Source organism: Prionailurus bengalensis, chromosome A1, assembly GCF_016509475.1.
Source record: "Prionailurus bengalensis isolate Pbe53 chromosome A1, Fcat_Pben_1.1_paternal_pri, whole genome shotgun sequence".
Taxonomy (NCBI): domain Eukaryota; kingdom Metazoa; phylum Chordata; class Mammalia; order Carnivora; family Felidae; genus Prionailurus; species Prionailurus bengalensis.
The window spans coordinates 180,597,501-181,560,000 of NC_057343.1; the positions used below are offsets into that span (position 1 = coordinate 180,597,501).

The following is a 962,500-nucleotide window of genomic DNA, read 5'->3' on the forward strand; positions in this document are numbered from 1 at the left end:
AATTTAAGCTGCTTTGTGGGTTGATCCCAGTGATTTGCCCATCCAAGGTTCTCTTCAGCTACTATCCCTTATGATGATGAAATAGGCACTGTTTATTGATCTCCTATTATGTGCATGGACTGTGGAGTCAGACACCTTGACTTCAAATACTGACCCTTCTAAGATGTTAATTTGGATGTATCACTTAAATGCTATCAGCTTCAAATTTCTCACCTGGAGAATGTGACTAAAAAATAGTGACCAGTTGCACAGAGATGTTTGGGGCAGTGAGATAATAAAAAAGGTGTAGAACGGTAAATGCTCAACAAATGTTAGCTATTGATATTAATCTTCATATCCTTCTTAAGAAGGGGGGTATATTATCTGCATTTTAGAAATGAGGAAACTGAATGTCAGAGAATAAATTAATAACTGGCTGCAGATCACACAGATTCTGAGAGATGGAACCAGAATTCATACTCTTCCTTCCAAATGGAAAAGCTATACCTTGTGAAAGGGGCACCTCCTTACAAAGTTCATGAGCATGTAGGAAAGCAAATTCCTTCTTTTTTTAAAAAAAAATTTTTAACGTTTATTCGTTTTTTGATATAGAGAGACAGAGTGTGAGCAGGGGAGGGGCAGAGACAGAGGAAGACGCAGAATCTGAAGCAGGCTCCAGGCTCTGAACTGACAGCATGGAGCCCGACGCGGGGCTAGAACTCACGGACCGTGAGATCATGACCTGAGCTGAAGTTGGATGCTCAACCGACTGAGGCACCCAGGTGCCCTGAGCAAATTCCTTCTTGTAAGACTGAGCAGTTTATGTAATGTCTCAGAACCTGTTTCCTCATTTATATGAAGTGGGTAATGGTATGCTTGCGTAATAGTTGTTATGATGGCTAAATGAGATAATGTCATAGAAGTAGTAAATATTCATTTCTTTTCAGCCTCCTTTCTTTTTATTGTAAGCAGAATGAAATATGATGGAAAAGGTATATTTCCTACCTAAGAAAATATTCTCAAGTGATAAATTCTTTTTGGTTTATTTCATGTTGTAGATCATCTGCATTCCTGCTCTCCTCATGATGATGGAGAATTAGCTGATAATGACTCAGCATCTTCTTACTCAAAGTGTCTCTTTTCTTTGGAAAGACGTGAGATTTATGTGTGGCAGTAGATGTACAGGGCAGTGACAAGTATTGGACAGGCATTCAGAACATTGGCTCCCCAGCCTGGCTCTGCTCTCATGCACCATGTATGTGACCTTGTCAATCACTGAATCTCATTGGGACCCCATTTCTTCATTTTAAAATATAGGCGATGGTATGTTGTCTGATGTCCTCACATGATTATTGTGAAGGACACATCAAAGAGTGAAAACAAAATAAATTCAATGAGTGACATGCTGTAAAAATGTAGGGATTTTAATTGATGTCATACCCAACTTGATCACTCTTCTTGGGAACTTCTGACAGTGCCTGCTTGTTAGTAACAAGGCACTGTGGAGGGCTGGACTTGGCATCTACATGCCACAGTTCAAATTCTACCTTCAGAACCTTAGCAAGTCACATCTCTTCTCTGGACTTACGTCTTCTTTTCTGTGAAACTGGAATTATCACTTCTGCCTTGAAAACCAAAATATTTGTCATGGAGATCAGATGAGATCACATATATGAAAGAGTTTTACAATCTGCGTGACATCATGGAAACTGTATAGAACCCAAATGGAATCATTCTAGGAATTTCTATTATGTGAAAAGAAGGCTTCTGGATTTTATTCTCACCCTGAGAACTTTACAGATCCTACCCCATTCCATATTCTCTCAGGCTTTCCATCTTTTTCTTCCCCAGCTCAGAGATGGTACATCTTCCCACTAGCTTTGTTTGTCTTGAGTGGTGGCCAAAGGCAAGTTGCTGGTAACATCCAAACTGGCCTGGTGTCTGGTGTTCTCAGACTATCAGATGCTCAGCCAGGGACAGCTAGGGGTGAACAAAGCAATTTAGGGGAGGAAAACTTTTCCTTTCTTTCCTTCCTTGGCTGGCCTAATAATTAAATTGAGATAAGACAGATTAACAGAAGGAAAAATAATTTAATTTTGTCTATACAGGAGCTCATAAAAAATATCAGACTCAAAGAAGTGACCAAAGCAAGCAGCTTTCATACCTTTAGACAAATAAACAATGAAATTGTGAAGAATGGACAAGACCTAAGAAGTCTAGGCCTGAGATAGTTAGTGAAGAAGTAACAAGGTTTAAAACTTTCTTGGCTCTGAATTCCATCTCTGTGATAACGATGCCTCTTTAACTCCTGGTACAGGGAGGGTAACTTTCATATGGGAGATTCATTTCCTGTTTTCAGGGGGGACAAAGGAGGGCCAGAATGTCCTTTTTGCACTGGCTCTTTCTTAAGTAACTTTAATTTCTAAATTATCAATATGCCAAAATGACATCATTTGGGGCAGCTTGCCCTGAACTCATCAACAAGGAAGGGTTTGGGCAATAGCAACCCCATTACAGGCTGCAGAATAGAAATTTCTGCCCTGGGGGTGATGGTCAAAATATTTAATGACCTATAGGACAGAAATATTGGGCAATGCCACCCTGGTAATGGATCAGGTTTGGAGAGACCCCTGCAGTGTTAGGAGACACCCATTTGTTGCTGGGTAGTGTGGAAGTGTGGATCATAGGGCGTGGACCAAGCACCTGGTATGATAGTAGAACATTCAGGGGGTTGGAAGCAATTGACATTTACTAACCAGTTTGTAAGTCAGCATTTTTAGTGTGTAACTATTTTTCAGTACTGCCTTAGCTGAGACTACCAGATGAGTATCAGATTTGCTTTTTACCCAGACATAACAAACATGAACCTTATCTTTAGTATCTTCAAAGACTAGGACAATATGCTTGAAGCTGCTTCCTCCTCCTTTACCTTCACCCCTCTCTCCTCCTTCATCATCTCCACCTCCCCTTCTACTTCTGCCTTTTTCCTCCTCCTCCTTGTTACTTTCAACACAGTATGAAAGAAAAACACAAACATATGAAAAAAAAAGGTGGATGCACTCCTATACATTTGGAGCCCTGGTCAGAGTTTGGCCCTGTCCCTTCTAAGTCATTCATTAAAACAATTTCATTCTCTCTTTAGTCTTAAAAAAAAATCCATTTATAATTCAGCCATGGGGTTAAGTAAACACTTGATTCAAACAGGAACAAGATTCTTCCTTTTCTCCCCCAGCCTTCCACTTAAGGCAAGACTTGAAGGTTCTCTTTATAGACAGGGAAGCACAAAGAATAATGGGAAACACAAAACGATGATTAATTAGGCCAGGATGCAATAAGAACATATATGGAGAAAATGCAAATATATTAACATGAAAAGGTTGAATTTAAAACTGTCTTTGTAACACAAGAAGTGATGTTTGTTGTTGTTGTTGTTGTTCCCAAGATGAGAGGATTTGAGATCTAAAAGGTCACCTAAAGAAGTTCTGGGGAGTATGGCAGCTTTACTGGGACACTGTGTTTGAATTCATGCTCTACCACTTACTAGCTATGTGAACTTGGGAAAATAACTTAATCTCTGTTCCTCAGTTTTCTCATCTGTAAAATGTGAAAAAAGGAATTGTTAGTAACTCAGAGTTGATGTGGGATTAAATGAGATCATTCACTAGCATTCTTAGAGCATTGACATGTAGCAATTGCCTAATAAATGTTTATATTAATTGAGCTTCTCCAGGGAACAGAACAAATAGGATATCTATCTCCATATATCAATATCTATCTCTCTACATATGTATACATATGTGTGTGTGTGTGTGTGTGTGTGGAGAGAGAGAGAGAGAGAGAGAGAGAGAGAGAGAGGAGGGAGAGAGGGAGAGAGGGAGGGAAAGACAGAGAAAGGCAAAGAGAGTGACAGAAAAATATTATGAAGAATTGTCTCACACAATTACAGAGGTTAAGAAGTCCCACAGTCTGCCTTCTGCAGGCTGGAGACCCAGAAAGTCAGTGGTGTAATTCCAGTCTGAGTCTGAAGCCATAAGAACCAGGGGAGCTAAAGGTGTAAATCCCATTCCAAGGACAGGGGCAAAATGATGGCCCAGCTCAATTAGTGAGGCAGGGAGAAAAAAATGGGCAAATTTCTCCTTCCTCCACTTTTTGTGCGATTCAGGCCCTCAAGAGATTAGATGATGCCTACCCACAATGGAGAAGCCAAAATACTTTACTGAATTCATGGATTCAAATGCTGATGTCATCCAGAAACACCCTTACAGATACACCCGGAAGCAATGTATCTAGGTACCCCATGGCACATCAAGTTAACTTAAAATTTACTATCACAATGTTCACTATGTGTTCCAAATCCTTACTATGGTAGAGACAATGCTATGTGTTCATCAAAACCATGTTTTCTTTTCCTCTTAGTCACATGGCTCGACTTTCCTTATAGTTTTGTTCAGACGTATAACTGAATTCTGCCAGAAGTGATAGTAGAAGTCATGTGACACCTCCAGGTCAAGATAGTTAAGAGATGGGTAGTTTGTCCATGCCCTTCTCAGCACTTGAGAACCTGAGGTAACAATGTGAAGGCATCGTGGCCTCTGAATGACTGTGAGGAGGAGATCACCTCTCTACCACCATTCTCTTTTGAACTGTGACACCAATAATAAATAAAATTTTATTGTGTTTTCCGCTGAGATTTGTGCAGGAGGGGGATGTTTGGTATACCAGTTAGTATACCCTGACAATACAAAGTGAGTCACTTCACTTAAAAGTAATGTAGGGAATGATTAAGACTGTTTTTCCTTCTTGTTTCCTAAGGAATGGGCAAGGATTTAAGAAAATATCGTCCTCAATCTAATGGGCATTGGCTGTAGTTCAGCTCTGGCTCTTCCTGGATAGCATGACATCATGGAAAACACATAGGACTTGGAATCAGATATCTTGGGTTTAAATCTTGGCTCTGTCAGTCTCCAATTATGTGACCTAGGATAAACTTCTTAACCTCTCTCAATATGTTTCCTTATCTTAAAAATTAGGATAACACAAAATTTAAAATTCACTACTCTTGACCTAGAAATCATACTTTTAGGAATCAGTGTCATGGAAGAATTCCTACATGTGTCCAACAATGTATGTATGAAGAGACCTGTTGTACTGATGTATGTAATAACTTTAGGTCCATCAATTAGGGAAAGCTACATAAGTCATGATGTATCTTTATCATACAGATACCTAAAACTTTTTAAAAAGCAATGAGATAGCATTGTATATGCTGGATATAGAAGAACTATCCACAACATATTATTAAATGCAAAAGCAAATGCATGATACAAAATTATCTGATCTCATTTATGTTCTTTAAATGGGTGTATACACACGCACACACACACACACACACACACACACGTATGTATGAATATACACACACATAGAAAAAGCTCTTGAAAGATGTAGAACATCAGTGGTACATCTATGAAGTATAGTATTCCAGTAGGTACTTCTGAGATATTATGTTAGGTACTTTTGAAATGGGATGAATAAATGAGTTAGATAAGGAAATAAAGGGGAACCTTCATTTTTACTCTAAGACTTCTAAATTTAAGAAAAATTCATGAAGAAACTGTAAGTCTTTTATAATAGTAAAAACTAAAAAAAGTAAAAGGTGATAGAAAGGTAAATAACCTCACAGAGTTTTTGCAAAGTTAAATTTACTTAATATAAATGGAAGTTTGGGGCACATAATGTCCTTAAGAAAAACAACTTATTTTTTAGTTTTTTTACTCTTCTTGGGGATCCAAACCTATAGTGGTTTGAATTTTAAACACTTTATTATGTTACTTATGGATGTATCTCAAGTGGATGTGTTGTTCATTTTACTCTGTTCTCTTTAATTCCACTGTTGTGTGTCCTTTTTTTTAAAGGAGGCTTTTCTTATGCCATGTGACCCTGATTTCCTGCTGCCACTGTAGTCTTGACTGTCCCACTTTATGTTCCCTTAAGTACTTTCTTCTAAAGAGGCAACATCTCACTTACCAAGCATGACCTCAGAATCCTTGAAAAATCAACTGCAGTCTTCTTTCAACCAGGGCTAACTCCTCTGGTCATTTTATTAACAGATTGTTGAGGCCAAAATGACTATGATGGGAAACCAGCAGAAGGGTTTCAGAGCACTGGAGATCTTGGCCCTTGAGATTCTTGAGATTCAGAGTACTAACTCTCTACTTTCTTATAAATTCAGTGGGTTGGGAATTCAGATAGGGCAGAAAAGGGACAGTTTGCTCTGCACCAGGATGTATGGGGTCTCAACTAGAAGACTTGTAGGGTGGAGGCTGGAATCAATCATCTGAAGGTTTATTTACTCACATTTTTAGTGGTTGGTACTGGTTGTTGGCTTATGGCCTCAGTCACTCTCCTTGTGGGCCTCGTGAGACAGTCTCCTCACATGGGCTTGATTGGCTTCCTCATAGCATGGTGACTGGGTTCCAAGCTCAAACATCTTGAGAAAGATAGCCTTTTATAATTTAGCCTCAGAAGTCACACAGTATCATTTCTACTGCACTGTGTTCATCAAATTAGTTACAAAGTCTTCCCCAGTTTCAAGAGAAGGGAAAATAGATTCTATAAGCTTCTGGAAGAGCATGTGGAACCAGAAATATTGCTGTGGCCATTTTTGGAAATTATGACTTTTCATAGTTTATAAGCTCTAAAGTTCCTGAGATGGGAAAGATCATCATATACTTGCAGCTTTGGGGATTACAGCTAAATGAAGTTATTTTGGGGGCTCTTGGGTTGATGATTTGAGCTTATAAGTTATGCTGAAGGCTGAGTATGACCTTGTTCTTTTAGAGTTTCTCCAGTTATTTGTTTGTTTGTAGCTTTTCTGGTTAGAAAGTGAAGACCTACAGCAGCAAATACTTTTACATGTTTATTGCCTTGCTCCAGGCCACAAACCTTCCACAGTAAATGCTGCCCTTTAAATAAGTTAAAGGATTCAACTGACCATATCTTCTGCCTTTTTGTTGAAAGTGTATTTAATTGCTACCCCTCAAATCCCAACATTTGGATACCAAGGTCCTACAAAGTTGAGGATAGGGAAGGAGTCCAGACTAGGAATCTGAATTAGGGATCAAGTTAGAAAAGCAGTCATTTTTCTTGCAGGACAGCTGCGTGTAAGGAGCATTCATCTCTGTCCATTTGCATGCTCGGTTCTTTACTCAGAAACATCCCACATAAATATTTTAATGTGGTGATGGTGATAACACATTCTGGTTTTTTTTCTGCCATTAGAGTAAAGTATTCTGTCACAGTGGCCAGTTAATGTAGGTTACTGTCTTTGGTCCTCAAACTACTAAGGATTGAGAAGTAAAATTAATTTATAATGGGTTTGAATTAAATACTTCACTCTTTTTTTTATTCTTAAATCAACTGCCTCTGGTCTCACTCCATCTGCAGAGAAGTCAGGAAATTTGAATGTAGTCACGATTGTGGTGGTGGTGGCAGATCATGGGGGTGAGTTGGGGTGGGGATGATGCTCTCCCTTTCTTGAGGTTGTACATCTTGTCTAGAATACCATGGTTGTAGCTTCCCATCTTCAATTCATTGTTATTGCCATTGATATTCTTATCATTCAAGCTAAAGAATCAACAGCAACCCAAAGGAAGTTCTTCCTAAGACAAGGACAGGAATAGAAGATGGTGAGTGAAAACCCAAGAGGTCTTCTAAGGCCTTAGCTCAGAGTTTTGCAGTCAGTTCTGCTCCATTCTATTTTTCGAGCAACTTTCATTGCCAGGCCCATGTCAAGGGTAGTAAAGTACACTTCTTCCACAGTGAAGCCATGTTATGGGTATGGATGTAGAAAAGGGTAAATAATGGAGGCCAACATGTCAGTTGATCACAGTTTCCTTTCTTCATTTTTTCCTGCTTATAATTTATTTGTTGAAGAAACCAAATAATTTGTCCTGTGGAATTTCCCACATCCTGTATTTTTCTGATTGCATATCCATAGTATCATTTAACATGCTTCTCAGTTTTTTGCATTTCTGTAACTTGGTAGTTAGATATAGCAGCTTCATCTGACATGAATTTTTACAAGGATCTTTTATAGGTAGTGATGTGTCCTTTTATCAGGAAGAACACAGTGTCTCTTTTTGTGTTAGTTGCTATTATTGATCTTTACCTAAATCCATTAGTTAGTTGGGGGTTTGCAAAAGAATAATAGCATTTTTCCTTCATTTATTATTGGGAACCCTTCTATAAAGAAAAAACTTTTCTTCATCAACCCTTATCTGAGGTACAGGTCCTACAGGAAATCAGGCCAACTGCTTAATTCTTTCCTTTACCAGTTTCTGAATAATGTGGTCCTGCAGCAAGCTCCAGAGAAGACATTGAGTATTGTTTTTAGTATCTTATGAACTCATGGATTTTAATACATTTGAATTTTGGGGGGGCACCTGGGTGGCTCAGTCAGTTGAGCATCTGACTTCAGCTCAGGCCATGATCTTGCAGTTTGTGAGTTCAAGCCCCACATCAGGCTCACTGCTGTCGGCCTGTCAGTGCAGAGCCCGCTTCAGATCCTCTGTCCCCCTCTCTCTGTGCCCTTCCCCTGCTTATGCTCTTTCTCTCAAAAAAATAAATAAAACATTAAAAAATATATGTGTTTGAAGTTTTTTCCTTCCTTGGTATATTATTCATGTCAGTGCTTGACTTGCCTTGTTTTAGTCAATGGAAGCCATTTTGAGCTAATTCTTGACCTTCTGACTTGACTACCATTGTCTTTGATGGTGTCCCTGTTTTCAGGTGTGATAAGACATTCCAGGGTCATCTTGTACATTCTCTGCCTATGTTTTTGTTGTTGTTGTTCTCAATGTTCCAAGGTAACTCAGCTATATTTGGGTGCTAAATTGAAGAAAGATATCAGACTTTTTTGGAATAGTGCTTCAGCTAATATATTTAGAGGTAGGCAAGAAGATTCAATGAGGAAATGGGGATTGATAATGGATAGGACTGTATTTGTTGACTGAGCCACTGAGAGGAAAGTGGCAGATCCATACTAAGAGCAGTTTTGTGGTTTCAGGACTCCGAAATTCCTATTTACCTCTTTGTAGGTCTGATTACCCACAGATTCATGACCCACTGTTCTCTGGGAGCTTTTGATCAAGACAACAAATTTGTGTATCAGCAATTAATGAGCATAATGGCTTCATCTCAAGGCAATGCCATCTCTGGACAATAAAACATAGCCTTTAGGCCCTGAGGCACAGCCTCATTTCGAAGCTGTCTGCCTACTTGTTCAGATAACCATTTACAGACCAGCCCCTGAGTCTTGGGTTTTGAACAGCTGGTAGTAATTTTCTTGCACTAAATGACTGCTAATTATCCTATGCACCACACTTAATTTATGTGTTGTTGGCTGAGTTGTGAGTTCACCTACTCATTATAATTACTTCTTGCCTTCATCCTTTTAAAAAAATTTTTTTTAACATTCATTTTTGAGAGACAGAGTGAGAATTGGGGAGAGGTGGGGAGAGAGGGAGACACAGAATTTGAAGCAGGCTCTAGACTCTGGGCTGTCAGCACAGAACCCAACGTGGGGCTCGAACTCATGGACCACAAGATCATGACCTGAGCTGAAGTCGGATGCTTAACTGACTTAGCCACCCAGGTGCCCCTACTGCCCCCTTCTCTCTTATTCCACCTTTCATTTCCAGCACCACAATGCAGGGAGTTAGATACAACTGAACAAAGGTTTCATAGCACTAGCCAGTCTTAGTGGATCAGCAGATGAACTCTGGTCTCTGCAACAGGCCACTTGATGATGAGAAAATGAAAGCTCCAAGGAGAAACTGTCATTTCAGCATCATGGTGACCTAGAAAGCATCATAACCAAGAAGCTGACAGCCTGAGATCTAGTGCTAGGTACTCTGTTGTTAGGCTGTGTTACTTTGATTGTGTCATTTAATATTTCACTCTGTTTTTTCACCTCTAGAATAAGGATGGTATCTCTTGCCCTGTCCATTTCACAGGCTAAAGTGGGATAATGTATATAATTTGGATTTATACATTATAAAGTCCTAGTAAGTATTAATGTTGACAATTCATGTTTTATGAAATATTACTATCTCTTCACAGCAAATAGTAAAGGGGAGAAACTCTTCCAGGCATGTGAATATTAATATATCATGTCAAAAGTCTTTTTCCATGAAGACATGTCTAAAGACATTGGCTTACTGAGTCCTCATAACAAGTGATGCAATGGATTAGAGAGGTGGAATTTTCCCTGTTCCAAGCTGAAGTGTGTCTCCCAAAAAGATATGTTTAAATCCTAGCCCCCAGGACCTCAGAATGCAAACTTATTTAGAAATAGTGTATTGCAGAGGTGCCTGGGTGGCTTAGTCGGTTGAGCGTCCAACTTTGGCTCAGGTCATGGTCTCACAGTTGGTGAGTTCAAGCCCCGCATTGGGCTCTGTGCTAACAAACAGCTCAGAGCCTGGAGCCTGTTTCAGATTCAGTGTCTCCGTCTTTCTCTCTCTGCCCCTCCCCTGTTCATGTTCTGTCTCTCTAAAATAAATAAATGTTAAAAAAAAAAGTTAAAGAAAAAAAGGAAATAGTGTATTGCAGGGGTGCCTTGGTGGCTCAGTCAGTTAAGTGTCCAAGTCTTGATTTTGGCTCAGGTCATGATCTTATGGTTCATGAGTTTGAACCCCTCATCAGGCTCTGCGTTGACATCATGGAGCCTGCTTGGGATTCTGTCTCCCTCTCTCCCTGCCTCTCCCCTGCTTACTCTCTATCTCTCAAGATAAATAAAAATAATCTTTAAAAAATTATTTAAAAAAGAAAGAAATAGCATGTTGCAGATGTAGTTAAGGAATAGGTGGACCCCTAACCCCGTAGGACTGGTGTACCAATAAGAAGAGGAGAAACAAACACACAGAGAGAACACCATGTGACAACAGAGGCAGAGGTTACAGTGATGGAGCTCTAAGCCAAGGAGTGCCAAGGATTGACAGCCACCACCATAAAAGGAAGAGGTAAGGAAGGATTCTTCCCTACAGATTTCAGAGGATTGATACCCTGACATTGGATCTATACTCCACAAAGGTGACAAAATAAATTTCTGTCACTTTAAACCACCTAGTTTGTGGTACTTTGTTATGAAAGTCTTAGGAAACTAATACAATCCCCATTTTCTGACCAGTATTTTGAAGTTTAGAGAGTTCAATCAGGAAATATTTGTCAAGAGTCTGTAGTGTGTCAGGTACTCTTCCAGTCCCTATGCATACAGCTCTAAATAAAACAAAATTAAAATCATGCTCTAGGGTATACAGCTTGTTAAAGACAAATAATATGATGACACCCAAGTGCCAGGACTTCCAGATGAGCATTTCTGTTTTGGTTTATTTTCATTATATCCTCCAAAGTAAGGGTTGACTTTAATATTGGCAATGCTGGGGCACCTGGGTGGCTCAGTCAGTTAGGCATCCGACTTCAGCCAAGGTCATGATTTCACACTTCATGAGTTTGAGCCCCATGTCAGGCTCTGTGCTGAGAGCTCAAGAGCCTGGAGCCTGCTCCAGATTCTGTGTCTCACTTTCTCCCCCATCCCTGCTCATGCTCTGTCTCTCTCTGTCTCTCAAAAATGAATAAACATTGAAAAAAATTTTTTTTAATTGGCAATTCTTATACTGCTTGTGAATGTGCCTGGATTATTTTGCTATTCTCTAGGGAGCTCAATAACCTGTTTCCTTACTGGCGAACTTATATTCTCCTTTAGACACAATACATGCATTATCACAATCCTCTCTAGCCCTGGGGATGGGCACCCTTCTTTTTTTCCTTGACTCTGAATTCAGGATCAGATAATCTGATGCAAGAACAACTTTGTGATGGGGCATTTCTGAACAAAGAGAAAAAGGGGAATTCCAAATTGCCACATTTCTAGTTATGTAAGTAGGTATTTAAAACACTATGAAGGTCTAAGAGTCACTGGTCAAGGGACTTGTTAAAAAAAAGTCCTTCTGGAACACCTGAACTCATTCTTCCAGGTATGAGGAAGTATAGCAGATGGTAGAGTATGGCCTGACAATAGCCTCCTGATGGAGAGAACAAACGTTGGCTTTTGAGCTCCCTGGTGAAGGTGCTAACGGACTTGGTTATTTCATCACTTAAGAGTAAGAAAAGGTAAAATAAGTGTGTACAGGAACCTTACTTCATAAATAAAACCAACCATGGCAATAGCCTTGAAAGACTTAATTCAAGACCTCCTTTCCTTCCCACCTTGACATTTTAATGGGGTCGGCAGCTTGAGCTTCATTGTAATGGAAACCAGAAGACAATCTCCAAAAGTGAAAGGCTACAACAGAGGCCCAGCAGCCTTTGTGTCTAAATGTATCAACTCTGTCCTCAGCAAATGGCAATGTTGCCTGACAGGCAATTACTGCTGTTCCTAATTGCTTCCATCAAACCCGGCTGTTTGAAATACCTAGAGCCCCATACCACCTCGTGTCTCAGCCAACAGTTTTCTTGGCTTTGGTTAATGCTTTATTTTTGGCATGCTGGTTTTTGTCTGGCCATCAAGTCCATTCTGACCCATTAAACTTTCCAAAGACCTTCTCTGATCAAAGCTAGAAGACAATCTAATTAGGTTGTTTTAAGTGGAAGACTGGCAAGGCAAAGTGTCTCCTGTTTGGCTTGTCGGTACATGGGGAGAAGATGAAAGCTCTACTTAGGACTCTGCCTGCAGATATAGAGTTCATGGTAGAGCTGCCTGATAGTGGCATTTTCTTGAATGCCTATAGAAATGGGTTTTGTGTGGGGAACTCTGAGCACCATGAGAAAGGGTGAATGGGTTTACATGTTAAAGTACATAAGTTTTGGGGCACCTGGGTGGCTTAGTCGGTTAAGCATCCGACTTCGGCTCAGGTCATGATCTCTCAGTTCATGGGTTCAAGCCCTGCATCAGGCTCTGTGCTGACAGCCCAGAGCCTGGAGCCTGCTTCAGATTCTGTGTCTCCCTCTCTCTCTGCCCCTCCATCTCTCATGCTCTCTTTCTCTCTCAAAAATAAACATTAAAAAAATAATAAAGTACATAAGTTTCATTAGTGTGATATGGGAAGCATGATTTTTTTCTTAACCCAAAATGTTTCCAATGTGATTAAATTAGAACTTTTGATATTTTTCTCTACCAGTAGTACCCCCAACTCAGGAAAGGCCACAACCACACAGATAATTATGAGTCATCTTTGGTGTTTCCATGGCCCTCATCCCCTATTACTTTGAGTTCATTCTGTATCTCCACTCTTATATTATTTTTCAGTTCCCACCATCTTGCACCTGGACTAGGAAATAGCTTTTTAATGATTCTTGCTGATTCCTGTCTTGACTTTCTCTAATTCATTCTCCACAAGGCAGCAGGGATGCATTTTTTAAAAATGTACATCCAGGGGCACCTGTGTGGCTCAGTTGGTCAAGTGGCTGACCACTGATTTTGACTCAGGTCATGAACTCACTGTTCATGAGTTTGAGTCCCACATTGGGCTCTGTGCTGACAGCACAGGGCCTGCTTGGGATTCTCTGCCTCTCTCTCCTTCTCTCTCTCTCAAAAATAAACATTTTTTAAAAAAATGTACATCCAACAAAAGGCTACTTACTGTATGATTTCCTGTATATGACATTATAGAAAAGGCAAAACTAGAAAGAAAGAAAGAAAGAAAGAAAGAAAGAAAGAAAGAAAGAAAGAAAGAAAGAAAAACAGTATTTTCCAATGTCTAGGGAGGGGATTAACTCTGCAAAGGGGAAAAGGGAAACTTTTTGGGGGGTGATAGAAATGTTCTATATCTTGATTGTGACATTGGTTATATGAGTATAGGCATTGCCAAAACTCATCAATCTATGTACTTAAAAAGGTCGATTTCATTGTATGTGAGTAAGTCACAATAAACCTGACTTAAAAAAAAAATGTCAAAAAGTGTAAAAATCTCCAGTCTTAGGGCTTGTATTTATTTGGCTGATGCAAAGATCTGCTGTCTTTGAACAACCCTATCCCTAGGAAATTTGTCAAAAACAGTGACAAGGTGCCTGGGTGGCTCAGTTGTTTAAGTGTCCAATTTCGGCTCAGGTTATGATCTCGTGGTTTGTGAGTCCCAGGCCCACATTGGGCTGTCTGCTGTAAGCACAGAGCCCATTTCAGATCCTGATCCTCTGTCTCCCTCTCTCTCTGCCCCTTCCCCACTTTCTGTCTCTCTGTCACTATTTCTCTCTCTCTCAGTCTCTCTTTCTCTCTCAATAATAAATAAACATTAAAAAAAATCAGTGGCAATTGTTTAACATGAGAGTTGCCTGTGGTGGAAATATCTGTTGAGGCTAGCAAGAAACTTTCAGACAAAAAACTTATCAATCCATAAGGAATAAAATGTAAAAATTATAAACATATACACCTAACATGGTTAGGAGCTGAAAATACATGAAGCGAAAAATTGGGGAATGAGATGTCCATGAAGGAATTTGAAAACCTGAGACATATTCCTGGGAATCTAGAAGGCCCTGAATATATGCAGGGCAGTGCACATACCCAGAAAAGACATTAGAAGACCTGAATCACACCTCTGAGGAGATGTTAATCACACCTCTGGCTGATCTTGAGGACATGTACAATCAGAAAGTGAAAATTAAGGCAGAATTGTCAGCTGCCTGTTGGAGTGTTGAAATCATGCCCCCAATAAACACAGAAAACCTCTTGATAAAGGTTGAGAAATACATTGACTCAAGACATTTAAGTAAATATCTGTCAAATCATTAGTTGAACACTAAGTTAACCAAGCAGAGACTTCAGCAGCTCTACACAATAAAGAATAAAGACTTTATAGAACTAGTCCTGGAAAGCTACTAAACAAATAGCAATAATGAAAAACTCTGGAAGGGGGATGGATCTGATTTTTAGAGTTGTTAGATGTATTATTGAAATTGTTCCTTTTTCAACAAAAGAAATGATGAATGCAAAGAAATGGAAAGTACGGCCCAAAAACAAGGAAAAAAGAAGTTAATACAAACTTCCATGAGGAATCCCAGACATTGGGCTAACTGGTTAAATACTTTAAATCAGCTGCTATGAATAAGTTCAAAGAAATAAAGGAAACCATGTAAAAATAAAGTGTGAAAATGGTATTTTCTAAATGGAGAATATCAATAAGAGATATAAATTATTTTTAAAAATAAATATTCTGGAGTTGAAAGATACAATAACAAATGAAAAATCCACTAGAGGAGCTTAAGAGCACATTTGAGCTAGGAGAAGAAAGAATCATCAAAACTGAAGATCAATCATTTGTGACATTAACTAGTTTGAGGAACAGAAAGGAAAAAGAATGAAGAAAAAAGAACAGAGCCTCAGAAACCTATGGGAAATATCAAGCCTACAAACATACACAAAATGGAATCCTAGAAGGAGAGGACAAGGAGAAAGGGAAGAAATAGTATCTGAAGCAACAGTTGCCAAAAATTTTTCAAATTTGGTGAAAACCATGAATCTACATATTCAAGATGCTCAACGAATCCAAGTAGAAAAAACTCAGGGATATGTACCTAACTATATAATAACCAAACTATTGAAAGACAAAGAGAAAATCTTGAAAGAAGTAATAGAAAAAGAACTCACCATGTACAAATGATCTTCAATAATAATTAAAACTGATTTCTGTTCATAAACTCCTATGGAGGCCAGAAAGCAGTGGGATGACATATTCAAAGTGTCAAAAGAAAAGACTGTGAACTAGGAATTCTATAACCAGAAAATTATCCTTCAATAATGAAGAGAAGTTAGATAATTTTCAGATAATAAAAACAGAGAATTTGTTATTAGCAGATATGACCTACAAGAAATTCTAAAAGGTGTCCTTCAGGCTGAAATAAAAGGACACTAGAGAGTTACTTGAATTCACACAAAGATATAAAGTTTCTAATGTATATCAAAGCTAATACATGTATAAATGTGTAATTTTTATGACCATAAAAGCATGAATAAAGGGAAAGAAATGAAGTTTTATTGGAGGAATTTTTTTGTATGATATTGAAAATAAGTCAGTATTACTCTAATTTGTTTTAGGTTAAGATGCTATGACAACCACTAAGACTAAATAAATAAATAAATAAATAAATAAAATGATACTATATATTATATATAATAATAAATACATAACATCATGTTTATATATGACCATGAAATTAAAATGATATGTGAGTAAATATGTATTTAACACAAAAGAAGGCAATAATGGAGGACTAGAGGAACAAAAAGAACATAAAACATATAGTAAACAAAGAGCAAAATGGCAAATGTAAATCCTAGCTTATCAGTAATTATATTAACTGTAAATGGACTAAACACTAATTAAGAGGCAGAGATTGACAAAATGGATATTTTAAAAATACAACTGTATATATCTAAAAGAGACACATTTAAACATAAAATATATACAAAATAATAAAAAAATGAAAAGAGATATCATGCAAACGATAACCAAAGAGAACTGAGGGAAAGGATTATATTAAAACAAGACAAAATAGACTTTAAAAGTATCACTAGAGACAAAGAGGATTTTGTAATGGTATAAGTGTCAATCCATAAGGGAGAAAATGTAAAAATTATAAACATATACACCTAACAATGGAGCTGAAAATACATGAAAACAGACAATTATAAAGAGAAAAAGATAATTCAACAACAAGAGTTGGAGATTTCAATATCTACATTAATAGATAGAACAACTATATAGAAAATCAAATAGATATACAAAAATTGAACAACACTATAACCAACTAGATCTAACAGATATCTATAGAACACTACCCAACAAGAGTAGAATAGATCATCTTCTTAAGCACAGGGTAGAACATATTTTAGGCCATAAAAGAAGTAAAACATTTTTAAAAGGATTGAAAACATACAAATTATGTTCTCTGACCACAATGGAATGAAATTAGAAATCATTAACAAAAGTAGATTTGAGGATTTCACAAATATGTGGAAATTATACACTGTGCTCCTAAATAACCAGTGGATCAGAGAATAAGTCACAAGGAATATTAGAAAATTATTTGAGATGAATGAAATAAAAACACAGAATACCAAAACTATGGTATGTAGTAAAAAGCAGTACTTAGAGGAAAATTTTACCTTTAACTTTTTATATTAAAGAAGATCTTAAATCAAGAGCCTAAACTGCCACTTTAAGAAACTAGAAGAAAGAAGAGCAAACTAAAACCAAAGCTATGAGAAGGAAAACTATAAGATGAGAGTTGAAGTTAATAATTAGAAAAACAATAAAGAAAATTCATAAAGCCGAAAGTTGGTTCTTTCAAAAGATCAATAAAATTTACAGACTTTTAGCCAAACTGATCAAGGAAAAAAAAGGACTCAAATTATTTAATTCAGGAAAGAAAATAGGAGGCACCACTACTGAACTTACAGATATAAAAAAGTAGTATAAGAGAATAGTGTGAACAATTGTATGAAATGAAATAAAAAAAATCATAGACACAAACTACTAAAACTGACTTAAAAAAAATAGACAATTTGAATAGGCCTACAGTAAGTAAGTGGAATGGATTACTAATAAAATGTGTTTTTTTTTTTCACAAAGAAAAGCTCAGGCATGGATGATTTTGCTATTGAATTCTACCATATGTCTAAAAAGAATACTAATCATTTGCAAAGTCTCCCAAAAAGGAGAAGAAGCAGGAACACTTTCTTATGTATTCTATGAAGCCAGTATTATTCTGATACCAAAACCAGACAAAGACATTACAAGAAAACCACAGAGTAATATCCCTTATGAATATGAATGCAAAAACTGCTCAACAACATACCATCAAACTGAATCCAGCAACATATTTAAACTATTATACACTATGACCAAGTGTGATTTATCTTAAGAATGAAAATTTGGCTTAACATATAAAAAGAAATTAATGTAATATATCATATTAACAGAATAAATAACAGAAATGTAACAAAACCTTTGACTCAGAAAAGGCATTGACAAAATAGTACACATGATAAAAATACCTAACAAAGTAGTAATTGAAGGCAACTTCCTCAGCCTGATAAAGGACTTCAATAAAATACACATTTCTAACATCATATTTAATGATGAAAGACTTAAAACCTTATCCCTAGGGTCAGGCATAACAGAAAGATGGTCTACTCTTTCCACTTACATTCAGCACTGTTTTAGAGATTCTAGTCTGGGCAATTAAGAAAAAAAAAAAGACACACACACACACACACACACACACACACACACACATCCTTATGCTATTGGAATTAAGAAAAGAGTTCAGCAAGATTACAGGTATAAGATCAATGTATAAAAATCAGTTGTATTTCTGTAAACTACTAGTGAACAATCTAAAATGAAATTTAAAAATCCCATTTGCAGTGCCTCAAACAGAATAAAGTACATTAAGTGTCATCTTAACAAAAGAAGTACAAGATATGCACACTGAAAAATACAAAACATTTTTGAAAGAAATTAAAGAAGACATAAATAAATGAAAAATCATGCTGTATTCATGGTTTATAAGACTTAAGATGGCAATACTTTCCAAATTGATCTACAGATTCAACACTATCTCTATCAAAATTCCAGTTGGCTTCTTTTCAAATATTGACATGCTAAATCTAAAATTCTTGTGCAAGTGCAAGAGAACAACAATATTCAAAAGAACCCTAAAAGAGAAGAACAAAATTAGAGGACTCACACTTCTCACTTTCAAAACTTACCACAAATCTACAGTAATCTAGACTGTGGAGTACTATCATAGGATAGACATATAGATAAGGGAAGGGAATTGCAAATCCATAAGTATACTCTCATGTTTATTATCAAATGATTTTTGACAAGGGTGCTAAGATCATTCAATTGGAAAAGAATAATATTTTTGACAAATGGTATTGGGGCATTCAAAAGATGAAGTGGGACTCCTTTCTCATACCACACACAAAAGTTAATTCAAATGGAACATAGGCCTAAATGTAAGAGCCAAATCTATCAAACTCTTAAAAACAGAAAATATAAGAGTAAATCTTTTTGACCTTGGGTTAGACAAAGCCTTATTAGCTATAGTAACAAAAGCACAAGGAACAAAATTAAAAAATAGGTAAATTGGACTTCATCAAAAATAAAGCCTTTGTGCTTCAAAAGACATCATCAAGAAAACTAAAAGACAACCCCCAGAATGGGAGAAAATATTTGCAAGTAATATATCTGATAGAGGATTGTATCTAGAAAATATAAAGAATTCTTCAAAATGAAAAATAAAAAGTCACCCAATTAAAAATAGGCAAATTATTTGAAGATTTCTTCAAAGAGCATGTAAAAATGGCCAATAAACACATAGAATGCTCAACATCATTAGTCATTATGGACATGTAAATCAAAATCACAATGAGTTACCACTCCATACCCACGAAGATGGCTAAAATTAAAAATTAAACAAGGCAGATAATAACAAGTGTTGGTGAGGATGTGGAGAAATTGGATCATCATATATTGCCAATGGGATTGTAAAATGGTATAGCCATTTTGGAAAATGGTTTGGCAATTCCTTGAAAAGTTAAACATAGAGTCATTCATATTACTCAATAATTCCCCTTTTAGTCATATGCCCAAGATAAATCTAAAAAAATTTCCACACAAACTTTTGTACAAATGTTTATAATAGCATATTTCTACAGCCAAAAAGTAGAAACAACCGGAATGTTCATCAACAGATGAATGGGTAAATAAAAAATTCTATCCATACAATGCAATATTATCCAACCATAGAAGGAATGTACTGATACATGCTGCAAAATGGATAAACTCTGAAAACTATGCTAAGTGAAAGAAACCAGACACAAAAGGCCACACATCAGATGATTCCATTTATAGGAAATATCCAAAATAGGCAAATCCACAGAGAAAGTGATCAGTAGTTGCCAGGGTCTGGGAGTAGGAGAGAATGGGGAGTGACTACTAATTGGTATGGAGTTTCTTTCTAAAATAATTAAAATGTTCTAAAATTAGGTAATGGCAATGGTTGTACAACTCTGTGAACATACTAAGACTACTAAATTGTACACTTTAAAAAGGATGAATTTTGTGGTATATGTATTATAGTTTAATAAGGCTATTATTTTTTAAATATAAATTAATATTATTCTGAATACATCTTTTAAGCTGTTCAATAGCTCTCTTCATTCTTAGGATAAAGTCCAAAGTTTGGCCATGGTCTACACTGTCTTTCCCACACTTCTGAACTGTCTTGTTCCACGTGTTTCTTTCTGAGTATATGCTAGTCACCCTGACCTGTAATCTGTTCTTTGAATACATGTAGTTTCTACTGCAGTCCTGGTTTTTGCTCTTCCTTCTGCCTGGAATGTCCTTTCCTGCTTTGCCCCTGGCTTTCTCCATTTTGTTTTTTCTCTATATAAAGTAATTGCTTCTCCTTCCATACATTTTATCACATCATATTTAAAATTTTTCCTTATACACTTACAATCCCCAATCTTGTTTATATATGTATTTATTTGTGTATTTGCTTATTGACACTCTAGCCTCATCCCTCTACCACAGGATATAGCTTCCTTGGGGAGGACCATCTCTGTCTTGTTCTTCACTGTATATCTCATTTTGAGAAAAGTGTTTGTCCAATAGTTAATGCTCAATGTATGTTCCTTGAACAAATAAATTCTCAAGTATAATGAGTGACAGATTTGACTCCAGACTTCTCAAAAACAGTACATTTTACACAAAAGCCTTCTCATAAACAAACTTTATAAATGGTTCCTGAGGAGCCAGATGAGTGGTCATGTTTTTCCTCTTAATGCCATCAGGAAACCTAGAAGTTCTTGCCTCTTGCCCTTATTTGACATTTCATTCACTGAGCCCCACATTCAGGTATTCTTTCAGGTGGTAGGAATGCAAAGATGTGGAGTCTGCTCTTGAGGAGCTCACATTCTAGGGAGGGAAACATACCTGAACAATTATGAAATAATGCAATAAATGCTAATAGAGAGCCACAGGACACTAGGGAAGTACAAAGTTGAAGCTGTGAATTCTTGGTTGTAGGAATATGGCTTTAGGGAAGACTTCACTGAAGAGGTTAAATTTGTAACCAGTGACTCTCAAATTGGGGGTGGGTGTGGTAGCAGAAGTGGTTTTGCCCTGCAGGGCACATTTGGCAATGTCTATGGACACTTTTTTTTTTTTTTTTTTTTTTTGCCACAGTTGAAGGCAGAAGAGGTGCTACTACTGGAATCTAGTAGGTAGAGACTGGGATGTTGCTAAACCTCCTACAATGCACAGAACAGCTCCCACAAAAAAGAATTATATATATGGTCCAAAATGCCAATAGTGCTGAGGCTGAGAAACTCTGATTAAGACATTAATTATTAATTGTTGCTTAAGCTGTTATGTGAGAGGCTGCTAGGTAATTTTAGACTGGATGGGTCAGGCTGATAACACTGATCAATCTTACCTGAAACAAAGAGAGATAACTAGTTGTTCTATGTCCCCTCATGTAGTAAGGTATGAAATATTCTCACCAAAGCATCAACTCTCAACCTGACCAAGCCTCTAGTACAGCACTGGCTATGTGAAATATGTGAGCCACATATGTAATTCCAAATTTTCTAATAGCCATGTTAAAAAAATTAAAAAAGTAGATAAAAATTAATTTTAATGATACAATTGACCCTTGAATAACACAAGTTTGAACTGTGTGGGCCACTTTACACAGATTTTTACAGTACAGTACTCTAAATATATCTTCTCTTCCTCATGATTTTCTTAATAACATTTTCTTTTCTCTAGCTTACTTTATAAAAATATGATACAGAATACATATAACTAGAAAATATGTGTTAGTCAATGGTTTGTGTTTTCGGTAAGGCTTCTGGTCAACATTAGGCTATTAATAGCCAAGTTTGGGGCAAGCCAAAAGTTATACATGAATTTTTGACCATTAGTGGGTCAGCTCACCTACCCCCTGTGTTATTCAAGAATCAACTGCATATTTTGTTAAACACAATGTAAACAAAGTGCTATTATTTAAACATTTAGTCATAAACATTATTAATGAGATATTTGACTTTACTGCACCAAGTCTGGTATGTATTTTTTATTAAGAGAACATCTCCATTCAGACTAGCCACATTTCAAGTGCTTAAAAAGCAGCAGCTAGTGGCTGCTGTTTTGGATAGAACAGCTCTAGAATTAAACACCAATTTGTAGGACAATTAGAGAACAGAGGCATATGTTACACACACTCCAAAGATGTAATCAGAAAAGATCTGGAATGTGGGAAACATTTTAGGACAATGATCTGTTTTCTTTCAAAAATGAAAAAAAGGAGGGGAGGGAGGTGTTATCAATTTTAAATGACTTACGAAATATACCTGTCAAATAGACTGTGTGGATTTTGTATGGATCCTAATTTGAACAAAATGACTGTAAAAAATTACATTTTGAACACTAGCTATTTTATTATTTTAAATAGTTATTAATTTTATTAGGTGTGAAACTGGTATCATGATTACAGTCAAAATCAAACTCCTCTTAAAGACACATACTGAAATATTTACAGATGAAATGAAGCAATGTCTGTGACTTGCCTCATGATAATCCACTGGGAAGGGAGAAATGGGTGTGAGTATAGAGGAAACAAGGTTGGCCATGAGCTGGTAATGCTTGAAAGTAGGTGATGGGTATGTGGGTATTATACTGTCCTCTTTACTTATGTAAATATTAAAAAAAATTAAGATTCAGGAAATATTTTAATAAAAATTTTTTATGTACATCATTTTAACAAATATTGCCTATGGATATGGTTTGTTGCCCTGGTCCATGGTGTGCACATGCCTCTGACACTTGATGGTGGCTTTCCAGAAGGGATCTCTGTCTTCTCTTCTCCCTTATTCCCCTACAGAAGCCACTTATAGACAGTATTTTCAAAGAGAATTGAAAAGAATCAATGGTTGTACTATTTATTTTCCCTTGGGAATCCTAAGCTTTAAAAAAAAAAAAAGGGCATTCTGGAGATTCTACATATTCTATCATTGAGATCAGAGCAGCAATTGAAAGTTGGCATAAAAGTTTATGTCAGGAACAAAAATAAAAGAGAAACAGAAAGAGAATTGCTTATATTGCTAACCTTCTGAGACAGCATGCCCCTATTCAACTTAGGAAGTGGGTTTTTTTTCCCTAAAAAAAATTTACCCATAAGGTATGATTTTAGGTGGTATAAAAATTGGAACTTTTAAACCTTAATATTATATTTAGTTTATGTGTAGGAAAACAAAAACTAGCTAGCATACTAAACTCACAATTATATGGATGATATCAATTAGAACAGGTAGAAAGAAGTATGAAATAATAGATAAGTTTAAGTGAAAACATGAAATAAAAATAGTAGCTGGGACACATATATGACATAAACTCTGAAAGTGATTCACAAATAGGTGAATTTTGGGAAATGCTCAATATAGAGATTTTCTTCTGCTAACCTGGATCATAGGGGATGAAATTTACTGAAAAGCCCATGGAGAAAAAAATAACACAAAACAACTCAGGCTGAGACATCATTTTAATCGAGTGATTTTCATTATGAGAGTGACATATTTCTGGATTAATCTCTTTGTGTTGTGCCAAGACATATTTTTCTATATCTTGTGCCTCCCAGAACGCAAATCTGGTGGGAAATATAATGAGAGAAAGGATGGTGGCTTTTGTTTTAGGGGCAACATGTGCTAGGTAAAAAAGTTCTGAGTAGGAGTGGAGACCTGTGCTTATGCATGCTGTATCAGATATTAAGTCAACTAGTTTCTTAATTGTTGCCTCCTTATTATCCCAGGGCCCTGTGTGACCTGGTCCCTGCTCTTCTCTAACTTCACCCTGTAAACTACAGTTTCATGGCCAGCTTTCTGTTCTCCAGCATGGGAGTCTTATCCTATCTCAGAGCCTTTGCACTTGCTCTTTCCTCTTTGCCTTCCCAAAGATCTTTGCTTGACTAGTTTTTTTATTACTTCGTCTCAGGTCCAATACTGTTGCTTCCTCTCAGGGTCTTTCTATTGAAAGAACCACTTCTTTATCACATTATCTCGGGGTTTTTTTTTTTTTTTTGTCTTCTTCATAGAAACTAACAGGCCCTGAAATTATGCTATTTGTTTACTTGCTCCATAAAAGAGGAGCCTTGTCTGCTTTGTTCCCAGTATGTCCCCATCATGTTGAATGGTGTCTGGCATGTAGAAGGAGCTTGGCAAATATTTGTTGAATGAATACATGTATTAGATAAGCTGGGGTTTGGACTAGATCATCTCTGAGGGTCTCCTTCCAGCTATGAAGTACTATGATTTTCAAAATCCATCACCAAAAGCATTCATCTTTCCAACAGAGAGGTTTTCTCCACAAATTGGCCAAGATAGGATTTCCCAAGGCTTAAGTGAAATGGTGGGTAAGCAAGCCGAGTGAAACAGATGCCTCCGGGTGCCGACATATCTTTCTCTGAGTTTAGCAACAGAGCAAAGAGCAATCATCATAATCAGTAAAGAGGTGGATGAGAGAGTAAGTAAGTCCTCTGCCAAATTGCCTTTGTGGATGTCAGAGCCAGCTTCTCTGAAAACAGCCCTTTATTTAAAACATTACTCCAAGTGGAGCTAGCCCCCAACCCCACCCCTTCCCTCTTACTTGGGCCCTCCAACTTGTCACATATGTGTTCAATTGGTTTCTTAACATCAGTTTGGGTAACCCTGATGTGAGGGAGATGTGAGAGTCAGCCATTAGGTCTGTGAAGCCCTGATGAAAGCAACTTTAACACATAACCATTTGCTTTGGCAGGAGCTCAGGCCAAGAGCAAAAGTCCTCTTGATGTGTCAAATTATAGATAAACACAAGTTTCAAAAACATTTGTGATATAACTGCAAATAAATGCTGGTAACTGGCAGGGTGCTCCGTTTACAAATAGTTTCTGTCAACCAAACAGTAAGAAGATAAACTTGAACACGACTGACTTCCCAAACATTTGAAAACACTTTAATAGCAAGACTCTGAGGCTGCAAGTATAAAACAGAATAATAATTAAGGCTTAAAATACCATCCAGCCAACAGAAAAACTGCACAGGGCTGTGCCTTGGGTTCTGGGGTTTATCATGATGACTTAGTGTCTGATTCCTTGAACCCCTCCCATTTTTTGAAGACCCTCTGAGATGTCCACGTCCCTGCTTTTGGTTTGGGTTGTCCTACCTTCTTCACGTCCCCAGTCCGAGAAGCATAACCCCTGAGAACTGACTGGAAGAGTTCGTACTTAAGAATAGATGGTGCATTTCTTCCCTAGGTGGGGAGTTTTAGGCCTTAATAAAGTAGTTTCATTTTGAAGATTGTTTCTAAAGAGGAAAAGTCAGGAGGGACACTTGCCCTGTCTGTGAAGCTCTTTGGTGATGGTTTTAGTGGTAGGAGGAGAAATGGGGGTATACTTCCTTCTGCTCATTGGCCACCATGAGCTTTTATCCATGAGCTGAGAAATAGGTATTGAGTTCTTCTGATGTGTCAAACACTGTGCTAAACACCAGAATACACTGGCAAGAAAAACTTGGGTGCTGGAGTCTGATCTCTATGATACAGTAAAGCTCTGAAAAGGGAAGCCATAGGTTTAAGTTCAGGTCTGCATTAACACTAAATCTGCCGTCTTAGTGCTATATCAGGAGCTTCAGATTCAGTGCTTGATCAGGTAGCAAAAGAATGAAGCACTCAGGGTGGGCACCATGTCCATTCTGGAAATGTCATGCCCCACGCACAGTAGTTGGTGAGCCCCACCTCTGGTTAACTCTCTTTGTAATGGAAGACAGCACAGGTTCCCCTATTTTCAAGACAAGCAGGAAATCTTGACCTTTAAAATGCAAAATTTCCAGGGGCGCCTGCGTGGCTCAGTCGGTTAAGTGTCCAACTTCGGCTCAGATCATGATCTCATGGTTCGTGGGTTTGAGCCCCGCGTCCAGCTCTGTGCTAACAGCTCAGAGCCTGGAGCCTGCTTCGGATTCCGTGTCCACCTCTCTCTCTCTCTGCTCGTGTTCTGTCTCTTTCTCTCTCTCTCAAAAGTAAATATTGAAAAAAAATTTTTAAATGCAAAATTCCCTCATGTTAAATATTGATGATTTCGTTTTTAAAAACACTGATCAGGGCAAAACTAAGCAAAATCTAGGGTATGTGTCTTCTCAATTTGTTCATAAATAAGAGAAAAGTCCTATATCTATGGAGTCTGATGGTCTGTGTGGTGATTTACAACCTGCAGTTGGGGAAGAGAGAGGCTGGATCTGCAGGGCACTGCCCCCCACCTAATTTCAGTCAGTGAAGTGCTGTTTCCACCTGTGTTCCTGGTTGTTATTTGGGTCTTCTTTGCCACCTGAGATCCAAGTTGTATTGCCTAAAATCCATCAATTTCAAAGTTCAGTACCCTGCCCAAAATTCTGAGAAGTCCTGGAAGTGGGGTGTATATTTTCATGGCTTCCTCTATCTCCCAGGCTACCACACCACCCCTTGAAGTGGCACTGTGCCCAAACATGGCACTTGGCCATTTCTTTGCATTCCATAAGTAAGTATCTCAGGCACCCAAGTGTTTGTAGACTTTACAACAGACATTTTTGGTAGAGGTGGGAGCAAAGTTAGTGAAAGCAGAAGTTTTATTTTGCAGCAAGCCAAATTAACTTCATGTCAAATAGCAGACTTGAGTGTTTTTAAGATGCCATTTCGTCTGCTCCCTTCCTGCTTCATGTTTGCTACTTGTAGGATCTGGTTAAGTTGTTTAGCCTTTCTGTTCTTCAGAGTAACTTTTAAAATGAGAACTATAATAATATCTACTCACAATATTGGTATGGGGATGATGTGAGTTAATATAAGAAAAATGATTAGAACAAGGCCAGATGTGTGTGTGAGAGAGAGAGAGAGAGGGAGGGAGGTGGATGGATGGAAAGATGATAGATAGATAGATAGATAGATAGATAGATAGATAGATAGATAGATAATATCTCTATTATATTACATTCTATTCAATTCTATATATAAAATAAGGTTATTATTATTTTAATTTCTAGTTCCTTTCACTCCTCCATTCTTTTCTCTCCTCACTGACCTCTCCTTTTCCCATTCAGGAATAACAGCTAAAAATTTGGCTATGACCCTTCTCTATTTTCACCCAGAATAGTTTGTCTTCTTTCTCCTCTGAGGTCTTGGCTCTTGCTGATGTCATATCCCAAGTATGTTTATCAAGGTATTTTCCAAATAATGATAGTTTCCTCCCTAAGAAGGATTAAGATGTCAAATGTCAAGATAATAGTTTTTCAACTTGTTATATTTATTATATACACAAAGGGTTCCATATTTTAAAAATAAATATTACAAACACTGGCTAGGTCTTCAGGGTGTTTTCAGTTTCTAAAATTATGTGATTCCATAGAAATAAAGTTTTCTGGTGGAGTGGGATGCCTCAGTACATGGCTCCTCATGATGGATCAGGGAAGGCTGGAGCACCCAGCCTGGCAAGATCTCCTCCAGGCACATACCTAGGAGCTTGGAGATACCGTTGGCCCTTGCCTAGGAGTTGAGGATGCTGCAGTGCCAGAAGGTCGGAACCCCATCCGATATTCATATAATATGCTTTTCCTCTCACAAAAAAAAATTCATCCCATTACTTTTAGAGTATTTCTAACCTCTTTAATCTACCCAACCTTCAGATGATCAGTCACACAGATGATATAGATGGAGACAGTCTTCTCTCAGTGAAGGCAAAGAATTACAGATTTTATCAATCTCACTTGTATGTATTGATACTGGCTTGTAGCTAGAATTAGCAAACACAAAATCTCCAAAGATCCATTCATTTCTCATTCTCTAATAAAGCTAATAATCATATATGTATATAATTTTAATTTATAAATTACATATATATGTATGCTTTATAATTTATATGACGCATTTTTGCATTTATTACAATACCCATAGAAAATAACAACACCAAAAACAAAACCCTCCAAGATTGATCTCAGTTTCTAATCTGCATGTGAGTCCTTCTTTTCTTGCTACTATGGCTCAGATAAGAGGATGGCAGTCTGATTTTTAAGCCACTAGTTGCTATCCTTGGCATTTGTCAGGTTGAGAAGTTGATTTTGGAAGCACTATAACAGAGATGTTCTATTGTAGGTTCAGGAAAGAGATATTAACAAAGTTAAAGAAACAGGAAAGGTGTGTTCTGTAATCTCTTTCTCACGGGTGTGTCATGGCAATTGTAGAGCAGACTTGGCTTTGAGTTTTAGCTCTGACACTAATGTTGTGGTCTTGGGAAAATGTAAAATTAACCTGTCTCAGTTTATATTCTTCATCTCTAAAATAGGAATGATAATATCTGTCTCAGGAGTCTATGTGATAACACACATAGCAGCGGTTGCTTCTCCTTTGTGAAACACGTTCTCCTGGTGGTCTCCATCACCATCACTCTAGCATTTTATTCCTACGTTTCTGGCTCCTCCTTCTCAGTCTCCTTTTCTTTCCTCTAGGCTAGCTTGAGTTGAATGAAGCTCTTCAACATTTGTTTCTAAAAACAATTCTCACTTGATACTCTTATCCTGGATGATTTCACACATACTATATTTATTTTTATTCCACTAGAAAAGATGGCTAGATGGTTTCTCATTACTTCATGGAGCAGAACAAGAGGACGGGGATATATAGTAACATATTGGAATTCCAGGTGGTTTTCAGGTTTGGATTTTTCCAGAAGATACCGCCCGAGGTACAGTAGAGCCTCCCAGGGGAACAGCTGGAGTGGGCTGGAATGGGGTCATGCTCAGCTGCCCAACAAAGCCAACACCCTATATTCATAACAGAAGTATCCTGAAAACATGGAATATTCATGAGACACTAGTAGTGGGTCCCAAAAATCATTTGGGGGAATTCTGAAGCCTTGCTGCCATGCAGGGGATGGTGGAGGGCACTGAGGTACAAATGTGGTTATACATGGCAACATGGCCATATTTGTATCCACAGGCTAGTAAGAACATCAAGAACACCTGTTGCAGATGTAGAATGCCTAACCTACAGTGGGTTCCTAATACATTTTAAATACATTTTAAATTATCTCTCTCCCATTTATTTGGATGCAAGAGGCCATAAGTCTTGTTTAGAACTAGTCATTTTTGCTCTAATAATTGGATTTTAGGTTAAAGATTTCATGGAATTTTATAGTCAAAAGGGACCTTAAAAGGCCAGGTGATCCACTTCTTCCAGTGGGATTAAATAAGCTTGAAGATTCTTTCAGTATAAAATAAACCATTTAAGGAAAATGAAAACTGGGAATATCCGAAGGACTCAAAAGGAGTTGATGTCTTTAGGCACCTGATTTGGGCTAATTCTAACACTTGGGCTAATATATTTTTGGCACAAGCTTCCTGGCAGTGAAGGCAAAGTGGAAACATCTTGGGTTATTTAGTTTTGGTTTTCTGACGATGGAAAGCGTACACATTTTTCTTTAGAGACAAACTTTTTCCTGGAACCAAACTTAGGCATTTATCACATGAGTCACTGTGGGACAGAATGGACAATATCTCCCTCCATAGCTTCTTATATAATGTGCAGTTTTTCATCTGGATGGTCTCATCTTGACCATTTATGAAATCAAACATTCTAGTCACTGGGAATCCCCTTTCTAATACGCTGAGAGAGCCTGAAATAAACCAAAAAAGGAATCACTTATGCTGACCTCCTCACCACTATGGAGAAAACCTATGGAGAAAAACTTTGGAAGCAGTTCTGTTTACAAATAAACTAAAGGCAGTCATATTTTTCATCATCACCATAACTACCTTTTATCAAGCACAAGTGCATTTCATAAATATAAGCAAGTTAACTAAAGCTAATTAGGATTGAATAACTCTTCCAAACTCACATAGCTCATCCTGGTTTCTAACTACACTTGATTGGTGGTGTTTTCTTGAAGCATTGTGTTGAGGAGAATTCTGAGGTCACATTGTATAATAACGGGAAAGAGAGGGGCACCTGAGTGCCTCAGTTGGTTACTCATCCCATTCTTGATTTCAGCTCAGGTCATGATCTCATGGTTCTTGATATTGAGCCCTGCGTTGGGCTCTGCACTGACAGTGGAGAGCCTGCTTGGGATTCTCTCTCTCCCTCTCTCTCTTCTCCTCCCTCACTCACACACACTCTCTTTCAAAATTACTAAATAAACTAAAAAAAGAGGTTAGAGTGGGAGAGAGCCAAAGCATAAGAGACTGTTAAAAACTGAGAACAAACTGAGGGTTGATGGGGGGTGGGAGGGAGGGGAGGGTGGGTGATGGGTATTGAGGAGGGCACCTTTTGGGATGAGCACTGGGTGTTGTATGGAAACCAATTTGACAATAAATTTCATATATTGAAAGAAAGAAAGAAAGAAAGAAAGAAAGAAAGAAAGAAAGAAAGAAAGAAAGAAAGACAAAATTACTAAATAAACTAAAACAAATGAACAAACAAACAAAAAAACAATGGGAAAGAGAGCCTTGACCAATTCATGATGTTTGCGTGTGAGAAGGTAGTGAGACATTTTGGCTATGCATTTGCCATCATTGTGTGATTACATTTCCCACTAGCAAAGCAAATTTCACATGGTAGTAATTAGCAGATAAATGTGTTACCTATAATTCCTCTAAATTTGTCGGCAGAAATATCCCAAGATGTATGTTACTTCACTGCTTTTCATTACATACCACTGGGAACCTCAGTATGCCCAGAAGCTGATATAAACTCATAGGAACCAAACCAAATGAAAATTCCAACCTCATCACCTCCCACCAAAAAACACCCAAACCCACACTGCAAATAAGAATTATTTATGTGAATTAAATATATCTACATAATCTAGTTTACAAATGTATTAACTGTTTTTTTAATCTTATCCCATAGCTAGGGAATTGTATGCATGTATGTATGTATGTGTGTATCAGATTTTATTTATTTATTTATTTATTTATTTATTTATTTATTTATTCAACTAACTGAAAGAACCCATTAAGAGTTGCAAACTTTACAGGTTCTCTGTGTGACACTTTGAATGATTCAGCAATTGCAGCCTACATGCAGCAGTTGAAATGTGTGTCTATATCCTGAAGGGTTGTGGTCCCTCAAAATGAAACACTTATTCCAAGTTTGCTTGAGGCAACTGATTGTTCTGAGTAGGCAGCTGCTGCTTTTGTCTGCCTAACCTCTCTACATTTGGTAACAGACCATCCATCTCTTCCTTCATCCTCAGAGCATGAAGTTCTGGTAGAACTGACTCTACTTCCTCACCCTGGCATCATGTTCCCCTGACCAATGAATGATGCAAGGAGGTACATGCTATGAAGTCAGACAAGGTAAGCCCTACCTGTGACTTTGGCTGGAGCTACAAGATAAATGCCCTCACTATCTTTGGGTTGCTAGGCTGGTAGAATACACACTCAATAGCTGCAGGTGGACATAGTCCCTGAAAATAAATCTAGCTCCAAAGCAAGTATCAGTGAATGGAGAACGAGGGATTCAAGGCTTTGAGTATATACACAGAGTTGTGCATCCATAACCACGATCAATTTTAGAACATTTTTATTACCTAGAAAAGAGCACACTCCTGTTAGCCATCATCCTCAAACCCTCCAAGTACTACCTCCAGTCTAGGCAACCACTAATGTACTTTTTCTCTCCAGATTTTCCGTTCTAGACATTGCTTACAAATGGAATAATAAAATATGTGGTCCTTAGTTCCCTTTTTAAAAATTTTTCATAGTTCCTTTTACTTCTTCTTACAGTCCTTATTAAAACTAAAATTTTAAAACATGTGTTATCATTTGTTTAATGTTTGTCTCTTCCATTATACCATACATTTCCATCAGAGCACAGACTCCATGTGTTTAATTCATATTGTACTCCCAATACCAGTGCCTACCCCAATACCTGTGCACTTCAGAATAGACACTTAATAATATTTACTCAATAAATAGATGAATGGATAATAAATGGATGGCTGAATGAATAAATCAGATATCCGCCCTGCTGTCACCACCAAGATTGATCCAGAAATACCAGTCTACTTAGTACAGTGAAAGAGGTTGATCTGGTTAACTTCAAAACCAGTTCCTCATGTTGGGCAGAAAGAGAAATAAATATCTATTTAACAAGACAGAGTGTGGTTACATGTACAGATGTGTAATATTTGTAAATGAGAAGTGAATTGTTTGTGTATAGGGGTAGAGAAGCGAGAGACTCAGTAAGCTGGAGCTGAGTTAAAGTAAATTATTTACTGCACTAAGCCACAATATGGCCACAGCCAACTGGTCACAACTGCTGTTCCTTTTTCTTAAAGGCTTCAGTCTCTGTAAATATACTCTGAGTAATAGGAAAGAAAGCATTCTGTTGTTCAGAATTTGCTCATGGCATCCTCAATTGTTTAAGGCCTTATTCCATGAGTATTTAAGTCTGGTTGTTTTCTTCCTGTGCCTGTAACCACACAGGGAGAGAATGGGATGGGAGAGAAGTCAGAGATGCCTGCTCTGTTCCTTGGACAAGCAGATCTTAGAGTGGGAAGCACACTCCCTTCTTAGATGGCTTCTACACTCTGAGGCTTGGCAAAGCAGTTGCTGAAAACATTGAACAAAATAAACTACAGAATAGAGAAGGAATGCAGAAAAAGTCATGAAAAACAAATTGGTGATTCATAGAGATTGCAGTCTAATGGCTACAAGATTTTCCCGTCTTTGATTTAGAATTTTTCAAGAAATCAGTTGTAGTAGAGTCTCCCTTGATGGTTGGATACGAGAGGGGATTTTCTAGAAATAATGAGTTTTTGTTTAGGGTATTTAGTTTATTTTTAATAAAGCAAATATTGTTTTTATTCCCTTCTCCACAAGAAATAAAATCTCTAAGTAATCCCAGATCCTGCATGCCAGCAGCATAAAGAATACACACACACAGATCATTTCAGAGATGGGATCATTTATTTGTGAGTTGTGAGCACTTCAACAATTATATAAAGAGTTATAAGTGGCAGATGTGGCAGGTGTGTGTGGGGGGGTGCACACACGCACATGTGCGCCCATGTGTTTTGCCCCTTCTCTTATGCTGAGCAAATCCTTGATTAGATATGTAGTGAGATTGATTTCTTGAATTATGATCTCTATTATGATGGTCCACAAGGTTATAATTGATATTTTAAAAAAGATTTAAGATTCAGATAAATAAGTAACCAGGATAAATTTTGATATTTAATAGTGGGATATTTAATAATATATTTTTTGGAGTATGTACTCCAAAGGTTAAATGCCCAGCCTAGCTTTGCCCAGTGAAGGGTTATTCACATGCTTACCTGGTGTAATAAATAGGAGGAGCCCTGTAGAGTTTTCTTCCTTGACCTTGCCCCCAACCAAATATCTCACACTTTTCTGTAGCTCTTGCTGTTAAATTCATCATTTGTTCCTCATTTCTTTCAGATAATTCAGAACCTTATAAATTCTTCTAATGGTAAAAATCACCTGGGATGCTTGTTAAAATCACAGATTCCAGGTCCCACCCATGGAAACAGACTTTTCAGACAAATCTCTCTTTTTAACAAGTATCCTAGGTGATTTTATAATCAGAGGAATTTAGGAATATAAGGTTAATAATAGTTTTCCAGTTTCATTTTAGGATAATAAAGTACTTTCATGAAACCCTTTCATGAGATTATCATCATGAATTTGTGACAAAAAATATTATTCCTGTTTTACGTAAAAGCAAACTAAACTTTTAAAAGGTAAAGTACCCTGATTAAGGTGATTCAGGGCTGGAACTTGGCTCCAGGCCGTGTGGCTTCTAGTCCAGGCTTTCCCCACCAAGCCCCACTGCCTTTCAGGGGCTTATGATAATGATGGTGATGTTGGTATCCAGCAAGTCTTGTCTGAGCAAAGAAAGGAGAGGAGGGAATTATGATAGAGGCTCTGAGAGCACCTGAAGAGCCTTGAAGGAAGAGAAATCCTTTAATAGTTGAAGATGAGAGAAGAGAGTAGATGAACAGTCATGGAAATGTGAATGTCAGTCTATTGTTGGTTAATGAGATGGTGTTGAAAATAGTGGGACCCTAAGAGTTTTGTAAAGTCTCCTCTACAGAACACTTCTTCCTCAAGATACTCCATGAAACGGGGGTTCTTGATTCAAATAAATTTGGAAAATGTAGTGAACTTTACTCTAGCAAATAGATTCCCAAAGTACATTAACATATTAAAGGTCTGAGAAGTCCAGCAGGAAAACAAAAATTAAAACTTTAAGCCTGCAATATCACAAACTTATTTGACATTGGAACCCTTTCCCCTTCTTTCTATAAAATATACATAAACATCTGACTGAGCCCACTTTGGGAAATGCTGGCCTAAGGCATAGATTTGGAGTTGGGAATATATAACTGGGGGTAATTGTAGTATTAACACCCCCAGAGATTGTTGTTGTTGTTTTTTCTAGTGTGTATTTTCTCATTCTGGAGAGAAACACTACCACACATAAAATAAGTAACAGAATATTTATTGCTATGAAGTTTGTTGATACTTTCTTATTGCTAACACAAAGCAAATGTATGGCAAGAGAATCAATCAGGAGCTGAGCTAAGCTTTGTGATGGAAAAACATGGTCTCTTTGGACCCCCTGACTCTCTCCAGGCATCTGGATTGGAAGCCCAGTTTATCTTCCTTTCTGCCCTCACCAATTTGCCTCTTTGGGAATGAGAGAGTCTAATGATATCTCCTCATGTGCATGCTTCCTGCACTTTGTGTTTAACTGTATTGATTTAGAGGAATTCTGCATTCCAGAAGCCTCTTGGGCTCCAGAACTGCCTAAGCAAGATCCGGGTGGCCTCTGGTCAGAGAGAATAGCAGCAGGAGCATAACTACTCAGGCTTGCCAGCTGCATCAGTCTTCCCAATATGAACACCACTCTGGCAAGAATGGAAATGCTATTGACTTGTGGTTGTAAGTTCCACATGTCAGAGCCCGATGGCACCCAGAGATGCCTTCTTAGCTTAAATGGGTAGTCAGGTAGAGATGGGCATGGTGTGCAACAGTTCAGATAATTGGGATGGGGCTCACAAGAAGAGTGGAGGGTTAGGGAAGAAAGATCTTCCTTCTTCATTTTTTTTAAAACTTAGCCTTTATACAGGGAGAGAACCTATTTCATTTGCTTGTGTTTATATGCTTTGGAGATGATTGATTTCTCAAAAGTGTGAACTCTACTGTTATTATTCAAGTGGGCCCTGACCTTGACCTGTCATAGGTCTGACACAGCAAAAATGGCAGTGGGAAGAGGGTAGAGTGAAGAAGTTTTGTTTAGAAGGATAGTGTTTATATGCATAGAATTTTATGCATTCTCAAGTGATGGTTGATTACCATCTCAATGTCCCAGTTGTTTGTTGATGAATGTTTAATGACCAGTTCTCCAAAAAATAATAAAATGTGTATATATGGGTATATATGTATACACACACACATACATTACTGATAAAAAGGATGTGTAGCATAAAATTTGTAAATAATAATAAAATATACAATATTCTTTATTGTAAATTTCATAAAGCCAATTGATTCTCACAGGATTATTCTATGCCTTTCATCAAACTCTTTTATCCATAGCCAACTGCAACTGACAAGTACATTTCCAACGTGAATGTTTGTTGATATTTTTATCTATGTTAACACGTAAGATAAAATTGCAACAACGAAGATATATGTCTAAGATTGCCAGATTTGACAAATAAAAATACAGAAGGCTCAGTTAAATTTAAGTTTCAGATAAGCAAAAAATAAAATTTTAGTATAAGTATGTTCTGAACAATAGTTGAGACATACTTAGGCTACAAATATTTTTGTCAGTTTAAATTTAAATTTGACTAGGCTGCCTGGCTGGCTTAGATGGAAAAGCATGCAACTCTTGACCTCAGGGTTGTGAGTCTGAGCCCCATGTTGGGTATAGGGATTACTAAAATAAATAAATTAACTTAACTAGACATCCTGTATTTTACCTAGCATTAAAGAACTTCACTGGTTCTTCAATAACACAAGTGACTTCTTTACTGAATCACAAACTAGGTTCTGAATACTAGAAAACTATTGCCTCAATTTTTTATGCTACTCATCATGTAATGACTGAAAGGTAATACAGTTTTACTTTTATCATCATTAATGACATTTTTGTCATCACTCTCTTCAGTAGAAAATCAACAAAACAATAGGCCAAACACTGATTTGTAGCGTTAGCCAATTTCCTTAATGTCCAAACTCCCACCATAGCCAGTTTCAACCAACCAACTTGACATCACTGGGTGAGGACTGGAAAGAGATGCACAGGAACACACACTATGGCATTTCCATCATACTAGTACAATAGACACAACCTCAGAAACATAGGTAAGGCAACACATTAAAATAGTTAGGAAGGGATGAGTTTTTAGTATTCATTACCTTTGTTTTCTAATGTAATTTATGTAGTGGTAAGCTATTAAAGCTTTGTTTAAACTGGCCCACAGAAGTCTTCACAGTATAACAATTGGCTCTTAAACAAGCTGGTAAAACCACTGCAGTGTACTAAACCTGTCCAAATCACCCTATACCCAGCCTGTTTTATTAATTAACAAGACCTGCTTGGTTCCTAGAGATGTTTGAGTTTGTGACCTTTGTTAAGTTGTTGAGATTTAAAAAAAATTTTTTTTTTAACGTTTATTTATTTTTGAGACAGGGAGAGACAGAGCATGAACGGGGGAGGGTCACAGAGAGAGGGAGACACAGAATCTGAAACAGGCTCCAGGCTCTGAGCTGTCAGCACAGAGCCCGACGCGGGGCTCGAACCCACCGACCGCGAGATCGTGACCTGAGCTGAAGTCAGACGCTTAACCGACTAAGCCACCCAGGCGCCCCTAAGTTGTTGAGATTTTAAAGACAAAAAAAAAATGATACATCCCTTCTCTAGGGAACTTTTAACTGTTCAAGGGAGGACTTAACATTTATTGAGCATCTTCTCTATTTGAGGCACTGCTCTCTACCACAAATTTAAGATTACAACCTTATAAGATACCATGCTATATAAAAGCTAGAAAGGTAGACGGGGCGTGCACTCTAGACATAAAAATGTCACTAACATTGTAAGGTAGAAAGTTAAAAGATGAAGTCAATTTGCATTTTCACCAACAGTACATAAGTATTCCTTTCTCCCACATCCTTGCCGACACCTGTTGTTTCTTCTGTTGTTGATTTTAGCCATTCTGATAGGAATAAGGTGATATCTTATTGTAGTTTTGACTTGTGTTTCCCTGATGATAAGTGATGATGAGTATCTTTTCATGGACCTGTTGGCCATCTGGATGTCTTCTTTGGAGAAATGTCTGTTCATGTCTTCTGCCCATTTTTTAATTGGATTATTTGGTTTTTGGGTGTTGAGTTGTGTAAGTTCTTTATATATTTTGGATACTAACCCTTTATCAGATATATCATTTGCAAATATCTTCTCCCATTCTGTAGGTTGCCTTTTAGTTTTGTTGATTGTTTCCTTTGCTGTGAGAGGCTTTTTTATTTTGATGTAGTCCCAATAGTTTATTTTTGCTTTTGTTTCCCTTGCCTCAGAAGACATACGTAGAAAGAAGTTGCTATGGCTGATGTCAAAGAAGTTACTGCCTGTTTTCTCTTCCAGTATTTTTATGGTTTCAGGTCTCACATTGAGAATTTTTAATTTATTTTTGTCTATGGTGTAAGAAAGTGGTCCAGTTTCTTTCTCTTGCATGTTGCTGTCCAGTTTTCCCAATGCCATTTGTTGAAGAGACATTCTTTTTCCCATTGGATATTCCTTACTGCTTTGTTGAAGATTAATTGACCATATAATTGTGGATTTATTTCTGGATTTTCTATTCTGCTCCATTGATCTATGTGTCTGTTTTTGTGCCAGTACCATACTGTTTTGATCACTACAACTTTGTAATATAATTTGAAATCCAGAATTGTGATGCCTCAAGCTTTGCTTTTCTTTTTCAAGATTGCTTTGGATATTCAGGGTCTTTATGGTTCTATACAAATTTTAACATTCCTTGTCCTAGTTCAGTAAAAACTATTGCTGGTATTTTAATAAGGATTGCATTAACTGTGTAGATTGTTTTGGGTAGTATAGACATTTTAATAATGTTTGTTCTTCTGATTTATGAGCATGGAATGTATTTCCATTTCTTTAAGTTTTTATTCAAATTCCAGTTAGTTAACATAAGGTGTAGTGTTAGTTTCAGGTATACAATATAGTGATTCAACACTTCCATACATCACCCTGGGCTCATCACAGCAGATATACTCTTTAATCCCCATCACCTGTTTAACCCATCCCCAACTCATCTCTCTTCTGGTAACTGTCAATTTGTTCTCTATAGTTAAGAGTCTCTTTCTTGGTTTGCCTCTCTCTCATTTTTTTCTTTGCTCATTTGTTTTGTTTCTTAAATTCCACACATGAGTGAAATTATATGGTATTTGTCTTTCTCTGACTGACTTACTTTGCTTGGCATAATACTCTCTAGCTTTATCCATGTTGTTGCAAATGGCAAGATTTCATTCCTTTTTATGGCTGAGTAATATTCCATACATACATACATACATACATACATATATACACACACAATTGTATATTGTATATATATCTCCATGATGTTTTGTCTTTTGATTTCTTTGTGTCATCTTCAGTTTCTTTCATCAGTGTTTTAGTTTTCAGAGTATAAGTCTTTCACCTCTTTGGTTAGGTTTATTCTTAGGTATCTTATTATTTTGGATGCAATTATAAATGGGATTGTTTTCTTAATTTCTCTTTCTTCTGCTTCATTATTGGTGGGAATGCAAACTGGTACAGAGATGGTGAACAACAATACAGAGGTTCTTCAAAAAGTTAAAAATAGAACCTACCCTGTGATCCAGTAGTCACACTACTAGGTATTTACCCAAAGAATTCAAGAACATTAATTCAAAGGGATACATGCACCCCTGTGTTTATAGAAACACCATTTACAATAACCACAATATGGAAACAGCCCAAGTGTCCATCAATTGATGAATAGATAAAGAAGTTGTGGTACATATATAATGGAATATCACTCAGCCATAAAGAATGAAATCTTGCCATTTGCAACAACATGGATGGAGCTAGAGAGTATTATGCTAAGAAAAATAAGTCAGTCAGATAAAGACAAATGCCATATAATTTCAGTCATGTGTGGAATTTAAGAAACAAAACAAACAAGCAAAGGAGAAAAAAAAATAAGAGAGAGCAAAATCAAGAAACAGACCCTCAATTATAGAGAACTGATGGTTACCAGAGGGGAGGAGGGGGGTTGGGGGCTGGGTGAAATAGGTGATGGGAATTAAGGGAGCACATGTGATGAGCCCAGAGTGATGTATGAAAGTGTTAAATCACTACATTGTACTCCTGATACTAAGATAACGCTGTATGTTAAATAATTGGAACTAAAAACTTAAAAAAATAATAGAGGCATACTTTTAAAAAACTGATGAAATCAAAATTCCTAGCATAGTTATAATATTATTGATTATCTATACTCATAATTAAGGATTGGAAGGGATTTGTGTAATTGTTCCTTTAGGACAATGGTCTTAAGGAGTGATGCATTTTCTTGTATATTTTTCTTTGAAGTTTTGTGAAGAGTTTTTGGACAATAAGTACTAAAGTCTTCAATTCAGACAACAAAGACATTAAAGTAATTTAAGGGGCATTTCTCTGTGCTGGGACAGCTTTGAGGGAGCACATGGAGTATAAGTTAGGCCTTGGGGCGCCTGGGTGGCGCAGTTGGTTAAGTGTCCGACTTCAGCCAGGTCACGATCTCGCGGTCCGTGAGTTCGAGCCCCGCGTCAGGCTCTGGACTGATGGCTCAGAGCCTGGAGCCTGTTTCCGATTCTGTGTCTCCCTCTCTCTCTGCCCCTCCCCCGTTCATGCTCTGTCTCTGTCCCCAAAATAAATAAACGTTGAAAAAAAAAAAAAGTTAGGCCTTAAAGAATGGGAAGGATTTAGAGAAGTACAGAACGCATTCCAAGCAGGACAAATGGCATAAGGGTTAGAGACAGGTATTTCAAAGGAACAATAAATAAAATAGTCTGTCTGGAAAAGGTTCAGATGTATTCATGTATGTGTCAGCTGTATAAAACCAGGCCCTAGAAAGTCTGCTTTTGGCATGAAATCAAATTCAAATAAGTAATAGTTGGAAAAATTGAAACTAATTTGAAGCTTTACTACAGCTGTTTAAGGAAACACTAAGGCTCTGCTCCTCCTCACCAATCTTTCTCTCCTCTTAGGTTCTCATTTCTTCTGGCAAATTATTCTCTCCCTGTTTCAGCCCTTCTCTACTTCATTAATTACCTCAGTCTTCCCATTAAGTTTCAGGACAGAGTCGAGTGGCAACCAGAATTTTCCTTAGTAGGCCCAGGAGAGAAATGGGCTGGATACTAATGCAGATATCTTTTGTTTGGTACACCTGGTAATAATAGTCACACCCACACATAACAGTTCTGTCAATAACCAGTTTCTCTACACTTCCTTTCCTTTCCAACTCTGTAATATTAAATTATGTTCATTTCTTCATTTTTTGGTGTGTTCACCCTTGCATTAGGTCTTGTACTTGCTACCAACCTGCATATAATATGCAATTCCTCTATCTTTTACCTACCCAATTAGTGGTAATCCTGAAGGATTAATTTTAGAAGTGACTTCACCCAGAAGTCTTCCCTGATCACATGAGCTGGATTAGTTGCCTCTCCCCTTTAAACCCATAGTACCAGATACTACCTCCTAGTACCTTACCTGGTACCTGGTACCTGGTACTCCTGGTACTTTAGCACTTATTACATTATCTTATCATTGCCTATTTTACCTGTTCTGTCTCTACTGGACTGTGGAAGATTTGAGGACAAGCCCTAAGTCTTATTTGGGGGATGTGTGTTTGTAATTATATATAGGCATATATAACAATATATTTATGTTTATGCATGTAGCATACATTTCTGATGCATTTATATACATATATATTTATTTTTTAGTGTTCCTTTTATATTTTTGGATAAACTAATGCATTTATAAGCAACTTCTATGTAGCAGGCACTATATTAAGCAATTTGCAAATATCTCTTTTCCTACTCTGACCAACCGTATAAAGTAGAACTTACCCTTTATTATCAGAAGAGAAATCTGTGGTGCTGGGGTTAGTTAAGCCTCAGTTGGTTAAGCCTCTGACTCCGACTCTTCATTTTGGCTCAGGTCATGATCTTGAGGCTTGTGAGATCGAGCCCTGTGTCAGATTCTGCACTGACAGTGTGGAGCCTGCTTGGGATTCTCTTTCTCTCCCTCTTTTTCTGTCCCTCCCCAACTTGTGCTCACACTCTCTCTCTGAAAATAAATAAATAAACATTTTTAAGAACACAAAATACAAAAGAGAAATCTAGGGCTCAAAGAGATGTGGTGCTTGCCCAAGGTCACACAACCAGGAAATGGCAACAACAAAATTGAACCCCAGACTGTGATTGGTTCATGTGCATGCCTCAGCATAAGGCTTAAAAAGTCCATCATGAGACTGCCTTCAGTGGGGTGGAGGGAGAAGATGTGTTATCAGACCAGAAGGTAGGCTCTGCTTGGGACTGTCAGCCAGGCCTTTGGTTGGCCGTAGGAAGAAGAGCTTGTGCCAGCTAGCTGTTGCTGATTCAATCAAATGCTGCAAAAAGATGGGTGGAGAATGGATGCAACCACACATTCATCACCTGTGGTTAAGGGACTCTTGTTTATTGATTTTTTCACTTCCCTTATGATGAGACATTTAAATATAAACAGCACTTTTTTTCAATAATGATCTCCTGTCCTCCCTCAAAGGACTGTGAATGAGTCTGTATAGTGGGTCTCTGAAGTGACAAGCATATATTCTCTTTTAAAAGTTATAACAATTGTATAAAATAGTATGAGCTTCATACAGTGGCTGTTACTAAGAACCACATACTTAGTGGCTAAAACAACACAAATTAAGTTCTGTAGGTCAGAAGTGCAACATGTGTGTCGCTGGGCTAAAATCAAGGTGTCAACAGAGATGCATTCTTTTTTAGAAGTTCTAGGGGAGAATCTGTTCCCTTGTCTTTTCTAGTTTTTTTATATTTATTTATTTATTTATTTATTTATTTATTTATTTATTTTAACGTTTATTTATTTTTGAGACAGAGAGAGACAGAGCATGAACAGGGGAGGGGCAGAGAGAGAAGGAGACACAGAATCTGAAACAGGCTCCAGGCTCTGAACTGTCAGCACAGAGCCCGACGCGGGGCTCGAACTCACGGACCGTGAGATCATGACCTGAGCCGAAGTCGGACGCTTAACCGACCAAGCCACCCAGGCGCCCCATCTTTTCTAGTTTTTAGAGATGACGTATGTTCCTTGGCGTGTGACCCATTCCTCCATCTTCAAAGCCAGCAACATTAGGCCAAATTCTTCTCATGCCGCTATCTCTCTGGCACACTTCCATTGCCACACTGCATCCAACAACAACCAGGAAAGATGCTCCACCTTTAAGGATTCATATGATTAGATTCCTACCCACCCCCACCCCCCCGGGATAAGGCAGGATAATCTCTGCATCTCAAGGTCCTTATTCTTAATGACATTTGCAAAGTTTCTTTTGCCACATAGGGTAACATATGCCACAGGTTCTGGGGATTAGAATATGGACATATTGCGGGGGGGGGGGCTATTTTTCTGTTTGCCACAATGTAACCCATTCTGCAAATGAGGAAACTAAGACTCAGAGAGGTGAAGTGACTTTTCCACAGTCCCAGATCTAGTTAAGTGACAGATTTGAGGTTCAGACTTGCGTCTTTGTGACTCAAAAGTGCTCACTCTTTCTGGAACAGCAAGCTGCCTCTTCTAACCTTTCTGTAGAGGTCATAGAACTGGGTGTCAGTCTTGAAGAGGTGGCAATTTATAGAATGTAATGAATGGATGTCTTTCTAATTGGGAGCAGGGAAGCATCCTTGAATAATGAGAAAACAGAGACCCCTTACTGATCAAAAGGATAATGTTGCATTTTATCTCAGGGGTCTTTTTACGGTTTCCTAGCACAAGTTACACTGGGGGTGAGCACTACCACATATTAGCTGTCAGACCATGGCACATTTATTAGTCAGCTTGGGCTGCCATAGCAAGATACCACAGACTGGGTGGCTTAAACAGAATTAGTTTTCTCAAAGTTCTGGAGGCTAGAATTCTAAGACCAAGGTATTGCCAGGGTTGATTTTTTGTGAGGCCTCTCTTCTTGGCTTATAGATGGCCAACTTCTTGCTCCATCCTCACAGGGCCTTCCTCAGTGTGTGCAGAGAGAGAGAGTGCTCTGGTGTCTCTTCCTTTTCTTACAAGGATACAAGTCCTGTAAGAATCGGTCTCTACCCATATGCCCCCATTTAACCTTATTACCTCCTTAATGCCCATATTTCCAAATACAGGGGGTTCAACTGATACAGATTTTGAGAGGACACAATTCAGTCATAATGCATTCAAGAGATAGTAAATATTGGCTGAATAAAAGACTGAATTAATTAATAAATTTATTGAGCAAATATTACATACCAGATATTTATGAGGACTCAACATTTGTTGTTCTTTCAATCCTTAGAAAAATGTATGGTATAAGGCTTATTATCCATACTTCTCTAGGCGTTGATACATTGAGCTGTAATCCAAAGTAGTCTCATAATTTCCTTTCATATTTAAGAATCTGTGGTCCTCTTAATTGCCTTCTGTGTCCTGTTCAGGGCCCTGTTTTCCAGACCAAAGATCATGATTTTTAAGAGCCTTGGCTTCTTTTAGACAAGATTTACAAGTTATTTTCCCTTGATCTTGTATGTAGATCAGCCTTCCACAGGAGGTATAATAATCCGAGTCAGCATTTTCATTGACCTGGAGGTCAATAGAGCACATTACCTGGAGTGCATTACCTAAAGAGGTTATGATGGAGGAGGCCTATGTAAGCAGAGAAGTGTGCCACATATACCCCTGCAGAGCACCAGCCTACTCAAGTGCTTGCTTTGCATTGACTCAGACCAACCTATTGAACATCTGTTATATCCCAGGTGCCAGGATTATAGAAATTACTCTACCCTAATGTGTTTCTAGTCTAGCCAGATAGACATACAGGTAAATTAGCGAGTGCAATCTAATATGCTACAGAGTGAAGAGCTAGGGCTATAAAAGTATAGAATAGGGGCATCTAAACAAGTCTGGAAGGGTTGGGAAAGGCTTCCTGGGAAAGGTGATGCTTGAACTGAGTATACAAGGATGACAAATATGTAGCCAAAGGAAGAAAGTGGAGGGAGGAAGAAAAGGTGATTGAATTATAACTGTCATTCCTGTGTGTGCACAGCAAGAAAGAGGGCAGTATGTATCCAGGTACTTCAAAATGAATGTAACTCTTCATCTGTTAATTCCACTTCTATGAATTTACCCTGCAGAAGTTACTAGACATGCATGTAAAGATTTATGTGTATAGATGTTCTTTTCTATATGATTTATAATAACAAAAATAGAAATAGCCTAAATGTTTATAGTGAATTGGATAAATGAACCCATATGATAGAATATAATGTAGCTATTAAAAGCCATATTTAATAAGAGGAAAGTGCTCAAGCTGTAGTAAGTAGGGAAAAAGTAGTTTGAAATATGATCTCAATATTGTGTTAAAATTGGATGTAAAGTAGGACAAATGCATATTAGTTATATAAGTTCTGCATGAAAAAATATTGGAATGAAATACATCAAAATATTGATTAAATATTGATTAAATATTGATTAAATATTGATTAAATTTTTTCTCTTTTTGCTCTTTTAGATTTTCTACAGAATAATTCATTATAACTATAATTTTAATGTAAATTTAACCCCTCAAAACGGTAAAGTGTTGTTATTTGCCACTCACGCGTCCCTTCACATCCTGTCAGTGCTATATATCCCACTCATGCTGGGGCCCCAATCTCTATGTCACCATCTCTACTTGGTTTTGTGCACTTGTCTGCAAGAGAGACCAGAAACACAATTTAGAAATGGTACTTCTATTCCAGTGCCCACAGCTTTCTTTTTTCCATGTCCCTTTCCACCTCTTCTTGATCTCTTTTCCCCAGAAGTGTCCCATTCTGCCCACGTGACTTTCTTGATCAACCCTACTTTTAGGGAATAAAATAGAGCTTTAAGGATAGCTAAATATCCCTAGATATTATTGTAACCTCCATTTTACTGATGGGTGCACCAAGGCCTGAGGGAAATTCAAGAACAGGCCCAAATTCACCTGATTACTAAGTGCTGGAACATGGATTTGAGTGCAGGAAGTCCCTGTGCACACTACAGACTCCTGAAGAGATGTTGATACGTAACCAAAAGCAGAACCTTTCCCAATAAGGTGTGTATTTTAGTAGAAGACAAAGTTTTCAACTGACTTAGACCAGTGCAAAGGGACTGAGACAGAGAAGTTAATATTAGGGAGTGCTGGGTCTCCCATTCCGATGAGATTCTCAGGGTCTGCTGTATACCTGTTGACATGTGGATCTTTATGTTCCTATTTCTTTGAAGCTCACTTCTGGGCAAAACGCCCACAGAATAATAAGAATTAGGCTCCTGCATGTAGCTGAGAGGGTGTGCCTGTAGAAAGGGCAAATAGAACTGCGTTCCGTGATTCTGCAATTTCATGAGCCTCCCTGTTATTATTTTTCCTCATGTCATGGAGGGGAAAACCCAATCTGTAAGTAATGATATGAAGAAAAAAAAAAAGAAGAAAAAAAGCTAGCTTGCAAAAGAGCCTAGCCAGAGCTTTTAGCAGGTTGAGTACCTTGGATGGATCAGTTCCTGTGTGAGCAATCCTGAAGAGGTCCCTCAGTGGGACAAACCCTTTCTATTAAGGTCAGCATGGGCATCAGAGGCAGAGGCCTAGGCCTGAAGGCAAAGTTAGCACCCAGCTTTGTATAAGCTGAGGTTTCAGGGAGCTCCAGCTCATTGGCATTCACCAACTCTACCGAGTCCAAGGTGACCTTTTATATTTATGCCATGTGTTGTATGCGGTCAGAGTGCGTGGTGGTTTATGCAGCCCTCTAAGAGAACTTTTTGGACTGCCTGAAAAGGAAATCAATTGTTAGAGGGCCAGGCTTCTGGCCAGGAGATGTCTTTTCAGCTTTAATGTAGGTAGCCTGAAGCCGAGATAATGGCTGCAGTAATATTAATAATACCCAGTTCAGTTTCACATACATTGACTCAGGGGCAAAAGAAGCATTTTAAAGCCTACATTGAGGTGCTTGGCCTATTGTTTTTGTCACAGGAAGGCATTGCTTTATCAGTCATTTTGATTTCCTCTCCATATTTGCGTTGTACCTTCAGTCAACAGGATAAGATGAGTATGACCCTAAAGGCCTGTCCCCACTCCACCCTGTTTCTGATACAAGGCATGAGTCACCCACTACAGAATCAAGATATAAAGGCCATAAGCCCATGCTATCAATTTCCAAAATATGGAACAGAAGGAGCATTCTAATGGATACCTGCAAAATAGTTGCCCCACCTTTTGACTGGAAAAAAGTCATTGGGTTGAGAAAAAAGGAAGGAGACTCAACAATGTAAGACTGATAAACACAGCAGACTCCATTTATCAGAAGGAGCCAGGTGGCAGCTAAAATAGCACCCATTTCTCTTTGTCACAATCAGTGAGGATGACCAACCATTGGCTGGATGGTCCCCAATAACCAGGAAATGATTTTCTGGGCTTAAGACCTCCATACAGCCACCCCATGCAGACAGCCCTCATTTAATGGCCCAGGATTCTCAGCATCCTTGAATGGACTCTGCACTCCTAGAGGCCATGTCTTAGCATGAGAGGGAAGCTCCTGTCTCATGCTGGTGGGACTAGATAGAACTAGACCTGGAATTCTTATGATACCAGAGGCAGAGGTGGAAATCACAAACACAGTTTTATGTGCGTGCGTGTATGTGTGTGTGTGTGTGTGTGTGTGTGTGTGTGTGTGTCTGAGTGTGCGTGCCATGCGCTCTGTTATCCTCCCTGTCTCAGCAGTGATGAATAGTTGGAAAGAGTCCCAAGCAGGGCATAGAATCTTCACTTTTGGTACTTACTCAAAAGGACTAGCCTATGCATTGGAGTAAGTCCTTCCAGTTTCCTCTCTGCATATTGGCTACCTTAAGCAAAAATATCAGGCCAAGTGATTTCCATCAGCTCTGCAGTTAAATCATCTGCTCTCCTTTTTCCTAACATATGCCCTTGGGCAAACTGACCTTCACCTCTATGAACCTCAGTTCCTCATATATGCATTGGGGATTGAAATACTTATTCAGAAAACAAAATAAGACATACATAAGACAGTTGTTGTCAACTCTGGTGCATGTTGGAATCCTCTGTAGAGCTTTAAAAATACTGATACTTTGGTCCCACCTCCAAAAATATAATTTAGTTGGTGTGCAGTACAGCTTCCAGGTGATTCCAATGTGAAGCCAAAGCCGAGAACACCTAATATAAAAAGAATAACACATTTTCTGGCCCCCAAATACACATTTGATGCTGGAAATTCTTCGATAATGCCCCCCAGGAAAGTTCCTGATACTTCAGGCTTGGTGAAGAAATCTACGGCCATTAATGTGGCCACTAAAGTCATGGCAAATGCAGCCAAATGTGTCCACGGCAGAAGGGTTCAGATGCAATACTATGTGTTTAAATCCTGTTTTTAAAAAATAAGTAATACTTGTTCTCAATGTAGAAAACTTGGAAGCCACAGAAAATTATGAAGAATTCCATCACTGAGGGCCAACCACCATTAACAATTTGATGTATCTTCTAGGTTTTCCCCACCACAGCTAAACTGAACAATTAATTTAATCAATAGGTATTTACTAGTGCTTCTTATGTATCTACAACATACCAGCACTTTTTGGGCTGCTAAACTAATTTATCACAGTGAACAAGACAAACTAGAATATGATTTTGCATTCTACTTTTTTCACTTGACATTTTAGTTCAAGTGTGTTTTACCACCTTATTAAATATTCTTTATAAATCCATAGTTGTTAAGGACTAGATTATAATCCATTTCATGATCATACTACAATATAGCCACTGTTGGACATTTAAATTATTTCTTATAACTGCTCAGATCTTGGAAATAAATTTTAAAGCATTTCATTGGAGAAATTTTAAAATATTATTCCTACATCTTAGCTGACTATCTTTTACCTTTTGAACTAGGGATAGAACTCAGCCACTTTTCGTGAAGCTTGTTTCCCCTGATATCCACATGGCTCCCTCCCTTGTTGCCTTCAGATCTTCACTCGAGCTTCACCTGTGGAGTAAGGTCTCCCTCTGGGTCTCCCTACCCACATCCTGCTTTATTTAACTCCGTAGAACTTGTGTCATACTGTCTATTTTGCTTTTTGAATTTTGTTTATTATTTGTGTGTGTCTGCCTGAACATAAACTCCACAAGAGTAGAGATGGTTCTTCAGTTCTGTTCACTACTATATCCCTGGTGCCTAGATAGGGGATTTGCTGTGTGAATCAGAACATTTGTCACAGACCATGCCCAGCAAGGATGGGAAGGATGGAACATATGCTGTTGGAGGTACTGAGAGAAGGCTTGTGTGGCAGAAACCCAGAGAACAATAGAGCCCAGTTTCAGAATAATGGTTGAGAGTAAACTCTCTTCTACATTTGACTGTTCTCTTACCAAACTTGTACTGGGACCTAGCATTAGAAATGCCTTGCTCTGGGAAGCTGAGAGTAAGTTTCCTGCATCAGCATTAGAGCCTTTCTTTCTTCAGAAAAGTTGACCCTGAGATTGTTTACAGTGATTGGTCCAGCTCAGTATCCATAGATAGAAGTAACTCCCAAGAATTAAATGGCCCTAAGGAGCCACAAGGGCCTGGGCTTAAGATGTCAACTGTTGGTAGGAAGTGTTCAATATCAGCCAAATCGAGACCTTTGTCTTTTTGGCCATGGGTCCCTGGCAAGGGTACCAGATGCCTGTAGCCCAGGTGAAAAGATGGCTCCTGTTCCCTGTGCCTGAGTCCAGCCTCCTTGGGGAACCCTTTGTTATTTACGCGCAGAATGGCAGACAGATCAATGACCTCATTCTTAATCCCTAAACCTTGTTAAGCCATAACAATGACCCAGCCTAGGACTGAGGCATTTAGTGAAATGTTCTAAAGACAGCAAAAGGGCAGGGAAGGTGACCGGTAGTTATGTCGTGTCTGCCAGAGCCAGGATCTGATTTATTTATTTGTTTATTATTTGCTTATATACTATAACTCAAGATAAAGCACACACAATTTTTTAAAAATCAAATAAGGTAAAGGATTAAGAGTTGAAATTTTCCTTTCCCCACAGCTCTCTGCTCTCCTAGCTTTCCCCACCCAAAGGAAACCACTGTTACAATTTTTTATACAATCTTTTCAGAAATGTGTGCTTGTGTGTGCATGTTTATGCAAATGGAAGTATACTATATGTTTTATGCACCTTGCTTTTTTCCCTTAATGTAGCGTAACAAATGTACCATAGCAGATGAAATAGATCTTAATTTTTAAGTGTTTTATCATAATCTATTATTTAACTGAACTATAATTCATTTAACCAACTTCCTATTGATGGAGTTTAGATGTTTTCAATTTCTGCAGTTATAAAAATTGCTGTAATGAATAACCTTACATATGTTTTTAATAATATTTTTTCCTGATTATGAAAAAAATACTTATCTGTATAGATAAATAAATACAGATAAACAAAGAAAATAACATTTATCTAGAGATCACCATCATTAATACTTATTTCCTTTGCCTTTCTTCTTAGTACTTTGTTTTCATGTTAATTTGTATAGTATAATATTCTATTCTTCACTTAACTTTTACTTGTTGTGAGCATTTTCCCATGTCACTAAACACTCTTCAAAAACAACATTTTAGAACACTACAGACTTTTCCATAATATGGCTATATTTTGATTTATTTGACTATTGTCCTGCTATTGGACATTCTAGTTGTTTTTGTTTGTTTGTTTGTTTGTTTGTTTGTATATGTAGCACTTCAACACACACATTTATTCATAATCTTTGCCTGGGTTTCTACTTCTACTAAGGGAAGGTTACTTGAAGAGGAGAATGAACTTCCCTTTAGACCCTTAGCACACATTTTCAATTTGCTTTCTAGATAATCTGTGTCGATTTACACTGCTATCAAGGTGCCAGTGAATGTCCATCTCACCTACCTCTTGCTAATGTTGTATGGTAGTCACTAGGCCTGCTCGCAAATATTTTCCTTCTCCTCCTTCCAGGCATGTCAAAGGGCACTTCCCTGCTGCCTTAAAGTTAGAAGTGACTGTAGCTTGGTTTGGTCACTGAAATGCAAGTGGAATTGACATGTGTCATTTCTAGGTGGAAGTTTATGAGGCGTTGTGAAAATCACTGTTTTTCCCCCCTGTCACAGCAACCAGAGACATTCTGGATGGTGAAGGCATTATCTGCCTAAGTTTCTGAAGGAGGAAATGTGGTGCAAAATTCCCAGCCAACCGTCATTAGATACTTTGCATGAATGAGAAATAAACCTTTGTTTGTTTGGTTTTTTGTTAATATAATTTATTGACAAATTGGTTCCCACACAACACCCAGTGGTCATCCCAACAAGTGCCCTCCTCAATGCCCATCACCCACTTTCCCCTCTCCCTCACCCCCATCAACCCTCAGTTTGTTCTCAGTATCCAAGTGAGTATGGTTTGCCTCCCTCCCTCTCTGTAACTTTTTTTTCCTCCATTCCTCTCCCCTATGGTCTTCTGTTAAGTTTCTCAAGATCCACCTATGAGTGAAAACATATGGTATCTGTCTTTCTCTGACTGACATCACTTAGCATAATATGTTCCTAAACCTTTGTTTTTAAAAGGCACTAAAACTTAGTTTTTTTTTTTTTAATGGGGTTTATCATGAGAATTAAGCCTTCATACCCTAAGGATCTGTTGTATATGATGAATTATCTTATCTCCTATTTATCTAAATGGTACTAGTTATGCATTTTCCCCAAACCTTGTATATGCCTCTATAAATAGAACAATTAAATTCCTTCAGTTAATATCTTTAAATGTACATCTTTTTCCTGCCAGGACCTCAACAGTTCTAACAATTAACATTTACTGTGCTCTCACTATGTACCAGGTGTGGGTTGCTCAATGCAATGTTTCTATGATTTTATTCCTGTTTTAAATAGAGTGAGATTAAAATTTAGGAGCTTAACTAATCTGCTTTTAAAAAGTAACCTTATTACACATTAGTGGTCAATGGTGAAGCTAGTTTGAAACCATATCTTTGGTTGGTTTAAATCCTATCTGACTCCAGGATTTATAGTTGATTAACTCTGCTTCTCCATTCCCAACCGTCTCCACTGGACATCAAGAGCAGGAATCATAAGTAGATCTTTTTCAGATAGGACCTAGCCATCAGATAAATTTAGTTTTATTTTTTCTGGGTGTTAAAAATTGGAAATTCTCATAGAAATCTCTGTTTCTGGCTTCTACTGATAAACCAGGTCTGAAATCAATGAACCTGAATTGTGTGGAAACAATTGTCTGGATCCAAATAGCAGCTTCCTCCTTTAGACGGAGTATGAGATCTGCTGTCTCTAGAGTCCCCACCACTCTCTTTAATCTTATAACTAAATCACTGTGTTCATGGCTGCTACCCATTCAGCCTCTAGAGTCATTGGGTTTGTGAATCCTGACCTTGAATCTCATTATGATATTATGCAAAGAATGCCTCACTAGAAAGTAAGCTCCCGAAGGCAGGAATTGTCTGTTTTCCAACTGTATCTCCAGGACTTGGAATAGTGCCTAGAGGATTCTAGACTTGCAATAAATATTTGTGAATGAATGAATGGTGTCTTTGTGTGGACCAGGTGTTTTGAGGGTGGAGCTGCAATCCAGTAGGAGGCCGTCAGTAGCAGCAGTAGTCAAGAAAATTCCTCTGATTAAGAAATATGTGCAGAGCCATCTCATATTAAATCTCTTTCTTTGTCTGACTTCATACCATGGAGGTTCCAGCTCTTCTGCTGGCTGAACTTGAGTTTGGACACAGATGCGCTAAATGTTACAGACTCCGCTTCCCTTACCTTCCCTTTTCTGCCCACTGGACTATTCTACTCTGTCATCCTGAGGCCCCTGCAAGTATAAAATTGTAACATGTCTGAATTACAGGCAATTTTCATTATCTTTCAAGAGCTCTTTTTCCCCATCCTCCTATGTGAGATTCTACCATCGAAGAAAACTGCTTTGCATTCAGAACTCAAGATGCATTGGGTGGGTTCTTGCAAAGAAAGGATATTTGAACCTAGATGAAAAGTGTTAAGAATAACTAGGCTTGAAATCACTGGGCTGCTGCATTAGTGGAGATAGGACTTTTTTGGATCCAGATGCAGGGACAGAGATCTTTGGAGACTTTCTCTTCCTCTACTTAGATCCATGCGGAGCCCAGAAGAAGTGAATTTCATCCTCCTGGCTCTATTGTGACTCCATCAGAGGGGATTCAGGCACACTGGAACAGTAGATCCTCTATGTCACCTCTATAGTGTGACCCACACAAAGCATTTACCTTGATTTGAAGTGGCAGCACTCATTCCTCAGCATGCGCTTGTGGAAATAAGTTTTCTCTGCATGTGTTGGCAGAAGTAAGTTTTGCTGCAATATAGTAGCAACTTTCTGTCCATAATGCGGAGCCTTGCTTGAGAAGAAGTGAACCGCAGTCACTGGAGCTTCTCAGGGGAATAGCAATCCTCCATAAGCATGTGCTATATGCTTGACAGAGAGCTAGCTGCATATCTGTTATCTCTTTCAATCCTTATGCTATTTCATAAATAGAGAAGCAGAGGCTCAGAGAGTTTCAATGACTTGCCCAATGTCACATAAACAGTAAGTAGAAGAGTGTCAGAATTTAATCCCAGAACTCCAAAAATGCTTGTTCTTGGTGTCTGTATTTGCCATAGAGAAGAAAAAAGGGCCATCTCGGAAGAGATGCAATTTGCATGTGTAAGACAAATATATGAAAGGATGGGATATTGAAGCAAGTGGGAAGACTAGATTGCAAATTGCACCAAGGGTACCTGTCGTGGGGAGAGAGGCCAGATTTCTTTTTTAAACAACTTTTATAATACTTTTAGAAATATGAGAACCAAATACATAAGCTGTTCTTCTTGGGTATTGCACTAAAAGAAGCTGAAAGATTTTTAAGATCCAGACAGTGAATAAGGAGCCCATGTTCACTTAACATTTTCACCACTTAATCCTTAAATCTTCCCTCACCCGCCCACACTCTTGCAGCTAGGGCCAAAGAGGCCTTGGCTTCTCTTACCCAGAAACTGGAGCTGCTTCTGTGGTGAGCCACAGCTCCCTGGGGCCTGGCCTCTGATGAGGGTTAGTGACGTCATCTTCAGCAGGAGTTTCAGATGGAGAAGTCCCCAAGGACCTTACAATCAATATGTCTCCTGCCCCCGTCGCCTTCCCAGACAGAAAATATGTTCATTCCATAAGTTTTATATGTTGCTGTAATATCTCAGCTTGCCACCAAGCTTGACATCCCTTCTTACTCTCAGCTACACCCTAGCCCCACCCTATTTCATTACAGCCGAGCTCAAGTATGGTGAACTTCAGAGCATTTCAGCAATAAAAATGCCTGAAGTTGGAACATACTCCCTTTGTCCTGTGTGGCTTCTTCAGTGACCAGGGAGGGGAGATGGGGCTCCAGAGTAAATCCTCCCTCCTCACCTCTTTTTAAGGATGGCAGATGCTCTTTTATCTGTTTTAGATTTTGAGCTTCTGCATATAATTAGTTTTGAACTGAGACTGAAAGAATTCAAAACCTACCTCCTTACAGAACATCTCTGCAGAGGTGGTAGGGGTTCTTGGGAAGCTGTCTGATTCTACCATATTTCTCAATCTTCCTTTCCCTCCTGTTTTTCCTTTTCTGGACAAAGCCGTATGGGACCCATCTGGCAGGGCAAATGGGAGCCATAATGTGAGCTCATGGAAGGAGCATGAATAACTGTCACTTCCTGGCCCCACTTGCATTACTGAAAAGGTGGATGGAGGAGAATTATCATGCATCTCATTAAATCAATATTTTATTTCCTCCCTGCCCCCAGCTACTTTCCCAGCTTTGATTTTTTTGCGTCTAGAGCAAAGCTGGACAGGTGACTTTCACAATGCAAATTAGGATCACTGGGCTCTCTGCCCAGTCTTTGATCTCCTACCTAAGGAGAAGGCTGGTAGGGAATGTCATGTGCCCTGGTCCTTTCTCACCCACTATAACCTTGGGTTAAGGTGGAGCCTGTGGAAGGACTTTCCTTTCATCACGTAGAAGAGTAATGTGGCTCATAGCAGCAGTCATTAAACTATCTGAGTTATGATAATTTACACCATACGAGGCACTGGGGGGGCTAGAGAGGAAAGGGCATCTTGTTGAAAAGATTTTATCTATTTACTTATTTTTACTCAAATACAGGTTAAGAAGCTGAGTTTAGAGCAAGCCAAGGGCATTGGGAAATAATAGATTTCCCCACCTGTCTTATATTGAGGGTTGCTTTATTGAGTCTGATACAAGCTATATACCCTCCCCCATTTCCCAAATGTTTGTACTTCTGATGGTCCATTTTATACTATCTGCCTTGGTGCTTAGCCATGAGTCTGGGGTAGAAGAAGGGCAAGACATAGAGGGAGTGGGAGGTCTGGAACCACCTTTCCCTAAGGGAAGTGCATGTTGATCAAGAAAGGGAGATAAAAGCAACTCCTAACCTTTTCAGTTCTGGGGCTTGTGGGGAGAAGCAGAGAGATGGAGGAGAGTGAAGGAGAGAGGTACGAATGTTGCCAACTCTTGATAACTAGGAATTTGGTGATGAATGCTTGGGAGGTGGGGGATTTGATACCATCCTACTTCCCATTTCAGACTCTGAGTGCATCCACTTGCCTTCATTAATTTAGGTTCATGAACAAAAACTCCTACATTGTGTTTATATTTCTAATTACATTACAGAGTTGTGGAGACCCTATTATTTCAAGTATTTATCCATGGACTAGCTTCTGGAAATCCCTGTCCTCCACTGTTACCAGGTATTTACTTCAGTCTCTTTCTAGTTGTAGTTTGTTTGATTGATTGATTAGATTTTTAAAGAAAAGAGATCTTAAGCTTCTTCAAATAAGTGGTATCTTGAAGATAGATGTGGCTCTGCTAAGGGCTAGAAGTCTTGGACACCACAGAAGTCCTGGGAACTGACACTTCTCTTGGAAACTACTTCTCTGTGTCCATCTTCATCCTTTTCTGTGGAACTGCTCTGGTTATCTATTGCTGCCCAATCCACTCTGAAACTTAGTGACTTAAAATAACAATAATCATTATCTTTCCTGGTTCTGTGAGCTGACTACACTCTACAGTTCTGACCTGAGTTATTTTGTGGTTGCAGTCAGATGGCAGCTGGAAATAGAGTGATCTAAAGGCTCAACTGGGCTAGACTTCCAAAATGTCTCTCTCACATGGTCTGCACTTGATTCTGGCTGCTGCTGCTGGCAGTTCAGCTGAGGCTGTTGACTGGAAGAACTACATGTGGCCTCCCTATGTGGCTTGGATTTCTCTTTGCATGGCATCTGGGTTTTCTAAGAGAGACCATCCCAAGACCCAGCATTCCAAGAGATGTAGGTGGAAGCTACATCCCAAGACCCAGCATTCCAAGAGATGTAGGTGGAGGCTTCTTGTGGTCTATCCTTGGAAACCACATTCTATCACTTTCACCATATGTGACAGGTTGCAGGGTCATGCCAAATTCAAGGGGAAAAAGACTACAACAGAACATGAATATCAAGTTGGTATTGGGGTTGACTGGGAAGGCCATTTTTGAAGACCAGTTACCATAGGACCATTTATTTGCTTACCCATAGTTTCTGCTCCCTCATAACTTTGGTTTGCATGTAATTCCTCCCAACTGCTGCTCTGCTTTTCTAGACTTTTTTCAAGACATTCTTTCAAGTTCCTATCCCTGTTCTCACTGGTTTAATCACCTAGTTCACAAATTCCAATTTTTTTTATAATGGTTTTGTATTATGCTTTATTGGTCCCAACACATTTTTGTATATATGTTTTTTTATTATTAAAGTATAGTTGACATACAATGTTATGTAAGTTTCAGGTGTACAACATAGTGATTTGACAATTCCAAACATTACTCAGTGTTTACTGCAATAAGTGTAGTCACCATCTGTCACCATACAACATTATTATAATATTATTGATTATATTCCCTAGGCTGTACATTTCATTCCCATGACTTATTTATTTTGTAATTGGAAGTTTGTACCTCTTAATCCCTTTCACCTATTTCTCCCATCCCACTACATCCCATATCCCACACATACATTTATCACATCTTTTATATCCATTCATCTGTTAGTGGACACTTAGGTTCCTTCCATACCTTGGCTAATATAAATAACGCTGCAGTGGGGTGCCCAGGTTTTGTTCAGTTGGTTGAGCATCCAACTTTGGCTGAGGTCATGATCTCATGGTTCATGGGTTTGAGCCCCATGTTGGGCTCTGTGCTGACAGCTTGGAGCCTGGAGCTTGCTTCAGATTCTGTGTCTCCCTATGTTTCTGCCGCTCCTCCTCCTTCTTCTTCTTCTTCTTCTTCTTCTTCTTCTTCTTCTTCTCTCTCTCTCTCTCTCTCTCTCTCTCTCTCTCTCAAAAATAAACATTAAATAATGCTGCTGTAAACATAAGTTTGCGTATATCTTTTTGAATTTTTTTCATTTTCTTTGTATAAATACGCAGTAGTGGAGTTACTGAATCATATGGTATTTCTATTTTTAGTTTTTTGAGGACCCTCCACACTGTTTTCCACAGTAATTTTACAAATTTACGTTCTCACCAACAGTGCATGAGGTTTTCCTTTTCTCCATATCCTCACCAACACTTGTTATTTCTTGTCTTTTTGATTCTAGCCACTGTGACTGGTGTGGGGTGTTATCTCATTGTTGTTTTTATTTTCATTTCCCTGATGATTTGTGATACTGACAAATTCCAAGTTCTTGATGGAGCACTCTGTCCGAAGTTTCTCTGGACAGCCAATGGATTTCTTGTTTAATTCCTGTCCTATCAGTTGTAGCCAGCTTTGTGTGGGGCCCAGTGGTGTTAACATAGCCACCCGGGTTTGCCTTCTCATTAGGGTTATGGGTAGGACAATCACTCTAGAAGACACATCTCATACAAATTGTTTTTGCTTTTCGCTTGCTCATAGGATTTGATAATTAGCTTTTAATAACTCTAAAGGGCCCAAGAGTCCAGAGAGTTCACTTCCAGAGCTTCTGTCTTATGTCTGACATACAGTTTGCAGCTCTTGAATTCTGCCACATAAATCTATTATGATGGCCTCTATAAATCATAGCATTTAACTTTGGCCTTTGTTGTGTCTTAGTTCTTGAATAGAAGATGTGGTCATGAATTCTAGACCCCTCCTTTTACAGATGAGGAAATAGTGACTTCAGAAGCATATTGATTACAAATTCCCTAAGTACATAAAGACAGAGACAGATCAAACTCATTTCCCAAGACTCCAAATCTAGCATTCCCAGTGTACCCTGATGCCTCCCTGGGAGGAACAAGCAACTAAGGGACCATCAAAAGTAAATACACAGAGCAAAAAGTGATAGCAGGTGGGCCTATGTTTATGCCACCTAACCCCATTCAGACAGAAAACACTACTCACTTTCCTCACAACCAGGTTTCTACTCTGTGGTTGGACCCTCACTCTTAAGTTGGTATGCAAGTTTTGCTTAGCTCAATTCTCTACCCATCCTGGTGACCAGCATTGGCTCTGAATCTCCCATATTTACCCATGCTTCTCAAAGAGAAAGAAGTCAGCATCTTGGCACATCTCTTTAAAGCCATTTTCACGTGCTGCTGTAGGCTCTCTGGGGATTTCAATAATATTCTGGGCTCAGTGACTTCAGCCTATATAAACTCATGGAGTATTTACTTATATGGGATTTTTCAACCCCACTTTCCACTCTGGGCTGAAGAATTAGGCAAAATGCCTTGAATTTATCCTGGGAATCATAAAATGGATTCTGCAGAGCGGTATTGGTTAAAAAATAGTTCTCCATATGGAACATAGAAGAGTGCTGGAGAACAACCTTCCTTGAAGATTTTAAGATAAAAACAACAATGTTTATGGTTTAGGAATGAATTGGGTGACAGGAGGAGCAAGATTTGTCAAGGTTCTTTCCAGGTACAGCTCTTAGGAAATAGTGTTTTTCTTAAATATAGTTAGAAGAAGATACTACAGTTCCCAATTTGATATATTTTTAAGTCCTTGAGGCAGAGCTGTGGCTTTAGAGTCAATCAGCTTTAAGGTCTACTTGGACAAAATTGTGAATTCAATTGATCTACTATTTTTACCATTCCTTTAGGCACGTTTTTACTCCCATCATGGAAATCCTTTTCTCCCCCTTCCAGAGGAATTCCATTCCTTTAATCTATTATCAAAACCTGCTAAATTTCAAGCATAAGATCATCATCTAATATATTAATTAATTTAAGAGAGGGACTTCTCTGGTATTTCTAAAACTATGAAGGCAGAAAGACTCTTCCACTTTGTTGATGTGTTGACGCTGGACCTCTCTGCCTGGTATGGTATCATGGAAATAGCCAGACAGACCTTGAGTGAATTTGAACAGTTATCACTTATTAAGCCTCACTTTTCTCCTTTGTAAACCAATAGCTGTTAGGGTGAACTCTGTGAAATTGTCAGTTTAGTGTCTCAACCTGATATTTCTCATGGTTGTCATGAGTTTTAAGTGAGATAATGTATGCCAAGTGTGTAGCACATGGCTGGTCACATGTCAGATGCTCCTCCGGTGTTAGTTCATTCCCCTTGCTTATTCAGTCTGTTCCAAAGCCATGACAATGGTATTACTCTTTCTTTCTAAAAATGAAAAACAGGTCCCACCACTTCTCTATGTAAAGTCCTTTTATCTTTCACTTCTGTTTGTGGTTCACATGTTGAAACTTTGCTCATCTAAATAACAGAGAGCTACTGAAGTGGTAGGATTTCCTTATATCCAGAATTTTCTTATAAAAACTGATAATGGCCTCCCCTCCCTTTCCCTTGCTTCCCCCCCCCCCCCTTGAAAATATGCTTTGACCCAGAAACTGGTTATTTACAATACGTATGCTCCAGAAATCCCTTGTAATGAACCATACAAATCTATTTGTCCTGCTGCTACTATAATTGCCTATATCTTATTATAACTTAATATGTAACAGATTTTTTTGGCGAGGCCAGAAGCAACTGAGCATTCACTGAAAATGCAGACGCTGAAGGTTGTTGAGGAGCCAGTGAACCCACTAATTGGATAAAGGGGGGATGGTGTGGAAATTTAATTAAACTGGCATTTGCTCTAGCTGCTGAAAATATTAATCAGAAAATGAATTTCACAAAAAAAGTAAAAGGTGGGGGTGGGGAGCAAAATGAAAAATGCCATAGGTGCCAGGCTTCCTAGCATTGATGAGAAAGTGATTCTTTTTTTCCATGAGGCGTGGGTCATCTGTCCAGTGAGCTCTGCCTACAGCTTATTTGGGCAGAGATCACAAAGAAAGGCGCTTGGAAAGCTGTGAGTTGGGAGGAGGAGTGTGAGATTCTTGATTTGGGGACCAGATGCATCTCTTGGCAATCCTTGATACAAACATAAAGATAAAATATGTGTCTGGAAAAAAAAGAAAAGAAAAAGAAAGAAGAAAAAAGACAATTTCCCCTTTTCTTCTAAAGAAACACTCCTCCCAACATGAGATGAGCTGAACATCTGCATCCATTCAAGCAATAATGCTTAAACAATTGTCAAATTTGAGAGGGGTGGATGAGGATTTTGAACAAGGCATTTAAATACATTCCATAACCCAGGAGCCATTGGGAAGACATTGCCCTCCCTAGGCTTGCAAACAAGAGTGGTGGAGGGCAAACACAGATGGGGACTCTTGTGTTTGGTTTAAGAGCTGCTCTCATAGGTTTGTTTAAGTGCTTTGAGTGGCCTGGACAGTTGTTCCCCTAGAGACACTTGCCCAATCTCCACTGGGACAGCTGGGCCCTACAGGAAATTCTGGGTTAGCTAGAGAAGCAGAGGAAGATAATTCTTCACTCAGAAGGCCAAAGACCCCAGAGCTTTCTCCTCAGACTTGGCCATTTGGACTTCAGCTTCTAGAAGAGACTTTGTGGGCAATGGATGCTTCAGCTCAAGATTTAACCTTGCTCCAAGAAAACCTATTATATGAAAATGAGAATGTACAAAAGCACAATGTTCTTGCTACTTTGTCATAGTTGCTTTAAACATTTTTTTTTTTTTATCAATTGGGAAAACTATGATGACCAATGCTGATCTGGGACAGAATGTGTGGCCATACTTTTACATAAATTTTTGACTATTCTTGTGAGTGGCAAAGGCCCTGAGAACCACAGCCCTCAAATGAGCAACTGCTGAATGGGGCATATTTTTCTATAGCCTCTGATGTGCAGATCGTCTGTCACCTCCCCTGCCCTTTCTTTGGCCATGTAGCAAGACAGCAGAGCCAAAAACAAGGAGGAGAGGAGATATTTTTCCTTGGCTTCTTTCACTTTACCCACAATAGGCTCTGTATTAGTTTTCCTAGGGCTGCTGTAACAAAATACCACAAACTGGGTAGTTTAAAATAACAGAAATTTATTGTCTCACAGTTCTGGAGGCCAAAAGTCCAAAATTAAGGTGTTGACAGGGCCAACCTCCCTCTGAAGCTCCTGAGGGGAAATCCTTCCTTGCCTCTTCCTAGCCTCTGCTGGTTCCTGGCAATCCTTGGCATTTCTTGGTTTGCCTCCATCTTCACATGGCCATCTTCCTTCTGTGTGTGTCTCTGTATCTGTGATGTTCTCCTTCTTCTCATAAAGATACCAATCCCTGGACTAGGGCCCACTGTAAGCCATTATGACCTCATCATAACTTGATTGCATCTACAGAACTATTTCCAAAAAAAAAATCATATTCTCAGGTTCTAGGAGTTGAGACTTCAGCATATTTCTTTGGGTGATACAATTCAATCTACCACAGTCTTTACTGAAAGAAATGGTATTAGTTATATTGTTTCCATTTGTGTGCACATGCTTAAGTCAACCTGGATTTTAAATAAAGTCCATGATAAATTTTTAAAAAAATGAATGTTTGAACTTTAATTTGTGTTCTCCTGGTGAATGTACATTTCTAACTTGACCAAACTTGTACCAAAAATAACATGCAAAATAACACCACAAATTTAGAACATATCCTGAAATTCTTCAATATTTAAAAGGTGTTTAAAGAATCATTGTATTGTACTATATACTCCAATCTAATATAACACTGTATGTTAATTATACTTGAATAAAAAAAACAAAATAAAAAATAAATACATAAATAAAATTTGATGTAAAAAATCTATTTGAAAATCAGTACATCACTGCCAACTGTTGTTAATTCTTTGCTAGTTTATGGCCTTTTTGCATTTTGGTGTTCAAATGTCCCTCCTGTAATAAGTAATGGTGATTCTAAATGGTATTCATTTAAAATTTTTTATAATGTCATTACTTGGTAAACTAAAGTGTTGACAGTCTTGTCAATTCCTAAAATACTTTGGGCAATTTTGTCTTAAATTTATTTTTATTTACTTTTTAAATTTTGTAATTTTTTTTTAATTCCAGTATAATTAATATACAGTATTATATTATTTTCAGGTGTACAATATCAACAATTCTGTACATTTCTCAGTGCTCATCATATTAAATGTACTCAATCTCCTTCATTTATTTTACCCATACTCCACCCACCTCTTTTCTAGGCAACCACCAGTTTGTTTTCTACATATAAGGGTCTGGGTTTTTTTTTTCTTGTATCTTTTTTTCTTTGCTTGTTTTGTTCCTTAAATCCCACATATGAGTGAAATCATATGATATTTTTCTTTATCTGACTGACCTATTTCACTTAGCATTATACATTCTAGATCCATCCCTTTTGTTGCAAATGGCAAGATACAATTCTTTTTTATGGCTGAATAATATTCCATTACATATATACCACATCTTCCTTATCCATTCATATATTGATAGACCTTTGGGTTGCTTCCATATCTTAGCTATTGTAATGCTGTTATAAATACAGGGATGAATATATATTTTCAAACTAATGCTTTTGTTTTCTTTGAGGGAAATACTTAGTAGTGGAGTAGTAGAGTCATATGGTAATTCTGTTTTTAACTTTGGTCCATTTTACAACCCAGTAAAATCCCAAAGTATGGGAATCGCTGTAATAGGAGATTTCTATTTTCATTTTTATGTTTAAATTGTTCTTTATTAAAGTAATCTCTTAAATAGAGGCCATCACTAGTTCCTTAAAGCTTGGATTTTTGTTGTTGTTGTTGTTGTTGTCATCCAAAAATTGTCTAGGGATGGGATGGGGTGGGAATTTAGAGATAAACCCAAGACTGACATATTGAATCAGAAATTGAGGATTGTTAAAATGTAATTGACAATACATATGGGAAGTTAATTCTGGTTTACAAAAATTCTGCATATTCCTGGCTTTTCAGAGACTCATCTTCTGTATCAAATGTAGTGTGTCATTTTAAAATTGTGATGCTGATGCCTAAATGTGTGGCAGTGATTCAGTATGTCTATAAAAACTAAAATGCCACAAGCCTCCATGTAAGTGGTCTGAACATCTCTTACAATTAGTCATGAGATTGGAAGGCCCAGCATGGTTATAGTCTTGAATGGTCCAACAAATAAGTAGGTCACAGGTAGTATAGCTGAACTAATCATATAAAATAGGTCTCTAGATTTTTTTTAATGTGAAAACTAATTCAGATGTACACACTTCAGCAGGAACAGCTTCTCATCATGAGAAGGAGGTTAGGCAAACATTAGACCTGATTATTAGACAAGATTGACTCTGGATATCATCACTTAACCTTATCAGAGATCTTTAGAGCTCTCAAGAGAGGTTGATTAATTATTGACAGGCAGGATATGAAGAAATCCTGCTGATTGTGGTTACCTAGTGACAGAAATAAAAGCTAAGGAATGACTTAACAAAGTCTGTCATATGACCTAAAGAAATAAAATGGATTCCAAGTGCAATGAGGGTGGGGGAGAGATAGGACAACTGGAAGAACTTCCTACCAGGACCTTGAGGAGTTTTCAAGTTTAATTGTGATGTTATTTTCCCAGAGATCTTCTGGGTTTAAATGAAGTGACACATCTGGGATGGGTAGACATTTTCTCCTATGTGGGTAGGGGAGTATCTCTGAGCTGTATACCACTGTAATGATAGGGCTGGGAATTCTTTTTTCTGTCTTTTTCCATGGTCCTGTGAATACAGGAAATGATGACTTGGCTGTCTCCATCAGGGCTCTCTCTCAAGCTATGTTCATTGACTGAGTAAGTGCATTTAATGTGTAGACACACCATCCCTCACCTATACACAACCCAGGGTCAGTTTTAACTTCAGTGAATGATCTTTTCAAGATTAGGTCATTCATAAATGGCATAGGTTTGTTTGGGACAGCCTAAATTGAGAAAAGTCCTTTGTATAGGGAAGTTGATTTTCTGTCCTTTCCCTCCACAACTCTACCTAAGTCTGGAAGGGAGAAAACTGCATCCTTCTTCCCATCTCCACTTATATATTCTATCCTTCCCAAAGAAGTGCTAGTAATTCGATTGATAGAATAAAGAACATTCACTGGGCCACCTGATGCTAGTGGGTGAGTTAGCAACATCAGGCCCCAGGTATAGTCTTCCTTCTCTTTCTGCCTTGCTCTTTTTGGACAGGCTGGTCATCCCTGGCCATAAAGATTGTGGTGTTAATAAATTAGGGATCTTCTCTGCAGACCTAGCTATATCTATTAAAGGAGTAAGTAGACAAAGCCACATTTTCTAGCATCATCCACCAGCTATGTTCCAAATTGTGGGAAAGAAAAGGAATGGAAGGTAAGAAGGAAGTGACTTGGTGGGACTTTTCTACATTTCACCCACAGGTTTGCAGTTAGTTTCTTTGTAAATAAACCTTATTAAATGAGTGTGCCCCTGGGGTCCTAACTGATAGAATAACCCTTGTATAAATGTCAGTGTTAGAAGATTGATTTTTGTATATTATATCACTAATTACTTTTCAAAGGAGATCTATCTTCAAATTTGACTTTTCTTACATTAGTAGCTTCAGAATTCCTCACCTTTCTCTAACTATTACCTTTGGATTACTGAATGGTAGACATGCTATGTTGTTTTAGAGAAGTCAGTTTTCAGTGCCCCACCCCCTGACACACGACTTTGGAACCTCTTGGGGAAATAGATATAGAAGACAGAGAGGAATCAAGATTTTACTTTTATTGCCTATTGAGAATAGACTTCTCCCTGGGTGCGGTGGCACATGCCTGTAGTCCCAGCTACTTGGGAGGCTGCGGCAGAAGGATAGCTTGAGCCCAGGAGTTCTGCGCTGCAGTGCGCTATGCCAATCGGGTGTCCACAGTAAGCTTGGCATCAATATGATGACCTCCCCGGAGAATGGACTTCTCCCTTTCCACCTGAAATTAATTATATGCCCACCCATATGTATGGAGGAGAAGCCCTGCTCAGGTGAGTTTACATTCCATGGGACTGTAGGAAAGCAAGGAACACTCATGTTCTGTGGGCAGGTCCCAGGGAGCCAAACCAGAAGGGGATGAGCCTCTGCAAGTTTTGCTCTGTTTTCTATTTCATGAGTCAGACCATTCCTTCCTCATTGGCAAGGGGCAGAGAGGGACTTAAAAGGAGAAGAACCTGTTGTCTTTCAAGTATTTTGGGAAAATGAGGAGTTTCTATTTTATGGAACAAGGTAAGAATACTGGGAGCATTATACAAAAATAGTCATCTGTGGGTGGGAGGATGGGCTAAATGGGTGATGAGCATTAAGGAGGGTACTTGTTGGGATGAGCACTGGTTATTATATGTAAGTGATTCATCAGTACTCCTGAAATCAATGCTATACTATATGTTAACTAACTTGAATTAAAAAAAAAAAAAGAAAGAAAGAAGAAAGTCTTCTAAAATCAAAACCTCCATCTGGGTTGACCATAGGTGGCAATGGTGTGACTTTCCTGATGTTTTAAAATGAAAGTTTCCTCCCCAGTCTGGTCCCCATATGATGGGGGAGACAAGGGGAATGTATCATGCCCTGGGTTGCTATCATACTTCTATTCCTCAGGCACTTTTTGAGTAAATTTAGTATTATTTTTCAGTAAGAATGAATGAATGAGATGCTCTTCAACAAACTTCGTTGAGTGTCTGTCATATGCTAGGTTCTATACTAGATGGTGATACCCTATACTGAAGATGTTCACAGATCAATGGGAAAAATTGGTGTGTAAATATAAGGTGACCATAACAAATGATAAGAATAATGGTAGCTCATACTTATTGAGTGTTGAATGTGCCAGATATTGATGTAAGCACTTTACATGTACTATATAATTTAATCCTCATACAAGCCTACAAGGTGCATAGTTTTATCATCTCATCTATTTATTTAAGAATAAAATAAAGTCACCATCCTCACAGATGAGGAACCTGAAGCACAGACGTATTAAGTAACTTGTCCATGGTAACAGTAAATGGCAGAGTTGGGATTTGAACTCAAGCAGTTTGACTAATGTCCTGAGCTGCTGATTCATATAAACCTGCTATGTTTGCTATGGGTAACTTTGGGTGTGCAGAGGAAGGGTCCCTAACCAGGACCACGGAGGTTCAAGAGATTCTATCAGGGGACCTCTGGGGTCACAACTTGTTTCTACAACCTTTGGGGGCAGCGGGACCTTACCATGGAAAGGAGAGCTTCTGTTCATCCTAATGCAAGGTCCAGGGGAGTCAGAGTCTCCTCTGAGATCCACTTGGCTTTGTCTTCACATCTTTCCCTTCTAGAGATGGACTCAGGGACTGAACCAGAAGAACCAAGCTCCCCTTCCTTCAAAACATCCCCAGGGGTTAAGTCAATGTGTCTCTATTAGGAATCCAGAAATGGATCCTCTCTTTTTGCCATCCTTTGTTACAAAGAACAGAGTTTCATGAGCAAATCTGGCTGCTTCCTGCCTAATGACAAACTTGTGAGCATCTCTCTGCTGTAGCCAAATGTGACCATTGTGTGATTAAATCAGCTTATGCCATTGTAAGATCTTGGACATGCAGAGCACTCTGGAGAGTGTCTTATTGTTCCAAGACTTATTGCTTTGGAGATGGGTTGGGAATCCTATGAGGAATTCCATTCAAATTCCCCCATGGACTGCAGAGTAAATGCTCTCTGTGCCGACACCCACAAAGTGACAGATGTGGTTAGCAACTGTGTAAAGTCTCTCTTTGCTCCCAACTCAGCTTCCTGGAATCCCTGCAGGCCAAGGCTGTTGATTATCTCCAGGACACACTTTCTGTTCTCACACTTTCCCTTAACACTGAGGTGAAGAGAGTAGGATTTGGAGTCTAGGAGCCAGGGCTTGAGCCCCTTTCCTCCACCTATATTGACTGTTGGACCTTGTAAAACAACCCCATATGATTGGTGGGAGTGTCAGTGAGCATGGCAGGCTGTGTTCAGTATGTTGTCAGCTTCCAGTAAGCGATGGCTAGTATTATTACTGTTACTGTTTTAGCTATTAAGTATTAAAAAATAAGTGTATATAAATATCCTAAACCGAAGACACACCTTATCCTCTAGAATTCTCGGAAGCCTACCTTTCCCAGTCTCATTTTTTCATGGCTGTCATCATGGGACAGGTCGTCAAGGACCAGGCTACCTGGGGCCCAGGTAGAAATTGATGTTCTTGATGCCAGCTCTATATCCCAAACATACTTCTTTTTATCTAGGAGCTTACCAAAATCATTCTTGGAGTTATTTTTAGTTGTATACAAAAGCTAAAGAAGATTCCTGTCTGATTTGTAAAGTAGCATTTCAGCTGCCACTGATCTGATCCTATGAGGTCTAGTTTTCTAGGACTGCATGAACCTATCTTTGCTTGCTCTATCCATGCCCAGTATGATTTTACACACCTGTATTTGGTTCTTTCCTCTAAGGAAGAATTTCTTCACAAGTACTGATGCCCATTTAAAGCATTCATGAGACGCCTGGGTGGCTCAGTTGATTAAGTGTCCAACATGAGCTCAGGTCATGATCTCACGGTTCTTGAGTTTGAGCCCTGTGTTGGGCTCTGTGCTGACAGCTCACAGCCTGGAGCCTGCTTTGGATTCTGTGTCTCCCTCTCTCTCTCTGCCCCTCCCCTGCTTGCGTTCTGTCTCTCAAAAATAAATCAACATTAAAAAATTTTAAAGAGCCATTCACACATCTCTCTCTTCTAATATCTTTGGTGTCCTATAAGAGGCAGCAAGATTCTACAATTTTGGATTATCTTTCTTATGAATTTTAACTCCATTCTTGACTGGGCTGCCTACATCCCAAAGGACAGGATAATTTAGTGGCCAAACATATACTTCACTATGTAGTTTCCTTCAAGTACCAGCAATATGAATTCTCTAATCACACATCCTTATATGTAAATAGGGATGATAATAATAATTTCTACTTTGTAAGGCTTTTATAGGATTTAAATGAAACAAAGACCTTGGTACAGCACCTCACTCACAGTAATCCTCAATAAATGGAATATTAGGATTAGCAATGCAAATTGGAATTGGGATTAGTATTAGGATTAATATTAGTACTCCATGTCTTCACATATTCTATGCCTCTGTCTGGTTGGCCCTTCCCCTGTGTTCTTTGTAGATACCAAATCATCCTTCAAAATCCAATTTTTTTTTCCTTTTCAGAATCTTTAATATTAATTAATATTAATTATTTTTAATGTGAAATTTATTGTCAAATTGGTTTCCATACAACACGCAGTGGTCATCCCAACAGGTGCCCTCCTCAATGCCCATCACCCACCCTGCCCTCCCTCCCACCCCCCATCAACCCTCAGTTTATTCTCAGTTTTTCAGAGTCTCTTATGGTTTGGCTCTCTCCCTCTCTAACTTTTTTTTTCCTTCCCCTCCCCCATGGTCTTCTGTTAAGTTTCTCAGGATCCACATAAGAGTGAAAACATATGGTATCTGTCTTTCTCTGTATGACTTATCTCACTTAGCATAACACTCTCCAGTTCCATCCCAAATCCAATTTAGATGCTGTCTCTTCTAGGAACTTCCTTACTCTCCCAGGTAGAATTTATCCATTCCCTAATACCTTTTAATCTTCCTCCATTGTAATACTGATGTCTGAAGATGGCATTCATGTATTAATGTGGACTTTCTCCAGCTAGTCTGCTTCCTGAGAGAGGGCACCGAGTCTAGGTCATGTCAGCACGACCCGTCAGAAAATCTGTTAGAGCTGTTCTTTCTTAAGTGCTCTATAATTTGAAAAGAACTGTAGAGGCTGCTCAGGAGATAAACAGACCCAGAAGTGCCCAGAGATCTAATGACTATAAGAAAATCAAGATGGAACCCTCAAACCCAGCTGCATTGTGCAACTTCCAGATAGTGTTTCTTTTCACAGGAGCTAGGCCAACTGTACCAGTGTTGGGACCCAACAAGGAAGTTTCCAAAAGTTACACCAAGTCTCTGCCTGCCCTGAGAGACAGGACCTAGTGAGTGACTGCCTTGTCATGCTGTTAGATGCAGTGAAGACACCACCCAGGGCACATGATGGAGTGTGGAATGGAGGCACATCACTCTTAAGTTGTTGGCATTGCTTTATTTATTTGCTTTGTAGGAAGGCGAGTTGTGTGCTTCATGGCAGTCTCACTCCTCTTTTATTCATGAAGGGCTTCTTTCTTCTTGGTATTTATTGCTGTGAGTCACTTCTCTGTGTGCCAGATGGAAGATGCAGAAGGCTCAGGCTCCTGTGAAGAAACATGAAGTTTGGTGGGTGGGGGGAGGGGAGGCGGGGTTTCAGGCTGAGAGTGGGGGATGGAAAGAGAGCTGGGATGGGGACATGCAGATTTGTTTTTAGATGGAATCATGTTCCCAGTCTCCTCCCTCTAATCCCACAGAATTTGATCAATTCTCTAGAGATGGTTATTTGCATGTGTTTTTTTCTTGCTCTTTGAGCCCATCTGCACATTGCAGAAAAATTTAATCCTTATGGGCTCATTCATTAAACTCATTAAGCTGTTGTTTAATGAGAACAATTTTGTGACTGTGAATCCTTCAAAGTTGACTTCTAGCAGCTATGATTTCCTGTCTGTGAAGAACTTGGGCACTCAGGTCTGAAATGGTTGTTCCTCAGGCATCTTGTTCCAGAAATTAGACCTCTCTATTCCAGAGAGGGCTGGAGAGGCTGTGTCTCCTGATTACCAGGTACAGCACTGGCACCATATCTGGCCTTCTAGGTCAGGATGACCACATATATCTAGACCTGAAAGATTTTAGAATCTAAAAAGCCAGGGTCTTTTGGATTTATGACAAGTTACATAACTTCTGTGAAGCTTGCTGCACTAATTGGGCTGAACATGATTTCCTCCTTGGTTTGATTCTCTTTCTACCTTTATCTTCAATTTTAGTATATGTGCTGCCAAAGCAAACACTCTACCTTTATCTTCAAATTTAGTAGAAATACAAAAGTATTTCCAAAGTGTACCAAATTATAATTCTATCAGTGTATGAGAATCCCATTACTTTCCATCCTTACCAACACTCGATATTATCCATCCTTTGAAGTTTCAGCCATTAGACTAGGTGCGTGATAATATTTTATTTTGGTTTTAATTTTCCTTTTCTTGATTATTGATAGATTTTGTACCTTTATTTATGCTTATGAATTATTGGATTTTCTCCCTTCTGAAGGACCTGTTAGAGTCTTTGCTCCATTTTCCTTTTATTAAAACTTTTCTTTCTTTGCCTGTTTTTCTCCTGGATTGTCCATAATAATTTTATCAACTTATAAGAATTCTTTATATCTTCTGAATATGAGCCCCTTTGGGGTTATATGTTTTGCTACTCTCTATTCACACTCTGTGGTATGCCTTTTTATTTGCTTACTAATACATTTTGAAGATATGAAGATCTTAATTTGAATGTGGTCAAATTGATCAATGTCATGCTTTTTACATCATAGTTAGGAACTTTTGTCTCAAACTAAAGTCATAAAGATAGTCTTCTCTATTATAATCTAAAATGTTATTGTTTCCTTCTCATATTTAAGTCTGTAATCCACCTAGAATTGTTTTCTTTTTTGTTGTTGTTGTTTATGGTGTTAAGATAGTAGTCAAATTTATTTTTTTCCCATGTGCATACATAATTATCCCAGCACTGTTTACTAAAAAGACCATCCTTACCTTACTTCTCTACAGTGACATTTTAGGATAAATCAAATGTCCCTTTATTGTGTAGATGTGCTTCTATTGTGCATTATTGATGTATTTGTCTAAACTAATACTAATACTAATAAAATATTGTTTTAATTATTATAACTTTATAATAAGTCTTAATATCTAGTACAGCAAGTCTCCCCACCTTGTTTTCTCTATTTAAATCGTCTTTGCTATTCTTATATGTTGACATTTCTATTTTGAAATCATATTGCAAAATTCCACAGAAAAAAATTTGGGATTGATTTGAAAGCAGAATCAATCTGGAGAGTATTGAATACTTTGCAATAATGAGTCTTCTACTTTATAATCAAGATATATCTGTCTGTTTAGGACTTTTAAAATTTTATCATTATATTCTATTATACTCTAGTAGGAAGTTTTTCACAGATTTTGTTAGATTAATTCCTAAGAATCTGATATTTTGAATCTATTGTGAATGGTTTCTGTTCATAAAATTTATTTTCAAACTGCCACTTGAATTTAGAAATGCAGTTGATTTTTGTATCACCTTTGTTAATTTTACTTTGCTTAGTCATTTCATTCAGATTATTTCCCATATTGAGCATGTTAATTGCTCCTTGTTCCTTCCTGCACCTCACTTTCCTTCTGTCTTAAGAGCACCCTTTAGTATTTAGTATTTCCTATAGTGCAGATCCACTGGCAGCGAATTCTATCACTTTTCATGGTCTGAAAATGACTGTATTTAATCTTTTTTTTTTCCAGTTTGTTTGAATTGGAATTCTAATAAAGTCTATATACATGGTAACTTCTTAATAATATTTTAAATTATTTTCACCTATAGTTTCTCTTCATGTCTTCTTTTTTATTGCATTTTAATTTTTGAAGCTATCGTGATTTGTCCTGTAGAATTTCTCCATAAACTTAGTTTTGCTGATAGCATCCCTGGAGGGTTGCTTAACATGTCCCTCTCTGCCTCTATTTCTCACAACTTAGTAGTTAATGGATTTATTGCATGCATATTCATTTGGCAAGACTATTCAGATATGCTATTGAATCCTTTCATCAGGAGGCACATGATACTGATTGCTTTTTTTTTTTTTCCTGATGAGAGCGGTTATCCATCAAGTGTAATTATATTATGTCAATAACTCTCACATTATGTTAGAAAAGTCACTTTGGTTGTCTGAAGCCTTTCATCTAATACTTTCTTCCACACGTGCTAATGAGAATAATAGTCCTAATGTTCATGGTTTGTTTGGGCCTTTATTCTTAAAATACAGTGTGAATGACTAAATGATCAGCCCACATTTCCCTACATAGGAATTTTAAACACGTTACATCATTGTCCTCTGGCATAATGTATAGCTATTAAAAAATCAGATAACTATAGGATTTTTTTTCTTATAAGCGACTTGGTAATTTCGTCTGTATAGCCAAAAGATTTTTTTTCCATTTCTATAAAGTTCTACTGTTTTTTTTCTAGAATGTGTTTGGTGTTGGTTGTTCTGGTTTGATTTTCCCAGCCAAGAGATGAATCGTTTCAATATGTACTTTCATGTCATTTCTTTTCAAATTCCACAAATTTTTCTTTTATTGTAATTCAATATTTTCTCCATTGCTTTATTTTTTAGAGACTTCAACTATGCATTCAGAGATCTTTGCCTACCTTCTTTATCTTGTATTGTCTCTCAGTTCATTTCAGTCTCTTCATTTCAGTTTTTTATTCTTTCCATTTCACTTTCCAAGTCATAATTTATTTTGTTTATTCCTATGCTACTTCTAGTTTAATCTTCATTTCTGAAATACATTTGTTTTCCTTTTCTTTCTCTTTCTTTCCTGAATTCCATCACTTCATTTCTAAGTTTTTAAATTTCTGATGTATATTATCTTTTTATATCTTTGTCAATTTTCTTGATCTCTCTTAGCTTGGTTTGATATATAACTTTGCAATCTTTAGGTGTGGGTTAAAATCTTTATCTTTATTTCTGGTGTGGTTTTCATGTCTGTGGGATGTTATTATGCTCCTCATTTTCTTTTTTCTCATCATATCTTCCAATGGGTAATGCACAAAGGTCTTTTCAGTTTCTTTTTTTTTTTTACACATAAAGTTAGTGTTATTGGACTTCCAGAAATGAGGGTGAATAGTTTTTCTAGCTTTGCTACTCAAGAATTTGTCCTTCTACACCAAAACAGACACATAGACCAATGGAATAGAATAGAAACCCCAGAACTAGACCCACAAACGTATGGCCAACTCATCTTTGACAAAGCAGGAAAGAACATCCAATGGAAAAAAGACAGCCTCTTTAACAAATGGTGCTGGGAGAACTGGACAGCAACATGCAGAAGGTTGAAACTAGACCACTTTCTCACACCATTCACAAAAATAAACTCAAAATGGATAAAGGACCTAAATGTGAGACAGGAAACCATCAAAACCTTAGAGGAGAAAGCAGGAAAAGACCTCTCTGACCTCAGCCGTAGCAATCTCTTACTCGACACATCCCCAAAGGCAAGGGAATTAAAAGCAAAAGTGAATTACTGGGACCTTATGAAGATAAAAAGCTTCTGCACAGCAAAGGAAACAACCAACTAAACTAAAAGGCAACCAACGGAATGGGAAAAGATATTCGCAAATGACATATCGGACAAAGGGCTAGTATCCAAAATCTATAAAGAGCTCACCAAACTCCACACCCGAAAAACAAATAACCCAGTGAAGAAATGGGCAGAAAACATGAATAGACACTTCTCTAAAGAAGACATCCGGATGGCCAACAGGCACATGAAAAGATGTTCAGCGTCGCTCCTTATCAGGGAAATACAAATCAAAACCACACTCAGGTATCACCTCACGCCAGTCAGAGTGGCCAAAATGAACAAATCAGGAGACTATAGATGCTGGAGAGGATGTGGAGAAACGGGAACCCTCTTGCACTGTTGGTGGGAATGCAAATTGGTGCAGCCACTCTGGAAAGCAGTGTGGAGGTTCCTCAGAAAATTAAAAATAGACCTACCCTATGACCCAGCAATAGCACTGCTAGGAATTTATTCAAGGGATACAGGAGCACTGATGCATAGGGCCACTTGTACCCCAATGTTCATAGCAGCACTCTCAACAATAGCCAAATTATGGAAAGAGCCTAAATGTCCATCAACTGATGAATGGATAAAGAAATTGTGGTTTATATACACAATGGAATATTACGTGGCAATGAGAAAAAATGAAATATGGCCTTTTGTAGCAACGTGGATGGAACTGGAGAGTGTGATGCTAAGTGAAATAAGCCATACAGAGAAAGACAGATACCATATGGTTTCACTCTTATGTGGATCCTGAGAAACTTAACAGGAACCCATGGGGGAGGGGAAGGAAAAAAAAAAAAAGAGGTTAGAATGGGAGAGAGCCAAAGCATAAGAGACTGTTAAAAACTGAGAACAAACTGAGGGTTGATGGGGGGTGGGAGGGAGGAGAGGGTGGGTGATGGGTATTGAGGAGGGCACCTTTTGGGATGAGCACTGGGTGTTGTATGGAAACCAATTTGTCAATAAATTTCAGAAAAAAAAAAGAATACATTATATAATTAACACACACACACACAAAAAGAATTTGTCCTTCTATTATTTTTGTAAAGTGTTTAAAAATATGGCATCATATTTTATGAGACCTCCTGGCATTTTCCCCCTTCTCCACTTTTATCTGGCTCTTTTCTTTTCTTTGCCCCTATTGACCCTGCCTTACTCAATTTTTAACTCTTTTTCTAGCCCTTTTCCTACAGTGGAGGGTTTTATACTGAAAGGAAACTTGAGTGGTTAGTTTTGAGAATTGGTAAGGCCCTGGCTGCTTCAGCCATTCACACCTTCCTACAGATCCCTTGCCCTCAATTGTAAACTGCAATGTAAAAAAAAAAAAAAAAAATCCCTCCCAGTTTTGTCTCCTCAGTCTCAGTTTGGACTCTTAATGCTTTTCAGAGAATAACTGTCAAGGATTTTATAGTTCTTATTTCAGGACAGTAAATGCCCTGTTGCTTCCCTCTGCTGCCATTCATATACATGCTGACAGTATTAATGTCCAGTAGCTGCTGTCCAATGATTCATCTAAATCATGTATGTTTGGATAGGTGGAGGTACCTTAATCTCTATTTCTCTTATAGATATTATTCTTGGTCTCTTAGTTTTTCAATCTTAGTTGCTCTGAATATTTTTATGGGGTGATTCAGAGAGACTAAAAAACAACCATCTCTCATCTTTATTATTGAAGAATATTTTTTTGCTGTCAATTGTTTTCTTAAAGCAAATAAAATGCTGTCATTCCACTCTCTGCTGGCTTTCCCTGCTGATGTGGAAAGTCAGCTGTCACTCTCATTGTTACTCCTTTGAAGGTTATCTGCATTTTCTTTTAGCTACTTTAAAGAATATTTTCTTTAAAAAAATTCTATATGATATTTTTAGGTGTAGGTATATTTTTATGTTATGCTTGTTATTTATTAGGTTACCTCAAATCGGTAGATCAGTACTTTCATCAATGTTGGGCCATTCCCAGTCATCATCCCTTCTTCCATCTTCTCTTTTCTCCTTCTGGTTCTCCAGTTACAGGTATGTTAGACCTCCTCATTGTATCCTTTGGGATCCTACTTACTCTACTCTGTTTTTATATACATTTTTCTCCCTGTAATACTTCCTGAATAATTTCTTCTGACCTCTCTTCTAGTCTTATTTTCTTTAGATCTATTTAATAAACTACTGAATCCAACCAATGTGTTCCTTTTTTAATTCTAGAATTTCTAGTTATTTTCTAAATCTGCAAAGCTAGATTTAATAATTTCTAGTTCTTTGCTGAATATACTAAGTTCAACTTTTATATAGGTGAGAATAGTAAGCTAATTCTTTTTATAACTTATGCCTAGAATTTCCACTATTTGGAGCATTTATCTATTTAAGTTTTTGTACTAGTTTCCTTTTATGTTGTCTGGTCTCCTATTAGTCTGATTATCATTGTATACTGGCTATTGTGTATGAAAATTAATTTTTGAAAATAATTTTATGGCTATTCTGTTCCTATCTTTGTCAAGACAGGGTTCTCATTTGCTTTTTGTAGATACCTGGGGTCACTAGCATCATAGGATCATCTGAATCCAATTTCAGGGCTTGAAATTTTTCTTGGCCATCCAGGTGAATTAAAATTATTTCATATGACTGTGATTTCTGCATTAGTTCTTCCAGGTTCTAGTCCTTAATGTAGCATGTTTTCTTAAGACCCCTAAGTTTGGCAAGCCTGGGATTTCAACTTTTATTTCCATGAACCTGTATGATGCTGTGAAAAGTATTGCTCAGCCTCTTATCTACTTCTACTGCATTAGTATATATAATATACTAATACTATATATATATATAGTATATATATAGTATATACTAATACTATATATATATATAGTATATATATAGTATATACTAATACTATATTAGTATTAGTATATTAGTATATTAGTATATTAGTATAGTATTAGTATACTATATATATTAGTATATATATAGTATATACTAATACTATATATATATATATAGTATTAGTATATTAGTATATATACTATTAGTAATTAGTATTAGTAATTAAGTAATTAGTATATATACTATTAGTAATTAGTATATATATGATATATATAAAATATATATTAGTAATATTAGTAAATGTCCTCTGGGATAAAGTGGAACCAAATGTAGTCTCCCTTTTCCTGATGTTTGTTTTACTCCATATCTTTGCTTAGTAATTCCACTCTCTAACTTGATTCCTCTTTAATGCTTTTAGAGGAAGATGGTTTACATATTTCTTCTAAAATTTTTAAAATTGCCTTCAGCAAGAATATCAGCTTGAGCTACCTAATCCACCAATACTCAAGACTTTATTTTTTCAAGTGTATAAAGAGTTCATAAATACTGATATTATGGTATGGCTGTGAGGCCCAAATGATACATTGATAAAATATTAAGCAAACTGTTTCACACATAATGAACTCTCTTTTTAAAATAGCTATTATTGTCCTTCTGTCATTGGCAAGGACAATGTCTTACTAATTGTTACACCTATGCAACAACTATTAACTCTCTCTGGCAGGAGGGAAAATAGTCATATAATTGGCAAATTATTGAGAATTTCAAAGTATGTGAATGGAAAGAATATTTTTCCAGTCCAAGATTAACCTTGTACCTAAGATAATCAGAAATGGATGGGCAGAAATCATTAAAGAATAGTTACAATACATTCTTGCTTCTTAAACATTTCAACCAATTATGCATTGATTATGGAAGGGACATGGGTTAGTATTTTTTATCTTGTTTGCGTTTTATTCACTATCTTGCTGGAAAATAAACTCCTTTGGCCTTTCTAGTCTTCATCTACTTAACACTCTGTAAGATTACATGGTAGGTAGGAGAGACAAGAAAATGCATTAATTTCTTAAAATATGGAATGAACAAAAGGTCATGAAGCCTATAGAGTAATTTAGTTTCCTCCTGTGATGTATTTCTGCTGAAAATTCTTCATTGGCAGGAGTGACTGCTGAGTTTAGTGACACTTGAAATGAGATGATATCAGTTTGGAGATTCAGATGCGTCTCCTTCCTTATCCAAGGGCTCTAACGGCTTTTGGTTTCTCGGTCAGGAGAAATAAAAGGACACTGAACTCTCTTGCCCCATTTATCTGAGTCTAAGGCTTTCTTAAAGTAGCAATCCTGTGTTCCACTCAGACCTATTACTGAAAGCTATGAAATAATGACAGTAATACAGCTATTACTGAATCACTGAATTACTAAGCACTTTAAATGGTTTTCTGTTTGTATATTTTTAAAGTTTATTTATTTATTTATTTTGAGGGAGAGAGAGAGCAGGGGAGGGGCAGAGAGAGAATCCCAAGCAGGCTCTGTGCTGTCAGTGCAGAGGGCTCAATATAACACAGGTCTCAATCTCACAAACTGAGCGATCATGACCTGAGCCAAAAATCACAAGTCAGACACTTAACTGATTGAGCCACTCAGGCAACCCCCTTCCTTTTTTTTAAAGTTAGCACTTTACATGTTTTAGCTTGCTATACTCATCACAAGAACTCTAAGCATTGAATGTTATTATTATATCTATGAAGAAATGGAAGCAAATAAAGTGTGATCATCCAAAGTCACATATTGAATAACTTCTTGTTAACCTTTCTGACTTTATAGTTTACATCTCCAAAATGGTAAATAGTAATTAGTGTTGATAGGATGATTGGATAAGGTAATTATGTAATATACCTGGCTTGTGGTAGGTACTCAGTATTGTTAGTTGCCTACATAGACAGAGACATGTCATAGAATTATAGACTCCACTGAACTACTTTTCCCTTGGGTGGGTTATTTGTATCATTATAGTATCTCAGTGCCTAACACAGTGCCAGGTACATTATTTGTACCCAATAAGTATTTGTTAAAATGTAAGCACACAAATGTTAGAGTTAAAGGACGTTAGAAGACATCAAATCCAATCTGACTCATTAAAGGAATCCTTTTTTAGGGAACCTCCAAAGAGAAAAGGCAACTAATTCACCATTTTTATAAGCCAATCACTCGATTGTTGAAAAATTCTTATTCTTAGAAAATTCTCTCTCTCTTTTTTTTTTTTTTATGTTAAGGTGAATCATCTATAAACGTAGGGCATTAGCTCTGGTTCTCCCCTCCAGCAGTGCATGGAATAAATTTGCTTGTTTGTTTTAAATTTTATTTTATTTTGCCTGAGATACTGCACTACAGTTCATAGATCCACTCGGTATCTTCCATTCCAGGCCAGATATGTCCAATAACTTCCATCACTCCTCATATAAACCAGATGTCAATTCAGGACAGTCTTTCCTTTGAGATTTAAATAAAATTGGCTAGAACCTTATATCCCACATCCTGTGGGAAATCCAGGGCCCAACCCAAGGTTTCTGTGAATTCCTGGGAATTTATATTCTTAAGGTAATCTCTGGCTTTGAGTTTCTAGTTCCATAGAACTGTCTTACTCATTTCTTTGTCTTGGATTTTCTCAACTCTCTACCCAATCATGATCTTGACATAAGCTCATCCTCTTGAACCCTTAAAACCACACACGTGTCATACTTGGGTGCATGAGAGAATTTACTGATAGTGATGATAGAGGCAATTTCCACTGTTAAACACGATTTGATGATATAATTCTTTAAATCTCTTATTCATTATGCCAGTGGAAATTTATTATTTGCCCCCTTTTTCCTTGGATTATGTCTTTTAGCATATTGCCCTCATTCCCCTCTCTTCATTCTCTCCCAATTTCCTACTCTTTTTTTCCTAACAATATTCAAATTTCTGTTTATTACTTATGCAGTGCTCTCTCCTTTCAAGGTATGCCCATAGAGTCTTCCATACGAAAGCTATTTATCAAAATATTTTCCTAAACAACAAGAGTATCTTCCTAAAAGGGCTCCTGCTTAATAACCCTTCTTCTGTCTCCTAGATGTGCTCATTAAACAAGCTTTGCTTGTTAATATCTCTCCTGGAATAGAGCTCCCAGATGGGACACAAGAGGTCTGAGAAAATACCTTCAATAATGTAAAAACTGCACCTGATAGAGTTCCAGAATTGTGCCTAGATAGGGCCTACATGTAATATAAATGCCAGACATGAATAACATGGTGTCTGTTATTTCTTCTCCCTCAAGGTATTTCAGCCAGCTAGAGATTTAATTTACATATGCATGCACCAGTAGAATCCTTAGTTGTTACTCCAGCAAATATTCTGCACTACGAATGAGATGCAGACAGGACACCCTAGGCACATGACTCCCATTCTGAGTGATGGACATGTTTTCTTATCTCTATGTATCTGGGGAAAGTTATATTAATGTCACATGCATACTTTTAAATCTACATTTGATTGCTTCTGGATGTCAAGATGTGACTTGGACTTTTTAAAGCATAAGAAAGCAATCAGAGAGATCCAGAATGATAAATAACAACTTGGGAAAGCCCCAATTTTGGTCCACCAGTTATCATGTCTGTAGACAGTTTTGGAGTTCCCTGGAATGCTAAGTTGAAGTTGCATTCATAAGTGGTGGTTTGAAGGACAGAGGAACTTGGGATTCTTTCAGGTATAGTTGTGTGTATTTCCTAAGTACCTACTTTGGGCCAGGTGCTGTGCTAAATGCATTATATCTATTATCTCATTTCTTCCTCACTAAAACCCTAGACTATACGTAACTTTATTCTCCCCATTTTATAGATGAGGAGACTAAGATTTAGAGAGGTAAAATAGTGTGTTCAAGGGGACACAGCTAAGGAGCAGGAGAGTGAGCTGTGGACTCAGCCTAGCTTGGCTCTCTGCACTGTTCTCCCACCCCTCCTACCCTGAGAGGTGGGAGAACAGAGATCAGGTAGAACATTTCTCTTTTTAGTTTTAATTTTTATGCAGGATGTCTCAACAGCCTCCTTTTGGGTCTTTTACATACCATTATTGGCACATCTATACCAGGTGGCTAGTAGATTTTTTAAAAGGAGCCTGGAAGAGGAATTGCTTTTTTGTCTTTCCCTTGTGGGAGACAGAGCTGCACAAGAAGTAATGGGAGAGTTCACTGAATTTTAAAGAGGAGAGAGGCATTGGCCCAGAGGGGCCATGAAGAGGTTACCAGGGAGATGCAGGGGTGACAGCTATCAGAGATGAACTGGCCCCATCTTGGTCTCTGTGGAAATGTCAGTCCCTTTCTGAGAGGATTATTTTGCATCTTTATTAAAGTGTCTCAGGAGATGAACCTTATTAAACAGAACCAATGGGTTGAAAGCATGTAATTAAGCTAAACCATTTTTGTTCTTAATGCCTTAAATACCTGTTTGTGTGGGGGACTGAACATCAAATAGCTTCCTCAGGCAAAAGACAGTGGAAACCATAGAGTTACAGTAATAAGAATTCTCTGGACAATTAAGAGTCTTCAAAAAAAAAAAAAGAGGCCTCATATTTCTTCAAGGGCTGAGCTCACTTTCTAAAACTTACACAGAAAACACATACACGCTCACAGTCTGAAATATCAGAATCAGAGACAGTTCTTGGAACATCACCTACCTCATTGATTTGCTTATTGAATCATACAGTATTTACTAAGGGCCTAATGTGTATCAGGCACGAGGAACCCAGGAGTGAATAAGGCATATTCCTGGTCTCAAGGAATGTATACTCTAGTAAACAACAAAGCAGCCTTCTTTTAGTATTCTTTAGGAATCCATTCTATGTTTGTTTCCTTTTCTTCTACTTTCACTTTATATTCTCACCTAGGTGATCTTAGCCATTCTCACAAAATCACACCACTTTTATGAAAATGATTCTCCAATATATATTACCTGTCCACTCTTCTCTTTGGAACTTCACATCTATATACTTAACCATCTATATGTTTTTTCAACTTAAATGACTCATATGAATCTTAAAGTTCACATGACCAAAACACAACTTTCAGTTGTCCTCCAAAATCCTTCTCCAACCGTCTTCCGTCTTGATAAATGGGCCCATAATCCACCTTGGGCTTCAAATCAGAAACCTGGGAGACACACTGAACTTTCTCTCCTCTCTTACCCTCCAGTCCAATGGATACACAAGCCTTCTTCCTGCTCCTTTCAAAGCTTATCTCATTAGATTATGTCTCCTCATCCCTCTTACCACTTCATTACTCTAAACCTCTAGTATCTTTCACCAGAGCTACTACAATAGCCTCCTAACCAGTTTCCTTGCTTCTGTTCTTATCCATCTCCAACCTGATCTTCACACAGCAGCCAGAGTGGCCTTCTCAAAGTATAAATTGGACTATCCCTATTCTGCATAAATTAGCATAATGTTCACAATAATTACAATGTTCTACAAGGCCTCTCAGATATGGCTCTACCTACCCCAAAACCCTTCTTAGAAATCTCAGCCCTCACAGGCCTAGTTTGGCTTGATAGTGGGTTGCAGTGGGGGAGTATATGTGAGAGATTCTAAAGTCCTTATTATAATAGCTACCATATGCCCAACTTTGTACTAAATGGTTTACTTATAGAATTTGCAATCTCAAATCTCACTCCCCTGCAAGGAAGCATTAATATACCCATTCTACAGATGAATAAATATAGATGTGATATCATTCAGCTAGTGATTGAAAGAACTTGGACTTGACCCTAGGCCTCTCTCACTTCAAAGTGGACCCTACATCTAATTTATCTCTGCTGTTCTGCTTAATGCTGCCTCAAATTGTACAGTATCAGTAACTCTTTGAAATAAAATTAGAACCCAGAACTCCAAAGCCTGTGCTGTTTTGATGCTACTGGGATAACTCTTCCTCTTCTACTAAGAAACTTTCCATGGAGACCAGGAAGCCACTAGAATCATTCTGGCTGTGCAGAAGAGATTTTAAATGTCCTTAGAAATTATAGTCAACCTTAGCATCATAAGCTCGTGGAGAACTTTCATAAAATAATGATATGCAGGCTGCCTCTTCAGAGAGTCTGATTGAATTGGACTCTGATAGAATGTGGGCTCTGGATATATTTTTAAAATGTGTTCTAAGTGATTCTAACTTGTATTCAGAATTGAGAAGCTATTCTAACTTGGTTGGAAGGTGCCTGGTTCAAGTTGAGATGATCGTCATAGGCTGTTTCTCCCATTTTAAGCCCACTGGATAGTTCAGGTGAGCAGGCAGCTTCAGCACCTGACTGACTAGAGTCTGATGGAGAGCCCACATCACTTCCTGGATAGTACTCTTGGACAGGGAACACTTTGAGAGGCAAATATGATAAAGGGGGTTTCTAGAGCCTATTTGGTTACGTGGGATCATTTGAACACTAGTTTCAGATCTCCTCCAAAAATTCATTTCATGCTGAGCAGCTTCTGAGGAAATGAAATCAATGTCTCTCTTCCTGCCATCCTCCTGCTATTTCTTTTCAAGTAGATGAATGATTCCTAAAGGTTGAGGCTCCATTCATCCCTCGGGGTAACTTTGAAAGCTTTGTTAAGATCTGCAGGGATGCATCCCAAAGCAACAGAATATACTTTCTTCTCGAGTGCACATGGAACATTCTCCAAGATAGATCATATACTGGGTCACAAAACAGCCCTTCATAAGTTTACAAGAATTGAAATTATACCATGCTTACTTTCAGACCACAATGCTATGAAGCTTGAAATCAACCACAGAAAAAAGTCTGGAAAACCTCCAAAAGCATGGAGGTTAAAGAACACCCTACTAACGAATGAGTGGGTCAACCAGACAATTAGAGAAGAAATTAAAAAATATATGGAAACAAACGAAAATGAAAATACAACAATCCAAGCACTTTGGGACGCAGCAAAGGCAGTCCTGAGAGGAAAATACATTGCAATCCAGGCCTATCTCAAGAAACAAGAAAAATCCCAAATACAAAATCTAACAGCACACCTAAAGGAACTAGAAGCAGAACAGCAAAGGCAGCCTAAGCCCAGCAGAAGAAGAGAAATAATAAAGATCAGAGCAGAAATAAACAATATAGAAACTAAAAAAACTGTAGAGCAGATCAACGAAACCAAGAGTTGGTTTTTTGAAAAAATAAACAAAATTGACAAACCTCTAGCCAGGCTTCTCAAAAACAAAAGGGAGATGACCCAAATAGATAAAATCATGAATGAAAATGGAATTATTACAACCAATCCCTCAGAGATACAAACAATTATCAGGGAATACTATGAAAAATTATATGCCAACAAATTGGACAACCTGGAAGAAATGGACAAATTCCTGAACACCCACACTCTTCCAAAACTCAATCAGGAGGAAATAGAAAGCTTGAACAGACCCATAACCAGTGAAGAAATTGAATCGGTTATCAAAAATCTCCCAACAAATAAGATCCCAGGACCAGATGGCTTCCCAGGGGAGTTCTACCAGATGTTTAAAGCAGAGATAATACCTATCCTTCTCAAGCTATTCCAAGAAATAGAAAGGGAAGGAAAACTTCCAGACTCATTCTATGAAGCCAGTATTACTTTGATTCCTAAACCAGACAGAGACCCAGTAAAAAAAGAGAACTACAGGCCAATATCCCTGATGAATATGGATGCAAAAATTCTCAATAAGGTACTAGCAAATCGAATTCAACGGCATATAAAAAGAATTATTCACCATGATCAAGTGGGATTCATTCCTGGGATGCAGGGCTGGTTCAACATTGGCAAATCAATCAACGTGATACATCACATTAACAAAAAAAAAGAGAAGAACCATATGATCCTGTCAATCGATGCAGAAAAGGCCTTCGACAAAATCCAGCACCCTTTCTTAATAAAAGCCCTTGAGAAAGTCGGGATAGAAGGAACATACTTAAAGATCATAAAAGCCATTTATGAAAAGCCCACAGCTAACATCATCCTCAACGGGGAAAAACAGAGCTTTTTCCCTGAGATCAGGAACACGACAGGGATGCCCACTCTCACCGCTGCTGTTTAACGTAGTGCTGGAAGTTCTAGCATCAGCAATCAGACAACAAAAGGAAATCAAAGGCATCAAAATTGGCAAAGATGAAGTCAAGCTTTCACGTTTTGCAGATGACATGGTATTATACATGGAAAATCCGATAGACTCCACCAAAAGTCTGCTAGAACTGATACATGAATTCAGCAAAGTTGCAGGATACAAAATCAATGTACAGAAATCAGTTGCATTCTTATACACTAACAATGAAGCAACAGAAAGACAAGTAAAGAAACTGATCCCATTCACAATTGCACCAAGAAGCATAAAATACCTAGGAATAAATCTAACCAAAGATGTAAAGGATCTGTATGCTGAAAACTATAGAAAGCTTCTGAAGGAAATTGAAGAAGATTTAAAGAAATGGAAAGACATTCCCTGCTCATGGATTGGAAAAATAAATATTGTCAAAATGTCAATACTACCCAAAGCTATCTACACATTCAATGCAATCCCAATCAAAATTGCACCAGCATTCTTCTCGAAACTAGAACAAGCAATCCTAAAATTCATATGGAACCACAAAAGGCCCCGAATAGCCAAAGGAATTTTGAAGAAGAAGACCAAAGCAGGAGGCATCACAATCCCAGACTTTAGCCTCTACTACAAAGCTGTCATCATCAAGACAGCATGGTATTGGCACCAAAACAGACACATAGACCAATGGAATAGAATAGAAACCCCAGAACTAGACCCACAAACGTATGGCCAACTCATCTTTGACAAAGCAGGAAAGAACATCCAATGGAAAAAAGACAGCCTCTTTAACAAATGGTGCTGGGAGAACTGGATAGCAACATGCAGAAGGTTGAAACTAGACCACTTTCTCACACCATTCACAAAAATAAACTCAAAATGGATAAAGGACCTAAATGTGAGACAGGAAACCATCAAAACCTTAGAGGAGAAAGCAGGAAAAGACCTCTCTGACCTCAGCCGTAGCAATCTCTTACTCGACACATCCCCAAAGGCAAGGGAATTAAAAGCAAAAGTGAATTACTGGGACCTTATGAAGATAAAAAGCTTCTGCACAGCAAAGGAAACAACCAACTAAACTAAAAGGCAACCAACGGAATGGGAAAAGATATTCGCAAATGACATATCGGACAAAGGGCTAGTATCCAAAATCTATAAAGAGCTCACCAAACTCCACACCCAAAAAACAAATAACCCAGTGAAGAAATGGGCAGAAAACATGAATAGACACTTCTCTAAAGAAGACATCCGGATGGCCAACAGGCACATGAAAAGATGTTCAGCGTCGCTCCTTATCAGGGAAATACAAATCAAAACCACACTCAGGTATCACCTCACGCCAGTCAGAGTGGCCAAAATGAACAAATCAGGAGACTATAGATGCTGGAGAGGATGTGGAGAAACGGGAACCCTCTTGCACTGTTGGTGGGAATGCAAATTGGTGCAGCCACTCTGGAAAGCAGTGTGGAGGTTCCTCAGAAAATTAAAAATAGACCTACCCTATGACCCAGCAATAGCACTGCTAGGAATTTATCCAAGGGATACAGGAGCACTGATGCATAGGGCCACTTGTACCCCAATGTTCATAGCAGCACTCTCAACAATAGCCAAATTATGGAAAGAGCCTAAATGTCCATCAACTGATGAATGGATAAAGAAATTGTGGTTTATATACACAATGGAATATTACGTGGCAATGAGAAAAAATGAAATATGGCCTTTTGTAGCAACGTGGATGGAACTGGAGAGTGTGATGCTAAGTGAAATAAGCCATACAGAGAAAGACAGATACCATATGGTTTCACTCTTATGTGGATCCTGAGAAACTTAACAGGAACCCATGGGGGAGGGGAAGGAAAAAAAAAAGAGGTTAGAATGGGAGAGAGCCAAAGCATAAGAGACTGTTAAAAACTGAGAACAAACTGAGGGTTGATGGGGGGTGGGAGGGAGGAGAGGGTGGGTGATGGGTATTGAGGAGGGCACCTTTTGGGATGAGCACTGGGTGTTGTAGGGAAACCAATTTGTCAATAAATTTCATAAAAAAAAAAGATCTGCAGGGAGTTTGGGAGAAGGATGAGGAATTAAGGACAAGGCTTAGGTAGAAGGAGACATTAGTAAGCTCTCTCACTTTCCTATTCCACTGAACTGTCCTCATGGAGATTTAAGATGATCCCTCAGCAGGTTAAACTGGGAGTTTAAATATACTACTTTTCACCCTAAGGAGGAAGACGCATCATATTGTTTCCAGTCTGCAAATCTTACCTTGTAGTGTGAAGATTACCTCGACAATGGGTACCTTCCTCTTTTTTATCATCATCATATCATTGCTGAGTACTATGAACAGAATCAAAATAATTGAAGTCTCACTTTACTCCCTTTATAATGGTAGAGCTGTATGACTAGAAGCCTGAACTCTGGAGCTTGATTCTTTAGCAGATTAGATTCTTTAGATTCGGAGAATGTACTCTTTATTAATGGATTACTTTAGGCAAATTACTTTGCCTAGTTCCTCTATCTATAAAATGGGCAGTCTAATTTATTTGGATTAAAATAATCAATATGTGTGGAGTACTTATAATTGTTCCAGACACTTAGTAAATACTACATAAATATTTATTTTAAAATATCATAAAATAAAGCTCACAACCACCCAGATTAACTGCTAGCTTGTTAAACTCTCATGAGAAATCTAGGAGAATGTTCAGTCTTTGAGTTTGGTGGTATTCCCTATCTTATATCTATTTTATTATGAGGTAGAGAGTAGAGAATACTTCTCTATGTTATTATTGTCATCTTTCAGCTCATAAAAAAAGCCTGGGTTATTAGCTGTGGCCTTCTAAGATGCTCTATGCACCATTGCTAATGTCAGTAGAGACACCTACCATCCCTTCTTGGGTACTATTTCATCTGTCTGCTCCTGCGCTTTCTTAATCCTTTCAATTCCTTTGTTTCCCCCAAACTCCACTCTTTAGATTCTGCCTAATCATCTGCTCAGGATGGAATAATATATCATTTGTATATGTCCCTTGCTTCCAACACTGCTTAAAAGTTGGAGGTTAGATCTTGAGAATAGAGGTAGGAAGACAAGAAGATGCCCTCACCGTGGTTTGGTCACAGAATGAGTCTCTCCATGACAATCAGACCTTTCATTCTATCAATATTACATGCTTGCTGGTGTATTTTTTTTTATTCAGCAACATGCTAAATTTTTTTTCTCTGCCATTTATTTTCTTGGATTGTTATGTGTCAGCTTCCATGGCAAATCTATCCATCTCACTGTGAAATAATAAATAATAGCTGCCATTTATTGAACACCTACATGTACCGCACACAAACTATATTGACACTGTGTATGCCAAGATGCCTCAAAAGTAGGCAAGTGTTATTATTCTAAGTTAGAGTCAAAAAAATCAAGGATATAGGGACTCCTTCATCTACATAATGCTGCTTTTCAAGAGCTTAAAAAGGTGAGTCACTTTAAACACCACAGGCACTAAAATATTTAAAGACTGCTTTAACCACATTTTAACGTTTATTCTTTGAAACATCACAAGGAAGCATTCATTATCTTTCCCATTTTTTAAATTAGAAAACCAAATTTGAGAGGATTTAAAGGGCATGCCCTAGGTGACACAGCTAGTACAAAATTGGGACCAAAAGCCAGTTCTCCTGACATGAAATCCGCATCCTGACCACTGCACCAGTTGTTGTCATTTCTTTGTGGCTTTTCTTAGTACAAGATTGGAGCCTGGCATGCTGTAGGTTATCATCATATATTTTTTGAATAGATGAATGAAAAAGTAAAGCCTGTCTTTAGTCCCTTCTTCACCTCTTTTCCATGTACCCCCTAGATGGCTAATCTTAGTTAATACTTAGGAATTTCCAACCCTGTGGCTCTCAGGTAGCTTCCTGTTCCCGATGCCCATTAAGAACTTAGCCATTTTTGGGATGCCTGGGTGGCTCAGTCGGTTAAGCATCTGACTTCAGCTCAGGTCATGAACTTGAAGTTCATGGTTTTAAGCCCCACATTGGGCTCTGTGCTGACAGCTCAAAGCCTGAAGCCTGCTTTGGATTCTGTGTCTCTCTATCTGTGCTTCCCCCACTCATATTCTCTCTAAATAAATAAATAAATAAATAAATAAATAAATAAATAAACATTTAAAAAGTTTAAACAAAGAACTTAGCCATTTTTAAATCTCATTCTTTCTAGTTTATAAGAACATAAACTATAAGACCAGTTAACATTGAGTGTGCACTATGCATTAGGTACTTACTTATATCATATCCTTAAAGCAAATTTAAAGGATTTTGGATTATTATTTCCATTTATAGATGAAAAGACTTAAAAATTACATGAGTTAGCTAAAAAGTGTGGAATCTCGTATTCTATCCCAGATTTATCTGACTCCTGAAGTTGAAGGCCATACTTACTGAACTCTCCTGCCTCCACACAAACCTGACAGTGACTGACAAGAGTTTATTTTTTTGCTCATCCTTCCCAGATGACACTTGCATTTTAATAAGGTCTTTCAACACTTTATCCCAAAAGTTCTCAAAGTGCACTCCATGGGCCTCTGGGGTCCTTAAGAACCTTTCAGAAGGTCTACAAAATCGCAACTATTTTCATAATAATACTAAGATGTTATCGGGCATTCTCACAGAGTTAACATTTGCACTGATGGTACAGAAGCAACTGTGGACATAACTGATGCCACTTTAGAGCAAATCAAGGCAGGATACTCTGCACTCTTCAACACCACACACTCATGGGAAAGACAAAAAGGCAGTTTTCTTAAGAATATTTGTGATGAAGCTGTATTAGTACTTTTATTAAAATCCCAACCCTTGAGTATACATATTTTTAATATTTCCTGTGACAAAATGGGAAGCATACGTAAAACAGTTTTGAGACATACCAAATTCTCAAGAAAAATAACTTGTGAGATTTTTTGAGCTGTGAATTAAACCAGTCACTTTTTGCCATGGAACACCATCTTTTTTTTTTTGAAAAACTGACTGACAAACTGGTTATTCAGACTTGAGTATCTGGCAGACGTTTTCTCAAAAATGAACAAAGTGAGTCTGTCACTTCAAGGAAAATAACTGACAATATCTGATTTCAATGATAAAATTTGAGCTTTCAAGTGAAAATTAGAATTAAAAAAATTTTTACCTGCTGCTATGAGCTTGACAAGTTTCCAATACTTAAAGATTTTTTCTGATAAGATCAGTGGTGTTATTAAGAGATGTGAGATTTTTTTATATTGTATAATGAAATGTACCAACATTTAGCAGATCTGCATACCTCAGTGAATCAATATTTCCCAAATGATTAATGAATAATATTACAAAACCATGCATTGGTAAAAGATCTATTCAAAGTGCAGGACAAATCAATAGATTTTAATGTAATAGAGTATGAAAAGTTCATTGACATTGGGTCAGATTCCATACTACAACTAACCTGTTTTGGTGTAATAAAAAAAATAATAAAATCACCACAGTTATCTAAAAAGGCTATTGCAATACTCCTCCCTTGCCTAATTACATACTGTGTGAAGTGGGATTCTCTTCATAACCTTCATCCCAAATAACATATCACAACAGATTGAAAGCAGAAGCAGATCTTAGAATCCAGCTGCCTTCTATTAAGCCAGACATTAAAGAGATTTTCAAAAATGTAAAACAGCGACAGTCTTCTCAACCAAATATTTTTGTTTTGTAAAATATATTTATTTTTCAGAAAAATATTGTGTTAACTCAGGATAGTGTATTGTTATTTTAAAAAGAATTCATGAAGTTTAAAATTTTTCTCAGTTTTAATTTCCAATGTGATGAATATTGAGAGGTCTAAATCACATAAACAAAAGCTCTTTGGGAGCCTATATTATTCTTTTTTAAACTTTTTAAAAAATTTATTTATTTATTTTGAGAGACAGAGATAGCAGGGGGAGGGCCAGAGAGAGGAAGAGAGAGAGTATCCCAAGCAGGATCTGCACTGGCAGCGCAAAGCCCCACTCAGGGCTCGAACTAACAAACTGTGAGATCATGACCTGAGCCTAAATCAAGACTTGGGACACTTAACCGACTGAGCCACCCATACGCCCGTATTATTTTTAAGAGTATAAATGAGATTTGAGATCAAAATGTTTGAGAACCATTGCTTTAACCCAAGGAAGTGATGATTAGGTATTTCTGACCAACCAGCGGGGTGGGCATTGAGCAGAAGGACTTGTTCTCTCTAAAAACCAAATGTACAATCTATGCATGTTCCTCTGAGAAAATTTGCTTCCAGGGAACCCCCAGTCAAGATTTGGGTTACATTACCATTTCACAGTGCCAGTTAAATCTGTGCTCAGGCAAAAGCTCAGCGTGGCATGCATTTAATCTTTTCATGGATCATGACCTTCAAACTATAGGAGTGAGTGAGGGAGGGAGTTTCTATGTAGTACCACTGGGAGGGTATCTTTCACCCCCAGTGTGAATCTTAGTCTGAGAACATTTCGTGGCGGGTCCTGAGAGTCTGTGTCTAATTAATCACCTTTTCAGACACTCAAGTGGATAGCCTTTGGGGCAGGAAGGGAGAAGCCTGGGAGGCAGAGCAGAATAAACATCTTAATCCAAATCGAGACCGAGGCCAGCTGTCCAGGCTGTTCTTGTGGCCACAGCTTGCAGGGCTACTGCCCACGGCTGCCTCTACTTTATTCTGCTTCCCCTTGAAAGTGCCTCCTTCCTTCTCCTTCCCACGCAAGCAGCCAGTCCAGTGCATGAATTTGTGGGTTGGACTCTAATTGCTAGCTGTGCTGGGAAGCCCGCCTCCCTCTAATTCAGCCTTGACACAAATAGCTAGAAAGTTCACTTGCAAAGCCACAACTCCCACAGCAGTGCACTGAGGGGTTCCCTTCTAGAGAGAGGACTTCTATTCCATGCAAATCAACAGATACTTACCAAGCACCTATTTGGTACTTAGCACGTCCTGTGAAGAATGAATCCAAAAAACGTATTTGAGAAAATCATAGTAGCTTGGAGTTCCCAGTCTTCTCATCACAGTTCTACCCTCACACAGTGCCCACCAGCTTCCACTTGGACTACTTCAGTGATGAAGACCTGGCCACCTCTTGTAGCATTTTTAGAGAGCTATAGTTGGTAGATAATTCTTTCTGCTGCTCTGGGAGAGCCAGCATAGCACAGAGGTTAAGCCACATAGACCTGGGTCTTAATCCTATCTCAGTCATTTATGATCTTGAGCAAATTTGCTTTATCTATCTATGCCTCAGTGTCCTTATCTGTAAAAGGGAATAGCAATACCCATCACAAGCCATTGTGGTATTAAAATAAAGTATGCTTGTAAAATGTATTGCCCAGGTCCTGGTACAACTTGTTTATTAAGCCAGTTCCACCATTTAATTACCTTTGACCTTTAGCAAATTTGGTAATTCAGGTTTTTTTGTAACTGAAATTGTACCTACATCATAGGGTTGTGAGGATTCATCCCTGATTAAGAACTTAATAGTTTTAAGACCTTGGGCAAGTAATTTTAATTTTTTCATCTTGGATTTTTTTTTTAATCTGTAAATAGAGGTAGCAGTGCTTGTTACTTAAAGGGGTTTGTGAGAAATAAAGTATATAAGGTACATATTAGCTTTGTGCTTGGTAAACAGTAGGTTTCATTGTCATTCACTTCCATCACTTTGCCCTGAGAGATGTCTCCCTTGCATGGTCTGTGGTCCACTATTTGGATCTACACAAACTAAGTCAAATCTTTCTTCTAGTTGGACCTTTCATTATGTTTCCCACATGTTTTCTTTCCTCTGGTATAGACTTCCCCAGTATCTCCAAAGCATTTCTTGCATAAGATTTTGAGCTTTTCACTATCCTGGGAATGTTTCCCAGATGGCCTTTGGTTTGTCAAGGTTCTTTTCAAAATATGTTTAGATTTTTTTTAACGTTTATTTTTTTCTGAGAGATAGAGAGGATAGAGCATGAGCGGGGGAGGGGCAGAGAGAGAGGGAGACACAGAATCTGAAGCAGGATCCAGCCTCTGAGCTGTCAGCACACAGCCTGATGCAGGGCTCGAACTCACGACCATGAGATCATGACCTGAGCTGAAGTTGGTTGCCCAACCAACTGAGCCACCCAGACACTCCTGATGTTTATATTTAAATGTGAAATTCCAGGTGAAGATTGATCAGCCCAGAACACTTTGAGACCATCATCTTCACTGTGTATGATGCTGAATTTTTTTTTAATGGAGCCAAGTTTAAGTGAAAGATATGCCAAATTATTGATTCATATTGAGCTTGTAATCAACTTAAATCATAGAATTGTTTTCATATTTTCTGCTGTTAAACCATGTATCCCCAATTCTCTACTCGTGACGTATAATAAGAAAAAATTGGAACACTTCACAAATTTATGTGTCATGATTGCACAGGGGCCATATTAACCTTCTCTGTATCATTCCAATATCAGCATATGTGCTGTTGAAGTGAGCATGTTTAATTTTCTAAATCATAAATATGGGATTATTTTTCTTGATCTCTGGTAAAATTGGTTTCAATATTTTGACTCACTATTCTTATCTATTTATTTTAAAATGAGTTTGGATTTTGATGTCCAGCATATTGCCCACTTGTTGCACTCTCTGTTTGCATATTTAATCAGAATTCCCTTTATTTAAGTTAATTAAACTGTTGAAGAAGATAGGCCACTCCGGAGCTCTATGGGGTGAAAGAGTGTACCCCATCCCCAACCAGGTGAATTTTGATCAACATTATGGAGGTCTGGTCAATTAAATTCTGTAAACTCTCCATACTGTAATATCATTCAGTTCTTAGTTCTTTATAATTTCATGTAATCCGTGCTTAAGAAATGAAGAAATGAAGTTATCTCCCTCCTCCATGGCATAGGGGAAAGCATATAGCCAAGAACAGGATTCATATCTTTGTTCTTTAACATACTTGTTGGGTGTCATATGAAAAATCACTTAAATTTACCCTGGATGTTCTCATATGCAAAAAAAGATAACACTATTACATTTTTCACTGCTTACTGAGAAAATTAAGAATGGTAATAATTAGAATAAGTTCTGCATGAAATGAAGATATTGTTTATTTCAGTAACTGGATCGGGAAACAGATCATCTTTTATTATTGTATATGTTTTAAACATGCAGATGAAGAAAAAAGGCTCAGAGAAGAAAGGTGTCACCAATATTCAAACTCATATCTGTTTTGCTTAAAAATATATTATCTTTCCATAATGCTGTGGTACTTCACTGAGAATTACCTGTTTAAAGTGCTTTGTATTATAAAGTCCCAGATTAATATGAATTGTTGTTATAATTTAGTTTACCAGTTAGAGAAGACAGTTAGGTTCATTTAGCATAATTTATCCTTTGTGAATGCAAGTAGCCTCTTGATGATTACAGATTCACCTTTTGTATACTCACAAATCACCTTTCAATAGTTATTGTTGCTAGTTTTTTACTTTAGACACAATAGGTTTATAAATTCTAGAATCATCCCTTCTTTCTCAGAAAAAATCTGACTATTTATCCTTCTCCAGGTTTCTGGTACTTCTGACATTGAGAAATATGCTATGTTATTGTTTGTGCGTGCGTGCGTGTGTGCGTGTGTGTGTGTGTGTGTATCTGTGTGTGTTTTCTACAAACTGCTTACATGTAACTGTGGAGTTACACAAAACGTAGTCAGGTATTAAAATGAATAACAGAAGGGCTCTGGGGTGGCTCAGTCAGTTAAGCATCAGACTCTTGATTTCAGCTCAGGTCCTGATCTCATGGTTCAGTTCATGAGATCGAGCCCTGTACAAGGCTCAGTTGTGGACAGTGTGGAGCCTGCTTCAGATTCTCTCTCTCTGCCCCTCCCCTACTTGCACGTGTGCACTCTGTCTCCCAAACTAAAACTGAAACTAAACTAAACTGAATAACAGAAATAGAGAATTATCCTAGATGATCAAGAAAGTGAACAGTGTGAATTGCAGGTATCAGCAAAGACCTCATAGTAAGGACTGTAATTCTAGACTCCAAAAGATCAGTCCTTCATTTTGAATTTTCCCTGATCAAGCAAGGAAGCATTGATTGTGTTCCTTGGAGATTTCAAGAATCTGTTTATACTTTCCTGTGCTTTTTGGGCTCCTTCTGTCTGCATTGATACCCAGAAGCAGTGCTGACTGTCAGAGCTGTCTGGTTCACTCCTCTCAGCCTGTGGTCCATGAACTGAGATACACTGAGCTGAGGGAACCATCAGAAGAGTCTGGGGGAAAACTTGTGTTGACTGAAAAGCAGGGGGTAGTTATTGCCCACAATGTCTGAGAAGATGGAGCTGCAACAAGCCCAGGCACTTTTGCCCAAAATCTGTAGGTTTGTAATTTATTTATATTATAAACATGTATCTAACACTTACTCTATACTGGGCACTGGGCTAAATGTTGGAGATAAAAAAAAATCAAGCCAAATGTGTCTTCTAGGAAGTTTCTCACAGACGATGAAAATTGAACTTCTTAGTTGAGTTTTGAAGAGACACTAGCTATTAGTTGGATGAAAATGTTAACAGAGGTAAGGTATACCAGAGAGTGAAAACAGGTCAGGGGAAGCAAGTAGAAAAGCATGAAATATCTGGGAAAGCATGTCAAATCTGGGAAACTGAAAATGCTTCTGGATGACTAGACAATGCATTGACTGTGAAGAAGTGATGGGGGCAAAGTTGGAGGAGTGGTCAGGAGCCAGATGATGAAGAATTTTTGTTGCTAAATATTATCCTAAAAGCTGTGGTGGCCTACTGAAGGAATTTAATCAGCATAATGAAATGATTAAAGCTATGCTTTTGGAAGATGTCTTTTATGAGATGTGTACAGAGTAAATGGGAAAAGAACCATTTTGAAACCCAGAAAGTCTAGTTAGAAGACTATGGGAGTAATCAGATTAGAAACTATGGCTACTGACTAGAGCAGTGGCCATTAGTGGGAGTCAAGTAGAAGGAACAAATGCAAATGATATTAAAGGATGTATAATTTGCATCCTTGTGTTAAGAGGGATGACATGGGAAGAAAGGGATAATAATACAGTGAAGAGTCTGGGTTAATTCTCACATTTCCTATATGGCTCAATGCATTGATTATGATTCCTTTCATTGAGATAGGGTATGAAGCAGGAGGATCAAGTTTTGGGCGGTCAGATGATGAATTCAGTCTTTGACATGTTAAGATTTGGGTCTACAGGATTTCTAAGGAGATATTTCAGTTGGAAGTTTTATATAAGAATCTGAAGCTCATTTAAAAAAAAGGGAGGAGAAAGAAATTCATCAATATATAAAAATGGTGGTTTGAAGCCATGGATTGACATGGAAGGAGGAGATACCAATAACCATTATTTTGGAAGATATGTCCAAACATATACTTCTTGCCATTTGCAATGTTGTGGATGGAGCTAGAGTGAATTATGCTAAGCAAAATAAGTCAGTCAGAGAAAGACACATACCACATGATTTCACTCATATATGGAATTTAAGAAACAAAACATATGGAAAAGGAAGGGGAAGAGAAAGGGAAATAAGTGATGAGAGGCTCTTAAAGGTAGAGAACAAACTGAGGGTTGATGGAGGGAAGTGAGTGGGGGATGGGCCAGATATATGATGGATATTAAGGAGGGCACTTATTACAATGAGCACTGGGTGTTGTATGTAATTGATAAATCACTGAATTCTACTCCTGAAACCAATATTGCACTCTATATTAACTAGCTAGAATTTAAATACAATTTTGGAAGAAAAAAAAAAACCATACACTTCTTCTCTAAGAACTCTCCCTCACCTGATCCACAGGTGGACATATTTGAACTGTGTGACTTTGCCATACTGTCCTAATAATCATAACTAGTGGGTCCAAACTGGACTAATCAGAATATATCATCTAGGGGATCTGACATTGAAACATCCTTGCACAATATCTCTGCATGTTGTTTGGCTGGGGAAATGTAAATGCAGGAAGTATGGGGCAACCATATTTAAATGGCTATGAAAAAGCTAAACAAGTTGAGAGGAATGGAGGCAAGCCTGGGGAGGTAAGAGAGAGAAGTTCCCTATTGCCTAATGGTTTTTGAGACTCTGAAAACTCTTCAAGAAGCCTTGGTTCCTGGAAATACCCCAAAAATTCTTCCAATAAATTCCAGTCCACCCCCTCAAACACCCTTTAATCTTGTATGGAATGAACATGTTACTTACGAACAGAGGGAGAATTAGACTATAACTACTTTGAGCCTTAATGAAAGTATGAATCTAGGCAGTAAATAGTGATAGCTGCTAACAAAACAAAAACTAAACAATCAAATATTATGTGTCTCCTAGGTAAAATTGGACAGCATTACTTATGGTGAATCACTGCTAGAAAATCAACCTTGGGTCTGATCAAGTCTCTAAATCCAACTAACAGTTTACAGGAAATATAGGGTTAGAGGAGCATGTTAAACTCTACCATGGGGATAAAACTGGTAAAACCTAGACAGTGGCAAGCATTACTAAATTACCTTACTTTTTTCATGCAAATAAAGAGGTGGGAAGAGGTGGAAAGGTGATCCAAAAAGTTAAATGAGAGTTAAGGGACACATGAATCAATTTTAATATATAGACCTGATTTTGATCTTGAGTCAGATTTTTTAACTAAAGAAATTTTTTCACTGGACATTTTATTATATTAACGAATTATTTTAATTATGATGATATTATGACTATTTTTAAATAGTCTTACACCCTTTGAGATACATACACAAATAGTAACAGATGAAAAATATATTTTTTTGGATTTCCCTCAAAATTATTAGAATGTGGCAGAGCTAAGCAAGGAGTATAGATGAATCAAATTGGTCCTGGAGTAGATAATAATTGACACTGAGGGTTCACTATATTATTCTCTCTACTTTTTATGTGTTTGAAATTTATAACAACATAACAAAAATTTGGTTGCTTTTTTAATAATAGCTTGACATACCCAGGAATTGACATCTGAATATCAATGTAATATACACTATCAATAAAGGATAAAACCCACATGATCCTTTCAATAGATGAGAAAAAGCATTTGACAAAATCAACACCCCTTCATAAACACACACACACACACACACACACACACACACACACACACAAACTTACCAAACTAGAAATATAAAGGGACTTTCTCAACTTAATAAAGGTTGTCTACAAAAAAAAAACCCAATAAATACGATACTTCATTGTGAAGGACTCAATGCTTTCACTCTAAGATCAAGAACAAGACCAGGATGCCTGCTTTTGCTGTTTATTTAACATTCTGCTAGAAGTTCTAACCAGCACAATTAGACAAGAAAATTAAATAGACATTTAATTTAAATTTTAAAATAAGAAATATTTAAGTTTAAAAAGACATTTAAGTTTTAAAGGAAGAAATAGAACAATCTCTATTTATAGATGATATGACCTTCTATGCAGGAAATCCTAAAGAATCCACTAAAAAACTATTAGAATAATAAATAAGTTCACTAAAGGTTCAAGACATAAGATCAATATACAAAAATCAATTGCATTTCTATACATTAGCAATGAACAATCTGAAAATGAAATTAAGAAAACAATTGTATTTATATTAGTATCAAAAAGAATAATAGAGGGGTGCCTGGGTGGCTCAGTCAGTTAAGTGTCTGACTTCAGCTCAGGTCATGATCTCACAGTTTGTGAGTTTGAGCCCCACATCAGGCTCTCAGATGTCAGCACAGAGCCACTTTGGATCCTCGGTCTTCTTCTCTGTGCCCCTCTCCTGTTTGCTCACGTTCTCTTTCTCTCAAAAATAAACACTTAAAAAAGAATAAATGGAATCCAAAAAATAACACACTTAACAACTGATTTAACAAAATACTACAAAACTTATAATCTAGGGGCCCCTGGGTGGCTTAGTCAGTTAAGTGTCCAACTTTGGCTCAGATCGTGATCTCAGGGTCCGTATGTTTGAGCTGCGCGTTGGGCTCTGTGCTGACAGCGCAGAGCCTGGAGCCTGTTTCCGATTCTGTGTCTCCCTCTGTTTCTGCCCCCCCCCCCCCTCATGCTCTGTCTCTCTCTCTCTCTTAAAAAATAAATAAACATTAAAAATTTTTAAATAAAAATAAAAAACTTACAATCTGAAAACCATAAAACATTGATGAAAGAAACTAAAGAACTGAATAAATGGAAAGAAATGTCATGTTCATGAATCAGAGGCTTAATATTGTTACGATAACAGTATGTCCCCAAATGATTGACAGATTCAATGTAATTACTATTCAGATCCCAGTTTGCATCTTTTCAGAAATTAACAAGCTTCATATAGAAGTACAAGGGAATAAGCATGGCCAAAACAGTTTTGAAAAAGAACAATGTTGGAGGACTCATGCTTTCTGATTTTAAAATTTTGTACAATGCTAAGCAAAATAAGTCAGTCAGAAAAAGATAAATATCATATGATTTCATTCATGTGGAATTTAAGAAAGAAAACAGATGAATATAGGGGAAGGGAAAGAAAAGTAAGGTAAAAACAGAGAGGGAGGGAAACCATAAGAGATTCTTAAATACAGAGAACAAACTGAGAGTTGTTGGAGGGGTTTTGGGTGGGGGGGATGGGCTAAATGGGTGATGGGCATTAAGGAGAGCACTTGTTGGGATGAGGAAGCACTGGGTGTTATATGTAAGTGATGGATCACCAAATTCTTCCTGAAATCATTATTACAGTGTATGTTAACTAACTTGGAATTAAATACAATTTAAAAATTAAAAAAAACAGTACATATCTATGCTAATCAAAACAATGTCATACTGGCATAATGATAGACATATAACTCAATGGAATAGAATTGAAAGTCCTGAAATAAGACTCTCACTTTCAAGAATGGAAAGTTCTCTTTCTACTTAACAGTGATGAGTATTAAGAACAGAGTGGTTGCTTTTTACCAGGGGAGAGGGAAATGTAGGCCATTTGACCCTACTTAATTTTGATTGCTTTAATATATAGGTCATTAGAAAAAACTTAAAGTCTTGTGCATATGTAAAACAGTTCATAAAAATCAGAAGACACAGAAAAAAAGGAGAGAAGACACTAATTACAACTACAATGGTGATGCCAATTACAGCCAACATTTATATAACATTTACTAAATGCCACTCCTATTTCCAAATATTTTAAATTTATTAAGTCATTTAATACTCACAAAAATCATAACTACCATTATTATTCTCATTATGTAGATGAGAAAACTGAAGCACTAAGAGTTTGTATAACTTACCCACAATCAGAGAGTTGGAAGTGTTAAGACAGGGGTACTCAACACTGACTGCACATAAGAATCATGTCAGGAGCTTGTAAAACACTTAATGATCTACCCATACCTCAGACCAATTAATTCAGACCCTGGTGGGTTTTTAAATCTCCCAGATGATTTCAATGTGCAGCCAAGGCTAAGAACCACCGTATCAAGGCCCAGTTCTTACCCAATGACCAGAGTAAGAGGCCGACTCACCTAATATTACGGCATCCTCTGGGTTTAAAGACTGAGTTTTCAGAAGGTAGTTCCTAGAGCATTGCGTGAACATTGAAATGCAAGTGAATTGAAAATTGTCATGTCTCCAACAAGACCTTGGATCTGTGTTTTAACTGTCCTACAAGGTAATTCTGATGCTTATTCAAGTTTGGGAACCAGTAATATAAGGATTAGGACAAGTTTCTCCTCCTGTCTTATATCATGGCCTAGGAGACCAAAAATCTGAATTTAATGCAGAGTTTTGTCTATAGATGTTTATCCACCAGCAAGTGTTTTGACCATGAAGTCCTCAGATTTCTTCAGTTGTGAAGAGAAAGACAAAATCTCTTTCTTTTTAAAAGTTTTTTTAATGTTCTTATTTTATTTTTGAGAGAGACAGAGTGCTAGCAGGGGGAGAGAGGGAGACAGAATCTGAAGCAGGCTCCAGGCTCTGAGCTGTCTGCACAGAGCCTGACATGGGGCTTGAACTCACTGACTGTGAGATCATGACCTAAGTCAAAGTCGGACACTTAACTGACTGAGCCACCCAGGCTCCCCTGAAGGACAAAATTTCTAAGATATTCTCTGAGGTTAAAAGTCTGCATTCAGATAATTCTTCCATAGGTTTCAGAACTGATTCAAGTTCCCTGGTGGAAGGAGATTTTCCTAAACCATAAACAAATGCATAGCAAAGTGATTAAGAGCATGGCCTCCTGGCTCTATCTAGGTTTGAATACCATTTCTACTTCTTCCTATCTGATCTTAGAAAAGTTTTTAAATCTGTGAGCCTCAGTCTTTATTATAAAGTTGGATTCCTATTCATACTTAGGCTTGTATCAAGGGTTAAAAAAAGTGCTTATAGAACACTTAACATCAACTCAGGCACACAGTGAGCTCTCAATAAATGAAAGCTATATTTATATTTATAATTATTTTTTCATACTGGTTATTGCACAAAATTTGAATTTCAATATTGTCCCTATTTCCAGGCATACTTCAGAGGCAGGTATGAAATGAGAAAGCTTTGAAAATTAGAAGAGAAAGTGACTGTAGAGGACATGGGGCTATGAGCAGAGATTATATAACAAGAATGAGATCCTAAGATCATTTAGTCTTACAGCTGCCAGGGACCTTAACTGTCTTCTAGATCAACCTTCCAACCCTGTGGATCTGGGGAAAGAGGCCATGTTAGAGTAGAGTCTTGGCCTTGGAGGGGCATCAATTTATGAAGCCTTAATGGGTGGGGTCCTATTAATGGATGTGACTGGGATTGGGTTCCTCCAGAGGCTTTCAGCCTACAAATAGACTACTTTTAATTCAAAGTGAAAAGAAAAGCCAATGTAGGAGACAGAAGATTTTGTATTGAGGAAGACCCATATTGTCTTAACCATCAAACCAAAATTTAAGTGTCCTCTCAGCTCACCAGAATGGCTCCTGGAAGTAATGCACCTTGCATACTGACAGGTGTTTCACCTATCAGAAAATTCTATGTCAGACACCTACAAGATTTACCACTTGTGCTACAAAATTATCAGTATCTTTCCAGTGCTAAATACTAATTTTACACACACATGAGATGAAGGCCAATGAGAGGGAGGATGCAGAATGGAATTAAGGTTGAAAGAGTAACACAGGGCTGAGGAGGGCACTGGAAGATATTCTTGGCTATGAGAAAGCAGAGTGGGGTGCTGATACCTGAGGCCAGAGGCATGAGAAGGAATTGTCGGGTGTAGAAAGCAGATGTGAGAGAGTGTTGAGGGCAAACTGTACTCTCTTAACACTCGTGTATTTTTAATCCCTGGTCTGTGATAGTCTGCTACTTTCTCAAAAGCAGAGGAGGGTGGAAAGTAAAAGACCCTGAATCACTGTAGCAATATAGGTCTTCTGGGAAACAGCCTCTAATAATTTTCTGGGGCTGCTTAAACAAAATTCAGAGGCTAGAAGTCCAAAACCAAGGTGTTAGCAGGGTTGGTACCTTCTAAGTTCTGTGAGGGAGAATTTGTTTCATGCCTCTCCTAGCTTCTGATGACCTCAGGCATTCCTTGGCTTACAGATGGTATTCTCCCTGGGACTTCACATTTGCTCCTTCTGTATATGTCTGTCTCTGTGTCCAAATTTCCCCTTTCATAAGGACACAGTCATATTGGATTATGGCCCACCCTAATGACCTTATATTAATTTGACCATCTGCAAAGACCCATGATTTCTAAATAAGGTCACATCCATAGTTACTAGGGGTTAGGACTTCAATACCGTTTGGACAGAAACACAGTTCAAACCATAACATAGCCCATGCTCTGCTCCCATCTTCTGGTTAACATGAGGCCTACAGAAACTTCCCTTGGTCACTAGATTTCTTGAGTCCAGTTTTCTATCTCTAATTCAGGGCTGCATGTCTTTCAGGCACATTCCCTATTGTCTTCCACGTGGAGAAGTGTAGGGGATCCTGTACCTCCCTGAAAGGTACTCTGTCTAGCAGAGAAAAGCCTCAAAGTCCTCTCCCTGTAGCTGTTGACAGGCAGCTGTTGCACAAAGAAAATGTAGATCTGGGAGGAACCTCAGTACTCATGTGGTCCATACTATAGAAAAGTGGAGTGGGACCCAAAAAGTCATTTTTGTTCAGGTGCATGGCAGAACCAGTTACAAACTCAGTTTCCTCATTTGAAGGGCAACACTCTTCCCATTCCACTTTTGACCAACTCAGTATTGTGTTAGGCACTGTAAGAGAGTCAAAGTATAATATTCCATTAGTTAAAGATGTGCATTATTTCATGTTTTTAAAATCTTTGGAATAGAGATGCTATTTATAATCAATGGCAAGTGTAATTGGCAGCATTTTCTCTTTATTAGTGGAATACAACAGTAAACACACATCTTATTTAGATATCTTAAATCCAATAAAATATAGTTTAAGAAATAATCCCAGCCTTCATGGTGTCTCCCCTCTAGTTAGGAAGATAATATTTTGTCATTTGATATCATAATAAGCATTATTAAGACAGACTGTAACTTAGAAATTCATACTAACAGCTTTGGCTACAGAAAAAGAAAAAAATAATTGAAAATTCACAACTCATCATGTCCCTAACCACTCCCTTTTTAAAACCCTTCCAACAGCTTCCTCTTGCTCTTAGGATGAAGACTAAACTCCTTATGTGGACCATGAGATTTGGTATGTCCTGGCACTTGTTAAGTTTCTATCCTCATCTTGCACCACTCTTCTTCTTTCGCTCTCTCCACAGTGGTCCTCTGTTTTCCTTTCTTTTCTTTTCTTTTCTTTTCTTTTCTTTTCTTTTCTTTTCTTTTCTATTTATGTTTGTTTGTTTGTTTTAGTCCATCTTATATCTATGCCTCCCCCCCCTCCCCCAGGAATTTTCCCTTGCTGTTTCCTCTTCTTGGAGTGTCTTCCTTACATTCTTCAACCAGATAACTCTTAATCCTTCTTCCGATTTCTTTAAAAGAGTCACTTCTTTGGAAAAACTTTCTCTAATTTTCTGATTAAGTCAAATTGGTTCCTTATATGCTCTCAAAGCAATGTGTATACTTTTCTTTGTAGCCCTTGCCATGAATACATATAGTTACATATTAATTTGATCATTTGAATAATACCAGTTTCTCCTATTAGACTTGAAGCTCCTTGGGGATGGATTCCTGTCTGTTTTTCTCATTATTGTGTCCCAGGACCTAGCATAAACCCTGGTACATGGATGATGCAAATACATATGTATTGATGAATAAATGATGAATCTGTACATGTTCACAGAAGATGTCATGGTAGCTTTGTGATTTGACCCTCATCTTGCAAATGGTGGGTAGTGAGCATAGAGAATATTACAGTCATTGGGTCACACTAACATGAAGTAAAATCTCAATTCTGCCTTCAGTGGAATTATTGAGATCATTAAATTATCATATACAAAACACTTGTGCAGTATCTGGACTGCAGATAACACTTAATAAATCACAGCCTTTATTGTTGTTACTACATGCTTATGTCTAAGAGGCTGTTTGGAGGTTGGGGTCATGCCCGATTTTTGTACATTTGTAGTACCTTCTGCCTGCCACGTGTCCATAAACATCCATAACTGAACACATGGCATTAAGGTTAAAGAAATGTTTCTGGGAGCAAGTATAGGAATGATTGAATTTGTTTTGTGTCTAGGTCCATGTCTAAATAATAACTGTAAAAGTTTCCTTTATGTTTTTCAAGAAATCATTTATGAATGGTAGGAAATCCTTCTGAATGGTAGGGAGCTATCTAATCTTTCTCAGTGCAAATGTTCCTCATGCAGCATCTGTGATTCAGCAGCATTTTCAGGTTTGGCACCAGTACATGGTTTTAAAGGGGAATAGAATCCCTAAATCAAATCATGGGGCAGGGGCTTATTAATGCCCCTGGCTTATGAATTCCCACTGTGGCACCCAGGGCTGTTCACAAGCTCCTGGCTCCTGGCTACTTCATCTGGCTGTCATTTTTGGCTGCAAGCCTCATAATATAGAAAGTATGTCACAATGTGTTTAAGAATAAATTTATTTTCTCTCATTAGGCCTAGATTTTGAGGAGTCCTTTAAATCCATTAATATTGGCATTTTTCAGCAGAGAAACATTTCATCTGTTTTTACCTTTGATCATTGATTTTAGTTCCATTTTATAACACTATTTGTCTGTGTATTGGTTCTCTATTCTCTTATCTCTAATTCTCTCTAAATGTCTTTATAGTTTTGGGGTGGGTGTGTGCGTGTGTGTGTGTGTGTGAATTAACATTACTTTGAGATCATTGTAGATTCACATACAGGTGTAATAAATAATATATAAAGATCCCATATACCCTTTGTTCAGTTTCTTCCAGGGTAATATCTTTCAAAAATATAATAAAGCATCACAGACAGGATATTGACATTTCTACAACCTACCAATCTTATTCAGATTTCCCCAGTTTTACTTGTACTCATCCGTGTGTGTGTGTGTGTGTGTGTGTGTGTGCATACTTAGTTATGTGTAATGTTGTTACATGTGTTGGCCCATTTTCCACCTCCATAGTCAAGACACAGAATAGTTCCATCACCACAAATATCCCTGACATTGCCTTGTTATAATGACACTCAACTCCTTCTTGCCTGACTCCTCACTTTGTTCTTTTTTTCTACATGACTTTTATATTAGTCTACCATATTACTGATTGGATTTTCTGCAATATCAATCCTGCTCTTCACTGCTTCCAGTATAAATCGTAATTATACAGACATACTCTTTTTCCTCATAGTCCTTTTTAAAAAATCTTATTCATATCCCCTGCTTTGTTATTCCCTTTTCCCTTTGTAGCTGTTTTCACATGAGCATAAAATTGGGCAGGATCCTGGGGAGTCATCTAATCCAGGGAAGCAAATTCTTGGAAAATATGCTGACATATACTTCTGTACTTCATATACTGCAGGCTTATGGCTTGCAGTTCTCCAAGGCAAATACAACTAATCAATTGGATATGGCATACAAAAGCAAATCTGTTTGCCATTCATGGTCTTTTCCAATCTTTCATTTCACAAATGAAGAAACTAAGGACAAATATAAGAGAGTCTGTAACAAAGTATACAGATAAGATTGGGAAACAGATCCATATCTGAAAATGATGAAATGGAAAACCAATGCCATTTACATTCTTATAGTTCCAAGTCTTTGCTTGGCCTCAGGGATGTTTTGCATCTAGGCTGGATGTATGGTACTTCTGGATGACAAAGAACTCTCAGGAAGGATCTGCTGATAAAGCTATTTTTCAAAAGTGTTCTGTGCCTGAAGAATTTCCTGCCTAAATAAGGCAAAAGAACGAAGGACTGTGGATCCCACCTCTAGTTATATGTATGTTATTTGAGACTTTTCTCCCCACCTTTCTCTTCAGCCAGTTAAAGAGCTTTAAAAGCAAGTGGGATTCAACCTGGCTGTATGTAACTAACAATGTAAAATAGCACTGATAAGAATGGATAATGAAGGGTAATTTTCAATCTTGAACACAAAGGATGTGGTCATATAATATAGACCTCACTTCAGAAGAGAGGCAGTATTATTTAGTGGTTAGGGCCATACACACTGGGTCCAGCTTCTGAGATTTGAAGCCAATCTCCAGTACCTATTAGCTGGTGACTTTGAGCAAGTTACTTAACTTTTTTTGCTTCAGCTTCTTCATCAGTAAAATGGGGATTATAATATCAGTACCTACTTTACGGCAATGTTGTGAAGATTAAATAAATCAACATATACAAAGCACTTGGAAGGGTTCCTGACATATAGTAAGTGATATATTCGTGTTTGCAATGGTTATTTTCACCACATCTAGACATAATGTATGTATCTTATGAAGTATATATTGCTTTTCCCATAAAGGAAATAAAACTGAGGAAGTTACATAATAAATAAGTACCAATTTTGAATAGAGAAAAGAAAACTAATATTTCTAATTTGGGGAAGTCATAGATACTTCTTAGAAGAATAGGCAGATGAGGGGCACGTGGGTGGTTCAGTCAGTTAAATGTCCATCACAGTTTGAGGTTTGAGCAGGTTTGAGTCCTGAGTCGGGCTTTGTGCTGACAGCTCAGAGCCTGGAGCCTGCTTCAGATTCTGTGTCTCCCTCTCTCTCTGCACCTCCCCCGCTCATGCTCTGTCTCAAAAATAAATAAACATTAAAAAAAAAAGAATAGCCAGATGACTACATATGGGAGGAAGGAGACTATTAAAACAGGAATAGATGGAGAAAAGAAGAAAACATGTCATATCCTGGTGTCAGGTCTCCTGGGGGAGGGTACCAGATGCATAAGACCTAGAGCAGCAATGTCATTTCATTCCTTACCTATTTATTTGGCAATAGTTAAATATATACCATGATGCAATTATGATGAGGAACAAAAGACAATAAAGAAACTAAACCCCAGCCTCAAATATAAGTAACGTGTTCTTCCAGGAGAGAAGATGTAGAGGGTAGAGATTGGTCATTTTCATGCCCTTTTATTATATTACTTTCTAATAAATTTTTCAGCACTGAGTAGGTGAAATTTTCCAGAGAGATAATAATTTGAGGTCCTTTCCTATTACTGAAAATATCATCAGAGTTTGTCCTCTTGATGGCTTCGGAATAGGGGTTGCAAACTCAAATCCTGCAGGGGCCATAAGGGACAATAAACCAATGAAGCATTCTGAGTATAAGTGTAGGAGCACGAGAATGTAAAACTTGGGGTGTAGACCATGGAAACTTTGGGAGCACACAGACTATATAAAGGGCATCCATTTTGGAGTAGGTTATTGCCAGGTCTTTTACATTTTTGAGAGAATTCAGAAATACAGAATTTAACATGAAAGCTCTTTTTTTTATTTAAAATTTTTTTAATGTTCATTTGTTTTTGAGGAAGAGAGAGAAACAGAGTGTGAGTGGGGGAGGGACAGAGAGAGAGGGAGACACAGAATCCAAAACAGGCTTCAGGCTCTGAGCTGTCAGCGCTGAGCCCGACGTGGGGCTTGAACTCATGGACCTTGAAATCATGACCTGAACCAAAGTCGGACACTTAACTGACTGAGCCACCCAGGTGCCCCAAAAGCTCTTTATTTTTAAATACTGCATCAAATACTGTAAACAAAATAGGTGTGCCAAACAAAGTGTGTTTGGATATCATTTTTTAGCCTTTGGCAACCAGCTGGAATTTAAACAAGCAATGACATATAGTGGGTGCTGTTGTCTTTCCAGCTGTCTGAGAAAACCCAGCGTTCCTGCTCCAAAGCCCACCCCCTCCCCCAGATACCCTCTACTCTATCCTCTCACACCCACTGGCTCTCCAGACAATAAGCTGGACAACTGAAACCAAGAGTCTTACTGCCAAGGTATTGCTGCTGAGATTTTCAAGTTTCAAGTCCCTGGTTTAGAGTGAGTCATCTCAGATTCAATTAATGGAGAATTCCTCTGGGTTTGTCACCATTGGCAGAGGGGGAAATGACTCAGACAGAGGAGTATGCAGTGCCTAATGGGTCCAGCATGTGAGGGCTTTTGAGATTGCTGGGTATGGTGCTCATGGTGCCCAAAGGGAGCACAGAGGAGGGCTAGAGGTTACAACATGCTCTCAGCTAAATTCACTGCTGGCTCTTTTGGACTAAAAAGAATTTGAGATATTTGCATCTGACCTCAAACATAAAGTAGGTCCAGCATCTCAAGGAGATGTATTATTACAAGCTCTCTGTTTCCTTCCCCAGCCTTATTTCCTTCTGCCTGCCCAAACTGTGCACTTTGCATCCTGGTATCACCAAACTACTTACAGTTCTCCCAACCCCCTTTCTTGCTTTTATACCTTTGTAAATTCCATTTTGCCTTCCTGGAATACCTTTGGCCTTATATTTATATTTTGCCTTTATTTCACGGTGCCTTGTGCATGGACAAAAGTTTATAAAACTGTATTGAATTGAATACAGTCACTACACAGCCCTGAAGTGACCACAGTGTGACCTGTCTCAATCCTGTGGGTCAGACCTAAAGCATCATTGACTCAGGCTCTGCCATCTAAGCCCTTCTGAGTTATCTGCTGGCATAATTGGGGTGATTAGAGCACAGAAAGTAGGAATGCACAGATAACTGAGAAGCCAGTAGTTTCACCTTACTGCTATCATTCACTCACATTTAGGAAACATTCATTGAAAAAATACTTTGTCAGGCATTGTTCTAAGCACTGGGGATACAGCAGTCAGCAAGAGGAATCTGCTTTTCTAAAGTTTCTATTATATGTGGCAGGGGAGAAGTAAATCAGTAAATATAAACACTAGAATACCAGGTAACATTAAATTCAACGAAGAAAATCACACAGAATAATCTGATACAGCTAGAATAGTTGGGGTAGGATTTTCAGATAGAGTAGCAGTGTTGGTCTTTCTAGGAAAGCATTTTTTTGTGTGTGTGCTGAGACATACATGATTAGGACTCATGGTAAGACATAAGGGAAGAAAGTGCATTCCCATAGAAGAAAGAATGACTGGAAATGTTCAGAGCTTGGAATGAACTTGGTGTGTTCCAAAAAGAAAAGGGCAAGAATGGCTGGAACAGCATTAGAGAGGGCAAGAAATAAATTCTGAAAAGTAGTCAGGTGCCAGAGAATGAAGGGCCCTGTGAGACCACAATAAGGAATCTGAACTATTGTGAGTGTGATAGCAAACCAGTAGAGGGTTTTATGCAGCTTCCTGTATGTTATGACTTTCCTTCAGTTGGTATGGATTGCTGCATGACAAGAGGAGAAACAGTAAAATAACTGAGACTGAGATTGAGGACTGGATGCCCCTTTACTTACGGACCCAATTTCAGACCAAAGGCCTTTATTAGTCATATTGAGAAAAATGCCTTGGCAGTGATATTAGGAACTTGTAGACTCCATGAGGTGCAGTATTATTGAAATGATTGGACATGGACTGTGTCCTTTCTTATGCATACAAATATCTTTGTGGGCCTATATTCCTCCTTTGCATATATAATCTAGTAGTATACTGTTTCTTAAACCTTAACATATGTATGAAACACCCACAGATCATGTTAAATTGCAGGTTTTGATTTGATAGACTTGGGGTGCTGCATTCCCCCTTTTTTTTAGCTGCCTGGTGAATAAGTTTATTATTGTCTTTATCTGAAAAATCTTCATAGAAAATTGTGGTTTGGGGGCGCCTGGGTGGCGCAGTCGGTTAAGCGTCCGACTTCAGCCAGGTCACGATCTCGCGGTCCGTGAGTTCGAGCCCCGCGTCAGGCTCTGGGCTGATGGCTCGGAGCCTGGAGCCTGTTTCCGATTCTGTGTCTCCCTCTCTCTCTGCCCCTCCCCCGTTCATGCTCTGTCTCTCTCTGTCCCCCCCAAAAATAAATAAACGTTGAAAAAAAAATTAAAAAAAAAAAAGAAAATTGTGGTTTGGTTTATTAGCTCTCAGCAGCCTGCTCCTAAGCTCTAAGGAATCTTGCCTTCTGAACTACCTAATCTTTCTTCTGGACAAGAGACATTTGGGGGGACGGTTTCACCTCTTCTTAACTTATTTCTTAGGCTTATTCTTATAAACTGGATTCTCTCATATAGCAGTGTGAGCTTTCTTAAACACCCCCATCATGTCTGGAGTTATGTTGTTCCTTATGTAATGAGAGAATTGTTTCTTGTAAGAATCTTCATCTTTTCCCACTAGGTAATGCATATAATCTGCAACTTTCTGACCCAGGATGTTCTTCCAGTATACTTCTACACTGAATTCCTTGCTTTCTGAACTATACCAGGGAATTGTTTGAACTGTGAAGGATAGACAAGCCTCCATCCACAGCTCCCTTGAGGGCCCCATAAACTTTATTTCTAGTAGTAGTTCTGGCAAGCCCTGTATCCAAATAGCAGCTGAAGGTACCAGGTTGACCATCAGTGCTTTCCACATTGTATTCATCTCTAGTCACCTCCATTTGGCCTTCATAGGTCTTGTCCATACCAAATGAGTTAAGAAGACTGCAGGCCGGCAGCAGGCTGGTACAATATGCTGCAACATAATTTGTCAGGCCAACCTTCACACTTTGGGAGCTCAAGAGCAAAGCTACACAAACTATCATATCTCCTTCTCTACAGGCATAAGCAATCTGACAAATGATATGCATGAACTATCATCCTCTATTTAGATGTGTTGTACTTATTTTTATCCTGAATTACCAAGTGTTTCCAAGCATAGTAATCATTTTACCCTCTCATCTCTTTCTAAATTTCATTTGGTATCTCTTGAAATAAGCCTTATTCTTGACACTTTTAACAAACCCCATCCTGTGGAACAAAGGCCAGTCAGTGTCTATGGCTCACCACAGACCAACTGGGGTGCTGCATTTCTAATAATCTCCCAGGTGGTGCTGAGGTATCATGTAGTCAGATTATGCAGTCTGAGGACTACATTTTGAGAAGCCCCTTTGACCAGGATGCAATCAGAGTCCTTCACCTGTTTTCAGTTTACCTGTTCAGATTCAATCTCCTTGGTTCCAGGGTTGGAGTGACCTTGTATAAAAGGAGATAGAAGATGAAAAGTGATGTTGAAATCATACCTAGGCCCATGGGATCCTGAATTAAGTAGCGAGGCCAGATGGACTATGTCAATTCAAAGTCCTATCCATTTTAAGTGGTCATTCCAGATGCCCTCCTAAGGCACCAGGGTCATTTGTTACAGAATCTCCTAGAAGACAGAAGGCAATTTGAAACAAACCTGAGCCTTGAGCCCTGAGCCCTGAGCACCCAGGACTGGCCAGAGGGCCAGCTGACCATAATCTAATGGCACCCCATTTCTGTTTCCTAGAAACACCAGGCTCCCCTAGCCTGTTCCTTCAAGGAAAGCTCTTTGTATTGCTTCAAAGTCTTGCACAGGATATTAGCCACTTCCTTCTCTATAATTCATCCTTCCACTTTGCCATCTGGAATATTTCTCTTTTACAAGTGCCTAAGTTGTTACAGTTTGAGGCAGTTGAATCTTAAATTTGGTAATTTATTGTTTTTAATGCTTTCTTCCCCAAATTCAGATTTTGTGGTTTGAAACAGACTCCAGCCAGGATTTCTGCTTCCTAGCTAGACATCTGGTGGTCTGCCCTTTCCAGGTCTTCTCTGGGTTTATTTTTCAGCTTCCCACTAGTGACTATCAAGGGTTTCTTCAGTTCACTCCTCCCATTGCATCCATTAGTTTCTTTCATCTCATCACTGCCCTGAATGCCTAGGACAGACCCCTTATGGTGGGAGCTAAGATAGAGTTACTGGGGACCAGTAGGCTATAATTTCAATTGCAACACAAAGCTCTTGCTGTGCCTGAAATATCTTCCTACTGATACTTGAAATCCTACCTTTAAAAACCATTGGGGTTATGGGTCATATAAATAATAGGTAGAAATAAGTACAAGGTAAACAGCGAGATTTGAGAGGAAAGGGACCTCACAATTGTTGAATATTTACTGTGTGTCAAACTCTGAACTGGGATAGAATAGGTAAAATCACCCTTACTCTGCAGATGAAGAAACCAAGTCTCCAAATAATTGTCCCAAGGAATTCTGATTACAGAGTGGTGGGGTCAAGACTTGAACAAGATCTAACTCAAAGCCCATGTGTTTGTCATCAGGTTAGTATTGAAGAATTACATGAGGGACAGGACACAAGGCAGAGGATGTAAACCAGATTCTGGGAGGTATTTAAGGGTGGGATAATTGAGTACAATCAAGCCAGGAGGCAGAATGGGCACAGAATTTCCAGAACAAGGTACCAGCTACTAGATATAAACTTCATATTGAACTAACCTTGGCATTACTTCAAGATTTTTTGAGCTTCCTATTTATGGCAAGAACTGTACTTCCAGTTTGGTTAGCTTGAAGCTTGTAAGTAAAAGTGAATGGCAGTAATCTGCTTTATGGAAATTCTGAGTAGGAGTAGGACAAGATTAGTTGATCCCTGGAACTTTTTCCATGATTCTCTTTGAAGAGGTGCTTTTAGGTAACAATACCCTGGTAGCTCTCATCCCATGGAAGTTTTAGCCCAATACTTGGGCACCATCCAAGACCAACTGTTGGGTTTCTAGCTGTAGGACCCTGACATCTTTGCTCTCTGAAGATATCCAGGACTGATGAGAAGCCAGAGCTAAAACCACAGCCTCAGGATAAATGAGCTTACTATTTTTCCTTGCTCTGAAAAGGACAAATCTAAAACACAGGACAATTCTAGGAGGCAGAGGAAAATAGGGAAAGTTTTTTGGTGCTGAAAGCTAGAAAACTGAATTTTTGTCATTCGGAAGGAGAAAAAGACAAATTTTGACCATTTTACAATTTTGCCAAAAGACCAACCACCCAGAAATTCCCTTCATCTCATGTTTTGATGAGTCCAACTTCCAATGTTTAACCTTCGTGGAGTCAAGAGTCAGGAGTAGGTTCTATTCCGACACCCACCAGAAAAGCTCAATTTTAAAACTCCTTATACTACGTATAGGGTCCCCTATTTGTCTAAAGTACTTGCAACTAGGAAAAGCCTGCTTCATTGATTTTAGATCCAGAAAATCTAAGAGACACAGTGGTTATTTGTCCTGACCAAGGTTGCTTACTAAGTCATCAGGGAGCCAGAGCTAGATCTGTGCCCTCCTAGAGCTGTCTTCTTTAAGTGCAGCCACATTTAAGACGTTACTGGAGGGGTTCCTGGGTGGCTCAGTCAGTTAAGTGTCCAACTCTTGATTTCAGATCAGGTCATGATCTCATGGTTATGAGATCTAGCCTTGCGTTGGACTCGGTGCTGGGCATGGAGCCTGCTTGAAGTTCTTTCTCTCCCTCTGCTCGCTCTCTCTCTCTCTCTCTCTCTCTCTCTCAAAAACAATACAAAAGTGCTCCTGGAATGTGATGAGGAATACAATCATCCCTACAAGATTAATAGGGGATGCTGAGAGAAATAGTCTGTGTGCCCAGCTTAATACAGCCTCGTAACAGTGCCCTAAGGATCCATGGGGCACCATGGTTACAGTTACAAGTTTTTAGCAAGTCTCTGTCTTTTTGGAATTGCTACAAGACCCCAAGATGAACTATGTCCCACGAAATCAGAAATGAGCTGTAGAAGATGATGGAAACTTCAGAGCAAGATGATCCCAGCTAGCATTTATTCTTTCTTGATTTGTCCTCCGTCTATTTCTTGGGATTTATTACAATCCAGAAGAAAATAAATGAACTAGATTCACGATATGTAAATGAGATTTTTGCCTAAGAAAAGGTATGGCCAAGAGAGAAAACATAAAAATCCCAAAGAGTTGAAGTAGACTTTTATTTTTTTTTTATTTTTTTTTTTTAACTTTATTCATTGTTGAGAGACAGAGAGCATGAGCAGGGAAAGGGCAGAGGGAGGAAGACACAGAATCTGAAGCAGGCTCCAGGCTCTGAGCTGTCAGCACAGAGCCCGACGTGGGGCTTGAACTCACAAACTGTGAGATCATGACCTGAGCCGAAGTCGGATGCTCAACTGACTGAGCCACCCAGGCGCCCCGAAGTAGACTTTCATAGATCATCTAGGTCAGTGTATCCGTCAGGATTGGGAGAGAAATGAAAATGTCTTCCCCATCTCACATGAGTTCATCTTATTGGTAGAGTGTAATCCAAATGCAAAACTCACGCTTCAGGAGGTCTGAGAAGTACAGTTTTTGTCCCTAACCACTCTAAATAGAAGGATGGTAAAAAGAAGGTTTAGAGAATCAATCCAACTATTGGGCAAAAACAGCAGTTCAACCAATAAACCATAGAATAGTGAGATGTAGCTACATGTTATTTTTTAAAAAAGAGATTTTGTTCTCAAATGAATTTGAGCCATGCTTGGCAAAACAAAGTTGAATATGGTTCTTTACTGAAATATGTCTCAGGATCTTCAATATCCACTTACACAGCCCCATTCTTCATATTTTGGAAAACGAATTAGGTAAACACTTATCTAAGCCCATTTTGCAGATGAGAAAACTGGAGTCCAGAGAGATTAAATAAGTGCCTGAAATTGAATAGCCAGTTGTTGGCAAAGCTTGGACCAGAATCTATGCCTCTTAACAAGCTAGGAGTGTTCTTTCTGCTAGGAGAGAATGAGGAGGAGGTAAGGGTGGCAGGCAGGCAAGAAAGAAGAAAGAGGAAACTGACAGGAAGGTGAGAAGAGTTAGAAATCTAGAGGAAGACTATGCATCTCTGTCTCCCCCAGTTACTGAGAGTAAAAAGTACAAACACTCTGCATGCGTCCTGACCCCAGATGCAGAATGAATTCATTAAAGAAGGTCAGAGCCCTGAACCCACATCTCATCCCTTCCCACATGTGCCTGGAATATGTTGATGCTTTGGCCTCGATTAGTAACAGGGAAAACTGGTTCTGTGGAACATGTCATCTTTATAAATAGAACCAGAGGCCAGTGGTTTCTAAACAGTCAGGAGACACTCTGTCTTCTGGTGTCAGCTATTTATTTGTATTTCCGTTTCATAAAATGCACCTTCTCTGGTTCTAGGCTTTGCCCCATTAGACGTCTGCTCTCCTGCCCCAGATGTGCTACACAGATTCCTGGCCTCTTGACTCAAACCCCCGGGAACGGGGCCAGTGGGAACTTTCTCCTCTGGTCCCTGCCAAGGTTGTCACTGTGGTGAGGATGTTTGCATTTGATAGTAATTCCTCCTTTAGATGGTGCACTTAGGGAAAAGAAGAAAAAGAAAAATATCTTTCTCAGCTGCTATGCCTCAGTGGCCACATCTCTTTCTTTCAACCAACGTGCACATTTGTTAATTCTTTTTAACAAAACTTTTGGTGTGTTAGTTCTTTCTGGTTTATCACTCACAAGAAGTAGATAGTAATTCTGAAATGATGAGCAATCTGGTGATGTTATAGTGCAGTCTCTTCCCCACTCATGTCTTTCTTCCTTCCCTCCTTCCTTCCTCCTTCCCTCCCTCGCTCCCTCCCTTCCTCTTTCCCTTCCTCTGTCCATTTCTTCCTTCCTTCCTTCCTTCCTTCCTTCCTTTCTTTTTCTTCACACTATCTTCCTCAGGTAAATGGACACAAACCTATCCTCAATCAACAAGGCTAAAAAAGGATTTAGGGTTCTCCAGTGATACAGCATTTCCTTTTCTGATAGACTTAATTTTATATGAATCATTCTGGAAATGGGCAACTCAGTCCTCTGTGAAGCAACTTATACTGTGGATAGCTATTTATCTCCCTTAGCCAACACACGTTTTGCCACAAGTAATAGAAGAGCCAATTAAAACTGGCTTAAATCCCACCCCACGCATAGTTGCCAGAAAAGGTAATTTAAAGATCACCCAAAGAACAGTTAAGGAATAGACCTACTTCTTGTATTTTTGGATCCAGGAGCTAAAACAATGTTACCAATTTCTCTCTTTCTTCCTCTTAGTCCTGCCTCCTGTATGGAAATTCACCCTTAGAAGACTTCTCTTAACCAAAACACCCCCAGATGCCCCAGACTGAGGAAGAGAGATTCTATCCTCCGACTGCTCAAACAGGTCCTGATATTTGTCTCACTGTACCAAGTTCAACCATGTCCAGTCTCCTGAACCAGTCACTGGCCAGGGCTGTTCATTATTTGATTGCCAAGGCTGGGGTCATGGGCCCACTTCTGGAGCCAGGGGTGAGGTGCTATTACCCAGAAGGAGGGCAATGCATGCTGATCAGGAGAAAATACTCTTAGTTACACTCAGTTTATTTATCATTTGTTCGTTCATTCATTCATTCATTCATTCATTCATTTTGCAGAACTGAATTGAGGGCTTGTTTTGTGCTGGAAACTAGGGATAAAATCCTGGATAACTACTACTTATCTGTCATGATGCAGCTGAAGAATCATCAATTTTATGAGGAATTCCTTCACTGAAACCCTGTCCTGATGCTCCTTCTTTTCTCAGTAAATGCCTCCACTATAGCACACACCATTCAGAACTATATTAATGTCTCCTCATCTTTCTCTCTAGTTTACATGAGCTTCGGAAGGATAAGCATTGTATCTTATTTATCTTGGACTCCCCAGGTACCAACAGTAGGCACAAAGCACTCAAAAAACCTTTGTTGAGTAAATATATGAGTGTTGAGTTATTTATTTAATTATGAATTAATATATATGGCCCCAGTCCTTGGAGATTTTGAAAACTCTCAGGGGGAAAGAAATCCATACATAACTAACTAGAATACAGTGTGATCAGTGAGACAATAGCTATATGAACAAAGGGCTGGGAAGCACAATGGAAGATGACATATAACAGAATTATTGAAAAGTTTTAAGGTATCCTTTCGTATTACAAATTTATTTTTTTATTATGAAATTTATTATTGTCAAATTGGTTTCCATACAACACCCAGTGCTCATCCCAACAGGTGCCCTCAGTACCCATCACCTACCCACCCCTCCCTCCCACCCCCCATAAACCCTCAGTTCTCAGTTTTTAGGAGTTTCTTATGTTTTGGCTCCCTCCCTCTCTAACCATTTTTTTTCTTCCCCTCCCCTATGGTCTTCTGTTAAGTTTCTCAGGATCCACATAGGAGTTAAAACATATGGAGTCTGTCCTTCTCTGTATGACTTATCTCACTTAGCATAACACTCTCCAGTTCCATACGCGTTGCTACAAAAGGCCATATTTCATTCTTTCTCATTGCCACGTAGTATTCTATTGTGTATATAAACCACAATTTCTTTATCCATTCATCAGTTGATGGACATTTAGGCTCTTTCCATAATTTACTATTGTTGAGAGTGCTGCTATAAACATTGGGGTACAAGTGCCCCTATGCATCAGTACTCCTGTATCCCTTAGGTAAATTCCTAGCAGTGCTACTGCTGGGTCATAGGGTAGGTCTATTTTTAATTTTTTGAGGAATCTCCAAATTTTTTGACAAACTGTTTTCCAGAGCGGCTGCACCAGTTTGCATTCCCACCAACAGTGCAAGAGGGTTCCCATTTCTCCACATCCTCTCTAGCATCTATAGTCTCCTGTTTTGTTCATTTTAGCCACTCTGACTGGCATGAGGTGATATCTGAGTGTGGTTTTGATTTGTATTTCCCTGATGAGGAGTGACGTTGAGCATCTTTTCATGTGGCTGTTGGCCATCTGGATGTCTTCTTTAGAGAAGTGTCTATTCATGTTTTCTGCCCATTTCTTCACTGGATTATTTGTTTTTTGGGTGTGGAGCTTGGTGAGCTCTTTATAGATTTTGGATACTAGCCCTTTGTCCAATATGTCATTTGCAAATATCTTTTCCCATTCCGTTGGTTGCCTTTTAGTTTTGTTCATTGTTTCCTTTGCTGTGCAGAAGCTTTTTATCTTCATGAGGTCCCAATAGTTCATTTTTGCTTTTAATTCCCTTGCCTTTGGGGATATGTCAAGTAAGAAATTGCTGTGGCTGAGGTCAGAGAGGTTTTTCCCTGATGTCTCCTCCAGGGTTTTGATGGTTTCCTGTCTCACATTTAGGTCCTTTATCCATTTTGAGTTTGTTTTTGTGAATGGTGTAAGTGGTCTAGTCTCATCCTTCTGCATGTTGCTTTCCAGTTCTCCCAGCACCATTTGTTAATGAGACTGTCTTTTTTCCATTGGATATTCTTTCCTGCTTTGTCAAAGGTTAGTTGGCCATACTTTTGTGGGTCTAGTTCTGGGGTTTCTATTCTATTCCGTTGGTCTATGTGTCTGTTTTTGTGCCAATACCTTGCTGTCTTGATGATGACAGCTTTGTAGTAGAGGCTAAAGTCTGGGATTGTGATGCCTCCTGCTTTGGTCTTCTTCTTCAAAATTCCTTTGGCTATTCGGGGCCTTTTGTGGTTCCATACAAATTTTAGGATTGCTTGTTCTAGCTTCAAGAAGAATGCTGGTGCAATTTTGATTGGGATTGCATTGAATGTGTAGATAGCTTTGGGTAGTATTGACATTTTAACAATATTTATTCTTCCAATCCATGAGCACAGAATGTTTTTCCATTTCTTTATATCTTCTTCAATTTCCTTCATAAGCTTTCTATAGTTTTCAGCATACAGATCTTTTACATCTTTGGTCAGGTTTATTCCTAGGTATTTTATGATTCTTGGTGCAATTCATATTACAAATTTAAATGTATCTCCCTATAATGTCTCCCTGCATTTTCTTAGTTCTTCATTCTTGAATAGTTCCAAATATGTCTACCTATTTTTCTAGCACCTGGGACAATTCCTGACAACACATAGACATTTAATCAATATTTCTAAAATAATTAATTGCATTTTTTCAGCTATGTAACAATATCAGTTGTGTAAAGGTAGATATCTTATCCTACTCTTGGATATTCTCTGATAATAGTTATATCATTGTAAGCAAAATTACTCTCTTGTTGATAATCCCCTGTGTTGGTATGTCTGCAACCAAAAGTCAACTTCAAAATTGGTTGTTTGAAACCTGAATTACATTTTCTTTTAGGTAAAATATGGTCAATGGTGCTTGCTTTCCAAGCTAGTACACACTAGCTAATTTGGTGGATATTGGTACTGGTCTAGATCTCAGGAGTCAGAAACCTCTGAATAGTCCAAACCTTCATTTGAATGTGAGTTGAGTTTTGAGCAGAACTGGGCCAAATCAGTCTTGGCCTCCCTTACCTGGCGGTATCCCTCTTCCTTCCTCTATTGTCCTATTCATCCATCGCCTTCTGCTACACTAAGGCTTCCATAGCTATGGTGGCCTTAAAAATGCGCCACTTAGAATTCCTGCTGTGTCATGGGGACCATATTTAATAAATATCCCTAGATGCTATACTCCAAATCCATGCCATCTGCTCTGAGGCTTTGCTTCCCTTGGGATACTCTCAGCCAATGACTGAGCACAAGGGGGGTACTAAGGCAGGCCCATACCTGTGAGATGCTAGATAAATTGGTACTAGGGCTCTCCATCAACCTAGCCAAAAATTTCCTAGCACTGTGCTGCAGTCTGAGACTGCTAACCCAGCACTCTGTCCTTCTTTCCCTCTTGCCTTCACAGGGTCAGCCCTGTTCTATGGTCTGACAGCTCTCCTTGTCTTCTCTGACTCCACCTCTGTTTCTCTCGCAGACATTTTCCAGTAGATTGCTTGCATGTCTAATTCCATCTTGGCTTCTGCTTCTTGCAGGATGAGGTGTAACAAATTTGTGACCTTGAGATTGCATACAGGAAGCATGAAGCAGGGAGACTTCTTCAACCCCAACAACCGATGAGCATTTCCTTGCTTGGGGTACAGAAGAGAGTGGTTGGACAGTGCATCAAAGAAGTATTAATTTGAACAAGAGGGGTTGGATCTACCTAATGGAGCTGGAAAAGATCTGAGACTCTTATACATACAGTTAGCACCCAATCTTCCTCAAAACCCTAAGGTCAAACACGTGATCTGTTCTTCCTCATTTCCTGACTTATATTTCAGACTGTTTCTTGTTTTTACATTATTAAAGTTACTTTGAAGATTCACTTTGATCTGATTTAAATGGAAATAAATAGGAGTAGAAAGAAACGGTTTCCAGTGCAATTTTCTGCCCCTTCACCTCCAAACACTATGTGTGCATCCAGTCCATACTGAGACGTTGGGCATGTCAGATGAGTAACTTTGGTCCTTTTTACATGATTTTGTCTATTCTTTACATTTCTATTCAATATTTAATAGGAATGGGAAAAAAATAAAAGTAAATGCTTTTTACATTCAAAATAAAGGTATATTTTCCATGTACATATTACATGTGATTTTCTGAACTAGACAATTTATTGAGAGGCATAGTAAACTCTTTAAATGTAGACATTCTAATAAATCATCCCCAGGAAAGAGCACATACAGAATCATGAATTTTTCAGTTTCAGAATTTAAGCAGGCTGGACTGTTACAGGGAACTCCCAGAAGGCCAGTCTCAAAGTTAGTAGTGAGACCTTATACACACCATGTAAATTTCATGTATTTGACATAAAAAATATCAGCAGAGAGAGGCTGGCAGCAATAGGGAGTGTTTAATTGCAGCCAAATCCATTTATGTCTCATGAGTTTTGTCAGCAGTCATGTATGGAGACCTGAATTGACTGGCTCCCTACTCTAGTTTTATGCCAGTAGCATTTTGGTGGCCCCTATTGACTGGTGCTCTGGACAGCTGCCTAATGGCTCACCCATGAATCTGGCCTGTATCATCCTAATCCTGGGGTATAGAATGGACTCAGCCTGAAACACTGTGTCATTTCTATGAAATGCCCCCTGGAGAGCCTGGGTGCCATCTGGCCAGAGGAAGACTGGGGAGAGGGGAGCCTGCTGGAGCTAGATGAAGGGATTTGGTTTTGGTCATGTAGCTGGAAGGGTGAAGTATAGTTGTGGTAGAAAGTCACAGGTTTTTCTCACCATCTGAGAGGGAAAGTCTTCAGAGAAATAAGGGAGGTGGCAGTGCTTTTCAGTTTTGCCATTCTTACCACCTGCAAAACATTTGGCAAAGTATGGAGACTTTTTTTGTGGTTGTCACAAGTGGTGGATAAGTGCTACTGGCATCTAGTGGGTAGAGGCCAGAGATGCTGCTAAATATCCTATAATGTTTGGAACAGCCCCACAACAAAGAATTTTCTGGTCTAAAATGTAAGTAGTGCTGAGTTTGAGAAACCCTGCTAGACCCAGGATTAGCTCTAGTCCTGGGCTAGGATAGATTATGGGTGTTTTCTTTCCTTTCTAGGATAAAAGCTTTCCTACAAGGCCCACATCTCCCTTTGCTTCAACCTTGGCTTACCTTCTTTTCATCTGAGTCCTGCAGCATCTACAGTCCGTTCCACATCCTCACCCCATACTGGTGGAGAACATGCATGGCCAGAAGTTGGGAGGGAAGGGAAGGCAGAGAGCTTTGATCTAAGGTACTCCCCATCTTCACTGGCTTTCATTTGTACCCTGAGGCATTCACAGGAAGGAAAGGTTTTATAGACTAACAAGGAGACTGGGCTCAAGAATTCGTGGGGTCCGGATTTGTGCAGAGGAGGGAAAGATTCCAGGAAAGAGGCTCCTTATTAACAGTTATGTGGGAGAGGGAATGTGTGTGGTATGCTTATGTTCCATTTGTCTAAATGTTTCCATGAAGTCAGAAACATTACCCAATATTCTGACTATCCATAAATGCATAACAAATCACCCCTAAATTAGCAGCTTAAAGCAATTGTTAGTATCTCTCACAGTTCTTGAGTTGGCCTGGCTCATCCAGGTGGTTCTTGCTTGAACATCTTACATGTGGTTATAATCAGATGGCGGTGGAAGGCTGTAGTCATCTGAAGGCTCGACTGCCCTGGATATCCAAGACAACTCACTTGTATGGGTTGCACTTACTGTTGGCTCTCGGCTTAGAAACTCAGCTGAAGTTGCACCTGGAACATCTCCATGTGGCTTCTCCATGTGGCGTGGGCTTCTTATAGCAGGGCATCTGGCTTCTAAGAGGGAACATATGGAAAAGCAAGCTGCAAATCTTTTTGTGACCTAGCCTCAGAAATCCCAGATTTCAGATGGTTAAAATAAAGTCACTGAGGCCAGCTCAGATTAATGAAGAGGGAAATTAGACAACTTCTCTTGATGTGAAGAGTATCATGTACACACACAGGGAGGGAAGGGATTGATTGTTGCCATCTTTGACTGTTTACCACCTCCTACTCTTTGATGCCTCAGACTCTCCTTCCCAACTCCAACACCCCAAACAAGAAGGCCTAGCATTATGCTTTGCCAAGTAGGTGAGAGCCAGTATGGAGTAGTGGTTAAGACCATAGATGTTTAGAGGCAGGGAGACCTGGGTTTGAGTATGGGATTTTCTACTTAACAGCTGTGGATCTTGGACAATTTGTCTAACCTGTTTGAGTCTCAGTTGGCTCATTTGTAAAAGGGTATTAATATATATGTACCTCCCTTCTTTGTACCTAGTTGGGGCTGAGAAGGGTGTTGGCCTCATGGATTCCTTTGGCTTTCTGGCTTATATTTAGGTTCAGGCATTGAAGGATCCAGCAGGAGACTGGAGAACACAAGGCAGGAGAGTTTGAAATATTTAATCCCACTGGAATGCTGCAGTTCTGTCATTATCTGTGACATTTCATGACCACAGCTTCTGCAGGGCAGCTCACTTTCCTGGCTCCAGCTCTCACTGTTCCTCCCCTTGCCTCTACAGGCCTAGAGGTAAAAACAGTTTCTCAGTGTTGCTTTTCTTGGGTGCCTCAACATCCCTCCTTAGTTCCTTTAACTCCCCCCATCCCCATGAAAAGAATTCCTTCTGTAAATTACCCCAGCATTTAACCTCAAGTATGATTCAAGGAAACCAGCAGTTTCCTCCTGAGGCTGTAAGGGCTACATCCACCAATGACTTCCTATTGGTCTCAGGGTGGAGCTCAAGCTCCTCTTCACAAGACACCCACAGCCCTGCCAGATCTAGACCCTGCCTGCCTCTGCAGCCCCACTGTGCTGTTTGTCTCCTTCTTTGTATCTGGTACCTGACCCTAACTCAGTTCTTAAAATGCTCATTCCCACCTCTCAGCTTTTGGATGTGCCTTTATGTCTTCCTGGAAATCCTATCCTCATTATCCTTCTTCCCTTGAAGAGTTAACTCCACTTGCCCTCAGCTCAAATGTTGCTTTCTTCCAAAAATCTCCATAAATCACTAGATTGCGCATTATATTAGTTCTTTAGATTTCCTTCATACTTGTATCACAATTGTTGCATTTGTTTGATCAGTTTGTCTCTCCTACTAGTCTATAAGAAGGAAGGGATTGAACTCACAGAAGCAGAAAATAGAGAAGTAGTTACCAGGGGCTGGGAAGTGGAGGAAATAGGGAGAGCTGGTAAAAGGGTAAAAATTTGAGCTATAAGATGAATAAGGTCTGAAGATCTAATGTATAATATGGTTACTTTGGTTGATAACATTATATCATATAATTGAAATTTGCTAAGAAATATGTGAGGTGTTGGATGTGTTAATTAACTCACTGGGGGGGGGAATCGTTTCACAATGTGTATGTTTATCAAATCATCACATTGTACACTTTAAATATCGTACAATTTTATTTCTCAATTATACCTCAATAAAGCTGGGGGTGGGGCAGAGTTAAGGAGCGGGCACCGTGTCAATTTTGGCTTACTTTTATATCCTCAACATGTAACATGGTACCCTAGTACATTGCAGAAATTGTTAATCAATATGTATAATCCAAAATCCCAAATCTTATCACTGGAGGATAGAAAAAAGTGATTTGGTGCTTCCAAGGTCATTTTAAGAAATTAGACACTGTTAAGGACTTGAGTCACCAGATTGCATATAAGTTAAATTGCCCCTCTGCACCTCCAATTCCTTTTGGATATTTTTAGAAACCATGTGTCCAAACAAAGCTCTGCAAGGAAAATTTATACCCCTACCACCACCACGTGTGTGGTATGCAGCAGAGCAGAAAAACAATCAGAAATGCACTTGATGAAGAAGAAAACAGCAGAATGTGAGTCCCTGGGCAAAGCATCTTGGAGAAGCCAGCCCAACAGCTGCTTGCATTAAAAATGATTGCTTTATATTTATGGCGGACAGGCAACAATAAGCAGTTTATAGCCTATAATCTAACACAAATGACTTGGGAAAATAGTCTTAATAGATAGTTTAGCTGAGTGTCCCAGGGCGTTAGGAAGCCCAGCAGGGAACACTCAGAATTGGCCTTTATTGATCTGACAAATCCTCCCCGACTGGCTGCATGTTAAACCATTTCTCTGCACAATTTTGTATTCTCCCACTTAAGGAAACTGCAGAAGACCTATCAAACGCCGCGGGCACAGACTCTCCTAGGTAGTCATCCCCAGACTATCTTCTGGCTTCTTAGAAACCAAACCCTCCTCCCTGGGCTGTATCAAACCAGGGAAAATGAAGCGTGACCTTGTAAAATATCAGTCCCTGGCTGTTTTCCCCCCTAATTGTGGGGATGTTATCATGGCAAAAGAAAAATATCATTTTCCGCACTCCATTCTGGAAAACGATATCCATCTGTGGGAACGCTGAGCAGGCATGACTGCTGTGGCCAGGCGTGGTATCAGACTGACAGGTTGAGTGAGAGTTTGGTTTCCATAAGGGGTCAGCAGAAAGAAAGGAAGTAGATTCCAGGGGAATTCGAGTTCTCAGTGCCCTTTCTTCTGGCCATCTAACCATCTTCCCTTGGGCCTTCTTGCTGTTCGGTGATGCCCATTTGAGCTCAGAACACCATCTTATATCATTGGATCCTATGTTGTACACACGTATTCCTAACTGGACTGCATCCTTCTTTTTTAGGCATGCCTCAGTCCTCTTTGTCTCTCTTGGACCACATTAGGACAATCCTTTCTATTAGAAAGGACTAGAAAATAGTAGTTCCATCTACGAGAAAGAACGCAGCCTCCTACTTTTAACCACAGGTAATATTTTGTATTGCACCAATCCCCCCCCCCCCCACCGTGTTAAACTGGTCTGACCTAAACTCCTGTTTCTCTGTCCCTTTAATGATTAAGAATTTAAGATCCAGTGCTAGGGAATTAGGCGCCAGCTTTCCAGCTGTCTCATTCCAGTGGTGTGGTCTTTGGACAGTTATTTAACCTCTCAGAGCTTCAGTATTCTTATGTGTAAAATGTGGGTAAAAATGATACCTATGTCACGGCGATGTTATAAAGACTGACTGTGATGTGTGTTAATGTCGTTTGTACAGTGCATACAAATAGCACTCAATCAGTGTTAGATTCTTGCTGTAGTTTGAATGTTTATGTATCTTCAAAATTCGGTTGTTGAAATCCTAGTGGCCAGTGTGATGGTATTAGGAAGTAGGAGCTTTGGGAGGTGATAGGGTCCTAAGGGTAAAGCCCTCAAGAATGGGGTTAATGCTGTTATAAAAGAGACTCCACAGAGCTCTCTCATGCCTTCCAATGTGTGAGAACACAGGGAGAATGTGATATCTATGAACCAGGAAGAAGAGAGACCTCACAAGAGTGTGACCATGCAAGTGATTTGATCTTGGACTTCCCAGCCTCCAAAACTGTGGGAAATAAATTTTCTTTTTATAATCTGCCCATTCTGTGTTATTTCATTATAGCAGCCAAATGGACTAAAACAATTCTTCTCTCCCTTTCCTTCTTTTTCTTCTTTTTTATGAGGGTAATCTCATCTTGGCCTAAAAATACTTACAGAATGTTTAAAAAAAAAAAAAGTAGATATTTCTGCTGGAGATGATTGTCCTAATGAAGTCCAAGAAAAAGAGTTCTGAGACATGGATCTTTCCTTGAGGAGCTTGTAGTCCAGTTAGTGATAAATGTGTGCAATACAGGAAACAACAATATAAGACAGTGAGCTCTGAGTTCACAGCAAAAGACCAAATGCTTTGAGCACAGAAAGAATGAGCTCTGTGAGCATGAGAAATCTTACCAGAGAAGCAGTGTCTTCAAGTTCTCAGAAAAATTAACAGGAGGATAAATACTCTGGATAGAAAAATGACATCAATAAAAATCTTTAGGTAAGAAATAGAGTAGTAAGTTCAAAGGACAACAAATAGACCATATGACTGAATGGTCCTACATATGTTTGGCCAGTAGTGAAATATATGGCTAGAGAAAGCCTTTGCTCCATTAACCATAGCTCCCATGGGTGTTTTTACACATGAACTTGGGCTGTTCAACATCATAGAATAAACATAGTATCTTTTTCTGCAGCTTCAACTTACTTAAAAATTAAATTCTAAATGCATCATGTTTTCATTAAAATAAATCCAGATATAATGTGGGGTAGACTAAAAAATTCACATAAAAATTTAGGATAAATAATGAGAATTTATAAGTACTTTGCATTTTATTTTATTTATTTTATTTTATTTTATTTTATTTTATTTTATTTTATTTTATTTTATTTTATATGTTTATTATTTTTGAGAGAGAGACAGAGAGACAGAGAGCAAGCAGGGGAGATGCATGAGCCACAGGGAGACACACAATCCGAAGCAGGCTCCAGGCTCTGAGCTGTCAGCACAGAGCCAGATGCGGGGCTCGAACTCACAAGCTGTGAGATCATGACCTGAGCCGAAGTCAGATGCTCAACAGACGGAGCCACCCAAGTGCCCCTATAAATGCTTTGCAATTTATTGTAAGTATCTTAGAGCTATGTCGCAGATCTTATGGAGACTCTTCATGAGAGTACTTGGTAGTCAAAGTTTGAGATTCACAACTAAACCAGTGGTAGACATTGCATAGGACAAAAAGGGGTATATTTTGGGTCAGAGGAAAAAAAATGATGACATGTTAGATAACAATTCCTTTTTCCTAATTTTTATATAGAGAGAATGAGGTTTCAAGAGAAGGCAGTTTTTGCCTGGGGGTGCACAGGTAAGGCTCGCCAACCAAGAGATAGCTCATATGTGGGGTGACTGTAATATAATTTGTTTGCCTGCTTCTGAGATGCTCTCTCAAAATTAAACCTTACAAGTTGCAGTAGAAACCTTGTACAATGGTTTTGATAGCTGGTAAGTTTTCTATGTGAAATGTAAAGTTTCCCATTCAGGGATACTGACCTAGGTACCATTTACAGTCTGTGAAAGGCATGTAGGAAATCTATCCCTGGCAGCATGTCATTTGTCGCTGAAATTGTGACATTTTAGATCTCCGTCTTTTTAGCTTTCATTCTGATGGTGTCAGGTGAAGTGGCTTCTGGAGGTCCAGGGTGACCAGTGAACGCTGAATCCTACTGACAGTCAAGAGTCCTAAAGACATAAGTCAGTAAGGAAAATCAACCCAGCTTCAAGAGCAGTGTCTACATGGGTCCCAGAGGAACATGGAAATGTCACCTACTCCTATGGTGTCCACACCACACTGTAGCAAGATGGAAAAGGAGAAATGATACATTTTAGCAAATAGAGACTACAGAAATCTCAACCAAGTAAGGTTTTCTTCAGACTCTAAGGAAGTTTTACAAGCCACAAACTAGAAGAAAATACTTACAATTCACTTATAATTATAACCAGAAATTACAAAGCTTCTTCATAAATCAATAAAGGAAAGATTAACTCAAAATATAAAAATGGATAATTCACAGAAGAAACCTGAAAAAACATTATCATGGGAAAAAAATCTCAACCTCATAGTAATCTTGTAACTACAAATTAAAACCATAATGAGAGAATATTTTATATCAGATGGAAAAAAAAGTAAAAGGTCTAACAAAACCAAGTTTTGACTTGGATATTGAACTCAAGATTGGAACACCTGGGTAGCTCAGTCAGTTGAGCATCCGACTTTGGCTCAGGTCATGATCTCGCAGTTTGTGGGTTAGCCCAGCATCAGGGTCTCTGCTGACAGCTCAGAGCCTGGAACCTACTTCAGATTCTGTGTCTCCCTCTTTCTCTGCCTCTCCCCCACCAGTGCTCTCTCTTTCTCTGTATCTCAAAAATGAATAAACATTTTGAAATGTTTTTCAAAAAAATAAAAGAAAGAGGGGTATCTGCGTGGCTCGGTCAGTTAAGCGTCTGACTTTGGCTCCTGCCATGATCTCATGGTTCATGGGTTCGAGCCCAGCGTTGGGCTCTGTGCTGACAGCTCAGGGCCTGGAGCCCGCTTCAGATTCTGTGTCTCACTTTCTCTCTGCCCCTCCCGCACTCGCACTCTGTCTCTTCTATATCTCAATAATAAACATTAAAATAAAAAGGAAAGTCAAGATCATATTCTCTATCAAAATGTTTATGGCTATAAATTAGCACAACCACTTAGGATAGTAATTTGTCAATACTTAATAAAGATTTCCAAATCCTATGATCCAATAATTGCAAAACAAGCATACAGCCCAAATAAACTTCCACAAATGTGTGCAAAGAATATTCATGCATCAGTAAGTTATAACAGTGAAGAACTAGAAACAACCTATACTTACAATAATAGAAAAATCATAAAATGTTGAGTTTTTGAGGGTTTTTTGGTAATGGAATACTACACAGCAATTAAAATGAATGAGCCTGATCTGTATTAATCAGCATATTTAAATCTTCAAAATATGTTTACTACAAGAAAACAAGTTGCAGTGAATAACCACAATATGATGCCATTGGTATAAACTTTAAACCGCAGATCAATAGTTTACAGTTGTTTTAAACAACTCAAGGTATAAATACATGAATGGGAAGGATATAAGCCATCTCCAAATATGAATCACCTCTGGGGAAGAGAGTTGGGAAGGGGTAAGAAAAGTTTTAACCGAATCCTCTATGACTCAGAGAGGTTAGAAATTTCCCATGAGAAATCATACCCTGGGCTTGGTGCTTGGACAAGTATGAGCCTAAATTTACACAACTTGGATGACATACAAATCTCCACCTGAGAAATTGTTTAGAAAAAAAAAAAAGCAATATTGGACTGATGAATCCCTGAAAGCACATGATAGAAATACTTCCACAACTTGGGGTATCCAAGATTGACCTACCATACTTATGCACACTTAAATCCCTACTGATAATCAGCTCACAAACAAAAATTAAAAAATACACAACCTAGAATGTAGTCCATCATGAGGGAGAGTCAGGAGACACCACTAACTGGAGAATGAGCCTTCCAAGAAGCTGATATTGTAGAACATTCCTAAAGAAACTAAATAATAATCAAGAAGCTCCAATCCCTATTGAAGTGGGCCTTCTCATATATCTGCCCAGTGCCATTTTAGAATGGCTATAGACCAAAGACTGCTCTGCATCTTCCTTTCTCCCATTTCTGAATGGATGTGTTCATTGAAATTATCCTGCTGGTATTCTACCACAGTGTTGGGGAGAGGAGGAGATATTTGTCTTTTTGGTGTATTAACCTTAAGGCAAAGAGGAACCATGTCCAGATCTGAGGGAGTTTGGATGAAAGGACTGGATAGACCTTTGGGTAGCTTCCCTTGGGGGAGGGGAGGGCTTGAATGTGTTCTACAACTGGGAGGAGGAGGGAAAAAGAGTATTCAGTGATTTAAAAGTAGAAACACTTCCCCAGCAATTTTCTGGCCACTTATGGTTTGTCAGGACCATGCGACTATTTCTAAGCAATGGATTGTAAGTGGAAGTGACATGGGTTACTTCCGGATTGAATCATAGAAGAGAAGGCATAAGATCTCCTGCCCTTCCTTTTCATTCCTCAATGACAGTGGCAGCTCCACCTTGAGATAGTTTAGCCACTAGATGGAAACAGCTGGATTGCCAGATCACTGCTTAGAAGGAACTGCAGACTTTCCATGAGAGAAAAATAAACTTTCATGTGTCAAGCTAAAACTCATATTGCATGTGACTCTTTTTTTTTTTTTTTTCTTTTCTTTTTTTTTTTTAATATATGAAATTTATTTACAAATTGGTTTCCATACAACACCCAGTGCTCATCCCAACAGGTTCCCTCCTCAATACCCATCGCCCACCCTCCCCTCCCTCCCACCCCCCATCAACCCTCAGTTTGTTCTCAGTTTTTAACAGTCTCTTATGCTTTGGCTCTCTCCCACTCTGACCTCTTTTTTTTTTTTTCCTTCCCCTCCCCCATGGGTTCCTGTTAAGTTTCTCAGGATCCACATAAGAGTGAAACCATATGGTATCTGTCTTTCTCTGTATGGCTTATTTCACTTAGCATCACACTCTCCAGTTCCATCCACGTTGCTACAAAAGGCCATATTTCATTTTTTCTCATTGCCACGTAGTATTCCATTGTGTATATAAACCACAATTTCTTTATCCATTCATCAGTTGATGGACATTTAGGCTCTTTCCATAATTTGGCTATTGTTGAGAGTGCTGCTATGAACATTGGGGTACAAGTGCCCCTATGCATCAGTACTCCTGTATCCCTTGGATAAATTCCTAGCAGTGCTATTGCTGGGTCATAGGGTAGGTCTATTTTTAATTTTCTGAGGAACCTCCACACTGCTTTCCAGAGCAGCTGCACCAGTTTGCATTCCCACCAACAGTGCAAGAGGGTTCCCGTTTCTCCACATCCTCTCTAGCATCTATAGTCTCCTGATTTGTTCATTTTGGCCACTCTGACTGGCGTGAGGTGATACCTGAGTGTGGTTTTGATTTGTATTTCCCTGATAAGGAGCGACGCTGAACATCTTTTCATGTGCCTGTTGGCCATCCGGATGTCTTCTTTAGAGAAGTGTCTATTCATGTTTTCTGCCCATTTCTTCACTGGGTTATTTGTTTTTCGGGTGTGGAGTTTGGTGAGCTCTTTATAGATTTTGGATACTAGCCCTTTGTCCGATATGTCATTTGCGAATATCTTTTCCCATTCCGTTGGTTGCCTTTTAGTTTTGTTGGTTGTTTCCTTTGCTGTGCAGAAGCTTTTTATCTTCATAAGGTCCCAGTAATTCACTTTTGCTTTTAATTCCCTTGCCTTTGGGGATGTGTCGAGTAGGAGATTGCTACAGCTGAGGTCAGATAGGTCTTTTCCTGCTTTCTCCTCAAGGTTTTGATGGTTTCCTGTCTCACATTTAGGTCCTTTATCCATTTTGAATTTATTTTTGTGAATGGTGTGAGAAAGTGGTCTAGTTTCAACCTTCTGCATGTTGCTGTCCAGTTCTCCCAGCACCATTTGTTAAAGAGGCTGTCTTTTTTCCATTGGATATTCTTTCCTGCTTTGTCAAAGATGAGTTGGCCATACGTTTGTGGGTCTAGTTCTGGGGTTTCTATTCTATTCCATTGGTCTGTGTGTCTGTTTTTGTGCCAATACCATGCTGTCTTGATGATGACAGCTTTGTAGTAGAAGCTAAAGTCTGGGATTGTGATGCCTCCTGCTTTGGTCTTCTTCTTCAAAATTCCTTTGGCTATTCGGGGCCTTTTGTGGTTCCATATGAATTTTAGGATTGCTTGTTCTAGTTTCGAGAAGAATGCTGGTGCAATTTTGATTGGGATTGCATTGAATGTGTAGATAGCTTTGGGTAGTATTGACATTTTGACAATATTTATTTTTCCAATCCATGAGCAGGGAATGTCTTTCCATTTCTTTAAATCTTCTTCAATTTCCTTCATAAGCTTTCTATAGTTTTCAGCATACAGATCCTTTACATCTTTGGTTAGATTTATTCCTAGGTATTTTATGCTTCTTGGTGCAATTGTGGATGGGATCAGTTTCTTTACTTGTCTTTCTGTTGCTTCATTGTTAGTGTATAAGAATGCAACTGATTTCTGTACATTGATTTTGTATCCTGCAACTTTGCTGAATTCCTGTATCAGTTCTAGCAGACTTTTGGTGGAGTCTATCGGATTTTCCATGTATAATATCATGTCATCTGCAAAAAGCGAAATCTTGACTTCATCTTTGCCAATTTTGATGCCTTTGATTTCCTTTTGTTGTCTGATTGCTGATGCTAGAACTTCCAGCACTATGTTAAACAACAGCGGTGAGAGTGGGCATCCCTATCGTGTTCCTGATCTCAGGGAAAAAGCTCTCAGTTTTTCCCCGTTGAGGATGATGTTAGCTGTGGGCTTTTCATAAATGGCTTTTATGATCTTTAAGTATGTTCCTTCTATCCTGACTTTCTCAAGGGTTTTTATTAAGAAAGGGTGCTGGATTTTGTCAAAGGCCTCTTCTGCATCGATTGACAGGATCATACGGTTCTTCTCTTTTTTTTTGTTAATGTGATGTATCACGTTGATTGATTTGCGAATGTTGAACCAGCCCTGCATCCCAGGAATGAATCCCACTTGATCACGGTGAATAATTCTTTGTATATGCTGTTGAATTCGATTTGCTAGTATCTTATTGAGAATTTTTGCATCCATATTCATCAGGGATATTGGCCTGTAGTTCTCTTTTTTTACTGGGTCTCTGTCTGGTTTAGGAATCAAAGTAATACTGGCTTCATAGAATGAGTCTGGAAGTTTTCCTTCCCTTTCTATTTCTTGGAATAGCTTGAGAAGGATAGGTATTATCTCTGCTTTAAACGTCTGGTAGAACTCCCCTGGGAAGCCATTTGGTCCTGGACTCTTTTTGTTGGGAGATTTTTGATAACCGATTCAATTTCTTCGCTGGTTATGGGTCTGTTCAAGCTTTCTATTTCCTCCTGATTGAGTTTTGGAAGAGTGTGGGTGTTCAGGAATTTGTCCATTTCTTCCAGGTTGTCCAATTTGTTGGCATATAATTTTTCATAGTATTCCCTGATAATTGTTTGTATCTCTGAGGGATTGGTTGTAATAATTCCATTTTCATTCATGATTTTATCTATTTGGGTCATCTCCCTTTTGTTTTTGAGAAGCCTGGCTAGAGGTTTGTCAATTTTGTTTATTTTTTCAAAAAACCAACTCTTGGTTTCGTTGATCTGCTCTACAGTTTTTTTAGATTCTATATTGTTTATTTCTGCTCTGATCTTTATGATTTCTCTTCTTCTGCTGGGTTTAGGCTGCCTTTGCTGTTCTGCTTCTAGTTCCTTTAGGTGTGCTGTTAGATTTTGTACTTGGGATTTTTCTTGTTTCTTGAGATAGGCCTGGATTGCAATGTATTTTCCTCTCAGGACTGCCTTCGCTGCGTCCCAAAGCGTTTGGATTGTTGTATTTTCATTTTCGTTTGTTTCCATATATTTTTTAATTTCTTCTCTAATTGCCTGGTTGACCCACTCATTCGTTAGTAGGGTGTTCTTTAACCTCCATGCTTTTGGAGGTTTTCCAGACTTTTTCCTGTGGTTGATTTCAAGCTTCATAGCATTGTGGTCTGAAAGTCTGCATGGTATAATTTCAATTCTTGTAAACTTATGAAGGGCTGTTTTGTGACCCAGTATATGATCTATCTTGGAGAATGTTCCATGTGCACTCGAGAAGAAAGTATATTCTGTTGCTTTGGGATGCAGAGTTCTAAATATATCTGTCAAGTCCATCTGATCCAATGTCTCATTCAGGGCCCTTGTTTCTTTATTGACCGTGTGTCTAGATGATCTATCCATTTCTGTAAGTGGGTGTTAAAGTCCCCTGCAATTACCACATTCTTATCAATAAGGTTGCTTATGTTTATGAGTAATTGTTTTATATATTTGGGGGCTCCGGTATTCGGCGCATAGACATTTATAATTGTTAGCTCTTCCTGATGGATAGACCCTGTAACTATAATATAATGTCCTTCTTCATCTCTTGTTACAGCCTTTAATTTAAAGTCTAGTTTGTCTGATATAAGTATGGCTACTCCAGCTTTCTTTTGGCTTCCAGTAGCATGATAAATAGTTCTCCATCCCCTCACTCTCAATAAAGGTGTCCTCAGGTCTAAAATGAGTCTCTTGTAGACAGCAAATAGATGGGTCTTGTTTTTTTATCCATTCTGATACCCTATGTCTTTTGGTTGGCGCATTTAATCCATTTACATTCAGTGTTATTATAGAAAGATACGGGTTTAGAGTCATTGTGATGTCTGTATGTTTTATGCTTGTAGTGATGTCTCTGGTACTTTGTCTCACAGGGTCCCCCTTAGGATCTCTTGTAGGGCTGGTTTAGTGGTGACAAATTCCTTCAGTTTTTGTTTGTTTGGGAAGACCTTTCTCTCTCCTTCTATTCTAAATGACAGACTTGCTGGATAAAGGATTCTCGGCTGCATATTTTTTCTGTCTAGCACACTGAAAATCTCGTGCCAATTCTTTCTGGCCTCCCACGTTTCAAAAGAGAGATCAGTCACGAGTCTTATAGGTCTCCCTTTATATGTGAGGGCACGTTTAACCCTTGCTGCTTTCAGAATTTTCTCTTTATCCTTGTATTTTGCCAGTTTCACTATGATATGTCGTGCAGAAGATCGATTCAAGTTACGTCTGAAGGGAGTTCTCTGTGCCTCTTGGATTTCAATGCCTTTTTCCTTCCCCAGTTCAGGGAAGTTCTCAGCTATGATTTCTTCAAGTACCCCTTCAGCACCTTTCCCTCTCTCTTCCTCCTCTGGGATACCAATTATGCGTATATTATTTCTTTTCAGTGTATCACTTAGTTCTCTAATTTTCCCCTCATACTCCTGGATTTTTTTATCTCTCTTTTTCTCAGCTTCCTCTTTTTCCATAACTTTATCTTCTAGTTCACCTATTCTCTCCTCTGCCTCTTCCATCCGAGACATGGTGGTTTCCATTTTGTTTTGCATTTCATTTAAAGCGTTTTTCAGCTCCTCGTGACTGTTCCTTAGTCCCTTGATCTCTGTAGCAAGAGATTCTCTGCTGTCCTGTATACTGTTTTCAAGCCCAGCGATTAATTTTATGACTGTTATTCTAAATTCACTTTCTGTTATATTATTTAAATCCTTTTTGATCAGCTCATTAGCTATTGTTATTTCCTGGAGATTCTTCTGAGGGGAATTCTTCCGCTTGGTCATTTTGGATAGTGCCTGGTGTGGTGAGGACCTGCAGGGCACTTCCCCTGTGCTGTGGTGTATACCTGGAGTTGGTGGGCGGGGCCGCAGTCCAACCTGATGTCTGCCCCCAGCCCACCGCTGGGGCCACAGTCAGACTGGTGTGTGCCTTCTCTTCCCCTCTCCTAGGGGCAAGATTCACTGTGGGGTGGCGTGGCCCGTCTGGGCTACTTGCACACTGCCAGGCTTGTGGTGCTGGGGATCTGGCGTATTAGCTGGGGTGGGTGGGCAAGGTGCACGGCGGCAGGGGGGGCAGGCTTAGCTCGCTTCTCCTTAGGTGATCCACTTCAGGAGGGGCCCTGTGGCAGCGGGAGGGAGTCAGATCCGCTGCCGGAGGTTTGGCTCCGCCGAAGCACAGAGTTGGGTGTTTGCGCGGAGCGAGCAATTTCCCTGGCAGGAACCGGTTCCCTTTGGGATTTTGGCTGGGGGATGGGCGGGGGAGATGGCGCTGGCGAGCGACTTTGTTCCCCATCAGACTGAGCTCTGTCGTCCGGGGGCTCAGCAGCTCTCCCTCCCTTTGTCCTCCATCCTTCCCGCTTTCTGAGCAGAGCTGTTAACTTATGACCTCCCAGACGCTAAGTCGTGCTTGCTGTCAGAACACAGTCCGTCAGGCCCCTCCACTTTTGCAAGCCAGACTTGGGGGCTCTGCTTGGCCCGCGAGCCGCCCCCCCACCCCAGCTCCTTCCGGCCAGTCTGTGGAGCGCGCACCGCCTCACTGCCCTTCCTACCCTCTTCCGTGGGCCTCTCGTGTGCTCTTGGCTCCGGCAACTCCATTCTGCTAATCCTCTGGTGGTTTTCTGGGTTATTTAGGCAGGTGTGGGTGGAATCTAAGTGATCAGCAGGACGTGCGGTGAGCCCAGCGTCCTCCTACGCCGCCATCTTCCAAGAGAGCCGCATGTGACTCTTATACACAACTGCACACACACACACACATACACACACACGCACACACACGGTGCTCATTGAAAAAAAGATCACATACAAAAAAGAAAACTACGCTGGGAGGCAATCCACTGTGAGGAGAACTGCAGATATAACAAAATGAGAATTAGTGCCCTGAAAGTCTGAAATAATGGAACTATATGATAGAGACTATATTAAAAAGTACATTTTAAATATTTGAATTGCCATTTACAGAGATATAGGTACTATTGGAAAATTTTTTTAAACTATTTAAAGACAAAATCAACAGGCCTTAAAAAATTTTTTTTAAGTTTATTTTTGAGACAGAGAAAGACAGAGCATGAGTGAAGGAGGGTAGAGAGAGAGGGAGACCCAGAATCCAAAGCATCAACAGGCCTTTTAAAAAAGGAAAAGCTGGGGCGCCTGGGTGGCGCAGTCGGTTAAGCATCCGACTTCAGCCAGGTCACGATCTCGCAGTCCGTGAGTTCAAGCCCCGTGTCAGGCTCTGGGCTGATGGCTCAGAGCCTGGAGCCTGTTTCCAATTCTGTGTCTCCCTCTCTCTCTGCCCCTCCCCCGTTCATGCTGTTTCTCTCTGTCCCAAAAATAAATAAACGTTGAAAAAAAAATTTAAAAAAAAAAAAGGAAAAGCATTACATTTGAAATTGAAAAGTCAGTAGAAGACACACACATATATGTTTACTCATTTTATGATAAAGATGAAACTGAAATGTAGTAGGAAGTGAGGTTTCTTTTAAATAATTTAATTTTTTATCAATTGGATACCTATATGAGGAAACATTTTGATTTATACCTTGCATTATAAAAAATTCCAGATGTGTTATACATCTAAATATAAAAATAAAGTTTCTACATGACAACAGGAAATATTTTTAGGCAAAGATTTCTTAAGTAGAATAACCATAAAATAGTAACAATAAAAGACAGTTGGACTGTGTTAGAAGTAAGAAATTGTTTGTCAAAACATACCACTATGAAAGTGAAAAGGCAAGACATAGGATGTGAGAAGATATTTATAGTACATACATCTGATACAGGATTGCTATCCATAATATCAAAGGAACTCCCACAGATTAATAACAAAGACATAAACCCAATAGAAAAATGGGTGAAGGACTCAAAGAGGCATTTCAGAAAGAAAGCTTTCCAAAAGCCAGTTAGCACTGAAAAAGATATTCAGTATCATTGGTAACTAGGGAAATACAAATTAAAACTTCAGTAAGTTACCAATCCAATATCATCGAAATGAACAAAATGAAAAAATAAGTATTGGCAAAGATATCAAACAACTGGAACTTTCCTCTACTGCTATAGAAGTGTAAATTGATAGAACCACTTCAGAAAACTATTACATAGTAAACTGAAACTGAAAATATGCATATTCTCTGTAGTAGACAGAATAATGGATCCCTGAAGATGTCCATGTCCTAATCTCCAGAACCTATGTTAGATTACCTGGCAAAGAGGAATTAAGTTTGCAGATGGAATTAAGTTTGCAAATCACCTCATCTTAAAATAGAGAGATTAATGGGATGTTCCCAGTGTAATCACAAGAGTCCTTAAAGATTGAAGAAGGTATGAGAAGAGAGAATGGGTAAAACAAGAAGTATTCACATCAAAGTTACTGGGAGGAAGGCAGACACAAGCCAGGGAAAGCTGGTGGCCTCTAGAAGCTGGAAAAGGTAAGGAAACAGATTATCTCCTAGAACCTCCAGGAAGAAAGGCCGCCCTTCTAAAACCTTGACCTTAGCCCAGTGAGATTCATGTTGGACTTATGATCTACAGAACTGTACATTATTAAATTTTTGTTTTAGGCCACTATGTTTATGACAGTTTGTCACAACATCAAAAGAAAATTGATGTATCCTATAGCTCAGTAATTCTACTCCTAGATATATACCCAATGGGAATGCAGAGATACATATATTAAAAAAAAAAAAACCATGTACAAGACTGTTCATACAGCCTTATTCATAGTTACCTCAAATGAGAAACTACCCATATTTACATAAATGTACAATGGATCATGTGTAATATCTTAATACAATGGAATAGTAAACCACAATGAGAAAATTCGAATGCTACATACAATGGTATGATGGCTCTCACAAACATAAAGTTGAATAAAAGAAATCAAGAGTTAAGGTTGAAAATTCCATTTATATTAAGCATAAGACTAGCAAAACTATTCTATTGTGTTATAATCAGAATTGTGGTTGCCTTGGCAGGGGTCTAGTGACTGAAAAAAGGGTGCAAAGGGGTTTTACTGGGCGCTGGCAACACTCAATTTCTTGATCTGGGTGGTGGTCTCACAGTGTGTTTGGTTTGTGGAAATTGGGCTGACATTTATGATTTATGCATATTTTGCATATTTTTTATGTATTCTTTATTTCAATAACTAGTTTAACTTTAAAAAAGCAAGGGATTGGTTAGAAAACATCAGACACAACCAAGGTGAAAATTGAAAATTGAGAAATATATCTGAAGAAATTCTCTGGAATGCAAGTAGATGATAAAAAGATGGAAAATGTAGAAAGGAATGTAGGAATGAGAAAGATCAAATTTATCTATAATAGATGCTACATAAGGAGAGAGTAGAGAGAATAGGAGAGGAAACATTCAAAGAGATAATGCTAAAAATTTTCCAGGCCTAATAAAAGATATAAGTCCTCAGATTTGAAAAGCAGGATAAATAAAAATGAAAATAAATACATACCTTGATATATTGTAGTTAAGCCAAGAAATACCGTTATCAACAACAATACAGGATAAAAGCAGTGCAATAATAATTTCAAAGTTCAGAGGCAGAAACAGAGCAGTCAGTCTAGAATTTTTTTAAACCTAGGTGTATTAAATATAGTTTCCATAAGGCAAAATTCTCTTTTTAGTGTATGGTTCTATGAGATTTGACAAATGCATACAGTTATGCAATCTCTAATGTTATCAAGATATAGAATGGTTCCATCACACACACAAAAATTCCCTCATGCCCCATGCTGATCAACCCCTTCTCCCATTCAGTCCATGGCAACCACTGATCTATTTTCTGTCCCTGTAATTTTCATTTTCCAGAATATCATATAAATTGAATCATACAGAAGTTAGTGAGAAAAACTGATTTCACTCAATATCATTCATTTGAGATTTATCTAAGGTGTTGTGTGTATTGATTCGTTTTTTATTGCTGCGTAGTATTCCATTGAATACATGTACTATAGTTTATTTACCTATTCACCAAGTAGAAAGGCATTTGTGTTGTTTCCAGACAATAAAGTTTGTGAATAAAATTACTATACATATATGCATACAAAGTTTTGTGTAAATATGTTTCCGTTTTGGGGGTTAAGTACCTCCAAATGCATATTCAACTATATGAAGAAACTGATGGTTTTCTAATGTGTCTGTACTGTTTTGCATTCCTACTAGCAATATATGAGAATTTTGCTTTCTCTAGACCCTCACTAGAACTTTGTAGTATCCATTTTTTCTTCTAATATGTGTGTAGTGATATTTCATTGCCATTTTAATTTGTATCCTTTCATGTGCTCATTTATCATTTACCACTGGTATACACTTTGGTTAAGTGTTCAAATCTTTGCCCAATTTAGTTGGTTGTTGGTTTTCTCTTTTGGTTGTTTTAACTGTGTTTTGAAGAATAGAAGTTTTTAATTTAAATGAAGACTAATTTGTGATTTTTTAAATACATGATGCTCTTGATGTGATGTCATATCTAAGAAATATTTGTCTAATCTAAGATCACAAAGAATTTTTCCTTGGTTTTCTTTCTAAGAATTTTATACTTTACCTTTAGGTTTATATCCACTTTAAAAAAATTTTTTTTAAATGTTTATTTATCTTGAGACAGAGACAGAGCATGAACGCGGGAGGGTCAGAGAGAGAGGGAGACACAGAATCCGAAACAGGCTCCAGGCTCTGAGCTGTCAGCACAGAGCCCAATGCGGGGCTTGAACTCACAGACCACGAGGTAATGACCTGAGCCGAAGTCGGACGCTCAACCCACTGAGCCACTCAGGCGCCCCTAGATCCACTTTAAATTCATTGTTGTCAATGATACAAGGTATGGGTGGAGGGCTTTTGTTTTTTATTTTGTTTTCTTTCATGGGGATGTCCAATTATTCCATCAAAAATTGTTGAAAAGACCATCATTTTCTACTGAATTACCTTTGTGCCTTTGTTAAAATCTATTGTGTATATATGTATGGATCTTTTTCTGGACACTGTCTCTATACTATCAACCTATATGTCTACTTTTTCACCAATACCACGCTGTCTTAAATACTATAGCTTGACACTGAGTTCTGAAATCAGGTGGTATAAGTCTCCAACTTTGTTCTTTTTCTAATTTTTTGCCTATCCTAGTTTTTTTTTTTTTTGCCTTTACAAATAAATTTTAGATGCAATTTGTCAATTTCTACCAGAATGTCGGTTAAGATTATCTTAAATCCGGGATAGAAGGAACATACTTAAAGATCATAAAAGCCATTTATGAAAAGCCCACAGCTAACATCATCCTCAACGGGGAAAAACTGAGAGCTTTTTCCCTGAGATCAGGAACACGACAAGGATGCCCACTCTCACCGCTGTTGTTTAACATTGTGCTGGAAGTTCTAGCATCAGCAATCAGACAACAAAAGGAAATCAAAGGCATCAAAATTGGCAAAGATGAAGTCAAGCTTTCGCTTTTTGCAGATGACATGATATTATACATGGAAAATCCGATAGACTCCACCAAAAGTCTGCTAGAACTGATACAGGAATTCAGCAAAGTTGCAGGATACAAAATCAATGTACAGAAATCAGTTGCATTCTTATACACTAACAATGAAGCAACAGAAAGACAAGTAAAGAAACTGATCCCATTCACAATTGCACCAAGAAGCATAAAATACCTAGGAATAAATCTAACCAAAGATGTAAAGGATCTGTATGCTGAAAACTATAGAAAGCTTATGAAGGAAATTGAAGAAGATTTAAAGAAATGGAAAGACATTCCCTGCTCATGGATTGGAAAAATAAATATTGTCAAAATGTCAATACTACCCAAAGCTATCTACACATTCAATGCAATCCCAATCAAAATTGCACCAGCATTCTTCTTGAAACTAGAACAAGCAATCCTAAAATTCATATGGAACCACAAAAGGCCCCGAATAGCCAAAGGAATTTTGAAGAAGAAGACCAAAGCAGGAGGCATCACAATCCCAGACTTTAGCCTCTACTACAAAGCTGTCATCATCAAGACAGCATGGTATTGGCACAAAAACAGACACACAGACCAATGGAATAGAATAGAAACCCCAGAACTAGACCCACAAACGTATGGCCAACTCATCTTTGACAAAGCAGGAAAGAACATCCAATGGAAAAAAGACAGCCTCTTTAACAAATGGTGCTGGGAGAACTGGACAGCAACATGCAGAAGGTTGAAACTAGACCACTTTCTCACACCATTCACAAAAATAAATTCAAAATGGATAAAGGACCTAAATGTGAGACAGGAAACCATCAAAACCTTAGAGGAGAAAGCAGGAAAAGACCTCTCTGACCTCAGCCGTAGCAATCTCTTACTCGACACATCCCCAAAGGCAAGGGAATTAAAAGCAAAAGTGAATTACTGGGACCTTATGAAGATAAAAAGCTTCTGCACAGCAAAGGAAACAACCAACAAAACTAAAAGGCAACCAACGGAATGGGAAAAGATATTCGCAAATGACATATCGGACAAAGGGCTAGTATCCAAAATCTATAAAGAGCTCACCAAACTCCACACCCGAAAAACAAATAACCCAGTGAAGAAATGGGCAGAAAACATGAATAGACACTTCTCTAAAGAAGACATCCGGATGGCCAACAGGCACATGAAAAGATGTTCAGCGTCGCTCCTTATCAGGGAAATACAAATCAAAACCACACTCAGGTATCACCTCACGCCAGTCAGAGTGGCCAAAATGAACAAATCAGGAGACTATAGATGCTGGAGAGGATGTGGAGAAACGGGAACCCTCTTGCACTGTTGGTGGGAATGCAAACTGGTGCAGCCGCTCTGGAAAGCAGTGTGGAGGTTCCTCAGAAAATTAAAAATAGACCTACCCTATGACCCAGCAATAGCACTGCTAGGAATTTATCCAAGGGATACAGGAGTACTGATGCATAGGGGCACTTGTACCCCAATGTTCATAGCAGCACTCTCAACAATAGCCAAATTATGGAAAGAGCCTAAATGTCCATCAACTGATGAATGGATAAAGAAATTGTGGTTTATATACACAATGGAATATTACGTGGCAATGAGAAAAAATGAAATATGGCCTTTTGTAGCAACGTGGATGGAACTGGAGAGTGTGATGCTAAGTGAAATAAGCCATACAGAGAAAGACAGATACCATATGGTTTCACTCTTATGTGGATCCTGAGAAACTTAACAGGAACCCATGGGGGAAGGGAAGGAAAAAAAAAAGAGGTTAGAATGGGAGAGAGCCAAAGCATAAGAGACTGTTAAAAACTGAGAACAAACTGAGGGTTGATGGGGGGTGGGAGGGAGGGGAGGGTGGGTGATGGGTATTGAGGAGGGCACCTTTTGGGTGTTGTATGGGTGTTGTATGGAAACCAATTTGTCAATAAATTTCAGAAAAAAAAATAAAAAAATAAAAAAAAAAAAAAAAAAGAAAAACTTAATTATATAGAAGGAAGAGGGGAGAATTGCTAGAATGATCATTGAAGAGAGGGGTTAGGATCTGGTGCACAGGTGGAGGGGCTTAGCTTTAGATGGGAACGTGGATGCTTCACACACAGGTGAGAAGGCAAAGAGAAATCTTTGGATGGGAATTGTAGCAGGTGGCTAGATGTGGTGGTGGGATCTATAGAAGTAGAAATTCTCTTGTGGTTGCTTTAGTTTTCTCAATGATGTAGGAAGCAAGTTCAGACACAGAGACTACGGAAGTGGAGAAGAAGGAAGTGAAAAGGGGAAAAACAGGACAGAGAAAAGGAGAGAGACTCTTGGTGGTTTGAGAACAGAGAGGATGTGAAAATCACATATATCTTTGAGCCTCAGTTATATTGGAGATAAGAATTCATGAATTGCACAATAGTATATCAAAAGCCAATGTTCAAAAACTTACAGTTATCATCATCAAATCTACTGTCTGTATCTGCTTCTTGCTCTCAGGCTCTCAGTTTGGAGAAGATGAATCATGTAGCACTTTTTTCTTTAGATGCTACCTAGAAAAGTATGAACTCCATTTGATATCTGAATTTTTTAAATCTAAGGAAATTGGAACAAAAAATTGCAGAGAGAGGAAAAAAGATACATCGCCCATAATTCTACCACTTCTCTAGTGTTATGCTTTTATTTATGTCAATGTGTATTCCAATCTACTCCTAATTAGATATCACATATACATTACATATTGTTTCTTTAATATTATATATTAAACATTTTCTATAATGTTAATCTTCAAAGCCATTGTCTCACTGGTTGCATATTTTTCATGTGTACATTCATGTGAATGACTATATTTTATACAACAGTTCATTATTGGACACTTAAATTGCTTCAAATATGTTATTAAAATTTATTATTATGAATGTATTTGAGCATATTTAAGAATAATTGGTGAGTTTATAATAAAGGTACCTACCATTTAATCACTAATTATCTAGTACCAATTATAGAGCAGTGTGCTAATGATTTTTCATACCTCTCATTTGATTATCTTAATGGCAGAAAAGTGATTTTATGTTGAAATACTTTAGCATATGTAAAAGTTGGAAATTAATATAAACAAACATTCTTTAACTGCCTCATCATCTTTACTAGATCTTAATATTTAGCTATATTTGGTTTATAATTTTCCAAAGAAATAAAATATCACAAGTAGAGTTGAAAATTCTTATTCCATTGCCCTCCCTTCTTCACCGTAAGTCACTACTATCCAGAATTTAGTGTTTACATTTCTACTGATTTTCTAATGACTTCATTCATATAAATGTGTCAATAAAGAAAATTTAGTATTAAATTTGCTTGTGTTAAGCTTTATACATATGGCATAATTCTTCACATGTCATTTTTGAACTTCATTTTTTACTGAATTGTGTTGTATATTTATGTTGATACACAATACTCTCATTGATTCAAACAGCTGCATATTTTTCACTGTATATATAATCACAATTTATTTAACCATTATTTTGGTAGACATTTTTTTTTTAATTTTTTTTTCAACGTTTATTTATTTTTTTGGGACAGAGAGAGACAGAGCATGAACGGGGGAGGGGCAGAGAGAGAGGGAGACACAGAATCGGAAACAGGCTCCAGGCTCTGAGCCATCAGCCCAGAGCCTGACGCGGGGCTCGAACTCACAGACCGCGAGATCGTGATGGTAGACATTTAGGTTCTCCTAATAATTTACATTTGTGAGAAATGCTATATTAGCATCTTTTTACACTAAGTGTGGAATTGTCAAATTCTTTAGGATGTATATCTAGATGTGAAATTAGCTACAACGGTGTTTGGGAATACATATAGTTTAAAGTTTTTCCAGGATGTCTAGTGTGTGGCCTGGGTTGAGAACGGCTGCTCTAGATTTTATCCTTCTCAGGTACAGTTAAATTATTGCCTACCTTTTCGCGTTATAAGTGTACAACTAGATGCATAAAATTGTGGCCACTGAAGGTGCTGCCTCAGTGTTCTGGGGCTGACAAATCTTAAGAGCAGCTGTAGCTTTCTGTGTATATGGTCTCTCAGAAGAGAGATTCCAAAGCAGACTGGTCGGTCACTAGATGACACCTTTGCAATTCATCTGCCACCTCTGTTTGTGCTTTCACCTGTAGAAGGGAAGAATCAATACACAAGCCAAACAAGCTCAGCTAAGACAGGGATGGAAAATGATTCTTCTCTACCATTGAAAAGCAGTTGATGGAAGCTTCCTCAGCAGAATAACGGGAATGATTGGAAAGCCACTTAGGAACTCTGTGGAAGGTTGCTGTGATTGATTAGTGATGTCTGCCATGGGTTGAATATAAGGAAGTGGTCATATGGGTGCATAATTACCAACTCGCCCCCACGATTTGCCTACCAGCAATCAAGGAAAAGCAGCTCTCTGGAGATTGGCTCTGTTATAATAAAAGAGGAGATCTAAAGGTTGTCAATGGCTTAAAAGGAAAGTTTTGCCAAGTTTGTTTGTTTTTTTTTTTTTTGAAGTCTCATTTCTTTCTCTCTTTTCAAAAGTTTGGCCTAAATTTACCCCTGGGCCAACATATTCTTGCTGATAGGCAGGGTGAACTCTTGATCCTTCTCACCCAGGGAAGAATATAGGTTTTGGACAACAAATATAGGTGCTGGAGCCCAGATCTGCAAGTCACAGGCTGTGTGGCCCAGGAAATGCCATTGGTTTGCTCTGTGCCTCAATTCCTGATTGTAAAATAGGGACATTACCTATGTCACATGTTGTTCTGAGGGGGAATTATAGGTGTTTAGTATTTTCCTGAGCCAAATTACCAATGAATGGTAATGATTGACATATTATTATAATTATTGTAATTGTTATATTTTTTATTAAAAAGCAAAATAATGATCATGGTGGTGCAGTTTGAAGATAGGTCTGGTATAGAAAATTTAGCTATGGGTAGGTTTAAGGAGTCTGTCTCCAGTTACAATGAATGACTAGAAATTGGGCCCATACAATGGGATACCCCAGGATGGTTGGGGGAGAAAATCTGTGAAGGCAGCAGACACAAAGGTCAAGCAACAAGAATTCCTGTTAGACTTGTAATAGGACATAAACACAGGCTGAGTTCTGAGGCCAAATGAAGGAATACCCCCACCTCCAGAGGAAATGGAGGAAAACACAAAATGGATTAAATTACTCTGAGCATAATTATGTCAGCTATGAAGATGCATTTACATGTTGTACTGCTGTATGTCAGAACTCTGATACCTCCTAGGCCATGAGAAATAAATACAAACATTTCTGAGAAATTCTTCCTTCAACCCAATCAACATTCCAATGCAAACTAAGAAAAGAGGTCAGGGTGTGAATTCTAAAAGCAAAATATTCCCACTACAGTTTGGAGTCTAGCATATCTGCTTGGACCCTGAAAAGATTGACTTTCACTTCCTCTTTTATTAAATATACTCATTTAAGTATTGCACAATTTACTAGTACATATGAAGCATAATGAAAGATGCTTGTCATAAGTATATTTTAATTTTATTTCAATGACACAAAATGGCAAATAGTAATCAGAGCATTGACTTAGAAATCAGAACCAGAATGATATTTCCATGGAAAAGGATCATTAAAAAAAATCATAACAGTGGCTACAAATGTATAAATGAAGAAACTGAGGCTTACATGTAATTTTGGGGGATCAGGTTTATTGAGATATTTATAGACAATAAAATATTCCCTTTTTAAGAGTGTAGTGCAGTGAGTTTTGACAAATGTGCATAGTCCTGTAACGCAAACCATTACTATGTTAGACCCATTTCTATTACTGAGAAAAGTTTATTTGTGACTATTTGTAGTCAATTATCTCCCCTCACCTAGTAATCAGTGACCTGGTTTCTGATCTGTTTTTTGCCTTTTCAAAATATCATACAAATATAATCATAAAGTACGTAAGTTTTGTACCTTCTTTCTCTGGCATAGTGCTTTTTTGAGAGTCACCTATTTTTTTTCGCCTGTATTGTTGCTTTATTTTTTATTCCTAAATTATATTCTATTACATTAACGTACCACAAATTAGTTATCCATTTAGCAGTAGATGAGCATTTGAGTTGCTTCTATTGTTTATTATACATAAAGTTTCCATAAACATTTACATACAGATCTTTTGTGGATATAGGTTTTCAATTTTCTTGGTTAAAATATGAGGGGTGGGAATTCTGGGTCACATAGTAAGTGATGAATGCATTACTTTACTAGAAAGTGCCAAAGACCTTACCTTTCGCATTCCCATGAATAATGTGTATAAGGCTTCCAGATGTCCTATTCTCAATAGCACTTTTCAGTTTTAGCTATTCTTATGGGTATGTGGTGATATCTCAATATGATTTTAATTTTCATTTCCTCAGTAACTAATGATGTGTTTCTTTTCATGAGTTTGTCATCTATATGTCTTCTGTAGTAAAGCTTTTACCCAGTTTTTGCTTTCTTGTCTTACTGAATTTTGAGAGGTGCTTTATATAGTCTGGACATGAACCCATTATGAGATATATGTTGCTTATCTTTTTTATTTATGTCACCATATCTTTCAAAGAAGAGATGTTTTTAATTTTGATTAAGTTCAACTTATCATTTTCTTTCTGTTGTGGTCTGTGCTCTAAGTATATTATCTAAGAACTTTTTGCCTAATTCAAGCTCAAAAGGATTTTATCCTATGTCATCTTCTAGAAGTTTTTATACATTTAACACTGGCATTTAGATATAGACCATTTCAAGTTAATTTTGTACATAGTGCAGGAAAAGATCAAGGTTATTTCCTTATTTAGCATATAGATAGCCAATTGTTCCAGTACCCATTGCTGAAAAGATGATCTTTTGTCTGTTGAATTATCTTGGCACTTTGGTTGAAGATCAGTGACCATATATATATGTGGGTCTATTTCTGAACTCTTGATTCTATTCCCTTGATCTCTGTGTCTCTCTTTTATCTAATACCACACTGTCTTGATTATTATATCCTTATAGTAATCTTCAGATCAGGTTATTTGAATCCTCCAACTTTATTCTTTGTATTCAAAATTACCTATTTAGCTATTTTAGTTCCTTTGTTTTTCTATATAAATTTTAGAATTAACCTATAAATTTCTACAGAAAAAATCATGCTGAGATTTTGATTGGGATTGCTTTGAGTGAATAGATCAATTTGAAGAGAATTGATATCCTAACAATGTTGAATTTTCCAATCCATGAGCACAGGTATAGCTATCCATAGATAATTCCTCTTGATTTCACTAATCAACATTTTGTCATTTCCAGCATTTAAATCCTGTACATATTTAGTTAGTTTTGCCTCTAAGTATTTCATGTTTTTTAATGCTATTATAAATGGTACTGTTTTTGTAATTTTAGTTTCCGGTTATTCTTGCCAGTGTCTGATGAAACAATTGATTTTCATATATTGGCCATATATCCTGCAACCTTACTAAACTCACTTATAAGCAGATTCTTTAGGATTTCTTATGTAGACAATCATGTTGTCATTTATATAAATGTAAGTTTATGCCTTCCTTTCACATCTGCATGCCTTTTTACATTTTTTCATATTACTGCATTGGCTAGGATCCCCAACATAGTGTTGAAAATGAGTGGTGAATCAGATATTCTTCCCTTGTTCCTAATTTTAGGAGGAACACATTCATTTTCATCTTAGCTAACTAGTTTATTTCTAGATGCCCCTTATCAGGCTAAGGAAGTTTCCTCTTTCCTAATTTCTGAGAATTTTGTCATGAATACATGTGAAATTTTGTCAAATGCTTTTTCTCCATCTATCTAGATGATCATATGCTTTTTCTTTTTTATACTCTGTTAATGTAATAAATGACACGGATTAATTTTCAAGCACTGAACCAACTTTTCATACTTGAGGTAAACTTCAGTTGGTCATAATGTATTATCTTATTAAATACCGAATTCCATTTTCTAGTATTTTGTTAAATTTTTAAATATTTATGATGGGTATTGGTATATAATTTTTATTTTTTATAATGTCTTTGTCTAGTTTTGGTATCATGGTAATTCTGACCTCATTAACAAGTTGGAAAGTGTTCTCTTCTATTTTCTTGATGACTTTGTGTAAAATTGGTCATTTTTGCCAGGGAGACTGTAACCTGGTTTCTTTTTGTGGGAAGGTTTTCAAACTATGAATTCAAAGTTTAGTAGATATAGGGTTGGTTTGGTTATTTCTTCTTGAGCTTTTGTAGTTTGTGTCTTTCAAGAAATTTGTCCATTCCATCTAAATTATCAAATGTTTGGCATAAAGCTTTTCATAATATTCTATTATTCTTCCTTTAATGTTAGTTGTCTTTGTAGAAATGTCTCCTGTTTCATTCCTGATATTAATCATTTATGTCTTCTCTTTTTTATGATTAATCTTTCTAGAGATTTCCAATTTTATTTGTCTTTTCAAAGCACAAATTTTGATTTCATTGGTTTTCTCCATTGCATCTCTGTTTCACTTTTAGTGATTTCTGCTCTTCATTATTCTTTCCTCCTCTTTACTTTGTGTTTGACATGCTCTTCTTCATCTAGTTTCTTAAAGTAGAAAATTAGGTTATTGATTTTCGTCCTTCCTTTTTATCTAATACCAAAACATTCCCTTCAGACACTGCTTTAGCTTCATTCCACAAATGTTCACATGTTGTATTTTCATTTTCATTAAATTAAAAATATTTTCTAATTTCTCTTGTGATCTCTTCTTTGACCATGGTTTATTTACAAGAGTGATGTTTAATTTTCAACATTTTAAATGATTTTTGTGTGTCTTTGATTTCAATTTTAGTTCTAATGTAGTCAGATAATATTTTTTTTTACAATTTTAATCCTTTAAAAATTATTGAACCTTATTTTATAGTCTAGACTATGGTTTATCATAGTGAATGTTCCAAGTGGATTTGAAAATAATGTGTATTCTGCTGTTTTTGGGTGGAGAGTTCTCTAAATGTCAATGAGTCTTATTTGGTTACTAGTGTTTTTTTTTTTTAATTTTTAAATGTCTTTAGTGATTTTTTGTCCACTTGTAGCAATTATTGAGATAAGAGTGTTGATAGCCATAGCATAATTATGGATTGGGCTACTCTTTTTTTTTTTTTTTTTTTTTTTTTTTTTAGGTCTACTAGGTTTTGTTTTTATGTGTTTTGAAGCTCTCTTGTTGGGTACATCCACATTTAGGATTGTTATGTTCTCTTGGTGAACTGACCCCTTTATCATTATAAAACATCTCCTCTTTATCTGGGGAAGCAATGTTTATTTAAATTCTACTTTGTCTAATAATAATATAGCTACTCTAGCTTTCTTTGACTAGTGTTTTCATGCTGCATTCTTTTCCATCCTGTTATTGTCACCATCTTTTAGTCTATTTATTTATTTATTTATTTATTTACATTTATTTATTTTTGAGAGACAGAGAGAGGGCACAAGTGGGGGAGGGGTAGAGATAGAAGGAGACACAGAATCCGAAGCAGGCTCCAGGCTCCAAGCTGTCAGCACAGCAGGGCTGTACCTGGCTTGAACACACGAACTGCGAGATCATGACCTGAGCCGAAGTCGGACACTCAACTGACTGAGCCACCCAGGTGCCCCGAGTCTTTATATTTAAAGAGGATTTATTATAGATATCATTCAGTTGGGTCTTGCTTTGTTTAAACAAATCCCATAAGTCGCTGGCTTTAAACTGAATTGTTTAGACCATTTATATCTGATGAAATTACTACCACATGGGTTTAAGTCTACCATCTTGCTATTTGTTTAATATTTGTCCCCTCTGTTCTTTAATTTTTTTAATGTTTATTTATTTTTAAGAGAGAGAGAGAGAGAGAGAGAGAGCAAGCGAGCATGAGCAGGGGAGGAGTAGTGAGAGAGGGAGACGCAGAATCTGAAGCAGGCTCCAGGCTCTGAGCTGTCAGCACAGAGCCCGGTGCGGGGGCTGGAACCCATAAACTGTGAAGTTGGAAGCTTAACCAACTGAGCCATCCAGTCACCCCCTATCTGTTCTTTCTTGCCTTTTTTCCTATTTTCTTACTTTAGATATAGTGAGAATTTTTTATCATTTTATTTTATTTCTTCTGCCCTTTTGCTATATGCTTTTGCTTTACTTTTTGATAGTTTCCCTAAAATATTGTTTACAACACATATTTCAAATTTTCATAGTTTGTCTTCTATTCTCTAATAATATTATACCATGTTCCCTATAGTGGAGTAATCTTACAAGAGTATACTTCGGCTACTTTCCTCCTGTCCTTTTTGCTATTATTTTCATATCCTTTATTTTTGCATATATTATAAACTCATTGATACATTGTTGTTATTTTACTTTAAACAATTGTCTTTTAGCAGATTTATTGATGTATAATTTAAATACAATAAATTTTTTAAGTTCAGTTGATTTTTTGAGTTTTAGTAAACTTATATAATTGAGTGACTATCACCAAAATCCAATCTTAGAACAATTCCATTGACCCCAAAAGTTCTCTTATACCTGTTAGCAGTTAATTTCCACTGCCCACCCTACCCCATCCCCAGTTCTAGGAAACCACTGATTTGCTTTCTATACCTATAGCTTTCCTTTTCTTCATATTTAATTAAATTGATTCACACAATATGTAGTCTTGTATTTGTATCTGCCTTATTACAATTAACATTATGCTTCTGAGCTGCGTGAGCTGTATCCACATCATTGCATGTATCAGGAGTTTGTTTCTTTTTTAAACATATATTTATTTATTTTGAGGGAGAGAGAGAGAGATACAGCACTCACATATGGGTGAGAGGGTGAGAAAGAGAAAGAGGGAGAGAGAGAGAATCCCAAGCAGGCCCCATGCCAGCACAGAGCCTGATAGGGCTCGATCCCACCACTGTTGAGATCATGACCTGAGCCAAAACCAAGGGTCAGATGCTTAACTGACTGAGATACCCAGCCACTTCACTCTTTTTAATTGGGGAGTAATATTTCATCAAATGGATGTATCATTTTTAGTTTTAGTTTTTATCCCATCATCAATGATAGACATATGGATGGTTTCCAGTTTTGAGCTATTATGAGTAATATTGCTATATAAGACTGTGTAGACATATATTTCCCTTTCTCTTTGGTAGGCATTTAGAAGCAAAATTACTAGGTCATATGATAAGTGTGTGTTTAACTTTTAAGAAACTGCCAAGCTACTATCCAAAGTTGTACCATTTTTATTCCTATTAGCACTGAATGGGAGCTCCAGTTTCTCTATGTCCTTTTCAAGGCTTAGTAATTCCAATCTTTTTAATGTTGGCCATTCTAGTGGCTATATAGTGGTATCTCTTTGAGATTTTAGTTTGCATTTCTCTTATGATTGATTTTGAGCATCTTTCCATGTGTCTACTTGTTACTTATATCTCTTCATCTACCTTCTTTGATGAAGTGTCTCTTCAAGTCTTTGGTTTATTTTTAATTTGGCTATTTGTCTTTTAATTATGGAGTTGTAAGAGTTTTCTTTTTTTTTAAATAAATTTTGGGTACAAGACATTTTGGTGAATTTTACCTGCTGCCAATACCATCCAGTGCATTTACATGTTAAATATTCTATTTTGCATTTCTAGAAATTCCATTTGCTTCTTTTTGTATCTTCCATTTTTTCTACTTCCTAAATATACAAATTATGTTTATAATAGCTGTTTTAATATCCTTGTCTATTAACTACATCATTACTACCATTTATGTGTCTGTACTGGTTTTCTTTTCTTCTTCTTTTTTCTTTTTTCATAAGGCATATTTTCAGGCTTCTTTGCATTGATGGTGATTTTTGACTTGATGGCAGTCATATGAAATTTACATTGGTGCTCTTGTATATCTTTAAACAGTGTGGGACTATGTTCTTGTCACAGTTAAGTTACAAAAAATCAGTTGGAGCCTTTTGCAACTTGTTTTTAAGCTTTTCTTAAGGTAGGTCCAAGATATCTTTAGCTCCACTGCAAAAGCAATACTCTTCTGAGGTTTCTATTCAATGCCTTATGTTATTATGAGGGTCTTTCACTGTGGCTGGTGGAAACACTAACTATTCCCAGTATTGTGTGAACTGTGGGAATGATTCAGCCTATTCCTGTCAGGTGGTTCTTTCCTCAGCCTCCTGTATTTTTCTCTCACAAATACTCAGTGAAAGACTCAAAGGAACATCTCAATAGATTCTAGAATTCTCTTCTGTTCAGTACCCACCTCTTAGGTACACAGTGTTACAAGTCTAGACACAGTTGTCTTTCCAGTCTCTGTCTCCTCAACTTAGAATGCTGAGTTCGCATCCTTGGACTGCAGCCTAGAAATGATCTCTTGGAAGTAAGGTGGCATAATTGTACAACTTACCTCATTTGTTTCACATTTCAGGGAGCAGTCGTATACCTCCTATTTTCCAACGTTTGAAAATCATCTTTTTTATATATATTTGTGTCCACTTTTCTACATGCTTCAGGTAGAAAGGTGAACCTAGTTTTTGTTATTCCCTACAGCTAGAAGCAGAAGTCTCTATAGGAAGCTTTGGATCATAAGAATTACATGATCAGATGTATATTTCAATAATGTGGGGCTGCTGAGTTAAAGGTTGGCTATAGAAGGTGGGGGGTAGTAGAGGCAAGGAGTTAGGAGATGACTGCTAGGATCCAGATGAGAAGTGACAGTCATTTGTTGTAATGGTAGACATGAAACAAAATGATTGAATTCTGGACTTGAAGAAAAAATATAGGAATTGCTGATTACTTGGATGTTGTGTATGAAAAGAACGGGGAAATTAAGGATGACTCTAAGACTTTTGGCTTAATTAATTAGAAAAATGGAGAGGTCTTTGAAAACAACAGTTTCACTGTTGGGGAGAAATTCTGAAAGGGGTGTACTGAAGAAAGAATAAGAGAGGAATCAGACACAGTGAGGACAGACAGCTCTCTCAAGAAGTTCAATCAATTACATTCCATCTGTCAAGAGACCTACAATCTAGTTGGGCAGGGAGTATTATTCGTAAATAGATAATTACATTAGTGTAAGGAGTATAGAATAGAGATTTCTACAGCCACAAATCGAATGAAAAAATCTCTAATATAAGGAGGGTATTAATGGAGGAAAGTATAAAATGCTTCACAGAGGTGGAGAGGCTTGAGCTGCATGGCAAAAGACCAGGACAGTTTCACCAGAGGAGGTGGGCCAGGGCATTGCATAAAGTGTGAAGAACATGAGGTAACTTGACAGATGGAAAACACCTCAACACTTTCAGGAAATTATTTTTAATGTTTATTATTGAGAGACAGAGAGAGACAGAGCATGAGCATGGGAGGAGCTGAGAGACAGGGAGACACAGAATCTGAAGCAGGCTGCAGGCTCCAAGCTGTCAGCACAGAGCCCGACACGGGGCTCGAACTCACAAACCACAAGATCGTGACCTAAGCTGAAGTCGGACATTTAACCAACTGAGCCATCCAGGTGCCTCAACGCACTCAGGAAATTTTAATTCTCTATGGCTCAGCTTAAGGTGGGAAGAAGGATTTGTGAAAAAAAAAAGAAGCAAGAGACAAAGGCAGAGACAAGGTTGATTGACAAAGACCCTTCTTTACCATGTACATACTTTAGACTACTTTGTAAGTAATGGAAATGCCTCTAAGTATCGGGAATGTGACTGGAGGTGGTGAGCAGTGAAGTAAGTGGGTTGAAGGGCCTGGGTGAGAGGCCTTTATGGCCAGAACAAATCCAAGGAGATGGAACATTTGGAGTAGGATCTCACAGTGTTTGAAGTTGAGGAGTCAACAGGTCTTGGTCTTGGTGAACTGATGGATAGGGTGAATTAGAGGATTAAAAGGGGAAAGTTAAAGATGATGTTTAGGTTTTTGACTTGGCCATCTAGGTAGATTGTGATACCATTAGCTAAACTTGGGAAATAAAGTATTTTACAGAAATTCACACTCCTCACCCAAGACTGAGTAATCACTCATTAAGGTGGTAGTTCCAAGAGTGGGTTAGAAGGTCCTTAACCTCCTACTCTAGTGTTTTTCATCAACTCCACCCCTTATCCCCTAGCCATATTGAAAACTTAAAAGCTGTGGAAAAAAGAAAATATGATGCTGCCTATACAAAATAGCTTTGCTACAAATCCCCTAATTAACATGCCTTTTGTCAGTCCCTTTATCTACAAATATCCCTGGAATTGCAATTGACTCTGCATCAGGTCAGATTAGTCCAAAACATTAGACTTCTCTTCATACACACAAATGATAGTATTATACCAAATGATAGTGGTATTACCACTCATGGTAGTACTTCACATAGACTAGGCTTAGTACAGTGGGGAAGAAGAAATAATTCTGACCTTCTCAGAAGGGGTCTCCCTCACGTTCTAGGATCCATCTACAGAGCCCTTTCTTATGTTTCTCCAACTAGCCCACTCATACCAGGGCTTTTGCATGTGCCATTTTGTCTCTTGGAGTAGTGACCTATCCCACTCCATACCTTATTATTTAAAAAAAAATTAATGTTTATTTATTATTGAGAGACAGAGCATGAGCATGGGAGGGGCAGAGAGGGAAGTAGACACAGAATCTGAAGCAGGCTCCAGGCTCCAAACTGTCAGCACAGAGCCCAACGCGGGGCTCGAACTCACAAACTGAGAGATCATGACCTGAGCCAAAGTCGGACGCTTAACTGACTGAACCACCCAGGCACCCTTCTCCATACCTTATTATATCATAGCCAGATTCTTCTTGTCTTTTGAATCTCCTTCTATGGCCATTTTTCTGAGACCTTTTCAGCCTCAATTAGTCTTTATCATATCACCCTGTTGATTCTCTTCCCAACACTTTATAATTTTTATTCATATATTTATTCTCTTGCTTAATTGATTGTTTTACGTCTATTGCCCAAACAGGACTCCATGAGTAGCAATCATGTTTTACTTTGCCTTCACTATAATGTGACCTTCACCCAAAAAGTATACAATAAACACATGTGGAATCAATAAATAATAAATAAAAGGCAGATAATTAGGGCTACTATTTAAAAGCATTTCATTAATTGACCAATAGGAAAAGGTATTTATTTTGGGAAGGGGAGAATTTCCTGTTGTTTCTGAAATTATACCACATAGATAACAGCTTTCCCTAAGATTTGTCTTGTGTGATTTGGAGAAAATATAATTTCAAGATTGCATTGGTATATCATCCTGGGCAAGTAATGCCAATGACAATGATAAACAACCTCCAAATCTTAGTTGGGGGGCTTAGGTTATTCTATTAAAGACTGTATGGTCATTGCCTTCTATGTGTTGATTCAAAGATTCCAGTGTCTTCCTTTCTGTGGCTCCACCATCCTCTTAGGACACTGTGATTCTTCAGTGGATCCCCTCTATTTGTCTAGCCAACAGGCAAAGACAGAAGACCTGCCTGATTATAGGGGTTTCAAAGGCCATGTCCGGGAGTGATATGCATCACTTCTGCATAAGCTCCATTGGTCAAAATGAAGCATATGGCCCCAACTTAACTGTAAAGGAGGCTGGGAAATATAGTCTTCCCGTGTTCCAAGAAAGAACTGTATCTGTGAGCATCAAGCTAGCCTCTGCCAGAATAGGGGACTTCATTTGGTTGTTATCAAGATTAGAGAGTTAATATACATGAAACACTCAAAACAGTACCCAGCATATCAGGGGCATCAATGATGCCAGGTAAGTTGCAAGAGGAGTTTCTTTGAGTTGGCACTAATTACTGCTTGCTAAACAAGGGTGGTATTCTAAAGTTTCTTTCAGTCCCAACAGCTGGCTGGAGAGTTTTGTGAGCCCCAGTGCCCAAGGAAGCCAGCCAAGAATGCAGATGCCACCGCCAAGTCTGTGTGGCACATCTTCATGCTTTGTTTAATTTGGTTCCCTGGGTGGGATGAGTTTTATGAGCAGGTGTTCTGGTTAATTAGGTGATTAATACTCCTCAAATTGGAGAGCCATTTCCCCAGTGACAATTCTTGATCTGCTCAAATATGAGACAAATCTTCATTGCACAGTTTGGACAGACCCATGATTGCACTCACCTGTCTGCTAGGCTTCTCAGGTCAGCACTCTGGCACTGAGGAGTAGGAGCCTGACCTCACATCTGGCTGAGTCACTATCTTGATGCACCAGTTTGGAGAAATAAGAGCTCCCCAATTCATTTGCTGTTCTTTCAGACTAGGGCAAAGTCGATCTGGGGCACATTTATGGTTCCTTTCTGGGGATTCCAATCCATATAATCCCTGAAGATCAGAGTCATTGTCTCTGCACAGAGCCCTCTAGCTTCTAAAGCAAGGTGGCCAATCCACATCTAAGGGGAAATCAGGATCAAAGCTTTTACTCAAATTTTCTCTCAGACCAATAGAAATCTGCCCTAAATTCTCCTATATTCCACATTCCCAAATCCCTTTCCTCACACTCATATACCATTCTATTTCTGTCTCCTTGTCTTTGCTTTCCTTATGATGAAGACCCTTTTCCTCCCATTGAGATCATCAATTCTATATATCCTTCCAAAGCCAAATGGCATTCCTCAGCACTTCCAATCCAGCTTGAAGTGATTTCTCCCTTTTTAGAATTTTTGTAGCACTTACTATCTGACTCACATTAATTAGCATTTAATCATATACCATATCTTTTATCTTCTTTCATGTGTCTTAATCTTATCTTCCTAATTGGATTGTTGGCAGCTGTGGGCTGTGTCTTCTAGGCATATATAAAGTTCTCAGTAAATCGCTGTTAATTGCTAAATTAAGCTAGAATGCCTCTTATACTTCCAGAAAATGGGTCAAATACCAACTCGGCCACACAGCTGAAAATATGGCTACTAATTTTAGTTCCTCACATGCTCAAGCTTTACAACCACAGAGGGACTGAATCTCCAGTTCCAGTTGGAAAAAATTCAGGGAAGACCCAGATTGGCTTATCTCAGTCATGTGCTCACCCCTAGAAAATCACTGTCTTGATGAGGCGAGATCTGTAAGAACAAGAAAGTTCTAAATTATAATCACATGTTGGAGTGGAAGATCTAGTAAGAGTTGTCCACTACAGAGGGATCTGAATTTTGGAAGGTTCTATTCTACCTTCTTCTCCATGATAAGTTATTTATTTTAAAATTATGTATTCATTCATCAAACATTTACCTAATCAGAGTAGATCCTGCCCTTTGGAGAAGGTCAATAGTTTAACTGGCAGTAAACTTTTACTATTCTTTCTTTCTCAAGGGCGAGAGAAAGAATCATTTGCATTGAAAAAAAAAAAAATAACCTTCCGGGTCCAGCTGATAGTACCTTTCCTTAATCCTGTGCTCCAGAAGTGACCTGAAATTCACATATGTGAGTTCTTCCCTCTCCCAGGAAGATTTAATAGGAATCACAGTCTTAATCTCAAATTAGAGTTTTCACCCTCTTTCCCTCCCCCTCCCCATTCACATACTCCTCAGAGAGCTGCCTTGATGGCTCAGTGAGGTAGTGTTTCAGTTTCAGGGCCTCAGATAGGAAACAGACAACACAACCTGAAAGAGTCATTTGAAGAAGGGTTAGTAAAGGGACTATTTAGAAAAGTGAGGCAGGGTTAAGGAATCAATAAGAGATGAGGAGTCCCTAAGGTTTAGGAATAGTGGGAAGCCATTCCTATTCCTACCCTCTAAAGAGAAAAGGGGATGGGAATGGCAGCTGGAGGCCAGGGCTGGAGAACATGAACTATGACCTTCAGTAAAGGAAGGCAGCCGCTGCCAAACTGCTGTCCTTATGGAGGAAGCCCTGGTTTTTCCTCCAGATCTCTGGGCTAGTTCCCTACATTGGCAGACCCAAGAGAATACGGGTGATACAGTCCATAGAGGTCAGCCTTCTGGTGAAGATAATAGGGTGTCAGTGGGCAGAGCGATCTGGAAAATTCACTGGAGAATGACTAGCACAAATGCTAAGTTTCAATGAGATAGGAGCAAACATATCAGAATGGAGGTGTGGGGCAGGGAATGTGTATAGTTAAAAAAAAAACCCACTCAGAGATTCTAGAAGAATATAGTCTCATCATCCTCCCCCAAAAGGTCGAGTAACACTGATCAAAATAAGTAAAACTGCAGCGAAATAATGTCAAATAAGCTAGTTGATTGGGTGGATCATTCAAATATTTGTTAATTAGTCCTTCGTCAACCATCACAGAGGTATTTGTACCTCTAGGCATCAAGTATGCAAAAATGAATTAGATACTTCTGTATGTTTGAGATTTTTTATAATAAATGTTGCCTTAATGGATTACACAGGTTCACTGACTTTGAGAATCCAACAGATTGGACCAGCAAGGTTTCCTGGAGGAGTGGACAGCTCAGCTGGCTCTGGGCTAGTCAGATAGGAAAGAGCCAGGAAGAATGCTCTGGAGGGATGCTGAGAGATGGCAGAGTGGGGGGAGATGAGGTATAGAGGTATAAATCAAAGTTCAGGATTGCATTGTCAGGTGTGCATTTTAGAAAAAACCCTTGAGTATCACGGCTAAGGCTGAATTGGTGGAGGAAACCAGACAGAGACTTGGTGGGGTGGGGGGAGCGGTATGAGCATTGGCCATGCATGAAGCCAGGATCTGAACAATAGCAGGAGATCCAAAGATAAAGAGGGACAGATCAAGTGATAATCATGAGGAAGAATTAATGGGACTCAGGAACTGAAAGGCTGCGGTGTGAAGCAGAGGCAAGATGCTTCGGTGCTGTTTGGCTTCTCGTCATCCCCCTGTTTTTTCACCTAACAGCTTCCCAGTTTTTCTTCGAGAGCACAGCTGCTTACCTGCCCAACTGAGTATAGTTTCCATGGAACCGTTATCCACACATTCTTGTCTTCTTTGACTAAGAGGACGATTACATGACCTAAGCCAGGCCAGTCTTTCCCTCTTGGGAATTTGGATACCTTGGGTTTGGGCTTGATCCTAGATCCAGCCTTGATTTGTGTCTTTTTTAAAGCTTCCTGCTTCAGTTTCTTCCTCCTTAATTTTGTATGCTACCCAAAGACTTTCTTTAAAAGTATTACTTTTTTACTTCAATCAGTTAGTTTCTATTGTTGCAACCAGAAAACCTCAACTAATTATAGTGGCCATGTAAATGGTGGTGCCTTTTCCTGAGAGACAGAAAAGAGGTAGAGGAGAAAATTTGAGGTGGGTTTCTTGGTGGGCAGTTTGCTTTTGAGAAGCCTCTAGAAAACCAAAGGGAAGAATCCAAAAGTTTGCCCCAGAGGCTTATGTGGAATCTGAAAATCACACCACAGAGTGTAAAAGCCATCTCTGGCAGTTAAACATAAAAAGTCCTACCCAACAAACTGACCTCCGAAGGACTTACTCATCTTACTCATGCTCCTCTGGGAAGAGTAATGCTTCCATGTAGAGGCTGACATATTCTAAAGATGCCTCGGAATTAGTGGGGGAAAGTGGATAGAGCCTAATTCTAGGCACTGGGAGCCCTGGGTCTTGGCTCTGGTTCTTTCACTAATTAGCTTGATAAACTTGTACCAGTGCCCTTCCCTCTCTGAGACTCAGTTTGTGTGTTATTGAATACAGGGGCTGATTGATATTGGGTGGTCTCCAAAATATTCAAAAGAATTTTAAGTTTACATGTAAACTGGGAAACTGGGTTCAAAAAACCTTAAACCAGTTTCCTTACTACAAGACTTCTCAGGGTCATAAATATGCTCATCGGAGATGCAGATCTCCAAGAGAGGTGAAAGTGAGCATTTCTCACCCTGTTTTTGCCCAAGATCACCCCCCACCAACATTCTTGAAGAAACATGTAGTAGTAGTCGTCAGAACACACATGCAGAGATTTTGGATTAGGTGGTAGCTAAGATTGTTCCACTTACACTCCCTGATTCTGTATGGCTGGTGTCCTGTGTACCTCCTGTTTTCCCCACTTGTCCCTTCCTCCGGGATGATGGACTCCCAGGCTCTGTTCTAAAGTGTTCTCCCAAGGAAAAGCAAGCACGCTTGAATGCCTATGAAGTCACTTAAAGATCTAGTCAGACTCATGAAATCCCCCATCAGCTTAAATGGAAAACACAGTCCCTGCCCCCCCCCCTTCACCCCCGCCCATTGTACTGTGCTCAAAGCTCAGACCCAGGCCCAGCCTAAAGGGATTGCAAAACATGCTCTAGCGTGGACTTGGGAAAACAAAGAAAACTCTACTCTTTTCTCCTCCAGACAGTCTGAGACGCTTTTGTGCCCTTGGGCTTTTGCCCAGTTCTCTCATCTGCCTCAGTCCTGGTACTAAATTGGTTCAAGGTTTGGAGGAAAGTTTCAGAGGAAAGGATGTTTAGAGTTCTTAGAAGCTGAAGTCACTCTATGGACCAGAGCATAGACCACCTATGGCCACCAGAGGGCGATGACAACAGCTTCGTGTAGAAAGCTGCTCCCAAGAATAACAGCAGTAAATTACACCTAATGTGTTTATGAATGATGGAGGGGCTGAAGTGTGTGCGACTATACATGTATGTGCAGTTGGATGCCTGCAGCTATGATTCTGAAAACATGCTAAATAGAATAAAATAAAAGCTGCACCTCTACTATATATTCACAGGATATGGCCAAGTCGTTGAAAATTTCCTTGAAGGAAAATGAGGTAGAAGGAATTAGAATAGCATTCATAATTGTAATTGTGGTATGCGTGATTGTGTGTGGTGTGAGAGTATGCATATACACGTGTGTATTTGAGTGTGAATGTGTAGATGGATGTGTGTGTGTGAGCCTGAGTGTAAGCATGCGTGTGCACACGTGCACATGCATGTTCAGGGCTCATTTAGACTTTGCCAGTATGAGCAGACTTCAAGGAAATCTGGGCAATGTTTCCTACAGTTCCTGCCCTCTCCCTCCAAACAAACAAACAAAATCATTCCTACAAGTATTTATGGAGCCTCTAACACACGCGCCCCTCCCCACCAGCATCTGGAAAAGCTCAGACCTGGCCAATTTAGAGCGCTATGGAAGAATGAAGGCTCTGGGGGCTGAAGGGATGCCTCACATGCGAATGACTGTTTTGCAAAAAACACTTTCTCTTCTTTGATGCTCAAAACATCCCAGTGAGGTGTGCCCAGACAGAGCTGTGGCCCCTTGCTTTGAGGAAACCAAGGCTCAGAGGTGATGTGATTGTCCCAGAGTCATCCAGTCAGGAAGCAGAAGCTGACTATGAACAGGCATTGTCAATCCAGGGGTCCAAGTCCCTGCCATCACTACTTTGAGCAGCACAGCTGGCACTGGGTCTAGGCAGAGCAGGACATGTCTCCGAGTAGGGGTTGACAGCAGCGACCTAAACAACACGGACAACCATTTTATGTGACACATGTGACTGTGAAGTGTGTTAGTATCAATACAATAGGTCCTTTAGGAAGAACTTGGGGATCTTTGCCAAGATGAGGTAGGATCTTTGCCAAGGTGAGGTAGGATCTTTGAGGATATTTGTAGATGAGGTAAGGACGAAGCTCCTATCGGCTGTGATGTAAAATATGAGTGAATGTGAGTGCTGCGGTTTGGAGTACCTAGCAGCTGTGTGGCCTTGGGCAAGTCACTTGACTTCTCTGAGCTTTATTTCATCTATAAAACACGGTACTCAGATGCCCCCTTGCGGGACGCTGTTGGAATGGAAGGAAGGACTAGGAGCAGAGTGCCTAGCTCAGTGCCAGAATAAAGAAAAAGTGCCACCAGCGAGAACAATCCTTAGCTCCTTAAAAGTTAATGGATCTCAATTCTGGGGCCCTCCTGGCGAAGCCCCTTTCCTTCCCTCATCTCCTGCCTCCTCCCCTCCACGCTCTCAGTTGCTCCAGCAAAGTTCCCAACTTAGTCGACATGACGCGCGGCTCAGCCAATGGGAGGCGGAGCTGGCGGTTTTGGGGGGGGCGGGAGGGGTGGGCCCCGCGTCTCCGGTGTCTGCCCTGCTCAGTGAATGGAGAGAGCGAGCGGCGGCCAGCTCACCCGGCTGCCCCGTGCCCCAGCCGCCGCCGCCGCGCTCCCGAGCTCAGACTCAAGCCGGACCTCCCCAGGCGCCGTGCCCCAGTGCGCTCGTCCTCAGGTCCCCGACCCGGCCCACGCACTGGGCTGCGGGCCACCGGGGCCAGGAGGCGCTCGGCACCTGGGCACTCCGAGCGATGCGCAGCGGGGCAGCGCCGGCCCCGCGGATGGAGCTGCTGCTGCCGCCGCCGCCGCCGCCGCCGCCCGGCGCGCCCCGCTCCGCCCGCGCCCCGTGCGCCTGAGCGCCGAGCTCGCTCCTCCTCCGCGCCAACTCCGCCGCCGGCTCCCCAGGCCGCTCGGGCTCCGCGCGCGCTTCCCCAGGCTCCACGCGTCTTGCCCCGCCGAGGCAGCCTCCTCCAGGCGCGGGCCCCTGCACACCATGGCCACCGGGCGGACAGGGGCCGGCGCCGCCGTGCGCGCCCGCCTGGCGCTGGCCTTTGCGCTGGCGAGCGTCCTGAGCGGGCCCCCAGCCGCCGCCTGCCCCACCAAGTGTACCTGCTCCGCCGCCAGCGTGGACTGCCACGGGCTGGGCCTCCGGGCGGTTCCCCGGGGCATACCCCGCAACGCCGAGCGCCTGTGAGTACCTCCGCCCCGCCCAACCCGGGCCACCCACCTGGGTCCATAGTGGGGCTCCAGGCACCAGATCTTTCCTTTCCCTTTGGCCGCACTGGATGCAGTCTCTGCTGTCACCCTCTCCTGGGTCGGATCTTTCCGTCTCTGAGTTGGGGTCTCTGGCGTTGGGCGCGTCTAGAGAGAGGTCTCGAAGCCCATCGGGATGGGCAAAGAGCAGTGCTTCTCTAGGAGTGAAGGCTCCAGACGTAGGGCCCGGTGACAGCTTCCAGCAGAACGCTGGCAGGAAGCGAAGGAGAGTAGACAACACTGCAGCCAGCGAGGTCTTAGGGTGAGAGCATGGGGTCTGCGCTCATGAAAGAAGGGAGGCGAAGGAGAAAGCTGAAGGGTGATGGGGCGTCAGGGCACGGAGAGGGGAGAGGGCCGAGACTGTGACCAGCTTGGAGATCAGAATGGGCCACTTTCCGGCTGCCCTTGCGAGCGAAGTTGGGTGTGTGTGTGAAGGTCTAACTTCTGAGGAACCAAACGAATTCAGAGTGGGTGCTTGCAAAACCCGCCCTGCCTGGAGTGCAGTCTCAGAGATGCCAAGTTGCAGCCCGGGTGAATTTTTTATGGCTCGGTTATAAATGCCTCCCCAAACGGGCCGGAGAATGGAAATGCTGACAGCCCTTTAAATGAGACCGAGCGCTATAATCTTACAAACCGCACTCAGCCTCGGATCCAGGGTTTGGCAGCGAGAGGAGAGGCGTTTGGAGAGTGGGGTGGATTGACCCTCGTTTTAACCCCAATTGTGCAACCAAATATTTACTTTTCATATGTCAACGTTTTGGAAACATTTATCATTTTGATCCTCGGACCAAACTCAAAACTTGGACTCCGAGGGTGGGCTCTTCCCAGCCCGCAGTTGGGGAGTACGGAAGGAGGGAGAAATGGTGGAGGGGGTTGGAACCGGCCTGGGAACACAGCCCAGAAGTGGGTGAGGGTTTGCTCCAGTGTAATAGACTTCTCCACGTCTTGCTCTCCTTGTGTCTCCCTTCCCCACGTGTCTTAGGGGTAGGTGCATGGGTATTCCGTTCTGCCTTCTTGACTTTAGGCTGGCAGAGAGAGAGTGGCATGAGACTAAGTGGATTGTCCTGGAGTGTGTTATTCCTGTTGATCACGTCCTGTCACCCCACTCTCTTCCTCAAACTCTATGTGTCCCTGGGCAGAATCTCAAAGGTACTACCTACCTTTTCCCTGGAGCTTTCCTGTGGCTCAAAACATCTTTTTTTCAAGTGCATTGATTATTCTGTGTGGTCATGAAATTCTAGAGGGTTGGAGCTGAACCTTCGTTAACACATGTAGAAAAGGTTCAGAAATGTGAAACAACTTGCCCAAGGTAATACAAGTTAATGGCAATAAAGGGGCCACAATCTAGGTTTCCACAGCTTAATTCAGACATTATAGTTTACCATACCAGTTACAATTTTGTTTTAGTGGTATTTTGGAGTAGCTAACACTGTGCTAGCCATCTTTGGAACAAGGGTCAGTGTGGGCCAAAGTCTGTAAACAGTCTTGGGAGGGTTCTGGCTGGGCTTGGGTCTTCGAATAGGGTGCTCTTGCTACTGTTTCAGGTATACCCTGCAAACATTCAGTTTGCTTTGCCATTAGCTCTCCTGTTGGGAGTTTTGAGACTCCCTCTCCTCCATTGTAAAAAAACATGGTGCATAATTGGGAAGCCAGGGGGAGTGAGCCCTTCTCCTGCTGTCATGGAGGAAGTCTTCAAAAGCTGCAAGCACAGCACAGCAGCCAATATGCCACCCACCTACCTTCCCCAAGAGACCCAGGCAGCTTGGGGCTGTCCATCTGCTCTACAACTGGAGAAACTGGGTGGAGACTGAGTCCTGGGCGTTCACATGGGGCCCTGCTGCAGTCACAGTCATTTGCAGACCTTGGCAGAGTGGGCTGTACTTTGGAATAGTCTCCGGTCACTGTTGCCTCTTCGGCTGGGGTGCATTGGGTGACGCGGCTACCCGGTCTAGCTCCTCATTCTGTTCTCCTTCCTCCCTGGGAGAGGGGGCAGCCTTTAGAAGAAAGCTGGGCAAGGAGTGCTGCGGGGCTAGGAGCAGCCGACCAACAGTCCTTCACCACCTCTCACCCTCTTCTGGTCAGCCCAGCTGTAACATTTGAATTCTGCAAACTCTCGGGTCCAGTGTGTGTGGGGGGGGCGGTGGGTGGGGGGGTGGGTGATGTTTGGCATTTCAAAGCTATGGAAAGGATTTCTTTAGGGAGGAATTTCTCATTCATCCCTCTCTTCATTCATTCAACAAACATTACTTGAACCCCTACTGCATTCCAGTAACTGTATATAAAATCATTGCATATACAGAAGAAAACTGGCAATTCAGCTTAAGGAATGTAAGCAAAGGACCGAGCAAAGGGAACTTCCTTTAGTGAGTCTTCTAAACTTTCCAGGACTCATTTCTTCATGGGGCATATGTTTTGTCAGCATCAGCATCATATGCTCGGGACCTTCCTAAAATCCAGTTTTCTGATCTCAAATGTTTCTGTTCTGTTTTATAACAAAGAAGAAGCATTTCTGCCTTCTGCATTCCTGCTACTTTACCTCCCAGAGAGGCTTTCCTGAGGAGTGTGTGTGGTTGGTTTTCTGGGGGTTTTTGAGTTCTGAGGCCTCATTTGCTCATGCTACCCCTTAAGGAAAATCTGCCGGGGGATAATGTGGTCACCATTTGGACTTTGCTTCAGGCCTGAAATGGGGTCTGTTATATTGTTCATAATTAAGCTGGTATCAGAGTTGGGGGGGGTCTGTGGTCCAGTTTCTTCTCCATAATGTCAGCACATTGCACAGAAAGAGAAACTCTATGTCGTTTATAAACTACCGACAATCTTTTTCCCTCAATAAGGAGGTGACACCCACAAGAAAGCTAAATAAACGCAGGGGAGAATTCAGTGTAATTTATTATCCGTGCAGCAAAGATAGAGGACAAGAGGAGAGGAAGTGAATGGTGGTGCCTGAAACAAAACATTTACCATGGAGCACAGAGTAAACAGATGTCGCATTTACCCCTCTGAGTACAAAAGGAGCCCACAGATGTAATTCTTCTCCAACCACAATCTCAGCCTGGAAGAAGAGGAGACAGATGAAAATGAACTCTCACGAGGGGCCCCTTCTCTCTGTGCTGCCTAAAGGCAGGCAGAGGCCTACTTCTCACCCACGGCGAGGTGGTGGCCCCAACAGCAGAGTGGGGCAAGAGTGGACATCTTTGGTTTTTCACTTGGCTCCGGAACATGCTGGAGACTGCTGTATTTAAATAAACATTTCCTGTTTGCGAAGGAAAACGGGCGAAAGGCTGAAACGTGAGAATGTGGTAACTTAATTTTCTCCATCACTCCAGATGATGGCAAGCTTCGCCGGTGGTTGCATCCAATAAAAACCAACACCGTGTCACAGGCTTTCCCTCACTTGACCACAGAGGTCTCCAGGTCAAGTGGGAGGCTTTCCAAGATGCTCTGTGGCCAGGCCCTGCATCCTGGTATTCCTAACCTCAGGGCCAGCCCAGAGGACTAGGGGCAGTTTGGTGAATCCTGGGGCCTCTCTGAGCACAGTGGTCTCCTGGTGAACCTGTGGGTTGGACACGAGCAGTTAAGTGCACCTGCCTCCAGTGTACTGTGCAGCTGAACAGATTGCTTTACCTTTTGGGGCTTATTTTTCTGAAAGCAGAATTCTCGTGTAGTCCTAATAGTTTTCCTTGTATGGGCCTCTTCCCCTGTGCCTAGAACAGTGCCTGGCACATAGTAGTTTTTCAACCAGTATGTGTTGACTAAATGAATACATCTCAAAAATTTACAAGTTTTTCTTTAGTTCTTGCACGTGAAAGATGGGCAATTAGAGCTTTGCATTTTTTATGTATGGCCAAGGGCAACTTACTAGTAACCTATTACATGAGTTATTAAGGGTTCCTGAAATTTAGCTTTCATGAACTAAAATTATTGCCTTACTAGAGTTAGCAAGGACTCCTAATGAGTGACACAACTCTGGAGTCTGGTTGCCAGGCATTGCTTAGCAACCTTGCAAAACTCCTACTGTGCACATGCCCCTGAGAAGAGCTAGAAATCCCGAACACTTAAACTGTAGGCCTTTCTAATCAGGAACTCATCAGCATCATCCTGCGCTCTCTGTGGTTTTTGATTGCTGCTCTTCTTGTATTAATTGACGTATTTGTAGGATCATTATTAAGTTTTGCTTTTGCGGATCATCTGGGTCTTGTATATTTCTGCATTTTTTTGCATTTTAACAGTTATTTTGTTTCTCTCCGGTTCTGTTTGTTGTCACTGAGTTCGTCCTCCCCTGGAAAGTGAGAATGGTAGATCTGAGAGCCATGGAGTCTTTTCCACCGACTAAGTGGACTACATGGGCCGTGGCAAGGTTTCAGAACCCTGTGCCTATTAGTTCAGGGTGTCGGCTCTGGAGGCAGAAGGCTCTGGTTTGAATTCTGGCTCTGTTACATCTTTGCTGTTGCACCCTGGGTGGGTTACTCCACTTCTCTGGGCTGCAGTCTGTTTACTCCCTTTGTACTGTATTTCCACAGCTGTACTACAGGGATGACGATCACTGTGGCCCCCTGTGTGCGTGTTGTGAATGTGGCCCGAGACGTCACATCATACACTCAGCACAGTGCTTGGCACTTCGATTCTCCAGCTACCTCTCCTTACTTGGAAAGTATGCATAGTAAATGTTCCTCTTGGGGAATCAAATGAAATAATGAACAGGAAGTGCTTAACACAGTACCTAGCACTTAGGCCTCCATCAGCCATTAATGGTAGTGACCATGGCCATTATTTCTATGGCTTCATCTCAGGCCCCATCCAGCTGGAAAGCTTGAGATGCCCACTCTAAATGTACCCCATGGAGGCAAGGTCTTCGCCAGCACGTAGGCTGTGCCCAGCACGCTCGTGCCTGGTCCCCCTCCCCCTTCCTCTCCAGTTAAGCCCAGGTTGGCCTCCGTTCTATAAAAAGGGGATTACAGTTGAAGTGGTTTATATCTTTTCCATGGGCGTGCTGCTTTGTGGTATATTTAAATAAGGAATGCATTTTATTTATTTATTTTGGGGGGTTAGATTTTCATGGGGAATTTTTGGCCCTGACTTTTTTTTTTCAGTGCTCATTCCTTCTGTCTTTCCCTAAATACTTTTTACTGACTTCCCATGTCTGCCTCTGTTACTGCTTTTACTTGAAACAGCTGTATTTACTAGTATGCTCCACCCTCATTATGTAAGGTGGTGTTAACCCTTTTTAGAACTGTTGAAAAGGAAACAAAACAAAACAAGTCATGGGAGGCTTTTCCAGAAAGCTGTTGTGGACCATCACTAATTCCAGATAGGATAGATGCAAAGGGTGCCCTGCTATGGTGCATGGTGTTGAGTTTTCAAAGCTCTTCATTATTTGTCATTCTCCAGCCTTAAATTTAAATCAGTCTTGCCCAGGTAGGAAGAGCTCACAGTGGGAATCTTCTGCTTCTCTGTTCTGCAGACCTGGATTATGTTTTGTAAGTAGTGCTATTGCTGGTCTGCCAAAGGCTGTACTTTCTTCCCACTCACTGTGGTCTTCATAGTTCTGTTGCCAGCACTATATTTGATACGCCATTCTCTGGGAAAAATTCCTCAAGAGTGTGTGATTAAAAGTCCTCAATAGTGAGGGGAGAGGGAGGTGAGAAAAGTAAGGATCTTTAGGTAAAGGTATAGACTTTAGAGCCAGATAGGGTCCGCTCCTGGTTTCTCCATTTACCAGCTGGGTGACCTCAGTTTTCTCATTTGTAGAATGGGAATAATAAAAATACCGCCCCGCCCCCCGCCTTCATAGGGTGCTATGAGTACTGAATTTACTCGCATGGACTGCCTAGATCATAGTGCAGCCTTCATAAGTGTGGCTGTTATTGTTATCATCATAATTCTTACCAACTATAGTCCTTCCAGAGCTCCAGATAAAGCCTGATTTGAAACAATACAGGGGCGCCTGGGTGGCGCAGTCGGTTAAGTGTCCGACTTCAGCCAGGTCACGATCTCGTGGTCCGTGAGTTCGAGCCCCACGTCGGGCTCTGGGCTGATGGCTCAGAGCCTGGAGCCTGTTTCCGATTCTGTGTCTCCCTCTCTCTCTGCCCCTCCCCCGTTCATGCTCTGTCTCTCTCTGTCCCAAAAATAAATAAACGTTGAAAAAAAAAAAAAGGAAACAATACAGATTGTTAGGGTTGAAAGGGCTCCTCTAGTCCAAGTTTACAGGCAGCTTGATCTTCCACCAGCATAATTTTGGAGAGAGCGGCCATTCTCCTTTGCTTGGTTACATCTAGTGGTGAAGAACTCAGTTCTTTCTAAAGCAATTAATTCCATTTTAGAAAACAGTTTTAACCTGAAAATTTTCTTTGCCTGGGGGTTGAGCTTATCTCCCACTGACTGTTGTTACACAGAGCAAGTATAATCCTTCTTCCAAATGGTAGGATTTCAAAAATTTTATTGCCGTTGTGTTTCTCACTACCCACTTATCTAAGTCTTCTCCTCTCTTCCATACATTTTTATAATTACCTCAGCGGCTCTGTATGTGTTAGACTTTGAGACAGGCCCCCTCCCCATTCCCAGTTGTCTTCTTCTAAATACGTTTCACTGTTCTTTGCTCGTATTAGTTTGATTGAGTCCTTCCACTGCCTTGCTACCTTGACTTCTGTTGACATCCTAAAGGAACATTTTCAGTTTAGACAGGCACACCCCTAGGTTGGCTCATTTCTACCAGGCTATTCCCTGCCTCCCCCATGTCTTCCAGCCTTCCCTGCTGTTGATCCTATTTTCCCCATCCCAGATTTGTGCAGTTGGCTTTTTGGAGTCTAAGCGCAACACTTTGCATTACCCTAATTAAATTTTGGCAAATAGTTTAATTTCATCAGCTTTTCAGCAACATTTTCTATTTTGATTCTCCCATCTAGTGTGTTGTGACTCCTCCCCCCACTCCCTCTGCAGTGAGGAGCTTGCCCTGTGGATCTTTATCCAGGTTGTCAATATAATCAGCACAGTCTTCTCTGCTCTCTTGAAGTCTTTCTATGGCCGGGATGTGGATCATGTAAATATATTGTCCGGTTCTTTCTGACTGGGAAATTTTGAGGTCTTATTGGACTGTAGCATCTTCTTTCCCTGGGGTTCTGTTGTTCATATTTTCTCTGGAATGATTTCCTATTAATGCTTAATTCCTGTGTTTGTTGAGTATTTTCTAAACTATTGGTTTCTCATAGCACTTTTCCATTGTGATTTTAGCTTCATCCTTGTTCTAGTAGTCTGATGCCAGAAGCCCTACCAGCATAGGATGTGGCGTGTGTATATGTGTGTGTGTGTGTGTGTGTGTGTGTGTGTGTGTGTGTGTGTGTTATTCTCTCCTGTAAAGCATTGTAGCCTGAGAAATGGGGCTCTTCTGTCAGTGGCAGAGCTGAGCTGAGAAGCCTCACTCTTGTAAAGTGATTTCCTTTAGCATCTTGGGTGCCCATTGGCACAGAGCACATTTGCTTGAGTAGTGCTGAGAATGAATGTGTTGGAGGATGAAGCATAGAGGTGCACATGCTTTCCCCAAATTGCTAAACAATAATAATGATAATGACAATGACAATCACTGCCACCGCACCAGCTGCTGTTTATTGAGCCCCTCTTTGTGCCTGGCACAGCTCTCCCACTTTACACACTTGCTCTCACTTAATCTAACAGTCATGCAAAGCAGAAGCTCATCCTGTCCTCATTTTACAAATAAGGAAACTAAGAGAGGCAAAGTGACTTCCCCGGGTTGGAGCAGTAGAGTCAGAGCTCATTCACGCAGGCTGGTCTCAGCTCCGTGCCCTACCCGCTGATCATGCCAGTCTTCAGCAAGCCTTTGAAGTCGGCCCCCTTTCTTGTCTTCCAAACCCAATTCTCAAGTAAGAAGAAGAAGGAAAGAAGGAAGAAAAAAGTGAGTCCCAGTTGAAACAGGGAGCACCTGTTCGAAGCAAGGCACCCCCCCCCCCCAAGAGGAATGGCAGTGCTGTGTTCTGGACCGCTGGTGGTATGGCCGTCATGTCCAGTTTGGGGAAGTAGGCGGCATTCGAATTGGAGCTTGAAGGATGAATAGTGTTCCCGGAGGTATTAATGGAAACATGGTAGAGATTTGCAGAAGTTCATCGTTACCTGGAACGAAAGAGAGCCTGCACCCATTTTAAGATGATAGGAGCAAAGGGGGGGTCTGGGTGTCTCAGTCAGTTAAGTGTCCGACTTCAGCTCAGGTCATGATCTTGCAGTCTGTGGGTTCAAGCCCTGTGTTGGGCTCTGTGCTGACAGTCCAGAGCCTGGAGCTTGCTTCGGATTCTGTGTCTCCCTCTCTCTCTTCCCCTCCCCTGCATGCGCTTGCTCTCTCTCTCTCTCTCTCTCTCTCTCTCATAAATAAGTAAGTAAATAAATGAAGTTAAAATGATAGGAGCTATACTTGAGGAAGTTTCATCTAACAAGGGTGTTTAGAGATGGTCAGGTCTTAGGAAAAGTATCACCATGGTTATGTGGCTAATTATTATTTTTATTTTGGATTTTAGGGGATAAACCCTCCAAGAAGGGTCCTAATGAGGCTTCTTGACCAGTATTCTTCCCCCACAAGGATCTGTTTAAATTTTTGTAGGGACTGCCTTTCTCTCCAGTTAGAGGTACCGCTTGCCTTCTCTCAGCCATGATCTCTGGGCTCCCCCACCCTGAGATCAGGTCCTGATGGAACAGGACAAGTATAAGATGCATCCTGGCTGGAGTGAAGATGACTTCACTCTTCACAACCTTATCACTGCTTGTGTGGCCTCAGACTCCTCTTGTCCGAAACACCAGTCTGGGTTCTCGACCCCTGATTCATTCTGCACTTTGGCAGTACTGTGAATTGTGGTTCCTGAAAGTCAGCCAGCACATTTAACCACCCACCTTGACTCCCTCTTGAGTTTTTCGGCCTCCCTAGTTCCTGTCTGCTACCTGGCATACCCACTCCTTGCTCCCCTGCACTCCAGAATTATTAGTGTATGCCTTGACTCTGGCTGTGGAGTTCATGGTCCTCTTCTGACCTGAGTTGTGTGTGGGCTTAACCATGGACCTGTGTATTTTCTGCATCTCTCCTTGAGCTTGAGCTGCTCCTGGCCCTTGCCTTGACCCTTCCAGCTTGGCTTCTTGCCTCCTCACCTTCCCCTGCCTTCCATGTAGCACTCCATAGCCTTGGCGCTGAATTCAGACATTCATTCTCTAAGCCTCAGGTCCTGAGATTGGATTGCAGGAGCATCTTTGTGGCCTGGATCTTCCTTGCAGACTGGAGACTCGAGACTCCAACTTGTGCTTATGTCCTGGAAACAACCTCAGACTTCATCTTCATGGCCACCTGAAAAGTCTTTTATGATGTCTAGCGTGAAATGTAGAGATGAAATATAGAGATGTTCCAGGGCTGGACTCTGTGAATGATAAATTGCTTGCAACATGCTCCCAAGTTATCTGCAACCCAAACAGAGGGTAGAGCATGTTTTTCTGTATTGAAAAGCCCAGCAATGGTGATTTCATTGAAGAGATGTCCTGTTCATAAATGTGTTGCAGAAGTTTCTGGACTATCTAGTACTTTGCTGATATTCTTTCTTCTCCGCATCTCTGCCCAACCCTAAAATGTAGATAGAGAAGTGTTTTATATATGGGGTTTCTAACTGGTATTAATGTGAAACCAGTAGGGAGTCCAATTTGATATAACTTAAAATGAGTAAAAAGAGGGTGCCTGGGTAGCTCGGTCGGTTAAGCACCTGACCCTGGATTTCAGATATCAGTTTCATTGGTTCGAGCCCCGCGTTGGTCAGTGCAAAGCCTGCATGGGATTCTCTGTCTTTTTCTCTCTCTGCCCCGCCCCCCCCCCCAATTGTGTGTACATGCGCTCTTCCCCACCCCACCCCCCCAGTAAATACATATTTTAAAAAATGAGTAAAAAGACCCAGGCAGAATCCTGGTTTCCATCCCCCTCCCCTTTTTCTTTTAACTGTGGGACTTTGTAGGAGTATCTTTCTGAGTCTTAGGTGCCTCATCTGTAGCCTTTAGAATGGTAGGACTAACCCTTCTCTCCTGGGGCTGATGCAAGGTTTATATGAGATCAGATGTCTGCAGATACCTCCTAAATTTAGTGCTCTGCGAATACCTTAATGAGTCCACCCACGATATCTGATTTTAACCACTAAATCCTGTATTTGAAAGATGATCAGTGTGAATTTTCAGAAGAGGAAATGCAGTGAGTTCCAAGTCACCCATGCCTTCACGCTCTTGTTGGGGGTTCCTTTTCACTTACTAAGGTGCATTGTTTACAAAAGCAAAGAAAGCGCCCCACTAGCCAAGTCAGCAGCCCAACCAGGTGGAGCTTAGAGGACTTTTTGTCTAATAGAGTAATGAATAAGTGGCAGTTTCCAAGAAAGTAGAACCCCATAAGGGGCTGTATGAAGGATGAAGTTGTTTAAAGGAACTATTTATTGAGTGCCTACTATGTGCCAGGAATGGCGATGCATAAAGCAAGCAAAATGTCCTCATAACTAGCATAGCTCAAAATAATATGATGTAGTCTAGGCCGTTGCTTCCCACAAAATGACTGACAAGGCAAAGGCCACCATGCTAGGTTCAGAGAGGAGATTCATAGGATGGCAGGGGAAATGCTAGAACAATGAGGGAGGCGGGACACCAAGCCCTCAGGAACCACTGATGAAAGCGAGTCTCACTCATCCCTTTTAGTGGGTACAAATATGCAGAAAAACTCACACATCATAAAAAAAAAATAGTACAAGTGGAATTAAAAAAACTCATGGGGAAAATATTAATCTGAGAACAATTGTATCCGAGAAAGCATTCAAGTATGCCTCTGCAGCTAGCTGGCAAACAGCACAAGTTCTGCATTTTATTAGAGCCCTAACTCTGTGTAGAACACTGACCTTATTTGAGAAGCATTTCATAAACACTGACACACAGCACAGCAGCATTTGAGGCTATGAGGAGATACAGGGCCTCCTCTGGGTGGCCAGCTTCCCTTCCCGGACGCTTGCAGCTGTAACCAGACCACTGGACGTTGTTCCCCTGTGGTGTTAATTCACTTATTCTTCTCTCTCAGGTTTAACAAGCAGGTAGGAATTTTCTCAGGGGAAAATGAAAGAGGGGGCTTTGGACTGAAATGTGCTCTTTGGGCAAGTTTTCCTGGGAGTGCAGTGGGCCATGAGCAAGACTAAGCTTTGGAGGGAAGGGTCTGAGAACTTAGATTTGGCCCAGTTTCTTGTTGGAGAGCTCATCCTGTGCCTGGAAACCAGTGATGTGTATGTGTATAGGAGGGTGGTTCTCAAGCAGCTTTTACCTGGTCCTGTGGAATAGAAGACCCGTGGCTTGCAATAGCCCTAAGAAATGTGTGCACCGCCTTTCCTCCTACTACAAGTTGGCAGTTTTCTTTCCATCTGCTGCCAGCTTGAAAGTCCTGAATTTCTGCCATGGAACTCAGTTCTGTCCCTCCCCCTCTCATTTCCTTCCTTAGCTAAGAGATTTTTAGGCTTTTGAGGCATGTTTGGAGATCATCTGGTCTGCCCCTTCCCCACTGATCTGACCCACCTGGACAGAGAAGTGTCTCAGAAAAATCGTGGGAGGGGATGTCATCTTTGTGGTGGGAGTCTCCCTTCTGAGAAGCTTGCCTCCTTTCATTTCAGCCTTGCTCACAGCATTAGTCCTGAATAAAGATCTCTCAGCCTTAGGAAGCCTCTGCCAATCTGAGAAGCTAGGGAGAGAGAAGAGGGACCAAATCTAGTACAAAAATAAATAAGTAAATGAAAGGGATAATGTGGAGCTAGAGGGGAGAGGCACAAAATGGGTGACTTGGGATTGCAGTCCCAAGACCCTAAGCACCAGGTGCAAGAAAGTACCTAAGCTTGTGTAGAGTCTAGAAAGGGAAGCCCTCAGATAGGAAAACTGCAAGGGAAGGGACGCGGGGAACCAGGACTGGAGTGGGAATCCAAAATGGGAAGGCCAACTACTTCATGGGAGTTTTTAATGAGTCTAGTGCCCCCCACCTTCTAATTACTTCTTACCACAAGATGGTAACCAGTCTGTTCTGTTTACTCTGTTTACTCATACATTTTAATACTTTCTGAAACATTTCCCATAAGCTTCCTCATGCCCTGTGTCCTCCTTGTATGTTCTAGAAATTTTGCAAAGACCTAAATCTCCTCTGCGTTCTTTCCCGACTGGAGCTGCATGCTGATTCAAGCCATATTCAGCCAGGAAGCTCTCTTGCCGTCTTTAAAACAAGAAACATCTTCTTCTGAGAAGACTGCACTACAGTTTTCTTTGTCTGTGTTGCTAACGAACAAAGAGGCCCCGTTGCAAAACAGCATTTCACGAGCAGAGCGGGGCTGATAGCACCTCTTGCCAAATGTGACTGTGTGTAGTTGTGTGTGGGGGGAAAACAGCTTTGTCAAGAGGAGAGCCGACGGAGGCAGCTCTGGGGAATTTTTAGCAACTGCAGCATGGTGTAGTGGAAAGAATGCTTGCATGGGAATTTGGAGACCTGGCTGTGCCTCTGACCCACCGTGTGACCTCGGACAAGTCACTTGACCTCTCTGGGCCTCAGTGTCCTGGTCTTTAAAGGGGATGAAGGGAGCAGGCTGGATGATCTCCAAGGATCCTTTCAGCCCCATGCATCCTCACTTCTGGGGGCTGGGATTTGAGGTTTAGACCTGAGCCAGCATCCATCCAACCCAAGGGACTTTCTAGAGGCAATAGAATGGCCAGGACAGCTGCTTCAGGGAGTGGCTGGTCCTTGATTAAGGCTCAAATAATTAACTCAGCTCCACAGTTAGCCTTCTGAAATTAAGAAAGAAAAAGATGTTTAGGTTCAAAAATAGCAGTTGGGGTTCCTTAAAACCGATTGGCTTTGGGCTTTGTACACTTTATGCACAGACATAATTTCCCTTCCTCTATAGAAAGCTGTTTAAAGTATTGATACTGGAGTTAGTGTGACCCGGCTTAGATGCCATAGCTAGGTAGGTAATCTTGGGCATGTTCTTTGATAGTAACCTGCTTCATTGGGTTGCTGGAAGGTTCAAATGAGGTAATACATTTCAAGCTTAGAGGGCAGTGTTTAACCTTAAATAACCACTCAGAAAGTCATTTTTCTGATTACCTATTTCTGCTTAACAAATCACCCCAAAACTTAGGGTTGGAAAGCAACAACCATTTCATTGGTGGTTTCTCCATGCTTCTTTGAGTCAGGATTTGGGACATGGCTCAGAGGGATGGTTTGTCTCTACTTCCTGATGTCTGAGGCATCAGCTAAAGAATGTGAGAATGACTAGGGGAGATTTGAACCGCCGGGTGTTAGAATCATCTTCAGGCTGTTCTCTTACACATCTGGCAGACAGGCTGGGTTGACTTGAAGGAAGGTTGGCCTTAGGCTGGGATCGTTGACCAGAGTCCCTCTATGTGACTTCTCTGTGTGGCTTGGGCTTGTTTGCCACATGGTGGCCATGAAGTGTTCTAACTTCTTACATGGAGACTCAGAGCTCCAAGAACAATGTGCCAGTAAACAATCCAGAGGTTGCATGACTTTTTAGGAACTAGCCTTAGAAGCAACAAAGTGCCCCTTCTGTTGTATTTTATTGTTCTAAGCAGCACAAGTTAGTTAGCTTGCATTCAAGTTAAGGACCACCTGTCAAAGAGAAGTCCCAAAGAATTTGTGGCCATGTTTTAAGACCTCTGTAGCCATACAATTATCATTGTTACTTTCTGTACTGTGTATATAATCTCTTAACTAGATAAGAAGCTTCTTGAAGGCAGAAGCTATACATTTCTCTACAGAGGTTTAGTACAACACTTATGAACATAAAGCTAAGTGAACACATTTAAAAAAATCAAATTGACTTGGATAGGCAGGAGGTTTAGTGGAAAGACCCTGATCATTAAAGCCAAAGAGAGTTTGGTTAAAAAAATGAATTAAAAAAATGTGCCCTTTGGCAAATCACTTGTCTTTCTAGACTGAGTTTTCTCACTCCCCGCTCAAATGGAGACGTTATACCTATCTCAAGGATTGTTGTAAGAATTAGGGATAATATGTGCCAAATGGCCAACACATATTTGATGCTAATGAGCATTGTGAGGCGTTGTGGCACTGTGGCAAGCACATAGATGCTCAAGGTGACAGAGTGGTTTCAAATCCCATTGCTTTCTTTTCTTGGAGGGCAAAATGGGTATAATAGTATATTATGTCTAGGTTTATTGTAAGGAAGATTAATACATCATGTAAAGCTTCCAGCTCAGTTCCTAACACACAGCAGGGACTTAATACCTGTAAGGCCTATAAGAGTACCTGTTGAGCAGCCACAGTTAAAATTGCTTTTCTTTTGTTTGTACACTGATTCCTTTATGAATTTATGCATTGAACAATTATTTATTTAGTGCTCATATCTCATAATAGCTTCATTTCTTAAGTCCTTGCTTGGTAGGGCCTGTTAATGCCTAGATCTGGGGAGATACATTCATGGATGGAGAATTGTCCCTTCAGCAAGGAGCTCACAGGTGCAGGCCAGCTGCTTGGGACAGTATTCTATTTGAACACAGGTGCAATTGAGTTTTAATTGTCCCTGTTGACTTTTGACCCGAGAGTGCCTCCTGGCTTCCTCCAGTTATAACCCTTTTTGCTCAGATATCCACATGTGTCCTTTCCTCTTTGAGCCTGTCTTCTTATTTTTTTTTAAAGTTTATTTATTTTGAGAGAGAGAGAGAGAGAGAGAGAGAGAGAGAGAGAGAGAGAGCCAGAGCACATAAGTACATGCATGAGTTGGGGAGGGGCAGAGAGAGAGGGAGAGAGAGAATCCTAAGTAGGCTCCCCACAAGGGGCTCCATCACACGAACTGTGAGATTATGACCTGAGCCAAAATCAAGGGTCCGAGGTTTAACCGACTGAGCCACCCAGGCGCCCTCTTTGGGTCCGTGTTCTTTACTACTGTGTAACTACAGGCAAATGTGAGCTCTTTGTGTCTGTTTTTGTTGTTGTCTTTTTAAAAAGCATTGTTTTCCTAGCTCAGATGTGTCAAACTATACCAGTCTGGTCTGTGTGGTGCCAGGAAGGACACTCAGTCATTTCTCCAGGTAGTTCCTAGGACCTGAGGCTCCATTAGGAACCATTGACTAGGAGCTCCTCCCTTTCTTCCTGAAGATCCCTCCCCAAAGCCCTAGCCTTAGCCTTTTTTTAAAAACGAGTCTAGAGAATCTGATAAATTGTCTTTGTGTTTAGAAAAATACACAGACACAATACGAACACAATGTATTTTGCAGACGATTTTGAGGTTATTCATGGCCACCTCACCAGGTGGCATATTTCTTCGGAATGATTCTGTTTCAGTGATTTTGATTACACGATCTTCTGGCCTTTTGCTGAGTTCTACTTGAGGATCATAATGTACCTGTGAGACTTAGGTCTCACTTTTCCAAGTCCTGCATCCGTCCATTGCAGTAGACATGTGATGTGTTTGGCTGCCAAGAACTTGGCTTTCCTTCCTAGCCAAGTATCATCTTCTGCGCCCACAGGATGCAGTTGACTGGGTTTGTCACCAGGCGCCTTGCCCTCCCCTAGTCAAGGGATGAGCTCATGCCCCAAGTCAAGTCCTTTGGGTGCTTCCTGCCTGGAAATGGAATCTTGACCCAAGGGATGAAGAGATTGGGCATGATGGCTTGCCATTTCATCTAAGCACTTCTGCAAAATGGCCAGACATGCCTGCTTTTCTTTTCCCCAGACCTGTTCTTCAGATTCCCATTGAATCCAGAAGTTCCTGATAGCCTTCTAGTGAATTGCCTTTTGCTCAAGCTTATAAACTTGCCACCAGATAACACTGAGAAAGCAACAGACAACAAACTTGTGGAGGAGAAAGTGGCATAATGAGAAAGATTATGACTGGCGTTTGGAGAAAGGCAGACCCAGGTCTGAATCACAGTTTTACCGTTCACCAGCTGGGTACCCTGAGGCAAGTTCATTCTTCTCTTAGGATGTCAATGTCATTGCAAAACAGGGATAATGAGTCCTGGAACCTTGATTCTCAAACTTGGCTGTGCATGGAAATCACCTGGGGAGATTTTAAAATTACTGGTGCCTGGGTCCCATCCCCAGAGATTCTCTTGAATGATTTTGGGGTGCTTTCCTGGGTGTTGTGATTTTATAATGCTCCCAGGTATTTCTGATGTGCAGCAGCATTGGAGAAAATTGACCTAAAGAAATTCTTCAAATTATAGAGGAGATTAAATGATAATAAGCACAGTGGAGGGATTGATAAAAGTCATTCTCCTTTCCTTTCCTTTCTTAAGGTGAGCCAGAATCGCTTGCCTTTGCTTCTAGTACGGTTTTCTTTGTTTGGAACAGTCATCGCCATGCATGACAAGTACGGTGCAATATAACCCTGCTTATTTATACCATTTGAGGTGAAGGCCAATCGTAGATGTAGCCAGAATTATAGAATATACAAAAATGTGACTACTGGCACATCTGGGGAATAACTAGGACGAGTTCAACAGTGTTTTGTGAGAGCGTTCTATGGAGTAACTGCTTTAATGAGAGATGAAATTGATTTATAATTACCATGGCAACAGCAAAATAGAGTGATGTCTCCCCAAGGGACCTGGACCAGGACCCATGAGGATTCTCTCCCACGTCTTCCCTGTAACTTGCTGAGTGGCCTTGGCTCAGACAGTTCATCACTCAAGTCCTCGGTTTCCTGAGAGCACATTTTCTGATGGGTGCAACTTCAACAGAATTTTTTAGGAAATCTGTTGATGTGACTGTTGTTAAGACACTGATGAAAAGATTCTATAGGAAGCAGAGTGAAAGCAGGGCCTTGAGCCTCTCAGAAAAGATAATTATAGATATCGGTTCTCCTATCTCCTCTCTTCCCCTACCCCACAGCCTCTCCCACATCTTACCATGTAGGAACCTGTCCAAACCTCTATCTTTATGAAGGGCTTTCTATAGAGAGGGTACCAAGGGAAACTCCTATCTTAGCCTAGGGCTTCTCTACCTAGGAACTATTGACATTTGGGGATGGATTTTTTTTGGGGGGTTGTGGGGAGCTGTCCTGTTCATTTTAAGATATTTAGCAGCATCCCTGACCTCTACCCACAGATTCCAGTATAAGCAAGCCCCTCTCCTGTCTGACATCCAAAAGATGTCGCCAGACACTGCCAAGTCTTCACTTCCAGTCTCAGCGAAATGGGTTTAAGTAAACAGAGCAGCATAAATGTTGTGGGTGCACAGTGGTTAACCTCCTTAGTGCCCTCAAATCCCAGGGAGCCAGACAGCTATCAGGAATCCCTACATCCATTGTTACAGATGGGGGTTCTGAGTTCCAGAAAAGTTAATAGTAATCATAATAACCACCGGCTACCATTTATTGAGTGTTTATTATGTGTTATGTGCATGGCTAAGTGCTTTATATATTATATTGTCTCAATTAATAGTTACATTGACAAAGCTTGCAAACCAGTGGCCAGTAGGCCAAATTCAGCCTTCCAGTGTGTTGTACTTGGCTCACATGGTATTGGCTCATAGAGTTGTTATTTTTCTTTTGAATGTCGGTTTCTTGCCAACATTTTAAGATTGAGTGAATTCATATAAAAATCTAGCTCCAGCTTCTTTTTAAGAAGTTGGTAAATTTGGGGGTACCTGGGTGGTTCAGTCACTTAAGTGTCTAACTCTCGATTTTGGCTCTGGTCATGACCTCATGGTTCGTGGGTTTGTGCCCCACGTTGGGCTCTGCACTGAAAGTACAGAGCCTACTTGGGATTCTCTCTCTCTCTTTCTCTCTCTGTGCCCCTCCCCCCCACACACGTATGCTCTCTCTCTCAATAAATAAGTTTTCAAGGTAAATTTGGCAGTAGGGGGTCATATTGGCTCAGTGGTAGTAATTGTCTGGTTTTTAGATGAGGCACATCTCCTTTGCACTGTAGTCCCCACCACTCCTGGCTGGGACTCCAACTGTGTGTCAGATGCCATTTGGCATCATGTTATTTTTCTTTTGCTTCCCTCATTGATGTCACGTGCCTGGCTCCTCTAGGTTGTTGTATTTGTGGCTCCTTCCTTATACCTACCCTGTGTTGCATATATTACTGTTCCAATTTTAAAGTTTATTTATTTATTTTGAGAGAGGGAGAGAGAATCCCAAGCAGGCCCTGTGCTATCAGCACAGAACTGGATGTGGGGCACAAACCCATGAAATGTGAGCTCATGACCTGAGCCAAAATTGAGAGTTGGACCCTGAACCGACTGAGTCACCTGGGAGCCTCAGTTCCCATTTCAAAGATGGGAAAACAGAGCCTCAGCCAAAGGAAAGCTCTTGTCCAAATTCACACAACAAGAAAGCTGGGAGAGAAACCTGAGCCCCCGACCTTGCCAGCAAGCATACCCCTTCCCGACATCACAGAGTAGCTGCTGGGAGAGCCTCTCTGCATCCCAGGATGCCCCAGCCAGATCTTCGGCAGCTTAGGGTTTCCTTGGAGAACCAAATCTCATTGCCCTTTTGCTCACCAGGAAACCACATGTCACCAGCATAGGAAGAGTGTCTTCTGAGTGTAGCTCCCAAGCTGCGTTTCCCCTATGTCTGTGCCACTCTTTGGTCTGTGTCCAAGGGCTGCTCACACACTCCCACGTAGCCGAGGGGCCAGCTGGTGTGTGTGCTTCTGCCTAAGATGAGGCTGCTTGCCTGTGGGGAGGCTGTGATTGCTTTAGGAAATTAAGTGGGAGTGATTAATTAGGAAATGTACTGAGGACTCTGGAAAGAAATAGCTGAAAAAGAAAAAAAAATTGGAACTCTAAATATGGAATGCTTCTGGCCACATGGCTAAGGATGCTGTGTTCAGTGGAACTGAAGGCATTTGATTCTGTTATTTCTGCTGCTGCTGCTTTGATATACCCCCCTTGCATAAGGATGCTGGAAGGAACCACAGAATCAGCTGGCTCAACCTCTTCTTTCACCAAATGGCAGTGAGAGCTCAGAGAGGCCACCAGGGGAAGCTGGCAGCTTCGAAGGAACAGCAAGGCTTGAGACTCAGAAAGACCTGATGTATAATCTCGGGCAAATCTCTGAGTCTTGGGCTTCTTACTGTGAAACCAAGGTAGCACTGGCCATTGCCAAGAGTTGTTGCAAAGAATTAGTGAACAAAAGCATGAGCACTGACTGCTTCTAAGTAACATGTGCCAGGCACTGTTCCAGCATGTTGCTGTGTTTTCTTGCTCTACGACAGTCCTATGAGGGGGGTACTATTATTAGCTCAATTTATAGATGAACAAAGGCACTGAGAGGATACGTTATTTACTCAGCGTCCACAGCTGGTCAGCAGCAGAGCCAGGTTTCCTATGCAGTCTAAGAATCCACCTTCTCAACCACTAAGCATTCAGCCTCCTTTACATATTGTATAATGTGTAGGTGACATTATATAATCAATAAAACAGGGAATTTATGTATGATACAATTTATTGTGTATAAGATAATTAACATATAAGTAATTAATATATAATGTGTTATATTAGGTGGAAACCTATGAGATTGCCTCGTTTGTTAGCAGGAAATGTTGAATAGTAGTAATTTCATAGAGTTCATCCTAATATATGATACGTAAGTCACAGAAATTTTTCCTTCTCTCACCTTCAGTGAATTCCCAACTTTGAACCTTCGTTTCTTCCTCCATAAAGTGGGGCCAGCATCCGTAACACATGGTATTGCTATACCGTATCAGTCAGACCATGTGTGGAGAGTACCTAGCACAGTGCCCAGAAAATAGGATCCATTATTTTTTGTTTGTTTGTTTGTTTTGTTTGTTTCCAGTCACAGCCATGGCTCCCCACACACCTACAGAGTCCTGATATGTAATAGTCCTTTCGCCCCCAGTGGTTTGGCTTTTGGTTTGAGGGTCTCCATGTCCAAGAAAACTTGTAAGTTATAGGTAAAGTATTGGGCCCAGGGACTGTTTTTCATTCCATGGACTTTGATATTTTCAATATGCTTCAGTCTAATATAAAGCTTCCTGTCAGGCCAAACTGAATGTGTTGCCTTCCACTCACTTAAGAATTATGGTGCTGCCTGCATGAAATACCACCCTGCCTAGGCTCGTTCCTTCTCTGTTTCCCCTTGGGTCCTTGTGGTAAAGCCCCTTGCTATACGTACTGAATTTTTGTTAGTGAGCCTTGTCTTTGGAAACTCTACCCAAATGGAGTCCTCTCTGTGGGTTTTAATGAAAGTTCTCTCTGATCCTTTGGGGTATGGGCTTTGTATCCTTGCAGGAGAACCATATGGTGATGGCACCACTCTCTTTACCAAAATGAGAAATAAGACTGAGTCCTCGTCTCACATCCTGGCTGTGACTCTGGATGGCTATTCTGAGTCCTTCCGGTCAGCCTGGAAGATCATTAGGAGACTAAGTGATGAGTCTGCCCTCATCCCAGAGCTCTTCTGCTTTCCCAGGGGTCTTGGAGACTAGAGGAAGTAGCTGAAGCAGGGTGTGGAAGGAGGGTTGGGTCTGTGCAGTAACCCTAGAGTAACAATAAGAGCTTACTTTCATGGGGACACTACATTGTGTCAGGCACTGTACTAAATGTTTCTTATTGTTTCATTTAATCCTCACAAGACTAGGATTAGGGCCTGACTGAGGCACAGAAGGGATGAATAGTTTGTCCATGGTCATACATGTGACAAACAGTAGAGCTGAAATTCAGGCCCATCTGTTTGACCCGTAACTTTGGTTTCTTAGCCACCATGCTCTATAGCTTATAGTCTTCTTTACTTTTGAGGAACTACCAAGTGGGCTTCCTTGATTCCAAAGCAGTAAATTTTACTGATTCCTAAGTGTGAAAGCAAAAGCAGAAAGATGGTGCAGATGGTCCGTGAATTAAAGCCCTGAGCTACTTGTCATCTCAGTTGCTGCTTGGGTCTCTTTTGTGGGGCTGTGCTTCCTTGTGCAAGTTTCAAATCCTGTAAACAGGAGACTCAGGGAAGAGTTGTATAGGACATCAGGTACCAACATACTATCCATTCATTCATTTGGCAAAGCTGTACTCAGTGCACCCATATGCACCTGTGATGCTCTGATGACCAAGCCATTTCTTATCTCCTCAATTTGCTCTTCCGAAAAACAACCACACATCACACCTACCACAAAGGCTATAGTCAAAACAACAAAACAAAGACCAAAAACCCAGCAAGTAACAAGTGTTGGTGAGAATGTGGAGAAATTAAAATACAATGTAAAATGGTTTCTGTGAAAAGCATAAAAATAAAACGGTTTCTGTGAAAAGCAGTATGGCGGTTCCTCAGAAAGTTAAACATAGAATTACCATATGATCCTGCAGCTCCACTACCAAGGTTACACTCCAAAGAATCGAAAGCGAGGACTCTAACAGATACTTATGCCACTATTCACTGTGGCATTATTCACTAGCCAAAAGATAGGAACAATCCAGGTGTCCATCAACAGATGAATGAATAAGCAAAATGTGGTGTATGCACACAATAGAATATTATTCAGCCTTAACAAGGAATGGAGTTCTGACACACAACAAGGATGAGCCTTGAAAACATTATGTTAAGCAAAATAAGCTAGACAAAGAAGGACCAATGTTGCATGATGTCACTTAAATGACATATAGAATAGGCGAATTCATGGAGATAGAATGTAGAATACAGGTTATCAGGGGGTGGGGGTAGGGTGGGGAATAGGAAGTCAATGCTTAATAGGTATAGAGTTTCTGTTTGGGGTGATGAAAAGATTTGGAAATAGATAGTGACTGTGGTTGTGTAATATTGGGAATGTTCTTAATGCTACTGAGCTATGTACTTAAAAATAGTTACAGTTGTAAATTTTATGTTACATATATTTTACCAAAAGATGATAAAAAAATAATCTCATCACAAGAGAAGCAAAAAGTCTTCTCTGTAAAGGAGCAAAATCTTACAGACATCTCTTTCTTATTCATCTCAGCACCCAGGCCTTACACCTAGCACAGGGCCTGGTATATAGTGCATGCATATTCCTTTTTTTGCTGAACCAAACTGGGAACAGACTAATTCCATTTGTAGTTGAAAATGGCAGTGAGGCTGTTGAGTGTAAATTTTACTACCATGGCAACTGTGGAGCACAAAGACAATAAATATGAAAATGCAGTAATATTTTTGGCAGGTGGGGTCAGCCGGAGGTAACATGGCCCATTGCAGGTAAATATAAGATTTGAAGGAGAGCGAAGTGTTAGTGATTGTTACAAAAACTCAGAAAGCACCCAAGCAGTGTCCTCTTTGTTCTGGTTGGGAGCATTCAGACAGCTTTCTGGGCCAATGGAACCAAAATGGATAAAAGGTTGGAATCCATGTTGGTATTAGACTCCAGGAATCTTGGTTCGAAGCTCTCAAGGGCAGACGAGAGGCCAACCATACTTCTCTCCATTTATTCATGACATAGTTCGAATCCTCAGGAAGAGGCGTTGTGGGTCTACACATCTCCTTGGCTGTTGGCAGAATGCTATCCGCTATCTAAGGGGAAGAAGACAGACCACAAGTTGGCATTTAAGGAAATAGACTGGGAAGAGATGAGAGGGATTCATCTTGCTGCGTTGTCTCATGGGCCAAAAGCTTCGTTTCGAAGAAAATGGTTTCTAAAAGCTGGTGTGAGTTTTGTGTTACATTTAGTTGTGCTCCTTCTGTGAACAGAGGCTTAGATAACCATTTTGGGTGGGAAAGAAAGTCATTTCTTCTCCTCCCCTCCAACACCCTTTCCCTCTTGACTGATATACACATTTAATCATTATTAGCAAGTGGGGGTCTTAGAATCCAAGAGCCTGATCTCCTGCAGTGTCCACCATCCTGCTGTCAGCCCACCTGTGACTTCCTTTCAGACTCGGAGTTGGGAGCTGTATTCCCTTCTTATGTTTTGTGTGACACAGCATCACCATGAAAGAGTCTGGCCCTCTGACACTACTGGGGGGTAAACCCCATTTGGAAAGATTCTTAGGCAGCCTGTGGAGGAAGTCTGGAGCTGATTTCATGATAGTAGAAAGACCGTGGGGTTTGGAATTAGGGCTGCATTTGAATCCAGGTTTTGACACTCGATAGTTGTAAAACTGTGATGAGTCACTAAACTTCAGTTTCCTTATCTGTAAAATGGGCACAGTGGTAGTTAGGTCTCAGGGTTCACTGTACAGCCCCTATTCATGAGAAGTACCTGCATACAACCTGCAAGTAAGCATCTGTCCAGTACTTGGCAGCTACTGCTGGTGTGAAGAAACCCAACAGCTATTTTGTGTTGTTTGGATCTGGCACTCAAGCATAGTGATGCTGGTCTGCTGGAAAAATCCCAGCCAGTTGTAATTTAGTAGAGGTCAGGGTAGCATCCAGCTGCATGCCGTGATACAAAGAGCTAACATTTAGAGATTACTCGCTATATTTAAAGCACCAAGCTGATTGCTTTATGCAAGTTATCGTGTTCAATTCTCACAACTCTATATGTTGGTCCTATTATTATACCCATTTTTCAGAAGACAAAACTGAGGCTTAAGTGACTCATCTGAGACCACCCAACTAGTAAGCACTTGATCCCAGATAGTTTGACTCCAGAGCCCCAGTGCATAAGCAACACATGGCTGCTATGGCAGGAAAACCTTCCTTGAGATTGCTTTGCAAGCTGAGCCAGGAAGATGCCAGTCTCAAGATCTGTCATGTGTTATGACCACTCAGTCTTAGAAGCCTTTGTCTCATCTTGAAAATCTCCCCATTTGCCCAAGAATGAAGTCCCCATTCTTTGTTGCCTTTCCAGGCTTGCCAAATCCAGTCCCCATCAATCATGCATTAATTAATTAGTTCATTCTTTCATTCACTCTGTCAACATTCATTTGCTCAACAGCTCCTTTGGACCATGACTATTAGTGCTGGAGATCACTTATGGAGTACTTACTGGACCCCAGGCACTGTTGTGGTGACTTTTACACATTACCCAGGTACTCATAATACAACTCTACATGGTAGACCTCATTACCACTTACTGCTTATTACTACTTTACAGTTGACAAAATAGAGGCCATAAGGAGGCTAAAGTAGTTGCTTAAGGTTCCAAGAAGTATGTCAGAGCCAGGAGTCAAATCCTTTCATCAACCCTTGATCCGAGGAACTGTCTTCCCTTTCTCAATGCCTGTAGCATTAACTAGTTCTCTAAACTATTGGTTCCTAAACTTGAAGAGGCATCAGAATCACCTGGGCTTGTTTAAAAGTAATTTTTTTAACATATATTTATTTTTGAGAGAGAGAGAGAGAAAGAGAAAGAGAGAGAGAGAGAGAGAGAGAAACAGAGCATGAGTGAGGGAGGGGCAGAGAGAGGGAGAAACAGAACTTGAAGCAGGCTCCAGGCTCTGAGCTGTGAGCACAGAGCCCGATACGGGGCTCGAACTCATGAACCGCGACATCATGACCTGAGCCAAAGTCAGATGCTCAACCGACTGAGCCACTCAGGTATCCCCTGGGCTTGTTTAAACACAGACTGATGGGCCTCACCTCCAGAAGTTCTGATCTAGGAGGTTGGAATGAGGCTGAAGAATGTGCATTTCGAATAATAGGTTCCCAGGTGATGCTGATGCTCCTGGCTGGGTGACCCCACTTTGGGAACCACTGTTCTAATCCAAGCTCTTTGAGGACAAGGATCCTATCTTTGTTGTTCTCCTTGCATTACAGTACCTGGCACAAAGTAGATGCTTGATGTGTCTTTGTCATTTTGAATTGTTTGATCACATATTCATTTCTCCTTCATGTACCATGTTTTTATTTCTCCATGTGCAAATAGGCTTTGCCATGTAGGATTTAAACTCCTGGGGGTCAGAAACTTCACCTTCTTAAAAAAAAAAAAGGAATTTCACCTGATATTTCGTAGCATCTTTTACAGAGCCAGCCTCGCACACACTGGGTGTTAGGTAAATGTCAGCTGGTCGGTTGGTTGATTCAGAGACCAGCCTCGCTAAGACCGAATTTACAAGCCACTTGAACTCTGCACATATAGCTCTGGAGACAATCTCTAGATACCTAGAAGAGGTCCCAGTATATAGTTGGTGCTCAGTAGTGCCTGTTGAATGAATATCCTCAATCTCTGTGGCTTTGTGGCCAAAAACCTCAGGTTTCCCTCATATCTTGAGCGCAGTTCCAGCTTGGGAGCTCAGCCTCAAAGTGTAGTTTGGAGGATGGAATTTTCCAGGGTTTTTGGTTTACCCAGGGCAATGATTCTTAACATTAGCTACACATTGGAATCACCTGGGGGGCTTTAAAATAATATTGATGACTGATACCTACCCCTGGAGATTCTGATTTCATCGTTCTCAGTGTGGCCTGGGCAGCAAGTTTTGTATAGATCCCTTGGTGATTCTACTGTGCATCCAAGAATGGGAACCCTGATCTAGAGCACTTGGTGGCATAAATTTCTCTTGAGCATTTGTAGAAGGTTGTGCATGTATGTGAATATGAGTGCACATGTGTGTAGAGAAGTGCAGGGCTATGCGCTCCTGGAGTGGCACAGAGTGATCCTCTCTGACGCTAGAATAAGGGTGCAGGAACTAGAAGTCAAGCCTTGGGTAAAACTCTGGCAAAGCCAGAGGGTACTTGAGAGTGCTGAGCAGGCCTGCCTCTGTCTCCCATGGCTGCCTTTAGCTGACTGTTGGTTGCCACATTCCGTGGCCAAGGAGGCTCTGTTTCAAGGCTGAATGCAGGTGGTGTGGCTTTTGCAAGGCCCTTTTGTTCACTCTCAAATCAGAAGGGGCCGTCCTCCCAGGGGCTGAGGTGTGGGGCTTAGTATTTGGCATCACGCACATCAGTGCTGAGCTTATTCTTGGGTTTCTCAGTGGAAATGCACACGGCTACTTGAGACCCAGGAGCTGGCTGAGAGCAATGGGAAAGGTCATGCCTGGGCCCCCACCCTAACAGGTTGCTTGACTCAGCATAATCCTGGTGTAATTAAGCATGACAAGAAGAAAAGGGGGAAAAGGCTAGCGGTTACCAGTGTGCACTCAGCCCAGGCCCCCAGGGACTAGGGTATTCAGAAGTGCCAGCTGTTCTCAATTTTATTGGAGCCAAGACTTGGCTCACCTACAGCCATCTCCACCAATTTGTCCCTGGGCATTTGGGGTGTGGTTCAGTGGACCTGTAGCATCAAGTATCCCAGAGAGATGGTTGGGTGAGTAATTCTTCCCTTCTCTTCTCTCTTGTCATATCCTCTCAGAAGCTGTGTGTGAGAGACACAATCACGTTAGTACATACAAATCACCCACTGTTGTCTGAGTGGTTGTATTAGGTAAGGCAGGCACTGTGCTGAGCCCTGGAGCAAGGACTGGTTCCTGAGACTTGGTTATACTAGTGGGAAAGCATTTAGTCAGGATAAAGTCTGGAATCAAATCCAATCACATACTTGAGCCAGATAGATAATATAAATGGGTGAATTGGGCTGCCTGTGAAGACATAGGGAATTATGGGGGCTCATAAGGGCATAAGTGAACGGGGGACCACATGCTCAGCAAAAACTCATTATTTAAAAACCCTTGTTTGCCAAGCAAACAAAACAGGGTCTGTACAGTGGGAATCAATGATGGGGAACCAATGTGACACCCACTTCTAGCCACTTAGGGTGGGGAGTACTCAGCCAAAAGATTGCAGGCTCCCTCATGTCTATGTGCAGGTCTAGAAACCTAAATTTCAGAATGGACTCATGATCCTGGAGGTGTTGTCTTTTGGGGCCAGCTGCACCCACAGTTGCTGCTTAGGGAGTCCACATTGAGCATCTGTGAAAGCTTCCAGAATGCAACTGGCCAAATCAGGAATTGACCAGGAATCGGGAATCAGGAATTGGTCTGGTGGAGGTATCTAATGAGACTGCAAACATGATAGGGAAGAAATTGCAATGGCTCTGCCCTTACTCTCCCTTTCTGTTCCCTTAGGAACATGAGAAGCAAAGGACAGAGGAAGGAACAGAGAGGGACCCTGAACACACTTATCCATGTTTCCTTCAACTTAGACTTGGGAGAGCTTGGTAGATTTCTGTCCTGCTCACACCCAGTTTCCTTCTGGTCTCCTTCTTCCTCACCTGCCTACCTTACCCAGCACTGTGTTCATTTATCCATCACTGGACTATGGACCCAGATCTCCCAGGGGGAAGCCCCAGAGGCTTTTCCTGTGGTCTCAGTCTCCTGAGCTCTACTCTGCAGTACTAGGGTCAATGGCAAGGTTTCTGTAGATCACGAGGCCTTCAAAGGTCAGAGCCTCAAAGGTCCTTCCAGCAAGAGGCTTGTGAAGAAACAAGTCACTTGTGCTTATGGAATTTGAATGGCAAGTCCCTTTCTCTGGGGTTTGAAGCACTACATAGCTTCTAGTGCTTGCTCGCTTCTGACATGGTGCTATTTTTAGCATTGTTCTCCAGATATATGGGACTCTCCCACTGTTGTTCTCTTTTATTTGTTCATCCATGTGCTTGTATTTTCCACAGTGAGTGTGCTACAGTGAAATGGTTTCTGCAAAGCCCCTTGCCTCCTTCCTAAAACAGTTTACCCCTTTGCAGTGCCCCACACACCAACACCATGGCCCCAAGCCACGTCAGAGTGAACAAACCACAGACTGAAATTGCAACCATTCAGGAAAGAGGAGTCTTTAATTTGGGCTTAAAATAGCCCACAGCCTGAGAGTTTGGGGGACCAGGAGCAAGGTGTAATCGTAGGAGTGGGCATTGGAGACCCACCCCGGAATGACTGGGCAGAGACTGTGGGCAGAGCGAAAGACAGGCATAGAAGTTGAGGGTCTGGGCTGGAGTCCCCCACAGTTCATTTAATACTGTCTTCTTGAGTCTCTTTTCATAATGGAAAAGTGAATGACATGGCAATAAAAATACATGGCAACCACCCACTCCATTTGGAATGGTGTGTCTGCTCCCCTCTTTCCTCAAAACTCTGTGAAGGCATCATTGTAATATTAGCTGTAATCAGAGCCACCATATTGCTGAACTCCTGGGTAACTATGCACATTATGTTCTTCAGGGGTGCCATTCTCACTGTATTCTCTTGAACAGCATCTCCTGAAGTTGTGCAAGCAGCAGGAGTGGTGATAATAAGAGTAAAGGGATGTTGAGCATTTATGGGCTGGGCATTGTCCTGTCCTCTTGATATGCATACAGTAGATTAATTCTCAACCCATGAAGAGGACATTGCGATTGTCTCCATTTTACAGATAGAGAAATGGAGGCACAGAGAATTTAAATAACTCCCTGCATCATGATGCTAAGTCAGCCACGGTGCAGAATAAGCTTCAGTCCAACCCTGGTGCCCATACTTAAGCATTATGCATCACCCTCCATGTTAATATTGTGGTTTTTATTCTTCTGGTTATTGTGAATGCTGCCTGTCTTAGCTCAGGATGCTATAACAAAATGCCATAGACAGGATGGCTTAAACAACAGACTTTTATTTCCCATAGTTGTGGAGGCTGAAAATCTGAAATCGGGGTACAAACACGATTGAGTTCTGGTGAAAGCTGTCTTCCTGGCTTGGGTATGGCTGCCTTCTCTCTTCCTCACATGTGGAAGAGAGTGGTCTGATGTCTCTTCCTCTTCTTATAAGGGCACTCATCTCCTCATGGGGCTCTACTCTCACGACCTCATCTAAACATAATTACCTTCCAAGGCACCCCCTCCGAACATCATCACACTGGGGATTGGGACTTTAACAGAAGAATTTGGGGGAGACACATTCAGTTATAACACTGATATTTCCTTGTTTTCAAACCTACCAGACTTTGTAAGCTCCTAGATCAGGGGTCAGCAAAAATTCTCTGTAAAGTACATATTTAGGCCCTTGGTACCAGTCTCAATAGCAGCTACTCAACTCTGCCCGTGTAGCACGAAAGCAGCCACAGACAGTCTATAAACAGATGAGTGTGGCTGTGTTCCAGAAAAACTGTATTTATGGGTACTGAAATTTGAATTTCATATATTTTTATGTGTCGTGAAATATTATTCTTCTTTTGATTTTTCAACCATTTAAAAATATAGAAGCCATTCTTAGTTCATGAGCTATACAAAAACAGGCAGTGGGCTTGATTTGGCCTGTGGGCCATACCTTGCTGACCTCCATCCCAGAGTACAGGGATTTGGAAGGTTATGTATTTATTTTAATCCATGGCTTCCCAGGATCTCTCTTGATCCTGACCCTCAGTTTCCACCCATAAATGCTGATTGAACGGATTACTGCATAGTAGGCTCTCTGAGGTATACTAGATGATTCTGGGATACTGATTTTCAGAAAATGAGTAAAAAGTTCCCTTTACTCAAAGCAAGGGATGGAAATCCAGTCTTTGTCACAATTGCTAGAAGACGGCAGGAGCCTCCCTTCAGGGATTTTTGTAGAACAGCGAAAAGAGAATTTTTTTTTTCTGCATGAAGTGTAGAGATTTATTCTTCGCAAATAGACCTACAGAATGTGATTTGTAATAGGAAACAGATTTTCCCCTGAAGATAAATGGAATGTCCCCCACCTCCCAAACTGAGAAGAGAATTGTTTCCTCTTTACAAAGGAAACAAATTGGATTCTCAAAGGAATCATCAGAGAAGTTTTAAAAATTGTCATAATAAGCAAGATATGGTTTCATGAATGATGAAAGGGATATTTGCCTCTTTGGGTCTGGACATGCAGGACTGGTTGGAGAATCAGATGAGCCCTTCTCTCTCCCAACCTAGCTCTTGTCCCTAGGCATTTTATTGGTGCCAGATGCAGGAAAGTGGCTCCCACCTGACTGGAGTTGGTGGGTCCATCGCTGCCCCGCTGGTGTACTCTAAAGGTATCCTCTTCCTTTTTAGCTCTTCTTCTTTAGCACGCTATTAAAGAAGGTCCTTATTCCTCAGCCAGGCTTCCTGTTAGCTACATTCATTTTGGTCCATGGGAGAAGGCATTACAAATGGGAGACTTGCCTGAGCAAAGGCATGGTACTTGAGATGAGCCTGGTGTGTATGTGGGGTATGTGGGGGGGGGGGGCAGTGGGTGGTGTGGGGAACCTGCCTAGATAGATGAGCTCTTTGGGCTACATTTCAAGGCAGCCAGGGCACAAGGCTGAGGCCTCTTGTCTTGCTGAGAGCAGAGAAGCACAATGATGCTTTTGGTTATGGATGCCAAGAGTTGGTACACAAGTAAGAGTGGCTGGGTGAGGGAGGAGCTAGTCATTTGATCCAAAAGCCTTAATTTTCCCATTCTTTGCTGGATCCTGGAGATGTACAGGAGACTCCCACACAACCCTTGCCCTCTGGTTGTTCATGGTAAAGTAGACAGATATAATTCGTTTAATTCCTTCAATTCCTTGTGATGTAGGAGAGCAGAGAGCAGGGAGCCCTGACAATCTAGCCTTCCCTCCAAAATCATTACTTTGTGGATAATACTTAGATGTGCGAACTGGGGGATGTTGCATAACCTGTAGGGAGCTCAGTTTTCTGTAAAACAGGGCCAATAATAGTACCCACCTCTTAGAATTTCTGTGGGAACTCAAAGGAGATGAACAGTACCTGACACATAGTGATAAATCAACACATGCCAAACTATTATTATTATTACTGTTTATTATTATTATGCTTTCCAGCAGTTATAATTTCCAACATTTGTACAACTCTTTTAATATATCAGGCCCTTTATCTTGAATATTTTATCATCTTTAAAGCCTGCTAAGGTTCAGTAGGTGCTATTAACCCCATCCTCACATGAGCAGAACGGCTTGCCCCAACCACACAGTTATACTGTGTCGTGATCCCAGATGGTACAGCTTCAGCTCTGTGCCATTCTGCTTTCTTGCAGGGGTACGGGGCCATGTCAGCCTGATGGGTGATTCCAGATAGGTGAGAAGTATTCTCTGCTCTCAAGGAGCTTATAGTCTAGTTGAGATTTGAAGAGCCTTGTTCTAGGAAGTAGAGAGTCCACATACAAGTAGAAGCCACTTTTGCTGTCTCCAGCAAGAGAAAGCAGGCCAGAAATGGACTGGCTAAGAGTCCTCTAATGGAACCATCAGATGACACCCAGAATCTTCTTGTGCTGAACCTGCAAAGACCTGTCTCTGATTTCCTGCATGTCACTCGGCAAATTCCCTCCATGTGTGAAATGAGCAATGGAGCCAACTCTCTGGTAGATGGTGTTAGCTCCAAGTTGCATCACATTCCACCCCCTCCTCCTTCGCAACAGACCTTAACATTATTCTGTGATTACTTCGCATCATCCTTCCCAAATGTGCATCAAATTAAAGAGTTATTAGGGCATGGCAGGACATGTTTATGGGGAAGAATTTCCTTTAAAGTCACAGCTCAGCCTGAACTCACTTTATTAGTGTTTATACAAAGTATGTAGTCTGTTCCAATGCAATCCATGTTTATATTCCTGTAGCAATCATTGCATTCCTGGGGCTGCTCCTTCCTGTTTTCTTAAAGTGATTACTGCACCTATATTAAAAGTTAATAGTGTGTGTGCTCTATGGCTGTTGGGTTTGGAGATGTGCATCATTTGGAGAATGACACTTAACCATGACATGTCCTACAAATGGTATAAGCTTTGAAGTGTTTGCCGCCCAAGTGGACAAGAAGGGACATTCCTTAAGAACAAAGACATTGTGAACAGTCAGGCCCCTTGGAAGTACTTCCTTTGTCACTCACCTCTGTTGTGGGTTTTTGTGACTGTAGCTAGGATGACCACTTGTGCTGAATTGCTTAGAACAGTCCTAATTTCTGCCTCTTTGCCTGAAATAATCATTAATGGCATCTCCTTTGATTCACAAAAGCATTCAAGTTTGGATGAGAAATTATATGATCACTCTAGTTCTAACTGGTGATCAGATTTACTGGTACAAATGAAATACTGATACTGAATTTGGATCTCAAGTCATTGTCAATGAAAGACAAATGTAACTCAGTTAAAAATGTCGATAAAGAGCTAGGTTCAGATCACTCAGCCATTCAACAAATGTTTATTTGTGCTTTTTATATGTCAGACATTGTGCAGGACCCTGGGGATTCAAACATAAGTAAGATACAGCCCCAACTCCCAAAAAGTTGGAGTTTACTGGTTTAGCTAAAATTGTGGGTATGTTAAGGAAACTCTCTGATCAGACCATTTCATTTTGCCTTTCACCCCTCAGGACTCTATTTTTTGCAAGTTGATTGATTGCTAAGTTCTCAGGCACTGACCTCTAACTGTCTGAATATAAATGCCCTTGGTGTACTTACCAGCTTGTGATCATAGATAAGGGTCATAATCTCCCTGTGCCTCCATTTGTTCATTCATAAAATGGAACTAATAATAGCACCAGCCTTGCAGGCTGGTTGTAAGGATTACAAGAGGCACTGAATGTGAAGTACTTAGAATAGTGCTTAGCACATGGTCAACACCCAGCACACATTGGCTCTTGCATAATAATTACTCCACAAATATTTATTTAGACTCTAATGTGGGCTGGCTGCAGCTTTCCTACCTCTGTTGACTAGAACTTAGGTGGCCTTCTTAAAAACATAATTTAAGGTAATGTGTGTTAATGGAGTCCAAAGCCTGTGAGAATTTTCATGGGTGAGAATTCAGGGTCAGTGAGATTCTGACCCTGGGGATCAACCAGTTTATTTTCCTCCTTTCAAAGGTTGGGGGCAGGTAGCTTTTCCAAAATCATGCTATGGGTTAGAAACAGAGCACAGAGAAAAATCATGGATACTTAGCTTCTTAGGCCTTTCTTTCCCACTCTGCCAAACTCCCATGTGTATCAGTTAGTACGTACAAGACTATGCTGCAGAAACAAATCCAGATTAGCAGTGGCAAAATACAATAATAGTGTATTACTTTCTTATATCAGAGTCTAGTGTAGTTGGTCTTGGTAGTGGGCTGTGACCATCTTGTCACTCAGGAACCCAGGTTCCTTCCATCACAGGACACTATCATTTTTGAGACATGGCCTACACATGTCAAAGAAGACAAGAGAAGGGAAGAGAGTATAATGTGAAGGGTGTTTTATAGCCTTGCCTGGAAATGGCTTGTATCACTTTCATCCACATTTCTTCAATCAGAAATCAGTCACGTGGTCCCACCTAGATATAAGGGGTGCCCAGAAATTTAATCTTGCTGTTTACCTAGGAGGAAAATAGAATCGTTTGGTGAACACATAGCATTGTTCCTGCCATATCATGTGCCTTACATTTCTTGCCACATTTTCAAAGGCTGATCCCAATCTCTTCTGAGATTTCTGTTTCATAATTTCCAGCGATTTGTGGAGCCTTTCATTTTTTTCAGATGCCCTCCTCTATAGGGTAGAGAGGGGTTTTAAGAATGGGCCTTCTGGGAAGAATTTGGAAGGTTTGAGATTTCTGGACATGTAGTCATTACCTGGAGGTTAGTGCTCAGAAAGAAAGAAATTGTCATATGTCATTGTAGGAAGAATTGGGGAAGGATTTATTCTTTTTTTGTTTGTTTGTTTCTGAGAGTCAGGACTGGGATGCCCTGGGGTGTGTCATTAAGGGAGAGATAATCCCTCTGGATGTTTTATTGAAGGGTGTGCTTGAGTGGACTAGGAAGATCTGGGAAGAGAGCTGTGGATTGGAGTATGTGCGCCTTTGAGTTTAGTTCAGCACTGAGGTCTCACTAACCTATTCTCCATCTTCCTGTGCTCATGTTTTGTATGAATAATAATCAACAAATTAATGACAATGTTTACATATTGGGTATTTACTAGATGACCGGTCCTGTGCTAAGTCACTTTCTCATCTAATTTAATCCTCACAACACCCTAGGAAATAGGTACTGTTATTATACCCATTTTACAGATGAGAAAACAGAAACTTAGGGATGAGTTTGCCTAAAATCATTACCACTGTCTGGCAAAATTTGAGCCCAGGCTGTCTGATTCTAGTGCCTGCTTCCTTAAGCATTATGTTCTGGAGCAGGGAGAAGGATCTCAAACTGCAGTGCCTGTAAGGGCCAAGCAGGTGGCATAAGTGAGGAAGCAGATGAATGAGAGTCCATACCTTATCCAAAATGGGCACTTGCCTCTTAGCTACAGTTTCCGGTGGCCATGAGAGCCCAGTGGGTCAGATCACCTGATTTTTTGGAGACAATCTAGAATTCCAGATTTGTATGTGAAATGCTTCCAAATTGGCAATTAATTAATAAATGTTAAAAGTATATCAAGGGCCAGACTAAACATGTCTGCAGGCCAGAATTGGCCCATGGGCTACCAGTTTACAAGTTCTACTCCACTGCCTCCAGCAAAGAGCTAGATATGCCCCCTGTATGCCCTTTCCTGCTGGAGCATGAAGCTGAACAGAGCAAGACAGGGGCCAGCAGGGAGCCCTCCTGCTGCAGGGAGAGGAAGAGCAGAGACCCATGCTTGCCCATCCTCCTTGTAGGGCCCTCACCACCCCCACATCCAACCATCCAGGTTGCCCCTCTGTCTGGCTCCTCTCCTCCCTGCAGGTAGCTGTCTGTATAGCACTGGCTGCAAACTTCTGCAGGTGTAAAATTATATATGCGAGAGTGTTGCCAAGTCAGAAATTCAGCCCAGGGAGGCTTAGTTCCCAAACAACTGAGGTAGTGTGAAGCCAGTTTTTTAAATCAAATTCAGTCATTTCTCTCCCGAATGCGTGTATGTGTTTTTAAACTTGTATGTAGTTATGTAACTGATGAGGATGAAGTGAAAAAGTCAGAAAATAATTCAGTAATGTCTCTGTTGTACAGGTTGGGGGGGGGGGCGGGTAGCATGAAGGGGAAGCTCTGTGAGGGTGATCCACAGTGAAATGTGGCCACGTATGACCTAGTGGGGTGGTGATTTGATGGTTCTTGAACACATACTGTTTCCTCTCCTCTATCATGAAAGATGAATGGATGGCTGGGGATAGAAAGCAAAGAAAGAAAGACACCTATAAGCATAGGGCCATCTGACCAGATTCTAAGAACTGCCCTTGGGCTTATCAAAGTACATCTTCCTTTGGCCAGATTTCCAGGTCTTAGATGGCTTTAGCTCTGCTGGTCACTTTAGCCATGAGAAAAGTCCTATTTCAGCCAGGCCACTTTTTCCAACATTTTGCGGGGGAGAGAGGGAAGGGTGCGTGAGTAATACATATTTATTGCAGAAAACATTGGCAGTCCTAAGAAGCAAAATGTAAAATATTTAAGAAAAAAACCAACAAAACTCTTCACCCCAGCATCCAGAGAACACTAGTGTACATTTCTCTGAGTGTCTCCAAGGGACCTCACTTCATCCAAGGTGTCTGGGAGGAAGTGAGGGGAGTGTGATATGTGGTTTTGGCTCCCACAGAGCATCACAGTCCTTTGGGAGATGAGACAAACACACAGGAAACAGGCAGCACACACGAGGTGGAAGGAAATGTGATGAAAGGCCAAAATGGATTGTGCAGAGGCTAAATGATGCAGAAGTTCAGAAGTTCAGAGAAGGGAGAGATCAGTGTGGGATGGAGAGGCTGGGAAAGCTGCAGAGAAGAGGCTTGGGGGGGCCTTGCAAAGCCTGAAGAGAAGCCATATGTTTCCCGAGGTGGCCAAACCAAAGTACCACAAACTGAGTGGCTTAAATCAACAGAAACACATTCTGTCACACTTCTGGGGGCTAAGAGTCCAAAATCAAGGAATCGGTATGGCCATGCTCACTCTGAAGTGTATAGCGGGGGGATCCTTCCTTGCCTCTTCTAGCTTCTGGTCCTTGGTGGTCCTTGGCATCCACTGACCTGCGGCTGCCTCACTCCAGCTCCTGTCTCTGGTGTTTGTTCCTGTCCTCCCTGTGTTTGTCCTGTTGTCTTGTGAAGACTCTAGGCATATTGGATTGGGGCCACCCTAATGGCTTCATCTGAAACTAATTCCATCTGCAAAGACCCTATTTCCAGATAAGGTCACATTTACAGGTATTGGCAGTTAGGACTTCAACATATCTTTTGAGTAGACATAGTGGTAGGATTTGGAGGGAGAAAGGATGTTGAGGGCTTTCGAGGCCAGCAGATAGCGGGGACGTATGTGTTGATAGAGTGCCTCACAGAGTCCCAGATCTGTAAGATGCTCAGTAAAGGTTTGTGGACTGAAAGAAGAAAGAATTAAATGTGACAGGCTGAGGATAGCCATGATGCCCACCTGGCTGCAGTGCTGCTGCACTGTGAGAGATGTTGGCATCTTGGGGACACAAATCTGGTTGTGGGGGCAGGTTTAATGTCAGGGGAAAGAGCTGAGGGCTGTTAAACCAGTTGCTTCCCTGCTTGACCTCTTCTGTGGTTCTGAGTGCTGAAAGCATGCAGGCTGCCCCATGGATGCTCCACAGCCTGGGTGCCCCCTGCATCTGTGACCCCATTTGGTATCTGCTCCAGTCACTCCCATTCTGCTCCAGTCACCTGACCTTTCTGTTGCTTAGGCCTTCCAAATGCTTGCTCTACTCAGGGCTGTTGTGATTCTGTTCCTGTATTTGGAAATATCTCCCTTCAGCCTCTCCCTTCGCCTGGCTCCTCCTTTCCCTTCAGGTCTCAGACCAAATGTCTCTACCAAAGAGAGGCCCCTCCCACCACCCTTGCTAGAGCCTCCACTTCCTCTCATGCTTACTTTCATTCTCTTAGCCTCACCCTGAAATGATTTTTGGATATTTATTTCTTCTTTTTTTGTAATCTGTAGTTCTGTGGTTTATTCGTGGTTGCCTGTGGCCCCCTGTGTTAGTTTTCTGTTGCTGTGTAACAGTCTTACCACAAACTTGGTGGATTGAAACAACTCCTGTTTATCACCTTACAGTTCACCAGAGGCTTCTGCTTCGAGATCTCACAAAGCTGTTAGTTGGGGAATGTGGTCTCATCTGAAGGCTGAACTGGGATGAAACCACTTCTAAGCTCTTTATGTTGTTAGCAGAATTACAGTCTGTTAGATTGAAGACTGGTTGTCCTCAGTTCCTCCTTGGTTCTTTTGTGGGGGGCTTCCCTTAGTTCCTTTTCATATGGGCCTCCCTAATATGGCCACTCGCTGATCGCAGGTAATAAGAGTAAAGGTCCCCTAGCAAGATGGGCATTATACTTGTATGTAATATAATCACAGAAGTGACATCCTGTCACTTTGCCGTGTTATATTGGTGAGAAGCAAATAAGTAGGTCCTGCTTTGCTCAAGGAGAAGGGATTACATAAGGGTGCTAGTACTAGGAGACAGGGATCATGTAAACCACCCTATAGTCTATCTGCCATGATTACTAAGAGAATAAAGTTCCCAGAAGGGAACTATTTTTGTTGTTGTTCAACACACTATCCCTAGTCATAAGTACCAGGTCCAAAGTAGGTGTGTAATAAAGGCCTATTGTAGGAATAAAAGAAGGATAAAGGGAAGGACAGAAAGAGGGATCGAGAGAGGGAGGAAGGAAGGAACAAATGGAGGGAAGAAAGAAGGAAAGATGGAGAGAAGGAATGTCCTGCTTTCTCCTGTAACATGCTTTAACAGCCCAACAAATCTGCTTGCAGTTATCCTCAGGTAATGCCTCTAGGCTTTTATACGTGCTCTTTCTTTTACCTAGAATCCTTTTCCTCCCTCTCACATAGTCCTATGCCAGCCAACCTGGCCATGGCCAACTCATCCTTGAAGTCTCGATTAAAACATTACCTTTTCCTGGAAGCTCTTCCTGACCCTTAAAACATGATTTTTCTATACTCTCCCATAAGCTTTTGTTTATACCTCTGGCACAGTATAGAACAGGAGTCTGTAAACTGTAGCTTCCAGACCAAACCTGGCCTTCAGCCTGTTTTGTAAATAAAGTTTTACTGGAGCACAGCCATACCCATTAGTTTGTGTATTGTCTATGGCTGCTTTCATGCTACACAACTGAGTTGAATAGTTGTGATAATAAACATGGCTGGAAAAACCTAAATTATTTACTATCTGGCCCTTAACAGACAGAGTTAATCAACACTTAGTGTAGACTATTTAGCACAGCCTGTGGTAATTGATCCTTTCTATTTTTCCTACTAAACTCTGAGTTGCTTAAGGTCAGAGACCATACCAGTCTGGTTTACACTTGCATCTCAACATTTAGTATAGTAGCTGAATCTTAAGGCTTAAGACAGTTTATTGAATGAATGAATGAATGAATGATGTATCATATCAGTCAGAAAAAGAAAACCGGTAGAAAAACTCAAATTAGAATTATTCCAGAAAGGTTGATTTATAAAGGGACTATTTCAGAAACTGGGTGTGGCTCAGGGAACCAGGACTAGAAGCAGTAGAGCTGTTACCGCCCCTGAGCCAGAAGAGATGAGAGGAGGCAAAATGTTCTGGAACCAGGAAGAGGTCAGTCATGAAGAGGAACCGTGACCTTTGGTGGAGACAGTAGCTAACCTGGATGACGTCTCAGGGAGGGAAGCAGGAGAATAAATACACTGTCCTCATTCTGTTCCCTTCCTCTATCTGCTGCTCAACTCAAAGCGAAATAAGACACAAGAGCCAGCCCTGTAATGTGGTCCAATCAGGTTAGTTTCCCAGGGTAGAGAGCGAATAATTGAAACTGAGGTCAGAGCCCCTCCACTAAGTTATTCTGGTTTGGTTGGAACCTGTTCTTTGCTAGTGGTAAACAAGGGGTCAGGCTGGACCACAAGACATCTTAATTCTGCCCCCTCTTACCACTTTCCTAATCCCCAGATTCGGCTTTGGGATCTGGAATGTGAATGCATCACACTGTCTGAAGGCTTGTTCAGTAGCTTGTTTTCCTTGTCCTCAGACCCTCCACTTCTCTGTGATTCCTATCATGGCCCTTGCTGTCACCACCCCATCACAATGCACTTGCTTCCCATCTGCTCCAGGTCTTCTGAGCTCCTGTTCTCACAGCAGTCTCAAATCTTTGATTGTTCACTCTCCATGGAATCTAAACCACATCTCTTAACATCTAAATTTTGCATACTCTTACATTGTTCTCTAAGTAGCTTGCAAGTCTCAGTTCATCTCCTCAACTAGACTCCAAGCTGAGGGCAAGGTCTAAGCCATATTTTTTAAGGCCACTTGGTTCTGGGCCCCCAAAACACAAGAGTTATAGATCTCAAAATTACTAAGACTTTATACGTTATGTTGTCCAGTTTCCTACCCATCACAAGTACATCATGTCTGGCATGAGTTAACTACTAATCTCTGCTTATATACTCCTGTAAGAGGGAATTAATTCATTGTGAGGTAACCCTTCCAAGTTCACCTTATACTGAGATTTTCTTTCCTGAAACCCAGAAAGCAGCACTCTGTAGATACTTGCTGTGCAGGGGCAGATGGTCTTATCTGAACTGATGGTATGTTCTCTAACTCTGTACATTGTACCATCACACAGAAACATCTTTTTTTGACACCAGTCCTAACTTCTACCTCTGCATCCTCTTTCAACAAGTTGTTGGCTGTGAGTGAAAAATTAACCACCCCAAATGCTGTTTAGAAAGTGTTTCCTCACACAGTTTATCTCTTGAGCCTTCTGATAGTCCTATAGAGCTGGTGTTCTTGGTCATATTTTATAAAAGTCTCAACAACAATACCAACAACTGGGGTTCAACAGATTTAAGTGATGTTCCCAAAGTCACACAGCTGAGAAGGAAGAGGGGACTCAAATCTACATCTTCTGGGTTTGGTGTTGAAGCCCTTTTCTCCACACTATGCTATTTTACTGGAGGTTGTTTTTACTGCTTCCTCTTCCCGGATGTGCCATGGCAAAAAGAATGTTTTGATGGAATGCCGCAGAATGAATCAAAAGAAGGATGTGAATATACATATGCCAAGTTAGGGACAGTAGTCTGCCCTAGAACATTTTTGTTTCATTTTTTCCAGTGTTGTTCTGAATTCCTTGCCCTCCCTACCCCACCCAAGGTGTCAAGCAGATGTGAAAATACCACAAAGCTGCGACTCATAGCATTGGTTTATGATTCACTGATTGGGATGGGGGAAGATAATGCTGGAGATTACCATGGTGATGCCTGTTTATGGAGGCAATATGGTAGATTATGAGCATCATGGCAGAAACCAGACATGGGCAAAAACAGCAAGATAGCACTCCCCCCTGGAGTTTGCAGAGGGGCTCAGCACTCCCACTGGCCCAGACCTCACTGGAAGACAGAAGAGGAAATGGGCCCTGTTGGCTGGAGAGGGAAGCAGCCAAACCACCAGGAATGCCCTTTGCTTTCTTCAAGATGGGATGGGAAATTCTACTCTGTACTGCTCTGTTCTATTTATTTATTCATTTATTCATTCATTCATTTTTCTTCCTGCCAGAAGTTCACCTGATGCAGTAGAAAATGCTTAGACTCTAGATGTAGATGGACAGCATGATGTGATTTAAAACAAAACAAAACATAACAAAACAAAACCACAAAAAACACTTGTCTTCTGCATTCAGAGAGCCCAAATTCACATCCTAGCCTTTGCCCCTTACTGGTTGTGTGACCTCATGGCAAGTTGCTTTGTTGGTAAAATCTAAGCTAGACTGGTGATGGAAGAGAGGATGCTTCAGCTTCCTCATGTGAAAAATGGGGTAACAATAGTATCTACCATATATGATTGCTGCTGGGATAAGAGAGAATGAACATACAGTTTTTAGCACAGTGTCTGGTGCAGAGTTTGGGCCCCAAAACATCAGCTTTTGTTAATTCCTATCTTCAGTATTTTTATCTTGAAGGAAGATCATAACACTTATGTTTCAGAAACTGTTGCAAAGAAAAAGGAAAAAAAAAAGATGGAAAGTTCCTGACTCAAAGATACTGCATTTGTCCATGTAGACTGCTATAACAAATAGGCCCCAAATTTCAGAGGCTTAAGAATTATTTATTGAATGTGTATTATGAATGTGAATTATTATTTATTGAATGAGTTTTATGTGGGTAAATGGAGAGACAGGGGAGGGAGGGTCTCTATTCTGTGAAGTCATTCAGGGACTCAGGTTCTTTCTGTCTGCCAGTCTTGGAGTCCTCCACTGGATTTACTGAATTCAGCCCAAGATGAAGGAAGAGAAAGAGCATGGAGGACTGAGCAAGAAGTGTTATGGGTCAGGCCTGAAGGCAGCACATATTGCCTCTGCCCACGTAATAGTGAGAACTCAGTCACATGGTTGCACCTACCTGCCAGAGAAGCTGACAAATGTACACTATCTGTGTGTACCAGACAGGGAAAATGGTTCGGTGGACAGCTTGCCAGGCTCTGTTCAATGAATGGTACCCACTATTGTGATTACTAATAATACACCAGGGTGATTCTCATGGTGTCCTAAGGCCCACTTGGTGGGATGGACAACCTTAATTACACAGTCTTTACTCCTGAGAACCAGAGAGGAGGGCCAATTCTCACTTCATTCCTAGGATGACAGTGTATCTTTGGCCCCTTGTGATCCATCCTTGACCATATGACAGGACTGAGGATCTCAAGAGTGGCAGTCAGGGGCAGAAAGGACATGCCTTTGAGAGATATCTGAAGGGCATTCCATTGTTAATGGTAAATTAAATATTCAGAAAATGTCTTTCTCTTCCTTTCTCTTCCATATCTGTATTGTGCCAAATGACTCATTTCAGAACTTAATGGCTTAAGACACAGGACTCACTTTAGTATTCTTCCTCATAGTGTCTGTGGGCAGGAATTCAAGAGTACTTCAGCTAGGTGATCTGGCTCAGGATTTCTCATAAGTCCTACCCAGATGGCGGCTGGAGCTAAAATCTCAAAGGTGTTTGCACTTACGTGCCTGACCTCCAGGCTGGAAAGAATCAAACAGCCAGGGTGGAACCACCAGGGCTCCTTCAGCACCTCTCTGTCTCTCTCTGTATTCTCTTTCTGGTCTTCTTACATGGCCTTAACCAGTGGCGACTCTAGGTCTTCTGGTCTTCCAATGTGACAGCTGAGGACTCTCATGCAAGTGCTCTGAAAGAGAGCCAGGCAGTCACTTCTTACCTCTTTTAAGCCAGCCTCACAAATTCCACATCATTCCTACCCCAGGCTTGTCTAAGCAGTCATGAGGCCCACTCAGGTTCAAGGGAGAGGGACACAGACTGTACATGTCCATGGCAGGTTTGTCAAAGAAACAACTTGCAGACATGTTTTCCTGCCACCCCACGTCCCTACCCCTCATCTAGAACCATAGTGGCTTCCCATCTCATGAGCAGGCTTGAAGCTGGTTTGGAACTCGTGCTAGGTAGGCTAAGATATACTAATTCCCTCAAAGGCCAAAGCTGAAGGCTAAGAAATCTGGCTAAAGTTCCAGAGCAGCCTGGACTGGGACGGGGGGGCTGGGGGAGCGATGGGCGCATGAGGTACTGCAGCCTCTTCTCAGTGTCCATTTAATGAATTCTTATGTTCAGCCAAGCATGCTGGCAGTCTAGTTTGTGTTTCTTGCCATTCGAAGGTTGCAAGTAGGAGGGGCTGACATAGAGCATGGAGGCTCAGCGAAGTTAAGTAAAATACTGAAACTCACCCAGCTGGGAGTGGGGGGATGGGGAAGAGATTTGAACCCTGACCTGTGCCACCTCAAAGCCCATGAACGTGTTCCCTGACCTCCTCCCTGGCAGTCAGGCAGTGCATCAGTTGGTGGGGCTGGGAAAGATATGGAAATAGGTGTCATAGAAATGTGAGAGAGAGGCAGCGTGAGGGGCCTGCTGGTAGTGCCATCCTACCACTTATTGGTCACAAAATGCACCCCTCTTTCATCTGTAGGAAGATAGTCTCTTGGGGATCCCAGGATTCATCTGTAGGCACAGAGTTTGAGGTGCTGCAGGCAGCAGCTCTTGGTGCACTGAAATTTCAGAGTGGAAGTGGGGGGGGTGCAGGTAAGAGGGATGCAGTTCAACTAATTACAGTAGCAGTAGCTGCCACGATTGAGTCTTTAACAAGTGCCAGATAAGCACTGGGATAAGCAGTGTGTACGTATCATCTCATTTGACCTTCCTAAAAGCTCTGGAGGTTGAGGTGATTACCCTCATTCTGTGGATGGAATAGCTGAGCCTCAGAGATGAAGTGAACTACCGGTAGGTCACTCACTAGGTAGCAGGGCAGGGAGTCAAACTCAGGGCTGCTTGCTTCTGAAGCTCCGCTTCCCAAACATGGACTATGTGCCTGGGGCAACCCTATGACCCGTCCCCCCTGAAATCCTCAATGTTTCAGCAGAGCACACTATGTGCCCCTTCACATAATAAATATTAATTGAAAATATTGGTGCGATAGCCACCAGCACAAGCTGCTAAGATATCATGCTGTGTCCTGGTAATTAAACCCTGAGATGCATTGTCATATCTGCAATTTTCAGTGTCCCCAAACATCAGTCCCAACTGAGACCGGAGGTGAGAAGAATACTCAGAGTGAGGATAAGCATGAGATTCCTGTCTATGTGCTCGTTTCTAACCCTCACACGAGCAACTTTCTTCATTTTCCTGTGTAATTCTTGCTCTTCCTTTTACCAGCACTCCACTACATCTGAAAAAACTATATACTGCCTCACTCCATCACAGGTGGCTAAGAAACAACTTGGTTGCTATTTTTGTTAGTGGAAAACTGGATGAGGAAGGGAGGTGGTTCCCAGGTGAGGTTACCCAAGGACTCACTTGATTTTTATTTTTGATATTATTTTCAATACCAGGAGAATAATCCCTCCTCATACCAAGTATGAGAATCTGAAGATTGTGTCTCCATTCCCTTTATGCAGCTGTAGAGCTCCCAAGTCCCTCTGAGGCATGACTGATGGATGGCAACTTTAGGACCTGGATAGGTAAACCAAAGAAATAGTGAGCGTGTGGGTGGGGATCTGTCATGGGGAAAATGGCCTCTTAGTTCCTGAATGTTCAGGAAGGAGCAAAGTCATTTTACAAATACCTTGTTGAGGGGTGCCTGGGTGGTTCCATCAGTCAGGTGTCTGACTTTGGCTCAGTTCATGATCTCACGGTCATGAGTTTGAGCCCCACATTGGGCTCTGTGCTTACAGCTCAGAGCCTGGAGCCTGCTTTGGATTCTATGTCTCCCTCAGTCTCTGCCCCTCCCCCACTCACGCTCTGTCTCCATCTCTTTCTCTTTCAAAAGTAAATAAAATATTTTTTAAAAATCTTAAAAACAAAACAAAACAAATACCTTGTTGAAACTACAGTGTGGCCAAAACCTGAAAAGTTTCTCAAAAAGGCATAGTAGATAGGAATTAATCACTCAGTATCTATTATTAAGAATTGTAACATATTATTCCTGGTCTTACTCGTTTATTTATTTTTGCATCTAGTCTTCTTAGATAATTTTAGTAAACATAGAATATATATATATATATATATATATATATATATATATATATATATATATAACTTGTTCATAGGTTCATTTTTGACTTTGGTTTTCTCTAACCCTGGTGTCCTAATACCCATGGTACCCTTTTTCACCAACACAAATATCACCATGATGCTTTCAGTTCTTCCATGGCAAATTCTTCTCTTTGGGACCATTTTTGCAGGAGCAATACATGTAGCTGTCTTTACCTAATGTATGAGATTAGTAAAATTACCTCCACTCTCTGCCAGGCACATACTTTCTATATTGGGGTATGGAGTTAAATGAGATATTATCTTTGTCCTCAGGGACTTTACAAACTAGCTGGAAAATAAATAAATACCTAGGTAGGTACCAAAGTCAGTCGAGATTCTTTTGTTTTCAAGTCGTAGAAAATTCAACTCAAACTGTTTAAAGATAATAGGGATATGGGATAGACGGGCTCGTGTGATTTTGAAATACAGAAGTATTTGGCTTCAGCATGGGTAGGTCCAGATACTCATAAGATAGCACCAGGAATCAGTCTCTCTTTATCTTTTGACTCTGGAAAACTCTCTCTTCATAGTGGCAAGTTGGCTTTTGGCAGTGCTGAACAGCTTGGAAACCTAGTGTGGAGAGAGCTGTTAGAAATTTGAGTCATGTACACATTCCTGAAACAATTCCTGTGGTCAGAGGGAGTGAAGATGCTTATAAGCCTAGCCTGGAGCTGGGAAGAGGGGCAAGCCTCACTTATGTGACATGATCTGAGAGTTGGGGGAGGGGACTTCTAAAGAAAAGTTCTTACCCAAAGAAGGGGCAACAGAAGCCAGGAAGCTAAATATAACAGGGCTCTACTACATATATAATGGATGGCTTATTCCATACAGTATCCTTAAGTTGGTTGGGCATGCTCAGGGGATGACATTAATCATTGGAATTACCTTTTCCTTGACAAGCAACATTCCTTCAAGACTGTCTGGGTTGAATAGACCATAAACGTAACCTGCAAAAATCTGACCTAGATCTGCTCTCCATTGCAGTGACCTGGACAGAAATAATATTACCAGGATTACCAAGATGGACTTCGCTGGACTCAAGAACCTCCGGGTCTTGTAAGTAACGCATGGCTCTCCAGTGCATTTCATTTTCAACTCTTAGGCCTTGTGAAAATGTTCTGTTGCCCTGACATCACACCCGTATGCAGTAGGTGACAGGACTTACCATTCTGCAGCAGAAAGCACTTCATTAGTGTACCCAGGTTTTCACAGGTATCTCATTCTGTGTCTCCATGCTGCTGGCTGGGCTAGACCGATGGAAGAAGTCAATTCCAGTGACAGGGAAAACAGAGGGCTGTTCACAAATAAATCAAAAGGCCCAGCTTCTAGGATGACAGCAATGTCAGGTTGACTGACCATGCTACTCTTCCATAGAGATTATAATTTCTTCTCCAGCCTGTGCATTAAAAGAGCAATCAGAACAAAAGTTATTTATGTTGTTGCCTAATAGAGAGGAGGAGAGGAGGGAGGGGGAGAGTCAGACAGGGTCAGAGCCCTTGTTATACACCCACAGCTGTATAGACAGGTAGCAAAATTTGGGATGGGTATTGGTGCAAAAGGGAAGCAAGGAATATCAAGTTTCCTTGCTAAATATTGAACACTTTAACCCATCCCTAAATCTGTCAGTGGTAAGAATGTGCCTAAAGGCTTGTCTATTGGCAAGTCTCAGACATTTAGAGGTATAGGAGAGGAGCAATTGGAGCCTCTTTCCTACTTTATTCAGAGGTTGATTTTGACCCATGAGTATGGCTCCAGACCTGGAGCACCGTTTGGGCCATCTGGACACTGCCTTGGTGTTTGTTGTGTTATGGAATTGTGGATGGCAAATGTCTACTAGAAGCAGCGGCTAAAGTCTTGGTATCTGAAGCCACCTCCTTTTTACCAATAACCCTTTGTAATACAATGAATTTTGTGGTAGGGACAGGAAGCACCAGGTTCTGGTCCTGCATCAGAATTAACTGCCCATGGGATCTTAGGTGAATCACTGTAACCTCTGTGGGCTTCAGTTTTCTTGTGTGTAAGATGAGGAATGGCTAGTATACTAGTTTGCTAAGGCTGCTGTAACAAAGTACCACACACTGGGTGGCTTAAACAACAAAACTTATCATCTCACAGTTTCTGAGGCCTGAAATCCAAAACCAAGGTGTCAGCGGGTTTGGTTTCCTTTTGAGGGCTGAGAGAGGGTGGGGATCTGATCTAGGCCCCCCTTCTAGCTTCTGGTGGCCTTGGGAATCCCTGGTTTCTAGATAATTGTCTTCTTGCTGAGTCTCTCACATTTTCTTCCTTCTATGCAGGTCTCTGGTTTACATTTTCTGTTTTTATAAGGACACCAGTCAGATTAGAGCCCACTCTAATAACCACATTTCAACTGAATTACCTCAGTGAGGACCTTATCTCCAAATAAGGTCACATTATGATAGCCTGGAGGTTAGGACATCAACATATGAGTTTGGGGGGCATAAGTTCTTCTAACTCTTATAATTGTGCATTTAATGCTTTATGGTTTTAACATTTTCATGTAGTCTATTTATTCTCACTGCAACCTGTGGAATATTACTTGTGCTACGTTGTTTTCCTGATTGAGAAGTAGATAGTACTGGGGTGCCTGGGTGGCTCAGTCGGTTGAGCGTCCAACTTCCACTCAGGTCATGATCTCACGGTCGTTGAGTTTGAGCCCCATGTTGTGCTCTGAGCTGACAGCCCAGAGCCTGGAGCCTGTTTCGGATTCTGTCTCCCTCTATCTGTGCCCCTGCCCCCATTCATGCTCTGTCTCTCTCTCTGTCTCAAAAATAAACATTAAAACAATTTTTTTAATTAAAAAAAATTTAGAAAAGAGAAGTAGATAGTAGTAATGATGGTGATGACAACCAATGTACATACGGTACCTTTCACAGACCAAGCTCTGTGTTATGTGGTTATTAACTCCTCTCTGCCCAGGAGAAATAAGGGGCATAGTTGGTTTAGTTGTCCCAGCTTCACATGGCAGGTAACCATGTGGAAGAGAAATCAGAACCCTGAACATGTTCTTTCTGACCTCTGTGCAGAGCTGCTGTCCATTTACATTATAGAAATTTTAGAAAACCAAGAAGAAACAGCCTACCCATTTTGTAAATGCAGCCCTGATGTGCGAGTAAGTTGCTTATGTGAGTTTCCCTGAACACCAGTGTGTGGGGGCACTAGGATCTGAATGTCAGGCCTCCAGATAACAGATGTTTTCCCCTTGATGTGTTCTCCAGTCTGTGACATGTTCACGCTCCTCTCACCATCCTCTGGGTGGGAGTGGTGGGGGATGGGGAGAGAAGGTGGAGGGCAGAAGGGGGAGACTCCACCCTCTGCCCAGTCTTTATTTTGTCCTGAGGAGTCACGTGTCTGTGAAATGACCAGCAGCTCTCACAAGATGTATGTGGGTCAGAACTGAGACTGGGACAGGTTGAGGGAATTCTATGGCTCAGTTTCAGGGTAATTTTATTGAAGAAATAGAGGCAGTAAACTCCTGATTCCAGGTCATTTGACAGCTTAAAGAACAAACATGTAACTTCTCTGTTTCCATTTCCGCCCCCTGTATCTGTAAGAGATTTCCTTTTACATAAGTCAGAAATTTTGCCTAATGTTTCATTTTCAAACCAAGTTAGCAAAGAAAACCCTTTGATTTTGTTACCATTACATCAGAAGACTAATAAAAATTCCGATTTCCATATCTGCTCTCTACAAATAAGAAAGTTTAAAATAATCACAAAAGATCGTATTAATATCCTCTGGATGGTCTACAGCATTTCTTTGACTCCAGTTTATCTTTTGTTTAATTGGCACATTCTTCTTATTTTGATAACCAATGCCAAAACACTGCCCCTCCCCTGCTTTATAGACACTGTTAATATACTGTGTTTCATTACCTTCCTTATCAACTCAAAGACAATTCCATTCAAGTGGCCCTTTATTACTGTGAAAGAATCTGCTAGGTGGGATAGCTGAAATGCTTTCTAACACCAGTAAAATACCCAGACATTTAAACCATATTTTCCCTCACTCTATTCTTTTCAGCTGAGTAACCTAGACAACTATCTTTTTTGAAAAGCTTTCATCACACCTTAGCACATTCCCTATATCTGTTTCTTATTTACAATTTATAGTGAAGCCAGAAAAGACTCAATAGTCCTGAATAATTTGAGTTTGCCACCTATTTCCATGCAGAACTGTTAATACAGTGCAGGTGAATGGGCAAAAGCAGATAAAATGGAGATTAGGGAACTTTGGTCTCATCGAAAGGCAATTTTCCCCAAATAAAGTACATTCAAGAAGATATAAGAATTGCCCATAACAATCCTTTGTCCCACAGAGTGGGAGTGAGGAAGGATCTCTTCTGGTGGTATCAATTATATTCCCTTTCTTAGTAGTCTGTTGCAAGAACTCTGCTATGCCCACAATGTGGGAACCAGCTTTATCCCAAATGGGGTTAATAAAAGAGTTAAAATCCACCCAGCCATCATCACAAGGGGCGATTTCCGATTCTGATCCAGTGTTAAAACTAAAAAAATAACAGTGCCAAAAGAGCTGAAAATGAACACAGTCTGTGTGTCTTTAACTCAGAACAGACTCAAACCATGGGCAGCCTTCTGGTCTTCCAGCCTTTCCTGGATCCCTGACCTCTTGCATCTGGTCAGTAAAATGAGAGTGATATCAGTGGCATTAGCACATTCTCCTGAACTGCATCCCAGCCTAGAATTCTGGATGGAAGGTTCACAATGTCTGCATTCACTGATTCATTGATTCATCAAATGTTGATTATTCATTGAGCCTCTAAAAGTCAGGTACTAGGCTGGACTCTGATAGATCTAGGAATTAGATCTAGAAAGGAACCCTAGCTACCTTACCAGTCAGGATGCCAGCAGGAAAAAGATGGCACTCAGAGCTAAATAAAGAATTATTTACCAAAGTGTGGGCAAAGTTAAGAGAAACCAAGGAGACATGGTGCAGTTTCCTGGGTATAGTGACAACAAAGAGCCCCAGCAGCCCTCTGGGCCTCAAGGAGCAGTGGGAGGAAGTAGTTATCTAAGCCTACAAAGGTAGGAGCTACCTGATAATTGGACCTATGGTCTTAGGTAGAGGGACACAATCAACCTGAAATGACTTGGCAGGGAAGGAGGTGGCAATAAATCCCTCAGTCTCACTTTTGTTCTGCCCTCTCATCTCTTGCTGGTGACTTCCATTGGCTAAACCCAACTGGAAGCCAAAGTCAGAGAAGCTTCTTGAAGTGATAAAAGTTAGCTTCCCAGAGCCTGAGCAAAGTGGAGAAGGGGAAGATATCTAACAAAGATATATTTGCATTTTTTTTACCCCCCTTTCTGAAAGAAGCAGAACTAAAAGATTCATCATAGGAAGTTGGAGTTAAACTCCTTCAGAAACCCAGTGAGAATATGACACTCAGTCCCCATCGTGTTGCTCCTTGTTATTATTGGGAAGTAATCACAACAAGCTCTGTGATGGATTGATTGATAGTAAAAACCCAGCTAAACAAACCCCCAGCCACTAATATTGAGCTAGCTCCCTGGTTAGCAAGATGTGCTAGTGTGAGTCTGTTAGCATTCCAAGGCACTCCCTGCCATATGGCAAAATGGAGAGGGAGAGAAGGGAAGAAAAAGAACATTTATTAAGCCTCTAATTGTACTCCAGATCCTGGGCTAGATAATTTATACACTCGGTTCCATTTTTATTCAGACAAGGACTTATGTGATGTTTTATTTATTTATTTATTTATTTATTTATTTATTTATTTTAATTTTAATTTTACAAATGAAACAGAGTCCCTGAGAGGTTGACTAGATAGCCCAATGTCACACCATCAGCCGGTAAGAAAGCAGGAAAGGGATTTTACACCAGATTTGGCAAGCACACCAGACTGGGAGTTAGGGAGTCTACCCAATATACAAATAATTTTTCCTTGGGTGAGTCTCTTAGCCTCCCTGCTCCATGGTGTCCATATCTGTTAAGTAAGGAGGGCCAGCCTCCAGAGGCAGAGTAACATGAATGTACAGACTGGAGTAGGTGAGGATGGTGGAAGACTGAGGAGCCTGTGTGCCTTGCCTGACCCCATACTCAGTTCCCGCCAATTGTTGGTATTTGGAAATGCAGGAGCTGATTTTTCAAAAGGAGTTTCTTTTGTGATGTGATGTGATGTGATGTGATGTGATGTGATGTGATGTGATAGTGATTTTTAATTATTTGTAAAAAAAAAAAAAACCTCACAAAAACGTAGAATGTCATTGAACCCAAACAAAATACCCTTATCATTCTGATAGTCTCAGTCAGACACCTCATACATCCTAGACTAGACTTTTCCTTGATATAAAATCAATATGTTATGCAGCCCAAAGTCCTCTTTAGCTTTTCATTTGTCAAAAGCCTTTATTAGGTGGCTGCTGTGCTAGGCAACTGTATTAGGGCTAGGAATATGATGACAAGCAGAAGTTCTCACCTTCTTGGGCCGCCTGGGTGGCTCAGTTGGTTAAGCATGCGACTTCGGCTCAGGTCATGATCTCACAGTCTGTGGGTTCGAGCCCTGTGTTGGGCTCTGTGCTTACAGCCCAGAGCCTGGAGCCTGCTTCGGATTCTGTGTCTCCCTTTCTCTCTGCCCCTCCCCTGCTCACGCTCTGTCTCTCTCTCAAAAATATTAAAAAAAAAAAAAAAAAAAAAAAGTTCTCACGTTCTTAGTCCTTACGCATAGTGGGAAAGATGGACTTGAAAATAAATGCAAAGACCCAAGTGTTAAGCCCAAGAAGTATAGGGGTTATAAAATGCCTTGGAGGTGGTGGGCTAGCATAGATGCAGTTGTTTTGAAATGAAGGCCAAACCTTCCCTAAAGTTTCCTTCTGTCCTTCTGATTTTCCTTCAGGTGCTTCAAGGCACCCCTCCTCCTGCCTAATCCAGAGGAACCCTAGACTCTACCTTCCAAACAAACATCCTCCAATCACAGATGCATCCTCCTAAGTCTCATTCAGTGACCAGGGTTAGTCCTAGATGGGAACTGTGCAGCCTCCATATTTCCCTTCCCTACTGTTCAGCTAATCCATTTTAGGCTGCCATTTTTTTTTTAATTAGGAAAACAAATGTTTCATTGTATACTCAATTCTTAGGATATGGCATATGCAGGAATCAACCTCACTTAATTAGTGGAGGACTTTGGAGGTCAGCAGAGTTTGTGACTGGACTAGCTTTTATGACCATCACCCAGATGTTGGGAACATCCAGGCCCTGAGCAAGCAGAGTTCCTGGCATGGGCAGTTGTCCAACAATAGGGTCACCCTTCCTGCTAGGTGACCCAGAGACAGTGCACAGAGAAGGCCCTTTTTAATGAAGTATTTTTGAATCCTTAGAGGAGGGAGCTCCAAGGGAAGAGATGCTGAATATATGTGTGGTTTTCATAAGAAGCTGCTTTTACCTCTTCCTTTTCTGTGCAACATCCTGCAGTGCTTGGGGGGACATTTGCTGAGAACATTCTTAAAATAGAGGCATGGAAACCAATCTGTCAGGTAGAAGTGTGCAGGCGGCGAAACCCTGGTTACCGTGACACCAAGCTGGCATGTGAGTTATCTTGTCCCACCAGACTGATCCCAGTTGGGGGGCGGGGGGCAGGGCAGAGTGTTGTGGGAGGGGCTGAGTGACCATGCCCGCTGGGCCTGATGCCTAGCATGGAGACCCCTTAGACCGCTTGTCCTTGACCGCTGCTGTCTCTGTGGTTCTAGGCATCTGGAAGACAACCAGGTCAGCGTCATCGAGAGAGGCGCCTTCCAGGATCTGAAGCAGCTGGAGCGATTGTAAGTATAATACAACCTCCTTTCTTGAAAAGTCTTTTTTTTTTTTTTTTTTGTAAATTGACTTCATTGCGACCTTGCCAAAAAAAAGTCTCCAATGTTTAATAAAATGTTTGCTGTTCTATTTAAAGCACATCAGATGCATGTTAAAGAGACATGGAGATCCTTTTAAACTCTTTTGCTTTATTTTATTTTTTTAAAGTCTTTCTCTTCAAAAGATGCTAGATTTGGCATCTGGGCTTTGTTTTCCTTCTTCCCAGGCTTGAGCCGTTGCTATTGGTATCTGTACATAGGGGTCCTTCTGGCCCAAGCCTCAGCCTTCCCTTTTGCAGAGGAAGGAAGCCAGAAGCCGGTTATCCCTGCCATGGAGGCCAGTGTCAGATACGCTCTATTCCCCTGCATGGGTAGCAGGCTCCCTCGTCAGGCCCTCTCCTCCCCGAACCCCCTCTGCCCCTCACGGGAGAAGGATGGGAGAGTGGGCAGTCCCGCTGGTGTGCCTGTATCTCCTCTGAGCATCAGCCTGTGTCAGGGAGCCCACATGTTTCCAGGAGAGAATGTGGTGCCAGGGTTTAAAAATAGGCTGGTGTTCTGACTATCAGAGGGAGAGATGAAGAGGGGTGGGGATGGAGATGGATGGAGCCTCCATTTGTTTTGGTGATTAATGCCTTTGCAGAAAACTCTTGGGTCACTTTGATGCGGTGCTGCTCAGATGGTTAAGTGGGCAGCTTCACCTTTCCTCAGTTAATCACATCTGGCAGCTCATAACATCTGGAGATTTGCTTCCTGCGCTCTAAGTGGGGATTGTCCCCAGGAGCACTTAGTCATGCTGGTGGGCGGTTCTCTTCCCCCTTTCCCTCCACATCCTGGTTGGCCTGACATTTCAGCCTCTTTCTCCTGTAGTTGGGAATAGGGCTGCAACAGCTCCCTGCTCCATCATCCTCCCTAGAAGGATCCTGTTCGATTTACCTGTTGCCAAATCTCGTCTACAGAGATGGGGTTGGGTGAGGTGGAGGGCCTGCCACCACCATGTTAGCTTTGTGGTCCGCCATCTTTTCCCTTGGAGTCATTGCATCTGGGGCAACACAGGTATTATCCAGCAAAACCCTTTACTGCTCCTCTTTTGTGTGAACCGTCCCATTTATTGCTCTCCTTGTAGGTCATAGGTCAGCATATGTTCTGTTGTTGGTTTAAAAATGTGAGGCACCTGGGTGGCTCAGTCGGTTAAGTGTCCAACTTTGGTTCAGGTCATGATCTTTTGGTTCATGAGTTTGAGCCCCCGTGTCAGACTCTGTGCTGACGGCTCAGAGCCCAGAGCCTGTTCGGATTCTGTGTCTCCCTCTCTCTCTCTGCCCTTCCCCTGCTCATGCTCTGTCTTTGTCTCTCTCAAAAACAAATAAACATTTAAAAAATGTGACATTTATTTCTTATAAAGGAAAGGAGTTCTAAAAATAATGAATGCTGCCTCTGTTTACATTTATATTTTTAAGTTTCTTAAACTTTAAATTCTTCTCCTTATTTAGACCAGTGGAAAAATAAAAGTATTTATTGAACCTGGTTCCTTTGTATGAGATATTAAACATTTCTATGGAAGAGTAAAATATATAATCCCTTGTGTTTTATGTTAATGTTTATTGATTTTGAGAGGGTGGGGGGAACATGAGTGGGGGAGGCACAGAGAGGAGGAGAGAGAGAATCCTAAGCAGGCTCCGCATTGCCAGCAAAGAGCCCGATGTGGGGCTCAAACTCATGAACTGTAAGATCATGACCTGAGCCAAAATCAAGAGTCGCACACTGAGCCGACTGAGCCATCCGGGCGCCCCTGTACAGTCCTTTGTGAAAAGGCCACCTCTTGCTTAGTCTTCTGATTAGAAGGGTAAGCAAACTCCTAATTTATTCATTTCATGATTGTTGGGAGGGAACTAATTGAGTGCCTTAGACATGCTAGGAACTATGCTGATGTTTTATGTGCTATCTGTTATTTTATCCCCATAAAATTCCTGTGAGGTGTTACTACCCTCATTTTGCAGATGAAGAAACAAAGGCTCAGGGAGGTGAAGCCAAAGAAATGTCAAGGGTGGGGGGCAGACAAAATTCAAAGCCACATCTGTCTGACATCAAAGTCCTACACCCTTTCATACTTCTGTGCTCGGACATTAGATGAAGTGTGATCTTTAGCAGTGGCCCTGCAAATGGCCTCTCACATACGCACTTAACTCCAGGGAATATCAGTGAAATATTCTGGCAAAAGGCACTTTTCTTTGGCATGGTGAACACAGCTGAAATACTGTGCATGTCTGGGGGACTGAGGGGATTACAATTGCAGGGTAAACCTGGCTGTTTCTCTACTTTGGTGTATTAAGAAGCTAATGCTAGCTGCTGTACTAGATAAACCCTCAAATCTCACAGCTTAACACAGTGGAAGTTTACCTCTTATTCATATCAAACCCAGTAAGGATGTTCTTGGTTTCTGGGCCTCTCCCCTTCAAGGGGAGAGTTGGGGACACAGACTCCTTTTACTCTTCAGCTCCGCTATCATTAAACCTTGGCTTCCAAGGTACCAATGTGTGTCTGAATCAAGCCACTGGAAAACAGCATGAAGGGTTGCACGTGGAAGGTTTTCATGGGCAAGACCTAGAAAGAGTATATATCACTTTCACCATTATATACCTTGGATTAGAAATTGTTCACGTGGCCACAGTAATCTGCAGGAGAGGCTAGGAAAGGTAATCAAGCTATATGCCCAGGAAATAGAGGAAATGGGGTTAGTGAAAAGGTAACCAGTCTCTGACTTATAGTGCAAGTGATCTAAAGAAATGGTTGGGCAAGAAGGAGAATGGAAGTAGAGGTAGCTGGCTCAGTGTGCACAGTTAGATGGGCCCCTTTAGTTAGGGTTTCCCGGTGTCAGTGAGGGGGAGGGAGTATGTGACATTATCCTGATGTGTTATTCTGGTGTTGGTTTTCCAGTCTGCTCCCAGACAGATGCGAGCTATAGAATGGGAAAATGTAACATATTTGTTGTTAACAGCTAAAGAAGTAGATGGCTGATTGTGCCGTCTGTAGCTCTCACTCCTGGCTTCCCTTACCTGTGTCTCCATATTTTGTGGTAGATTCATCTTTGTCATACTTTGAAATACAGCCTAGAAATGTTATGGGTTTTGATAATTCATTTCTGAAGTACTGATTTTCATTATGAATGGTCTTTATTGGTTTGATCTCTTGAGCCTTAATGAGGAAGGAGAGAGAATTCTGTCCCTCACGTCTCAAATCTGAGTTCTTCATTCTTCCATGAAAGGCCTCTGCTGTAGACTGAGTAAGGTGCTTCTCTTCACATACAGCAATGATTGTCCTTATGACAGCACTGATCATACCATGTGTTAATTCTCTATTTGCCTGATTGTTCCTCCCCAAAACCATAAATGTGTTGAAGTCAGAAATCCTGTTTCATTAGGTCTTAATCTCAGAGCTTTGCACAGGGCATAATGGTTAGTGCTTGTGGAATACTTATCAAATACTTGGGTTTCTGTTCCTTACCAGTGGTTCTGAACTGGGACCAATCCCCCCCACCCCCCATCCCCACCCAGAGAATACTTGGCAATGTCTGGAGACATTTTTGGTGGTCACGACTGGAGGATGCTACTGGTGTAAAATGGGTGGAGGTCAGGAATGCTGCTAAACATCCTACAATGCACAAGACAGTTCCCACAACAGAAAATTATCTGATCTAAAATATTAACAGTGCTGAGGGTGACAAACTGTGCTCTTTATTTACTATGTGTCAGATAGCATCACAGACACTTGACGTATGCCATCTCATTTAATCTATACAATATTATGAGGTTAGAATGACTGTGTCCCTGACATGACAATATAAAATTCAGAGCATTGCCTTTAAAGTTGTATTGTTAAATATGTCTTACCTACATCTAATTTAGCTACATCTCACTTTTGGTTTCCCAAAAGAGGATAGGGTAGAGGACCGAGTTAAATGAAACCAAGAAACATAAACAAATCCCGTAGGTGGGACATTCTACAAGACAATGGTCTCTTCAAAAATCAATGTCATGAAAGACATGGGAGTTGGCATTTGCAGATTAAAAGAAGCTTACGATATAAACAGTAGCAAAAAGTTGGAAGGGTCAATAGAGTATAAGTGTTCTAAGATCTTTGAATTAACCAGGAAGTGATAATAGCACTAATGTTTATTGCCTTATCAAATCAAGGATGCATGTTGCAATCTGTAGGATAGCCTCTAGAAAGAATGGTTTAAAAAATATAATAGCCTAGTAGAGGAAGAAAGGACATAGAATGACACAAAGAGAAATACGATTCATTCAAAGCAGGGGTAAAAGGAAAGAGAAAGGAACATAGGACAGATAAGACAAAGAGAAAACAAATAGAGGATGATCTTAAACACAGAAATATCACAATTATTTTGTATGTAAACAGGTTACTCCTCCATTTGAAAGGCAGAGTAGATAAAATAACAAACAATAATTATATGCTTTATACAAAGACAAACATTAAGCATGAAGATAGAGACAAATTGAGAGTAAAAGGATGGAAAAGATACCATGAAAATATGAACGAAAAGAAGGTTGGTGTGATTCTGTTAATACTACATAAAATAGACTTTTAAAAAAGTAACACTGTTGGAGATGAAGAAGGCTATTTCATAATGATAAAGGAGTAAATACACCAGAAAAATAGAGAGAATCTGTATTTGTATGTGTCTAAAAACATAGCCTAAAAATACACAAAGCAAATATTGACATAATTAAAAGGATAGATAAGTTTATATTCATAGTTAAGATACTGTTATTGTAATTAGTGGGATAAACAGATACAGTTATTAGTAACAAATGGATTATTATGGTATTAGTAACAATATGAAGTATTATTCATAACAATGTGCAATAATATGACAAACTTTGCAGATCTGACCCAAATCATATGTAGAGAACACTGCAACCAAAAAATGTAGAATAAACATTTTTTTTCAGGTGCATATAAAACTTTTATCAAGCACTGCTCTACAGTCAGGTCTCAACAAATATCAAAGGGTTGAAATCATATGGAATATTTTCTCTGACTACAGCAGCAGAAATATTTAAGAAGTCAATAAGAAAACAATAACTGAAAAGTTCAATATATTTGGAAATTGAGTATTATACTTCTAAATAAAATCTTAAACTATCACATGGAAACTGGAAGATATATTTTCTGAATGTTAATAAACACACTGTATATCACACAATGGATTATAGCCAAAGCCATGCTCAGAAGATAGTGTATAGTCTTTAAGCTATATTATTCAAGTTATGATATATGTTATCATAGACTTAAAATGAAGTAAGGATAAAATCTTGATGAAAGAACCCATCTTAAGAAGCTAGAGAAAGAACAAAACAATAGAAGAAAGGAAGTCAGTAAAAGCAGAAGTATATGAAATATATATATATATATATATATATTTTTTTTTAACTCTGAAAAGCCAAGCTTTCATTCTTACAACAATAAAATTATAAAAACTAACAAGACTGATCATAAAACAAAAAAGAGGGGCACCTGGGTGTCTCAGTTGGTTAAACATCCAACTCTTGAGTTTGGCTCAGGTCATTATCCCAGGGTCATGGGATCAAGCGCTGCATAGGGCTCCATGCTGAGCATGGAGTCTGCTTAAGATTCCCTCTCTCTCCTCTGCCCCTACCCCCAGCTCTCTCTCTTTCTCTCTCTCTCTCTCAAAACAAAAATAAAACAGAACAAAGGAATACAAAAAGAAAGAAGTAGTCTTTCCAATTGCCAGTATGAAAGATAAAAAGGAGGACATTTGTATGAATTTTACAGATTAAAATGATAAAAGAGTAGTTTTTTTAAAGTTAATTTATTTTGGGAGAGAGAGAGAGCACGTAAGCAGGGGAGGGGCAGAGAGAGAGGGAGAGAGAGAACCCCAAGCAGGCTCTATGCTCAGCAGGAGCCCAGCACAGGACTAGATCCCACAACCCTGGGATCATGACCTGAGCCAAGGTCAAAAGCTGGATGATCAGTCAACTGAGCCACCCAGATGCCCCAAGAAGAAATTTTGAACAACTTTAGTTCAATGATTTTAAAGATTAAGTGAAATTAAAAACTGAAGCAAGAAGGGATAGAAAGTCTATATAGTCCTATATTAAAGAAATTAAATCTTCAACTGAAACACCCCACCCAAATCCATCTACACTCAGATGGCTTAACTAGTGAATTCTACCAAAGTTTTAAGGAATAAATAATATCAACATAAACTTATTGTATAAAAAGAATGGACATTTGTCATTTGGACAGTATAATTTTTATGGCAAAATCCAGCAAAAACATTTCAGGAAAAAATATAAATCAACATATTTTATTAATATTTATATGAATTTCCTAACAACATATTAGCAAAGAGAATTTAGTCGTACATGAAAAAGATGTATTAACAACCAAGCTTGAATTATTCAAGGAATACAAGGTTGGTTTAATATTTAAAGATCCCTCTCCTATATAAAAAAATGCGAAACAACTAGGATAACAAAGCCAGAGACACACACAACATCTACAATAAAACTAGTTTACAAAGTATCTTAGTAAACTCTTCCACCCCTGATAAAAGTAGACAGGGAAAAACAATCGATGTTTACAAAACCATTGTGTTATCTCATCTGTGTGGGACAAAGCAGAGGCAAGCCAATTGAAATTCTTATGACTCTGGGAGCAGGAGATCACTTAAATGACTAATATGTAGTCATTGGAAAACACAGTGGCCAGCCTGAAAAAGGCTGCCAAAAATGGAGGGGAGCTGGATTAGATGCACTTCATGGTAAGTACAGAGGAACCATGATGTGATAATGACTTATACAGTAGTTGGAGTATTCTGGGCCCTATAAATTCTTTAACAAAAACAGGGCTCTTTTTCAAAGAAAGGCCTAGCATTAATAAGTAATTAATAAGTAACCTGAGAGTAGTTGATCAGAACAGGAACAATAGTAGAAATGAAAAGAGAACTTCTTCGTGAAAGTGTTAGAAATCACCAGAAGAGTTAGATCTCAGAAAATACAAGGCCGTGGTTTTCATTATTTTGTGCAAAAAAAAAAAAAAAAAAAAAAAAAAAAAAGAACAAAAAAAAAAGCAAAGCAAGAATGAACTCTAGACTCTTGAAGCTAAAAAAGCTATCAATTCCCACCCCTTCCTCATAAAACTACAGGAATTTCTTTCATTTAAGAAATAACCAAAAAGATTATGGTTGAAGCTCATACAAAGTTCTTTTTCATAAGAAAAATTTAAAAAGTAAGAAGTATAATAACCTTTCTAGAAACAATGAAAACATGCAAGAAAGTGGTACCCACAAAACAGATGAAAATTATAATAGAATAGTTCAAAACCAGCTACACAAATTTGAGGTCTTACAAACTATAAAACTACAACATAAATTTGAATTAAAAAAACTCAGAATTTAGATGATTAGAGAAAAATAGGATTTGAAAGGAAGGATAAAGAATGCAGGGAATGATTTTGAAATAAAAGAACTAATTTAAAAATAAATGCTGTCAACTCTGAAGAAGAATGAACTTGGAGAATCACACTATCCATTTTCAAGACCTACTGTAAATCTACAGTAATCAAGCAGCATGGTATTGATGAAGTAATAGACATATGAATTAGCAGAACAGAATAAAAAAAACAAATAGACTCATTCAAGTATAGTCAACTGGCTTTTAACAAAAGTGCAAAGACAATTCAATGGAGAAATAGTCTTTTCAACAAATGATACTGGGACAATTAGATGTTCATATGTAGATAATTGAACCTAGATATAAACCTTATGTCTTACACAGAATTCAATTCAAAGTGGATCATAGACCTGAATGTAAAATGTAAAACTACTAGACTTCTAGGAGAGACAAGAGAAAAAATGTACATGACGTTGGGTTTAGGGATATGTTTCTTGACATAACAACAACAGCATGATCTATAAAAAGAAGAAAAAAACTTGATCAATTGAACTTTATTAAAATTAAAAACTTATGTTCCACAAAGAACACTGTTAGGAGAATGAAAAGACCAGTCACAGACGGGGAAAAAATTTTTGCAAAATGCATATCTGACTTGCATACAATATATACAAAGAACTTTCAAAAATTTAACAATAAGAAAACACTTCTACCCCCCCAAAGAGAAAGAAATGGGCAAAAGATTTGAACAAGTACTGCATCATATATATGCAGATGGCAAGTAAGCATATGTAAAATTCTTGATACCACTTTTTTAGGGTAATGCAAATTAAACAACAATGATATATCACTCCCCCCCCCCCTTAATTATAATGGCTAAAATACTAAAAACTGGTAATACTAATTGGTGGTGAGAAGGTAGGGTACTAGGGACTCTCATTTATTGGTTGTGGGAACGCAAAATACTATAGCCACTATGGAAGACGATTTAGCAGTTTCTTACAAAGCTAAATATAGTCATATCTTACAGTTCAGTTCAGTGTTTAGTGGTGCAGAGAAGAGGGGATGGAGGGTAGAATAGGTGAAACCATGGGAAAGGAGGGGCTTAGGGTGGTGAAATTATGCAGTATGATACTAAAATAGTGAATATATGACATTTGCATTGATGAAAGCCCATAGAATTTTATAGCATAGAGAGTGAACCTTAATGTATGAACATTTCTAAAAATCATTTAGAAAATTGGACGATCCCAACATGGAATACAGACTGTGATGATGAATGTATGAATCAACCTCTTAAAGGTAATGGGGAAAGTTGCTGACCTAAATGGATTTGAAATTGAGCAGAGGGAACCACACACATGAACTGTACTGTGGCTGATAAAATTTCCCACAGGAGTATGGGTTACTCTGAAATCACTGTACCTGTGTATTGGAATTGAACAATGGATGGTGGATGGTAGAGACAGGTTTCTCATTGCTGAAATGCATGGTTACAGACAAGCAATGAAGAAAACTATAATGATCTTTGTGGCAATGGATAAGAGTTGGAGACATCAGTATGAACAAATGTTTAGTCTGATAAAGATATGTTCACATAATATAGATGGATATATATAGAAATATATAGATATAAAAAAAGAAATATATTGATATGTAAATATACATAGGCTTGTACACAAGCAGATGTGTCCTTGTTCTCTTAGCAGGAGAGCCTAGAGGCAGTGACACCACAGCAGCAGTGAGCATACCTACTGTCCTGATCTTGGTTTCTAATACCATTGTCCAATGAAAGGGAGCTAAGACTCTTGGAGAAATGGGTTGATTCTAGGACTTGGTATGAGATAGGTTGTACCAGAAAGGAAGTGCTCAAAACAAAACAAGACAAAACCCACAATTAGGGGATATATGAAAAGAACATAGAAGCAAACCAAAAGAGCTAATTGCCAAAGCTGAAACCATTTCAGCAACAAAGAAGCAAATCAGTATTGGGTTATAACCAAAGTATAAAATATTCATGAGTCCATACTGAAACATAAGTAAATGATTGAATAAATAAATGAATGGGGAGAGGAGAAATCTCCCATTCAGGAGAATTCTAAATGATTTATGTAGATTTTCTGTTCTTAAGGAGGAGGAGCATAACTCTCCACTCCTTAAATGGAGGCTTTGCACAGTGACTTCCTTCAAAAGAGTACTGTATGAAAAAGGGCAGAGCATAGTAATTTAACAGTGGAGAAATGTGACACACACTACTATCTCAGCCAGATGATCAAGGCCAATGTCCAAAGTGGTAAGTCACATTGATAGTATGTACCTTTGATATGATGTAATGAAAATAGCAGTTTACATCTGTGATCTCCAGATCAAAAACCCCTACCTACATTCTAATGAGAAAAACATCAGAAAAATTCCAGTTGAGGGACATTCTTAAAAACATCTAAACAGTCCTCAAAACTGTCAAAGTCATCAAAAATAAGAAAAGTCAGTGAAGCTGTCAGAGCTAAAAGGAACATAAGGAGACATGATGACTAACTATAATGTGACATCCTTGATAGTATCTGAAAAAAGGGAAAAAAAAACATACAGGTAAAAACTAAGGGAATCGAAATAAAGTATTGACTTTAGTTCATAATAATGTATCAATATTGGCTCATTAATTGTGGCAAAGGTACTAATGTAAGACATTAATGATAGAAGAAACTGGGCAGGGGATATATGAGATTGCTCTGTGCTGTCTTCCCAAATTTATGTACATATAAATCTATTCTATAAAAAGGTTATTTTTTTTAAAAAGTTGACTGTGCCAATCCCTACTTGAACAACAGATTCATAAGCAAAATAAATGTGGTTATTGTTTTACACCAAAAATATATACATACATATTAATCTAGATACAATTCAAGGGCATATAAATGTAATGGATGATGTCTTAAGAGAAATGAAAAATGGAAAGGAGTAGTTTTTTCAATCAATAAGAAGTTAATACAGAGATTAAGAGGATTAAATACAAAGCGATAGATACAGAAGTCAAAGTCTTTCTATCACATTTATAATACAAATTTCTGAGGAAGAAAACTAAGGCAATTACTCTGAAAAACTCTTTGGCAGTATCAGCTAGAGCTGAACATACACATACCCCGTGACCCAGCAATTCCATTCTTGGCTGTACATCCCATAAAAAGATATACACAAGAATGTTCATAGGAGCACTATCCATAATAGCCCCAAATTGGAAACAGGCCAAACGATCATCACCATGAGAAAAGATAGATTGTGGTATATTCATATAATGGAATAGACTGATGGAAAATGAAAAGTTACACCAACACAAAACGACTGCAATATGTAACAACACGACAAATCTCAGAAACAGAATGAGTGACAAAAGCCAGACATAAAAGAATATATATTACCTGATTCCATTTATATAATCTTCAAAATAGGCAAAACTAATTTATGGTATTAAAAGTCAAGGTAGTGTTTATCATTGGAGGGCTATAAATGGAAGAGAGCATTTGAGGGTTTCTGGGGTGTGTCATCATCTGTTTCTAGATCTGAGTAGAGGTTTTGTGGATCTGTTCCACTAGGTGAAAGTACTTCTAGCCACAAAATTTACATTTGTTTATTTTTCTATGTATATGTTTTACTTCAAAACAGTTATTTTAAAAGGAGACTTTATAAAGTTTGGTTATAACAACCAAATTCAGTGCCTTGCTCTTAATTGAAGCGTGGTTTGAAGAAACGAATATATAAAATAAAATTTTGAGACAAATGGAGAAATCTGAACATGGATTAGATATCATGAACACAATGTCAGGGAATCGTTTATTAATTTTGCTAAATGTGATAATGGTACTCTAGTTATCTGGGAAAGCCTCTTAAGGTTTTGAGATGCATGCAGAAATCAAACATCCTGATTTCCATAATTTACCTTACATGGTTCAGAGTAAAACAAATACAGCAAAAGGAAAATAATTGTGGAATCTAATTGGTGGGCGTATTTTTGCTTTACACTTGAACATTTTTAATTTTTTTGTAAATTTTTTAAAGTTTATTTATTTTGAGGGAGAGAGAGAGAGCACACACGCTGGGGAGGGGCAGAGAGGAGAGACAGAATCCCAAGTAGTCTCCACGCTGTCAGCGCAGAGCCTGATGTGGGGCTCAAACTCACAAACGGTGAGATCATGACTGGAGCCGAGATCAAGAGTCGGACACTTAACCGACTGCGCCACCCAGGCGCATTTTTTATTAAAATTTAAATCTTTTTTAATTATCATGTACTTTTCATGGAGAAAAAACCCTGAAGCTCTAAAATTAAGGTAACTTGCCACGCTGAGATTTAAATCCAGGACTATTCTGAATTTAGGTGCTAGGAAAAGAAAACATAACTGTCAGGAATTTGGAGGAGATTATGATGTTGTATTATCCAGTTTCCTCATTTTACAGACAAGGAAACAGGCTAGAGAGGAATTTGACTTCTATGAAATGTTAATGCAGCATGCAGTATTTGAGGGGTTGAGTTGCCTTGGTGTTAGCTCAGTTTTTCCAAAGAGCAGAACACAATGGTGTTCTTAGCCCTAAGCCAGAGTTCCCATTTACTCTTTAATTAGATGTGAAGTCAATAATTAGATTATATATTTAAATGCATATGTGTGGCAAATATATATTTTTAAATTATTGCAAGATTTATTTTGTTTCTGGTAGGATAGAAGTCTGCTTGTCCCACCAGAACTAAGATTGTGTTATGTTCCTTGAGCCAATCATTTAGAGGCCAGACATTCAAACAGCCCATGAATGTGGCTTTTTCTTCCTTTGGCCTCATTTGTATCAACATCAAACACTGACCATTGTTACTAACTCAGAATTATGGACAGGGTTTTCTTTGTGCAATTTTATCGCCTGCGGTGTCTACACTTAAATTACTCTACGTCCATGAAAAAAACCCAGTGCCTGTGTGGGTGTATAAGCTGCCAACACCAGAAACACCACTGTTGACAGATTTTTGATTGGTTTATGTTTTTATTCCCTTAAGAAAAAAAACTTCTATCTTGGAATATATTCTCCATTGGTTCCTTAAGAATTGTAAAACAGTGTGAAGGGTATGCCTTAAGACTAGGGAAATGTTAGGGGAAAAGTAAAAACTGGAGACTGTGTTCACCATCACGCCTGGAGGCCTGCAATCATAGACCAGCCTGCTTGATTCTCTCCCACCAAGCCCTTTCCTCTCTGGTTGCGTTGAAGGACCAAGACAGATGAGGAGGAGGTTGTTGGAAGACTCAAACCTAAAATCTTCAACTATACCTTATAACCATAACCATAACCATAACCATAACTATAATTTCGTATAATGGGCATTGGGGCCATCTCCCTAGAGAACAAGACTCAGGATTATAAGCTTAGTGATGGCAGGAAATTTAAGTGAATATGTAGGAAGTGTAGCAAAGTAGTAAGGAATGTGGGCTCTGACATCGTGGCCCACACTTACATGCTGTTTGACCTTGGACAAATTAATGAGCCTCTCCTAGCCTCAGTTGCCTTATCTATAAAACATCTGTATATCTACCTCATAGGGTTGCTGGTAAAACTAAATAGCATACATGAGAAGAATTTAGAACAGGGTCTGGTTCGTAGTAAATGCTTGTAAGCATTTCACTGCAGTCTCTGGGGGGGAAAAAAGACTGATTATGTGTTCCTGGAGATTCCTTAAGACCGGCATTTTCAGACTTTTTTCCAGCGACTTCCTCTCCCACTCCACCCTACAGCAGCTCACCCATCTGCAGACAATTCCAGGTTAACAAACATCTGTTAAGCATCTGCTATGGCACCAGGTACTATGTCAGTTCAAGAGTTTTTGAGAAGAATACAGTGGAACCCATGCCATCAAGTTGCTTACAGTCTATTTAGGAAGGCAAACGTGTAATCACAAACCTTTCAACACGGCAAATAGTGAACCCTCAAGAGTACAGAGGAATGGCCATCTCTACCAGTGAGGCCAGGGAAAACTTTACCCAGGAGGCATCGCTTGAAGTGAGTCTTGACTATTAAGGAGTACAACTCGTGACCACCACATCAGCAAAGGATTATATGATCTGGGGTCTTTTGGGATAGAAACAAGAATAGCAAGGGCCAGTCTCTAAAAGTTTCCACGGGCCCTTAGATCTGCCAATTTTGATACAGCGAGTGTGTGATAGATATTTAGTCTAGTGATTTAAAGATTAAGAATGTGGACTCAAAGTTAGGGTAGACCTGGATTTGAACTGGGGTAAGTCTTTCCATTTCCCTTACTAGCCATGTGTCCTCAGGCAAGTTTCTCAATAGTTCCAAGCTCCATCTGTTAAATGGGGATAATCATTGTTGAGTAGCATTGCCTTTTAAATAGAAACCCATTTCTAAAGTTGGCATGAAAGATTAAAAATGGAAAATATTCAAAATTCTTGACAGTTCTGTCTCTCATGAACAAGACATGTAGGGACTGTTTTATACTGAAAAGCACTATTGACCACTGGAATCCCCATCAGCAAAATGTTCAGGGTGAGTGGCACAGGAAGACTGAGATTGAGGGAGGGGCAGATTCTTGTCTCTCATCCGAGTCATTTGGGGGCACAGGTTCATTGAGAAGAATGTTGGTAGGACCTGCTGTACCTTGTATCTTATTGTCTTTTAATCTTTGCTGAGTGCCTGTACTTGGGTTCACCCATAAATTACAGGCACATGTATTGTGATTCCACTAGACCACTTCATAAGGCGCTCACGAGATGACCCATGTGAAGGGCTTCATTCACACAGCGATTGGCACAATTGTCACTCAGTGTATTGAGTCATCCTTGCAGATCCTCCTCTTCTTCTTCATCGTCCATCATGGGCTAAGAGTGATGGATAAATAAAAAGAGCAGTTTATTTGACCAAATGAGCCAAATAACTATATTTTTATGCATTGCTTTGTTTCCAGCTCTTAGGCCAAAGACCCTGTGCTAAATACGTGCCAACTTGGCTTCCTGTTCTTATTTTCCCATTAAAAATCATCAAAGCATGTTTTCTCATATGGAAAATGAGCTTAATAGTATTTTCTGTCTGATAAGAGTAAGGCTGTTGTCAGAAAATATGTATCTGCTAAAGTACTCTAAAAAGGCAGACAAAACAAAGCAAATTGTCATGATTATTTCTATCATCATGTGGGGGCACAGCAACATAGCCGGGTTAGATTGTACCCACTTCTTCCCCTGAGTGCCTTGAAGATCAAAAGAATTAATACTTTTTGGTTCATTTGTTTTATTCTCTTTCTTTATATTATACTATTTTGTGGGAAGTAGAGATCTATCTGAAAGATTGGTCTTCTCATTTCAAAGTATAACAAGTAGAGTGCTCTAAGTCTGGGAATATGTCAGCCAAAGTTTCAATCTCAAAATGCTTGTGTCTCTCTCGCTCTGTCTCTCTGGGGTGAGTGTGTGTGTGTGTGTGTGTGTGTGTGTGTGTGTGTGTGTGTGTTTTGGGCTTCTCCAAGACGTGGAGGTTTGGAATGAAAATGGTAATTGACCTTTAACAAGAGAGCTGAGAGCACTGCTTCTGTGTGTTATATGACTGTGAGCTGGATTTTAAATGTTTGATTAAGTTATTAGAGTGTTTTGCTTTGGCATAAAGTACTGTAAATTTACGATTGCTGGCCAAAGCGGTTAGTCAGTGGAGAAGAATAAATTGTTTTGAGAGGTGCTTCAAAACCTGGATTTTATTCTCTTGGAAAGACAGGGTTTTAAATAAATCATGTAATACAAATGAGAATTTCCATAATTGAGGTTCAAACCAGGAAGATCCCTAGGAGCTTTGGAGTAGTAAAATGAAAAACAATATTCCAGGATGCTTTCTTTCGTTTTTATTTTCTCTTTAAATTTGTGTTTTGAAGGGTGCCTGGGTGGCTCAGTCAGTTAAGGATTTGACTCTTGGTTTCAGCTCAGGTCATGATCTCATGGTTCGTGAGTTTGAGCCCTGTGTCTGCCTTTGTGCTGACAGTGTGGAGCCTGCTTGGATTCTCTCTCTCTCCTCTCTGTCTCTGCCCCTCCTGCTCATTCTCTCCCTCTCCCCCCTCCTCTCTCTCTCTCTCTCTCTTGCTCTCTCCCTCTCTTTAAAAAATAAAGAAACACACTTTAAAAATAAAATTTACATTTTGAGTGTGCTAACTTTGTTTTTAGGGATCCAGAGACCAAAAAACACAAAACAAACACACATTAAATATATGTTGTCACACAATTTTTGTCTGAGATGTGAATGCTGTAGAGAGACTTAAAAAAAAAAAAGTTTCCGGGACACCTTTGCTTATAGTGATTCACACAGTTAGAGGCCCCTGTCATCTGCACCCATGTCATTACCTGGAGAATTTCTGTCTGGCAGTCCTCACTCCCTGTCACCCAGTAATTTCATTCTCTGACAGCTTTCATGTTTTCAGAGCATGTTCTCTTCCGTCAGTTAGGAAATCTATCTTAAATGGCAACTCCCCTCTCTTGGGGGCCTTTTTGGGCTTGTGGCCTCAGACCTTCTCCCAGGATCCTTCCACCTGTTTCCTCAAAGTCCCCAGCCTTCCCTCAGCACAGCTAAGCTTCTCCCAGGAGCACCAAAGTAAATAAAACATGATTAAATGTATGTGATTGGTTTTTGTACTGCTTTATGTATTTGATATAGGTATACACTAGAGAACTTTGTACCATACAGTGTATAAATATACCATATATAATTGATTAAGTAGGGCAATTGTGGCCATTTCTAGAACAGTATGCCATCAACCCTCTGTTTGGAACCTGGGCATGTATTCTGATATTTGTTTTTATGGGGTCATGTGAAATAAAGTTAGGGCTGCTGCCCTTTGTACAAGATTGTAGAGCGCTACCCAAATTGTACTGCTAAAACACTGATTTTCATAGGAGATTAGCTCAGTGATTAAGAGCACAGGCTGTGTCCTCAGGCTACCTCCCTGGGAATCTCAGGTTCTCCACTGGCCAGCGGCACAGCCTTAGGCAAGTACCTTAATCTCTCATCTGTACAAAGGGGTAATAGAATTACCTACCCCAGAGTTGTTGAGAGAATTGAATGAAATAATGCATGTTTTGGGTCTAGCAAAGCACCTGACACAAAACAAAGTAAGTGGTGAATACATATTAACTATTAATTACAACATCATCATGATCAGATTTAAGTGGTGTTTAGCATATAAAAAAAAAATCTCTCCTCAAAATGGAAAAAAAATGTAAATGTGGGGATGGTCTGTTCAGCTGTTCCCTCACTCATGAACACTCAAGTATATGCTAATGCCCACCCTGGGTTGGACACCCCAATCATCTGTACCCGGCAACACTCATCTCCTCAGTGGCCTCCATGCCTCCCATTCACCCATGATCTTGTAGACCTGCTATTGCCTGGGAGCCATCCTTTTCCCAGCTGGTCCCCACTTCCTGTATGGTGAGGGCTATTTTGACAGGACTGAAGGATGAGAGTCCACAGATGTGGAAAGTTCAGTAAAGTCACTGGCACTCCTCCAGCCTTAGCATCTATCTCACTGAAGCATCCCCTGGGCTCAGAATGTTAAAATAACTCTTCCAACATCCACATTGTAAGATATCAGAGAGATTCCAGGCCTGGATCTTAGCAAAATTGAAGATGATCTTGAGTCTTTGAGCATCCTGAGACCCACCATTACTACCTTTAGAGTTTGTGACAGAGTGAGAAAAGGGACTGAGGGTAACAGATGTGTTTGTGATTTTGGCCTTTACCTTGCCCTTAGAATAGTGAATAAGTACTGGCAATAATTAAGCACCTTCTTAGTCAGACACAGTGCATGGTTCTGTACAAATACTGCCTCACTGCATTCTCTGAGCTATCTTCCAAGGCAGAGGTTATTGTCAGCATTTTACAGATGAGGTCACTGAGTCTCCGGGAAGTTAAATCACTTGTTTTCAGCCCCACAAAGCAGAGACCGGAGGCTGCAACCTAAGTTTAGACCAAAGCCAAGTGCTTTGGTCTCTATGGGTCTTTGGTTTTGTGTTAGGCACCAAGTAGGTGGGAAGTGGTTATAAGGCCACTTTCTTTCCACCCCAGGAGTGGGGAAGGAGCAGGGAGAAGACAAGGGCTGAGGAGGAGTCCATCCTGTCTCCCAAATGCATGTCTAGAAAGAGGTTGTCCCCCACAGAGGCACAAACATTCAGCCCCACTCTCTAGTCCTCCTTCTACCCCCTAAGAGTTCTCAGATTTACCTAGCTCTATACCTCTGGAGCTCCCATTGCTCAATGATGAGTGGTTGGCAGACATGAGGGTGGGGATTTCACATCCACGTTGATATTCCTAGGGGGTGGCAGGGCCTGGAGGAGGATTGCAGAGTGACAGGGAGATGGTGGGGGCTGTCTCCAACAATGGCCTCTCGTTTCTCCTCTCATCTTCATCCCTACCACTGCTGAACTCACCCATGTCGTCATCAGCTCTTATTTGAAGGACCACAGTTCTCCTCTCTTACCTGTCTGCTTCCATTCTGGCTGCAGAGAAAGTGTTCTTCACTCTAGAGTAAGCCAGAGTGAGTTTCTCAAATACATGTAGTGCTTAAAATTTTTCGCAGTCTTCCTTTGGCTCTTAAAATCCACTTCAATCCCTTGTCCCATCTTCCTTCGCCCCCTCCTCAGCTAGGAACCGCCAGTCATCCTTTGGCTCTTAGCAACAGGGTCCCTTCCTCAGGTCCCTTCCCTTTCTGTGCCCCTCCAGCCTGCTCAGTTCTTCTCTCACACATTCTTACAGGACCCTGACCTTTTGTTCATCTCAGTCTGTATTTAAACATTCCTTAGTGATGCTCAATTGATGTTTGTCTCCCTCACGAGACTGTAAGCCCTCTGAGACAAATGTGTCAGTGCTCAGCACAGCAATGCTAGCACCTAACATTCAGGTGTGCCTAGCCACACCCTGAATTTGTTAACATTTGTCATGTGTGTGAGTAACATCACTGGTGAGTCCGTGCTTTGGAAGCCCAGGAAGAACGCGCATACAGATGTAGCCACACTATGGTTACCCCTCACCGCTTCCCTTCCATTTCCAGTTAGAGAGGCTCTGCTGGGCTCTCCTCCACCCCACCCAAAATGAGAACTACCAGCAGAACTTCCTTTGGGGTACCTTCTTGTTATACTCATTATTTTGTGAAGCCCTACACTGATCCCAGGGAGGAACCCATTTGTGGAACACCTCTACCTTCACCTCTCCTGTGGTGGTGAGAGAAGACCTGGCACATAGTAGGTATTCTGGGAACATTTGGTAAATCTCAGCAGCATATTACTTTGACCATTCTGCATAGCAAATATTTTTTATTGAAATAGGTATGTATGTAAAAGAAAATGTATACATTTTGAATGTTATGTAATTACTTGTTGGAATCTACATTTTATTTAAAAACTGGGTGATCCATTTGGGGCCTGGTCAAGTAATTATAGTATGTCAGTAAGCTGAGCAATGTCGTATCATAGTAATTTTCTCTATACCATCTAATTTCTGTAGTGATCTCCTGTTATGGATCTGGCATTCATTCATTATTTAATCCTTACCGTAATGTTAGGGAGTACTTACTATTAGCCTCCCATTTACCAGTAAGGAAACAGAGAGGGTCCAGAGAGGTTAAATAATTTGGCCAAAGTCTCAATGCTGTGAGAAATGGGGGCAAGATTTGAAAGCAGCTCTCCCTGCCTCCAGAGCAGATGACATTGCCATTGTCCCATCCTGTGCATGTCCTTAAGATCTAAGTAGTAAGGACAAGATGTGGTTACAGATCAAAAGCCTGCTTGTTTTGTGTGCCTTGTAAATAGACTCTGAAGGGGCTTCCTCCACCAAAGGTGGAGGACTCCTCTCTCAGCCCTTCCCATTCCCTGCAGCCTCCTCCCTTCCCTCCGAGATATCTCTGCAGATGGTCTGGGAGACATGCGCAGGCCTTGCTACAGAATCAGATCTCTGAGTCAGCCCTTGAAAAAAAGAAATCTCTTTGCTGGTTTTATTTTTCTTGGTTGATTTATTTGACAAGGACCCATTTTGTACATCATTTTGGAATTTCAAAATCTTTTTTTATCTCCAAAGGTCTGTCTTAAAAAGCTGAAGAAATAAAAGAGAGGCTATGTATGCTATTCCCTGTGTGATGCTTTCTAAACCAAGGCTCTGCCTTTTTATTTTGTGACCCTGAGAGCACACAGGTTGCAGGATAGGGGCTGAGAAGAGCTAAATCCCAGCAGGTAGGAGTCCGATTTTCACTAATCCCTAAAGACACGTCTCTGTCACTGTTGTTTGACTTGTCAGGACACCTACGTTGCTAAACCCCACAGAGGAAGAGCAAGCACATGAATTATTCACTTTCTGACAGAGCTTCTCTGGTGAGATTAGGTGTTGCAACCAGCCAGCAAAAGGAAATGTTCCCAGCTCTGGCTGGCTGCAGATACAATCACTGTTGATCTTTACCTGGAGGTCCATGAAGCCCCACTCTGAGGCCTTCAGTAGAGATTCTAGCCTGGTGTTCCTGGGGTCACAGTTTCAGCAGCAAGTCATTTCCAGAGGAATCCTTTATCCTGGCACATGGCATGTCAGATGCAACCAAAAGAGGCACCAAGCTTCCCTGGAACTTTCTCCACTTTCACATGTGTTTCAGCTGAGGGAAAAGCACCAGGGGCGGGGGGCTAGGGGGAGGTTGGGAGAGCCTCTGACTGAATTTATAGTTGCATTTAATAACCCATGCAACTCAATTTATTAGGTCACAATGCCCCTTTGAACTGTGGCATGAAATTTTGCATGCATAGTCTGGTTTCTCCAGTGAGAAGCAGACCTTCCCCATTCAGTTTTGTGTCCTTGTTGAATGAAATGTCCATGCCTTGACCATTTTGGTTAAGAACAAGCTTTGATCAAGCGTGGGCTGGGGCATTTCACCATGGCCCTTGATGCTTATGTCTGCTGACAGTGGCTAAAGCACTGTACCCACCCATGTGGATTACCATCCATGTACCAACTCTGCATGAAAGGTCTGCATCTGCAGACATTCTTCCTCCTAAAGACGCTTAAAGCAGAGTTCTCTTTTGCAAGCTCTGCTTTCTGTTTTGCTAAGAATAAGTTATGGCATAACTTTGTCTGTTTCCTTAGGCCCTTCTAATTGAACCAAGAAGTTCAGGGCGATGATGTTTTTTGAGCAGTTTCCAAATCTCAAGGCGTGGAAATCAGGGAAATAATTCGCTTAGATCGTGGAATATCTTTTTTTTTTTTTTACCACAATCCTGAGAAGTAGAGTTTGGTTAAATGGCACCTGAGATCAATTCAAATGAGCGAATTTATATTGAGCACTTACTGTGTGAAAAATCCCTTGCTGGTGATGATGGGAGATAGAGTTCAAGACAAAATGGAGTCTATTGACTTCTGAGTCATGATTTGCCTTGTAAGAGTGCCAAGGTGTAAGAGACATAACATTTTCATTTTTATGATTTTTTTGTGATGTGTATTAGATAAATAGCTCTTCAAATGCATGGCCCTGTGGGTGAATGAGAGTAAAGCAGGCATTTAAGGAAAATAAAAAAGGTGAGTTAACTTAGGAATACATTAAGTAATAATATAGATGATACCTAGAAGTGGTAACAAGGTAGTTGGTGATTTATTAGAATATCAAAAGCCACTATCCTAGATGTACTGAAACACATCTCCAAGGAAGCAAGTCAGTTTATTATTCAGGAAGGTAAGCCAAGGGCCTTTGAGTATTTGACGATACCTGGTCATTAGCTTGCATGGCTCACTGCACAGCCAAGCCATGATGGATGTTAATGAAATTGCTCACACATGTCCTTGTGTACTTCCCATCATCCACACAGCAGTAACATTGAGATGTAGACCACTTCCTGCCATCTTGACTATCCTGATGTGGAGGAGACACGGTAGAGAGAAATGAGGTTCCCATTAAGCTTTGCACATCCCATTCCAAGCATTTGCATTGGAAGGGAGATGCTGGAGACATGATGAAAGGCAGATACAGCACCACAAGCTAGATGGCCCAAGGTCAGAGGAGAGACAGAGGTAAAAGGATGTCTTGAGGCATGGGGACTGCTGGTCTGATGTGCCACAGCTAGTGACATCCCATCCCCTGCAACAGAAGCAATGTATAAACCCCACCACACACCCCTCTGAGGAGCCTTAAACCCATTCAGATGTGTAATACTGTTGAGTGCAGTGAATAGACTAATATCGTCTTGGCATCTCTGCAGTGACTAATTTGTGGGCTCTCTGATTTTGTTCTGAGTTAAGTGGTCTTTATGTTCCAATTCTGGCAGCACTGAACAGTGATATATTGTGTCCACGATTCCGCCCGGTTTATTGGCGCTCACATAATGACAGCCTGTTGAATGGGAAGAAGTAGTGCGTAAACAAAACAGCCTGAGCTGGAGGGGCAGCACTAATTTTCTGAGCCATGTTTGTTCTGAGTTAGGTGTGAGATTTTCTTTTATCTGTGTAAGTTGGGATTTTGAAACTTGATATGTATATAACTTCACATTTACACTTGGAGTTCCAAAAGAGCTTAAGTTTGATTACATGGGGAAATCAAAAACTAGCATAAAGCCATCTTTGCCTGATAGAAAAAGTGAATTCTTGAGTCCTGACTCCTCACAGTGCCTGGGAGAATCCCTCTAGGTTTGGGATCTCAGGAGTGAACACAAGACACCCCACACTAAGGAAAACCCTGAGGGCCTATCATGGGCAGAGTCCTTTGTCCTAAGAAGACAGATCAGTTGATTAATACAAAGAGTGGGAGCTGGAAGTAGAGGCCATGTGCAGGGTCACACACGGGAAGGGTCTGGTACAAAAGAGGAGCCACTGTTGGTGTGAGGATTGAGGTGGATGCTGTATGTTTGTCTTGAAGTGTGTTTTTCATTGTTGACATGTGTCTAGTGTGCTTTGTCAGAAAGGAGTTGGTTTGAAGAACCAGTTTAGAGTGGACACATGAAATGATTGTATTTCTCACTAATTCCATATACTTTTTATTGTTATTATTGACTGGTTTTGAAATTGAAATTAGCAGATACTATGTATTCATGGTACAAACTATTAAGGACTAAAAGTGTATAAAAGAAAGTGTCCCTGCTTTACCTGATACCTGGTTCCCCTTCCCAAATGTAGCTGTTGTCTTGTTTTTTGTTTTTGTTTTGTAAATTTCCAGAAATTATTCTTATACAGGGTCATCTGGGTGGCTCAGCTGGGTAGGCTTCTGACTTTGACTCAGGTCATGATCTCACAGTTCATGAGTTCGAACCCTGTGTCAGGCTCTGTGCTGACAGCTCAGAGCCTGGAGCCTGCTTCAGATTCTGTGTGTGTGTGTCCTCTCTCTCTGCCCCTCCCTTGCCCACACTCTGTCTCATTCTCTCTCTCAAAAAAAAAAAACAAAAAAAAACATTTAAAAAATGAAAAAAATTATTCTTATAGATACTTAAGCGTGTGTGTGTACATATGTATTTATGTATATATGTGTGATTTTCTACACCAATCAGAACTCTATCCATAGATAGAGAAGATAATCATTTACTTGGTGTGGTTGAAGGAAGCCAGAAGGTCCCATAGCCAAAAAAACATATGCCCAGGGCCTACCATGGATCCAAGGTTGTTGTTGTTTTTTAATTTTTTTTAATGTTTATTTTTGAGAGACAGAGACAGAGCATGAGTGGCAGATGGGGAGCGGGAGAGGGGAAGACACAGAACTCATAGCAGACTCCAGGCTCTATGCTGATAGCCTGAGGCAGGACTCAAACCCATAAACTGTGAGATTATGACCCGAGCCGAAGTCTGATGCTTAACTGACTGAGCCACCCAGGCTCCCCTGTTTGTTTTTTTTTTTCAACTATTTGAAAATTATTCTTTAGATTTTAAAAAATTATTAAGACTATTTTTTTAGAGCAGTTTTAGGTTCACAATAAAATTGAGGGGAAGGTACAGAGATTTGCCATATGCCTCCTTCCCCTGTACATGCATAGCCTCCCCCATTGTCAACGTCACCCACCAGAATGGGAGAGTTGAGACAATTGAACCTACCTTGACACATCAAAATCACTCAAGAAAACACAGTTTTTATTACTATTCATTCTGGGTTGTACGGTCTCTGGGCTTGGATTTAAATTTTTTTTTTCTTTTAATTCCAAATTAAGACTTCTCTTGCAGTTGACTAGGATTCATCTGCCCATTTGTGAATGAAGAGGGCCTGTTTGCAAGTGGGTTGATTTTAGTATCTTTTCTCTGCCTGTGGGGCCACATGGGGGCACTTGGCCCACTGGGCACTGTGGTGTGCAGAGCAGCATGGGGTCCCAAGGACTGGCAGGGGCTGAATGGGAAAGCCATGAGTGCAGCAGCACCAGAGGCGGGGAGTGAGGCTGTGTCTCACTGTCACAGAGGAGGAGGGGAGCCAGGAGACACTACTGGAGAATTGGGGGCTGGGACAAGAGCCCCATACTCACTCGCATTGGCCACCTGGTGCGTGGTGTGTAGGCGGTGAAGAGACAGCACGGAGGAGAAATCACAGCCTCCATGCTTGCGTCTGCATCTGTCTCCGCACATACACAGAGACATTGAGTCTCTGCAACCAGAGACTTCTTGACAACTCGGGGTCTCAAAAGACTTCTGAGAGCAGCAGGGAAGGAGCCACTCAATGAATGCTCACCTATAATCATGTGCCTTTGTTGACAGATGCCTGTCTTTGTACTTAGTGTGATAAACTGCTTCTGTGATTTCATCTTTTGAATTTCCATGTTGCTATTCCTTGGGATAGGAATAGGCATCCCAGAAAGTGTCACCACTTGCTTGTAGCTGAGGCTGAGTAAGATGAGAAGCCCTCCCTCAGGCGGGGTGTGGAATCCATCCTTCCCAAGATGGGGCGAGCTCCTTGTTGCATGCCTCAGTCAGCCCACCCTTGCCTTTTGTGGGCAACACAGGATGTCCGGGCCACACAGGATGGACAGATGGCAGGAGAGCAATGGTCAGTTAAGGCACAGATGAGGTGCAAGGGGCATTGGGCACCCTGCCAAAATCCTAGTTCTGCCACTTACTAGTGGGGTGATGAATCATATAATAAGTAACTTAAGTTCTCCAAGCCTTGGTTTTATCATCTGTAGAATGATATAAGATAAATAACGGTCTGGACCTTATAGGGTTGTTGAGAGGATTCAATTAGTTAAAACCTAAAAAACCCTTAGAACACTGCCTGTGAGCACTCAAAAGAGGTTAGGTGTTGCTGCTATTATTCTGGAAGCTTGTTCTGCTTCCTTTGTCAGTTGATAGCACTGTCTGTAACAAAGGTGGGTCAGTCCAATCCTATGGCCTTTCTCTTCCTTTTGGCTATAAACCACTGCTGGGCTGGGCCTGAGGTTGACCCAATTCGTATCTGCATCGGTCCTCTGTGAATGTGTCCTCTGGAGGCCCGGGTGTGTTAGCTGATCTAATCAGGGGAGGGATTCAGGGCCCATTCCAATGTTTAAGTTGGCACTCAGCCTAATCTTGTCTGTCTTGAACTGTAAGTCCAAGAAGATGGGCCAGATCTGGTTCAAGTACTCTGCAGGGTGGAGCCTTTCAAACATTTGGAGTGATAAATAAATGTATCTGGGGAGGGTGGCTGGGTTGGTGGTAGCTTAATCATAGTTTTACTGTTTCACTCCTTTGAGACCATCTTGTTACCTGAAGAGAGTGGTCAGTTGGACCATCATTCTGCCCCCTGTCTTGGACACTGGGTTTTTAATAACCATTGCTGGCATTAATTGGGCATTTACCAGTTATAAGCTTGTGTTAACCACTTCCATATGCATGGTTTGGGGCAAGCCTCAGAACTACCCGATGAGTCAGCTTGATTGTTTTTTCCTCTGCCTAGATGAAAAAAATGGAAGCTTGGAGATGTTAAATCACTTGCCTAGGTCACAGATGTTGTAAGTGCAGAACCAAAACTGATGCAGCCTGTCTATAGAGCTCTAAACTCTCAGACCTTAATGTTCACACAAGTCACCTGGAGATATGGCTAACAGGCAGAGTTGGTTTAGCAGATCCCAGGCATGACCTAAGAAACTGCATTTCTCACAGGCTGACCTGTTGGTCCCTAGACCATGCTTTGAGTGACATGGCACCAGACCAGGAAGTCACATAGCCTTGACCTGACATGTTATCTTTTTGGCTGGGTCTAAGGGTTGACCTCACACACAGTTCCCTGAAAGCTATCAGCTCACCTCCTCATGGTGAAGATGATGTCATACAGGGCTCTCCACAAGTGACGCAATAAACAATACACTCTTAGAGTCTTTGGCAAAGGTACTTGTTGAGACCATTGCTCTGCCCTTAAAAGGTCTAAGAATGCATCCTACTTGACTGACTGAGGGCCTTCTGTGCCCCTGAATGTTTCTTTTTTTCTAGTATCAGCTGGGTTTCTGGATTTGAGACCTAGGGGAAGCTACCATGATCTTAATCTTTTACCCAGACCTCTTTCTCTTGTGCTCCCCGCGTCTCTGATCATCGTCTCATTCACCCTTTCATTCCCCCCAGGCTCAAATATTTTCAGGAGTTTGAATCCTTCCTTAACCCCAGCTTCCTTCAGTTGTCATATCTCAAACTAATTCAGCCCGCAGAATATCTCTGACATCTCTGCCTTCCAAAACCTGGAGAAAGGGACAAGGCCCTGATCACCTCCTGATAAAAGAAGCGGGTATTTATTAGATAGCCAGTATGTGCATTATCTACTTCACTGAGCTCTATCACTATCCAGCAAAGGCATTATCAATTATTGCCATTGGTCTGATGATATACACAAGAGTTAAGATACCCAGTCACTCCAGGTCACCCAGAAAGTAAGTTTTGGCTCCAGGACTGAACCCTGAGCATCCAACCAAACCCTCTCACTCCTAACCCTATGCAATACTGCCTCTATCCTTTCTGTCCATCTCCACTACAGCTAGAGGCACCACGATCAAACACATTTGGTCACTTGTTCATTCACCAGCTACCTATTAGGCCTCCAGTATGTTCCAGCACTATGTGAGGTGCTGGTGATTACAATTGCTAGTGATACAGGTATACTCCCTACCTGTGTGGAGTTTCATGTCAGTAATCACATTATTGCTACTTGCTAGCCATGTGACTTTTATTGGGTAATTCAACTCATATGAATCTATATGGCCCATATGAACCTCCATTTTCTCATCTGTAAATGGGAATTGTTACAGTACCTACCCCACTGGGATGCTGCAGATACCAAACAAGGTCATGTATGTAGCAGTTAACACTGGCATATAGTAGATGGACAATATCTTACCTGAAATTGCATGTGAATGAAATCTATGTTCCTCGGCATGCCATTCCAAAACTTTCATTCCAAGCACCCATGTATCACCCAAGATAAAGCATTGTTCTTTCCCAGGTATGGCACACTTTTTCCTGATTCCATGATCCTACTCAAATGCTACTTTCCTTTGTTGTGATGGTATCTTACCTCTTCTCCACTCTCAAACTCCCACCTACTCTTCAAAGCCCAACACAAATGTCACCTCCTCCACTAAGCCTTCAATCTCACCTGTGTAAGAACAGCTCTCTGTCCTGTGATTCTCTTGTACTCTGTCTCCCATGTAGTATGAAATCATGCTTCCTTGTGTTCTAGTTTTTGAGTCTGCCTCCCTGGCTTTTCACTCATTAGCAAATATTTCACGCACATTCACTGCATGGTACGCACTGTGCTACCTGTCGAGGTATATAATGGAGCTAATAACTGTCATGATACCTCTTTTCACAGAGTGTACAGTCTAGCACAGCACTGTCCAATAGAATGTTCTGCAGTCGTAGAAGTGTTCTGTCTCTGCATTGTCCAATATGATAGCCATTAGCCGCATGTGGCTATTGAGCACTTAAAATGTGACTAATGTAGCTGAGGGACTGAATTTATTTATTTTGAGAGAGCGAGAGAGAGCGAGTGAGCACAAGCAGGAGAGGGGCAGAGAGAGAGGAAGAGAGAATCCCAAGCAGGCTTCACTCAGCATAGAGCCCACTGCAGGGCTCAATCTCATGACGGTGAGCTCACAACCTGAGCCAATATCAAGAGTTGGTCTCAGTATTTAAGAATCTCTCATGGTTTGCCTCCCTCCCTCTTCCCCTCCCCCTGGGTGTTGTATGGAAACCAATTTGACAATAAATTATATTTAATATAAAAAAAAGAGTTGGTCTCTTAAGTGACATCCATCCAGGTGGCCTTTAATTAAATTTTTAAGTGTATTTATTTGGGGGGGGGGCAGAAAGAAAGGGAGGGAGAGAATCCCAAGCAGGCTCCGCATTGTCCACATGGAGCTGGTGTGGGGCCCGATTCCATGAATTGTGAGATCATGACCTGAGATGAAATCAAGAGTCAGATGCTTAACAGATTGAGGCACCCAGGTGCCCCAATTAATTTTAATTAAACTAGTGGACACTGTATTGGACAATGCAGGTAGTGGGAAAAAGCTGTTAAATAATCACACACACACATACACACACACACACACACACAACAATGGAAGATTACAGTTGTACTAAGTACTCTGCAGAAGGAATGCATGGTTGCACAAAGGCATACTAGGACATCTGACTTAGTATGGGCGGGGTGGTAGTCAGGGAAAGTAATGATTTCCTGAGGTAGTAATGATTGAGCAAAGATCTGAAGCTTCTCAAAAGAAGGTTAGGAAGCATGAAGGGCATGCATGCAGATAAGCAAGCAGCATGTACAAATGGTCTGTGGTGGAAAAGAACGTGTCCTATGAGATGATTTCTGAGAGTTCAAGAGCAAACACCATCTCCCTCCTTTCCTCTTATTTGAAATCTCCAAAGCACTTAGCACCATGCTTTGCACACAGTAGGCATGGAATTAAATTTCAAATTCGGATGTTTGAAGCCAGGGCCTCACTAACTATGCAACCTCACCCATTTCCTCCTCAGAAATGCCCCAGTTGGAGAGCCAGGAAACAGGAGCCTCCTAATCCATCTCTGCTGTGGTGGCTCCAATCACTAAGGAATCTTGGTTTTTGTCTCAGAGAACTTTCTTTACTATATATATGGCTGGCAGCCTGCAACCTCCCACCTCTTAGTATTGTGGGAAATTACTCCAGGTGTTGTTTGGAGGAGATGTGGCCATAGGCAGGGGCTGGAATCACAAGGGAACTTGTATTTTGTACCATTTGTTCATTATTGGACAAACATGTGTGAGTACTTACTACAAGCAGATGCTCTGCTAGGTGTTGAGGATGTGGTCAAGAGCAAAAGCAATAGTGTCCTTGACCTCACGGAGCTTGTATTGTGGCAAAGAACCTCAGGAATCCCAGCCTGTAGCAGCCAGGGCTACTAGCTCTTGGTGGAACCCACAGAGTGTTTGTGGTATTCTTTCATGTTCTCCTGGGTCAATGCACAACTCAAACATGCTCTCCAAACCCAGTCATCCTACACTGGGGTCCCAAAAGCCTTGGACACAGAGTTGAACCTTCAGATTGCCCAGTAATTGAGCTGTAGACTTCTGAGACCTGTGCATAATTTGCTATATATTCTCCCCAGGAACTCTGCCTTGCCTACAATTTGGGAGTGTGTGAACTCTACAAAGTCATCATCTTCTAATAAGAAGAAACAACTCCTTGTTTACACCCCAGCTTGCAGTCCCCACACCAACTTCTTATTCACACCCTTGGCTCACAAAAGAGCTTAAACAAAGTTTAGTTCCCCAAGGCTGGGGGAAGGGTGGAAAGTCTAATTTTTTTTTAACTTACTCAAGGTCTTGTCCAAACGAGTTGTCACCAAAAAATGAAAGCCAGATGTTATTTTAGTGAGAAATAAATATGTGGCCAAGCTGCAGATTGAACCTGAGGTCCCCCTGGATAGTTTCCACGTGTGTCGGTAGCTGGACTCCCAGGTATCGGCAGCCCACATTCTTTCTCTTGTCTTTTAGCTGAGGCGCAGCTCGCACAGATGGCTAATGAGCAATTAACATCTCAGCCTCACATCCTGCCATGGTGATACCCATCGGTTCATAAGTTAGATTCAAACCAGTGCCGTGAGTTGCCAGGGGCTGCTGAGTTCAGGGTGAGAGGCAGAGACCCATGTCTGGAAAAGGGGGGAGAGGACAAATTCAGGCTGAAAGTGCCGCCTCTAGCTTCTCAATGAGGGATCTGCTTTTGTTGGGAACCCTTAAATCCTCGCAGGGAACATACTTCTGATAAACATCGAGGAATTACAGATGAAATCAGGGCCTCGGAGCAAAGAGCGGCCCTTTGGGGTTTAACATTACAGCGTGTTCTTCCTCAAGTCTGATTCAGTGGTGAGCTTTTCAGCCAAAGGAAGTGTTTTTGGTAATTGGCCGAATCTCCGTAGGAAGACCGCTGAGCTTGCTACTGCTTCTATCAGAGCAGTTTTCATCTCTTGGATTTTTCTCACACTTTTCAAGTTCTAGATGCAGTCGTTTGTGCCCTGGACTTTGAAATAGGTCATGCTGGTATTAGAACTTCCTTGGAGGACAGAATCGAGACGAGAGAGGGGAAAAGTGAGAGAATGGAGCTCAAAGGGTCAGTAGGGCCCAGAGTAGTGCCAAACCCCTGGGGAAAAGGCCAGCAGTATTGGACCCAGAGATTGTGGGTGAGGCATTTAGAGGGTTAGGCAGGCAGGCGATCCAAATTAGGAATGTGTGACCTCAGACTGGGTGCATGGCACATAGGCACAGCAGGCCAGGGGGAGGCAAGGCTTTAGGCCCACCACAAAGACAGTGGTGGAGGAAGCCCAGTGAAGGTCTGGATCACTGGCACTGAGCAAGGGTCTCTAGAGAAGGAGGGCTCTGCTGAAGGCAAGGCAGACCTCTAACTTTGAGGAACCTCTCTGAAGTTTCTTCCTGCGTAAACTGAAGACAAAATCGTCCATAGCTCATAGGGTTATTTTGAGGATGTAATAGATTCATCGTTGTCAAGTGTTTAAAAGGGTGACACTCAACAAATATTATTTCATGACAGAGTTTCAAACATGAGGGAATAAGAAGAGGGACAGTTCCTAAAATATAAGTTTAATTCTAGGAAAGATATTTTTCAAACTAGGTCAGCTTGGCCTTTAGAACAGCATTCATTGGGGCACCTGGGTGGCTCAGTGGGTTAAGTGTCTGACTCTTGGTTTTGGCTCAAGTCATGATCTCATGGTTCATGAGTCTGAGCCCATCATTGGGCTCCATGCTGACAGTGTGGAGCCTGCTTGGGCTCTGTCTGTCTGTCTCTCTCCCTGCCCCTCCCTTGCTCATGATCTCCCTCCCCCCCCCCCTCTCAAAATAATAAATAAAATTTAAATTAAAAAATTAGGGGCGCCTGGGTGGCGCAGTCGGTTAAGCGTCCGACTTCAGCCAGGTCACGATCTCCCGGTCGGGAGTTCGAGCCCCGCGTCAGGCTCTGGGCTGATGGCTCAGAGCCTGGAGCCAGTTTCCGATTCTGTGTCTCCCTCTCTCTCTGCCCCTCCCCCGTTCATGCCCTGTCTCTCTCTGTCCCAAAAATAAATAAACATTGAAAAAAATTTAAAAAAAAAAAATTAATAAAATGTATCATTCATTTACTCATATATCCTTCATTCAATATTTCCTTCTTTATTCAAGAAATCTTTATGGAGCCCCTTGGGTGTATAAGGAATTCTTCTAGTCCTAGGGATACAGTGTCAGTCTAGAACAGAGTTTGGCAAAGTATAGCCTTCAGGCCAAATCCAGCCCACTGCCTGTTTTTGTAAATAAAGTTTTACTGGAACACAGCCATGCCCATTCATGGATGTGTTGTTGATGGCTGCTTTTATGCTACATTGGCAGAATTGAGTGGCTGTGACAGGTAGTGTAAAGCCTGGAAAGCCTAAGGTAATTACTACCTGGCTCTTCACAGAAAACATTTACAGACCTTGGTGTCGAGAGATCTTTTAGTACAGCACTCACTCTCCAATGAAAGAAGCCAGTCAATGGGAAGTTTCAGTATAGTGAAATAATTTCAGAGGACTGTAGGAGTAGAGGAGGGTCAGATAGGCTTCCTAGAAGAGATACCTTCTCAGTTGAGATCCGGAGGCTGAATCAGAATTACTGAAGTAGAGGAGAAAGGAAAAGAATTCCAGATAGAGGGAATCTATCTGCAGAAGCCCAGAGATGAGGGAGAGCAGGGTATGTTCAGGAGCTAAATGAAATTCATCACAGCTGGAGTGAGAAGGGACAGATGACACCAAGCTTCCCAGGTAGGATGAAGATATTTTAATATTTTTGGAGAGCAATGAGGAGCTATTGAGGAATGTTCAGCACAGGAACAATATAATCAGTCTCATAAGGAGATAAATTCACCTGGAATATGTAGAATCACTTTAAGAGTTGGGTGGGAGGGGGGGCGCCTGGGTGGCTCAGTCGGTTGAGTGTCCGACTTCAGCTCAGATCATGATCTCACGGTTTGAGTTCGAGCCCTGCATTGGGCTCTGTGCTGACAGTTCGGAGCCTGGAGGCTGCTTGGATTCTGTGTCTACCTCTCTGTCTGCCCCTCCCCCATTCACATTCTGTTTCTCTCTCAAAAATAAACACTTAAAAAAATGTGAAAAAAAGAGAGTTGGGTGGGAGGGTGAGGAACAAGAATAGAGGCAAGAAGGCTGGCAGGGGGAGCCCCTGGTAGCCTGAAGTATGAAAGAGGCAGTGGAAGTACGAGAAAAGCATGGTTTGAAGACATGCTTAAGAGGCAAAGCTCACAGCACATAGTGATTTGTGGCACGTGGGGAGTGTCAAGTGAAAAGGAGTGAAGTACGAGAAAGGATCACTCCCTCAGATGGGGATCATGTGGGCAAGAGCAAGTTTGGGGTCGAGGGAGATGACAGTATACACATTGGACATGCCTATGGGATGCCCATGAGAAGTCAAATTGGATTCTTTTCAGAGCAGGCCATGTCATTTATTGTACTGCTTGAGACTGGAGATGAAGATGTTAGCTCTTTGCGTATCTGAAGGAAGTGTTTTCTAGGAAGAGGACAGCGAGGGGATGTCCCGAGGATGGGAAGACCCTGATGTGTCCCAGGAGAGGCAGGGAGGCTGTGTAGCTAGAGCAGCATGAGAATGTGGGAGAGTGGAAGGAACTGAAGTTTGAGAGGTAAAGGGGGAGGGAGGTAGACAGATCATGTGGACACATGTGACCCATTGCAAGACCATCGACTTTCACTGAGTTAGATGGGAGCCACTAGAGGATTCTGAACAAAGGAATGACTTGATTAATGTGTATTTTGAAAGGATCTTTCTAGCTGCTAGAGGTGAATAGGATGTAGGTGGGCAATGGTAGAAGCAGGGGGACCAGTCAGGAGACTACTGCAAATCTGAAGGCAACTCCTCCTCCTCCCCCTCCTCCTCCATATTAGTCAATTTCCCTTTTTATCCAAACAACCTCAGAATCTCAGTGTCTTATAAAAATAAATGTCTATTTTCCTTGCTTATGGGTCATAAGTTGGCTGAGTTTAGCTGATATCAGCTGACTTCAGCTAGGCTCAGCAGGGCTTGGGTTCAGGCTGTAGACTAGGTTTAGTATCCTTCATGTGATTTCTTATTCTCCTCTGGCTCATGACTACCAGAGGCCTACTTTTCTCAAGGCACGTGGAAGAAGAGATGAGATCCAGCCAAGTCACAGAAGCGCATTTAAAGCCTCTGCTCACATCACACCCGCCAACCTTCTATTCGCCAAATCAAGGTACATGTCCAAGTCTGGCACCAGCAGTGCAAGGAGATATACACTGCCCCCTTTCATGGGAAACACTGCAAGGACACATGGTCCAAGTCTTAGGTATATGATTCTATAGCAGAGAAGGAGGGAAGAATTAGAACAGTAAACCCATCTACCATGTTCTCTCTGTATTCCAATTATCCTCATCTTGTGTCATCACGTTTTGCCTTGTCATCTTCCTGTTTGTCAGCCAGTTTTCACTCTGGTCATGTTTGACTTACACAATGATCTTCTCCCCCATCAGCTCTTGCTTCTCCCCGATAAAACATCCTGCATGCCCTGCCTGAGTCTTCTTCCTACAGTGTTCCTTTCTTCACGTCAAGCCTGGCCAAGAAACTTGAGTGACCATTTAGCAACACAAATTTCCCCCAATGCGAGTCATTTCTGTATGCCCTTCATGGTTTTGGTCAACCTGTGTAACACCTGAACTGTTATTAGTTAATATTTTCTTTCACTTGACTTTAAGTCAACTTACTTTTTTCCCCCTTTGCTTCATCTTTTTAAAAAAAATTTTTAATTTTTATTTATTTTTGAGAGAAATACAGACAGAGCATGAGCGAGGGTGGGGAACAGAGAGGGAGAAACAGAACTTGAAGCAGGCTCCAGGCTCTGAGCTGTCAGCACAGGGCCTGACATGGGGCTCGAACTCAGAAACCACAAGATCATGACCAGAGCTAAAGTTGGACACTTAACGGACTGAGCCACCCAGGCACCCCTTCCTTAGCTTCATCTTAAGTAATAACTACCATAAGAGAGTTGCACATTATTCTAAAAACATAAAAATCTGTGCTGATTAAAATAAACATACTCATTTGCTGTCTGAAATCACTTAGAAGTCTGATGACTGCATCTTGGGGACCCACAGGCCTCCCACCAGCCCTAGGGCCTCATCCCCATCCATCTACTCTTCTGTCTCATCCCTTTGTATTTCTACTGCTGGGACCATGATGGTTGCCTGTCTCTGCACCTGTTGTGGAAAAGCATTTGCCCCTAGCTTTGCTCATACTGCCCTCTGAGCTTGGAAGACCCTCCCTCCCCCTTTCTCTCTATCTGTCCTTGAAGACTTGCCCCATCCACAAGTCCCTAGTCCCTGGTTGGCTCTCTCTCCCCACTTCCCTTCCAGTCTGTGCCCATCACCCAGGGTTCCAGCTCAAGCTTCTCTCATTGCTTCATGTGTGTTTGTCTTACCAGCTCAGCTCACAAGTGCGCCTTGCCTCACATGACTATATCCGCCAAGTCTTAGTCCACCCACCCACAGGAGATCCTCATCCTTCACTCTTGCACGTTGAAACAGATGCTGGTTCTATAGTGTCCTATCACAGGTCTTTTGACCAGGTACTCTCTCTGGCCTTTTTCTGTTTTTCATTCCTTTCCTCCTTCTCTTTCCAGATGCTAATCAAATATTGCCTCCTCCAAGAAGCTGTAAAGACTTCTCCCACAGCTTCCTAGATTTCCTTCTCCATCAGCATACAGCACATTTGCCTGTGGTCATCGGTGAACTTATCTTCCTTCCCTACTAGACTGACTGTAAGCTCTTTAAGGAGAGGATCTCGCTGGATTTTGTGTGCCAGAGCATGACATAGAATAGGCACTAAGAAGATGTGATGATATAGGTATAGATATAGATATATAGAAATACAGTTACAGTTACATTTACATATACATATAGACACAATGGAATATTATTCAGCCGTAAAAGGAATGAAATCTTGCCATTTGCAAGATTTGGATGAATCTAAAGGGAACAATGCTAAGTGAAATAAATCAGAGAAAGACAAATTCTATATGATTCCACTCATGTGGGATTTAAGGAACCAAACAAAGGGAAAAAAAAGAGACAAAAAAACCCCAGCCTCTTAAATATAGAGAATAAACTGGCTGTTGCCAGAGGGGAGGTGGGGGAATGAGTGAAATAGGTAAAGGGGGATTGAGTACAATTATTTTTGGAACACTGAAAAATGAATAGAGTTGTTGAATCACTGTATTGTACACCTGTAGCTAACACTGTGTGTTAATTATACTTGAGTTGAAAAAAGGGAAGCATCCAAAAAATGAGTAAAAATAAAAAGGAATAGGCACCGAGTAAACATTAAATTTCTCAATTTATGAATTAAGTCACTTGAACGCGGCTGTTTCAGCAGGACTCTATGTTCATTAAGGCAGAGATCTTGCCTTCTCTCTTTTTTCCTTCCCTATATTGCTTGTCCCAGGTAGGCCCATGGTAGGTGCTTGTTAAATTTGCAATAAGGGGAGTTTCATAGGAAATGCAGGAAGTGGCTAAGATGGGCAATGAAAATTGATGCCAATTAAGATAGTTCAGCAATTCTAAGCACCTTCAGGCCTAACCCGATTTTGAACATCAAATGTATTATGCTTTTGATTATCAAAGGCAAGCGGGATATGTTTGGAGCCCTTTGCCTTTGTCCATGATTGAAAAGATGTAATTCGTGTTAGGTAACTAGTCCTGTCCTTTCTACATCTGGAGATGGTGTCGAATTCTTTTTCAGGGTAGAACTGGTGTGTGTGTGTGTGTGTGTGTGTGTGTGCGCGCGCGCGCGTGCACACGCACGCATACACATGCGTGTGTGTGTGCGTGTATGTAAAACAGAGAAAAAGATAGCAATCCAGATGCCAACACACCTGGAATCTATTTGTGAGGATCACTGATTCAGTCCACAGCTTGGGCCATTCATTTATTTCTTGCTAAGTGAACATCTGGGATTCAGTTTGAGACGCCAACAAGTTTGGAAGGGATCTCAAAGCTGTGGTTGGGATGGGGAACTGCTCGCCTGAGGTGGGAGTGAGAGAGGTGAGCAGGGGCTCTTAAACTATTCTGCAGACTTTGGTTCAAATGCAACAGCCAGAGGGTTGAGAAACCATTCCCATGCTGGAAAAGCATTCACAGAAAGAAAAAACCAAAGAAGATTCAATCAGATTAAAGCAATAATGCAATCTGAAAAATGCCCCCTTTCCACTTTCCCCATTCCCTTTCCACCTCACAGTTATAAATGTGTCCAGGTATCTTCCTTTTCTAGGAAAAAAGAAAAAAAAAAGAAGAAGAAAAAAACCTTGGACCTGGACCAGGAAGGAAATACTATGAGAAAGTAAAATTCTAATTAGTTATAGATGAGAATTGGTCACAGATAATTACTCTGCATTCCTTGGCTCATGCCTGAGAAAGCCTCAGAGATCTTTTTTGTTGCTTGATGTGTAGACATATATCTAGATACCTAGATAAACACCCAGGGAAGCGCACCGTCATTAACAAATCTTGCAGAGTGAGAGTGTTTATAACAGAAACGAAAGGGAAATTTGTCATTCACAAGCTAGGAATGTTTGAATGATTTTGCTGTCAGGACTCTTTTTTTCTTTCTCTCTCTCTTTTTTTACTTTGAGCTTTCTTAAACCAAAAGCAAAGGCCAATGGGTTCAAACAGGACCATTTTAAACAGTACACTTCCAGAGGATTTGTGCTGAGTAGTAGGCGCCCCCGTGACATCCACCAGCTAGAGTATTTCTCCTTCGATTTGCATCTGTCATTTTCCTACCTGTGGGTCAAAGGGGTTGGAGACCCAGATGACGGGCTGAGAATAAGCCAGAGAGAACATGTGAAGTCTGTGATGGGCTGTGCTCATGCCATCCTATTTAGAACCAGCTTTGCTGCGTTGTTTGGGGGATTTTAAGTGGGGAGGGGGGAACTCCCATAGCTGCCTAAAGTATTTTTCTCTTAAATCCTAGTAGAAATAACTTAACATTAACTATAGGCTGCTTGAGGCATGCTTAATGTCTTGATGGAGTGTGCTTTTACAGAGTAATACTGACTTCTGGGGAATTCTCAATCCTTCTCCTCTGCCCCCCGACATGGCTCTCCTATATTCATTCCCTGACAGATAAGAGAGAGTTAGCCTTTGGAGGCCTTCTACCTTTTCTCTTTAGCACCCCTCATTCTGCTGATATAGAGGCCCCACTCTAATGCCCCATGTGGTATAAGGGACCTTCACCCTCCCTCTGGCTTTCCTCAATTCTGAACCTGTCCTTGCTTCCCCCTCAGCCCACTGTATAAATCAGATGGCATGTGCCCAGTGCTCCATACTCTTAGGACCCTCCTTCCGGGACTGTGACCCAGGGTTTTAGTCTATGCTATTATGATTGCAACTCTCCAGTAATCTGGTTGCAGTACTCCAGCAGGTCCCTAACAAGATACTCTGGTTTTAATAACCAGAGTGAAATGGCCAGCACAAGGGTGCTTGGGCATCATTGCATAGCAACGTACAGCACGGCAGACTTCTTACAAAGTTTACTATCTCTATCTCATTTGTTCCCCAGTAATTTTGTGGAATAGGTGAAGTGGGTATTCACTCACTCACCCATTCATTCATTTAACCAACCAATGAACCAACCAACCAACCAACCAACCAACCAACCAATCAACCAACCAATCAACCAAATAGCCAAACAGCAAATATTTATTGAGCACTATTGCTTGCTAGACTAACTTCTGAGTTGCAATGAACAAAATTGACCCAAAAAATCCCTCTTTTCTCATGGCACCTCTTATTTTTGTGGATAATCTAATAGGTATCATTATTCCCATTTTTCATGTGAAGAAGCCAAGAGAAAGAGAAGTTAAACCCAAAGGATTCTAGAGGTGGATGTAGAATCCAGGTATCCTACCCATCTTTCAGAAGAAGGAGAGTTATATAGGGATCTTAGGAATCATCTCAGTAACCCACTGATTCTGTTGATGTAGAAAACCAGGGTACTGTGGTTTACACAGACCTGCAGCTCTTGGGGATAGAGCTAGGACCATCACCCAGCTTCCCAAAGCCCATACCCTATCCATGTGTTCTTGGCCCTTATAGGCTCTGTCATCTTGTTACTGTCCCTCACCCACCTAATGACCTCAGTCTTGTTCCATTTGGACTGCTACAACAAAAGACCACAGACTGGGTAGCATAAAGCAACAGACATATTTCTCACAGTCTGGAGGCTGCAAGTCCAAGATCAGGATGCCAGCATGGTTATGTACTGGGGAGGGCCCTCTGCTGGGCTGACTTCTTGCTGTGTCCTCACCTGATGGAGAGGGCAGTAGGTCTCTCTGGAACCTGTTTTACAAAGGTATTAATCCCATTCATTAAGGCTTTGCTCTCAGGTCCTCATCAGCCTCCCAAGGCCCCATAACCTAAATCATCCCATTGGGGGGTAGGATCCTAGAATATGAATGTGTTGTGGGTGGGGGAGACACAAACATTCGAACTGTAACAACCTCTCTCCCCTTACTCCTTCAACTCCCTTGTCCATCTTTTCCAACATTGTAGTTCCTGGAAAAACCCCAGCTTAGGCTGAATTCAATTTCAGTTGTTTGCATGCCCTCACCCAGGCAGATTGGATGTGTCTGGAGAACAGACACATGCTTATGTAGGCAGATGTCACAACTCAGGATCACTAACCTCACTGGCTGCTGTCCCACCAGCCTCAGCCTTTCCTGATCAATTCACTCTCTTGCTCTTTCCTGAACAATGGTTTCTTATCTCCTCTCCTCAGTCACTCAACACCTCCTTCCCCTCCTCAGTCTCTGCTGATGATCCACCTTCCTTTTTCAGTGAGAAAATAGGAGTAGTCAGAGGAGACCTTCCATAGACTCCCATAACTGTATCTGCCATACCTCTGTCCCCTAACCTCTGCCTCCCCTGCAGTTGCCACAGGTGACCTATCTTCCGCCCTGTCAAGGGCCATTGCCATCACTTGTGCATTGGAATTTTCCCTGTCACCTATTCAGGAGCCTTGGTCTAAAAATTTCTCCCTCAATCCCCTGCTTAATTTACCCTGTTTTCCAGATCATTCTCATATAAAAATGTTGCAATTCTCCCCCATCTTAAAAACTAAAAACAAAAAGCCTTTCTTGACCCCATGTTCCCTACCAGCTACCAGCCCATTTCTCTCCCCCTTTATAGCAAGCCCCCTCAAAATCAGTGTTTCTCCTTGATTTTCTCCTCCCACTTTTTCTTGAGCCACTCCAGATAATAGTTCATTCCTACCTCTAACAAGGCTGCTTTTTCCACATCACCATTGAGCTGCATGTTGCTAGAGCCAATGTCATCCTCATCTTTCTATACCTCTCAGCAGCAATCCCACCCCGCCTTGGAACTCTCTCCCCTCAGTTGGCTTCCACTATTCCACCCTCTCTTGATTCTTCTTCTACCACACTGGTGGCTATTTCCTGCTCCCTCTGCTCTCCAGTGGATGGCACAGCCCATGACTGTCCTTACTCCTCTTCCCCTTTCTTCATCTCCCATGGTGGGGCTGTGGTTAGTGCATTTATTTATTTATTTTTGAATATTTATTTTGGGAGAGAACGTGAGCATGGGAGGGGCAGAGAGAGGGAGAGAGAGAATCTCAAGCAGGCTCTGCACTGTGAGCACAGAGCCCAAAGTGGGGCTTGATCTCGTAAACCATGAGATCATGACCTGGGCTGTAACCAAGAGTCAGATGCTTAGCCATCTGAGCCACCCAGGTGCCTCAGTGGTTCATGCATTTAAGTATCATCTACATCTCTATCATGGTCTTATTCCTGAAGCCCAGGTTTGTGTATCCAACTGCTTACCAGGTATCTACACTTGGGTATTTATAGGCATATCAAATTTAATATATCTGAATCTGGTCCCCAGACTTCCTCTGTCCACCCTCCTCTCCCTTCTCTAGTAGCAATAGTTCCACAGTTTTCGATGCACAGGCCAAGCCTCAGTGTCAACTTTCATTGCCCTGTCTCTCCAGCTTCACTGCAATGCATTGACAAATCCTGTCTGCTCCACCTTCAAAACATTTCTATTAACATCTCCACGGCTGCCATCCTGGTCACAGGGTAAAAAGAATTCCCAGGGAAGGGAAGAATGTGTGCAAAAACCCTGAGGCAGGAGAGGATGCAAGGCTGGAGTATCTCAGAGGGGATGAGTCATGATTCTTGAGTCTGGGGAGCTGCCTGACCTTTCAGAATGAGGACATCACTGTGCAGATCCACGCTTTCGCCACTGTCAAGTAGTCTGGCTGGCTGAAATGGATCTGGTCAGCTCTGAGGGATATACATGGCCCTGTGGCATGCTCAGCATGTCTGCAGTGTATGTTGGATGCACATGTGTATGTGTGTGCATTGACATGCATGCACAAATGTGTGTTTTCTCCCACCCTAGACATGTTTTCCTGGAGTCTGAGCCTTGGTATACTAATGTGGTTCCATGTACAATCCACTGGGAAATTCCCAGAGACCCCTGCTGTGAATTTAGTCCTAGATAAAGCAGCATGTTGGTCACAGTCTCTGGGGTTCCCTGAATTGTTCTAGGCACGGTGACTTAGGTGTCATGGGTTAGCCACCCCAGAACAAGAGGGCTCTCAGTGCTTTTTGGCTCATTCTCTGTAGAGTCAGTGGTATTCTGCTATAGCTGCACACACAGCACTCTTGCCCTTCTTTCTCTCCACCCCCTCTCGCCTCCTGAAATCAAAGTTTTCTGGAGGGAGGGGTATTTGGGCATAGGGGTCAGAGACAAGGCAGGCTCAGGCCACTGATGTGCTCTGCTTTCTTTCTGACAACCGTGTAATTGGAGGAAAATTGGTCCAATGTGAGGTGCGGGGAAGTTCAAAACGGGTTGTTTGGGAGTCTTTGTGCTTGTTTTCTTTTCCTGCTAGCATCCTGAGTTGGATCCCAGCAAGGTGAGATGTTGGGCAAGCCCCAGAGCTCCCTAGAACAGTACATAAACCTCAGTACAAAGTCACCTACAAGGGCAGGCAGGGAAGTTCTGAATGGACAGATCCTTTACATCTGAAAGGGGAACGAGAATAAATGTCCTTTAGAAATGGCTCTGGATTTCCCTCCTGCCCTGGGGACAGTGATTCTGGGACCCTCAGAGCCTTCTGAAACCAGAGGGGAATGATCATTATATAAGCCTTGGGCAGTAAGACCAAGAGAGCACAGGCTCAGCTTCCTAGTCTGCTTTGACTCAGTTTGTCTCGCTATAAAACGGATAGATGCTCTCTGTTGCTGACCTCCGTCTTGGGATTGTTATGAGGCCTGCTGGTCAACCAGCACAAAAGTGTTACTCGGAAGCAGAATGGTGAATGGATTCAAAGACAGCCTTTGGTATCAGAGAGACCTCTTTCTAAACCTTACTTATCAGCTGTGTGACTTTGGACAAATTACATAATCTCTCTGTTGCCTCAGCTTCCTTATGTAAAATAATGACAGTAACAATGTTTACTTCAAGAGTCACTCTAAGAGTGAAGTGAGATAGTACATATAAAACATCTCACACTGTCCTTAGTACAGCATAAGTGCCCTGCATTAATAGAAAAAAAGGAAGGAACAGCAAAAACAAAGAGATCATCATTGTTGCTTTAATGTAAAGACAGCTGGCTATTATCATAGTTCTTACCAAATATCCAAGATCCCTGTAGATTTCCCACCTTCCTTTACAGTTCTGTTCATGCCGTGCCGTTAGTTCTGGCCAGTCGACTGAGTGCAGAAGTGATAGGAGTCCCACTAGGTGGAGAAAGCTAGGAGCTGCTGGCTCCTTGTTTCCTCTCTTCCCTAGCGCTGTGGCCTTGGAGGCCACATGTTCCCTCTGTCATCTGGCAAGTTGGAGCAAGTCCTTTATGAGAGTGTAGAGTCTGTGTTTAGTGTGTTAACCCAGTGGGATTTAGGAACTCATTTGTTATGCTAATAGCCTTGCTGACCAACACAGTCATCTATGGAGAAGTAAATCTATATATTTCTGGGTCCTGGGGCATCTAGGGATGGTGATGCTGGTAAGAACAGTTGCTGCAACTGCCATCATTTATTGACGCTTTGAGAAGCGCTATGGGGACCTTTGCAGTTGTTAAACCCTTCCTCCCTCTCAGGTACCTCGTGAGGTACGTGTTTTGCTATTACATAATAATTGTGTTCCTAAAATACACTTTAAGTTATTTTTAAAATGGGTTCTCTCAAGCAACTTCAGTGGGGGAAAAAAAAAACTGCTTAGGGGCAAGAATTTTAGATGATGAAAACAAAGTTATTTCTCCCACAGAAATGTCAAAAATAAAGATTTTTAATTGCTATTAAGGACGTTTTGAAGTTACAAACTAAAAATAACAGATTTTCAAAATTGGCATAAGCCAACCTAAATGTCAATGAGCAAATCCTGAATTCTGTGGAAGATGAGACTCAGGTCAACTTGCTTCATTCAGAACCATCAAAATAAATCGTGGTTTGGACTAGAAGTGCTTTTAAAAAGGAAGCCCCGTTAGATCTCAAGAAAGCTGCTAGCAAAAGAAAAAAAGAAAAAGGAGAGAAAGAAAGATTAAAAATGGAAATCCCACTGGCAAAGAAGAGTCAGTCACCCAACGAAAAGAGGCCATGGGTGCTGAGGCAAATAGGCTTTCTTTCCACACATATGGGAACCATTTCTGACATGACAATGATGTAAACCAACAACATCACAAATCAGTTTTCTTACTGAACTGATCAGGTTACATCCAGTTTGCATTATGAAATTTGCATAACAGGAAAAAAGCTTGAATTTGATTTGTTTGACCAGTAAGGAAACCAAAAAAATAAGAGGCCATTGTTTTTATAGGGAGCAACTGTAGAAATAACCCCAAATCAGGGCTGTCTGCTTTTTTCCCTTGCCAAAGTTCAAGTTTTTTCTCTTATGCTTACAGAGTTCCCCTGATGTACAGTGACACCTCTATATCCTCATGGATGATGGTGCCACCTCTGAGTTTGGTGCTGCCCTTCTTCTGGGCTTGCCTGGAGCCCCAGCTCCATGGGCCTCTCCATCTATCCACTGGGGGAGGCTTGGAGCTTCTGCTCTGAATAACAAAGCCACTTTAGCCCTGTTGCTTAGACATGTTGATGCTTCTGAAAGTACCAGTAGACCTGGAGAGCATCCAGGCTGCCTAGGAAAGTGCCTGGGGCTGAGGAACCAATTGATTTCATTACTAAAGTAAGCAATCCCAGTGACCTTTGGGAGTTAGTACACTGACTTTTTCCCTCCTTCAGGCCGTAGCTGGGCAGCTGGACAGGCCACTGTTCCCTGAAGAAAGGAAAGGACTTGGCAAGCCTTGCCCTGGCTTGCTGACATAAATGCTTCTGGCCTGGAGGCCTCTCGCACTGTCCTTCCCCCAGGGGGTGGGGGGAAGTACTGAGTGAGCCCCATAGTTCTTACCTTGCCTGTCAGTGAGGCAGGTGAGTCTGCAAGAAGTTTCTGGAGAATGCAGACAGACAGGTGGGCCCTCTGGGAGTTTTATTCACCTCCAAACGGGATGACTTCTGTCACCTAGCCCAGGAAGGCCATTGATCTTTGAGGCTCCCCAAATTTGCCGTTCCTCCCTTATGATTTATTCATGAAACTCAACAGACCCTTCCTGAAGCACCACCCTCTTGCATGCCTGGGGCTTTGTGGGCTAAAGTTGGGATCGCAGGGAGACATTAGATGCATATTCTACACTTGAGGACCTTTAGAGTTTCCTGGGAAGATGAGACTCATACATTAGGTGATAAGACAGTCTATAATGAAGAGCTAAACTAAATACTATCATTATCCGTGGCAGCCAGGAGCACAGACTTCACATCAGGTGCCTGGGCTCAAATCCTGTCACCATGATTTTGGTCAAGTTGGTCTTTGGACAAGTGCTTTAACCATTTTAGGCTTCTGTTTCCTTATTATGGGGCTACTGAGAGTACTAGCCTCAAAGCATTTCCATGGGTAATGGGAAGCCCAGTGCTTCATGGTGGGATAGTTCATGTAAAGTGCTTAGTACAGTGCCTGAGTCATGGCTTTACTGTTATTACTAGCTGCTGATACTAGTTGTCAGAACATATTTGAGAGATCCCAGTAGCATAGAAATCTTGAATCTGAACACAGCACGTTCTGCATGCTGTCTCCCTTCTCTGTTCCTTTTGGCAGTGATTGGTAATCTCAGCTGATCAGTTACCCACTTAGCAGGAGCCCTGGGGGCCTGTTTTAACACCTCCACCCCTGGAACTCCTTTGGACTGTCAATGATGCCTCACATGCATCTCCTACACTCTAATACCATTCTCATCCTTAACCAGGTCCTCACACAGTCATGTGGATTGCGCAAGAGCCCTCATAATTAGTCTCCTTGCTTCCTTTTTCACTCTGCCAAATGAGATTTACTGCTATTCAAGAGGACTTTCCAAAACCCAAACCAGATGATCATTCCCTTGCTCACCCCTCTCCTGTGGCTTCCCATTACTCCCAGGAAACAACCGAACCCAGATCCTTTATCATTACCCATGAGGGCCCTTGCTGTAAGACCTCTGCCTGGCTCTGCAGCTTCATTACTTCTCCTTCTCATGTCCTCTCTGGAATCCAGCGGTGCAGCCTACTTTCCAGGGGCCCCTTGGTGTCGTGGCCCTCCGTAGACATACAAAAGTGTAGAACTCTTCGTCCCTGTCCCTTAAAGAGTTGTACTCCTGCTTCAAAAGTAAATTCCAGCCACTTCCTTTTGGAAGCCCTCCTTTACCAGGTCTGGGTTAGCTGGCCCTCCTCTGTACTCCCATGATACCTTTGTTTTCCTGTCTTCTCCACTAGCACCTGATATTCGGAAGGGAATATTCTTACTCATCTTCATACATTCCTATTGAGAAAGGACTGACGGGATGAATGGATGGTGGTTGGATGGAAAGGTGGGTAGATGGATGATTGAAGGGATAGATGAATGGACAAATTCAACAAAAAAAGTGGCAAAATATCGAATCAGATCTTACACCCAGGTACCTCCAGAAAGGTGATCAGCAGTACTGCAGTGCTTCATGGTTCAGGCTGAAAAGCAGTATGACCTTGCAACTCACAGCCTGTGGGCTTTTGACATTGATGCTGCCCATTGTTCTAGCAGGTAAAGCTGAAAAAGAGTGCTGATCTCTGAGGGACGGGGGGATAGCCAGGAGGGCTTTATCTTATCACTGACCTGGCCTATGGTTGGTGTCAATCCCCTCAGGTCTGCCCTCATATGAGTCCCATTTGGTCCTTTTCGTCCAGGCCTGATGGATCTGTTTTCAGCTTGAACCACAGCAGGAGAGTTTCACCTCTGGATACAGGGTGACAGAGCAGTGGATGACATAAGGGATGGAGGGCATCATGGCCACAGCCCCTGTCTGCAGCCCAGTGCTTCCCTGTTCCTCTACCAGGAGAACGACACATTGTGTACTATTCATTTTCCTGCTCAGGAGCTGCTCTATAGCAGCCACGTGGGAAATGCACTTTATGCAGCTTGGAGCCTCCATCAGCCCTTCAAGGAAGACCTTTCAGCTGGCTCAGTTTGCTAAGTAAACGTGAATAAACCCTGGAATGAACTGGAAATGAAATGGAGCATCAGACTCCTTGTGATAGGGAGAACCAGCATGAGGCCCGCCCAAGCTGAAGCGGAAAAACCCAGAGGCTCTGGGAGAACAAGCCGGGTCCAGCTGCCCTGGAAGCCTCATCAGGGTTTATGAAGCAGCAGGCAGAGCACAATTGGCTCAGTTTGGTTGTGTTTTTATTTTTGTCCAGCCACAAATACTGAAAAATGATTCCTTCCCTTCCTGGAGCTTTGGAGCCAAGCTGGTTTTATTTTTAGCTTCAACTCTGGTTTAGGGCTTTTAGCACACTAAACACCCTACCCACTGCAGGCCTCGGTGGGCTGAATTTTAGGATTTTTGCCTAGACTGAAGTGTTGGTCGTCTGAATATAACTGTCACCCGGCTCTGTGCAGCTGTGACAATAGAGGGTGGTTCCAGACAGACACGTAGAGACCCAATTCTGGCCTTAGGGACCTCCAAGAGAGTTCTTTTCAGGGAGGGAAATGTATTCAGGATGGATGGTTGTCTGAGCTGGGGCTGAGAAGGTGGTAACCCTGAATGAAAGGAAGGAAAGGGGGGAGGAGAAAGAAGAAAGGAAAAGAGGAAGCGAACGGTCAGTTATTACAAGGCTTTAAGAGGTTAGTGGTTCAGAACTTGGGCGCTGGAGGCAGACTGCCTGGGTTCAGATGCTGACCCTACCACTTCCTAACACTGTGGCCTTGTGGAATATACTCATCCTCTCCAGGCATCAGTGTCCTCATCTATGAGATGTGGGTAGTAATGACGCCCGCTTCCAAGCTCTCCTGCCTGTGATTGTGCCCATCCAGCATGTAGCATAGCATCTGATGTGCAGTTAGGACTGCATCATTTTTATTATTATCTCCATGCTCTTATTGCAGTGGTAGACACTTGGGCACACACTGTGTCATTAAGAATTTCTGTAACCCAATGTATAGGGTTATTTTGAAGATGGAACACTGAGGTTCAGCAGGCCAGGTAACTACCCAAAAGTCCCACAGGGAGATCAAGATCTAGTTAGCCCTGAACCCAAATTTAGCCAAAGTCATATCACCGCACCTTCTCTGGGATCAGTGCTCCCATATGACATCAAAGGACATATCACAGACTTATGGGAGGTGCTCTGAAGAGCAACTAGATTACCCATCACTCTTCTCTCCCCTGGGCTCCTCCTGTATTTCCATTTTAGTGACAGGAACATGAACAGTGGATACTGGGAGTGATCACTGGTCACAGGGCACCTGGGTGGCTCAGTTGGTTAAGCGTCTGACTTTGGCTCACGTCATGATCTCACAGTTTGTGAATTCAAGCCTTGCGTTAGGCCCGGTGCTGACAGCTCAGAGCCTGGAGCTTGCTTCAGATTCTGTGTCTCCCTCTCTCTGTCCCTCCTCTGCTTGTGCTCTGTCTCTCTCTACCAAAAATAAATAAACATTGGGGTGCCTGGGTGGCTTAGTTAAATGTCCATCTTTGGCTCAGGTCATGATCTCGTGATTCGTGAGTTCAAGCCCCACGTTGGGCTCTGTACTGTCAGCTCAGAGCCTGGAGCCTACTTTGGATTGTGTGTCTCCTTCTCTCTCTGAACACTCCCCCCCCCCCCACCTCTCGTGCTCTGTTTCTCTCTCTCTCTCTCTCTCTCAAAAATAAATAAACATTTAAAAATTAAAAAAAAAAAAAAGCAAACACTGGTCACACTCATGGAAACAGAAAGTAGAGTGCCGGCTATCAGGGACTGGGGTGGGGAGTTGTTCAATGGTGATAGTGTTTCAGTTTTGTGAGATGAAAAAGTTCTGGAGATCTGCACAACATTATGAATATACTTAACACCACTGAACTGTACACTTGAAAATGGTTCAGATGGAAAATTTCATGTTTTTGTTTTTTACCACAATTAATAAAACATTACAGAAGAGCACTAGTGTGGGAGTCATGCTGCTTTTGGGGTGTCGCTGGGAACTTGAGCTTATCCGTCCAACTTCTCAGCCTCTTGTCTGGTCTCCTTGCAGTCAGGGGGCCCACAAACAACATCACTGGACCACACCTGCCCACACATACCGTGAGCCCCTTCAGGGCTGAGCAGCACACTTCTGACAGGAGCCTTATTCTGGGGTCTTCAAAGCTCCTCTCTCACATGCTTTGCCCTTTCTGACCTCCTGCTTGTCCCCTGTCTCTTAGAAATTTTTGGCCATCAACCTGGGACAAAAGGGGGAAAGTAGCAAAATCCCCCCAGGGAAGCATGTCTGCTTGGCGTGGTGGAGAGAGTGTGGGCTTTGGGCAGAAGCAGGGAAGAAGCTCATCTTATCTTTTCTTCAGCTTGCTTAACTCTAAGATAGGATAGTATGGTTGTCCCAGGTAACGAAACGGGCAGCTCACTCCAAGCAAAAATTTCAACCAGGCTATAAACTGTTCTTTTGCTGCAGGAGATTCTGAGGATTCTGGGGACAGGTTTGGAGACACTGGTTTGGGCACTCACTGATGAGGTGTGTAAAGATGCTAGGACAGAGAGTCATGGGAGTGGGCAGGGATGAGGGTCTCCCTCTTGGCCTCCTACTCCCCAGAGAACAGCCTTCTTGGAGGCCACAGTAAGGGCTTGGTGTCCCTTGAAAACTCATGTGGCCTTCTTCACTGTTGGAATTAGCATTGACCATTCTCAGGAGAGCATGAGATTGGCTCTGTTGCTGCCATCCAATGTGGGCCATCCCTTCTGGGAGGACTTTACCTCCAGCCACATGGCTTGCCCAGACTGTGGTTTTTGACCCAAAGCTGACCGCTCCATTAGGCACAGCGGGGACAGTGCTCAGGGCCAACAATACTTTCAGAGGCCCATGAAAATGTTTTCATTTCTTTCAAAATTAGAAGGAAAAAAAAAGCCTTTCAGGTCAAAGTGAATGTTATAATATATAATATTAATATATTTTTATGCCAACATAGTTATAAAATGTGATATTAATTTTTTATATAGAGTTAGGGGCATGCAAAAGCAAAAGTGCCAAGGGCCCATGAAAGTTATAATACAGCCCCGCTCCAGGCTGGCAGGGATTCCATTTGGCCCCTCAACCCATGGCCTCTTCTGTTTCCATAGTAACTGCTATCTCCCTACTGCAACCACCACCACTATCTAGGATGAAATACTCTCTCTGGTATTTTATTTCTTTTTAGGGACCCATTTTGCATATCAGTTTCATCACTTGGCAATTGCTACCTGGAGCACATGGCCAGAAAATTTCAAAAGCCTTGTCTGGAATCTGTGGGAAAGAATGGTGTGATCAATTAGTGATGTCTGTCCTAGGCTCTTGATGGGGAAGGGACAGCACACGTGCTGTGTTCTTGCCTTTGACTGACCTTTGCTTTGTATCTCCAACTTGACTGCAAGCCTTGAAAAACAGAATATGCCTTAACATGCTGTGCATCCCATGTTGAAATATCTAGAAAGTCTCTTAATACCTGTTGATTGATTGAAGTGAGTATCTGTGAATACTCTTAATCCATTTAATGTCTCCTGATACCCTTTCATTCTGTTCTTTATCTCTAGGCGCCTGAACAAGAATAAGCTCCAGGTCCTTCCGGAATTGCTTTTCCAGAGTACACCAAAGCTCACCAGACTGTAAGTAGAGCCGAATTATGTTCTCTACCTGGTGTCCTGCCTGGCTTTGGTGATATGGATATTGTGGTTGCCTTTGTGAGTGGAGCCTGGTACCATGCAGAGCTTGGTAGTTAGGCCATATGTATGGAGACTAGGAGCTGGGCTTCAATATGGCGTGCCCCTACACTCCCCTCCACACCCGACTTTTGCTCCCATTCTTCAGATATCAGTGGCTTAAGTGGCCAATGAGGGCTGGTGGCTTGTGGTAGTAGATCTCTTCTTTGCAAAGAAGGACACACTGCCATTTAACATGGTCTGACCTCACCTCAGGGAAATGCCCTGGGGATGGGATTTGAGGTAGGTTTATTCAAAGGAGACACCAGTGGTCTCAGAGGGCATTGTATTGGACTGAACACTTTAACCTCACCATCCTGCATACCAGAACAACTCCAGCCCTTTGCCTGCTTCCTACCTCCGCCAGTCTGAGAACCCTGGGTCTGGAGATCTATGATTTTGTGGGAAAAGGAAGAAACATCTTAAATTTTGCTTTATCTTCTGGAATGGTCCAAGACATAATGCAGGGGGAATATTGGAGATGTTTCTGTGCATTTATTCAGTATGAGAGTTTGGAGGTTCAAGGAACTTGAGATGCACGTCAGAATGGAGATTGCGGTTGGCATATTGTGGGTATTAGGCAAGTGTTAATTAATTGACAGTGAATGGCTCTATGATTCTGAGCCTATAAGTCATACTGGCAGTGACTCATGTAGTTCATGGGGTTAACTGGGTTGGCCCAAGCCTTGATTTTCTGAATGGAGTGACAGTGTCTGGCTGCTTAGTAGCCAAGCAGTGAGATTTACAGCCTGGGTGGGAAGACTGTAACATTACTGGGGAGGCTCCAAACTTGTGGCCACCATTTACATTCCCAGTGGCTGTGTTTAATACCTATTTATGCAGTCAAACAATGCATGTAGGCTCCAGGATACATTGGGAAATACAAAACACATGTCAGTGTGTGTGCTTAAGAATGAGTTCTGAATTAGGAGTCTGTATCTATATCTATATCTGTGTGTGCATACACAGAAAGAGACTATATACATAAATGTATTTTAAAGGACACTTTGTTGGAACAGGAACCACAAGGGTTGGCTGGTGTTTAAGTGGTACAGCAGCGTTGTTCGCCTTCTCTAGGACACACCTGTACCTTGTCAAGGTCTTCTCATGCTGTGTACTGCATTTCTCTAGCTCGGTCCACCTGGCTGACTTTGCTATCTGTGGGGAAGAGTATGCCCCCCTTTTCACCTTTCCACACTGAATCCATCTTGATGGGCATGAGGATGACTAAAGTGATGTTCAGCAGCCTGAGCGTCTAGCTGAGCTGGATAAACAATACTAAATGGGCATATGGGGAAACAACCTGGTTTTTAATTTCCTCTTCCTATGTAGTTCTTTCCTTACATGCTCACCTAATAGCTGTCTTTCCACCCAGCACCACATTGTGCCTTTTCAACCTGCTCCTAAATAATGCTGACTCTAAGCTCTTCATCTGGAATCTCAGCATCACATTCTAAGCAAACAGAAGGTGTCTGTGGGGCTGGGGCTGCTGGAAAGCTTTGAGCAGGTGGGGTCTGAGTGTTCCACTTGTTGCAGGGTGTCAAGCGGGCTGGTTCTTGCTCATGGAACATGGCCTCATAGCTGCTCCCATCAGACGATGCCCATTTTGTGTGAGGCTGCTTTTGATGCAGGCAGAGGAGGAATTTCAGGCAGTGATAACAGGTCTCTGAGATGCTGGGGTCCAGGCCCAGGCAGGCAGCCTAGGGCATGGGAACCCCCAGGGTAGTATCCTGTCACTTTCTGAGAGAGGTTGGGGGAGTCATTTTCCCTTCTGTGCCTGAATATCCCCATCAGTATAAGGCTGACACTCCTCTTCCCTTTTATCTTCCTCGCCAAGGAGCTGTGAGTATCAGATGAGATCATAGTGTGTGTGCATTTGTTTTCTAGGGTTTACAGTGAGGGGTGAGTGTAATTACCAAGATAACTAGTGTTACTCCCGCACTTCCCATTTTCTCAGCTTTGCTCTCTGATCTCTTTCTTCCGGATGCACGAAGACACTGGCAGTTGCTATGGGCACTGAGGTGGATGACTCTGAGCTTTTGCTTCAAGCCAGAGAGCTGCAGCTGGGAAGGCAGGCATGACATTTGACTCAGTCTGTTATCTGTCCTGCTCCAGGTCCTAGCCAGGCACAGAAGTGGGCACACATAAGCACTCAGTGAATGGGTAGATGAATAAGTGAAGGATATAGGCCTAAGTATTATAAACAGTGCCCTTAGGGAGCTTTGGTTCTTTTATCCTTCATTCATTCATTCCCTCATTCATTTATTCAGTAAGCTCTTCCTCTGTGCTTGTTCCAACCTGGCCTCTGATGGGTTTTCAGGTACAGACATGAAGGATGCCCATTTCTCTGTATGCCTCATCATGACACATTCTGAATGGCTGCCAAAAAGCTTAGGCTAAATATAATTTTTTTTTAATTTAAGCAACTATATTAACTCAGGTTTCGGCTATAATCTGCAATCTCTTTTTTCTCTCTGGGCTTGATCTTTGATTTTTCTTAATGGCCCTATTGTGTCTTTGTCTTATTTTGCAGGGTACAAATTAGAAATCAATAAATGTGCAATCATGGGTGTGTATACATATGTCACTAGCTCTGTAAAGGAGTGTTGCATCTCAATAGACACAGTGAACCATTTTCCAGGGAATGCTAAATGTGGGTACTGTGTGGCTGTCTACTCCGTAGCATGCCATGTGGGATAAGTAGCAATTCTGGACACGCCTTTTCCTTTCTTATTAGATCTGTAGACAAAAACTGCTTAATACTCACTATTTATCCAAAGAATACCTTTTGTTAAGGCTATGGATGTGTAATAAGATGTTTGGAGGAGTGATGGGAAAGGGAAATAATATTTGTTGGAAACCTGCTATTATAATAACACTACTAACCACTAAGTGACAGAAATGTGACTAAAATTAGTTTAATCCAAAGAGGAAAGATACTGGTTTATATGCCTGGAAAGTTCAGGGACAGTTATGGACAGCTTCAGGAACAACTGGATCCAGGGGCTTGGTGAAGTTATTGGGACTTCATGTCACTCCTTACATCTTTTGTAGCAGTGCACGTGATGGTGAACAAAAGCAGAAGACCCAGGGTACTAATCTGGCAATCCGTGTGGAGTCAACAGTCCTTCAGAAAAGAACCAGTGGTAGATTGCTTAGCTTGGTGACATGTCCATGTCTGAGCACATCGTTATTGCCAGTGAGGTGGTGTCCTCTGACCAGTCAAGTTTTGGAAATGGGTTCATCCCACTTGTTTGGGGATGAGAGTTTCCAGGGCTTGGGAATGGGTTTCCCAAAAGAAAGAAAAATTCTGTTATCCAAAGATGGGGGAAATGATGCCAAACTTGAAAACAACAGATGTTGGGGCGCCTGGGTGGTGCAGTCGGTTAAGCGTCCGACTTCAGCCAGGTCATGATCTCGCGGTCTGTGAGTTCGAGCCCCGCGTCAGGCTCTGGGCTGATGGCTCAGAGCCTGGAGCCTGTTTCCTATTCTGTGTCTCCCTCTCTCTCTGCCCCTCCCCCGTTCATGCTCTGTCTCTCTCTCTGCCCCCAAAATAAATAAACGTTGAAAAAAAAAAAAAGAAAACAACAGATGTCTACAAATTCATTGAGCAACGACTCTGGGCAGTCTGCTGTGCTTTAACTGAATGCGTTGGATCCTCAGAAACACTTCAAGGTAATAACAATTGCAAACCCATTGGCTGGCAGGTAGTGTTCTGAGCACTTGAGGTATAATTCATTTGATACTCCTTACAGCCCTGTGGGGTGATACTATGACTAACATTATTCTATAGATGTGAAACTGAGGCTTAAAGAAGTTAAGAACTTGCCTGATATCCTACAAGTACTTAGTGACAGAACCAGAGTTCACATTTGGGTAATCTGACTCTGGAGTCTGTGCCGTTTTTCTACTATAGGCAGCAACCTGCCTCATTCCTCCCATTTTATAGTAGAGGCAACTAAAACTCAGAGTTTAAATTACTTACTCATATAGCCCACATTTCTAAGAAGTAACACTACCCTGGGGACTTTGCCTCAATGCTCAGACTTAACCTTTACACTAATCCTATAGAGAGAATCATTATCACATCTACTTCTGAGGCTGAGAGGGGTTATCTAACTTACCCCATTGCTGTATAACCAGGATACAATGGAACTGGGACTCAGATGTGTGTCTGTGTCACTGCAGAGTCCTTCGGTTTTCTACTATGCCAAGCTAGCTATTGTGGAGACCTAAAATGATGATAAAAAGGATTGATAATGGACCTGTCATATGTCCAAGTGCTTCTGTCAGGCCTTGCTGACCACTCTACCCCCATCCACCCTCAGATCCAGCACCAGTAATTCATTGATCCATATGTATATTAATGGTGTACCTGTCCTCTTCCTGTTTTCAAGCACACAGAGAACAGGACAGAGAATCCTAGAGCTTGGGAGTGCCCTGAAGATTAGGTAACATCACTGTGGTCTGTAAAGGGCCAGCAAGGTCTCTGCCATGCCTTGGGCACTCAATAAAATAAATACTAGTTTCCCTCCATCCTGACATAGATCAGAAGGTTCTCAAGTGTTAGGATTATGTTACTGCTCCTCCTAAGTTCCCTACCACTCCTGACTCAGAGCTGGGCATAGGAGGTGGCAGTAGAGTGGAGGGCTTAAGGGGCTGTGAGCTCGTGGACAAGTCACTTAATTTTCCTGGGTCTCAGGTTCATCATCAGTACAATAAACAAGAGAACCTACTTCTCTACATTGTTATGAGGATAGACGGAAGTGGCCCATGGGCAGCCTTCAGCATTGACTGTAGCACATAGCAAGTGCTCAATGAAAGATGTCTGTGGTCGACTTCGCTGGCCGACTGAGGCAAGCAGTGCATATGCTATGGCTCTGGCATCGGTGGTGTCAACACTTCAGCACCTGACAGGATTCAGGCTCCAAGAGAGATGAAGAGAGATGAAGAGAGATGAAGATGAGGCGGTGGTGCCCTTGAAGTGCGAAGATCCTGGTGTTCAGAATGGTCCTCCACCACCCACAAGCTCTGTGGCCTAAGACATGTTACTTTCCCTCTCTGGGCCTCAGTTGTCTCATCCAGACAGGATGGCACAGAGCATGGTCTGTTACATGGTCTATAGGTTATTAATTTCTCCTTCTTTGTGTCCCCTTCCAGCTTTCTCTTTCACCTACCCATGGGAGAGGGAGTGAGGGATTTCTGGTTTTTTGGAGGTTAAAGGGTTAATGTTGCCAGAAATCCTTAGAAGGGGCAGAAGACAAGGTGAAAACAGTGATTGAATGTCCTCTGCATTCTACTCATTAAAGAGCTTTAAGGAGATGAGGGGCACAGTGGTTCACAGCCAGTTTTTAAGAGTTGGACTTTGCCATATGAGGATGAGCGGGTCCTGTTGGCCCCTCTGTTCTGGATTCATGTCCAAAGAGCCCATTCAGTGTTTGGTAGTGGTTTTCAACCTGTCGCTGAATAAGCAGCTTGATAGCAGCAGCACAGAGGCCTCCAATTATTCTCCACTCAGTTCTACGAGGTATTTGACAGCTTTAAAAACATGCCATTGGGGTTAAACCCCCTGGCCCTCACTCACATCTGCAGAGTTGCAAGAGACTTGGAAGGTTAATCCCTCAGGCCTCTGAAAACACTCTGAAGTGTGGCCAGCCAACTAGCCCCAAGTCACTGGGGCTGTTGTCATGGTGGAGCACCATCCCTCCCAGAAGTAAAGGCTGTAAAACCTCAGTTTCCAGGGAACTTCCTTCCAATGAGGGAGACCTCCTCTGAACTCTCCTCTCTGCTTGCTTGTACCTCTCCTTCCTTTTCTCCATCGCCCCGTCTTGTCACTGCCTTGCGTGTACGTGCCATGTACTCCCCCACACACAGAAAGTTGCATTCAGCAAGGTGGTCCAGTGCCACTTTGAGGCAGCCCAGTGTGAGAGTAAAGAATGTGGCCTTTGGAGCCGTACACACCTGGGTTGGGGTCCTACCCTCTGGTGACCCTGAGCAAGTGACTTCAACTTTCTCAGCCTCGGGTTGATTCACTGTGCAGCAGAGGTCACAGCCACAGCTCCGGTCTTTGTTTGCTTGGGCTGCCATAACAAAGTATCTCAGATGGGATGGCTTAAACAGCAGAAATTTGTTTTCTCATAGTTTGGATCCTGAAAGTTTGAGATCAGGGTGCTGGCAGGGTTGGTTTCCTGAGGCCTCTCTCCTTGTCTTAGAGCCAGTATCTTCCTGTGCCTCTACGTGCGGTTGTCCCTCTCTTCATGCTCAGCCATGGTGTTTCTTCCTCTTCTCATAAGGAAACCAGGCATACTGGCTCAGGGCTCCTCCCTAATGGGTGTGTTTTAACTTAATCACCTCTATAAAGACCTGATCTCTAAATACAGTCACATGCTGAAGGAATGGGTCCAAGGGCTTCAATTTTAGGGGGACACAGCAGCCCACAATAGTTCCCAAGTGCATATTACATCGGGTGCTTTGTGACCTGCTTCGATGTGAATCCTCCTTCTTCATCTCAGGTCTAGGAGGTGAGATACTATAATATTTCCTTTTTAGAGATGAAGAAACAGAGTCCTAAAGATTTGGACAGCTTGCCCAAGGTCACAGAGCCAGTAACTGGCAGAGCCAAAATTCAAACCCAAACTTGCCTGACTTCAGAGCCTACATTCCTTACTGTACTTATGAGAAGTTAATAACTAGTTAATATGCTGGGCACTTAGTAGAAGCTCAGTTAATGTTTGTTCCTTTATGTCTTTGAAGCCCTCAGTGGGCCGAGACGTGTTGAGTGACTGGGGCCCCATACCTCTAGGTAGTACCTTTTGCAGTTCGTAGATCCTTTTGTAGCCACCTTTAGTCTTCCAGTTCTACACTAAACTTGAAAACATAACTACATGCAATATGTGTCACCATAAAACTCTATATCAATGTGAAACAATACTATAAAAGTGAAACACCAGTGGAGAAAACAAAAACCATACTACCCAGTTTTCTAGCAGAGTTGTTATCTGATGTGGTGAAATGATAATAGGGCGATGGGGAAACCAATCCATCAGGATGGTGGGGGGTTCAGAACCGCCTGCCTGCTGGGAGCTGCATCCCAGAGACCCGCTCCCCCTGTGCTGGCCTAGCCCTCAGAGGCCAGGGACGGGCCAGCCTCACCGTTGCAGACGTGGGGTCATTTTTTCCAGGGGCACAGCCACTAAAAGCTCATGGAAAATCTCCCTGCAAACTGGAGCTCCGTTCCCTACTCCCTCTCCATTCCCCCACCCCCTGAACACTGCAGTGAGGCCTCAGCCTTCTGTTTGTGTTATGCCATGCTCTGTCTGCTGCGGTTTCATCATGTGCTTGAGGACAGGTTAGCTTTAATCTGCATGTGGACAGATAATGGATTACAATGGGTGCCGTGGCACTCTTGGGATTTCTGTTTTGCGTGATTTGCTCGTGCTTTAACCTAGAGCTAGGAAAGAAGGCATGGAAGGTTTCTTTTCTCCTCCACTGAGGCTTTATCCAGCTGAACACAAGTCTGTTGTCTATCCACAGAGTTGATTACAAGGCTAATACAATGAATTGTCTTGTAGACTCTTAAATGATAGAATTTTAGAGGTAGGAATTAAAGTTATCCAGGCCAGAATTTCTCAAACTTCTCTGAGCATCTGAACACCTGGGAATCTTATTAAAATGTGAATTCTGGTTCTGTAGTTCTGAGGTGGGACCTAGGAGTCTGTGTTTATAACAAACTTCCAGGTGATGCTCCTGGCCTAGGACCACATTTGGTGAGCAAGGATCTAAGTTCCATTGCTTCTCAAGCTTAGCACATGGAAAAAAAAAATCTCTTGAGGTGCTGGTTAAAATGCTGATTCCCAGTCTGTGTAACCAAGACATCTAGTTCATGAGATCTGGAATGGACCCAGGATTCTGACCTTATAAATAGGCAACCTACACCTTTGGTGTATATCACCCATGGGTATACTTTGAGAAACGCTGATCTATTATAAACCCTATTATTTTATAGATTGGGGAGCAGGCAAACAACCAAACATTTCTTGAGCACCTACTATGTACTAGGCACCTTATGCGTATGTAGTCTTCTTTAGTCTTCCTGAAGTGTAGATATTTTTATGCCTACTGTACAGATGATAAAACTGAGGCTTAAGAGTTTAACTAAGTCACCAGGAATAAACCCAGGCTTTTCTGACCTCCAATTCTGTGGGTTGTTTTCTACCTTATCATGTGCCCCTGTGCTGAAACACACCTTAAAGAAGAGAGAGGAAAAACAATCATGGATCTCTGAAGGTTTCAAGGTTCTGTATTTTGTACTTTTATGCTTATATGAGCCTCTGTGAGCACGTGCTCATATCTGAGATCTAAAGTATTAAGACTTGAAATATTAAAACAGAAAATTTATAGACTCAAATGCATGTGTGCGAGTAGAACTTTCTAAATTCCCTACAATGTATCAAAGTTAGAGTTGGGTTTTATATTTTAAAACTCTTTGGCCCTTTGGGCCAACAGAAGAACTTTCTAAAGTGATCAGGTAATACTTATACTGAGAACATTCTACCAGCTTGAAAAGTTTTTTTTTTTTTTCCAGAAAGAAAGAAAACCAAGCTGTGACTTTACAATGCTTTGGAATTACAGAATATGCTTGTAATTTTTACAATTCTGCACAGACTTCTTTGCCACATCTGGTTGATATTACTGGCAGGGATATATGGGGGAATAAACCATAGGCTGGAATGTGAAACATCCCACAAAATGAGTTTCTTATAGGTTGCTGCATAAAACATTTTGATTCTCCCTTTCTTTGGAAGTATGGCTTAAGTGATTTCATGGATTTAGTATTTTCTTTGGTTTGAAGGTAAGAGGTTTTGCTGGTCTACCTGGTGGGGGTTCCAAGGTGGCTTTCTGAAGATGTGTGCAAAGGGTTACCTATTCTATAGTCATGCCATGGATCACGGTGAGGAAAGTAACCCTTGAAGGTCAGACCGACACTGGACACTGGTGATGATGGTGAAACCCTGGGGCCAGCTGAATTGCTACAGAAAAGGGGAGAATGTCAAAAAAAAAGGTTATATGTATAAGGGCTTCAGAAAACCTCTTGAATTTTAGTTCTGATGGTGCATTAAACAGCTCACAGCAAGAAGAGCTCAGCTCCTTGCACATACAGCCGGAAGCCTTCATATGTCGGTGTGTTCTCTGTGCTATATGTGAAAACAGTGAGTTGAGAAGGTGGAAAAATAAAACAAACACCCAGCTGATACCTGGCACATAGTCCATTCCCTGTTGGGGACATTCCTGCCCAATTCCTAGGAAGAGAACTGTGTGACCAGGGACAACTAAAACATTCATTAAACACCTACTGTGTGTGTGTGTGTGTGTGTGTGTGTGTGTGTGTGTGTCTGCAATGTGCTGGTTGTTGGGATGCTGAGTATAGAATGCAGACATGTCTAATCTGAGCCCAGAGGGTGTGAGGATGGGCTTCTTGCCACCTGGCTTCTTCTCAGACTTCCTTGGCTGGGACCCACCTGCAGAGTTGGAACCTCTCTGTACAACACCATGTGCTGCTCTCAGCACCTTGTGGCATGTGGTAGAGTCAGCTAGCCTCAGCGGGTCTGTGTGGCCAGCACCAAGGGTACTCACATAAAGACTGTGCTCTCAGTGGCAACTTAGCCCATTATTGAGAATGAGAACCAGAGGCCAGCCTATGTGCACACCCGGGGATCCTTGTTCCCCTTATCTGGAGTTAAAAACTGTCAAGGGAATTGAAAATGTCTGGGAAATATCACATTATATATAGAAAAATATAAGTCTTTTGAGGTGGGCCGACCCCAAACACACGTTCTTCAATTGCCTGAATGATGCAAATGTACCCACATCTAATAATCGTGAATTATTTGTTCTTGAATCACGTTCAGCATCAACAGAAACATTTCTAAGAGCCTAATTATCCCTCATTTCCAACCAACATTTGGGAATCTTTCCAGGGGACAAATAGTGTTTTAATTTGATGCCCAAATTCTAGCATAATTTCAAATTATCAAAAAAAAAATAATAAAAGATGTCTGTAACTTTGACTTTCTTTTATCTTTTCTGCGGGCTCAGTATCCTATATGTTGAACATTAATCTTCACTTGTAAGGTTTTCAGTCCATTTACAAAGTCCTGGAGATTGAAGATTGTAATGAAAATGTTTATGCCCTATTAACAACAAAACTGTGCTAACACAGTACTGTCTAAGCCAAATAAAAAATGGAGAAGTTTGAGGGGACAGTTCAAGAAGGAAGCATAGGAAGATCCTGAACTCACCTCCTTCCATAGACATGCCAAATATATAGCTACATATAGAACAATCCTCTATGAAAAATACCTGAAAACTAGCTGAACAGCTCCTCCACAACAAAGGATAAAAAGGCCACATAGAGATGATTAGGAAAGAGAGAGATATGGTCTTGCCAAAAGTCCCACCCCTAGTTAGGAGTAACCCACTACTGGGAGGGGTCCTATAAATATAGATTGTATCCATAAGGAGCAAGGGGTTCAAACGCCACATTAGGCACCCCAGTCATTGGGACCTGGGCTGGAGAAATGAGCCTCCAAAATATATGGCTTTAAAAACCAATGGGGCTTATGTCCAGGAGACCTAAAGGGCTGTAGGATACTGAGACTCCACTCTTAAAGGGCTCACACAGATTCACTCACCCCAGGACCCAGCTCAAAAGCAGCAAGCTGAAAAGCACCTAGACTATATGTGAAGGAAATTCATTGGCTAAGCTTAAAGGGTCTGCCAGAGGAGTAGAGGTCTGTTGGAACTCTCTCCAGGGACAGACACATGGGAAGGCACCATTTTTGCATTCTCCCTCCACCTTGCTACCTTGTCCCACACCCCGTGCTGTCCTGCAGCCCTGCCAAACCCAGTAAGTGGGCTCATCCCAGCCTAGCATGCCCCCACAGCCCTACTTTGCCAAACCTGGGGGGACCTCTTGCCCTAGGCCACTTCTCTGCCATGACCCCACCTTGCAAAACTCACTTGGCAGGCTCATTACAGTCTGGCACTCTCCTATAACCTCAAAGTTAGCAGGTGTGCACATTCCACACAGGGAATGCCCCTTGAATGCTTGGCTTTGAAGCCAGGTGTACTAGCATTTCTGGGCCCCACAGAACTGAGATAATAGAAGAGTTAGTTCTTATAAGGCTATGACACCCAGGGCATTGCACAGACATCAGACTGAAATTTACCTCCAGGCTTCCTGTGACCACTTCTTAAAATTAGGAGAGGTATCTGCTTTGTCTAATACACAGAAAAAAACACAGAGAGTCAAGCAAAACAAGGCAACAGAAGAATATGTTCCACATGAAAGAACAAGATAAAACTCCAGGAAACATTCTTAATGAAATGGAGATAAGTAATTTACTTGATGAAGAGTTCAAAATATGGTCATAAAGATGCTCACAAAAAGAAATAGAGGAAGAAAAGAAAAGAAAAGCAAAAGATGCTCACCAATCTCAGGACAAGAATGGATGAACACAGAGAGAATTAATTGTAAGGAAGAGATAGAAAATATAAGAAAGTACCAAACAGAAGTCACAGAGTTGAAGACTATAGTAACTGAACTGAAAAATACACTGAGGGGTTCAACAGCAGACCAGATGAAGCAATAGAATAAATCAGTGACCTGAAGACAGAGCAGTGGAACTTACCCGGAGCAGCAAAAAGAAAAAGGAATTTTAAAAAGTGAAGATAGCTTAAGGCACCTATGGCACAAATCAAATAGATCAACATTCACATAATAGGGAGCTCCAGGAAGAGGAGAGAGATAAAGGGACCTAAAACTTATTTGAAGAAATAATGGCTGGAAACTTTACTAACCTGGGGAAAGAAACAGACATCCAGATGCAAGAATCCCAGAAACTCCCTAATAAGAGAAATCAAAGGGACCCACACCAAGGCACCTTATAATTCAGGTGTCAAAAGGTAAAGATAAAGAAAAAATATTAAAAACAGCAAGGAAAAAACAATGTTTTACATACAAGGGAACCCCCATAAGACTATCAATTGAGTTTGGGGCACCTGCATGGCTCTGTTGGCTAAGTGCCTGACTTCAGCTCAGGTCACGATCTCATGGTTCATGGGTTCGAGCCCTGCATCAGGCTCTGTGCTGACAGCTCAGAGCCTGGAGCCTGCTTCAGATTCTGTGTCTCCCTCTCTTTCTGCACCTCCACCTCTCTGTTCATTCTCTGTCTCTGTCTCATTCTCTCTCTCAAAAATAAATAAAAACATTTAAAAAAAATTTAAGACTATCAGTTGAGTTTTCAGCAGAAATTTTGCAGGCCATAAGGGAGGGGCATGATATATTCAAAGTACTGAAACTTCCAACAAGAATACTCAACCCAGCGAGGTTACCATATAAAAGGAGAGAAGAATTTTTCAAACAAGCAAAAACTAAAGGAATTCACCACTAATAAGCCAGACTCACAAGAAATGTTAAAGGGACTTCTTTTTAAGCCAAAAAGAAAGGACACTAATTATTAACAAGAAAAAATATGAAAGCAAAAATTCTCACTGGTAAAAGTAAATATATAGTAAATGTAGTGGACAAATCACTTATAAAGCTACCATGAAGAGTAAAAGACAAGGTAGTAAAACTAACTATTAAAAATTAGTTAAGAGATAACACAAAATAAAAATATGTAAAATATGACATCAAAACATAAAATGTAGGAGAGAAGAGTAAAAATGTAGTTCTAGAATGCATTTAGACTTTCTATCAACTTAGAATATCTACATCCGTATGTCTGTATATCTATATCTATATATACATACATACACACATACATACATACATACGTACACACATACATACATATGTGTGTATGTTTGTGTGTGTGTGTATACAGATACACAGAAGATAATGAGAATGGAGTTGGAAAATAACACTAAAAAATGGCATCAAGCCACAAGGGAAGAAAGCAATAGGGTAAAAGAACAGAGAGGAGCTACAAAACAGCCAGTAAACAGTGAACAAAATGGCAAGAAGTACATGCCTATCTATAATTACCTTAAATATAAATGGACTAAATTCTCCAATCAAAAGACATAGAGTAGCTGAATGGATATACATACATACATACATACATACATACATACATACATAAGACCCAATATATGCTGCCTGGAAAAGACTCAACTCTGAAATAAGGACACCTACAGACTGAAAGTGAGGCATGGAAAAAAAAAAGATGTTTGTGCAAGTGGAAACCAAAAGAAAACTGGGGTAACTATACTTATATCACAAAATAGGCTTTAAAACAAAGACTGTAATTGAAGAAAAAACGGGCATTACCTAATGACGAAGGAGTTAATCCAGCAAGAAGAAATAACATTTGTAAATATTTATGAACCAACCTAGGAGAACCTAATACATAGAAAGTAAGTATTAACAGACCTAAAAATAAATCAATAGTAATATAATAATAGTAGGGGATTTTAGTACCTACTTAAGTCAATGGATAGATCACATAGATGTAAAATCAATAAGGAAACATCAGCCTTAACACATTAAATCAGTTGGGCTTAATAGGTATATACAGAACATTTCACCCAAAAGGAGCAGAGTGCACATTCTTCTCCAGTGCACATAGAACTTCTCCAGGATAGATCATAGGTTAGGCCACAAAACAAGTCTCAATAAATTTAAGAAAATTGGAATCATATCAGGTATCCTTTCAGACCACAATAGTATGAAACTGGAAATGAATCACAAAAGAAAAAACTGAAAAAAATCACAATTATGTGGAGGTTAAACAATACTTTACTGAATAACCAATGGGTTAATGAAAAAAATCGAAGGAGAAATTCAAAAATACCTTGAGACAAATGAAAATGGGAATGCAACATACCAAAATCTAGATGCAGCAAAAGCAGTTCTAAGAGGGAGGTTCATAGCAGTATAGGCCTACTTCAAGAAAAAAGAAAAATCTCAAATTAACAATCTAGCTTTAAACCTTAAGAAACTAGAAAAAAGAGGAACAAATGAAGGCCAAAGTTAGTAGAAGGAGGGAAGTAATGAAGCCCAGAGCAGAAATTAATAAAATAGACACTAAAATGACAATAGAATCAATGAAACGAAGAGCTGATTGTTTGAAAAGGTAAATAAATTGATAAAGCTTTAGCTAGACTCACTAAGAAATAAAGTGATAGGGTTCAAATAAATGAAATCAGAAATGAAAGAAGATATATTACAACTGATACCACAGAAATATAAAGGGTCATAAAGACTGCTATTAATAATTATTTGCCAACAAATTAAACAACCTAGAAGGAATAGATAAATTCCTAGAAACATACAATACTTCACAATCAATTCATGAAGAAAGAAGATCTGAGTAGACTGATTACTAGCAAGGATACTGAATCAGTAATCAAAAACCTCCCAACAAATAAAAGTTTATGCTTCATTGGTAAGTTCTACCATACAAAGATTTTATACCTATATATCTCAAAGTCTTCCAAAAACACTGAAGAGGAGGAAATGCTTTCAAACTCATTTTACACAGACAGCATTACCCTGATACCAAAACCAGACAAGAAAACCACAAAAAAAGGAAAATTACAGGAATATATCCCCAATGGATATAGATGCAAAAATCCTCAACAAAATATTACCAAGCCAAATTAGATAATTCATTGACAGGATCATACACCATAATCAAGTGGAGATTTATTCCAGTGGAGATTTAATCCAAGGATGCAGGGATGGCTAATATTCACAGGTCAATTAATGTGATATACCACATCAACAAAGTGAAGGATAAAAATCATATGATTATCTCAGTGGATGTAGAAAAAGCATTTGACAAAATTCACCATCGATTTATGGTAAAAACTCTCAACAAAGCAGGTATATAGGGAATGCACCTCAACATAACAAAGGCTGTTATGACAAACCCACAGCTAACATCATACTCAATGGGCAAATCTGAAAGCTTTTCCTCTAAGATCAGGAACAAGACAGGATACCTGCTCTTGCCACTTTTATTCAACATAATATTGGAAGTCCTAGCCAGAGCAGTTAGGAAGTAAAAGAAATAAAAGTCATTGAAAACAGAAAGGAAGAAGTAAAACTGACACTATTTGTGGAGGCCATGACATCGTATATAGTAAACCCTAATATCACCACTAAAATTGTTAGAACTAATGAATTCAGTAAAGTTTCAAGGTACAAAGTCAATATACAAAATTTTTTTGCATTTTAATACACTAACAAAAACTACCTGAAAGAGACATTAAGAAAACTGTCCCATCTATAATTGAATTAAAAAAATAAAATGCCTAGGAATAAATTTAACCAAGGAGGTGAAAGACCTGTACACTGAAAAGTACAAGACATTAGTGAAAGAAATTAGAGAAGGCACAAATAAAATATTTCTTGGTTATGGCGTGGAAGAATTATATTGTTAAAATATCCATATCACCCAAAGCAATTTACAGATTCAGTGCAACCCCTATCAAAATCCCAATGGCATTTTTTCACAGAAATAGAACAAACAGCCCTAAAATTTGTATGGAACCACAAAATATTCTGAATAACCAAAGCAATCTTGAGAAAGAACAAAGCTGGAGGCATTCCTGTGCTCCCTGATTTCAGTCTATATTACAAAGCTATAGTAATGAAAACTGTATGGTATTGGGGGAAAAAAAAACAGACACATAGATCAATGGAACAGAATAGAGATCCCAGAAACCCATTCATATATGGTCAATTAATTTATGACAAAGGAGGCAGGAGTATACAATGGGGAAAGGACAGTGTCTTCAATAAATGTTATTGGGATAACTGAACAGCCATATGCAAAAGAATGAAACTGGACCATCATCTTATACCATATACAAAAATTAATTCACAGTGGATTAAAAACTTAAATATAAGATAAGATATCATAAAACTCCTAGAAGAAATCATAAGTGGTAAACTTCTTGACATCATTCTTGGAGACATGTTTTTGGATCTGACTCCAAAGGTAATGGCACTTAAAACAAAAATAAACAAATGGGACTACATCAAACTAAAACACACAGTGAAGGAAACCATCAACAAAATTAAAAATAAAACTAAATGGGAGAAAATATTTGTAAATCATAGATCTTATAAGGGGTTAATATCCAAAATATATTTTTAAAAAAGCACACAACTCAATAACAAAAAACAGTCTGAATAATAAATGGGCAGAGGATCTAAATAGACATTTTTTTAAAAGACATACAGATGGCCAACAGGCACATGGAAAGATGTTCAACATCACTAACCACCAGGGAAATGTATATCAAAACCACAATGAGGTATCATCTCATAATGTGAGAATGGCCATTACAATAAAGACAAGAAATAACAAGTGTTGGTGAGGATGTGGAGAAAAGGGAACCCTCATGCATTGTTGGTGGGAATTTATTTTTATTTTTATTTTCTAATTTTTTTAATGTGAAATTTCTTGTCAAATTGGTTTCCAAACAACACCCAGTTCTCATCCCAACAGGTGCCCTCCTCAATGCCCATCACCCACCCTCCCCTCCCTCCCACCCCCCATCAACCCTCAGTTTAGTCTCAGTTTTTAAGAGTTTCTTATGGTTTGGCTCCCTCCCTCTCTAACTTTTTTTTTCCTTTCCCTCCCCCATGGTCTTCTGTTAAGTTTCTCAGGATCCACGTAAGAGTGAAAACATATGGTATCTGCCTTTGTCTGTATGACTTATTTCACTTAGCATAACACTCTCCAGTTCCATCCACATTGCTACAAAAGACCACATTTCATTCTTTCTCATTGCCAAGTAGTATTCCATTGTGTACCTAAACCACAATTTCTTTATCCATTCATCAGTTGATGGACATTTAGACTCTTTCCATAATTTTGTGGGAATTTAAATTGATGCAGCCACTGTGGAAAACAGTATGGAGGTGCCTCAAAAATATAAAAATAGAACTACCATATGATCTAGCAACTCCACCTCTGGGTATTTATTTGGAAAAAAAACAAAAGCACTAATTTGAAAAGATATCTGCACCCCTATGTTCACGGCAGTGTTAGTCATAGTAGCTGAGATATGGAAACACCAAAGGGTCTACTGATGGATGAATGGATAAAGAAGATGTGGTGTTTATATATATTAGAATACTACTCAGCCATTAAAAAAGAGAATGAAACCTTGCCATTTGGGACAACATGGATTGGCCTCGAGGGCATTATGTTTGGTGAAATAAGTCACAGAAAAATACTGTATGCTCTCACTTATATGTGGAATGTGAAAAGCAAAACAAATGAACAAACAAAACCAACCACATAGATGCAAAAAACAGAGTGGTGGTTGCCATAGGGGAGAGGAGATTAGGGGACGGGTGAAAAGGGAGAAGAGGGTCAAGAGGTACAGAATTCCAATCACGAAATAAATAACCCATGGAGATGTAATGTACAACATGGTGACTATAATCAATAATATGGTATTGCATATTATATAACTTTATGGTGGCAAGGAAGCTAGGCCCACTGTAGTGGTCATTTTGCATTGTATACAGATATCAAATGGTTATGTTGTACACCTGAAACTATTATAATGCTATATGTCAATTATACTTCCATAAAAAATAATAAATAAGTAAAATCTGTTTTAAGTTAAAAAGAAGAAGAAGAAGAAGAAGAAGAAGAAGAAGAAGAAGAAGAAGCAGAAGCAGCAGCAGCAGCAGCAGCAGCTGAAGGGGGAGGGGGAGGGGGGAGGGGGAGGGGAGGGGGAGGGGAGGGGGAGGGACAATGGAGAGGTTTAAGTAAATTTTGTGCTCCTTGCCTGAATGTGGTGTGCTGGACCTGAGTTTTGGTTCATGGTTTAGAAAAATATTTCGATCTTTTATTCATGATGTTTCTTTCTTCCCATCCTTCCTTCTTTAATTCTACTCACTCTGTTTATGGTGATGAAGCCTATTTGGAAGTCTGGCCTCATCTTGATTGGTGCTGCCTGTTGTATAGCCAAAAACTTCCCATGGTTGGCTGAATGGAGTAGTTAGCTATTAAACTGATGGTTTGGCCTCTCATTGGTCTGTCTAGGACTCTGGACAAGAATTTCTCATGAGTGAGTCAGCTTTTGATCAAAATATACATAGAATCATGCCAACATTTCTCCTAGTGAAGAAAACATCTCGACTTTTGGAGGTCAAAATGCTCTAAGGGAAAAAAAAAAAAAACTACATCTCTAAGAGAGTTAAAGGGTAACCGAGGACTAATCCCCTCCATCTCAATTTCATTTAATTTTAGATGTATGAGATTCTAAGATGTATGTGTGTCAAGACGCTCAGAGAGATCTAACTTCAATAATTTTTTAGAATGTTTTGCATGGGAATCAGTGATAGGTATAGAAAGAAATGCTAGATCATCAATTTTATTAATATCATGGCCTTAATCATCTCCTTCCTGTCTCCACATCTCCTACTCTGCCCTTTCTCTTTCCCAAAGTACTTGCACATATACATAACATACCACCCACACATACACATAAAACCTTCTCTCTATAGCAGAATCCTAGACAGATAAATGAAGCTCCCTTCCAGGCTGTTACATCTAAGCACAGATATAATTTCACTTTAGTACAAGATACTGACTTTTAAATTAGCTCAAATTGTTGAGCAACCCTGTGAAAAGATATCAGGGGTCAGAAAGGCAGCCCTGGTGGTGGAGGGGAAAGATGCTTTTTCTCCTTGGCTCATAATTGGTGTTTTAGGTGCATAAAGATGGTAGTGGCAGATCTGTGTCAGAGACAGTAAATTATTAGTGTAAATGTTTTCCAGTCTCCAGAGAGAGCTTCTGTCTTCCCTGGGAGAGACGTGCATGGTCAGGCTTCTCTACCCGAGACCTTCCAGGACTTTCATCCCATTTTACAACACAGAACAGAGGATTGTCAACCACCAGTTCCCAAGGGTTCAGTCATTGAGCAAAATTATCTTAGGGAATAATTGTTATGGCTTCTGTCACTAATGGTGTTTTCTGCAAATCCTGTTCTGCATAGCACTTCCTTTATTTAAATGAGAGTGAAAGATGGGAGATCATTAGGCCTAATGAGGCCAGGAAAGCAGTGGCAGGGGAAGACGGGTAGCCCAAAGACTACTCTACTCACAAGTCTCTCCCCAAGTGTAGAGTCATTGACAGGAGGATGAGGAGATTGGGTAAAATTTGTCAGCTCTATCTTTACCAGTTTGTCCACTACCTTCTGTCTCTGCTGCTGTCACCCTAATACAAGCCACCATCCTTTCTTGATTAGATGACCTCAGGGACCTCCTCACTACATCTTCCTGCTTTTACTTATGTTCCTTCATTATCCAAGGTCCATCCAACAGATGCCCAGATCGTTTTAAGACAAAAATCAGATCTCCTCATTCCACAATTAAGCCTTCCAATGACTTTCTGTTGTTCTAAGAAAAAACACAAGCTCCTATCTTACACAGTCTAACCTCTGCCACTCTTCCTGGTGCCATCCTAGGCCACTGTCCCCACTTCCACCATGGCAGCCTTACATGCCTTCTTCCTATTGCCCCAAATCTCCCATATCTTTCTCAACTCAGGGCCTTGGACTTGCTATTACTTCTGGATGGGACTTTCTGACTCCAGATGTTGGCCCGGGTAAGTCCTTCTTGAAATGCATATCCTGGCTCAAACATCACTTTCTCAGAGAGCCCTTTTCTGATAGCCCTACCTATAGCATTGTGTCTTCCTTACTGGTCATTGTACGTAACATGATCCTGTTTTCTTCATGGTACTTACCACTACCTGAAATTCTTTTGCTCATTTATTTGTTTAGTTGTTTATTTTCTGCTCTCCCATTCCCTATTAGAATGTAAGCTTCTTAAGAGTAGGGGTTTTGTCTTATTGACTCTATAATTGCCTAATACTGCATCTAGCACATACTGGGCACTCGATAAATGTTCTGTAAATGAGTGAATGAGAGAAGGAACTTGGTCTTTCCAAAATCTACTTTTTTTCCCTCAATGTATAGTCGAATGCACCTTCTCTTCCAAATCATTGCCCTGAAAAAGCTCCAAATCACCATTTAATAGCACATGTGCACATATAATGCATACATGCACACACGCACACTCAAAAGTGAGGATAAAACTAACACACCAGATTTTCTTCCTCAGTTTCTGATCTCTACTTTACTTTTGGCAAGAAAAATGACTTGGCTTTAAAAAACAGAAGGTTCCTGCCCTGGAGTTTTGAGAGGGCCTTCGTAGGATGAGCCATCCACACACAGGTGGGGCCATGCTGCATGCAGGGGAGCTGACTTCAAGAGCCAGCAGGTGGATTTCATACTCCCACCAAAGAGAGAGAAACAGCCTATGCGAGATCCTCTGCTGGCAGATGTGAGCCAGTGCCTGAGACTGAGAGCTGGGGAGGGAATGCTATTTTTTGATGCTTATTTCAAAGGCCTGGGAATAATATTCTGTGATACAATGAAATGAAAAGATAAACTGTGTTTGCTTCATCTCTTGGCCTCATTGATTTTTTACTTCTAATGGGCATTGAAAGGGATTGTGTAGCTATTGGGAGCCTCAGCTCAGTGAAGGCTTTACAAAAAAGGAAAAAGAAAACTTGTGGGGGATCAAACAAAAACCAAGCCTTAGTCTGGAAGAAAAAAAAAGAATAGATTACACTAATTTACTGAACACTGACCTAAACCTCCAAATTATTCTTCTCTTGATCTGAGATCTAAACCAGAGATTGTTTGAAAGACATCTGGCGAATTAGTCCAAACCTGAAGTGAACCCTGTCTTCTAAAACAATTGAACCAGAGCCATACTGGAACATCAAATTATTAATGTTTTCCAAACTAACCCTCTCTGAGTGTCTGGCTGGTGTTGTATAAAGCTGCAATACCAATTGCCCTTTGTTCATCTTTGCTCCCATCCTGCCTCCTGCTCCTATCCACCATTTCTCCCTTCTGTGCGGATACCAGCCTTCAGTAATGGGTCCACCCTCCATGCTGCACTGTGGAATGTGGACTGTCTGTCCTGTTTCTGTGATCGTGAGGGATGCTGCTGTTCTGAACAGCTTGGCCCAGTCACCAGCTTTGATTTCACGTCATGGGGAAAAGAGGAGTATCTTTTCAGTGAAGGCAGACTTACTAGATAAATTGGGGGGAAAGGGACTATAGAATGGAATAAAGGAAGAAAACCTGGAATAAGGAAGAGAGGGAGGAAGACCAGAAAGCAAACGTGGAGCAGAGGCAGTAAAGACGGAGACTCGGTGGAGGACAAAGGAAAGGAAAGAAAGAGAATAGGAATATTTGGGATGGCATGTATTTCAGGTTTGTTTTTGTCTTTTTTTCATTCCTTCCAAGGTAAATGGAATAATTTTTGGTCACACGTGTCCCTCTTCAATCTGTGCCAAGCTCATTGTGAGTTCTTGTCTGTACAGTAACCCCCCAGGAGGTAAGAACCATCATCTTCATAGATTACCAGAGTTGAATGGCACCTTCTGGAACTTCTAGACCAATGCCCCTATTTTATAGCTGGAGGACCTGAGGCACCAAGTAGTAGGGAATGCACAAACCCCAGACCTCAGATTTTTGGTCTGGTGCTGTGGACCCAGCTGGAAGATACATTCTTTACCTTGGCCATGATTTTTCATTAGGTGACAGAGAAGAGAAACCATGGAAGAAGAATCATTGGCTTATAAGGAATCAAGTATTGATGCCTGAGAGGTCAGGCTACGTAGCAGTTACCTTAACAGAAAAAAGGGTATTTCTTTGAAAGATGTAATACTGGTAATAGATCTGCTGGATAAGTAAGGATTAGTGATTCTTATCTATGATAGGATTGTTGGAGGTTCTATGGAAGCATTATGACTACTTTCTAGTAGTTATGTCATGACATATCTGAGGAAGGAAATTGAAAGGTCAAACCCCACATGAGAGCCATTCCAAGGAAAAAAACCACCAAAACAGGTAATCATAAGGCATGAATAGAGGCTAACTCCCTAGGATTTCCACCCTGGTGTTGGAAGAATGGATGAGAAGAGGAAGTCTTCTGGAAGCAGGGTGATGGAGACTGCTTCTCGGAGCCTGCAGGCTTCCCAGGGACAACAAGCCTGGTATATTTGAATTTCCACCCCATAGGAATTTTAGAAATTCAGAAGCTGAAGTCAGCTTGGTATCAGCCTGAGCAGATTTTCTTTCCCTCTTCTTTCCCTCTTCCTTACTTCTGTAAGGACACATTCTTTATAAGGAGCCTGTGCATTTAAGAAAAAAGACCCCAGCCTGTTACTTATAACCCAGCAGACACTGAGGAACTCACCAGGTTTTCCTAGTGGGCAAGGGCACTGCACCCTGCTTACCTGTCATAAATAACCCATTTACCTGGAGCTAATTAGCTAGACTTCAGTGTGGAGTCCCAAATTGCTATGCTAATGATGGCAGCCCTCCCCTCCCAAGCAGTGCTGATTTCCCAGCTCAGCATGAGGGCCTTCAATAATATCTCTTTCCAATGATATAATTTGATTCCTCCATGGGAGACTGCTCTGGTCCTAGCTCACTTAGCACTAAATCTCTTGCTAGATAGTCTCATTACTTAATCTTTTCAGGCCCCAGACCAGTCCCGGCCTCTTATTTATTTATCTGGGGCCCTGTTTACTTCCCTCTTGTAAATTATTTCTGGCTCCTGGCCGTCTGATCGCTGCAGTGATAGACTAATAGCTCGGAGCTACCGCATTTGCCTTGTGTGATGAGGCAAATAATATGCTTAACTTATGGGAGAGAAGTGCACCCTCCATTTATTTCAGTGGGGGAAAATATTACTCAGGGGAAAGGGCCAAATCATTTACCTAATGGCTGCTGGTGGAAGTCGGTGTAATTACTGACAGAATTATGTGAAACAAATTGCCACATGCGTAAATCTAAACTTCCAGTTTCTCAAAGGCAGAGAGAATTTCAGCAGTTGGCAAGGGTTCTGCATTTCTGATGGGTGGGTTTCTGAGGGGGTGTTGGCAGAAAGAGGATCTTGGCCCACTGGTTCGCTTGGCAAGGGGGACGCTCTTCCTCAGCTCCAAACTCTTTAAACATCTAAGGCCCGGGTGGGCAATCTACAAGCTTCTCGCCTGTCCAGCCCACTGCCACCTGCTGTAGTAAATAAAGTTTTATTGGAACACAGCCACACCCATTTATTTACATAGTGTCTGTGACCCTATCTGTGCTATAGTGGCAGAGTTGCATGGTTGTGGCGAGACTGTATGGCCCCCAAAGCCAAAATTATTTACAATATGGCTCTATAGAAAGTTTGCTGAGCCTTGCTCTACCAGAAGAACCTTCAAATATTTTATATGGAGATGGAGGGATTAAATTGGATGACTCCCCTTAACTTTACTTCAGACAGTTCAGTCTGAAGGAAATTTGAAGGGAACTAGAATGGTTATCTTGCTTTGTAGGACTTCTGAAACTATTCATTGACCCTTCTCAACAATTGTGTGGTTTGGTAGGGATTGTGAGCCCAGTTGACAGAAGAGAAAACAGAGACCCTGAAAAGTGAGGTGTTTTGCCCAAGTCCTTCAGTGAGGAAATTGCAGAACTGGGATTCATGCCTTCACTGTCTGGCTCCAAATTCTGTGCCCTTTCAGCTAAACCTCACTTCTTTCCAAGGTAAAGAAGGACAGAGGCCTCGGCAGTGGGAGAGGATGTATCTAGGCAGAAGGGCTACTGAAAGGGGTCACATGAGCCGCCAAGTCACAAGGAACACCAAAGCTAGAGGAGAAGTGAGGGGGCTCTTGCTTTCTTCAGTCCACCCTCGCAGTGGGGTAGATGGTGGAGCAGTTGTAAGAGTACCTTATCATGAAACACAACAGCCACTTGTCAGGCAGCAAGAGAAAACCCAAAAAGAAGAAAGCCTGGGTGATAAAAGTTTATTTCATGGCCTGTGTTGCCCATGCAATGCCGGTTGCTGAAGAAAGAGCCTGGTCCATATGGCCTCCTTCTGGGGGAGGTGAATGCCACCAGCTGTGCTGCAGCCAGGGCTGAAAGCTAGCCTTGGCTCTTGCACCCTTTGGAAGCAGTGCTCTAGGCTTTGGAGCAGCGTGGAGCCAGACTCTGATGCCCCGAACTTCTGCTGTGAGTGTGAGAAGGGTGGGGTGTCCACAGGCCTGCAGGCATCAGCAGCGTGCCTGCTGCAGGTATAGACATCTCTGGTTGAAAACGTGACCTAAAACTCCTGGCAAAGCAGTCTTTGGGCTCTGCACCTAGGAAGACAGGAGGGCACGGTGGAAATGATAGTAAATAACACAACCGTGGAGCAGCAGCTACGATTTGTTGGGTGCTTACAAAGCACCAGACATTGTTCTAAACCCTGTAATCTTCAAGAGCTCACTTAATCCTCATAATCATCCTGTGAGGTGGGTGTAACTGTTCCATTTTATCAGAGAGGAAATGAAACTCAGAGATTATAAAAAATCTGCTCAAGCTAATGTATAAATGGTGGAGCTGAGAACCGAATCTGCCTGACACCTTAACCGTTCCACACACCAGGGGTGGGAGGTGCGAAAGCCACACGCACAGAGCCAAATGCCATAGAGTAGCTCAGCCATGTGGATACATAATTTTGCTCCTTAGAACCTCAGTGTCCAATGTTTGAATGTATGTAACAGCCAGGGGCGTGGAGACAACCAAAAGTGATGGTATATTTTCAGCCTAAACCTGCTGTCTGACTCGTAAGAGCTAAGCGGGTTCCTCTCCACTTTCTTCCCTCTTCCTGTGCCTGATAAAACACAAATCCAAGCTTTTCCATCATTATCATCATTATCCATGATATTCTGCCAAGCTCCGCAGGGAGTGGGATACACAGACCCAGCCTCTCCCTTTAAGGCATTTTCTGCCGAGATGGACATATATTTACCCATGTATAAATGGATATGCATTTATGGACTGTGCCAGGGGTGTGGGGGAGAGAACATTCTACCACATGTGAATGAAGCAAAAGGTTTGTGTATTGCATGCATGTCAAGGGAAGTTGTGTTTTAGAGGAAGACATTTTTACAGTTCATTCATCCTTGCTGAGCTGCTGCTCTGGGAGATAGAAAGCAAAGAGCGATTTGGAAATAGGCAGATGGGACAGATGAGGCCTTGCTGTTACTTGTCTTTTGATCAAGCCACAAAGGCTCTTGGTTCAGTCCTCTCTTCTCCTGGAACTGGCATGGATTGTGAGTACTGATGGGTTGCCTTCAGTAGGGTATCTTGACACACAAGAGAATTAACATTGTTTTGTGTTGTACTACATGCTGGGCAAGTTCTTTCTCTGGAATTTTCATTTTTTCCTTCCATCCCTGTGAGGTGGAACATTTTATGTCCGTTTGATGTGGAGGGAAGAAGTTTAAAGCACTTATGGTCTTACAGTTAAGGAGAGATGGAAACAAGATCAGAACCCATATCTTTCCAACCCTGGAGCTCATTATACACTACACATCAGGTCATGTCTTCACTCTGAGAAGGAGAGGTACTGTCTTTGTGCCCTCTGCCATTTCTCATGATATCCCAACTGTCTCCAGAGAATTTCTAGAAATTATTACAGGGTCTGTGTATAGCTTCTTGGGGTGTGACCACTTCCAGCTTAGAGAAACTGGGATTTTTAGGACTGTCTCAAGATTACCACTGATAGAAACCTGAAGCAAAGTAGAATAAGGAAAAACTAACAAGCATCAACAATGACAACACAAAGCCATGAGATGGGACTGGTGTTAAAGATCCCAAGGTTCTAGGCCTAGAGCCCACTGGGTCTTTGTGACTCTCCAGATGTCATCTCTGCAGCTCTCTGCCTGGCAGCTCCATTCATTCGGGTGCTCCCCTGTGATAGAGCCCTAGCAGACTGGCACTATATCCTTACAGCTTTGGTCTCTGGACCAGTCACCCTGGCCAGAGCCTGAGCCTATAATCAGCCCAGTCTGGGTCACATGCCCACCTTCTGTTGCTGGAAGGAAGTTGGATTGATTCTAGGCAGACAGAGCTGAGAACAAACATGCCTCAACCAGGTGGGGTTCTGACTATGATTCCAAGGGTCATAGTCACCTTATATGCAGAACATTAGGCCTGTTCAAGTCAGCAGCCATGTCGAGAGAGCCTTGTTATTTCATTCCTCGTCTTCCCTAAAATAGGGAAGGCACATCTGCAGCTCTTGCCAGGACTCACACAAAGGGAGCTAAAGAAGAACACTTAATAGGATTGGGAAGACATCAAGGCTGCTGGAGGAGCAGTGAACATTTGAATTCCTAAGGCTGGGGAAATCATGGGAAGAAGGGAGGCAACTTGGGAAGGCCATGCCCTTGTTTCCAGAGCTAAGAGACAGCATTCTTGGAGGTTGGCAGGACTTTAGGAGAACAGAGAAGACTTGATGCAAGTCTAGATCTCTCCTCTGCCTCCCTCTCCCCCTTTCATTCCTGCCATGCCCTCGCTCACTTCTTCTAATCCTGCCATTTCGAAACTGCCTTTTGCAGTTCAGAAGTTCACCAGGTTTTATTTTCTCTGCATCTCTGTGCCTTCTTATTCATATCTAGAAGGCTCTTCTCACATCGTATTGTCTAATTAAATGTCACTCTTTAAAACTCAGCTATCATCTCACCTCCTCCAGGAAGTCCTCCCTGATGTCACTGGTTTTATGTATTAGAAAGAGTTCCTCTGGCCCTAGCCTCCTGGACGAACTATTATCTGAGGATCAACCATACCCACTCTTGAGACTGATGCTTTGCCTGACCTTCTACCCAAATCTAAGCCACTTGTGAGTGGGGAATTGTTTTTGTTGTTGTTGTTATCAAGGTTTAGTACAGTGCTAAAATATTTTTATTGGAAAAACTGAGTAAATGATGTCTTAGCTCAGACTGTTACAACAAAATACCAAAGACTGAGTGACTTATAAACGATAGATATTTATTTCTCACAGTTCTGGAGACTGGAAGTTTGAGATCAAGGTGCCAGTATGGTTGACTTGGGGTGAGAGCTCTTTTCCTGGCTTGCAGATGGCCATCTTCTTGAAGTATCCTTACATGGAAGGAGAGAGACCAAGAGATGGGGTGGGGAGGGGAAGAGGGAAGGAAGGATGGAGGGAGGGCGGGGGTGGAGAGAGAGAGAGAGAGAGAGAGGGAGAGAGAGAGAACAAGAAAAGAGAACTCTCTGGTTTCTTATAAGGGCACTAATCCCAACATGAAGACCCTACCTTCATGACTTCATCTAATCTTAGTTACCTCCCAAAGGCCTCACCTCCAAATACCATCACATTAGAGGTGATGGTAGGACACAAACATTCAGTTCATAAAAAATGGGAAGTAGTGCCATAGAGCAGATGTTGATTTTGTAGAACTAATTACCTCAGAGGTATTTGAGGTGGAGGATTTGAACATCACTCTTAAATGTCTACATATGCATTTTCCAGATGTGTTCTGTCTTAATAGATCTTCAGCAAAAGAAAAAGAAAAAAAAAGTGTCCTGTTCAAACCAGTTTGGGAAATGTTTTAAAGGAAATATGGAAGGCTTCATGATTGCATGACTTATTTGAAACTTTATTTTGTCAATACGCATTGTGAATTTCCAAGAGGTGAAAATAAGCACGCAACTAGTTCCCATTTTTTGACTGTGGAATCTGTTTTCATGGTGCATTTGGTGGGTCTTGAGGTTTATAGGACTGGTATTGAGATAATATGAGGTTAGTTAAAACTTTTTTATAAATTAGGTTAATCCATAGAGCCTGAAAAAAATACTGAGGGCAATTCAGTATTTCCTCTGGGAATGCCATGGTGATCAAAGCAGGTTGGTGATTCTAAGGCACCATTTAATTGCAACCTTACTGTGGCCCTCGAGAGCCTTCTCATTGTTGGTTCTGATATGGTGCTAAGGTCCCTCTTCAGGCACTTCCTTCCACTGAGGTCCAGAAGCATTTCAGAGGCTTTCTTAACATCCCACCTCTTTCTCAAAGCTTCCCCTGGTTTGCTAGAGGAAAGGTGTTCTTTTCCCTCTGTGCCACTTGTCTAAACTTCCTGGTCCTCTCTCTCTCTCTCCGGGGCCCACCACCCTCAACATTTCCCCTTTGACTCTATCTTTGCAGAATTCCTCTTGCCTCAAAGGAAGAGAATGTCTGTGGCCTGCTGAGGATTCTGAGTGGGTTGTGGGAACCCAGATCCCTGTCTGAATCCACTATCCTTACCCCAGCCCGCCCAATCTCCCTCCAGAGGTGGAGTGAATTCTTCCCAGCTGAATCCTATGAGATGGGATGCCTGCAAATATTCAGCACATTCCCCGAAGCTATTAATATTTATGCGTTTACAGGATGGGCTACATTCTAGCCTAGGATCCTTTCCTGCTGGGCCACCCTTTCCCTCAGGACTGTAGTCTGATCCATGTACCTTCCGTGGGGAGAATGGCAATTAAGTGGAGCCTCAGAATCACCAGCCTGGATTGATCACCATGGAGCTCCCAGAGGAAATACTGAATTGCTCTCAGATACTTTTTCTCTTTCCTGAGGCTTCAGATCAGGGGAGTGCTACACCGTCTCAGGGCTGCTGTCACCTCTGGAATCTTGGTGTCAGACTCTTGCACAAAGCACCTAAGCACAAAGGAAACCTTCAACACATGCCCGTACCTCCCCCTCCCCTTCTGCCCACGCACTTGTTTGACCCATTACTACTCCCCACGCTTTTGTTCATGCCCATTTCTCCTGCCTGGGATGCCCTACCTTCTCTTCCAAGACCTATCCAAGGCTAGAGATGGTGCCATGTGGTTCTTAAGAGTAAGCATTCTAAGTTGGAAGATTATTGCAAACATTAAATGAAGTATTCCTTATAAAGCGTTTAGTAGACTGCTTGGTGTTCAGTAAATGTCAGTTACTTTTATCTTGTCCACAAGCCTCAACACCCGCCCCCCATTCAATGAAGACCTTGTGGGAATCTCATCCCACATTGGTCCCCCAGATTCCTCACTGTGATCTCCAGAACCACTTTGATCACGCTTCTGATGATATCGTTTGCATTGTTTTAATGGACTGCTGTTCATCTTTGGTGTTATTAAACAGGGTCTTCCCTCCATTTCTGTCTTTTTCTCCCACCTGCAGGGTTGACAATCACGTTGTCTTCTGGAGTAGACTGCACACACAGGCTGGTTAATTTACTTGTCTGTTTAATTCAGACACCTGAGTGGCTAAAGTCAAAGATTTGGAAAAATCACCTTTGTTCTTCTGGCAGCCACCCTTTCATTTAAAGAGCTTGCAAAATGGCAGTCCCACAGATGGAATCCTGCCCACAGATCTACTGTGTTTGGCCTGCATAATTAAAAAAAAAATGGACTACATTTAAAAATTGAGAGTTCATATAAAAATCCAGATTGCTTGTTCCTCCCTGCAAATCAGGAGCTCTGGGAGCAATACAGGGCCCCGATTTCCATGTAACAGCAGTCCTCAGAGCCAAGTCTTGGGAGCCCCTTTTGAGGAGCATGCTTTCTCCAAATTGCTAAAATCCCATCACTGTCACTGCCCCACATAAGCCTTGCTCATTTATTTTCCTAACCCTTGTAGTCTTTAAAATCTGGGTACAAGACCACCTTTCTTCTCTAGCAGCATTGTACAGAAGAGGCACCTGAGGCCCACAAAGCGAGGGCCACTGATCGGGCAGTGATGGCAGAGATCTTTGAAGGGGGATGGCCATCAGGCCGCTTCTCCATCCCCCTAAATGAAGAGCAGGTCCCTAGCAGGATTTCACACTCCTTTGCTGGATTTGGAAATTGTGGAAGACCCTGCTGGGCATTTCTTTGATGGTTCCCACAGTCCTTTCACTCTTGAGCAGTGGGTAGGGCAGACCTCATGATCTCCATCCCATAGAATAGGGTGCCCAGCAAAGTTGACATCCTCAATGCTCTTTTGGGCCTCTGAAGTCCAGCATGAGAGCCTCTCAAATGTGGGAGTCTGAGGAATCTGCCACCTCCAGTCCGGCAAGACCAGATCTCCCACTCTGGGTGCAATCATGCAAGCACAGAGAGGATCCCCCCTCAGGGCATCCCCCTAGGAAGTCCTCCACCTGTACACACCATTCCCTGTCCCAGGAAAGGCACACCTGAGCTGCCTGCCCCATGTTACAGAGCTGTCCCCCGGGGGGAGGGCTGGACTCAGTCTGTGTAGCTGGTCTGTGCAGCCACTAGTGGCGTTACATGGTCAAGATCAGGCCTTGGAGGTCCTCTGCCTGGTAGGGCTTTGCAAATAGGGTGTTTAGAGAAATGGGAACGTCTGTTTTTAATTGAAACAATTGCTTCACTTCATCTCAGAGTCCCTGGGTCAGGGCCCTGTTTTTGCGGTAATGCTGCTTCTCTAAAGTTCAGGCCTCTCTGTCTCCAGGTCTTACTTATGTTGTTGCCGGCAAGTGATTTGGGGTGCGCTAATTACTACCTGAACCGAGCAGCAATTCTCTGTGGTAAGAGAGACTTCCCGTGCCAGGGATCCCCTCTCTAATTTTCTGCACCGTGAAAACTTCCATTCTCTCTCATTTGACATCTCTAAGTTCCTGGACTCAGGACGTTTTTACATGGAAAGGTTTGGGAGAAGCCAGCTAATTTATTTTCCCAAGTTATGTCATTGAAAGCTGATTCCATTATTTATTCCAGAAAAAATGTGTGTTTTCATACACTTCGTGTGTAGACATACCATAAAATGATATATTCATCTGGAAGGGTCCTTTGAGATCTTCTCGTTTAGGCATGGCAAATAGATTACATCTTGAATGCCAACTGTGATTAGATAAATGGCATGCAGGGTAATACGTTGAAAAGGATTCTGGGGCCCATCCAAACTCGGGCAGGCACCCTGATATCTATTACGCCTGGTTGCCCAGAAGTCAGTACCCGGAGTGGCAGCACATTCTCTAGGTACAGTTACCCCCATTGAGGGTCAGACTCCCCATTTTACAGATGAAGAACTTATGCCTGAGAACTGAAGGCAGCTGGGGTTCTATTAGCCCTTAACAACACCCCAATGTGAGGGGCACCTGGGTGGCACAGTTGGTTAAGGCTCTGACTCTTGATCTCGACTCAGGTCATGATATTACAGTTGGTGAGTTCGAGCCCCACATCAGGCTCTGCACTGACTGCACAGAGCCTGCTTAGGATTCTGTTTCTCCTTCTCTCTGCCTCTCCCCCACTTGTGGGCGCTCACTCTCTCTCTCAAAAATAAATACATAAACTTAAAAAAAAAAGAAACACCCCAAAATGAGTTGGAAGAGGAAACCTCTCCTGGGCTGTCAGTGTTCCAGGATCATGGATTTGGAATGTATCTTAAATGAATGCCTCCTAAGAAAAATTCCCACTACCATGGTGGAGGGAGAAGAGTCACAGAGCTATCCCGGCAGGGTCTCTGGCCAGTGGCCACATCCTGTCACCATTTCCTGTGGTCTCTACTGAAGGATACAGGCAGGTCAGACATCAGCCATCAGCCGTTAGGAGCATTCCTTATAGTCGAGAGCTCGAAGAAGATTCTGTACAACGAGTGGTTCAAGACTGTGAAATCCAGACAGACATAGGTTTGAATTCTGACTTTGACACTTTGGAGTCCTTGCCAAGTTACTTCATTTCCCAGAGATTCAATTTTGCTTTATTTTGTTTTGAAGTAGTGATACTAACACCTACCTCATTGAGCTGTGTAAAATTTAAATGAGATGATGCATGTAAAGCTTCTAGCACAGTGCACAGCATTTAATTAACACTGTCCCAGTAAGTGTATGCTATTTTTATTATCTGACTCCATGGAGCACATGTTACCCTGTCAAAAGGCTCTAAGGCATAGAACTTACCAGATTATTGAGCAGTCCCAGGGCTCTGAGAATCTATAGTCCTGGAACAATAGAAAACAAGATGGCAGAATACTTATCATTTTCTAAAGTTATTTTTTACCTAATTAAAAATGATTTGAGCAAACAATTTTGGAAATAAGTGCTAAATCACAGTTTTGCAAGACATGTAGCGTACTGTCTAGAAACTGTTTTCATTACCATGAGGTTGTAGAAAGGGGCTGACCCGTGCTCAGAATGAATGGCCCAGGAGGATGTGTGGGACTCGGGTTCTGTTGACCTAAGGTACAAGAGAAATGCTTGAAAAGGATGAAGAGGAGCTCCCACAGGAAATTCCCTCATTAATGCCCATCTTCATTGCCAGGAACCTCAACGGAGCATTAAAATCCAAATCCTCACTTTGGAGATATTAGGAAGTTCTCCAGTAGTGCTCCAAAAGAGCTGTGTGCTCCCCTTCCCCCAGGTCAAAGCACTTTCCAGAGTTCACGCACTCCCTGTCCCTCCTCCCCTCCCACCTCCTCCTGCCTGTGAGGAGGCAGGTGGGGTAAGCAGAAGTGCCCAAATTCAGCCAATCTGGGCTTGAATCCTGTGGTCCTTATCTCAGGAAGATTATTTCATCTCTTGGGGTCTCAATGTTGTCATCTGTTAAATGGGTATGATAATAGTTCCTAGCTCACAGGATTGCTGTGGGGATGAAATGAGTTAATGTATGTAAGTGCCTAGAACAGGACCTGGAACTCAGTAAGCATTCAGTTCATGTTGGCCAACATCATTGTTACTAATGGAAGAGTAGGGGAAGGGAGGTGGGAATGTCACTTTGGAGAATGTCCCAGATTCTTATGGACTTTTGTAGACAGGAAGGATCATTTTCCTCATTTCTATCTTTCCTGAGTTTCTCCTACCTGTACTTTCAGTACTATTGCTGGAATAAACCATAAACTGGAAAAGATGAGACCTGTAGCATTAGGGAAGGTGATATTGGCGGGGAGGCACCCAGCCCTCTGTTAAGTGCTTGCTGGATTAGCCTAACCAAAATGCAAGGGAGTGTTTCTCTATCAGTGAAGAGATGGGTGCCAGGAGAGGTGAACTGACTTGACAAAGATCTCACAGCTCTGTTATAACAAGGTCTCACTAGGAATCAGACTGACGTGTGTGGCTCTGGGACCCAGGCTGTTTCTGCCACCTTTACTTCTGCCCTGTTGCTCAGGAAGATTCCCGTCACCCTGCCAACAATAACACCACTATCGTGTACCTTGATATGTCCGCTGCTAAATGAAGCATCTGAGCATGAACACACTGAGTGAATCATTTACCGGGCAGCAGTTTTCTCATTAAGAACACGTGTTAGCAAATGAGTCTGTATCTGGGGATGAATGAGTCCTTTGGAGGGGGAGGGGTGTCATTGGTCTCTATGCAAAAGAAGGCCAGAAACAAAAGCAGTGATCCCAGAAGAGGAGAAGGAGGAGGAAGAATAAAAAATAAGGAACAGACGCTGACCTTAGACAGAAAAGTGAAAGAATATAGTGTGTGGTTTCTGAATTTGAATCCTGGCTTTGATCTTTACTATGTGACCTTGGATGAGTTATTTAACCTTACCAAACCTCAGTTTCTTTATCTGCAAGATAGACATAATGATGTTAATACTACTGACCCTGTAGGTTTCATTCAGTCAACAAATGTCTGTTGAGTACCCACTCTGAGCTAGACCATTCTGTTCCAGTTGCTGGGGACACAGCTGGGAATGAAATAGAGCAAAATGGAGGCATCTGGGTGGCTCAGTCAGTTAAGCGTCTGACTTTGTTTCAGGTCATGATCTCACAGTTCATGGGTTCAAGCCCTGCATTGGGCTCTGTGCTGACAGCTCAGAGCCTGGAGCCTGCTTCAGATTCTGTGTCTCCATCTTCCTCTGCTCCTTACCCCACTTGTGCGCTCTCTCTCTCTCTCTCTCTCTCTCTCTGTCAAAAATAAATAAACATTAAAAAAAAAAAGAAATAGAGCAAAATGCCTGTCCCCAGGGAGCTTATGTTCTAGTAAGAAGTGCATATCATAAACAAGGTTAATAAGTAAAACAACTAGTGTGTTGGATAGTGGTACATGCTAAGAACAGTTACACAGAGATGATTGCAGGTGGCAAGGTGAATTTTAGGTGAGGTAGCCACAGAAGCCCACAGTACAAAGGTGACATTTGAGCATGACCTGAAGAAGGTGAGACAAAGAACAACGTGGGTATCTGGGGAAGAACACTATCGAATGAATGCATGCATACATGCACGTGTGCATGCATGGGGTTATGTGGATGAAATACGATTGCCATAAGTGTAAAGCACTTAAAACAGTGTCTGATGTATAGTATGTGCTCAATAAATGTTGGCTATTCTTATAATTTATCAGATTAATCACTGAAGTTGCTGCTGTACCTTTTGTTTCTGGCTTTCTGAAAAGTCATTTTCAAAATAGGCAGAAAGGAAGGCTGCAGAAACCGCTTTCTGATTTGTTGGTAGCATACGACACGACCCCTCTTTCAGGTTGGCCTGGGCACAAGTTGAGACTCATCACACATTCAGGGATTGTGCTCATGTTTCCTCACGCATAGAGCCCTTTGGAGATTCTTCATACTTTCGCATAGCCTGCATTACTTCCCATAGCCGCCTGGGGTAGGAAAGGCAGGTGCTTCCCCACAAAGGGGATCTAGTGTCTCCTGAGTAGCCTCTCTAGAGCCAGGGGCTCTGTAGTTCCTTCATGCTTATGTGTCTGTCACTTCTCTTAATCCTTCCCGGAGTCCAGTAGGACCTGAGTTATCACTGCTATCTGACAGGTGAGAAAACCAAGTGGGGCTAGGGCCATGGCTGCCTCAGAGAGGCATAGCAGTGAGTGGCCCGGGGGGAACCCCTGGCATCCTGTGGCAGCACATCTAGGGTAGCTCATGTAGTGTGCCTGCCCCCATCTTTCTCCCTGGTGCCACCTTGGGATGGCCAGCCATGCATGGGAATCCAGGGGACAGGGCCTGTGGTAGGCTCGCAGCTGAAGTGAAGTGGAAAGCAGCCCAGTGAGGCAGGCACACATCTGCTAATCCTGATCTTAAGAATGTCAGAATTCAAAGCAACCGTGGGCCCAGAGAACAATAGCTCCACATACCAGCAGAAAGGGGCATGGGTCACTGCCCCCCCACCCAAACAACTGTTCTTTATCTAGCAGAGCCAGGGCCTGGAGGGTTTGGCTGGGTCCAGCCCAGGAAAAGGCTGACTCATAAGAGATGAGAGAACTGTCCGGAGAGAATGGGAAAATGCAGAAGCCAAGTTTGCCCCTAGTGACATATACTTTGGGGCTGAGTAATGTGGTAGACAAATCACTCCCTTTACCATCCCACCCAGAATGGAAGCACACCCTGAAACCGCAAAGATAATTTTCACTACAACAATAAAGTAAAAGGGAACCACAGACTCCACTGCTTCTTCAGGAGAAGATGCTATGGTCCTGAGCCCTCCCCCTACCCCTCCCGCCCTGCCACTGCTTTCTAGAGTGGGACCTTTGGAAGTAAACATTCCTCCAAGGGAATTGAATTAGCCAGAAATATTTCCGATCACATCTTCCCTCCCATTGACTTACAGTTACTGGTCTTGGTGGGGAGTCTGAGGGTGGTGTTTAGAGGGCCTTCAAGGGAAATTCTAAAACAATAGGCTAGACTTTCAAATATGTGGTCATGTTGAGATGTCTTGGGTTGTTTAACCCTGGCTTGGAAAAGGAGCAGCCAAAACATCTTGACTTGCTAAAATCTCTCCAGAACATAAGTCACTGGGTGCTCTTAGAGCTCATCGTGAGATGGGCCCAGTGCCCGTCTCTCATAATCTTCCAGTTGGACTTTGCCCTCCGCCTCAGAGCCGGTCTCCGCGGGGCCAGCAAGCACTATTTCTGCCCAGGCCCCAAAGGAACTAACAGGACAAAAGTCTGAGAAATGTGTCTTGGTAAGTTTTACAGGAAAACTAGCCTGAAAGTCATAAGATTGGAGGAGGACAAGAGTGATCGTGTCACATCCTTCCATTGTCCTGGGGATTGTTCCTGAACATCTTTAGTATTTCCTGATATGCCCTAGGCAAAAAAGTAAACCAAAGTTTCCAGGTCTTTTGCCCTTGCTCTGGGCTAATAGCTCATGCTGTTGAGGTTTTAGGACTCCAGAACAAGGAGGAAATACATGGGACAGAATCAAAACTTAAATTTTTTTCAAATATTTTTCCCAGCACATGAGTTATATTTTGGATATTCCTCCAAAGAATGTCCAGAGAAAGAGGAATAGCTATAGGAATATCCACATCCCTTTTCCTGAACACCTGGTGAATTAACAGAGAGTGGCTTAGAGAGCCTGTATCCAGCTGTGTCTAACACACTACGAGATCTTGATTCTGCATTCTCAAGGTGAAAGTCATGTAGATCAGACTGCTTTGGCCTGCTAACTGTTAGCCTGGCATGCTTTTTAATTTCCTTCTTTAATAATCAATGGTACCAGGGGTGCCTGGGTGGTTTAGCTGGTTAAGCATCCGACTTAGGCTCAAGTCATGCTCTCGTGTTCTATGAGTTTGAGCCCCACATTGGACTCTGTGATGATAGCTTTGGAGCCTGGAACCTACTTCAGATTCTGTGTGTGTCTCTCTCTCTCTGCCCCTTATCTGCTCATACTCTGTCTCTCTCTCTCTCTCTCAAAAATAAACATTTAAAACTTTTTTTAAAAATTAAAAAACACATTTAAATAATCAATGGTACCATTTTCTTCTTTCCCCTTATGTCCATTTGCTGAGATTTTCACCCTACGTTGAAATCAAGTTCAAGTTCCTTTCTCTGTAAACCTTCCTCTCTCAGCAGCCATCTCCTCACCCCATCTTACCTTTCTGTCATGATTTGGCAATGTAATCTGTATCATCTGGTGACAAATCTTAATGATGACCCCAGCCATTTAATAATCAAGCCCTATACCCTGTGCCAGCCACCATGAAAGGTGGTTGACCTAATTTCATTTCATCCTTAAAGCAGCCCCAGGAGTCAGGGAGAGAAGCTGGCCCCATGAGGTCACATGACTTCATTAAAGTCCCAGCTTGTGAACATGGAGACCAGAGTTGGCACCAGCTCTGTTTGACCTCCCAACCTCTGAACACTGATGCTTTTGACTCCTAGTGTGGTCTGCGTAACTCTGTGCACATGCTTGTCTGGGCTTGATAATCAGGGAATACTCTCCACAGGCAGGAAGCTCACATTTCTTTGTGTCCCCATGGCATCTAGCACAGCACCTTGCACCCAGAAGACCTGTGTTTCTGTGTATTTTTGAAAGGTGTGTGTTCTGTTCACTTTGTACCAATTACCAGGAGACAGGAAGAAAGGAAGCTTCTTCTCTTGCTGTGAGGGGAAGGTGGTGATAGGGCATCTCAACCTTTCGGCATCACACCCTCCTGAAGAGCTGATTAAGATATCACTGAACCCACCCCAGAATTCCTGACTCAGTAAGTCTGGATGGGGCTGAGGAATTTGCATTTCTACCAAGTTCCTAGGTGGTCTGGGACCTCACTTTGAGAACCATTGTCACAGTGCGAAGTTTAACCCAAGTTCAAATCCCAGGTTTGCCACTTACTGTCTGACCACAGACAAGTTTCTATAACTCAGGGATGCAGTAGACTTTTCTCTAAAGAGTTTCTCTAATAACCTCATCAAGCCATTGTGAAAATGAACTGAATATCATATATATACACACATATATATATATGTATGTACATATACATATATATATATGTATATGTACATACACACATATACATATATAAAGTATACATATATATAGTTGTTTTTTTTTTTTTACCGAACATGGACATACCTCTTGCTATCCTTTATAAATATGAACTCATGTAATAGCTATAATGAGCTTAGGAGGTGATCCTCTTATTTTCTTCATTGTTCAGAGAGATGAATGAGGCCAAGAGAAGTTCTATGACTTGCCCAAACTCCCCTAGGTAAGTCTGTGGAGCTGGGTTACAACCCAGGCGGACTGGCTTGAGTCCATATGCTCAGTACTACACAATGCACCATACCTGGTCCATCGTTGGCACACATTCTTTCCCATTCCCAGGTAGGCTAAGAACAGGCTCTCCAAAAGGGCAGAGAGACTGGTTTTCTAGTTCATAGGCATATTAACCAGAAATGACAAAGAAAAGACAACTGTTTTATGACCACAGCTTGAAAATTACATGCTTGACCTCACTTCTGATACCAATATGTTTGGTAGGGAGTGGCTGTTTCTCTTTAAACTTCTCTGGCACCAAAGTTTATCATTGCTCAGAAGGAGGGTGCTTGAAAGAAGCCTTGTGGGCTGAAGGAGTGTAGGAGGTGGGTTGCGGGTCAATAATAAAAGCAGAGAGAGGATTGCAGCTCCCCTGCTGAGGGCCTCAGGATTCTGGTCAGCAGGCGGGTGCAGAGGCGCAGCCTAAGGAAGGGGCAGTGATGGACAGAGTGGGAGGGGAGCAAATAGTTTCAGCCTGGCCGGGTAGCTGACTCCAGAGAGCAGTCAGTGGGAGAATTCCAGCTATGTCATGGGAAATGGCTATGGCCAGGGCTCTGATTAGCAGCCGACCACAAATCCTCTGGGACCCAGCCAGGGGTCAGGAGACTGGGGCACACTGAGATGCCAAATGGTTGCTGTATTTTATTGTCAGAGAAGAAGGAGGCGATTTTGACTGTTATCCCTGAATGTGAATGCTGGCACTGCCAGGAGCCGAGAGCTGGGTGGGGACGTGGGAGTGAGAAGGAAGCTAGAAAAATCCACTTTTCATTCCAGGGAACATAGAGGAAAGACCGAGCCACGCTGCTGGGGCTTGGCATGATCTCAAAGCTTTTTGACCACCCTCTCTGAAGCATCTCTGCCCTTTCTTCTTCTGTCAGCAAGGTGAGATGTCAGAGTCTCCCATTGCCATGTTGGGGACATTAAAGGGGAAACTTGACCTAGATGCCTCAAAGTATAGGGGGGCTGGGACAGCAGGGCTTCTGGGAGAATGGATGGCACCAGTGAACCCCCATAGTCTGCTTGTTTGACATGTTAAGCTTGGAACTGAGCAATGAGATGTGGAAAAATCCACTTTCAGAGTAAACAAGCTCAGTGCCCAGGCTATAAATGGGGACACCTATGGGAACAGGATCAGGTCACCTAATTCATTCTTCTAGCTTATCTCAAGGCCCAGTACCATGAAGCCTTTATAAATGCTTGTTGAATGAATGAAGAGGCTGATTCATTAATTGATTTATTATGTCCAAAAGGATAATAGATTTAGCAAGAATATTAGCTAACTCTTTTTTTAATTTTATTTTTAATTTACATCCAAATTAGTTAGCATATAGTGAAACAATGATTTCAGGAGTAGATTCCTTAGTGCCCCCTACCCATTTAGCCCATCCCTCCTCCCACAACCCCTCCAGTAACCCTGAGTTTGTTCTCCATATTTATGAGTCTCTTCTGTTTTGTCCCCCTCCCTGTTTTTATATTATTTTTGTTTCCCTTCCCTTATGTTCATCTGTTTTGTCTCTTAAAGTCCTCATATGAGTGAAGTCATATGATTTTTGTCTTTCTCTGACTGACTAATTTCACTTAGCATAATACCCTCCAGTTCCATCCACGTAGTTGCAAATGGCAAGATTTCATTCTTTTTGATTCCCGAGTAATAGTCTATTGTATGTATGTGTGTGTGTGTGTATATGTATGTGTGTGTGTGTATATATATATATATATATATATATATATGTGTGTGTGTGTATATATATATATATGTATGTATATATATGTATATATATGTGTATATATGTATATATATGTATATATTTACGTATATACATATATATATATATATGTATTTATATACATACACACCACATCTTCTTTATCCATTCATCCATCGATGGACATTTGGGCTCTTTCCATATTTTGGCTATTGTCGATAGTGCTGCTATAAACCTGGGGTGCATGTGTCCCTTCGAAACAGCACACCTGTATCCCGTGGATAAATGTGAGTATTAGCCAACTCTTTAGAAATGTCTGACAAATAAAAGCTTTCTCTGGACTCACATGGTCCCGTGTGACTGTGAAAGAAGCCTTTCAGCCACAGGGAATGGTACAAGCCTCTTTTTAAAAGGGATTTTACAAAAAAATAAAAATAAAAAAAATAAAAGGGATTTTACTTGGTTTTACAGTACACTGTTTAGATTAACATCCCAGGCCCTGCAGTTAGACTTCTTATGTTTGTACTGGGCAGATGAAATGTGTGACTTTGGGCAAGTCACTTAACTTTTCTGAGCAGTAGTTTCCTAATCATTATCAAATGAGGAAAATAGTTCTTTCCTCTTCAGTTCATTAAAATAATCTCTTTGAAGGACTTGGTACAGTGATAGACCCATAGTAGCTCTCAGTAAGAATAACTCTTTGATATTCGTGAGCATTGGGTTTAACTGCAAGAAATAGAAAAATCCCATAGTAACAGGGTTTAAACAAGATATTTATTTTCCTCTGAATTAACAATCCTTGGATAAGTCCAGAGTTGGTGTAGCCGCTCTGCTGTAACAAGTACTCAAAGAGCCAGGTTACTCTAGCTTTTACTTCCATTTTTCCTATGTTGTGGCCTTACCCTGACAGTCTAAGTTGGAAAGACAGCCATCACCTATAACTTCTAAGAGACAGAATGGAGGAAAATTCAAGAAGAAGAAAGGACATGTGCCAGTTGCCTTTTTTTTTTTTAATTTTTTAATGTTTATTTTTTTTTTTTTGAGAGACAGAGAGCAAGTGGGGGAGGGGCAGAGAGAGAAGGGACACAGAATCCAAAGCAGGCTCCAGACTCTGAGCTGTCAGCATGGACCTAATGCAGGGTTCAAACTCATGGACTACGAGATCGTGACCTGAGCCAAAGTTGGACACTTAACCAACTGAGCCACGCAGGTACCCTGTGCCAGTTGCCTTTTAAGGGAACTAGCCAAATAACAATTTTGCTTACATTGTATTACCATATACTTGGGTCATGCATCTTTTATTTTAACCCATCAATCTCTGTCTTTAAATTGGTGTATTTGGGTCATTTACATTTAATGCAATTTATTGTAATTATTGACTTGTTAAGTCTGCCATTTTATTTTCTGTTTTCTGTTTGTTCTTTTTTTTTCTTTTGTTTTCTTTTTCCTGCCTTATGGTGGGTTACTTGAACATTTTTTTAGAATTCCATTTTGATTCATCTGTAGTGTTCTGAATGTCTCTTTTTTGTATAGCATTTTTAGTTGTTCATCTAGGTATTACATTATATATACTTAATTTATCACATTCTACTGGTGTTGACAATTTACCAGTTTGAGTGAAGTGTAGAAATCTTCCTAACCTCCATTTATATCCCTTTATCATCCCCAAGTTATAATAATTGTTTTAAATATTTCTTCCGAATACACTGAGAAGCACAACAGACAGTGTTATAGTTTTTGTTTCAACCACCAAACATAATTTAGAAAACTTAAAAGAAAAGGAAATAAAATTACCCATATTTTTTTTACTCTTCCAATTGTTCTTTCTCTTTTTTTAATGTTCATTTTCTTTCTGTTTTGAGAATTTCCTTTAACCATTCTTTCTTTGTAGGCTATATCTGCTAGTGACAAATTCTTAGTTTTATTTACTAAACTTTATTTACTAAAATTTATTTACTAACCATTTACTAAATGGTTTCTGATGAGAAATTTAATGTTATTTACATTATTTTTTCTCTAATAGGTAAGGGGTTGTTTCTCTCTCACTGCTTTCAAGATTTTTTCTTTTGTCTTTAGTTTTCAGAAGTTTGACGTATGTGTCTTGGCATAGATTTTTGTTTTGTATACCCTGGTTGAGTCTGCTCACATTTTTGAATATGTGGATTTATGCCTTTTTCCAAATTTGGGAAGTTTTCAGCCATTATTTCCTGAAGAACTTTTTCAGCTCTGCCATCTTTCTTTCCTTCTGGGTCTCCAATAACATGTTAGGTCTTTAAGGCTATGTCCATTTCTTTTCAGTCTATTTTCTCTCTGTTGTTGAGATTGGGTCATTTCTATTGTTTTATCCTCGAGCTTATCAGTTCTTTCCTCTGTTCCCTCCATTTTGCAGTGGAGCCCATCCATTGAATTTATCATTTTGATCAGTTTATTTTTCAGTCCTAAAATTTCCATTTGGCTCTTCTTCTTTTATCTTCACTTCCTTGCTGAGAACTTCCAGTTTTTCGTTTGTACCAGATATCTTCTTTGTTGCTCATGGAAGCATTTCTACTGTGGCTGCTTTAAAATCCATGCTAGTATTGGCATTTGTTATTGTCTTTTCTCATTTAAGTTGTGATTTTTCTTGTTCTTGGTGTGACAGGTGATTTTCAATTAAAATTGAATACTTTGGGTATGTAATGGGACTCTGGATCTTATTTAAATCTTTTGCTTTAGCTGACATTTGCTTGGCTCCTGACATTGCTCTGGTGTGGGAGGGGTTGGCATGGCCTTATTACTGCCAGCTGGGGGTAGGAATGCTGATTCACCACTTGGACTCCAGTGATACCTGGAAGAAAGGGCTCTGTGTTACAGCTGGGTGGGACTGGGAATATTAGCTCCCCACTAAACTTCTGTTGATGCTATCTAGCTGGGAAGGCAAGAATACCCTATTACTGCTTCCCACATGGCCTTACCAACACCACAAGGGTAGAGGGTGTAGAAGTGGCCTCATTACCACTGGGTATTGGTAAAAGTACTGACTTTCCTTGAGACTCCTCTGATACCACTTCAATGGTTATTTCGTTGGGGAAAGCCACCATGTTACCTACCACCAGGTAAATCTAGAAGACCAAACTCCCCCCATGGTCTCCACTAATATTATGGAGAAGAATTTCTTTACTACTCAGCAAGGATAACATGCCCTGATCTGAACAAGGACTTGGGGCAGTAATGAGGCTGATGAGGGTAGAGGTCTAGCTTCCCCACTCAGCCAGTGCTGGAGGAGGTGATGGCTACAGATTTTTCAGTGTGTTTGGTTGGAGTAAAGTCATTATCATCTGGAAGTTTCCTGTTTGGTAGGCTGCCTCTTTTCTACTCCTTAGACTAGGAAAGCAGGCTTTATTTGTTTGTGCCCATTGGCATGCTGGGGCTGCTGGCTTCACTAGCACTAGGTATGGGATACATGAAGCAGAAAGATAACCCAGAGAACTCACCACAATCCTATTTCTTGAGTTCCAAGTGCCTGGCCAGACTACCTTCTTCTATCCATCTCTTAGAGTCTTCTGATACTTGTTTTATGTCATGTCCAGGGCGTTAAATTAAACTCAGTGGAAAGAATAAGGAAAAGTGTCTGTATCTATTCCATCTTCCCAGAAGAGGATGTCCTGTAAATGGACTTTTCAACCATTTTATCAGGTATCTCAGTGGTTCTGACAGAGTAGACCTTTGATGATTTGGGCCATGGTTTGTTCATATATAAATCTACCTTTAAATCCCCTGTGATTTTCTTTTAAAGATTCTGCTTGGTGCCCATAAGAAGTGAGATAGAAGATTCTCTCTATTGAACTCTTGATAAAAAGCTGCCCTCAGTGGGAGAAAACAGGCCAAGACAGGGCAAAGGAGGGGCAGAGATGGGCCTTCAAACCTCCACAGCCTGGGAATGCTTCTCCTCCTGCTGATCCCAGGACCAGGCTGCTGGAGCAAGAAGACTTGACTGGCTGAACAGAACATTTGTTATAGTAGCCACTGGGGGTGGGAATCAATCAGGACATCCTCAGTTTCGGTCATAAGGGTCATTAAATGGGATGTTGCTCGGCCTTGTGTGTGTGTGTGCACTCACACACACATGCATATGTGTTACAGCTTTCTGCAAGACATCCGTCTTGGAGGAAACCATTTTTTCAAGGCTTTCCCTTTACCATTATGTTGATTTCCTACTCCCATCGGGGTGGAATGATCCAGGATGAGAATTGTTGGTTTTTAGTTAGCAATCAGATGAATGAACTAGGTAGCTTATAATAAGCTTGACGTTTCTTGAAGCTTCTATGGGCTAATAAATTACAAGGTCTCTCAGTTATAGCCCTGTATCCACATTAGAAATGAAAATTCTCATTTAGGGGCCATTTTGCTTCAATGATTTGATTTTAACCTAAGACAAAAGGTTTCTACCTTAGCAGCTTCTGGGGCATTGAGGTTTTCAATAAGTTAATTTCAGATCCAAATTGTTCATGATGTTGCGTTATGTAAACGTGACTTGGGCCAGGAGAAAGGCTCTGATTGCTATCAGTTGCAGACACCGAGGTGTTGACAGCGGTTGGAACAGTCTTGCTTTGTCTGAGTAGGAATGCAGCCTCCGAGAGCTGACCGCACCGATAGGGAGAACCTGAGTGAATTGTCCTTTTGTTGAGGCAAAACTGTGGATGTGCTTTGTAAATTAGTTCTTATCTGACTCACAGACACAGGGTTCAAAGACTCAAACACCAGCCATGGACACTGGGTTACCAAAAACTGCCACCACATGTGTAAATTTTAGTTCCTTTAACCAGGTCCTAGTTGAGGCCTAGTAGGCCAAAATGTCTTTCTCATCCTATCTTATCCTTAGAGCTGAGTTTTAGACGACTTCCTCTGATAATGTTCCTAAGTAAAGCATTCTTTTTGCCATGAGATAGACCCCCCAAAGGACTTGGTCTGAGGTTGCTTTTAAGGTGAATTTGGAAAAGCCTTGGTGCACTTATACATTCCAAAGAAATGTTCTAACCAGTCATGTTCATTTTCTCTGATTCTCATTCTCAGTTTGCTTCAGACTTCATAATAAATTTTAGAATTCCCAAGTGTTGACACCACATAATTAGTATAATAGCTAGTATTTAATGTGTACTTAAAAGTTACCAAGTATCATACTATTCTTTCTATTCATTATCAGATTTAATTCCCACAACAACTCCATGAGGCTATGTTGACTTTACAATGAGGAAAGTGAGGCACAGAGTGATTGAGGAATGTGTCCATGATTGTACAGCCAATGAAGCTCTGGGGCTGGGATTTGAAGTCAATAATCTAACCCCAGAGACTATGCATCCTCTTTCAGAACAGGCTTGGGCATGATCCAGTTCCTGGCATTGAGATGAGACAGGCAGGCAGAGGCTGGACCTGGAACCTGAGGAAGAAGCAGAAGGGGCATAGTGTAGGTGATGACAACAGGAAGAACCCAGGAAGTGGAAGGTATGGCTCAGGTAATGCCAAGGAGCTGTCAGCATGGGGAGGTGCAATTAGGAGTAATTCAAGCAGAACAAAGGATGAAGTCAGGAGTCTGTGTTACCCAGAGATCTGGAAGGACTGGCAGCATCAGGTCTCAGCTGGGTGGGTAGGGTTCAGAGGCAGGACCCACACGTGAAGAGACTCCTGTGCCACCTAGTTAATTTCAGTGGACCTCAGGCCAGAAGAAAATGTCTGGAACCAATAACCAGAACCAGAGTCCAAAGTGGAGACTGAAGGCAAGATCTGATCTGAAAGGTCACGGTTAGAACCAGAGTCAAAGCCATATTGATGATGGAGAATCCCAGTATGTGAGGCAGAGATCCCAAAGTCCTCTCAGCCCAAATGATAATTAACTCCTAGTATTGATTCAGGACATACCCCCCGCAGAATGCAAGCGAGCTCTGCCTGACACAGAGCCTGTCCTGGAGCCAAAGAGAAAACCCAGGCCTGGGCGTTTCCAAAAAATGCCAAGTATCTGAATGTTGTCTGACAGTCTGTTAGTGGAGATAGGAAAACGGCAGACTTGGGTGTTGCAATACCACCTAGCCGCTCACTCAAATAAAACACTGTCTGCTGCCACAGTAGACAGCATGTAATATTTGTTGAGAGAATGGGAATTCTACAAAGGGACCCGTAAACTGCCCAATATAATTTCCATTGCTTTGTAAAGTCTGGAAGTTGGAAATGAAGTTTCTGGACTTCAGGGGTTGTTCAGGGAGATAAAAATATTGTCCATTTGCCCGATACTGGAAATTTGCCCTGGTCCTCCTGCGCTCCTCCTGGGCCTAAATGGAGTGAGGGGTAGGCCATGTAACTTGGTTTGAGGCAGCTTGTCAGTACTCAGCTGTGAATTCTGAAACCTGGCCCACATCAGCGAAAGTGATGTCTTATCCAGACACACGCCATAGGAGATATGAACTGGATTGAAATCAGAGCAGGGAAGGCTGTGGGGACCTCAGCGCCTTCTGAAGGTATTTTTAGAATGCTTTTAACCTGAAAAAGGGAAAGTGCTACCCTTCTGGAGACCATGAAGCTGAGAATGGCTCATAGATAAATCAGGCTAATACTTAATTTGGGGGGAGCCCCTGGGCTGCTCGCCTGGGATTGGGGTAGGCGTGTCTGTTGTAATGCTCTGGGAATGTGACATGCAGAGGTTGGTTGGCTGTCATCAGAGCCACCCCTCCCCCTCTCTTTAGCCTGAGACTGGGACACCAACAGTGTCAGGGAAGGAAATAATTATTCCCTATATTTGTAAATGTGGTTTATAGAACACATGGGCAGATTTTATACCAGTGACAGCACTGGATACACAGGCTACTGCCCCCACTTTTCTCATGAGGGTCTCGAGGATCACACCACATGTCCACACAGCTCTACAGGAGACCCTGCCTGGAGACTCTCAGCCCCTACATTCAGCACATAAAGCAAAAGATTATATATAGTCAAAGTTACTCTGAAAAATCACACAAATCGCCCTCCGAAAACAGTGCCTGGCCAAGTTAGCCATAGTTGGATGAGATCAATCTCTTCCATGGACTACTGGCGCTATAGTTGCCTTGCATTTAGAAGTCATGTTTTATGGGGGGGAAAAAGAAAAGAATTTCTTTGTGCTCAGCCTGCTGAGATACACACACAGGAGAAGCATGTAGAAGCTGAGACTGAGTGAGGGGCAGCTTTGAGTCCTTTGTGCACACTCAGTGGGGGCATTTGCCTTCTGAGCAGTGCGGTGACCAACAGTTCAGTAAGTGGCTTTCTCTCTCTTCTCCTCCATGACAAATGCATGAAGTTGAATTTTCCCAATTTAAATGTGTGTGTGCTGGGATTGTACTGTAAGTCACAGAGCAGGCGTTCCAGCCAAAGGTCCCCACCTCAGACCTGGTACTCTTTGTCCCATTTTCCCTGACCTCCCATGGTCCAGTGTCACCTAGCTATGGGAACTGTTGTCTGCTAACCTTTTAATGATAATAATAATAATAATAATAATAATAGCAGCAAGTATTGAGATCTCATCTTGCAGTAAGTGTGGTACATGCTTTATCTTCTTTGCTCTCCAAACAACACCTTGGGATAGGTGCTATGATTATCTCCATTTTATAGATAGAGAAACTAAGGCACAGAGCGAATGAACCAAGTCACTCATCTTATAAGAGCCTGGAGCAGGATTTGAACCCAGACTTAGGCATCACCAAAATCCATGCTATTATATCACTTGGCTCTTCTGCCTCTGTCTTACCCTTTTCCTGACCACTTAGCCCTGAACCCACATACCCTGTTAGGAAGGCAAACCCTCTAGAGGCCAGAAGGAGCAGGCCTGAGCACCTTACCCTGGACTCTCTGGTTTGCTCTTGATCATGGTCCTGGAAGTTAGTAGCAAATGACCCTGTCATCTGACTAAAGTTCCCAGGAAGTGTGACACAGATGGCAAGTGGAATCCCAGCCAGCCCTTCTTCTGCCCATACTGACAAAGTTCCTCAGACACTACACTGTAATCTCCAGAGGGGGCTCATCTGGGTCCCCAACAGGGGGTTACCCAGCATTGGTTTTTCAACTGCCAGAGCTGTTATTCCAGACTAACTTTTAAAGTTATTTCACTCTTTGGAGTGCCACACCTTCCATTAGAACCCCTTACATCTGATGGCACTGGCTGGAGCTCAGGGAAGTCTCAGAAGTGAGGTCAGGAGTTTTGATCACAATAAAGAGGGAAACAGGGTCATGTAGGGGAGACGGAAGTACACTCTCAGTCTGCTGATGGTGCACTTAATAAATGGCCACCGCTGTGCTGAGAGAGGGGGCTCCAGCCAGGCCAGGGGCCCAGGCTCAGTTGAAACAGGGGTGATAGCTGCTTTCATTCAAAACATTGATCTCAAGTGTCCCTTTCACTGACCTCTTTCTCCCAGCCCCCGTTCCTGGCCTGCCACCCAGCTTCCAAGTCCCAAGTTAATGTTGCTAGTGTTTCTTCTCTCATCCAGAAGTCCAGGTGCAAAATGTTTAAGGGCTCTCTTTTCTAGGGAAAGGGAAGTTTAAGTTTTCCTTTCCCCAAGTTTCTGGGGACTTGTTTTCAGTAGATATTTCCAGCACCTCTGTCATGAGTTCAAATTGCCTCTTCCCAACGCCACATTCTTCTGATTCCCAGACCAGCCTTCTTACCCCCTACATTCTGGTGTCTCCATAAGGCAAAGAAGTACCAGAGTGGCTACTCCACCTGAAATTCTTACATTCCTATGTGAGATAGGTGTGTGTGTGTGTGTGTGTGTGTGTGTGTGTGTGTGTGTGATTGAGAGAAGTACACGTATGTGATATGTGTGTATGCTCACACCTGTGTGTATGACAGAGGTGGTATATGTTTGTGCATGATCACACATGTGTGTATGAGAGAGATGTGTGTGTGTGTGTGTGTGTGCGTGCACGCGTGTGCACAAAGTAGGATGGGAAATTATTCCTTGATCCCACACTGGGACAGAGACCATTTTCCCTTCCTTATTTAGACCTCTGTTTAACCCAAGTGTCATTTGCTTGTCCCTGAGAACCTGCATAGCCTCATAGCTTTATCTTTATCTTACTTTATATTTAACCTCATTAGCTATTGGTGGGCCTCGCCTGGGCCAGATCATAATGGCAGACACACAGGATAAGGGGCCCTGATGTTTATCTCTGCTATGGAGTGTCTGGTATAGTAATTAACTTTGAAGTCTTGAATACAACAGGATATGGAAGGAAACATCAGAAAAGCCCTTGCTAATTTTCAGAAGGCTTTATAAAACAGAAATCAATTATTTATTTGTTGCCTGTATAAGGAATATTTACAGTATCCAATTGCACATCAAAATATAATGGAGAAGAACCTGGTTTTGGCCTGTAGCTGCCAGGGTTGGAATCCTACCCACTGGCTGCATGATCCTGGGTGAGATACTTTATCTCTCAGAGCCTCAGTCTCCTCAGGTGTGAAACAGCAATGATAAAATGTGGATTAAATGGAATATACAGTTAAAGCACTTGGCATTGTCCCTGGCATCCCACAAGGTCAACAAAAGTAGGAGCTCCTATCCAGCCTGCTGTAGCCATCCAGTGACCAGTTGTACCCATCATGCCTGCAGCTCAGATTCCTGTTGATGTGGGGCCACCTAACAGTGATCATTCCAACATCACATTCAAAAGTGAGTTTAATTTAATTATTAAGGGAGTACCCCTAGACCTTCCTACTTTGGGATACCATTGCAAAAAGAGATTTTAAAAATCTCAGATTTAAAAAATTATTCTATATTATTCATGTGCTTGATCCCTCAGGTTGTACAGTATCTGGTAACTTGCCCCTCTTTGCTTTCACAGGAGCGCACACACACTCTCTCACACACACACACACACACACACACACACACACACACACACACACACAAATGTTGAATGTCTCCTTGATTTGTGGAAGCTCCCAGTGTCTTGATTCTGTGGATTTGTCCTGATAGCCACTAGAGGGTGCCCCAGGGGTCTCTGGGGTCTGGGTCTCCTACTGATTGGCTGAAGAGTCAAGTCAGTAATAGCAGAACCCTCCTAGGGAAGAGCCAGGCTGCAGTTCAGATGATGGGAACAGGATTTTGGAGCTGGAATTAATAAAGGATTCTTGCTACATGATGAAAAAAAGCCCGTGTTGTATTCCTTTGTGAAGTTGTAGGCCATATCTTTTTCTAACAAGACCATTTACAATGATTTTACCCCTAAACAATCATTGAGTACAAAACGCCTATCTATAAGCAATCAAATAAAATCTGTGAGTATCATTTCCTTTTAATTAGTCATGCAATTAGTGTGTGATTAGAATTTCCCAGGTTGTCTTTCTTTTGTTTTAGGAGGCTAGGTGGCTGGTGGTCATAGATTTCAGAGTTAGAGAGATCTGGCTTCAAATCCCAGCTTCTTCCATTACAAGCTGGGTAGCTTTTGAGGTCATGTAAACTTTCTGAGCCGCAGTTTTCTGCTCTTTAAAATGGGACTGATGAGGGACATCTGGCTGGCTTAGTCGGTAGACCGTATGGCTTTTGATCTAGGTGTTGTGAGTTCGAGCCCCACGTCGGGTGTAGAGATTACTTAAAAAAGTAAAATAAAATGGGACTAATTATATTCCTTTAAAGGACTTCTTTGCCTGGGTGGTTCAGTTGGTTAGGCATCTGACAGCAGCTCAGGTCATGATCTCACGATTTGTAAGTTCGAGCCTCACATTGGGCTCTGTGATGACAGCTTGGAGCCTGGAGCCTGCTTTGGATTCTGTGCCTCCCTTGCTCTCTGCCACTCCCCCGCTTGTACTCTGTCTCTTTCAAAAGTAAACATTAAAAAAATTAAAAAAGAAGGACTTCTGTGTATAGTAGATGTATATAGTGAGTCCCATATTGGTCTGGGATGTGGTAGCTTTGTAATAAATGGCAGATATTATGCTCATTTTGATTCTTTTAAATGACACTGTTAGTCACAAACATCACTGGTCTGCCTTGGAGAGCAACTTCATGATATAATGACACGTGTCAGCTCTTCGGCCATCACGGTTTAAATTTGATCCATCCTATTTCCTTGTTATGTGTTTATTCAACTATTTAAGAAATAAGCATTTTAACACAGCACCAATGCCAAATCACAATTAGTGACAACTTTTATACAACACATAACAGAGGCCAGGAACTGTTTATGCAAGACGACAACAGCCACTGAGCAATGTGCAAAGAAAATATTGTGCCTTCCTGGCCATTCCTAACATTTCAAGTCAAGGTGTTGCATTTAATGAATCTCCAGAAGGTTTAATCTTAGACTTATTAAGAGCATTATTTTGTGCAGGCAAACAAACAGCCCTGCTGGCGGCACCAAACATGTTTATTCCGAATAGTTAATTACATTGTGTCAGTTCCTGCCCTGGAGCCTTCAGGCTATTCTGTTTTTCTACCCATGTGGACATTCCATCATCATTCATTTTTATTTCCTCTCTGGCCTTTTAAAAAGCCAAGCGGAGAGGAAGCGCATGCATGGGTGTAGTTGGAGCATCTTGCAAAGTGAAATAGGCCAAATACAGTCCCAGTGGCTGTTGGGAGCTGTCTTCAGTGTTCAAAACTCATTGGGGTTTTCCAGCAACGTCAAAAGATTCCTGAATGATTCTGACCTTGAAGCCTTAGCCACAGTGACCAAGGCTTGGGCGTCTTTGGAAGTCCCTGGAGCTTGAAGCTGTGTGGAAAGAGGAGCATAGATTGGAATCTGGGAGCAAGAAGATATGGCGGTTGGCTTACAAAACTACTAACCCACATCTCTTTCTCTTTCTCTCTGACTTGCAAAAACAGGATATATCAGCTTAGGATCTTTCTCTAAGAAGTATGGGGGCCTCCTTGGGACGCCTGGGTGGCTCAGTTGGTTACGTCTCCGACTTCAGCTCAGGTCATGCTCTCGCAATTTGTGAGTTCAAGCCCTGTGTCTGTCTCTGTGCTGACAGGTCAGAGCCTGGAGTCTGCTTGGGTTTCTGTGTCTCCCTCTCTGCACCTCCCCCACTCGTGCTCTGTCTCTCTGTCTCTCTGTCTCTCTCTGTCTCTCTACCTCTCAAAAATGAAATAAAAGCATTTTTTAAAAAATTTAAAAAAACAAGTATAGGGGCTTCCTTTGGCTTCAGGAAAGCAGAGTGCCAGCCCTCTGCAGGGCCAGGGGGACATGGAAGCAGAGGGAAAGGCACATAGTTCTGTTTGCCTGGCCTGGAGTATATGGTGAGTCAGCAACAAGGAGACTCCAGTTCTTAGACATCCAAGGCCCAGGGACACTGGATCTGGGGCAGGCTGGACCAGACACCCATCACTGAGAAGCAGGAGGCTCCAGGTCTCTCCATACTCCCAGTCTGGCACCTCCAAAGCAGTTAGAAAGGAAGGTGTAGAGAGCTAAGCACTCCCAAAATAGTCCACAAGTAGATACATACTCACCAGTCATACTTGCACATGAGCATCAGACATGGTTCCATCCTCAAGGAGCTATAATTCTCTGTGATAGGGAGTAACAATGGACATTTATGGGGCACTTAACTGTGAGCCAGACACTAGGCTAAGTAGTTTCCCTGCATTAACTTCAAACACCTCTATGAGGCAGGCACACTCGTTATCTCCATTCAGCAATCTGGGAAACTAAGGCACAAAGAAGTGAAGCACCTTGCCAAAGGTCACACAGCTAGTAAGCGGCAGCTCAGGGATTTTGTTGCATGAAAGGATAATAAATGGTGTCATGAATTAAAACACATGCATATACCGGCTTGGCAAACTTATGTGCCGAGTAAGGCCTGAAAAACTCCGGGTCAAGAGGTTTCAAGGAAGAAGGGGTCTCAGTGAGCTGGGTTTGGCAGAGGTGTCGTAAGACATGGCAGGGTGCACCAGTTGGGTTTGGAAGGACCTACAAATGTAGAGAGAAGCAGGAAGAACATCCTGGCTGGAGAAAGTTTTGCAGGTAGCTGAGGAGGCAGGAGGAGCTGGGATGATCTGAGCAGGTGGCAGAGGAGGATGTGTGAAGGGCAGGAGGATGGCTGGGGACAGCTGGCTCATAGAGGGCCTTGAACTTGAAGCCATCGTCATCAAACCAGAACCAGAGAAAATGAAGTGATTAAATCCCTGCAGCTGGCAGAGTCCTGGTGGGGGCGGAGGATGGCACTGGGCTCCACAAGGGCAGTCAGTCCCCTTGCCAGAAAGATGGAAACTGCCCTCAGTTAGCAGGGTCATGGACCAGCCACCGCATCACTGCTATTTTACAGCACCAGCCTCTGCTTGAGAGGGAATACGCTTTGCGGTTAGGAGCAAGTGCCCAGGTTTGTGTTCTGGTCCTGCCATGGAGCTCTGTGTCAGTGAAAGAGTGACTCCGTTTCTCTGTGCCGCCTCAGTTTTCTCTGCACTGTAAAATGGAGTGACGCATTCCTGGTGGGATTGTTGTAATTGAACTAAAGTGCTTGACACGTAGTAGGTCCTCAGTATGTGTTAGCTACTACTGTTTCTGTTGGTGGTGGTGCTGGTGGTGTTGTCATTGTCATCTCCAGCTTTGAGACATGAGCATCATCCCAGAGCCTAGAAAATGGCAGGGACAGACTATGACTATGCAGGTTCACTTATCTCGCTGTTTCTCAACCATGTGAGGTCGTTAGCGCTGCTAAAGGGTGACAGGGAGCCCAACCAATGTGGCCTGGCCACTTGGGTGTGACCAACTTCTTTTTGGCTGCCCTACCACAAGGCTAATAGCATAGGTATGCTCCTTTTGACACACAGAGCCTCAGCCGGTGGAGGTCCACGCACGGGGGCTCTGCCTGCGGCTTTGGGCTTCTCTAACATCTGCACATTCACGTTTGTACCTTATGAGCAGTGTTGATGGGGGAGATGCTGACATGCAGTGCAGTGGCTTTTCTAGGAAGGCCTCTTGTCCTCAGTGGACCCAGTGTGCATTGAGCAATAATAAATTGTATTTCCTCTCCAGTCCAGGAGGCAGGAAGCTCCAAATGGGACTCTAATTAACTCTGAAGGAACAACAGATTTCTCCAGAGCCTGGCAGTTCCGACGGGGTCTGAGAAGGTGTCACACAGCCTTGGGAAATATTTACAACCATAATGACGATGCCTCAAAAGTCGGGCTCCTGACGATACACCTCAAACAAATGTGTGTTTCTCCCTCCTCACAAGGTTCGCTGCCCTTAATTGCTACCCTGCTTCATTAAGGGGCAATTAATTTTGTGACTGGGTTTTAAAAGGCCGTAATTATAAGGCGAGGACAAAAAGCCCATGGTTAAACATAATCAGCTGGATGTAAAAGGTGTTCCCTGGCAGATTACAGAAGGAAAGAGAGAAGGATCTTATGTCCCAGGCAGCTGACACTTCTTTACGGTTTTTCTTTTCTCATTTCACAACTGCCTCTGCTGTTACAGGGTAGGGTGTAGAACAAGCCCATCTTTTTGAGGGTATGAGACTTAACTATCTTATAGATCTTTGATTTTGAGATATTGGCCCAGTGGGCCTTCTCCTGCCATAAAAGTCGACTAGAAGGCCTGGGCCAAGGTCAGTGACCTGAGGTCTTGAGTGGTGGGCCTGGCTTCCCAAAGAGACCAAACCCCTTTTTAGGATTTTTACATGTTAGGAGTACTTTTTATTTCAGGGTCATTCTGGACACACATCCATTTCTTCATTCATCACTCATCAAACGTTTGCTGAGAGCATCGTAGACACCATGCTAGACTCTTGGGATGAAATGGTGAGTGCAACAAGCATGTTCCATGCCTTCAAGAGTTTATAGTCACGGAGGCCAGCTGAATGTTAATGAGATGATAACCCATATACATCATTAGAAGGAGGATTTTTTTTAATTTATTTAAATTCCGGTTACTGAACATACAGTGTAGTATTGGTTTCAGGACTAGAACCCAGTGATTCATCACTTCCATATAACACCCAGTGCTCATCCCAACAAGCACCTTCCTTAATGCCTGTCACCTATTTAGCCCATCCCCCACCCACCTCCCTTCCAGCAGCCCTCAGTTTGTTCTCCTGCCATGAGAGAAAGGGGGGCTATGGGAGCAGAAACTGGAGACATCAGAGTGGTCACAGAAGATGACCCCAAGAAAATACTTCTGCACTGAGGGAGTGGAACTCAGCCAGGTCATGTGGGAGGGAGGGAGTATTCCAGGCCCAGGGAAGAGCGGGTATAAGGGCTCCCAAGATAAGAGTGAGTGTGACACTTCCAAAGAAGAGAAAATACAAGTCAGTGGAGTGCGGCACAGAGGTAAAGGGGGATGGGTGTCACAAGATAAAGGGAAGAAGCTGGGTAGCTTAATGGGCCTCACTTTTCCCATTGAAATAAAAATGGTATTGCCTTCTCTTGTCTACACCAGAGAGGATAAAGTGAGAGAATAGCTATATGATTGTGTTATCTGTGCAACAGTATTTATTAAGCTCCTGCCATGTACCAGCCTATTCCTTTGAAGTGGATAGAGAGTTAAGGCCTCAGCTTAATGTCACTATGTAATGTGAGCCAGGTGACATAATAGGACCTTCTCCTTTGGTATTTCTGTATTGTTGCCCCATTTTCACCATGGACCCATGTGATCCTGCCTGTCATGAGCCTTCCCCCTCTACCCGTCTCTCTTTCTGGCTCTCTCTCTCCCTCTCTTTCTCTGTCTCTGTCTCTGTCTCTCTCTCTCTCTCACACACACGCACACACACATACACACACATTTTTTATGCAAATAAAATTGCAATCACACTGCAGCAAGATAGTATGGGGGTTAGGATGGGGACATGGGCTTCAGTGCCATTGAGTTTATATCCTGTCTATACTAATCAGTAGCCATAGAACCTTGGAAAAGGTACTTAACTTTAAGCCTCAATTTCTACATCCGCTAAATGAAGGGGAGAACATCTTCACTGGTGGTGTTTGGATTAGATGCAACGGTCCTGGAAAGCCTTTGACAAACTTCAGGCCCTCAATAAAAGTAACAATAGTCTTAACATTATTAGCACCCAATGGCTTATTGCGATGTTTGCTACCTAGTGGGTGCTCAATAAATGATACAGTTATTGAAAGTAGGGTTAATGAGGACTCTTTGGGATAACGAGCAGGGACTTAACTTACACAAAAATGAGGACCCCCTGGTCATTAGGACTCATCCTCTTTTCCTCTCTGCTTCTTTCTGCATCTCAGTTTCATTCTGCCTTGGGCAAGTAGGCTTTCTTTTTGTTTAAAGACTTTATTTTTTTTTAGAGCAGTTTTAGTTTTAGAGCAGAATTGAGAGGCAGGTACAGAAACTTCCCACAAGCCCCTGCCCCTACACATGCACAGCCTCCCCCACGATCAACATCCGTCACCGGAGTGGACATTTGTTACAACCGATGTGCCGATACTGATACATCACAATCACTCAAATCCCATAGTTTATGTTAGAGTTCAGTCTTGATGGTGTACGTTCTGTGGGTCTGGACAAATGTACACTGATGTGCATCCCTTCCCTTCCCTCCTTCCTGGTTTTTGTGGAAGGTGGGGGTGGACCTTTGTGGAGGTGGACCTCTGTGTGAAAGTTTGCTCTTGGAGGGGACGAAGGAAGGAAGGAAGGAAGGAAGGAAGGAAGGAAGGAAGGAAGAAAGAAAGGATGGAAGGAAGGGGAGGGAGGGAGGGAGGGAGGGAGGGAGGGAGGAAGGAAGGAAGGAAGGAAGGAAGGAAGGAAGGACAGATGGACTGCAGGGTATCATAGAGCATTTTCACTGTGAATTGGCTTTCTTAGTGTAGCAAGAAATGTGGTCTCTGGTAGCTCCAAAGACGTGTTCTTCCATCGAGTAAGCAACCTGGAAAGGGATGCGGCTATAGTATGAACAAGCCCGAACGTGGGCTCTCACTGGCTCTCCTTGGATACGTACCTCACACTCGGAGCAATCACTGTGGCCCCTGGATCCAAGGTGGGTGACTGGCAGCCCCCAACTATATGGTTGGGTTGAGGTATGGGTATTGGGGGATGGGAACAAAGTGTCCCAGAGAGGGTGGGGCAGTTTAGCAGAGACAGCCCTTGATGAGGGCCCATGTCCAGAGTGTAGCACGGTCGAAACCTACTGACACTCCTGCCCTGACCAGTCTGGTTATGTGGGCTGAGAGGATGAGGGTGTTGGGACCTAGACATTTCATGAGTCCCAGTTTATACTCTGTCTCAGAGCTAATGAACTGCTTTGCCATTTCTCTCTGTCTCTGGGCTGAATCCAGTGGGCAGTGACCCAACGCCCAAGTGATTTGTGGGCCTGAAGGAGGAGGGGAGAAGCTGATTATGGAGTCAGCAATTACTCTGCCCAAGCCCATGCCTGGCAGGGCCTTATCTTTATTTATAGCTGGCTGAGCCTCCCAGAGCCCAGTTTTTGCCCTTGAGTGACTAGTGCATTGCAGTTTTAGTTCATAAAACACTGTTTGTTTATAATCCTTAACGGATTCTGTTTTATTAAAAGAGAAGGCTCCATCCAGAGTATAAATAAAGTTAACTGGTTAAGTTTTAGTTTATATCCACAGTGAATATGCAATGGATGGGCATTCACCGCAGAATTATGCACACTCATGACCTAACTTTATTAATTTTTTTAAAGGTCTCTGTGGCCTGGACAAAACCTTTTCCAAAGCAGGGTGGGTTAGAGTGGAGGAATTTAAGAACCTAAAATCAGCTTTGTGGCAGTGGGGTTTTTTTTCTTTTTAGTTACTTGTGTTTTTTGTTTGTGTATCGCAGGCAATATGTCTTCACGTCCAATTCTGTGATTTGGGGGATGAAATTGGGGTAGACTCAGATATGTTTCTATTTTACTGTGTGTATGAGTATAAAAGAATGTGTGTGTGTGTAAGAGTGGGGGGGGGGAAGGGAGGAAGAGAGAGATTGAGCGAGAGAGCACAACCCAGGGAATAGTGAAGGCTTCTTGGAGCAGGTGGCATGGAGCTGAATCTTGAAGGATAGATCAGATTCTGACCAAAAAGCAAAAAGGAAGGAAAAAAAACATGAGTCAAATTCATGCTCAAGGGGGCAGTTGAGGTTGTTTATGGTATTGCATGAGGATTAATCTGTCAGGAGCATGAAGATGACACAGGGGAGACCGGATTCAAGGATAGGGTCTCCCGCTGTCAGATCAAAGGTTTTTATACTTGACTTAGAAGGCAGTGGGAACCGCTGATTTTCTGAGGTGGGGGAGGGGCGTGTTGGCCTTACCCTTTGGCTTGTGTGACTCTTCCAACTGGCACCATCCCTCTTCCCTCTTTTAACCAGTATCTTTCCTGAACCCTGGAAGAACAGCCCCACATCACTCTCCTGATTGCCCCTCACCCTAGCCTTCCTTCTCTTCCTCCTGGTCTTTGTGGTTGCTGCAGCCCCAGGTGCAGGTGGGCGTCTGTGTGAAGGTTTGCTCTTGGAAGGAAAGATGGGCAACTTCAAGGTCTCTTCGAAGTGAATGGCTCTGAATTTCTTACCCAAGACCTCCCAGGGCTCCAGGAGTTTCTGAGTCAATTTGGCCGCTGGCAGGCAGAACAGTGTTTCAGGTCTTTCTGCAGCAGCCTTGACGAGGGCAAATAAGCCCAGGTGCGAAGATGGGATTTTTCAAGGCAGTGAAGCTCCAGGGGATGAGGGGAGTGTCCTGCCTGCATCCTCCCTCCCTTCTGGGTTTTCTTCCAATAAATATATATTTATTAAGCGCCTGTTATATACTTGCCATTCTGCATCGCATGTTCCACTTTCTCTCCTTGGAGGGACCTGGAAGGGTTTCTTGAGAAAGAGAGAAAACAACCGCAAGTATCATCATTACCCTTATACACTTAGGAAGGCATGGCAAGTAATTGGCCTATTTGTTGAGACTCTCCCCCTGTGCCCATGGTAGACATCACAAATAGATCACAAGACACCATCTCGTAGAGCCTGGAAGATGCCTCAGAACCACTCTTGACACAATGCTCCAGGCAGCAATTTGCAGTTAGTACGACTGGGCTTCTAGGATTGCCCCCTGCATATCTGACATCCTCACTCTATACCAGCTGGGCATAGCTGACTTCCTTCACACAGGGCTTCCTGGCATGCCTAGAGGTCCATGTCTGCCCCCACTCCTCTTGCCCTGCGTCCTATACCGTTTCTGTAGACACAGCAGCCTCCCCTAGAAACTGGCAGTTGATATTTGAGCTTGGGGAGGCAAGTGTTGTATGCAGGGTTTACTGCTGCAAAAAACAGAAATCTGGGCCCTCTTCTGGGCGTGGCTTTACTGCTTAGGACCTTGGGCAAATCAGCTCACCTGCCTGGGTCTTGGTTTCGTCATCATTAAAAGGAGAGAGTGGATGAAATGGTATCTTGTGTCCCGTCCAGCTCTGGCATTTTCTGATCTGATCAATGAAGATACTTCCCTTTCAAATCTAAGAAACTAAGTTCCAGTCTTTTCTTTAGTGACAGAAAAAATAACAAGGGGAAAAAAGGCAAAATGGGTTTCTGGTTTTTATTACTATCTATGAGCCATATACATAAATATAACTAAGATCTCCATCACCCATAATTGAGCAGAACTCAGTGCTGGGTCTCCACTTTGACTGTTGGCATCATTATCACATCTCTTGAGTTCCTTGTTCCCTGGGTCCCTGTTCCTGGCCTAATTTACATATCCCTGAAGCCTGCAGAAGAAAATGATGGGAGTCCCTGGAGCTCTTTATGCACAGACATGGCTCCATCCCCAGCCTGCCCGTCATGAGGGTGGCAGGTCTTAACATCCCCTGGACTCTTGTTCCTGAGCCAGCCCTGGTTCAAGAGCCTTGCAGACCCCTCCACCAGGAAGTAGATCCTGTTTCTGGCTCTGATGAGGGCCACGGGGGAGGTGGCAGGGGGCCAGGCTCCCCCTCCCTGCTGAGGCATGCTCGCTGCATTCGCAGTGTTTGAGCTGTGGTTAATATATCAATATTTGCTCGGGAGGGTATTTGGCACAGAGTGGGTCCCTGGGAAGCCAGCAGATAGATTGCCTTCTCTTGTAGCATTCTTTGTTTTCTGGCAGGGGTGGAGGGGTCCCTAGCTGCTGACAAGAGGCATGGAAAAGGAGCCCCTACTTTTCTCATGAACACTTCCATCTCACAACTTGGCACTGTATGATGTTGTCAGTGCCTCATGTTGTCCCCATCATTTACTATTTCCCCATGCACCTCACTCCCCCCGCCTCTGCTAGAATTCTGTTCCTTAAACTCACAGTTATTTCAGCCACTCCACTGAAAGCCCCTGGGGGTCAGGCTAGTGCTAGGAGGGGTGGAGCTTAGTAGAGGCGAATGTGGGCCAGAAGCAGTCTGCCTGGGATGACTCCTGCTCCCTTTGTCTAGACACACACACTGGGCAAGCTCCTTGCTCTCCCACAGTCTCCTATATCCCTCTGGAAAGTGACAGGGAGGATGATAGAAGAGCTATGAGGATTAACTAATAACACCTATGCAAAGCAGTTAGCAAAACACCCCATGCATAGTAAGTGCTCAGTAAAGGTTGGATCTTGGTAATCATTGTTTTTCTTTTTCAGGAAATGTCTGATGATTCTTGTGTCATTTTGCCTGCCCTAAGTTTCTGGAGGACAAGGACTGAAACCTTGATTTCTTCTCTAGTTTTTCTGTCTCTCCTAGAGCAGGATTGGCTCCTTACAACTTTGGGGTTTTAATCTAAATGTTCCTTATCAAAGGCTGGTGCCCTCACAGCCCTGGGAAGTGGCATCCACAGAGAAACCACCAGCACCAAGGAGAAAACTTGTCCCTGAACCTGGGACAGGGCTTGCCAGTGGAGGATGAGAGGAGGAACCTTCTGTCTATGATCTCTTTAGGAAGCACATTGAAAGAGGACCCAGGCCTCCTGGAAGGCCTGGGATAGTGGGGCCTAGATGTAGGCAGCCATTCTCAACTGTGATCAATGTAAGAAATCTGCTATTTCTCCTACTCCTGGGGCTTGCAGGTGGTTACTTCAAAACTCAGAACAATATCCTCTGTAACAATGTTATAGGGACATTTCCATTCTAGAATAGAAGTTGTGAGTCAGGGATTGCACAACAGCTTGGGGTACCCAGCATTTGGTACACCTAGGATATGCCCGTGCACCTGTGTCATGCATGGAGGTGTTAGCAACTGAGGTGCCACAGGGAGGCAGGGGGAGATAAGACTTGTGGTACCATGGGACAAGACTAACTCATACAGGTCAGCACAGAACAGCTAGAGTACGGGAACTTACTATGTGGAGGCTCTGACAGGATAAGCACTTTATCACAGTCTCTCCTTTAGTCTTTCCAGCAGTTCTATGAAGCAGGTGTCTCAGCTCATGCTCTCTAGGAGCAGAGCCTGAGCCAGGGATTCTTGGACAAGTGATTTGTTGAGAAAGTGAGGGAAGTGGGATAGGATGGGGGAGGAAGCCAAGCAAAGATGTGGCTGCAGGAAAAATCCAGTCTCTGCCTGACCCCACAGGGAGCGCTGGCATGTGAATGGCACCACAGATCTGTTCTCACTTGAGGCAGGGCAGCTGGGCTTCTGTTCTCTGGTGTCAATCAGTCACTGGCTATAGGTCACACTTCCCAGGAGGGTGTGTGGCATCACTTCCTATGCATTTCGGGAGTGACTCCTGTATTCCAAGGGCAGCTTTATGCTATTAGCAGCCAAACCCCAGCTGGGGGACCAGTGTACCAACCAGGAAAAAGGGAACTGGGTGGGACACCCAACAGCTTGCCGACCATCTACTGGTCAGTACAATTAATAGCCCCATTTTCCATATCAGTAAACTGAGGTCTGGAGTGTTCATGTAATTGGTCTATAGCTGTGTAGAGCCAGAAATCAAACCTAGGCATCTGTCTCCAAGCCTTTGGTCTGGCATGACTTGTATTCCCTCTCCTGTTAACTCCAGTGTCCCTGCTGAGGGCCAAGTAGGAATTGGTAAACCAGAGATAGATAAAACATGTGCTCAGGAGGCCTGGAGAAAGGTCATCAGAGGAGCCCAAGGGGCAAGACCAGACTTTAGGGTTCTAGAGTATGACCAAATCATCCTTCTTTGCCCAGGACTTTCCCAGTTTGGTGCTGGAAACTCTGCATCCTGGGAACCCCGTCACTCCTGGGCAAATCAGGTGGGTGGGTCAGCCTGGCTTTCTGGATGGGAGAAAGGTAAGAATGTGAGGGACCTTATAGTGCTTGGTGGTGTCAGGTGAGGCAGGGTTAATTGTAATTAGAGCTACCATTTCCTGGGCTACTAAAGTCACAGCCACCTTACCTAGAGGCTGTTTGGGGAACATAGGTATGGGGGACTAAGCCAGGAAAAGCCCCTGGCAGGGGGGTATCCTGTCCAGGAGCTGAGCAGAGAGGGTGGTCTGAGATCCAGGGTGGGCTAATGAGAGGAGAGACGTGGATGGCTCAAAGAAGGGGAGGGGAGTGAGTTACCAGTCCCCTGAGGCCTCCTCGGGGAGCTTGCCAGAAATAGATACCCTTCTCCTGCCTCAAAGCAGGCTGTGTGTTTGCTGTGTGTGTGTGTGTGTGTGTGTGTGTGTGTGTGAGAGAGAGAGAGAGAGAGAGAGAGAGAGAGAGACAGAGAGAGAGACAGAGAGAGAAGGGGGTGATGTACGTTTGAATTTATTTGTGCATTTATTTGTCCCATTAAGTTCCTACCCCATCCATAGGGTAAAATAGGCTCCTGTGCTTTTGAAAAACCCCATCACCTGAATATGAATAATATTCTGCAGACCTAATAAGAAAAGCTATCAAGAAGCCAGGAGCCAGGAAACTCATGAATAATCATGTCCTTTGGTGAAGCTTCCTGGGGAAGAGTCAATGAAGGTGATTAAGACCTGAGGTCCAGAAGTCTAATGCAAAAAAGTGGGTTCTGGATCCCCAGGGTTGAGCCCTGGGCTATAATGGGTCAGCAGTTACACATAATACACATTATACACACACACATACACTCACACATATGTATTCATGTATGTGTATACACACCACACCTATACATGTGCGTGCGCACACACACACACACACACACACACACACACACACACACACACAATCTCCCTGTAGCCAGAAAAACATGCTGGCCTATTCTCCATATGGGAAAGCTGAGCCCAGGCCCCTACCTATGGGTTAGGCTTGTTTTTCGGAGTTGAAAGGAAGGTCCAGGGGTCACCAGGTTTAACCTCCAAGGTGGTCAGATTGCATTGTTGACACATGGTCCAGTCTGACCACATGATTGGACTGCTGTCTCCTGCCACCTTAGGAATGAAAGTGCTCACTTGATTTTCCAGCAGCCTAGGAGTGAGAAGCAGCCCTGCCTCTGTGGCAAAATGCCCCACCTCAGTGTCAGGAAGCCCTGCCTTGGTGGCAGGTGGTGGAAGGAAGTGTAAGGTGTGCCCAGGACATGGCAGCAAGGGTTTGGAGGGATGTTGGGAAAGTAGCAAGCCAGTACAAGAGGCAGTGCCCACTGGCTCCCTTTTATTTGGAGTCTTTGGGTTCACCGTGGATATTTCCATTTCATGCTGCTTTTCTAACAGTCCCTAATCAGCATTTCCTCCTGAGTGGTCTGCCACTTTGGAGGAAGACTCTGGGGAAGGGGCCCCCCTCCTCCCAGCCCTGGCCTCTGACTATGGTGTCCAGTCTGGCTCCTCTCCATACAGTAGTGAAATGGAGAGAGATTATTCCTAGTTCTCTCTATCTGGCATTCTGACCCCTCTGTTAAATAAAGGTGATAAAGGCAGGACTGACTGAGACCTGCCTTCCTGGGGACCAAGTCTAAAGTCTCTTCTTGGTCTCCGGGGTCAAAGAATGCTGTCCCATTTAGACAGATCTTCCCAGCTTGCCCTAGGGGTGAAGGGGGAGTGGGGAGAAAGATCCTGGAAGGCCAAGGCTGGGAGCCAGGTTCAAGGTCTTGGAGCTTCTGTAGCCCAGGCCTTTCCCAGCGTCCCATGTTTGTAAAACTTGTTGATGTTTTTTGTCTGTGGCCCACAGGAATACACACATATCCTTGACATCACAACCAAGTGAACAAATGCATGCAAATATATAGGTGCCGAAAAAAGAGTATCATGAAATGGTACTTACCCTTCTGGTTTCACTGGTGGTGAGAGTAAGCATTGTTTCCATGTTTCTGGTCATTTCTATGTGATTTCATGTTTCTGTGAGTGTTAGTCTTTGATAACCACTGAATTTGTCTCATGAATCCAGAAGTAGACAACCACCCACAGGTGGAGAGAGCAACGATCCAGTCTACACTCTCACTTTGTAGAAGAGAAAACAGGTACACAGTGAGGGAAATGACACCCAAGGCTGGATATAATCACCTAGGTTTATTGAGCAGTTACTACATGCCAGGAACTGCCTAAGGTGGATACATAGTAGTGAGCAAAACACATGTGATCTGTATCCCCCAGATGCTTAGAGTCTCGTGGGGGTGGTACACATTGAACAGTTAAAAGAACAAATTGGCATATAAAATTATAGCATGAAATGTGATCAACTATGGGAAAGGAAGCCGGGAGCTTTAGAGGAGACCAGCTGGGGTCAGGGAGGGGTAAGGACTCCTTTTTGTAGGGTGGTCGGAAAGCTCTCCCTGTGGCTACGAAAGCTAGGTCCAGTCCTGTGGAAGAGACAGTTACGGAGGGGTGGGGGATGGAGGAGGACAGGAGCCAGAGGAGTGGCAGAGGAGTGTGCTGAGCAAGGGAAGTGGCCAATGTTAAGACCTCGGGTAGAAGAGGAATTGAACCTGAACTGAAGGAAAGACAGTGTGGCTGGAGCTCAGTGTCCCTAGGCGGTCAGGAGGAGGCATAGGAGCACTTTTGGCCTTTGGATCTTATTCTGAGGTCACTGGGAGCGTTGAAAGATCTTAAATCACGTATGTGACATGATCTGACTTATGGCTTTAAAATATTCCCTTGGCTGCCATGTGGAGAAGAGATTGGATGGGGCAAGTGTGGAAAGAAGGAGAGATCTGTCGATTTTTGTCTGCAAAGTCTCAAGAAGGAGGCCAGTGGGTCTGCCTTTGTAGTGGCCCAGATCTATGCACACTTAAAAAGACTGCACTATTAATGAAACGTTGGCATCTTAGGAAATGATAAAACAGGCGGCTACATGTAAAAATTAAGTAACTCAATTTGTTTTAACAGCTTGTGCTCTAGTACAGCAATTTGTTTGGCATATACACAGGCTCCATCTGAACAGTAATTATGCCATGCTAATTATTTTACTGCATTGTGTACATCTGACATTTAGTTACGGGCAAATGTGTGAGAGTAGATTTTCTTCCTCCCTCCACCTGCCTGACAGGTAGTTTTGTTTCCCGTACCTCTTTTCCACCTACATTGTCTTTATGCCAACTTGTCATCTGCAACGAAATCGTGTTTCCATGACAGCTTTGCTCAGCCATGTTGCCTGCAACTAGCAGACAATCACCAAAATAAACAGTTGACACAGATGTCATTCTCATCTTCCCATTCTGCCTCTCCCTCCCCCTTGATCTAGCTCCTACTATAAAGATTTTAATTTTTTTTTCTTCCACGTTGAGAAAGGAAAGTGATCCCTGTCAACCTGCAGCATATCCTCTGCTACGTCGGCATGTCTCTCAGTGGCTTCTCTTGTGACCTCTGCCCTTCTCCATGGAGACTGCTGGCAAGCTGACTCCTGTGGCCCTGTGCATGGATGACGCAGTTCAGCAGCTGTGGGTGGTAGACAGACAGGCTCCAGTCTTTGCATCCATGGGGTGGGGATGGGGGGGGGGGTGACAAAAGTGGGCTCATGGCTCAAGAAGCTGGACCAAGGCTGCAGCGTGCCCTTCAGATGGTGCCATTTACGAACACCATAAAGCCATGTCAAGCTTGGTACTGGCCCTGCCTGCAGAGATGGGCTGAGGGCTGGTGGGGAGGGCTGGAGAATGACATGAGAAAGGACAGGAAGCTCCTGCCTATGGACAGAAATGCAACATCTCTGCTGGGATAAGGGCAGGAAAAGGAGGGAGACACAGATCAGCACCTCCTGTTGGTCTGTCCTCTAGGCTGGTGTCTCTGTAATGGCTTTTCCACAAAGAGGAAACACTGTGCCTCTCTTTTGGAGGGAGGTAGTTGAAGGGGGGGGGGGAGGGGAGTTGTGAGACCAGAACAAGAAAGAAGAAATGTCTTGCAAGAGAAAGCTACCAGAACCCCATAAGGCATTTTATAAAAAAATGAGCCTTGCTATAGGACTCTAAATCTCAACGTATAGCACATGCACATTAAAATGAACACGCAGTCTTGTTAAGGGTAAAAATAAGTGTCCTAGGGGTTTAGAGATCACAGAGCCTTCCCAAGGCATTCTTTGTGTTCATTATATTTCCTTGTGTACTCGGGGTTAGCTAAGATATGTGGTGTACCTTAGGGAAATACAGACAATAGACATGAAGACCTTCCACTTGGTACAGAAATGTGCTCTCTGAGAAGTACTGGTTCCTGCTAAGTTCAAGCAAGCTTAGTTTTGGATCTTTCCAGCTTACATTTTGCTATTTCAGACCTAAAGCTGCAAACCCTCTGGCCATGAATTTGCATAATCCAGCGCTCCCTGTGAGTGCCAGGCAACCTTCTGTTGGTTCACAAGATGATTTTTGGTGGCACATGAGCCAATATATATATGTGTGTGTGTGTGTGTGTGTGTGTGTGTAAATTTTAATAGTTATGTACTCATTTTAGTGTGCATTAAAATATGTATAACCAGCACATCAAACCCATGTTTTAATGGATATAATAAAGTTTCTTGTATAAATACAGGTTTGGCATGCCTTCTTTTTCCTTTCTGCGAAGCTTGTTCTCACTTTACATACTTGCTCAAAACTTACTCCTTTTAGGCATCCTGTCCTCAGTAATTCCACCTGCTCACTGTAGCCCTCAGTTCTCTCTCTACTTCTTGTCCCAGAATGACATCAAAGTCTTCCTGATCCTCCACCCTTCCCGTGTGACCCTTATGTTTGCAAGAAGGCTGCTACACAGGACTGATGCCTATGTAAGACCTCCTTCCCTCCAGACTGTGTTTTACGTTTAGAAAGCTCAACCCTTTCGCTCACATATCCTAGGGGGATCTATTTCATACGGGTGTACCTACCGCAAGGGAAGTGGAGAGTGCGTTTCAGCTTTACAGTCTCAGTAGTAAAGGAAGGCAAGGGAGAGCGAGGTAATGGATGGATTAGAGGTAGCTAAGCCACAGTCAGCCAATGGAGAAGATAGTAAGAAGTACAGATAATGGTCTCTGGCCTTATATTCTCCAAGGTGAAAAAGTCTGATGAAAAGTCAAACTTAAAATCATTTATAAATTTCATATTAAAAAAAAAAACTACAGAGAAAAAAACAATAAATAACCTTTCTTTAAAAAAAATCGTTTAAGTCAGTTTATGGAGAATTGAAAAGGAATTGGGAGATCATTTGGACCTGATCAGTATTTTAAGAAATGAAGAAATAACTCAGAGATAAAAGGGCTTAGTTTTGGCTAAGCAGGTCAGGATCCCTTCTCGGCCCACCCTGCTAATCCAGTGGTTCTCATCTGGAGCAAGCTTCAGAATCACCAATGGCTTATTAAAACACCCGTTGCTCAGCCCTACCCCTAAAGTTCAGAAGGTCTGGGGTGGAACTTGTGAATTGCATTTAAAAAAAAACATTTTAAGTTTATTTATTTTTGAAAAGAGAGCACGAGTGGGGAAGGGGCAGAGAGAGAGGGAGACACAGAATCTGAAGCAGGCTCCAGGCTCAGAGCTGTCAGCACAGGGCTCGAACCCACGAACCGTGAGATCATGACCAGAGTCAAAGTCAGACGCTCAACAACTGACTGAGCCACCCAGACACCCCAAATTTGCATGTTTTAAAGTTTATTTACCTTAGGATAGAGAGAAAGAGAGAATGAAAGAGCACATGAGCAAACGGGGGAAGGACAGAGAGAGAGGGAGAGAGAATCCCAAGCAGGCTCTGTGCTGTTGGCACAGAGCCCAACCTAGGGCTTGATCTCAGGAACTCAGCCTGAATGGAGATCAAGAGTCAGACACTTAACTGACTCAGCCACCCAAGTGCCCCGACTTTGCACTTTTATAAAGTTCCCAAGTGATGTTGGTGCTGCTGGTCAAGGAACCCCACCTCGAGAACCATTGTGCCAACCAACTGCAAGCATGCAATTAAACCAGTACTCCCACAGCAGGTTTTCCTAAATTATGCTGTTTTAATTTGTGTTTCTTTGTGTGCTCTTTAGCAACTAAGTAATATAGTAGCAGATAATCAATGTGGTTAACAGGCCTGCTAACTTCATTCTTGAAATTGTCAGTGGTCGCACTGTTTGGAAGCCAGAGTCTCCCTGCTTGTATGACCCGGCCATACCTCAAAACGGCTGAAAAGTGGTCCATCTCAGTCACTCTGCTCTTGCCCTGCGGTGACCACTACCACACATCTAAGGGACCTTTCTGGTCCACGTTTCTTGATACTTTTCACCATGCAAATAAGTACCTAGAATCTGTATATGGCAACCTTTTATGTACTCTCAGGAATTTTGCATAAATGGTATCACATGTACTGTTGTGTAACTACTTAACATATTTTATTCAATGTTATGTCAAGCTCTGGTTGTAGTGAAACATCTCAACCTACTTTATTTTAACTGCTTTGTGGTGTTCCATTTGCATATACTCAAGTGCGTTTACCTCCCCTTATGTTTCAAATTATTTTCAATAGGGTTGGTAAGGTTTTAATATTGCTATTAATAGAACAATAAATTGAAGTAAGATTACCATTTTGAACTTTGTTCATATATTCACTCACATAACGATCATTTGTCAGGTAGCTAATTTGTGCCAGGCACTGTTGTAGGCATGGGAACTACAGCAGGTAATGAACTAAATCCCTCCCTCCTGATGAGTACTTCATAGGATACTTGAAGCAAGCCTGCCCCACACATGTTACTACTCATATTTCACAGATGAGAAAACTAAAGTTCTCTGATGTTAAGTGACTCACTCAAGTTCTCATTGAAAAGAGCAGGGAGTTTTGAATCAGATCTTTTTTCTGTAATTCCAGCCGTCTTTCTAGCATTTCACCCAGATTTCTGGTGAACCTACAATTACCATTCCTCATCTTCATTCTCTTTGGAGGCCCTGGTTCCTTTTTTTAGCAAACTGTTAATTTGGAAGTAATTTTAGATTTACAGAAAAGTCTCAAAGACAGTACAGAGAATGCCTACATACCCCTCATCCAGTTTCCCTCATTATTAACATATTACTGTGATATGTTTGCCAAAACTATGAAACTGACATTTCTGTATTACCATTAATTAAACTCTAGACTTCGTTTGGTTGTCACCAATTTTTCCATTAATGCCCTCCCTATTCCAGAATTGTGTCCAGGTCACCCCATTGCATTTAGTTCTCATTGTCTGCCTGGCACCCTTTGGTCTCTGACAGCTTCTCAGTCTTTCCTTGTTTTTCATGACCTTCACAATCAGTGTACTGAGGCGTTTAGTTGAGTTCATTACAAGGTCCAATTAAGGCAGTATCAAGAATTTAGGGGGCTGGGGGCGCCTGGGTGGCGCAGTCGGTTAAGCGTCCGACTTCAGCCAGGTCACGATCTCGCGGTCCGCGAGTTCGAGCCCCGCGTCAGGCTCTGGACTGATGGCTCAGAGCCTGGAGCCTGTTTCCGATTCTGTGTCTCCCTCTCTCTCTGCCCCTCCCCCGTTCATGCTCTGTCTCTCTCTGTCCCAAAAATAAATAAACTTTGAAAAAAAAAAATCTTTAAAAAAAAAAAAAAAAGAATTTAGGGGGCTGTAACCAACTCACCTGAGAATTAGTTTGGTGGGCCCTGGCAGTAAAGGGAAGTTGCCACTTCAGTACATCAGAAAGGGACATCTTGTCAACGCTGCTGCCTGATGCTCTCCTGGTGCAAAGATGCAGGGAGACAATGGAGTGACCCAGTGTCTTGAGTGAGGGTAGAGGGGCTGGATGCTGGCCATCTATGGCTGATGATAGGTTTCAGTGGCTTACCAGGGGATTTTAACCTCCTGCCCCTCAAGGTCCTGTTCCATTTCTAAGTATCATGGAACCTCAATGTGACGTGATTGCATCTCCCCCAGCTCTGCCTTTTTTTATGAATATCTGTGTCTCTCATAAGTATGTGCTTACTTCTGATGACTCCCAATAAAAGACCTTCTTCAGTCACAAAGGGATGAGAAGGAGCTTCCACTGTCTGGGTTCTGTGATACTGTCACCAGAAGGAATTTGATTATTACATTTTCCAAGCCCACTGTCCATGTTGGCAGCAACATGGAGGGATCAGAACTCTTTGAAACAATGTACAAATTATTGATTAAAATTATTATTAGGTTCAGGATGGGAGAGCCCAGAAAGGGTCAATTTTTAAAGCCCACTAAATAGCCACCTGCTTTCTTAGAAGGGCAGTGTTTGGGACAGTTTCCATTTTACATTTATATATGTAAGTATGTATATTTTAAGTTTATTTTATCTTGGATTTATATTTATATATGTATATGTATATATATATGTGTATATACATAAGTATATATATAGATGTGCATATATATGTGTGTATATACATATATAATATATATGTGTGTGTATATACGTATATATATGTATATCTATAACTTGTATGTATATAACTTGTTTACTTCCACCACATTATAAAGTGAATGTTCAATGCAAAATTTTTAGAAAATTTTTGGAAAATAAAATCTAAAAATGACTATCTGTGATCCACTTCCTGGAAGACAATTACTGTTGATATTTGGCTTGTTTCCTTCCATACGTTTTGTTCTCAGGACATATTATGTAACATACTTTAAAAATATTTTTCTTACAATATGATCATAAGCAATTTACTTGTTTCAAGTAACTATAAATAAATACATAATAGTTTTATATTTAAATAACCTTTAATTCACTTGATCATTCTATGGTACATTTGGCTAATTTTTGATACTGAGAGAAATGTTTTTGAAAGTAGAGCATGTCCTTTCCTTATATATTCAATTAACTCCATAAAATAGAGTCCCAGAAGTGGGACTACTGGGTCAAAGGTTATAAACATTTTTAGGGCTTCTGATACATTTTGAAGTAGAGGGGCAATTCAGCTTATTAGAGCTCTATGGGAGCCAAGTAATGGTGCTACCTTTCCTAACTTTGTCCTATGTCACGGCTTGCTCTCTAGACTTCAGCAAACTTTGACTTGTTCATAATAACTAAAGTTCTGATTCTTTCATTCCTTCATCAGTCAGTGTCTGTGTCAGGCTATCAGATGCTAAGGATGAGCCTAGCAAAACCAGAGCCCCCCTGCTCTTGTGTCAGAAGCAGCATCTGGCTCTGGAAGACCCTGATTTGGTTGAGAAGAGACTCAGATAAACCCTTTTGAAAGCATCTCTCTTTACCAGAGGCTTGATGCCTACTATCTACTTCCTGAACCTGAACTGTTCTGATTTTAGAGAAAGATGGCCATCCCATGTTCAATTTGAGGGGCATTTGATCTGAGCCCAGGAGACCAAACTAAAGTATTTTGTTTATGGTGGATAAACCATTTTAATTGAAAGGCTGATGCTGGGGCCTTGCTGTTGCTGCCTCCTTTTGACAATTGAAATACACTTGGATTTCTCATAACAATGGAAAGTGCAGTCTGGAGGGTTTCTTCACTGGTTTTGCAGGCGGTACCTACTTTACTGTTCTCTGAGTAAAGGCCCTGGTTTTATGGCTCTACCCTTTAGATCTTCCTCATTGGTCATCTTAACCTCACACAAAGGGTCTTCATTTGACTTTTTTCCTTTTTGTGATTTTGACTGGGTGGGAGAGTGCCATCTTGAAGTGGCTTCCCAAAAGGATTGGAGAAACAAATGTCTGCGTCTTGGCAGCCAGTAACTGAAGTCTACAGGAGTAACTCTCAGACCAGCTCTCTGATGATGAAGCCATGGTCAGTTGTCTGGGGAACATTTTGTCTAAGTCACTTGAATCATTGAAATCAGTGTAGACTTTTCATTGTAATTATGTGGATCATGAAGTCCTGATGATTCCCAGTGGATGTCAGTAAAGAGTGACTAATGGATCATGGGGTCATTTGGTTAAGTTGGCGGGGGGAGAATCTGGGCAACCAAGGACAGTGCTTGAGGCGGTCCTTATCTGTGGCCAACCTCTGGCAAGTGCTCTCTCCTTCTGTCACTTAGGAACTCTGACTCATCAGGGCCTGCCTCCCCAGCTTCATTACAGGAAAGCCGGAGACACATGGGCAGGTTTGTGCCTTTCCAGCTTTGCCCCATGCCCCCTGTTGCCTCGGTAGTTGATATCACTGTGTCAAGAGAGCAGAGCCTGTGTCTGTGAGCAAAGCTGCCATGGAGTGCTTGTGAAAGGCAGTGCCCAGTGTCAACCATGATGTCATTTGAGAGTCAGCCCAGCCCAGGCCGTGCTCTTTATGATGTCACCACTAAAGTCTCTTGGCTCTGAATTATAGTTGTTTCTCTTATGCTAGCTTTTTGTGTTGTTAGAGAGGAAATCGTCTCTGCAGATATTTTGCCGTTACCTCTAAATACTTTAAATATTTTATCTCTCACAACATCCTGATGTTCCCTGGGTGAGGTCTCACATCCCTTTCTCTCTTTCCCATTTCTCTTTCTCTCTCCCATTCTCTCCATCTCTCTCTTCTTTTTTATATACATTTGATTTTTAATTGGTCAGGGTACCTGTCACTTCAGAACATAAATAGAATATCCAAAGTGGATGAGTGTTAAAAGAAAAGGTTTTAAATAAAAATCTATCACAGATCTTGCATGGGAGGATATTCCTACAGGGTCTTTTGAGGTCAAATTTTGCCATAGGAGAGCTGGAATCAGGCTGTATCAGTCTTCCTATGGTTTATGGGGCCATGGGGCCCCTTCTCTCTGTGGGCTCCAATGCAAATGTGTTGTCATGAGATGAACTAAAGAGCAAGTTAACCAAAATGAAGTCCCTAAGGAGTGTCAACTCTGGGACACCAGTCAATGCTTTTCCAACATTCAGGCTAGAAGCGCATTTCATCTCTTGGCAAGCTGGTTTCATCTCTACCTGAGGAAAGATAAAGAATTTTGCTCAGCAAATGTAAGCCCCTGTTCCCAAGCCTTGTTCCTCTCAAGCTGATGGACAGGTATGGAAGGAATGCGTTTGTTGGCAGGTATTAGTTCGTACTCAGACACAAATGGAAGCCATGTTCTCATCCATCCTCTCTGGGCTTTGGGGAAAAAAGTCATGGTGGGGGAGATATTGTGCAGGGAGAGGGTGCAGAACAAGCTGTCTTAGTTTCAGCCAGCTGTCACTTGTCAGTGGATTCCAACAATGGCGTCTGGCTCAGCAAACATGGAAGCCAGGAATGTGCCTAGTGATGGAAGCTGAGTGACCAGTGGGAGGCAAGATAAACCTCCACTGCAAGTCAGGAGCAGACTACGAGGACTTTGCTTGCCCTGGATATATTCTCCCAAAGAAGGGTTTTTCCCCACCCTGTGCTGTTAATCAGTCATGGCTCCATCCCAACTGGGAGGCTTGGTATTCCCTTTGCTTCTGTTTCCAGACAGATGGCTTTTCATGGCAAGCAGGTGGCTAAGACAGGAATTTAGAGACCTAGTTAACCTGAAGTTCCAACCACAGGCTTGGCCAAATGCATTACAGTTCAAGAGGATGCTGCATGGCTGTTGCAAGCGATGCTGGAGATCTTAGCTCCTGTGTAAGGATGTGCAGGATGTAATAGGCAAAAAGCAAAGGCCATAAAACAATAGGTACAGAACATTACCATATTAGTAATCTCTATTCTCTCTTTTTTCAATATGTCTTTGAAAAAGAAGAATGGAAAGCAAACATGCCAAAGATTTAAATAGTCATAATTTCTCAAGGTGGTATTTTTTCTGATGGTTATTTTTTCTTTGAGGTTTTTCTGTTTTCCAAAATTTTTTTTATTTCCCTTGATGGCATATGATCACTATGTCTAACAACCTCTACCTATATCCATAGTCCATATCCATCTATATTTTTCTCCAGGTTTGCTGTACAGTGGGGTAGGTTGAGCACTGCACCAGCACTGGCTTAGAAGGGGTTAGTGGGGTCTCAAATCTGTCGCTTGATTTAATTGTCAAACTATCCCTGGACTATGTCTTCCCAGAGAAAAGGAAGCCTTTTTCTAATTTATCTGTGCAGAAGGGATGCCTTTTTCTAATTCATAGAGTGACACTGGATTTCTTGGAGCAGCCCTGCATGTGTGTGTGTGTGTGTGTGTGTGTGTGTGTTCATGTTAATAATTTTGGCCATTCCATTTAACCACCATATTGTTTTATAAAGGGGTAATTATTCCTCACTCTAAATGTGTCAGGAATCTTAATACACAGATTGAGAGTTTGGAAATGGCTTCCTGGAGGGGTAAATAAAGTTCAAGAGTTCTTCAGAAGGACCAGTTTTCTTTGGGCCTTATGACTATGCTTTTATGTGCTTAAATCCATATTTCTTAGGGGTCAGAATGGGTTGGCGGAGGAGCACAAATATGTCACTTTAAATTTGTCAGTAACAGACATTAACCAATAAAAGCTCAGGTAAACCCCCAGTGTCGTAGGGATGTAGTCAGCATTCACTGTTCCAGGAGATAGTGATGGTGTCACCAGCAGTGTAAAATAAAGGGACCATGACCATGTGGCTCTGCTGGGGAGTGGGAGATGCAAATTCTTTCATCATCTTTCTAATCTATTTGCTTGTGTAGCCTCGCCTTTGTTATGTTGAGGAAACTGAGCTAGCTTAACATAGAGAGCATATAGTTAGCATGAAATATCCAGCAAGCATGAAATAATGGAACCAAATGGCTCCTAGGGTTCTTTCCTCAAGTCAGAGAAAAATGTGACGAGCCAAGAGGATGCTGGGCTTTGATACACATGCGCAAGGCAAGCTCATTCCAGAAATAGTATCCCTGACCCCAGAGATGGGGGTGGCCTTGTTTTAATTTCAGGGTTGGAATAATGACAGTTTTATGAACAACCAAATAGTTATTCCGTGTTCTTCCCTTGAGAGTGTGGTCTGAGACCTTGGCTTGTGTAGTCTAAGTGTGTAATAACATCTGATTGTGCTCCCAATGATCCTGTGACAGCCTTCACTTTGAGTTCTATTTCGGAATGCCCTCCTATCGGGGAGCACCTAAACATAGGCCCTAGTGGGGCAGAATTTAGAAGCAGCATTATCTCAGGGCAGTCTGGGGCCAAGCTGGTCAACTCCCCACTCTCAGCTCGGTGAAAAGAAAAAAAAGTCACCCCAACATTTTGGGGATGGTAAAAAGAGCTACCATTTGGTAAGCAGAGGGATTGCTTGTAGGGTGGCTTACGAACAGCTCTAGAATTCTCTGAGGAATAGCTAGAATTAGCATGTCAGGTAAGGTAGGGTAGAGGGAAATGCACAGAATTGGAATTACAACAGCTCCTGGGTGACTCAGAATCGTCATTGTCCTTGATGTTATCTCCAGTTTGTAACTAGAGGAAAAGCTTTCAAACCAGAAAGGAATGTTGGTTTTCCCTCTCTTTGCAGAATAAATGCTTCCAATTTTTACTGACAGTGGGGTCTTCAAAAATGTTAATGATGAGATTGTGTTCACTTCATAGAATGGCTTCCAAAAGTAAATACAGAGCAGCAAGGAATATCAAGATGAGTGATCCCTTGATTAATGAAAACCAAGCCCCTTCAGTTCTGAACACTAAACATCAACAGGATAGGACAGCCTTGGTGTCAGTCAGTGGTTGAGGTAGACAGGCCATCAGGGGTCATGGGAGAGTCTCTCTATGGAAAAATCAGGTGTTTGAGGCCCAGACACAATAGACACAAGCCCATGGGGGGGCATCTTTTGCATCACTGTGGTTGATAAATCTAAAACTATATAAAATATGATACTCTAGAACTTAGATTTAGTCTTGCTCTCTCTTGAATGCAGTTAGGTAGAGATTAAGTCAGTTTCAGCACTCACCAGAAAGGTGTAGGTATTGAAACTCCTAAAGTTAATTCTGAGCCATTGGAGTTCAGAGATAAGGTCCTGGGCCACAGCTCCTGGAGTTTCCCATAGGGGTGGTTCAAGAATGGCCATGCTGAAGAGTCCTTGAGAACACAGATGTGATGTTTGGCATCTGGACTGCAATCCTGGCCTTACCAGTTAGTAGCTGTGTTAATAGTTCTCTAACTTCAGCCTCCTTGTTGCTAAATGGAGGGAAATACAGTATTTCTATATATAGTAAATACTTATGAGACGTTAGAGATCTCATGGAAAATTCCCAAGGAATTGAAGCTAGGATTACAAGAGAGGATCCTATATGAATCTTGAGACAAAAAACACTATGTTTATCGTTTACTTATTTTATAACTGGAGGGTTGTACCTCGTCATTCCTCTTATCTATTTCTAAAACAAGTAGGTCTTGAGGTTGTAATGTACGACTTAGGGAATATAGTCAATAATATTGTAATAACTTTGGTAACTAGACTCATTGTGGAGATCAGTTTGTGATGTATAAAAATATCAAATTACTATGATGTATGCCTAAAACTAATAGGATATTGAATGCCAATTATACTTCAATTAAAACACACACACACACACACACACACACACACACACACACACACACACACACTATGAGCAGACCAGGCAGCACAAAAACAGGGAAAAAGGGGCTATCCAGCCTCTGGGATGTGGGTGTTGGGTCAGAAGCAGGTAAACCAAGACTGTGGTAAATAAAAAACCAGTGAGAAGCCAAGGGCAGATAGATGCAACAGTGAGGGTGGATGGACACAGAGCAGGTACGTGTGCAAGGTAGCAGAAGTCTTAGATCACATGCTGTGTTAGTTTCTTACTACAGCTGTAACAAATTACTACAAATTCAGTGGCATACAGCAACACAAATTTATTATCTTACAGTTCTGGAGGTCAGAAGTCTGAAATGTATTTCACAGGGCTGAAATCAAGATGTTGGCAGGGCCACACTCCTTCTGGAGGCTCTAGGGGAGAATCTACTTCCTTGCCTTTTGCAGATTCTAGAGGCCACCTGCATTCCTTGGCTCATGGTACCCCCTCAATTTTCAAAACATCAGCATAGCATTTAAATCTCACTCTCTGGTTCTGTTATCACATCACCTTCTTTCTTCCTCCTGGGCTGGGAGTGAATTCTGATGGATGGCACTAGATAGAAATCACTTCTCTTAGAAAGGATTTCTCCAAAGCATGTGTTCCCAGAGCAACTCTCTGAGGAAGATGGGCAAGGCTAGAAAATCAGGTCTCTGTTGCTTCTCTTATTTATGTCTTATACCATCACCCCCAAGCCAAGAACTCTGACATTGTATCTGTGATCAACTGACTGTGTTTCTTGAAAGATCAAGTTAAGTCCAATTTTAAATGGGAAGAAAGGTAGGACTCTTTACATTCCTACTTAAGGAGATATTCTTCTTGGTTCTGTTCTGCCCATGGAGTAGTTTTAATAGCCAGAATCAAGGCTGGTTTTGGAAGCTGATGAGCGATGAAGAGCTTTATAATAAAAGGGCTTTTATTGGTCTCCCATCAGTTAGCTGATTTTTTTTTCTTTAAATGATATGACAAATTAGTGTTCTGATAAGGTTGCCTTTGGTGTGGTTTCATGAGTTGACATAATTAAGAGCCATTCCACTTGGCAGTGTTGCAAGAAAACCATCCAAGTCAGATGAACAAGGAAATTACTTAATTAGCAACTCAGGTGAAGACTGGCTCTTGAGAAAGTGGATGTTAAGATTGGAGGGAAGACAGGAGAGGCACACAGAGGCAGTGTACCATGGTTGGGTGGCCTGCTGAAGACAAACTCCCCCATCCCTTTCCTGCTGCCCCTGCATGAGTACTTGCTGACCATGTACCTGAAATGGGACATGGATGCATTCTGGCTGTACTGCTGCTCACCTGTCAACACCAAAGAATGATTGCGATTTAGGTTCCCTCCACTTCTCATGAAATAAACATCACCTGGCAATTCCTTTGAGATTGATTAGTCACTATTTCTTTCCCCTGGGTCCTTCTTTCTGAGTTAATCATTGTTCTAAACAACGGCAGCATTAATCAGGATGATAACAGTTTTTAGTCATTAACAGCATAACCAGCTTTTGTGCCTATTGGAGTTGCCTTTATCAAACCATCATGAAGATCGGAAACTCATTCTACAGTGGGCGCTATTTCCCGGGAGAGCCACATGTGCCCATATCAGGAATGTGCCTGTGGGAGACTTAGTTTTGGATAGTTTCCAGGGGTCAACTGCAAGGCAAGCTGGAGAAGTCTGTTCTGGTGGAACTCCAAGACCTTTGCTGTGGGTGAGCCAGGGTCTTTGACTTCCATATGTATCAACTTTGATGCTTTTAGTAGCTGCAGAGGCAGTCCAAATGTCGTAGTTCAGTAGATGGGTTTGGGATCTAGACAGATTTAAGTTCAAATATAAGCATCAGCACTAACAGGTCATTGGACCTTGGGAATATTTTAACACAAGAGTAAATACAATCATCTGTGTGGAGTACTTTTACATGGTGCCTGATACATGATAAGTGCTCGTAAATGGTAATTTAAAAACTGAGACCACTGAAATTGTTTTAAAAAATTCATGAAACTCCAGTCTGTTTTCTGGGACTTTAGAACCATAGAGTATATATCCTGAGGGGGCAGAAACAAACCATAGAATGTCATAAATGCCATTCAGGTGAAAAGATGGCTAGAGTGTTCCCTACTCTCAAAGTGAGTAACCATCAGAGTGGCAGATGAGTGTATAAACAGGTTCCTGCAGGTGCCAAATGACACAATTACCCCTTTTAACAAATGTTCAGTTTCATCTCCTATTGATGGCCAAGGTCCTAAATCCCTCAGAACTATATACCATCCAAATTCCTGGGTCATCGTTTCTCTGGAGATCCAGAGCTGACCACTTGGGTGACTACTCTTGCACCTTAAGCTTAAAGTGCAGACTGAGGTCTGCTCCTTGACCCTGTTCTCCTGGGTTAAAAGCTTGGCCTTGGGTGCCTGGGTGGCTCAGTTGGTTAAGGATCCAACTCTTGATTTTGGCGCAGGTCATGATCTCACAGTTAGTGAGATTGAGCCTCACGTTAGTCTCTGCTCTGACAGTACAGAGCCTGCCTGCTTGGGATTCTCTCTCTCTCTCTCTCTCTCTCTCTCTCTCTCTCTCTCTCTCTCAAAATAAATAAATACACTTTAAAAGAAAAAGAAAGCCTTGACTTGGTCTGGCTCTGCCTAGGGTTTCAAGAAGAACAGTTAGTGAAACCACTAACTCCAAATCTTCTTTCCATTTCGTGCTCACATCTGCCCTATCAAAGGTGGGGCACTGAAAGACTGGATGAAACCTCCAGGCCAGAAACAGCTCCAGGCCCTGTCACTAGGGAGGCAAACTCAGAGCAGGCTAGTGCGTGGTCTTAACACCATCTGCCAAAGACTTTTCCACCAATACATGCAAGTCTTCCATTTAAGACCTCACGTGACACACAACCTATCTAACATGAATTCCTGGGAAAATAAAGACACCGTCATATGTACACATCAGAAAGGTACATGTTTCACAAATATTCACAAATTCACAAAAAAATCAGTTTCAGTGGTCTTAGTTTCTAAATTACCATTTATGAGCACTTACCATGTATCAGGCACCATGTAAAAGTACTCCACATAGATGATTATATTTATTCTTGTGTTAAAATTTTCCCAAGGTCCAAGTGGAAAGCATGTATCATAGAATCAAAGAGCTACGACCACTGTTCTGGGCCCATGTCAGAGTGTCATTTCCTTGTTATGCCAACTCATGCTTAAGAAACACTCTGGAGGGTTCTCAGGTACTATTTAAATGGCTGAAAGAGAAAACTCTAAGTTTTCAAATCTATTACATCTATTTCTGATTTCACTGACAATGTTCAGAGCTCACCTTGCATAGGCAGACAAGAGAGTTCTTCTGTTGAGAATGGAGACCTCTGGGTGCCATGGAATAGTATTTGTCAGATATTTCCAGGGAATGGGAACCCTTGACTGTGGGTTGCATAAGATGTTTTAAATAAACAGAAATTGGCTAATACCGCCCACGAGTGCTTAGAAATCCTGCCTTCCTCTTCCCTACAGCAAACTTGAGGTGACGTTCTGGTTGGCAGCAGCTTGGCTCTGCCATCATGTTCAAATTCCACTATTGCTGGCCTGAATTTGCTTTTTCTGGCAGACTTGAGCCCAGTCCCAATGAAACATATCCACGGCTTGCAAAATTACTGGCAAAATTGGGCTGGCAAGAGGTGAGGAGGGAGAGGAGGGGGGGGAGGGGAGAGCGTCCAGGGTAATTGCCATGAATGGCCCAGTGATGAGTATCTACATCTAGGAAGTAATTTCGTGAGATCTCTGCTCACTCACTTCTGGTTTGGCTCTCCCAGCTCACTCATGCCGGTCACAGAGAAGTACTTTTTACAGACTGTAAGTCCATTGTGAGCTTACATATCCTAGCAGTTTGTAAAGTGGTATTTTCTTCATTTTTAATGGTGGAATAGTACAGGCACACATATTTATTGGTGCCTTCCCGTTCCACACTGTCCCCAAATAACCGAGAAGGACTGTCCCCCTCAAGCCATTCCTAGCAAGCCATGTTTCTTCTGGGCCCAGGGCAGCTTCTGATTTGCTGTATGTCCCTGGTTGAGGGTCCCCCAGCCCATCCCAATGTCGTGGGAATGAAGGAAGCATAAGGTTGCAGCCCTTCCTGAAGGGTTATATAAATCTGAAAGATTTACTTTGATCCCGGCCAAGGGAAACTTCAGCTAATCAGCAATCCCTTGCTTTTTATTAGACTCCCCATAAACAACAAGGCCACAATTGTGAAGGAATCAGAGGACGGTAGGTGTTTGATGCCTGAAGCCTCTCCTCTAGTGCTAGTGCCAAGCAGTTGGAGCTTCTTCTTGTAATGCAGGCTTGATTGCCTGGTTCTCCCTCCGACCTCAACCTTTTGTGGAAGTGTTTGTGGCCAAAGGAAATATAATTAGCAGAAAGATCCTGTACGCAAACTGTCGTCTTATCAGTGATGATAATAACAGGCCTGGTTTCCTATATTTTTCCGGTTAGCCACCGTGTTCTGCCAGTATGGCATTCATAACTCCCCCCTTCATTCCATTATCGATGTCTTCGGACTCCTAGTCTTTCCCTCTACAAATCCATCCCAAATACCATAACCAGGCCATTCATCCTGGAGAGGTATCTTGGCACGTTGCCCCCAAACATTCAATAGTTCCCTATTTCACAAAGGTAAAATCCGAACTTGGTATGTGACATCCAAATCCCTGCACGGTGTGGTGTCAGCCCGTATTTATGGCATCATGCCCTGTGCTGCCTCTGTGTGTACCAGACCAGAGAGCTCGTGGTCCCTCAGACACCTGCCTTACCACATCTCTGCTCAGAATGGCCTCCTTTGTCTGGACTTCCTGCAGTAATGCTCCATTCAGATCCTCATTCCTCACAAGCATCTGCGACAGCTCTATCCCCAGGATCTCTCTCCTCTCTCTCTCCCTCCCTTTCTCCCTCACTGCAAGCTCCTTTAACACTTGTAAACTGGGAACGCATTTTTCACCACTTTGTAGAATACCTGCCCCAAGTGCAGGGACCACCCTCCACCTCTCTGCAGAGCCCATTGAGCCTGCTCTGCTAGATGGGCCTTGTCCAAAGCAGAGGTGGACTGACACGGAGGTCTGGAGCACCAGCCTGAGTCAGGAGCACTAAGCCTTGAATCCCACCATAGTGCACGGCCCTGGCCCAGTCCCTTAATCTCTCTGGTCCAGAGTCTCCAGGTTTGCAAAGTAAGGAGTGATGACTCATTTGACGGAAATAGTTGTAAGGGTTAAATTAGCTATTCTGGGTTAGGCACTTAGCATGGTGCTCAAGGCACTATTGGTATCATTCTCATTATCGTTAAGTAGATGTGTATTGATGAATAGACTTCTGGTCCTAGGACCCCAGGCCTTTCTGAGGAGTTGGACACATGGCTTGGTCTGCATGTGGAACCCCTGGTCTACTTCTGTAAGTTTGACTAAATCTCAGTTTCCTCGTGTGCAAATCGGGAAGAAGAGGAGTCCCCATGTCCCAGGTTGTTGTGAGAACTGAATGTGATGATGAGTATAAGATGTCTGTGCTTAGGAAAGGCTTGGTTAGTGAATAAGCTATGGAATCCTGAGAATGGCTGGGGTTAGCAGTCAGGAATCATGACCTGTGTCGTCTCTCGGGCTTTCCTTGCAAGGGGTCAGGGCGGGGTGGAGGGGGGGCGCTTAGTTTCCCTAGTCCCTACATTGAGTCACGTTGGGGTGGGTGAGGGAAGCCTCATCAGACTCTGAATTGACGTAATTCTCTTCTTCTGCCACCCTTTGCCCACCCTATCTGACCAGAGCTGGCAGAATTTGGGGATCTTAGAAAGATGGGGACCTTCAAGTGGCCATGGCAGACAGGTCACCTGTGTGCCCCCCAGGCAGCTCATCAGACCCCACAGATGCTTCTCAGTGAACACTGAGCACCCCTGGGACTTCGTGCTCTGGGCGGCTGTGAGGACTAGTGCAGACATATTAGCACCCCTCCTCTTCGTCCCTGCCCCCTCCTTTTCATCAGCTTTATCCTGAGGTGGATAATGTTTCTCTAACTGCCTAATTGGGAGAACTTAGCTGGAAAATTGCCATCCTGCTCTCTTTAAAAGGGTGCCAGCAGCCGGAGGCTGCCAGCTGTAATGTCAGTAGGTAATCCTGGCTTTGCTGCCATGGAGCTAGGAGTACCCCCTCTCTCTTCAGTCTACTTTCCTCATGGTTGGAGCATGCCACAGGCTCTAAGAGAAAAAAACGAACATGGAAGAGCAGGACAGAGGTAGCCCAGGAAGCTGCTGCAAGCACTGATCAGCATTCCTCCTGCCCCCCATGGCCTTCTGCTGCCTGTACCAGTGGGGGATGAAATGCCATCAGTTGGACAGCCAGGGCACCTTGGCACCACACCTTGGTGCACTGGTTAGCTCCACGGACTCCCACGGCAGCAACCCTGAGTTTAGACTGTGTCTGAGGGCCGTCCCGGAAAAGGAAAATCTAATCGTGAAAACTCGTTCCTGAGTTTGAGAGAGTGTGTACAGCAGTGTTTAGGAGTGTGGAGCCTGGAGCCAGACCGCTTGCTTTATTTCAAATCTAGGCTCTGCCACCTGCTCGACAAGTTACCAAATCACCTGATTTTATCATCTGTGAAATGTGGGTGATAATTCTAGCACCTACCTCTGCTCCACACATCAAGGGACCCTGGCTGATGGCAGCACTGCCACCCTTAACACATGGCATCCAGGGTCGTCCTGCAAGGTGGATGTCTAGCCCACACAGAGAGAAGACACAAAGGATTGGATGTCAGAGGTTTCGATGGGCCAGGCTTAGAAGGGGGGCGCCTCACTCCAGTCACATTCCACTCTCAAGAAAGAATGTGGTCATATGGTCCCAGCCTAACTCAGCTAGAGAAGATAGTTTGCTGGTGCTGAAAATGAACAGGCACGGCAGTCTAGTCTCTGCCCCACAGAGAAACCTTCCCGGTAACAAACAGCAGGCATTAATTGAGCACTCGCGTTAAGTGCTTTACACGTATTAACTAAATTACTCAACATGACATGATGAAACTACACACACATACTATATATCAGTGAGGGTCTTGCTAGAAACCCAGTGGAACCCTCAGAGGACCAATTAGAGAGGGTTTAAGGATATCTGTACGACATGTTCATAACAGTATTATTCTCATTAGCCAAAAGGCAGAAGCAACCTAAGTGTTCACCGACAGATGAATGGATAAGCAGAATGCAGCATGAACGTACATAGAATATTACTCAGCCTTTTTAAGGAAGGAAATTCTAGTACGTACCGTATGATACAACATGGATGAGACAGAAAGTAGAATGGTTGTTACCAGGGGCTGGAGGGGGGGAAGGAGGACTTACTGTGGATACTGAGTTTCTGTTTTGTAGGAAGAAAAGAGCTCTGGAGAAGGGTAGTGGTGATGGTAGCCGAACAAGGCGAATGTATCTCATGCTTCTAATCTGTAGGGTTAAAAACTGTTCAAATGGTAAGTTTTATGCTACATGTATTTTACCGCAATGAAGAATCATTTTAAAAGAGGGCTTAGGGGCACCTAGGTGGTGCAGTCAGTTAAGCCTCCGACTTCGGCCCAGGTCGTGAGCTGGTGGTCTGTGAGTTCGAGCCCCGTATTGGGGTCTGTGCTGACAGCTCAGAGCCTGGAGTCTGATTCAGATTCTGTGTCTCCCTCTCTCTCTGCCCCTCCCCCGCTTGCATGTGGGCTCTCTCTCTCTCAAAAATAAAGATTAAAAAATTTATTTTTTTCAACATTTTTTTTTTAATTTATTTTTGGGACAGAGAGAGACAGAGCATGAACGGGGGAGGGGCAGAGAGAGAGGGAGACACAGAATCGGAAACAGGCTCCAGGCTCTGACCCATCAGCCCAGAGCCTGACGCGGGGCTCGAACTCACAGACCGCGAGATCGTGACCTGGCTGAAGTCGGATGCTTAACCGACTGCGCCACCCAGGCACCCCAAGATTAAAAAATTTAAAAGAGGGCTTAAGGAAGGGGCTATTTGCAAAATGTAAATGAGTCCTAGGTGCCGATGAGTGATGGTTAAGCACAGAGGGAAGAGCAACCATGGGAAGCTACATCCACCCAGAAACCTGAGGGGTAAAGGAGGGATCAGTTACCAGAATGAGGTGGGAACAGTAGCCATGGGAGAAGGGCCACCGAACAGAAGGTGAAGCTTTAGGTAGAGGAACTCAGCACTTGCAAACCACAGCCCAGCAGAGTGGAACCAGTGGATAAATACCCAGATCCCTGTCCTCCTGCCCATGACCCCTCTGGCCGTACCCAGCTGGAATCAGAGGGCATACCCGGGAAGCTGGTGATGTCTTCCAGTGACTCAGCCTCCCCAGGGCTCAGAGATGGGCCGAGGGTGGAAGAGAGCCCTTGGGGGTAACCAAAAAAGATTGGGTTCAGCCACCATATTCCCATTCTATAGATGGGGATACTGAAGTAAAGTAACTCACCCGAGGTCACACACTTAGTGAATGCAGAGCAGGCTTTCAGCCCTGCTGGCCTCAGAGCCTCCTGCAGGAAAGGGCAGAAAGTAAAATGTCAGGAAGGTCTGCGAAATACCCAGCACTGTGCTTTCTCCTCAAATGAGTGAGAAAAGAGAGACTCAGCTTAATTTAGTAATTTTCCCAGGTCAGGCAGCTAATAAGCAGCAGATCCAGGATTTCTGACTCCAGAGCTAAGCACTTCCCACCCACTACAGGAACCTTCAGGCAGGCAGTCACTCACTGTCACCACCATTATCACCAGCATCAGGACGCGGTCCGTGAGCAAGGCTTTCAGTGTGCCTTGTGTCTGGACAAAGGAAGCCACTATGTACAGACCCTATGCCTCTCCCACCCCCACTAAGCCTTCAGGCCAGGGCATCTACTTTGTAAAAAGCCACACTAAACACGAACCCAAAACACAGTCCCTCCCCTGTCAGCAGACACCAGAATGTTGAGCTAAAAGATATGTTTGAAGCCATCTATCAAACCCCCTCATTTTGCCTGGGCTGAAATGACCTGTTTGTCCAGTGTAAGTTCAGGTCACAAGTTCAACGTTTCCTGAGCACCTGGCTAGTGCCCAGCATGAGTTAGATGTGAGAGTGACCCAAGATGCAGACCTGGGTATCTCACATACCATCTGCTTTTTTTAATCCGCACCACCATCGCCTGGACCCAGAGTCCAAAAGCTATGGCCCGTGGACCAGCCCCACCTGTTGGCTGTTTTGGGGCATCAAGGGTCATTGGCACACAGTAACACTCTTTGTTTACCTATTGTCTATGGCTGCTTTCACATTATGACAGCTTAGTTGAGTAATGATGACAGGGATATTATGGTCCCTCAAGCCAAAAATATTTATATCACGCCCTTTAAAGAAGTTTGCTGACTCCTGACCTAAGCCAAGTGCGTTAGTTTGCCGTGGCTGCCCTAACAAAATTCCGCGTGTTGGGTGACTTAAAATAACAGGCCTTTATTGTTTCACAGATGGAGGCTAGATGTCCAGGATCACTGTTTCAGCAGGGTTAGTTTCTTCTGGGGAGAAGGAGAGTCTGTACATGCCTCTTCTAGCTTCTGATAGCCTCAAGCATCCTTGGCTTGGAGATGGCATTCTTCTGTGTCTTCACATCACCTTCCCTGTATGCATGTCTATCTCTATGTCCAAGTCCTCTCTTTTGGATAGGCATGTTGGATTTGGACCCATCCTAATGACCTCATTCTTATCTGATGGGTCCAGGAAGGCCATTTCCCAATAAGGCTATTTCCAAGTAAGGCTACTTTCACAGGCGCTGGGGGCTAGAATATCAACTTTTCGGGGGACACAATTCAACCCATAGCCCCAAGCTACATTATCTCTTCCTGAACTATGGCAATAGCTTCCTAACTTGTTTCCCCCAGCCATTTTTGCACTGCACCTCATCCCATCCTCAAACCCTTATTCCACACCCCACTGTCCATGTCTCAGATTAATCATTTCTCAGCGTCATTAGAATATGTCATTCTCATGTTCGAAGCCCTCCAATGCACACCCTGTGGGTAAAGGCTGAACTTTACTATCATCTGTGATGTGCTGCTGCTCCTTGGGGGACCTTGCCACTTGCTCATACCCCACGTGCCTGTACTCTCGCTGTTGCTGCCTCGCTGGCTTTCCTTCTGGTATTCAAACTTGCCATGCATCCTTCCTAGACAGGGCCTGTGTTTAAACCATCCCTCTTCCTGAGCCTTTGTTCATCTCGCCTCTGTGGGTTCAACTCTTACTCATCCTTCATAGATCATCATAACTATCCTTTTCTCGCTCGCTAGGTCACATCACCCATTAGTGGCTTAGAGCATTTCTCTGACATTTATCCACAGTCATAATGCTCCGAGAGATGAGTCCTTTGTCATTAGGTCCATGAGATAAGAAGAGGATCTTTATGCTGCTGCTGTTGTTTGCCTTTGTATCCTAGCAACTAGCATACTGCCCAGCCCACTGTGAGCACTCCAAAACCATCTGTCAAAGGTAAGAAGAATGGAGGAAAGAAAATGGAAAGACAGTCAGGACCCTTGCCCCTGAGGAGCTCAGGGCCTAGTGAGTGCAATCAATGTGCAAACAGAAAATGACAATATAGTGTCAAAAGTTATTATAGAGCAAACATAGGTAGCATTGGGGGAGGCACAGATGAGGGACTTCTAGAATGGGAACAGAGTAAGAATAGGGAAGGTTTCCTAGAAGGGATGATGTTGAAACTTAGTCTCATGAGTGCCCTTAGTCCCACCTTTGCAGATGGAGGAAGGCCATGATTAAGGCCTGGAGGCTTTGTTGCTTTTCCATTGTTGTGTAACAACTTACTACAAACTTAGAGATTTATAAACAACATACATTTACTGTCTCACGTTCATGTGGTCAGGAGTCTGGACACAGTTTGGCTAGAGCCTCCGTGCAGGGTCTCACAGTACTATAGTCAAGCTGCTGGCTGGACTTCATTTCATCTAGAGGTCTGACTAGGGAAGAATCCTTTCCAAGATCCTTCAGGTTGTTGGAAGAATTCATTCCTTTGCGACTGTATGAATGCCTGCTTTTTGCTGGCCATTGGCTAGAGGCTGCCCTCATGTTCTAGAGGCCTCCCACACTTCTCTGCCATGGGGGCCTCCCCAACATGCCTTGTTTCATCACACCAGCAAGGAGAACCTCTCTCCAGTCCACTAAAAACAGAGTCTGGTGTAACTGCAGGGAGTCACAGGAGTGACAGCCCATCACTCTTTCCATATACATAAAGCAATCATGGGAGACTCATCTTACCTCCTTTGCTATGTGACTTAACTGAGTTGAAGAGTTACATTCCATTACGTTTCCCATATTCTGTTGGTTAGAAGCAAGTCACAGGTCCTTCCCTCACTCAAGGGGAGAGATCACACAAAGGCATGAACACCAGTTGGTAGAGAATCATCAGGGGTCACTCTAGGGCCTGTCCACCACAGAGGCCTGAGAGGAAATTGTGTGAGGACACCAACTCTTCCCTCTTTTACTCACGTAGGCTTGATGGAGGACCCACTGTGTAGCAGGCACCATCCTTGGTGCTGAGAACACAGTGGAGAACAAGACAGACCAACCATCTACCTTCCTGGAGCTTCTCCATTCAGAGTAGCTGAAGTATGCAGGGGAGGGAGAGATTACTTTCACTGGCATGTTCTTGGGGAATCTTCCATTCAACAGCCTGATGAGTAGAGGACCTTCCTTATGGAGAGCTGCTGCATCCTCTAAAAGCATTAGGCGGGGTCTTTGGCCCAGCCATTTGTTTAGCCATCCCAGAGACCTCACGGGTTATTATGCCCCCAATCATTACTAGCAGGTGAAGCTGTCATTGCTCACTCTTACAGTATTTGAGCCAACCCTCCATGGCCTTATGCCCTTTTTCTGCCCCTACCATTTTTCCAGCCCTGCTTCTTCCCAGCCTTGAAGAGATATCTCTGAAAATTCCCTCTGGATTTCAGACCAGTGGTAGGATGCTTCCCCTGGGTCTGTTTTTCTTCTGGTCCTTAGAGTGTGCTGTGCCAGCTGCCTCTGAGTCTGCCAAAAACCTGCTCTTAAATGTGGAAATACAAGCATCCAAGTGTCCAGGCCGGGACTTGAACCCAGGTCACCTGGACTTGAAGACCCTTCTCTTCCACTGCAACTTGCTGTCTGAGACTGAGAGCACCTGATCCTTGCCCTCCATCTGGGGAATTTTTGATCTCTTGCTTATCCCAGGGGTGTTCATTGAGTGCCTAATCAGTGTCCTAGGCTGAAAACAGGCAGAGTGCTCACCCTTAGCAAGCCTACAGCCTAATGGGGGAGACAGGTATAGATTGAAGTATCACACACATAAATGGAAAAGGCATATGATTCCACCTGTAATAAATGTTAAGAGTGACCAGAACGTGGTGATAAGAGAGCCCATGGGACAGCATTAGAGCTGGTCAGCAAGGACAGGAAAGGCACCCCTGCCTCAGAGGTTCTTGACCCGAAATTAGGAAGAAGAAAAGTCAACTAAGCCAAGGACACAAGGAGAGGCAGTTAGAACAGTAATCCAGGCAGAGGATATAATGTGGGCAAAGGCTGTAGACTGGGAGAAAGTTTAGTTGGGCTGGAGGGAAGAGGGCCAGGTGGTTGTTCTTGCTCAATCTGAAGTCAGACAGCCAGACCCAAACAGAGAGAGTGCAAAGGCCCTAAGCCTGTCTCATTCCCAGGCTCCCTGTGATCCTGACATGCCAGGGCCTCCCATTTATCATTCTGAAGAGCCCTGCCATGCTTCCTCCCTGGGGCTGTCACCCCTTGGGAGAGGTTATCACCACATAGAAATCCAACCAATCCCTTTACCATATTTAAGGCACACAGCTTAGAATAATAACCTTTTTTTTCAAGCCTTCAGAAATATCAAACTCACATATATTTGGAATGAAAGACGAATATTACAACTCTTAGCACCAGGGAAGTATGCAGGCCGCAGCTCTTAGGAAACTGAAAAAAACCAATAAGCACATGCGCATCTGTAAAAGGGGAGAGAGAAGCTTGATTTTCTACACCTTCGGGTTTGGGAGTGCAAGTTTACGCTGGGAGAAGAGCAAGCTGCAAAGACTCATCTGTGAAAAAGGGAAAGGGAGACAGACAAACCCACTCGCCTTGTCCATGAGCAGCAAGGAGCAGGGTCCAGCCATATGGGCAGTCATGAGGAGGCAGGACTGTGTGCCCTGCTCAGCACTAATTAGAAGCAAACTAAGACCTGGCTGGAGTGGCTGCAAGGACACCCAGCAGGGACCATTTCCTGCACAGGGCGGGCTGCCCTGGACGAGGGGGCCGACAGGTGCTGCCTCCTCTGACACTTTTGGCAGCATCTCCCCTGCTCTCCTCCTGCAGCTCATCCCAACAAGCGCGTGACCTTGGAATGCCCAGGGAAGCTGGGTTTGGCTAAAGGTTCTGAAGGCTGCTTTCTGCAGGCGATTACTGTCTCTCCAGCTCTCTCTTTGGAGGGCTTATCTATAAACACTGAAGGACCTTCGCGTCTTCTGAAGTTCAGCACAGGGGTGGGTGGTAGTTAGACCTGGCCGTCTTGACACAGGGTCATTTTGACATGACCTAGAAATCAAGCCAGTAAATTGTCAGTGTGTATTACGATGCCTTGGTGTGCCACAGGGAGACAGGGAGGGGGTGACGGGACATGTGCAACAGCCTCAGAGATGGGGAAGCTCAGGACTGAGGCAGAGAATGAGGAGAGGGTCAGAAATAATAAAAGGTCTGGGATACAACAGCCGCACTCAATACCGGTAATTTTTAAAACCGTATTTTGCATGTTGAAGCAACAGTTGTAACATTGGAACGATTGTGTCAAAAAGCTCAGATCAACGTGACCCTCTTTGCATTGGTCGTACAGAGGAAGTGTCTATTTGACAGACTCTCCAGGAGTTCTTCCCTCTCTCCTTTCCTTTCACACCCTTGGCCTAGACTTTCGTCATCACTCGCTCATACTATTGCAGCAGCCCCAACACCGATCACTCTGTGACCTACCCTCCATGCAGCAGCCAGACAGATTTTTTCTAAAATGCATCTGATTGAAAAGGATGCTTGGCCTCTGAATCCTGATACCAACTCAAGGCTGCTGACCTGGTCCCTGAATCCTGTTCCTTCTACTTCCCTCTGCTCTGGAACCTATTGATTTATCCAAAGATGACCTTGAAGGGCATTAACTGGTAGACAAGTCTGACTTTCATAGGCCTGATGCCTCCTGAGGCTGCCCTCTACCCAGAAGGTGTCCTCAAAGCTTGGTAACACTCAGCACGCCTTCGGAGGGCCAGGGGACAGTGTTGTGGAGTATGGCCCTCGTCTGCTCCTTGGCCTGTGAGCTGCTTCTCCATGAGGATGAAGATGGGACAAGAAGTTGTACCTTGGGTAGTTCCCTGATTTAAAAGGAAAAAGAAAAGCCTTCTCAGTCTGTGAGCACATGCATATACGTGCATTAGAATTGTTAATGTTTCTTTGAAGAGAGGTAAAATTTATGTGTGGTTTAACCAAACGATGTGTCTCCAGTGGGGGAGAAAACCGCCCCTGACCCCATTAAACACTATTTGTGATGCATGGGGGCCGGGGGGCGGGGGGCAACCTTGAACTCTATGAGCGTGAGAAAACAAAGGGGAAATCGAAATTGTGGATCTGCCAGAAACCTGCCATTCATAGAGCCCACAAATCACAGGGAAACAAAGAGAAATGGAAAGATTTGGTATTAAAAACCCATTCTTCCCTGAACCTGTGCCAGCATCTATAAAACAATTACATGTGATCATACTTGAGGCTTTTCTGAGACACTAATTCTTCTCTTGACATTAAAATGTTGTACATGCTGCTTTCAAAATGTCGCACCCAGTCAAGAAGGGCACACATCAGAAGGGCAGACACAGCATGCAGGCCAGGTTAGCCCCGCTCCTGAAAACTGGGAATCCTCTGTGGTTTTCTTCCTTTTCTCCCCTGGGAAGTTTCCTTGGAGCTGCTAATTTGTGACCCCCAGGGTGTGATATCCTTGCCTAGCTCCCAAACGGCTCCCTTGTTGCCAAGAGACCAGACAAGGGGGTGGTTGGTTCCCTAAGTTCCCCCCACGCTCCCTCGTCCAAAATTTGAGAAAACTCACCAAAGCTCATGACCAGGAGAAGGTGAGGAGGCTTCAAGCGTGGCCCAAGGTGGAATGAATGCACATGCTCAGTTACTGTGAGAAAGCTGACCCCCAGATCCATTTGTGGATGCTGAGTTCCTCATCGTGTTCAATGGGTCTTTGATTTAAGATTAAATAGGGCCCCTGTGTGAAATCGGCTGTTAGTTTTAAAAGCCTTTTCATTTTGACAGGTGAAAACTTCATTAGAATTACCCTATGCAAAGATGTCAGGAAAAATATACAAAGGGAAATTGGAAAATGTGATTGAGTCGAGCGTGCGCTTCCTCTGTCCTGGTGTTTCTGCACGGGCATATTTATTTCTCATGCACTTGCTGTTTGGCATGTCCCCTAATTGAGGCTTAGATGTAAAAATGCACAAAAGGCAGGTGATTCCACGGCTTTTGGCTCCTTGCTGGCATGGCTTCACTGGCTCATTTTTTGGCAGGGGACCCATCTTTGGATCAAATGTGGGGGTATTTCCAAATTGAGCTTTGAGAGGAAGAGCCCGGAGAAGGAGAGGCAAGAAGAAAAATAGGTGAATTAAGTGAAAAGCATGTTGTGGGCCAATTTAATTAGGGCTAATATATCAGGCCCCATATTGTTTTTGGAACTGGATTCGGGAGTAACAGGATCCCTGACAAGTTGTAGCCAGCCCTGCTAACGAGTGGCTCTGGAGTTCACAGACCGGTCTTGAGGAAACCCCAACACAGAGCAGAAAGTGGCAAGTCCTCTCTGGTGGCAGGGGTGGGACACGGGGCCAACCATGGCTCTTTCTTCCCTTGGTCTCACTGCCCTTCCTGCTGAGGAGAGACAAGGGCTGGGAGCAAGGGCTTCTGGCAGCGTGGCTGGCCCTGGGCCGTGCAGGCCTGCCCTGGCCAGAGGTATGGGCCTGCTTTCAGAAAGCTCCTGTATGGAGAGCTGCACATATTCCATCTGGGCCTAGAAAACGGGCAGACCCTTCCATCTCCCAGTCACAGCATGGGGACCATGGGGAAGGGGCTCTGAGGTATGTAATTTAATCCCCACATTTTGTGAATAGAAAAGGACTGGCCCAGAGTAGGAAAGGGTCTCACTCCCCACGTACACTGCTGGCTTCGGCCCAAGGGAAGACTTAGGAGACTGGCAGCCAGGCAGAATTGACCTTTCTTTTGCTAGGGACCACAGGCTCCCATATCCTCTGCTTGGTTTCCTTCACAGACTTTGAGGATCACTTGAGCTATGGCTTCTCAAACCCTTCCTCAGAGGCTACAATCCAGGGACACTGCTAGGAGGAAGGGGCCACACCTCCACTTCCAAGAAAATAGGCTTGATTTGTCTGTTTTATGTAACTTGCTGGGGAGAAACCCTACTCCTTGTGGTCAAACACAGTCCTCACTATTTGTAAGCTGTGTGACTGAATATGTTATCTTACCTCTTCTTTGTCCCCAATTTCCACCTCTGAGAAATGGGAGTAGAATAATAGTACGTATTTAACAGGATTTCTATGGAGATTCAATGAGCCAGTGTATGTGACACAGCAAGAATGGGACCTGGATGTAATAATCACTCAAAAATGTTACTACTACTACTACTGTTTATTTGTATTACCATGGTTATTATCATATTAGAGTTGTAGGAAAGATTCAGTTTGAAGAAAAAGGGGGTTTCCTGAAGGATAAAACAAGTTTGAAATCTACTGATTTGGAACAGAAGTAACCTGTGATAGTAAGTTCAATATGTCAACTTGACAGGGCCATGGGATGCCCAGATATTTGGTCAAACATTAACCTGGGTGTTTCTGTAAGGGTGTTTCTGGATGAGATTAACATTTGAATCGCTAGACCAAATAAAGCACTCTGTGGTGTGGGTGGGCCTCATCCAATCAGTTGAAGGCCTGAATAGAACAATAAGGCTGACCTCTCCCGACTAAGAAACCATTCTCCTGCCTGACAGCCTTTGAACTAGGACATCAACTCCTCCTGGTTCTATAGCAGCCTACTGGCCTTTGAACTCAGACTGATTTGTCTGTTTTATGTAAGGGACATCAGCTGTATAGATTTGGACTTGTCAGTCTCCATATAATAAATCTTTCTTTATATGTGTATCTGTATGCATATAACCACACACTTATTATATATGGAGTATATAATATATTCTATATGTAACATGTATATATAACAGGATATAGATACATATATGTGTATGTATACACACATACACACACATAATATGTATCTCCTATTGGTTCTGCTTCTCTGAGAACCCTAATACATGACCTAAGGACCACACTTGGCCCTCAGTAATGTGTATGTGTATGTGTGTGTGTGTGTGTGCGTGTGTGTGTGCGCACATGTATGCATGATTGTCTACATGTTTTCATGTTAAAAATAATCCACATATCCAGTTTCTTTGAAAAATCATAAGGTATAGTAGCAGTAGTCTCAAATTGGCTGGAAGTGATTTCAGCTTATTCCCATTAGGACACGTGATCCCCAGTTCTCACCCAGACCTAGACATATATACTCCTTTTTATAGCCAGCTCTACATAGGGAATAGAGAAAAATTTTGAGGGATACTGGGAAAGTTGATTGCCCTCTAGAATACAAGATTCTTTCATATAGTCAATAGCACTGGTAGGTGGCATGGTGAATTAGACATAACTTAAGGAGCTCATTGTCTTAGAGAACAGACATTTGAGTGGAAAACTGAAGTGCTGAATGGTAAGGGGTAGATCAGATGAAAGGCCAGGTTCTCTGGGGTTATACAGTCTGGGATATAGGAGATGTTGAGGAAGGCCACTGGAAAGTGAGGAATCCTTGAATTGAGTCATAAAGGTTGCATAGACATTTAGATAACTGAGGAAGAAGATAAAAAATAGCTCTAAGAAGAGGGAATGGCATGTGCAAAGACCCTGTGGTAAGAGAAGCAAAATAGATTTAAAGAACATTTTGCCATAGCTGGAGCATATGGTGGCACTTAGATGTTGAGGCCAGAGAGATAGGGAAAAGCAGAATCATCAGGATCATTTTTCTTGAAAATGATTCAAGACCATTAAGGATTTTTAGTAGAGAAATAACAGATATATTTCCATTTTAGGAAGATCTCTCTAGCTACATTATGGAGAACGAGTTGGGAGGAAAAGCTGTAGATAAGATGACCAAGGAGTTGCCATGGAAGATGTCTGAAAGTCTAAGATTTCCATTCTAGTAGTTAAAGCTTGTATCCCTGTCATATTATATATGGGATAAGAACTTAATCTCTATCACTCTTCATTGTGAATAAGTTCAGGGACCTTCTCCAGGAGGGGGTTTCCGTAGTAGGAGGTGCAGAAGGTAGTACGGCATTAAAAACAAATGTCACTTATTCATGATTTTGCCCAGGTCGTATCCTATGAAGAGGGACCATTCAAGAGCTCAGTAATGACCTTTAGTGGGATGTTTATAGGCTGTTCTTCGGGACAAAGAGACAAAGGTCTCTGCCCCCTGATATTCACATTAATGGCTTTCTTCTTGGAGAATGATGACCAGTTTTCCTTTGTTCCCTAAGACTATCAAAATGAAAACACTATTTTCAGACATCCATGGGACTCAGGGTGAGACTGAATGCTCGACATTAACTTTTCCTTTATAAAAACAAACAGAACTCAAAACCAGTTAGCCAGGATGAGTCCCTTGGGATTAGGACTCTGATTGTCAACTTTTACTTAGGCTCCCACAGTGGGCTGTTTGTTTAAACATCAGGAGGACATTTGGAGAGGCAGCAAACTAGCATTTTCTTGCCAGCAGATATTGTTGATAAATGGTGTTTCCCTGTGTCAGCTTATCATCAGTAACCATGGAGAGAATCCTAATGAGTCAGCCTGATCCTAAACCTTGAAGCACCCCTAGCCCTTTGGTAAAGATGGAAGCACCTAGAATTAGCCACAAGTTCACTAGAAGATGGAATGAGTCAGTATCTGCTCTGGCCTCTCCCCCCATCTCAGGCTTATGATGGAAGTTCTGGTACAGGTCATCATGAGGAAGGTTGTAGATCATGTTCTTGGTGTCTTTGTATCCCTGTTTTCCCTCGGTGTCTAAAGAAATGATCCAACATTGAAAGGGATCTCACACATCATGTGTTGAGTGACCAATTTCTGCCCTCTGCCTAGGTGAGAGCATGGACCCTCTTGCATTTTAGAACATCTTGCCTGCTTTCATTTCCAGAGCACTTTCTTGGCACTCTTCCCTTTGTGGCTGAAATAACCCTATGAAGGTGCAGTTCATAATCCCTATTTAACTAATAGGTAGACTGAAGTTTGTCTGCTTTGAAGATCTTGACCCAAGTTCACAAAGCTTCCATAATTGCTCCAGGACTGAACCCAGCTGTTAAATCCAGAGCATTTTGCTGTCCCATCTTCCGCATCCAGCTGGTGGCTGTAACATTGTCTCCTCGGGCCCAGGGGAATCCTGCAGTGCCACTCTTCCTTGGCTTTCCTTGTTTTGAACTGGATCCCACACTCTGCCCAGCTCTGCTGCAGGCCTGCACCTCCCTGCTTCTACTCTGTTATCACTGAATCCTGAGCACTCAAGGAACCAGAGGAGGGCTTGACAGGGTGATTAGATACATTGGAGGTGAGGCAGAGCAAGGCCCTCCGAGCTCAAGGCCAGTTGCTTCTCTGACATCTCCCTGGGGAAGAAGCTGCTCTCTGGCTCAAGGTCAGTTGGCCTTTGTTTAAGTAAACCCAGTAAGTGGGACTGGACCTCTCTCTACCAGCTGGCAAAAGTCCCACTTGCCTTCAGCACTCGCCTTAGGTGAGTATTACCTGGACACCTTGTTCACTGTACCATGAGCCACTGAGGCTGAGACCAAGGTTATGTGGCAAGCCACTGTTACAGTTAGGTCAGTAGCTGTATGACCCACTTAGAGGATGTTTTCATATTTGTGAAATAGAGCCAATAATCATACCTGATCAAAAAGTTATTATGAGGATAAAATGGCATGATGTCTAGAAAGTATTCAGCACTATGAAGGGCACACAGTAGGTGGCCATCATGTCAGTTGTTGTTGTTGTTATTATTTTTTTATTATATTGTATTGCTAGTGTCTAGAAGGTACATATGAATGGGAGAGAGGAGGAGGAGGCAACCTGGAAGGAAGAATTGATTGGATTAAGAAATGATGAATGATTGAATAGCTGATGAACAAGTCATATGTGTGTATTAGTCAGGCCTTTCCAGAGAACAGCCAAAAGGAGATGATAGGCAGGTGGATGGAGATTTAGTGTAAGGAATTCGCTTTTGCAACTACAGAGGCTGAGAAGCCCTACAATCTGCCATTTGTAAACTGGAGACCCAAGGAAGCCAATGGTAACTCAGTCTGATGCCAAAGGTCTCAGAACCAAGGAGTCGATGGTATAAATTCCAGTCCAAGAGCAGGGGGAGATGAGCTGAGATGTTCCATCTCAATCAGTGAGGCAGGATAAAAGGGGTAAATTCCTTCTTCCTCTGCCTTTTGTTCTATCCAAGCCCTTAACAGATTGGATGAAGCCCACCCACACTAGCTAGGGAGGGCCATCTACTTCCCTGAGTCCATAGATCTAAATGTTAATCTTACCTGGAACACCCTGATAGACACCCCTAGATGTAGTGTTTAATTTGGTCACCCATGGAACAAAATTAACTGTCACATACAAGCATGAGGATAAAAACAAGGCCCAACAGTACCCTGAATCCTTCCCACCAGCCTGATATGTCAAGGGCACTGTCTTTGGGGGCTGCTGTGCCTATGAATCACCTGTTTTGTGAAAACACAAATCATAACCTGAGAGGCATATTCCACACTGATCAGAGATCCCAAAAACTAGGAAGGGAAGTCCAAAGAGATGGCAGAAGTCTAAGAAGGCATGGACCAGGGAAGATGCTTGCTTAGTGTTCAGACCATCTCTGGAAAAGGTCAAACAGAGGGAGTGGGTTTTTGAAACCTTCACCAGGCCATAGGGAACAGGCCTGAGCTCCTGAGCTTTTGTGGTGGTGGGGGATGGGGTGGGCAGACACCCGAGATCTGACCTCTGAGCTCAGTGCTCTGGCCTCCTCTTGCCTGTCCAGGTGTGTGACCCTCCTACCCCCCTGGAATGCGGCCATGCTGGAGATGTAATCAGCAGAATTCCTCTGACTTCTCAAGAAATGCCCCTTTGGGAGGGAAAAGTACAAACAGGCTGGGAAAATGCGAATCCTGTTTCTGTGGCTGAACAATTGCTCCATTGTAATGACCGTGTGCCGCAAGGTAGAAGTCTAAGATTTCAAATGACATCTTTGTCAGAAGCCATCCACATGTAACTTACATCGTTTGATGCATTTGTAGGAGGGCACATCAGCTTCATCCACCCTTGCTGTTGTGTTTATTTGCTGAGCTATTTTATGTCTACCAAATTATATGCAACATCTCTCTTTCTGGAATTATTGGAGCTGGAAATATCCAGAACTAGACTCATGTGATGTGTGGAATGGTAGATGGTGAATCTATCAATAGATGGGATCCTCTGTGCCTACCAGCATTTGTTCAGATTCTGGCTTAATGTCATCTAAATAGCCTCCCCTGAATCTCTGGGCTCAGTAAAGAAAACCTCTGCATCTGCTAGGAATGGATTCACACTCAGGCCAAAAATGTGCCTAAGTTTGTGCTTAATTATTAGTTGAATGTGGAGAGGTGTATGTGCATGGGCCTGGTGTGGGCAGGGGATGCCCACATTGAAAAAGATGAGGTTCTTTTTGTAGAAGGAAAGACACTTGGTCACTCTGTTCCTTGGAAAGGAGAGTTCTTCCTTGAGTAATTTGTGACCAAATACTGGTCTCCAAGCCATGAAACCCCACGTGTGAGAAGATGTCAGCTCTCCAAAAGAAATAAAACCAAGCTGGGCCCAGTGATAACCATCAAGAAGGCATGGGCAGCCTGCCCAGAGTCAGAGTTTTCCTTTGCTCTGGGCATCCCTTCTGACGGGTTTTCCCCAAACTGGGAATAAGCACTTGTCAAGTATATTAAAACATTAAAAAGGAGGAGAACATTTAGAATGGTCCCTGATTCAGGCCCCTTGGGAGTTCCCCACTTATATTTTTAAAACTCGGGCCTTGGCAGGTCTTGGCTTTCCAGTTGGCATGAGATGGAGTGGAAAATACACTTGGTCCTCCAAGTTGTGCCTGGGAGCTGAGTTTGAACCTAACAAAGGGCAGATGAGGGGCAGCACTTGGGAAGCTCTGGGGCTCCAGAGCAAGCTGCAGAACACCAGTGTCAAGTTGGCAGCACTCCTGGTACTGCCACTTCACCTGGCTATTCCCCCTAAACCACCTGTGGCTGAAACTGCCCATGGCTGCTAAGCTCACATTATCCATAACTGCTCTTCTTGCAGAATAAACGTCTCCCTGGTAGTCTGCCCTTGATAGTCCCCAAACTGTCCCTAAGAGGTCACAGCACATGGCTAAACACAATTGTAAAAGCACATATACCTTTAACAGTAGTATTCTTGTATTCCCTTCTCTTGACCTCGCTTCCTCCTTCCGTCCCTCCCTCTCTGTCCTCCCCATCCCCCCTTTTCTTCCCTCCCATCCCTCTGTTCCCCCTTTCATTCACCTAGTCATCCATCCATTCCCTTGTCATCCTTTTGTGGGAAGCTAGTTTTAATGTCCCTTCTCAAACTTCCTGGACCAAGGCAGGAAGAAAAGCGAGGCTCTGAGGATCTCTATCCAAAGAGGGGAGTTAAGAGCTACAGTGTCTCAGTGCTATAGGCAGGGTAAGGTGAACACTGCTGGTAGAGCAGGCAGGTTGTAGTGTTTCAGCATTGGGTAGATGCCCAGCCACATTGAGTGCTACTATAGTGAATCTTAACCTAAGGCTCATGGGTGGCACTTGAGGGCTCTCTGAATGACCTGAAATTATAGGCAAAATGTGTGTGGATATTCCTGGGAAGACAGTCCAGTAGAACCATCAGATTCGCAGTTGTAAGAACCATCTGGGACTTAAATTACTGACTAGCTAAGTTTTAACCCATCTTCATTCTACTTTTTCTCCCCTTAATAGTAGGAAGACATTGTGGTATAGTAATTAAAAAAAAAAAAAAAAAGACTGGAGACATGCTACCTGGATAATGCCAGCTCTACCAATTACCAGCTAGCTATGTGACCTTGAAGAATTACTTAATTTACTGAGCTTCAGTTCTGCTACTTCATAGGAATATTCAATGGATTAAATGAGATAATGTGGGCAAAGTATGTAGTAGTGGGCATACTGCATCTAAGGGGCTCAGGAATTTAGTAATCATCGGTGCTATGGTATCGTAACCTAGAAATACCCATAAGATGCCAGTGTTCTAGTTTGAAGGTATGCTCTAAACCAAGGGATAGCAAACTGTGACCTGTGGGCCAAATCCTGCCCAATGGCTGTTTTTATAAATACAGTTTTATTAGAACACAGCCACACCCAGTCATGTACATATAGCCTATGGCTGCTTTTAAACCACAAGCACAGACTTGAGCAGTTACGATAAGAACTGTATGGCCTGCAGAGCCTAAAATATTTACTACCTGAGGCTTTACAGAAAAACATTTGCCAACCCCTGCTATATAAACAGTCAGAAAACAATAATCTACCCTGGAGATTACCCTGTACTCACAAGTACACAAGGAGGCACAGACAAGGATGTTTGTAACATCATTATTTTACTCTCAAATAGCTGAGACCAATCTAAATGTCAACCAGAGGAGGAGTGCTGTGCTCATACTGTGGCAGATAAAAAGAATGAATTTTATCTATATTGAGTAATGTGGAAAAGTCTCCAGTAGGGATTGTTGAGCAAAAAAAGCAAGGATGTTTTCATTTGTGTAAAACATGCCAAACATATTGTATATTTTCTACTAGTTCATATGTAAATATGCAGATGCTTAGAAAGGACACTGGAAAAATATGCAACAAATAGATAATAACGCTCGCCTTTGAGGAAGAACGGAGCTTGGGGTTTTTGCCAGTAGAGACTTTAACCCTCTCCATAATGCTTTCATATTATGACCAGGAGAATGCATTCATGTATTTCTTGTTTAATTAAAATGTATTGAAAGAACAGTGTATGTAAAATGAAAGACACTTGGGCAGAACATTGAGGGATGGGTGTGATTCTGATAGGTGGAATGATGAGGGAAGAACATGAGGCCAAGCAGAAGGAGAAGGACTACAAGAGCAAAACAGTGGCAGGGAGGCAGGGAGGCACTGATGTCACTGGGCAATGAGGACAGTGACCAGTGTGGCAGGTCACTGAATGGCAGAAGGTGAGGCTCAGGGAAGGGAGGCAGACAATTAGCATGAAAGGAAGTCATTTATCACAGTAAAGGTCAGAAAGGAGAATTAAGGCATTACACCTAATGCCACCGTGGACCACTCCAGAGAGGCAGCAGGCTGGAAGGTCACAGATACAGTGAGGCTGGACAGAGACCTGGGGTCCACCTGGCCCTCCAGACTTGGGGATGGGGGGCTTACTCTTCTCAATTCTTCCCTTTTATTATTTTTTTTAATTCCCTCAGACTATGTTCTAGGGGAAGGAAAACATAATTCACTCTGCTTCTCAGGGCTTCGTAAAACAACAGGATAGTTGGATAGTTAGGTTTGGTTTTTAGCATTAGGAGAAAAAAAAAATGCCTGTTTCTAAAACAGTTGCTGTAACACGTAAAAGTTCCAGTCAAATGTGGTTTGGGGCAAGATGACTCTGCATTGATATTTTTAACATAAGGAAATCACCCAGTTGAAGGACACCTTAAATGTGCTTCCTGGGATGAGGAGCAATTATACAATAAACAAGAAGAAACTGTGTAAGGGGCCAGATTTGGGGCTCTCGTTTGAAATGAGGGTAGGCCCTGGCTATGAGCATTTGGTAGAAATAGGAAGTAGGGCAAGGAAATAAAGTTTCAAGGCTACAGAGATGATTGTCAAACTTTGTCTCTGCCGTTAGATACTAGGGAAGCAGTCATTTTTTGCTGCCCCTCGTCAATCCACAGTGGTCCCTGTGGTATAAGGTGCAACTAGTGAGACATGAGCCATCCCGGGTCATCTCCAGGCAGGAACTGGTTGGCAAGCTGTTTCTGTAAAGAGTCAAATCGTAAATATTTTAGGATTTGCAGAACAGGGGGTCTCTGTCACAGCTGCTCAGCTCTGCTGTTGTGACATAAAAGTAGCTGTAGATAGTATATAGATGAATAGAGATGGCTGTGTTCACATAAAACTTATAGATTTGGCCCACGAACCATAGTTTGCCAGTCTCTGTTCTAAAGCGGTGATTTTACACCTTAGGGTTATCAACACTATGTTTTCTCCCTTGGGGATTTGCCGTATGCTGGGAGGTGGTTAAGAGCAGAGGCTTTGAATTCTGGCCCAAAGCCCTTATTACATCTATGATCTTGGACAAACAGTGTAACATCATAAGCCTTAGTATCCTCATCTTTAAAACAGAAATAATGCCTACGTCATTGGGCTCTTTTTTTTTTTAATTTTTTAAACTTTATTTATTTTGAGAGAGACAGAGCAGGAGCAGGGGAGGGGCATAGAGAGGAAGAGAGAGAATCCCAAGCAGGCTACGTGCCATCAGCACAGAGTCTGACACAGGGCTTGAACCCATGATACTGTGAGACCATGACCTGAGCTAAAATCAAGAGTTGGGCACTCATCCAAGTAACCCAGGCACACCTGGGCTCTTTTGAACAATAAGTTAAATTATTGAATGGAGACAGGATAACATAGTGGTTAAGAATATAGAATGCAGACTTACTGGGCTCACACTCTGGTGCCAGCATTCATTAGCTCCATGATTTGGGGCCAGGTTCTTTTCATTTCCATTCCTCAGTTTCATCATTTGAAAAATGGGATTAGTAATGATGTCTCCTTTGTCATATATTAAGACTGTGATTTGAGTTTATAGATAGGAAGAGCTTAGAACAGTGCTGGAAACATAGTACACTCTTAATAAACATCAGATATGGTAGTAAGTGGTAGTAATTACTCTTACTATAAATATTTTGTTTTACATAGTAATAGAGTTTTACCTACTTACAAGTTAATTAAAGCTGATTTAAGGCTATCCTTATGATAAGGTCACTCTTACTTGCAGTGCAATGTAATTTTTTTTTGAGAGGGTAAGAAACAAATGGACCATCGTTTTATAATCAATAGTCTGTCTTATATCTGACACAACCAGTGGAAAAAGCAACTAAATTCTACTAATCACACGTTAAGTATTGTAGAATGATTTTAAAAAATTAAAAACATGAGTTACTCTATTGTAGAACCTTCTTCCCATAAATTGGGGAAATAGGAAGGGTAGCAGGGTCAGGGTGTTCAGCAAAATGTCAGAACATTTAACTGAATGACTGACTTAACCCACAGTATAATCCAGGTCTGGGTTAGTCAGCTTCTGGCCCTCACCCCACTCAACCCTGACCATAGGTTAGAGTGGACAGGTGACCTGAATGTGCCCAATTGTACTCCCAGTATTTTGCTGGACTTTGAGGAAAAAGAAGCCTTTTTCTTTCTCCTACTGTAGTTGGTTAGCTATGGGCTACAAACCTGGAGGAGCCAGAGACCATTAAGTGAACAGAACCTGCTTAAGAGTGAAGCCAGGAAAGAGGAAAGCAAGAGAGTTAAATTCTTGACATTACTTACCTCACCAGATCTAGCTGTACCTGGATCCTGTTAACCCCCATACTGTACAGTTATAAATAAATTCCCATTGTTCTTAAATCAGTTTCTGTCACTTGTACCTCATAGAGGCCTGACAAATATATCCAACCTATTATGCTCTGACAGAACAAAAAAAAATTGAAAATCACTTTCCAGAGCTCTCCTCCAGATAAAACACGGCAAACTTCCTCCAACTCCTTAGAAATAATCCAGTCAACACTCTGGATTGGTCAAGCTTAATAGTCCTAAGGAATAGAAATCCACACTGGCTGAGGTAAACAGCAACTTCATTTATAGGAAACAAATCAGGTCTCAAAATTGCTAGAGATCTGCAGAGCTGTGCTCAGGATAAGGGTGTGAACAAGGGTGCACCAGCACCACGAAGGCCAGGACGGAGACGCCACAGCTACTGCCAGCACTGGACGCTAATCCCAGATAGAGATGGTCCTATTTGGCACCCCAGAAGTGGGCTGTGCTGCCCCGCCCCCCTGCAAGAATTCTGCATGCCAACTGACACCATCCCAGGCAGGTGCATCTGAGCATCTGAGCCAGGGTCACATGCTTGCACCCTTGCCACAAAGGAAGCTGGGAAAGCGATCTGGCTATTCTGACTTCTAGAGAGGAAGGCAGACTACACCCTGCACTGAGATTTTGTGTAGAAAAAAAAAAGTGGAGTGGAGTAGAGCAGAATAGAATAGGAGTAAATAAAATAAAATGGCATATGTCCACCATGGCTCATCTTCCCTTTCCTAGAAATGCTGCCACCCTGCGTGGGTCCCTGCTCACCATCCTCAGTCTCTAGCAGCTGCCACAGCTCATCTCCTACCTGCTGTGGGTCAACCGGAACCCATAACGTGATCAGCACTGCCCACCTCTGAGACATTTTTCTGGGCCACTCGGTGATTTCACTGGGACATGTTACCTCCCTGGGCTGTCAGCCTGGATGGTGTGATTTCCAGAAGGCCCTCAGCCCAGCTCACACCATCTGTGAGCAGACTCTAAATCCGCCCACAGCACTGAGTAATAACTAATTATCAGGCCAGTCCAGCCCTGCCATGAGGCTCTGCACACTTCTGCTCGGCATTGTGGCAGAAGGAGAGCTAGGCAAGGAACAGCACTGAGGGAGTCACAGGTCCCGGCAAGCCTGCCCTCCTTGTCATTTCCCTATTGTCTCCCTGGAAACTAATCCTGTCCCTCTTGACAACTGCATGGTGAGGCTGCTTGCTTCAGTGATCGTCAAGGTAGCTTATCCCCTTGTTAATTAACTACTCAGGAAAATGCTGTACAACACTGTGCTCTTGGGCTTCTAGGTTGTTAACACAGGGGACTCCGGAGAAACTTTGACCTGGCCTGTGGCTGTGAGTTGGATGACTCAAGAGAAAGGCTTGATGGAGGGGTGCTTGCTTCCTGCATGGCTCACCATCACTTTCAGGCACTATGGTTTGGACATAGGTAGGATGACTGGGACCACAGCTGCCACTGGGAGATTTTGTTTTCTGCCACCTAAAGCAGACTGTCCCTTGCAAGGCCTTGGGCCATGGAGGCTGAATGACAGAATAGAAAGGACTGCAATGTAGAATGTAACTAGAGGGCTAGAAATTAACCTCTTCATTTGGGCAATACTGTCCAAAGGAAGAAGTCAAAGATCAGGTGTGGCTTAAAACCCAAATTCAATTTACTAACATTTTTTGGTCATCCATTACATGCCAGTCACTATGGTGAGCATGGGGGAAAGAACTACCCAAGACATAGTCCCTCAGGGAGGTCAGTCTATGAGGACAGATCAGACAATGGAATAGGGTACATGGATGCAGAGGGGCAGTGGACCACGAAGGTGAGCAGGGATGCTGATGGGAGCATAATAGAGGGGCATGGTGTTAGCTTCCTGAAGCTGCCATAACAAATTGCCATGAATTTGTAGCTTAAAACAACAGAAACATATTCTCTCACAGTCCTGGAGACCAGAAGTCTCAGATCAACAGGGCTTCCCTCCCTCTCCAGAGGGAGAAGAGAATTGGTTCCCAGCCTCTTCCAGCTCCTGGTGGCTCTCAGCCATCCTTGGCTTGTGGTTGCATCACTCTGGTCTTGTCTTCACATTGCCTTTCCTCTGTGTGTCTGTCTCCCTCTGCCTCTCTCTTGTAAGGATACATGTAATGGCTCTTAGGGCCTGTTGAGAAAATCCAAGACAAGCTCCTTCTCTCAAGATCCTTAACATCTTTGGGGGTATAAAGTAAGACTGTCCCATAAGGTAATATTCAAAGGAAGTGAGTGTATCTTCAGGGGACCATTTTTCATCTTGGGCTTGGGGCAAGAAAAGCTTCCTAGAGGAATTAAGGACTGCTGGTCTGTTTAGGCTTGTTTGCCTTCAGACCCATTCCCCACCCTTCCCTGCTCTGTTCTATGCCTCTGGGGCCCATCTCCTGCAGGCTGTGGTTCCTGTGCTCCTGTGTCAGCTGGCTCCTGAGTCCTACCAAACTGAGCCATTCACAAGAGACATGAGGAGAGGGGGCTGGGAGAGAGAAGCCAAGGTACTCTTTTCCTTCTTCTTTCCCTAACTACTCCTCTGATAGTGACTGTATCACTGTGTCTCCTTCGTGGTTGCCTCTCTTGCCATTCGGGTCCCTGGACTCTGGTCACATTGCCTGCTCAGCTGTGTTTCTCCAACATAAGAGTGGGAATACCTTCTTATTGCTTCTCTGTGGGATAGCTCAGCGTCCTCTGTTAGGCTCTTGGCTCTGCTCTCACCTGCATAGCCAGTTCGCCTGCATTAAATTCCTTCTGTAGGACATACTTACAGTGGCTTCAGTTCTCCTGGTAGGCCCTTGACCAACACCAAGTCCATTTGGAGGCTAAATCATTTAGGAGAGGGTGGAGGAGGACTGGTGTGCCAAGGGCTAATGGTGAGCAGGGCAGGCAGACCTTGCCTCTTTGGAACCCTCAGTCAGATGGAAGAGGCAGACATCAATCAATTCACCACCCAAATACCTGTATGATGACAAACAAGGGTCAGTGTATGAAGGGAAAGTAGGATGGCTTTAGAAAATGCAGTGAGGGGACATCAGTCCAACATAAAGTGTTATTAGGGCTCCCTGAGGAGTGATGTTTGAGCTGAGCATTGAGACCTGAGCTAGGAGGTAACTCAGTGGAAGCACTCCAAAGACAGGATGAGTCATATGCAAAAGTCCTGATGTAGGAGGGAGCTCTCAGGGGTCTGAAAGAAGGTCAATGTGACTAGTACCAACAGCTAGTACCAGCAGCTAGCTAGTACAGGGCTTCCACCCTAGTACAGGAGGGACAGAAAGGATAGGCAGAAGGCAGGTTGGACAGGCAGGCTCTTGTGGGATTGGAGTTTGGGGAAAGCAGTCAAGTGGTAGGTTTTTTTGGGAGCAGAAAATATAGTCTAGGCTAGAAGCCACCTAAGGAAGGTCTTAGCTGGGCCATAGGCGATCAGGAACAGATGGAACCCCACTCCCAACCCTGCTATGGGTTGCCATGAGCAGCCATTGTACTTCTCAAGAAGTGAGGTAGCACATGCTCAGAGGCCATGAGAGAGAACTGTAGGATCCAGACACCAGGAAGAAGTTTCTCGAAATTTACAGCCACAGAGGGGCCTGCCATCCTCAAAGAAGCCCTTGAACTCAATGATGGATAGCCAGAATGAAGGATGAAGAAGACTCCAGCTGTGACTGGACAGGGGTCCTTAAGTTTCCTTAGCACTTGCATGCCGGCCACAAGTCCAGAGCTGGTCGCATCAGAATCCTAGGCACATTTGCTCAAAACACAGGTTCTCTGGCCCCACCTCTAGAGACTCAGATGCAGTATTTCTGAAGAAGGGCCTGAATCTGTATTTGTCAAAGCCCCCTAGACTTTTTTATGCACAGACATGTTTAGCAACCAGTGCTCAGTCTGATTCTTCAGTGGACACCTTCCCCATGTCTTATTTGGGGTGTAATCCTTGCTCCCTCCACACTACATCCCTCTCTCTGCTCGTGTTCACTCTTGGGGCCCGTTATAAATTCCCGGTTCAGAAATGCTGGTTTTATGCTGTGATTCTTTCTGGGATGGCTGTGCCAGTGCCCATTGCTTCTGTTGTTGTTAATGTTGCTGTTGTGATGGTGGCAACAGCTTCTTGTAAGAAAAAACTGGGGCAGTTTTTTGACAGGGAGTATGGGGCCTGCGGATCTCAGCATGTTGCAAACGCCCTTCTGGACCCTCTGTAACCCATGTTGTGGCTTCTGAAACTTCTGAAGCACCAGATACCACCTGGCTAAGATGAGAACAGCTTAGGAAGGCAGACAGGTTGTTCTCACTCACCAATGGCAGACAGTCAGACAGCTCTACCCAGCCCACCCCCAACTGTAGGAGGGAGAGTTGCTTAGTTCCCACCTTACCTAAAGCCATTGTCCTTTGTTTCCTACTTTAGAGAACCTGGGGAAGAGTCATGTAGAGGCGCATCAGTGTTGGCATCTGGGGGCACCCCTGCCCCCCTGCCTCCATTGCCCCACCTTCTTAGAAGCCAGGGAAGTCCCCACTTGTAGGTGGTCTGGGAAGAATAGGTGGTGGGAGAATAAAAGAGGACACGCCCAGGGACTGGGGCAACTTTTAGAACTCAAAATCATGACTTTGGACTCCTGGGTCCTGATCTGAGCTGTTTGTTCTCCTGCAAGTCATTTATGTTTTGTTCATGTGTAAAATGGGGTGGTTGGCCTGTGTAACCTCTAAGCTTTTTTTTTTAAGTGTGTGTGCTTCTTGGCCTTGACCATTCTTTTTTTTTTTTTTTTTCTGAAATTTATTGACAAATTGGTTTCCATACAACACCCAGTGCTCATCCCAAAAGGTGCCCTCCTCAATACCCATCACCCACCCTCTCCTCCCTCCCACCCCCCATCAACCCTCAGTTTGTTCTCAGTTTTTAACAGTCTCTTATGCTTTGATGGCCTTGACCATTCTCACAGGAAAATAAAAATCGATTATACAGAATGCTAGAGCTTCTGAAGGACACCCCGTGGCTGGGAGTGGAAACGTCACTGGCTTTAGAGGTGGGCTGACATGTTTTGCTCAGGAAGCTGACTGCGTGAATCAAGGTCTCTGAGAAATTTCGGGAGTACCCATGTGGAATAAAGGTTGGTGCTGACTCCCTGGGCTTCAGGCTAGTGTGTGGTGGCCAAGTCTGCTGTAGATCAAAGATGCCAACGTTGGACCAGCTAGCTTTTCAAGAGGGCTAAATGGTGCTGCCTGGCAACACCCGTGTCGTTTCTGTGCATGGCTTGGCCACACTGTCTATCCAGCCATGAAAATCACAGAAGGAATTTTCATCAGCTCTTTCATTAGTCCAGAAACTAGGGAGAGGATGGATCGGTATTAGGACTGGGGTGAGCATCGCATACCACTTGCTTGTCCCTTTAAGACCGATCTGCCTTGCTGCGCTGGGGCTGGCTGTGTTTGGTTTGGGTATTGACACCAGGCCATTCTGATTCACAGCAGTCACCTCCTTCTTGTTTCCGTTTCATTAATTTTCATTAAGGCTTAAACAGCCATGCATGTGGCCTGGATTTGGGGAATCGGGTGGATCTGGACAATTAACAGCTCTTTAAGTTTTGCAGGTTATCTCTGAGTAGAGAGAGGCCAGAAAGAAAAACTCTTCCCCCCACCCCCTCTTTTACTGCTGTGTTAGTTGAAGCAATTTCAGTGGGATTAATTGACTGCCGGAATGATTTGCATTTTACTGCCCAGGTCTGCTCATTGGGTTAGAAGATGTCTTAAAAGCAGAAGGCCAAGGCTGCTGACAGCCTCAGAGACAGCAGGCTGCTCCACAAGGAAAGCGGACCAGCCATTCTCATTCTTTATAACTCGGTGGTGTAATAAGCCCCATGTGTTTCCAGCCGACCTGCTGTGGCTCTGAGAGTCAGGTTTTCTGTTTTTCCAGGGCCCAGGGAAGCAAGTAAGCAAGCAAGCAAGGAAGCAAGTAAGAGCAGAGGGGGTTGGGGGTGCTAAGTTTAAGAAAGCAAGAAAACTGGGGTCTAGAAAAGACTGGACTTGGATAGCAACCCAGTAAGAATTTTCTCTGAAGGCTGGGTAAAAATCTAATCTATGTGTTGGTGCTGTTGAACTTGTAAAAAGTTTATAGCTGTAAGGTCTTGTTGTCTGTAGCAGGGATTAGACCCTCCTACTGGGAAAAGCAGGTAACATGAATGGGTAAAGTCGGTCAGGTGGCCAGTGGAAGGAACAGCTCCTCTGGCCCATAGTGAGGCTTTGTGTGAATTAGGAAAAGGGGCCCCTTTCTCCCCATGGAAGCCAACTAGACCAGCTTTGATTTCATCCCGTCTGGGCCCCCTCAGCAGACACAACCAAATGCAGTGTCTCCCCAACCTAAGAGGGGTGCTCTACTCAGCTCCAAACAATGTTTATCAGTCAGGCATGTGGACCCAGCTTGCCAACTGCTTCTGATTCGTTTTTGTTTGTTTGTTTTGCTTGTTTGTTTCAGAATAAACTGGAAATCTAATCTGTGTGTGTGAAATGTCACAGGTTTAAAATGTATGCCACAACTTCAATTTTCTGTTTCGCCTGAGGAGTGTTAGAGGGTACCACGAAGGCATGTGCGAGGGGTGGACTGGGCTGCAGCTTGCAGGCTCTGGTGCTATACCATAAAGGAGTTACTAATGCTCTTGACTCCTACACACACACACACACACACACACACACACACACACACACACACACCTGAAATGAAAAAGAGTTGAGGATTCTGGGATTCTTTTCTTTGATTCTAGTACGCAAATGAGCACACTTTTGGAAAACAAACGCCAAGCATGAACATGTTCAGACCAATAAGGTGGAGAGTGTCCTTGAAGAGAGTAAAATCCCAAGGGAGTGAGATGCAGGGAATGTAAGAAAAGGGGTATGTTAAGTGAGGCAAGCAGAGTTAACCAGGAGGGACAGTTCTCCTCCAAGGTGGGTATTTTTGATAGCCCATAATGAGCTTTACCTCATTAATTGCCAGGCAGGCTAGAAAAATTCCAGGTGTTCCCCTGGGCATTAAAACTTGGGAAGGGGAAGGAAGAATTCCTGGAGGGCAGCTGGCATGCCTGCTTCCTGGTGGACAGAGCTCTGGGCAATACTGTGTGCTTCCCAGAGGCCTGTGATGGCCAATTCCAGCCCTGACAGTGTTTGGTCTTCCCTGCTGAGCCCAGATTGAGTGCATAGAGATGGCTAATTAAACTCTGAACTGACAAACACTGGAGAGGCTCCCCTTTGAAGAGCAAGAGATCCCAAGGACAATTTCCTGTTTGCCAATTTGCAACCCCCGGTCTCATCAGTATGGGATTGTGTTAAATTCAACTAAGGCATATGATGGCACTCAACACCATTTCCCATTTGCTGAAAGTTCTCATCATAGATTGGTGGTGATCTCTTTTCTTCTCCCATTTCATTTTCAGGTATGTGTGCTTTGGAGGGGATGGGGAGGTAGGTCAGTCAAGCTTTAATGGCCCAGTTAACCCTGAGTCTTTTCATAGGAATCTGTTCTGTTAAAGGAACAGATATAGGTCCTTCTGTCCATATATGTATATTCACACATGTATCCAGATTGCCATAGGCATTTGATAGGTAAATGCATATGCACATAATAAATACAGAAGTAGAGGTAACGATGAGGTTAGTTTGGTTTGGAGCCTTTGCATGTCCTCTTCCCCCTCTGGGGTGGCCAGTTGGTTCCCAGATAGTACTCACAGAGTGCATCTCACTGGCAACCAAGAGAACCAAATTCTTATCTTGGCCAACTTATGTCACATGTGGTAGTCATTCAATAAACATTAGGTAATTTGATTCTGAGATCACTGCATTTGCTTTCAAGCTGTAAGAAAAAATGGATAAGTTCAAATTGAGAATTTACCCTGTATTGGACTGCAGGAACACCCCTACCAATGACTCAGTGACCGGGTAAGTGGTGTTATTGAGGCAAGGAGGAAGCAGGGATAAACTTAGCTGAATGGAGCATGAAGTTGAATATGGTTGCTGATGAAGATACCAGGCAGAGGCAAAGGATAGTGGGTCTCATGGAAAAAGAGTGTTAAATAACATCACTTTTAGATCTGTCATCTCTCCACTTTTCTCCGGGAACCTCTGGACTGATTCAGTGGCAAACTGTGGTAACTCTTAGCTCTGGTGCAGTCTTCTCCCATTCCGCCACGTGATTTTACACACACAGTACACACGCACACAGATACTTCCCAAATTCCTGGGCACTGGGGTGGGAAGAGCAGAATATAGAGAGCCAGTAGACAAACATCCAGCTTCGAGGAGTTTCCAGTGTGGTGGACGAAGGAGGCTTATGTGTTACTTTTTTAAATAAACTGCCTCATTACTCTTTTGGAAATAGGCAAGGCAGACAGTATTAAAAAAGTGGTAATTACTCCAACATTATCTTGACTAAACTTTTGTCAAAAACTCAAACCAGAAGCTCTGTAGATTAAAAAGAAATCAGAGGATAAAATATGAGCCCTATATCTTTGATATCTATCCGTGAGCTTCCTTAGGAATATAGGGGGGGAAGAGGGAAGAAGCTAGAAAAGATTGAACGTTTTCAACCACCCACAGAAAGCTGTGGCTTGTTTAGCATGTTTTCCACTCATGGACCAGTTTGCTGGAATGGCCAGAGGTTGTTGCATTCTATCTAAGGACATTTTACTGTGTTACTCTGTGCAAATCCCTATGCCTCTCTGAGTTCTATCTTTGTCATTTGCAAAATGTGTTAATAACAGGAATCCTATAGAGAGTTGTTCGTGTTAAAAGGGAAAACAAATACACCTTACCTTGTACAGTACTCCCTGAACTTTACAGTGTGGGGTCTGGAGACTCACTGACCTAGGTTCAGGTGCTGGCTCTCCAGTTCTCTAGCTGTCCATTTTCTCAACTGAAAAGCTGTGCTGATAATGCATGTCATTGTGAGGAGTGAGACAGTGTATGCAAAAGAGCATAGTGCAGGGTCCAACTTAGAATGAATTTTTTAGAAGTCTGGGATGTCATTAGCTGCCTTAAATATAACTCATTCTAGCCAGCCTCTTACTACCACCACTGCTGCCCACTACTCAGACCTCCCACTAGCTGACAGACGCTTCCAGAAACTTTCTGGGACCTTCCCAGAGCAGACCCCTAAGTTCAGTATCCCCTCTCCTTGGAGACCCTGATGCGAGAAGGTTCTGAAGCATCCAGTCACTCCAAAACATGCCATAACCCCTCCCCGCCAGAGGAAAGAGCCCCTTAGCACTTGCACAATTGGAGACCCGTGTCAGGAGAATGGCCAGGAGCTTCCTGCTGAAACCCGAGGGCATGGCAGGTTTACAGAGGCCCTTCATTAAGATGAGTTATGAACCTGTGGGTCTCTCTGGCTCTATTTGGCCCAGGCTAGAGTCTGAGGCCCAGCTGGCCCCCTGCCGGCACTGCCTGAAAACCCTCTTCCTCTCCTCCCCCTCCTGGGCTCCTTCCTACCCTGCTGTGTACCCCTTACCCTTGTTTAGTGAAAAAAGAAAAAAAAAAGCCATCAACCCCTCCTGGAGGTCCCCAGAGCAAGAGGTAGAGTTCAACCTGAGAAAATTCTTTCTTGTAAGTGGCAGGCACCTGGCTGAGGAGGCCTGGCCCAGACCCTTTGTGATGTGTGCTGAGACCTCTCCTGTCTTCCCTCTCTTCCCCCAGGCCATTCACAAGTCCTCACAGCCAGGGGGGGAGGGGAGCCAGGGGGATGGGAGGAAGCAGGCACAGCCTTCGAACTGTCTGTGTATTTCCCATCCTAAGCCACAGGTCAGAGGCTATCCTGTCAGCTCCTCCAGTGTGCCTGGCTTTTTATGGTTTTGCTTTTTTTTTTTTCCTTTAAAACCGTGAAATATGATAAATGGTTGTTCAGAGAAGCCAAGCACAAATGCTCTCTGGAGCAGTGGTTCTTAAATGTTAATGTGCTTACAAATCACCAGGGAATCTGGGCTTCACAGGGAAAGCCTCCAGCACGAAGGTGACATTCGGTGGCAGCCAGCTGAGGCCTCCGAGGGCTCATCTGCAGCATGAGGGATGGGAGTTAGACACTAACAAGGTCTCCCCACCTGGCCACAGAGTTCGCTGTATGGCAGAATGGAGAGTTGCGGACGGATCAGAGAGCTGGGAGGTTTGTGAAAATAACTTCCCCAGGAGAGTTTTAAAAATAGAAGAGGAAACTAATATTTACTGAGGGCGAACCGTGTATGCGCTTTATAGCTTTTGCCAGGGAGGCAGAATGACACAGTGATGCCTGTGTGGTTTTGGAGCTGGACTGCCCGGGATCAAGTCTAGCTCTATCACCTTCTAACGGGATCTTAGGCAAGTTATGTCATGTCTTCCAGCCTGAGACTCTGTCTTTATAAGGATCATAGTGATAGGTATGCATATGTCACAGCATTATTTTATTGGGGGTTAAATGAGATAGTATGTAAAAGCACTTAGCAGGGTGTTTGGCACATAAACACTCCATAAACATTCTGTGCCATCAACATCATCATCATCATCATCATCATCATCATCATTAACATAATCGCCTAGGACCTCAAAGTTTGCGATCCTGTCTCTGACTCTACTCTCTCTGGTCAGTGAGAGCTTTTTTTCCAGCTGAAAGAATTGAAATTCTGTCAGGGACTAAGGATAAGAAGCAAAGCTTCTTTGTTTAGCTGGAGGCTGTGAGAGCTGAAAACAGAGACACTGAAAGGAGTCAGGTGCCAAGAGGCCTCACCCTTTACTTCTCTGGTTTACACATCCACCTGGGTGAACCCTAGCCTGAAAGTCTTGGGTGCTGTGAGGTATGTGCTCTCCCTCATGGAAAAGGAGGGAATGCATCAGCGAGTCATTGCCTGTTATCAGCAGCATGAGGGACAAGGACCTGCTGTTCTCTCCCCATCACCCCACCACCACCACCACCACTCTCTCTCCTTCCCTTTTCTTTCCTTTTTAGAGTGTCAAAAATAAAGGCTGATTCTGGAAGCTGTGCTTTTTCTGACATTCCCAGAATTCCATGCAATTAAGCTTGAAATCTGGAGCCGAGGGGCTCTCCTGGGTGGCTCAGTCAGTTAAGCGTCCAACTCTTGGGTTTCGGCTCAGGTCATGATCTCATGGTTCAGGAGTTATATAGTTGGTGAGTTCAAGTCCCCCATCAAGCTCTACACTCTCAGTACAGAGCCTGCTTGGGATTCTCTCTCTTTCCTTCTCTCTGTGTCCCTCCACTGCTTGTGCTCACTCTCTCTCTTTCTCTCTCTCTCTCAAAATAAATAAATGAACTCAAAAAAAAATTTTTTTTTTAAAAAGAGAGAAATCTGGGGGCACCTGGGTGGCTTGGTCGGTTAAGCGTCTGACTTCGGCTCAGGTCATGATCTCACGGTCCGTGAGTTCGAGCCCCCGCGTCAGGCTCTGGGCTGATGGCTCAGAGCCTGGAGCCTGTTTCCGATTCTGTGTCTCCCTCTCTCTCTGCCCCTCCCCTGTTCATGCTCTGTCTCTCTCTGTCTCAAAAATAAATAAACGTTAAAAATAAAAAAATTTTTTTTTTGAAATAAAAAAAATAAAAAGAGAGAAATCTGGAGACAAGAAGGATTTTGGGTTTGAACTATGACATTGAGGCTAATTAATTCTTCCAAGCCTCAGTATCTTTATCTTTTGAACAGAAATGGTAATGGGAGAATCCACTAGACCATAAGCAACTTGAGGGCAAGGAATGGATCTTTCTTTTTGTTTTACTTATTTCACTCAGAAAGTCTAGTGCAGTATGTGCCATGCCACACCATTAGTGGTCAATGCCTATCTGAGAGAATGCAGGCTGCCGCCTTGCTGAGTTGCAGCTACCTGTGGAGATGCTGTGTGTGAAAGCCCTTTGCCTGCTTCTTTTTGCTGCTGTTAGGGAAAGAGGAAGGGTAAAGAAAGGAAAGTGATAGGAAGGGGACCTCAGAGAATAAGGAAGGAAGGAAAAGGACAGCAGGCTGAAGCAGGGAGGGCTCCAGTTTTGGAGGAGGCCTGCCTTTTATCGCACACTAGGTCTGTGGTTTCCGAAAGCTTGGCCATTTGACTGATCTGAGTCTCAGGCTTCTCATCTGAAAGATGGGAGTAAAAACATTCATTTTACTAGTAGTGTGTATCTTAGGAGAAATACATTTGTGGAGGCAGCCCCCAGAGGTCCTTGGGTGCAGTAGGTACAAAATGCTATGAAATCTGAGGGTGGAGAGGAAAAGAGAAGCAAAGAAAATAGGAAGAAGGGAAATATGAAATGGGAAGCGAAAGGAGAGAAGAGGAGAGGTTTGGATCTTTTGCTTCAAAATACAGCCAGTTCCTGCTGCTTCTGGCCAGTATGGGTTGGCCTTGGACCTGAGAAGTCCTTGCACTTGGACACCACCTATCGTTGAACCCTGTATTTTTAAACCTGAGGCGATTCGAACGAAGCCGTGGACAGTTGTGGTCAGGAGTGGGTTATGTATGCACAGGTTGCAGTTCCTATGGAGGAAGCAAAATGAAGGGAGGACCCCAGACTATGCTCCTAGAAAGTTCAGTGAGGTTTCCTGGCATTCTGCACCTTGCACATAGATCCTGCCTGAGCTGGAGGCCGTGATTATCAGTTGTCCCAGCAAGTCAAGCAACAAACTGGCTGTGTGGACAAAGAGACATGGCCCGAGAAAAATATACCTGGGAAGTACTGTTATTTGTTTTAAATAACGTTTAATATTTTTATGACAATTTCATTATTAATAATTAATAATTAAGGAAGGCACTCAACCTGAAAATTTTGGAAAATGTAGAAAAGAATACCTAAACTCATCACTAGCTAATCCACCATGGACTTTTTGCTGTACATTTCTTCATATGTGTACATGTGCACCTTGCTTTTGGGTGAGAGCATATTTTTTATTATCCTCTAAGGACTTAGATAGGTTTCCCAAGACCCATCCATTCAATATTATTTCTTTGAGTATATATGAAGTCCTGAACTAGATTCTGATTAACTTTTCTACCGTCTGAAGTCAAAAAGAATAGTCTTGGGAAAGGTTGTTAATTGCAACATTCTCTAATTTATTCTAGAATTTCCAAAGACTAGAATTTCTTCCAGGCATTGAGTTATAATATGTTCCCTATTTCTGTTAACCTCTCAAGACAAATTTCTTCTGCCCTCTCTCTTCGCTTAGAGTAAGTAAGAGAGCAGGAAAAACCCGATTTTGACTATTTTATTTTTCTGGGTGTGTTCTGTAAAAGAGAGTTTTAGTAAGCTAGAGAGAGGGGTAGGGGAATAAAAAGGAGAATGTAGGAAAGGAAGGAGGAAGGAGAGAGAGAACGCAAAGCTGGTAGAAGAAGGCAGGAAGCGAGGTGAAGGGGAATCTGTGGTGATACCTTCTTCTGCTGTGGGACTTGCATAGTCCTTTGTCCAGCTGATAACTTACGGCATGTCTGTCATTTGCCAGCCCTATGTAATAATCACAGCCTCCTGAACAAACCCTAGCCCTAATATATGCTCTCTTTGATCTCTCTAAAGTCTGAAAAAGACTCCCAATCCCCTTGACCTTTGAATAACACTCTTCATAAACTATTGGGGAAATTCAATTTATCTTCTTTCCTGTAATCCCCTTGCAACTCCCTGTGGCCAAGGTCAAACCAACCCAGCACCAGGACCAGTGCCATGTCTGTTCTCTTCTGAATGAAAACTTCCCTGAGGGTCCTGACCTTGTTGGTGGGCCTTCTGCAGGGAACTCTTAGCCAGAGCACAAGGGGACTCCACTTTGTTCAGCAACCTTCCTGGGATATCTCTCACCACACTGCAGATTCTCAAAGAGCAGGGTAGAGTCACCTTCCTACCTGAAGATGCCTGTGCCTTTCCCTTTGCCACTCTGATGGGGATTTGTTGTAGGAAAGCCCACAGAGACTAAATGGATAGAGCAATGGATCCATCCAGAGAGAGGGAGGGAAGATTGCATCTTATGGTAGGTAATTGACTAGTTGACTCTTTCACTCAAGAAATTTCTATTGAAAGAAAAAAGATACATATGTGAGGGTATGGGGGTGTTGATTAACTGGGTGGAGGAGTCCTTTCTCAAGTGTGTTTATCAAATCATCACACTGTACACCTTAAACATCTGACAATTTTATTCGTCCATTATATCTTAACAAAGTTGAAAAAAGTCCTCATGCTTGGGCTGCTGACTGGTTCCTCTGGGTTTGGAACCAAGGTGAGCCTTCTTTAAAGGTGAACATTTACACTATCAAGTGTTCTCTGCAGTGAGGCTGAAACTTCTTCCAGAGGGACTAGACTGTGGCCTTTTCCCTTGATATACACTGTGAGAGTGAGGACCCAACATAGGTCCCCAGAGCTCTCTGGGTCCAGAGACACCATGGGGATAAGCTAGCTGCTGGGAAGACAGAGGGTATTCTCTGGAAATGTCACTGTTGACCTCTTAATCACCATCCCATGATTGGATTAATTAGGCTGAGAGCTTGGCAGATTGAGCTGTTCTCATACAGGGAGTGGTTTCATAATGCATGAAACCCATCGCAGGCCAATGGTCAAGAAGGAGAGTTGGGGGGTGCCTGGTGACTCAGTCAGTTAAGCTTCCAACTCCATTTGGATTCAGGTCATGATCTCATGGTTTGTGAGTTCAAGCCCCGCGTTGGGCTCTGCACTGACAGCTGGGAACCTGCTTGGGATTCTCGCTCTCCCCTCTCTCTTTTTGCTCCTCCCACCATGCACACTCACTTGAGCTGTGCACTCTCTCTCTCAAAAATAAATAAGCAAACTTTAAAAAAAAGGAAGAGAGTCAGATACAAGCATAACACGTCACTAAGAGGCTCTACTTATGGTCAGGTCATGATTCATCACCTGGAAATGATTGGTTGTCTTGTCTTTGTTCTGATTTTGGACCGGACACTTTGAGATGTTGGTTGGTTTAACATTTTAATCATCTTTTCTCATTCCACGAGGAAATCTGAAGTAACTGTGATTTGGCTAGGAGAGGGAGGGAGGAAGGGATCGGCTGATGCCAGGATTTTTATGTTATTTTTCTTGAACGAACTACAATAATCACATACTTGAGGAATAAGGTCTCTGCATCAGGGGTGAGTGAGGACCTGGAATTTTCCCTGTTGGTGTGTTTTTGGTGCTGCTTATGTATGTATGTTTAAATCCTGGGAAATAATACAAGCTGTGTCCTAAAATTTTGTGAGGCTGAACACATTTTGTTAAGAAATTCTCCCTCCCCAAACTCCAAAGCAAGGAAAGTTGTTTGCTTAAATTTTAGCTGTGTAGAGTGGGCTATATGAATGCTTTCTTTGCAGAACCCCCTCAGTTCTGTGAAGGGTTGCCTGAGCTTGGTGCTTGCCCAGAATAGTCCAGGCAGAAGCACAGGGCAGACTCAGCTTCTTATATACAGACAGAACAATGGAGGAAAAAATTATCAATGACAGTACTCTCTTCAGAGTTCCCATTGCCCTTCATGCAAAGCCCTACATGATCTGGCTCTTTCCTGCCTCTTGGATCTCATCTAGCACTTTCTTTAGCCATGCTAATCTGCTTTGGACCGAAGCAGATTGGTCTGCTTGGACCAGCCAAGCTGGTCCTCATCTGCCTTCCCATTGACTCTTCCCTGCCTTGGCCATTCTCATTCCACATGCAGGTCTAAAGCAACCCCACCCCCACCCCCCAAAAGTGAGGCAGGCTCTGCCTTCATTGGCATTTAGAGCCTTGCTACTAAGTGTGGTGCAGGGACCAGCAGCATCAGTATCACTTGGGAGGTTGTCAGAAACACAAAGTCTTAGGCCCCACTCAGACGTTCTGAATCAGAATCTGCATTTGTAACAAGATCCCCAGAGGATTCCATTCACGTGCAAGTGTGAGAAGCCCTGAGTTAGAACTCCAGCTTGAATGTCACACCTCCCTGTCCCCTTGGAGACCTTCTCTGAGCATCCAGTTCCCCAACCAGAACCCCCCCCCCCACACACACACACACTGCTAACCATCACTTCTCTCCTGCCTTGTCCTAGCTTGCTTTCTGCAGAGTACTTATTAGAATGTGACATTTCTATTTTACTTTCAGTGTGTCTGTGTGTCTGGAGCCTCTGAAGTCTCGGTAGGACCATGGAAATTATCTTGTTAGCTTACCTGAGTCCTCCCAGGGCCTAGACCAATATCTGATGCGTAACCAGAGTAGAACTCTGGGGACCCATCCCACATTGGGCCCTCACTCTCGTGGTTTGTAACAAGGCTAAGGGAAAGGCCGCAGTCTGGTGCCTCTGGAAGAATTTTCAGCCTCACCACAGGGAACACTCGACAGTGTTAATGTTCCCCCTTAAAGAAGGCTCACCTCAGTTCCAAACCAAGAAGAGCCAGAGTCAGCAGCCCCAAGCATAATGACTTTAATTCAGAATTCCACACTTCAGCCAAACTCCTTAGGAGGTGGTAGAGGACAGGGTGACCCTGAAGACCTCAGCAAAGTTACTTATCTCTCCGACATTCTACTTCCTCAACTGTAAAATTGGATTACTGATCATATGTACTTTTGAGGGTATGTTTTAGGAGTAAATGAGTTATTATATAAAGAAAAAAACCTTTAAGACAATGTCTGGAATGTGGAAATACTCAATAGATGCTAGCTATTAGTAGTAGTATTACTGTTACTGTTATTATTTGTGTCATTTGGTGTATTACTCAGAATTCCTAGTCTCAAGCTATAAAATCAGACTTAGCTGATTTGACTAGAAAAGGAGCTCATTAAAAATGATATTGGGTGGCCTACAGAATTTCCCAGAGAGATGGGAAATGAGACCTGGAAACCACCCAGACAGGAACAACACCCCAGATCACCCTTGAGTGTGACACTGCTGCCCAACTGCTGCCCACCCCGGGCTGTGGATGTGGGTGGTATGTACCACTGCCCACTCCAGCCACTGCTACCCCAGAACTCCATCTTGCCCAACCTCTGAAAATGAATCTTCCAAATCCCCGTTTCTTCAAGGAACACACTCCTCATTCACTTGTGGATGACCTCTGTCTGATCAGCAGAGCCTCGATGTCCCTATAATTACTGCAAGGGAGTCCAGGAAGCAAATATCTGCCCATTGTCTGGTTCTCTTGTAGAAGGGGGCTTTGCCTCCCAGCAAGACTCAAAATAAGGAGAATTCCTCAAGTGTTGGAAGAAGGATGGGCTTGGGCATGGTTGTGACCATCATGTATACAGGCCTCAGCCCCCCACCCCTTTTGATGTGCTGGTGCTTCTGGAAGTACAGGAGAACTAGGAGATACAGCTCCCAAGGAGAAGGCAAGGGACCTGAGAGGCTGGGGGAGGGGAGGCTGCAGTGTAAGAAAAGGAGCTTTAGAATAAAAGCTTAATAGGATGTGAAGGATCAGGTCTGAGGATAAATTTCCATTGTTTACATGCCCCCTGCACTGCATGAACATTTACCAATAAATAGTAAATGAATGTGCTGTAATTACTGGATGAGCCCTCTGGCCACCTGGAGCCACCACTGTGTTGGAGGTATGCTGGGGTCTGCCTTGGGGGTTGGCAGTGTTTTAGCAAGAGGCGGGTCCCTTTGCTAGAGCAGTTTGGGCTGCTTGCAGTGAGCCCTGCGGAGAAGCAAGAGGGAAGATGTTGGAGGCTGAGAATGGCCAGAGGCAACAGGAAGAGCATCCAGACACTCACACTGGGGTAGGGCACAGTGTTGCTTAAGACATTATTCTGGCCAGTGACCCAGCCTCATAGGTGATCTGGCGTGAGTTTTATCTTCCCTGGCTGGACTCCCACTGCTCTGTGCTGACCCCTGCCCAGCTGGAGTCTAGAAACATCCCTAACCCTCTCCCTGGAGGGCTACGTCAGGATGAAACCTCTACAGACAGGCTAGACCTAGCGTGATTTCTCTGCTTGATCCACCTGAGAGTCTTGAGCTCTGAATAATAAGTCACCTCTTCATTTGTACTCACCTTTCATCACAGTCCCCTTAGAGCTGGAGAGACCTGATGTGAATAATGGAAGAGTTGATTTTATACAGAGCCATACATGCCTTAAGTCATTTGCTCCTTTCAACCCCTTGAGGAAGGGCTAGCAGATATTTATATACCTCATGTGATAGATGAGGGAGACACCTGGGGTTCAGGAGGCTTATTGGAGTTAAAGTCACACAGCAGTAAGTAGAGACTCAGGTCTCTTATCTCCTAGTCCAGTGCCAACACACCTTGTGTGGAGACACATCAGTGCAGGAGATAGGAGAACATTGTCCTTGAGAGCCTTGGGACCAGACTCAGACAGCCGAGGTTGCTGTAAAGGTTAAAGAACAGTTAGCATGGAGCAGCCAAATGACAGCACTCAATAATGCTCTTATTCTGCATTTTTTTAATTAAAAAAATTTTTTTAACGTTTATTTATTTTTGAGAGAGAGAGAGACAGAGCATGAGCAGGGGAGGGGCAGAAAGAGAGGGAAACACAGAATCCGAAGCAGGCTCCAGGCTCTGAGCCATCAGCACAGAGCCCGACATGGGGCTCGAACTCACAGACCATGAGATCATGACCTGAGCCGAAGTTGGACGCTTAACCGACTGAGCCACCCAGGTGCCCCTCTTATTCTTCATGTTTATTGTTATTATCTGCTGTTTTCTGGCACACGCCCAGTTGTCTGCACCCCTGCCACCACCACACCTCCATACTGCAGAAAGTCCCCTCTGTCTATATCCAGTACTTCCACATGGGGGCCATCTTCCTCTCCTCTCACCAGTTTCTGGAATCTGGAGGTAGTAATTCTCATACCTGTTAATAAATGACTCTTTTTTTGCTCTTTGGGGATCAAAAGTGAGCTATTGTTCTAGTCCCAACTCAAGCCAACTTAGATACAAGAAACATCAAAGGGAGCTTTTGTTACCTTCTAGCATTTCCCTATGACATTCTGAGAGCCCTACACCTGTCATTTCCCCCTTTTTCCTCTAAACACAGTGACCCAACACCCCTCCTCTACCTGCCCCATCCACCATTCCACTAGCTCACACCAGGAATGGAGAAGGCAAGAATAGCTATTTCCTGAGCAGGAGGCCAAGTCAGTCGTAGTGGTAACTCAAGAACACATAGCCCGTGCAGTGGAAAGAGACAAGGCAGGCAATTTCCATTCCAGTGGCAACCCTGGAGTCTAGCTCACCCCCAGCTGTGATTCCCAGTCACAGGGATACTGTAGAAACCCCTTCTAACCTGGAGGCTCATGTTAGGGGAAAATGGAGAGCACCGAGTATTCTAAAGGCATGGGGATTTATCAGAGGACTGAAGCCTACAGAATATGTCTAGAATGAGAAAAATCCCTCCTCTGATGCCTTTTTCTAGGATAGCCATTTGTCACTCTGCATGCCCTCTACCCAGTAATCAGTGTCTTATGGACTACCTTTCTAGCAAAGGCTCCTTCTCCTTCCTTATGTTACACAAAAGAAGAGTTTGATTAAACTCTGGGTTTCTCCTGCTGCTACTTCACAGAGCAGTGAAATATAGCTGGAGGTATTAGATTGTGCAAGAATGATTATATCTGTTGTCTCTGCTTATAAGGAAGAAGAAAACGAGCATAATCCCTGGTTTTGTGTCAGCTAAATGGGCTCCCCATCGGTGCTGAAACAAACATACACCTTCTGCGAGATTAAGTGTACTAAAGACTTTTTGACCATGATGGCCATGTATATCAAGAACTACCCATGTGACATCACTGATAATAAGCACCATCTCAAGACCCATTTCATATCAGCCTCACAATTACCTTACCTGTAACACTTACCTAAGTGCTCTTAGAAGTAGCACTTTACAGATGGGGAACTGAGGCTTATGGAGGCTAAATAGCTTGCGCAAGGACACACAACTAGCCAGGATTCAAACCCCTGTGTGCTGGCTACAAAGCCCAAGTGTCTCATTGCTAAACATTTTTCCTCTTATGGAAGCAGGTTGATGATGGGTGGCTCAGCAGCATGGTAGCCTAAAAAATATGTAAGGGCAGTTTGAAAGTGGGGACATCAGGCTTTTTTTTTTCTTTTTCTTTGGAGGAAAAGATATGGAGAAAGTCCAGGCACATGTTGGTGGACATAACACAATGGCATTCAGGCGATGGCATTGGGAACTCAGGTGATGAATCTGGCCTTTGCATCTTTAAATACCTCAGAAGGTCAGATTAGCACAGAAACCCTGATGCTGAACCAAATACTTGGTCTTCCCAGTTGGCAAACATTAGCTGGTTGAAATACTTCCTGATGGAAATACCGATAACACGCTGACAAAAGTTCAGACTTGTTTCTAAAGGTCATCTCAACCAACGGAGCAATTAGTTCAAGTTTGCCTTTTGCTTTTCCCTGGCGAGAGTTTTAGCCGAAACCTCAAATTTTAGTCCTCCTTGCAACATATGGCCAGTGGCGGGAGACAGCCTGAAAATGTACCTCATACAGAACGTACAGTGATCAAAGTTTCTCTTCTTCTGGGCCAGAAGCAGAGTTACACATTCCGACAGGGTCGCAGAAACAGCAGCCTCTCCAAGGGAAATCTCTTTCCTGGGATGTTCCCTGAAACCCAGAGACATCCAGTGCCCTCTTGCACATAGCGTCTGAATACTGCAAGCCCACAGTACCACTGTGTGGAAACCCCCTAGAGCCTCCTGTCCCCTCTGCATTACCTACTAACTTCAGCGTGGAATCTGCTTCAACTTTCATCTTACCTGCATCTCTTTTCCCTTCCTTTTCTTTTCCCACTGCCCTTTTTCACATCCAGTAACCTTCTGCCTAGCCTGTTACAGCTACCCTGTCTTCATCCCACCTTTCTGTGTCTCCTCCATATGCAGGTGGAGGGACCTTTCTAAGACCCCCATCTAACCTTGACTTAATCCTGCTTGAAATCTTTCAGAATTCCCCACTGCTCTCAGAATAAAGCCGAAATTTTTCTCTGGACTGGACATGTCCCTATTTGCTTCTCTGATCTCCTGTGTTGCACACTCTTCACATACTTTTTTCCCTTTCACTCTGTCTGCCTCCCTTGACTCTTGCCAAGCCCCGGATAGCCCATGCTCTCTTACACATTTGTATGCTATATTGCCTCCACCTGTAATCATCTTAACTACTCACCGAGTATGCGAAGTGGAAGTTGGACATCTTCTCCCAGGCAACCAAGCCTTCTGGGACCACTCCTACAAGTCAGAGTTCCTCAGGGACCCAGGGCAGGGGCCCTCTCTCTGCAGTGAATTGCATAGCACCTGGTACACAGTCAGTGCTGCAAGCCACCAGTAGAACAGATGAGGACTGAATACACCTTCGACATTGCTGCTCAGTCTGCTGACTCTGGTCCTAAAGTGACTCTAATGGCAAATCTGCCTAGAGCTGTCTGGGACCCTCCATGGTATTTCCTCTTCATGTGCCTCACCTGCCAGCCGTATGTGACTCTTCTGCTCCTTGTTATATGAGAGCATCAAGAAGTCTGTCCCCGGCTGTGATAGGTGGCCTCTGGAATTGGGCTTGCATTCATCTCCAGTGTCTGACACTGAGGATTTCCATGCCTCCTGATACACACCTCCTCTGTCAATCAGGGGCGGTGGTTATAACTCTTTCTAAGGGTTGTTGTGAGGATTCCTTGATGTAATTTGCATAAAGCATATTTGGGTCTGGCTAGTCAGTCGAAAGGTCGCTGCTCTTCTTGCTGTTTCCTATCTGTGCCTTCTACTCCATTGTAGCAGAATTTATGCTGTCCGCTTATTTCTCCTAAATGTTGTAGACGCTAAAAACAAACCCAGCAAACTTATTAATTGAGACTGAATTGGCCCTGAGCTACTGAAGGTAACCTTTCTCTATGGGATCATAAAGAAAGGATTGTGCACTCTTTTTTTGAAACTTTTAAAATTTGCATGTTTCATAGGACTTTCCCCCTAGTAACAGGGTAGAAGCACTATGGTAACTCTTCTCCAGCTGGGTGGGCTGTGAGTGTGCTGTATGGACATTCCTGTGCTAGTTGTGCTCTGACACAGTCCCCTCACTTGCCTGTCTCATCAGACACCTAGCTGCCTGGACCTTATTGCTTTAGACCTTTAGAGACTTGCATTTGCTGCACAAGGGGCATCCTAAGAAGCAGTCTTGAAACTTGCCAGGACAATAGCCTTTCAAAGGGTATTGTTGGGACATTGTTATTTTGAAACTCCCAGAAGAAATTCCTTCCAGCTTTTGGTTGTCAGAAAGGACTTTATTTCTGTAGAGGAGATCGCTATGTTTTGAACGTTTGTATCTCCCTTTACTTTGGCCACTGGGAAGCTCAGAGTATAACTGACAGTCAGCTTTATATAGGTCCGTCTGGTGCTCAACAATGTCTTCTGACTTTACCTGAGGCTGCATCTTGGTGCCTTACCTTAGTTTCCTTTTACTTTAGTCTCTTTACCTCAGCACCTAGCTCAGTTCTGGGCCCATCGTAATTAATTATTAACCATATTCTGTTTTCCAAAGTCTACTACCAATAGACTACACTTTGTACTTTTTTCTATGAAAATATACATATGGGACTTCATTGGAAAATGGCAAGATATAAATGAAGAAACCTTGTTATTGACATTTTTTTCCTCTCTCCCTTGCTTTTTTCCTCCCTCATTGTCTCTCTTCTTAAAACATAGTGAGAGTTCCCTTAAAGTAGGATTTATTGTACTTTTACAGCCGAACAGGGAATATTCCTTACCAGCTTGACTGGTGGAAAATTTCCAAGCTGCACAGTTCACTAGTTTATATTACCTAATAGAGAGATAAATAAGCCATGATTCTTCTTAAGGACTGGCTTTTAATTAGATTTTTAATGGATCCTCTTTGACTTTCCCAAGCATAAGTACTGCTGTATTAGTTCATTATTGTGATTAAAAGCGGCTAATAATGATCATAACTAAATAATTTTCCTCAAGTGTTCCAGCCCGGTTTACTGCCCTGTGTGTTCACATGAGCTGGCCTAAGCCTATCTCTTTTTCTATGCAGTGCACAACAGAGCCACTGTTTTGTGTTGGAGGCAGGAAGCCTGCAGACACAGGAATGTGCAGGGGACAGAGAGCGCGGTCTCTCAGAGCCATGTCTTTGTGTTTTATGGAGTGCTGCTCAAAACGCCCTCCACCACATTCCTCTGACATCAGAGGCCCCTAACAAACTTAACCCAACTGGAATATTTCCCCAGGACTCTAGTTAGGATGTAAGTTGGGAGGCCCAACCAGATAGAGGTGTGTGTGAGTTTGCAAATGGCTACTGTGAGGCTCAGCCGCCATATTGGCCATGGGGCTGAGAATTAAAACTCAAGGCCTCCTCCCGCTGCCTGCCAGCTCTTCTACCTGAGAAGTGTAGACATGAATGAATTGTCCCTGTATGTGGGGTAGGGAGCCCCCTGGCCTATGTGGGGTAATTAGTTTTCATTCTTCATATGTATTAAACAAAGACATAGTCATTGTGGAAAATTTTGAAAACTCCTAGAAGGGACAGAATAATGATCACTAGTTCTTGTACTATTAATATTGCATGTTTGTTCTTGACTTTTACAAAGCGTATATTTATCTCTACGTTTTTTTTTTTTTCAGAAATGGCATCATGTTGTTGCCTTAGCAATATATCATGGCCATTTTCCCATGTCATTAAATCATCTTCTATAAAAATTATTGTTTAAGATCTGTAAAGTATGTCATTACATAGATATATCATAATTTAGTAATCTGTGACTATTGTTGGACATTTGAACTATTTTTAAGACTTATATTATTATAAGCAGCTCTGCTATTAATATCCTTTTAGAAATATATTTGAACACTACCATGATTTCTTCCTTGGGTAAAAATTTTAGATGCCAGTCAAACGGAGTGGAGAATTTTTTATGGTTTTGCTAATGTTCTCCAACATGGAGAATTATCATTTTTATGATTAATATTCTTTTCTAAGTTCCAAGGCACAGAGAATGGTGGTTGATTTAATTTAAGCTTTGGTCCTTCCATACAAGTCAGATTGAACTTTTTTTCACGCATGTGTTGGCTATTTGAATTTATTTTGTGGATTGCTTCTTCTTATCCTTTACCTATTCTGTGTTATGATGTTAATTTTGGTATAATTACCATTTAAGGGATTCAGAGTGTCCTAATTTACCAAAAAGTAAAGTAACTCACTGGCTATATCACTTCATGCTTAAGGCCAGGATAGGATCAACTCTGGGTTTGGGATTGGGAAAATATGATACCACTGCAGTCACGTCCAGGAAAGTATATGCACCAAATTACAAACCACCCAAAGATATTTGTAAATGCTATTGCCAGGTGATATTTGTATTATTATAGTTATACCACGTCTTAGTCCAGCCTGCCTCTGCCATTTACTTGCTTTGTGAACTTGGCCCAAGGTCACTTCACCTCTCTGAGCCTGTTTCCTTGTTTGTCAAATGGGATGATGGCATTTATCTCACAGTTTTCTTTGGAAGCAAATGTGCTAAACCTTATAAAACACAGTGCCTAGCACAAAGATGGCAGTCATGAAAAACACTATTATTATCATTTAAATGACTGTGCAGAATGATGTCCGATTTTCTGTTGAAACATGTCACTTTTTAAAAAAATTTTTTTAATGTTTATTTATTTTTGAGAGAGACAGAGACAGAATGCAAGTGGATTAGGGGCAGAGAGAGAAACACACACAGAACCCGAAGCAGTCTCCAGGCTCTGAGCTGTCAGCACAGAGCCTAATGCAGGGCTTGAACTCACGAGCTATGAGATCATGACCTGAGCCAAAGTTGGATGCTTAACCAACTGCGCCACCCAGGTGCCCCGAAACATGTCACTTTTGACTAGTTTTTTTTTTAATGGGTAGCTTTGATGTAACTGTTGGGGCTGCCCTCACCCTCCTTCCCTCTTTGCTGATAGCACAAGCAGGGAGAGGTACATGCTGTGTTAGAAAGAAGTTTTCCAGATCCCATGGACTGGCCCCTCTTGGGGGATTTGCAGATATCCCACCTTCATCCTGACCCACAATACCATGGGAATAGAAGTATTCCCAGGACCCAAGGACATCTTGGAGGTTAGGGGGCTACTTGGCCTCCAAATGCCCCAGCGATGAGTGGGATGCCTGATGTGGCCAGGTCAAAGTCCAAGCTAAAAAGAGAATTGCTTTGGTGGTCAGTGCCTCCAATTCGTTCCCAAGGGACACAGTCTTAGAACTTCTGAGGATACCAGGACATTGGCCCAACTTGACAAACACTTCAGAGGAACCACCCAAGTGGAAGGTAATGGATTTATGAGGACTCTGTCATGAACCTTGAGCCCTGCTCTGTGTGATGGTTTTCACATTATTCATTTGGGCTGAAGTAGAGAGAATTTTTTTTGCCACTTTTTTTATTCTAGCACCCTTTATGTTACACTATAAATAGTATCAGTTGTGTAAATGATGCTGAATGTTTACCTAGTAGTCAAAGAGGAGATTTGACTGTGTTTGAAGCTGATTTGAGAGAGACATTAATTTTACTTCTTATGAACATGTAAAACTGTCTAAGGGATCCTCTTTGAGAATTTTAGGTAATATTGATAATTCCAGCTTTGAACCTCTCCACCGGTACCATATACAACTTGTAACCATGTGAACTTTGCTCCTCCGGGCTTCCATTTCTTCAAGGACAATAGTAATAATTTCCACACCTTCTTCAAAGAAGATGTTTTGAGAATAAAATTAAATAGTGGGAGCAAAACGTCAAAACTCATAGTGTCAAGATGAGCAATTAGTCTGGGCTTGAGTTTCAAAACTACCAGGAAGAGCCTCTGAGGCTTTTATGTCACCATCTTTAAAATGAAGAGTTTGAACTGGGTCCCTTATAGCTATAACATTCTGTGAGTCTATATGAAAATGTCCAAAAGGATTCAATCTATAGCAAACCCCTAGAATATAGACAGTACTCCTAGAACTGAGTTAGTATTGAAGGAAATCCAGCTTCACAAGACAGATTATATTCACAGAGGGAAGAGACTGCCCACCCTTATACCTGCATTCAGGTAGCAGTAATGCTCAGAATACAGGTAGCATTGCATAAAAAGTACATTAGATTTGGTGGCAGAGGATCTAGGTTCAAATCTTGACTATCACTTTCTAGCTCTGTAACTAGAAATAAGTCATTTTACTTCTCTGGCCTCAGTTTCTGTCTCTGTAAAAAAAAAAAAAGAGAAAAGAAGAAAAGAAAAAAGAGTAAATTTGCTGGGTTTTTGTAAGTGGAAAATAAGGTCATGTGTCTAAAAATACTTGCATATTATAGGGCCTCACACATAGTGGGAATTCACTAATGTGATCACCATTGCTATTATTGGACTAAAACAAAGAAGACAAGTTTTCTATTTCAACCACCCAAAGAATCCAGAGGCAGTGGCCCAGAGCCAAGAAATATTCTAGCGGGCAATGATTGTGTTCTGTCCCCCTGCCTTCCCTTCCCACTTCAGTTAGGGTCCTACCAGGAAGTCACAGGTGAGTTATAAGAGTTAAGTTTGACCTTTAATAATCCAAGAAAGTGCATCTGCTTATCTTTTTAAAGGAGAGTAACAGAATCCTTTTTTTTTTCTTGACACCATCCAGAATGGAAAGGTGTTCCTTTGTAATGGGCTGGTTTTATGCCTTAAACCCTTTCCTTATGAAAATAATTTACCCTGCTAATTACATCACATTAACCAACTACTCCCGGTATAGATTAAGGGGCTGATTTTTAAATCATTCCATAAATTAAAAGCAGTCCTCCCAGATACATGATTTCATGGATAAATGCTGCATTTGTGTTGTCAGAATTTATGTTGAGAGGAAATGGAGGAAATGTATCCTTAAAGAAATATTTTGCAGTAGTTGTTAACACCTTCCACTCCTGCTCACTGCTTCTGGTACCGTAATATAAATGTGCAAGCTGTTAGCGTGAGATGAACATTCCGGAGCTTCAGGGGCCACCTGCCTGCGTGGCTGGCTTGTTATTTAAATTCCCTTTGCATTTCACAGATTTAAATACTGCCAGCGTCCTGATTTATGGTGTCCACATCACACACATAAAACTTTCACTTGGATCTCCCTCTTTCTCACACATGAGAGGAAGTCAATTGTGGCCACAGGTGGAATGGATTGTGGAACTAGTTGTCACCAGCAGGGTGTAAAGACCAGGCGAGACCATCCAGAAGCCAGCTGGAATGTGGCACCATTTGGGAGCCTAGTTCTGACGAGTCTGTCTCTACTCCTTCCATCAGCCACAAGAGAATTGAAGGAACATGGAAGGACTGAAGGGGCAGAGACATACGCTAGAAAAAATTCTAAGGGGTATCATCTGCCCCTGGTACAAAAGAAATCCACAGCCCCTCCTTCCAGAGATGGAGCTCATGGGATGCTGGAGAGCAGTCCTCTAAAAGGAGATTAAACTAAGTGACCTTGGAGAATACACAATTGACAGTTAAGGCCCCACATCTGGCACTATGCCAAGTTGTGGCCCTCCATGCTCAGCTGGCTCTGGGGCTTTATCGGCACTGAGGATTCCAACCCCCCCTCCTCTGGGTATCTGCAGCAGCCAGTGTGCTAACCTGTCCAAGCATCAAGCTTGGGAGATAATCCAACACATGCTTTTTAAAAGCAAACAACAGTTTGTACAAGTAATATTTCCATTCTGAAATGTAAAGGAACATCTTAGCAAAGGCATGATTTTAAAGAGGTTTATACACATGCACGCACACAGACTCTTTATGAAGGTCTTGTTAATCTTCCTGGTCCTTCACATTCATAGCTGAAAGTCTTTCTCCCTCTGGCTATGTTGAGAACTTCTCTATAAGGGTAAGGCAGGAAGGGCACATTAATGGTAAAATGAGTGCAACAATAACACCTTATGGGGCCTGACTCTGTCAAGGGGACTCATAGGTGGCAAAAATTCACAGACAGGGCCTCTGCTCTCATGGAATTTACAATATCTCCAGAAGGGACAGACTGTAAGAACCAAACACATGAGTAAATGAAATAATTTCAAAAAGTAAAAAATAATTAGAAAACACAGTCGGATGACAGAATTATGACTGGGGGCAAGGGCAAGAAGAAGGGGCTGGACTTGACAAGGGGTAGAAAGGAGATAAGTGTGGTGAGGACACAGTGAGTAAGAGAGGGGGAGTGAAGGCAGATAAAATCAGAGAGAGAGGAGAGGCCAAATGGTATAGGATCAAGGTGGGGACTGGAAGATGTGAGTGCTTGTCTATACCATGAAGGTAAGGAAAAGGATGAGGCAGTTACCAAAGTGTTTCCCTAGATATCTGTATAGACTCAGTGAGTAGTAATATGGTTCCTAAAGCTTTAGCGAGCGCTGAATGAATTGGCTGGGTTTATATTCCAGCAATAAGAATTCAGCCAAAAAGGATGACTGGCAAATGTCTGTCAAATGAACTGTCTGGAGTTTTTTTCTGGGGTGATCTAGATTCTAACTATCCCCAAAGTAGAAGGATAGACTCAGCCTCCCTGGGCACCTTCCTGACCCCAGAGGGTGAAGGGTGGAGGTGGAGAAGGATTCTATCACCATGACACTGGTCTGCAGCTGGAGAGAAGGGAGGGTGTTTCTTGGGGCATAAGTCATGATCCATAGACGAATGATGTTCCAGCATCTTCCCAGGAAGGTCTGGTAGCATCTCATTGATTCTTGCTTTCAAGTCTTCCTAGTCCACACACTCAGGGTTTCTTGTTCCATTGTAAGTGACTGATGGAACAGAAATGAAGCCAGCCTTGGCCTTCCCAGCCTCTATCTGGGACTCCATTAGAGCTCTGTAGTAAGGTCAGGTGGAGACGGGACAGGGAACCAAATGCTACGTAGGAGTGTCTCTCCATCTGACCTCACATGTGTGCTTAACAGGATATTCTCTATAGCCAGGACTATAGGGTGGACAGTAGGGAGCCAAATGGTAGGTAAGTGGGCCTCTAAGTTATGGGTGAGGGGAGAATTACACAGAATGGTTGGAGACCTGAGGGCAAGCAGACCGGGGTTCAGTTCAACACATGTCACCAGTCACCATCCAATTACATGTACAGCATATGGGCAGCATCAATTCAGAGCCTTTCTCTCCTTGGCCTCATGGACCAAACTGCTGACAGAGTCCTGCAAAGACACCACTGAAGCCACACACAGCATCCACCCCATCGGAGCATTCTCCTCCCTGGGTTGAACTGAAAATCCCTCTAAGTCATCCAGGAAGGAAACAACGGGAAAATAAGAGTTTTTTCTGCTTATTGAATATTTATTCTAGACACCATGCTCAGGAATTCTCTCATTGAATATTCACAGCATCCGAGTGAGGTAGATTCTGCTACTATCCCATTTGCAGATGAAGAAACTGGGGTGTAGAGAGGTTACAAATTTGTTCAAGGACATAGGTTAGGAAGTGACTGTGCAAGACTTGAGCTCAGGTGTCTGTGACCCCACAGTCCATTTGGGCACCACTGCAATTCCCATCTAAGGGAGACAAGCAGTTCATCATAAGTAGGCAGGTGGAGGGTCCCAGTGGCACTTGGACAGCTGTCCGGATTTTTAGCCCAGGCCCCGTGGGTCAGACCCAGCCAGGATCAGTGCCTCACACAGCCTGGTGAGCACTGCTTTCATTGTGTCTTTGGAGGCTCTTCTCTGCACGCAGTGGGGCTTCTGGTCAACCACAGACTGGAACCACACCAAGGAGCAGGGGACAGAACTGCATCATGTGGTACAGAAGAGAGCAGGAGACACACAGAGTCCTGATCCAGGATGCTCAGGCTGCAGTTATACTCAAGGTGGTTGTGACATAAGGCCATACGCAAAACTAGAGAAACTCACACACCTGCGGGCTGGGCAGGTCACCTAAGGGACAGAAGCCAGCCAAATGCTGCCAGCTCTCACCTCTCGGGCCCTGTGGTAATGCATGACTGGTATAGTCAGGTCTCTGAATTGTGTTTTAAGTCAAGCTAGAAATTTGGATTTTTAAAGGTGAAATCTCCCATCTTTAAAATACTGGCAACTTATTTAAAAAATTGTTTTTAATGTGCTGTGCATACTAAGCATGTCTGTGGGCTGAAAGAGGCCCAGGGACTGCCCATTTGAGACATCCACAGTGTAGTAGGGGATCAGAGTGAACAGCTTTGGGACGGACTGCACTGGGTTCAAATCCCTACCCTTCTACTTCCTGGCAGTGCCACTTAAATAATATGACCTGGCATCTCCATCAAATGCCACCCTGCAAGCTTGCTGTAAGATTAAATGGATAATGAAATGCCTGGCTTTTGAAATGCCAGGTCCAGTGACTGTCAGGTAGTAAGTGCTTAACAAATGTTGCTATTGTTATCCCTGTTGTCAAGTAGGTATGAAGGGGGAGCTACCTGACTCTGCTCCTAGGAAGCAGGAGAGGGGCTTTTATTATATCGTGTCCTTCAAAGAATCTCTGTGGTCCTCTAGAACTGGAGAAATGGCAGCTCTCTGTTTGCCAGGAGGATTCTGACAGTGAGTTCCCTACCAAGAAGGTAAAGGATGCCGTGAGCTTGTGATCAGTAAGACAAAAACAAGTGCTCTCGGGGCTTGTGCTTTAAAATGAACCCTCTTATTCAAGATTTCTCTTGTGGAAAACTCTCCAGCATCTGTGTTCCTCACTCTGCATTGCAGCATCCTCACAGTGTTTGGTCTGTGCCAAAAGGGACCTGAGATGGCGGCTCCTGGCATGGAATATTCTGGAAGCTCTTCCTTCCCCGACCTTCTGGAGCAGCAGAGAGTCCTTTTCCCTGGGGAGATGCACTTTCCGAACCTGAGGTCATCCTACTCTCTCCTCTGGGTTCAGCCTACTGTGTGAGTCTCATAAAAGGTGTGAGAGATAGAGGAGGGCTCCCTCACAGAGGTCAAGAGGTGTGGTATGTCACCAGAGTAGGGAACAGACTCATACATTGTTGCAATCCAGAGAAAGCCAAGTTGCTCCATAGCCTGTCCCAGCATAGTGAAACCTTCAGACAGAATCACAGACCAGCATCCCAAAAGAATGCCAAGATCTCAATCTTAAAACACTTTCTCCAAAGTTACAGCACAGAATTGCATTCATGTCACACAACAGAATTTCTGTGAATTCTCTCCATATCACACATGTCAGGCAGCTGCCGCCTACTCCCCAGTTCCCCCCAAATGTTCTTCCAAATGTAGCCTGAGCTGTTCTGGCCTCCTTGACCTGCTTTTCTTACCTTTCAGATCTAATTTCTTCCTAACTCTGCCTTCCCATGTGACTCAGGCTCACCTGCCTGGCTTCTCCAGGTCTGTGCCCCTGGCCAGAACTCCAATAAAAGCAAGCAGGCAACAAAAAGGTCTGCACGTGAATGCTGCTGGGAAGGAAGGCTGTGAGTACATATGCACTCACATTTGGCCCCATCACATTAATAGAGTGGATGTCACAGGCTCGGGAAGAAGCCATTTGAGAGACAGCTCTTTTGACAGGCAGAATGCTTGAGAAGCAGTGTGAGGAATAGACTTTTCATGTACGAACAGGGAAGTCCCTACATCTGCAATAATACTCATCTCATTTGACACTGAAGGAAATTCCACTCTTTATACCTCATGGAATGGAGCTGATCTTTTGATTTGCTACACAGAGAGGCAAGCAACCAGGTAACTTATGTTCTGTAGCCAATCTGATTGTGATCTCAAGCTCTCATCCTGCTGAAAGGGGAGGGAGAAATCCCCAACCATTCCAATGAAAAGAGAAGCCATATCTTTTTGCTTAAATAGTTTCTGGTGGGCTTAAAGAGAAACTTAAGTTCTTCTAATGGCAGGGGTGGACACAAGATCCTTGGTTCCATGCACTGGCTCCATCCTAATCATCCAACATCCATTGCTGGAGTCCACGGTGATGAAACTTGTGGTCTCTTCTCTTCACACAGTGGGGAGTCTTGATGACCTGTCCCACCCACCGCGGAAGCTGGGACCCACCTACCTTCTGCATCTTCTCTGTGGTTCAGACATGTTTTCCTTCCAGCCCCCTGGTGTATTCCTCCCTCTGCTTCTGCTAAGCAATCCTTTTACCCTTCACATGATAACCTCATAATAGGCCCACCAGTTCCCTCAGCCACCTTCCACCCCCCATCCCCCACAAGGAGCTCATGGGCACTCTTCACTTTTCCACTCTCAAAACTCTATTTCTGCCTAAGCCCAGCATATCATTTCCAGGCTTCACTAGCTGCCCATGCTGGTGCCAGGGCACTTGGCAAGGCAATCTCCTCCTGGAAAAGGGACGACAGGGTAGGGCCCCACTGAACTTAGCCTCTCCCCAGTCTAGCTCAGGTAACTGTTGTTGACCTGTCCTCTGGGCCTCAGCTCGGTGAACTTTGCTGAGTACCCTCAAGACTTGGCCCCTTTGAAGTTCTCCCATCTTGTCCAAAAGAACGTTCTTTTCTTTTCCTGATTGAAGGAAGCTCACTACTATACCATATCCTCCTTCTCACCTTCCCTGGATTATAGGTGATAGCTGTTGTTTTCTTCCCTGGAATATGAAACCTCAATGTGGCTTCTTGTTTACTAGAAAATGGGAAATAGATCAGAAAGTATTTTTAAAATATCAACACCATTTCACTTATAACATGCTTGCTTTTGTCGTAATGAAGACAGGTATGGTAGATAACATTTTCCTATTTTCCACTTGAGAAAACTGAGGCTCCGAGAAGTAGAGACCTGCCAGGGTCACACAGCTTGTTGTTGGCACAGCTGGGAAGAGCACGTGGATGTTTTGACTCCGGGTTGACCGCCCCTTCTGTGACACTGCACCACTTCCTCTGGTAGGGCACCCTTCTCCTCCGTGAGGCTGTGAAGTCAGCCACGGGGCACTATTAGCTCCACCAGTCTGCTCCCCTGTCCCTTAAAGTGATTATAAAGTGGAAACCATTGAATCAGCAACCACAAGAACAGCAGGAATTCTGCCTCAAATAGGCACAAATCCTGGAAGCCAGCAGTTAATGCTGAAGTCACTGTGAGCTTCATTTAATCTTTTTTTTTTTTTTTAAGAGATTGCCAGCTATCAATGTCTGGGAGGTGGCCAACGATCTGTTGTAAGCACTTAATAATTTGTAAGACAAACCCCTGTATTGATGGCAATGTGATGTCGAAATCACTCAACTTAACACACATTAAGAAGACAAATCAGTTATCCCTGGGTCTCTCGAAAGGTGGTTTGGGATGGCAGCACATGGATATGTAAGTATGTATAAGCATATATATCTAATGGATTTCAGAAGGAATAAAAACTGGCATAATAATTGAGGAATCTTTTGGATTCCGTTTCTTCTGGCTGGGAAACCAAGGATCCACAAGGCCCCTGAGTCAAGTCAGAGCTGTCTCCTTATCCCCTGGGTTTAGGAGGAAGTGAGGCTCCCTCTGCACACAACAAAGGTGCTGGAGCCTGCTCAGGCCCCGTTCTGCGCAGTACTCTTACACAAGAAGAAAAGATGGGACATCTTTGTCTCCTCCAAGGTCCCTACAGCTCCACTGTCTCCTCCAAGCCCTCTACATCTCCTACCTAGAATTCTATGAAAGCTGCCTAACGAGCCTCCTTGACTCTACTCTGCCCTGTGCAATCCATTATCTGTGGAGAAGCCAGAACAGTCTTTTGAGAACCAAGGTCTGATCATGTCCTGCTCAAGCACACTTCCACTGGTAGCCCATTGTATCCAGAATAAAATCCCAGTTTTGTACCATGGCCAATAAAGTTCTACATGTTTTGACCACTGCCTACTTCTCTGACTTCTTCTCATACTTATGCCCAGCACCCTCCCTAAGCTGAAGCTTCTTCTGGTCTTCTGGTTCTGACTTGAACAAGCCAGGATGTCCTTTGGGCCTTTGGTCAACCTCTGTTCAAATGACCAGCTTTTGATTTGGCACATTATTCGAGTCTGATTTCCAGTATTATTTCCCCTTCAAGGCAAAACAAGTTACGCTGTTTTATTTCTTTTAGCACATATTTTTATCTGGAAATGTATTGGAGTCAGTTATTCATCTGCCTACGGTGGAAGGTTCCAGAAAGCAGAGTTTTTCTGTCCAGTACCTGGAGTGCTATTTGGCTTATGGTTGGCATCCTTGGGAATCTTGATTGACTGGACTGATTCCTTTCTCCCCCTACCTTTACCAATTGAGAAACTACCATATTGAAGTTTACCAGAACTCCAGTCATTCATTTTTTGAAATTTATTTGCTCAACAAACATTCACCAATTCCCTACTATTTTCCAATCTGTATGCCAGCCACTGGGGCCAAGGAGTAGTCTGTGACCTCAAAGAAATCAAGATCTGGAAAACTCCATGATATTTGTTCAGTATGATGACATATATAACAAAGATGTGCATCATGTTCTCAGAAAATGGACTCCTAGATGAGAGCTTTCAAAGAAGAGATTTCAGAAGGAGATAAACCTTGAGTTATACCTTGGAGGATGTGTGGGAGTTAGGCAAACAAGGGGTGGAAGCATTCTAAACAGAGAATAAGCAAATATAAGATGTCCCTCCATATGGCTAAAGTAAATGATGCTCATGAAGGAGAAGCAGGAACTAGGGAGGCAGATAGGGGCCAGATTAAGAAGGACCTTTATAACATTAAAGAGTTTGGACTTGATCTTGAAACTAGAAACTTTTAAGAAAATCACTTTAGCCCCAGCGGAGAGGATAGGATGTGTCTTTCAGAGGAAGAAAATATTAAATCTTGAGAGACCCTGTGGGCCTGGATTCAGGGAGTGTAACAGTTTCCTAAGGCTGCTGTAACAAATGACCACAAACTGGGAAGCTTAAAACAGAAATATATTCTCTCACATTTTTGGAGGACAAAGGTCCAAAGTCAAGGTGTTGGTGGTTCATGTTCCCTCTGAAGTCTCTAGGAGAGGGTCCTTCCCTAGCTCTCCCAACTTCTGATGGCCCTCGGTGTGCTTTGGCTTATGGCAGCATCACCCCAATCTGTGTCTCTGTCCTTACATGGCTATCTTCCTTTGTGTGTCCTTATCTCTGTATGGCATTTCCCTCCTCTTACACAAGAACACCAATCATGTTGGACTGAGGTCCACGCTAATAACCTCATCTTGATTCTCTCTCAAAGACCCCATTTCAAAGCAAGAACACATTCTATAGAACTGGGGTGTCTTAATCCTTTCAGGCTGCTTTACCAAAATCCCACAAACTGGGAGGCTTATAAACAACAGAAATTTTTGTTTCCCTTCCCTTACTTACATTCATCTGTTTTGTCTCTTAAAGTCCTCATATAAAAAATAAAAAATAAAAATAAATTAAAAAAAGAAAATATAAACTCATCAAATTATCCTAAATAAAATATGTTTAAGAGAATAAATCTAAAAACAAAAACAAAAAAACAACAGAAATTTATTTCTGACAGTTCCAAATGCTCAGAAATCCAAGATCAAAGCACTGGCATATTCAGTGTCTGGTGAGAACCCTCCTCCAGATTTCAGACTGCTGACTTTTCGTTGTATCCTCCATGGTGGAAAAAGGGCAAGGGAGTTCTGAGGGGCCTCTTTTATAAGAGCGCTAATCCCATTCATGTGGGTTCCACCCTCATGGCCTAAGCGCCTCCCAAAGGTATCACTTCCTGATACCATCACATTGGGCATTAGGTTTCAACATATGATTTTTATGGAAGAGCACAAACAGTTGATACATGGCACAGGAGTTTGGATTTCAGTATATCTTTTGGGGGGACATAATTTAACCCAAAACAGGGAGTAAATGGAAGAAGGGGAAAATTCCAGAGTGGAATGGAAATGGATTCAATTAAGTCTTGGAAGCTAAATGAATATGAAAGTTAGAAGGAGAGGTGGCTACCTAGAAAGATTCCCACGTTTTTGGTTTACGTGATCAGGTGGAGTATGGAGCCATTCATTATAATATAGACTGTATCAGACAGGGTTTAGAACACATGATCCCTGTTTTTCTTCTTCAGATATTTAGCCCATTATCCAATGTAATCTTAGTAGCCTAAAGGACATCCCTAGAGAGGAAGAAGTGGAAAAAATAAAAAGAAGGTAACTGCATGAGTAAAGCAAGAGGGAATGTTACCTTTCTCAAAATTCAGACCAGAAGCTAAAATGGAAATCAAATTACTGAATTCAGTTGGTTTCTTAAAAACTAGAGCCACATACACAACCTGAGTATTCCTTCTGGAGGAAAAGGCAGAAGCCTGTTTTCCCAGTCTAATCTATTGACCCTTCATTCATTCGGGAGCCAAGCCGAAATCAATAGTGTCTTGTTTGGTTGGGAAACTTTAGAGAAGAGAAGCCAACTTTTAGCCCAGAGCTTACTTGAGAAGAGCATTCACATGCACAGGAAACAGCAGACTCTACAGGTGTAGCACCTTTTGCTTCGGCCCCAGTCATCCAGGATCTTGTTCTGACATGGTTCATCCGGCGCCTATTGCCAAGCCTCTTTGATGTCCAAACCAAACACGACCCACGTTCCCATGGGCATCGGTGCCTTTTAGCATGTATACCTGGAGGTGGTAGTTCTGTGCAACAGCCATCTATGCTTTGAAACAGAGTGGGGCAGAGGTAGGTAGGTGATCCCCGTGAAAAGGCTGATTGAATCTGTAGACACCAGACGGAGATGATGATGCAGTATTTCAGCAATGGTCTGAGAGGAAGCTTGGATGGTGAAATCTACCTTCCTTCTACTTAGAACCCGGTTCAATCTTGGAAGACCTCAACAGTGTGATGGCTTATTGGGACTGAGACATTACCGGGTCAAGGCCAAAGAGGCTGTGACCTACCACATTACACAGATTGTTGACAGAAGGGCTTACTGGCCTTCACACTCTGCATTCTTCTGGACATTTTCCCTCCCTCTTATTCTTCTGACACTTGGAAAGTCTTGTATGGCTTAGCTGTCCTTGACAAACTTTCTGTTGCCTAAGGCCGGGAAACCACCTCTGCTCTTAATCTGACCCAGCTAATTGGCCCTGAAGAAGTAAATTATGTAGAAAGAAGAGCTGTCTGCGACACTGGCCACATATATCACCTAAGTATAAGATACACAAAGAGTGACCACAGCCTTCTTATAAATCTATTATGGCCTCTTGACCTCTGAGCAATAATAAATAGTATTCTTGCAGGCTGTCCTGAAGATATGAAGACGTTTTGTTGAGAACATCTGGCATTCATTGACTCAGGAAAAGGAAGAAAAAAATCACAAGCCCTGGGACAGAATTTCATTTTCTTTTCATGTTGCCATGTGGGTGAAGGAGCCCTCTCTGTCTTTAAGCAAATGTGTGTGGGGGGATAAGGGGGGGAAGGTTGGTGGTGGTATGTGAGCTCCCTTTCAAGTTTTAAAGGGGGCATAAAAATGCACATGCATTTCTGTGAAGAAGTTCTCTGGCAGGGGGAGCATCTTTTTGAAGGGGGCTGGGGATGTCCGGTTATTGTAACTTGCTGTCAATATGTCTTCTTTCCTTCTGCTCCTGTGAAGTTTTCTCTGTGCTGCTCTCCAGGGAGACTTGGGTCACAGAGTATGGATCCTTTAGGTTTGTCAGGGGACACCAGAGTGTGCAAGCTTGAAGTGGACAAGAACCCAGAAGGCTAGTATGCATGCTCCCTCTCTTTGTCTCTACCTCCTTCCCTCTGTCTCTCTCTGTGTGTCTCTCCAGTTCTGTAGAATAACCTGGCTCTTCAGCTCAAAACCAACAAATTTAGATTCCCCTTGGAATGCAGTGGAAGTTCACTTCTGAAGCCTGGATTTGCCTCTTTTCCCACCGGATAAGCATATGCTCTCCTTCCCCCACACAAAAGTTGGCCTCTCTTTGATCAGTGAGTTTAAATCAGAATAGCTCTTAGGTAGCCAAAGTGGCTTAAAATGTTAGCAAACAGTGGGATCCCTTTTAATTTTTAAAGGGAACTCTAATTCTACCCTTTATGACTTGCTTAATTATCCTGGGCCCCTGAACAGCTGTCTATTGATTCCAATTAACATGATTGACATCTCCTCTGGAAGGTAAAAGCTAATCAACTACAGGGTCCCCCACTGAGAATTCATTTCCTTCTTGGAGTCACTCCTGGGCAAGAGGAAACTTAAATAGAGAATTGAGATTCGGCACCCACAGCTCTGATTTACTCTTTTATATACAGTCCCACAGTGTCTTGTGCAGGAAAAAAAAAAAGGCTAGAAATAAAAAACAAAAAATGGCAATTTATTTTTGAATCAAACTAGTGTTAATTCTGTTGGCTTTCCTTTTCCTTCTTTTCTATTTTTTATGAATCTAAATTGATCCCTTGGATTTTGATTTCCTTTTCCTTTTGAGTTCTTAAGGACCCACAAAATCTACTCTTGATTACTTCTGACAAGTTCATAAGTTGATATGAATTTTCTGGTACAGTCAGGTCTCTGTTTTCCATCTTTTAGATGGAGCTCTTGATGGTTTTCTAGTGATATTCTCAGATTAAAAACAAAAAGCAAATAAGAGAGAGGTTATGTTAGATAACGAATCAGGCTCTATAAAGATAGCAGAGGGCTGGAATGATGTTGAACCCAAATATGAAACATAAAATAAGTAAAGCCAACAAATTCATTCAACACGTATTTCTGCCTATTATGTGCCAGGTACATGGAAGCTCCTAGAAGGGGTGGGTGTGATCTGGCCATGATACCTGTGGCATCCGCTTCCCTCCATGTGTATTCCTTCTTGTCAGAAAGGAAATCTGAGTGTTAACAGTTGGCAGCAAGCTCAATATGAACAGTATTATATGGTTGCAAAAAAAAAAAAAAAGGTGCCATTATGGGCCTCAGAGTATCCAGTTCAAAGGGGGGCAGTGGTTAGGCAAATCCTCACATTGATTGGCATTTTATTTGACTATAAATTTCATTAGAGCAGACACAGTGTTGGTCTGGCTGATCACTGCATTCCAATAGCCTAGCACAGTGCTTGGCATCTCACAGATACTGAATGTAGATTTGTTGAATGAATGAATTCTCTGGGCACAGACCCAATAATTTCAAAGAAATGTGGGCCAACTTTGTGCTCAGAAAGCTGGGTAGAGAGAATGATTATTGGATGGAGAGATGGACAGGTGGATGGATAGATTAGATAAGGTGAGATTAGAGAAAAACGAGATGAGATTTTGTTTTGGACAAAGAATGTAGGATAACTGACAATGCTCAGTGTTGACTCTGAAGAAAGAGGTGGTGGACTGAGGATTTGTACATAAGAAGACCTAGCCTTGCATCCCTAACTGTTGAGTGCCCCTCGTTCACTTGGGTTGGGCAATCAGCGAGAAGAATGGCACAAGAACCCTTGACAGCAAGCAGCATGGTCCAGCAAACCCAGGTCAGCCACTATGTTAATTTCACTCTACTGACTGGAGAAAATACTCTCCTGACACACCCCTTCTTTTTTTCTGTCATTCTGGAGCCATGTCATTTACTCGAAGGAGAAATGGGGAGGAAGGGAGACAGCCAAGAAAGAATAAATGGCTCGACTATGCTGGGAAACCAGTGTCCAAGTCTGACTTTGCAGGCTGCTACCTCCCTGGTGCAGATGAAACAATTGTGGCAGTATTTCTTGACCAAAATGGAACCAACAACAACAAATAAAAACAATACCGCAAACCCACCCTGGGAGCTGCAGAACAATTTGATTTTGTTTCTTGTTCACCCGTTTCCGAATGTAGGTTGTGTCTAACAGATTAAAGTGTGTTGGCTATCATTTGTCAACCCCAAATGCCAGTTTCTGGGTCTTAATGTCACTTCCTTTTACCACTACAATAAATCTTCAGACAGTGAGAAATTTCCTAGCTTCCTGCAAGGAGTCTAGAGCCCTAGACCAGACGTCCTAGAGGGAAGCAAGTACTTCTGATGCTTCCATTTAAAGCACTTTGTATAATTTTGCTTCTTATATTTGATTTCATACTTTTTTGTATATTGGGGCCAATATATTTTTTCCAAACATTTGCCAAACACTTGCCTATACCTTGAGAAAGCTTCTGTGATGAAGATGTTGACAAACACGTAAAATGACTTCACCTGCCATAGTGTCCCCACTGGCTCCTGACAGGCAGTTGGCTTCATAAGACACCTGCCTGACTGTCATCTCTGTTGAAGCTGGGCTTTCAGTCATCCACTGAAAGTCTAGCTCTATGCTGGTGACAATGTCCTTTGACTCCCAAGGGCCCCAAGCTCTGGCCTGTTCTTTTCTCAGTCTAATCTGGAACTCCACATTTTAAGAACAGTATCTTAATTAAGTGGAGGATTTTTTTCTCAGCAGCTGAACCAATGGGGCAAGGGAGCTGGGTTTCCCTTTCCAGATTGTTATTCCTTCCAGAGGAATCCCATGCCACCTGCAGAGATGAGGTAGAGGCAGTCACTATAACAACTGAAAATGGCTATTATCGTCTGAAGCAAAAATGTTATGGCATTTAACATGCATTACTGTTATTCGGATCTGGAACTCAGAACTTGGATCTGACTTTGCTTTTTATACTCAAAGACTCAAAAGTACAAACAATTTTGAGTCCTTGGCAGCAACACTGGAGGAAGTCTGTAGGCAAGCTAAATAACTCTTGCTTCAAACAACCATATCTGTGGTGATGTTTGAATTCTGATAAGTTTGGGTAAGAAAATCTCTCTCCTTTTCATTGTCTCACCTCATCTGTCATCCCAGCTGGACTACCAGCTTCACCAGGGCAGAGAATTTTACAGCTTGAAGAGATGTAGTCAGTAAAAGATCACTAAGGACAGTAATACAGACTAAGAATAAAAATTGTCATTCATTGAATGCTTACCAAATGCCTGGTTCTGTTATGGAAACGTTTTGTACCTTATCATGTTGGTCAAAGGTTAAGGCAATCCATAAACCAGCTGATGATTCTGTTTAAGAATAAGGAAACTGAGGCTTTGAGAGGTTAAGGGAGCTGTCTGAGAGACCACCATGGACAGTGTGAATATTCAAACCTTGTCTGCTGCAAAAAGTCTGTGCTTTGAGTCCTCTCAGCTTCTCCTTTCTGGCTTGAGTTTCATTCAAGGGTCATGGAAAAAACAAAAATGAATTTTGGAGGCAATATGCAGATGTTAAGAGCAGTGAATTTGACTTTTGTTCCATTTTGTTTCCTTCTTTCCTTTCTTCCTTACAAAACCACTTACTAGACATTGTGCTAAGCTGACTATAACTTGGCCCTGCTCTCAAGTCACTGGTCACTTAGAGCATGTGACAACATGTGACAACATGTGACAACACAATGTGTGCTTGTGGCAGAATGGGCTGAGGACCTTCACGGAACCACCCCACATTTGCTATAGCACAGGGGAAATAGCAACCATGGAACGGGGGCAGATAGTAAGTATCCCCACACAGAAGGAGACAGCATTGTATGGGAAGGCCTAGAAGCAGGAAAACTCACAACATATTCAGAGAGAGACAACAAATCCGGGGGAACGTGGTCAGACCGAATGGATTGAAGGAGTTATCATGGAAGATGATGGTCATAAGACTAAATGGAAAGGCAATTCAGAGCCATACTGTGGAGACCTTTGGAGGATGCTAGAGGCAAGAGACCCCAATAAAGATGGTTGCCAGTGGTGTTAGGACAGAAGATATCCAAGATGAGGTAAGGGGTTGTATTCAAAGGATATTTCGGTTGTAAAACCCATAGGGCTTCGAGACATATTTGAAAAGGGGGAGAGGGGTATAGGGGAAAATGAATCTGAGGGTTTCAGCTAAAGCAATAGGGTGGTTGGGGGGCATTGTCAACCAGTATGAGGATGAAGAAGTGGCTTGAGGTGGTGGCCAGGGAGTCATCATGAGTGCAGTTTTGGACATGTTGAGTCTGAGATGCCTGCAGGACATCCAGGTAGAGAAGGTTTTTTTGTTTTTGCTTTTGCTTTTGTTTTGCAGTCTACAAATAGAACTAGAATCCTCCTTAAAGAAGTGAAGTTGCCAGTAAAAATAATGTCAGGATGAATGTGTCTTGACTGTGGCTGGGGTAGACCGCCTGTGGCAAAGCCCGGAATATAGAAAGCAAATGGTGTTTTTGGCAGTCAGGGACAGGCACCCAGCTGCTAAGTAGGGGTTTAGGCCTGGAGAGGGGGCCAGAGGGTTGAGGAAGGATGGAGAAGAGGAGAGGGGCTGGCGAATTATCTCTAAGAAGAAATCACTTTTGTTTTTAATTTTGCACACATGGGGCTCATAATACTTGCAAGAACAGGGCTTAGTGATGGAGAGAGATGGAAAGATAAGAATGAGCCTCCCTTCCCGAGAGGCTGGGGGGCACTGTTGTTTTCTGCTGGACAGATTCCGGTGCTCACAAGAATGGATTTTTGGTAAAGAGGAAGAAAAAGGTGATTCCCAGCCCTCTCATGGCTTTCTTCATGCTTTCTTAAATGTGCAGTCCACCTCTCACTCCTGCTCTGCCCAAAGTATACCCGGGAGATTGTGGGTCTGGAGAAGTTTCAAATATACAAAAGAGTATTTCTCTCTGGTGTGCCTTATTTTTACTTACTTACCTAGTTACTTTAAAGCAGTGTCAAAGGGAACCAGTATCTTCTGCAGTGTATCGGATTCTGGGAGCCTCACCTCCCTTCTTGTATTAATTTAGGAATGTTTCATTTCTGCAAAAATGGTGCTGTGATCTTTGCTTTTCTATGCATGCCTTTCATCTGGCGCTCACAATGTGCTGTACAGATGTTCCACTGCCAGACCCTGGTGCCCCCTAATTTGCTTTGAGATCCCTGGCTAGTTACAGTCCCTCTAGGCAATACCTTTACCTGTAGCTAAGCGCACAAACAGGACACCTTAGTGGGGGAAGGGATCTCCCTCCACGTACTACTTTCTACTGCTTTCCTTTGCCCATCAAACTCTTCCCATACTCTGCCTTCTCTGTTCAGACTATACAGCTCCCTCTCAAGTTATGTTCATTCGTTAATTCAGTATGTCTGTATTGAGTGACATACTAAGTACTGTACTTGTGTCCCTTGGGATACAGCCATGAACAAACACAGTCAATCCCTGCATCTAGGAGCTCATAGTATAGTGGGGGAGATGATAGAAAAGTGAGCATAAACTTACGATCTGGTTTATAGATGCTAAGGTGGGGGCAATTGCAGGGTGCTATGGGATCACAGAATATGGGTCCCTCACCCTGGTGAAGCAGAAAATGCTTCCTATAGGAAGTTAAGACCTGGCTTGCTATTGTCTGGATCCTGAATACTGTATCTACTATTTACAAGTTGTGTTACTTTAGGCAAATCACTTAATACCTCTGTGCCTTTACAATATGATAATGAATTTAAAACAGTAAATACCTAGCACATAGTAAATGTTTAATGAATACACTTCATTCACTCCATTCATTCATTCACTCCTTCAATCAGTAAGTACTCCTTTATTCAGTAAATACTCCTTCATTCAGTGGATATAGGCCACTGAGTACCTACTGTGTGCTAGGCAATGTTCTTGAAGGTGTGGAGAGGTGTGCCCAGGTCTTGGAAAATCAGTTCTTCTAGGAAGTAGATACTTCCTCTCAGCCCACTTTATTCTACATAGACCATATTTGGAGAAAGTCTTAGAAGGTATATTAATGGACGTTCTCTTTTGCTGCCTGTCAGGTGGCAATCAAGAGGCCTTTCCTAGGGGTGAGGGAAAGCCCAGGCAGTGGGGAAGTATCAAGTGTTGCTGTGCCCAGCTTCCACATTTCAGGTCCTCAGCAATTCTACAGCTCCACTGGCTCCAGCCTACAGGAGTCCCCTTCTCCAGAGACTACCTGGCTCCCAACCCCCATCTCAAATTTAAGTCTACTTAGCATGACAAGGCACATAGGAATACATTCTCATCTTTTGCTGCTGTCAGAAATAGTCTGAAACCCAAATCTGTTGCCTTAAAGTTACCAACACCCACTGCGGCCGAATACTTGAAATTCTTGGAAATAAAATGCACTGCCCTCAGGGGCTCTTCCTCAGGGAGAACCTGACCATCGCATTCAGCTGCAGCTGCTTCAAACCCCTCACATGGAGGAGGACACTGTAAACCAGTGCTGCCCTGAGACCTTAGCGTGACCCAGCATCTCTGCGGCTGCCTTGCCTGAGAGCAGCTCTGAACCGTAGAGGGGTCCTCCCCATGCTGCGATGGACAGGGACTGACTCTCCAGAGAAGATAAACATGGTATAGAGCTAAGGAAGCCTATACTTAGTGCCATTGTGATGTTCCAAAAATGCAGCAGTAACTAGTCTCCTTTTCTGGAAAGTCCAGAACACAGAGCTGGTTCTTCAGCCCCACTGAATTGAAAGACGGTAAAGCACCACACTGTTGGGGGCCCTTCTTTTTCCAGAAAACCTTTGCCCTGTTTTTCCCCTTGAGATATAATTCAAAGAACATAATATTCACCATCTTAAAATATATAATTCAATTTTTAGTATATTTGCACTATTGTATAACTGTGACCACTATCTAATCCCATAGCATTTCCATCACCCCTAAAAACAACCTGCTATACATTAGCAGTCTCTTTCCCTCCCTCGCAGCAGCCCTGGCAACCATTAATCTACTTTTTGTCCCTATGGATTTGCCTTTTCTGGACATTCCAAATAAATGGGATCACTCACTGTGTACCCTTTTATGTCTAACTTCTTTTGCCTAGCGTAATGTTGCCAAGATTCATTCATCTGTAAACATGTAACAGTACTGCGTTCCTTGTTTATGGCTGGGTAATATTCCATTATTTGGGTAGATTGTGTTTTGTTTATCCAGCAATCAGCTGATGGGCATTTGCATGGTTTCTACCTTTTGGCTATATGATAATGCTGCCAATGAACATTCATGTGTAAGTTTTTGTGTGGGTGTATGTTTTTAACTGTCATGGGTATGTACTCAGGAATTACTAGGCCGTATATGTTAATTCTGTGTTTAACTTTTTGAGGAACTTCAAAACTGTCTTCTACAGTGGCTTGTCATTCATATTCATACCAACAATGTATGAGAGTTCCACTGTCTCCACGTCTTTTTCAACGTTTATTATTGTCCTTTTTTTCTTTAAGTGTAGCCATTCTACTGCCTACTGGATATGAAGTGGTGTCTTTTCTTATGCATGCTAATTTGGTCATTCTAAGCTTTTTCTACTTCTCTCTACCCATAGCTATCCTATCAAAGATCCAGAATTTTTCCTAGAACAAAAAGAAAGATGATGGACAACTTACAGTGTGTTGTATCTCTCATAGTTACATCATTCTTAATGTTAACCTGGCCAGAATCCGCATAATCCCAATCTTGAGCCCCCAGTACACATGCCTTCCAAAGACCAAGCTCTCTTTTATTCCTGTCCTTTGCTAATTTTAAGACCTGAATTTGATAAACCAGAGATAGCTACTCCTCATTAAATCAGCCACCTTTTCCTCTCTGGGCACGTAGAGGGAGGAAAGAAGGAACGCATTGTTTTCACATGCTTCTCTTTGTTTCTAAACCAAAGGGTTAATGAAATACACAGCTTTGGTTTGGAAGAAATTAAAAGCTAAGCATAATCATATCAAGGCTTACTATTCAAGACTTTGTGTTTGAACATAACACCAGCTCAAACGTAGCCAGTGTAAAATGTCTTCAAAAGAGAATTTAATATGCATATTATCAAGTTACACTAAACCAACTTCAGGGAACAGAGTATTTTCATGGAATTTAGTTGTGTGTTCCTGTTACCTCTCTGTGTTGGGGTTATGACTTATAAATTGTTCTTGTCATTAAAGTAAGTCCTGAAGGATCTCCAGCAACCAGGAAAATCACCAACTCATTGTGTATACTCATAGGTAATCTGTGCATATTTTATAACTCAAACTTTTCTAGTAAACTTAAGTAGTCATGTGTGTCAGCCAGCCCATGTTAATGGGGTTTTGGTTCAGTCTGATTCCTATCAGGATAGTGAAAAGCAAAGCAAAACAGACTTTAGTTTCAATCCCGGGTCTGCTCTGGCTATATGACCTTGGGCAAGTCACTTTTCTCTAGTATAAAAGGAGATTCCGATATATAGGTTACAGGGCTGTTTTGAGAAGTAAATGAGATTACTTATGTAAAGTGTCAGCCCAGAGACAGTCACATAAGTATCAAGACACTGAGTAGAAGGAAGCCTTTAGTAGCAGTACATTTAAATAGTAGGTGTATTCCAGAAATGGTACAAGTAAACACCTTTTTATTTTTGTTTTGTGGACAATGAAACATATTAACTAGATTAGGAAACTGATTTTTAAGGCACACCATGGTGAGTCCTCCTTTGTACATGGATGAATCACTTTGGGTTTTATCAGGTTTATATACATTTTATTTTTTTAATACCAGGATTTGGTATTAAATCTCCTGCCTCTGATTGAAAAAATATCACCGTATGATTCTCATGTTGTCAAATGCTGGTGTGGCAAACAAACATCTCACCCCACCCTCGATGTAAGCAGATTGTGTGTGAGAGCCCAGGGTCTATGGACTGAAGGAGGTACTGGCTCCTGGGAGAAAAAGACCAGTTTCACTAATCTCATTCTCCATTGGGCTTTTAAGGGAGATCTTACAAAGATGTTTTGGTTAAAATGAAAGCAAAGTGCTCAAACCATAATAAGGATCTCAATTACAACCCTGGGAGAGCAGATGGGCACCCGATTGATAGAGAGGACCCTTTTAGCACATCTGTCTTTGATAACTTCTAACACAGAGAGTGGCGCCTTTGAAATTAATCGGTAACTCCAAAGCAGTGTTTTTATTAATGTGACTGAGAACCTTTTGTTATGTGGAACAGTCCTTACTGGTGCTGACTTTGAGGACTGAATTAATTTTTCATGAGTTCATAGTGCTTTGGGCTACCATTCCAGCCTCTCCTAGTTTCTGAGGATTTTTTTAGTATATAGTGTGATTTGTTTTAAGCATCTCCATATGAAGGTATTTGAGGGGCTCTATTTTGTCCTTGGTCACTGTCTGGTAGAATGATTCTGGAGTTTGAAAATTCTCCAGTAGGCCCTGTAAACTGGTCTATCTCACTTTGCTATCAAATATTCTTCCTCCATCTTCTGTTTTTCTTGTATATGCCATGTACCAGCAATGTACACACAGCCATTGAATCAAAAAGGCAAGTGGGAGAGGCAAGCTTCCCTCTTGGAGAAAAGTGCCTTCTTTGGCACTTTGGAACTGAAAGATTTGAATAAGGGATGAGATCCATTGCTTACTTTTTCCTTTTCATCCCAGAAGGATTCTTAAGACTCTTTAGCAGCCCCTTGGGTTCCTAAGAGGTTATGTCCTCATAAGTCTGGTTGCTGGAAATGAGGGTCTCATCTAATAGATGTAGAAAGCACTTACTTTATTGTTAGCCTATTTTAGAAAGCAAGCTCCGCCTCCTCATTTTCAAAGTATCTTCCAAATACTCTACTCCACACAGATTGCCCCCATTCTCTGAAGTCCTACAGCAGCCATACTGTCTGCAACATTAGGTATAGCATTTAATCATCCATAGCCATTCATCAAGTAATATATATTCATGGCATGAAAAAAATAGAAACTATCTTTTTGCCTGCCTTTCTTTCCCAACATTTTATAAATATGTCATATTTCACCAACTTGTAAGCGCAAGAATTGAAGCATGCCTAAGAAGGAAGGAAAGTAGGAAGAGAGGGAGGGTAGGCCCATAGGAGTTCTGTAGTTTAGAAGACTTGATCTAAGTGCTGAGGCCACTGCAAGTGTAATGAATAAGGAAAAAAAAAAAAAAAAGCCTTCCCTGTGTATCTTCCTGAGTCTGAGGTAGACATCACTCCTATGTATCTCCACAGTATCTGGTACTTGGTTCCTTCTAGCATTGCTCACGCTCAGTTGTTATTACCTGTGTGCATGTCTGTCACCCCCAATATTCCGTGTTCCCTAAGAACAAGGAACTTATTCTATGTCTGTCTTGTTTGAAGATCATGCCTAGTGCTGGGCACACAGCCTACACCCAGCTCAGTAAATGTTGAATGAATGAATAAATGAGTAAATGAATGGAAGTGCCATGTAAATTAGTTGGGGCTTCTTCTCAAAAGAAATGATACTGAAAAATAATATGTACATAGCCAAGATATTTAGAATTGATTCTAAGAATGATGCAGTACTTCTGTAATTTAGTTTGGGCATAATGGTACCAGGAATCATGGGAAGAGTGACAAATATTGGAATATTGGTCCAGTAAAGAAACTGTAGGCAGCCGAAGGTTTTGTACCCTTTTTCATGTTGTATTGACAGTACATCTGTTAATCACCATTTCCATCAGTTTAGGAGCCTCACACTAATGCACCATCCTTTGCAGAGGTGGGGAGTAGGAGAAAGGAGCCAGCTGTAAGAAAGATTTCCATCCTCTGAGGATAGTAACTAAGCAGCAAAGGTAGGATGCCTATTGGTGGGATTCTTCAGGTCATAATGTATGCACAAGACCTCTTTTTCCCCCCTTTATTAAGGGATAATTGATTGAGGTCAGAAGTTTTTGAGAGTCCTGGGAGATTTTTAATCCAGTGCCATCATGCAAAGCTTACTACATCAATAAGACGGTTCCGTAGGGGGATAGAGGAGTAATTGAGATGCCACACCAGCTGGAATCCAGATGAAGATACATTTGGAAGCTTAATCACAATCATGTTCTACACTAAATATTCATCCGTCTGTCTCCCAAAGAGGACAGGAAATTAAGTTGTCAAGGGCAGGGGGGATGAGGGTTTAGCTGAAAGAAGAAACCCACACCTCAGCCTTAATCTCTAAATATGCAAGACTGTCTTCAGTGGTTGAAGCAAAATCCTCTTCTTTCCAGTTTTATTTTCTGAGAAATATTTGAGCTGTTTATACACAATTTATCAGCTTTACAGTTACCAAAATGGACTGTTAAGATAGCTCAGGCTTCTCGCTGTGGGATAAATACAGATGAACAGTGCCATCTCAATAGAAAAATGCTTTTACTGAGCCAATATAGGAAAGTATTAAAGTTGTGTAAACACACAAGGAGGAGCAGGGGAATTCCTAAACAGAGCTGATGGGCTGTGATTGCACATGCCATGAGGTTCTGTGTCCCGAAAGTTGGACCAAACCCTGCATGTAGTCAGTAGGAATTACGTCACATACTGTGAGTTTTCTTTCATTTCTTTTTTCTTTTTTTTTTTTTTTTTATTTCCAAGTTAAACTCTTATGGTCCCTTCAAGGCATCTAAATTTCATTTCAAAGGGTGATTTGAAAAATGTGTGTTGCCACCATAAACTAGATGATAGTTTCCTTCACATTTTGGTCTGAGATTATGAATCAAACATTGGCTTGAATTAAAAGGGGCAGTGAAGCCCAGTGATATTATCATGTGAGGAGGTTGTATCAGGCAGGGTGTCTTTGGGTGCAAGTAACAGAGCAGTCCCCACTCAAATTAGTTTTAGTAAGGGAACGTGCACAAGTTTCCCTTTTCTCTGGAAGTTCGCCTTATGCCATATCACTTTTATGGAAGACCTACGTTCATACCTGCTTTTGCTAAAGAAACAAAATCCAAAGAGGATTTTCACTTTTACAAAATGGTGTCTTCCTCTTTGCTTTATTCCACTTCAGCTTACAAAAGTGAGCTTTTGGTTCGCAGGGGACATCTGTATTTCACATGGCGGAAGTCTTTAGGTGGGAGATACCCCAGGTGCAGGATGTTAGGGCTCCTGCTCTGCTTCTCTGTGGCTCTCTTGGTGCTCTGCCTTCCTCAGTGTGTTGACACCATCCTCTAATTAGGTCTTAGATGGCTATAGGACATCCCAGCCATCATGTCCTGATGCTTCAGTCCAGCAAGAAAAGGGGCCATCCCTTCTCTATGCCTTTCTCTTAGGGAACAAACTTCCTAGAAGCTCATTACTAGGCTTGCTTTCCCTGGAAACCTACCTCGGCCAGCCCACTGGTGATTTTTTTACAGCCATCTTTTCTTGGAAGTGGTGGTAAGAACACACCCATCCTCTTAGTGCTCTCTGTGATGTGACTAAGACATAGCTACCCATGACATCACCAAATTCATGTGGTGCAGCAGAAGGAACATGGGCTGTGTGGAGTCCGAGCTACATTTGAATCCCATTTTTACCCCTAAATAGATGTGTGACCTTGGTGAATGACTTACCTTCAGTGAGCATCACTGCCCCTTGGGTAAAATATGAGGATGACCCACCGAGAACTTGGGAGAATTCAAGCATGGCACACAGTTCTGGGTAGACATAGCTCAGTCATTATTCCCTTTCCCTGCGTGCCTTTTTATCGAGTGGTTCTTGGCGCTAACTTGCTAGCTAGTTTGCACCATTCCTCCTAGGTATAGGTGTCCGTTTTGCAACCCTATCTTCTAATTACATGTATGGTATAAAACATAATTTAATTGAATGTATGAGCCTACAGCTATGTTTGATGTGAATGCATCATATATAGACATAATGTGTGTGTGTGTGTGTGTGTGTGTGTGTGTGTATATATATATATATATGTTATATGTACAGCACATATATCTTCAATCAACAGGTACATATTGAGGAGATATCTTAGGTTCCATGTTGTTCCAGGCACCCCAGTGTTCTGCCATGGTGCTACTCAAAGCGTAGCGTGCAGATTGGTGCCAGTTGACGAACTGTATGTTACTGGTCTGGGACAGAGAAGTACAGAAATTGAGAGTAAACATTTAGACACATCATACTTTGACACTGCTAAGACATCTGTACCCGTGTTCGTCCTTGTGATCCTTCATTTTGATCGTATTCTCCAAAAGTACTGGTGCATGCCAGATTGAAAACTAAAACAAAAACAAAACCAGCCAGCCCTTCGTGGAGTCACCAGAGGAGTTTGCTAGAACAGACACGTGCTCAAGCTGCTCCCCGCCTGCCAGGTGCTGCAGTTTATTTGTGGAGTGAGAAGAGACCATCACACAAAGTCGTCAAACAACAATACAAAGACAACAGTGAAAAATAATGTCATGAGGCAGTCATAAATGATCCAGTGCCACACCAGTGGTCGCGATGACACTTGCCACAGATGTCCATAGGGGGACGAGGTGTCGAAAAAGTCTTCCCTGAGCAGGTGGATTTGTTTTGATTTCCCCTGCATTGCGGGCCTCCTGTCAGGGTCTGCTCCGTCCCTTCTCACTCGACAGCCTGACGGGTTAATCTCCTGGTGAGCGAGGGCCTGTGAATGAAGCTGGATGGAGTTATATGTCAGCCTACAACGGGCACACTCTAAGTATCCCGCTTCATTTTCCTTGACGGCGCTTTGATGTTAGCCTAAGACACGTCAGATTACAAGGGACGTCATGTCATGTGTCAAATCAGTGTTGGGGCTCCATCCTGACACTTTAATTAGTACGGGTGGAAGGAAAGGATGTATTGTTTTTCTGTTCCAAGGCAAAGACCCTAACACCCACTGAGAACTGTTAGGTTCTGCCCAAGCCCCTTTTAAAAACACAGCCTGTACCCCCTAGGATAATGGCCACAGTGTCAAGCTAATGAAAAGAGCCCCCAGCCAGGAGATATAAACCTCCCTTGACTCCAGTCCACCAGCAACGCCTTGTGTGAGCTGTGTCCCCCAAGTGTCCTGTTCAGTAACACAAATGCTTGTTAATTATTGACCTTGCAGGCTTCCCAGCCTTAAAAAGTAGCTACTAATGCTTTCATATACTTCACAGGAGTATTAGCTGTTGAAATCATGCCTCTGACAGTGTGTCAGATGCCACAAATGATGCCAAATGGGGGGAGGGTAGGCTACTGTGTGTGTGGGGGGGGGGACGCCATTGGAGACCTTTGCTTTTAAGAACCATTGTCAATTACCAGCAGTTTACTCCACAGCTGGAAACACCTGCAAACACCTTGCTTTGCTTGTGCCACTGCAAGCAAGTGGGGGTGTCAGAGTTCAGGGACGTATTCTATCCAGAAAAGTGCCCAGGCATGAACGTAGCCCTTTGCCATTTGCGAACGTGGCCCTGAGTAATGAGAAACCTGCGCTTTGCTGTCTGCTCCCGGAAGAAGGTCGTCCAACTTAATACTGAGTGAAATCTCTGAACGTCAATAAGCTGCATTCACTCTGACATCTAGACTCCTGTGTAATTAAGACCTCAGGTCTGGCGCTTGGTTTATCAGTGTGTCACTTCTCATTTACATAAGACTTTGGTTTTTCCCACATCTCTGCACAGACGCCGCCAAAAAAAATACTATTAACAATGAAAGGGCTGAGGATAGAGTTACACAGCCCATCGTGTCTTTAATCCCTGCTTAACATTTCCCTTAAAAAGAACATTGCCCTATTCGGAAATTAAACGCAATGTGTTAGATGTTCTTTATGGAGGGAGAAGGGAGGTGGATTTTCCACTGCTTTATTTTGAGCTTGAAAACATCCGATTTCATGCCCTTTATTCAACTGTGAGGCAGAATCTGCTGCATAATTGGAGGGTGGTTTCTTCATCTCTCTTTTAGAAAACAACAGACTCTTCTCACCTCCCTGTAGCTGGATGCTAAAAACTCAGACTGGACTCAAAGATCCCCTAGGTGTGTTAATCTAGTTTTGTTTATTCAGACTGAAGTCTGTTGGGGGAAACTGGATCCTACAAAGGAGAAAAGTGACTTCTGGGCTGCTGGAAACCATCCTTCCCTCCCCATGCAGCTTTCTCCAGGGCAAGGAGCAGTGGGGACCCAACACTTTGGATGCCTCCTCTTCCGACGTTAATGGCTGTGAGGCAGAGTTCATTGTTGCAACTCAAATGAGAAAAAGCGCATCCAAGAGAAGTTAGGGGACTCTCCCAAGACCACATGTGGAGTTGGTTATAGGACCTGGGAAATACTACAGCCTCTACAGGCCTTTATTTGCATGCCAATATAATGTACTCATCTGCCAAATTAGGGATAGGGAAAGGAGTCTAATAAAAAGGTACAGAGGGGCACCTGGGTGGCTCAGTCAGTTAAGCGTTGGACTTCAGCTCAGGCCATGATCACACGGTTCATGAGTTGGAGCCCCACATCAGGCTCTCTGCTGTCAGCACAGAGTCTGCTTCAGGTCCTCTGTCCCCCTCTCCCTGTGCCCTTCTTCCGCTTGCATTCTCTCTCTGTCTCTCTCAAAATAAACAAACAAACAAGTAACTTTTTAAAGAAGGCACAGAGATAGGAGATTCTGGTTCATAGAACAGGATTCCAGGCCCTAAGATGTCTGTTTTAAGTAGCAAGCCATGAATAAAGGATGGAGACTTGGGCTTGCTTTCAAGGGTCCTCCATTCCAGCTCTGTCACTTCTACTGTGTGACCTTGGCCAAGTCCCTACACCACTCTGGGCTTCAGATGCCTCATCTCAGAAGCAGATTATTATGGTGCCCCCTTTGCAACATTCCTATGAATACTAATGAAGTAATTCTCATAAACTACTTGGAGGAGTAACTGATGTAAACTTAGCTTTCAGTGAATATTGCCTATTAGTAGTAGCACTGCTACTGTTTTTATCCAGATGGTTAGTCCCTTCTGAATGAGACAAAAACAGTGATTGACTCCACTGCTGCCGGATTTTCCCCATGTCTGTCCTCAATATCTGGACAGTCCTAGGAGGCCCAGGCAGCCCTGGAAGGCACCCAAGAATCTAGGTCAGTTCTCAACCTGGGCCCTAATGAGAATTATCCCAGGGAACTTGGTAGTATACTGAGGGTCCCATGCCTGAAGATTTTTGTTTACTTGATCTGGGATCCAGCTGGGCATCAAGAGTTTTAAAAACTCTCCAGGTTATTCTAACGTTAAGAACCCCTCGGCTAGCAAAAGGCCCTATTAATTTTGATACTGAAAAAATTCCCTGAAATATGAATGGTACAAGCCATTATTTCCCAAGTATAGTGTTTACTGCTGATGTTATGTGAGATCCTGATAGTTCAGATTATTTGTATGTTGATAGCCTTCCAACTATTTTAATGTGAATTAGGAATAGATATTTCACAAGTGATATTCTTGAGATTTAAATTCATTAAAGCTAAAAGTGGAAGGGAATATATATAAATTCAATTTAAATAAAATACCAAGTATCTTTATGCATTTATGGTTTAAAAGTATGACTTTAGGGGCGCCTGGGTGGCGCAGCCGGTTAAGCGTCCGACTTCAGCCAGGTCATGATCTCACGGTCCGTGAGTTCGAGCCCCGCGTCAGGCTCTGGGCTGATGGCTCGGAGCCTGGAGCCTGTTTCCGATTCTGTGTCTCCCTCTCTCTCTGTCCCTCCCCCGTTCATGCTCTGTCTCTCTCTGTCCCAAAAATAAATGAACGTTGAAAAAAAAATTAAAAAAAAAAAAAGTATGACTTTAAAACATAAATGACTAAGGTTTGGGAGATATAGTATGAAACAAGTATGGCTATAGTCATAATTTTGAGAAAATATGATAATTCTAAAGAAATAAAATTGAGTAATTGTACAACTTTATCATTTGAAAAATTAAAGGTAGATTTATGGTGGAATATAATGAAACTCTGAACCCATCTAAGAACACAAATTTCTTGGTGGCTAGTAACTTACTTTGGGGATGCAACTGGAGATAAAAATGTTATTCCATATTTACTCAGAACTGTAATTATAATTACTGTGTATATACTGACATGGTTAATGATAATGGCATCCTGTATTTTAAGAATGCCTTACCATTTACAAAGTACTTGCACTTACATTATGTAATCGGATTGCCTGATAACTTGCTGTGGTTGGGCTATTGGACCCTCATCACAGCTGGGGAAAATGAGGCCTAAGGGCTTGGTTAAATGGCCTGTCTCACGTTACAAATAAGATGTAATAGTGCAGGGCTGGGACCTTGTCATCCAAATCTAAGGTAGAACTTCTCATTTTTACCACTCTTGTTCTTTTTTTTTTTTTAATTTATTTTTGAGACAGAGAGAGACGGAGCGTGAATAGGGGAGGGGCAGAGATAGAGGGAGACACAGAATCTGAAACAGGCTCCTGGCTCTGAGCAGCCAGCACAGAGCCCGACGCGGGGCTTGAACTCACGGACCGTGAGATCATGACCTGAGCCGAAGTCGGACACTCAACCGACTAAGCCACCCAGGCGCCCCACCACTCTTGTTCTTCTAAAGTCTTGTCCATGTTGCCTGCTCTCTCCCTTCCACGTTAAATTATAAAATCTCCCAAGGGCATCTCTGTGACCGTGGATTTCCTTTCTGATAACTGGCTCCACTCTCAAGAGCATCCAGTGTTACTTCCAGTATTAGAAATTAATTGGGCCAGTTAAGTCACATATATACAAAACCACCCTAATGAGGCTCCTAAAAGTCTCTTCGCTTTATACCCTTGACCAACCCCATTTTTTTCCAGACAGTAGCCAAAATCGGACAAATGGACAGTAGCTGTCCATTTTGCTTTGCATAAATTCTAAGCCCTGCACCGCCTGACCTGTCTCCCATCTCCTGGCACTCTGGGCCAGCTCATGTCCTTGATACCCTCAAACAGGCCACAGTCTCGTTGCTTCGTATCTAGACAATATGTTGTTTTGTGCAGCAGGAATGGTCTCCCTCTCCCTCTCTACCCTGCCGAGAAAGCCTCGCTTCAGTATTGTCTCCACAAAGTGGAATTCTCTGACCTCCTAAGTGGATGAGACCCCCTCCTCCACCCTTACTCTTTCGTACAGCAGGCAGATCTTTCCTTCCTAGTCCTTATTATGATTTGGAATTATTTATTGGTGTGAAGCTGCATGAGGGCAGGGAATCAGTCATCTTCATACTGGTTTTCTATTATTCTAGTTCGAAACTCTAGCACGGAACTTAGTACATGGTAGTTGCCTAACAAATTTTGTTGAATTGATGAACAGAATATGAAAAGGCTGTGGGGTAGCTTACCCTCTCTGAGGACAGGGCACAGTTTTCACCTCCCACACTGACAGCAAGTTGGGAGGTCAGAAGTGTTTATAAGATCCTCAGGGCTGATCAGGGCTGCCTGCAACTGTACTATCCTGAAGCCACTGTCTATACCTGACAAGTACTACAAGCTGGGTACTTCATATAGGAAATGACAACCTGCCAGCAGCTTCCAAGCTGCTTTTTAAGGGAGAGAACATTCTAGTTAAACCAGGGTAGGAGACCCAGAGCGCTGCCAGCCCCACCCTTCCATGGCTCCCCTAGGAGTTCCCAAGGTGGCATATAAGAACCCTGCAGTTTTCAGAACACAATTTTAAAACCATGCATCTAGTAAATAAATACAGCACCAGATGTTAAAAGTCTGTATTTTGTTCCCAATGATACCACTTTCTATTGCTGAGCCAGGAAGTTGCTTTTATTGGCCAACTTTTAGTTTCCTTACCATTATAATAGATATAATACTGCTTATCCTACTTGTTGGATTGTTTTGTAGACAAAATAAGAGAAAATGAAAATATTTTGAATAGGTAGAAGCACTTTATATTATTGAGCCTGAGTTACACAGATATGATGTCTTCTCTATAAAGGCTTTTAAATGAAGACACACTTATTTTCACAGATACAAAGGCGTCCCAAAGACATAAACACAGTGAAAGCACAAATGCATTATTCATTAGTGTTATGGATTTAGGTGGGTAGTCAGAAAGAAACAGTGTTCTATAGCAGGAAGGTCTTTGCCTGCGAATCAGGAGACCTGATTTTGAACCTACTTTGTCATCCAGTTGCTATCTGTGGGAATTTGATAGGTTATGTAACCCCTGGAAGCTTCTATGACCCCCATCTGTAAATTGCAGGGGGCCAAAGTGGGTGGGAAAGCGGAGAGGGGTAATGATATTACAGTAGTTTGGAGGATCCCGTGAAGCAAATAAGAAAGGCCTCTGGAAACAGCAGAGCGTCTTAGCAATGCAAGGCATTAGTATTATCCAAGCTCTTGCATTGCTTAGGCAAGGGGAAGTCAAGGAGTTGTCAGGGAAGGCTGCCCAGAATAGCAAGGGAGTACCAAGAGCGACTTGCGTAATGACAGGGAGAGGCCAGGTCTAGCCAGAGAACGTGTGCTTCGGGCGAGGGAGCAGCCTGGGAGAGGGCTTATTTCCAAGGAGCTGGCAGGACCCAGCCAAGACGGTGAGTCGTCTCCCCTTCCCAGGAGCTGAAGTGGCTCCTAAAAGCTCTGGATTACAAGGCAGAGGACAGCATCCAGGTGGGCAGAATGTGTTAAAAGGATCCCAAGCACACTCAAGGATGTTTGTTTTTGATTGGAAGATAAGGATTAACTGGATTAATGGAGCCTCATGGATAGAGAATGTGCAGACGCTAATTACCCCTAAATTACAGTGGATTCCATTGGAATTGTGTATTCTCCTCTACAAGCCTAACTGCTGCCCCTCCTTCCCTCTCTCCCTTCCTCCCCACACAATGCTAAATGAACATGTCATGGTAACTGAGATGAAAGGCCTTGAAATTTATTTTCCACTTCCCTCCAAGATCTCTTGTTTGCAAAATACAAGAGGAACTAGGTTACTAATCTAGTTTCAGTTTATTCCATACCAAAAAAAAAAAAAAAAAAAAAGTGTATTCCAGGGTCTCAAATTTCTGGAAGATTTTTTAAAGCCCTCTTTCCTTGTTATGTTTCTCTGCCACACTGATGGCCTAAATAAGTGGTTCTCAGAGTTGAGTGTGCTTCAGAGTCACCTGGAGACCCTTTTGAAGCACATTCCTCGGACCTACCCCCAGACTTTCTGCTTCAGTTGTTCTTAGGAGGTCCCCCAAACTTGCATTTCCCACAAGTTTCCTGGGAATACTGATGGTGGTGGTCTAAAGACACACTTAAGAACCACTGAACTAGGGAAAACGAAAGCATTTTGAAGAACCTGGTCAAAGGAAGAACAATGCAAACCTCAAAATCCTGGGGCTGCATTTCCTGGGAAATGGAGGTACAATCATTCAGAACTCAAAAACTATTTATTTCCTAAGTCAAATATGCATATTATCTTGGATGTTGTAAAGCCTGTAGGATAAATGTGCTTTTTTATGCATGGGGAATGCATAAAAGTCTGTAACTGGAGAAAGTTCTGGCTGGTGGCCTCCACCTGCTCCCCCATTCACTCTGGTTTGCCCACTGCCTCTCCTGTGGATTACTGTTGTCAAGAGTTTTTTGGCATCTCCACAGCCATCACACCTCCAGAACCCTGAACATCCCCTCTGCCTTAACCTTGCCAATATGTGTTCAGTCCTGTTCCACATTTATTCATAGATCACTTCTTCTGTGCACCACTGGGTAAGGCTTGGGCTCCCTTCGCTAATGCCTTTAGAACTTTGCAAAGCACTGGACAGTGAATCAACAGATTTGGGGGTTCTGGTTCTGGCTTTGCATCTGTCTGGAAAGAACACTCTAAACCTCTGGGCATGATTTTACTCATCAATTAAAGGAGAAAGTCTAGCTAGATTAGTGGTCCTTCCCCTTTAGGAGAAAATGAAAATTAAGTGTATAGACCTATTCCGGGAAAATGCACATATGCATGACATGCAAAGTGTTGCTTACAATTTTTAAGCTGCATAAATAATAGTATAGTAATAGCAAGCAATAATAATAGCTGGCATTTATCAAGTGTCAACTTTATGCCAGACACCGTGCAAAGCACTTTACATGTATTACCATATTTAATCCTCGCAACAACCCTGTGAGGGCATCAGGCCCAGTTTCTAGATGAGAAAATCATGGCAGCAACAGGAAGGAATGCATCTCAGGTCACCTAGTAGTACGCAGCAGAAGGGAGATTTAAGGCAATTTACATTGTCCTGAAACTGATAAATGGTCCTCCAGGTTAAGAAGGGACCCTGTACTAGGTGGTATTTCAAGTTCCTGAAGCTCTGAAGTCCAAGTATTTGTATCTTGCCCCCAATTTTCCTAGTCCTGAGAACCAAACATCGGGGAATGACCCATGGTGTTCTCAAGGCTTTTATGCATCAGAAGTGATCACGAAAGTTAGAATATAAAGGAGATTTGGGGTTCACGCTCGCAAAGCAAGTCACTTCTGTCCTTTGTGTCTGTCTTAAAAATGAATGCTTTCTTATCATGACTTCTAACCAGAGGCAGCCTCCTCTCAAGGCAAGGGGAAATACCCATCTCGGCTTGGGCAGGTCAGTGATGTGACAAGATAAAGGGCAGATCCTTAATGAAAACCACTCTGCCTCCTGCCAGCAAAGGAGTTTTCTTAGTGCATTTCAAGTCCACTAACACCTCTTCCCAGATCAATGGCTTTTCATAAATGCACCAGGAGATCTTTGAACCACTAATGCTTCAGGGGCTGTTTAGGTTTGGAGTCAAACTGTTTAATATAACTCTCCTCCAAGTCTGGCTCTATTGAAAAGTCTCAGGAAACAAGGCGGGGGGATGTATAAAAAGCAGAACTGCCATAGCCAAGTGACGTCCCCCCACCTAGGCCTCCTGTTTATACAAGCAAATTGGACCAGGCTGATTACTTGCAGGAGGGGAAAGGAGGAATGAAATGACACGTGGGTCATGGTAGAGAGTTGAGTGAAAAGGAATCAGATTAAAGGTGCCTTTCGATTGGAGGGGAGCAATTCATTTGTTTGGGGATGGAGGGAGCCATTGATTGGCTTCATCAACAGATTAAGTCACCAACAGATTAAGCACTATAATGAATATTGCGCTGTGCCAGGGAGGCGTGGGCCAGGCTTCCCTGTTCCTGGGAAAATGAGTGCCATTTTGTTTAAAACTTCTTCAAGCACTTAAGCTAAAGGAAGGATCTTTCCCAGAAGGTAGAGGACTGTCAGCATCAGGAGATATTATACCAAAGGGCTGTCTTCCTTGTGTCTGTGCTATGCCCACACCTGCTTTCACAGAGCCCTTGGTGAGAGCGGTAATGAATAGTAATGGTGACAGTTGGTATTTCCTGAATGTCCCTGTCGGCACTGTGTTCTGTCTTTACCTCATCTAAACAGCACAGCAGTCTTCTGAGGCAGATCTTCTGCTGTTACCCCACTTTTAGATGGGAAAACTAGGTCTCCATGTAGATAAACAACTTGATCAATGTCACATCCATCTGGGATGGGAATCTAGATGATCTTGTCCACTTAACCACCTGTGTCTATCTACCTGTGAGAACATGATCCACCATCATTGAATGTTTTGTTCATTTACTCCTGAAGATCTGGGACCTAGTGATTATTTCATGTATCACCTTGTTTAGACTTCAAGCCCTGTGAGGGCAGCGACCATGTGGTTTCTTTAATTTATTTCCCACCAGAGTTCCTGGTAGAGTAGAGACCTGATCCCTATCTTTTATCCTTGAAAAGTCACTTTTTTTTTAATGTTTATTTATTTTTGAGACAGACAGAGATAGAGTGTGAGCTGGGGAGGGGCAAAGAGAGGAGACACTGAATCTGAAGCAGGCTTCAGGATCTGAGCTGTCAGCACAGAGCCTGATGCAGGGCTTGAACTCACAAACTGCGAGATCATGACCTGAGCCAAAGTCGGGTGTTTAACAGACTGAGCCACCCAGGCACCCCAAAAAGTCACTCTTAACGCTACTTTAGAGTTTTATGGATTTTTTGATATAATATTAATATAAAATCACCACATAAAATATTGCTTTAGGCACCAAAATTTTGGAAAGATAAAAAGGAGAAACCACAAGAAGTAACAGTGATTAACATTTTGCTATACAGCCTTCTCCTCTTTTATGTGTATAGGCACATAAAAACATACCTTAAATAGGATTACACTAGGGGTGCCTGGGTGGCTCAGTTGGTTAGGCGACTGACTTCGGCTCACGTCATAATCTCACAGTTTGTGAGTTCGAGCCCCACGTCGGGCTCTGTGCTGACAGCTCAGAGCCTGGAGCCTGCTTCAGATTCTGTGTCTCCCCCTCTCTGTACCCCTCCCCTGCTCACACTCTGTGTCCCTCTGTCTCTCAATAATAAATAAACGTTTAAAAAAATTTTTTTAAATAGGATTACACTATATACATTGTTTTTTACACTATATACAATGATTTTTTGCTAACAACATATTGTGGACATCTCTCCACATCAATAAGCCTAGATCTTCAGTTGTTTGTATGTCATAATCTTGCAGTGTTCCAATGTGTGGCCAGGTCAGAATGCAGTAATCTGCAGTCAATCGACTGGGTGCTCCCTAGTATTTGCTTGTCCCTACAAGATGCAGCAAGCCTCCCTACACCTACAGCTTGCTGCTTCTGTATTTCCATCACTGCTCTTGGCCCCACTTCTTGAAAACGTCACTCCCTCAGCAGTTGCTTGGATCACAGTTCTCGAAATGGCAAAATATATATGCTGTCTGTTTCAGGATGCCTTGGAGACTTATACGATCCAGTTTTTAATATAAAAATTTGGCTGTGGCATAGCCCTTAGAACAGAAGGAAGTCACAAGTGCCATTTCTGACTCAGTCCCTCCGGACATACTAGCCTTCTCTCCTGTGAATGCTCCATCCCTGGAGTAGACACAACCTGGGGCTTGTAGCCACTTCCAGAAATACCCTGTCTGTGAAATTGCAATGGACAGCCAATAAACCCCGGGTCAGGGGTTAATGAATGCCAGGAAGAGCATGGGAAGAGGAGGCAGGCTGGAGGTTTGGGAGTCTGGGGAATGAACCACCCGTCTTTTAAGTTCCTGGGCTCAAGAGCATCATGGGGAATCACAGGTGGCTGTAACTGTATGAAGACCTGGCCAGGTATGAGGGTGGAGCTGGGGGAGAATTCAGGGTGGCAATGAGAGTTAATATAAGGTACAAGCCTGGGAGCCCTATTTATTATTTTTCATCAGCCAAAGAAGGCAGTTTTTAGATTTAGGGTTTTTTTCTTTGATGAGCTGTCACCATGGTGATAGAATTGGAAATTCTTTTTCTGACAGCATTGCTGTTAAGCCATTTGTTGAATTATTTGCATACCGTGACTCTAGAAGGCCCCCAGAGCTGTGTGCTTCCCTCTCTGTCAAGAAGAAAGTTGGTGTCAGCATCTCTTGGGTTCTTTGCCACAGAAATGTCCAGGTTTCCTGCATGCCTGGTCTCTAGCAGGTATTCCTGGATTCCCCATAGTGCATCCTGCAGAAGGAACTCATGAGAAAACAAAATCAAAGAGAAGAAAAAAGTGAAGAACTTACCATCTGTTCCAGGGAAATTTGAGTCTCTCTACTTTTCTCTGGACCCATGTGGTTTGGTCTCTGGTACATCACGTCTACAGAATCCACCACAGGGCAGAAGTGCTTGGAGGAGACATGCAGTAAGTATGACCTTCCAGAATGATCCAGGCACTTAGGAGCCCAAGTTGCTGCTTCCATTACTGGGCTGGAGCTATCTGAATTCACTCCTGTTCTTCTGTGAGTGATAGTTTCTTTAAGATTCCAGATGGATCCAAGATAATTTTTGAAATTCTCTTAACTTTCTGACTGATTTCAAAACTGTATCTGGAAAAGTGCCTTCTTCACATCCTTCTCTGACTTGGGCCCAGTAAAAGGATGGATTGCATTCTGAAACTTGCAGCACTTTTTGCCCTGACTCACACTTCCATTCAGACCTCTTCTCTGAAAAAGCACCAGCCACAGTAATGAAGAGCCATATCCTAATGAGAAGAAATTGAGTTTACTGATTATCTTCTAATTCAGTGAGACTTGGATGTGTCTGGAGACTTCAGGAGTCGCAGTTGGCCTCTGATCCCATGGCCCTGTGAGAACTCTATATGCCTAGGTAGGAATTTTTTGAAGCTGCCCCTATGTCTTGGGTTTGTGTCTTCTCATTTTGTCTCTTCTCTGCCCCCATTCCTCTGCTACTCTTCTTTAAACACAAGTAGGGGGTGGTGTATTCTGGGTTGCTATCGGTTTGCTTCTGGAGGATGGGGTGCGTGTGACAGCTTGGGCAAGGCACGGAGCCCAGGCTGTTTGTGTCACACTCCGTTCCCAGTGACAAACACTGCTGCTCGCCTCCCTGTCCAAATCTAATAGCACGTATGTTCTCCCAGTTCTGTGCTGTTGCTCAGGAAACGGAAGCAGCAGCATGATCTAGAGTAGGATTATGGCTTAGTCAACCTTAAAGCCTCGCAGCCCTTCTGGCAACTTCTGGCAGGAAAAGCCTATCTGCTCCCACTGCCCAGGGAGAGGTTTGTGATAGACAGGTTCCTCTCCATACTGGGAAGGTTTGCCTCCTGAAGTTAGAGAATATGTGTCTGCCCACAGCTCACACTGGGGCAATGTAGTTCTCAAACTCTAGGATCTCAGCCAAATCCCAGCCTTGCTGCTCACGAGATAAGGCACATGAGATAAGTGCTTATTAAGCACAAGCTGTTATCATAGCCCCTTCAATGGCTCTCCTCTTCCTCCCTGGGTGGACTGGCCGTCCTGGAGTTTCCCAGTTGCTAGACCTTAGTGCTGCTCTCCGGATTAAGTTCCTGGCTCAGAGGCTTACCAGCTGGATGATTGGTCATGTTCTTCACCTTTCTGATCCTCCCGTTGGTTATTCATAAAAGAAGAATAATTATGCCTATGTCCCAGCCGGTTTTGAGGATGAATAAAATAGCACTCATGAGGCCCATAGCTCAGGACACACCCAATGTGACCTTCTGGCAGAATCTAATTCTCCAAATTCAGGATATAAATGTTTCCACTGGGGAGAAAAAACAGTTCTTTCCCTTTCCCTGGATTCAGTCCTTGGTCCCTTTCTGAAAATGCACCTGCCCCTTATATACCTGCTCCCCTCTGTCTGAGGAGATGGGTGAAGCACAGGTGAAAACCCAACCTCTGGCTCCCTTACACACACACTGACACACTCACCAAACTTTTCTATCTCTGCTAGCACATTGCAGAGAAGGCCTTTAATATGGTGGGGGAGCCCAAGAGTTTGGGGCACAGGAGGCAGGGTGAAGATTCTAGGAGACATCCGTGGGAGAAGGTAGCTAGGAGTAGGATGGAAAGAGAACAGAAGGTAGGAATGAGGAGGAGGAGACAGAGAGAGAGAAGAGATTTCCCAGTGAGCTTAGAAGCCCCCTAGTTTCCTAGAAGGCTTTGGGGAATTTACCATAGCTTCTTGTCACTGCCAACGGCCTCCTACCCAGAGGTCTAGAGCTGTCCCTAAAGAATACTAAGGACCTGTGAAAACCTTTAGTCTTATAGTCATTCTTCTTTTAAAAAAGTGTTTTTAATGTTTTATTTTTGAGAGAGAGAGAGAGAGAGAGAGAGAGAGAGAGAGAGAGAGAATGAATGTGGGAGGGGTAAAGAGAGAGGAAAACACAGAATCCAAAATAAGCTCCAGGTACTGAGCTGTCAGAGCCTGACACAGGGCTCAAACTCACAGACTGCAAGATCATGACCTGAGCTGAAGTGGGACACTGAACCGACTGAGCCACCCAGGTGCCCCATAATCATTCTTCTTTAAATGAAAATTCCACTGCCTCCAGTTTTTAATAGAACCCTAATATAACACAACCTTTTTTTTTTTTACAAAGAACAACCATTTTCTTATAATAATGGAGGAAATGAAACCCCAAGTCCATCTCTGCCAAGAGACTCACTGCTGTAGATACCAACATGTGGACCTCATGGAAGAACTCACACTAAAGCCTTCTTTGGTTCTCAGGACCTTCTTTGGTGTGCTTGCATTATATGCCTGTGTGTATCTGGACACTCATGCAACTCCTCACCATAAGATGGCCATCCAGAGTGATAAAAATGTGGCTGGTGTGACAATAAATAAATTGATTAGGAAGTTTTCAGGAACTCACAGAGAGTATGCTCAGATAATGGAAGTCAGAGCTTTCATTTTCGTAGGACCCTTCATATAGCCAGAGAATATCATTTAAAAAATTTTTTTTAATTTTTTTTTATTACTGAGACACACACACACACACACACACACACACACACAGAGTGTGAGTGGGGGAGAGGCACAGAGAGTGAGAGGGAGACACAGAATCTGAAGCAGACTCCAGGCTCCAAGCTGTCAGCACAGAGCCCGACACAGGGCTCAAACTCAAGAACCGTGAGATCATGACCTGAGCCAAAGTCGGACGCCAACTGACTGCGCCACTCAGGCCCCCAGGGAACATCATTTTAGACTGGGCGTCTCTAGAAGTACAAACGCTACAGTGCTTTCACTAAGAAGCACATTTTTGCTTACTACCTGTTCATCATTTGCTCATTTTCTTGTGGAGCAATGCAGAGCTTTAAGCTTGGGTGGGGTGTGTTTCCTCTTGGTGAGTTTCTGTGTTTAAGCACAGAGCGCATACTCTATTGTTTGTCATGGCTCTTGTTCCCTTCGGGAGGGGAGTTAGGGCATGTGCCAGAGAATTTTGTCTCCTTTACACACCCTATGTTTCATCTAAAACAGTGACAGGTCTGAAACCACTTCCTGCATCTTCCTGTTACCCCAGACACATTTTGTCCAATAGGATACCCTTAGCTGCAAGAAACATTAATCTCTGACTCGTAGAACTGATCAACCTTTCATTATTTTCAGTGGCAGGATTGTGTTTGTACAAGGAAAATATAAGAAATACATAGTGTATGTAAACACAGTCTGCAAACATCAGTTTATATAACAATTTCTCGCTCATTCCCACTTTCCACAAAAGCTAAACCTCACACACTGCTGGGGCTGTGTCCATGCTCCTGGGTGTTTAAATGGTGCCCACATAAAGAAGGAGGTGATGGGCATCTAGTTCAGAGCATTTAAGTCTGTCTACCTGGGAACCCAATAAGACAACCCCCTCTTTACATCCACCTTCCTTCTTCCCTGCAATTCTGCCCAGCACAGGAAATTATTCTTCTACTTCCTTGCCCCTCAGAAGCTCTGGGAAACTCTCAAAGACTGTCTCCCCTTCAAGACTGCTAATTGCCACCATGAATCCATTCTTCTCTAATGCCCCCGCACCAGGACAGAGCGAAGGTAATTCTGAGAGGCTTTGTCCCCTCACTTGGCTCCACCTGGCACAGTTGGTCTCCTCAGACCTCAGCTTCTATCATTCTTCATCCCATCCACGTCCAGTCCTGCTGCTTGGCAGAGAAAGGTTAAGAAAGGGGTCTCTACCATGTGCCCATCTGTGTCTCAAGTCCCTTCACAATCCTTTTCAATATTTTTCCCAACTGGAGAAATCTTTGGATCAGAGAATTTACTAATTCTGACTAATCCAGTATACCCCAAGTACTTAGTGCTTAGATCAGCACTGTCCAACTGAATTCGCTATTATGATGGAAATGTTCATTATGGTAGCCACAGCTACATGTGACTGGTATAACCAATGAACTGAACGTTTAATTTTAATTGACGTAAATTCACATAACCACATGTGGCTAATGGCTGTCCTGTTGCACAGCACAGGTCTAGATTTTTTCAAACTTAAAAGCCAAGAGTTAATTTCTTTGTTCTCTATGTTGTATAGGACAATCCATCCCTAAGGCAAAGGTAGAATATATCCTGTGTGCTTGGGTACAAGAAAGTGTATGGGTATTGGTGGGTGTGGTGTGGAACATATCAGTTATTGCTTCAAAATACTATCCCCCCATAAATAAATAAAAAGCCATGCCATACTGGTTCAGTCAGTGGGAAGCCCAGAATCTGCCCATTGCCCATCCCTTAAACCTTATAGAAGATACTGAGGGACCTCTGAAGGATCACAGGAATTCTTGGAACTTGCTTTGGAAACCACTGAGCTAGCTTATATTTGAAATCCAGTATGGTTCTGACATTTTAAAGATGTAGACTTGTTTTGATGAGGAAGTCATGCCTTCAAAGGGGTGGTGACTTACCTTAAGGTACACAGCTAATTCTTTCAGGAAAGATCTGAAAGCCAAGTCTGCCACACCTTATCAGAACTCTTTCCCCTGCACTTTGTGGCTTTCTACAAGATATTAACCTGGATGCTACACTTTTCCATCTCCCCTGAAGGTACTTATTTCTTGGAGAAAGGGACCAGTCTCTTCCTCTAGCACTGTGAATGACAGGGCTTCTACCTGTCATCAATGGGGAGAACAAACTCATTATGCTGGCATTACAGGATGTGAGGCTAGCCCTCAGGCCAAACAGTTCCCACAACCACTGCCCTGTCTTCTCTAACCTTCTCTTTCCCTATAAACAAGTAGCAACCCATTATTTCCCATCCTGCATTTGAAAATGCAAAGGACCTCCCTCCTTAATTCTTTTACCTATGGAGAGAACTCTGTGTTTAAATTGAATTAATTGGGCTGCCCTAGCAAGTGAATTCAATATAATGTATAATGACCCAAATTGATTGAGATTTATTTCTCTTACATAAAGCCCAAAATGCATTTTCCATGCATGAGTGGCTTGGTCCCAAGTAATGACTAAGAGAGACCCAAACTCCTTCATGAATCTCTGGAACCTCCAATAGGATGACACCTAGGTTCAAGGCTAGGCTTGTCTGCAGCTAGGAGGATCAAGTCAGGGAGATTTAACAGTCCAGGCCAGTCTCAATTTCTTTTCTCATTTCCTTGGCCAGAGCTCAGTTACATGATCAGGCCTAACCACAAAGGAGGCTAGGAAATGTAGTCTAGATACGTGCCAGGAAGACAAAGAAATGGATTTGTCCAACAGCTAACCATTCTCTTCCACCCTTCTAAGCCATAGAATCCTTTATATGCAAAAAGCCAAATAGGAAATATTTTCAGCTTTACAGGCCATACTGTCCACTTCTGCATTGCAGTATAAAAGTAGCCATAGACAATATGTGAACAAAATGGCATGACTGTGTTCCAATAAAACTTTATTACACAAATATGCAGTGACTGGCCAGATTTGGCCTAAGGACTGTAGCCTGCCAGTCTCTTTTCTGGACCAGGGAACATGCGTATTCCTAAACAAAACACAGAACAGGAACATTTTAGACTATTTACAAAGAACTGAAAAAAAGTATGTGTATTTTCTGTGGATGCTGGAGGCAGCAAAAGCAAATGGATTATGAGGCTATAGGAGGTGTCGGGGGACTTATTTAATTAGTCCTTTATAAAAGTGGAATATTTTCAGCTATGCTTCGAAGGAAAGGCATGATAGCTATGAAAAGAACATTTATTAAAAATGTAGATTTCAGGATTCCACCCTCAGTATTTTGGGACAGGGCCCAGGAATCTGCATTTTTGGCATGCTCTCCAGCTTGTTTTAAGCAAATGGTAGAGGTGGTAGGTGATCACAACTTGCTGAAAACTGCTAAGCCATTAGTTTTTCTGATTCTCATGGATGTAGCAGTTATGACATAACTATGGGCCTTCTGAGTACATAGGAAATAAGATGCAAGGCATAGACAAATTCACTAATCTAGATAAACCTAATCCCCTTTTCCTTCAAGGAAGCTATGGAATGTATGGGAGTGGGAGTGATCCTACAGGTCTTTCTAGTTTAATTTTTTTAACTGAATTAGCTTGGGACAGTAATTAGCGACAAATTGCATATGGCACAACCCACAATTGGTTGTGAAGCAAGGAATAGAATCAAGACTTCCAATGAGACTGTGACTGGCAGGCAATGTTGTTTCATTTAGGCAGTCCACCACTTGCATCCCCTCCTCTGAAAAATGGCAGCTCCCAGATCTGAGAATGACCAGTGTTTGCACTGGTGAGAGAGTCACAGTCGTAGGGAATGAGTTGACACAGTTGGGTGATTCTGATTCTTAACACAGTATCCCTTCCCTTTCCCTCCCCATGATGCAGCTCAAAGTTCTGTGAAACAACCCTGGCCAGCACTTCCCCTCCTATCACCCAGCAGCCCAGAGTAGGAGGAGGCAAATCGGCCTGGGAGAATCAGCAGAGGCTAGGTGTCAAGGCTGGGTGCCAGTGGACACCCAGCAGAGAGAGGCAAAAATTCGCTCTCTGCAACCTTGAGGAAGTCACCGCAAGAGTGCCCAGGAAGAGGAGTCCCTTATGCCAGCCTGTGTGTTCATGTTGCAAAGATGTAGTTGCAATAGAAGGACAAAGAAAACTGCCTTCTATAATACTATATGTTAATTATACTTAGAAAAAAAAAGACAAGTTAAAAACAAAACAAAAACACTGTGTAGGCCAAAAAAACAAAACAAACACACACATAAAAAAAAGAAACATAAGTGCCATCGAGCCCTCCCCTTTCCCCTGGATCAGCAGTCACACACCTCAGAATGGGTGGAGATGTTTTCAGTCCCTTGGCAAGAAGACTGCCCTGCGCCCAGGAGTGAAGAGCAAATCAATATGTGTGTTTGCACAGTTCAGCGCCCAACTCAGAGATAAGAAGAGGGAGAAAGATAAATCACTGTAAGGTTTCTTTCTCTAGTAGAGGATGGGAGTGCTGCACTCAGATCTGATTTCTAGGCACAGGAATTTGCCCTTAAGTGACGTTTCCCACCCCATCCCTCCAGGGCGAGGCCTGGCAGCCCCCTGTCAGCTGTCTGTCTGTAATCAAGGGTTACCAACTGAACCTGTATCTTCAGCTCATCAGCTTGGCTGTGCCCTGGGGTCAGGGTGGTACTCTAGCACTGAGCCAACCCCATCTCCCTGGGAAAGGCAGCTTTCATTTTTATTTTAGTGCCCTTTGTAGCAGCCCTCTGATGACTTTGATAAAATGCATACATTCAGAAAATTCAAGGTGGAAGGCACCTTGCCTTGGTTCACTCCCTGATTTCCATGTAAATAGGAATCACCTTGGGAGCTTGTCAAATTGTGGTTTATGGTGCACCCATCTCCCAGAGATTCTGACTCATTAGTGACTGAGGTGAGGCCTGAGAACTTGTATTTATATAAGCTTTCCAGGTAATTCTAATACAGATGGTATAAATGATGCTGGTAATTCTGGGACAAATGGTGTAAGTGGGAGACATAAAGGACTGGGGAGGAGAGGGAGGGTTTGGGGGAGTTTTGGTTTGTTTGTTTGCTTTTGAATTGCTTTTTGGAGATTTAGAACCATAACCTCACTCAACAGTGAAACCTAGCAATCTTATCAGCCTTGCATTCAAAAAGAACTTTGTTTTGTCCGACTGGAATTTTTCTCCAGCTTAAGCCCTTTTTTCTTTCTTTGATCCTCATTGGCTCCAGATTGCTTCTCTGACTTCTCCCCATATAAGCAAATAAACGAAATAAAACTTGGGAGCTGCTTGAAGACACTAAGGCATTCCTTAGGCTTTTCTTTCTCTTACTTTCTTCTTTTCCTTATAGACAAAATTCTTCTAGGACTGCCTCCTAGGACCAATTACCTATGCCACTTCTTCCATGCTTCCTAGTTACTGCTGTAGTACATGGCTTTGAGGTCAACCAGGAAATTTGGCCCCATTGCCATGTAGAGGCTTATGGGAAGCATTCAATGGACTCTGAGGGGCTGGCTGCAGATGGTATGTAGTTTGGCCCGCCCTTTCCACCATGCTGCAAGCGAGGGCTGGCATAAGTGTTATGAACGCCCCCCAAGGTAACTGCTTTCCTTTCCTTAAAAGCTTTTTGTGAGAGCCTCCAGCATTGCTGGGTCTATGCCTTTCCAGCCCCATTTCATGCCATAGCTCTTCTTGGCTCACTCCTTGACTTTTCTGTGTTGGGGACCCCCAGTGCCTGGGGTGAGCTGGGTTATTAGGGAAGAACAAAAGAAGAGTTCCAGAAGAGTCTGGAATGGGGGGGAGGGGTGGGCAAAGAGGAATCACAGATGATCATGAAGCACCTGATCTACTGACCTCAAGGTAAAGACTACAGGTACCCCTAACTCTAATTAAGGCTCTACTGTATATGCCATATATTTGCATGACTTTTCCAAGGCAAGATTAATTGACCTGCAGATCCACAATGACTTTTAAAGGTAGATTGCAGGTCTAGTCCCAGAAGGTGCAGAGTTTACTGGAAAATTTAAAGAAGTTGCCATCAAGCAGTGATAGTTTACATCACAAGGGATGACAGAGTGTGGTGACATGTGAGCCATGTGACCTCAGAGAGCTCTCTAGACATTACTTACGCTCTCTAGACATTAGTAGGTATATATGGAAAAATGATTCCATCAACAATAAGTAATGTTTACGGAGCATTTACTACATTCTTAACATTGTATTATGTGCTTTATATAATATTTAATTGAAAAATCATACTAACCCTATGTGGTATATACTATTCTTTGTCCCATTTCACAGATGAAAAAATGGAGGTATAGAGAAAGCCAGAATCTGTGTGACTAGCAACATGCTCTTAACACTGTGCTGACATCAATCTCCTGTTTCATTGTGGACTGAATGAGGTGTGTATGAGGAGTTTAGTGCAGTTCATAGCAGATAGCACTCAACAAATGATAACTACACATACTATGTATGTTTAATGGATGGGTCCATCCCAAATGATGTGATTTCTCAATTTATAGGAGTAGATGCACTTAATGAAGAATGAGGATATTATGTTTTGCTAACCTTGCACATTATCATGCCCTCTCCTAGGAAAGCTTTCTGGATCCCCAAAAGTCACTTCTCCCACAGTCAGCATGATGCCTTAGTTGCTAGACTTCCCCCATGAGCCTGTCTTGATTTCTGCAGCAGAAATGTTGCCATTTGGGCGCACCTGTTTCTGTATTAGACTAAGCTTCTTGGTGCAGTGACTGTATTTATTGTTCCATACCACCAGGACTCAGTCAGGAGACTCTCTTTTGCTGACTGGCTAGTATGTCTTATTTAATGCTTAACAAGAGACTTGGAGATTTGTCTTAGAGCCTAGGAGCTGGATAGTTGAACCATAACCATGGGACATCAGCTACTCCAAACCTTGTGAAAACAGTTGCTGATTTGCTGGCTTTCCTGGTTGGCTGCTGGGGGTCACTGGCCCCTGTGAGGCAAATGAAGGGCACTTGGCCAAGAGGAAGAAAAGAAGAAAGGCAGAAGATGAAACAGGAAGAGCAGGGGAGAGAAAAACAAAAGAGCATAGAAAGTAATGTTTGCATAGAAGTCTAAAATTTTTAAACTGAAAAATCCTTAGAGGGTGCCTATTCCAATTTCTTAATTTTATCAAAAAGGTTTGAAGGCTGTAGACAGGTTATTACATAAAGTTACACAGCTATGGATTATGTATCACTTTTGGACAATCCTAGCAGAAACCATTCTTGCCTGTGTGTGTGTGTGTGTGTGTGTGTGTGTGTGTGTGTGTGAACATGCATATTGCCAGACTCTGGCTTCTGGGACCCCATTGCTCACTGGCTCCTGAAACTCAGAATTCCAGCTTTCTTTTGCAGATGTACCCACAGCCTTTAAATGCACACCTGCAGGAGTTCTCCCACTGGATTCTGGGTCACCAGGAAACATGCCCTGAACCTGCCCTTATAGCAGGAGCATTCCATCTTGCTCATAAGAACAGCTGCTAAGAAAGGGCAGGTAGTGGTAGTTGCCATGACAAGGAGGGTGGCCAGAGCTGCTCCTGTTTTATTCTTTCATAATATATAGAAAATCTGCACTGGGCCAAATCTATCTGTCAAGGGTGTTGCTTTGTTCTCATTTGGTTAGGTGGTGTGCAGTTTAGTTTTGCATGGACATGCGGCCCCCCTCAATAACTAGGTTTTACTTTTTGCCCTTTTGGCAGTTTTGTTCTGTAGCCTACAAAGTCATTGCAGCCTTGTGAGGTTGCTTCTTAATCCTCCTATGAACAAGACTTCCCCTTCTCTGCCCTGTTCCCCATCCTTCCCTGCAGCCCCATGTACAGAGAAAGCTGTTGCCAGCTCAGAGAAGCAAAGGGAAGCATTTGTGGCTACGTGAGGGAAGCTAGCTTGACATGAGTCTCGACCTGCCCCTTTTTGTTGACCTGTTTTAGACTTCGCAAAGCCGCAACTGTTCCTGTTCTTTCTCTTCCAGACCCCATCTCCCCAGCCTCCCGCCCCCACCAATACTTCAGATTTCTTGGCTCTCACCAAATTTATACTGACTTACCATTCCATGTCTTTAGATATCCAGGCCCTCAGCAATTTGGGCTCAGCAAATTCACTAGATACAGCAAGAGAGAGTATGAGAGACAGACTATGTGTAATATATAATGACCAGCCATACTTCCAGAGAAAACGACCTTGAGTTTATCAGGCCTTGTGTACGATGTCAGAGACTATAGTCAGTTCGTGTGTGTGTGGTAAATCTTTAGAACATCAGAAGTAAAAGAACATTACTGTCCTTCCTTCCTTTCTAAAAAGAACATTCTCTGTACTCTAAGCCCCAATGGCAAGCAGGAGTCTAGATTTTTGTGTGGCATCTTATAAGTCTTTTGTTCTTTTCCCTTATCTCCTCAGTGCAAAAACTAGCACATGCTGGGCCCGTAGCATGAACAAGACAGGTAGAACTTCTCTTCCCAGGGATCTGACAGTCTAGGGGCAGCAGGCAAGCGCAGGTAAGCAAATACATATGTGAGATGCTTTGGAATAAGTGGCATGAAGTCATAGGAAAGGAAAACGTGCTGAGGAGACAGGATGCATGCGACTTTATATTTGGAGGTCTGGTGAGGACTCTCTGAGGGGTGGACACTTGGGCAGAGACCTGAATGAGTAGAAGGAGTCAGTCTTGCTCAAAAAATGTCCATCAACCCAGGAACTGCTTCAGGCCCTGACTGCCCTGAACTGCCTGTATAGCCCGGGTTCAATTCTAGGTGGGTCTTTGCCTCAGTATAGGCTTAGGGAGGGGTCAAGCAGCCGCTGAACACAGAGTAACCCAATCTTGGCGACATGTTGGCCCTTTGAAAAATGAAACCTGTGTTCAGGTCCCCCAGAGCACAGGGATTTCAGTTTTAAAGAGATGCCCCTGCCTGTATCCCATTTTGCAAAATTTCAGCTTCTCCTGGAAGAGGGCTTCCTGCCTTGGATCCTGGAGGCCCTGGTATGCTTACCTCCTGAGGATACCGGCTCTCTGAGTATCGTTGGACACGGAATCTGGGCAGTAAGCTCACAGGATAGTAGGGTGGAAATAGAGGCCCCAGATGTTGTGTGCAAGTGGGTGATGAAAAGTGTGTGGGAGGTGGGGACCAGTTACAGGGCTGGTTAGTGTTCAGATTTGTGGGCTGCTGCTCGAATTATGACATCACAGAAGGATGGGACAAGTTGTGAATCCAGCAGCATGAACATGGCTTTTCCTCTCCTTAGTTCCCCATGTAGCTGGCAAAAATTCTCTTAAACACAAGATGAAGCAATGCAGCCTTGCAGGGGGGTGTGGGGGAGGACGGGACCCCTGTTGATAGCTCACATTTTTGGCACCTGCTGTGCACTCAACACTGGGGTAGGCAGTGGACATGCATTACTTTCCTTAACCCTCTCAATATTTGACACAGTATGTCATAGTACTCGTCTCATTTTATAGATGCAGAAAGTGAGACTCACAGAGGTTAAGTAACTTGCCCAAAGTCATCCCAGTCGGATTCAATGGCCAGGATTTAACTCAGGCCTGATTTAAGAGTTTGTATCTCTCTATCCTTCACCATAGTGTTTCACTGCCTATTGGCTTAGGCGCCAGACCTGCCAGAGTAAGACAAATGGAAAGAGGTGACCTACCTTCCTAAAGGCGTTTTCTGAAGTGATTTCTAAAGCTATGTGATACGGGTAACTTTCCCGAATTCACTCAGTAGTTAGTTTCTTAATGGATGAATAAGTAGGATCAGGGGTGGGGGTGGGAAGCAGGGAGAAGGAGAGACATGGGTGGAGAATGATTTCCAAGGCTGGATCTTTTCTTTATTTGACTCTAGTAAATTTTAACAAGGCCCTTAATAAAATCCCAGTGCTTAGCAGAGCCTCCACGTTTACAAGTCACTGGCCTGGGGCGGAGGAAGGGAACTTGGAATCCTTGGAATCCTGGCGCAGAGCTTAGTCCTGCTGACCTTTTATCGGATCAGGTGAACCGGACTGGTCAGAACAGGCACCATACTCTGAGTGCATCACTCCTGCCAGATACATGGACCAGGAGTCCTGACGCTGGCACGAGAATGTCTCCAGCTCCTTGGAGCTGGCTCCTTAGAGGACTTGCTCCAAGCCAGTGGATGAGATGTTTGGAGGAAATTCTCAGATACAGTCATCACAGGTCTGCAGAGCTTCGTGTCATTGTGCTTTGGAAATGTTACAAAATAGTTGTTGGTAATGAATACTGTGGTGATCGTCAGAACCCATGTCTCATTCCCCAATCTGTAAGATGCCCTTTCTCACACCCCAGAAGTGACTTCCACCAACAAGGAGGAGTTATCATTGTTGGTATTAACTATTTAGTGGGCAATAAATAATATGTATAACATATCAAAGTATAAATAAAAAATGGCAATAAAACGGGTTCCTGTCTTCTAGCACTTAAAGAAAAAAAAAGCAAAGAAAAACCTTTTCCTGCCATTGAAATCCTCTGTATAGAGTGAAAAATGAAATTTTAATCAAAGTGGGCAGTGGTATACATGGGGCTTCCCCAGGATCATATTCTTTATTTCCTACAACATACTTAAAAAAAAAAAAAAAAAAAAGCACCAGCTTTTGTAATGGCAAAAACAGCTGCGGCCCATTTGCCGACAGCAGAACCAGGTAACTTTTCAAGTCTGGTTGAGTTTTTTTCCCTTCCCTTTGACCTGACATCCATAAGTAAAGATTTTAGGATGTGTAAAACCCTGCGCTCTGACAGAGTGGCCCCTCCCCCCAGGCAGCAGCTGTCTTGAGCTGCTGGACAGAGCATTCCTCCGGCTGCTCTCAGGCTCTGCAAAGCATCCCGAAGTCAGGCCTCCCGCTCTGCTCAACTTTCTTCCCCAGAAATCCCCATCCACACCATCCTTGCTGAGTCCCAGGGGAATCAAGTCATCTTATTTGTAGGCAGTTGTCACCTGACCTGGAATATGATGAGCCCAAAGGATTAGTAGCTAGACCTGTTACAAGTCTTGTCATCCTGGAACCCACAGATGACAGAGACTCCACTATGGACACCTCACCAAGTAAAACCATTTTCTAGCTCTGGCCCTTCTGCAAACCAGAGAGAGATCATCTGGAATCGGACACCTCTGAAACTTCATGCTTCATGCCCGTGAGAGGCATTTTGGAACTGAATGGAGTGCTGTCATGTCTGGAATGCTGGAGCCTGGGCCAGGCTGGGACTCGGGGGGCAGTGCAGGGTCCCAGAGCAGAGCATCATGGGAGCTGAAAGCCAGTTTGGGTTATAGCCTTGGCCCATGTGGACTTAGCAAGTCTTCGGCAGACTTAGCTTCCCTGATCCCTGTTATCTTTTTCTGGGAAAATCAGACCCACATTTCTCATCTCCCCAGGTTATTGGGAAGGTCAAATGATACAGTATATGTGAAGGAACCTTATAAACTATAACGTGCTCTAAAAATAAAAGGTGTTATATGTGAATGAGTATAAATCACAGTGCACCATTTCAGTTCTGCAAACTCAGATAAGAATTTTTGTCCACATCATTTTTGTCATCTTAGTTTCTACTTCAAGCCCAATGTAGGGTTGCCAGACTTAGTGAATAAAAACACAGGACACCCAGGGCAGGGCATCCTAGATTGTTTCTGGCAACTTTACCCCATCCGTCCAGGCCACCAGGAAATTGTGGTAGAATTGCTTGGGTTCCACCCTGTCTGGGCCATTGTTCTAGGGATTTGTACAGTGTCAAAGTAAGGCAGAAACCAAACAAGTTACCTCCGTGTTTCCCCTTACCTCCTCCATATGGCAACACTGGAACTGGCTGCTCTCTGTGGGCACACTGGAGACCTGAGAATTATTTTTGCAGAAAAACAATTTGCCTGTATTTGCCTAGCCATACAACATAGCCACTGCCTTGTGGAAGTCTTATTGAGACAAGAATCATGAGGTTGAGTCCTCTTTGCCTAAGCACCCAGCAGTCTAAGCCTCGGTCTCTCTGTCTCTCTGTCTGTGTCTCTCTTGGTGTCTCATGCTCTCATTCTGCCCCTAGCCCCGGGGTATTTTTTTCTGTTCTGGGAGAAATCTCTACTTTGACTTTCTCCAGTTCACTTTGCCTCTTCCTCCATCCAGTTCTTCTTTTGCCCCTTTGTTCTCCACAAACCATATTGGTTCAACTCTGGGCATCAGCTTTTGGAATACCAAAGCCAGGGAGCCTTGCCAGTAACTTCTTCTTTCTCTCTGCAATGGACCATCTCTGAGGCAATAAAGGCAAGGCTGATTGGCTACTTGCTTGAGGAGAGAAGACAGGAAAGGAGAAAAATAGATGAAAAATAGATACAAATTAATGGTTCAAAATGTGTTCCAGCCATAATTTAAATGGTGCTCACTCATTTAGCATGTATTTAATTACCCTTATGTTGTAGCATTTCTCCAGTAGTCTTTTCCTGCAGTACATTTATAATTTGGGGGAGGGACAGGCACTGTACTTTATCATGTACGCTATCTGATCCAAAGTGAGTGCTCATTGTAGGTTGAACTTGTTTACTGGCTTAGAGCTACTTTGTGGGATGTTGGGATGCACACTATCAGATGCTAAGCAACTTTCGGGAAAGCTGGCTGCTTTTGATGACAACAGCAGACCCAGTATTACCTCTGTGGGTTACTGTTGGTTTGTTCTTCATCAGCATAGACAGCTGGAGGAGGAGCATCAGCCCCAACAGGCTGGAGGAGCCTGGCACAGAAAGGTGATGTGGAAAGGAGCTGGTAGCTACAGGAACACTTGCTCTTTGGCAAGAAAGGAGAAGAGTGTTTGCAAATGGACTCCCCAGGTGACACTTGGCATCATTTCGAATTAATGATACCTTTCCAAGAGTCTTGCAGACCTTGTCAGCTGACTCCATCAAATTATGATCGCCCAGAGACACAGCTACATGGGATCTGGAAAGTGAATTAGCAGGCTGTGGGTTTCCAAAGTTGGAGGGGAGTACATGCTGTAGAATGGAAGTTTCAAGAGGAGGAAGACGATTTTCTGCTTTGATACCTTCTGAGGTCCTTTTGCTTTGTGTTCCAAGGCGACCCCTCTCTCCTGATTTACATTTCCTGGATTCTTCTAAAATGAGCAGTAATTTTTGCTCATGCTGAAATGTGACTTTGGGTGCAGAAAAATCAAGCTGCCTTCGCTCAAATCCCAGCTCACCCACTTACCAGCAGTGTGACCTCAAACAAGTTAGCTCATCTCTGAACCTCAGTTTCCACATTGGCAAAATGCAAATAATAGCACATACGGACCTTCACCATGAGGTGGTACGAGGGTCATCTGCAAAAACGTGTGAAAGTGCTTGCTGTAGTATTTGACAGATAATTAGGGCATGGTGAATGTTTGCTATTAGTGCTTTTGGAATAATTTATCTTTGAGGCAAAATAATACCTGGAAGATTTCCCTTTTGAAAAAAGGGATGGCAAGTTCAAGTGGTTTGTTCAGACTGCAAGGGAAGTCAGCAGTTGGGTTGGGAGTCCCTCTTCCTCGGTAAAAGGTGGACCTGGCCAGGACCACAAACTCTATGGGTTCCTGTGGCTCCTGCCAAATGCCACCTCTAGCTGTGACTGTGGTCTTTCCTTCAAGGCTCTGTACTCCTCTGCATGGCTGAGGAAAGCAGGTGCCATGCTCTGCATGCTCCCCTTCACAACCTCACAGCTCTGTTGCCACAGATGATGTCTGACCCCAAGATGAGCCACCACAGAAATCATTTGCCTTGTTTCATAAGAGCCTAGAGAACTTCTTCTCCATGAGACCCAGAGTTTTTCTACCTCACATCCTGCCAGAGATGATTTCTTTCCATCACAAACAATTAATCTTTTTTGCTTCTTAATCTCTATCTTTTCTTGTGCAGACTTCACCCTGGAGAAAGATAAAGTTATCATCACTTTGGGGCACCTCCATGACACAATTGGTTAAGCATCAGACTCTGTATCTCAGCTCAGGTCATGATCTCATGGTTCGTGGGTTCGAGCCCTGCATCAGCTCTGTGCTGATGGTGCAAAGCCTGATTGGGATTCTGTCTCTCCTTCTCTCTGCCCCTCCCCCACATGTCTCTCTCTAAACAAACAAACAAACTAACTAACTAACTAACTAACTTAAAAAAGAAGAGTTATCATCACTTCGCCAGGAAACAGAGCTGGGGGCATATGCCCAACATGGCAGCAGAATGACCTCTTTCACCTGGGAATACTGAAAGCAAGTGGCAGTTTTCTGCAGACTGGGCTCCATGAAGCCCCAGAATCTCCTGGCAGACTGGCTGCTTTGAAGAGGTCACTGTTCGGTACCCCATTAAGGCAACAGAGAAGAAGGGAGTTTAGTGGGGAAGATTAGCATCCAGATTAACACCCAGAGATGATATCATTGTCTCTGAGTGTTCTAGCTAGAGAATTCATGGAAAACCCAAGATCTCTAAAGGCAAAGTGGGGGCATGTACTGGTATATGTACAGTATAACTGCATTGGGAAGAGACCATCTTAAGCTCTGATAAATCTTAGGAAGAAAAGCTATTGAGAAGTTCTTTCTACTTTAAGAAAGCTGGGAGAGTTAAAATTGTAGCAAAGCCAGTGGATAGGTATTCGGTCAAGCCGGCAGACTGCAGTGTATGTAGGCAAACACACATAGACTGTGCACCCCAAAATATACACTTTTAAGTACACACACACATGCACAGGTGTAATGTAAACACATTTACACCCCTATGTAGAGACTCCCAGGCCCTCTCTACCTTAATCTCATGTTAAAGTCTATTATTTCTGAGTCAAAGAGTACATATAATACTTTGGCTGGGCAAAAATACTTTGCCTTGATGGTCAGGGCAGGTCCCCTGAATTTGCCAGGGAGCCAGGATGATAGAATAGTGGAACATCCACATTCTGAGGCCTGCAGGTGTGCAGGTGACTGCTGGGGAATAAATGAGCAGAGCTGTGTGACAGGAGTTCTGTGACTCCCCCAGTACCCAGGCCACTGCCTGGGCACCATGCTGCCTCCTCATCCTTTGCCAGGGTGTGACAGCTGAGAAGGCCAAGAGGGTTGGCTTTGTTCTCTAGTTGGCTTGGGTGGGTGGCACTCATGGTTGCTGGTAGAGCAATCTCTTATCCATGAAACTTTGCGCAGGAAAGAAAACAAGTAGAGGTGTAGGGCTAGGTTTCTCTCATTGGGTTTTCAGATCCTGTTTCTAATAGTAAACACCAGGCTGTCATTGGCTTTTTGTGCTCAGAGAAGTGGGAGTGTGTGTGTGTGTGTGTGTGTGTGTGTGTGAGAGAGAGAGAGAGAGAGAGAGAGAGAAAGTGTGCGAGCAGGGGGAGAGGGGTGGGAGAGAGAGTCTTTAAATTTTAATTGGTCTGCAATGAAAGATTTAACTGTTTAAAAAACAAGACCCTCTTAGTCCCAGACCACAACTTATGTGCTAATGTGGGAGGTTAGGAGCTAGTGAAGAGAGGAGGAGGGGAGGGGCAGATTCCTAATGGATCCTGTGGGGAATCATGCTGTTAAGGGACAGGGGAACCAACCATATGGATAGTAGAATACAATCCCCATCTACTACTAGCTGTCTAGCTGTTGTCTCATCTCTTAGGTAGGGAAGGTAATCTTTGCTTTCCTTCTTTTTTTTTTTTTTTAATTTTTTTTCAATGTTTATTTATTTTTGGGACAGAGAGAGACAGAGCATGAACGGGGGAGGGGCAGAGAGAGAGGGAGACACAGAATTGGAAACAGGCTCCAGGCTCCGAGCCATCAGCCCAGAGCCTGACGCGGGGCTCAAACTCACGGACCGCGAGATCGTGACCTGGCTGAAGTCGGACGCTTCACCGACTGCGCCACCCAGGCAACCCTGCTTTCCTTCTTTTTAAGAGTATTGTGTAAGTGAAATAAATGATTAGGGCATGCAAAGTTGGTTTAAGGTTTAGCTTATACCCTGCTTCAAAAGATGGTGGATAGTTTGGTATAAATCACTGAAATACAGTGATGTAGCAGATGCTTTGGGGATCAGGCATTGCCATTTGCTAAAATGATTGTTTTCTTATCTATCTTCTCTTCCCCTTCACTTAGATTATACACCCTAATCCCATGGCATACCTGGGCCCAGCACAGTGCCTGGTACTGAGGAGATGTGTCAGCAAATACCTATTGGATTTTCTGTGGGCATTTGGAGAAAATATAGCCCCTAAGTTCCTGTGGCCCTGATGATTTCTGTACCCTGCCATTTGTTTGCAGCATGAGCCTTAAGTAATAATTTCAGATGGCCTTTAAGGCATCTTGCACTGTCTGCTAAGATTGTGTTTCAGCCCCACCTTACCCCTCCCCCACCCCCACAGCAGAGATGATTGTGCTCTCCAGAAGGACAAGGATCATGTCTTCCCTGCTTATAGCTATATCTGCCAATCTAGAAAAGTGTCTAGAACATAGTGGGTCAATAAATATTTATTAAATGAATGACTGATTGGATAAATGAATGAATGAATGAATGTTATAGCTGCAGCTGCATTTGTTTTGTTTCCTGTTTCTTGTTTGTCCAGCTGAAAAATGACAGTAGGGATGTAAGTACTAGTACTATCACAAGTGCCATTTGCAAATCCATTCTAAATGGCCTTGAGTTGAGTTGAACTTAATGCCTCTGTTCTTGCTCAACAGGCCATCAGGGAAGATTGTGATGGTGTTGGTGATGATGATGATACCTACCATTAATTGAGAGCCTGCCATGTGCCAGGAACCCTCTGACACATTTCACATGTATCATCTCACTGACTTTTCATAGCTATTCTATAGTGCAGTTACTCAGTTTCTATTTCACAGTAACCGGAGCTCAGAGTAGGTTAACCCCCATATCCAAAACCACAGAGTTAGGAAGGTGTAGAGGCAGTATTTTAACTCAGGGCAGTTGACCAACCCCAGAGCCCCTTCTCTTGCCTCCCTGTCTTGCTGAGCGATGTCAGACTCAGCATTGGAGGAAGGCCCAGAAGGGTTAGTAAAAGCAGCAGAAGAAAAACAAATTGTAGGGAGTCTATTATGGTTGATCTTAAAAGTCTTGTAATGATCTTATTTTCTCTGGAGGACATTGTGAAAGCTAGTGATTTACCATACTCCCTGGCTAGGGGAAGATGTCCAGGCAGCCGTCTCTCCCTACCTGTGCCTCAGGGCTCCAAACCTAACCCAACAGGGATTCCAAAGGAACTATTCCCATCCACTTTTATTTCCCTTTGACGCGCAGAGTATCAGCCCCTCCAATTTTGTGGGTTTTTTTTTTTTTCCCCAGGCGGATAATGGGCTTCTAGCCAAAAATCCTTTCAATTAATGGACTAGGAATAGCACCCATGAAGAAAATTAGAAACAGATAAGAAGAGAAGGGCCCCTCTGCTCAGAGCAGAGGAAGGGAATAATTCTTGGATTATGCTGATGATTTACCAATGTTTTCCTAATGTGAGAATCGGTCAGTAGGGGCCTGGGTTTTTTATGAGGGAGGAACCTCTTCCAGACAGCTCACTCCCCAACAGCCCCGATAAATCCCCACACCCCCACTTCCAGTGAGAACGTTGCCCTCTCCAGAGTCACGGTGTCAAAGCCTGTTTAGCTGTTCTTTACGTATCAGCCACAACCCCAACATTAGTTCATGCTTGGAATATGAAGCCATTTCATATTTATTCTTGTTTTATCTGGCAGGGAGCCTTAAAAAAAAAAAAAAAAAGTCCCCTGCTGGTGCTGTTCAGCTCTTATATCTTTATAGTCTCTTGAATTGATTTGACAGAGCAATCATAGGCCATGGGTGAGACCAAACGCCTCTCTCAGCAACAGGCTGGAAGAATGGACAAGACTGCACAGCTCACTTCCCTGGGGCCAGTCAGGCCACATCCATGTTCTGCCCTGAAGGGGCTATGTGCATGCCCTCACCCACTCTGGCCCATGCCAACCAATACCATAGAAAGAGTTTCCTGTGACAGTTGTTCAGTGGGAGTTTCTGAAAAGAGCAAGGGTGTTTGGGGAGCCATTAGGAATGGGTTTCACCTCAGAACATTCTAGAAGCTGAGAGGAGTCTGACTTCCTCAGAGGAGTTGCAGGCTCTTGAAAAGGCTTCCCCAAAGCCACAGTGAGCTTTGGGAAGATTTATCAAGTGACCTGGCCTGCTGAGAAGGTAAGGTTCACGTTTTGCAAGCTCCAGATAAGTCACAGGGTTTTAACACAAGGGACATACAGAATCGTATGTACACATAGACATACACTCAGTTTTCTGGGAAAAGAATCTAGATTTTAGTGGGTAAGAAGAGCAGTCTGTGACCCCAGCAAGCTTAAGAACCTATGAACTAAGGCAACTTTCACTGATAGTCTGAGATGATGTTAAGTACCTGTCAGAAAAATTTATTTTACTATCTGTGTACTTGTTTTCATGTGGGTTAAAAAAACTACTTTGTCACATTTATGATTTCACAGATATAACAGATTATGTTAAGTAAGCCCAATAGTCAAGTTATTCACGGATAAGGATAAAATAAGTAAATAGCGGTACAAGTTCTGTACCTCCATAGTAAAATTCACTTTTGGTGAATTGGGAAATACTTTGATCCAAGAAGAAAAACATGGAAGATTCTAGCCCTAACAACCTCTTGTCCCAGTTGTGGAGATGTTTCTCAATTAGACCCTGATTTTAGTTTCTCCTACCATCTGCCTGCACGCCACCCTGCATTCTAATATACATTCAGAACAGAAGGCTGTGCTCTTCCAGAACACACGATGGCTCCCTGTGGCCACTACATTATGTCCCATATCCTCTAACTGGGTTCGCAAATCCAGCCTTCTATCTGATGTTAGCCCCACTATTTCCTGCTCTGGAAACTCTTCTTCAGTCAGACCATTCTTTTCACTGTCCTCCCCAACTCCTGAAAGTCCATCTTTATTTCTGCCCTGTTGCTTTTGCCATGTAATTACCTCCATAACCTGTGCCTCTTGTTTTTCTCTTGAGCCACCCCACCCCCTAGAAATCTGTGGTTCCCACCAGTGTTTTCCTTCTCTGGAATATCGCTGCCTGGCGATTTTGCATGTCAGAAAAAAAAAGGTGGGGAGACTTTTGGTTAATTCCTCTGTTTGGCACCAGTAAGCCTAGACATGGAGAGGAGCCACAGCCAGGAGTCTAAACCTTCCCTTTTGGCTTGTTGAGCTTGTTGACGAAACAGGATAAGTTTGGGATTAATCACTGAAAAACAAGTGAGATAAACTCCTGGGTTCCAGAGATATTAACTCCTTGGTCCTCGTCCCAGCTTAGGTTATCAAAACCAAGATTTGTTCATTTTTCACAGTTTATGAGGTTTATCTTTGGCCTGTCATGAGACGCTGACAGAAAGATGAAATTGGTCTGTTTCCAGTCTATTTCACTCAGTCATTCCTGCTTATAACAAGTTGAAATGCTCCATTGTAAACACTTGAGGAGGAAAAACATAGAGACATGAGCAGTGAATGGTCATGTACCTCTTGCAGTCATCTTGCATTTTTATCTACATGTTTTTTATCGTTAAAGCCAAACTCAAAAGGTAGAGGCCCTCCCCCTTCATTCCAAGCAGAAGGTTAATTTGAAGTGATTTAGTAGGGGGAGTGGCTGCAAATGATACATGGGGGTACTTTGAGAACTTTTTGTTTTCTCAGGATTAGACAGAGAAGATACAGGTTCAAAACACTAACGATGAAGGAGGTGCTAGATATGAGAACCTTCTAAAAAGTGTTGACTGACAAAGCATTTGGATAAACGTGAAAGTGATTTGAAGTGTGAAAAGTACTGTGTATGTGCAGAAAAACACTTTTTCAATTGAATCGGATTTTTAATGTTCCTCTGACGTATCACAAGTTTACTGATAAATTAGATGACAGTAGACTCAGGCACCCTGCTCTGTATAAAGTCCACTAAAAAAGGTTTCAGAAACAAGACGGATTAGCAGGAAGTTACTCAAGAGAGGTGTGGAACTAAAGCCTCCAATAATGAGCATCTAGGATAAAATAAAGACTGACTTAAAAAATTGTTTCTCATGACTGTTATTATTGAACGGTAGATTAATATTAATCAGATGTTTACTGAATTCTTAGAGGGTTTTTATAACTGGCAAGTGTGTGTCTTTCTTTTGGTGACTATGTATAAAGGTAATTTCTGACCATTCTTTAGTGAGGTTGAACCAGGCCAATAATGTTCAACTCTGTATTATATAATTCATCTCATGCTTTGACTTCTAATACCATAAAGTCTCTGTTATTCATTCTTACCTAAACGTTTTTTATTGTCACTGGTGTTTTTAGATTGTTGAGCATTTTCTGTGATTTCTTTATTGTGTTTCTCTTTGTGTAATTCTGAATTGTACATTTCAGGATTAATGTAGCTGAAAGAACTTTCCAGTTCTGGAAAGGGTCACAATGCTGTGTGTTCTTAACTAATTTTTTTAAGGAAAGGCACGCATGTTTCAGAATTCCCAGTGTCACTCCAGCCAGCACAGCACAGTGGCTAGGGACACAGGCCCTGTAGGATGACCACCTAGCCTTGAACTTGGACCCCTACTCACTGACTATGTAACACCTTGGCTACTGGCTGAGCATCTTGTGGCTCAATTTCCTCATGTGTAGAACTGAAGTGAATAATATTACACCTACCCCACAGAGGCATAAGAATTAATGACGTAATACATTGATTAATACACACCTGGCCCATATTCAATTCTTCACGTGTTTACTGTTGCTATACCTGCCTGACAGGAAGCATTCAGTGTTACCTTTTTTCTCCACATAGCAATCTGGAAATACTGTATAACTTCTTAGTAACAGTCACGGCATTTATTGAGCACTGATTTTTGTAAATCATGGGAAATGCTTTACCTCCACTTCTCCTATTTCCGTAGAGGGGCAGTAGCATCCAGGCCCCAAGAGGAAAAACTATGAAGGTCCTTCAGGCTGTCTTCTCCTCTCCTTCACTCACTTATCCCTAATACAAGCCCTAAGCTACAAAATCTTTGAGGTTAAGAGCACCATTTGAGCCAGGAGGCTCCTTTTTGTATAGATCTGCCAGCATGCAGATGGGCACCAGCTCTGCACCTGTCACTGTAGGGCCCGGCCTGCCCTTAGTGTGGGGCCAGGACTGCCTTTGTGAGGCCTGTGGATGTATCTATCCTCTTGAGGTTTGTCAGTGGGAGCCTGTGATTCATGTTAAACATGGCGCCTCTGCATATTCCACCCTCCAACCCCGGTGCCAGACACGTTGTCCAAAGTTCTAGGAGGCAACTAAGAAGTCTAGTGGTCAGTGGTGGCCACACACCCGAGTCACATCTTTTATCTGAAGACCTTTAGGAACAGTAAAGCCAATGTTCTCTATCTGGTTGATTCACATTAGTCTCAAATTTGGAAGGTTTGGGGGTTGTGATTAGTTTTCACAGAGTACTCCCAAATATACCCACACTCACTTGATCTGACAACCCTATGAGATAGGAATTATTAGTATGTTGACCAGATCAGAGAACCAGGCTGAGAGTGGTGTAACCAGCAGCACAGCCTGGTGCCTGGTGAACAGCCTGGTGCCTGAAGGTCTGGATTCAAACCAGGTCTGTCTGACTCCAGAGCTCAGTGTCTTGAACCCCCTCACCAGAGGTTCTTATACTCGGAAGTTTACCCAGCATCCCCCAAAGGACTCATTAAAGCAAGGTTGCTGGCCCCCACCTCGCAGAGTTTCTGATTCCGTAGGTCTAGGGTGGAGCCCAAGAATCTGCATTTCTAACAGGTTTCCAGCTGGTGCTGAGGATGCTGGTCCAGCGACCCCACTGTAGGAACCATGCTGTATACCCAACCTCGTACTGTCCAGTGGCTGTTTCTTAGCTTCAAGCTTCAGAGTCCACTAGTACATGAGGTGGTATCAAATTTTGGTGTAAAACATTAGAACCAGGAAAGTAAGCTTATTTGAATGATTAACTAAGATGTCTACGATCTTGCATAGAAGATCCGTTTGAAGGCATTTTAGAATTTGTTGTACTTTCTAAAGCTAAAATGCATCAAGGAAGGGATGAAGGGATGTGTCACTTTAAGCCATGACAGAGTATTTTATTCTTTAGATACATTTTCCAGTGACATTTTATTCTAGAGACAATCTGGATGACTTTCCTTCTTGTAACTGTGAAACCAGGAACCATCCCTATGTCCCAGGTGATTCCTAGAATTTATTACTGAGAGCTTCCACCTGGTTTTGAATGTGAACAGTAATGAGGGAGAGAGAGATTGGAAATTGGTCCCAAATTCAGGGAAAAGTGATTATGTGAAGAACAGAGCCCCTGGTCATTCAATAGACACCAAAGACAAGGCCAAACAAGGGTTATAAGTGGGTGTGAAGTGCCCAGGAAAAACTCGGATGTGCAAGAAATACCATTCCCACAAACCTGATTTTGACCATTGAGACCTTTAAGTTGGAAATTCCATGTCAGTCACTATCTGGATCTCCCCCGTTCTGTCTTCCAGCATCCCACCCAGTACAGTTAGGAGTTTGCATGTGCTGGGACACCACAGATGGCTAGCACTGCTCCCCCACTGTTGCGCTGGACCACTGAGGGCCCTTGGAGCATAGCAGCTCTAATTTTTCTGAGTTTTGCTGGGAAAGGGAATTTTTGGCAATTTTGGCTTCCAGATGGGCCAAGAGGTGTGATTCCTGGGGTCTTTCCCCCTCCCTGGGGCACAACAAGGAGTGAAGGCTCTCTCAAATCTTTGGGCCCGGTGCATCTTTCCTTCTCTAATTCCTTTCTAGTTTTCGGGAAAGAAGCCACTTCCCATCTTTTTTTGATGCCACTCTCCCTTCAGTCCCATCCTTCCCCAGTGGGACTCGATGCCAACTGTTTCCAGGAGGTGCAGAAAAATCATTTCATTCTATCCTTCTAAAAGGAGAGAAGGGGTAAGAAAACCAGCAGAACTCAGATTTGATCCTAAAACAATGTCACTCACAGATTCAACCATGGTTCTCGGTGGAAAGGTGTCCCTCTCCAAGCCTCCCCACTCTTGAGGAGTAGCACACCAGGGGCACCGAGCACAGCTTTTACCAGATGGCGATGTGAACTCTCAGGGGACTAGCTTTCAGGCCCTATGTCCTGGGGCATGCAGATGTCACTCTTTGGGATGGGGCTGGCATTGTCCAATCCCCTCATGTATGGGGCAGAAAGCTAAGTCTCACTAGGATAGAAATAGAGGACAGCAAAGACACTGAGGAATCTTTGCCAATGAGGCAATCAGTCCCTCCTTCCCGCCATGATTTCCTGGGAGGGGCTTGCTGTTACCTTGCCTCACAGCTGTAAGGATGACCTATTGACACAGCAGTCACCTGATAGTCCTACAGTAGCTTAAAGGTTCTGAAACCTGGTCAGACCATGAGCCAGATTCTACTCTTCATCAGCTCTCCCCAGCTCAGGGTGCCCTTCACGAGGCAGGCCTTAGTCTCATACTGCGTCCTGGTGGAGGCCATAAAAGCATAGGTGGCTGGGACCCCTTACTGTCAGGAGTCCTACTTCCTACCACCCTGCCTGGGTACTGGATGGACTAGCCTGAAGCCAAATCACTGACCAGCCCAGAGTGACTTCACCATTTAAGAACCTGCTGTAATAACTTTCATCAGGTCAATTCCCACAAGCCAAACATTGTTTAGGGCCAGAGTGGACAGAGTTTCTTACGGGGTTTTGAATTCACTGTCTTTAAGAAACCAAACAGTGGGGACACCTGGGTGGCCCAGTGGGTGGAATGTCCGACTCTGGATCTTGGCTCAGGTCATAATTTCACAGTTTCATGGGCTCGAGCCCCATGTCGGGCTCTGCATTGATAGTGTAGAGCCTGCTTGGGATTCTCTCTCTCCCTGTCTCTATCCCTCCCTGACTCCCTCCCTCCCTCCCTCCCTCCCTCCCTCCCTCCCTCTCTCTCTCTCTGTCTCTGTCTCTGTCTCTCAAGGTAAAATAGATAAACACTGAAAAAACAATTTTAATTAAAAATAAAAGAGAGAGAAACCAAACAGTAGCATCATGAAGGGGTTTGACATTGTAGCTGAAGCCCCAGGTATAACTAAGCAAGCCTAGAAGTCACAGATTATTTCTCTTGCATAAATTTGGGGGTATAAGTACCTATGAGAGAATACTTTATTGTGTCTGTTAAAAATGAAACTTTAGCTCCAGGCCTCCCTCTTCCCATCTTTCATCCACTTAAAATGGCATTTTGTGTCCCTGTGGTGTGAAATGGGAAAGGATATTTGCAGCTCAGATGTCCCCATGTTGACTTCAGCCTAGGGAGGAGGACAGTTCTGGAAGGGCTCTGCTTGCAGACCCGGGACCTCTGTATTTGCTCCTCCATCTGAAAGGGCAATGGCCTCTCTTGCAGGGAAGAGCTTCCCCAGAACAGAAGTCTAGTGACACCCACTCTCCCAGCTGCCCCCAGCCATGCTGAGCTTTGGTGAGCTTTGTGCCATGCCTGCTCTGTGCCTGGCACTGTGCTGAGTACTTTTGTGTCTGCTAATGATCTTGGCAGTCACCAGTTGAACGTTTGAGAGTGTGAGGGTTGGGGAGCGGGGAGGGGTGCAGTGCTCGTGGTTGGTCAGCAGTAGCCAGAAAGGACAATGCTGAGGGAATTGGATTCAATCTCAGTCTTTCTCTGGGAAATCAAGCATAGTTCTCAAGCTGTGTGCAAGAATGCAGGATCAGATGTCCAGTGTGTTTTGGCTTTGCTATCTGGGAGTTGGGCTGTGTGCAGAGTTGACAGGTGCCAGCTTGATGCTGGTTTGCCATGCAAGCAATTATGCCACAAAAGGGGGCAGGAAGTAGGGGTAGCAAAGGAAGCCTCCATTGGAGACCACAAGTTCCCAATCCATTGGAACCATTTCCATCTGACTAATGAGAATAATCTATTTTGCAAATGTGTCAAGTGGGCGCTCTCGGGGGAAGAGACTTCTTGACACTGATGATTCTCAATTTTCTGACAGTAGATTAGCCAAGGTTTTTTTTTCTTCTTCTTCTCCTTTATCCCCTAACACAATTCCAATAATTTTCTTTCATCACTTTGTCATTGAGTACCCAAGGAAGACAAACTAAATCTAGTATTAGCTTTAGTATTTAGTGTTAGCTGTGCAAACAATGAGTAAGGTATCACAGTTAAGAATGGGGGGAGTATATTTTTAAATTGTATAATTAATTTGATAGCAGAATCAGTGACTTTGAGTGTCCATCCTGTTGGATGATCAAAGTAGCTACTTTTTTCCTTGCTCTGTCTACATGCCCCCATTTGTAGCCCAGCACTGAACAGCTCATTCGTGAACCTTTTTCTGCTGTGTGTGAAAGAAAGCCCTATGTGCTCTCACACGGTGTCAGTTTGCTTGGTTGCATCGTGAATATCCTGAGGCATAGCATCCACGCTGCAGTTGAGGGGGATACACAGGAGATGGGCTCTTAAGTGAGATTGGATTGAATCTTGCCTCTAACCCCTACCAACTGTGTAATTTGAGGCAGGATACCAGATTGTTCTGGCCTCTGTTCCCCTCTGTATAAATGGGGGTAATGATAGCTCCTAACTTTGTAGACTTCTTATAAGCATTAAATAAGACAATTTGTGCAAAGTAGGAAGCCTGATGCATGGTGGATCTTAATAGCACTTACTATTATTATTCTCTTCATCCCCATTTTGACCACAGGACAGAAGGACTATTAATCTTGGAGGCCAAGGTGGGATTTATGTGGACATATAGATAAATAATTTTGTTGGGCATGGGAGGACACCAAGATGGACAGATAACTGAATTCTGGGATGTGCCTGTCACCATTGTTGGAGTGTGAACAAATCTCAGGTGAGAACGTGTGGAAAATAAAGGTCAAGGACTGTGTAAAAGTTGGGGCTGTTTTTCTGTACAAACCCAGAAGATGACTTTTGATTGTCTGTGTGTGCCAGAAAGCCCTGAGAGAGAGTCTTAACCAGCCACAGCAGCTGACCATCACACCCTGCCCAGCACCAAAGGACCCACTTGCCCTGCTTGTTCTTTATTCCATGGGGCTCTGGAGCCTTCCAAGGATCCCACACAGCCTCCCACTCCAGTGCCTGTCGGACAAGGGTGTCTTCCTGGTAAAGTCATTTTCTTCTCCTTCATCTTCTCTCAAGGCTACACAGTGAGCCTTTTAGGGGCAAAGTCAAAACAAGAACCCCAGTCTCTGATTGCTCGTCCACATCCCCAGACGCCGTACAATCCTAGCTGATTCTAGAAGCCCTCAGTCAGCTGCCGCTAGAACCCTACATTTTGCAAGTGTTATGTTTTGCTTTTGTTTTATTTATAATATGGCATCAAGAGGACTCCAAGGGCTCTCCTAGAATGGGGAAAAGGCAGGATGCAGCAGAGAAGGTGGGCACTGCCCAGGAGCGAGGTGATGGCTTCCCATGCCAGTGGTCACTTTCTTATTCTCATTTTCTGCCTTTCATCACTGATTCAGGATATTTTTTCCTGATTACTTAAAAAGCATATGAGCAAACAAAACCCTTTCCATGAATCTTGGAGAAGCATGTAGTCACTTAAAATAGAGAACAGTTGGAGGACTAAAACAGAGCAGGGCCTGAGGGCAAGATGAGCTAATAGAGGGAGAGTGCCCACCTGGGGGATTCTTTGACCTTCCGCTCACACTGCCTCAGCCTTGATATCTGTATAATGGGCTACCATCTGTCCTGCCTGCTTTAGAAGGATTACAGGAAAGGTCCCTGAGAAAGCAAGGGCAGCATCTCGCAGGTAGAACACCATGCACAGGGCATATATAAGTGAAGGCTAACATATCACAGCTTTTTCACCAACCCCAGGAGCCTGGGCCAGAGCACAGAGCCCTGAGTCCTGCTCTGTCACAGCAGCTTGTCAGAAACTTCCTAAGGACCCAGCCATTCTTGCACTTGACTGACATCTCAAGTTTCCTCAGTCCCTTTGGAGATGGAGGGGAAATGTGTATTTTCAGTTTGAGAAGCAAGATAAATCTCAAAATGTCAGACCTGAGGCTTAGAGTGAGTACATAAGGGCCGTTTTCATTTGGGGCCTGACAGAACTGCGTGGGTTTCCTGGCCTCCAAACACCCACCTACTGAAGTCCCAGAGGCTGACCCTCCTTGAGAGGCTCGAGGGTAAATCCTGCACCCTGTCACCCTTTCCAACAAAGGGAACTCTTTGAAGCTCACGCCAAGCTCTGGTGGTCATTATTCCACATGTAAAGGGCCTTTGCTAATACCCACTGGCACTTTCGAGTACAAGGAGGGCACTGTATCAACCCCCACGAAACGGAAATGCTATTGACACTGGCATAGGAGACCGCAGTTCCCTATGTTCAGCAATCCTGGGAGGCACCTACTAGAAAATATGTTCTGAGGAGTATTCACGCATAGAGAGCAGTGTTCCTCAAACTGTATCCTTCAGAACCTTGAGGTTCCATGGACTGTGTCTCAGACTGAGGCAGAAAGTCTGGAGGAAAGGGGAGGGAACTTGGGAAGCCCAGCGGGCAAGGCTCCAGGCCTTCCTCCTCCAGAACTTCTGCTTTCATCTGTCTTTTATGTCATGGTTCTGGATGCTGCTTCACTGACAGAAGGTTCCTCTGCTTTTAAAAACAGCTTGAAGACCACTGGCTGATTTCGAGGTTCTCTTCACAGGATTCAAGCTATAATTATATCCATAGAAAATAAATAAATAAAAACCATTGACAAATCTAGGCGAATTAGCCCTGGCATAAAGTGAAAGTAAACTTCAGTAGAGTTCTACAGGATTCTGAAGCGTCATAATCTTCTGGGTGTAGTTGAAGGTCTTTATATGTGTCATCAAGCCCCCCTGCTCCTAACTCATGGGGTTGCCTTGCACTGTCTGTGAGAAACTTCCACGGACTCTAGCCAGAGAGTGAGCGAACGTGAAAAATCTTCAGCAGTCTCCACAAAGTGAAGAAAATGCAGAGGGTCACTGTCTTTTCTGTAAGGGGCAACTTTTCAACCACTGAATGGTGGCCCAGGAGAGGGGAAGGGGGTGGGGGGGGGGGGGGTGAGTCCAGAGGCAAATGCAATGGCTTTGGGCCAAAACGTAAAACGCACGTTTTCAGGAAAATTAGAAAAATTTGCCTGAGGCAGGTCCTACTTGCACACTGAGTTCTTATATGGGCCCTTTTATATTGCTGTTTGCTTTGCTTTTAAATAAAAAATGAGGGCCTGCCAACCAGGGGGCCCCTCAGTGCCTGAAAGCGTCTGCACAGAGCTGTCCCCACCCCCACTCCCAGGCTTCTGGGTCAGAGGCAGATAGGAATTGCAAACCAGTGTCTACAGGGGGTGTGGGGGGAAGAGGCAGGCAGGAGTCTGGGCTGGCTTTGTCCCATAAAGGAAAAGCAGGGATGGCCATTCTGAGAAAGGGGCTTTCTCCTCTCAGGTTTCAGGGGCGGGCCCTTGAAAACAATTTGCCTGCTAGAAAGACTAAAAAGGATCTTCACAGGGTCCCAGGCAAAACCAGGAGAGAATAGCAGGCCTCTTCCAGGCTCTCAGGACAGACCACCATAGCACTGGGTTTTCCCAGGCCAGCATTCCCTCAGTCCTGCTGGAGGAAAAAAAGCCAAGATGGACAGCATGATTTATGGTGCCTGTGATCCTCCTCCACACCCAGGGCACAGTGTCCTTCCTGAGAGGGGAGCTGCAGGCCCACAGGCTGCCAGGCAGGTGGCAGGGTGAGGCCATGCACTTGCTGGTGAGACCAGGAACCTGGGAGTACTTCAGATCCCAACTGACCACTTCCTCCTGTTGAGCCCTCCCAGCCTCGGGTTCCTCACCTCTCGTGTGGACACAAGAACAGAACTGCTTTCTAAGGCTTTTTGGAAGGCTGAAAGGAGAGAGTCTATGTGGAATGCACAGCTCAGCCCTTGACACATAGTAGCCACTTGTGTGAGTGTTAGATATCACTAATTTAGCCATGCTTGTTGGGAAGCCAGCACCCTAATGTAGTATCTAATAAGGGCATCCCTTTTGTGATAAAAAAAAAAGATCTCAGCAATGTCATTGCTTCCTGTGTGATTTTGGATCAATTCCTTGACCTCTCTAGCTTCACTTTCCCCTTTGGAAGATGAGATGGTAATGTCTATCTCACAAGGCAGCCAGGACGAATGAAAGGATGTAATGAAGATAAGTGCTTAGCACAGGGCCTGGCACTTACCACACAATGAATAATGATAGGTATCATTATTAATGCTAGCTCTCAGGTATGGTATTCACCAAGGAGAACTTAAGTGCTTGCTTTTTTCCCCTAAAACCTCTGTTCCCCAAACTGAACCGGTAGTCAGGAGAGGGACATAAGCACTGATCCACCCGAGAGCATCAATCTCCCCATGGGCCCCGCACCCTGGTCCCCTTGTGTCTCCTTAGAGAGCTGTGCTGTTGACAGCTCTTGGCTGGGACAGGGATGAAATTGTTTTCAGTGTTTTGATTCTCATCAAATTTAATAAAAATCACACTCTTTAAGGCTGTGAGGTGATGGTGAAAGGTATATAGTGAAAGATAAAGTCCTAGCTATGAAAGTGAAGCAGGGGCACCTGTGTGACTCAGTTAAACAACCAACTCTTGATTTCAGCTCAGGTCACGATCTCAGTTTGTGAGTTCGAGTCCTGAGTTGGGCTCTGTGCTGATGGTGCGCAACCTGCTTGGGATTCTCTCCCCACCCCTTCCCCTCCCCCACTCACTCTTTCTTTCGAAATAAATAAATAAACTTTAAAAAATTTAAGAGGGGCGCCTGAGTGGCTCAGTCAGTTAAGCATCTGACTTCAGCTCAGGTCATGATCTCACAGTTCGTGAATTGGAGCCCCGCATCCGGCTCTGTGCTGACAGCTCAGAGCCTGAAGCCTGCTTTGGATTCTGTGTCTCCCTCCCCAACTCATGCTCTGTCTCTCTCTCTCTCAAAAAAAAAAAAATAATAAATAAATAAATAAATAAATAAACATTTAAAAAAAATAGTAAATTTAAAACAATTTAAGAAAAAAAGGAAGCGAAGTAGAATTAACAGGACTTCACAGGATTTGAATCACTTAAAACAAAACAAAAAACATGTAGCATGAAAACAAAGGTTTTCCCTGAGCATTTGGAAGCTGGGGTAGGACTTTCTCAACCTGTCCTATCCCCAGCTCACCACCCCAATTCCCCACCCACCTGCCAGTACAGTTACCAAGGGCAGAAGACGGACATCCCTCCGCCACACACACATCCCGAGATCTCCTGCCTCCATTGGGCTGTCCTCAGAGCTCACCCCCTTCCCATCTTTTGGGGAAAGTTGCTTTAGGATCTGCCAACTTGGTCTGAGCACAAGGAACTCAAGACCCTGTTCTGAACCCAAATAAATAGCAGGAGAGGCTGCTGTGGAATTTTTATGGAATGGGTCTGGACTTTCTTGTCTCCTCAGCTTAACCTCTAAACCGTTTTGTGCCAGCTACATACCTATTCGCAGAATTGTTAGAAATAAAAGGGACCTCCGAGGACACTCAGCCTGACCCCATCGCTTTAAAGGAGAAAGAAATCGAACCTCAGGTGAATAACGTGTTCAGGATCCCACCACCAGTTTCTGGCCGCCCAGGGAGTAAAACCCAGATCTCTCGAAGCTGATGGCCTGTTTCTCAACTCACTCTCTCCTGCCCTCCCATTTCTGTAGAGCTGTGGGGGCAGTGACTCTGCTTCCTTTTCCAGGGCTTTTGCCCACACTGTTTCACATTAGTGTGTGTCTGCCTTTTCCATTCTTGTGGGTGTTGGTTACAATTCAGATTTGCCTAAATCTTTTAGGGTTCAGCTGTTCTCCCACAGAGAACTTTTGGAATTATATTAGGTGCAGAGTGGTTAGCTGTGACTTGTCCCGGGCCTTCCCCCAGTCGGGCTCTCCTTGCAAACCCTGAGGAGCAAGACAAGAGTGGCAAATCCCACAGGAGATTTGCTAGTCTTTACTGTGTTCTTCGTAGATTCCTTTCAAGTAGCCGAACCTGGGTTTGAGTCCTATTTTGTGGAAGAATCACTTGGTTCATTCCTTCTGCATGTAGATACTCCTATTTCCTGCAGAGTTTGTTTTGAGAAACCAATTTCTCAATGTTTTGTTACTAGTAAGAATTCTGTTTTGTGAGAATTTTTAACAAACAAAAAAAGTCCCTTCTTGAAGATGTATGCTTACCGTATTCAGTTATTAATGGATTCACCTGGTTTTCATGACTTTGGAAGAGAAGCATTCTTTCCCTCCTGTTTTGCAAAGATTCCCTGCATTCAGTTTAGCTTTCTAATAAAAAACTTGAATTCAGGGGTGTGTCTCTGAGCAAATCCATTTGGTAGTGCCAGGGCTGGGACTGTGGAGAAAATAAATGTCTGATAACATTGAGGGCAGAGGTTGGCTACAGCCAGATTGGTTAATGAAAATATATCCAGAAAATTTTGCTTTCTGAAGTGAACAAGGAGGGCAGACGGCTGGCACAGCTGAGATGGGGAAGTACCAAAGAGATAATAGGAGAAAGCTAGTACATTCTTTGCTCTGGAAGCAAAATGGCAGGAAGGCTTGCACGGCTCAGTTCGTGCCCTGCTGGCCTTTGGGGGAATCTCCTAGTTAATCCTCCTCCAACCTACCCCACCATACCAAAGTGAGGTCTGGGTAGGTGTGCCATCCAGTAAATTTAAATCCCAGCCCTTATTACCCTTGTATGATGTGTGCCAGTTGAGGGATGCATTAATAACATCCCTGAGCATGTGGTGTGAAGTTTGCTGTAAGTTAGATCTTTCAGTCTCCCTGGGTGTATCCTGCTCTGGGTTGCTGTTTTCCAGAAGTTATTCTGAGAGAGTGGCCAGGAAGCCAGACACCCCTCCTTCTGTATCCTGTGGCTCCAAGTGGACGGGAAGCCCATGGAAAGAGCTGTGTTTCCCATGCTGGGAAAACTGGATGTTGTCTATGATCCCTTCCAAATATACAATTATAGAATTCTAGGGCTTTGGCAAATTGTATGCCCATGTCACTGTGAAGGAAAAGAAAACCACGTGGTCAAGTGAGAAGAGCAATGTGGCAGAGAAATGTCCTAGAATGGCCAACCACCCCGATCTGCCAGGGACTGAGGGAATTCCCAGGACCCAGGACTTTCAGCTTTAAAACCAGGAAAGTTCTTAGGGCACCTGGGTGGCTCGGTCGGTTAAGCATCCAACTTCAGCTCAGGTCATGATCTCATGGTTCATGAGTTCGAGCCCTGCATCAGAATCTCTGCTGTCAGCACAGAGCCTGCTTCGGACCCTCTGTACCTCTCTCTCTCTGCCCCTCCCCACTTGCACTATCTCTGTCTCTCAAAAATAAATAAACATAAAAAAAATTTTAAATCAGGAAAGTCCTGGACAAAAATCAGTCACCTCAGGTTCACTTAGGTGCCTCACATCAGCCTCCCTGACGTGTTATGGTAGATATGGGTTGGGGAAGCCCAGCCTAGAGGGGATTTCTAAACCCAACAGGCTTTCTGGTGGAGCATGGCTAATGGAGGAAGGGGGGTGGGTGCTAACCCAAAAGGATGCCAAAAGAGAGTGCCTTGAAGTGCTGGTGACTTGTGTAATCTGCTTTAGCTGTGCCTATTTGGGCTGTTGTGTACCGATAAAAAACTCACAGACAATGGAAACAAGAGCTTATGAGGACTCTGAGTTCACCCCTGCCCCCACTCCAACACCATTAAAGGAAAAAGAAAAGTCATCTCTATATTCCATAAATCATTTCATCTTCTTCCTGTTCTGGGAATGGAAGCTTTCTCTACAATGGATAGGCTGCCACCTTGTGGCCATAGGGGAATGTGGGACAATGCAGCTAACCACAGAGAAGGCAGTGCCCCTGGGTTAGAATCAATTCAGCTCCCAACTCCTAAGAGGCAGCAAGCTAAGTTCTGTGCAACTAAGGCTGTAATGAGATTAACAAGGGTAGAGCATATTATGTGCATACGAGAAACAACTATGCCTAGCATGTTCCATGCAGTTTCTCTGAGAGCGCTCCCATCATCCTGAGAGGTAGGTGTTATTATCACCATTTTACAGATGAGGAAACAAAGACAGGGATTGTCACTTTTTTAAGGTGACAAAACAAAGAGCTAGTGCTTGAAAGCAGGAGAGCCTGACCCTAACACTCATGGCCTCAACCACTTGTCTGGACAGAGGGTGAGATTAGCATGAACAGAAACAACACAACACAGAGTCTGGGTGGAAGAGATGGGCCATCCTGAATATATGGGAGAGACTCACCTGGGGGACCCGAAGGTTGGATGCAAGGCAGGGGTAAGGCAGGGGGTGGTTCTGATGTCAAATGCAGTGGGATCCAGAGCACAGGGAGAGAACTAGAGTTGTCGGGATTACAGGTTAGGCAGAAGGCAAGATGGAGCAGCCATTGGAAGAAGGGTAGGAGTCAGGTGAGCACCGTTACCTACTGCTTAGTGACCATTAAATGATGTGCTGACAGACCCCCGGCGCCATAAACGTTAGCTTCTATCACCGATATTTGCTAGCGTGAGACCCATGCTAAGCGTTTTGAACATATTTCATTAATTTGCAAGAGCTCTGTGAGATCTGATTTATTATGAACCCCGTTTCGTAGGTGAGGAAACTGAGCCTCAGAGAGGTTGTCACTTACCCATAGTCATATGGAGGATAAATGAGAGTCACGGCTTGCACCCAGGTCCTTCTGACTCAGAGCCTGCACTAAAACCTCCACGTGTTTACTGGTGGAGGAGAACAAAACCAGTGCAGACATGGAGGGCAGTGCTCACAGCATGTGAGGAAGAGTTGAAGCCAGGCAGCAGCAGAGAAGGGTTCACGCAGGGCAGATGGGCGAGGGTCTAGGAACCGAAACAGGGGCCCGGCTGCCTGTGTTCTGGCTGGTGAATGTGCTGGGAGCCCTCTCCCTCCAGCTACTGGTGTGGGTGGAGAGCTGCCTTTGTACCACCTAGGGGAGAGGAGGACCTCACAGTAGCAGGGTTGACTTGTCCTTATTCACACCACTGGGAAGTGCATGGTGTGACACCTGCACTTATCAGTCGACCCCAAGCAATTCACCTCTCTGAGCCTCAGTTTTCCCACCTATAATATGGGGATTACTGTGTTTACCCTACATCATGGTATTTACCTACCTAGCAGCTAGCCCCATGGGAGGGCAAATTATGAGAATTAACTGTAAGAAAAGATGTGAAAAGGACCACAGGAGAGTATGAGTCACAGGATGAAACTGAATGTATGTGCCTATGGGAAGACTCGGTGTCAGCTTGGTGTATGAAGAATCCGAATGTAGTATGTTCTTTGTGAGGCTGGACAGCTCATTAAAAAAAAAAAAAAAAAAAAACTTTTCTAATGTTTGCTTATTTTTGGTAGAGACAGAGCATGAGAGGGGGAGGGGCAGAGAGAGAGGGAGACACAGAATCCAAAGCAGGCTCAGAGCTGTCAGCACAGAGCCCAACGCGGGGCTTAAATTCATGAACCATGAGATCATGACCTGAGCCAAAGTCGGTCGCTTAGCCAACTGAGCCACCCAAGCACCCCTGGATAGTTCATTTAAAAAGCCCTACTACATTGGTTAGGTATCTTTCAGTTACAAAGTTTTAGGAAAAGCCAACCCAAATTTACCTTATTAAAAAAGAGTGACTGTATCATGGATCTGAAAAGCACCCCTAGGATGTTTTAATCAAGGATCTGAATACAACCACCATACCCCCAATTCCTCTCTCTCTCTCTCTCTCTCTCTCTCTCTCTCTCTCTCCCTTTCTCTCCCTCTCCCTCCCTCCCCCCCCCCACTAGTTTTCTCTGCATTGCCTCCATTTGCAGACAGGTGCTCCCCTCACTGTGGTAAGGGGACCACCACAGCTCCAGACCTCACATCTTCTAGGCTCAGATTGAGTGGAGACTAATACCTGCCTTTGTCTCTGTTCCAGCATTTCTGCAAACACACCCCCCTCCCGTTGGGTGCAGCTGGGGACAGAGGAATGAGAAGCTGTGGCTCAGCCCCGGGCCACATGCTCTGCCCACCCAAGCACAGGAACCGACACATAGAGAAGGCTGGCTGCACAAAGGAAGATGGGGGCTGTTGCAATAAAAACCAGGGAGAGAAATGCTGGGGAGATAAGGCATCGGTCAACACATGTTCCCCCTCTTTGCCTTGCCCTTTAGTTTGGGATACTCCTTCTGCTGAACCAAAGGCGCTACTTTGTTCTTCTGATGACTCGCTGATGAACCGCAAAGCAGAGATTGCTGAAACATAATCTCTTTCTGCTCCCTAAGACCTTGCAGAATCAAAAAAAAAAAAAAAATGGTCAGAGTGACCTTGGACCAGGATGGCATATACCTGGCTCAGCTCCTATGACAGCCATAGATGGAACTGGGCCCTGACTTCTATTGAAAGAATTCAAGTGTACTCAGGCTGCAGTTTGGTCCCCCTTCTGAATTGAAGTGCTGCCCAGGTGGCTGGCTATAGGTGCAGCACCAAAAATCCCTGGCCTTAAGAAATTTCATCTGGTAGCCTGAGTGGCTCAGTCGGTTGAACATCTGACTCTTGATTTCAGCTCAAGTCGTGACCCCAGGTCATGAGATCAAGCCCTGCATCAGGCTCTGTGCTACGTGTGGAGTCTGCTTAAGATTCTCTTTCCCTCTGCCCCTTTCCGCCACTCACTCTCTCTCACACTTGATCTTAGCCAAAAGGCTGAGAAGCGATCACTCTCTCTCAAATTAAAAATAATAACATTTCAAGTATTATTTTTAAAAAAAGAAATCTTGTCTGGTAGGGAAGGCACTTAAGGGGCAAGCCAATATAATTCTATGAAATGACTTGAAAATTTTAGCTAACTCCTTTGCAGCTTCTTATAACATTCCTTCTGTTGTTTCTCTCATATGTGATGTTTCTAGGTCATGTCTCAAAGTGTATCATTAGAATAATCTGGGTACTTGAAAGTACAGAATTGATCCTATAAGAGACATCATGATTCAGAATGGGGGTCGGTGGGAGAACAGGAATCTGCCTATTTAATAAGCACCCTGGGTTGCTAAGTCCGCTGAGGTTTGAGATATTCTTCTATTATGTGTAAATTTCCCCTGTAACTCACATTTCATCTATGCTTAACTGAAAATCAGCCTCATATTCCAGTTACTTCCCTCTAAATTCTGGAACAGTCCATTAAGGAGTAGAGAACATTGTAAATGGGGCCCTTCCTCTTGGAACAGTAGGGCAAGCAAGGGGGTTGAGAGTTACCCTGACATTTTCCCAACGAGAGGTCACTAGACCCCATATAGTCTAACCTTGGTATTCCACAGGGACTAGAAAAAGAGCGTTCTTCTGTTGTTGGCCTTATATAGACAGCGTGGCTGCCCTAGCTTGATGATCAGAAGCCAGAACAGTTAAAAGACGAAGCCAGCTGAGAGAGAGAGAGTATTGACAGGAAGCATGCCAGGTGACTTAATTGAATTTGGGCAATTCAGATGGGGTAGCTGGTTCTCATTTAGGAAATTCAGATTGAATAACCAGTTCCCCTGTTAAATAGGGGGATGCAATTTGAGGAGTTCTGCATGAGACACAGACAACCCCAGCCGGTCCCTACACTGAGTTCTTGCTCCTGCTCATGTTCACTGGCTTTTTAAATTCACTTGGTTTTTGTTTTCCTCCTTCCCTGGGAGTTTTCTAAGTTCTATCATTATGGTTCTTAATTTTATGGTAGTCAGTTTCACAGTCTGGTTTGTCACAAGTGTATTTTACAATGTCTGCCCTCCTGTCATCCATTCTTTTTCCTATCAGACTCTCCATTTCTCTTTCCCTCTTTTCCTTCTCCTTTCTTCCTTGGCCTCCTTTGAACATGGTAATGATATCCTCATGGAGTTTCCATCCAAGACTCAAATTTGAGGGGTCTGGTTCTTTTGACAAAGGAAAAATTTTCTGTGATTTGTCTGTCTATATCACGTACCTCAAAAAACCTTTTAGAAATAGCTCATACCCTCTTAAATAAGTAAATAATAATGCCAGCTAATATTTACTATGTGCCAGGCACTGTTGTAAGTACTTCATAATTTAATTTTCACAGTAAGTCTAGGAGTCAGTTCCCCCCATTTTGCAGATGAGGAAGCTTGAGGCACAGAGAGGTGAGGTGATTTCCCTCAGGGCCCACAGCTGAAAGGTGGTAGAACAGGGAACAGACCTCAGACCTTGCTCCTTCTCCACCACCCTGTGCCACCTCCCAAAAAGAATTTTAGCTTCAGAGAAAGGAAGCAACATCAAAGCCCCACTTCGGATTTATAATATTCTGATGAAGAAGATATTTGCTTCCATCCTGGGGAAGGGATTGCAGGGCTTAGGTGGAGAAAATCACAGCACTAACCTACTATTGATTTATGTGAAAAGATAAATTGGCACCAGACAGGGAAATCCCTGGCTTTAGATAGTCTTGGAGAGTTTCCCTGGGGGATGAGACTTGTAAGATCCCTACATAGTGAGGAGCACTTTATTGTACAGAGAGTGATGTTTTGATCACGGAGTTTTCTGGAGCCAGTAGCTATCAGGAAGTCTGACTTAGCCTTTTGACGTACAAATCCATCTCGAGTACAAGTGGAAATGTCACTTGAGACAGGGGCCTCAGTTCACCCAGGCCTTCAGGACAGCAGTGTGACTGCTTCTCACCTTCCAGTTTCGATTGTTCAATAGCTTACGTGGCATGGCTGAAAATGCATGATTATTCTTTCACAAAGGAAACAAAGCTAGTAGGTTAAAGCTGTGGGCAGTATCTTAACCTCCCCCATTTTCTATATACATTTTCTTGTAGCTGAGGTTGTTTTAAAGAAAACTTCAATGTTGCTGAGCACAGCTGCATAGACCAGAAAGTTTGAGTGAAATTTCAAGAAAGCAGGGTGCAGTGAGGATAATGACGATGTATGAAATAAGGAGATTAACAGTGGGAGTCCCTCGGAACAAAATAAGGATGTTATGCTCCAGAATTGTCTTATTCCATTAGCCTGCTCATCAGCTTAGTCCAAAAAGTCTTAGAAGGCCCTGATGATCCTTCCATCCACCACCCAGCTGGGGATCTACTCAAAGATAAAGCTGTACCCCAAATGCCGGCTCTGTTCAATTCTTAATTATCTCCATTTAAAAAATCTGAGAAGACAAAGCTCATACCTACTTGGTTACTTCTGAAACTATCTATGGAGGTGGATTTTTTCCTTTAATAAAAAAAATCACTCTCGGGGCACCCGGATGGCTCAGTCGGTTAAGCGTCCAACTTCGGCTTAGGTCATGAAGTCACAGTTTGTGGGTTCAAGCCCTGCATCAGGCTCTGTGCTGACAGCTCAGACCCTGGAACCTGCTTTAGATTCTGTTTCTCCCTCTCTCTCTGCCCCTTCCCTGCTCATGCTCTGTCTCTCTCTCCCCCCCCCACCCCTCTCAAAAATAAACATTAAACATTTTTTTTAAATATTCTCCAAACCACAGACTAATGTATTTGTAAAATATAATTAAAATGACCTACTAGAAAAATGACATTAAAAAGACATACAAAATGGGGGCACCTGGGTGGCTCAGTTGGTTGAGTTTCCGACTTCAGCTCAGATAGGGATCTTATGGTTTGTGGGTTTAAGCTCCATGTCAGGCTCGCTGCTATCAGCACAGAGCCCACTTCAGATCCCCCGCCCTCCTCTCCCTCTGCCCCTCCCCCTGCCTCAAAAAATAAAATAAAAAGACATACAAAATAGAGGCCCAAATATTTGATTTTTAGATAAAACAGGCATAGAATGACACTTCAAAAAATATAATCAGAAAAACAGGAAACAATTACAACACTGCACATTGGTCATGGAAAAGGTGTGTGGAGGTGATGATTAAGATCACTAGGATGTGGCAATGTCAAATGGTTATAAAATTTTCTAAATTACTTTCAGCTTCTGTATTTATGTCTTCACGGGCCAGTAGTCAACAATTTGTGGACTGGCAGCGATCCCTTGAGAGTTAGTAGGACCCCACTCTCAGCTCTAACCTTCCGTGCCCCTAAATAACCAGGGTCCCAGAAGCTTCTTGGGAAACCAGATTCTTTTGATAGAGTAATCCAGGGCTCTAGGAATAATGCTTCTGACATTGATTCAAACCATTTATCAGAGGAATATGAGAGCAGATGATGTATCTTTAGAATTCAGGCATAGAGCTCTTGATCAGAGAAGAAATGAAAACTTATGGCTATTCTCGTAATGGGTGGGTGGGGTAGGGGCAGCAGTGCCCTAGGGCATTAGGTAACCTTTCAATTCCATCAGCAATAATTAAAATCAGCGAGTGTTGGCTGGGCACATTGCCAGCTGATTAGGCCTGCTCTTGGCTCTGCTGGCCCTATCACCTAAGGCTTTATTTATTTTATTTTTATGGGCATGGGGAGGGTCTACGTATGGAACACCCACCACATGCATTGGCACAACTGTTTATGAGGAGGGAATAATCCCCGTACCTCTTTCCCTGACGCTTCCCAGCCTTACCAGGTTTTTGTCTTCTCCTCTGTCTATTCAGATCTGACTCCAACCTCCCTCATATCTCCCCATTACCAAAATGTGACTTGTACTGTCAAATCCCTGTTAGCCTGCACCCCACAGGGTGCCAAGTACACACCGACAAATAAACCAATGTGTGATTCAAAGTACATGTATGTTGATAAACAAAAGCAACTTGCTAATGTGTGGTATCATCATCACACACATAATGACAAAACCATATTATTGAGACAGCTTCTAAAACTAATGCCTACACCTGAGTGTTGAAATTGTTTTTAATCCTTTTTTTTCTTATTAAGAAAAATAATATGTTTTGAGGGAAAAAAATACTGGTTAGCAAAAAGAAGAAATCCTTCTAAGGATTTCAGTACTTGTACAGAACTCATTCAGAGAGAGAGAGAGAGAGAGAGAGAGAGAGAGAGAGAACAACTCATTATTTTCCATGGAGTCATGATACCCTATTGCAAGGCTATACCAGAATGGATGTATCCTTTAGTCTGTGGATGGACATTTGGTTACACATTCATTTTTTTTTCACTTGGCATCACATTGTAAAAACTCTCATGTCATTAGAAGACTATCTATCTTAGTCATTTAATGACTACATAGTATTCTATGGATATAATATTTTATTTAGCCAATGCCATATTTTTCTCCCAAATTTCTGCTATCAGTGGTGAACATACATCTTTGTCTGCCTTCACAATTATTTCCATAGATGAAGTCTAGCTTTGTAGGCAGTGGATCAAAGGGCATGGGACCTTCCCGAAGTCCTGCCATATTACTCACATCAATATGGAAAGACAAGACCTTAGACCGTGGAGAGGGCTTTGGTCCTAATTCTCACTCTGCCACTTACCAAGCTGGGTGACCTTTGCTAAGGACTAACATTGTCTGAACTTCAGTATAACGTAGGGATGGAAGTATAAACATTGACTTCACAGGACTGTTTTGAGGTTCAGACAAACTCATGCATTTTAAGCCCTGAGCACAGTTCCCCACCTAGAAAGCGGCCTTCCCCTTGGTCAGATGGTGTACGAGTGAGGACTCTGTCTGCCATCTCCATCAGTTTTTACACAAGGCTCAAACTCAGGCATCGCTCCTTAGTGCATTCTAGGCGGAGAGAAGGCTGTGTGGGTTGGAATTTGGAAGGCATGCAGAGCTGGTCTAGCCCTTCTAGAATGTGAATAAAACCTCATGTGAACAAACTTTTACTAGATAAAAAGTGTTTGGGGTTTGAGTCTTCTGAGGATGGCGCCCCATTCTCTACAAGCATGGGGCCTCCAAGTTGTGTGGTTTTGCTCACTTGATGAGCAAGGCGGTGATGTCAGGTTCTGAAATCCCAGGAGCTGAGAGGAGGCCGTTTTTGCCCAGGTCCTGCTCACCCAGGGTTCTTTGTGCAGCTTGCTGAGGGCTCAGGAGAGAGAGAGAGAGAAATGACACCCACTGATGCCCAGCAGAAATACATGCACTTCACTTTGATGTGCTTTGGTTGAAACCGACAAAGGGTAAAATGGAGAAAGCCCCCCGGGAAGGTGAGTGGTATGCAGTTTGCTTTGTTTGGGACTTGAGTCCCCACAAGTCTGCCCTTGCTTTTACAGCAGGCACATTTGTATGTTTGGATTTTCAAGAAGGGATAAATCACACAAACAGAGCACCTTGAGAATCCTTCAGGGAGTCCAAGTCTGCTCCAGCCCCTCCTGTTAAAAACACATGCCCCATTCTCCAGGCTGTGGAGAGTGTTGCACACACCGCCCTTGTCTGAAGAGCTTTTTTCTGGAAAACTCATTCTTGGAGAGAACTTTCTTTGTGCAGCAGTTCAGCATTTTAGACTAAACAGATGATGAGAAAATAGCGAAGCAGAGTTGGGGGGGGGGGCGGGGAAAGAGTTCCTTGTGGTAAATAGAAAAAGGAAGGAGTTACCTTCAGTCTGATGTTCCCTACTTCTCTGATTCATGTACTCCACGTTGACAAGTGGCACCCAAGCCAAGAAACATATTGAGAAACAGACCCTCTATTTCACTGTGTCCTTCTTCCTCTTTGTTTTCTCATTGCTTGGATGGTGCTGTGAGCCCGTCTGGCCTCCAAGTGCACATCTTGTCCTCTCTGGGCCCCAAAACAGGCCTGTGGTATTTGGCCTGCAATGCAGCATTCATTTAAAATCAAAGCTTTGAAGGTCGGTCTGGTTTGAGAACAATCTGGGAGCATGGGATTCCTTGGCATGTGGGCCTCTTGGGGCTAAGTGGAAAAAGCAGAGTCTCCTCAGGAGGAGCCCCAAGTGATGTTCAAGAAGTCTCAAGGATGATGGGTCTGGCTCTGAAACCAAAGCCAGGACAGTTTCCCCTGTCCTACATCCCTGTCCTCTCTCCATTTGGGCTGGTCTGTGGCACTCACATCCTGTTTTTATTATGAGGTGTATTTTGCTTCCAGCCCCCTCCACTCCGGCCCCCACAGCCCCCACCCTCTGAGATGAACACTGGTTCCATTAGCGTGCTGACGGAGTCGGGGCACATGACAGCACGCCCAAGGTTGACCTTCCAACTAAGGAGGGAGGGAACTTTGGACCGGCAATTTCGGGAGACAGTTAAAAGATTAGATAGTAAATTTACTTAACAGAGACTAATCGCCTGGGACTGGGTTTCATATCCTGTTTTGAAATAATGTATTTTCTTTTGTGCTCTGGTCTGAATCTGTCATCCCTCCTCTAATAATGAGAGGCAGTGGATTTTTAATCTTTGACCCTCTTCCACATAATCTAATCACAGTGGTTTTCGGCTCCTCTTCTCCTTATTTGGTGAAGTACAGGAAAGAGAAAGAACTCATTTCTCTGGCATCATTGGCCATTCTCTACTTCTTGTAAGGAACTGGGATGACTGGGAGGATCAGACTCTACCTGTGAGATGTTCAGCTCTGTGTCCTTCAAATGGGGGAAGGTGGGGAGAAGAGAAGAAGAAAGGAAAGGAAAGCCGAAGGCTCTTCTGTCTCAATCAATGAGCGATGGGGGCAAATAGAAAGAAGGTCCAGTAAAACAGTCCTGACATCTGTTTCATACCAAGACTGCCTCTTGAGCTGTGAGTCACAAGATGGGAGTGGCCTTAGGTGAGGCAGGCATCCTCCCACAAAGTCTCTGAGTTTTAGTAGAATTAAAAATGAGACCCAGGTAATCCTCCAATTGTCTACACATGGAAATTTGACACATGTAGCATGCTCTTTGTCCCTTTCAAGCTGGGAGGTCTTTGGGTGCCTCTCCTTTTCTCCTGGGGTTTTGCTCATAGGTGGAGGCTTGACCCCCAGCAACCCATGCTGAGGTCTTCCCTTCAGGTGGGGTTGCCAGATGGGGTGTTTCTCCAGGCTCTCTGACTTGGGAGTCGCTCCAACAGGAATCCTGGAGGCTGGGAGGTTGGGTTTAGTTGGGACAAGAATTGGAAGAAAAAGAACAGAGGGATTCTTTCACTTTCCTTCCTGCCCTGCTCTCCCCATCTGTGTGGCTGTTGCTTGACTGGGGTTAGAGACGTGGACAAGATCTCTGTCACTTCCCTCTCCACCTTTCCCATCTCTCTGGGCTCAGTGACTTCGAGATAAAGTCAAGTCCCTTAACAGCTCAGGCGGAGTTCTCTGGTTGAAAGTAACAAAACACAACCAAATCCAAATGAAAAAGTATTTTTGAAACCATATGGGGGTGGGGCATCTCAAATCAAAGAGAAGGTTTTAAACAGAGCTTGCGAAGACAGGCACTGATCATCGTCAGAGGATCTTAAGAGCAGTGATCACTTGACAGTTATACCCAGGCATCACTGTTAATGAATACATGCCAACTACATTCAGATTTTTTGGTTCCTTTGCCTGTAATTCAAATGCCATTTGGTAGAGAGAGAATCTCATGGGCCCAGCTTGGGTCATGCGTTTGGCCAGGGAAAGGTAGGGCATCTTGAGTAACAGCCCTACCAGATTGTATGTAGGAAAAGACAGTGCTTCAACAGGTAATTGGACAGTGTGCCTCTTCTTTATCCAAAGAAGATGAAGGTGATGACGGGCAGCCAAAACCAACTAATTTCAGCCATACTTCTGCCATTCCATGTCTCACTAGGATATGACCTCACTCAGTAGGTCTTGCCATGGAGCACACAGAGTAGAGCAGTGTAAACGCCTCACAAGAAACACTGGTGATGCTCTCTTCTCTTGCCCCATTCCCTTCACTGTACTGCCATCATACACCCACACCCATCCTCCTGCTGGCATCACAAAGGGTAGAGAGAGACGCCCAGAACTTGACCTTCTGAGTTGAGGTTATTTTATTTCTTTTGCATCTCCAGGGTGCTAGTCTTCACTTGTCTTCATTAACTTTCCTCCTGGGCCCCTTTGTTCCCCATTCAGATCCCTGCCACCACTCAAGATCCCCGTCCCAACCCCCTCCCTCAAATTCAGAGCTGAGATAAATAATTCATAGGCAAAATAAATATCCAGCCTCCCCCCCCCCCAAGCTTGGTGTAATTACCTCCCTGGTGTGCCTTGGCTTTGCCTTATGGGAAATGTGAGAAGGGAAACGAGTCCTTTTAGCCCGTGAATGGTGCTTTATTATTTTGATGCATGAATGCGGAAGGAATAAGAGACAAAATAAAGTTAATAATACATTGCAGTGTAGATAATTCATCACTTAAATCAATAGGAACTGCAGGGCACTGAACTGGAACTGGTGTTACTGTGATCCAAACATGGAATTAATAATTGAAACTACACTGATCTGTCTTTCTGGAATGGGAAGACAGACAACCCCAGGGATAGATACGTACAGCACAGGAGGAGCAAGGCGATCGAGACAGACAGATGATTCATTTAATTCCTACAGCTGTCACATACAGTAAATATGAAAATCTGCTTTCTATCTGGAATCAGTCTCATTTGGGAGCGAGGTTAGCTGAATTATATCCTTAGCCGTGTGTTTATTTTTTCATTTATTGCAGGAATTTAAAATGATTGGTTAGCATGGAATGCCACATTCTCTGAGGTTGGACAAGCTCTCTAGCAATAACTAGGCAGTGGTGTGCACAGCATATGTGGCCCCAGTACCTCTTCTTCACTTACCTGGAAATTCCGGGACCTCAATTTCCCAGGATGCTCATTTCTGAAGCCATGTTGAGAACAGTGGGATCAGTTAGCAAAAGAGCATAACAGAAGAGTCAAAAAGATGAGTTCTGAGTGGAAGGCCTCAGTCCTGCCATCTTGGGCAGGTTATGTAATCTCCCTGAGTTTCAGCTCCCCTTCCTGCAAAAGGAGGTAAGGCGCACCTACCTTATAAGGCACGTGAGGAGTAAATGTGTATGAAGGAAGAGTACTTAGAGTCACAGCTGGAATGTGGTACCCACAATGTTTGACATCGTTCTTGGTCGTTGGCTGTCAAGTCTCTAGGCCAAGGTAGGGTGAAGTTTGTGGTTTATGGAGAAATATTTATTGTTGCTGGAAATTAAAAATCAACCCTAGCTGCTGTGGCTCTTAAAGAAGTAGTAGCACCAGTTGTAGAAGTTAATCTGTGCCCTGTTGCCTTCTGCCTGAGAGAGTGAGGATGAGTGAGACCCCGAGCAGGGGTGCACAGCTAGGTCTGGACACATTCCAAAAGTAGGACTTCTATCTGGAGTGGGGAATTTGGCAGAATTGAACTGTCCTGCCTGATAAAGTGGGAGAAAGTGGGGCAAAGGTCAGGTATCCAGAGGACGCTTTTGAGAGAGGAAAGCAAAGGAGAGAATCCAGGGAAGAATTCAGGAAGTAGAGCCTTGCAGAGAAAGGTAGCTAAAAGTTTTAAGAACAGAGATGCTTAAAATTAAACCTCCCTGCATCCCCTCAGTCTTCCCTTAGTGGGCATCCTATACCAGTGTTCTGTGTGTTTGTGTATGTTGGGTTGGGGGTGGGGAATGATGATAACAGATAGAGGAAAAGGGATTGGTTTTCCTGGCTGAAGTGACATGGTGCATGTCAGAACGACACATCTGAGATCAGCCAGATGATTCATAAACTGATGTAGTTTAGAAGTAGGACTTCAGAACGATAGCCGCCTAGGAAGAGCCCAGTTTTAGCTTCTATTCCAGGCCCTGGAGAAACCAGGTGAGCACAGGGCTTCCTCAGCAAGTGAGATGAGTCTTGCACCCATTTCACTGGCTCCTGTGTAGGCTGACAAGGGTCTGGCAAGCGTCATCTGTCAGGTATGCAGAAGTCCTTTTTCCAGGAAGTCCCTTGCTATGTTTACCTGCATTTCTGGTGAAAGTAGGGTCTGCTTCTTCCTTGTGGTGACTTTTCTACCTAAATGGAGCACATATCTGAGAAGGTCCGGGGATGTGTGGCCAGCTGTGGGAAAGAGAACGGCAGGAGGCCAGCCCCCTGAGGCCACGGAGGAAGTCCCAGCAAATGAGCAGGATTTCTAGAAGGGAACTCCCAGTCCTTTCCCCATCCTCAGAGGAGAGGCCAGAGTCGTGTTTACAGGTAGAAGACCAGGCCAAGTCTTAGTCTCTCAGGCCCAGAGCTCAGGGCAGAGAGTAGGTGGGCAAGGGGCCCCAAGTTTGCCCAAGGCTACCCCACTAACCGATACCAGAGTTGGAATTAAACCCCATCCAACTGGCCTTAGAGATGCATCTTCTTGCACTACACTGCCTCGCTGTCAGGCTCTCCACCCCTGGGCCATGTCTGATACAAGAAGGCAGAGCATCACCTGGGTTGACCTCAGCTGGGAACCTGTACATGAGGCAGCTCAAATTTTTTAACTCTCTGTGCATGTCCACAAATGACTGCAAAAGCACTATGAGTATTGATTTGGGGGTTATAAATAAATTTTAGCAAGTAAGCGAATTTGCAAGGATGAAATCTGTGAATAATGAGGATCTGCTATTTATGTAATGCCAGCCATTTGCATTCTAGTCAAAGCTAGAGAAGTTGTTCATTCTACTATTCTGCTGTTCGTGTGCCCGATACAATTTATGTATCTGTTTACCTTGGTAAACTATTGGTCAAATTAGCTAGGGTAGGACTCCTTGAACAAGTCAAAATCTTCTCACTCCTACTAATGAAAAACTAAAGTGAAAAATGTATGCATTATAAAAATAAAGTGTAATTTATGTAATAGTTCCCTCCTTCTCATTCCTACCCCTATTCTTCTCTGCCCCGCCATTCCCTGCTGCCTCCCCAACTCCCCCCTCCGAGAGAGGGTCCTGTCTTTACCAGTCTAGTTCCTGAATGTCTTGTGATGTAAAGTCTGGAAAATGGACAAGACTTGGTAAAATGGCAGGGTTGATTGAGCGATAGGGGTGTGTTAGCAAGTAGGAGTGTGCACAGCGTCCATGAGGTATGAGTATGGCACATGGAGATCAGGAAGGTGTCTGAAAAGTCCTCTTCCAGATAAGTGTAATTCAAGAGGTTCAAATAAATACTAAAATCCCTTTTTAACCATCTGTGTTGCCTAACTTCTTTACATATAACTCTATGTAGAAACTGGACCATCAGGGTTATGGGACAAACCTAAAATCTGTGTCTATTAATGGGTGTGTTTATATAGTCTTTGCAGCATTATTTTTCTTTTTTTCTTTTAGAGAAAGTATGCCTGCAAGCAGGGAAAAGGTAGAGAGAGAATCCTAAGCAGGCTCCATACTCAGCACGGAACCAGATTCAGGGCTCATTCTCATGACCCTGAGATCATGATCTGAGCCAAAATCAAGAGTCGGATGCTTAACCGACTGAGCCACCCAGACGGCCTTGTGGTATTATTTTTCTGTATTGAAGTCATTAGAGGACAAGGAGGTGGTTTTGGATGAAAAACTATGAAGGTGAATTTTACTTCTTTTCTGAAGAATGAACATAAAATTGGAAGGGGGTGACTAGTATCATCAGAAATATGAACCTTTGGAAGAAAAAGTGTTCAGGCTCAATATAACTATATCTTTCATGTTTGGTTCTCTTAGGAAAATCAATCATGGAAAGTATCTAGGAGTTTCTCTTTCCTTTTATGTTATTCAGTTTCTGTAAGCCTCAGATTCCACATCTGTAAACTAGGGGTAATAATAGTACGTATCTCAGGCCAGTTGTATGTGGATTCAATGAGATAAAATCAACACACTTCCTGACACCAACTAACAACACAGTATGTTATTTGCTATAATAATGGTCATTACCATCCTACTGGTGGGAAAACTTATTTTTAAAAAAGTTTTAAAAAGTTATTTCTAAAGAGAAATGAAGACATGTCCAGACATGTTGTACACAAATGTTCATAGCAGCATTCATAATACCCCAAAAGCGGAAACAGTCCAAGTGTCAGGAATGGACACATGGATAAACAAAAATAAGGTGTATTCATGCAACAGACTATTATTCAGCCATAATATATAAAGTAATGAAGTATGGGTATATGCTACCACATGTGCATCTTGAAACATGCTAAGTGAAGAAGCCAGTGAGAAAATACCACATAGTATATGATTCTATTCATATGGTAATGCAGAATGGGGATATCTGTAGAGACAAAAAGTAGACTAGTAGTTGCTTAGGGCTGTGGGTAGGGCAGAGATGGGAGATGGGGTGATAGTTAAAAGATGCAGAATTTCTTTTGGAGCAGATGAAAAGTATACACATTGGCCACACTGATGGTTGCACAATCACTTGCTTTAAATGGATAAATTAAAAGTATATGCATTATGTCCTGATAAAGCTATTTAGACATTTTTTTTATGAAGAACAGGGGGCGGGGAAAGGTACTTCCAGATGATTTCATTTCTGACCAGGAAGGAGTCAGAAGCCAACAGTAAGAAAATTGTCATCCTATTCATGGCAGACATGGAAACACGACCGAAGGAACCTGTCTGCGTCCCCTTATCCCTTTGGGATCTGCAAAGACAATACTCCGAATCAGTGTTAAGCTCAAGCTTAGCATCCTTAAGTTGGAAAGAATTTCAAAGGTCATCTGAGGGGAGCATGCCCCAGTCACTGCCAGCATTTTGGCTCAGCCAAACACTTCTTATCTCTGCTTGCACTAGGAAATTACACCTACAGAGGGGAAGGGAATGTAAAAGTCCATGTGGGGGATATTTGTGGCACAGCCTAGGGGGAAGAAAGGACTTGGGAAAGAATGCATTTGATCCCGCAAATGGAAGGAGAGAGCAGAGTGACAACAGCTGCCCTGAAGTGTGGGAGAGATGTTGCACACTGCTCACACCGAGTGCGGGGCACTAGCAAACACTGAGTGAAAACAGGCAGAGACAGGTATATGAGTGTACAGAAGACAGCAAAGGGAAGAGAAAGAAAGGGAGCCAACAGTCACGGAACCCTCATGATTAGTCGCCACACCAGGTGCCACACAAAGGTCCTCTGGCTTACTGCCTGCAACATCCCTAAAAGTAGGTGTTAGTACACCACTTTTAGAGGCATAGAGGGGGGTTCAGAGACTACCTTATCAGAAGGTAGTCAGTTAACACGTGGGGAAACTGAGATTCAAGCGTAAGATCTAGAGCATCTTTACCAATATTGCCCTCGGAAATGGGTCCACCATAATCCACTCAGGTACTCCAGACAGAAACCTAGGAGTCATTCTTTACACTCAGATTTCTTTTCCCACTTTGATTCCCAGCCAGTCCATCAGCAAGCCAGGTTGGATCAAACTTCCCCCTGCCCTCCGGTCTCTCCAGGTCCTGCACAGCCCGGCTCCACCTTCCCTGTCCAATCTCATCCTGTACCATTCTCTTCCTCTTGCTCACTCTTCCCCCCAGTCCATGGCGAGGCAGCCATGCTTCCTCTCTGCCTGGAATGTCCTTCCAGGTCTTCTTCACCACGTGGTCCTTTTCATTCTCCAGATCTTAGCTCAGAAGTTGCCACCTCTTCAGAGAGACCTGTTGGCATCCCATCTAATGCAGCCTCCTCCAAATATTTGCTGTCCCATGGCTACGATGATTTCCTATGCAACATTTACTAAACCTGCAGTTATTTTTGCAGTTTATTTACAAGTAGTCTTATTTGTTCCCTATGTCCCCAACTACAATGTTAAGTCCAGAAGGGGAGATTCAATTCTCTCTTTCCCCAAGATAGTCCTGGCACCTACAACAGTGCCTTGTACTTTGCAGGTGCTTGAGAGAGATAAAGGGTGAATGGAAATGAAGGGGTGCTCTTTGGAGGCACCCCAAAGAGAATGGAACCCCAAAGCAGACATTTCTATACAGCAGAGGGCTCTGGGATGCCCTGGTCTTCTGCTTATCTGCTGGGAACATGTGAACACCTATCTCTCCTGTGCATTTGTTTCTACAGATATTTATTGAACACTTCTAATAAAAAAATAAAATCCAGTACTTGGTAATTGAAAGCAGATATCCTGGAAGGCAGGAAATATGGTTGCTAACGTTTAAATTTGACCATGAGGTACAGTTATGAAGTCTGTGTTCCCTGGTTAGGTGTGGGAAGGGTCAGGACTGTCTAGGAAAAGCAAAGCTCCCATCTGTTTTAGCACACATTATGTACAACCTCATTGAAAAGGGAGAACTGAAAAAATGTCTCTCTGGTCCCTGCAATACAGCAGAACTTGCACTGCCCTGGTCAGCTCAAACCCCTCTCACACTAGATGCACCTACCTTCGCAGATGTCTGTTGCAGGCATGGAGCAGGAGAGCCCTGTGACCAGACCACCCTAGAGACAACTGATCTGTCACCTCAGGTGATTCACATGTGATGATAATGAAGATGATGATGATAGCCATGGCCACCATATAGAGCAAGCCTTCGCTTTATGTCATATAGGTCCCATGTGATTTCGATACAAACTTAGACTCCATCAGAGCAGGAACATTGCATTTCTTAACCATTGATCACCAGCACCTAGAGCTGTGTCTGGCCTATAGAAAATATTTGGTAATTATTGGTTGGATGAACAAATAAAGGATGTGGGTCCTATAATTACCTGCCAGCAGCCAAGCCCTTTTAATACAAGGGGCTTTTTCGGCTATGGTTCTTCTCCACAGATGTGATGCCTGGCACAAAATAAGCACTTAATTGTTGCTAAATAAGCAACTCCCCATTTCACAGATAAGGAGACTGAGGCCTGGAGAGATTATATAACCTGCCTATGGGCACATAGTGAGGAAGTGGTGAAGTGGTGACAATCCAGGCTCTTAAGTGTTACAAATGAAGGGTACTTCTGCTTTAGGGGTGGGAGTAGGAAACTAGAAAAGAATAAGTGAGGGGGGGGAGGGAGTTTGAGATAGCACCTCCCCCCCCCCCGACACACACACAAATGCAATAACTTGCCACAACAGCTTTATGTGATGTAATTTGTGGGCAGACAGCAGCTCAAGTGCTGGACTCCTGCAGAGAGTCCATTTCTGGGTTTTCTTACCCAGTTTACTGTAGAGACTGTGTATTTGGTTTTGTTTGGTCTTCTTGATTTTAAAGGAAAGGGTGGCAAGGAAGAATTAGGATGGGAACTAACCCCACGTCACCAGAAGAAATGTTGTCTCAAGGACCCTAAAGAGAACCCCAGGTGCGCATTCTCTTGCCTAGGAACCAGGGCAACCGCAGGGAAGGAAGGCAAGTTCACGGAACTGCACCTGTCACTGACAAATTTAGGGCGTCTCATTCCCATTTATCTAGCTGTCAACTCCTCACCTGTCAGAAAATCATCTAGATGTGTTTGAGTTTATCAGGCAGATTGAGCAGAGCAGCTCCATCCGGTGGCTTTTCTTGCTGATAGCTTGATGGCTGTTTTCACAACGACCTGAGAGAGGGAGGGAGCCTCTTCCTGCTGCTTTTTCCCTGAACAGGAGAAATCAAAAACAAACAATCAGAGCACCACAATTTGGGGTAATGTCGAAGCCAACAGTGGACTGCCTGTGGCCAGGGATCGCACAGGTTAGAGATGTCCGTGTCTGGTGGCACACTGGTGCCTGGGCAGTAAGCAGCTCAAGGCACAACATGTCACCTGAGGATTAAAAGCAAAGCCAAAAACCTCTGTGTGATTTATTCCTCACTACCTAAAATTGACTCCCTGTTTGTCTGCATTCAGGTTGAGCCCATTTAACTGCTTCCACTGTGTCTGTTTAAAGACAAAACAGAAGAATCGGCTCAGGGGGTAAGATAAACCAAAACACCAACTACAACAAAGGTTCTTTCCTTTTGCTTCTCAAATGACTTTGTTCCTCTCTGCCGGTTAAGATGAAAATGACTCTGCATCAAAAATGATTAATTATTATGATTTTATAAGTTTGGTGTCTCATAAAAAATGCACTGGATATTTTTTTTTTTTGAGCCAAAGTTCTGTAGACAGGGAATGCAATGCTTCAGTCAGACTCCCAACTGGGTTTTCTTCTGCTTCTGAAAACATCAGTGCATAGTAGACATTATTGCCGCCATTTTACAGATGAAGATCAGAGATATAAAGTGATTTGCCCAAGGTCACACAGCTAGAAAGAGTCAGAACTATGACAGACCTAAGTCAGTCTGAGTCAGAGTCTTGAAATTTCCCTGAGTTTCATGTAGGAGACTGTGGTCAGTAGGGCAAAGACCTACAGTGGAATGTAGCCAAGAAACTATGAAGTAGGAGATAGATTTGGTAAACACGAGAACTGACTCTAACTTCAGAAGAGTAGTTGTGGTTGACAGGTGAGGTAAGAAGCAGATTTCTGTGGATGAGCAAGTTAAGGGTTATATCCTATCTCCCACTGAGATTTTTTGGTACTTTTTTTCTTATGTATTTACTTAGAGACAGCTAGCAGGAGAGGAGCAGAGAGAGGGAGAGAGAGAATCCCAAGCAGGGTCCACACTGTCAGCACAGAGCCCGATGGGGAGCTTGAACTCATGAACCGTGAGATCATGACCTGAGTCAAAATCCAGAGTCAGACGCCGAACCGACTGAGCCACCCAGCCCCCCGAGATTTTTTTGCTCCTTAAAGACAAGTACTGCAAAACTGTATACAGTTAGATCTGCAGAAGGATTCCCTTTGTAATGCACTCACAGAGCCCACTACAAAGACAGCTTTCAAAGGTTACAGTGATGCTGTTGACAATGATGGCAGTGGAGATGGCATCTGCCAGGTCGATGGCATCCCAGAGATGGGATTCTGCCGTTGTGCACATGTGGAGACAGGAGCTTCCATCTCAGCCATATTTGGGGAGAGAAGAGTTTGAAATTCCAGGAGAACAGGGAGAGGTAAATGAGAAGATTTACCTGTTGCCCTTGGAGACACAGGAAGAATAACAGTTGAGCAGGGCACAGATTGGGGGAAGCCGAGAACGAGTAGGCTTGCTGATAACGATGGCGATGAGCAATACCCCCAGTCCCGCTGACCTGGGCAAGCAGAGGAGGAGATCAGCTCTGAGACAAGAATGCCATGTTTAACAGGAGGGCAGAAATAAATAATTCTTTATGTTCAGGGAGGAGTGTGGTGAGGAATCTTAAAAACCCACTCTCTTTTCCAAGGCCCAGGGAGTGCAGTGAGGAAGGAATTTGAACACCTGCCAGAGCAGGTGAGCAGGGCTTGGGAAGAGAATCCAGAGCAAGCACGCGATGTCGGCAGGAGGGAGACTGTCTGAGAGCTCAGACCTCATCTTTTCTGCCAGCTTTGCCATGGCAGGAAGAAAAGTGGGAAACCACGTGCTATCCTTTCTGCAGAGCCAGGCTGACCACATCAGATATCGTGGTTGTAGAGCCGTGAGAAGGACAGGTGCAACTGAGGTAATGAAAACCCCTCAAAGACTTGAGACAGGGGTTCCAGAGGAATGCGACAGTTTTTAAGAGTTGTTACACAAGTATTATATCACATGATATCTGCATCACATGATGCAGAGAAGCCAAAAAATAAAAATTATTTACTCATAATACCTCACCTAGAAAAAAAAATCACTATTCATATTTCGATGCAATTTCCCCCCAGATCTTCTTTCCCCATACATGTATACACACACATACACACACACGTACACACACACTCCTACATGTGCACACATGTGCACATTTCTATTTATAGCATTGGGTTACACCAAGCAGATCTTTGGAAACCTCCCTTTTCACTTAAACTGTATTGAGAGAGCACTTGTCTATCAACAATCTTCTTCCTTTTAAATGGCTATTGGTTTTCCACTATAATGATAGGTCATACTATTCAGCTCCTATGGTTGGGAAGTTTAGGTGGTTTTCAGTTTTTTCCATCTTCAAAAGTGCTCCAGTGACCAGTCTTGTCTATATAATTTTGTGTGCTTTTGTCATACTATTTCCTTATAAGTAAAGTTGCTAAACAACAGGTTATACACATAGTAAGAGTACTGAGATATATTACCAAGTTGCCCAATCAAAAGGTATTACCAGGTTTTATTCCTTCTGGAAGTGAGAGCATCTGTCTCTCCCTATCCTCATTTTCATAAGGTATCGTTTTTTAAAAATGTGTTAATGCTGTTAAGTTTGCGAGGCTGTAGGGAACATCCTGACCTAACTCCTCCTTGAACCCCCACAGCACTCTTTAGGCCGAAAAGCTTCAGGCGTTGAGGACATTTAGAGCCCTCAGAGATGGATTTGGGGGAAACAAGCCACATATAGAGGAAGACATTTAACATATGCACAATGGTGGTGACTAGGGGGTTCTCTCTGTCAGTTTAATATGTAGACGCAAGAGACAGCTTCTGCCATCAGACTTGACAGTTTAAAGAGGTGACACTGGTAACAGGGAAAACATGGTGGCACACAGAATGGCCTTCTCTTACTCCTCTTCCTGGTGATGCCAATGAAGGGCCCAACAATTTGACTCTCTGTTATAAAAACCACTCCAACTTTAAAATTAAAAAAAAAAATCCAGTGCTCTCCTCAGGCTCCTCTAAGCAAAAGATTGGACTTCATCTGCGTCCCATTTGAGAAGAGTAGGCATATAAAAGTCTGACATAAATGGTGCAGATAAGATCGAGAGCTCACCTGGGGAGACTTACAAGTGTTTCACATTCAAAGCACATGTCTCTAATGCTAATCAGATAACCGTAGCGTTTAGTTCTTACATCTGGCACAAAACTCTTGCTTTTATGTTTCCTATTTTTTCCCAGAAGGTAATAAAATTCACAATTGTATCTCACAATCAATATAGCATCTCTTCAGGCACTTCTGCACATTATGAGCACTGAAACCCTGGCCCGCCTCAGTTAGGAGAACCATATGCTATTGCTTATTTTTCTTTGTTGAGATGCTCAGTTCTAAGATGTTGTCACTGGAGGACTTCGAAGGCAGATATTGTTTCCTCAACAGGGTAAGGTGAGAGAGTGGACGAGTTCATGGTTGGGAAGATAGACACATCACTGCACATTTCAGTTGGGGTTATTGAGCTATTCACCTAGAAACTATAAGCACCAACTCAGAAACAAACAGAAGGTTTGCCTTCAGAAAGACAGTGAACTTTTTAGGTGTAAGTGCTGACAAGTGATAAGGGAAGAATTCGGTCTGTACTCAGAGTTGCCGTATAATATCAGCTTGTAACACTGGTGTGTCAAAGTGCTCTTAGCATGAAGTTCCTTTTGGATGACCAACAGGAGATATGTCATAAGGGCTCCAAGCTTGAATAGGCAGAACTTATTTCCCTGAACTAATTTAATATTGGTCAAAATGCAGTGAGAGTCACAATTATATACATATTGGGACTGATGAGAATGGACGAAGTGTCTTAGTATCTTATAGCTGTCTCAAGTTCATATTAGAACTTCCTCACAAGAGGAAAAGCCCTATTAAAGTTTGTTTCTGGGGTATACTGCTCAGAAACTTCATCTTCCTGTTCCAGCTTTACTTGAAGTTTTACTATCTTTCCTTATTGAAGTAAACAAATTCTCACACCTAATTAATGTGTTACTTATCTCCTCAATGTTTGAGAATACAACTAATGCCCTCATTTTGTTCTTCCCATTTTGTCTTCAATAGATACTTTATCATCTTAAAATGTTTCTCTTTCACAAAATTCTAAATGGAGGAAACCACCATTTCTTCTCTTGGAGAGTCAGCCATTCGGGCTCCATTGTTCTGAGAACAAAAAGTCCTTGTCAGAGCCTAGACTAGGAGAAGACAAGCACAGTGCCCAGGGTGAACCGTTTGAGGAGGCAGTCACTCTGAGACATGTGTACATGCAGGGTTGCACCTGCAACTGAGCACCTCCTTAAATGGTGTCCTGTGTGCCTTCACTAGCCTCACCCCAGTCCTGGCTGTGGGCCTGGTTATGATCTCCAGATGTTTTGGGGACACATCAGTGATGTCTAGCATTTAGGCCTTCTTCAACAGAAATGTATTAAGGGCCCTACTAGATGTCAGAAATTGTGCTTTGTGGTGTGTGCAAATAATAAAGAGCAGACATGCCTTATGGTAAAGGGGTCCCTCTTGGCTGATCTGCAGGTGGCTCAGCTGCTAACGTAGGTTGACTGCTCTTTCTTCAATGCTCAGCCTAGTTTATGTTACATCTTTGCCTCCATTACCACATTTGGGCCAAAATATTTGAAATAAATACCACTAGGTGACCAGAAGTCTCAAGGGTTGAGCATACTCAACTGGACTATATTTTTTTTCAGTTTTTTCTTTGTTTATAAATAGTGAAGTTCACTCAGTTCACCTGACTTCTTACCTTTTGTTCAGCTTAAAATATGAAATGAGGTTTTTGGGGGTTTTTTTGGCAGTATGTATTCCACAGCCTCCTAACCTCCCTTCATACGTCTTACTGGCCGATAATATGTGAAACTGTGCTCCAGGCTTTCTGTAAATGCATGTCAATATCTGCCTCTCTCTTATCTCCCAGGGTAGTAATTTATCCAGGAAACTTATTTATAACAGTTAGGTACTAAAGTCTCCCTTACATAAACCCACATTGATGTCTCTGATCAAATTATAACTTTCAAAGTATTCCATCACTGAGTCCAGTTAAATTGTTCCTAGTGTTTTCCCAAGACTAGGCAATTTTAAAAATCTTGACTGTGCTACAAAAGTGTTTTCCCAAATGCTTTATTAAATTAAGATTTGCACAAATGCTCACCTTTTATCAGCAGAAAGTCTTGGCCCACTTGGAGAAAAATCAAGCTAATAATTTTTTTTTCTTTTACCAACCCTCTTGCATTTCTCTCCATTCAGGCCGCCTTCTTTGAGCTTGCTATTGTAACTAGGGACAACCCTCTGTGGCCTCATAAATCAGAATTGTTAATATTTATGGCTTTGTTGGTCTTTTAAAATCCAGTTTGAGGATTAGGGTTCCCCCTGCCTCTTGAAACTTTACTTTTTGTTCTTTTTTAAAGGCACTAATTTGTGGAACTAAAGTATCTTCTCCTGGTTTTTAACCCCAAACTAAGTATAAGGGGTGCCCTAAACAAAGCAACCACCAACAACAAAGCCTGAAGCTTGAAAATGAACATTAGCCCTTGGCCATTGACTCAGCAATCCCAACTTAGCATTTTTGAGGGTGTGTCTTTTGACAAATGCTTATCAAGTGCCTATTAGGAGCCAGACTCTGAGCTAGAAACCAGTAATAACTGGATAAACAAGACATGCCTAGTTCCTGCCCTCATGGAGTTTACTGTCTAATACAGGGGTCACTAAACTTGTTCTGTAATGGACCAGGGAGTAACTGTCTGAGGCTTGGATGGCCCTATGGTCTCTGTCACAACAACTCAACTGCCGTGTATTGCAAAGCAGCCTCAGACAGTCTGTGAAGAAATTAACATAAATGATTGTGTCCCAACAGCAACTTCATTTACAAAAACAGGCAATGGATCAGATTTGACTCGTGGACCATAGTTGGCCAACCCCTAGCCAAATGAAGGAAAGAAGTGAAAATTAGTAAGGAAGTGAATATGGTTGCAATGTGCAAATATTTCTATAAAAGATAGAAGCTGGGCACTGAGCTATGCAGTGACAGGGAGACTGGCTTTGGGTGGGGTAGTCTGGGAAGGAAAGGTGGCTCCGCAAAGGTGCCCTTCAAGCCGAGTCCTCAAGGAGGTGTGTGATCTGCATGGTGAAGTAGGGGGTTTCAGGAGTGAGAACTGCATGTTCAGAGGCTCCTAGGAGTGGGGCCACCTTTCATCCCTCCCCACCTTCACTGTGCTTCAAGTGGGGCACTCCTGTGAAACATGGGGAGTCTGTTTGTGTGCCCCAGAATCTGACCACGAAAGGGGTGGCCCAAGCTGTCCTGGGGGATTCCTCGGCACTTCCAGTGTGTGGATAATGACCTCTCCTCTAGCCACCCAGGGAAGATGGGGGTTGGGTTCACTTTTGCTTTTGCTTTTTTCCCTTCTACTTCTTAAGGGAGGACCTTTCACCAGCACATGGAATACAGAAAGCTTGCTTGGAATGTGTCAGGCTAAGCAAAAACACATGGTCTGGATATATTCTCCTAAAATAGAGCAAGAGAGAGGCGGGAAATAGAACAGCCTCCCATAAATCATCATTTGTCCAGGGAAAAGGTTTCTGACAGATATGCAGGGTATCAATGTGTGTGTGTGTGTGTGTGTGAGAGAGAGAGAGAGAGAGAGAGAGAGAGAGAGAGAGAGGATGTTGTTGTTTGATTGCCAAGGCAGAATTTCATTGTCTGGTCCTGTGTGGAGAGCAGAATGCTGGTGCTTTCTACAACTGGAAACTGTATCTCAGTGTGGCCAGCCACTAGAGAGAGATGTCCTGAACCCTTTGGAATATTGAAACTCTTTATGGGTGCTCCAACTGTCCAGAGATCCCTGGTGGGGCAGGAATAAAGCAGGTGGGCAGCCAGGGATTCTAGAACATCAGAATCCATAGTTCTGCCCAGTAGAAAATGTGGAAATGCCACAGTCCTGTGCAGTGGAGGTATCCAGGGGAATCACAGGGCTCTGTGGCCTTGTCACACCTTCCTGGCCTTCCCCATCCACGCTCCATACAATACCCAGACTGATCTTTTCAAAGCACAGCTTTGACCAACTCTTTCTCTCCTTCTGTCTTGTCTCTCTCTGTGTGCCTCAGTCTCTTTCTGTCTCTCTCATACATGTATATGCAGGCACACACACATATGTACGCATACCTTAAATCGGTGTCCTATTGCTCTTAAGATAAAGACAAAAGTTCCTAACATGACACAAAATATCCCAGTGGTTAGGACCTCGGGTTCTTTCTTCTCTGGATTCATCTTGTGCTGTTTTCCAACCACATCAAACTTTTTTTTAATTCTACCAATCCATCCTACTTCTTTCTGCCACAGAGCCTTTGCACATGCATGGGAAGTTCTAGTCCATGTTACCTCTTCATTTTGTTCTCAAGTCCAGCATCTGGCCTCCTACTTAGGTCTATTTCCTCTTCTCTAAACTCCTAAAGCACCCTGTACTTCTCTTTCAAAGCACTTATTGCTACTATAGATTTACATGTACTTGTATTATTTGACTAATATTGATTGGTCTTTGATTAATCTTGGTTCTTACCTCCCACCCCCACCCTCCTCATCAGTCCTGGGACAAGAGACAGGGCAGGGTCTGTGTATAGGTTTTGGTTGTGTTGATTCCATTTTTTTGTTTTGTTCCGTTTGTATTCCTCATTGCACTGTATCTGGTATGAAAACAGTGTCTGGCACATGGCTGAAACCAAAGACATTTTTTTTAATGAATAAGTGAATGTCCTGGCTATTCCTTTCTATAGTGGGCACCTGAGTATCTTTGGGGTTCCTCTCTCCCTGGGCTGTCATCTAATCAAAGATGCATTGGTCCCTGACTGGGTATTTCAGCACTAAATGGGGAAGGGGTGGAGGGAAAGAATGACAACCCTTTCTGGAAATAAAGATTTTTTGAGTGAAAGGTGATTGTAGAGATTATCCACTGACTCCTCATTATACAGGTGAGGAGATAAAGTGTTTCAAGGTCAAGGGCTCATTACATTACCAGCCATATTTACAGCCCAAATTGTCAGTACTTGAGACACCAATTCTTACATAAAGTCTTGCTGCCTGCCCTCAGTCATAGAGCATGATCCTTCCTGAGTGCATTGCCCTTTTTCCCTAAAGCTAGGTTAACCTTCAGCAAATTAATAAAGCTCCAGCATCTCTTCTCCGTTCCTTTTGGATTCCCTCTCTTCAGTCTCAATGTCCTCCTCCAACTAGGTCCAGTGACCCTTTCCACTCTAAGGGTGCCCCCTATGCCCACCTTTCCTGACCGAATTTCATCCTTAAAACTTACCTGTTCTATATGCATTATACATTGGTTTGTAACTTTGTTGATTCAACTGTCGAACACACCACCTTGTTGTGTCCCTGGATTCATATGCAGCACAGCTCAGTTAACACCCACATTCAAACTGGGACCTCCTGGAGCTATTTAGCAACAAGAATTTGGGACACTGTTATTAACTAATATGTGAGTTTATATCCCACTTGCATTAGGTCAGCCCTGTCTCAGCAGAAAAAGCCGTAGATTTTACCTCTCAAACAGGGATTCCCCCAGCCAGGCATATGTTAAAGACTGCTTGGACTCATCAAAACTGAATTGACTTGGTTCTTCCATCACTTGCCATCTGTACATGGACTGAAGGTTAAACCTTGAGTGATTTGTGCCCTCTAAGTGTACCATAAGTCATTCAGGTCCATGTGGATAGTGTAAGACACCCTGGGTGCTATCATTGGCTCAGCCATGGTTGTTGGAACTAACTGTTCCTGCCCTAACTTGCAAGTGTGGAATATGTCCCAGGTCTTAACTCCCCCATCTGTAAAATGATTCTGACTCACAGCTGCCTTTTGTATGTTTCTATATGTATACATGTTATTTTACTTAATTGGGGAAAGGGAGACATGACTTGCGTTTATTGTTTAATACCTGGGCGGTATGGCTAATATAAGCCTGGTGTCAGACAATAGGGAGTGGTGGAGAGCATGGTACACTGGGCATATGTCCACCAAGAGGGCAGGATGGCAGGATCTGGTGGATAATGAGACTGTCTCTTCAACCTCAATCCTCCCCCTCCCCAGTTGGGTAGCAGCAATGTGCTTAGGATGGAACCCCTCCAAGCCAGTTGTTATGCTCCCCACTGGTATAAACTAATCAGAAGAATTCTGTACACCCATGCTATCATTATTGTTTCAGGTAATCCAGGTTTAAACCAAACCACAGAACAATATATAAAGCCGTAAGTATTAGTTCAAGATGACTTGATTAACCCAAAGCTCTGATCTTTGCTGGATATTCTGAGGCACATACAGTCTGATTGCTTCTCAGTGATACGGAATGAAATTGTAATGTCTAGGACCACAATGGCCATTTTGCCCCCATGAGGGGAGCCAGCCTTTTGATGAAGTCAGCATCTTAGAAGGAAGAATGGAGGAAGTAGAAAGAAATTGGGTCCTCTATGACCTTATTGAGCTCTCTCTCTAACCAGCCTTGCCTTCTGATCTATTTCTGGACTTTTCAGGCATTTAGCTTGGGTTTTTTTGTTTGTTTGGTTTTTAGTTTTGTTTTTGTACTACTTAGATTCTTACTCAAGTTAGCTCCATCCAATATTTACTAGATGAGAATACAGGACCACAGTTTTCATATCTTCCTTTTTTCCCCCAATAAAATCTGGAAATTTGGAGTTTTAGCTTAAGTTACATTATTAAAGTACCATATAGGCCAAGTAAACATCTCTCTGAACTCCCATTCCACACATCCTACTGCTCTAGCGATCTGACTTTAATATTCTCTGGGTCTGTGACTACAAATCCTTGCTGGACCCCAGTATTTTCTCTCCAGTAGTCTTAACCTGGCTTTGTGTGGCCAGCTCTGTGTCAGAATCTTAACATTCTCTGGAACACTGAAGGAGTAACCCTTCAGTTCCCACTGAGCTAATGAACGTTTGGATAACTTAAGGACTTTGTGGTTTCATAAGATTCAGGCAGAATGGTGAAAATTAGAAAAAAAAAACACCTAAGGGTATTATATCTACCTTCTCACTACTGTCCTCTTCACTACCACCTCCAGTTGGCCAAAGAGAAAGCACCTTCTCCCAGCTCTAGCAAGACCGACTGCTGTGTCTCCTGACCCTGCTCTGGGCTCTGTCTCTTCCATTGAGTCACAGACCATCAGAATAGGGAAGAATTATATGCTTGAGCCTCATCATTTTGCAGATGGTGGAAAGAGTTCCCAGACATGAGATAACCTTACCTGTGACTACATAACTAAATTAGTAAAGCTATGCCAAGCTTTAAATCCACAAATCTTGACCTTTACTTAATTTTATGTTATCTACATTTTACTATGTTGTGCCTCTTTCTTTTATCCCAGACCAAACCATCTAGGCCAAGAATCTATTTTTGGTAGAACACATTGTCAGGGAATGTTCATGATACTTTAGAGCCAGTTGGCCATGAGTTTGAATCCCAGCTCTACCATTTAAATGTACATGATCTTGGACAAGATATGCGAGGATCCCAGAGCCTCAGTTTCCCCCATATGTAAAGAAAGTATGAAATTGTACTTCTTTTGGTTTTTATGATGATTAAAGAAACCAATCATGTAAAACATTAAGCACAGGATCTGGCATATAGTGGGAATTGAACAAATATGCTTGACTTCTTTCTTTTCAGAGAGCTTATACTTCTAGGGAGGAGGCATTACTGCTTAACTCTTGTCTTCTGGATTTTACACACTCATCTGATTATGCAAGCATCGATCAGAGATTAATGCACACCTACAATGTGCATGCATTCGCTAGACAACATAGGTATAGTAGTGAATAAGTAAGGCATGGCCCCTGCCCTCCTAGCATTTGTAATCCAGCAGGGAAGATAGTCACTTAAACAAGTGTGTAGAAAATACGCAACAGAGTCCCTGATTCTCCCTAGAGCCAGAAGCCATGTTAGGAAATGGATATATGTGGCCAAAATGTAGGTCTCTCAGTCTCATTGTGCAGGATTGAGTCCTGGGTTGGCCTTCTACTAGTGTGTCACCTTGGGCAAGTTGATTAGCCTCTCCATGCCTTAGTTCCCTTACCTCTGACATAAGGATAATAGTTCCTGCCTCATAGGAACATTGCAAGGGTGCAAGCATATATAACAGTGCCTAGCACAATGAGAGTACTCAATAACATCCCTTGTTGTTATTATCTGGGGTGGCATTGTTCTCACTAATGCCAGACATCTTGATATTCACTGGAAGCCACAACTGCGGTCCTGCATTTCTGAACTTAACAGAGAAGAAACATCTCCAAGCTGACTGCCAAGCACAGAGAAGTCAGAGCTAGGGGCCTGGGGGCGCAGAACTAAGCAGCCATGTCCTCAAGGCTCCAAAGCCCTCTGCCCACATCACTAGAACAGATTCTTGGCCCCCACTTTGGGTTCCATTCCAGAGAGATCACCTGCTCCAGACAGCCTGGGAGGTGAGGCCTCTGCCAGGTTGTCACTCATAATTTGAACAAACGATATCGTGTTTGCTTTTTCTTCTACTTACAGACACTTTATCCCACAAAGTCAAAGACAGTGTGGAATAGTGGCCTCTACAGGGTGGTTCTCACATGTGCAGGGGGGATTTTCTTATACATGTTTGATTGTGCAGTCATATTAACACAGACAGAAGCTTTCTTTCCCCTGATGAGCTCCACCTGGCTTTGAATACCTGCCAGGACATTGGATGTTATTTTTGGGAGAGGCTTTAGATTCCCTAGGGCCTAGGCCAACTCCTTCTTTTATGGATGGGTAAACTAAGGCCTAGGATGAAACATAACTTGTATGAGGTCACAAGCAAGGTAGTATAGGAGCCAGGATTAGAACTCAGGCTTCCAGATCTATTTCTATTTCTAGTGTTATTCCTATTTTGCCACAGTGCCAGTAAGGCTTAATGCTGAAAGGCAGCCACTTTCTTTTCAAATCTCAACCTGAATCAATTGGCTATGCCTGCCTGGAGTCGTCTGCAAGGCAGAGTGGTGAAGCCACATCAGCCTCATGAAAAGAGTTGGATGGATTAGCAATGTCTGCCACGGACAGGAGCGTGAGGCCATGTTCTGCACACATTATTATTCTTGACTTCTTGTAAGCCAAGAGAGGCACCACTCAAGGTACAATTTCAGTCAGAAAACCACAGGCAGGAAGGAGAGTCTGAAGTGTTAAGTTAACTTGGAGTGGAGTGGGGAATGTGGAGGAGAGAATGCCGGTTCACCACTTCACCCTCTCTCATCAACACATGTGATCCAGTTGCCCCCTGCAGGCAACCGTTTAATCTCTCTGCACTCCAACTCCCTCCCCTTCTCTTTCCTGAGGAAAAAATCCTCCCTAAGTCAAGGAATTGTCATGGGTTGTAGATGAAAAGTGGGTGTGTACACGGTGGTTACAGGCACAGACGGTGCAGGCAGAGAGTTCTGGCATTGAATCCCAGCTTCCCACTTGCTAGTTAGTTTACAATGAGCACCTTATTTAATTTTAGGGGGCTTCAGTTTCTTTCTCTGTAAAATGGGGATGATAATGCCTGTCTATCCCATGGGGGTTTATGAGGAATAAAAGAATGCATGTAAAATCCTAAGGACCATTCCTGGCATGTTATTAATTCTCATGTGATAAAATGGTGGCAGAACATGAATATATCTTGAAACTGTAAAGTGCTGTGGCCATAGCAACTTCTTTCTAGATATGTGTCCTGAGGCAAGGGAAACAAAAGCAAAAACAAACTATTGGGACTACATCAAAATAAAAAGCCTCTGCATAGCAAAGGAAACAATCAGCAAAACTGAAACACAACCTACGAAATGGAGGAGGATATTTGCCAATGACATGGCCGGTAAAGGCTTAGTATCCAAAATATAGAAGGAATTCATAAAACTCAACACCCAAAACACAAAGAATCCAATTAAAAAATGGGCGGAAGACATGAATAGACATTTCTCCAAAGAAGACATACAGATGGCCAACAGACACATGAAAAAATTCTCATCATCAATTATCAGGGAAATGCAAATTGAAAGTACAATGAGGTATCACCGCACACTTGTCAGAATGGCTAAAATCAACAACACAGGAAACAACAGGTGTTGGTGAGGGTGGGGAGAAAAAGGAACCTTCATGCACTGTTGGTGGGGATACCAACCGATATAGCCACTGTGGGAAACAGTATCTGGATGCCTCAAAAAGTTAAAAATAGAACTACCCTATGATCCAGGAATCACACTACTGGGTGTTTACCCAAAGAATACAGGGGCACCTGGGTGGCTCAGTCGGTTAAGCGGCCGACTTTGGCTCAGGTCATGATCTCTCAGTCCATGAGTTCGAGCCCCGCATTGGGCTGTGTGCTGACAGCTCAGAGCCTGGAGCCTGTTTCAGATTCTGTGTCTCCCTCTCTCTGACCCTCCCCCGTTCATGGTCTGTCTCTCTCTGTCTCAAAAATAAATAAACGTTAAAAAAAATTTTTTTTAAATAAATAAAAAATAAAAATAAATTTAAAAAAACAAAGAGTACAAAAACACTGATACAAAGGGATACACGTACCCCTATGTTTATGGCAGCATTATTTACAATAGCCAAGATACGGGAGTAGACCAAGGGCCCATAATTGATGAATAAAGAAGGTGTGTGTGTGTGTGTGTGTGTGTGTGTGTGTGTGTGTGTATGCGTGTGCACATGGTGCATCCCCAGTGGAATATTATTCAGCCATAAAAAATAATGAAACCTTGCCATTTGCAAAGACATGGATGGAGCTAGAGCATAATGCTAAAAGGAAGACAAATACACAAATTTCACTCACATGTGGAACTTAAGCAATAAAACAAAAGGAAAAATAAGAGAAAGACAAATCAAACAGATTTTTAACTACAAAGAACAAATGGATAGCTATCAGAAGGGAAGTGGAGGTGGGTAGTGAAATAGGTAATGGGGATTAAGGAGTCCATTTGTGATGAGTACAGGGTGATGTATAGAATTGTTGAATCACTATATTGTACACCTGAAACTAATATAACACTGTATGTTAACTGTATTGGAATTAACATAAAAACCAGGGCACCTGGGTGGCTCAGTCAGTTAAGCATCTGACTCTTGGTTTTGGCTCGGGTCATAACCTTACGGTTCATGAGATCGAGCCCAGTGTCAGGCTCTGTGCTGACAACTCGGAGCCTGCTTGGGTTTCTCTGTCTCACTCTCTCTTTCCCATTCTCTCTGCCCCACCTCCACCTCTCTCTCAAAATAAATAAACAAAAAAAAAATAAAAAGGGGTGCCTAGGTGACTCAGTCGGTTAAGGGTCAGACTCATTTTTTTTTAATGTTTATTCATTTTTGAGAGAGAAAGAGGGGGGAGGGGCAGGCAGAGAGGGAGACACAGAATCTGAAGCAGGCTCCAGGCTCCAAGCTGCCAGCCCAGAGCCCGACACAGGACTGGAACTCACAAACCGTGAGATCATGACCTGAGCCGAAGTTGGACACTTACCCTGAGACTGAGCCACCCAGGCGCCCCAGGGTCAGATTCTTGATTTCAGCTCAGGTCATGATCTCACCATTTGTGAATTCCAGCCCCGCATCAGACTCTGTGCTAATAGTGGGGAGCCTGCCTGGGATTCTCTCTCTCTCTCTCTGCTTTTATCCCTCTTGTTCTCTCTCTCTCCCAAAATAAATTAATAAATAGACTTAAAAACAATTTTTTAATGTTTATTTATTTTTGAGAGAGACAGAGACAGAGTGTGAGCAGGGGAGGAGCAGAAAGAGAGGGAGACCCAATCCGAAGCAGGCTCCAGGCTCCATGCTGTCATCACAGAGCCCGATGCGGGGCTCGAACCCACAAAGTGTGAGATCATGACTTGAGGCGAAGTCAGACGCTTAACCTACTGAGCCACCCAGGTGCCCCAAATAAATAAACTTTAAAAAAATAATAAAAATAGAAAGGAATTAACAGTGTTTAGGTAACCAAACTGCTATTTATATCAAACCCCCACTACAGTGCTTGAGACTCAGCGTGGTTTAGGGACTGATACAAGGTTACACAGCGAATAACCAGGACTAGAATCCATGGCACCTTGATCCCTCTCCACTTCCACATATACACAGCAGAGGGTGCAACAGAATCATCTGGGAAGCTTGTTAAAACATACACACCTAAAAATATATATATACATATATGTATATATATACATGTGTATATATATATATGTATGTATGTATATATGTGTGTGTATGTATATGTATATATACACACAGATATATATATATACATATATATATACATATATATGTGTGTGTGTGTGTGTGTGTATACATATATATATATATATATACATGTCACAAAACAGCCTCTGGAGTGGGGCCCAGAAACAGGTACCATTAAATCAGCTGTGATTCTGGGGCACAGTCAGGTTGGGCAACCATTGCTAGGCCTTGGCTACTCAAAGTGGGCCCAGGGAACCAACAGAATTGGTATCACCTGGGAGCTTTTTAAACCTGAAAAGCAGCCCAGGCTCTGGTCCAGACTTCCTGAATCAGAATCTGCATGCTAACAAGATTCCCCTGGGTGGCGTATTTGTACTGATGTTGGAGACGCCAGGTCTGTAAGACGCACAGCCACAACGTCCTCGTGGCCAGTCCCAACGGCAATGTGCTTTAACAGATGCCAGAATTAACAAAAATATCTGCCTTACACTGAAGAGAGTATACAGACCTGGGATGAAGTAAAATTAAGCCTTCGACCTTGTAGGTATCAGCAATATTTTCAAAACCCAGCTACCTCAAAGACGGGCTTCCTCTGTTTCTTCATGGATCAGTTGATTGAAATTTCTCACAGCAGGTCAAAGGTAATTTGATGGGGTTTTTTTTTGTTTTTTTTTAGTGAACCTTAATATTTCTTCAAATGTCTTGGCATCCGTCTTACTATTGTCTACATAAACGTACATCAGTTTCTCCAAGTTGTTCTTATCTAATATACAGAGAACATCTTCAGCTGATTTTCTTATACTCTGACTTCTCAGAGACCCTAATGGCTTTTTAGGTCTTTTGGCTTATGGTGGATTGTTTCTGAAGAAGAGTTTTGTTCCGATGTTACTTCAAATAGTGGGTATTCGTGGAGTGCATGATAAACAGCCTTTATGTTTGAAATAGGCAGGAAGGAATTTCTCTCTAGGAAGAGATTGTTTGATTTCTAGTTGGACAGGCACCATTTGTGTGTGTGTTTCCCCCCTTTAAATCCCAAAATGAGTTTCCCTTGTGCATGGTGTGGTTGCATCCAGGATCTGTGTTGCACTAGACCAGCAGATCACTGCCCCCTCTGTTTTGCTGGCATGGACAGAACCCAAATGTTTTGTTGGCTGGTCTTTCCTCCTATTTCTTGAGCAAAGTAAGACCAAACTCAGAGGGATTCACCTCTCCAAACCTGAAATCTTAGCCACTAATGGACATCTTCCTGCAGAATTAATTGGGGGGGGGGGGCGGGTTGGAGGGTGGCTATCAGGGGCAGGAGGGAAGGCTCCGTCACATGTCACAAAACAGAACTTACACAGACTCATCTTTCGAGCTCTCTTCCCTGCTGGTACTTATTTAGGTTTCCTCTCCCTCCCTCAATGCAATACACAGTCCTTAAAATCCCCTCTCTTACCCTAAATGTTTCAGCAGTGGCCCAAAGCCCAGAGGTTTGGAAGTGGGTCCAACGGTCACCTGTCTCCCAAGCCTGCCCCTTACGGGCAGCAGCTTGAGCACCTGGCCATATGGCCGATACTGAAGCGTGTCTTCCAGGGTGTAATCAGAGCCAAGGATTTTGAGCTCCAGCCTTCCCATCTCTTGGTCTTCAGACCGTCCTGACCCAGGGCAGGAGCTCACTAAACCAGCAACCTGAACTAACGAACAGGCTGGAATCTGTTGGCTGGAAGGGGGAGATACGGGCGGGAGAGCAGAAAGAAGTTTAGTCCTGACCATTAGTATTCTCAACTCTGAGAAAGCAGCCATACAGAGTCCCTCTTGGGGGAGCCTCCAGGGAGTACTGCTGTCTAACCTGCAAAAATAGAAAAATAATTTTCTTTTCAAAATGCCACACTACCCAAGTGATTTGCTAATGGGTTCTGGCAGGCTTTGTATTAGCCTGAGAAGCCATTCAGACCACCACTGACAATGTCAAACTTATAAATTGCTCTTGTTAAAACCTGCACATCAAAATTAAATAGGAAACACCTGGTAAACTGCCCTCCCCACCCCCCACCACAGGGAAGGCCAGGAGGGCCACTAGGTGGTCAGAGAAATGTGGCCAACCAACAGGCCTTCCTGTAGAATGCCCAGAGACATTCTGAAGTCATTGGAGGCAACAGCGGGAGATGGGGTTAGGACTTTGGGCTTTGGGTCACATCCAACAGAGGTGCAGGTAGGGTTTTTCTTCTTTTTGTGACCATTAAAAATACAGTTTTTGTTTTGCTTGAAAATGGGAAGACCTGGCCACCCTCGCCCACATTCTCTCATGGCAATAGTCAACTGGAACAACTGTGCTCTTTAGGTAATCTCTTTACTTTGCATTTTACCAAACAATTGCTTTCCTTCTGGCCTCTTCGCTCTCCTGCCTTACCTGCCATATCCTACCTGCAGACCTTGGTTTTCTCATCTGTAAAGTGGAGGTGATAATGCCCACCTGGTAGTAATAGCTCAATTAGCCAATAGAATAATTATTTCTGGTACCCTACTTCTTGAAGCATCAACCAGCTGAAAACTGTAAGACAGGGATCCTTGAAGCCATGAGAGATGCCTTTACTCTCTCGGAGCCTCTTTTACTCTAAAGGAGGACTTTTTCCTCCCCGGCCCCCAACCAAAACAGCCAGTATTTCTAATGAACAATTGTAATATTTATAGAGAGAACCTTGTATGTGCCAGACACAGTTCTCTCACTTTGTGTCCATTATCTGTGTTTCTCCACACCCAGCAAAGCTGGAACAATTATTCCCAGTTTATTGATGAGTAGGGAGGGCCCAAGAGGCTGACTAACCTTCCCAAAGCCACCTCCTTCAGAGAAGCTGTCACCAAAAACATCCTACCTCCTCCTTCCTGTGTTTGATCACCTAGAATAAGACAATTTCCAGTGAATTGCTGGGCTCTGGAGTGACACCTGTTTCCCCAGAGCAGAAATGACACCTTTGAAGTAAAATTTTCTTAGCTCCCAGCTCTACAGGAAAAACCTATTTGGGGGCCCATTATGGCTGCATTCTGGAAGCCGTCAACTCGGATGCTTAAATATAGCAGCATTTCAGTTCTCGGGCGCTGGCGGCAGGAAAAACATTTTGAAGGGCAAATAAATATTTATGTATGAGGGCTCTTTGTGCACAGTAAATGTTTGATTCTGTTGCCCCAATTCCCTGGGCTGAGAGTCAATTATGGAGCCCAGAAGAGAGCTTGCAAGTAAATATGCATTCACCACCTAGATTCCTGCAACGAGGTTAGAGTGAACATCTATATGTGGGCTCTGCGCCCTGTGTCAGTGGAAACAAGCTATGAAGTGCTTGCATGTGCCTGGAGACCTGCCTAGTGCTTCGCACTAATTATCTCATTTAATTGTCGCAACCCTTCATTTTGTAGATGAGAAGCAGCTGAGGTTGTTTCTGACCTGTTGTGTGTAGACATGGGCCCAGGGAAAAAAGCTAATCTCACTTTTCTCACTTTTCTCCCTTTCACACTAACCTGCAGACTCCTTGGAGAGTAGCTGGGGTGATAACAGTTGCAAAGATACTCCTGGGCCCTTTCCAGAGGGCAGCCCCTCTAAGCACTTGCTGTTGCTGCAAATCCTCAGAACTGCATGCTAAATGAACGAGTGAAGGTATACTCATCTACTCACAGTCATGGTAGTGGGAGGAGAAACCTCCATGTGGATTATTCCTAAATCTGTGGAGAAGATATCAGAGGAAAGAATCCTCCAACTGGATCTGATTGTTATGGGAAGGAATCGTGTTCTCCAGTGGATTTGACCTTCTCTCGTTTTCCCTTTCTTACTTTCCCTTATCTATTCTTCCTTCTTCGTAATCTTTTCGTTTTCCTTTTGGTCTCATTTTTGTTGTACTCTTCCATTCTCTCCTGTTTTGGGGAGTTCCTCTTCCTCCTCCCCCCTCCTTCCTCCCCTCTCTTCTCTTCTTCTTCTTCCCCACCCTCTTCTTCCCCACCCTCTTCTTCCCATCCTTCTTTCTACTCTCCTTTCTCTCCTTCTTCTTCCTTTTCTTGGCCTTTCTCCTGCTCCCCACATAGTTCACCCTCAGACCCCCGAGACTACAGGGGAAATGTTTGCAAGGACTTCTGGGCTGAGGGAGCCAGGGGGGCATGCAGCCACTTGGGGGAAGTAATGCCAGATGTGTTGTCGGTGCTAACAATCAGCCTGAAATGTAAACGTGGGCCGAGCTCCAGTAATAAAGCCCTTACAGCTGGAGGGTTGGCAATGCCAGAAGGAAGGAGAAGTGAGGCCTTGCTTCTTAACCAGAGATGGATCAAAATCTGGTCTTTGCATATATTTATGCCTCCACCATCCCTTTTTGCTTTTGCAGAAAGGTGATCCATCTTCCCCCAAGTTTATTAGAGGCGGTTTTCCAACACCGCTTATAAAATATTACAGGCAGCCCCATGATTCATGGCCTCATTTATAACCCAGAGCACTTGGGAAATTTGGGGGAATATTTCTCATTAAATCTATTTCCCAACTCTTTGGCACTGCCTCCACCTCCCCGAGAAATACCAGGAAATTCAAGACCAGTTTGAGCAGAGTGGCAAGGTGGATCTCCTGGTGCTGAACCAGGTGAAGGCTGAGTTGCAGATGATACACTGCGATCTTCCAACTGGGCTTCTCAGGGCTGTGTGGTGTATTTCACACATCCATAGAAGCCTCGTGCACCTAAGCACTTCTTCGTGGGCCTGTTTACTCGTGCCTCTGCATCTTTCTTTAGCAGAGGTGTCTCTCCATGAGATGGTTTTGTAAGAGTAGAGAGAAGGAGTGACCTGTCAGGCCAGGGGTCACGCTATTGGTCAGTAGGAACCCTTATTATAAAGAGGGTTCCCTTCTATAAGGAGTAAACTGTACCTCATGTCTTGGGCTTTGCTATCAAATGGTGCAGCTCCTTACAATCGCTTTTTTTGATTTTTTTTTTTTCTTAATAGTAAGCGTTGTTTTACTTAGTAGTGATACTTTTCTTAATAGTAAGCGTTGTTTATAGCTGGTAATCAATTTCTTTAACCAGTGTCAGCTTAAGTCACTCTACCTTAAACACTAGACCAGGTATCTGTAAGGCTTTCATGAGAACTTTTACACATTGACCATTATTTTTTTTTAAATTTTTAATAATTTTTGTTTTAAAATGATATTATCTTGCTGAAACTTGGCAGTGAGGAAACCCAGAGCTCTTCTCTCTCACACCAGTAGCTGTCCCTATCTAATCTTCTGTCCTGGGGCCGATTTTTTTCTTGGTGATGGCCATCTCTTGCGATAAGGGATAGAACCAAACTTTTACAATATTTTCCCTTCCTGCCACCCATGGTTTAGATATGCCAGTCTAAACCTATAGGATACAGCATAACTCCATGAAATTAGGAAAAAGATAAGCAAGCTTGGTGGTTTTTATATTTATATATTGGGTTGCAAAGGGCAATAGTCACCTTATGGAAATCAACTCTGTGTTGAGCAGCCAGAGGCAGATAAATCATCCAAATATTGGGCAATTTCACCTGCCATTCTGGTCAATGTATGCCCAGGGAGACCGTGAGATAGAAAACATGGATCTGTTTCTTACTGTCATCCCCCACATCCTTGTGTAGTAGTGTTTTCAGACCTGATTTTTGTAAAACAGGTCCTTTATCATATTCTGTAACTAAAAGTGACAAAGTATGGCCTGGGAAATTGGCTAGAGGGCCAAGTTTGACCCACTGCCTGTTTTTGTAAATAAAGTTTTATTGGAACACAGCCATGCTCATTTATTTATCTTTGGCTGCTTTTTTGCTACAAAAGCAGAACTATTGCATAGTTGTGACAGACACTATGTGACCAACAAAGCCTAAGATATTACCCTTCTGGCTCTTCAAGGAGTTCTGAACAATTACATATTACTGTACTGAGCTAGATACTCAGAGTCATCCAATGTTGTGTTTCATGGGTGATTTAAGGGCTTTTTAAGGGCAATTTTAACTAGCTGTGACTTTGTCTTACACTGACTTCTGTTTGCCATTCCAGCAAAGATCCCCCTCTACTATGGGCATTCTGCTGTTGTTGTTGTTGTTTTTTTTTTAACCCAATTCAGCCAGCCATTTTTGGCTTCATGTGTGTATAGCCATGGCACTTACTTTTGGAGGGTTCTGAAAGGAAACCTTCTCTGGAGGATGGGCTGGCTGTAACAAGAACATCCCTGTGATGTGTTTTAGGGACTGGGGTTTCACAGTCCCCCATGTGTGGGGGACATTCTACAGATATGAGCCTCCAATGATGACCTGACACTTTCCCTCTGTGGCATTTCTCTTAAAGTGTTTGCATATGCCGAATGATCGCCATTAACTGCCTGGATTTTCTGTGGCCTATGCTCTGGGGACACATTGGGAGGGAAGCTTAGCTTACCCAAACCCAGTCAGGTTTATTGAGAGTTAGAAGCAAGGCTGCAGAGCCTTGGAACTCCTGCCAGTGAAGAGAATATCACAGGTCAGCTTCCTGTCCAGGGGCTTCCAGTCCCAGGCATCAGAATCTCCAAAAATGCTTTTGAAAAATACAGATGCTTAGGTGTTACCCCAGGAAGTGCTGATCTTGGAGATGTGGGGTGGGGATAGTTATTTGTGTTTACAAATTCTACCAAGGAGTCTGAAGAACAGCCAGGTGTGGGAGCTGCTAATCTGGTCCACATGCCTCCTTTGAGAGCTCAGGAAGTGGGCCCAAATATGTCCCAGCAGGTGACCAGCCAAGACCAAATCCTGGGGGTCTTGAGTCCCTACCAGTGGTTTCCCAACCAATGTCAGCAGAGCTTGGGGTTTTCACAAAACACCTTTGAGGCTACCCTGGGGTAAGAATGACAACCAGCGGGGAGTCCAAAGAACAGGGCTCTAATTTGTCCATGTTCAACCAGACTCCCTTCACTCACATGTTTTATATATTAGGCTCACATTAGATTTTGTTTCTAGAGCAAGAACAGGCAGGAAAAAAGTATCTGCTAATGGGGCCCCAAAAAAGGAAAGTGGCAGCCCTGCATCTTGTAGCAAATCAATCTACCTTTAATACTAGAGTCTCCTTTTTTGAAAAATCTCAAGGGACACTTTACTACCTAAACCTGAAAAGTGTCACCAATTCTCAAGATCATTTCTCTCAGAAGTGCAGAGAAAACTGCTTTCTGTTCTCCACAGATCCCAGATCTGAACTTGATTTGTACCTAAATCCCACCTACTCCAAACTGAGCCCCTTCCTACTCTCTCTCTCCTCTAGACCCAGAAGACAGCTCACCTCAGCATCATGACTGCAAGTCAGATAGTGTTTGAGCACCTTCTACATGCCAGACAGTGTGTAAGGCTCTGGCCCAGGCAGGCTTCCTGCTCGGGTGCACCATCTAGGCTAGGGAGAGGACGAAAGGAGGAATGTGTCCCTCCACACCCTTCCCCGGGCAGCAGTTTCCTCTCCTCTCCTACTTTTCCTTCAAGATGAAGCAAACTACCTTTCAGGCCCCTTCCCTATTGCTCAGGCCTTGGGTCCTCACCCTGCCTCAGGCCCTGGCTATGGGGCACGTGCTTCAAGAAGGATTTCACGAAACTCAACAAACTGTGCAGAGAAACTGGCCCCCGATGGCTATGCTGGCAGCCCTGGAGTTGTACTGCCTGGACAGGCAGTGTCCCTGCTCCTTCCCTGGGCAGGGATGCAGGGTGTAGATGATCAGGGCATCCCAGTCTGGTTTTCCTTTTATACCACCTCTTTGGGCTTCAGTCTTATACAGCATCTCTGCCCTGCCACCTCCTGGCCAAAATAAGGAGCGAGCAGGGGCCCGAGGGAGCAAAGTCCTGCTGCCCAGGTTGCAAGCAGCAGCTGCTCCCGCAGCTCCTGAGGGATCCAGGGAACATCCAGGAGCACAGTCTGCGGAGATGACACCTACAGGCCATGGTCAGGTGATGGGATGACACGAGCCCAAACGCTCCCCCAGAAAATGGTCCCGGCAGAGGCAGGGGTCTGTTTTCTCTCTCATTGCCTTTCTTTCAGCCTTTCAGCTTGTCTTCCCCCTGGTGTCTGTTTAGATGTTTAAATGCTTGCATATTTCTGTGTATGTATGCGTGTGTGTTCAGGTCTAATTCTCTGTGTGGTATATGTTCCTTGCTTCCATAGACAACCTTTATACTCTTTATAGTACAGCTCAAAACAAGGGGAACAGCCCGATGAATATGAATAAGACAGTAGTGAGGGACATAATAGTAATAATAGGACACCCAGCCCACTTGCCATTTGCTTGTGAAACTTTTCTCTTTGAGGGAAGGACTGAGCTCATGTTTAGTTCTAGAAACAGCTGCTGTATCATTAGGTGGTGCTGACAAGATTTCACGAATAGAGATGTGTTTAGGGAATGGGGAAACCTGCTTTCTATTCAGTTAGGTCAGATGAGAGCCACCTTCCCTAAATGCTGGTCACTGAGCCAAAGGCTGGAGGAGTGTGGGGGTGAGGACCAGGCCACGGGGAAGCCATGCAGTCTGTGTAGAAGGACCCCCAGCAAGCTGCAAGGGGGTAGGGTTGCTGACTGACAAGCCCCAGATGCCCAGCCCCTGATGATTCAGGGTCTTGTGTGTCTGCAAGTCAGCCTGAAACCTGCAGAGATGCTGGAGCCTGGCAGTCCCTGCCATCACCCAGCCTCTCCCCTGGATGTCACTGTTGTGCTATGTAAGCAATGCTGGGGAGCACTTTATGGGACCATGGAAAACCCTCCAGGGCAGTGCTGACCCTTAGGGCTGGAGAAGACCCAGTAGGAAAGGGCAGGGCCAGGCCTATTTGCAGGCTTTTGGGAGAGTGGGGTTCAGTGTCCCCCAACTGGATGGTGCTGCCCGTGATAGCAGCTGTGGGCGACACCAATCGCGGGTCCTGAGGCAGGACAGAATGTTCAGTACAGAGAGGCTTTGATGGCTAAGAGAACTGGGCAGCTGAGCCCCACCCCCACCAAGGCTCTCGGGCCTGTCCGTGGTCACCGAGTCAGAAGCAGCGAGAGAGGTTTCCAAGCCAGCGTGGTTGGTTAAGAACACGGACATGAGTCCAAATCCCAGCGTCACTGTCAACAGGCCAGTGACTTTGGGGAAATTGTCTCACATCTCAGAGCCTCTGTTTCCTCACCTGCATTAAATGGAACTCCCTCATAGCATCATTGTAAGAAGTAAATGGGCACAACGCACGCAAAACTTCTACATAGAGGACAGCTGTTATAGCACGGGATTTAGAAAGAGTACACCAAGACCTTCCAACCCTTAGCCTGGGAGGACAGTTTTGTGTCTGATCCAATCATGAAAATCAGCACTAGCTCAGAGATTAGAACAAACCAGGAGATTTGGCCCAGGCCTAATAGACTGAGTACCCTCTTTTTTCTTGGTTCTGAGTTTCCCTAAAAACCTAGCTGCCTCTTCACAGAGCCACATATGCATGTGTTTTGATCTATGTGTTGAGAGAAAGCACAGGAGTTTACCCCTAAAGCAGTCAAAGGACTTTTTTTCTGTATCGCTGCTGACATGTTTGGAATAACTGAAAGCAGACTCAGGACATACTAAAAGCAAAGCATGTGCAGAGAGTTCCAGGCAGGGTCTCCCATGGTGATGAGCAAGAAGAGCATAGACCCTCTGAGGTGCAGCCAGGCCAGAATGTGTCAGCCTCTCCCCAGTCCTAATAGTGCAATCCAATCAAGAAACCCATGATGATCTGCCGATTTTCTTCCCTGGAATGAGATTTCATGCTGTAAAGTACTGAAACAACTCTCTGATGAGAATCAGTGTGGTGTGGCTTTGGGTGGCATAGGCTGGTTTTACTACCAAGGTCTCGCTGTGTTTATGGAAGTTGCCAGTTTCACCAGGGTCCCATTCACTTTGAACAAGTTAAGCAGCATTCCTAGGATCAGAGCTGGAGAGAGGTTCACCCGTGGAGGGCCATTTCTTTCCTCCTTCACCCTCCTTTCCTCCAGTAGCATAGAGTTGTCCCAGTTGGGGTTCTGACACTCCTGCTTCACCAGCATCTTCCTCTAAGTGTTGAAATGGGTCAGTTAAGTGAGACCACCACTCTCAGTTCAAGGTAACTGAAGGATACAAGTGAGAGACCCATGTGATATTGAAGAACCATCATTTTCCCATACAAAATAGCTTGGGGAATGGCCAGTCCAGATTTGCTAACGACTTCTACCCATAGACAAAGAAAAACTAGGAGATGGAAGGTGCCCTTTTGTTTTATTGTGCATTTGAATTCTCTGTGTTTAGGGAGCCCTTTTGACGTCCTCGGTTCACAATCACTGACTCAACCCGAACTTCCTCTTTCAGAGTATTTTGAGCCTAGTGCCCCCAAAGAAGCTTTGCATCTTGGTGTCTGAAGGGTAACGGAGAGAGCAGAGGCAAGCATGGCATGCTTTGGTGGGGGGGAAGGTAAATTGGAAAAAGAGGAGGGAAACCATGCCTGAGCAGCTACAAAATTGTTCAAAACCATTTGCTCAACTTGGTTAATTGTTCTTCCCCATGGTGCAGAGACACCTACGCCTTGCGAAGTCTGTGTTTCTGTATTACAAGAAGCAGCCTATTAAAGAGAGACAGATAGTCTACCAGGAGCAGCTGACTCTCCGCCCCTGCCCCTCTCGGCTTTCCGTCTCTCCCACTTCTCTCTTGCTAACACCCTTGCCTCCCAACACAGAGCTCATGCAACTCTCTCCCCCTTGGCATCCGCTTTATCACTGGGAAGAGTTGTCAGTGATGGGGGGGGGGGGGCGACTCAAACCAGCTCTGCTTGCAGAGTAGGAATAATTACAAAATCTCAGGCCGTTATCCAATTACTTTGACATGTGGCCATTCTAGGGAGTTCTAACTGGATTAAGTTCATTATAAAAAGATTAGTCCTAGGATGGGGACTGTGCATAACAAAGTGAACCTTCAGAATGTGTGCTGCTGAGCCACCAAGGACTTTGGGGGTAAAACCAAGTGAATGGCTTTGTTTATTGAATTACTGTTTAGGGATTTGCCAAGGAGTTTTGTTCAGATAGAGTTTGTGGCTTAAAGCAACGGTCAGCAGTTTTCTGTTTGTTTTCCTTTTTTCAACAGCATTCTTCAATACCATTAGAGTTATTGTCAAAGCACTAATCCAAGATGTTTGTCCCCAATGTTTTATATGAGCATGGAGGTGAGATTATTGAGCTAAATGGGTCTGAGCCACACAGAGCTTATATATTATTCATAAACTATGTGTATATGGGCACATGGAGAGAATGTGCCTATATGATACCTTACATTTGCATAATGCTTCAAAGTGGTGCAGAGCACTTGCACGTATCTCATTTGACCCACACAGCAGTACTTTTGGATACATAGGCATTATTATAATGATTTTATGTATAATGAAACTGGGACTCTGAGAGGTTAATCTTTGGTCATCCAGCTTGATAGTCCAAGGACTGAGATTACAACTCAGATCTGCTGTTCCTAGCCTAGCATTGCACAAACACATGGGAACTCAGTTTATATATTTTTTTTCTAATGTTTCTTTTATTTTTGAGAGAGAGAGAGAATGCGAGCAAGGGAGGAACAGAGAGAGAGGGAGACACAGAATCTGAAGCAGGCTCCAGGCTCCTAGCTGTCAGCACAGAGCCCGATGCGGGGCTCAAACTCATGAACCATGAGATCATGGCCTGAGCCAAAGTCAGGCGCTTAATCAACTAAGCCACCCAGGTGCCCCTTTATATCTATTTTAAACACATAGTATGTGTTCAGCTAATGGCAATGGAATATTTGGATTAGCCAAGTTGATTGAGACCAGTTTTCTTCCTCTATTTCCCATGAGAATTACAGCAGCTATCAGTTTCGAACAGCTCAATGTAATTGCTTAAAAACTTTCTTCTCTTTCTTCTGAGCTCAAGAAAATTTTGTATGCAGAAAACATCGTGGAACTATTCTTTGGGGTCACCCCAAACCTTTCTTCTGATACATTCCCTAAAGTCTGTCTTCCTTTAGGGCAATTAATCATCACTTCATCTTCCTAGAATAAATGCCCAAGCCCTTACTGAAGATCCTGAGTTTTGACACATAGATGTTAAGGTCAGTGGAGAGATACAAATTACCAATCTCTTATAATTTCACTTAGCATGACTTAGTTGTTGAGGGTTCCATACCCTTCTGGATGAACTGGTGAGATTTAAAACTCCAGGTAGGTCAATAGGAGACCCCCAACAAATGTGGATCAGCAGTGCTCTGCTTCCTCCTCCTAGGCCCACTGTGGATGCTTCCAATGGATTATCACACACTTCTCTACTTAGCCTGGACTTGCGCTTACAACACATCTCAGAAGTCACGAGTTGGCTAGCAAGATGGCATCTATTTACCACCTCAATCCTAGACTTTGGTGACCCCAGAGAACTCCAGAGGCCTTGAGAGGCTCCATCAGACCAGCCCATCAGCCTCTTTATGTCTGATATCATCTTTATGGCCTCATTTCATGATAAGCAATTGGAGATACCCAGGGAAGGTTAAAGAGAATGTAAATGATCAAAAGCCTTTAGATTTAGGTAGTAAATATATTCAGAGTACAATTACAGTAAAAATTAGTGCAGAAGTTAGTGTGCCAGAAAAGAAAGTTTGTGCATAAAGCAGAAATCTAGATTGCTGCAGACCAGTAATTCTATATATCCCCTCTCCCCAAAAGGAAATACACATGAAAACAATATGTTGTACAAATGTTTACTCCCTAAGCACATCTAGCTTATAGATCAAGGTTAAATAACAAGCAAATAAGCAAAACCAATATAGACTGTTGAAGTACATAGTCAGGATTCTCATTTGCAAATAATACAACCCAAGTTCAAAATGATGCAAAAGAAAAAAAAAAAAAGGAAAGTTATTGGCTCATAAAACTCAAGATTTAAGGGCTTCAGACACGGCTGGACCTAGTGGTTCAATAACATCATTGGGACTTTTTCTGTGGTAGCTCCCAGCATTTCCACACTTACCCCTTCAGCATGGAGTTTGGCAGAAAAAGAAGCATTTTGGTTTTTTGCTTTGTCCTGCCCACCCCCCCCCCCCCATAGTTCCTGTAAAAGTTCTGGAACTTATTCTGATTGGATCTGGTTTGGTCATGTGACCACCTCTGAGCCAATCACTGCTGCCAGGGGATGTACTATTTGCATTGGCCCGGCCTGAGTCATGTGGTGCCTCTGGAGACTAGCCCTACTCACTCCTCCACCCCTAGCACATGCACACCAACTACTTACACTGAAAATGTTAGAGATACAGTGACTAGAGGGAAAGCTCAGTTCATTGCTTGCTGTGTACCAGGTCCAGTGCTAGATGCCAAAAGAAAACTTTACCAATAGGCCCGAAGCTTAGCAGCTTGCAGGCTCTTTTCCTACAGATAATCTTATCTGACCCTGACAAACACAAGATATTTTTATTCTTACCTTTGTACACATGAGGAAAGTTATGTTCAGGGGGGTTCGGTAACCCACTCCAGTAGACCCGGCACTTGACCTTCCAATTTATCCAATTCCAAATTCTGTTGCATTTCTATAATCCCTGTTTCTGGATAGGTGACAGTAGGAACGTGAACATTTGAAATTTCTCACTCATTTACCTGAAAGAGGCAAATCAGAGACAGGATTTCAGTTTCTCCATTTAGGAACAAACCTTGAACCCCAAATCAACAGGAGAACTGCATTCTCCACTGTTCGTCAGCACTTAGGTACAATGTTGAAACAATATCAGCTGTTGTTTATTGAGCACTTACTATGTGCCAGGTACTATGTAAGCACTCAACAAAGAATATCCAATTTAATGGTAAAAAACAGTCCAGTGGACTAGCACTTCTTATTCCTATTAGCTGAGAAAAGCAAGTCTCAGAAGGATGAAATGACCTAACCTAGGTAGTGTGTGGAGCCAGAGTTTGAATTCTCCTCCCTGTTCTTCCTACCAAGAAATGAATGAGCCCATGTCTTTGCTTTCAGTCACTAACTGGTTAGAATTCGTTAGAAAATTGGGTAGAGATGGGAGATGAGAAAGGCATCAATCCTAAACTTGGGGGGGAGGGGGGCGAGTGGGTAGGAAAAAAAAATGGAAGAAAATCAGATTGTAGATGAATTCCTGGTGATTCAAAAGGCCTCAAACCAAAATAATGAGAAATAAGCAGACAAACTACAGGCCAAAACAAGAAGATCATTTTTCAAGGATTTCTAAAAGTTGAAACTGACTAGGTTTTAATTGTTCAAGCCCTGTGGGCCTGTTTGCTTTCCGTAGGAAAGTCTTGTGTTTCGCTTGCTCCTGTAACTCACTCAGGAACGACAATAGTCCCTGGGGGATCCTGAGTGGTTCCATCTGGAGATCAGGGCAAACCAGCCAGAGCTTCACCAAAGCAGGGTATACGCTCCTCTTCACAAGCCCATCCTTTGCCATGTCTGTTTGCTGCAAAACCCGTATTTCCACATCATTTATACTTTTCAGGGTGCATGTCTCATGACAACACTGGCAGCTTTCAATTTATTAGGCTTATTAGCAAATAAAACTGTCCTGAAAAGCCCAGATTTGATATCTGGAAGATTCATTTCAGGATTGATTTAATGCAACCTGCCTCGTAGTTTATTTCACATCTCCAGGTTGGAACTAAATCACCCTCGTCTTGTTGATACCCTTAATATGATGGTGTTTGCAAAATAGACCAGGCTGTAAAAGAATCCGAAGGCTCCACTTCTCTTCTTTTTTTTTTTTTTAAACAGAGATGATAAAAATACTTTATAACTTTATATGTCTAAGAGATTCTGAGGTTTTTCTTTTTTTTTCTCCTTCTTTGCTATCAGTGATGGTGTTTGAATATAAAGAGTGGTAAATATATTCAAGGATGTGGTCCTCCTTAACTGTTGATTTACAACAGTGGGAAATCACCTACTTTCTCTGGAATCACCACTCTGCATGAAGGACCAGTGACACTGGCATTCAATATGAGTGAACCTATAGAAGCACCATCCAGAAACATTCCATCATTTAAGTCTCCTTGTTCTTAAGCCCTGGGCAACAGCATACTTCTTCAAGATGAAGACTTGAACAGAACAAACCTGTTATTACCAACCCAGCCAATGGCACTTACCAAGGGCTATTACCCTCTGTTAGCGTTTATCACCCGCATCTCATTTGACACTTATCATTTATTGCCTGACAGTTTTATTTAGCTTTTATCCTCCCCCACTGTATTCCCATCTGCTGAGGACGTAGGCCCCAGAGTTAGTCCAATCCAGTATATATTCCATCTCTGCTACTTCATACCTGGGTAACCATGGCTGTTTTAGCCCTGAATCTCAGTTTGCTCATTTGTAAAAATAGGATAATGGGATTAAATTAAGTAATGTATGAAACATCTCTAAAAGAGTGCCAAGCACATGGAAAGTGCTTAATAAATGGTAGCTGTTATTATGATGATTAATATAGGAGCAATAATACTAATAGCATTAAAACATGGTCTTAAATGTTACTTTCCGTTTCGTATACCAGAGTGCCTTACATAAAAGTAGATAATGTGCTTCTGTAAAACGTCCTGATTATAGAACACTTATGGAAAAAAGATCCATTTCACTAAATTTTATTTATATAGATGTAGATACAGATATACAGATATATAAAATCTCCTTAAGTGAAAGAGAGTGGAGATGCTGGCAGCTTACTTTACAAGAGAACACTTGAAACTGTCCAGTGTGCTTTGAATGTTGGGGTTTTTTTTTGTCCACATAAGTCTCCATCTATCTTGTCTGCTTTTGTAAATTGTTTAGCCAAGGCTTCCTTCATAGAACATACATGAATCATCTCAAGCCTTTCTTAATTAGCACAAATTCCAAATTTCTGAAGTATGAGAATCCACGAGTTTTAGTGTATTCCTAGGATATACTATACTCAGTAGACCACAGCTCTGATATTCCTGAGCCAGGTACACATTTGTGCTCTTGTCTGTTACCTATTTTAACATAGTAAGTCAGAGGCCATGTGACAGTGGTCTCCCATGTGCCCAAGCACAGCAGTAACACCTGAAGACCCCCACTCATCAATCCCAGCCTTCACCGGCAACAGCTCTGGACTCTTTTAGGCCCAGGTGCCTCCATCTGGCTTGCTGCTGCTTTGCCTGCCTTGGGTTCTCCTTTATTCTGTATTTCTGGTTCTTTGCATGCCTGCCCCTCAGCGTTCATTCCTGTGTCATCTACAGGGTTTCATTTACCCAGCGAGGACCTTTTTCATGTCCTTGTCCTGCAGTTGATCTAGAAGTGTGTCTTGTCTTCCAGTTTAGTTTGTTTTCTTTTAAATGTTTATTTATTTATTGAGAGAGAGTGCGCGTGCCCACACACAAGTGGGGAAGGAGCAGAGAGAGAGGGAGAGAGAGAGAGAATCCCAAGGAGGCACACAGGGCTCAATCTCAGGAACTGTGAGATCATGACCTGAGCCTAAATCAAGAGTCAGATGCTTAACCAACTGAGCCACCAAGGTGCCCCTCACGTCTTCCATTTTGAACAAGTATCTCTGTTTTATCAATGGGGATAGATTGGCCTCTGCTACAATTATGATGTAAGAAAAGTGGGTAAAATAGAATAGAGGGGATTAAAAATTAAATTTATTAAATTATTGAACTTAAAGCCCTGGCATTTAAATTTAAGATATTTAATAAGTGTTCTGAAAGGGTTCTTATAAATTATGTTCAGATATCAAGGTTTATTCTAGAACACACAATATCTTCATTAGCAACATCACAATCGTGCCACCATGTATTTGTCACTAGGTACAAGACAATGTGCTAAGCACTTATGAGCATTTCTCACCCATTTCCTGTTAAATGCCCCTTTCTCTCACACTATAAGGTCTTGTACTGGAACAAAACATTCTCTATAAGAGTTAGGTGGGGGGCGCCTGGGTGGCTCAGTCGGTTAAGCATCCGACTTCAGCTCAGGTCACGATCTCACGGTCCGTGTGATCGAGCCCCACGTCAGGCTCTGGGCTGATGGCTCAGAGCCTGGAGCCTGCTTCCGATTCTGTGTCTCCCTCTCTCTCTGCCCCTCCCCAGTTCATGCTCTGTCTCTCTCTGTCCCAAAAAAATAAATAAACGTTAAAAAAAAGAAGAGTTAGGTGGTAGATTCCATCTGTTATAGCAGTAAAAGCCAATAGGAGTTTTTAGATGCTTTTTTTGTCTAGTGTTTAGCCAGCACACACTTCATGTTCTCTCACATGGACAGAATTGCAGCAAATTGTATGAATTAGAAGTTCACCCTTCCTCCAAGCAGTTGACTCCTACATTTCAGAAAATTGTTATGATGTACTGGTTTATTAGGACAAGGATTTTATGGCCATATTCTGGGGAGGAAAATGTATTAACTCTACAGATGTACAGTGTCTACCTTGTGTATGGACCCCCTAGGATAATGACCATATTGTATACTTGCATTCTGGAAGTCAGAAGTTCCAGCCAAGATATTTCAGGAGTTTTAGTGTGGATCTGATGGCTTGTGCTGGGAAAAATTACTAATGATGATTATCACTACTGTAATTTATTAGTCTTATGTACTGGGCACTGTGTTAGACACAAAACTTTATTTTACTTATTAAAAAATACAAGATAGCCATTGACATCTATGAATCAGAAAAGGGAACTAAGGTGCAGGAAGGGCCACGTGACTCACCCAAGGTCCTACAGCTAGGGAGCAGCCAATCCAGGGTCCTCACCTATGTCTGTGATCTTCCTCCTCAACTCCAGTAGCTTCCAGTGTCCCAGGCTCAGAGAACACCAGAACCTCCCATCAGCTGTTCAGGCTGGTGCCATGTTGGAAACCACCCCCTCCTTTCCCCACCCCCACCTCATCAGTCTAGTTGATTATACTTCTGAAACATGTCATCGACCCACTTCATCTTTTCCCACTGCTTCCACCCGAGGCCAGACTGCCACCACTTTTTGCATGGACTGCTACCTCCTAAATGGTCTCTCCTCATGCATGTTTCTCCCTGTTCAACTCCTTCTCCGTAAAATCAGTGTCTCTTCCAAAATACACATCTGATCCCCTCACTGGCCTGCTTAAAACACTTTCACGATTTTCCCTATTCTCTTAGGGTAGAAATGAAAATCCTCCCACATGACCTATAGGGACCCTGCCTGGCTTCAGGTGATGACCCAGTGTCATCACCACACTCTGCCTCAGCCCCTGTCCTCCAGACACACTGGCCTTCTCCATGTCCCTCCATTGTGTTGGATTCCTTCCTACCCCAAGGCCTCATTTGAAGTTTCCTCAGTCCCCTGACTCTACCTGGTTTAGTCCTACTCATTCTTTAAACCACTGATCCTCCAGGAAGACTTCTCTGACTGCACCCTTAACCCCATATATACCTCTGTGTATGATCAACTCTCTTCCATAACACCAAGCCCAGTTATAATTAAAGAGCCTAAAGAGCCACTTGTGCAGTTGTTTAACCTCTAGGTACCACCTCCAAATGGGAAGCTCCAGGAGAATAGGGATTACCTTTTCATCTTTATCACTGTGGCCCCAGTTCCTAGCACAGGACAAGACCTAGTAGGTGCTCAATAATTATAGGATGATTAAATGACCTACTGATTCCAAAGCCCCCTCCTTTTGCTGACCACCCACCTTGCATCCATTAAGGATCAGCATCAGCATATCACCTGGGCTATGAACAGGGCATTACAAGAAGTCAAATGACATGGAAAGGTGTGTGCTTGTTATCCTGGCATGATCTAGGCTGTTCATGGAGTTAATTTCCTCCCTTCTGTGGACATTTACTCTTTCAGGGTAGAGACCTGTGGTTTGGGAGGTCTCTAACCACTTGCTTTGAGTGGAAAAGCTGTGGTCCAGGAGGGGCATGGGAATGAGCTGGCCCCATCTTTGGTCTTGGCCTAATGATTGTTGATTTCTCATCCACAAGTAATGGGATCCAAATACCTTAGTGCCAAGGGGCAAATTTCTTGAGAATCTCTTTGTTCCGTTTCACTAACTTCGTATCCATGTGGTCCTCCCTAGGCTAAGCATCCCTAATTGCGTGGGGAAAACTAATTATAACTATGAGATTCCAGAGCCTTTATTTGCTAGGCCAGGTTCAGTTCATTGTTTGAAATTTGCTTTCAGTCTGATACGTTTTTTTAGTTGCCAAATATAAACAGATTTGCTTCTTTAATGTTTGCCATCTTGGAAATAATCTTTAAACAAAAATCAGACACAAATATAAAGGATGATTCTCAAAGAAACCACACCACAGGGTCTGTGAGGGCTGTGATGGGATTTCTCTGAATTTCTCCAGGGCCCTGGGAGCTCAGAACAGAATGTGCTGAAGCTCTCTTTCCTTGCTTTTCATCGTAACTCTATACATCTCTATTTAGAAAACACCATGAAAGCTGAAATGCTCTCAAACTTCCCTTTTGGCCGGGAGTTAGAGATATGTGTAGACCCAACAGGCTTTTCCATTTAAAAAGATCGTTTCATCAGTATGGCACTGGAACAAAAGAATGGTCAATCAACAGATAATTCTTAAGGTGCTATGGGAGAATTAGAACAAAGGAATGAACAAACCTGCCACAACAACAGAGTAGAGGCTGCACCCCCGACCTTGAGGAAGGTCCTGTCTGGTTGTGGAGATAAGAGGGAATCTAGTGCTAACCAGAGAAGGAACAATCATCCTTGTAGACTGATGAAGTCAGGAAAGGCTTCATGGAGGAGGTGTGTCCAGAGAGGCCCTCCATGCACAGGGAGGTGGCTCTGGTTTCAGGAAGAAGACCTGCAACTGAATCCTGACTCTATTACATTTAACAGGTAAACTGGGACCAATTATCTACCCTCTCTGAGGTAATTTTTCATCTGCAAAATGACAGCAAGACTTACCTTGTAAGGTTATTCTTGTTGTTTTGTATTTGCAGATCTGTGAGAAAATGTGCATAAGGCATTAGCCTAGGGCCTGGCCCACAATAAGTGCTCAAAAGTAGTTAGACGTTTATTGTTGTTTTCATTCCCAAAACAGGCTCTCTTGCCTCTCCCTTTGCACAAGCTCTCTGCCCTCCTAAACCACTCTTGCCCTGTCTCAGAGGCTTGCTTCACTCTCCTTTGGGGACTGAACTTGAATGTCATTCCCTGCAGGAAGCCTGCCCCGTCATCCTCTGTGGCTCTGGTAGCCTCATGTCTTTGCGGTTATCACAACGTGGTATCAGCCTGACCTCTGCCGAAGGCAGATGCTGTCACACTGACCTCTGTTTCTTCAATAATTACGAGTGGAATGAGTATATGAGAGAATGGGCTACTTCTCTCCTGTAATTTTGCTGTATGCAAAAATAAAAAAAAAAAAAGAGTGAATCCGGAAGTGGATCATCTAAAGACTGGCTATTTAAGGTAGAATCCCAACAAGCGGGAAGGGAAACCAGGCTTGGGTGCCTCAAAATCAGTAGTCTGTCAGCTCTCTAGCTTCATTCCTTAATCAGGAGCTTCCTGTAGGTTAATTACCCCTTTGGGAGCCCCTAGCGAGTGATTATTGCTGTGCCATCTGCCAGCAGGGCTTGGCCACTTTGGCAAGCGGATCTCTTTAGAAGAGGACCAAACCAAAGTTCTGGTAGGCTTCTGGGAGGCAAATCAAGCCCATCATGCCCTCGGAGTACTGCAAGTCACATATTTATCGGACTCCAGAGCCACTGCTGCCTGGTACAGTGGAACATGAGCTCCCAGCCAGAAAGGGAGAAGATGGACAAGAGGCACCTTCTCCACACCACACCCCATAAACACGGGCTGGATAACGATGACTTCCTCCTTGTCCCTCACCGCTCCGTGTGTCATTCGACTTGTCCCAGCCAGGTTCATCCTCTTAAAACATCCCTGTTCTCATGTCCCCCTTCTGCCGCAAGACCTTCCTTCCCTCCCCATTGCTTCTCCCATGAAATCCAAACTCTCCTGTTGGGCCTTTGATGACCTGGGTCTGGTCCCAGATGATCCCAGTCCTTTTTCTCTCTCTTTACCCACACCCATGCTTTGGAGTCAGAGGCCCTGGCCCAAGTCCGGACTCATTCACTTACTAATGGTGCTCTCTAGGGGAAGGCACCCTGCCCTTTAGAGCCTCAATGTGCTCATTCCTAAAAAAGGAACCACGATCTTTGCTTCCTCTACCAATTACAAGAATTAGCAGAGACGCTGGTCAGAAACACTTGGCCAACTGCAAAGTCCTTTCTAACGTGCCAGTGATTATTCGATACCCTCCACTTCAGCCCAGCTGTTCTGTTTCACAACCCCTTGGCTATCTCAGAGTCTTTGCTTATGCTGTTTTCCCCCTCCTATCCTGCAGGATTCTCTGTATCTATTGACGGTGAGTGTTGTCATCTTTCTAAGCTGGCAGTCTTCCCACTTTGCCTGGTAGGCTTGGTGGTGGTATTCATGTGGAAGGCTCCCTTATGGTGTCAGCTGCCAAAGGCTAGGATCTTGTAACAACAGCTCCCACACAGCTCTTGCTATGCGAGGCTTCCACCTATGGTTATGCATGTTGCACGGAGTTCAACTCTAGTGAGTGCTACCCAAATCATGGTCTGAGCTGCCAAAGTCTTTATATGTGTGGGGCTGGTTCAGAAGCGTATGGCTTTACTACAAGCAGACCTGGGAGGGTCCCCAGGCTCCCCCATTTTACAGGTATGGAGACAGGGTACAAACTGGCCCCAGTCACACAGCTGGGATGTGAAGGAGCTGGGATCTGACCCCAGTGCTTTTCCCTCCAGGTTTATTGGTGACTGACTATGATGCCCCCCAGGGTGTCCCTCAGCCACATGTTGATTGATTGAGATGAATACACTAGGGCTTTGTCTGCAAACAGGAGGAGGAATTTTGCCACCCAAAAGGGGGGGGGGTGGCCAGGAACTGCTGTTCTGTCTCCTTATAAAAGGAGGGGCCCAGGAAGAGAGAGGAGTTATAGAAAAGAAACTCATATGTGTATGTTTTTTTCTACTCATTCCCTTCCTGCTCTTCTTATCTAGTTTGGAAGAATAGCTTGAAAAGTTATGGTGCCTTCTACGAAAAAGAAAAGTGTCAGGAATGGAGTACGGAGTTGTGATTTGGAGCTGAATTGGGAGAAACGGTCCCAACAGGTCCTGCCACCTGCCAAGGAGCTCCAGGCATATGGCAGCCAGGCTCCCCTGCAGCAGGCAGCTTCCCCTTCGTCGTCGTCTGTGGTTCTCAGCGGTAAAATGTAGTCCCAATTCTACCATATTTGAAATTATCACCATATCACTGGGAACACTGTGATGGCTACAGGCCAAGCAAACAGGTGGATCTCCTAAAAAGGCAGGATTGTGCCCCTCCCTACACCCTCCCCGCCCTGCCCAGGTCTGTGCCTCAGAGTAGAACTGTCAAAAACATTTTAAAGTCTGGCCCAGTGCTTGGGTACGTGGTGAAAACATGTCCCGGAAGCTATTGAGCCAGACTTTGAAAGGGGAGCCCTCAGGAGTCATCTCAGACCAGCATGTCCTGGGCCGTTCTCCTTGTACAGAAGCATGTGCTGACATACACTGATGCCACGAACCTTCTGGCCATACATCGCTGCTTTGTTTGCTGACCCTCAGCAGAACATAGAGGTAGGGCTACTGAAGCCCCGACCACCCAGTACCACCTGGCCCCACCCAGCCCAGGTCTCACCCTGCATTACATGCTCTCAGACACACTATGCCTTTCCTTCCCAGAGAACTTTTATCAAAACTCTCAACTTATGACTTGAATTTTTGTGGAGGGGCAGATGGGATCAAGGTCTCTCTCTTTCATTTCAGCCTTAAGCTCAGTGATGCCGGGGACTGTTTATTTTGCTTATCCCTGTATCCTCAGGTCCTCACATGTTTGGCACATAAAAGATGCACAGTAATATTTGTGGGGTGGATGAACGAGTCAGTCAATCAGTCATTTGTTTGTCAACTCCATCTGATTTTTTTTTTCCTGAAAGACCATTGCCAGGTAAGGGGCAGTCTAAACTCCATGTGTAGCATATGAGAAGGTGAAATGGAATGCAGTCTTTCTCTTTTTTAAAAAAAAATTAAGTTTCTTTATTTCTGAGAGAAGGAGAGAGAGAGTGCGAGCATGAGTGGGGGAGGAGCAGAGAGAGGGAGACACAGAACCCAAAAGAGGCTCCAGGCTCTGAGCTGTCAGTACAGAGCCCGATGCGGGGCTTGAACTTGCGAACTGCGAGATCATGACCTGAGCTGAAGTTGGATGCTTAACTGACTGAGCCACTCAGGCACCCCAAGGAATGCAGTCTTTCTTTTTGGGAGGTGGGGGGTGGACACATTTTTGGTGTCTGCTGCTCTGACTTGCCTAGGGAATTTGATCTGTGCCCATGTTTCCTCCCCACCAGATCATGGACAATACTAGTAAGACTATTTGTGAGGGACTCCCGGACTTTCTGTGACAGGGGCATGGAGGGCAGTGGGCCTGGGCTGGCTATCACCAGTCAGAGCAGGAGGCTGTATTTGCAGGAGGCAGCAGCTCTGAAGCATTTATCCCCAGAAATAGGCTGTTCCATTTTCCCCAGGCACAAAGCACATGGGTTATTGACCAGGAGGCACATCACTCACGGCACTCGGCACCTTGAAACAGGACAAGAGACTCCGTGCCAGGTGGATCAGGCCTCTGGGGGCTCCTGGTGTGAGAATTTCCAGAACTGGAGTTCCACTACCTCTGTGAACTAAGCTGTAGGTGTCAGCTGCAAACTCTTTCCCAGGGTTCTGTTTGCAGACATGAGCTGGGGAGGAGAGTCCCCCGGAGTCCCTTACTAATCCCATTAGTAGGGGTAACAGTGCTGAGGCCTTGTACTTGCTGAGTACTGACTATGTGCCAGATGCCAAGCTCCGCTCTGTCCGTGCTGTCTCCTTACAGCGCTGGCACCTGGAGCCCCATGGGAACGGTTGTCTCCCCTGTGGAGACAGGAAGCTGCGGCTGTGGGAGGTGTGAGTAACTGGCCCAGAGTCACCAGGCTATAAGTGGCAGGGTGCATATTGGAAACCAGATTCCCTGACCTCAGAGCCCCAAGTGTGTCTGCCTGTTTTATTGTTTGCTTACTTATAGGCCTATATCCCTGGCAGGCCTGTGTGGGGAAAGCTGAAAAGGGTGTGATCCCCTCTATACCGATGGCCCTGCCTACAGCAGATGGTCCTCCCCACTTCAGAGCCATCTTTTCTTTAGGCAAAGATGCAGCCATGGGCTCTCAAAGCTGAGCGTGGACTCTGAAATACCCAGTCCTCACCCCCATAAGTGCTGTTTCATCTGGGGGCGTACCCAGGAATCTGTGCTCTCACCTCTGCCCAAAGATGTGGGTGGTAGCTTCCCCCCTGCATCACGCTGCCTGAGCCCTTGTTTCTGTCCCCTGAGGGTGACTTGTCCTGCAGGTCCCTGGACTTGCCATGTGTCCTCCTTGCCTGGCTGAGTTACGTTTAGGTACCAGGCCCAAAGGTGACTGTGGTCCTCAGGGAGGGCACCCTGAGGAATAAACCAGACCAGAGCCTAACTGTAAGGAGGCATCCGCCTCTCCTGCCAGCCTCAGCCACTTCCCAGCAGTTGGTATTCTACCCAGGCACCCGTGTGAGCCATCGGACAGTCTTCCCAGGCACTTCCCTCCCTCATGGGAGCCAGACCTTGTCTGCCCATGCATGAACAGACTCCTCGGGGAGGCTTCAGATAAATAAGCTGCCAGTCAGGAGACACAGCTGTCCCTCCCGAGTAACTGAGGGAGATTTAATCCCAGGAGGTCTTCCAGTTGGACAGAATTTTCCCACTCTGCTCTTCCCTCACCCTACCAATCCTGGTTTCAGAGCATGCCTATCTGTGGTCCTGCCTTTCCCACTATCTGCTTGCCCACACAGCTTGGAATGGGCTGGTTAAGCACTCTGTGCCTCAGTTTCCTCATTTGTAAAATGAAGGTTCTGATAACACCTACTCATAGGATTGTTGTGATTATTTAATGACTTAAATCTTATAAAATGTTTAACACAGTATTTCGCATGTAGTAAGCCCTCAATAAAGGTTGGCTATTATCATCATAACAGCAACAATAGTAATAATGCTTAATATTAGTATAGGACATTGGATGGGGCTGGGAATCACTTGCTGGTACCATCTGGAACAGATAACCTATCCTCTATTAGCCTTGGTTTCCATATCTATGAAATGGACACAATAATAGTACCTAAGATAGGATTGTTGTGAGAATTGACTAAGTTCTTAGAACAATGTCTGGCAATATAAGCACTTGCCAAATATTAGCTATTGTATTATCATTGTTATTACTCAGTATTTTTAATGAATAATTTATTTTTTGTCATTGGCCCAGGCCAATAACATATAACCTGATGGAGAGAGTCATGTTAAGGGTCACAGGCATGTATCGCCAGTCCAGGGACTTTTGGGCAGAGGTACTTTGATGACCTTAGCCAGGGTTATTACTCTCTCCATCTATAAAATAGTGCCCATTTCCCAACTTCCTTCCAGAGATATTATGAAGAGAAAACGGGAGAATGGGTGTGAAAGTGTTTTGGTTCTAAAAGTTCTATTTTAAGTAAAGTAGTACCTAAAATATTAATTAGATTCACTCCTGGCTGTTTAAATGTTAAAAAAATAAATAAGATATCCTCTAAAGGAGAATGTCATGGCAAAAGCTAGAGATTTTTAAATTATGTTTGGCATTTCCTCCTTGTAAAAGTTGTGAGCACCCATCAAGGAGCAAGAAGTAGCCCATAGGCCAGGTTTCTAAGCAGAGGGAGGACCAGTGGGCAGATGTGATTTACACAGCAGCTGCTGCCGCCATCTTCCCTAGGCGTAGTCCAAAAATCCAGTCCTTGCCAGAGATCTGGAGGGACACCAGAGTGGCATAGAAGCCAGAGGGGCTAATTCTTTACACCTGTGTTTCTCAAAGAGTGATAGTTAACACAATGTAAAGATACATGGGAAAACTTTCAAAAATTCATTGTTAATTTAATGGATAATAGAGAAAAATATAACTCACACATTAAACTCTTGATTTTACTGATATTACTGTTTTTCCTCTTTAAATAATTTTTTAAATGTGAGCCAACTTAAAAGGAAGTGTAAGTAAATATGACCAAAATCTTGCAAGTGGGGAAAAAAAGGAGAAAAGTTTGGAATATGCTACATTAAACAAACCTTTATTGAGTACCTATTACACGCCAAGCACTCTACTGGGTCCTGGAAGTGTCACACTTAATAATGTATCATCCCTGGCTTGCAGCTTTCCATCCAGTGTGAGAAACAGCCACATCCACGCTAACTATAACACGATGTGATAGGTGATGTGCCAGCAGTTGAAGAAAGTGCCAAGCAAACCAGATACAGGAGGGATCCATTCCACTAGGTAAATGAGAAGGGCTGCAGAGAGGAATGACATTTGACTGGGTGCTGAACGTGCCAAGTACTCCAGTTAATGGTTGGTGAACAGTACTGTGGTTAACGGTGTCCCTATTGTCACAAAGCTTACATTCTTGCAGGCAAGATAGACTAAGTCCTAGCAGTCAAGGAAATTCATGATGCAAATGCAAGTTTCAATAAGTGCCACAAAGGAAATGAGCTACAGAATAAGGAGGGGCCCTTCTATGGGGCATTGGTCAGAGAAGGTTTCTCTCAAAGGTAAAGCTGAAACATAAATGATAAGAAGCCACTAGCCATTGGAAAACGTAAAAGGTTTTAAGAGTTTTAAATTGTGGTATAACATACATAACATCACATCTTAACCATTTTTAAGTATGCAGTTCAGTATTATTGAGGACATTTACATTGTTCTGCCAGCAATCTCCAGAACTCTTTTAATCTTACAAAACTGAATCTCTATACCCATTAGATAACAACTCCCTATGTCCCCACCACCCTCAGACCCTGGTAACCACCACTCTGATTTCTGCCTCTGTGAACTTGACTACTCTAGGTACTTCATATAAGTGGGATTATACAGTGTTGGGGGCTTTTTTGTGACTGGCTTATTTCACTTAGCATAATACCGTCTCAAGGTTCATCAGTGTTGTAGCATGTGTCCAAAGTTTTTCCTTTTAAGCAAAGGGCCTTTTAAGGGCCCAATAACAGTCTATGTACATACCAGGATTTTGTTTATCCATTCATCCTGCAATGGACCCTTGTGTTCTTTCCATCCTCTGACCTGTAAAACATGTTCCTGTGAACATGAGTGTACAACATTTCTTCATGACCCTGATTTCAGTTCTTTGGGGTATATACCCAGAAGTAAAATTGCTTGATCATATGTTAATTCCATTTTTAACTTTTTGGGGAATTGCCATACCATTTTCCACAGCAGCTACACCAGTTTACATTCCCACCAACAGTGCACAGGGGTTCCAGTTTCTCCATATCCCCTCTAAAACTTATTAGGAATTCTTTTTAAAATTGTAGTCATCCTAAAATAGAGATAGTGTGGTATCTCATCGTGGTTTTGCTTTTCATTTCCCTAATGATTAGCGATGCTGAGCATCTTTCCATGTGCTATTAGTATATCTTCGTTAGAGAAAAATCTGTTCAAGTCCTTTGTTTTTTAATTGGGTATTTTTGTTGTTGAGTGGACTTTATGACATAGCAATGAAAAGCTGAAAGGCTCTTGAGCAGGGCATTAACATAGATCAGATTGTAGAAATATACATCTGGCAGTAGGAAAGACAAATTGAAGGGTAGAAGCACAAAGTGGGGCTCCCAGGGTTGGTGCTGTGATGGCCCAGTGGGGAACTGTTCAGAAGTAGCACCAAGGCAATGGTAATGACCAAGTGAATAACTGTTTGTGTCTGCTTATGCCTGAAAACCTCATCTCCCAAATCGGAGATCTATATTCTCTCAGAGAGATGAGCTTCTTCTCAGGACCTCATAGGCTGAGTTGGGTGGGTGGATAGACTCAGTCTTCTTGTGTTTTGGGGAGCTATGGGTTTCCGTTTTATGATGATCCTGATTTCTGAGTCACTGCTCCCAAACAAAAGCACCGTTGTCATTGATCCACCTGGTGGATGGAATGTAGTCTGTGCAAATCACTTCCTGAATAGTGAGTTCCTGGAAAAGCCAATGGAGATCCCACCTGGGTTTACAGCCAACCCTGTCAGCTGGCTTCTAGTCCGTTTTCCAGCAGCTAGCTGAGCTCTGAAATGTGTCGTTTGGAGCAGTAAGAGGACCTAGACTTCACTTGATTACTGTTTTTAAATATAACAAATGACATTCTCTTTGTATTAGAACAAGCAAAGAAGCTTAGAATTGACAAACCTGGACTTGACTTTGAAACCAAGCACATCACCTTCAGAACCTTGGTTTCTGCTTCTATAAAATCAGGGAAATAGCAACCCACCCCCCTTTATGCATTCTACATATTGCCTCGTTCCACGTTCATTCCAACTTCTTCCTTGTGTACTTTTCTATAATGTAGAGACGGGAAAGCTAAAGATGGAAGCTCCCAGACCCTACTGCAGCTCTGGGGTGATTTAATATCTGCCACCTGATAAGCTTGTGCAAGACTAGAATCCAGAACTAAGTTTACTGGGAAGAGAGGAGTCCAGCCAGGGATCCCTCTTGCTGGTGTGGGTACAGAGCCAACTGTTCTGGATATAGCTTTTAAAATCCCTCTCTGGTAGCTAGATGGTCTGACTCTGGAACCGGCTCTTGGGGCAGTTGCCTCCTGCTTCCCCAGCTTGTGCACTGTAATAGCTCTCTTGGCTGGCCAGTTCTGCAGTATTGCTCCCTGGAGCCATCCGACAAGTTAGTAAGCATTTAATCCCATTTGCTACAATATCGATAGATGCTTATAAAATTGTTGGTCGTCTTGTTCAAACTCTCTAGAGTAGCTCCTATTAACCTGTAACGAATCCCAGGCTCATTTACATGGTTTAGGAGCACAGCACAAAATAACAAGCAAACATTCCTCACACTGTTCTTGACTCCTAGAAGATGTTCAATCAATACTGATTGTCTCTGGCTCTGAAATTGGGGGTGATCTCCTCGGTGGAAGATACCACTGCTTTCCTCTACGATGGAACCTCAGGGATATGAGGAAGGGCTTTCTCTACCTTTTCCCTCCACTCTGCCAAATCCTCCCACCTGCTCACAGATCTTCAGAAGGTTTTTTTAAAAAGGAAAAGACTTTCTCATTTAGACTAAAGACTCAAAACTCAAATGTTCCTGTATTCATTACACTGGCTTGAGTTGAAAAGAGGTGCAGTGGTTGATTTGGGCTCCTATGCTAAAAGGGGGATTTGAGGATAAGGAGGGAGAGGTGTGGAGGGTACTAGACCCTGGTCTACAGGCGAGAAGCAGGACACAGGAAGGGAAGCCAGACAAAGACGGGAGCTAGGGATGCCCTTCATCCTAAAGGCCTAGAGTTAGGATACTCATGCCAATACATGGCCACTTAATCCCTTTCTGTGGCCCCTGTGAACAGCTGGAAGTTGGCCAGAATGGCTGAAGTGCCAAGAACAAGGGGATCAGTGACACGAAGGGAGACTGGAGAATTAGGCAGAGGTCCAATCAGGCAGGGTCTTGTGGACCAGTTTAAGGACTCTTATCCATGGTTGCCCAGTGTTTTCTGTAAAGGGCCAATCTCTATCATAACTATTCAACTGTGCTATTGTGGCACAGAAGCAGCCACAGACAATACATAAACAAGAGGCTGAGTTCCAGAAAACCTTGTTTCAGGTAGCAGGCTGGATTTGGCCCATGGGCCATAGTTTGCTGACACCTGGCCTAGTCTAAGGACACTGAGAAGCCTTTAAAAGCTATAAGGAAGTTACCTAATGATGTTTATGTTTGTGAAAGAGCTCTCTGGCTCCAGGGAGGAGAGCTGATTGCAGGGAACAGAGGCTTTGGAGTAGCCCCAGAAGAGATGGTGATGGCTCAGGTGAGAATATGGCCAGTGGATAGACAAGTCGATTGCACAGACACTTGGAAGTGTAAATGATAGAGCCTGGTGATTGGATGGGTACAAGAATCAAGGAGAGGGAAGCATCAAGACTGATGCCCAGGCCTCTGGCCAGTAGAATGTTCTGAGTATCAGTTTGTTTTACCCTTCCTTGTTTCTTCCCTCTAATGATCTGTTAAACCCTTTCCCCAAAACATTCTCAATCCCCTCCTTCTGTTTCTGCTTATGGGCTCTCTATCATTGTCCCAGTCATCAAGACTCCAGGCTGGAATCATCCTTGACTCCTTCTCTCCTATGAGTCCTGCTCTTTCCTAATTAAGTACATGAGCTGTCAACTCAGCTCCACCATCTGCAATTGCAACCACCCCCTCTCTGTGACCTTGGTCTCTCACTCTTCCCCTTCCAAACCTCTTGGTCTTGGTCCGAGCACATTCCCATGGTGCACATTCCCACCTCTGCAGATTTTAATTCATATTGGTTCACACACTCCACTTACTGTGCCTACGTAGGATTGATCTTCTTTGCAAAGACCAAGACCTCCCTTTGAAACCTTGCTCCTTGACACAGTAACACTACAGAATGGGGCCGGTTGCTTAACTTCCGAAATCCTTAGTTTGCTCATCTGTAAAATGGAGTTAACTTTATTAATATGAGTATTAGCATATTGCTATGAATACTAACAAAGAAAACTCACAGAATCCATTTAGAAGATGACAGATGTTCAGTAAATATTACTTTCCTTTTCCCACACTCCCAAAGGGGGTTAAATAATTTGGGGGGGGGGGGTTTAAATAATTAAGCAAAGGGCACCTGGGTGGCTCAGTCAGTTGAGTGTCCAACTTCAGCTCAAGCCATAATCTCGTGGTTTATGAGTTAGAGCCCCGAATGAGACTCACTGCTGTCAGCACAGAGCCTGCTTTGGATCCTCTAGCCCCTTGTCTCTCTGTCCTCCTCCCCTGCTCACACTCTGTCTCAACATAAATAAAACATTTTAAAAAAGTAAATGAACAAGCTTTTATGGATAAAGTACTTAGAATAGTGTCTGACACATAGTATGTGCTCAGTAAAGATTGACCAACTTTTTTCCTATTTAATATAAACATCAGGCAGAGTTATAAACTGTTGTCCCTCTGCTTGTCATTCCATCATTATGATAATCAGTTTGGGGAACTTGCAGATCAAGAGTGGGGGTGGGGAAGCAGCTTGGAGCAGGGACGGAAGAAGATGCAGCTGGAGACAAGAGTAGGGCACTAATGGTGTGCAGTTCCCAAAATCAACTTCACCTAATTTTTAATTTTGCTAATGGCTAGTCTTTATTTGAGATGTCATGCTGAAATAACTCTTTTAATAAAGGAAAACTAATGCACTCATTTCCCCCCCCCCTTCCTCTACATCAGCAAGGACTTGGTGCAATGATGTATATCACCCTTTTATTTTAATTAAGCATATAGCTGTGAGAGGCTTGTAAAAATGTTGCCAACAGAGAAATGCTTTAACGGACGTGAACTTGAGGTTGGCTTGTCCCATATATCTTTACTACATAAAATTGCCCTCTTCATCTTGCACGTGAGGTGAATAGATGAGCCCCAGTGAGCACCTCTGGGGTGGAGGAAATAGGGTGTTTGGGAACATGAAGAGTGTGCTGTTGCTAGCATTTTCAGGAAGACTGAGAAGAGAAGAAGAAAAAGGAAAGCTGTTTTCTGTGCATGATCACATGCAGGGAAATATCCCCTTTGAGGTTTTCTATCATTTGCCCTCCACGTGTCACGTGACAGATGGTATCTAAATGCTCAGATTTTGAGGGGGGCGGAAATCGAGTTTTAAATCTGAGACCTGGGATCAAATTCCAGCAGTCCAGTTCCAGAGCCTCTGCGTTCAGTCATTGTGCTAAGCTACTCCCCCACTGACGGGGCATAGCCAGGTGTCCTGGTGAGAAGATTGCAGGTATTCCGTGAACTGTAGATGAGTGAGTGATGCAATGTACAATGCTTTGTAACTAGTAGATCAGTGAGTGCAGCACGGAAGGCTGAGTGTGGGGTGTCTGTGATTCCTATTTAAAAAAATATATAGGGAGAGAAACTCTGTTTAAGCCAGGAAAAGAGAGAGAGACCGAGAAACTGACTTACACAAAAGAGGTTTTAAGGGAAGAGACCACACACACACACACACACACACACACACACACACACCCCTCGTAGAGAAGTAAGCTTGTGCTAGAGGAGGGAGAAAGAAGGCAGCGGTTTGGGAAGCAACGTGGAAACCCCCTGAATGCCCACACTCTCCACTCACGAGGGCTGGAAAGCGCATTAAAACTGAATAAGGGAGTTGGTGAGATGTAGCCCCACAGGGGGCATCTGTATTCCCTCTGTGCAGCCACAATTGTCTCACTGGTGAATAATTCATTCTGAGATTATCCTCCCAGGCTCTAGTTAAGTTGTTGTGCTTGCTCTCTGCAAAATCGGCTGGGTGTACGAAGCTGTTGTGCAGCGTCGTGGAGAAGGGAAGTTCATAGAAGCAGGGTCTCCACAGCTGTGGGGGCTCCAGGTTGCTGAAACCTTTCACTCCCAAAAAGAAGCCAAATGCATCCAGTCAGCATGTTTATCTTCCCTGAAGGCAGGTTTGACTTCCTTACTTTGTAGCCTTTTATTTTCCTCTTCTAGAATTCTGTCCAAATGGAACTAGGCATCCCAAAGCTGTTTATCTTCTAGAATCAAGGTCATTGTTACAGAGAGTTTGCTGTTCCAGAAACTGGGTTCTATAGATTCATGCTGGAAAGAAATGACAGTCACTTCCATGTAGTAACAGCCAAAACCCCCATTTGGTTTTATCCGTTCTAAATCATTTAGTGTGTACTGCTGATTATGAACATTGACTTTTCTCAAAGTGAAGTCCTTGAATAGAAGAAAGCATATTAAGTAATATCATATTGAGAGTAGATCACCAAAACATGTCATGGGAAAAAGTTCTTGGCTTTTATGTTCCCACCTTTTATCAATGAGGAAGTGACTTTAAACAATAATATATAGAATTCAAAATATAATTTATTGTTGAAAAATTAAGGCACTTGGTGGTATTTAACCCGGAAAAGAAAAGCCTAGCATGTTGTTCAACTTATCTTTATTAAATAAGGCACTTTCAGAAAACAAAGAACAATATTATTTTTATAAAAATCAGGTATTACCTAATCTTACGATATAAAAGTTCCTCTTTACAGAGATAGCCATTATTAAAAGCTTGAGTATCTTTCCAGAAAGTTTCTATGCCTGTTCAAATGGAATCAGATTATATATTGTTTGCAAGTTTGCTATTTCACTTAACAACATATCATGGCAACATTTCCATGTCTGAACAGAATTCTCTTTGAAAAAACTGCTTGGTATTCTCCTGTCAAGATGCACTAGAATTTAGTTTAACATTAACCAGGCAATCACTGATAGAGATTTAAGTTGTTTCTAGCATCACTGAGACAGTATTGTAGTAAACATCCTTATGCATCTATCTTTGTACATTACTCTGAGTATATTTATAGGATAAATCTCTAGAAGTGGAATGGCTGGGGCAGAACATTTTTAAGAAAAAAATGAAATGGGCACAAATTAAAGCCAGGGTTCTTTGAGCTAGACAAAAGTAGTTTTGCCGTCCCTATATAACCTTGGATGCATCACTGAGGCTGTGACGTCTTCTTTTCCAAAGAGCTTTAGGAAGAACCACCCCCTGTCCAGGCCCAATGCAGCATTGCCGCATCAATGCTTGGGGAAGCTGTAGCCACGCCACACGTCTGTCCATGGATCCACACCGCTGAGAGCTCAGTTCTTCCACCTGACTATAATTAATGGCAAGTGCAAGGAAGTTGTTGGAAACGCAAATCGGGTTCACAAACCTCTTATAAAATATCTTCTAAAAGCCCTCACCTCACTGCAGCCGTTGACAACATGGCTGGGGCCTCAGTGACAACTGATATACGAACTTCCTTTACCAAAGTATTACTAGCCCCAGGGACCCTTTAAATCTCATTTTCTTTTGCTTTTACCCAAGTCGGAACACTAGGCAGAAATGCATATATGTGTAAGATGAATACAGTGCACAGTTGAGATTTCTCCTGCTATGAGTCTCTCCACACCTTGAATTTTGGACTCTCAAGCCGTTTTTAAGTGCAGCTTCATTTTTCTTCCCTGTCATTACCTGATTTCATCTGAAAATCTCAGCATGTGGTTCTCTTTTCCTTTAATTCAGTAGATTTGGCATTGCTGTTTATTATATCAACGTGACATCTATCTAATATAACATCTTTGAAGCACCAGGATGTTTAAAAAAGCGGGGGGGGGGGGGGAGCTTAGCTCTTCGAGGCTAACTGGAGACTTTAAATTTATAGAGGTGACTTTAGCCCTTTGTAGATCTTCCTCTAGATAGAAATATATTTGTAATCAAAATGATAATCCATATTCCCTCATTCCTCAGCTGAGATGAATGGAAAGAGACTTGGGGGAAGGCTGAGCTATTTATTCACAGATTGTTTAAAGTCAGAGTTAGTCTGTCTTGGGAGAAAAGATTGTATTAGCTTGATAAAGCTAACCCTTTCAGCCTGGGGGAGAAAAATTACACAATAACATCACAAAGGTTTCCTTGGCTTCTCTCAAGAGGAATTAGATTTTCACACACCAAAACCTTCCATATTGGAGGGTATGCTTCTAGAGATAATATGGACATAAAAGCAATACCAGATTTTTCTTCTTTTGATGGGAAGCAGGAGACATTACAACAGACCCCAGGATTTAGAGAGAAGGCTGGCAGGGAGCCACAGGGGCATGGTGGAAGGGCTATGGCCATCTTTCTTCAATACAGACAGTATCTTGCAAAAACCTGTCATTAGTGTCTGTGGCCAGAGGTTCCTTGTTTGGAGTTCTGGTTGGGATTCTTCAGCATGGAATATCAATAAGAAACAAATAGGGGGCTTTGACTATGATTTATGTCAGGAACCAGTCCTTTCGTTTCCTGCCGTGCCACACACAGATTGGGAAGTAGGCAAGGAAGCAAGCTGATGTATACAGCCAAGGCACGAGGCACAAGACAGAGCTGAGCAGGAGGGGTTGGAGCTGTTAAAATCTGGCTTGTAAATCTCAAGGTGTGAGAACACTACGACTTAGCTATAAATTGCTGTTGACTCTGACCCTGGAACCTAAGCTCACTCTACATTTGACCTTAGATAGGGTGTTGATTTCAGATTGTTTTTTAGTCTTTCAGGCCCTCAACCTAATGATGATTAAGCAATAATGCTGGGGGCCGTCTGTTCCTAGTTACTCATCATTCCAGTGGAGGGATAGAAAAACTCCTATTTAGCACTCCCTTCATTTATTTCTGTCTCCTTTGTACCTCTGAAGCTGAACATATTAGTCATGTTGTATGACAAGGATCGCAGGGATATTCCCAGCTGTTTGGAAGGAGACAGGGAGAAATGACAGGCAGAGAGGCCACTATCAATAATACAAAGCACCACAGGTGAGGTGTGTGGCATTTTGGTGTTGTCAGCAAACTAGCCAGATCCCAGTCAATCTCTTGTAGGAGGTGTGCCCAGTGGACTTGAGAAAAAAGTTGCCTGGAGAAAGAGTTGGGTAGAGGGGCAGGTGAAAAACTCCACATAAGACTGAAAAATACATTATTTCTAAAATTGACAGTCCTTTTTGATGAGTTAAGTGGAAGCGAGTTATGATCTAAATCAATAGAATTGATAATTTTTTCATCTTGAAAGGTTAACCGTATTTTTGACACTCCCCTATCTCCCAAGCAACTTGGCTTTTAAGAAAAAAGAAAAAAATCCTCTGGGCAAGGAGCCTCAGATACACTTAATTTAGGGCTGATGTTTATGACTGGTCATTGACCTTGAAATTCCATTAGTGCTAATGAAGGACAGTGCTGGATGCATCCTGCCCGGAGACGGGAGTCGGGTAAGTGACAGGCTTGGCGCCTGGAGGCCCCCCCCCCCCCTCCTCCAACTCCACGCTCAGCTAGATCTGACTTCCCCGGGTCCTTCTGCCTCAGCCAAGGCTCTGTCCTGCAGGCCTTCCAGACAGCCTCCCCCTGGCTGCGGGTCCTCCTGGACCTTCCTCCCAGAAGAGAGGAGAAAAGTCCTATTAGAGTGAGTTTATTGTTTGCTGTATCTGCTTCTCCTTTCCCAGAGCCCTGGAATTCAAATGCAGATATGCAGCTGGCATCCTAAAATTTTCCATCTGAAAGAGACAAAGATAACCGTTGTGAATATTTTGCTACTGGTGGGGTTGCTACTGTTGTTTTGCCAAAGTATTTTAAAGTAAATTATGGACATTGTGACACTTTTTATTCCCAAATATTTTAGTATGCCTCATTAAAAAGTAAAAATATGCTCTTCCACAACTATAACACCATTATCATGCTTTTAAAAAATGAATAATTCCTTAGTATCATCCAGTATCCAGGCGATATTACAAGTCCCCCATTATTCTAAAAATATTTTTTTAGCAACAGGTTTGTTCAGATTACAAACCAAACGGTATGCCTGTTGCATTTAGCTGTTATTCCTTTTTAGGTCTAGAACTATGCTGTTCCCTACAATAGCCTCTGACCACAAGTAGCCTCTGGCTTACAAACACTTAAAATGTAGCTAGTCCAAATTAAGACATGCTAGAAGTGTACAAAACATACCAGATTTCGAGGACAGTACCAAAAGCAAATGTCAAATGGCTCATTAACAATTTTATATTGATTCTGTGTTGAGATTATAATATTTTGGATGTCGTGGATATAATAAAATATATTAAATGTATTTCAGGTGTTTCTTTTTACTTTTCTAACGTGGCTACTAGAAAATCTAAGATTCTGTAGGGGCTGGCATTTGTGGCCCATATTATGTCTCTATTGGATAGCACTGGTCTAAAAGATCACCCTCTGCTTTTAATCTGGAAGAGTTTCTTCCTCTGTTTTTCTCTTGCCCTTGACTTACTGAAGAAACCAGGTCCTGAGGTATGCCCCATCTTTGGGATACTTTTTTGATGGCTCCTGTATGCTACAGTTTAACTTCTTCCTCTAGCCCTAGATTTCTAACAGCTGGTTAATTAGGCTTGCTTAGATTCAGGTTTCAATTTTTCCCCAAGAAGCCTCCACGAGTGACACTGAACTTCAGAGTACCACCTAGGGATGCCCCTAATCTTTGTCTCCTTGCTAAGATTAATCAAGGAGTTAGGTGGTTACTATCTGATCCCTTTCTTGAAAAGATGCTTTTCCACCCTCATTACCAGCAATAAGCTGTGACCAAGTATTGGGCACCCTGAATCTGTCTTTAACTTAATGATTTAACATTCATTGGTGACTGTTGCCTGAATTAATTATTTAATTGGAGGTTAGGTTGCAAAATGACTTTTTCTACCATCTGTTTAGGTCTGTTAGTTATAATTTACATGTAAAGAAAAACTCAAAACCTAGACCATTTGGTTGCTGTGAAACACAGTTCCTACAGGAGAGACCAGATAAGGTGCTTGATGCCTTCTCTTTACCAGTTTTCAGAATAAAGAGTTGTAGAGTGGTGACAAGTGAATTTTTTTTATTTCTCTTCTTGAGTAGTACTGTGTACGTAGGGATTTTTGTATATTAAATATCAAGTAGGATTTTACACTTTTAAATTTGTTCCCAGCACCTAAAAATCCAGAAAAAGAAATCTAGAAATTTTGCTTTAAAATCTGTAGTTCTGGGGCTCCTGGGTGGCTCAGTTGGTTAAGTGACTGATTTCGGCTCAGGTCATGATCTCACAGTCTGTGGGTTCGAGCCCCACGTTGGGCTCTGTGCTGACAGTTCAGAGCCTGGAGCCTGCTTCATATTCTCCCTCTCTCTCTCTGCCCCTCCCCAACTCACGTTCTGTCTCTGTCAAAAATGAATAAACATTAAAAAAATTTTTTTTTAAGTCTGTAGTTCTGAATTCCCATGGGAAACTGGGAGCTCAAGCAACAGAGGGCTCACATGTTCACCACACCCCAACCCCCACCCTCCACCCTGGCCCCCCAGAGCCATCTGGAGGGGAAACTCGGTCCTCACACAGGCCATCTGCACCCTGCCCCCAAGTTAGGTTCTCTGCCTCATCCCTGTAATTCGTTGTGTGACCCTGAGTCCACCTGATGTCATGAATAAAGAAATAAAAGTACAGAGAGAAAAGCCTGGCTGAGGGTTAAACAGCACAGTGAGGGGCGGAGGAACTAGAAGCCAGGTTTCCTCCCTCCCAGGAGGGACCACTGGGTTCATACTCTGTAACCAGGAGGCTGTTCCCAGAAAGCCTAAGTAACAGTACAGCAGCTAGAGGAAGGCGCCCATTCGGTGTGTGCTCTGTGTTGTCTGCATGCAGATGACAGCTTAATACTGCTGCTACTGTGGTTCTCTCTGTGATTAAATTTTCCCAAATCCTGGGCAGACTCTGATGCTGCCCACAGCATTAGCCCTCCTTGGGGACCATGACCTGTGGAGTCTATGTGAACTACTCAAAATAAATAGGATTAGTACAACCTCTTTGGAGACCCCTTGGGCAATATTTATCAAAATTTTAAGTGCATATACCCTTTAAGACCCAGCAATTGCACTGCTAGGAATTTTTCTAACAGATATATTCACAAAATATTCCAAGATGTGTGCGCCTTGAAGTTCACTGTCCTCACAGAGAACTGGAAGCTGCCTTCACTAGGGGACCAGTTAATAGTTTATGGCACATCCATATATAAAGGAATAGCACGTGGTCATTTAAAAGAGTTAGCTAGACCTGCATGTGCAGATAGGGGTGAGGTACAGTGAAGTTTAAAAGGTACCATTAAGTTAAAAAAGGAAAATGTAGAATAGTGTGTATATTATTTTCTTATTTGTGCTTATTTTAAATAATATGTATAAATGCCAGTATATGTAGAAAGACATTTTCAAGAAAGATACACAAGAAAATATTAAAATCTTCATAGGTAGAGACTAGAGGTCAGAGTGAAGGCAAAAAATAATTGGTTTTACTCTCCATTTTGTATCCTTATGGATTTTTTATGGACATGTATTAATTTTTTAAATATTAAGTTTATAGGGGCGCCTGGGTGGCTCAGGCAGTTATGCATCCGACTTTGGCTCTGGTCATGATCTCACAGTTCGTGGGTTTTAGCCCCGTGTGGGGCTCTGTGCTGACAGCTTAGAGCCTGGAACCTGCTTCGGATTCTGTGTCTCCCTCTCTCTCTGCCCCTCCCCTGCTTGCACATGCACGCTCTCTCTTTTAAAAATAAAAACATTTAAAAAAATATTAAGTTTATAAACAAGTTTGAGTATTCAACTCAAGCAGCTGGGTTAGGGGAAAACCAGTGGGTGCCGTTCTTTAAATCTGGTCTTCTGGTCAGAAGGGTAGTCGTGTTTCTCAAACCAGCAGCAACCATAGATATACACCGAGCAAGATGCAGCAGGGGAGGTATTGGCAAGTGGTAAAGAGCTTGCTGTCAAATTAGGGAGAAAAGACTGATGGACCTAAAGTGATTCAAACAAGGGCATCCAGTCTGGAATGAAACGCTCATCTTGGCTTCTAGGCTGTTGGTGCTTGAGAATACAGAAGAGAATCTGTTATCAGGAGATAGGGCAGGTCTGGGTGGAATCCCAAAGCCAAATGTTCAGTAATAGGTGCATCCAGGCTGGATAGGCACAGAGAGGTGGGAGGAAAGTCTGGGGACAGGGTGGGTAGGACAAGAGCAGTGGAGCTGAGGATGATGGAGTGTGAGGGGGGGCCATTCAGAAGGTTCAAGGGCTTTGGTTTGGTGGGACACGAGTTTACAGCCCAACTTGGTCACTTGTTGAGGAGCTATAAGCAAATATTGTAAAGTATATAAACAGTTGTAAAGTATATACAGTTCCTTCAGTTGTAAAGTGTGGAAACTCTATCCTAGAGTCATTAGAGGAATGGAAGGGTCTGATGTACATTCAGTGGTCAGTCCATGTGGGACACACACCCCAACTTCTGGTGGGGCACGTGGACATGGAGGAAAAGAGGGGGGCTCAAAAAAGGGGGAAGTGAGAGGAAGCATGTGGTAAAGATGGCTCAAAGCCTGAGGGTCTGGCTCCAATTCCTCACTCTACTGCCTTCCTGGTTGTACTGTGGGAGGCTTCCCTGACGTCTCAGCTCTCTGGTTTTCTTGTCTGTTAAATGGGGAGAAAGTGAAAAACCTGGGACATCTTAAGTACTTGATAAAGGGGAGTGGTGGTTGTGCAAATGAAGATCAGTTGGAAAAGTTGAGGGTAGTCTGGCACAGACAGCCTTGATTTTTACACAGGCTAGGTTTGGAGTCAGTTTCAAAACACTGTTATAGAAAATCCTCTCTAAGACCGTATAGGGGCACCAGGATGGCTCAGTCAGTTAAGCAAGCATTCAACTTTGGCTCAGGTCAGCGTCCAATATGGGCTGAAGTCATGATCTCATGGTTTGTGGGTTCGAGCCCCACATCAGTGTCTGTGCTGTCAGCATTGAGCCTGCTTCAGATCCTTGGCCTCCCTCTCTCTTGGCCCCTCCCCTGCTCATGTGCCCTCTCCCTCAAAAATAAAAAGACTGTTTAAGACAGGGCACCTGGGTGGCATGGACGGTTAAGCATCCGACTTCGGCTCAGGCATGATCTCAAGGTTCGTGAGTTTGAGCCCCACATGGGGCTCTGTGCTGACAGCTCGGAGCCTGGAGCCTGCTTCAGATTCTGTGTCTCCCTCTCTCTGCCCCTCCACCACTCATGCTCTGTCTCTCTTTCTCTCCCAAAAATAAATAAACATTAAAAAAATTTAAAAATAAAAAGACTGTCTAAGATAAGTGTGGCAAGAGGGCTAAGACACAATGAAGAAAAAGGTTTCTCCAAAAAGTGATTCAGACGTGAATCTGAATCGGCTAAAGCTATGAACTGCCGCTTTGATCGCTCTGATCCTGATGACAAATGTGCCATCTAACATAAATCTCCCTTGTTCTGAAATCAGGCTGGAATTATTTAGAAAGGCAATCAGAGGATGGCTAAATGATGGCCACTTCTTATTGCTAGAGTACATGGATATGTTTTCATTATGCTAACAAGACTTGGTGTGGTGAGAGTGTTTCAAGGAAGAATTTCCTAAGCCCTGCATTTAATTTACATTTTGCAAAACCCCATTTTTAATCAGACTCTTTATTAAAAGCATACTCATTGGGAGCTAATGGTAAGTTAGAGAAAATAAGTTTAAATCCACAGTGCAGCTGTTCTCCCACGTGCACTAGTTACATTACACCAGCATTTGGAGATTGTACAGAAACGGGAGAACCTAACAGGACAGCTACTTCAGCTCAGATACCCCATAAATTATTCAAAACGTACGCACTGCGGTCTAACATACATATATCTGCTACGTACGTAATAATTATTCCCTCACAAGTGTTTTTAATCATTTGGTATTTAATTACTGCGCGCTATTTGTCTTGGGAAGGCAGTCTGAGATGGGAGTTAGGGCAGAGAGGAGGCTGGCTTTCATCAAACCAATGGAGAAACCGCTTGATTTTAAACACAGCTTTTTTTGCTTTTGTACCTGGTGCAAAACATTAGGCTGTACTCTCTGTTTCCCAGAGTCTAGGATTTTCATTGGTGTTTTCTTTACAAAGGAGGGATGGGGGCTGTGACTTCCCTCCACAGTCTCCCAGGCGGGGCTCCAGATGCCCTTCTTAAGGAGACAAAGCATAAACTGCATTTTATAAGAGGTTCTATTTGCAGAGGTCATTTTGATCCAGTGTACAGACCCACTTGTTATTACCATTTAACTTTGCAACTGTCATGGGATGGTTTAATCCATCATCAATGCATGGCCAAATATGTATGTGTGTAAGCATACGGATATGCATAGGTGGTTATATAAATGTGTGCGTTTGTGTGTCTTTGTGGATAAAAAATTTTCTTTAAACAACCGGAGCAAGCTAATGTAATGGAAATTCTGCTCATTTAGATGTTTTAGTCTTGAAGTTGATTTTCCTATGACAGGAGAGTAAGTTACATTGAACCTTTCGTCTCATTACCGTGTAAGTAAACAGACCTCATCTATATAGCTAGACCAAATCAGCCAAAGAGCCAAATACTCTGTGATCCACCATCAAGGGGAGAAAACAATTATTTTAAGAAGCTTGTTTTCAACCCAGATGGTTTGGTTCTGCACAAAATCACTTGATTATGTGCTTCTCTCAACTTTGAAACTATGGACCTATCTGTCCATGTTTAACAAGAAAGTAAATGCCACACATTTGTAACAAATTAAGTTAATGGGTTTAAAGCACGTAGCACAAAGGGGGAAGTGGGACTTCTTTTGGGGTACAACTGGAGAGTATGGCCAAGTCTAGGTAGGCAGGTCTGAAGTCTTGGCTCAGTGGACTATGAGCTGCAGTCCCTTGGAATGCACTCAAACCCAGACCAGAAACTTGTTTGTTTGTTTGTTTGTTTGTTTTTATTTGATATTTATTTATTTTTAAGAGAGAAAGAGCAGGGGAGGGACAAAGAGAAAGGGAGTGAGAGAGAATCCCAAGCAGGCTGCATGCCCAGCACAGAGCCTACTGTGGGGCTTGAACCCACAAACCATGAGAACATGACCTGCGCCAAAATCAAGAGTTGGATACTCAATCGACTGAGCTACCCAGGTGCCCCAGAAACCCAGTTCTGATGCAAGAAAGAGTGAGTTAGGGGAACCGCCATGATGCAAAGGAAAGCTAAAGGTGTTGTTTTGGGTTTTTTGTGTCTCTTACTTTTTATAATGCCTAAATAAATCTTCAGGCCATATTCTCAGAACTCTAGGCCAGGGATTACAACTCAAATGCCTTCAAGTAAAGTAATTGAGTGAAGCAGGCAGACATAATAAAATTATTTTTCTATGATGAGAAAAACAACAATGTAAGTCCAATGACAAATGACAGTGGACACAGGGACCTTAATGTTAGGAGGCAACAGGGACTTCTGTGGACAAAGCCAAACTCAAAATAAAAACTGCCTGCACCTTCCAGAGAGGGCTGCTGCCACTAGCTTTATGCCATGGAAGAGAGGGCCTAAGTTGATGGATATTTGGAGTTTTCAAGAGTAGCCACAAATTCAGATGTTCATATAAATGTTCCAATTTAAAAATGTTGGCTCAGTTTTATTTTTAAGAACATGCAGTTCAAACCAAACACCAGTTTGCATCATCTGTAGGCAAAGGAGGAATCCACAAGAAGTAAAATGATGCCCTAAATATTGGTCCTCTGTGGGAGAACAAGTCAGGGATTATCCCTTGCTATCTAAGGTGCTATTTATTCACACATACACACGGACATGATGGATGTATGGCTGGAGGACAGACGTCTGTGGGTATATACAGGTGTGCATAGAAAAGCCCTTCGACATATTGGGAGAAAATGCAAGAACTGGGTATGTACCCTGATGTGGTTCCCATGACACTTCCAATCTGTAAGAGAAGTTGCAAGTCAAGGTAGGGGTTATGTGGGTGTTGTGAGCATGACTGAGGAGTCTCATACACAGGGTTCGTGGAATGTGTGCCTCTATATAAGAAATAACTGCAGTTCCTCCACGGGTCTTACATGGGAAGCAATTTTGGTTGAAACAGAGGTTGAATGAACACCTTTATCATTCTTTATGAAATAGGGTAATCAGGTTTGGAAGAATCGCAGTGAACTTTATTACCTGGTTTGCTGCTTTATATTATTTCAGGCCAAGAAAGATCTGTAATAAGCCATGTTTGCTGGTCTTCTCAATGACTTTTTTATCCTGTTTCTTTGCACGGCTTGTTACTCTGATTGTGGGTGTTCCACAATCCCTTGTCATAAGAGGAAGAACTCTCTGGAGCCACCTTAGGAGCAATCCATCAATAGCACTGTGTCCCTTCTTGGTTTGGCAGTGTGGTCCATGAAAGGTCTGGGATTTGGAGATGCTGTTAATTCAGCCTCTTCTTAGTCTTCTGCCCTCTCCACCACTCATGCTTCTTGACAGCAGGATTCATTCCCATAGAGTGACATCAGCTTTGCTGGAAAACTGCCCTCAGCCCTCCGCAGACCAAGTCGTGGGCTGCATGCAACATAGGCAGATTAGGAAGAGAGTTTGGGCAGGAGTGAGAAGGCCAGAAGGAAAAGGTGACTTGACCATCACTGATGTGACTGACATGGTCACCATTCCTTCCAGCACATTCACAAGGAATTTAACACAGCCACTCAAAAAATGACTATGCAAATGTGATAATACAGAAGTGCTTACTACAATAAGAAATATATACATTTTAAGTTTATTTATTTATTTTTGCGAGCGAGCAGGGGAGGGGGCAGAGAAAGGAGAGAGAGAATCCCAAGCAGGCTCTGTGCTGACAGCACAGAGCCCGATGCAGGGCTTAAACTCACGAACTGTGAAATCATGATCTGAGCTGAAATCAAGAGTCAGACACTTAACTGACTGAGCCACACAGGTGCCCCAAGAAATTATATGCTAATCTACTTTCAAAATAGGCAGTGCATGAAAATGGTTCAAAATTCAAAAGATTCCAGAGGTATACAATGAAAAGTTTTCTTCTCACTTCTATGTATGGCCACTCAGGTTATGATGTGATGTTAAGTGAAAAAAGAACAGCGTAAAGCCAAACCTTTCTCCTTCTCTTCCCCCCTCCCTCCCTCTCCCCACCCCCTCTCAACATGTATATTTATTTATAAATTTATTTGCAAGCATACATACACACACACACACACACACACACACACACACACACAGATGTATCCATAGAAGACTGAAAGAAATAAGCAAAATGGTTTCAGTGGTTGAGAAGGAGGATTATAGATAATTGCTTCTACCTTCCTATATTTTCAAAAGTGTCTTTCTTTTGTGTGTATTACTCTAAGGAAATAATAAGTTTTTTTGTTTCACATATAATACCATCACTGAAGTCTGTAAAGCAAAATTGGACATGACCGATAATCAGTAAAGAAAGAAAGAAAGGTCACTCATTTCGTTGTAACCCAGAACTCTCCATCGATGGTAACTAATGTTTTTGCACACTGCTTTCCTGGCCTTTGCATTTACATGATCGTACTTGAACACTGCTGGATAACTGGCCTTCTGATTAGCAAAATATTCAGGATATCTTTTCTGTTACTTACACAAGAGAAAAATTACCCGAAGGAAGAATGTTGCATGTACACTCAGACAGGTGGAAAAGCTGTGGGTAAATTTGCACCCTGATAAACCAGCAACAGAGATGAGGAAAAGGACAGTGGTCAGTTGTGTTCCAGTGATTCCCCCATTGGGTATGAGGTCCTAGCACCAGACTGCCCTCCTCACAGCCGTGGTGTTCTGCAAGGACATGGGGCTCGGCGGAACAGAGAGCCTGGCATCAGCTGCTTGGAGCACAGAGACTTAAAATAGTTGCTGAGAAAGTATAAAAAAAATCCCTCTCTTGATCCCAGGGACAGTAAAAGGGGGCTCTGAATATATAATCACTCACTTTAATGTTAACTTTCAAGTACGCATAAATAATCTATGAATACTTTACTATAAACATTACAATACAGAAATACCAAAATTATAAAGTATATGGTTTGGGCCATGTATTTTTTTTCTTTTCCTGTATTTTATTATTGAAAAAAAATGTAGATTATTCCCCTTAATTCTTATCTCCCAATCCCACTCCTCACTGGAGAGAGAACCATTTGGGATCTAGGCAGAACTTTTCTGAATGTTGGATTTGCATCCAAACCTATAATCACACACAGATACATAATGAATGGATGCTTTTTTTTTAATTAAACTTAAACTCTGTTTTTTTATCCTCATGGGCTCTAAATCTCACTTATTCTAAAGCTCTTTTCCAAAGCAATAATGTTTCCCACATATGAATCACCAAATGCTAAATGTGCTCTTCTCAGCAAATGCAATTCATTTGAGAATAACTCCCAATAAATTGCCTGTGATGTTTCTTTATTGCTGGAGACAATGGACAACGCCACGGCAACGAGGGGTGCACACCAAACCAGTCATTAGTTTTAATGTGGTCTGGCAGTTTTAATCCTTTCTGTATTTTTAAGTGTAATAGCATGGTGTGCTGTGTTAAGATATTTTTTTTTCATTCTTTTCTTTCTTGAACAGTAAAATACAGAGGGAAGGTGGGGAGGAGAATGTGATATTTTCCTTACAAGAAAACACACTGCCTACCCCATTTCTGCAGACTCTGAGCGATGTGGGGCAGAAATTAGGACTTGCTGGTAGTTAGGTTTCCGGGCTTGCTGTTTCCAGCATGCCCACTCAGTCCTCTCTCACAGGACCTTATATTTCTTTAGCTCCAATCCCCTCTGAATGCTTTGCTGCCTAACACTCAAAGCCTCAGCCCAGAACTTAACCAAGAAACTAACTTCCATACGCAAGTTTATGCTACGTGATGTGGGATGTCAGTTAAAATCTTTTCAAAAGATGGGGTGCCTGGGTGGCTCAGTTGGTTAAGCGTCTAACTTTGGTCTAGGTCATGATATCGCGATTTGTGAATTAGAGTCCCGTGTTGGGCTCTGTGCTGACAGCTCGGAGCTTAGAGCCTGCTTCAGATTCTGTCTCCCTCTCTCTCTGCCCCGCTCTGCTCATGTTCTGTCTCTCAAAAATAAATAAATGTTAAAAAAACTTTTTTTAATCTTTTCAAAAGAGAGTGCCTCTTCAAATTCTGTTCTATCCCCATCACCTCATCACAAATGCTAAGCTTCAGTGTGACCCCAATAAATGAAAGATGTTGAAATAAAATAGTATTTAACTCCAGAATATTTGGCAATATTAAACCAGGAAAATGCCATCTTCTTTCCGAGTCAAAAGGTCTAGACCTCATCTCCATGTTCATGGGTACCAAAGTCTGTCCTCCTTTCTAACTGTGATACAAGAAGAAGTGGGGCACGAGACGGATGGGATTAGCCAGGCCCCTCCAAGTAACTGTTGGAGTTTCACAAAGGCAGGACAAGGCTCTGGAGTCAGACATGTTCAATCCCAACCTCTCCTTGCCTTGTGCCCCTGGGCAAGTTGCCCAGTACTTGTCCTTCGGTCTCCTTAACATGTACGATTAGAACAGTGGTATTTGTCTCAGCATTTTGGAAGTGGAAGTAGACACATAGTAGGTCCTTATCAAGTAAATGTTCATCTCTCTGCACTAAGTGCAGACATAAGCTAGGACTCCAAGTATCTCCTGGTGCTCTGTGGCTACATCCCTGTTGGGGAGCAGAGTTTGGAAATCTCTTCTTTTTAAAGAAGGTTGTGAGATTAGAACACTGAGGGACCCCAGGATTATCTAGAACTTCTGTGCCAGCCCAGGGAACCCTTGTGCTACCAAAACTATGGCACCAAGGAACTGCCCTCTCCCAGAGATCAGAGATGTGACCCCTTTCGCTATGGGGTCTTCTAATTATGCACATGTGTCTATCTGAATGTATTATCTCCATAGCAATTCACCCTCCTGCCATTATGCCTGCCCCCAGAGCTGGAATTAGCATTTTGCAGAGATGTCTGGGAGTTTTTCCTGCATTCTCCTGATAGGAAAGAGAAATTGAAACCTATGCCAAAATGCTTGAAAGAATACTAGCAACGGATAAGGGCTAGTTAAGCATGTGCAAGGTGTTTTTATCACGATTACTATTTCTAAAGTAAAGTTTGCTGGATTAGCCCCCCAGGGGAAGTAAGGGTCAGAATGTTTAAAGTTTCATAGCTTTCCTCTCTGAGGGGAGCTCTGATTCACTGCTGTGAATATACACAGACTGATTAGCAGAAATGGAGCATCAGGCAATTTGGGTTTTTTTTCCCTTCCCTATTCAGCTTCTCACTAATCTCCCCCTCCAAGCAAGCCTAGCAGGACAGGCCTGGAGGGAAGTGAAATGCATTTTTTTTTTTCTTACCTAGAACATGTAGCCCCCAAGTCAGTCAACTGTAAGCAAGTGTAGATGAGGTCAGACTTTGAGTCTTCATGGAGTACAGTCTTCCCGCTCTGAACGTTTGTACGCTTCTGGAAATGGAGCGCGAGGGACAGAGTTCTGGAAGCAGGCGTGATGGGGCCTTGGTGGTAGCCCTCTCTCCTGAGTTCTCCGACAAGGCTTTGTTCCTCGTGCCTCAGCTTGGAAGCAGTTGGTAATACTCAAAACCTGTCAAAGAACCCTGGGTTATTGGGGGTGCAACAAAGCCTGGCTCCCCATCACCTCACCACCTCAGTCAGAGAAGATCCAGTGTGAGCTATTTTGTACTTCAGGGCACTACGGAAATCATTCATTGGACAAAACAATTCTGCATGTAAATAGCAGTTTAAAACCCACTGAACTGCTTAAGGCATGCTGGAAGGCACCACCGTGACTCTGATAATTCACGGAGAGTAGGGCGGGTTAGATAGTAGAGGTGGGGTCCAGGTCAATGACAAGAGGTGAAGAGGGGAGAGAGGTGGGTGGGGACCTTGAGGACCAGCAAGAGAGTGACATGCCCCAGGCATGCCCACACAGCAGGGATGACCCAAATGCCCTTTGACCCCCAAGTCATTTATTCTATGCCCCCCACAAGTGCCACCTTTTTGCCTGGGAAGCTAGAATAAAGCAAGGGATTTGAGGATCCTGCCCTAGCTTTCTGTGACATTGGGGTTATGGGGCAAAGCCTCAGCCCTCTGGTCTGGAGGACAGGACCCAGCATCCCCCTCTAATGAAGTGCTGAGGTGAGATAGATTTATAAGCCATCAGAAAATGCCAAAGCATGCTGGGGTTCCTGGGGCACCAGGTTCACACCCCGCCCCCCCCCCCCCCCCAGGGAGCCCAGCTGCTTTTGAGTTCTTTATCCTTGCATCTGCCACCCCTCCCTTCCATGTGTGTAGACTTGGGGCATGTTCCTCCCTGCAGAGCTGAGTGAGGAAGAGGCTCAGGGTGACAGAGTGTCTGTGGCTTCTTAAGTGAAAATCCACATGTAAATGTGAATTCGTTAAAGTATCAGTTATTTTTTAATGCAAGAGCATAAAGAAGACCTATTCCTGTTGGTCTGCTGGTTTAGTTTTGAAAGTCTCACCAGCATTCGTGAAGAACTGTCCCCTCCCTGCTTAGTACTCTCAGTGGCTCTTGTCCTGAGACCCCTGTCCAAACCTGATCCCATCTGCCAGCACCTCCTCTCCTCCCCACCAGTTTCCACTCTGCCACACCCTGCCCTCACCCCATTCTGGCCACTGTCCTTGGTCAGCTTCTCAAGCCACTCCATTCCCCTCCCAGCATGCTCTACACCAGTGGTTCTCAACCACGGGCATGGGCCAGCATCATCTGAAGGCTTGTTTAAAACTCAGGTGGCTGAGATGTACTCCTGGGACTTTGTTTAGATCTCAACTATGGACTGTTAATTTTGTTATGTGTAATAATGCCTGATGGTTAAACTTAAAGTCCTTATTGATTAGAATTGCATACTGGAATACACACACACACACACACACACACACACACACACACGTGTATGTGTAAAATGAGTTGATGTCTGAGATTTGCTTTGAAACTACTCCAGAAAGAAAAAACAGTGTGTACATGGAAGGAGGGGGTGGGGAAAGAAGAAATAAAATTTGCAAAATATTGATAATTGTTCAAGTTAATGTTTATTATACTGTTCTCTCTACTTTTGTGTCTGTTTTTAAATTTCTCCTAAAGCACCCAAGTGGCTTTTCCATACCCCCAGAGTTTCTATTTTAGTATGTCTAGGATTGCATTCGAGAATTTGCATTTGTAATAGTTTCCAGATGATACTAATGCTGCCGGTTCGGAGACTGCACTTTGAGAACCACTGCACTGTTTCCTTTGCGTGATTCCTGCTCATCCATTTGAATTTCACTTCCCCTGGCTGCCTAGTATGGATTGAGCACTCTTATTATACATGTTCTATCACGTAAGCATCTTCTACTTCTTCATAGCATCTAGCTGAATTATAAATGTCCATCTGTACAATTGTTTGCTTGTGTTTGTCTTCCCTATAATTCTATGAACTCTGTGAGCAAAGATCCTGTTCATCACCTATCCCCTGTGCCTAGTATGTAATAGCTGCTCAATAAATGTTTGGCAGGTGGATGAATCTAGAAAGAGGCAGGCAGAGCATTAGGAACGCTGTTCAGATGTTGCAGAGAGATAACAGAGGGGAGAGGGCACCTGCCCAGTTAGCCAGATCAGCCAGGTGCTCCCTGGCAACCAGGGAAATGACAGCTACTGCATCCAGACCTCCCTGACATCCTGCCCTTTTTATATTAAACAGAAACAACACATGTGGAAGGCAGGAGCCTTCTCCACAGAATCTGGGTCCTGCGTTCTTGCCCCAGGCTCTGTGACATTGGGCAGACCCTTTCTCTCTTGGGGCTCCAGTTTGCCATCTGTAAATCAAGAAGCTTCAATCTTATAGCCCTAAAATTTGTTGAGAATCAACATTGCTCATTCTGAGCAAAGAGGCTTTATTCTGAATAATAATATCCAATAATGGTTGGGGTGTTTGGTTCTTTTCCCTAAGTTGGCCAGCTCATGTCAGCAAAGGGAATCAAATGAGGAGGACTGGCTGGCTCTTGCTGCCCTCCCTGGGAACTGGCAGGGCATTGGCTGTGAAAGGGTGAGAGGCCACAGATACAGCCCTCCTACACCAGAGCCTCAGAGGAATCAGGGAGCACGAACGTTTGAGGGGTACCCTCTTCCTCCTTCTTGTCATTCTGCTTTATTGAGGGCAGCGTTCCAACCGATGGCCTGGCTTAGGTTTCAGGACTTGTGTATTTCGAATCAATGCTCCAGAATAATTTATATTTTTTCTTTTCTTTTTCTTTTTCTTTTTTTTTTGCAATCACAGTTTTCGATAGTAACTCTGAACCTCCATTGTAAAACATACAGCTTTGCTTGTTCTGCCTGGGACTTATCTGGAGGAATCCACTACAGCAGTACAAATGCCCCCTATCATTCAAGTGTCTCGCCTTCACTGTGTGTGTGTGTGTGTGTGTGTGTGTGTGTGTGCGCGTGCACGTGCGCGCTTGTCTAGAAGGCCTCTTTGTTTTCTATCTTTGGGGACATAGACTACAGTTATATACGGAAATAAATTGATTAGGAAAGCTGAAGTCAAACAAGCATAAGAAGAGAGAAGCAAGAATCTTGGCTTGCTTTTGCCACATTATTTAGTTAGAGAAAATAGGCTTTTAGCCTAGCTTTTACATAGGAGATTAAGAATACTTTTACCCAGATGTTTTGATGTTCTGGTAATAGCCTTCTCAGTAATCATGCCTTTTAACCCCATGCCCTGTTTGGGGTTTTGTTTGTCAAGGAAGAGGGTATGCTTTCCTCTCTGCGGGTGTACCAAGGAGGTCCAGCTGCAGACGACTGAAAAAGCAAGCTGCAGAGGACCAGAAGAAAGTGAGGGTGTTTGCAGGTTCAATGGTGTGAAGCTTAGAAAAGTTGATAAGAAGGATTAGAATTGAAAAATGAAAAAGACTCTTAAAAAACCAATTCATTATAGGGTCCATTACTTTATATATATCGTCCAAAATCACATGAATAAAGGGGAAAGAAAAGACGGGAGAAAAAAACTGGCTTCAGTTCAGAACGTCAATTTTGTCTTTTTTTAATCCTCTTTTTACAATTTATTTGACATTTTGAACAGTGGCCAGAAAAGCTATTATAACTATAAAACATATTCATTGGTATAAATCTCATTAGGTTGGGTGATTTAATTAAAGTATTGACATGCTTAATTGATACGTGTAAGCCAAGACCATTTTCATATCTCATTTCCATATGCTTTCTGCTTTAAGAGAATCAAGGAGCTGGAACTTTAAAAAAAAAAAAACTCCCTCCATAAAAAATGCTATAGATTCATCAGTGCCTGACATCCCAGGGGACCACTTCCTGCCACTCTTCTTGATTCTGAGCCAACTACTCCTCTAAGTGGCGCTGCTCAGAGGGAAGGTGATGTATACCCAGCTTGAGTGCCTGTCAGGCCCTCTTATGATCAATAGGAGAATATTTATATTAATAAAGCACCAAGTTAATTAAATAAAATGGTCCTCTGGGTAAACTTAAGATACTAGAGGATGGGCAGGGATCGATATATTCTGCCATTTGAACATTAAGTATGTGCCTTGAAATTTTATGGAGCTTTTAAAAACTCGCTTTGTAATGTAAAAAGTTTGAAACCTTCACAAGTTTCCTCTGCCAGAACCTCTAGTGCCTGCCTTCTGGAGCTGAGGGAGGCAGGGACTGGGGCAGTTTGTTAGAGATGGGAGCTCTAGGAGACCTTGCCCTGGGTAGCTCCCCTCCTTGTGCGGGGCTGGTCTCCCAGACAAGGTTTGGGAGGGGGTGGAGGCCTGAGCTCAGTGCAGGGTCCAGACAGTGAGGATGGCACTTCCTGGTCTCCAGAGCAGTCTCCTAAGTCAGATGTGAGAGAGGCCTTGGATCCCCTCCCCTTCTTGGTGCCCTCATCCTGAGAAAGCCCAAACACGATGGATCCTTTGCAGAGGAATCTCTGTGGGCCAGCCTCACAACCCCCTGGCCAGGTTCCACCTGATCTTTGCCTCTTGCTTTCCTCTGCCCCTTGTCCTTTCAACCCGGTTCTTTCTGTGTGTCTCTTTTGTGTGTATGAACCTGTCTCCACCCTGTTTCCCTTGTCTCACATTTGTGCTTCTTTCTCTGTGTGTCTCTGCCTTTCATGGTCACTTCTGGGAAATAACTCTGTGCATGTGTGTTTCTCTTTGACTTTCGCTTTTCTTTGTTTTCTCTAGTTTTATTCTGTTTCACTGTGTCAGTCTCTCTTCCTCTTTGTTTTTGTGTCTCTGCCCATTTTTCCCTCTCTCTTTCTCCATTGCTCATGCTCTCTCTCTCCGTCCCTCTGTCTGTCTCCATCTCTCTCTCTCTCTCTCTCTCTCTCTCTCTCTCTCTCTCATCTATCTCTGTCCCTCTCTGCTTGGGTTCTCCCACCCATCCACAGCTGACTTTACAGATCACAGACTCAGCCCCTCCACGCCAGCACTCAGAGAGTGACTTTCTGCTTACTTCCTCTCACTCCTTGAGCAGCCTCCAGGATGGGTTTGGGAATAGGAAAGAGAACAGAGGCCCGATGTGTCGTGCCTCATACAGCCAGGTCTGTTTGCCGAGGTGACTTTCATTCCCTAAGAGGTGATGTCATACTTGCTGTCCCCCTTTGTCCTCTTCCCCAGACTGTGTCTTTTCATTTTCTTAGCTCTGACCCATAGCACCTAACTCCATGGGTGCACTGTAGTCACCTTATTAATGAGGACCTTTCTTTGAAACGTAAGCCCTAGGACAGTTTTCACAGAGTAGGAAAGACAGCCAGGGAATTTGCTTTAGTAGCAAATTCAACTCACCTTCCATCTTGAGTGATCTCAGCCTCTCCTCTTCTGGCTGTTTCCTGCATGGCTCTGCACCCAAGGTAAGCTCACTGTTCCCCAGCTTCCTTTGGAAGGTGGAAGGCTGCCTTGACTTGTCCTGAGTGTGTACAGAGATCAGTGGTCACCATCCTGCTCTCAGCCCCAGAGCCTGTGTTGGGTTGAGGCCACTCCCCTGTCTAAACCCTGCTGTCATACCAGTAGTCCCACCAGCTGCCTCCAGGCCTCCTTCTTGTCCTTCTTCTTTGTGGCGCCTCCTGCTGGCTTCCCTGCACAGCAGTTGCTGTTCAGTCTGAAGTTCCAGCCAGCTTCCTAGGGCATATGCAGAGAGCTGTGGAGCTTTTAACTCTATGCCCATCTTGACCATCCATCCAAGGACAGCCTGGTCGATTCCATGAGGTCGGGCCTCCCTGCAGGGCCCAGAGAACCTTTGAGGCACAGCAGGCTGAGTAGAACCCAAGTATTGCTTTCTTTGGTATTAAATTTGACTGGGAGTTGCTGCTTTACAGTTTGAGTTCCTCTGTAATATTCTCTGGGACAAGGAATTTGTGGGGATTTTCTCTTCTAGCCATAGTATATGAATGCACACTTGAACAGTTACAAGCACTCATAATAATTGGTTTTTATTTAAAGTGCTTATTATCAGCCAGGTAACATACAGACAGCTCTAAAGTCATTAGCCATTCTATAATAATTCCCTGACCTAAGTATTTTCATTGTCCCCGTCTTGCAGATGAGAAAACTGAGGCCCAGACAGGGCAATAAACTACTCATACAAAGTCACATAGCTGGCAGGAGGCCAAGTCTGAACTCACACCAAGATCTTCCAGGCCCCCAAGCCATGCTTCCAGCACTGTGCTTCACTGTGTCCAGGAGTCTTGAGCATATGCAGGACCTCTGGGGTCAGGTGTGAAAGAAGGGGACTTGAGTTACCAGGCAGAGTGTGGCTCAGGCTATAGTTAATGAACAGTCTCAGAGAGGCAAGGGAGCTGTTTCAGAAGGAGTGGCCCTTCTGTCCCTCTGTGCCCCCACCTCCTGCTGTGGAGGTCCTTCCCTCTTTGGGACAAGCGAGTTTGTTGTACCAGGCATAAGACTAGTAGCAGCAAGCACACATTCAACGCCGATTACTCTCATCTGTGCAGTTCACTGGGTTCTCCCGGCACGCACCCCTTATCCACTGCCTTTCAAGCTAAATGGCCAGAAGCAGGTCTGGGATTAAGCATTAGTGTTAACTTCAAGCTTGGTGTAAACCTATTGAACTGCATCCATTTTTACATAAATAAGCAAGAAAACAGCATCTATCCTGCTTTAGTCGATACCAGGACACCCACAGGTGTGAGTTATTAGCAATAACTGTAATTGTTTTGAATGGAACAATAAATAGTGCAGGGGGTCACGAGGAGAAATGTCGTTCTATAGTATTAACATAGCTTAATAGCTTTTGCCGCTATATGCTTCATCCAACACTGGACTTTGAGAGGCTGGCCTTGCAACTCAGGATATGAAGCTCTTGCTGAATTGCTTTCCTGCTTGGGGAGAAGATAATTTTGAGCCTTTCTGAAGCCGCATTGATTTTATCAGCAGATGGCCTCAGGATAGCATCTCACCTTCATCCCTGAGGTTTCACTTATTTAATGGGGTTCTGAAAAGTTACAAGAAAGAACAGGCATATACAAGCCCCATTTTCTTGAGCCTCAGCTCTGCATTCCAGACCCCAGCCACAAGGCAGCTACAGCCCAAGGCATATGTTATCCCTCCCCTACCCTTCTCCTGGGAGCTCATGTTTCTTCAGTGAAATAGAATGGACGGCAGAAGAGGGACCTCAATGGCATATTCCCCAGTGGAGGAAGGAGGGGTTGCTCAGTCCACAAACATTAGTCTTGGGGTCAGACACACGCAGGGTACCCAGAGGAGTGTTCTTCATGGCCAACCTGAGCATTTAAGGTTACAGGGGATAGAAATCAGGAAATGGCTTCACCTGCTCCCAGACTACAGGGCCTTAGCCCTTTGGGCTACCTCTCTGCTTCCCACCTTCCCCAACTGGACTTTTTAATCCACAGCTTTTAGACCCTTTGGCAGAAAGGAGAGTGATCACAGAGCAAATTATCACACAGATAATCTAAACTTTCCATGCCTTTCTAACATCTCCTTAGCTTGATGCTAAAAGTGTCTCCTGGGGGGAAAAAAAAGTGTCTCCTTTTGCACCCAGAGTTTCATTATCTGTATTCTCCTAGTCTCTGAGTTCCAGAATTTAGAAATGGCGGGGAGGAAGAGGAGAAGATGTTCTTGGAGACATGTTCTTGTCGGCACACAGCCCTTTTCTAGATGGAATCCATTTTCCAAATCTGTTGTACCCTCTGAGACCAGGTTTAAACTCTGTTCCGAAAAACCAAATTATTTGTCTGCTTAGCCTCCCTCCCCAAGTAACTGCTCATTCCCATACTTCAGATTAGCTCACTAAACCCTTTTTAGTTAAAGGCTTTATCTGTGGCTCTTTAGCATGCAAGCCTTTTCTAGTGACATTACTCCTCAAGCACAGTTCTCCACCGAGAGGCAGAGATAGAAGGGTAGGAGTAACAGGGGGAGAGCTCTTCATAATCTAAAGGGACAAACTAGACTTGGGTGGGGGGAAATCCCTATATCTTGAGATTTATTCTCGATCATCCATGAGCCATATGCAATAGCATGAAATCATTTTCACTTACTTTTAATCCATTCAACAAAAATGTTTTTCAGCTGTATGTCAGGGCTTTTGCTCAGCAAAAGTTTCTGACCACACGAAACTGATAATTTACGAAGAAGCCAGCAGAAACGACCATGTTTCCATATAAACTGGACCTTCAGTCAGCACATAGATTAGCAAACGAGCAATCTGTTTAGGTCAAAACTCACTTTTACCTGTGCCTAAATCCCTAATCTGCCTTTAGCTTTTTGGTAAGGTCAGATTTAGCAGTGCCCTGGAATAGTCACTGAGTTAAAGGACCACCAATGTGGATGATCCAGCATTTTGTTAGAGCTTTCTTTTTCAAAGGCAGTAAGAGGTACTTGGAAAAGAGATTGAGTCAGTCACAGATACTCCCTCCTTCCTGATGCTAACAGGAATGGGCCCAAGTGGTAACTGAAAATATAAATTTGGAATCCACCGAAAGAACATGTCAGAAAGTATACTTTCTACCCCCTGTAATTTTTGCTAATTGTACAAGCAGATCTTCACCTATGGGATATTATGCCTCAGAACCTAGGCTACCAGACCACCATCTGGGAGGCAAATGAAGGTGCCCAGGTCAGCAATTAATCATGAAGCAGCCCAAATGCACATACTTCATTTCAGAACAATTCCACAAACACTCCCCCAACCCCTCTGCCTCCCCCTCGCTCACAAGGTTTCATCTCCTAATTGCAAAAGCTTTTTGGCATGGGAATGTCTTTGTGAAGAGGAGAGGACTCAATTTGGGCCATCTCTCTGAAGAAGACACGGGAACAAGGACGCTTCTCCAATTAATCAGCAAATGCTTGGCTCCAGCTTTCGGCCAGAAGATCGATTTACATAAAGCTATTCTCAAGATGAATTTGCCTCCCCCTCTGCTCCCCGTGCACTCCCCTTGTCCAGCCAGCATTAGACGTGCTACTGAGTTTCAGACTGACAGTGTCAGCTACAACAATCAAATTAGGGATGAAAGCCTCAGAGGGATGCCAAGGGAGAGGGACGGAGGGAAAGGAGGGGGTGGGAACAGTATGTCAGCCAGGAGGAGGATGGAATGCAAAGAAATGGGCTCCCTTTCCCCAACTCTATTGGGCAGACACATAGCTTCAGACAAGGGAAAAACAAAACCCTGGTCCCATGCTTTTGAACCAGGTGGATACCCTACACCGCATACTCACACCAGGATTGGTAAATTAAATCAAAACATTTCATTGGGCCTCAAAATTGGCAGAGGACTATCTCAGGTATATAATTAGATCCTTAGACTCTAGTGATTTTCAACATCAGATTTCTGCCTACGATGTAAAAACACCAAAATCTCAGTTATACCTCCTGAATGGTACATGGCAATGGACACACAAGCTGGAGTCAGATGATGATAGTGAGAATCCTAATGATGTTTCCTGAACCAGTTAGTTATGCAGGGATGTCTGGACCAGAACAGAAGGCACAATTGGACTGTTGAGAGCTCCTCATACCTGTCTAATGTAACTACCTTGTTGCTAAATTGTGATAATTCTAGGAATTAGTGAGCTGTTGAGCAGCTCAGCCTCTGTACCATTTGCTGGAGATCATCAGTCAGTTATAATGCTGTCTCATGAACACAAAGAGCCTTAGTTGGCATTACATATGATAATTAAATTAAGAAAGCTTCTGTTTGGACTGGAAGCATTGGTTAACCCTGCCAGCCCTGGAGGGGTGTTGGTTCAGAAAAATGCAAATTAAATCCTAATGGCTGGAAGGAGGTTCTCTGCTCATAGGAGGGATGGCTGAATGACTGGGAGATTTCAAGCCATGGTTTGCTTCCTTAAATCTAAAGCTTTCTATCTTGAATGGTTCCCTTTCACATTTCCTATTGTATACCCACCCCCCATCCCCAAGGAGGCCCACATTGGGCTCCTTTAGATTGGTTCCAACATTTAATACTCTTTTCCTCTCTTGGCAGAGAGTGGGTGCAGAAGTACAACATCCAGCTTCTAGCCTTATTCTAGAGCTTCACTGTCCAATGTAATAGGTGCTAGCCATGTGTAGTTATTGAGCACTTGAAATGTGGCTGGTCTGACTTGACATGTATATAAAATATACACCAGATTCTGAAGATGCGGTATAAAAAATAATGTAAAGTATCTCTTTAATATATTTTTATATTTATTACATGTTGTAATAATATTTTTAGATATATTTGGTTAAGTAGAATACTTTACTGAATTCATTTCACCTGTTTCTTTTCACTGTTTTTAATGCAGCTAATGGAACAAATTAAATTGCTTGGGTGTCTCATGTTATATTTCTGTGGAGGAATGCTGTCCTAGAATTAGCAGATCCTTTCTGGGGGGGTGCTGGCCTCTGTACCCTTCAGGCCCTGGGATGAAGTGTCCTGTTGACTAGCACAGAGGGTTGTTTTTAATTGGGAGAAATTCATTGGGGTGGGCCCTGCATCCCCCATTTCACCCCTCACTTCGTGTCCACAGTCAGCCTGCTTTGCTCATTTCCTTTAACCTGCATGATCCTAATGCATTTAAATTTGTGATTTTTAGAATATCTGTCCATAAAGAGACAGGAAGGATGTACATTAGTGACTAATCGTAGAGCAAACCAATAACCCTAATCTTACATTCAGCCCTCAGTCCCTGTCTAAGTGATACTTAGCTCCATGGTGCTCAAACACCAGGCCTTCATCTGCTTTGGAATGGTCACAGCTTGAGATCTGCCTCAGGGCCTGGCTGCTCATTACCTACCTGCCCTCCAGTGCTCTCTCCCCTCTACTACAACCCTCCTAGAAACCTGGGAAAACATTTGTCTGTGAGGCCCCACCAGAATGTGCTAATCCCAATCGACAGAGTCTTCCCTGCACGTTTAGGAGAGGCCCGGGACAAAATGCTTGGTTTCCTCTTCCTGAATTGCTGGGGTCCTGGGGGAAGTTTTAAGCATCCATGGACTCTTGCTAGGGTCCTGGGGGAAGTTTTAAGCATCCATGGACTCTTCCCCCTGCTAGTTCAGCTTCCAACTGGGCCCCTGGGTGGCTTTGTCAAGTGTGGATTAGATATTGTCACCCTGTTCCCCTTCAGCCTTCTCCTGTGACACTAGTGTCCTGTAAGCATTTTGCCCAAATCCAGCAGGCTCACACCTGAGACACAGGAGACCTTTGCATCTTGGATCCAAAATTTCCCCTAGACGCTTAAGATAGTAGGATGCTATATTTGTTAGCTTTCTGCTAAAAAAAATGAAGATACTGATTTGCGTTTATATACTGCATTCGAGTATAGAAGAAGCACTTGATTTTTCATTACTCTTGATGCTTATCTGGATTTCACAGAAGCACAAGTTGAGGCTCAGAATTGATTGATGCTCTTAAAGACACAGCCCATTAAGTAGCACAGCTGGGGTGTGAACTTGCCACCTAATCCCATGCACAAATCATCCTACCCACATTCTCAAACTTGTTCAAAGTTTACACTCTAAAGCCTATCCCTAGGGTTTCTGATTCAGTAGATCTCGGATGGGTCCCAGAAATCTGCATTAATTTTTTTTATTATGGAAAATTTCACACATACATAAAAGTCAAGCACAAATTATAAATGAACTTCCTTTGCACCTAGCACTCAGCTCTTCAATAAGTATCCATTCATGGCCAATCTTAGTCCATCTATACCTCCACCTACTTCCCCCTCTTCTACATTATTTCAAAGCAAAATCCAGACATCATCACTTAATCCTTAATTATTTCAGTATGTATCTCTCAAAGACAAAGATCTAAATGAAGGGAAACATAACCCACAATACCATTATCCTATCTAAATTATTTTAAGACCAGGGATCTGTATTTTTTTTTGAAGCATCATCACTAAATTCTGATTAGGTAGACCATGAGCCCCACTGCGAGAACAGCTGCCCCGTGCCATGCCAACTCTTAATAACATCTTCAAACTGTCATGATTTTTATCAGACTGTCCACTTTGAAAGACAGAATCAAAGTACTTGATGAAACAAGACTGGATCCCTGAAAGTCCCAGTGATTCGATTGGCATCTTTCCCTTCCCTTTCCCCTGCACTGCCACCCCAAAACTAAAAAGATTTTGAGCCTTGAATAGGTAAAACAAAGCTGTGAATTATTTTCTTTGCTGGTTAGCAATAATCCTCAGTGTAACTTTAGACATAGGGTGTCTTCTTGTTGAAAAGGAAAAAACAGTGAAACTGCAGCTCTTACTTTTGGGGATGTCTAGGTATTTATTTTCCAGTCATTTGTATGAAAAGGTTTGTTTATTTGTATCGGGGGCCGAAGAGAATACAAGCTCCAGGAGAACAGAAACTTGGTTCCGTTTACATCTGTGCCTCAACATGTGACATAGAATAGCATACAGTAGGTGCTAAATTTATTTTCTTGTTGCGTGAAGAGTCTGAGCTGACATTTAATCTGCCAATCTTAAACATCTGAATGGTATGATTAGGACTTTTCGTTTTTTTTTTTAATTTTTTTTAATGTTTTTATTTATTTTTGAGACAGAGAGAGACAGAGCATGAGCAGGGGAGGGGAAGAGAGAGAGGGAGGCACAGAATCTGAAGCAGGCTCCAGGCTCTGAGCTGTCAGCACAGAGCCCGACGTGGGGCTCGAACTCACAGACCGCGAGATCATGACCCGAGCTGAAGTCGAACACTCAGCCAACTGAGCCACCCAGGTGCCCCTGATTAGGACTTTTCTAATGAGATTGTCGGAGAAGGCAGAATGAAAGGAGCTCTTACTGATCTCTTTCATTCAGTGACTTTTTAACATCAAGGAAACAAGCACATAAACTGGTGTGATGAAATATTTAGAAACTAATTGGAGCAGTGGAAAATAATTTTTTGGTCATGTTTTGGTTTTCTGTCCCCCATTGATACTTTGATCCTCTAGATCCCTGAGGCAGGTGGCAGTTCTTTCAGGAAATGGTTCAGTTTTTCCGTCACAATCTCTGTTGGACAAAGGATACCATTGACTAGACACCCAGCCAGAGGTACCAGGACTTGTCAGCTGAGACATATGCTTGGGGCTCACCTGGTTTTGACAGTGACCCAACTGAAGACTTACAATCTTGCTTATTAAGATAAATTGCCTGCATAAGAGATTTACCTTTAAGATAAATCCTCCCCAAAGTTCACACTGTAGAATCCCCAGGGAATAATTTTTCCTGCATGTTTGTCCCTCCCTCCCACTGTATAAAATAAGGTAAGCAAAACAACATCTTTCTCTTCTGTTCTGAGAGCAGAGTGATAATGTCACAGTTACTATAGGAGTTGGGGCTAGGGGGAGCAGGCCTTGTATAAGAAGGCAGCAATTGCGAGTACAAGAACTTTTAGACTCACGGATTATCCATCAGAAATGTTTTAAATCCCTAAATGAGTTTTGATTGATACCTACTGTATCAGTGGGCAGGTTTCCTCCTATTAGGCAGTGAGTGGGAAAGTAATTTTAATACATACTCAGGCCAAAGAGAATCAGAATAGTAATCCACTTCCCTGATCTCAAATCCAATAATGGTTCCAAATAGAAATGCTTTTAGATCATCCCCTCATTTACTTTGGCTAATCAAGGGTTGGTAGTTTTTTTGTTTTTGTTTTTGTTTTTTTTCTTTTTTAAGTTACTAAAAAAGTGCCTGTTGGTCTCAGTGCAAGGTCTGGGGAAGTAGACAAAGAAGGCATCAGATTGCATTGTTCTAATTTCCTTTGGTCACTAAGCTTCTCCCTGTGGCCTCCTGATCTTCGGTCCTGGATATGTCATCTTTCATGAGTGATCTTTTTTTTTTTTTTTTAAATCTTCTGAGAACTTCCTGAATCAGGAGAACTGTCCTTGAAGCCTTCTTATGAATGCTTTGAGATGGATCCCTTGGGTCCCTTTACTGACTCTGGCTCCTATCTCCTGCTTCTTTAGACTTTGCTGGTAAAGGTCATGACTGGGAACCTCCTCAGCAATCTGTCGTTGAGTCTTGGAGTCACCATGTTTAGCCTTATGGAGAGCAGGCAAAGCCCAGCAATTTGTATTTCTCTCGGGTGATCGCTAACCAAGGACTGTCTGATGCAGGGCTACAATGACCCAGATCCCTTGGTTAGAGACAAGGCCAGGACTTTACCTAACTGACCTATAATTATTTCCCTTGTTCATCCTGCTTCCTGCATCCTTTACTAGTCTCTCCCAGGATGCAAGTGTGAATCTATCACTTGGCTAAATGTCAACTTCTTTGAGAGCCCAAACTGAGACAGACCTTCTCTCCTGAATCAAGCTCTCCTCTTTCATTCAAAAGACTCTAGAATCAAATAGGGATACTCCTGTCTAGATGATAGATGAGGGAAACTTCGATTCCTCGCTCAGATTTTATAGAAAGAATATTAGTTAACATTTATGTGTTTTATTCTTTGCATAGTTGTAGGCATATATCCTGAAGAGGATGATAAAGGACGTTTTCGGCAATGTAAAATTCAGGGCTAACTGGGCAGAAAATCCAAGAAATAAATGCCGCCATTCGTTGAATGCCTATAGGATTCCAGGTGATTTGCAAGGTGCATATATATCAATTCCTTTCATCCCCATGATTAACCTAGGAAGTCAGTAAAGCCCCTGCCCTAAAGATGGGGAAACGGAGGCATAGAGCATTTCAGTACCTAGCATGATCATACCGCTAATAAGTGGCCCTCCCCACTTCAGAAACAAGAATTCACCAAGGTTGGGGGAGCTTCTGAACCCCTTCTGGTACATTCAGAATAATTCAAGATTGATATCTAGGAACAAATTTCACCTCCCACAAACTGCCATTTAACACAGACAAGACTTCCGGGTAGCGTGAATGTGACTGAGACCAATGCATTGTCCCCACTGAGCAGAGGAAACTGTTTTCCTGCTTCTCGCCTTGCCATCTTCCCTGGTAAACATGGGGTGGGCAGGGGTGGGGGTGAAGGTGGGGACTGTCATTCACTGTTGCTCTGAGAACAAAGCCTGCCTGACATTGCAGAGAGAGCACTGGGAAGCATTTCAAAGCTCCACTGGAACTAGACAACCTTTCAATCCATTTATCAAAGTGTCTGCAGTTCCCGTTTCAAGGTAGATGAAGCAATAATAAATTTGCAAAGAAAGTTAATCTGTGTCCAAAGCATTTTAGTAAATTAAAAAGGGGGGGTGCTGGCTGGAAGGGGGATATATTGGTGCTTGCCAACTCCTATTTGACTTACTGTCTCCTTAATAAGTCCTCTTTGGTCTTGTGTTTTTGGATGGAATAATCCGTCGGTTAATCATTTTCCGGAAGCAGGAAAATGCACTTTAGCTAATGCAGTCCTCCTTTCTTTCAGAGTCCTAATTATTTAAAAAGGCATCCCAATCCATAGCCCTACTGCCAACCAAGAAAACCTTTCCCACCAGCCATCTTCCTTTATTTCCCCCAGAAAATTTCAGCACACGCCCCTTACCCTCTCACTGTGCTCCAGCCTCATACCTTATATCTAATGTTATTTTTTTTAAAAAGTTCCCTTTCCCTGGTTATTTCTGAACATTTTCCCTCAGGAAGGGCAAGGCACTAAACCCCCAGCAAGCAATTGGCCGGAACTAGGCTCTTGGGCACTACGGATAGATTTTGTTATTTTTACTTAAGTGTCAGCTGAAAATGGTGGCTCTTGTGGCTCTCATGGGTGGTGCTTAGCAATAGCTCCATGCTCTGGCATCACGCTGAGATAAACACACTATTAGGAGCCCTCACAAAGGCCCCAAGATAATTGTGAAGGGACAGTTACCGAAAATGAAGCACCCAGCCCTGAACCCTCCTCCACGCCCCATCAGTAACACCATTAAAGCTGTCAGTTTGTCAGCCCACTGGAGGTATTTATGAAATCAATATACAGTCCTGCAGATGGATGGCAGTGGTATTGTTAGCTGGAGAACAGAGGCTCAATGGAAAATAAAATTAATAAAATTTACAAGCAGATTGTCATGGGAAACAGATAAATTCCCTACAATCCACTGTTTTCCTCGGTTACAGCAGGAGGAAAGCCATGGCAAGGAGGTGGAAAGAAAGCTGTGCTTTTAAATGGGGTCGCTTAAACTGGGAGCAAGACTGGGTGTATTTCCAGCAAGAAAGTAGTGACCAGAAACCTGAGAGGCTGCCCCGTGCAGTTGCAGGGTTTTGCCTGTGTGATGGCTTTTGTGGAGCGTCTCTCAGGAGGTGGGCCAGATTTTTCAGCTAAAATGCTGCTCTCCTCTTTTCAGCCCACCATATGGCAAGTTGGAACCTTTATACAATTGTTATTTCTTCAGGATGTTTGAGGCTACATGTCAACTCATTAAACTCAAAGGCTACATTAAAGTCAAAGGGTTAATGCATTACGGGAGTAGGTGCCCCTTCACCTGGCTTCCAGACATGGTTAGAGCTGACAGTCCAGACCTCTCTCCTGTTTGTTTCCCCTGCCCCTGATTTTGATCATTCCCCCTTGGCCGGCACAGCGGCCCAAGCTGTTTCCCAGAGTGGCCAAAGATAGCGGCCAAGCCTGGGAGGATAGTGGGCAGGGGCTCACTGTCCTGGAGACCAGCCTTCACCTGGCAGAAAAGACTAGACCCATTGTGGTTGCTGGAGCCTTGAGTACAGCCCAGATGCCTGGTGGAAATTGCATTAGTCAGATGACAGGACCTGCACCCCCTTCCCCTGGAGTCTGATGGAGAGCAGAGGAGTGACCTTGGTGAACCTGCCTGACCTCTGCTGTCACCATAGGCTTTGTTCGGTGCCCCGACTCCAGGCTGGAGCCCTGCTCATTGAATCAGGCCTGGCCGGGGGAGCCTGCAGTGGGGCTCCTTGTGCATCTAAATTTATTTACACCGTTGCAGACAGAGGAAACTGGATTTGAGGTGGGGAATACCCTGTTATTCAGCCCCAGAAGCCACTGGTAGTTATATCTGCACCCTACCCCAACTCTGAGCCTTGCGTTGGGGCTTAACAGTGGCCCCAGACAATCCCCAAGTGTCTGAAACTCCAGTCACCCACTCAGAGTGTGGTAGCTCCTCTCAGCAGGTGAGAGCAGGAAAGTGATGCCTCTCTTCTGCTTTCTGTTTTTCCTCCTGCCCCTTCACAAAATGTTAATTTAGATGGCCTAAGTTTCAGTGAAGGATGGTTGTCTGACCTCTCTTTATTTGGAATCCTCTTTAGCTTTAGATTAGGTTCCCGTGGAAACCTAAGTGTAGGAGTGTCCATTGGTACAATCTCCCTCTAGGACGACTCAGCAGTTAAAGACGTTTACCCTGTGACCCAGCACATGCTCCTTATGGGACTTTATACCAAGGAAGTGGCCGAACAATTGTCCCAAAAATGTCTGGGGAGGAAAACCCATCCTCATGTTTCCTTAAATGGCAAATACCCAACAATGTGGGATCGCATAGCCCTCTATACAATTGGATGATATACAGTGATTAAAAATGTTGGCATACATGTACTGTTAATGACATGAACAGATGTTCTCAATATAATAAGTGAAAAAAGAGTTTATGACTGACTATATACTATGAGATCATATTGTGAAATTTATACATATTGCTCCTAATTGGTAACAGTGGTTATGGTCTGGGTAGATGGTTTTGTACCTTAATATCTAAAAGTTTTTGTGTTATTGTCAAAATAATTGAGATATATATCCATATCTATAGATACATGTCCATATGATTGATATGTATGTATATGTTTGTGTGTATGTGTGTAGAGACATGCAGTTATGACTGATTACTCACTGAAATTCCAACCAAGCTTGAGGTATGAATGAAAACAAGTGTATGTGTTTGTTTAGGGGGAAAAGGGGGAAACAAAAAGGAAAAAAAGCTGCATAGGTCTTAGGAAAAAAAACTGAGGCTTTGGGGATTCTTAAAGAGGACCCTGGTATGAGACCCGGGTTTGAGCCAGCTTCAAGGCCTGACACTTTGTCCCTTACCTTTCCTCCTCAAAGCAACACATTAGCACCCTTAATGCTAGATGTGGTGCCCATGGGACCCCCATTTTGGACAGGTTTGTGCAAATGCAATTTGAATTCACCATGGCTGTCACTTAGCTGATCTAGGAGGCCCCCAGGGTGTCTGGGTCTCTAGAATAAACAGAGATGGTCATCCCCCATCAGAAAATCAGGGTTGCCAGGTTCCCTTCCAATCCCAAATGACAAAGGCAGAGAGTCCCTGAGAGATGGGAGACTGAGTGCTGTTGACCCTGAAGTGGGGGAGGGACGGCCTGGGGAAGGGGGGCCAGGGGTCTCTCTGGGAGGTGGCAAAACAGAATTGGGTGCGGTCTGTGTGCAACAAATAACCCAGCGTCTTGGCTCGTGGCCTGGAGGTGCGAGACCACCCACAGAGCCCGCCCTGGAGGCGAGCTGCTCCCGCCTGGTAACCATTTCAGCAAAGGCCATCACTAGAGGAACAATGTGAAGGCTCATAGCAGCCTGGGGCCTGAGACTAAACAGTGCCTCCAACACTCCTGACCGCAGAGGCAGCCTGTGAGAGGTTTTGTTGTCATAATGAGATGCAGATAAAGCCCGGCCTTGGTCGTTAATGCATGTGCCTCTTCTCTTCTTGTTTAGAGATCTGAGCGAAAACCAGATCCTAGGGATCCCGAGGAAGGCATTCCGTGGCATCACCAACGTGAAGAACTTGTAAGTGATGTTTTTTTGGTTTGTTTTTTTTTGGTTTGTTTTTTTTTTTTGCTTCTCTACGGATGTGGCTTTCTGGCCAGAACAGGGGTGAGGGACGGGACAGGAAGGTGGTGTCACTGTGCTATGTGCTGCCTTGGTGCAGACGCCTTTGAGACAGATTGAGGGATGTGCCTGAGTGGTTTCCAGGGAACATGCATCAAGTGCCACAACAGCTCCACAGAGTCCTGTTCCTCTCTGGTTTTTCAGCCCCAAGTGTGAGCACTAGAGTCCCGGACCTGGGTCAGAGCTTGGCCTACAGTAACTCTATGGCCTGGGGCTCTACTCAGCTCTTCCCAGGGTCATGATCTTCTGCAAAATGGGGATGATATTCTGGTGGGGGGTGTTGATGCCAATGAGAAAGTGTGCTTAGTACATAGTAAGTGTTCCATAAGTGGGAGCCTTGATGATCATGACCATGATCCTGATGGTAAAGGGGTGGCTGTTACTAATAAGATATTGGAGAGGGCATTGGCACTTGTGTCCCAGGCTGGTGGGGAGACATAGCCAGATCCACTCACCGCACTAGGTGCTTGGTTTTGGGGGGTGTTTTTAGTTTTATTTTGAAGTAATTATTGATTCACAGGAAGTTTCAAAAATACTAGATAGGTCCATGTGCCCTTTTACCCCAGTTTCCTCCCAATGGTAACATCTTACATAACAGTATGATCTCAAAACCAGGAAACTGACATCGGTACAATCCACAGACCTTACTCTTCAGATTTCAGAGTATAACACACACTCATTTGTGTGTGTACATGCACATGCAGTTCTGTGTAATTTTATCACATGCAGATTCTTGTGCCCATTGATAGAGTCAGTGCAGAACTATTCCATCACTACATTTTTTTAACCTGCCAAATAACCCTTGCCATTTTTTGTCTGGTCTCCACTGTTTGCTGTTTAACAGTGAATCCTGGACCATTACTTTCACAAGGAGTGTGCCTTTCAAGTTTTCCACCCATACCACTGTGTCCATGTGTTTAGAGCATGTGTTGGGAGATGGTTTGTCTGGGCAGGCATTTCAGTCCACTGGCCTCCTACGCAGGCTCACATTCAACTTGAGAAGTCTTGGAGGAGGTTTCTTTAAAACTAACTACTTTAGCTATCAGCTTTCCTTATAAGGACTGTAGGGATATTAGTGTCCTGGGATGCTGATGATGGCTTCCAGATACAGGCTACCCGCTTCCCCTGTCCCTGAGAACTTACCGGAAAGCCTTTGGTGTTTAACATGCAAAGTACACAAGAGGGCAGAGGCATCTCAAGGTGAAGGAAGCCTAGGGCAGAGAGGACTTTGCAAGGATCCCACATAGGAAACTTCCCACTGCTTCATCTGGGGGCATTTGCCCAGAAGCAGGAGAAAGCAGGGTGGAGCAGACGAAGCCATGGAGAATATGACTCAACATTGTGCATATAAACCAAAATTAAGAGGTTGTGCTAATTAGCATCCCAGAAAGGCAAGGCAAGAGAGGAACTTAGAGATCCTCTAAAACCCCACAAGTCAACAGTGAGAAAATTGAGGACCAGGAAAGGGCAGTGACTAACTCAAGGTCAATAAGGTTCATGATGGTTGAACCCCAGATTAACATTTTACATATGTAAAGTGGTATATCTGTTCTATCTCATGGCTCTGATTTTAAATGGGCCAGTTAACAACAACAACAACAAAAACATTGCAGTGATGTGTAAGCAGGGCTGTGTAATTACCAACTTCATTTTTGGTTCTCAAGAAAGTGATTAAATCTCATAGTGGTCCACGATAGTTGTTGAATCTGGGGGTTGTTGTTGTTTTCCTGTAATATGTCTAACTTCACAAAGGCCTCAGGAGCTCAAAGATTCAAGATTCTGCAGACACAGATTCCTGAATCACTCAGGAACTACTGTCAGACCCTCCTTCTCCAGGCCATGCATATATTTGTTACTCGAAGGCCTGAACTCAGCTCTGATCTTCTCTTTTATTTCTACCCAGTGTCAGCATGTGGTCCTGGGGTGAGAGGAGGGGCAAATAAACCCACTGCTCAAAGGATGAATTAGCCAACAGAACTAAGTATGTGTGTGTGTGGGGGGGTCGATTACTTTATACTTCTAATCAATTTCATCAGGATACATTTATTGGGCAGAACCTATAAGACCCAAAAGTATAATTCATATTCTCAGGTGGCTTATGGTAAAACTAGGGACAAGAAACACATGTGTACAAGAGAGTTTTTAGTGATTTAACATTCCACATGAAAATTGGCAAATGGGGGGAGAGGCACCTGGGTGGCTCCGTCAGTTAAGCATCCAACTCTTGATTTCAGCTCAGGCCATGATCTCAGAGTCGTGGAATTGAGCCCTGCGTCGGGCTCTGCACTGACTTGGAGCCTTCTTGAGATTCTCTTTCTTTCCTGTGCCACTCTCCCCTACTCATGCATGCTTGCTCTCTCTCTAAAATAAAAATTAAAAGGGTACCTGGGTAGCTTATTTGGTTAAACGTCTGACTTTGGCACAGGTCATGATCTCACAGTTGGTGGGTTCAAGCCCTGTATTGGGCTCTGTGCTGACAGCTCAAAGCCTGGAACCTGCTTTGGATTCTGTGTCTCCCTCTCTCTGCACCCTCCACCCCCACCGCTTGTGCTCTGTCTCTCTCTGTCTCTCAAAAAATGAATAAATGTTAAAAAATATTTTAATAAAAAAAATTAAAATTTAAAAAAGAAAATTGGCAAATGAGTGGCCATGATGCATAGTAAAGGCTTGAGAGCTCAGAGAAGAAAAATGGCTTTAGGGAGTCTAGCCTAAAGGTTAGAAACATAGCTTTGGCAACCTGATAGATCTAGGTCTGATTTTCAGCTATTGTGCATACTGAGTCTATGAACTCAGGCATGTTACTTGATGCTTCTGAGCCTAGATTTCCTCACTGTAGGATGAGGATAAGAATTGTACTTAACCTCCTAGGGTTTTTGTGAAAGTTAATAAAATAGTGAGTATGAATAACTTAGTACTATGCTTGGCACATGGGACATAAAGTTCTAGCTACTGTTACTGCTACATTTCTTTGTTGCTGTTATAATTGTAAAGACTTTACCTGGGCCTAAATGATGATTGGAATTCACAAAGTCAACAAGGCAAATAGTATGTGCAAATACAGAGGTAAACCTGTATAAGGTGTATTCCAAGGACACAGGCAGAGCCATCTTGTGGAGGTGCGGGATTGTGAGGCAGAACAACAGGTGATAAGATCAGGAAGAGTTGGCAAGCCTTGCCTGAAAGGTATATGGATTTTAGATGTAGGTACTGAGAATGTAGATGGCTTCCAACACAGGAAAAGTCATGATGAAAATATTTATTGTGGAAGAGGAGCCTAGGATGGGAAGAGGTGGAAAAAGGAAAGGCTGGGGGCAGGAGATGAGGCTGAGTCCAATGTAAGGGGTCAGGGCTCATGCTTGTAAAAGAGAGCAGTCAGAAGTGAAGGAGGAACCAAAGATGCCAATAGGGGCCAAGTCAACAGAAATGGGCAATCAGTGAGGTATTAGTGGCTGGGGGAAAAAAACTAGAAAATGATGAGTTTCAAGCTCAGATGATACAAGGAATGATAGCAAAGCTCCATAGTCATTCATCATTGCAGCCATCAAAATGTTTTTTGAACCTACTAAATGCCAACTCTGGGAGAAGCCATAGGAAGTAAGATACAGAGATCTGTGAGATTCTTAGAGCTTCCAGTCCACGAAGACTGAAAGGCCAGGAGGAAGAGCCAGACATGAAGATTATAAGTTGGCTGTGAAGTGATGTCAAGTCTTTCCACGGGCAGTGTGGATGGAGCATCTTCTGTGTGCTTGGAAATTGGTGAGCCTGACATCCCATCCTCTTGACCCTGCTGGTGAAATGACTTTGGTCTTTGGGCCACAACCATGTCTACAGTCCCCATCTTCCATGGTTTTAATAAGAGGGATATAGGTGAAATAATCTTACAGCCTTAAGAGAAAATATCATGTGGGTAATTGGAGATATAGGAGCTGAGCTGAAGAGCAAGTTCAAGGAGGGGAAGCATCTGCCTAGAGGTGATAATTGAAGTTATACATTTAAATATGCATTGGTACATGTAAAATAGAAGATGCTTTGCAGAAATTAAGTTTGTATCAAACCTATTAAGGAAACATTCCTCCTCCTACCAGACCTCAATTACCCACATGTAGATAGTCTCTCTTGTGACAAATTTTAAATCTCAGGAATGTACATCCCTTTCATCAGTCTGAGAACCACCTCCCATACCCCCGTCCCCAGCCTTCTCTACTGCCTTGTGTGAGCTCAGGGAATATAACACTGTTCTATTCCTTAAGTAACATAGGAATAGAAGATAAATTACTGGAATATCAGGCTACAAAGTGACAATAATTGGGCCTAACCATGATACCATATGTTAATAATAGAAAGGGGGTGCCTAGGAGGTTCAGTCAGTTAAGCATCCAACTTCGGTTCAGGTCATGATCTCATGGTTTGTGAGTTTGAGCCCTGTGTCGGGCTCTGGGCCGACAGCTCAGCGCCTCGAGCCCACTTTGGATTCTGTGCCTCCCTTTCTCTCTGCTCCTCCCCTGTCTCACACTCTGTTTCTCTCTCCTTCAAAAATAAATAAGCACTTAAAAAAAAGAGAGAGAAGGGGCGCCTGGGTGGCGCAGTCGGTTAAGCGTCCGACTTCAGCCAGGTCACGATCTCACGGTCCGTGAGTTCAAGCCCCGCGTCAGTCTCTGGGCTGATGGCTCAGAGCCTGGAGCCTGTTTCCGATTCTGTGTCTCCCTCTCTCTCTGCCCTTCCCCCATTCATGCTCTGTCTCTCTCTCTGTCCCAAAAAGAAATAAACGTTGAAAAAAAAAATTTAAAAAAAAAATAAAAATAAAAAAAAGAGAGAGAAGAGAAAGTCAAGGATTATCTACTTTTTTTTTTTATAATCTTGTAGTTTTGACATGGATTTTCTTTGCTTGTCCTGACATTACCCTTCAAGAAGGAAGAAACTGTGATATACCCATTTTCCAGATGATAAGATTAAGTTTTGATCAGTGTGTCATTTGGCAAAAGTCAGCAGACAACAGTTGGGCCTAGGCCTCCCCACCTACCCTATCCTTAGTAACAGACCCAACCAGGTTTTAGACACTGTCCATAGACCTTTCTGTCTACTCAGATTCCTCTCCCCTCAGCCATGCTAGCAACAGGAAGAAAGGAAAAGTAACCAAAGAGGCTGCTAGAAAATGAAGGCAAAGAGGCAGGTGTGCAGCTTTTATCAGAGCCAGAGGGCAGGACACAGGTGGTGTTTGAACCCAGTGGGAATGGGTGCTAAAGGGACTTGGCAGCCTGCCCCTGACCCAGCCAGGCAATGGAAGGAAGTCTCTAATTGCTTCCTGCTCCTCAAGAGAAGGGCAAGAAGGTAATTAGCTGGGGATACCACTCTATGCAATTACTAAAAGCTGGTTTTATGGGATGGTTCCACTCTGTTGCCTGTCTGGAAGAGGGAGAGGCGGTATATGTAAAGAGAAGCAGTCAGCTGGACAAACCGATCTGGAGAAAGAACTCTCAGAGAGACCGACCTGTAGATAGAGCAGCATTTAACACAGCGGTAGCAACTGCCTCCCGTATGCACGTGCCATAACAGGTTACGGGACAAAGGCATAGTGAGGGAGAGAGAGAGATAATCAGGAAAACACAGAGATAGGGAAAAAGGAATGAATTGGGAAAAAACAGAGATGACAAGCCACAATCCAACAAAGCATAAGAAAAAGACAAAATCCAGTATAGATTGTTTTTTTAAAAAAAATGTCCCCTTGCCCTATCTTTCTCAGCCGTTGTGTTTTCCTCTGTTTTTCAGTTTCTATTTGCGAGGACTCTGTAGGACATGCATTCCAGAAGGGAAAATCAATAAGCCCTGTCTCTGCCAGCTAGTGGAATTTGGAATTGACGGTTTCAAAACAAAGCTGGGCAGGCGGCCTTTGTGTTCTCTAGTTAGTCTGGGTTGCCGCACTGCCCGAGTCTGCCCTCCCGCTTCCCGAGATTAATGAGGGCTGTCTCCGCCCGCCCGGTGAGCAGCCAGTAATCTTGTGTGAGGGTGAGGGAGGTGTGTGGAGGGACATGAAGCACCCATCCGCTGGTAGCATCCCTGTCTGCGAATCTCGGTGACCATTCATTCTGTCATTGTGCCTGGAACAGAGTTCACGCTCCTGGTCATGCCCTGCAAGACTCTACATGGCTGGGCCCTCCCTCACCCACATCATGCTTCCTGTGCTCCGTTTCATCCCTTGAACAACCCAAGCTCCTTCCCTGCATGGGACGCCAAGCCCTTGGACCTCTATAGGGTCAGTTCCTTCAGATCCTATAGGTCTCAGCTTGAACGTCACCTCCTCAAAGTAGCCTTCACTGACCCACCCAAAGCAGCTCCCCCAGCCCCCACTGTCCCTCCTCTCTATCCCATTACCCAGTTATATTTCTCCAGGGTACTTATTGCCCTCTGAAATTATCTTGTTCATTTATTTGTCAACCTGTCTCTGTATGTCACACAGAATGAACATGTATAGGCAGGGACCCTGCTGCCTCTATCACCGTGGAATCCCCAGTGCCCCAGTGGTTTGTGGCAGAGAGTAAGGTCGACTAAAATGCATCAAATCAATGTTTGTTCATTCATTTCTCAAGTATTTGCAGTTGACCTATTACATATAGGAAATCATGCATGATCATTATAACATTTAATATGAAAATAATATTACAAAATAACAAGATACCCTTCTTGTACTCCAAAAACTCAGTCAGATGAGGGGACAGACTAGTAAATGAGCAGTTGCAGAACATGGGCCAAGACTCCATTGGACGTAAGGATGAAGAGGTGGGAAAGCACCCAGACAGGCCTGATTCTGGCTTCACTCAGGAAGTGACATGAGTTGGGTCTTGAAGGATGAGTAGGAGTTCATGCAAGGGAAGGACTTTGCAGACAGAAGGGGAACCGCATGTAAAAAAAAATCACCCACCTGTGCAAAGGCACAAAGGTGTGTGAAAGAGTTGAGGCTTGTCAGAGAGATTGACGGCTAGAAAATGAGCAACAGAGGCAGTGGAGAGAGATGAGGTTAGTGAGGCAGGGAGTTGGGGCCGGAGGTAGGGAGGACTTTGAATGTCATGATCCATAGCATGAGATCCATGGAAGGGCTTATAATAAGGGAATGGCAAGATCAGATTTTAATTTAAGAAAGACCATGCCGGTGACAGTGGGGAGGACAGACTGCCAAGGGGAGACTCAAGTCCAGTCGCCTGTGGGGATACTTGTGCAGTTATTAAGAGATGACAGGGCCCTGAAGCTGGGCTCAGTGGACCCAAAGAGGCAGCAGCAAACTTCAGAGACCTGCAGGGACTGACTGGGTGGGTGAATTGAGTGTGTCACCAGGGCCTAGCAGGCCAGAGGCAGAGGCAGCTTTCAACACAAGGCATCTCTGCCAACTTGTACCTAGGAGTAGTGCCTGCCTCTTGTGAGGAAAGCCATGCTGCCTTTGGAAGGTGGGTTGGGAAATCTGCTCACAAGGGGGCACACCGATACTGCTCTATCACCTCCCCAAGGTACAGCCAGTTTTCTAGCCTTTCCTCCTTTGCATTCGTGGCTCTGAGTATGTCAGGTTCAGAAGTGCTGATGGAGGAAGTTGGACTGGACCCCAGTCTGCTAAGTGCTACCCAAATAAGCTGTCTTTAAAAAGGGATCAGGGGTTCCTGGGTGGCTCAGTTGGTTGAGTGTCCAACTCTTGATCTCAGCTCGGGTCTTGATCTCAGGGTCATGAGTTCAAGCCTTGTGTTGGGCTCTGCGCTGGGCATGGAACCTACTCAAAAAAGGGGTGGGGGGGTCATGGTCAGCCCACCTCCCTTTCTTCCTTCCCTTCATTTCTTCCCTCCTGCCTTCTGTCTGCTCTTCCATCTTTCCATTCTTCCTTCCACACGTTCATTGAGCCCATACCCTTACCAGACCTGAAGCAGCTCCTAGAAACAAAAAGATGAGTAAGACATTGTCCCTGTTCTTGACAGATTTCATCTTCAGAGGGAGGGAAACATATATAAATTCTTCCCTAGAGCACTCTTTCTTATCTGTTCCATGGCCAGCAATGCAAGTGCTCAATAAATACCAGTTGATTTATTAAAGTAAATCCACTGAAATGAGAAAAATAGTAGAAAACACTGGTGAATTAGATCCCATTAGTCTGGAAAAGATATGTTACTGGGTTGTTCAAAGGCAAGGAGGTGGTGGTGGTAAGTGCCCCGTCCTGGAAGTATACCTGGAATTGGCAATTGTGTAAGTGACAAGTAGAATCCCTTGCTGGCAAGATCACACAGTTTTATAGTCTTTGTTAGCCATCCTCTATTGGGCTTTGCATATTTCTTATGCTCACTCTAAGTTATAACTGTCGGCTCAGTTGTCTTTCTCCTCCAATGGCCTGAAGCTATGTAGACAGAGAGGTCAAGTCTGTCTTGTTCACCGTCTGTTTGTTTGCAAGAGTCAGTCCTGTGCCCGGCACCTATGATAGGTGTTCAAACAATGGAAATGAATAAGTGGATGACTTTCAGAACAAAAAGACTCCAGCACTTCAAGAATTACTAAAACCCTGAATGAAAGAGCATGATTACATTTGGGAACAAAGAAAAATTAAAGCAAAGCACCAAGAACCAACCCAGAGAAACCCTCATGTTTTTTTTCCCCCTCAGGATAATGGAGCCTGCTATTCTGACTCCAGCACTGAAATTTACTATCTGGAGTATTTTCATTTGTGGATAATATTCTTTTTTAACTCACCACAGATATGTAACCCTCCCCGCCCCGAGCATTAAATCCACGGGAAATAAGGGGTTTAAACAGGCATGTAAAATAGAATCTCATCTTTCCTGCACACTGGCAAAAGGCATAGTGATTCTGGGCTCCTCAGAGTAGGGCTTAGTGGTCTTATGAGAAATTCACCATCGGGCTGAGCTTTTGCCTGGAGATTTTTAGCTCTAAAAAGAAATGAAAGGGTGTGATCAGAAGAGTCAAGACGAGTATTTACAGTAAAGATTACACTTTGAGACTCTAGTAACTATTGATGTTCTGATTCTTTGTCTCATTGGAGTCAATGTAGTGTTTTGAAAAATATGAATATAAGGTATAAATGGAAAGTATGAGTTTTGGAATCAGGCTTGATTAATTTATTGTTTATTATTATTATTATTATTATTATTATTATTATTATTACTACAGCTTTGCTGCTTATGACCTGTGTGGCTTTGGGCAAGTTACTTAACCTTTCTGAGCTTCAGTCTCCTCACCTATAAAATGGGGAAAATACTGGTGAGGAGTTAAACAGGGCAAGTATGTCCCTTACCTGTATGAGATAATGCTTTATCATTTGCCCAAAGTCTTCATAGGTATTATCTTATTTAATTACCACAACAGTCCTGCCAGATCATTAGGGAAAAGTTTATTAGCCTCTAGGTATAGATGAGAAAGTTGAGGCTCAAAGAAATGCAGGAATTCTCCCAAAGCAGCAGAGCTGGTCAGTGGCAAGGCTGGGACAGGATCTCAGGATGCATCATTGCTGTTCTGAGAGGTTAAGTCAGGAAGAGCTCTGAGATTTGGTGAGCATGGAGTGATGTCTTGTAGGAAAACAGCAGGTACAGATCAGTGGGGAATGTTGTGAAAGCATTTCTGGCTTCCAGCACCAGCCAAGACCCTGGGTAAGAATAAGCTGTGATGGTCACCACTGGGAAAGAATTTCTGAGAAAACCAGCAAGGATGTCTGAAAGTGTGAGTTCATTTTTTAATTAATAGACTTAATTCTTTTAAGAGCAATTTTAGGTTTACAGAAGAATTAGGCAGAAAGTGCATAGTCTCTATACCTCCTACCCCCATACATAGTTTCTTCCGTTAACATCTTGCACTACTGTAGTGCATTTGTTACGATTGCTAAGCCAATATTGATACACTTGACTAAGACTGTAGTTTATAGTAGGGTTCACTCCTGGTGTGGGACGTGGGTTTTGGCAAATGTATAATGATACATATCCACCTTTGTAGTAAGGTGAAGAATAGTTTCACTGCCCTACAAATTCTCTGTGCTCCCCCATTTATCCCTCCCTCCATTCTCTCAAGCCCCAGAGTGTGAGCTTTTAAATATACAAGGAAATCCCTTCATTTTTCACAGCCTTTCCCAATGGCTATTCCCCACAGCTATTGCCAATATTTATTCAGACCCAAACAGCACAAGTCTTTTTTTTTTCCTTCTTTGAGAGAGGGTAAGTGACACCCTGCAAGTGTAAGTGCCATAGAGAAAATCAGCAAGAAAGCCAGGACCAGTCCCAACTTCCCCACCCATAGCCTGAGGTATGAGCATTAGAATTGCCTCCGGACAGCTCTCCTTCACAGAAGACCTGTAATTCAAAAGACCTGCCCAGGCCTCATGTTCTGTATAGACACCGCATGAACTCTGAGGGTGTTTCAATAATGGTTGAATTCTTAGGTTTCCAAGTGAGACTTCCTGGAGTCAAATGAGCCCTGGCTCTTACCACCTATGTGATCTTAAGCAAAATATGTAACTTTCTTAGTCTTGGTTTCCCATTATGTTAAGTGGAAATGTTACCCTCATCATAGTGTTGTTATGAAGATTAATAATAATTATTGCTCCTTTATCTCATCTCTGAGATTCTATTTGAATCAGACCAACACCTCTGATGAACTATCTTCTCCTCCTAGACAAAATACTTGCCTGAAGAAAAAGCGTAGACTTCCAGTGTTCTGCTTCAGACTCTTAAAAATAGTTAACTTCATCACGCCTTCTCTTCTTCCTTCCAGTGGGGCTGTCCTGTTCTGGTCTGTGGCTTGTAATAGGCAAGTTACAAAATGGGTCAGAGAAAAAGAGGTGTACCTTCCCCACCCTGATCCCTCTTCCTGTACCCATCAAGACACAGAAAGTACCAAAAGAGTCCAGGGGTTCTGGTCTCAGTCACAGCTTTCCTGTTAACTGCTGCCTACTTGTGATGGGCTAGTAATGGCTCCCCAGAGGTGGCCACACCCTAATCCTGGAATATGTTACTATGTACCCTCCATGGCAAAAGGGACTTTGCAGATGTGATTAAATGAAGGATCTTGAGATGGATAGACTATCCTGAATTATTCAAGTGGGCCTAATATCATCAGAAGGGTCTTTATGAGAAAGAAGACACATACTGAAAGCAGAGGGAGAAAGACCATGTGATGCAGCAAATGAGGACAGAACCACTCCTGGAAAAGACAAGGAAGCAGATTCTCCCCTAGAACCCCCGGAAGGAACACAGCCCTACTTACATTTTGATGTTAGCCCGGTGAAACTGACCTAGAACTTCTGACCTTCAGAATGCTAAGAAATTGTATGCATATTTTAAGCCTCTAAATCTGTGATAATTTGTTATGGCAGCAATAGGAAACCAATACTGATACTACCCTTAGGCTGCTACTTAACCTCTTGGTCTTGGCTTCTTCATCTGTTAAAATAAGTAATTGGTGTGTTGTGATCAGTGGATTTCAGTGTGTAGTCTGAGACAAGACCCTACAAATAAAAAGTTACTCTTAAAATATGTTCTTTAAGGGGCACCGCCTGGGTGGCTCAGTTGCTTAAGCGTCCGACTTCAGGTCATGATCCCATGATTTGTGGGTTTGAACCCTGCATCGGGCTCTGTGCCGACAGCTCAGAGCTTGGAGCCTGCTTCGGATTCTGTGTCTCTATCTTGCTCTGCCTGTCCCCCACTCATATTGTCTCTCTCTCTCTCTCTCTCTCTCTCAAGAATAAACATTAAAAAAAATTTTTTTAATACTTTTTAAAGTTTATTTCTTTATTTTGAGAGAGAGCGAGAGCATGCATACACTTGAAATGGGAAGGGGAAAAGAGAGAGGGAAAAAGAATCCCAAGCAGGATCCCTGCTGTCAGCGTAGAGCCCAGTGTAGGGCTCAGTCTCACGAACTGTGAGGTCATGACCTCAGCCGAAATCAAGGGTTGGATGTTCAACCGACTGAGCCACCAAGGCACCCCTAAAAAGTTATTTTTAATAATGATAAAGTTTTAAATTCTGCCTTTTAGACTTTGGTGTTCCACATGAGATTTTGTATAGCCAAGAGACCTACTTTAAAAAAACTTGAAAAATCACTGGACTGGATAGATGATCTTTCAGGTAGGTTCAGATTGTAAAGTGTAATGATTCTTTCAGACCATCATCCATCAGAGAGGAGCTAGGTTGTGTCATTTGAGACAAAACTCAGCAGCAGAGTCAAGAAGCCAGGGTCTGGTGGAGACCAGCAGAAAAGAAGATCAGAATAATACCGTATGTCAGTGTCTGGAAACTGGTTACCCAGGTTGAGGGTCTGGGATAGGCTCACCTTCAGAGAAAGAGAAAAGGTAATGTTGGATGTTGACTGGGAGAGGTTTTCTGGAACGGGGCTGAAGGTCTCTGAAATCTTTGGGGCATCCTTGTGACTGGTTACAGATTTCTGCAGCAGGTCTGAGTTCAACCAGCTCTCCTGCACAGCCTCTCTTCCTACTTGCTGCACCAGTTAGACTGGTTTGCATGTCAGGGAAATGGCTGCTTCAGGAAAAAGGATTCTTTAAGGACTTGGAGGACAGAAGACTTGGTCAGCCACAGCGCTCAGGAAACATTTGCTAGATAAATAAAGAAGTCCTTTGTGCAGCGGGTGAGAATGGTGGTTTTCAGAGCCTGAGAAGTCAGCCTCAACACTGCTCATGATGATTACGGGTGTGTTATTGGAGCTGGTGTTTTGGAGTGCCTTGTAGTATCAGAACTGACAAATCCACATGCACAGCGCTTACCACGTGAGAGCAGAGCAGTTCTGTGTCCGCCACCAGTGTTCAGCTCTGTAAGGGGACAGTGTGTTACAATGTGTCCATTTAGAATGACAGCCATTATTTGCCATTGTTAACAATCTTCTTTAAAGCTGTCTCTATAACCAGCCCGCAGGCGCCAAGTGCCCAAAGCTAAATGACTTCTAAATGCCAGTGATCAGCTCTCAGGTACTGTGTCTGCCAGGAAAACTACCTAGCCAGACAAATAAGTATCTACTAGATAAGATTTGGTTTATACAGCACACGGCCCAGCAGCAGTTCTGAGATTTTATAGCTAATTAGCATTTTATTATGGAAGTTTGCACTTCTTTTTCTGCTTTCTGAAAGAATACCATTTCTTGGGCTCAGCAATGAGGTATATGTGCTGACATCCCTCTAAAGCCTGTGACTTTAGAGGCTGGTTCAAGAAAGGGATAGTAGCTTCAAACAGACACTCATTGTTCTTAGTAACTAATAAGTTCTTAAAGAACCCTTAATCTGATTAATTTCTACCTATTATCTCACTTAATGCCCATGAAAACCTTATGATTATTATCCCCAGTTTATGGATGGTAAAACTGAGGCACAGAGAAAGTGATAAATCACAGGGTCATATGCTAATAAGTGGCAGAACTGGGACGTGAACCCAGAGAGTGTAAATCTAGCACCTGTAACCGCTATGCAGGGCTGCCAACACTTAGAAAGAATTTAATGAAAATCAAAACCAATTAAACACATCCCACTTCCAGACAGGTTTTGTTTCTTCTTTGTGGAGTTTCAAAGATCCATACATTTTGCTGGAGAAATCTGGATTTCCAGCTTCTTTAGAAAAATGAGATGTGTTAATATTGGACACTGAGTCCTGCATGGCAAACAGTAGACTGAAGCTTCCCTCTTCGAAACAGTGTGCTCTCCTGTCCCCTGCAGGCCTGCTTCCCCGGTCTTGCAGGCTTCTGATGAATCTCATGGTTGTTTATGGCCATCTCTAAGGAAGAGTCACCGATCCACCTCTTCCCTTAGCAGGATCCCCAGTCTCCAGGGGTTGGCAGTTTGTGCTTTGCTCCTTACGTATGCTACTTCTGCTCCCTGAGCCTTCATTTCCTTTTCAGTAAAAATGAAGATAATAAACCCTTAACCAAGCCATACATTTTCTCGTAAAAGTTAAATGAGAAGACAAGTGGAAAGGCCCGAAGGTAGAGCTTGGCACAGAGTAGATCCTCAGTAAATATTAGTACTCCGCACCCCATTTCCCCACGTTCTTCTTCTTCACCTTCACTGATGCCAGGAGAGAGAATCCCACAGCTGGCCTATTGGCATGAAGGGTTGGAGGAGATTGAGGGGTTTGGGGACTTGGTTGGTTGTCTTGGGCATTCTCTCTGTTCCTGAATCTTGAAGACAAGCCCTTCAGTAGGGGATTGTAAGCTCACATACCAGGAGTATGTTGATGGACACAGCCTGAGCACTATTGAAGAAGTAACCGGAAGTCGTAGGCACTATGCCTAACTGGAGAGTGAGTGCTCCAGCACACCCATATAGGCCCACCTTTAACAATTTTTTTTTCATTTTCCTAAAAGAAGCAAGAAATTTGGACTTCTGTGTAAAATCATCTGATTTCGAGATGCTGGCATCTAATGCAAAATCCTTTTAAATACTGAATGTCCACACTGTGCAGGCTAAATAACACCACCTGTGGGTCAGATTCAATCTCAGATATCTGGCGCCTCCCACTCCCTGAGGAGAGAGCCTGCTACAGGAGTGGAGTGAATGGAAGGTTCTGGTGGTTTGTCCCAAAGCCCCATGTGTCAATAATTTGATCCTTGCTAATGTGTTGGCAGGCCACAGTGCCATAATTCCTTAAGCCAGTTAAAGTCCACCAGTTTCCAAAGGCCCTGAGAGAGTGACTCTGATAGTGGCAGTCAGTATGGCTAGAGAAGGATAAATTTGAGAACAGTAGTCCTGTAACCACATCACACAGATCACTGCTAATCATTCTGAGCAGAGCACTGTCCCTGGACTTGAACTTTCCTTCTGACCACAACCCATAGTGTTTTCAGGCTGAATGCCCTGCCAGGAATTGGGTTTTGCTGCATCAGAGTATGGCACTGGCCCATTCCTGAAGTGAGTGACTTTGCCATGCTTCTTTCAAAGTCACACCCCAGTGGTCATCTTCACTGAAGCATCCCAAAGCTTCCAAACCTCGAGGGACTGACACATTCTTTAGCTTGACTCTGGGTTATTTATTTGGATAGACTGTTTACTCAATACATGCAGACCCATCTGTGTGCCTCCACCGGCACCAGCATCATCTCAATGCTGTCATTGATCGCCTGTCCTCTCAGGACCCATGAGTCCTGTAGCCCCCCCCTCCTTCCCCTCTCCCTAGCCAACCCCCATAATTTCTCTCCGTTTGTTTTTTAAAATCATAATTGTAAAGTAATCATTGCCTTGCTTCATTATGGCCATGTGTAATATCTCCCAAATGTGACATGATGACCCCCTGCTTCCAGATCTGGACCTCATTAAGAATGCAGATTCCTGAGCCCTGTTAATGACTAAATGCATCTTTATTTCTGGTCAAGTCCCTAGAATCTGCATTTTAGCCCACTCAGGGCTGATTCTATAAGGTTTAAGAACCATGGCATGCTGGATAAGGACTTGGCAGTGACATGAGAGAAATCTGGGTCTGAGTCCCAGCCTTCCCCACTGATCTTAAGCAAGTTGCTAATTTCTCCGAGCCTTTTTTTTTTCCCATGGAGACTAAAGGCAGTGCCTGTAGAACCCACACATAGTGAGCACTTCAAATGTGAGTTATTATCTCATGGAATTGTTGTAACAGCCCAGCGAGGTAGGTGGGATTATTCCTCTTTTCAAGATGAAGTTTACACTCAGCAAGGTTCAGCAGTATGCAGAAATCACACAGCAGAGCTGAAATTTGAACCTAAATCAATCTGACTCAAACAACTAACTGTTCTTAAAACAATAGTATGAAATCAGCCCAGAATTAAAATAAGAACTAGGGGCCTGGAGCATAAAGGGTGGGGGACCCAGCCTTGCTTGGGAGATGTCTGTGAGAGGCACTGGTTGTGGCTCCCATTGACTCCTTTGTGTCTAATGCCCTGGCCTTTGTTGCTCTTAATTTGTCAACCCCTTGGAATGTTGTCAGTGGAGGAGGTGCCCTGTCTCGACAATGTATTGGAGAACTGGGAGGGCCTCATCAGGATCGAACCCAGAGAACAAAGCCTCCTTTCAGTTACTTTGAGGCCTTTGTCTCCCCAAAACAGTGTAGAGTGGAGGACCTCTGGTTTTCTTTGGAGCCTTTCTGGGCTTCTCCCTGTGAGTGCCATACAAGCTGGGGGATGAGTCTGGCCAGTTTTCAGTTTATGCTGACTACACTGCACCAGTAAACTGTGACCCCGGCGGCTGGGCCGTGAGAGGTTTGCCATCTGCCTGAGGCCGATATAATGCACACATCTTGTAGGGAGAAGGAAAAGGGCATCTAAAAAAAAAAACGATGTCAAAATTCATCATGCTTCCTCAAACTTGGTTACTCCATGAAGATGATTTTTTACCTATGGTGGGTGGTGGGCAGGTGAAACCCACTACTATTGCTGTTAGGAAAGAAAAAACAGCTTGAGATAAGGAATTAAGCTAGTAAAGAATCTAGTTAATATATCATTAAGACTTCTTGTAAAATTAGGTTACCAAACCATATGTTCTCTTTTTTTTAAGAAGTGTAATGAAAGGTACATTTAGAAGTATGAATACAGTTTTATGTATGTGCATGTTCACATGAGAAGTAAAGTCTGAATGATATAAACCAAGATGCCAACAATGGTTATCTGTAAACGGTAGGCATTTAGGTGATTTTAAATTTTTAGTCAATTTTATCGAGGTATAATTTACTACATTAAAATGCATTCATTTTAGCTATACAGTTCAATGCATTTTGACAAGGATATAGTCCTGTAACCATCCCCCAAAATGTGCTTTGTATCTGTATACAGGCAGCCCCCACTCCCCCTTACCCACACGTCGACCCTGGCAGACACCAACCTGCTTTCAGCTACTAACATTGAGGAGCTGAACGTTCACATAACTGGTCTCATACAGTGTGTTGCCTTGTGTAACTAGCTTCTCCCACTTAGTATAATATTTTGAAATTCATCTTATGTTGTATTGTCTATTGGCAATCTGTTCTTTTTTTAAAATGTTTTTTTTTAACGTTTATTTTTGAGACAGAGAGAGACAGAGAATGAACAGGGGAGGGTCAGAGAGAGAGGGAGACACAGAATCTGAAACAGGCTCCAGGCTCTGAGCAGTCAGCACAGAGCCCAACATGAGGCTCGAACTCACGGACCGCGAGATTGTGACCTGAGCCGAAGTCGGACGCTTAACCGACTGAGCCACCCAGGCGCCCCGAATCTGTTCTTTTTGATTGCTGAATAGTACTCCGTGGTGCAGATAGACTACAATATGTTTATCCATTCTCCTCTTGATGGGCATTTAGGTTGTTTCCAAGTTTGGATTATTATGGATAAAGTTGCTATGACCTTACACTTACATTTTCATTTCTCTTGGGTAAATACCTAAGAGGGAGTTTGTTTTATTTATTTATTTTTTTTACCTTATCTATTTACCAATATTTCTACAGTGAACATACATTACTTAACAGCAATCAGAAGAAATACCAGAGTAGTATATACACCATATCCTGTTGTTTTAGAAAGGTGACATAAATTGGGAAAGCAAACCTTAGTATATTTAGGCCATGGCTGTCTTGATTCCAGGGTGGTACATCCAACTGCTCCCTATGAGATTTAGATGTGATTAGAGAGATTCTTGAGTGCTTGCTAAGAATTCATGGGGCACTGAACTGGCAAGGATGTTGAGCAATATTTTACACTGACAGAGGGAGTGTCACCAGTATAACCCCCTTAACGAGCAATCTGGCAGCCGCTATCAAACGTGAAAATATGCATACCTCTCAATCTATCCTTTTAACTCTGATGAATTTGCTTTAAAGATAAACTTACACAAGTCCCCAAATGATGTATAGGTAGGCGTCATTTGCAACGAGGATGTCTTGGAAGCCACCTAAAAGCCCATCAGTAGGCCACTAGTTAAATGAATCATGGTATGTCATTCACTGGACTATTACAGAGTAGTTACAAGCAATGAAATTGATCTTTGTATATGATACAGAACAGCATCCAAAGCTGATAAATGAGAAAACAAGATGCAGGAAGGTCAGTACGGTTTTTGTCATTTGTGCTTTTAAAACCGTATGCTTGTATTTGTTCTCATATGCTCTTCTATATGTGAGGTATTTGTGGACACATTTATGGGAAACTCTAATAGTTGCTGCCGGGGAAGCTAAGTTCCAGAACAGGAGGGTTAGGGCAGGAAGGGTATTACATTTCACTCTAGACTTTTTGATGCCCTTTGACCTTTTCTTCATAATGTGAATATATTTACATATTTAAAAAATTGTGGGTTAAATCCATCTGATCTCAGCCCAAAGAATGGGAGCTCTCCCATTTCACTTGATTCTGTGGTATGACATAGATAATAGAGAGTGCTTTTCTGAGCAAGAACTCACAAGACTATGAGCCAGCCATGCCCCATGCCACCTGTCTCTGTCAGTTGACCCCCCGTAACTGGAAACTATGATCATTACCATTTGCATAAGTACAACCACATTGACCCACAGTTCTGGCTGCCAGTTTTGAATGAGGGGAATTATTTGTATTCCATAGGCATCTCTGATTGTGGCCTTGACCAGCCCTGAGATATCTTTCAACAACGAATCACCAGCAGCCAACCCCATGACCTTTGGAAAATGAATTTGCCCGCCGTTGGGCCGGCCCCAGTTCTCTTGCCCAAGTAAAATGTCAATTAGATCACTGGCTGAATATCGCTTTTGTCTAGTTAAGCATATTCAGCTCACAAACCTGCAAATGTTTGCTTGATTCCTTCTAAAAAAAGATTCCACACCCAAGTTCGAAGTGTGCTTCTGGCTCTGTTGTGGTCACTGAAAGGAACCAATGTATTGATTCATTGGTAAGATACAAATATTGAGTCATTATTCAATTGTCAGGCAAACCAAATGGTATGGTGTTGTGAACAGCCTGCATTTAATTTGGGTTTGTGAACACTCTGGTCTCATGGCATGGGGGTCTTGTGTACAGCGTTTTTCTCCTCCTTCACTCCCAGCCCGCACTGCTATCTAAACCACATGAATGAAGAAGATAAAACCCAACTTAGATGATCTTTAGGAGTTATAGACAAGAGAGAAATGAATGGGGAAGAGGAGAGGGCTGAGCAAGGGAGATTCACCCCAGAACCATAGAGTAAGAAGACACTGCCAGGCAGTAAAACCTTAATTAACTGTGACCAGTTTCTGGAGTCTTCTGCCCTAGACTCCAGCACATTTCACTGGGGTTGAAACACAAGGGGTTTTCCTGAAATTTCCTTAAGCAGAATATCCCTGCCCACATTCCCTTTTATCTGCCTTTTACTGCCCATGCCTTATTTCAAATAGCCCAGGGGATTTCTCTGGTCCCGAGTCAGCCTTAGGCCTGTTTTTCAGCTACAGGGAAAATATACAGACCACAAAGCCAAGATTCTGAACTCGAACTCTACTTTAGAAATGGTCCCATTGTGTCCTCCAGAGAGAAGGCCAGTCTCCACTAGTTACATCTCTCATCCATAGCCCATTAAGTGATGTTCTCACTGTCAATAACCAGCTGCTACTGTTTAAAAGGGCTCATCTCTGCCCTGTACACAAAAATCCCAAGGGCGCCAAGCTAAGGACTTCTGCTTTGAATTTTGAGGGGCTTCCTTACTGTGTGTCTCAGAGGTTAAATGGTTGAGTCAAGCCTTTCCGGGTCCTCTTCACGTGTCTTGGGCCATTTTAGAATGAGCACTGGCACTCAACTTTCTTTTGGCTCCGCTCTGAAATTCCTTCATAGCATTTGCACCTTCCTAGCAATTAAGATGGCCCATGTGCAGTTGGGGGAACCTGCTGTCAACCAGTATAATTGAGTTGTGAATGTGCAAATTTTCTCTGCTGGATTGTTCATCACAGAAGACGAGCCTTCTCAGTAGACTATTAATCCAAATGCCTTTTCTGGAATCAGCTCCTTAATGCAATTAGATTTCCTAAAATGAATTCCTTTCTTTGCCCATTTTACCACTGAGACAAGTATGAACTGTGCTTTTATAAAAAGTGGTTTGGCTAGCACGCAATTCCTCTACTGCAGCCAGCCTCTCTGCCTGTTGAATTGAGGACCTGAAATTCAAGTGGCTCTACTTAGACTCCTAGACTTAGCCAAGCTAGAAAGGACTTGAAAACGCAGTCTGCACGTCTCCTTTTTTAGGAGGTGACGATTTAACTTGTCCAGAACCATTCAGACAATGAGCAGGAATTGTGACCAAAACCTGGGTCCCTTTGACCTCTGCCTGGGTCTTGGTTTGTAAAGGTGGGTGAGTGATAACACAGGGAGGTTCAGTGCCACTGGGAAAATAGTTCATTGTTACTCAGAGCCATCCTAGAAATGAGAGGCTCACCATGCAGGGAGAGCCACATAGGGAAGCACCAGAATCAGGAGGCAGAAGCAGGAGCAGAGGGGAAGCAGAGGCCTGAGCCTCGATTGAGGTTTGCTTGGGAAAGGCAAGTCAAGACAGGGTAAACACCTTAGTATGCCTAGTTCGAATCATTCCAGTGTGCCTTGGGATACGGGGGCTGTCCCTAGTGGTCTGCTGCCTGGCCCTGGGTGATTAAGACAAGTGGATATTGGCCTGGTATGTGAGAGAGAGAAAGAGACAGAGACAGAGAAAGGCAGCTGTTGCACGGATGGACTCAGGATCAGGTGGTTTGTGTATGAAAAACAGGTTGTTTACTACCTTCAGGAATTAACTAGCTCTGGGAGAGGCCGTCTCTCCTCAGTCAGCAAGATTCCCCACCCCCCCACCCAGATGTCAAACAATCATAAAATGCAAAAAAAAAAAAAACTATGATGGATATACCCCTAAGTCCCTGGGACTCCAATCCTTTTTAGCCCCCCACCTCCTCATCATACTTGAAGCCCTAGACTTAAAAGGGCCTTGGATTGAAAGGATCAAGCATCCCTGGATTCTAGGGGCCTTCAGACTTGACAATACAATTTGATCATCATTCACTGTCTTATTTTTTTCATTCGTGTATCTTATATCACTCTTCTTGTCCCAAGTAGTGTGGCCTAAGGAGTTTGCGATCAAGCCCTGGCTATTCTGAAAGTTATCTTAGGATTTAAAACAATTATTTCTCTCTGATCCTGCCTGTCCTTTTCTTTAAAAATGATGGACTTGGACTGGATGGTATCTAAGATTGCTTCCAATACGAAATTCTACGATTCTATGGTTGTCCTCACCCAGAGAGCTGGAATCTCCTTCGGCAGGGTGGAGGGCCGGTCATAGTAGGTGATATTGTTAATGACCTAGAAGCAAACAGTGATGCTCTGAAGTTAGGGGGATGGAACAGTAGGCAGGTAGATGTTGCCCGAGAAATAATGTTACGGTTTGCTATCAAGGTGCAGAAAATAACTCGAAGGAAGAGAGCTCATTAGGACTGAAAGTCTTGGCGATCCCATTCCCTTTCTCCCCCACCTCCTCCTGCCCCCACTCCCGAATAAAACAAAAAGGTCATCTTCTCCTACACACACACACAGATTCTTTTCTGAAATATGTGGGATGCATAAAATAGCAAATGCCGTCAGATCTCAAGTTGGGCAAATACAGAGACAGCATTTTCAGTCTCATTGAAAAGTAGTTGTCAGAAATATGCCATTCATTCAGAGTCTCTAAGTGCTCTGTCAAGCTTTAACTTGATTAAAATTGAAAACCACATTGCTCGAAAACCAAACGCAAAATCGAAATCTCTTTACTCGGTGCTCTTAGATTCTGAAGCCTGGGCTTATGGATTATCCTCAGTTAATTTATGCCATCTTTGTGCCATACATTAATTTTGAATATATTTGTTGAAAATTTCCTGTAGCTTGCATTTATGGTTGTCAAAGGGGCTTTTATCTTGAAAAAAATGGTGCTGGTTTTAATTACAATTCTAAATAGCTTCATAACCATCGTGAACCCTGGATTTACATCATCTTTATGACAGCCACGCAATTCCCGCTTTATTGATTTTGTCATTTGCTTCATTACAGTTAATGCAAACCTTTTGTACAGACACAATTCTGGTGCTGCGCTCTTCTTGGAGGGGTTTGCATAGAACATCATGACCGAAGGAGACCCCATCCCTCCACCCCTGCTTCCACTGCAGTGCTGACCAAAGGAAAAATCAGGACGGGAAATAGTTCCAAAGTGGCTATCCATCACAGACAAAGGAAACGTTAGCTCTGATTATCCAACCCTTTCCTCTGATCCGATGGGTTCTGACTTTTCTGTTTTGAAGTCCTGTGAGATGACATCGCTCACTGTGGAAGGACTGTTGGGTTTACCCCACCCCAAGCCACACGTGCCCTCTGTTCAGAGAAGACCTGTAGCAGTGGTGACCGCCTTCCACATTTCACACGCGACCCTGCTGCACCCAGTCCAGCCAGGGGCAAAGGGGCCGAAGCGTATTGATTGGGATGTAAACGTGTTGTGTCCTATGCTGAGCTTAGTCCCAGGGTGTGAGTACCCAAAGAGTGAGTGTGGAACCTAGGTTGGAAAATTGAAACCTTGGCTGGTGAATTTGAAAAGGAATTTTTTAAGGGGGAAAAAAAAATAGAATGAGAGAGCTCAGGGAAATGTAAAAAGACATAAGCTTATCCATTTGTATCCATCAGGCACAAGCTTCAGAAAGCCAACAGCAGCTGAGGGAACAAAGAAAGGTCCTGGGCACCCCATAAGTAAGGGAGTTTCTTTGTGGCAATTTGTGGACAAAGGCCAGGACACTATCTAGGTGGAGTTGGGACAGTTGAGAAAACAGCACTTTTGACCTAGGAATGAGCATTTTCCCTTTCAGGTCCAGCTTCAAAGGACCCTGCTTTTCCCAAAGCAAGTGTTGTAAGAGAACTGGCCTTTAGGCAGGATATAAAATAGGGTGAAGTTACCAGAAAGAGCAATGTGAGTCCAAAGATCATTTCAGGAGGGGAGAGGGGTCCCATTTCTACTGTGCTTTAGGGGCAAATCCAGGAAGGTCCTAGACGGCTTGTCTGCCCTGGGACCTCCCAGGGACTTATCAGTGAATCACTCAACTGGAGGGTGTCACCAGGATGGCCTTGTCCTCTTCTGCCTTCACACGCTGTGTTCCCACTTCTACACTTTCACTTTGCCAGTCCCCAATTTCATGGGGGGACTCTAGCCTTAGCTTTCTGAGGCCACTCAGAAAAATTAGTGAAAGCTTTTCAAAAGTTGCCTCTGGGACTAACAGGATGGGGAAAGATGCCGTTTCTGACCAGGAAGAGGAGACGTTTCACGGAGATGAGGTAGAAGGAGCCACAGCAGCCTGATCCCTTATTTCTAACCCCATAAACATGCAAAAGCTTGAGAGAGCAGGTCTTTTTCTAACTAAGAAATGCTACGTGAATTTCAACCCATTAGTTAGGCACTGTTGTGGCCTTCTGAGCTCAGTGGGTTTCCTGGGGAGCATTTTGGCAGACGTTAATACCACTTTTTGTTCATTCTTGTATTTTTTTTTCTAACCTGTTCAGACCTCCAGGGCCCCCGTCCTAACTGCTCCAGGCAGAGGAAACTCATATTTGCATTCTCAACATGCTGCATTAAAAATAAAATCAACTCCTCAGATAGTACCTGTAACAACAAAATGAGAAAATTCTCATGTGAGGACTTCAGGGGCTGGATTAAAATTCTGCAGCCCTGAATATCAGCTCTGGAGGGGTGCACAGAAATCATCTATTTCACAGCTTTGTTTTACTGATAGGGAAATTTTAGCCCAGAGAAGTTAGGCCACGACCCAGCAAGGTCAAAGATCTTTGTCATTTGATTCCCAAGCAACCTTTATTTTTTCCCACTCAACCATACCATCTTAGATAAAACTGTACTGCTGGCAAATGAGTAAAAGAAAATCATTCTTTTTCCTTTTTCCCCTAGCACGGTGCTTCTTATCCTCAGTCCTGAAGTGTAAGCCATGCTCTCATTTCCCTTTCCTGGAATCAGGGGAGGAATTAGAAGCTGATTTCAGGTTTGACATGACCAAGTGGCAGTAACCACAGTGGAAAACCAGAAACCTTCAATCCTGACGTGGAAGCTTGTTGATAGAACTGGGCCTCACCATGCACCTGGGTGGGAACTGTTTCAGTGGGGTCCCTCTGGCTTCTAGCCCTTTCTGTCCTCTGTTTTTCTGGCCTCTTCCTTCCATTCCAGCTTGTTTGGTTTCATTCAGCTCCCCGAGACCATGTGGCTGCTCCAGAGTCCAAGTTAGAGAGGGAAGAGTAGGGAAAATGAAGAAGACTCCCCATTTCTACCCAGCCTTCATCCTCCTCTCTTTCCCCAGGAGCCTTGCCCATGGGGCTCCCAGAGGCTCCAGCAGAGAAGAACTTCTGGTCAGAGACACTTCTCTTTCTGCGCCAAGGAGAAGATCATGGCCTCCTTGCTAGCCTTCTTAGGGGCACTAAAGAACCAATCTGAGGAATGGGAAGAAGGAAACTCAATGCAGCCTACTGAGTTATCTGTGCTGGGTACCAGTGAAGAAGAGGGTGCAGTGGTGTGGACAATACAAACTAGTGGCTAATCCCACAACATTTTACATTTGACTTGGGAATTGAGCAAATGATCTCTCCCCCTTGCATCGAGTTTACCATCCTCATTCTCTTTGCTTAAACTGTTGTCTTGTTGTTGTTTTTATTTTTTTGTTTTGTTTTGCTGAGTGCAAAGTGACAGGTAGTGTCCCCAAAGCCAGCTAAGAGAGTTTTTAAATTTGCTATAAATAACCCCCAAAAGTAGGTGGATTAAGTCTCCCCATGTTTCTTTCCTTCCTTCTCTTTGTTCTTCAGATGCCAAGATCCTTCTTTCCACGTGAGGTGGAATTGCATTTGCCTCCTGATGGTACCTAGTATAAGCTCTGGCCCTGGGCTTCCTTGCCTCTGTGATGATGTCACAGGAAAATTATCCCCACAGTGTGATGCTCTCTTAAAGCTCCTCCCTGCCACAGGAAGAGCAAGCCCCTCCTTGGTGGTGGGTGCAATTCACATAACAGAATTCAACATTTTAAAGTATACACAATTCAGTGGCATTTAGTACATTCACAATGTTGTGCAGCCATCATTTTTATCTAAACCATTTTCATCCTCCCAAAAGGAAAACCCATACCCATTAAGCAGTTATTCCCCACACCCCTCTTATCCCCAGTTCCTGCCACATACCAATCTGTTTTTCTGTTTCTGTAGATTACCTGTTCTGATTATTTCAACATAGAGTCACATAATATGTGTGCATTTATGTCTGGCCCTTTCGCTTAGTATAATGTTTTCATACTTCCTCCATGTGTATTGCAGCATGCATCAGGGTCCCATTCTTTTTTTATGACTGAATAATATTCCATTGTATGGATATGTCACAATTGGCTTACCTGTTCATCTTCTGATGAACATTTGGGTTGTTTCTGCCTTTTGGCTATTGCAAACTGCACTTCTATGAACATTTTTATACAAGTTTTTGCTTGAACAAGTTTTTAGTTCTTTGGGGCACACACCTAGGAGTAGAATTGCTGGGCCATCAGATAACTCTATGATTATTAACTTTTGAGGAACTACCAAACTGTTCCAGGCTGCACCATTTTACATTCCCACTATCACCGTGAAAGCCTCCCTGTTTCAACACATCACTTTCTAGCTTTTTGATTCTAGCCATCCTAGTGGGTATAAAGTGGTAGCTTGTTGTAACACCCCCAGGGTTGTGTACCACGTACTTCCTGTGTGCCAGGCACTATGGGGCAGGTGCAGCTGTGAGCAAGACAGACCTTGCCCTGCTCTCCCATTGCCAGTGAGTCCAGGCACTCATTATGCATTAAAAGTAATGGTAATGAAAAAAGAAGCCAGCCTTTTCCTAGAGTATTTCAGTTTGGTGCATTAGCTGGATTGAATGTGGTTATCAGCACTGCCCATGTTGCTGAGTTTTGATGCCCCCTTTTTCAGCAGTTAATTACAGGGACCTTGATGTCCCATTACAGTGAGCTTACAAGACATATTTTAATTGGCTTCTGCTGCCACAAAGACACCTTTGAATGACACCTCACTAATGGCCACTGACCCTGCACATCCCAGTACATGACCTGGTTAGTACTGCTCGGTTGTTTCAGGTTGTACAACTTTAGAAGACAAGCCTGTGTCACCACTGGGGAAGGCCATGTCCAGGGAAGATTGATTAAAATCTGTGCAATTTGCCAGTTGCCTGGAGCAAAGAGAGCCATTTCCTTGAATGTGCCTCAACCTTGCTCAAGAAAGCACTAAGCTGTCCCATCATGGTCAGAGGCCACCTCCCAGGTCCCAATAGGCAGCTTGAAATTATAGCATCTCCTTAAGCTGTAGGTGCCTGCCCATTATCCTCAGCAACTGGAACCCAAATCAGTCTGCTTCCCCCAGTTAAATGGCGTGGGACTTCCAGGGAATCTAATTGAGAGACATACAGGGGACAGTGAGGGGAAACCATTGAATTACTGCCCTTACATGCCATCTTCTGGGTAAGAATGCTTGCAGGCCAATGAAAGTAACTGGATTCCAGTGACATATGCCAAGACCAAACCTTCACTCTTCTCACTAGCCTCTTCCCAACTGAATATAAGTGAGTTAAGTCCACATGGTCCTAATACATGCCCCCTATCTTTGCACTTTGGAAGGCAAAGAGAAGGATGGCAATGGAGGGTAAGCCCTGAGTCCCCTGGATCAGGAAGACAGGTTTGACTCTGACTCTCTGATGTATTAGCTGAGTTACCCTAAAGATGCTATATAACCTCTCTGAACTTTGGTTTCCTCGTGTGTTTACAATTAGCCCTACTACTGTGAAATAAGTGCTTTGATGGAAGGATGACCAAAGTGTCAGGAGGTTTGGAGAGAGTTCACTTCACTGAGTTTGCACAGGAAGGTTTCCCAGAGGTTGTAGCCTCTGAGGAGGGCCTTGATGGATGAGAAGGGATTCCCCAAACAGAAGAGGCAGGAAGGACCAGCACGATGAGGCATGGAACCATGCAAGCACTTGGTACACACACATATTGCCTGCAGAGTGGGTGGAGTGGTGCCATGCTGAGGAGTCTGAGCTGTGTACAGAGAAACAGCACCACCTGTATCATTATCATTATGAGCATGGGCAGACCTGGGTTCAAGGCCAAGCTAAGACTGAACTCTCAATGTCTCACTTGCTTTTTCTGTAAAACATGGATCATGATGTTTTGAGACCCAGCAGAGATAAGACATTGAAGATGCCCAGCTCAATAAATGGTGACTAGGTGCTATGTGCAGTTATGATTGTGCTTGTGTTATTGTTATAACTTGTAGGCCATGAGGAGCCATTAAAGGCTCATGTCCAGATGAAAGAGTGTCAAGATTAAGAAATTATACATCACTGGGTGCCTGGCTGGCTCAGTCAGTGGAGCATTGACTCTTGATCTCAAGGTTATGAGTTTGAGCCCCGTGTTGTGTAGAGAATGCTTAAAAATAAAATCTTAAAAAAATTATAGACAGTAGTGTGGCTTTTGGCTATTTTTGGTGCTCAGCAGGTAACTTGACTGAATATTAATTTAAAATGGCCACCAAGGAATGGGGCTCAATTTTGTAATCACTCTCCCTAAAGGTTCTCACCTATGGGAATTGTAAGTATGGACCCATGTTGATGACATTCTCCCAGTAAGAGAAAAATTTGTATTTTCTTTCATGTAGGCTTTTGATGGCTTCTCATATTTCAATCTCCTATCAGCTAGAGAAGTACAAAAAAGCATATGAGTCTGAACTGCTGCCCTCAGTCCAGAAAAAAATATATTGAATATCTCAAATAATAGATTCTTTGGTCTGGGACAGAAGAAGAGGGGATAAAGGGATAGGCTCAAAGCACAGAAGGATCTGAATAAGATGAACAGGAACTTTTTCTTAAGAATCTCATAAGAAATTGACCTCAGGCCACGTAACTTCAGATCTGAAGGAGACTTTAGAGATTATATAAGATGAATTCTGGTATTTACTATTATTTATTTCAAAGGAAAGAAAACTAATGCCACAAAGACATTTTCAGAGCGCATACATTTCATTACTTTCATACTCAAAACTTCCTTTTGGGCTAAATGTTATTCCCTCCATTTTACAAATGAAGAAACAGACATGGGAACATGAGTGCTGTTCATAAACTGGGTGGTTTATAAACAGTCCAAGATCAGGGTTGCCAGCAGATTCTGTGTCTGCTGAGGGCCTGCTTCCCAGAGGGCCGGCGGTCTTTTTGCTGTGACATCATGTGGCAGAGGGGGCAAGGAATCTTTTCAGGGCCCTTTTGTAAGGATACTAGTCTCATTCATGAGGGCTCTCCCCCACTTCCTAATAACCACTTTAGAGGAGAGTTTTCAACATACAAATCTTGGGAGGGGGGAAGACACATTCAATCTATAGCATTCTACCCCTGGCCCCCCCAAAATGCATATCTTCTCACAAGGAAAATATGTTTCATTCCATCCTAATAGACTCAAACTCATTCCAGCATCCACTTAAAAATCTGAAATCCGAAGTCTCATCTAAATCGAGGCTCAAGGTATAACTCACTTGGAGCAAATTCCTCCCTAGTTAGGAACCTGGGAAATCAAACGTGTTTCCAGAATGCAATGGTGGGACAGGCCTAGGACCAACATTCCCATTCCAAAAGGGAACAATAGTAAAGAAGAGAGGAATGACAAGTAGGTCCAGAGCAAGCCCAAAACCTTAAAACTCAATAATAATCTTAGGCTCTGTGCTCTGCCCTCCAGGTCCACTGAGACAGGTGTGAGTCACTTCATTCATCAGCTAGAAATTTATGGGCACCCCAGTCTTCTATTTTATTAAAAAAAAAGGGTAGCAAATGTTGAGACCCTCCAAAAAGTTACTTCACATGGGTTGGAAATATGAGTAAATTCAGAACGTTTTAAAGTTCTACATGAGAGGGGCGCCTGGGTGGCGCAGTCGGTTAAGCGTCCGACTTCAGCCAGGTCACGATCTTGCGGTCCGTGAGTTCGAGCCCTGCGTCAGGCTCTGGGCTGATGGCTCAGAGCCTGGAGCCTGTTTCCGATTCTGTGTCTCCCTTTCTCTCTGTCCCTCCCCCGTTCATGCTCTGTCTCTCTGTCCCAAAAAGAAATAAACGTTGAAAAAAAAATTTTTTTTTTAAATAATAAAATTAAAAAAAAACAAATAAAGTTCTACATGAGAGATTCAGGTGATTCTCCTAAAGGGAGACAAAGCTCTTTGGAGGTCTGAGAAGGCCATTTCTGTGTTTCCTTGATATGGCCTTGACGGACTGTCAGGGAGAAATCCTGGACCAACCCAGAGTAGAGCTGCTTACATCCTGTATTTGAATGGAACCCAGCATCCCGCCTGGGCTCTTATGCCTGAAGCTGTTTCGGTCCAGGAAGAAGTACTCGGCTCTGGCTGCCATGTGTTGCTCATATTCACATGGCTGGAATAGTTTCTCTAGAGTCCAATGGGAAAATTTCCGAAACCCCTGTGGGGGTGAAAAAATTTAAAAACTCCCGACAGTTTATGCTGATTGACTTGAAAACAGAAATAAAAAACCAGAGATGTGGACGGTAACTTTCAAGCCTGTTAACAAAAGTACTTTTCATCTTTCCAGTTTCTCACTCCCTTTCTCTTCCACCAGGGAGGAACCCCAGATGGTTATCACTCCAGAGTGTAACTAGGGAAACCACAAACCTGCCCCAATTGCTATGGAGACAGCCTTTTTTATTTGTTTGGCCTCTGAGTATTCATGACATCAGCAAGGAGGCCAAGAAAAACACGGGTGCTTCTTACAAAGGCATTTTAATTCCCAGTGAGGAAAATTAAGAATGCACACTAGGACCTCTCAGCAACTATCAGGGCTCCCACCAGCCCCGCTGTGGGTATAGGTGTGTTTGTAAAGGGACAGCCCATTTTACAGGAGATGCAGTGAGGAGCCTTGAGTTGATGTCATTGATGTGCAGAGAATAAATCTGTTTCCAGTGGAGTCAGCCCCAGGGATACAACCGGGGAATGACCACCACAGTTTGCTGGGATGGATGAGTTCCCCAGGATGGGTGTCAGAAGTTTCAGTGCTAAAATGAGAAAGTTCCAGACACACCTTGGCAAGCTGGACATCCTAGGTATAAAAGCACTTTGTTCCTAGTATCACAAGAAAGGGACACAAAAAAAAAAGGACGGATTTGAGATCAACCTCAAAACAGGAGAGCACATTTTGCAACAAACACCAAACTTCCTTGATCCCGTGGTCTACGAGTGGCCACTGAGTGAATGAAACTCTCCTCCACATGAATATAGGGTGTTTTTGTTTGATCTGCTTTTGTTTGGTCGGTTGGTTGTTTTTGTTGTTGTTTTATTTATCTAGAAATGCTAGAAATTGGTTTCAAATGGATACTCGTTCAAATTAAATGAGAGCTCAGCTTCTTCCTAGCAACTATCCTTCATGCTAAATTGGTTTGCAGGGATTTTCCCCCTGCATTTTTCAGCACAAATTCATTTGCCAAATCCCCAACAAACCGGAAACTATGTAAACACAGAAGTGGAGTTATTGATATTTCCCAGTGATGTGTAAAACACCCCTTTATTCTCCAAGGTCTGGCGTGCCTCTTTGGTGCTAATCCATCATCTGTGTTTGCATTATTGCAGAGCTTGGTTTCAGGAGCATGTACTGGAGTGGATGCAGTTATTCTCCTGCTGAGAAGTTGCATGTGTTGAACAGCAATGTGATACATACTTAATAAAAGGTATTATGCTAGGCATGTGGCAAAGTGTGCATAAGGATGCTTGTTGAAATAGATTCTGCTTCAATTTTTAAGTTAAGTTCTAAGCAGGATGTTCTGATCAGAGAGCTTAATTAACCTAGAATCCTGTCCTTTACAGAGTAAGTGTGGTTGGTTAAAATCTTCGGAATACTAACAATCACTTAATTATCTAAATATATCTGTAAATATGACTGGAGATGGGCACATTAAATTTCAGAGGTCAGCAGTCACTTTACCCATTTTATAATAAGCATTTGCATTTATATGCATACAATAAGGAGATATTACATGTAATAATTATGTAAGAAAAATAGACATAAAGTTGTCATCTGTAGACAGGAATCTTTGTGGATACATAAATAATGCATGGATCGGTAAACATATCAATATGCATGTGTTCTTGGGTCTGGTGGACAAGTGTACCAAATGTGCAAAATAATAGATTCACCTCTTTTTGTTCATTTGAGATGTCATTTTAATGTGGAATTACAGTAGCTCCTTAATGATGAGAAGTAGTGACAATTCATTAGCAGACTGTGGCTTAGATCAAGTGTTTGATTTGCCTACAAAGTGTGGTCAGTACTCAATTATATGGAGTGTATGCTTTCCTTTTGAACATATTTTTTCCCCTTTGCCAGTTAAAATAACCTTGAGCTTTTTTTTTCTTTTCAAGACCCCAGCCAGCAGCAGACAAATTATTCTTCAGATTTTTTTTAGAATCTTAAACTGTCATTAAAAAAAAAAAAATACCCTTCTGAAGCGCTACTAGATTTCTTGTTTTCTGCTTAAAGGACAATCGGATAATGAGAAGAAAAGAAACAGCATGTCAGGGCTACTTCATGTTTTGTCTTCCGGCTTGTTTTAAGAAAGCAGGGATTCCCTGGGGGGTTTTTGTTTGTTTCTCTCTTTCTTTTTAATAGTTGCAACACTTTGAGTACACTCCCAGTACGTATGCGTAGGAACATATATTTTTCATCAAAAATAAATCTGAATTGGTTTTTAGAATCCTCTTATATTTTTTAAGATAGTCAAGATGTGAAAACCGCATGTGTCGCTTCTCCCAAATATTTTCAAAGGATGTCGTACACTTTATTTTGTATCCTAGGCACCTAATACAGTATGAACATCTACGAACACTCAGTTGCTCTTATGGGTTAATTAATTGTTGGATTCTGAGACCATAGGCTTGCTTTGAATTTCTCTTGTGAATTTCATGCAGAAGTCCTTCTACTTACTGTGCGCATTTTATGGAGATAGTTTTGCTCGGAAATTAGCAAACCGTTTAATTCCAAAGAGCGCTGAACCTTAGCTACTTCTCCCATTTAACGTGAGGGCTGCAGTGACAGCAGCTGCAGTCCTGGAGCAAACACTGCGGCTGGATTGGGGGCCGGAGCAACAGTGCCCTTAGGCTAAGTTTAACCATCCAAGGGTGGAGATGCTGGGGTCGCCCAGAACATCTGGATGAAAAGGAAACATCTGGATGGATGTGCCTTGGTATGTAGACCTTGTATCTAGATGACTAGTTGAGAATTCTACTTTTCTTCCAGATATCCAAAGCCTGTTTCTGGAGATTTCTGTCTTCGAGGTATTTCTTCCTCATGGGGACTCAAATGCATCAGGGAAATCATGAGATTTTCTTTCTGCCTTTGTTCTTGTTGTAGGATGGTGGTGGTGGTGGTTAGGAGATAGGTACATTGCTCTTAATATTGTAATCAGTTTTTTTTAACCCTTTTTAAAGGATTTAGATCTGCTTCTTTAAGTTTTTGAAGTGCAAAAATATTTCTGTCCTGCCTCAATTGTGAAATTTGAAACTGTGATTGAAAGAGATGAATCGTGATAATGTTATGCTTATGAATGGGAATTCTTACAAAAGCACTATCTCCCTGTCTGCTGTGGGTGAAGATTATTTTAGGTCCTCACTCACGCTGGCTTTCCCTTCTGACTTGTTTATATTCTCAGAGTATAAAAATACAGTAGTCAGAAAGCTCCTCTCAGGGAGTCTGCATTTAGTTCTTGTCAGAGGAGTCCTTTCTAAATGGACTCTGGTATCATTTTAGCACACATTGTTTGCTGAAATCTGAGCTGCCCAGGGAAATTAGAGCAGTTAATTTAATATTGTGAACGTTTTGGGGCTTCCAGGCTTAGTCACAGGCAGAAAAGTGTAAATCAAATTGAGTTTTCTGTATAAAGTAGATGACAATGAAAGTTGCTTCCAAAAACCAGCCCAGCTTTCCCCCATCTGCTGCCTTTCCGCTCCTCATCTTCACGCTGGGCCCACAGAAATTCACGTTATTCCAACCTTCTCCCCAGATGCTCCCTCAGGGGAGGTCTGTGTGGCAGAAAGCTCCCAGTGTGGTCGTAGAGGGAATGCTACCACCATTACCCCCTGTTAATAGGGCCATAGGGCCGCAGCCAGGACTGTGGAGCTCATGGCTTAGCGTCTCCCACCATGCAGTCTGAGCCCAGCCCTGCTGTACTTCAGGACAAGGACTTACCCCTGCAACCACGCGTGACCAGCTGGGAAGTCCCTGGCACTGTGCTAGGCATCAGGGCAGGCTGTTTTGTATGGTAAAATTGGATTCGGTAACAGTGCAATATACACCTCTTACTGCCATGGGAAAAATAGAGCGCCATCAGGCATCCTAAGACTGACGAGTTCTCTGTGCTCCCCTTTCTAAAGTTCCTTTTGCACATACAAGCCTCCTGAGTAATGGAGTAGGGAGTGAGCAATGGGCTTTTTGCTTTGTTATTGAGAGGATCTTTGAAGGAGTCCCTTTAAAGCCATGAATTGGACCTTTGACCTGAGAGCTTAGAACACAGTTCAGCAGCCTCCATCAACCCCCAGAAACAAACTGCTAGCTAAGTCAAAGGCTTTGGCCTTAGCTCTGGCAGATTCTCTGTGTGTTTAGTCGTGCTCCACTCCTAACACCTGCAAAGAAATGCTGGGCTTGCATTTATTTTGTACTCCCTACTCCATGCTTCAGGACTAACTTTTGCATGTCTGAGATGTAATTTTGAAAGAAAAAGAACCCTTATCTGAACCAAGCGTGTATTTACTTTGCTTTAGGGGCTAGTTTATTTGCATGAAATACCAGGATTGATTACAGACAATTAATGACCTTTTTATGAACACTCTGATACTCGGTGCCATAAAGATATTATAGCTGGACAGTGAAGTAATTCTCAGGTTTTCGTTTGCTTGACGTGACCCTCCTAGGCCTTGTACCCCTGTAGACTTCCCTGATGAACAATGCAGATGGGGAACGACTGACAACTGAGGCTGGGAGACTGTTTATCTGTGAGTAGAGTGAAAGGACACAATCTTGGTTATAATAAATGTTTTCCAGAAGAGCACACTTCTGCATAAATATTTGAAATTTTGATGTATTTCATACATTCTAAACCAGTCTATAAAAATACACGTACAGAGATGCTTCTGATATTAAAGCTCGGTTTTCCCCATTACTAATAAACGAGTAGGTGCCAACTCGTGCCACCCACTGAACCTGTTTAAACATCACGGCACACTGATCATGTGTGACTCCTCTCTGCTTTCAGCCTCACAGCGACCAAGCCCCACCTAAGACTCTGTCCCCACTGTGCCAGTACCCTTGGTGGCCAGGCTCCAATGGGACGCTGACTAGTGGGTTTTGATTTTCATCTTTCGCACGTGTCCTTTCCCTCACCCTTTTTAATCTCTTTCCACCATTTAATTATTTCCCTTCTTTCTTTCTTTTTTTTTTTTTTGAAGTGTTTTACTTATTTGAGAGAGAGAGAGAGAGAGCAGGGAGGGGCAGAGAGAGAGGGAGATAGAGAGAATCCCAAGCAGGCTCCCCACCAGCAGCTTTGAGCCTGACTCAGGGCTCAAACTCAGAACCATGAGATCATGACCTGAGACGAAACCAAGAGCTGGGCACTTAACTGACTGAGCAGCCCAGGCACCCCTCCTTTTTTTTTTTTTCTAGGAGTTTCTCTTCTCCCCTGCAGATTGCATTCTTTCCATATAACATTCTGTATATTTAGAGCATCCTGTTTGGTTTCTGGTGCTCAAAAAGAAAAGGAATAGAACACACCTGACAGATCCAGCAAATAAATAACATTCTAAAAACAAGGACCTCTCTCTGAAATGTCTGCCCCAAAGCAGATAGATGCACGACAAACTGCCATCTCTACGACACTCTCCTAGACTTCTCAATGTGATGATTTAGAAACTTTTCTATTTAGGAGGATGCGGCCATTTTTGCCGAATTCAGCATATTTATTGAACAATTTCTTGGAGCCAAAAGCCAACTCCACTGTATTTCTGCTTGGTAAGGTTTGGTGGCCTTGGTATGGGGCGGGGGTTGTTGATTCATCGGCCCTTAAACTGATGATAAATCTAGAAACTGGGCAGCAGTACTAGGCTGCCTTAATAGAACCTTTTCAGGGAATCAGCAGCCTCAGTACTTACGGGAAATCTTTGGAAAGGATATCCAGCAAACTCATGTGAAGAAAAACTCCGGAAGAATTCCGGGTAGCAAGAACACTGAGATTTCACATGAGTGGGCATCAGCGAGAACTCTGAACACTCGATGTAGAAGTTGCCGACCTAAAGAGTGCTTCTGCTTCATGAGATACCCATTTCCTGTTTATTTTTAAGGCCTAAATGTCTAAGTCTCATATCGTGAGCATTTATTGGGATGATTCCATTCCCTGTAATATCGTGACAGAGCCCATCTGTTGTGACACACGACATCAGTCTAATTGTATGTGTTTCATCCACGTGCACGTACAGAATCCTGTATCTATCTGGTTTCTCGATGAGAAAAGTATTTTAAATCCTCCTTCCTGCTGCAGAATATAAAACCCTCTGTGAGGGTTACCGAGTGTCATCATTGATACATGTTTTGCACGGAGTTGTTGGGATAAATGAGTACAAGTCATAAGTGAAAATGCCAACATCAGGCAATCCCTCCACCTGAGAGGGGCTGATTTTTTCTAAGACAAAAGAAAAAAAAAGTCTATAAGGGAGTTTTCTCAGTACAGCCATACTTCTTTAGGCCATTCCCCCCAAAGACCGTGATATGTTCTGTACACAAAATGCAATAGACAATCTGGTGCTAATACACATTTTCTATATCCTGTCTTTTAGCAAACAAATTACTGATATATAACATGATATTTGAGTTGGAATGTGGTCTTGACTTACACATCAGATCTATTTTGATTTAGAGATAATGGTGTATATTTGTTATCCTTCAACTAAAATACCTCAATTGCCAACTAGAATGTATGTTAGTCAAGACATCCTTTTAAAAGACATTATTTTCATGCTCATAAGATGGAAAGGAAAATTTAAAAAAAGGAATCCTGAAATAGGTGCATTTAATTCTCCCCAATTTAAATTTAAGTGGTACATCTTTAAGGCAATAACAATATTCCTTTTTTTCCCCCCATCAGGAATGCTTCCATCAATGGATTTCTTTAATGTTGATGGTGGTTGGTGCAGTTTGAGGGAATCTGTATTTAGTCAGAAAATGCTTCAATAGAATGACCTACCAGATGGGCCCCATAACAAAGCACGGAGGCATCAAACCACCACAGACATTTGGTGCTTAGAATAATAAAAAGACTATAAAATTAGATTAGTTGAGTCTAATTTGGAATTGGTATATTCCCCATGTACCCTCGCTGCTCTTGGGCAGATAAAGCCTTGAGATTTAGCACTGTGTCAGAGCAGAAGACTGCAACTTCCAGTAAAGGGAGACGAGGGAGAGGGAGAGAGGGAAAAAAGCATTCTGGGAGGTCGCGGAGGGCAGAGCAGTGACCTCCAATGATTTACAGGCCTTTAGCTTAATGAAATTGTTTCAGTGACATGACGGTAAGAGCTCGTAATGGATTGGATGCCCTAATGTAATGAAATTACTCCCTTCTGCCTAAAAAAAAAAAAAAAAAAAAAAAAAAAAAAAAAAAAAAAAAAAGCGCAATTAATATTTACTGAGACCTGACAGGCTTTGGTGCGCTCGTCTGTGTAGTTCTCTCAGACAGTCAGAGAGCAGAGACGGAGCAGCGTGGCAGACAAGCTGGCTCTGCGCGAGCTCCTGGCGGGGACGAGCAGAGCCTGCCAGGGGTGGAGGGACAGGCGCTAGGGTGGCCGGGGACGCCCGGCCCGGGCCGCCCGGCTCCTCGGCGCTGCCCCCACTCAGCCTTCATGCCCTCCCCTTGCTTTTCCACAGGCAACTGGACAACAACCACATCAGCTGCATTGAAGATGGAGCCTTCCGAGCGCTGCGCGATTTGGAGATCCTGTGAGTTGATTTTGCGACCGCTGTCTTGTGTGCGTGTGCGTGTGTGTGTTGTCCGTGTGAGGAGGAAAGAGGGGGAGTGTGTGTGCAGGGGGGTCCGTGTGGATGCCTTTCTGTGTCTTCTGCTGCAGTGCTATTAAAATTGGGAACCGGGAGATCCCTCTGGCTCACCTTGGCCAAAGTGTTCGCAGGCAGCAAAGTGTGATTTCTCACCTCCCACAAACTGGGGTTCCTGCTAATTAAGTCTCAATTGAGTCCTTTCTCCCCCGGTGCTCCCGCGGTATTTGTTGCTGGGTGGAACAGATGGGCTGGAATAGCCCCCCAGCGCCTGCCAGAGCATTCAGGGAGAGTGTGTTTGAGTGTGGGCATGGGAAGAGACAGGTTACAGGTCTGGGAGATGAGAGAGGGGTAAGACCAAGGGGTCAGTAGGAATCACCCAGAATCACAAAGGGACCTTGGCACAGGGCTGGGGGCAGGGGGCCGGGGGGAATGCCAAACAGCCTGGTGAAATCTGGTCATTGCCATTGCTCCTGGGATCTCATCTCGGGTTTAAATCCAAACTTTAAGCAGTAACCTTAAAGTGGCAGGGTGGGAGCAAGATGAGAAGAGGTGGAATCCCACCCTATATAGCTTATCTAGAAAAAAAAAAATTTGTAGGTGCCTTTGTGTGCCCAGATTTTCAAATGGGTCCAACCTGATTTCCGGGGAGTTAGTGGGGATGGGGGGGAGGGTGGAACTCAGCTAGGAATCATCTTGGAGTCATTCAAACTAAAGTTGAATGTGTAAGAAAACATTTTGATTGTTGTCCCCAGAGCAACACTTCTAGCTGTCCCTGATTTGGAAAAGCCCGGAAAGGAAGGCAGTAAAGCCTAGTAGAACTTGTGTCAAGAGATGTGTGGTTCAGTCCCGACTCAGCCCCTAATTAGCTGTGTGACCTTGGGCAAGTCCCTTCTGCACTTGGGATCTCAGTTTTCCCGTTTGGAAAATAGAGGGTTTGTTGCTATATCTTGCAGGCGACTTCCCTTTTCCAAGCTCTGTCACTGCTTGGTTCTAAAAATAATTCTGATGGTACAGTTCTGTCCAGTGAATGATAGGGTAGGATTTGTTGAGCATTCCCCTGAAAATCAAAAATTACATAGTCGCCAGGTTACAGATCTCTGACTTCCAGAAGAATGAATAAATGTCGAACAAATGAATGAGTGAATATGTAAAAACATCCCTTTATATGTGAAGGAAGGTCCTCCTCCTACCTTCCTTTCCACCTGGCCCCTGCAGACAGTAGGCACGGGTTGGAGAAAGCCTCTCCACGTTGTGTGAGAGGAAGGTGATTCCAAGAGGAATCACGGGAAATCAAAGGGGATGCTGATGCTGCAAGGTGCCGGAAATCTGACGAAAGCCGCGAATTCCTGGGACAGAAACGGCAGGACCCACAGCCAGGGAGGTCAGGTTGTCAGTCCTAAGACGGATGATGGCTTCTCACCCAAACTCTGACCCCGGAACCGGCAACAAATGCAGGTCTGCTAGGGAGAGGGTGCCAGCCCAATTTAGTGACTTAGGACTTCTCTTATCAAGAGGCTGAGGCTGAGAAGGGTAGGCGCAGTTTTCCCAGCCTGCAAAAAAAGCATTTCGGGAAAGGGCTGCTAGGAGAATTTCACCCTTTTCTTGGGAAGGATGAGAAAATTCCTTGGGAAGAGACCAGGAAATGGAAATCACCAGCTGCCATGAAACAGCTGTGATGACCTGACAGCCTGCATGTAGTTCTCTGCACTGGGAGTGGTGATGCCTCGTCTCAATGGGAGACCTGTCTGGGGCAGAGGATAGGGCTGGACAGTCAGATACCGTGGGTTTGGGGTCCTGGGTGCAGTGGGACTCAGGCCAAATGGCTCAACTTCTCTGAGTCTGTTTCCTCAACTTTAAAAAGAGTCAGCTTTTGTACACATAGAAGTGGCTTTCTGAATGCCATCCCATCCACTCCCCTAACTCTCCATCATGCCCGCACCCCCATCAAACCCCGTCTGGGACAGAACTGAACTGCTCCTCTCTATGCCAGTGCTTTGCTATTTTTAAAACATTGGTATATTATAGCATGTTGGTACACCAGGTTTCTCAAACTTGAAGCTTAAAAGCCTCTGGGGAGGGGGGAGGGTGGGGAGTAGTTCTCCTTTTCTATTATTGCAAAGAGCCCACAGGACCTGATTAGTTTATCTCAATTCCAAACAAAGCCAGATCAATAGCTTTGTTTTAAAGACGCTCTGATTTGGCTTCACATGGCTAAGTACTTAAAATTAATCATAATCATTTATTCCATGGGTTTTTAATTTCCAGCAGAGGCACACGGCTTTGGAACCATCTATCTTAATGGTGAGCCATTCTGAAATTGGCTGGAGCCGACATCTCCATTTAAAGAATCTCCTCTCCCCACCCCCAGACCTTCCAAATCTCATTTGCACATTGACATTTTATAATACTTCTCCATAATCACAACTTAGCCATCATAAAGAACATTGACAATGAAATAATAAATAGGAACTAAGTGAAGGCATCATATATTAACTTAATAAGTTTTTGAGAGAGAGAGGTTCAAAACACCTTATCCCCAGAAAACTCATCTTTAAGTATCAAAAGCTTTAAAAGTCTGCAGATTAAGAAGACAAAATAGAGTAACTTCAGGTGTATTTTCTCTCTGACATTAGGCAAAAACAAGCAAAGCCCATGATTATTCCATGGAAAGCTCTGTCAAAATTAACTTAAGGAAACTTTGTGGATGTCAACTAGTGGAAATATTTCACAAGGGATCCCCCTGTTATTTCATCCTTTCTGCGGATGAAAATGCTGTAAAACTTCTTCCCATCCAGGCTGGGGTTGGTCTCACAGGATACACTGAATGGGAACTTAGGAGGTGAGCCTGGGAGAAACACTGGCAGTAAGAAGAGAGGAATGGGCACAAGGCTGGAAAAGACTGTGACACCTGCTCTCTTGATCCTCATTTTTGGCTCATACCCCTGAGGAAGGTCTAGCAGAGAATATGGTGAACAAAGGAAAAGAGCCACCACCCTTCTCCCCTTTACAGGTAACCAGAAAAGGGGCTAAGGAAAAACAAACAAACAAACAAAAAAACACAGCGTGAGTGAAATTTCTCAAGGCTCCAGTGCCACCAAAGAAGAATCATGGTGCACATGATACTGCCTTTGTAGCATTTGTTGTGCAGTTATCCGTGCCCAACCGTACTTTTACATACCTTGCCTCTCTGCATCCTCACAACCCTCCATGAAGCTGCCATTGTCATCTCCCTCCTTCTGCAAAGGACCCATCTCATAGAAGTTAAGTAACTGCTTAACTAGTAAGCAGCAGAGCCTGTGTGATTAACCATTCTACCAAGCTGCTTTACTGATCTGTGTGGCCAAGGCCCTTGTAGTGTTGGCTCCCTGAAGCATGGCCAACATGTGACACACAGTGATGTGAACCGGACCCCAGAGCCAGGCTAGGCGAGCTATCAGAGAGTTTGGAGCCTCCCACATGCTTGTGAAATTGTCATTTTTTTTTTTTTTTTTTTACCCAGTGAATGGGTCCCCACAAAGTTGAAGGTAAATTAGACTTGCCAGGGAAAGAAAATAATCCCACTTTCTCACCGACTCACATTCTGGTCCCAGGTGTGATTTATTCTCACTTCTGGACATCACCATTTGACTTTGACACTCAGTGGTTTGTTGGCTCCATTCTTCAGACCTTCCCACGATATAGCCCCAGCTTTCTGTATGGCCTTAAGGTCCTTAACTGAGAGTTTCTACGACTCAGACACCTTCTGTTACCCAAATCACTGGCCTTTCATTTCCACCTGTTCTATACATTTGGCGATTCAGTTAGTCCGTTTCCTTCTGGTGTGTTTACACTGCCGTCGAATATGCCAAGACTGCATTTCTGACTCTGCGTGGTCAGGAATCATTTGTTGCGGTACCCTGAGCCGTGGGTTTCCCTGACTGTCAGGTTGAGGACAGCCAGGCATTTCGCCAGTAATACCAGTCACCTCCCTGCCCAACATGCCATCCTGGGTCAGAAATCTGTTAAATGAAAAAAAAAAAAATTAAGCATATGGAAAAATGAAACAAAATGAAAAAACCTACTTAATAAAGTAATTAACTTTTTTCAATAGTACTATGGGAGAGGAAAAAAGATTTTCAGACATTGTCTCCCGACTTTATGCAGCAAATCGGAAGTTTAGTAGATGTGCTGCCAAAAAATGCCAAACCAAAGATGTCAGGAGCACAGCCCAAAAATGCTCATACATACCAGTGAGTAGCCTGCCCTTGATAAACCCCTGGTACCAGCTAAATTGTATGCAGGTCCAGCACATCTGCAGATAACTAATGTGTGCTGTTTGGAAGGGCTCGCTCCACTTATGTCATTTGCCAGTTTTTGAAATTCAGTGAAATTATTGTAGGCGGGGCTGGGAAGGATCTTAGTTGTCTCCAGAATGACCTTTTATTTTGAGATAAGGCACAGAAAGATTGAGAGCAGGTGAGAGCGAGGACCAGGCCACATAACGTTTGGCCCGGGAACCCCGCTTCCCTTACCCTTGTCCAAGCTCTGGCTAGGACATTTGCCAAGGGAAAACAGCAAGTTAGTGGCAGCAAAGGGTCGACAATCTGGGTCTGCAGACCCCTGATCCTATGTTCTTTTTCCACATTGGACACCTCCATGCAACTAGGCTATTAGAAAAAAAAAAAAAAAAAAAACAAAACCCTCAGTAAGATCAGGGATCCTAAGCACAGCTGTCCTTTCAAAACCATTATTAAGTGTTTGCTGTTATTTAGGAGATTGGGGCTAGGGGGCAAACTTTAGTACATGACAGAATCAAGGAATGATTCTGCTTTCAGCTCTCTTAAAACCAGAGGTTGCAAACTAGATAGATCACAGACTATATTGCAGCCACAGATGAGTTTTTAAAATCCCGTTGAGTAGTTTTTCATTGAAATCAGCATTTTGTATTTTAAAATTACAAAATTCTTCATAAAAGTATAGATTCCCAGCTTAGGATTTCTGGCAAGCCAAAAGCATTGGCAACCCTGGGCTGCCAATGTGACAAAACAATCAGTTGTGGCTACAGAGCACGTTCCCTCCCTAGATGGGATGTATAGACTCCACCTTCCCATCGACCTCCATTCATTTCAGTTCCCTACCAGCCCAGGTGGCCCGTGCTTTAACCCATCCAAGATGCAAGGACACCCTATGTGCCAGCATGGCACCAAATGCCAGAGACAATAAAGCTTTAGAAGAAGAGTCTCTGGCGGACCAAACACTGTGGGCCAGAGCTTACCAGAATTGTTGAGTGGACATGTACAAGCAGAGCTAAGTGATGTGGAGCCCAGAAGTCCCAAACCGAGCAGGGACACTACAGAAGCAAGCAGGAATCTCTCATTTCTCATCTTCTGGGAAGGTCTTCTCAAAAGTTGAACTAGCTTCCAAATTCTCTTTGACTTTAAAGCAGTGGTCATTGGATTTATGCAATTGATGAGAAATAAGAGATAAACACCTCCCACCCAATTTCATGCTCCCTAGACCCCTTTGTCATCCCATGTACTGAGCTCTTGCTTAGCCCACATTTAGAGAAGAGAGATTCAAGACTTAAAGCAGTGGTGTGTGGAAATTGGCCAGACTTTCAGGGTTGTTTTAGTTCTGCCACATCTGGGCAGGTACGACATGGCTTGTGACCCCAAGTCCCACTTGTAGACACAGAAGAATAGAGAAGAAAGTCCTTTGCTGGTATAAGAAGAAGGCAGTGACAAGAAACTGGCAATCCTGATACCCATGTCAGGGTGTGCTCACTTCTCTAGCATGGGGTTGTTGTCCTGGCTGAAGGGTGCAGGGCATTGGGTGTAAGGACTTTCATAGACACTGTTGGCCCGGTAAAGAAAACCCAGAGCTGTATACAAGTGGAGGTCTATCCTCCACTTCAGCTGAGCTTCCTCTGAATGTAGAACTAGATGCTCTGATTAACAAATAATAATTAACAATATATAATACAATGATGTTATAACAATTATTAGTATAGTCACTATAGATATTATAATTACTGTTACGGCCTCTAGTTCTTAGTGTCCGCTCTCTTCCAAGTGCTATGATATTAGGATGCAGCATTTTATGTAAATCCTCACCACAACCTTACAAGGTAGAACCTCTTGATCTTGTTTTTCTCATGAGGAAACTGAGGCTTAGAGAAGCTGCACGGCTTGTCCAGAGTGACACTGGCAAGTACACGGGACTGCTCTTCAAGTAGCAAATCCAACCCCTGCACTTCCCTGCTCTGCTACAAAAAATTAAAATTAAAAAGTGCATTCTGCAGCACCCATACCAGAGAAACAATTATATGCATTAGTAAGATTACAGGCTACTGTAAATGCCCACAGTGATTCAGGAATGATAGTTTTTCCTTTTGAAAAGTTGACCCATAGGGCACTCAGATCCAAACCTATGACCTCAGCTTAATCAGACTTACATCCAGTTCTACAAAACCGCCCCAGACCTGGAGGCATGAGGCCACATTTGACCTTGGGGGTGTTAGAGTCCTCCCATAGGACTGGCCTCCAGGCCGGCTTCACCAAACTGGGTGGTTTGGGGTTCCTTTACTCACTGAAAAAATAGTAGCAGTAATACCAACCCCTTAGGCTATTATGTGGATTAAAGGAGATACCCTAGGTGTGTGTCTAGCAAATAGCACACACCCAACCAGACACTCGTCACAGTCAAGGTTGAAGGATACACCTATACTGTTTCACTGCCTTATCTCCAGAACTTCACACGAACCTGGAACATAGGTAGTCATTTAAAGACAGAGAACCCAAATCGAGTGGAAATTAACTGAATTGAAGCCTACTCCACCCTATTATGTCTATGTTATGTCTCGGTCCTACTCAGAACTAAGGTTGTGGTTGTCCCAGAATTATTTTAAATATTGAACAAAACAGTGTCTTTGGTTTTTCATTCCTTCAGCAATGGCAATTTTTTTTTTATTACCAATGAAAAAATTAGAGCCGTAGTGAAAATTGGTGTTTCTAACAGACAAGACTTGTTTTTGTTTATTTACAAAGTGTTTCACCTGGGTTTCTCTGGGAGCTGGAAACATTTGTTTCAACTGAATTTTGAATCAGGGTATTTAGTCATGACATACCTTTGAATAGAACTGTCATTACCTAATGAAAGTCTTAAAATACCTACAGAATATGATTTTTTTTTTTTGGTACTGTGCTAGAAATTGTGATTTGTTCAGGAAATCAGAATTAAAATTGTACTTTGTGGAGGGCACCAGTAACTTCCGTTCAGCTCCCAGAATACTAGGAAAAGAACTGGGTTTTCTGTAAATGCTCACGTGGGCCACACAACACACCCCCCTCCTTTGTAGTCACCCAAACTCAAGGCTCAATCATAGTCATGTTCTTAAAATGACTAGCTTGGTTTTGAGAACATCAACTTAAGGAAAAAGTGAAATTTTCTCTGAAATACAGGATAATTTTTTCCATTTAAATAAGCAGCCCTTGAACAATTCAAGTAGCTAGAATTCAGGTGGGGGAAGATATTCTAGTGGTTTCCATTTGATTTCATGTTTCTGTTAACTAAAGGCTAGTTTAGTCTCTGAAAAGAAAATGTGTTGGTGTACATTCCTGGGTTAAGAGGATGTGGTGAAGGTCACTGAACTATTTGTTCTTGATCACAGAGGATCTGTAAATTGGTAGGAGTACCATTTTCAGCTTCTATGAGCACCACTTGGGTGGAATCAGGTGTTGGAAGTCTTGCTGCTCGAGGGAGCCACAGACTCCAGCCACCAGGACCCTGGGCTGAAATTCTGTCTTGACAAACTAGATTTGAGAGCAGCCTTTTGGTTTTCTTTATCCCACGTAAAACAAACTAGAAAAATAGCCCTGCATCTTTGAAAACAGAAAGATAACAGAGAGGTTTTTTCTCTGGGACAAGATGCAGAGGCCAGTGGGGTCAGTTCACTTCTAAAATGCAGCTTCTACACTGATTTGCAAATGTGCTCCTATGCCATTGGTCGGCCTCTGCCTTATCTCTATCCCCCAGCAGCCAGCAATGACTTTGGTGACCAGTGTGTGAGCACTTTCAGTGAGTATCTTGCCCTTTGTTCAGTTCTCATCTCGTGGCTCTCAAGGGCCCCCTGGCCAAGAACCATGATGCCTTGAAAAGCCTAACCTGCCTCTTGGCTGGAGCTGCCACTTCCATCCAGGATGCAGAATATCGGATGGTTTGGCTCACCTATGGCCAAGAGCCCATTACTCTGCAAGAACTGTGTCCTGAAAGCCAAGTCCTAGGAACTCAAGCAGGATATTGACCCCTTCCTGTTAGCTGGCTTTATGGAGGAGAGGATGGCATGTTGAAGACATGGAGATGCAGTACTGGGGAGAATCAGAACATCCTCCCTTTCTCTGAGCTTCCATTTCCTGTATGCAAAACCACTCAGGAGCAAGGGATGAGGAGGAGGGAGGGTGGAAGGAATCTGATTCTGTTTCTCCAGTGTCATGTTTGTAATCTTTGGACTCACAGAAGCTCTAGTGTGCCCATTCCATCTTGATTTATAACTAAATCAGAGCACCCCAACTATTGATTAATAGTTGATTGAAAACTTCAGCTGTGGAATTTGATTTTTTTTAAAACTGTTTTAGTCTTTATGGTGTTTTAAAAAATTTGAATTAGTTGCCAGTGTGTAAAACTCAGGTAATTATTTATTATAAATAAGACACTTATTTGTAAGTGTCTAAATTCAACTTTCCCAGAATATCTGGAAGCTGTGGCAACCCTGGGCATGCTTTTGTCTCTGATTATCTAGAGCAGCACTGTCCAGTAGGACTTTGTGTGATGCAAGAAATACTTATGCGTGTTATCCAATGTGACAGCCACTAACCACAGTGTGACTCTTGAGCACTTGAAATGTGGCTAGTACAACTGAGGAACTGAACTTTTATTTAATTCTAATTGATTTAAATTGAAATCACTACCTTTAGCTCATGGCTACCTTATTGGACAGCACAGGTTTAAAGCTGAGTGCCGAGTACCCCATTTGGACAGGGATTGACCTCTACACATCTCCATCGCTCCCACGGGGCCTGCTTTCCTATTTGCTTTGTTCCAAACCACTGGAGCCATTTCACATTCATTAAGAAGCACATTTAAACAGTGTATTTTCTGAAACTAAATACTTTAAGATATCTGCCACTCCCCTCACCCTCCACTCTGTCCTTTCTCTATCTGAATTTAACCATTTGGATCTTGTGCCTGCAAAAGACCCATTTTCATTGAAACCCAGGAGTATGATTATTAAAACCGTCTCCTCCCAAAGTGAAATCTCTCTCTGTGAAAATTAGTTTCCTGATCCCAATTATACACTTCTTTCAGCCTTGCAAATCACTTCCACGAAGTCAACTGGGTAGGAAAATCACTCCCATGTCTGGACCCGTCCCTTCTCCATACATAAGCTAGATATGTGGCAGCTAGTTGGAGAAGCCAGCCCATTAACCCAACAGAAGCCGAAGCTTTATTTCCATAAAGAGAAAAAGAAAAAGAGCTGACCCTGCATAACTTTTCAAATGCAGTGGGGGTTAGTTGTGACTTTCAGAGTCGGGCCAGACGTCCTATCTTTATACAGATCTGGACATCCACAACCTCTTCCACAGCTGTCTGGAAAACAGTTCCCATTCCAAAATTGCCATTTTAGAGCCAGCACCAGCCCAGTGGGAATCGGAGAGTGTAACTGTAGTTGGAAAGACCCTGGAGATCAACCAGTCCTACAATTTGTCTTAAAAGAAAGAAACTCCCCAGAAGGTTGAGTGAGTTACACATAGCCATGGAAAAACTTCATAGAAGAACAAGCCAGGAAACAAGTCTGTTGGCTCTTTGCCTAGTGCTCTGTATTACTGCCTACCTTTCCCCCGTATTAGCAAAAGGGAAACAAAGACTAGTGAAGCCAGCCTCTATGCTCTGTCCAGCCCATCATCTCTTAATCTCTAGCATTTTTCCAGAGAGAACAGTGTATGTTCAGTATGGGGACCAACACCCTCCCTTTCTAGGGCCTTCTAGTCTTGCAGGCACTGCTGGGGTGTTGACCACCCCAGTGTCCACCAGGTTGCTATCTGTTAGGAAGGCAATCTGGGAAGAGATTGAATACTACATCGTTGATCCTGGCTACCAGTGGTGACCAGAGGCCTGATGAGTGAGCACAGGGGTCCCTGCCCCTGTTTGAGCCCAAATAGCCCAAGTAAACTGTGCCTAGCTCCCCAAGAGAGCCCTTTCCTTGCAAACACCACAGGGTGAACCCAGACCTTGCCAGCATCTCCACTGAGAAACAGAGCCTCGTGCACACTGTAGCTTAGTTCCAAACTGTTCACAAGAAACAACTTACAGGTTTAGCCACAGGACAGATGCATGGTGTGTGGGAAGCTGGCAAGGGCACACTTGCCTGGTGGGACACAGTCTTACCCTTAGAAACAGAAACTTCCTCAGGGCTCTTTGTCTCCAGATAATGATAGTGGGATGGGAGATGGGGGGAAGGAACCTTGAATAATTTTCTATCATTTAAGATAGTTCATTTAAATAGTAGGTTCCCAGGGGCTGTCCTCCCAGAGATGCAGTACAGAAGGAAGGCGTTAACTATGTCTCACTATTAAAATACTTCTTTATTTTTTTTAAGTTTTTAATTTTTATTTATCTTAAGAAAGAGAGAGAAGCCTGAGTGTGAGCAGGGGAAGGGGCAGAGAGGGAGGGAGGGAGAGAATCCCAAGCAGGCTCCACACTGTCATCGCAGAGCCCAGCATGTGGCTCGATGACCCCATGAACCGTGAGATCATGACCTGAGCCAAAGTCAAGAGTTAGACACTTACCCAACTGAGCTACCCAGGTGCCCCCAAATACTTTGGATTATATATATATATATATATATATATATATATGTGTATATATATATATATATATACATATATATATATGTGTATATATATATATATATACATATATATATATAAAAGTATGTTATACATATGATATGTATATTTGATATATGTGATATGTATGTGTTAAATATGTGTGTGTATGTATATATATATGTGTGTGTGTGTATATATGTATATATATGTGTGTGTGTACATATATATATATATATATATATATATATTTGATTCAGATTGTTAAATTGATCTTTTTGGTTCAGAGACTAAAAGCTGGCATCTGTAATCCAAATCCAAGGTATGTCTCATTTGTGACTTTTGTTACCTAAGATGATCTATTCACCAATATTAAAAAACCAGGAGACTTCATATAAGAATTCTAGATGTCTGACTTTCTCTTGAAAAAAAAAAAAAAAGGAATAAGTGGCAGCACTTGCACCCACATTCCAGCATAGCAACAAGCCTTTGAAACAAGAAGTAACCGTCCCATGTGGCAGAGGGGTTTGTTGCAGACTCCATACAACCCACTTACTCAGATGTAAAAGCCTGGCTCCTGCAGGCAACTGAGTTTGTACTCCTGGATCAGCCCAGGCGGCTGTTCAGAGCAGAAATTTATTTTTATGAAAAGATGCCAAAAGCATGACCCTTCACATTCTAAAACTCATCCATCCATGCAGTAAATATTTCTTGAGTTGTCCTGTGTGCCAGACTCTGGGCTGGGCCCTGCCTATACAACAGGGTGCAACACTGGCGTGTTCTCTGCCCTCTCACTGCGCACACATCAGTGGGCATTCCAAGACTTCCTGTTCTTCCCCTCTTACAGGCTGAAATGCAGCTGAGGGGGAAATTGTCCATTTCTCCCCCTCTCGCCTGCAAACTCACCTGTTCGGTTATGTAAGTTGGAGGCCGTTCTTCCATTCTCAGTCCATTGCAGACATCTTGGCACACTGGCAACTTCCTGATTTCTAAATAATGTAGTAGACAAGATTGATCGTCCAGATTCCCAGCTTATGGATGATGAAACAGGATCGGCAGAGGCCACCTCATTCATGTTGTCGTTTAAGTACATTTTACAATTAAATCGGTCATTGGGAGACAGTTGAATGCTTCTGAATCACCACTAGGCAGTGTCTGTGATGATCTCAAAAAAACTGGGTAAGGAGATCTTCAGAATTAAGGGATGTAAAACACTGGAGCATCAGGAATGCCTACACTACCAGCCATCTGACTGATGATTGGCACAATTTGAAGATTCATGTTTCCCTTTTGATCTTCCACTTTTTACATTTATTTTGGAGACATCTTTTCTTTCCTCCTTTTAACACTGAAGCTCTGCCGGGTAGAAGGAGATGAGTTTCTTCCTGTCACAATATGAATATATAATGAAGGAAGAACCAAAGACAAGCCCTTTTGTTAAGGAATCCGTACCATCAAAGGCTCGAATTGGCAGCTGATTGTTTTTATTTATTTCTGTAGGTTTTACATGACACCTGGAGACCATTTAAAATGTTACTTGGCGGTGAGAGCTCTGTGTTTAAAAATAACGCTCACCCGGTGCCAAATCACTTTAGAGTCGGGTACAAATATTGAGACAAAAACCCCAGCTGTTATTGCTTTGGCTGCTAATTTGAGGTGTCAAATGAGAGCTCGCCTGCTATACGTCAGTGAATAAGGCCCCTTGTGAGATCATTATGTTTTCTAACAGTTGAGAGTAATGGACTAATCAGTGCAGCATCAGTTGTTTTCATTATATGCCCACACAATGGTTATGAGCTTTAATTTAAACGGTCCGCAGGGAGATCAAGGAAATCAGTAATTGGCGGCACCCAGGATAGTCCGGAGAGCAGGTGGTGTGAGAGGTGGCTTCCCACCATCCTTTCTCCTCTCTCCCTTCATCCCTCCTGCCCCATCTGCCCTCAGAGACTCACTACCTGCTGCAAATAGCCAAAAGATGAGCTTTGCTTAAGAAGCAGACCTGTACTCTTAGTTCTGCGGGGGTATCCTTAAAAATTCCAGTCCACCGATCCAACAGTAAAGGTGGCTTCTGGCAGCGATTAGACTTGTTAGCCAAACCTTGACCTCAGAGGCTTTAAGACCCAATTTCTCTCTCTTCTGTGTAGGCTCTACCACTGCCCTCACTCTCCATGCTGGGCTCTCTGTTCTGAGGACGAGAGGAGGGTCAGGTAATGCTGTTGTCTTTGAGCAGCCTTGGCAGTGAGGCAAACTCCACAGTCACTGCCACATGGAAGTCTGTGAGGGCTGAGACCAGCACTAGCCTATAGGACTCATCTCTGCCTTAGCAAAGACATGGAAATTGGACAGCCAGCATCTGTCAGATGATCCTGTAAGAGGCAGTTTTGTGTAACAGTTAAAAATATAGGCCCCTGGTGTCCCTTTTGCCTGTATTTGAACATTGGCTCCACAACTTACTAGCTGTGATCAGGGCAGAGTTCGATCTCTAAGTTCAACTCTTTGAAGAGTTCATCTCTAAGTAAGTTCATCTCTAAGTGAGTTCATTTCTTAGGATCCAAAATGGAAATGACTACCTGAGGATTGGTGCCAGCACATAGCAAATGCTTAATAGTATTGTTATTGCTATTACTGACATCTTTACTGGAAGCTCTTGGCAAGCTCACACCAAAGCAGCATTCTTTACTAGTCTCACTCATTAGAAGGCAGAGTTCGTGGAAGAACCTATAATATTCAGTTTAGGTTTTCTCAAAGGGCGTGTCATTATACATTCTTCCTGATTTCTGGAGTTTCCTAGAGCCTCCAGCCAAATTAGAACAGTGTACAGCTGGGTGAGAAAGGCAAGTTCAACCTGGATGGGAGGGGGACATGCAGAGAAGCTTCAACCAGAAATGACTGAGTCAATCAGTTGGGAAGCAATTCTGGGCTGGGGGAAAGGCTTGGGGATGCCTCTCTCAAACTTAGTGGGCATTTGGCATGTGTTCTCCTGCAGCCAAGTTCACAAAGAGACACCACCTACACACACACATCCTAGTGGGCTGAGCCAGCCAGCAGCATTCACATTCCCAGGACTGAGGAGGATGTGGAAGGGCCTGGTCATCAGCAATAGGCCTTGATTCCTGGTGCCATGATGGCTGTCCAATCAGCAGCCACTAAGCAAGACCAGGACAGGCTAGTCCTGCTTTGACATGTAAACCAGAGAAGAAAGCAGGCACCTAAAGCATCCTCAATTTCATTCCTCCCCTCCCTGTCTGAGCCAGCAAAAGGGAGAGGGAGAAGTGAGCCCTCAGTCCCTCCCTTTGAGGTCCACCACAGAGGTGCTGCCAGAATCCCTCTGTGCTTCTCATTCCCCATGCCAGCAGTTTAGATATTTCCTACAGGGGCTAGCCACACTATTTGCACTCAGCTGCTCTTCAGAAAATGATGCTGCCTACTTTGGTTTGTGTTTGCCCCTGTAAATTCAATATAGGCACTGTTGGAGAAGTGGTATCTTCAGGGCCTAGAGTGCTGGCCATTGGGACCCTGGTGTCTGTAAGTACAAGTCAGGGCATCTCCAAGCTCACTTTAAAAAGATATTCTGCTGCCATGGCTGCCAATGACTCACCAAGAGTCTCCTTCCTGGGGATTATTAAGGAGGGAACCTAGACTTAAGGAACAATTAACCTGCCTTGAGACAAGGGAAACAGGCCAACCTTCCAAGAGGATTTATCTAGCCCAAGGAGTTTGGATTCCCAAAGGGGAATAGGAGGGGCTCAAAGAGTATCCCAGGAAGGTTGGCATACTGGGAAACTGCAGTGGCACTTATTGTGGATGCCTGGTTTTGCAATTATGTGATACATGCTCACAGATAATATTGCTGCATTAGAGCCAATTACATAGTGTTATGGACACACAACACGCAGATTACACCCAGAGCCAAGAAAGCACAGAGTGATAAAGCGATGGCCTAATCGGAGGAGACAGAGGGAAATGTCAGCCTTATTAAGGTTGCCAGGGTGGTGTGGCTACATCTGGACTTAGCTCCTCCAGATCAAAGATGGCTATCTTGAGGGATGTGAAGGAGAGCCACACTCCAGCACTCAGCAGAGAACAGTAGGGAGCCAGGGGCAGATGCCAAGTTGGAGCTTTCCCAGGGTGATTACAGCTACCTCCATGGAGGACTGTGTACTGTTTCAGAGCCTGGGCCTCTTTCTAAGCAGGAAAGCACCCTGCCCTCCGCAAAAGAGGCTTTCAAGTCCCAGAGTCAGCAAGAAGATAGCCTATATTCTGTCCTCTACACTTAGGTAAAGGCTCTATTCTTAGCTATGCCTCTAGCTCAATGGTTTTCAAACTTGAGCTTGCATGAGAATCCTCTGGAGGGTTTGTTAAAATGCACATGGCTGGGACCCCCCCTCTCCCCCAGAGCTTCTGATTCAGTGGGCCTAGGTAGGGCCTGAAGATATGCATCTCTAGCAAGTTCTCAGGTGATGCTGCAGGTCTGAGGACCACACTTGGAGAACCACTACCCAAGTTTTCATCCCACACCCAACCCAATCTGGGTACACCTGCCCTGTCCCTTGAACAGGGCCTTCTCCTTGGTTCCGATTTCATCACAGCATTGTAGGTTCTGGACGCAGTGGGAGCCATCTTCCAGGTGGGACTGTGGTGCAGGCCAGATATGTGTGGATTCTAGAGTTAGACCACCGGCTTTAGATTCCCAGCCCTCCCGGTTGCTACTTGGGCTTTCCTACCAGTGTTTTGACAGTCTCTGACCTAATCCCCTCTTCTTACAGAGCAGTTATGCCACTTGCCAGCAGATCACAGTTAATTACTGACAAAGGCAGGACTGGAATTTCCCAGTTCTAGAGCAGCCAAGGGTCGGCAAACATTTTCTTTTTTTTTTTTTTTAATTTTTTTTCAACGTTTATTTTTGGGACAGAGAGAGACAGAGCATGAACAGGGGAGGGGCAGAGAGAGAGGGAGACACAGAATCGGAAACAGGCTCCAGGCTCTGAGCCATCAGCCCAGAGCCCGACGCGGGGCTCGAACTCACGGAGCGCGAGATCGTGACCTGGTTGAAGTCGGACGCTTAACCGACTTCGCCACCCAGGCGCCCCGGCAAACATTTTCTATAAAAAGGCAGATATTAATTATTTTAGGCTTTGTGCCCTGTGGTCTCTGTTGTGTCTCCTCGGCTGTTGTGACACGGAAGCAGCCATAGACAATACATAAACAGGTAGGTAAAACTTTATTTACAAAAAACATTCTGTATTGGATGGTGTTTGACCTGTGGGCAGTAGTTCATCAATCCCAGTACGTGCACAGCTTCTCACGCATTCTTCATTACTGGGAGCCCTTGTCTTGCCACAGTGCCCTGGTATTTAGCTGAGGAACACAAGCACATTTTTTCAGGGTAGCAAGGTTCTAGATGGGCTCAACAGGAGCAACAGTAAGTTCACTAATCCCTTAGTGCCCTGGGGGAGAAATGTTTAAAGCCCTACTCCTGGTGCTCACAACTGAGAGAGAATGGGATCCATTGTTAAAACTAGCATTGTCCACATGGATCATTTTAATAGGGAGAATGATCCTTTTTCATTAAACATTTATGTTCTGATTATGACAGAACAGAAGAGCGACTACTCAGTATACTGGCCACACTTAGTCTCAATATAAACATAGTATAATGGGGTAATGGGTTTTATAAAAGAGAAATGGGAGGCAGACAGACTGTCTTTAGATCTCATGGGCATTGGGGAGGGAATGGCTTTATTTCTAGTTTAGACTCAAATGCCCATTCAGGAGCTCTGACAGTGCAAAAGGGGGAGACCAGAACTGAAGTCTTACAGAATTGATCTGAGCCTGGCTTGATCTTGACACTGATGGAAAATGCTGAATTGAGAGCATTTATTTGGGAGTAGCCTCCAACCTGGGTGACTGGGGATAAAGTGTATTTTCTCAGATGTCCAAAGGAGCAGAGCAGTGAGGTTGAGACTAGACTATGGAAATGGTGGAACCCCTCCTAGAGATGGAAGTAAGAAAGATGAGGGATGAGGTCACCATAGCCTAGTCTGGGCCAGCCATGCAGTAGGCATGGGGGGCATTGTCAGACCCAAACATTTATTTTCCTGTTGGTTAATTTTCAAGGAAGTTTACAGAACAGGAGATACTTGTGCAGTTCTTTCTAACTTTGGGTGCCAGGGTAGACATGACAGAGAATGTCTATGGTGGGGTAGTAAGCTTGCCCTGAAAACAGGAGGCAGTGGGCAAGCTGAGAGAAACTGTGGTGTAAAAGAGAACAGTAATTCCTGAACCCTCCAGGAGCTGATGTGCTACCCTGGGTGTCCCTCTCATAGCTTAAAATTGCTCATCTATACAGTAAGGGTAAGAATCCCAACCTCGGGGTTCTACAAGCATCAAATGACAGGAATGTGAAAGCATACTGTAAACTATAAAATACTAACAAACCCAAGCTAAAATAACAGCTGATCATTACTGGGCATTGCATGTGAGCCAGGCTGTGTGTAACAGCTGCACTTCCCATGCCTTGTTTCAGGGTGTGGTAGTCAGCTGGATAATGCCCCTCTCTCCAAAAAATGTCCTTGTCCTCATCCCAGGAATTTAGGAATGTTACCTTATATGGCAAAAGAGATTTGGGAGATGTGACTAAGATAAGGATCCTGTGATGGGCAGGTTATCCTGGATTATCACTTGGGCTCTGAATGTCCTCCCAAGGGTCCTCATAACAGGAACGGATCACAGTGAACAGTGGGAGATGTGGCCACAGAAGCAGGAGCTCAGAGTACTGCAAGGAAGGGAAGCACAGGCCAAAGAATGTGGGTGGTCTCTACAAGTAGCAAAGGACATTGAAACATTCTCCTCCTGATGCCTCCAGAAGAAACGTGGTCCCACGAACCCATGTTAGACTTCTGACCTCCAGACTGTGAGAGAATAAATTTGTGTTTACGCCACTAAACTTTAGTAATCTGTTATCCTAGCGGTAAGCAACAAATCCAGGCATCATTCCTGGATTCAGGCTAGTTTGGATTCATATCCTGGTCCTACCACTTGCTTCATCCATGAAACAGAGGTGATAACAAAAATGCCTTCCTCATAGGCTGTTTAGAGCAATTAACTGAGATGGTACATGCAGAACCCTCAGTTCAGTTCCTACCTGGCATACATTAGCTCTCAGTCCAAGTTGGCAATTATTAGTATCATCTTATTTAATCGCCACTAAAGCTCTCTGAGATTGGTGCTATTATTATCTCTGTGTTACAAAGGAGGAAACCTAATGAAATTAAGAAAACTTCCTCGTGGTTGCACAGGCTATAAGTGGCAGAGCCAGAATCTGAACCAGGTCTCTGCCTTCCACGCGCATGCTCCCCCAACCCTGCCCATCATGTTGGGGTTATGACCACACCACTTCCATTGAAGGCCAGCTACTTAGGGATGTGAGAACCAGATAGAGCACTGTGCTCCATACATGGGCAAAGGCCACCGAGACTGGAGATCAAATAAATCTGTGTTTATTAGGGAAACAAAAACTGTAACTGCAATGGAGATCAGCATCCAAGAGGTGACCAGCCCTCTGACATTCCTGGGCTGGCCAGCCGCACGCAGCAAATCATGAAAGTCTGAATACTGTGTTTAGTCATTTTGGTTCTGGAATAATTGCTATTATCGTAAATGTTTTATAGCCCTCATTACAGCTCACATTTAAATATCAGTGTAGTAATACATTAATAAGTCATTGCTGCCGGACTACTGCCGGATGCAGTTAGAGTCGAGCCCTGCATATAACTGCACTGTGTATTCAGCTAAATTAGGGCTGGCTGTGAACTCAACCTGATGTGAATGGCTGGGCATGGTTGGAAGGAAGCCTCTTTTCTGCAAAGGCTTCTTGCTTTTTACCTTTGAGAGAAAAAGTCTGGTAGTGAGTCAATGATCCTATAACTGGGTATTGCCCCAAGAGTGGAGCCTAGAACTGTGGGACAGATAGAAAGGGAAACAAAGGCCATGATTTCTACCCCAGAGGCATTCCTAATCCTATGGAAGACTGGAGTGAGGCATAGTCTCTACTTCCAGGAAGCTTCCTACCAAGGAAGTGGAGTGATGGATTCTTCAGCCTTGTCAGATAAGATATTCAGAAGGTTCCTGGGTGTGTGGAGACAGGATGGGTTAGCACACTTCACAGAAAAGTTAGGCCACATGAAACAAAACAACTACTTAGGTTCAACTTCATAAAATGCCAAGTGTCTGCACTGGAGCATTGGTAAAGTATGAAGGAGGCAGAAGCAGGCAACACAAATGTGGTCTACTCCTTGCTCTTTACCATGTGCCTAAAATAGTGCTGGACACATGGGAAATATGGGAAGGGGGGGAGGGAAAAGTACTAGGTTCTGTGTCTTGAGGTAAATAGATTCCCTTCTGGCCCAAGAGCCAAACAAATGCTAATAAGGCCCTAGGGAATTGAGGGATAGCCTGGGGCAAGGGGGTGTGATCACTGGAATCCTCCTGTGGCCTGGGGTTGGGGAAGAAGGAATCTACACAGGCCCCTAGGGTGCAGTGGGTTTGGGGGCCACTGTGCTGAATGCAGCTGTATTTTTGCTTCCATGGAGGTCCAGGTAGGGGAAACAGGAATGACCAGGACAGGACTACATTGTCTCCACCAACATCAGTAAACTGGTAGCCTCCATTTACTGAGTATATACTCCACACTAAGCCTTTTACCAACCTGTGAGGTACCATTACCTGCCTCCTGCCAATGAATAACCTGTGGATAAGAGATGCTGATAATTTGCCTAAGATCACTCAACTAGGATATATACGACTCAATTTGAAACACGTATGGACCAAGTCATGGGGCTATAGTAAGGCACAGGACAGAAAACGTTGGAGGTCATTTTAAGAGAAAGGCAATGTGTTTACCAAGAACCAAGGACAAAAGGAGTCTGCTTAGTTTCCAAAGAAAGGCTTCTTTCTGGGCTAGTGTGGGCCTATGGCAGAGTAAGACAAGGTGAGCTACTGAGAAAACACTAACAATGAACTGTCCACATAGACCCTGTATTAGGCAGCATGTACAATGGACAGAGCAGGGAAATTGGAGCAAGATAGTGCTAGATTCACATCCCGTCTCTCACGCTTAGCAGCTAGGGGTCCTTGGGAAAATCCCTCCGTTGCTCAGCTTCCCCATCTATAGCACAAAGATAACACCCACCTGGTAGGTACGTGTGTTACTAAAAAGATGATATGTATATGTTTTCTTCTTTCTAAAATGAGGACACTCGTATGTAACTGGCACTGTGGTTGTGTGAATTAGTGATGCCATAATGAGGCACTCAGCACATAGTAGAATTTCAGGAAGTGATACTATGGCTCCAGATGGGTAGGTCCATAAGTATGGCAAGGACAACAGAGGGGAGGAAAGAGCCACCTGAAAAAAGGAATGGGGGGAGGGAGCCTGATTAAGCATCTGACTTTGGCTCAGGTCATGATCTTACAGTTCGTGAGTTTGAGCCCTGCGTCGGGCTCCGTGCTGACAGCTCAGAGCCTGGAGCTTGCTTTGGATCTGTGTCTCCCTCTCTCTCTGCCCCTCCCCTGCTCATGTTCTGTCTCTCTCTCTCTCAAAAATAAATAAAAATTAAAAATTAAAAAAAAAAAAAGGAATCAGGGATCCTCTTATCATCTGGAGATCAGACCTCTTATCTGTTGACTTATGATAGCTGTTGACTTATGATTCTTCTGGCAGTCACACCTGTTCCTCCCGCCACCTTCTAGAAGCATCTTGGTGCTGCCTTCCCCCCATGTTACTTCCTTGTTAACCATTTCCCTTTTCCTCTACCTTCACAGCACACTCAACAACAACAACATCAGCCGCATCCTGGTCACTAGCTTCAACCACATGCCGAAGATTCGAACGCTGTAAGTAAAGATCGCTGCTTCTGCCCCCATGTACTACCGGCCTCACTCAGCCCTACATGCTGCACCCTGAGCTGCTAGTAAAACCTATTGTGCTTGCTCTGCAGATAGGTCCTGGAGGAAATAGTGCCTTTCTCTACTGTTAACTAAGAGGTGTTGGGGAGCAACAGAAGAGGGGGAAGTGTGACAGTGCCATCCACGGCTCTGAACCCCCATTCCACAGTGGACAGATTCATTTCTCTTTGCCTTAGGACGTGGGGATTCGTCCTTGTGTTCTTCACCCTGATGGAAAGTCTATTAATGTCACAAAACATATAGAACTGGGACATAATGACTTACTATTTTCTTAGCTAATGTCGTGTACCATTGGCAGTTCCATCATAGTGCTGTGGTTATGTTTTCCCGCTATGTCCAGTGGAGGAGGAGGAGTCCTAGTCCCTGCTTCTCCCCGTCCTCCCAGCCCACACCCAACGCGCTCTCCCCTGCTCCCTCGATGGTATTCTGATATTAGAATGCAGGAACTTGATTCCTTACCTTTAATTTGGGGGTAGGCTCAAGCCTTCCTTTTCTGTGTAGTCAGAAAGCAGATCTCCCCATAACACCCCATACCAAGAGCAGTTGCTTATTACCTGGGAAGTTCTTTTCTCCTCTCAGCCAGAAACCCTTTTGTGAGTTTCTCTGCAAATGGACTCCATTCGCCTTTCCACCAGAGGTTCATATTGATGGTTGTCTTGGTGGAACCTCATTGGTGTTTGTATTACAGTAATAGAAGAGAGCCAGCCCCCAAGAGTTTTCAGCTAAATACATTTAAGGCCAAGGCAAAGGGCGGCAATTCCTGCTGCACCCTTTGTGAGCTCTGGGACCTCTGTTCTCTCCTCTATAAATGGGGGCAGTGGTGAGGATCAGATGAGATGATGAGGTATGTGCAGTGCCTGAGGAGTAGACAATAAATGGTACTGACTGTTACTGTTATAACTGCTCTATCCAGAAATCTGGACTAGAAGTACCAAGCAGCCAGCTAATCGATGGCTCCTGAACAACATGGTATCCACAGAGATTTAAAAATCCTTAGAACAGTTGTTCCCAAAATTAGGTCCCTGGACCAGCAGCACCAGCATCACCTGGAACTGTAGACCCATGGAATCAGAATCTCTGGGAGTGGGTCCAGCCTTTGGGTTTTCACAAGCCCTCCAGGAGCTTTTGATGCTCGTAAGGTTTGAGAACCCCTGCATTAGTGAGAAAGTAACCTTATCTCGGGGGTGGAGAATGAAGCAGAAGCCAGTGAAGGCACTGTGTAAGGAGACAGTACAGAGAACCTGAAGCAGACCTGAGTTTAAAGGTGAGCTCTGCCACTTTGGGCAAGTTTCTTTGTCTCTCTGCCCTGCAGGGACAGTGAATTAAATGCTTGTCTCACAGTTGTTGTGAGAATGAAGTGCACTAGCATGTAAAGGGCCCAGTCATGGTGTGCACTCAACAAATGCTAGTTATTATGAAGAAGAATCTGAGCCCGGTGTTCATCATTGCTCCCCGTCTCTCCCTCCGATCCCTCGTGTGATAGCATAATTCAACCAAGAAAATCTACCCTTATGCTTCCACTTTAAAATGGGATGGTGCAGTCATGGAGTTTTAAGGAGAAACCATGGGGTCTTCAAAGACCTCTTCAAAGTCCACAGCATGCCACAAATGAGCCTCAGGAGAGCGAGCCGAGGGCCCCTGGCCAAGAAGCTGAAAGCGAGTGTCCAGGTACAGGGCCTGCATTTCCCCAGACAGGTTGGTTGAATAGAAGAAAAATGGCCCTCGCCTACAGAGAAAGCCAGAGTCCAGCTCCCGTGGCTACTCTTCTGTGACTTCAGCCGCCCCTCTTGTTGTCAGTCTAAGAGTAGCAATAACAGAAGCTGGGCCAGGTCCACGGGATGGGGGCCGGGGGTAGCTAGGTCTGGATCTCAGGTGCTTTGTTCGGCTGCGTCGGGTGGGAAAGGAGGGCAGAAGAGTTTCCTCTCGTTTCTGTTGTCATCCTTGCCTGTGGTCCTGAACACTCATCTGATGAGTTCAGATCAATCAATCAATCTCATCTGTTCTCTTTGCTCCGTGCCTGCTGCCACTTTCTCTTTAGTTTAATTTCAGAGACGGCTCTGTACAGAACTCCCCAGAGACTTGCGCTGACTAATCCCCCTTTGCTGTAATTAAGGTGGGGGTGGGGGGAGACTAGTGAGGGGAGATGGGGGAAGAGGAGAGAGGAAGGAAGTCATAAATGGGATTTCTAAAGGAAAGCTTTTATATTTAATTCAGAAAGCCACATTTTATAGAAAATGAACAGTGACCCTCTCTAAAGGATTTGCTGGAAATTTAATTTAGCGCCTGTGGCTAAAAGGCACCTTTTACAAATTGGCATTAGGATTCATTCACCTTATCTTTTGTGAAGGTGGTTTGGCCAACATGGAATATGGTGTTTCCAGCGGCAAAAGACTGCAGAACATGCGGGAACCACCTAGGCGCCTTGATGCCTTGGTGTCTAAGTTAGAAATGGTAGCCTTGTACAGGGGAGGGCCATGGGTTGAGAGGAGACAGAAGTGTGGACCTAGCATCCTCATGACAGTAATGACCACGGACGTCACTGTGGTGGCTCATGGTTTGCAGGGCCTTATGCCAAGCTTGTCTCATGAATTCTTTCAGTCCTTACAACAGCCCTGGAAAGGGGGCACCAATAATATCCCCATTTTACAGATCAGAGCACTGAGGCCCAGAGTTAAATCCCTGCCCAAAGTCAGAGTAGGAAAGCAGAGAGGCAATGTCAGATTTGGGCAATTTGGCATCAAATGAGCTCTGGCTATATTCTGTTCACCAGAAACTAAGGCAGATGGGTGTGTTCCAGGTGAGCCGAGGAAGGAGAGAAAGGCCACTGGAGGCCACCTTCCCCCAGGTCATTGCTATCCCAACTCACCAGAATTATGGGAAGTAATTAAAATAATTTTCCGTCTCAATCAAGGGGATTAGGAATACTCCTGGCAGTGTCCAGGCTCATGTTTCATGGTCAATGTGATTACTTTTCTTTCAATGTTACTATTTGGGATCATACTGCTCAATTCAATCTCCCAAACATGCTAGGAAAGGCTGCACTTTAGAAGAATCTGCCCAGTTCAACTCTGCCAGCGCTTCTGGTGGGTAAAATTCCAAGAGTGGGGATCTGAGCCCTTCCATTGTCCTGGGCTTTTGACAAGAGCCTTCAGGTACCTTCCGAGTCAGTTCTGGTCACCTCTTTTCCATGGTCCCATGTGGAAGGGGAAAAATTCCTACAAAAGTGGACAAAGGGTTAGGAACCATCTGTAGCAAGGTTAGGAAGAGAGGTAGCTTGGGGCCAGCCAGCAGGGATTGAAAAAGAACCATCCTAATGTAATTTTCCAAAAGGAAATCTTCGACATTTTCATTATCCCAGAAATTAATCAGCTAAGGATCTGACTTACTTAACCCTCATTTTTGTCATTCCATTGATGTCTTACCCCCGATGGGAACTGATGGGGAATTGGTTGACATTGATCTGCCTTGTGGGCCCATGCTCAGTGCTTCATGGGAATCCCGTTTCCTCAGCTTCCATACCTCACTGCCAAAGAAGGCAACTGCCTTTCCTCATAGAAGCCAGACTCTCATCAGAAGGCTCTGATTCTCCTGGCACGTGAAAGAGCCCCAACGCCTCAGCCTGTGCTACCATTGGAGCCTATCTCTCTCCACCTTGTCCCTAAGAACCAACCCACCGTTGCCATTCTCCTAGGCAGCCTTTATACCCAGTGGTCTATTCCTAGCCATAGAACCAACACTCCATGCCTCCTTCTCTTTCCGCCCCCCTGCCTCTCTTTCTCTCCCTCCTGTCTGTCTGTCTGTCTGTCTGTCTCTCTCTCTCTCTCTCTCTCTCTCTCTCTTTGTGTGTGTGTGTGTGTCTGTGTGTCTGTGTGTCTGTGTGTCTGAGTGTCTGTCTGTCTGTCTCTACAACTCACTGATAGATCAGGAAACAAATCATTTTCACTCATGCTGAAATTTCCCAAGAAGGCCCAGTATACAAGAGAAATTCCCTCCTCTCCCTCATGTTCTTCCCCTAGTTTAGGATTTTGCCTCCTCTCCCCCTTCCCGCCTACAGCACTTCTTTCTGAAGTGCCACACCTAGAGAAGGCAGCATAGGAGTCTGGGCTTTGAAACTCAAAGGGGAGAATTTCTTGGAGCCCATTACAGACATAGCATCTTAGGCCTAGGAACCTATGAAAATGTGTTCAACCTTAAAGTATTGGCTCTGAAATCCAAAAGAACATTACAACATCAAAATTCATCATTTTGAAACAAAATCATAAACACCATTTCAAATTGTTTTTCAGCAGAAAAAATAATTGCATTCTACATGGGATATAGGTTCATTTAGTTGGCAGATATGATGGGATCTTGGGACCCCCTGAGGCTGTCAAGGCCCCTAGTGGCCCTGGCCTGCCCAAGGTTTGCACCTGTGCAATGGCAGGAATGCTCGGCCGGCACGCCCCTCAAGTTAGCTGCACTTGGCCGGTGTTCAGCAATGCTGACTTTATACTCAGTCGAGTGTGGTCAAGAGCCCTTCAGCGCTCTCCATCTCGGGCATGGAGATAGCCCAAGCCACTGCTTTAGGCTGCCACTCAATATTAACCAACTTGACACAGAGCACTTGAAAGTCCCAAGATATCGCTGGCTGATTAGCATGTCCAGGATTGGGCATTTGAAGTCTGCATCAGAAACCCAAGTGTGTGATAAGCTGATGTAACTAAAACTTTCCTACCACCACTTCTAATGACCTAGGGTTGGGGGGAATGTGCTAATAGGAAGACCCTGATAGAGAAGCCTTGGGGAAAAACCTGTGCAAGCCCCTACATATCCTTAGTTTGCCCCTCAGTTCGTGGAAAGTAAATTCAAGTCATTTAACCATATGGGATTCCTTTCAGAAGTAGAACATACAGATCCCTCTAGGGAATCTTAATCACTCAGAGGTGAGAAATTGATCTGGAATCACAGCTACTGCAGAAGGAAAAGCCAAAGAGTCCTGGAACTGGTTAGGGGGTCTTAACAGGGGCACCTAAGCCAGAATAGCAAATACACCTGGTAGAATTTAACTTGGGAAGGAGAGGAGGGCAAGGTGGAGACATTGCTGTGGGCTGCAAGGGTCTGGAATGGACAGCCCTTTATTTGAATGGGGGTGGGTGGAAAGAAGGTATAGGACCCTTGCCTTCATGCTTTGGTTACTGGGCTACTACACACAAGCCCTCCAGCTTTCCATGTAGGGGTTCATTCACTTTAGGGAGGAGATGAAGGAGAAAGTGAAGGCAACGGCAGGTTTTGGCCACAGTGCCACCATAGACTGAAGCATTGAGATTGAGAAGCTGTTTGAAGCTATCTGGAACCCAGGCTAACTACAGTACTAAAATTTGCAAGTCAGTCACCCCTTTGAAAATTTGACTCGAATCTGAAGCATTGCTTTAATAATGTCACTCTCCTCCTCCTACATGTTGAGGCTTTCTTGAGTGGGAAAGAAAAGGGTGGAATTACTATTAAGAAATGGGGAATTGTTCAGAACCCTGGAGGTATCAGTTGGATGTGGCCTGCATGTGAAGATAACAAGTCATTTGTGGTTTGGCAATAAAAGGGCTGAGGCTCCCATGGTAACTCACTCGTACAGCGGGAAATGCTTCCCTGGGCTCCGGAGGGTTATCACACTGGGCAAAGGAGCACAGAAGGTTTGGCCTACTCTGTTCACTTCACTCTGTGACAGCATCTTACCTCAGTCCCTCCCTCTCCTAGGCGCCTCCACTCCAACCACCTGTACTGTGACTGCCACCTGGCCTGGCTCTCAGATTGGCTGCGACAGCGACGGACAATTGGCCAGTTCACACTCTGTATGGCTCCTGTGCACCTGAGGGGCTTCAATGTGGCAGATGTGCAGAAAAAGGAGTATATATGCCCAGGTGAGGCTGTCCCACCCTCTTCCCCTCTGTACTGTGACTCACCCACCCCTGAGCTCTCCCAGACATCACCCTGGGCATGAACCCACACTTAGCCCAGAGCTTGGTGTGCACTCTCCTGGGTTCCTCAGCACTCTATAGTCACTTGGGCTCTGGGGTGCCTCAGAGGCTTCTGAAAAAGCAGCTCTTGTCATCTGGTAAAGGAAAATGCTCAAGGAAGTAATGAATCACTTTCTGTTAAGCTTCATCATCCATTGATGCTAAGAAACTTACCAAGTGTTAAGTACATTGTTTAGCATTTCCTAAACATGTGCCTGTCGTCTGATTGCCATAGAAATTGAAAAACAAGTTAATGGAGGCAGTAGGGTCAGCCTGCTTGGCTGGAAACCCTAGATCTGCCCCTTAGTAGTGTGTGACTTTGGCAAGTTCCCATATGTTTGCAAAATGGGAAAATCATAGTACATAACTCAAGGGATGGGTGGGAGGATTAAATGAAATAATGCATATGAAGCACTTAGCATAATACATAGCACTTGGTAAGAGCTAATAAGTGGAGCTTAATTATTATAGTTTAGTGGGTCCACAAAATGTGCTGAGCAAACATAAGAGTTTGATCTGTGGGTAATTGAAGTGTAATAGAAACACAGATCGCCTGCGTAGTATAGAAAACAGAACTGTGCACAGACATAACTGAACACAGCGCAGATCTCCAGGGATGGGAGATGCCTGACTGACCTGAGAAAAATCTTCTCAGTTGATGTAGTGGCTTTTAACTGAGTCCTCATTTTCACGCTTGCTTTTTTGTTTTTACTTTTCATTGACACCCTCCATTCCCACCGACTCCCTCTTTCTGGGAAATCCCTGAATTTCCTCAAAAACAGGAAGTATTCAGTTCAGGAGTTTCCCACAGAAGCATTCCTGATTTCCAGGAACCCAGTCCTGGAACTGGGGCTCAGTGGCCTCTGAAAGCTGATGTTGGGAATCAGCCTACAGGAAAAAGGAAGGACAGATTGCTCAATACTGGTTGGGGCTACAGTCCTCACATTTCTTGACTGTTGTGTTTTCAGTATTGAAGATCACCTGAGCTCCATGTGTGCTGCAGGGAGGGCCCAAACCAGTCAGCAGTGTAGACTGGCCCCCTTCTGCTCTTAGGCTGCATTTGCAATATGGAAGACTTTTTTTTTTTTTTAATTCAACTTCATCTCGCTCCCTGCCACTCTCTCTTGTCATGTTACTACTTCATCAAGTTATTTATTATCCAAAAACATTTTAACATGTCTCAGAGCAGTACCTTAATAATTTCCTATAGACGCCCACTTAGAAATCACTTCCCGTCAAACACATATAATAAAACCGTTTATCACACAGGCACCAACCTCACATATAGTGACTATAATTACAGTAATTATTAGGCAAAGAGTACAATATCGGCATAAGTGCCAGTGAAAGAAATAATTATAGAGTGCAGGAGTCATCCAAGAGCTAGTGAGAAAAACTAATTAGACAGAATGTTAAAACACATCATTATAGGTGGGTGCCGGGCTTAATGCTCTGCACGAACACAAATACGACTTCGTCAGAAAAGCACCTTCCCGTCAAAGGAGTGGCGAGACATTGCTTCCCCAACAGCAGTTAGGATCCAAACCCCAGGGAGGAAGGCTGAAGCTCCTAGGTCCCGGAAGTGCTCGTGCCCCAAATCTCCTGCCTGGAAAAGGCTGGATCTAGCGGGCAGGTTAATACTTAACATAGAAGCATCCCTATCACCTCCTCTGTTTATGTCAATTAAGCCTGTGGCTTGTGATAATCCCTCACACTTTTCAGTACTAAGCCAGGTGTCTTCTGAGGACACAGGAATCAGGTCCACAGACTCCAGACATGACTGTGCTATTAATCTACACCCTGCCTCACCAGTAGTAGAAATTCAAGAGAGCGACAGTGGAACCCCTTTGTGGGAGGGATTCTTCGATGCTTTCCAGGCTCTCTTGGGTTAGGGACAGAATGCTGTGCAGTGTTGCTTTCTGTAAAGATCTAAGTCAGATATAATGCTTGGCCAAACTGAATATCCCTGACGAATGGGGCCCTATCATCATTAGTGGGGTGCAGGAGTAGCACCCCCTCCAGAAGGTACTACTCCTTTAATAACTGTTAAAGGTGGTTTGTGAGGCCATGTTAAAGGGATGCCAGAGGAAGCCATGTGGAGTGAGACTCCACACTTGGGAGGTGGAAGAGGACAGCTGTTTTCACGCACTGACTATCCTTCCCACACACCCCACCATGTGCAGGCTCTACCCATGGCAGAGTCCACAGGGCATCCTCGTGAGGCAGTTTTGTATGGATCACATTGGTCGTACGCTGCAAAATTGTCAGTGTTCCTCGTTCCAGCTCTCCCCCCAGTGACTCACAGGAGGAGGGCTTTAGTCAAGAAAGGCAGGAGTAAGAACATCTCTGTAAAACGAGAGGTCATCTGCGCAGGAGAAAAAAAGGCATGGGGTACCAATTAAGCCATCCCTGCATGTAGTTTCATCACCAGTGGCCCCTGTCAGGGAAGCATCAGAAAACCTCCTGGGACCCTTAAACCATATCACAAAATTCACCAAACACATGACTCCAGAGACTGGAAAGAGTTTTATCTCTCTCAGCCTGTGAGGGCCCTGGTTGCCCAAGTCCCTGCTATCTCCCTGTGAATTAAATCCAGCCGGCTGGAGCCCATCCTCTTCTCCCCAAAAGCCTTGGCTGCAGGCTCCTTATCACTCCAGCTAACCCAGAAATTTGCTAGCAGCACACTTTGACAGAATTCATCTCCTCTGTCACCCGTACCCCGCCAATCAAAGGTATTTATTTTCTTCCTCTAGAGAGGCACCTGAGAATTTTTCAAAGGGTGGGAGACTATATCTTTATTTTATTTTTTATTACTGTTTTTGTACAGTATGCAGCTAGACTTCTTTGTTTCCTTCAGCCACTGCTGCAAAAATTTCTGTTAACTTTTCTTGTTTTAGAGAGGAAGGTTAGGGCCCTATGACTAGAAGGGTCTGTGGTCCCCACTTGTTGCCTGTACCAGACGGGGACTTTATCGAGTTCATGATACTAGACCACAGAAGAGGTTCTACTATGGCCACTACTTGACTCATGTGAGTTGCAAGTTTTGGGTTTTTGCCCATCCTTACCTAAAGGGTTTATGCTGGGGTTTAAACTCCAGGATTTATTTTCCGTGTGTCAATTTTCTGGTTACCTTAATCTGAAAAAGTTTCTTCCAGTCACAATTCGTAATTCAAGGGTATTAGTTAAATATTTGACCTCCTGAGTCACTTATCTCTTTCCTTTAAACATCTTTGTATCCACTGGCTTGTCCACCTATTTTAAACTTATCTGCCCATAGCCTTTGAGTGTGAGATGCCCTTTCATGAAGATCGATCTTGTCTTCTAGTACTAAGGGGTCACGTTTTTAAGGTTGCCCCAATGCCTGGAACAATGCTTGCTCCTAAAAGCCTCTCAAGAAACACTTCCTCATTTATTACTAAAAATTAAATCGGCATATAACCCTGGAAACAAGAAATTTTCACCACACCCCCCCCTTTTTTTTTTTAATTTGGGACTAGTTACTAAGTATAAAGATAATTAAGGTAAGCCATGACTAGCCGCCCATCTCCTTAGGAGGTTTTAATTAAAACACCATAATTGGACATTGCAAGAATGAGATTATTAGGTTTATTTAGCCATTCCTAAAATTATCATGCCTCTGGTATTTAAATCACGTTCATTTATATTCTCATCATAATTGCTCAAACCCCATTGTCATTGCAGTCTGTTGTTGGCTTTTGAAAGGCCAGAGGCCAACAGGGATGCTTAATTTGAATGCTGGAATTAATTTATTTCCACATGCTCACAAGGCCATTGGATTTTTCAGTTCTGTGCACTCTGCTGGGTGGGATTCCCTTTAAAGACGGAAAGAAATAAACACAGCTCTAACAAGAGTGTCCTGCTATCTCCACCGTAGCTTACACAATCTGTCTTGGCCCCTGAGGCTCTTCTTCCTACCTCCTGAGATTCCCAGGCTCTGATGGCTTTCAAAGTCATGGCAATAAAGAGAGGCATTTGGGGTATCTTCTTGGCAAAGGAGATGATACAAAAAACACTGAACCAGAACTTAGAATGTTGTGGTTCACTAGTTCCATGATCTTGACCAGTTTGCTTGACTCCCTGTTCTTCCCTTTCCTCATCAGTATAATGGAAATAATAATAATAAAAGAACGTACGTCATGGGTTTTATGAGAACCAAATGAGCTCACACATGCAAAGCCCTTGGTGCAGCATCTAGCACTTAGGAAACATTCCATAAGCGTTAGCTGCTGTTACGACAATGACATCATTCTTAGTTGGGCCACCATTGTGTCCCTGGGCAAGTTCTCTCCCTCCAAGATGTCTGTTTCCTCATCAGCTCCACAGTCCTTTCTAGGTCTGAAGTTCAGTGAGCTTTTCCCCATTCAATTGGACACACCAGTTAGGACTTTCCACTTCCAGCATGATGCCAAATAGAAGAACAGAGTTGAGGAAGCAGCCTGGCAGGAGCCAGTGTCCCTGATCATTGCTCCTCCTCCTTGTCTCTCAGACTGGAGGGGGTATCATGCAGTCACCAGAGACACGATGACGTGATCGCTGTTCGTGCCAGCCATCACAGGCACTTTGCCATGACAGGTCTGGTCGGGGACACATTCCTGCCCTGCCCTTGTGCTCATTGAGCACCCCCCCCCCCATCTGAGGGGACAGCAGCCTGATAATCAGGGAGGGGAGGATCAGCACCTCAGTTGCCCTGTGCTCTGCCCTGCCCTCTCTCAAGACATCAGGCCACAGTCCTGGGAGTGGGAGTCAGGGGACATCAGAAGGCTGGACATCTCAGTGTCCTCTTTGGGTGACACGGAGGTGGCTCTGGCTCCAAAGTGAAATTCCTAAGCTGAAGTGGTGATTCCAGAAAGGGGAGACAGGCCCCGAGAGGGGAGACAGGTACTTGGCCCATATCCTCATCTCCCTGTTCTGTGTGAGAACTAGCTTCCACCTCAGTGCAGCAACATTTTGTCCCACAGGAAGAGTTCCAAGGGCAGATAGCTTGGGCACCCATTTAAAAACAAAGAGCAAGTCCACATCCACTTCAAGTTCCTCAAAAAACATCTCAGAACATGGATTACAGGGGTTCTGTGTGCGAGTGCATCACTACACTCTGATTTAAGCTGCTTTCTGTGCCAGGAGAAGGAGGAGATGGTACCAGCAGGCAAGCTTGCTTGGGGATAATGAGTATTCACGAGCCCCATGAGCACGTGTTATACAACAGGAACACACATGTTCACGTAGGCACAAGCCCACATAGTCCTCTCCCCTCAAACATGTGTGGAGACTTTCCACCTTGATCAAAACACTCTGTTCCCATTCATCTGCTTCTCAGCTTGTACAGTGCTCAGAGAATTTCCTGGGTAGAACCATGGGTTTTTCCTCACTTTACCCCCCTTGGAAATTCTCTGTCACCTGCACCACCCCCTTCACTCTCAATATGTGTGGACAGGAAAGGCTGAGAGGAAGGGGTTTGCAGACAGAGCTAAGACGAGTGCCTAGGACACCCTGAGCTGTGCAGGTGAGCAGGGCTCAGCAGGAGCCTCAGCAGAGTAGCAGATGGCCTTTGCCAGCACTGAGCTGTGGTAGAAAGACATGAGCTTCAGGCATGAAGGTCCCATCCACCCATAACCGCTTCGTTCCCCACCCACCCACCCCCACACACACTATGGCTGGTCCTAGCAACCAGAGCCCAGGGCACTCAGAGCTCAGGGGTCTCCCCTTAAGGCCCTTCTAGAAGGATTACTCACCCCCATAGCTTGGTGACATTCAGCCCCCACTCTGCCAGTCTTCTAGACCAATTCCATTCATCTATTCATCCTTCCGCTGACCCAAGGTATGTTTACAGGGTTTTGTGCTTTGGCCCTGCTTTAGGCATTGGGAACATAACAGGGAATAAGACAGAAAAGACCACTGCCCTTGTCGAATTTACATGCTAGTCTCAGTCTATCCAAAGACAAAAAGCAAAGGGGAGGGACTTCTGCCACCATAGCACTCAGAGGTTCAAAGGGAAATGCACTCGGTCCATTGGGCATGGAGCAGAGGGGAATGTTTTCAGGGAAAATGAACCTATCTTTCAACCCCATCTTAAACCTGAAGTGTTTTGTTTCAACAAGAGGATAACACCCTTACCACGTGTGAATGCCTGGCTGGGGAGCCACCAGCCCGGGATGCTGACAGAGCCTATAATTACCTTTGTTTCTCTCTGCGTAATTAAAGGTGTTGTTAGTGACCTGGTTATGGAATCTTTTTCAAAGGCTTTTTTTACCTTGACAACATCCCTTGAAATGTAGCACATACTCCCTACAGAATCAGAGCCACCCTGTGAAAGACCCAGCTCATTCCCAGAGGGATTCAAGGCTACAACCTAGGGCTGGTTTAAACAGAATTAATTCTAGCACAGAAGTCAAAGGGGCATTTTTGAAAAAAACTCCCATTTCAGAACTTCCTGTTGCCCGTAGAAGCCCTGACTGTAATGTCTTTCTCCCCCTCTCCCTTCCTGACACACCCCAACCAAGTAACAATTTGACAAATCAGAAGAAGTACAGCCATCCGATTACTATCTGCCTCAATGGATGGAAATACAGGAGGAGCACAGACTTCATCCTTCCACGGAATCCCTGACATTTCCCAAACAGGAAGGTGCCCGTGGTGTGGCGATTCTCCCTGGCTTTGTTAGGCACCCTAGCCCCTCGATGTGGAGGGCCAAGCCTGGCAGTTTTCTTTGGGGAGCGTCATAGGCACTTCAAAAGCCCTGACATCTGAAGCCATACCACTCCCAGCCTCTTTCACATGTGAGGAGAGGGTGGGAGCTCTTCACACTGCATATCCTCTTGGCCCCCTGCAAAGAAGCAGAGCCAGGATGGACAGGTGCTGTTGGGTGTTTTACTCCTTCTCTGCTTCGATTCTTCTGAAGACCAGGAGTAATTGATCTTTTCAGTCCAAAAAGGACTTCAGAAGTCATGCAGTCCAAATTTCTTATTCACTGAGATGGTAACAAAAGAGCTCAGAGGGATATTATGATTTGCAGGCAATTCGTGGCAGAGGTAGACTCATTAACAGTAATAATAGCAGCAACTAAGCTCTGACTCTGTGCCATGCATTCTTCTAAATACTTTATATGCATTAACTTTCTTTGCCTTCACAACAAAACCGTGCTGTGAAATAAGTATTGTTATTTCTTCCCATTTTACAGATGGGGAAAACTGAGGCACGGGGATATAGGGATGAAATGACAGAGCCAAGATTCAAATTGAGGCAGTAGGACTCCAGACCCCACTCCCTGAGCCACAACACTCTCATTCCTGATCTGAGGCTCTTATAAGCTGATTCTCTGGGGTTGCCATTTCCTTAGAAATGGAAAACTTCCCCAGTTTGGAACAAAGCTTGTATCACCTCTCCCAGAGAATGTTCCGGTTGGGGTTTTTAGTGAAAGTCATCATCATTCTGGCATTTTTCATGGTCTCCATGAGATCTGCTAATGTGAGTAACACTGAAGAGTTTGAAGTCCCTATGCCCTAGACATGAATATTTTCTCAAATGTCCCAGAAAGGAGGATATTTTTTAATTTGGGGTATGTGTGTATGTGTGTATGTGTGTCTGTAGGTGTGTGTGTGTATGACAGAGACAGAGACAGAAAGGGAGAAAAAGAGAGAGAAGGAGATGGTGAGGCCAAGAGAAGTAATCTTTGATTACTGAGTCTGCACTTTCTGGCAAGGTAAATGTTCCAAAACGAGCCTTTGGCATCCATTTGAGCCCTTGCAGAAGGACCATCCCCAGGCACAGGGACTGTTGAGCGTGAAGAGGGGGATCCTCCACTTTGAGTCTCAATGTCCAAACAAGCATTTGTCCAGGCCCCCTTGGTTCTCTGATGAATCCACTTTGGCCAAACCAAAGTCAGTGTTTCCCTGCAGACATTTTCAGGTTTCATATTGAATCTCTGTCCAAGGGCTCCCAGTCAGAATCCCATGTCCAGGCAGTGAGAGATCGGCAGAGTTGGTCTGAGCCTGTGGTCCTCCGCTCTGGGGGTGGGCATCTGGAAAGACATCAGGTAATCCCTGCTGGCTAGATCTCGCAGGCGGTGGAGAGGTCCTGAGGAGGCTCTGGGGTCGGGTTTACCTTTGGGACCACAAAATATCCACATTTGGAAAACAAACCACAGGTCTGAGATTCTTACCTTACTTTGAAGAAGTAGTGATAGCATGAAAACTTTTATGTGTTTAAAACATTTGAATGTACTTCTTGTGACTCTTTGAATCCTGGGTTAGTTTGCTAATATATATCTTTATCTTTGTGTGGTTTTCTAAAGATGTTCTTTAGATGCCATTTACTTGGGTTTTTACCACTTTGCTTTAAATTCACGCAGGTTCTCACCTCAAACAAAATTAAAAGCTGACTCCAAAATACGTAATAACTTATTTGCCTTTTTTCTAATAAGATAGGTTTTATTTGCATGTTCTCTGGACATAAAAATTGCTTGAAAATGCTTTGGATGATGTCACTGCTGATGACTATAGACACTTTGAGAACATCAATGCCCCAAATAATGAAATTCTGACAGCTTCCCATACCCCAACTTGGTTTTAGAGTGTGTTCAAAACTCTAGAGAAAAGAATGAAAGCGTGCCTATACCTAGCATCCAATCCCCAAATGAAAGCCAAAAATCGTAGGTGTTCAGACATTGGGCACCCTGAGCAAATAGTCCCAGTGTGCCTTTTTTTGCATTCTGGTGGCATATTTTCATGTGGGACTGACTCTGAGAGCAACCCTTTCTCTGAAAGACGAGGATGATGTGATGACAGAGCCAGTAGAACAATCCAGAAACAGGTCAAGGTCAGAATCTCTCCTCTTGGCTAAATATTTAGCCAGTTGCAGCCATGTCTCCCAGATGAGAGGAGATGTCAGCTGGTGAAAATTTCTCAGGTATTTTATCTGGTGCTACTTCCTTGGAAGCTGGTTAAGGGGCGCAAAAGCTCCAGTGGCTCCTGACGCTGTCATGATTGACCATGTGTTCTGGACCTCCAGGACCCCACTCAGAACCTCCGTCCTGCAATGCCAACTCCATCTCCTGTCCCTCGGCCTGCACATGCAGCAATAACGTCGTGGACTGTCGAGGGAAGGGCTTGACGGAGATCCCTGCCAACTTGCCAGAGGGCATCGTCGAAATGTAAGTGCCCCATCTGCTACCCTCTGTCCCTGGTGAGTTTATCTCTCTGCCTCAGCCAATCCCTCAGTAGTCTGGTGGCGCGTGGGCCTGTTACCACTAACTATTAAAAAACACTCAGAGATGCCTTTGCTAACTGTCCAGGCTTTCCCAGGTGTGATACCTCAGTTGTCAAGAGCATAGATTCCAGAGCTCAGTCAGCAAACTTCTCAGTCGTCCAAATATGTCCACCATTTATTTCTATAAGTAAAGTTTTATTGGAACACATCCAGAGCTATTTGCATACGGATTGTCCATGGCTGTCCTCGTAAGGCAGTATTGAGTAGTTGTGACTTAGCCCACCAAGCCTGATATATGTGCTATCTGGCCCTTTACAATAAAAGCTTGCCAGTCCCTTCCCTGGAGTCACCCTGTGATTATATCCTAGCTCTACCATTTACTAGTTGTGTGACTTTGGGCAAAATAATCGCTATTTTTCATCTCTACTTCTCTCATCTATAACAATGTGATAATTACAGTATTGTCAATGGGTCATCGTGGAAACAGAATGAAATACTGCATGGAAGCCCTTAATAGGGTCCTTGGCACGTGGGCAAATGCTCTATGCACTGGTGGTAGTATTGGCAGAAAGTACATGAATGATGAACTCATTTCATAGCTACTGTTATCTGAGCAAGAGTGAACTGTTAATCATTTCAAATCAGATCGTTGTCCTCTAGATTAGAACTGTAGGTACAAAGATTGTGTATGTCTGTGTGTGTGCACAGATGTTCATAATACCACTAAAAATTTCATGACCGTATAGTTCAATCTTGTCCACTCTTGCCTTATACATTAGAAAATGGCCAGTTTCTCATTCTGTGTCAAGTAGAGGGGTCAGTCAACACCAACCTCAAGATCACTCTTTACATGACCACAAATGTTTTCATTTTTTACCTTCACCTTTAGGTGGCTTTATTAAAAACATGCTTAGATAGAATCTTCCTAGTCAAAATATCATTAGATAAAATCCCTTCAAATAAGACACGCGTTTCCCTAGCCCCTCTGCTCATCTGCTCCTCCTCTCCCTCTTCCTCCTCCTCTCCCTCTTCCTCCTCCTTTGCATCCCTTCTGTTCCTGATGCGTTCCAATAGATAGCCCATTAACTCTTTCAGCCATCACACATTCATTCAACAAATGTCTGTTGTTAGCCCCCTATGTTCTAGTCATAGTTCTGTGCTCCAGGAGCATCAGTGAATAAAAGATAAAGTTTCTGCCTTTATGGTGCTTGCATTCTGGTGGGGTGCGGGGAGGTAAGAAACAGTAAACAAAGCAATGTAAATTATATGATATGATAGAAGGGGGTAGCTTCTGTGGAGAAAAATAAAGCAAGGAAAAGACTTGAAGTCAGTTAAGGGGAAAAAAAGCAAGCGGATACGTGGAGGAAGAGTGTTGCAGGTAGAGGGCACAGCATGTGCAAAGGCCCAGAGGGAGGAGAGTGCCTGCTATACCAGAAGGCCAGTGTGGCTAAAGTGAAGCAAACATAAGGGGCAGAATTAAGGGATAAAAGTAGAGGGGCAACGAAGGGCCAAATCATGGGGGCATTTTAAGGACTCTGGTTTCACCCTGATTGAGATGACAAGAAACATAGGATTTACAACAGTGGAGGCTTCATTTCTTCTTTCATTGGTTTTGTCAACTTTTCCCTGACTCCCTTTAAAACTGTCTTCCCAGCCCCAGTAGACACAATTCATGCCTCTACCTCTTCCTGTAGGCGGGAGCTCATCAGCAGAGCCTCCTTTTGGCCTGACAGCCACACCTTCTGTAGCCTCCATCCCTCTTCGCCCACCCTTCAGTCTTCCTTTCGTCAAGAACCAGCAGTTAATTTGTTCACGTTTTGCTGTTTTCTCTTTGCTCCTCACAGTCTGTTGCTCTAGACTTGAAGATCCCTTCCTTCATGAACTCGCTTCAACCTCATGCCTCTCCTGCTCACCCCCTTGCTTCTCTTCTTCTCCCATTTCCTTTTGTTCCTGGCCTTACTCTCTCCCCTTTCCGTACCATTTCCCCCCTGTGTTTATCCTCCTCCCCTCATTCATTTTCTCCCTTCTCTCCCCACCCATGGTCTTCCCATGTCACTTCCCAGTGCCATCTTTCTTCACCCAGTCAGCTCTTCCTTCCTTGTTGTAAGAGCCCCTCCACCTTCCCTCTCCATCCATGACAGGGTAGGACACTGACTGTCTCAAACAGATGTGCAAGACGGAATTCCTGCCCACATTCATCTCCTTTCAGATTCCCACTTTTTCTGCCCCACTTCATTCCTTTCTCCCTCCATCTGCCGGGTTTCATCTTCTGTCTTTGGCAGCCATAGATCTTTCCTTGACCAGGTCTCAAACCACAGCATGATGAAAGAGGCCAGTCTAGTAGATAAGCTATAACCATTGACCCGCACCAACCCCTGACTCACCCTCCTCTCCTCCACATCATTATACCTCCAACTTGGGCCTCACAGGCACACAGCTCAGGTGTCTAGGAGAGAGGAATTGCAGATGGAAATTGTACATTGGAGGTGGGACCCATGCAGACCAAGCCATACCTGGACTGTTGGGCTCATACCTGGACATCAAATTTTTAAAGGGACATTAACAAACTAGAATAGTTTGATTCAGTGATTTCTGAAAGGCTGTCTGATTACTGGAATGTTTTTCCCAATGTGAGGTAAAGTGAGAAAAACAAGAACAATGTGATTTTTTTCTGATGAGCAAAAATATTCCATTTAAAGGAGACTTTATTTTAAATTCTTGAACTTCCTTATTCTATTGTTGTTATTAAAAATACCCTTCATCGCTTGTTGGGATGAGCACTGGGTGTTGTATGGAAACCAACTTGACAATAAATTATATTTCTTAAAATGCCCTTCATCTTATAAAATGATGGCCACTAGAGGCAGAATATATATGTTTGGGTGTGCATGCACATGTATGTGCTAAATATGTGCTTAATTAACACGTGTATAAATGTATGTCTCTATATAATATAAATTATATATAACACACAGAGCACTTTCACTGGCAAAATAAAAGGTCTATAACCACCTAGCCTGTGAAATCTAAAAGTCTGGGAATGACCAACCTAGCTACAGTGCTTCTAAAAACAGCCACAAACAGCAGCCATCAAGGGTAGACTATGGATTCAGGGAGACCCACATACTAGCTCTGGCCATGCCTTTTGACTCTGGACAAATAACTTTTCTGTGTCTTGTTTTCCTCAACTGAAACATTCACAGGCCAACTGTACCTTCTGAACAGCTCTTGCGAAAGTTAAATGAAATGTATGCTGTCAAATGCTTGGCGTTGTGTCTGACACATAGGATATACTCTGCTGGCCGTGATTGTTATTATTTTACTACTGCTAGTACTTGTGTTGCTATTGTTGCTGCTGCTACTACCATTTTATTAGGCTCCGTGAGAAAGGTTGGAAACCATATCATAGGAGCTGAAGCTACCTGCATTTGGAGATCCTTCCATAGAACTAAGTCAGGACTTTAAGGGTGATGGTTGACAGAAGAGGTTCAAGAACCGGGCTAGCCACTTGCATTATGAATTGAGCCTGGCGGTAGCTCATCATCATGCAAATGTATGCAGACATGGAAATAAGGCCGCCCCTGCTTGTGGAGCTCCCACGGCCCACCAGACAGATTGCCCAGAATTTCTCTTGCTGTGCTCACCTCCTTCTCCTCTGTGATGAAATGAAGCTGAGACATTAAAGCAGACGAAGCAAGACTCTGTGGTTAGGAGGCTACAGGCAGAAGTGACATGTAAGAGAGACCTTTGAGGAAGAAACCTGCTTGTTCCTCAAGGCAACAAAACCCGTGCCTGGGGACTTGTGTGTTGGTCTGAAAGTCTTGAAAGCAGCTGAAACGCAGCCTCTTAGGGAGAGAAGACCAGCAGGTGGGGGAGGTTGAAAGATGAGACAGAGAGTGGAAACTGCAGTACACCCCCCCCAGATGAATAGAAGTGTCTGATTTATCATCCCAAAGACATCTGAATGTGACTTTTCCTTTTTCCCATCAAGAATTTTGACTCGTGTCCATGGCCACCCATACAATCCAGACTTCCCCTTCCTCCTTAGGGATGCTTGGCACCATATCAGGTTCTTCAGATCCCATGGGCCATCCTTAGCCAGTGGTGATGCGTTAACACCTTAGGAGGGGTTCTGCACTCCCCAACATTTGGGGGGAGGAAGGACTATCTCTCATGCAAAGCAATCTGGCAAACTCTTTTAGAATGTTTTTCAAAGCCAAGGCAGCTCAGAGGAGTGTCTGCTGGTCTCCCCGCATAGCAGAGCCAATTCCTCTAAAAATAGCTTTCTTCCAGAGAACCCACAGTGAGACAGTTCCCTGCAGATTTTCCTCGAAACTGAGCTCCCACCATCACCATTCTTGCTGCTCCCTGTTGATTCTCTGAACCAGCTCCAGCCTCCAGCAGGGATAGATTCTGGGAAGAGCCAGAGGCTCACACCTTCCTCTCTTCTGTGGTCTTCTATCTTCACCCCTGAGTCCTCAAGCCTCCAGAGGGACCATCTGTGCCTAGAGCCCCATCTCAATCACTGCCCATCTTCTTCCAGTTTGCTCTACTCCCCCACATAGTGCCATCCAGTGTGTCTCATGCCCTCTGCGGTAGCACATAGATTCAGGTGATGGAGAAGGGCTGTGTGGATGCACTGAATGTCAAGTCATAAGTGAAAGCATCTGGGGGAGAGGAACGGTAACCCCACTCTCCACCTAGTCTCACCTCACCCCTGTTGTTTATCTGGGGTGGAGAGACAAACAGTGGTTTATCTGTTTAACAAAAGCAAGTATTTTCCCATTACACAGGTCACCAGGGCATGTTAAAAGGAGAGAACTAAAAAACAAACCAAAAAAAAAAAAAAAAACAGTCAAAAGAACAAAAGGACTGGAGGGTTCTGGAAGCCGTGAACAATCCGGATTCTTAAATGTTCTGAGAGCACCAGGTTTCTGAGGGATTGCCACGTGGAAGGAGGGAGATGGGGTGGATTGGAGCAGTAGTCTAAAGGGGAAGCCGCTGAAGCACAGAGAATAATGAAGAACAGAGCCTTAGGATAAATAGTTCAGGGTTTGAGTCTCAGTTTCGCCTCTTACTTTGCGCATCTTTCTTAACATCTCCTGCTTCACTTGGTCCGCCACTGCCCACCGACCCCCCCCCCCCGACCCTTGCAAAATGGGGCTCATCAGACCTACTAGAGATTTTCCATGAAGATTAAATAACACAATTGCACAGAAAATTAGCACGATGTTTGGAAGGCACTGAATGAAATCTGAAAAGAAAAGCCTATGCATGTGTCGCATGGACAACATGATAGAATGGTTTGGTCTCAAGTTCCCATATTATTTTTCATTCATTGTTTTCTAAGATGATAAAAAACAAAATTCTGTGGTGGAGGCATGTGGGCATATGCAAATAGTAAGAAGAGCAAATCTGGCTCTCTCTCTGCTTTCTGCAGGCAGTGCCAGGTATTCTGCAGAGTAGGTTAGGAGCGGCTCGTGTCACATATGCCTGCATCCCTCAACTTCGTTGTTACTATATTATTAATAACACTTGCTTTGTAGTTTTGCTGAAGGAATAAAATGAGCCAGTATGCAAAGAGCACAGTGTCTGACATAGAAAAAGCCCTCGATAAATGGTAGATGTTCATCGTTATTGCCACCTCAGCCACACCACTACCAATATTCCAACCCAGCTCCAGGACGTCTTTATCAGGTGACTTGTAGCCATGCCCTCGCACTAGCCATGCCCCTGCCAGTCTCTCTGGCATCATGTTGACTTATGCATTGCAAGAAATATATTGCGTTCAGTCGCATGTTTGCAAATGACAGATCATTAAGGAAGCACTGAGAAACTAGGGCAAATCAATACAGAGCGCAAACGGCTGAAATCCCCATCAGATGTTCCCATTGTTTTTACTGGTGCCGGAAGATGTTCAGATGTTTGATTTGTATGTTTGTTTTTATGCTAGTTCTATTAAATCAGTTTGCAGCCTGAAGAATGTTTGCCAGACAAAGAAAGACACATGTGCCATTTAAGAGAGACCTAAAACAGCTGTTGGCTTCAGACACCTCTCTAAATGTGACAGTTTTTTGCTGATGCTAATGCTTCTTTTTGTTCTTCACACTGAATTCTTGTCACTGGGAGTATGGATCTTTGCATGCTTGTTCCAGGCTATATAAAACCTACCAGGGGCTGTTTGCTACATAGAAAGTTTGTGTGTGCACAGGCACTGTAGTCTTACTCCCTTGACAAAGGGGCCATTTCTCTGAGGATGAGCTGCCAGCAACTAAAAATGGAGATGCCTCAGCTACAAATGGGATGCAACAAAGCTTAGTGACTGCGGGCTCAGGTTTTTGAATTGAATAAACTTGCCTGCATTTCCTTCCAGCTGTGGCTCTTCCTGACTCTGTGAATTTGGACAAGAGACTTAACATCTCCGAGCCTCCATTTTCTCATGTTTAAAGCGGGGATGGTAACGATGAATAGGACCTGCCTCACCATGGTGTAAATATTAAGATAAACAAGCCATGTAAAACTCTTAGCCTAATGCCTGACTTACAAGCACCTGACACCTCATAGCTCTTACTATTGTTATTACCCCTTCCCTTGCCTTTACCTCACATTCGAAGGACACTGACTATTCACAACTGTCCCACCCCAGACAAACTCTGATCCCCCCTGGAGCGAAGTTAACCCACATCATGGCATGGCCTTGGCACTCCATAAGGGATCGGGTGTCTAGCCAGGACCCACAGCAGCATAAGAAGCAGAGAGACTGCAGACACAAATACCATCCCCAGAGTGTACTAGTCTGATGGGTACAGGACGCACAGAGCCGTCCCTGCTAAGATTGAAGTTCTTTGCTCAAAACCACACCTTTGTACTCTGTTTGCATATTTGTATGTATTCGCATCTGTATTGCATCTCCCTCAGCTCCTACAGCCTTTTTACAAAATGCCTATGTCTTTTTTTTATTTCCTTATGAAATTTTATTTTAAGTTTATTTATTTTTTAAAATTTACATCCAAGTAAGTTAGCATATAGTGCAATAATGATTTCAGGAGCAGAAGCCAATGACTTCATCCCCTACGTAATAACACCCAGTGCTCATCCCAACAAGTGTCCTCCTTAATGCCCCTTGCCCATTTAGCCCATCCCCCACCCACAACCCCCACCCCCAGCAACACTCATTTTGTTCTCTATATTTTAAGAGTCTCTTATGGTTTGTCCCCCTCCCTGTTTTTATATTATCTTTGCTTCCCTTCCCTTATGTTCATCTGTTTTGTATCTTAAATTCCACATATGAGTAAGGTTATACGATACTTGTCTTTCTCTGACTAACTTCACTTAGCATAATCCACTCTAGTTCTATCCACGGCATGGCAAATGGCAAGACAAAATACCCACTTACACAGAGGCTGCATGATGTCTCAGAATCAGCATTGGGGTCATAACCTCCTAAACTCTTCTGTGACTTTGGGGAGGCCACTTTAGCCTCTAGGCCTCAATTTCTCTGTTTTCAGAAAGAAAGGCAGTATGTCCGATGTGTAGAAACAGGTGTCAGTTCTGCCTCTTGCTAGCTCTGTCACTCTGGATGGGCTATTTGATCCCTGTAGGTTTTATTTTCCTCATCCACCAAATGAGGCCAACATAGCTTGCCTCATACATGTAAGGATTAAAAGAGATACTAGACATAAATCAACTTGGCCTCATAAATGATCGCTCTTCCTGTTTGTTATGATAGCAATAGAATTTGGTTCTGTGGTGGACCATCTTGGGCTGTCTCTATCCCCAGATGATTAAATTCCTCAGGGACAGGTACCACATATTGCTCATGGATTCATCCCTCCCTTGAATCTTACACCCCTCACTAAAGTGCAGGTTAATTTGTTATGAATTGCACTGACAGCCGGCCGACCACGCACCCCCGGCTGGCCTGACTTGCCTAGGTTCTTGGCCTGCAGCTGGAAGCAGTGGGTCCTCTTGTGAAAATGGAGGGGGTTACCATCATTACAGACAGTGGCTGTCCCCAGAGGCATCATCCAGCCGCAATCCCTTGCCAAAGTGACAGGTGAATCACAGGATTCCTGGAGAGCATTTTCCACCTGACTGGCAGCCCCAGAGACCCATGGAGCTGTTGCCTGGGCTGAGAGATCCCTGCTGAACTCTGCTCGGCTGGAGAACAAGAATGTCCTTGGAGCTTCCCTGCTGCCTCTGCGGCTGGCTGTATCGGGTAGCCCACAGTCTCTGAGACCTTGTGGCATGCTCTTGTGCCTTACCAAGAACCAGCCAGGCCCCTGTCTGGCTAGCCTGTGCCCATGTGCCCAGCAGAACACGCTCCCCACCCCCTCCAGCAGGCCACAAAGGCTTTCTTAATAGACCGTGGCAGTCTCATTTGTAGACTCTATTCATCTAGCAGCCAAGAATGATCTGTCCTGATGCTCCCTCTCTCCTCCCACCCGCCTTTCCTCTTTCTCTCTCCCCCACCCACCCTTCCTTTGGCCTAGAGAGTGATTTGTCTGTGTTATGGGTAGGCCTGACAAACCATTCCACATTAGCAGCTGAGATGTTGTTTGAAATGGGAAAATTGCTGGCAAACTGCTCCATTAGCGGTTCCAGTAACAAATACTCTCTTCCCCCAATGAAGATGAGATCGCAGAGGCACAAATTAATACGACTGTCTCCCCGACTCTGCAGCGGGGATTATTCTTCAAGATGAATGGGTTCATCCCAGCCAGAAATGTGCAGCCACTGGATGTAGCCTCTGAGGGAGCCACTTCCGCCCGTCTGTTCCTTCTGCTCCCCCACCCCCCGCCCCCGCGCACACCTTTTTTTGTGTCTTCCCAGCTGAGAGGTTAGGGAACATCCGTGCCAAATGAGAAGGTGATGACAAGACCCGTGCCTTGGAGACAAGGGAGATGGACGAGAAGGAGATGCTGAGTCCTCAGCCGAGGCCTGAGGGCGTCACTCATCACCTCTAATAGAGGACCCTGCCTCCTACTCAGGCCTGTTTCCCACCACACCTGTTCTTGGTAACAGGAAGTCACCTGAGAGGCGAGAGAATAGAGATGCTTACTCACTTCTCTTCAAGAAAGTTCTCGGCCCTGGGCCTGGGGCCTATGACATCTCTTGTCATTCCAGAGTTACAAGAGAGGAAGGTCTTCAGGAAAGTCTGTAACATAGTAAAGCCACAGATTCTACCAGCATCCCAGGGGAGTGGTCTGGTCGGGGCCCCTAGGGTCCTCAGGGTGTCGGAGTCAGTTTGATGAATGGCAGGCTGGGAGCCTAAAGACTTGAAGGCCATTTCTCCAGCATATTAGAACAGCCCATTGAAAAACCCAGAAACAAATAATCAAATGTTATTTATTGTATGTTGTATTCCTGAAACTAATATTATATGTCAGTTATACCTTAATTTTTAAAAAAGCCTGGAATGAAGTCAGCCATTGTCATTTCTGCCTGTACAATACCCCAGTGGCAGTGTGGTTGAGTTTTTTTTTAATTTTTTTTTTTTAACGTTTATTTATTTTTGAGACAGAGACAGAGCGTGAATGGGGGAGGGCCAGAAGAGAGGGAGACAGAATCTGAAACAGGCTCCAGGCTCTGAGCTGTCAGCACAGAGCCCGACGTGGGGCTCCAACTCATGGACCGCGAGATCATGACCTGAGCCGAAGTCAGACGCTTAGCCGACTGAGCCACCCAGGCTCCCCAGTGGTTGAATTTTTGACAGAATGGTGACATGCTTCCAAGGCAGATGGGCATTGCTGGCCCATAGGCCACCTCTTTTTCTTCTCTTTATCCCTTTGACTTTTTCAGCATGCCAGTTACTTCCCACAGCTTTTGTGAAGAAGACATCTGCCTTCAAAGACCACTTAGAATAAGCAAGAACCAAAATCCTGCAGAAGTTTGCCCAGTGTCCCGCAACCAGTATCTGGTGCCACTTGATGGGAGGGGCCGTCCTGTCCCTCAAGGCCCTCAGCAACCGCCTGTTGACAGGTGGATGGTTAACTGACTCTTCTCTGCTCTGTTTCCCAGACGCCTGGAACAGAACTCCATCAAATCCATCCCTGCTGGAGCCTTCACCCAGTACAAGAAACTGAAGCGAATGTGAGTTTCCCCTGGGGAGGAATGAACCAGATGTTTTCAGTCTGGGGGGTAATATGCCCTATGTAGTAGGCGACCTGCCCAGATGACAGCCCACATCACATTCCTCATGGAGAGCCCAGTGTCAGGCCTGGAATGCTTTCCTGAGATTGCGAGGTAAGGTTCAGGAGTGTTGCTTTCAGATGGTGAGGTGTAGCGATGTAGACACCTCAGAGCTGAGGGCCTCTCCAACTAGAGCGAAGTAAAATTATCTAGGTGAGAGGTGCAGCTGCATTGGCCTAAAAAAGCCCATACTACCATGTTTATTGTCCTCTGGCTTTCATGATGTGGACCTGAAGTAGGAACTTCAGTAAAAATGAGATGGCAATGGCCTTGTATCAATCTCCAGCACCTTAACATGTTGGCTGTGGTACATGCCTACAACTGTGCACACATTCACCTAACAAAGAGTAACTGTCCACCACCTGCAAGGAATTGCAGGGTCTGTGGAGAGAGCATGCTCTCATGGAGCTCACACATTTGAGTGGGCAAACACAGAAAAGAAACAAGTATCAGAAATTGCTAAGTACTAGAAAGTGAAACAAAGGGCGGGCCCACGAAAGCCTCTCTGTACAGGTGATCCAAATGAAGGGTGGGAATGAGGAGCTCTTGAGAGAGAGCAGCTGAAAGGCCCTGGGGAGCGTGCATGGATGGATTGCAGAGCAGGGAGGGGGACAGAGGCAGGGCTTGTGTTGGAGAGGTGGGAAGGTAGAGGCCAGATCCTGTGACCCTTTAGACCATGACAAGGACTTTCTGTTCTAAGTGAGATAAGAAGCCTTGGGCCCTTCCTTATTCTCCAACCACATATGACTTGCCTGTGATTATCCCCACCACCCCCATTACCGCTGCATCCGGTATCACTGCTACCACTACATCCTATCAGTCCCTGGTTACGCCAGTGCTGCCATTCCTTCCCTCTCACGGCTCCACTGACAGCATCCTGTACCATGGTACTCATCCCCGCCATTGTGGTGATGTCATCATCACTGCCTTCCCCAGCCCCATGACTGCCCTGAGCACGACTCTGTGAGTCACGCAGAGCAGGGCACTCTGAGGGGACGCCAGTAGGATTCGGAAATGGCCCAGCCATTGCCAGCTTGGATATTTAGAATCTGGGAGGGAGATTCCTTTCCCTTTTCTGAGCTGAGAAATCATTTCTTACAGTCCAGTAATCAAAATGCTGCTCTTATCCCAGTTACTTACTGTCTCTGGCCTCCCACAGAGGAAAAAGAGAGCAGGTAGAAATATGCACAGGCTCGATCTTGTTCCCTTCCAGTGAAGGCTGATTCATCGGTTTCCCTTGAGTAGGAGAGCCTACATTGAAGAGGTTAAGTGTCTGCTGACTCCTTTTTATGTTAAAAATAAACATCCCCAAGAAACAGTGGCATTGGTTGGCTTTACCCTCAGATCTTGGGAAGGCAACTTCCCATCTCCCTGGAAATCCAAACCAAACAAGATTTTCTCCTGGTACAATTCCAGAAGTAGAAACCAACCTAATGAGCCAGCCCTGAGCACATACTTTTCCCCTCCCCTTGGCAGCATTCTTGCTGGAGGAGCTGTATAAATATAGGCCTTAATATTTAAAACCTTAGGCCATTAATCTCCTGTTCTCCCTGCTTCCCCAGCTCACTCCATACCCCCCCCCAATTCATTTTTAAAGCCTAACTTGATTATGCAGCCAGATAGTAATTTCAGTGAAAAATGACAAGTTCAGTCACTGCCCCAACCTATATCTCTTGCATGATTTAAGTTACTGCTCTAATTTTTTGTGAGGTCCAGGTAATTTAGAGCTTGGCTATGTTTTACTGTCCTTTCTTCATCCCATTGGAGTTGCCATGATCTGTGCATTCAAAATTCATAAGACCTTCTCAGTCACGACCTGGGAAGTGAATTTAATTTTTGATCACTTCTGATGTTACTGATATTTATTATGATGCCCCCTTACCCGCCCCCCCCCCCACCAAAGGGATGGCGGTAGCGAAAGGAGACCACTTACAGATTTTTCCAGCTAACAGAACCTCACAAATCAAGATGGAAGTATGACGGCTTGGGAGAAATAGGGCCCCTGGTCAGAATGGGTTTTAAAACCCTAAGTGTGAATTCCTCATAGGTGTACATGAACCAGTCTCTCTCTCTCTAACAGAGAGAAGTTTCCCCTCAACTATGAATGAACCACACCCTCCTCCTCTCTCTAATAACAACAACAACAACAACAACAAAAAGCCCCTGGAATGAATGACTTTGTCCCTATTTCTCGTGTCCAGCTTAGTAGAAAAAAATACTTCCAGGTAAAAACTAGTATCAAGGTAGAGCCATTTGAGAGGAGAACAGAGGGCACTAGAGAGAAGCCCTCAGTTGACAGGGTTGGTTAACTGATGGCGCTGACACATGGGGACCAGAGCTGTGTGGTGTGGCTGGAAGGGCGTGTTCTTTTGTCTCCATGCTCTGAGGTAGAGTAGAATCCACAGGTGCCAGCACCTCCCCACTTGAGCCTTGCCCGCATGGAATTTGCCACCTTGACTCTGAAGAGTCTAGAAAGTCCGCTGCCTCTTGTCCATCAAGTTTGTAAGCCCCAGGGGACTGGGGTGGGTCAGAGACCAACCAGGCCATAAAATGCTGTGGCCTAAAGTATGACCCAGGGATCATGTGCATGGGAATCACATAGAGATGTGTTACCTATGCAGACTTTTTAGCTCTCTTCCCCAGGCTAGCCAAAGCAGACTCCCTGTGGGTGCACTTTGAAAACCACTGATCTATAGTGACCCAGATGCCTGGAGTCAGCTCAGGGCCACCTACTATGGACTGGGAGGGGTCAAGCATGGAGACTGGTAGGCAGCAGAAGCCTTTCCCAGCCTGCCTTCTGTCCAGTGCCACTACCTTTTGCATCCTTCTTTGTGAAGTGAGGGGAGACTTGAGATGCCAGCCCTCTACCTGAATAGCCATGTCAAGTCCCCTCTGGCTCTGGGTCCTTGCCCTCAGAGGGTTGCTGTTTCCTTCCTGCAGTATTAAGAACTAAGATGAAGTGACCCTCCAGGAGCAGTTCCCAGCTAAACTATCACTTGTCCAGTTCTACTCCCCATCATCTCCAAAACCACAAGACATCCCTCCTGTGCTGCAGAGAGGAGTGCATCCAAAAGGCTAGCTGTGGACTGAATACCACTTTGCCCTGACAAGGCTAAAGCAGAGGGCTTTCCCTCCACCCCACGTCCCAGAACTTCCTCTTGCATACTGGGGGGTCTCAGTAGCTTGAAGAGACGTCCCGTGATCAGGAAAACAAAATAAAAAACCCAGGCTTGCTCACTAGTCTGATCTGAGCACAGACCCTGCATGCCTGCCTGGAATGCCTTGCTAGGCAGGCAGGCCAAGGGCGAGCAAGATTAGGATAATCCAGGGCATTTGCTTGTTAAGACCCTTCTACAAAAGTGGAGCGCCGAAGAAAAGCCTGGTGTAAACTGACGAGTTTGTGAGCACAATCTGTGGATTTGTAAGAGGCGATCTTGCCAGCTAAAGGGATAAGCTCGACAGCTGTGCCTAAGAAGCCTTAACCTGTGAAATATCTTTCAACTTACCAGCTTCAGAAGCAGGGAGGGAAGAGAGCAGAGGCCTAGGAAAAGTGGTTGTGCAACGCTTTAGAAGGAGGGGAGAGACAGACCGGGGAGGACGCTTAAGAGGCTGGGGGCTGGGGTGTCTGGCCTCGCTGGAGGCAGTTGCTTAAGGATCTGCTTAGATGTGCTTTCTTCTCCGTATCCCCTTGTCTCCTCCTCATTGACCCTCCAAGACCTCAGCTCTCTCTCTTCTGAACAAAAGCAAAGATCCATTGATTTATTTTGTTAAAGGAAAAGAACTGGAGAGGTACGTTGTCTCTGGAAATTGGAGCATCTCACCTTCCAGTGACAGGAGCCCAGAAGCCGCCCCTGAGCTAATGGCTCAGAACGTCTCCCCCCTCAGAACTGAGGGCCGGGTGCTCACAAGTCACTGGGATGCAGGAAAGGGGACAGCCTCTGGGCTTTGGGGAGGAGCCGGGTCAGGGAGATTCCTCTGCGCCAGCCCGGCCAACCAGGGGAGCTGCCTTCTATTACACAGCGTCCCTCTCATCCACGTTACCCCAAAGCCCTAGGCATCACTCCCCAGGCTTGTGCCTTTCTGAGGAGCACTCCAGTGACAAATCCACATCTCAGAGGCATCCCGTGAGAATCGCGTGATGTGCTTACGTCACACGACCTGAAGGATGCCCTGAACCAGACAGAGACTTAAGTCCCTGCTCAAAACCTCTTTTCAGGTCAGGAAGGAAAGGTCACTGAGGAGGTGAAATGACTCAGGACTATTTGGGGGAAAAAATAAGCATTGGCTGAGGCATGAGACAAGAAGATGATGCTTGCAAGAACCCTGGCCTGTGTTTGGGTGAGGCAGGCTTCTGCTTCATTTATGCTATAATTGCTTGGTAATGCGACAAGGCCCTAATGTGACTGAGTGCAGTCTTCCCTACAAAGTGAGGGCTCACATGTGCAAAGCCATATGTCGAAGTCAGGGTGCCGTGGGTGGGCATTCTTTGAAAGCCAAGAAGAGTGAAAACATGTGGTATATTTTATGAAGAGACAGTTGAACTGAATGGTCTTTAAGCCCCTTCTCTTGTGCGATGAATACATAAATTGATTAATTCTCACCATTTTCAATATCTGAAATGCTTGACTCACACTTAAGAATGGTCGTATCACACCTTTGAGCTATGTTCTCAGACTCTCCCATTAATGTTTTTAGAGACATCAGCAAGAATCAGATATCGGACATTGCTCCAGATGCCTTCCAGGGTCTGAAATCACTCACGTCGCTGTAAGTGGGGAGCAGAGTCATGGGGGAGTGGCGGGGGGGGGGGAATGTGTCCATATTTTTCAGGAGGTGTTTATCAAGGTTTTATGTTCCCTTACACACTTGTGGCAACCTGGTAAAAGAAACAAATATTTCTTCAGGGGAAATTGATCTTAGGGAATATTTCTACAACCCAAATGCATTATTTTTATTGATTAAGTGCCCAGCAGCCTTCCTAGCTATTGGCTTCTAATTCAAATGCATCTTCAGCTCTACCCACACGTCCCCCTCCTGCCCTGCGTGCCTCAGCAGTGCTCTCTAGGGAGATGGAAGGACAGAATGGTAATGTATGTTTATTACCAACGTGCCCATTTCTCCCAACTATGTGACCTCGTCAAGGGAGGAGCTAATTTTCTTCCCCTGATTTTCAGGCTTTTTCTCCAAACCAACCTCATGGCCTTTGTTCTGAGAAAGCACACTTGCCATCCTGTAAAGGCTTCTTTTCTTGGGTTTTGCAACCCTAGGGCAGCCTACTGGATGGAACCACGGCCTCATCCACCAGCGAGTCAGAGACCCACAGGGGCAAGAAGGCATGGGGCTTTGTCCTGTGGCTCACCGTGTGGCATGGGTAATGTGACTTGAGCCTACTGTGTATTTTCCTCACAGACAAAACGAGGATAGTGGTACCTTTTCTGCCTACCACATATTCAATGGTGACCACGATTACAATAATTGGCAGCACTTATTAAGCACTTACTGTGTGCCAGATACTGTTCTAGGAGTCTTGCAATTTTAATCCTGATAACAACCTAATACACAGACTCTATCCACTTCCTTCTTTTACAGTAGAAGGAATCGGGTGATCTAAGCCCCACACAGACAGGGACTTTTCTCTGTTTGGATCCTGGCTGAATCTCTGGCACCTCAAACAGTACCTGGCACATGATAATTGCACAAAGCTAAAGCATGTTGAATGAATGCAATTATCTGAAATCCACAACTGGGAGATGCAGGATTGGATCCCAAGCAGTATGACTCCAGGACCCATGCTCTCAATCCCCAATGCTATGCTGCCTCTCGAGATAATATGAAAGAAACAGTATACAGTAAGATACAAGAAAAGCATCCTCAGTTGATATTATTTATATCATTTGGTGACCTGCCCACTGAGTAAGAGTGAGGACGCTCAGAAGCAAGCTGTCAATGCTTCCTTCTCTCTGTAACCTGTTTGCTTAATTTATGAGTGGGCAGGTAACAAGATCCACATTTTCCCCTACCTGGCCCCATCCCACTGGGAAGGGGCTGAGGACAGGGAAGTGTCTTGATTCAGCTGTTGCCGGCTGCTTGCAGAGTAAATTAGTTTCATTTATCGAACAGAACATCTGGCTGGGATATCAAAGACAGGATTGTATATGAGATTAGTGTCTGCGTATTATGCCGAAGATCACAGAGGAGCAGGGAGAGTGGCTGCGTGCTGCCAGGATCCTGTCCCTGCCCCCACCCTCCTATTCCCCTTATCTAGTTTCCCTCTGCTGGGACTTGGGAACAATCCGAGGACAGTGAGATGCTTCTGGTCCTACAGGAAACAAAATTCAGAATCTGTTTGTCATATGTGAAATGGCATCCCACTAGCCAGTTCCAAAGTACACACTGGGGCATTAAGTGAAGTGCCCCCTGACCTCTAATATATGCATTCATCCTTCCAAGTATGCCTGCTAGGTACTGCATCGTCTTACAGGCATGGAGAATGTGGCAGTGAACTGGACGGACAAGACCCTCGGTCTCATGGAGCTTGGAACACAAACATACCCAATCCAAACTCACCAGGGGCCAAGCTAAAGGGCAGGAAAGCCTTGCCCGTACTCATTCATTTATTCTTTCAACAAATACTGTGCTGAACCCTGTTCAGCTCTCAGCTCTAGGGACCCTGCCATGAGCAAGCCACATAATATCGCCACATGCATGGAGCCTACGTTCAAGTGAGCTGAGAGGTAGGGGCACAGAAAATGTTTAAAATAAAGAAATATATGAGTAGTAGAACATGACATAATGAAAAGTAATGAGGAAATAAAAATAAAGTGACAGGTGGTGAAAAACATTAAAATATTCTGGAGAAACTTCCCAAGGATGAGATGTTTGCGCTCAGATATGAAAGGTGTGAAGAAGGCAGTCAAGGAAAGATTTTGGGGGAAAGCCAGGTGGGTCTACACCCAGATTGCTCCACAGTAGACCCACAGCCCTCTTCAGTCTGCTGGGGGGTGGTTTGGACCCACGAGGTTAGAGCTGTCCCATAGGGAGGTCTGATGGGTCATGTGAGGATCCCCTGCCCCAGTCCCGGGCCCCTCCACCCCACCAGCTACTGCTGCACCACAATTTCTGACATCAGCCAAGACAAGCAGACAGGGACACTACTACATTTGGCACAGTGAGCAGGGGGACATCCATATGAATTACAAATTGAGCCTGAGCCATCATGCTGACTTTTATTTACTCATTAATTTGTTGAAACATTAATGAAACCCACCCGCAGGCTGAGTGAGACACTCACGCTTTTTCCTGGTGGTGTCTGGAAAATAGGGGGTTTGGTTTAGCATTCCCATTTCCTGTTTCCCCACCCTAATATTTTGTCTCCTCAAAGACATATAACAGCCTGAATTTGTGGTCTGAGTGGGAATTGGATATTGCATTCATTCAGGATACTTCAGGGCCCAAGAGGGAATTGAAGGGGGGAAAAAAAAAAAAAAAAACCAACCCTCCCAAATCAGTTCTCTCCATCTCAAAGGAGGCTGGGCCCAGGAGAAGCAGTCTGTGCCGTGGATGAGAGCAGAGAGCGGCCAGCAGGACCCCCTGGGCGCTGGGCTGGAGAAGCAGACAGTAGAATTCTTCCCCAAGCGCTCCCAAGTCACCAAAGCCCAGCCCACCAATAGGAGGCCCAGTATGAGGGACCTGTACACCTACTAGAGAGGAGAGTAAAATAATTCAGAGTTTCTTGGTTCCTAGAGCTCAAAGACTAGGCAAAGGGGCTGGAGTGTGGGGGCCATCGCTCTGAGGTAACAATTCCTTGCTCTCCAGTTTTTCCTGTGAGCCAGTCTTTGACTCTGCGGTCCCTGTGCCATCTGGATAGGACCCCCAAAACTCAAAGCCCTGCCTAGAGGGATGATTAAAGAACTCAGCTCAGGAATTCCTAGGATACAACGGGATATTAAAAGGAAACGTTCTGTAGGCTGGGCTCAGCCTGATCAATATCCATTGAAGACAAGAAGACACAGGGCCGGCCAGCTTCCTACACATCTTATTTATTGCCGAGGTGTGAGTCATATTAGCAGCTCAGGGAGACACTACAAGGGGACCGCTGCGCCCTATTGTGGATTATTTATTAAGCTGTGCTGCCCAGTAATGAAACAGGATGGAGCTGATTTCTCCTTGCCTCCCAGACAGCCTGTCTCTGCAGCCCCTGTGGCACTTGCCTGCTGTCTCACTGGTAAGGAGGAAGGGTAAGGCCGGCCAGGAAAGGAGATGCTCTGAGAAGCCCCACCCACCTACAGGAGTTGGCAGAGGCGATGGCCTCTCACTTGAGTGGGCTTCAGTGGCCTCACATCACAGAGACTGCTGTCTTCTCTTTTCTAGGGTGCTGTATGGAAACAAGATCACCGAGATTGCCAAGGGACTGTTTGATGGGCTGGTATCCCTACAGCTGCTGTGAGTAGGCATATTGTCACTATGTATGTCTCTAGGAATGTCTACTGGCTCTTCACCTGCAGACTTTGAGCCATGCTCAGTACAGTTCTTTTGACTTTACACACACCAAAAGGGGGGAGGAGATTCTGAGCTGTCCACCCCACACTTCCACCACCTCTTTTTGATGGAAGGACAGCCAGGGAGTTGGCAGAGGGAGACCAAGGTCAATGTGAACAAACCTACATGATACATTACAGCTCAGGAACCTGGACGGGGCATGAGTCACTAACCATAGGTCTGGAGGCTAGAAATTAAGGCTGAATGGAATCCTACAAGGGGAAGCATCTTGCAGGAGCATGCTAGGAATTTAGGGAACTAAAACATTCACACCTTATTCCGATAAAGCTGAAACAGCTGCTGATACACATGTGACCTTGAAGAAGGGTTGGGGGTGGGATGGTGAAATAATTATAGAAGAACATAATCAGTCACCAATATGACTCTATCTGGGTAAGATATAGCTGAGGGGGTAAGAGTTTATTTAACTATTTATTAAAATTTTTGTTAATGTTTATTCAATTTTTGAAAGACAGGTAGAGACAGAGCACAAGCAGGGGTGGGGCAGAGAGAGAGGGGGACACAGAATCCGAAGCAGGCTCCAGGCCCTAAGCTGTCAGCACAGAGCCTGACGCAGGGCTCAAACTCACGAACCGCGAGATCATGACCTGAGCCGAAGTTGGATGCTCAACCGACTGAGCCACCCAGGCACCCCAGAGTTTATTTAATTTAAAGGAAGACTTGTTGCCTCAAATTTTAAGCTCTAGGATTATTTATTTGCATTTATTTCATTCTGGCCATTTGAGCTTTAAATGTTTGAAGAATATAATTGAACTCTGATGTGGAAAGGCAAGGAAAGGAATTTAGCTTGTCATATATTTTAAGATTCTATGATGGGGGAGAGTTATCTGTAGTTTGTGATTAGGTAGCCATGGGGTCTATGCGCATGTGCCATGGGCATGGGAGTACATGTGCGCACATACACATCCTGCTCGGTGACCATCACAATTCCTAGGAGTATGAGGAATTGATCTTGAGTATCCTGGGAACACTGGAGAATGCCAGGTCTCAGAGAGGTAAACGCCTTGCCCTCAATCACACAGCAAAATAGGTGTGGAAACTGGAGAAGAGTTTACATGGCCCTGTGCCTCAGAAGGCTCTCAGCCTTCGAATAGAGGTGTATATCTGAGTAAAGATGAGTGAGTGAGCGTGTGTGTCTTTGTAAAACTATCTCCCAAGTCACAGGCAGTGAGGAAGGAGCCCAGGGCCTCCCGACTTCCTGTGTGCAGTTAAACAAAGCTGCGGCAGGAATTTGCAGACCAGGTAGGCAAGCTGGGTCTCCGGGTGGGTGGGAGGCCAGGCACAAAAATAGAGAGAGGAAGGCCCGGTGACTCCCAGAGACTCTTCAAGAAAGAGGAAATGAGATTTGTCCTCAGCCTTTACCTTCTCACATCTTTACTCACTCCCCTTCCCATGTCCTGTAAGACTCAGACCTGGACGGTTCTCCTAAGACAATGCAGTCATGTAAATCATGCCCAGCTAGTTTCCAGGCAGCATGTCCATCTACAAGCAGCAGTCAGGTTTGTTTCAATGAAGCTGAGAGCAAGAGAAAGAAGATTCTTTTGTGTCTTTTCTTCTCTGTATCTCCTCTCACCTCCATCTCCACGTCTGTCTCACTCTGTGAATCTCTGTGTGGGCATCTTTGAGTTCAGAGGTCCCAGCCCTTGGGTGAGCCTTTAAAGCTATTTGTTACAGTGACCCACCAGGGCTCTGCAGGGAGCTGGGTGTTTCACAGATGGTATTCTTTGTTTGTAGCAAAGAAACTGTACATCGTAACCACCTCCATAAGGCTAGTTAACTGTAGCTATTAATCCCTTGAAAGAAGAGTAACAGTAGCATTGGCGTTGAGGTAGATTTGGGGGTGGTTGTGTTGTACTGGGCTGGGGTGAGTATCCTTTTACAATCTGCGTGTCTAGTGTAGACAGAAAAATGTCATTGCATGCATTAAGGAGAAATCTAGCATGCATCAAAGTGCCTAGCAGAGCGCATGGCATGTTGCAAAGATTCAATAAATGCATGGGTTTGGGGGGGAGTTTATTTCTGGGGGGGTTGCATATTTTTTAAAAAAGGAAATGTCTCCCAGCTTGGAGCAGATAGCAGTGACGATATTAATAGAACTCACAGGATTTGCATGGGCCAGGAACTCTAGTTTAATCTCACCAGAATTTTGAGCAGATGGAATGGAATAGCTGGGAGTAAACTAGGAGTAAAGACAAAGCATCCCTGCCTTGCGCGTGACCAGGAGTTGACACAACTCAGGCAAGCTTGCTCTCCAGAAAGAAGCAGCAACTGCAGCCGTCATTGGGCTTTGACCTGCCGCTGAGCTGTTGGAAAGCAGGTCCTGATTAGATCTAATTTAGCGTCCAGCCCGCTGTAGATTGGATTTCTCCTTGTTAGACTGGAGACACTCTGATAAGAAGGCTCTGATTAGAATACCCTGGTAGTCTGGGTAATTTCCTCTCCTTTGACTCCAAGGCTTTTTGTAAGAGATTCGTGTTTATTTCTCTCTCCCTGTTTCTCAAATTATTGGTGCATCACAAAGCCAAGCTGTCTCTGCCACGTGAAGCGATCTCGGATATTTCCTCTCTGGCACAACTCACGGTGTTGTCGGTAGTAAAGGGGGTACATTGTAGTTGTCCTGCCTGCGCCCCCTTATCCCATTGTTCCACATTTTCCAGCCATCCTGCCAGATTTTCCCAGGCCCTGCATGTACTCAGTCCTCCTGGGTCCCGTTCTTGAGATGCTTATTGCAGCAGATGGTCAACACTGAGAATAGAATATCTCAGGCTTCAGAGTTTCTTGGAGGCCACCAAAAATGGGCTACATGGAAACACTTAAAAGTCCTGGGAATGATCCCCTAAACCCGATGCCCTGTCCTCTGGGTGTCAGCCTCCAAAGAGTCACCTCCTTTTGTTTAAGTTCCAGAGTTTTAGAGGTCAAAGGAACGTCAGGGCTCCAAGCACAGTCTCCTACCCAGCTAGTGCAGAACCCCCTCCCACGCCCTCTGTGACAAATTTTTCTATCTGTTCTTGCTGATGGTGTCTGTGATAAGTCATCATTGTGTACTTAGAAAGTTAGGCAGTTCTTTCTTATACTAAAGCTCAGTAATGGCTTCTGGGGAAACTCAGAAAAGGCTATTCTCAAAATCTTCAAAGGTCTCAAAATAACTAGTGTGTCTCCCTGTAATTAATCCTAAACAGGTTCCGTTCCTGCAGACATTCATGGTATAAACACACATTCATTGGTCATTAGTAACAGTCCTTATTTATCTTTGGGGGTGTGCGTGGTGGTCTGTATGCCCATCCCTCCTTAAAACAGAGTGCTGGGAAGTGAGTCCCACACCCATTTGGACAAGAAGTATGTTAGACACTCCCTGCTAATGTGCTGAGAACTGAAATATCCCATGTGAAGATGTCTCAGAATGTAAGGTTAGGACAAGATATGTCACATGCTCCCAGGTCCAGGGATGGGAGCAGCTGGATTACCAGAGAACTGACCCTTCTCCTGGCTGTGCCCATCCCTTTCCTCACCAGAAACTTTAGCTCAGAGGTCGACCTCTCCCAAAACAAGAAAAGCCGTCAGTGCGTCTCTAGAGCCATCACTTTCCCCTCTGACGGGCAGCTGCAAGGTGTGCTGTCCCAGCTCCCCCAGGAAATAAAGAGCATTCATTTAGTGCTCATTGATTGCATGGCAGATGCATAGGAAAGTGGCTCGAGTAGGGCAGGCGGTCCTTTGAGGTAGAAGCTTTCACATAAATGCTGGGCACAGTCAATGTTAAGCCTGCTCCAGGAGGTCTGAACCCAAACCAGACTGCCTTTGGGCTGGAATAAGTTAAGACAACCCAGGCACCTGTTGTTTGATTTTCTTGGAAGGCAGACAAGACCCTTTGAGAATCTTGGAGTCTGCCAAGCAACATGCCAGTTACAGGGCAGTGAGCAAAACTCCACCCCCGTAGCTCACTTTTCTTCACCAGCTGTTTCGCGAGTATTACTACTGCTGCTAATTACTTAATATGCTCCAGAACCCGTGCCAAAGCAATGTTATGTGCTTGTATGCTTCTCTGGTCTACGCAACAGTGCTAAGAGGAAGGTATTGTGAAAAGGCCCATTTTACAGATGGGGAAACTGAGGCATCGAAAGGTTAAGTAACATGGCTATTGTCTTTCAGCCTGTAAGTGATGGAGCGTTGGCATCCAGGCAGGCTAATTCTAGAGTCCATGCAAGAGACTTCTGCTTCAGGCCCTGTCACAGGCAGATCTGCAGAACTAGTTCTGTGATCCACAGAGCAAGAGTTCCTCACAGGCTCGTGCCAAGGAGGACGTACTGCTGAACCGACTGTTTCTGGTTCCTTTCGTTATGCCTCAGTATCCGTCACAGGCTGCTGTCTCCCTGGGACTTCCTCTGGCCCCTTGTCATCCCACTAACCCCTGTGAGAGGGCATGAAGAAGCTGCCCGTCTGTAAAGACTGGGTTAAGGGCAGATGGTGAGAACTCCCCAGCAGTGGAAGCAGACTTACTTTGTGATGCACTTTTGAGGGAGGGCTTCTTCCCTTCCTTGTGCGCCCGGGGCTTCCCAAGGGAGGCCTTCAGGGAGATGTAAAATCTGGAGTCATCCCATGCTTGGCCATTGAGTGAATGATTCACCCCTCTTAAAGGACCAGTTGGTAACCAGAAGGCAAGTGACCACCCTGGTAGCTGTTGAGGGAGGGAAGGAGCAAGCCAGATCACACTAGGGGAGGTCTTTGATCCCCCAATAGCAGGTGATGGCTGCCATGTCCAGTCTCTCAGAATCTCCGCTTCCCTCTGCTTGCACCCTGTTCCTACAGTTCTCCTCTGTCTGTGGACTCCAGGGAGGTCCTGTTTTTCAGACAGGCTATCCAATGGCATTGCTACATTTGCAGTTTCCTGTGCATTAGGAATCACCATGACAACCCACAGCCTGTGACCAGCAGTGCATCCATTATTGGGAGGGAATGGAAGAGTCTTCTTTGTCCCTAGTTGGGCCTGGGATGGTTCCTCCTGTTTCCTCTCCTGAGTGTTGAGCCTGACGTGGCCCAGAGCAAGACTGGGCAGCGTTAGGGTTTCTTGACCTCGTGGCACCAGATATCACCAGGCTTCTCCCCATGTCTGGCCTCAGTAGGTTCCTGAATGTCAAAGTAAATCCCCCATATCATATGGTAATGATGAGAACATAGTATCTGTGCTAAGGCAAGAGAGTAGGTCTTATTAAAATTAATGTGTAAAAAAAAAGTCAGGAGCACCTGGGTGGCTCAGTCAGTTAAGTGTCTGACTTCAGTTCAGGTCATGATCTCACGGCTTGTGGGTTTGAGCCCTACGTTGGGCTCTGTGCTGACAGCTCAGAGCCTGGAGCCTGCTTGGGATTCTGTGTCTCCCTCTCTCTCTGCTCCTCCACCTCTCTCTCTCTTTCTCTCTCTCTCAAAAATAAATACATTAAAAAATCTTTTTTAAAAGTTCAGGATGACAGAGGGTTAATTCTGGAGAAATTTTAAAAAAAGAAAAAAGAGGAAGACATTAATGAGAGAGGTTTGGCTCTGTGTCCTGCAGCTTAATCAGGGGTCCAAGATACCTCCCCAGATTGGTGTCCTCACGAATAGTTTATGCCAATGCATAATGGTGGTAAATACTCACAGGGAGAGACCTTTTTCTGAGGAGGAGCAATAGAAAAAATGCCAGGCAGTTATTGGTACCGTCTTTCTCCTCCTCCGTATCTACATCTGAGTATTTATAAAACAAACTGACTCCCCAGCCTTGTGTTAGGAAAAGGAAGCTCCCCAAAGCACCTGCCCCCTTGGCAGGAGCCTGGGCCAGCTTTCCATCTCATGGTCTTTCCTGCAAGGACTTGACTAATTTCCAGGAAGAGGGTCACTATGCCCTCTCTTGGCACCAGTTTTCTGAGCAAACCTTGTACTCTGGAGTTTAGAATATGCTTTTGACATTTCCAGACAAATACCACTCAAGTAGGAGCGGCAACATAACTGCTGTCTTCCACAGACCCACGGGCAGGTGTGGAGAGTATAAATACCACCCAGAACGTTAGCTCTGGGCCACTGAATCAACACGTGAATTGCTAGAGTTGCCAAGGTGATTTTAATGCAATTTATCATTAAAGCTGACTCCCGATGTTTGTGTTTTCCGAACTGTGCAGCGAAGGCCTGTGAGCTCTGTGGGAATCTTCACTGAGGAGGAGATGTGGGCAAGGACAGTAGCTAAAAATGGGGTCTCAGTGGTCTTCTGCCCTGTTGGCTTTTTTAGAGAAAGTGGGTGTGGTAGGGCCTTTTCACTGATGAGGGTGGACCTCATCTCCCTCCTGTGGTTTTTCTCTCTGTATCTCCTGGACCTTGAAGGAAGGAAGCTGCCAGCTGCTCCTGTATTGAGAGCATCTGGGACCTTTCTGGCCAGGGCAGGCCGGGTCCCCGAGCAGGAGGACTTGAGTCACAAGAGCCCTCCTTAGCCCAGACCCAGGGTATTTCACTGCCCCCTCTACAAGCTCCAGCTCTGTGGTTCTCTGTGGCTTATTTCCTGCCTGGCCTTTTCTGAAGGCAATGGTTCTGGAAAGGATTATCTCTTAGCAGCATCGTTATGTTGGTTAGTCAGTGGACTGAGTGCTAATACCTCTTGACGTGGAACATATGTGGAAGCTGCACATGCTCATGGAAGAGGGGTTGGGAGAGGGCCTCGTAGGGCTGACACTTGGAAGTAAATATAGAAGGTGATGTCTGTGCACTCCTGCTGGATGTGCCATTCGCCTTAATCCCCTCTGAAGGGAGCGTGGCTTTTTGTTTTGTTATGTTGTAGAATCGTCACTAGCTTAATGGGAGTGGCCACAGAGAACATATTGCCATCTCCTCCCATCAGCATTGGGTGATTCCCAAGGTCCATTAATGGGCATCAGGGTGGTATAATGAGTGGGAGCAAAGCCCTTGTGCTAAGATAACATGGATCCACTTCTCAAACTGCCACTTACTGCTGTGCAACTTTGGTCGCTGGTACTTAAGTTTTCTGTGTCCCAACAGTTTTCTGTGTCATCTGTCTGATGGAGATAACTCTTACTCTCTAGTGGGGACATTCAGTGGGTTAGTGTTTGTAAGGTGGTTGGTGGGTGTTTGATCATACATTATGCTTGTTACATGTTACATCATGTGGTCCTGCTGTTCATCTGGCCTGTCCATCTCAGCCCTTCTCTCTCCTTTTGCTTATAAGACCTTCAAAAGAGGCTCTTTGGGAGGTGGGTCTGGGAGCAGGTGGCCCCAAAAGATGGCTGGATTTGCTTCTGGGGGAAATATTTATGAGCACAAGATGCCCTCAACCCCCAACTCACTGGATCCAACAAGAGATCAAGCTGAAGGTCTAGTTGGGGATGTCAAAGTTTTGGCTTTGAATACCAGGCAGCCTTTCAAATGAGGCAACCTGGAGCATCTCATCTTGCATGAGGGATGCTGCTGTCTCTGCTTCATCACTGTCCCCTGATCTGCCCAGGGTAGAGTGAGAATTCAGAGGAGCCACGCATACTGCTCCCAAGTCAGCATGTGGTTAATCATCGCTGAAGGTTGAAGTGCTGCTTCGTGTGTGTGTGTGTGTGAGCCCCTCAGTGAAGAACCTTCCACTTTGTGCCAATGGCAGTTTGGTGAGCATCCCAAAAAGCATCCCATCTCCAACTACTTGGTGCCAAGTCCTTCCTAAGAGTTGGCAGGATTCCTGATCGCTCCAGACAACCAAACGGCGAGCAGTCTTCCTGACCCAACCAGACCTCTGCCCACCTGGTGCATTCCATGCCCAGGTGCATTCCAAAGCTAGCAAAAATAACCACTCCCAGAGACCAGGAACATGCTTCACTGGGCATGGAAGAAAGAGTATGGATTCTCTGTGGTGGATAAAAGCTGAGGTCTGGAGTCAGGCTGGTATGTTTCACTTACTGCTTGGTCAAATCTGCCACCACTCGGACCCTCAGTTTCCACACCAGCAAAATGAGGACAATCTTCATGCTGCTGTGAGGCTGAAATAAAATACTGTGTGGAAAGTGCTTTGGAAAACGCTTGGCACGGGGCTGCACAGAGCTGTGGTCCCTAGAGATGTCACTGCGTTATTAGTATCATTTCAGCAGCTGCACTGCTGTTGTTCCTCAAAGGGAGATGAAATAGGACAGACCCAGCAGCCTTGAGGGGAAAAAGAGGGAAAATCGATCTCTCCAGGGAAAGAGACAGAAGGCCTGTCTTCAGGAGTTCTTATGGAAATGCTGAACCCCATTACAAATAGTTGTTTACTCTCTGTTTGCTCCACAGCATGTTTTTTCAATTCCCCTCCAACTCTTGTCCATGTACCAGGTAGCTCAGGGATCCTTTCGTGGAAGACAGATGGAGTTGAGTAGCTGCCAGCCTTCCTCCCAAAGGAGAGAGGACAGAAGGACGGGCTGTTAGATCTTGCTGGTGCTAGGGATCAGTGAGGCTGTCCTCAGCATCTAAATCGGGATAAGCAGCTTAATTTTATCTCTTCCTGCACCTACGTGTCTTGCCTTAGGGAGCCAAGCATCCTGGGAGGGAGGGAGTGACCAAGAGACTGTGCCCTTTTGTATTTCCGTTTGCTCCCTGCTTCATGCACTCTGCGCCTCATGCTGTCTTTGCCTAGTAATTCCGCCAGCCTGGGGTGTTTTCATGCCTTCCATCTTTGAGATAACACCCCATGCTAAGACATCTAGAAGTAGTAGGGAACAAGGAAAAGCATTTGGATCAGAAAAAGAAGCCTCAGTAGTTCTGATGAGTGAGGAGGGTTGCCCCCAGGAGCATGCAGATTGGCTACCCTTTCAAGGCAGGTCAGAGTCACCACTGCTCTCTCCCTGGGGGCTCCCTCTTTGTCCAGGGTCTAGTGTTCCCCAGAACTGCAGCTGGGCTCTTTAATCTGCACTAGGGTCTCAGGTATGAGTGCCCACTCAGGCAAGACAGGCGAAGAAGCTGGTGAAAGGCATCGCTAGGGAAGAGTGAGGACTGTGGCAAACAGGGAGCATGGGTCCTATCGAAAGGGGACAGCCACCCCATAGCTGCCTCCAGTGGACTCCATGTTGCTAGAATTTCTGAAATTTTTTTTCAAGAGGAAATAGAAATCTGGGGTGTGTGTGTGTGTGTGTGTGTGTGTGTGTGTGAGAGAGAGAGAGAGAGAGAGAGAGAGATAGAGAGGGAGAGAGAGGGAGGGAGGCAGGGAGAGGGAGAGAAATTTCCCAATTTTAAAACACTGGGAGGGTGAATGAACAGATTTGCATGTGGGATGTCACAATATATTGCAGGGAAGATTCTTTCTTCAGGGCATCAGATTGGTACCTCTGACTTGGTCTCTACTGAATTGTTCAGTATTTCCTAGCAAAGGGATCCCCTCTTAAGGCCCTGAATATCAAGGTTTGGAATAAATCATTTACCATGCACTTTATTTTCCTTTGTAAACAAGCACACCAAACACCCGTGTGTGAAGGGTCCATTCCTGCCCCATGGGTGCTTAGCCCTGCTGGGTCCCTCTGGCTTTTCTCCCTATTTCTTTTCTCCTTGGTGTCCTCCTTGGAATGTCCCCAGAATGGATTGACCTTGACTAAAATGCAATCTATAAAGCACAGGACATCCTTGGGGGGGAATGCCACCGGGGGATAGACAGATGGGTGGGGTATATAAGGTGTTCGTAAAGAAAAAAGTGCACCCTCCAGAGACATCAGTTCTCGTAACTACCTCCAGCATGTTCCCTGGAAACGCATGCAACCTTGACCAAGCCACCACATTCTCAGCCTCAGTTCTGTCACCTAAACTTGGGAGGCTGGCTGTACCCATCTGCCTAGGTTACCGTGAGAACAATTGGATGTCAGGAAAGCACTTTGGAAAACAACAAGAGTATTCTAGCTTTTCTCTACTGCAAGGCAGGAGGACATCTGTGTGAACCCTTGGGACCCTGCCCATTATTAGCCAGATTAAACACGCAGCTCTTGTACTTGTCACTGCCACAGCTGCCTGCCTGCACGCAGGCTGCAGGGGCCCCACTGGGAGGACGGGCCTCCAGCAAGGGAGAGGTGCTATAGAAGGCTGGGCTCCCAGGGGCAACCCCCCATCACCAACTCAAGTCCCCTAGACCCTGGCATCAGAGCCTGTGGAGGCCAGCCCGTTACGAGTCTCCTGGGCCACTCTCCACGAAAGAAGCTCTGAGCCAGCCTTGAAAGAGAAATGTTAAAAATTTAACATTTTTATTGGTTCGTCTAGTTCTCCTCTCCCCTACGTTTATTGACGAGGGAATGAGAAATGATTTTATACTAGTTAAGAGGGTACAAACAGTTGGTCTAGGATCATAAAGGAAATTCTCAGGACTCAGATTTGCTTGACTTGCCAGCCCCATGCTGGAGAACTCTTCTATAACCCTCATGGCATCACCTACGCTGGACCAGAGTTTCACCTGAAAGGCAGCTTCTTTTGATGCTTTTTTTTTTTTTTTTTTTTTTTGGTGGAGGGAGGGGTATGCAGATCTAAAACCAGGGAAGACAGGTGCCACCTTAGAGTGTGGTCCCCTGGAGTTGTGTACGGGGTTGGGTATATTTCATAATAAATGCTTGTTGCTGAGCACCAAGAATAAAGGGAATGAAAGTGATGTCATCTGTGACATCAGGGCTTACAGTCATCATAGGTGGGAGGCCAGTGGTAAGCAAGGACAAACACCCTGTCCTTTCTTCATAGAAGTACTATGAAGAAAATAAACTGGAGCTAGGAGAGACAGTCATGGGGGGCTGGGGGTCTTGCTGTAGGTGAGGGGATCAGGGCAGGCCTTTCTAGGGAGGTGACATTTAAGCTGATATGTGGGGGAGAAGGAACCACCTTATGAAAGGTGGTAAAGAACGTGTTCAAAGGACCTGGGCCAAAATGCTTATGGGGCCGTTTGAGGAACGAAGTATAGTGAGCAGGGATGCATGGAGGAGGGGAAAGGGGTAGAGCTTGGGTCACACGGGGCTCCATCCATGTTGCGTGTGTGGGAGCACGTGCATGTGTGTCAGAGACAGAGAATGTGTATGTGCACACACCCATGCTTGCCCATGGATGTATCTTTTTCCTGGAGGATTGGATGACCTATAACTTCATCACATTTCCAATGGGATCAGTGATTTCACAGAACTCTAAGAAGACTTCTGAATCAAAATTGCCCTTCGTCAGTCAACTAAAGCTTTGAAACAGTTGTGTCAAATGAATTTTTTTTCCCCCATTCCTGGAAGCTCTGTGTTCTAAAGCAGAAAGTCAAGCATGTGTGCTGCCATTTCCAGGCTTCCTCTGAGGGCCTGGGTACCAGGGAAGGCTGCGGGGGATTTCAGTATGTGGCCCAGTATCCTCGGTAGCTGGTGTACAAGTGCCTGGACATGTTTGGAGTTTCGGTGGCCACGGGAATGCAAGAACCCCCCCGCCCCCACACACACATACTCTAGTGGCAGGGGCCCATGGCTCTCAGGAGAGCATTAGGCTGTTTCTGGAGGAGAGCTCTGACGCCTGTCTCCTGCATGCGCAGCCCTTGCTCCGTGGGTGACTCCCAGGAGCAGTGAGTCACTGGCCTCTCTTGTGCTTGCAGCCTCCTCAATGCCAACAAGATCAACTGCCTGCGAGTGAACACGTTTCAGGACCTGCAGAACCTCAATCTGCTCTCCCTGTATGACAACAAGCTGCAGACCATCAGCAAGGGACTCTTTGCCCCTCTGCAGGCCATCCAGACCCTGTGAGTATGCCCCCTCAAATGCCAGCACACGCACAGGCAGCCAGTGACCCCAAACACCCAGGCACAGACAGCCCCCAAAATGAAGGCTAGGTGAGCGTGTCCCAGAGCATGTCTGGAGGCTGCGGTGAGAATGGCCGTAAGCTCACCTGTACTGAGCACCCACCCAGTGCTCGACACTTCGCTGAACACTTTCCCCATGTTCAAACCTTTAGATCTCACAGCAACCCTGTGAGGTAGGTGTTGTGAGGATCCCTCATTTCTAGGTGAGCAAACCAATGGGCAGAGAGGTTAAGTAACTTACTCAAAGTTGCACAGCTAGTAAGAAACAGGATTCGAACAGGCTCCCCTGCTCGCTTAACCACTGTACTCTGAGCAGGCCCCATCTCTGCTAATAGCCCAATCCTCCCCACCAACACCCCGCACCACCCTGCAAAATCAACCCTCTGCTACAGGCACTCAGAATTTTTCACCTTCCCTTCAGGAAGCACTTCCTCACTGCAGAGGATCATAAATAACTCCGTTAGATAAATAACACCTGAGGACAGATCTCAGCCCATCCCAGGCCTGACCATGAACCTGGGGCTTCTGGATGCCTTCTAAGTCACCTGGCACTTACTGCCCCTAGCCAGAGACAGGCGCCAATAAAGAGCTGAGAACAGCTGCTGCGTGTTGAACACCGACCACGCGCTGAGTGCTGCGCTGGCCCTGTGGAGTTTTCTTATAAGCCGGGCAGAGCCGGACCCACGGTGCTGCCCTGGTGATGATGAGGGTAACAGCAATACCCACTGCTGTATGTGGAACACCCACCATGAGCCAGTCACCCTGCCAGCTGCTTTATGTGCCTGGCGTTGCTGAGCTTAGAGAAATAAAATCCAGGCTGCTGTAAGCACATACCCTGAGCCTGTGACTTTGCCCATCACCGCTGGTGTGGGTCAGAATCGAGGTGAGCGGTGGGTCCTGCCCCAGGTCAGGAGAGCAAGGAGATGGCACCAGCTGATGCCAGCCGCACCTGTGACCCTCTCTGGCACATAGCAGGCCTCAGGCCCCACCCTCTCTGCGTTCTGCCCGATGAGGAGGGGCCCAGCACCAGGCACGGTGGCGGTGGAGAGTGGCACCCCGGGTCATTCCTGATCAATTCTCATCCCTCTCGCAGCCACTTAGCCCAAAACCCATTTGTGTGCGACTGCCACTTGAAGTGGCTGGCCGATTACCTGCAGGACAACCCCATCGAGACGAGCGGGGCCCGCTGCAGCAGCCCGCGCCGGCTGGCCAACAAACGCATCAGCCAGATCAAGAGCAAGAAGTTCCGCTGCTCAGGTAATCAGGTTACGGGGCTGGGCCCCACCTTCCAACTCAGTACTGCAGCCCCAGAGAGGCCAGTAATCCAATCTGGAGGACAGCGAGCGCTGTAATGGCTCCTAGGGAGCATCTTTGCAAATTAAATTGGGAAAATTCAGTTAGTCCTGCAGAAAACCAATTACCTTATGGATTTAAAATAAAACACACGCACACACAATAAAAGCATGGGGTGGGGCGGGGGGTGGTGCACAATTTCAGGAGAGACAGAACCCAGGTGGCAGCCTATCTCCAGGGTCAGGTGGAAGCTAGGGGAGGGGCAGCCTTTACACACGTGCCTTTTAGAGGCTGCAGTTTATTTTCTTTGAGTCTCCAAAGCGTGCTCCCCAAGTGGCAGATAGGGAAAGAAATGGGTCCCAGGCCAGGCTGCAAGCAGCATGTAATGTTGGGAGGCTCCCATCCCCTCTAAGACCGCCTTTGGTACAGCCCTCAGACCACAGTTTGTTACAGATTTCACAGACATTAGCTAGCTGTCTCCTCCACCCTAGACTGGTATAGTCTGTTCATGGAGAAAACAGCAAAGAGTTGTGCTCTCTAGGGAAGCAAAGCCTCACTTTCCAGTTTCCAAGCTCGTTCTGGAATCCTTCCTCCCTACTGCACCCAGGAAGGACACTGGGGGTGAATGCCAGAGGGGTTCTCAGGTCATCTTGAAAAGAGAAGTAGCTGTCCTTGACCTGATAGCTAGATAAACAGGCAGTTAAAAATGGCGAGCATTTGTGCCATTTGCTACTGGAAAAAAATCACCACACTGCCTTGTGCTCCCAATGGTGAGAGATTGATAGTATAATGTGCTGAGATGGGTTGGTGCCAACAGTCACAATCTGTGTGTCAGCAAGAGCCCTTCTTCTCCCCTGCCCAAGAGCATCTTATGTAAGCGACTTCTCCCAGGGAGAATGACAGCATGGTCACCGGTCGCTGGGAGAAGACCAGCAGACAGACTTCTGCTCCTTTCATGTTGTTCTTGGCCTCTAAGTCAAATCCTTTAGTCCACGTCTCCAGAGTGATAAACTTTAGCTATTTTATCTTCTTCAATAGAACCTAACACCTCAAGAGGGCTTGGAGATACCACAGGGACTTTGTGGCAAAATGAGGCGTTGGTCCCAATTTGTCTGCCTCAGAATAACAATGTCAGTTTCTTACTTGTGATGAACTCTGTGCTGAGTGCATCTAGTTTGACTTGGTTCTTCCACTAGTCCTGTGAGATCACCCGGAGGAGTCCTCATTCTGCAGCTGAGGGAGCCAGGGACTCAGAGGTAAAGGGCACCCCATGGTCACAGCAAGCAAACAGTGGAGGCAACCCCCAGGTCTGGCTCACTCCTCGACACCACGCAGCATGTAGGAGAGAAGGAGCATTGGGAAAACAGTCCAACTGCTTGGATGACTCTCTTCCTAGTCTATGGTCCTACCCCCACTCCCCAAAACTCTTTCCTTAAGTTCATTCTTGGGCCAGCAGCATCTCTGGGAGGGAAACCCTCTCCCAGCCCTGGAGTGTCACCTGAGGCACAACCATCCTTCCTCAGGGCCTTTCTCATAATGCACACCTCTTCTTCCCTCTGTCCCCTCTGTTCCTATCCTAGTCTGGGAGTGGGGGGAGCTGACTTAATTAGCTGTAACAAGCAGTTGTGCCCCAGAAGAGGGGGTGAGAAGAAGCAGGGGAAGGCAGAGTGCCATCTCCCAGCCCCAACCCCTCAGGCTCACAGGGGACCTGTCAGGAGCTCAAGGATTTGTGTTGATGCCAAGACCATGGGGCCACACAAAACGGGAGGGGGATCGGCCCAGGGTCTGAGGATGGCATCTCCCAGAGACAAAATCTTGGCAGGTGCCTAGGAATGACTGTGGGCTGGGACTAGGGGTGGCAGGATGAGGGTACAGATGGAATGAAGTAGGAGAAAGAAAATAGCAGGCTGACCTAGGGGACAGTAACACATAGTTCTCTTGCTGTGCCACTACCTGCCTGCCTTTGCATGGGAGAGATCCTGGCTGCTTTTCCTATGGAGGGCAGGAGTGCTTGGAAATTTTAAAAAGAAACAGAAGCACAGGGTTCTTGGATTGACCCTGTCTAAAAGATTTTTTTTTTTAAATCAATACTAAGCAGATTATTCCTGTAAAGGTAGGGAACGTCAGAGCTGATGCCTGACAGATAGCATTCTATGTGCTATTATTTCATGTAGCTGCAGAGAAGAGAGGTAGAGAGACCTACTGGTGAGTATCAAAGGCCTTGGATTTGACAGACACTGGGGTCCAGGCCCGCCTTGGCTTTAGGGGATACAGAAGCCATAGGTCTAAAGCTTTGTGTTTCCAGGAAGCTCCAGAAGGAGGGTCAGGTGATGCATACTGGAGTTGACAGATAATAACTCTGCATTTTACTTTCCCCTAAAAGCACCCCCATTGCAAAGACAGCTGATGTAATTAGAAGCCAATTTCAGGGCTGCTCCTGCAATGCATAAAGCCCCTCCTTAGGCAGGGCGTCTGGTTCCCAGCTGCCCTGTGTCTGCCTCTATCAGCTGCATCCGCCGCCCTGGGCAGCAGTATCTGGTTAGAGGTGAATGCTGCCAGCTGGGGTAATCTGACCATCAGATTAAGTCCCCCTGAAAAGCCGCCGTCTGGCTGCCTGGGACCCCAAGCCCATCCTCAGGGGAGCACTTGGCAGTTGGAAGATATCTTCCATCACACCTCCTTCCTTCGTGTGTAGCGATCTGTTGGCAAGAAGAAATTCACAGTGAAAAGTACAGAGGGTGATGACACAATATGAGAAAAGATGGCCAATAGCAAGATACTGCTCAGGTCATCACAGAGTTTTAGAGAACTCAGAATTCACACAGTCCCTGCTAGAAATGAAGAAATTGAGGCCTACACAGCAGGAAAGTATTGTCTGAGGTTATAGAGTAGGATTTTCAAGATGAGATCTGAAACCCAGGACATTCAATGTGCTGCGAAGATTTTCTCTCTTGTCCCTCCTTTTTTGTTGTTGTTGTTGTTGAGGGAAATCAAAGAGAAGGGTTAAAGGCTTGGGGGCAGGGGCACGAAAGGGATGGATTTTTCCTGCTCTGGTACCAAGGCCCTGATCCAACTTGAATGTGAAATCCCAACAACCAGGGTGTTACAGAGCCCTGCATGTCCAAACATCAGAGCAGAGTTGAGACTAGAGTACAACGGCCACTCTAGCTGGTCAGATGGGAGGGCTTTGAAAGAGGTCAGACCTGGGGCTGTGGAGTGACCTTGACTCACTGGTCAACCATTGCAGATAACCTATGCACTGTCAAGATGCTGTGACCATCTCGCCCCAAAAACACATTGTAGGGGAACAGTGACTCCGTTCCTCCTGTCAGAGGCCAAGAGCAGGGAGGATCCCAGTCACCTGGCCCTGACTTCTGGTCTGTTCGAGAAGTACATATCTCCTCCCAGTGGCTTGGGAGGAAGTTCATAAAAACTGTCGCTGATCTGTTGCAGATAGGGACATGGAGACTGGACGCCCTCACCTGGGCCCATGGCACCCAGAAAGTTTGGTTGTTGGTCCCTCCACCCACTGCCATGATTCACAACCATGGAGGAAATCTGCAATCAGGAAGGACCCTAGAATCTGGTGTCTTCCCCCTTTCCTTCCTTCTCTTAGTCTGAAAGAGACTACTCATCGTGATGGGAACTGGTCACTGTTCTCAGACAGTTGTAACTGTAGGTTTCCCAGTCCCAAACGCAGGGCCCCATTGGCTTTCCCATCTTTCTCCTTGGCTAGGGACGTGTATTTTCTTTTGATACCGTACCCCGCCCCCGCCTTCTCCATTACATGTTGAGTCATCTGGAATGAATGTCTGTCAGCCAGAGGGTTTCTGGGGGTCCTTGAAGGATACTGAGGAAATTTCTGAGGTATGGAATATGAAAGGGGCTTTTCCTAAAGAAGAGCATTGCAGCTTCGTTAGGCCACTGGGAGTTGTGGCTTGTCTCTTCATGCAAGGGGCTGGGGGAACAAACTGTTATGGATCCACTGTGTTGTGGGGATGGGCCCCAGGATGCAGAGTGTGCAGAAGCTGCTTCTGCTAAGTGTGATGTCTTGGCAGATCAGTGGTACGATCGAGCGGGATTTAGAGGTTCTGTTCAGGCCCGTGATATGACTGGAGACATCTGCGGTCATAACCCATTGTGCCCTGATTCTCCTGAGCAGGGGTGTCCAGTAGTCTCCCGCCCGATCTCCTCCCTTTCCCCTGTGACTGCCCCAGGGCGGGGTCCAAGGGCGGTGGGGCTCCTGTCTTCAGAAGTGTTCCTGTGGAACCCTGCTCCTGGTACTAATCACGCTCCGTGGGGGCCTGCTCCGGCTTCCGCTTCTCCACGCTGCTTCCTCTGAGCGCTCCTGTCCTCTCTCTGACGCTGCTTCCTGACCTTGATTCTGACCAGTCGCCGCGGGGCTTTCCTTTGTGCTTGATCTAACCATGTGGTGGAACGATGGAAACGGAACATGGTTCTGTCAAGCACCGCGGAAAGCTCCGCGCTCTCCTGCAGCATGGCCCGCCGCCACCGCCACCACCGCTGGACATCTTCTCTGCTCTGGAGCACCGCAGCCCGCCATCTGCCAGACCCACCTCTCCTGGTCTAGCCTCACGGAGGGCGGGGGGCGGGAGCCTCGGAGGATCCGCAGAGACCTCCACCTCCAGGTAGCGGATACGGGCTGAAATGGGTTTGGAGGAGCACACTGGGGACAAGCTAAGATCTAGAACCACATCTCCTACCCCAGATGGAGGCATCACCCCCTCCCCCAGGCTACTCTGGATGCCGGCCAAAGGGTAAAGTAGCTAGGCTGAAGCTCAGAAACCACTGTTTTTCTTCTGTTCAAAGAGAACAGGTACACCCAAGGCCTGTGCCCCATCATTTCATGGAAAAGTCCCAGTGCAAGGTCATCTTCCCAAGTGGTAGCTAACCCAAAGGTCATACTGCTTTGTGACCTACTCCCTCTCCTCTATCTTTACCAGAAGCATCGGGGATAAATGTGAGCATGAGAATTAGTGAGAGTGGCATGAGTCTGAGACTTTGGATTTAACTCGCACCTCCTCCTGGACCCAACCCCCACTCCTCATGAGTACATTGGCCCTGGTCCCCATGTAGCCTAAAGTCCAGGCTGTTATCTTGACCTTCCGGGAACAGTTAACATGTGGCCCAAGAGCTGGGCTCCTCACATGGAGCTAGTCCAGTGCCACACGAGGGCTGTGCAGAGATCTGCTATCTCTGATAATCAAGAGAGGGATCTTGGCAACCCCCGTTCTGTTTGTTTCTTAGTAAATCCTAGGCTCAGTGTAACTAGAAGATTGTGGTTTTGGTTCATGCCATGAAGTCTGTGTCCCACCCCAAATGAGAGAAAGCCATGCTGGGAACCAAATCCTGGCATAGGCCTGGAAGCCAGCTCTGGCCTCTCATGGTAACATGTGACTTGACTGTCTCCTCTCCCTCAGGTCACCCCTCAGAGCCAGGGCCCAGCCGTTGCTGAGTAACAGAGTCCTGTTGGCCTTTCTGGATGCTTTTACCATTTACTGAGTGCTTACTCTAGGTCAGGTGCTGAACTATTTCGATCATTACCTTGTTTTAATTTTTACAACAACCTTATAAGTCCCATTTCACAGATGAGGATATCAAGTCAGAGAGGTTAACTAACTTGCCCAGGCTCAGATGGCTGCTCTTTCCAGCTATAATACTCACCCTTCCTAGCTACGGACAGTCTCATCGCCTTGAATTAGAAAATGAAAAAGAATGATAAGATTGACTTGAATGGATAGGGAGTTGAAAAACATTTTAACACTCCCCCTCAAGCTTGCTTCTGTTAATGGAAAAAAAGTTGAGTAAGCACGTGAGCAAGCAGTGCTGTTTGAATGGCTCCTCCCTCCAGCATGGATATACCAAGATCCATTTGGTACACAACAAATCCCTGATCCTGGAGCAGTCCCCTATCCTGAACAGAGGGGGCATTCTGAGTGCCTTGGCACTGCCCCCACCATGACAGGGGCCAGGCCTCTGGTCCACAATGGCACCTTCACAGGCACCTCCCTGGTTCTGCAGCAGCAGGCTTGTGACCAGGCAGTGCCCAGCTGCAGGCCATGGGCATTTCCCTCTGGTTTCAGGCAGATGGCTGCATTCATAATAGACTGTGATGGGGATAGCTTACGAGGACAGCTGTCTGCCCAACTGATCACCAAACTCCTGGTAAAACAGTTGACATTTTCTAGTCACTGGTATCTAGTCCCCCAGCCTTTGCCCATGAGTGGATAACTGTGTGCCTGGCAATGTTCTCTTGATTCCATTCCTTACTTACAACCCTTTGCTTGTCCACGTGGCTCTCTCTTCAAGCTGACGATCTCCCCCCCAATTCCTCTTTCTGCTCCTTTCCTCCTTTCATCCCACCCACGTTAGGGATATTGGAGGTAGAAGAGGAAAGCTCTGGACACACGTGCATTGGCAGGGCCATGGTCATCAGATAACAGTGAATCTGTGACTTTCATTCGACAAACTGGTTGCCCAAAGAATGACACAAATCCAGACCGCTAAGGACAGCAGCCATCCTGGGCCCAGCACTGGCCTCTGCAGCCAAGCCCATCCACAGAGTGGGAGCTGTGGCTCCCTACCTGCCCCAATCCCATGACCATCCAGATGTTAAGTACATGCTCTCCTGGGAAGTGGCCACAGGGCAGGGATTCGTAATAAAATCGCATTGCTATGGATTTCCACCCCCTGGTCTATTAAAGCTCTCTGTGATCATGTACCAAGTGTCGTTGTTCTGAGCTGCCCGCATAGAGGGAGGAGGGCTACAGGGGCAGGAACAGGCGAAATGCCAGATGACATCAGCTCTCCCATGACCCATTTCAGCCGGGGTTTTGTTTTATGGTCCTTCTTCAAGTCCTCCAAGATCTCTGCTGTCTGAACTCTCCCCAAAGAGAAGAAGCAGCGGCCTCTTCAGTTACTCCCCTCCTCCTAAGTATTTCTGGCAGTGACAAATATGCATTGAGATTGAAATTGACTTTTAAAGCTCTGGAAAAGTTAAAAATACTTTTGGGTAGTTATGAGCATTAGGCATAACAAATGGCTCCGAGAAACCCAGGGTAGTTTCGGTAATGAAATATGAAGTGATGGGGGTGGCATTTCAGGCTGCCTCTGACTGGGGAAGGAACTCTTTGGGTTACGTGCAAACGCCGTTATTAACATTTCTGGCTGTCACTCAAATAAAATATCACACTCCGACCCCCTCATTACTACAAACCAGGGCAATAACAAAAACAGCAGGGGGGGATGCTGGAAAGAACATATTAGTCCATTGAATCTAATTGCAAAATCATTTCATTAAAATGGGTCAGCGGTTCCATCGCAGAGGTCCACCAGTTATAATCTAACTATACTACAGAGAGCGATTCCTGCTAACTACAGACGCTCTCACCTTGATTAAAACGAAAACGCATTTAATCAACGGCAGTCCCCGGCCACAGCCCAGCCAGGGTACATCTTCAAGCTCATCGTGTTGAAGAGCAGCACACTGTGCTCCCTCCTGTCTTTCAGAGGCATTTGATCAGTGCCCAGGGTTCCTCCACTTTGCAGGGATTCCATTGTAGACACCTTCTGAAAGAAAAATACATGCATATGTCCAAAATGCCCCTTCACGCCGTCACCGTGTAGAACCACTGGCAGGGAGCAAGAGAAGATTGTCATTTAGCAGGGTTTGCAAGATGAAATTCATCCAGGACACAGCATGCTGATGTGTCTGGAGGAAGATGGCCCAGGTCAGAGTTATTCAGTGGGAGGGATGCTGGCAAGCCAAGGGCAAGAGATTTGCATAATGCATTGGATTAGGAAGCAGCCCAAATAACTGCGAGGATACGTGCTCAGATTGTGCTCACACAAGCCTGGGAGTGGAAGGGTGGGATGAAGGAGGGGGACAAGGAGGGAGCAGAGGGAAAGGTCCAGGCCTCTGATCCTCTGTCTTAAGTAGAAGACACTTCAGAATCAGAGACTTCATTCCCAGTCAGGAATTGGCATAGGTTGATAAGGTGAGGGGGAAGAAACCAAGAGCATGGAAGATGTCTGCTTCCTGCCTCCCATAGCCCTCTGCAGGAAAATGCCAATCAATCTACCTCTGCCAAGTTGGACTCTATGATCAGTTCTAGAAGGACTGGAATAAAGGTTTTGTCAAAATGCACATCTGCAGGAAAGCATAGTATTAATCACACAAGCCTTGGCTTCAGCCTGACTGGGTTCATCCCTCTGTCATATATCAATTGACCTGAGAGCCTCAGTTTTCTCTTCTATAAAATGGAGTCACAATGATCTCGAGAGTGTTACAGGGATCAAATGGACTCACCCATTTGAAGTTTGATGAATAGTGCCTCGTTCATGGTCTGTGTTCCATAAATGTCAGCTATTATCACTAGCTACACTGATATTTTAATGGCCTCTGATATGCCAAATATTCCACTAAGTTCTTGAAAACAATAGTAGTAGAATCATAAATATTTATACAATTCTTTACCCTTCCCCAGAGACTCTTCACTGCCTCGCTCTTCCTTGCATTTTCACGACCACCCCTGTGAGATAGGGGCAAGTACTAGATTCCCATTTTACATGTGGACAGACTGAGGCTAGTGAGTGCCAGAGCCTGGACAAACCCACTACTGCTAAAACTTCTGAGCTGCTGGTGCCCCACGTTACCCCTAATGCAGATAAGATCACCAAGGTCTGTCTCAACCAGTTAAGCGCTCCAGTGATGTCCATGTTCTCTGAAACACTTTCAGAAATACTTATAGGACAACTGATGTGCTATTACACCTCGGGCAAACATGGACCAAGCCCATGTTTTGTACCTAGCATGGTGCTAATGAAGCGTTGGCCCCTGCCAACTAGCTGGTGGCTGGTAGGAGAGCCAGGGTTTCCCAGTCACCTCCGCTGTGATTGCTGGTCTCACGAGGTTTGCCCAGGTACCAAGCAAGGGATTATTTCCAATCAATAAAGCAGTACCCCTGGACATCTTTTGAGACATCACTTATTGATACTGTTGCCATTACTGTGTGACCTCAGGAGAAAGTCAATGTCAAAAAAATAAATCTTAGTTCCAGCTAAGAACTGGCCTTTCACTGTGGTTGAACAGAGCTTATTCTCAAAAGATCGGGCAAATCATTCGGACCCTCACAAGAGCTGTGCTTGTCTTGACAGTTTTTAAATGTTAATTTATTACTACTGTGTTTTTAAAGAGGATCATCAGGCAACTCTGAGCCAAATTCCCGAGCGTTAGGGCAGTGGGCTTCAAATCCCCAGGTCCCCAACCCTCGTTATTGTCTTCAATGCTGAAATCTAGTGTCAACAGTCATTGACCACCATATGCTGGGCCTCCTTTATTGTTTCCTTACTTGCTTGAAGATAACTGAGTGTGAACCCCCCCTCCCTTACCTCATCCTCGCCCTGACAGCCCTCATCAAAACTCCATCAGAATCTCTTCATTTGGACTTTCATGGACATTTAGACAGTCCACAGATGATGGGCATCATGGACTCAGTACTCTCCACCCCAAATTATAGGACAAATTCTGCACACATGCACCTAAGAGCATTTCTCTGAGGAGAGCATAAGTTTGCATCAGCTTCTCAAAAAGGTCCGTGACCCACCAAAGCTTAAGAGCCCACAGAGCTTGAGCCTGGTTTCCCAGAGGACTGAAATCATGAATGACAAAGACCAAATGGAAAGTGGGGATCTGGGGTAGAGAGGGCACCAGCAAGGTGGCCACGCATGAAGGCGATGCTGTCACTGGGCCCTCCCCACCACCACCCCACCACGTGCCTCCCCATCCCCCTGCCAACAACCTCAGCTGGGCCGGGAGCCCCGGTGGTCCTGACACCCCCCTCTTTGGCCCCGCCTAGGCTCAGAGGATTACCGCAGCAGGTTCAGCAGCGAGTGCTTCATGGACCTTGTGTGCCCCGAGAAGTGCCGCTGTGAGGGCACCATTGTGGACTGCTCCAACCAGAAGCTGGCCCGCATCCCAAGCCACCTCCCTGAATACGTCACTGATCTGTAAGTACTACCTGGGCTGGAACTCCCTACATGTCCCCACACCCAATCACCCTGAACCAGCCCGAGCAGGGTCCTCTGGAGGCAGCCCCCTCCCGGCTCAGTCACATGGGCACTCCGTGGCTGTCCTCTGCATCCTTGGCACAGGATAGACACCTAGGCATCCCCTCCCCACTCCCCAGGAATAGCTTCCTCAAACATAAAGACAGTCCATTCATTATACAAATATTTTCTGAACACCCTCCGTGAGCCAGGCACTGTGCTAGGCCCATCAGCCTCCACAATGAACAAAGCAGATGGTCCCCCCAGTTCCTTACTAAGCTTACAATATAATAGAAAGATGGCTATTAAGTAATTGTCAAAAGCGAGAAAACACTAAAATGATTAGATCTATCTGAGCCTCCAATTATCCATGCTAATAAAAGGATGTGTTGGTTGGTCCACAAATGGAAGAGCTAAAAAGCTACAGCATGGTCGGGGTGAGGGCACAGCATGTGCGGAACCAACACACGTGGGTCTGAGTCCGGTCTTCTCCAAGTTTCCTCACATCAAGCATGTTGCTTCTCAGGTCTGAGTGTCCGATTCTTAGCTATAAAATGGAAGTGATGGTGCCTACCTCCTAGGGGGGTTAAGAGGATCAAGTAAGAGAATGCAAAGCACAGAATTCATATTGAACCATGCATGGCATGGGCAAACCCGGCATAAATGATGGTGGTCTTCATTATTAGTGTTGTTAGTGTGAGGGTTCTCTTTGACTTTACACATCCCAGGGGCACACAGTGAGGCAGCACATTTCGGCCCCTCCTTCTCTCTGACTTTTCCCCAGCTCCGCCGACCTCAGCTGAGTGTGAGGTCCTGGTGTCAATTCAGCTCAAGCCATGGGGGAGCTGTGGGAGGGTCCCATGGAGGGCAGCAAAAGAGGTGCCCCATCCTCAGCTATCCCACTACCTTGTCTGCTTATTTCCCATGTAGGCGACTGAACGACAATGACATATCTGTCCTAGAGGCCACTGGGATCTTCAAGAAGTTGCCCAACCTGCGGAAAATGTAAGTCAGCCTCGGGAACTTAGCAGCAGCCTCCAGGCCCTGGCCAGGGTCTGTCCTGCAGACTACAGCCATGTGCCAAGGCATTGGTGGCCCCCCCAACTCTGCTCCAGCCCTTCTCAGCCTCCTCCTGACCCCACATTGGGCATGTATTTAGAAGTAGGACAGGAAGGCACAGCCATACAGAGACAGACCAAAATGAAACTTCACTGTTTTTACATTGTCAGTTATTCTGCAGATCATGCATTCTACAGCATCCCTAAGTCTCCAGGTCCCCTCTGTTCATCCTGATCCCCCACACCCAACACCTACCCCAAGGAGGGTTAAGAGGGACTCAGGTAAGGTCCAGCAATGGAACTCAGAGGTCTAGGGTGCGCATCACTTCGTACTTTTTACAAGGTGACAGGTGAAAGGTCTGTTTCTAGATGGCCTCTAGAGGCTTCTGCATTAGACCTTGGAGCAGAAACGCCAGATGTCTTGTATGCCGAGCTGCAGTCTCGGTGTCCCCGGGCCTGAGTGGAGCCTGACATCAGGCAAAGGGTCCACGTGGTTATGCTGGCTTCTCCAATGCCGTGGCTGCCTGTCCTCATAACCCTCTCCCTGCCTAGGAGTGTGGGCCAGACAAGAATAATGTGGCTGAGCTAAGGGAGTATTTGTCCCGGGCCAGGGGCCACATTCCCTGCCTCATGCACATCATCTCATGAAGTCCTTATATACCTGCCTGCTGCTGCTTCACACTCCTTTGTGTGGCTGAGGAGGCTGGAAGGGCTCAAAGAGGTTTTATGACTTGTCTGAGACCACACAGCCAATAAATGTCAGAGTTGGCACTCATACGTGGGTTCATCTGTCATCGCACTAGTGTGCAGGTGGGCTCGCTTCCCTTCATCCTCCCTTCCCACGTGCCCTAGCAGAGGAACCAGCACACATGGGAACTCTCTACCATCTAACTCCCTTCTCCTTGGCCCCTCTCCCTACTCTCACCCCAGAGTCCACATCTCCTGGCCCCAGAGTTGGGTTTGCCTGTGGAACAAAGGAAATACAATTAAGCCTCATTACTCACAAATCCCATATTTGCTAATTGGCTTACTCACTGAAACTTATTTGTAATCTCAAAATCAATACAGTGCTTTCATACTCATTTATAGACATGGACGGAACAGCAAAAAACTTTGAGGCCCCTACACGCATGTTCTCAGCTGAAATCAAAAATGGCCACGCATGCTCTGATTTCTTGTTGCGGCTCTCGGACTGTAAATAGGTGTCCTTTTCACAGTATATTTGGTGCCACATCCTTTCACATGTTTATGCTTTTTGTCAGTGATTTTGCTATTTAAAGGGCCCTAGTTTTAGATCTTTGCATAGTGCTGAAGGGCTATCTAGCCTTCCTAAGCACAAGAAGGCTGTGATGTACCTTATGGAGAAAATGCGTGTTACATAGCTTTGTTCAGACATGAGTTATAGGACTGTAGGCTGTGAGTACAATGTAAATAAATCAACGGTGTATATTAAAATAAGGTGTCTTTAAACAGAAACACATATCAAACAATGTTATGTATTGATCAGCTAATGAAAATGTTGTGACCAGAGACTCACAGTAACCTAACCCTGTATGTCCCCTAGGAGCAATGGTTCAGCATTCCCTAATTCATTTTTCCCCAGTGACTTTATAGAATATAGCCACCATGAATAATGGGAACTGACTGTAACCCTTAATTTTTGTCTTGTTCTTCAGTCTTCCCCCCGCATCAGTCCCCTGCAGGCAAAGAGGAGAAAGACCTTCCCCTGCCCCGTGCAGTACCCTCCTCCTTCCCTCCCTGCCCACGGCCACCACCTTGCCCATGGCCTGGCAACTGCTCTGTAACTGGGAGCAGTAGCACTCTGAAGGGACAGATGAGAGAGGGACACATGTGGGTCCTGGTGAGGATTGTGGCTGCCTGTGTGTCAAGCTTCAGAGGCCAAGCATAGACACCACCCATCACCTGCAAGGAAATGCCCTTTTGAATTCAAACTTGAGAAAGGTGTGCTTTTTTAACCTCAAAACAGAAACTTCCATGTATATGGAGATAAGGCAGGTATTAAAATGAGTAAGGCTAGCCAAGTACATATCTGCACAGTAAACAGGATCAAGTAGTATTTGCTTCCATAAAGAAATATTACGCCCACACACACCATGTTCAGTGGAGCTCATGCACTTTGAGTTGATCTTTCATCTTCCCATTTGTAACAGGGATGGGAGAACAGAGAACCATTTCTGTGCACCAAGAAAACAATAGCACAAACACAATGATAAGTGGCAACCAACTCCCAGCATCCACATCCAAGCAACAAGAGAGTAGTGGGGACTGTGACAAAACACAGACCCAGTTCTCGCCCAAGGAGGCACCGGTTGCTTGGCTTGTCCCAGTATTTGCCTTGCTCAAATGAAGGTCAGGGTTGCCAGAAAATCCCTTCAGCAGCCAGAAATCCATGTGTGGGGAAAGAACAGACCTGTGTTTCTTCCGAGTTCAGCTCTTTCCCTCTCCTGCTGTGTGACCCTGGGAGTGTCCTTAGCCTTGCTGAGCCTTAGTTATATTATTTACATAATAGACATAAATCCGCCTTCCTTGTAAGTTATGATGAGGATCAGAAATAAGTATGGGAGTGCCTGGGTGGCTCAGTCGGCTAAGGGGCCATCTTTTGATTTCAGCTCAAGTCATGATCCCAGGGTTCATGAGATTGAACCCCATGCTCAGCAAGAGCTGAGAATACCTGCTTGGTATTCTCTCCCCCTTTGCCCCTTCCCCACTCATATTCACTGTCTCTAAAAATAGATAAATAAACATTTTTTTAAAATAAATAGGGGTGCCTGGGTGGCTCAGTCAGTTAAGCATCTGACTCTTGTTTTTGGCTCGGGTCATGATCTCGGGGGTTTGTGGGTTTGGGCCCTGCTGTCAGCACAGAGCCTATTTAGGATTCTGTCTCTCCCTCTCTCTGCCTCTCCCCCGCTCACACTATCTTTGTCTCTCTCAAATAAAATAAAATAAAATAAAATAAAATAAAATAAAATAACTTAAATAAAACAGGAGTTGCAAATTCAAATACTTTCAGGACCCAGGAAGTAGCACAAATGTGGAAAGGAGCTGGGTACAGGGCAGTGTTAATAATAACAATAATAATAGCTAGCCATTAATGGTTACTAAACACTGTACTCTGCCCCAGACTGTACTGATACTAATCCATTTAACTCCCACAAAGAGAACCAAAAAAGCTTTGAGATTGTTTCCTTTTACAAATAAGGAAGCTGAAACATAGAAAGCACCTTACCCAAGGTTAAAACTCAAGCAGCAAGAGCATCTGGGTGGCTCAGTCAGTTGAGCATCCATCCAACACTTGATTACAGCTCGGGTCATGATCTCATGGTTCATGAGATCAAGCCCGTGAGATTGAGCCCTGTGTCTGGTTCTGTGCTGACAGTGCAGATCCAGCCTGGGATTCTATCTCCCTCTCTCTCTCTGCCCCTCCCCCCACCCATGCTAGTGCTCTCTTTCAAATAAACATTTAAAAACAAAAACAAAAACTGAAGCTGTAACACCAGCAGTGGTAACAGTGGGGAATGCATGCATCTCTGAAGGCCGTAGATGCATGTGTGCACATGTATGTGTGCATAAATGCATATGCATAGTGCTAGTCAACCAAGCAAATGACCCGTGGAGCAGATCTGGTCCCAAAGACCACCGGCTACAATGAGTTATTTAAAATAATGTGACGGCAACTCTTTTTGTTAAGGCCCTTAAACTGGGACCCATCACCGTCCCTATATCCCCGTAGAGGTTGTGGCTCTCAACTGGATCAGAGTAAGGTTAAAGCCAGCAGTGCCTGTGCCCAAGTCGGCTAAGCTCCCCTAAGGACTGTGGGGTTACACTCTCGACCTGACCCTGACAGGGCACAGGGGCCAAGGAGAAGGAACATAAAATCAGGTGTTTAAGCTCCATGGTGCATGCCTTTCCAAACCCTGTCTGAAGCTCTGTGCCTTCACCTGTCCTGTTAGAATCATGAGATCTCCATGAGTATCACATGTACTAAGTATACCAAAAAGAAAAAAAAAATGTATAAGCCATTACCCAAAAGGTTTATTAGTACTGTGATAATTCAAGGTGACTCTTCAAATGAAGGAAGTCACATGGACTACAGTCCTCAGGCAGACTTCTATGTCAGTCCTTATTGTGAAGGAGAATCTCAGCCACAGGCTAATGCCCAGCAGCCCTCTAGCCTAAATCAGGTATATACAGGTGGATTTGTTGGCACTAGTTGTGTTTTTAATAAGAATTAGTTGCCCACTTTTAAAAATCAGGATTGTTCAGGGGCGCCTGGGTGGCGCAGTCGGTTAAGCATCCGACTTCAGCCAGGTCACGATCTCGCGGTCCGTGAGTTCGAGCCCCGCGTCGGGCTCTGGGCTGATGGCTCAGAGCCTGGAGCCTGTTTCCGATTCTGTGTCTCCCTCTCTCTCTGCCCCTCCCCCGTTCATGCTCTGTCTCTCTCTGTCCCAAAAAATAAATAAACGTTGAAAAAAAATTTAAAAAAAATAAAAATCAGGATTGTTCACACAAACAAAAATCCAAATTTCTGGCATCTTTTGGAAAGTCAGAAGATCTGGCAAAACATGGCCTGCATTCCCAAATGGCTGTTGAAGTGAGGGGTAGCCTCCCCCTTAAATAGGGCCTGTGCTTTCCTGGTCGCTGGGCTCATGGCCTGTGCTGTCCCCACTGGACTTGCTTTCTACTTTAAGTCACCATCCTGGGCCCTGGGGACATTTGAGCTTGTGACCCCAGCTTGAAATAGAATTTCTACCTCAGGGGGAGGGAGAGGTTCATAAAAAGGTGGATAGGACCTCCCTGACCTGACAGTGTGCCAGAGTGCTCTTTCATTATGACCCAGTATCCTCAGTTTCTAGAAAAATCCACATAGCTCTCTCTCCACTACATTTTCGTCTGGGACTGGGCTTTAAACAGGATTACAGATGCTTGCCTGTTGCCGGAGTTTATGCACTGTCTTACGAACCATGGGCTAGAAGAGGCCTGGGCTTGCCTTCTCAGACTCAGGCTTCCCAGGGGTAGCTAGACGAACCCCAGCCTACAGGGGCCTCAGTGTTTCTTGGGAAGATGAGAAGAAGGTCTGAAAGGTACAGGCTCACTGGGGCTGTCCTGCCTCTGCCCTTTTGAACTGACCCCAAGTCTGCATAGTGTCCAAGGCTGGACCCTTTCAAGTATAATATCCCATCCACATCAGAGTCAAAGCCATGATGTAGCCATATTCCTTCAGGTCCATTGGTGGAGACAAAAATGGAGAGAGGCCTCCTGAGTGGTCCTGGTTTTACATCCTGGGGTTCCTGGGATCTGGGGTGTCTTCAGAAGGATCCTGCTCTGAGAGTAAGACAGAGTTCCTACAAAACCCTGATGTCCTTGTTTTGTGTATGGAGTGCTTGCCTCAAGCTGCCTATAGGTTTGAGCAGTGCTTTGATGAATGGAGAGACAACAGCAGCCTGGTCTTCTGGAAAATTCTATCCCCTCCTTTTGTGCTCTCCTTATGTTTTCCCTTCTCCCAGCCTGAGGAAATCCAATTCACAAACCTTACAGTAATGTGATGTTAATTTTGTTCATTTAAAGAAACAGATGTCAGGAAATGGGAGCCCTCCCCCTTCATGGCTGCTTTAACTCATCTTCATTGCCCGTCCTGTGTACTTTAATTCCCCAAGGAGCCTAACTCTCTGGAGCAAACCCCCGCTCCTCTGGCATTCAGATGAGTTATAGCTGCTGGGAGAGCCTTTATCTCTCCTCCCATGTCTAATTTGGGGGTAATTTGCAGTCTCCCCAGTGCATTACCTCCATTCCTGGGTTATCCTGGACCAGGACTACCAGGATTTATAAGAAAACAGGCTGAATTTAAGGAGAGCCAGTCAAGGGTACAGAGCAGAAATCCAGTTAGAGTCTCCCAGCTCTCTCAGACCTTGGGGGAAGGATGCTGAGGAGTACTGCTCCTGGTTCCCAAGCAGGGCAGAAAGTGGGAGGAGAGCAGGGCTATGACAGGAGCACCAAGGGAGCAGTCAGAGCACCAGCTGTTTCTTCCGCACCTGTGCACAGGTGTGAGCACTGCCATGCCTTGCGGGACCAGTCCCTGCCTGAAAAGAAGGCAAGGGGCTGGCGTCAAGCCCACGGGTGCCCAGTTCCATCACTTGCTCGGAGCCAGCTGATGAGGGAGGCTTCATCCCCTGGGGTTGCCATGGGTGAGCCCAGAGCTGCATGAGACCGGTGCAGGAGAGAAACACAAGTACCAGGAGCTCAGGGTGCTACTCCGGGACCTGGAGCCACATCCCTACCTGTCTGGGCCTCAGTATTCCCAGCCGTAAAATGCACCAGCTTGTTCATTTCCGGTGAGCCCTCGGTCCCAACCACATCAGTGTGTTTAGTGGGTTAGTAGGCTTCTTCTGCACCTGCAGATGTCACTGTTCACAAAACACTATTCCCTGTGCCAGGCATTTGCTCCAGAGACTGGATTCTTCCCCCAGTTTGTGTAAACACCATCACTTTCCACTCCATCCATCCTGCCCGGAATGCATTTCAGGCCTGACCATTTTGGGTGGTCCGTGGAGACCCCCTGCCAGGAAGAGCCCGGAAGGACTCCCAGCATCAGCGGCCCTGCAGGATCTCTCATGAGGCCTGGCATGTGGTGATCAGACATCTGAGGGAAAGACCATTTTTCAGAGCTCAGGGGCAGACTCAGAAGGGGCAGTCCCAAGACTTGATAGGACCAAGGTTGCTAGGACTGTAAGAAAATCCAGTACCCCAAGCTCTGAATTCTGCAAAGCAGTAAGGATGGGTGTGAGTATCCATATCACCAAAGGAACATTCACTCGAGAAAGAGGCAGCTCCCTGGAGGACTTTTTATGCACCAGAAAGCGGGGACCCAATCTCTTTTCTATCAGCGCGTGACTTTGGGCAAGTTACTTAATAAACTCTCTGAACTTCAGTTCCTCATCCATAAACTGAGACAATGATAATATACATTAATATTCCTCTGAGAGGCATTATTTTAAGGATTCGATGTGAATCCGTGGTCCTAACCCCTCACACGGAACCTAATACGTAATCAATGCTGAAAAAGTAGTAACCAGAAGGTATCCATTTACATCGAGGATTTCAACTGTAGAGCTGGAAGTTCTGCAGATGTCCCACCCCCACTGAGGGCACATTTTGTGTTTTTGTCCTGCCCCCCACTTGAGAAGCACCGCTTGGCTAGAGCTTCTGTTGAAGGGAGAAAATCAGTTTTAGAAGCACCATTCTAAATCTGCTCATCCCCAGGGAAGAGGAACACCCTGAAAAGACTTTAAGCTCCGCACGGCCCATTTCACACAGCAACCCCACCTGTGTGGATTGGGGTCCCTGCTCCACGGCTGCAGGTGCTGAAGACCAAACCTCAGGAAGCCCCACCATCCAGTCCTTGTCCAGAGGTGCCTGAGAGTCCCCACTGGCCGCAGGGCTGACGATTCCCTTCCTGCACCCTGCCCCACTCTGTCCCCTCCTTCTAGAAACCTGAGCAACAATAAGATCAAGGAGGTGAGAGAGGGTGCCTTTGATGGAGCAGCAAACGTGCAGGAGCTGATGCTGACCGGGAACCAGCTGGAAACGGTGCATGGGCGCATGTTCCGCGGCCTCAGCAGCCTCAAGACCTTGTGAGTGCCCAGGGCCTGGGCCAAGTCCCAGAAGGGGATGGGAGGGCAAGGGCATCAGAGGGGGATTACAAAGGCTGCCGGGCAGCTCCTGGGCCTGGGTCTGTCCTGACCTGTTGAGTGCCTTTCTTCCTGGAGCCAGAGAGGCGCTATACATTTCCCAATCCTTGATGGGAAAGAACTTAGCACCCTCAACACACACACACTGAAAGATACTTGCCCTAAGCTGTACACATATATAGATTCGTACTGGAAACATGCTGATAGAGGCACATGCGCATTTACCCACATAAACACATAGACACATATGCATAACAATGATACACAGTATGCACATAAGCACATACACAAATAAGCATGTACATACAGGCGCGCACACACACACACACACACACACACACACTCAAGCTGATGTCCACAGCCACATCTTGATTCTCCTTTCTCCTCCCAGAAATATACATGCATACACTAACCACCATACAACATACATGTGTACATACATACACTCCTGACACCCAGTTTCACTGTACACAAAGCAAGCACAGGCAAGAATGTACGTACACATTTACATACATGCAGCCCCAGTGCAGACCCAGACCCTACTATCACAGAACAAACCTCAGCAACATGACTAGTCTGGGCTTGGAGTTGGCATCCCACCTACACACACACACACACACACACACACACACACACACACATTGTGGCTCTGTGGTGGGGAGGAGAAGATAATGCCTGTGCTCCCCTCATCTCCACCCCTCTTCTTGCAGGATGCTGAGGAGTAACCTGATCAACTGTGTCAGCAATGACACCTTTGCTGGCCTGAGTTCAGTGAGGCTGCTGTCCCTCTATGACAATCGGATCACCACCATCACCCCTGGAGCCTTCACCACACTTGTCTCCCTATCCACCATGTAAGTCCCCCTGTGCCCACTGCACACTGACTCTGGGCCCCTCTCCTGCAGACCTCTTCCCTGGCAGCTCCCTACTATCTTTGGCCAAGGTTATTTACCCATCTTTCAACTTAATAACCATTTGCTAGGCGCCCTCCATGTGCCAGGCACCATCTAGGTGCTAAGGATTCACAGACATGGTCCCTCCTTCCTGGAGCTCACAGAATAGTAAATTGACACAGAAGGGAGGTCCACAGTGATATGAAAACCCAACACAGGCTTTGTCAAGGAACACTGGAGCTGTGTTCTGGAAGGTGGGTAGGAGTTAACTTGTTCAAGAAAGTGGGAAGTGCTTCCATGGAAAGTGCTTTCCTTCCATGGAAAGAACGTGTGCAAAGGCCCTGTGGTAGGTTGTTGCAGAGCAAATGTACAAGACTGAGCAAAGTCCAACATGGTCCAGAGCACAGAGTAAGAAAGGGTGAGATATGGGGCGCCTGGGTGGCTCAGTTGGTTAAGCATACAACTCTTGGTTTCAGCTCAGATCATGATCTCATGGCTCATGAGTTTGAGCCTCGTGTCAGGCTCTGTGCTAGCAGAGATTCTCTCTCTCTGCCCCTGCCCTGCTCTCTCTGGGAGACCAGACTACAGGCCTGCCATGGACTACTTTTATCTTCATCCAATGCATGTCAGGAAGCCACGGAAGGTTTTAAGCAGGCCAGTGACATGACCTTACAGGGATTTTTAAATGATGCCTCTGGCTGCTTAAATGTATACCAGAACCAGAATTAGACTCTAGCTCTCAGGACACCTAATGAGTGCTCCTGCCCAGGAGCACTTTTACTATGTTGGTAAAAGGGGCTGTTTAGAATAGTGATAAAGTGATGGGCTCTAGAGCCAAAGCTCCTGGGTTCAAATCCTGGCTTTACCTCCTATTAGCTACGTGACCTTAGAAAAGTTACTTCACCTCTCAGTGTTTCAGTTGTTCCTTCGGTAAAATCTGTCTGGTAGGATTGTTATGAGGATCGAATCTGCTAATATTTGTAAAACACACAGCAGGGGCCTGAACACGTTAGCCTTTATGGTTGTTCCTAGTACTTCTATGTGGCTCCTTTAACCTCAGGTGCTGGTCCATTCACTCTTTCCTTCCCCAGTGACTCTGGAAGTCAGAAGAGAAAGGCTTTTGCTGCATTTGTATTGCTGCCCATTGTTATATTCCCATACACCTGCCTCACTGGGAATAAAAGCCAAATTGTAGGGGTCCTAAAAAGCCCACACCATCCAGTCCCTCCAAAGCTCCCTCCAGGCCAGCCCCACCAGCCTCCCTACTGCCCCCCCCATCCACCGCACCCCGGACCCACTCCCGCTACCTGAAACGGCCTTCCCCTGGCCTCCCTCCCCACCATCCATTCTTTGCTTAAGTGTCCATCGCCTCGCCCCACTCTCCTCCTGTGCCATCACCCCCAGTTCCTCAGCCCTGCTCTCCTTAACCTTTTCTGTAGCACTGACCATTCTCAATATACTATTACAACTGACCTTTGTGTTGTTGATTGTGCACTGTCTGCCTCCCATCAGCTGGAATGTAGGTTCCAGGACAGGGATGTGCAGCTCTTCTGTGCACTGCTATATCCTCAGTGTCTCTATCTGTGCCTGGCACTAAGTAAATGCCCATTATATAACTGGCAAATAAACCGATGCATTGAATGAATGAGTGACAGCCAGACCGGAGACTGTGGGTTAGGAACTAGCACCAGCAGTTTGGTTTATTTTAGCCTTCTTTTTACTCCTCCTGTTTGCCTCCAAACTGGGAATCCAAAGACACAAAAGATGTCAAGAGAGGTAGAGTCACAAAGCATTAAGGAAACCAGCTTCGACATGAGAGGAAACTTGCCTGACTTCACGCAGCTGCTGAACATCAGCACCAGGATTCAAACCCGGGATGTCTGACTCCCAAGCTCTTAATTGTCCTGTCAGACCACAGCCACTCAGGGCTGTCTGGCCTCTTGTGTCACCTCCCTAAGCTTTATTTTCCTCATGTGTGAAATGAGAATAATGTTACCTCCTCCCCTGGGCTGCTGTGACAAATCTGCATGGGAGAACAGCTTTATGAATTGCTTAGCCCGGTTGCAGTCCTCTGGGCGACACTCACAGCCTGACAGCTGCCCTCCCCGATTCCTCCACCAATCCACTCACTGCATTCCATAGGTACCAGTAAAGAGGCCGTGCTGGTGCCATGCAGGATCCTGGAGACATCGGGCAGACAGACAGGGCTGACCCCCACCTGGGAGAGCTGAGAGTCTAAGGAGGGAGGCAAACATTGCCTGTGGGTTCTGTGCAGGCAGCAGACAACTGGGGGAGAAGACTGGGACAGGCAGGACTCCTCATTTCCTTTTAGGGGAGGGGCCATCTGAGCCAGGAATGAAGCCAGGCCAACACAGAGAGATTTATGCCAGGAGAGGGGGCAGCGGTGTGGAGGTGCTAAGTGTAAGAGAATCCTGCCGAGGGATTGAAGACAGCCAGCAGCCCGAGCCCAGGGAGGAATGGAGGGCATGTCAGGAGACCGAGGTCGAGTCTGTGTGTGGAGGTCCAGAACAAGGCCCTTGCAAAGACTGCATCTGGAACTTAGAAGAGAGTCTGCACTTCCTTCCCCAGATCTCCTTCCTCCTTTATCAGAACCCAGAGCTGGCCTGCCTGGAGAGCTGGGCCCCAGGCTTGCAGACCTGGATCCCAAGTCCCACTCCCACGGGGGTGGGGGGTGGGGGTGCTGACCACTCAGAGAGAGCCCTTCTTTCCTCTCAGAAACCTCCTGTCCAACCCCTTCAACTGCAACTGCCACCTGGCCTGGCTGGGCAAGTGGCTGAGGAAGAGGCGGATCGTAAGCGGGAACCCCCGGTGCCAAAAGCCTTTCTTCCTCAAGGAGATACCCATCCAGGATGTGGCCATCCAGGACTTCACCTGTGAAGGTGAGAAGGCTGGGGGTGGGATGGAGGAGGGGCAGGGACAGGGAAGGCAAGAAAGACACCAGAGAGGGGAGGTGCAGCAGGGGACTGAAGGTCAGGACCCCCTGAGATCTCACTTGCCCTCAGGCATGCATCTGTGGCTCTGAAGGCCTCTGCAGGTCTGCTGCTAGCCATATGGCTCCTTCTTACAAATTAAGAAAAGGAGCCTCTTTCTAAAGATATTTTACTTCTGTCAATCAGAAATGTGTTGTAATACACTGATTTTGTTAAAACAAGATGACTTATGACTATGAGAACGCTGTTGTACTCAATATCCTAATCTATCATGTCAGTGAGATTAGTGCCCCTTCAATGATGAGGCACCCTTGTGCAGTATGTAACCTACACAGCTGTGCCTGGGAGCCCAGGCCCTCAGTTTTCCTGTCTGCATCGTGATGAGGCTCCGAGTATCAGACTTCAACATGGGCTCCTGGAAATTTTCTGTCACTGGCTAGGGAGTTGTGAATACCTGGAGATCCAAGGTTTTGAGTGTCAGGATTCCAAAGGGCATATTTGCATAAATTCAAGCCAGTACTTGGGTCAACTATAGGTTATCTGGAGACAAATTAACAGGTTTGTAGATGAACTGAGGTTAAGGTATAATGGGGGCTGGGGACACATTTACCACTCCAGAGGGATTATGGCAGTGGAAAGAGTGAGAAAGGGAGGAGAAAGAGGAAGGAAGGAGACCAGGCTCTCCCCCTCCCCCAGACCTCTCCTTCAGTAAGGTTGAATTATTCCTGATTCAGTTAACCATGACCTCTTTCCTGCCTAATACTCTGGTTGGTCAAGTTTTGATTTGGTTTGTTTGTTGGGGGGTTTTTTTGAGCCTTAATTTTATGTTGAATGTGGTAGAAGACAGGTGACCCTATTCCCCAACCCAAGCACACATTCTTTTCCCTTTAACCGTGGGTGAGATCAGCAGGCTCCTTGTTCCTGGTTCTGGCTCAAAATGGAGGGCTTCCCTTCCCTGAAGATGGCGCGGTGCCTGGCGCCTGGCCTTGCTCACCTGCCTCTGCAGAGAGGTTTGTCTCCCGCCCTGCTCACTCTGGGGCTCTCCGCAGGCAATGACGAGAGTAGCTGCCAGCTGGGCCCACTCTGCCCGGAGCAGTGCACCTGCGTGGAGACAGTGGTGCGGTGCAGCGACAGGGGGCTACACACCCTACCCAGAGGCATCCCCAAGGACGTGACTGAACTGTGAGTACTGCCACCCCCCGCTGAGCACCCTTAGATCCCCCCACCAGCAGCTCTGTCCCCAGTGTCTCAAGCAAGACTGCCTGGGATGCCCCTCTTTGAGGGGGTCCCAGCAAGATGGCAGCAGGGCCTCGGCCAAGGGTGGGTCGGGCAGCAGCGTGGACTTGGGAACAGGAGTAACTCCTCCCCAGTGCCTCTGCCTGGCAGGTGACCAGAACCTAGCCCTCCAGAATGCAAGCGGGAGGGTTCCTGTCTCATCTTCTAGATCACCCCAGGCCCCCTGCTCTGACTCCACCTTCTAGATTCCCCAGCAGTCTCTCAGTCTGACACCAGAAATGGCACAGGATCATCGTAAAAACACTGCCCAGGTGGCACTGTGGCTTACTGAGCTCTTCCACCAATATGATCCTTTTCCACCTTAAAGCTACCCATGTTGCAGACATCATCTTAGTTCTGTATCCTGTTCGTGCTCCAGCCAGGAGCCATCTGACTCCAGAGCCCAAGCTCCTGAGACTAATTTCTCAGGGTTGTTCCTGCCCCAGAAGCTCCCACTTAAATAAAAAAGACAGATCATTCCCTTCCTGAAGGGCTCTTCCTATGGTGCAGAAAACTGCATTTCTGCCCCCCGGAAAGCTCAGACAGTCCCTGGGCAGGGAGGCCTCTCTCGAACGTGCAGAAGCAGCCCGGCCACAGCAGGTGAGCACAGCCAGCACAAGCCACACTCACTCTTGCGTGCATTCATTCATTCACTCATCGTGTGTTTATTGAGTGCCTGGTGTGTCAGGCGCTCTGCTCACACCCGGGAGCCAATGGTGAGCAAAACAGGTGTGACCCCCACCCATGTGGGGCCCATGGTTCACTGGGGAAGGTGGACATTTGTTCCATCATCTCAGCAGCACATGTGGGATGACAACCTTGAAAAGTGCTCCAAGAGAGGAACAAGGTAGTGATGCCCGAAACTAGAGAGGCGTCACTTGGGTGTGGAGATCAGAGAAAGCTTCTCTGGGGAGATTAAGCTGGAGCTGAAACCTACAGGGTGAGAAGGTAATGAGCAGGGGAGGGGGGTGCCCCACACGCCCCACGGCAGTTGCTGCAGGTTGGGGCAAGCAGAGCTGGGTGACATGTGACGGGACCCAGGCTGCCTGAGTGAGAAGACACACTCACACGCCATCACCCACTCACATCTCAGGCTCGTACTCTCTCCCTGGATCCCAGACACCAGCAGGGAGTGTGTGTCTGGCACTGCCCGTGCTTGCTGGGGAGGAAGCTGAGTAGGGCGCCGTCTGAGAAGAGCGGGTCGGTTCCTGGGTGTGAGTTGTGGCTCCCCCATCTCCTGACACCCAGGGAGGTTGCAACCAGGACTGCTGATCCCAGGGAAGGAAGGAAGTCTTGGCGGTCACTAAGAAGTCCACAACAGCCCTGCGTTTGGGCCCTGGCCGTGCTGCTGAAGGTCTGCATGAGCAACGCCGCTCAGTGCAGTGAGCTCCGAGCCCTTTCCTCAGCCAGCAGTGCCGATGGGTGGGGGCTGCCAAAAATAACCCAGGTCCTCGCCTCCTTCTTGGGTCAGTTGAATGCCAAGTGACACGTGCTAAAGAGAAGGAAATGCCATGAAAACAGGCCCACAGAGGCTTTTCCCCAAAGTTCATGACACAGAGATTGAAATAACAAAGATAATTGGCTGTAATTATAAGTAAACTTCAGAGCTTGGGGAAACCTGATTTCCTGCTTTGGAAATGATGGTGCTTCCCTTGGCCACACTGGTTTCCAAAGCGCACCAAGGACGGCAGCCCTCACCTCTGAGCCCAGACCACCTCCCGGAGGGAGGGGAGGAAGAGTGTCCAGGGAGGGGAAGGCAGGAAAATTGATGCCAGAGAAAGTGAAAGCTGCCAGGCCCAGAAAACAGTGGCTTGGAGGCCTCTGCTTTCAAGGACTAGATGCAGTGTTTGGATCCAGTGCTGGCTTTCCAGCTCCCTCAGGCATCATCCGTGGTCTCAGGCAGAGCTGCCAACTTACAAAACAAAATTAAGGTTAATTCATTGAGAAGAAAAAAACAAAAACAAAGCTTCGTAGCATTTCTCCAAAGGGCAGGGTGTGGGAGTTCAGTGTAGGCACTAGTGAGCAAGGCAATGAGAACCAGAGGGAAGTCAGTTCTCCTGCCAGCCGTCTGCAACCCCCTGGCCCTTCTCTCTCCTTGGGAGGAGGGCCGCCCGAGACCCTTTGCTCATTCAAGCTGCCACCGAGCTAGGCCCTCACTCAGTACCCCTGACTCACCTCAGTGGTGAGAACTAAGTCACCCCCCAAGCCTCACCTCTGGTAAGCAGCCGAGTCACGATCAGAAGGCACTTTGGTCTGACCCCAACCCCCCTGCTGTAGCCCCCTACCCCAGAAGCTCTTCATCTTTGGGGTCTCAGGACCCCTTTATGTTTTTCAAAAGCAGTGAGGACTCTCATTGAACTTTTGTTCACATGCTTAAATCTGTTGATAGCACATTGGAAACTACTACTGAGAAATATTTTTAAACATGTGTTTATTAATCCATTTAGAAATAAAAATTTACACATTATATGTTTGTATTAAAAAAAAGCCTACTTCTATGAAAACCAAACCAAAAGACATTTAACTGAGAAGAGTGACATTATTTTTTTCAACGTTTTTTTATTTATTTTTGGGACAGAGAGAGACAGAGCATGAACGGGGGAGGGGCAGAGAGAGAGACACAGAATCGGAAACAGGCTCCAGGCTCTGAGCCATCAGCCCAGAGCCTGACGCGGGGCTCGAACTCACAGACCGCGAGATGGTGACCTGGCTGAAGTCGGACGCTTAACCGACTGCGCCACCCAGGCGCCCCAAGAGTGACATTTTTAGAAATGTAATTGAAGGCAACTGGGTGTTCATTTCCTACTTCAGCACTCACTCTGTTGTGACAGGGTTTGGGGTCAAGTACGAGAAGAAAATCCAGCTTCATATAGACACATAGTTGAAAAAGGGAGAATTTTAATAGCCATTCCAAATAATTGTGGAGATTCTTCTTTGATAATATGCCAAAACTGCATGGTGTTACAGGCTAGTTGCTGTGTGGAACCTAAAAGTTTATCAATGAACTTTTTATACTCTGTTACAACCCACGGGTCTATCTTGTGCTTTGAATGGAGCTTTCCCTGCCCCCGTGCATGATCTTGTAACACTGTGCCCTGGTCCTTTAGTAAATACTGGTTCACAAAGTTACACAGATCTTCGGATGCTGACACATTGCATTATACCGTATCAAAAATGTCGGATCCAAAATGTCATAGCCATTAACATGCATCACCAGAAATCTCAGCAGAAAAGTCTTTCAGTAAAGGGATGCTGCTCAATGTAGCCATTATGGGTTTTCTAAAATTTTAATTTTCACTTGGAAGCAAGCTTGAATTTTTATCATTGCCAGTAAGTACTAGTTCGTTGTTTTCCTTGAAGTGACAGACTCACTCTGTTCACTTTTGAGAAATTACTTACTAAATACCTATCCCTGAAAAACCTGTTTGCTAGTCATTCTTTTAAGTAACAATGGTGTTTTATGGGGGGGGGGAAAGGCTAATTCAGCTTGTAAGTCAGTGACACCAGATCTTTTTCTTAAGACAACCAAAGCAGAAAAGCTTTGTGCACGCCTCCCATTTTGCCACACAGAATATTAAAAAAAAGATGTATGCTCAAGTGTTGATATTTAATGCAATTAATAGTTTTTTTTACTGCTTCATGGAGGGCACTCTTCCGTGAAACTGGCTTTTTTTCCCCCTTACCATCATGTGCTTGAGGGGGAAGAACATAATGACCACTGATATCATATGGTGCCATGGTCTTGATTCCTACTGAGGTGCCAGCAATTTCACTCACACAGTGAAAATGGAAAAAAATGTTTTAATCTTATCACAAAAGTAGTTCCAGCCTCAGAGAGCCCTGAAAAAGTCTAAAGGACCCCCAGTGGCCAGTAGACGACACTTTAAGAACCACTCGGGTAATTTACACACTAGCAGGCAAACAATACAGAGACATCTGCTAAGTTCCTGATTCAAAACCAAGCCTACAAGGGCACCTGGGTGGCTTAGTCGGTTGAGCATCCAACTCTTGATTTCAACTCAGGTCATGATCCCAGGGTCCTGGGATCGAGCCCCATGTCAGGCTCCATTTTGAGAATGGAGGAAATTTTGAAACTGATTTTGGTCTGAGGGCCGTGAGCATGGATTTGTTGTCCCACCACTGACATCCCAAGGACAGGAGAGGGAAGGATGACATGTGTTCCCCAGGCACCGCTGTTGGAAGAAGGGATTTCTGCTGGGATGCGGAGTCTGAGGACATCAGGCTGGCAGTGTGTGCATGCACATGCACACACACACACACACACACAGCACTGATAGGAGACTTGAAAGGGTTTGGGGCTTGACCAGCAGAGCACAGGCTGAGACACAGCTCTGTGAGATTGAGTGTGGCAGGAGGTGATGATAAGAATGCATTGCTTGATGGAGACGGTGGGACCTGACCCTGCACTGGTTAGCTCCAGATCATCAGGATGGGGCTTTGGGGTACAGCAGGTAACTCAGATGAAGCTTTCTCCTCATCTCAAGTCTAGGGCGATGGAGGTGCATGCCAGAGAAGGGGCAGAGCAATGCAGGAGGTGACAAGCACAAAGGAGTGGCATGGAGAGTATGTGCTCTGGGATAGGGAAGAATCCAGGAAGTTCTGCCCACGCTGGCCTTTAGGAAAGCAAGGGAAGATGTCCTGTGTGAGTGCAGTCCACCACAGCCAGCACTCCTAGAGCATTTACTGGGTGCCAGGTGCTATGCTAGATTTTTCTCCTATGTGATCTCATTTAATCCTTCCAGCAATCCTGTAAAGTAGGCATTGATAATCCCATTTTGCACATGAAGTAACCGAGGCTTGGGAAGGTTGAATGATTTCTTAAGATCACACTGCCAAGGAGCAGCAGAGCATTAGGCTCGAGCCCAGGGCTGTCTGACCCCAAGGCCCGTCCTTTAGCAACTCAACTACTTTCTTCCTTTGGCAGAGCCTGGGTCCCTGTGTGCTCTGGCCAGTGGCCTGGCTCGTCGGTGATTTGCAGTAGACAGTCATGGTCTCTTTGGAACCTGCCATCTGCCCATAAGCGGGAGAAGGCAAAAACGGCACCCCTGCCATGATGCCGTAGGTACCTGTCAATGGTTCTGGCTGGGTGGGTCCTGACAGCTGGACCTTCTCTAGCAATGCCAGCTGCTGCTTTCTTTGCACACTTGCCACCCCCCACCCCCCACCCCCACCCCCACTCACCAGGCAGGCTCCCAGGAGCACTTTCTAGAGAAACTGCCCGGCACTGACTGTATTCTTGCCTTTCTTTGGCCTGGGGAGAGAGACAGAAATTGCCTGCAGCCAGCTGGAGGGCAGCTGGCTCTGGGCACATCAGCACTTAGGAGTCCTGGCACAAGCCTTGGCCCAGAGAAGACCTCGGCAGATGGCTTCAGTACAGGACACTTCTAGGCTATCAGGCAGTCATGGCCATCTGTGGGAGGGACGAGGGGAGGCTGGAGCACAGGCCACAAGCTGAGGGAGCCCTCTTCATTCAGTCAGGTGTTCGCTGAGTTTGTTGTGCCAGATAATGTCATAGGAGCTGGGAGCACAGCAGCTAATGTGACAGATAAGCCCCCCTGATGTCAGAAACTTAGAATGGGGGAGAAAGACAATAAGAAAGCTAATCAGTAAATTAGGCATTTCAGATAGAATAGTGTTTCCCAGGGGAAATGGGTGGGTGTGGGACATGGAAAGCAGTAAAAAGAAAGAAAATGTTCTGTGAAGACCCGAAGGTAGAAAGATCATAAAGTCGGGAAACCACGCAGACTGTGAGATGGAGCAAACAGAATGGAAAAGAGACTGGTGTTCACTGAAAACTCAAGGAGGGGTGTGCAGTTTTTGTCAGGCCATGGTGAGGGCTGACTCCTCATCCCCGGAGAAATACGGACGCCGAGGAAGAATTGTAAGCAGGAAAGTGATGTGGTCCAATTCACATTTTAGAAATATTACTCTGGGAGAAGAATAGAGAATAGACAGCAAGGGAATCATCTGTTTTCTAATATTCATATGTATTATTGGATGGAGGGATGTGTGTGTGTGTGTGTGTGTGTGTGTGTGTATTCAAAGCACGTTAAACACCACTGTGCCAAGCAGTGCTTCAAGGGCTTTCCACTGAGATTCATTGAATCTTCAAAATCACTTCAAGGTGGTGATGATGATGAGCCTCCTTTTGCAGGTGAAATGCAAGCTCAGAGAGGTTAAGTGACTTTCCCAAGGTCACACAGCTGTTAGTTAGTGGAGCTAGGATACAAGCCTGGGCGGCTGCCTGACTCCAGAGCTGCAACCATCATCCCAGGCCCCTGGTGGAAACCCTAGCCATGGTGGGGGCTCCTGGAAGGTGGCTGCCAGTCTCCTTCACCATTCAGCAGGTTTGAAAGTCCCTGGGGCACTTAACAGCACCACAAAGCTGCTAACAGAGATGGGGAGCTCTGTGTGGATTTTTGTGTGAGGCAGACACTTCCTCATGTGCTCATGCTGGGTCTAAAACAGAGCATTTAAATGCAGATCAACGCAAAGGTTGACCTGCTAGAGATGCTCTGATAGTTCTGAGGCTGGAGGGCAAGAGTGCAGTTTTCTGAAAGGGTCCCTCTGGGGCCTGGGCTGCAGGCTACAGGCAGCTTTGGAGTTCAGAGTCTTCATGAAGGGCTTTGCACAAAGAGAGTTTTCCCACACAGCCACATCTGTATTTGTGAAGTGAAGCCTTTTCATTCCACGTCTTCTGGGCTGCAACACCAGGTTGCCAGGGACATTGTGCACTTAAAGTGGCTGCCACATGGGTCCCATTCAGCCCTGCAGTGGCACACACAGCTCCACCTGGGGACTTCTGGGGTTTGCAGCATACAGATGGTGTTTCCTGAACATCTACTGCTATCAGCCTGTGCATTGGGCTGCTGTAGTGAGCAAAACAGACACAGTCCTGCCCCACTAATCACAGAACCACACTTGGATGTCACATGGGGGTGGAATGCTGTGAAGAAAACGCACTGAAAGCTTGGATTGAGCAGCCTGTCACGTCCCCAGGGGGTGTGGGAGATGGTGTCGGAGGCGGAGGCGGTGCTTGAGCTGAGTTCTGAGCCACTGTAGGAGTGAACTAGGCAAGGAGGAAGGGGAGGGACATACATGTGCCGAGACTGGCTGCCCAAAAGGAGCATGAGGCATTCAGGGAGGGCTGAGGCCAAGCAAGAGAGAGTTTGCTGTGCGGGTGAACAGGAGAGGGAGGCAGGGACTGGGATGGTTAATTTCATGGGTCAACCCAGCTGGGCTGTGGTCCCAGGTTTTTGGGCAAACACTAGTTACATGTTGCCCTGAAGGTATTTTATAGATGCAGTTAAGTAAAGGAGATTACCCAGGATAATGTGGAGGTAGGCCTCATATAATCAATCGAAGGCCTTAAGAACGAAAAACTGGAGTTTTCTGTAGAAGGGGGAATTCTGCCTCAAGATTGTAGCACAGAAATTCTACTTGAGTTTCCAGCCTGCTGGCTCTTCCTTAAAATAAATTCTCTCTCCCTCTGTATATATATTTATATGTGGGTCGTGTGTGTGTGTGTGTGTGTGTGTGTGTGTGTGTCCAATTGGTCTGTTTCTCTAGAGAACACTGACTGATCCAGGGCAGACCACAGACAGCTTGGCAGGATTTGCGCAGGATTTGGGTAGTCCTTCGCTGGCAAGCAGTAGAAGCCAGGAAGGATTTTAAGCAGGGAGCAAGGCTGATCCAGTCAGCATTTGCAGAACATCAGTCAAGCCAGGTTGGAATCTGGGGAACTGGCACAGCAGTCCCAGAGGCTCCAAAAGCATCTGTGACATACCGCCCATCCTCCAAGGCCCCCTGAACCTCCCATCTCAGATGAGGACACTTCAAATCCCTGAATTCCAGTGGTCTTTCTATGCCTTCATTCAATTGTTGAGCAAATACACGCATCTATAGAGCATGGCCTGCTTTACGGGTGGACGTGGGCCAGACCCAGGGCATTCTTTGAAACCACTGCAGGTTTTTGTTTAATCCAGGGTCCTATGAACAGCCCTTCTCTGCATTCATTCATTAATTCATTCATTCAAATATTTGAGGTCCTGGGGCACCTGGGTGACTCAGTTAAGCACCAGACTTTGGCTCAGGTCATGATCTCACAGTTTGTGGTTTGAGCCCCGTGTCGGGTGGTGTGCTGACAACTCACAGCCTAGAGCCTGCTTCCATTTCTGTGTCTCCCTGTCTCTGCCCCTCCTCCACTTGCGCACACGCTCTCTCTCTCTCTCAAAAATAAAACATTAAAAAAAATTTTAATATCTGAGGTCCTACTATTCGCTAAGCCCTACAGTATGGTCTGGTGATGCAACAGGAAACAAACCTAGCCCGAATCCCTGCTCACCACGTGGTAGAACATATCCTGTCAGGACAGAGATGGCCAAACGTCAAAATAAAGAGCTCCAGGTGGAGAGAGGAAATAGCATGTGTTTGACTTCTTGGGCTGCGCAGCCCTGCCTCCTGGACTCACTACTCCCCTCTCTGAGCCTCAGTGTTCTTGTCGACAAAAATCACAAAACACCCAGCAAAATATGGCCCCCTGTTTAGAGAATTAGATGAGGTAACAGACCAGAGTCTCTCTATCTCATCGCACTGAAGTATGCACCTGTTGTTTCTGTGTCATTATTTTCCTTGTCACCATGTTGTCTGTGAGGTTAGGTAACATGCTTCAGATATGCTTGTCACAGGACCTTCTGTAAATATCCCAGCAGGGAGACTTGGGGTTTTGGTGTCTTGTTCTGGGTTTCATCTTAGATGCCTCAAGTTTGCTAAGTAGTCGTAGCAAACAAACAAGAATGAAAGAATAAGCAGCATGGGAGAGGGTGAGCCATCACTGCCAGCCTGAGGCCAGACCCCTTCAAGTGGCTCCCTCGTGGTTAATTAGCCTCCCTCCAGCAGAGATGCTCCCTGGACCAGTGCCTCCCCACTGGGCCTGTTCACTCATCCAGCTCCTGCTCCCTCCCTCCCTCCCTCCCTCCATGCCACACTATCCACAAAACACTTCTGCAGGCAGTGGCCCAGCATGGCTTGCCCCTCCCCCCGCCCCACTCCATCAGCCCGCACACATGCCAGAATCCTGCCATCTCCACAGAACCTCGCTGCCCAGCAGAGAAAGCTGGAAGGTCTCCTTCACAGGCCTGCCCCTGGCCACCACTGTTGAGGCACAGGGCCAGTGTCCAAACGGAATGTGAATGTCCTACATCCTGTCCCTCAGGGCACGCAGAAGGGTGAGTGCAGGGTAAGCTCTCTGCAATACCAGCACCCTGCACCTGTCTGAAGTCACTCGTTGCACTTGGAATGAGCCCACCTCCAAGGCTTCAGTGTGATCCGCCCATCTCCCTTTGCCCCCCAGACTGACCTCCCTGGCCTTCTTTCCCTGCCTCAACAGCCCCAGAGCTCAGGGCCCTCCACAGGCCTCACTCTTGCCAGACGGCACCCCCCTTCCCCTGCTCCTGTCATCCTGAACATCCCTCTCAGCTACATCTTTCTGCACTAAGTCCCTGGGCATTCCGTATCCTAGCACCTTGCTCCTTTCCTTCAAAGTGCACATCACAGTTCGTCATTTATGTGGCTTTCTGTGTGTGTCCTCTCCTTCTGACCCCCCGCCTCTTCCCCTCTCCTTCCCCCTCCACATTAGATTTTTAAATGCCCGAAAGTAGGCATCACTCCTGTCTTCTTCACCAGTATATACACTACCTGGCACACTGCAGTTGCCCAATAAATATTTCTGCCTGAATAACTGAATGCATCAGTGAATACGTTTCAGCTCCTCTGCCCGAGGGCATGATCTAAGTGTATGTGGCTGAATTTTAGGCCAGATGATCAAACTCCCCGAAGGCAAAAATGCAGTCTGGTTCATCTTTGTATCTACCCTCCCCCCACCCCCCCATCTAGCATAGTTCTTGGCACATAATGAGTATACAGCAAGGGATTAAGGACCAAAAGGACATTAATCCAACATGCCACAGCAACCTAAGACCATATGCAGGCCTGCCCGGTATTCTGAGCCCTGAGGATTCCCAGGGACCAGCCCTGGAAATAAAGTTGCTTGGCCTTAATTTACAGTAATAACCATTCCAACTTACCCTCAAAGCTAAGCCTGGTTTGGTCATTGACAAACTGACTCATATCCTGTTTTAACCCATTTCATCCCATTCAGTCATTTGGCGGTGGGTCTACTGGATGCCAGGCAATGTGCTAGCACCTCATTATTCAAAATGCAGCCTGCAGACTGGCAGTTCCCACCATCACCCAGGAGCCTGTTAGAAATACAGACTCTCCGAACTGACACAGACCTACCAGATTAGGATCTGCTTTTTAGCCAGATCCCAGGTGATGTGTACATATGTTAACGTTTAAGAAGCACTGGGCTAGAGATAGAGACTGAGAGTCTGCTGTCTTGGAGTTTAAGGCAAACCCAGCACCGGTGGACATCACCGCTGGGAGTTGACCACTCCAAGAGGAAGCTATGGGAGGCTTATGTCAAAAAAGTTTCACCCAGGAGACCAGAGGCAGTGTTGTAAGCCATCTTAAAGGTTTTGTAATGTTGACCCAAAAGCAATAAGAAGCCCAGGTGAAGGGGTTTCCAGCAAGGATGGGAATAAATAAATTGGCCCATGTCACCCCCTAAAGATAGTGATAACTTTTGTAATTCATGATTAAAACGAGACTTCCTTCTCTTGTTCTCAAGCTCACTCAAGTGTCCAAAGAGGTAGCCTCTTCCTAGGTGAGCAGGTCAGTGCAGGACCCTGAAGTCCAGACAGGTCTAGGTTCAGCCTTTGCCTGTCCAGGAGGAGTCTCCATCTGTTGGTACGTCCCCAGTCTGAACCCCTGTAGTCATCCCAGTCATCCCACTGGGAACCTTAGCACAGTGCTCCAGGAACATACCCCCTTTCCTCAGCTTTCAGAGGCACACTAGAGAACAAAACAATGAATTAGAGTTCTTAGCATGAATCGTGGCTCAGGAATCCCATGCCTTCCAGTAGCTAAGTAGAGGCCATATGGAACTGTGCTAAGATTATAGTCAGAGGGACCTGGGTTTGAGTCCTAGCTCAGCCACTCACTCACTGTGTGACCTTGGGTAAGTGTTTTAACATCTCTGAAATTCTGTTTCCTCAATTGTGAATCCAAGAGAATTGTGAGGGCTGGGTACAGAGTAAGTGCTTTATTTATTTAACAAATATTTATTTGACATCTACTGTGTGCCAGCTCTGTACGTACTCTTGGGGGATCCAGCACTGGGCAATTTTAGACAACAGCCCTGCCATCAATGGAGTTTAGCAGTCCAGTGGGAGAAAAATGTCATTAGTTGAATAATCACGCATATAAATATAAATGACAAACGTAGTATGTGTTTTGATGTAGGGGAGAAAAGAAGCTGAGAGAGTAAAACAGAGGCCCAACCTAGCCCGGGGGAGGTGACTCTGAGAAATGACAAATTGTGCAGTGTCTCTCGGCCAAGCGTCACTCTGCCCCTCTCTTTCAGGTACCTGGAAGGAAACCACTTAACAGCCGTGCCCAGGGAGCTGTCCGCCCTCCCACACCTGACACTTATGTAAGGAGCCCAGCATCGGGTGGGACATGTAATTTTCTTGCCTGGGGGAACTCAGGAAACTGACGTGGAGGGTCAGGGAGGATGATCTGCAGGCTTCGCCTCGTTCCTGCACTTTCTCCCTGGGTGGAGCAGAGAGAGGCAGCTGGGAGGAGTGAGCCGGCCTGATGGGCCAGGTCCTACCAGTGAGAGCTCACACAGAAATACCCAGAGCCTGGCATCACTGACTGTCCATCCACATCAACTTCCTCCTTGGCATAGAGAGAGGTGGGACAACCTCTGACTTTCTGGTGCCCCAGTTAAATCCCAAGCCTCCTCAGTCTCCAATTTCTTGCAAGCTGTGGCTGCACTGAGGTTTGCCAAAAGCTTAAAGGGGCGTTTTCTTCTTCCTCCTCTAGTTGCCCAGAAAATGTTCCAGGTAAATGGCTGAAATTGAGGTTCCTTTGGGTGGTAACTGCCACTGGCTGCAAGTCTGCCAAGATCCAGGAAAACTCCCAAATGAGGAAATGTGGGGCATGGATGAGGCCCAGGAAACCGGGTGGTCTGTAAGCTTTGTCCCTTGACCACCTCGCTGCCTTGCCAAAGTGGGACCCGTGAGAGTACAAAGTAATTCCTTGGGCGAGTGGCCATTGGAAGATCATCCTGGGTGATTAGGGGGCAGGGAGCTGGTCCACAGGGGGGAACTGAGAGTTCTTTCACAATGAAACACTGTTGCCCTTGGAAAAATGGGGCTGCTGAAGAAAGGTGGAAGAAAGCCACCTGTCACCTCATTCAGCCTTGCTTCCTAAATATCCCCCAAACCAGCCTCTGGATGAGATCTCTCAGCTTCAGCCCTGTGGGCATTTAGAGCCACATCATTCTTGGTTGTGGGACTGTGGTGGGCATTGTGGGATATTTTGCAGCAACCCGGGGCCCCTACTCACTAGACACCAGCAGCACCCCTCCGCCAGTAGGAACAACCAAAAATGTCTCCAGACATTGCCACATGTCACTGGGGAAGCAAAAGTGCCCCGAGCTGGGAACCCCTTCTCTAGAGCAATGGCTCTGAACCTCAGCTGATTAGTTTGGGTTTTTGTTGTTTTTTTTTTTTTAATACTGATGCTCAAAACCACCCTCAAGCAATTAAATCAGAATACCTGATTTACAAGCCAGAATGGAACCCAGGCCTCAGAGGCTGTAAACATTCTGCAGGTGATTCTGATGTGCAGCTACTATTGAAAACCACTGCTTAGGATATTTATCTCTGAAGAGAAGCTGGAGGTTGTAATTGGCAGAAGACTATACCCCTACCAATCTCATTCCCCCTAAGAGAGAATCTGATAAGATGGAATGAATGAATGCCAGAAGAGAGGGAGGAACAGTGAAAGGAAGGATTGACCTGGGAGGAAATGGCACTGGCATAAGGAGAGATCTTATGTGTTATGTTTTGCTGGAAGAATGAAATGGACAGATAAACTTGTAATTGAATGGTTGAATAGGTGGATGGATGGATGGATGGATGGATGGATGACCAACAAATGCTTGAATGAGTGATTGAAGAAATCTTGAATGAAAAAATGAACATTTGGATGAATGGGTGGGTAGGTGAGTAGATTGGTGAGTGGATGGATGGATGGATGGATGGGTAGATAGATAGATAGATAGATAGCATGCACAAATGTATGAAAGTTGCCACTAACAGTAAAGTGTTACTCTTCTATTTGTCCTAGTGACCTGAGCAACAACAGCATTGGTGTGCTAACCAATTACACCTTCAGTAACATGTCTCACCTGTCCACCCTGTGAGTACAATGGGGCACTGTGTTCAATATGGGCCTGGCAGTCAGTGGCCTGGGGCCATCCTTTCTCCCTGTCCCCTCATGCGTATGCTCTCTGCTCTAGTGATCCTCTGGGCTATGGCTGCCCCCATGTAGAGCAGACCTTAACCAGCAGAAGAAAAGTAAAGTAGGTCAGAACTCTACTGTCTGGGCAGTTAGAGAGGAACTAACACCTAATTACTTCTGAAGAAGGCCCTCTTTAGCTTACCTTCTGTGATTTGTGAATTTTCTTTCCCAGTGGAGGGTTTCCCCACACAATTATATTTTGCTCAGATCCATTTATTTCCTATTAGCTCTGCACATTGTGAGCACTGACCATTTGACAACAGAGGGAGGTGATGGCAAAGCTGGTTAGGAAGCCAGCCTGCTGTGGAAGATGAGAGGAAGCTGGGAAAACGAAGCCCGAAGCCAGTGAATGTCCTAGAGTGGGGGAGGGTGTTCCCCTTCCCTTTATTGTTGGGAGGCTTTTTGTCAAAATATTAAAATTGGGAAGATAAAGAAATCATTTGCTTTGAGCGGGCCACAGTGTGGACCATACACCCATATGTATGTGAGAATAGGAATGGCCGTGTGTCTTTGTCCACAGGATCCTGAGCTACAACCGGCTGCGGTGCATCCCCATCCACGCCTTCAACGGGCTGCGGTCTCTCCGAGTGCTGTGAGTACCCAGAGCCCTGAGTTCAGCTTCTGCTTCACCATGTAACAGCAGGCGATCCTCAGCACAGTTCCCACACACACACTTCCCCAACCCGGCACTCCTACTGGCTCAGTGGGGTGGGGCGGAGGAGGGAGGGCAGAGAGCCAGCTGCTACCATTTGTGGACCTGGATCAAATCACAGACCAGTCTGAGTTTCTACTTCTTTCTGTGCCCAGTGAGATCACTAGTACCTCCCTCGTGAGGATTAGCATATGCAACTGTATTCTGCACCCTAGTAGAGCACAGTGTGTGGCTTATGGCCACTATCTTGATGATCATTCCACTGTTGGTCCCTCTGACTTTAGAGCGGCAGGGTAAACACTGTGAAACTCTGCAAGGAAACCAAACGCATCTATCAGAGGTCACACTAGAAGCCCAGAGACCTGGCTCAGCTCACAGACAGCTATTAGTTAGCAATTGTAGTTAGTTGGCTCATAGAGTATCTTTTCAATCAAGCAGTTTGGGGGCACCTGGTGGCTCTGTGAGTTGAGCATCCGTCACTTGATTTCAGGTCAGGTTGTGATCCCGGGGTTGTGGATCAAGCTCTGCATAGAGCCCCGCACTGGGTTCTGTGCTAAGCTTGAGGCCTGCTTGAGATTCTCTCTCTATATCCCTGTGCCTCTCTCTGCCACTCCTGCTGTCTCTCTAAAATTTAAAAAAAAAAAAAAAAAGTTTTAATAAGTTGCCAACAGTTAAATATCAGGAGGCTTCTCATACAAAATCCTAATTTCTATTCTCTCTTAGAAAATGGAGAGACCTGGTCATTCCAGGGCTCCCATCTATATTCTTGCATGGCTGAGCAGCCCTGCCCCTTTAGACCAGACTGTATAGTCTGCAGCCTCCACAACTGCCTCCCCATCACCTTATGACACCTGCCTCACCCTGTCCTACACAAGGTAGACGACAGCCCACTGAGGCAGATGAGCCCCAGCAAAGGCACGATGACCATGAAGTCTACCTGCTTTTCAATCATGGCTCTGCCCCTCCCTAGCTGTGTGTCTTCAATAAAATCCAGATGGTAATTACCTCACAGGGTCTTATAATGATTAAATGAGATGCTGTATATAAAGCATTTAGCATAGCTCTGGCCCACAGTAAGCACGTTATAAATATTTGTTATTACTGTTATTTGTTATTACCTTGCAAGAGCAGGAATGGCACCTCACTGCCACCCCCAACCCTTGGTCCTGTTGTCGCCTGATTTTTGTGCCTTCTCATCTTGCACATTTTGTCAGGAAAGGAGGATTCTCTGAATGATATTCCCATGAGAACAGAAATGCCACTTTTTGTGGCCGTTGCCTCATATAACCCTTTGCAACAGTGCTGTAAGACTGAGGGGATTAGGCCCATTTTAAAGATGGGAAAACTGAGGCCCAGGTTGTAACTGGCCCAAAATCCAGCAGTCAGGAGCTTGCAGAATCCAGCCTCCTGACTCAGAGCCCTGGACCCTTCTCAGGACCCAGTAGCAACCAGAAAACAGCACCCAATGAGCCTGTCCATTTCAGAGCCTCCAGGCTGATGTGATTTATCGAAGCCCACAAAACACTGGTGTCAGCGACAACTCCCGCCACATGTCATCTGCGCTGTTATTAAAAATCAATTCTCTGGAGGCAAAGAAGTGCCCGCGCTGACAGTGTGCAATCTGTTATTGTCACTTATTTATTATCCACCTTCTCTGGGGAGTTTGAGAATGGAAACATCAGCAGAACCATTTCCCTGTTTCCAGTTGAACACAACGGGAGATGGGCTTGTTTCATTGGCCGGGGCTGAGGCTGGACCTGCTCCCCCCTCCCACTTCCCACCATCCTCCCTTAGTCCCACCTTGTCTGCCATCCTGGTCTTCTGGTTCTATGCATGGGTTTGCTCCCAGGGGCTGGGCCTGACAATTTTCGTGGGACCCGTGTGTATATGTTTGTAGTTAGAGAGGTTCTGGCAGGGCAGCTCAGCACGGGAAAGGGAGGACAGTGGAGAATGCTTGCCTGTCCATTTGTCTGGTCTCCCATGGTGTTGGCATGAACACCACCAGGTTTTCTGCTTCCTAGGCACCTTGTCCGCCGTGTTCCAGATCACTGTCATTAGTCCACCAGGAGCACACCTCAACATACCATGTGCTTGTGCTTGCTTCTTGAATTAAGAATTAGTAGGCTTTTAGCATCATCATTTTAGAATCATGGGCTCTTGGAGATAAAAAAGGGTCTTAGAGGCCCTCATTCCAACCACCTACCTCAGTGGGGAGCAACTATTTTCTGCATAAAGGCCAATTCAGGAAAAATAAAAATGTTTATGGAGTACGTTTCTTTTATGATATTTGTATCCTTTCTCCCAGTAATTGCACATCTAGGAATTTATGCCTAAGAATAATCCGATATGAGGGAAAGATTCTCTGTGCTAAAATATTGGTTGCTCTGTTATTTTTAACCTCCATTTTAAATATTACCTACAAGTGCCACAGTGGGGAAATGCTTAAGGAAAGCATAATGCAGCCAGTCAGTGAAAGGCAATTATTAAAAGAGGTAAAGACAAAAACTAGGTAGCAGTGTGGGGAAGTGTTGACCACACGGCCTTATGTGGAAAAGTAAACCTAATTTTTTACGTTATAATTATAACTTGCATACATTTATAATTATGAAGTTCTAAAGGAACATAGGAAACTTTTAAAAAAATCATTGATAGCTAACTGCTAATGTGAAGTTATTTATGTAATAAAAGAAGGCAAAGTTAAAGATGACTGAATATAGTAGGATAGTCACAATTTAAAGGGTTAGGGGGGAAAGGTAGGTTTTTTTGAATCAGTATCTACAACTGCGTTTGAGCATTCGTGTATTCTTTTCTCAACTCTAAAGGGTTTCATTATTTTAGTGAAAATTTCAGAAATGACCAGAGGTCAGGGAAGCAGGCAGTTTGGGATGGGGGAAGAGAATGAGTATCAGGTTTAGCCATAGACAAAGGCCAAAAAGTATTCTAGAAAGACCTGACATTTAATAGTGAGTGAGTGTGTGTGTGTGTGTGTGTGTGTGTGTGTGTGTGTGTGTTGGTGAGTAGATATGTATGAATACATTTCTGAGAGAGGAGGATTATCAGGGACCCCTGAGTACAAAACATTGGGTGAAAGTATGTGAGATTTACCAGTTTGCTCTTAATCGAAAAAGAGCTAGAAGGGAACGTTCTCATGGACATTCTAGTTCTTCTTTTCAGGGATCTGTGTGTTCCCTGATCGTTGCCCCACACCGAGCCACATGCCTTGTGCGTGTGTGGTCCCAATTGTCACTCCCCAGCCCCAGCCACAGGAGGGCCACCTGGAATCAGTTAGCTGTGGGAGGGCTATTTCAGTGTGTGCTCAAGAGATGTGGGGTGGGATTATCGTTCATCATCCTCAGTATTTTTAACCCCTCATCCCTGAAGTAAGATTGTGCTTACTATTTATGTATATGGGGCTGTTCATCTCTCCCTGCTCTACCGATTGCATGGATCCTCCCTACAGCATCCCTACAAAGGGCTCCATTGCCCTTTGCTTGAGTATGTTTAGATACCATGAGCCTGCTCCCTTCCCAGATAATCCCACTCCATTTTTGACCAGCCGTTGAACATTAGACAATTCTGGTGAGCCAAAAGGTGATTCCTTAGGGACTTAAACCCTGGTCCCGGTTTGGCCCTTTGGTGCTACCAAAAAATAGAATTAATTGTGAATTTTAGAAATGGGAAGTGAGTGTTAGAAATTATCCTATCCAAACCTTACATTTATAAGGTAAGGAGACACACTCAAAAAGGTTTAGTGACTTGCCCACAATCATTCACTTATTTTCTAAATGCCAATTGTGGGTTCAATGCTAAACACTAGACAGGAAAATAATGAAACAAGTTCTTGTCCTCAGAGAGCTCACAGTCTAGAAGAGGAAACAGACAAGTATATAAGCTACTGCCACACATGGCCATACCTGTGGGAGAGCCATGGGACCCAGTGTGGGCCCTCAAAAAGGCTTTCTGAGACAAAGATGGTAATCACCACTGACATATATTAAACCTTGACCATGTACGACATACTGGGCTACATACTTTAGCTACATTATCATATCATATCCACTTTTCATATCAACCCTAGGAAGAACGTACCACTATTAGCCCTATTCCCCAGACGTGGAAACAGAGGCTCAGCAAGGTTGAGTCACTTTGCCAAAGGGATGTAACCACTACAGAGTAAAGTTGGGATTTGAACCCAAGACTGTTGGCTCTTAGAATCACTGCCCTGAGCTTGTACTCCCAAGGCTGAGTCTGCGCAGCCAGGGGGAGTTACCTGTGTGATGGGAGTGGAGAATATTCTAGGCAGGGAGAATATAAATTCCCTAGACAGAGTCCCTGAAGTCAGGAAGGGCATGTGCACAGGGACCACAAGGAGCTACAGGTGTGGATGGATGTGGCTTCTGGGAATGGGAGCAGGAAGCTGTGCTGCAGACATGCCACAAGGTGGGAGCAGATGCAGGGCTGGACCCTGGTTTCCAGCTCCTAGCCCAGTGCTCTTTCCACCACATTCCATCCTTCCCACCAGAGATTATCTCTTTTTGTTGCCACCCATTTCAGACTTTTCTTGAGGATTAGAAGGATGTGGCCCAGAGATGTCTCTGATGAGAATTAAGGAATGTGGTGGAGACACCTGAACAGGAAGGTGACAGGCACGGGGTCACTCTGCCGAAACCCAGTGTTCCTTTTCTCCAGTCCTGGAGTCTGCACAGGACATACACGCTGCATAGCTTCAGGCTTCCCCTCTGTGTGTGGGGAAGGCTTTGAGAGGACTAGCCCCAAAACACAACCCAGAACCTAGAGGGGAAGGAGTCATGGTGACCTTAGCCATGGCCGCAGCTCACGTGAAGGAGTGTGCATCAAGTACAGGCCCTGCATGTAGCCCTGCGCCATCTGAACCACTTGCATTGTGTCTTTTAAGCTTCACAACTAGCTTATGAAGCGGTACGTTAGATCCCTTCCTGGCTGAAGGATAGGAAAATCAGCTCAAACCACATTAGGCATGAAGAGAATTTATCAAAGCATATTACTGAAAACTTCAGTAGTAGATATTACATTCTAGGGCTGGGTGCAAGGACTTCCAGTGGTGTCAGAAATGTGCCTCTTTCTGCTTCTCAAAACTGCCTCTGTCCTAATAGTTCCAGAGAAAGTCCCAGAAATATCTCACTGGCCCACTTAGGTCACCTGCTCAGCCTCAAACCAATCTCAGTGACTGATTGGGCTGACCTGGGCCATGGTTCTGCCCCTGAGACCAAACCAGTTGGACTGAGGGGAGGGAGGGGTGAGTCCCCCTTGAAAAAGGGAGGAACTGTTACAGAAGAGAGATTGGTGCCAATTAATCCACATTCCTAAAAAGATATCTACTGCAAGTGGATCCTGAGAACTCCCATTTTAGAGATGAGAAAACTAAGGTACAGAAAGATTGAGCCTGTTGAATCAGATAATCACACAGCCGGCAATGACTCACACCCAGGAGGTCTGATCCAGGGTCATTTAACCCTTAGGAGTGACCTAGCCTGCTGAAAAGAGACTTCACCCACCCCAGCCCACATCTGGGATGATGATCTTCCCTGCCATCTATCATACACACTGGAACGCCTGTGCAATATACACATTCTGTGAGCACCTGGGGATCCAGAGACCCAAGGTTCAGGCAACCCAGAATTAACATGAGATGGTTCTGCCTTCATGTTGCTCTAAATGATGCCCTCATCCGCATCCCAACATTCCCAAGTTTGCTTTAACACCTATTAAGAGTCAGCAGGGAGTTGGTGGGAATGCAAATTGGTGCAGCCGCTCTGGAAAGCAGTGTGGAGGTTCCTCAGAAAATTAAAAATAGACCTACCCTATGACCCAGCAATAGCACTGCTAGGAATTTATCCAAGGGATACAGGAGTACTGATGCATAGGGGCACTTGTACCCCAATGTTCATAGCAGCACTCTCAACAATAGCCAAATTATGGAAAGAGCCTAAATGTCCATCAACTGATGAATGGATAAAGAAATTGTGGTTTATATACACAATGGAATACTACGTGGCAATGAGAAAAAATGAAATATGGCCTTTTGTAGCAACGTGGATGGAACTGGAGAGTGTGATGCTAAGTGAAATAAGCCATACAGAGAAAGACAGATACCATATGGTTTCACTCTTATGTGGATCCTGAGAAACTTAACAGGAACCCATGGGGGAGGGGAAGGAAAAAAAAAAAAAAAAAAGAGGTTAGAGTGGGAGAGAGCCAAAGCATAAGAGACTGTCAAAAACTGAGAACAAATTGAGGGTTGATGAGGGGTGGGAGGGAGGGGAAGGTGGGTGATGGGTATTGAGGAGGGCACCTTTGGGATGAGCACTGGGTGTTGTATGGAAACCAATTTGTCAATAAATTTCATATATAAAAAAATAAATAAAAATAAATAAATAAATAAAATGAGTCAGCAGGGAAAAGGAGTCCCAGGCACTTGAAGATGGGTCATTCTGAGTTGGAAATTGCTTGCCGTCACCAGCCCCATGAGGTGTAAGGGGAAAGGGGAGGAAAAGCAGCAGTGGGGGAGGGAGGAGGGAGTGCTTCCTGGGAGGGAACCTTTGTCCCACTTCCCTGGCATCCTTTAGGATGGTGGTTGGACACACAAGAGTCTTTCTTTGGGGGCAAACCAGGAGAGAGAACCTGCAGTGTAGGCAGATTTCTTTTCGCGTTGTCCCAGTAAATTACAGCCCCAGTTACTCTGCAGTTTATGGAGATCTCAGCGGCTCAGCTCGTAATAAATGGGAGCATGACTTACAGGAGTCACAGCGCCAAAGCTGCCTTTGGGTCATTTGGTGTTTTTAAATTAGGGCTTCGTGCCTCTCCAGGGGCCCAGGCCTCATTCAGAAATGATTAACAACAGGGCCGGGTGCATTTGCCAAACAGCGAGCAGCCATGAAGTCATCCAAGCTAATAGCAGGCAGGAGCCGGTGTGATTCATAAATAACCACATGCATTCGAGACTAAATGATACTGATAAGTGTTAGAAGTACTTCTAGCTCCTTCTTACGCAGGCCGGTGAGAAGCTACCTCCAACACTCTCTAGAGGATTGGTTACCTTCTTCCTGCTGTCCTGGGGAGCAAGAAGGGCAAGGAGCTTGAGGTGATGAGGATGACAGCCTGGGGCAGCTAAATGTGGTCCAGAGGACCAAGAGCATCAGCATCACCTGGGAGCTGGTCAGAAATGCAGCGTCTCAGGCCCCACCCCAGACCCACTGAACCAGGGGTGTCAGAATGGGTGTCAGAAATCCACCCATGTGTTGGCTCCAGCACTCAGTCTGTATTACATGTAATTAAGCTCCTGTCTGTATTTCAGCTCAAAACCCAGGCAGGCTAACATCAGCCAAAAGGAAAACAAAAGGACAGATTCATTAGTTATTATCCTGTTTACACTTCCCCAGTCAACTCTAATCACCCCTTTGTTTCACTAGGGTTCCTTCACAGCACAGGGGACAGTGAGCAGTAGTCACTAAAGAAGGCTTTGAGTGTCTATGAATTTCACCTACCTTGCATTTCACAGCTCAGACCCAAAGTGAGTCATCGGTGTGGGGATATTTTTGTATGCAGTTGAGGCTTAATCCTTCAAAGGAGGGTATAATCCATGAATTGAGGATTTACTAGCATTGTTACTTGAGCACCGGAGCAATGTTCATTTGGTATTTTTCTCATGGACCTATTCTCCAGGCATTTATTGGAAGGACAGTATATGCCACCACTTTGCAAGTGAGAATAGCTCCCGGCCCCTATACCACAGGGTGGAGAGAGGTATAATTAATACCAAGTAGGTTGCCTGGCCCCTTGGACACGCAGTCAGAAAATGCACTCAGATGCACACAGTGCCAGATACATACGTGTGTGGCCCAAACCCTTCCCCATAAAGATGAGGGTCCAGCCCCAGGCAGTCTCCCCAGGACCTGAGTGCTCTCCCCATCTGTCACCTAAGCTGGGATTGATAACATTTCTCAATCTTCCCAGAATCTCTCTAGGTGAATATGAAGGGAACTAATTTATTGATCTGGCTGGGCCAGACATTCTTTGAGACCCTTTCACAAATATTGATAATGGTTGGTCATTCAGCACGTAGAAAATGCCAGACTTTATATGGATTAATGCACCCACAACCACCTTCCATGACAAATCTTTTTACTTTTATTCCCGTTTTACAATAGGAAACTGAGGCACAGACAGGTAAATAACTTTAGCCACAGTCACACAGCTTGTAAGTGGCAGAGTCAGGATTTGAACGCAAGCAGGCTGGTTCTAAAACATACAGTCTCAGCCAGTTCTTCCCATTCTCTCTAGGATGCCTCTGTTGGGTATCTCTCTCCATGCTTCAGGTGCAAAAACGGAGGCTGGGAAGAGTAAAGTTAACTTACCTAATGTTCCACAGTTAACAGGGGCCAGTTTCTGATTCCATCCCAGGCCTGTCAGATTCAAAAACCCATCCTCTTCTTTCCCACACCCTCTACCCCCAACATCCCCACTGCTGAGCTGGGCATGGAAACGTTCACACACCTGCCGAGAAGGAGGACACACCCCCCACTGTGAGCTTTGGGGCTCTGAGCACAGCTGAAAGGCATCTGGGCCAGCCTGGGACCCCGAGAATATACTGAATTCAGAACTGTTACTGGGGGGTTAACCCCTGACCTGTGTTTCTGCTTCAGAACCCTCCATGGCAACGACATTTCCAGCGTTCCCGAAGGCTCCTTCAGTGACCTGACATCTCTTTCCCATCTGTAAGTAGCCATATTTCTGCCTGGTGTGGATCCATTCAAAATGCAATATCATTAGAGTGCCAGAGATGATTCTGTGACTGTTAACATTTCAGTATTCATTCTTTCCGTATGCATAGGGTATGTTCCATGAAAATGTGCCCACGTTGTGCACATTGTGTGTTCTCTACTTCAGATGCCTTCAAAGGCATCATCAATTATGTAAACAATGTAAATGTTTAATAAGAAGAACTAACATAAAACTCTTACTGTGTGATAAACACTTTGGATAAATTATCTCTTTTACTTCTTATAGCAATAAAGCATTTTTATCCCCTTCTTACACAGTGAAGCTTAAATGGAGAAGAACCAAAGAATTGGTCCAAGGGTCACACAGCTAGTAAGCAGCAGAGCCCTGGTTCCAACCCAGGTCTGCCTTGGCTCCAAAGCACATATTCTCTGCCACTCTGCATCAGGGATTCTGTCCCCATTGCACACAGGGGAAACCAAGGTCTGTAAAAATTAGGTGTTAGAAACCTTTGCCAGGAACATTTCTGAGTCTATATGTATACAACTCTATGTATATTTGATTGTTTTCAGATTGCATGCATATATTGTGATACTGATATATTATGCATACACCTTATAAAACATCCAAAAAATAGAAATTCTAAATGATACGATTTTTAAAATAAGCAAAAATCCTTGTATTTTCTCTGTGGACACCACTGTTGAGAGGTCTGCATCAGCCCATGCTGTCCCCCAGGTGTGCTTTTTTAAAGCTAAGTGGTGTAGCTGGAGGAAAAACTTGCTTCTACCCCCTTAGTTTCTGTGGCTGGTCTAAGAATTAGACTGACATAAGACAGAGCAACCGGAGAAAAGGATATAAATATATTTGATGTTTTTATGTGTATGTGGGAGTGTTCAAATGGAAAATGAAGACCCAAAGAAGCCATTGGACCCAAAAACTTATATACTTTTTTATACAAGGAATGATAAATTGTAGGGATGTGACAAGACAAAGGGCCTTGGGCTAGGGCAGCAATTGTGCGGCAGTGACTAGGAAATATATGGAGAGGGACCACTGGAAGGTCAAGGTTATTTGAGCAGGTAGGTTTGGCCTGGTCCATTTTAGTATTCATTCCCAGTCTCTAGTGATAAGAATATTTTTCCCTTCTTGGTGCAGGGAGGGCATCTTTCTCACAGGAAACTTTCTGACTTGCTTTTAGGTAGAGACCGGGAGGTCAGAGAGCCCCTTCTGCACCTGCCATTTTTCATGTACCTTTAGCTTGAAATAATCAATATGCCAAAGCAGCATATTTAGGGGTGGAGTGCTCTGAACCCTTTCTGTGGCCTGAAGCTTCTCCCTAGGTTGCTGTGTATCAAAGCCTTCTCTGAAGAGTGCATCCTTCAGTGGACCCTTCAGTAGGGCAAGGGAGCCAGGTAATCAGATGGCCAAAGGTCCAGAAGCATCTGAGAGGGGCTAGGATTGGATTGAGTTGAGGGTTGAATTTTACCGGAGTAGATGAGAGCAAAACCTCAGAAGTGGGAGGGGGTTAAGCAGGGTGGAAACATCTGGAGGGACTGGAAATACAGTCTGGAGTCACTGACTTTGCCCCAATGGAAACTCCTTCTCTGCTGGTCCTCATGTCAGATACCCCCAATCTAGTCAGAGTCTGAAAATTCTGTTTCTCCAGAGGGCCAAGGGTATGGAGTCTATGGGCCAAGCTGGGCAAGGGGGACCCTGACTTCCTGCTCTGCCTCCTAGGGCGCTGGGAACCAATCCACTCCACTGTGACTGCAGTCTGCGCTGGCTGTCAGAGTGGGTGAAGGCGGGGTACAAGGAGCCTGGCATCGCCCGTTGCAGTAGCCCTGAGTCCATGGCTGACAGACTCCTGCTCACCACCCCCACCCACCGATTCCAGTGCAAAGGTACATGCTGACTCTCCCCCACTTCTCGAGGGGTCTGCTCTGTCTCCAACAGCCCACCAGAGCTGGGTGTCTCAACAGACGTGACTTCTAAACCACTGCCCTGTCTCTTCCATGAGCTGCACAGAGAGACTCAGATGCTGTTATCTCCTCCAGGTTTCTCTGCTGGCATCCCTACATGCTCCTCTCTGACTTCATTCTCTATATCATTTTGCACAGAGAAAAATCTTTAACTTGCATTTTTTTTCACCCAACATTCTTAAAGCCTACGCCTTTTCCCGTTTTTACTACAGCAAGCTTTAGGTACATGAGATTTTAACTGATGACAACAAACTGCTGCTGGGTTTTTATGTGCTGGACATCATGTTAAGCACTTTTTTGTGTGTTATTTCATTTAATTCTCACTTTCCAAGTATTTATTCAGTTCCCAACCCTCTCTGGGTTAGACTTCAGTATCACCCTTATTCTTAAGAATGAGAAAGCTCAGGCTTACTGAGGTTAAGGGACTTCTCAAGTCCACAGTTAGGATGATTCCAGGTCTTTCTGATTCCCCTGTACCTACTTGTGGCCACCAGGCTTTAATAATTCCACCGTAACGTCTTTAGCCAGTTCCTGGCCCTGAACCTTTAGTCTTCACTGGGTATTAACAGTTGTTTTCTTACCACTGATGCATAAAGGTCTTTCTCTATTGAAAATTATTCCTTAGATAAGATTCAGAGAACAGAAACTACTGAGCCAAAGTATGTGATCATTTTTAAGGTCTTTACACATATTGCCCTGCCATTTGGTGTCTAAAAGAGGGTTATAAACCACTTTATGCTCCCAGGAAGCACCATTTGAGTGCATTTTTCACCATACTCGTACATTATTTTATCTCATTTCATCTCATTGCTAATTAGATAGGTTTAAAAAAGTATGTCTCCTATTTTGTGTCTTTGCTTATTGGGGAAACTGCATTTTTTTCAAAAATTTACTTTCCATTTATGTCATACATTTGTCTGGTAGTGTCCTTTGCCCATCTCTTAGAGCCTTGAGTTTATTTTGATTTATATATATACTTTGATTACCCTATAAACTTCCTGTGTCTCACATTTCTGCTTAAAGCAGGAAAACATTCTTTTGGCTTTAAGATAATTTTTCATTTTCTCCTCCTGCTTCCAAGTCATCTCACTTGATTGATGCTAAAGAGGCCCAGATCAGTCTAAAACAATGTTTCTCAATCCTGGCTGCACATTTTGGAATCACCTGCAGAGCTTTTTACTGGTTCCCTGGCCCAACACTCCAAGTTTTGATTAAATCGGTGTGGGGTACAGCCTGGCCGTGTTGAAGATATTTAAAAGCACCTTCTCTGTTTCCTCTGTAAGGTGACAAATTCATCCCGGTTTGGCTGGGGTCTTCCTGGTTTTAGCACTGAAAGTCCTGTGTCCTGGGAATCCCTTCAGCCCCTGGCAAACAGGACAGATAGTGTCCCTGTTCTAATGGAAGCCAGGGTTAAGCCAGCTTGTACAGATTCTTAGGCCATCCTTTCTGTTCACCCCACCCACAAATGGTCAGACTTGCCGTGGGGTCATTCTCAACCCAATCTCCAAAGCTCTGTTCAAGGACCATGACCTCCATCCCTCCAGCCTTTGTAGCTGAAGAGAACAGGACACTGTCAAAACTGTCATAGATGCACAGTGTGCCTGAGCACAGTTTACCATCTGTCAACAATATCATTGCTGTGTCTTTTGGGGCCACTTCTTACTTCCTCCTGCCAATCAAGGGTTCCACAAGAGGGACTTCCTATGTGTGTCTTTGGCCCAGGCACCCTGCCTTCCTTAGCCTAGCATAGACTATTCCATGGGGAGGGGTGTTTAGGGGCAGAGGAGTGGGAGGTCCAAATGGAGCCTGGGACCAGAGCTCCCTGAACATGAAAAGATACACAAGGGGTTTCTAATTATGGTGTATTGTTTATAGATTAGCTCCAAAATCGGATCAGGCTAATTACAGTAATTTATTTGACTGCAGAAGTGCTTCTGAATGATGTCCCACTGTGATTTTTTCCTCACTGGACAATGGCTGCATTAATGGGACTCAGCTAGACTGGATGGTGCTGGATGGGGAGCCACCCTCTGTGGGTAGAGATGGAGAGGGGCCGGCAGCTGGCTGAGGAAGGGGCCAGAGAGGAGGGAAAGGGAGGGAGGGGTGACAGTGACCTGCTACCAACATCCTGGTTTTGCTGTCCAGGGCCAGTGGACATCAACATTGTGGCCAAGTGCAATGCCTGCCTCTCAGACCCGTGCAAGAACAATGGGACGTGCAGCCAGGATCCTGTGGAGCTCTACCACTGCACCTGCCCCTATGGCTACAAGGTAAGATAGGAAGCCCCGCCCCCAGCATTCACAGCCCAAGGAAGGCACTGTGCCCTGCTGACCCTCCCTTCTCCAAGGGCAGCCTGGAGAACTGCATTTCACAGGTCACTCCAGAGTGGCAATTGGCACTTGCCAGTAACACTGCTATTCTACTGGTGGGGGCTGCCCAGTTGTGTCACACTCATGCAAAACACAGAGAATGCCATCTTGGCAGTGACACTCTAAGGAGGAAATGTAATATTTATATTTTCCTTGTTAAACATGAGGAAATAAGTCTCAGAGAGTGAAAATGCTTCCAAGTAGAGGCATCCCTTGAACTTACTATCCTGGCTTCCTTTCAAGGGGATTTCCAGACTCTCCCCATCCCCTCCCTAACTGTGCCTCAGGAGGGCCAGTGCTGAAAGTGGGCTCCAGTTTGAGAAGGTACAGGGATGAGGGATTGAAAGGCCTGGGAGCTGCCAAGCTAATGCACTGTTGACAGGCTCAGGTCAGCCAGGAAGGGGATGGAGACCCTCGTTCTCCTGGGTGTCCTCCCCAGAAATCCAGGCTAATTCCAAAGCAACTTTTCTTCCTTTCTTCTCACCCAACACTATCTATCCTAAGTCCCTACTAACATCTATAGAGTATGGACTACATGGCCAACATTCTGCTTGACATCCTATTCACCTTTTCTTTTTAAACACCCCTTATGAGGAAAGCTCATTACTTCCCATTTATAGATGTGGAAACTGGGCCTCAGATTGTTGAAAAGGCTTGACTCAGTGTCTCAAAGCTCATAAGCAGTAGGGTTGGGATAGGACCAAGAGCTATATGATTCCAAAGTCCCCACCTTTACTCCTGGATAGCCAAGCCCTCCGCTGTGGCTCACTGGGGTCAACAAAACAGTGGTTCACTCCTCTTCCCCAGGACCTTCCCAGCTTCCAGCCTCACCAAGGCACCCATCCGCATACAGTGGGCAAGCCAAGCATTCCAACACCACCCCAAAACCCATCTACTGCACATGCCTAGTACAGGCAGAGCGGAAGGGAGCTGGCATCACTGGTCTCCTGTCCCCAGGGGGACTTGTATGTGTAGTGACAAGCTTGAGGGGCAGAATCACTCTGGGGAACAGGGCTCCCTGGTGGTTTTTCAGCTGTAGCTGTGCCTCCAGCAGATAGTGTCAGAGTGCCACCTATGGGCCTGCCATAGGAGAACCCAAGGATTCCCTTTGCAGCCAGCCAGCCAGACGGCCTTGCCCCAGGCAGCCACCCCAGATCCATGCATCCTACATGTGCACACGCACAGACATTGCAGGGGAAGTGTAGAAGTGAAGATACCATACTCAGGAGGCCTAGCTCCTCAAACCCACTTGTATTAATTCAGTGGAGAAAACTCAGGCTGTGGAATTATACAGAGGGCACATGTGAACTCCAGCTTTGCTGTTTACTAGCTATGTGGTGATGGCCAGTGGCTTTGCCTCAGCCTTCCCGTGGACAAACCAGGGCCTATTTCACAGGGGTGCTGTGAGAATCAAATGTGCAATAACATATGCAAGGCACCTAGGACAGCTGTTCAGTATGCACTCTGTACACTGGCACATTGCTACATCTCTCTTTACCCTTGCATGCTGGTCCTGATACCAGGATATGGATGGGCCACCATTAACAGGCAGTATGCTGCTGGTCTCACTAGGGATTCTCAGTCCATGACACTGTGAATTGCCAGAGATCATCAGTTGCTCTCCTGGAATGGTGATATGTGCATTTATAACATCCCCAATACCATACCTATGCGTCGACTGTGGATCAGGCACTCAGCTGGACATTGGCATTTATTCCCTTCTCTGAGTTGTATAATCAACCTTTGAGGTGGGCGGGATCATCCCTATTTGAAAGATAAGGCCACTTGTTCAGACTTTGCTCGTAAGATTCTGAAGGTCTAGCAGAAGAATCTGAACTGAGATTTTGACCTTTACGAAGCTATCGGGCTCATGCAGGCCTGGAGTACCTTAAGGAGGAGGATGATAATGGTGGTGATGGTATGTGATGGTGATGATGGTGATGATGGTGAAGGAATATGAGCAGCCAGCATTTACTGAGTGCCTATTACATACTGACAGTATACTAAACAAGGTACAAGCATTATCCTGCATTCTCCTCATCAAAGCCTAAGGAGACAGGTCCTAAAATGACCTTCATTTTCCAGTTTAGGAAACTGAGATAGTAGGTGAGGGAGTTGGGATTCAGAGCTCAGAACCAATGGATTCCAGAACCCATGTTTTTGACCACTGTATTCACAGTCCATTGAGAAGCACCATGAATGCAGGGTCCCTAGCCATTTGGGACCTAAGTCTCCAGAATAGGGAAAGTAGTTTATGCTGGTGGAAAGAACACCAAGCAGAATGGAAAGAACACTGTGGAACTTGTCCCTACCTGACTGTGTGGCCTAGGACAGCTCCTCCTCTCCTCCCCGTATCAGGTTCAATCTCAAAATGCAGCAGGTAGAAACGAAGAGGTCCTTTAACCTTTAACCCTGGGTTGCATCATACCCCCTGCTCTGCATTTATTCCCTGGCTTTCCCTTCTTCCTGGATTGGAGCCCACCCAGGCAGAGTGACTGAGGTAGTAAGTTCTGGATGAGTTGCTAAGTTGACAATAATCACCAGACACCCACAAAACCAAGTTCAAAGTTCTGGCATTTCTCCATTTATTTCCAGATACCGCAGCGTTTCCATTGACTAGCTGAGTGACCTTGGGAAGCCACAATATTATCCAAAACAGCATGGCCCCCACTGTTCAGTGTTTGGTGGCAGCTACTGGTCATCTATAATGGCAGGCTTTTGTGAAGCAATTTGAGCACATTACCTCATTTAGCACCCTCAGTCACCTTCTGAAATAAGGTCTGTTAACCTCTTTTGGCAGATAAGGAAACTGAGGTTCAAAAAGATCAGATAACTTACCCGAGCTTCCACACCTAGGGAAGCACACAAACTAAACCTAGAGCCCTCCTCTCTCACAGGAAAGTCCCCACACTCAGTGCTCCACTAGGGACCAGGTCCCTCAGAGCCTCACCCCCCACCTGGAGATGTGAAGCATCACACTCACTTGCAGAGCTCCTAGAAGGATTCCGAGTGTCATGTTTGTGCTTTGCCCGCCTTGGTGCCAGGATTCAGTAGACACTTCACAGAGAGACCTGTTTTACAGCTGTTTCGCGTTGGGGGAAATAAGATGTATGTTTGGGCTCGTTCTTTTTCAGCCATTTAGCTTCACGTGTGCATGTTCAGTGTCTACACGCAGTGCTTCTCACGCTGTACTGGCGCGAGAACTACCTGGAGGTCTTAGTAAATGCAGCTTCTGATCCATTAGATCTGAGGTCAGGCCCAAGTTTGTACCTTTCTAACAAGCTCTCAGGGAACGCCGGAGCTACTAGCCTGAGGACTACACTCTGAGTAGCAAGGTCCTGGAGCAGCCCTCCTGGCTGTCTCAGAAAGAGGTTTCCAACAGGGACAGCTACTCCCCGGCTCCTTTAAAAGAAGCCAGAAGCCCCAGCCATGTCCCTGTCTCCCACCTTCCCTCCCTCTCTATTTCTCTCTCTTTCTCTATTTCTCTCTCTCCCATACACACACACACAGCAGTGGGGACCAAGGAACATCATAAATCTAGTAGATTTTAGCAAAATGAGGCTGAAGAGAGTTGAATTGAGCTAATTAGCCAGGTATTGAGAATGGTGATTATTTCTCAAGGACACGTAAGTGACAGAAATCCTTACCTCCAGGCCCATTTAGCACATCACCAAGAGCTACGGTCTGCCTCCTGGTTTCTGAGCTCAGTATAAGTGACCCGAGTAGACGTCACCAACCCCACCCCCAGGGGAAGATCCCAGCTGGAGTTCCTGATACTCAAGAGTTCCCCCAGAGCAAAGAAGCTGGCCCATGCAGGGGCCAGGGAGGCCCTGCCTTGACTTGATCAAGTTCTCTTGTCCTGCTCTTCGTGGCTCATCCATCTAACACACACAAAAACTCCTGAACAATTCGGTACCAACCAAATGCCTGAAAAAAGTCTTTTGAGCTCCCACATTCAGCCCTGCCTCAGACCCCTGTAGTAATCTGCCTCCTCCTCATCCGAATAGCTCTTATTTAGGTTGCTACCATACATGCCTTGTGCTTTATATATGTGTGATTTATAATATTCATTCCATAGGGTAGGTATTATTCCCATTTTACAGATGATAAAAACAAGGCTCAGAGAGAACTGGTAGTTTCCCCAAGGCACACAGCAGCCAGACTGGAGTGTGTGCTCCAATGTGCTACCCCTGGAGCCCATGTTTTGAGAGGGCAGCATCAGTGACCCAGCAGAGGGGTTCCCAGTGCTGGCTCTGGACTGGATGCCTGGGTTCAGCTGCTGCCTATTCCACTTAACTGCTGTGCAATCTTGGACATATTAGCTCACTTTCCAAGTCTGCCTTCCCAATCTGAAAAGGGCAGTAATAACAATCCTACCGATCGCATAGGGTTGCTGTGAACATTATATGTGATTGTGAATATAAAACACTTAGCGTGAGGCCTGGAATGGAAAATGTTCTCAATAAATTGAGAATGAGTATTGCAGTTTCCGTTGCACGCAATGACTTTGTGTAAGGGATCCCGTGTTGTTCTGGTTTAGGATAAGCCCAGATCCCACATCAAACTGCATTCTCCTTCTCCCCCTCAAGAAAACTCTGACTGGCCGTTAGCTGTAAGGGGGCATGAAGGGAGCCAAGACAGACGTGGCCATGCCTCCTGGCTGCTGGATACTGCAAGGGCTTCAGGGTTGGAGACAGTAGGGAGAGTCGTAGGCCCAGTTGGCAGCGACCTTCGAGCCAGGGAGCCCAGCCCCACTCCGTCACAGGCACTGGCAGCAGCAGAGGCGGGAAGAGGATTTTCTCAAGCAGATGGAGAGCAGGTGGTATGGCAGTGGGAGGGCTCCCGTGATCACCCCCGCCTGGCATGGTGCCCACACCAAGTCCACAGCCCAGAAACAAATACAACGGATGCCTCCCCAGACCCCGCAGGTCCTCTAAGGGACTGCTTGCCAAGACTTGGGTGTAGCGCTGGTGTGTCGGTCCCAGGGGAGGGGGTAGTTAGAGCCAGAGGGCCAGCAGGCTGCTCCCCGGTCTTAATGTCCATAGCCTCTGCCTTGGCCTCCCTCCTCAGTGCCTTCATCTTCACTGTCCTTCTGCCTGGCATGCTCCTCCTCACCTACTGCAGTTGACTCCTCAGCTGAAACGTCCCCTCCAGAGGGGCCTACTCCAGAGGAATGCCACCCCACACAAAATTGTCTGTCCCAGAGGTCCTCAATCTGGCCTAACATTAGAATTGCCTGCAGAACTCTAAATACCAACACCTGGGCCCACTTCCAGACCAATTAAAGGTAGATCTCTGTGGAATTGTCACCCTATAGGGGCAAGGTCCTCTGGCCACACTTCAGCCCCAGCCCTCCCTACTCAAATTGTGGATTATATTGAGGCCTCACTGCAGCTAAGAGTACCGTGTCCTCTGCTAGGTAGCTCTGTGAGATAGGCTGAGAGTTAAAAGGCTTAGATGAGGTCATGGCCAGCCAACCAGGAAGAGATGAAGCTGGAATATGAAACCAGGTTTCCCTGTACCCAAAGCCCATGCTCTTGCCCTGCAGTTCAGGATAAAGAAAAGGATGTGAATTCCAGGAAGTAGGGAAGCTGGGGCCTGAACTCCTCAGTTCTCAACCTTCTCTCAGTGTGGAACGGCCAAAAGCAAGGGCCCCCTTTGGCGTCCTCCAAGCCACACAGCAGAGGCCACAGAGAGGCCTTCTGCCCGGCCTCATCCCAGAGGACGCTGGGAACTCCAGGGGGCCTCCTGGTCAAGGCAGCCACTGAAAGCCTCCCTAACCAGGTGCTTCTCCCTTTCCTGCTCCTCAGGGCAAAGACTGCGCTATGCCCATCAACACCTGCATCCAGAACCCCTGTCAGCACGGAGGCACCTGCCACCTGAGCGAAAGCCACAAGGATGGGTTCAGGTAACAGCTCACCCTTGGGCCTTCCCTCCCTCAGGGGGCTTTATAGGCAGACCACTGGGGCAGGCTGATGCACAGCTGTTCACTGAGGGCCTACTGTGTGCCCACACTGTGCCAGGTCTGTTATGCAGATCATCTCAAGGCTCTTCCCACCCTGTAAGGGAGCTACTGTGATCCCTATACAAATGAGAAGATTGAGGCACCAACAGGAGCTATTCTTTGCCCACAGTGACACAGTGAGCGTTCCTATGGGGAATTCAGAGAGTCTGTCTCCAGAGCCAGGAGGATACCAAGGGAGGCTAAAGCTGCTGGCACAAGTCAGAGAAGGATGGCATGATGGCCCAAGCCCCCCCCCCCCACCGCAGCATGGCAATTCCACCTCTGTTTCCTGTGTGCTAAAAACAATGATCATAGGTGATATTGACTACATGTTCATCATGTGCCAGGCACGAACTAGCCGTGCAGCCTCTAATTTAAATGCTCACAATGAGCCTACCCACTGCAAGCTGGTACTATCCCCACTTAACAGATGATGAAACTGAGGCACAGAGATTTACTTGCTCTAGGTCACATATCCTGACACATTCCTGGATCTTCCAACCCCACTGCTTTCCTCCGAGGAATTCAGAGCTCAAGGAGAAAAAGGGATAGAAGCCACTTAAGTTTTCCCCATCCCTGTCAATTAAGTGGACTTTCGAGGCCTCTGCCAAACCTCAGGCTCCCTTCCTGCTTCCCCCCCCCCCCCTTCCCAGCTGCTTTCACGTGTCCAGCTTGCCGGCCCGTGGCCCTGGCAAAAACAGACCTGTGGAAACTGGTTCCTTTAGCACCCCAGTGAGCGAGTGGGTCAGGCAGTAAAGCAGGGGCACCCAGTGCAGAGCTGTGTGTGGATGTCTTAGAGCACAGGTTGCAAACAAGTAGCAAAGGCACTCTGGGTGGGGGAAGGAGGGGCTGCTGTGCCGTCTGTGAAAGAAATCAGGTTCTGGGCCCTAGTTCTTCCGACAGAGCCCAGCCTGCCCCCGTGTCCACCTGCCAAGCCAGCCCCATCAAACTCTGGCTCTTAAAAAGTGAAATAAATTCAAGGCCAGGTTTGCTTTCCTGCCTGGAGTCGGCCAAACCACCCACTCCCACCTTCTCACTGGGAGCAGGGGTAAGGAGAAACCACACAGAAATTTCACAGAGGTGGCCACATGGCCCCAGCCAAGAAACACACCTCCAGGGTAAAAGCCTGGCTCTGCCCACCCTGCCCAGAAATGGAGGTCTGCAAGAGTGAGGAGTGCCCCCTGCAGGCGACTGTCTCTCCCCTCCCTGTCCCCCCTCTGCATGTGCCCCCCTCTCTGTCTCTTTGTGGGGTATCTCTCTTCGTCTCTGGAACTGCAGGTGAGCAGAAGGAACCTTCCTGGTTTCCACCTTCCGTTGTTGAGATTTGAATGAACTGGAAATACTTTTAGAATTTAATTTTCAAGGAAAAGGGCCCAAATCTACAGGATTAGGGAAATGGGGTAGAGGATTAAAGCAATGAGGCCCACATGCTGGGGAAAGCATAGTTTGTGTGGGCCTGCCAAGGGGCAGGAGCACTCCCCCTCACTAGGTTAGCACCTGATAGGTTGGCAAAGGGAGGGACACCTATCAGGGAAGCTTTGCTCCCTTTTTCCCTCCTGTGTCCGTTTGCTGGGGCTGCCATAACCAAGCAGTGCACCAGGACGGCTTGGACCAACAGAAATGTATTCCCTCACATTTCTAGAAGCCAGAAGTCCAAACTCAAGGGGTCAGCAGAGCCACACTGGCTTTCAAACCTGTAGCGGAAGATCCTTCCTTGCCCCTTCCTAGCTTCTGGTGGTGGCTAGTGATCTCGGGCCTTCCTCACTGCAGCCTTCATCCTTATGTGGCATTCACCCTGTGTCTCTGTCTCCACATGGCCATCTTACAAGGATGGCAGTAGATCTGGGGCCCACCCTACTCCAGTATAACCTCATCAGAAATGACATCTGCAAGGACCTTATTTCCAAATAAGGTCACATTCTGAGGTGCTGGGGGTTAAGACTTCCAGATACCTTTTTGAGGGGACACAATTCAACCCATAACATGTCTTGTGAGTGATAATTTTGGAAGTTTCACCTACCTCTTCATCAGATGCTTTGCTCATCTTGATGCATTATCTGATCAGAAAAAGAGCAAAGACTGGCAGAGCTGGCCGGGCAGGAGACTAAGATGGCCCCACAGCTCACTGGGTGCCCCTGGAGTTTCCTTGACACCCCCCAGCCAAGGTTTCCAGGGAGGGCAGAGGAGACTTTAGTCTCCTTCCCTCCCTCTGTCTACTCCATGAGCATCCCAACCCCTAAGAGCCATCTACATCCCACTTTCATGCAACCCTAAGACTTTGGGGACAGCCAGAGTAACTCCTTTCAGGAAAATAGGCAACACTATGGTTTCAGACCCTTAAAAACCTACTGTCCGTCCAGCTCTGAAGAAATCACTTTTCCTGAACTTCCAGGGTCCCTCCTAGAAAAAAGAAATACATCATTTTGCTCCACCCCAAGAGCTCAGACCGAAGAACCTTTTGTAGAAAACATGACATGGTGGGCACCTGGGTGGCTCAGTCAGTTAAGTGCCCAACTTTGGCTCAGCTCGTGACCTCATGGTTCCTTAGTTCGAACCCTGAATTGGGCTCTCTGCTGTCAGCACAGAGCCTGCTTTGATCCTCTGTCCCCCACTCTTTCTGCCCCTCCCCTGCTTGTTCTTTCTCTCAAAATAAATTTAAAAACTTAAAAAAGAAAAGAAAATGTGACATGGTTTTCAGGTTGTAGAGGAAAGGAGGTTAAGTAAGATTCCAGAAATCCACTTCCTATTAGTTTAGTTTTATAGCTAAATCCCAAATCGGAGGAATCTGTGAAACAGAGAGAGGCCTGGAATTCTGGGCCCGAAGCTGGAATGGGGTGTAAATCCCTGACCAGGGGGCTGGGCCACAGAGGGAGTAAGTAAGTGCCTGCAGCTCATTTAGTCAGCATTTGTCTCCCGCATGCCCCTTCCTAAACTCCCCTGGCCCCTTCTCATCTGCTCAGCTATATCTATCCTGACTTAGTTTGCAGGCCTAATCCTGGGGTGTGGTCAGGGTTGGGCAGAGGATGCAGGAAGTTTGAGGTTTGTATCTAAGAGCTGTAGCTCTCCAGATCCTCCCACCCCATCCCCTTATCTGGAAAAAGCTGGAGGGAACAGTGGCATCTCTGAGAAAGGTTAAGGAGGCTGAGTGTGGAAGTCATCTAGAACTGAAGCTAATACATTCTGAGTCTTTTCTATGTACTAGGTCTCCTCCTAAGCCTTTTACTTATATAATCTTCTTTTATTCCCCACAACCAACCTGGAGGTAAATGATATTACCCTAGTCCATAGATGTGGAAACTGAGACACAGAATTTAACTAATTTTCCTAAGATCGAATACCTAGGAAGTGGCAGACTCAGACTTCATTCCCAAGAAACTGGGCTGCAGATCCTGATCTTGGCCACTTTGTCCTATTCCTGTTCAAGGTAGAGAGGCTTTCCTGGAGTAGGAAGTCGCTCAAAGGGGGGTGTTTGTTATGCCCTTTATCCCTTTGTCTACAAACCACTCCCCGGAGAAGAGGGGAAGGAAGACAGCTGGAGGAATTTAAAGTCTATCCCGGGGAAAGCACTTCCAGCTGGGGGGGGTTGGTGAGGGGGCATTGCTGGTGAGAACTCCCCAGAGCTAACGCAGCCATCCACGGCCAGGGGAGATGGAATTCTGCCCAGAGATAGGGTCTAGATGAAATGACCTCTCGGGCTCCTGAGGGTCTTCCTGCTCAGGACCCCAAGGCTTCAAGTATCCAGAGTGCTGCCTCGGACCTCCATCCAGAGAGAAACCTGACTAATTATATCCCCCCAACATTCTTTTCTGCCACTCCAACCCCACCCAACACTCCTTATTCCCTGGCTCCCCTTCTTCCCCACCCCACACACCCCCAAAGCTGCTCCTGCCCTCTGGGCTTTGAGGGGCAGCGGTGTGAGATCAATCCAGATGATTGCGAGGACAACGACTGTGAGAACAATGCCACCTGTGTGGATGGGGTCAACAACTACGTGTGCGTCTGCCCTCCTAACTACACAGGTAAGGTCCCCTGGTGCCTGTGCATGGTGGCAGGCCAGGTGTCATGCACTAAGGAATGCTGTTATCTTAGTTTTCAGGGCCTGCACCCACTCCCCTGTGGACAGAGATGTGAATCCCCAAAACCTGGTGCTGTGCCATGACGGGCTTCCCAGAGGCCCTCTCTGTTTGCTTGTCCACCCTTACCACCTGCCCCAACCCTGCACGTCTCTAGCTCCTCCCTACTTTGAGACAGGTTCCCAGGGCAAGTTTGCTATCCATTCCATTAGCCTTCCCCTCCTCCGGGAACTGGAGACCCAGTGGCGATTGAAGCTAGTGAGAGGGGCTTGCATTACATTTAATCTTCATTCAGTTCTAGTCTGCTTTCTCTAGAAATTTACTTTCCAGACACTTTCCAGCTAGGAACTGGAGACACAAAAATGACCAAGACAAAGTCCCCTCTGATCAGAAGGCTCATTGTCAAGTAGAGGGAGACATGTATTCAGTAGAACGAGACTATAACACCTGGAAGCCTGGGGGTCGTGGGGTCACAGAGGATGAACCTAACCCAGCTGGGGAATAAAAGAAGGCTCCCCACAGGTTGTTCCTCAGGATAATCATCCTACCCACCCATCCCCAAAACACAACACCTTTATTTCCTATATTAACAGCTCCTAATGAGGACAGTTAAATATACCACTAGATTATGAAGCAAAATGCACCTCAGTGGTGCAAGCACAACCTCCTTTGTTATAGGATCCACCTAAAGTGGCATATCCCAAAATGGAATTCCATGAGTTCTTTGAGGAAAAGGCTCCATAAACAAAAAGTTGGGGAAACGCTGTATGTAATACTAGCTCTCTTCCACGTGATACAAATGAGCCTATTAAAGGTTTTCACAATTCCTGTTTGAAACAATGCTATTTAACTTCTTTTAACCCAGTAAGTTTCAAATTTATTTTAAGTCAGAACTTCCCTCCTACCCTACCCCCAAACTCCTTCCCAACCCCGGACATCCTGTGTTGCAAGAAACATATTTTAGGAAACACCAACCTAAGGTGAGGATGAAAATAAGGACCATGCATCCCAGGGACTGCCACACCCTACCCTGCTGGCACCTGGCATGATGTCAAGAGTGAGGTAGGGGATGGGATATACAGATGCTGATTAGAAGCCTACAGAGAAGGAAGCCAGCTAGCCCCCATTGCTCCTCAGGGTCCTGTGGCTGACACAGACCTCAAGCCCATTGGCCATGTATTCCCCAAGCACATTCTTGGGACTGTGGTGGAGCGTGCCAAGACCAACTGAGAAAACCACCTGCTCTGCTTACTCCTCACCTCTTGGGGTCCCAGAGAAGGCTTTACGCTTGGGGAAAGTGCAGGGAAATCTGCTGAAGGTCTACTTCCCTTACCCCTTATACCTTCCATCTTTGCAGAGAGGAGTTGTAGCCAAGAGTTAAAGTAGCAAGAGGCAACACTTATTATGCTCCTACTGTATACAGAGCACTGAATTAACTAACAGGGATACCAAGAAGTCTAAAGTATACCCTCCGGCCACAAGGGGCATCTGGTCTACCTAAGATGAGAGGAGGGGTTATGTAGGGCCAAATCATTGGTCCGGAAGGATCTGCTCACTGCCAGAAGAGAGACAGTAAAAATCTCAGCAGTTAAAAAAAGAAGGCAAAGGGACTCAGAATAGGCTTTGGGGCAATGGGCAGTGGAAGGGGGACTGAGGACACACTTGTTGAGGTGGTTTCCTGCCCCAGTGGAATAGCCTAGCCTGTGTCTGCAGGTGACTGAAGTGCACCTCTGCCCGAGAATGGGTTGTCATGGTTTTCTCTGTCCCAGAAAATGTTGCCAGTCCCACACAAACACCTGTGTGCCTCTCTGGGTGTCTCCAGGAAGTGAGGAAGAGGAAAAGGCTTATAAAGAACACAGTGCCCTCTGTGGTCTTGAGAGGCTGGCAAAATGAGGACAGGGTCGGGGTGGGCTTGTCCCCACCACAGCAGAGAACAGACTCTGGGGCTGTGGATGTCATTCATCTCCTCCCCAGCCGCCCTCAGGACCTTCCTCTGCCCTGTCCCTGCAGCTTTCTCTGCCCCTATTCCCACCCCGACCTCTGAGAGAAATTCCGTGGGTGAAGCTTTCCTCTATCACTGTCCACCTGGCCACGTGGAATTTAAGGGAACCCAAAGCTCAGGGGTGCATCTGCCACTGCCCTCACCCCTGCCATCCTGTCTCACTTCCCTCCACATTCCCAAAACACATCTCCAATGGCGTGAGCTTTGGGGAGCTTGGACATGCAAGGACCTCCCTGGGTATTTATGACCCGTTCTTCATTTCTTGGCACGATGAATTTCAAAGGGAGTGTATTCAGAGACCTAAACATTAAATTCCTTTCATATTTTCTTCTTTGAGAAAATCCAGGGTGCTTACTTATCTACAGCAGGTGCACTGTGCTGCTAAGCCATGTCCACTCCTCCAGGAAGCCTCTGGGCTTCCACAGAGTTTATCCCTGTGGTCACACATCTCTATGTTACAGTCACCTACTGATTTATAGATCTCCCCCACTAGACTAGGGGGAAGACAAGACCTGGTCACTGTTGTGTCCCTAGTACCCATCACAGTGTCTACCACACAAGAGGTGCTTAGTAAATTGATGGGGAATGAAAAAAACAACTAAACACAGCCCAAAGTCAGGGGCTGATGTCCTACAGTTTCAGCTGCAGCAGCCCCTTAATGGTCAGGTGAAATAGCCCAATGATGGTGCTATGACAGTGCCCAGGGAAAATCCCAGAACCTTCCCATTGTTACCACTAGGGAGACTGAAAAAGAGGTACAGCAGAAAGGATACATTGAGAGAGCAAATGCAGAGTGCCTGAGATCCATGACCTCCCAACAGGGGGCTGGTTGGACCTGACCTTCTAGTCAGGGTATCCCCCAGGTCCTCCCAGGTGCCTGAGCTTTCTACCCACCCCACCAGGTGAGCTGTGCGACGAAGTGATTGACCACTGTGTGCCCGGGATGAACCTCTGTCAGCATGAGGCCAAGTGCATCTCCCTGGACAAAGGATTCAGGTGAGGCTTGGCTTTGTGTCCCCAGCAGTACAGGCTCCTGAGGACTCTGCCTCAAATTGGTCCCTTTCCATTTTCCTTCTCCTTCCCTCTCCCGATCTCTCTCTCTGCCTATTACTTGTACATTACCATGTGTTTCTCTGTGTCTCTGACTAGTCATAGTCTAATTCTCTGTCTCACTGTCTCTATGCACGTGCCTCTGTCTCTTTGTGATTATTTCTCTTTGGAAGTCTCTATCTCTCTGTGTGTGTTGATAGATATATAGAAATAAAGATATCCCTCTTTCCTTTATACCTCTCCTTCCTACTCTCCCCATTTCTGCCCCTACCCCCGCACACCAGCATAGCTTTCCTTTCCAGAGCTAATATGGTAGAACAATCCCACTGATGAAGCTGAGTCCAAAGGTTAGTTGGTCACCTTCCTTGTGTGCATCCTTCCCAGTGTTGTGCCCTCTGTGGCTCCAGCAAGTTTACCAGTTTATGCATCTGTGTATGTTAGGGGGTCGGGGAGAGTGAGCACTGACTCAGTTCAGCAGCCACAGCCATTTGTGGAGCTGTCTCCGTGGTAAGCAGCAGAGCCTATAGCAGCTAGGGGATTCCAGGAACAATTCTAAGGGTGGAAAAAGAATTTGCCTCAGGAGAAGGCACCAGTTCCAGAGCCTGAGACTCAAACAACACCCCTGGGAAATCACTCCTGGGCTCTGTCCCTACTTCTTCCCTCCATTCTCCTTCATGAAAGCATGTGCCATTGCCTCTTCTAGAGAAAACCCTGAGACCCTTGAGTCCTGGGATTACAGTAGGGACATCCCAGGGAGCCAAAATAGTCTCCCCTAAACACTCTCCCAAAGCTGCTTTGCACACACAGTTGCTTCCCCTCATCTCCAACAGGCTCAGTCCAACACTGAAGGGTGGGTGGAAGCTTCTAGCACCAGAGAGTTTGGGGGAGCAGACAAAGACCAGAGCATCTGGGGAAACCCCAGATGAGCCTTCAGCAAAGATACCTGAAGTGACTCTACAGAGTCACCCTAAAGATGAGGGATGTGGGTCTGAAGCTCGATGCCTATGCTGAGAAGTCTTTAATGAGAATCCTGACCAGCATTTCGTCTAGTAGCCTCTTCAGCCTCTGAGGGATGAAGCTCATGGTCTGGGTCTAAAATGTCTCCAGGATCTGTCATCAGTTTGAGTCTGTCTAGCTTCAGTCATAAGGCAGAGAGTTCCCAGATTCCAGGGTTTTTGAGACTATGATGCTATACTGCAAAACTTAGCACTTTATGGAAAACAAGGATTTTAGAAAGCCTGAGACTAATGACATCATAAAGTCACAGAATCTTAGGACTCTTAGATTCATAAATCTCTAAGACTTGAACTTGAGAACTCTTAGGATCCTAGAATCTAAGAATGATGGGTCCTAGTTGTTGTCCCCTGGTGAGCCAATCCTTCAGTCCTCAAATTCTCATTGTGGTGAGTGTAGTGGGTACTATAAGAGGTTTTTGATTCCCTCCCTTTCAAGGCCCTTGACATGGACTTGGGGGTGGCGGCGGGGGGGGGGTGGGATTTGACACAAAACAAATGTTTAGAAATTTCTGGAGCCCTCAACTCTGGCTCTGAGTGCTGCCGGGGTGTTGAGGAGGGGAGGGAAGAACCTGCTGAAGCAAAGAGAAGCCCTCCACATACTTTAGGAGGTGAGCTGTGACATTAACATCAAAGGATGGGTGAGATTTGAATGAGCTGAGAAAGGGAGGGAGGGCCCCACCAGTGGGAGAAGAATCTAGAGTAGGTGCAGGTGAGAGGGGGACATGAGCATGTCTTGTCTGGTGTTTTCCTTCCCTGTTTTGACATCTCAAGTCTGGAGTTCATCACCAGGGAAAATGCAAGAGGCATGTTAGGGGCTCTGGTTTTGCTGAGAACAAAGGAAACTTCAGTGTTTCCATGCATGAACCGTCATTCAAATCTCTCTTATCTGCCCTGGTCCCCTCTGAGAGGGGTTAGGTGGGCTCTTAGGCAGTTGAGCTACTAGAGTATAAGTAAGGGTGAGGGATGCCTCCCAACCCCATTTTCCCACTCCCAGATTTGACTTCAACTCAGGGCTGCTCTTTAACTGAAGGAAGAGGCGCAGGTGGGGAGAAGAGATGCATGGAACACAAACTTGAACCCAAAGCACAGCAGGCTGCACTGACCAGCAGCATGCTTTGGGCATGCCTACAAGGGGCAACAATAGTGACCAGGCATCTGAGCTGTGAAGAAGTGGTAGAGTATCCATAGCTGGAAAGGAGATCAGTGGCATTGTTCAAGCTCAGCGGATGCTGGCCTGACAGAGCACAGTGAGCATGAAAACTGGTCAGAAGTGGTCCAGGGTATTGGTCTGGGGTCGGGGTGCGAGGAGCTTGGGACCAGAGACATAAGCAGGGCCAGAGATCATGATCCTCTGGTACTTCTCCCTAGAAACCTCATTCTACTTGAGTTCTAGGGGAATACAGAATAGGATACAGAATAGAAAGAATATAGAATGTAGAAGGAAACCAGTCTTGCTTTCATATTCTTGAGATAATGTATTTATGCACAGTGTCTCCTAGAATCCTGAAGAGGTCTACAGGCCACCTCAATAATGTGAATTTTGTTTTATTAAAATACATTTAGGTAAAAAAATCCCTTCTCCCAATGAAACATTTCCTAATTTTATCCCCCTCGTCTCCCCTCCCCTCTCATCACCTACATCCCAAGGCAGGCTGCAGGGACAGTAACAAGAGACAGTCAGTTGGTGCAACCTTTGCCCAAGTTTGAAGATGTTTATCCTTGAAGATTTCCTTATGTATGTTTTAATGAGGCTGCAACGCAACATAACAGATAAAACTGTATAACTATCCGTGATATAAACACTGAAATCATAATATACCAAAACCCTGACAATAATGAAGAACACTCCCATGAACACTGAAAGTGACAATGACAAAAACACAGATCACGATGATTAACATGCACTGAAGACTTACTCTGTGTCAGGCACACTGGCCTATCTCCTGTAGCGCTCCACTATCTTAGGCTGTAGAAACAGCGGTCTGCTTTCTGGGTAGGGGCTGAGGCACGGCGAGGTGAAGTAAGCTCCCTGTGCACGCACACACAGAAACAGCTGGGGCTGCAAGTCAATCCTGACCTGACTCTGGAGACTCCCAAAGTCCTGGAACCAAGCACATCACTTGGTTACACCCCCTTGTCCAGAATCAATAGGTCATATACATAACAAAATCGTATAAGCCTTACACTTTTGAGGAAAGGTAAGGGGAACATTTGAGAACACCAGGGAAGGCAGGTTGTACCAGCAGACGCTTCTCTTTAGCAGATGAAGAAATGTAGGGTAGATCCTTGCTTTGGGAGGGAGGTGCAGGAACCAGCAGCATCACAGGGCAGCTTGTTGGGAGTGCTAATTCCCAGACCCCACCCAAACTCCCAGATCAGAAGCTGTACGTTCACAGAATGCCCAGGGGCTTTGTTTGAAAAGCAAGGGTGTGAAGAGGGCTATAGCATTGACAGTCTCCACACCTCCATTGCTCCTTCTGCACATCTGTGTCTGCGAGGAACCAGGTCTTCCCTGATTCCTCATGAAGACCTCCTCAGCCACCTTGACTCCATGCCTAACACGCTAGATTTTACCCTGCAAGCACTGAGCGGCAGTTGTTGCCTTGGAGAGGCTCATAAGGCTTGAGTTGCTCTGCAGGTACTTAGAATTCAGGAGACACAAAGACAAATGCCTACAGGGGCCAGGCTTACCACTAGCAGAGTGTATTGACCACATGCCCTGACAAAGCCTTGCCCAATCTGTTTCTTTAATTTTTTTAATGTTTATTTATTGTTGAAAATCAGAGAGAGTCAGAGTGTGAGCAGGGGAGCAGCGAGAGAGGGAGAAGGAGACACAGAATCTGAAGCAGGCTCCAGGCTCTGAGCTATCAGCACAGAGCCCGATGCGGGGCTCCAACTCACAAACTGCGAGATCATGACCTAAGCCGAAGTTGGACGCTTAACCGACTGAGCCATCCAGGTGCCCCCAATCTGTTTCTTTAAAAGACTAGGGTGGAGTGTGGGCTCTGACATGGAAGTTCACACCTTCTGGTGCAGCAGTAGGTCAAGTATTTCAAATTTACCCTTCAAATAAGTAAAGGTGAGGGGCGCCTGGGTGGCTCAGTCAGTTAAGCATCCGACCTCAACTCAGGTCACAATCTCGCGGTTCATGAGTTCAATCCCCATGTCAGGCTCTGTGCTGACAGCTCAGACAGAGCCTGGAGCATGCTGCGGATTCTGTGTCTCCCTCTCTCTCTGCCCCTCCCCCCGCTTGTACTGTCTCTCTTTCTCTCTCTCTCTTCCAAAAAAAAAAAAAAGTAAACATTAAAAAAAATAAGTAAAGGTGAACAGGTCAGATCTTAGCAGGTATCAGTTCTGAATGCAGGCTCAGTAAGTCCTCTGATTCTAGAACTTGTCCTTCTCCAGGGATACCCCACCCCCCAAGTGTCTACCTAGCCATGAATCCACAGCACAAACTATGCTCTGCCAACCAACCCCAGCAGTGCCAGGATCCACTTATGATTCCACTGTATCCACAACTGCAGGGAGAGGAGCAAGGCGGGGGAGGAGCAAGGAGAGAGGGGAGGGAGGACCATCCCTTTGTCCCGATGCTTCCCCTGTCAGTCTCCTCTGTCCCATGTGTATTCAGAGGTCTTGCTTCCCTCTCCATCTTGGCCACCTGTCCCACCTTCCTCCTTTGCCTCTGCTATAGTTATTATTTCTATTCTGGCCAGTAGAATTCAGTGGGTGGGCCCAGAGAGGTGCACAGGCTCCAGCCTGCAGGAGGCAGAAGAGCCAGGAAGTGTTTGTGTCCACCTGTGCCCGTAGGTAACACGGTGCCTTCAGGTCTGTTTCTTGCTGGAACTTTGGCACAGTGTCACCCAGGTGGAGGAGCCCAGGGATGCGTGTTCCGGGCGCATGCTCAGGGAGGCCCCACGTGAGGTGCACCTCTCGGGTGTGCACCTGGGCCAGCAGGGCCGGTGGGGGCAGAGAGAGGGTGCTGCAGCTCCCATCCTCTTCCCTGAGGAGCAGCACATCAGCAGCCCCACCACCCACTCCTGAAAACAGGAGTCACCACATGAAGCAAGCAAACGTCAGCTTGCAGGGACCCAGAGCCCATGGGTGGCCAGTGAAACCAACTGTGGGCCAGGCTTTGGGGAGTCCTCAAGAGTTGAGAGGGACTTAGGAACATCGGTAGACAGAGACGACACAGGGCCACCTAGAAGCAGCCTGGCACATGGACAGCCTTGCTCTGCTGTGTTCCAGGTGTGAATGTCCCCCTGGCTACAGCGGGAAGCTCTGCGAGGTGGACAATGATGACTGCGTGAACCACAGGTGCCGCCACGGGGCCCAGTGCGTGGATGCAGTCAACAGCTACACATGCATCTGCCCCCAGGGCTTCAGGTATGGTGGAGGGGCCCCTCGGGAAGGGGCCTGCAGGCTGGGGACTGGTGAGCTAAGGCAGGCTCACCCATGCCCAGGTAGCCCTAGCCCTGGGCCTCCTGAGTCTCCTTGGAAGGTCAGTCCTTCCTTGTCAAAGACCGGATGTTGTCAACCCCGTGTTATAGACAGAAGAGCCATCCAGGGCACCCATGTGGGAGTTGGACTTAGGGTCCAGCTCACTTAATGTCAAGCTTGGGCATGATTCCTTCTAATGGAAGATGCTACCATCTTGGAGCTCAGCTTACAGGGTAGGGGTAGCCACATGGCCACACTGGCAGGAATCTTATTTTAGGCTGGAGAACAAAAACCTTGTGCCCTAATGGTAAAAAATGGAGGCAAATAGGAGAGCTTGGGGTTAGTCTCTGGAATCACTGAAGCCAGAAGAGAAGGAGGGGATGGGAAGCACTGGCCAGGGGGTCAGGAGAGGTCCATGGGGTATATACAAGGAGAAACTGGGTTCCAGCCCTCACACCTACACTGCCTGGAAGGGAAGGGTGTAGGGGGCACTGGAGGGGAGGCAAGGGCCAGACCTGAAGTGGCGGGGGAGGGGGCGGCCTGGGGACAATTCCATGTACATCAGTACTTGCTGCATGACATAAATCCAACTACGCAAATGAGCCTTGGTCATAGATTCTGAGAAGGAACCACTCTGAAAAGGCCAGTTTTTCCAAAGCCTGATTGAGACCATGTTGAGGCTTGGGAACATATAAATTCCTGAGGCCCACCCCAGAGCTACTAAATTAGAATGGGGGCAGAAAGAAGGGGCTAGAAATCTGCACTTTTTTTTAATGTTTTTAAATTGTGGTAAGATATACATAACATAAGATTTACCATCTTAACCATTTTTCCATGTACGGTTCAGAGGCATTAAGTGCACTTCCATTATTGTGCAGCCAATACCACCATCCATCTCCAGAACTTTTTTAATCTTGCAAAACTGAAACTCTGTCTCCATTAAACACTAACTCCCCATTCCCCCTCCCTATGGCCCCTGGCAGCCACCATTCTACCTTCTGACCCTATAAATTTGACCGTTCTAAGTGCCTCATAAAAGTGGAGCCACACAGTATTTGTGTTTTTGTGACTGCTTTATTTCACTCGGCATAATGTCCTCAGGGTTCATCCATGTTGTAACAGGTGTCAGAATGTCCTCCCTTTTTAAGGCTGAATAATATCCCATCGTATGCATGTGCCACATTTTGTGTATCCACTCATCTATGGATGGATGAGAATCTGGGCTTTTAACAAATTCATCCAGATGTTTCTGATGACACTGAAACTTGGGGGCCAGCACTCTCATGCAGCCCTATTATTTTTAAAATGGGGAAACTGGGGCTTAGGGAAGGAAAAGCTTTTCCCCAGTTGGTGGTAGGACTGGAACAAGTCCCAGTTACCATCTTTCTTCCCTCTCTCTGCTGGTGGCTCTTTGGCCCAAATAACTATGACTGTCTCCCCACACTGTTCTTTCCTCATCCCTCCTCCGTCCCTCCTCTCCCCTCCCCACAGCGGGCTCCTCTGTGAGCAACCCCCACCCATGGTCCTGCTTCAGACCAGTCCCTGTGACCAGTATGAGTGCCAGAACGGGGCCCAGTGCATCGTGGTACAGCAGGAGCCGACCTGTCGCTGCCCCCAGGCTTCGCCGGCCCGAGGTGCGAGAAACTCATCACTGTCAACTTTGTGGGCAAAGACTCCTACGTGGAACTAGCCTCCGCCAAGGTCCGGCCCCAGGCCAACATCTCCCTGCAGGTGCGCCCCGCCCCTATGTTCCCCCCAAGCTCCAGTTGTTCTGAGAACAGCTGTTGTTCTACAGACAACTCTTGACTGGCTTTCACTGCTAATAGCAGTCCCCACGTGCAGCCTTTTCCATTCATTTATCTAGAAAATATTCACTCAAATATTATATGTCAGACACTGTGCTAACAATGGGGATTCAGTGATGGACAAGACAGAGCCCCTTGCCCAGGGGAAGTTGACAAGCAGAGGGGCCAGTGGCAACTCTGGGTGTTGTGGGAGCACATAGGTGGGACGGAGCTCCCTCGCCCGCTGACAAGAATGGGATAGGCTCCCCAGAGGCAGTGGCAACTAAACTGAGATCTCAAGGATGAGTAGGAGTTTGCCTGGAGAAGGATAGAAGAATGAGGGGCTGGCAGAGCAGGATGAAGAGGGGATGCCATCTAGCCTGAGACATCAGCATGTACAAAGGCCCAGAGGCACAAACAAGCAGGGCCCTTTTCAGGGAATGAAAAACCACTTAGTAGGAACCAAATTCTTTTCCAGCTAACTTCTTTCAGGTTCCTTACCTGTGGACCTGAGCAAAGTTATTCCAAAATGCATTTCTGGGTGACCCAAATGCAACTGGGAAGGGTGGAGCAAGGATGGTATATGGCTGAGAAAGAGCAGACCCTGGCCCCTAGGCTTTCTGGGGAGGAAGACCCCAGAGACACAGCTGGAGGATGCAGCCCAGTGAGTGGCCCCTGCCACATGGCACTAACTACGGCCCTGCTCTCCTTCTGCTCATGGACACTCTAGCTTTAAGCTTATGGTGAAAATACTTGTTCAACACAGATCTGTTGCATGCCTCTGCATGCCAGGCACCATTGCAGGTACTGGGGCTGCAGAAATGCACAGAAAGCTCAAACTGCCTCACCTTATGGAGCCTCCAGTCCAGTAGGCAGGCGTCTGAGATGAGCATTGACCCTGAACACACACACACACACACACACACACACACACACACACACACACAAGAAGGAAGCTCTGGGTGTGTCAGCCCCTCCTGGGTCCTCCTCATTGCCCTCCTTCCTTCCTCCCTGCATCCCACCCACCCAGGGACCTGAATGTTGGGTCCCAGCTAACCAGAGCAGCACCTGTGCCCCAGACATCCAGAGGGTCCATCAGACCACCTGCTCCACATCCATTCCTTTAAGCTGCACTTGTGCTGGGCAATGGGAGTGGACAGGCTAGTCAGAGAACCCCAGCCCTGCATCGGGGTGTGCCCTCTGGGCAGCAACTTCTGAAACCAGTGTCTCTCAGCCTTGGCAACACATTAGAATCACCTGGAGAATGCCTAAAATTGTCTTTGCCTGCCCCCTCCCCCACCTTGAGAGTCATATGTAGTTGGTTTGGGGTGAAGCCTAGACAATGATTTTTTTTTTTTAATTCCCCAGATGACTCTTAACACAGTGCCTAGTTCATAGTAAACACCGAATGAAATGGTAATTGTTAGCATTTTGTTTATGATTGAGATTATACAGAGAGGCGGAGGCCTTGAGAGGGGCAAGGATTTGGGTGGGATTACATTGTATGCTGGTGAGAGAGGCCAGAGTAGAGCTTGGGGTTCCTGACACACACACACACACACACATGCACACTAAAATAGTGTGTGTGTTATATTTATCTTATAAGTGTATACATAAACAAAGTGGCTCACAGTGGGTGCTCATTAAATAGTTATTGAATTGAATTGCACCATCAGCATTTGCTGGAGTAGAAGTATATGCCCTCCTAGCAATTTCCAGACCAGACAAAGGAAAAAATAGGGACATGAACTCAGATCTGGGGTCCATTCAGAAGATGCCTCCCGGAAGAGGTCTCTGTGAGGGGGGGTTGGGGAGGTTAGTCCTCAGGGGAGCCCTAACCCACATGCCTCTCCAGGTGGCCACTGACAAGGACAACGGCATCCTTCTGTACAAGGGAGACAATGACCCCCTCGCGCTGGAGCTGTACCAGGGCCACGTGAGGCTCGTCTATGACAGTCTGAGCTCCCCACCAACCACAGTGTACAGGTAAGGACCACAGCCCCTCCCGCCAATGCACACGGGTCCTGCGTCTTCCCTCCTGCTTCCTGCCCTGAGAGAAGATGCCAGGGCCACTCTGATGCCTCTTCTCCCTGCTGCCCTCCACGCACACACACTCAGAGCGGCTGGTGGGAGGGAGAGGGGCGGTGCTGGAGGAAGAGGCAGGAGATGAAGGCTGACCCCACAGGGAGATGACACCTCATTACCATAAGATAAATGGCCAGCTGGCTACCGTGCAGAGCTGTGTGTGCCAATGGGGATGAGGCTGCTTAATGAGGTGCCCTTTTCAAAATGTCATCCTCATCTTTTATTAGTTTAAGAAAGAAAACAGGGGGAGATTAGCATGCAACTCAAGGGGAAGAAATTCCAGAGCACCGAGGGAGCAGGACTATTCCTTAAGTGACTTTCAAACTGTTCTGAAGGGTGGTTTTTCCTAAACTTCAGTCTTTCCAACAATCGCCCTGATTTTTACAAAAAGCTTGTAAAAATATGGTATGTCAGCTATACTGTTACTTAGCAGGTTACCTTACATAGGCTTTAAATGTGCTCACTCTCTACCCTGAGCTTCATCTCAAGGAATATCGTCTGTGAAATCACAGATATGCTAGCTCAACGTTAGATTTGTTTCTACTTCTCAGCGGAGTAAGTACTAAACACAAAAAATCATTTTAGTCATAAATATTTTGTAATAATTATAAAAATAACCATTGAGATGAGAAATGTTTGTGTTACACCTAAAAATCACATAAAACTGCCCAAGGCAGGAGAGCCATTCCTTGGGGGGAGAGCACCGTGCATGAGAAGGGCCCGCATCCCGAGGCCAGCCTTTCCCCTCTGCAAGCAGGAGCACATTGGTTAGGATTGAGGAAGAGCAGCAGTTTTCAGACTAAATCATTTATTCAATCAAAACTTTTCTATTGAACTCAAGAATATTAAATACACAGAAGCAAAACTGTCCTGCAGGGGCTGGAGAGAGCCAAGCTTCTTGCTTCACACTTCCTCTCATGAAAACCCCCAAAACAGCACCTACAAACCCAGTCGAGAACCATTGGTTTAAACCAGTGGTTCTCAAAGTGTGGTGCCAGGGCAGCAGCAGCAACGCACCCAGGAACTTGTGAGATGGGCACATTTTCAGACCCCACCCCACACCTACTGACAGAAGCACTGGGGTAGGGCCCAGCCATCTGTTTCAGGGAGCTTCCAGGTGATTCTTTGCACAAGCCTGATTCTTTCCAGCTCACACAGGAAGCCTTCCTGGAGAAGAAACCATTTATGCTGGGTCTTGATGAGAGGGAGAATTTATATGAGCAGGAGAACAGGTGGGCAAACAGGCTGAGGGTACATCACCGGCAAGCCTAGGGGAAAACACAGGGGGTTCGACCAGAGCAGAGGTTCACAGCAGGGGTGGGTGGAGGGATCACTGACCATGCTAGGACAGTTGGGTACAATAGATGCCAGGAGAAGGAGCTGTCACCAGTGGCTTCACGAGTTCCCTGGAGTCAGGGCCTCCCAACATCTGTGTTTCTGGAGCCGCTGGTCATGGGCCAAGTGGACAGAGAGCCTGGGTGCAGGGCCTGGGGCAGCCTGTCACACAGCCTGTGGTATCAGACACATCCAGGTTTGAACAAGGTATTCGACCTCTTGCCTCAGTCTCCTTCCCTGTGTACTGTGGATAATAGGACATACTTCTGCAAGAGGAGGGCAGGATGGGGGGGGGCGGTTTGGATATTGAGGGTTGGCAGATGAGAAAGTGCTTGGCAAATTGAGCCTTTACATGAGCATGTCAAGGACAGAAGGTGGCAGCCAGGCTTGGGGATGGGGCTGGGCTCTGTCCAGAGCCCATCCCAGCAGAGCCTAGGTCTTCCCTCACACTGATGTTAGCTGCTGGGGGGGGTGGTTTGGTAAAAGGGTGACGTTGTTGGTAAGAATGTTGGAATGCTTTTCTGCTGTCTGAACCAGGTTGTGAAATAGGAACCCAGAGAACTACTTTCCCCTATAGAACTACTCTCTCCCCTTGTCAGGGGGTCAGTCGGCTGAGGGTTAATAGGGGGCCCTGGGGAGACCCCAGCTCTTCCTTTTATCCACAGGAGGAACCCAGTGAAGTATGCCCATGCCCACAGGCAAAGCCTAGTGACAGACTCTTAGTGCCCTTCAGCTCACAATCCTGAAGGGCCCAAGTCTCCAGAAATCCCATTATTTAAAATGGGTTTGCTTCCAGTCTTCTGTGTGGCAGCACTGGCTTTGCCCCAGTTGTGCACTCTTTCACTCAGCAAACCTCTCCCAGGCACCTTGCATGGACCAGGTCCTGGACTAAGTGTGGGGGACCCAGAGTTAAGCAAAACACAGTCCAGGGAAGAAGGCAGGTGTGTAAACAAGCAATAGTCACATGGGCAGAATAAAATAGGTCTTGCAGAAGACACGGGTGCATGCTATGGGAGCAGACATTTCTGCTTGGAGGACTAGGGAAGTCTCCCTGGAGGAAGTGGTAATGTTGAGCTGAGGCTTCAGCTGTGGCTGACAAGCATTTCCACAGGTTGCCTTTCCAGAAGGCACTGGGCTGGGGGAGGCCCATCAGTATGCACAGAAGCCACACTGTGTGGGACTGGGGTTAATAGAGGGCACAGGATCACTGGGGTGACCCCTGGCCACCTAGGAAGGCCTCCTTAGCCTCAGGGCCAGGGTGCCAAACCAAAGGTAATAATCAGGGGAGTTGGCAGCTTGCAAAATTCTGCCCACTGAGGCCCCATGGACAGCCCCAGAGTGAGAATGAACCACCAGTGCCCCCAGCAGGGAACCACAGGTCTGGAGCAGCAGGATTCTGAGCCTCCTCTATGTGGGAGCCTGGTTTGATTCATCTGCCTAACTATAGCCACAGGGGAGTGCTGGTGCTTCAAGGTCTGACCCCAGGCTCCAGGGCAAATACACAGAAAAGCCTGTCTTTGCCCCTGCCTGCCTGCCCCAGAATGGGAACGGGCTGCACTGTTCTGTAGTTCTGAGACTTGTCAGAGGAACTTCAGGCACTATTTCCTACCAGCGAGGCCAAGGGGCCAAGTAAGGGAACCAACCTGGGGAAAGCAGACTGAGGTCTCCGTGGGAGTGTGAGGAGTGTGGTAGCCTGGGGAGCACAGGCCTTGTCCAAAGGGACAGCTGACCTCTGCCCCAGCAGATGCTGCCCCGTGGGAATGCAGATCATCAAGGAGCACTAGAAACTCAGGGTTTCCATGTGAAATAGCTCAGTGTTCAAAGGTTGGCCAAACACCACAAGAGAGCTCTCTTTGGACCATCACACATGCTCCCTGAGTCTTATTTACCATAGTCCCATCCATTGCCAAGGTCTTTGTCTCACTTGCTCCTCACCGCAAGCCCTAGGGTAAGCGTCATCACTCCTGTTCTAGGGATGAGAAACATGATGCTCAGGTGAGCCCTAAAGCACACAAACCAGTAAATGGTGGAGCTGAGATTCAAACCCAGGTCAGGCTCCCACCAGAACCCATGTTCCCACTGTGCTGGGGCATGAAGGCCAGAGCAAGAGAGAGTTGGGGCCATGGTGCTCCAGGAGTTGGGGAGCTGCTGCCCTGCAGTCTTTGAAGTCTCTGACTTTGAAGTCTCTGACTTTGGCTTAACTGAAATCCCAGGGACTATTTGATTCTGCGAGGCTCTATTGCCACCTAGTGGCCACAACTCAGCACCCAGGTGAGCAGGCCCAACAGCACCTGGAGGAATGGCCCACCAACCGTTCACTCCCCAGGGAAGTACGGTCCCTGGTTTAGGAGCTTGGGTTTCAGTCTGCCTCCACCACTTCCACTTTAAGTCTTTGAGCTGGACACCTTAAGTCTCCAAGCCTTAGGCCTCTTATCTCTAAAATGGCAAAAAAATTGTATGTCTTGTTTAGGGGCTTGTTAGGGTTAAATGAGAGAATGCAGGTCAAGTGCTTAGCACAGAGTAGCACAGTGCATAGTCCTGTAGCACCCAACACACTCCCACTGTTGATATTAAAAGCAGAATAGAACTGCACATGTCCTCATGCCGGTCCCACACAGAAGCCACCCAGCTAGCTCTGACACCTCCAGTGCTCTCTACCTCCCACTGGATGCTGGTTCATGTGGCCCAGTACATACTGGGAAAGACTCTCAGAGCCCCACTGAGTCTTCCCTGTAATCCCCAAATCTCTCTCCAGGAGATGATTTAGGAGGCTTGGAACCACAGTGGGATCATTTCTTTTAGAGTTAACAGCAGGTGGTTTGAGTTGGAGTTTTTTGTTTTGTTTTGGTTTTTTACCCCAATCTTTTTTCTTATAGCAGCAGAGTCATTTTTCTCATTATACACTTCAAAGGCCAAGATTTAAAAGGTGGGGGGAGGCAGGGAAGTAGGTAGAAATGGAGCCATCCTGATTTGTTAGATGGCAGTGAGAAATCACAGCCTGCAGTCCCCTCCAGGGACCTACAGTGTGAAAACCATTGGCTTTAGCATCATTTCCAGGAGATCCTAGTAAAGATGTGCCAGGAAGGCAACCTGTCAACCCATGAGCACCTACTGGCGTGGGTTATGGGAGGTTTAGATTTGGAATCCATACTGACTTTGAACCTCAGTTCCACCACTTTTAGCAATGTGGCCTTGGTCAAGTTACTTAGGTTCCCTTTCTGTAAAATGTGGCTGTCATGAGTGCCTTCCTCAGATATGGTTATGAGCCAGTGGAAGCAGACAGAAACTCAAAGCCCTGGGCAGCTGGAAGGTTGAGAATCAGTGGAAGAGTTCCTTCAGGTCCAGTAACCTGCTCCCCAACTTCGTCTCTCCTGCCACACCCAGCTCCCCCAAGCCCAGGATCAGGGTGGAAGAAATCATCATTCCACCTTTGAGTGCTTGCCAGGTGTCAGGGGCCCTGTGTTGTCAATCAGAACTCAGTGAGGTCAACATCATCACCAATCCCATAGCATGTAAGTGGGCTTGCCAAGAGTCCCTCAGCTGGAGGACCCAGTGTGATATCAGATCTCTCCAACTCCTGAGCATGAACTAGCTGAAGGGTATAGCTGGAGGAAGGGGCCTGCCTTATGGGAATCAAGAGAGGCTCTCCACACAGCCAAGTGGCTAAGGACCTGAGGAGCCTAGCACTTAACTGGGGGCAGGAAGGGTGGTCTCACAGTCCTCTCGGCTCCTGCGGCTCCTGCCAAACCACTGTCTCCAGGCTGGGACCCTCCATGGAAGAGCACCAGGGCCTGTACCAGCGCATGGAGTGCAGGAAGGAAAAAAGGAACGGACTTGGAGCAAGTGGCCAGGAAGGGGTTAGTGGTATGTGTTTGCTCACTGTGTCTGTGGGTGTTTATAATGGGATAGCGGCTGCCTCAGACTCCCTGAATTTTAATATTGGAAGGGAATGCCAAGACCACCCACCCAGAGCTGCAGCCTCTCTACAACTCCTCTCTAACAGGTGGCTGCCCAGCATTAGTTACACACTTCAGGGGAGGGGGAGCTCTTTCAGGACAGCATCAATTTACCAAATGGTTTAGGGATACAGCTGCATGTTCTTGCATGTATGTTTAAAAAACTGTGTTAGGGCTCAAGGTCAGAGTTTGTGGTCTCTGCACACCAGCCCTCATTCCCCCACTGACACCATCATCAACTCATCTGCAGGAACACAGATCTCTGCCTTATCCTTAGCTCACTACTTAGAGTAGCTGGAAGCTACTGAAATAGAACAGCTCCATCTTCTATGGCTTCTTGGCTCCCCATCACAAATGAGATCCTCCAATGGACTCTTAGCTATCACTCCACCCCCCACTGCCCTATTTCTTGACCTGACCTGACACTACTATGTTGGTGGTTTGATTTAAAGGAGAGGCTAAGGAAATGTGGGCTCGTGATGGTACATGTCTGTACTGTTTGCCACTGGTCTCGGTGGGCGAGTAGGTGGATGGATGAGAGACAAGTCGTTGGAAGGATAGATGATGGTTGGATGATAGGTAGATGGAAGAGTAAGAAAGTTCATGATGGGTTTGGGAAGGTCTTGGGCTCCTGCGTGCCCCCCTCTACCAGCACTTTCTCCCAGAGATCAGCACAAGAGCAGGAGTCAGGAGGTTTGCAGGCAATGGTCGGTTCTTATCGTCATTAATACTCTGACACTAGTGATAATGGGTCACATTTTCTCAATAATTTACAGTGTAAATTACAAAGTCTTGAAAGGACTTTCAAGTACCTCCTCTGATTCGATCATTGCAGTAATTCTGTCAGGTTGTTCTCCCCCTTTTATAGATGAGAAGACCGGAAACCCAGAGGGATTCTGTTTCTGAGTGGCCACACTCACTGAGTGGCCACACCCACTGAAAAAGGGGCTAGGACAGACTCCATGCTTTCTCCACCCCACCCCAATTTATCCTCTCTTCTCCCAAGCATTTCTCTCACCTCTTTGCTGAGACTTCTAACTCCAGGTCAGTCGTTGAAGCTGTCCCTGCCTCCCAGGTAATCGGTGCCACCTCTGGCATAGGATCCTCTTGTTGGATCCAACTTACTGGGGATTTGCCAGGGAGAACTCAAGGGGAGAAGGAGCCTCCATATTCACCACCCACATTTGAATGGTTAAGACAGAGTTCAGCGTCCTCCTCAGAGAGCCATTTTCAGGGAAGGAGTACCATATCCCCCAAAACCTATCACCTGCGCTCACTTCTCTCTCCCAGGCCCAGCCGAGGATCAAGTAGTGGAAAGAGCAGAACTTTATGGAGTCAAATGTTTTGCCTATGAATTCTGTCTCTGGAACATACTAGCTGGATGACCTCAGACAAACCCTTAACCTCTCTGGGCCTCAGTCATCTTAGCTGTGAAATGGGATATCTGACACCACTTCATAGAATGATGGTGAGGTTCAAATAATAGCAGAGAACCATTTAGCCCTGTGCCTAGCTCTTGTGTCTCATAAGCCCTTGGTGACTGCCTGCTGGTACTGAGGGAGGCAATGGGAAATGGGCATGCATGTGGGCTTTGAGGCTAGATGCACCTCAGTGTACATCCCTAGCCTATGGCTTATTAGTTGTGGGGACTTAGGAACATTATTTAACCTCCCTGAATTTCTGTTTCCTCGTTTCTATAATTCTGTAAACACGTGAAGCAGTGTTGTGTGGTAATATTAATCCAAATATGGCATGCATACTTCTGATGGTGCATGAGACGAATTTAGGTGGGACAAAGACACTGGTGACATTTTAACTGAGAGATCACTTTTTTCATATGTACTAGGAAAAATATATACATCATACTGAAATAGTCTTTTTGTGGACAGTATTCCTTCCAAGAACGTTGGCCTTATTATATCCTTACTGGTGTTTAAGGGGGAAATGGAGCAACTGAAGAAAAATTTAAGGAAATAATGGTTCCAGTGGCATGCAGGAGAGCAAAAATTGAGAAGGTGGTCGGAGGATGGAGTTTGCTTACCTCTGTAAAATACTAGAAAGGAATGCAAACCAATAATGATAACCATGAACCACTTGTGCTTCATGGTTGGCCAAGTTCAAATGCTGGCCACGTTCACAACCCAGGGCCTGGCTACAGAAAGCATAAAGCAATCCCTCTGATTCTCACCCCTTTTCTCTTGCCCAGTGTGGAGACAGTGAATGACGGACAGTTTCACAGTGTGGAGCTGGTGATGCTAAATCAGACCCTGAACTTGGTGGTGGATAAAGGAGCCCCGAAGAGCCTGGGAAAGCTCCAGAAGCAGCCGGCAGTAGGCATCAACAGCCCCCTCTACCTCGGAGGTAAGGCTTTTCTCCCCTCCCATCCCCACCACCTACACCCCCGACCTGTGCTCAGGTACCCACACCCAGGCCCACTGGCTGGGGTTCCCCTACTCTCAGCATCCACTGCCAAAACAAATGACGGAAGGCTTCCTGGAGGAAGTGACAAGTAAGCCAGATCATGGGGAGGAGGAGAGGAGAGAAGACAGGGCTCCTTCTGGGAAGCACAAGTGGTTCAGGAATGATGGTGGGAAGAGGCAAAGGTGGAATGGGGAGGGAGGAAATAGAGACAGAGTCCAAGCCCCATGATCTGCAGGGGTCATGTTCCCTCTGCTCTGCCACCATGTCAGATACTGGGAGGCTCATGTGATGCATGTAGGACATGTTTGAGATTAAAGTCATACAAAGGCCAAAAAGAAGTAGCCACCTCTCTGGCAGTGCCTAGACCTGAAGTGCAGTCCAGGACCTGTAGATGTCAAAGGGTTATGTGCAAAAAAAAAAGTCACCAGAGCAGCTTGTTCAGCACAGAGATTCCCAAGACATCCCTGCCAAGGAGCCCAGGAATCTGTATTAACAGCCAGTCCAGGTGCCAGGGGTCCAGGGAAAGTCTTCAGGCAAGGGCAGTCCCAGAAGGGACACAGTTTGTCCCCCTGTGAAGATCCCCAAGTTTCCACAGATCAAGGCTGCTCGCCCAAACCCCTTCTCTCCCAAACTCTAGCTCTCCAACCTAGTGCTGTGCAGGGTAGAACAAGGGATGGGGACAGGAGGACCTGGTGGGAACAGAAGAAGAATGGGAGGCACCATCCCTTCCCTGCCTAGAGGGGTGGGCCTCCTCCATCCAGCTAGTTGTGGCCCTGTGACTAGCCAGCTCGTCTTTTTTTCTAGACGAACCCAAAATAGAGATTTTAGAAATTTTCTATATTTAAAATAGGTTGGTAACAAATTCACATTTTTAAGAGTCAAAGTGTAGGAAAAAGGACACAAGTCCTTCTGTGGACAAGGTCCCAGGTTTTGGGCCCATTCCCTCCATCTGAACAGCAGAGGCCCAGAGCTGTGAGCACTTAACTGTGAGCACGTAGAGACCTCCTCCTTGCTCTGAGGGGAAGTCTGGGCTGGTGGGCAGGGAAGGGTCTTCAGGCAGTTGTGCTGGCGCCCCTCCCCCAGGCATCCCCACCTCTACGGGCCTCTCAGCCCTGCGCCAGGGCACGGACCGGCCGCTGGGCGGCTTCCATGGCTGCATCCACGAGGTGCGCATCAACAACGAGTTGCAAGACTTCAAGGCCCTCCCACCGCAGTCCCTGGGGGTCTCACCAGGCTGCAAGTCCTGCACCGTGTGCAAGCACGGCCTGTGTCGCTCCGTGGAGAAGGACAGCGTGGTGTGCGAGTGCCACTCGGGCTGGACCGGCCCGCTGTGCGACCAGGAGGCCCGCGACCCCTGCCTGGGCCACAGGTCAGTGTCCCGAGAGCCTAGACTCCCTGCCTGGATTCAGTCCCTCCCGCCACCCCTTCCCCACCCAAGAAGCGGCACTGATAAAAGCTGGAGGAAGTGTGGTCAGACTGTCCACAGGTCCTGCTTAAGAGGTCAGGAGCTTACACAGCCAAACAGCAGGTCCCACTTAGAGACCTCAGTGTGTGAGGACCTTGCTGAGAACACCGGTCTCTGCCACGTGACCCTTTAGAACCTGTCCAGAGCCACAGCACATACCTACATGACCCTGGGCAGATGCAGCCCCATGAGCATTTGGCTTGGCAAGTGGACTGAGGGTGAATTTCAGCCTCAACTTCTCCATCTAGGAGATGTGGATAAGACTGTCTTCTACATAGAAGCAGCAGAGGAGAGGTGATTGTAGAAAATAAGAATGATGCCAGGTATACAGCACTTAGTCCCATGCCTGGCACCATTGATGGTGTTGATAATAGTTCCATTGCTATCAGTTAAGATAGGGCAATTAAAATGTTCTGAGCTGTGACCTTCCACTTGGATATGTGAGTTCTAATGCCTAGAGAACAGCAAGCCAGCCTCATGGTCACGGCAGTGGAGTTTGGGTGATGTGAGCCTCCAGCTGTGGCAGAGTAAGACAAGACTGCTGCTCAGCCGCTGGGCTAGCAGAGGACAGACCATGGGATGGAGAAGACCTAAGGTTCCACAGCTCTGGGCCTGCTGGTCAGAGCCTGGTCCCTTGCTGGGCTGGACGGAGAAAGCCTCCAGCAGCTCTGTCTCTGCCCCTTCTCATTCTCTCCTCTGCCAACAGTTGCAGCCATGGGAAATGTGTAGCAACCGGGACCTCGTATGTGTGCAAGTGTGCAGAGGGCTACGGGGGGCCCACGTGTGACCACAAGAACGACTCCACCAACGCCTGCTTGGCCTTCAAGTGTCACCAGGGGCAGTGCCACATCTCAGATCGAGGGGAACCCTACTGTCTGTGCCAGCCTGGCTTTAGTGGGGAGCACTGCGAGCAAGGTGGGTCTACTGTGGGCCCAGGAGGGGGAACCTGAGAAGGGTGCAGGGGTCAGAACTGGACCCCAGAGCCAGACTGAAGTTTGAATTCCGGCTGTGCCACCTGGAGGCTGCATGACCTTTGTCAGCCTCTTTCATTTTGAAAATGGGGGCAATACCCTACATTGCTGCAGCAGTTGTCTATTGCTCTGTAACAAATTAGCCCCCCAACACAGCAGTTCAAACCCTCTTTACTCTCTTCCCCTCCCCCAGCCCCTGTAGTGCATTTAAAAAAATTTTTTAAGAGGGAGAGAGAAACAGAATGCAAGTGGGGGAGGGGCAGAGAGAGAGGGACACACAGAATCCGAAGCAGGCCCCAAGCCCTGAGCTTTCAGCACAGAGCCTGAGGTAGGGCTCAAACCCACAAATTGTGAGATGATGACCTGAGCCAAAGTTGGATGGTTAAACTGAGCCACCCAGGCACCCCTGTAGTGTGCTAATATTGAAGGAAACTCAAACAGGAAAATTAAGACTAGATTGTATTAGAATTCAAATTCACCTCCCCACAGGGGGTTATTTTCCTGCGCGGAAACTGAAGTCTTCCTCCCTACCACTGGATTCCTAGGCAGACCACCTTGTCTCTAAGGGACACTCACATTTATATCTAGTTGAAATACTATTCAACCAAAACTGATGTTTTTATAATTTTTATTAAATATTTTGAAACATGATTTACAGAAAAATTGCCAGAATATGAAGAGCTCCCACCTTCCCTTCACCAGATTGCCCAATTAACATGTTGCCACATCTGGTCTCTCGCCAACCACATTCCTACACTCATACACTCATTACCTTGTAACAATCTCATAATTTAGAAGAATTATATCAAGCTTAACAAAATTCATTAAAATGCATAAAGCCCTTTCTCACTCACAGTCTCCTCTGAGGCTCATAAGCTGTGAGGCATAGGAAGGACAGGGAAATGTATCACCATTTCCAGACAAGGAGACAGGCTCAGGGATAGTGAGGGTCTGGCTGATGGCCAAAGCCAAACTCTAAGCTGAGTACGGTCTTCCTCAGTGCCTTGCTGCAGCCCTCCTCCCAATGTCATAGGGACAGTGCAGTCAGAAGATGAAACTCCAAGCAGATCTCACCTCCAGCAGCACTTTCCAGAGCCACACCCCTGGGCTGCAGCAGGCTGTTTGCCACGTTCTGTTCCTATGGAGCATCCACCTCTGTTTATCATTACTAATTCTGTCATCGCTGAAGTGAACAGACCTAGATGCTGCACCAGTGGGGACTGGGGCAAACCAGACACTTCCTGGTTTTCTGTGAAACCAGAAATCCCAATATTTAAGCTCCTGGGGTTTTTAATGGTGACATTTAGCTCAGTTTCTAAGTCTAGGTGACACATCAAAACTGGGGCACAGGAGTTAGTCCCCCGTCTACTACTTTGCCACATCGAGTTTGGTCTTGGAGTTCCTTGAAGGAAAGGATGGGGCTTGTTTTTGTCACCATTAGATCCTCAGGGCTTAGTCATAAATCCCGTAGAGAGCCTGGCCCAGGAAAGGCCTTCATAGTTGTGGAATCACTGGGCAGGTAACAGGTGGGAGACAGAGGGATGACTGAAGACATTCAAATGGTCTTTACACCTCAAGTGTTTCCCAACAGCCTACCCAGGAAATGGCCCTGGCCTGTTGTCGATGCTGCCGATGCCCTGACCTTACCTTTTCTACCCTCTGCAGAGAGCCTGTGCCTGGGGGAGGTAGTCCGAGAGGTGATCCACCGCCAGAAAGGCTATGCGTCTTGCGCCACAGCCTCCAAAGTGCCCGTGATGGAGTGTCGTGGGGGCTGTGGGCTGCAGTGCTGCCGGCCCACCCGCAGCAAGCGGCGGAAATACGTCTTCCAGTGCACAGACGGCTCCTCGTTTGTGGAAGAGGTGGAGAGACACTTGGAGTGTGGCTGCCGCGCGTGTTCCTAAGGCCCTCTGCCCCCCACCTCTCAGACTCCAGCTTCGTGGGGCTGCAACAGCCACGTGGGACCCCCTCGAGACTCGAGGTGAAGAAGCGGGCGCTGGAGAGGAAGCAGAAGAGAATATTAAGTATATTGTAAAATAAACAAAAAATAGAACTTATTTTTATTATGGAAAGTGACTATTTTCATCTTTTATTATATAAATATATCACACCGTCTGAGTATATGTACCATATAGTGAGTTATTTTTACCAAGTCTTGTGTTGTGTATTTGTCATGTTTTTATAAACCGCTGTTAAAAATTTTAAGAAAAAAAAAGACTAATAAAAATGTTTTAAAACAAAAGGATAAGAATAAAGAAGTGATAGCCTGTCCGAGGAAGAAGGAAGTTTTTAATGTGATGGAACAGTATCATGTCAGCAGAGATACCAAGACCTGCTTACTGAGCTCAGGAAAAGGAATGATAAGAGGAAGAGAAGGAAAAGATTTTTCTTTGTTTCTTCTTATCTTTAATGACTGTTTTCTTTTCCCTAAAAGCACCCAGCTTTTAAGTCCTGGTTGCCGAGGCCCATCCTTCCAGGACAAGCTTTTGCACCCCGGCCACCTCAGACTCGCAGTTGCCGCCCCCATCTGCCCCAGGCCACCAGCGGGGTCTGGGCCCTCTTCTCCCTCCAGGCTGGCCCTGGCTTCCACCACAGGGCTATCTGAAACTCTGCCACAGCCTTCATCTGAGCCTGTTTTGCCAAATTTTAAAACACCACCTCTTTTCCTGACCCTCTCCAGGTGAGTCAAGGGAAGAAGGGATTATGCAGTCTCCTCAGGCCCCAACCACCGGTCCTTCCTTTGGAAAGTTGTGCACCGTCCTCTTCCCTCCAATGTCCCACGAATTTCACATTAGAATGCAGTAATGGGAGAGCAGGCAGCCAGGAGCCCAGCCTGCCCACAGCCTGGGTACAAGTATGACTCTGGAAAATTCTTGGGGGATCTTCCTATGGGAAGCACAAGCCTCTGCCACCAGATCCTCCAGACCACCGTCATATTGATGACAAGTGCTTGCCCATCTGCAACACTTCCCAACGCATATCCATACCACACCTTATTTTATCCATGCAACCCCTGCCCCCATGAGAAGGGTAAAGCCGTTTAGCCCCATTTCACGGACAAGGAAACCAAAGCCTCTCTCAAACTCTGTGTCTTGTCTTAAGCCACATATCTGATAAGTAGAAGAGCCAGACTCAAAAGTTCTAGATTCCTTCTCCAGAATGGTGTAAACAGGAGAAATTCAGGTAGTTTAAGTTCATCAGACAAGCCCTACCAGGAGAAGAAAGTAGATGTTCTTTACTGCTATTTTTCCTGCTCATGTCCATTCCTTGTTCTGTTCCCCCAGTATCCAAAGCTTCTAAACAGAGTTCTAGGAGAGCAAAGGCATACCTCCTGATGGAGACTTGCCCTGGCCTCTCTCCCTACTCAGTCTAGTGCAGAGGGCTCCAGGGCTCAGCTGCCCATCTCTCACTCATCCCTCCTTTCCCCTGGGAGCCTCCCTTGCAGAAGTGTCAGGGAGGAGAGTGTGGGGCTCAAAGGACCTTCCAGCATCAAGTGTCCCCAGAGGAGCCTAGTGGTTCTGTGAGCACCAACAGTGGGCCAAAGGCTCCAAGAATCAGGAGGGAAAAAGAAAAGATGGAAGAGCACAAGGCAAGTGGCAAATAAGGAGGGAAGGAGGAAGAGAAAGAAGGGGTGGGGAGGGAGGGAAAGAAGGGAGGGAGAAATTAAATGGAAGAACTTACTTAAAAATATGCATACTTAGATTATATTCCAGGTACTTAGTGTACCTCATGATGGATTTGTTTCAAATAGTAATAGATTCATTTAGTACTTACTACATTACACATCAGATACCATTCTATATTATATACACACACACATATAGGTATATGTGTGTATATGTATATAATATTCATTTAATTTTCAAAACAACCCTGCAGCAAAGACATTACTAACCCATTTTCCAGTTGAATAAGTTGAGGCACAGAGAAGTTCAGGAACTTGCACAAGAGCAGGCACCTAATAAACTGTAGAGCCAGGATTTAGGCCCAGGTAGCCTAACTCCAGAACTTACTCCTCACGGGAAAGAAACATCTGCCTTTAAGAATCCTACAGTCCAGGGCAAAAACAATCATGGGACAACTGCTTTATTATAGGAGTTCCCTGATGGCAATATGAACAAGGGAAGTGGCTGTCCAGAGTTAGAAATCTCCAATTCTGGATCTTTAAGGATGAACAGGAGTTTGCCAGGGGGTTGAGAAAGGGAGTTAATCGCCCAGGGCATAGCCTGTTAAAAAGGAGTGAAACAGGAAAAGACCCGGTATGTCGGGAACAGTCAGAGGTCCGGGGAGGGGGCAGGAGGGTGGGATGCTCACTGGGGAATAGGAGTCAGTGGGGAAGATGTAAAGGCAGAGGTTCAGCCACTAAGAGCCACATGTGGCGAGCTAGAATGCAGGGACCCAGCGGGGTTTTTGAGCAGGGGGAAGGAAAGACATGCTGTGTTTTAGGAAGAGAACTGGGGGCAAAGTCAAGACAGGCTTGGGAGAGACAGGGCCCCACCACCCAGAACGGCTTGGGGGCTCCCAGTTGTTCAGTTTCTTGTGGCTAAACAATGCTGATTTCCAGGTGGGTCCCCAGAGTCTTTGTGGTAGCTCAAAAGTTCTGTCCTGAGATCTGCCCAACACCCCTCCCTATCCCTCATGCTCTGCCAGCTCACCCCACCCAGGCAGGTAAACCCTAGGCTTATTCTACCACCAATACTCCTAGCTGGCCTCTCTCCACATGACATAAAGCCCACTCAGCCTGCCATCTTGAGAGCCCACCTCAGGGTCACTGACTTTTCTGGGAGGACTCACCAGGCTGCAAGCTTTCCCTCTGGCTCCCCCAATGAACCCAAGTCCTGCCTCTGTCAATCATGCCCTGGGCCCAATCCTGAATTCAGCAGCAGTCAGCCACAAAGGACCAGGTTCTTAGTGTAGCTTGAGGGGGATTTTGAGTCTTCCCCTTAGTTTTGGAAACCCTGACTTTATGAAATGCCTAAACAATATCATTAAGAAAATTGTCCCCAAAAGGAAGTTTCTCTAACAAATAGAGATTAAAACTCTTATTTCAATGGCCAAATTTTAGAAACAAAGTCCCAGAGGGCAAGAAACATTCAGTGAGGTAATTTGCATGCTTAAAAGTATGGTTCAGTGTTTGTGTGTGGATACGTACACATGTGAAAAGGGGGATTAGGCTCTGTTTCGCCCTGAGCAGGAATCAGGCAAAGGAGAAGGGAGAATCCCTTTGACTCAACCAAGAGATCCTAAAATGGCTGATGAAATGATGTATTTAAAAGTTATTTGTAAAGTGTAAACTAAAAACCTTTAATGTAAGATGTTATTACCATTGTTGTTGCTGCTATTGACATGCCAACAGGCTCCATGTAGAAGATGGCTTTGCCTTTTCAATTTCAGAAAGGAACCAGAGTCTGACACTTCAGAAAAAGGACAAGGAAGAGGGGGCAAGGAAAGGGAAAGAGATTACCTAAGGCCAGAGAATGAGAGGTAATCCCCCAGAATGACCCTTAGGAACCCAGGAGTGGCCAGGATGGGGCTGGAGCCAACCTTGCCTTCCACCATATACAAAGCTACTTTGAACCCTAAGGCCAAGAAGCCACCCATTGACTTTGCTGTAAGAAGCCCCTAGCATAAATGGGCTTGCCCCTCAAAATTCACAGGGTCTCAGTATTAAAGCTGAAGGAACCTGAGGGAATCCCTGATGAGTGATAAACCTGAGAATCAGAGAAATGGAAGGTCTAAACCAGAGACCAAGGTCATCGAACAAATTAACACCAGAAACAAGAAGAGACCCTGGTGTCTACCCAGGCCATCATTCTTCTTGCTACTCCACCATGGGCATCCAGGAAGACTGAAATTTGAGAAAGACCCTGTAATACCTTCTAGGTGGCCAGGAAAGTACCCCCCCCCCCCGCCCACCCTTCCTGGACAGTGCACTCAGATGTCTGGGAAGCTGGGGCATGGCATGGTTTGGTGACACTTACCCATATATTCTAGTCTGGATTAGTGCCAAAGGAAATGCTTGGGGAAAGTTGGTGAAAGATGCCAGCTAGCCAGAGAAGCAAAGACAGAATTGGGCATTTGGCAAAGCTTATTTCTCTAACCCAACAATAGATTCTAAGAGGAAAAATTTTTAAGATGTTTTTAAAAACAATGCTATAGTGCCACTTCACCGCTATGGGATAAATAATGTACATTTTTTATGCAACAGACTGTCATATTCTGATGTCATTAAAATAAATGGATGAGTCACAGGAGAGCCTTTAGATGCTCTTGTGAATACCAGAAGTTCAGCCCTACTCCCTGGTGTGTGTTTTATTTTTACTGCTGACCTTCACTCCCTGGGGCAAAGATTACTGTAATTCATGGGGTTTGGGCAAGTCTGGTGTGGAGTTAGTGAAAACAGTTGGTTTCTTGAAGCATGAAGTGGGGAAAAAGAGATCCAGAGTTCCCAAGAGACATGGGAGAGAAGGCCCAACACATGGCTTAAAGTCTGCAGGGCATGTGATTTGTATGGTCACAGACTGTCAAGGGTCATAGGGAAAGATGCCACTCCAGTGCGGAGAACACTTATTAAGATGTGGAGGAAGATTTGTCCTGGGCACTCCAATGCCTAATTAAATCCCCTCCTTTGTTCATTCTTTCTTAAGCATTTTCTGAACATCTATGCGCCCAGTACTGGTCTAGGCACTGAAGACTACACAAAAGATGATCAAGACAAAGACCTTGTTCTCCTGGAGCTTAACTGAGTGTCAATCAACAAATAAGTAAAGATAATATCAGATAATATTAAAAAGTAGAGATGTACTGGTGGGTACTTTCCACAGTGAAGTCAAGGAAAGCCTCTGTGACAAATTGAGACGGGGGTGGATGAAGTACCAAGAAATGGAAGGAGGAAGCCTGACCCCATAGTGCTCACTAGATAATCTGCCCGCACACAGGTGTATCCAAGGGAGGTAGAGAGCTTGAGCATCTTAGTAGGCCAGCGGTGATGACATGAGTGAGACAGCACTATGAGAGGGCTTTCAGGGGTGAGGGTGGAGACAGAACTCACACTTCAGCTTCCCAGCCCTGGGACAACCTTGGGAGCCAATGGTCTTTCTAAATAAAGAATGTCATGGATCTAGAGGCCACTACCAACTGACTGAGGACCATTTCTGCTTCCCTAGAAGATAGACCTATATCTCCATGAAAAACACCATTAGGAAGCAAGACGCTGGTGGGCAACAGATGCACCAAATATAGGAAAGGGCCCAGGCCTGTTGTTCCTGGGCCATAGCAAGCAGGGCCATACAGTCTGGAGGCCCTGAGTGTCTACCAAGATGCCCTTGATATTAGCTTCAAAGCTTTCAGCTTGAAAGATTCTGAAATGAAAGTGGGGAGATTTTGTGCTGACACATATTATGTCAGGCTGCCTGGGCATCTTTGCCAGAAGAAGCTGCTGGCCAGGAACCTACAGCTTCCACTCTCCAAGCTTAGACAAAACAGCCCCTCCTCCCAGGTTGGGGGCCTATAGTTCTACTGATCTGTCAAATTTCCCTTTTGTGTCAATTGCAGAGCTTCTCAACTGAGAGAGATATTGCCCCCAAGGAGACATTTGGTAATGTCTAGAGACATTTTATATTGTAGGACTAGAACAGGGGAACTACTAGCATCTAGTGGGAGGCCACAGGTGCCACTAAACACCCTATGATGCCCAGAATGGCCTCCATAACAAAGAATTATCCTGCCAACATATCAACAGTCTTAAGACTGAGAAACTCTGGCTTGGACTAATCACCTCCTTCCTGTAACACCTGAACGGAATTGTTTACAAAGGAAGAAGGGGGTAAAAAAAAAAAAAAAGGGGGGGGGGAGAAAGGGGCAAAAATGCTAAATAGGTAACAAATAGGCCTCCTCAGGGGAACATGATCTCTTGGTGAGAATACATAGCAAGCTAGTGATGTATACTTGTATTTAAAACACAGTTATTGATGTGGGACCAAAACATTCCTGGCAACGAGGTACCACCATCATCCTTCCTTTGCCACTCTGTCCTTACCATTCAGTCACTGCAAATGGGTGAACAGTAGATTATGGATTTATTATGCTTAGGTGACACATAAAATATGGCAGAGCAGGGGACATTCACCTTTGGACCTGCTACAGGCAGAAAAATGAATAGGATTAATAAAAATGTTTTTTCTATTTCTTGGAACTCTATCCCTCAGCTGAGTCCCAGCAGGAAGAACAGCAAAGGTTATCAAATAAAGACATGAGGACCATGGATGTGTCTGTGGAATGTCAAAGGTAAGCAAAGAAAGTGTGGGTCAAAAGGCTTAAGCAGCCCAACTTCAAGATGGGGCAGGGGATGTTGGGCCAACTCCCAGTAAGGATGATAGGATTAACTGGTTGTCAGAGTAACCTTGCTCACTCAGAGTAATCTTTTTTTTTTTTTAATTTTTTTTTCAACGTTTATTTATTTTTGGGACAGAGAGAGACAGAGCATGAACGGGGGAGGGGCAGAGAGAGAGGGAGACACAGAATCGGAAACAGGCTCCAGGCTCCGAGCCATCAGCCCAGAGCCCGACGCGGGGCTCGAACTCACGGACCGTGAGATCGTGACCTGGCTGAAGTCGGACGCTTAACCGACTGCGCCACCCAGGTGCCCCTCACTCAGAGTAATCTTATAAATTGCTACAGGGATAGGACAGGCTCTCTGCCCAACCAGAGCTCTGTAAATGGACCCTGTAAATATCCACATTTGCAGGAAGAGAGGAGGAGAGGCAATCCTTGAGAGCAGGGATTGGAGTAAGGTCTAGGTGATAAGAGCAGGCCTCTGTCCAACTCCAGCTCATTGGCCCTAGAAAGCTCCACATCTTCTCCCCTATCTTGCTGTTGATTTTAGCAATATCACTGTGAGATTCAGTTTCTCCTTCTAAAAAAACAAAGATGGCAATACTTGACATAATCAAGGCTCTGTAGATTACAAGTGGCAAAAAGCAATTCAAATTAACTTAAGCCACAAAAGGAGTATGTAGGCTCAAGTCATTGGAAAATCTAAGATCATTCTCACTGAATCAGACAGAGATGTATGTATCCTGGAGCTCAATACAATGTCATAAGGGCTCTGGTCTCTCATGCATGCTTGGCTTTCTTCTGTATTGGCTTCATTCCCATGAAGGTCTCCCTAGAGAGTTGGCAAAGTGACTCTCAGCCACCGCACAATGAAAGCAGTACAAACTACTAATTTCAAGTTGAGAAGAAAAGGGCTTCTCTTTTCCAATAATCCCAAGAGACATCTCAGCAAAGTCACTGCCACTGACTGGCCTGGATTCAGGTAAATGTCTATCACTGAACCAGACATTATGGGCAAAACAATAAGACTTCTTGATTGGCCAAGCCTGTATCACATGATCATCCCTGGAGCCAAAAACAGGTAGTTGAAGGTGAGGACAGGTGTTTCCCCCAAAGAAAAGAAGTAATAGATGCTAGGTGGGCAAAAATTGCAGATAATAATTACTCACAAGGAATTAGAAACTATGACAAGTTTCCAGTTCAAGATAGCAACACAGAAGGATCCTGAACTCATCTCTTCCCACAGACATAATAAATCTACAACTACATATGGAAAAATTTCCACTGAGAGAAACCCAAAAATTACTTGACCCACTCCTTCACATCAGGTGAACATGAAAAAAACCCATATCCAAACAAGTAGGAGAGGCTGAGACACAATCTTACCATAAATTCTACCCCTTGGCACAGAGACCCACAATCAGGAGGAAAGTAACAACCTTGAGCTTCTCACTGAGGCGTGAAGGGTTTGAAATCCACATCTGGCACCCCAATTTTTAAGACCTGCACTTGAGGGGTGAGTCCCCAAAACATCTAGCTTTGAAAAGCATCAGGGCTCACATCTACAAGACCCACGAAGCTATAGCAAACTGAGAAATAGTTCTTAAAGGGCTCGTGCCTGTAGACCCACCCACCCCAGAGCCTAGCACAGAGACAGAAAAGTGACAAGTTTTTCTGTGTAAGAGACTTATGTTAAAGCATCAGCCTGAAGGGCAGGCATCTGATTTAACATATGTAAGGGACCTACTGATATATTCTCCAAAGACAGAGGCCAGTAGGTACCATCTTTGCACTCTCCCTCTGCTTGCCTCCAAGTCACCGGTATCTACTAGAAAGGAGTTTATGCACCCATCTGGTACCCCAGTTCTGTGTCTATTGCCCAGGGAACAACTTGATCACCTGACTCTGCTGGTCAGTGGGGCTTTCACTCATGGGTCCCACAGGACTGTAACAAATGGAGAAAGAGTTCTTAACTGGCTACACACTAGGGCACAGTGGGAGGCAATAGATTGAGGCTCCCAATCTTTCTATGAAAGAGACCAATTAGCTTATCTTCATAGCTTTAGTCTCAAGGGCAAGCTTCTAATTAAACACACATCTAAGGGCTGACTATAGTCCTTCTACAGAGACATTGGAGGGCAGGTGCTCCGGACCACCATTGTCTCCCAGAAAGGAGCTGGTGCACATGTCTGGTGCCCTGTTTGTTTTTTTTTTTTTTTTTTTTTGTGGCTACCACCCAGGGGATGATCCTCGATCACCTGACTCTGGTGGACAGCAGGGCTTACATTTGCAGTTCTATCAGTGCTGAAAGTAACAATCTGCCAACCGAGAATATTCTACCTGGCAAAGTTGTTCTTCAGAATTGGAGAAATAAAGTTTTCCAGACAAGCAAAAGCTAAAAGGAATTCATTATCACTAGACTGAGTTTACAAAAAATGTTAAAGAGATTCTCCAAGTGGGAATGAAAGGGTACTAATTAGCAACAAGAAAACATATGAAAGTATAAATTTCATGGGAAGGATAAATATATAGAATTCCAAATAATGTGATGTCGTAAAGACGGTGGGTCAATCACTTATAAACCCAGCATGAAGGTTAAAAGACAAAAGTAATAGAAAACCTATAACTACAATAATTAATGGATACCCAAGATAAAAAATGTAAATTGTGATATCACAGTGATAAAGATGGGAGCGGGGGGAGTAAAAACGTACAACTTTAGAATACATTCAAAATTTTTCAGTTTAGATTATAAATCACTTTATATAAATCTCATGGTAACCACAAAGCAAAACCTATAGTAGACAGACAAAATAAAGGAATCTAAGTATAACACTACAGAAAATCATCAAATCACAAAGGAAGAGAGCAAGAGAAGAAAGGAATTACACAACAGCCAGAAAAAAAAAAATGCCAGTAGGCATCAATAATTACTTTACATATAAATGGACTAAATTATCCGATCAAAAGAATTTTTTTATTCATTAAACCACTCTATCTATACAGAGCACACAGACAGTGCAGGGAATAGAAAAAGATATTCCATACAAATGAAAACCAAGGGTTAGAGTAGTTACACTTTTATCAGATAAATTAGACTTTAATGCAAAGATTGTAATAAGACACAAAGAAGGTCATTACATATAATGAGAAGGGTAAATCAGACAAGGTAGAACATTTATAAATATTCTGCACAAAACACAGGAGATTTAAACATAGAAGGTGAACATTAACAGACTTAGTGGGATTAAAAAGTCAGCAATACAATAATGGTTGGGGGATTTAATACTTCACCTTCATCAATGGATGGATCATCCAGAGAGAAAAATCAGTAACATTGGCCTTAAATCACACATTAGACCAGATGGATCTGACAGACATATACAGAATATTCCATCCAAAAGCAACAGACTATACATTCTACTAAAGGAGTTATGAAACATTCTTCAGGACAGGTCACAGTTTAGGCCACAAATCAAGTCTTAATAAGTTTAAAATACTGAAATCATATCAACCATCTTTTCTAACCACAATGGTACAAAACTAGAAATCAATTACAAGAAGTTAGAAAATTCACAAATGTGGACATTAAGCAACATGCCACTGAACAACCCACAGGCCACATTATACAATCAATGGAGAAAATAGAAGACCTTAAAACAAATGAAATTGGAAATACGACATGCCAAGACTTAGGGATACATGAAAAGCAGTTCTAAGAGGGAAACACATGACAATAAATGCCTACATTAAGAAACAAGGGCGGGGGGGGGGGCATGATGGTAGAGCAAGATGGAAGTCTTCTTTGCATCTCTCATCTCTGAGATGCAGCCAGATCAACACTAAACCATCTTGCACACCTGGAAAACTGATTTGAGGATTAACACAACAATCTGCACAACCTGAACCACAGAACTCGGCAGGAACGCAACACCGTGAACTGGGAGAGAGAGAAGCCACAGAGCGCAGGGAGTGGATTTTGCTTGCGGAGAGAGGAGGGAGATGGGGGAAAGTACAGGAAAAGCAGCACCTCCCCCCAAAACCAGCTAGAGAGAAAAAGTAAGAGTGGAAACAGCCGCAGGGCAGGGACTGAACAAAAAAGGGAGAAAGGAGGAGAAAGGAGGAGAAAGGAGGAGAAAGGAGGAGAAAGGAGGAGAAAGGAGGAGAAAGGAGGAGAAAGGAGGAGAAAGGAGGAGAAAGGAGGAGAAAGGAGAGGGTTTAAATTCCATTAAGACTCTATAAACAGGGGAAGTGCAGAACCTGGAACTCCACAGCTCAATACCTGGCAGCGCTCTGGTAGGAAGAACAAATCCCTGAAAGCAAAGTGCGAGATCCGAGAGGTCCTTGAGCCACATAGGGAGAGGCGGTTCCCCTGCTGGGAAGACATTTGGTAGAGGCAGTGCAGCCTCCCCACAGGCAAAAGTCCCAGTGGACCCCAGAGAATGGCCACATTCGCTGGTGTTGGAGTGAGGACATTAAGGGTGAAGCCTGGCACCAGATGAGTGTTGTGATTTGCCGTAGTCCCTGAAACACTGCTGCTACACAATCACATGAACATTTTCTGGGGCAGGATGGTGCCTGGCCACAGTCTCTGGGCATCAGCAGCAGCACAGTCTCCCAAATGTTCCTGGGGGCGGGCCCGCACCTGGCCATTTCTCAGTAAGACCCTCCCCCAGAGGGTCAGAACAGGTCACAGTCCCTCAGAAGTGAGGTGTTGGGAAACGCAGCCCCATCTGAGATAAAAGTCAGGAGGGAGGTGCCCCCTGGCAGCCTGATGGCTTGGTTACAGACAGTGTAGAAGAGGGGAGTGGATGGAAGCTGGAGACAAAGGAGGGGTGATTAATTGCCTGTCGGGAAGAGCACAGAGTCGATACTAGAGACTGGGTAGCTGGTTGACAATTTTCAAACCTCCGGCACATAAGCATACATGCCTACAGGCACCACAACAATCCACCCCAGTAAGTTAAGCAGCGCCACCTACTGGAGAACGGAGCTGTTACACTAAGTCCCACCCAACTGGGTCAACCACGATCTTGAGGAACACAAGTCTCTCTGCCTGCTTAGTTTATGGACTATAAAGTGCTTCATAGTTTGACTATGAAGGGGAAACCAGATGTAATTTCAATCATATTTGATTCTGTTTGCTGGTCCATCTGTTTTTTTCTTTTCTTATACTTGAATACAGAAAGAGAAAAAAATTTTATTTTCCATTTTTATTAAAAATTTTTATCTACTATATTTTTTATTGTTTGTAAATTTTTTATATTCTATTTTATTTCCATTTCATTTTATTCTATTTTATTCTACTCATTTTTTCAAATTTTCAAACGTTTTCCTTTTTTCCTTTTCTTATCTTGCCCTTTTTTCTCTATCAAGTTTCTTTCAACAACCAGACCAAAACACACCTAGGATCTAGCATCCTTTATTTGATTTTTTGTGTTGTTTTTGTTTAACTTTTTTTTTAACTTTATTAATTCCTTTTCTTCCTTCAAAATGACAAAAATGAAGGGATTCACCCCAAAAGAAAGAACAGGAATAAATGACAGCCAGGGACTTAACACAGATACAAGCAAGAAGTTTTAACCAGAATTTAGAATCAAGATAATAAGAATACTAGCTGGGATTAAAAATAGATTACAATCCCTTTCTGAGGAGATAAAAGAAGTAAAAGCTAATCAGGGTGAAATAAGAAATGCTATAGTTGAGCTACAGTCTTGATTGGATGCCACAGCAGCAAAGATGGATAAGGCAGAGCAGCAAATCAGCAATATAGAGTAAAAACTTATGGAGAACAATGAAACAGGAAAAAAACAAAGAGGGAGACTAAGGCAAAAAGAGAATGATATAAGAATTAGAGAATTCAGTGACTCATTAAAAAGGAATGACATCAGAATCACAGGGATCCCACAAGATGAAAAGAGAAAAAAAAGGGGTAGAAGGTTTATGTGTGCAAATCATGGTGGGAAACTTTCCTAACCTGGGGAAAGACACAGACATCAAAATCCAGGAAGCACAAAGAACTCCCATTAGATTCAACAAAAAACAACCATCAACAAGGTGTATCATAGTCAAATTCATGAAACACTCAGGCAAGGAAAGAATCATAAAAGCCGCAAAGGAAAAAAGTCCTTAGCCTACAAGGGAAGACAAATCATGTTTGCAGTATACCTATCCACAAAAACTTGGCAGGCCAGAAAGGAGTGGCAAAATATAGTCAATGTTCTGAATTGGGAAAACATACAGCCGAGAATTCTTTATCCAGCAAGGCTGTCATTCAAAATAGAAAGAGATATAAAGTTTCTGAGATAGACAAAAATTAAATTAAAGGAGTTTGTGACTACCAAACCAGCCCTACAAGAAATTTTAAGGAGGACTCTCTGAGAGGAGGGCAAAAACAAACAAACAAACAAACAAACAAACAAACAAAAACCAGAAATAAAAACAAAAAGACCAAAAGCAACAAAGACTAGAAAGGACCAGAGACCACCACCAGAAACTCCAACTCTACAGGCAACATAATGGCAATAAATTCATAGCTTTCAGTACTCACTCTAAATGTCAATGGACTAAACACTCCAATCAAAAGAGTAACAGAATGGATAAAAAAACAAGATCCATCTATATGCTGTTTACAAGAGACCCATTTTAGACCTAAAGACACCTTCAGATTGAAAAGGGGATGGAGAACCATCTATCAGGCATAATGATTACCAAAAGAAAGCCATAGCAGCTATACTTATATCAGACAATCCAGATTTTAAAATAAAGACTGTAACAAGAGATTAATAAGGGCATTATGTCATAATTAAGGGGTCTATCCACCAAGAAGATTTAACAATTGTAAACATTTATGCTCCAAATGTGATACACCCAAATTTATATATCAGTTAATCACAAATATAAACTCATTGATAATACTACTATAATAGTAGGGGAATTGAACACCCCACTTACAGCAATGGACAGATCTTCTAAACAGAAAATCAACAAGGAAACAATGGCTTTGAATGACACATTGGACTGGATGAACTTAACAGATATACACAGAACATTTCATTCTAAAGCAGTGGAATACACATTCTTCTTCAATGCACATGGAACCTTCTCCAGATTAGATCACATACTGGGACACAAATCAGCCCTCAACAAGTACAAAAAGATAGAGATCATACCATGCATGTTTTCAGACCACAGTGCTATGAACCACAAGAAAAAATTTGCAAAGATAATACTTAGAAACTAAAGAACATCCTACTAAAGAATGAATGAGCTAACCAAGAAGTTAAAGAAGAAATTAAGAAGTACATGGAAGCCAATGAAAATGATAACACCACAGCCCAAAACCTCTGGGACACAGCAAAGACACTCATAAGAGGGAAGTATATAGAAATCCAGGCTTTCCTGAAGAAGGAAGAAAGATTTCAGATACACAACCTAACCTTATGCCTTAAGGAGATGGCAAAAGAACAGCAGATAAAACCTAAAACGAGAAGAAGGCAGAAATAATAAAGATTAGAACATAAATCGATGCTATCAAAACCAAAAAAACAAAACAAAACAAAACAAAACAAAAACCCACCCCAAAAACAAAAAAAACCAGTAGAACATATCAATGAAACCAGAAGCTGGTTCTCTGAAAGAATTAACAAAACTGATAAACCACTAGCCAGTTTGATCAAAAAGAAAAAGGAGGGGCGCCTGGGTGGCGCAGTCGGTTAAGCGTCCGATTTCAGCCAGGTCACGATCTCACGGTCCGTGAGTTCGAGCCCCGCGTCAGGCTCTGGGCTGATGGCTCAGAGCCTGGAGCCTGTTTCTGATTCTGTGTCTCCCTCTCTCTCTGCCCCTCCCCCGTTCATGCTCTGTCTCTCTCTGTCCCAAAAATAAATAAAAAACGTGGAAAAAAAAATTTTAAAAAGAAAAAGGAAATGACCCAAATAAATAAAATCAAGAATGAAAGAGCAGAGATCACAACCAACACAGCAGAAATACAAACAATAAGAGAATATTATGAGCAACTCTACACCAATAAAATGGGCAAATTCCTAGAAACAAAGTACGCAAACTAAAACAGGAAGAAATAGAAAATTTGAACAGACCCATAACCAGTAAAGAAATTGAATTAGTAATCAAAACTCTCCCAAAAATACAGGAGTCCAGGGCCAGATGGCTTTCCAGGGGAATTCTATCAAACATTTAAGGAAGAGTTAACACCTATTCTCTTGAAGCTGTTCCAAAAAATATAAATGGAAGGAAAACTCCCAAACTCATTCTATGAAGCCATAGAATTGGGTTCCATTCTATGAAGCCATAGAATGGAATCAAGCCATTACCTTGATTCCAAAACCAGACAAAGACCCCAATAAAAAGGAGAACTACAGACCAATTTCCCTGATGAACATGGATACAAAAATCTTCAACAAGATACTAGCTAACTGGATCCAACAATACATTAAAAGAATTATTCACCACGACCAGTGGGATTTAGACCTGGGATACAGGGCTGGTTCAATGTCTGAAAAACAATCAATGTGATACATCACACCAATAAAAGAAAGGATTAAGAACCACATGAGCCTCTCAATAGATGCAGAGAAAGCATTTGACAAAACACAGCACCCTTTCTCGATAAAAACCCTCAAGAAAGTAGGGGGATAGAAGGATCATACCTCAAGGTCATAAAAGCCACATATGAAAGACCCACCACTAATATCATCCTCAATGGGGAAAAAGTGAGAGCTTTCCCCTAAGGTCAGGAACACAAGAGGGATGTCCACTCTCACCATTGTTATTTAACATAGTATTGGAAGTCCAAGCCTCAGCAATCAGACAACACAAAAGGAATAAAATGCATCCAAATTGGCCAGGAGTAGGTCAAACTTTCACTCTTCGCAGATGACATGATACTCTATGTAGAAAACCCAAAAGATTCCACCAAGAAAACTGCTAGAACTCATCCATGAATACAGCAAAGTCACAAGATATAAAAATCAATGCACAAATATCGGTTGCATTCCTATACACCAATAACGAAACAGAAGAGAAATTAAGGAATCAATCCCATTTACAATTGCACCAAAAACCATAAAATACCTAGGAATAAATCTAACCAAAGAGATGAAAAATCTACACACTGAAAACTATAAAAAGCTTGTGAAAGAAATTGACGATGACACACACAAAAAATGGAAAGATATTCCATGCTCCTGGATGGGAGGAATATTGTTAAAAATATCAATACTACCCAAAGCTATCTACACATTCAGCATAATGCCTAATAAAATAACACCAGCATTCTTCACAGAGCTAGAACAAACAATCTTAAAATTTGTATGGAACCAGAAAAGACCTTGAATAGCCAAAGCAATCTTGAAAGAGAAAACCAAAGCTGGAAGCATTACAATCCCACACTTTAAGATGTATTACAAAAATTTAATCAAGACAGTATGGTACTGGCACAAAAACAGACACTCAGATCAATGGAACAGAATAGAGAACCCAGAAATGGACCCACAAACATATGGCCAACTAATCTTTGGCAAAGCAGGAAAAAATATCCAATGGAATGAAGACAGTCTCTTCAGTGAATGGTGTTGAGAAAACTGGACAGCAACATGCAGAAGAATGAACCTGGACCACTTTCTTACCCCATACACAAAAATAAACTCAAAATGGACAAAAGACCTGAACATAAGACAGGAAACCATCAAAATCCTAGAGGAGAACCTCTCTGACCTCAGCCGTAGCAATCTCTTACTCGACACATCCCCAAAGGCAAGGGAATTAAAAGCAAAAGTGAATTACTGGGACCTTATGAAGATAAAAAGCTTCTGCACAGCAAAGGAAACAACCAACAAAACTAAAAGGCAACCAACGGAATGGGAAAAGATATTCGTAAATGACATATCGGACAAAGGGCTAGTATCCAAAATCTATAAAGAGCTCACCAAACTCCACACCCGAAAAACAAATAACCCAGTGAAGAAATGGGCAGAAAACATGAATAGACACTTCTCTAAAGAAGACATCCAGATGGCCAACAGGCACATGAAAAGATGTTCAGCGTCGCTCCTTATCAGGGAAATACAAATCAAAACCACACTCAGGTATCACCTCACGCCAGTCAGAGTGGCCAAAATGAACAACTCAGGAGACTATAGATGCTGGAGAGGATGTGGAGAAACGGGAACCCTCTTGCACTGTTGGTGGGAATGCAAATTGGTGCAGCCGCTCTGGAAAGCAGTGTGGAGGTTCCTCAGAAAATTAAAAATAGACCTACCCTATGACCCAGCAATAGCACTGCTAGGAATTTATCCAAGGGATACAGGAGTACTGATGCATAGGGCCACTTGTACCCCAATGTTCATAGCAGCACTCTCAACAATAGCCAAATTATGGAAAGAGCCTAAATGTCCATCAACTGATGAATGGATAAAGAAATTGTGGTTTATATACACAATGGAATACTACGTGGCAATGAGAAAGAATGAAATATGGCCTTTTGTAGCAACGTGGATGGAACTGGAGAGTGTGATGCTAAGTGAAATAAGCCATACAGAGAAAGACAGATACCATATGGTTTCACTCTTATGTGGATCCTGAGAAACTTAACAGGAACCCATGGGGGAGGGGAAGGAAAAAAAAAAAAAGAGGTTAGAATGGGAGAGAGCCAAAGCATAAGAGACTGTTAAAAACTGAGAACAAACTGAGGGTTGATGGGGGGGTGGGAGGGAGGAGAGGGTGGGTGATGGGTATTGAGGAGGGCACCTTTTGGGATGAGCACTGGGTGTTGTATGGAAACCAATTTGTCAATAAATTTCATTAAAAAAAATAAATAAAAAAGAAGAAAAAAAAAATCCTAGAGGAGAAAGAAGGCAAAAACCTCTTACTCAGGCAGAAACTTCTTAACACATCTCCAGAGGCAAGGGAAACAAAAGCAAAATCGAACTATTGGGACCTCATCAAAATAAAACTTCTGCACAGCAAAGGAAACAATCAGCAAAACTAAAGGGCAGCCAACGGAATGGGAGAAGATATTTGCAAATGACATATCAGATAACGGACTAATATCCAAAATCTATAAATAACTTATCAAAATAAACACCTAAAAAACAAATAATCCAGTGAAGAAATGGGCAAAAGACATGAATAGACACTTTTCCAAGGAAGACATCCAGATAGCCAACCGACACATGGAAAATGCTCAACATCACTCATCATCAGGTACATACAAAATCAAAACCACAATGAGATACCACCTCACACATGTCAGAATGGCTCACATTAACAACTCGGGCAACAACAGATGCTGGCGAGGATGCGGAGAAAGAGAATCTCTGTTGCATTGTTGGTGGGAATGCAAGCTGGTGCAGCCACTCTGGAAAACAGTATGGAGATTCCTCAAAAAATAAAAATAGAACTACCCTATGACCCAGCAATTGCACTACTAGGTATTTGTCTAAAGGGCACAGGAGTGCTGTTTCAAAGGGACAAATGCACCCCAATGTGTATAGCGCGCTATCAACAAGAACCAAAGTATGGAAAGAGCCCAAATGTCCATCGATGGATGAATGGATAAAGAAGATGTGGTGTGTGTGTGTGTGTGTGTGTGTGTGTATATAAAAATATATAATATATGTGTAATATATATGTATTATATACATAGTGTACGTGTGTGTACGTGTGTACATGTGTACGTACGTGTGTACATGTGTATATGCACATGTGCGTGGTGCACATCATGTGCGTGTCTATATGTGTGCCTGCGTGCGTGTGCGTGCCTGCATGCGGGTGCGCGTGTATGTGCGTGTGTGTGTATATATGTGTATATATGTGTATACATGCGCATGTGTGTGGGGCGCATCGCACGTGTTTGTGTGTATGTATACATATGTATACAAAATACACACACACACACACACACACACACACACACACACACACTGGAGTATTACTCAGCAATCAAAAAGAATGAAATCTTGCCATTTGCAACTATGTGGATGGAACTAGAGGGTATTATGCTAAGTAAAATTAGAAAAGAAAAATATCATATGACTTCACTCATATGAGGACTTTAAGAGACAAACAGATGAACATAAGGGAAGGGAAATAAAAATATTAAAACAGGGAGGGGACAAAACATAAAAGACTCATAAATATAGAGAACAAATAGAGGGTTGCTGGAGGGGTTGTGGGAGGGGGGATGGGCTAAATGGTAAGGGGCATTAAGGAATCTACTCCTAAAATCATTGTCGTACTATATGCTAACTTGTATGCAAATTTAAAAATTAAAAATTAAAAAACTAGATCTCAAACAATCTAACTTTACACCACAGAGAACTAGAAAAAAAAAGAATAAATCAAACCTGATGTTAATAGAAAACAGAAAATAAGTCCAGAGCAAAAATAAATTATATAAAAACTAAAACAGAATATATTAAACTAAGAGCTGGTTTTTTTTTTTTTTTTTTTTAAAGATCAACAAAATAGGCTACCTTTAGCTAGATTTACCAAGAGAAAAAGAGTGGACTCAAAATGAGAAATGAAAGTGGGCACCTTACAACTGACACCACGGAAATACAAAGGATCATAAGAGGCTAGCTACTATGAACAATCATAAGTCAACAAATTGAGCAACCTAAAAAAGAAATGGTTGAATTCCTGGAAACATACAGCCTACAAAAGAGTGCATCAAGAAGAATATAAAATTTGAACAGACCAAGAATTACTAATAAAGAGATTGAATCAGTAATCAAAAACCTCCCAAAAGACAAAAGTCCAGGACAAAATAATTTCAGTGGTAAATTCTACCAAACATTTAAAAAACAGCAGCAATCTTCCTCAAATTCTTCCTAAAAAACTAGAAGAGAATGGAACACTTCCAAACTCATTTTACAAAGCCAGCATTACCCCGATACTGAAAACAGACAAGAACACTATAAGAAAATTATAGGCCATTATTTTAGATGAACATACAAAAATCCTTAATAAAATAGTAGCAAACCAAATTCACATATACATTAAAAGGATCATACAAGAATGTCATCAATGTAGAGACATAGGTCATTCCTGACTTCACTCCTCATCACAAGAAAATCAACCAACTATTCATGAACAAGATACTACTGAGACACCATGTAAAACATGGGGGTGAAGCTAATGCATCTTCCTCCACCACAGAAACCAAGACAGCATTAGAAGGGTAGGAAAAGTGGTTACATGCTGACTGCATTGCCACTTCCCCAGGCCACTGCAACATCCATCAAGAGGTCTCCCCAGAGCCTACAATTCCTCCAGTAGGGAAAGGGAACACAGCATAAAGATCTAGCTCCCTTAACATTGTAGTCTGCTTCTTGGGAACTCCCATTTTAGTCTCACACCATGGGGATTTCAGGGGAATTTGCAAGCACTAACCACTGGTAATCTGATTGTGAAGAAGAAAGTGGAAGGGGCTTGCAACAACAGCACTCAAATGTTTGCAGACCAATTTCCCACCTGCAGTGCACAAACAGATGTCCCAACCAGCACCTTTGCTGATCTGAAGAGCCAGGACAGTAGCAAAGTCTGATCAGGGACCTCAGCAGAGCACAGGTCCTCCTGACTTGGCACCTTAAATGAAGAGCCATGGAGCCTCATATACTGGCCCCACCAATCCCCACCCCTGCAAGCCCCTGCAGGCAGAGGAGTAAAGTCCTATCCCCACCTGCTACTAAGTGTAGCTCCTGGCCATTCTCAAGCAGAAAGGGCTTTGCTGGACTTGAAGCCACCTATCCTACTCAGACAAGATAGGTGAGCTAATTCAAAACCTTGCCCACTGTTTGAGTATAGCTCCTAATCCCTCCCAACCACAAAGCTTGACATATGGATCTCCTTGAAAACTTCTTGGATCTGGCCCTCCCAACCTGCCAAAGCAGGGTAGCTAAGTCATAGCCCTGTCCACAGCTGAGTGAAGCTTCCAGACCCACCCAAACAGAAAGCCTGGCCAGAACACCTGGAAAGCCATGTAGCCCAGCAATGCTGAAGCAGAGAGTCTACCAGGCAGGACTAATGGTCTCCAGAGCAAAGCCAGTGGCCTAGTTAGGCCAGGGAAATTAGGGTGCAGCTTGCCTAGAGTCAAGACCATAAAGAGTCTTTCCAAGCTTGAAACTAGTTTTCTTGCTGTGTGTGGGCAGGGAAACTAATCTGTAGCCCCATTATTTGCTGAATACAGACTTCAGCCAACCTGAACAGAGAACCTAACCCACATACACAGGAAACTACATAGCCCACCCAACAGCACTGTTTACAGAGGCTTTGAACACAGAATATAGCCCATGGCTTTCACTGTCTGCTGAGCAAACCAGGGGCTCTGATCAAGCAATTCAGTGCACAGTCTTGTCTGATTTGGGTCCCCCCCAAAATAAGCCATGCAGGCCCTCAGACCCATCCTACTGCCCCAGCAGGGCAGAGAAGCAAATTCATAGCCCCAACCACTACTGAGTATATTACCCCATCCCAACCATCTATTAAGCTTGAGTAGAGAACCCAGTCAACAGCAGATTAACATCCTACAGTCTCACTTAGGCAGGGAAACAAGACAGCAATGCTAGCCAACTGTTCTCAGCCAACAACACACCCACCCCCTGACCTTTGAGCTTGGGCAGTGGCCTTGCCCAAAAACAGACCCTGACTGAAACCTCACATATCCAAAGACATTACCGGCAGACATGTCCAGAAACCCAAACAGATCTGACTGGTGAAAAAGGGTCTCTGCCAAAACAAACCTGTAAAATCTGGAAATGGAGACTACTTACTCAGATGTGCACATACCAGGGTTCATGGCTGGCTCGGTTGGTGGAATGTGTGATTATTGATTTTAGGACTGTGAGTTCAAGCCCCACAACGGGTATAGAAATTACTTTAAAATAAAGTCTTTGGGGCGCCTGGGTGGCGCAGTCGGTTAAGCGTCCGACTTCAGCCAGGTCACGATCTCGCGGTGAGTTCGAGCCCCGCGTCGGGCTCTGGGCTGATGGCTCAGAGCCTGGAGCCTGTTTCCGATTCTGTGTCTCCCTCTCTCTCTGCCCCTCCCCCGTTCATGCTCTGTCTCTCTCTGTCTCAAAAATAAATAAACATTGAAAAAAAATAAAATAAAAAATAAAAAATAAAATAAAGTCTTTAAAAAGAAGTGTACATGAAAAGATACTCAACATCACTCATCAGGGAAATACAAATTAAAATCACAATGACACACCACCTCATACCTGGCTAAAATTAACAACTCAGGAAACAACCAATGTTGACAAAGATGTGAAGAGGAACCCTTTTGCACTGTTGGTGGGAATTCAAACTTGTGTGGCCACTCTGGAAATAGTATGGAGCTTCCTCAAAAAATTAAAAGATAGAACTACCCTATGACCCAGCAATTGCACTACCAGATATTTATCTAAGGGATACAGGTGTTTCAAAGAAGCACATGCACCCCAATGTTTATAGCAGCACTATCAACAATAGCCAAATTATGTAAAGAGTCCAAATGTCCATTGACTAATGCATAAAGAAGATGTGGTGTGTACATATATATACATACACACAATAGGATACTACTCAGTGATGAAAAAGAATGAAATCTTGCCATTTGCAACAACGTGGATGGAACTAGATAATATTATGCTAAGCAAAATCAGTCAGAGAAAGACTGATATCCCATGATTTCACTCATATGTGGAATTTGAGAAACTCAACAGATGAACATAGGAGAAGGGAAGGAAAAATAAGATAAAAATAGAGGGAGGCAAACCATAAGAGACTTAAATACAGAGAACAAACAGAGTTCCTAGAGGTGCGGGAGATGGGTTAAACGTGTGATGGGTATTAAGGAGGGCACTTTTCAGGATAAGCACTGGGTATTGTATATAAGAGATGAATCACTGGGTTCTACTCCTGAAGCCAAGACTACACTGTAAGTTATCTATCTTGAATTTAAATTTTAAAAAAGTATACATATGCCAATAGAAGAAATCAAAGAGCCTAGAAAACTCTAACAAACATGAAGCCATCAAAGGAAACTAGTAAAGCTCTAATAACTAACCCTAAAGAAACAGAAATGTATGAACTATCAGATAATTCAGAATGGTTCGCTTAAAGAAGTCTACCAAAAAAAAAAAAAAAGTCTAGTGAACTACAAGAACACACAACCAAATGAAATTAGGAAAACTGTGTGTGAATAAAAACGAGTAGTTCAAGAAATATAAAACAAAATAAAAGTACAAAAGATAAATTCTTAAGCTGAAAAAACAATGACTGAAATGTAGAATTCAATAGAGAGCTTCAAAAGCAGAATTGAACACAGAAGAATCCATGATCTAGAAGAAAAAATATTTGACACTATCCAGTCAGTAGGTAAGAATGAAAGAGTGATGAAAGGGTAAGAAAGAAAAAAAAAAAAAGAAAGAAAAAGAGTGATGAAAGCCTATGGGATTTATGGGACATAATCAAAATAAATAAAATCCACAGTATGGGAATTCCAGGAGAAAAGAAAGGGACAAAAGGTATATTTAAAAGTAATAATTGGGGCACCTGGGTGGCTCCGTTGGTTAAACTTCCCACTTTGGTTCAGGTCATGATCTCACAGTTCATGAGTTGAGCCCCACATTGGGCTTTGTGCTGACAGCTCGGAGCCTGGAGCCTGCTTCTGACTCTGTGGTGTATTCCTCTCTCTCGGCCCCTCCCCTGCTTGCATTTTGTCTCTCCCTCTCAAAAATAAACATTTAAAAAAATTAAAAATAAAAAAAATAAAAAAAATAAAAGCAATAGTGACTGAAAATTGCTTAAACCTGAGGGAGAGATGAACATCCAGATCCATGAGGCCCAAAAAAATCTCAAGTAGGTTGAATCCAAATAGGGCTAAACCAAGATTCATTATAATTAATCAAAATCAGTCAAAAGTCAAAAACAAAGAATTTTAAAAGCAGCAAAAGAGAAATTAGATCAAAGGAACTTCATAACACTATAAGCAGATTCCTAACAAAAATGTTGCAATCCAAAAAAGAATAGTATGATATATTGAAAATATTGAAAAAAAGTTGTGAACCAAGAATTCTATACCCACCAAAGCTATCCTTCAGAAATAAATGAGATAAAGACTATCCCAAACAAACAGAAGCTGAGGGAATTTATGACAAGATCTGCCCAAAAGAAGTGCTAAAAGTAGTTCTCTGACCAGAAATGAAAGGTAAAACCCTAAGAAAGGAGTGTAAAGTTTATTGGTAATGGTAAATATATACTCAAAGTTAGATTCTGTAATACAGTAATGATGGGGCATAATTTACAAGTCTAACTTAGAAGTTTAACAGATGTAGTAAAAATATCCATAACTACATTAAACTCTATTAGTTACACAATATGAGAAATATGTAAATTCTAATATCAAGTCTAAAATGTGAGGGAGAAGTAAAAAGCATAAAGTTTAGGAATTCTATTGAAGTTATAAGTTTAAAATTGGAGTTATAATTTTAAGATTTTATGTAAGCCTCATGGTAACCACAAGAGAAGAAAACCTGTGGTAATTACACAAACGAAAATGAAGTCAAAGCATATGGATACCAAAAGATATCACAACAGAAACAATACAGGCAGATAAAAAAAACAAGGCACAATGTATCTACAAGGAAGTAGTGGCTTTCAATGACGCATTGGACCAGCTGGATTTCATAGTTATGTTCAGAACATTCCATACTAAAATGGCAGAATACACATTATTTGCAAGTGCACATGTACATTCTCCAGAATAAATCACATAACAGGCTACAAAACAAGTCTCAAAAAATTCAAAAAATCAAAGTCATACCATGCATATTTTCTGACCACAATGCAGTAAGACTTGAAATCAACCATCAGAAAAAAATCTGGAAAGAGCACAAATACACGAAGTTTAAGTAACATGCTACTGAACAATGAATGGATCAACCAAGAAACCAAAGACATCAAAAAATATATGGCGACCAATGAAAATAAAAAATATAATGGTCCAAAATCTTTGGAATGCAGCAAAAGCAGTTCTAGGGGGGAAATTTATAGCAATATAGGCCTAACTTCAGAAGAAAAATGTCAAAAAATCTAACTATATCTCAAGCAGCTTGAAAAAAAAAAAAAAAAAAGAATAAAACCCAAAACCAGCAAAAAGGAAAGAAATAAGAAACATTAGAGCAGAAATAAAGGATACAGAAACTGAAAAATAAAATAGATCAATGAAACCAGGAGCTGGTTCTTTGAAAAGATCAACAAAATTGATAAACCGCTAGCCAGAAACATTAAAAAAAAAAAAAAAAACCCAAATAAACAAAATCAGAAATGGATAAATAGCCACCAATAGCACAAAAATACAAAAGATAATAAGAGAATACTATATAAAATTATATGCCAACAAATTGAACAACCTACAAGAAATGGATAAATTCTTAGAAACAAAAACCTACCAAAACTGAATCAGGGAGAGAGAGAGAAAATTTGAACAGACTTTTAATCAACATCATACTGGAAGTCCTAGTTACAGTAATCAAACAGTAAAAGGCTTCCAAATTGGTAAACAAGTAAAACTTCCATTATTTGCAGAGGACATGACATCCTATATAGAAAGCCCTAAAGCAAAAAACTAGCAGCAAAAAACTGGCAGAACTGATGAATGAATTAAGTAAATTCTCAGGATACAAAATCAATGTACAGAAATCTGTGGCATTTCTATACACTAATAATAAGAAGCAGAAAGAGAAATTAAGAAAAAAATCCCACTTACAATTGCACCAAAAATAATAAAATACGTAGGAATAAACTTAGCCAAGGAAGTCAAAGACCTATACTCTGAAAACTATAAAACATTGATGGAATATCAATTGATATTCATTGATGAACATGACACAAAGAAATGGAAAGACATTCCATGCTCATGGATTGGAAGAATACTGTTTTTCAAATTAAGAAAAAAAATTTTTTTTAACATTTATTTATTTTTGAGAAACAGAGTACAAGCAGGGGAGGGGTAGAGAGAGAGGGAGACACAGAATCTGAAGCAGGGTCTGAGCTCTGAGCTGTCAGCACAGAGCCAGACATGGGGCTCAAACTCACAAACTGCCATGACTTGAGGCAAAGTCAGATGCTTAACTGACTGAGCCACCCAGGCACCCTGGAAGAATAATGTTAAAATGTCTATACTACCCAAAGCGATCTACACATTTAACGTAATCCCTGTGAAAATACCAACAGCATTTTTCACAGAACTAAAACAAACAATCCTAAAATTTGTATAGAACCACAAAAGACCCCAAGTAGCCAAAGCAATCTTGGAAAAGAAAAACAAAGCTGGAGGTATCAGAACTCCATATTTCAAGTTATATTACATATTTCAAGTTATATTACATAGCTGTACTAATCAAAACGGTATGGTACTGGCACAAAAATAAACACATAGATCAGTGGAATAGGATAGAAAGCTTAGAAATAAATCCACAATTATATGGTCAATCTTTGACAAAGCAGAAAAGAATACACAATGGGAAAAAGTTTCTCCGTAACAAATGGTGTTGGAGAAACTGGACAGCTACATTGAAAAGAATTAAAGTGAACCACTTTCTTACATGATATACAAAAATAAAATTCAAAATGGTTGAAGGAGCTAAATGTGATACCTGAAACCATAGAAATCCTAGAAGACAGCATAGGCAGTAATTTCTCTGACCCTGGACATAACAACACCTCTCTAGATAGGTCTCCTGAGGCAAAGAAACAAAAACAAAAATGAACTATTGGGACTACATCAGAATAAAAAGCTTCTGAACAGCAAAGGAATCAATAAAACTAAAAGATAACATACTGAATGGGAGAGGATATTTGCTAATGACATATCTGATAAAGGGTTGGTATCTAAAATATATACAGAACTTATACAACTCAAAAGCAAAAAACAAATGATCCAATTTAAAAGAGGGCAGGGGGATCCTGGGTGGCTCAGTTGATTGATTGTCCAATTTGATTTCAGCTCAGGTCATGACCCCAAGTAATAGAATCAAACCCCACAGCAGGCTCTGCACTGAGTGTTGAGCCGGCTTAAGATTCCCTCTCTCCCGGGCCCCTCTCTCCCACTCACACACTCCCCCGTCTCTCAAATTAAAAAAAAAAAAAAAAAAAAAAAGAATCATTTTTTAAAAATGGGCAGAAGACATGAACAGACATTTCTCCAAAGAAGACACATATGGCCAACAGACATATGAAAAGATGGTCAACATGATTTATCATCAGGAAAATGCAAATCAAAACCACAATGAGATATCACCTCACATCTGTCAGAATGGCTAAAATCAAAAACACAAGAAACAAATGTTGGTGAGAATGTGGAGAAAAAGGAACCCTTGTACACTGTTGGTGGGAATGCAAACTGGCACAGCCACTGTGGAAGATAGTACGGAGGTTCTTCAAAAAATTAAAAATAGAATTACAATATGATCCAGTCATTGCACTAATGGGTATTTACCCAAAGAATACCAACAAAAAACACTATTTTGAAGGGATATATGCATCCTTATATTTATGGCAGCATCATTTACAATAGCTAAATTATCAAAGCAGTCCAAGTATCCATAGACAAATGAATGGATAAGATTTGGTACGTACATACAACAGAATATCATTCAACCATAAAGAATGAAATTCTGCCATTTGCAACAACATGAATAGATCTAGAGTATTATGCTAAGTGAAATAAGCCAGAGAAAGACAAATACCATATGACTTCACTCATATGTAGAATAAGAAACAAAATAAAGAAGAAAAAAAAGAGAAAGATAGAGAGACTTTTAACTACAGAGAACAAACAGATGATCATCAGAAGGGAGGTGTGGAGGACAGGCAGTGGGATGTGTAATGGATGAAACAGGTGAGGGAAATTAAGAGTACACTTATCACAATAAGCACTGAGTAATACATGGAATTGCTGAATCATTATTGTACACCTGAAGCTAATAGAACACTTTATGTTAACCAAATTAGGATTAAATTTTTTAGTTTTTTTTTTTTTTAACTATTGATCTGGTTTTAGTAAGACATTATAAATATTTATCTTTAACATTATCTGCCCAGAAAACAAGGATTCTGTATTTTCCCAAAATAAGTACCTGTGTTTATCAGGTCTTTGATTTACTTTACAAAAAAAAAAAAAAAAAAAAAGTCTTAATATTCTAAAAAAGCTAAATTTTGCTCATAGAAATATGGTCTGATGCATTTGTCTTTGATATATTTTATTGTTATTTTGATTAAGTGGATAATTGAATATTGTTTCATACTAAACACAAATCAAATTTACAAAAAAAAGATCATATTTGTGTTTACCAGAATTAGCAGGTGGGTTGATGGGGGATTGGATAAAGGCTGTCAAAAGGTACAAACTCCATTCTAAGATAAGTATTAGGAAGGTAATGTACAACCTGATGACTATAGTTAACATAGCTCTATGGTATTTATGAAAGTATAAATCCTAAGGATTTTCATCACAAGGAAAAATAATGTTCATGATTGTAAGTCTTTACAAGATAATGGATTTTAACTAAGCTTTCAGTGATGATCATTTTACAATATATGTAAGTCAAATCATTGTTCTGTACACCTTAAAGTTATATAGTGCTATTATCAATTATATCTCAATTTTTAACGTTTATTTACTTTTGAGACAGAGAGAGACAGAGCATGAACGGGGGAGGGTCAGAGAGAGGGAGACACAGAATCTGAAACAGGCTCCAGGCTCTGAGCTGTCAGCACAGAGCCTGACACAGGGCTCGAACTCAGGGACCGCGAGATCATGACCTGAGCCTCGGCCATTTAACCGACTGAGCCACCCAGGCGCCCCAGTTATATCTCAATTTTGAGGGACGGGAGGGACGGGAGGGACGGGAGGGACGGGAGGGACGGGAGGGACGGGAGGGACGGGAGGGACGGGAGGGACGGGAGGGACGGGAGGGACGGGAGGATCATTATAATCAAGTGGGATTTATGCCAGAGATAAAAGCTTGGCTCAATCGCTTATCAATTGATGTGATTATCCACATTAACAAAATGAAGGATGAAAATCATATGATCATCTCAATAGATGCAGAAAAAGCATTTGACAATATTTAATGTCCATTTATGATAAAACTCCCAACAAAGTGGGTATAAAGGTAACATCTCAACATAATAAAGGTCACATACATATCTATAATTAACATCATACTCAAAGCTGAAAAGCTGAGAGGTTTTCTTCCAAGATCAGGAACAAAACAAAGATGTTCACTCTCCCCTTTATTTCAGCACAGTACTAGAAATCTTAGCTAGAGTAATTAGGCAAGAAAAAAAAAAAGCCCTCTAAATTGGAAAGGAAGAAATAAAACTGTCACTTTGCAAATGACATCATATGTAGGAAACCCTGAAGACTCCACCAAAAAGAAAGATCCAATCAATAAATTCAGTAAAGTTGCAAGATACAAAATGAACATATAAAAATCAGTTGTGTTTGTATACACTAAAAATGAACTATCAGAAAGAGAAATAATCTTGTTTACAACTATATCAAAAATAATATGTAGGAATAAATTTAACCAAGGAAGTGAAAGTCTTGTACACTCAAAACTATAAGACACTGATTAAAGAAACTGAAGACCCAAAGGAGTGGAAAGATATTCCATACTTTTAGTTTGGAAGAATATTCTTAAAATGTCCATAGTACCCAAAGCAATCCACACATTCAATGCAAGCTCTATCCAAATTCCAATGGCATTTTTCACAGAAATAGAAGAGTCCTAAAATTGGCATAAACCACAAAAGACCCCAAATAGCCAAAGCAATCTTAAGCACAGAGCTGGAGGCATCACACTTCCTGATTTCAAACTATTATAAAGTTATAGTAATCAAAACTATGAGATTAGCATTAAAAACAAAGGTCAGTGGAACAGAATTGAGAGCCCAGAAAGAAATGCATGCATATATGGTCAATTTTAGCAAAGGAGCTAAAAGTATACAATGGGGAAAGGACAATCTCTTTAATAAATGGTGTTGGGAAAACTGGACAGACATGCAAAAGAACGAAACTAGATTACTATTCTATACCACACACAAAAATTAGCTCAAAATGGATTAAAGACTTGAATGTAAAACAGGATACCATAAAACTAGAAGAAAACACAGATCATAAATGCCTTGATGTTGATCTTAATCATTTTTTGGATTTGACACCTGAATCAAAGGCAGCAGCAACAACAAACAAAAAAACAAGGGAGACTACATCAAAACACTTCTGCACAGCAAGGGAAATCATCAATAAAGTGAAAAGGCAACCTGCTGAATGAGGGAAAATATTTGTAAGTCACATATATATGGGGTTAATATCCAAAATATATAAAGAACTCATACAACAACTCAATAGTAATAAAACAATCTGATTAAAAAATGGTCAGAGGATCTGAATAACATTTTTCCAAACAACATACAGATGGCCAACAGGCTCATAAAAAGATGCACAACATCACTAATCATCCGGGAACTGCAAATTAAAACCACAAGGTATCCCCTCATACCAGTCAGAATGGCTATTATCAAAAAGACAAGAAATAACAAGTGTTAGGATGTGGAAAAAAAGGGACCCTTGTGTGCCATTGGTAAGAATATAAATTGGTGCCACCACTATGGAAAACAAAATGGGGTGCCTCAAAAAATTAGAAAGAGACACCTGGGTGGCTTGGTCAGTTAAGCCTCAGACTCTTAGTTTCAGCTCAGGTCATGAACTCATGGTTCATAGGTTGGAGCCCTGCATCAGGCTCTGCACTGGCAATGCAGAGCCTGCTTGGAATTCTCTCTCTCCCTCTCTCTCTGCCTCTCCCCTGTTCTCACTCTCTCTCAAATAAACTTTTTTAAATTTTTAATAAAAAAAAAATTAAAAGTAGAACTCCCCTAAGATCCAGCAATTCTGCTTCTGGGGATTTATCAAAACAAAATAAAAACACTATATTAAAGAGATATATGCACTATCCCATGTTCACTGCATCATGACTTGTAATAGTCAAGACACAGAAAAAACATAAACGTCAATCAATGGATGAATGGATAAAGAACACATGAAAAAGAGTATCATTAATATATAATTACTAATATAATGACTAGTAATTAGTCATTACTATTATAAATATATAATATTCCTTTGTGTGTATATGTATATATATGTATACACACACACAATGGAATATTATATGGCCATTAAAAAGAAGGCAATCTCACCATTGCAACAACACATATAGACCTTGTGGGCATTATGCTAACTGAAAGAAGTCAGACAGAAAAGACAAATAACATATGATCATACATGTAGAATCTAAGGAAAAAAAACGAACTAGAGAACAGACTGGTGGTTCAGAGCAGGGATTAGCAGCTATCCTGTCACCACCATCCCCCCTCCAAGGTAGGAGAAGATACATTTTTAGGCTACTGAGGTGGGCGTGGGTAAAAAGGGAGAAGGTGGTCAAAAGGAACAAATTTTCAGTTATAAAATAAATCTAGGAATGCATTGCACAGCATGGCGACTATAGGACTGCACTGTATATTTGAAGTTGAAAATAATACTGAAAGTTGCTAATTCTTAAATAACTCTTATTACAAGACAAAGTGTGTTAACCATGTATGGTGATAGCTGTTAACTAGACTTGTTGGGGTGATCATTTTGCAGTATATGCAAATATCAAATCATTATGTTGTACATCTAAAACTTATGTAATGCTATATGTCAATTACCTCAATAACAAATATGATAAAATATTGATGTGATAAGCTAAGGTTAGGAATCCACTTTGTGAATTCCAGCTCACCAGGTAAATATATGGCAGAGGCCAACATTTAGAAGCTAAAAAATAACATGAAGTTTCTTACTAAGATTTTTGAATGTCTCTAAGTTTCATCATTGGACTCAGGGTGCTATTTTCACGTAGTCTTAAAAATTAAATTTAGGGGCGCCTGGGTGGCGCAGTCGGTTAAGCGTCCGACTTCAGCCAGGTCACGATCTCGCGGTCCGTGAGTTCCAGCCCCGCGTCAGGCTCTGGGCTGATGGCTCAGAGCCTGGAGCCTGTTTCCGATTCTGTGTCTCCCTCTCTCTCTGCCCCTCCCCCGTTCATGCTCTGTCTCTCTCTGTCCCAAAAATAAATAAACGTTGAAAAAAAAATTAAAAAAAAATAAATAAATAAAATTAAATTTAAAAAAATTAAATTTAAAAATGCAGCCTAAAAATCCATCTTTCCTTACACTGGAGTGGGGGTGGTGGTAACAGAACAGCCACTGACCCCTGCTCTGAGTCCTAGAATAAAATATAATTAGCTGAAGAGGGAGGCTCAGGCTGACCACTTCTCCGGTGACCTTGTTTTGAAAATGACCTCATCTTTCGTCTCCTTGTGATGGCAGCTAATAGGCTGTAGGAACAGTGTTTGAAGATCGCCTAGTCACAGGTGAGAAGGTAGATTCACAGAATGAGGTGACAAAACTGACATTCAGGCAGCACATGCCCTTTATCACACATTTATACACATCCTTTTGTGTAAGCCCCAAGCAATCCTGCCTGCAGGTTCTGTTCTCCCCACTTCACCAATGAATGAGCAAGACTTGAATCCCACACGTAGGAAGTGGGAGAGGGGTGATTTGAATCAGGTTTGACTAAGAACAATGCCCATGTCCTTTCCACTATTACACCATGATTTGCACATGCCCTTGGTAAATGTCTCTTGTTGGATGCCTTCCCACATACAGGGGGTCTTGTGCAAGATGCTGGAGCTCATGGGATTAAGGAAAGCTGCAGAGCTAATTAATCCAAGACTGAAACCAGACCTTGTGTAAGCGTTGGAGTAAAGCCAATGCAACTATTAGGAGGAAATAATGGGAACAGTTTTTATAGAGCGGCGGCTGTGGGCCAGAGGTTTTACACATTTATCCCCAATTCTCACAAAAACTCTACATGGTAGGGATTGTTATCTCCATGTCGTAGCTGAAGAACCTGAATCTTGGAGAAGTGAGGTCATTACCCAGGGGTTCCACAGCTAATAAACTGCAGAGCTGGGATTCAAACCTGGGCCTGCTATGCTTTTTCACTCCACCATGCTATCCCACCTTTGGCCTAAAGAACAGAGATCTCTATTTACCAGGGGTGGGGGAAGGGACTGAAGGAAGTGTTTCTGAAGATAGGAGGAGGCCATGAGTCCAAGGAAGCTGTGAGTCCCTGGAAGCTGAGTCCTGAGTCTAACTGGCAGGCCTCAGCCATAGTAACCCAGGTGTAGCTGGTAAGGCTGGTCCTTCCCCCAAAGAGCCTTCAGCTTAGGCCTATGAGAGGCATTTCCACATTCATTCTCGTGGACTCAGAACTTTTCAGCTGAGGGGGACTACTGCACTAGAAAAAAAGCACACAAACTGGAGCCCGAGGGCCACCACTGACTTGCTAGGTCACTTCAGTAAATAGGTCATCTTTCTGAGCACCTGCAAACAGGGGAACAGGTTGGTAAAAGCTACCCGAAGCCCAGAAAAGTTACCTGGTTAATAGGTTCTTCATTAATCCAATTTCCAATGTGGGAAGAGGGCGATTTGCCCACACACCAGCAAAAAGTCTTGGACATCAGCTGTGTGTCCAAGTCAGTTGTGACTCTACCCTGCAATAGCATCAGATTCCACAAGAGTTCAGTCCTCCAAGACTGCCCCACCACCACTGTTTTCTAAAGCAACTTTTAAGTCCAGGTTGTTACCAACAGGCTATCAACTGGAAGTTCTAACGACCCCCTCCTCAAGCTCAATAAGTTTGCTATAGTGGCTCACAGAACTCAGAAATACGTTTTACTTACTAGATTAGCAGTTTACTATGAAAGGGTGTAGCTCAGGAACAACCAGATGGAAGAGATGCTGAGGGCAAGGTATGGGAAAGGACATGGAATTACCATGCTTCCTCCAAATATACCACTCTCTCCAAATCTCCATGCGTTCAACCAACCCAGACGCTCTCCAAACCCAGGCCTTCTGAGTTTTTATGGTGGCCTCATCACGTAGGTGTGACTGATAACGTCATTGGCCTTTGGTAATTGAACTCAATCTCCAGCCCCTCTCCCCTCTGTGGAGGGTCAGGTGGTGGAACAGAAAGTTCCAACCCTCTAATCACTTGATTGGCTCCACAGGCAACCAGACCTCATCCTTCCAAGCTCTCTGGAAGTCGCCTCATTAGCATAACAAAAACCACCTTTATGGCTTTCACCACAGGGAATTTCAAAGGTTTTAGGAGCTTTGTGCCAGGAACAAGAAAACCAAATGTGTAATTCTTACCGTAAATCACAGTATCACACCCGGCAAAACATTTACCATGAGAAAAAAATTATGTGCCTACACTTTGTAAAAACTACAAACACCATGAAGATATGGATTAATCCTAGAAACAGTACCCAGTCTGTATCAATTTTCTAGGGCTACCATAACAAAGTACCACATACTCACTTAAAACAACAGAAATCTATTCTCTCCACACTTCAAGAGGCCAGAAGTGCAAAATAAAGGTGTCAGAAAAACGGATTCCTACGGAGGCTGAGAGAAATTCCCTGCCTCTCACCTAACTTCTGGTGCTTGCTGGCAATCCTTGATATGCCTTGGCCTGCAGACTTATCCCTCCAATCTCTGCCTACCTCACCTTCACAAGGCCTTTCCTGTGTGGCTGTATGCTCTTTTCTGTATCTTAGTGAAAGAGGACTTCAACTACCTTCATTTTGACCTCAAACTTTCTAATTGATTAAGTTATTTGCAGCTCGTGTCTTAACTCAGGCAAAAGAGCCCTGTGGGCAAAGCATGTCCTGAGGGAACAGATACTACCCCATCATGCAGTAGGGACCGTCCTGAGCCAGCAAGACCCAGCCAGTGATGACCCCAAGACAACAATGGACCTGACCTGTACTGCCCACCTGCATGTACCCACGGACCTTTGTCCCACATTTTCCTTATATAAGCCTAGAAACATTTTCAGCACTTTGGAGACTGTCTTCCTGGTGTCGACCTCACTGAAATAAATCTTTGTTTCCCCACCATTCGCCTCTCTCTTTTGGATTTTGTCAGCGGCAACTGGCCGAACCTGGTCTGTTTGAGACCCCTAAAGCCAGGTGCACCCCAACTACATAATAAGGAGACTCTCCTTTGGATTTAGGACCCATCCTATCCAGTAGGATCTCATGTCAATCCTTACCTTTGTTACATCTGCAATGACTCCAATTCCAAATACAGTCACATTCTAAAGTTCTGGGTGGATATGATGAATTTGATGGGAGACACTATTCAACCCACTACACAATCTAATACTTTGATATACAGCTGAGAAACCTGAAGTTTTTTAAAGGGAAATGACTAACCCATGGCCATACAGCTTCACATGTGTAACAAATGTTGGAGGGAGGAGAGGCATGGGCACTATGATTTTCCTAAGTGGACAGCCCTTCATAGGTCAAGATAAATAAGCCCATCCTACATGAAGACAACCAGAGGGAGCCTACTCAAAACATGGTCTATAATTTCAACCCGTATCTTCCCCTCCTAGGAAACAGAAGTAGGCATCTCACTCCACAGAAAAACCATTGAAGCCAGAGAGAGAAACCACAGAACCAGCCACCAGCCAGCTCTCTTACCAGACACAAAGAGAGAAACCACCACCTCCCATTTCCTCCTCTACAATTTCCTCCACTTAAAGTTTCAAAACTCCGCCATAATATTAATCAGAGAAGTGACGGACCTGGCCCACAAGTTTATGATGTGCGTCTCCACGGCATCCCTGGTTCTTATGGCCAGGTGCAGCCACGTGGAATGTTAAGGAGCAACTTGAACCGTAGCTATTTCCCCATGTTTTTCTGTCTGATTATAAATACAGCTTGGTGAAAATCCAGCCACACCACAGTTTCAATAGGGCTGCATTTTTTTTCAAAACCCAACTTGCCTTCAAGGGCACAGAGCATCTGTTTCAAGTCAGAAGCCAGGGCAAGCCTGTCTCACACGTGGCATGGCTTAGAAGCCCCAGCCATGGTACTTAAACCTTAAGTGCCCCGAGATAATTGGCCTCCAAAACAAATTCAGCGGCTGGGACCTGATCAGAAATTGCTGGTGGCTTTTTTCCTAACCTAATTTCATTCCCACCGCCCACCCCTGCCCTCTGACCTTCTTTCCTTTCTCTGGCCTAAGTCCTGGAAAACAGAGTTTGGAAATGCCTGGGGGATTTCTTGGGTGGGCCCCAAATCTTCAGGGAGAAGAGATAGGACTGAAAGTTACCAGAGGGATAAGGAAAGAAGCCAGACACGAAAGGTCACATATTGCGTGATTTCATTTGTAAGAAATGTGCAGAATAGGTAAATTCAAAGAGACCAGAAGCAGATTGGTGGTTGCCAGGTCTTTTGGGAGGAGGCATGGGGAGAGACTTCTTGAGTTGGGGAGTCCCTTTTGAGGATGATGAAAATGTTTTGGAACTAGATAGAGGTGATGGTTGCACAACAGTGTGAATGTACTAAAGGACACTGAGTTGTTTACTTGTAAATGGTTACATTTCTGTTTTGTGAATTTCACCTCAATTTTAAAAAACATTAAAAGAGGAAGGGTAGAAGGGTGGGAGGAGGAGGAGGAAGGAAGCCCTGCAGCTGAGAAGAGCTAGCTTCAAGAACAGCCAGGGGCCAAGTCTAAGTTAACCCCTCCCTTTCCAGGACAAAGCTGCTAGCTGAGTGCCTGCTGGAGTTTCCCCAGAAGCTTCAGCTGAGAAACTGCCCTGAGCCAGCTGGTCAGCCCCTTAAAGCTAAAAGGTTCTGCCTCTTCAATGCTTCGGCTCAATCACAGGCTCTTTTCTCTAATAGGTAATGTTTTGAAAGAGAGAGAGGAGGGACCCTACCTATTTCAGGAGCTTAAAATGAAATTAAGCAGAATGACACGCAGTGGGGAGGGGGAGAATTTTTTTTTTTTTTTTAAGTTTAGGATTCTCTGCTTCCCTATTCAGAAGTGCCTAAAATGCACACTGCCTTCTCTAAATTGAACGGAATTGCTGTTTTGAGCCCCCATCCTGTAGCACTGCAAAAACTTTATCTCACTTGCAAAAACTTAATCTCGGTTTAGCATCTGGCCGTTGCTGTCTTCATGTATTCCTGTGAGGTGCCAAAATGTGCCCATACTCTGGACCTCTGGACAACTGTCCTGACTACTTTTGTTCAATCTGTCTGGCAGGTCTCCTTCAAGTTTGCAGGTTCTCTATGCCACTTCTCTATGCCACCTGTCTGTTCCCCACGAATGTCTGGGAATTTGCCATTATAAGAAGTTAGGTGGAGCTAAGACTGTTCACCTACTTGCTTTCTACTCCTAGCCACACAGAAGAGTCGTTTTATTGCTCCCCCACTGCACAGAGGTTTGGGAACTCTTCAAGGCTGACTCAGTCATGGTGACCAGCAGCTATTTCTACTCTACTTCTTTTGCAGCATGTTATGGCATATGCAACATCCCTAGGGATGTGCCCCTTTCCCGGGCTCTGCCTCCTAAATGGACACAGGTCTTCTCTACTCTGGGATTCCCCAAACCTATATGCAGTCTCTGAGGTGGAATTCAAATCCAATTTGACTTTAAAACACACCTACTTCCTCCTACACAACACTACCTTGTTGCATTTAACCAGGTGCCTTGGAAAGACATCAATCTTTTGACTGTACTCAAGGTGAAAGGACTTTCAGGAAGAAAAACTGAATTAGGTACTCCTACAGAAGAGCCTCAAAGCACTGTCAATGGGGTGTAGAAACAGAAACTTGGCGATGGGTCAATGTGCCCCACTGTGGTAGGGTCCCCTCCCTAAAGAAAGAAAAACAAAAAACAAAACCAAAAAAAAAAACAAAACAAACCCTCAAGGTAACCTGTCTATAGGCTTATGTGACAACATCCGTCATGACCTTGTAACATGAGACCACTTAATCAGACAGCCTATTTGTGTGTTACCATATATGGGAGACAAAGAAGTAGAAAATAAATTTAAAAACCTAGGCCACATGACTTCGGGGTCAGTTTTTTAGGTACAAACCCAACTGAACAGTGCTGGCACAAATAAAGTTGCTTCCTGGAAAGAAAAGCCTCTGTGTCATGACTCTGTCGAGAACCTGCTACACTTCAAGGTTCCCTGTTCCCTACAGGAAACCCTCATGGAGTTAACTTGAAAAAGTCAAGAGACAAAGGAGTTTATTCAAAAATGAGTGTCTAAAAAATTCCAGGCAATGGGCGAAACTTGAAGACATTATGCCAAGTGAAAGAAGCCAAACACAAGGAGTCACATATTGTATGATTCCATTTACATGAAATGTCCAGAGAGATGAATTCATAGAAACAGAAAGTAGACTGGTGGTTGGCAGGGGCTGAGAGGAAGAGGGAATACAGACTATTTAACAGGAATGGGTTTTCCTTCTGGGGTGATGAAAATGTTCTGGAATTAGACACTGATGAAGGTTGTATAACATCATAAATGTATGGGAAATCATTGACTTATACACTTTAAAATGGTTTAATTGGGAATTTTCTGTTAATTTTACATCAATAAAAAAATCTTCCCAGACATACTTGGATTTGGTCATTAAGACTACTTTGTGCTTGGAGGGCCTGGGTGGCTCAGTCAGTTAAGCATCTGACTTCGGCTCAGGTCATGATCTCATTGTTTGTGAGTTCAAGCCCCGCATTGGGCTCTGTGCTGACAGCTCAGAGCCTGAAGCCTGCTTCACATTCTGTGTGTCTCTCTCTCTGCCTTCCTCTGCTTGTGCTCTATCTCTCTCTCTCTTTTAAAAATGTATAATAGACATTTTAAAAATTAAGAAAAAAAAAAGACTACTTTATGCTGGTTGGAGTGCTCAGGAAAGAGACCTATATTGCAATAGGGTTTGGGGGAAGGCATCATCTCCTAGCCTCTGCCCTTGATATGCATTTCCACCAGCTTCTTGTTTAACTCCATCATCTCTTTAAATTTCCCTTTAAAATTCTTGATAGATTTATTTCAGACACCCCCCACCCCACCCCGGTCTTGATAAGCTTTACCTGGAATGCAAAAGTGTTCTAATGTTTGGGACTTTGCTTATTTCCAAACAACTGTGAATGTCTACAGTTGGAGGCATAGACTTCTAGTCTGAAAAGCCCCAATAGAAGTCATCCACATACTGTCTGGAAGAGAGATTCCTCTAGCTTTGTCCCCTCTCTTTCAAGCCCTCTGTGAAAGAACACATTGTTCTCTTAACAGTAGTGACCACCTTTGGTTATGATTATATGCCAGATATGGTGCCCTCACTCCCTCAAAAACTATGAAAACAACACTATCATTCTGATTTTGCAGGTAAGAATATAGGGACCCAATCAGTGGAGCATTTTGTGTAATCTCATACAGATGATAAGTGGCAGGGTTGAGATTAAACCCAAGATTGTCTCCATAGTCTGTGCTCTTAACCATTATATCATACAGCCTGTTTCCTATTAGCCCTGTTGAGTGTACCTCAGGGCTTTGTGTCATTGCTTCCCTGACTTCTTAGTTCTTCCATATTCACTCATGTTGAGATTAGCAGAAAGAAAAGTGAGGAAAAGATTCTGGTTCTGGTAGGAGCGGAATAGCCTGTCTAAAACTAACCCTCGCACATAACAGTTATATACTCCGGATAAAATTTTTTAAAAAACAATTGCCTTAAGGCACTAGACAGCAGCCAAAGCAGGCAGAACCTAAAGGGATCCAATCCTTGAAATAAAGGAAACACATTGAGTAAGATCTTCCCCTAAAGGCACATCCCTTTTTTACAATGTGCAGAGGGCTTGAGTGACTGGAAATTGAGGCGTGAAATCCAGCAAATGATGGAAGCACAGAAGAGTTTCCCTAAAATCTGTGTGCTGATTCTCCTCCAATACTTGTCTGACTGCTTACAGTTCATACACAGGGTGAGACTGTAAATTACCCATAGGTTAAGAGTAAGGACCACATCCTAGGACTAGGGTCTACACCCTAGGAATAGGATAGAACTGGAAGGGACAACCCTAATAAAGGCTGAAACTACACTTCCACAGGATTAAGGTGACCTGTTAACAACTGAATCATTCACTAGGACAAAACTTAATACTTTTCAGAGAAAGACCACAGAATCGAAAGACAGTCTTCTATTCTTAGAATCATTTCATTCACTCAGCATAGTGTTACCATGCTTAGCACGAAGCCTGCTTAGGATTCTCCCTCTCTCTCTCTCTCTCTCTCTCTTTCTCTCTCTGCTCCCTCCCCTGCTCACACGCTCTCTCAAAATAAACATTTTAAACGTATATTTTATAGGAAAAGATGAATGTAACAGCTAAAGAGCTGGTGAATTTCAGGATAGATTAAGAAAATTCTAAAAAGACAAATGAAACCTCACAAACTAAAAAAATACAATATTTGAAATTAAAAAAAAAAACACCACTAGATAACAGCATACTAAATACCGAACACTTTAAAAGCAGAGGTAAAAGTAAAGACACATCAGCAGAAATTATCCAAACAACTACAAAATAAAGAAATATTTTTCAAACATGAACAGAGTCTCAATAAGAAACATTAAATAATCTGACATCTGTGTCATTGGAATCCCAGAACAAAAAGAGACAGAAAACTAGGAAGAAAACAAATATAGCAAGCAATAATGGCTGAAAATTTTGCAAATTCAATAGAAGAAACTGCAATCTACAGATTTAAGAAATTCAGAAAACCATGCCCATGATAAATAGACACCCACATCCACACAAAACCATGAGTAGGCACATCATAATCACATTACTAATGACTAAAGATAAGGAGAAAGTCTTTAATATATCCAGAAGGAAAAAAATACATATAGACAAATGAAATAAACAGAAGAACAAATAGAAATACAGCTTACTACTTATCAGAAATGATGGAGGCCAGAAGACAATGGGATATCTTTAAAATGCTTAGAGAAAAGTGGGTCACCTCTGCAACACCTGTGAAAAACCTACTTACACGTGAAAATTATTTTCTGTAAGCATCTGCTCTCAATAGAGTTAAAGTTGAATGTTTTATCATTGATACAAAGGCAGCCCTGAATTTTTACTCTAAGGCCCAGTCCTCGAAGTATACTAGGTAAGTGCTATCTAACATTTTTGACCCAGAGTTCTCATATGTAAATGGCAATGATAATAGTACCTTCAGCTCATAGAGCTGCTATGAAAATTAAATAAAATTGTAAATGTAAAGCACTTAGTACAACGCCCAGTATATAATGGGCTATAGACCACAGGGCGACTGGGGATGGAGAAAACATAGACAATGGGGTCCAAGACTCCCAAAGTCCTTTCCAACCAGCTAGGCAACTGAACTCTATGGCCAAGGATATTGGATATGATGAGGGCCCAGACTGTGGTCACAAGCACCTCAATGAATGGGACCACAAGTGAGCTACCAGGACTGAGAGCAGGAATGGTAATTCCCTGGATTAATACTAGGGGCTGTCACTAAAAGAATGGATGATGGAGGTGGAAGGTAAAGAACAAATGTTTACCCTAGAGGCTAAAGGTGGGTCACAGTTTTCCCTCGAGGAGCTCTCGTATAAGGAAATAATTCAGTAGGAGACAGAATACAAGGCACTAAGCATTGTGACAGAGGGATGCACGGTTCTAAAGGGGCAAAAAGGGAGAGGAGAAAGGGGTGATCAGGAAAGTCTTCTTAAAAAGCTATTCATTTGAAATGAATATTCAGGGAAAAGTAGGAGTCCACAACCAAAACAGAGGAAGAAGATTTTTAAGGCAAGCCAAGACCTTGAAGAGACGGTGGGAGTTGAGGCAGTAGAGACAGAAGCAGGTTGGGTCCTGCTTTGTGAGCCATGCTAAGGAATTTGACTTTCTCCTCTAATGAGTGGCTTTCATTGTGTGTATTGTGTATGTGTGTGTATGTTATACCAAGATCCACAATAATAAAATCATTTTACATGGCCACCTGAACCATAGCAATAGACATTGTATGTGTATGTGAACATATGCACGTATAAATCTCAAATGTAACTATTCTAAAAAAATGGAAGTTTTAGGGGCTCCTGGGTGGCTCAGTAGGCTGAGCATCCAACTTCGGCTCAGGTCATGATCTCACGGTTTGTGAGTTCGAGCCCCGCATCGGCCTTTGTGCTGGGAGTACAGAGCCTGGAGCCTGCTTCGGGTTCTGGGTCTCCCTCTCTCTCTCTGCCCCTCCCCAATCACGATCTGTCTCTCTCCCTCTCAAAAAAAAAAAAAAACATTTAAAAAAAACGCCTGGAAGTTTTAATAGTTATCATACATCTACCCTGAGGCTCACAAATTTTACTCCGATTAGCATGGCTAAAAGAAATGAGTAGAAATGAAAAGACAGGTATAAGATTATTCCCAGGAGCTTTGTTCATAATAGCCAAAAAGTGGAAACAACCCAAATGCCCATCAACAGGAGAAATGGATAATGAAATTGTGGTGCATTCACACAACAGAATAATGAAAGCAGACAAACTACTGCTACACACAACATCACGAATGTATCTCAGACATACTGAGCTAAAAGAAGCCAACCCCCAAAACCCCATTCAGTTCAAGAACCAGCAAAACTAATTGATGATTATATCAGTCAGAACAGTGATGAACTCTCAGGGAGTGAGGGGGGTTAGTTTGGATTGGGAAGGGGCATGAGAGAGCCTTCTGAGATACCAGATATGTTTTATGCCTTGGTCTAGGTGGTGGCTAAAAGAGAGTATGCACATATAAAAATCCATCAAGCTGCACACTCAATACTTGTGCACTTTACTGAATATGTTATAGCTGTTGGGGAATGTCATCAAAAAGATATGACTGCCAGTTGGCTCATGAGCTGGACCTGGGCACTTGGAGGCTCCTCACCTGCTCCCCTGCCCTGGGAATGTGGGTTCCACTTGCTTTTTCCCTCCTGGAGGCTGCTCCTAGGACATAGCCTTAAGATGGTGAGACAGTTGAGAACACCTGTACCATACTGTGACTGAGCCCAGTTAAGTCCTCTCTATAGGCTTTTAAGATTTAAGGGGTGGATATGGGAGTCCATTCATCTTGCAGGTGCCCAAGAGAAGCCTCATTATATAAGATGCCCTTGCTTATTAAAAGTGCCACATACCCACCTGGAAAAGCCTGCATTTCTTTGCTCCTCCCTGTCCTTCAAGCATGGAGGCTGAGAGGTTCAGATTATACTCAGGTAGCTCCCAAGAGGAGCTACCATTTAAATGTAAATGCTTACATTTAAAATAATCTGAAATAAATGTTTCACAAAACAATACTTATATATGACTGAGGCTGACATTTAATCCATTCACTTTTTTTTTAATTTTTTTTTTTAACATTTATTTATTTTTGAGACAGAGAGAGACAGAGCATGAACAGGGGAGGGGCAGAGAGAGAGGGAGACACAGAATCCGAAACAGGCTTCAAGCTGTCAGCACAGAGCCCGACGAGGGGCTCGAACTCACGAACTGTGAGATCATGACCTGAGCTAAAGTCGGACGCTTAACCGACCAAGCCACCCAGGCGCCCCATCCATTCAATTTTTTTAATGCTGATTGCAATTCACTAAATTGATTTCAGAACTCACTAAAGGTCCTTTTTTCATTATTTGAAAAGCACAGATTTAACCACGAGGGAGCCACTGAGGATTTTGAGAAGAGGAGGGATGCAAATGGGCTAGCGTTTCAGGAAGTGCCCTCTGGTGTAACGTGGAAGGTGGGCTCAAGGTGTGAGACTGGAGCTGCAGGGCCAGGTGAAGGCCCATTAGGTTTGAGGATGGGCACTTGAAAAGAGCATTGTTGAGCTGGGTCTTTCTTTCAGGTTGTGGGGTTTTGTCTGCACTCTGCACAGACCTCTCACCCTGCATCACCTGGCCCCAGTGTTCACAGAGTTGACCTCCTTCCCACCCTGTCCTGCAGGTGGCATCCCCCCAGGGAGTGGGTGGCTAAGAGGAACAGGCCCAGTCTCCCCACCATTACAGCCAGCATACAAGGGTGTGGACAGAACCTGCCCTCCCTCTTCCCAGCAAGCAATGCTCGCCCTATGTGCACTATTAGTGTAGTAGGGTTCTCGTGCATAGTCGTGACACCGAGGCTTTTCTTTCCAGGAAGCAACTTTATTCCTGCCGGCACCACTCTGTTGGGTTTGTGCCGAAGAACTGAGCTCCAAATGCCACATGGCGTAGTTTTTTATATATTTTCTATTTCTTTGTCTTCCATGTATGTTAACACACAAACATGCAGTCTGATTAAATGGTTTCATGTTATAAGGTCATGAGGGATGTTGTCACGTACGCACATAGCCAGGTTACCCTGAATGGTTTTTTGTTGTTGTTTTTTTTCCTTTCCTTAGAGAGGGGACCCTACCCCATTGATGCTCGGACCCCTCTATTTTGGATCAAAGAGCATCATCTTGGTTTAGAGGTTTATATTTCTGTAACATTATTACATGAATGGCCATCCTTTTTTTTTAAACCATGGCCTCAATGAGACTGGAGACAGACCAAGGGAGCTAAGCAAGGGAGGATTAAGCAACCTCCCAGAATTAGGAGGATATTTTTACGAGAGTTTGAATCCCCCAAAAGTTGAAAACCATCCTCCAAATAATTCCCCAGGTTTCAACTGTCCCAGGTCTGGATGGGGACATGAACAATCCTTTTTATTTGATTTGTGATCTCTTTTATGACTCCCCCCCCCATTATTTATCTGAAAACAGCAGTTGCTTAAGTTAAACTTTTTATAATTTTTTTTTTTTTTTTTTTTCCGAGAAGCAAGCAGATAATCTAAGGCCAAGCGATTTTCATAGATAGTATTGCACATTTTGGTTTGCTGCTTGGCTAGTAAGCTAAGAGCTCTGGCAGTTTTATTGGCAGTTATAATTTTTATAACTGCTTGTAGTCTGATTATGTGGTTTAGCATGTAAATGGGAGTGTGGTAGCCCCAGGACCCATCCTCTGCCCAGGTGGCAGGGCCATAATATTGGATTATACGCTTGGGAGGCCATTTATCATCTTTTTAATTGCCAATTTGTAAGGCACACTGTTTCCTTTAAGTCTCCCTGTTCCCATACATTTGGACTCCGAAATGTTTCCCTCTGGCAAGTGGGAGCAGGAAGACAGATGGACGAACGGTTTCCAGCACATATGACCCTGACCAGACTGAGGGAAGTACCATATAGGCTGTCCTTCCACATATCTAGTATAGTCCACCAGGGGCCCACCATTTTATGGCTGTGTTGACATTGTCCCAGGCCCCTCAGAGATTAGAGAAGTTAGAAAAGGGGTGGGGACCTGGCTCAAGGTAATTTGGGGTCCCCCACCATTGGGTTTTCTGAGCAGTTCAGTTATAAAATCTTTGGCCTAGGCATGTTAAGTTTTTAACAGAGATGATGATGAAATTTACCCCACCAGACAAGACAGTTTTTCCCAATAATTGAGCTTTTGAGAACCCAAACCCCAGTAGTAGGACTGGGGTATTTTGTTTTACTAGAAAATTTGTGGGGATCTAATTTTCTAATCTCTTATGGCCATTGTTTCCCCATGTTGGTACCAACGAAGTATCCTATCCACAAAAGGAAGGTGAGTGCTAACAGAAACCTCTCACCACTTTTCTAGCAGGCCTGGGCAGCCTCAGCCAATCCTATGGCAAAGAGCAGAGCAAGAATCATAATAGCGAGAAACAAGGTGTGACAGTGCATCACAGTAAGGAAACAGATATAGAAAACAAGGACCGTCTTTTGTTTTGCCGGACTGTCGATTCTTCAAGCTTCTGCCACACGTAGAGTAGTCAGCTTCCGGAGTGACTAAGGCAGGGCTGCAGTCTCCCAGAGCCTCTGGAGTTGCAGATTGCTTCTTCGGTATGATCAGCTTGCATGGTGTTGATGGATCAGGAATGCACTCCCAGTTTCGAGATGCTAGCTTCACTCTGATGTAATGAATCCAGGGACCCACTTCGGCTAAACTGCAGTAGGGGTGGCCAAAATGACAGTGAACAGGCCCCTCCAATGGGGTTTCAGGGGTTGGACATTTCATTCCTTTATTTATATTGCATCCCCTGGTTTAAAGGGGTGAGTGTCTGTGGTCAGACTCACAGGTAATCGCTCCCTGACCCAGGGGCATAAGGTGGTTAGGGTAAAGCCAAGGGCCCACATCTGTTGTCTTATTGCCTATCTCATTCAGATACCCCCTTAGGCCCTTAATGGGAGGAGGGTGCCCATAAAGGATTTTATAAAGAGAGAACCTCATCTGTTCTTTAGCCTCCCACTTGCAGCTGCCTCCCTGAAGGTTCTTATCTCTCCCTGCCTAATGTTAACCCTTTCCCTATTCATTTCTCCCCCTGGAATAGGGCCCCTAACTCCCATTAGGGAACAGGGATGACGACTGTTCTGGCTTCTTCAAGCTGATAAGGGACAATATAGAGGTACAGCAGTTTGAGTCTACCCAAGGGTCAGTCGAGTGGCCCACAGTATGGTTCTACAGGAAAGCCGGCAGGCATGAGGCGGCATAAACATTAGCAGACACAAGGAGAAAGACACAAAGTAAAGATTATATTGACCAACAAGATGGCATCTTAAGGTAATGTCCCCAGTTTCCAAACCTGTCAAACAATCTAGGAGAGACCCTGACTTTGTAAACAACATGTGTCAGGGAGCCTCTCATAACCCAGGTGATGGAGGAGGAGGAACAGTAAGTAATCAATGGTGGCTCTATTGCCAAGAGTTTGGCCCTAACTTAATTAAAAAAAAAAAAATTAAAGCATCTAATACCTGTGAGGTGTTATTTAGAGTTTTGCTGAGTATAAGCAGGCAGTTTGCTTTATTTTGAGGTGTAAAACTTTTTCAAGAGCCAGGAGTTCTACTAGAGAAAGAGTTGAGGCAGCCATTTACCATTATTAATTTGCAAATCTTTAGGTAAGCCAAACCTGGGTATTATTTTATAGAGCAGAACTGTTATTACTTTTTGTGCCGTTTCTGTCTTGTAGGGGAAGGCCTTTACTCGATTAGTAGAAGTATCGATCCATACCAACAGATGTTGGAATTCCTTTGACCTTGGCATCTGAGGGAAACCTAATTGTCAGTCTTTCCTGGATGGCCTCCAGTTTCTTGACTGCCTGGGAGAGCAAGTTTGTGGTTGAGAGGATTGTTTCTAAGACATACTTCACAGGCTGATACTACTTGCAGAACTGTCCTTGACAAATTTTTTCCAGTAAATATCCTTTGGGCCATTTGATAAGTTTTGTCCCCCCCTAAATGAAAGGCCTGATGCTGTGTTTTAATGATCTTTTAGCTTTGTGAGCTTGGTAATAGTAATTGCCCTGCTCTGTTTGTAAGCATTCCAAGGGCTGGAGACAGTGTCTAGGAGTCAGACCCTAGTTTATTTATATGGGGGGGGGGGGGGGACGGGGATAGGTGGGATTGAGTCTCCTTTAATAATTGATATAACAGGCAAAATATTTTCCTGAACCCTGGTATTTACAGCCTACAAAATCCAGTAATTCCCAAAAACTTACACAATTGTTTATTTGTTCTGGAGTTAGTAGTATTATAGTCTCTAATTTAGTTATAATGTCCCTTCCTAGCAAGGGAGTAAGGCTCTCTGGTATTATCAAGAAAGAATGAGAAAAAAATTAGTTTTTCCCATATGTATCCCAGGAGCTGAGAGAAAAATTTAGTTATAAGTTTTCTGGAGATGCCTCTAATCGTCATGCTGAGTTTGGATAGTTGGCCTGGAGTGTAAAGGAGGACAGAAAATGTAGCTCTGGTGTCAAGAAGGAAATCAACTGGGGTGCCTGGGTGGCTCAATAGGTTGAGTGTCCGCCTTCAGCTCAGGTCATGATCTTGCGGTTTCTGAGTTCAAGACCCTCGTTGGGCTCTGTGTTGACAGCTCAGAGCCTGGAGCCTGCTTCAGATTCTGTGTCTCCATCTCTCTCTCTGCCCCACCCCCCACTCATGTTCTGTCTGTCTCTCTCTCAAAAATAAACATTAAAAAATTAAAAAAAAAAAAAAAGAGAAGGAAATCAACCAGTTTTCCTTCTATATTTAGAATTGTTTGAGGCTCTGGGTTTCTGCTAGATAGTTGGTTTGGGGAGCCACCATGAAGAGCCCCAGGCCCCATCAGTCCCTTCCAGGGACACTGGTAATCTGAGCCCTCACAGATAGAGGTCCCCAAGGGCATTCAGATCCCCAGTGATTGTCTCCACGTAAGGGGCATGGCTTAAGGGGTTTTCATTTTGGTTGTCCTCTCTGAGGACCTTCTTACTTTTAGTGCTCTGAACGGCCATACAGACGGCACTTGGTGCCAGGAACCTCGGGAAGTCCGGTCTGACATATTATGTAAGGCTACAACTAAGGCCTCAGATTTTTTTTTTTAAGCCTCTTTTTCTGTTTTGTTTTTTGTTTTTTGCTTTTTTTTTTTTTTTTTTTTTAAATTCTCTTCTTGATCTTGGTTGTAATTACCCAATTGGCAGCTTGTAAGAGCTCCTCCAGGGTCCCTTCTGGACCAACAGCCAGTTTTTGCAGTTTTCTCTAAATATCCGGGGCCGACTGAATGGCAAATTTGTCTTTTGGAATCGTCTCAGCCTCAAGGGTGTTAGGGGAGATAGCCATATATTTAATGAGAGCCTCCCTTAACCTTTCCAGGAAGGCCACCGGGGTTTTATTTTGTATCTGTAAGATAGTGGCTAATTTAGCATAACCTTAGATCTCCTGACCATATATAAAAATTTTTTAAAGATTTTTCTTTACAAACCTTTTACAACTTTGCTTTTAGATTTTGACCTAAGCCTTTATATATATATATATATATATATATATATATATATATATATATATATATAAACAACCAGTCTCATTTAGGACAAAATTACTTTTTTAACTTTAACAAAAAATGCATTATCATTTCTTATATATATGTATGTATCTACTCTTTTACATGCAGAGTTGCTTTTCTTATTTTCATTAGTCTTAACTATATTTGGCAGATTTTTAACTCTTACAAACCTTAGTCTCCAGTGAAAACTAAGTAGTAACCAATTGTGAACTGTTACATCAGAATTTTTTAGACAGCAAACTTATGAATCAATTAAGCACAAAGCATGTTTTCCAACAGGTCCAAATATCTTTAGTTTCTCTGCAACAAGTCAAAAACACACACCTACATCTAGTAATTAGTGCTTTAGCCTCTTATCTTGTTAGATCTCCAATGAATTTAATCCCAATTTAAACTTTAACATTTTAGTTTACCAAAGACTTTGAAAGCTATCTTAACAATTACCCATGAAAACTATGAGACAGACGAAGTTAACCATTACTTTAGGTCATCCTTTTGCTAACAAATTTGAACAGAGATAACATAGGCATATTTGACCTTCAGCAAATCTAGGTAGAATAAAAGTTTTTGTTGTCGTTGAATAAAAGTTTTTGTTGTTGTTGATAAACATTGTCTGTTTCAAACCAACAAACTTAAATTAGCTTAAACACTGAATACATTTTACTTGGATCCATTTAAGACAATTTGCTCTCCATGGTTAATTTTCACCTAGAGCACTGGTGGGGAAATCTGAAATGGGTGGTCTTCGCTCCAAGGCCTCTAGGGTGGGAGGAGGAGCTGATGGTGTCTGAGGCATTAAAGAGCAGTTATGCAGGCTGCCCCCCAGGTGGTGCAGAAACAAGAGGGGGGTGGGGGGGGGGCGGGGAGGAGGGAAAGCAGAAGAGGCCAGGTGCCAGCAAAAGGCAAAGAAAGAATTCCCAGTTTTAAATCTTGTCAGATCAGACAGAGGAGCAGACTCCAGGTTTCTTTTGTTTTGTTTTGTTTTCCATTAGTGGAATTAGGCAGTCAATGTCAGTTGAGAGAAGACAGGGAATTTCCCCAAAATGAAGAGAGTTTCAGCAGCTATTTGGGAATATTCCTTAAAGTCCCCGTTCTTAGGTAGACTATCCAAAGACAGTTGGCTCTAATTATCATAGTCATTGACCCAGGAAATGAATGAGAGACAAGTCCCCACACACAGTCACACAGCAACTCCAACCCATTGATCTCCCTACATTCAGTGCCTTAGAGTTGTGGCTTTGTTCCTCATCCCTTGTGGAACTACTAGGGCAATTCTGGGAGGCGATCAGTCTCCCCTTCTGCCTCTTAGGGGCAGGCCTGCCAAAATGAACCCTGGTTCTTACCAGTCTGATGGGCAGCGCTCCCTGAGCTGGTTCCTGGGCCTTATGGGTTCCATTGGCGCACACAGGATCCTCACCCTGGTACTGGGAGGGCTAGTCTCCTGTGGATCAAGCCATCTGCTGGCTCCAGGTAAGGCTGCCTCTCCCCGCCCTCCGGGATTCATATCTCCTGCAGCAAAGGAGGTGGAAATGCACCATCTCCAAATCCTGGACGAGCCCCCAAGTAATGTAGCAGGATTCTCGCACAGAGAGTCATGACACCAAGGCTTTTCTTTCCAGGAAGCAACTTTATTCCTGCCGGCACCACTCAGTTGGCTTCATACCCGAAGAACTAAGCCCTGAATGCCACATGGCATGGTTTTTTATATATTTTCTTCTTTGTCTCCCATATATGGTAACACATACAAACTTGCAGTCTGATTAAGTGGTCTCACGTTGTTACAAGGTCATGAGGGATGTTGTCACATATGCACATAGATTACCTTGAGGTTTTTTGTTTTTTCTTTCCTTAGGGAAGGGACCCTACCACATTAGGGACCAGGCTTCAGGTAAAGCTGATGGGGAAAGAAAGCAATTTGTATGTCCTACTCTTTCCCAGACATTATGCAAGTCACTTTGTGTGTTATCTCATTTTATTCCTCCAGCAACCGTTTAGAATAGATCTGATCAAGGATGAAGAAAGCGAGGCTCAGAGAGGGGAAGTGACACACACGTAAGCAGAGTCGCACAACTGTTAAGTGATAAAGCCAGGATTAGAATCCTGTAGGCTGATGAAATGTGCAACCCTTTCTGAACAAAAGGCCTAATAATGTGAGTGTGTCCCACTCGATCTGAGATGCAGGCTACAGAAGGGGAGCCCGAGTCATAGCATGTGCCAGCACTCCTGGGCTCTTTGAGAGCTTCCAAAGAGGGCTGAGAAATCTCGAGGAAGCAGTCCTCTCTGTGTAGTACTGGGACTTCACACTCTCTGTCCAAAGTGTGGTACATGGTGACCCTTCCCACTCTTTGGTCCTTGTTTCAGCTGGGCCAGCACTTCTGCTGGCAGCCCCGACCTCACAGCTCCTGCGCTCAGCACTGGGCAGCACTGGTGGCAGCTGTGTTACCTCATTTCTCTGGCCTGGGATAGCAGGTTAGAAAACTGGTGAGCAAGAGTAGGATGTCTGGAGGTTCGAGGAGAGTGGAGGTCAGGAAGGGCCATATCCCTGGCTACCAGGCCCAGACAGGCCCAACAACCCTGCCTCTATTTCTATATGAGGATTGCAAGACAAGGAGAAGCTGCTGAAATGCGTAGGCTCTGAGGCACCAGGTTTCCTTCTAGTCTAGTCACCTCCAGAGAATTCTGGAGGCAGAAGACGATTCTAGTGGGAAGCGTTGAGGCCATTGCAAGATGCACCTCTCTGAATGAGAAACTGAGCATAATGAGTATCTCCCAACAGTGCCTAGGGAGAATAAATTTCCAGTTCACACACAAGCATGCATGTGTACATGCACACACACACACACTCACACACACACACACACACCAGCCAACCTAATCACTACTGTCTCTGTCTTGTGCCCTGAGACCCAATCCCAAGGACAGTATCCTTTGGGTTTCCTTTTCAGAGTCCTTGCTGGAAGCCCACCACACACCCATGGTAGCTCTGATTCCTCAGGCAGGCTCTAGCCAACCTCTTTTTTCTTTAAGTTTATTTATTTTGAGAGAGAGAGAGAGAGCGAGCAGGGAAGGGGCAGAGAGAGACGGAGAGACAGAATCCCAAGCAGGCTCCATGCTATCAGCGCACAGCCCAGTACGGGGCTTGAACTCACAAACCACAAGATTATGACCTGAGCCAAAATCAAGAGTCAGATGCTTAATCAACTGAGCCACCCAGGTGCCCCTAGACGACCTCTTGCTTTCAGTTTTAGGAAGGAATAGGCATCTGTTCCAGATTGCCCTCTGAACTCAAGGTGATACCACATTCTCTCAGTGGTTCTCAGGGAGCCTCCTGCCCTTCCTTTGAGGTATGTGTGGGCAGGGATTCCTGCTCTTGGTCACTCTCTCTCCATCATTTACATGCCTCTTTATACTCCCAAAGCAGCAATGGAACCAGATTTTTTGATCCCCATTTGGCATGTTCTGCATAACTGGTCTAGCTCCTCCCTTTAGAAATCGAGGGCTCTTAATGCCTTTTGTTCTCAGCTTTATGGGTATTTTCAATCAGAATATTAGAAGATCAAGAATGCTGTACACCCTCCACCTACCATTCTTTCTTTTTGGCACTTCTGCATATAGCGGATAGATCCCACCCCCTAAATACATGTGCACATCTGCACAGATGCATACACACACACATATCCATCTCCCATACACACACAAATACGACAAGTAGCTGAAAACAGAATCTAAGAGACCCAAGTGGTAGAGATGTTATCTCCACAAATAGCATCTGGGCCCAAAATACCTGACACGTGTCAACCTATGAAGACATCTGGTGGGCATGAAAGGTTTTGAGGCTGGGATCTACGCAGCCCCCTCCAGCTGCACTTCAATGTGTGTTCATTTCAGTATTGGACTGTAGGAGGCAGTCTGATTCCCTCATTTCTAAGTAATCAGGGGGAACCTCATAGTAGTCTGCTGATACTTAAAATAAAATCACTCCAAAAAGGATGGGTCACACCATGTACCCTGTGCCTGCGTCCCCCCAGGGGTCATCACTGTGTAATGGAGTCCTGGCATCATCTGAGTCAATAACCAGGCAAAATTAGATATTTTCAGTGAATGCCTTTCCTCTGCCAGCAATGCACAGCTCACAGCTCACAAGGGCCTTCCACACACATCACTTTATCCCAGTCTTGTGCAGAGCTCTGTGAGAAGAGAATATAACCCGTCTCTGGGAAAGATGAAGATGCCCATTTCAAGACTCCTGAGGTTCTTAATAAACCAAACTAAATACATTGGCAGAAACCCTGATTACTTTCCTCCCCTACCCCATTTCTCCCCATCGCAAACCTACCTACACTGATACGGCTCCTCCCCACCTGCAACAACGGGTAAGGATCCAAGGCACACCTGGGCTTGGGACCCCATTGCTCTGCTCCTCAGGGCAAGTGCTGTTCCCTGTTCACCCTGCCCTCCTCAAGTTGGCTGCACTCTCTCTCCCAGAGCTTCCTAGTCACCTGCTTCATTTGCAGAATGATCCAAAGTTAAGCTTAGAGAAGAGAACTAGAAGGAAGGAAGAGGAAAGGGGTGAAGGAGAAGGGAAGAAGGAAGGGGAAAGAGATGGGAGAGATGGAGTTGGCTCTCTACCTACAAGAAACAAACCCACTTGTGTTTCTTCTGACTGGCCACTTCTCCCGGACATCGCCTTAATCTCTTTCCTTCTTTTCACAGCCAAATATTTGGGAAGAAAGGTCTATACATGTCTCTACTTCTTTACTTCCTCTTTCTTTCCCAACTGGCTATAATCTGGCTTCTGTCCCCTCCTCTCCACTAAAACTGATCTAAATTCACCAAGGAGTATCTGACTGCTAAAAAAAAAAATTAAAAACAAAAATTTGTTTTCTCCAGAGCCTCTGGTTCTGCAGATGACCCCCTTCCTTTTCTTGAGACTTTCCTTTCCCCTGGCTCTGTGGCCCTATCTCTTCCTGAGATACACCCTCCCTCTCCCTCTCCTTTTCTTTCTTTGTCCACTAACCCTTAAATGCCAGGACCCCTCCCTACACCATCTTAATTCCTCATTCTTCATTACCACAGGGATGTGACATTCAAATCCACAATTCTAACCACCAGCCTCAGCTCCCCACTGATGATGGCCTACACCCTGCCATAATAACAATAGCTCATATGATTAACTGATACTAAGTGCCAGTGCTGTGCCAACCCACAATAATCCTCTGAAGCAACCCATTATCAGCCATATTTCACAGATGTCCAAACTTAAATAACTAGCCTGAGGTCACATGGTTATCAAGAGGGTGTTTTTTTTTTTTATTTTATTTTTTAAATTTACATTCAAATTAGTTAGCATATAGTGCAACAATGACTTCAGGAGTAGATTCCTTAATGCCCCTTCCCCATTTAGCCCACCCCCTCCCACAACCCCTCCAGTAACCCTCTGTTTGTTCTCCATATTTAAGAGTCTTCAAGAGGCTGCTTTTAAAGTCCATTCTCACTGCTGTTTCTGATTTCCAGCAACACGATAAACTAACAAAGGGCTGCTGGCTCCCTCACCACAGTCCGACCCTGGAGGAAAAATGAAAGTGATAAGGAGCTGGATGAGTCTGAGGTCCTGTCAAAACTGTGAGGAATCCCTCTGGAAAGCCAGAAGATGGTTGGGTCCCAATGGACATGGAAAACAGTGGCGTAGGGAATAGAAGGACAGCCACGTGCCAACCAGGTAACAGATTCTGAAGAGGGCCTTAGAGCTGCTCTTTCCTGCATTTCCATGGGGGCTGAGGGTGGGACTGCCTGCCAGCCAGTGCCTGGAGACAGAGGAGCAGCAGGGCACTGGCTGGGCTGGGAACCGAGAACAGCAGGTGCACACAAATGGCCTGGCTCAGGACACTCCTCCCTGCCCCACAGCCTGAGGACAAGGGGATGTCAGCCAAAGAAGACAGCTCTTGGAAAGAGCAGTGCCCAAGGGTAAGTACAGCCAGGCTCCTCAGGGACAGGGAAAGAAGCAGTGGTTAGTTCCAGGCTGGAAGGCCAGGGCACTCATCTTGAGGTGTACACCCAAGCACACATACTCACATTCTTAAAACTTTGCAGAACACAACAGGGGCCAATCCTTTCAGCCCTCCACCTGGACACACATTCCCAACCAAGGCGATGAGCCCCCAAGGGGAAAGCTGGTGTGTGTGATCACAAATTAGAATAACCGAGGCGAGCAACACCACAAAAGAAAGTCAAAAGGGTAGCCAATGAATATCAGATAAAGCCCAGCTGAAGGGCCAGAACAGACAATTCAAATAAGCACAATAAATATCTTCAAAAATATAGAAGAGTTTGTAAAATGACTCAAGAACAAATACTCATGTTGAAAAATAATTAAAAAAAATTAGCAAAGCTGGTTTGCAAAATATTAACTGTTTTAATGTCAATTAAATATTAAATTAAAAACCAATGCTTTTTTTTTTTAAAAAGGAACTTTATAGATTGGTTGAATAACAGAATGCAGAAACTTATTTTATTTATTTTTACTTCTTTTTTTTTTTTTAAGAAACTGTTTATTTCCTGTCAACCTTATTTCCATTTTGTTTGCCTTTATGGGAAAATAGCTCAAGACCACTCAACGGTTGTTCCTACCCATTCAGTGGCCTGAATAAACTTGAAGAATGAATTAGTGAGACTGGAAATTCCAGTCAAGACAATCATCCAGAGGAATAACTGGGAAGAGATGAAAAAATAATAAACTATAGAAGAGAAACTATGAGACATATATGGAAGAGAGAAGCAGACCTGTCAGCATTTAGATAATAAAAATCCCAGAAGGGGTAAAAAATAAGCATAGGTAAGAAAATATTTGAAGAAACAATAACTAAAATTTTTTCCCAAGATTAGAAAGAAAGAATAGACTTTAGATTAAAAGATCTCACAGTGGGGTGGCTGGGTGGCTCAGTCAGCTAAGTGTCCAACTTTGGCTCAGGTCATGATCTTGTGGTTCGTGAGTTTGGGCCCCACGTTGGGCTCTGTGCTGACAGCTCAGAGCCTGGAGCCTTCTTTGGATTCTGTGTCTCCCTCTCTCTCTGCCCCTCCCCGGCTCACACTCTGTCTCTCTCTCAAAAATAAATAAACATTAAAAAATTTACAAAAAACATCTCATAGAGTGACAAACAGATATGTATGAATAAACCCACTCTTAGTCACGTTAAAATGATAGCTTAGGATATCAAAAACAAAGAGAAAATGCTTCCAAAGAGGAAGAAGAGATCATCTCTTAAAAGCAGACAATGGAATTCTGAAAAACATTTATTCCAATATAAGTATGTATATATACATATACATATATAAAATTTATATATCACATAATGTATAATTATATATGTAAATAATTATATATTTGTATCTCACCATTTATAAAGCACAGCTTGATTTTCACAATGTGAATACATCTGTGTAACTAACCCTCATATTAAAAGGCCCTTTTAATTGGCCCTTACCAGTCACCATTTGTACCCCACAGACAACTCCATCCTAACTGCTAACACCATGAATTAGTTTTTTTCTATTTTTGAATTTTACATAAATATATGCACACTGTATATACTAATTTGTATCTGGCGTCTTTAGCTCAACATATGTTTATGGGAGTTATGTGTTTGCATCCATGTAGCAATTGTTCATCTATTCTCACTGATAATAGAGCAGAGTTTCTCAACCTCAGCAGTGCTTATATTTTGGGCCAGATAATTCTTTTATGGGAAGACTGTCCCATGCAATGCAAGATATTTAGCAGCGTCCTCAGTCTCTACCCAGTAGATGCCAATAGCAATCCTCTTCCCTCTCCCAACAAGTTATGAGAACCAAAAAAATATCTCCAGACATTGCCAAATGTCTCCTGGGAGGCAACATCGTTTCCAGTTAGAAACATTGCTGTATTGTAGAAATATAGGAAAAGTTTATTTATCTGTACTACTGTTGATAGACATTTAGGTTGTTTTCTAATTTGGGACTATTATGAATAATACTATTATAAAGAAAAGCAGTATTTTCAAAAGTTTTAAAGGAAAAGAGCATCAAAACTAGATTTTTTAAGTTTATGTCTGTCTGTCCATCCGTCCATCCGTCCATCCATCCACCTATTTATTTTAGTAATCTCCACACCCAGCATGAGGCTCAAACTCACAACCCTATGATCAAGAATCACATGTTCTTCCAACTGAGCCAGCCAGGCACCCCTCAGAATTTTAATCTGTATAAAAAGTGCCAGTTTTATCACTCAAAACAATATTCTCTTTGGAAATATTCTTTGAAAATTCTTTTGTAGTTAGTATTCCAGCAAGAAGAGAAACAAGGGGCACCTGGGTGACTCAGTCAGTGAAGCATCCGACTCTTAATGTCAGCTCAGGTCATGATCTCATAGTTTGCAATATCAAACCCCACATTTGGCTCTGTGCTGACAACATGGAGTCTGCTTTGGATTCTCTCTCTGCTCCTTCCCTACTCATATGCTCTCTTGCTCTCGCTCTTGCTCTCTCTCTCTCTCTCAAAAAAGGAGGAGGAGGAATAAGAGGAAGAGGAGGAAAAGGAGGAGGAGGAGAATAAAGAGAGGAGAAACAAATCTATACGAATGCTACAAGCCATATGTAAAATAAAGGTGAGTAAACAGCATAGCAAAGTATGCTGTTATCTAAAATAGGAAAAACAACTTCCACTTCTGGGTAGAATGTAGGAGGTTGAAACAGGCCAACCCTGACACTAACAACTACTAAAACCTAGACAGATTACCCCCCCCCAAAAAAAAAAATCACATTTTCCAGATGTCAAGGACTTTGGAATAAGGACTGAAAGGACTAAACACCCCACAGAGGAGAGAACAGTTCACTGGAGAGCTATCAGATCAGCAGCTGATACACTCCCCTGGTGGCATTTGCCACATCGGGACATGGGTGGAGGACTGGGACTTGGCCCAGGCAGACAGCCACTACTGGGGGAAAGGGAAACCATCAAAGCTTTCTTCTATTGCTGGTGGCTAGAGTGGAAAAAACAGAAATGAGGAGCCTTCAGACACACTTGATTTTCCTGACCACAGGTTTGCGGACTCCAAAGCAGGAGGGCAGGAGGCTAAATGAGCTGGGCTAAAAGCTTCTGAAAGTCAAATAAAATCTGATGCATATGCTAATCCATAAAACAAGTCTTAATAAATGTAACAGGACTGAAATTATACAAAGTGTGTTCTCCAACCACAATGGAATTAAGTTAGAAATTATTAGCAGAAAGAAATCTCAAAATTGCTCAAATATCTGGAAATTAAACAACATATCTCTAAATAATCCGTGGGTCAAAGAAGAATTCCCAAGAGAAATTAAAAACCATCTTGAACTGAATGAAAACACAACCATAATGTCAAAATGTATGGGATGTGGTAAGGGTGCCTGGGTGGCTCAGTTGGTTAAGCATCCAACTTTCGCTCAGATCATGATCTCATAGTTCATGGGTTCAAGTCCTGTGTTGGGCTCTGTGCTGACAGCTCAGAGCCTGGAGCTTGAGCCTGCTTCAGATTCTGTGTCTCCTCTCTCTGCCCCTCCCCTGCTTGCGTTCTGTCTCTGTCTCTGTCTCTCTCTCTCAAAAATTAATGTGTTAAAAATATTTTTTAAAAATTATGGGAGGTAGCTAAAACAATGCTTAGAGGGAAATGCATACCTTCAAATACCTATATCAGAAAAGAGGAAAGACTTCAATCAATAACTTAATCTTCCACCCTAATAAACTAGAACAAGGCCAACAACACCTTAGGAAAAGGTACAAAAGATCTCTTTGCAAAAGAAGATAACCAAATGTCTGATAAAAGGTACTCAGCTCTGCTAGTCATTAGGAAAATGCAAAAAACCACAAGGTAATACAAACCAACCAGAACCAGGACAACTAAAAGAAACAGAAAAATATCATGTGCGGGTGACATTGGTGATGGGGGTCTAAACTGACACACCTACTTTGGAGATTTGGTTAGCAGTATTGACCAAAGCTGAACTATACATACCTGACGAACCAGCAGTTCCACCCCCAGTGATATACTCAACAGGAATGCCTACCTCTGCTCACCAAAAGCCATGCACTAGAATGTTTATAATAACTCTATTCATAATAGGAAAAACAAACAAACAAACAAACAGAAAACTGGAAAATACCAAATGCTCATAAAAAGTAAAATCAATCAATAAATTGTAATATGTCATATCATGAAACACTATGCAAGATACTACACAACAATGATCAGACTACAATTACATACAGCCACTGAAATTAATCATACCAAAAAAAGGGGTTAAGCATAATTAGATACAAAAACATACATGCTGTATGATTCCTTGTATATAAAATGCAAAAATTGATAGGACAAAAAATAGTAAATAAAAAAATATTTACTCTTTTAGAAGTAAGAAATTGTGATTTACCTTAGTAAGGGTATGAGGAGTGATTGGTGATAGGCATAAGGAAAATTTGAGTGTTAGTAATGTTTTGGTTTTTTATTTCGCTAGTTACACCAGTGTGTTCATTTTCTGAAAATTCATTGAGCTGTGCCTTAATTATATGTTTGCCTTTGTATACGCATATAATATTTCAATTAAAAATTTCAAAAAATCATGCAGTAAGTGATTCAGACAGGATTCAAACCCAGCCAGTCAGATTTAAGAGAATGAATCCTAAATCTCAATTCTAGATTCAAGGTTACACCATTCTCGAGAATGGTTGAAGAAAAAAATCTAAGTATATCCCTACGTTAGTCAGGGTTCTCTGAGGAACAACAATAGGATGTGTTTGGAGAGACAGAAAGAGGGAGAGAGCAATTTTTTGTTTAAGAAATTGGCTCCTGCAGTTGTTGGGGGCTGCCAAGTCCAAACTCTGCAGGGAAGGCCAGCAGGCTGGAGACTGAGGGAAGAGATAATGTTTGGGCTCAAGTCTGAAGGTAGTCTAGAGGCAGAATTCCCTCTCCTTCAGAGGACCTCTGACATTTTTCTCCTAAGGCATTCAGCTGATTGGATGAGACCCACCCACACTATATAGTCTAATCTGCTTTACACAAAGCCTATTGATTTAAATGCTAACCTGTAAAAAATGCCTTCACAGAAACATTTAGACTGGCTTTTGACCAAATATCTGGGTACTGAAGTCTGGCTAAGTTGACACATGAAATTAACCATAGCAATCTCTAACAATTCAAAATGAAAATTCTAGACAAAGTCTAGAGACAAAAGAGTGCAGACAAAAGAGAAAAGAGTTGTCGAGTGGAGACAAAAGAGAAAAAATAAGGGATGTGAAAACATGCTAATATTTTTGTCTTGTTCAGGAGGAAAATAGTGACAGTATTATGTTTAAGACATTATTAGGGAGGATAACTACAAATATTTGTCTTAATTCGTTAAAAATAGAATGCATGGGGCACCTGTGTGGCTCAGTCGGTTAAGCGTCCGACATCGGCTCAGGTCATGATCTCGCGGTCCATGAGTTCAAGCCCCGCGTCGGGCTCTGTGCTGACAGCTCAGAGCCTGGAGCCTGTTTCAGATTCTGTGTCTCCCTCTCTCTCTGACCTTCCCCCATTCATGCTCTGTCTCTCTCTGTCTCAATTTTTAAAAAAATAAATAAATAAATAAAATAAAAATAGAATGCATGTATTTCAAGCCAACAGAACAAAATTCAATTTAATGAAAGGAAGGAAACGAAAAAAAAGAATAAAATATAAAATGTAGCAAACATAAAATAAGAATAATTCATATATAATATGAATCTTAGTTTCTTTTTTTTTTTTATAAATTTTTATTATTTTTTTATTTTTTATTTTTTTCACCGTTTATTTATTTTTGGGACAGAGAGAGACAGAGCATGAACGGGGGAGGGGCAGAGAGAGAGGGAGACGCAGAATCGGAAACAGGCTCCAGGCTCCGAGCCATCAGCCCAGAGCCTGACGCGGGGCTCGAACTCACGGACCGCGAGATCGTGACCTGGCTGAAGTCGGACGCTTAACCGACTGCGCCACCCAGGCGCCCCTGAATCTTAGTTTCAACAAAAGTAAACTCACTGCTCAAGAGACTATTAGATTCTATTTTTGAAATATCTATATCAAATATATTTCTTGTAAGTTACTAGTAGAATTTAAGTCTACAAACAGCTAAGCAAATTTTGAAAAAGAAGAACCAAGAAAGACTATCCATATTACTAGTTGTTAAGGCATATTTTAAACCACAGTAAGTCATCAATGCATTGATATAAAGGATCAAATAAACCAACGGACAGAATTAAGAGCTCAGAAATAGACCCAGGTATACATAGCAATTTGTTAGATAATAATAAATGGACATGGATGGATTTTCTTGGAGATGATGTTGGAAAAACCAGTTTACCATATGTGAAAAATAAAGTTGGATCTCTACTTCAGACCATACACAATGGTGAATTACAAAAAAGTAAAGGCATAAATATAAAAAGTAAAATTATAAAGTTAATAGAAACTCCTATCTGTGTGACCTGTGAGAAAGAACCTGTTGACACTCTAAAAGCAGACATTACACAGAGGAAAATATTACATTTGACTACACCAAAATTAGAGATTTCAGGGGCACCTGGGTGGCACCTGAGCATCTAACCTCAGCTCAGGTTATGATCTCATGGTTCTTGGGTTTGAGGCCATGTTGGACTCTGTGCTGACAGTTCAGAGCCTGAAGCCTGCTTCAGATTCTGTGTCTCCCTCTCTGCCCCTCCCCCATTCATGGTCTGTCTCTCTCTTTCTCTCTCTACCTCTCTCTCTCAAAAATAAATAAATATTAAAAAAAACTTTTTTTAATTAGAGATTTCATAAACAAAATACAGATGAAAAATTGGGAAAAGATACCTGCAATATTTAAAGTTGGTAAGAGATTAATATCTACAACACTCAAAAATTCCTTCAAAATCAACAAGAAAAGAACTGGAAACCCAGTAGAAGAATGAGCAAATGATATACACTTAAATTTACCGAGGAGGAAACGTGAGTGGCTAATAAGCAAAAAAAGAAAAGGATAAAGGCCTAGGAGCTCCTGGGTGGCTCAGTGGGTTAAGCGTTTCAAAATTCTTGGTTTCTGTTCAGGTCATGATCTCATGGTCTGTGAGATGGTATCCCACTTCATGTGCTGTCAGCACAGAGCCTACTTGGGATTCTCTCTCTCCCTCTCTATCTCCCTGCCTCTTCCCTGCCCACCCCCCCCACAAGAGCCCTCTCCCTCTCAAAATAAATAAACGTGAAAAAAAAGTTTTAAAAAAAGAAAAAGTTAAGAAAAAGCCTAATTTACTAGTAAAAAGCGAATTACAAACTGTCATTAGATATCCCATCAAATTAGTAAAAATTTAAAAGTCAGGAAATACCAAGTGTTGGCAAGGATATGGGAAAACACCAACCAATCCTCTTGCACTGCTGATGGGAGAGAATAACAGAACAGCTAAACTGGAAAGCAATCTGCCAGAGTTTTCATACTTGACCAATTCTCTAAGATACATGTTTTTTGTGTGCTATGAACTGAGGGGGAGGTGATTGCACATAGCCATACGTCTGTCTATCTGATTCCCACTGAGGCTTAAATTCATCATGATCTAATGTAACTCATCATCTTGCTCTACCCTCTCACTCCACTCCTCCTCTGTTTCTTGCATTAAAGTCCCTGCCAGGTTAATATTATCACCATCTACTTAGTCACCTAAAGAAGGTAACTTGAGTCAACTTGTACTGTTCCCACTCCCTGTGACTTTGGTCAGTTCTCCCATTTAATGATTCCACCTCTAAAGTGGTCTTGAATCCCTCCATTTGTGTCCATCCTCACTGCCACAAATGTAATACAAAATCTGGTTACTCCCCTTTTAAGTAACTAAAGTAGCCTCAGTCCTGCATCTTCCCCTTTCCTCTTCTATTCACAGTGCATACCAGCAGCTAGAGTGACCGTTCTAAAATATAAATGGGTTCACAGAACTCTCTCCTTAACAGTCCTTCACCATTTCCCAAAGTTCAAGTCCTTTAAGCTGTAAAGCACATCTTCACCATCTGCCTTCTGCCTCTCTCCAGCCTCAATGCTTTCCGCTCTTCCACATTCAACCCATGACCCTGAAACACCAACCTGGTGACACCATACTCTGTTCTTGCCTGGGAAGCTCCAGGGTTGGCCAATTACAAGGAAATTTGATTATAGAAATAATTATAATAGATTATCAAAATAAATGTCTATTTTTTACTGTATATATTTTTGTAACTTTGTATTTTTATATCATTACAATCTTAGAGAAAATTTGCATGAACAATACAAAGAACTGCATACCCTTTACCCAGATTTATCAGTTATTTATATTTAGCCCCATTTGCTTTGTCTTCATAATTCTCTCTGTATTTTTTTCATGTCATTTTTTCTGAACTATTTGAAAGGACGTATGTTGGAGACATCATGGCCCTTTATCCCTACATATCTCAGAGTATATTTTCTAATAAGGACATCGTCTTACACAATCGTGTACAGTTATCAAAATCAGGGAATTTAACATTGATACGATACTATTATCTAATCTACAGATCTATAGTCCATTTTCAAATTTTATCAATTGTCCTAAAAACATCTTTTTTTAAAAAAATGTGTATTTATTTTTGAGAGAGAGTGAGAGCCAGGGAGGGGAGAGAGGGGCAGGGGATAGAGGATCCAAAGCAGGCTCTGTGCCGACAGCAGAGAGCTGGATGTGGGGCTCAAACTCACAAACCATGAGATCATGACCTGAGCTGAAGTCGATGCCTAAGGACTGAGCCACCCAGGTGCCCTGTCCTAAAAACATCTTAACGTTTTGCCTGTTTGGAACCCAATCCAGAGCCACACATCTAGTTCTTATGTCTCTTTGATCACCTTTACTCAGCCTTTTATGGTCTTTCTTGACTTTGACGTATTTGAATTGTTCAGGCCAGTTATTTTGTAGAACATCCCCCAACTTGTGTTTATCTTGTGTTTCCTTATGAAGAGATTGGCATTTTACATTTTTGGCAAAATACCACTGCAGGGACATGGTATCCCTTCTCAGTGCATCCTATCAGGAGGTACAGCTTGATCCAGTATTGGTGATGTCAACTTTATCATTTGATTAAGTGACAACTGTCAGGTCTCTACACTTTAAAGTAAGTTTTTAGCCATTTTATTTTTGCTTTAAACATAAATATGCACTCATTCACCGATCTTTTCATTCAGGCCAAGGACTTTTCTTTGAGTATCGGTCTGCTAACTGGATCTTTAAGCCATTTCCAATGCATTTCCTAGAATGCATTGTCTAAAACTTCCGATTTCAATTTCTTTAAAGAAGAGCAATAACTGGGGTGTCTGGGTGGCTCAGTCAGTTAAGTGTCTGACTCTTGATTTAGGCTCAGGTCATGATCTCATGGTTCATGAGTTTGAGCCCCAAGGTGGGCTCTGCACTGACAGCACGGAGCCTCCTTTGATTCTCTCTCTCCCCCTCTCTCTCTGCCCCTCCTCTACAATTTCTCAATCTCTCTCAAAATAAATAAACTTAAAAAAAAAAAAGAACAAGAACTTAAAGCCACTGTCAAAGCAATCTGAGTGCTGAATTATTCTAGAGTTTGCATTTTCTCAGTCTTTTACTTTTTTTTTAATGTTTTATTTATTTTTGAGACAAGGACAGACAGAGCATGAACAGGGGAGGGTTAGAGAGAGGGCAACACAGAATCTGAAACAGGCTCCAGGCTCTGTGCTGACAGCTCAGCTGTGCTGGGTGGCTCAGTCGGTCAAGCGGTCGACGCGGGGCTCGAACCCACAGACCGCGAGATCATGACCTGAGCTGAAGTCAGCCGCTTAACGGACTGAGCCAGCCAGGCGCCCCTTCCCAGTCTTTTACTTAAGCAAATTGACTTCATCCATTTTTTCCCAAAGTTTTCAACCTGGTTTTCCTGGTAACAACTCTCTTTTCATACTTAAGTTCATTGGTAGGTACAACTTTTAACTAATTTATATAATTCTAATAGCAAGTGCAACTGGCATAAGCAGGTTTGGGAACAAATGCAACTGACTGATAGTGGTAATTAGCACACAAGTCAACTGATGGAAATAAAAACTATGGGTTTTATTTACTCCTATGTATGAGCATTTAGAATGCTGTGAGCATTTGTCAATATATTTTTCAGGCAGAATGGATAGTGTGGATTAATCTAGCAATGCAATTAAGTAGAAGTCAGTTAACAGAGCTTTTGCTAGAAATTAAACCTCCCAAATTGACAGACATGAGTTTTCAGATTGAAAAATCCCACCAAGCACCCAGAAAAATAAATTTAATCCATCATTGAGAAATGTCACTGTGCTGAAATAAGGAGAAAACCCTAGAAGAATCCAGAGAGGAAAAAAACAATATTCACCTACAAAGCAAAGAAAGTTGTAATTGCACCAGATTTTTCAATAAGCTTCAAAATTCTGATGGAAAATCATTTTCAGTCGACATTTATATACAAAGATAAACGATGAACCAAGTATGAGGGAAGCCCAGCTACATAATCAGTTATGCAAGATCTCCCAAGCAATCTTTCTTATGGAGGTAGTGGAGAATATATAAGGAACACAGTAACACAAGGGAAGACGCCGAATCCAGGAAACAGAGGGCCCAACCCACAAGTGTGGGCAGGTATCAGCTGTCCAGATGAGAGAAGAAAGATGTAAGGAAGCAGAAGAGATGTCTCTGGTAGGGGGAGAGAGGAGAGGAGAAACAAAGTATTGAAAGGAGTACCCGATGTCTCTGAACATTTAGAAATATTATTGATAGGCATTTGACAGATTTTAGCAGCAATGGGAATAAAGAGCAATAAGTACTTTGAAAACTAAGCAAGTGACAAATACTGAAGGACCGCATCAACTAGAAAAAAAACAGCAGTTGTATAAAAAACAAGAAACAAAAAAGTATCAGAGCATAACTTTTGGCTGAACAAAGAACAGTATTTATACAGAATAATACAAACTCTGCCTATTGACTTAAAAACTGATGTAGAAGTAGAATGTAAGCTTTATGAGAACTGAAACCCGGGTGCCTGGCTGGCTCAGTCAGTGGAGCATGCGACTCTTGATCTTGGGGCTTTTCGAGCCCCATGTTGTGTGCAGAGATTACTTAAAAATAAAATCTTAAAAGAAAAAAAGAACTGAAACCTCATCCTAGTCACTATTATATCCTAGTATTTAGGACAGTGTTTGGTACATTGGAAATGTTTAAATGATGTATCTTGTTTTTTAATGATAGTATTTAGAGCTCAAAATTTTAAGTGAAGGCTAACAGAGTTTTGTTTTTTGTTTCGCTTTGTTTTGTTTTGTTTTAAAGATCTCTAATGCGAGACTTCCTGGGGCCATACAGAAAACTAGCTGGTGGTGTGAAGTCTGCCATTCTCCCAGGCACCTCATCCATGTAAAAACGTGTTCTCACAGACCGTCCCCACTCATCAGTGTCCCATCTTCGTGTCCCAGCCCTGGATATTCACAGCTGGTGGTCACACTGCGCTCATGCTGCACCCATTAGACTGATACATTGGATCTGAAGCTATGTCAGTCACTCTTGGTGGGGCAAATTTGTTGTTCCAAATGAATTTAGCCTATGTTAACAGACAAGAAAAGTTTCTGATGGATTCTGCCCCTTCCCCCCCAATCTGCATAGTTTGGTTCTACAAGTGTTTATTTTCTACACAATTGTAGATCTCTGATCACTAACAACATACAACATAATTTTTCCCAATGTTTATCCTTGTTCCCCCTCTGATTATCAACATAATGAATAAAGATTGCAGAAACCTTGGAAGAAGAAAAAGAAGTAAAATTAAAGTAAAAATAATGTAAAGAAGTAATCCTTCCATACACTATATGTTAACTAAATGGAATTTAAATAAAAACTTGAGGTAGGGGGAAGAGGTAATCCTTCCAAATAACCAGAGATAACACTATTAAACATTTTTTTTCTGAGCCCCTTTTTTTTCTTCTCGACATTCAGATTTTACTATTGTAAATATTATTTCATGCTTAGTTTATTAACCATCAGAAATAAGCATTTCTCCAATCATTAAAAACAAACCTTATAAGCAATATGAAAGATTGTTTCAAACTTATTGCCCTTAAAAGAGCATTTTAGCTGCTAGGAAAACCCCTTTTTATAAAAATGGTAAGGGAACAGAATATTTCCTCAAAGTGCTGGTCCGTGGGAGGAAGTCCATGTGATACACTGGGGTGAGGCTTTACCACCTGGGGCTCCACACTCAGGCTTTGATTCTAATACTAGTGTGCCTCTTACTAGCCAATGACCTTGGAAGTTTCCTTATCTGTAAAATGGGGATAATGATATCTCCCTCACAGAGTTATTAGAAAGATTAAAAGAAATATGGCGTGTCAAGTGCTTAGCACCACACCTAGAAAAGAGTAAGGACCCAATGAATACCAACTGCCATCAGCCTCCTCCCTTCCATCGTCATCCTAATTAAGGGTTAAGACAAGCAGACACTCCTAAAGCTTGGTTCCATCTCCTGTGGTTAAAATAGCATCTCAGAGCTTGTTGTCTTTGCTTATTTGATCCTGAATATTTCTGTTCCAATTAATACTTAGTTTCCTTTTGAATGCTGTAGCATTTTGCCTTCCAAAGCCAGCGTTTAATTAATGCTTTCACCCATTCTGTGCCTTACCCTCTTATCCTTGAGAAATGTTAAAAATCTAACTGCCAGCTTTGGCCGCAAGCCACATGTGAGAAAATAAACGCATGGGCTAAACATTCTTTGTTGTAAAATGAAAAGAAGAAAGAGAACTGAGTAAGTTCTGAGTGAACCATAACCTGGGCTGTATGCTTTTTCCACCAAAATTCTGCAGTGCAGGTATTTTACTCCTTCTTGGCAGATCAGAGAGGGAAAGCAAATTGCCCACAGTCACAGAGCTAGGAAGTGGCAGATTTAGAAATGGGAGCGAATTCTCTCAGATTTCAAAGATCTGGCATCTTCCACACTATCATGCCACCTCTAGAATGTACACTGCCCAAAAAAGTTCAGAAAATACTCCACCATCAATAATAGTTGATATTTACTAGGCAGTCACTAGATGCCCAGTGCTCAATCTATTTCATGCAGGATCTCATTTAAGCCTTATGTCGGCATCATGAAGTAAAAACAGGTATCATCCTTGAAGAGGAAAAGTGAGGCTCAGAGAACTGAAGCCACATGCTTGAGGCCATGCTGCTATGAAGAGTCATTGCTGGGACTCTAACCCAGGTCCATGTGACTCCTGGGAGCAGGCTCTGAACCACCACACCCTCCTCCTTCCCTGTCATCCTTCCCTCTCTTGCCCATTCATAACATCTGGTTGAAAAAAGGGAAATCAATTCTTATACCCCAAGTTCTTCATATTGATTCTCTAACTCAGTTCGTAATTAGCGAACATGGTGTGAACATCCCAGGAACCAAGGGGAGACAAAGACAAAGTCCTTTGTAACAGGATTCCTGTTGTGTCCATAATTATCCAACTATGAGATCCCAGAAAGCAAACCTGGCTCCACAGTCACACTTTGCTAGGTCTCTTCATTGTCCCTGTGCCAAAAGCCATCTCAGTAGAGACAATATCAAGCATTACAATGAGTTAAAATATCTCCAAGTCTGAAACTGTTTTCCAAAGAAATTGGGCCAAAGGCCAAACTTCGATCTTCTCTCTCCTGAGGCTGAGGATCTGATTCCCCTGAGACAGTTTTCTGAAAAGAACAACAGACTGTGCTCCTTGATCAAAGAAGAGGCCAAGGACTGACAGGGGAGGATGTAACAGGCAGGTTGCCAGGATGGGGTCAACTCTATGATCCTGTGAGGGCTCCAGAATGCCCTGGGGACATCAGGCTACAATAGGACTCCTATTGAGACCATATTCTTACTTAGCTTTTTGTCACCTTGTCTTGCTTCCTCATTCCCCTTTTCCTTTTTTGCTCCCTCAAAGAATTATTTTTTTTAATTATTATTATTTTTTTAAATGTTTATTTATTTTTGAGAGAGGGAGAGACGACACAGTGTGAGCTGGGGAGGGGCAGAGACAGGGAGACACAGAATCCGAAGCAGGCTCCAGGCTCTGAGCTATCAGCACAGAGCCCGATGCGGGGCTCGAACCCATGAACTGTGAGATCATGACCTGAGCCGAAGTCGGACGCTTAACCGACTGAGCCACCCAGGCACCCCCCCCTTTTTTTTTTTAATTTTTTTTTAATGTTTATTTATTTTTGAGATCAAAAAATTATTTAAACAATAAACCCCATCTCAGGTTCTGCTTGTAAGGAAACCAGTCCAAAACAGTGGGTACCAGAAAGAGTCCTAAGAAACAAATGCATGCCACAGCAATGCCATTGCTAAGACCTCCACCTACAAAGAAGAGGCAGTGGTGAAGTTGAAGGGAACACCAGATAGTACAATCCCTCTGGCATCTGAAAGGTCTGGGGCAAATGCTAACCAAACAGACCATGGGATTGGGTGGTTCTTGCTAAGTTCTTCAATGTGTTGAAGAAAGAAGATGACAGATTCATTGATAAACAATTCCAGAGGGCCTATTTGGCAATAATTTAAAGAGATACTTACCTCCCACAGCTTGTGGGCTACCAGAGCTGAAGAGCAGGCACAGGACTGCACTCTAAGAATGGCAGAACTTCAAAGAATGCCAAGTGCATCCCTTTACACCAAAGACAAGGCCCTGACAGGGAAAGAGGGGACACTGATCCTTGGGAGAGGCTATCTGTAGAGATAAACCAAGAGAGTCCTGAATCCTGTGGACCTGCTGAAGTGTCCCTGTTCCCTTACTGGAAGATAAACACTCTACCTTGCTTAAAAATGAGTCAGGTGCTTTATAAAACAATATCTTCCCTCCTATAGATTTGTCCCACCTCCACTCCTGGCCACCAGACTGATCATGGGGGTAAAACCTTAGCATGCACCAACTCAGAAAATGCTAGGCCTACTGAGGAAAGAAAGGGATTATATATCAGATCTGGCCCATGTGCATAAACCAAACTGAGGGAGAATGTCTGTGGAGGATTCCAAGGGTGATAGATCAAAGCAGGTAAGATATAAGCTCGATAAGGTAGTTTGTTGATGTGAAGGGGTCCTCTCTCCAGTGTCACAGGATGGCCCGAGGGGTTGGTTCTAATATGCTGGTGGGAGGCTCTTGAAAGACTAGGAAAAGCAATGAGCCAAACTGAACAATGCAGAGATGCCACAGCTGCCATTGCAAACTGGAGGGGAGGTCTGATGAGCTCAGAGAAGTAGGCATGCTAGAATGGGCCTACCATATAAGACAGGAAAACCCACCAGCCAACCATGCTCCTTGGGAAAGCCTGGAGGACTCCCCCTTTACCAATGAGATCAGAAAGTATTAGTGAGGTTGGCAACAGTACCCCAAGAAGCTCCATCGTGGCTGTCCTTTATAGGAGATGCTGTAACAGAACTGTGTTCCCCAGGAAAAATAAAAAAGTGAAATTCCAGAATAGCAAAGACAAATGGAAGCACTCAACCATATGAAACAAGATGGGTACAATTACCATAAAAGGCAACAAGGGTGGAATAGTGGCCAGGGCTCCTGGACCTGCAGGCATCTAGATAGCTGGTTCATCGAATATAGTAATGTTGGGAGCAAATTAAGATAGTTACCTAGGGTATACACAATCAGAAGAGATCAAGAATGGAAGAAGCACAGAATGAGATCAGAGATACTCACAAGTATAAGATCAAGGCAATCACACAGGGTCCAATGCTCAGAAGGGCCTCTTGCTTGGAGTTTAATGCTCTGCACTTGCCATCTTGAACTTCTTAATAATTTTATCTTTGAATCTGCTTTGTAGGGGAAGTCCTATTAAATTAAGACAGTAAAGATGAACAGAGACTTGAGAGTCTTGGTTCACAGGTAGTGCCACTTCCCAGCACCTCTCTGCCTCCTCTACTTCCTAACACCCTTCATTCTCCCCCACCTCTCCCTCCCTGCTCTGTCCAGTGATGGTAAAAGCCCTCTGCCCTTGGCAGGGGCCTGAGTGCACACATTAGGAAAGGTGGGGTTGGGCAAAATGGTAGCTGTCCCTTCTTCTGGCTGGCAATGCCATGGCACATTTGGCAAGCATTGTGGCAAGAACAAGCCTCTCACCTATCCCCCATGCAGGTAACTGTATGTCCCAGAATGGAGGTTGAAATAAGCTTAGGGTCTCCTTCCACTGTGGGTTGGAGTGGGTAGCCTGTGGGAAGGGGAGGTTCCTGGCTCAAATTTCTCAGCCAAGATGCATCATGGCAGGTGCTGGTGTATCTTTCTGCCTTGCACACCCTCCCTTCCAATCTTCCTGGGTCTGGCTTGTGTTTGTGTCTTCTGACGAGGCACCTTCTGGGGATGAACCACAGAAATACAAATTAACGTAATTTTGGTGATATTTGCCTTTCAAATTGGCATTGCACAAAATGAAGATAAATGGTAAAATTCATGCTAATAGTTAAAATTTTTCATTTTCCTTTACTTAGAACCACATTAAATAGCAAATAAAAATACCATGGCAAGTTGAATAAAAATGGTAGAAAGAAGAAAAAGGTTTTATATGTTATTATCTCTCTTTTTTTTTTTTTTTTTAAATTTGAGAGAGTGTGCACAAGCAGTGGAGGGGGGCAGAGGGAGAGAAACACAGAATCTTAAGCAGGATACGTGCTCAGCATGGAGCTTGACATGGGGCTTAATCCCATGACCCTGGGAACATGACTTGAGTCAAAATCAAGAGTAGGATGCTCAACCGACTGAGCCACCTAGGCTCATACTAAATATATGTTAGTATCTGGACCTAAAAAATTATGTAACCAGTCCTGCTCACTCCCCATCTCCTGAGAGCACTGCCCCCCATAAATCACTTGAACAGGGTCCCTATCCTTCTCCCACCCAGCTATTAGAAAACCTAACATAAGATACATGGCAATTTATCCAGAAAAGAAGAAAATAGAATTCCGCCAAAAAACATGGGAGCAGTAAGAAATAGGCATTGTGTCCTGTAGCAAGAGCAGAACTGAGTTCTCCTCAACTGTCACACTTTCTCTTCCTCCCAAACTCACCCTGAGTTCCTCTCTAAAACCAGTAGACAGGGTTATCTCTGGGGTTCCCCCAGCACCTTTGTTCATTTACTCCACAGGCAGGGGTTGAGCACCTAATAATAACACCTATCAGACAAGTGCTTACCATGCCTTGTGGCCAATCCACAGGTCAACTCTAGGCAGCAGGTAATACGATCCCCATGTTAGAGACAGGATACAACCTCACTGGCATGGGGTCACTTGCCCAAGATCACTCATCAAACAAGTGACAGACTCAGGATTAGACTGCAGGCATCTGCTTTTCATCACCAGATTACTTATCCTCTGTCTGCCCTATGCTAGTACTGGAGCTAGAGAGGTGAGCAAGACACAGTCCTTACAAAAGCACATCTTTTTAGTGAAATATTGGCTTATTTATACATATTGCAGGCTTAATGATATTTACAAACAATTTGCATCTAATCAGAAAGTCCCAAAATAGAAAGGGGGCTCAAAGTAAGTCTAAATATGTCTCCCCTTCACTAGCCAGCTAGCCTTCCCAGGAGGGGCAGTATGGCCTCCTGGAATCAGACAGCTCTAGTGATGGGATGCTCACTCCCACACTGGAAATTTCCACCTATTTTCTCCAGTAATCACCATTGGAAAGAACATACTTACCATCTATTCCTCTGTAACTACTTCTCTTTGGTCTAGCTCTACTCCTGAGAGCACAAACTAGAAAAGACAAGCAACAGCCCCAACCAGCAACAGCCCCTCACACAGGGGTGAACACTGCTGGTCTCCCTATGACTTCTATAGGATATGGTTTCCCAACCCCCCTCACATCTTGGCTGCCTTGTCCACTCACTCCAGTTCCATAAAGGCAGACTCTCTCGATTCCAAGTGTCAAAAAGCAAAATCAACCTGATTAAAAAAACAGAGAAACTGGAAGAACTGCATTTATTGGCTCAAGTAACTGAAAATGGAAGCCTGACAAGATGGAGGAACTGGAATGATATATGAGCATGGAGTCTCTTGCCTTGTGTACTCCACTCTGCAGTAAGCTCTCTCTAGAGGGTTGAAGCAGAAGAAGCAGGCTTACATCCCCAGAGCTTAGCATCCCTGAGGGGGAAAGAAGGCCAATAAAAGCACTAAGGTTGAGCCTCATTGGTCCAGCTTTGGATTGTATTGCCAACCTTGAACCAATCACTGTGGCCAGAGGAATGGAACATGCTAATTGCTAGGCTTACCTAGAGGCTTACCTGGACCTGGAACAGGGATAAGAGTGGGAGAAGGTTAGTTTCCCAAAGGAAAAAAAAAAAGTCAAGTTACTTTTATAAGACATGAGAATGAATATTCAGCAGGCACAACCCACAGATGCCTTCCAAACACCCACAGCCAAAAGCATGACACCATGTGGTCTGACAAGCCCCGTGATGGCAAGATTCTAATTCTTTCTGTCCTGCCCAAGGGAGAAAGATGGTTTCTGGGGCTCCAATGGGAACTGTGACTTGGACTCATGTTCAATTTTTTTCCTTTTTCCTCTCTTTTCATTTCTTCTTTATCCAACCCACTAACACAGACCCAGACTCCTTCCTGTTGAATCCAGAGGCAGAGAGAAAGACACATGGTATACTAAGGGACCTGGATTCCTTTGGCCTCCCAGAACCTGAGAAGACTACCAATCCCAAAGACACTCCTTCCAGGGGAAAGACAACCCAGGACTAGTGGGATTATCTTGAGGCACTCAGGGGAACTGATGGAGAAATAGCTCCTTCCAAGTGATCAGGTTACACAAGTCACTCTTCCAGGTAGGCCTCACTTTACATAACATACATGATTCTGTACAGGTTGGTAATTTTTTAAATATCAAATTATAGTTTAAATGTACCGTGAGGGGCGCCTGGGTGGCTCAGTCGGTTAAGCATCCGACTTCCGCTCAGGTCATGATCTCATGGTTTGAGTTCCAGCACCATGTTGGGTTCTGTGCTGACAGCTCAGAGCCTGGAGCCTGCTTAGGATCTGCGTCTCCCCCTCTCTCGCGCACTGTCTCTCTCTGTCTCTTAAAAAATGAATAAACGTTTAAAAAATAAAATAAAATAAATATACTGTGAAAATAATATAATAAAAGCTACCTACCATTAATTATCCTCTATCTGCGGGGATATTTTAAAATTTTATGAACTGGGTATTATCATCACCATTTTGCAGCTGAGAAAACTGAGTCTCAGAAACTGCCCAAGATCCCAAGGGCAGTAAATGACAAAGCAAGGATTTGAATCTAGGCCTGTTTGCCTCCAAAGCCCCCATTATGTTTTCTATCACACACACTAAAGCAAAGGAACCCTACAGCAGTGATTTTTATAATATTCTTGATAATGCCGCAGAATGTCAATTTTGTACATGTAGATTTTTATATTCAAACTTGTTTACAGTACAGTGTACCTATGAGTTATTCTGATGGTTCATGAGAAAAATCAGTATCGAATGCTTTCTGACAATGAGGTTGCAGACATACAAGCATATTTATTCATCCACTCAAATGCGCTCTGTCCTGTACTGTGCCTTCCATATGCAGTTTAGCATGGTGGTCAAGACAAGATCTATGGCATCAGACTGTAAAGACTTTGCTCCAACTAGGTGAATGGCCCTGAAACACCACCTTATTGGTCCCCATCATAAAATTAATGCAACAATAGGACCTATGCCATATGAGTTTTACAAAGATCAAATGAAATAAGTTAAATTCTCAGCACCATACCCTAACCCTAACCCTAACCCCTAACCCCTAACCCTAATGTTGTAAGTATTCAATGAATGCTCCTACAAGACTATAAGCAATATGAGGGCAGGGAGTGTGTGAACTTTTCTTCACCACTCAACCTTAGAACCTCGTCCAGTGCTTTGCATGCTGTAGGCACTCAATAAACATTTGTTAAATGAATACTTTATTTAAGCTAGATCATTTAATCCTTAACTAATCCAAAAAGGAGGGACAGAAAATAAACAAACACAACTTGTTTAACATATAATAATTTTAGGCAGTGTTAAGGGCAGGAAGAAAAACAAAACAGAGAAGAATAATGAGTGACAGAAAAAAAAGGGTGGGGTGGGGGGAACATGTGTTGTAGACAGCCAAGAACTAAACCAATTTAGACCTAACAGGGAGTGTTATGGACTGAACATTTGTTTTCCCCTGCCCCCCGTCCTGCCAAATTCAATGTTAAAGCCCTACCCCTCAGTGTGGCTGTATTTGGAGACGGGGCTGCTAAGGTTAAATGAAGTCATAAGGATGGGGCTCTGATCCAACAGAGGAGACATCAGAGAGCCTACTCTTCCCATCAGTCTCTGCACGTGCATCTAGGAAAGACCATGTGAGCACACAGGGAGATGAAGGCCATGTATAAGCCAAGAGAGGAGGCCTCAGGAATGAACTTACCTTGTCAGCACCTTCGCTTTGGACTTCCTAGCCTCCAGAACCATGAGAAATAAGTTTGTGTTGTTTAAGCCACCCAGTCTGTTATGGCATTTTGCTACGGCAGACCGAGCCAAAAAAGACAGGGCATGTTCTAGGAAAAGGGAACATCAAGTGCAAAGGCCCTAAAGGAGCCTGGTATTCAGGAACAGCAGAAGGCCAGTAAATGAACAAGACAAAAAGTGGCAAGACAGAGGGTCAGAGAGCCACACCAGTCCTACCCATAGGCTCTAACAGTACCGTACCAAAAGCAATCCCTCACTCCAAACAAAATCATTATTATCAGCACCATAATATTTAAAATGAACAACTGACTTTTTTCCAAACTTAGGTAAAGGATAAATAAGGGCCTTTTAGAAAACTAAGATACTATAGTTCTATAACAGTCTATAGATACAAAATATTCTTGCCATGCAAATTTAGCTTCTATGCAAATCAGACATGGCCCCCTACTGTGAAATTCTGTGTTAACCCCTGGAAACAGAACCCTTTCCCTCTCCCTCAGGCAGTGACAAGTGTGTTCCAGCTCTAAGGCACCAAAGCTATGACCCTCAACCCCTAGATGGGGCCCGTGTGAACAGTGCTAGGGAAAGGCTCCAATTTCTCTATGCTATCAGATCTGGCTAAGCCTGTTATTTTTCCTGCCAAGGTAGATCAACAGACATGGTTAATGCTGAAATCCCTGGAGGTAATTAAACAGCAAAACTGGGCTTGGCCTCAGAGAAGAAAGGAGGGAGGGGGCTATGTAGATTTTCCTTTCTTCAATGCCAGCCAGCACTACAAAATTGGCATTGTTATCTACTTTCCTCCTGGTGACATTTACTTTTGAAGCAAAAACAAAAACAAAACAGGGAAGAGGAGTCAGGTGGATTGGGAAATCAAATTCAGAGGTGGACATAGCTTTAGGCATAAATGTCTGCCTTTTATCTGAAGAAATGGTTTGCAACTGGCAGCAAACTTGCCCACCTAATCTGTATCCCCCTGGCCCTTCTCGCAATATGTGGAAACATTTTTGGTTATCACACTTGGGGTCAGAGGGAGTGCTACCATCATCTTGTGGGTAGAGGCCAGGGATATTGCTAAACATCCTACCGTGCACAGGGAAGCCTTCCACAACAAAATCTCATCCAGCCCAAAATGTCAACTCTGATTTAAGAAAACAGGACAAGGAAAAATAAACTCAAATATTTAAGGGCCTTCCATGTACCAAATGATATACACATATACCTGCACATACACATATGCCATTTAGTCTCTACACCAAGTCCACAAAGTGATGCCCATTTCCCAGATGAAAAAAATAGAATGCGGACTTCACCCAGTTAGTAACTGGCACAGTTAGCAACTTCACAGGAGGAATTTGAACCTGACTCTGGGTGGTTCTCACTAAACTGTGAGCTCCATGAGGACAGGGACCTTGGCAACCTTGTTTACTTCCTCATACCTAGTGCCTAGCAGAATTTATACTTAATGGAAATATAATAAAGACTTCTTTGAATTAAGAACTATCTGAGTCAGTGGACCTAAAGTACATGATTGTTTCTTCCCACCACTCCTTAGAATAATGAAGATCCTCACGATATCCCTCTAGGGTTCCTGTCAAGTCAACATGTTGATGTCAGAGTCAGAAATCTCCCTAGGCCAGCACAAGTAAAAATGGAAGTGTATGGAAAAATGCAAAGGTATTATGGAAACAAAGCATCGCCAGGACTAAAGGCTTGGAAAGCCACCAGGAATCAGAGTGCCTCATGTTCTCTATAATGTCTACATCTTGGTTTTCTTTTCCAACAGAAGACTTGCACTGTGTAGCCATCTTGCAGATCGTCCTATGTACCAGCCTCAGCAACATTTTGACTCTGAAAGTCCCCATGGCCTTTCAGCTTGGCTCTCCTTAGTTAAGTAGCTTAGTCTATCCATATCCCAGTTATTATACATTCCCTGAGGAGGGATGAGATTGGCATAGCCTGGGCTAACCTTCAAGATGCCCCTGGCCCCAGCCAGACAATTGCAACTTCATGACACTCTGAGCAAGAATGGCTAAATTAGCACCTTCAAGCCTGAGGACCATGAGCTGTAAAAATGATTGTTGTTTTCCGCAACTATGTTTTGGGATGTTTATTATCCAGCAGGTACCAGAAACAGATTTTGGTATAGAAAGTGGGTTGCTGCTACAACAAAAACTTAAAAGTGTCTCAAATTATAATTCTGCTCCCAGTTCCAAAGTCTGAAGACCAAATATATATTTCTTACTAAACATCACAATATCATAATTACCCTTGTGTTTGACCAGTGGGCAGAACTAGAAGGGCCTTGGAGAGCATGTTAGTGAAAGTCTAAACGGTCTTGATGATGACTTAAAGGAAAGTGAGGAAAATGCTACTGAAAGCTGGAGGAAAGGGGACACTTGTAGCTGGTGGAAGGTTCGGTGACACTGTCATCTGCTGTAATGTGGAAAAGAAGGAATTGTTCCATAATGAATATGATCATCTGGCCAACCTGATTATAGTACAATGCAAAGGAGAGAAAGCATCCAAAAGAAGAAACTTTTTTAGTTTGAGCAAAATTTAGATGGTACGTAAAAAGTGCCAGGGTCTTCTGAGTTTGAAAATAAAACAACTTCTCATGCCCAACCTCTCCAGAGGGCAAACTTCTCAAATTGAAATGACTTTCAGCAAAGGGTGGGTACAGCATCTTTTGTTAGGCACTCAGAAAGGTTTCAGAAGGTACTTCATAGACCAATTCAAACAGACAAAATCCTTCTAAAAAACTTTAGACTGTGCCTGGCTGTCTTAATTAAACAACAGGATTTCCTAAAAAGGCCCCCAAAATAGAAAGGACTTATGTAAGCCAAAAGGATTTGTGGTCATGGCTTTTTCCCCAATGAAAGGAACTCCAGGAAGAATCATTTAAAAACTCAACATTTTTTTAGAATGAGTTTGAACTAAAAAAGAGGAGATAGTGTAAGGTGGAAAAAAAGGACTTTGGATTCCAGAACTTCTACGGGCAGAAAGCAGGTTCGAAACTACTCCAGGCAAACACAGTTTATGTTCCATGGAAAAGGAAGGTTAAATTCAGAAGGTAGAATCAAGAGCATGGGAGGAAGAGTTGCAGAGATCACTACAGAGAATTGGTCCTAACCAAGGAAACTATAATGCTTGCTACAGTTTTCCGATGCCGATTCCAATATTGTACATTGGGTGTGGAAGATGAATAACCTGTCTTTTTTAGTTCACGGATACTCAAATCATTCTTGAAAAGCTGTAACTAAGGATCAACACTCAAGGTACCTCATCTACACCTGGAAGTAATAGAGAAGATGAGATTCTGGACTTCATGTCTGTCCATGATGCCATTAACTGTTTGGGAGAGTCTTGGGATGGGCCAACTGCCTTTTGAGTGAAGGAGGAACATAATTTGTGATCAGAGGCAGACTGTGATAGTTTGAAAATCTGACCTTGCAACTTTTTGACATTCCTACTATGGAAGAATGGTCTCTTTCTCTCAATGACTGCTTGATCAACAGAAAACAGGAGAAGTGGTACTGTGCCAGTTTCTCGCCCAGTCCTTAAGAAATGAGCAGCTTCTATTTCCTCTTTCTTGAAATTCTTGCTTTTGGATCCCACCCATCATGCTGTAAGGAGTCCAGGCCACAGGGAGAGGTCACGGGATTGTGTTCCAGCAGACAGCCCCACTAAGGTCCCAGTCTATAGCCACACGGAAGTAAGAAAGCCTTAAGAAGATTCCAGCCCCAGCCAATAACCAACTGTAACCACATAGAAGACAGTGAGTGAGATAGTATTAGCTAAACCCAGGCAGAACCATGAGAGATAATTAAATTATTGCTGTTTCTTTAAAGTCACTAAGCTTTGGAGTGATTTTTTACACAGCAATAGATAACCAGGACAAATATTTGCTGTAGTTACTTTATGTAATCTTAAATTGCTTGAATTAAAACAATAACCTTAATATATATATAAAACCTTAATAATAATAAAGAATCACTAACACATAAAATGAATTAAAAGTTACTATTAAAATATTACTATTAAAATGACACAAGGCTTTGGGATCAAAGACAACTAGGTACAAATCCTGGTCAGCATCCTACTAGTTGTATGACATTTGGTAAGTTACTTTAGCCTCTCTAATTGCCAGTTTCTTTCTCTTTAAAATGGAGTAAAATGGAGGGTACCGGGATGGCTCAGTTGGTTAAGCATCCAACTCTTGATTTTGGATCAGGTCATGATGAACTGTGCCACAGGCTCATGCACTATGAGACTGAGCCCCAGGTCAGGCTCTGTGCTGACAGAAGGAGCCTGCTTGGGATTCTCTCCCTCTCCCCTTATCTCTGCCCCTCCCCCACTTTATGTGGGTGTGTTCTTTCTCTCAAAATACATAAATAAACATTAAAAAAAATTTTTTTAATGGAGTTAAGGGACACCTGGCTGGCTTAGTTGATGGAACATGCAACTCTTGATGTCGAGGTTTAAGTTCGAGCCCCATGTTAGGTATAGAGATTATTTAAAAATAAAATCTTTTAGGGACACCTGGGTGGCTCAATTAGTTAAGCATCCAACTCTTGGTTTTGGCTCGGGTCATGATCTCATGGTTTGTGAGTTAAAGCCCCATGTCACACTGTGGGTTGACAGTAAGGAGCCTGCTTGGGATTCTTTCTCTCACTTTCTCTCTCTCTGCCCCTCCCCCACTCACACTCTTTCTCTCTCAAATGAAAAAACATAAAATCTTTTTTAAAAAAACCCACACATTTAATGTGTCAATACAACCTTCCTGAAAAAGGAAGAAAGGTCTCAGATACACAACCTTACCTTACACCTTAAAGAGCTGGCAAAAGAACAGCAAATAAAACCCCAAACCAGCAGAAGACAGGAAATAATAAAGATTGGAGTGGAAATCAATGCTATCAAAGTAAAAAAAACAAAACAAAACAAAAAACAAAAAAAACAAATCAATGAAACTAGGAGCTGGTTCTTTGAAAGAATTAACAAAATTGATAAACCCCTAGCTGGTTTGATCAAAAAGAAAAAGGAAAAGACCCACATAAATAAAATAATAAATGAACGAGGAGAGGTCACAAACAACACTGCAGAAATAAAAACACTAAGAGAATATTATGAGCAATTATATGCTAATAAATTGGGAAATTTGGAAAAAATGGACAAATTCATAGAAACATATAAACTACCAAAACTGAAACAGGAAGATATAGAAAATTTGAACAGACCCATAACCAGTAAAGACATTGAATTAGTAATCAAAAACCTCCCAAAAAACAAGAGTTCAGGGTCAGATGACTTTCCAGGGGAATTCTACCAAACATTCAAAGAAGAGTTAACTCCAATTCTGTTAAAGCTGTTCCAAAAAATAGAAATAGAAGAAAATTTCCAAACCCATTCTATGAGAATTACCTTGATCCCAAAACCACACAAAGACCCCACTAAAAAAAACAGAACTATAGACCAATTTCCCTCATGAAGATGGATACAAGAATTGTCAACAAGATACTAGCCAACGGGATCCAACGATGCATTAAAAGAAATAACAGGGGCACTGGGGTAGCTCAGTTGGTTAAGTGTCTGACTTTGGCTTACGTCACGATTTTGCAGTTTGTGAGTTTGAGCCCTGCATTGGGCTCTGTGCTGACAGCCCAGAGCCTGGAGCCTGCTTCAGATTCTGTGTCTCCTTCTCTTCTGTCTCTCCCCCACTCACTCATTTTCTCTGTCTCTCAAAAATAAATAAACGTTAAAAAAAATTGAAAAGAATTATTCACCATGATCAAGTGGGATTTATACCTGGGATGCAAGGCTGGTGCAATATCCACAAATCAATCAATGCAATATATTACATTAATAAAAGAAAGGACAAGAACCACATGTCTTCTCAATAGATGCAGAGAAAGCACTTGACAAAATACAGCATCCTTTCTTGATAAAAATCCTCAAGAAAGTAGGGATAGAAGGATCATACCTCAAGATCATAAAAGCCATATACGAAAGACCCACCACTAATATCATTCTCAATGGGGAAAGCTCTCAGTTTCAGGAACATATGTAAGGAACACGACAGGGATGTTCACTCTCGCCACTATTCAACAGCGGATTGGTAGTCCTGGCCTCAGCAATCAGACAACACAAAGGGATAAAAGTCATCCAAACTGGCAAGGAGGAGGTCAAACTTTCACTCGTCACAGATGACATGATACTGTATATGGAAAACCCAAAAGATTCCACCAAAAAACCTCTTACAACTTATTCATGAATTCAGCAAAGTCGCAGAATACAAAATCAATTCACAGATATTGGTTGCATCTCTATACACCAAAAATGAAGCAGCAGAAAGGGAAATCAAGGAATCGATCCCATTTATAATTGCACCAAAACCCATAAAATACCTCGGAATAAACCTAATCAAAGAGGTGAAAAACCTATACAATGAAAACTATAGAAAGCTTATGAAAGAAACTGAAGAAGACACACAAAAAAACGGAAAAATATTCCATGCTCATGGATTGGAAGAATAAATACTGGTAAAGTGTCAATACTACCCAAAGCAATCTACATATTCAATGCAATCCCTATCAAAATTACACCAGCATTCTTCACAGAGCTAGAACAAACAATCTTAAAATTTGTATGGAACCAGTAAAGACCCTGAATAGCCAAAGCAATCCAGAAAAAGAAAACCAAAGCAGGAGGTATCACAATCCTGGACTTCAAGCTGTATCACAAAGCTATAATCATCAAGACAGTATGGTACTGGCATAAAAACAGACACTTAGATCAATGGAGCAGAATAGAGAACCCAGAAATGGACTCGCAAACGTATGGCCTACTAATCTTTGACAAAGAAGGAAAGAATATCCAATGGAATAAAGACAATCTCTTCAGTGAATGGTGTTGGGAAAACTGTACAGCAACATGCAGAAGAATGAACCTGGACCACTTTCTTACACCATACACAAAAATAAACTCAAAATGGATGAAAGACCTAAACATAAGACAGGAAACCATCAAAACCCTAGAGGAGTAAGCAGGCAAAAACCTCTTACTCAGGCAGAAACTTCTTACTCAACACGTCTCCAGAGGCAAGGGAAACAAAAGCAAAAATGAACTACTGAGACCTCATCAAGATAAAAATCTTCTGCATGGTGAAGGAAACAATCAGCAAAACTAAAAGGCAACCAATGGAATGGGAGACAATATTTGCAAATGACATATCAGATAAAGGGCTAGTATCCAAAATCTACAAAGAACTTATCAAACTTAACACCCAAAAAACAAACAATCCAGTGAAGAAATGGGCAAAAGACATGAAAAGACATTTTCCAAAGAACACATCCTGATGGCTAACAGACACATGAAAAAATGCTCAACATGACCCATCATCAGGTACATACAAATCAAAGCCACAATGAGATACCACCTCACACCTGTCAGAATAGCTCAAATTAACAGCTCAGACAATGACAGATGCTGGTGAGGATGCAGAGAAAGAGGATCTCTTTTGCATTGTTGGTGGAATGCAAACCGGTGCAATCACTCTGGAAAACAGTATGGAGGTTCCTCAAAAAATTAAAAATAGAACTACCATATGACCCAGCAATTGCACTACTATGTATTTATCCAAAAGATATAGGTGTGCTATTTTAAAGGGACACATGCACCCCAATGCTAAAGCAGTGCTATCAACAATACCCAAAGTATGGGAAGAGCCCAAATGTCCATTGACGGATGAATGGATAAAGAAGATGTGGTGTATACACACACACACACACACACACACACACACACACACAGAGACAACGGAATACTACTTGGTGATGAAAAAGAATGAAATCTTGCCATTTGTAACAACGTGGATGGAACCTGAGTGTATTATGTTAAGCAAAATTAGTCAGAGAAAGACAAATACCATATGACTTCACTCACATGTGGAATTTAAGATACAAAACAGACGAACAGATGGGAAGAGAAGCAAAAATAATATAAAAACAGGGAGGGGGACAAACCATAAAAGAATCTTAAATATAGAGAACTGAGGGTTACTGGAGGAGGTGTGGGTGGAGGGATGAGCTAAATTGGCAAGGGCATTAGGGGGACACTTGTTGGGATGAGCACTGGATGTTATATGTATGGGAGAAATCACTGGATTCTACTCCTGAAATCATTATTGCACTATATGCTAACTAACTTGGATATAAATTTTAAAAAATGAAAGTAAAAATAAATAAATAAATAAACAAATAAACCCCACCCATTTAAAAATTAATTAACTAATTAATCAAATGGAGTTAATTGAGAACATCTGTTGTATAAGATTGTTGTGAGGTTTAAAATCAGAGGATAAATGTAAATCCTTAGCCCAGTACCTGGTACATAGTAGCTATTCCATAAACATTTCTCATCATTGTTACTTGATATTGGTTGAGCCAGTGTTGGTTAGCAAAGCCTCTGGTAATGAATAGGTCTTTTCTCACGTGGGAGCATTGACAATTCTATTAAGCAGGCTGGCCAAGTACCTACCAGCTTGCCTTGTGCCATGGGCTTTGTGGCTGGATGACTGTGGAAGCAGACATTCCAAACAGGGCTTAAGCATTTATGTGGTTCCAGATGAAAATGGCTCCAGTTCAGTTGCTACTGAAAACCAACTCACCTTCTAGCCTTAAGCATCAATGTAAACAGATGAGAAGTGAACAAGATAAAAGGACAGACATCCACAGCATGGACAAGATCAGCCTTGTGCTTAAGGACTCAGCTTCTGTAGAGTAAATGGAGAAGTTAAGCTGCTTTTCTGTTAGCTAGTCAATTAAACTAATTGGATATTAATTAAAAATTGACTTTGACAAAGATCTGTTTATGCTATAAAACATCCAAAGCAAGAGTTGGTAAGGCTCATGACATAAGGAAACTTGTGGTCTAATTAATGATGTTAATTCAATCAATCTTAACACTTATTTATTCATTCCCACTGCTGGAATCTTTGCCTGAGCCCCACCTAAGCCACCACCTTATCTTTACCAGGCCTGAGTAAACTTTCTAAAACCTAGTTCTAATCCTGACACTCCCCTGCTTTTAAATCTTTGATGGGTCTCTGTTGTGCTTTGGATTAAGTCCAAACTCTTTAACATGGTTTCCAAGAAACTTTATAATCCGGTTTAAAACCCTCCAATGGTTTTGCATTGCTTTAAGACTGGAATCCAAACCCTTCTCTGTGTTCTACTAGACCTGCATGAACTGGATTCTCTCTCACCTCACCTCCTCTACTCGACTCCCAGACACTAGTCATCTTGTTTCACCAATGTGCCTCAGAGCCTTTGCACATGCTCTTCTCTCTGCCTGGAACACTCATCCTTGAGTTCTTTGCTTGACTGGCTCCTTCTCAAACTTAAATGGAAGTCAACCATTCCCTAATCAACCAATCTTTTACACATTAAAGAGTTAGTTGACTTTCTCATAGCATGTATTGTAAACTGGAATTATCTCACTTCTTTATCTGCAGGCCCCTTGAAAGCAGGAATCCTATCAGCCAAGCTCACTGCAATAGCCTCAGCTTGTAGAATAGTTCCTAGAATCTAGTATGTGCTTAAAATGTTGTTGGTCAAGAATAAATCTCCATTTTCCAGATTTGGAATCCAAAGCTCAGATAACTTAGAGGACTGCTTAAGTAGTACAGCCAAGTCTGACCGACTTCAAAGTCCATGCTCTAGGCCTGTGAACTACTTGTTACTGGTCCAAGCCTAAGATAGTGACAAACTGGGCCAACATGTAAAACAGTGAAATGCCACCTTCATGGAGTATATCTTGCTAGGAAAAGAGTATCAACTGAACTAAAAACAGTGTGTCAGTCAGTGAGGCAATTGATGTACATTTTGCTGCAAGCTCCCTACCCCACTGGGAGCTAATCCCAGGCAGGGGTCAGCACTGCCCTGCGGGCCACAGTTTGAATGGCATCTAGTCTGGCCACCACATTACACTCTTCACTCTTCCTTATCCCTCATGCAGTGACTTCGTGTGAAGCACACAGTTTGTTCCTGACTCCTTTATCCTCCTATCTGTGGGCTTGTGCACAGGAAGGGTCTGATAATTTGTCTTGTAGATACAGAGAATAGTGAAAAGGTGGGCGGGGTTTTCTCAATCCTGCTTTTCAAAGTAAGTAAAAAAATAATTTTTTGTGGATTATTCCCAGTTTTGGAATGTTCATAAGGTTCTAAGTTCCTACAAGCTAGCTATTCTTGACGGGTAGTTGGTTAAACTCTGTCAGAGCCCTGATTTCCAAAGTACAACTATGCAAACTATTCTTATCATACACACTGGCCTCATAGCCTAAGGCAGTGACAGCCTTAAAAATCCTATGATGAAGGGCCTGTCCTTATGTGCTCTTAGTGTCTTGTTTCATTGGTACAGAGCTTGCTAACCAGAGTCTGCCCCCATTCTCCATCAGTATGGGCTTTCTACCATGCTAATCCCACCAAATAACACTCCCTACACACACACACACACACACACACACACACACACACACACACACACAAATACCCCATGCCAACATAGCATGCCAGTAGGGAAGGCTTTTACATTCATTCAAATAGTCAGTGAGAGCTTTCTATGGGCCAGTAACTGTGTTAAGAGTTGAGGATTAAAGACCAGAGTCCTTGCCTTCTAGGAGCTTTCTAAGCTGAATGAGGACATCAGACTAAATGTAACATAAATAGTCTCATGATGAATGCTATGAACAAAGTACTCACATTTTACAAGGTCAACAGACACCCTTAATGTAGTCAGCTTGAGTGCGCTAGTAAGAGAAGGGACATTTACACTGAGGCTCAAATATCAGCATGAATGCTTTGTTTCTCTAATAGTTCCCAGTAAGGCCACACTTTTGCTCCCATATGATAGGTACTATGTTAAGCACTTCAGATGCAGGAAGTCATTTCATCTTTACAAAGGCATGGGAGCCTTTTTAATCCTCATTTTATAGATGAGGAGACCAAGACATAAAGAAGTAAAATTACCACTCCAAAGTTGCACAACCAACCAAAGATCAAAACCTAATTCTGCCTAATTGTGATGCCTAGCTTTTACCATTAAACTCTACTCTAACCTGGTCAAAGCCTTGATAACTACAGTCTTACAGGTGTCCTAGGCCCAGGAAGAGGCCCAGCTGTAATTAGAGGTGCCCTTGATTAAACACAATGTTAGCAAGTACAGGATGGCTCCCAGGTCATACTCTCTTCAGTATTAACCCCATAAAGGACAATGATTCACTCCTGCTAAACTGCCTTCGTTGCCAATACTTACTGGTTCTTAGAAGTTTCTAGAAGGCTGAGAGTTTCCAGGTTGCATTTGAAGGTCTTGGACCCAAACTCATCCAATTTATTTATTTGTGAGCCACTATTCTGGGTTAGCCCCCATGCTAAGCTTGGGGATACCAAAAAGAATAAGTCACGGTCCTAGCCTTGAAAGAGTTCATTTGGTAAGTAAAGGCATCATTATATTACTATGCAAAGAATGGCAAGGAGAAGCTTGTGCTGGGACCAGAAGTAGCATGAAGGAAAAGAAGTCTTTCCAGAGGAGGTGAGGATTTCTGGGCTGGGTTTTAAAGTATGAATAGGTGCTCAATGGGAACTCAAGAAGAGAGTCTTCCACATGCAAAAGGGGTGACAGCATCAGGCAGTACAATGTACTCCGTTTGCTAGAAGCAGCTTTTATCTTATCAAAGCATATATAATGAGGGTGCACAAATACAAGGGAAGCAGCTAAAGAAGTTTACACCAGCCAATCATAATGTGTCTTATATCTCAGGCTAAGGGGCTGGATTTCATCCTGAAGACAACACTGGGGGAGAGCCATGGTTCTAAGCCCTGGAAATGATACGGTCCAGTTCGCTTTTGAGAAAACTCACTCTGGCATCAGTAAGGAAGGTAGATGGAAAAAAGCCAGTCAAGAGGCAGGAAGAGCCTTTAAGAGTAGACATGGGAGATGTGGAGGCTGGTGCTCAGATGAGAGTGGTGAGGTTGGATAGAAGTAACAGACATGAAGACAGCAGCGAGAGCACTTAGTGACTGGTCAGATGTGGGCTGGGAAGGGGCGAGAAGAGTCCAGGATGACTCCCAGATTTCTGTGTTGGCAAATGGGTGGATGCTGGCACCACCAGCTGAGACAGGGCCTTTAGGAAAGTGAGAAGGCAGGAAAAGAGGGGGAGGAGGATGATGAGATCATATCTGGACTTGTTAGGTTAAAGTGCCAGGAAGCAGGGCTCAATGGTCCAAGTGGAGCTCCAGAGGATCTTCCCTGTCCCCACAAGGAATGTCCAAGGGAACTCATCCCCGGGCAGGGCAGAGGTATGTGACACCCCAGCTGAGAGCCTCTATGATACAAACCACCAAGTGTTCAAACATGCTGACCACTATGACAAAACATGGACTGCATCCCCAATTTCAGGAAAGGAAGGTCCTGGAGGACCAACAAGGCCAAGGCAGAACCCTTGACTTCCCACTTACTTATTCCCCATGCTCCTTGGCAAGTGATACTACCACACCCTAAAACCTGTCCTCTTACCTCCCTTTCCTTCCCCTAATCCACTTCGCTAGCTCTCTATCTCAAACAGCCCTATCACTCCTGATCTCTGTCCCGCTTTATCTTCATAGCATTTATACTTTCTAAAATATTATGGTTAACCAATGAGACAAGAGTCTACTTGTTTACTATCTAGGTCCCCTTTGAAATGTAGACTTTGTCCTGTTCTTAACCATACCCCCAAAACCTAGAATGTTAACTGGCACACTGTAGGAGCTCAGTAAGCAGTTGTTAAATGAAGTTCTCATCCCAGAACTTCTCTCCCTCTCTGCTGCCACCACACTGATTCAAGTTCTCACACACTTCCCAGAGTGTTCCCGGAGCCCCTTAGACACGTTGACTGCTTGCATGTGGTCCAGGAGGGCAAGGGAGGAGCCTTTCCATTTCCAAGTCACAGAACCTCTCCAATCCATCCATTCTCCACATTGTAGCCAGAGTGGCTTTCTAAAATCACAGATCATGTCAATCTCCCACTTGAAAATTTCCAGGGGTCCCCAAGGTCCAGCATGCTCACCTCTCCAACTGTACCTCCAATCACTTTACTCCACTTTACTCTTTACTGCCCACACTCTGCTCTGTTCCTCAAGCCAAACCTACCTCCAGTGCCAGTCACACCTCTGTCTTCCCCAGAAATCTGCAAGGATTCCAGTTCATACACTACCTCCTTGGAGAAGCCTACCCTGACCATCCAAACTAAAACAGAGCCCTCCTTCTCTGCCCTCACACATCCACCTGATTATTTCCTTTACATCACTCACCACAGCCTATTCTTGTTCACTGATTTGTTAACTTGATTATTATTTCTCTCTTTTTCACTTCTCTCTTCTCCTAGCATGTATTCCAGTGCCTAGAACATAGTTAAATCTCAGTTAACATTTGCTGGATAAAATTGTGTTTCCACTATCATGATGGTGATGCTAGTGATGCTTATAGTAATGACGCCCTCCCACAGTGAGATGCTGGTTTGAATTTGTGGAGCCAAGGTCTGACTGGAGCATGTTCTTGACCATCTAATTAGAGACAGAATCCACTATTACAAGCTTGGTCTGGGCTTTGAGGCCAAGGTGTATGTGTGTGTGTTTACTTTATGCCAGGAGACCTCATCAGCATCATTAGGTACGATCTACCACCTATCTCCATTGACACACACTCAGCAAAAGCAAAATGAGGATGTGTCCATTCTCCTCTATTCCTCCGCAAGATAGGGTGAATTTATTGTGTGTGATCAGCTATAAATATTGAAACAGGAACACAGTCTCTTGGCCCCTTTAGATACTCTCCCCAACTCTCACACTCACCCTGCTGGGAGGGGCTTTTAGGACATGATAGAGAAGAGAGAAAATGCAGTTAAGCAAACAGTACTGGAGGGAGGGATGGGGCTGATAGTCAATAGGGGATGCAGAAGAAAGTTTCTGGCCAAAAACCGAAGCAGGATAACCTGTCAGTTTCAATACCATTGGAAAAAAAACTTAAAGGAAAATGCAGTTGAACACATCTCATAATGTTCCTGAAAAAGAGACATATTTTAGTGAACCTCAAAAATCAGAGACAGAAGAAACCTCAATTGTTTCATTTTAAAGATGGGTAATTGAAACCTAGAGAGGAAACAGCACTTTCCCAGGACCACACTGAAATTCAGTGGCTGATCGGGGTGCTTGGGTGGCTCAGTTGGTTGAGCGTCCGACTTCGGCTCAGGTCATGATCTCACACTCCGTGAGTTCGAGCCACACGTTGGGCTTTGTGCTGTTAGTTCAGAGCCTGGAGCTTGCATCAGATTCTATGTCTCCCTCTCTCTCTGCCCCTCCCCCACTCATGCTTTGTCTCTTTCTCTCTCAAAAAATGAATAATCGTTAAAAAATCAGATTCTATGTCTCCCTCTCTCTCTGCCCCTCCCCCACTAATGCTGTGTCTCTTTCTCTCTCAAAAAATGAATAAATGTTAAAAAAACTTTTTTTAAAAAAGAAGAAGAAATTCCATGGCTGAGCTGAGACTAGAATTCTCACTGTTCAAAGTTCAGTAGTTTTCTGGGACACAGCATCACCAGTGTAAGCCTAACTTAGTTAAATTGAACTAAGTCATCCACATGTACACGCGTCTCTGTGGCCACGGAAACTAGCAAAAGCTTGTGTCCAAAACTCACCAAAATTCTTATGGCTTCTCATTTTAGCTCTCCTTCCTCTTGGTCCTTGGCCAGCCTATCACAAGACACACATATCACTTCCCTTCTGACTCCCAAGCTGATGCTGTCAAAAAAAAAAAGCAGGAAATAACTGAAAGATATATGCTGGTAGAGAACAGGGTATGTACATTTTTACAAAACCAGCGGGTGAATCATATTAGATACTGAACACTCTTTGAAGCCATGTCTGATCAGAAATCATAATTCTCACCCAATAAAATTGTGGGCAAACAGGACCATTTAAGAATATCTACAGCTCCATATGGGATGGAATGACAAGAGGGAAAAAAAGAGGAAAAGAAGGTTAAGTCTACCACTCATGGTTCAGAGATCAGGTCAGATATCGGGGAGCTCAGAAAAATGTTTCTATAAAAAATATAAATAAAATTATATTTCTAAATGACAAATGTGAAAACTGGGGTCAAAATAACAAAAAATAAGGAACCACAAAGTACCAATTAAACTTGAGGTCCAATCCCAAATAATTACTTTAGGCAAACAGTGTAGATAATCTTTCTTCATCTTTACAATAAGGATAAAACAGCAATCATAGATGTAGTCATCACTTACAGATCACTACCCATATGACAGGCAGTGAGTTAACTACTTTATATCCCTTCTTTCATCTAACCCTCATCTAATCCAACCCCAAGGAACATAGACATCATTATTTCCAATGAGACTCAGACAGATGAAGTAATTTGCCCAAATTTATTGCCAAGGTATAGGACCAAGATGTACATTCAAGTCTGCAGTTCTTAATCATTATATTTCAAAGGGTGGTTGTGAGGATTACATTTAAATTAAATTAAATTAATTAATTTATTCTTATTTGAGAGAGAGAAAAGGCACGAATGGGGGGGGGGCGGGGAGAGACAGAGAGAGAGAGAGAGAGAGAGAGAGAGAGAATATCATAAGCAGGCTCCATAGCAAAGCGACACGAGGGCCTGATTCCAGGACCCAGGGAACATGACCTGAGCCGAAATCAAGAGTGGGATGCTCAACCAACTGAGCCACCCAGGCACCCCTAAATTAAAATTTTAAAAGTAAGCTCTCAGTACTTGCTCCCTGGCAGTTTGTGTCCCTTCCTGTCCATATTTACAATCCTTGTCTCAGGGGCAATAAAGCTCAATCATCCATTGCCAACTCTCAGACCATCTGTTGTCAAAGTCACTGAATTCCTGGTCAGCTTACTGGCGGACAGAGGTGGAGGGGAGGCCAGGAAAAGATGCTCAATGCCATCCCTTCCTGTTCCAGCTAGAAGACTCAGAAAATAGGGGGCATTGAGAAAGGGGTCTCTGGCTTTGCTGTGAGAACTGGAAAATCTAATTTTCTTCTCTGGAAATTTCCCCCTTTGGAAAGAGGAAGCTGGACTGCAGGGCCCCTGAAGGGACCACGGAACTGTGGCAAAGAGCACGTGATTCCCAATTTATTTAACTCCTCAGGTCCCACCCCATCTTCAAAATGGTAGATAATAAAATAATTGTAGGCAGTTTACAAGGTTGCTCAATCGAACTAAATAATTCCACAAAAAGTGCTTAGCAGAGTGCCTAGGACATGGTACGCATTCCATAAATATTAATTATTATTTTTATTGCTATTATTAGTATCCCAACCCCATAACATTTGAGGTGCCTCTTAAGCCAGAGGGTCCCGTTGTGAATGACTTTAATTTACAAATGCATTCAACGGTCTGCCTAAAGAGCGGCTCTACAGCCCTGTGTTTAGTGCTTTCCACCGCCCAACGACCAGGTTTTCTACCTCCAGGGGAAGGCTGCGACTTACAGAACAGCCATGACAGTACCTGCACAGACATAGTACCCTTCCCCTTCTTTTCCAGCCGCGGGGTGAAGCCTGAGCCCCAGACTTCCGCAGCCCGCCCAACTCAGCCACCATTGGTCGCCTCCTCGCTGGCGTGATTAAGGCCCCGCCCCTTCTCTCTGGGACCACGCTGAGGCGACCTCCGGAAGCGGAGGGGCCTCAGAGGAGGGACTGCGATGCAGCCTGGGCTTCGTAGTCCGACTGGAAAGCTGCAGCCAGAGACCTGGGCATCGCGACCCGAAGAACTACCATCCCCAGCAGCCGGCGGAGAGAGGAGGGGCTGGCGTCACGTGGGCGCTCGGCCTGGGCGGGCTATTTCTCAGTGCGGCGGCGGCGGCGGCGGCGGCTCGGGGGACCGGGGCCTTTTGTTTGGAGCGGCTGCGGGGGGGCCCCGGAGCGGCGAGGCCGGAGGCCTTCCCCAGCTCGCTCGGTCCCGGCACACCCTCGAGGGGGTGGGGAGGCCGCCCCCTGGGCCGGGCCTCGCCTTAGGCGCCGCCGCCCCGCCCCAGGCCCGCCCCGCCCGGCCTGAGGGGAGGAACCGGCCGGGCCTTCCCGCGCGGCCGAGGCACCTCCGGAGTCGACTCCACTACCCCCAGTGCTCCGGACCCGAGGCTGCCTTTGGTTCCTTAGGCAGACGCCATGAAGATCAAGGATGCCAAGAAACCCTGTAAGATGGGGGCTTGGGCCCCCCGGGTTGGGAGAGCACTTTGGGCCCCGTGTAGAAGCGCCTTAGCGGAGCGGCGTTGTTCCCGGCCCGTCGGCCCTCGCAGGCGCCCGGCACGGGATGGGGGGGCGGAAGGACCATTTCAGCATCGGGGTCGAGGCTCCCTCTTCATTCCCCAGTGAGCGCGTGACGAACGCCTGCCGCCTCCTGGCCCTTTCCTCCCACTTCCTTCTCGAGATCTGGAAGGCACTTGGGGGAATTTTTGATTCGGGTTTTGCCAGACCAGACGGGAGCTATCAGTCCGCTGCCCCAGCTGGCTCTGAAGTCAGGTTGAAAATGGGTGTCATTTGCGCAGGGGCATTTACCGCCCCCCCACCTTTTTTTTTTTTTACTGATTTCTGAGCTTCCAGCATGTGTCCTTGAAATCCTGGTGTGTTCCTGGGAGTTGTCACCGCTGTTACAATTAAAGCCTTTTTAATACACGCCTGTAACCTACCAGCGGGTAATTGCTTTGGCTTGTTTTTGTTTAGAATAACAGCTAGATCGTGTTTGCTTGGAAAAAGAGACATAAAAGGATGAAAATCATAGGTATTCCCGCCGCTCAGGGCTAACCACTATTAATATTTTGGTGAATACTCAGATTTTTCTACGCCAGTATATATGTACGAACTTTTTAATGAAACATTCTTTCCCATGTTTTAAACGAGCGTATCAACTTTCATTTGCTTCCTTTTATTTTTAGCCTTTTAAAAACCTTTACTCCTGTAAATAGCTTATTTAATCATTCATTGTGATTTCATACTAAGTACATTCTCCCAGAGCAACTAGGAATGTGGGGATGCATGCTTATTTCTTAGAGTTGTGTTGATAGGTCACAGTTTTTAGTGTCTCAAGTGATAAAACGGAGCACTGACACCTTCCCTTCTGGCCCATCAGAGTTCTTGTTACCTCAAGGGAGAGGCAACTTACTGCAGCACTCTGAAAACTATGGATTGTTATTTAAACGTGAGATAATTCATTCTTAATGTTACTGGTGAGGAAATTGAATTTATTTAGCCCCAGAGTAACTTTTCCAACTCTGCTAATGAGGCTCAGGGCCCTAAGTGAACTCCTCGTCCAGTGTTCTTTTTTCTGCACCCATAGAGCATAGTTTAGTCTAAATACTTAAACACAAACCTTTCTGACGTGGTGATTCTATCTGCCTGCTGAAGAAAATGTGTATTTTATCGATGCTTTCTTGTGATCTTTAAAGAGTACTTACTCACGGGGTCTATAGACTAGTGATGGGAAGGTTTAAATGACAGTTAATAGAGAACCAGTTTTAATTTTCTTTACATTTGCTGAATTAAACTAACCTTGAACACATGCAGTAACGTCGAACACTTGGACATGTTCCTTTAACACATACATTTTCCCTGCTTGTCTTAGAAGTTCCATTTGGTAAAATGAGTTGAACTTTGACAAGCTCATATTCTAACTCTTAGGGTATTTTCTTTTTGCCATGATGCTGATGTGATTTGTTAGATTTGGGCACACTTGTAATCAGGTATGAATGCTGCCTCTGTCAAAGGTGCTTCAGCAAAGATAATACGTAAAGGTTTATAAAATAAACTAAGTTGAGAAAGGAGCACCTGTTTTCTAGAAGTTGCTTATTACTGCTTAGGGGACAGTGCTGAAAGAGTCATGCTGAAACACTAGTCAGTTAATCGGATTTAGAAGTCTAAAGTGACATTTCCCGTTTCTTATATGTAAAAGGTGACTTTGCTGCTTCCTCAGTTCTTCACTGGGAAAGTAAAGAACATCTTGTTTTTGTGTGGGGGAAGTATTTCAATTATGAGCTATAAATATATAGAACTAGAAAGTCATTTCTGACGTTTCAAACCACTCCAATTAGGGAAAGATGTATTTGTGTTGTTTTTGAGTACTTGTATAGGGTTTTTTTTTATAATTATAAACTAAGTGAGCACTTCCTATGTGTAAGGCACTCTTTACATGCATTGCAGCATTAAACAAGTGGCTTTAGCTTCACACTCTTACATTCACCTAAGGGTTAGAAAACATTGCTTTTAGGTACAACACTAATATATTACAGGGTTAGAAACCAAATGCATGTATTTAACCAGAAAGTGAGAAAAAGAATCCGTTTCGTCCTCTAGTTGTATAAGGTTAGTGTTAATTCAGCTCCAAGGGAAGGATGAAGTCAAACATGAACCTCATGACAAATTTTTCTAGTGAAAATTTTTCTAGTTTTCTATGAAAACCTGAAAAATGGCAATGTTTGCTTGCTTTGCCTTATGTTTTTCACACTGCTTAAGTATTAGATGTTAAAAAGCCAATCACGGGTTCCTCTCTACCTGGACTGACCTGGACTGATCTCTTAAGATATATTCAGTCTTTGTTTTGCTTACCTTTGTGACATGAAGCCTGATTAACAAGGGGACAGTAAAAGATAAATTTTTTTTAATTTGCTGAGATAAAGGTTTTTGAATCTCTGCTTTGCTAACCCAACCTGAAGCTTTTGTCAAGATCAGAGAGAAGTATGTGGCATATATGTGTAGTTTGGCCTGTTTGTAAATTGAATCATTGTTTAACAATTATCACTTCCAGTAGATAATAAGGTACAATTTAATATGATAGTTTCTAACATTCCCTTAGATGTACCTAATTTACCAAAGGAAAAAAAAATCTTACGTGATGCTTTTCTAAGGAATTGTGACACTGAAGGTGTGAAGGTGATTATTTTCTTAGTCTATTTTGAAACACCAGCATTTTTATTTGGAGTGATTATTGGGAAGAGCAAAATGTCTTTTTTATCCAAGAAGTTGAAGCATACTTGGAGTTTACCAGTGCACATTCCCATTTTAGAATTTTGTTTCTTAAAATAATCTAATGTCTTGAACATTTTCATCATTTGGTTTCTCTTTCTGCTAAAGAATAATTAAATCCTAATTTGGCATAGGATCCCTTTGGGCTGAAATCTGCATGCTGCCAATAGCAATTAAATGGTTTGATAATGCTTCTCCCCCACCCCTTTTACAATGCCTAGCAAGACACCAAACTCACATAACACAACTTACTAGAAATTAACAGTTTGCCCTGTGGCTAGATGTCTCCTGCTGTTTAATCATTACAAAAGGTGACTGGACATGCAGGTTTCTTCATTCATGATCCACCCTGGTAAGGAAGATAATTCTTGGTAGCACTTTATGCTTATGGTAGTCCTGGATATTTTTGTTACTTACAGGGAACTAATGGCAGCTCTTTTAGGCTTGGCTGAGAAATAGACTAGGAACTATTATTTTTTTGAAGTCCAAGTAAATCACAGGAGATTCTAGGAAAGTCTGGGGAAGGCAATGCATATTTGCCATCATCAAAGTACGTATTTGTATTTATGGAGTGTGTGCTTTGTTTTTTAAATGTGTGTTTTGGTTCATTTTCTTTTTTTACCTTGGCAGTGGAGAGTTTAATTCTCAAAGAATAAAAAAATATTTAGCTTATATGCAGTAGGTAGGCTGCTCATGCACTGGTGACCTACTTTTAACCTATCCCTTGGCTAAAAGCAACAAAGATACTTGCCTGACTTTTTAGAAAACTGATATTTTTATTACCTCATAAGCTATTAGTGGACCTGTGGTTGTACTTAATAACCTTATATTTGCTTCATGCTTTCATTGCAAATAAAGTTTGAGCTCCATGATCCTTTCCCCTCCTATTTTGGTCAGTGAGAAAATGTTTTGTTTTGTTTTGTTTTTTTATGTACTGAACAATGTAAAGATCGGTTATTTGACCACTTACTAAATGATAGGAGTGGGTCATAATTAAGGATTTGTGTTTTCTGTGGTGCACGCCTGGCTGGATCAGTTGTTAGAGCATGCAGTTCTTGATCTCTGGGTTGTGAGTTCCAACCCCATGTTAGGTGTAGAGATTACTTAAAAAATAAAATCTTTAAAAAAAAAGAAGAAGAAGAACTTGTGTTTTCTGTGTTGTTATTGCCTTCTCCATACTTTTTGAATGTGATCCTCCCCACCTGCCCACATAAGGAAATGAATTCCAGAATTCTGCTGAGTTGAAAGGCTCACTAATACCAAAGGTGGCTGTTACCAGTTTTTTGTTGTTGTTGTTATTGGCAAGACTGAGTTCTCTTTCAGTATCTACCTTCCTGATTTTAAGAAGAGAATTACCATAAGTGAGATTTACTAAGGAATAGAGGGAACATGTTATGTTCTAGATTGCACATGATGATGAGTGAGAAACTCATCATTTACAATCTAGTTACCCTTCCTTTAAGAACAGACATCTCCTAGGCTAGATGTGAGATGAATCTTGGGCTTTTTGCATTCATAATTTTAAAAGCCTACCTCTAGGCAATAACCCTTAAAGAAATTACATAGTTCTTCCAACTTAATCTGAGGTATTTGGAAGAACCTTCTGTTTCTTTAGTGTACAAAAGTGGCTACACAGAGATTTAAAATTGAATGGTAGGTGTGCCTGGAAAGCTCAGTTAGCTAAGCTTCTGACTTTTGACCTCAGCTCAGGTCTTGATCTCCCTGGCCTCCGTGCTGGGCTTGAAGCCTACTTAAAAAGATAAAATTGAACGGTAGTACTCTGTTTCATAAATTTGTCATTGTTGATGGTTGTTAGGTCATACATATTTTATATTCTTCAACAATTAATGTAATTTAAAAGAAATAAGGGATTTGGTATACTGTAATAATAAAACAGCTTTGTTTACAAATGTTTTTTACTTTCTTTGTGGAGTTTTCCTTTTCAGATAGGACAAGTTTGGTTGTTTCATGCAAATAGATCAAGAAAAGCCTTTTAAAAGAAGAAGAAGAAGTGAAAGGTTTTTGTTTTTCGTTATCATTTTAATGATAATTACACCTAAACAGTCATTTTCTGTCTCTGAGAAAGAACTGGTTAACACTTTCTTGCACCCAATCCTGTTTCATTCACAAACAGGATTTCATTCTGTGAGCCTTTCTGTTGCCTACTCCACAGTTCCGTGTTTTGGAATTGGCCATTGCCCTTTGGGGTCAAAAACCTTAGTGCTAACCACACAGGTTTAGAAAAGTAGAAAGTTTCTTCCTCCCCAGTATTTTTATCTGTAAACTTCAAATATCTTCCTAGGCAGTAAGTAAGGTTCTTTTAAAAATTATGGTTTCATGTAAGAATTAAAAGTTCTTCACATAAGTGTTAATTGTTGTTTTTTTTTTTTTCTTTCAAGAATGGCAGTGTTCACGCCTGGGAGTAGGCAGGGACTTCTGACTAAAAATAAAAATAAAATGAACTTTGAACTTGGTAATGTTTCAGCGTTATAGTTTGCGTGGAAGTAACATTTTTATTTGTATATTTTGACACCTGACAAAGGCATAGAAAGAAAAACTATAAACTTAAACAATTTTTAAAGTATTTTGAACTTTGGAAAATAAAAGTTTTTAGCTCAATAAAACTCACCTTGTAGAAACTTTTCTGTCCCAAAATATACTTTACATAGCAGCAATGATTTGCACACCCACCCCCATGAAATCTAGAATCAAGCATCAATCAAATCAATCATTTTGGTTATATAATCTCAGAAGCATTCCTATGTTTTATCTAATATCCATTGAAAAGTGTCCTAACTGCATATCTGTTCAACAGTTTGGGAAAATTCTGAAGGCATCTCTGATTTATTGGATCAGTAAAGCTACTCTGTATTGTTTTCTTTTAAGACAAACAGTTGCTGTGAATATCCCCTTTGTAACTGTTAGTATTGCTACTTCCTAGTAGGGATTGAACAATTGAGAAACTTTAGCCTGTTTCTTTTACTACATCTTAGTTATTTATAAAAACATAGGCATAAAAGCATAATGCCTCTTTGGGGTCTTACTGCCACCCAGATTATGGTCTTATATCATTTTACAATTTTTTTAAAGAAGTTTCTATTTTAAGATTGTCTTTAATGTAGACCTATATCTGCAACTTAGGTTTCCAATACAAAAATAGGCTGGAAAGAAAGAAAAGTGAGCTCTTTCTCCAGAAAAAGATAAGAATTACACTTCCTCATATTTAATATTAATTTCAGTAAATGTAAAATTCTGTAATGGAGAAATATATAGAATCCTATCTTGCTGAATTGTATGTTCCTGGTTTCTAATAGTCACACATAACAAAAACACTAATATTTAAGAAACAGAATTTTAGAGGGAACTAGTCGTCTTTGACAACTTATACATAAAAACATGTTATATATTTTATTCTGAGGCATTTTGTAATGTATGTATTTATTAAATTATTTTGAGTATCATCTTGTTTAAGAGATGAATAGAGATGAATACAGAGAATAGAAACAGACCTTAAAGAAACTTGGATTCAGAGAAGTTAATGGCTTTTCTAAAGTCATAAAGTCCAGTTAGTGAAAGAGCACCAAGTCCCAACTTATCTGCCCAAATGATAGAACTGGCTGCCCACATATGCCCCAGGTAGACTTATCTTCAATATTATTTTAACAGCTAATTTTATTAACCAGATGTACCAAAGAAACCTAATGCTTAATGAGAAAGAATAAGATTTCTTTTTAAGGAGGTACTTTTACCTAGGGTTACTTGAAGTAATTATAGGCCAATTTTACTATGTTAAAATGTTACTAGAAACATTATCAAGTCCTAGGTGGTGACCTATTTATTAAAACAGAATTGTTCCAAATTTTTCCTTATCCCCTGCGGCATATGGTAAGTATTTAATAAATGAAAAGGAATGCCTACCTGACCAGGAATTAAAAGGCCCTGGACCAGCTCTAAGCATCCTATGTTACAGAGTTTTAGAAAATATACAAAGTAATGCTTCAAATGGAAAAAGTTGAGTTGCACATAGAAGATGCATCTTACCCCAAAATATTACTGACTGCATGATTCAGAGTAAGCGAAATTTGTGGCTAATTAACTAGTTTCTAACTAATTTGTGTTTCTAAAACCAATGTAGGTAAAGTTATTACTTTTTTTTAATCCACAGCTTTCCCATGGTTTGGCATGGACATTGGGGGGACTCTAGTAAAGCTCTCCTATTTTGAACCTATTGATATCACAGCAGAGGAAGAACAAGAAGAGGTTGAGAGCTTAAAAAGTATCCGGAAATATTTGACTTCTAATGTAGCATATGGATCCACTGGTATTCGGGATGTACACCTTGAACTGAAGGATTTAACACTTTTTGGCCGAAGAGGGAACTTGCACTTTATCAGATTTCCAACCCATGACCTGCCTACTTTTATCCAAATGGGAAGAGATAAAAACTTCTCAACATTACACACGGTGCTATGTGCTACAGGAGGTGGTGCTTACAAGTTTGAAGAAGATTTCCGCACAGTAGGTATCTGTTACTCAAAGCCAAACATTGATACCCATTCTCTTTAATTTTTAAAACATGAGTCTAGGTTTCCTTCCATCTTACATGTTTCTTAGATTAGTTGCCCCTGCTTGGATACAGAGGAAGTTTATATTCATGACAAGTTTTTCATCTGGGACACGTTTTTGGCGGTGGGGGGTGGGGTGGGAGGGGGCAGAGGGAGGCAGTCTCAAGCAGGCTCCACTCTCAACGTAGAGCCCAACATGGGGCTCCATCTCATAGCCTTGAGACCATGACTTGAGCCAAAATCAAGAGTAAGACATTTAACCAACTGAGCAACCTAGGCACCCTTCTTTTGGGGCACTTAAACACCTTTATAGACTGAGTAAAAAATCACCCAGATTTGGCCTTATTGTATATAATGTTTGGTAAAACCTGCTGCGTTTAGGGACTGTTAACAAAGCTACAATAAGAAGAAATTTCAGTGAATTTGGTAGTGTACGAAGCCAGATATAAGTGGGGTTTGAATTATTTTCACTATTACTGTCCTGTGTTTGCATTGCTCTTTGTTATTACTCATATAGCCCTCTCTCCTAGGGCCATCCCCCTCCCCCAAAGAAAAACAGCTGAAGCCAGTGTCTTTTGACTAGTAGACATCTGAATGAAATTCCCTATTACCTCCTTTTCCTGATTTTATCTGTCAACATTACCATGGTCTTGTCTCAAAGAGTGCCATTTGGAAATGGCAAATGTAAGCATTGATTTCTGTGCTAGTGGGGGTTTGCCAAGCTTCTAGTTCTTTCCATTAGAGTAAAGATTAGAAAGTTGGCATTTGGGGCTACTGAAATTTGTTTTCTGTGAAAATATGCAAGTGGACCGTTTAATTTCTTAAATTTATATAAGAAAAATCTTAATAAAACATAAGTGATCACTTACATGGCCCATATAACATAAGCCCCTTAACCTTTGGGATAGTTTAAAAGTCTAAATTTTATTAATTCTTTTATTTTGATGGATAATACTGATTTGTTTTCAATTTATTGAATAATTTGAACATAAATTTCATAAATTTGAGACCAGTTTGCTTGGACATGAGATATTTGGTGTTTAATATTCTTACCAAAAGCAGTGTCCTTGATGCCAGCTTTCATTTCATCTGGCCACTATCAATATTTTCTAGTGATGAAGTTCTGTAATAACTTTCCTGTTGATGCTCCATCATTTATTAAGCTAATAATTGAGCATGTAGTATATGTCAGGTATTATGCTAGACACAGCTCAGCTGGAAATAAGACACAGTCCTAGCCCCGGAAGAATGTAGTAGTCTAGACCACACAAATGATTTAAAAGTAAAAGTACCGTGTCTGATAATTAATGCTATTGCTGTGAAAAACAGTGCCACGGGAACACCAGAGTAGTGTGGTACCTAACAAGTTCTGGATAATGAAAGCTTCCCAGAGGAAGTGATCTCTAAGCTGAGATTTTATTTCAAATACTTTATAACATTCTTTACTAACCTGAAGTGAGTTTAATAATTTCAAACTAGTACTCAAAGTATAATATAGAGACAGGAAATGAAGTTGTTTATATATTGGTAGATTTCTCTAGTAGGATCACATAAAAGGGGCATAATGAAATAGTTAGATACTGGCACTTAGATATACATTCACCGTAAATTCTAAAGCCACAAATGCTAACAGATTGATATGGAAGTCCAGTATTTCCTCAGTTTATATAATGGTTGCATTCCTAGCAAATTTAGTGTATATATATTAAAGCCATATAAAGAATACTTTATGTTTACATAGGCATGGATAATTATAAACAAATTTTCCTACTGCTACCTACAAAAATGTCTGTCAGAACAGTGAAAGATAGAGCAGGAATGGGATATTTCTTTGTTTTGCACAACTGCCCCACTCACTGGAGTTGTGCCCCACTCATTTGCACAACTGCCCCACTCATCTGACATCACAAGTCCCTGCCCATTAAATGTTAGTTTGGTTCTTTTCTCTTCTCTATCTTTGTGAAAACTGAAAATCCCCACAAATACCTCCAGAGGTAATACCACTATCACCGAGAATCATAGGGCTAAGAGATGTTGACACAAAACAAGTGGAAATGTATAGATGATTTTGAAGTTTTATAAAGTATGTGAAAATTATACAGTGCATTTGAGTCAAATATTTTTAATACTGTCCCTTGTTCACTTTGTACAACTTTTTTGGTATTTTTGTGTGTTTTTGTTTTTGTTTTTGTTTTACAGATTGGAAACCTCCACCTGCACAAACTGGATGAACTTGACTGCCTTGTAAAGGGCTTGCTGTATATAGATTCTGTCAGTTTCAATGGACAAGCAGAGTGCTATTATTTTGCTAATGCCTCAGAACCTGAGCGATGCCAAAAGATGCCTTTTAACTTGGATGATCCCTATCCACTGCTGATAGTGAACATTGGTTCAGGAGTCAGTATTTTAGCAGTCCATTCCAAAGACAACTATAAACGAGTAACCGGGACAAGGTAGTAACCTTTTTGTTCTTATTGCAGCATTCATGTTGTTTTATACACAGAAGTTGTGAACTCATATTAATGCCAGCCTTTAACATGTATTTATGCAATAGAAAAAAAAGGTAGATGTGTAAGTAGAAGTTAAAGTGTTACAGATAATTTTGTTTCATAAGATATGTGTGTAAAGACTCAAACTGAAATCATTATTTATATTTGCTTAGCAACAGTTGGCACTAAACTTTCCACAATTGTAAGAGGGAATTTTTATCTGGAATGATTCCAGGGACTTTTTTATTTTCCAAAGCATTCTTCTCTCCTTTCACTATTTTATAGATATATTTAAGCCTAATGCTTGACACTGGTTAGCTTGCATGCTGATTGGATTAGATTCATATTTAAGTGTTGTGTTAGACAACATTATGATAATTCTTATAGGATGAATTGAACATAAGCTCTTTATGGAATAACATTAATGTTCCAAATATCCCAGTGTTTTCTATAATGCCTGAAGTATTGTGAAATGAAATTTTTAAATTGTCCTTATGATTCTGATATATACTTTATCAGCTTTTAAGGAGGGTAGAGACTCCTTTTTATTTGAGGAAGAAAGATTTTGGGGTTTATGAAAAATACTCATTTCCATTTTAAAGTAGTGCTCTTATTAAAGTGATACTTAATATTTTGTTCGTTTTAATTAAACTGCCCCCCTCATGGAGCTCAGACTCACAACTCTGAGGGTCACATGTTCTGCTGACTGAGCCAGCCAGGCGCCCCTAAGTGATCCTTAAATTAGGATTTTATATCTATGGTGGCTAAAAATCTACTTCTATTGTGATGCTCTATGCCAGAGAATTACAGGGAAGTATTACCTACTGCAGTCAATTCTAAAAGAAATTAAGTCAGGTTAACTAAATTCCAGCAGTGACCAGGAATAGAGTCTGTTAGAAATTGAGGTGAAACTGAGGAACAAAGGTTTTGATTTTAGGGGTTAGAGAGACATTTCATTTTATCAGCATATCCAAAAGAATAACAGAACCAAGTAAATTTCTGGTATTAACATATTGACCAGACTGACAAAAATTTTCTCACCATATTCATTTCTGGGTCACATTAAATGCTTATGTATCACAGTGAATTGATTTCAGCCTTGTCAGACCAAGTAAATAAATAGACCTTTCACTAAATCATTTCCTGGAAACCATTTAGAGTTACAAATTTTCTCCTTTTAATTCATATAGTAATTTTTAACATTTAAACTGTTTTTTCACACACATAAAAGCATTTATTTTTTGGCAATTACAAAGTGTAAGGAATTGATAAAGATAATAGAAGATACAAAATATCTCTTCCATCCTCATGATGCTTCCACCAAGTGATTATCTTTCCCTTTGGTTTATTTCATCTGACAAATTTGGTTTTGCTAGGCATTTTTCTTACCTTCATTATGTTGATATCTCAGCACTTGGCATTAGCAATATGTTCTTTCTTTGTGTTTGTTGAATATATGAATACTCTTATTTTTACTCTGGAAGAAGAATACAGTGTATAAATGTAACTTACCCAGTTTTATTTTCTTTAGCCTTGGAGGAGGTACCTTTCTGGGTTTATGCTGTCTGTTGACTGGCTGTGAAAGTTTTGAAGAGGCTCTTGAAATGGCATCCAAAGGTGACAGCACCCAAGCCGACAAGCTGGTCCGTGATATTTATGGAGGAGATTATGAAAGATTTCGTCTGCCAGGTTGGGCTGTAGCATCTAGGTAACTTTAATATTTATGTTGTAATGAAAGTTGCCTATTTAGTTTTTAGAAAGCAATATATTAGGAAGTTGTAAGGAGGCTTACTTACTCTTAACCCGGTTTAGGTACCAAGTTTTGAACATTCATGTAGTTTAAAAATTAGATACACATTAAGAAGTCTCCCAGGTATATACCCTATAGGAAACCATTTTTATTCTTGTGAATCCTTTCAGTTTTTCTTGATGCAAATGTAAATACATATCCTTATCCTCCCCTTACTTAGAAGGTAACTTTCAGAAGGTAATATTTGTATACTACCATACAGCATATTGTATATGCTCTTCAGTAGGCAAGATATCCTAGTCTATCTGCTGGCCTCCCACCCTACCTTCATTTCTCTCTCTTTCTCACCTTCTTTTCTCCCCCTTCCCTTTTCCTCTCCCTCTCCCCCCCCCTTATTAACAGCTTCTTGGTATTTTATTGTGTGGGCTTATCAAAGTTTGTTGGATGTTTTGGTGGTTTCCAGTATTTTGCTGTGTATAGTTCAATGGGTCAGTCAGTAACCTTGTTAACATGCATTATTTTGTACATACCACATTTATCTGTAAGATAAATTCCCAAAAATGTTGATTATCAGAAGAATTGATTTTGTCTTTCATTTCTTTGCAGTTTTGGGAATATGATTTATAAGGATAAGCGAGAATCTGTTAGTAAAGAAGATCTAGCAAGAGCAACTTTAGTTACTATCACCAATAACATTGGGTCTGTGGCACGAATGTGTGCTGTTAATGAGGTAAAAAAATTAACTATATGGAAAATGTGGATTGAAATTTTATTTATGTACAGCAGGGCTTCTTTATGTTCCTTAAGGAGGTCTCTAGGATTGAGGTTACTCATCTCTGTTAAATCCCAAGGCTCATTAGCTAAATGTCATGTGTACCCACTTAATGTTATTTGTAAAGAAAATAGCAGATAATTCAAATTGGAAGGAGGACAAATAGATATTTATATTTCAAATTTATCTAGAAGCTTTTCCAGAAATATACCACCTAAATCTCTTGAAGATAGAAAATTCTTTTTTCAAACATAGGACATTTTTGAGGTAACTACTGAAAGAGGGTTTGGTTTTGTTTTTTGGATTTTTTGGTTGGTTGGTGTTTTTTTTTGTTTTTTGTTTTTTGTTTTTTTTTGCTGTTAATGTTGCATTTGATTAGCAAAGTGCTTGGAAGTTTTCTTATTGCCTTTGGCTTCTTTACAGTGCTGCCTTGTTGCATATGGATCAAGCAGCATTGTACAGGGCTATGAAGGCATTGAGACTTGTTCTTCACATGCAATTTGAATGATACATACTTATGAAAAGCATAGATTTACCTCACTGTTGGGTTATTTTTATATGAAGGAGAGTAAATATACAGTTCTGCCTTCATGTAATAGATGTATTTTTGTAAATATCAAATACTTTAAATGAATTGGAAATTTTGCTTTTTGAGGGAATCCTTCATTTGTTCATTCATTTATTCATTGTGGAGTACCTTGTACCAGGTATTTTTCTAGGCACTAGGGATATATTAGTGAAAAAAACAAAGACCCCTGACTTTGTGGAGCTTCCATCTATTCTAGTGATAGAGTAAATTTTTTAGTATATGTTAGGTAATAAATGCTACTTTTTACAAAAAGAAAACCAAACAAGATAAAGAGAATGGCAGAAGATAGATTGCTGAGTAGTTTGCTTGTTAAAGGAAGGCTTTATTGAAAATGTGACCCTTGGATAAATATTTAGAGGAGGTAAGATAATCATGCATATTATTCTGTGTTAAAATCCAGAGTTCTAAGTATCTCAATAACAGTTTAGTAAGTTGGTGGAAAGAGCCACTAACAGGTGTTTTAACCCAGGTTTGGGGAATATTTCATTTTTGGGGGCAGACAATATTCTGGGACCTTTTTTCTTAGCCCTGTAGATCTATCTAGATTTTCACTGGCCACTTAATAGTAATTAAGGCCATAGCTTACACTATCCAAACTCAGTGTGCAAAAATGTATACTCAGAAGTCAATATATTGTGAGAATAGAAAACATTTTGGAGATTGAAACACTGGTTCCTCCATCTTCAAGGTATCTAGGGAACTAAATTAGTGAGTTGCATCTTAGCAGAGAGTAACTTGATGAGTTAGGCAGGGCCGGAGATGCTGGAAGCCTCAAGTTTACAGTGTTTTAATTCTAAACACATTTAAAATACTCTTCCTTGGTTTCTCTCCTTTAATCTCAATAATATTTCTCCAAATTACTTTCTTAATAGGTTATTTATTGGCCATTTTCAAAAACAAGTCTCATCTAAAATCATTTACTAGGGTCTTTCGAGAACTTTTCTTTTTTAAAATAGACTATATTTTTTAGACAAGTTTTAACTTCACAACAAAATTGAGTGGAAAATACAGAGTTCCCACATACACTCTTGAACCCCACTATCACCCAAAGCCCATAGTTTACATTTTGGCTTACTCTTGGTATATATTCTATGGATTGTGACAAATGTGTAGTGATATATCCTGAACTAAATTTTAAATATTCAGGATTATGGAGGTATATGTACCAGGAATGTAATAGACACTAAAAAAAGGTAGTGGCTAATTATATTTTTAAGTGGAGATTTTCTAAACCCTACTGTATTATAAAATGTACTTGATAGCTCTTATTTCAGGTCATTTTATTTGTTCTTTTCTTTTAGAAAATAAACAGAGTTGTCTTTGTCGGAAACTTTTTACGTGTCAATACTCTCTCAATGAAACTTTTGGCATATGCACTGGATTATTGGTCAAAAGGTCAACTGAAAGCATTGTTTCTAGAACATGAGGTATGATAGGAAAATGATGTTTTGTGAATTTTAATAGTATGCTTTTTTTATATGCAAGTTTTATATATTGCTTCTTGCTGTGTACTTAGAAGTATAAAACTGCGATTTACTAAATAGTATATTGAGTCCCACACTTCAGTTTGAATTGGGGAGATAGGGGTTACTATAACCCCCATAAAGGTTACATGGCCCATTAATGCAGGCACCCCATTAAGATGGAGTTTCCCACTTCTTCTGACCAAGAGAGAGCAGTATTAGATCTTATAAACTCCTTAAATATCGGGATTGCTTGTGTACTTAGTGGATTTGTTTTGTTAAATTGTTTTCCTTTGTTTTTTTTTCCTCCCTTGAAATAACAAATATTAAATGTGAACAACACAAAAATATATAATTTAGCAGTGAAAATTTTTAAAATTCTTAATCCTCCCATCACAACCTCACCCCCACCTCCGGAGGTGACCACTGTTAAAATTTTGGAGTTTATTCAAGATTTTTTTCCTATTCTTTCACTACATCCATTTATTCTGATCTGAAAATATCAGTTCATGTAATATTTTGGGTTAAGTAAATTTACCTTGAATTATTTTGTTTCTGGTCAAGTGGACATATTAATAATTTTAATAACACATATTCAGAGTTTTCCCTTATAAGTGTCTGTTTCATTGTCCCTGCTCTCACCCTGTAGTTGAGAATGGTGCCCTGCTGTGCAGGCTCCGCATGGCATGATGTATGCTGTGAGGATGACACATGAACAAAAGGAATTGCATTTGAGGAAAAGGGGCAAGAGGGGTACAGACTTGCAGCAATAACCTTAGAAGCTTTTTAATGTCTAAGAGCAATACTTTAAAAATAGGTATTTCAGGGGTACCTGGGTGGCTCAGTTGGTTAAGCATCTGCCTCTTGATTATGGCTCAGATCATGATCTCACCATCATGAGATCAAGCCCCAGTCGGGGGCGTGGAGCCTGCTTAAAATTCTCTGTCTCTGTTCTTTCCCCGTGTGTGCTCACTCTCGCTCTCTCCCTCTCTCTCTCTCTCTCACTCTCAAAAGCACGTATTTCATATTTTCAGATATTAACTGATAACACAAATTGGTAGATTTCCAAATAGATGTTCTTAAATAGATTATAATAAATATCTGTTCCTAATAACGAATATTGTATGCTAATTTAAAAGCTAGACTGCATTAATAATTGTTTTTAAATTATACAGGGATACTTTGGAGCAGTTGGTGCACTTCTTGGGCTGCCAAATTTCAGCTAAAAAGCATCCGGTTTCTCTCTGCTAATAAATGTCATCCAAGAGGAACTGAAAACCAGAGGCATCATTACTGGGAACCAAAGGATAACAGAGTAGCACTACTGCTGTTGATTGTTAAATGTCAGAATGGTAAGCTGCTGAAAGTTGCCATATTAAAAGAGAGCTTGGTAACATGTGAAGTATTTCTAATTGAAATGCTTTCCCTTCTGTATATAACCAGTGTTAAATCCTTAAATGCAATACAGCCTCTGATTCTTGAGCTTCCTCTGAGAAGATTTTCTATTTATTTTATGTAGCCAACATTGCAGTACTGTATGCTCAAACACAAATCTTAAAGTCTCAGAAATGTTTAGCTCCTGAAAATAATTGAATCTGAATAAGTGTGTTCTATGTGTTTTGGTTACTAGTAAATGGACAGTAACATACTCTGTATCAAACTTATTGAAATGGCTATCAAAGATGATCATTTTTATGTGATTTTAGAAATGTTAAGGCAATATTAATTTTTCATTATTGTAATTTTGTCAGCATTTCCCCCGGCCAAAAAAGCACGTTTATGTGATCTTTTCCCAGACATACAAGCTTTTTCAAATGGTATAATTTAATTAGAATACTATTGTTAAATATTAGCCTGAATTTTAAAATGAATCCTAGAAAATGCACATAATTGGTGATACTGCACTTCCTGTATTTTTTAAGTTAATCATTATATTTAAAAATGTTTCATATTTTTTAATTGGAGGCTCAATTACTTATTTGAAAGTCCATTTAGTGAAGTCCCAGGACTCTTCTAGTAGAATATGTTTTGCGTGCATTGATAGAAGTCTGTGATCTTTCTGTACCACATTTATCTTGGGCCCAAACTGAGTCATTTCTGTTTAATTAGGTCTGACCATCAAAACTACAGACTTGAATCTATTATGAACAGCAACCAAATCATATTCTAAACAGATGTGATGGAAATCTGAAATATGAATGGTTTTGAAACTGTAGGAGTCTGAGGCAGTATTACAGAATTCTAAAAAGATCAGTGTTTTACCATTTTGGTAATAGAGGCATTATAGTTTCAAAATTTGTAAGTCCTTTTGCCTTGGAATTTGTTCTCTATTTTGAAGTCATTTTTTATAATGTTACAAATCTTTTCAGATTTTTACTTTGGCAGCAACATTTTGGAGGTCCTGTAGCTCAGCAAATACTCAAGACCATTACTTAATGGTTTACAAAGTAGACTTGGAGAAAATATTCACCTCCTTAAATCACCAGTAAATCTGGATGTACTTGGAAGAGTTTAAAAATTGTGTATATTACAGGAAGAAAGAAGTATTAGTATGCTTTTATAGAACATAATTTTGCTCCATAAAGAACAATTTGCAGTAGAGGTGCTGGACATTTCTCCTTATAGTTTTCAAATTTTGTGCTCAAATATTTAAAATTCAGTTTTATTTATCTAAAGACATGAACATATGAACAATAGGAGTGGATACTTATAGGAAAAAGCATGCAAGGTAATGTTGTGGAATTTAGAATATTTGGAACTTGGCATTCCTGTTCAGTCAGTAAGCCACTCTGAAACCCGACAGTGACTAAACATCTGTGACTTTACTGTTTCCGTTGTTGTGGTTAGATCTTTCTGTCACTACAAAAAGCTACATGTTCAGTTTATTTTAAAATTTTGTGATTTGGACATTTGTACAAAAAGTTTTTATTTTTAAATGATAATTTCACATTGTATCTTGTGGCAAACTACGTTACCAGCTGTAGATTTAGGACTGTGTTTAAGAAAGAAATGGAGGGGTGCCTTGCTGGCTTAGTCGGTTGAGTGTCTGACTCTTGGTTTCAGCTCAGGTCATGTTCTCACAGTTTGTGATTTTGAACCCTGTGTCAGGTTATGCACTGCTAGCATAGAGCCTGCTTGGGATTTTCTCTCTGCCTCTCCACCACTCACATTCTCTCTCTCTCGAAATAAATAAAAACTTAAAAAAGAAAGAAAAGAAAATGGAATGGTCAGGGTCCATGTAAGTTAATTTGATCAATGCTCTGGTTAATCTGAGAATGTGGTTCATACTTTGTGTCCTTTGAAACTGAAATTTCCTATTAAAATGCATATAAAGTGAACAACCCTTTCAGCACTGTTACTCTTGGCCATTCTCATGTATAGTCAAGAATTACTTGAGTAATAAGAATGAACACAGAGTTGTGATCCAGACTGCCAAGATTATGTTTTTTTAAACATAATCTCATGAAATTCTTTGTAAGCATACAGTGGTAAATAGGTTTGGTTCTAAGCCCAAACAGCATAATGCCTCAGAGCTCTATTTCTATTAGGCTATACTGTTTAAGAACATAAAGTGTGAGCAGTATGTAATGTTATGTTTTCTAGCAGGCATATTTAAAAAGTAAAAAGAAACAGGTGAAAATCATTTTGATTATATATTTCTTCTTGACCCAGTATATCTGGTATGTTACTATTTCAACGTATAATTAATATAAAATGTTATTTAGGAGATACTGTACCTTTTCTTTTCTTTTTTTATTACTTTGCCTTCAAAACCAGTGTGTATTTACACTTAATAGCACATGTCAGTTTAGGCTAACTACATTCCAGGTTCTCAGTAGCCACATTTGAGTAGTAGCTACTGTACTAGACAGTTCAGTTCCAGAACCAGCTCTTAAAAATGACCACTATCAAGTATCCATGAAAATTTTATGGATAAGGGCTTTTAAAAGAATACTTGAGAAGGGGATATGGGAAATGTTATTTTTTATGGGAAAAATATGGAACTTTTTAAAAAAATACAGATTAAGAAGTACCTTGTTTGGGCTAGTTTATTTTACAAAGACAAGCTGTATTTCTGACTGTTCCAAAAATAGCTTACATTGGATCCTGCCATTTCATTATACTGTGTATCATTTTTCCAGTGATACACTGGATAAAGTTGCTCACGACCCATCCTGACTGGCCTCAACAGTCTCCAAAATGTCTTTTTCCTTCACTGAAGCAAATTTGAGGATTCCATTAACTTAAATCCCCTTTCCACCCCCAACCTCATCTACTTGAATTTAGAGAAGACAATTTTAAAGGACAAAAAAGAGACCCTTTTAATTCTTCATTGAGTTGCATATACATGAGAGAATTTTCTTTATAACTTTTGGATTTAATTTTCATTCTTAAAAACTGATAATATTTTCAGATGCAAAGAGCACTATCAGTTTGGGGGCTTGGTAAAGAACACAAGGTCTAGAACTTTCCACCACCAACCCCCTTGTCCCCCCAAAAAAGATTGCCTTTTAACTAGAGACTCTTAGAACTAATGGCCTTCAGTTCTATAACCAGTTTCTCCATAGACCTAGTATTAGACTTGCTTGACTGTCAACAGGGGTATTTATTCCTTGTTCGGCTGCTCTAATTTAAATAGGTGGGCTCTTAGTTTAAATAAATGGCCATTGCCAATAACATATATACGGCAATTGATGGTCTTTCAAAAGGTTCAGATTCCTTTGCCAAATATTAGACTCTGTAAAATTCCTGAGTTTTTACTTTTACATGCAAATGTGATTACTGTATTCTAAGTACCAGTTCCTGAAAGTCGTTTCTATAAGAAAAATGATGCAGCTGAAGGGAAAGGTTTTCCTCTATGTCCTGTGGGACTCTTACCTTTGAGAGCAGTCTTGCCTTGATTTCTAAGGTTGCATTCTTGGGTGGAAAGCTTATTAGCAAGTTAATAGTTCCCAGATATCCTTTATAACCACTTTGCTTGTTATATGCAAAAATTTTATATTTTGTTTGGTGTATCTTTTTTTTTCTGTTGAGCACTTTATGCTTTTTAGTCTATTGCATTTGAGAATGTAGTTTAGAAATCCTTTCTTATTTAAAGCCATGTAAAAACTGTTAAAGGATAATCACCAGAAAAAATGAGTGTGCATTATTTTGCATTTAACTTACTGGTTTGTGGTATGTATAAACAAAATATTAGAAATATATTGCCTTTTTGTAATCCTCCTTGACCTTATTTAAGATGATTTGCCAAGAAATATCATTGATGTCCTGTTTTCCTAGTAAGTTTATTTTAGTGTGTTTTATTCTAATACTGAAGGAATTCAACCAACTTTGTTTATATTGTCAGATAACCTCAGAAAATAATGTGCTTTATCTGTATTACTGCCTATTTTCAATATCTGAGACAGTAGTTGTCTTATATTTTCTACTGAGCCTAGTAATAATCAGCAAAGACCAAAAGAAGTAATTTCTTTCTTCCTTTAAGGTATTTTTAATAGCCTGATAAAAATAATGGTGGCTTGAAAAGTAAATTACCCCAGCTTTTTGACCATATCTAAATTCTGAGTAATTTCCACTTCTAAAAAGTTCAGATGTCTTCTAAAAGCAGTCTCTATTGCTTGTGTTATCTCTTGTGTATTCAGTGGATGTGGGTATCATGATTTGGTATTACATTGGAAATAGTGCCAGCCACTCTTCTAAATTCTTTGAATATTATTTTCTTTCATTGTAAAATGAGGAAATTGATTTGTTACAATGGGAAAGGACACTATTGTCATCAAGATCCTGAAAGACAGTTGGTTGCTCCATTCATGGCAGCATTTGGAGACTAAACTCATTTGTTCAGATATTTGGTGTCAATGTTTTGGAGTTAATTTGATTTGTATATGTTGATAGGTACTAGATTCTGGATTCTCACCAAACCAATAGAATGATACTAGGTTTCTCTCATAATGTTATGTTATTGCCTGTAATGGCCAAGTAGATCTATCTTAAAGTAATATAAGAGGTTTTATATATATATAAACTGTATGTGTGTGCTTTAATCTGTGGAAGTATCAGAAATTTTTATTGAGTTAACTCTAAAATTATGTGGACATTATTAGAACTTTTCCGTTGTACAAAAAGAAACATCCCACTAAATTCATGAATGTATGAATATTAGATATATTTGAGATTCTTTAGTGGCCATTGTCTTCAAGTTTTTTCTTTCTGGTCATTGTGAGTAGGAACAGATGTGAGATTAACCCCTCCAAGAATTACTTACTGCTTTTGTCAAACACAGTTTGTAGCAAAATGTATAAAACAGTTTTAATTACCTCCAGGTGAGTTAAAATGTCATGTATTCTAGTCATCTACATCCAATATGATGAAGGCCTAAAACACTTTTATCCTTAGAATTATCTGAGGATAATCAAATTGTACATGTGTGTGACAAAATAATGTAGCAGTGAGTTGATCTGGGACTTCAAGTACATGAGTTCGTGCTGAATGATGTGTTTGAGGGGAATTTTTCCCCCCTTAAAAAAAATCTAGAAATCTTTACATTCTGGCTTTTTGTATAGTGAAGAGATTATTTTTCTTTTGTATTGTTAGTCATTTTGCTGCAGCAGCCACTAATTCTGTGTTTAAAAGAACTAAGGTGGAATGTATTTTTCAAAGGAGTGAATGAAGTTAAAATTCAAGGTTTTGAATTATATAAAATATGCAACTAAATTTCAATTCTGAGATATTGCTGGTTTTGTTTTTTGGGTTTTGTTTTGTTTTGTATTTTGCTATTTCTTAACATCTTTCATTCGTTGCAGTAACAGTTTCAATAGCTTTCAAAGAACATTTCAACTTTTACATAATTTGTAAAGCATATGTAAGTAATGCAAATAGTTTGAGATAATTTTGGCTTTACATTGTATCTCTGAATCATGGACATCATATCTGTCACAGTCAGTAGTGATTACAGATAACCAAGCCATTTTGAAATTTACCACTTTTTTCCTGAGGGGCCCTTTTTAGTTTACAACATTTAGAAGCAAAGGGTAACTTTATACATCTAACATCAATATCTTAGTCTCTTGATCCCAAATATAATTAATGGAATTAGGATATAAGTCATATTAAGACAGTTTTATCATGTCTTTATTTGAGCTTTTTATTTGAACTACATTGAGAGTTCAGCTTTTTAAATAAGTTGAATGGCACTTGTCTTACTTCTGCCCAGTGATTGACCAAATTCTATCTAGATGTTTGTATGTTTGAATTTTACTTACACAAGCCATTTCAGTTTAAGTTGCCTTATTCTGTCACATCGTTCTTGTCAAGTCTGAGCTTTGTCATGTTGGAATTCTTCTAACAATGAATCTGTGATGTAAAAATGTATGATGTGCTACAAATTTTATTCATAATAAACTAAGTTATAGCCTATTGTAACCTATAAAACATTGCTTGTAAATCGTCTAATTTATTTTTTCATTTATGTACATTTTCTTATGTAAATTTTTAAATATTTGTTGTGGCCTGTTCTATAAACATTCTTGTACTCTTTTCCTTAATCCTTATTTGCATGAAGGAAGCTTAGGTTTTGCTTGTTTATATTGGCTGGCAATTAGGCCAACTTCAGTACTTTCTGCCTTCTTTCTGTAGTTTAACTTTTTCTAGTTTTCTTCATATTCTAAATAAATGTTAAAATCATACTTTTTATTTCCTACTTTCCAAATAAATTCTCTAAGTTGTTTCCTATGTGTATGTTTTTATTATTTCATTTTATGTATTGTACTCCCACATTTTCACTGATTAAAGTTGTAGCTGAAATTACCTATAGTAGAATGTAAACTCTGAGAACAAAGACTTGGCAAAGTCTTACCTTTATCCTGAGTAGTTGGCACAGAGAAGGCGTTCAATAAACAATTGTACAGAAAGTGTCTTATCTGTCATGTAAGAAGTAATTGTTAGTTTTTCCCCACCTTCTTCCCATCATTAGAAAGTACAGTTAGTTATTCACAGATGAGAGTCTTAATGACACTGGGTAAAAAATTAAAGATTTCATCTGAGTAAACTTCAAATTAGAGGTGCCCTGGTATCTCTCACAGACCAGTAGCCAGTGACCAGCCAAGTTTGGGCACTCACAGACTGCCGAATCAAACCTAGGATTTTACAGGGAATTACAAAGCTCAGAGAAGTCAACTGTACTGTGCCAGGTCACACAGCTGATTATTAGCAGAACCGAAACTAAACTAGTTTTTCTAGGCCATTCCACTGTTGTCGTTTTAACCCTCTTCCTGTTGGGCAGGTAGCATATAGGAACAGAATGTTATTCAAATAAATTTAAAAATAATTAGGTTATAACATCCAAGTAAGATAGAACAATCAAATAGAAAAATTAGAACAACTATAAGTACACAAGAAAAACCAGAAAAGGTAAATATCTTCATAAACAATAAAGTATACTAAAATTTGCCAATTGAAGAAGTAATCTGGGTTTAAAGGGAGAAACATCCATAAGCTTTTTATAAAATAGAATGTTGACTAAAGTGTGAGAGAGGTCAAGACACCATTTTACAAAAAAACCCATTCCCAATGCAGCAACACAATAGGGAAGGATCTCACCACAGATACTTCTGGACGAGAAGGATTTGTGCCCCCTATCAGGTACTCCAGCCCCTGGGATCTGTACCAGAGAGACAAACTCCCATAACATCTGGCTTGAAAAAGCAAAAGAGCTGATGTCTAGGGATCCCAAAGTGCTATAGGAAATAGATTCCTCTCTTGTGGGGGGGGGGGGGGGGTTCATACACAGTCTCACTAAACACAAGACGGCCAAAAGTTGGGGAAGTGCCTGGCAGCAACCCATAAATGAATACCATAGGTTCAGGGGTCCTTCCTCAGGAGTGAGGGGTTCAAGCCCCAAATTGGGGATCCCCTGCTCTGGAGATCTGCACTGGGAAGACCTGATTTTGAAAATTGGCAGGGCTTAGCTCCAGGGGCTTTGAAAATCAGTTGGGTTTAACTACAGGAGAGCCCAGGCCTATATAAGGTTACCAAAATCCTGCTCTTAAAGGTCCCATCACAATCTCACTCACTCTGAGGCATGGAACAGAGACAGCAGTTTGAAAAGCACCTGGGCCATGAGTGTGGGAGAGCTATTGACTAATTTTAAGGTATATGCCAGAGGGGCAGGGATTTGTAAGAACTCTGGGAACAGAAGTGCTGTTGGGCACCATTTTTCTTGACCTTTTTCAGTCCAGCTGGATCTATGCTGGTGGGCAACAGTTCCGACACTCTCCAGCTAGCTACATTGCTAGTACCACTCAGCCTGGTGTCCCTTGTGGACCTACCACACCCAATGAACCAACCCAGACAGGTGTCCTTCCAAAGCAGTTCCTGCCATACTACACCTAATAGGCAGACTTCTTTGGAATCAGCAGCCCTCCAAAGCAACTCCTGCCCTCAGGAGGAAGGGAGACAACCAACCTGCCCACCAACATGCACATAACAGTCATTGCCAGTCCCCTCAGCCAGCACCCCCACAGCAGTCACCTCCCAATCATAGAGGGTACACAAAGCCCACACAGGGGACACCGCAGGAGCACCTGGTTCTGGTAACCATGGGAAATTGTGCTTCTGGGAACCAAAGGCCCACACATAAGACCACTACCTTCAGGAGATGAAGTTGACCTACTAATACATAGAAACACAGAATCAGACAAAATGAGGAGACAGAGGAGTATGTCCTAAATGAAATAACAAGACAAAATCTTTGAAAAAGAAACAATGGAAATAATCTACCCATCTGAGAGTTCAAAGTGGTGGTCATAAAGATGGTCAGTGAATTTGAAGAATAAAACTCAGTGAGAACTTCAACAAAGAGATAGAAAATATAGGAGCGCCTGGGTGGCGCAGTCGGTTAAGCGTCCGACTTCAGCCAGGTCACGATCTCGCGGTCCGGGAGTTCGAGCCCCGCGTCGGGCTCTGGGCTGATGGCTCAGAGCCTGGAGCCTGTTTCCGATTCTGTGTCTCCCTCTCTCTCTGCCCCTCCCCCGTTCATGCTCTGTCTCTCTCTGTCCCAAAAATAAATAAACGTTGAAAAAAAAATTAAAAAAAAAAAAAAGAAAATATAAAAACCAAGCTGAAGAATATAATAATGGAAATGAAAAATACCCTAGAGAGAATAAACAGATTAGAGAATGAGAAGAATGGATCAGTGGTCTGGAAGATTGGGTAGTAGAAATCATCCAAGCTGAACAGCAAAAGGAAATTTAAAAATTTTTTAAATGATTATTTATTTTTGAGATAGGGAGAGATAGCATGAGCGGGAGAGAGGCAGAAAGGGAGACACAGAATCCAAAGCAGGCTCCAGGCTCCGAGCTGTCAGCATAGAGCCTGACACAAGGTTTAAACTCAATGAACTGTGAGATCATGACCTGAGCCGAAGTCGGACGCTTAACCAACTGAGCTACATAGGCTCCCCTAGAATTTTTTTAAAATGATGATAGGCTAAGGGCCCTTTAGCAAAACATCAGATGTATTAACATTCACATTATAGATGCCCTGGAAGAGAAAGAGAGAAAGGGGCAGGAAGTTTATTTAAAGAAATAATAGCTAAAAACTTCTCTAACCTGGGGAAGGAAACAGACATCCAGATCCAGAAAGCACAGAGAGCCCAACAAGATAAACCCAAAGAGGGTTACTAAGACACAGTAATTAAAATGTCAAAAAGTAAACATAGAGAATCTTAAAAGCAACAAGAGAAAAGAAATGTAACATACATGGGAATACCCATAGGACCATCAACTGAGTTTTCAGCAGAAATTTTTCAGGCCAAAAGGGAATGGCATATTATGTATATATAAATAAAGTGCTGAAATAAAAAAAACCTACAATGAAGAATATTCTACATAGTAAGGTGATCATTCAGAATTGAAGGAGAGATGAAGAATTTCAGAGACAAAGAAAAAATAATTTAGAATGTGTTCAAAGTTAAGTGACCATCAACTTAAAATAGACTGCTATACGCATGGGGTGTTATGTATGAATCTCAAAGTAACCAAACCAAAAACTTCAGGTAGATGCACAAAAAAAACAAAAAGAAAGAAATCCAAGCATAACACTAGAGAAAGTCAACAGATCACAAGGGAAGAGAGCAAGAGAAGAAAGGATCAGAGAAGAATTACAGAAAGAACCAGAAACCAAAATGGCAATAAGTAAATATCTACCAATACTTATTTTTTTAATTTTTTTTCAACGTTTTTAATTTATTTTTGGGACAGAGAGAGACAGAGCATGAATGGGGGAGGGACAGAGTGAGAGGGAGACACAGAATCGGAAACAGGCTCCAGGCTCCAAGCCATCAGCCCAGAGCCTGACGCGGGGCTCGAACTCACGGACCGCGAGATCGTGACCTGGCCGAAGTCGGACGCTTAACCGACTGCGCCACCCAGGCGCCCCAATACTTACTTTAAATGTAAATGGAATAAAAAGGTCCAGTCAAAAGACATAGGGTAAGTAGGGGCAGCTGGGTGACTCAGTCGGATTAAGTATCCGACTTCATCTCAGGTCATGATCTAGCAGTTTGTGAGTTCAAGCCCTGCATCGGGCTCTGTGCTGACAGCTCAGAGCCTAGAGACTTCTTCTGATTCTGTGTCTACCTCTCTCTTTCTGCCCCTCCCCTACTCACACTCTGTCTCTCTCCCTTTCAAAAATAAATAATAAACATTAAAATTTTTTTTTAAAAAGACATAGGGTAACTGAATGGACAAAAAGATCCATCTATATACTGCCTACAAGAGACTCATGTCAGACCTAATGTCACATACATACTGAAACTGAATGGATGGTAAAAGATATCCCATGAAAATAGAAATGAAAAAAAAACAAAACAAAACAAGAACACTTTGGTACAATTAGTTATATCAGACAAAATAGACTTTAAAACAAAGACTATAACAAGAAACAAAGGGCATTACCTAATAATAAAGGGATAAGTCCAACAGGAGAACATGAACACTGTAAATATCTGTGCACCCAACATTGGAGTACCTAAATACATAAAATCTCACACTAAGAAACATATGGGAGAAATAGTAAGATAGTAATAATAGGGGACTCCACTCCATGTACATCTAAGGATAGATTATCCAGACAGAAAATCAATAAGGAAAGTATCTTTGAAGGACATATTAGACCAGATGGACCCAACAGATTACATGTATATTACAGCACACACACACACACACACACACACACACACACGTATATAAACAAAAAACATTCCATCCCCAAACAGAATACACATTTTTCTCAAGTGTACATGGAATCTAATCTAGAGCAGATAACATGTTAGGCCACAAAATAACTCTCAATAAATTTAAGAAGATTAAAACATATATCAAGGATCTTTTCTGACCACAATAGTATTAAGCCAGAAATTAATTGCAAGAAAAAAACTGGAAACATAAGCACATGGAGGCTAAACAACATGCTATTAAACAACCAAAGTCAATGAAGAAATCAAAGAGAAAATTTAAGAAAATACCCTGAGACAAATGAAAATGGAAAAATGATGTCCCAAGATCTTTGGGACACAGCAAAAGGAGTTCTAAGGAGGAAATCTATACAGGTCTACTTCAAGAAACAAGAAAAATCCCAAATAAACCATCTCACACCTAAAGAACTAGAAAAAGAAGAACAAAACCCAAATTTAATAGAAAAAGAAATAAAGATCAGCATGGAAATAAATGAAATAGAGACATCAAAAACAACAGAAAAATCAATGAAACTCAGAGCTGGTTCTTTGAAAATATAAACAAAATTGGAAAACTTTTAGCCAGATTTATCTTTAAAAAAATAGAGAGGACTCAGAATCACAAATGAAAGAGAAATTACAACTGACACCACAGAAATACAAAAGATTACGAGAGAGTACTAAGAAAAATTATGTGCCAACAAACTGGACAACCTGGAAGAAATGGATAAATTCCTAGAAACACAATCTTCAAGAAGAAATAGAAAATCTGAAAAAACAGATTATTAGTAATGAAACTGAATCACTAATTTTAAAACTACCAACAAAGTCTAGGACCAAACAGTTTCAAAGGTGAATCCTATCAAACGTTTAAAGAAAAGTTAACACCTATCCTTCTCAAACTTCCAATAAATTGAAGAGGAAAGGAACAAGTCCAAATTTATTCCACAACATCAGCATTAGCCTGATACCAAAACCAGACAAAGACATTACAAAAAAAGAAAATTACAGACCAATGTCCCTGAGGAGCACATATGTAGAAGTCATCAACAAAATATTAGCAGATCAAATTCAATAATACATTAAAAGGATTATCACCGTAATAAAGTGGGATTTATTCTAAAGATGCAAAAATGGTTCAATATCCACAAGTCAATCGTGATACACCACATTAAAAAAATTAAAGATGAAAATCACATGGTCATCTCAATAGATACAAAAAGCATTTGACAAAATTAAACTTCCATTCATGATAAAAACTCTCAGTAAAGTGGGTATAGAAGGAACATATCTCAACATAATAAGGCTAACTATGACAAACCTACAGCTAATTCCATATTCAATAACGAAAAACTGAAATCTCTTCTTCAAAGATCAGGAACAAGAAAAGGATGCACATTCATAGCACTTTTATTTAATATAGTACTTGAAGTCATAGCCACAACAGTCAGAAAACAAAAAGAAATAAAAAGGCATCCAAAGTGGTAAAGAAGTAAAACTTTCACTCTTTGCAGATGATATGATACTCTATATAGAAAACCCCAAAGACTTCACCAAAAAAAAAAAAAAAAAGCTGCTAGAACTTATAAACAAACTCAGTTGTCACATGATACAAAATCAATTTACAGAAATCTGCTGCATTTTTATACACCAATAATGAAGCAGCTGAAAGATAAATTAAGAAACAATCCTATTTACAATTGCAACCAAAATAATAAGATACCTAGGAATAAACCTAACCAAGGAGGTGAAAGACTTGTACCTGGAAACTATAAAACACTGATGAAAGAAATTAAAGATAACACAAAGAAATGGAAAGACATTCTATACTCATGGATTAGAAGAACAAATAATGTTAAAATGTCTACTACCCAAAGCAATCTACACACTTAATGCAATCCCTATCAAAATACCAACATACTTTTCACAGAACTAGAACGAACAGTCCTAAAGTTTGTATGGAGCCACAAAAGACCCTGAATAACCAATCAGCAATCTTGAAAAAGAAAAGCAAAGCTGGAAGCATCACAATTACAGACTTCAAGTTACATTACAAAGGTGTAGTAACCAAAACAGTATGGTACTGGCACAAAAATAGACACATAGATCAATGGAACAGAATAGAAAGCCCAAAAATAAACCCACTATTACATGCTCAATTAATCTTTGATAAAGCAGGAAAGAATACCCAATGGGAAAAAGAATGTCTCTTCAACAAATGGTGTTGGAAAATCCGGACAGCAGCATGCAAATGAATGAAACTGGACCACTTTGCTAGAGCTCAGGGAAGATGGTGGAGTAGTAGGACAACCCTAAACTTGCTTCCTCCCTCAAACACAGCTAGATAAATATGAAATCATTCTGAAGATGCAAGAAATCGATCAGAAGTCTTAGAGAACAAAGCTGCTCATCTACAAACAACAACAACAAAATATGACCTATGGAAGGGAGGAACTGTGGAAAGTTGATTCGTGGGAGAAAAGAGCTCAGGCACTGCCCGGGGGAGGGAGCCCTGATTGTGGAGGAGTAGCAAGAGAGGAGGAAAAAGAGAAGGAAAGAGTGGGGGGAGGAAAGTGAAAACACACAAAAGGGACTGCACCAAAAACACTATTCTCCAAAACCACTGACTAGGAAAAAAGAGAGGGTTACAATACCACCAGTTTTTTAACAGCTGAGAGCAGAGTCTGAAGTTTGGGGGGTCAGCCCTGGTCATGCCCTGAGGAGGCAGGGCAGAGCCCAGGGAGCAGGCAGAGCCTGGTCTGGGTATCTCCTGGACTTCACTGGGAGAAGTGGTTCCCCAGCTTGGCATGCATTTTGTAAAGGTGATACGGCCTCTCCATGAGCAAAAGACCCAGCAGACACCATAGAGCTGCCTCGCTTTACCAATATAGGAACAAAGACCGCTGAGGGCAGCAATCCCTGGTGGTGGCTGTGTTGCAACTTACCATACATAAATTCAAAGGGGCTGCCACTGTGCAGTCACGCAACCATTTTCTGGGCCAAGCCAGTACCAGTCATGGCATGGCAAGACCCATGCCCAGAGGATCAGCACAGGTCCAAGCTGCAGGGGTCTCTGAAGTGTGGGGTTTTAAAACACAGTTGTGCACCCTAAAACCTAGAAGGGCAGTGCTGCCTGGAAGGCAGACAGCTGAGACACAAACAGGGGTAAAGTGGGGATCTGACAAAAGCAGGGGACACAGAAGGGGTAATTGCACGTATGTAAGGGCATCCTGAAGAAGGGTGGGCGTGTATCTCCCAGCTCTCTCCAGAGTGGTAAACCATATTTACCCCATGCCCACCAACCTGATCCACCTCAGCAAGCTAAACAGTGCCACCAAATGGAGAACAGAGCCGCTAACCCAAGCCCCGCCCCCCGTGCCCTGCAAAGGCATCTCCACTAGGGCAAATCCACCTGAGGATCACAGCAGCAGAACCCTCCCCCAGAAAGAGCAGCACAAACCCCCCCTCACCCACACCAAGTCTACTGATCACAGAGTGCTATAAAGCTTCAGCTCTATGGGAAATAGGATCTAACTTCCTTTGGGTTTTGTTTTTTTTGCTTTGTTTATTTTTGCCTTTGTTTTTGTTTCTGGATACAGAAAGAGCAACTTTTTAATTAATTTATTTTTTAATTTCATTTCATTTTTTATTATTTTTAAATTTTTTATGTTTCTTTCTACCTTTTTCTGTCAAGCTTCTCTTAACAAGAATACCAAAACATACGTAGAATCTATCTTCATTTAATTAAAATTTTTTTCTTTTTCTTTTTTCTTTTTTTAACCTCCAAAATGACAAAACAGAGGAATTCACCCCAAAAGGAAAAAAAAGAAGAAATGAGGGCCAGAGATTTAATCAATACAGATATAAGTAAAATGTCTGAACTAGAATTTAAAACAATTATAAGAATACTAGCTGAACTTGTAAAAGGGATAGAAGACACTATAGACTCCCTTACTGCAGAGATGAAAGAACTAAAATCTAGTCAAGGTGAAATTTAAAATGCTATTAACAAGATGTAAACCCAAATGGCTGCCATAACAGTGAGGATGGACAGAGCAGAGGAATGAATCAGTGATACAGAAAATAAAATTATGGAAAATAATGAAGCTGAAAAGAAGAGGGAAACAAAGGTAATGGATCATGAAGGTAGACTTAGGAAACTCAGCAACTTATTAAAATGGAATAACATTTGTATGATAGGAACCCCCAGAAGATGAAGAGAAAAAAAAGGGCAGAAGGTTTATTTGAGTTAATTATAGCTGAAAACTTCTCTAGTTCAGGGGAACTTCTCTAGTTCCCCTCTGGGAAAGGACCCAGATATCAAAATCCAAGAAGCACAGAGAACTCCCATTAAATTCAGCAAAGGCTGGCCATCGCCAAGGCATATCATAGTCAAATTCACAAAATACACAGACAAGGAAAGAATCCTGAAAGCAGCAAGGTGGAAAAAAGTCCTTAATTTACAAGGGAGGGCAGATCAAGTTCAATGCAGATCTGTCCACAGAAACTTAGAAAGCCAGAAAGGAATGTCAGGACGTACTCAATGTGTAGGATGGGAAAAATATGCAACCAAGAATTCTTTATCCAGCATGGTGGTCATTCAGAATAGAAGGAGAGAGAGTTTCCCAGACAAACAAAAACGTGACCACTAACCAGCCTTGCAAGAAATATTAAGGGAATCCTTTGAGGGGGGAAAAAAGGACTCAAAGCAATAAAGACTAGAAAGGAACAAAGAACATCACCAGAAACTTTACAGGTAACACAACTGCACTAAATTAATATCTTTCAGTAATCATTCTGAATGTAGATGGACTAAATGCTCCAATCAAAAGACACAGGGTATCAGAATGAATTTAAAAAGACTCATCTACATACTACCTACAGGAGACTCATTTTATACCTAAAGACATCTGCAGATTGAAAGTGAGGGGATGAAACTGGACTACTTTCTTATACCACAAAAAAAATTAATTCAAAACGGATTAAAGACCTAAATGTGAGACCTGAACCTATAAAAATCCTAGAAGAGAACACAGGCAGTAACTTCTTTGACATTGGCCATAGCAACCTCCTTCTAGATAGGACTCTTGAGGCAAGGGAAACAAAAGCAAAAATGAACTATTGAGACTACATCAAAATGGAAAGCTTCTGTACAATGAAGGAAACAATCAACTAAAAGGCAACTTACTGAATGGGAGAAGATATTTGAAAATGCTCTATCTGAAAAGGGGTTAATATCCAACATACATAAAGAGCTTATACAACTCACACCAAAAAACAAAATAATCCAGTTTAAAAATGGGCAGAAGACATAAACAGACATTTCTCCAAAGAAACAGATGGCCAACAGATACCAGATGGCAACATCATCACTTATCAGCTCATCATCACTTATCAGAAGGGAAATGCAAATCAGAAATTACAATGAGATATTACCTCACACCTGTCAGAATGGCTAAAATGAACAACACAAGAAACAACAGGTGTTGGGGCACCAAGGTGGCTCAGTCAGTTAAGCATCAAACTGTTGATTTCAGTTGAGGTCATGATTGCACAGTTTGTGGGATTGAGTCTGGTGTTGGGTTCTGCACTGACAGGACAGAGTTTGTTTGGGATTCTCCCTCTCTCTATGCCTCTCCCCTACTCATGCTCTCTTTTTAAATAAATAAACTTAAAAAAAAAAGAAACAACAGGTGTTGGCAAAGATGTGGAGAAAAAGGAACCCTCTTGCACAGTTGGTGGGAATGCAAACTGGTACAGCCACTGTAGTAAACAGTATGGAGGTTCTTTAAAAAGTTAAAAATATAACTACCTTATGATCCAGAAATCAGACTACTGGGTATTTATTCAAGGAATACAAGAACACTAATTCAAAGGGATACATGAACCCCTGTTTATAGCAGCATTATTTACAATACCAAAGATATGAAAGCAGCCCAAGTGTCCATCAATTGATAAACAGATAAAGATATATATATATATCACACATGTGATATGTATATATATATATATGTATATGCATATACATACAATGGAATATTAAGCCACAAAAAAGAATGAAATCTTGCCATTTACAATGATATGGATGGACCCAGAGGGCATTATGTTAAGTGAGAAAACTCATACAAATAAAGACAAATACTGTATGATTTCACTTATATGTGGAATATAAAAAGCAAAACAAATGAATGGACAAACAGAAACAGGCTCATAAATTTAAAGAAGAAACTGCAGTTGTTAGAGGGGAGGTGAATGGGGAAATAGGCAAAATAAGTGAAGGGAATTTAGAAGTACAAAATTCCTGTTATAAAATAAGTCATATGGCACAAGAACAGACACTCAGATCAATGGAACAGAATAGAGAACCCAGAAATGGACCCACAAACGTATGGCCAACTAATCTTTGACAAAGCAGGAAAGAATGTCCAGTGGAATAAAGACAGTCTCTTCAGCAAGTGGTGCTGGAAACTGGACAGCGACATGCAGAAGAATGAACCTGGACCACTTTCTTACACCATACACAAAAATAAACTCAAAATGGATGAAAGACCTCAATGTAAAACAGGAAGCCATCAAAATCCTCGAGGAGAAAGCAGGCAAAAACCTCTTTGCTCTTGCCTGCAGCAACTTCTTACTCAACACGTCTCCGGAGGCAAGGGAAACAAAAGCAAAAAATGAACTACTGGGACCTCATCAAAATAAAAAGATTCTGCACAGCAAAGGAAACAATCAGCAAAACTAAAAGGCAAGCAACGGAATGGGAGAAGATATTTGCAAATGACATATCAGATAAAGGGTTAGTATCCAAAATCTATAAAGAACTTCTCAAACTCAACACCCAAAAAACAAATAATCCAGTGAAGAAATCAGCAAAAGACATGAATAGACACTTCTCCAAGGAAGCCATCCAGATGGCCAACTGACACATGAAAAAATGCTCAACATCACTCATCATCAGGTACATACGAATCAAAACCACAATGAGATACAACCTCACACCTGTCAGAATGGCTAACATTAACCACTCAGGCAACAACAGATGCTGGCGAGGATGCGGAGAAAGAGGATCTCTTTTGCATTGTTGGTGGGAATGCAAGCTGGTGCAGCCACTCTGTAAAACAGTATGGAGGTTCCGCAAAAACTAAAAATAGAACTACCCTATGACCCAGCAATTGCACTGCTAGGCATTTATCCATGGGATACAGGTGTGGTGTTTTGAAGAGACATATGCACCCCAATGTTTATAGCAGCACTATCAACAACAGCCAAAGTATGGAAAGAGCCCAAATGTCCCTTGATGGATGAATGGATAAAGAAGATGTAGTGTATATGTACACACAATGGAATATTACTTGGCAGTCTAAAAGAATGAAATCTTGCCATTTGCAACTACGTGGATGGAACTGGAGGGTATTAAGCTAAGTGAAATTAGTCAGAGAAAGACAAAAATCATATGACTTCACTCATATGAGGACTTTAAGAGACAAAACAGATGAACATAGGGGAAGGGAAACAAAAAGAATATAAAAACAGGGAGGGGGACAAAACAGAAGAGACTCATAAATATGGAGAACAAACTGAGGGTTACGGGAGGGGTTGTGGGAGGGGAGATGGGCTAAATGGGTAAGGGGCATTAAGGAACAATGAAATCATTGTTTCACTATATGCTAACTAATTTGGATGTAAATTTTAAAAAATAAAAAATTAAATTAAAAAAATAAGTCATAGTAATATAAAGCATGGCATAGGGAATATAGTCAATATTTTAATAAATTTTTATGGTGACAGATAGCAACTACACTTATGATGGTGAGCATTTTGTAATGTGTGTGTGTATGTACGCATGTAGAGAGAAAGAGAGTCATTATGCTGTACACCTGAAACTAATATGATATTGTATGTCAACTATACTTCAATTTTGAAATAAATACAATAAAAACATATCAGGTAATCATTAATAGATCAGGCAAACATTTACAAAAAGCTTATGTAGTGATATTAAGGCAAGAAAATAAACGTGAAGACAAAGGCCATCATTAGGAATAGGGCCATTACATAATCATTAATAATCAGAAGACATAACTATTAAATATATATATGCAACCAATAAAATACCCACAAAATAAAGCTAAAATTGATGAAATGTTAAGGCATAAGACCGCCATCACAGTTGGACATTTCAACACCTCTTTCAATCATTGACAGCTCAGGTAAACAAAAAATCAGTAAGGCCACACACTGAATTATGCATCCAGCAGTAAAAGAATACACATTCTTTTCAAGCATACATAGAACATTTGTAAACATTGATTATATACAAGACCATAGAGTAAGTCTCAATAAATTTCAAAAAATAAGACCACATTCTCTGAGCACATCACAATTAAATTATGTGATGTTATTACATGATGATAACAAGAAGATAAAAGCTAGGTATTTGCTGATGACTTGAGAGGCAGTGTAGAGTAGTGGTTAAAAGCTAGTATTTTGGACCATGGGTTTAATCCTGCTCTGACTTACTAGACACATGATGTCAGGCAGATTTCTCAACTCTGTGTACTTCACCACATGCAAGATGAGGCTAATAATTGTACCTTCTTGTGGCTCTCATTAATGTTGTTCAGCAGAAATTTTTACTATTCCATCTTTCAGACACATAGTGGGATTGTACTTCCCGGCTCCTTTTTGATTGGGTACATTCATATGACTAGTCCTGGCCAACTTGTTGAGTGAATTGTGATTGGAAATGATGTGCACTACTTCTCAGCTAGACCACTTAATCACCTGTGTGAGAGCTTTCAGAATCATCTTTTCCCTTTAGTTTGACAACCAGCAGCATTCAAGATAGTGGCTGCTCTGACAGCTTGATCTCTAAGTGATGAAAATTAACAGAGGTCCTGTCTCCTCATTCACCCACCAAATAATGAAGGTGCTGTGGTGTAAGGGAGAAAATAAACTGTTCATTTAGGCATAGACTTGGGGATTGGTTACCATAGCGTGATCCATTTGATATATCTATCCCAACTGATACAGAAATTGGATCAAATAGGAATGCCACTGAATGCCAAAAACCTAAAATATGTGGCACTGGATTAGGGGCCAGTGGCAGGTGGTGAAGAAACCACTATGAAAGGACAAAAGGATGGTGATTCATGTTATGAAGAAGTGAAGCTTTGGTCACCTGATAACTTGCAAGGTAGGAAATGTGCCAGTGAACTTGGGACCTTAAGGGAAGTCGAAAAAGAGTGTTAGTAGCATATATTGGCAGCTTTGTTTCCATATGATCATGTACTCCAAGAAACAGATGGGTTCAGGAAAGAATTGGACAAGGAATTCAGCAAGGAAGTAACTAAAGTGGACCATGAGATCTTAGCCAGGTAAGGAAGCAGGGAGTTGAAGGAGTGGTAAAAGATGGTGGATCAGAGTGTTGGGGGCCTTCATGGGGTTGGATGATTGCTGGATCTACCTTTTTTCTGAGAGAGAGAAAGAAAGGTTGCACAAGTAGGGGAGGGGCAGAGGAGGAGAGAAAGAGAGGGAGGGGGAGAAAGAGAGAATCTCAAGCAGTCTCCAAGCTCAGCACGGAGAAGAGAAAGATACTGTTTTCCATAAAAACAACTTCTGGTTCCCCCCTCAGCTTTTTTTGTCCAGTGTTTCTGAAAGCCTTCTTGTTTGGCAGAGATAGAGCACTCGGCCACACACAATGGCTGCTGCATGTAGCCAGAATTTTTTTTTTTTTTACCATAAACAACAACTTAACAAGATGTAGTAAGTTCTCTGACCAAAAGAAATGCAGAACAACAGGGTTATTCTAGCCTTTTTTTAAAAAAGTTATTTATTTGAGAGAGAGAAAGACACAGGAAGGGCAGAAAGAGAGGGAGAGAGAGAGAATCCCAAGCAGGTTCTGCGCTGTCAGCACAGAGCCCGATGAAGGGCTCAAACTCAAGACCCATGAGATCATGGCCTGAGCCGAAATCAAGAGTCAATCATTTAACCAGTGGAGCCACCTGGGAGCCCCTATTCTAGCCTAAGCAGAGGAGAGGACAGATAGAAGAAACAGGAGACATGGGAAGAGGGGACAGGGAAGACTACCTACAGGACATGTCTGAGCCAAGTCTTGAAAGCATGAGGAAGGAGTAAGTCAAATAGGGGATGTGGAGAAGAAACTACTCTACAGGAAGAAATGATCATGAGCAAGGCCCACAAGTATGAAACACAAGGCCATACAGGCAATTTAGAGGTTCTGAAACAAAGTTCAAAGCAGTATGAAACAAGATTGAAGTTGTCAGAAGTTGGCCCCTGATGGGCTTTGAATGCCAGATGCCGTTTTAGTCATTCAGAGTACTGTAACAAAACGCCACAGACAAGGTAGTTTATAGACAACAGGAACATACTCCTCACAGTGCTGGAGTCTGAGGTCAGGGAGCCAGCATGGTTGGATTCTGGTAAAGGTGCTCTTCCAGCTTGTAGAGCACCAGCTTCTTGCTGTGCCCTCATGTGGCAGAAGGGGAAGAGACATGTTGGGGCCTCTTTTTAAAAAATTTTTTTAAACATTTATTTATTATGTTATTGAGAGAGAGAGACAGAGAGAGACAGAGAGAGACAGAGCATGAGTTCAGGAGGGGCAGAGAGAGAGGGAGACACGGAATCCGAAGCAGGCTCCAGGCTCTGAGATGTCAACATAGAGCCAAACGCGGGGCTCGAACTCACAAACCGGGAGATCATAACCTGAGCTGAAGTCAGATGCTCAACCGACTGAGCCACCCAGGTGCCTCTGGGGGCCTCTTTTGTAAGGCACGGATCCCATTGGAGAGGACTCTGCCTTCATGACCTAATCACTTTTCAAACTCCCCACCTCCTAAGTCGGTTCTGTGCCCCAATTCCAAAATGTGGAGACAATTTTCCCCCCATACCACCACCAATTCTCCAACACCATCTAGCTGTCCTACAATTCAACTGAACTCTGACATTCCCTACCTGGAGATAGCCTCAGATCCCACAGGCTGAGGGCTCAGTCCCCCAAGATTCCACACTCCCAACGTCAGATGCCAACAGTAAGCTCTGGTTATTACCTGTGCTTCTGACTGACCAGCTATAAATCAGAGGCTCCCCAGAATTCTTGTGTGATGTTTTCAGGCAACCAGGTCCTCCAGGCAGAGGTTTGGCTGGAGGCAGTAGGTGGAAAAGTGTTTAATGGACAGTGGACATAGAGCCATATCTGATTGGAGACTTGGTGGCCACCAGGGAGTGGGAATGGCAAGCATGAGAAATAGAAGGAAAATGCAAAGGCAACATTTTGGAAAGAAATCTATAAATGTTTTTGCTCAAGAGCCAGAAAAGCCCATACAAGACAACTTAAGTATTGAGTACTACTTAGAGTCTAGATAAGGAAATAAACATCACAGAATCTGGCCCCTGATTAAATATAGATGTGTAATCTCTCATGTCTGATCAGAGGTGATCACAAAGGCTTTACTCGGCAGATAGGGTGCTGGGGGGTGCACAGGGGAAGCTGTCTCTCCATGCCAGATTTGGTGCACAGCCTGCACACTGAGGTCTCTGAAGGACTCTGGGCCCGCGGCAGGTAAATTTACACTTCTACCCCATCCCCTCCATATATAGGTCTCTATCTGAAGCCTTAGAGATCTCCTTCAGGCACCTCTGCCACCTTCTGGAGGCAGCAGGAGAAATTGAAGACACTTTTCCCCTCTCTGACTTAGTACTCAGAACTTCTCCAGTTCTAGCCTTTCCCATCATCCCCGCACAACCTACCTTAGGGTCCGTAAAATTGCTGAAGCCTTTTGTTCCAGATGCTGGGAAGGGTGAGATGACTGCCCACCCCCATCATGGAGCTCTTATCTCCCTGACCCTCAAGCAGGGCCGATGGGATAGGGGAGTCAGCACTTTCTCTAGTTTTAGCTTCTTGCTCATTCCATGGCACTAATTAAAACTTAATTCTGACACCTGACAGCTCAGTGCTCTCCCAGCTCAGCTGAACTTTTGATGAACATGATCTGCATGCAGCCCTCAGGGGGTGAAATGGACAGCAACATCGGTAACTTTGTTTTCAAGCATAGACTTTAATCCTCCTCGTTTTTGGAATCTTAGGGAATATCCTGGCCTGTCATAGAGGCCCCAAGTACCAGCAGGTACTGGAGAAAAGTTCAGTTTGTCTTTCAGTTATTCAAAATACTATCCTAAATTTGCCTTTCCCAATCAAAGACAAGAATGGTATGGGATTTTAAATAGTGGGTATCAGCCCTGGGTGCACATTAGAATCACCTGGGGGACTGATTAAAAAAATAAAACACTGAAGCCAAGTCTTTCCCTAGAGTATTTGATGTTAATTCCACTAACTGAAAGAAACAACATAATCCTGTTCTAGAACATCCCAGATCTCCCACTTTCTAACCAAACCACATTGGGTGATTCATATCACTTTCCTGAGACTCAGTTTCCTCATCTGTCATATGGGGGCAATAACACTTGCCTCCAAGGGGGTGGTTAAGTTAAAAAAGTTGTCTGGAAGCACCTGACACATAGTATGTGCATACTTAGATATTGTCTCAATCAGAACATGAATCAAGAGCTTTCAGAAGAGGGATTTCCTCTGGGCCCAAAGGCCTGGAAGACTATTTGAAAGAGTTAGATTTGCCTCCTTAAGAAGGAATGTTGACATTTGTGTGGGTAGAGAGACAAAGGGGCCACTCTAAGATATAAGCAATGAGAACACCTGCTCTGGGCCCCATACTTTACAGGACTTTGCTCTGGCCTTCCTCTGTCAGCACCTTGTCCCACAGGGCAAGGAGGCTATAGGAAACAAGTGCCATGCACCCCAGGAGCCCACGTCCCCATCTTCTAGATCGTGGATCAGACACCAGAACCCAGCCTGGTCAGCCTGGACCTGCTTCTATTGTATTCCCCAAGGCAGTCCTCCTGGGAGATAACACTCCCAGTTTGCAACTCTAGTCCCACAGAGTGCCTTAAAGAAGGCTATTTAAAGGGCATGGGGACAGACCTTGGATTTGAAGGCTGGGATACTACAGACGTGTGCATGAGGCCTTTCCGGGTATGCAGGAGATGAGGGGTGGAAAGAGGAAGGGCAGGCCATGGACCAGGCAGGGGCTTTCATATATTCTCTTTCTCCAGACCACACAAATATTAGAAGTAGCTCCAACAGCACTGTTCATTTTACAGCAATTCATTAAGCTGAACATTTACATTTCAGTATTTTTCTGGTACATTTGTTCTCATTATGAGATGTAAAATAATATTTTTAAAATCAAATAATGCTTAGCTCCATGCCTGAGACCTCATAAGTGCTTGAAAAATACGAGTGAAGCAGAATCCAAACATACTCACTGCAGCTCAGATGTGCATCTTGCTTTGTAGTAGGATTGCAGCTCGGGAGGAAACTGCCAATTTAAAGGAAGTTGGTTTCTTCCAGTTTAAAACAGTCTCTTTTGGATAAAGGTCCGTTCTCACAGGTCTTCACCCTCTCTATTCTTCCTCCCTTTATCCCAGAAGGCATCTGGGCAGAGGGAGGCTGACAGACATCATGGTGATGGTGAGGGCAGGTGAGATTGGATCTGTGTGTTCTCCGCTCCCCCGCACCAGCTTGTGCTGACTTACTTTGGCGCAGAGATCATCACTCCTGATACTCAAGTATCAGCCTTTTACCTTCATGCACCTGCTGCAGAGGTGACTGCGGGAGGCCATGCACTAAATGCTTGGGCCAGGCTCTGCTGTGGCTCTTGCTAGGCAGTTGATTCTCTGAAACTCAGCAACAACTTCTATCCAGCTTTCAGCTTGAATATCGGGCCCAACTGAAACCCTACTAAGTTTGCCACCCCCGATTCCAGTGCAACCTTTGACTTTTATGCTAATTCCTAATTCTCAGCTAACTTGTCATCTTATATTGCCAATAAGAGGAAACCTGGGAGGGAGGAACAACATGCAGAGCTCTGTGCAGGTATTTCGCATTGCACGTGGGTTTCCTCAGTCAATCTTCACAAGCCAGTAAGAGAGGCATTTTAGCGGAAGGTTCCTGTCCCTCCCTAGTGTTATAGGCTGAGCTGTGTTCCTCTAAATTCAAGCGTTGGAGCCTTAACCCTCAATGTGACTGTATTTGGAGATGGGGCCTTTAAGAGGTAATTAAGGTTAAATGAGGTCATTAAGGTGGGGCCCTAATTTGATAGGACTGGTGTCCTTATAAGAAAAGGAAGAGGGGCACCTGGGTGGCTCAGTCGGTTAAGAGTCCGACTTTGGCTCAGGTCATGATCTCATGGTTTGTGGGTTCAAGCCCCATGTCAGGCTGTATGCTGACAGCTCAGAACCTGCTTCAGATTCTTTCTCTCTCTCTCTCTCTCTCTCTGCCCCTCCCCTACTTGCATTCTGTCTCTGTCTCTCTCAAAAATAAATAAAACATTAAAAATTGAAAAAAAAGAGGAAGAGACACCAAAGATAGCTTTCCCTATCCCCTTCTCCTCTCCCCTTCTGCCCCCCAACATGCACACAGAGAAAGGCCATGTAAGGACACAGGGAGATGGCAGCCATCAACAAGTGAAGGGGAGAGGGTCACTGGAAACCAACTCTGCTGGCACCCTGCCCTTGGACTTCCAGCCACCAGACACATGAGAAAATTAGGCATCCAGACTGTGGTATTTTGCAATGATGGCCCAAGCAGTCTAAGACACCTAGAAATCACAGTTTAATACCTTCTGGGAACTCAAACATTCTTGGCCCTGAGCATCTCAGGTGACCCTGAGCATTCACTGCTGCCTATTTCCTGAGCCTCACTGCCCCCTGGAGTTACCGTCCCATACTTTTCCCTGCCTTTATTCTCCAAATCAGGTTCCAGCTTCCTTCCTATTTTCCCTTAGTTCTAATTCCCATATTTCTCTTGGTACTTACCATGTTGTTCCATTGGCCCAGGAACGCATCTGCAACTCAGAGACAATCTTTAGGAGGCTGTTTTCATGCCATTTCTCCATTGATAGTCTCATCTCAAGCAGGTTCAGACATGGACTATAAATTGTCCCTGTGTATGCATGTGAGGGTTCTCCTGCCAAGGAAAGAGGCTGAGTTTTCCTTGTTCTGTCTCCCACCCTGGGGAACAGACACCCTGTAAAGAAGAACCAAGTGTATCTTCTTGAGGCTGAGCTCACTTTGACAGAGGCTGGATCCTGTAATGCTCTGGAAGTTTCTTGCAAGTCTATCCCCAGCCTCAGGGGTTCATCCCAGCATCAAATTGATAAGCCTAGGACTGAAAAGAGGGCTTTTCAAAGCAAAAGAGCCAGCATAGATTTCCATGGAAGGGCTACAGATTTCTGAGTCAGATTCCTGTGTATTTGATTTATGGCTGAAAGCCCAATGGGAAGAACTTAAGCAAGTCATGTCATCTCTCTGAACTGTAGTTTTCTCACTAAATGGGAAAAACAATCCTTGCCTTTCAGGATTGTAATGAAGATTTCACACTCTTTTTTGGAAATGACTAGTTGGGTTTTTGTAGACATTTATTCCATTCACCCTATTTCACCTGAGTCACTCTGGCCAACAAATCTGAACTGTAGCTCTTGGCCTGCAGTATAGCTTTGGTGTGCATGTGGTGGGGGAATGAAGGGAGGCGAGGAGGGATGGATGGATGCCTTTTTAAAAATCTAATTTATCTCATTTTGTTCAGGAAATATCCTCTCAGAAAATGCAGACTAACTTCAGTCTCTGCCCCAGAACATCTTTAGGAAGGCAGAACCATTCTCCTAATAATGCATTCCTGAGTAATAATTCCCAGACTCAATATCAATGACCTTGGCAATTGGCAATGGGGATTTTCTTTAATGTATGAGTAAATGAATAAATAAAATGTCTTTTAAAGGACTGGTTTTGGAACATTCCCAGCCCTCCTGGGATTGCTTATTCTCCCACTCCCTTTGGGTTAGTTTAGAGAGCCAGAATTGAATGTAATGAGTCCAGCAACTCAAGATCTGTAGGAAATGGCTTTCAGAGACAGGTACTTTCTGAAGTCCTTTGTATGGTTGTTTCTCAGACACTTGGTGATACCACTTTGGGCATATTATGCCTTGCAGTAGGAACACTCTGTGAAGTAGATCCATCTCCTACCTCCCTGCCCTGTTTTGCTCTTTTGAAATCTAAAGGTAACACAGGGAAGTGGAAGAAAGAACACAATGAAACCACAGAACTCCGTTCTGTGTGTGTCCACATGTTGGGACTTGCGATCTGTCCAGTGTGGGCCATGCAGAGGAGAGTTAAGATCCCACTGGCATAGAGGAAATAGCAGTGAATTTAGAGCCCAAAAATTGGGATTTAGATTCTATCTCCTAACTAGTTATACAAACTTGGGCAACTAATGTACCTTCAGAAGCCCTGTTGTTTTCCATGCAAAAGGAAAATGTTTAACAAAGCCATCTCAGAGCTGGTATGATGAGTTAATGAACTAGGGAATGCAAATGGTCTTAGTTGAGGAGTAAAGTACTAAATATATATTGTACTGGAACTCTGGCTTCGAGTCAGACAAATTAGGTGTGTTACACTATACTATTTTCCACCAATATCCAGTGCCACTCCCTGGAGTAAGGCTTGATTGTGTAATTTTGCCAATGTAAACCGAAGTGCCCCTTCAATTCCAATGAGGACTTTACAGGCTTAATAGCAATTCCCCAGCTCTCTACTCCCTGCCCCTGTGATGAGAAAGCATGTGTGAAGAGAAGCTGAGGGGCCTGCAGGGCCCTAGGTGATTAGAGTAAGCACAGCTCCCATGCTCTCCCTTGATGGGTTCCTATCAAGAGCTACTTTAGCTTTTTTGGGATTTGGGGATTGATTGTTACTGCAGCAAAACCGTCTGGCCTCCTGATACACCTGGGTACTGTTTCTTTAGACCATTTAATAGAAGAAAGAAAAACAACACACAAAGAAAACACATATATGGTTATACTGAACACGGCACAGTCTTGGGGAGATCTCAAGGACAGCCCTTGCTGAGTGCTACTTGCTGCTGCCCTTGGGAAGGGGCCGGTAGACCCCGACGACTACAGCGTGGTCCCTCTCATAGGGCTCTAGGGTCAGTTGCTCTTGAGGCTTTAAGTTCTCCTGCTGCAACTTCCTCACCTCTGAAGCAAACACCGCCTCAGCAGATGCAGTGGAGTCGATGCAATTGGCCTTAATGGAAATAAGGAAGTGGCCCCCGTTGCGCAGGAAGGTGTGGGCATTCAGAGCCACTATGCGGGACTGGTCAGGCTGGGCCACATCGGCAAAGATCACATCCACCATTCCTATGAGCATGCGGTACTTGAGTGGGTGCCGGGCATCTTCGAGAACTGGGATGATGTTGGTTCGCTGCTTGGCCACATTAACCAGATCGCGGCCAGCGCGGTGGGAGAACTCAACCGCATACACGAGGCCATCGGGGCCGATGATGTCAGAGACGTGAGACACCGTGGTCCCCGAGGCAGCACCCAGGTACAGCACTTTGGACTTGGGCTTGATGTGGATCTGGTCGACCCCGCCCAGGATTGCGGCTGCCAGCTTGGAGCGGAAGGGGTTCCATGTGCGGTATTCCTGCTTCACGCCGCCCTCAGTCACTGTGATGCGCCGTTCGCCGTACACCGAGTGGCCCGGCACCATATTCAGCGTTACCAGCGCGTCCTCCGCTCCGCGGTAGATGAAGACACCCTCATGCCTGTGTGGCTCCACCGTCACGGCATTGGCGCCCTTCCGCCGGCGGTTTTTGCTCCTGGCCACGCCGCCACGCCGCTGCCCGCTGCCACCACGGTCCCTGCTGTCCCCGCCTCCGCGCCCCCGCCCCCGGCCTCCGCCCCCGAAGCCACGCGACCGCGCCCCGAAGCCGCCTTTGCCTCCGGGGCCGCCATCCCCTCCTCCTCCTTTGCCTCCTCCGCCTCGACCCCCGCCCCAGCCACCACCCCAGCCGCCACCACCACGCCCACCGGACCCACCGCCGCGGGAACTTGAGGCAGACTTCATGGTGCGCCCCGGGCCCCCGGGTGGCTAGCAGGGATTGTAAGGTGTCGCAGATAACTGGCGGTGGTTGTTAGGGGTTACCAGTGGCTTGGAGCCGTTGTCAGGGGTCACCGGTGGTTCTGGATGGTGGTCCTGGCGTGGGACAAAGATTGCTAGCAGCGGTTGCTGGCTAGGTAGGCTAGCCACAGTGGGAGGCCGGGGCAAGGTGTGCGGCAGTCGGGAACAGCTCTACCGCAGTCCCCCCATCCTTGGAGCCGCCCTTTGACGCAGGGGCTGGCGTGATTGCATCACACCCGCTTTGGCGACCCTGCAGCCCCGGAAGCCCCCCTTCCTAACCCTCTTGCAGCTGCAGCCTGCTGCCTTATAAATCTTCCCCTTCCTCCTTGCTCGTCTCCTGCTCTTTCAGACACCCTTTGCACTTCTCCTGGGGTGCAGGGAAGGAAGCGTCTCCGCTGAGAGAGATGAAGAAGACAGCATCGGCTTTAGTTCTTGCTGTGCCACTTGCTGTGTGGTCTCAAGAAGCTTCCCTGACCCTCTCTGAGATTCTTGTTTCAACTTGACAAGTTTCTGGAACTGAGTCTCAACATCCCACCTGTAAAACAGAACCTATCTCAAAAGTTTGATTGATTTTTAAGTAGGCTTCTCGCCCAACTTGGAGCCCAACGCTGGGCTTAATAAAACCCCGACTTGGGTGGTGAATTCATGATCTCTCAAGTTCGGGACTTGAGATCAAGACCTGAGCTGAGATCAAAAGTTGGCCGCTTAACTGACTGAGCCACGCAGGCGCCCTCAAAAGTTTTTTTTTAAGTGCTACATACACTTATCCCAGACATGGCACATGATAAGTACTCTGTTAGCCTTTCTTTCTTTTCTCTTTTCTTTTCTTTTCTTTTCTTTTCTTTTCTTTCTTTTTTCTTTCTTTCTAGTATTTCTTTTAGTCTTTTTATTGAGATATAGTTTACATACAATAAATGCACTAATTTTTTAAGTAAATGCCTCTTAGAGTTTTTGCCACCCTAGTAAAAATGGCTCTTGCACACTTATACAACGTTTATGAGAATGCAAATCGGTACACTTAAACAATATATCTATACTTTGACTTATTCTACTTTAAAAATTTTATCCTAAAGGGATGATCCCAGCAATTACCAATGATACTAATTAGAACTGCTAGAGTAAGGGTGGTAATGGCGGTTGTGATGATGATCATTGTTGTCAAAGAAGTTGCAGAGGTCAGATGAAGTAAACTAATCCAAGAGAAATATTTAGAAGACAGAAGTCATAGGACTTTCTGATGGAATGTATGTAGGTCAGAAGGAGGAAAATTCCAAGCCAGAGATTGTCTCCTCTTTAATGGTTAATAATCTACAAGCTGCAGCCCTGGTTTCTCTCTCTTTAACTCTGCTCTTTTCCATCAACTGCACTAAATCCCAGAACTCATTCTGGGATTATGGGGCAGCAAGAAATTGTTGTTTCTTCAGTGTGAATGGGGACACAAAAACCCAAGCCCTAAATCCTGTAACACACCTCAAGCAGGAAAAATCTCATGTTTACTCCTGAATTATAGTTTATTCTTCAAAAATCCACTCGTTCAGTCTGCATCATCATTTTGAGCATTAAAAATAAAACCAAAACACGATGGGCATCACAAAGAGTAGAAAACAGGTGTAACGTGGAGGCCTGAACTTTCAGTCAGCACCACGGACAGCGACACCAACCGAGGACCGGCTTGGGACTTGTACAAGAGCAGGATAAGGGTGGTGTGGGTAGGTGAAATAAGCAACCCGTGGACCTCCCTGTTAGTGGAATTAAGTGCCTGCTCCAGAGAAAGACAAAATGTACCTGAAGATCGGGGCAAATGTCAGGCAGGGTGTACTGAATGTGCACATGCCAAATAAAGCTTTTATTTCATCCTGGACTCTTTCTCTTTCAAATTCATGGACAGCGACATCAGGTCTGGTTTTCTCAGAGGGCTAGAGTGCCTCCTTAATAGGGGCCATAAGTTTATGTGTTGGAATGTGGACAAGCAGTCAAAGAGTGCAATGTACAGTTCCTGAGGTGGATGACTGTTACAAAACATTCTCCTTAGAGGCTTCGCTATCATTATAAATTGAGGAGTGTTCTCCAAAATGATGAGCTATGCTTGCTGCCTTGGTAGGATTTCCCCCAAATCAGACCTTATAATGGTTTATTTTATGGATAAATTTGACTGGACCATGGAATGCCCAGATGTTTGGTCAAACTTATTCTGGTGTTTCTGTGAGGGTGTTTGGGGATGAAATTAACATTTAAACCAGTAGCCTAACTACATAGAACAGTGTGCCCTTCATAATGTGAATGGGACTCATTCAGTCCATTAGAGGCCCAAATAGAACAAAAGGCTCACCCTTCCCAGAGTAAGAGAGAATTCTCTTGCCTGACAGCCTTTGAACTGGCACATTGACTCTTCCTGGTTTTATAGCAGCCTGCCTGCCTTCAGATTTGAACTCCCACATTAGCTCTGCAGATTTTGAACGTGTCAGTCTCTCTAATTGTGTGAACCATTTCTTTGTAATATCTATATATAGATGTAGATGTGGATATAGATCTAGGTACAGATATAGATCAATCTATCTATACTGTTGGTTCTAATTCTCTGGAGGACAGACCCTGAGGCAAGAACATGGATCCAGGTTTTTTTTTTTTTTTCAGGTGGTTTTTTAAGAGGTAATCCCAGGAATCACATATAGGGGATGGGAAAATGAGACAGGAAGATAGAAAGACAGGAAGATAGGGCACATTAATTAGCAGATTACTGCAGTGGGAGATGGGGGCTCAGTTGTGTTGAGCACTCTCTGAGAAATTGTGTGGAGGGCATCTCATAATTGTTCTACTGCAGGCTGGGAAGCTAGGGCATTAATTCACCATTCTCCCTTTCGCTATTGTTGGGAGTTGTTTCTGGGGAATTAACTCTCCTGCCTTTTGAGTTGCTCCTGTGTGTGGTTCAGCAAACTCCTATGATGCTGCAGAGAGCCATCAGACAGAGAGGCAGGCGCTTGGGTGGGGAGCTGCTATCATGGTAGAAACTGTTTACCACAGCTGCAGATGAACTCAGAGCTGGGCCTAGGGGATATTGGGTAAGGCGCCAACAGTGCCCGCTTCACTTGGCTACTACATCTCCTGTACAACCAGAACTTTGTAACTTAGAAAATGTGCATGAGCTCATAAAGCTTATTACATCAGGAAAGAAAGTCCTACTATAATTGCACTAGCACTCTCTGTAATAAAGTTACTCAACTTAGCAGTACAAAACTCTCATCAATATTTTTTACTCTAGTACACAGTATCATGCAACTATGCAATTGTATTTGAGAAGTTTATTCCTTCTTTGCTTTTATTCAGGGTACTAAAGCACAATTCTTCACAATGAACCCTCTCCATTATACCTCCAGACCACTGTAGAGGATCCATATCCAACACCAACAATCTGTCCAACTTTTACCTAAGACAGTTTAGATAATTCTGTACAATATTCCAGGTATAAGCTTTTGAGGGCATATCAACTGACTCATTCTGAACTTTGTCTTATCACTTTCTGTTATGCTGTTATTAATGCTCCTTTACCACAATACAAACAAGTATCTCCCAGGTCTCTATTCCTAGCCTCTGTTAGGACTGAGGTAGGGGCGCCTGGGTGGCGCAGTCGGTTAAGCATCCAACTTCAGCCAGGTCACGATCTCGCGGTCCAGGCGGTCGAGCCCCGCGTCAGGCTCTGGGCTGATGGCTCAGAGCCTGGAGCCTGTTTCCGATTCTGTGTCTCCCTCTCTCTCTGCCCCTCCCCCGTTCATGCTCTGTCTCTCTCTGTCCCAAAAATAAATAAACGTTGAAAAAAAATTTTTTAATGGACTGAGGTAGACTTTCTAGTGTACTTGCTGTTCATTTCAGAACTGACATTCTCAAGAATGTCATGCATTCCCATGTGATCCATTAAATGGAATCCACTGAGAGGGGTGGATAGTGATTTAAAATTCTAAATCTAATGAACAACATCTTCATGAATTCAGAGTTTTGGGAGTAACTACTGTAAACTGGCAATAGCAGTGGGCTACCTCACTGGTGGTAAGGCCCACCCTACTCACTAGATTTCATGCCAGGGCTTGAAGCAGCCTCTACCACACTCTACAAGTGACAATTTCTCCAGGTATCTTTTCCCCACCCTCATCCTCCATCAGTCTCATCACATTACGGCTGTCATTTTCAACAAGACTGTGGCTTAGAGTTCCAGAACCACCCTCCCTTATGGTATGCAAACCTCAGCAGCTTTCTCAGGCCTCTTCCCACTGCCTCATTGCTGGTGGCAGCTTTGGAACTGATAAAAACCAAGTTTTCAAATCTTGCTTTTAACCAGAAGCATCCTTACCCAGAGCAGTGTTTGATGACTCCCAGAGAACTTTTCTGTCTCCTGGCTTTGGTTCCTACCTGGCATATCCATTTCTTACAGCCTGTCTGTTGAGATGCTACAGCCTGGGGCACCCATCAGCCAGCAAGACTTTCAGTCCAGTTGGACATGTTCCACCTATCCTGTGCATGACTCCAGAATGCTACCAAGGCAAGGATTTATACCAGGTATTGGCATCCTAAGGTGTCAAAATGCTCTTCCATTAAAATTTTCATCTGGGGCCACTGATAACATTGAAATCTGTCTCATTCCCAAAGGTTTATTCACGGTGGGTCCTATCTACTCAAGATATTTCTTCAAGTGCTAATTTGGCATTATGACCCAGACAATTTTCTCTGACAGAGAATAAGAACAAATATAGCCAGTTAAAATTTATTTACAATTGACTTGTTATTCCATAAAATATGGCCTATAGTGATGTTCATAATTACATCTGTGACTGGGCCTTAATAGTTAACATGGAGTACACCAGTCCTACTCACAGACTTAAAAAGATATATGAGAAACTTTGCTATATTTCTCTCATACACCATGCTAGAAAATTGCCTGAGGATGACCAGCAGTGATTTAGGTAAAACCAGCTGGAAGCTGTGTAACCTCATCCCCGGTATCATTAGTATTTAAACAGTCATGCATGAAATGGCTTCTCCAACTTGGTTTCTAAAAACCTTGGTTCACTTCCAAAGGTGACTCCAGGGATTTGTATCTCCATCCCCAGTGAGTCACAGCTGTATCTAATCAAGATGGGGTGAGCTATGATGCAGCAATGTAACCTTCAAATCTCAATGGATTAATATAACTATATATATTTCTTGCCTACTTTTCATGTCCATTGAAGGTCCATTGGAGTTATGCTCCACGTAGTTACTGAAGGGCTCACGTATCAACATCTTGTGGCTGTAATATGAGAAACAAGAGAGCTTCCATTATTACCACTAGGGAAAAGAGTGCATAGAGAGCTCACATTCCTTTTTCTGCGTGTTGGCCTAGGGTTTGATATAGTCATTTCTACTTATAACTCATTGACTGGAACTAGTTACACGCCTTGTCTAATTGGAAGGCAGCCTGGAAACAGGAGTGAGATAATCAGTGAACAGCAAATTTTTTTTGCCATAAGTATCTATTACATAATGCCAGGCTAGCACACCTGGATCAGTGTATCCAACACAAACATCACAAATGAAATTTACTGTTCAATGTGCATATATTTAAATTTACTCATTGAAGGAAAATATATTACCTTTTTACTAACACATGACTAAAACCTAGAATCATAATCAAATTTGTGGCACATATCTAATATAGCTTGTTAACTAAAGCAGAAAAAGAGAACTGTCTCTCCTTTCCTAGTCTCTGGGCCTTAGAGAACAGCTCACGTTCCTTAAATGGGATTCCATTAACATTTGGCCATTCCATCACTAGTTGTGGCACTTTATGTCTAGGGTGGATCACACTCTCTATTTCCCTCTGTAAAATTAGTGACTGGGACTCAATGCGTAGAAAGCTTTGGTGGGTATATTAGTCAGGGTTCTCCAAAGAAACAAAAATTTATTTTTTCACAGCTCTGGAGACTGGAAGTCCAAGCTCAGAATGCCAGCATGTTGGGTTTCTGGTGAAAGGTTTCTCTGGCCTGTAGATGGCTTCTCTCTGTGTCCTCACCTGATGGAGAGAAAGAGAAAGAGTGAGCTCTCTGGTGTCTCTTCTTATGAAGACATTAATCCTATTAGTGTCATACCCTAGGACCTTAATTAACCTTATTTACTTCCTTATTCTCAATATAGACATTGAGAGCTTCAACATCTGAATTTTGGAGAGACACAATTCAGTCTATAAGGAACTACTTTTCCAAAGGTTTTCTTTCTAGAAGAAATCTTAGAAATCATAAGTAATTCCTCTTTTTTCAGAATAGGAAATTGAGATTCAGAGGTTAGCTGGCTTGTCCATATTACAAATCCTACAATCTAAAAATTTCTACAAACAAATTACCTAACATCCCCACTAAAATACAGTGGGTCTAACTGAGCTTTCATCAATCCATTACATTTTACCTCTTACAAGCATTTTATAAATTTATTTCATGAAACTCTTGGCCAATTGGAAACTCAAAGCACCAAACAACAAAACAAAGCAAAAATGTTTTACCTCAACTGGCCAACCACATGTACTTTCATTAACCTCAATAAAATTTCTATGATCCAACCAAACATTATTTAACCAATTTTCTAGGACAGTTAATGCTGGCCACCTGAGCCAGTACTGGCCATGAAGGAAAATCAAAGAATGACAGGGAAAATTAACAAAAAATTGCATTAAATCACATCGTGCCCTCGTTTAAATTCTCCATAAGAATTAATTGTTCAATGGAGAAAAAAAATTAAGGCTGCAGATGACTCATCATTTACCTCAATATATTAAGAATAATTTCTCTGAGACCCCATTTGGACCATTAGTTTGCTCTGCTTTCTAAGAATTTGATAGCTAGTAGGGAAACCACAAATATAGCCATAAAAATTAAAACACTTTTGAACTTCAGTTGCTCTCATGGCTCCTCTTTGACACCAGTCAACTCTAAATAACCTGTGTGTGGTTTCATTCTTGCCTGTATGGATTCCCTCATTTCTCTAGGAATTCTTTGTCAGTGGGGCCAAATCAGAGCCTGACAGAAAACATAAGCAACCCCACAATTCCTTGTTAACCCTAAGTAACTCTGACTACAGTTTAGTTTCTTTGTCAATGATTTTTAACTTCATTTTGGCTTCTCTGCTCTTTAAGAATTTCTAGGAAGATGGAGAAATTCAAGACTTCCAGAAAGAAATAATTAGACTAAAGTTGACACCTCCTGTACTACTGATTCCTTGATGATTCCAGTTTGCCTTTGGAAGTTCTCCCTGATGTCAGATGATAAAAAGTGAGTTTAATGAGTTTTAATGATTTTTCCCCAGCTTTGCTGAGATATAACTGACATAAAACATTGTGGAAGTTTAAGGTATACAACACGATTTGATATATGTATGTATTATGAAATGATTACCACAATAAGGTTATTTAATACATCTATCACCTTACATCATTCCTTTTGTTGTTGTTGTTGTTGTTTATTTATTTTAAGAGAGACAGAGCATGAGTAGAGGAGGGGCAAGAGAGAGGGAGAGAGAATCCCAAGCAGGCTCTGTGCTCCTGCCCAGCTCAGTGTTCAAACTCATGAAATTGTGATATCATGAATGACCTGAACCAAAGCCAAGAGTCACATGCTTAACAGACTGAGCCACCCAGGTGCCCCCTAGTTACAATTTTTTTTGTATGTGATAAGAACTTTTAATATCTATTTCCTTATCAATTTTCTTTTATTTATTTTTTAAAATTTACATCCAAGTTAGTTAGCATATAGTGCAACAATGATTTCAGGAGTAGATTCCTTAGTGCCCCTTACCCATTTAGCCCACCACCCCCCCAAAAAAAACCCTCCAGTAAGCCTCTGTTTGTTCTCCATATTTAAGAGTCTCTTATGTTTTTGTCCCCCTCCCTGTTTTTATCTTATTTTTGCTTCCTTTCCCTATGTTCATCTTTTTTTGTATCTTAAAGTATTCATGTGAGTGAAGTCATATGATTTTTGTCTTTCTCTGACTAATTTCACTTAGCTCTACATCTACTTAGCTCTAGTTCCGTCTACATAGTTGCAAGTGGCAAGATTTCACTCCTTTTGATTGCTGAGTAATACTCCATTGTGTGCTGAGTATAACTCCATATATATACCACATCTTCTTTATCCATTCATCCGTTGATGGACATTTGGGTTCTTTCCATACTTTGGCTATTGTTGATAGTGCTGCTATAAACATTGGGATGCATGCATCCCTTCAAAATAGCACACCCATATCCCTTGGATAAATACCTAGTAGTGCAATTGCTGGGTTGTAGGGTAGTTCTATTTTTAGTTTTTTGAGGAACCTCCATACTGTTTTCCAGAGTGGCTGCACCAGTTTGCATTCCCACCAGCAGCGCAAAAGAGATCCTCTTTCTCCGTATCCCTGCCAACATCTGTTGTTGCCTGAGTTGTTAATGTTAGCCGTTCTGACAGGTGTGAGGTGGTATCTCATTGTGGTTTTGATTTGTATTTACAGAATTATGAGTGATGTTGAGCATTTTTTCATGTGTCAGTTGGTCATCTGGATGTCTTCCTTGGAGAAGTGTCTATTCATGTCTTTTGCCCATTTCTTCACTGGATTGTTTGTTTCTTGGGTGTTGAGTTTGAGAAGTTCTTTATAGATTTTGGATACTAACCATTTATCTGATATGTCATTTGCAAATATCTTCTCCCATTCCATTGGTTGCCTTTTAGTTTTGCTGATTGTTTCCTTCGCTGTGCAGATGAGGTCCCAGTAGTCCATTTTTGCTTTTGTTTCCCTTGCCTCCGGAGATATGTTGAGTAAGAAGTTGCTGCAGGCAAGAGCAAAGAGGTTTTTGCCTGCTTTCTCCTCAAGGATTTTGATGGCTTCCTGTTTTACATTGAGGTCTTTCATCCATTTTGAGTTTATTTTTGTGTACGGTGTAAGAAAGTGGTCCAGGTTCATTCTTCTGCATGTCGCTGTCCAGTTTCCCAGCACCACTTGCTGAAGAGACTGTCTTTATTCCATTGGACATTCTTTCCTGCTCTGTCAAAGATTAGTTGGCCATACGTTTGTGGGTCCATTTCTGGGTTCTCTATTCTGTTCCATTGATCTGAGTGTTTGTTCTTGTGCCAGTACCATACTGTCTTGATGATTATAGCTTTGTGATACATCTTAAAGTCTGGGATTGTAATGCTTCCTGCTTTGGTTTTCTTTTTCAAGATTGCTTTGGCTATTCAGGTTCTTTTCTGGTTCCACAGCAACTTTCAAGTATACGGTATTATTTACTGTAATCACCATGGTATATATTACATCCCCAGTACTTACTCATCTTATAATTGGAAGTTGGCACCCTCTGACCACCTTCACCCATTTCCTCTCCTTGGCTACCACTAATCTATTCTGTTTCTAGGAGTTTTGTTTTTTTTAGATTCCACATAGTGAATCCACATAGATTTCACCTAAGTGAGGTCATGTAGCATTTGTCTTTCTTTGTCTGAATTGTTTCGCTTAGCATAGGATCTCTAGTTTCACCATATTATCATAAATGGCAGAATTTCCTTCTTTTTTATGACTGAATAACTTTTCATTGTAAGTATATACCACAATTTCTTTATCTACTTACCCAGCAGTGGACATTTACATTGTTTCCATATCTTGGCTATTGCAAACAATGCTGCAATAAATATGGAGGTGCAGATCTCTTTGAGAGAGTGATTTCATTCCTTCAGGTATATATACAGGAGTAGAATTGTTGGTTTATACAGTATATATAGAGTATATATATTAGCCCTATTTTTAATTTTTTGAGGAATCTCCATGCTTTTGTCCATAGTGGCTACACCAATTTACATTCCCACAACAGTGAACAAGTGTTTCCTTTTCTCCGCATCCCCACCAACACTAGGTGTGAGGTGATTACTCATTTTGGTTTTGTTTTGCATTTTCCTGATAATTAGTGATGCTGTGATGGCCATCTGTATGACTTCTTTGGAAAAATGCCTGTTCAGATCTTTTGTCCATTTTTAAATTGGGTTATTATTTGCTCAGATTTTTTGTTTTTATTTTCTTTTTGCTCTTGAGTTATATGAGTTACTTACACACTTTAGACATTAACCCCTTATCAGGTATATGGCTTGCAAATATTTTCTCCCATTGTGTAGGCTGTCTTTTCATTTTGTTGATTGTTTCTTTGCTGTACACAAGTTTTTTAGTTTGATGTGGTCTTGTTTATTTTTGCCTTTGTTGCCTGTGCTTTTGGTGTCATATCTAAAAAGTCATTGCCAAGACCAATGACAAGGAACTTTCCCCCTATGTTTTCTTTTAGGAATTTTATGGTTTCAGGTCTTACGTTTAAGTCTCTAATCCATTTCAAGTTAATTTTTGTGAGTGGTGTAATACAGGGGTCCAATTAATTCTTTTTCATGTGAATATCCAGTTTTCTCAATATCATTTATTGAAGAGATTATCTTTTCCCCATTAAGTATTCTTGGCTCGTTTGTCAAAGATAAAATTTTAATGTTTAGAACACAGGTATGTTGAAATGCAGTGATACTGCCCCCACATAGTACCTTAACTGAACCCATTTATTCAGTTCCCTTGGTCACAATATGAAATTGTTATTGTTAAAAATATTCAAGTTCTCCAAACATGCTATTTTTTTAATGTTTCTTTTTTTTAATTTATTTTTGAGAGAGACAGAGTACAAGCAGGGGAGGGTCAAACAGAGGGAGACACAGAATCCAAAGCAGGCTCCAGGCTCCAAGCTGTCCACAACAGAGCCTGATGTGGGGTCTGAAGTCACAAACCATGAGATCATGACCTGAGCCAAAGTCAGACACTTTACTGACTGAGCCACCCAAGCACCGAAAAACATGCTATTTTTATTTTTTTATTAAAAAATTTTAAAAAATGTTTATTTATTTTTGAGAGAGAGAGTGTGAGCAGGGGAGGGGCAGAAAGCGAGGGGGACACAGAATCTGAATCAGGCTCCAGGCTCTGGTCTGTCAGCACAGAGCCCGACATGGGACTCGAACTCGTGAACACGAGATCATGACCTGAGCTGAAGCCACCGAGCCCAACCGAGCCACCCAGGCGTCCCAAAACATGCTATTTTTAAAACCAGCACTTCCAATAAATTCTTTATTCATCCTGGAAAGGCTGAGACCTTTTCACTGAAATGCCTGCATTGTCTTCAGTAACTCAGATTTCTCAGAGGTCCTCAGCTCCCAGGCCCCTGTGCATCTTAGTGTCCTACTCAGGGCTCTGTGCCTTACAAAGAAAGGGTAGCTGGCGTTCCTCTCAGTCCACCAGATACAGGGTCATGGGAACAGATGACCTTGAAGGTACAGGGATAGGTGATACTCCTGGTATGTGGGCACAGGTAGGCCTGAAATCTGGATAGACTAGAAGGAAAAGGAATGAATCTGAAAAGTAGTAGAGGAAAAAGAGGAGAGAAAGAGAAAGTGGAGGAGGAAAAACATACTCTTTAAGGCTAAGAGACATGGGTCCCAATCCTGGCTCTTTGCGTTGTCAACTGTGTCTTCAATGGAATAATCAGGTTATAAAGAGTATAGAGTCTAACAATAGGTGCTTGAATGAGTAGTTCTTACCAAAGCTATTAAGCCAGAGCAGGTACAGAGGGGCTTATGATGTTGGCAGAATTTCTTTACTGCTAGGTATGGACACATTTTTATTTAACTATGCTTGATATCCCTTAAGAAGCAAATAGGTATTTACTAAGCAAAATCATAGGAAGAAAGAATTTCTTTCCTATCCAATCCTTATTCTTATTTCAGTTTCCTCCTAGATTGGTGCTTCAGCCTTCTTATGATTTTTGCATTCAGTCATGCAAACCCAGTGACAGGCAACTGAACATCAGCCCAAAGGAATTAAAAGGATTATTTTTCCAAGGGAAAGGGGAAAGACTCTTGACAAGAATAAAGACTTAATATGACCAGGTCTCACTGATTCAACCCTGACTTTATAGTTCTTCACAAAACAAGCCCTTTGGGTTATTAATTTGTCAGGCATTAAACATTACTTTTCTAAATACCTTTTTAAAGTTTATTTATTTTTAGTAACTCTACTCCCAACATGGGGCTCAAACGCACAACCCCCAAATCAAGAGTTGCACACTCTTCCAACTGAGCCAGCCAGGCATCCCTATACATTCTTTAAGCCCAACGTGGGGCTTAAACCCATGAACCATGAGATCATGACCTAAGCTGAAATCAAGAACTGGATGCTTAACCAAATGAGACACCCAGGTGCCCCCTTACACATTATTTTTCTGACATCACTTTCTAAAGGAAGAAAAATTCCTCCTACGTTCCTAGTACTGAGCTAAATGTTTCATCTCCTATAATCCTCACAGGAACCTTGGAGAGAAGGTATTATTGCTTCCATTAACAGACGGGGAAGCTAATGACTGAGAGAGTAAGTGATTTTCCCAAGCCAAGGTACATAGCTTGTAAGTAGTAACTAACATTTGTTGAGTGTCTACCAAGAGCTATCTCAGTTATTATTACTGGTGGTGGTGGTGGTGGTGGTGGTAGAAGCAATGGTAGTTGACTACCATTTTGTAACACTATATATATATATATATATATATATATATATATATATATAATATGTATATTTTGAGAGAGAAAGAGTGCACAGGTGCGTGAGCAGGGAAGAGGCAGAGAGAGGGAAAGACAGAATCCCAAGCAGGCTTTGTGCTGTCAGTGCAGAGCCCGATGCAGGGCTTGATCAGACAAACCGTGAAATCATGACCTGAGCTGAAATCAGGAGTTGGATGCTTAACAGACTGAGCCATCAAAATTTTGCAAATATACATACATACACACACACACATACTCTCTCTCTCTCTCTCTCTCTCACACACACATATGTGCTAGTGTTTGGGGTTGATACAAAAATATATATTTTTAACACTGTGCTTATAATATATAGATGATATATATGTATATATGACTATCAAAAATGATAGACACTACCATATAATTGTTAGCTATTATGTATAATATATAATTCTATAATTCTGTCTAGTTGGAAAGAGTAAATAAGAATATACACACACACACTCACATACATATATACTCATTTGTCCTCCTCAACTAGATACACAAATTATTTAACATGTCCAGAGTCAAACAGCTAATAACTAGTGGAACCAGGGTTTAAAACCATATCCAGTGGTGCCTGGGTGGCTCGGTTGGGCGTCCAACTTTGGCTCAGGTCATGATCTCACCGCTCATGAGTTCAAGCCCTGTGTTGGGCTCTGTGCTGACAGCTCAGAGCCTGGAACCTGTTTTGGATCTGTGTCTCCCTCTCTGTCTCTGCTCCTCCCCTGCTTGCACTCTGTCTATCTCTCTCTGTCAAAAATAAATAAACATTAAAAAAAATTTAAACAATATCCAACCTTATACATTCTGCCCTTAATTGCAGTCCTACGTGGCCACATCCCCATTGTATTAGTCTGCTAGGGCAGCCACAACAAAACACCACAGACTGTGGGTGGCTTAAAAACCAGAGATTTATTTTCTCACCATTCTAGAGACTCAAAAGCCCAAGATCAAGATACCAGAAGAGTTGGTTCCTGATGAGAATTCTCTCCTCAGCTTATGGGTAGCTGCCTTCTTAATGTATCTTTACATGGCCTTTCCTCTATGCATGTGTGATGTGGGAGGAAGAGAAATATCTCTGGTGTCTCTTCCTCTTCTTATAAGGACACCAGTCCTATCAAATTAGGACCCCATTCTTATGACTTCATTTAACCCTAATCACCTCCTTAAATGCCCCATCTCCAAATACAGTCACATTGAGGGTTAGGCTTCAACATATCAATTTGGGAGGGAGGAGGGGACACAGTTTAGTCCATAAACTCACCATCTTCATAGTTGGTAGGCAAGGTTAAGGCAAGGAGAAATTAAGTAACTCTTCCAGAGCCAAACAGCAGGGCAGTAAGTGTTTGAACTGTGTAAAAACCCAGCCCATATCCTGTGAACTTCTTCAGAGAAAGAATATGTACTTCTCCTGTACTTTAACAAAGAGTTAGGGCATGATTTTAAGCTGATTAATTTTTCTACTAACCTTGCATTACCAAATCTGTCAAATTCAATGGCCAGTACTGACAAGGTACAGAGACATGTAATTTTCATGCATTGTTGCTGACACTGTGACGTGGTACCCTCACTCTGGGAGCCATTTGGTAATAAGTGCTGAATCCTATAATATGAGTGCACCCTCTGAGTCAACAATTCCATTTCTTTGCTATGTGTTAGAAGATCATCATGGATATGTGCAAAAATTTAGCTCCAAGAATCTTCACTGCATTCTTATCTGAAAAAGCAGAAGTTAGGAAATAAGCTCTGTGCTCAACAAGAAAGGATTAACATAAATTGTAGTATATCCATAAAATGAAATAAAAATTCAGCTAAAATTGATGTTTTAGAAGAACATGCAAAGCCATGGAACAATGCCCATGATATATTAACTGAAAACAAAATGGTTAAAATATGACTCTTTTCAATTATAAATGTAAACATATGCATATGTTTGCACACAGAACAAACAACATACAACGTTTATAAATGCAATAGAATTACTGGTAACTTTTGTTCTCTTTTTCTTGTTCATCTATAGTCTCTAAAATTAGTTTTGTGGCAAGGGGAAAACATTGTTGTTTAAAAGAATAACTATAATATTACATCTGAACTGAATTTTGATTAAAACAATTTGAGTATGGGGCATCTGGGTGGCTCAGTCAGGTAAGCCTCTTGACTCTTGATTTTGGCTGAGTCATGATCTCATGGTTTGTGAGATTGAGTCCCACTACTCGTGCAGAGCCTGCTTGGGATTCTCTGTCTTCCTCTCTGTCTGTCTTTCTCCAGCACTCTCTCTCTCTCTCTCTCTCTCTCAAAATAAATAAATAAACATTAAAAAAAAAAAGACTCTGGGGCACCTGCATGGCTCAGTTGGTTGAGCATATGACTCTTGGTTTCAGGTCAGGTCATGATCTCACAGTTCCTGAGTTCAAGCCCCACATTGGGCTCCATGCTGACAGTGCAGAGCCTGCTTGGAATTCTCTCTTACCCTCTCTCTGTGCCTCTTCTCTATGTAAATAAATAAATAAATAAATAAACCTAAAAAAATAAAAAAGCCTCTCTTTATAAAAGTATTCGAGTATCTTTAGAAACAAAGAAAATGTAAAAAGGACAATAATAAAAACTTAATATTCTGGCTTCAGAAAAGGTTGCATTTTTTTTTTCTGTAATACACTAAGGGAGTGGTCTAGAGAGGAAATATGTAAGGTTCAACTAGGATACAATGCTCAGATCCTGCTTTTCTAATCATGAGCTAATACTTATTTTGAAAAAAGAACCCACTTTTTAAAATTAGGAGTTTATTGAATAGTTGACTTCAACTCTCTACTGAATTTGCCCTTGATATTTGGCAAATTCTTTATATAAAACAAAGCAAGGGAAGTATGCTGGTCTAGAAGCTCAAGAAGGTCAAGGTTAGCAGAGAGCCCTTACACAATCTCGCCACCTTTTAATTTAAATAGACTATTTTTAGAGTAGATTTAGGTTCACAGCATATTTGAGTACAAAGTACAGAATTCCCGTATAACCCCGACCTCACACATGCACAGGCTCCCCCACAACATCCTGTGCCAGAGTGTACATTGCTCCCATCAGTGAACTTACACTGATACAACATTATCAACCAAAGTCTATAGTTTACATTTGGGCTTACTCTTAGTGTTATATATTCCATGGATCTTAACAAACATAGTTTCTTTTCCTTAAAGAACTAATTCTATTAAAGTTAGTTTTATAATTACAGCTAGTGCTTACTGGGGAAGGTAGGAACAATGTTGAAAGAGCCAATTGGGAGTGAAGGGAAAAACTACATTATTGTCACCATTCCTTCCTACCTAAGGAATGTGGCAAAGGGTGGTGATCCTAACAAAGCAGAGGTCTCCCAGAGAGTGGTCTGCAACAGGCTCTACTCCCTCTGGACCCAGTCTACAAAACACACTTACATGGGATTTCTGGACTCCTGTCTCAGGCACCAACAGTAGACTCAGCCTGGCATTCTTTGTGGCACGGTGGCCTCTCAGTGCACTGAGGCCCCTATTGCACATCTAAGCTCTATGTTCAGTTAAGAATTACCTGAGGATGGGACTTGCCCTTCCCTTTCCCTTAAAGAATACAGGGAGCAATCCTAGATGGCCTTCCTTATGCACTAAACCTCCTTTCCTTGCCAAACTAGAAACAACTCAATTTTTATGAAAATTATGGAAATGTTTGTCTCTGGTTGCTTTTTGTTCTCTGCCAGGTTAACTGTATAGACTTTGTCCTATATATCACTCTTCAAGCCTGCAATCTCCAAGGATGCAGCCTCTTCCTGCTCTGTCCCATTTTATACCACCATGCTGGAGGCTTTTTATTCCTTTCTAAAGTGAAGAATTCTTCTTGCTCTGATCTATTCCAAAGAAAGTGGGTTGGCAGAGAGTCCTTCAGCCACACCCTAGACCTCACCATTGGAGCCTTAGACCTTTTCAAATAATTCAGCTCACTATTTTAACCTATTTGTATCCATGCTGGTTTTCAGAAGCACTTACAGAAGTTTGAAAACATTCCTTATAAAGGTAACAAGTGGATCTGAATATTTGAGATATAATTGAGGCTTCCCACGCTAGGGCTCTCTGGTACCCTTTACTCATGGCGTGCTGCCCCATGTCAGTTGAGAGCTCCTTAATGTCTGAGATAGAGTTTTCCTGGGGCCCAGTCGGGAGCCTGGTATGGCTAGTGTGTGTGCTCTGTTTATGTTTGTTTGCCATGCCTAAGTAGATTCATCCAAAACAGTTAAATGAGGCAACATCCGTCCTGTAGACTGCCTTTTACTAAAGAGGGGGTTGCAATTAAGTCTATCTGCAGCAGCTCTGGGATCTCCCGGTGAAGGAGAGCAGATACCACTACACCCATTTTAGAAATAAGAAAACCAAAGCTTTGTGAGTTTGGAAACTTTGCCAAAGTTTACACAGTAGAGCTGGAAATGGACCAGTTTCTTGGCTCCTGGCCCCTGCTCTAACCCCTGAAGTGTGTGGTTACTCTGCCTCAGAAATGGATGCAGCCTCTCAGGCTCAGCTGGATTGTGAACTGTCAGGGAGAAAACTTGAAAGTTCGATGGCCTTCTTGGCCACAGAGCACATAGATAGACAGGATTAGGTGTGGTAGGCTGAAAAATGTTCCTAAAAGACACCTCATTCCTGGAAACTGCAAATATTAAATGGAAAAAGGGTCTTTGCAGATATAAGTAAGGATCTTGAGATGGAGAGATTGTCCTGAATTATCTGGGTAGGCTCTAAAGGCAGTCACATATAACTTTATCAGAGAAAGGCAATGGGAGTTTTCACCCACAAAAGGAAAGGTGATTTGACAGAGACAGAGATTGTACAGATGTGGCCACAAGTCAAAGAATGCTGGCAGCGGCCAGAAGCTGGAAGAGGCAAGGAACAAAATTTCTCCCAGAGCTTCTGGAGAAAGTGTAGCCCTGATGTCTTGATTCTGTCCCAATGATACTGATTTTGGACTTCTGGCCTCCATAATTGTGAAGGGATAAATTCCTATTATCTTAAGCCATCCAGTTAGTAGTAATTTATTACAACAGTGATAGGAAATTAATACATTTAGAATATGGGGGCCTAACCACCATAAAAGGAGTGTTTGATTCATAGGACAGAAACTCTGAGCTGCTGACCCATCAGCATTTTCAATTCGCTTTTTATAAGCAGTGAGTGCCTGTGTGTGTGTGTATAGGAATTTTAGAACTACACAGGTTCACCGGAGATAATATAGTCCAAAGGGACATAACAAAAGGATAGAAAATCAAGTCACCAGCAAGATACAGTCCTCCTTATCATGGATTCCATATTTGTGAATCTGCCATCACAATAACATATATTTGTAATCCCAAAACTGATACCTGAAGAGTGAAGAGCTTTTTCAGTCATTCATGGATGTGCTCAGAGTAGTGAGAGATTTGGGTCATCCAAAGAACACGTTCCCAGCTGAATTACAAGGCAATGTTCTGCCATCTTGTTTTAGGTCTCAAACAATTGTCCTTTTCATGGCCTATTTAGTGTCACATTTTCACATTATTGTGCTTTTTGATGGTAATTTCACTGTTTAAAATGGTCCCCAACCATAGTGTTTAGGTGTTCCTAAGTGCAAGAAGGTTGTGATGTGCCTTACAGAGAAAATGTGTGTTACATAAGTTTTGTTCAAGTGTGAGTTATATAGGGCTGTTGCCTGTGAGTTCAATGTTAATGAATCAACTTAAATTATGTCTTTAAACAGAAACACACATAAAGTTATGTACTGATCAGTTAATGAAAATGTGGCCAGAGGCTCTAGGAATCTAATCCTGTTATTTTTCCAAGGAGTAATGGCTAACTATTCACTAGTTCAGTGTTTACAACAACTTTATAGAACATAACTACCACAAATAATAAGAATTGACTTCAAAGTTGTTCTAAGTTGTTATAGATCAAATAATATAATGTTAACATATACAAGGCAGAATTTGAACAAACTAAAAGGAGAAATAGACAAATCTTTTTAAAAACGGTGGGAAAGTTTAACAAACTTCTTTCACCAACTGATTGAATATCAGATGAAAAAACCATCAAAATGTAAAAGATTTTTAAACTGAAGCAAAATCACATAACATAGGATTCCTCAATTTAACCATTTAAAAGTACAAAATCTATTGGTGTTTAGTACATTCACAGTATTATGCAACCATCACCACTACATAGTTTCAAAACATTTTTATTGTCCTATAAATTATAAACTCTATATCCATTAAGCAGTCACTTCCTATTCCCCTTTAATTCCAGCCCCTGGAAACCACTAATACACTTTTGGATTTGCCTATTCTGGATATTTCATATACCTGGAATCATGCAATTTATGTCTGGTTTCTTTCACTTAGTATGTTTTCAAAGTTTATCTATGTTGCAGTGTGTATCAGTACTTCATTCCTTTTGATGGGCAAATAATATTTCATTGTATGGATTACCAACTTTTGCTTATTCCTTCATCAGTTGATGGAAATTTGGGTCATAATGCTATTAACACTGTATACAAGTTCTCAAGTGATTCTCTTGGGTATATCTAGGACTGTTATTGAAGGGTCAAGTGGTAGCTCTCTGTCTGACCACTCAAGGAACTCTTTTCCAGACTGTTTAACCAGACTGTTTTCCACAGCAGCTGCACCATTTGACATTCCCACCAGCTGTGTATAAGGGTTCTAATTTCTCCACAACCTCATTAGTATTTCTGGCATTTTTATTGACATACCAGTGGTTGTAAAGGGGTAACACGTTGTGGTTTTCATTTGTATTTGCCTAATGGCTAATGATGTTGAATATCTGTTCATGTATTTATTGGTCATTATATACCTTCTTTGGAAAAATGTCTCTGCAGAGTTTTTTACCCATTTTAAAATTGGGTTATTTGTATTTTTGTTGAGTTCTTTATATATCCTATAAGAGAACATACAGTGTAAGAGATATTTATATATTCTGGACAATTCACTAATCAGATTTATGATTTGCAAATATTTTCTCCCATTATGTGGCTTGTCTTTTGACCAGCTTGATAGTGTTCCTTTGATGTATAATAGTCCTTAATTTTGATGATGAAGTGAGATTTATTTTTGTTTGTTTGTGCTTTTGGCTGTCAAATTTAATAAACAATTGCCTAATCCTAGGTCATGAAGATTGACACCTATATTTCCTTCCAAATTTTATAGTTTTATATCTTACATTTGGGTCTTGGATCCATTTTGTCAATTTTGGCATATAGTATGTAGTAGGGGTCCAAATTCACTCCTTTGCGTGTGGCTATCTAGTCATTCCAGCACCATTTGTTGAAAAGACTACTCTTTACTTTGTTGAGTAATGTTGGTGCCCTTATTGAAAATCAGCTATGGGTTTATTTCTGGACTCTCAATTCTATTCCATTACTCTGTCTATCCTTTTTAGTTTATTTTTATTTTAGAGAGAGAGTGAGTGAGTGAGTGAGCAGGGGAGAGGGACGGGGGAGAGAGAGAATCTCAAGTAGTCTCCATGCTCAGCGTGGAGCCCAATGCAGGGCTCAATCCCAAAACACTGGGATCATGACCTGAGCAGAAATCAAGAGTCAGACATTTAATTGATTGAGCCACCCAGGCATCCCAATCTCTATCCTTAATAATACCAGTTCCAGAACCCTTGCTTGGGATTCTCTCTCTCTCCCTCTCTCTTCCCCTCCCCCATTTGTGCTCTCTCAAAATAAGTAAACTTAAAAAAAATGCCAGTTCCATACTGTTTTGATTACTATCACTTTCTATTGTTTTGAAACTGGGAATTTTGAATCTTCCCACTTTGTTCTTTTTTAGATATTCTCTAATTGGGGTCTCTTGCAATTCCATATGAATTTTAGAATCAGTTTGTTCTGCAAAGTCAGGTAGGATTCTACTGAAAAGTATAGTTTGTAGATTAATTTGGGGAGTATTGCCATCTTAACAATGTTAAGTCCTCCAATCCATGAACACAGAATGTCATTATTGAGGTTTTCTTTTCTTTCAAGACTGTTTTGTAGTTTTTAGTGCACAAGTCTTATACTTGTTGGCTACGTGTATTCCTAAGTATTTTACTCTTTTTGATGCTATTATAAATGGAATTATTTTCTCAATTTCATTTTGTATTGTTTATTGCAAATATATAGAAATGCAAAAAACCTGAAATTGTGGCAGCCATCTTGCTATCAGCTTGAGACTGATGTCAATGTTAAGAGCAGAAAAAACATGGAAACAACCATATCCAAATGATACCATAATGAATCAACTCAATCTGCAATCTCTACAACTGGACTGTTTCCTTAGTGCTTATGCCAGTTTGTTTCTTTGAGAAAAAATTTGATGTGAAAAACTCTGTTGACTGCCCAATGTTTTCCCCTCTTTCTTTATTACTATGAGAACCTCATTCCTCCCCTCTGCCCAGGGAGGGAAGGGAAATATGCCCAGCTAAATGTTGCTTTCTCTTCAGATTTCAGCTAGAAATCGCCATATGACCCATCTAATTCCAGCTACTGAGATAGAGAAACATTTCAGAGTAGGGACACATGAAAAATCTTTTTGATGGGAATAGGCTTCTCCCCCACCCCCACCTTCTAAACTGTCACATTTAGGGTTATAGATAATATTTGCTGAATTGTGGAGTATTCCATCTAGGTATAGATTGTATATTATCTAGCAGATAACCTTCAGAATTTGGAGTGTGGCTTTGTTGCCATGGTTTAGTTTATAAACAGTTTACATCCAATTTGGGGTTTTCTTGAGTTTTGTTTTTGATCACAAATTACTAGATAATAGTAAGTTATTTGCTGGTGTTGTTCAATAATGCACCATATTTATTTTTTCTATTTACCTCTTGACTCCCTTCACTCATTTCTCCCATCCTCCACTCATCTCTGGCAACCACCAATCTGTTCTCTGTATGAGGCTTTTTGTTTGCTTTTGTTTTGATCCCACACGTATGGGAGACCACATGGTATTTGTCTTTCTCTGACTTATTTCACTTAGCATCATGCCCTTGAGGTTCATCCCTGCTGCTGCAAATGGCAAGATTTCATTCTTTATGATTTAATTAATATAACAATTTACTATCAATAGTGTACAAAATCTTTGCTATGTCTGCCTCCAACTTTTTGTCATAAACCTTTATACATTATGTGCCCATAAACAGATTTATTCAGTTGTCTTCTAAATAAGAAAAAATGTTATAGACAAAAAAAATACATAAGTATTGTCGTTTATACTTATCTATATAGCTACCTTTACTGGCATTCTTTACTTGTGTGGATTTGCATTACTATCTACTATTATATTGTAGGGAATGTCTGTCTACTAGTGACAAACTCAGTTTTTGATAATGCCATTTTCATCTTCATTTGGGACGGATTGTTTATAAAATTTTTATTTTAAATTCCAGTGTAGTTAACATAGTGTATTCGTTTCAGGTGTACAATATAGTGATCCAATACTTACTTACATCACCCAGTGCTCATCAAGACATGTGCCTTCTTTAGTCTCCATTACCTATTTAACCCATTCCCCTACCTACCTCCCCTCTGGTAACCATCAGTTTGTTCTCTACAGCTGGGTCTGTTTCTTGGTTTGTCTCTTTTACTTTTCTTGTTTCTTAAATTCCGCGAGTGAAATCACGTGGTATTTGTGACTTATTTCACTTAGCATTATACTCTCTAGTTCCAACCATGTCATTGCAAATGGCAAGATTTCATTTTTTGTGGCTAAATAATGTTCCATTGTATAACTTCATTTTTGTAGTTTTTCCAGACATTGAAGTCTTGGTTAATAGGGTTTTTTTCTTTCACCTCTTCAAATATGTCATTCCATTGTCTTCTGGTCCTCATGGTATTTGATATCCTATTGAAGATCCCCTGCACATGAGTAGATCCTCTTGTTCTCAAGATTCTCTATTTGTCTGTGTCTTTAAACTGTTTGATCATGTGTCTAAGAATAGGTCTGACTTTATCCTAGAGTTCACTGAACTGGTATGTGTAGATTTGTGTTTTTCATCAAATTTAGGAAGTTTTTAGCTATGATTTCCTCAAATACCTTCTGCCTTTCTCTCATCTGGAACTCTCATTATACATATGTTGGTCTTCTTGATGGTGTTCCATACGCCTCTTAGGCTCTGTTCATTCTTTTTCAGTTGGTTTATCTTCAAGTTCACTGGTTCTTCCTTCTGTCTGCTCAACTCTGTTGAGCTCCTCTACTGAATCTTTCATTCCAGTTATGCTTTTCAGCTCCACAATTCTACTTGGCTTCTTTTTATAATTTCTATCCCTTTATTCCTATTCTCTATTTGGGGAGATATTCTTATGGTTTCCTTTAGCTCCTTAAATATATTTCACAGTTGATTGAATCATCCTTATGTCTAATGTCAGGGTTTCCTGTGGGACTATTTCTATTATTTCCTTAGGTATGGGCCATATTTTCTTATTTCTTTATATGCCCTGTAACATTTTTGTTGTTGAATACTGGACATTTTGGATATTTTAATGTGGCAACCCTGTAATCAGGTACTCCCCTTCCCACCCCAGGGTTTGTTAGTGATGCTTGTTAACTTTTCTTATTTTGTAAAATGTGTTTTCTTTGTTGTGTGTAGCCACTGAAATCTCTGTTCTATTAGCTTAAGGTTAGCTAGTGATTGGACAGAGGTTTCCTTAAAAGCTTGTAATCTAAAATGTCTTCCAGTCTTGCAGATGGGCTCTGTGCATACTGGTACAACCTTCAACACTCAACCAGGAAGTTCACAACTCTGCCTTCGTAGTTAATCCCGCTAGCACAAAGCCTTAAAATAAGCGAGGGGTGGACTTTTTAAAATTTTTGCTGAGCATGTGCACAGCCCTGGGCAGGTGCATGGCTTTCTAGACACCCAGGAATATGTCAGAGCCTTTCAAACTTCTTACTCACCAAAGCATCTCGTTCCTCAGCCTCTTAGCAAGCTCTTTGGTTAATCTATTGTTTTCCCAACTGCGAACTATTCCCTGAGCCAGCAACAACTAATATATTCACCTGTAAATGTTCTTGAAAAATGCGCTTAGGTAACTATCTCCATACCAGAGAGTTCTGAGTTAGGTAAGACAAAGGCAAATCCTTTAAAATGGTACTCCAAGCCAGACAGTTCAAAACAAAGAAACAAATCATGTTTGCTTTTTTTGGGTGCAAATTAGTTCCATTATACTCACTGTGGTACTGATGTACTTACAGGGAATGTGACTTTTCTCTTCAAGGCCACTGCTAAGCTAGGAAGAGGGGGAGGAGACCAGGGTAAGTTAAAATGCCACAAAGCTGTCCTTATCAAGATTCAGCTTTCTCTTCTCGATTGTGTTGCCCTGGCTACTGTAAGCCTCTAGATAGTTCCTGGCGTTCTGAAAAAGTTTTTTTTTTTTTTTTGCCAGCTTTACATTCCTTTTAGTGAAGGCATACTTTTCAAGTTCCTTACTCCACCAATTTTACAGAAGTCTGGATATGAAAGATTTAAAGAACTATATAGGATAGTATATCCAACAAACTGCAGACGTCACGTTCTTTTCAATGCTCTGACACAGGGCTACCTCATACTTTCCCTCATCCAGAGGTCTGGTCTGCCAGTAGTTCATTCTCTCCCTCCGCAAACCCATCTCCCCACTGGGAATTTTAGCTTTGTTTCCTGACAGTCCCATTTTCTCCCAAAGACCGGCATATTAAAAACAAGCTAATCAGAGCTCTATTATTTTCTAAATAAGTTTCTTACTGTTTTAAAAAAAATTTTTAATGTTTATTTTTGAGAGAGGGTGAGCAAGAGCCAGGAAGGGGCAGAGAGAGGGGGTGACAGAGGGTCTGAAGCAGGGCTCTATGCTCACTCAAGAGCCGTGAGATCATGCATGACCTGACTCACCTAGGTGCCCCAGGAGAAGTTTCTGATATTACCTATCACCTAATGATATTTATAATTTCTGGTAAGACAATGTTTTCAAGATGAAATAACCACATAGTTACTATCTCAGGAAGCAGAAAACTGACTTGCCAGCATATGAACTAATCATGACCTCTGGTTAATTTAACACACTCCCCAGTCTTTCATTAGTTCCTCCTATCTCACTGAATCCTGTTTTGCACCCATAAAACTCCCGGATCTTCTAACCAATGGACTCAATACTACAGTAGTTTTTCTCTTTGCAGATACCAGGCTAAGAGGAAACTGTTTAGCTTCCATGTTTGCTAGAGGAAATAGTAGTGATCTAATGTGAACACCTCAAACTTTTACATACCCATTTGTTTGTAAATTGTAGTTATTGTTACAACTCATTAAAATCATCTCGGGTTCCTTTGGAGACCTTTGGAAACAGCATGGTACAGTTCATGTTCATTAACCATTTGTTTTCCCAAATATTACGTTAAGTTCTTTACATGAATTTTAATCTAATCTTTGTGCTGGCAAATTAAATTAACTGCTGACCCAATAATCACTATTACTACCCCCCTCCCCCACGCACCTTCCCTGACTACCCTTAGTGCCGGGAGAAATCTCCACCTTATCTTTTCACAACTCCAATTTCTTGGAGTGAAACAATACAACATGTCTGGGAGATGAATCTTGACTCATTTAAGGAAATCATGGCAAGTGTTCTCCTTTGCTTAGATATTCAAGTTTTCCAGCTTCCTTTGTGACTATAATTGGCACATAACTAACAAGATGTGAAGAGTAAGCTTCTGAAAAAATACCAGGCTGTTAAGTTTCCTGACCTTCCCCTGAATCCAGGTTTGTTATAGTGCCAATGTCATCTTTTACTAAAACAGAAAAGAAGTTAAATTTAGGAGTCAGACATACATAGATATGAATCTTGGTTTTCTTCCTGAGCAATACAGGGGAAGATACTTATTTCTGTGAAGCCTCAGTTTTGTCACTTGCTAAACAGGGAAAATGTTACGACAGAACAACAGAATAAATAATAAATGGGGCAATAAAGGTGTGTAAATTTAGTTCCTGGGGTCTATAGTAGAGCTCAATAAATGGGACTGCTTATCAAATTAAAATGAATGAAAACACATCCCAGCCAAACCAATAAACACTCCCTAAGCCACACAATAAACCCTCTTCTCCATGGCCCCACTAAGTAATTTTGGTTTAATGGTCAGCAGAAATAAACGTATTTATGAAAGTTATGTTTTTCTTTTCAAAGGCCCAGTTGTTAGAAAAAAAGCACAAGTTATGTAGACAGCTGACAAATTTCCTTTACTTATTTTTGTATCCACATGATTGTAAAAAAGCAGTGTTAAATGGCTATTTCTGGTAAAAACACACAGTGTTCAAACCTAAGAAGGATTACATTCTTTGGACAGGTTTTATTCCCAGGATATCGAACGCCTTGGCCATAACAGCAGCTACTGCTTCACACAGCAGCATACGCCACATGTTTACTTTCAACACTTGACCTGAGAAAATAGAAAAAAAAAAAAAGATTAATTTGTCTTCTTGAAAACCATTACTAAAGAATCTGTATTACTTCTGTATTTTACTGAAAGGTGAATAGCCTAACCCATGTTTTGGGACTTTAACTAGAATTACCTTCACATTAAAATACAGACAATCCAAGGTTAAAATACAGACAATTCAAGAAAGATGTTTCTGTTCAAGAAATCTGTTTCTGATAAGGGGATACAAGTTCTACAATGATTAGAATGATAAATTTTATCTTTCTTCTAAAATTCTTTCAGAGTTTTATCTTAGGCCTCATAGTTTGAAATAACTATAAACTTTAATTTCAGGATAATGGTGAGATTGTTTTTCCTAATGAAATTTCAATTCTCAGGCATGACTCTCAAAAACACCTACTTGCCCTGTAACAAATCACTTCAGTCTACTTCAGTAACTGTAACAGAAGCTAGCAGAAAGCCTAAGGTAAGAAAAGATACCACTTTTCTCCCAAAGGCAGTTTCCATTGTCAAAAACTCCCAAAGACTCATTCTGGGACCCTCAGTAACATTGCTTTCATTGGAAATGTCCTATTCCTAGTGGTCTTCCAATTGTTTTCTTTGGAGTTCTATGGTTGGTTCCATGCATGTGCCTGAGGGTGGGGAAAACTACTTTGTGTGGAATGAGAATTCCATTTATGCTTTTATTAGATCTAGTTGAATTTTGTCTGTTATATATGATAATGACCAGTGTATAGTTGGGAAGAAAATCTAGGAGGGGTGGGGAGCGGGGGGGGGTGTTCCATAAATAAAACAAGTTGAAAACCATCCATCCACACCCAATTCAAATAAATGCCTTGCTAGTGCCCCGTCCTCAATATGACCACCGAATACGACACTTACCAGTTTGTCGATCCTTTTCCACACAATAGCAGCTATCATAGAATTCTGTGAAAGTAGTTGCCAGCTCATAGATATAATCACAAAGAGTGTGAAGAAGTAAGTCATCTAAAATCTTCTGGAGAATCTCAGGGAATCGTAAAATGCACCGGCCTAGTTTCCATTCCTTTTCATGGTCCAAAATGATCTTGGTCTCTTGAGCTGCTTTCTGGAGCATCTCTTCATCAATATTGGCCAGACGTGCAATAGACCTGAAAAATCAGGAAACAGCCATCATTTTCTTTTGTTAGGCACATCCTTCTCCACTCAGAAATATGTAATAAGAAATGACTGATGTAAATTAAAAATCCTATCAACTGATTCAAAATAGAACAATGTTGTACAAATACCGGATTCTAGTGAAGGCATACAACAAGTAAGCAGCTGTGTTTCCTCTGTCATCCAACATTTTGTCAAAGGAGAATATGTAGTCATTCAACCGGTTATGAGAAAGATCTGCATATTTGATACAACCATAAGCAACGGATGTCTGAGCAGCCTTTAATTCCTCTGCAGTTAAGACCTTTTGGAAAACAAACAAACAAAAACTTCATAGCTTACTGAACGCTGCCTTTGTCCTGGTGCTAAGGCAGACAAAGTAAACTTTAATAAATATCGACACTGAGGAAACATGGGCCAATCTATAAAAGGAATAATGAAAATATAACTCATCAGCTCTGCATAACAAAATGTTTTTCTATGAGATTTATAAAATATGAAGTGTCTGCTTGAATACTTTCCCCCCAATGTATTCAGCAGATACGAAATAGAAAGCACCAATAATTAGTTTATATCCACTTCATTCCATAAAGATTCTGAAGTAGCTTATAGAAAATAAAGTAACATAGCAAACTAGAAAAAAACTTAGGGTCGGGAAATTAATTGAAATTAAAACAGGGTGTCACAATAGAATGGATAAATAAGATATGGTATATATAGATAATGGAATTACTCAGCCATTGAAAAGAATGAAATAACATGGATGGATCTAGAGGGAATAATGCTAAGTGAAACAAGTCAGAGAAAGACAAATAGTATGTAATTTCACTCATAGGATTTGAGAAACAAATGATCAGAGAAAAAGAAGACAAAAAAACTGACCCTTAAATATACAGAACAAACTGGTGATTACCAGAGGGGAGGTGGGTAGGGAGATGGGTGAAACAGGTGAAGGGGATTAAGAGTACGCTTATCCTGATGAGCACTGAGTAATGTATAGAACTGCTGAGTCACTATGCTATATGCCAGAAACTAATGTAACACTGTATGTTAATTACACTGGAATTAAAAAGACAGGGTGTCAGGAGTAGGAGGAAGAACTCGTGCATTATTGTATTGTTAATATTTAGCCATGCATTCTAAAGCACTATTAGGCCACAAGTGATTAAGGTTCTTTTCTAGACACAATGGAGTTGTCTATAGTAGACTAACCCTTATACCAAAAGCAACTATTTAAAAGTTGGATAAATCATAGGAAGCAACTATATGAAGTCACTAGAGAACATCAATATAAGCAAAGTTTGAGGGGCTATATATAATCTTTGGGAGAAGGAAAACACAAGAAGTTAAGTCTCACATTTACCTGACCTTTTCCCCTAGGGCACTGTCTAAATCACCATGTGGTAGTGACAGAAGGGAACAAAAGCCAAGCAGAAAGAAGTGGTCTTACTGGGGTAAGAAGAGGGAATTCAGAGTTTGGGGCTTCCAAAAGAGTGAGGAGAAAATCACCAAGATAACAAAGAGGAGTGAAAAACTGAACACCTTCTTTCAAACCATCCAATGGCTGGCATTAACAAGGCAGGACTCCCAAAAAACCCAGCAGGAAAGAGAAAACTGGTAGTTGAAGAACTGAGCAGAGATTTCAGCAGCTGTGTGAGGCCGGGGAGTCCCAGAAGGAGCAAGGGAGAAGGGCACTAGTGAATTACCTGGTGAAACTAGAAGGGCCATATTTTACCAAAAAGAACCGTACCCTAATAGTAAAGATAAAACTGAAATGCTTCATTCAACCCTAACAAAGCTCCAGACCAAGACCGACAGAATTAAGATCACCAGCTGGTATGCCATCTGCCAGAAAAAAACTTAATTGGTTGTTGGAGGAAGATGACATTATCCAAAACCGTTATAATTTTGCATTCACAACATCCAGCATCCAGTTTGCGGCGGGGGGGGGAAGGCAGCTTAATAAAAAAGCCAGTTGCTATGACTGAAAACCAATGGGTGGGAAGAGGACCAACAAGACAACAGAAACAAAAAAGACAAAAGCAACTTTAAAATCTGGAACTGCTTAAAATAAAAAGATATTTAAAAATACTAATTACAGGAGCACCTGGGTGGCTTGGTTAAGCATCTGACTCTTGAGTTGGGCTCAGGTCATGATCCCAGGGTCATGGGATCCAGCCCCATGTCAGGCTCCATGCTGGGTGTGGAGCCTGCTTGGGATTCTCTTTCTCTCCTTCTGCCCCTCTCCCCTGCTCACACCCTCTCTCTCTAAAATAAATTTGAAAAAAAGTAATAAATAAAAATGAAGACATTAAAAAGACATGACAACCAACTATAATGGGTGATCCCGAACTGGACCCCAGACTGGAAAAACAACATGCATGAGACAAATGGTAAACTTAAATAAGGTCTGTAGACTATTAACTAGTGTTATATCACTAGTTAGTATCCTGATTCCATAATTATACTATGGATACATAAAGTATTGTTATTTGGGGAAGCTAACATAGCAATTCTTTGCACTATTTTGTAATTTTTATATGCCTAATATTATTTCAAAAATGAAAAGCTAAAATGGGAATGCAAGCTCGTGCAGCCACTCTGGAAAACAGTATGGAGGTTCCTCAAAAAACTAAAAATAGAACTACCCTACGACCTAGCAACTGCACTACTAGGTATTTATCCAAGGGATACAGGTATGCTGTGTTGAAGGGACACATGCCCTCCAATGCTTACAGAAGCACTATCAACAATAGCCAAAGTACGGAAGGAGCCCAAATGTCCATCAATGGATGAATGGATAAAGAAGATGTGGTATGTATATACACACACACACACACACACACACTGGAGTATTACTCAGCAATCAAAAAGAATGAAATCTTGCCATTTGCAACTACGTGGATGGAACTGGAGGGTATTATGCTAAGTGAAATTAGTCAGAGAAAGACAAAAATCATACGACTTCACTCATACGAGGACTTTTTTTAAATTTTTTTTTTCAACATTTTTTATTTATTTTTGGGACAGAGAGAGACAGAGCATGAACGGGGGAGGGGCAGAGAGAGAGGGAGATACAGAATCGGAAACAGGCTCCAGGCTCCGAGCCATCAGCCCAGAGCCCGACGCGGGGCTCGAACTCACGGACCACGAGATCGTGACCTGGCTGAAGTCGGACGCTTAACCGACTGCGCCACCCAGGCGCCCCATCATATGAGGACTTTAAGAGACAAAACAGATGAACATAAGGGAAGGGAAATAAAAATAATATAAAAACAGGGAGGGGAACAAAACAAAAGAGACTCATAAATATGGAGAACAAACTGAGGGTTACTGGAGGGGTTGTGGGAGGGGGGATGGGCTAAATGGGTAAGGGGCATTAAGGAATCTATTCCTGAAATCATTGTTTCACTATATGCTAACTAATTTGGATGTAAATTTTAAAAAATAAAAAATAAAAAAATGGAAATAGTCTAAAATAAGTAGAGGTAGATTGTATGTTGGTAATATTTTAGATATGTTGGGTTAAATAAAATACATTATTAAAATTAAAAAAAAAATGAAAACCTTAAAGAAAACTACAATCGAAATACTCAAAAAATTAGAGGAAAGGGGCAAAACAATGTAGAAAAGATTCAAAATGAAGCAGAGGGAGAAAAAGCATGGGGAAGAAAAAGCAGAGGGGCACCTGGCTGGCTCAGTCAGTAAAGCATATGACTCTTGATCTTGGGGTTTGAAGTCTGATCTCCACACTGGGGGTGATTACTTAGTTTTTAAAAAGCAGGTGTGAGAGACATATAGGACACACAGTGAAAAATTCTAACACATTATATAAGTACTTAGAATTCTGGGGAGTACAGAATGGAGCAAAGATGAAATAATTTAAGAGACAGGGCTGAAAATTCTAAACTGATGAAAGAACACAACCTACAGATTTAGGAAGCTCAGCACCTCCCAAGCAGGATAAGTACACTCCACACGCCTCACCGGCAAAAACCCTCAAACCATACTTAGGCATTCATTTAGTCTAAGTACCAAAACAAAGCCTAAGAAAAACAGTAAAAGTAGTCTGAAAAAAAGATACACTACCTTCAAAGGAGCAATGAGATAAGTGATATTGAAAAGAAACTAAAGAAGCTAAAAGACAATGGAATGCCACCTTTAAAATGCTGAAAGAGCTATGGGACTACAATTCTACACTCAATCAAAATACTGTTCAGGGGTGCCTGGGTGGCTCAGTGGTTAAGCGGCCGACTTCGGCTCAGGTCACAATCTCAGTCTGTGAGTTCAAGTCCCTCATCGGGCTCTCTGTTGGCAGTGCAGAGTCAGCTTCAGATCCTCTGTCTCCCCCTCTCTCTGCCCCTCCCCAACTCACACTCTCTCTTCCAAAAATGAACATTTAAAAAAACAGATCGTTCAAAACTACAGGCAATATAAAGATGTTCTCAGACAAATGCCAACAGAATTCATCACCAGCAAACTTGCACTACAAAAAAAGTATTAAAAGGAGATCCTCAAGGAAGAAGTGCACAGGAAAGAGTAAATATGTGAATAGATATAAATACAACAAACAATGGGTAAAGGACTTGAAAAGACCCCTCATGAAAGATATATAAATAGTCAATAAGCATTAAAAAAGGCAATCAACATTACTACTCATCAGAGAAATGCAAATATTAACCACAGTGAGATGCCACTGAATTCAACAGAAAGGATAAAAGACTGACAAATCAAGTGTTGGTAAAGATATGGGGCAAATGGAACAATCAAATATTAGTGGTGGGAGTATATAATGGTTACAATACTCTCTTTGGCAATTTTTAATAAAGTTAGGCAAAGCCAACCCTAACCTTACAATGGAGTAATGGTACATCTACATCCTGCCTAGGCCAGGACTAACATCCTATTCTACTTCTTCTGTAATTGTACTCTTCTGTTTATAGTAGTTCCATCCATTCCCTTATATCACTTGACTTACTGAAGAGTAAAAGACACAAAACCCTTTGACTCTCAATCCTTGACCTCCCTAATGTAGGCTGCAGAATCTAACCCTTTAGTTTGCAATATTTTCCAATCATTCATTCAAAGTTGTGACAGGAGAAATGCCAAGAAGCAGAGATATACGCCACAGTAACAGCAGGAAAAGGTCATAGCCTTTTGTAGTAGCCAAGAACTGTATTTTCAAACTCAATAATGAAGCAAACTTACTGTGCAATAAAATCTGAGTAATATAAGCTTACGTGGATTTTCTAATCCTCCCCAGTTCTCTCTCAAAAAAAAATCACAACACAGCACATGGTACACAATATGCCAACAAGGCTTTAGATTACCTTGTCTCTTTCTTTTTCCTTCAATTTGTCCATGGATCGTTTTAGTCCTTCTTCTAGAAGGTCTATGAGACGCACTGTTTCACCTGAACGTGTTTTAAACTTCTTCCTAAAAAAAATGTAAGAGTCCCAGTTAAGTAGATTTTGAAACAGAATTTACAACTTAGAAATCTTTGAAAATGACGTTTTGACAATGTCTCATTCCACCTGGCAACCGGGGAGAATGCTGAAAGAAAGAGTGGTACTTTCAATTATCTTTCATCTTATAGTCCTCAAATCAAAGCATTCTATGCTTTAGGCTCCCCATAGCATTCTCTACATGTTGACCTATAATACATTCCCTAAAAGGGAAATAGAGAAGACATTTGTTCATTTTCCTCAACATCAAGTTTGGCTTATTTTGCCTTCTCAGAAAAATTAATAAGATACATGTTTGATTCTAGAACTGTCTGGGAACTAAGCAAATTCATTTTTTTAACTTTTATTTATTTTTAAAATTTATATCAAAGTTAGTTAGCATATAATGCAACAATGATTCCAGGAGATTCCTTAATGCCCCTTACCCATTTAGCTCACCCTCCCACAACCCCTCCAGTAACCCTGTTTGTTCTCCGTATTTAAGAGTCTCTTATGTTTTTGTCCCCCTCCCTGTTTTTGTATTATTTTTGCTTCCCTTCCCTTATGTTCATCTGTTTTGTCTCTTAAAGTCCTCATGAGTGAAGTCATATATTTTTCTTCTCTAATTTCACTTAGCATAATACCCTCTAGTTCCATCCACATAGTTGCAAATGGCAAGATCTCATTCCTTTTGATTGCTGAGTAATATTCCATTGTGTGTGTGTGTGTGTGTGTATATATATATATATATATATATATATATATGTATATGTATGTATATATACACACACCACATCTTTATCCATTCATCCATCAACAGACATTTGGACTCTTTCCATACTTTGGCTATTGTCGATAGTGCTGCTGTAAACATTGGGGTGCATGTGTCCCTTTGAAACAGCACTCCTATGCCCTTTAGATAAATACCTAGTAGTGCAATTGCTGGGTCATAGGGTAGCTCTATTTTTATTTTTTGAGGAACCTCCATACTGTTTTCCAGAGTGGCTGCACCAGCTTGCATTCCCACCAACAATGCAAAAGAGATCCTCTTTCTCCGCATCCTGGCCAACATCTGTTGTTGCCTGAGTTGTTAATGTTAGCCATTCTAACAGGTGTGAGGTGGTATCTTATTGTGGTTTTGGTTTGTATTTCCCAGATGATGAGTGATATTGAGCATTTTTTTCGTGTATCAGTTGGCCATCTGGATGTCTTCTTTGGAGAAATGTCTTATTGATGTCTTTTGCCCATTTCTTCACTGGATTATTTGTTTTTTAGGTGTTGAGTTTGATAAGTTCTTTATAGATTTTGGATACTAACCCTTTATCTGATATGTCATTTGCAAATATCTTCTCCCATTCCGTTGCTTGCCTTTTAGTTTTGCTGACTGTTTCCTTTGCTGTGCAGAAGATTTTTATTTTGATGAGGTCCCAGTAGTTCATTTCTAAGCAAATTCTTAATTGGAATCTCATTTTTATTTCTCTAGATAATAACCCCACCTGTTGAGTAGCAACCAGCTCTGTACAAATCAGCTGAAGAGCTTAAACACAGGATGTCAGGGCTCCATTCATACCACTGAAATCAGAATCTCTGAGAATGTGACAACAGCTTTGACAGACACTGTCCTGGGCAATGGTACACTTAAAAGCATTTTACAAAAACTGGATTTTACTGGGACAATTGGCTGGCTCAGTTGGTAGAGCATGGGACTTGATCTCAGGTCATGAGTTCAAGCCCCACGTTGGGCTTACTTCAACAAAAATTGGATTATACCTATTAAACAGAAGTTTGTACAACACTGAGTATATAATTTTCTTTTTTATTAAGTTATCTCCATACCTAATGTGGGGCTCAAACTCATGACTCTGAGATCAAGAGTTGTATGTTCCACCAACTGAGCTAGCCAGGCACCTCTAATTTTCTCTTTTTAAAAAATTCTTTGGGGAGGGTGCCTGGCTGGCTCAGCTGACTGAGCATCTGACTTTGGCTCAGATCATGATCTCACGGTTCATGGGCTCAAGGCCTATGTTGGACTCCATGCTGACAGTGGGGAGCCTGCTTGGGATTCTCTCTCTTCCTCTCTCTCTGCTCCTCCCCTGCTTGTGCTGTCTCTCTCAAAAATAAATAAACATTAAATAAAAATAAATAAAAATTCTTTGTGATCACCTTGGCTGGCTTATTCAGTTGAACATGCGACTCTTGATCTTGGGGTTGTCTGAACTCCACATTATCAAAAATAAAATCATAAAAAAAATTCTTCAAATGCAGAAATGGTACTACAAATGAAGCATGTTTTTCTAGTCAACACAAAGCCTACCAAAATAATCATGGTATTTCCCATTAAAGTTGTATTTTCAGCATTACCTTAGAAAGGATCTCCTTCTTGATTATAGTATTAAAACTTACTATCCTACAAATACATTAAATACTTCTGTGGCTTTCCTTACGCCATCCCCTACTGTTTGACTATTCAGCAACTTCCAAATCTTCTGTCTGATGAAATGATAGCCATCAAAAGAGATGCCAAAATGCTAAGGGAGACCTTCCTATAACATCTCTACAATAAATGGTCTTTTCCTTTACTGCCTATATACACCTGCCTTGAATTTTTCTGCATTTTTTTGGTGCTGGTTTACTGCTCAGACTAGTGGTTCTAATAGAAGGAATCCATACCTGAACATCAAGAGTTTTTTAAAAAATGCCTAACACCTACTTTAGTACGTAGTAAGTCAATAACTTCCCTGGTGGGGCTGGCATGTATAGTTTAACAGTCTCCCCAGGGAACTGCTCTGCTTCACAAGACAGGCTCCTTAGTGTAAAGTCCACATTCTATTATCTTTGTGTACACACTGGAGCATCCAGACAATGCCATTCATATGTGCTCAATAAACAGGTGTCCAAAAAATAAGAGGAAGATGTTTAAATAAAAGGACAAACTATTGTAAAAAGCTTTAAAACAGAAAATTCCACTAAAAAGCAGATGGCAGAATCTGTGAGCATTTCAATGTAAATATTTAAAATATGGTACGCTGCCACTAGTTAACTATCATTAAAATTATTTTTCTCTTTAATGGTGCAGGATGCCATAATTACGTAACGGTGAGAGTGCAGAAATATGAAACAACAAAAAAATCATGGAAAAAACCTCTTAGCCATTATGTGATCAAGTTAATTGCCAAAATATGAGTACTTGTGAGAAATACAGGTATAAAAGTAAATTTGATAATTTCACCCAACTGTGAGAAAAATCATCTAAATATCAGTCCAGGGGCGCCTGGGTGGCTCAGCCGGTTAAGCATCCGACTTCAGCTCGGGTCATGATCTCACAGTCTGAGTTTGAGCCCCGCGTCGGGCTCTGTGCTGACAGCTCAGAGCCTGGAGCCTGCTTCAGATTCTGTGTCTCCCTCTTTCTCTGCCCCTCCCCTGCTCATGCTCTGTCTCTCTCTGTGTCAAAAATAAATAAAAACATTTAAAAAATAAAAGTAAAAAATAAATAAATACAAGTCCAAAAAACCAACAGTTAATAAACTAAGATACTATAACCAATACTCAACACATCGTCTGATTTTCAAGCACTTTTTTAGGACCACGACACCAAAATGAGGACCTAGTGTCTTTTGATTCCAAAAAAGTGCAGCTCTACACAAGAGTGTAACTTAAATTATAATTTAAAAATGTTTGATGCTGGGGCACCTGGCTGGCTCAATCAATGAACATATGACTTCAGTTTGGGTCATCTCATGGTTCATGAGTTTGAGCCCCACATCTGTCTCTGTGCTGACAGCTCAGAGTCTGCATTAGATTCTAAGTCTCCTTCTCTCTCTCTGCCCCTCTCTGCTCATGCTCCCTCTCAAAAATAAATAAAACATTAAAAAAATTTAAAAAGTGATGTTGATTTCCACGTACTCTAGCTAAAATACCTCACACATCTAGTCTAATTGTTGTAAACTTCATTAAGGCTTTTGTACATTGGCTAGCCAAGCATCTTGAGCTACTTCATGTGGTTTTTAAAAGCATTACCACTTCGGTGTAATGACATTTGGGCTGGATCACTAAATCTAAAGTGCCACAGATTTTTAAAAAAATTTTTTATTTTTTAATGTTTGTTTATTTTTGAGAGAGAGAGACAGAGTGTGAGCGGGTAAGGGGCAGAGAGAGGGAGACATGGAATCTGAAGCAGGCTCCAGGCTCTGAGCTGTCAGCACAGAGCCTGATGCGGGGCTCAAACCCACGAACCGCAAGATCATGACCTGAGGTGAAGTTGGGACGTTTAACTGACTGAGCCACCCAGGTGGCTAAAATGCCACAGATTTTAAAAGACATGATGTTAAATAGCTTAGTGACCGTAGGATATTACTGAATACAAGATGCTAAAAAATTTTATGCCTTTGAGTTGGTGATTATCTATATTTGCTTGTATTTATCTTTTATTTCATAAACATTGTACAGAATGCGGGGAAAAGATTGGAAAACAAAAACTGGATGTATGAATATTAACATGCAGGTCTCAAACTTATTATTTTTGAGATAAACATAAAAATGAAAGCTCAATTTTAAAACTCAATTGGAATCTCAATAAACGTATACCTATTTAGGTGTTTAACTGTGAAAGAAAAAGACAATTACAAAATGCTTGAAATATACTGTTGAGTATTTTCTTGAAATCTGAGGAGGTAGTGTGATCAACTTTACAATTTAGATCTGTGCAAATGGAAACCCTCTTAAAATCTGTTAAATCTAGTGTGGTTTTCATTCAACTCTTTACAAATCTCCCTAAAAGGCTACATTCTCTAATAGCAATAAGACATAGGTACAAAAAAGCTCAGCTGGCAGCATCTGCAGACTGAGAAAAATTATGAACTTTAATTCTAATTTAATATCTAATGAAACATAGCCTTTTGCAAGTAAATCTGGGGGTTGTGTATGTTATTAATACTCAGACTTTCCAGACTTACTTGTCTTCACCCAGCACCACACCAAATCCAGCATGAAACACTCGAGTTACTTTAGGGTCATACCAACCAATCATTTGAGCAGCACCAAATATTGTCTGGAAGTGCACAGACTACAAAGAAACAAATAGAAAGTTATCTGCTAAACTTTCTAATAACAAAAAAGTGACTTAAAGCTCTGTATGTAGCGATAAAGATTTGTAAAGTTTAAATCTCACAAATTTTAGAAGGCAAGCATAATTATAATTATAAATAAGATCATCTTTATTCCCAATATATGAGAAACAGGTAAAGCAGGACTGTTACTTTCTATGTTCAAAGGTTTTTAAAGTGGCTGAATTAATAGTAGGTTCATTGTGCAAAAATTTCAGTTATATTTTAGGTCTCACAACCCCCTTTCAGATAGGAATGGTCACTGATGTTCAGGAAAGTAATCACCAGTTGATGGAGAAAAGCGGAAAAGCTGGGAAATATATTCCGATGTGGTCAAATCCAAACCCGGTTTTTTCTCTGTTACAGCAAAGTTCTGATCTTTAGTCTTTGGAAGACTTCTATGTGCTAAATGCCACAAACCTCGCCATACTGTCTCAGTTCCAATCAGACCATGTAAGAACATAAACAAATCTGCAAACTCACTTGTCCACTGTCCACTACATAGATAATCATATCTGCTTTTTCCTCAAATAGTCTTTGTTTAATAGCAGCCAGGTCAGATGTATCATAAGTGTAACCTCCATCTGATTTTACTATGGTTAATGGTACAGAACATCCTGGGACAAACACAATCTTTCTGCCATCATCCACTTGCACAAATCCTAGGAAAGAAATCTTCATTAATAATGTTAAAAGAACCCTGAAGGAATATAAAGTATGAGCCATTATAAGATATTTACCAGAGAGCTCAAGAAATCACATTTTATTTTCTATGACCTACTAGGAGTCTGGGAAAATAGCTATTGTCTGGGCAGCACATGATTTCCTCAGGGCAGAGGTGAGATACCTGGCAGTTTTCTGGATTCTCACTACATTTGGCTCCTAAAAACGTCCTTAAAATTTTATTACCTTAAAAGTATAATCCCTAGGCCACAGATTGTGATTAATAAATACCATTTCCCACTCAAGGAGCCAGGCTTTCTTGGAGATACGAGATTGGCTGATTCTAGATCTAAGGCAGGAAATGTACAATAATCCTAGAATGTTGTGTACCTGAAAGCAAGTAAACTAGCAAAGACTAGAGAGACCGTAGGGCTCAAGAAAAAGACAAAAAATAGGAAAGCCAATTTGAGGAAGCTACCATTAGCCAAAAAATGAGACAGTGATTATTAAAAGGTATAATAAAGGCAAATGATTTCAAAATGTAGAATGGAATAAACCCCATTTATAATAATGCTAAAAACAACTCAGTTGTATCTGGATCATGCTAAGAAACTAATTTATTATTCTGAAATTGATAATTGAAAAGAATCAAGCATTTACACTACTTATCTTGAACTGTACTTCAGGATAACCAAAATAATTATGAGGCATCATTCTACAAAGGAGAATTCAAGGTAACAGAGAAAGAACAACAGAATACTACCATTTTTCAACCTGTAATGAAGTAATGCATCAAAATCACGATAGCTGCTAAAAACAACAGGGAAGAGGCTAACAGGGAAATCTGTGGCTAGATCAGGCTGACAACACCTGAGCCCACTAATCCATCTTAACCTAAAGAGAGCCAACCTGACATTATTGGAATGCTTGCAAATAAACAAAACAAAACAAAAAAAAAAACAAAAAACAAAAAAAGAAAACCTAAACCAGAATTTAATCAAGCCATGGGGCGCCTTTATTGGCTCAGTTGGCTAAGCGTCGACTCTTGGTTTTGGACATGTTCTTGTGTTTTGGGAGTTTGGGCCCCATATCTGCACTGACAGTGCAGAGCCTGCTTGGGATTCCCTCTCTCTCTCTCTCACAAAATAAATAAACAAACTTAAAAGAAAGAAACAAACAAACAATTTAATCAAGCCTCTTTAGAAGACACAGATGGAGGAACTGTTAAATATTATATGGGAAATACTCTTAGACAAATGGCCCAGTTTCTTCAATAACAAAAGAGAAAAATGGGGGGTGGGAGGCCCTTTGGCTATACAGAATGTAAGATATATATTAAACAAACATAATGTGCAGACTGAAAAAAAAGCTATTGATTGAAAAAGAGAATGTTGTGTCCACTTTGACCTATTTGAAAATTTCCATAATGAAGTTAAAAAAAAGTAAAGTGCCTACCTCTATCTTCGAATTCCTTTACAATATCATTCATCCTATCTTGATAGAAGGACTCCCCCCTCTCTATTAAAGAGATGTCCAATGCATCATAGATTTTATTAAACTCTAGGAAAAAAATTTCACCAAATAAAATGTCTAAGAATTTAAACAAACAGGAGACATGCATTTAACATTAAAATATATTATTTAACTACAACATCTGGAAGGTTAAATTTAATCACATTAAAAATGTATGGTATAGAACATTATATATATACTGCCATTTTGAAAACGTGGAAAGAATATGGAAAGACACTCATCAAAATAATAGTCAGTGGAACTGTAATTTTTATTTTCTTTTTCCTTGCCCACATTTTGTTCTACAAGAAACATGTACTTCTTGTATAACTTTTAAAACTCTACCTTTATAAAATGTAAATGCAAAGAAAAAGAACTTTCCTCTTTGGAGATCTAATATTTACTGAATTTTCTTATAGTTTTTCCTAAATTGTTCCATCTACCTGTCTAGCCATGCATCAGTGATGCAAATACTACCTATGGCAGCATTATAAAACATTTTACAAACTAGTGCTGCAAAATAGCTATCACTACCATTCTTTTTTGGCTATTCTTATCCATATATTCTTCAAAGTGACCTTAAAATTACTTTGTCAAGCTTGAAAACCTGAAATTGTTTGCGAACTTTTCCCAATTAATTTTTTCTCCTAAGGAAGTTAAAATCTGCAGTTGCCTATCTTAATATACTTTCTTAATAGCTGTTTCAGTGTCAGAAAATATTTGAAGAAAAAAATCCATTTGGCAGTCTTTGAAAGTTTAACACGTCATTAAAGGTCAATTGAGTAAAAGACTCAAGAAAACTACATACAATATATCTTTTGGATGAAATGAACAAAGCCAAGAACTCACCTTGGCGGGAGACATCACAGATAAGCTTCCAAGCTTTTATAATATCTGGATTTTTACTCTGGAGCAGAACTACACATTGGTATGCTCGCTTCTTAAATTCCTCCTCGGTATCAAATCTTTTCTTGGATTCCTGTGTTTAAAAAAAAAAAAAAAAAAGTAATGTTAAAAGAGCCAGCTTTGTATTTCTAGATACAGAGTGTTTCTAAAACAAAAACACCAAAAGTGAGGAAGTGGAAATTTACAACACCTGGACAGAAACAGAACAGATGCTCTCAACAGCCAACAGTACAGTTACAAATCAATGTGCCAAAGAGCCCTATTATTTCTTTGAAATAATTTTTCTTGAAAATACAAAATTCTCACCACAGTGCTACCTCCACTTTTCCAAGTCATAAAATCATTCTTCACAGCAATGGTTTAAGAGTAATAAAGAATAGCTAACAGATGGGCTGAATTTTCCGTGCTCCATTTTCCATCCTGGATGTGGTTCTGAATGAGTAATTACTTTTTTTGTAATTAAAAATAAAACTGCTGTCATAGTTTTATTTCTATTTTGAAAGAAACACATTTACTATTAAAAAAAAAAAATTGTCTATCCCACCCCAACCTAAACAGGGATAATGCTTTGGTGCATAACTCTAGACATTTCTTTGCAAATACATGCCTATGTGTTTTAAAAAGCCTGACTATATATGGCTTTTCTTTTACTGTGCCTTTTGAATTTAGCCTCATTATATCCAGAACACAAAATTCCAATAGATTATAACATTAGTTATGTAATTTACCAGTCTCACATCGGTAAATATTTTGTTTTCAATTTTTTCATTAGAAAATACTGAGACACATCCTATAAAACAAAGCAAAAACACACGAATATTTTTGTTTTACTTTTAATGTTTACTTTTTGTCATAGTAATCCTGTTCTTGGGAAGTTGTCTATCGTAAGAAAATAATTTTAAAAAGAGAAAAAACTTCTATGTTCAAAAGTTGTTTACTGAATGGATAAAAGTACTCCAAAAACACCCCAACAATGGGGATTAACATAAATTTTAGCACATCAATCCAACAAAAAAATATAGTAACACAAAAGAGCTGATAATGAAATGCAAAACATTAATACAAAAATTGTATTACATTCACAAATGGTGTAATAAATGTCTGTATATGGACATCACAAAGTCAAAGAAAGTTGACTACAGTAATTTAAAATTACGGTTTATAAAAACCTAATTGTCTTCTAAAAACTATTTTTACCTACACTTTAACATTTTCAACATACCAAATTGAGAAAAGCATCAAGAAAACTTCAAATACTGGGGTGCTTGGGGGGCTCAGTTGGTTAAGTGTCTGACTCTTGATCTCAGCTCAGGTCATGACCTCACAGTTTGAGTTTAAGTCCCACATCGGGCTCTGCACTGACAGCACAGAGCTTGCTTGGGCTTCTGTCTCCCTCACTCTCTGTCTTTCCTCTGCCTGTGCACATGCACGCACACTCTCTCAAAAATAAACATTAAGAAAAAGGCAGGGTAATGTGAGTAATGTGGTTGAATTCAACTTTAAAAAAAAAATTTTTTTTTTAATGTTTATTTATTTTTGAGACAGAGTGAGACAGACCATGGGTGGGGGAGGGCCAGAGACAGGGGGACACAGAATCCGAAGCAGGCTCCAGGCTCTGAGCTGTCAGCACAGAGCCTGACGCAGGGCTCAAACCATGAACTGTGAGAACGTGACCTGAGCCGAAGTCGGACGCCCAACCGACTGAGCCACCCAGGTGCTCCAAGAATTCAATTTTTAACATACACTGATTCAAAAAGCAAAGATGGTGTGTTAAGGGGCAGGGAGTTTACTTTTAACTCCACGGTAGCTTCAAATACTATTCAGAACTCCCTAAAGAAAAGTAGTAATTATTATTAATGTAAACATGAAAATATTTTAACAATAAATGATATCTAACCTTATAAAAGGCTTGTAGATCCCCAATTGGAGGTGAAATTGTTAGGTAATCTGGAAATTTATCTTGAAGGTGAGCGATGAGCATGCCAAACTGGGTCCCCCAGTCTCCCACATGGTTTAACCTAGTATCAGTCAGAATACAAAATCATTTGAAAATGAAAACCATGCTTAAATTAGACAAACTATATTCCATTAGGAACCACTAACATTGAAGTGCCAGTACATCACATTTAGCAACATCTTGTTTACTCAGTTGTCTCAACTGGTCTGCAAGCTCCAGGGGAGGCTGCACATAGCAGGCCTCTAGGATTCGGTAAATGAAGTTCCTACTGATGGATTATGATCCGTTGTGTAATTAACTGAGACACAGACAGGTGAGCCAGCTGCTGATCATTACAATTTTATGAAAATTTAATTTCTCAACCAATTATCTTAGTGTAATTTAGATCAGTGGTTCTCAAATGTCAGTGGACAAAATTCTTCAAAATGTGTCAATCCAATCATTTTACATCCCTCACTGTTTTTCACTAATCTCAAATCACCAGATAATCTCATAAATGGATTATAAAAATAGTCTTCTGGGGCGCCTGGGTGGCTCAGTTGGTTAAGCGTCTGACTTTGGTTCAGGTCATGATCTCGCGGTTTGTGAGTTCAAGCCCTGTGCCAGGCTCTGTGGTGACAGCTCAGAGCCTGGAGCATGTTCCCAATTCTGTCTCCCTTTCTCTCTGCCCCTCCCCCACTCACACTCTGTCTCTCTCAAAAACAAATAACCATTATTAAAAACAATTTTTTTAAAATAGTTTTCTAACCTACATTTCTGCCTTCTTTGCCTAGCTTCTTCACAGAAGTCAGACTAATCTTTATTTGGATTACACTGCTCTCCTAATTATGACTCTCAAGAGCTTCCCATTATACTTTATAAAATCCTAATTTCTTACCATGGCCCACAGGCCCAGGATCTCTTTCTTGCCTACCTCTCCCCCTACTAGACTATAACCCCTTGGATACAGGAGGTACTCAAGAAGATCTGTGGAATGAATGGGGAGCTTTTTCCTTGGTTCCACTCCCAGAGTCTAAAAGTTATCAGTTCAGAGGGTCCCAAGACACAATTTAAAAAGCCCACTGGGTGATTAGAAGCAGAACTGGGGCGCCTGGGTGGTTCAGTTGGTTAAGCGTCCAACTCTTGATACTGGCTCAGGTTACGATCTCACAGTTGGTGGGAATAAGCCCTGTATTGGGCTCTATGCTAAAAACATGGAGTCTGCTTGGGATTCTCTCTCTGCCCCTCCCCTCCTGGTTCTCTTTGTCTCAAAATAAATTAAAAAAAAAAAAGAAAAGAAAAAAAAAGAATCATACTTATAAATCAGTCATTTAGTCAAAGATTCTTTCTCAAGCAACATTTTTCATACCTTAGCACATCATATCCTGCAAATTCAAAGAGGCGGGACATACTCTCTCCTATGATAGTTGACCTGAGATGGCCTACATGCATCTCTTTAGCTATGTTGGGAGAGGAGAAATCAACTATAACCTGAAACAGACAATAAAATAGATTTTAGACAATAATATTGTACTATTATTATGTAATGTGATAAATACAGATACAAAGGCAATTATGTTAAAATACATACGTGTACCAAAGTAATACCTCATACATCTTAAATTTTCACATCATGACAAATACTTCAATTAAAAATTTTAAAGGGGTACAAGACATTTTATTCTAACATTTATTAATAACATTTAATTGTAAACTCAGACATAAATAGTAGCTTGGGTTGTAATTCAAGGGTGTTAGGTTCTGGTGAATCTACTTGTCCATTTTTAATTGAAAAGGAATAAAATTTATTTATATAAATAATCCATCCCTTATTTCAGCCAAACCTCAGCTGGCTACCCCAAATGCCTTGTGGAACAATGTGAAAAGAAAAACCATATAATAAACAAGACCCAGGAGAAAGGCTATTTCCATTATGTTCATAATCTCAAATATTAATGATTAAATCTCAATAGAAAAAGTGGAAACTGGTCACAGCACTTCGCATTCACTTTAAGGTATTAACATATCAACTGAAAACTATATATACCTTTTTATTCTCTCCAAGGGGAGGTAGTTGAACCCCATTCACCAGGAGATTGGTTAACTGTTGTGATACATAGTCCTTCCTTAAGTGGACATTAATAAAACCTAATGAATGGTAAGAGGAGAGAAAAAAAAAATCAGATCGTTTTCCTGTCTTGAATGATTGTTCACTCCCAAAGACTTTGTCAATTTCATTTATGCTGGCTCCAAAGTGCTGATCTGGCTCTGGCAAAACTCTTTTAAGAATTCCAACACCACCTGAGGCCCTCTTGGAAGCTCCCTGTTTCAGTATCTATTTCAAACATTACCACTCTCCTGAAAGCTTCCTACTTACTCCTGGGCCCCTTTATTCTCAGTACATGATTTGTTCATCTATTAACAGAAAATTGAGGGCCCTTTCGTCCCAGACTTATCTGCCATTATCCATCTCCTTTTTGCTAATGAAACACTAAGTCACAGGGAGGTAAAATAACTCATCCAAGATCCAGCAGCTAAGTCGAGACTAAAACATCAGTTTCCTAACTCTCAGTCCAAGGTGTTCTTACCACTTTGTTAGGTATACAGGTTTTAACCCTATACTTATATTTAAAATGGTTCTTTATTTCAAAGAAGACCCAACATCAGTACAACCACTTAAGAAGGGTAACACTGTCATACCAGGACCAGCAATTTCAACTTTTTCAACACATTCATTGTCTGGGAGGTGTTTGGTAATGTTTTCGGCAATTTCTCTTGGATTAACTTTCTGTTCCTTGGTTTTGAGCATCTATAACACAATATAAAATGATTCATTACACAAGTTCCAGAAATTTACTCAGAAATACACAACTGATAAAGCATGAGATGCATGACATTAAGACCCATCAAAAGGCAGAAGCAAAGAAGTCCAATGACTTGTATATAATCTTGAACACAGACAGATTAAAGCATCAAGCCATCAACAGTGCCAAGAGGAATACAAAAGTGCCCAAACCACATGATCTCCATTTCAAAATGAGCTGCCACAGACATCTAGAACTCTTTTATGAAGACATAACAAAGTCTTTAGTTATGATGCCTGTTTCCAGGATATTTACATTTTGAATTTTCAAATCAGGAAAGTGTGCAATAATCAAACCTGGAAAATAAAATAGTACCCTTATAAACTTAACCCCAATGTAGACATATAAAAATTACTTAGAAAAAAAAATCTGGATTTTAAAAACCCTTCCTACTTAACAAAGAAAGGAAAACAAAAAGTCTCAAACCAGGGGCAATTAACCACAAATACATCAGACAATGCAGCTATTAAAAATAGGGAATTCCTCTAACTGAAAATGAAATATGTAAGCCCATCTCAAAGACACCAGAGCTGCATCAAATTATTTGATGGGAACACTGGTTGGTGAATGTAACTTTTAATCCTTCACCTTTCAACACTCATTAGTAACACACAGCAATCCTGGACACAACAGGAAGGAAGTACCAATGCAAGAGTATCAACTACTAGCCTTAAATATTGAAAATACACATAAAATTGAACTGAATATTCAAATTTGTGGTTTTAAAATTAAAAACATACTTCCCCTATTCTCAAGTTTTTCTGAACTGTGGAAAATGTTCTTTTCACTGAGAATATAATTTGCTATTATTTATGTAAATAATAATGATGCCAATTAATGCTTAAGAAAATAAAATCACCAAGAATGCTTTGTAATAACACAATCACCTGTGAGATACCCATGGCACTATTACACTGATAGTCCCCAAACTTGGGCTGTTGACTTGGTGTCACTATCAGAGGAGGATTTTCCAGATCTGGATATGCAGCCTTAATGGCGCAACCAAAGACCTCTTGCAGTCGGCTATTGATGTTAATCATATTTTTAGTTGGTCTGGTTCTTTCTGCTTGAAGACTCTGTAAGAAAAGAATGAAAATATCAAACCATCATACAAAATGTTCCCAAATATTTTGAGAAACCTTCAGATGTCCTGAGAAGGTAACAGACACTTTGCAATGTTCTCATATCTGGGACATGCTGAAAAACGTTAATAGGACAACCATGCAGTGTTTCTAAGTCAGAGCATGTGACCAAAGTGACCCAGGGAAAGAAGGTAAGGTGCATGGGTGTCCACACAGTACTTTATTCATCTATGGCTTGTTCTTTTCTTTTCTTTGTGTACCTTGTGTTCAGTTGCCATTACTTAGTAGGGTAAAGTATTTGTGGAAGAACTAATGTGCCCTTCCTCCCATTACACTGACAGCATTCTATTATTTACACATTAGAGTTAATGTGCATGATGGAAATGTGTATTAGAATACACTGTACTTGGGGCGCCTGGCTTGCTCAGTTGGTGGCATGTGACTCTTGATCTCCAGGTTGTAAGTTTGAGCTCCATGTTGGGTGTAGAGATTAAAACAAACAAACAAACAAAAAAAAAGGAATAGACTGTACTTCTTTTGTATGTTTTTCCTCATATCTTCTGCCACGTATTAGACATTTAATACTTTTGAATTGAAATGAATACAGAAATGAGTACACATCAGAATGAATGAGGTAATTAGAAAGGTGAAGTATCTGGGGGAAAGACTCCGTGGAAAAGAAACATGATCTTAGAAGACTCCAAACAGAGTGATTTCAAGCAGAATAGATCACAAGCCGGTGATAAAAACACTTCATAGGAGTCAGGTGGGCAGAGTCTAAGATAAATGAAAAGAATCTAATGCCAGTGTAGTCTGGCTGGAATAGTATACACACACAGGAGAACAATTATAGTGGTGAGATCATCCTCCAGGATGTGTCATCAGCAGACCTGAGAGTCAGGCCAAGAAATTTAAACCTCAACTAAAGCAAGCTCAGTTTTTTGATAAAACTGATAAACACTACTAGATCAGTGGAAAGAAACCAAATATGGCACTGTAAAATATAAAAATAAAATTGTAAAACAACCAACTTAGGGCAGAGAAGGACTATGGATATATTCTATATTTTCTTTTGATAGAGAATTATTTAAAAAGATGATTTTTAAAAAAAGGCAACAGCATAAATTGTTTAAAAAATGTCTCAACTCTACTCAAAGCCTATGTCAAGCTGGCCAAATATTTAGGATGAAACATTTCAGAGGGCCCTGGAAGGACAAGGCTACACCAACTTCTCCATTACTTGCACCAACAACTTAGTCCTAACTGGTCTAATGCAGGGAAAAAGACAGGATTTCTTTCCTCACATCTCCAAATTCCTCATGGCATACTTTCTGAATCTTTGATAATAGTTTTCTTTTTTTAAAAAAGGTATAATAACTCAAACTGTAGAATGAAAAACAACCCAGAATACTTACCCTTCGAAGGATATTTAGTCGATACTTTAATTTTAAATTTTCTTCTCGCAACTGTTCCAAATTTGGAGAAACTTCTAAACCGCCGCAGTTTTTTAACCGATCAATTTCAGCAGTCAGAGACTTAATCTCTTTTTCCTATGAAGGAAAAGGCAGTTCATTCAGTCCAGTATGATTGATGACATCCATAATGTGATGGACTGTCCCTAAACTTATTTCTTTTCCTCTCTTCAGCAGGGCATGGTAGAGGTGATGGGAATGAAGGGCCTTCCCTTTGATAAGTTGTGATTTTTCCTCCTTGATGCTTTTGATTACATTAGCACATTATCCTGTATATGAAAGAATCAAGTGTGTATGTTGGAGAAGAGGAACAGGAGTGTTAAGCATATAATGGGATAAGTCTTACATCCTGTCTGTGTCTTTGGTCTCAATAAACCACTCTGATTTAGTGACAGTACCAGTTAAGTTCAAGGGTGGCCAAATTGACTTTATTCCCAAATCTTAGGACTTTAGGGCTCCTTTAAAAAGAAACTTTTTGTCACATTTAAAATAGCTCCAGTGTCTGCCTTTTGTCCTTTCTTAGACAAAGTAACTTCCTAATTTTTCCCTTAATTTCCCTTGTCTTATGTCCTAGACCAGGCTTTTTACTCTAATACCTAAACCTAAAAACATGCAAATTCAGAAGGAAATAAATAAAGCTTCCAACCTAACAGAACTACTAAGGAGGAGATTCCTTACCTGAAATTTGATAATGTTTACCAGAAGATAACTACAGCAAAACAAGTTGCCATAATGAGCATATACTATGTTTCATGCACTGAGCTAAACATTTTTCAGAAACTATCTCTGGGGCACCTGGGTGGCTCAGTTGGTTAAGCATCTGACTCTTGACTCTGGCTGAGGTCCTCATCCCAGGTTGGTGGGATGGAGCTCTGCGCAGGGCGCTGCCCTGGGCCTGCTGAAGATTCTCTCCAGGTGCCTGGGTAGCTCAGTTGGTTGAGTGTGGGACTCTGGCTCAGGTTATGATCTCACGGTTCATGAGTTCAAGCCCCACATTGGGCTCTTCGCTGATATGGTAGCTCAGAGCCTGCTTCAGATTCTGTCTCCCTCTCTTTGCCCTTCCCCCACTTTCTCCCACTCTCTCAAAAATAAACATCAAAAAAAATTCTCTCTGCCCCACTCGCACTCTCTAAAACAAACAAATCATCTGTATAATTCTTCATAACAACCCAAAGGTAAGGTACTTATACCCCCATATTGACAAAGAATACATGGCTCAGAACCAGAAAGAACCTGACATTTTGCTCCACGAACTTGTATTCTGTGATCGCTGGTTTAGCATAAAACAGTTCCTGAGATTTGATGAAAGTACTTAAACCACTTTCTTACTACCCTTCCCTACCTGAGCATAAAAGGTTATGGAAATGTCTCACTTTCACTTTTATAAGCTGTGACTGTTCTTCCCCCAGGAATACTGAAGGCTGAGACCAAATTAACCACTCTTTGGGCATTTTAGGAATCCTCTCGCTCAGTATCATAGGGAGAACGGCGGCTGAGTTGCGAACCAGGATCAAGGGCTGCTGCTTTTATTCCACTTACCCCCTCTGCCTGACCCTCCCCCCCCACCCTGCATCCCGAGAGAGCACGTGTGTGTGCGGGAAAGGAGGGGCACAGTGGGAAAGTAGGAGCACTTGTACTGAACACGCTAAGCTCCAGCACACCAAAGACGCTGGTTTGGGGGGCTCTAGGAGAGGGCAAGGACCTCTACACCGGGGGTGCTGGTTCGGGAGGCCACTGTCATAAGGGCCTTGGAAGGATGGGTTCTTCCTCTCCCACGCCCGAGAAACATCTCTGGGAAGGTGTTTGCTTCGTATCTAGCACAGGCCCGGATGTCCGGACACCCTTGCCCACGTCTGAGGGGACCAGAGTGGTTCCGCATCACCGAAGCTGTCCCGACGCTGTTCGGGCAGGAGCTAGTCCTTCCCCTCCAGGCCTTTCTACTAGTCCTATGTGGTCCTACCTGCTGCAGCAGTCTCGCGGAGCACTGAGCCACCAAACCTTCCATCCTCCCGTCAGCTACAATCACTCCAAGTGGCCGGAAGCGGAAACGAACATTTCCTCCCGGAAGCGGAAACCCTCCTTCCCGCGCCACGCTTTGCTGTTGACTGTGTGCCGCCACCTCTGCTGCCACCTGGTGGGATGCAGGCGACACTCCGGGAACAACAAGTGGAGAAATGCTGGCTGTTGCCTTTGGATTCCTATGTTGGTGCAGGGGCAGAGAAATTGAGAGGAACTGGGCAAGAGCTGCTCTGTGCTTCGATTAATTTAGACAAAGACACGTTCCTCTCTCAAGGGCATCAGTTTTCCCTTCTGTGAAATGGGAACATAATGAACACAATCCATTCATTTATTCAACAAGTATTTATTTTGCACTTTAACATGGGGGACACTATTCCAGGCACTAGAACACAAGCTGGAAATAAGACAAGGTCCTCAAGAGATATGCTAGACAAAAAAGTAAACTCCCGCAGATAGTTTTAATTGGCAGGAAAGTGTTAAAAGACAAAATTCAAGAAAGTCTGAAGATCTAATTGACTTTATTAAGTGATGCATGAATGAGACAGGTCCTATCTAAAATGAAGGAGAGATCCAAAGGGCTACAGAAAAAGAAAAGTTTTTAAAGATAGGACAAAGAAATCATAAACAGGAAAAATGATTATTTGGGGTGAGGTCACCTTCCTTTAGAGATGAAAGGGTCTTAGTAGGTGGGTTACATCATCTGCCTTTGGGAGATGGAGAGGACCCATGTGACAGATTGATTATCTTATTGGTTCTGACCAGAACATTTCTAAGCAGTTAAGAATATATTTCTGCTAGAAGTTGAATGTGCAATTAGGTTAGGTATTTAGCTCCGGTTTGGCGATTTGTCCTAAGTGACACCATTTGCGGCCTGTGGCTTTTTTTTTTTTTTTTTTTTTTAACAAAGATAATGTGATAGAGTTACTCAGGGCAGGAAAGACCTGTCATTTGAGTTAAAATTTTAAACAGCTAACCTGGAACTTAAATGCTGAGAGGACAGGGACATGAATGGGAATGTTCATTCTTCCCTATGGCCCCAGTACTTAGAGCAGCGGTCTCTAAACTTTTTGCTTCTGTGTCTCATAAAAGGTGTTTAAAAATTCATTCTCCAATAAAGGTTAAAAAAATTTTTTTTATGTTTATTTATTTTTGAGAGAGAGACATAGTGTGAGCAGGAGAGGGGCAGAGAGAGAAGGAGACACAGAATCCAAAGCAGGCTTCAGGCACTGAGCTGTCAGCACAGAGCCTGACACGGGGCTCAAACTCACAAACTGTGAGATCATGACCTGAGCCAAAGTTGGATGCTCAACTGACTGAGCCACCCAGGTTCCCCTCCAATAAAGATTTTTAAAAGTTGACATCTGAAAACGCTTGTCACAACTTTATTTTCTTTTTAAGATTTTATTTTTAAGGTAATCTCTGCACCCAACATAGGGTTCGAACTCACAACCCCAAGATCAAGAGTCACATGCCTTACCAACTGAACCATCCAGGTGCTCCTGTCACAACTTTCAATAGTGGTAATGGCGTATTTTCTGGCATGATGTTTCCTGTATAAGTGTTCTCAATGTATTGTCATCAAACCTGTAGAGCTGCATATTTAGCCCGTCCAGAATGTTACCATATTAATTGGCAAAGCCAGTCCTCTGTCAAATCAAATAATTCAAATCATATCAGGTGAAGTTCTGGGGCGATGGGGGGTTTGTGGGGTCTGGAGCCAATGGCCAAGAAAGAATTCTTGAAGACGTCTTTGGTGCATAAGGGATTTTATTAAACCACAGGGACAGAATCCGCGGGCAGAAAGAACTGCACTGGGGTTGTGGGGGTTGAGCATTTTATGGAGTCAGGGGAGACAAAGTCAAGAGGGGAGATAAAGTCAAGAGGGAGTTTCCAAAGAGATTTTCACATGCCCAAGACTTACTGGAAGCCTAGGCTATTGTCAAGCTATGGTTGTTTTTTTTCCCTCTAGCAAGGCATTAACATCGAGACAGTAGGGAATTCCTGGACTGGAGGCTGTTGATGGGATTGCCTTTTTCTGGTAAACTGGTGGAGACTTATCAGTTTAACCATTTGTTTTGTGTCCTTTCTTGTTTTGGGGTAGCCAAAGTGTTCAGGGAATATCACACATGTCCCACCTGGGAGAGGGGGGGTGTGCTAGCTTGTGTTTTGCCCTCAGCCTGCCTCACAATCCCTCATCAATATTTACTTAATGTTTTTAACTTATAAGTTTACCTTTACTTTTATTTTTTAAAAGAATTTTTAAATGTTTATTTATTTTTGAGAGAGAGAGAGAGAGAGAGAGAGAAAGAGCATGGAGGCAGAGAGAGAGGGAGACAGGATCTGAAGCAGGCTTTGTGCTGTCAGTGCAGAACCCAATGTGGGACTCGAATCCACAGAATGTAGATCATGACCTGAGCTGAAGTTGGATGCTCAACCGACTGAGCCACCCAGCCACCCCTATTTTCTTTTAAACAAAATAAAAGTGAATACGTGTTCTCATGACATCTTGTTTCTAAATTCTAAGAGGGAAAGATGAACTCATGGAGGAATGAGTTGGTGGATTGACAAATGGATGAACGGATCTCCACCTTCAATATAAAGCAGAAAGTAAGGGCTATCTTTTAATGGAGCATCTTTTGCTTGGGGCTTAAGGCTTTGCCTTCAGGAGAAATACATTCTGGAAGTGTGCCCTGTTCAGCTCCTTTTCCACCAAGAGCAAAGGGAGAGGTGTTATGCCTTTTCTTGTGGACAGGAGAGTATACAAAAAAAAGTTGGGTAACTGAATTTGTAGGCAAATAAGTTTTAGGAAAGACAATATGAAAACTCAAGATCTTTAGATGGATTTCCTTGATGTATACAGGTCCACAGTCCCCTTGGAATGTCTTCCTTGGAATGCACCTCAAGGTGCATATTGCCCATTTTGAAAGACCCTTCTTCTGGAGTGGTGCTTGTCACAGGGCATTGCCCAAAAACTGTTTCCTAATTGAATGAATAGGAAGGTTCAAAGCAGAGAAGTGTCCAATGCAAATGACCTGAGGTAGGAGCTAAATGTATCTGAAAACAGAAAAGAGAGGGATCGGGTGTGAGCCAAGTGGAGAAATTGGCAAAAGTGAAGCATATAGGAATTTCTAAATCAGAGCCAGCATTTTAAATTTTATTCTAAGCACAATGGAAGCCATTAGAGGGTTTGGATAAGTACTGGAAGAGTATAAGTTTTTGTCTTCCAAAGGGGGTGTTATGGGCTGAATTGCATTCCCCCCAGTTCATGTCAAAATCCTAACCCCTAATGCCTCAGAATGTGACTGTGTTACTACGGCATCTCTCCGATGGGATAGGGCCCCTGAATGCGGGTGGGGACAGGTGATGCAGGAGGTGAGAGTTCACCAGAGGCAGAACAAAGGTGATAGAAGTTTATCGAATATAACACAAGGGAGTGGTGGGCAGGACAGCAGAGGAGAGATGGTCTGCAATGAGGCAGTGGGTCAGTGGGGGGGGGGCTGTATTTAAAGGGAGAAGGTGAGAAAGTATGAGAATGTATGGGATTTTACCTTTTGTGGTAACTGTACCTGGTTGTAAGTAACCCATTGGTCAGTTAAGGCCTATGGATATTTTGAGTTGGGTCCCCTAAAGGGCCTGTGTGTATTCAGCCTGGTGGTTGCTGTGGGCCTTTTTGCCTTGATCAAGTTTCCATTGCTGAAGCCTGTTGTCTAAAAGCAGCCTCTCCAGTTACCTATCCATTGACCATAGCCACTAACTCAGGAAACAAAAGGGGGAACCCTTGGCCAACTACTCCATCCTGGAGAATCCCACGGGGGCTGGACAAAAAAAAAAAAAAAAAAAAAAAAAAAAAAAAGCACAGTTTAGCTCCTGGCTGGGTTTTCCAACACTGTTGCCTAACACAACTCAGAAAAACTCATTGCAAGAGAAGCCTGTAGCTCTGAAGATGAGGGTTTGGAAAAGAGAAAAGAAGAATTTGGGACACCTGGCTGGCTCAGTCGGTAAAGCATGCAACTCTTGATCTCAGGGTTGTGAGTTCAAGCCCCACACTGGGTGTAGAGATTACTTTAAAAAAAAAAAAAAGGAGAAATTTATTTTGGGTATTAGCAGCAGAGGGAGGTGGAAGGCTCAAGCCTTAACAACCAACCTCTTCACCTATAAGATGGACACCTAAAGTTTGATAGGAAGAGGTTTCAGGGATACATGCAAGACAGCAGGTAGGGAGCACATGATCATGAGTGAGGGGCAGTATGTGTTCAGTGCCTGATTATGGGCAGGGAAGGGGATGGAATGTGATCCTCTAAGCATTCCATTACTATCAGGGCTTTTATGGCCTGGAATAATCTGGTCATTGGGAATTATGGCTGGAATAATCTGGTCATTGTAAAACATCTTTGTCAATGCCTCAAGAAAGTGCTATAAGGGGATGCCTGCATGGCTCAGTCTGTTGTGTCCGACTCTTGATTTCGGCTCAGATATGATCTCTCGGTCATGAGATCCAGCCCCTCCTTGGGCGTGGGGGCTCCAAGCTGGGTGTGGAGCCTGCTTAAGATTCTCTCTCCCTCTCTTTCTCTCTCTTTCTCTTTCTCTCTCTCTCACCCTCTGCCCCTCCCCTGTTGACACATAGCTTGCACACACTCTCAAAAAAAATTGTAAGAAATAAGCACAATAGGTTCTAGTTAGAGCATGAGTTAAGAGGTCTTGTCCATTTATGGTTTTAACTGTTGGGGTCTATAATTGAGCAAGAGGAATCACTGACAACTGTGTTTGGAGAGAGGGTCGGTAAAGAGGTAATAAAGTTAAAATGAGGTCATGAGAGTGGGGCCTAATCCAATCTGATACATGTCCTTATAGAAGGAAATTAGGACACACACACACACACACACACACACACACCCCATCACCACCAGGTGAAGACAAGGGAGAAGAATGCCATTTACAAACCAAAGAGAAAGGCCTCAGAAAACACTGGCCTTGCCTGCCGACACATCGATGTCAGTCTTCCAGTCTCTAGAAGTATAAGAAAATAAATTTCTGGTATGTAAGCTCCCCAGTCTGTGCTACTTTCTATGGTTGTCCTAGCAAATGGATACAGGAGACTTTGGAAGTCCAATCCTTTCTTGGGCACCTGGGTGGCTCAGTCAGTCAGTGAAGTGTCTGACTCTTGATTTTGGCTCAGGTCATGATCTCACAGTTGTGAGATCAAGCCTTCAGTAGGGCTTACACTGAGTGTGGAGCCTGTTTGGGATTTTCCCTCCCTCTCTCCCTGACCCTCCCCCATTTGATCTCTCTCTGTCTCTCTCTCAAAATAAATACATATTTTTAAAAATGTAAAGGAAGTCCAATGCCAGGTCCTATGGGAATTAGTGGCAGTACCTACAGAACCATCTTGGTGGCCAGGATGCAGTAACATCTCTAGGTTACTGCTGGTAAGTTAAGGTGCACAGGTTTTTCTGCCTTGTTTTGTGTAACAAAGGCAATAGCTAAGTGGTGTCTCAGAAGCCAAAAAAGAACCCCAGGCCTTAGGTTTCATCTCCAGATTCCCATGTTCCAAGTCAGAAATTGCTGGTGACACTTGCAAGTTCTCCATTTGTTTGGAATCGGTCCTCAGCCCTCGTTCCTGGGGCTTGCAGGTTCAGTTCTTTCCACACTTCTCAGATTATTAGTGTGGCTCAGAGAAAACAAAAGCCCTAGCCAAAAGAAGTGGGATTCTTTAAATCCAGAGAGGTGAGCCTGCCACCTTCGGGCACACTTGCCCATTTTCTAAGAACTATAGTCTCAGGAGTTGCAAATATCTAGTAAAATGGCAATGTCTTACTAAATCAACCTACAATTATAATGACCATGATGGGGACCAGTCCAATTAGATAAGATCATTTGTGTACTTGAAAGCAAGCGTTCCCAAGTTAAACACAATGGGAACTAATTGCATGCAGAAGCCTCCAGAAGGTTTCAAATATCCAAAATAGCTTCATTGAGAGATTCCTTGCAAAAGGATAATGACAAATTAAGGAGAGGAAAGGTACCAAGAAGTGGGGCCTATGAGACTGACATATAAGACTGATATAATTCCTCCCTGCTCCCTTCTATCCTTTACTGGAGTGCTCATTCTAGTAATCCTCTGAATTGCCTTTCTACTTGAAGACACTTATTAAAACCATTACCTTTTAAAATAAGGCCACCTGAGGCTACAGGCAATCCTTTTCAGGTATCTTTCTTTCACTCCTTGGTCACAGGCCAAAAGAATTTCTTAAATCCAGGGAAGATCCTTGCAAGTTTTTGTAAATAGATTACCTTCTGAACCCGGTAGAGAGAGAGGAAAAGAAAATTTCACATCATCTTATCCTTTTCAAATCCAACCTAATTGGTTATTGATCCTTTCTCCTCACTGATAGCAATTGCCTTCTTGTTTGTCTCACTTTACATCCTAAGGACTTGTCTTTCTGTCTGCCTGGGACATGCAGGTTGTTGGTCCTTTCTCTGGCTCTATTTGGGAGTGACTCCAGATCTTGGGACAAGAGTATCTTTTGCACCCTCTTTGAGGACAACTCTTGGGGCCCTGAAGTTATTTAATACTACAAGAAATATTTACGGTTTTTCCTGGCTGAATCCTGACAGGAATTTCTTTAGGCCTTCAACCCTAAGCTAAATGTACCCAGAGGGAAATGAAAGTATGGTACCAGAGGTGAGAGTGTGTGTGTGTGTGTGTGTGTGTGTGAGTCCTTGATGTCATTTAGGTGGCAACCCAATTCTTTGCAGAATCACCAACAGCTGTCCTTACTTTACACATCTAGTCTTTGTAGGACCAGAGGTGTGTTTCCAAAGACAACTGAAAGTTCACCAATCTTTTTTACTAATCCCCAAATTTCCCCTATTTATTTCAAAAGGATTGTAAGTATTATAAAAACTCTGGCTTTAAGGGGAAAATGTCTTAGGAAGAGTTTGCTTACCACCACCATCCCGCCTAGTGCCTTTGAGATATAAATGTTGTACCCAGGGGCACCTGGGGGGATCAGTTGGTTGAGCATCTGACTTTGGCTCAGGTCATGATCTTGAGGTTTGTGAGCTCGAGCCCCACATCGGGCTTGCTGTTGTCAGCCTGACAGTGCAGAGCCGGCTTCAGATCCTCTGTCCCCCTCTCACTGCCCCCAACCCCTGCTTGCGCTCTCCACAAAATAAATAAATAAATGTTGTACCCAGAGTCTTCCAGAACTCTTATCTAAACCATCTCTTTGATATGCAAACTTCAAGGGGGGGGTAATTCTTTTTTTTTTTTAATTTTAATGTTTTTTAAAAAACGTTTTTTAATTTAGTTTTGAGTGAGAGAGAAAGAGAGGGTGTCAGCAGGGGAGGGGCAGAGAGGGAAACACAGAATCTGAAGTAGGCTCCAGGCTCTGAGCTGTCAGCACAGAGCCTGATGCAGGGCTCAAACCCACAAACCTGTGAGATCATGACCTGAGCTGAAGTTGGATGCTTAACTGACTGAGCCACCAGGCACCCCTGGAGGTGGGTAATTCTTATCAAAAGAAAAAAGGGTGCAGCAGGGAGGTGGGGTTATTTGGAACTTGACTTGTCAAGGACAAGTACAAACCTTTAAGTGTCTTTTCCACAAATATTTTATAAAGTTTGACCCATCTGGACAGTCAACTTAATCTATTCCATCTGCCAGAAAACAAGCTTAAATCTAACTTATAACTCTTTTGTATTATTGTATCTATTTTATGGCAGTCATTTAGCCATCCTGATGTCCCTGTAGCATGGTGACAGTCTGCTCCTGAATCAGAGAGCTTGTGGTAGGTAAACAGGGGCTGTAAATTAAACAGTTGGGGGTAATGGAGAGCCCAAGATGGTTCTTCCCAGCTACCTGACAAACCCCATTTTTCAGTTTTTGCATTCCTTCACCCACCACAGTATATTTAAGATGACTCAAATTATGAATAGACATTGGTGGGGAGACTTCTATTCTTCATTGCAAGAGCCTGCAATGTCTGATCAGTCAGACCCATAATCCTGGAAAAGCTATTTTTATTTCCAGTAGCCTCTGACCTCCTCCCTCTGGACTCTTTGAACATCTGCAGCTGGCCTTCATTCAGCTGCTACTTAGTATGGGCTATCAATATGCTCTTGTTGTATGTGTGTCTTCTGGATGGGTTGGGGTATTCATAATGGCAAAGATAATGTTAGGGAATCTATTTCTCACTTAGGGTATATCCTCCATAATCTCCAGTGATTGAGGCATCCACTTCACTGAACAACTCATATGAGCTCTTTTTTTTAATGTTTATTTGATTTTTAGAGAAAGAGAGCAAGAGAGCACGCATAAGAGGTAGGGGCAGAGAAAGGGAGACCAAGGATCTGAAGCAGGCTCCACCCGGACAGTAGAGAGTCCGGTGTGGGGCTCGAACCCACCAACTACAAGATTGTGACCTGAGCCGAAGTCGTACTTTTAACAGACTGAGCCACCCAGGTGCCCCAACTAATCATATGACCTTTAATGAAAGTCTCACAAACTTTTGGAATTAACACTGTTTTATCATCCTCAGTCATTAGACATGGTTGAGAGAACTAATTGGTGTTACCAAGCTATTGGAGATGCTAACTCAGAAAATGAATGTGGAAACCCCTGGCACTGTTACACCTGGTCCATCCTGGGGAGTCCCAAAGTGGCTGGACAAATCATAAGCACACCTCCGGGCTGGGTTTGTCAACACTGTTGCCAAACAAAACTCAGATAAACCAACTCATTGCAAGAAAAGCCAATAACTCAAAAGACTGGAGTTTGGAAAAGAGAAAGGGAGAAATTTATTTTGGGTGCCGGCAGCTGGGGGAGGTAGCAAGTTCAAGCATTAACAACCAACCTCTCTCTTGACAAGATGGACACCTAAAGTTTTATAGGAAGAGGTTCAGGGGATACATGCAAGAGAGAAAGTAGGGAGCACATGATCATGGGTAGAGCTCAGTATGTATTCAGCCTGTGATCATGGGCAGGGATGTGGTCTTCTAGGCATTCCATTGTTATCAGGGCTTTTCTGGTCTGGTGATTGGAATGTTCCAGTCATTGCAAAGCCTCAAGAGTGCTAGATAAGGAATAACTATTGGGGTCTATAGTTGAGTAAGAGGGCTCGCTGACAGTGGGATCCTCAAACTTAAAATTTCTAAACTTGCCAAAACTACTGGACATTCCTGGCCCAAGGTATTGCCTTTGGTCTTGCTGACTGTTTGAAGTTCCCCATTCTGGAAACATAAACTCACTCCACATGACAGTCACTAGCAGACCAATGTCTACTGACTGGCATAACAACTTTCTGCTGATCCCTTGTTTCATGCTAGTATGACCAGCTACTGGAAGTCTCAAATGTCTTATGCTCAAGCCTATCATCAACAGGTTAGAAGAAACCTTCCTAGATCCCAATTCAAAGCATCCTGTTGGTCATGAAAAAGGACTGTAACTACCTTCATTTTGACCTCAAACTTTCTAATTGATTAAGTTCTTTCTAGCTTATTTGTTAACTTGGGCAAAAGACCCTGCAGGCGAAGCATCCCATGAAAGGACTGAAAATACCCCCTCAAGCAATAAAGACTGCTCTGAGCCAGCAGGACCCTGCCAGTGATCAACTTGACCTTCACTGCCCACCTGCACACACCACCAACCTTTGTTCTACATTTTCTTTATATAAGCCTGGAAGTATTTTCAGCACTTTGGAGACAGTCTTTGAGACATTAGCCCTCTGTCTTCCCGGTGTTGGTCTCCCTGAAATAAATTCCTTACTTGTTTTTACTGTGTCTCATCTCTCTGCCTTCAGATTTTGTTAGCAGAGAGCAGCCGGACCTGGTCTGTTTGGGACCCCTGTAGCCAGGTGCTCTGGCAGCCCTGCACCCCTGCTACAAGTCACAGTCTTAAGCTTGGTGACTGCATATTCTAGAAACATATCAGAGGAAGATGGCTCTCGGGCCGTGAGAAGGTACCTTACCAAGTGCTCCTGACTACTGACCTTGCTGGAGACCTCCACATCAACCTGACGAAAAAGGAAGTAGCTGACATTGAGGATGAGAAAGGAAGTAGCTTACATCGAGGTAGGCTATTTCCATCCAAGACTCTGGATCAAGATTTCATACTTTAAGTGAACATGAAACCTTTCTTCTTTCCCTTCCCCTCCCTTCCCTCCCCTCTCCCTCCCTCCCCTCCCCTCCCCTCCCCTCCCCTCTCCTCTCCTCTGACATTCTCTTAGGAAAATAACACCCTCATCTGTATTTTCCACACCATCGCTAAGGGGGGCAGGTAACCTGGAATTTGGAATGACCTTTTATTTCTGGATGGAAGAAAATCTAGCTGCCCCTAATTTTTCACAAGCAAAATAAGAGATCTCATCAGTCGACTCTCCTGAATTTACAATGTTGAGTTAGAAAGGACCCAGCAGGAGGCTTTCAGGATTCAGGATTCACTCCTTTTGGCAGGTCCCCATTTCCCTGGTTAGGCATAAATGAAAATGAGGCTTTCATCAGGAACTTCTTAATTCTTAAAATCATTGCAGAATCTGCTACTAAAGCTATAGCTGCCCAACAAAGATTCTTAGGCTCTCTGGCCAGTGGTTTTTTGTTTCTGTTTTTTTTTTTTTTTTTTTTTTTTTTTTTTTTTTTGACAGGAGAATAGCTCTTGATTATCTTTTAGCTGAGAAAGGAGGTGTCTGTGCTGTGGCTAACACCACCTGCTGTATCTGGGTTAACACTTCTGGGGGAGCTGAAACTCAGTTGCTTGAGATCACTGAGCAAGCCACTTGGTTTAAAAGGCTGACTCCTGTAATGAGGTCTTTCTGTGATTGGTTTGGGTCTTGGGGACTATGACTCCAAATATTAGGAACTATCCTTATAATCTTCCTGGTGCATTATATTCTCTCAAAAGTTTTAAATGCATGTTTGTAGCCACTAACTATCAAACAGATGATCTCCCTGAGACTGGGACACTGGAAAAGCAATGAGAATGACTGGTTTAGGATTATAAGCCTGGAGTTGTGATCTAAGAGTATCACAGGGTTAAGCAAAAAACATCATGACCTATGGATACCACACAAAGGGAACAAGAGAAACTTATGTAAGAGCTTCAGAGTAGCAGCTGACAGTGGCCCAAATACCTTCAGTTTTAATCACGGCTCTCAGGCTGAGCGTATGATCAAAAGGGGGGAATTGTTAAAAAGAAAACCACAAACCCTAAATGGCATCACTTAAGCCAAGTTACCAAGTCTAGACTTAATACCTAACCTAATTGCAGTTTCAGACTCCTCCAGAAATGTAGTCTTAACAGGTCTGTCAGGAATTTTCTGGCCAGCATCAGTGAGGTAATCAGCCACATGAACCTCCCTATCCTCCAAAGGAAAAGGAGATAATTTGCACCTAAGGCTCCATGCCTTCCCCAAAGGTAAGGTGATCTTGCCTGAAACATTCCTTTTCTTTTTCTTCATCTTTTTTTGTAAGTTTATTTATTTATTTTGAGAGAGAGAGAGAGAGACAAGAGAGAGAGAAAGAATCCCAAGCAGGCTCCACGCTGCCAGCACAGAGCTGGACGTGGGGCTCAAACTCATGAACTGAGAGATCATGACCCAAGCTGACACCAAGAGTCAGATACTTAACAGACTGAGCCACCCAGGTGCCCGGAAACAATCCTTTTCTTTTGGTAATAACTTCTTGCCCTGCCCTTCTTCCCATAAAAACCTTTCAATTTATAGAACTCCACAGAGCTCTCTGGTACTTGTTGGATGGGATGCCATGGATTCATGAATCACTTAATAAAGCCAATTAGACCCTCAAATTCATGCAGTTGAATTTTGTTTAACAAGTTCAATTATTTAAAGTGGAAGCCACTAGTTTAACTATTAATCATGGATTCCAGGAGATGAGGGTAACTTTTATCTTATGTCCTTCTGTAGCACTTGAGTTTTTTTTTTTTTTTACCATGTATGCTGCTTATTTACATAATAATAGTAAACAATTTTTAATGTTCATTTATTTTTGAAAGAGAGAGAGAGGCAAAGAGAGAGGGGGACAGAGAATCCCAAGCAGGCTCCACACTGTCAGCACAGAGTCCAAGGAGGGGCTCGATCTCGGGAATTGTGAGATCATGACCTGAGCTGAAATCAAGAGTTGGACACTCAACTGAGCCACTGAAGTAACCTTATTTTTTTTTTAATTTTTTAAACATTTATTTATTATTGAAAGAGAGAGTCAGAGTGTGAGCAGGGGAGGGGCAGAGGAAGAGGGAAACACAGAATCTGAAGCAGGCTCCAGGCTCTAAGCTGTCAGCACAGAGCCCGACATGGGGCTCGAACTCACAAACCGCGAGATCATGACCTGAGCCGAAGTTGGATGCTTAACTGACTGAGCCACCCAGGCGTCCCTGAAGTATCCTTATTTTTTATTTTTAAAAAATTTCTTTAAGAGCACAGGTGAGCAGGGGAGCGGGGCAGAGGGAGAGAGAGAGACAGAGAGAGAGAGAGAGAGAGAGAGAGAGAGAGAGAGAGAAGAATTAAGAAAGCTCTATGCTCAGGGAAGAGCCTAATGCTGGGCTCGATCCTCTGATTCTGGGATCATGAACTGAGCTGAAATCAAGAGTGGGGTGCTCAACCGACTGAGCCACCCAGGCAGCCCTAGAAAACAAATTCCAAACTTAAAAAAAAAAAAAAAAAGGCACCAAGCTCCCATGCTGAGGCTCTAGGTGAGGGCAAGCCCTCTTTGTTACCCTAGTGGTAATGAAAACTCTCCCTGCAGAATGACTTCTACAGAGAGGGAATGGGACTGAGACAAGGCCCTGACCTAGGAGGAGGTAAGTCTTCCCCATCCCATCAGAAAGCGTCTTTGTCCCCTCCCTGCTATTGGAGAGATAGTCAGTCCCTGCTTCTCCTTCCCGCTGATCTGTCATTTGTCTGGGCCCAGTGTCACACCAGCCTTTGCACTCAGGTAGGAGGAAGCCAGAGAAAGTTTGGGAGGCTTGGACAGTGGCAGTTTTCCCATAACCTCCCCCCAGCTTGTTAAGGCACCCTTGGGACCCTGAGGGTTAAAGGGCAGTGGTGGGCACAGCTCAGACCCAGACAGCCCCCTTCCCCTGCCATGTTGCTTCCTTCCTTCACTCCCTTACTTGTTCAACAGTCACTGTTAACTAGGATGCAACGGGAAGTTTCTCAAACAAGAGGGCTGAGAAGGATCAGCAGAAGGGAGGGAAGGAAGGTACAAAGCAGGGAAGAAATGTGTTTTGTTTTGCAGAACCAACAGTTCCAGCCAAGGAGACACCCAACTATTGTTTCACCTGATAGCCCCTTGCTAGGTCCCTCTCATCTGATAGGCCCTACAGGAACCAGTTTGAGCTGGATTGGAGCCAAGGACATGCCCAAAAGCCCCCCTGAGTGGACCTCAAGTTACATTTAGCTCATTATAATACTAAGATTTCTTTCTGTGGGCAGTTTTCTGCCTTTTTGAACACACAACGTGTGTTCTAGCATGTTGACGTGCTAGGCGTGTGCCATTGAACTAAAGTGCTTATGCAAGCTCCCTGCTCCTACCCACCCCCACAATACATGGAATAAAAGCTTCCTGTACTAAGCCCATGGGGGAGACAGTCAGTGCTTTGAGAGCTACCTCCCTGTCTCCTTGCTTGTAACAAGTGATCAAAGTTGTTTGCTTGGGTTGTGTTCAATTTGATGCACCCCAAGCAGCAAACCCCTTGAGTTTGGTGACATCACCAGCACCCATAGCTCAGAACTGGGCATCCAGGGACACAGATGAATTAGACATAATCTGTGCTCACAAGCAGCTGACCATCATTGGGAGAGAACTCACATTAAAAAATATTAAGAAAAGGAAGACGTGTGTGGGTTGTTGATGGAGGTGGCAGTGAGGCCTGGGTGGTAGGTGATGAGGAAGTGTTTCTAAAGGTGATGTTTGGGCTGGGTATGGGATGAGGAGGGACATTCCAGGTGGAAAGAAGCCAAGTTGAAGGATAGGGCTCTGGGGTCAACATTCCCTTTAGACTTCTGGGTCTGAACTTGGAGGGTAAGAGGAATGGGTTCTGGGGGATGGGGATGGCAAGGTTACTGTCACTATTTCTAGAGCCCTGCTACAGAATCAGAATGCAGTGATCTGTGTTGTCTTCCTCCCAATGGGAGATGGCTCAGATGTGGGGGCTGGCACCAACACTGAGGTCGGGCCTTGACCTAGGAGGAGGGGATATTGCTGCTGTGGCTGCTTTCTGCTGCCTCTTGCATTTTCAACTAGATCAGTAAATCTTGAGTATGGATGAGGGAAGGGAGGGGTTTATTAGAATTTCCAGATGAAGCAAATGTATTAGAAAAAAGCAGATTCCAGGGGCACCTGGGTGGCTCAGTCAGTTAAGCATCCGACTTCAGCTCAAGCCATGATCTCACAGTTTGTGAGTTTGAGCCCCATGTAGGGCTCTGTGCTGACAGCTCAGAGCCTGGAGCCTGCTTTAGATTCTGTGTCTCTCTGTCTCTCTGCCCCTTCCCTGCTCATGCTCTGTCTCTCTCTCTCTCAAAAATAAACATTAAATAAAATTAAAAAGCAGATTGAAAATAGTGATTTTGTATTGCGGGAGGTACCATTGTTTTAGTAATAAACATTAGAGTAGATATAAGCTTTTCAAAAGGGCAGAGGATTACACAGAAGATACAATGGTAATTAGCAAAGGGCATTAGGACTTAGGGGAACATCAGGATGAGGTAGATGTGGAAGGAATAAGAAATGCTGCTCCAGCAGCACCCAGGTGGACCTCGTGTATCAGCCTGACCAGGCAGCTCTTACTGAGGCCACCAGATGGAAGCAGGGATAGAGACAATTCAAAATGGTCCCTGAACATCACTGTCCCTTTCTCTTAGCTACCAAGAGCTCAGTTTATTGCTGGAAAGCCATAGCTCCTGGGCCTGCTTTCTTTACCTGTAAAATGGGAGACTGTGCAAGGTGACCCTTTAGAACTATTCTAGATACATTAACTCAGTCTTTCCCAATTGTGTTTCCGTCATCAGTATTTTTGACATTTCTTTGTTCCACTGTATTAATGATATCTTTTTCTTTAAATTGATTTACTTTAACTTACTTATACCCATCTGAAGAAGCAGTAATAGCTTTGAATTCATGGGTTTGATGTGCATGTTGAAGTGAAATTATAAGAAAAATTCAGCTAGATACCACCTAACATTTTATCTGATGCCTCCCTTTGGGAAACACTGCATCAAGTCACTGTTATCAAGGCAGCCTGCTGAGAGGACTGGAAACCAATGGAAAGTGTCTGCCCAGGTTTGTGTGTCACTTTCTAGGACTAGAAACAGAACTTTGGTCTTAGTGTAAGTCATTCAACTGTTTGAGGGTCTGCCATCGGTCAGGGACTGCTCTGGCCCTGGGGATTAAAATAGTGAACTAGACATGCATGATGCCTGCCCTGAGAGCTCCAATATTCTCATGAACAGATGGCCAAAAACAAAAAATCAAACAGATAAATGCAAGTGGTAAAAAGTACTGTAATGTCAAGCTTATGCTCCCTTGTCACTTCTGATTGGCTTCAAGTATATTTTGCTTGTAAACTTGACTTACCATTATGTCCTACGTAAATTTATTTAGTCCAAAGTGCTCTGAGAGAAGTCTTACTAATGGTGTAGGACAAGCTTTTAAATTTAGTTATCCCCAGAAACATCTAGAATATAGGAACTAGAGTATATTCCTGTGCTAGAACATAACAGCTTCCCTACCATTCACTAACAAATTCATCTATCTGTTCAGTACTTGAAGTGTATTATCTCCACGAATCTTCATGTCCCTTAGTGAAGATAGCAAACGCACTGAGAAGAAATGTCTGAGAGGCAATTTGCAGTTTCGCGTAGAGCTCTGATGGTGCATTTAAAAAGTGGAGTCAGGGGCTCCTGGGTGGCTGAGTCGGTTGAGTGTCCAACTTCGGCTCAGGTCATGATCTCGTGGTTCTTGAGTTCGAGCCCCACATCGGGCTCGCTGCTGCCAGCTTGTCAGTGCACAGCCTGCTTTGGATCTTCTGTCCCCCTCTCTCTGCCCCTCGCCTGCTTGCACTTTCCTAAAAATAAATATTTTACTTTATATTTTTTAATGTTTATTTTTGACAGGGAGAGAGAGAGAGAGAGAGAGAGAGAGAGAGAGAGAGAGAGAGAAAGTGTGCACACATGGATGAGCAGGGGAGGGGCAGAGAGAGAGGGAGACACAGAATCCAAAGCAGGCTCCAGGGTCTAAGCTGTCAGCACAGAGCCTGACATGGGGCTTGAACTCATGGACCATGAGATCATGACCTGAGCTGAAGTTGGACACTTAACCATCTGAGCCACCCAGGCACCCCTCTCCCAAAAATATTATCCAAAAATAAAAGTGGAGGCAGTACTTACTTTACAGATATTTTCATACACGTGTGGAAAGATGGATGGATGAAGATCAGTTAGACATCGTAAAAGCAAGAGATTGGCTATAACATAAATGACCATTGATTAATTTATGGTATACCATTTAGTGGAATACTACATCATTGTTAAAAAGAATGAAGCTGCTTACGGATACCTTATTGAGAAAAAGCAAGATACAGGACAGTACATTTAGTATGCATTTTGAGGTGGAAAAAAGAATATACATATAAGTTTATACATCCATTCACTGCATATTTACAATACACTGCCTATCCCTGGTAGGACCATGGAAGAAACTGGCAAGCTGGACTGTCTTTAGGGAGGGAACTGGCAGGTGGGGGCAGACGTGTGGAGAGTTCTGGTTACTGTAGTGAGGTGTCTTGAGAGCACACACTGGGTTTAATCGTAGGTCTACCACTTATCAGCTGTGTGATGTCTGAGCCAGTTTCCTCCATGGTAAAATGGGAATGATCATAACAGTACCTACCTCATGGGGTTGCTATGGGGATAAATGAGTTAAAAATAGGTGAATGTTTATTAGAAGAGTGCCTAGGCCTACAGTGAGTGGAAGGATGTGCTACTGACGCTCTTCTGTACCCTTTGGATTTCGTGTAGTGTGTAATAATTAGCTATTAGTGCAACGCAACTGTTACAGGCAAGAAATGATTTCGGGGTAAATAACCTGACTTTCCCCCCAAAGAACGTAAATACTGTGTGTGTGTGTGTGTGTGTGTGTGTGTGTGTGTGTGTGTGTGTTAGCAATCCCAATCACTTCTGCTTCTTCATGCTGAAGGGTGGAGTGTGTGTATTTGTCAGGGAGTGCACTGGGCTGGATCAAAGAGGTGTCTGCAACCTGGCACTGCAAAGAACAGCCTTCAGTACTCCTGTCCCACCCAGAATCTTCTTTCGTCCTGGTCAGGAGTGACAAAGAAGGGAGTGAGCACACTTCTGGGGCAGACATCTGATCTCATTCATTCATTCCACAAATATTTATCGAAGACCCACTCTGTCACACCCAACAACAAAATGCGCGGCAAACAGGGTCCCTGCTTTAAGATCTTACGTTTTAGAGGGAAGAGACAGATGAGGAGATGTGACAAGATTACTGCAGAGTGCTCTGAACAAACTAATTGGGTCATTGTGTCAGAAAGTGACGTGTGTGTGGGGGGGGTAAGTTGCATAGGGTGGCCCAGGATCAGGGGGAGAGGTCTTTCTGAGGGGTGAGGCTTGAACTGGGAGCAGGATAGTGATAAAGAGAGAGCCATATGAAGACAGGATGATGACGTGGAGGAACAGTGGACTGGGCAGAAGGAACTAGAACTGTAAATACAGAATACAGAAAAGAAGTGTGAGAATACAGAGAAGAGTGGTCAAAGAATGGTAAGAGAATGGTTAAGGTGGCTGGAGTCTGATTAGCAGGTGGACAGTTAACTGGACAAACCTTATTAGCCTTTGTGGATGCAGGAAGCACAAACATAGCCACTGTGTACATTGAAAAAGGTTTACAGTCAAAGGCAACCATTGGTTTTACGAAATGGTTGGAGCCAGTCTTTTCTCAGGCTAGTGTCCTAATCATGCCACCTTTCTCCACACCCCCTTGCAGAGAAACCACAGGATTTCCTGGCTTCACTCTTCAAAACCGAATGTTCAAATTCCCTTCAAGTGGGGCCACGTGTGACCACAGTGCCATGAAACAGAAACCAGAGCTGAAACACAAAAGACATTTCGGAGCCGGCTGACAGCGTTTGCATCCCTGCTCTGGTCATTTGTTATCTGAGAGACCCAAAGCAGATCTTTCCACATTGCTGAAATCATGTTTCCTGAAGGTTTTGGAGAACACACATGCATAATTCTGAGGGAAATGTCTTAATCTATTCTGCAGTTCTTTGCCAGGCAAACGATGGGATGTATTGGTGGGGTGCCGGTGAACGGTTTAGAGAATTCAGTGCCATGGCTGACAGAAGGCCTCCTGCAAATGCTCCATCAGCTGGACCAGCAACACTGAGGCATACTGCTCGGGTAGGAGGATTTGCTCCACACAGTCTTCCCCACACACAAGGAGGGCGCCAGGAGCTCGGCTTTAGGGAAGATGATGCCACGGGTGTGTGCAGGGCTGACTGAGCTTTGAAGGTGTGACTGAGTGAAAAAATCCCACTGCAGGACCTTCGTGTTTTTCTTAGCACTCTTGACTTGGTTCACCAGACAGACTACAACTACCATGAGGACAGAGGATTCAAACCCCATCGCTTCTTGGCCTTTTGGCTGAGATCAAGCGCGGATTCAAACCCCAGGTCTACCCCGTTTCCCCACTTTTTCTATCTGCTTCTCTCTGCAGGGGTGGTCCCAGAAATGTGAACCATGGCTACAGAAAGCTTTGGCAAGAGAAAATCTAGTTTCTGACCTTCAAGTGGAAAGTGTAGAAGAAGGGCTCTGATTTGCCCAGCTGGGGTGCCATGCCTATCTTTGCTCTAAGAGTGATAGCCAATGGGATGGATCACTCTTGACTGTCCAGCTTGGGTCATCTGCTCCACTGCTGCAGCCAGTGCCCTTAACAGAAGACCAGGGCCAACAAGGACAGCATTTTGAAGCTCTGAGCTGTGCAGGGAGGAGGGGCCACAGGAGCAGTGGGACACAATTCTTATGCTGGACCTGTTGTGATTGGTCAGGGACAGCACTGATACTCCTTTGAAGACACTGCAAAACCAACCTTCAACGCGTGGAGTGGAGTTTCACAGCAGAAGAGAGAATGCACAGATGGCCGGTGTGTTTAGAGAGTGCAGTCCTGGGGGTGGGGGGAGGCCCTGGGTTGATGGTGAGACACTGGAGTGGATAGTTGGAAAGGAGGGCCTGGACACATGTGGGGAATAATGGTGAATTCTACACCATTATAGGTTCCTCCAATGTAAGAAATATTCAGCTAACAAATATTAGCTGAAATATTAGGGGAAAAGCCTCCACAGCCAAGTGAAGGGGACTTGACTCCCTCTGTCACCCTCTCCCCAGTGGCCTAGAGAAGGTCATGCATATTAGTGTCACCTAAGTGACTTTCTCATGGGATTCAGGGCCACACCATTTTGCCTCTGTCTCTGCCTGAGCTCCATTCACATTTACGGGTAGGTCCCTCAAACTTTAGTGTGCATATGAGCATGGATAAAAGAAGGTCTCTGGGCCCATCCCAGTTGAGAAAGGGTGGTGGGCCAGTGGGTCTGGGATGGGGTTCAGGCATCTGTATTTTTAACAAGCTGCCCAAAGTGATTCTGATGTGGTTGGTGGTGCCATGTACCTGGAGGAAGGTTGCACAGGATAATGTCAGAAAAAGGAAGAGGGGATTGGCTACTTGTCTGTTAAAGGCTGATGTCCCATTATCTGCAACAGCCCTGGCTGAGCAGTCCTTTTAATCTAATGATAGAATGAGTGGTGGTTCTGGCAAAAGAAAAACCAAGAAAAACCGTCTCCTGCACAGGGGGATGGGCAGGAGGAAATGGTTAGGAAGGGGCAGGTCAAAAATTAGGGAAACACAGATGCAGTGAGGGGAGGGAGAGAAAAGAGAGAGAGAGAAAATTCGTTCAGAAAGGCCACTTTATTGATGGAGATAAAACTGAAAGGAGCTTTCCATAGCCCTCCCTCACTCACTTCAGTG

General features: G+C 43.0%; 5 protein-coding genes, 3 long non-coding RNA genes, 1 other non-coding gene and 1 pseudogene across 14 annotated transcripts in view; 2 read left to right on the top strand and 8 right to left on the bottom strand.

Moving 5' to 3' along the window:
* Positions 1 to 92,347: 92,347 nt before the first annotated feature.
* Positions 92,348 to 92,454, bottom strand: LOC122496412. The gene has a single exon (XR_006300804.1). It is a non-coding gene; the product is annotated as a U6 spliceosomal RNA (small nuclear RNA).
* Positions 92,455 to 109,413: 16,959 nt separating this feature from the next.
* On the bottom strand, positions 109,414 to 110,286 carry LOC122475668 (annotated as a pseudogene).
* A 51,557-nt stretch (positions 110,287 to 161,843) lies between these two features.
* On the top strand, positions 161,844 to 759,834 carry SLIT3 (slit guidance ligand 3). Its single transcript, XM_043596219.1, is given in 37 exon segments — positions 161,844 to 162,500; positions 207,844 to 207,915; positions 214,599 to 214,670; positions 263,761 to 263,832; positions 564,702 to 564,773; positions 601,792 to 601,863; positions 622,605 to 622,676; positions 628,479 to 628,642; positions 637,763 to 637,904; positions 647,981 to 648,052; positions 652,847 to 652,918; positions 656,522 to 656,593; positions 668,280 to 668,423; positions 669,577 to 669,740; positions 679,655 to 679,805; positions 680,775 to 680,849; positions 688,408 to 688,551; positions 689,319 to 689,462; positions 692,238 to 692,401; positions 693,502 to 693,634; positions 705,234 to 705,302; positions 707,009 to 707,080; positions 707,703 to 707,774; positions 716,516 to 716,587; positions 718,332 to 718,495; positions 720,719 to 720,843; positions 726,753 to 726,850; positions 730,826 to 730,965; positions 733,924 to 734,017; positions 739,333 to 739,470; positions 741,016 to 741,134; positions 741,137 to 741,255; positions 743,164 to 743,294; positions 750,891 to 751,045; positions 752,189 to 752,474; positions 753,277 to 753,485; positions 755,207 to 759,834. Coding segments are annotated over 37 exon segments (5,013 nt in total). The 5' UTR covers positions 161,844 to 161,859; the 3' UTR covers positions 755,443 to 759,834.
* LOC122492699 lies at positions 417,708 to 445,016 on the bottom strand. The gene is made up of 3 exons (XR_006299736.1): positions 440,595 to 445,016; positions 428,704 to 428,856; positions 417,708 to 418,026 (listed from the first exon to the last, which is right to left on the bottom strand). It is a non-coding gene; the product is annotated as an uncharacterized LOC122492699 (long non-coding RNA).
* Positions 529,475 to 531,163, bottom strand: LOC122492701. The gene is made up of 2 exons (XR_006299738.1): positions 530,348 to 531,163; positions 529,475 to 530,108 (listed from the first exon to the last, which is right to left on the bottom strand). It is a non-coding gene; the product is annotated as an uncharacterized LOC122492701 (long non-coding RNA).
* Positions 759,835 to 808,771: 48,937 nt separating the features above from the next.
* On the bottom strand, positions 808,772 to 846,998 carry LOC122492714. Of its 3 annotated transcripts, XR_006299744.1 has the most exons (7): positions 846,846 to 846,998; positions 845,003 to 845,105; positions 825,896 to 826,126; positions 825,476 to 825,607; positions 824,344 to 824,497; positions 809,814 to 809,911; positions 809,170 to 809,306 (listed from the first exon to the last, which is right to left on the bottom strand). It is a non-coding gene; the product is annotated as an uncharacterized LOC122492714 (long non-coding RNA). The 3 variants fall into 3 exon arrangements; XR_006299742.1 differs by lacking the exon at positions 824,344 to 824,497; XR_006299741.1 differs by lacking the exons at positions 809,814 to 809,911; positions 824,344 to 824,497 and having other exon boundaries at positions 808,772 to 809,306.
* Positions 846,999 to 847,188: 190 nt separating this feature from the next.
* Positions 847,189 to 869,664, top strand: PANK3 (pantothenate kinase 3). Of its 2 annotated transcripts, none has more exons than XM_043596251.1 (7): positions 847,189 to 847,529; positions 854,517 to 854,869; positions 857,116 to 857,369; positions 858,937 to 859,113; positions 859,762 to 859,885; positions 861,818 to 861,943; positions 863,155 to 869,664. In XM_043596251.1, the coding sequence occupies exons 1-7, from the start codon at positions 847,502 to 847,504 to the stop codon at positions 863,203 to 863,205; spliced, it is 1,113 nt and encodes a 370-aa protein (XP_043452186.1). In that variant the 5' UTR covers positions 847,189 to 847,501; the 3' UTR covers positions 863,206 to 869,664. The 2 variants fall into 2 exon arrangements, with proteins under 2 accessions (XP_043452186.1, XP_043452195.1); XM_043596260.1 differs by lacking the exon at positions 847,189 to 847,529 and adding an exon at positions 847,922 to 848,028.
* Positions 869,665 to 891,088: 21,424 nt separating this feature from the next.
* FBLL1 (fibrillarin like 1) lies at positions 891,089 to 892,488 on the bottom strand. Its single transcript, XM_043596283.1, has one exon. It carries the CDS (start codon positions 892,203 to 892,205, stop codon positions 891,210 to 891,212), a length of 996 nt encoding a protein of 331 aa, XP_043452218.1. The 5' UTR covers positions 892,206 to 892,488; the 3' UTR covers positions 891,089 to 891,209.
* Positions 892,489 to 918,090: 25,602 nt separating this feature from the next.
* Positions 918,091 to 957,261, bottom strand: RARS1 (arginyl-tRNA synthetase 1). The gene is made up of 16 exons (XM_043596294.1): positions 957,257 to 957,261; positions 942,390 to 942,445; positions 940,373 to 940,507; positions 938,763 to 938,951; positions 937,712 to 937,820; positions 937,059 to 937,159; positions 936,381 to 936,502; positions 934,973 to 935,093; positions 933,019 to 933,148; positions 932,113 to 932,217; positions 930,478 to 930,656; positions 929,845 to 929,954; positions 924,779 to 924,884; positions 919,580 to 919,752; positions 919,194 to 919,441; positions 918,091 to 918,311 (listed from the first exon to the last, which is right to left on the bottom strand). The coding sequence occupies exons 2-16, from the start codon at positions 942,432 to 942,434 to the stop codon at positions 918,202 to 918,204; spliced, it is 1,983 nt and encodes a 660-aa protein (XP_043452229.1). The 5' UTR covers positions 942,435 to 942,445; positions 957,257 to 957,261; the 3' UTR covers positions 918,091 to 918,201.
* Positions 957,262 to 962,421: 5,160 nt separating this feature from the next.
* WWC1 (WW and C2 domain containing 1) overlaps positions 962,422 to 962,500 on the bottom strand; it is a 155,180-nt gene continuing 155,101 nt past the window's right edge. For all 3 annotated transcript variants that reach the window (XM_043596305.1, XM_043596319.1, XM_043596312.1), the window contains one exon: positions 962,422 to 962,500. This exon is cut by the window's right edge and continues 707 nt beyond it. The gene's annotated coding sequence lies outside the window, so the exon portion shown is untranslated.

Bases quoted from the DNA above. Each gene is read 5' to 3' on its own strand.
- RARS1 (XM_043596294.1), bottom strand. From the start codon at position 942,434: ATGGAAGGTTTGGTGGCTCAGTGCTCCGCGAGACTGCTGCAGCAG. The intron at 937,821-938,762 runs GTGATTGTGTTA...ATTGTGTTATAG, and splicing joins GTGCCATGGGTATCTCACAG to ATGCTCAAAACCAAGGAACA. The intron at 924,885-929,844 runs GTAAGTCTGGAA...CATTTTTTTTAG, and splicing joins GTGGTGCTGGGTGAAGACAA to GAAGAAGTTTAAAACACGTT.
- PANK3 (XM_043596251.1), top strand. From the start codon at position 847,502: ATGAAGATCAAGGATGCCAAGAAACCCT. The intron at 857,370-858,936 runs GTAGTAACCTTT...TATTTTCTTTAG, and splicing joins AAACGAGTAACCGGGACAAG to CCTTGGAGGAGGTACCTTTC. The intron at 859,886-861,817 runs GTAAAAAAATTA...CTTTTCTTTTAG, and splicing joins GAATGTGTGCTGTTAATGAG to AAAATAAACAGAGTTGTCTT.
- FBLL1 (XM_043596283.1), bottom strand. From the start codon at position 892,205: ATGAAGTCTGCCTCAAGTTCCCGCGGCGGTGGGTCCGGTGGGCGTGGT.